Source organism: Idiotropiscis lumnitzeri, chromosome 2 (assembly GCF_059441095.1).
Source record: "Idiotropiscis lumnitzeri isolate Australia: NSW breed Sydney's pygmy pipehorse chromosome 2, RoL_Ilum_1.0, whole genome shotgun sequence".
Classification (NCBI taxonomy): Eukaryota; Metazoa; Chordata; class Actinopteri; order Syngnathiformes; family Syngnathidae; genus Idiotropiscis; species Idiotropiscis lumnitzeri.
The window spans coordinates 2,739-1,075,230 of NC_142392.1; the positions used below are offsets into that span (position 1 = coordinate 2,739).

Genomic DNA, 1,072,492 nt, shown 5'->3' on the forward strand with positions numbered 1-1,072,492 from the left:
AACCCTAACCCTAACCCTAACCCTAACCCTAACCCTAACCCTAACCCTAACCCTAACCCTAACCCTAACCCTAACCCTAACCCTAACCCTAACCCTAACCCTAACCCTAACCCTAACCCTAACCCTAACCCTAACCCTAACCCTAACCCTAACCCTAACCCTAACCCTAACCCTAACCCTAACCCTAACCCTAACCCTAACCCTAACCCTAACCCTAACCCTAACCCTAACCCTAACCCTAACCCTAACCCTAACCCTAACCCTAACCCTAACCCTAACCCTAACCCTAACCCTAACCCTAACCCTAACCCTAACCCTAACCCTAACCCTAACCCTAACCCTAACCCTAACCCTAACCCTAACCCTAACCCTAACCCTAACCCTAACCCTAACCCTAACCCTAACCCTAACCCTAACCCTAACCCTAACCCTAACCCTAACCCTAACCCTAACCCTAACCCTAACCCTAACCCTAACCCTAACCCTAACCCTAACCCTAACCCTAACCCTAACCCTAACCCTAACCCTAACCCTAACCCTAACCCTAACCCTAACCCTAACCCTAACCCTAACCCTAACCCTAACCCTAACCCTAACCCTAACCCTAACCCTAACCCTAACCCTAACCCTAACCCTAACCCTAACCCTAACCCTAACCCTAACCCTAACCCTAACCCTAACCCTAACCCTAACCCTAACCCTAACCCTAACCCTAACCCTAACCCTAACCCTAACCCTAACCCTAACCCTAACCCTAACCCTAACCCTAACCCTAACCCTAACCCTAACCCTAACCCTAACCCTAACCCTAACCCTAACCCTAACCCTAACCCTAACCCTAACCCTAACCCTAACCCTAACCCTAACCCTAACCCTAACCCTAACCCTAACCCTAACCCTAACCCTAACCCTAACCCTAACCCTAACCCTAACCCTAACCCTAACCCTAACCCTAACCCTAACCCTAACCCTAACCCTAACCCTAACCCTAACCCTAACCCTAACCCTAACCCTAACCCTAACCCTAACCCTAACCCTAACCCTAACCCTAACCCTAACCCTAACCCTAACCCTAACCCTAACCCTAACCCTAACCCTAACCCTAACCCTAACCCTAACCCTAACCCTAACCCTAACCCTAACCCTAACCCTAACCCTAACCCTAACCCTAACCCTAACCCTAACCCTAACCCTAACCCTAACCCTAACCCTAACCCTAACCCTAACCCTAACCCTAACCCTAACCCTAACCCTAACCCTAACCCTAACCCTAACCCTAACCCTAACCCTAACCCTAACCCTAACCCTAACCCTAACCCTAACCCTAACCCTAACCCTAACCCTAACCCTAACCCTAACCCTAACCCTAACCCTAACCCTAACCCTAACCCTAACCCTAACCCTAACCCTAACCCTAACCCTAACCCTAACCCTAACCCTAACCCTAACCCTAACCCTAACCCTAACCCTAACCCTAACCCTAACCCTAACCCTAACCCTAACCCTAACCCTAACCCTAACCCTAACCCTAACCCTAACCCTAACCCTAACCCTAACCCTAACCCTAACCCTAACCCTAACCCTAACCCTAACCCTAACCCTAACCCTAACCCTAACCCTAACCCTAACCCTAACCCTAACCCTAACCCTAACCCTAACCCTAACCCTAACCCTAACCCTAACCCTAACCCTAACCCTAACCCTAACCCTAACCCTAACCCTAACCCTAACCCTAACCCTAACCCTAACCCTAACCCTAACCCTAACCCTAACCCTAACCCTAACCCTAACCCTAACCCTAACCCTAACCCTAACCCTAACCCTAACCCTAACCCTAACCCTAACCCTAACCCTAACCCTAACCCTAACCCTAACCCTAACCCTAACCCTAACCCTAACCCTAACCCTAACCCTAACCCTAACCCTAACCCTAACCCTAACCCTAACCCTAACCCTAACCCTAACCCTAACCCTAACCCTAACCCTAACCCTAACCCTAACCCTAACCCTAACCCTAACCCTAACCCTAACCCTAACCCTAACCCTAACCCTAACCCTAACCCTAACCCTAACCCTAACCCTAACCCTAACCCTAACCCTAACCCTAACCCTAACCCTAACCCTAACCCTAACCCTAACCCTAACCCTAACCCTAACCCTAACCCTAACCCTAACCCTAACCCTAACCCTAACCCTAACCCTAACCCTAACCCTAACCCTAACCCTAACCCTAACCCTAACCCTAACCCTAACCCTAACCCTAACCCTAACCCTAACCCTAACCCTAACCCTAACCCTAACCCTAACCCTAACCCTAACCCTAACCCTAACCCTAACCCTAACCCTAACCCTAACCCTAACCCTAACCCTAACCCTAACCCTAACCCTAACCCTAACCCTAACCCTAACCCTAACCCTAACCCTAACCCTAACCCTAACCCTAACCCTAACCCTAACCCTAACCCTAACCCTAACCCTAACCCTAACCCTAACCCTAACCCTAACCCTAACCCTAACCCTAACCCTAACCCTAACCCTAACCCTAACCCTAACCCTAACCCTAACCCTAACCCTAACCCTAACCCTAACCCTAACCCTAACCCTAACCCTAACCCTAACCCTAACCCTAACCCTAACCCTAACCCTAACCCTAACCCTAACCCTAACCCTAACCCTAACCCTAACCCTAACCCTAACCCTAACCCTAACCCTAACCCTAACCCTAACCCTAACCCTAACCCTAACCCTAACCCTAACCCTAACCCTAACCCTAACCCTAACCCTAACCCTAACCCTAACCCTAACCCTAACCCTAACCCTAACCCTAACCCTAACCCTAACCCTAACCCTAACCCTAACCCTAACCCTAACCCTAACCCTAACCCTAACCCTAACCCTAACCCTAACCCTAACCCTAACCCTAACCCTAACCCTAACCCTAACCCTAACCCTAACCCTAACCCTAACCCTAACCCTAACCCTAACCCTAACCCTAACCCTAACCCTAACCCTAACCCTAACCCTAACCCTAACCCTAACCCTAACCCTAACCCTAACCCTAACCCTAACCCTAACCCTAACCCTAACCCTAACCCTAACCCTAACCCTAACCCTAACCCTAACCCTAACCCTAACCCTAACCCTAACCCTAACCCTAACCCTAACCCTAACCCTAACCCTAACCCTAACCCTAACCCTAACCCTAACCCTAACCCTAACCCTAACCCTAACCCTAACCCTAACCCTAACCCTAACCCTAACCCTAACCCTAACCCTAACCCTAACCCTAACCCTAACCCTAACCCTAACCCTAACCCTAACCCTAACCCTAACCCTAACCCTAACCCTAACCCTAACCCTAACCCTAACCCTAACCCTAACCCTAACCCTAACCCTAACCCTAACCCTAACCCTAACCCTAACCCTAACCCTAACCCTAACCCTAACCCTAACCCTAACCCTAACCCTAACCCTAACCCTAACCCTAACCCTAACCCTAACCCTAACCCTAACCCTAACCCTAACCCTAACCCTAACCCTAACCCTAACCCTAACCCTAACCCTAACCCTAACCCTAACCCTAACCCTAACCCTAACCCTAACCCTAACCCTAACCCTAACCCTAACCCTAACCCTAACCCTAACCCTAACCCTAACCCTAACCCTAACCCTAACCCTAACCCTAACCCTAACCCTAACCCTAACCCTAACCCTAACCCTAACCCTAACCCTAACCCTAACCCTAACCCTAACCCTAACCCTAACCCTAACCCTAACCCTAACCCTAACCCTAACCCTAACCCTAACCCTAACCCTAACCCTAACCCTAACCCTAACCCTAACCCTAACCCTAACCCTAACCCTAACCCTAACCCTAACCCTAACCCTAACCCTAACCCTAACCCTAACCCTAACCCTAACCCTAACCCTAACCCTAACCCTAACCCTAACCCTAACCCTAACCCTAACCCTAACCCTAACCCTAACCCTAACCCTAACCCTAACCCTAACCCTAACCCTAACCCTAACCCTAACCCTAACCCTAACCCTAACCCTAACCCTAACCCTAACCCTAACCCTAACCCTAACCCTAACCCTAACCCTAACCCTAACCCTAACCCTAACCCTAACCCTAACCCTAACCCTAACCCTAACCCTAACCCTAACCCTAACCCTAACCCTAACCCTAACCCTAACCCTAACCCTAACCCTAACCCTAACCCTAACCCTAACCCTAACCCTAACCCTAACCCTAACCCTAACCCTAACCCTAACCCTAACCCTAACCCTAACCCTAACCCTAACCCTAACCCTAACCCTAACCCTAACCCTAACCCTAACCCTAACCCTAACCCTAACCCTAACCCTAACCCTAACCCTAACCCTAACCCTAACCCTAACCCTAACCCTAACCCTAACCCTAACCCTAACCCTAACCCTAACCCTAACCCTAACCCTAACCCTAACCCTAACCCTAACCCTAACCCTAACCCTAACCCTAACCCTAACCCTAACCCTAACCCTAACCCTAACCCTAACCCTAACCCTAACCCTAACCCTAACCCTAACCCTAACCCTAACCCTAACCCTAACCCTAACCCTAACCCTAACCCTAACCCTAACCCTAACCCTAACCCTAACCCTAACCCTAACCCTAACCCTAACCCTAACCCTAACCCTAACCCTAACCCTAACCCTAACCCTAACCCTAACCCTAACCCTAACCCTAACCCTAACCCTAACCCTAACCCTAACCCTAACCCTAACCCTAACCCTAACCCTAACCCTAACCCTAACCCTAACCCTAACCCTAACCCTAACCCTAACCCTAACCCTAACCCTAACCCTAACCCTAACCCTAACCCTAACCCTAACCCTAACCCTAACCCTAACCCTAACCCTAACCCTAACCCTAACCCTAACCCTAACCCTAACCCTAACCCTAACCCTAACCCTAACCCTAACCCTAACCCTAACCCTAACCCTAACCCTAACCCTAACCCTAACCCTAACCCTAACCCTAACCCTAACCCTAACCCTAACCCTAACCCTAACCCTAACCCTAACCCTAACCCTAACCCTAACCCTAACCCTAACCCTAACCCTAACCCTAACCCTAACCCTAACCCTAACCCTAACCCTAACCCTAACCCTAACCCTAACCCTAACCCTAACCCTAACCCTAACCCTAACCCTAACCCTAACCCTAACCCTAACCCTAACCCTAACCCTAACCCTAACCCTAACCCTAACCCTAACCCTAACCCTAACCCTAACCCTAACCCTAACCCTAACCCTAACCCTAACCCTAACCCTAACCCTAACCCTAACCCTAACCCTAACCCTAACCCTAACCCTAACCCTAACCCTAACCCTAACCCTAACCCTAACCCTAACCCTAACCCTAACCCTAACCCTAACCCTAACCCTAACCCTAACCCTAACCCTAACCCTAACCCTAACCCTAACCCTAACCCTAACCCTAACCCTAACCCTAACCCTAACCCTAACCCTAACCCTAACCCTAACCCTAACCCTAACCCTAACCCTAACCCTAACCCTAACCCTAACCCTAACCCTAACCCTAACCCTAACCCTAACCCTAACCCTAACCCTAACCCTAACCCTAACCCTAACCCTAACCCTAACCCTAACCCTAACCCTAACCCTAACCCTAACCCTAACCCTAACCCTAACCCTAACCCTAACCCTAACCCTAACCCTAACCCTAACCCTAACCCTAACCCTAACCCTAACCCTAACCCTCTAACCCTAACCCTAACCCTAACCCTCTAACCCTAACCCTCTAACCCTAACCCTAACCCTCTAACCCTAACCCTCTAACCCTAACCCTAACCCTAACCCTAACCCTAACCCTAACCCCTAAGCCTAATTTCCCTAACCCTAACCCCGACGCAGCAAAGGTCGCGGGGCGTGGCAGCTGGATCCACCAGTTGCAGTACAAGCTTCACCGGTTTCCAGCTAAAGGCCTAGCAACGCGAATCCCTCCCCGAGTCACAATCTCGGACCACACGCACATCAGAACCACACCACCAGCCACAGATACGAATGTTGAAATTAATGACGTACATAAAGAAATTTGAACCTTGATTGAAGAACATAATTGCATTTAAAGTTTTAAAAATGAAACAATTATTGATGTTATGACCACTATGAAGAATTTGAAAGACAATATATATCGGGATAATTATGGTTTTCATTTTTTGTTATGTGTAGTCTGTTTTTGTTGCATTATTTTTATGACAAAAATGATGATTAATTGCATGTTTGTTGCCCAAAAGTAACATTACAATCTGATTGATGTTGAGTATGACAAACTCGAACTGGACAATGACGAACTCGAACTGGACACTGAAACGTAAAATGAATATGGACTTGTCGCCCAAGCCCCACACATGCATACACATACACCACACGCGAAGATCCGGGAGGTAAAGACGGCTGTCTCCTCCTACAGCGAGGCAAGGGGCCTGCATCGAGTCCCCCAGAGACAAGCTCTGCGTGGAGACAGTTTTGTTATTTTTCACTAGGCACATTGAAATGTATTTTTATATGTTTTATTCCTTGATGACTCATCTTAAAGCCGTATGGACATGATTTAAATCCGACAAACAGGGGGGAAATGTGAGAGTATGTAAATAGTTTGTGTATTTTTAATCATGTTTTTTTATACACTATTTGTATCAATGATAATTACACACACACTCACGGACACGCACATCATTGCTTCAGCACACATGCGCACACCCACACGCTTGTTTTAAGTTTCACTTTCCATAGGTTTAGTTTTTCTCTGAATAAAGTCCAGAGGGATGGGCGAAGAAGTCAGTGAGAGTGCGGGAGAGTGAACTGGCAAGACGTCTACTTCACTTCCTGGCTTCTCCTCCCATCGCGATGGAGAAAAGACAAAACCTTCCCTGGTTATTCCTCTGGTTCTCTGCATTTAATTCAGTCTAATGAAGGCGTCAGGACCTTTTAAACCTGACATTACCTCATCGGCGAAGAAGGTAGAGAACTGTTGAACACGTTGTTGATGGATGATGTGTCGGCAAGAACTACCGTGAGGGAGATGATGAGGAAATTCGACGAACATTGTAACCCTAAGTTAAACGAGACTGTGGAGAGATACAGATTCTTCATGAGAGATCAAACACCGGGCGAAAATGTGGACAAGTACGTTACTGAATTGAGAGTTTTGGCCAGCACCTGCAATTTTGAGCAGTTGAGAGACTCATTGATAAAAGATAGAATAGTGTGTGGCACAAACGACAATGGGCTGAGGGAAAGACTGCTGAGAGAAGACAATCTGACATTAGAAAAATGCATGAAGATTTGTCGAGCAACAGAGTTGTCACGAGAAAATTGTAAAACACTGCAAGGGCAGTCAGAGGAGGAAGTGCATCTACTCAAACAAGAAAAAGCAAGCAGAGGTGATGTTTGCTGTAAGTTTTGTGGCAAGAAGCATGAGTGGAATAAGAAGAAGTGCCCTGCTTTTGGAAAAAAGTGTAAAAAATGTGGGAAGGATAATCATTTTGCTGCTATGTGTAAGACAAAAAATGCACATGGTAAAAATGATAGAGCTGTGAATGCAATTCAAGAGCAAGATAAAGAAGAATATGAAGATATTATGATGATAACCCACATCGTTGAGACAAAAGAGAACGTGAACCAAATTGGAGACAGACATACTCCAGAAAAACAACTCTTTGCTGGTATGCTAATTGACACTACACAAGTTAAATTTCAAATAGACTGTGGAGCGAGCTGTAATGTCATTCCTGTGCATCACCTAAACCCAGATGTAAAGCTGGAACATTCTGACAAGGTACTGGTAATGTACAATAAAACAAAAATGAGTACATTGGGCCAGTGTCGAGTCAAAATAAGGAACCCGAGGAATAACAAACTCTACCGAGTGCTGTTTCAAGTTGTGAACATGGAAGGAGGTGTTCCAATTTTGGGCAGAAAGGCAAGTGAAGACATGAAGCTGATAAAGGTTCAATATGAGAACATCATGACAGTGGACAGCATAGTAACAAAAGAAGTGATGTCTGTCGCAAAAGATGAACTTTGCAACAAAATATTGACGATGGAAATAATAGAAACAGAATTTTCTACTGTTTTTACTGGTGATGGCTGTATGGAAGGAGAATACAAGATTGAAATAGATAATAGTATACCACCAGTAAAATTGCCAAAGCGCAGAGTGCCAGTTTCAATGATGGTACCGCTCAAGGAGGAACTAAAGGAACTGGTAAAAAGAGAAATCATTGCACCCGTGGAACGAAGTACAGACTGGATTAGTAGCATGGTGTCATTGAGAAAACCGAGTGGGAAGTTGAGGATCTGCATTGACCCCAAACCGTTGAATCGAGCACTTAAACTGAGCCATTTTCCACTCCCAACAATAGATGACATCTTGCCAGAACTTGCAAATGCAAAAGTATTCACCGTTTGTGAGGTAAAACATGGATTTTGGCACATTAAACTTGAGGAGGAGTCAAGTTATCTCACAACCTTCTCAACCCCAGTTGGACGCTTTAGGTGGCTCAGGATGCCAATGGGCATAAGCCCAGCGCCAGAGATCTTTCAAAGGAAACTCACACATGCACTGGAAAACCTACCTGGAACGTACATCATTGCTGATGATATATTAATTACAGGAGAAGGGACAACCCAGGAGGAAGCTATCCGAGACCATGATGTGAAACTGAGACGCTTCTTACTGAGGTGCACAGAGAAAAACATAAAACTAAACAAGGACAAATTCAAGCTGCGACAAACAAAAGTACCTTCTATAGGACACCTACTGACAGCTGAGGGACTGTGTGTAGACCCAGAGAAAGTGCGAGCCATCAGGGAGATGCCGAGACCTTTTGATGTGAAAGGAGTACTTAATAACTGTGGATTATTATTCCAACTTCTGGGAAATAGATTATCTTCCAGACACTACAAGCGCCACCGTTATACGAAAACTCAAAGCACATTTCGCACGACAAGGGATTCCGGATATTGTGGTATCAGATAATGGCCCACAATATACCTCCCAAGAGTTTAGACGGTTTAGCCAGGCATGGGAATTCACACACAGAACATCATCACCTGGTTACGCCCAGAGCAATGGAAAGGCAGAGTCTGCAGTAAAAACAGCCAAATGTCTCATGAAGAAAGCTGCAATGGCTAGACGGGACCCTTATCTGGCAATATTGGACCATCGCAACACACCGAGCCAAGGTCTTGCAACTAGCCCTGCGCAGAGACTGCTAAACAGGAGGACGAGGACACTGCTCCCTACAAGAGATACTCTGCTAGAACCGGAGCTGCATAACAATGTGCAAGGAATTAGACACAACCAACACCGTCAAGGAAAATATTACGACCGCACCGCTAAAAATTTGGATGCCCTGAAAAATGGAGACAAGGTGAGGGTCCAGCCTTTCGATCTTCGTGGCGTCTGGAGACCTGCACGAGTAGTAGGACCGGTGGATCACAGATCTTATGAGGTGAAGCTGGACTCAGGAGGAGTTGTGAGGAGGAATCGACGACATCTTAGACGAGACCATGATACAGGATCTGTCACGTCAACGAGGAGTGGGACTCAGGGGACTTCAGACTGTGTGGATGCAACCCAGCAGTGTGGCACCAGGGACCAAACCAAAGTTGTCACCAGATCAGGTCGTCAGGTGTTTAAGCCTAGATATTTGGAGGACTACACGCAGTGAAGACAGAAGATTTGGGATATTTATGTTGGAAAAAAAAAAAAAAAAAAAAAAGGAAAAGAGGTTTTCGATATTTAGGTTAGGAAAAAAAAAAAAACTGTAAATGTCAAGGTATAATTTGTTTGCTGGTTGGGGGGTTGGATAATACTGACAAGATGTTTTACATAATGTTTTGGAGCCAACATAATAGAAAGAAGATGTTATATTTATTTGAAGGATTGGAATTTGTTAATATAGTTTGGGTTAATTTACAAATAATGCACTGAAAGTGACGCTTTATGTTGACAAAGTTATGTTAGGCATATTTTCTAGTATGAATACATAATCTGCATGAAAATGTGTGTGCAACGTTTACATCGCAAGGAAGTGCTTCAAATTGAAAAAAGAAAAGATGTAACAATATTATTGTTAGTTATGTTATGTTGCTTAGGGGCCGATTACAGGGACGGACGAGAAAAAGAGGAAGTGAAGTTTTCCCTATGTCAACTGACTGAAGTAACGTACTGTACTGCACAAGTTAAGAAGTTAATAAAAGTGAAGTAAGCAAGTCAATGCTTTAATCGTCCACTCTGTATGAGAAACAGGACAGAGTGAAACACATGTGTGATAAAACCCTAACCCTAAACCAGCGGTCGGGAACCTATGGCTCTTCCGGAGACGTCATATGGCTCCCAGACAGTTTGGAGTTGAGGGGGCCCAAAAAAAAAATTAAATTAAATTAAAATATATATATATATTTTGGAACAGGTCGGGAACCAATCGATCGCAAGTACGTCACGGGTCATTGTCAATGTACGGAAATTAATTTTATCAGAGATAAAATTTCAACCCTTCAACCCGCTCAACCCTTGTAACAGAAAAGATGGCGAAAAGAAAAAAAGACGATGATTACCGTGCATTCCAGGCTGCGTGGACAGAGGAATTTGCATTTGTGGAGAGAGCAGGATCCGCAGTATGTCGAATATGAAATGACAAAATTGCATCAATGAAACGCTCAAATATAAAGCGGCACTTCGATACGCGTCATGCTTCTTTTGCATTGAAATATACACCGGGGGACAGCAGGAAAAAGGCATGCGAAGAGCTGCAACTGAAAGTGCAGACGAGCCAGCAGCAACTGCGTGTCTGGACCACGCAAGGTGACGGTAATTCCGCTAGCTTTGCGGGTGCTTTGGCAATAGTGAAGAGTGGAAAGCCGTTCACAGATGGCGAATATGCCAAAACATTTATGCTTGATGTGGCCAATGAACTTTTTGATGACTTTCCAAATAAAGCCAAGATAATCCAAAAAATAAGAGACATGCCACTGTCAGCAAGAACGGTTCACGATCGGAGCATCATGATGGCGAATCAAGTCGAGGAAACACAAATTAAGGACATAAAAAAAAAAAAACATGCAGCACCAGAAGTCACATTAAAAGTAAACCTTTTATTATTATTATTATTATTATTATTATATGTTTAAAATACTATATGGCTCTCAAAAAATATATATCTAGAAATAGTTTGGTTTTATGGGTCTCCAGGTCAAAAAGGTTCCCGACCGCTGCCCGAAACCCTTAAACCCCCCAACCCCTAAACCCCCCAGCCCCCAACCTTTAAAGCCCCCAAGCTTTAAAGCCCCCAACCCTTAAAGCCCTAAATCCCAACCACTAACCCTAAACCAGGGGTGTCAAACTCATCTTTCTCGTGGGCCACATCATAGTTTATCATATTATTATTACATATACACAACAAAGTGATGGCTAATGAGTTTTAAAAATCTGAATCCAGGAAAATGTTGTTTGTTTAACTACCATTCAATTCATTTTAACAGTGTGGTTAGTCACAAAGAAAACATTTGGTATTTTGACAAGAAACGTAGTCGTGCATGTTTTGTCTTGGCGGGCCTCACTAAATGATGTGGCGGGCCGGATCTGGCCCCCGGGCCTTGAGTTTGACACCTGTGCCCGAAACCCTTACCCCTAACCCTAAAACCCCAACCCCTAACAAGTCCACAGTGCCAAAAATTCCACAATGCAAGAAATTCCACAATGCCAAAAATTCCACAATACAGCCAATGCCAAAGAGTCCACAATGCCAAGTGGAACAATGTTTAAAAAAAAAAGTGGATGTGCTTAACAGGAATAAAAACACTCATTGTGCAGCGTAAGGTTGAAAACTGATTAAAAACAGCAGTACATGTGTGATAAAAAAAATCAAGTATGATATACATGGGACAGCAATATAGCATGATGCATTTAAAATGAATCAGTGTTCAGGGGGAAAAAAAAAAAAAAAAAAAAAAAAAAAAAGGGGGGGGGGGTGTTCAACCAGCCAGCCTTGTGACGCATTTCAAACGAGGCCAATCACAGGGACTCAAACACCATAACTTGTTCAAACTGGACCAATCACAGCGGAACAAGGCTCCCGCCTTTTCCTTGCGCTCAGCGTGTCATTTGCTCAAAGTTGGCAGTTTGCTCAGAAGCTACTTTGGCCCCGCCCGCCATTTACTCGCGTTCAGCGCGCCATTCATTCTAATCTTAGCCGTTAGCTCAGTAGCTAAAAGGCCCCGCAATTAACACACGCTGAGCCCGCCATTTTAAACCGTTTTTAGCAGTTAGCCCAGCCATTACGAAGCCACAATGCAGCGAAAACAACCATGGACGACATCATAAGTTACAACTACATTGCAGGCGAGGCAAATAAAAAAATAATTAAAAAGCGCGCCATTTAACCCCGTTTTAGCAGTTAGCTCGGTGACTCTTATCCCCAGCAATTTAGGCCCGCTCAGCGCGGCATTAAATCCGGTTTTAGCAGTCAGCTCGGGGACTCCTAGGCACCACCAATTCACTCGCGCTCAGCGTGCCATTAATTCTAGTCTTAGCCGTTAGCTCAGTAGCTAAATGGCCCCCGCAAATTAACACAAGCTGAACCCGCCATTTTAACCGGTTTTAGCAGTTAGCCCAGCCGCCACAATGCAGAGTAAACAATCGTTGACATCATAAGTGACAACTACATTGCAGGGGAGGCAAATAAAACATTAAATAAAAAGGGCGCCATTAAACTCCGATTTAGCAGTTAGCTCGGTGACTCCGAGGCCCCAGCAATTTACTCGCGCTCAGCGCGCCATTAAATCCGGTTTTACCTCAGCCACCACGAAGCCCCAAAGCACAGAAAACCAACCGTGGACAGCAACGCAAGGAGCAACAATCTTACAAGGAGGTAAAAAAAAAAACTACACCAGAGCTCAAGCATCAGCCGTCAAAACGAGCATTAAAGTTCAACCCAGCAGCAACACACATCATATTAACAGCATGAAACAATTCCACCACAATACAAATAAGCTAGCCATTTAACTAAAAAGCATCAGCGAAGAGAGGTGCTTACCTTTCGAAGGTCCGCAGGAGAAAGAACGAAAATTCAGCTCGCGCCTAAGGTGACGCCTCAACTATGGAAGCCTCGAGGGACAAATTTCATGCACGCGATTATGCTGCATCTTGGACGAAAACAAACTTTTATCACCCTTTCTCTACGTTTAAAGACCCAAGGATAACGAGTAACATTGCAATGAGGAAAAGGTCAATTTTAGAGTTAATGCTCAGTTGTCTCAAGAAATAACATGCGCATAGGGGGGAGGGGCGTACATGCGTGAAGAAGCACTGAGACAAACAAGTTGACGTTTAAATTTTGAACATGGACACGTGACTTTAAAAAAAACTATCAAATGAATAGGCAGAGATTGTTTTTTCTTTTTTTAAACTTTATTGAATTAATGAAACAAAACAATCACATTCAATTAAAAAAATAAACCAATTATTAAATATATGGTATAAGGGTATCTGATTATTAGATACATTCTAATGACAATTAAATAAAACAGGCCCAGTATTATAAAGACAAATGTAAAAAATGAAACGGCTAAAACACCAAATTCAAACTACGTGGGACATTATTCCCTTACTTTGCCTGTGTGGAATTTCAAGTCATGCATGAGCTCAATGCTAACCTGGCCAGCTAACAGAAGGCAGGATTTTGCCCACCTTGTTCGTATGATTGGCTGTCTCGCAATGTTTGTTCAAAGCTTCACTCATCTTGTTTTACTATACAAGTTTTATATATGTACCACTTTTAATGTTAGGAGAATTGACATTTAACTACTTGCCCTCCATTACTTTTATCTACATGAAAAATTTAACTTCTGCTTTCTACGAATGCCGAACCTGTTGCATGTTTATCAACATTGTTAGTCGAGTTTTAAAGTTTGAAAGCATGTTTAAAGTCACCCTTTGAATGTTTGGGGGAAATGCCATTCTACACTTGTCATTTTTCAAAAACATGCATATACTGCCACTCACAAGTTCAAATAGACCACTTGACAATTTTAATTCATGTACAAACGCACATATGGAGCATACAAAAAGGAAGTTTGACAATTCACTTAAAAAAATAAAATCTCAAAACAATATATCAGACCACATTTGCCTCAAATGAAGCATTGCCTTCATGCACAACTCAGTCCAAAATGGCCATCATGCAGTCAGTGTTGGCAGTGCACACCCAGTGAGTTAGTGATAGACCAAAGATAACAACAAAGAAATACTCTCCCTGTCCACTTTGCTCTCCAAACGTTGTTAGAACGCTGGAAGCTGCTGACCTTGGAGCATCACTTGACGGGAGCGATTATTCCTCGTCCACAAACGGCCTGTAACAAAAATGTTCATGTGCCACTTGTTGATGGATTTGCATGCATGCGTTTTATTAACTTTGTCCACCCTTTCATCCGGCTCCTCTTCTGCCCCGTCAATTCGAATTTATGACTTCCGCCGCTGTTCTGAGACTCCCGTCTCGACCGCTTCCTTCTCCAACCTGCAACAACAAACATCGACTTGTATGTCACCATCTTATTTCATGTCTGTGCCCATCCTGCAAAACTTTCAGTTGTGGACTTCTCACTTAATTGTGCGATGACGACTCTCGTCCAGTGGTTCTTAGCACCACTTGGGCCATCCCGCTCCGCTGCCAGCCTGTTACAAGAAAGGGGGGCAAAAACAGTGGAAGAAGGGGCAAATAGGAACTCGACTTCTCCCCGTCATGCAGTCAGTGTTGGCAGTGCACACCCAGTGAGTTAGTGACAGAGCAAAGATAAAAACAATAAAGAAATGCTCTCCCTGTCCAGTTGGCATTTTGCTCTCCAAGCGCCGTAGCATCTGCTCCTCCTCGTCCGGGGCCGCTACGGAAAAGACAGTCTCATCTTAACAAGTGTCATCATCCATTTGATTTTGCAACACTCACCTCAAAAGCCAACAAGCTGTTCAGCGTCTTCATTGTACGGCTGCAATCTTTCCTCTTTGAATCCATCTCTGAGCCCTGCGCCACTTTGTTGATGCATCGGCCGTGCGTTTTGAGACCCCCGTCCAACCTGCAACAACAAACATTGACTTGTATGTCACCATCTTATTTCATGTCTGTGCCCATCCTGCAAAACTTTCAGTTGCGGACTTCTCACTTAATTGTGCGATGACGACTCTCTTCCAGTGGTTCTTAGCACCACTTGGGCCATCCCGCACTGCTGCCAGCCTGTTACAAAGAAGGGGGGGCAAAACAGTGGAAGAAGGGGCAAATAGGAACTCGACTTCTCCCCATCATGCAGTCAGTGCACACCCAGTGAGTTAGTGATGGACCAAAGATAACAACAAAGAAATAGTCTCCCTGTCCAGTTGGCACTTTGCTCTCCAAGCGCCGTAGCATCTGCTCCTCCTCGTCCGGGGCCGCTACGGAAAAGACAGTCTCATTTTAACAAGTGTCATCATCCATTTGATTTCGCAACACTCGCCTCAAAAGCCAACAAGCTGTTCATCTTAGAGCGTCTTCATTGTACGGCTGCAATCTTTCCTCTTTGAATCCATCTCTGAGCCCTGCGCCACTTTGTTGATGCATCGGCCGTGCGTTTTGAGACCCCCGTCCAACCTGCAACAACAAACATTGACTTGTATGTCACCATCTTATTCCATGGCTGTTTCCACTTGGCTGCTTACCCCCACCGGGTCTTTCATACTATGTGGCTCATTGTCCATCCTGCAAAACCTTCAGTTGTGGACTTCTCACTTAATTGTGCGATGACGACTCTCTTCCAGTGGTTCTTAGCACCACTTGGGCCATCCCGCTCCGCTGCCAGCCTGTTACAAGAAAGGGGGGCAAAAACAGTGGAAGAAGGGGCAAATAGGAACTCGACTTCTCCCCATCATGCAGTCAGTGTTGGCAATGCACACCCAGTGAGTTAGTGATAGACCAAAGATAAAAACAAGAAATAGTCTCCCTGTCCACTTGGCACTTTGCTCTCCAAACGTTGTTAGAACGCTGGAAGCTGCTGACCTTGGAGCATCACTTGACGGGAGCGATTATTCCTCATCCACAAACGGCCTGTAACAAAAATGTTCATGTGCCACTTGTTGATGGATTTGCAATCATGAGTTTGCTTAACTTTTTCCACCCTTTCATCCGGCTCCTCTTCTGCCCCGTCAATTCGATTTTATGACTTCCGCCGCTGTTGTGAGACTCCTGTCTTGACCACTTCCTTCTCCAACCTGCAACAACAAACATTGACTTGTATGTCACCATCTTATTTCATGGCTGTGCCCATCCTGCAAAACTTTCAGTTGTGGACTTCTCACTTAATTGTGCGATGACGACTCTCGTCCAGTGGTTCTTAGCACCACTTGGGCCATCCCACTCCGCTGCCAGCCTGTTACAAAGAAGGGGGGCAAAAACAGTGGAAGAAGGGGCAAATAGGAAGTCGACTTCTCCCCATCATGCAGTCAGTGTTGGCAGTGCACACCCAGTGAGTTAGTGACAGAGCAAAGATAAAAACAAGAAATAGTCTCCCTGTCCAGTTGGCACTTTGCTCTCCAAGCGCCGTAGCATCTGCTCCTCCTCGTCCGGGGCCGCTACGGAAAAGACAGTCTCATCTTAACAAGTGTCATCATCCATTTGATTTTGCAACACTCACCTCAAAAGCCAACAAGCTGTTCATCTTAGAGCGTCTTCATTGTACGGCTGCAATCTTTCCTCTTTGAATCCATCTCTGAGCCCTGCGCCACTTTGTTGATGCATCGGCCGTGCGTTTTGAGACCCCCGTCCAACCTGCAAAACAAGCACAGGAACGCACACTTTTACTTTGAAGATCGTCACTTTGTCTTGTGAAGATTCAAGTCAACTGCTGGCTCCCTGATGGCCGCTCGTGTGAGACGTGCGCAGCGGATCTATGCTGGTGATCTCCGCCCGGTCAAGGATGCCGCCGACCAAAGCGTTCCAGGAGTCGTAGGTGGCGACTGGAGGTGAGCCGCAATTCAGCCGGACAGGAAAGGTGGCGAGTACGAAGCACTGCTGTTCAGCCAAAAACAAAAGAAAGAAAAATCGGCACATCTGGGCAATATGGCACATTTTTTTCCATTAATTTTTTGTTTGTCAACTTTCTTTCAGCCGCCGACTTATAGTTCACATTTAACTCTGCAAAAAGGAAAAGCAGAGTTGTGAGCGGGACACTATCTACGGACTCATGAAGCCGGTCCAAGTTGCTCTCGGTTGCACTCGTCCGGTCCGGTGCCGCCACAACACTGAAGCACAAACAAATGTTACGTTGCAAATATGACACTGTTGGATTTCTTACCCTCGTCTCGTTCGTCTTGGCGCCTCTCACTTTCCACTGCAATGCCACCTTAAAACTTATTGCACAAGAAAACAGTTCAATGATTAACACTTCCATTTGCACAGCAAACAAAAATTGGGGGGGGGGGGCTGTTCATGGTAGCTGCAGCCAGCCCCTTCGGCCAGTCCAAAATCCCCATCATGCAGTCAGTGCACACCCAGTGAGGAAGTGACAGAGCTGAGACAAGAACAACAAAGAAATACTCTCCCTGTCCAGTTGGCACTTTGCTACCCAAATACGCACCTTAGCATCTGGTCCTCCTGTCCGGCGGGAACGCTACGGAAAGGACAGACTCATCTTAACACGCATGCGTCGTCATCCATTCGATTGCGCAAGACTTGCCTCAAAAGCCAACGAGCTGTTCATCTTGGAGCGTCTTCAGAGGACGACTGCAAGCGTTCCTCTTCATCAGCCCGTCAATCTCCGAGCCCTGCGACAATCAACAATGTTGTCGGGCGCCACTTGTTCATGTACACGTCACGTGTTTTGTTAGCTTTGTCCAGTCTTTCATTCAGCTCCTCCACGCTGCAAAACAAGCACATGAATGCAGACTATTACTTTGTTGACGACCACTTGGATTGTTCCTTTGTTTTGTTTTTTTTTTTAAATGCATGTACTTCTGATCCTGTTCTGGTTCTCAAGGTGCCTCCTGTCCCAACCGGCTTCCTCTTCACCCTGCAAAATAAGGACGGAGGCTGAGTGGCCAACATTTCACACAATGTGAACGAAAACAAGACTCCATTTCCGGGGAAGCGGTTCATCTCTGATCTTGTCACGGTCGCTCGGTACAGAAGCATCACAACGTCGTGGAGTGTCACCGACTTGATTGGAGCGTCTACTTTGTTAGTTTCCCCTCACCGTCCTTTCGTCCACCCTGCAAAACGTACAATTAGTTGTGCGCCGCTCACAACACTGTGCGCATGAATAATTCTCACCATCATCGGGTGGTTCTTGGTGCCTCTCGGACCATCACGCTCCGCCGCCGCCCGCCAACAACCTGCAAGTCATCAGTACCGGGGAGGGGAGTGAAAGGAACAAGTACGTACAACAGTGTGACCAGTTAATAAAACACCGACTAAACAAAATGTGTGTCATGGACAAGTCATATGCTGATGTGTTGTCAGAATGATCAAACTCAACATGCCGCATTGCCAGGATGAGACGTTCAGCCCAAACAAGAAAAATCAGCAAATGACTTCTCGGCCATATATACTTCATTTAGTGGTGGGCGTCGTACTTTCTTACCTTGCTTTTTGCCCCCTCAAAACACGTACTCATTACCCTGGTCCACATCCTCTTGATGCCCCTTAGCCAATCTGGTGGCTCCACATCTCACAAACACCGCTGGTGTCTGTGTGCTTATTTGTGTTAGTCAAAATGATGCAGTCCACCCACAAAGCCTACACTGCACACTCTGGCTTTCAATTGCCATCCCCTCACAAGAAAACAACTGGTCTGGATCCAGACAAGGCACAACTCAAGACCATCTCAAGCAAGAACAATTGACTCCAATCAGCCCTCCAAACACTTTCGACACCTGCCCTCATTTCAATCCAACCTCGCCAGCACGGCACACAATCGGCACCCAGAGCCAAATTCAACCAAGGCACGCCACCGAGCTCAACACTCTTCCCCGTCCTGTTCACATGTGTTAACGTTCGCATGCCGCTTGACTCCTGATGTGAAATTGCTCCTCTTCAAGCCTGCAAAACACAAATGCACCGTTAATGGCTTGCTCCTAACTTCATTTGTGCGTTTCACTCATCTAATCTCTTCACCCAGATGGACAAATTCATAAAACTCCCAAAAATAGTAAACTGTAAATTAGCAGCTTGATGCCAACATTTAATAAATATTTTTTTCAACTACTCCATTATTCTCAAACAACAAACAAGTTCACTTACCTTTCCTCATACTCAGTTGGACTGAACTTTCAGTGGGGACAGTTAGCATGTGACCTCAGCTCATTTGAGGAATTTACAAAAGAAGCTTTTGTTAAGGCACAGATGAACGTTGCACATTTCGACACAGTCTGGCCTTTACAATTGGACCAGGACGTAGGGGGGAAAAACGTTTAGATGAGCAGACGCTCTCATGTGTTCAGTATGTACACAGTCCCATCCAGAAACAAGCTCAAACTTCACATCACCTGCTTGCTTTGTCTTTTACGACGTTGTGATCATTTTTAGTTCTGCAGAAAATCAATCAACAAATTAAGTTTACATCTCAACATGTTAATTTTGTAAACTGTCAAGATAGTGCGTTGTATTTACGACCGTAAATACGTCATTGTAGACTACTTTAGCCAATTATCAAATCCGCAAGATCTCCAAAAATACTTTTTTTGAGATACCCATCACCTCCACGCGGGAGCGCTACAAGTGTACAATAAGACGGGACAGGTACAATTTTCTATTTTAACACAACTTACCTCAAATCGGACAGATGATCCAAGTTTGCAGTCCAAAAAAAATGGCATTGTGCTTTGCCGTCCAAACCAGATTAAGTGTCCTGCGGCCGAAAATTCTGAGAAAAATATAGCGAGGAACGTGTTGGTCGCGTAAAGAGCGGCAGCGGGAGAACAGTCGCGATTTATGGCTGCATTTGGAGCGGAAAGTGTTCAAATATGAATTATTGACAATTGGCGTCAATGGTTAGACAAAAAAAAAAAAAAAAAAAAAAAAAAAAATCACATTCACAAGTTCACAAAACAAACACCCTAGAAAAATAAATTGCACATTAGTGCAATAACCCAGTACATGATTTAAAAAAAAGTTACAAATGCAAGAGGCCTACCTAAGATTGGGTGAAGAGAAAACTTTTTTTTTTTTCCCTCGACAGTAAACTTCATAAACCCAGACAAGGAAATGAAAAATTAAACAATCATCTGAAATAAAATGCACTAAATGGTCAAACCAATGAAAACCCTTATTGTTCACTTGCAAGTAAATAGTCATCAGGTGTATCATTCACGTCTAAAAGAAACACACGCGCGCGAGCGCACACAAAAAAGAGTAACAAAGCAAAAAGAGCTGGCCAGCTTGAAACAAATAAATATATTTCAAATTGTTGCAAAAGAAACAAAGAGCGCAATGCGCTAAATTACCCAAAAGGTAGCGAATTGCGACGTGTTGTGCTCAAAACCCAACGGCTGTTACGTCCCGCAAGTGTGCAACTAGTGCGACAAGCAAAATGTCATTTTGAAAAAGTGCAACAAACATCAGCTCGTGTGTTCACCTACCAGGGAAAAGGCCACTTGCTCATTTTGCCGTACCTGCACTTGATGATTTCCTTGCATACACCGGTTTCCAATTGACCCTCAGGTCTGACGTCACGCCCGCCATTCAAAGCCAACCTCCTTCTTCGCTGGCTCGTCAACGGCGCTTTGCACACTCTAGCGCCACCCGGTGATCTGTCATGATGACTGCTTTGGTTTCGCGTGGGAATTTGTGCAGCAATTCCACGCCACCAAAATCAAACAACTTTGCGATCATGACACAACATGACATCGTCTTAAGGCGCCACCTTGTCGCCATCTTCTGGTCAGTCGGAAAAATGCCATCGGTGACAACTTCCGGGAATCTAAAACAAATCGACCAGACGGTCTGGTCCGTGTCACCTTTGGTCGTTGGTTATTATTACGTTTGAAAACTAATTTTAAAAATAGAAAAACAACTCGTTATTTGATTTTCACTGTAATATGAAAACACCAAAATTGAAATACAGCTTGACATTCAAGTTGGTTGGATGGAAAAAGTCAGGAAAAGTCTAAAAACTGTTTTCTTTTCACATTTTAATTAAAAAACGAGAATGGACAATAGCACGAGAATCAAAATATGGCTCGCTTATTTGACGTTCCAGGAGCATTTCTCCTATTGACCACGAGATGGCGACAGTTTGGCGCCTGAAGACGACTTGGAACGTGAATGCGCATTTCTATCCTAACTTCCAGTGTGTGTGAGGTCGACTAACGCTTTGGTGATAACATACATTTTGCTCACATATGCTCCACTACCAAAGTAAATAAACACGTTTGGTATAAATAAATACTTTGTGTGTAAGCGTATGTTTGTTTGTGTAGTCTGTCACAATATTATTGTTAGTTATGTTGCTTAGGGGGCGGATTACAGTGACGAACGGAAGAAAGAGGAAGTGACGTGTTCCCTATGTCAACAGACTGAAGTAACGTACTGTACTGCAGAAGTTAAAAAGTTAATAATATTGAAGTAAGCAAGTCAATGCTTTAATCGTCCACTCTGTATGAGAAAACAGAACAGAGTGAAACATTGTGGCAGCGCGTGATTACTATTAAGGCCCTAGCCACGTTTTGTTTTGTATGACTTTTTTATTTTTCGGATCCTTTGATCTCATTTTCGAAACGCTAAACATAAAAATCTCACAAAACTTCGCAGTCACATCGGGGCCGGTGAACAATTTGATAGTTTAAAGTTGGCATAAACGATGCAAACTAAATGACTCTGAAGCGTCACCTAGAGTGGGAAAATAAAAGTGGGAAAATTTGTCAGAACAGCCACAAGACGTTTAATCTTACTCTATGGCGAATTTTTCGACGTTTCAGCAAAGACCGTTGCCGCAAAGTCTGAATATTCACAGTGGCAATAAAAGCTGCTGTAACATGACTCAGATGATCCAACCTTCTCAAAACTTTTCATATTTGCCCTGCAGACATCTACAAATGTAATCTTCATCGTCGTGATAGCGCCCCCTACGGGTTAAAGCATATACAAGTTATTTTCTTTTATTTTTCTCCAAGCGGATTAACAGAGTCGACCTCGTATTTAACATTACCGAAATTTATACATATGTATATAGATTTAATAAAACGTTATCATAAATAAGATCATAACTTCTTATGTTAGGCCTGCAGAGAAGGCCGTGATCCTCCACTGGGTGAAACCAAAAATATACTGAATGAAAGGCTCAAAAATCTTTTTTCATAAGCGCGAGGGTTCTAAAACAGTTATGTATACACTAACTTCTAAAATAATATATCGAGTTTAAAAATAGGTCTACAGGGTGAAAAGAGCTGCAGTGTTCTCTTGCATGCGATTATTTCCTTTATCCACTCTGCAGAGTTGCCCTTTGTGAGACTTTGAAATGTTCTCTTCGATGAACATGAAGCATGAGCGCTGCTATAAAGTGGTCGCAGCGACCTCGACTGACCAAAGAATGGAAGGGGCAATTCAAAGTGGCTTCCCTCCAGACCGAGAAATCCCACCAGTTGTTCTTAGGGGGAGAAAATAGTGAAGATTTCACGTCATCGTGGAAAGAGAGGCGTCACACCTGCTTGCTCAAAGTCCTGCACAGTCTACGGGTGACGAACGGGGTTCCTGCAGGCATCACACGGCAACAACTGACTCAAGGGCCAAGAGGAGAAGACGTCAAGGACACTGGCCATCTGTTGTCGACGTACAACAACAGTCAAGGCATTTGACTTGAACCTGTGTTTCTTCTCACGGAGACTGCGATTGCAAATGAGAATGACAGTTGTGGTTGCAGTTGTTTATTGTCTACAACAAGGCGATTTCATGAGTTAGTCTGACATTCGCCAGAGTTCACTCTGTCACTCTTTGCAGCAAAACAACTAAAAAAAAAAAAGCAAACTTTAAAATGGCCAAAGGTGGTGACGCCAAGTTCTCCAGTGGGGGCCGCCCAGCCAAGAGCATCAGGAGATATCATTTGGCTTTTTGGACAGCAGCGCCAAAACAATGTGACCAAAGTCCCAAAAATAAAGTTTCTTGTAAAAACAGTTGACCAGGCACATTCCATTTGAATTCTCAGCCAAACTCCGCCTCCTGGGCCTGCCCCTCCCACCACCTCTCACCTACTGCAGGTGCGTCTGTTCAGTAAGTCCTTGAGATGTGCCTGTTCGCTTTCCAGCAACACACATCCCACCTCCGTCCTTCAGATGTCCGTGAACAGTCACAGCTTTTGCTGCCACTTCTGAACCAGCAAAAAAGATTTTACCTGAAAAACAGTCCCGATTAGTTGCAACACCTTTGATCTCTTGTCCACTTGCACATGTACCGTCATACGTTTTATTTTCCAGCACGCCTAACCTATTTCGCACTTTGTGAAAAAAGATGTTTCAACACCAGTCTGCTTTCATTAATGACTACAGAAATCATAGAGCAGAGGCTGAACTCAGAGATTTTAGACAATTTCAACAATGGTTCCAACAAATACTCTATTATTAAAGTGAATGATTAATTGATGAATTTTGTCACCTCTAAAGGAAAAGCATCAAGGATGCAACAAATCTGTGGTGGCAGCATACATGGCAAACTAACTCTGGCACAAAGACATACGAGGCTTGGACGAGTGGTCCAGCATTCTACTCCAATATTTGCAGTTTGTTTTCACTTGGTAGCCTTTATTTGTTCTGACTTTTTTTCACTGCGCAAATTCTAAACAATGCCATTGCGGCAGGATAGAAAACGCTGAAAAGGGACAGCGGATCTGAATTTTCCCAAAATTATCTGGTTTGCTTATAGGGGTAGAAAAGATTTTGAAACCAATACATTGTGACGTCTTCCAAAATAATTGACAGTGAACTCACGTATATTTCTAACAAAGTGCAGGACGTTGTGACATTTAATAGAAGTTGACTGTACCATCCGGATAATCATTTTATTTTTCATTTGGACAAAACATTAAAATAATTCACACTCTAAGCCAATGATGATAATAGAAGAGTTGCTGCTTGCTGGCGCATAATGATATGATTTACATTGGGTCAGATTAGTTCGACTGCTATTAGTGACAAGCCAACTCGCAAACTATTCGTTTGTGGCAGCCCGAAGTACTCCAATTGATTTTTCATTAGTTGTACTATGGCATGTTTTATATTTCCTTTGGGGGGGCGGTAAAAATAAAATGAGGCCCCCATTTGAGTTGACTTGGTCATTTCGGGCGCTAATAATAATAATAATGAATAAGAGCGAATGAGGATTTTGGGGGCGGGTCGGAGACCAACTTATATCCGACCTGTCCATCTTGCGCATGTCTCATGTCCTTTTCATCATTCACTTGGACAGAATGTTGACTGATAAAAGGCAAATTTGATCACAGAAGCTCCTTTTCTCCTTTCTTGGCATTTTACATCTGATTTGTTCTGTGCAGCGTTGCAGTGAGGATGGCAAAGCTATTTCACACAAGTACCGCGGTTCTACTAGTTTGCTGAGGAACGTTTAGGGCAGGCGATATTGTGCAGTAGAAAAGAGAACACTGCGTGTGTTTGCGCGTGTGTGGGGGTGTGTAAGTGTGTGCGTGCGTGCATGTTTACCGGAATAGTCTTGTGAACTCTCTGATGGCCCAACACACTTGTTTACATTCATCAGCACTGCAAAAGGAGAAGCGACTTAAGCGTTTCCACATATGCTGGCTTTAGCACATTGGTGTGGATGCTCACCTGGTGACTTGCTTGTGGAAATCTGTCAGCTGTTTGTGTGTCACCGTGACCGCCCCTAAAGACGTCTCCTTGGGCAACCCTTTCAGAGCACTCTCTAACCAGCGGCAGAACGTCTGCAATGAGAACAAGGCGTGGACACGTCAGCGCGCCGCGCAACCGACTACACGCCCCCTCCGCGCAACCAGGCGGCCACTCACCGGCCGGTCGAAAACCATGACCTCCCACAACACCTCGGCGATGTCGGGCAACGTATACGGGGGCAGGCAGAAGCAACACGAATGCATGAGCTGCGTGACCAGTTGCTGGCCGTGCTGCTCCATGGCCTGACGGATCAGCTGCTTCCTCAAATCAAAGTCCTCCGTGTGCTTGAGGGACACAAAACATGCGAGGTTGTCATTGACAGTCAGGCGGCTCCCACAAAGGACGGGACGTTTCCTGTTTTTACGTCGTTGGCCACGCCGGTGTGGATGAGGTCTCGCACAAACTTCATGACGCTGCAGTTGGCGTCTCGGTGGTCTAGCGAGGTGGCGGCGATGGCACACTGGATGATGTGCACAATAATGCTGCTGCTAAGCAGTGTGACAGGACTCCGTTGCACAAACCTGAACACACAGAAAGCTCAAGAAGTCGCGATGTCCGGGTTGGATCACGTGACCGCAAAGTGGAGTTTACAGCTAATCAGGTGTTTTTTTTGTTTTGTTTTTAATTTACTGAAATTTCATAGGTCACAAATTGACCAAAGATCTGGTCAGATTGAACAGTCATAGCTTTATTTTTTTCATACACAATTGGGAAGTGCAATTAACCGAAATGCAATTACGATTACAACACTCAACATAAAAAAACTGGCATCATGGTAAAAAAAATACATATAATATATATACACATTGGGCTGGACGATATGGCTGAAAAGTATATTGCGACAGAAGTATTTCTTATTGGTCGATTTTGATATACATTTCTTTAGCACAGTGCATTTCAGCCATTTTATTCAAAGAATGTCAGTGCCTTCAATTGGTGCTCAGGAAAAGTGAAATAGTTTTACAAGTATATTTTTTTTATTATTTATAGGTAGTTCGATAGTAATAGTGCAACACGGCATAGTGTAAGCTATACACAGAGATGTACACACACTTCTTTTTTTAAATGTATTGCCAAGGATCAAGACTCAGTATTTGGCAGGTCCTTAAAACCGAGGATTCTGACCCGATTCGGGACATCCCTACTATGAAGGTGACCTCATTTGGACACAACGCAACTACACACCTGGTCGCCAGTCTGAAGAGGTCGTCCACAGTGTCAGGGTGGTTGAGAAGGCCGTTGGTCTGCTCCAAAAGCTGAAACGTCGGCATGCACAAAGCCTGACAGGCAAAGATGACGGCCCCGTTAATGCAAGCGTCTGTGAACGGACATCCGCCATGATGATTGTTTACCTGCAACATGTCGAGCAGACCCTGTCGACATCCTTCCTCCATACCGTACTCGTCCACCAAGATGCTGCCCAGGTATAAGAAGCACGAGTGCGGATAAACCTGGTACACGCTCACCATCTGAGCACACAAACAACACATGGAGATCCAGACGGCACTTCTCCAGCCACTCCATTAACTCCTTTGACCTGAGTCACCAATGGCTGCAGTAAGGAGGCGGAGCCTTTTCCCACACAGCGCACAGCGAAACGGAGGCAGCGACAACATCGTTCCACAACTCGGTTGTCCGCCTGGTGAGTGTTGAGCGTCTCGGACAACACGGGCCAGATCTGGGAGCGACACACGGAAGCGCAAAAGTGGAATGTCAGACGCATTTTCTGCTGTCAAGACAGAACTTACTTTACCTCCTGGATGACCTTCTGACACGGGTGCGTCTGTCCGTTCTCTACAATGGGGTTCGTGTGTCTGAAACAGGCAAACACTAAGTTCTCCAGCCGCACTTCCAGGCCAGTCACAATCTGAAGTCTCACCTGAAAATGACGGCCAGTCTGTCCAGCCAGACGGTCGGATCGGCCGATCGACCGTTTGTCGAGTCCTCGGCCAGAAGCTGAAACGGCAAAACAGTTTTTTTGCTTGCGTAATTTTCAAACAGATGACGGAACACTCGGAAAAAGGAGTTGCAGACCTTTTTAAGAGCTGCAACCTGAACAGCACACAAGTCACCGAGGCACTCTGCGATCTTGTCGAGCGGCAGACGACCAAGGACCAGCGCCGTTCCTACCGGTTCAAAACATCGTTATTGGCAGAGTTCAAAAAAAGATTCTTCCACCCTCGGCAATTCCTGCACATGCCAGATTTGACGGCGATGCTATTCGAGTCCTTGTGCTCGCGACTGGCCAGGGAAGACTTCTTCCCAACACAAATGCGAGCGTGCGTTACACATACGCCTACGGATCGAGTCAGCGCCGTTACCTTTGAGCAGTCCGACGGCGGCCTCCGTGGACAGCGCAAAGGAATCGAGTGAGCGAGCTATGTCCAGAAGTCCCTGGAAGTGCTGCGCCATGTGGTCCCTGCATACGGAGCAGATGTTGTGGATGGCCTTTGCCGCAGCCGAGGCCAGAGGTTTCTCTCGCAGACCTTTCATCAAGTAGTTCAACACCGGGTCTGACGCAGACGGAACACAACCTTGTCGTCACGTTACCGGCTGAAGACAAAATACACATGCCGACTCACCGAGGAATCTGGGGTTTCTGTCTACGACCTCGCTCATTTCGCCGACCAGCTCGATGCTGGTGTAACGCACCGCCATGTGAACAGCTTCTGGCAGCAACACAACTTGCTGCAACACCTCCAATAGGGTTTGGTTGTTCTCACTAAAAAGTCAATACTGCACATTAGCTAGCATTCACTATTTCAGACCCCCCACCCCCACCCCATAAATAACAGAACACGGCTCACGGGTCAACGCTTTTGGCAATTGCAGCCATTATGAAGAGAACAGCTTCAGTCACCACCCAAGGAGGGTTCCCATCTTTGAGGGTCGAATACAACTGAGAACAGAAAGAAAAGATGAGCATCCGAGAACGCCGAAACACAAGTGACACCTTTTGGAGTCGCCTCACCTGAGAGAAACACTCCATCGACCCGACAAGAAAAATAACATCTTTAACGAGGTCAGAAACTCTGATTCGGAACTCGCCAAAATCATCCGTCTCCTCTGGAATGCCTTCCTGCGTGAAGCAAATAAATGCGCGGCGTTCAGCCGAGGCCAATCTGAGCACCGAAAGCGAGGCTCACCGGTCAGGACACGTACGTGGTCTGGCTCCAGCTGACAATGTCGGGCCAAACAGTGCAGAAGTCTCTGAATGTACGGTCGGAAAATGGTGTGAAGGGCCACGTCGTTAATCTTGTACAGATTTTCACCCAGCCGATACCAGAAGTTAAAGGAGATTTCAACCACCTGGAGTGCACATCAGCATTAATGGAGGAAGGCATTTTTGGTTGTCGTTTTTTTTCTTCTTTGTTTCAATTTGCATATGCATGGCTACCTCGTATTGGGGGTGTCCGGCGCAGATCAACAGCAGCTCCAGCATCCTCAAGTCTCCCATTCCCTGACCTGGACTCCGGACTGTTGTCTCCAGAAAGGTCTCGCATAGCTCAGTGAAGATTCTGCAATAGTTTAGGACTCTGGGGAGCAGGGGTTGGAAACGGTGTCACCGACAGCAGCGACAGAAGACTGGCAAAATGCTGTGAGCCGCCTCACTTGTCGAGGTCCTCGCGGGCCACGGCCATGTGATAAGCCGTCTCGAGTGTGAGGACACCCTGAAAGAGTTGCAGCGCCAATGTCATGTTTGTGTCCACGTTTTCGATGGCGTAGAGGGCGGAGCACACGCAGTCTGCGGCCGCCTCATGTAGGTTCGTGGAGGTTTCGTCCCTCTGCTGCAAGCAAAAGGGAAAATTTTGTGCCTGCCTATCGAGTCGCAAATGTAGAATGTCAATGAATGGCAGGCGGCTCACCAGAACTTGGAAGAGGACCATGAGCAGCTGGTTACTGGCCATGAAGTTGCTATCCAAGACTCCCAGGTTGAACCAGCTCCCAAGACAGCGAAAGACCTTGATGAGCATCTTCTCATTGCTACCTGCCTTTTCCACGCACGACGCCTAAAAGGATGAAAGAAGTTGTGTCAAAACCCCCCAAAATCAATCAATCCAAACCTTTTGTATCATTTGCATGACGGCCAAGTTGATCGAGGGTTTTCCGGGACACATGGAATGTTGGGATGCCAGGGTTCAAGTATGTCCATTTTTTACATCCGCTTCAAGTGAGTGAGCCAAGTGTGGAAGAGTGCCCCCTAACCAGTAGCGTGATCACGGTGGAAGAGTAATAAGCCAAGTCCTCGATAATGTCCGTCCTCCGATTGGCTCCAATACGAAGTGAGCGGCTGTGGACTTCTTCGGGCAGCACGGTCAGAATCTCGATGAGGAAGGGCATGGAGCTGATGTCGCCATTGTACCTGGGAGAGGCAAACGGCTCAGGTTTTAGGACGCCTGCATGAGACGAGTCATTTGACTCCAATTTAGGTCAATGAAAATTGGAATAAAAAGTGGACATGTGGATGAGAAAAAGATGCACTTGCACTGGGTAAATTCTCACTTTTCTATAAGCGTATGCACGCATCCTTTCCATGACGCCATCTGAAGAGCAAGATCTGCAATGGCCAACGCCAGCTATAAAAACAAAAACAACCCCCGCCCCAAAAAACAATAAATAAAAACAGTTAGACAAGAAGACTCTTATCGCCATTCCTAAAAGTTGAAGCATTTCCCAAGAGAAAGAAAGCACCCAATGATTTCACTTCATGTCGGAGCGACTTCGGTCAGTCCGGCACTAGGCACAAATGTGCGGACAAAAACTGATGCTTCTGTGATCGGCATTTGCTTCATGTGCAGTTCCACCGACACAAAGAAACCAAAATGAAGGCAATTATGAGGGGCTCCGTTACCTGGGTTACGATGATAGGCGATAGGTCTTTCAGATTCTGGATATGAGAGAGCAGCGAGTCTCGCAGTGCATTATGGGAATCAGAAGGGAGTTCGTAGAACGAAGTCTGGATCTTCATCTTCATCGTCTGAGCAGCAAAGTAACACGACTCCACGTCCTGTTTGAGCTGCAGTAGCTGATCTGAGATCTCCCACGCATACATCTGCAAAAAAAGGCAACACAAACATCAGCCTGGCAGCCTCATCACATCGACACAAACAATTGTGCAGTTTGACACGGGGCAGGCCAACCTGTTTTGGGTTTGTGTACCCCCCAAAATGTTCACGTGACAAGAAATATGTGCAACACATTGAAACAGTAAAATGTAACCCTAAAATGACTCGCTGCGTATCAGTTGGATTTAAACGTCGGTCGACTTGTCGCACGTGTTCTCAATTCTGCAGGCATGACCAACTAGTTCATTATTGTTGTTTGAGATTAAGTGCTATTGTTGGTACTTCGGTAATAATTGAAGTTGTGCATTCTTTTTTGTTGTTTGTTTTGGTTGTTTTTTTCGTCTCTCTACTAATATTGGACGTTTCCAAACGTGTGCAACTTGAACGCAGAAAAGGCAACAAGAATGCGCTCAGGTCGCCCGCAGACGAACGACGTGACTTCTGCGATCAACGTCAGCGAAGCGGTTACAGCCGCCATGCTAATCAGCTAACACACAAACAAGGCACAACATGCATGTTTTGGACGCGTTTTTACATACAAGTCACATGTCATGCACCCCCAAAGAGCGACTGAAGGAGGAAAATTCAGCTAGCAACTTGTGTTGTGATTCATTCATTAGTCGCCGAGAAGCTTAGCTCAGATGCTAACAGGCTTAAATTAGTTGCGCACTTCTTTGCCAGCGCTTCCAAATTGTCGAGTTGAAAATAGAAACGCTTTAAAAGCATCACGAACAACCCCGAGAGCCACAGCGACCCCCGCCAAACCGGCCGCCCGCCTCCGTCAGCGGAATGTCGCCTTTTTCCTACCGATCTCTGGAGCTCTCCGAGCCACATCGAAGCTCGTTCTTTCCCGGCCGGGTCCGGGTCGTGGTGCAGGGCCTGTACCGCCTGGTAGACGAGCGCCAGGCTCGGTTTCGCCCCCTCCATTGCTCAAGTCCGAAGGAGGAGATGGACAAGCACAAAAGACGACAAACGCGGCGGTTGGTGGCAAATTTTAGATGGTGTGTGTTCCGACCGCCATCTCGCACAGGTTTCCCTTCCCGCGTGTCACAGCTGTGCTCGTCCGGCATCAAACTGCAATCGCAACATTAGTTCCGCCACACACGCGCGCGCGCGATACATACATATACATATATATACACATATATATATATATATATATATATATACACATACATATGCACATATATATATATATATATACACATACATATGCACATATATATATATATATATACATATATATATATATATATATATATACACCCATATATACACACATATATACACGTATATATACGCACATACATACACATACACACACACACACACCCCCGTACACCCCCCCCCCACACACACACACCCACACACATACACACCCATATACTCCCTATACACACATATACATACATATACACACATATACACACATTTACACGCATATACACACAAATACACACCCCTACACACACACCCCCACCCCCACCCACACACATACACACACATATATATATATATATATATATATATATATATTATAAATATAATACACACACATACATGTACATACATATATCCATATATATATACACATATACATACATACACAGAGAGAGAGAGAGTGCGAGAGAAAGATAGACAGAGATAGAGATAGAAATAGAAAGATAGAGATTGATATAGATAGGTAGATAGATATACACAGGCACAGAAGTAACTGTCTGCTCACGCATATAAACGATTTATTGCAAATGTTTCCAAAAGCTGAATTTTGACCTTAAGCCGAAGACTGACGGCATGTGAACGTCATCCGTCATTGTCTCATGCTTCTCTGTGAATCTTACCAGGTTAAACTGTTTCAAGGTGAATCACTGAGTGTGGCGCGTTCGAGACTTGTACAACAATATGGACATAACTCCAGACAAGGACGTTGGGTGAGAAGTTAAGAAAGTCAACGTTTTAACTTGAAATCAACGTTGACCTTCTTGTTTACTTATCCACATGTAAGCACACACACTGCAATCCAAACTGCAACATTAGCAAGCGAGCACTATGCGGTACAGAGATGTCGCTTGAAATGACCTCCTGGTTTGAATCCGGCGTTATCGGTATTCAGCAGACAGTGGCACTTCAAGGTCCTTGGGTATTTTGACTCTGGAGGAGTCTCTGGAGCTCTTTAAACTGTTCCACTGTCTGGTCCTTTAAATTCGGGTTGGAGATCTGCAGTCGGATGCTGTCAATGGAGCAGCTGTGCTCACCTGAGAACATTTCTGTTAGAATCCGAGCCACTACCGGAATCACCTGAATAGTACATGAGCGGGTCATTGTTGGTTAAGCGCCACATCAAACAATGTGAATAACAACTTCAATAAAAATAATAATAAGCTAGCAAATGATTTTCAGCAAATCAGGACAATGATCTTTGTCTCTCTCTGACTGACCTGAACCACAATGAGTTTCTTCTCTTTTGGTTTCCGATCAGGCCAGTCCTCCCCAAAGCAGAAGTAGATCTCATAGGGTGGAAAATTTGGAGCTTCACCCTTCTGGTACAAGATCAGTCCTGTAGAGAAGATTTATTTGTATTTTTTTTAGATGTTGGGATCACAAAACAAAGATGTCTGTTTTTTTTCACCTTGCAGGAAATCGTGGAGGCTAAACACTTTGACCCTCCTCTCCCTTTCCAGCTGATTGGGCAGACCCTGATCGGGCACGCCTGGTCCAGACCAAAATACCTTACACTGGCAGAGGCGGACGGCGTAGATGTCCTGTTCCCAGATTTCGAGGATGAGCCCTCGATCCATCACACTCAGCAGGGCCTCCGTGAATTTGCGTTGCTTCTGGCTCAGGATCTCGGAAGTTCCCGGAAACGTGATCTGCTGCAGGTCGACGGGTCCAAACAAGTCTACTTGCTGTGGGTCGGGGCCCAGTTGTCCATAGAACAGTCGGCAGCCGTGAGGGTTACTGACAGTCAGAGAACCCATGGCCTGGCCGCGGTATTGGAACTTCAGATCCAGATCTGTTGCTGCAGCGCCAGAAAAGCAGAAGAGCAAATTGTATTGGCTTCTTGACAGAACCAGGCACCAGAGCTTGAAATGAACACGCTTCGCCCTCCCAACTCCCGGCACATCACGGGACATCTTCACGTACATGGGATGCTACTGAGCAGGTTTGGTGGGTCCACTTGAGCCTGGACCACAGTGCTCGCATCAAAGTTGACCTGATCAAATATTTGGAAGTCCTGCTGAGGGCGGTCACAATTCACAGCGGTCGCTCGGAACGGGCTCACATGACGAAGAGACATCGAAGAGGCAGAGTCACAGATCCTGGAACCTGAAAAGAAATCAAAACAATCGAAAACACAACGTGCATGTCAATGTCTTGACTTACCGATTGTCAGCTCTGTGAGATCTGGCATCTGAAAAGCAATTTTTCACATTGGCGAGACAAAGACAATATATTGAATTGACAAACTATGATTACCTCATCATCGTCAGCAGCAGCATCTGAAAGGAAAATTGCAGCATTAACATGTTTGTCCATTTCGGAAGAGTGCAAAGCAACTCTTCACCTGCGTTTACAACTTGGTAAATTTTATAGGCTTGAAAGGGCGTCTCTTTGGTGCCATCAAACTGGAGCTCAAACTCTTTACTCTTGTTCAGTGCACAACGGAGGTTTGCTTTCCACTTGGCCGGGTCAGGATCGTCCACACCTTCCTGAAATTTGCCTGTCTCAAGTGCCCACGCCTGTAGGACAACAAGAGGAAGCCACTGAGTAGCAGGAAACAAAAAAAAAAAAATCAATCCATTAAGAGGAAGTCATCACGTCAAACAGGAAGCTCATGTTCAAAGAAACAGAAGTGATACTTCTTGTTTCTGCTCATTTTTCTTCCATCGAACTCAGACACGATAAAAAGAACAAATGAGCATGTCGGAGTCCGAACGGAAATGAACGCGTTGACGGACCTTGAAGATGGAGCTCTCCTCTTGACACGTTGGCATGCTGCGCGTGGCATGTTTCCACGGGATCTGGAACAGTCGGCGGTCCGGATCGATCCAATGAAGACCGGGAAAACAGCCGCTGTCCACCTGAGCCACTAGCCAAGGTTTCAAGCGCACTCTTCGGGGTTGGGTGTTCATGACGACGAACTCGGATCACTGGCAGCTGATGGAGGTCGTCATGGCGACGTGGATAACTGCAACTGGTCACGAAAGAAGAGAGTCATTTCACTTTGCCGTCCCGCGTTCGTTTCAATGAGAATGCAGGAAGTGACACTCACATACTTTGGAAAAGGACGTCAATATCGAATTTAAGCGTTTACATGGATTCCTACCTGTTCCTGTCCTGGAGCCAATCTGTCTCTTATTCAGTTGGCGCCTCGTTAAAAACGCTCTTTCCTCATCAGCAGCAACAAACTCATGAGCGAAACGGACGCTGCAAAGTGAACTTAGCGCAAGTGTCATTTACTGCACACAAACACCAACGACATCCTGTAAAAGCTTCACAGACCATCAAAATAAGAGCTCTTTTCAAGAAGGAAATCCATTTTGTGATTTCATCATGCCTGCTTGTTGCTAGACAAACAAAATCTCAGAAGAACACATTTTTTTTTGTTTTTTTATTTCTACAAATGCAAACTGTCAAGTTCCAAATAGGTAATGAACAAATGAACTTGAACTGCTCATGCAGTTTGACACGTTCTCCTTGTGCTCCACTTGGTAGCACTCACTGCAAGCATGGGCTCTCAATAACACATAACCACCATTAGGTCAGTGACACGCACGCACCCACGCGCATCAGGTGTACACCTGGAAACGTGCAGCTGCTGAGCGTGGCGCGTTAAGAGCATCACATTGTTCATGCAAGTAAAAAAATCACCCGCTGAACACACTCAGGTGTGAATCCTCACGCTTTCTTTCCTTAGCCTGAAGATGATCAGGACCAAGCTCATATCCAACGGGAGAGAATCTTGTGAAAAACGTTTCTGAAATCAGGGTTGAAAGCTGTGTAGATGACCAGATTGACGGCGCTGTTGATATATCCAAGCCATGTTACCACAGATGTGAGGGTCGGGCTGACCGTGCACCGGCCGCTAAACACTTTGGTGACATGGATGACAAAGAACGGCGTCCAACAGGCCAGAAAGACTCCGAGAGGGGGAAGAAAAAAAGAAATATCAGCGTTAAGTACAACTGCTTTTGTCTTTTGTCAGTGTGGTGTACAGCATGTAAGACAAACCCCGAAAAATTATTTTCCGCAATTTAAAGATAAAGATGTCCTTTATTAGTCCCACAATGGGGAAATTTGAGGTGTTACAGCAGCAAAGATATAAATCACACAGAGTCGGCGGCGTAATGTAGCCGTTAATGTATAACATTAGCAGCAGACATTCAGAAAAAGCATGCAAAATTTTTATCGTATCTTGATCCTGATCTGGGCTATGCTTTAGCAACTCACCCACAACAACAGGCTGGATCTTCGTGGCCTTGCGTTCCCTGTTACTGTTCCTGCTGGCCTTGCTTCTTCTCATCAGAGTCCCGGGCCGCTTCCATCGTCCGTCCCTCCTTTGCATGCCTCGGCCGTCTGATACGCTATCGGTCAGACCCGAGTGGTCCCGCTTCGTCACGGCTGTCACGCTCAAGCGGGAGATGACGGAGGCTTCGGCAGGAGGATCATCGCGCCCGTCGTGCGCTACTTGATCTCTACTCATCAAGGACTTTGAGTGGCACAGAGCCAGGACGGGCGTCAAGCAGGAGTACCGACGGTGACTGGGATTCTTTGAGGGAGCGCGAGCACTCCGGCGCCGCAGGCCCCGAAACATCCAAAAATAGAGCAGGAGCATAATGGGACATGGCACAAAAAAGGAGCAAACGGACGAGTACAGAACAAAACGATCATCCTCCAATTTGCACACGCGCAGGTCCGGACCCGGCACTCGGTTCATCCCAAACATGATGGGACTGGCCACGCCCAACGACAGAATCCAGGTTGTAGCAATGAGGCCCACCTGCCTGCGACCGAACTGAGTCTTGTTGTACTTCAGGGGAGCTAAAACTGCAATGCACCCAAAACACAATTAGAGTTGGAGTTCACAGGCCAATATTTTTGCTTTGTCCCGACAATCGCATTGGTGTCAGTGATCCGACTTGATCAAGTTTCCGTCTAATTTTATCATGTCTAAGGTACGATGGGAGCCTAGCACCTCTCAGTCGACGACACGGCTTGACACGCACACATTTAGAATCAACGTGCTATTCTCGTGTTGTACCTGTCCACACTGATGGCGCACAGGGTGAGGATGGAGGCGGTGCACAACAAGACGTCCAAGGTCATGAGCGCATCACACAGGGACATCCCCAGTGTCCACATGCCACCCAGAACCTGAAAAATAAACCATGTTCTCTTGGACCTCACACGCTGTCTTACTTGTCAGGTCCTCACAAAGTCACTGACCTCCGAGTAGACGAAGAGCGCCAGCAGCAGATCGGCAGCGGATATGCTGATAATGAAGTAGTTCGTGGCGGTCTGGAGAGAGCGCTCAGTGAGCACACTCGAACACACGAGCATGTTGCCCAGGACCACCAGCAGGAACAGAAGGACACCGAGGACCAGGGCCACGTAGTTGTACTTGTTCGGGTGGTTCTCGCTATTAAATGTCATGCGGTCCGTCTCAGTGTTGTCCTCTGGCAGGCGATGCGTTCGCATCTGTCCCACAATGGCTGGTTTGATGAAGCACATGCTTTACACTTTGATTTCCTTTTTCCTATCATCTCTTCAGCATGAGAACAAACAAACAGTCTGCGTTTGTCCCGCTAGAAGACAGGAGCTGCTCAATCAGCAATCAAAGAACATTAGATATTATTTCATGATTCAATATATTATCGGTAAATAATCTGGACTAAAATGAGTGTGAGTGCACCAAGTAAAAATTCAAAACGAGTAAAGAATAAAATGCCACCTGGAGTTGCGAACGTAAACAAGATGCAGAGACTCACTTGGACGTGAAGGACGCGACAATGCGCTGCTGCTGCTCGTTCTCTCCTTCTACGGTCAACAAACTTTTGCGTTTTTTGGACCGTTTCTTGTGCGGCGGCACCTCTCCAATTGGCTAATCTGGCTCGGATGGGCCAATCCCCTCGCTCTCTCTCTCTTTGCTTGAAGGTAATCATGTGGCAACTTTGAACTGAATATCTACTAAAACTACTTGAGAGGCCTTTTCTTTTCTTTCTTTGCTCATGAACAGACTGAAGCTGCTGCTAGTCATCATCACCTGCTGTAAAAAATAAATTTAAGTGTAAAAATATTGACCAGGATGTTTCTCAACTATTTTTCATGCCTTCCATTTATTTGAATGTCCAAATTATCACTTCATATTTAGTAATTGTTCCCGCTTTTATTGAGGCCACTAAAAAGCATGCACATACGTGCTTTGGCTAAGCTGGCGGTGACTTTAGGGTGAAATCAACTTGGCACCGCTTCAATCAATCAATCGCCATGAATAAAGAACCAACAACGAGCACAACCTTTTCCAAAATACAAAACGTTGCTCTGCCAACCAACAGCACAGCCGAAAAGCATTGCCGTGCGTGCAGCGACATGTCTGAGACAAGTAGAGGCCAAAGATGCAGATGCTGTTGGTCGGTATCATTTTTTTCCAAATCCTTCTGGGTCGACCGTCGAGACTCCGGCCGTTTGGTCCCCAGTTTGAAGCCTGGAACTGAGATCTGCGATGGGGCAGGTCGGCAGAAAACAGCTCTTGGGAGCAACGCTGATGGACAAACTCCAAATGTGAACAAAAAGAAGCAAAGAGAGGTCTTCAGAAGAAACTCAAATGATGTTATTACCTTCATTTCCTTCCCAACATCTCAGGCCAATGAGCTCCACATTCAACTTTAAGGAGAAAGTACCAACACAAGATTTTTTGTCTTACTTTTAGATGACTTTAGCCTCCATGGCACTTTCTTTCCATGCTCGATTTTGCTGAGCGTACATGTATCTAATATGTAATTGTGAATTGTGTGTGTTCACAGGATTGTCTACTCTAAAATGGAATCACCCAAACAGGCCGTTTGCGGAAATCAAAACCAAAATTAGCCTGCAATCGCTTGACACGGTTTCCCCATCAAACTTTTTTTTCCCAAACGAGCGTGCCCGTCACAATCACATGCCTGCGTACACACGATAATACGTGCTTCTTGAACACAATTTCTCACTAAAACTTTATCCGATCCGCTTGACCTCACATGTCCAAAGAAATAGCAACATTGCTTTTCACTCACCCCTGAACATACGGAGTGTCCTGTAACGTCAAGTTTTGTGTGACTGATTCAGTGTTTGATGCGTCCTGCGATGTCAGCTTTGACATGTCAGTCGATGGAACGTTTGGTGTGTCCTGGGACATCAAGTTGGAAGAATTGCTGGGGAGACACAAAAAGGTGAATTGCTCTAATCTATGTGTGTGTGAATTAGAACACAAATTAAAACACAAACACGCAGACAATAAATACCAGAAGAACAGCCTCATGTTGAGCCAAAAGCTAAAGAATAAAAATGCGGGGAGACTCTCCATTTCAGCCTCAGATGGGGGCTGGTCACAATAAAGTGTTGTTGCAACCGTTGCCAGGTGGCTGGTGAAGGGCCCTCCTGCAAACCATCTGCTTATTCACTCGCCTGGTGGCCAAAAGGCTCATTCGGGCTCATCTCCACATGGTTGGTGAGTTTTGTTTTTTTTTTCTACTTCTTCAGGACAACTGATATAAGCAACTGCAGAAGAAAAGATGGAGCAGACAGTCATCAGGAAGGCTCTTACTAACTTTGACCTTTGTCAAATCCACCAGGAGCAAGAGAGGCACTCCACACAGGCCTGGCAGGAGTAGGAAGAAGAAGAGAAAGAGGGAGTGTGTTGGTCTCCTACTTGGCTGCTTTGTCAGAGAAATTCCCCAAGAGTTTTGACAACATAACATGCCCATCTATTGCAACCTCAGCGACACCCTCGGGCAAAACTTGGTTCACCCCAAGGACAAAATCCAGAAAGTGCTCGTTTGTTTTCGCTCTACAGTTTCCATAGAAGAGCCCAAGCAGCTTTTACACAAGCACGTGGCCACAAGATCCATGATTGACTTCTTTGCATTCGTCTCGCTACTCTTCTGCTCGACGTTCCAACGCGAACAACTTGATGGAAGGCGATGCTGAGTGTGAAAGCTTCGTATTGGAAAGTGCTGACGTCGCAGCCTATCAGGCAGTAAAAAGTGAGGCTTTTTAGAGCGCTCGTTGATAAAAATTATTTTTCATTGTTGCACCCAATCTTTGCTCATTTTAAGAAGGTGGAGAAGACAAGATGCATCTGTTTCGACAAATCCTCCATTGACTTTACATCGCGAACTCACTGCAACCAGCTGCTATCCTGCTGGAAAGGCTTTCTGAAATTCTGATGTCATGACGCTTCCGCCACCGGTCTGGAATAGAATACTTTTTAATTGAAGGTGACTTTCCCATTCAGCAACACCGCATGCAGCATGGGAGCCGCGGGTTGGCCGGGCCTGGATCAGGAGCTGAATAAGAAAACGTCACACCTAAAGATTTAGAAGTGAACAAGCCTTTTGGATTGAAAGGTGAACAAAAGGTCCAGTGGCATCCAGTTAGCTTTTGAAGATGAAAGTAAAAGTCACATCAAATAGATGTCATTATATTGCACAAGTATGAGATAGCGTATTTCAACTGACCGTGCCGAGTCAGCACGTGTCAGCTTGACGTTCTGACAAGACTGCAACCTGCAAGACAAATAAAATAAGAGCATTTCATTTCAAAATGATAGAAAACTATCTACCGCTATGACGGCAGAATGTGAACTCACTGCGATGTATTTTGCTTCGGCAGCTGTTGAATCTCCGCGTCTCTATGAAAAAAAAAAAAGTCAGGCCCACAAGTCACACTTTGAGCAACTCGAACGAATCACCTGTTCAGGCGCAGAGATGGACGAGCTGAAACGCACGTCATTGTGGTCGCAAACACCAGCAGCCACTTCATATCTCCTCGAGCACAAGTGAACATGGCGCAACACATCATCGGCCCAAAGGTCATCTGAAAGTCACAGTGTCAATATTTGTTGCTTGAGCACATGGAAAATACACTGAACTTTCTGATAACTGGAAACTTCTTCACATTGCATTGCCACTCACTAAATACAGCAAACTTGAATACAGACTGATTTATTTGTGGTGTTTTGATGTTATTTTCCATCTCCATTGGGAAAGTAACACAGTTAAGGAATGCGCTTATAGCAATCAGTCTGGGAGAAGAGCTACATGTACATTACATCTATAAGAATCCCGTTACACAAATTCTCCCATGAGGTATATGTCCAAGTGCGACTCAAAGATTCGTCTGCATCATGACCGGTGGAAGATTCTCATTTCTGGGCTGTCCTGGGGTAAAACACGCCCCGCCCTAGGAAGAGTTTTCAGCCAAATGACAACAGCAGTTGTCATTAGTGATGGGCACGACACTTCTTTTGAGTCATTCGTATCAGTTCAAGAAGAAGAATCAATTTAAAAGATTATTTAGCATGTTCACTCACTGACTCGTTCGTAAACAGGAAATGCAGCACGTTCACTCCCTGAATCGTTTTCCAACTGCAGGTTACCTCATTGACTCCTTCACCAACCGCAGCAGCATAGCAGTATGTTCAGTAAAATCCCTCCCCCAGTTAACGTTGGCTGCTGATTGGTTGTTCCAAAGAATGACGAAAGGAGCGTGGTCGAACCGAGAAAAGAACAAACGAATTGAAAAGGTGATCCATTCACTGAAGTGATTCGTTCTTTTGGAAGGAAGGACACATTCACGAACGCAAGATGACCGCCCTCTTTGCTCAAGTGACACGTCCAAGAATAACTTAATTAAATGCAAAGGAAATGCAGTGCATTCATGAAACTATGCAACATATTCGAACGAATGAAACCAGTGGCAAGCAAATGAAGGAAGAGAAAAATCCAACAAAGGAATCAACAACACGGTTCAAATTCAAATGGACTCCACTTTTTTAGAGACTTCATCGTGCGATAGTTAGTAGTAGTTCTCTCGCATCAAACTTGCGAAAGTCACTAAAGCCTTCAGTGAAGTCCTACTTTGGCCAACGTCAATAAATGTCCCTCGTGACACCACGGCGGGACAAATAAAATACACACACACACTTACGCACTAGTGGCTGTCAACCGCCTTGTCTAAGCTAACATACAACCGCTAGGTTGTCTTGTTTGGGCTTTCAAGTCTCTGCATTGCCTTCAATAAAGCGTCGTGAGAAACTTCACCAGACTTTGCCTTTTTCGTTCCAACATTCTTCACTGGTGCAGCGAGGTCCCGAAGAGCTGCTCGGATCCGCCGTCTGGGTCTCCATAAGACAGTCGTGCAATATTCGGCGATGATTTATAGAACCTATGGCTGGTTTAATAATTGTCTAATCTTACATTTCAAAGCGGCTGCTCAATCCGCCATTTTGCCGGAAACTCGGATCACATGACTCAGCCAGTCAAAACAAGGCGCATACCGATGACGACATGTCATCCGTTGCCGGGTTTGGGCAATACAAACATTTGGTCACGTGCATGAGTTGCCACATCGCCCAATCAGCGCCAAGTATTCTACCGAAAGTACCGCCTTTCTCGAGCAGGTCACGTGGGCGCAGTCGAAGCCAACGCAATGCTGTGCTCAAAATGAAATAAATCCATCAATCCATTACCTGCACCGCTTTTCCCCACAAGGGTCGCGGGGGGTCCTGGAGCCGATCCCAGCTATATTCAGGCAGAAGGAGGCGTACGACCTCAACTGGTTGCCAGCCAGTCGCAGGGCATGAGCTAACTCATCACTCGTCCAATTCTTGCCCGATTTTAACACAGAAACATCAGACATGAAGTTAGGGTTAGGTTAGTCATTTCATAATCGGGGCGGGCCATGACACACATTTGAAATTAGGAGTTTTGCTCTTGTCACAGCAACTTTGTTTCCGCGACAACCACCGTTTGACGTTGTCATGTTGTCCAGATTTCGAAAATCACTCCCATTCTAGTGGCAGCACTCGTCCATAGATGCCGGTGGTGCTATTTCATATTAGTGCCATGTAAGTGTCATTTGAAATTAAACGTATTCATTATTCAGTTACATGATATACTGTGCCACATTGAACTTTTCTATTAATGCTACATTGAGATTCATAAGGTATTGCGTATTGGAAATTATATAATTCTGTGTGTAATATGCTATTCATTTCCTATGAAATATATATTAAATATATTCAAGGGAATGGCACAATTTCCACAAAATAAATAAATAAAACTATATATGATTTGATCAGGAAAATTAAACTTGCAGTTTTAATTATATTAATTTGAAATTACCACGAATGCTTAGATTAACCTCTGAAAATATCACAACAATAAACCTCTTTGGGACTGCCATCAGTTCACCCTCTTAAAGCAAGCTATTTCTTTCCGAATTCTGACAGGAGAAAAAAATTAATAAATCAACCAGAGTGCAGCTGCCATCGGGTCAATGTCCTGAGAATGAAACGAGCTTGATGAATGAATGTGAATATCCACAGGCAGGACGAACGTCAAAACATTGAACTGACTTTATAGCAATTTAAAACACACTACACAGAATCACATGACACATTTTCACTTTGTGGGAAGCAGCAAACAACAGACAAATACACTTTGGCTCCCACGACCACAAGGAGCAAATATTTGAAACATTGGTCATTTTATCGGAAGTCGTCGGCCGAGAACATGCCCTTCGCTCGCCGCAGGATGGAGTCCTTGGAAGCGTCGTAGGGATGTTCCTTGGACGGGATCTCCAGCACAGCCGGGATGGACTGCATGTGGGCATCAATGGCGTGGCGGATCATTTCAGCGATGAACTGGTTGATGAGGATGATGCCGATGTCGTTGCGAGCCAGGAAGCTCCTGACACCAAAAAAAAAAAAAACGCAAATCGTTGTCACACACCTAACTGGCCTATCGTTTATTTGTCTTATTAAAAAAAATAACAATAAATAAATATGCACAGCCTTGAGCAGACCAAACTAGATTAGGCTCAAATTCAGAGCGAGGTGTTATGCAGGCCGGCAATCTTATGAAGCAAAAATTGAGACAAGGCAAGTCAGCAGTCCACCACATGAAACAAACGCAACACAACATTTTGGGGCAGTCGTCGAGAGGTCCTGTTTAGACTTCTGAAAGCCAACTCACTAGGATTAGGGTTATTGTTAAAGCACAACAGCAGTCAAATGTTTACATTTCTACTTTAATTGGTTATTTATTGTTAAAACTGCCCTTCCACATCCTGCTTTTATTTTTAGTTTGTTTGTTTTTTTTGTTTGTTGTTAAAAAAAATTAGTTTTCATTTAACATTTGGTCCTATAGTATCTGACAAACATGCATGCTAAGATAAGGAATTTTGCTCCTTTCAAAGTTGCCCCAATCGGGTACAAAATGATCAAGTGACTGAGTCAGAATGTTGTTTCAAATCCATCTTGGTCAAGCTCTCACACTTTTTGTCAATAAATGGAGTTATATATGCTAACAGCAAAATCTGCCCGCTTCCTGACAGGCTGTATTTTTTTTTAAATAAAATGTTACGATTAAATGAGCACAAGCAACACGATTCAATGAGCAAGCTAAGCGTGTACTCGTCAACAAATAGAGTTCACATTTTCTATATCAATTGATATTGCACAATGTCATGTTAAGCTTGACGACTGACAACTGCAAACACGACATTACCAAAAGTGTGTGGACACAAACGACAAAACCTAAATCCAAATACAGTAATCACTCATTTTCTGCGATTAAGTGGAACCGGAACCTGACACGAAAAGTGAAAAACCACTAAGAGGTTGACTTTTCATTATTTTGTATGACCATTTTCATTTGAAGGGGATTTACGGCTCTATTATGCTGTTGTGAGCCCAAAACATGTTCCCAGCCTTCTAAATACTTGTTACACAACAAAGTAATCTTTCAAAATGCAACATGAATACAAAGCTCCAGGCTGAGAACAGAACGCAATCCACTCGTGGTCGAATGCAAAATACTGAAACTGCAAACAAAGTGAAGCGCAATGTGGCGAGGGATTCCTGTATTGATCGTGGAACTGTTCCAGCCTCCAATGAAAAAAAAAGACAACATTTTGCTCGTTATGTTACTGACAGTATCAAGTGAAGTTCCCCCCGAAGACGCATGAACTATGTTCATTAACCTTCTGAAAACAGGCTACAACATCAAAAATCGTTTCATAAAAATATACATCTTGTATATAAGAGTACTGGCATGTGTGCAAATGTGGGTCGTGCGAGTTGGATTATTCTGCTTCATTGTCATGCCGACGATATGAGAGGCGAAGGTGTGTGCGGTGTAATCAGTGGTAGTACACGTATAGAACCACTAGAGGGCAGACTAAGATAGGGTGTTGGTTGTTGCAAGGGCCTAATTAATTAAAAAAAAGGGAGATTCGTTATAACACTACCGGGGTGAGCGGTGGTCTTCCTTTTAGAAACCGAACCCAACAAAACAATGGTGATCGAACATAATCTCAGTGACGAAATGGCCGGCGCCTACTTGAATGTTTCCTCGATCTCGGTGATGCTCGTGTCCTTCTCCACCACCAAGAAATTCGGCTTGCGGTTCTTATTGAGTTCGCCGATGCCTCCGAGGAGAAATCCGGTGCAAGTGTCTTCGTCGCCAATCACGGCGATCAGCTTCCCGCGGCCGGCCATTGCGAACACGAAGATTGCAAACAAAAACTCACTGGGCTCCTAAACGATGAGCGATCAGGTGCAGATCATGTGACAATCGGCTGACCAGCACTTCCGCCGCCTTGCACCCGAGCGTCGACGGGCGCCCCCTGCTGCTCGGAAGCTGACACTGAAGCAAGAAACTAACTTCATCCAGGCTTCAGTATCTTTTGTAGTAGCTCACAAACAGTACGAACTAGTTATAAAATGCACGCGACCCAGCAGAAATGCTGCTCATTTGGAGCTCATAAGATCCGATAGGGAAGTCTGAGTGGTCCTGGTGACAAAGGGCATACTGATTCTGATCTCCATTGGGGTCGCCATTTCCATGTCCCCTAAGGGGCTCCGTACGCACTCAACTCGTGCACTTTAAAAGAAAGCGCACTTTTCCTCGTCGTAAATTCGGAAATGTCCAACTCCCCACCTCAAAGGCCGCATTCTTGTTTTTTCCGACACTCGTGAAGCACTCTTAGTCACGTGAAAAAAAGACGCGGAAGTAAGACCACATCACGGTGAAGTATTAGTAGAAGAGGGAAGAATGGTGAGTTTACACTTGAACCGCCAGGTGAAAGTTGCTTTGTGCTCTTTAATGTCCACTGAGTCCCTTTGTGTCGGTGCAGACGACTGCAGCGCTGACTGCGGGTTTGGAGCGGATCCCGGACCAGCTCGGCTATCTGGTCATCAGCGAGGACGGCGTTCTGGCCGTGAGTGACCACGTGACCCCTTTTTCTTACTTGTATTGTCTGAGCGCTCATTGGCGTTTTGGCCGCTATGTCTTTCATTGAGAAATATATTGATTCACTTACGTGCCCAATGTGTAGCGGGTCGCGTGTATCCCATCTGTGCTGTTTGCAGCTCCATTGTTGCACGAAGAGATTGTAGCAATGTTCATTCGGCGAGAGAAAGGGAGCATAAGCTTGTCAATGGATTTTGCATCCGACAGTCTTCAGGTGAGCTGGAAAATGATGAGCACACAGCTGGCCTGATGATGCAGATGGTTCGCACGGCCAGTCGCTTCCGGTTGGTGGGATCGTCGGATGTGCCCTTCAAGCGCATGTCAGGTAGCGCGCGCGCACACGCGCACGCTTCCAGTGGGCCTCACCTAACATCTTGTCTTCTCTTCAGTCATCTTGGAGGATTTCGTTTTCACCGTGACCGCTTCGGGTCAGAAGGTTTTTGTGGTCAAACGTCTGCACAACCAGCAGGAACCGATCAGCGTTTAGATTTGCAAACCCAAAGTAATGTTGTGTTTCAGTAAAATGGTTCAGCCTTGTTTGACTATCAATAAAATATGTGATTGGTCACATGACTCCAAAGAAAAACATGTTTATTGCATTTCACATTAATTATGCGACTACTACGAGCCCCGCCCCTCTCCTACCATCCTGTCACATGACTCAGTAAAAACATGCGTCGGAAAACAAGCATGAGGAACGCAAGAAGAGAAGTTCATTAAGTCGCTTCCTGTTGACACGTTGATAATTTAAAAAAAGAAAGAAGAAACAGTCCTTTGAAATCTCACGGATTCTTGTCCCACCGCCAGTTCCGGTTTGGTGCGTGCCGTCTAGTGCTTGGCGAGCTCGTTGGACAGCCAGTCGAGGCCTTCGTAAAGACCCGTCCCCTGAGTGGCGCAGGTGGCCTGCATGTACCACTGAGCGCAGGCACACAAGAGGGTTAGACCGCCTTCAAAAGCAAACTTTGCGTGGCATTGGCACGCATCGACGGCAAATCAGCGATATCATAGAGCGTTACGTACAGTACGACTGCGGAGGTTGTTCAGGCCCAGTTTGTCGGTGAGCTCGCTGGCGGCCATCGCATTGGGAAGATCCTGCTTGTTGGCAAACACCAGCAGCACGGCATCCTTCAGGTCATCCTCGTGTATCTGGGGACGCATCGTCACGTCAGTGACACGGCTTGTCACGTCACAGGCGCGTTCACCGTACTAACCATTTTTGAAAGCTCGTCGGCCGACTCTGCCACTCGCTCTCGGTCGTTGCTGTCCACCACGAAGATCAGACCCTGCGAGTACAAATGACCAGTTCGGACAAAGGTGGCAAACACGTTTTAGGGTTAGGGTTAGAAAGCAACATAACCAAGTGACTAAAAAAAACAAACGTCTCAAACCCAAAACCAGAATACCCAATGTGGTATTTAGTATAAAATTTGATTACCCCCACACCAAATAGTCTGTTCTTGACAATACTGCCAACACTTGGGTGGCATTGGGTCACTGATAAGGGACGTTAACCGTCGCATAAGTGTGGGCGTTGTAGGGCTGCACGATTTTGAAGATTTTGATCTATATTATAATGCAAATCACTGTCACCATTTGATGAAAAGTACAAGGTGCTCTATTCTGGCGATTATATTGTATTTGTTTTTTGGGGGCTAGAAAAAGCAGCATATTCACCTTTGCTGGTATCAGACATGCACGATCACAAGTTACAATTAGTGCTGAAAAGATGCTCTGAGAGGGAGCTTGTCACCCGTACGCAGAAATACTTCAGAGATAGTTTTCCGATTTTTTTTTTCAAATCCTGAATGCTACTGTTAGCGATGTAAGCTTAGCACATGAATGACCGCTAGTTGCTGCCTCCCTTTCATCTGTTTATTTTGAATCTGTCGCGGTTCATTTTTGTCAAATGAGCCGTACGTCCAAATAGACATACGCCCATCTATAGCATGAGCTTCTCCCTCTCCTCTTCTATAGTGGCAGAAGTTACTTCCATTACATCCACTTGGGTACACAGCAATCACAGGAAAAACCCGAGGTGCGCGTGGAGCGTGTTATTATCGGGTTGCGCTGACTGGAGGCACCGGAGGGCAGACTAACACGTGTTAGCCAACACCACTGATTGGCCAGCGCCATTATGAGCCGAGCGTCGCCAATTCTGGTCAGCTAATTCATTTATCACTCAAACGCCAAAGGTTGGGGCAAAGAAGAAAAAAAATACAAAACCTCAGTCTTGCGATTAGATAATTGCACTATGTCAAACCTCGATGTCAATTAGATTTGGATTAATCGTGTAGCCCTAGTGCGTCGGCAACCTGTGTGTTCTGGAAGTAGTGTCTCCAGAGAGGGCGAATCTTGTCCTGGCCGCCAACATCCCAAACGGTGAAGCAGATGTTCTTATACTCCACCGTCTCCACATTGAAACCTGAAATGGGGCAAAAACCTGAATCTCACCAAGTTGCACTTGTGTTCATTGGCATGGCAGCTAAGAGTCAACTGACAACCGTCCCTGCCGCCTTTGGCCGCAAGGCCCAGTGAGTCAGTAGGTGAGCTGCGTCAGTATTCAAGAACGGACTTACCGGTCCCACATCACACTCAGGTGCCACACACCTGACACACAGCTAAATACTGAACAGAAAGTTTAAAAAAACGTGTTGTATAGCTTTCAGGCTCACAGACCTCAATGACATGTCCCACATTGTTTTTATTTCATCGATAACTGCGCTATTTTGATGGACTTTTTTCTTTGTACCAAATGTCACTGACGAGGGTCAGCCTGAAATACCGACGAAGACAGTGATGGCCTGCACTGTCTGTTACTGACGGATAAAAATGCCCATCTCTGGGGTACAGTCAACCCACGACTGGTCTCCTGCCAATCTCACAAACCTACCTTGCTTGATTTTTAACTCGCTTACCGATGGTCGGAATGGTGGTGACGATCTCTCCCAGCTTGAGTTTGTACAAAATGGTCGTTTTCCCAGCTGCGTCCAAGCCCACTGTCACGCAAATCAAGCAAAAGAAACACACAAGTCAGTCGAAAAGGAGAAGTCGCGAGAATAAACAATCGGGACGGCTCGTTCCGAGTTAGGATTGCGAAAACATGTCGACACGTTCAAAGGAACGCTGCCTGGGAAAGCTTACTAGCTCGTTAGCTCAGTTGAGCCCATTTTAGCTTAGCTTAGTTTAGCCGGGCTCACCCATCAGGATTCTCATCTGCTTCTTGCCGAACAGCTTGGAAAACACCGCCGAGATCGTCAGCCCCATTTTGAAGGGAGGATGTCCTCGTCCTCGTGTGAGATGCGATGAAATAAGCGCTGCCCGCGTTCGGCTACGGCAAAAGGTCCAACCGTGAGCCCAAACCTCACTGGAATCTCCTTCTCCTCCTCCTCCTCTTTCTGGTCCTCCTCCGTGCCACGTCCGGGCCAACGCGGAACAAATGACGTCACGAAGCGCTGAAAAAAAATATTGCTACGCGCGTTCTACACATTCGGGCTCCTCAAAAACAAGGGCATTACAAACGAGTCCGGCCCTTTATCAAAAATAAACCCAACGTCATATCAATCTTATTTTTTGGTAAGAACTTAAAAAAAGTGATTTTAAGGCCGCGGAATTGTGAATTTAGCATTTAGCTATAGTGGCATCTACCTCACTTCCGGCTCAAGACAACATGGCGACTTTCAGTTGACTTTTTTCCTGCAATTAAAAGAGATGAATTGTTTGCATGCAACATGACCCATGCTAAGGTAAGAAACGGATAGTTAATGTTGATGATTCGCAACCTTCAACTTTATTTAATGTACTTTCCTGTCGCATTTAGCATTAGCTTATGTGAAAAATTTCCAAGGGTCATTGATTTGCACGAGACCATCAGATCTTTTGAGACGATTGATAGGTTATTAGTATTACTTAACTTAGTTAAATATGGATACATGTATTTTTTTAGGTCAGCAGCGGGAAGGTAAATAACGCGGGATCCGGCGATTCGATCGCTATTCGGCGTGGCGGATACACCCAAACACAGCATTAGTGATTCGGTTTAGGACTTGTGTTTAAAAAAAAAAAAAATTAAGACTGTTTCTTTCCCAGAAGCACCGCAGCTGCGGTTGTGCATGTGAACACGTTTGGGAAGCAAAGACAGCCAACAGTACTGCTTTTTCAGCGCGTCACACACTCGCTTTATCCTTGCAGATGTCCGACGGAACTTGAGACTGATTCGGTCTGATCACTCAAGGAAGTCAAGTGATGGAGAAGTTTGGAATGAGTTTCGGGGGCGGCCCCAGTAGGAAGGAGCTTCTGGAAATGGTCGAGTCCCAGAAGAAGCAGCTGGCCCAGTACCAGAGCCGCTTCAAGGATGTGGTCCATGCATACAAAAGTCTGATGAAGGAAAAGGAAGCCCTGGAGGCCAGTCTGAAAGTCTTGACCATGGCCCAGGATGGCTACGAGCAGGCCGCAGTCCTTCAAGATTGCGGAGATGGCATTGACGCTTTGAAAGCGGACAAGGACATGATGGAAGAAGCTGAGGCAGAAGCCGCAAGTACAAGCAGGTCCGAAGCTGTCACTGTGGCGGCGGAGTCGCAATGGGCCGCGGCCGCTCACAACAGGGAAGCGGAACGTCGAAAGGTCCATTTGAAGAACCAAGTGGGCACACTCACCAGCGCACTGGCCACTGTCACGCAAGAGAAATCTCGCATGGAGGCCAGCTTCCAGGCTGACAAGCGCCAACTCAAGCAGGAAGTAGATGACCTGCAGGAGCACCTTGTCGCCACCAGTGCACAACAGCAGGCTGAGGTCCGCGGCCTTCAGCTGCAGCTGGCGGAAGGCCGCGCTCGCATCATCACGCAGCAGCATGACCGTGAACAGGAACAAAGTCACCAGTTGCAGCAACTGCAGGAGCTGCAGAAGATCCTGCAGCAGGAACGGGACCTGCGACAGGACGCCGAGCTCCGCCTGCACGAGGCAGAGGCAAACTTCCTGGCGGCGGCGCACGCTGTGGACCGCAGGGCTGAGTTGGAGGCACTCCTGAGGCAGGCCGGGGAGGAGCGCGAGCAGCTGATGAGGAAGCTGCGGGTGGCCGAGGAGGAACAAGAGGAAGCGGATCCTGGGTTGGAGCGGCTACAGCAGGAACTGAGCCAGCTCAAGAAGAGTCTCCAGGACCAAATTCGCAACCACAACCGCAAGGTAGGTCACAAAGAACCCTCGGCAAAAGCTGAGATGCTCGCTCATGTTTGAGCAGCATAATGTCAGGTGTGTGCGTGTGTGTGCAGTTGTGTCAGGAGGAGGCGCGCGCCCACGCCGCGGAGCTCCGGGTGGGAGGTCTTGAGCAGCGCGTGTCCGAGCTCTCGGACCTTCTGGGTTCTTGCGAGAAGGCGAGGCAGCGAGAGCAGCAGGTGTCTCAGAGGCTTCGAGAACGGATGGCGCAGTTGGACACAGAAAACCAGACGCTGGCCTCCAGCAGGTGCCCGGACGACTCCCAACTGGATGTGTTGGCCCTGAAGGACAAATTGGAGAAGGTGAAGAAGCTGCTGCAGGCCGCTCAGAGGAGCCCACCCCCCGGGACTTCGAGCGAACCGGAACCCGTCCAAGATGCTGCGTGGCAGGAGGAGCTGCGGCAGCTCAAAGACGAGTTGGAGTGCTACAAGCTACGAGCGAAGGTATAATAATTTGCCCTTTATTAGTCCCACAATGGGGAAATTCGAGATTCGAACCCAGGCCTCCTGGGGAGACTGGGTCCTGAACGCGGCGCCTTAGACCACTCGGCCATCCTGGCAGCCATATACGCAAAGCACTTGAGCGAAATGCTTTGTTTGTTTTCACGGCCAAGCTCATTTTAGCGGCAGTCAAACAGTAGCCCCAACTAAATGCAAGAGAATACAACAAAGTCTTAAGTCGAGTTTAAAACATTAATTTCACGCGTTTTGGAGTACCGGAGCCCGAATGGAGAATGCTCTAGAACAGTGGTGTCAAGATCCAGTCCTGGAGGGCCACTTTCCTGCTTGCTTTCAATCTCAACGGCTGCAACCCACCTGATTCAAATGATCAGATCATAAGCAAGTTCTGAAGAAGCCTGACAAGTATCCTGCTCAGGTGAGCTGAGAGATGGAAAACATGCAGGACACAGGCCCTCCAGGACTGGAGTTTGACACCTATGCTCTAGAACCTGCAGACTTCCTTGTGGCTCTTGGGATCACTAAAAGAAAGTTCGGCACCAAACATACGGTACCACTAAAGCGAGCTAGGAAGGTGCCAAGTCGTGTAATATTTCATCGGTCATTAGCAAAACATTGAAATCGCATCTCAAGTGCACCGGGAGCCAAAGCAAGTTGGCTGCTATGATTGAACAAAATGAGGTACGAGATGACTTCTGGGGGCTTGTCGTCAGGCGCAACAATTCTTACATCGCTCAAGTACTAGTGCAGTTTGTTCGAGCGGCATGCCAAAGTAGTCCTACAAATGAGAAAAGTGAGTCCACAGACCTTCTGCTGTTCCACCGTCTTTTCATGTAGGCGGCGTCCAAGACCAACAACAGCAATGACGGCTGCACGGCTCGAGAGTTGGAGGAGGCTCGCGAGCAGTTGGCCGATCTCAGGGAGAAGTACATCAACTTGCGCGTGGAGAGCGATAACGCGGCGGCCGCGCACCGCCGCCAACTGCAGCAAGAGCAGCAGCACGTGGCGGCGCTGCTGCGTTGTCAACGACAGGAATCCGAGCGCAACCAGGCTGGTCACCGCGACGAGCTGCTGCATCTGGAGGCTGAGCTGCACAAACAGCGGGCGAGGACCGTGGCGCTGCTGGATGAAAAGGATCAGGAGCTGGAGCTCTTGCGAGCCGCCGCGCCCGCTGCCAAATCCGCCCTGGCGCAGAGAGTGTCGAAAGAAGACGACGACGAGAAGGAGGCGCGCCAGACGGACGTCATCGGACGAGCTCTGTGGCTGGCCACGCCCGCTGAGCCGGCGCTGCTCCTGTACGCCGAGCAGCTGGCCCGAAAGGAAGTGGAGGCTGCGGGCCTGAGGCGGCAGAAGCGCCAGCTGGAGGACGACATCCATCGGCTGCACGGCAAACTGGCGGCCGGCGCCCAACGCCACGACGACGAAACTCACGAGCTCCGAATGCAGCTGGACAAGCTGAACCGCGAGCAGAAGCGCGAGGGCTCCAACGTGGAGTACCTGAAGAACATCATCTACAAGTTCCTGACGCTGCCCGATGCCAGCGGCAGGCAACAGACGCTCAACGCCATTCTCAGCATCCTTCACTTCAGTCCACAGGAGAAACATTCTGTCCTCAGGCAGCAGGGGGCGCCGTGGTGGAGCAGCCACAAAAGATGACGAGCAGTCAAACTTGACATTCATCAAGCAGATTTGGATGTTTGTTTTTCCAAATGAACCCATTTTTTTTCTTTATTCAACATTCGGATGCCAAACATTCCGATAAATTTTCACTTCTCATTAATGATCCTCTACTCTCGCTGGTCATTCGTTCTCAGAAAGTTTGCGTGACCTTCAAACGACACGGTGACAACCAGCTCGGAAACAGATCACACACCTTCCGTTTGTCATCATGCGTTGAGCACATCCTGGAGGTCTTTGGGCAGCAAGCTCATGATGGACATGATCAACGATTCCAGCCTGTTGCAAATGTCATCTGTCTGCTGCAGCTGTTGTCCTCCAGCTTTCATCTGAAAAGCAGTCACAAGGCGGAGTGGCTTTGAAAATGGATCCGAATGCCGCAGCTATGACTTGGCTCTGTGAACGTCAAGACACACGCTTGTCGTAGGATTCGTGACTGAAGCGCTTAACATACTCACACGGTTACAAAGTATCTTTTTTCAAATATGGTCAAGAAATAAAGAGGAAAAGATATTGCTTGCAAAAATGATTTTAGTGACACTTGCCAAAGTGAAGCTGAGTAATCCTGCCCAGTATCTCGTTAAGGTAAAAGCAAAAGTTTCTGTGACTACCTATTGAGCCAAAGACAGGATCGATTGATTTTGTTATTTGAACGCAGCGATTGTGTGTGTAACTTATGGTTCATTTTGTGCCTCTCGAGAGTGAATTGGCGATCAGCGACCAGAGTTTGAAAAAAAAAAAACTACCAGAAGATGACGCAATATCTATTTAAACGTATCTATTTTCTTTACACGTGCCATAGCAAAACTGCACTAAAAAAAAGGTTGATCCACTTATGCTGTCCTGTGAAAATCACGTCCATTTTTTTTTTTCCATGAATGCCATTAGTGTGAACATTTTGGAAAATGACGGGACAGCGACAATTATGTATTGTGGGGTTCCGTTCGTCTCTTAACTTTAAGCAGCACTGCTTCAAAGGATTTTTTGGGGGCTCAGGAAATGAGACTCAAACTCACCAACTTCTCTCGCAGCTTCAGAACCAAGTCGACAATTTCCACTTTGGACTTGTCACAAGTCCATCCTAACAAGTCCTGGGAGACATGTCACACATTTGTCAGCACGGGGACAGGATGGAAAGTCTCGTTGCTCACATGCCGCCGACTCACGGCGTCGCAGATGACCTCCAGGTGGAGACTCTCCAGTTTGCGAGTCATCTCTCGGAGACGGTGGCGGTACCAGCCGTCGAAATTGGGAGTCCTGAAGAACTTCCTGAGAACAAAGCGGATCAGACGTCACGCGAGCGAAACCCAGTCGTCGTGACGACGGCCGTACCTGTAAAGTCCCGTCCAATCACCTCGCAGCGCCGAGGTCAGCTGAGGCCCGCTGTGCTCCAGCATGGACATAAACTCGTCCTGACTAAAGGGCCGAATCTGCGGAGGCGTCTGCACGCAAAGTCCCAAATGAGCGCACGGCTGCGACCTGATGTGAACGTCATGCTCGCTGTTGTTTACCTTCCAAGGCGTCACCGACCTCTTCAGCGGCATCAGGTTGGCCATGTAGCGCTCCTGAAAAAGGTCAAGATCGAATAGCTTCAGGCCGAGTACATACGCACCATCGAGCCGTTTTTGGCCCAAATTTGCACCCTCTCAATCGAGTACGTCACATGCCCGACAATCGAATGTCTTCAAAAACCTGCGATACTTTCTTTTGATCTGAGGCTTGTTAACAGTGGACTACAAAATGACTCAGGTCTGCAATGTTAAATGGCAAACACATTTTTTTTTTTTATCTTGACCATGAAAAAAAACTGTGTGTTGAGAAACCGGCTCACTCTCAAGCCATTTGTCTCGGTGGACTGTAATGTGAACACAATGTAGCCAATCAAAGAAGCACCCTGACTGACAAATAAGAAAGCAACACTAAATAAATGTGTTGTTTTGTGTCAAAGCAAATTCCTCAACCCAAAAGTCTTTTCTTGCCAACACGACCATTTATTAAAGTTCCTGCTTGTAATCCTGTTCTTCCAAGCCTGAAGCGTCTGCTCGTCTTTTTGTTTGTGAGATCATGTGTGACCATGCGAGGGTTCGGAGTAGAGTATTTGCGTGTGTGCTGTTCCGTGATGGAATTATCAAAGCAGACAAAAAAAAAAAAACTTTTTTTTTGCACGTGTTTTCTAATGTGGTCAACAGTGCTGACAGGTCAAACATTATTATTCTTTATGTTTTTGTCCAAGACGCCCCAACAACGCCTCAGACTTTCCAACAGCCACGTCAGCTTGGTGCGTTGATGCCTTAACCCGTCGATGGCGTCCATTCGGCCATCACAAGGGCTCGATCGGCCCTTAATTCCGATGCCCAGCGCGAGCCTGGTGGCGTTTGGTCTTACCAGCGGGATGATGAAGCTGTGAGTCAGTTCCAAAAAGTACCTCCTCAATATGGCGCTCTGCACTTCGGACGGCCGCCGTCTCTGGATGCCCTGCGGAGACAAAGGTCGTAGTTGTATTCAGAGTTAAATTTTCAAGGCTTAAAGGAATTTTTTTTTTTCATCAAAATTCAAGAACACAAATCTTCAAGGTCACTTTTTTTTGTCGAACGACCACACATTCCCACATGACGTGGCACGAAATACAATTAGCCCCATCTGTCCCAAGAAAATAACATGATTTGAAATAAATCTCGGGCTCACGCTCCTCAGTGTCCCTGGGAAGGTCTATCCAGAGGTGCAGGAGTGGCGAGTCCGTCGGGAGGTCGAATCTCGGATTCAGGAGGAGCAATATGATTTTCAATGTCTGAGTTTGGTCCGCACTGCCGGCAGTAAATCGGATTTCTTTCCAGTAAGGCTGCCCTTTGTCACCGATTCAGTTTGAAACTTTTATGGACAGAGTTTTTCAGATTCAGGCATCTGATTAGTTAGGATGCCCCTTGGATGCGCCTCCCTGGTGAGGTTTTCCGGTCATGTCCCACCGGCAGGAGGCACCGGGGACGACCCAGGACATGCCGGAGAGACGTCTGTCTCCCGGATGGCCTGAGAACACCCGAGGATCTCGACGTGGCCGGCCGAGGAGAGGGAAGTAAAGCCGCCTCCTCCGCGATCCGACCTCAGTTAAGCGGCATATGAATAAAAATATTAGAAAAGGATAAGGGGCTTCAATGTCAGCAACGATATCAAAGATGTGAAAATGCGAGAGGCTTGAATTTGACATGATGATGATAAGGTCATTTTTGTGCTTGACAAAAAAAGAAAAGCATGTTCAACATGCAGGGACGAATGGGCAGTAGTTGAGTTTTAGTAGTGGAATCAATTCTAAGTTTTGAAATCATCAAATGACAATTTCAATTGCAACCAAAACATTGGTGATTCTTATTCCCCCCCCCCCCCTAATCGTCCAGCTCTACAAAGGCGTCGCGCGCTTCAATCGACTTGATGTGCTGCATTTACCTTCAGCAGACGTTTGATGAGGAGCTTGTCTTTGAGCAGGAAGCTCTTGTAGGCCGTGAACAAACCTGCGCAATCGGTACAGCGGGACTCAATACATGCACATGGAACAGCACACACACAAAAAGCGCCACCAACACGCACCTGGTTTGGTGTCCAGCGTCTTGAGTTTGGCCACTTTCTTGATCTTGAGCTGCTTCGGGACATCACCTGACACAAGACGAGAGACGGGCGGCAGCGGTTGATCTCAGACCTGTTTGGACGCAGCAAGGACTAATGTGCGCCCTTACCTGACGTTGTTGCGTTCTCTCCCAGTCGCAGTACGTGAGGCCAGTTGTGGAAGGTCTTGATGAAGAACGGGTTGGTCACACCCAGAATCACGTTGGGCCTGAACAAGACAGCACAAGCTCGGGTACCGACGGTGAGGCCGACCGACGGCGCCGAGGCACTCGTACTCACGGCGCCTGCGTCCTGGTGGTGTATTCTCGGAATTCGCTGTCGTGGATGGTGAAGTACGGACGGAAATCACAGTGGAACTTGAGCGGAGCAATAGAGCTGAGGTTTCACAGGTTACACGGTGAGCAGAACAACCGCGCAGCAGGCACCTCCCCCGATTGGCCGGTCCGGGTACCTGACGAGCGCCAAGACGGTTTCCGAAGAGACGGCTGGAGAGGGCGCCATGACGACGACGGGCTCGCCCAGCAACGCGAGTTCCCACAACGTCTGCAGATGGATCAGGACGGACTGGAAACACCTGCAGAGGTCCAAGGTTAGCAGAGATGATGTCACCGGCAGAAGCCAAGCGGTCAGCCCAAAAACAGGAAGCGGAAGCAACCTGAAGAGGTCCAGCTCGTGGACGGAAGGCAGCAGAGTCGGCGTCTGTGGCGCGTTCTGAGGATGAACAAATTGGGAGCGTCAAGCACAACAGAAGGAAATAGAAATAGAAATCCCTTTATTGTCATTGTACTCAAGTGTGCAACGAGATTAGAGGGCTCCCCTCTCCAGTGCAATACAACAATAATACAGACAAATATATAAATTAGATAAATAAATAAGATATAAGAAATATATATATATATATTTATATATATAAGAAAATAAGGCAGGACGATACTGGATGCTCTTCAAGTTCAACCTCTGGCTGTGGCTTGGAAGCACATACCTCGGCTTCAATGTTTCCAACTCGCTCATTGTATAAAAGAAAATGGCCGCTGTGTCTTTGGTGATGGCTTTCTCGTCTGATTTTGAAAAACCAGGAAACCCCCAAGGAGCACCTTATAGATCGCCTGCAGGTCTGTTGGACTGTCAAAACGGCTTACCAGTGGCAGGACATTGCGATTTTCTCGGCATGTTGGAGATTTGATCGTTAGAGAAATTATCGAAACCAAGTGTTGCATACTAATAATCATCTGTTTCCTAATAATAGTGAGAAATCATGAAGAAAACATGAAAGAAAAAGTCCGCTTGCACTTTCAGAAAGGTTGCTGCTCAAAATGACTGATTCTCTTTTTGGTAGCTGACATAAGAAAACAAATGTTTGCATGAAATTTGGATGAGAAAGAGCAGAGCGAAGAACAAATATTGGATTTTTCATTTCCATTTTACATTCAAATCTCCCTTTTTGCTTCCTGATTCAAAGAAATGATTTTGAGATCACACTCTTCATTAAGCATCCTCGACTTAATGAGGTTGACCTTTGTTTTGAAAAGATCCATGCCCGCCGGCTGGCTGTCCGCCGCCATTTGCCTCCTGAGGGTTGACACAACTTTTGCATCGGGTTTTGCATTTTGGTGGCGATCGGTCGCCGTTTTAGACATTACCTCACGTGCCTCCCTGCCGTGATGTAGACACTAAAACCGGAAAAAAAAATAACAAGCTGAGCTCCAAAAGGGGGCGTGCCAATTTGTTAAAAATATTCTCACAAAAAAAAACAAAAAAAACGTAAATCTCTTTTGGGGGGCATTTTAGTACTGATGTCATTTTGACATGCAAACCTATGACAGAAGTGCCAATGGTAAGCTCGTCCAAGTGTAGCTTTAAAGTCTTTTATAAATGCACTTGAGTGCGTGGAAAAAAAACAAAAAAAAATGTCTGACCTCCTTGGTCAAGACTCCCACTGGACTTCCCGCTTTCTCTTTCTGGCTCGGAATTCGGACCTGAGGACAAAAATAGTGTCAGCCAGGGACTGGAAAATAAAAGCGTGTGCGCTGGCCTCACCTGTAAGACCACACCTAACAGCGGGAGGTCAAAGGTCTGTCCAGCCGCCAGGAAAGGCCACTGATCCATCTGCTTGCACACTGCGCATCCGAGAAAATGTCAGATGATGATGATGATCATCATCGTCATGACCATCAACTGTGTGCGCGGTGACATCACCTGTTTCCAAGCAGGGCTGCGACTTGTGGAAGAAGTCGGGTGCGATGATGTGCAGCACGTGGTGGAAGAAGTGAACGAACGGCAGCCGTGACACCAGAACTAAAGACTGAAACGCACGTCCACATCATCGAGTCACATCGCCCTCTTGTGGCAAATTTCACTACACCAATTTGCCAAATTCCACAGTGACCTCTTATATTGCTTCGAACTTCAATAAGTGGATCTATCGACCACATTTTGAAGTTTTCTCTGGCACATAAAAAATGAACACAATAAAAGCAGACATTTGACATTTTCAACTTTTGTTTTTCCAACCTCAAATCTCACGTTGTACATTTCACCAATCCAATGAATTGTCCATCATCTTTTGAACGACAAGTTGGTATGCAGCTTTTCGTCACCTTCTGAAAGTATCCTCGCTTGACTGACGCGTCCTTGACTTGTCGGAAGTAAACGTAACCGTAGAAGTGTGACGTTTCACTCTAAGCAAAGACAAAGCAGACTTTCTGATTGCCGCGTCTTTATTTGTTGTATTTTTTTTTATTTCCCATATTTTGTGTGTCACTTTGTTGGCTCACCTGAAGGGGGGCTGGGGCATCCCTGTTGTAAAGGTCGCTGCGCAGTCGGGCATGTCTGCGGCCGACAGACTGACGCATCCTGAAGCTGAACTGAGTGTCCCCGATGCATCCTGGGGAACAAACAAGAGCCCCATCATCATCTCGAAAGGAAAAAACAGATCAAGATGAGACGAGCGTGAGATGGAAATTGAGAATTTTGAGTTTGGCTTTAACGACGAACGTCGAGAAAGTGTTGCAAGACAATGATGATTTGGGGGCGTGCTGTCCGGGATGCGATGAAGAACGGAGAAATTTACCTGAATACGAGTCCGGGAAGGAAAGGTAGCACAGGCTGCTTTTCTGAAGGCCGAAACGTTCAGTTGGTGAGTAAGAAGTCGTTCAAGCACAATTCGGCCCAATCCCAATACGCACACTTGCCCCGCAGTGGCAGCGAGTTTGCAGGGTGTCCCAATTCTCAAATGAGCTGTGACCGCCCCTTTTGCGCCCTTGTCCCACACTTCCGCTGCGCCAACTTCCACGACCCCTCAGCCAAAGCACATTTCATTACCAATTTGACCCAAATAGTGCCGACGTTCGGAGGACTACCTTTGCCCGTGTTGAACATTTTTTCCAAGAGTGAATATCCAATTATTACATACTTTATACATTGAATTTGTGAATTTCTTTCGATGCTTTCAATTCACCAACGTATTTGTGTTTTATTGCATTTGCCAACTTGCCGCAGATTGCGCAGGAGCCACAAATGGACGTCCATTTTTGGGATGGAGACCGAGAAACTTCCACGTGTATACTTCAATGACAAACGGAGAGTGTAGTGTTGGGATTGGGTCCTTGACTGCCATTGACTCACCTCCTTCTCGGTCAACTTCACGTCAGGAGGGTAAACCAGCTGCAAAACAAATCATTTTATTTATCACCTTTAGCAGCAAACAACAACGATTACATTCACCGTTTGAGGGTTGCAAAAGCATAGCGTCCACATTGAGTTTTTTTTGCTTTTTGCAAAACAAAACGTTGCCTCTTTGGCTCAAGAAATGTTAGGAAACACAAACGCCTCATTGATGCTGAACTAAGCTAACAGCCCGAACCTCGATGGCTTGTCCGAGCTCCAAGTCAAAGGTGACGACACACGCGCACTCGAGCCAGGACGAGAAGCGGGCCCACGGACATCGCTCCACCGCGTCTTCGCCGTCCAGCGGGTTCATGTCGACCGCAAATCCGAACCGAACGAGTCCCAACTCGCAATCAAAGACTGACAGGGTGTCACCAGGTGGAGACGAAGCGCAAGTACAAAAACAGCGCCGACGCGCTTTCGATTTTGATTTGATACGCGCGGTGACCTCAGTAACAAGAACCGGAAGCGCTATTCTGTATACGTTCAACAACGTTGTGAGATATAATTGAAGCTAAATTAGAAATCAAAATTATAAATGAGAATTCGTCATACATGGCTAAAATCGACCATGTGAAACACCGTTCATGTTTTAGGGAATAAATGGTCACTTAATCATAAATATAAATGAACAAGTACAATGTATTGTTGAAAAATCCTCTGTTGGCCCATGTGTTCGCTTAAAAAAATAATAAAACATTTGAAAAAAAAATGAAACGTTGCTTGCCCTCGAGCACAAACTTGAGGGTGGGGGCAGCTGTGTTTGTTGTTATTCAATTTTGGCACTTTTGAATATAATTTGAAACGAGACAGCAATGTTTTACTTCGAAAAGCCGACCGGCGGATGTACGCGCCGCGTTTCCGGCCCTATAAAAAAAGCGAGCTCGCATGCGGTGCGTTCACTTTCCACCGAGAAGGCGGACAAATCAGCATCAAGCATGTCCGCAGATCCGTCCTCGTTCGCTTCCGCCGCCAAGTGCGAGACCCGCCACCTCAACTTGAGCCTGCACGTCGATTTCGAGAGTGGCGTGATCCGAGGGAAGGTGGCCCTTACGGTGGAGGTCCTGGAGGAGCGCTTCTCCTCGCTGGTAACGTCACGGCATGTCAAGCCTGGCTGCATGCTAGCCAAGCTATGGGTGGACGACGCTTGTTGTTCGCAAAGCGCGAATACAATTTATGATCCTGAACTTTGACTGGCAGGCTGACTTGGCTTTTAACGGAAAATCATTTGGGAGAAACTTTAGTGCTGACAAAATGGCATTTTCAAACAGACGCGTGGTGGAAAAAAAAATTCAGCTCAAAAATTTCAAACGTAGCAGCCGGAATGTGTAGAATATTTTGAATAAGTGAAACCGTTTTTTTAAATAATTGTATTCTTTATAATATAATTAGTTCTCCAAGTAGTATTACATAAATATTATATTCTTTTATTCTGTAGTATTATATTTGTGCGATTTTATACACTACTAGTTTGTTGTGTGTAATAAAGTAAAATGTAAATAATGTTTTAAATATAATGTATATACTTTATATCGTTTGAAAATATTTTTCACTCGACTGAGAATTTAGTAGAACTATTTTTGAAATGTGTCGATTTGGTATTTTAATGTGCCCTTTATTTACAGTACCGAGTACAATGACATTAAAGGGCATTCTGAAGAATACCCCAAATATGACAATTCTTCATCACGCGCCTGATTTAAGATGACAGGTTCCTATCCTTTGCCCCCATTTGAAACTGCGATTGAATGATTTATTGATTTATTTGACCACAAGGAGTCATTAAAGTGAGATAAGAGGCCAACAGGTGCTTGGTTTTGTCTATTTCATCTGCTGCAGACTTTGGACACCCGAGACCTCAAGATCATCTCTGTCAGTGCCAACGGTCAGGCGGCCCGCTTTACGATGGGCCAAAAACACACCTTTAAGGGGACACCGGTGGAGATCACGCTGCCCTTTGACCTTTCCAGGTGAGCCATCCCCTCGGGCGAATGAATCGGTCGCGTGTTGACGATTGACCGCTGTTCAGGGGGCAGCATGTTATTGTGGAGGTGACTTACCAGACGTCGCCTTCTGCGCCTGCGCTACAATGGCTCTCACCGCAACAGACGGCGGGAAAGAAACATCCGTACCTCTTCAGTCAGTGCCAGGTGACTCATCCGCTGGCCGGCCGTTAAATGTTGGTCCATCTTGCTTGCTTCACTTCCCTCTTGCCACTTCAACCGCAGCCTTGCTTCCCCTTGTTTGTAGAAACTTTTTTTTTTTTTTTGCTGTCGTTTTCCAGGCTCATCACTGCAGGAGTATGTTGCCATGTCAGGACACTCCGGCCATCAAACACACGTACTACGCTCAGGTCAGCACAAGAAACAGTGAGAGACAGAAGGAAAAGCTGACAGAGACAGACAGATATGCGGCGGTGACTGTGTGTGTCCCCGGCAGGTGTCGGTCCCCAAAGATTTGGTGGCAGCCATGAGCGCCCTGCGAGACGGTCAGGACGTCGACCCTGAGGACGCCAATCGCATCATCTTCCGCTTCAGACAGAACGTATGCTAACAAGTCCCTACTACGACCATTATCTGTACCGCTTCTCCTCACTAGGGTCACGGGGGGTGCTGGAGCCTATCCCAGCTATTTTCGGGCAGTACGCGGGGGCCACCCTGAACTGGTTGCCAGCCAATCGCAGGGCACACAGAGACGAACAACCATCCGCGCTCACACTCATACCTCGGGGCAATTTAGAGTGTTCAATCGGCCTGCCATGTATGTTTTTGGAATGTGGGAGGAAACCGGAGTACCCGGAGGAAATTCTCGCGGGCACGGGGAGAACATGCAAACTCCACACAGGAAGGCCGGAGCCGGGATCGAACCCACGCCCGATGCTGTCTCTCACTGTGAGGCCATCGTGCTAACCAGTCGGCCACCGTGCCGCCCACGACTATTATTATTATTAACCGTTGTACTACACACTTTTTTTTTAACATGATCAGTTAAATCAACAGATATGTTAAATATTCAGTCAGATTTTATCTAGAAAAAAAAAGGAAAACATGCACAAAAAAAAAATAACTGCACAGAAGCAATATTTTCTTCAAGGCTTAATTAATACAGTATAAAGATGGAAAATAGGAAGTCATCATTGGAACCTCCCAAGTGACAATTGTTCACTTTATTTATGAATTAATATTTATCTTATGACGTCAAATGAAAGAATCTCACATTTGAGTCTCAAACGCTTTTCTCGTTATGGCCCGTCCATGATCCAGGAATTTGACAGCAAATTTTGGAGGCCCTCATCTTTTGTTTTAAGGAAATTATCATATCTGTATATGATATATTCGGATCCTGAACTTTAAAATCGCACAGGTGTACTCCTATTTCCAGATATAAACCTTTTTACAGCTATATTTCATACGCACTACAGTTTTTGGGCGTCCGTTTGTGTTGTGTTGGCTTTCAAATGATTTCTTATATTTGGCATTTGGGGAGTTTTGAGAAACTCGGACCTCAGCGGGGCACCAAATACGGCTGCGGGACAAAATGACCATTTCCGAGCCTCTACTTGAGGCACATGATGGACTTTGATTCTCCAATGCCTCCACTTGCTTGCATTAAAAAAAAAAAAAATCTCCAAAAAGTCCCACGTGTCGGCGCTACCATACGACTCTTTTTGATTGTCAGGTGGCCATGCCGTCCTACCTGATTGCCTTGGTGGTGGGCGCGCTGGAGAGCAGGTATGATGTAGTCCAGGTACGGGTCCCGGTCCCGGTCCCGGTCCGGGCTCACCTGCGAGCCACTTGTATCATACGCTTCTTTCAGGCAGATCGGGCCCCGGTCCAGAGTCTGGTCCGAGGTGGAGTACGTGGACCGAGCAGCCTTGGAGTTCTCCGAGGTGCGTTAGCCACACGCCGCCCACACGCAACTCTCACGTCACGGCAGCCCTAAGTGTCATTGTGCTCGTCAGACGGAAGCCATGTTGAAGACTGCCGAGGACCTGGTTGGACCGTACGTTTGGGGGCACTACGACATTTTGGTCCTGCCGCCATCTTTTCCCTACGGCGGCATGGAAAATCCTTGCCTGACATTTGCCACGCCCACGCTGCTGGTGAGCACGTGCGCACACACATGTAATGGAAGTTTTTGTGCGTTGATGTTCTGCGTTTCACCTGCAGGCTGGAGACAAGTCTCTCTCCAACGTAAGTCCACGTCGTTCCACGTCTCACCAAGTCATCGTTAGCGTGGAAACATGTTGACGTCATCCTCTTCCTCCTAGGTGATCGCTCACGAGATCTCACACAGCTGGACGGGGAACCTGGTGACCAACAAGACCTGGGAACATTTCTGGTAAATGCTGTCGTGCTCAATTGGACTTGGCCATGTCACAGGTTTCCGTTTTGTGTTTGTGCGTGCGCAGGCTCAACGAGGGTCACACGGTCTACCTGGAGAGGATGATCAGCAGGCGGCTGAAGGGGGAAGCCTTCCGTCAGTTCAAGGCCTCGGGCGGCTGGAAGGACCTGCAGGACTCTGTGAGAACTCTTCACACTTCTCACTTGGGCGGTCTCGACGCCGGCGCCTCCTTCTGATGTTTGCGTTGTGGCGCAGGTCAGCACCTTTGGAGACCAAAACCCTCTGACCAACCTGGTCCCGAATCTGCAGGACGTGGACCCGGACGACGCCTTTTCCTCTGTCCCGTACGAGAAAGGCTTCGCTCTTCTGTACCACCTGGAGGAACTCCTGGGGGGTCCCGGTAACTCACGGCCCACCCGTGCACGTGTCCCCCCCCCGCGGTCCTTGCGGACCTCTTCTCAGTTCTCCCGTTTGTCTTGTTCAGAAGTCTTTATGGGCTTCGTCAAGTCCTACATCCAGATGTTTGCCTACAGGAGTGTCACCACAGATCAGTGGAAGGACTTTCTGTTCACGTACTTCAAAGACAAGGTGAGGCGCGCCAAGAGACCACGAGAGTCCGAGATCCCCTGAACCGCTATCGTTTGTCTCTCAGGTGGATGTCCTGAACACGGTGGACTGGAACGCATGGATGTTTACACCCGGGATGCCGCCCGTCAAACCGAAGTGAGGATCGACTTTTTTTTTTTTTTTAGGCAACTTGCAACCGTCTGACCGACGTGTTGTCGCTTCTCCTTTCAGCTACGACACGACCCTCGCCGACGCCTGCATCGCGCTTTGTCGCCGATGGCTCCAGGTCAGACTCAACTGGCACGCAGCTCTTTTCCTTTGGTTTTTATGTGCGAGTCACAAGACTGTCCCGGTTCCCTTTCCAGGCCAAAGACTGTGACTTGAGCGGCTTCAGCGGGTCGGATGTGGCTGAGTTGTCGTCCCACCAGCTCACCGAGTTCTTGTCTCTTCTTCTTCAGGAGGTAAAACTCAATCCATTGTTTTCCTCAATCCGAGGTCGCCGTAGGAAGACGAGTCCCCATCCCGATCCATCGTCCGTATGTGCACGAGTTAGCGTTCGGTGCTTGCTTCTCGCTGCGAGTGCTGACCAGGCCAGGCGCTTCAGAGCTCATGAAAGGTTCGCCAACAGGGGGTCGAAGGGCAAAGTAAGGCTGAGGGCAAGCCAACTCGAGCTGTTGCTGGCCCAAACCTCGCTGGGGCCCCGAAAGGAATTTGAATTGGGCCCCCTCCCACCACAGCGTCACAGTCCAAGTCGACGCTTGTGTTAGCAATGTGGCCCCCATTTTGTGGAATTTTCTCGAGCACTTCATAGGCCTCGAAAATCCTGCAGAACAAAATCGATTCCCAATCGGTGACCCAAGTGCGCAACCTGTTCCGTTGCGCTGTTTAGGTGACGTTTTTGGGGCAAGTGGCGCCGTCGGGCTCTGCTACCGTCTTGTTCTTTTCAGGAGGCGCTTCCTTTGAGCCACGTGAAGAAGATGCAGGAGGTGTACGATCTCAACGCCTGCATGAACTCGGAGGTCCGCTTCAGGTAGGTTGACGTCTGCCGCCCGCCCGCGTCTGAGCCGGCTCGCTGTGATTGGCCGCTCTGTGTGCAGGTGGCTGCGACTGTGCGTACGGTCCCGCTGGGAGGAGGCGGTCCCCGCGGCGCTCCAGATGGCGACCGAGCAGGGCAGGATGAAATTCACACGTCCGCTTTTCAGGTATCGGAGCACTCGCTTCGGCGTTTGACGCGTCAGTCCGACGTTCTCGCCACGTCCCGCTTTGCTCCTGCAGGGAGGTCTTTGGCTTTGAAAAGTACCGTGAGGAAGCCGTGCGAATGTTCCTGGTTCATCGTGCCTCCATGCACCCGGTGACCTCCGGATTGGTCGCCAAAGACCTGAAGGTGTCCGTGGAACAGTAGGATGCGGACCGGACGCCTGTCGCTAACAGAAGGGCAAATAAAAAGGTTTTCACGTGAAAAACGCCGCTTTCTTCATTTATGTGAGCACGTTCCCATTTTAACCGGAAGTCAGGCAGTTTTGTTTTTTTTTTGATGCGCAACTTGCAACACATTTCGCAAACATTTATTTGGACAGCCAAGCAACAAAAGAGGCAGACTTTTTTAATGGCTTGTGTTTGAGCAGCTCAAGTTGGCACGTTCACAATAGCCGTTTATTCGCTTCGGACGGCACAGCTGACTTTCGGGCGAGAGGCGGGGTCAAGCCAGACGGGTCGCCAGCCAATGACCGATCAAGGATGGCCGAGTGGTCTAAGGCGCCGCGTTCAGGACCCAGTCTCTCCAGGAGGCCTGGGTTCGAATCTCAAATTTCCCCATTGTGGGACTAATAAAGGGAATATTATTATTATTATTATTAAATTTGGCTTCAGCTCAACGGCCGACAGGACTTTCGGGAGAAGGCGACACACCCGAGAGTGGTTCTGGGTTCGAAATCAGGGCTCCCGACTGGGTTGCGTACATTGTCCAAACTCTTTCTTTCGAGGGCTGCATCAGGACAACTGTTTGCATTTACGAAACATGCCAAAAGCGGCGATATCGCGTTATCGACAGTTTTGGGTCGACCCACAAAAACGGATCGGCACTTCCAACTTGGCATCCATTTGCGGATATCTTTGTGCTTTAATAATCGATTTTAGCGCCGGCCCCGTCAATTGTTATTTTAAGCAGATTCCGAGGGCTGCGGTCTGTCGTTTCGAGACCCGTGCCCTAAATTGTCCATGAATGCTCGTTTGTCACTTGCGATTGGCTGGCGACCAGTCCCAGGTGTCTCGAGAGGATGGGCACTACAGAAAACGGACGGACGGTGTTTGAGAAGGGCGAACACTTGCGATCACCTGGCACATCCTGACATTGATTTGAGAGCGGGTTACCGTCCGCCCGGCTCAGGTCCGGTCCGGTCCAAACATGGCGGCCTTGAGCTTTTGGTCTTGCTGGCAGCCTTGCCGTCGCAGCTCTTCCAGCAGAGGCACCAACGCTTTTCTGTGCTCGACCACCTCCAGCATCTCCTCCAGGATTCCTCGCTCCTTCGCCAGCTCCTCCTCACCCTTCAGGCGGTCTGCCGCAAAGAAGTCACGGCACACTTCAACAAACTTGGTGAGCCGCACAACTCAGACGCACACAACCGTCATCTGTACAAATTCGCCCCCCCTCTCGCAGTAAATTACGTGTTTGAATTGTTTCGAAGGTGTGTTTAAATACTTTGACAAATGCGCTAACCTTGCGTGTATTTCAATCGATTTCTTTTCACTTCCTGCTAAGAAGTGTTTTGTTTTTGTTGTTTTAATCATCAAACAATTCTCTGAAAGGGTAGCAGGTTAAATATCTAGCGTCCCCGAATCAGTTGTGAACAGTCACTGCTCTCAGTTTTTTTTTTTTTTTAAAGACCCAAAATACAACAATATCTCATTCTCGTTTCTATTTAACGTGCCGTCAGCACCTGAGGTCAAAAAAAGTAACGGGCCGATCCGGATCAAGTGAAGAAGGAGTAGAAAGACAAGATCTCGAAAAATCACAGTCACATTCGGTCGACGTTGCAAACGACAATCTGTCATTGGATAATCGGAGCCGACAAAGAATTGAAGAAGCGCGTGCCGACTCACCGTCCAGCGTCATCCTCTCTCGAAGCTCCTGCTGTAGTCCGCTCTGTCGGTCTTCCAACTGCAGTTCTCGGGCACTGAAGCCGCAAAAGGTCACAGGTCAGACACCCGCCGATCCGCCACGCGTGTCAAGGGTCACCTACAATATGGTGAGTTCCGACTCGTATCGGATCAAGACGTTCTTCTGCTGGACCAACTGGAACCAAAGCTGCATGAGGCTTGTTTTCTCGTCACCAGATGGTCCTGCGCGACATTTTGGCGTCATCACATACTTGTTTCACTTTGGACTCTGGACACAGGCGGAGCTACCATTGTATCTCCTAATTAGCTTTGGTTGCTACGGACAAAAATTGCTCACGCGCAGCAGCTGCAGCTGCGCACGTGCCTAAATTAAAGTGGAAGACAATGGTCCAAACGTTTGACCTCCTGTAAAGGTGAGAAAATCGGGGATCACTTCCGGTGCGTTTTTGGATCTCGCTTCCACTGACTTTTTTTTTCTTCATCTGAAGGTGCTAAACGTGCAACCACCGCGCCCTGCCCCTTACAATTTTCTTGGCGCTAGGTCAAATGTACTGGGATAAGGCTTTGAGAAACCTCTGCAGCAGTTACAATGGAGAAATTCTTTTGTTAGAGTTGATGACATTTTGCAAATGTCCAGTTTCCCGCCAGGACCTGATGAGAGTGTGCAAAGTTTGGCGTATGCTTAGGTGCTCAAAAACGCGATTCATTTTGGAGGAGAAAAAAAACAACAGCCCAAAAAAACTCTCAGCTTGGGCCCGAATCGTTACCTTGTTCTCCTCTGAGACTTCTTTCCAGGGCGACTCCTCTGCACTCCAGACGCCGCTGCTCCTCCTCCACCAGCTGCAGCTGTCTCTGGATCAGCTGACACGCAACAAAAAACTTGACTTTGCGTGACATATCGAGAGCAGGGAATCGTTCATCACTACGTATTAGAGTTTTGGCTTTTTAATTCTATTTACTTATTTGGTTTTAATTTCGCTCGTTTTGAATGGCAATCTGGGCGTCTTTGTTATTTTTTTTTTTTTTTACTTGTGTGCAAGATTGAAAAAAAAAAACCAAAAGACCATCAAACCTCCAAAACATCGCTTTTGCAGCAATTTGGGAGTTGTGAGCGGTCACGAATGAGTGACGGCGCAGCGACCGCGTTTGCAAGCATGTTCTCTCTCTCATGTTTGTTTAAAGCTGACATTTTTTCTAAATGAATAGGGGCAGTGTTTGTGTTCAGCCATGCGGTGGTCTGTTGCTCAAAGATATTTTCATACTGCAGGTCATGAATTTGTCTCCTTCCCAACATAAAAAAGGCGCAGAATGGAAACTCCTTTTTCCATTACGTGCAATGCATCATGGAATATATAGATTCTCTCGTCTTCAGCGAGCATTGCGGGCTGCACCGAGGCCACCTCCGCACATTCCGACAGCACGGCAACATGGCGACTCGTTACGTAGTCGTCACCTGAGCTTGGTGCAGCCTCTTGAGCTCCCGCCGCTTGCCACGTCTGCGTCTGCTCTCGCAAAGCTGACGGCGCTTCGTGAGGTGCGCACGCTCGCCGCGCCAAGACGTCTCGTCCGTGCAGAACAGGCTCTCGGGCACGCTGAGGCTGGACGGCTCCTTGGGCTGGACCAGGACGCCCACCACCTCGGTGGCACAGGACGAGCGTCTATTGCAATCGGCGAGAGGACCTCGCCGTGGGAAACGTTCCCGCCAAAACTGAGTGAAGAACATTTTGTGAGCCTTGGTGGTGACTACGGTGACGCTGGTGAGGGTGCAGGCATGTTTCTACCTTGATGGGAAATGCTCGCTTAAAGGCCAGCGCGTGAGGAACGTACGCCGGCTGAGAAAAACGAAAGACGGCAACATCCGAGATGTGTTCGCTTCCAAGTCATCTCATCGGAAACACAAGTGAAGCGTACCTGCGCCGCCGCCGCCGCCGCGTCCCGCTCGTTGACGGAAAGATTCTGTAACTGAGTCGCGATGTCGATGGTCTCCAAACGCAGCTGCAAACACCAACGCACACGTTTCCTCATTCAACATCCAAACTTTCTTTCCTCCTTTTGACATCTCTCACGTTGTTCCTGGGCTGCGCTGAGCATCTGTGCTGTGCCGTGGACCAGCTCGCATCACGTTCGTCCGTCACGCGGGCCGCCACAGGTGGCTCTGCTGGGAAAAAAAAAAAATGCCAACATAACGTTGACATCGTCACCGTCAACTACACCCATAACGTCATTGGGCTGATAGTCAACTACAACCGCGATGACATCATCGGAAGTCATCACTGAAGAAGTGAGTGATGACATCATACCTTGTTGGCCAGCATCTTTCCTCTTGTCCCCGTTCCTGGAAAACACGGCCTTCCACAGAGCCCTGGCACCGCCGCCTTCCGCTTGGCAGAAGGGCGGAGCTTTGACATGTTGGCGACCCTCCATGACTTCTGGCCCCGCCCACTCAACATGTTCATCTCGCAGTGGGAGTAGCTTCTTTACCGAGAGGTCTGTTACCTTGCCGAGAAGCGGCCCAGTGGGTGGAGCTTCTTTCTCAAAGTGAGAGGGGGAACAGACAGAGGAGGCGGAGTCGACCTTGGTGAAAAAAGAGGCGGTGGAGGCTGTTTCGAAGTGGAGCGGAGTCTCATATGCCGCGATTTCACCCGTATCTGTCGAGACCGGTCGATAGCTTGAAGAATTCTCGTTGATGACAAGCTCATGGCGGACTTGCACACTGACCGTCGCTGGATTCTTCCTCACTCACTGCCTGGTCTGCCTCGTATTCCTCGTCTTCCTCCTCACAGCACATCAGCCGTAGGTGGCTCTGTAGCTCCTCCTTCCATGCCACTTTGGACATTTGCAAGGCCAAAGTCTCCGTCTCAGACTCGGAACTGAACATAGCGTGTGGGATTCTTTGCTCATTCCAGGCATATTAAAAAAAAACAAAAAAAAAAAAACAAAGAGTGGAAAAGATTGGTCACCTGGAAGTCTGGTTATCTTTGTCTGTGCTCAGGTTGAAACATGTCAAAAACTCCTCAGAGATCTCCTTTGCATCCGTTTGGTCGGCTTTGTCGTTCTCCAACTCGATTCGCTCCCGCGTCACTGAAAAAACTGCGCATGCACATGCAGCCTCACAAGAGGTTTTGCAAAGCGTACAAATGGAGGATGACAACCAAGTCTCAGAAAGAGGAGCAGAAGGGCAAATGTTTCTCTTCGTCAAAAGCCAAACAGAAAACGATGCCGGCTCACCTGACAAACGCCGACGCTCTGTTGCCATGGAGACCTGAGAATTTGCAGATGACAGCAGCGACGTCTGCAGGAACCACAACAAAACATCACCGTATCATAATCATCACCAAGACAGCCCATGCTGCTGGGATGGCACACAACTGTCGCCACGGAAACCACACAATACAAACTTGTTGTCAATCTGTTTTTTTTTTCTCTTGGTAACCATCCAGTTTAAGGGGAAGTCAACTTCCTGTTTCATTTCAAATTGGCATACGTATTTACTTAACAGTGTGTTTTAACCTGAAGCCTTTAAGTCTTTCCAGAAATTAAATGTTAATAAGAATACCAGGTTTTTACTGTAGCGTACACATTGTGTATTTGTTGAAAAAAAATCATTCAGGGTCGACTTCCCCTTTTAAAATCCTGCTGCACAACCATCACAGGCTGTGGTGGGACTTGCACTGTGAAAACTTTTGCAACACGATCGGAGTCGTTGAATGGCCTCATTTACCTCCTTCCCCATTTGGGCGACAATTTCTGGTAAGCGTTGCTGTTGAGGACATTTCTTGTTTAACACCCAACACACTCATACACCACATGTCCACTTACACAAGATGTCCGATGATCACATGACATCAATTGCTGCTCGGAAGCCGGACTGGCACAAGCGGACGACTCGCAGTGCCGACATGAAAACTTGCCTGGAAAAGGAAATATCATTTTACTTTCCATCCATCCATATATCTAAACACACACCCCTCATTTTTCACGGTTAATTGCGAGCGAAACTCGCCACAAAAATTGAAAAACTGCGAAGTAGAGGTTGCCTTTTGATTTTTAATTTTGATTTTTATCTGGGAGAGATTTACGGCTCTCCTGCGCCGTTGCGAGCCCTCCGACATGGTTCCCAAGCGTCGAAATGCAAGTTGTCACACAACTAAAAATGGAACTTTTAAAAGGCAAAATGAAGAATAAAGAGAGGAAGGTGATCAACAAACTCGGAAATGGATGATGACGGAGGAACGTTGCTTAGTAACTACAATCAAGTTTTTATTTTGATCGCAAAATTGTCATACCTGACCGCGCATTTTACACAATCGTCATGTTTGAATGCACTTTCAAACCCTCAAAGCAAAAGTTAGTGCATGATTGCGGCTGCTGTTGCTTCTTCATTTCCTTCTTTTAAGCTCACAAAGAAAAAGCTTTTCGCTTTGCACAGTTACATCAGCAAGGACTTTTTAAAAAAGGATTGTACCTTTGGATGAAATGCACCGCAGCATTTCTAGTTGAGGTAAGCTATTTTAAGACAAACTTCAACATTTATTTGCCAAAATAGTCAAATGGGAATTCATACACATACACTTATGATCACGAATGAAAATCCGCAATAAACCAACTACGAAGTAGCAAGGCAGAAATCAACTCAGCACGTTTACGGCCCCGCGACCACCAGGAGGCGCTCAAGAGTCGACAACAGACTATCGTCCATCCAAAATTTCAATTCAACTCATCTCATCTTGATTATTCTTGAGCGCTTTCACAAAAGTTACATTACAACAATTAATTGCAAATGTCCCCACCGTGGACACAAAGTTGATCAGATCTTATCATCAATTTTCTAAGCACTTGTCTTTATCAGGTTGCCTTCGGGTGTTCTGGAGCCAATCCCGGTTGACGGAAGAGGCGTGGCATACCCCCCCCGGATTGTCACCAGCCAATCACAAGGCACAGAGTAATTCAAACAGAAACAGAAACTTTGAAAATCGCTTTTTCTCACCGTGTCTCAGGTTCGTCCATACGCTTACATTTAAGCCTTTTTTTTAAAATCTACATTTTGTACTGTGGTTGTGATATTCTTGCATTACAAATATTTTACTGTTGCACTTTTTGAAAGCAAAATTAATAAACCAGATGCGAATTCAACAGTAAATGCACACAAGCGTATTTTGTTTCTTGTATGATTTTCAGATTGATCTTTTGGAGTGTTGACGAAAATGTCAGGCTCACAAGTGGAACACGTAAACAACACAATGAGTTTATCGCAGATGTGTGAATGATGAGCCACAAAATGTGTGGAGGCACACACGCAGCTCTCATTAAGCACCTGTGGAAGCGTCCTTCTTTTCCGTGTTGCCGCGAGGAGATGGGCGTATTCCTACCGGATCGGTGCGCTCGGTGACGAGCTGACCATCGATTTCCTGGTTGAAGCGAATGTTTGGCTGCTTCGTGTTCTGCCGTCAGCAAGCGGGACAAATACAAACGCGGACATAAACAATCATGCAAAGATACACAACGTCATGTCCACAAACGCTAACACACCAGAGAAGAAGAGTTGTGGCCGAGTTTGTCCTGCAGCAGGTGGGCCATCAACTGCACTCGCGAGCCGGGAGCCTCAGCGATGACATCATCGCCTGCCGGGTCCCGCGACTTAACAAGAAAACCAAAAGTCATGTGTTTGCCTCATGTGACGTCTTTTGATATGAGCAAGTCACCCGCTGCTCGTCTTGGCGCCGCTGCCCACTCGGCCTCGTCTTTTCCTCCTGCGGAGCAAACGCGCCAACGCGTGAAGCGCATCAAGAAGAGACGCAGCGAAAAGCTTCAAGACGGCGTCGGGATACCTGACATGACAGGTTGAGTCCGAGCCTGCTGAGGAGGGAGGCCGGCGTCAGTAGGGCCGCTCTGACCTCTGAACTCTGGGACAGCGAGCCTGAAGGCGACACGCAGGCACATTTTGCAAACATTCAAGTTGAAGACGCCCATCGACAACTTTCTACCGCTCATTTTCTTTTTTTCAACCTCTGCAGATGACGACGTGACACGGAAAAGACGTTAGCCGAGTGCAGGAAGCGCAACCGGGCTTGTGATCTTGATTCATTGACATCTTCCTGTCCATTTCACAGTCTGCACTTTTTTTTTCGGGGAAAGGCTCTTTTGCAAATATTTGACTTCTACAAGCACTTTTGCCACATTTTGCTTTTTTGCTCTCACCCGACGAGTGCGGCGCATCTCGGAGCAGCTGATAGAGCTGGCTGAGGTACATGACCATGGACAGCGCGTCCGGTTCTCCCGCCGACGTCATCTCTTCCGCCGTCATCAAGGGCGAAATTCCCAATTCTCTCTCGCACACATCAAATGCCAAGCGGACATTTTCTTCCTCCGCCACCGGGTTCAGCGAGTCAAAGTCTCTGTCGACACACAACGGCAGCCGTCTTGTGATACTGCAAGGCCATCGCTTTTGAAGTCATTGATTTTGGGAAGACAGGAAATTTGGAGTGGCCACCACATTTTGCCACAACACACCAGGCAACACCAAGCTGTAGAAAAAAACAGCAAAAACTCAAAAAAAAAATCGTTGTTGTTTCCACATCACAAAGAGAAAACGTTTGTATGTGTGGCTGCTTCGTGTTCGAGCTTGAATTGATCTCGGCTAATTTTTGTTTTCACATGAAGTTAGCGAGTGGCCTTTCACGAGAACAATTTGCAGTTTAAATGCAATGCAGTGTTAATTGGCTTTTGTTTAAAAGTGTCCGCTTGACTGCGAGTTGTAAACGGCTTGAAGCAGGCAAGCCCCGCCTCTAAAAGGGAAACGGACTTCTTATCTTGATGTGTTTTAATGAGTTCCAAAGATGTTTCTTTGGCTTCCTGTTGGGAACGGAAGGCATCTCCCACAGTGAATGGCTTCACGTTGCAAAAACAACTGCAGCTTGCCGTGACCCGACTGTGGGCAAATGCTTGCGAAGGACATGAAGTGTTTTGTTTGTTTGCGTACATGAGGTGCGGTCTGTAGCGGTGAACCAGCGCACACAGAGCCACGCCGCTCTTCCAGGACGTCGTCAGGTCAACGACGGCGACGCCGGGGTAACCTTCCGTCTGCTCCCGACACCACGCCAGAAGCTGATTGGACTCGGAAAACGACTCTGATTGGGGCGACAACGCAACAGTGACGCCAAACCGCTTCAAGGCGACAAACGCAACGCAAATCAAGCTCACCTGATCTCCAGGGCGAGCCTTCAACGATTTCAATTATTTCTGGCTCTTGTCCTGCCTTCTCTCCCGTATCAAACAAATGTCTCACCTGGACAGGAGGCAGAAGACGTCAATCCGCTTTCTTTATTTCTGCATTGGCTTATTTATTGAAGTACTTGATCAGGTGTGACGCTCAGACAGATGCTGACGTAGCGACTGGACGGGTCCAAAGAGTACAAAGAAAAGTTCTTCTGCATGTTTTCTGGGGTGGTCTGAGCCAACAAACGGTACACGCTCTCTCTGGGAACAGATGAACGGACAGACAGGTGGTCACACGAAGACGGACAGACAGACAGGACGATACCTCTCTGCGAGGAGGTCAAGCGGAAAATCTCCTTGGCACCATCGACGAATCATCCAAGACGCGTCGAGGGCGGCCAGGAAGCCACGAGCGACGCCTGTTCCCATTGGCCAGAAGGGCTGCGAGCACACACGCAGCCAGACAGACACGGGTCAGCCGTCAGAGCGGCGCTGGTGAGGCGCACACGCTGCGTCTGCATCATCGCCGACCTCCAGCAAGCTGTCTCCCACCAGCGTGACGAGCAGCCGGTGTCCTCGGCGCCTCCGGATCATGGCGGCGTTCTCCGACGCGTACATGGAGGTGAAGTCGAACACGGCCACGTCCGGGCGGCCGTAGTGGTTGATGGCAAAGTCCAGAGACGGAAGCTGCCCGTTGGTGGAAAAGTCTGCGGCCGTGCGGGCCAAGGCTTGCAAAGCCTTCTGGTCCACATTAGCCCGAGAGAGAAGCAGCTCTGTGTCTGCAAAGTCCTGAAAAAAAAAAAGGCGCGAACACCTCGGTCAAACATTTCGCAGGTTTAAAACGCAAGTTGTTGCGTCCTAGCTACACAAAGATAAGACAAGATATTCAAATCATGGACAAGAAACGGCGGCACCATCACCGTGGCGCAATATTTCCAAAGTGAAATCTTTTCAACTGGGCCACTTTTCATAATTTTAAAGACTTGAGGCTCATTTAAAAGCCGCAGATACTCTTGAGGGTGCAACTCCTCAGCACAAGAGCACTTTTAGTCTGTCAAGGTGTTGAAAATTTCAGCAGAAAGGATCTCAAGAAGGAAAAGATGAACCTTCTTTGCCGTCGTCGTCTTCATGTGCCTCGACTTTTTTTTAAGAGCGTGCCAACAAACTGAGTTTTGTTTTCTTTTCTTCTATGTAGCATGGCGCAATGGTTTTTTTGTGCTCACTCAGATATGTTGGGCAATGTCGGGCAACTCTGGTTTGCAAGTTTACTTAACGAGCTCACAAGGAACAAGCGTGCGTGTCTGTAAACCGCTCAACTCAGATGTGTGCGCGAGCCTCGGATGAGGAAGACGAGAAACATGCTTACTTGCAAAATGACCCGTTTGTTGAGCAGGCAATGCTTCTTGGCCGTCATGACAAAGTAGTGCGTGTCGTCTTTGTAGTACACCAGATTCTCCAAGTCGATGCCTGAAACATTCATTGAGGGGGACAACGATGTTGATGATGAGACGGCGCCGGCCACCCGGCGGCTGAATTCAAACAAGCTATTGGCGCCGTTGGGATGGATTTGAATACAATACGACTTTATTTTCAAGGCCATCAGTCAAGACACTCAAAGTTTGCCTCAACTTGAGAAATGGTCCAATTTGGACGGCAGTGCATGGCAACCACACGCCAAAACATGTCGCCATTCTTCCAAAATGCGAGTCAAACAGCCGCTTGGCAAACTTTCCGCTGCTCAAAGTTTAATTACCGGTTTCCTGTCGGAGGTTCTGGAAGAACTGCTGGTTGAAGATGGACGCCACGCCGCTGATCTCCTCCACTTTGGCCTCTGCGCGAGTGTTTCGGTTTTTGAAATTGGCCGTTATGGCGATGGCCAATTTGCCGCGAAACTCTTTACGGCGGAAACCTGCGAGGATACGCCGTCACTTCCGGGAGAATTCTCATGCTTGGACATCACCGCTTTCCAATTATCATCATCGTCGCACCGGGCAAAGTGTTCCTGTGACCATCTGCTCCCACGATGACATCAAACTGCAGCTGATTGACAGCGTGAGACTTTGGCCACGCCTCCAATGTCCAGCCCACCTCTGGACAGACATACAGACAAGAAGACGGGTGGGGACAGACTGAGAGACACTGAGATGCGCGTTCGTCTCACTTTGTCGTCGTTGGTCATGAGGCGGCTCCACCACACGCTTGAACTCCACGTTGACGTGAACTTCAACCCCGAGCAACAGCGCCACCTTGAGCAGAACCAGCTGAAGTTGACGAATACCTGCGGACGGCACACAGCTGACGGCGAAGCGCAGCTCTCGGGAGGTCGGGTCGACGCAAAGGCGGCACACTCACTGATGTGGTCTATGGAGCCGGCGCAGAACTTTCCGTAGAATTTCTTGGCGCCGAGTCCGCGGAGGTCATGGATGGTGAAGGGCCAGAGGTGGAGCACGTTGTTCCTGGAGAAGGTGTCCCTCTTTTCCAGAACCACCACGCGAGCGCCCAGGAAGCTCAACTCCACCGCTGCGCGCAGGCCGCAGGGCCCCGCCCCGATCACGACGCACTGACCAATTGTAGGACAGCAGAGCCATGACATCACAACTACTTGGGACCAATAGGGCCACTTTGGTGGTACTTGAGTCGCGCGACTGCAACTAGAGCGCTGGTGTCTGTGACGGGTTGTTGAACGGGTCGGGCCTACCGTGGTGTTGTGGCAGGCTCGGTTCTGCAAGTATTCTTGCTGGGAAGCCCGGCGGTCCAATTTGGTCCACAACGCGTTGGCCTTCCAGTAACTGAGGCGCCGTTTGATGGTCCGGTAAAGTGGATGCTCGGTGCTGCGGCGATCTGCGTCCAGGTCCAGGTCCAGGTGCTCACACAGTTGGCGAAACGAATGCAGCGCCGCCCTGCAGGTAGATGCTGAAACAAACACGTCAAACAACTCCTGAGCTTTTTCCATGCGGGACTCGTTTCCCATGGCAACGTGATGGCTTGACATCAAAACATGACAGGAAGTGACGACTCCTTTCCGTTGCGTGAAGACACACCGGCGGTGTGCTGGATGACAGCCACATGCATGGATTCCAACCTTTAAAATCATTTCCACACAAACATTTGTCCTTTTTGAATCAACATGAACTCTTGATTAAAAAAAAAAGAAAAAGACTTTCAAGAAGGAAAACAAGCACAAATGCAACAAATGTCAAGATAGAAGTATACTCACATCACTGCGGCTGCTTGTGAACTTTGAGAAATCCACTCTAATCACCCACACACACACACACACACACACACACACACACGCTAAAGTCAGTGTACAGACTGCAGTAATCTGCAGGCGTAAACGAGCTTAAGATGAGCTGCAGGCTGTCTTCCTGGCCAACTGCTACCTGCATGGCTAATTTTCTTACACCTTGTGTTCATAAAAAAAAACAAAAAAAAAACAGGCTGTATTTGAAATCATGTCCAGTTTATTTCAAAGGCAGAATCATTCTCACCTGCGCTGAGGGTTGCAACCAAGTAAGATATCAAGTCTAAGCACATGATGCCCGTTGCTGGCATACAACTGTGCGTCTGCCATATTGGATGTGGCAGATCAGCCTCATGAATGAACGCAAGTCCATGGATTGAACTTCACATATAGAACTGAAAAAGTGTGCAAAGTTAATGCTTTGCAATCACCCACATTTAAGACACAGTCTTAGGGTTGACACTAACAGTTGCAAACAATTCACCCCACTGGATTTGCAAGATTTGAGCTGAAATTCCAACCCATGAATTTGAGTGTGAGGCAGACATGCAGGCCAATCATTTTCAAACTTTTTCCAGAGGGAATCATCGAGACATTTGCTGGAAAATGGAAAAAAAAAAGACAAGCTTGGGAGTTTGTTCCAATTGTGCCAAAGGAAATGTGGTGCAAAGGTCACACTTACCAGGAGAGCTCGACCTTTTGTTTCAATGGGCAACAGGAAGCTTCCCGCAGCGCAGAGTGCACACGCGATGCTAAATGGACTCAGCGCCAGAATTACTGACTGGGACATGAGTACCTGAAGTACATGCAGACCAGAGTCACACAAGTAGCATCAACACAACTAGAGAGAAAACACGCACGCACAGAGAAACTCGCCATGGGGGGGCAGGACCTGAGCCTTGCAGCCAATAATGAAAAACATTTTCATGACTACTATATTAATGTTTGAACCAGAAATGTGTGCCAAAGCACGAGTATATCAATTCAAAGTCATCTTGCAGAGGAGAAATTTACATATCAGACCCCTGTCATAACTTTTTCAGCTAATGACCCAGACTAAAATGATCTCCTCCCAAATATAAGATCTTTAAGAGACGTATCGCTTCAAAATGACTATTTTCTTAATTAGGACTTTGCTGCCATCTCGTGGCAACAAGCACAATTTGCACACACATACCTACACACCCCCACAGACACACACACGGGAGCACACCTGCGCGATGAAGGGAGCAATCATTCCTCCAATGCGACTGACAGACGTACAAACGCCCATCCCGAGTGAACGCGATACGGTCGGGTACACCTGAAAGACGAGGACACAGAAGGCAGATGAACACCGCCTGACCAATCAGAACTTACCAACAAACCTCTTGCATACGTACCTCGGCGGTGTAGATATACACCGCGGTGAAGTTCATGGAGACCACCGAGCGCAGCAGGAACAAAAGGAAGGTGAAGCCCAGCCTGAAGGTGCAGAGAAGCGTTGACGAGGTTCGAACGAGACGACTTTGGCACGACGGTTCTTACATGCTTGTGCAGATGCTCAGCAACAGAAAGAAGATGGCCGCCACCAACTGCAAGAGCAACAAACTCTTGCGCCGACCAAATATGTTCAGTAGCAAGATGTTGACTGGAATGACTGGGAAGACAAATGGACGTGCACTTGTTGTTTGAGTCGTGCGGTCAAAAGGCTGAGTCACGTCAACTGGTGGGAACGATTGAACGCCGCGATTCATCTCATCTGTCTCCAGCGAGGGACTCACGTGAAACCTCTCCCAGGCAGCTGATGAGGAGAGTCTGGTAGTCGCCGGCTGCGAAGGGCACGCAGTAACAGCGGCTGCCCTCAAGGTGGTGTTTGACCTGATGCCCATGGTCACCGTCCGTCACGCACAGCAAGTTCTTCTCCAGGAGCTCGGAGCTGCTCAGAACCGAGCCGTAGTAAGCAAAGGACGCCACAAACCTGAAAGGGGTGCAAATGAGAGGAGGCTTTTTTCGCATTCTCCGCACGAGCTCAGCATGACCTCACCATGTGTACCACAGAAGCAGGGACGTCCTCCTGAAGGTGGAATTGAACAGAACCCGCCAGCTGCCTCTCTCCTTCTGAAAGAGCCCAGGACGCATTTGGTGCAACGTTCTGCTCATAGCTTATTATGAACCGGCGTATTTCTAGGAATGTATTTCTGGCGAGATGCGATTGTTGTGGCATGCCTGTCACTGGGGCCTCTTGCAAACCAAATCGCCCGAAAAGGAACTGTTCAATAAATCAAAGTCAAGGGAAGATTCAAAGCGGGAAGATCCTCGTTGAGATCATCGAGGCGTGAACAACAATATCGTGCAAGAAGGAATAAAACTAACAACTGAAATAAGGAGACGGGTTTTGTCTCAACTCCATCCGGCAGGCTCGAGCAATACGCCCCCCCCCCACTGGCCCTCTCCAGTTGCTCGCCTCTGCTGAACTCATCTTTGGTGCTTTTCTTTGATGCAGAGTTTTAGTTTCCAAAAAAAGAAAGAAATGAAATTCACTTGTTCCTATCCAAGGCCAATGAACGCACCACGACCGTGTCCAGTAGACGTCCGGGCGGCAGAGACGCTTTGTTCATCTTGGCGATCCACTTGAGTGTGTCCATCGCGGCCGCAACGTTCCCCGCTGACACGTTGTAGCGAGCCGACTCCGGAATGAACTGAAGGAGGACAAAGAAAAACGTCAAGCGTCTCTTTCATTTGGAAACATTTGAAAGTTGAGCGTGGACCTTGAAAAGGTAGAGCAAGATGATGCTGGGTGCCACGGAGATGCGGATCATCCACCGCCATCCCAGCGTGGGAACCACCAACATGCCCAGCGTGATGATCAACATGGAGCCGCACATCCAGAAGATCTGAACGCACAAAGGGAGCGCATCGGCCATCGGGAGACATCACCCAAAAAAATAACTTGTCCAAGACGGGGGACTCACGGCGGCCAGAGGCAGCAGGACGGCCCGATACTTGGCTGGGATGAACTCCGTCTTCAGCACGAACCTGCACAGTACAATAATTCCTCGATTACATTCAGAAGCAGCAGCGCAATGGTTGAATTCAGTCACAGAGCGATCAAAGATTTATCTGGTTATTTATCGCCGTCGTTGGGCGGAATCATCGCGTCAGACCAATCCAAACGACCATGAACATCAGAAATCAGAATCAGAAATCCCTTTATTGTCATTGCACTCAAGTGTGCAACGAGATTAGAGAGCTCCCCTCTCCAGTGCAATACAACAATAATTCAGATAAATATATAAATAACAGAATAGTTAGTGCAATGGAATTTAGTACCGAATAGTGTATATAAAAACACATCACGTTGCTGTTCTGCAAGGTACGGGTGGTCGTGTGTGTGTGTGTGTGAGTTTAGAATGGAGATGGGTCTTGGGAAGAAACTGTTTCTCAGTCTATTAGTCCTTGATTTGATGCACCTGAAGCGCCTGCCAGAGGGCATCAGGTCGAACAGGTGGGAGTTTGGGTGGGTATTGTCTTTGACATTGCATCATTGTCAAAGAGACTCAGCCACTTTCAACACCGTGTTGCTTAATCATGGGTTCAAATAAAACACAAGCACGCTACAATTGGCGCATCACACTTTAGCTTCTTTTATTGCGCATGAAAGGATCCCAACGTTAGGACACTCCTTCCCTCTCGGCTCGTTCTTCTTGCCACGCGAGTCTGCAGTAACAGATCGATGCAAATTCCCACCAGAAGGCAAATTAAAGTGCAGGTATGTTAATAAGCATTTTGCCCAAAAAGTGAGTCACGAAGAACGAGTGTGAAGGTGCGCGTGAGTCTGACCCCTGCGAGACTCCGGCCACGCCGCATCCCACCATGCTGCGCAGGAAGATGAACCACGAGTAGGACGGCGCCAACGAGGTGAGGAACGAGAAATAGGCGCTCCACGCAAAACCGCAATAAACCACCTGATGACATCCACAAAGACACATCTAGTCGTGGACTTGCAGAACTTTGTTCTCGTCCAGAACGACAAAGAGGATGCAACCTTCCAGCGGCCATATTTGTCTGCCACGTATCCGCTGAGCACACCGCACACCATGAAGCCAAAAAAGACCATCTGGAAACACAAATGCACAAAAACACAAATGCAAACATCTCCCAAAACAAGCAAAGAACTACCAACAAAAGTTTCGCAATTATTTTGTACACGTATCAAACATAAACAAGCACAATATTTAGAATAGTATTGTACAGTAACTTAGAGGGGGAAGCAAATGCTGTATTGATTCCATATCCATTTTCACAAGAGCAAAGCGCTCAATCTCAGCATTTTTCTGGTTTGGACTAATTTTGCAAGGCCCGCAAAATATTGTGTTCTAATGCAAATGAAAAAAAAAAACACGAAGCCTACCAAAAGAAAATTTAGACTTTTCTTTCATCTGAAAAATCTTTCATCTTTTTCCATTTTTTACCTGACAGCATTGGAAAATAACTACATTTGGTCAAAATTCCCATTCTTGACAAAAATAAAAATGGAGAAAAGAGCGTTTTGTAAAAATAAACATTTCAAGCTCAAGCTTGACTTGAATATTAATATTTTTTCTTTTGTGACAGCAAAAGCATTCGTCAAGGCTGAATTGTTTTGATTTTCCATCGCTACTGCAACGCCTAATACTCTGCAGTTTGCATAACTATTCTCTTGCTACCTGACTGACACACTCACAGTGGACACCATCGCCACCTGCCAGTCATCCAGACGCCACTCGCAGCGAATCTCGGGAGACGCCACCGCCAACAGCATTATCTCCATGGCCTCCACAATCTAACGCACGCACACACGCGATCCAGAGTGTTTGTTATGTTTGCGACGTTTGATGAACGTGATCAAGTCGCCTTACGTTGGAGCTTCCCGTTATGACAAAGAGCAAGACATGAAATCTTCCGAATCCGATGCTCTCCACCGCTTCCTCCACTGTAAACGTTTGCTCTGAAATAACAAACCACACTTTGATGTTTCCAATGATATTCAATCGCAATTATTAAAAACACTAAAGTCACCTGTGTTGCAGTGGTTGTGCTTTGCAGCATCCTGCCCCTCCGACAGTTCCACCTCCTGCAGGTAGATGGCGCTGACCAGCTCAGTCTTAATATTTTCAGGCATTCTGTTGGCGACTAGCCAATAGATGGCGCTCGAGTACTGTGCCAACACTCACCAAGCAGACATGAAAAGATAAAGATAAACACATAAAAAGCCAGCAGCCGACACTGCTTAAAGCCAAATGGGCGAAAATCAAATATGAGACATTTCCCTTCACAGCAACGTGTTTCTCCGCATTTATCAAAGTGTCTCTGTGTCCCGTAGCTTAGTTTTTATGCGACTTTGTAAACAATTGATGCGAGAAAACGTATTTTCATTTTTCAAAGCTGTGATTTGAGAGCGACATGTTTTCTGCAACACAAACTTTCGACAAACTAAAAGTGTCACTTTCAGGATCAACTCACACACAAGTTTGACGTTGCCTGCTGGGTCCAAAACGAAAACACTTGAGAGCGTTATTCTAGTTCGCAGCTCTTTGCGGCCTCGCTGGTTGTTTCGGTTCGGCTAGGCGTCTCAGCTTCTTGTTGGTGATTCGTCGCGCAGGTGAACAACGAACACGGAAAAAGCCGGGCAGCTTGTTCGTACAGGTGGACAGCGTACGGAAGCCGAGGCAGGAGCAAATACCCAAAAGAAACCTTTAACAAACGAATTGTTTTGAAGTAGCAACCGATTCGAAAAACATTGACTACTAAATATACGTTTTAGATTGTTCCCAAATACTGCACAGGTGTCAAAACGCAAGGCACAGCTCCGAGGTTACAATTTTTTATTTGTGTATTTTTTCTCCCAGGTATGGCGTTGCATTCATGGGAGGTGGGAATTTGGACTTTGATGAGCGTGGACGACAAAAGGGCACTGGACCTCCCTTTTGAGCTGAGAGGTTCGAGTGGCGAAGTAGGAAAAAGAAGACCCCGACTTCACCACCAGGAGTCGTGCCAATGTACCCCCCCCCCCCAAAAAAAAAGTATCCGCTGTGTGAATGCGGCGCGACGTCACTGCGTTTGTTTTCATTTAGACGACTTTTGGGTTCAAGATTTTGCATATTCGTCTGTGTGGTTTGCAGCCCAATAGTAAGCGATTGATTTCGCCGAAATGCGCACTTGCCAAATAATATATTCAAAATTTTCAAACTGTCATCGGTAAGAGATGGTTTAGAGATTGCTTGTTCCCATTTTTATACCAACTTGAACAATAATTGAAAGACAATCCTTGATTTCTAATTTCAGAACTAGTAATCCATTAATTTATGTAATAATTCGATGAGACGTATTTGCTTTCAAGGTCATAAAGGCACACTGAGAGAAGACAAATCTATATTTCTTTGCCATATCTACAATGTTTTCTTTTACCATATCGACAAAGTTTTTTTTTCATATCTACTATTTTTTTTTGCCATACGTACAAAGTGGCCTGCGTCAAAAAGGAGTCTGACACCTGAACTATTGAAAATGGGAAATTTGGCCGATTTTTTTCGTGACCTTTTTTGCCATCGTGAGGGATATTAAATCTTTTGTGAACTGTAAAGTACATCAGGAAAGAGACTCGGAGCAAAAGCTGAAGTGGAGAAAGCGATTCTAAGAAATGTGAAGCACCACATTTCAATTGTTTTTTATATATATATTTATATTTATATTATTAATAATATTTCAATTGCTTAATTTCTATCAAAAGAAAGAGCATTTGAAGTACATCTCGTCAATGCTTTTGATGTATGACCAATCTGAAAATACCTGATGAGGTGTGCACAAAAGAAAAGTCACTCCTCTTTTGCTCATTAAACAACCTCAACAGTTTAATCAATAGTAGCACCATGTGATTGGGTGTGGCCACGCCCCACAGCTTAACCGACCGATGAACAGTCCAATCAGAGTGTCTTGGGGGCGGGGCTTAAATACTTTGTATCTACATCTATTTAGTGTGTCTTCAACATCAAATATATGGTAACGTTGTGTTCTTTGTCATTGAAAAATACATCCTAGAAGCAAATCAACATCTCAAATGATTTTCTATTGAGCGCTTTTAGCAACATGCTAACATTAGCAACATGCTAACAAACTGAACGCCTCAAACAAGAGGACATGCGGAAACATCGCAGGGACCGACATCTATTGGCGAGGAGAGTCATCACAACATCAAAGCGACAATCAGCCAATCAGCAGAGGTGAACCCGCCCGACAAGATTCCCGCCACGCGACCTTTGCATCCTTTCTGCACGACGACGTGTTTTCTTTTGGATAGTGTCGTTCATTTTGATTCGGAGACGGTTTCTGATCCGGACTGGTCTCCTCCACTGAGCCAAGCCGGCATGACATGAAAGCTAGCCATTAGCACAAAGTTATTTTCAATACAGCAGCGTGCAGCTAACGAATATACGACAGCCAAACTCTACAGCACAAGTACGACCATCCGGCTCTTTTGTTCGGCGTAAACACACTGACTAAAACATTTTTCTCTCAGAGATGGGCAGTCGTCATCGCCACTGGAACGCGAAACGACGGAAGTCACTGCTTTGATCAGTTTTCACTTGACTTGACAAAAACACACCTGGACTTGGCCATTGAAACACACTAACACAAAGAATTCTTCAAAAAATGCAAATGAAATAATTTCGTGAAAAGTACAGCAAGGGGATCTGGGAAGCTTCATCAGCATTGCATCATCTCCTCTAGCTTGGCAGAAAATGACCTGAGCTGGGCGGTCCGTCCTGAAGAAGGCCGGCGGGTCGAGGCCAGAAGGCGACCCAGATTGCGGCCGGAGGGGAGGAGACTGACCGGCAAAAAGGGTCAAGTGCCCATCTGTGAAAATGACTATTTTAAATCTAAATTAAAAAAAAAAAAAAAAAGAAAGGTACACACTGCAGCTAAATCAGGTGACTTGACTTTCTCAAAGAAGACTTGCAAATATGTAACTTGATCCCATCTCTGATAGAAAAAAAATAATATCTGGTTACAAGCTATTATCATAAACATCCTACTTCAACATTGTGCTCAGTGGGAGGTATTGACCCAAAAGAATATTTCAATAGTGTTCCGGACTGGAGCACCTCCAGTCCAAAGGCCTCACTGACGGTTTTAAGATGGACACGTGGTCTCCCTGGCTGAAGGCAAAGATGTGATTGATGACAACAAACTGACGCTTTTAGCACCACAGGAGGTCGGGACGAGCATTTCAATGTGGTCCGGAAGACGCGCCAGAACCACCCGCCCCTCACGCTCTGCTTCATCAATGCATCTCAACTTTAGGCTTGTAGGGCGACGCCCTCTCTTGATAGCCACGAGCAAGAGACACATTTGTGGGAAGACTCTGAAAGATCTCTGGCATGAAGAAATCCACTCCAAACATTTTGTCGTCCTTTGCTGCTTGAAAAGATTCCCTTCAGGAAACATTTCAGGGTGACTGATGACAGTCCAAATGGACACAGATGATGACGGGTGGACACATGAAACCCTGTAAATTTCCCGGCGGTCACGTCGACGGTTTGGGGATGGACAGTGTTCCTGAAAAAGCAGTCAAGCGGGGAACCGCTCTAGGGGAAGCTGGTCACGGCCTGTTTCTGGGCCAAGCGGCGAAGTTCTTCTCGGATGGCCTTGATCAGAGAGGCTGAGCTGTGGGCAGAGGGCGAGGCGTCCTCGGGAAGGTACTCGGGAGTCGGGGAGGTGAGGAGGAGAGGCGGCACCGACGGGTCCCGGAGAGAAGAACTCGGCAATTGGAAAACCGTTGAAGACGAGAACTCGGGGAAGGACGGCGCCTGTCGCGAGCGCAACAAAAGACTCAAAGTGGCTTACGGGCGTCAAGACGGCGCGCGCCAAATCCACGGCAACGATACTCACGCTCTCCCTGTTGGCGGCGGGTCTGCACAAGTCCTGGTCAGAGTGCCGCTCATTCCAGCAGGAGCCGGTTGGTCCCGAGACGCTGCGACCCACGCCGGGGTATGCACCGATCTGACTGGACAAACCCACCTGGGTCAGGTGCTGGAGCTGCACGCCTGCAGAACACAAAATTTGGACATGAAAGTCGTTCATCACCATTCGCCAACTTCCCTGCATCGTTTTCTATACAAAGCAACCAAAACAATTGAGGGAAAAAGGCTCGTACGGGCAACCCAAACGTTGTCACGATTCCGATAACACTAAACGTTATCTGGTTGAAGCTTTGGTTTGAGGCCTTCAACGAGACCTCGTCAGTCTCGCCTTCTGTCTCTAAACGGTTGTTTTTCTAGAGAATAAAAGGAGGGAGAAGATAGCCGCATGTCATATTTAGGAGTACTACTATCGGGTCATATGGATAGTTAGAACTGACACAACAAATGACGTTTGAAATTCAACATTTGATCATTTTGGGTGCACAAGCACAAAAATACAAAAGATAAAGATGTCCTTTAATAGTCCCACAATGGGGAAATTTGCAAAATTTAGAGAAAGTATAAAGAAGACGGGGATGGATGCGACGCCGCTCGTAGTTGCTTGCACCGCAATCCTCAACCTACCATCTGAAACTAAACTGTGGACCGGTCCCAAGCCCAAGTCTTGCGTGAGGAAGAGCATTCGGTTGAAAACTTTGTCAAGCTAAATTTAGGACTTCTGCAAGGCTCCCTTTTTTTTTTTTTAAAGATTCACAATCGAGAAATTGGAAAAGGCAACAAAAATGTTACACACAAGGCATAGCGTGGCTTTTGCTTGCTTGTACTGTCTATCACGTCAAAATAAAAGCAGCACTTTTAAAATAAAAAGCACTGCATATTTTCCATTTGACATTGACTTTGCCAACACTGAGAGCGCCAAATGGCGACAGGCGTCACCGTCAAGCGCTGAAATGTGCAGTACCTGCGCTGCCTCCTACTGGTCTGGGTCTGGAGGAGGAGGGCAGCTGTTTGTACTGCCCCCTGCTGGAGTACAAGGGCTCTTGCAACTGCTCGCCACTGGAAACGAAGCCTCCAGAGCTCTGTCTGCGAGAAACAATAAAAAAGATCCTCGTCAGAAGCGGCAGCAACGGCACCGAAGGGACGGCAGGGTTGAGGTCACCTGTGCAGATGACCTTGAGCTCCCAGGCCAGAGGTCGGAGAAACTCCCAGCTCGGCATATCTCTGTGGCGACAAGAGCAAGTCGAACGAGCCGGAAGGTGACGAGGGCAAACTGTGGGGCGGCGGACTCACAGCGGCGAAGGGGCCGTGGGAGGGCCCCGCAGGGTAGGAGCCCCACTGCCTCGCCAGAGGTCCGGGGAGGGCCGGGCTCAGGCCTTGCGAGGACGGGGACACCAGAGCGAAGGCGTCGTCCAGGAGCGAGTGCATCTGCTGCCGGGCTTCCTCGATTGAGGGCTGCGGCGGCGTGTACGGGGGCGGGGGTGGGGCCGCCTCACCATCGAACACTTCATCGGTGGGGGATGGGCTGCGGGGGTCTGCAGCCAGGTCCGGGTCCGACTGACAAAGATTCCATTTTAGGTCCAAGGAGAAGACATAAAAACTTTTCAGCAATCAATCTCACCATGTAGGCCACATTGTTGAGTCCCGGGTACTTCTTGTAGGTGGCGGCCTGGTCCACCAGCAGCCGGTCCTGGTCCGTATCTGGCAGACTTCCCGGTCCCATCGGTGCCCGCCCCGCCCGAGGGGAGCGCCTCCCTCTGCGTGGACAAAGCGCAGCACATAGATCTCGTAAAATTGAGTCCTATTTCCTGTGGCAATGTAAACAGGCGCCAGTAAAAATCTCATTTCACATTCAAAATAGGTTTGGGCTTTTCTCAAAGTTGGAATTCTCTTTGGTGGAAGACATTTTCTCACAGCTACAGAGAGATTCGCCGGCCTGCTGGAGCCGATCCCAGCCGTCTTCGGGCAGGGTGCGGGGTCACGTCCCGCATCGGTTGCCAACCAATCGCAGGCCACACGCACGCAGACGTATTTCACCAAATATAATGGCCGGCCTGCCAGCTAACGTCAGCTCGACATCAAGGCGAAACGTCCTATTGAACCCAGAGAAAATGACGCAAGACTCGGCCGTTACCTCCGTCGCCCCTCGGTGGGCGTCGGTGGGGACGGGGTGTCGGCCTGCAGGACGTAGTCCGCGTAGTCCATGTGGTCGTGGGCCGAGCCGTAGAGACGCTGAGCCACCTCGGTCTGGACCGGGCCATCCCCGAAGGCGTCCATGATATCGTCCATGGACGGGAACTCGCACTGTCCTCGTCTCTTGGCGCGCTGCCGGAGTTTGTTCCTACGCTGCTCCATCTCGGACTTGTGTCGCAGCGCCACCTGGAGGAGGGCTTGGCTAATGGTGACTGCCTTATTGTCATCCGGTCCACTCAGTGCTATTCTTAACCAACCCGAAACAAAATGCCTTTGTAACAATCATCATCTTTGTCAGTCGTCTCGTCTTGTCTCTCTACACACACATTTCCCCGTTTGTCTACTTGTCTTCCATCTTTCGTGCCAACAAGGCTCACCTCTGTGCTGACCTTCTGCGAGAGGGATGGGCCGGGCTGCGCCGGCGTGCTGGGCCGCGGCTGCATGGCGATCAGCTGAACTTTTCCGGCCGGCCGCCGCGTGCCGTCCGACGAGCCGCGGGAAAGACGGTCTACGTGGTCAAAGATGGAAGACGACGACATTAGCTCATCGCCGGTCGACGGAGCTACAAAAAGAAAACAGAAGATGATCGAGCATTAAATGCAGAAAAAAAAATCATGCAATGAAATTAGCACGTGGATATTAAAGCACTTGTTTTTTTTTTTGGATAATTTGTAATGAGAATGGAGCTAAACCAATGAAATAATATATGGCTTGATGACAACAACAAAAAAAAGAAAAGCCGTTATGCGCCTCTGACCATTTCTGGGCGTCTTCCTCGGCTGCTTGGCCTCCATCGGCGCAGCCGCGGGTCGAGTACTCTCCTCCGTTGACTCTCTTGTGCTGGATTGGTCGCTGGCTAACGAGTCGGCCTCTGATTGGCTGGTCCTGTTGGGACGCACTTTGTTATCGTTTCACTCGACAAAGGCAGAACGCAGCCCTAATTGGAAGGAGAATTGTGACCCCATCTACATGGACCACGACTTCTTTCGAGCCAGCCTCACTTGCAAGCAACCGTTCGCCGTTGCACTTCTTATCAGGTTCTGCTCAAACGCATGCCAGTTGTCTTTGGGCGAGACGTGGTGGTCCACCCAGGCACATATAGACCAAGGAGCTCAGAAGTGAAGGCGGACGAGAGTGAAGGAAGGTTTTGATCTCGGGATCAACTGACCTGCCGCGGCGTCGTGCGGTTCTGCCGCTTTTGGTAGACGTGCCTTTGGATTTGGGGGTGTTCAGATCCCCGCCGTCAGAGGGCGTGGCCTCTTTCGCGGGCGTCGGCAGCGGTCCCGGTTCCTGGATCACCATGATATCGTCTTTGCTGTGCTGGCCCAGGTGCAGTTTGGCAAAATCAAAGCCTTTCACGCTGGAGGCCTGAAGCTGAGAGAGGAGGCGTGTCGCCAGACGACCAAGTGACATTCATTCGGATGAAAAGTCTGAACGCAATAAAAATGATTCACATACAGACCACATTCAGGATATTCTAACCAGAACAAGATTGTATTCCGGACGAGAGTGGCACTGTATGTGGACTGATAATCGGATAATCCTTCCATTATCTGCGCTTCTTTGCCTCACGAGAGTCGCCGGCGTGCTGTTGCCAGAAAAGACTTGAACCGCCTTGGCTACGCGCGCCTGTGACATCAGTATCATCATTTCTGTTCTTCCCGGAAGTGAGTGGAAGCAGAGCGAGCCAAAGACGTGGCGGGCGTCGTCTGCTGGAAGCATTAAAGCTCCATTCAGAAGCGTCAACTCATCATAAGAGCGGAAACGAGGAAAAAAAATGCAACATAACGTTTCAAGTCGAAATAGGACGGAGGAATGTCGCTACGGCTTCTTCCGCTTGGAATTCTCGTTATGTCAGAGCTATAGCTAAAGATGGCCTTTATGAGTCCCACAATAGGGAAATTTGATCACACAGAGGCGGCGGCGTCATGCATAACACGAGCAGCCGACATTCAGAAAAAGAATCAAAAAATTAATTGTTCCGATCCAAAGGGTGAAGTCCGAAGAGGATCAATATTTTTAGCGCGATGATGATTGGATATCATCATTTTCATTTCAAATCCGATCGGATTAAAGACATTTTGTCCACGTAAATGTAGCCATTGTTGATTTCTTACTTTCTGTCTCTGCTGGATGGTGTTGATGGCATCCGGCTGAAATTCCAACTTCTCTGAGCCACACAGCTTCCAGTAGAGCAGGATGATGATGAAGAGGGCCAGTAAGGCTGGAACGAGCACTCCGACGATCAGCCAAATACTGCTGCTTTGGGTCTCGGATGGCGGCACGGACGTGGTCTCCAGCGCTGGGGACGGGAGAGGAGCAAGTGAGAAAGCGATGAGGAACTGATCAAGGACAGGTGAGGAACAAGCCACAGCCAAGACAAGAGCACAGAAGCACACGAGAACCGCACACAATGTTGCCCTTTTTTTTTGTCAGAAGAGCGAGGTGTCAGTAGCAAAATAAAAATAATAATGAAAAAAAAGCACTTTACTCTTCGACTTGCTGAGCAGCGCATCGGCTCACGTCTCTTATCCAAAGCTTTCTGCACTCGGAACAATGCGGGTCCCGTCTCCCGTGCGACACTCACGTTGGGCCAGCGGTCGCTGGACTTTGTGTCCCAGGACGATGGCCGCTCGCTGGAGGTCCAAGCGGTTTAGAGTATCCGCCATCTCCTCTGCCGGAATCCGCGTGCCTCCGGGACCCTCGACAAAATATAAAACCTCCAGGGGGCGCTCTGGCCCGGACAACCTGGCCACTCGCACCACCTGAGCGGATAAAAAGAGGCCGCCGTTTGAGAGCGTCTCGGAACAAGTGCGACCGAAGCCAGCGTACCTGCAGACTGCCGTTGGCCACGGCGGTGGCTCTCGTCCAGCGCCTCCTGCCGGACGCTCCGAGTCCTTCCTCCAGCAGCAAGGCCAAGCGTCGCTCCACACGAGCTTTAAAACTTCGCTCGGAAAAGATCTGATTCGGAACGCCGAGCAAGACTGAAAGTGTCCGCAGTTTCACGATCAGACGAGTGACGTGAAGGAGTTCCTGCGGCGAGCGGGTCAAAACCAAAATGTTCTCACCTGTGCGGACCCACGTGGACCTCAGATGATGGGATGTGTTGAGCTCAGGATAATCAAATGCTGAAACAGAGCAACGATCGGGTCGGGTTGTGCTCATCTCCTGCCGAACGAACACGCGTGATTGTGCGTCTCACGTTCAGCGATCTGCAGCGCAGGAAAGCCGACGTAGAAGCTGAACTCCACCAGGCTGAGCTTCCTCAAGTGCCGGCTGACCTCGAATCCCAGCACGTAGCCTCGCCCGTCCCGCATCGCAAACACGATGTCAACGGGAAGCTTCTGCTCGGCAGATGGCCTCGCCTCGCCGAGCGTCATGTTTAGCAGCTAAACGTGACACGAGGTGTGGAAAAAGGTTCGGAAAAGGTTGCGAGGGAGTCACACAAGTCTGGCACGACTCATGCCAGTTCACATGTGACATTCGCTGTTGTTCGCTGGGGTGACTAAATTGACAAATCTTTGCGCCTCGTATAAACACATGGACGAGCAGCCTTCCTTGTGGCAAAGTTGTGTGCAAGGAAGAAAAACATAGAGCCCCCCCCCCCCCCCCCTGTGAGCCCCCCACGACCCTCCTTTTCGGGGATTATTCTCAAAAAACGGATTCATATAATTAGTAGGAATCAAGTCACGTGACTTTGGCCATACTCACCTGCGCACTGACGGCGCCTGACTCCAAAGAGCGTCGGCGAGTTTCGGCGAACGCCAACATGAGGCCGCTCTCCACGCGCTCGCTGAAGTTGCAAACTCGGATGTCGACGTGGGCGGGAACGAACAGCAGCACCGTGTGGACGTGGTACCTGACGTCCGGGACGGAGTAGAGGGGGGACACGGAGGGAACCGAGCCCGAGAGACGCTGCGGTCGGCGGAGGGCATTGATGACGGCGATGGCGGTGTAGATCAACGGGCCGGATACCACACGGAAGGCAAAATTGGACGGCGTTCTCAAGAACTGTCAAAGAAGCGACATCTGTCAAGTGCTTGCCATGAGCACAGAAGAAAGCTCCGAATGAGCGAGTATTTCCACGAGGATGGACGGCCTTTTCACACTGCATTGGGTTTTCTTGATGTTAGCGGCAGGTCGGCCGGCTCAGGTACAGTCGCAGGAACAGGAATTAGCACGGATGCCCTTTGCGCCGGTAGCGCTCCGAAATTATCGGGCCGAGCCCCCAATGAAGCTACCGCATGGGCCAAGTCGCAGCGGCGCAATGCTGCTCTCGAGTCGGACATTTGGAACATGCTGTTCCATCCTCGCACCGTCACAGCACATACACAACGAATGCTAAGAGCAGTGTGAAAAAGCCAACAAGACCATCATCCTGGACTGAGAGAAAAGAACAGTGGTCGGCAAAGTCATCTCGCTATTGCTGTGAGGCAAACACAAATAATGTGCCAAGCGCAACAAACATGAAATTCAAGTCATTCTGAATTTGCATACCTGAAGCTCCACAGAGCGGTTAAACTCTCTCCGCAAAAGCTCCCGCACCTGACTGAACCCAGCCACCGAGCCTCTGGCACCACCTGGAGACAGCACACGTTAGTCAAGTTGTGATCGGCCGGAGCGCGGCTGAGGTCACATGACCCGCTGCGGGCGTACCTACTCTGACCAGGTACAACTCGGGCTTGGTGACGTTGCACAGGTACTGTTTGCCAGGGGGGGTCTGCGCCACCCTGGGCGTGGTCACGAAAGGCGCTCGGGTAGAGCTGATGGCCGTCGTCTGGGTCGTGAAGCCTCGAGCGGTGGTCTTCCCCGGCCTGTCGGCGACCTCTACGGGACTGGAGGGTCTTTGGAGACGGGTCCGGGGTCCCGATGGGGAAGGCGGAAGGACCTGACTGGTCGCATTGGAACTCGGAGGTGGTTTGCTGGGCCCCAAGACGTCTTTTGCTTCTGGAGGAACCGGACCAAGCGTCGGGCGCTTGGAGTCCCTTGGGAGGGATGGTCGCGGGGTGGGGGCCGCCAGCGGATGTTCGGGCTCCCTTCGCAGAGTGCCAGGGGAACTCTGAGACGCCTCTGTCGGCAAAGCTTGGCTTTTGTTGTGGATTGATGTGGGTGGGACAAACAGTTCTGGGAGGTGACCCCTGTGCTTCTCCTGACCCTCTCGCTCGCCCGAGGGGGGGCGGGAACCCTCCTTGTTCAAAAGGTTGGTGTAGTATTCCAAACTATTCATGTCGGGCAGCAAAAGCTCCGTCGGCTGCAGCGGCGCCAAGTCCTCAGGATCGTAGTCGTCGTCCCAGGTGGGGAATACATCAGGATGGGCGCGGTGGGTGTGCGGGGGGGTGTCGCGAGCGGTGGACGAGGGCGAAAAAAGGACGCGCGAGTCGAGCGGCGGGGTGGGACGCCGAGGTAAAGCACCGTCGTAAGAGAGCGTCCAATCGCCGCCGGCGTCGTCGTCGTCATCATCGTAGTGGTGGCTGGGAAGAGGCGTGGACAGGGCCAGGTCCTCGCCATCGGGAAGCACGAAGGACAGCGTCTCCAGGTAGTCTCCTGAAGCCCACGCCTCCTCCAGGGAGTTGCTCTGCTCCCACGGCGACGGGGGGGCCGGGGTGGGCCCGTTGCGGGGGGCCAACGGCGGCGTCAGGCTGGGGGACAGGAGGTCCGGCGGTTTGAGGAGCAGGTGGATTCCCTGAGCGCCAGAATTCTCCGCGAGATGGCCACGGTTGCCACGGTAACCAGACTCTGGGCTGGCTGCAGGAGGTCTGAGCGGGAGGGGACGTGACCACGTCAAAGGTGGGGAAGAAGACTTTGCGGTTTTGTTCCAGTCTGGCTCACCTGAAACAAGAACAGATCACGTTAGCGAGTGGGACCAAAAGTATTTAGGCTACATCTCAAATGTTATTGTCGTAAGAAAAGAAATATGCAGCAGTTCGCATTAGCGCGAGCTCGCATTTATCACAGAGAAAAGTCGTGGACCCGGCCGCCATCTAGAGGCCAAATTGTCTTTTGGTTGGTGGAGTTTGGTTTTATGCTCCCAGTCACTTTCAATAAATTTCAACTTGTTAAAAAATGCTTTGTAAACATAACATAAAATTGTCTGAGAAAACAGCATCCCCAGTGTTTGAACTTGGAACTGCAATATTACAAAAAAAGTTCACAACGTTGTGAGAAAAAAAAGTTGGAACGTTATGCGAGTAGGCAAAGTTGTATTTTGGGAGAAAATAAATTGCAATCTTTGTGAGAACGAGGACATATCGTGTCGTGAGTATCAAGTCGAATTTGTCAAAGATCAAGTCAGAGATTTGAGAACTACACCTTCCCTCTTGTAATATCATAAATTATTCTGGAACAGGGATTTGTTCAGGAAAACAATGAAAAAAAAAAAAACTTCAAAAAGACGATACATGCAAGGATGTGACAAAAACATCACAATCAAATCAGAACGTTTAGGGTTGCATTTTTTTTTTTTATGACAAATTTATTTGGCAGCTGACATGCTGCAGATGAGAAACATTTTCCAAACATTTTGGGCTGGAATTTGTTATTTGGATTAGGTGGAGCAGCAACGTACCTCCAACAGGCGAAGTGGATGTCGCCATGGAAACCAGCAACATGGTGAGCAGCAAGAGGAAAGTGAGACTGCGGGCTTCCATCCTGGTTCTGGGAGCCACCGGGATGGCCGGGTCCATGTTTGGTTCCTGGTCTCGACCGCCGCAATTCAGTCAGAAGGACCTGAAGCACAAAAACACTCGCTTTCATTTCACTCGTCTATCGATCGGTCGCCATGATCAACATTTTGATTATCTCTGGAGGGTCGCACGCTTTTCTTCTAAAACACTTTAACATTTATTCTTTCCGACGACCTTGAATGTGTATAGAAGATGAATATGAATCCCTCTACAGCGGGGGGCTAAAACTCGTGGCCCGGGGACCATTTGTGGCCCGCAGGAGGATATTTTGCGGCCAACCACTGGACATCAAAGCATAATGTCAGTGTGGCCCCCACCTTTGTTTTTTTTTTTTTTTAATCACTTATCATAGTTGGGGCTCATGGCAGGTTTGGCAAAATTAATCATTCTCCACTTCATTCGATTGTGTACATTCCTGTTGATTACATATACTCATAGCCGTAGAATCGGTACATGAATAAACATCCCGTTCTAATGCCGTTCATGACGCCACCAGTGTCACGCGTGGAGCTCCGATTCAATCAATCCGCTCACGTGACGACTGCGTGAAGTGATTGACTTGCACGTACCGATCCCGGCAGACTGTCTCACGTCGAGTCTCCGCATTCCGGCTTCCCTCCTGCACGCGACACCGATTGGTTTTCCTCGGCTCCGGTTCCGATCCGATCAGGGTCCATTCGGCGTGACGTCACCGGTCGCCGCCGACGTTCGCTGCTGAAAAATGACGAGGCCAGAGAGGAGCCGAAACGAGCCCACTACGGAGCTACCTGCCATCGTGCACGACCTTTTTCCAAGGGGAGCGAGTGACAGCCTCTCCCGCCTGCTGCCGCGCCAGAACGCCCACGGGTGGAGGAGGACGAAAAGGAGGACGAGGAGGAGGAGGAGGAGGCAAGGGGTGGAGGGGGGAAACGGGGGAAATTTGTCCGCAGTTAGCGCCGGTTCCGACCCGCGTGCACACTCACTAGTTGTGCAACCCACTCGAACACGACCGACGCGAGGTGAGTTCACGGAGCCGTCACGCGCGTTGGACGATCCTGTGTTCTTCGACTCGGACACCCCCGTGTGGCGGCCTACCGTCATTACATCCGAGCAGCGATTGACGCTTTTTCCTTGCAGTGATGATGACGTCATTGTGACCCCTCGCCATAAAAGTCCGCTTTTGACGGTCGCACGTGCAGCTGTTTGGCAGCAGCAGGTGTGAGGAATCTTTTTAAGTGTCCTTGAGACTGCGCGCGTTTCATTTTGACGATGCAGCCGCCGCCACTTTCGCTAGTCGGGCTTCTGCTGGCCGGACTGAGCGTCGTTTGTGGTGAGAAATGATTTGTTTTTTTTTGTTTTTTTGTGAAAATGTTGCTGCTTTCATTGTATCTTTCCCTCCCGTTGTTGATGACAGACGCGGGAATCACGACGCAACAAGTGAGCGGAAGCGAGCGCCATTCGGGCAATTTCGCGGGAAGCTACGGTACTTGGCAAACACTTCGAACAGACCTAGATTTACAAATGTTCTCAATCTCGAGTCATCGTTAAATTTGCCTTTTTTTCTTTGTATTTTTGTCTGTGTTGCTGAAACAAATGTGAGTTATATGCAAGCTTCAATTACGCCGTAATTAAAGAAATTAAACAAATTAGATAAAGGTACCGACAGGGAGCTGCTGTAAGTCACAACTGCGCCGAGATGCTTACCGACTGACGACCGGTCCGGTTCCCTTTGTCATTCACAAGGCTCCGCCCCTTCCAGGCAGTGCAACGTCACAGTGGGGACCTTCGGCTTGCCCGCTCACTACAAATCAGTTTTTTGAAATCTGAAAATGTGACATGATGAAACTTGGAGCAGTTCCTTACTTTGGCCTGTGCTGCACTCAGAGCTGGCGGGGGTGCGCACGTTCATGGCGCACCAGGAAGCGGAGACGCGCATCATCGGCGGTCAGGAGACGTGGGCTCACTCGTGGCCGTGGCAGGTGTCGCTCCGCTTCGCCACCATGCCGGCGTGCGGGGGCGCCGTCCTCGCGCCGCTCTGGGTGGTCTCGGCGGCACACTGCTTCCAAAGGTGCCGGCCGCCGCGCTATGCTGCACAACCACGAAAACTGTTCACCTTTTGTGTCGGCGCAGGTACAACAAAGCGTCTTTCTGGACGGTTCTGGCGGGGAAACACGACTTGGACAACCACGATGAGGAGGGACAGCAGGTGCTTCCGATTGTACTAACTCCGGCGTTAGCTTGAGCAGGAACGCACCTTCTCGAACAATATTTCCCAATCTTTATCGAAACGGGAATCTCCGTTTATGTCCCTCGTCGTGTGTCGACTGCGCGCAAAACGACATCGGCGGATTCATTTGTACAATAAGCACATTTACGCACTTGAACGGCTTCGCCAATGGATCTATCATTCATATGTGCTCCACCTTGACGCTGTGGTGGCTCTAAACAACATTTACGTAGCTTCAGCTGACCTGAGACAGGCTGACGGAAGCGTAGCTGCCAGCGTGCGCCACCAAACATTCAGCCCGAGCCAGCTCGCGTGCTGTCACCAACACCAGCGCACGTTGACTTGCGTCCGTGGGCCGATTTCTTGTGCCAGCAAAAAGCAAAGCGCTACAACTTCTCTTTTGCAAAAAACGCAAAGAGGATTGAGCATCTTTTCCGTTGCTGCAAGTTGGCATGCACGTGTGCGAGGCTCAAGTGGCGCGTTGCCAACTGTTTTTTTATTCCTTTTCTTTGTCCTCTGGTGTGCGGTGGCCAAATGCAAACGGGTTGTGACTGGCGCTCAGGTGGTCGGCGTGTCGGCAATCGTGAGCCACCACCGCTATCGGTACAGCACCAAAGAATTCGACGTGGCTTTGGTGAGACTGGAGCGACCGCTTACGTTCGACCGCTTTGTGCGACCCATCCACGTGTGGATGGCGCCGTTACCTGCGCTGGAGAAGTGCGCCGTCACCGGCTGGGGGTCCACACGAGAAAGTGAGTGCGCCTCCGCAAAACGTTTTGTTGCAGCGCCGGGGTTTGCAATCATGGAATTGTTTTTGCCGCCCCCGCCTGGCAGACGGGCCGCGTGTGACCCGACTTCAGGAGGTCAACGTGACCGTGATGACCTTTGACCTTTGCCAGGGTTACTACAAGAGCAGGATCCGGACACGCATGTTCTGTGCGGGACAGGATGCGGGTGCGGTCGACGCATGTCAGGTGACGTGTGCATGTGCGTGACGGGCCGTGTGTTGGTGTTGACGCGCGTGTGCGTTTGTCAGGGCGACTCCGGCGGCCCGCTGTCCTGTTACGACAGAGGGCACTACAGTCTGGCAGGCGTGGTGAGCTGGGGGGTGGGTTGCGGTCGGGCCAGGAAACCCGGCGTGTACACCAAACTCCAAGAACACGCGCTGTGGATCGCAGACGTCATCGGTAAGAATTCAGCCTCACTCTCCGTCATCATCCGCTTGAGTTCCGCCACTCGTCCGTTGCATTTCAGACAACCAGGATGTGGGCTACGCGGTCAAGCCAGCCGAAGGTACGCTTGGATTTCCTGCTCACGTTTGTTGCCAACCTGACGTGGACACGATATGACGATAGAGGACTGGTGCGGGAAGCGGCAGAAGCCCGTCTGCCAGAAGCTTCCGGGCCCGGCCGGTCTTCGGGTTCCGGAGGACGGCGGGGCGAGGGCGGAGAACGTGACGGAGGCGTGTCCTGGGGCGTGGCCTTGGCAAGTCAGCCTTCAGGCAAACGGCGTCCACTACTGCAGTGCGGTTCTGATCCACCGCCGCTGGGTGCTGGCCGCACGACATTGCAGAGTCCGGTAAGATCTCGCGCACCGCAACGACTCGCATTTTTTCCCAGCGGTGCCACTTTGAATGCGTGCAGCGCGGGAGAGGACGTGGCCGTCTTGGGGGGGCACGATCTCAGCTTGTCTCTGTCCCAAACCGTCCCGGTGGACCGGGTCTTTGACCTGCCACAGGAAGATAACTTTCCTCCCAAAGACGACCTCTCGCTGCTCCGCCTCGCCGTTCCCGCCCGACTCGGTCAGAACGATGTCGTCAATTTAGGGGCCACGTAACGTCAAACTTCATCCCTGACGTGTCTCGGTTGCAGGCGCCGGTGTGATGCCGCTTTGCGTGGCCGAAGAGGATGAGGAACTGGATAACAGCTGGAGATGCATCAGCGCCGGCTGGGGCTCGACAACCGCCACGGGTAATGTCCGCCCACATCAACGCTCGTGACGTGCGATTTTCAATGAACGAAGCTCCACGACGCGAAAATACCGTCTGATTTTCTCGTGTTAATCAGATGTAGCCAGTCCCAAGTTCTTGCATTGAGAGGCGGGGGGGAGGGAGGGGTTAATTGGACTCTTTAGGGGGAAACACATGAGACAAGCAACTTTTGGTCAATCAATCGCGAGAGAGCGAGCGAGATGAGCCCACAGAGCAAAAAAAAAAACGGTTTACTCTGAAGAGAACATCCTCTCGTTGCTTTGATTGTCCCAACAAAAGCTGCCGGCAACGTAAAACGAGCCAGCATCAGTAAAAAGCTGCCATGCGACTGTCTTATCTTGCATCTTATCCACGGCAACAACGCGCCCGTCGTCCCGCTCCGGCCAGCCACGCTCAACTCGGACCGTCTGCACCACGCCCGCATTCCGCTGGTGGAGCACGACAAGTGCCGAGCCAAGTGGGGCCGGAACCTGGTGGACGACAGCCACGTATGCGGCCACCCGGTCGCCAGCGCCACCTGCACGGTACCACCTCAAGTTTGTCAGCTTGGAGCCAAACGGCTCAGTGGTCATTTCCTGTTCCTGTTCCTGTGCAGGGCGACTCCGGCGCGCCGCTGTTCTGTCAGAAACACGGCACCTATTTCCTGTTCGGACTGCTCACGTGGGGCAGCCGTCATTGTGACCCTAACAAGCCTGCCATCTTTACGAAAGTGGCCGATTACCACACGTGGATCGGTGAGGAGATGAACGTGTGACGCGATGAAAATGTGGACGGCAACTCAAAGTAAATAAAGACCATTTCACAATCAGACTTTTGTCCTTTTTTTTTTCTGACGGCCTTTAAAACGTTTTAATGAGCGAGCGTCAAATAGAAAAGCTAGTAGAACGTAAACGGAAGCAGAAAGCTTTGGGCTGAGGATGTCGGCTGCGTAGAAAGAAAAGAAAAAGTCATGATGTGAAAAAGAAAAAAAACGTCAAGATGTGAAAAGAAAAAAAAAATCTAGACGTGAAAAAAACAAAAAAAGTCAAGACGCCAAATATTAAATGGCTTGACATGCGCGCAACCAACTAACAGCAAGATGCACTTGAGTTGTTGGTGTTTGTGGCCACCAGAGGGCACCAACAGTGCTCTGATTGGTTATAAAAAAAAATTAATAAATTAAACGAACAGAATAACGTTCATAGAAGCACATGGGACGAAAGGGACAATAACGTTAAGCCAATCCAAGATATTTGGAAAAAAAAACATTTTTGAATTATTACTAAAACGATAAGAACAGCGTTTTAGAATGCGAATGTTTGTGTTTGAGGTATTTGTCATGACGCGTAATTGTGGCATAAATCGAACGCCCTTGGTGTGAGGGGGGGCAGGGGGGGGGGTTCTATTTGTGGCTGCAGCTGGACCATTTTGCAATTGGTGACCAACAGCGCTTTGTAGGTATTTGTGGCCACCAGATGGCACCATCAGCACTCTGTTGGTATCATATTTGTGGCCAGTAGGGGTGTGCTGGGGATTAGTAGGGGGTTAGAATTAGAATTAGAATTAGAAATCCCTTTATTGTCATTGTACTCAAGTGTGCAACTTAGCTGCTGGGATCTATCATGACACGTGGTGTCAATCGAGGCTCGAGGCAGGTCTGCCAAGAAGCTGCTTTTTGATGACTAAATATTGAAATGGAAGGATTAAAATGCTCCAAAATCACTCATCATGCCTCATTTTGTGGTAGTTTACGATGCTGTGTTTGACTGAAGCAGCCCAAAAGTCCCGTGCGTGACGGGCATGTGCGGTCTTTAATATGACGACGATGAGGTATATTTAAGATCACAATATCGCCACGATCGTTACATCCCGAATCGCGACTCGCCTATTCTGCGACCGTTGTTGAGCACCCGATTTATCGCAGACCAGACGCGGCGTTGAACACCTCCAACTAGTGCCAGAACACAGTTTGTCAAGAGTCAAGGTGCAGAACCGTTGGCGGTCAGAGTCTTACCTGTGTGGACGTCGCCGTGTGATTCCTGAACAACTTCAACCACATGGCAACTCTCAAAAGCGGAACCAAACATCGCATTCGGTGCTCGCCAGCATTTTTTCAGCTTGATGTCTCTGTCAACAAAATGGCCTCGTTCGACGGCGTGCATGGGCAAGCCCACCACAGGGCTCGGCAGGAACTCCGGATTAGCGTCCACCGTGGCTTCAAACGCCTAACTGACGATGAGAGCGATGGTCAGCGGCCCCGGAAGGTCCAACACCGACACTGGCGGGTCGGCGCTCGGTTCTGACATGGAAGATGGAATGAGCGAGCGCTACGGGCCTTGACGCCATTTCCTGTTTGCTTGAAACGGGACTCACCTCCTGTAGGGACACAAAGGTTCCCAACCTGCGAGGTCAGACAGGACATTCATCAGATTCTGCTGAGGTACAAAGGACATTCAGTCACACGTGAGCAAGTTTCAAGGAAGTGCCAAGTCTTAAGTTTCAAGCGTCAAGCACGTCTCACGGAAGGAAGTCGAGTGGTGGCGGGCGACGTTCTCGACACGTTCTCTTTCGGACGACTTCCCCGTCCGTCAGTGTCCGGGTCGATGAGCACGGCCGCCAGGTGCAGTTCGCATGAGGCATTGGATTCAGTTCCGCATGGCCAAAGAGCCCACAAAACCACAGAAAGCCAAAGAATCGGCAAGTCACAACCATTTGTCATCCATTTCCAATCGCTGATCATCTGTAAGAAAAAGCAGGAAGCAGGAAATGAGGAAAGAGTTCCTTCTCACCGCCGTTCCGAGTTCTGGAGGGGCCACGACCCGGAGTGTGAAAATACACACCGAGTGGCGTCTGGCAGCTGTCCAATCAGGCGACAGCATGGTGGCTCCTCGTTTGGATGACGCGCGAAGGCCTCGGTGAGCTCAGCGGTTCCGTGTCGAGCTCCTTCAGACGCAACAAACGTCGCCATCGCCATGGCAGCCCGGAGACGGACCGGCGCACCTGGAGGAAAGTGCGGGCCAAACGGGCGACGGACCGGACATGTCCCGGTGCCGTCGGGGTTCAGTTGGCGTTCCTCTGCACGAGTCCACCGAGAGACACTCGCAGCGGGACTGGAACAAACATTCCTTTCAGTCTTCACACACACCTGTTTGGACGCAGACGGCGTCATCATCAGCGGCTGAGCAGCCGGCATGTCGTCTCCATGGCAACGTCCTCGCATCCTCCCAAGCGCTTTTTATACTGAAACTCCGCTGACCATGCGTGTGCGCAACAAAGTGCTGACATCATCATTCAGGATCGTTTCAACCGAAAAGTTGCTGCATGCTTCACCCACAAACACCAACATTCAATGCGCATGTGCGTGCAGACACACCTGAGGTCTAAGTACGTTTGTGTGTGCGCGTGTGTGACAGGACATCCTGGATAGTTAATTCAAATCACCGCAGTAGTTTCCCTCTCCTCCAACATTGCGCACTCGCTTCCAAATCACCACAAAGCATTTGCATCGTTTCTGTTCAAGTTCAGGTGAGAACTAATATTTTTAATAATTGAATAATGACGAATCTGAAGATCATTGCCATCCCTTCATTGAAAACAGGACTTGATGTCTAACGGACAGCGCAGAAAATACAAAAAAAAAAAAAACTGAAGATGAGGCAGTTCTTGCTTCGGTTCGTAACATCTGTCAGATCATCTCCAGAAATGTTTGAAATAAAATCAGTTGTTTGGAAAAAAAAAATAAAAACAAAGCCGATCAGTCTGTTTTTATGTAATGTTGAGCAGCTGAAAATCGGAAGTTGGCCAATTTGAAATAAAAAAAAAAAAAAGGTTTAAAATAATGACCAATCCATTTGATTATCGATTAAATGATCAATAGTTGCATGTTTGATTTGAAACCATGCGACTATTTAGATATCTGAGACGTAAGGAAGCATTTTTTCGAGTTAGTAAAATTGCGAATTTATTTGGAAATGTCCAACATCCAAACGAGTCGTCGGCGGCTTTTCACTTGCAGGCGTGCGTGTCGCTCATGCTTTCGCATCGGCGACATCGGACGTAGCAGCACCACACGAACTTGCAGGCGCATCTGTGCACGTGGCGCTCCACGTGCGTGTTGTAGCCACGCCCGCAGCACAGCAGCTTGCATCCGTCCGGCCCCCCGGAAGTGCGGTTGCAGCGGCGCCCCCTGGTGCCCAACACGCCGCCGTGCCGGTCCTCCACGCAGTAGTTGGGCGACTTGTTGACGAAGACCAGCTGGTGCTTGTCCGGCGGCGAGCGCCCTTCCGTTTGCCCTCGCGCCTCTTTCCTCCTGAGGCGCACGCTGCGCTCGTAGCGCTCTTTCAAGTAGGCGCCCACGCGGCCGAACGGGGCCATCGTCCGCCAGCACGTCTTCACGGCGCACGAGCCCGAAACGCCGTGGCAGCGGCAGTCCGTCGACATGCTCGTCACCACCGCCTGCAAGAGGAGGAAGAGGACAAGAACCGACAAAGGAGAAAGTCAACGCAGTGACAAGAAGATTACAAAAGAAGGAAAAAGCCGAGATGGAAGGGGCCAGAACATTTCTAGAAGAACGAGAACATCTAAAAATTAGGGGACGGAAAAACGACAAAGAAACACTGGGAGTCGCCACTTCTCCAAGGCGACAGGCACTTCCGAATGCCCTGACGGTGCGAGAAGACGTTTGGCGTGTCGGATGTCGCCCCCAAGTTGACCAAAATAACACCTCGTGTTTTGCAATGCGTGAAACAGAAATCAGATCAGAGGTACTTTGCAGATTTAAGCTTGCGCTCTGACCGGAAAAAGGAATTTCCGCTGATGTTTTGTTCTTTCTTGTCACGAGAGCAACGCTTAGCTTCGCCTCATGATTGCGGTTTAGCGCACGCCAACGGGTTGGGAATGATGATGAGCGACGCGCTCATCCCTGATTCGCTCATCGCTACGGAAACATTTTACAGCAACCATCCAGGTCACCCGTGTAAAAATGAAAAAAGAAACGCATGTGTCGACAAGCCAGCCAATGAGACGAAGGTGCAAACTGAGGAAGGTGAAGAGAGGAGTGCATGTGCGTGCGTGCGTGCGTGCGTTTCGGACCTGCCTGCCGGCCTCGCTGTTAATCTGGTTCATCCGACGAAGGGCGTGCGCACGCGTCCCCGCCGAGGCGTTGACGCCGCCGTGTGCCAGGAAGCGCCGGCTGAACCAGGTCCCGTACTGGACGTGGTCCGAGCAGCCGCCCCAGTGCCAGTCCTCCCCCGCCGCCGCCGCCCCCTGTAGGCGGGCGTCGCAGCCGCACTCGCTCACGTTACCGTGGCTACAGAAGCGTGTGACGGCGTGCACCAGACCGGCCGCCATCACTGCGTACACGAACGCCGTTTCTTTGGTTCCTTCCGAGGGAGAAAAGAAATCAAAAATCAAACAGCCGACAGACAGCAGATTGGTCAATGTCGGGCGTGAACCCGGAGCGAGCCGCGAATCGTCATCCAATCGCTGCACCTCCTTCTGATGCGGACTTTCATATCAACGTCAAGTGAATCGGGAAGCGCTGGAGCTTCAAATTCAGTTTTTGCAGAGAATGAAAAATATACGCCTGTGTGCCACGTAGGCCCGGCAGGTTTCAGTGTGCCTATACGTGGGCCAATCAAAACTCACCGCTGGTCAGCTGGTGTCCGAAGACGACCGGGTCGCGGCCGGTGGAGCAGTTCCACCTCTCATGTAGGAACTGGTTCTGGCACTCGCCGACGGCCAGCCGGGCCGCGTCCATGATGCTGGGCGCCAGGAAGCTCCGCTTGCGGCAGACCTCGTGCTGCTCGGCGCTCAGAGGGAGCGAGTGGCAGCCGCCGTCCCGGGACCACCGCTCGCCTGGCCCGTCCACGCCCAAAAGCCTCCGGCGCAAAACACACACATATACATATATATATATATATATACACACACACACGTATATCAATATGCACATATAAATATACACATAAATATACACACACACACATACATATATATGTATATATATGACTAGATCTTAATTATTGAATTGAAAACTGAGTTATTGAAGAATTACATGAATTTTAAATGGAAAAATTCTGATTAGAATTAAACAATATCCCATTGTTGTTCCATAATTCAGTTTTCAATTCAAATATTCAAGTTAAAGCAATTAACATTCAAGTCGATAATATTCAGATTCAATTTCTAGTGGCACAAATATCAGCCCATACAAAGTGGCCAAGGCGTTTGCGAGCGTTCACAAACCAATTTTTCTTTCCATTTAACTTTTTTGTCTTGAAATGTTTATATATCCAATAAATCAATGGATCAAAATTGCCGCCGCCAATTTTAGGCTGGCCACTTTTTTATTCGTTTACATTCGTGTTCCCCTAAAAGCAACATCCAACTGGCTATGTTTTTTTTTCTCATTTTCAAGATCAATTTCTTGACTTCTTCGTTCAACTTGTTGGCTGCACGACTTCATTTGAATTTTTTTAAATTATCAGCAAAGTTTACAAATGAAAACATGCATTCCGGAGAAATACACGTTCGGCACTTCTCAAGCTTCAATAAATTCAAAAGCTCTTCAGCCCAAAAGTTAGTTTGAGGGCTACCATCTATTTTCGAACGCAATCTCAAAGGGGAAAAACTCGTTGGAAAATGATCGTTTCATTTATTGAGCGACGCTGGCACCATCGACGCCAAATTGGGAAACCCAATTCCGTTAATAGCCCGCAAAGAAGCTCGCATTTGTCTAGCAAAAGTGGAATTTACCTCCTCGGAAGAAGTCATTTCGTCTTTGGGATTGTTTGTTGTAATCCACGCGCCAAATTGCTAATCGAGTCACACGTGTGTTGACAAGCAAGCGTGCAACTGACGACATCGTTCGCAAAAGACCGCCACGTTTGCCTTCGAAGTCGCCTGGACGCCGAAATTGCGTCCTAAAAAATGGATTGGCGGGTACTCACATCCAGCTGGCCTGGCAGCACAACGGGCACACGCACAGCAGCACCGTCAGCGTGCATACGCGTCGCACCGGCACCGGCACCGGCTTCGGCTTCGTCTCCATAGCCGCAGTCCGTCAACGTGCGCGTCCGCGTACGGCGCGCGCCGCCGAGGAGATCCCGAAGGTGACGAAAGAGCCGCAGGAGAGCCGCCGCGCCGCTTGCGTAGTCGGCGCCGACCAGTGACGTCACAGCCCAACAGTAATTGGACGGAAATCAGCGGCCACGTGACGGTGGAGGTGCGTGGGGGTCAAAAGTCACCGGTCATAACCCGCACAGTCGATACAGTCACAAAAAGGCGTACTTGAATATTCGGGACAGATTCAAGAATGATGGCGCCAAAGTGGGAGTAGACATGCAAATGTGGACTCTGATCAGATCGGCAACACACACGCACAAAATCAGAAAGAGATGCAACTTGTAGAGAACAAAACAGAACAAAAACTTTCCAGTCAGATGTTTCTTCTGAAAAATATAACAGTGGCACCATGGCTAGATTTTGAAAAATGCAATCAAATTTCCACCACAAAGCGGAAGACGTGAAGGGAGCTTGCATCCGAGGAAAGCAGCTCCAAACAACTCCAGCGCGAGCCCCCCCTCGCCCAAAAGCAACCTTTGTCACCTGGCACAATGCTGTTGGTGTGGGTCGCCAAAATCCCCCCCCCCTTTCCCGCTCGCATGCCGCCTTAGCGATGGCGCCGTTTTGAGAAGCCAAACATTTGCAAGAAAACTTTTCCTCACATGCAAACAGACTCGTCCGTTTCACGATGCAAAATGCGTGAGCCGCCTTAAGGCCCGATTTGGGGACCCGTCGCATGAATGAGCGATGAGAGTTGCCAAAATGTTTGAATCCGCAGGCCCAAAATGCATCATCATCTTCCACACAAAGTCGCCATGTCGTCCTTTGGGAAAATAAATCCAATGGCATCCTTGGATTCTTCTGAACGCGGAAAAAAATGTGCCCGCCCCGTTCAAGACGTGGACAGGCGTGTGTTGTCGATGATGTCAAGTCCCGTTCAAAGACGAGGAAGAAAGTCATCGTTACGGATGATGGGCGGCCATGTTGGAGATGACTGACAGGTCCGGAAATATTGCAGACGTTTGCGTTCAGGCTGCGGGACACAAGCGGCTGAGCAGGATCTCGGAGTAGATCTGGTTGACGGGTCCTCTCACGTGATAGGACGGCGGCGGCGACGTGCGGGACGAGAGCCACGCGGACGCCGTTGTCGCTGGCGACTTCTCCACCTTGACAGCGTCGGTGAACAAGCGGCAAGTTTGGTGACTGCAATCTTCAAACACGGGCCAACTCCAAAGCCGCAAGCAGTTGGACCTCTTCCCGAATTTTTTTGAAATCAAGCCAAACAATCGAGCAATGCAACGAAACAAAAAACGTCACGTATTTGCTGTTCATCGGGACGAGCTGAAAGTCCAGACGACGGCAAGTTGTACGGGTGGGTGCCCGAAATCTCCACCAGCGGTTGAGTCGAATCAAACGCATTTCTAAGGCGGGGCATGCAGACGGATAAATGAAACAATCGGCCCGAGCAGGCTTGCCGAGGAAAGTGGGCGTGGCTCGCCAGGCGACAAGTCTGCCCGCATGTGAGCATTTGGCCGTAAGCTGTAGCCTACATCAGCTCCTCGCAAATGCGCGTGATTGTTTGTCCCGCCCAAAGAACAATGACCGAGTGCATCGCAACGCGCATCGCTTGCTCCGCCCAATTGTGTGCGCGCTCGTTTTTCTTTACCTGGTGGAAGTGACACGCACACGGTCCCTGCAGGAATTCCTTGTAGCGCCCCATGGTGACGGCCAGCGTGTCGATCACCTCGTAGCCCAGCCGCTCGGCGGCGGCCACGATGCGGCGGTTCTCTCCGGAAAGGTTCCGGATCTCCATCTGCGCAGAGCACACAAGCGGTTGCGGCGAGCGGCCGCCACGCAGAAGCAGACGACGCGGCGGCAACAAACCGGCGCGCGTGCTCGGATTCCGTCCGCCGCGAGGTGGAAACCCATCCCCAAAGACTTGATCGCCACCCGGACGCTCGACAGCGACGCTCTGAGGATGGCAGGAAGAAGACGGCATCGATGCGCCGCGTGCCGACCGGCGCTCGCTAACCGCTTACGCACCTGTCCAGGACCTCTCGCACCGTATGCAGGTGATTGGTCGTCAGCCACTGGACTCCGCCCACCACCAAGACGGTCCGCTTGGAGTTGACCAGAGGTCGAGACCTTTGAAATGCAAACGACGCGGCCTTGACAAAAAGCTTCCACGCTTGCATGCAGCATTTTTCAAATCTTAAAGTTTGGTTGATCTGCGATCTTGCCCCAAATTTTGGGCGGGAAACCAAACTTTTGTTCCTAATGTGTGTGGCGTGCGCCCAAGTCCGAGGTTAGCCGAGCAACGGCCGCTTGCGTGGCGGAGCATCATCGGCGCATGGAGCAGAAAGTGCAAAAGAACGCCCCAAAATCTTTGAGAAACTTTTGCGTGCGGAGAAGACACAACGAGTGACAACGGCGACCTTTCAAGCCAGTCGCGGGGGCAAAGAAACCAAACGGTGGACACGGCAAGCGAGTGCTGCGCTACCTGTGGAGCAGTCGCACCAGCGCCTGCCTGAAGGTGGGCCGCCGCCCCCGCTCCAGCCAGAACTGCGGGAAATACGAGTAGGCCACCCGCGTGCGGCCCCCGTTCACGTTGTCGTAGAGCAGCGTGCCGTGCGAGCGCTCCCACGCCGCCAGGCTGTAGTTGAGGCGCTCCGTCAAAAAGTACATCATGCCGCGATTGGTGGAGTCCCCCAGGAACAACAGCTGGCGGTGACGGAGCAATCAAGAGAGGGAAGGAGTGAGGCGGGACACAAACAGGAGCAAGGAAAAAAAAAGGAGAGGAGGAAGAAATGGAGGCAAGGGAGGACAGAACTATGTGGGGAAGGATAAAGGACGGACGGACGGACTCACGGATGGATGGCAGGAAGGGCTTGGAAGAAGGAAGGAAGAAAAGAAGGGAGGGAGTGTCATCGGTTCACCTTCCTCCCCGCCATGCATTCCCGTAGACGATCGGCGTCCACCGATGGGTGACGGCAACCATCTGGTTGCCAGGCAACCTCCCGCCAATCACACGTCCGGTTGTCAGAGCAGCTGAGACACGGCACCAGCCAGCGACCTTTAACCTCACACACAAATTTCATCATGCGCCAAACATCGGCCAGTGCCACATTTGCACAGTCCGGCTCAGCCAGCGTGCCGCCAAGTGGACGAGACGGGGCACCTGGGGCGTGTCCTGATGCGCAGGCCGGAAGTGACTCGGCAGACCCGGAAAAGGGCTCCAGGCCGCACGGAAGAGCCGGATCCACCACCAGGCCGCAGTCCTGAAACACGGAAAATGGGAAGGAAAAGTTGCTTTTGGATGTGTTTTCTTTTGACAGGTCAAACAAAACTCGTATTTAAAAAAACAACGCTCTGGTCACGCCGCAGGGTCAAGTCTGGCAAAGTGCCAACAGGTCTGGAAAACCAAATCAGGGAGTTTGCTGTTTTTTCAGAGAATGAAAATGAGGAAGGCAGCAAGACAGCAAGGAAGGAAGGAGGAGGTCAAGGCGCATTGCGGCTGTCTTCGTCGCTTGCCGTTGTCGAGTGAGTGTGGGGGTCAAAGGTCAACTCAACGCTGCGCCCCGGCCTGGGAGCCGCCGCGTCCGCAAGGACTTGAGAGATGGCCGCCACCTTGCACGCACGCACACGCGCCGCGCTGGGATGAGGCGGCGTCCGCTCTTTCTCTTTCTTGTTGGCCTTCAACATGGCGGCGACACATTCCGCACGCCGGCGCCGCACATCGCAACAAAGTGACACAAGAAAACTTAACAGGGATTTTCTTGTTCGTACCTGAGCTCGGCCAAGCCTTCAAACGACGCACGCGCGCGCGCGCACGTACGCACGCGCACTTTCTTGGCCGTGCCGAGCTCAGCCAACGGCGAACGCACAAGCGCACTCACGCTCATCTTGCCCAAATTCTCTTACGTGCGGTTCATGTGCATTTTGATCGCTGGAAAAATCATTGAAAAAGAAATCAAGGTCGCGTGGAAGGCAAATGAGGGCAAACTCGTCACCCTGGTGAGACCACGTGAAAAGGATGACGTCTCGCTGGGTTTTACAACGAGCCAAACACCGAACGCATTCCATTCATGACTCATGAATTATATTTCGAATTTTGCGTCATCTGTTCAACTGAGCGTGCGAGCGACTTTGGCTGAGGAGGCCGGCAGCATCCGGAAGAGAAAAAAAACAATCGTTGACGTCAAAAGTGCAACTTCAGCGAGGTAGGCAAGCGCGTCGTCACGCCGCCACGTCTGGATATCGCTGTCTCAAGTTTTCCTCAAGCACATTTGTGTTGGAGGCATTTCCATTTGTGTTTTAAATATCGGACATCTAGAAGCTGGCGCCTGTGTCTGAACCTGATGCGGTGACCACAGTCCTACGTTTTTCCATTTTGGAGCATGCAAGTGGAGCAAATCTGACAGTCTGGTGCGAGGGGAAAATCAGCTTTTGGCAGGAGAATTAATTCAACACGAGAAATGAAGGTAACGGAAGCAGGCAGCCGTCAGCTGACTCACTTGCACGAAGCCGCAGGTCACGTGATCTCCAAACATGGGAAGGCTGGGCGGGGCATCGCGGTGCATGTGGACGGTGTAGACGGCCAGCGTAGGCAGCGCCGGCGAGGAAGAGGAGGAGGAGGAGGAGGAGGCGGGCGCGTCTGTGAGCAGGATGTCCAAGCGGCCCGGGCCCAGGCCCACTGCGACCGCCGACACCCTGTGCACACCAAAGCGGGAACGCCTCAGAGCTGCTTTGCGAGTATTCGCATTTGAAAGAGAGCACACGTGTGAGAGCGGGCGTCATCAACGTGGTGCCCACGTCTGCCCCCAAAGACCAAATGAGTCGTTCCGAAAATAGTCACCAGTGATGGCGCACTGCGAGTTGCTCGCAATTTCGTCAACGTCAGCGCTCAAAACGGGAAGCACTGGCAGACATTTCGAGAATTAAACATTGCATTTTGCGATTGACAAGTTTCGAAAGTACAGTGAGAAATCTTTCAAATGATCAATAACCAGTGCTGTCACGAATCTTTTGAGAATCAATTTAACTATCGATGAGTCGGGTCATCGCCCCCACCCCTCCGCTTCATTTTGAGACAAAATGATTTGTCAAACATTTTTGTGATTGACTTTGTCAAACCTTTTTTTCAGCCTCTATAAAATATAATGACTGAAAATGATTTGAGCAAATCTGCGATTTCCAAAGTGTGGAGCAAACTCGCAGCTTCAAAAAGTGCACGCACGCGGGGAAAGTCTTACCAGGGGTGTGCCCGGCATGCTTCGCTAACTGTCTCTGCGCGCACGCGAAGCACCAGCGTGTCAAAGGTCACGTGGGCGTGGTACACTGTCACATGGGGGCTGAAGGCGGGGCTTAGCAATAGGGGCGGGGCAAAGTAGATCTGCCGGAGGCGGGGCTCCACGCACCGACCTGAGCAAAACACAGCTGACCAATGTTTTTGTCAAGTTGCAATCCAATACTACTTGATTTATAGAGTGCATTTCACCTGTTCGCTGATTGGCCGCGTCGGATGAGTTGCCTCTGTGGCACACGCACGCACACGCAAGTTTGTTAGACACACAATTGATGATGAGAGCCAGCAAGCAAGATTCACCTGCCGTTCTCATATTGGCGAACGATGGCCAGGAGGACGCCAGAAAGTCGAGAAACGGACCCACAGGACCATGACACACTGGGACATACCTGCAACACCACACGCACACACAAAGCAACTTCCTCATCAACACAGGCGTGCGGCTGTGTTTGTGTGTGTTTTTTGTGTGCGCCTGTTACGAGCTGAAAGGTTGATGCAGCCATGATGTGGCGGCGAAAGTTTTGCAGAAGCTGAAAGTCTTCATCTGACACACTGATGCCACTCGTCTCCTCAAAGACGTCATGCTGACATAGCGGAGGGAGAAACTTGTCATCGGTCTCGACTCACAAAGCGCGTGTCACCTGACCTCACCTGAGCATCGTCATTGGCCACCTCGGAGGAAAACAGCAAGTCCAGCGTGTCCTCCAGGATGACGTCACGAGTCACCTGTCTCTCAAGCTGCTCGTCACTTAGAGCCCCGAGAAACAAACCTGCCTCTACCTGAACACGCGCGAGCACACACAAATTCACTTCAGACCATCAGAAGAAAGGAGAGAGTTTAGCCAAAGCAAACGCTGACCTCTAGCGGATGTTTATGTGCATTGCAACTCAACTGAAGTGTGTGCGTGGGAGTGGGTGTGCGCGTGTACGTACTCGCGGCCTTGCAATTGTGCGCATACATGTCTATGCACGGTCGTGTTAATGTGTGTCCGTGCGTGTACCAGTGGGCATGCTTGCATCACAGACTGAGCAGCAGCCATTCAACTCTCCAATCTTTTCAAAATAAGAGCATCTTGTTGTCAAAAGAATCATGAAAAAGCAATGGCAACTTCCTGTTTCCTGCCGTACCTGCGTCACAAGGGGCGTGATGGTGCCGCTGAAGTTCAGGGTGAAAGTAAGCAGTTGGTAACACGATACACACCTGAAATACACACACTTGTCATTCACGCACATACGCAGGCAGGCATGCCCGTCGATCATCACCTGTTGGGGTTTGCTGCCTTCTCATTGGCAGCCGCCAGCACGTGACCTATGACCCTCTTGGCCTGCTCCAGTGCAGCAGGAGGTAGGAAGTGTCTTATCTGCGAGCATATGAGGGCCGTGACCAGCAGGGCGGCAGCAGAGAGCAGCAGAGCGCGACAATCACCCACCTGTGCGGCTCTCGAAGCCTGCTTAGTCGTCACCAGGCCAATGTTGTGCAGAAAGCAGCTCAGAGGCCTCAGCGAGGTAACCAACACGAAAATGTTCACCACAGAAGCTGGGCCAGCAGGAGGAGCTTCTCCACTGTCACATGACACACCAACAACTGACGATGCACGCACGCACGCACGCACGCACGCACTGAGTCACACGCACACACCTGTCAGTGGGGAGCGGCTGGCGAGGTGCAGACTGGCTGTGATTGGCAGGCGTGTGAGCAGGCGACATGGTGAGTAATTCTTCTGTTGAGGATAACACACACACAAAAAAAATCCTCAGCCGTTGCAAGGACAGACGCCAGCGCAGCATATTTCGCAGAGTGAGACATCACTCTCCCTCCCCATCGCATCTTTGATTGTGATGTCAGAAGACAAAAGTCAACCAGTGTCATTCGAAAAATGTCACCTGTCAGCACAGCAGACAGCGCCTCCACCAGGCCAGGCAGTAGGTTGACCTGACACACAAACACACGAGCACATGCACGTGACAACAGGGAGGCGGGCTGTGATTGGCCGGTGTGCATCAGGTGACCTCACCCTCTGATGTGAGTGGAGGTGCGAGAAGGCCATTTTCCTCAGACAATTTGTGTCCTGCGAGCTCACGCACACCAACAAGCTCCACAGGCCTCCTCCTGTAACCACGGAAACAGATCGCAGATTGGACAAAAGCTTTTGCCAGCTTGGCTTAATTGGGGGACACTTTCGCTGTCGTTATCTGAAGCAAAAAGCAAACGTGATCACAGATGACTTTTGGGCCAAGTCAAAGTGTCGAAAGAAAATGTTTTGCGCTCTTTATTTCCTGCGAAAAAGAAAGATTGCAGCGAGCCAAAACAGGAAGCAGCTTGTCCAAACAAGAGCACAAACTGAAGGTGGGAACATGTGGAAACAATTTGGGAACATCCGGAGCGCTTGCACTTCTGGCAACTGTTTCCATGACAACACCTCGTTGCCATTTGCTCAAAATTGCTACCATTTGGAAAGATTTCATCTGTTTGTAAGCCCGTGAAATAGTTGCTTTCACACATGGTGTGATTTATTTTTTTATATTTCTTGAATTGAGATGTCAGCGTTGATGTCAATGCTTGTTTGGTTGGTTGTCGATATGTGTCCTGCAATTTGGCTGGCGACCAATCCAGGACTGCAAGTGATTGTGAGGTCACCATGGGGGTCAGGTGCAAAAGGAAAAGCAAGTTACCGTGCTGGTGCTTGGGGTCGGCGTGCACGCGCGTCTGCACGTGGAAGTGAAGGCGCGTCAGAACTCGCTGGTACAGTTGCACCTCGCTGTCACTCATCTCCCGGCGACCAATCACCAGCACGGCCCTCCGCTGCTCACTGCCAGTTGCGGGAGACCACTGAACAAAACGACAACAGGGATGTTTATCATGTTAGCCGAATAGCTAGCTAGCTGTCAATCAGAGGGGGAAAGACCAACAATGACAGAGCGAACGCCCCCCCCCACTTCAGTTGCTTGTTAAACGTCACACGAGAGGCAGCCTCACACAACAGCTACAAAAACACAATAACACACTGCAACACTTTCGAATTGTGCACTAAGAACGACAAAATAATGCAAGAAATTGAAGTTACCTCAAGGAGACAAAATAGAAGCAACTGATGCTCATATTTGGCATCAGAGATGGCTTGTGTGGCCCTAAATGTTTTGATTTTTTGTTTGCTTGTTTTTTTTGTTTTGTTTTTTAACACCACTTCAAAAAAAAGGTCTGTGTTTTTTTCCCCTTGAAACATCAACTTTTTGAGATAGAAGTTTGACCTTTCCGGAAAAAATCTTTATTTATGCATGATTGTGAGATGAGGAAAAGATTTTAAGAGAAAAACGAGGACAAAAATTACATTGGAAAAGTTTAGTTGGATTAAAAAAAATAATTAAACGTGCCAATATCGTCATTGCAATCATTTTTTTTTAAATCCTGAAGTGAGATGTGCTGGTTCGTTGAAAGGAACTCATTAGAAAGCGTCCAGCGGAAACGGACATGTGATTTCCGAGATTGACGTCGGATTACGTCTGAATCCGGTGCAACCGATCCAATGAGTTACTTGCATTTGAGTGGCACAAATAAGTGCTGACGTCACAACAATCACTGGCACCTTTTACTCTGTGGATATTTGAACCCACTGAACTAAAAGCTAAAGTTGAAATAAGATGACTTTTCTACGTCATCTGCTCACGTGACTTTTCTTGGCGTTCACGTCGTCACTTGTTAAAATATCAACTTTGGAGACTTGAGTGCTTTTTGTTTTCCTCACCTGCAAACTGCTCAAGGCGGCGCTCAACTTGCGTCCGTCGGGTGGCAGCGGCCGGTTGTGCTCGTGCTGTGCCGAGCTGCTCTCGGTGTTGGCGGGGCCGGTCCCGGGAAGGCTCCGGTAGAAGACAAAAGCCGCCGCGCCGAGCAGGACCAACAGCGGGCCAGAAACGGTTCGGCGGCGGCGGCCAAGTATTTTCATCTCCTCTTCCTCCGCTCGGACGTCATCTTGACACTTTTTGGGGCGTGAAATGAGCACGCGTGCAGATCGCGCAACACGGCCACGGTGTGACGTCAGCGGGCGGACCGCATCCACAAAAAGTTGTGCGTGGCAGATGGAACGTTTCCTCTTCCTTTTCTTCTGGGGTGGAGGAAAGTTGTTTTTTTTTAGGGGGTGGGCGCACTCCTCCTCCCACTGACGAATATTTGTGTAACCAGACGGTCACGCGCACACGAAGACCTCAAAGACGCGCAAATAGTTGACGAGGGGGCGGGGTCAAAGTCACGGGACTGATCAGAGGCAAAGAAAAGATAGACCATCTGAAAATTTTATTGTTGTTAAAAACAACACCAGCTGACGGCATTTGATGTTTGCGCTGCGTCGTCTACTTGTGTCTGCTACCGCGTCGCTTCATGGCGGCCGTGCACTGAGGACAGTACCACTTCCCTTTGGGGGCTTCGCTCAGACCGACACAGCCGTAGTGGAACCACTCGATGGGACACTGTGGACGCAACGCACGCACGCGCGCGCGCACACGTTACAGCAAAAAAGTTCATGTAGCGAGACAAGCAAGCGCACAAATTAACTTTTCATTTGCAATTAGGCCTCATGTAGGCTTTGCAATAGTGATGCAGCCATTCGGATAAAAAACAAACAAAAAAAAAAAATCACAGCTGCAGGAGGCGTTCACATTAGTCGGCATTTACGAGGAGAGCAGCAGAGGAAGTTGAAAACGCTCGTGGATCACTTAGGTGGCACGCACGTATGGTAACATTTTGGCAAGTTGGGATGGAACGAGTCCTCCAATTAATGATATCAAATATTTGATTTCCATTCAGACAGAAAAGTCAAGGAAGTTGCAAAGATACTCAACGAACGTCCACAAAGGCGAACGTCAAAGGAAAGCAAATAAAACCTTGAGTCTTTAACTTTGAAGAGTTGCGGCGGCTAACTTGACTTCCATTTTCGACGTTTTCATTGACAGGACATAGTTGCCGTGCCAAAAATCAGATTGAGTCGCGAACTTAGGATGCTAACAAAGCGTACGTTGCTTCATGACACGGCACAAGTGTCGGGGTTCGTGGCTCGACGCCGTTAGCATGAGCAAAAGTCCCACTGAAGGTTTTTTTTTCTTCTTTGTTTCAATATTGTGGACCAACATGACTTTGTACTTTCCACGTTTAAAAGAATGCAATATGCCTTGAATTGCGCTTTGCTGTCTTTTTCATTCAGAAAAAAGTCTTACATTATTTTATCAAAGCACTTTTGCTCATTAAATAATTTTAAGAAAACATTCAGTTCAAAATGTCCAACAGGACACTTTATTATTTTATACACTTGTTCTGAAATCCTTCACGGCCATATTAGACATTAGGAGGCAAAAGCGTTTTATTAAATAAACTAAGACAAAGGTCTCTAGTTTTTTTTGCGGATGTGAAAAACGCTCCGCTCCACGCCTCATAGTCTGCGATCTGTCGCACCACTCGGTCTCGAAGCACTTTTCATGAGCGCAACTACTTTTCAGCAGTCGCTGACGATTTGCATCGAGTTTTCTCGAGTTACTGACTGTTGGCAAAATCGTTATGGTGGGGTGCCTACGTCCATCACGAGTTCCATTCAGTTGGAGACGGTCTGCAACTGTTGTGTTTTCTGTGACTAGATTTCATTCGTTGCAGATTGCCTGCAACTAGATGTCATGAGGTGGCAACGCTAGCAACAACTTTTCACAAGTTGCCAACTGTCAACAACTCACCGGGGGCTTGTCCACCACCCTAACTTTATTTAGAAGCATCCATTATCTATCTTGGTACTTAAACTAGCCAAGCAAAAACGTTCCCTGAGCATCCAAGCCAGACGGCAACCAGCCACATCTTGTTTGGCGTCTGCGACCGACCAATGAAAGCACTTGCTAATGCCAGAAAGTCATTCCAGACAACGCGACTGCGTGTGTTACTTACGTCCGTGTTGTCGCAGCCCACCATCTCCCCGTACGACACCTGCAATCAATTCATCAGTCAGCGAGCGAGTGAGTGACGGGGTCATCTCAAGTGGTGAAGCGGACGAGCCGCGGCACAACCTGGTTGCAGATGCAGTAGCGCGGCTCGTTGGGGTCATACGTCCAGTCCACTTGGCCGCTGGCCTCGGCTTCGGGCAGCACGGACGCCTGCTGGGAAAGTTCTTGAGCCAACGCGGATGACGACGAGCACGACGACAGTGAGGACGAAGATGAAGACGAAGAAGACTGATGGTTGGAAGACTTCACGCTGCTTCTGGAAAAACACAAAGAAAACAAAAAGAGTCCCGGTATCAGGAGTGTCGCCAAAAGAGCGCAAAAGCAGAGGACAAATTGTTTCGGACGCCTTCCGAGGTGTCAAAAACGAGCGCCATAATTCACGCGAGTCCTTCTCACCAAAGCAATGGCCGCTCATGTTTCAAGAGGCATCTTCAGTCAAGCCGAATGTTTGTCGCGAGGTGGACCTCGGCTACGTTGCAACAACAACATGACTCGCTCTCGCTACATCCCCTATCCTTTGCAATAAGGGGGCGGGGAGTCCACTGGAGTATCAGCAACACTTGGTCGCTACCTGACAAATTTTGTCTACTGCAGGAGCGCTCTGGCATGTAATCAGACCAATACACCATCAAAAAAAAAAATCAAATAAATGCCTTCCGCCCGCTGCACACCGAGTGACGCAGCAAAAACCGAACCGAACCGTGTGCCAGATTTGTCAACTCGGCTTCAGTAAAGGTAAGGATGGATCCAAATGTCAACGTGGTCTTCAAATCCTTCCATTTTGAAGTACCAAAAAGTACGGATATCGCCGCTTTCTCTTACTTGGACTTGCGGCCTCGAGAATCCGAGTTGACGACGACGGTGGCGGCTGCAGCGGCGGTGGCGACGGCCGGGGCCAGCGTTTGCGTCAGCGTGGATGCCAACGCGGAAGACGGATACGGAGACGCCTCGCGGGACAGGGAGAAGTCTCGGCTCAGCTGAAAGTCGTTGTTCTTGATAGCCTCGTAGCTCGCCTTCAGGCTGGATGTCCGCCGACCCTCCTTCATCTGGCATCATCATCATCATCATGTCTCTCAAAACCTTTTGGGGTTGCCTCATAATTCAAATACCAAGTCAACAATGACAATAAAAGGTATCCTGATTCTGATTCTAAATGGACAGGAACTAAAAAAATTGTATGCATTGGAGAAATAAAATGGAAATTAAAGCTGCGATCATCCATTGATTCCTGGGGTTGTGGTATTGAAATTGTTTGCTAATGCATTCATTGTTTCGGGACATAGTTGGTCTCCAAATTGTCCAAATGTTCCAATTTCAGCCTCTCAACACAAAATGAAAGCAAAGTGAGCCATCAAAATAAGACGATGCTTTCACTTTGGAAATGAAAAAAAAAAAAATCAACTCCCTTTTTGCAAAATTTCGGCCGGATTTCCAGGTCAAAGTAGGGACGAACTCATCATCAATTGATGCTTGCGCATTGTCAATTTCAAATAATGTCCTGTTTTTCAATAAAGGGACTGTGATTAAAAAAAATATTTTAAAACTCATTGACTGACGGATTAATAATTAATCATCATCATTAGTTGCAGCCCGAATTCCAATTGCATTTTTTAATGCAAAATGACCTCTTTGAAGATAATATTCTTCCTAGTTCAAGACGGGAAGAAAGTTTTGTGCTTTGCATTTTGCAAACCTAACCTGAGCGGTGGCCTGCACGGCCTGGGCGGCGGCCATGCTGATGGCACCAGCGCCGGCGGTGGGTCCGGCGGGCAGAGAACTCAGGCCGTACGAGGTCAAAGGTTGCGAAGAGTTGACGCCGTAGACGTTGTTGGTGGCAGATGACGACGTCGTCGTCGTCATGCTGTTGCTACGACAACCTGCACCAGATATGATGAGCGGGTGAGAGCTGCTGCCCATGTGGCGTGTCTGTTGCCATTGACTAGCATGCGTGTCGAAGCCGTGTGCACCAATTTCGACTTTTCTGTCAGCATGTGTGTGTGTGTGGGAGCGCGTTGGTGTGTCTGCCGAGCGACTGTTCGCATGTGCACGGGTGCTGTTGAGTCTGGTGGCGTGATTGAGTACATATGAGATGGCGTGTCGTGACGTTCGCGTTGGCAAATTTGTGGGCCTGCGCGCTGCCGTGTGCGTGCATACCTGGCGTGTTCTCCTTGCAGGCGTCTGACGTCAACGTGGACAGCAACGCTTCGGACTTGAACTTCTTCTCTGGGACGTGTTCTGTCGTGTGGTGCGTCGAAGCACTGTACCTTCTCTCTATCGCCAAGGAAACTAACATGAGCACATCAAGAAGATGACGACACCGAGGACACGCTCGACATGTCGCTCAACTCACTCTCTGCAGTAGCGTGCGAGTGGACGTGATGGTTGTTTACGGGTTGAGATGGGCTGTCCATCTCCAGCGAGCCTGCGGGACGAGCACATGGGAAGTGACAGGACGCAGGCGGCAAGCTCGCGCCTCGGCGGCAAGCGCTGACTCACGTCTCTCCAGGATCTCAGTGATGCCGGCATTGTCTGCCTCCAGCTCCATCTTGAACTTGGCCAGCTCCTGGTCCAGCTTGCGCAGGTGCCGGTCCACCTGAGCACAGTATGGCGGGATGGATATCGAGTGGCCAGCAGTCAACGACACGTCACCCTCTCGCACTTCCAACCGAATGCACACTTGGTGATTTCCTGAGCACGCGACTGGCAGAAAGAACTCACCAGATCATAAATCTGATTGGCCAGTTGCACTTTTTCATCTGCATCTTCCAGAGCTTTGTAGTAATCCTGAACATAAACACAATCACCGCACAGTCAAAATGAGACGTCCTTAATCACACTCTCGTCCAATCATACGCACGCCATGCATCAATGAATCATCAGGTTCCCAAAAATGAACACATTTCTAGACTTCATATCTCGACGGCTCGCATCACAATTCAATGCAGTCATAGAAAAATGGTAATTAGGGCAGTCACAAACGAAACTTTAGAATCCATCCCAACGATTATTACTCGAGTAATCGCCACCTCAATCACACACAACCCTCACTTGCTAGTGAGCACGCCACATTATTTCATCCTGATGAATAGTATTTTCACTCACTTTGAAATTAGAGCCTATTAGAGACCAAAATCAAGCCAACTTTGTTTTGGGGACAGAACAGGCTCATTGCAGTTGTATTCATCTGATGGGACAGCAACTCCATTTGCAAACGAGGCCAAAGAACGAATGAATTATATACATTAAAAAAAAAAACACCTGACCTTCTTGATGACCTCCATCTGCTCCTCTCTCCACTCAGGTTTGTTCTTCTTGGCGTTGACAAAGAAGTCCAGGACCTTCTGCTCCAGCTGGTCTGTGGCATCTGAATGCGTCAGCAAAAAAATAAAAACATTGATCAGGTTCTGTTTCAAATGAACACTCATCATGACATTGTGTTAAGTTACGGCACAGCCTTAACCACTTTTGGCTTCATTAGCGTAAGTAAGCGCCGTTTGCCTCAGTCCATCTTTAAAAGACGTTTTTATTTTTATTCTTTTGGTTCCACAGATGCCTCGGCATTGTTTGAAGAACGGAGAGATGTTCTTCATTTATTGCTTCAACCGTCTTTCTTTTTGTGTGACTTGATGTACAACACTTTGTACGCAGTTGCGGTTATCAAGTTCGGAGTCAGCGTCCTCCACTCGCTTTGGAGTATCCTCGATTAGTTTTTTCCTCGGCTCTACCTCTACTATTTCCCCGTCTGTTTTAACTGTCTCGTTGTTCATTATGGTACCACTACTAGTTTTGTCATCATTTCCTCTCCTCTTTCCTGACGAAAAAAATGCGGGCATCCTCCTCCAGCACGCGTCTGTTTGCGTCTCCAAAGCACACAACACGGCAGCTCTGACTAGCGTCCAACAAACCGAGTTGAGGCCAAATGTGTGCTCGGTGCGTTCGGACGTACTTTGGACCTGCAGGTCCATCTCTCTCATTTCCGTAAACCTGTCGCGGAGATCCATGGGAAGCTGCTCGATCACTGAAAGGAGGAAAGAGGAAAAAAGGTGGGGGGTGTTAACCGTGCTAGCTCGGCTAGGCTAACAGTCGGACGCAAACAAGGCGGCCGAGGGGGCACATTTCTTGGCCAAATCGCTCGCTGGGCGCCTTGACCGCCCCAAAATGATCTTATACTCACTCTCGAGATAATCTTCCAGATACAACATATCGCCAAAAAGGTGTTTGAACGCGTTTCTGCACACAAATTATTTCTTTCAAAATGGCGCCTTCTTCTTCTGCTTCTCCTGGAGTTGCTTCTTCTTCTTCTTAATTTTAAACGCACACCAAGCGCAGCCATACGCGTTTACTGCCCCGCGTGGTGAAAAAGAGTTATGACAACTAATGTCATCCGCCCATTTTCCTTTTCCTTTCGACGGCTTGGGCGGGGGTGTCACTATTCCGGTTGCCCTCAGTAAGCCGTCATGACTGGCGGAAAAAAATATATACATTTATAATCATCGCATGTATTCAGATGATGCTATACCCGGGCTAGCGTGTGACAGCTCCCCCAGCATTGCATATTCTAAAATATTTTCTCTCGATGTATCGGTCAAACCCTCCCTAACAATAACCCTGGTGCCTTCCCTGTATGCATTTACCTTATTTTTGACAGAGATTTCATATGGAACTAGGACTTTTGCTTCTGTTCTGAAAAAGACAAATAACGTACAAGCATGTACTGATTTGCCTTTCTAAGATACCCTTTTTTTAATTATTGCTTACATGTTCAAAATGAAACTTTCGATTACGTGTTCAGTTGGGGACAGTGTACGTCAACAAAAAAGATCAATAAAGACAAGCACAAAATCCAAATTGCGCCTAAATAAACGTTTAAAAAGCAGACCGTTCTTTAAAAAGCGGATTACAATGTTTAAACCACTGTAAAATTTGTGCATTTAATTCAGTTTTTTTTTTCATACCACAAAAGAGCAAGAGCCACATTGATTAGGGAATCAGGCAAAGAAGCTCTCTAGTATCTCGGGCTTTGTGAACTCACAAATAACACGAGAATTCAGTTTGCAGGCAAGGTGAATGTATTTTTGTTTTTTATTTTCTCACCAGAAAGTCCATGAGGGAGTCGAGGAGGAAGGAGATTGACGAAGATGCAAGAACGGAGGAGGTACAAATATTTTATTGGGAGAATTGAGACGCTCATTCCTTGATGTCATTTCATGGAAACATCTTCTAAAGATGATGTCATTGGCGCGTTTGAGAAGTATTCAAATCACGACAAATGTCCACTTTATGTTTCATGGTACAAATGGGATTCAATTCAAGTCCAAGATCAACAGTTACATTTGATAACTTTGCAGATGCAAAGGCGAGAGATTGGTCAGTCCCAAGCACGTCTCCGCCCCCAATGTGCACGTTTGGTATAACTCGTATATGTAAAAAAAAAAAAAAAAAAACGCAGAAATGTTGCTTATGCATTACGCTAAATGTGACTGCAAAAAAACACTCAAAAACATTTTAAATTGCGTTGAGGTGGCCAAATTAATTTGCAAATTGGCAGGGCAAACCTTACACCAAGTTTGGTTCCCTTTTCAAGTTTTCTCGGTATCATGAACAAGCCCCAAATAGAACAATCACTCAGCAAAATATATTCATCCATCCATCAAACTAAAATGATCAATAACCCAAACATGCATTTTCACGCCCATTTTCAAAGGTCAACATCGACGATCTGCACAACTTCCGCAGAGGAGAAATCTGACGTCACTCGATTGACGCGAGCCCCTGAAAGGTCCTCGTCGCTCGGCCCTCACACCTCACCTCGCCTTTACAATTGAGACGCTCCGAAAAAAAGGAATGAAATGCTCCTTCATATGTTGGTGTGAAAACGACTTTGGCGTTGATTGGGGGAGCGAGGACCTACGAACCTTTGCAACAGGGAATACAAATATGAAATGAACCAGTTATCAATGTGACCTTCATGCATGGCTCGTCATCACAAAAAAAAAAAAGGAAGACAACAGTGTGGTTCCTTTATTTTGCAACCAATCACGACTTCACATGACGTATTTAACAAGTCTTGTAGTTTGACTTTGAATCAAAAGTCGCGTTGGCCGAATGGATTCTTGATGTGTGTATCGGAATCAGAATGAACTTTATTGGCCAAAAAAGAAAAAAAAATGAAATTTGATTTCCCATTTACAAGCCGTCCAAAGAAAAAAAAACTATGAGACAGAACGAGAAACATGGCGGTTGACTGTTTAGCGCTCAATCTTAGAAAAAAAAGAAAGACAGACTCTTAACCATTCACAATGAGGGGGAGAGTGGCTTGAGCCTGGGGGGAAAAAAACCCTCAGCACATTCATGTAGATCACCTGTAGGGAACCGTGTCACTGTGCAGCCCCGCCTCTTCCAGTCGTCTTCTCTCCGCCCAATTTCCGAGCGCTGCGATCGGCTGGCTGGACCGGAAGGCAGTAGATGTGCACGGGGAACTTCCGGAAGTAGCTGGTGACCCACGGCCTAGAACAGAGGTGTCAAAGTCATTTTTGTGAACGGGCCACATCGTGGTTCTGGTTTCCCTCAGAGGGCCGCTATGACTGCGAACTCATATAAATCACCTTACATTATCACTTACACACAACACATTGATACAAAGCTAGTTTTGAAATCAAAAGCCAGTAATAAATGGCAATATCTCATATTAGATTACAATTAGAAATCCCTTTCTGGTCATTGTACTCAAGTGTGCAACGAGATTAGAGGTTGTTAAAAGTGACGAAAATGTGCTAGAAGCAGCAAGTTGAAGCACATGATCTTCCCTTTGCGGGCCACATAAAATGAGGTCGCGGGCCACATCTGGCCCCCGGGCCTTGAGTTTGACACACGTGGCCTAGAAGAACACACACGTGTGATGTGCGTACTTGGCGAGCTGCTGGCTGAGACGCAGGAAGTCAAGGTTGCGCCACATGCATGCGCGTGCGCATTCTCGTCGGCCGAGAACGTCCTCCTGCCGCGCTCGTTGCTCGCGGAGACGCAAAGACTTTTCGAGATGGTCGTGGATGGACGCCAGCTGCAACACGCACACATGAGCTCAACGTGCAGCACGTGCAGGAGGCCTGTTGACGGTGGCCGAGGGGGCCGACCTCTTCCAGCAGAGAACGGCTCCTGTTCGCCACCTGCTGCGTTTCTTCTTCCTTCCTTCCCTGGGTGTTGGCTGTGCACGGTGGAGCCTTTTGCTGATGGGAAAAACTGGAAGAGCGCGGGATGAGAAAAGAAAATGTGACGCACACGATCACCACCACGTCGCCAGTGGCAAACGCGCGCATGTTCTCATTTTCTAAGCACACCTTTCCGGTGGCTGTGCTGACTGACATGTGACCTGCCTCTCACTCACGCGCACTTGGCGAATGCGTGACATCATCCTTCCCGCTCACCTGCAGTCCCCGCTGACCTCCGAGCGGTGGCAGCCGTTTCCCACACCAGATCGAGTGTCACCGAATGACTTGAGACTTCTCCGAGGTGATGACGAGAAGACTCGTGCACACCCTCACAAACAAGACAGTGACCATGGCACCGTGCGCGAGCGGCGCCATGGTCACTGTGACAAAACAACTTCCGATTCCATAAATCACTGAGAATGCTGACTTGTTTTCTTGTGCAGTTTGTGAAAAAGTGCTTGTGACGACTCCCAACATGTTTGTCACCTTCTTGCTGCCGCGTGCTCCGATTTGTCACGACAACAATCGCAAACTCTCCGTGAATACTTTGAACTTGAAAGAATGAACCAAACCGACCTTGTGCCCGGCGTCCATTTGCATCGTCGGTTGTTGGCTGCCTCGTCGTCTTCTCGCCTTTGCTTCTCATCCATGTGAAGCACTTGAAGACTTTTTTATTATGAATGAGTTGCCTCTCAGCTGCGGATCTTCCTGTCTGGGGGCGTCAACGGTTCTGACAGAGTGGGACTGTGTTGTTGCGCGTGCGCGTGCGCCTGTCCAACTTCGAGACCGTGAACATAACGAGTAACGACTGCTCCTGTTGAGGCGCGCGGTAGAACGCGCATGCGTGCACAAGCCAAGCACGGTCACTTTTCCGTGTGTACAAACAAACCGAAATGTGACGGCCGTTTTAAGAATGCAAACGTCCAAATGACATCGGTCACGGGCCACATTGTAGGTTTGGTTTCCTTCCGATGGAAAAACTTGCTTTGAAGTCAGAGGCCAGTCAAAAGTCTCTAATGTGACGTTTATTTTAAAAGGGGATCGGTCACAAAAAAGAAAAGCTTACAATTATCTCAACTTTTTCAAACAATGATCAGTTTTGGAATTGCAGCACAAGACATGAAGTGGTTGATACCCAAAATTGGCCCCCGGCCCACGAGTTGGACACCCGTGATTTAAAGGTCTCATTTGTGTCTTGAGCACAAACACAAACGTGACGGCAGCAGCAGGCCACTCACATTTTCTTTGACAGTTTTCGTGTCGCTTCGACGTCTCGCACGCCCATTCAAAGTCTTTTCGAGTGCACGAGCTGGAATCGCTTGTTTTTATTGGACGATGCACAAGCTAGGCTTGATGATGATGATGATCTCTTTGCATCATGCGCATGTTGATACGAAAACGGCACCGTGCAGTGCAAACTACTTTTGCACTCGTCAGCCTTCGTTTCCCGCCATGGAATTGTCTCATCAACTCAATGTCATCTCATTTTTTTTTTTTAACTCGTCATGCACTCGTTTACATGCTTTGACATGTTTGCATCCAGCAGAAACGACACCACTAACATTTCGGCGCCAGACAAATTTTGGAGTTTGTATGTTCTCCCCGTCCCTGCAAAGTTTTTTTTTTCCCCGTTTCCTCCCACATTCCAGTGTGTGCGTGCGTACACACGCGCACCAAAATGTGAAAACAACTTTGAGTATGCGGAGGTGGACTGTATTATTGTAGAATGTTTTTTGTTGCTGACAAACTTGAGGCCAGTTAGGTGCTTTGCCAACCAATGTTTGAACTCAAAACAAAGAAGTAAGGATACAAACGCAGAAAGAGGAGGCGGCCTAACCTATTTGAGGGGCGGTGCTCGTGAGGCCCATCTGTGTGAAAAGAGGCGGGCTTTGGTGAGTCGACTTACTTTGTGTGCCCCAAAAGTTTTAAGTTACAAGCCAGTGTGGGCCTGGTTACCCCAAAAAAAAAAGCGTTAGTCGATGCTAAATTGTTTCGCCGCCCCAATTTCAATTCATTTTCCCCGACCGTGATTTCAAGTGTTACGTCGTGACAATTAGCGGCTACATAGCGATGCTAACATTATTTGCTGTGAGATGGCTTCTTCTTTTTGGCTAACGCTAATGACGGCGTCGTGCAATTGGCAACATTCCGCGTTTGCTTTCAACGGCGCCGACGCAGGAGCTCCAGCAAGAATGGTAGTCCGCCTGAGCAGGAAGCGCCGCCAGGCGAGGAAAAGTGGAAGGACGCAAGCCGGGAAGTGAGGGAGGAAGGAAGTCAGAAGACTCTCAGTAGGCGGGGCCTTTGTCAAGACTCCACCCCCGAGTCGCCCGCGCTGGCCGCCACGATCGCCTGACGCCTCCTCATGACCTCCTGCAGCTCCGAGCCAGACTGGCGCTGACGGCGCAAGGTCAGCCAGAGGTGGAACAACAAGAGCAACTCGATTAGAGCAAGTCACAGCATCAGCAACGTGGACGAGAGAGGGAACGCCAGGACAACGGAGAGGAACAATTCGACATCGGGAACGCTCGAGTCCAATTTCTAGGCTGAGCAAAAAGCCATTTGGTTATTTGGACAGCGAGGACAAGAGCTGCGACGAGGGGAGCGCTACAGGACGGCAGGGCGGGGCATCCAGGGAGGGGCGGGGCTACTGAAAGAAGAAGAGGATACCTGAACGAAGCCATGAAGAAGATGAGAGGAGGCTCAGAAGAAGACCTGAAAAGATCACACGGTGACAGCGGCGGCGGCGGCGTCAAGTTGAAGCAACGAGCGTCCAATTGCGTCGAGACTCGCGCAAGCAGCTCGGTCCCGCCGTCCGAGTCGCAAGTCAAGTGCGAGGTCAAAGGTCTTACCTCGAGCGCGGCCTTCTGCACCGTGACCTGGCTGAAGACGCGGGCGCCGTCGTCGGGGCACACCGTCTTCAGCTCGTCCTTGTTGAGCGAGAACAGCTGCGCCCCCGTCAGCACGCCGAGACTCCCGACGGTCCTGCGTGCAAACGACCGGCGGTCACGCTAAACACGTCTTAGATTCCCGAGCAAAACGGCCGCGACATCGCAACGTCAACGAGACGCCGCATGCGTGGCGTTGAGCCGGTCAACGCGCCGCCTTCGTTCTCTTTGCGCTTTTCTGGAATGGACGACGTTTCTTTTTGAAGCGCACAGCCACAGGAATAAAGCGAGTTGAACTTAGCCAAAAGACGGCCGCGGCACTCAAATGGCAAATTGCGACGCGCCGGTCGCCTCCTACTCACACAGGACTGAAACCTTTGGCCTCTAGCCAGCCGCGCACGTCGTCGGGCGACGACTCGTACGTGATGCTGACGCCGGGAATGCTGGCGGCGGCGTGACGCAACGGAACGGCGAGGCGCTTGTGGGCGCTGCGACCCATCGTCAAGCGCTGCAGGAGCTCGTCCTGGACTTCCTCCATGGTGGACTTCCTGCCTGGTCACAAGTTTGGAGACACGCGCAGGCAGACCCAAACGAGTGAACATTCAAAGCAAAATGAGGAATTCAACTTGAGCGAGGATCTTGCCATGCGTCGGCCGGGAAAAGCCACCAACGACAATTTGCTGTCTTATGGAAGCGCATCAAGTCGTTTCAAGACAGTCCCTAAAGGAAGACTTGCCAACGACGAGGCGCGATATCCGCACGCCGTTGACCAACGAGTACTCACGGTTAGCGGAGGTCCTGGCGCCTCCTCCGGCGTGGTCGCCATCGGCGGCAGCCGTACTGTCGCGGGGTCTCACGGAGCACGTGGCGCCGGCATCCATCTCTGCGGCTTTCATGGCGGCCGGCAGCACGGGGGGGCCGGCGGGGTGCGAGGGCGGGGGAGGCGGGACGGAGACGACTTTGGCGGCAAGCTTTTCTGTCCTGGCGCCGGTCTGCTTCTGAGGGGCCGGAAGGAGCCGATGAGCGGGCGGGACGCTCAAAATTGAACGTGCAAGGGTGAAAGGTTACCTCGTTGAGCTCTCCCAGTAATTGCTGCGGACCGCGCACAAAAACAGCGAAAAACAAAAGCTAACTCTCTCCTCAGTTGGGTTCCTAGTCTTAGCCTTAAGCTAGCAAACAACCACGACAAAAGGGCTGGGCGACATCGCATCTCAATCATCTCATTTCCACAGAAATAAGAGAAGAAATACTTTTTTCATTTTACGAGTCTCGGAAGATTTTGGTCAAAACCACAATTAATCTTGGCCGGTGGAAATGAAGGCAAACAGACGTTTTGGTTTTGTGCTGTGCCTGTTGTTGCACAACTGCGCCTCTGGGGGGCAGTGTGGAGCACGCACGACGCCTACAACAAAGTTAGTAGTCGCAAAATCCAATTTTTGTGACGTTTCTTTTGAAAGCACCGTGCGCTAGCAGATTTACATTGTCATCACATGTGCTTCTCAAAAAAACGGAGTCAACGCTCATTTTCAAACGAGCGACGCTATGTTGTTACTCTTCAAAAGGAGCACACCAGCTTTGAACAACAGAAGTTATGCAAAACATTTTCAGAAAATCCCCTGATGGATAAACTTCATTTAAAAAAAAAAAAGGCGCCCAGCCTGATTTCAAACACACACACACACACGAGTCGGACACGTAAGTATGTCTGGTAGCAAATGTGCGGGTGACCTTTTAAAGGGCTCAACACACCAGGACAAGGTCAGCCATCGGAAAGTCAGAGGCGTTGTTGGCGTGTCGGGGGTGTGTTCACCCGATTCAACGTTTAGAATCGCGTCGAGCTGTCGGATTAAATGAGCACAGCGATTGGCTTTTTGCTAGTCGGATTTTGCGGTGCGTTCTTTGGTCGTTTGCCGGTCCGACGTGGCGACAGGTGGCCACGACGGACGACGTCGGATTGGTGTGGTGAGGCTTTTAAAAGCAAAGCAAAGCGACCGCTGACCCCGCCCCTCTCGCAACACACCACCCTACCTTGAACATCGCAAACTCCTTCCGCGGCATCATGAGCTTCACAAACAAAAAAGTCACGGGGAAAAGCGTGAGTGAGGGTGCGGTCATGTGACAACACTCGTGTCACACGTGGTCATGTGACGCACGTCTCGCCGATTGCAGCATACCTGCGGTCATCTGAATTTGGTGCAGGCGTGTGACACGCTTGAGGGAGGGGCGCACCTGTATGGTGTGACTGTAGACGGCCTCCCCGCGGCCGGTCATGTCGACGGCGGGCGCCGCGGCCTCCAGGATGTTGTTTGGCACGTAGCCAAGCGAGCCGTCACCGTTTCGGACCTTCCACCACTGCTTCCTGTCGTCCAGAACCTGACGGATGGGAGAACGATGGTACAAAAGGCTCGACGGTTGGGGGCGGGGTCACCGGGGGCCGCACCTCCACCAGCTCGTCCTTGAGCACCGACAGCTCCGTGTTGTTCCTCGCCACAAAGTCGTATTTGGATTTAGCAAAGTGTTTGCTTTGCCTCCTGAAAAAAAAAAAAAAAAAGCCGTCCGTCAGGCCGAGGAAATCACCCGTTCCGTTTTCACGGCGCCGGGCCTCCGGGCTTCGCGGCACTCACGCTTGGGGTTCGACTCCGTGCTCAGGCGCGACGTCGTCCTCCAAAATTGCTCCGTGGGTGTCGAGCGGTCGCAGAGGTGCCTGGAAGACAAAAAGGCCGCCGGGCTTCGGGAAGTGATGTCATGGCGGCGCGATGACGTCACCGCCGGCATCACGTTGACGTTCAACTTCGGGAACGTCAGCGGCGTCTCACCTCCTCCGAGCGTGATGTGACGACTTCCCGCCTTGCGTCGCGAGCGCCGTCGGCCGCGCATCCCGTCAGCCGTCGCGAGGCCGGCGCCGGCGGCGACGCGGGAGGCTCCCAACCGTCGGCGAACACCAGCGGGCACGGCGGGAAGTACCGATCCTTCGGCCACTCCAACCTACACGCCGTCGGTTAATGTCAGCGCACGCACGGACAAGCGGCAGGTGGCCACGCGAGGATGGCGACCTGCACTTGGTCCATCCGTCCCCCAGCGTGACCCACAGGCGGCGCTCCTCGGCCGTGCCGGCGGCGTGCAGCAGCTCGATGGCGTCGCGGGTGAGCAGCGGGACCGTCACACTGCGGGCCACTTCGGCGCCACCCGACGCGAGGACCACCTGCGGTTGGAAAAAGGAGGCGGAGACGTTACCCAGGCTTCCCGTTTGGCGGCCGAGGCGGGACGGGTCGTACCATTCTCAGGGGGGTGAACAGGAAATGGAGAAGCTCGTCCGCGCTCGGGTTCTGAATGTGACCGTTCAGTTTGCCCTGTGGAGCGGACGTCAACCGGCGGCTGTCAATCACCAGTTGCCATGACAACCGTGCCCCGGCAGCCGTCACTCATTTGGGAGCCAATTGCCCGGACGACACTGCTTTGGCATCCGTCAATCATTGAGCTTGTGTGAATACGCGGCCGGCGCTGGGCGGTGTCGCGTGCGCCGGCCGTTTGGCCTCACCAGTTGGTTGAAGGCAAACTTGAATTTCCGCAGGCAGTCGAGGAAGTGCGGGTGGGCGGGCGGTCGGGAGCGCAGCGTCAGGACACCCTCTGGAGAACAAAGACAAAGTTGGCGTGGGCGGCCACGGCGTCAGCGAGCGAGCATTTGTGTTTGCGCCACCTCCGCGACTTCTCTTGTTCTTTTTGTTTTTCTTCCGCCGGGCCAGCTGACCGCACGCCTCGGCCGCTTTCTGCAGTTGGCCGATGAACGCCTCGATGTCGTCCAGGAGGTGGTTCAGGATTTGCTGAGCAACACAAGCGGACAGGCAACGGACCGGTCGCCACGGCTGAAGCCTTTTAGCAACTCACGGAATCGCCGTTTCCAAATGGCGAACGCACATCGATTCATTGACATCGACTTCCTCGTACGACAACCGGACCGAATTGAGTGTGTGCGACCGAACGGCGTCGGCGACATGACAAGCTTGCCGCCTTTTGTTTTCCTCCCTTTGCAATTTGCAATTTCTCATCGGTGTCAAATCGCTTCATCGGAAAACTTTGCAACCGCGCACGTGTTGACAAGCGTGCGTTCCTGCCAGTGGACAATTTCAGGGCTTCAAGCGGCTAACGGCTAGCGCGCTAGCATGTTTTTGGAAGGTGGGAGGCAAAAGTCCAGCCGAGATTGCAAACGCTGAGGCGCACGAGCCCGCCGTTGTTCGCCATTCTGCGTGACATTGGTAATTGTTTTCCTCTTACCACGTCGCGGTCCACAACGGCCGCCGTCCCGTCCTCCGACGGCGATGTCTGCCGTTCACCTGCGTGCAAAGGTGCGGCGATGAGCTCGCTTCCCGTTTGGCGGGCGGTGACGGCGGCGAGCTCGCTTCGCTTTTGGCGACGTCACTCACCGTTGAGGTCCGACCGGGCGTCGGTGCGGCTCTCGCCGTCCTTGGGAGCCGTCGGCGGTTCCGGGGCGGGAGCGGCGGGAGGCGGCGGGATTTCGCCGTCGCTCTGCAGGATCATCCTGCAAGCACACACGTCAGTCAGCTTTTCTCGTGAAATCGCACAAGAATGATTTTCAATTATCGACGCTGAACGTGGGTTGAACAACGTAGCGACTATGCACAAGCAAATTTGAAAAACATTTCACAAAACTTCTGCATGTGTTGACAATTTTTACGTTGGCTTGTGTATGGAAGGCGGCTTTGCCATCAAAAATGGACTTTCTTGCAAGCTTTGAATTTCCCGCGCACTTTCTGCGGCCGTGAGGTCACTCGCCTACCCGTCATCGTCGTGGTCGTGGTCGCGGTCTTCTCACAGAGGAGCGAGCAGAAATTTGATCGGACTGAGATCGGACTTGGGCTTGAAAAGCGAGGCATCCGCAACTGGCTGGCAGGCGGGACTTACTTGAGGACGTCGGGCCTTTTCTTGGGTTTTGCTCCTTTGGCATCCGTCAGGGCGCTCTGGATGTCGGCGTGGATCAGGTGGGCCTACGCACGCACGCACGCACGGCTTAGACGGATGGCTTGGCACTCAGCCGCCCGCGCTCACGCTGCCTCACCTTGATGTGGTCGCACTGGAAGAGGTGAAGGTCCGCCTTGTTCTGGCCCGCCTCTTTGCACACCAGCGCCAAGATGGAGTCAAAGCTGCACGCGTTCATCACCGCTTGGCACTGCTGCACCGAACTCAGCGGGAACACTTCCAGCTCGCACTGAAACACACAAACACCAAGTCCAAGGACGTAGACGGCAACAAGGAATAATTGAGCAATCGCTAGAAAAAAAGAAGGAATAAAGAACTGGCACAACAATAAGAAGATAAACTACAAGAAGACAACCCCCCCCAAAAAAATAAAAGTTCAGAAGACGAAGAACAAGAAAAACAAAAAGCAGAAGAAAAATTGTCAGAACAAGAAGAGGACGGATGAGAAGAAGAAGAGCCGAAGCACAAGAAAAGTTGGAAGATTGGAAAAATTTGAAAATCGGAAGAAGACCCCAAAAGGAAAGACAAGAGGAGCTTTGCTAAAAACGACATCAATCTGCTGCAGCAAGGATGAATTTCGCACGCCACGGCGGGACAAGATCACGTGCACGGAGGAGAATCTGAAAATGGACGGCGTCACGTCGTCCGAAAACTCCTTCCATCCGTTTGGGATTTTGCACTTTTTACTTCGACCGGGCGATGCCGCAAATATTTGGAAAATGTGACCTTGTGAAGCCCGAGGAGACTCTCGGGATTTTGGGCGAGACAAAGAAGAACAAGCATGAAAAGAAGAAAGGTGCATCAGAAAAGAAAAAAAACCCAACAACAACCAGAACAAGAAGAAGAATCAGGATAAGCACACACAAGAGAGCTCCAAGTCGCCGCCGACTGACCTTGGAGTCCGAGTCCACGAGGCTGACGGTGTCGCGGTGGACTTGCAGCAGCATGTCCTGCGTCCAAATTTTCCCTTTGGCGTCCAAGAGCCGCAGTCGTCGCACGCCGTCCTCCACCGTCAGCAGGCCGGCTTTGCGATCCAACACCAACGTGCTCAGGTGCTGCAGCCAGAAGGCCGACGCCTCCGTGACCAACGGACCAGAGAAAACAAAGAGGACGGACGGACGGACGGACACCGACCTCCACTTGGTACCGAGACGTGTCTGTGTGGCCGTTGATGCTGCCCGTGCACCCCGCTTTCCTCTGCCCTGACACACACACACACACACACGTCAGCAAGTCTACTTCCGTCACAACACACACACACACACTCACTTTTCTTGCGATGTCTGGACGACGTGTGCAGGAAATAAACTTGATCGCTTCCTGTCGACAAACGTTCCAAATAGTCAATCACTCTTTTGGTCGTTAGCAGTCACAGGCAACAGCCGTCATCACGTATCGCCGATCGTCATCCACAACATGGGGTCGTCAATCCCGTTCCTCGAGGGCCGCTGTCCTGTCCCTTTTCCATCTCTCCTCGTTCAAATGATCGGCCCTCGAGGAACACGATTGAACGTTCTCGTCGTGTGAAGCAAACTCACCAACGCCGGCTTTGGCATGAGACTTGGCTTTAGCCAGGGGAGCTTCGGGAGCGTCACGGCCGCTGTCGCACACACAATCGAGTTGTCATCAACGTTATTTTCATCTTGCTCTTCTATTAGCAAAATAAAAGAGTGGTCATCGAGACTCAAGTGGGGGCCATCTTTTAGGGTTTTAAAGTCAAGCTCAATCTCACGGTCTGGGATTCAGATCCAGGCCAGGTTTTAAGTCTGGCGAGGTCGAGATCAAGTTCTTGGTTGTCGTCGGGGTGAATCCAAGTCCACAAAAGGAAAAAAAAAAAAAAAATTTTTAAAAACCTGCAATGCTTGGCCCTCTTCTCTCCATCGTGCAGGAAATAAAAATGTCGCAAGCATTTCAGAGCACTGTTATCATTTTTTGAAAATAGTAAAAATGTCACTTAGATGCAAACACGTCAGACATAATTTGAAGTTCTTGCTTGCGACCTCACGAAAAAAAAGGAACAACTTTCAAAATAAAAGCTCCATACAGCTCTGGTCTACGCCCGGAGTCCAGGGCCAGAACGTAGGACTGCAACTGCCAGATCCAGGATTTTATTTGGGTCAGGTCCAAGGTCAGGGTCAAAAAGGAGGGCTGTCAAACACCGGTCCTCGAGGGCCACTTTTCTGCATGTTTTATTTTAGCTTTCCTCCTGCAAGAAACCCGATTCAAATGATCCGGATCGAGTAGTTGAGGTGAGCTGATCATTTGAATCGGGTGAGGCAGGTGGGAAATGTTTTTTGAAAACCCGCAGGAATGCGGCCCCTCGAGGACTGCCGCTTCAGACACCTGGTCTGAAGTGGTGGCCTCCAGGGCTGGGGCAAAGTAATTGTACAGGAACAGGTGCAAGTCAAGGTCAAAGGTCAAGGTTCAGGTCGCAGTCCACGTCTCGGTCTCGGATCCGGTCGTACAAGTCATGATCCGGGTCCAGGTCATGACCCGGCCATCGGATCGAGTGTGTCAGCATGGGTCATGTGGGCTTGATGGAATTAGCGGCTTGACGATCAGCTTTGGCATCTCGGGTCAACGTGGCGAGCATCGGCGGTTTTTAGCACAACGAGCGGCTCGAGTTGGCATATACGCCTGCGCGTATCACGCAAACTTTCGTTTACAGATGCTGCTAGCGTTAGCATTCAACATGATCATCAAGGACTGGCACACAAAGCCAACACTAACAGGAGCCAAGTAAGACTGACTTGGTGGAGGAGGAGGAGCCAAAGATGGATGCGGCGAAGGCAGGCGTCTCATTGCCATTCATCCCGTCGGCGATGAACAACTGAAAAGACAAACACGCAATAATTCATCCATTCAAAAGAAGAAATGACCATTGAAACAGTTTCATGCCAGTACGCCAACATGAAAGTGTCATCTGAGCAAAAAAAAAAACAATTTGTGACATCAACGTTAAAGTGTGATCATGTGAAACGACTGCAGTGAAAGTGTCACAATACGTAATGCAAGTGTAATGACGTCATGGAGTGCGATGACTTTGCCCACAGCTGTCGTGGCTTCTTCATTTATTCAGCCGGCCAGGCGTCCATTTTAAGTTTGGTATCCATGGCAACAGACAAGCCAGACGACAAGAGACGCAAACTTGCCCAGTGTTCCCAAATATTCTCAGAATCAATTAATAACGCTGCACAAACAGGAAGAAAAAAAGGAGAACAACACCCGCGCACGCGCTCGCGGGCACGCACTGGACTCAGCATGCCGCCCCTGCCCTCCTTGTGCATCCAGTTACCAAGGAGACGTTCAGCACCGCAGCCTCACACAAACGCGGACTTGGAAAAGTCGTCATGCTAACTGACGCCTCAACAAAACATGTTACGGGCTGTGTGTGCGCGCGTGTGTCAGTCCAGTGATTGGCGGGCCATGTGCATTAATGATCAAAGTCTTCTTCTAGCCCCTCCCCTTTCCTGTTTTCAATGGCACGACTGCACGGAAGCTTGGTCTTGGAGTGGAGACAACACAACAGCTGTTGCACAGGCAACAACAACCAATTAAGAAGATAAGAAGATTTGTACACAAACACACAAATACACACACCCGCTCACAATCGTTTAACTACACAAGCACGCACGGCTTAGTGTATGTGTGTGCGCGTGAGTGTGTCTCAGAAGTGACGACTGAGCAATGTTTCAAAATTCGGAAGCGAACAGTAAAACTTAATGACGCCAAAGTCACGTTACAGTGCGTGCGTGTGCGCGTACATGACACCAGGCCCAATCTGGCAAAAATGAATTGTGCGTGTTAGCATTTGGTTGGCGAGTGTGTATTGTTGATCATCCGGACGCGGCGAGGTCACTGACCTTGGACAGCAGTTGGGCAGCGGGACGTGTCACGTGAGTAGCGACATTTGACAAAACGGCGAGAGCTAAAAAAAATAAATAAATAAATAAAAAAACCGCCGACAGGGACGTTGGGAAAGTCGCGCGGCTGCCGCAGAAAATCCTCCTTGGGGGAGGTCGCCTCGCAGATCGCTTAAGCTCCTCAACACACACGCGACACCTGACGGGGGGGCGGGACAAAGAGGCTACAACAGGAAGTCCTCACAACACAATTGACAGCGAGAGCGGGAAAGAAAGTAAAGTGCGTTTGTGGACAAGTGCCCTTTGTTTCCTGGTTTATATATGTGCGTGCGCACAGCAACCTTCGAACCTGTAAACGTGGACAAGAACAAACAAGATTCTGCGTCACAAGCAGAATATCACCTCCGCTATGCTATTTAAGTTGCTGATGCTGAGCAGCGCCCCCTGCAGTCACGTGGCGATGTTGCAACATTAAAAAAAACATTACCTGGCGTCGACCAAATTCCAAATTTACCGGTCGTCGTTTTTCGAAAAAAAAAATAAAAGGTAGATTGCGATACGCATCAAAAGGCCGAAAACGGTCGGTCTGAATTTTAGTGGCTTCCAATATTTTTTGCTATGAAACTGTTCGTGAAGACGACAAGGCCACTTCTAAAGTTGGATTTCAGATGGGGGCAAAAAAAAGTTTTGAAGATGTCGTCAGCATCTCTTTGCCTTTGCTGCTTTCAACAAGTTGTCATGTCGTCACGTAACAGGTTTCCAAATAAAATAACCACCCTTGCAATTAACAACGTCGTGTATGTGTGTGCGTGCGCACGCGTGCGTCTCACTTGTCGCGTTCGCAGCTCACAACATGAGCGGAAGCCGAAGCATCCTCACGCCGCCTCTGCCGGCTCCTCACGACGGCGAAGGCGGTTCAGTTCGTCCGACACCACGTGAGTCATTGAGTCCCGGAGTGCAGGCTGCAAGGCAATTCGCACGGCATCATGACTGAAAGGCGGATCGTGACAAGCCAACATTTCCCAGTTTTGACTGGCGAGCAGATCTCGAGCACTTTTCTACGTTCGCTACTCAAAGCATTGGCATGCTAATGACGCAACATCAGCAGGTGGGATGTCTTGCTCAAGGAGGACACTTCCACATGGATCCAACCTCCAACGTGAGTTGGAAGACGATCACTCTGCCTACCGAAGTTGCTCTTGACTGCTGACTATTCCACGCAGCTGGCTCGTTTGAATCCAACTCAAGTCAGTTTGGAATCGAATAATCAGGTTTTTGGATTCAAACAAAACATTTGTTTTCATTATTACATAATCAACATTCTAAATTTAAACTCCGCATTTTCCTCTCTGAATGCATTTCGCTAAATCCCTCCCCATAAATCCACTCGGACGCTTGAGAGGGAAACCCATCACGTTATGGATCAGAGCTAGCAATCACTTGAATGGACGTCATACAGCACACGGACAATTTGATTGGATATTAAGTCATGACTTCAATGTTGTTTCAATGTCAACCCGAGCTACACGATCACAATCGCACGCACACGCAAAAGACATCGGGCAAAACATCCTAACACACTCGGCCGAGCGTGCGTCGCCTTTGAGTTAAGACACGCGAATAAGCTCCAAGCTGGCAGAGAAGCGGTCTCGCGCGGCCACCTTGGCCAATTCGTTTTCAGTCCAGCCGTGACCACTTCTCGTCTTCTCAAAGTTGCTCTCCTCGTGCCAACTCCTGCGTGAGTCTCCACGGTTGGACAGCGGCGGCCGTCCCCGGCGTCGCACCGCCTCCGCCCCGTGGCCGCAAACGTACGCCGCTGCCGCCGTAGAATAGAAGGAGGAGAGGCAATGGCGACCCCCCAGTGTGGGCGGAGACGGTCCCGGCAGGGTGTCCGATTTCCACCCTTTGAGGGTGCCGCCGGGTCCGGAAGAACGCTGCTGGCAGCGCGCCAGTCCAAAAGGGAAGCCGGACGCTGCAGGCGCAGGCGCCCGTCCGCACTCCTCCTCCTTGTCTGGACTTTGCTCGGAGACCTCCACCACGGGGGAAAACTGACAGGCCGACTCGGAGGCGCCATCCCCCGTCGCGCCCGTCGCGCCCGCCTCGCCGCACGTCTTAAAGTCCAGCGAGAAGCGGCGCTTGGGGCGGGCCGCGTCCTCCAGACGAAGGCCGCCCAGGGCTCGTGCCAGCGGACGCTCGTCGGGCGGCGCCGGTCGGCGCCGGTCGGCCGGGACCTCGTGCCGCTCGTCTCGGGAGATCGTCTTCTCGAAGTCCAGCAGCTGACCCAGGAAGTTGAAGTTGGGAGAGATGCTGGGCCTCTTCTCCTTCACGAACCTGCAGACGGACAACAGAGAGTCAGGTGGGTGGTGAGCCAAGCCCGGGGGGCGTCGCCAGGGGACAGCGACCTGTATGCCTCGTCCAGAGACATGTCCATCCGCTTCATGATGTACGCGATGGCGATGGTGGCCGAGCGCGAGATCCCCGCCAGGCAGTGGACCAGCACGCACGCGTCCGATGCCTTGGCCTCCTCTGAAACGCACGCACGCAGCACGCACATCAAAAGCGTGCGAGCGGCACGATGTGGACCGAGTCACGTGACGGCTTGCTGACCGATGAAGTCGAGCGAGGCGTCCAACCACGGCAGAATCTTGTCGCAGAAGCCGTCGTTGACGGGAACCCTCAGGAAGTGCGAGTCGGGTATGAAGTCCGGTTTGGGGCACGTGTTGCTAGCGTTCAGCACGTAGGCGATGGCGTTGCGTTGCATCGCTTCCTGTGACCAACATAGGCAACACGCAGACACGTGTGCCTTACATCGGGTGACCTGTGACATCATCAACAGACGACGAGTGTCGCTACCTTGTTGAGGACGTCGCGCTGGCAGCCCAGGTACAAGTGCGGCAGGATGCGGGTTGGCCCCGCGGCAGCGGCCGGCGGCGGCGGCGGTGACGACGACTGGGATGGCGGGCGCGGCGCCAATGCCGTCTGCTTCCCCTCACATAGGCACGCAAATTGGCGGGAAAACTCAGAAAAGCCGCCTGAGCGTGCGCACAACAAAACAAGTTAGCGTGTGCGTGTGTGTTCGTGTGCTCCCGAAACTTCCCAGCCTCTTGCGAGCCTGATGGGCGCCGGCGGCACGACTCACCGGCCAGCAGCTCCACGGACGGGAAGTGCGGCTGGAGCTTGAGCAGCAGGACGCTGGCAAAGGCGTCACGACGCAGAGCGGACGAATCCCAAGAGTTCTCATCGTAGACCACCACCCGCAGGTCCGCCTCCAGCGCCAACTGCACAAACGCAAAGTGCAAAGTGTCGTGAGCCGCACAAAGCAAGATGAGGCGGACGAGGACGAGAGGCGCCTTTGGAGTGAGCAATTTCAAACCCGCTTATGACCTGCTTTGCGGTGGCATGCCGCAGGATGTCTTTGACGTGAATTTTGTCCTGTTGCAGCCGCCGCTTGAGCAGCTTGGATGCGTTGGCGTTGACCGCAGTAGCAATGTGCGACGCATTGAAGTCCACGAAGGGTCGGCTGTCGACCAGCAGCATGCTGACCTCGTTACCTGTGACCCCGTGAGTCCGCTCCAGTAGACCAGCCAGCACCTCTGCCGCCAGGGGGCGCACCCCGTCGGGCCTCAGCGTGCCCGCCGCCAAACGAGCCTCTGCCATGTCACGACGGCATCACGACGCTGACGTCACACATGAGACATCCTTGAACAAATGCGACGAAAAAAAAGGCTTACTTCAGTGAATATTGACGAGTGAAGGCCGGAAAAGCATAACGAAGCATCAATCATGTTGCATACGTGTTGAGATGACGTTAGCCGAGTAGCTAACTAGCTGATAAGCCAAGTGTCAAAGTTAAACAGTGCGTTTGGATCGGGTTCCAATAAAGTATTCGTGCTATCCCAAAAAGCACGAGTTCAGGCAAGTTGTCGTGACGTCACCACACGTCGTCCACTCGTTGACGTATTGGGCGAAACGCGAGTAAATGTAGCGACGCACCGCTCGATCATTCGACGTCAAAGTGGATCGAGGACCGTTCGAAGACCAGGAGGAGTTGGACTCGAACTGTTGCCGACCACGTTGAACGTTTTACTTTCGTTATATGTTCGTCCAAAGTTTGTCCGTGGCCACAGGCGATGAGGTCATGGCGGAGAAAAGAAAAGCATAACGTCATCCCGACAAGCTGGAGACTTAAAGGCGCAGGCGCAAAATTAAAAAAAAAAAAAAAATTCCAAAAACGTACAGACACATACTCGCAGACTCTGAATGAAAAGATATCAGCAATTTTGACATTACGCTTCCTTTTTTTTTCAGTTTTCTCTTTTGTTTCACGGAACCATGTTCAAGATTAATTTTACTCATTAATTTGCGTCTGCAAAATGTTATTGGGACTCAAAAAGCCACTTTGACAGTGATCCTGCCTCCAGTATCAAGCAAACTTAGAAACAAGTCCAGGAACAAAAAGCCTCTAGAAACTCGAAGTATGCGTAAAAAATGTCAATTGTTGCAATCTCGCTAACTACGAGCATTTCTGTTTTCGGGTGTGCTGCAACCTCTCAGCGAACTTTGTTTTTTTGTGACGCGCAAGAAGAGGGGGCGTGGTGTGTGACGTCTTCAGCGAGGTTCTGGAGGTCGCCTGCTCACAGATAGATACATATGATGGACTGCCCTTGACGCTTACTCGCGATCGGGAGGAGTGAAGTCATCGACGGCCATCTTACGTTTCCAATCTCGAAGCCTTCCTAACCTGAATAGATTCATTTCTCCGCGGCGTTTTCACGTTATTTTCTGTCTGTACGGCAAAAATCCTATCGCGTACGGCATTCGGTTGTACCAATAAGCCCGTGAAAAGCACTACATTTTGAATCTTTGATTTTCTCTTTTTAAGGTAGATCTCTTAGTGCTGCTTCAAGATTCGCCTGCATCGTGTGAGCCATCAAAAATATCATGAAAGCAAAGGACATCGTGACCAATTCCCAGCAAATGTCAACTTAACCTCTGGGTACACAATTCACAATATTACGCTACAATACACTGAGTGGTCAAGAAAAACGACGAAGCTGGGTCTTTGAGAGGCTGCCGTTTGTCCATACGCGCATCGTAGTGTTTTCAGCGAAATAATGAAAGTTGTCAGCAACGCAGGCAACGTAAGATGGCTGCCTTCTGGCTTCAGCCGCGAGGGGGCGTTGTGTCAGTCCATGCTTTAATATGTCCGTACTGTCGTCTTGTTTGCTAGCTTCTTCTCGTTCTCTTGACGCGATCCGAGAGGCGGACGTGCGAGTTCGAGCGAAAGCGAAGCCGAGGCGAGCGAGCTGCCTAAAAGCTCGCAAACAATCCGACATGGACGAAAACAACAAGGTGAGCCGAGCCGAACCGCGGACATGTTTGTCACATAATAGCGGAAAGGACGAAGGCGTGCCTACATAATCGTCGCTAACTGCGACCTTCGAGTCGTCCGCGAACGCGCTTACGTCACGTTTTGTGAGGCTTTCGTCACGTTTTTGACATCGTGTACAGATGCTGACGGCGGGCAAAGCCAAGAAACCCGGCAAGCGCGGCCGCAAGCCGGCCAAGATCGACCTGAAGGCCAAACTGGAGCGTAGTCGCCAGAGTGCCAGGGAGTGCCGCGCCAGGAAGAAGTTGCGCTACCAGTACCTGGAGGAGCTGGTCTCCAGCAAGGAGAGGGCCATCTGCGCACTCAGGGAGGAGCTGGACATGGTGAGCGCCAAGAACCGGCCGGGCTCGGCGCCGAACCTTCGCCTTCATGCCGGTGTTGCGCGTTTGCTTGCAGTATAAGCAGTGGTGCTCGGCCATGGACCGGGGCAAGATTCCCTCGGAGATCAAAGCTCTGCTGACGGCCGACGATCTGCACCGAGGCCCCGCCACTGGAGGAAGCGGCGTTAAAACGGCCAAGAGTGCCAAGAACCAAAGCAACGTCTGACGAGTGAGCGGCTGCCACCGTTGCTAAAATCCTTCCCCGCCTCACGTCGAGGACACAATGTTGTCCTCCTGAGTCTTGACTTTGCAAACTTTCAGTTTCATCCGGCCGAGGTCATCTCAGCTGACTGAGAGGTGAGACGCCGCCAGAACGCCAGCCGGTTGCGGGACGAACACGGCTGCATCTCCATGTCGAAGCGACTTGCAACAGCGCTTCTCAAGTCTTGTCACTGCGCTCTTCTTGAAGTCAGACAAAATGAACAATAAAAATAATCAACTCCACACTTGTTGAGTCGAGTGAAATCGGAGGTTGCAATGACGTAAAATCTCTTGGTGACCTACGAGTGACCTTTAGCGACGTATCCATTCAAAATGTCGCCATCCGATGAAAATGAAGCATGTCAGATAAGCAATAAAGTGTCTGTGTTGCATTCGCGGGAAAAAACCTCAATGGAAACAAAAGCCGTCGTATCTGGGGATGCCCCGGTCCCGGTTTTGGCGGCTAGTTTCGGGCCGTCAACGCACCCGCAAATCCCACAAAGTCGGGACGCTTCTGATTGGAGGCGCGCAACTCCAAACGCGAGGCAGACGGGCCACCAAAGTCTTTGCTTTGACTTGCCGATGGGAAGCAACAAGCGTTGGGCACGCTAACTTGTTAGATTGGAACTTGCGTCAAGAAATGTTGGACATACCTTGCGCCAAAAGTTTCCCCAGCCAGCCAGGCCGTTCGCTGCCGACAGGAAGCTGCTCCCAAGCGGTTTCTCTTCATTGGCGGGCTGATTGAAAGGGAATCATTGTCATCTGAGTCTGATCCTGCAAAAATAAATTCTGTTCATCTTCCTCAGCGACCATTCATTCACGTTTGTCAACATGGAACTGGAGAACCTCAACATGCTTTCATTGATGCCAACGTTCAATTGAAACGGCAACGCTCGCTTTGCCAATTAGCGTGTCTCAACGCTAACAAACAAGTGAGCTAAATGCTAGCAAGGCTGCGGAAGACCCTCAAAAGCATCAAGGAAAGAAATCAAAGACAAAGTTAAGGCAAACCATTTTGCACGGCACACGAGTCTCACAAATGGCGCCATCTCGAACGCTGTCGGCAAAATGGCCGCCACGTGACATCACACCTGACTCAGACTTGAAGATGCATTTGTAACAGTTTTAATAGAAAAACCATACGAGGCAATCGGTCCCAAAAAGTAATCGGCATCTTTAGAAGTCATGAAAGCTCGTTTGGGACACGCCAAAGTCAAGGCATTGTGGCATTCAAAGTAAAAAAAATAAATAAAGCATTTGACATGCTTTTTTTTTTTTTTGGTCCTTGTAAACAATTATCCTTCAATATATATATATATTTTTTTAATAACGCTAACAGCCAATCTTTCAAATACTCTCACCAGTCGCACAAATTAGCGTACCATTATTGATGGGCTGAGACGCAAACGAGCTGGCGGCAAATATTCCAAAGTTTGCCAACTCCTGCTTTGGCTACACAAAAGTGTTGTGAGCGCTGGCGCTCCAGGCCAGTTTCTTGTCGTCTTTGGTGCCACGCTCAAAAGTTTCGCACGCGGCGTCCTGGACATTGACAGGCATGTCGACCACACCCACGCAGTTCTTCTTGGCCAATCGAGAGCTGGCGGTGATCGTGTAGGCGTTGCTACGGTAACACTTGATGGAAGACATGCAGAAGGTTTCCCGCATGCCACGTCGGAAGTTAGCATTGTAGATGGAGTACAAGGTGGGCTTGGAGGCGGCCGAGCTGAAGGAGATCCACGCGATGGCGGCGAAAAAGAGCAGCCTCCGCCGCTGCCCGCCCTCCGCTGCCGGTGGTGCCGCCACCTCCCGCGGGTGCCACAGCTGCGCTAGGTAGAAGGGCGTCCACGTCAAGAAGAAGAGCCAGTTGAGCACCAGGAACATCTTGATGGTCTTCACCTTGGTCCGAGGAACCGTGTTCAAAGTACGCCGCACCGTGTGGCCATCGGTGCCAAACCTCCAGATGTGGCGGACCACCCGCTGGTAGAAGGACACAATGAGCCCCGCTGGGAGAGCGAAGCCAAGAAGGAGGTGGGCGGCGGCGTAACAGACGCCGCCGCGGCTATCGGGCAGGAACAAGTGGCAGTGGTGGTCATCGGCCGACGTGGAGCTGTAGAAGAAGAGGCACGGCGCCACCAGAGCAGCGTCCAGCAAACACGATGCCAGGATCATTTTCTTGGCCTTCTCGCGGGACACCTTGAAGCTGAGCGGGTACACGATGGTGTAGAAGCGGTCCACCGAGATGGACAGCAGGACGTACACCTGCACGCCGGGGCAAAGGTGCTGCACGTAGCGGGCCGCCGCGCACGCCGCCGCGCTCAGTGGCCAGCGTCCCCACGCCACCTGCACCAGCACCAGGGGGGCGCTGCCCACACTCAGAAGCAGGTCAGTGCAGGCAATGGCCACCACAAAGTAGTTGGTGGTGGACTGCGTGCGGCGGCTGCGGTGGATCACCAGACATACCAGCGCATTGCCCAGGACGGAAACCAGCCACAGGACGGCGAACACGAGCGCCAAGGCCGCCACCTCTCCCGACGTCAGCCCATCCTCCGCCGGCCGCGCCCAAGGCCACGTGGCGTTGGGCCCGACGGCCGGGGGCGGACTTTGGCGGCCGAGGGGGGGCCTCGCGGGGATGCCGGAGGGCGCCGCGGTACCGTTCTCCGTCTGCGAATAGTTGAAGGATGCCAGGTAGGAGAAGGCCGGCGCGAAGAGCGAACGCTCCATGGCCGCTGTATTGGCCCACGTGTACACCATCTAACACACACACACACATTAGCATTAGCGTTAGCATGCTAACATGCTAGAGATCGCAAGGCTACAGGCAACGGATAATAGAACAATAGGGTCAAATTGTCTCATACCGTATTTTTTTTTTTTTTCAAATCCATAACAGGACAAAAATTATTTCGTGCAAACCGATTCAGAGTAACAAATACTTTCTTTTAAGCTTTCGAGAAGCGTGAGCAAAGACCTTTTCCTTTGACGGTTCTGTTCTCACCCTCAGTGCTATTACTCACACATCTGAAAATTAATTTTGCAAAGGGGAGGCTTTAAGGCGTTTTGATCAAGTTAAGTGGTGACATTTTTTGGTGCCAATATTTTCCCTTTGATAGCAAAAGAATAGACAACCATCGTCACGATTGGCCCTGAAAAAACATCTCACAATCTGTCTAATTCCCACATCGCTTAGCAGGCTAAAAGCTAATAACGCATGAAGTGAACAGGAAGTGGGTTTTTTTTGGGGGGGGGGGGCACTCGTGACGGGGTGAGCCCCGCCCCCTGCGCAGACCCGTTTGCAATCAACGATTAAGTCTCATCAATTAGGCAAGAAGGCAAAACCTCAGCACCCTCTGCAAGGTTGTGCACATCAGGCCAACACTGGAGCGCACACACACACGCACGCACGCACGCACATACCTCCCAGCGAGGCGCCGAGCGGTCGCACGACGATGCAAGCAGCTGATGATCGATGACGCGCTCAATGTAGGAGATGAAGATGACGAAGAGGAGGAGGAGGATGCGACCGGGTGTCCATAACGTCTGTGTGCGCGTCGTTCACGAGAGGAGGAGGAAGATGAAGATGAAGATGATGAGGGTTCCTGGGCCGTACCAAGTCATGTGTGACGGGCGCCACCCAGCCCCCCCCTTGCAACAAGGAACACCCTCCCAAATCTTTTACACGAAACACAATTCATCACATCTACGGTAGAATTATTTCTAGCATTTCAACACGCACGCGCACACGCACGTCGTATATAGACGCAATCGATATATATGCACATGGTTGGGGGCAGAGAGATATCTATATATACACATATTGAGTGGTCGCTTACATGAAAAGAGTCGCTGTTCAGCATGTCGTAACCGTGGCAACATCAGCAGCAGCGGGCCATCGCCATGGCAACCAGCACAGGGGTTGATGTGGGAGGCGGGTTTACGTCACATGACTTGCCTGTCGATCACTTTTTGTCGGCTTCATTTGATGGCTTATTTTTGATGCTTTTATTTGATCATCATCATCACATGTACAAAGCTGTCAGTGAATTATTTACACAACAAAACCAGCTATTTACAAAAGCAGAAGTTTGTTGTTGCTGCTTGGACGTCGTTCAACCTCGCAAAGCTCCGTCCAGCGTCAGCGTCCCAAATCTGAGGAAGAGCACCACAGTCACATTAGGCTGCTTATGCTAGGCTAGGCTAGGCTAGGCTAGCACTCTGCCTTCAAGATAACGTTCAAGAGTCATGCGGCTCCGTTGTTGGGGTCTGACCGACATGCATTTGTTGTAATATTTTACACCGAAAAATAACCAACTCAAACATGTTCTTGGCTATGCGTCGAAGGACGGCCTGAATGGAATCGGAATGAAGCAGCAAAAGGCAGCCAATTTTCTCTCTGTTGATGTCGGCCACTTTGGCTCGTCGAAAATGACAAATCACAGTTGCTTCGCACCCATATTGGGAATGTCAAACTCAGAAAACAGGCGAGTCATGGTTGGTCGCTACCTGAGCAACTGTGATGTCATTTTCAAAAATGGTCGCCCGCTTCGGCGGATCAAAAAGTCCGCTTCATTCCATTTCCACCGAAGCAATATAAATCGTAAGGAATCGTCGACCTCAGACGAGTGGGGCCGCGGGGCGCATATTATCAAGAAGACATTTGCAATGTAAATATGTGTGCGGGGTACAAGCAAGCTCATGTTGCTCGACTTGTGTTGACTTCCAAATCAACCGTGCGCACGCACACACACTTGGCCAGAGTTGCTTTTGAAAGACAAAAAGAGTTCAGCTGACACGCAAGTCCATCTTTGGCTTATTTGCCTTTCGAAAGGTTCCTGGCAATAAGAATCAGGCCAAAACTTGCTTGTGCTATCGGCAGTGGATTTAAGAAGATGCGCACCAGACGGTTGTCCAGCTGCACTTACTGCTGTCGGTTCAAAACGGAAGATGACATTTTTAAGGCTTTTGCGCCAATAACAGAATGAACGGTTGATGGCAATGTTGGCGGCCACAACAATCTCATCAGCGAAAAAAAGCCTTTTGGGTTGAATGGAATCAGAGCTCCCTCTAGTGGACAAACGGAGCTGTTTCATGACAAAGTTTAATGGAGCCAGTTGGATTCTACGAATTAAAGAGTTCATCACCGCCAATTCAGTCACGCCCGCGAGCTAACATTCAAGTTGAGAGTCGAAGGCAGACGAGTCCAGCGAAGAAGTCAACGACAAGCGCGACGCGAGGCTATGCGTGAGGCAAAAAGGAGTCATGTGACCTTTCCAGGAAGTGGTTGTTCTCAGCCAGTTCCTTGACCACGCCCTCCATCTCCTCTTTCAGCTTCTTCATCCTGTCTCACACGAAACAAAAATGACGTCATCAAGATGCCACATGCTAACGAGTTGCGGATGATGCTTCTCTTACCCGAGCGTCATCTCCACCAGTGTGTTCTGGCTCAGGTACGCTTGAGGCTTGAGACCGCTCAACACCAACGGAAGAACTTTGGCAGGAACTTGCTCCTGCAGCTGCAAGCATCACAACAAAACAATACCAGCACAAGCGTGCAAAAAACATCGCAATAACGTTCGGGAGTCGCGGTGGTGTCGCTCGGCGTGCCAACGTACCTTAGCGGCTCGCTCCATCAGCACGCTAACTTCCTTCTCGATGCCGATGAGCTGAGTGGTCAAGGCCAGCAGCTGCTTCCTCACGTGGTGAACCTTCCTGCACACGCACACCCGTGTTAACACGGTCGCTAGGCAACCGGCGGTGGGGTTAGGGGATCGGCAGCTGACCTCATGGACTCCTCGCTCTTGGAAATAAAGAGGCGGTACTTCATGGCGCACTCCTCCGTGAACAATGAGCGAGCTTTGCTGGCGTGCAAGACCAACTTTTGCCTGGCGCGTTGGAAAACACAACCAACATCTAAACTTGCAATCCAAACGCGACTGTCGGCGGCGGCAAATACAAGTCTGCAAAGTCAAAAGGCTTTTGCCACAGGTATTTTGTTTTGCTGCCGCTTGAGAAGAAGCACGTGTGGCGAAAGCTAAACTGTGACAGCGTTTTTCACATTTGCCACCATGCGCACACACTCAATCTTGTTTTCCACACACATGGGGACCTACTTGTCAAACTTGTGGATCTGCTCCTCATTGTAGGGAAGACCTGAAAAGACAAACACGCACGCACGTGAAATCATCCAACAGTTTGTGCTGCTGTTGATGTTGTTGTGGTGGAGTTGGACTGACGCCTTTCAGCTTTGTCCTTCTTGAACTGTTGGTAGATGGCCGTGATGGCGTCCAGCAGAACTTTGATCTTTTCCACACTGCACACATACACGCACACCATGTCGGTCAAACAGGCATCATGTCATATAAACGTGTTCGTGCGCCTCCTACTTCCTGTCTTGGGGGTGCGTGCCCACTTGTTGCGTCCAGGCGTCACTCAGCAGACCTCCCGGAAGGAACTTGGCCTTCAGGTCCTGCACGCTTCGATCGACTGGCTCCAGCGAGCCGCTGATCTGCGCACACGCACGGTGAAAATGTCATCGCCACCGGCTCCTGCCAAGCCATCGTGCGGCGTCCACTCACCCTGACGACTTTCTTGTGCATGTCGGCGATCTCGTCGTACTCGGACATCAGCATGTTGGCTTGCATGAGAACCTCCAACCTGCGCACAAACGCGCACCGTCACCAAAGCAGCGGCCGCATGAGCGCGCCTGGCCCCGCCCATCCGCTCACTCACAGCTGCTTGGTCTTCTCCAGCGTCTGCGTGGCCAAGCCGCACAGGTGGAACACCTCCGACTTTTTGTGGACAATCTCATTGTAGTCCTCCTTCATCAGCTCACTGCCCATCATCGTCATCATCATCATACTTGTTCCCAACATAATGTCACTTTTTATCAACGTCAACTCACATGAGACCTCGAACCCCTTTGCGGACCAGTTCTTGGTATACCAGCAGAGACTCGGACGTTTTCCACAAGTGTCCGACGTCCCCCGCGAAAGTCTGGATCAATTACAAGATGGCATCAAGCTGCAAGCGTGACTTTTGTGTTTTTTTATAAATGTGTGCGCGCACGCATGTGTGACACCTTGGCATAGCTGGCATCCAGGTCCAGATCGTAGCGAGGCTGCACTTTGGGAGGGCTGGCTGTAAACGAGACAAGAAGACTTTGAGATGCCGACAGAGAGGGGGCAGTCAAAGCGGCGTGACTCACGGTCCTCGAAGATGAGTCCCACGGTGGCCACCGAGTCTCGGCTGACCAGCATGATGGGGTTGTCTCTGGTGGTCTTAGGGAAGGTCTTGGCTTGGCGGTTGGGGTCCAGGACCAGGCGCCGCCCCTCGTAAATCAGCTCCTGGTTGTGGAGCGGGATGCTGCTCCGGCGGGACAGCAGCTCCTGGAACAGCGCCGCCCTGCGGACGCATCAATGTCACCGACGCGACGTGTGACGCACGTCTGCAGGCTGCGGCGCATCCTTACGTGTTGTACTCGTGGATGTAGACGTGGTGCAGGGTGGCCTGCTGGAGGCTGAAGACAAAGACGACAGCCCGGTGCAGGATGTCGTTGGTCTCTGCGAAAAACTGGTCGAAACCCCAACACTTCTCCTGGTCGGCTTCCAGGATGTTGGCCAGGACCGGCGTCAGCAGACTCTGCAGACCTCTGACGGACGAGAACGACACCATTGCCGACGACATCGGCGGCCACATGACGGCCGACGGGCGCGACTGACTTGGACAGGCTGCAGGACACGGGCATCTCGGTGCTCCACTCAATCTTGCCGTTCTCGCACTTCTGATGACCCGAGATGGTGCCGGATGGTTTCTCCGTGATGATCTTGTACCTGGCGCAGCAACCGTTGAAAAGTTCTCGCCGGCTGCTGAGCGTCTTGGATCGCGTGCGTAAGGACTCACATGACTTCCTGGTTCCGGCGCGGGCCCTCGAAGGGTCTGAAGGGCAGGCTGCCGGTGGCGGCGTGGTAGAAGGTGACGCCGATGCTCCACAGGTCCACGGTGGCGCCGTACTTCTTCTGGTGGTCCTTCCTCAACACGGCGCGTTCGTACATGTCGGGATGCTGCCGGACAAAACGCGCGCGCACGCACGCACGCACGCGTCACGTGACTCCTTCCCGACTCGATGGTGGCCAAACATGTCGAGTTTGTGATTTGGGAGGATTTCCATTGATCGCTTTAGCCGGAGAGTGAGTCGGGATCAGGATGACGACGATGATGATTCATTCATCGGTCTTCCTGAGGACTCCAAAGAGATTCCATCCTTGTGCGGGAGGACCTCAATGCTCGCGGGAGGACCGCCCGCTACGTGCAGGCTACAACACGCATGACGGCGCGGTGGGCTTTTGCTTTCACATTTTTTCGATCCAAAACGCATTTTCCATCACGTGTCTATCGCGATACATCTCAACTTTTTATCGTCGACACGATGAATTGAAGACTCCCGACTTGCTACAAAGAGATTTTCCTACCGTGAACTTTACGCTAGATGGGTTGAAAGGATTAATCAAATCCCCCCAACGGCAATGAAAACATTTTCCACAAGTGCGGACGGGCTCACCAGGTACTCTTCAGTCCCGTAGAGCGACACAAACTGCTCGTCGTCCTCCAGCTCCCGAGCGGCCCCGAAGTCGGTCAGCTTGTAGACGGAGCGTCCGTCCTCGCCGATGACGCGCATAATGTTGCCCGGTTTGATGTCGCGGTGCACGATGCCGTACTCCCGCAGGTGATTCATGCCGGCCACTGGAGGTCACCGATCAGAGAGAGGCGTGAGCGGGCGAGCCAACATGTGGCGGAAGCGCAAACGCGGTCCTCACCGACGTCGTGCAGGACGATGAGGAACTCGTCCTCGGGAAGTCCGTAGGCGTTGGACGACTCCTCCAAGACGGTGTAGAGGCTCCCGCACGGACAGTACTCCATCACCAGGACTTTGTGACGCGTGTTGGACTGAACACACAACATGTCACTTCGTCAGGGCCTAACATCACTTGTGCAATGCCCAAAATCGATTCCTCAACACCACCAATCACATCCGGACAGCCACAAATCACTTTCTGAATGACCCACATCACTCACCGGATGCAAAAAAAACACTTCCCGAGTGCTTGACATTATCGCATGAAGGCCCAAACTCGCTTACTTAACAAGTTCAATTCACTTCACAACTTACCAAACTTTCTGAATGTCTAAAATCACCGTTGAAAGTGGAACCTAACTTTCTGAAAAGCTTACTTGCCTTCCCGGGACCAGCCAAGTGTGGGGCATCCAAAGTACCAAAATATTCGCGTTCATGAGCAAAGTCCAAGTTTGGATAACGGGATTGAAAAAGACTTGATGAAATCCAGCTGTTTAGTTAAGTAAGTGTATAAAAGTAATGGTTTCGAAACCACTTCAAGTAAAAGCGGAGGTCAAGTCCTACATTTTTCTTTTCTCTGTGCCCCGACAGTCAAAACACGTTGACAGAATAATAATTACCTGCAACTGATTCATCTCGTGTTCAGAGAATAATGATTGACCAGATGAAAGCCTTTTGTTCGAAAGGCCATACTGTTATATTCAAATGTGACGATCACATTCAGGAGGCCAAAAGTGCCACGTGTCGTCGTGAGGATGAACAAACGTGTGAGCCCTGAAGCGGAAATTATGACGACTACCACAAGTATTGTGGTGGTGCAAAAAGTCATCAGCAAGCATTATCGGAAGGAAAGTGCACAAACCGACTTGGGATGGGCAAGCGAAACAGATGGAAGATGACAAAACTTTTGTCTCACTTACAAATGTCACATGAAGCAGTCTCATTTGAAAAGCGCCCGCATCGAGACTCTTGAGGACCCGACTCGGGTACCCTTGCCTTACAAAATCGGAATGCGAGCATTCTTGAGGATGTCAGGTGCGTACGAACCTCCTCTTCGACAGCGAACAGCTTGACGATGTTCTTGTGGTTGAGCTTCTTGAGCACCTCAAACTCTCGCATCTGCACATCCAGCGGCCGCAGGAAGCTCAGGTTGTTGAACACTTTGACCGCGTACAGGTCGCCCGTTTTCTGCAAATAAAAAACAGCTTTGACAAACCAGCAGCTGGAGACCACGACCACTCAGCGGAGCGCCCTTGCTCACCTTGTGTCGGCCGCGATACACGTTGGCAGTGGCGCCCTGACCCAGAAGGTCCGAGATGAGCCACAGGTAGTTGGTGGTGCTCTGCATGATCACGACTACCTACCTGCCTGCACAAACGCACACAAGCCATACAAATGGTGCCTTGCCATACGAGGGAGGGCTTTTTCGAAATACGAGCCGGTAGCGTCTTTTTTCCTCGCACACGACTTGCCTACACCGCTCTCTCGTTCGCTCTCTCACTCGACCTGTCAATCATCGCACGATGACGTCACAGTGGGAAATTCCCACTGTCAATCATTTCCTGACCCGGAAAATGGGCCCCCAGTGGTCTTTTGTTCGCCGGCACAATATCGAAACGGACGAGTTACGAGCGACCGTGACGACGACATGAGCTAACAAAACAGTTAGTGACGAGTGAGTGAAATTCAAGCGGCATTTCCGGCCTCTTTCCTGATCGCTAAAATGGCGGCCCACTAACAAACCAGCGCACAGCGTTAAAGCTTGGACGCGGCCCGCTCAGGTGTTTACGCAAATAAGTCCGCAGGTTGATAGAGGCGGCCGGAAGAAAGGGCATGTCGGTGGCTAAAGTGACATTTGAGGAACATTGCCGATTCGTTTGTTTGCGTGCTTGCTTACCTTGGTCGCCGCGGCAGAGTCCACCTCTCCTCTTCCGCTCCAGCCAGGTCACGTGACGCCACGAGCCAATCACAGCGTCATCTTCAGTCAACAGTTTCAGTTTGGCAGCTCCACATTTGACCAATTCTTAGTTTTATTATTTACACGGGATTTCATAGGTTAATTCTATATGAATCGACGAATTAGCATTTAATCAATGCGTTTTATCAAATAATTTGGCCTTTTCTGAAACACAAGAAAGGTACGTATAATTCAAACGTGGTTTATGACGTCATTTACTTTTCTTCTGGTTGGTTTAACGCATTTTAGTCACGTGCAACCCCAATTCCAAAGAAGTTGAGCCGTTGTGTTAAACAAACAAAAATAGAATGCAATGAAATGACGCTGACTTTATATTTGATTGAATGACAACTTATGTTGAAAGCGATAAACTTAGTTTTTGGCAAATAATCATGAACCGCGACGGGTCCCCAAAAAGCTGGGATAGGTGACAAAAAAGAGAATCTGAGGAACGCTCTTCAAACACTTGTCCACCTGTGGGGTGTTCCCCACAGGTGAACAGGCTAATTGGGAGCTTCCTCAATTGCCGAGATGGGGTGACGTTCACCTCTTTGTGAACAATTGCGTGAGAAAATAGTCAGACAGTTTAAGGACAATGTTCCTTATTTCTAATTGCGAGGAAGTTGGGGGCCGTAAAGCAACAGTGAATGCCCGTCACCTTCCATCCCTCAGCATCAAAAAGCAAGAAACGCATGCTGCCATCCAAGCAACTCGACGCCTTTCTCTTATTTGGCTGCCAGGATGGCCGAGTGGTCTAAGGCGCCGCGTTCAGGACCCAGTCTCCCCAGGAGGCCTGGGTTCGAATCTCGAATTTCCCCATTGTGGGACTAATAAAGGGAATATTATAAAAAAATAAATTTTCTCAAATTTCCCCATTGTGGGACTAATAAAGGACATCTTATTTCAGCAAGCCAATGGCAGAGCACATCCTGCTCATGTTACAACAAGCTAGCGTGGCGTTGTAATCCAAGATGGCGGGTGCTAGACTGGCGCTCTGTTTTCTTCCAAGACTTGTTCAAATTGATTTGCAAATCATTGAATGAAAAAACGAGACAATCCTGACTGCAAATAGTGTGTTCATTTTTAGGAATGACTGACACAAACACGACAGAGTAAATGTCACTCACTTTATGTTGGACAAAACGAAAGAAGGACAAGAGCAGCTTATGGTGATGGTGGCGGCTGGATGGGCCAATGTGGAGGATGAGCAACCAAACGCTGAACGGCCGCAGAAAAGACGAACTGGAGATGAAAGTGCTTGAAGAAAGAAGGGGCGGGGGCAGACAAAAAAAAAAAAAAAAAGGATGGACGGACATTTGGACTTTGCGGAACCTTCAGCACAACGACAAACTTTGCCACATTGTTGCGGAAGACCGACAGCGTTCAAACGGACGCCCAATTGCGCACGTGACGAGGAACTTGACGGGCTTCCATCGTTCCAAATGGCAAACTTTGCACAGGTTGAGGAACAGGACAAAAGTTATTGTGGACAAACAGATTGTCAAGTTCACGCTGCCATTTGCAATTTTGTAAAAAAATAGGAATGACAGCTTTACAATGCTTCTTCGTCCTCTTCTTGGTGTCGTCCATTCCAGTGGTCCCCAACCAAAGAATGAAAAAAAAAAAAAAACTCGGGATTTGCGGTTCATTTATTTTCTGAGGCTGAAAAAGATTAGATTTTTAAAAACTAACCAGATTCTGCGTGTTACATCCGTCTAAAACGGACTGTTGACACACCTCAAGATGCTAATTGTCGCATAATATTAAAACCCACAGGCTCGCAAAAAAAAAAAATGATTTGGAACGTTCCGATGCAACAGACTTTGAAGAGGCCAAGAAGTGAGGAGACCTGCTAGAAATGTAGATTTCGCCTTCCAGGCGAGTCCCAAGCAAGAACCAACAAAGCCTGCGCTGCACAATATGCAACCACCCGCTCGCCAAAGAAACTTTCCAAAGTGATTCGGCAACAAATGGAAATGCAAGCGCCTTGAGTGTCGTACTTGAATGCAAAGGCCGCATTGCGAAGGCTAAAAAGTCATTGAGTATCTAGGTGAGGAATTAATCCGTCATGACCAGGGCAACGTTGTTGTTACGCTCGTTCCGGTGTTGGCACTGCCCAAAAAGTGGTGTGCCGAACAAAAACAACAACAAAACAACTGGTTTCGCGCCACCTTGTTGCAGCATTTCATTCTCATCGTTCTCGTAAATGCTCGCCACCGCGGCTCTGCGAAGGGTGTGGACTTGTATCAAGCGCTCCACGGCGGAAAAATGGTTGGGGACCACTGGTCTATTCTGTATAGCTTATAAATACACCACCGGTGTGCTACCAAAAAAAAAAAAAAAAAACTTCCTGTCCTACTGCTCAGGCACAAGTCAGCTGCTCGCCGGGCGATGCGCGTTCGTTTTGGTTTGGGTCCTGTAGGGAAGTGGGCGGGGCCTGGCAGACCGAGGAGGATGCAGCTGGAATGGCGGATGCTCCGTATTTGGCGTCGTGTCTGTCCTTTAAGGCAACTTCTATGTGTGAGATTTGAATAAAAGCTTTTCTTAAAAAACAACAACAACAAAAAAAAAATGTACAAATGTCTGAATACAAACCTCTATGGCATCATCATCAGTAAACACTGTATAGAAAATATATAAATATGTTTTTCTCTTTTTCAATGTACAAATGTTCCGCAGCAGCCGGCCTGGCGTTCCCATTTTTGACCTCATTTATGCACAATTGCTATTTACACTGGGCGTGGGGGTGTGGCTTTGTTTGGCGAGGTTTGTCGGGGTTCAGGACGAGTCCGTGCAGGGCGAAGGTGGAGGCGGGTAGAGGTGGTGCGAGTAGCTGCGCTCCGTGTAGGGCGACGGCGGGCAGCTCTCGCAGTTCTCCTCAGCCGACAGGTATTGGCTGCGCGGCGTGGGCGGCGGCGGGAAAGGCTCAGAGTCGTAGTTGAGGTCGCTGGTGTAGCCTTTGGCGGCGGCCGCCGCACGGCCGCCACCGGCACACTTGAGCGGCGCCCGGCGGCCCGGCGTGTAGTCACTGTCGCACACGTCCGTGCTGCACGGCGTGGTGGGAGGGGCGAAGTGGCGGTACGTGTACGGCCGGTAGCTGCGGGACAACAAATGCAAACTTGCCGTTTTTCCCCACAACAACCTTTTAAAGACCGCGTGCAGGTCATTGGGAAGTCGCTACACAACATTTTTTGGGGGGCGGGAGGCGGGAAATAAATGCATGCAACATTTTTTTTTTTTTTCATGTACAGTGGACCTCCAAATGCTCACAATTCAGCACATTTCTTTTTCAATGTTTTAATATGCAGATTTTTGCTCCCTAACTCCCAATCATCCAAAGCACGTGGAAGGAAAGAAAAAAAGACGACAAATCTTCTAAAGATGTATACTTTTTTTTTGCTATTTAAAAAAACCCCATTCCGAAAATGAGAGAAAAAAACATTTTCTAATCTAAAATAGGCAATTTTGCACAAACATGCAATGTTTAACTGACTTTTTTTTGGAAACGGATGGAAAAGGTTTTTTGCTTTTTGCATGTTGAGTTTGCGCGACCCGAGCGTGCGTACCTGTAGGATCGGTGCGTGGACGGGCTGTTGGACGAGTATCCAAACTCCAGCGTGTACTGCGAGCGGACGGTGGCGGGAGAAGGAGGCGGGTTCAGGATCTGAGGCCAAGAAAACATCACATCAGCACTTTCAGAGAAGCCAGGCAAGCACACGCGCAACGTCAAGCTATTTCCAAAACATGCAAGCTTTTTGTTTGTCACGTGACGATTTCCTCACCGGAGGGAAGTAGGCGCCCTTGGTGCTGGACGAGCTGCTGGACGAGGCGCCGGTGATGTGCGCGCGGTCGTACGGCGGGCCGCTACTGCCGCCCATGATGCTGAGCGAGCCGATCGCCGACTTGCCGCCGGACATGACTGGCATAAATGGCAAGAGGTTAGCGTGGGCCCCTCCCCCCCCCCTGCGTGCCCGGCTGCGGTCGGCGCCTCACCCGGCAGAGAGCTGGACAACGGGGCGGCGTGCGGCACGAATCCCAGCGGCACAGAGGACGGGCCGTGGCCCACAAAGTCGTTGGCGACCGTCTCGCTGTCATCCTTCATCTGACGGCACAGCATGTGTTGGCAGACAAAGTAGACGGCGCCCACCAGGAAGAGCGCCATCACCACACCCACAATGGAGCCCACGGTGTTGCTGGGTGGGGGAGGCTCCTCCGTGGAGTCTGCGACGAGAGGAGGATGAGCAACGGTAGGCAGAGGCGGCGGCGGCCGCAAGCTTCTTACAGCAGCCGATCTCGTCCGAGTTGTCGGCGCAGTCCATGTTGTTGTCGCACTTCTTGTGCTTGCCGACGCACTGGCCATTGGCACACGTGAATTGGTCCAACGGGCAGCGCACTGAAAGGTAAACGCACGGCACACAACGTGAGCGCAGGACCGTCACGCCTCGCAACGACAACAGCCAAGAATGAAAAGTGAGGTCAACACCTCCTTGCAGGCGGCGGCTTCAGTTGCCAAACACTTTTCATTCGTTGTCCACCAACGTCATTCGAGAAGTTAGCAATCAATCGCTAAAATAATCAAGTATATGAGGATCGGCGGGGGAGTTGGCTCCATTTTTTTGTTGCGCGTCGGGGACGGTCGGGAGGTGCACCCAGGTCAGTCGCCGCCAATTGCTCACTCACGCTCGGGAAATTGCAGGCCGGTGCGGCCGCCGAGTCTCACCTTCGCACTTGTCGTTCTCGTCGGAGCCGTCCTGGCAGTTGACCTCGCCGTTGCACCTGAGGCCGAGGTCGACGCACTGCCCGCTGTCGCATTGGAACTCGCTCTCCGAGCAAACCGGACAGTCCACTTCGTCGCTGATGTCGTCGCACTCGGCGTAGCCGTCGCAGCGCCACGCCTGAGGGATGCAGTCGACCTCGCCCGAACGGCACGAGAAGTGCTCCGGGGAACACGTGGGGGGCTCTGAGGGGGGAGGGGACGCCAGTGACAGTCAGGAAGGGAGAGAGGGTCAGAAGGAAAGAAAGACGGACGGACGCAAAGGATCACCTCCGCAGGACAGTTCGTCCTGCAGCAGCACCAAGTGGACAGGACAGGAACAGCGGGTGGTGCCGTCGCCCTTGACGATGCAGATGTGCGAACAGCCGCCGTTGTCCCACGTGCACGGATGTTTACCTGCCAACAGCAAATGCCGGCATCCCCTTAGAAACTTTTCGTCTGGCTGTTGAATTCTTTTTTTGGGTGGCCAGTTATTCAACAACAGTTTTTTTTTTTACTGTCAGCGTGCAATGCTCAGTTTTTTTTTCTGTTTTGTTGTTTTTTAATTAACAGGTTGGTTAGGTCACAAAAAAAGAAAAAAGTACTTAATTTTGATTACGTACGTTATTTTCAACTCCTTTACTCCAGACAACACAGAAATGTTCAAACGGCGGCCCGACAACGCCTCACCGTAGTCTCTCATGTCGAGTTCGCGCACGGCGTGGATGTCGCTGAGGTAGGCGACGCGAGCCTGAATTTTGGTGCGGCCCTCACGCGTGGTCTTGTCGATGCGCTCGATCATCTGCTGCTGCTTGTCGATCCAGTAGAGGTGCTTGCCAAACACCGTCAGGCCCACCGGCTGCAGGATGTTGGAGTCGGCGATCACGATGCGATTGGCGCCTGAGGAGGAAGGGGGGGCGGGGCCCAAACAAAAACAAGGCGGTCGGGAACTCGGCCAACAAAACGGGTGGGGAACTGAGGAACTGAGGAAGGGAAGGGCGGGAGGAGCGGGACACACGTTAGCTCGCCGTCTCAAAGCCATTTTCATCGACAAGCAACGGGACAAGTCACAGTTCCGAAGCGGACCGTCTGTCGAAACGCCGAGTCGGCCTGGATCGGCCACTTCGAGTCACGGGTCCGAACCGGTTCAAACTCAGAGATGTTGACTTGGGTGTGCAGTTGGTCGAAAAGGCCTTCAAAGCCAAAACGTCAAAACAACCAAACTTGAGTCATTGAGGAGGCCTTCATTTGCGTTGCTACTCAGAATTGGCTGACAAGTTTCGGTTCAAATAAATACGATAAGCGAAGACGCAGTACCAAATTCATCCACCAGGATGCAGGAAGTCATTCGGCAGGGCTGCAATGCGGCATCTACACCATTCTATTTAACTACCGTATTGTGTCAGGAAATGGATATTTGAGTTGGGATTTTGTTTTGTTCAGATGGACCATTAAAGGGTAGTGTCAAAGAATTGGGACATTTCAGAAGGGCCATTCAAATTAAAAATAAAAAAATCAAGGCCCGGCCGGTGTCATGCATCGCCCCGACAAGTACCTGAAAGGTCGCTGCTCTCGATGCGGCGCAGGTCCGAGTCCACCCAGAAGAGTTTGGCCAGCTCGTTGTCCACGGCCAGCGCCACCGGCTTGCCCAGGCCGCTGAAGAACAGGACCTCTCGCTCCGTCCCGTCCAGCGCCGCGCGCTCGATGGTGGGCGAGCGCTCCAGCAGGTTGGTGAAGTACATGTACCTGCCCCGACATGTCACACGTCAGCAATCGGACACTTTCTTGGCGAGCCGCAATGTCAAAGTGGAGCAAACCACGCTTGGGGGGGGGGGTTAGCGCGAGTTGTTATACTTTGTCCTCGGCATACGCTAGTTTTCATTCGCCGTTATCGTTATTCACCGGGCGGGGTGACAAATATGGCTCTACTATTGCAGTTGCGGATGCTGCGAATGGTCTTCGTCTTTGCATATCGAGAAAAGCTTGATCGGAAAATAAATCAAACGATAAAAATGAAAAGTCAAATTGTGTTGCTCAGACTTGGCCCGCTTCTTCTTGTTGTGGGCCTGCCGGGATGTTTTGCTTGTGGAATGTTGGAGGCAAGCGAACGCAACATCTGCAAACTCCATCTGCAAACCGCACGCAGATTACTGGCCGGACTTGGCCCGAAGCAAAGGCTGCAATTACTACTCCAAACAAACGAGTCGGCGGCCCGGAGCCGGAGAATAAGCAAGCAGAAATAGAGAAAAACAAAACAAAAAAAATCAATGAAAATACCTGCGCAACAACATATGTAAGTCTTTCAAAGTATCCTGGCACAAAGCGGTCCTGGAACGGCATCTGGTGCCAATCTTTCCATCTAGAAATCCTTAAATGAGCTTCACGTGTGAAGCTTTAGAAGCGCCGTTGCGACGTTCCCGATGTTTGGCAAGTGCCACTTTTGAAGCAAATTGTATTTTTTTAACGCACAAATATTTCCAACAAAACAAAAACACTCGGGCAATACTTCAAACATTTTGCAAATACGTCCAAAAGTCCAAAAGTGGACTTTGGCGCCTTGCCAGCACTCCTACAAAGCCACACAAATCGTTCCGACCAATTGCGACTACTATTTGAGATGAGTTGACGAGCAAACGTAACGATGTCATCAGATCGTCTGCACGGCCATAAGCGTCCTGGGGAGTCCTTCAAAAAGTGTGGGCGGGCTCAAAGCGCTTTTTGATGCCAGGCGGCAAAGGTTAACTCACCCTCTCTCGGGGTTGACCACGATGGCGCGCGGTTTGTCGTGCGGGCCCCTCAGCACCACGCCCACGCGCCCGCCATCGGTGCGCGTGACGTTGATGACGTTGGTGAGCTCGCTGGTCCAGTAGATGAAGCGGCTGTAGATGTCGATGCTCAGGTCATACAGCTGCGAGCCCGACACCACCGTCATGCTCTGACACAAAAACAAAAACAAGGCACGCCCGTTACAACAAACTCACCACCGCGGCATCCAATACGAACGCCGTCAAAAGCAAACAGACGCAAAAATGCTCGTCATTTGCGTGGCACGTGGCAAAGCGTTGGCTTTTATTGGCCAAATGTTGAAAAAAAAAGTTGCCAAGTTGAGGCAAACTAAAAGCAAACAATTCCTTCCGGTTCAGCTTGCTAGCGGAACGCAAATCGGCCAAGTCGGTCTGTTTTACTTTTGGGATTAAAAAAAAAGAAAAAAGTCCTTTATTTGAATAAGAAGACACAAAAAGAGTGATGCAGAAGAAGTGGCTTCATTTTCTTTGGCAAATGCCAAAATGGCAACATTATTCTTGTGGAGTAGCAGCGATACGTTCGCGCAGGCCGAGGCACTGCTCGCTGGCTCGCTCGGGAACCTTTTGAAAATCTTTATTTTGAGATCATCGCCAAGACGAAAGCCACCTGGTTGCCGTCATCCTGAGCACGCCGCACGACGTTCTGCTTGGAGTCGATCCAGTAGAGCTGCTTGTCCAGCGGGTCGTAGTCGATGGCGCGCACATTCCGCAGGTTGTGGATGGGCAGGATGATGTCTGGACTCTGCTGCTCGTCCATCACCATGCGGTTGATGGCCATCTTCTGGCTGAACAGCAGGAAGGACGTCGGCGCTGAAGAAGGACATTTGGCAAATGATGACGACGACGACAACGGCCACGCGGAGCGTCGGTCGGCCGAGCGGCCGGCCTCTCACCGTTGCAGGTCTTGTTGTCGTAGCTGAGTGAGAAGTGAGCGGGACAGCCGCACACGAAGCCGCCGACGGGCACGGCCAGGCACAGGTGCGAGCAGTGGCCATTGGTGGAGGCGCAGGCGTTCCAGCCGCCCTGCCGAGACGAATGGAAGACCAGGATGTCCATAACGTAGTCCAGGTGGCCCTGGATGATGGTGCGGTTCTGCCCGCTGGTCTTGTTGGCCCGCTCGATGCTGCGCTGGCTCCAGTCCGTCCAGTAGATGTAGTCTTGGTACTGGGTCAGCCCGAACGGGTGAGGGAGATCGTCGGCAATCACCTCGCGGTCCTGACCTGGAGCAAATAAAAAAAAAGAAAAACGACCGGGCTACTTTTTCTTCCCAATCTTTGACTGTTGTGGCTTTTAATGAGATGCCTTTTATTTGGGGATTTTTACTGACCAGCAACGTGGACACTTTGTCATGTCTAAAAAAAAAAGTGCTTTTTTTTTTTTGACCGTGTGCAACAAAGTTTCACGACTTATTTGTGATGAGTTTTCAATTGTTGTTGCCGACTATCTGCAACGAGGTTTCACTAGCTGCCGACCGCTTTTGACTAGTCGCTGACCATCTCGGAATCCTTTGCAGTAGGTTCAGCTCAGTGTGTGGCCTTCGCCAAAATATTTGGGCAGTTGCGAGAGGAGCGATGCGCGCCCTCACCCAGCATGTTGGACGACTCGATGAGCGTGGTGTCCAGGTCGGTCCAGTACAGGCGCCGCTCGGCGTAGTCGATGGTGAGTCCGTTGGCTCGGCCCACGTCCGCCACCAGAGTGATGCGACCGGTCCCGTCCATCGCCGCTCGGTCGATTTTTGGCTTGCCGCCCCACTCGGTCCAGTACATGTAGCTGAGGAGGGGACATTTAGGCACGGATGGAATCAAAGCGGGAATTCCGGGAGCGCCTCGCTCACCCTTCAGCCGGGTCCAGCGCCAGCGCCCTGGGACTGTCCAGATCCTTCCAGACCAGGACCTGCCGATGCTGGCCGTCCAGTTTGGCCACCTCGATGCGGTTGGTGCCCGTGTCGGCCCAGTACAGGTTCTTCCCCAACCAGTCCACCGCCATGCCCTCGGGGTAGTCCAGACCGAACTCCACCACGTGCTCCAGGGCACTGCCGTTCATGAAGGCCCGGCTGATGGTCTGCGGGGGGAAAGCGCCCGCTTTTACTTCACACGCACACAGTGACGGACGGATGGCCTCACTCACGGACCTTCAGGGTGATGTCGGTCCAGTAGATCCTGTTGTCGGTGACGTCGAAGTCGAGAGCGGAGGCCTCCTTGACGCCGGTGAGCGGGATGGCCACGTTGTTGTTGTTGGTCTCCAGCGAGATGCGTCGGATGTCCGTGTGCCGTGAGAAGAGCAGGAAAGCCTCGGGCAAGATGCACGTGCGCATGTCGGCGATCAGCTCCAGCCCGATGGGGCAGGCGCACTGCGCGCCTTGCGGCTTGAACAGGCACAGGTGGCTGCAGCCGCCGTTGTTCTCTGCGCACGCGTTGCTGCCTAACAAGCCAGAGAGGAAGAGCGCAAGCCGCCACAGCGGGGACATTGATATCGGAAATCGGCCCAAAAACAAAAAACACGCGTGCCACTTTAAATCGAAGAATTCATCAAGAAATCGGCTGATGCAAAATCATGCGATTTGAGTGAAAGCGGCGTCGTCGTGTCAATCGCGGACCCATGAAGCATTTTAGGGCGTGCGACTCACCGAAGGCCTCGCGGACGTAGGCGGCCTTGAGGCCCATGAGGTCGGGCAGCTGTTCGATGATGACCTCGCGTTCGGCCGTGTGCTTGTGAACGCGCTCGATGCTGCGCCGCTGCCAGTCCGTCCAGTAGATGAAGTCGCCCAGCAGCGTGAAGCCGAAAATGTGAGGAAGCTTGTCCTCCACCAGCACCCGTCTCGAAGTGCCGTCCATGTTCATCACCTGAGGCCACAGTCGCGGGGTTAGGGTGCATTTGTTGCTGTCAAAACGGACGACGACCTCGTCACCTCAAGGCATGTCAAATCATCTTTCCGCATTGAGGGAACAAGTGCCATTTGTCATTACAGCCGCTTCAGAAAAAGGTTTCTGTCATGGGTTTCTTACTGTGGAAAACTTGACTTTATAAAATTAAATTAAAAAATTGTAAAAAATAAAAACTAACCCTAACCCTGACGCGCTCTCGCGTAACATGCTGGCCTAAACGCTCAGCCGCACACCAACTTTGAAAATGTAGCAGCGTGCAGACGCAGAGAGCCCCTTGGCTGTCACGTCAAGTTCAAAATGTGATCGAGCGACAATCGAGTGCAATTTCTGGAACGCACCAGGGCATAAACATCCACACGTGAACACAAATCACGCATTTTTTTCTCCCCTAGTTACTCTGTTGACTTCGATCGATTCATATGACCTGAATCACACGTAAAGCGCATCCCGCTGGCCAGGCGCATTCGGGAGGGAATCTCGCCTCCGGAATTCTGCCCACCTCTACCCTTCAAACACCCCAAAAGTAAGATTGCATGGAAAAATCTGCCATACAGCACGATTATTGTATACGTATATAGAGCAGTTTCCATGGTGAGCCAAAAGGTTTGACCACAGTGTGGCAATGTTTCACATTCTGCTTCTATTCTAAACCAAGCGCTGCGCAGCTGCAGCGCAGCCACAATCGCAACCAGATGTGCGAGCTGGCCAGCGAAAGGAGAGAAAAGAAAAGAAAAATGAGGAGACCTGAGGGGGGGAGGGGAAGGAAGGAGGCTTGAGTTGCGCTGAGCCAAGGAGGGGAGGGGGCGAGCACGGCGGGAGGAGCGCTGGCCGCCTGCTCGGCAGAGTGGAAACGTGCTGACCCCGCGGCACACAAACTCACAAAAGGACGTCCGAGTGGCCATTTCAACAAAGGCATTTGGAGCGCAGGCATTCAAACAAAATCAGCGGCGTCCACCTCGATCATGTCGGTCTTGGCGTCGCCCCAGTAGATCTTGCGCTCGTCGTAGTCCAGCGCCAGGCCGTTGGGCCAACCCAGCGAGGTGTTGACCAGAACCAGGCGCTCCGTCCCGTCCAGATCGGCGCGTTCGATCTTGGGCACCTCGCCCCAGTCCGTCCAGTACATGTACCTGAAACGCCGGCACGACAACATTTCACCCGTTTTGCAGCCGGTCAGCGGGCGCCGCAATTCAGCAAACAAAACATTGACTTTTTCTTTTTGGTTTTGTTCTTAAATCAAGGACGTTTCATTTTTTTTTTGCAATCTTCTCTGACAAGTCATAGTGATGAATGACGAGGGATGTTCAAACGCCAGAAGGTCAAGACCGCTTTAAAATGTCCCTCGAAGGACACGTGAAGTCATCGCTCGTGAAAATGCACCGTTGACTCGTGTACTCGCATCCAAACTGAGTCTGCGGTCGACTTTATGGCATCGTCTCTTCTCGCCACCCATGATTGTTGTTGATCTGCTTTTTTTGCTTCAAAAACAAATGAACAGCAATTGCGCAATCTGACAGAAGAGGGAGCGGCGATGTGCTCGCCAACGTTTCGAAGCGCCGAGATTTGGACCACTCGACTTGTGAGGCCGCTTCAGATGCAACCAACCGCATGTCACTTACAGGTGAGCCATTCAAACATCGCCAAGGAATGCCCTAATAGGTCGTTTGTTTGCCCGTAAATTGATGATGAACATGAGAACCTGGCTTGGGCCATAAAATGTTGATTGCTCTCTCAAGTAAAAGCACATATTTGCAAATGTCTTATTTTGAAGGGGAAAAGGAGAATGAGTGTGCTGGGAGGCTGGGCAGGTCACGTTGATTTTTTTTTCTTTTCTTTCTGGAACAATGTCATTGCCGTGGCACTATCAGTTGATTTTTTTTGTTCACATTTCTCTCTTTGAGTTGTTTTTTATTCACGGTTTCTAATGCTATTCACTCATCAAATATTCCAAACGTTTACCGTCAATTCCAATAGTTGACGATGACAAAAGTTCATGTCAAACAATAAAGCAAAAATGTAAAAACTACCTGCACGGGTCAACAAAACAATTGCCAACCTTTGCAATTCATTGTCGATTAATTGCTAAACTGTCACACCTCGACTTCTTTTTTTTTTGCTTCGAGCAGAAGCGTCTGGACAATTCAATGCATTATCAAGCGGCTAAATGTTGTTTTGTTTCAAAGCAAGTTACTCAGCAAATCTCAAGTTGACGTAAGTTAAGTTAGCAAAGGTCAACGGGGAATAATTTGACAAGAAACTTCCTCAGTCAGTCATCGGAAAGCGTGTTGACAGGAGTCACGCCTCTTCAACAAGCTCGTCCTTTTGTTGACTTTTGGCGAGAACGAGCGCATTCAACAAACGCCTCACTGAAGATGGTCGTCAAGTAAAGATTCAACGACGGAAGAAGGCCGCTTACTCACCCGGCGACGGGGTCGAGGACGATGGCCCGGGGCTCGTCCAGGTCCTCGGAGACCAGGATCTTGCGCATGGTCCCGTTGAGGCGGGTGACCTCGATGCGGTCGGTGCCCGTGTCGGTCCAGTAGAGGTTGCGCGCAATCCAGTCCACAGCGATGCCGTCCGGGTGGTTGACCTGCGACGTAACCACGAACTGCGCGTCGCCGCCGTCGGGCAGCGAGCGGCGGATGGCCTTCACGTCGTCATCCGTCCAGTAGATGTAGCCGTCCACCGGGTCGTAGTCGATGGCAATGGCGTGCCGGATGTCGTCCACTTGCAGGATAATGGCAGTGAAGTCGGGCGTGTCCAGCGAGATGCGGCGCAGGTCCGTTCGCCGAGCCAGCAGCAACATGCGCGTGGCGCCTGCCGTACAAAAAAAGTCACAAGTTAAGCCGCACGCGCGGCCACCGAATTAGTAAATGGCGCGCAGGCCCGTCCCGGAGGTGCTGCTCGGCAAAGTCATTGCGCCGCACCAACGGGAGACACCTACCGAGCCACGCGGCCAAAAACATCTGGCTCGCCTGCGGTTGAACACGCACACGCAAACATCGATGCGCACACAGGGAACAGGCACTTGCCAGCGGACTTTGGGACACTTTCAGAGTCAACGTGTGAGCGTAGCCAGCAGGTTTGCGTGCACACTCACGCACACATGTGCATTGAAGGAGGTGAAAGATTGAAAGGAGACTTTGTCCCCAGGAGGAGGGGGCTGGGGGTGTGTCACGTGTCTTCCCCAACAAAAGCTCCTTCCCACACACAAACTAAACATCAATGAAAGAGGCGGCAATCACAACGCTGGCGGGTGGGGGAGGGGCGCCATTGTGATGATGATCAAGTTGAACTTTTTTTCTTATTCTTACTTTTCCATCTTTGCATTTCTCCTGAACAACTACGAGCGAAATGTAACGTGCTTTGTTACAGCTACAGCTGTTGTCAAATGCGCGACATAAATAATGTTGAATAAGGTGGTCTTAAATAAGATTTATTTCACCAAAATGCAATATCCAAATATCCACGTTTTTTTTCTGCTACACTTGTTTGGGGGGGCTAATGACAATTGAAGCACTCGAACTTGCAAGCTCCCCAAAATGTGGCCAAGGAGTGAATAATTGCAAAGTGTCTTCATCATTTCCAACTTTGCATATCCTCCAAGTCAGGAGTGTCTTTTTCAACTCAAAGTGTAATATGACGTGCGTGCGTGCTGACCGTCTCGGCAGGTTTTGTTGTCGTGCAGCAGCTGCACTCCCGTGGGGCAGGCGCAGCGGTAGAAGGGCTTGTCGGGTGACAGCAGGCACAGGTGAGAGCAGCCGCCGTTGTTCAGCGAGCATGGCGTGCTCACTGGAACACACAAGCACAAAAAGCATTTGGATCAACACAAACCCAACAAAGGCTCGTGCAAGAATTGAAAAAAAAAAACAACCCCCAAAAAAACCCTGAAGCCCAGCCTCACTGGGCACTGGCCAGAAAAAGAACAGCGCAGCGCCTTGTGTACATTCTTTTTGTTTTTTCTTTGGGGCAATTTTTGAGGCGCTCATATGAGGCTGGGCGAAAATAAAAATAAAACTATATCGTGACGCAAGTATGTCAAATCGGTCAAAATCGAAATATATCGAATTACTTATTGATTTATTTTTTTTACTATCGGAAATAAAAAAGGGAAAAGGTCTGAATTCCGATTTGTTTCATTTTAAAATTTAACCTTCAAAATGAACAAGAAAAAAAGTCAAACGCACGCCGGCCTCCCTTGCGAGGGAGCTCTCGTGTGATGGAGCTTTTGCCACCCGTTTTTTTTTTGTTTGTTTGTTTTGAGTCACGCTAGCTCATTTCCTCAACGGGAGGGAGTTTTTGACAAGTTGGGCCGTGATAGGTCGAATCTGCTCCGTTGTTTTTTTTTGGATCGATGATTATCAATACCATTTTCTATTGATATCAATCACACAACTATCGCGATACATAGCGATATTGAATTATCGTCACATCCCTACGTCCATATTTGGTGGACAATCCCGCAAAGATGGCAGCCGCCGGTCATGTTATGGGACCATATTATGCTTGAGAGTGGCCCAAAAAAAAAACCAAAAAGAGCACATGTCGGAAGCAAGACATCAAGACCACCCAAGAGTTGAGTTGACTTGAGAACGCGTGTGTGTTTGGGGGCGCCGACTCACTCTGCGTTTGCCGCTTGGCACTGAACACGTGGATGTCCATGGGCGAGAAGATGTCCGAGTGAACCACGCGCTGCCGGGCGCCGTCGTGCTTAGAGCACGAGTGGATGGAGTGCGTGTTCCAGTCGGTCCAAAAGAGCGTGTCCTCGAAGAGGGTAAGGGCGAACGGGTGAGGCAGCTCCCCTTTCACCACCACCTCCCTGAAAAACAACAACAAGTTGCCCTTCTCTATTTTCGTCGAGCCAGAATCCTCCAACAATTTTCACAGAGCGATATCCCGACCCGATACAAATATTGCAGTACTTTGATTTTTTAGGTTGAATCTTGGAAGAGACTCGATCAAGTGATACTATTTCAACAAAGAACAAGAGTCAGCAAGTGGAAGTAAGAGAAAATAGGACCCATTTATTCCAAATTCTCTGGCTTGTACTCGAGTGCTAATATCGGCGATTTCAAACGTAGACCGAAATAATGCAATTCTGTTTTCATTGATATCAATATCAGATCAGGACCTTTCAAAATGTCACAACAGACCCAAACGGACAGCCGGAGAGCGTCATGTTCAAAGAAATAAAGTGTTGACGTATCATGTAAACGGATGCACGTGTCAAGTCAGACCACTTGTTTTTCCCTCATTGGAACTATTTATGTTGTTGAGTAACGACTTCACGTCAGACATACTCACGCGATATCCAATTTACGAAAGCGCAGCACACTAAAGCGCCCGCCGACACAGACTTGCTGATTTTTGGAGGGGTTTGTAATGTTTAATGCCATTTTAGTCAGCCTCCAGGTTGTTTTGGGTACAATTCCACCGTTGCCCACTAGATGGTGGGACACCGTTTGTAAATTGCAACCCAAAAAAAAAAAAAGTAAAAATAGGAAGGCCAATTTCAAGCTCAGACAACTTTTTGCTTAATGCGTCATACAAACGTATGCCGAGTACGTCAATCGGGTATTTCTGTATGGCAGAAGGTGTGGAACGTAACTACGCCCACAATGATTTTTGTTGACACGGTCTTCCCATCAGAATCTGAGAGCAGCCCGTGTTCTCGCTAAATCAAGAGTGCAGAAAGGTAACAGTGGCAAAAAAAAAAAAAGAAGACAAAATGCAGCACCCCCGTTTAAGACGCAGTTGCACCACCATTTTGTACAAACAACAGCGTTCAAACGTTGGACATCACCCAGTCAGGCGCTTGCAAGTTTGCCACAAAAAACACACATTGTTTTTGTGCAGTGCACTGTCACAGCCATGTCGTGTCCTGCTTGAAGTTCAATGCACAACGTTTGCGTTGCGAGCAGCGTGCATGATGTCGTCATTAGTGCAGCAGCAAATCAAACTTGCACATCTGTTTTGCATCAACTCCATTTTAGAGGAGCGCCGACCAAACGAAGTCTCAAGTTTTGTGTTTTTGTTGCCCCATACACACAGAGACGCACATACATTTTATCTGCTTTTTAATCACACTCACACAAATACTCTCACTTTCTCTCTCTCTCTCTCACATACACACGCAAATCTAGTGAAGTGACAGATCTAGTGTGTGTTGCTACCTGTCGGTGCCGTCCAGGTTGCAGCGATGTATGAAGCTGTGCTTGGCATCGGCCCAATATAGCCTGCGCTGTTCGTAGTCCAGCGTGAGTCCGTTGGGCCAGTAGATGTCGCGCTCGACGATGATGGAGCGATTGGTACCATCCATGCCGGCCCGCTCGATCTTGGGGATCTCGCCCCAGTCCGTCCAGTACATGAAGCTGCCGCCGCAAAACGCAAAGGCAAGCCATCAGTCATTCGCAGGTGGCGGCGGCGCCCCCCCCCCGTTGCAATAATAAACTCCGCAACGACATCACACCACACAATGCACACACGCACTCAAGTCCAGGTGAGTAAAAACAAAGCAGAAGCGCACAGGTGGCTTGCCATCTTTTTCTTAGCTCCTCAATTTCCTCAAGACCACCTCAACCTCATCATCCTCTTTCTTGACGTGCAGCAGCAACAACAAACACGCACCGCGGAGCCCAGCAGCCAATCGACAACCACACTCAAAGCTCACACCATAATTGGGGCAGGAACTGAGACAAGCATCATATTTGTCTCACTACAAGCCACTACTTTTAGCCCAAACTTTTATATATTGATTTTTCTGACAAGTCACAGCTGATCAATCACGTCGCAGTGGACCAACAAAAGTACCCGAGCGTGCGCTCATATTGAATCCACATCGGCTATTTGCGATTGGAGGGAGCCGAAGCGAGAGACTCAAAGACGGCATTAACACCGAAGCGATGCACGTGGCTGTGTGAAGAAGCATTTGAGAGCCGTTAAATTTGCGCAAAGGGATGAAGAGCAATCAATACGAAGAGTCAGCGAAAGGTTCCGCTACGCTGTGTTACTCTAGCCGCTTTTGAGTGTGTGTGTGGGGGGGGGTTGCGCTGTTTCGAACATAGATAATAACCTATTTAAAAAGGTTGAAAACCACGGATATTCTTCCGAAGGGGCTAACGTATGTACAAATCATGTCGCTGTTCCGGAAATGATGGTATTCGGGTGAGATGTCAAAATGAGAATTTTGGACAAGATGGTCCCATACGAGTGTGGACTCAATGGCAACATTGGGACCAGATGGACGCATTGGTGATAAACGCAAGTGCTTGGACTGGATGGGAGGAGTCTGAAGAAATGTTTGGAATCAACTGGCGAAGCATTGTCAAGACACGAGAAATGTTTGGAGCAGAGCAAAACATTCAGGTGAATCATCGCACAGACATGCACGCGTTTCAAAGTGATCAGACAGGAAACGGTTGAGAAGGTTGTGCATTCGGACGATGGGTTGCAAATGTCCAGGAGGATTTGGGGGGGGGGGGGTGATGGAAACAAGATTGGGAACAAGCCAAGTTAGTAGCGGAGTCGCCGTAGCGTGTGACCGACCCTCTGGCGGGGTCCAAGGCGATGGCCCTGGGCTGGTCCAGCTCCTGCCAGAAGAGAACCTTCCTCAGGCTTCCGTCCAGCTCCGACACTTCGATGCGATTGGTCTCCGAGTCGGTCCAGTAGAGTTTGGAGGCCAGCCAGTCGCAGGCCAAGCCGTCGGGGGAGGCCAGGCCGGGCACCACCGTGTGGACGACGGCGGCCCCCCCGTCCAAGACGGTGCGCTTGATGGCCTCCTCGCTTACGTCGCTCCAGTAGATGAGCCCCCGCGAGAAGACGTAGTCCACAGCCGCCGCGTCCTCCAGACCGCCCACCACCACGCTGGCGTTGGCGCGCTCGCCCGACGCGTCCACCAGCCGCAGGTCCCGACGGTTGGCGTACAGCAGCAGCGGCTCTCCTAGGGAGACAAAACAGTGCGCCGGTCAGCTCGGCAAGACCACGTCATCATCGACGCGAAAACCAAAGCTGACATGAGGACTCAAAGTGGAATCGAAAGGTGGCGCGAGCGAAAGGAAAAAGATATTAGTGCAGGCTCCAACATTATGAAGTCAATAAATCGGATCAGCTTCAGCATCGTGGGAAGAACGTGGTGACAGTCTTCAAATGTACGAAGAAGCCAAGTGGAACAAAAGGTGTGGGGCAAAAACCCAAAACAGAATAGAAGTGGTGTTGTGAGGAGCCACATAAGAGCAAGGTGGCATTATTCAGGCCAAATACAAAAGGGAGACCGAGGATTGAAAGAAGGAAACAAAAACGGCTTCTGCGTAGGGAAGAAAAAAAGGGTTTGCGTGACTAGTCAAAGATCATCGCTACGCCATCGGTTGGTCTTTTTCTTCCTTGAAGACAAGTATGAACATTTGAACATAGCGGTATCGAGGGGAAAACATTTTAATCCACAAAAGCAGCATGAAAAATAATTCACATTTTTTCAATATTGAAATGTCATTTTTGGAATATTGACAAACACACACACGCACGCACACACACACATGCATGCACACACCCTGGAAGGATGAATTGGAGGTGCAACAATTCCAAAACCATTTTGATCCTCAATTTGTGGTTTTGAAGACCTTGTTTCACTTCCAATTGTCCAAATTGTTGGAATTGTGGCTTCTCAACAGGAAATAGTCGCCAAAGCGTGATTCTCCAAATAAGACGTTTGCAAACATCTGCTTTGACTTTGGAAAACAATGATCAGCGTTTTGGCCGATTTTCTAAGTCATGTTTCGGACCAAACCAGGGACGGGATCAACATCACTTTTTTGTTTGTGCTTTTTCTTCTCCGTCAGTGTAAAATGTCCTTTTTCAGAGAAGAAGTGGTAAAGAAATAAAACATGTTTTTTATCCAGATAATCAAAACACCAATCAACAGATGACTCAACTTTTCAAAAGTGAAATGAGCTTGTTTGCTTAGACTGCTGAGCGTCGCTACGTTTGTGTTTTTGTGCAACTCGCATGGCAATAAAAACAATTTTAAATAATGGAGGAGAATGAAAGGCGGTTGAGGGGAGACGACCCCCCCCCCCAAAAAAAGGAGAGTGAAACAATGACGAGTGGGTGGGGAGTCAAGTTGAAGCAAAGCAGCGCAGTTTTAAGGAACGAGCGAGATTATTTTCCAGCGAACTTGGCCAAAGTGCACATTAGCCCCGCGAGTTTAGCCGAAGCTAACGTAAGCTAAGCTACTGCTAGCGGGGCTAGCACGTCGTCTCGTCTCTTGACAAAGTAGAAGAAGCGCAAGCGGCCAAGACGGGCCGAGGCCGGGCCGAGGCCGGGCCTCCAGACCCGCACGAGCGCCAACGACGCCACGCGGCCCACTCGCGAGCACTTTTAGGCCGACGAAAGTCGCGTCAGTCGCGGGCAGCGCAACTTACCTCGTAACAGCAGACAAAAAGTGCTCAACAACAGCGCCCGCAGCACCGCGGCCATGCTGCTCACGTTCGGCCGCGTTTTCCTCGCCCTTTGTCGGCTTGTGCTCGCCGCCGCCGCCGCCGAAGCCGGCTCTCGTTCCTCGTCAGCGGCCAGCGAGGAAAAACATCGCGCTCGCCCGCCCGAGCAAGCGAGCGACGCGCCTGCCTGCCGCTCCGTCTCCTGCTTAACCTCGGCGGCGGCCTCCCTGGATGGCTGGCTTACTGGCTCGCTCGCTCGGCCTCGCACAAGCGTCTCAGACGGTGGCCCGGGCTCTCGGGCGTTCCATGTGTCAGCGGGCGTCGTCGTGTTGCTGTTGCGGCCTTTCGTCGCTGGAGTCGGGCTTGTTGTTGGCTTGTTTGCTGCCAAGCGCGACGCTGCAACTCTCCCTAGGAAGTCGAAGCACATCAGCACATTGTCGTACCACTCAGCCTCCGCCATATCCATCCGCCCCCCCCCCCCCTCCGCTATTGTCGGACGACGGACCGTCTCCACGATTAACCAAGCCAAATGATCGCCACCATCGCCGAGCTGCAAACTCGACAGCCTCGTTTCGATGGCAAGATGAGCTCAAAAGCACATGTAAGACGGGTGGAAGGAGAAGGGAGCCACTGCACACGGAAACGAACCCACATTCCACAGGGACTACTTTCTCCCGCGCTTGGATCACTGCAAACTTCCAACAACTTTTTTTTTCTTTTTCATGAAACAAAGTGCCCTACTCCGATTCCAACATTCGCCATTCACTGTTATCGTGCGAGGTTAAGTCCTATGAAGTCAATCAAATCACGTCGACATAAATAACCTCGTTGGCGCCAACTTTCCCATCACATCATTTCAATCTAAATAAACTACTCTTTTTTACCCCCGCCCCCCCCCGACTTCAACCAAGTTAATCACGACATTTCAACGTAAGTAAACTAGTTGCACGCTTTTTTTCCTACAAAGCAACCAAAAACTATAAAATTGTCAAGAAAAAAACTTTTTTCACCATGACGCAACTCCGAAATCAATCACATTTGCTTTGGACGTCAAAAAAAGAAAACAAACAACCTTTACATTTTTAATGCGTACAACAAGAAGAAAACGTTACTGCAAACCAAAATCAGCATTGGATTGCACTCAAAGGTGTGAAAAATATGACAAATATGAGCAAAAATGCTTGGAGAGGACAAAAAAAAAAGGGACGGGTGATTGGGCCTGCTGCTGCCGCCACCGTGTGGTCGAGGGGGGCACTGCAGCATTGCTACGAAGAAAAGCTCAAGAAAAAGACATTCAATACAACGAAAGCCTTTCAAGCTTAAAACCTGTGTGTGTGTGTGTGCGCGCGCGCGTGTGTGTTATTTAATGAGAAAGATGACATGCAGGTGATGTAGAGGTGCAACTTAAACATTATCTCATGACTTTCTAAATATTTGGATAATCCAGGAGTCTCTTTGAGCCATTGCTGAAATTCCAATGGTCCGATTCTTCTGGATTTCAGCCTCTCGACAGCCAAGATTGTTCGATTTGTGCAGTCGTCAATGAAAGCAGACTTTCAAAGGGAAACCTTTGCAAGCAACTGTTGGACTTTGGGAGAAAAAAGCATCAACCTTTTGTGACGGAGGATCCACACCCAAAATCAGAATCAATCGAGTTTGATCATTTTCTGCAATCTTGTCCACTTAAAATATTCAATCAAAGAATGCAAACCTTAAAAAACAAAACAAAACAACGTTTTTCATCCATTATCAATCCAATCCATTCCTGCCATAATTGTTGAGGAGACCGCCATGAAGAAGTCAAGTCGTGCGTGATGCGCACGAGCGTCTTCCTGAGTTGGGCACCATCGCCACAGATGTGTGACTTGATTGGTCTCTAAAGACAAACCTGGTCAGCCGGCGTGCCGACCGGGACAACGACGTGACGCGTCGGCCATCTTGCTGGTGGGTGTGGGGACGGCCCGTCGGGACGCGGCCTTGCCGTTTCACAGGTCGTAGTGGAGGTCGTTGAGCTCCAGTCGCGTGTAATGGCGCCTGTCGAAGGACTCCATGGCCTTGCGCCCGCCGGCCGCCAGCGCCAGCATCAACGCCGCCGCCAGCACCGCCACAAGCACCACCACGCAGCTCTTCAGCGCACCCGAGCCCGCAGACACTTTCGCGCTGTTGTTTTGGGCCACGTTGCCGTGGGGCGCCACCGGCAACGTGGGCGTCTGGCCCCGCCTACTGCTGGACGTCACCCGAGTGGGCGTGGTCACATATGAAGGAGGCAGAGTTGTTTTCATAGTAGGAGGGCTCATGGGTGTAGTGGGAGTGGGAGGAATCACAGTTAGTGGAAAAGGAGTCATGGCGGTAGTAGTAGGCGGAGTCGTGGTGATGGGAGGCGGAGTCGTGGTGCGAGGATGTGGAGTGGTTATAACGGGTGTGGTGGTCGTAGGCGGTGGGCTCGATATTGTAGCGAGGGACGTCATGGTTATCGGAGGCGGAGTCACAATAGCAGTAGTAGGCCAAGTCATGGTAGGAGGCGGAGTGCTGATGGCCAGTTCGTCAGGAGTCCGCGGCCCCGCCTCTTCACTTTTTGTCTTTTTGTGGCTTTTTGTTTTGTTTTGTTTTTTCGCCGTCTTGTCGGTTCGTCTGGCGGCTGTCGTCGTCATGGTGACAAGAGCGGGTGTGCCGGCCGTCGGCGTGGGCACCATCGTCGGCGTGGCGCCCGGTCGGCCGGTGACGATTGACGTAACAACGGGACGGATGGTGCTCGGGTGGATCGCACCTGTGAGGGAAGCACAACAGGAATAGGAAGTGAGCACATCTGACAAAACAGGAAGAGGACGTGCGCACGTGACACCTGAGCAAACCTTTGAAGATGTCGTACGTGCGCACGCCAGGTGGCGCCTTCATCAGCGGGCAGTCGCGCTCGTTCGGACAGTGGTACAGGAAGCAGTTGTCCTCGCCGGCGCTATTGCGCTTGTTGCCGTTGAACACGGCCATGTTGCACTTGGCGCCTGCACAAACACAAAGAGCGTGAGGACGTTGCGACGTTAAGGCGAGGTCAGAACGACGGGGCACTCACCCGGCTGCACCTGCTGGGAGCAGCAAGCCAGCACACATTCCTGCTCGGTCGCCAGCGATCTGGCGGCCGTGGCGGCGCCGGCGGCGCCGAGCGCCATCCTGGCGTTGATGACGGCATTCTGGTGCTGCCGGGAGAAGCAGCGCTCGGGTTGAGAGCGGACGTACGCCAGCGCCAACGCCAGCAGGGCGAGTGCACGAATCATGGCGGAACGGGCTTGCGGAAAGTCTGCACGGGACAAATGGCATCAAGTTCAACATCGAGCGTTTACGCCGTCACAAAAGACAAACGAAGTCCAGGATGTCCAGCCCTTTCGTTTCGAGAGGCAGCGTGCTGTACACCCAGGACTGGTCGCCAATCCCATCTCAACAAATGAGGGAGCGGTCACCATCCAGTGTGTCGGAGCACGGACAAGCAATTGTCTGGTCGCCAGTTTTTGGCCAGGCCAACAGAGAGCAACACCTTTGCGGCGGGCTCCATCCGTGTGACGTCACATGACGTGGGCATTCTTTTGGCGCTTCTGTGGCCTTTAAGGGTGCCGGACGAACATGAACGTCGTTGGAAATAATCAATCTGCGATGATCCGATTGGATGTCAATATTTCTCATCTGTGGGCTTGTGAAGCCCTTTGAGACGTTTTGTTTTGGGTTTTAAGAAATTTTTTAAGAAATAACATGAACCTGCTCCGGGCAGGCCCGCCCGAAAGAGTCCAAAGACTCGAAACATCGAGCGTCGACACATCGATCAACACGACCGACAAGCGCGAAGACACTTGGAAGCACAAGCACAAATCGAAGGCGTGAAATTTTAGTTTGGCTCGACGACAAGTGAGAAACAAGTAAAGACCTGCACGACGGAGGCGTCACGTCAACTTCTTGTTCTTGAGCAGACAAGACAACCTTTGGCGTCCAGGGTGCACTTTGCCTGCACTCTGACGTCACAGCGAGCGGCCGGGTGGACCTTGCCCTGAGCCGAGCAACAATCAGTGGCATCGATAAGTGCGGAATCGCACATCCTTTGATCAAGCCGCGGCGTGCTAATGCTACCGCGGCTAGCTCGCCAAACTGGCGTCTTTGTTGGCCAGTCGCTGACGTCACCGCGGTCCCCGTTCTCTTCGCGCACAATCAAACGGCGCGCTCGTTTCATTGCTTCTTGTCCGTGCGTGACGTCACGTCGCTCATTGACTCCGTCCGCAGGTTCGACCGCTTTTGGTACCGCCCGCCTCGCACGGAAGCATACACACCTGTCGGATGCGCCGATGTTCGTCGACCGGTCCGGTTCGGTCGCCCGGTTACGTCATCGGCTTCGCCAGCCGAGTCGTCCTCCGTCCACCGCCGATCAAGAAGCCGAACCGAGCCCGCCGGCAGCTGCTCGTCTTGCAGCACATAGGCGAGCGCGAACACGAGGATGCTCGCTGGTTCTGAGCAGATGACCCATTTTTGGCTTTGTCCTCCGGGAGGGGAGGGGCGGGGGTGCAAGGGGGCGGGGCTTCCCCAAGTCCCCCTTCTTTTTCTGTACTCGTATTCGGCTTCTTCTTCTGAAAATTAAACGCCATTTTTCTGAATTAAAATCTTTATTTTGGACTAATTCCAATTGGGATAATTTTTTGGGTCTATTCTTAATTTCATCCCAATTTAAATCTATTAGTATTCATATTTTCATCTTAAATTTTTCAATCAATATCTATATTCTTATTTTTTAATCAGTAGTTGGAAGCACTTTTCTCTTTTATTCGTATTTCAGTGTAGTTTGTCTTCTATGTTTAATTTGGATCACTTTTGTTTTTGGTTTAAACACATACTTTATTCATACCTTTATGTGTCTATTTTCATCTTTTTAAATAATTTCTGAATCTCGTTTTTTATGTTTGTTTGTTTTTTTCCTTATTTGTGCCATCCGAAAGCTCGTTTGGCCAGCACATTTCCCAATCTCATTCATTCCTACCCAAACCTCGCGTAAAACAAAAGGACTCTACAATGCAAAAATGTTGCAGCATAAAGTGCCTGATTCAAATGCATATCGTAATGTAAATGAATTGAATATGTTGAACGTGTCTTTTTGAAAATGTGCTACAGCACCGTACACTTTTTCCATGGAGCATGTTCAAGTTGAGAAGAAACGTCCAACTGTTTTCGTAGTTTGGTGGATGTCGAAAGGAATACGATTCAGTTTTGGTGTGTCAACTACAATCGACACGTTTGTATTTAGACAAACATGATGTTCGACGTCTATAGGGTTATTCTCCATCGTGCATGTTGACGTCCGCACAGGTGGCCGCCATCGGCGTCGTGGTCTTCTTCTTGCGCCTCCTCTTCTTTGGTGGAGGAGCTGCGGCTTCAACTGGCCACGACAAGCACACACACACAAACACATTCCAGATTTGTATCAAGGCAAGAAAGTCGAGCGTGGTTCCACTTTGCCACGATTCCAAATTGCCCATTTTAACGGCATGTTTTTTTCTTTTTCTAATGCTGAATCGCACACTGTCAGTGTAGTACCACGTTCCGCCACAACGAGTGGGGCAGCACCGAGCAGGCAGAGCCGACCAGCTCCTTTCGAAAGCTATTTGGGCATTTGCATTCTCCACAATGCAAACAGTAAGCTAGCGGACGTTGGTCATCATCGGCTTGACTTGTGCGTTCTGCTCTTTGCACTAAATAACTTTTTTGTTGACCGTGGGTCACTTTTGCAGTCAACTTCAACTGGAGTGACAAACAACTAAGCGCCATTTGCCTCAAAATTGGTCAAGTGTGTGACCGGAGAGCGAGCAAGAAGATTGCCGCCATTCCACATTTTCATGTGATGACGGGCCAAAAAAGAATAGTTTTATTTTCATTTCATTTTACGAAGCAGCACGTAGTGGCTGCGGTCAGACAATTCATGTGCCGAGCAAGTTGGCTTCACCCCAAGCGCTCACGAGCAGCCAAAAAGCAAAGACTTGGGTGGGCGGCGACGCTTTTGAAGCAGCTCGCAGCTGACTGGTTGGTGTGAGTTGTCGTGATGCAACGATTACGCCGATATCTTGACATTGCGTTATAAGAATGGCCACAATGTCGTCATTTAAAAGCAGCACAAATCCATCAAAAAACACGACTTTTGGCCCGCTACAGCTGAACACAACGTTGTGAACTACATGGACCAAGATCCTTTGTGCCATTGAGCCAACAGGAACACATGACAATTAAAAGACCGCATTGTCGGACATGACAATGTCCCTCGCAAAAGCCTAAATGGCTCAGCCCTGAGTGAGGGTGTGAACATTTTGTGGCCTTTACCTTCCATTGTGTCTTTGTCCTTCTGGAGGTGTTGCAGCTGCTTGATGAGCTTTCGCTTCTTCTTCCCCGACAATGTGATGTTGGCCCTGGGACTTGTACTGCCAGGAAGAACAAACCAATATTCTTATTCCACAGTCATCGTGCCCACGCGCAGGCACGCCCACGCTTGGATGCTCAGCAACTGACTTCCTCTTCCTGAGGTGATGGATGGTGATGAGGCCTTGGTCCAGCACGGCGCCCACAATCTGATGGCGGTTCTTCTTCTGTCGCCCAAGGACACGGCGGCGCTTGAACAGCTTCTTGCCCAATTCCTGCCACAAAAACAAGGCCACCTCATAGCAAAAACTTTTATTCCACATCAAACAAAACATGTCTTTTGCAGCACGCACTGTAAAAGACCAAGAAAAAAAAATCTTTTTCCAACACCTTTCATTTATCATCACGTTGATTCCAGCAGCTCAGAAGCTAAAAGTGTTTACTGCAGCTCCTCCGATCAAACGCGTGTGTGGTCAAGCAAAACATTCCTCCCAAAAAGCAGCACATTCAATCATTCCAGCTTGGAGGATCAACTACCGGTGCAATGAGGCATCATAACTTTGATTTTCACATTCCAGCTCCTCCGGAAAGTCACTCGACAAGCTCCTTATTTCTGCACTTCGCATCCAAAACGAACACCAAAAAGCAAAACAAAAGGAGCAAGACGAATGCTAAGGCTAAAGCTAAACTGGCAGCTTTAATGAGTCTGTTCCACCTATCAAGAGAGCCAAAGCTTGTAAAGTGGAACGTCAAGGTCCCTGTCTGAACTGGGTGCGTGTGCGTTGCTTCTCGCAAAAATTTCTCACCGTTTTGGGTCTGTTGATCTTCCCTCCCGGTGGCGACATGCTGCTTTCCTTGTGCCTACCTGCTTCCGCCTTTTCTTCTTCGACGCTTCAGTTGGAGGAAGGACGAATTTGCGCTTCTGCCCCCAACAGGCCGCGCGGGGCGTTGCAGGATGACCTGTCGCCAGTGTTGCTGCTGCCCCCAACAGCTTTTGCGCGGCGTGCGACGACCTCGACGGGTAACTCGATGAGCGGAAGTACTTCTCGGCAGCTTTTAGTTTGCAACTTAACTGTTATCAGGAACGTCAGCATACTCACATATACAAATATTTAAATGTATGGTTTTAAAGTCGATTTAGCTTCACTCCCCATTTTAATGGCAGCCAATGGATGTCCTACAAAGTAACCTAAAATAATTGGCAATCTCCAGCTGTACATGTTTCCAAGATAGATAAGGAGACATGCGTACGATCGTGCATTAAGGTACAATAAAATTCACGAAATGCATTTTTTTTGGTCAATCCATGAATGCTATCCGCATCATCTAGAAACTTACAATACTTTGGTTGCTTGTGATTTGTACAGGAGAAAGTTAATATATCTCAAGCATTCATCTTCTTTCCTCCAAAGTCTTGAGCTGCATCGGCGGATTGAAGTACAGTGACTGCTGTAAATCAGAGCGGAGCCACAGTACCGCAGTGGGCTTTGTTTTTGTTTGTATTTGTGTTGGCAGATGATGGCAGCGCGAATGGACGCAGCGGATCATGGTTCCCCCTTCCCTCCGATCTCCTTGTACACGGAGTACAATGACAATAAAGGGCATTCTGATTCTGATTTGTATAATCAGAGACACTTTCGCACATCGAGGAAGCCTTCTCAATGTTGTTGCAAGAAAAGCTGAAGGTGACGTCATTCAGCGACTGCAAAAGGAACATTTGGGTTTGCGATTAAAAGATGAATGTGAGACCTTTGTTGGCAATTGCATCTTTTGTGTCATGCACCCACTGTAAACGTAAATGCATCTGGATGTGTTGACCTACTCACGACGGACAGAGCACATATTGTTTGAAATCGTATTGGAATTGATTGAGTGCAAACGATGCTCATTTGGTCCACCAGAGGGCGCACTCGAACGAATAACTGTAAACTTCGACGGCTGGACGGTTTGAGGAACGCGCGAGAGTCAAACATGTCAAATTTCAGTTCCCCGGGATTAGAAGGCCACTTCGTCGGAAAGGTTGCGGTGCCGTGACGCCTTTGCACTGGCAACAAGACTACATCATACGTAAAGCGCTTTGTTACAACTCCATCTGAGTTATATCAACACAGTCGTGTTGTAAATGGTCCGTCCGCAGTTGAGTTGAAAACAGGTTGCTTTGGTGGACGCCTTCCTTTTTTTTCAAGTGGCATTTACAGCATTTATTTAGTCTCCATTGACACGGTTGGCGGAAGTTGCGAAACGTTCGCAATTGAGCTCGTCAGCGTTCCCAAACGCATTTCAAATGATTTCAGCGTTTTTGCCAACAGTCCATAATAAGATCCACTTTGATCGGTAAATTGCCCCAAAATAACCGATTCATGATGTTGTTGGAGTTTCAGATGACATTGTTATTGCTGATTTGAAACAATAATCAAAATCTTGATTTGCACCAAATGTGAGCAGCAACATCTTTGCGTCGTCTTTCCGTGTTGCTTTTGGATGATCGCGTTCAGACAAAGTGACTGTAAGCGACTGGAAAGTCAGAGACGCCCGTCGCGGAACATTCCGCGAGTGTAGTCGCCTTTTTCTCGCTTTTCCTACTGCGGGCGAAGTGAGCGTCAAGACAAAACGACGCCGACGACGACGACGTCAAGTTTCTTTCTGGCAATTTCTTTCCACCGGTTTTGCACGTCGGGCGTCTCCACTTTGATGTCTTCTGTTGAGAGCAACTCTAGTGCGAGCGGGCAAAAGAAGACCACACTGGAGCAGCGATTGTTTCAAATGTTTAATGTCAGTGCAAGTGCCAAAAGCAACCACCAGGGGGCGTCATTGACAAAAGATCATCTCAAAAGTCAACAAAAGACCAAAGTCGACTTGTTTGTCGGTGTAAAGTGCATGACGGTAGAAAAACCAGTCAAATAAATACAACATTCAAAACAAATAAATTACAACACGTGTTGGCATCAAAAGAAAATATTTCATTTCACGTCACTTCCGCTTTCTATGTACACAATAAATAGCCATCTTTCTTTTCTTTCCAAACAGCGAGACGACTGTTTAGGGGTCCTGTCCTCTCGCCACACGCTTCTGCAAATACACAAAAAAATGAACATCATTATTAACTTCTTAAAATACTTTATGCACATGAACAATTCACTTAATAAAAAAAAGCGCTTGTCAATCCAAATGTATTGATATCTTGAATTAATTTCACATCTAAGCAGAAATCTGATCTTGCTTTCCCACCTCGGGGGGGGGGGGGTCTGGAGGCAATTTTGAGGCTCTTGGGGGTGCTCAATTGGCATTTCTGACAAGTTTGCTCAAAGACTTCCGGTGATTGCTAGAAAAAAGAAAAAGAGAAAACCGAAGGGCGATGATGATGATGATGCCACTGACCTGCGCTCAGTACAGCTTCCCCCGCCGCCACGCCAGAGGCCAGCCGGGCGCGGCCGCCGGCGCCGGCACCGGGGACCGGGCCCTCCTCTTCCGCTTGTCGGCGTCCTTCCTCCTGCCAGGGCGGCCTTTCTTGCGCCGCTTGGCGTCCTTCAAGATCTTGTGGGTTTCCTGCGGCAGGTTGGTGGCCTCGCGCTCCTCGGCCGACCAGTCCGGCGGCAGGCTCTTGCCCGGCGCCGGGGGGGTCTTGGAGAGCAGGGGCATGAGGGCCTCGGGGTGCGGCGGCGGCGGCAGCTGGCGGATCTCGGCCGTGTGGACCTCGTCCAGGAGCTCTTGCAGCCACATGCGCCGCTTGAAGTCCTGCAGCGTGCGGCCTTTGTCGTGCATCAGCTGCGCGTGCGTCACCGAGCGCCGCCTGAACAAAAGCAAAAGATGACCGTGCCACCCGCAAAAAAAGCCACGCGTCCTGCCGCATGGCAACGCAAGTGCCGGAAAGCAGAAAGGAAAGGGCAAGCGCGGCTGCTCGGACCGCCGGCCGGCTTGACTTTGAGTTCTCGGAAGCCCGACGTCGGCTTTTCAAACACTTTGTGGCGGCTTTGATAAAAACATTTCAATTTGTCTTTCGAGCCAAGATCCAAAATACAATTTGGTCTTTTTCTGATCAAATGCGGACGCGTCGCCTCCCGCAATTCAGACGAGCGCGTTGAGCCGTTTGTTTTTCGAGGGGCTTCCGCGGCAGCGTCCGCTCCGCTTTGATTCCGTCCAGATGGGCCGAGGCGGCGCTCTTCTCGCTCTTCCTTTCCTTCTGTTCGGCGTCTTAGCGCTGTTATCTTTCCCGCCGGCCGGCCCGGATCGAGTTTCTCAACGGGCTCGGGCCGCTCGGCTCCTAAACAAACATCTCGTCCGAAGGCGGGGAGGGCGAGAGCCTGGGAACCTCGAGCCGAGCCGGCGCGCTCTCGGCACGCAAACGGCAAAAAAACACAGCGAGCGAACACGCCCGGCCGTCGTCATCGGCGGCGCCGTGCGAGGACGCCGTCGCCTGACTTGGACCGACCTGCCCCAAATCGCTTTGAGGATTGTTCGTTCGTCGGTGTTGAAATGATGACAAACGAGCAAAACGATTTGCGCGTAAAAATCTCAATTTCGTCTGGAATTCGGAGAAATGATGACGTTCGCTTTGTGATGTGATTCGTCTCATAAAATCAAGACATTTTCCCCGAACCTAAAATGTCTTTTTATGTTTTTTGCCGGCCGACACGACGACGACATTGTTGCGCGCATGAAGCATGACAGCAACTTACATTCTGGCGTCGGCGGGACGGGCACGGTTGCCGTCGGGCGAGCAGAGCAGGAAGGCGGTCAGGAAGAGGGCGCCGACGCCGGACATCGTGGGCGCACGCTTCTGCGAATGAGACAAGGGGAGCTTGAGCGCACGCACGCAAACGGCGACAGCAAGAGCTGATCGGCAAGAAACTTACATTCCTTCGGTGGACGTTGTCACAGTTAATGAAATGTATTAAAAAAAAAAAAAGTTCCAAGAAGGAAAGTCAGGCAGCAGATCCAAGATGAAGATGAACTTGATTTTGTTGTTGCGCGCAAACTTGACTTGGGCAGACTGCGCGCGTTTCCAGATGCGGGAATGCCGCAAGCTGTGTCTCGACTGCCGGGAGAGCGTCCGGGCGTTCGGTGAGGGGCGGAGTCACAAGACCAGGGGGCGGGGAGGGCGGTTGGGAGGGAGGGAGGCCGAGGCCTCGTCTAGGAGGTTTCCACGCCAACCACACGTCCTGATGATGGCCTCCGCGTTTCAACGTCCTCGTCCGCATTCCAGGTGCTTAAAAGTCATCATCTGCCTCACTGGCAAAGGTCGAACCATTCTGCACCCCCCCCCCCACGGAAACGCACCAGGAGCACCCCCACCCTCAACAACATGTGCGTGCGCACACATGGCTGAGCTCGTCACCTCGCCGTTCTCGTTTTTCGCTGAGCGCAAGAAGAAGCGGCGCCGCGATGCTAATGCTGCTAATAATGCTAATTGACGATGATGTCATGACGGCCATTTGACGTTAATGTTCAATAACGAGCAAATGACTCGACTGGCGCGCTAACAAACATCAGCACACGTTACGTCACTTCATCTTCATCCCGTTTGCGCTCAACGGGAGAATGCGCACGCAGTCGACGTTCGTCCTCCGCTTCTCTCCGTCCAACACGGCTTCGAACCGACTCAACGTCGCACGAGGCCGTCTTGAATGAAGGCGGCGTGCGCTTTAGCAGAATGCAACTTGTCATGTGACGACTTTCCAACTCATTGAACTTCTTGTTTGTATCGTCGTGGAAATGAGTGCAGACACTTAATTCAACATGTCTGCTCTTTGAAGGATCTATTTTTAGCAGCATGGAAAAGCAAGACTTGTCGCAGCTTCATCAGAACACGCACACACAAAGATGGTGTCCTCCCACTGAGTCAGCATTGTGACGGCGTTGCGGTGGAGAAACGCGACACCAACACACAAACACATAAAACCAAAATCGAGCTCGTTCGCATGCGGTGGGCCAAGCCAACGCGTTTCGGCGATGGCGCCAAAAGTGCGGAGGCTGGAGTGATGTCGCGAGGGCACGGTGGGTGGCACGGTGACCAACATGAGGCGTCACCGTCGGCTTTGGTCGCCAACTTTTAGGAATCAAGCGGAGCAAACCACGCGGGAAAGCCCGACGACTCACCACCAGAGGGAATATTGCGCAACGCCGCGCCAAACTCGGGTCACCTGACTGACACGTCGTGTTGTCGAAATACGTCGGACGAGACCTGCCGCTGACATACAAGCGTCACGTGACGGACACGCAAGTCATACGAGACTCATGACACACACGCACACACGCAGGTCATGTGATACACAACCGAGCGGCACTTGTCATGTTTGCGTGGCGTGTTTTTCTTGCGCGTCAGGCCAGCGTGTTTTATTTTGGTTGTTTGTTGAGGCAACGTGTCAACAGGCAGCGCGGCGACGTGCGACGTGCGAGGCGCGACGGGCGACCCCGTCCCGCAAGATGACGGCATGGCGCGAGCACATTTTGGGCGTCGCCATCTCGCTCGTGCGCTTCCATCAAAGTGACGGGTTGCCGCTGACGCGCGACACAGACGCGTCGCCAGCTAACGAGCATGTGGCGTGCTAATAAGCCAACAGTTGTGGTGCGCCAACAAGCGAACTGTTGCGGTTGGCTGGGGCGACGCTCAAAAGATGCGCGCCGCCGCCGCCGCCGCCGCCTTGCTAACGGCTTCCAGAACTGTGGAAAGTTCTCAAGGCCGCAGAGCAACTTGGCGCTCGCAGCCTGATCGAGTGCATGCGCACACGGTTGGCTTTGTGGGCGCGCGCGAGCGAGCAAGTTTGCGGGTTTGTGTTCAATAATGACTCTAGGTGTGTGTGTGTGTGTGTGTGTGTGTGTAACAGCAAGAGTGTGAATGTGCGACCGTGAGATTATTTTTCAGAGTGTGTGACTTGCGTGACTATTTGTGAGCGTGTGCAAATGTAATAATGAGTGTGCTCGTCTTCTCCCGCCCGCCCGCACGCACACGGGGGTCGTGGGCTGCGCGTCGTGTTTCTTGGGGTGTGTGCACGGCGGCATGTTGGAGTCAAACAAAGCCGACGTGCATTGTGGGAAATTCCACAGATTGCAAACGGCCAAGATGGCGTCCAGACTCTTATCTCATCACCTTCCTGTCACCCGGGAAGTCAGGCATGAGCACGTGCACGTGCACGCGGCAGACAAACACGTGCGCACACGCCAAAGAACGACGGCAAGTGACACCAATCACTTGACTGGCATGTTGGAAACTGTTTGCCAGAATTCAACTTCCGCTTTACGGTTCAAACTTTCTTTCATCAGACTTGAACTTTGAGTTTGCACAAATTGAACATCCCACGTGCCAGAATTCAACTTCTCATTTTCCAGATTTCAAGTTCCCAACACAATTAGACCCAGACGAACGGCAACATCACACACGCGCAAAAAACATGTACGCGTGATCACTGAGCCACGACACGCAGTCACTGACGGACACAAAAAGTCACACGATGACAAATATCACCCCGGCACAAACACGCAACCGAAAAATAAAAGCGTGTCTTTTAATGTCAGCGTGTAAAAGTGAGTTTCTTGTTCACAGCTTGACAGGAAACCACAACACACACGCCTCAGTGGCCGCAACGCCATCCAGGCAGGGGGGCGGGGCGTCTTTGAGACCGATTCCGACAACACGCCAAGCGTCGCCGGAAGCGGCAAAGAGTGGACGACATCGACGACAACCTCAGCCGTTCGTCGCTCAACACAACCCGCTAATTTTTGCGCACAGAAGAAGAATGTGTCGCTTCGTTGGGCCCAAAGTTCGCTGCTAGAGTTTGACGAACGGTGGCAGAAAAATCAAAAATAGCCCAAGACATCAAAAACCGTGATCAGCAATGAGTCGATGGCAAGAATCAAAATACAAACAAAGAGCTTTCCTATTATGGCCATCTTTGTTGCATTTTGACGCCAATTTCAACATTTTAGACAACACAAATGGCACACGAGACACTTGCAGTGGGGGGGGGGGGGGGGACCTGCGCGCCACGTCATTAGCAAGGCAGGAAAAGTGTACCTAATGAATTGGCCAGCCGCCGCCGTCTTCTTCGCTGCGATGGGAAACCAACATGGATGGACGCGAGGTTTGGCGCCATCTCGTGGGCGGAGGTTGGAGCTGCTGCCTAAAATGTGAAAAAACAAAAAGAACCAAGTTGGACGCTCTTTTGTTTTGTACAAAAGGAATGCAAAAAAAGGTCCGTTGTGACCACGTTGGCGCGTTGGTCTCCAGCCCAAAGGCCAACCGGCGCCGGGAAGTCTCCGTGCAATGCATGATGGGAGCTGCGTCGCGTTTCTCTCTTGCTGCTGCCCACTTTTCAAGGTCGGAGTTCCTCACATCACAACAAGCCGCCCCAAAGCAACACCCGGTGCATTCGAGGACACTTTTGGTGCAGGAAAGAAGAGCATTCCGCCAATTGGGGAATCTTCTATTTTCTTCTTCTCGTCCTTGCTATTTTTAGCGCTTTCTCCCTCCAAAATGTCGGCCACCTGGGTTTTGTTTACCTTTGCGGCGTCCCATCACAGCAGGCGAGCGCTCATTTCCAGAGCTGCCTGCGCTGGAAATGTCTTCCAGCTCAGCTCAAGAGTCACGCTTCACTTTGAAAACACAAATATGGGACAAAGGCGTCAAAAAAATAAAATAAAATAAATAAATAGTGACATCATTCGTGCCGCTTGAAATTCTCAGAATTTGTCTTCACTTTAGAACAAATTATTATTTCATTTCTTTTTCATTTGACTCTTTTACAAAAATTCCTTGGACACATGAACGCAAGATGAAAAATTCCATGTCAGCTAATTTGAGAAAGAGGCTGCGTAGTCGTTGCATATTGGAATAAAATGCTTCATTTTGGAAATTGGGTTCAACAATTCATCACCTTTTGTTTCACCAAAGAGAGAGAAACGATTATTTTACAAATTGTTTTATCTCACACGCATACGTTTTTCTCCTAAACTTGACAATTTACAATCAATCGTGTCTTTTAACTTGAAAAAAAATAAATAAAAATGAACAAATGGGAACTGGGACGCACGCCCGAACACAACTGACGGCAAATAAGTTGTAACTCACATGTTAGCAGTTGTAGCGCTGTTAGCATGCTAGCGGCTAGCCGAGCATGCTAGCGAGCTTGCAGGACGCTCATCTTGGGCCTCAGAGACAAAAATGTTCTGTTAGGTGAAGTTTGATGTGGCAAAAGCACAAGCGATCTTGGGACTTGGCTTCAGCAATTGGAGTTGGCTAAACAAAATGCTGAATTGGACTGGAAAGTGGGTGACCGGAGGATGGTGAGATTGTGGGTGGCGTTCCGGCGGCACATGTTGGAGATCAACAAGAGAAGAAGAAGAATGTTCCGTCATCTTCTGTGGTCTCCCTCTTTATTTGGAGAAGGAAGGTCAGGTGTTCTTGTTTATGAGGCCACCCGGGAGATGCGTGCGTGCGCGCGCGCGTAGCAACAATGTCACCGGCTCAGCGGCGTTTCCGCTGCCTCGTTCCCACTTGTTGGCGGCTTTGTTTTGTTTTTGTGGCTAGTTTGTATTCTCGCCCCAAACTGATCGAGAAGACCAAAAGGGCGAGGTGAGAACATTCCGCCACCGCCAGCGCAAAGAAGAAGTTCAGCAGCCGGACGTTGGCAGGAAATCACAGGCGGCGGCGGCGGCGGCGGCGTGTTGTGATAAAGCTCAGCGGGATCACCATGAGCATGAAGAGCACGATGTTGCCGCAGCGGGCCCCACCTGCGCTCGTTAGCCATTAGCCTGGCCTAGCTTAGCACCTGCGCCATGGCAACAAAGTCAGAGGGACACGTTCCCACCTGGAGCACGGGAGGAGGGCTCAGAATCGGAGAGAGAAGAATGCAAGCGAGTCAGTCTAAACAAAAGTGGCCGCCAAAGCGCCGCTGCGCTCTCGCGCCTTCGTCCTCCTCGCCGGCTGATTCCCAACTATGTCCTTTTCCAGCATTCCCCAAAACTTTTCTTTTTCCAGAACATCTGTTGCAAAGATGAGCCAGACGACAGAACAGAGCAGCTGGGCTGGACCGGACAAGCGTCAACTTTCTTCTTTTTTTTTTTTAACTCAGCTAATCATTTTAAAAATTAAATGCTTAATCAATTCAATATTAATGTTCAATTCAACTTTTTCCAGCAGCCTTGAGCATTCTCAGCGTAATGACATCAGGAGGTGTCCAAAAAAACAACGACAATGACTCATTTGGATTTCCCAGCATGCGTCACACGGCTAATGAGCGGCACTAATGTCGGCAAATGTCATGTGACTCCCGCAAAGGCGGCTTCGCTCCGAATCTTCATCAGCCAGCAAGTGACCGATGCCGCGGTCCACCGTTAGCAATTAGCCATTAGCTCGCCCGCACGCAAGTCGCTTGAAGGAAGGGCAAGGTGACAGAGCGACTCTCGGTCACTTCCTGTTCCCGCGTCTGCAAACAATTTGCCGCCGCCCCGCCGAGGGAGCTTGGCCTTTTCAAAACGCGACGTGCCGAGACCACGCCGACGGCGGCGCAACCTGCCACGACGCTCCAAAACCAGCAACCAACATCAAACCCGACTCATGCTGGAGAAAAAAGTCGGAACTGTTCTGTTCAAAGTTGTATCGTTAAAACAAATAAAAATAAAAAAAAAGCATTTTGTCACATTGTCAAAAAGGAAACTGATTGGAAATTGCCAGACAAAATGGAGAGGAAAAAAATTTCCAAAAACGTTCTGGTTTCAAAGAAGAAATTCTGTGTCCAATATTCATATATACATTTTGTCTAGTCAGAAATCTCCCAAACTACATTTTATATGGAAAAAAAATACATCTAAGTTTTTTGGGGAAGAAAGACGAAAAACAAATCATTCGAGATTTGCATTGTATAATCGTCAAGTTTCCGGTGATGGACGCATGGTCACGTGTTCCTGAAAAAAAAAAAAAAGAGTTGATTCTGAAGGCGGAATAAAAAACAAAACAAAAATCTACCAGGCTGCTTTCTTACTCGTTGCCGTTGCGTTCGTCACGCGGCAATGGCAGACTGGTCGCCATCATCGCCATCGGGCATCAACGTCGTCATGGTTTCCCGCACGACCTCCCCGGTCGGGTCCGCTTCCTGTTTTGCTGCGACTTCCGATGCCAGCGCTCGGCGGCTCGTTCAGGCCGATTAATTGTCTGCTAGCACATGAGCGTGTTGCGCTCGCTTAGCGTCACCACCGCCGCGTTTTCACACCTCCTCGCTTCCTTTCACAATACGACAGACGCCGACAAACATTGGACTGGTCGCCAGGGCAGATATGCAAAAACACGTTTGTTCCTCCTGAATGAGGTCGAGGCCCGAGCAGAACTTCGGACCACAAAACTCCCAAGTGTAAGGCAGACGGGCCAACCACAAGGCTAGTAGCGGTCCAACTCTCTTTGTCAGTCCGTCGCGTCGCGTCGCGTCGTGTCTTGTCCACGCGCGCGTTTCTTGTCGCGTCCAATCCGTGTGGCGCTTGTCGGCAGTTCCTAATTGGCTCGCGGCTGTGGCGTTGGCTTTCGTTCATTTCCTTTTCCCGCTCGGATGGCGCCCAGGCAGAGCCGGGCCGACAACCATTGCGAGCCGTCCTCCCCGCGGCCATCTTACGTGGGGCGCCTGGACACGTCAGTCACACGTGCGTTTATTTGTGTGGTGACGGAATTTATGTTGAGAGTGGGCGGGCTGGCGGGGTCAAAGGTGCGCTGGGCAGGGACCACGCACTCATGTGCGTGTGTGTTCAAGCGGGAAGGCGAAGAAAGACTTTCAGTGCTGCCACACAAGCATTCATTCCTTGCTTCCTTCCTGCACGGCCTCGTGTGGGAATTCGTGTTTAAATGTTTGAGGAGCTGGCCCTTGCTTTTCCACATCAGCTCAACCACGGCAACATGCGTGTCGGTGTACGCGTGTGCTTCAGCATGTTTGTGAGTAGCTGTCGCACACCTGTGCGCATTTGCACACGCGTGTAAAGGAAGGCGGCTGACACATTCCATCGTCCTCCTAATTGCAGCGATGGCTCGTCTAACGAACGGCGTTCCAACAGCCGGTGAGCCATTGAGGAGTCGTGATTGTGTGCGTCGCCACGACAATGTCACGCCAGCGTGTTTTTTCCGTACACATTGAAAGATTCCCGACATTCCTGCTGAGGTTTGCGGCGGTTAAACGTTTGCTTTTTGTGGTGAGTCATCGGCGCTGCTTCCGTGATGTCGCTCCGATGCCTTCATCAAGTCAGGCAACCAACAACCGACTGGTGATGACGACGAATGACTGTCTTACAATGTTCCCAAATGGATGTCGAATTGTAATCTGATTACATTCCTGCGTTGACATTGAGGCCAAGGCGTGACCATGCCACGAACGTCGACAAGATTGCAATATTCTGTCTGTCAGTCAAAAATAAACGTCGGTCGCGTCAAAGATGGCGCCTTCAAGGAAATCCATCCCATTCATCACCATGACGACGACGACGACAACAACGTGACCACAGACGGGGAGTTTTGTCCAAAAAGTCCCGTCCGCTCCTGCTGGACATCAACAACTTCTGGCCAATCAACAAAATCTGCTTTGACTTGCAAGCGCTAACTCGAGATAGGTGCGCTGTTTGGTGCAAGCAAATTAAATTCTTTGGAACGCAGCGTGGGGGACAAAATGGTTTCCAAACCAGGTTTCAAGACGTTTTTTGGCCACGCTTTGCTCAAATTTGGACAAACTGAACATCAAAGAGACTGACACGTCATGCAAATGAAAACGATGTCATAGTTTTGCATTGGGAACATCCGTTTAGCTTCATGCTAAAGACGTAAAACGCCATAACGACTTAGCAGGAGCAGCACAAGCAATTGAATCTCAGTAGCATCAAATCACCATGGACTCAGCAGACTCCCTTTTTTTTTTTTTTTAAATTACGCCTTTGAAGTTTTGGGGTTGCCGGAATAAGAGTTTCTCTTTTTAAAAAAAGGATTTCAGTTGATTTGCAAGCGTGGTCACGGAACTCATTCAATGACAGCAAAGTGCTCACGAGCCCAAATCAACAATACGTCACCTGAGTGCTGACCAAGCCGCTCGGTGGCGCCATCCACGGCTCACACGTCACTTCCTGTCCGCCAGGCGGCGCATGCCGGCTGAGCAGCAGACGCGACTTCTTGTTCTTGGCCGCCGCTACCTCAGGTGCACAGCGGCGCGCCCACGTGTGGAATGTTGGCGGATCTTTTATGTTTCGCTTGTAAACTTTAAGCACTTGCAGCGAGCAGCTCCTGAAAGGACAAGATATCGAGGCATACTTTGCACTGCACGCACACACACACAATCATTTAATGTCAGTCAGGCACGCGGGAGCGCAAACACGATTACACAGTGGCTGTAGTTCGTAAGTTGTCCACGAGGTGTCAGCGTTTGACAAAATGACAAAGAGGTGGCGTGTTTTGTAGTTGAAATGTTTATTAAGGAATCACGTTTATTTTTGTCGTTTTCGTAAGAAGTCAGTAGAAAAAAAGTTAACTACTACGGCGGCATACTGAAGACGAAAGACTTTATCTACTCTCTCGTGGCAATTTCCCGCGGTTGCAACCCACCAGACAATTGTTTTTGCTGCTCCATAAAATAGAAAAAAAACTTTGGACGCCAAGAGTTCTTTTGTTCAAAGGTGTGCTCTAATAAAATAGTTGAAATCTGTTAGATGGCGACACAGTTTCTCCCGGACCAGATCGTGTGTGTATGTATGTGCGCGCGCGCGTGAGCTTGGGGGCGGGGGGCTGAAGAGACAGGCAGACCAACAGGGGGCGCTGATATGATGAAGGCGTTTGTGTGGCGGCAGGAAGACGAGCGAGCGCCCGAGTTGGGCGGTCTGGCAGCGACTCGCCCCAAAAAATATATTGACACCCACAACAACACGGAGGCTCACGACAGGACAAATTCCACTCTCACATAAAGTAACATGAAAATCGTTTTGGCAAATTTGTCATGTGAACACACTCGCTCCTTTTCACCCTCAGCCAATCACAGGGCACATAGACAACAAGCGGGGAGGTCACCAGTGAGTGAGTTTGTTACCACTTCGATGTCTTCTCCAAACAGACCGGACGCTGGGCACATAGAGACAAACAATGGACTAGTGGCAAGTTGGTGAACTGGTCGCCAGTCATGTCAATGTCAAGGCACCTTACCAATGGACTGGTCACCAGTTCAATGTCATGGCGCAGACGTACAATAGATGGGTTGCCACGCAAAGACAGGTAGAACGAGGGACTTGTCACCAGTGGGCATAAAAAAAAAAAAAAAAGACTGGTCACTATTCAATGTGAAGACACACGAACAACGGAACGGTCAGCTGGTCGGCGCCAGGACACGCAGACAAAGGAAGGAATGGTCGCAGGACACATGTCGTCAGGGTCGAGCGGCTGACGCGTTTTGCGACGTGGCACAACACGCCAAGTGCACGCAGGAGGTGGGCCGGCAAGGTCAAGTCCTCGTCTCTTTGATTAGACGGCTCTGCGTCAACGTGCTGACGTGCAAACGCCAAATACTGCTTTGTTGCTCGACTGCTCGCCAATACTTTGTCGTCTTCAAATACTTCCTGAATTGTTTTGGCAAAAGAAAAAAAAAAAAAAAAGCTGCTTCTGCTGCTGTTACTGTTGTAGTGGCAACCACAACATGTTAAGGCCCACAAACAAAAAACAAAAACTAATCTCGCAAGCACTGGAAGTCTTGGGTTGGGGAGAAGAAAAAAAATTTTTTTTTTTAATTAATTAAAAAAAAAAAAACTGCTGGCCGCGGTGGTGGTGGGGGTTTTGTTTGGTGAGATCAGTTGCCGTCTGCTGACGTCCGCAGGGGTGAGGCCGAGGGTCCGTTTTCCATCCAGGACGGCGATGGTGGTGGCGAGGAGGTGGCAGAGCCGGTCGTCACGGCAACCCGAATGAGTCTGATGAGCGCCTTGATTCGTTGCAGCGACGCCAGCGTGTCCCGTTGCCGCGCCGCCAAACGGTCTCGCCGATCCAGGCAGCGCTGAGGGGAGCACGGACGGCGCGTTAGCCGGTCGCTACATATTAGCGCATGAGGGTTAGTTCGGTTACACTGAGCATGTGGAGACGCAGCAAAAAAAAAAAAAGAAATCATTGTAAAACATTAACAATATACATTTCATATGTTCTAATACTGAGGTATGTTCTAGTTTTCAGTACAAAATGGGCCGTTTAAAACCCATGTAGAAAAGTATAGTAAGAAAATTGAGAAAGCTGAACATAGAAAAAGAAATTTTGACTCAAGAAATATAAACTGGCGTTTTGGAAAACCAACTGCAGAGATCTGCAACCAGTGCGCCGTGGACACAATCACATCTCTCGGAGTTGGTCCAAAAAGCGTTTAGAACAAAGAAGTTCTCTTTGTCCATGCCGACAACTTAAAGTGACTGAGAGAACAAATCTAATAGATGGCAGAAAAGATTTTGATCTTTGATCTTTGTGCCTCGTTGGCCATCAGTGTCGTGCAGTGTATGAGCAGCAGAGGGCAGCGTTTGCAAAGCGGAAGCCGAGGCACTTAAGTCTCCTCCCGCTTCTTTGCTTTGGTTCCGACGTGTTGCTGTTGGCATGTTGTTAGCGGGCCGCATGCGGGCGCGCCGTGTCTTGGTTTTGCGGCGGCTTACTTGGAGCGTCTTGTTGAGCTGCTGGTCTTCCTCCTCCAGGTGAGCGCACTCCTTCTTCAGCTCCACGTTCCGCCGGAGCAGACGCCGCTTCTCCTCCTGTCGCACTGCCGCAAGAACAACAAGTTGGGTGGCCTTCACAAGTGCCACTTCTGGATCCTTCAAGCGGCCACCTACTTCAATGGCACTCCGAGCACTTTTCAAATTGGATTGATCGACAGGCTGGGGGGCATTGGTGCCAATAACGGAACAGCGGCCGGCGTAAATTGGGACTCACCCGCCTTGTGCGTAACATAAGACTGCACGAAGCTGTGAGGCCACGACATGTTCTCCTTGTTCAGCACCTGCACAGGGAAGCGGGTGGTGTGAGAAGCCGTCATGCATTTCGAGGCAAGCAACAACGGCAAGCGCGAACCTTCCTGTGGCACTTGGGGCAGTACCAGGGTCCTCTGGGCGGGGTCTTGAGTGGCGGCTGGAGGCAGTCCGGGTGGAAGGCTCGCGGGCAGCTGTGACACGGCTGCAGCTCACCGTCCTGGCGGCACACGGCGCATCGCTCGTCCTGCTCCACCTCATCCTGCGCCCACACGCCACAAACGCGCTCAGACGCCAGAGCACGTGTGCGCGAGGCGTAGCACGCCACAACCGCTTTGGTGGGCCACAACATCACATTAAGCTTCCGTTTGGTTTTTTCTTCCTCGGCACAACATCTAACAAAATGCAACCTTTCGCCTCTTGTTCCAGAAGATGTATTGGATTGTCTAAAACAAGCGTCGCGCTGCGCCGAGTGTAGGTGAAAAGTGGCGGCGAGCGGAGTGAGAGAGAAGCGGCGCCAAGTCACGTGACCTACCTTCCAGCAGAAGTCCTCAGAGTCTACGAGGCATGTGGATGGAAGCAGAGCACACGTTAGGCGCAGCATGCAAGCGCGGGTTAAAAGTTCAAAGCCATGCGCAGGCAGCAGCAGCCGTTCATGAGACACGGTGACAGACAACTTCTCATCAAGGATGCCGCCAACACTTTTTTTTTTTTTTTTATGAGCAATTGTCATCATGACGACTTGAACGGAGGGTTTGCTCTTCAACATTCACACACACAACCGCAGTCTGAGGTTAGCGTGACGATTATTATCTTTCTACACGCAAGTGACACGCTAGCTTAGCACGGCACAAGCGTTACCTCTCGCCGACAGGAAGAGTGAGCTGTTCAGGTAATGGGACGCCAGACGTTTGCGCTGCGGACATACAAACGTGACACCTGAGTCCTGTCTCGTCATGATGATGTCATCGTCCCCAAAATCACGCTCAATACAAACGTACCTCGGGTTCAAAGAGGCCGCTGTAAGCTGGGTTAGCCGTGCTTCTCCGTTTCCTCTCCTGCCTCTTCAGCTGGATTTCTACACAAATCAAAGGACGTGACATAGCGCAGAAACACGCACGTGGAACCGAAGGATGAGGCTGAATGAGGGTGTGTGTGTGTGTGTGTGCGCTTTGCCTCGTAACCGGCCAGCTAACTTAGCTAGCAGCAATCAGCGGTTCAAACGAAGTGTCGCAACACGATTAAAAAGCACATCTCAGGACATCTCTCACATATTGGGGAGGCACGAGGTGCATTCAAATACAGTCGGACGTTTCAAAGTCAATCGGGAAAAGGTCCATCGATGGCCAAAGTACAAATATCGAAACAATGTGGGCTTTCTATTAATCTGGAGAAGTTGACAGACCGAAAGCAACAAGCGAGGTAATCACTTGCTGACGGATTTTTCGGTGAGAGTGGGCTGAGACGTGTGTGTGTGTGTGTGCGCGTGCACGGGTGTTGGGGCGTCACCTTCAAGGTATTCATTGGTGACGAGTCCAAGCGCAACCATGAAGGAGATTTTCTGCAAGAAAGTCGACAAAGTGTCAACGACATCAACACAGAAGCCTTGAGAGCGTCCTGTCAAAGAGCGACCCCCCTCCCCCACAGCACAGCCCTCACCTCGGGGTCCTGGTCAGTCTTGTGGGAGGGGCAATTGGCAAGGGTGGGCGGAGGCTCTTGTGACGGGAGGGGCAACAACCCCCCCTCGCCGCTGCTGGGCGCTTGAGGCTGGATAATGATCACCTGACGACACACACGAGCATGGTGAGTGCGAGTGTGTATGATTGACGGAGTGTGTGTAGGAGGAAAATAAATTGGAGCGTGTGAGTGTCCATCTGGAAAAGTGGGCACGCCGTAAACAGGACGACGAAGGAGCGCGCGTCTAACCTTGACGGCCTCGCTGACGGCCGCCACTCCGTTGGTGTTGGCGGGCGAGGCGGCGATGATGGCGTAGGCCACGCCGGCACCGCCACCACCCGAGGCGGGCTGGGCCGAGTCGAGGGGCACGGGGGCGGCGCTGTCGTAAGGCTGCCGGCGGGTGCCGAGGGTGCAGTTGGGGGTGGGCAGGGTGGGTCCATGTCCGAGGCCCGGGTGAGTGAGCGCCGAGGAGGTGCGTTGCGGCGGCTGCGGCTGGGGCTGGTCCTGGCATGGACTGTGGGGAAGGCTGTCGGGAATCAGCGTCTTTGGCCTGACCTGAACACGAGTGAGCACACGACAACGCAATGTATGGATGCTGCTGTGCACGTGTGTGTGCGAGGGGGCAAAGTGTGGGGTCACATGGGTCGTGTGTGTGTGCATGTTACATGTGGCTTGGTTAACATGTTATTGAGTGAGCGTGTGCGAGCACCTGAGGTAGCATGCTGGCAGCCTGACCAGCCAGTCGGTGCAGCGAGCTGACTTGAGGCACCTTGATGGGAACCGAGCTGAACGAGCCCAACATCTGCCACACACCAATTCAAAAACATCACCATGACATCACAGCAAACATGGCCGCCAGCAGGAGTCTCACACTCACACGCCAACTTAAAGTGTATTGTGCGTGAGCGTGGGTTGAGTTGCACCTCCTGCCGTGTCCTCACTTCCTGCAACAAAGAAGCTGCACTGCGATTGGCTGAAACTCGACAAGCGAGCTAACTTTTACAATCCACCGCCTGCCCCTCCCCCCTTCTTCTTTTGTGGTTCTGCCATGTTGTACTGCAGAGCCACTTGCCAGGAGGGGGAGGGGGACAGAAAGGGGGGGGGGCCTAGGCCAGTTCCCATGGCAACCACACTGAGTGAAATTTTTACAGCATGAACCTTTTTATTTTCCTCATTGTGTTTATTTTCTCCAAAGTCGATCACCTTGGGAGGTGACGAAGTGCGTCCTCCACTCACTCACCGTTTACACTTATTTCGCTCAAAGTCATCACTGTCTCTGTGTGCGTGTGTTTGTGTGTGTGTGTGCGCAAGTGTGCAAGTGGGAGACACTACACCTGCTCCTCCTGAAGAGGTCGCTGCATACTCTGGCTGATGGGAACAATAAGGTCACGGTGTGTGCGTCAAGTAGCACAAGAAGAAGAGGAAGAAGGTGAAAAGAGGACTAATCGGCAGCTGTTTTTGTTCCTCCTCTTGGCTCTGCTGACCCCCCCCCCCACACCCCCGACCAGCAGGACTAAGCAGTTTCCATGGCAACGGTGCTCCTCAGCACTCACTCAATCATTCTCTCATGCATTCACTCAATCAATCTTGCACTCGCTCGCTCGCGCGGTGGAAAACCTGCAGAAACTTCCAGGCAACAACATGAAACCAAACGCTGCTCGGTGCAAATTCACGTGGGAATGTCGTCCATCTTGTTCAAAGTGACAAAATGTTCAGTTGCTTCACGTTTCAGCAGTTGTCTTGACTGAAAAGTGTCATTTGGTGTCTTTGTCGCACGTCTTTCTTATCTCGCTAAATGAAGTGTGTGATACTTTGCAAATGTTACAAGTGACATTTTGTGTCTTAGTTGTGTTACACGTTGGATGTCACGTTTGTTTCCGCAGAGCACAGATGAGCGTCTTGCAATGTCACAATGCGCAAAAAAAAAAAAAATGCAAGTTACCTGTGCGGGAGGGAGGTCGGAGGCCCTCCTAGGACCCGGCGGGTGACCCCCGACCCCAAGCGCCACCCGGCAACCCGTCTGCAGGTTGACAGGCGCCGTCTGCGGCTCGGAACCGGGAGTCTTCTGCCCGTTGAGATGCGCTCCTGTCAAGACGGCGACGGGAGTTTTGGCCGGCGCCATGGAGATGGCGATGGCCTGGCTGGGGGGCTTGATGAGCGACAGCGGCTTGCTGGCGCCCACCGGGCAACTCCGCACCGCCATCTTCTGCGCACACAAACACACACACAGGTAGTTGTTAAAGTGGCACTGCGGTGGCAAGTGACGAGGAAGTGAGATGGAAAGGTCACATGCCCGCAGATGCAACCATAATATGCATTCAAATATTCTTTATCCTCAATGAATAGTATCTGTCTGTCTGTCTGATACTGCAACAAGGTGGCGAGAGAAGGAGCAAAAACGACATCATAATCATTTGAATTCTTTTTCATTACGTGTCATGAAGTGCAATATGATGGCGTGCCATTTTGCCTCATTTAAATACACGACAACGTCGTTTTTGGGGTGCTGCAACGGATTCATGGCACGTTCATTCATTTCAATGGCAAAGGCGTCTTGAGATACAGACCACAGAACAAATTCAACTCATATCTCAAGGCACCAACAATGCTTGCTGCAAAGCTTGTTTCATATCAAGAGCAATAAAGCAAATCCTGAATGGAATTTTGATAGAAAGAAAAACATGTCAACAATTGCGCACATGCCAAATGAGGAATGGGAGACGCTCACCTGTCCGTTTGCAAGTTCATTCAGGCCTTTGCACAGCGTTGGATTCTGCAAAAGAAACACAAACTAGCATTAGCGTCACAATGCTAAAATCTCTGAGCCGACAGTGACGGCACACCATGTGACCATCGTACAACCTCCAAATTATGCACGCGCTCGCACGGACAGTGTGGACCCAGAGTACAACCTCTATCACAACTGAACACGTCACTGTAAGAATCAAGTCTTGTTTCCATGGCAACCACGGCTTTCATTGGTGTAAAAAATGCCACATTGTGAGAGTCACCTTTGACCTTGACGCAACGGGCACATGACCGGCCAAAACAGAAGCGACGGTCATCGCCATGGAGACGGCCGCCATCCTTACCGAAGGACACCAACTTGCATGCTCAAACTGAGTCGCTTCGTTAAGCCAATGGCGAAGTTTCTCCATTTGAAGGTTGTTTCAAGGTCGCAATTGCCGCCCAATTTGTCATTAGTGGCCAAACCAAGCAAAGCAACCGCATGCCATGGACAGAAACAAGATTTGTTACCCGATTCACATCTCATTGAAAGGTTAAAGTAAGTTATTTGAAACCAAAAGTTGTGATGCTGCGTTGTCATTAGCGTCCTTTCAAAAAAAGTGCTTTGGACAACATTTAGTGTCGATTTTTCACTTCATCGTACAGTTGTTACCAAAAACAACAAAAAAAACTTGAAACGGCATTCGACACGTCGCTTACTTGGTGGCCCGAGAAGAAACCAAGTTTGTTTTGTTTTTTTTAAATCATATTAGCATATTTCAAAGCGAACCCATTCAACTCATTAAAGTTGTAGCAGAGGAAGGATACAGAAAAACAACTGGAGTGACTTGTCAGAATGACGTCGTCGACTCAACATGTAACAACGCTAACAGACGAATTGTCACAACGGTATTTTGTTGCACTGATATTCTGCCAGTTTAGTGGGAACAACGCTGGCGGTTCAAGGGGACGGACGACTCTCAATGACAGAGCGGCGTCGCCATGTCACCTAGAGGAAGTGGTCGTGACGGCTAGTTTTCAAAATAACACTAAAAAAAAAACTCTTCATGGTTGTTCATTTGATCTCTGCAGTCTGTTTGCAAGATTGTAAGTAGTGAATAATATAATACAAACATAATAATCATAAAAAACAACAATTCATTCTAAAGGGAGAAAAAAAGAATCAAAGTAGGTCACCGTTTGAGTATCTCGCTTAACCAGACTTCCTGAGAAACACTTGCATCAGAAATCATTCAAGATGTCATTTTTTTTGGAGTGGTTGAACGTGACGTCTCCAATTTGCAAAAAAAAAAGTCAACTGAGGTTGGAAAGTCGTCTACTCGTTCAAAATGAACACATAAAAGCACTTGACGATGCTGGATGTGGTCTTCGACAGTTGACGTAACCTGGTCGAATACATAAGTTACATCAACAACAAGCAGTATGTCCAAAAGTGGCAAACATCATCATGTCACATGAAGATGTCCAACACGTCTGGGAATCATGTTTTTTGGTTTCCTAAGACCGAGAGTGTGCTAAGCAAAGGGAACATTTTGCTTGCTAAAGCAAAAGACTTGTTAAAATATAAGAAATAAGAAAGAAAATGGAAAACCAGGATGCCTGTGCAGTGCTGAGTGGGCTTTCTGCGGCTGCCACCCCTCCCCCGTCCTCACCCCCCCCCCCAACTCAAAACAGCATCAAAGCAATCAAAATGGTAATGTTCGCCATGAATGGGGCCCATCCTCCCTCCCTCCAACCTCCCCCCTGTGAAACTCTGCAGACTTTTTGCTCTCAGTGGTGGAGGGGAGGAAAAGGGAGGGGGGCAGGCACCCCTTCTGTCACAAAATGGACGCTTCCACTACGAAAGTGAGGCCAGAGAAAGAAAGCACGTCTCCTCCTTCCAATGGAAGCTCAACTTGAATGAGTGCATGGCGGAAAAAAAAACATTCCACAGCAATCCAAATGTGGATCAATTCAATCAGGCAACTCGAATAAAACAATATCGACCGTCTCTTTCTGCTCCAAACAAACACCGAAAACACAACTTGTGTGCGCTGCTCTTGGCACGGCGCCCTCCGGAGGGGCGGTGCAGGCGGAGCTGGTGAAGGGGGAGGGGCGGGGGGTTCGCTGGCCGCGGTGCTGAACCTGACCACCGCTTCAACCCCACTCACACTCCCCACCCGCCAGCCAACAAACATCGCCGCTCTCGCCCGCCGGGGAGACGACGACGAGGAGGCCGCCCGTTCGTCGGGCCGACCTCAAGAGTGAAGCGAGTGAAAGCGTCGTCGTGGGCCAATCACAAGGTGGCGCTGGCGTCACGTGACCCAGAGGCAGTCATACCAACAGACTAAGTGCAAACTCGCAACAAAATGGGGGACAAAAAAAGGACGTGAAAAGGAAAAGTGACCCGGTCGCCGTTAACGTCATGTTTGCGCCACTAAAGTCCTCCCAACAATGTTTGGAGTTAGCCGGGCGACTAGTGAGTTAGCTCGCCGCCCGGACGCAGTTAACGCGTCCACAGGTTCAAAATGGACGATAATAATTGTTAGCAAGTTTGCGAGTACAAAGCACACAAAACAACAGTTGACATGAAAAGCACAACAAACTTGACGTGACTACACGCGAACATTATTATTAATCTTGTAGCGGCCAAGCTAAGCGGCGCTAGCACCAGTCCAAAACATTTGGAGAGAAATAAAGTTTGTCTGGATCACACGCGCGCGCGCACACACACTTAATGGCCGGCCTGTTGGATGTTTGTGTGGGGGGGGGGACGGAAAAAAACGGCGTCTTCAGTTGGTTGATGTTGACACAAGTAGTTGCGGGAAAAGTGTCTCAAGTTGTTGTTGTGCGCGAGGGAACAAAGCGGCCATGGATGTTTCTTGTCCCTCATAAATATTCAGCTCGCGTCCGAGCACAGCACCGCATTAGCTGGGCTTCTCCTTCGTACACATCGGCCGCAAGCAAACGCCGAACGAGCGAGCCACACTAAGCGAGGCCGAAGAGCAGCAAGTGTTGGCCGAAGTGAGCAAGTGGCCGACGGCGGCGACATTGCCTTTCACCTCCTGCATGTCCTCCACCAGAATGAAGAAGACCAACACGGCGGCGGCGGCGGCTGCTGCTTACCTGATGACATTGGATTTCCATTTTGAGCGCCTCTTGCAGGCCTTGTACTTCCATGTTTGTTCCACAAAAGCACTTTGCTCCCACTTTCGACGCGAGCGACGCCAACTTTGAGGCCAATTTTCCAGCGACAACAACAAGCCAAAGAAGAACTAGTCGGCCCCAAGTGCAAGTTGTCGCTTCTCCTTTCGCAAGCCGGGACTCATCACCGACTTTCCGCCCGTCTCCAAAAGTGCTCGGAAGCCGCCACAAAGGCGTCGAACGCCGGATGGTTTCTCTCCGGGGACGGCCGAGTGACCGGAACTCTGACGAGGGGGGCTGCCGCGCCTACTTCGCACTAATTTAAGTTGAAAAGTCGGGACTAGATTGTGTCCGAGTCCGCGGCTTAATTTCACTTTGCCTCGGGAAAAGTTGTGCTTCGGCTGTCAATGGTGATTCTACAGTACCCGGATGGAGCACTCGGGGCCCGCCCCGCCTCTACCCGCAAGATGCGCATGCGCACAGGGTAGGGTAGAGACGAACGGCTTGCTGCTTCTTTCAAGTGGCCACCAAATCATAAATTGCTCGTACGCATCATCCTTATCGTCATCATCATCATTAAAAACAAACAAAAAAAAATATCATCATCCTCATCATCACCTTGTTGATTTTCTTCACCTAAAACCTTGACGCCATGTACACACAGACACCGATCTTTTTTCCATCTTAAAATAAACTTTAATTTTGACATAGATTAGAATAATCTCGTTAGTGGTGAAGGCAGTGGTTTACGTTTATTTTTACGAGTATAAATTGTTGTATTGTTCCCAGTAAAAATTGGAGTAACTTTTGATGTGGCTCAAGGATAGAGCAGTTGTTTCCCAACCTGAGCTTGTGGGTTCGATCTATGCTCTTGATGGTTGTCATCAGTCGGGAGATGAGGTAGCCATGTGAAGCGCTTTGTGGACCAAAGACAGAAAAGCGCCACGCAAGTGATTTACCATGACTACTATTCGAATACTTTTGTGCACAGACTTGTATATACAGAATACACATTTAGATAATAATTTACAAGATCAATATAAATCACGATGGTGAGTCCTTACTTTTGGGTAAGCAATCCTGTCTTCCTGTTGACGTTTGTAATAAAGATCCAAATCTCCAATCGCTCTCGCTTGCCTCTCTCAAGTCTCTGCGTACTTCTCCATCGCTTAAGATTGTCAAAGTCCGTCAAAAACATCACGTCGTGTAAACGAACCAAGACATTTACACTTAACGCACATACTGACATTTGCAATGAAAGGCCGAAGCAGCCCGCCACTAAAGTCAACCACATGGGATTGTGGAAAATCGTTCTATTTTAGCACCAAGGTCCAAGTTCTCAAAAGATCCTAGCGCAGGAAATTTGTGACTCCTAAAAGTAATTGTATCGTTCCAAGAAACTTTGGTTGATTTGTTTTTAATTTTGCAGCGATGTCATGCAAATGTCAAATTACGCCCCCCACTCGTGTGAGGCTGACCCCTCACCAACTCAGGCCGATGGAAGGGTGGGTGGATTTTGTTGGATTGTCACACGCTTTGAAATTGCGATGTTGATTCAAATTGCGAGCAATCCATCATTTTTTTGTATTAACTGTGATTACGGTTGTTCAAGGAGGAACAAAGGGTTAGGGACAGCATGATCATGATGTTCTTCGGGCCCACCATCATGCATGCAAGCTAAATGTTAAACTTGTCGTGGGGTGACAAAAAGTAGCCCGTCCTTCCATTTCTTGATCCCTCTCTCCATTCTTGGCATCCTTCCTTTCTTCATCCGTGGCCTGCTCCCTTCACCCCTCCCCCACCCGGCCAGGATGCGAGTTTGCATTTTACAAGCTGCAGCCGATCGCCTCACGAGCTTTTCGAGCCGCGGGCGTCTCAAGATGACGTCACTTCCTGCTCCTGGAAGTTCACCTTCTTGTGCTCGCGCTCGTCCAGTTGCAAACATACCAAGAGCAACATTCCGCCCCCGGGACGCACTTCCCAGCTCTGATTATTTGTATTATGTGCAACTAATGTACTTGTGAGACAAAAATATTTGATTAGCCTTTTCTGAACTTACTTCGCACTTGATCTTTAAAGCGCAAAGGAACATGTTCGTTTGCACTATTTGATGGGTGTCGCCACCAGCTGGACAGAGATCGAATTGTGCGTCAAGTCTGCATCAAGTCTGTTCTTGCAAACGATCCTACCCGTGCGAAACTTCCTAACAGAAGCTCATTCGACAGCGTACCCCGAACCCGCGACACTACCGTCGTTGTGAGCATGCGTGCGCAAGCACACTGCCCATGAGTAGCGCGTCTCGCCGGGTAGGAGGAAATGACAGCACACCTGTTCCGCTAACGGTCACGTGTTAGGGCGGAAGTTTTCATTTGCACCACAACAACAACAACAACAAAAAAACACGCATACCAAAATTTGCCTTTTTCGTCCTGCACAAGCATCGCGAGCGCATAAACTCCAAGTCCCAGAATGCCCTAAGAGCGCGCATGCGTACAAATGCGCCCGGGCGGCAAACTCACGCGGATGCGTTGCTACGTGAAATGGCGGCTTGAGAGTTGCTCGTTCCAATCGCTGCCCTGCTTCTTGCGATGCCGCTTGGCGTCAAGTGTGGACTGTGAAAGCTTACCCGGTCGGTCCTCATCTTCCCCCACACGCACACTTTGGACTCGCGCCGGCACGCAAGGTACCCGGAAATCCTTTCGACTGGGGCCGAATTAGCTGTCCGTTGCTAACGTTAGCTCCCAAGCGGGCTTACTTTTTTTTTTTTTTCCCAAGCGGGCTTACTTTTTTTTTTTTTTTTCCCAAGCGGGCTTACTTGAACAGTTTTCGGCGAAATGTGGCGAGCATGCTGCCACGCCACGACATTTGACCTTTTGTGTTGCCTGGCTACGTCTCATGATCACGTGACTTTGACGCGCTTCACTTGTATCTCTTGCGTCTGCACAATTGAACATATAATTGTGTGTGTGTGTTCGCTTCCGTTCCTAGAGGAGAAGCGACGCGATAAGTGACCTCGTGCCCTTTTTGCAAGTCGCCTAACGAGCCGAGTGTGGCACAGGTGCGATGGCGAAGCGGATTGCAGACAAAGAGCTGACGGACCGGAACTGGGACCAGGAGGATGAGGGCGAGGAGGTGACGTCACACTCTCCCACAAGGCTTTGCGTCCGCATCAACGTGTGCTCAGGTCTGATGAACGTTTGTCTCCCTAGGCCGGAACATTCTCCATCGCCACCGAAGATGTGATGAAAAACCGGGCCATCAAGAAGGCCAAACGGCGAAATGTTGTCGCAGAGGTAAAATGCGTGACATCGTCATCGCCAACTTGGCCAACATCCGCGTATTTGTGTGTTTAAGGGTGAGGCTGGCGGGGCCTTCAAAGGCTTCAAAGGGTTCTCGATGAGCGCTTCCTCCACGCCGACACCGTTCTCCACCTTAGGCAACGGCTTCAGAGGCTTGAGCGCTCTGACGAACGGGAGCAGCGGCGGCGTCCTGGCGCCATCCTTCACCAGCACATTGTCGCCGTCAGCGGCCGTCAGCACATCACCGGGTTAGCCTGCACGCAGCGTCATCCGCAACGCGAGTTTGTTCCGGTCAAAATGTTCCGTTTTCAAACGCGCGACATGTAAAAATGACCACAGCACAAAATTTGACATCTAACTTCAAACGCGTCCATCTGGATTTGACGTGAATTCCGACATCACTTCCTGTCAGACTACGCGCTGTCAAGAGTGATGTCAGTTCCTGTCTGCAGCGTCACATCAGACATCACCTGTCACCGAACGTGATGTCACCTCTTGAGTGACACGACCGCGTGCCGCCTGCGTTTGAAGTTGACGGTCATGTGACACCCAAGAAACTTTCCGGTCTTTCGTTGCTCAGGGCTGACGTTCAACGGCTCCGCCTCGTCCAGCAGCAAGGAGTACAACCGTCAGCTGACGGCTCTCAACTGTTCCGTCCGCGACTGGATCAGCAAACACGTGGACGACAACCCGCTGTGCGACCTGCAGCCCATCTTTCGCGACTACGAGCGCCACTTGGCCAGCATCGAGCGGCAGTACGGCACGGTGGCGCCGCCCACAGAGGACCAGACGGCTTCGCTTCCCGCTTCCTCGTGCTCGACCGCCTTTTCTTTCAAGGGCAAAACGGACGAGTCGCCCGCCGCCACGTTCAACTTTGGTCAGAAGGTGGACAGCTCGCTCCTGAAGACCGCCGCTACCACGCCCACTTTTTGCTTGTTTGGAAGCGGCTCGCAAGCCTTCGCCAAGGTGGACCGCACTGCGCCTTCAGGTACACGAGCAGGAAATGAGACATCGGCCATTGGTGAGGGTGAGGTACAAACAGAAAAGTGATGTTGCAGATAAATGCCACAAGGTGGCAGCAAAGCACAACATCACTCCTCAACTTACTTTCAGTGGTGAAAAAAAAAAAAACTACCGACTCATTGACGCATTTGAATATCAACATTGAAAATTAATTTCATCTTTTTTTCTTCTTTTTTTAGGGCTTTAATTTTTTTTCAGTAAACTGTCATGTTTTTTGTCTTTGCTGACAAATATCAGGAGACCATCAAACCTTTTTCCTGAATTGACATCGAGCATTTAAATTCCTGTCAAATTGCAACCTCGACAATCGACATTAATTTTGTAATTAATTGTGAGCCAAACCTAACCGAGATGCGACAAGGCGGCGCCAAAGCACTACATTGATTGAAAAGGTTTTATTTTGTGTTTTTCTTCGCAATGTTTGCTGACACGGTCTTGGTTGTCGTTTGCGTAGAGGAGAACGCGGGCGGCGGCGACGACGCGTACGAGCCGCCCAAACCCGACGTCAGAGAGATCAAAGAGGACGACGCCTTCTACTCTAAGAAGTACGTGTGTGTGCGTGCGGGTCGCTGCGCCATGCACCCAAGGGGTCGACGCTAACGACGACCGGTGTGCGTTTGGCAGGTGTAAACTCTTTTACAGGAAAGACAACGAGTACAAGGAGAAAGGCGTCGGCACGTTGCACCTCAAACACACGGCAGACGCAAAAACGCAGATGATCATCAGGGCCGACACCAACCTAGGTAAGCGCACGCGGGCGGCAACACTAACGCGATGAGCAAGACGGCGGTTGGCGCGCTTACCCTTGCCGTGCTTGGCAGGAAACATCCTCCTCAACATCCTGCTGTCGGCCGACATCAAGTGCTCGCGCGTGGGCAAGAACAACGTGGTGGTGATGTGCGTGCCCAACCCGCCTGTCGACAAGAACCCGAGCACGCCCGTGCCGCTGCTCATCCGCGTCAAGACCACCGACGACGCCGACCAGCTGCACCACATTCTGCAGGAAAGCAAAGGCTGAAGAGGCGCACACACACACACACACGCACACGCCCCTTGCGTTTCGGCACACGTTGAGCTGCGACATTCCCTCAAGCTTGTTTTCCACCTTTTCCTCTTTTTTTTCCTGCTGATCTGAACCACACAAAGGGAATTCGTCCCCCCCCTCCCCCAACACAGACTCTGACAGACTTGGTGTTTTTGTTTTTTTTCCAAAGTGTCCTTGCCCCCAGAACCTGTTGAGAATAAATGAAAAGGAGAAGTTTGTCTATCTGGTTTAATTTGTCAACAAGTTTGGTGTTCAAGTTTTTGTCATTTCGCGTGACGCCAAAGTGTAGCAAAACATGAAAAGCACCGCTCATGTCACGTTTGTGTTCCAACGAGAAGCGTCCGTCGTCCTTCCCTTTTTGAGCAAATGTTGCAAAACGTCACTTCCACTCCGTCTGAATACTTGCCGTCAAGCAAACTCGATTTGTAGAAGACGATATCAATTCCTGTGACATCACTCCGCGTCCGTCGAGCCATTTCCCAAAAGTCACATCGCTTCCCGTTTGAGTTTTTGCTGAGAGGAGGAGGCACTTGTTGGGCGGCTGGTTGTGGTCATCGGTGCGGTCCGGGCGTGCCGCTCGATCGCGGCCCGATGCAGGGAGGCACTTGCTAGCGAGGCCGCCGCCGTCGCCGCCGTTATGTCATCAAGATGGGCTTCTGACGCACCTCCAAAATGTCTGACACAAAAACCAACGGCAAAAGGATTCGCTCGCTGCTGCAACACTTTTCTCCATCGTGCGAGACGAAGGCTCACCGGCGGTGATGCGGTGCAGCGGCAGCGTGACGTACGTGAGGTGGGAGAAGAGCAGGAAGTAGTCGTCGGCGCGGTTCAGTTTGAGCCACGATCCCACCAGCGAGCGACCCGTCCCCGACAGCGAACGCGAGCGCAGGTTGGAGGCGCCGTGGAGCTCTGATGGTCGACAGTCAGAGTCGCCGTCGCCAACAAGCCGAGCGGCTTCCACCTTCGACCCTTACCTTGATCGTCTTCCTCCCGGAAGAATTCCTCGCTGTCATTGGCCGAGTGCGATTTCTTCATTTCGGTCATCTTGTGCCGCGGGACCTTGCGTCGCAGCGACGGCGAGAAGAACGACGGCCGGCTCTTCTCGGGGGTCGGCGGCGTGCTGAACGACGTCACCTGTTGAAGGGAAGCGGTGGCGGATGACGCGATCCAACGTGCAGGAAACGGGAAGTCGACTCGGCTCACGTACAGAAACGTGGAAACGCGTTCTAGACTAAACGGATGAGACGAATATCCCGGCAGTGACACGAGAGAGCGGCTCTGCTCATGACCAATTCGTGTTTTTTTGGCTTTACATTTTAAGCCGTTTCAGTTGATCTTCACTAACGGCTCAAAAGATGACATCTTTTTAAAGGCTGGCTGAAAAATGTTTCCCAATCAGTCAATTATGTATTTATTTAGTTATTCTTTAGGGGTGACTCATGATCGCCGGAGTCCTTTCATATTTGACTCGAGAGCGACGCCGAGGGTCGGACATGACAAGAAATTCTTGACTTGTCTCCATCCGGACGTGTTTAATGAGTTTAGCAGGCACGATTATTTATGTTTGTATGATATCATCTCTTCGTAGCGAGTTGAACGGCCATTCATTTCAACACATTTCCGTAACGCTCTCCTTCTCCTGTTGATACTTTTTGTGTCGAGCTGCAAAACGCAGGCGGCTGCGAGCTAACACGGGCTCACCCTGTCGTGCGCAGGCGTGCGGTCATCTTGCTGGTGCGTGGCGTCCGCTCCGTCGGGCACCCTGCTGACGGCCATCTCGGCGTGACCTTTGCCCTGCGGCCCCTTCATGCGCACAAACTCCATGTTGTTGAACTTGTAGAAGCCGAACGACATCCGCTGCGCCATCTTGGCCGCCACGCTCACCTGCACCCGAGCGGTCGACGCGTTAGCTCCGCGTGAAGGCGGCGGAGCGCGAGCGGCGGTCTCACCCGGTTGTCGTAAACCTTCCTGAGCGCCTCGTAGCGAATGGAACCCTGGAAAATGACGCCCTGGAAGGTGTTGGACTTGTCGCTGGCCACCAGTTCCACGCACACCATCTCGCCCTCGCCCACACTCATGTCCTGGAACACCTGCGTCAGAACTCGCCCGGCAGGCGCACAACTTATCGGCAAACCTGACCATCTTGGCGAACGACGACGGCCGGGTCGCCGGGCCACGTCGGACATCATGCAGACAAAGGTCGGGGCGATTGCAGTCGTTACCTCGTCAAAGTTGTCAATCATGAAGAAGATATTTGGGTAGCTGATCTTTGACTCCTCCCCTTTGCTGTCCATGGCGTGTTTGCTGGGAGACGCAAACACTTCCTGCGCGCCACACAAGCGTTGATCGAGCTGAGCGTAGCGCGCTCATGCTGGCTAACGCGAAGGCCTCACCTGACATTTCTTCTTGTGCACGTGGATGTCACCGGCGTCCGAGCGCGTGCACACGGCGCACGTCACGACGTAGTCAAGCTGAAAGACATGCGTGCGTCACTATGGGCCACACGCTAGCGTGTGCGCTTGCGTGTGCGACCTTCTGCAGGACAAGGTTGAGGTAGACACTCTCCTCCCAGTCGATGTCGGGGTCACCGAGGCCCGGAAGCTTCTTGGAGTCTCGCCGGTAAACTTCCACCTCCACCTGCGACGCCCACCCGAAAAGAACAAAACAACGATGATGACATCACGGCAATCGTCACCGCCCATCGTCCAACAAAATCCAAACCAAAGTGAAGTCACAACATGGCCTCCAGTCAGGCAGCCTGCTGAACATTCCAATTTGCACATTGCGGCACCAAAAAAGCTCACCGATGGCCAAACAAACAAAAATTAAAAAGCGTAGAGGAGGCCATGAGCACCTTTTTGCCGTCGTCGTCGTCGGCGTAAGCCAACTTCCTGCGCACGTAGAACAGCATGTCGTCCTGCCGTGGGGCGCACTTCTCCATGAAGTACATCGAGAACATCCACGTCCAGAACACGATGCGGTCGTCCTTCACGCAACCTACACACGCACACGCACACACACGCTTTTGTTCGCAACCTGCAGTCAAAGGAGGCGCTTGTCAAGTGGCGCGCACGCACACATTCAGGGATGGCCCGCCTAATTCGCTTCCTGTCACACACGCATAAAAAACGAACGTCGAGTCGGTTTGCTTTCACACGCGCGCGCACACGTTCACGTGATAGTCTCGGGCGCTCAACTGATGACGTCACAGAAGTCGTGTTCCTCCTGCCCGGTGACGTCATAGCGTTTCGACCTGTTGCTCGGTCACGTGACCACCGAACACCGTTAGGCCGATTTTTCAGAGGCACGTGACCCCCAGTGACGTCTCAGCCAAGCGCGACGAAGCGCGACGGAGCCCGACGGGTCTGACCGAGGCCGCTGATCTCCTGGCGGGCGTTGAGTCGGTTGCGTTCGTCGGTGATGGCCTTGAGCATCTGACACAGCGACGCGTCCAGTTCGGCGGCGTCGACGTTACTCGAGCCCGCTAGCGACGCCATTTCCCACTTAGGCGCCGAGGGACCATGACGAGACAGGACGAGATGGGACGGCTCGGGCTGGGCTGGGCTGGGCTGGGCTGGGCTCGGACCCGCGGACGAGCACCGTTGTTTTGTGGCTCAGCTGGACCCGCCCCTTTAACTTCCGGTAACAGGAGCTTCTTAAAGAGACACGATCATCGTCGTCGTGGCGGGGACAAACTACAAACTTCACCTCTTGCTGACACCAATGTTCTTGCAATCAATCAGTCAATAGTGGACGAAATAGAAGTTGAACTCGCTCGATTTTTGAGGGCGTACTATTGATGCATGGGTCAGTCACGTGCACTTCCGGGACGTCGTCTCGCGTTCATTTTTATTTCCAATGGTCCGCTTCTTTGTTCCGATTTTGTTGTCTTGTTAAAAATCGCAACAATAAACCATTTTAGAACACTTATCGACGGGAGGATTAGTAGCTTGAAACTGCTGTCTTTTTGCCTCCTCTCACCAATAAAATCTTTCACTGTGCCCTTTTATGCCCATAGTTTGGTCGTACGTTTTTTGTTTTTTTTTAGAATAGTTTAATATTTCATTTGAGACGCTTCCTGACCAATTACCAATTTTTCTGTCACGGCCGTAGTGTTGGATTACATAGTCGGCTAATAAAGGTGATTCTGATTCCAATTCAAAAGTACCCTAAATAAAAAAACGACTCTTAATAAATTTGCTTTTGGACGCTCAATGTTTCGGTTTTTGTTTAACATCTAACGAGTGTTGTGCGCTCTCAAAAGTCGTCAAATATTTTGCACAATTGAACGAGTTTCCTTCGTCGAGATCTTGCGCCGTGTTCGCATTTTCTTGTCAACGAGCATGAAAATATAACAAAACCCTCAAAACCGGGAACGGCACCTTTCAAAAGCTCATTGCGTGCACCTGCGAACGAAAGTTTGCAAACATTTTTAACATCCCGAATGGACAACGCCAGTTTGTCTGCAAACGAAAGTAACGGACGATCCTGTGTGAGAAATCACACCCTTCTTCTCAATAAAAAGAATGACATCATCGATTGCTGTCGCGAGGAAGTGACGTAAGGCATGTTACTGATGATCACATTTCAAAACACGTCTGTCATTGATGTCAAATGTTGCATTCGTCGCACTTTTAGCTCGATTGCGAAGAGGATGGAGTGCACCATTGTTGGGAAATGTTCAAAATTTTGAGGAAGGCTGCAGTCTTTCAACGTCGTTTGATGTCTTTACAACAAAATGCTTGCGTAGCCTGCACCTTTAAACTTTAATGAAGTCACGCAAAAATATCAAATATAAAACAAGCACAATAATTGTCAAAAGCGTCCGAGCCGCCCACACGTCAACACATCAAGACACGTGAGCACTCGTAAGTGCCGGACACACTCCAAATGCACTTTGACCTTTCCGGGTGGACTTCAATGGTCCTTGAAACGTTTTAAGCACCACACCAGGCCATGAAGGACGTCACTTGAACGCCTTTCTGTGACGCTTCCCCTCTGCTGTCGATGGCCAAGACTTGCTACGCTCAGTGGTCACATTCTGCTCGCAGCCCCCCCCCCCCAATGGCAAGGTGTGACCCCCCACCATCCTTTTGCCATCGGCGGGCTGCTCCTTATCTAGCGGCAAGATTTCTACGGAATTGTGTTGAGATGGCAGATTGAAACCAAGCACTACTTTTGTCTAAATTAAACACACTTCAACAGTTCCTTGGCATCAAGGTGCAACAAGATGGCCATTGAACAAGAAGTCCTATTTTTATACTTCACCTGAGCACAATAAGAGAAAATTTCGTTTTGGGGGAACCAATAGAAACAATTACCCCCACAAAAAACAAATAAAATAAAATTGTAATTGGCAAAATCTGCGAATGCCGACACGCGAATGTGCACCTTTAGTGCATTCCTGGTTCATCTTAAAATGTCACACGAATGGTGGGCGCATCTCCCCCACTTTTGGGGAGTGGGTGTGGCTTGGCCAAATGCCAAGCACTTGTCAAAACATGGCCAACTACTTCCTGGCTGTTAGGGAGGGTCCATACAAGAAGCAGCCGCGGATGTCGGCATTCCGCCGGCCCCGGTCAGATGAAGCCTCTGCGGATGTCGCCTGGCCGGGCGCCGCCCGCCGGAGGTCGGGGGTCGCTGCGGCGCCGGCGCTCGCTGTGTGGCAGCGGCGGCGGCAGCGGGCCAATGGGGTCGTAGCGCGCGCCGTACGGCAAGGCCGGCGGTTGCTGGTCGTAGCCTCCGCCGATGATGCCGGGGACGCGCGGGGGGGCGAACGGGACCGGGCTGAACAGGGGCCGGTGGATGAAAGGGGGGAGCGAGCACGGGCGCTCCACCGTGCCTCGCTTCTGGCGGAACTTGTAGAAACTTTTGTACAGCTGCACACACACGCACGCACACCCACACACACACGTAAGGCTGCGGTGGTTGTTGTCCATGTGAGCGAGCGAGCAAGATGGCTGACCTCTTTCCAGTTCGTCTCTCCCTGCCATTTGTGATCTAAAAGTCAACAAAGAGGTCACATGAGCACACTTGAAGGACACCCGACGTCACAGGAGGTGCGTGTCCTACCGCTGAAGTCCCGCCGCACCAGGTGTCTCCAGAGGGCGCCGTCGGCGGTGGCGGCGTTCAGATGGCGACAGACGGCCGACAGACGCACCACCGAGATCACGTCCAGCAGCCGCAGCACCAGCAGCAGCAACTCGGGGGGCAGCGCCGACAGGCCGAACGCCACCGGGAGACGCAGCGCTAGATGGCAACCACCGCAACACACGTTGGCCAAACTCAGGACAACGACGTGGCACTCACGAAGCCTGCAAAGGCCGATTGTCGGGCGCCTTTGGCATGTCACATGCGGCCAATTATTTTAAAAAAAAGTCATGGGATGCCAGTTTTCACACCTGGAAACACATGACCGGACTTGCGCAATTTCTTCAAGAGACGAGTCAATTCTTTGCTGCGCAAACTTGAGATACAAGCACTGTTGGGTGGCGGCGGGAAACTCGTGTCCCTTCGTCAAAACGGAGCCTTCAAGTTGGTTCACCGAAAAAAATTAAATGTTGTCAATTTTACGAACGTTGCCTTTTGCAAGCTCCTGCTTGTTGAATCCCAAAATGAAAATGGCCTTTGACATGCTAGCAATCAGCATTGGTGCGATTGGGAGCTATCTATCAATATTGATATCGATATTCTTTATCCTCTGCAAAGAACAACTCCTATTACTGCAGCTTATGAGTCGGTCGTTGTGAAAAGAATAAGTGATAAGTGTATGATACTGCCTCCTGGTGGCCAAGTTCTGCACACTAGAGGGAGCCACACAAAAGGAATGGGAATGCACAAGTGTTTCCATTTCGACAATTCAAAAGGTTTCACAACGCACATTTCAAGAGTGCTATTTTCTTGACTAAAGACACAAAAACAACATTCGGGGGGGGGGAAGCTGGAACTGATATGCCAGTTTTTCCTTTGCAGAGCGTTGGTGGGGGCGGAAGTCAAGCTCATTGGCAACCGGGCGCTACGGTCACATTCAGTTGCCAATTGCCCACCACAAGTTTGCGGCCGGCCAAAAGGCCGAGTCACATGACACGTGACTTACCTTCCCGAGTGGCTGCGATCAGCGGGTAGACCAGCTGGTCCTTGAACACTCGCGACAGTCGGCTCAGACCGGTGAAGGCGGACGCCGCGCTCCCGCCTGGAAGAAATCATCAGTCATCTCGGACCAACGGCATGACACACGTAGACAACACCCAAACGGCTCAGACCTGGCCACGCCTCCGTCACGTAGCCGCCGGGGTCCACGCAGACTTTGGCCGCCATGCTGGCGCTGTCGGCCACCTGCAGGATAGCTGCGAGCAATGCGATGAAGACGATGAGGTCAACGGAAGGTCTTGACGTGGACGAAGCCAAAGCAAGGCCGCTCACCTTCAATGACGAGCACGGGGCTCATGGGCACCGCCACCACTGTGACCACGCCCCTTTCACACAGCGTGTGCGTGTACTGGAGTCTGTAGGCGCCGCCCGACGAACGCCATCCGGCCGGCATCTCTGTGTGCTTCACCTCACTGGCCTGAACACGCCACAAATCAGCAAGTCAAGATTTCCGTAACAGAGGAGACTCAGAAAGTCCATTCTGGAGGTCCTCGGTATATAAGAGCCATGAGATCCTGCCGCCTTTAACCATGAATAAAGCTGAGAAGAACCATGTCATGTACAAAAGAATGAGCCCTAACATGAGCCTTGAGGAACGCCACAGCAAATAGAAACCAACTGACTGACATCCCAACATCAAATCTCATTTGCGGCACAACATGCTAATCTCACGCGACAGCAACATAGCTTGCAAGGTAAAAATATGGGACGACGTTGCAGTTCCTGACCTGCGACGAGAATCCGGTCTCCAGCATGAGGAGGTGGGCAGCCACCATGATGACATCGGCGGGGCAGGTGACCTGGGCGCCGCGGTAGAGCAGCTCAAGCGAGTGCGGTGCCTGACCTTCGCCCGCCTCGCCGCACAGCATAGGCTCCCAGCAGAGGGTTGCCGGCATTCGCTGCTCGCTTGGGTGCGGAGGGGCTTTAGGAGGAGCGACCGCACTACACAGCTGCTCAATGTCAATCAAGATAACATGACGTGGCTGCCTCCTTTTGAGCAAGAGAAAAAAAAAAAAAAAAACGGGATTTCATCTCACCTGGCTGGAAGTCATGGCAGCGTTGGCAGCGGCGGTTTGGGTGCCGGTCCCGGTAAGGGAAGCGTTGTTGGCGGCGGCCGGGGATCGGATGCCGGCGTCCCCGGGCGAAAGGTCGTCCGTGGCGGTGGCGGTTCGGGCGGCGGTCGCGGGCCCAGCCAAGGACCGGGCGGCGGCGCCGGGGGGAGGGTGGTCGCTGTCGTCGTTGCTGTGGGCGGCGCTGGCGGGAAGCAGGACACGAATGAGATCTCCCGGAACGACGCCACACGACGACAACTTCTGACCCGTGTCAGCGAGGAGCTCGGCGCCGTTGAGAGAAAGGCCAAAGGTCAGGTCTTGACTGTGGACGACAAAATATCACAATTGAATCCTATTAAATAATGACACATGCAATTATGGTGTGTTGGGACTTTCGCAGCAAAGCGGCTTAACGCTAAGGTAGCGCTGTGACGTCATCTGACGTTTGCTCGGGAGCCTTTTGAGTCATATGGCGCGCGCCGGTGACGTCACGACCTGACAGGGTCGTCACGTGACACAGCACAATTAGTCCCCGCCGAACTTTTTCCAAGTCACGCTTCGGGTGACAAAAGGTTTTGGGGTGCGAAGCAACTTTCTTTCGTAGCAAGGAACGAAACACCGCCGCCCTTGTGCCTCGCTCACCAGGCACGCAATGTTGCGTGCACGTCATGGCATCTTTTTATACGTAGTAATAAGAACAACAATGTTCCGCAGACTGACCCGAGTCCATGTCCGGGCAGCAGGAAGTCACGGATGTGCTGCATGAGCTCCTTCAAAGTCGACTCGGGAGACACGTCCACTTTGCTGGTTTGTTTGCAGATGCGAATTCGCAACTTCATCCTGTTGACGCGACGCAACAACAACAACAAGCCATGCTCTTCGCTTAACTGCATTGAGCCAACTCGTCTGCTTTTGCTGAGTCACTGATTAGCATCACACATTACGAAACATGCGACGAACAAAAAAAAATAAATATATAATGTCAGCAGACGAATGAGCTAGTGTGGTGTCATTCATTAATATTCGCACGCAGTCACGTCAAACGTTAAAGTTGAAGAAATTTCGTAAGAAGCCGCCGAGGCCCCCAGCAAAACGAAGCTAAGCTAGGTTAGGATAAGGAGGGTTTGTAGACTAGCTAAAATGCGCGGTGGACATCTAAAGAAGTTCAAAGAAGAAGACAGAAAATAAACCTGGCTGGCGTACTTTGCAGAAATGTTTGGCTGCTGTCTCTTTTTCCGCCATCAAGCGACGTTGTCAGCACATCATCATCCGCTTTTCAAAATAAAACCCAGAACGTGTGCGTTGTCTGATTGTAATGTTGTCGTTAGTCAATCAAGGTTAAATTTCGCTTAAATTCTTCCAAGACTACCTGACCTGAAATGTCAGCAAAGAACAAAACACACTTCAAACATGAACACATCCGTTTTATTCAACAACTAAACCCTTTTAGACTCGATAACCAGCGAGGCGTTACCATGGTAATTGCGGACAAAAGTACGCAAGTATACTTCGCGTGTCAAATTATTGTCGACCTTGCTTCCTTTTGAATGATGATCTTACTCAATTTTTATACTTTTGTTTTGAAAGACAGCCGCCATCTTTGCCATAGCATGTTGGTCGTCGACGGCAAGTCAGCTGGTCAAAAAGCATTGATGACGTCACCAAGAGCTGAAAGCAATAATACAGCAAACAAATACTACTACACCGAGTGTAATAATACATTATGGAGCACAATACTTCGTATGAAGTCATTTGTTAATCACAAATAATAAGAAAACAATAAAATAGGTGCCATGTTGCAGACTTGAAATACTTGCGGCTTGCCGTCGCACTTCCGTCGGTTGTCACTTCGTGCAACGCAACACGCACGATCCGATTTTCAACTCATCCATTTGGATTTGTCATCCAAAAGCACCAACATGAGTAGAAATTACAACGACGAGTTGCAATATTTGGACAAGATCGACACAAACTGCTGGAGAATAAAAAAGGGCTTTGTTCCCAACATGAAGGTAAATCTTCTCAACACTGCAATCGTCAACCTGGCGAGTTAGCAAGCTAGTTTGCTAGCCACATATTTGTTTTCACGTTTTGCATGTTTGATTGCTGTCAGCTCAATGGACACGTAATTACGTTTGTATCATGGCGTTATGACTAAAAAGTTAACCACATTTTCGTTGATCACATTCAATGATGACACCTGTGTTCGTTTCAGGTGGAAGGCATTTTCTACGTGAACGAGCCTCTGGAAAAATTGATGTTTGAGGAGCTGCGGAATGCGTGTCGAGGAGGAGGTGACGTCATGTCATGCGCAACTTGTGCAAACATCATTTTGGGAATGTTGCTGATCATGCGCGTGTGCTTTCGTTGTCAGGTGTGGGCGGCTTCCTTCCAGCCATGAAACAGATTGGAAACGTGGCGGCTCTGCCCGGCATCGTGCACGTGCGTATGCGCCAATTGGCGTCTGGGAACTTTCCGCAACGACACTCGCAAAGTTGGCCAGGAGGGGCCGGGGGTGGAACTTTAAGAAAGAAAAATGCAGTTTGGCAAATTATTGAATGTTACGTGAAAATACATTTTCGCAACGTTTCACGACAACAAATACATTGACGGAATTTGTGAAATGAAAACATTCGACAATGAATTAGTAAGCTTGTCCAAAAATAATAAAAAGGGGAGGGGGGGGGAGGATAAAAAGATGAATTGACTGGAGAAACATGCTTTTTGAGACAAAAGATGTCATTTTGCTCACAAGTCAACCGATTTGCTTCAGTTGACGGGATTGCCGTGACCCGCTTGGGGTCACAATGCACCTTTTTGTTCAGAGATCCATCGGCCTCCCGGACGTCCACTCGGGTTACGGCTTTGCCATCGGGAACATGGCGGCGTTTGACATGGACAACCCGGATGCGGTGGTGTCTCCGGGTGAGCGCCAGGCTGACAATGTGTTTTTGGGTTGCTACGGCCACTAAAGGCGACTGCGTGTGTGCGGGCAGGCGGCGTGGGCTTTGACATCAACTGCGGCGTGCGCCTGCTGAGGACCAACCTGGACGAGCGAGACGTGCAGCCCGTCAAGGAGCAGCTGGCGCAGTCGCTCTTCGACCACATCCCCGTCGGCGTCGGCTCCAAGGGGGTCATCCCCATGGGGGCCAAGTAAGAGGTGGGGGCTGGGGCGGTGGAGCGGGGGAGGGTCAGTGAGTTGTGTGGGTGCTTGGCAGGGATTTGGAGGAGGCGCTGGAGATGGGTGTGGACTGGTCGCTGCGCGAGGGCTACGCCTGGGCCGAGGACAAGGAACACTGCGAGGAGTACGGTCGCATGCTGCAGGCCGACCCCAACAAGGTCTCGTCCAAGGCCAAGAAGAGGGGCCTCCCGCAGGTAAAAAAAAAAAAAAAAAAGATGCCATTCCTTGGGGGTGGGTGGCTTGGACCACACGTGCAGCAAAAGATGGCATTTGAGCAGAATAAATTGTCAACGAGAGCATTTGTGACTAAACTCATTCCAAAAGATGAAAGGAAAAAAAAAAAAAGACATTTTATGACAAAACAGTGAAAATGACATTTTGTTTTGGGGCGAGCGTCGTGTTGAAGCGAGTCTTGTTTTAGATTTTTTTTCTCTCCCCTCCTCAGCTGGGAACGCTGGGAGCAGGAAACCACTACGCTGAGATCCAGGTGGTGGACGAGATCTACGACGACTACGCGGCCAAGAAGATGGGCGTGGACCACAAGGGGCAGGTGTGCGTCATGATCCACAGCGGCAGCAGAGGCCTCGGCCATCAAGTCGCCACAGGTAGCGAGCTCACGTGCTCGCGCGCTCGCTTCACTTTGAACGCCAAGACAGACATTTGGACTGTCAAGCCGTGCAATTTGCAACATCGTTTGCAGAAAATGTCCTCTTTTTATCCAACTTTTCTTAAGAAAGCAATTTGGATTTTGTCTTGAATACCATGATGATGAATTGGACTCTCCTTCAAAACAAAAGCACTTTTCTTTTTCAGAATGCAAGTCTTGTCTGTTTTTTACGTCTTTCACAATAAAAGGCATCGTATTACAAGCTCTTAACGGAAGACAGAAAATGTTTCCGAAGCAAAAACAGTTGACTCAAATTTGTGATCGCAATCCAAACTCAAGAGTAAAAGTTGCGAACTTGAGTGTCGGCCAAGTTGCTTCTTTTTGGGAGGCGGCCGCTGTTCGGGTTGTGAAGTTTTGCGTTTTGCGCTTGGCAGACGCGCTGGTGGCAATGGAGAAGGCCATGAAGCGCGACAAGATCGCCGTCAACGACCGGCAGCTGGCGTGCGCTCGCATCACGTCGCAGGAAGGACAAGACTACCTGAAGGGGATGGCCGCTGCCGGCAACTACGCTTGGGTCAATCGCTCGTCCATGACCTTCCTCAGCAGGCAGGTAACAAAAAAAAATGCCAGCAGCAAAGCCTTTCTTCTTCATTTATTTGATGAAATGGCAATTTTGAAACTTTTTCCCCCTCGCTAAAAGCCTGAGTTGTCTGCACGCAGCGATCCAATTTGAGAAAGGCCAACAAACGGACTTGTTTTTTGTGTGATCCGAGGCCTTCTCCAAAGTGTTCCAGAGCACGCCGGACGACCTGGACATGCACGTCATCTACGACGTGTCGCACAACATCGCCAAGGTGGAGGAGCACATGGTGGACGGGCGCCAGCGCACCTTGCTGGTGCACCGCAAGGGCTCCACGCGCGCCTTCCCCCCCCACCACCCGCTCATCCCCGTCGACTACCAGGTCAGCCGGCGCCGCCGTCGCCGTCGTTCTCAAAACGGATGACGCGAAGAACGTCAAAGACTCGTTTGCGCAATCCAATATGATGACAATTAACTCCGTTTTGGAAAGCCACCTCTTTATCTGGGGAGGCGAAATATATATATGCCGTTGACAGAAAAACCAATTTGCTGCGCTCCTGTGACGGCGACAAAGTTGCATTTGTATTTGACGGCAATGACTTTTTCTTTGTGAAAAATTGGATTCATGTGGCGTTGAGATGAAGACGTTAAGCTTTGTTCCCAACTGACCTCGTGCGTGCAGCTGACGGGTCAGCCAGTCCTGATCGGGGGAACCATGGGCACCTGCAGCTACGTCCTCACCGGCACCGAGCGAGGCATGACCAACACCTTCGGAACCACCTGCCACGGAGCGGTACGCGCCTTCGGTCGTGCACACAAGACAAATAATGTTCTGCATCTAAAAAAAGCAGAACAAAAAGATGAGGTACTTGAGAATGCGAATGTGACGGATGTACTTGTGCAGGGTCGAGCTCTGTCCCGGGCCAAGTCCCGCCGCAATCTGGACTTCCAGGACGTTCTGGACCAGCTGGCCGACAAAGGCATCGCTATCCGAGTGGCGTCCCCCAAACTGGTCATGGAGGAGGTTCGGCCCAGCCGCACGCGCACGCTTGCAACTTTCCGCTTCGCGGCCGCCGGCTCGCTTGCATCACGTCATCGTCTGACTTTTGTCCGTCCTCAGGCTCCCGAGTCGTACAAAAACGTGACGGACGTGGTCGACACGTGTCACGAGGCCGGCATCAGCAGGAAGGCCATCAAGCTGAGACCCATCGCCGTCATCAAAGGATAACTGACGCCAACATCAACATCAAATAAACGCTGTGCTTCCCGCAACTTGTGGCAACTTCATTTTGACAGTGAACACAAAAGTGCTGCACATCAAGTCCAAATCGGACCTATCACGACAGACGATCAATTAACTGAAAAATGGCAACAAACGCAAAAAAGAATGCAGGCCGAGTGTCATTGTGAAAGGGGCCCAATAACGATGAACGGAGCACCCGCCAAATAAATGACAAATCAATCGAGCGGTCAACTAATGATGGGCGAACCGAACCAATCCGTTGCCAACGAACCCATCAACTGAGCAAGCAGCCTCTTGGCAGTTGACCAATCAATTGATTAATCACGCGACTCAATAAAGCGCCAAAACATGTCAACGGTGACCAACCACCGCCACGCTTCACTTTAAGTTGGTGACCATCAGCGGAGTGAGCAAGTGAGCCAACACTGCGTCAACTCGTGATTTCTTCACGCCATGTTCGAGTCTTCGCGACGCTCCGTTGACGTCACGGCTGCGAGCACTGTCGGCACAAACGCACCGACGCGTCGCCGTTTGAAGACGTCACAGACGCAAAAGACCCCACAGCGGCTGTCGGCAGCCTACCGGCTTCATTTGGGCTTTTTTTTTTTTCCAGCTTTTGGTTGGTCGTGAAGGCTGAAGTCATGCAGGACGGTGCGTGCCGCGTTCAAGCAGACGTGGTCTTCCCGATCGTGCGCGCGCACCTGGAGCGTCTGGCGGCGGCCCAATGGGTCCTGCTGGCGAACGGAACCGCCGACTCGGCCACGCAGGTCCTGCTGGCCGACTTGTGCGCGCGAGCGACGCACAAGCTGTGCGTGCACGCCGCCGCGCTGACGGCGTCTGAGCGCGCGCGCGGCCGGGCGACGTCGACTTCGGTGTCGGTGGTCGGCGGCCTGGCGTGCGTGATGGCGGCGGCGCTGGACGTCGCGATCCAGCCGAGCGTCAGCGCCCGCAAGCTGGACGTCGTGCTGGAGGAGGAGGTGCGCGCACGCGTCAAAGCCACCCTGGCGTCCCGTGCGGCCCCGCCCCTCTACGTGCCAGCCACCTTCACTGAGACGGAAGTTCTGGCCAAGATGGTTCTGCTGACGGGCGGAGTCCTAAAGGTCCACCTGAGCAAACGCGACAGCCGCAAAGAAGCACCCCAAACCCGGAACGCATGCACGTTGGAACTAAAAGAGACCGCCGAGGCCGTCAGACACATCCTCCGAAAGTGGAGCGACCCCAAACAGGAAGTGAAGAAAACAGCAGCGGAAATTGTGCGGATCATCGTCAAAGACCTCCACTATTCCGGCCCCACCGATGGGAGCCGCGATTTGGCGGCCGGTCCACACTTCAACCTGGCCCTCATCAAGGACCCTCTGACAAGCTTCTTCAGATGCCGCACAGATCCCGACCGCGGCGCAGAGTCTCCCCGCCAACGCAACTTCCTCTACTTTTGTCGAAGAAAGTTTGAAGAGCTCACGTGCGAGCTGGAGCAGATCCGATACCAGGGCACACTCGTGTGCCGAGACCAAGACCCTCCCACAGCGCATGACTCGCCGCTTAGCTTCCGAAAAACCCGCTCCCGAATCGAGGACATCTTCAAGGGGGCGGCGACGACGGACGATGAAAGCATGGACATGGACGGGCTCAGATTGGAAGCCGACAAGTTCTCGGTAGAACTGGTGGACAAAATGTATCGCTATGTCATCACTAAAAGGATTCCGGTCCAGTCCCCAGAGGTGTGGCGACGCCTTTCGCACCAACTGATCTTGGAAGTGGACCAAAAGAAAACGGACAATCTCCAGGTTCTGACAATGATTCTGGAAGATTCTGCCAAGAGCTTTGTGCAACAGCTGCTCCTCTGGCTCAAGCTGGAACCCGGTACCCGTCAGAACCATGCCGACGAGCTGTGTGGCTGCTTGAACGACATCCAGTCGCTTGTCACCAGAAGCACAGGCCCACAAAGTATTCCGGTGTGCCAGGACGACGCTTTGGCGCTCAAGAGTCCAGGCACAGACACCACTGGTGATTCCTGCCTCTTAAAAACGGTCTCCGCTGGGACCACAATTGAGGTAAAAAAAACAGAAGTCCATTTGCAAGAGAACATAGATGGCTCAGGGCCGAAGAATCTGTTATCCGATGCGATAGGTGACTCCTGCCTCTTGGAAAAGGCCTCCACTGGAACCAAAAATCCAGAAAACAAGCCAGAGCTTCGTTCACAGGAGAACTTGGATACATATGGAGCAGGGAACCCTCTTCCAGACGCCATTGGTGACTCTTCCGCATGGGACAAGGTCACCACTCTGGTTCCGACCAGAAGTCTTGAAAAGAAACCGGACACGGATGCCGGCGAGCCCAAAAACCTGTCCTCGGATGCTATTGGGGACTTTTGCCCTTTGGCAAAGGACTCCACCAGAACCTCAAGTCCAGAAAATAAGCCAGAGGTCCATTTACAGGAGGACATTGACATCCCCAGGCCCGAGAATCCAATCCTAGTTGTCAACGGTGACTCCTGCCCTTTGGAAAAGATCTCCACCAAAACCATACATCCAGAAATCTGTTCCAACGAGAACATGGGCAACTTCAGGTCTAAAAACACATCCCCAGAGACCATTGGCCATTTACGCTCCTTGAAAACGATATCGACTGTAACAACAATTCCAGACAACAAGGCCGAAGTGTGTAACTCTCCCAGGTCCGAAAACCTGGCCGTAGGCACCAAGGGTAATTCCGACCCTGTGGAAAAGGTCGCCACAGAAACGTTCAATTTGCCAGAAGACACAAACTCTCCAAGGTCCCAAAGTCTGGCCCAGAATACCATCGGTGACTCAAACCCCTTGGAAAAAGTCTCCGGCGGAACTCAATGGCCAGGAAGCAAACTAGAGGTCTGTACACAGGACATCATGGACGAAGCCGGGTTCAAAAGCCCCTTTCCAGACACCAAGAGTGACGCCAATCCCGTGGAAAAGGCCTCCATCAGAATCACAAGTCCAGAAAACAAACCAGAGTTCCGTTTGTGTGAGGACACAAACGTTTCCAGGTCCGATCGCCTGGCTTCAAACGCCAAGGGTGACTCCAACCGCGTGGAAAAGGTCTCCACCAGAACCACAAGTCCAGAAGATAACCCAGAAGTCTTTTTTCCGGAGGATGCGGACACCACCAGATCCAATTTTCCATCCCCAGAGACCGGTGGGAACTCCGGGACTGTGGCGCTCGCCCCCGTTCCAACAGGGCCAGAAGACAAGCAGAACTTGGACCTCCCCGAGCCAAAGAGTGCATCGCCACTTCATCCCGCTTCTGTCTGCTTCAGATCCACTGCACACTCGCCAGAGCCCAAAACTGATTGTTGCCCCTTGCGCCACTCACCAGAAGACCCCAGGATGAGTCCACACCTGGAGACGCAGGACTGCTGGCTTGCTCAGCTCAAGTCGGCATGCCAGGGGGACCCGAATGACACATGTCCAAAGACCCCGACCCCGTACATGAGGGCCAACTCCTGCCCATCGCCGCCCCATCTACTTTTGCTGCAGGAGGCGGAGATAAGCAGCAGCGGCGGGAGTCCAGACTACTTTGGAGACATTGAAGACATGCCCACGGACAAGATGGACAATTCGTGCCCACCACTTGACCCGGTCGCCGCCCGTCCGCAGACGCCTCCCCCAGAAGTGTCCGAATCTCCGTTCCGTCCCATGTGCACAGTTCATGAAGAGCTTCTGACTCTGGTGGACGTGGTCCTGGTCCAGCTGTTCGCAGACTTGCCTGACAACGTGGGCCGGCTGGTTCTGTCCCAAGACACTGTGGCCGCCGTCCACCGTCTGTCCAAGAGGATGACGGACGCGCTCCTGCTCCCCTGGACTAAGTTGGGTCCTTGCAAGCTGACCCGTGTGGTGAAGGACGTCATCCGGGAACTCAAGCGGGAGTTCGGGTCTTCCCGCAGGCTGGTGGACGTCTTCTTGTTTGATCCGGACACGTTTGACGACGTCCTCCTCAAGCTCTTCACGTCCAGGTTGGATAGTCCGCCTCGCAAGCAGGACGACGCCCAGCGCGGAGCTTCGGCCGTTGGCGCCTTCTTCTTCCGAGTCTTCTGCGTTCGCTCCAGAAACAGAGAAGAATAAATCGCAACCTTGTTTCTCAACGGCAGCTCAAAAAGTTTTGCGCTGCTGCTAAATGCTGAAAGAAAATATTCAATGACGACAAGAACGCAACCAAATGGAAAGTTGCTTTCATGTCCACCAACAAATTAAAAGGTCATCTTGTTTAAGTCCAATCAGCTTCATTATTTCGTCTTTTCACAGCAAAGTGACGACCCCAAGAACTTGAACCTTTTTTTTTTTTGCGCGCTGCCTATATAGTCTCGGTTTTGCATCCCAAATGTCACCAAGCGTGTCCCTGAAATCAACCAATACAAATAGCTCATCAACTCTCAACTTCTTTTTTTTTTTCCTTTTGTGAAATATTTTAACTCCTGAAGTCAACAGTTCTCTTCTTGTTCCACCACCGCTACTTTCTTTCACAAAAAATAAATAAGTGAAATGAAGACAATGTTTTCATGTGATTGCAATTTGTTTTTGTTTTTTTTTACTGACAAACAAGCTGACAATATCGAAGAAAAACAAAAGTGGTAACTCTTATCTTATTTACAACTGCTCGTCTATCCCTCCGTCTGTCCTTGAAGCCGAGATGTGGAGGAGGAGCCCAAGGTGGATGCCCGCCTCATTTGCATGAGCAGCACTTTTAAATAAAAATACTAATAAAAATGTCAGCCCTTTTGAGTTTTTGAGGAGAAATAAAAAAAAAAAAAAAAAAAAAATGTCTCGGCTCCCGCGAAGTTCAAGAGGTCGGCTCATCCAGTCACAGCCGTCAGCCGCCAGTGACCTTTGATCTGTTACAGCCTGGCTCGCTGGAAGAACGCCTGAAGAGAGAAACATCAAGATGTGTGAGGATGATCAAGATCTGAAGAAATTGTTTTCAAAAAAGGACACCAATGCCATTTTTTCACAAGCTTTGAAACTTTCCAAATCATTGCAATCAATTTCCTTTCCCCCTAACGTGACGATTTGTGCTTATTCACAGGAACCTTTTTTTTTTCCCGATTAGTTGTTTTGTTTTTTATTATTTGGGCAGCGTGGACGCACTCACACAAAAGTTAAATAAACCAAGTAAAATGACGGAGAAGAATTTGTGGCTCACATTTACCTTCAAGTAGGTCTTGAGGACTTTGGCATCGGGCTGCTGCAGGACGTGACAAAGCTCCTAACGAAGACACAAAGGGGGAAACGCGTCAAGACTCGAATCGCACGCGAGGTCATTCGGTCCGACCGAAACGCAACGGAAAGCTTCCCAGAACGAGGTGGGCCGTCTGACCTGCGCCACGTCCGGACACACGCGAAGCGACGGAAGGTAGTCTCGCTGCAGGAACTCCAACAGCTCCGGACCCTGACGAGCACGCGCACGTGTTAAAATGGCGGCCGAGCCAAGCGCCAAACAAATGGGCGGTACCTGCTGGCCGTAGATGGTCTTCAGCGTCACGGCGACCTCGAACAACGTCTGAAAGGTCACACCACAATCAGGACACGCACTCCAACAAACAGACGAGGGCACACGCACCAGCACGGTCTGAGCGTCCGACAGGTCAAAGGTCGGCTTGAGAGGAGCCAGGAAGCAGGCGGGAACGATGTGTTTGTACGTGAAGTCGCTGAAGCCCGACATGCCGGCCTCGCCCCCTGAAACACGCCACAGTCAACACGCGACTCAACGGACGGCGGCGGGCGCCAGCGGCCTCACCCCAAAGCTCGACGAGCCTGGCGAGAACGGCGAAGCACGTCTTCTGCGCGACGGGGTCGGGAAAGTCGACAGCTCCTTGGATGACGGTGAAGACCACCCGCTCCACGTTCTCCGCGCCTGAGGAGCGCAGCAAGTCAGCCTTTGGCGAGAAGCGGCGGCGGCGGACGGACGGGCCTCACCCTGGTTGGCCAGGACCTCGCTCATGGCGCTGCCGGCGACCGTGTGGATGAAGGAGAAGTAGCTCCTGCGCAACATCTGCTTCTCCAGGGCGGCCGCTTGGTCGTTGGCTTCGGCGGGCCGCGCCAGAGCCTCGAAGATGGCCAGCACCAGCGGCATGAACACCTGCTGGAGGAAGGGGGACACTTGCCGCTGCCGTGGCAACGGGGAGGGGGGGCGCATTAAGTACCTTGCTTGGGGGCCGAGCGTCATCTCACATCACATTCATGCTTCCGCTTTTTGATCAAAGGCGACACATGGACAAGTTTGTTACGTCCGTCGCTCGTTTGCTAAAAAAACCTTGAGCAGAATTAACAACATTTTTGCTCAGGTACGAGGATGTTTACCTCCTCTTTTGGATTTGGGACTCTTAACCAAAATGTCCATTTCAATCTGACAACATCTCTGTGTTCCCCACACATTTCTTGTTGTTGTTTTGTTTTTGTTTTTTTGGGGGGGGGGACGCTCCAGATTATTTGACGGAAGACGCACGAGCGACGGCGGTTTTTGTTTCCTACTTTGAACTTGGTGGTGATCTGGCTGATGAGCGGGATGAACTCCTGCAGGTCTTTGGCCTCGCAGTCCTTGAGCATGTGCTCGGAGGCGGTGGGGATGAAGGGCAGCACCTCCTCCTCCATGCAGATGATCATGCGGTGCAGGAAGGAGCGGACGCAGCTGCGCAGCGCCCCCCGCTGGACGGGGCAGCTCAGAGCCGGCAGGAAGGTGCGCAGGCAGTCCCGGTAGACTTCGGTGCAGCCGCACTGCTTCACCGTCTGCTTGTTACTGAATGCTTTGCTGGTGCGACTGCCGGGGGGAGGTGAGGAGAGCGCCCCGTTAACCCGACTGAGCGGAATTAGCGCGCCGGTCACAACGCAAAGACAGGACGCGACCGAGACGGAACCGGACAGGGCTCGGGACGGAGACGCCGTCGGCCAGTCGCGAGGAGAGGGCAAATGGCGGTCCACAAAGTCAAACGGGTTTCACCTCAGGTGCGTCGACTCAAGTGGGCAGCCGCCGCTTGAGTCCAAACACGTGTGGCGGAAGCCAAACTGTGGCAGCGTTTTGACTTTCCGGACCGACCTTTGGCGCGTCTCCTTAGAACGCCGCTGAGCTCAGAATTTCACGTGCGATGCTGCGGTGAGACATCTGTTCGGGGAGAGAGCACAAAGAGCCAGGCGGGCCCAGAAGACAAGCCGAGCGCCGAACGCCGAGCGCCGAGCGCCTCCTGACCTGACAAAGCCGACGGCGTGGCTGAGGCAGTCGGCGACGGCCGCCTGCGTCTCCTCGTCCGTCTCCAGAGGAAGTTTGTCCAGCAGCAGACGGAAGGCGTCGATGAGCGGCGCCAGCAGGCCGCGCATCAGCGCCCGCTTCCTCTCCACCGGACTCTCGCCGCTCACGATCAGCACGCCCGCCGCCTCGAACATGAACAGCTGGTCGTCGCTGGTCAGCGGCGCCGGGAAAGCCGCGTCCTGCGGACGGACGGCCAAAAGCACGAGACGGCTTAGGAACGCACGCGCTGGCCAAACGGCGGCGACAGAGACGCGCCGACCGACGTACGGGAGGAGCGAGCTCCAGGAGGTCCTGGATCCGGGTCAGGATGTCCTCAATAAACGACGTCATGTGTTTGCTGAAACGCACACCGACAAAAAACAAATCAGCAACCACCCGCCGCCGTCTCGCCGTCCTGAGCGCGAGCCGACTCACTGGAGAGTCTTGATGAAACGTGAGAAGAGGTAGGCCACGCGACTGCGAACTTTGGGACTGTTGTGTCTCAGTCCTCGTTGGTCCAGAAAAGCCATCTGCCACCACAAAAACACTTTCATGTCAAAGTGCACGAAAACAAAATCCTCATGAGCGTCGGCCAAAAACAAGAAAGGATTTTCACGGTTGAACCTGAAGCAGCTTCAAGAAGGTCGTCACTCCCTCTCTCGTCAATTGTTGTTTTGTTTCTTATTTTTTCCTCTCAAATTCGATGGACGATTCGGTCGATATTTGAAAGCGCGAGCCTCATTTTGACCTGACAAATATTTGCAAAGAGGGCAAATTCCCAGCGCGACCCGTTTGCTAAATTTCATCTGGATTCGGGCACTTTGATTTCTTTACTTTGCCACCAAATGTTTCGCTTCAAAATACAATCCGGTCGTTCTTCTATTTCGCTTTCGTCCGCAAATGTGGTTCACGTTTGCGTTTGCGAGACGCCTTGCGTAGGAAACGTCGAGTTGCGCAAAGCCCACGCCGCAAAACCTACCAAAACGTTGGGAATGTGCTGCGGCTCCACGATGAAGAATTTGTCGTATCGGACGACCGTCTCGAAGAATTCCAGAGACACTGACGTGTGCCGGTAGTCGCTTACGCCGCACGTCACCAACTGAAGGGCAAACAACGTGCAACAGGACGTCACGTGGCAAAGTGGCGTGCGTGCGTGCGTGCGCGCATACCGTCGTCATCATGTCCTGCAGCGCTCCCGTCTTGATGACGTCTCCCGAGAAGTGCGCCCCGTGCGAGGCGGGCAGAGCTTCTCCGAGCATGTACAGCAGCCGGATGGCCACCTCCACCTCCATGAAGGACGCGCTCTGCCATTTCCTGACACGCGCACACACAAGGCACGTCAGCGAGGTGCCGCGACCTCGCTCGGGAACGGGCGACGGCGCTCACCGCATGGTGCCGCCGAAGACTCGGCGGACAGACTCGAGGACCAGCTCGGGGGACACCTGGGCGAGCCGGTCCAGGAGCATCTTCAGCTGCTTCCTGTACTCCACAAACATGGCCTCGTCCTCACCCTGGTGCGCACGCACACACACACACGCACGCCGTCGCTGTCAGTGTGGCCCGCACGACGACATCAAGCCCTACGCCAACGCACCTCGTTGTCAAAGTTGTACTCGCCGTCGTACGTCAACTTCTTGATGACGGCCAGCATGATCGCCTGCTCGTGTGAGGACAATGCAACGTGACTGTAGCGCCATCGCACGCACGCACACACACACACACACACACACTGACCTCCATGTTGCTCTTCTGATCGTTGCTGAGCTCAGGCAGCTGTCAATCAAAGAGGAGCAAGATTAAGAGGATGAGCGCGGCACGGCGAGGTGCGTCGGCGCGCACCTGTTTGAGGACGTGCAGGTAGTCGTAGCAGAAGGCCACCACGTTGGCCGAGATGTCGTCGTCAGGGTGCACGAGGAGGCGCAGCACCAGCGCCACTTTGGCCTCCAGCGCGTCCAGCGCGGCGCCGGCATCGTCGGCGCCGCCCGCCTTGGCCAGTTTGGTCCAGCTCAGGACCAGACTCTGGCCCATCCCGTTGACCAGCCGAGAGAACTTGGCCAGGAAGTCCACGTCCTCCTCCTCCGCAAACGACGACGCGGCGACGTCAACAAGACAAAGACAAACATTCCTTCAAGTTAGCGAAGCATAAAATACATTTCTTTTTAAAATGCTCGTTTGTCCGTCGCGCTTCCACTTTTCAAAGTCACAAAACGACGACAAGAATGCAGCGACGGCGTGTTGATTTCCAAATTGTTGACTCCACGATTTGTCTAGTTTAAAGCAACCGGCGCCATGCGGGCCCTTGTATGAGGCGCAAAAAGCAATTTGACTTGAAGACAAATCGGAGCACGTTGCCTCATGAATTACAATTCAATTCCTTCTTTGGGAAAGTCAAACGCGAGGCAGACCTGCTCGACGTAGAAGAAGCCGGCCGACTGCAGGACCCGCGAGAGCGACTCCACCAGCTTGGTTTTGTCCACGGGGTCCATGCCCTTGTTGACCATCTCCAGCAGGCAGTCGCAGGCCTCCTCGCGCAGCTCCTCCACCGACATGTGGCTCAGCAGCAGGTCCACGAAGCTGCAGCCCAAGCGCACGTCAGCACGCCACACACACACACAAAAAAAACAAAGCACCGGTGGACGCCGGCGGCCGACCGTTGGTTGGCGATGAGGCCCAGGTCGATCCAGGACACGTAGGCGCCGACCACCTCCAGGCACTGGCAGGTGAGCTCGGGGTGGCTCCGCTGGTACGTGTGCAGGATCTGGAACCAGGACTCCACCAGGCTGGGGATGCACCGCTCCCGCATGGCGTCCTTGATCAACGTGTTGCGCCGCGCCTCCTGGACACACGCACGCGCGCCCCGTCAAGCGGACACAAAAACACTCGCCGGCCAGATGGAGGCCACGCCCTTTCGGGCAAAGGTCCGAGTTGCTGGTGGGCAGAACCAAAAAGAAAAGCACAACAAAGTTTTGGTGGCCACGACCTCCTTTTGCGGCGAACCCAAAAAAACAAATCAGCCTTTGACTGCTTTTGACGGCGGCGGTCATCGCTGCTGCCTTGACAGGAGACCACTTGATTGGAATGCCAAACGTTCGTATGTCAAATGATCGGAATGAATGCAAAAGCGCCGAAAGCGGCACAATGAACGGCCTGGAAGACGTTTGCGTTTGAGGGAATGAGTGCTTTGAGTTGCGAGCACGCTCACGGCGCAAATTCATCCGGTATCTCCGGGAGATTCCATTTGAGATGAGCGATGCGCGCGCAGTACCTCGGGCGCGTGCAGGACGTCCCTGTCGACGACCTCGCCATCGATGGCCATGAGTGTGCGCAGATAGATGTCGAGGCCGCGCGGGTCCAGGCCGACCAGCGCCAGCATGTCGAAGAAGAAGTCGGGCCACAGCGCCGGGTACTCGGCCACAAAGGTCAGCGCCAGCACCTGCGCCGCTTTGTTGCGCACGAACATTTTCTCGGGCTGCGCACTCAACAGCTGCGACCGAGAGAGAGAGCGCGGGCCAAGGTGAGCGGTCACCGCCGGCTTCGATGGCGAGCGCCGCAACTGACCTGAAACTGCAGCCACTTCATCAGCGTCTCTCGTATGAGCTGCCGCTGGCCGCTGCTCAGCCCGCCGTGTCTGTAACCACAGCATCAGTCCATCTTCGCTCAGCATGTGCACCGGCCCCGCCCTCTGCCCCGCCCCCTTCTCACCTGAACTTCACCTGATGCTCCAAAACTTGGAAGCAAAAGAACTTGATGTGATCGTCGCTGCAAACAACAGAAGGCAAACCAGCCAGGTCAACATGAGGCTTCACGTGCACGTGCGCACACAACTGACGACTGTCGCAAGAATGACACCCGCGCACATGCACGGCCTTCCCACCATACCTGTAGAGTCCTTTAGCCAGGGCCTGCGCGCACGCCTCCCAGGCATCGTGCGACTCCTTGAGCTGCTCGAAGTACGCCATTGCCTGACGGACAAGATCAACTTTCATATGAGATGGCCTAGCGTTCCACATTTGGGGCTGAGCCAGACCATTCATTGCAAGCGTGTGCGTGTGCTCGTGCTCGAGGCTGACCCTCTGGCGGTAGGGCGTGTCGGCATTGGGGTTGAGCCCCAGCAGGGCCTGCTCATCCATGGCGGCGGTGGATTGGCAGGCCATGGGCGGGCGGGTTAGCTTGCGTGCACGCGGGTGGGGGCTGCGCTGCTCTGCTGGGGCCGCCTCGCCTCGCCTCCTCTCATCTGCGAAAGAGACAACAACAAAGACAATGTGAAGTTGAAAAGGCCTTCGTGTGATGTGTTGACCTATCAATATGATAATCCTTTAGTTGTCAAGAAAAACTCTGGTGATCATTTATTAAAGAGATGCCTCAAAGCGAGGGAGGTAATAAGCTGATTGTGGGAAATGTTACCATTCACAGCACGGAAGTCAAAACCCTCCATAGCAAAAGTCCTCCATCCTCACTCGTGTTCCTCGAGGGCCGCTGTTGTGCACGTTTTCCATCTCTGCGTGCTGCAACACACTTGATGAAATGATCAGATCATCACCAAGGTGTGCACAAGTTAGATAACGATCATGATCATTTCAATCAGGTGTGTTACAACAAGGAGGGTGGAAAACCTGTAGGACAGCGGCCCTCGAAGAACAGGATTAAACACCACTGCTCTATGTCTAAGTAGGAAAAAAAAAAGATACGTTGGAAATCAGAAAATGACATTCTTAAACGCACTTCAACCAAGTCAAGTTTTCGGGGCAACATCAAGTTGGATTCTTTATGTGGTCGTGTTGTGACGTTTGCGAATCAGAAGACCTTTCTCGGACACCGTATCCGAGCAGGTTAGCAGTGTGCGTGTAGCTAACATGAGCTAGCATTATTAGGCGACAAACACACACGCACGCAGAAAGACACACGCACACACGGGAGCGCCGAACCGTCCTACTCCCGCTGAATAAATGATGGCCGTTATTTGTTTTTCCGCTCAGAAATCTCCGTCCAGTCGCGACGAAACTGACCTTATTTCACGTGCGTTTGTCCGTGCGGCGGCTCCTCTAAAGTCTTCAAATGTTGCTGAGTGCGCCGTACCTCTGCAACCGGGCGACGCGTCGCGTGCGTGTCTACCGCTTCACTTCCGGGTCACCGAGCCGGAAGACATTGTCTCTTCTTTGTTTGAGCTTGTCAGCGCATTGCCGCCCCCTACTGACGATACGCAGCATTTTTTATGCGGACGCATTGTACCAAATTTGCATATCCTCTTGTTAGTGTTTGTGATTATTCAATGTTCAAAAGCAGTTGAAAAAATTAAATGCATAAATATAAAACAAAAAATATATACAGTGTGTTTTGTCAAGTATTTATTTTGCTAATGTTCTGTAAACAGAAACTTGTAGGTTGGGTGACACATGGCGAGTCCGTCAGAGGATGCTGGAACGGACAAGACGAGAGCATCATGCCGTTTGATGGACTTTCACCATCTTCCATTTATCCACTCTTTACAAGGCACATGCAGTATGTAAAGTCAGATGATTGTAAATACTTTTAGTTTTCACAGTAGCAAGCACTGCTTATAGGCAGTAAATAGGTCTGTCTGTGCTAAAATAGCAGTAACTCACTATCCAGCCATTATTTGTTGTTGGAGGAAAAAGATGACAACAGACTGCTGAACGTTCCAAACCAGAACAACAATTTATTTGGATTTTGTCCAAAGCGTTTAGAAGAAGGTGTTTGGTCTCTTGGTGGTGAAGCGCGGTTTGTGCTGGCGGCGCAGGACCCGATGGGGCAGCGGAAACTTGATCTTGGAGTCCTGCGGCACCAAAGTCACATTGTGTCAGTGAACAAAAAACAAACGGCAATGAGCACTTGCGTGTCGTCAGCGCAAAGTCGATAAAAGGAAACCGGGTTTGTTTCTTTTCCATCTAGCGGCGGGATGCCTCCGAGAGAGCAACGTCGCCAACAAAAAGAAAACGGAGACTCACGTGGAACTGCTTGATGGCGGGCCTGCGACACTTGTTGGCAGCGATCACCTGGACCTTCATGATCTGGATGGAGTGGGCGCGGGCGCGATGCCGGGCGCCCATGTCACGGTCTGCCGAGAGGAAACGACAAATTAGTGGGCTGGCAAAATTGCGGTCCGGGTAACGGGTCACCACTCACAGCATTGGGTGACGGCCCCAGAGGTGGTGAGGTCTCGGTACTCGCGGTACATGTTGTGCGTGCCACTGCGAGAGTCGTAACGCAGCCAGATGCCAAAGTTCTTCACCTTCTGAGGCGTCTTCTCATGGACCTGCACGGACGGACGCACGCACAACTCTTTGTTCTTGACTGCCATTTACGAGCCGCGCAAGTAGATGGAAAATGTACTTGCATCATCTACATTTTTGGGGCAAGTGCGTTTTTGGACACATCTCTCCTCCTCGAGCGCCAGCGATCAAACTGGTTACCATGACGACGGCAGCAACAGCAATACATACCAGTCCACAGTAGACGGTCTCGCCGGACGCCTTCTTCATCTTTCTGAGTTGGGACACAAAGTACCAGAAGCGAGACTTGGCCACCACGTGGTTGGGGGCGAAGATGCGCATGCGGTACAATGGGGGGGTTGGGTTCTTGGGCGATGGCAGCAGACGCCCAATCACCTTGTACTCTCGCAGCTGCGCCCCAAAAAAGAACAGACCAACATGACGGTCACGTCTCGGCGTACGAGGGCACGCGGCGTTTGCGTGTGAGGCCTTGGTTTCACTTTCAAAGGCACGAAAGCGTCCAGGAAAGGCGACAAGGCTAATGTTGCTGTGCGCACGCCAATTTAGGTCATACCACTGACGCGCGTGTGACCCTTGAGTTTGGCTGCAAACGCTTCACTTCTCAAAACACATTTCATTTGATTGACAAGCTACACAAAGAAAAAATGTTTCGTATACACATGGGAATTTTGTTTAATTGGCAGTAAACTAAAAAGGCTCATTCGGTCAAAAGTGATTAATTCACAACAAATTATCGTAATCTGTTGATACATCGCGATCAGCGATGTATAGTGACCAGAAAAACAATTAAATCAACATGAGACAATGCAAATGCTGGACAATTAAATGATTGCTTTGCTCATTTTTATACATTTACACAAAGAAAAACAATTAAATGCACTGTGAGAAAGCTCGATTTGACTTGAAGTTGAACTTTTGAGAGGTTTGCCGGTACGAAGAAAAAGGGAGCAAATATTCTCTCAAACAGCGGAGAGAATTAACACTTTCTTGGGAGTGGAAAGCAGCGACAGTTGCGCCACTGTGAGACACATTTTGGATCAGGAAAACAAAAACTTTACGTTCCCTCGGCGCTCCGTTTTCATCCCAAAAGCAAAATGAGAATTTTGTAAAGCAAAAGCGAGGAGCGAGTTGCCATCGTGGCCGCCAGCGATCAGCACAAGCAGAACGTCGTCGCGGTCGCGGCTCGGTCGTCCACATGGTGCCGCCGACCGACGCCATGTTGCGAGCGAACACCGCCACCGTGAAAAAGACGAGAAAGGTCCCCAAGACCGCAACGTTCGAGTGACCCGATTGGACGAATAAGACGCGCTTTTGCTTCCACATCAACATTGCGGCGGGAGTGACACGCGCGGGCGGCAGCTGAGATGAAAAGCCACATTTTTACGTACAGTGCCGGACGCCTTCATGTTGTCTCGCTCAGAGCCGCAGGAAAAGAGGAAGTGACGTAACAGCAGTTCGTTCGTCTACACGGCGGGGGGAGGCGGGACTTCCGCTACAACGATGCCGAGAAACGGCCATCAAAAACACGATGACGTCGTCGGCAAGCAAGCGAGCGGCATTAAAAAATATATAAAGGAAAAAGAAACTGATGTTTACATACAACAGCAGGGTGATTATATCACAACGAAACAAAAATGAATGAATAAATTAATTTTTGCACACGCCATCATTGTTTTTGCATTTGGATTTTCTATGGGACTTAAAAAAAGGAAATAAGGTCAGAGGTGTTTGTAAAATAGAAAAAGTGGCTCTATTACCAGAAAATGTTAAGCCTGCACCAGAATGAGATTTATTACAATGTCAATTGTTTTTGTCTTTGTGCGATTTGAGACGTGTCCTAAAATGTTTGTTCGGTGTGCAGCTTAAATATCAAATTTGGTTAAATCGAGCTCAATTATCATAGATCTTTCTAGAAGTTTTTTTTTTTAGATTAGCAATGCCGAAATCGATGAGACTTTTCATGATGCACAGAATAAAAGGAGTAAAATAGCGCAATGTCTATCTTGAACTTTTTCATGTCATGCTTTCATAGATAAACTGTGCGTAGGATTTGGAAAGCGATTTCATTGACTTTATTACAAGAATATCAATTTAAAGGCAGATTGCAATTAGACAAAGGGACAGAGCCGAGGTTTGAACCGCTTACTTGAGGCAGTCATCACGAGGTAGCAGTGGCAAAAGCGTCCACATGAGGGCAGGATTCACTAAACGCGAGCACGTTCGCCTCTGCTGCCCCCAACAGGCCGCGCGGGGCGTTGCAGGATGACCTGTCGCCAGTGTTGCTGCTGCCCCCAACAGCTTTTGCGCGGCGTGCGACGACCTCGACGGGTAACTCGATGAGCGGAAGTACTTCTCGGCAGCTTTTAGTTTGCAACTTAACTGTTATCAGGAACGTCAGCATACTCACATATACAAATATTTAAATGTATGGTTTTAAAGTCGATTTAGCTTCACTCCCCATTTTAATGGCAGCCAATGGATGTCCTACAAAGTAACCTAAAATAATTGGCAATCTCCAGCTGTACATGTTTCCAAGATAGATCAGGAGACATGCGTACGATCGTGCATTAAGGTACAATAAAATTCACGAAATGCATTTTTTTTGGTCAATCCATGAATGCTATCCGTTGTTCCCTTGAACGATCCAGACTCGGCCAGTTGTCTTTTGTTGCATCATCTAGAAACTTACAATACTTTGGTTGCTTGTGATTTGTACAGGAGAAAGTTAATATATCTCAAGCATTCATCTTCTTTCCTCCAAAGTCTTGAGCTGCATCGGCGGATTGAAGTACAGTGACTGCTGTAAATCAGAGCGGAGCCACAGTACCGCAGTGGGCTTTGTAGAAACAAACATGGAAAACAGTCATATTAAAAACTTTCATGAACAGGCAAAAGTACAAACACAAAGGCTCGAGTCTATTTCAAACATTTTCCGACAGCAGCGCCTTCCGAAGTCTTTCGACGGCTCCATTAGCCTTTCCTTGAAGTCTTGCGATTTTGCTCTTTCCAAGTGTTCAGCCAGCAGCACCTTTGAAAAATCTATTCATCATATACAAGTTAACGATAGTAAATCTCATCTTTATCTGAGTTGTATTTTCCTCCAGATAATATTGCATTCCAATGCAACTTACCTGCCAATCCATTTTCTAATTTTGAAGACGACAAACCGCCTAGTCGCGACAAGTCGCGCTTGCCCTCCTTCTGCTGCGGCCGGAAACACTCCAGGATCAATAATGTCTTCAATCAGCAACAGCGGAGAGAATTGAAAGATCAATAATTCGGGAAAATCGTTCATCATCCATCGTGTTCAGAATTTAAGGTGACTTGAGTTGTGTTTCCTGGAGCACTTGTTGCCGTGGTTGCTGCTCGTGGCTCAATCTTAGGACGTCAACAAAATCCTTTTTCACCCGAACTATTTTAATTCAGACAACTTGAAATAATTGGTTGGCTTCACTGTAAGAAATGCGTTTCCATGCAATTCAGGTTTGGCTGAGTGGATTATTTTCGCAAGTCAAAGCTCAACGATTTGAGCTTTGTTTTTTTTTGTCTTCTTTCTGAAGTCCATCTTCATTTGCTTCCGTGCAGTTTCCCTCCTCTTGTCCCGCCGTCTCCATTTTGGCTTCCCGTCTCGGTGCTGCTAACGTGCTAACGGAGGTCACGGCGACTTCTGGATGGCGCGCGGAGCTGCTTGGCCCGCTCGACTATTTTCGGTTCCGCCGAGAGCACAAACGGGAAGGAAGAAGAACATGAGTGGCTCGTCGGCAAGTTTATTCAAAGCGTCGTCTGGGCAACGTAGCTCAGCGCCACAAACAAATGCATCCGCGAAGGAATCTGCGACGCACACGTGGAACAAAACTATTCGGAGTATTCGGGGACGTGGCTTGCTATGACAAACGCGGCATCGGTGGGCATTTTCCGAAATGTTGCCGGTCTGTCAGTCGTCATTTTTGGGAATGAACCCAATTGTAATCCTCAGTCGTCCCTCTGAAAAAAAAGAAAAACGTTAGCGAAACGCCCGTCCGCCACTGACGGGTGAAAACCTACTCCCGTCGTTTTCAAAGAGCGTCTTGTCATTCGTCAAACGTTCGGCAAGACGGTTGTCCGTCAGTGTCGCACCTTTGAAACGGCGGAGTCACGTCCATGAAAAGACGTCCCACGACGTCGATCAGATGCGGAGCACCCGCAACCACGATGACGACGACAAGGTGGCGGCGAAGGCACTTGGTGAGCCCGGGGTCAAGGGTCAAGGCACTGAACGTGCGCGACGATGAAGAGGAAGCATAACGGACGAAAAGCGCCGTTTTCACGGCGGTCGCGGGCCACGCATCCTCCCAATCGTCAACGCGAGCCGCACAATCGTTTGAGCTGCAAAGCTGGCGGGAGTTTGTCTGCTAAAAATAGAAAGTAGCCCAACAAGCAAGATCGCGCGACGCTTCGCTTTATTTACAAGCTGATATCAGCTCAAGATTGGGCAAAGTCAGATCGAGAAAGACGCCCCCAAAAAGTCGTTGATGGAAAAGAACTTCGACCACAAATTGATTGCAAAGATTATTTCAAAACATCGTTAAATACAAAATCAAACGGTCCATCTATTTATTTCCTATTTTATTTGATGCAATAATTTGTTTATTCGAGCCCGAGCGACGACCGTTCTGTGGAAATTGCTAAAATTTTATGACCAAACTAAAGCTGACATATTTCACATGTATTTCAATTCTTCAAACTTTTTTTGTTCATCTCAAATAACCCGTTAACAGCATATAAATCTTTTTTTTTTTTTTATATCAAATTAAACAATTACCTAACGAATGACAATCAATGCGAACAGCCTCAATGTAATGCATTATCTTTTTTAAATAAACAGTTGAGGTATTTTGTGGAATTATTTAAATTAAATAATTGGCTCATGGATTTATTGAAAATAAATGACCAAAACAAAAATGTTTACATTTAACAATTTAGTATTTTATTAAATGAGGAAATCACATTTAAATGACCGAAATCAAATTTGAATGAATCTCGCTCACTGCGTAACTATGAAAAAAAATTAGATTAATTTTTTTCTATATTTTTTTCATTGCTGTCAATGGATTTATGCAAAATAAAAAAAATAAAAATAAACAATTGTACAGTTAACAATTTTGTATTTTCTTTTTTAAACAGTATTCAAGTCTAGTATTGTAAATGATAGGAATTGTTTCATTTCTTTGTAAAAAAAAAAAAAAAAAAAAATCAACCAAAGTTTGCCCAGCCCCGAGCAAGGAGCGTCTTGAGCTGCTGAGAAAGTGCGATGACGGCCGCCTCGAGAACGGCCCACAACCAGGAAACGCCGCCTTCGCCTCACACGTCCGTCAGCATCTTGGCGGGGGCGGCGAGGCAGTTGGCGGTCCGCAGGTTGGCCTCGCGCAAGTTGTCGATGCTGTTGTCGACGTCGGCGAACTCAGACTTGCTGAGCAGCGAGGAGGCGTCGTCGCGGTCGGCCGCCAAGTTCCTCTGGCTGACCTGGAGCAGCTGCGCCTGCTCCTCGCCGTCCGTCTCGCGGTGGTAGAAGTAGTTGAAGTTGGACACGATGACGGGCACGGGCAGCGCGATGGTCAGCACGCCGGCGATGGCGCACAGCGAGCCCACGATCTTGCCGCCGATGGTGACCGGGTACATGTCGCCGTAGCCCACCGTTGTCATGGAGACCACGGCCCACCAGAAGGCGTCGGGGATGCTGGTGAAGTACGACTCCTTCTCCTCGGCCTCGGCGAAGTAGACGGCGCTGGAGAAGAGGATGACGCCGATGAAGAGGAAGAAGATGAGCAGGCCCAGCTCGCGCATGCTGGCCTTGAGCGTCTGGCCGAGGATCTGCAGACCTTTGGAGTGGCGCGACAGCTTGAAGATGCGGAAGACGCGCACCAGCCGGATGACGCGCAGGATGGCCAGCGACGTGGCCTGCTCGCCGCCGCCCTTGTCGTCCGAGTCGTCGGCCAGCTCGGTGCCCAGAGTGATGAAGTACGGGATGATGGCCACCACGTCGATGGAGTTCATCATGTTGCGGAAGAAGGCCGTCTTGCTGGGGCAGGCGAAGAAGCGCACCAGGAGCTCGAAGGAGAACCAGATGATGCACAGCGTCTCCACCATGAAGAAGGGGTCGGTGAGGATGTCGGCGCGGTGGGCGGCCGTGCCGTTGGCCGCCGCCGCCGCCGCCGCCACCCGCCGCCGCTCGCCCGCGTCCTCCTTCAGCTCGGGCAGCGTCTCCAGGCAGAAGATGACGATGGAGATGAGGATGACCATGACGGACACGATGGCGATGCCCCGCGCCGGGCCCGAGCTCTCCGGGTGCTCGAAGAGCAGCCAGATCTGCCGCTGGAACTCCTTGTCCGGCAAGGGGCGCTCCTCCTCACGGATGAAGCCCTCGTCCTCGCGGAACTTCTCCATGGCCTCGGCGCCCAGTTGGTAAAACTTGATCTCCTCCGAGAACATGTCCAGCGGAACGTTGACGGGCCGCCTCAGCCGCCCGCCCGACTGGTAGTAGTAGAGGATGGCGTCGAAGCTGGGCCGGTTGCGGTCGAAGAAGTACTCGTTGCGCAGCGGGTCGAAGTAGCGCATCCTCTTCTTGGGGTTCCCCAGGAGCGTGTCCGGGAAGTGCGCCAACGTCTTGAGCTGCGTCTCGAAGCGAAGCCCCGACACATTGATGACCACGCGCTCGCAGCACTCGTGCCCGTCGCACTCCTCGTCCTGCGGGTGACCCGGCAAGGTGGCGCTCTCGTCCGCGTTGTCGGCCGACACCACCGTCATCCTGACGGGGTTGGGGGGTGGGGGGTGGGGGGGGACCTTGGGGGCTGGGAGACGGGCGGAGGGGCGGGGTGGGGCGTGGGCGCCGACCAGGGAGCGCGCGGTCCGAGCGGCGGGCTCCTACTGAGCCTCCATCGTCGCCGTCGGCGTCATCTTTGTCACGTCACGGGCGGCAGATCGGCTGGACGCGCTCGTCTTTCGGCGGGATGAAATATTCATGGCGGCGCGTCGTCCAGGTGTCGCTTTCCTGCTCCCGCCGGCGCCAGCCAATGACGGAGCCGCATGCCGCCCGCAGGCGCCCGCACTGCGGCATCGCCGTCGTTCTGGGACGAGCGCAATGGTCGCAAGGAGAAGACCGCCGAGAAGAGGAAGCGGAAGAAGAAGATCCGTCAGCGGAACGCGGCTACGGGCAGGCTCATCCGAAGCATACTGTGCTGGTGAGGACGGCGAAGAGGAGGCGAAGGAGGGGGAGGGGGTCGGGGAGGCGAGGGTGTTCGACGCAATGCAGACATGCTTTTGGCGCCTTGGAGGGAGGGAGAGTGCGAGAGAGAGACGAGAGCGTGAACAACAGAAGGACAGATTGAGAAAAAACGAGAGAGGGACACACAAAGACGGTGAGCAACAGGAAAAGAGATTGGGAGAGAGGGAGTGATGGAGTGAGCGAGCAATACGATGAGAAGTGCAGAAAGAAAGACGGACGGGAAGGAGAGAGGCGCCAGAAAAAGTCAGCCAAAGACAGAATGATCGAGAGAGAGAGAGAGCAAAACAGAAAGAGAGAACCACAGAAAGAAAAGTAGATTGGGGGAGAGAGAGAAAGCAAAGGACAGACGCAGGAGACAGAAAGAGGCAGACCAAGCCTGAAAAAAGAAATAATGACAAAGAGGAGAGAAAGCGAAAGGGAGCTGAAAGGAGAGAGTGAGAGGGACAGGAAAAGCCCGAAAGAGCAGAAGAGTACTTGGCTTCCTCATCGCCCAGTAAATATGCTCCATGTTGCTATGGCAACGGCAGATGACCCTTAAACCATTCTAAAAAGTCAAAGCGTCAATTATTCCGAACTGACTTCATTCGAAAGAACGTCACTTTGCTCATTTCTGCAAATCGAGATCGACAATTGATTTGAATACATTTAGGCTCATTTTGTTCCGAATTGATTGATCATGATTTCAATATTTATTTACTTCCCTACCCCCAAAAAAAGATGACAAAGAGCTCATTCATTCGTCTTAAATTATGATTTTTTTATTTTAAAGTAGCAGATTACTTAAACAAATAAATAAACTATCATCGTTCCAAAATGACAATGAATGACAATATAAAAGATGAAGTTATTGAAACCAATTAATAATTTTTCTTTTCAAATGTTACCGACGTCATTGAACAAAATAAAACAAAAACTGCGCATTGCAATAAACGCAGTCAAATTTTCCTCTTGCTCAAATTTCATTTCATTTAGAATTAGAATCATTCATCATTTCAAGAATGTGCAGGAACATTTCATGCAATAAAATAATCAATTCTCATACTTTTGTTAATTGTTTGCAATTATTCAACCAAATCAATTTTTTTAATCCCACATTGAAAGAGCACAAAGTAAGTCTGGCGTCGGAAGTCTCACAGGAGAAAATGAGTAGCAACTGGCCACAGACGACCAATCCCAAGCGATTGGATTCATCCTGTTATTGGCGACCAATCACACGCGTGGCCCGATGACAAGCAAAAGTGACGCACGCGTGTTGTGAAGCGTACAAAAAGTCATCTTGGTCGCACACGCTCCAACGACGTTGCACGCAGCAGCTGTGGTGAGCCCCCCCCCCCCCATTCATAAAGGCACAGGCGGCTTATATAACAGACCCCCTCATTAGTCACCACTATTTTTAGCACACGTGGAAAAGTGAGCGGACAATTTGCCCTTCAAACACGCGTGTGAGCTATTCTTGGCAACATCATTTTTGGGGCACCGAAGCATGCTAAGCTAACAACGCGGATCACAAAGTCCGACGAGGTCCGTTTGGACCGGAAGCTCTTTGGCAGTTTGCACCATGTTAAGCTAAGTTAAGATAAGACAAGATGCCAAATGCTAAAGAGACATTTTAGAAGCAATAAGCGCGGCGCGCCAGCGTGGACTGAGTGAGAAGTGTCAAGCTGAAGTGACGAGCACCGCGAACAAGAAGCACACAAAATGGTGGCACGAAAAGGTTAGCAAATGCTAAGCTAACACAGGAACAATCTAGCAAGTCCATCAGGTGATCTTGATTTGGACTGTACACTTTTGCTTCCTACATGCTCAAATGCTAAACTAAGCTAAGCTAAAGAGACATCGTCAAAGCGTTCCAAATGCTGAGCAGGGCAGCATGTGGAAAGTGAGGTGTCTTGTTCTCACATGAATTATTCACGTGCTGCTCCTTGTTTTGCTTCTCTGCGTGACATCACCGTCTTCATTTGCATAACCCCTCCCCCATTCTGCTCATTTGCATAACTCCACCAGCATGAAGGTCATGTGAACAAAGCAGCAGCACAGCGCCCACAAACGGGACAATGGCGCCGCCTGCTGGCTCGTGCGCGCCTCCGCGGCCGTCACGTGTCACGAGTCACGGCTGTGGGCGATCTGATCATGGCGCTTGGAAACAAGTGTGTTGTCATGGCAGAGGAAAGCGGAGATGCCAAAAGTCAAACGGACGGCAAACACCAATTGCGCTCGCGACGGCGCTCGACTGTTGCGTCACGACAATCCGTTACGTGACGAGATGGCGCGACAACAACACGACGACTCGGTCCCAATCCGAATTCGACGGCCGCATGCCGCGACTTCCGGCACGCCTCGACCGCACGCAAGCTCGGAATTGAGCTTCCGACTCTGGCCTTCGTTTCCATGGAGACGGGCCCCGAGCGAAGGCTGCTCCGCGGCACGCATTCCCAGCCTACGTCGCGCCGCGCTTCTTCTCGTTAGTGAACGGCAAAAGCCCACCTCAGCCGGACGCTGGCTGCTGATTGGTCGTTGGCAAGAATTCACCGGGAAGTGACGGACTCTGCCTCTGAGCGGCCGCACGCGTGTGGCTGAGTTCAAATTAAGTGAAGACCTTTTCAATGTTTGGACGCAGCCACACAAGGCTTGAAATCGTCATGTGGACTTCCTGCGTGTGTGTGCGTGTGAGAAATCTTTCTAAGGGCTTCTACAAACTCTGTAGCAGGATGGGGGGGGGGGGGTCGTCTTATGCGGAGAGCCGATTGGCTTTCGCATTTTCCACTTGAGCGCTCATCCAGCACACACGCACCACGTGCTAAGCTAACGGCAACGCGCGCGCTCGCTCACAGGCTCCTCTCACAATTTTTTTTTTCTCCTCCGCGAGTGACGATCGTCAAGTGGGAGGGGGCGCCGTGGAAATAAAAAAATCTTGACTGGTGCTTGGACAAAACTGTCGCTGCCGCTCAAAAATGTGCACACGGCTGTGCCTGCGTAACTGATGGAGGCCTTTTTTTTTTTTTTTTTAATTTGCGACAGTGAGTGAACACTTCAAGCGAACGCGTGCTGGTGCGCGATGGCCCTCAGTTGACAGCCAGCACCTCCGATCGTGCGCCAGCTGTTAGCGGTTACCTGTTGCCATGGTGACCGCCTCCATCCCATCTTGCGTCCAGAAAGACTCGAACGGCTGCAGCTTCCACCTGCCAAACGACAAACGCAAATAATGTTCGCAAAGATCATCCAAAAGTCGGCAGCATCTTTTTGTGTTTGAGTTCACACTCAAGCACTCGCCAAATCAATTTCTTTGGATTTGGGATGTCGCAACGCATTCAGCAAGTTTGATTGATAATAATTATTTAGGGGTATACGTTACATGTGAAATTTAAGTTAAATTGAATAATTAAACTTATTTGCAAAAATAAAATAAATAAATAAAAATTCGGTGCTGTACCGACAGCCTTTGCAGGCGCCCAATACTGGGCGCAATTGGCGTTTGCACACCCGCCTCTCTCGCTCGTGCCCAAATATGGTCAAGTCTGATGGCGGATGGCAAACCATTAAAAAAAAAAAAAAAACTTTCTCAAACGACATCATTTTGAGTGTGTGATTTCTGACTGGACTTGAACTCACCGCCTGTCAGCCTGAATTAAAGCAGCCTTGTGTCATGCTGCCCCGGAGGACCAAAACACACACACACACACACACATCTTGTGTGTGCTGGGAAATGCTGCACTCGCTACATTATTTGTCAAAAGCTCCTCATGGTCGCCTCCTTTGTGGGGATGGTTTTGCCTGTGGGCCACCGACGACTCACGTTGCTGTTGTGGTGTGTGTGTGTGTGTGTGTGTGTGGTGAGGGCAGTGTTGGTTAATCCAAGGGAGGATGCCGATCACGATCAGGTTGCTGCATTAGATAAGGAAAAGGGATAAATATAGCATTCATGCTTTGTTTTCTTAATCCGACCGCAGGGCGAAGAAACTAACCTTTTAAATAGGTCACTGTGTATGCGTGCGTGTGTGTCCAGTATAAGTTTGGATGACTGAGTATATTTGAGGTTGGACGCTCTTAAAGGGCCAGCGTCCAAGACAAATGTGAGCCAGAGATTCTCAAGCAAAGAAGTTCATTGTGGGTAAAACGCCATCAAACGAGCCGCAGCCTTCAGCTGCGCGCATGTGCGTGCGTGCGCGCTGATCTGCCAAGCAGCACAAAGACGAGCGATGCGCACGCACGGGCGTGCATGTCATCTTATATAAGATGACGAGGACATCAGCGGGCCTGATTTGCATGAGCGAATCGTTTTTCTCCCACTTGAACCCAACCGACGAGGACGACACGAAGATGTTGGTTGATTTTAAAAAGCAAAAGCTAAACGTGAATTAAGGGAGAAAAGCGAGCCAAAGAGTGAGCGGCGCGCACGTGGGGGCGGGTCGGGGGCGGGGGCGAAGAGACCGCGTTCTCTGGCGCCGTGGCATTCTCGCTCCACTCGTGCCGGGGCTTCGTCGTCATCGCTTGCTCCTCTCGCATCTGCCGGGATGCCGGCGGGCTCCGTCAACAAGTGCGCGTGAGGCGCCGCGCGCGCCAGCCAGCGAGCGAGCGTGCCAGGCGGCGGCCATGGAGGTGGCTCTGGTGAGTCTGCAGGAGAACGGGGGCGCCAACAACGGGGAGCAGCAGCAGCTCCACTCGGCGCTCATGGACGACTTGGGCAAGGAAGTGAACGCGCCTCTTCATCATCAGCACCAGCAGCCTCCTCCTCCTCCTCATCTTCCGCCCGCATGGAGGATCAACGACATGAACAGCGCGCTGAGTTGCAGCGAGAACGCGGTGGACGCGCTGCTGCGCGCCGACCACAGCCCGCACGTGTTTGACGACGAGCTCCTGGACTTGGACTTGGACTCGGACAGCAACGAGCGCGTCCTCATCAACATCGCCGGCCTCCGCTACGAGACGCAGCTGGGCACCCTCAACCAGTTTCCCGACACGCTGCTGGGCGACCCCGCCAAGAGGATCAAGTACTTTGACCCGCTGCGCAACGAGTACTTCTTTGACCGCAACCGGCCCAGCTTCGACGGGATCCTCTACTTCTACCAGTCGGGCGGCAAGATCCGCCGGCCCGTCAACGTGTCCATCGACGTGTTCGCCGACGAGATCCGCTTCTACCAGTTGGGCGAGGAGGCCATGGAGCGCTTCCGCGAGGACGAGGGCTTCATCAAGGAGGAGGAGAAGCCGCTGCCGCGAAACGAGTTCCAGAAGCAGGTGGGTGCCGCCGGAGCGATCCGCGATGCCAAGGCTCAGTCGGCACGCGAGACGATCGGGTTGTTTTTGAGCCGCTTTTCCGAAAGACCATCTTTTATCTTCTACGATTGTCCTCCGATAATCGGGTCCGAATATTGAACGCGTTCACCATTTGCCGCCCGAAACGTTCCAGCGAGTCTCGCAAAAGTCACAAAGGTCGGCAGTACCCGAAAGGCGTCTTAGTCGCCGTCGCTCGAGGTTTCCCGGACAGCGCGGATGAAAATGGGCTCGTTACAAAGCTGACGCCGCCCATCCCGGCGAGCGGCCACAAGCTCCGCGCGGCCGCCGTTTCTCTTAAGCGCAACACCGTCGCGTGACTCGTGCGCAAAAATAAATAAATAAAAAAAATCCAGTCGGCGTGGCCCGGCGTCCTCGGCAGCAAGACTTTGGCGAGGACGCAGACGATCGCAACGTTCCGGACTAAACGCTGCGGCGGTCTGTCGGCAGGTGTGGCTGATCTTCGAGTACCCGGAGAGCTCGAGCCCGGCGCGCGGCATCGCCATCGTGTCGGTGCTGGTCATCACCATCTCCATCATCACCTTCTGCCTGGAGACGCTGCCCGAGTTCCGGGACGAGCGCGAGCTGCCGGCCGGCGGCCGTCCGGACAACGGCACGGCGGCCCGACCCTCGCTGACCTTCAGCGACCCCTTCTTCATCATCGAGACCACCTGCGTCATCTGGTTCACCTTTGAGCTCTTCGTGCGCTTCTTCGCCTGCCCCAGCAAGTCCGAGTTCTCCAAGACGGTGATGAACATCATCGACATCATGTCCATCATGCCCTACTTCATCACGCTGGGCACCGAGCTGGCCGAGCAGGGCCAAGAGCATCCCAACGGCCAGCAGGCCATGTCGCTGGCCATCCTGCGCGTCATCCGGCTGGTGCGCGTCTTCCGCATCTTCAAGCTGTCGCGCCACTCCAAAGGTCTGCAGATCCTCGGCCAGACGCTCAAGGCCAGCATGCGCGAGCTGGGCCTGCTCATCTTCTTCCTCTTCATCGGCGTCATCCTCTTCTCCAGCGCCGTCTACTTCGCCGAGGCCGACGAGCCCGAGTCGCACTTCTCCAGCATCCCCGACGCCTTCTGGTGGGCCGTGGTCACCATGACTACGGTGGGCTACGGCGACATGCGCCCCGTCACCGTCGGCGGCAAGATCGTGGGCTCGCTGTGCGCCATCGCCGGCGTGCTGACCATCGCGCTGCCCGTGCCCGTCATCGTGTCCAACTTCAACTACTTCTACCACCGCGAGACCGACCAGGACCAGTCGTCGCTCAAGGACGAGCCGGCGCCGCCCGAGGCCAAGGGCGCACCGGGACCCGAGGGCGCCAAAGAGCCGTCGTCCGGGGCGCCCGTCGGCGGCAAGGCCAACAGCGGCTTGGACCTGAAAAGCTCGCTGTACGCCTTCTGCCTGGACACGCGGGAAACCGACTTGTAGACGTGCCACAACCGTTTGGATTTGCAACACTTGACCGCGCTCGTGCACGAGCGTGACCCCTTCCTCTCAGGTTTGCCGTGGATACGCCATCCCGTCGACGGGACTCATACCAGGTCAGTGCACGCCTCGCGGTGACACGCCAACGACTCGACCGTTGGCCAACGCAGTCGCCGAAAAAACCGCAAGAGATTTCAAGTCCACATTTGAGTTGCGTTGCTCCGACTTTGACTCGATGCCATTTCCTCCTCGGCCCACTTTTCCTTCCTCCGACTCGCAGTCCCCCAGCTGCTGCTTCTTCAATTCCCTCTTTGTCCCCCTCCCCCAAATGTCGATCCGGTCTTTCTTTTCCTTGGCCGTGGAATGGCGACCAACCACGGTGAACTTTGTCATCTTAACCGGTGCTTTCGTTTTTAGTGGCAAAGGGGCGACGGGACGCAGCGATGGGTTCAGCGGCGCAGCATCTGGACGCGGCCGAGCAGAAAGGGACGCACACCTCGGCCCCCGCGTCTTTGATTACTTTCATTTCAATTCACGCTTTAATTGCAGCGTTGCCACGGCAACCATGCTGGCGCAAGAGCCGCACATTTCACACTCCTCAACGCACACAAACATGACAGATGGATACACGCTAATAACGTGTCATCACGTGTTCAGCCACACGCAATCCTAATCGCACCTTCCTCCTCGCCCAAAACACTTTGACGTAAACGCAAATAAAGACGTGTGGCGCGTGGCGACCTCGTACCGCGATGAGTGTCCTTGAACGCCTCGCGTCGGGAGATTAGAAACCTTAAAAATATCTCGTCAAAGCTGTCGAGCGATCGACGTCTCGTTTGGCTGCCGACACTAAAACTGCGTTAGTGCGTTGGCTTTAATCCCTCACTTTATTTCCATAATCTCCACTATGCGCACGCCGTTCATCGAAACGCACACACCACACCGTCTCGCAACACCAACAACCACTTCCGCGAGCATGAACACACTAGACAACTCTACACCAACACACGCATACACACAACCAAGTAACCAACAACCACGTACACGCGCAAGTGTTAAAGTGTGTCGAAGCAGAATGTGCAACCCAGAGGCGCTCGTGTCCACTTCCTTTGTGAGTTGGAAGCTGGTCTTGTCAGGGTTGGGGAAGCGCTGGAAGCAGTCAAGACCACGCCACGAGGAGCAAGTTACATAAGACGGACGGGTGCACACACGCACACGGGGTGGCAGTCTTCGGCGGCAACCTCACAAAGATCCCGCTCGAGAAAATGGAGGACAAACAGCCCCGATGATGTCATCGTGGCGTGACATCATGGATCGATGACATCATCAAACCTTGGGGATGCATCATAAATGACAACATGGCCGACAATGACACTCTTATGTAAGCAAACAGTTTAGCCTGGCAGAAGTGAGCTTTGATTCATCACCGGTCTCTCACACACGCACACATATACGTGCACGTGCACGTGCACAAAAATGACATGCGCACGCAACAAAAAGAATCAAATGCACACAACCAATTGCGCAACAACACACGCACGCACGCACGCACGCACCGAGGCAGGCAGCGAGTCGGCCGTCACGTTCTGTCCTTCCCACGCCAGCTCATCGTCATGTATAATTAGCGGGCGTCACGTCACCCGGCGGCGCCCCCCCCCCCCTCCGGCACAGGCCGATGATGGCGAGCGCTCATGCAGAAACTCAGATAACGTCCACGTTGATTTGCGTCCTGCTTTCACGCCCCCCTGATCCTTTTCTTCCCACCGCCTTTTAACGCGCACGCGGCCACCTCAACAACACACCGGCGGCAAGCGACAACAACATGGCCGACGAGCGAAAAGCGGCACCAAAGTGCAAACGTTCTGGTTGCGCGCGGAGACGCTGGCAGTCCGTCGCTCACTCCAGCGGGTCACGCAGCGACCGAGGGGTTGGCGGTTTAAATCCGGGCTTCGGCTGTCCAAGTGTTCTCGGGCAAACACACAATTGACGAAGGTACTGGACTAACGTGTTGAGGCCTCGCGTCAACACGTTAGACTGGCGACTCCCTAAAAAGTTCAACCACAGCCAAAAGCTTTGCGGCCTTTTGAGGGAACGATGGAGGTGTTTGCAAAGCGCTGGCGTGAAAGCCAAGCAGGGAAGGCGGCGGGTCACGCTGGATTTGTCCCAGCAGGCCTTGCATATGCTGCGCCGGATTAAAGTGATCCCAACTTAATGCCTCGGAGCGTGCAATCATTCATAACTAGCACGCCGGCCGCGGCGGAGGCGGCGGGCACGCGGGCAGCCCGACGCACACGCCGCCATCTGCCGCAACGCCGCGGATTAACTTCCAGGAAGATGGACGGGGGAGGGGCCAAAACCGCACGGGGGATGTGACGCCATCCAGTACAGAAAAGGAGCCGGACGAACCAGACGAGTCGTCGCGCGAGAGCGTTCCAAAAAACAAGAGAAAAAGGGGGGTGGGGCGTACGATCGAGTCCAAAGTGGTGGAGGGCAATCGGACAACACAAATACAATAAAGTCGGAGAATAGAGTCCAGATTCCAATTGAGTAGCCCCGTCGAGGACAGAGCGTGGTAGAATCCAGAACAATGCCGAAGCGCACCGCGGAACAGACCGAACGAGTGCCCGAGCAAAGTTGATTGTGGCACAAAATGCAGCAGAAAAGAGTCGAATCGAGTAACACCGAACGGAGGCGAGTGGAGCGCATCGCTCTTCAATCGAAATCCACTCGGGTCGGCGCGTGGACAGCAGACGGACGTGGAGAAGGAGAGCAGAATAAAGGAGAGCTCGTTTGAACGAGGGGAGGAGGCGTGGCAGACGCGTCGAGGTGCGCGGTCGCCGTGCGCAGTTCAATCAAATGCAGCCCGCGTGAGCTCCATTTGAACAAACGAATCGAGACACGGGCGATATGTTCAACATACGTGTGCTTGTGCGTTCCTGCAGAGCAGATGACCTCTGAACCCTCACCTGCTGCACGCCCTGCCCCTTCCGGACCTGCGTGCCTTTGAGCCGACGAGGAGGACGAGGAGGAGCCTTGCCGTGGCTGTCGTCAGAAACAAACACACAAAAAAAAAAAAATCCTATGGACTCGCTTGTTTTTCTAAAAGCCATACGTGGTCGGCATGAGGCGTTTCCACGCACCTGCTACGTTCCAAAAACCCGTGTGATTTTCAGACGCTTTCTGTGCCATGCGGCCACCTCCTTTCCACTTCCTGGTCCCGCACGTCAACCGCTGTCAACTTCCCAGACGGAACCGGTTCTGCTCAAACAAGATAAAAAGGGACAGTTGGAGTTGATTTTCACAAGGAAAGTACGGATGAAAAATGAAGCAGCGTTGAGAAGAAACATTTGAATTAAACATGGAGTATTCTTTCCCTCAATAAAAGTGTCGATGAAGCGAGTGGACGCGACGAGATCAAATTGCTGCGGCCCAAAAAAAACGAACAAAAAGGAAACAGCGCAGAGAAAAGGTCAAGATTTTTCACAATAAAAGAGCGACTGTGGTCAAACAGAAAATATTTTAGGAAAATAAAAGTATGGCGAAAAAATGCACAGGTCATGCAATATGGAATATATTTTCACATTAAAGGAAGTCGAAGGAAACCGCACAATGGACAGACTTTTCACAAGTGCTACAGGAGGAAAAAAGCAACAGTGTTCAAACGGGAATTTTTCAAAGTTAAAGGACAAAGGAGTCATCAAACAAGGAATATATTTTCACAATAAAAGGGCTGCAAAAAAAGCAGCAGAGTTCAACAGTGGTGAACATTATCAGAATAAAAATGCACTAAATGGAATATATTTTCACAATGAAAGTGTCAGTCAAGTCAAGTCAATTTTATTTGTATAGCCCTTAATCGCAGACAGTCTCAAAGGGCCTTCCATAGCCACAATCGACTTTCCCGATCTTAACCCCCAGGAGGGCGAGGAAAAACTCACAAAACCTCATTAGGGGAAAAGTGAGAAACCTTGAGAAGGGACCACAGATGGGGGAATGACCAGGCTGCAATGGATGCCAACTGGGCAACATTTGACACATACAATGATGCTGCTATGCAAGAAGGACGCGGACGTCATCGAACATGATGCGTTTTTGCACAATACATGCAAAGAGGCTGAACATTTTCACCATAAAAGTGCTTCCTAATAGTAATCCAATCCACAAATGGACGGGAATAGCAATTGGCCCCTCACAGAGGGCAGCCAGTTTTTGTGGCCCCTGACTGACAATTTAGGCATATCGTTTCAAAAATGGAAGTGGAAGCAGGAAGGGGTCAAAAGAAAAGAAAAGAAACAAATGTGTGCACTTGCTCTCCCTTTGGCTCTTCCCGTTTGTCTTTGGTCTTCTGGTGTGCATGTTCTCCCTGGTCAGTGCAAGATGCAACACGCATGTTTGGGCGCCCCCGTTCCTGTCCTGTCCGGTCCCTTTAATTCATGGCTCCTGAGGCCTAACCCACTAAACGACGCTGCCAAATGGGTGTGAAAAAAAAGTGCGTGTCGTGTCTGTTCAAATGTTGATTATCGATTGAATAAAAATCACTGCCAACTCTGCTCCTCGGTTTTTGTGCATTTCATCTAGCATCCACTAGGTGAAGCTCTTGAAAAGGCTAAAGGTCGCATCCGTCCTGCGAGTTCTTCAAACGTCAACCGTTTACACACACACACACACTCGCACGCACACGTAGAATTGATTACATGAAAACCATTTGATTCCGTTTCCTTAATTTGATTCTTAGTCAATGACCTTTTTTAATCTTAAATGAAACAAAAATGTTGCCTTGGAAATAAATGGGAAACATAATTTCGATCTGAGGCGGGCCACCACCTATGAGGCGCCGCCACGGTGGAGATTCCCTTTAAAGAGACATTTTTCATGATGCTTTCGTCCCCCTCTATTGAATTCGACTTTTTTGTATTCTCTCTTCTATTGTACTTCATATTTCACTGCATTCTACTCAACTACCGCATTCAACTCTACTCAAACATATTCTGCTCCTTTCCCCCCAGTTCAGTGAAAATGTTTTCTATTCTTTTCTCATGTATTCTACTCCAATGAACTTTATGCTACTAAGGTCTAATATTGTACTGTAACACATTTTAATGAATTATACGTGAGTCCAAGTATTACATTCCATTTAATTAACAATGTATAAAATTTACTCCATACTATTCTATTCCTTCGTAGACTCGAATGGTCTCAATTAGAATGGGAAAGAGTAAAATTAGGATCGCGTGGAAATTAGTGGCGTCCCAATCCAACTACAACTCCCAGCATGCTTTGAATCCGCAAAGCAATGTCGGCCATCTTGAAACGTAGCGGTGAAGAAAGATTGATGCGGTAAGCTCTGAATTCTATTTTTTTTTTTTTAAAGATCTATCTATGTTTGAGCTTTCTCCAAACTGTCTTGTCTATCTCCTGGAGTGCACCGACTGAACATTGAACCTGCGGGGGCTTTCCGCGCCTCCGCCCCGGTGACCCTTCACCCACCACAAGCCCTCCTGAGCCTTTTGTTGTTGTTGTTGCTCTTGTCGAGCTGCAGGGGTCCAAATTGCAAGAAAAACAGCAGATTCGAGAACTTTTGATCCAACTCCACTCAGGCAGTTAATTCACACGATAGTGCCGCAACTCGTCCGAAAACCGCGAGTTGCTTTAGCTTCATTTAGCCACAATGCTAACAGTTGTAGACTCTAGTGTCAGTCGAGAAGATGCCTGCCGATGTGACGTCATTCTTCAAAAATACTTTAACGAGCTCTCCTTAAAACTAGATGACAACATGAGTTAATCTACTGACTCGCCTACCGACGTGGGAAAGTAATGACGTTAGCTTTCGTGGCTAACGGTAGCCGTGTGCGACAATGCCGCGCGTCGCGTCACGTCACGCAGCCGCCCGGCGCCAACTTTGAAGGTTTAGAGACTAATAACATACTAAACTGCCACGTGGCTCACCTCGAAGCTCGCTGGGGAGCCCTTGAGCCTGGAGTGCACGTTTCCAGTTTGTGAGCGAGCATGCTCACTCGTCAAGTCCTCGCATGAGTCAACAAGCCACGCCCACCTTGTCACCTGACCGCTACGTGCGTCAGGTGAGTCCCCCGCCGCCATGTTTAAACAATAAGCGCCAGGGCACTTGCTGACCTGCAAACCATGACCGAGCCCGTTTCCGCCAGCTATGGAGTGTTTCGAGGTTTCCGATGACCCCAAATGCATTGGCGGTCATCGCGCCCCAAGTGTTGCCTTGTTTGTCTTTCTGACGGTGCAAACCAAATAAACAGCATCCAGAGGCAGAATAAAATCCTCAAGCAATTAGTCAGAGATTGAAAACAACAAATGAAAACTAGTCGGTCAGCAAGTCATTTCACTCACATAACATCTTTTGGCATCTACGACGGTTTTGCCGCCCCAGAGTAGAGGCCTTTATTTGATTTTTTTTGCCGGGCGGGGTTTGTTCCAGGTGACACGGCGGCCATGTTTGGTGCAAACCGGAAGAAGTTTATGGAGACCGGGTTGGAGGGCGACTACGCGGCGGCCGACGACTCGGGTGGCCTCTACTACAGCCAGCCGTCCGTCTTCCCGCTGCACCGCGCCGAAAAAGACGTAAGCGGCGCCGTCGATGACCTCATCAAGGTCGGCGGACATCAGCGAGGTGTTTTTGTCTTTCAGGTGATGGCCTCATCCTCCGCTTCGTCCCCGGCACAGCTGTCGCAGCTGGGAACAAGTCTCTACGGACCTCAGAGTAAGTTGCCACGACCCGTCCCGCTTCACATCATTGGCTGGAGCAAGAAAGGACTGGTCGCCAGCAAGAAGCGTTCACATCTATGTATGAAGCTAACACGTGAACACGTTTTGGGAATGGAGAAGCAAAGTACCACTTAGCACGCAAGAAGATCAAGCACAACGAAGATGCCGATTGTTCTTCTCGTTTGCGGTGTGTTTAGGTGCGCTCGGCTTCCCCATGCGCGGCCTCAACAGCAACGCGGCGCCACCTCCACTAAGTCGAAGTGGCCTCAGTCAGCCAGCCGGCGGACAGCTGAGCGCTCACGCCAGCACCCCTGCCGGTGGCGCCGTGCACACGCCTCCCTCGCCCAGCAGGTACGCCGCACCTTGCAACAATCGTGGCCCAAACAAATCATCCAAAGTACAAGCGCAATTCTATTCACGTTAGAACGTGAATGAAAACATCCATCCATGATCTGTTCCGCTTCTCCTCACGAGGGTCGCGGGCGTGCTGCAGCCCATCCCGGCCTTCTTCGGCCAGTAGGCGGGGCGCACCCCAAGCTGGTTGCCAGCCAATCACAGAGCACAAAAAGACAAAACAAGCGCTCACACAACCTCGCATGCATGTTTTTGAAACGTGGGAGGAAACCGGAGAAAACGATGCAAGCACGCCATGCAAAGGCCACACAGGAAGGCTGAGCCGAAATCCAACCGTGCACCTCAGAACCGTGAGGCCGTTAAGCCAACGGCGGAGCACATTCTGCTCGTGTTACAACAAGCTAGCGTGGCGTCGTCGTCCAAGATGGCGGGTGCGTCTCCTTTGAAAATGGGCGACAGCTGAAGCTGAGCGTCAAGCCAGAACGGGGAAGAATTCCAGCGACTTCCCAAATGTTTATTGAATGTTGACGTAACGCAGAGTGGCAAACATGATCCGGTCGTGAACGTGTCGCAGCCCAAAATTTGAAGTTCAATCGGAACATCAAATATCTTGTCTTTGGAGCGTATTCAATTCAAGATAGCTTGAACGTGATTCGCAAATCATCAAATTGTTTTTATTGCCATGTGACGCGACGTCGCAAATTCAAAACAATTGCGGTCGCAGTTGCAGAATAAGAAAAAGAAAAGCGTCGTGACAACTGCTTGCCGAAAACAAGTGCGCAAAAGCGCAGCGCTCTTACCTCGGCGTGTCTCGGCAGGGGGATTCTGCCCTCGAACAGCCGTAGCGTCCTCAACCACCACCAGCAGGTGGGCGGCCCCGCCGGCCAGCCCATCGGGATGGGTGGAGAACGAGGGGGCGGGGCCGGGGGGAGGAGTCCCGGCAGGTCGTCGCCCAGCATCATCGGAATGCCCAAACAGTCTCGGCAAGCCTTCACCATCAACAGGTACCGCCTGACCTTTGACCTGCAAGTCAGGAGAGGTCATGTGACGACACGCGCGTGCGTGCGTGTGTGTGTGTGTGTCAGCATGTCAGGTTTCGGCGTAAGCAGGAATCCTGGATTCAACATTTTCAACGGCACAGGTAAAGCCGATCGGCTCACATTTAGCGCTGCGCAAAAACAATTTGAGACGATTTCATTGCCGACCTGCTTGGCGTCGGCAGACGGCAGCGAGAACGTGACGGCTTTGGACCTGTCCGACTTCCCGGCGCTGGCCGACCGCAATCGGAGGGACGGAGGGGCCAACCCCGCTCCACTGCTCAACCCGCTGGCCGGGCGGGCGCCCTACGGTGAGAGAGAGAGAGTCATTTGTCACCATCGTCATGGCGACCGACACCTGTGATCCCGCCCCGCAGTTGGCATGGTGACCAAGCCATCTAGTGAGCAGTCGCAAGACTTCTCCATTCACAACGAGGATTTCCCAGCACTCCCGGGCCCAAACTACCAGACCAAAGACCCCGGCGGCACCAGCGACGACGCAAAAACGGTGACACACACGGACAGTGCACATAAAGACATGTCCGCCCGCACACACACACACACGGTGGAAAGCTACGTGTGACTTCCTGACAGCTGAATGTCATCTCCGCCATTCAGAACCTCAGTTCTTCAGGGAAGCTCTCCTCCAACTCAGACGGTCCAAAGTTTCCAGGTGACAAAAGTTGTGTGTCGACGAGCAGCAACAACCAGCACAAGAAAGGAATACAGGTGCTTCCCGACGGTGAGATACGCGAGCACACACACCCCCACGCACACCCGCACACGCACCCTCAAGCGACTCACGTGCGTGCACACGGCAGGGCGCGTGACCAACATCCCGGTCGGCATGGTAACGGACCAGTTTGGCATGATCGGCCTGCTGACGTTCATCCGGGCGGCCGAGACGGACCCCGGCATGGTGCACTTGGCTTTGGGCTCCGACCTCACCACGCTGGGCCTCAACCTCAACTCGCCCGAGTACGGCCGCGACCGCCATGACCACGGCCGTTGCGTCGCGTCGCTCATCTTCTCTTGTCGTCCTCCAGGAACCTCTACCCCAAGTTTGCGTCGCCGTGGGCGTCGGCACCGTGTCGGCCGCAGGACATCGGTCAGTTAGAAGGCGCGCACGCGGCTGCCTGCAGGAGAGTCGGTTAATTCCAGTTTGTTGTTTGCCTTTTGCCCCTGGCAGACTTTCACGTGCCGTCGGAATACTTGACCAACATCCACATACGGGACAAGGTACGACTGTGTGTGTGCGTGCGTGCGTGCGTGCGTGCGTTGACATTGTGCTGCCGTCCTTTGAGACTGTCTGTGATTAAGGGCTATACAAATAAAATTGACTTGACTTGACTTGACATTGTGCTGCCGTCCAGCTGGCTGCCATCAAGTTGTCTCGCTACGGTGAAGATCTCCTCTTTTACCTTTACTACATGAACGGCGGCGACCTGCTGCAGCTGCTGGCTGCCGTCGAGCTGTGAGAGACGCACACCTGCACACGCACACGCACGCACGCACGTTGTACCCACCGCATCACCGTGTGTGCGTGCGTCAGCTTCAACAGGGACTGGCGCTACCACAAGGAGGAGCGCGTGTGGATAACGCGCGCGCCCGGCATGGAACCGTCGCTCAAGACAAACGCCTACGAGAGGGGAACATACTACTTCTTTGACTGCCTCAACTGGAGGAAGGTTGCCAAGGTAACGCATGCACGTGCACACAAATACGCGCACGCACAGAAATTCCCTAACACTGCCCCCCCCCCAATCAGGAGTTCCACCTGGAATACGACAAATTGGAAGAGCGACCTCACGTTCCCTCTACATTCAACTACAACCCCGCCCAGCAGGCCTACTGATTGGCCGGCCGCCAGTCCGCTAGCCCCGCCCTCCTGCCATTGGCGATCCGGGAAACGGGCGTTCGCGGCCTACCAGGAACAGGAAGTGGACTTTTGTAGCACCCTTTCACAATAAAGACAAAAAAGCATGATGATGTCATGTGCTTTGGGGACATGGCGCACATGTCCACAGAAAATCGATTGAGCAACGGGTCCAAAGTTGGACCGGTACACGTGCTAGCCGTTCCTCCTCTCTTGTACTCAAAACATTTTTCCCCACTGGTGCTACTTGGGGCCTACTAGTGAGCAATTAAACCTTACTCATCAATATGCATTCAGAACATTACTAGGCCAGACTAGTTGGCATGTGTTCTGCACAAGAAGCCTTCTGGACTCTACTAGTAGTACCAACATGCCTGTGTGTTCTTTTGCCTCACTAGTGACATGTAATTGGCTACAAAAGTCAGAGTTGGGGGGCGGGGGGACTACAAGTAAGACACAGTCATTCTACTAGTGTACTGACACTCGTCATGGCAAAGAGCATGCTCGTACAAAGACCTTCACTTGTAAGGTTTACTTACGTTGGTCCAAAGTGGCATTAGCAGTTGAACAAACATTACTAGTAGGCTACCAGCTGGTATGCCCAAGTTGGCAAGCCAATTATTTGAAATTTTTGACATTGAGCTTAAGGTCCAAGTACTAGTACACTGTTTGTTCTCACTGGTGAGACAAAGCAGTGAACTAATAGAATGACCACTTTTTCCCCAACTAGTGATGTTTTTCCACTAGTGCCTTTCATGACCCGATGACATTTTGCGCACTAGTAGCACAACTACATGTGATTCATGGTTGACATCGGCGCTACTTGTGGAGCGCATAATGTTAACTCGTAGAAGTCTACTGGTAGAATTTTGCCTTTCTAATGTCACTAGTGGCCTGACGAGCAAGATTAAGTCTTACTAGTATGTCCTGTAAGAGAGGACAACCAGTGCACTAGTACACATCAGAAATGGAGTGAATGGGCAGAGGGAAATCCGCAAACACTTGACAGTTTGCCTGTTTTGTCATCCAAGCAAAAAAAAAAAGAGGACGGCCCCGCATTCCTTGAACCCTCGGCATCTGGTTGCCATGGAAACACCCTCCAGGGCCCTCCCACTGGTTTCCATGACAAAACCTCACATGACCTGACTCAATATGGCAGCTAGTTTTTTCAGAGCAACAAAAACTTTTTTTTTTTTTTTTCCATAGCAACAAATAAATATTCTGATAATTAAACTTGTTTTGTCATCTGTCAACCAATCACTCACCGGCCATCGTGACATTGCGCTTCCCGCTTAGCACTCGCTCAGGCGGCTGAAGGAGGAAGGAGATGAGTGCAAACCAATGCAACGATGATGATGTCATCATACAGGAATGAGCTGCTCTTTTGATTGACTGGAGGAAACAGCACACACACAAAAAACATCATTTGACGTGCAAAAAGTTTGGAAAAAGTAAAAAGACAAAGATTTAATGTGTCATGAGATATGTCATATTCATCAATATTCTTGAAATGATTGAACGTGTTCGAATTGAAGGTAAACATTTATAGAAAGACAGAGCCGCCATCGTCGTCCACCTCTTCCACTCGCTCACCTGGTCAAGGTTCCGGGGCGGAAGTGACATCATGACGGCGACTGCGGCCTTCCCTCAGCTGGCTTTCGGTGGGGCGGTCGCCCAGACCTCGCGTTCGAGTGCGCGCTCACGAGCAGTGGCGACATCGGCGTTCGCGTGCGCGCAGGACATGATCAACAACTCGTCGGCGCTGCTACTCTACGACGAGCGTTAAAATAATAAATAGAATAATAAAATTTAAAAAAAACCTTCGACGAGAGTCAGCTGTTCATCAACCAGAGAGTGACGCCCACTTCTCAACGAGCAATCGCAATCGGCGTGAGTGTACAGAGTCTGACTGGGACTCAAAAGCCAAAGTGAACACGGACTTTTCACCCTCCAACCAAGTGTGTGAAAGATTGAGTGAGTGCGCGCGCGTGATCAAACAATTGCGTGTGTTCTTAAGACGAGCAAGTAAATGAAAATAAAAACTCACCACACAAGTCATGTGATCAAACAGCTTCGTCGTGGACTTGTGATTGACAGCCATGCAGACGATGCGCTGTGCTTGGTCGGCAGAACTCGCGTGTCCTGACGCGACAGCGCCCTCTGGCGGGTAGGGGGACTACATCATACGCCACCAGTTGCCCGCTCGCAACTTCAACACTCATGGTGAGCGGTTGCATGGGACACACACACACACACACACGCGCGCACTCTAAACTCATGAAAATGCACACACAAGCAAATATTTTCACAGTACATATGAACGCACGCACGCACGGCAGGAGAAATGCATGCATGTAAACCCAAACAAATGCCAGTGAACGCACATACCTTAAGCACAAGCCCAAACAAAACCAAGCGGCGAAGTGAGCGTACAATGGTGTTTTATTGTGAAAGCTGACAGGAAGCCGTGCTTGCGTTGTTCCTGTCACGCTGCAGCTGATCGTACGCGAGGTCACCCGGAACCGAAATGCATGGTTGGCATCAGCGGATGATGGGTGGGGCGACCAGCCAACACCGAAGCCGTCGGTCCGAGGGGCGCCGTCGTCACGCCACCGCCTACCACGCACCAACGCGACACGGCCAACTTCTTCTCATGGACGTGTTCCCTCGCGTTGCCTTCAAATTTAGCCTCGCATGACAACAACTTCCCAGCTTGGGGTCAGGCACACGCACACGTGCACACGCACGCAACGCTAGCGGCGGTTGAAATGTGTCATACGTCGTTTTCCTTTTCGAAGCGCCATATTCTCCTAACATTGTCGAAACAAGAAATGAATGCTGACGTCGAATTGACTCAGGTGACTTCCTGTTTTGTGCTTGGCTCCGCCTTCCTCCCCGCTATCCGCCCGCTCCCGCTGAAGTGCCTCTTCATGAAAGTGACAATAGCGATACAAACGTCTACTTAGGCACTGAAGAAAAAATTAAAGGCTTTTCCTTGTGAAAATCTTTTAGTATTTCATGTAAACGAGTGAAGCAATGATTTCAATTGGCTTCATGATTACATTTTAAAGTTGTCAAAATTTCAAAAGTACAAAGGTTGCATTAAATGAGTTAGCATTCCATGCGCACACCAAATATTGTCGTCAAGTCACACAAGTTGAAGCTCCAAGCGTATGAAAGTCGTTACAGAGCTCAACGTTTTTGGCATTTTCTTCATTTTGTGGCTCAGCTAAAATTAAAATACATCATCTAAACAAAAGTGTTTTTTTTTTTGTTAAACGCTGACAAAAGGTGTTCAAATATTGTATGTACTGATTAGTCGTCATATTTACATCCGGTAATAACTTTAAATATAGACGTGAGGTCGAATATAAAAATAAATGCGTCGTCTTTCCTTTCTCATCATGGAACCGTGACGTCCGGTCGCCGTGACGACGCCTCCTTCCATCAGCGGCTCGAGCGGATCAGCTCTGAAAACAAAGACGACACGGTGGCGTGAGATGATGAAGGCGATGTCACCGGACGAAGATGATGTCATCCGACGACGTGCGTTCTCACCGCGGCGCGAGTCCGGGTCGAAGTTTTCGTAAATGGCGTCGTCGCTCCGATGCTTGCGTGCTCTCAGGACGTCGCGCACGCACTGATGCAGGAAGGCGTACTGACACTGCAACAGGAAGTGACATAAGCACGACGATTGGGGTGCGTGCGTGCGCTCTCACCTCCGTCTGGACCATGTGCTGGCGGTGGAGGCGCAGGTCAAACACGCAGCCGTACACGTCCACGGCGCCTTTGGCGTCCAGCTGCTGCAGCAGGCGGTCCAGCGCGATGAAGGTTCCCGTGCGGCCCACGCCGGCGCTGAACGCAAACGTGCAATGGCTGACCACCACAATCTTTGTCGGAAAGGCAAAGTCGCGTCATGAACAAAGCGCGATGGGCAACCTGCAGTGGACGACGGCGGGCCCGGCGGCGGCCGAGCGGTCCACAAAGTCGCGGACGGTCCTGACGAACTGCACGAGGGAGTGCGTGCCGTCGGGGACGCCGTGGTCGGGCCACACGGTGAAGTGGAAATGGCGGACGGCGCCAAAACCGCCGCCTCGCTCCTGCACAGGACGCAGTCGGGACAGTTAACGGACGCCCGCGCTTGACGAACGCCCTCGCGGCCGCTCACCGAGGACATCCGGAAGTCGCGGACGGTCCACTCGGGAAGAACCGACTCGGACGTCATCTGGACGAGCAGCTCGCCGTAGTACGCCGCCTCCGCGTGGCAAGGCCAGTACCGCTCGCACTTCACCTGCGCGCGTCAACAACGCGAGCGTGATCACATGACACGACGGCACAAAGCTGCCGTGCCAACATCATGAGCACGTACCCGTCCCTTTTCCACGCACTGCGTCACCATGACGACGACACGCACGCCGTGTTCCCACAGCATCCTCCAGAAGTCGTCCTTGGTGGCGGGCAGCGGGCCCTGCGTGGCCACGTACTCGCGACGGAAGTTGGAACCCTGCAACACAACCCGGGAGGTGAGGAGGGCGACACGCCTGACACCCGGGAAACGGCCAAAAGGCAAAGAGTGCGTGCGCGCGCGCGTACGGGAACGTAGCTGGCGTTGATGTAGTCGGAAGACGAGTCGTCGTCCAAACACGACAGCTTGACGCGCGTGGAATCATCTAGAAAAGCCAAACGGCGTTACAAGGGCCAAGTGAGCGGCGGGCGACGGCGGACAGGAAGTCAACGCACACGGCAGGATGTTGTTGTAGCGGTTCTTGGTGCGGTTGTCGGGCAGGCGCGACGCCTCCACGGTTTGGCTGCGGCCCGCCTCCTTCAGGTCCTTCCGGTCAGGCCACAAATTAAGACGAATCGATCCGCCGCCCGGACTTGGCGGCCGGTCGCTTACCTCGAATTCCTCCGACATCAGAACGCCGGCGTCCGCTTGGAGCTTCAGCACGTGCGCCTCAAAGTGACTGGCTTTCACCGGACTGCGTGCGTACACGAGCGTCACGACGCGTCACATGGCACGCCAACGCGGAAGACGCGATTGCACTCACCTGCTGACGCGACGAGCGCTGTCGAGGACGAAGAGCACGTTAGTCGACATGAAAGCCAGCGCAAACAAACACGCACGCGCGCGCACGCGCACTGACCTCCTGACCCCCACGTACATCCCAGCGTGAGGCGCCTCCTTCCACAGATTCATCCTCATCACCGGGTTCTCTTGCGCCGCCCTGCTGGACGCAGCAAACACGCAGCGAGTGAAAAGCAAAGCCGACGGAGCTTGAAAATTGAGGCGTGAGGCCGCTGGGCACCAAACTTACACTTTCCTCACCCGCTGGCGATACAGCAGCAGAGACACCACGGCCACCGTCACGCCCAACAGGAACATGCTGGCGCTGACGCCCTCCACCGCGCCCCCTAGTGGCTCTGACAGCAAGCACACACGCACGTCCGTCACACCACAGCCGCGTTTTGCTGTGCGTGCGCGCGCGTGGCTCACCTGCATGCGTCCTGAGTGGCGTCGACAGGTAGGTGTCGCTAAAGAGGGGCCGAAGAAACTCTTTGCGGTTTTCATCAAACAGTTGCGTGAATGCTCGGACGCTCAGCCTGCATGGTACACACGCACGCACGCACGCACACGCACACGCACGCAGTCAAGCACTTGCACATATTTCCTATGAGCAACATGCACCCCCAGTGGTGACCTGTAAAAAGTTCTCTGCTTGAGCGGGCCATCGCAAAAGTCTCCATAGCTGTCACTCAAGTAGTGGTCGTCACGGTAACGATCACAGGCACCGCCCAGTCGGTCACCTCCTGCCCCCAAGTTGACCTCCACCAACTGAGTGATGAGATTGCTCAGTCAGTTCTCACATGAGCGCGCGCGCTTGCGTGCGTTTGACCTGGCTGGCGGCCATGTTGGCGTCTTGCGGGCATCTGTTGATGAAGTAGGCGCTCTGGTAGACCCTGACGGAAGCGTTGCTGATGTAGTGGCGGTAGGAGGGTAGCGGGTGGCGCTGCTCCGGCAGCAGAACGTCATTGGCTGTTTCAGAACACAAGCGTCAGCTCAGAAGCGGACGGACGGCCGGCAAAAGACGTCTCGGCCAATGAAAAGCGAGTACCGTCCGACTGGGCCACGATGACGGCAAAGTATCCGACGGCGCCGTTGTCGTCGCTAAACCACGAGCAGTTGAAGCGAAACAAGATGGACGACGACGTCACCTTGGCCGCGCTGGCGCTCACGCTCACGCCGGGCGGCGGCGCCGGGGGGCCTGGCGGACGGACCGGCCGTCAATCAAAACCTCAACGTTGGCGCCGCAGCACATTTGCACGTGGGACTCACGATCGATCATGGTGACGGCCGTGCGAGTGGTCGGCGTGCTGGTGTGTCCGTGCGACGCCACCCTTACGCTGACGGCGTACTTCCTGAATGCGTCCAATTGGCCCAGGCTGACCGTGGTGACTCCGCCCCCCAGACGCAGAGCCGAGCTCAGCTCCCCGTCGTCGTGTCGACGACACTCAACCTCGTACGAGTCCAAGTCCGACGCGGGGGGAGACCACGAACAAGACACGCACGATGACGACACGGGCACGCAGTGGAGGGAACGCAGCGGCGACGGACCTGCGAGGGACACGCGTCACGTGTCACGTGTCGCACACCAACACAAACGTGGAGGCGCTCTCACGCGCTTTCAAACGCATTCACAACAACAAAGGAAGTGGATTGGAGGTCCACCCACTTATTGTGACGGCTCTCTGGATCGGCCGGCTGGTGACGACAGGCCCGCCCCTCGCCCCGCCCCCGCTGACGGCGGCCACGGTGACGTTGTAGCGACGCCCCGGAAAGGCGCCGGCCAGCAAGCGAGCGGTCGCTCGCGTTCGAGTGACCGACAGGCGGTCGGGGGGCGACCACGTCACGGCGAAGTCGTCGTAGTCTCCGGAGGCGGGGCTTGCCCACGACAGCTCCAGCATCTCATTGGCTGGCCCTTGCTTGACGGACAGCTGAGTGGGCATGGCCGGAGCTGAAAGGAAAAAGGTTGAAGGTCAACTTCACTTTTATGAGTGAGTTGATCATTTGGCATTTTTATCATTTTTGTTCATTTTTTAATTCTTGAATTAACTTTTTATGAGGTTCAAATACGCTTCTGTTGAGTTGACTTTTTTTTTTTTTTTTTTTAATATAGTGAGTATCGGTTGAGCGCAGACGTGCAACAATTGCAAAAATTCTCATTGCCGGACATTAAGTAACAAATCCCAAAACCAACGTAAGCGGAGGTACTTTGAGGTCAAGGGCAAGTGAGTCCCCCAAAATTCATTGAAGCCAAAAACGTTGCAATCGAAAGACGGAATATTGCGAGTTGAGCGGAAAAAATGTTTTGAGTCGCGTCACTTTCCGGCAACTGAAAATGACGTCACGGTCGCTCAGGGCATCGCGATTGGTTGTTGCCGGAGCCCCGAGCAACCGAGACGTCATTTTCAGTCGCCGGAAAGTGAGAAAATGGCGACATTTCCACAAGCGCAATATTCATCCTACCTTTCCACTCGTGGGGCGCATCCAACAAATCCTCGGGAAGAACATTTTTTGACTTTGAAAAGCATTGCGTTAAATTGCGTGCGCGTTTGCGCTCACTTGTGCGTGCGAGCGTGGAGGCGTTGCTGCTCTTCTCTCCGCTGCGCGTGATGACGTCAAGGCGGTACAGCCGACCAGGAGTCAGCCCTGCGAACGTGTGACGGCGATGCTCCGCCCCCAGCAGTTGGGCCGCCACGACGGCGCCCGACGCGTCCGACAACGTCGCCTGACGTCGACGGCCAATCACATTTCAACGCTTTTTTTTGCCGCACGTGCTTTTGACCCACCTGGTAGGCGCTCCGCCGCCCGGCGCCGTGCTGCCAGCTGCTCGTCAGCTTGTCCGTTTGTCCGCAACTGTCCAGTTGCAGCCGCCTGACAGGAGAGGGCACTGCGGACCACGGAACGAAGAAGGCGTGAGTGCCGAGCAGAGGACGGCGTCGACGTCATCCTCCTCCCGGACGACTGACCGGTCCTGGCGAGCACCGACGAGTCGCTGCTCAAACGCCGACTCCAGCTGATGACTTGTAGCCGGTGCAGCGTTCCCGACTGGAGGCCCGTGAAGACGCACGCGTCCACACCCGGCTGCACCTTCTGCGCGCCCGCCGGCTCGCCCCAAACCTGCGCGGCACACGGCAGCGCAACGTTCAAAGCGACAAATGAAGGAAAGCGGACGCACCAACACACCTGCCGATGCGGCTTCCCGCCTTCGTCGTCGTCGTCCGCCCGCTCGGCCAAAGCGAAGAGCGACACCTGGTAGACATCGACGTGGCCGTCCGAGTGGCGCCACGAGAAGCCGAGAGACGACGAGTTGCCGGACGCCGCCGTTAAGTCGCTCACAGCGGAGGGACCTGAATGCGTGCACGCGCAGTGGGCGGGGCTTACAGGCAAGCAAAGACACAAAGGAAAGCACGCGTCCGCCAACGGTGACTCACGTGTTTGCCCTTCGGCCGTGACCTCGGCAGAGGCCACGCCCCCGCAGAGCGTGAACACGGTGACGCGGTACCACTTCCCCGCCGTCAGCCCGTCCAGGCGATGCGAGCGGCTGTCGGCCGGCAGCGTCCGCTCCGCCAGTGAGACGCCGGACCGGTCGCTGAGCAGCAGCCTGAAGGCGTCGTAGCGACCCGCCGGCTGCTCCCACGAGACGGTCAGCCCGTGAGGCGTGTGCTCCTTGTCCGCCTGCAGGCCGCTCACGCCGGCCGGTGCTGATTGCGCAAAGCAAAAGCAAGAATGTTGTTTTACTACTTTCCTATTTGCCTGTCGACGGCACGCTTGATGGCGATGTGCTAATTCCTCGCCACCACTTTTGACCGCTGACGCTCACCCGTGCGGCCGGACGCCATGTTGCTGCTGCTCAGCTCCCCGCTTCGTGATTGGACGGTGATGTTGTAGGCGTGGCCCGGGATCAAATCCAGGAAGTCCAGAGATGAGACGTATTTGGGGACGAGACGAGTTTCCAGCACGCCGCCGCCGCCGCCCTGGAGACAGGAAGTGTCGGCGGGATGCGACGTCATTACTCGGCTTCTTTTTTTTCAGTGACGCGGGACTCACCGCAGCGGACAGCGAGACCACGTACACGTCCACATCTCCGACCGCAGGCGTCCACGTGGCCGCCAGTCCGCCGCCGACGGGGGGGTGCTGTGGCGTCAGGTGCAGGTCGGTTACGATGGCGGGAACTGCGCAAGGAGCCGATCAGAAAACAAAACGAACACGATCGATCGGACAGCCGCTGCCGGCGCTTACCCGTGCGTCGCTGGATGAAGAGCGCCCTCTGATTGGGCCCGCTGAAGGTCGACACCACCATCTTGTAGAGGCGTCCCGGCGTGAGCGACGTCCATTTGTGTTGTCGCGCGTCGCTGCCGAGTGTGACCGGCGGAAAGACACGCGTGTCGTTGAAGAGCAGCGTGACCTGCGCGCACGTCAGCACATGGCACACAGATGCCGCTTTGTTTGGGGGGGAGGAGGGCAAAAGCGCACTCTGGCGTACCTCGTAGCGGTCCACATCTCCGGCGGCGGCGCTCCAACGAATGGTCAGGTCAGCTGATCCCGCAATGCTCAGCGAGAGATTGGACACGCAGGCTGGAACTGACCCCAAAAAAAAAATGAAAGAAACACTTCAAGCGCGACACAAAATCAAAGAGGCGGTGGCGTTTTGTTGACCGACAGGTGCGTCCGTCCGTGGCGGCGCTGCTGACGAGGTCCCCGCTCCACGTTTCCACGGTGATGGTGTAAAGGCGGCCGGGCGTGAGCGCGTTGAAGACGCAGTCGCTGCGTGCCGGCGCCACGCTTTGCTTCTGCACCACGCTGCGGTTGTACCACGCCGCCACCACGTACGCGTCCACGTCGCCCCACGCGTGGCGCCAGTACACCTGGCAACAGACACCGCCGACGCTCGCCACGCTCATGCCAAGTACATCGTTCTTCGCGCTCGGACGAGCCAACGCACCTTGAGGAAGTCATCTCGGGCCGAGTGGACGGCGGTCGGGTTTTGCGCCGGGGCGGGTTCTGCGGCGCGCAAGGAGACATCGGAGAGCGCCGTACGAGACGACGGCGGGTGGCAGCGGGGACAGGAATGCAACACAAGCTCAGATGATCAGAAAGGTCGTTCGGATCAGGTGTGTCGCAGCGAGGGAGACGGGATGGAAGACCCCCGCCGCAAAAGGCACGCGAGATGTCGTCAAAGCGGAGACGGCGGACGAGAGGAAATAGTCGGCGGCCCTTACGTGTGCGCGCGTGAACGCGAGTGGCGTTCTCCAGGCTGCCGCTCCTGGTTGCTATGACGACGGCGTACATCCGTCCGGCCGTCAGGGAGCTGAAGGAGCACTCGGGCGACGCCTGCCGCGAGACGGCCTGAGCGTGAACCGCCGCCCCCCCGCCGCCATCCTCCAGACGGACCAGGTAACTGTCGACGACGCCGACTGCGGGTCGCCAGGACACGTGCAGCGTATCCGGACGCCCGCCGTTCACCGCCGTCACCTCGGAAACCGATGCCGGGGCTGCGGGACGCCAGAAAAACAAGACAAGTTTGGGACGAGAACCTTCTCACTCTCGGGAGGCATCTCGTCACTTCACGACTCACTCGTTCTTCCCTCCAGACTGGTGACTTGGGAGCGCACGCCACCACTGACAGTGACGGCCTCCAGCCTGTAGAGGGCGCCAGCTGTTAAACCACAAAGCAGCAAGGAGGTGGCGCCAACTGGAACCGCAACACTGTGGTTCTGAACAACAACGCTGGACGACACAACGCAACACGTCAACGCGCACACACACACACACACACACAAGACACGTTTGTTGGCGTCACCTGTCCTGGAGTAGCGTGAGCACGTACGAATCCACATCCCCACGTGGTTTTTCCCAGGACGCCTGGAGGCTGTCCACGCCCACGCTGCGGAGCGTCACGGCGCTCAACGCCTTGGGAACTGCAACACACTTCATCTCAGCCACACGCACACTCGCACACACGCACAAGCAGAAGGCGACACCAACCCGTCCGGCCCTCCACAGAGACAGACACGTTAAGGTTTCCGCTCCGGGTTGTCACGGCGATGTTGTAAATCCTCCCGGGCGTGAGCACGTTGAAGGTACACTCCCTCATGTGAGGCTCCACCTCTCTGGTATCAACAATGACGTCACCTAGACGACGGCGGCGGCAAAGCGGCCAGTCAGCCGGGAGGTGGCGCGTGATGCTTGGCGCGCGTTGGGGGCGCCGTTACCGTGGCGAAGGCTCAGGAAGTAAGCGTCCCGTGACCCCAAGGGGGCGTGGCTCCACATGGCGCTCAGGGACGTTTCGTCCGCGTGGCGAATGTGGAGATCGAGCACACGTGCGGGAACTGAGCGCAACACAACTTGGAATTTGAGTGAGTGAGCGCGCAAAAGTGTGTGTGTGTGTGTGTGTGTCTCACGTGTGTTTGCGTCACAGCTGCTTTCCGTGGCCAATGCTCCACTTTTGACGGCCAGCGTGGCTTGGTAGCGCCATCCGGGAAGTAGTATCGTCCCGGGGAAGGTGAAGTTAACGGCCTCCTTGCGCAGGTCGGCCGCCGCGACTTCCCGGGAGCCGTCGCGGAGGATGAGCCGGTAGCCGTCCCAGTGACCGGCGGGGGGCGGCCATGACAGCACGAGACCCCCCAGGGGGGAGGCGGTCAGGGCCAGGAGAGACACCCGCGCCGGAGCTGAACACCAACACGTGCGTATTGTTGAAATGACGGCGCGCGCGCGCCAAAGCCGACGGGACGCGCGGCAACCGGGCTCACCTGCACGCGCCTCGATTTCCGACGAGTTGAGCAGCTCGCCGCTACGGGAGCTCACCGTCACGCGGTAGGCCGAGCCGGGGGTCAGCCCGTCCACGGTGACCTCGGTGGCGTCGGGACGCAGAATCGTCTGTCGCGGGCCGGAGTGGTTGGACCGCAGCCGCACCACCACGGCGTCCGCGTCGCCCGCGGGTCGGCGCCACGACAAGCGCAAGGCGGCGCCGTCAGCGTCGGCCGTCAGGTTGGCCACGGCGGCCGGGGCTAAAGACAAAACACGAGGAACGGCACACGGGCAAACCTTCCGTCAGCTTCCGCAGAAAATCCCGTTTGCTGCAAACGTCATCGACGTGACTCAAAACAATTTGGGATCTTCGGAGATTTTTTTTATAAATTCCGAAAATAGAAGAATCTTTGTCATTTTGACACGCGCATGTGACTCCTCGGAGTCGTGGACACGTCCTGCATGCAAAATGTGCTTTGAATGAGAGTCATGTCAGGATCCACAGCGCTTCTCCTGCAGAAGGTCGCCGGAGCCCATCCCAGCTGACGAACGGCGAACGGCGCACCTTCAACTGGTCGCCAGCCAGTCACAGGGCAGACCTAGACACCGCCGCTGAGTGGGAACTGAACCCACGCCGCCCGCACACAACTCGGGCGCCGTCAAATGAGAGCGTGTGAGTGTATCTGATGAAAGTGCCCGCGGCCGTCTGGCGTGTGCGCGTACGCGTGTGTCGTGCGATTTGAGACGATGTGCGGCCCGCATGCAACTCCAATGACGACGTACGGCGGTTGCGACCTGCTCCCCGCGACTCGGTACCTGTTTGAGTGCGGATGGTGGTGTCGTTGCTCAGACCGCCAGCCTCCGTTGCCACGGTAACGTTGTAGCGCGTGCCCGGGGTCAGCTCGTCGACGGCACGTGACGTGACGGTGCTCTCCAACGTCTCGTTCAACAGCAGATGCGCTAGTGGGCGGGGCATACGGTCACGTGTCGGACGCGCGCCCGAACAGGAAGTGCTCTAGCGGCGCGCACGGTGCCGTGTGTTTTCACGTACCGGAATCGTCGTCCGCAACGGGGGAACGTCCCCACAAAAGCAGCCTGAAGCGCTGAGTCCCGCCTGGGCCGGCTCGCCACAAAAGCGTCAGCCTGTCGCTCCACCTGGAAGTCACGCGAAGGCCCGACGGCGCTGAAGGACCTGAAACGCGCGCAAACACGATTAGAGCGGCTGCGCTGCCCCCGGTGGTGAAAGCAGGAAGTGACATGAGTGCAAATGCAAGAACGTCAAAAACATTTTCTGGGGGAGGTCAGACAACTTGAGGGGGGGGGGGTGAAACGGCGAACATTTCTCGAAGAATATGTTGTTCTTTGGGGCGGGACTTCCCCCCCGTCCCGCAACGCAACAGAACAAAACAAAAGAACAATCGAGGACAGGAAACGAAGAGAGAGCTCGGCCCAGCGTGCAAACACAACTTCTGTTTTGGACGCCTTCCAACACGCACGCGCGTGCGCGCACACACAATCGCCTCCTGTCAGCCGACTCTCCCTTCCTGTTTCTCACGAGAACGAGAAGACGTGCGGCCATTTTGTCCGACTCGCCGAGAACACTTGGACGCGTTAGCCAAACGTTGACAGCAAAACCAGAGATGAGTTTGCGTTTTGGTGAGTTTAGGTTGGTGTCCCCAAAGGTATTCGGCGAAAACAAAATTGCTCATTTCCCGTCGGTGCCACTCTTAACAATTACCAGAAGTGCAAATCCTCGAAAAAAAATGAATGTCTCCCGTTGGGGGCGCAATGTCCATCACGTCTTGAGCCGGCAGAGCAGCAGAGCTTCCGTTGTGGGCAAAATGCAAAGTGATAAAGATGAAAGATTTAGCGGCGGCCAAAATGAAGCTCGCGCCCATCTCCGATTTTTGCCGGCCGTTCCAAAATGTCGGAAGGTTCCAGATTAGGCAGCGAGGTGGCAGCGTTGTGTTTTGGTCAACTTACTGGTGCACACGCTGACGTTGGCGACTTCCGACGTGCCGTTGGAGCGGACGTGCAGCATGTACGTGCTTCCTGGTTCCAAATGTTGCAGCTCACACGTAAAGACGCCATCTCGGGACCCCGGCCCCTCACTTGCTGTCTCGTTCTCTTCCGCTTCACGGCGCCTTCTGGCGCATCGGACGTCTTCCGTGGCGTCCGCAGATGACACGGCCAAGGAGCAGTTGCGTCCTCGCGCGCTCACCGTGAGCGCAACCGCATCCCAACCGGACGTCACCTCACAGATGGACGGACGACAGCTGCCCGACGCCTCGTCTGATGAAGATGAACCAATCAGGGCCTGATGGACACATCGTCATCGTCATTTTTCTTTTGGGGAAATATTCCAAATCTCATTCCAAGGCAATCAAGCCTTCTGCCTCAGTGGAAACGCAGCCCATTTTGTCTCTCTTCAGGTCGGCCATTTTGGCTTGCCGAGAACGACATCACAGATGATGAGCGCTCATATTGGGAATGTCAAACTCGGAAAACAGCTGAGTCAGGATCGGTCGCTACCTGAGCAACCGTGATGTCATTTTCAAAAATGGCCGCCGGCTGAGACGGATGGCTTCGTTCCGCTACCACTGACGCGATATGAATCGGAAGAAAGGATGGTCGCTGGACGGAGAACATTTAGTCAAGAAGATTGACTTTGCCCTTTTCAACATTTTGGGTTGCAATTTAAAACCAAAAGGAGTCCAATACATTCGCGGTCATTTCAAAAATGGTTTCTGAATTCTAATTAAGTGAATTAAAATGACAAAATTACAAACTTGATAGATGTAATAATCATAATTTTCATGAAATAAAAGTTTAAAAAAATATTCGGTGAACCGATTTATAAAAATAAAAAAAAAACACATCCTCAAATCACGACAATTAATTTCTTATTTAGTACATCAAACTCGATTAGGTTATATAACAATCCTGATTAGGACTACTGTTAAAAAAAAGAACGCATCCTAATTTTGCAAACAAAGCCAAATTAGTTCAAAGAAGAAACAAATGAAAGTGGATTTCAAATTGAGATTCTTCGCCTCGGCGACAGAAAAAAAAACCCTTTGAAAAGTTTGGCTGAGCTTCCTTCAGACACAAAAACGAGCCGAACAGTCAAGAAAAGCTCGAGGGCAACAAATTCCTCACCCTCCTCATCTTCGCTTACCTGCAGCATCCACGCGACGGCGAGGCGTGGCCAAAGGCGACGTGTCGGCATTTTGGAGGTGGCAAGATGGTGGCTGGCGGCCGTCGATGACTTCAGGCAAGCTCGTCGGGCCGCTGGCCGCTTGTGCTGCGTGCGCGGGCGAACAGGACAGGTCGCTTTCCACGAGCGCCGGGACAACTCGTGGAGCTCCGCCTTTCCTGCTGGCCTTCTTTGTCCTCCGCTTCCTGTCTGCTCGCTCGAACGGCGCTGAAAACACACACTTGTACTCCACAGCGCGACGCCACCCTGGATTGGTCACCGGGGACTGGTCGCCGGGCAGTGGCGGGGCACGCGTGTCCAAACGGCTGTCGTGGCGTGACGCGAGCATGTTTTCCGGCCACTTTCTGACCCGAGCGGGGGCGTGGCCACAAAGTTTTCAGCGGGGTGGCCACGTGCACGCACGCACGCGTCCGTGTGATGAAACCGATTTGACAAATGACAAAACGGCGCCGTCTGAGTAGAAGGCAACATTTTGCTGTCGTTGGGATCACTGAACACTTCTCGGCCAGGTGACTTCAATTTGCGTGCTGTGGCGTCAAAGTCACGATTTGGATTGACAAAGGCTGGAAGGCGCGAACATTGTTCACCAAAGAGCCATTTGTTTGACTCAATGTCCGACTCGTGACGTTCACACACAACAACGGGAGTCAGTTGGCCCAGAGCATCAAGAGAACGAAAGCTGTGACATTGGCAGCCAAGTGACGGCTCGGAAAATCTTGCGTGTGGCTGGGGGCGTGAACGCCAGCACGCCACGTAGCTCCGCCCCTCAAGCCCAAGTCCCAAAGCGCTTTCACGCATTCCCCGTCGGAAGCTCAATCAGAGAGGAATTTTCTTGCCTTAAACTTCCGTTGGATTGTCGAATGGCAGCTTACTTGCAAGTTGCGAGTGCGCTTTGCATCTCCGCCTTCTCCTTCCTTCCTCCTTGCATTCCACAGCAGCCAGTCAAATTTGACATGCCGCTTGCACTTCCAAAATCATGACATTATTTTTATTGTTGTTATTATTATTGCGATTACGGGAGCAGAACGCCAGCTGTGTTGGGGGTTCAATTGTGTGACTTCAAAGAGACCGCGCGTCTTGTTTCGATTTGGTCTTCAACGCCGTCGCTTTGTTTTGAACCCAAACAGGTTGAATGCCTGAACAGCAGCTTCGAGTGGAAGCTGAAACCTAAAGTGGGATTGCAAGCGCGCTGACGGAAAAGTGTCGCTGCGGCGCCCCCTACAGGGCGGCAGGGGAATTGAAGGCCAGAGCAGTCTGCTTGTTTTTCCTTCGGTCGACTTTAGTGGCACAAAGAAACATTTTTGGTTACAAATATCGGCACGTGACGCATGATGAAGGTCTTCATTGTTCTGACATCATCACAATAGGACATTTCACAAGTTTTTTTGATTTTTTTTAACTAGATTACACTCAAATATTTGAGGCATTAATTTGCTAAATGTTTTCTTGCTTACACGCTCAACACACAAAACTTGGGGAAAAATAAAATCAGTAAAAAAAATATAAAGATCTTTTGGCTCAAATAAATTAAACACGAGCAAAGAAACAAAAGAAAAACTTTTTGGGTCAAAAGCAGAAGTGGGCAAACTCAGCATGCATTCTTTTTTTTTTGGATGACATCATTAACTCATTTACTACCAGCTGAGTAAAAAAAAAAAAAGATCTTCAACGGTAGTAAAATGATTTAAGAGTGCAGAAATATTTCGTGGATTCATCGATACCAATTTATTCTATATTTGTAATTTACTTGAAATCAAAATTTAAAAAAAAAAAAGAAAAAAACATTTGGGGTGAAGAACTAGAATTATTTCCAAATATATTAAATGCATCTTTCTTTCATTTGACGAATAATTTGGATTCACAATGGGGGAAAAAGGTTGCTGGAATGTGAACGCAGCATTTGTAAAACTACATTTTACTTTTATTATTTACAGAATTTATGTAAATAATAAAACACTTGAACAAACCCGCACATTTGTGTGTGTGTATGTATATATATATATATTTTTTTTTATCTCGTTGAAGACTGTCTTGCCGGACCTTTTGGACGCATCGCAACATCTTATTTATAACATTTTTTTTTTTTGGGGGTCAACATAAAAACGTAACAAATGAAATAAAAAATTAAAAGAGAGCAAGTGACCTTTTTTTCCTTCTTTCCAAATGAAAGCGCCAGCGTTGGTGTGCCCACCCTGCCTGGTGTCCAAGTCACATTTGGCTGCGCAGGAAAAGCGCCGCGCCGGGTGGGCGGGGCCATCGCCCCAGCAGCTTGAACGCGTACGCAAAGCAGACGGACGTTGACTCGTACCTTCCCGCTTCTCCTCGTCCGGCCTTCCGTCGAGAGTCAACAAGCTCGGCCGCCGTGTCGGACGGCGCCCACGGAGGCCTGGTTGCCACGGTGATGCCGGCGGGACTCGTACAGGCTCAAGGCGTGATGGACAAACTCGTACTGCTCCGCCGTCTGGATCATTCCGCCCCTAAGGGGAGACATTCACTTTTTCGAGGAGTTGCGCTTGTGGTCATTTTTGCTATTGCAATATTTGTTGCGGGTGTCATATTTGGAATAATTGGAGGAATCAAAGCTCATGTAGTGAGGCTGGTTAAGAGTTTGAATCGTTGTTGCACAAGTTGGGCCTTGTGGTCGATGTTGGGGTTGTTGACTCGACATACGAGCGTCTTCCTTTTTTTTTTCCTGTTGCCATCGGCGGTCGCAGTCGTGACGTCTCGCGTAGTCGTCGTTTCAGGTTTTCCTATTGTACTCGCATTCCTCGTAAAGGATCGTTTAATGTCACGCGTCACCTGTCGAGACGCAGGCGACACGTGATGGCCAGCACGTCCACGACGCCCTCCGTCGCCAGCTGCCGCGTGCCCGCACTGGCGGCGATGAAGCAGCCCGTGCGCCCGATCCCGGCGCTACAGAAAAAGAAAAACGGCACAATCGTGACCCGTCCAAACAAACGTGAGAGGCAACGGCGGCCGTATGGGACGGACCACATGTTACCTGCAGTGCACGATGACGGGCCCCGGGCGCAGAGGAGCCGCCGTCGTCGTCTCCACGTCGTCCATCAACTGCAGAAGCGGCAAAGTGGCGTCGGGCGTCTTGTGGTCAGGCCACGACGTGAACCAGAAATGGTGCAACGTGTGGCTCCTGTGCCCGCACTGCGCACGCACGCCAAGGACCAAAGTGTCAATTTGCGTTGATGTGACTTGACCACAAGCATTTTTGTCAACAAGCACTTGAGTTCAAGAGTGTGCGTGCCACGTCAACCTGATCCACGCGAGTACATTTAGGAGCTTTCTTTTTGTCGGCTTGCGCGTGTACCTTGAGCGTGACAAGTCGAGAAGTGTAGTGCTGACACTCTCGCACGGCGGTGACCGTCACCTCCACCCTCCCATAGATGCCGCGCTTCTCCGGCCAGTAGAGGACGCACTTCTGTCAAGTCGGGACGAAGAAGGAGCGTCCTGAAGCCGGCCGCACGGCGGCCTTGGAAAAACGCATGCGGTGCAAACCTCGTTCTTCTCTTTCAGTTTGGTGATCATGACGATGACGGGCGCCGCTTCCTGAAACGCCATCAGCCAGAAGTCGTCCACCGTGTTCACCATCGGGCCCTGCGTGGCGATGAAGGCCTTCTCGTCGCCACGGTAACCCTGACGTCACACACACGTTAACAAAAGTGCACATGGTCAACAAACACACCTGACAGGTATGCACGTACCTACACAGGACACACACATGGCAGTACATAAAGTGCACACGCACACACACGCGCACACGCACGCGCGGACCAACCCGGATGTAGTTGGCATTGATGTAGGAGCCGAGCGGGTCGGCGTTCCTTCCGGGCTGCAGCAGCACCACTCTGGAGTGAGGATCTAGGAGGCGCACATTTCAATGAGGGCCTCGGTTGAGTTTGGTGCGGTCGCCTAGCAACCGCGACTCACTGGGCAGGATGCTCTTGTAGCGATTCTTGCTTCCATGGTTGGGAACGTCGAGTTGGTCGGGCTCCGTGAAGTTCATGGGGATCTCCTGTCGCCGCACACACGCGCAATGTGAGTGACCATCACGTGTTTTCGCCCCATTCGGAACTTCCTCGCGGTCTCATCGTTCCCATGGCAACAAGGTCTCCAAGGGGTCACGGGACTCACCGCAAACTCCGCATGTAGCAGGTGCGCGTCTTGGACGACGTCACGCAGTCGCTGCGGCGTGAGCACACGTCCGGCGGCCAGCAGATAGTGGCGGGCCGCCTCCTCCCGTGGTGGCGTCACCACGGCAACGCTGACGGGTGCGGACATGTCCAGAACAAGTGACACGTTGGAGCCGCGTCTGAGGACGACATCGGGACAAGACGGCTTTGGCGAGGAGCAACTTCCTGCCTGAGGCGCCATTCTGGCGCATCTTTGAAGCGGCTACTTCCTGCCTAGCTGATTGCTGATTGGCTGATGTCCAGCACACACACAAACATCCTGCTCAGATGTGGTCAACAGAGGTCGAAAGCAAACAATGACCTTCCAAACAAGGTCACGATGTTTATTGTTCTCGCACGCACACGCACAGTCTGTCACCTCTCTTGCAGTCCCGACAGCGATTTCATCCTGAAGGGGGAGGGGCACGGCTTGAGCTCATTCGACCCTGGCGTGACATTGGGGCAAGGGGCGGGGCTAAAGGGAGACAACGATGACGGGGCAGTCAACAGGAGGTAGACGTGTGACGGTTACATTGTGGGAAAAGGGGGCGTACCTCGAGGGCAGGAAGGCGGGCGCAATTGGCTGGCGCCGTCGGGGCGTGGCCGAGACCGCCTGCCAACGCCGGTCAAAAAAGTCAACATCTGTGACGTCTGAAGGTGACTTACATTTTCGCAGGATACCTTGCTCATCAGGGGAAGAGGAGGAGCTTTCTGTTGTCTGCTTGAAGTTGTCTTGAGTCGATACAAAAGCTGCAACAACAAAGTGGGAATGTGGACGTACACGCGCACAAACTGGTGGAGGCGAGTGTGTCATTGTGTGTGTGTGTGTGTGTGTGGGGGGGGGGGGTAAATGTGCATCTTAATAGTGTGGGAGAGTGAGAAAGAGTGAGTGTGTATGTAATTGTGAGAGTGTGCGAAAGTTCGTCGAGAAGTGTGTGAATCTTTACAAACTTATGAGCGGATGTTTGAGAATGTGAGCAAGTCTGCGCATGAGCGTGAACAGGATTTTTGTGCGCACCGAAAGCAGACGTGACGTACCATCAAGCAAATGAGGGTCATGATGAAGATGGCGAGGAAGAGGAGGGCAGTGCAGACGCGCTGGTGCCACCACGCGAGCTCCCGTGGCGCCCCCTGGAGGATGTTCTGCTACATCAACAATTTCAAGTCAGTCGAAAACTCCAAATTTCACATAACACTGACATGCAAATTAGAGAATGGGGGGGGGGGGGTGTCGTTCGCGGCTCAGTCTAAGTGGAAAGAACATGTCGGTGCTCACAGTGCGCTCCATGTGCCCCACCCAGTGGTATATGTATTTGAAAATTTTCTTTGCCAAATGTTGCTTTGCAGTGAGGCGCACACAGATTCTTTTGAGACAATAATATTCAGAAATTAAAACAGGTCAAGGGTGACAAGGTGAAAAGTGCAGAAGCGCTCGAGGGGGTCGCTAGCCGCAAAGGAATGTTTGCCGTTCTTTTGTGAACCTCGGTGAAGACTTCGGTGATGCCAAAGTGGGCCAGGTGACGATGAAGCAGCCTGGCGTCGAGCGATCGGACCACGTCCCGGGCCGAGCGGGGCTCGCCAGCGTCCGGGTGCTCCGAGGACACGAAGAGCTCCACGCCATTCTTCTTTTCCTGTTGCAGCCCAAAAAAAAAAAAAAAAAAAAACATCAAACAATCCATCCACGGCTGGGGGAATATGAGAGGGGCGTGTCTTCACATCCAGAGCGTTGATGTGGACCAGGCCAGCAGGAACTCCCAGAGCCGCCGCCACGCCGCCGCGAAACCAACGAAGAAGAGCCGTGTTCAGGCTGCGCACATCCAACGCCAAAACCTGAAAATGCGACAACTTATCATAGACGGGACGGACGGACAGATGGAGCGTCTTACCATGGTAACCAAATGGCGTGCGGCCACCGTGGCATGCTCCACGTGAATCTCGTCTTCCTGGTGATTAAGCTGATGTTGGCGATGGTGAAGAGGCGGCTTGCTGCTGTCGGGCCACGGGTTCGAGCCCGAGGGGTCGACGACACGAGGCTCACGCTCGCCTAACGATGACTCTGAGGTGCCTTTATGAGAGAAGATGCAAGCGTGGCCCAACTTCGCCATGTTTCTTTGAAGGACTTGACCTCTGCAAGGTGCAGTAGCCATACCTGGCCAGCAGGGGCATACTAAGCAAAAACTATGGTCGGCACTTGAGTAGCATAAGTCGAAGACGTCAAGCAATCAACTAAGACAATTTGATATCGCCATTAAGAATGACTCTTTGGAATTTTATGTTATTGTATTTCTACAGGCAAAAAAACTAACTGCAAAATGTGTCCAACACATTGCATGTAGTTAAAGGTCATTTGAGCAAATGACGTCATTCCAGAAGTGTGTCTTAAACTGACAGCAAATTGCATGAAGGAGTGCCGAGACAAACTGATCTCCCGTTCAAAAAGGTTGCTGACGCCTGTGAAGCTAACCGAGGCTACATCGAATATCGTCGACGTTAGCATGTCAAGCTAAATGAGGTTGCTAATTGTGCGCACGTGAATGAAGCCAATCGTGGCCGGTGAGGTGTTGTCGTCACTCACCGGCGCACGTCAGCTTGCACCAAAGGAGAAGCGTCATCAGGACCAGCAAACATTTTGCTGCCATCCTCCGTTCCGTCTTCATCACCTTCATCATCTTCAGCCATCCACCGCCGCCGTGGTGAGAGAAAAAGCGGACGCGAGGAGCCGCGGGCGTCCGCAACAGCCAGACCGGAAGCAAAGCACGGTGGCTGTGGCTGCTGCTGCTGCTGATGATGATTATGGAGTAAAACAAAAAAGTCAGGGCCTTTATTTGGCACGAGCTGGAATGAGGGCAGAGTTGCTGAGCAGCTGTAGGAATCATCAATGAAGGCTCACGTGAGGCTCCACATGCGATCACGAAAAAAGAATATCAAAGCAAACCAAAGTTTGAGTGCCACCTGGTGGCGAAAAGGACCAAGTGCAATGCAAGTGCAACGTTGGACAGACATGCACATGTAAAAAAAGTAGTCAGTCATATTTACATTTAGTAATATGTTAACAGTCTAAACTTCATTAATCAATTCATTGTGATTGTAGAATTCAATGTTTGTGTTTGTAAATAGTACGAGCATTTTTTAAATTAATTTGGGACAGCCAATTTTTAAATTTGTAAAATTTGTGGGTGTAATATTTTAAATAGTATTATTAGTCTAGGTATTATTCCTTACTGTAGTACGTATATACTAGTCGCGTTTTCATTTTATTATTGGCACTTAGCTCCGTGTTAGCGCCACCTGGAGGCGGATGCTTTCTTTTGAGATGCTTTAGAAATCACAAATGGGATGAAGCAAAAAAGTGCTGCTGCTGTTGAACGCAAATTGCCACAAACGGAGCTCGTTTGCTCGCACTCATTGCATTCAACTTCTTTTTGGTGAAATTTGGTCTCGTCTCAATAATTGGAAAAATTCCACCGCTCTTCCCGAAAGCGCCGCCCAGGAGCAGGAATGCCCAAATTTGGGAGGCCAGGTAGTCATTTACGGGAAAGGCCGCCCCCCTCCAATACTTAGGCGTCCTAGACCGCCGCCATCGGCTTCATTCCTCGCGGAGACTTTTGAAGGCTAAGATCGCTCTTTGCTCCTTTTCGTCTCCTTTTTTTTCCTCGTCTTTTGAAAAGTCATCATGACGCAAGTCAACAGCTGCGTCAAGTTCAGCTTGATCGTGTCCAACATTTTATTCGCGGTAAGTGAGTTCCAACTATTTGTCACTTCCGCTCGCCAAATTCGAAGTGCGCACTTGCTCGTCCTCATGCTAACAAACGTTAGCCACTTCCGTAGCATGTCGCTTCCCGCACTTGTCCGCGCGTCACTCAACTCACTTTTTTGGACTCCAGTCCAAAAAAGTGATTACAAGCGAAACATTCTCGGTTCGAATCCCGTCAAAAGTTTGTTCTTCCCATGAGTTTGTTGAGAGGCTCCATTTTCCTCACGTGCGAGTTTGTCAAATTATTGTTGTGACTAATGTTGACGACTGTCTTCTCATCTCAGATTGTAGGGGGCGCTATCATCGCTCTGGCTTTGGTCTTGCAGTTGGTCACACGCGTCAATGCCCCCGTAAGCGCACTCTCACGCTTACTCATCATGTGCGCGCGCACACACGTGTAGACGCGCGTGGCAGTCATGCTAGCGTGCTCACCTTGTTTTTGCAGGTGGAGGGCCAATACACTGCTCTGATCATACTATACGTGGTGGGCACCATCACCTTAGTGATTGCTGCCGTGGGCGCGTACGGCGCACACCGTCAGAGCCGCGTCGCTCTTATTGTGGTAAGATCGGCACGTCGCGCGTTTTCCTGTCCAGACAGGAAAGGTGACCCTGGCTCACGCTTCTTTTGCCCATGCGCAGTTCCTGGTGTGCATGGTCATCGGCACGTTTATGATGTTGCGCATCGGCGTCTCCTTGGTGGCCGTGCGTTTCGAGGTAATGCCACCTCTGCACATGCGTGTTTGCGCCACGCTGTTGCCATGCTAACCTGCGCCTTCTTACAGGTGGATGACGTGCTGGACGACCAGTTCCGAAAGCTGCTGCCCTTGGACGAAGTTGACGAGAATACCAAGGAACTCGCCGACAGTGTTCAGAAAATGGTGAGATCGTCGTCAGCACGTGTCCGTGTCGTCACTCGCTGACTGACTGCGCCCGCGTGTGCGCGCAGTTGCAATGTTGCGGCATGTTCAGCTATGACGACTGGCGGCAGAACATTCCCGACTCGTGCCTGTGCGACGAGGCGGCGCGTGCGGAGGCCAAATGTCACAACATCAACTACAACGTGAGACCAAAAACGACAACTCTCATCAAAACAAAAACCGGCATCGACTTGACTGACCTTTGCGTGTGCGTTACAGTTGATGATGCTCCAGATGAGGAAGTCCGTCTTCCGCCAGGTGAGTTTGCTCAATCGGTCACGCGAGTTCCAAGTTGCTGACGGGTGTCTTGCCTGTAGCCTTGTTTCCCGATCATCATCCACTACGTCAACTTGACCTTTGACATCGTGATGGGCATCGTCTTCGCATTGGCCCTTTTGGCGGTAGGAAGCGTTTGCATATTGCTCGTCTGGGGCACGTTGTCGCCGGCTGCCGTTATCGTCACTTCCTGTTTCCCCGCAGCTGCTGGGCCTGACTTTGTCGTCCATCCTCATCCACCAGCTGCGTGGGGGCAGACGTCCCACAGTCCTAGTGGTGCCCGCCATCTTCAAGCCGGCGCCCCCCAAGTACCAGGAGCTGCAAAATGCTCCTTTGTAATCGAGAGCGCCATCTTGTGTTTGGAGGCGGTCATGATAGCTGCTGCCTTTTAAAACCACTGAAGAAACTTTGTTACAAATGTGCAAATTTCATGCCTGTCACACTTTTGTGAATGCAGTACTTCCTACCTTTTTTTCTTTCTGAGGACTACTGTAGTTAGAAAAAGTGTTTTTTGTTTAGTTTTTTTTGCCCTGAATAAAGAACAGGAGTTATTCAATCGCCTCTTTGACCTTATCTACTGACTATCCTCTGTGACTCGTGAAAAAGTGAAGTTGGGTGCTTGTCATTTGCTGTCACTTAGCTAAAAGTGCGTCAATTGTTGCAGTATTAAGGTACGGTTTGGAAGAAATGACCACGTGATCATAATTAAGGGGTGAAACTATTCCAACGCATTGTCATCAGCGAGAAATGCCAATCTGCATTGTAAGCGGAAGCGTCGCCACCGAGTTTGAATACGTGATTGAAACCATTTTAGCTTGCGCCCTCTGTAGGCCAAAGTACGCAGTGCACGCAATTTTCTTTCAATCAGCATTTAATGAACACAAGTTTTTCTTGTAATCAAACGAAGCCATTACAGTCAAGCATGCACAATGTGACTGCTTGTGCGTGTGTGTGTGTGTTAATCAGGAGAAATGTTGCCTATTGGAGACCATTTTGTGCTTCAACTTCCACATACCAAACACCCACTGCCATTTTATATCAGAAAGTGATGTCAGGCATCCACCCTCACACCATTGGACAGAAAATAGCATGTTGCATATTTCCCGCTACTTTTGATTTATGAACTTTTTCCCATGAGCCTTTGCAGCACTGACAGACCAGAGACTGTGTGTGTGCATGTGTGTGTTTGTGTGCGTGTGTGTGCACAAATATTAGCCAGAAGAGCAGCATCCCCCGCTGGGAGTGGCCTGTGGCTCATCATCGACAATCTGGACACCTCTCCGGCCGGTCACCGATTGGCTGCCCCCGTTTCCCTTCGACCGCTCCTCGACCTGAGCAGCCTCCATCATTCCTAAGTGAACACACACATGAAGGCGGTCATAACACAAACCGACACCCACCCACATCGGTGGCCGTACATACACAAACACACACAGAGTTGGTGCTTCTTACGTTTACACAAGTCCAAAAAGAGCTCCTCGATGCCGCTGTTGAGCTTGGCCGATGTCTGATAGTGCTTGGCCCCCACCGATGCCGCGTAACTATAACAACGAGAACAGCGACAGACACGAGCGTGAGAAGCCGACCCCAGGCGTGATGATGTCATCGCTCACTCGCTCACCTTTCCGCCTCCTCCACGGAAACATTTCTGTCTTTGTCCAAATCGATTTTGTTACCTGCACGACAGTCAAACAAATTTGGGAGGTCAGAGGTTGGAAAGCTTTGTGGGCTTCTTTACAGCAACCACGTTGAAATCACCAGCACACATTTTAAAGGTAAGAAGAAAAAAAAAAATAATCTAATTAATCAGCGGAAGGGTGATGCCATGTTGGGCAAAATTGTCAACATTTGTCAAGAGTGACAACGAGCGAGAAAAATTTGGGATGGGCAAAAAAAAATAAAATTGTCTTCCAATCTTGATCTAGACTTAAAAAAACGCTGTGATAGTTTTAAAGCATCTGTGCTGAAACCAAAGATTGCACAATTTACTGAAGAAACAAGGATGAAAAAATAAAAAAAAGAAATCAAGTGGAAATAATCGTCTTTGAGTATGTTCAAAATCAACCAACTGAGGAAAACGTTGAATTCCTCGTTCCACTTTTTTGACTTTGAGCCTGCTGTTACAATTTCAGTTCACTCATGGGAACAATTTAAGTATCTAAAAGAAAGTATGGCAGTTGGTTTTCGTGTTTCGTTTGCATCCATGTGAAGCTCCCGAGGTGATTTCTGAGCGCACACTTTAGTCTGCGTGAAGTAAACTCGCAAACCAGAGTTGGCCGACGCGCCGCGTTACAAGCTAGTAAGTTAGCCCGCATTCGTTTTTGTTGAGGAAATGAACATTCATGTAACTTTAAAGGAATAAACCAAAAAGGGAAGGTTTTTTTTAAGGAAGAAAGACATTTTGACGGGATAAAATGTCAGTCACGACATATCAAACGCAAACTTTAACAAGGGGAAAAAACATTTTAGTGAGTACATTTCTTCTGATTTCTCACGCTATTATGCATTTGATCGTGGAAAACATTCTTCAAAGAAACATGATTTTGTGTTCGCATGACGACCGCCACTTACCAACTATACACAAACAAATGTCGTTGCCCAACATCTTCCTCAGTTCTTTCACCCAGTTTTTCACCTGGAATGCAAACGCCACATCAGACGAAAGCTAAAGGCTAACACGTAGCTTAGCGCGTAGTTTGTTACCTTCTGGAAGGAGTCTTCGTCTGTGATGTCATAGACCAGGACGGCTCCATTGGAGTCTCGATAGTAGATGGGACCTAACGCGTGGAAACGCTCCTGACCCGCCGTGTCCTGCACGCATGCACACAGTCATGTGACCTGCCTCGTGTTAAACACGCACTGAGACCGCCGTCTTACCCAGATGGCAAGGTTGACCCGCTTTCCCGTGATGTTGAGCTTCTTGGTGAGGAATGACGCCTGCCCAGAGACACACGCACGAACACACACACACCAAATTAAGACACAGCATTCCAACACACAAAAATCATACAGACATTGAAATGAAATCAGATTGAAAAACACAAAATTTGTTCCCCTTTGAGAACAATGACGTTCAAAGCACGTTTTGCTTTGTTCATTCCCTGTCCGTCCCCGTTCGGGCACGGCCTTCATCACCACTCTAAACAAGCTTTCAACTGTTTTCTTTCCAACACAAAATTTCACTTTTTTCCTAATGTAAAAATATGTGCTTCCTTCTGGAACAGTTGCAAACTTTATACTTTACATATATCCCTTTTTTTAAAACAAAAGTTTAACATAAGCATCACCAAGATGCATGGATCCTAGACCACCACTTTAAGCTCAACTCACGCCTCAAGTCAAATGTTTGGAAGCGATCAACGTTTTTTTTGGCTACTTTTGTCAACAATTTCAATCTCCATTCTGGGAGGATAGCAGTCTTGCTTCCAGTTTTCTGTTTGGAATTGTGGATATTTTGTATTGTGAATGGTCATGACACTTGCTGACCAGATGGCCCGTGGAGGGAAAAAAAAAGCAGGCAACAATGACAGTTTCATAAATGGGCTCATCCCTGGAGTCAACTTGTCAACATACAAAGCACACACAAACACAATCAACTTGAATGACGATGTAAAAAAAAAAATCACACACAGACAATTGAGTCAGAGTTAAATGAACACATCGGTACTTGCATAGTTGAGTAAATGTCAAAGTTGTCATGTTTCAACAAGTCGAACCTCCGCCCCGGTTGTGCGTGTGCACGTGCAAATTGCTTGCTACTTGTACGACAATATTAACTTAAAAAAAAAAGTTCGCGCATAAAAACAAACAAAAAAAATCCGCTTATGACGAAACGTGAGCGAATATAAGAACATTTGAGACTGTTTGGCTTCAATTGTGTATGGCTTCAATTGTGTATTCTGTGAAGAAAGTCTACTTGACAGGTTGACGATTCCTTCGGAACAATCGGGGCCGCTTGTTTAGGACACCTTTGACATCGTCGGTCACAAGTCTCGGACAGAAGACAGGCGAGCAAAACAAGCGTCCACGACCACCGAGTGACAGCTTTCAACACGCCACCAAACAATTGGGGAGGCGGGCGGGGGTGTTTGTTTTCTACACCTACGACATCCCGATTCGACGCGACGAGCCGCCCCAACCCCGCAACGCTCACCTGAAGAGTCGTGATGTGTTTGTCGTTGAATTTGTTCTCGCAGTAGCGCAGCACCATGGACGTCTTGCCCACGCAGCCTTCCCCGAGCAGCACCACCTTGAATGAGAAGCTTTTGCCGCCGCCGCCCGCTGCAGCCATGGCGGCCGCTCGATGTGTCGCAACAAGCTAGCCGCCCCCTAACCCTTCCTTTCCTTCCGCCGCTAATGCTAAAACGTAGCACGTCGCAAGGCAACTGTTACGTAGCTCACATCGGCTTCTGACCAGCGAGTAGCTGGACTACAAATCAAAGCAGACACGTCGACGGCTGTGTTGACTCTGAAATGGACCACAGACCGACTTGTCGACATCAAAGTCGGCAAACTGCTCGTCAGAGTGACGCCAAAGCAACCTAATGGCGTCTCGTAGCTACAGTTAGCCGGCTCGCGCCCCATAGATCGTCTATTATGGTCACCTTGTCACTCGGTCGCGGAAGGGGCGACGTCACGTAGTTACTTGTGCCCAAAGTGAAAAAGATGTGAAGTCAACTCGATCCAAATGTGAACTTCCTTCAAATGACTTTGTAACCTTGCTGCTCTACCTCACACACTAAGAACATAAAAGAGCCAAGCACACGGGCATGCATGTCAACTCGCGGGAGAGGACGTAGGGGCTTCTGCGGAGACGATCTTTGCTGTCATATGACGAGTACTGCTCTTCTGATTCCGCCAACAGCTGACAGCCAAACAAACAAACGAACCAACACACACCATCTGACATGTGACACCGTGTGTGACTCCGGATTCCGACACGGCAGCACGAGCTGCAGTCATCACTCTGGCGTTAACACGTCTGCTTCGCTGTTTCAAGGGTCGCGGTTCGAAACCTGCCTTTGAAAACACGCTCACCACGATCATGCGAATGCATGTTTGCCTCCATGTTGACTGACGACCAATCAGTTCAATGTTTGTTGTTCTTATTCCTTTTGCATCAATATTTAGCAGCACTTCGCGTTCTTTTCTTACGGCCACGAAATTTTTGAGCGCGCAGGACAAGACTACATTTCACGTTTTTTTCCCGGGGCAGCGCGGTGCACTAGTGGCTAGCCTGTCCGCTTCACAGTTATGCAAATTTGAATTCGATGGCTACCACATAAAAAAAAAACTAAAACACAAAGCATCCACTATCACGCCAAACAAGACAACTTTCTAGTATTAACATGATTTATAACTGACATTTTAACATGCTACGTTTCACGTTAATTTGTAATAAAACGATCACATGATAAACACAAGTCGTCGCATTACGTCTCATTAAACTTTTTCCTGTTGCGGTTGCAGTCCGCTTGCTCTCACATTTGACATCAAAGTTGCATGAGCATGCTCGTCTCCCCAAAGCGACTCATCATCCCTTTCCGCCTCCTCACAAAACACTCCATTTTTCGGCACTATGCGGTGTTATAACTTCGATTAACATGAAATCATAACAGTCCAAACATTTGCTGTTCACAAACACCGAAAACAGCAGTTTCCAGCCCTCTTCTTCTTCTCTGGGGTTGATTAGCGAAGCAGCCCTAAAGCTCACTAGCGCCACCAACATCGTTCATTGCAAGGAAACCAATGCGATTTGGTTGGGTTGAAGGTTCTGTGGCCATCTAGCGGTGGGAGTCTGAAGCGCACTCATATCTCAAAATTTGTTCGCGTTTCAAGAATGTCAGCTATGGCTCGTATCTAAAAAAAAAGCTCAATTCGAGGCAACACTGGATGTCAGCTTCATTGAAGCCCAGAAATTGTCCCACGTTCGAAATGTTAACGTGTTATTTGTCATGAACTGGCGACCAGTCCACTTTTTGTTTATATGTGCCCTGACATTGACTGGCGACCAGTCCAGCGTGCGACCAGCTTCTCAGCCCAAATTAGTTGAGATAAACTCCCGTTCACTTGAGCTTCTGTGAACATACGAATGTGTTTCGTATGAACAGTGATCACCGCGCATAACCACACACCCACCCACCTACACACACACACACACACACACGCACAGAGAGGCAGGCCTGTAACACACTTCCTTCCTGTTCACAGCTCAAAGTTCACCTGACACAAACCAGACGGACGGCACACGGAAGGAAAAACAAAAACAAACATTTTGGACGTTTCCCAAACGGCGACTTTTCCTAAACGAGACCAAGAAGAAAGAGTGTCAGCGTCCAAATATGGACGTCGAAAGTTACAAAAGGGTTGGAGCCTCCACCGAGCACGACGACCGATTGGACTGACGGACGGGCGGTCGGCCATTTTGAAGCGAAAGGCGGGTGAGCCAGAGCAAACATGTCCGAGTCTCACTCACAATCGTGTGTGTGAAGTGTATTGTTTCAGCTCTTTCAAGCACACACACAACAGGAACACTTAAGCTCCGCCTCTTCGTAAGGTATCGACGTATGTGGAAAGCGTTTGTGATTCTTTGATTGATAAATGTTTGTTCATCTCACTGTGAATTTGTGCACGAGTCAGACAATGCTTGTGTGTGTGCGTGTATTAGTGTGCCTGTTTGTGTTGCCTAGCAACCGTCCTACTCCTCTTCCAACTGTACTGAGGCCGTTTTGCGCGCTCCTCCACAGCGCCACCTGTTGGCCAGCATGGAACCTGCGGCCGTGCATGGCGAGACGGAGGCGCTGCAGCAGTTTTTCTGTGGTGAGCGGCATGCCAGACAATTTTCTGCGAACATGTTTGGGAGCCTGAGGGTGAAAGTTCACAATGAACCTTTCCAGGTCAACTCAATTTGACCCCGGGTCAATTTTTGATTGCGGCCTGATTGACTGGCCAACGTTCCTTGGGTCGCATTTATTTATTTCCAACTCCAAGGATGTCCACTGGGCTTCCTTCCTGTGGCTCCTCCCCTTCTGTGAGCATCCTCTTGAAGCTGCTTGCTGCTTGAATAGTCACAGAAAAAAAGAAAAGCCGTTGTGAATTTTGCTCTCCAACCAAAACTTGCGCAACATTCAAGTGCTGAACATTCGAACGTTGTCAAAAAGTGTCAAGGTCGTCTGATAATGCCAACGTGATGCCGTGCAGGTCACGACGTCAGGCAGGTTCTGGACAATTCGGTTGCCGTGGATACCAGCATCCTCGAGCAGTACCTCAGCAGTGACTTCAATGCTTTGTGAGTGTGTGAAAGTTCATTTGAATTTGTGTGCGCGTGTCTGGAGAGGTCGCGTGTGGCCGTGAGCATCCCTGACGTCTTTTTTGTCTCCCGGATGCTCGCTAGCGCGCTTCCCGAGTCACCTCCAGACTCTGACATCTGTTCACCCGAGGAGATCCCAGGTCAGTTGTTGGCCCCGCCCACTTCTTCCAGCAAACACGCAATCCAGTGCTAAGGCTAACGTTAGCGCGGCCTCCAATTGACAGATTTCCAAAAGGAGCTCTCCTATTGGTCCAAGCGGCCCAACCACTCCGGCTACATCGCTCCCGAGGTCCCGCCGATGCGTCTCGCCGAGCCAACGGTGCGGCATTTGCATTTCGGCCAATCGGATGGCGGCAACGCGACGGAGCCGCCGTCCGATGGCTACGGCATCAGCTGGATGTCTTCGGGCCCGCCGCAGCCGCCCGCCTGCCTGCTGGCCTCCACCTCCCCCTCACAAAACTGGTGAGTCATTCTCAAAGTATCGTACGAGTGCCACCAGTGGTGCACAGGCGCCCTCTAGTGGCAAGTAAAAAGAATCTCTTTTTTTGTATTCAACTTTTAAATACATTTGCATTTCGTCTAGAATTTTGTTGTTCGATAAATATGCACGTACCATTTTGAATGTGGAATTAAAGGGCAAATTTGTTTTTGCCAAAAGACACACGGATCTAAACATCATATTGTGATGAATGGAGCATTCGCGGGAGAAGAACGAAAGAAATGAGCCGATCAAGCCATGTTGGGCAATGTCGCCTTCAAGTGTTGCCGCAAAAACAAAAAGTCAAACGAACGGCAAAAGTTGTTGAAGCGTCGTTGGCGGCATCTCGCCCTTTCTTTCCAGCTCCCCCGACACCCGCAAAAGGAAAAGAAGCGAGTCGCACGACTCGTCGTCGGGACCTGACCAACTCGTGCTCGGGGAGGTCGCCGACGGGACCCGACGCTTGAGTTGGGAGAACTTCCGTCCGGCTGACTGGAACGCCGTCCTTGACTCCAACTTGCACGTCATGTGAGTCGGCCGCCTGCTCTTTGCCGCTGCCGGCGTTCGTGCGCGCGTGCGTGACGATGCCTGCCGTGTCGTGTGCCGTGCTCGCAGGCGTCCTCCAGCCTTGGCGGTGGCCACGGACAAAGGCTTCACCTTCTCGACGGCCGACAACGCTTTCGTGTGCCAGAAGAAGAACCACTTCCAAGTGACGGTTCACGTGGGCGTGGCCTCGGAGCCCGCATACGTGACAACGCCGCACGGCGTGCGCCGCCTGAATCACCTCGACATCAACGTTTTCGGGGTCAAGGTTAGCTTCCGGCCGCTTAACGCCGCCGCGGTTAGCCCGCCATGCTAATGGGCATCGACGTTGCCGCCAGATGGAATCTCCCGAGCATCTCGTAACCATGGAGCAGTCTCAGGCCGACCGCACCAAGAAGCCTTTGCGGCCCGTCAGGTGGGTGACGGCGTGCGCGCGTGCGTGCGGCGGAGGAACCACGTGGCTTGACGTGACCCTTGTTTGATCCGGGCAGGGTCGGCACGGTGGGGGGTGCCATGAGCAAAGTGACGCTAGGACGTCTTCACTTCAGCGAGACCACCGCCAACAACATGAGGAAGAAGGGACGGCCCAACCCTGACCAGCGGTACGTCTCGAACTTTTGCATGCTTTTTTTCACAGCATTTGTGCGTGTTTTGGAGAGTGTTTGTGTGCGCTAATTATGTATGGGCAGATATTTCCAGATGGCGGTGGGCTTGTACGCTGCCGTCAAGCAGGAGGACAAAAACGACGAGTCGACGTCCTTCCTCCTGGCCGCCATCGTGTCCGAGAGACTCATCGTCAGGGTAACCGCCGGCGTCGCTTCTTTGTTTGGTGGTTCTCCTCACACGAATGCGCACGCAGGCATCCAACCCGGGCCAGTTTGAGATGGACAGCGACGTGCTTTGGCAGCGCGGGGTGGCGCAGGACGTCGTGGCGTGCCACGGCCGGGTGGGCATCAACACGGACGCACCCGATGAGGCGCTGGTGGTGTGCGGCAACGCCGCCATCATGGGCCGCGTCATGCAGCCGTCCGACCGGCGCGCCAAGCACAACATCCGAGAGGTGCCGGAAGTGACAATGTGGCGTTGGCAACTTGTAAAAAAAAAAAAAAAACAAAACTTGTTGACAGGTGGACGCCGGGGAGCAGCTGAGGAGGATCGCACGCATGCGAGTAGTGGAGTTCGACTACAAGCCCGAGTTTGCCTCCAAGATGGGCATTGAGCACACGCACCGGACAGGTGACGACCAAACCAGGAGGGCGGGGGGCGTGTCTGTAACAATCTGCCTGTGACTGTGCGTGCGTGTGTGTGTGTGTGTGACGCTCCAGGCGTGCTGGCTCAAGAGGTGAAGGAGCTTCTCCCTTCAGCCGTCAAGGAGATTGGCGACGTCACGTGCCACGACGGCCACAAGATCGACAACTTCCTGGTGGTCGACAAGGTATGACTTGCATTTTCTTTTGGTCGCGCCCTCATTCTCCCCTTGGCCGCCCTTACTCGTCCAGGACCAGATCTTCATGGAGAACGTGGGCGCGGTGCAGCAGCTCTCCAAGATGGCCGACAGCCTGGAGACGCGTGTGAGCGAGTTGGAGGTTTGGAAGCGACGCCTGGCCAAGTTGAAGAGCCTGACGGGAAGTCTGCGCTCCAGCGGGTACCGCCTCTCGCCACCCCTCCTCTTCCTCAACGTCCTTTCAAAATAAAAGCTCTCCGTCTTCTCCCAACAGGACGTCGAGGAAGCCCAGCACCGCGTCGGCGGCGGTGCCGAGTTTCGACTCGTGTCCCAAAGCTTCTGCGGCGGCCCCCGGTTGCGTTTCGCAGAAAATGTTCCGGGCCGGCGTGCTCACGCTATGCTTTGCCGTCGCTGCCTGGTGAGCGATGATGTCACTTCCTGTTCGCACTCACATCTCCACAACGACACCGGTGACCCCAACAAGCATTGTGCCGCCCAATATTCCAGCTCACTGAATCAGGCAATTCCTCATTTCTTGACTCCAAATTTGTTTATCTTTGTTCATTTATCTGTGTCGCCAATGGCGAGTGGCAGGCACAACAATTACCGTAAACGCTCTTTCACGAGATGGCAGACGGCACGATTGCCGTTCATACGACACAACAATAGCAAAGTGTCCAACTGAACAGGTCCACAATTGAGATGACATCATTAGTTCAGTATTTTTGGGACATTCCTAAACTACAACATCTGTGCATGTGTGTGTGTGTGTGTGTGTGTGTGTGTTAGCATCATCACCATCGGTGTCGTCTACCTGCTCAACTTAACGCAACGCAATGTTGACTCGTCTTCCGACGTCAGGTGATCACTTTGACTTTTGGTTTTTTTTATACACGTACAGTGGTGCCTTGAGATTGGAGGTGAATTTGTGACGTGCTCACGCTCATGTCCCAAATCATCGTTCCGCATTGAAATGAATACAAAGTTGTGTCTTACTGATAAAATGTGCGCCCCACATCACAGATGACAGCACAAAACTTGACTGTCCCTAATGTTTTGTCCTTCTGTGGTTTATCGACAAAGCAGCTTAACGGGAGCATTGCCACTTGTACTGTAGTGTGTGTCAAAAAGATGTCAGCACAAATATTGAGTCCCCTGAAAAAGCGTTTTGTTTTCCCAGGGATAAATTGAGCACAAATTGTAACAAACGCCCTGAACACTGTGCTGGTCGTTTTAAGATTTTTACAGCTGGAAATGAACAACAGTAGTAATGCACATTTGTTACATTTTGGTGGCGATGGGTTGCAGTTGCTGAAATGAGGACAACAGCTGCAGCCATCTAGCGGTGAGGTTCTGAAGTGCACGTCTACTTGCATCACAAGGCCAACAAAACTCTGAGGTCAAGGCACTCGCATCTCAAGGCACCATTGCGTTGACGGATGGGAACATTTTGGGGAGTCGTATATGCAAAGGAAAAAAAGGACTCACTTGTACTTGAATTGATTGATCATGGTCTGCTCGAGTCAGCCGACTTTAAGACGTGGTCGTTCACGGTTTCTGGAAAGAAGACGTAAATTAATGTTTGCGGGGAGGAAAAAAACTTGATTGGTATCAGAAAGCAAAAAAAAAAAAAAAAAAGCGTAAATGCTCTTGAACATTGTCCTTTTTTCGCTATAAGCAGAGGGTAAAAAAAATCTAAATAATAGCACGAACCTCAACAGCCAAGCTTGATGTGCTAATTTGTTTTTGCTTTTATGCAACAGCAGCGAACAGCCGACGCCACCGACAGCCAGCGGCAGCTCAGGTAAGGCGGCATGCGCCACGCGTCATGTCTGCCGTACACACACACACACACACACACACCCACACACACACACACACGAACAAAGCGCAAGTTGCCAAACAAACGTAGCGTAAAAAGTGGTCAGCGCGAGCACAGATCGCCAAAAACGTGCTATTTGTGCTCGTAGCGCCACCCATCTCCCCGCCGGGGCCGTGGCCCCCCGACGTTCACTTCTGCAATCTGCTGTACTGCGACACTGTGTACTGCTGCCCCTCGCCAGCAGGGGGCGTGCGCCACTTCAATGCCGGCCCACGGCAAGCCCGGGAGCGGACGGGTGAGTGCCGGGCGCGCGCCAACTCTGTGACCGCGCCTACTCACGCGACAGGAAGTCACAAAGTCTGTTTGTCGCTTTGCTTGCAGAGGAAACGACCGACGACTTCCTTCAGAAGCTTCAAAGCTCCACAGACTGTGCGTTCGACCACGCCCCCAACGCACGTGTCCACATGTTCATGAAAACGTGTAACTGTTAGTGTGCTGTTTGTGTTTGTGTGCTCAATTTTGTAAATCCACGACTGGCTGTGGGACAGGGACCAACACCACCATCAAGTCCTTCATGATCAAAGAGAACCAGCAGGTGATTGACAGCCGCTACTGTGTGCGAGACGAGTGCGGGTAAGTGTGCGAAGAACGCAAATAGAGTCAGAAGGACAGCAAAAGCAAAACTTTCTTACCATTTACCCGTTTGGCGGCCGCAGACCCGACAGGTTCGTCTTCCAAGTTCCCGTCAGTCCGTTCGTCCCCGTCAACATGCGAGTGACCCTGCTCATGAAGTGAGGCTAGTTAGCATTAGCGCCCTGCCCGCACAGAAATTGACCTATGTTGACCTTTGTTGTTGTTGCGCTTGTGTTCAGTTCCACAGAGCTCCTGGTGGTGCACCTGTGCGCCTCCCACGAGTCGTCCACCTGTGCCGCCCTGCGCCGCAGAGACCTGGTTAGCGCCAGTCGCTATCCCTCCAACACGCAGGTCAAACAAAGGCACCGTGACTTGATTGGTGGCTCCCCCTGGTGGCCTGGAGCACCGGCGTCAATTGAGCCACTGTGTGTTGTTGGTTTGGTTTGCAGGGGGAACACGAGTGGCCGCTGCACGTGGCTCGCCTTTACCACAGCTCGTACCACTTTCGATCCACGGTGGCCGTAAGCACGAACACACCCACGCACACGCATTTTACAATGAAACAAATCGAAGCAGATAATACGTAGAATTTCTGTATATTTTTACATAAAAACACCTCGAACGCAACAACTAATGACACCTTGACCACCTGGGGCAGAATAAATACAGACATTTGGATGTACAGTACTTCCTATGTCATGTGACTTTTGTGCAGGGCCAAGCTGACTGCAGTACCGACCATCACTTTGGGGGGGCGCTGTTCACAGACTACCATTTCTACTTCTACCGGCGCTGCAGCGACTGATGCTGCTTTTTTGTCTTCGACCAGTCGGAATAATGTGATTGAATAAAACAAATCGAGTGTACATTAAAAATCTAAACAAAACTATTCAAAGTCCAAACGCAGCTTCAGTCTCGGTCATGACATCATAACATCCCGCAGGACTGACGAGTGGACGCCGGCGGCCTGCAGACTTTGTTGCAGCCGTCGCGCAATGGCGTTCTTCCCTAGCGAGCGTCGCCACAGCAACAGCGCGGCCAGCGCGGCGTCGTGGCAACAGAGCGCATGGTCGGCACGGCAACGGAACAAGGCGGCCGATGACACGCCCAGGTCCATTGCCACCGACTCCCACTCGCCACCCAGCGCCGACGCCAAACGCGAAAGCTGACGCTCGGAAGGGACTCTCTGGGCCGTGTCATCAGGAAGGCCGCACGCGTCCTCTGACATAAAACACACAAAAACAATACGTCACTCATGGGCCGCATGCATGTTGCGCTTTTGCCTTCCCTCTAGTTCCTCATCTCGCTTCGAGTACTTAAAATAACGGCTTTAAGATTGACAAATACATTGAACGCATTTGCCTTTCTTTGATCAAATAATTGGGACATTCCTGAGAAGCAAATGAAAATGACTTCCTTATTACTAAAATAAACAAATTTCTGTTGAACATTTTTGAATCAGAGATGCAAGGCGAGTACATCAGATTTTTATAATAGTAATATGTAATATAATCAATTTCGTAATAGTTATCAATGAAGGGTTAGGTTCAGCAACAGATGGATTTTTTTTTCTGAAACATTGTGACTAGAAATGTCAACGCAAGGTCAAATTGATATCGCGCATGCTTTCAGAGGTCAAACTTCAAAACAACAAAATTAAATATCCCTTTCGGAAATGTGCTTCAAAAGTACCAACATGTTTTTTTATTTTCTGAATAAGACTTTTTCTAATTATTTCAAATGGAGCGCTCAGGTCCTGCACACCTGACAGGCAGCCAAATAAAAACAAAAACAAATCCCTTTCAATCTCACAGACCTTTGTGACACATGTCGCATATTTACCAATGAATTTGCCGTTCATACGACACAACAATAGCAAAGTGTCCAACTGAACAGGTCCACAATTGAGATGACATTAGTTCAGTATTTTTGGGACATTCCTAAACTACAACATCTGTGCATGTGTCTGTGCATGTGTGCATGTGTGTGTGTGTGTTAGCATCATCACCATCGGTGTCGTCTACCTGCTCAACTTAACGCAACGCAATGTTGACTCGTCTTCCGACGTCAGGTGATCACTTTGACTTTTGGTTTTTTTTATACACGTACAGTGGTGCCTTGAGATTGGAGGTGAATTTGTGACGGGTTAGGGTTACTGTGTGTTGTGTTGGTTCATTTATTTATTTTTGGGTGGATTTGGCTGCGTATCACGTGACTATTATATGGTCTACGGGCGAAGGATGCACTATGCCGTGTGTTGGCCTGAATTAGTGACGGACAATCATTGACGGACTGACAATGCCCACAAGTGAATTCGGTCATCTTTTTACACGGCCAGCGTGAACATGTCGAAGTGTTGTTGCGCCATCACAAGCGCTGTGCAAGTGGCAGCTCATTTACCGCTTTTGTCAGCTGAAAGTGATTGGATAGTTGATTGCACTAGACGTTATCTTTCACGACTTTTAACTGAGCCAACTCCAACTCAATCAAATATATTTTCTAAAAGACATAAGTCGCAATGTGCTCCTACCGGAAACCGTCAGAGCGTCGTACGGCGCAGTGGCTGTCCCGGTCCCGGTTCCGGTCGCGGTCCGGACGTGGATCTCTTGCAGCAGTCGTTCTCGCAGCCAGGCGAAGTCGTCGAGAGCTCGAAGGAAGCACGGGAAGGCTTTCGGGCCGCGCTTCGGCAGCACGTCGAGCAGCTTGAGGCAGCGCTTCCGGTCGGTGTTCTCCGACAAAATGTCCTCCACCTGCGCGGCCGTCAAGATGTCCTCCTGATACAACAAAGGCAGCACGCCGTCCGACACCAGCAGCTGCTCGCACAAATCCACACGCAGCTTCCGCAGAACTTCTTGGTGGATCGGATCCATGCCGAAGCACCTCGTCCTCTTCTTCTACTTGGCGACGTTACTTATTTCCGGTCATGTGCCTTTTTGTTTTTGTGTCCCACCAGAAACAGAAACAGAACCTTACACTGCAGGCCACTTCGTACGCCTTCACTGACGACTCGACAACAAAGAAATAAATAAGTCCGCGAACCAATATTTAATGTACTAAATCCAATAAATAAACAAATAAGCCACCAGCCACGGTCGAGGTTGCTTCGGCCGTTTTCGTGTCCGAACAGAAAATCTTCGTACGTTCAAAACTTTCACACTAAGGATTTAAGTTTACAAAAACAATATCAATTAATTTGTTAAAATGTTTTTAGGATTTTTGGTTTCAGAAATGACGAGTGGAAACGTAAACTTATTCTTGATAACAGGAAGTCGTTACCACGCTTCGTCGTCATTCAGTGTGACGTCATCAATACATACTTGGACAGGAACATGTACAAAAGCACAGGACGTGAGCAGAGTCTCCTTCAAAATAAGACAAGAGTATCACAGTCCGTTTTCCTGAGTGACGCCAAGATGGAGGCCACGGGAGTCTGTGTGTGCGCTTCGCATTGCGGGAAACAGCAGGACTGTTGACATTTCGGTTGCTTTAATGCAGTTCCTCTCTAAATGGTGCCCCCAGAAAAACTCAGATCGCAGTGGATATAGTTTTGGGAAACGTACTTATGTCCATATAGCGGCTGGTACGCCAGGAAATCATCAAATACAGTGAACCCGCACACATCACACACAGTTCGGCATATATATATATATTTTTTTTTTTGTGTGGGGGGGGGGGGGGGGGGGGGGACGATCGCTGCTTGCGGCGTTCTTCCTGCTACTCCACCGCTTTTCAATTATTTTTTCCCTAGACAAGAAAAAAAAAAAAAAAGCAGCTTGAGAACCACCGGTTGAAGCCCCGGGAAGAAGCAGGAAAGCACCTTTCAGGATGAATGCAAACATGCCTTAAAGCAGCGCACCGCTACACGTTGTAGAAGTAGTCGGCCAGGTAGTCCTTGAGCCTGTTGGGCAGCGGCAGGTCGCCTAGGCGACGCGCGCTTCTGCTGATGGCCACGCGACTCAGGTGTTGCAGCGGTGGCACGGCCACGTAGGCGGGGCGGGTGAGGCGCAGCGGGACCGTCCCGTTGGGGGGCATGCCGGCCGCGGAGTCAGCGCTACGTGACAGCTGCACGTAATGCTCCACCAGGCGCACCACGCTGTCAAACTGTTGCAGTTTGTGCCTGACCGGGAGCGCTGAGTCCAACTTGAACTTGGCGCCGTCGTCGCGGATTCGCAGGTTGGTGGGACCCGCTGATGTCACGGCGGAGATGGTGAACAGGAAGTCCCTTTGAGAGCTGTCCCGCACCAAGAAGGTTCCCTCCGGTGCGTCCCGGAGGACATCTTTGGCCTCGTTGGCCGTCAGCGCGCCCCAGTACCAGCCTGAGCGCAAACACGGCAAGATCATGAGCTTTTAGTCAACTAGCGTGTGCACATGCGTCCGCGTTGGCGCGCTTGATCGGTACCTGCGTTCTTGAGCTCCTTCATGGCCAAGGCCACGCACCTCTGCTCGGGTTTTGCCGGGGGCTCGCTCCCGATGGTCTCGCACGACTGGCGGGTCATCGACCCACGCGTCCAACCGTCAGCATAGACCACCAGGACCAGAGCGCACCGGGATCGCGACCAGACTCCTCTGTGAACCAACACAACAAGTATTGGACGTAATATTTTTCAATCACTCGCTCTTTCTGATCTCATACATTGATATGAACTCAAAAAAAAAAAAAAAAAAAATACAACAACAACTAACCTGTACGTAAACTCTTAACGAGTCTGTTGTATGTAAACAACATCTGATTCTTGCAGTCAGTTAAGGGCTGCACAATTGGAAAGACGTGATATAGATGTCGACTATAGTGATATTGATATTATTGCGATATTTAACATCTCCGGAAATTACATATTGTATTATGTAATAAAAAAGCTAGATATATTTAGTTTTCATGTCGCAAAATAAGCAAGCTCGATGTGTTCCAAGCTAATCAATTTTAATTCCCCAGATAATGTTCAACAATTGCAGGTATTTGCAATTATCGCTACATAAATATTTTTTTAATATATTGTGCAGCCCTCCAGTCAATGCCAATCAAAATAATTACTTTTACACCCCAAGTAAAAAGCAACGCTGAGAAGTCATCCCGTCATTTTGACATGATTCTTTCCAGTGTATTTGAAGGGACACGTGATCGGTCCCTGGCCTGAATCCCGCCACGACATGGAAGGGGAGGGGGCGTGGCCATAATTGTCACTCAACTCCTTTGGTTTGTATAGATTTCCCCAAAACAAATGGATTCAATTGAACATGCAAGTTAATATCAGTTTCCTGATTAACAAAATACAAAAAAGTATTTTGCTAATTTCTTCGCTAATAACATACCGCGATCAATTGGCCATATTCATTCAATAGAATAATGACTCTTGATTCTTCACACGTCTTAACGTTGCTTTTGACTTCAGTTTGTTCCTGCTTGAATTGCATTTGATCATTTCATGAAACTGGATGCAATGAACATGAGCAAAAATGACTTGCTCAGTTTCAGAAGGGGTCACGTGCATACGCGTGGCCACCCCTCGGTTGTAGTCACCTCACTTCAACTCAAACTGTCCTGGCTACGCCCCCCATGCGGCCTGTTAGCTGTTAGCATGCTAAAGGCAAAACAGGCATTACAATCCAAATTGGCTGCTCACTGAGGTTCTCGTTTGGCTCCAAAAGTCGTCAGTGCGCGCGACCAACCGTCAACATTTGGTGTTCTCACTCATCTTGGCACGCGTCCTTTTATTCCACAATAGCTTCGTGCAACGCCATTTGGTCGTCTCGGTGCACCGACATGGTGCTCGCAAGCCGAACGCGACCACGACACCCAAAAGCGATTTGAACGCGACTAAAGCGAACAAAGGCGGCGCAGCTTCTCTTCCAGGAACTTTCCAGGAACGCGGTCACGTGATACTATTATGACCATCCATTCAAACGTGTCGAGTCGAGGAAACAAACCGAACAGAATTTGAGGAATGCATGCACGAAGAAATATGATAACCCAACTTTTAACGTTTTCCTCGCAAACGTCAACTGCGCGCAATGAAAACAAAAGTCCCCCCCCCCAAAAAGCAAAACAGCCAGGGGTAGCGCGAGTGCGCCGTTTCGCTGCTTTGCCAACCGCCAAGCAACGAAGAAGAACCTTGGATGAGCGTAATGTGAAGACTGACCAGCAGGCGGCAGTGCGTCCTCTTTTCAGCGCCTCCATCGGGCGTGAAGCGGAAGTGCTCGGAAAAACGAGTCAAAGAAGATTCGCCCGGGAAGTTTGACGTTTTGCCGATTTTTTTTTTTTACTGCATCTAGTAAGTTGGTCGTCCCCTTGATGATTTTATTTGGACAACTTTGATCATATTTCGTTGAAATAACCGTCCATGTCGTTTCTCCGAATGTCACCGATGATATAACACGCACTAGCAAAGCATCACGCACGCGCCAAATTATTATCTCGATGTACTTTCTGTTTGCATGCATCAAGCAGACTCAGTTCCTCGAGAATGAGCAATGCAGCGACTGTGTCGCTCACGATTTGGAGAAATGTTGTCCAAGTATATTCTTATGACCAGTCGTTTTTTTATGGTTTGATGCATGTCCTGAAATTGGGACTGCGTGTGTGTGTGTGTGTGTGTGTGTGTGTGTGTGTGTGTGTGTGTGTGTGTGTGTGTGTGTGTGTGCGTGCAGCCATGGAGTCCACCGAGAGCCGATTCGCTCACCTACTGCAGCCCATCAGGGAGCTCACCAAGAACTGGGACATGGACGTGGCGGCCGAGCTCAACGACTACCTGGAAGAGGTGGACAACGTTTTAACGCAAACAAGCAAACCGTTATGGCGTTGTGAGCGTGCGCATGCGTCTTTTGCAGCTGGATGAGATGTGCATCACGTTGGACGAAGGCAAAACCCAAATGAACTTTGCAGAGGCGGCGCTGCTCATCCAAGGTTCTGCCTGCATCTACAGCAAGAAGGTAAACTGACATTCGAAACGTCTCCAATGTCCATCTTGCAAAGTCCGGCCAGGCTCCTACATTTGTTCAGGTGGAGTGTTCTTGAATGAGAAAGCCCACCCAACATTCAGGAAAGAAATCCCAGCACACTGATCGAAGCTGTCAACGTCCAAATAATATTTCTTAACATCCATGCAACCATGTGGGATCTATACATTTTATTTATTTATTTTACAGATATACAACTTAAAAACATGCTGAAAAGTCCATAAACCGTGTCATTGTCTCCCCCTCACGATTGACGGGGCACCGCCTTCTCTTTGTCTCAAATTCTGGGCTAATCTCCAATCCAAAGTGATGCAACGCCACCACATTTCGTATTACAGCGGTTTACTGACCTGAATTTTCCAGACAAGTTGGGCGAGACCCTTTTCTACGCAATAAAGGCCTTCAACGGATAGCTTGGTCAGCGGTCGTCTAGGCTTGCATTGCAGTTGACCAATCGAAAGGTTCACAGCGGTCGTCGGCTCTCTCTCTTTGCAAGTCGGCCAGCCTCAGCGAAAGCAGGAGAGGGCCACCTGTGGGATGACAAAGCAAATGACCAATTATGTGACGATGATGTTGTTGCAGGTGGAGTTGCTGCACAATCTGGTCTTCCAAACGTTGGACTACATCCGAGACAGGAAGAACAAGTAAGGAACGCATCGAGTCCACCTTGCAACTTGCTGTCATTTGACATTTTTTTTTTGGTTGCCAGACAAATGAAAGAGGCAGCGGCGCGTGATGACAAAGGTGACAACGCAGCGGTGCACCGGGATGAGGATGAGGATGACGACGACGACGTAAGAAAAAGGAAGTGCACCACATGGACGTCAACAGCCGGACTTAAGTTTCTTTCTTGTCATGGTTGCAGTTTTACGAACTGGACATTGAAACTTTCGACGGGGTGGACAGGCCAGAAGTCAGCGTGGTCAGATTAGTTTTTTTCCTCACTCACCTGAATGAGATTCACACAGAAAGGCAACTGGGGACAAATGGCGTTTGCCTGAGCTGTCAGTCAAAGCGTCTGCCGCCGTTCTTGTCATTGCAGCCGGTGACGGTGGTTCCTCTGCCGCCAGCGTCGCTGATTCCTCCTGAAAGCCGAGACAAGCGCAAGTTTCCTCTCATCAGGTGGGCCGGCGAGTGTCCGAACACCACAGCGGGTGGCCTTCAGGTCTTTACGTGCGTGCACGTGTGTGTGTGTGTGTGTGTGTGTGTCAGTGCCAAAGGCGAGGTGGTGTGCAGCCAAAAGGACTTCCGCATCAATATTTTCCTGCCGGGCCTTCAGGACTTGATCCATCTGACGCTGCCCACCACCAGCAGCACCACGCCTCTCCAGGACGCTGGTAACACACACACACACGTGCACACACGTGCACGTACATACCCTTTGATGTTTCTCCATCCCATGTGCGTGCCGACTCCGCGATAGGCGGTCATGAAAAGACGGCAGACGTCTCTGGGCGGAGCTTCCTCTCTGCTGACGGCGCCATGGAAGTGGAACAGGAAGTAGACGAGCACATCGAGAGGCAGCAGGTTGGCGCGCGTGCATCCGAGTGACTGCGTGCGCGCACTGCGTGCGTGCGTTTCATTCCGTGTGTTGTGTTACGTGCAGGCTCCACGTCGAGAACAACGACCGGTTGTCCCCGTGGACGCGGCGGCGCCCCCTGCTGTATGGCGACCAAACTCTTGCCGTCGCCTCCTTTTCGCCGCTCGCTTGCGATGACGTTGTCCACTTTCTGTTTCAGCGCAACATGTGGGAACTTCACGACTCGTACGCCACGCTGGAGGCCGACAAACCTTTCCGTTCAGGTATGCCTTGAAAGTGTGTGTTTTCGTGTCACATGGTCAAGGGCGTAGGTGGACTTGACCGGTCCTCTGGTGGCTGCAGGAAAGACCTACAAGGTTCCACCCGGTCTGGACGACAAAGGCAAGAGGAAATGGCAGGCTGCGCCGACCCTGCACGACTTCAGGACCTGGTTCAAACAAACATGTCAGAGTCGCTCGCTGGCGCCGTTTGCCTTGGCCACACGTCAACACGTTGCCTTGTTATCTTTCTTGCAGATGATCCTCCAGAACACAAGCTCAGAAAGGGACCCACCTGCTTCGGTACCGTTCACACACCAACATGTGCGCTTCACTTGGAGTCGCGTCAAATTCTAATTGGGGGGCCTTGCCTTGACGATAGACCTCAACTACATTTATCGGAGGAGCCTCAAAAGCAAGCTGCACAACCTCAAGAGAACAAACCGGAAAGCATTTGGAGTTTGCGCTCTGGATGAGGACCTGCGGAGGCTTCTGGAGCCGGAGGATGGAAAGACACAAGAAAGGCACCAGGATGAATTCAGTTAGCGCAAACACACACGCACGCACGCACGCACGCTCAAACCTGAGCATCAAGTGTGTGGTTTGTCGACAGATGAAGACGACGACGAGGACCAGGAAGTGTTTGAGGCAGGCGGCGACGACGTGTCTCCAGGTGAGTTCAGATGATTGACGGACGGATTCCTGACTTGATGAGTTGCAAACGTCGGTTTGCAGAAGCTGAGCTGACTTACGAGGAGCTGGTCAAGCTGCGAGTGGTACGTGATGACATCACGCGTCACACGAAGGCAGAGTGTAACAAGCGGGTGCGCCTTTAGGAGCAGATGGCGAGGAACTGTCGAGACTACGCGCAGCAGACGGCGTTGTCCCAGCGTGTCCAAGAGTGGGAGGACCAGCTGCGCCCCAAGCTCCTCCGGCAGGTAATGGGCCGCCATCGTCTTCGCCAGCGCCTCCTCTCCTCTCCTGATGCCGTCTTCGCTCTCAGGAGGCGCAGCCGGCGTTCGACATCCACCGATACGGCGACAGGATTGTGATGGCGTTGCACGGCGTGGGCCAGCGCCGCGCCTTCTCGTCCATCGTGCGCGGCTTGGACAGTGCTGAAGCCTGCAAGTTCCTGCTGGCGTCTCTGCATCTGGTAAGTGGGACGCCGCGACGCGACCGCGACGCCGCCGTGACGCGCGTGCGTGTTTCAGGCCAACGAGCGCACGGTGGCCATCGACCGCACGGCGGCTCTGGAGGAGAGCGTGGACTCGATGGGCTTGACGCTCCTCAGTGAGGTTCGCGCCGTCGACAGGTTTGAAAAGCCGCCGGCTCTTCCTCCTCCGACGGACGACGACGAGCTCCTGCCTGCGTCATGAAAATGTGTCGTCAATGCAATTTATTGAGCAATCCCAAAAGGTATTGGACGGATCCATCCATTTTTAACCTAAGCCTCCTCGGTGATTCTTTGGGATATCATTTCACGTGTTGTGCACGTGAGCATCACTTTTGTCCATCCTCACCTTCTACAGTGTCGTATCTGCGAGTTTTGATTGCGTGTGGCTTTTTGAGCTCCGATGAGCTATTAGGGACACATGATTAGCAACCGTAGCTTATCAGCACCAATGTTTGTCGTTTTGAAAAATTCTGACGGCTGATAAGACATCAATTTGAAGGTGTTGACTTTCTAAGATGCTGCTGACCTTTTGTTTTTGTTTGAAATGAAAACAAATGTCAAACAATGTTCCAAACTTGATTTGCTGTCAAAAACGAGTCGCTCAATCTTTTTAGGACAATTTTTAAACATGTCTTGTCTTAGAGTGAAGGGGAAAAAACTTTAGAATTTTATGAACCTGAACAGTTGTCAAATAAACGTATGCTTAAAGACATTTGGATGCCAAAGTTTTCATTATTTTCAAATCCAGAACAACTGTATTGACTCAGGAGCCAGAGAGGATTTGGAGAAAAAAAACTCGTTTACTTCATTAGCCACACTTACAACAAAGAATCTCCGCTCTCGCAACATCTGTCGGTACATCAAAAACTCACGCACATGTGCTTGCTGAATAACATAACAACTGCACGCCATTTTGGATCCGTGAAATATTTTGCACTCAATAAACTACTGACAAATCTCTTGAAAAGTTTTTTTTTTTTTTTTTTTTTAATTCTATTCATGTCTCGTTGTGAAACATGATTGCTTTCCATTCAACTTTTCTCACGAGAAATGGTTCCAAAATGCCCCCTCTTACTTGACCATGGCGATTTAGAGGCGGCGGCGGCGGCGGCAGGCCTAAAGGAGCAACAACGCCGTCACCAGCGTTGCAGTTCGCCGTGCTCGGCCATGTGTCGGCGGACGCTTTGCACGATGTGATCCTTGTCCTTGAGCCGGTTGTAGTAGTCGACCAAGAGTCCGTCGGGGCCCAGCAAGTAGATGAGGATCGAGTGGTCCACCAGGTAGTCGCCGTCCTGGTCCGGTGGGCCGCGGCTGGCGTACACGCGGTAGTCGCGGCCCGCCTCCTGCACTTCCTCCGATGTGCCCGTCAGGCCCACCTGCCAGTTAAAAAAAAAAGAGGAATGACAACGCATCAGATTCATGGAGCGCTGGACACAAAGTGCTCACGATGGATCCCTTCCATCCCCCATGGAAGCATCCAGTTTTGAAAAGTTTGCAAGTAGACCTACCAGGGTGAAAGTCTTTGACGTAGCGGGCCAGCGCGTCCACGCGGTCGCGCTCGGGGTCGACGGTGATGAAGAGCGGCTGCACGGGCGGCAGCTCGGCGTCGGCGTCCAGCTCGGCCACAGCGGCGCTCATCTTGTCAAGTTCGTCGGGGCAGATGTCGGGACAGCGCGTGAAGCCGAAGTAAAGCAGAACCCAGTGGCCCAGGAAGTCGCGCTTGGTGCGGCGCCGCCCGCCGTGGTCCACCAGACTGAAGTCGCCCCGGCCCAGCGCTGTCCGCCGCAGCTGCTCGGCGCGCGCCCGCCGCTCTTCCCGCCGCTTCTCGGCGTCCACCCACGCCCACGCCGCCAGCAGCCCGCCGCCCAGCAGCAGCGTCACCACCGTGCGCGTCCTCATTTTCAGCTTGAGCGACGATCGCTCGCCATGAGATAAGAGGCGGGCGGGTGGCAGCAGAATCGGATGAAGTTTGCGCAAAGTCTTCCTCAGCCGCAAACCTCCACGGAGATCCACCGCAAGGCTCCGGAGAGCGCACAGCATCCTGAACACAAGGCAGTCACAAATATGTCATCTCAAGAAATCTTTTCATCATTACAACTGAAGCTTCCTGAAATCAAAGAATTAAACTAGCCCGTTAGCGGTTATTCAACAACTATTTTCAGAATTATTTAGAGACCTTATGTACTGTACCTTAAAATTGCACAACCTAATTTCAATCTCTCTACAGTATTCTCCGATGAAAGGAGACAGACTATAATCTGTAAATTGGCAGATAAAAATAATCAGAGATGGACGTAAACTTGAGTTCCCATTTGGGAATCAGGGTACGGAAATTAAAATGCTTTCTTAAACAAAATAAAAGAACAGAAAAATATCAAGATGAACCAATTATTGAAATAATCGTTATTGTAATCACAATAAATTTGAACTATCAACATTTTAATATGTAAATAATGTAAACAAAAAAAATTCAAAACCCATGCATAGATGACAGATTACATGCAACAGAAAAAAAGATTCGACTACAAAAATCAAGTACTTTCTTTCTGGAGCCTCGAATGCAGAAAAAAGTAACACGAATTCTCTGAGCGAACAATTTCGTCTCCTCTCGGTTTAGCGTTCGACGTTACCGGCTTGAAAGAAATTCAAAACTTACTTGGGGGCACTTCCACGTGCGGCCACCTGCACAAAAACAAGAATAAGAAACAAAAAAAGACGACGAAAACGCCAAAGAAAAGCACACTCTCATTGACTGCCGCCAGACATTAGCAAAGTGCGTTTACCAGCTGATGCTGATTCTTCTTCGCGTCTGCTTCTTCTTCTTCTTCGCGTAAAATGGCTGCGGTTAGCCGCCAGCCCTAATCCAAGTTAGCGCTACCTACAGGACTGGAATGCTTCGTATTTTTTGGCTTGATTTAACAATTTAATAATCCAGGATACGACCAAAATTGTTGGCGTCCGTCGATTAAGACCTTTCAAAGTGCCTCGCAAACTAGAAAACGACTTTTCTTTTCCGCCCCATTCACACACTGTCGCCTTTTGATGGCGTCACTCAAAAAGTTGAGCGCACTTAAGTTTAACTGTCCTCACTGCACGACCACATGGGCAACACACAACACTCAAAGATAGTTGAATCAAAACTAAGCTTTCGGAAGCTGCCAGGATTTTACACATCGCTCCTCCACCTCCCTCGAAGGCGCCGCAAATGCGGAAACGGAAAACATTGGGAATCGTTGCGAATCACCACTGCCGGGGTCGCTGCAGGCGTGCGTGTGCGTGTGCGTGCGCCATGCAACAGGCCGGCGAGCAGTGCAGGCAGAGAGTCAGAGTCAGAGAGTCAGAGTCACCCGAGATCGGCACCAGCACGCCCTGCGACCCTCCGCAACATAATCGCGGTGTTGATGACGACACGCCACTGCCGTCTTGTGGTGCAAACCAAAACTGCATTTGTGCGTAAACAGCCCCATACTCGTAATGTGATACGTTTTGTTGAGTCATCAACTTATTGAACTTTTCTCCATAACCTTTGGGGGGTTTAATGATGCTTGCTTATTTGTACAAAGATCAACTTCGGTGCTTAGACAATTTGCGTTACTTTCTTCTATTCTTCGGAAGAGGGAGCGGGGAAGAAAAGCGTCTGTAAAGATGACGTCAGTGGGCACCGAAATGTTTTTGTTTCTGCGCTGCTGAAAATGTTCAAAATGTGCCATTTTCCATTGGTCAGTGATTGTTTTCCATTCGACTGATGTGATACTATGCAACCAATCCAGGAAAGACGGCTCGCCCGCGACCTTCGTGCGTCTCACAAAATGGGAGGAAGATGAGAAAATAAAGATGAAAAAAAAGAAGCGTGAACGCAACACACGAGGGCAGTCGTGACAAGCACAAGAAGCCACGGCCGTTGGAGACAGAAAAGCATGTTGTCAACATCAACAACAATTTGATTCTTTTCACGAGCGCGTTGATGCAAACATGAGCTCGTTTGCGGGTCGAATGAAGGAATATCCGAACATTTCTCTGGATCGCTTCGATCACGAGAACTTGCACGCTCGCGCCTACTTCCTGTCGCACTGTCACAAAGGTGAGCTAGGCTAAGCTAAGATAAGCTAGCCTGGGCGACCGAAATGTTCCGTTCTTTTTCTTCGCCATTAGATCACATGAGAGGGATTAAAGCACCCAAACTGAAGAGAAGACTGCGCTCCAGGTGATTCGAGTGACACGATCGGTCCAGAAATGATGCTGAGGTGGTGACGCAGAAGCAATCGAGTCGAGCAACTTGACGATTTCTTTTGCAGCCAGCAAAGTCATCATCAGTCGAACACGTGAAGCTCTTGTGCTTTTTTTTTTTTTGCTGACTTGCTGTGATGTTTTTCAGCCGTCGAGTCAAACTTTACTGCTCACTGGTGACCAAAGAACTTCTGCTGAGCAGCCGCAAGCATCTCTTCTGGGAGCAATTCATTGTGAGAAGACTTTTGGACTTGATTCAAGTGGATCGGGACGGACTGAGCACTGCTTCAAATAGCAAACCTGCACTCCCAACGTTGGCTTGACTCGTTTCAACGAGGGCTGCTCGATTTGATATCAATACATCAAAAAATGCGAATCACGAATATTTAGACAATCCAAAAATCTTCTCATTAAAAAAGGTGCAAATGTCTAACTATGAACATGGTTTCCTTGTAAAAAGCAAAAAAAGTGCCTTGGAGTTTCTTGCTATGCACTTAAAATTGCCATAGAACTCTTATAACATTTTAATAAACTATTTTAATGACACGCTCAAATTTTGAACTCAAAATGCGATCAGACAGTCAAATCAGTCCAGTCAATATATATTATATATCCTGTCTATTTTTTAACAATGATGCCAATTTTGTAATCGTTGAGTTGAATTTCAATTTGTGCAGTCCTGGTTTGAGCAAAAGTCAGATTAGTTTTCCTAAGATGAGCACATTTCACAAACAACCCTTTTTGTTTCACCTTTTTCCCATTTGGCGCTGTCGCGTTTTCTCACTTGTCACGTTGCACGACGGCGCTCCACGTGTTTCTGTTTTGTTGCTTCAGGTTCCTTTGGAGCTGGAGAGTCCCACTCAGATTTCGCTGGCGGACGAGGCATCAGGAGAGGTGAGCTGCGGCGTTGAGGCGACCGACGCGTTTGCAAACCTTTGAACGATGTCGAATGTTGTCCCGTGCAGAGCGAGGAGCTCGTGGTGACGCTGCTCCCCGCCGGACACTGTCCCGGCTCCGTCATGTAAGTGCGGCCGCAAAAACGTCACACTTGAAACTCGCCCGTGACGACGACGACGACGATGCCTTCAGGTTCCTGTTCGAAGGTTGCCGTGGAAACGTGTTGTACACGGGAGATTTCAGACTGGCCCTGGGGGACGCCGCCAGGATGGAACACTTGCACTCGGGCAGCGGGTGCGTCGCCGCCATCCTCCGCTTCCTTTTCTTCTTTCTTGTTGTCATCTGCGCGCTCATCTTCTTCTTCCACTTGCTGCTGTCGCGTGATTGCCGTTGGCGGCGCAGGGTGAAGGACATCCAAAGCGTGTACGTGGACTCCACCTTCTTCGACCCACGCTTCTATCAGATTCCTTCGCGAGTAAGCACACTCGTCGAAACGAATCTCAGCTTCGTTTATTTGGCTTCATACAAAGTACAAAAAATCGGATCGAGAGCGAAAAGGGAAAAGAAAAAAAAAAAGTTGCGGATTTTCCACGTGAACACGTCAGCATGAGATTTGGCCGAAACGTGAGCGTCGTCCATGATCACGTGTGCGTGCGCAGGAGGCGTGCGTCGGCGCCATCTTGCGTCTGGCGGCCGACTGGATCGCCCGCAGCGACCTCCACGTGGTTTGGCTCAACTGCAAGGCGGCCTACGGCTACGAGTACTTGTTCACCAGGCTGGGCCAAGAGTTCAACACGCGGGTAAACGCGCACCTCAAAGACACGCGCAACACACAGCTTGATGCAAAGATTCTCTCAAGGGCACACGCCGCAACATCCAACGCCATTGACACGCCTCAAAGATGAGCCAAACAAAGACAGAGCCTCAAAGACACATTTTAGTGTTTTGTTTCAAAGACACCTCAAACAAAGACAATGGGCCGCCATCTTGCCGCCCTCAGGTACATGTCAACAACTTGCTGATGTTCCGGAGGATGCCGGAGATCCTGAGCTACGTGACCACCGAGCGCCGCACGCAAATTCATGCCTGCAGACACCCGAAGGTGACGGCGCGGCGGCGGCGGCGCAATGACACGCGCCCCTCAAAGACGTGCGGCTGAACCCTTTTTGGGTGCAGAGCGAGCAGCATTTCCACGGCCGCTGGCTGCCGTGCGGCCGCCAGTCTGGCGACGGCGCCGACCTGCGCGTGCTCAGCATCAAGCCGTCCACCATGTGGTTCGGGGAGAGGACGCACAAGACCGCCGTGGTCATCAAGTAACGCCCGCACGACCTTCGCCGTCGGCCGGGACGCGCCGCTCATCCCTTCTTTCATGTTTGCAGGTCGGGAAGCGACGCCTTCCGAGCGTGTTTCAGCTTCCACTCGTCCTACTGCGAGGTCGGCCCGCTTCCGTCGCCGAAGACGTCCGGCCCGTTGGAATTTGTCTCCTTTGACTTTGAATTTCTCAATTCCAAATTTGGAGTTTTAGGAATTGGGATTTTCTGGATGGAAATTTCAGAGTTTTCATTTTCCTCTGATTTTGCTGCTCGGGCAAAATGAATCCGAGCGCCATCGATCAAAAATTTGGGGGGGGGGGTCGACGTCTGCTTTAAAATTTAGAATTTCATTTGCCTAATTCCAATTCAAAAGTTCCGTAAGCTTGAATTTATCATAGCATGGATGAATGACATTCATGAGTTGAATTTCAAACGCTTTCAGGTCAAAGACTTCCTGTCCTACCTGCAGCCCGTGCAGGTTTTCCCCAACGTGGTCCCGATCGGGCGCACTCTCGCCGAGGTCACGCGCATGTGAGTGGGCCGCCGGCGCCGGCGAAACTCAGCAACTCGTCCGATGTTAAAAGTCACCCGTGTGAAAATGTTCCGGCAGGCTCCAGACCACGTGCAGGAAACGAGCGCGCGACGACTCGGCTTACGAACCGCTGGGTGTGCTCAAACGCCGCCACGCCACACCGACGCCTCCTCGCGGTGAGACGCGCACGCCACAAAGACGCTTCGACTCCGAGACGCGGGCCACGAACACGAGTGCTTCCAAAGACGCCACTTCCTTCACACTTGTCTTTGTCCCGTCAGATTCGGAGGGCGACGATGACCTCTTTGATAGCCCCGCGGCGGCCCCGCCAAAAAAGAAGCCGCCGCCACGTCGGCACGTCCCCGACGGTGCGTCCTCCTTTCCGCTCCTTTTTGCATGCGTGTGCTTATCGCGTCCGGCTGTTGTGACAGAGCACAGAGCGCACGCCACAGCGCCCCCCGTCTCTGGGGAGGACGCGCTGCGGCCCGTCACAAGTGACCCCAACAACGCGGCGTGCAACAACAACTTCATCGACTGCACCGAGTCCAACGACGACGACGACGACGACGACGACGAGCAAAGCGAGGAGGACGAAAACGAGACCAAATGGCACGACCAAACGGGAAGTGCCGCGGGCCGGCCACCCAAATGGGACGACTTCTTCACCGTGGAGCCGCTCCCCGACAGCCAGAACAGCCTCAAGGGCCATCCCGAGCCCTGCTCCTCCCCTAGCCCCGCCCCCTCCGGCCAGACGCAAGAAGCGTTGAGCGAGCGAGCCGACGACGATGACGTCGATGACGACGATGACGACTTCTCCCTCTCGCTGTCCGCCTCGACGTCCAATCATTCCTCGCAGAACCGCGACGCTCCGTCGGAAGCGGACGAGCCGCTGACGGCCTCGTCCGACTTTGACGTTCCGTGCACGCCCGACTCCAAGAGGCCGACGCCCGAGCAACTGAAGCGCCTCTACAGGAAGTTGGCCAACGGGGACGACCTTTGCTGTCCTGACTGAAACCAAAAGACCGTTTCTTGCCTTTGTGTCAAAGAATAAAGTTTTTGGTATTTTTTCCAAAATCACACGGAACGTGTCACAGAAATGCAACAAAGACGCGTGCGTCAACAACAAGACGCCGCACACTCCGGCTGAACAGAAACTAAATGTCAGCAAGTCTCAAAACAAAGACGCGAGAGTCCCATCAAAGTCATTCCTCCGAGACACGCCACACACACACACCTCAAAGACACATCTCCGACACGCGCCAAGCCACATTAACCTCAAAGACACGGCAAAAATGCAGCAGCGTGAAAGGTAACGAATTCTCAGCCTGGTTTTTGCTGTGCCGCCCTGACGTGTTCCTGTGGAAAAATTTTGCACCGCCGTCACTCTCGCCAAAACAAAAAGGCGCTTTAGTCTCGCACGTCAGTTGATCAGGCTGCGGCAAGCGAGCGCCATCCCTAGCGTGGCCAGCGAGTCTTTGAGTGACAAGCAAGACCGCGCGGATGAGAACGTGGGGTCGCCCGTTGCCGCGGTGATGCGATGCAAGAGGAAGTCGTGCGTCAGGGCCGAGTTTCGCTCTGGACCGTAAGGCACGAAAAAAGTTTGTGTCACCACCTCGTGGCCGGGATATGTCACCTAAGAAGAGGGGAAAAAAACAAAACAAAACGTTGAGCTACACAAAGTGTGTGTGGCAGTGCGTGTGTGTGTGTGTGCGTGCGTGTGTGCGTGCACGCTTAACAGTGAAAGTGTAGTTGCCCGGCAGTAGCAGTCTGTAGTATTCTCCATGTTTGTCCGTTGTGAAGGGACACACGTTGCGGCGACCGGTCACCTCCACCACGGCGTTGCGCAGCGCCACCCCTGACCCATCCAGCACGCGCCCTTTGACCCCTGAACCCACACACAGCTGTGGAAGGTGATGCTTGGCGCGACGGACGCATGCGTGTGCGCACGCTTACCCAAGTGGACTTGGCGGATGAACGCCAGCAGACTCTTCCTGTTGTCCGCCCACAAGGAAGCAAGTTGCCCGGCGGGGGGGAACTTGCAGCACGACACCTCAAGCGTCACCTCCAGGCAGCGAGCCCACACGTAGTTGTAGTCCTGCATGCCGCCTGCGCGGCCACACGCACGTCAGCGGAGGCCTTATTATGGGATGGCGGCGAGTGACAGTCGGACGCTGACCCGTGAGCGGGTACCACCGGTAGCCGTTGGTGATGCCCTCCTGAAAGGGTCCCTGGTCTCCACAGCGCCCCCCCTGGTGCATGCTGGCGTGGTTGTGCGAGTACACCTTGGCCAGGTGGACAAAGACGTCGTCGTCGGGCGTCAAGCTCGCCTGACCCGCCAGCTCGCCACCTGAACACGCTTCAAACGCGTGAGTTGCGCGCCAACGTGCGCGCCAACGCGCACGCTCTCACCGCCATTGCCGTTGTCGTACGCGTAGCTGGCCACCAGGGCGCCGCCGTGCAGGTTGGCCGAGAGGACGAACGTCTCCGTCTTCAACCAGCCCATGACGGCCCGGACCTGCCCCGACATCACGTCACATGCGCTCAAAAAGTGACGACATCTCACGTGCGCACGCCGGCTGACCTCGGCCTCTCTGCCGCCGGCGTCGACGTCGACGTCGTGCTGCCCCCGCAGGTCAGCAAAGACATCGGGGAAGTTCCTGTTCAGGTCCACGCCGTTCCGGTTGAACCTGACGCGCACGTTCACAAAGTCATGTTAGGACGACTTCAAATGTCGCACAACAAACACATCATGAGAAAGACGTTTGATTTGGAGCATGTTTCCTGTTTATTTTTCTGTCCACAGTCGCGCATCACAAAACACGCACACACACAAACTCTCGGTCACGAGTGCGTGTGGTGGAACAAATTAGTTAAATTGGGGGGGGGGTTGTTTTGATGTCAAGAATGACCCCGCCATCATCATGCGTGACGAAGAGAAGGGCGGCGGAAACAGCAAAAGGAAACTTCAACTTCAGTCTTGCGCCTACCTTCCTCGGCTGAGGTAGCAGTCGGTGTCGGCCCGGTCAAAACCGTCCGGGTTCATGGTGGGCAGGAAGTGGACGCGCGTGCTGGTGAGGATCTGTGTGGCCCAGCTCTGGTTGCCGCGGTAACCACGCAGCAAGTCGGCCACTAACTGAAGAAGCAGCTCGCGGCCCAGAACCTTCGCACGCACACAAAATAAAAAGGTCTCGCACTTATGCCGCCTCGCGGCCATCCGGCCCGTTGCCACGGTGACGCTTTAACACAGTCCCGGGCAAACTGCGGCCTGGGGGCCACATGTGGCCCGTTAAACCTTGAAAACATGAACCCAGTTCATGTTTGATTTCCTTTGTAATTCTGACGTGTCGCCACTAGGAGGCGCACTCTAAGCCCGATATTTTGTCGTAAGGCTTTTGTTCATTTTCATTTCAAATTCAAACATGTTTTTGTCATACACTTAATGTCATTGTTTCTGCATTGAGGTGAGGTGAACAAAACATTCCATCCATCTGCTCCAAGTCCGGCCCCTCTGTCAAATTTTAGAACCCATTGTGGCCCGCCAATCAAAAGGTTTGCCCAGCCCTGCTCCAACACAACACACGTGACGCCGTTTGTGACCTCACAGTGGTGTGTGCGCGCGCGTGTGTCCACTCATGTTTCCATTAGTCCTACCTGAGCTGTCGGCTGGCCCCGCCCCTTTTGTTTTTCAGCCAATCAACGCAGGCAAAAGGAGCTGGCCATACAGACTGAAACATGACCAACCTCCTCAGAGACCGAAACAATCTCGTAAAGCGACCATTGAACGACTCTCGTGCCGTCAATCAACCAGCCTGACAAGTGTCCTGAGTGTGTGCGTGTGTTTGTGTAGATAGCGTGTGTGTTTCCCGTGGGTTTGTCTGTGCATGTGTGACTTGAGTATATGGAGGCCGTGTAATATAGTGCATGTGTTTATATCAGTGTGTGCATGTTCGTACAGTGTGTGTGTGTGTTACTGTGGCGAGGGTGTACGTAGCCAAATTGTATCTCAAGTAGCATGGAGATTGTGAGCGCATAAAGTGCACGTGTGCTGGTCAATGATGAACGCCCCAAAAAATGTTTGCGATATTTGTGATGTTGCAGACAAAACAAGCGCCACATTTTTGTGGAGTGTCGTGACAAAACAGGAAGTTGGCGACCATTTAGCGCTCGAGGGCGCTGGCAGCTATCGGGTCGGTCAAAACATTTCAGAACAATTGGCGCCTCGGAAGTGGAAAAAAGATCAAATCCAATAAGGAAATGCGCAAGCGGCGCCAAACAAACACGCTTCATGACACAGCGATGGCCGCCATCTTGGTCAGGTATTCACGAGGGGCCGCTAAACTTCATCATTGGTTGACTCCTGGTTACCATGGTAACCACTCACTTGCCACATCGCAACCCCGACACTTTGAACTCGTCCACATTCCTGCCGTTAATGTGCACACGTTGGTTCTGAGCTGGCACACGCCACTGACCCGATTCATTTGCTCTACGTTGCGTGCGTTCAACCATGACGTGACCATTTCGGGACATTTGCGCAGTTGCGTGTAGTTGCCATGGTAACCAGACAATGCGTCTCGTCAGTGCGGGTGTTCATTAAGTAAGTGCGTCCGTGGGGGTCACTCTTGACTCTGACACACACACACGCAGTGACAGGCTTTTGTTGATCTCTCGAGTCTCCTTTTAGAGTTTAGACCAACTTCCTGTCTGCAGGGAGGGACCCTCCGAGTGTGTGTGCGTGCGTGTTTCCTCACCTCATTTCCATGCATGTTCGCCACATACTTGAATTCAGGGATGCCAACAGTGTGACGGTGGGGGCTCAGACCTAAAGCCAACACCCACAGCTGTTGACCTGACACACATCGACACACACACATGAGCAGACACACGGACCAACAAACAATCACAGCGACACAAATGCGCACGCATATGCTCACACTCTAATCTGAGTTAATCTTTTGTTTCCATTGACTGTGTGTGTGAGATTGGCCAGATTAGGACGTGTTGGATTAGGTTATTTTGAGTTTACGGACAGGTTACAAAGTCGGTGTCTCGGTCGTCATGGTAACGTGCGGCCACCGAAACTTGCCCTACGCGCGTGCAAGCGTACCTGCGACTGAGCGTCCGATGCTGTACAGGTGCGCGATGTCCGGGTTGGAGGCGTTGACCCGCCGCAGGTAACTCTCCATCTCCTGGTTGCTATGGTAACGAAAGTCCAGCATGATGGCGCTGGGGACGAAGACAAGGTGGAGGAAGAGGCGGACTTCTGACATGCCTGCGCAGCAAGAAATGAAGCGATTTCAACTCTCAATGATCGTCTGCGCACGCTTTCCTCTCGTCTAAAGGCGTCAACACACAACACGCTTCCCGCGATCAAGCGAGCCCCTCCCACGGGGCAAAGTTACACCCCGCCCGCCCGATGACAAGTAAGCGGTGCTTTGGCGCCACCTGCAGGTAACTGCCAACGCTACAAGTAGCAGCGAGTGCTGGTGGAAAATGTGAAAAGCACATTTCAACTTTTATTCAAACAAAGTAAGCGAGAATGTCAAATTAAAATCAAGAATTTTCCAAGTCGCCGGCGTACGAGGACGGCAAAATCCGGCGCTTCGGTTTGCGTCATCGGCGAAGAGCGCGAGCCGTTTGGAGTTTGCTCATTTGTGAAAGTGGCGTGTGGAACGCAAGCCAGCTTTGCACTTTTTTCATTGGACAATTTCACGAGTCACAAGAATTAGAAGACCATTTTGGAATGAACTGAACAACGGTGCACATTAGAACATTTCGCTAATTCCATTTTCAGGAATTATTGACGCATCCGTTATTTGATTGAAAACAAATAATTTTTCTGGCGTCTCCGATTGGATTTTGAGCGCACTTTGTTTGTTTACCTCAAACGAGTCAAGTTGACGGCAACGACGTCGCATCTTCGTCAGAGCGAGAGCACATCCTCTGGGGGGGCGCTAGCGGGACGGCACCTTCTCGCGAGGCTTTGTGCCGACGTGTCTGACCTCAGGTTGCCATGGCGACGTGACGACCACTTTGGCTCGACGATGTTCGGAAGACGCCGAGACGAGACGAGAACGTCGAGCCGACGCCACTTTTCTGTCTTTCGCGTGCGGTTTAAAAAGAGTTACCGAGCGCGTCGGTCGAAGGTGCAAGTTAAGTCGGTATCAAGTCGCTCAGTTATTTAGTTAAGTGTCATCATCAATCCGTCAGTTAGTTATTGGGTTGGTGGTTTGATTCGTTATTAACTTATTTCGTGAGTTAGACGGCGGGTTCGTTCGTCTGTCATTTGCTCGGCCAGTTACAAGGAAGTAGATTTAACTTGGTTGTCGTGTCAACAAAATCGTCGTCAAGCCTCGAGCATCAGGAAGTCGTCGTCGCCGTGCCGATGTTTGCACTGCAGAAAAAAAAAAAAAAAAAAGAGACTTTGGCCTCCACTGGCATCTTATCGCAAAACGTCGCCGCCTTAAAGCGCTCGATTGGACGCTCCGGTTTTGATGTCGCTTCTGTCCAATGAAAAGACAACCAGCCCGAACGTTGACCCCGAGTTGTGCTTTCCGGGAAACGTGCGTCACGTCAGCCAAATGACTTTACGACTCGGAGCTCTCGTAAAAGTAGTCGCGATGAGGTGCGCTATCAACGATGGCCACGCCCACCTGCTTCGCGGGGGGCGGACGTCTGACGGGGAGCGAGGTCATCGTCGGCACGGCGACTTTGTGCCGGAACGATGGCGCTCGATGCCGAGAGCAAAGAGCTGCTGTGGGAAACGCTCATCGACGTGAGCCAAGTCGACTTCAAGGCCTTCAAATTCCATCTGCACCTGCCCAAGAGCGCGGACGAAAACGCCGACCAGGTGGACATCGTCCTGGAGCTGGAGAAGAAGCACGGCAACAACGCTGTGGAGGAGGCCATCAACATTCTGGAGAAGATCAAAAATTACAACCTGGCCAACCAGCTGCGCGACCACATGCGGCAAATTAAAGGTGAGGTCAACCGCATTCCAGAAAACAGGTTACCCGATTACTGAGAAAGTCGTGTTCAGTTTGTCCAACCTTCTTTCTGGATCGGCCCACCGGGGGAGGGCAGAATTCTCGTCCCGCCGTGGAAGACAAGTGCACTTTGGTGTTTGTGTTCTTTGAGTCTTGAAGAAAATTCCGCATTTGCGAATGTTTGTCATCTGCAGATGGCGCTCACGAGCGTGGACGGAGCAACGCGGTGCTGAGGAGGAAGAAGGCGGGCGTCTTGCGGAGAACAAGTGAGGAGAGCTCAGCTGAAGTTTTACACCCGTGAGACGCCAAAGCGCCGTCGGCAAAATTGGAACGGAAGAAAGCCGACGTCGACATTTTACAAGCGCCGCCGTTCTACTTGCGCGCGAAGGTTGTCGTTGGCGAATGACGCCTGTTCTGCGTAACGACCGCTTCATCTTCGGTGGGCGCCGGTCGCGTCCTTTAAACCTTTGCACACTATCGCGACCCATCGTTACGGTGCCAATCACACGACAGACATTACGAATGAAATTGGAATGGGACCGGCAGCATCGGGAAAGATTGCCGTTGATTTTGCGTCCAACGTTTCCATCGAGCGCCGAATAACAACACCAAACGGCGATCTGGCATCTCACTCGTCGGCGCTCGCAAGTATTGCCCAGTCCTTTTATTTTGTGGTGTTCCTTCAGGTACCGTCTTCTCAGTGGACAACGACTTGATGGCCAAATTCAAGCGCGCGCTGCAAGACAACCTGCAAAGTAGCTACATCAACGCCCCAGAAGGCAAAAGCAAGCGAAGCGAGCAGCCGCGACTGGCGGACGTCTACACGGATCTCTACGTCACGTACGGCGCCGACGTGGTCCCCAACAAGGAGCACGAGGTGCTTCAGATGGAGATGTGCGGCGTGGCCAAGAAGTCCATCCAACCGTGCGACATCTTCAAAAGCGCCAGCGGGAAGCCGCGGCCGATCCGCACGCTGCTCACCATTGGCTTCGCGGGGATCGGAAAAACCTTCCTGGTGCGCAAGTTCCTGCTGGACTGGGCCAGCAGGAAAAGCAACAAGGACGTGCACTTCATATTTGCCTTCACCTTCCGCGAGTTGAACTTGGACAAAGGGAAAAAGTATTCGTTGGCGAAGCTGGTGCGCCACTCCATCTGGGAGAGCAAGCCCATGAGCGAGGAGATGCTGAACGTCATCTTCATCCGGCTGCAAGCGTCCGGCAAGCGCGACTACGAAAGCAGCAGCATCAAGATCGTGTTTGTGCTGGACGGCCTGGACGAGTCCCGCCTCAAACTCGACCTGAGCGACGCGACCAAGGTGGACCTGGACGTGACCGAAGCCTACCCGCTGGAAGTGCTCCTGGCGCACCTCATCAAGAGGAACCTGCTGCCCTGCGCCCGCGTTTGGATCACCACGCGGCCGGCGGCGGCCGGCGACATCCCGCCCGACCTCGTCGACAGCAGAACCGAGGTGAAGGGATTTAGCGAGCGCCAGAGGCTGGACTACTTCGAGAAGAGGTTCCCGGATCAGGAGCACGTCATTCAGCACATCCAGAAATCTCGCACCATCTTCATCATGTGCCACATGCCCATCTTCTGCTGGCTCACCGCCACCGTTCTTCAGGATTATTTGGACACGGGAAAGGAGGGAGAACTGCCCAAAACCCTGACCGAGATGTACACCGAGTTCCTGTTTTATCACCTCGACAGGTCGGAGGAGCGACTGAGCAAAAAGAGCCTCAAGCACGTCAAAGCGCTGGCAAAGCTGGCGTTTGGCCACCTGATGACGAAGCGCCAGATCTTCTACGAGAACGAGCTGAAGGAAAGCGGCTTCGATTACTTCCGGGCCGCCAAACACACGGGAATGTTCACCGAGGTCTTCAAAGAGGTCCGCCCGCTCAAGAAAAACCAAGCCAGCAAGATGTTTCAGTTCATCCACCTGACCATCCAGGAGTACCTGGCCGCCCTGTACGTGATGATGAGCTTCTTCCAGGACAACAAAAACGTACTCGCCGATCCCCAGTTGTCTCTGGAAGCTCTTCTGACGCTTTGCAAGAAGAAGCCAATGGCACGGCTCCATGAGATGGCCATCCACAAAGCCTCCAAGAGCGACGGAAACCTGGACTTGTTCCTCAGGTTCCTGTTGGGCCTTTCCTTGCGGTGCAACCAGAACCTCCTGGGTGAACTGCTGAAGGCGCCCAAGGACGCGGGACACAGCAACTCCCAAACGGTGGAGTTGATCAAGAACACGATCGAGCGGAACTCTCCGGACAAAAACATCAACTTGTTCTACTGCCTGAGCGAGCTGAAGGACGACTCCCTGCTGGAGCAGATCCAACGATACCTCGGTTCGGGACGCTTGTCCTCGGACAGCCTGCCTCCGGGCACGTGGTCGGCCCTGGTCTTCTTCTTACTGACTTCGGACCAAGCCATGAATCGCTTCGAGCTGAAGCGATACTCCGCATCGGTGGTGGGGCTCATGATGCTGCTGCCGGTGGTCAAGGCGTCGCAAAAATCGTTGTAGGTGGCCCGCCTAAAGTACGCAGCCATGCGTAGCTCGCAGTCACGTTCGCTTCGGGCTCGTCTTCTCCAGGCTGAACGACTGCAACCTGAACAAGAGCGCCTTTCAGATGCTGGCGTCCGTCCTCAGCTCACCATCCAACCTGAGAGATCTGGATCTCAGCGACAACGACTTGCGCGACGACGGCGTGGCGATTCTGTCGGCCGGACTGGCAAAGCCTCACTGCGTCTTGCGAGTCCTCAGGTAAGGAACAAAAAGTCACTTCCAGCGGAACCGTCCTGTCCTGACTTCATCTCCTTTGTCCAAGGCTGTCGGGCTGCATGATCACGGCGCCCGGATGCGTTTCATTGGCCGAGGCTCTCAAGTGCAACCCCGACCATCTTCAAGAGCTGGACCTGAGCTACAATGACCCGGGAGAGGAAGGAAAGCGGGTGCTGACGGAGGTGCAAATGGATCCGAGCTCCAGTCTGGAGACGGTCGAGTAAGATCCGCCTCCCGCACAGCGTCGATGTTTCGTTTGTGTCGGCGACGACCATGTCTTTTTCTTCAGCCTGGACTACTGCGGCAGAGAACGTCTGATTCCCGGCATGAAGAAATGTGAGTGATTTCACCGGCCGATGACTTGCCACTTTAAAGATGAGCCGTGCGGTCTCGTTCAGATCTGTGTAGGCCCACGTTGGACGTCAACACGGTTCACGAGTGCCTTCGACTGTCGCACCGGCGGCAGAAGGTGACGGTGGGGCACGACGAGCAGCGGTACCCTCCCGACCCGCAGAGGTTCACTTGCTGGCGTCAGGTTCTTTGCGACAAGGGACTGAGCGGACGCTGCTACTGGGAGGTGGACTTGGAGGGGAAGGTCTACGTTGCCGCCACGTACGAGGGAATCCGCCGCTTCGGGGAGAGTGACGACGTGTGTCTGGGAGCCACGGAAGCCTCGTGGGCGCTGGTGCACCACGACGACGGCACCTACTCGGCGCGCCACCAGGGCAGGGCGCTCGACTTGGAAGCTCGCCCCTCTCCGGAGTCCGCAAAGGTTGGCGTGTTTCTGGATCATCTCCACGGCACGCTGTCCTTCTACAACGTGACTTCGGAGGGGCCGACGCTCCTCCACACGTTCCACGCCGACTTCGAGCAGCCACTTTATCCGGCCTTCGGATTCGGCTTCGATAACGGATTCGATGGCTTTGGGGATTTTGTGTCCATCGGCGGGGAAGGAGAAGGCGAGGCCCTATTTACGCGCTTCTGAGGCCACCGGCCACAACGGCTCCTGCAATGACCACTTTGGGCAGCAGAGGGTGCACTTGGCCTTCTCACGGCACAGCACTCAACTTTGAAGGCTGACGTCCAAATGTGCCGTGGTTTTTATTTGTCTTTTTTTAGATTCGACTTTTTCATCCGAACGTGCTCGAGTCGCTGCTGATTTTTTGGGATTTAGGACCACTTGAAATAAATGCTTTGCTTCACTTTCAAACGTTTTTTTATTTCAGGTTGCGCAAAATCAATTATTTATGGGTCAAAAGGGACGCGGACGTTGACTTCAATTTTTAAAGTTGTTAATTTTGCGGTTAAATGTGAAGCCCGACTCATCAATCATCCGTCATGTTGAACAAAGCGCGTGAGCATTCGCGTTGCCGTTCGTGAGCACATTAAACATCCGTTAGCACCGCCCACTGAGTTATTTGGGCCGCGTCATTGGCCGCCTTGCGGGAGCTCCAATTAGGAAGACGGACGAGCAAAAGCCAACCAAGCGACGCGGCCGCTTCGGTGACATCAATCAGCCGAGAGAATCCTCAAAACGACTCCTCCCATCACAGCCAAACGCAAAGACACACGCGCGCGCACACGCACACGCACACGCACACGCCTGCACCATTTTCACGGTCATGTGTCATTAATTGTCTTGAGGAGACGAACAGAAAACTTTTTCTTTGGCTTTCCGCCTCATTCAACTTGTTTCGTTTGCTTCTTGCTCGTTTATCTTTCCGCCACGTTGGCCGCGGCTCAAAGAATGACGTCACAATTAGGATTCGTCTTCGATCGGTGCGCCGGTGCGGGCGGGACCGAGGACAGGAAGTGACCTCGGCGAGCGGGGCTCGACGAGCTTGACTTTGGAAACGTTACCGACGAGACGGACGTTGCCACGGCGACAGTCAGAGAGGAGTCGAGCGCAATGTGGAATTTGTTCGGGTAAAGGGCAAACTTTAATTTCAGTCTCGATAAAGACGCTCACACTCCAACACAAAGAATACCAACTGGGTTGTTCTATCCTCATCCTTCCTGTCTAATCAGTCGGCCAGACTCCTTGCGGTGTGTGTGTCTTAGTCACACACACACACCAACGATTCTTTTTAAGACACCAAGAAGAGCCATCACAGCGACACTTCAGGCGGGGAAGTCTGCTAGCGATAGCATTAGCGTCTTGTGCGCAGCAAAGTGATGCTGAGTCAAGTTCGACTTGCAGCGAACCCCGAGCAACGCACGCACGCACGCAGCTCAGCGCCCTTTCAGTCACTAGTCAACAATTTCAATTTGCAGAAATATTTGACTCCCTCGGACCAGATTCTCTCCCTAATCTCATTTTCTACTCAAAGGCTGTGCTGATCTCCAATCCCAAATGACGCCATCTGGTGGCCAAACTTCCTCCCTGGACCAAAAATACTTTGTTTGCACTGGTGAGGGCAGCTCTCTAATCTCGTTGCACACTTGAGTACAATGACAATAAAAGGATTTGGGATTTCTGAACCGCTGCGTTAAGACGAGCTGTCATTTAGAATCTGACAAATATGAACGAGTGAATCCCACATACACGAACCTTATTTGCAGTGCTGCATCGTGACGCTGTTGCCATGGTAACCAGCCACACCGCACGGATAGGAAAATGCCACTTTTTCACTCCTGCATCTTTCTTAAGATGTGTTATCTGGAATGTATTTTTGAACGCTCAAAGTCTGTCCAGATGGCCATTCTCATATACTAGAAATACTCAAATACTCACGCTTCCCTTCTGGGGCTTCATCTTCCTCATCGTCGTCGTCGTCGTCTCCAGCAAGGATCTGAGCGAGTCACGGAGGAGCACGACGCAATGAGAGGCTGTCAGGAAAACAAGGAAGAGGCTGAGCCGACAAACGTTGGCGGGAAGGCGCCGATGGCATTTAGCCTGCTAGCGTGTGGCCGAATAACTCCAAGCTGACAAGCGGCGGGCCTCCCGCATCGAGTCCGTTCGCAAAAACGGCAGCCTGTTTGCAAAACACACAAAGTCAACAAATTCAACTTTACGGCGAGAAATGCGTTTGGTGTGGGCTCAGAAAACTAAAGTCCCGTCGGCTTGCCGAGGAAAATGCGGTGAGCGGCAAAGGCGCAACCGTTCATCAACAACTAAACCATTAGCAAATTCATTGATCGTCACTTTTAATAATCCTCCAAATACATTTCATTTCAAATCCTCCCAAATTGTCAATATCGCCCAATTTTTGGATTCCTCCATGAAAGCAGGCTGATGATTTTTGTGTTGAAGCAAGCAAGAGCAACACGTCAACATTTTCATTTATTGTCCAATCAGAAGACGGAAAAGCACAGGAAGCAGTCGGAGGAAATCATCTACTTCCTTTTTTGTGCCACTTCAACAAATCCGCAATCAGCTTTGTTCCCGTGCTTTTGGCCCTCACAGGAGTTGGGCGGATCAGCAAAATAATAATTCTCCTCATTATGCGCACGCACACACACAAGGCGAGTGTCAAAAAGCAGGCAAAGTATTTGATGTACGGCTCAAATAGTTGCACACATTTGGATCAGAAGAGAGGAAGAATAAAGGGACTTGTCGACACTAAATTTACAAACCAGTTCCGATCCTGTTCCATCATGAGTTCAAATCCAATTTCGATCCAGTTTGAAACCATTTGCAAAACACTTTTTGAAGCGGCTTTAAAATCAGGATAGATCCGGTTCCAAACTAGTTAGATCCTGTTTGTTCTAAACTAATTTGGATCTGTTTTAAACTAGTTCCAAACCAGCTTCCGTTTAGATTCCAAAACCAGTCCATTTCCGACAACTCATCAGTTCTGATTCAGATTTTTGAACTCTGAACCAATTTGCATTTTGCTGTGCACTGCTTTTGAACCAGTTCAGATCTAGTTAAAAAAATAAGTTCAATTCAACTAGTTGGGATCTGTTTTGGAGCTACTTTCAGTTCTGATCCAGCTTGTGATCCATTCTGCTCCAGTTCCATACCAATCTGTATCCAATTCCAATCCCGTTCCAGTTTGTAATCCATTCTGCTGCAGGTCCAAACCAATCTTGATTCAGTTTGGATCCAGTTTGTAATCTTTCCCGCTCCAGTTCCGAACCAATTCGGATCCAGTTCCAAACCATTTGTGATTCATTCCGAACAAGACGGTCGTTCCGATCATTCCTCTTTCACCGTGTCAACAAGATCAGTCGGGTTCTGCTGTTGCTATGGTGACACATGCTCCTCAAGTCCAGTTCGTCAGAGGCTTTTGTGTTTGTTTGTCCTTCAAACGACAAAATGAGGTCACGCAAAGCCGCCATCCCATTCGATGGACGTTTGTCCGATGCGGTGGGGGTTTGAGGACCTTTTTTTGGTAGTTGTACAAACACACTATTTAAGAAAATAAATACTTTCTCATAAAGGGGACAAAAATGCATGCTTTTAATTTGAAGGGCTGCGGATAAAACAAAAGAATTGTCGCTTCGCGTGACTGGAGCAGCCAACGGCTAACTGACCTGACTGCTGCCAACTTGCTTTTCTTTTTTTTTCTCTTTTTTTTCTTTTTCTTTCTTTTTTTTCCCTCCAAAGTGAGAATCTTGAGAACCAACGAGGCGACGCCTTCCAAGCGCTTCACCCGCAAAAGCGACGCGTCAGCCGTGGGCCGGGCTCCGACCTTTGCGCAGCCATTGGTAGAAGTGCGGTCGGTGGAGGCGGTGCCAGCGCACGTTGCCCTCCACGAGCTCCAGCGCCCGCGGCAACGCAGGCCCCGCCCCCACGCCACAGGATCGGATGAACTCCTTCAGCTGCGGGTGAAGAGGAGGAAGGTCGCCGTTAGTCAGTGACGACAGGCACGACGGCGAGGTCAACGTGCGCCGCCACCTCGTCCAGCTCCTTCTCCGTGTTGAGGAACTCGGTGACGCCGCCGATCAACTTGGAGTTCATGAAGAGCGCCTCGCCGTACCTGAGACGGTCGGACACGCGTGTTACACACGGGCGGCGGCTCCGACGGGCCGCGACTCACCGCGCGTTGAGGACGTCCCACTTGTCGCGGAAGAAGCGCCACGCCAAATTGCGGCCTTGAGGATTGCGGCCCACGTGGATGATCACGTCGATGGCGTCCTGCTCGGCCACCAGCTCCGACGTCAGGGACAAGTTGAGCAACCTGAAAAACACGACGTCCGCGTTGGCCGAGCGACTTCCGCCAGTGGACGTCGGTCCCGTCTTCTACTCCCTGCGTGACACTTCACTTCGGGGGGGTGGAGCTACTTGGTGTGCGCGTGTGTCTCTTTGTTGGCTCAAACTCCAAACTGATTTGTGCAAAACGTTCGCACGCACCTGTTGAGCAGGAAGGCGTTATCGGAGCACGTGAGCGCCTCCAACAGGATCTTCTTCTCCGAGACGGCGTCGGACGAGTGGAACTTCATCCAGATGAACTCCCACACGTCTTCGTCCATCAGACTCACGCCCGTGCAGTAGACCACGTCGCGGATGTTGGGAGGGATCCTACACACGTGCGCACGCACGCACACACGCAGTGGTTGTGCTTCAGTTCATCAGGCAGCTGAGTTCACTCAAGTCACGCTTAAATGACAATTTAGGTCAGCGACACGCTCGCTCGCACACACACAAAGTTGCTTTCTGGATTCAACACACACACACACACACACACACACAACGGCATCGGCCTGCACCTGTTCTTGTTGCTGGAGATCCAGTCCGAGATGTAAGCGATGGCCTGACGGTGGCACTGTTTGTTTCCGAAGCTGCACGCCAACATGATGAGCTCCCGCTGCAGCGCCCTGCACACGCCGGCAGTGTGAGCGTATATTTCAAAGTATGGGGGGGTGTGTGTGTGTTTTACTCCGTCTGGTATGACGCTTGCACGAAAGCGCCCTCGCCGTTGGCCGGGTTGCCGGGCCAGCCCATCTGATGGTAGCGCGTTGCCACTTGCTTCAGCACGTAGTCCTGCAAACGCGCACGTGAACACCAAAACCTTGAAAACGAGCGGCAGACGTGAGCACGAGCGAGCGTCTTACGCCGAAGAGGTTGTAGTCGTCCGTGCGGTCCAGCAGCTTGTCCAGCTGGTAGAGCGCCCGGCTGGCGGCGTGCCACGGCAGGAAGGACGCCTCCTGGGGGAGGTAGCCCATCAGCTGCAGCGGCACGCCCTGCGGCAGGTAGCCCGCCCTGCGCGCACACACAAGGGGGGGGGGCTTGATGGGCCTTCATCACTTTCGCTTAAATTGCGAGTTTGCCTTGGCGATGCCGTGCGCGTTTTCTTCTTTTTTGTGCAAACGCTCATTTCTTTTCTTTTCTCCGCGTGCGTACGCTCTTCAATGTCGATTGCTCTTCATTCGTGCGGTGACTTTATTTTGCGACAGTTTTCTTTTCTTGTGCGCGCCATTGGTGGCGTCTTTTTCTACTTGTGTTTTCTCAGCGCCGGCGCTGCGAGCACGTACGGGCGGCAAAGACATCGCGGAGAAAGTTGGCGCGTAAACGCCACGGGAGCGAGCGTCCTCTGCGCATTCATTAACATTTATTCACCCGCCAGCGGCCCCGCCTCCATGCTCATGAATGTTAATGAGGCCAGTCACTTCAGGTCGGGTGCCGCCATCTTCTATTCCTTGCCGCGATGGACGTTCAGCGCGGCGACCTTAACCGGGCGGCCGTCAATCAACGCCGCTGCCGTTTTCCGCCTCATTTCCATTCTCATCACGCGACGCGGTCCGGAACGGTCGCCATGGCAACGGCATCCACGCGCACACGTTCCTGGACGGCAGTCAGGCGCCATGCGAGCGCACGTTAACGAGCTCGTTAGCGCGCACGTCGCGAATTAGCCATCGGACAGCCGAACGGCTTTCGGCGAGCGCGCTTGACATCGCGCCGGCGATGACGCGCCCGTGTCATTTTATTCACTTGTGTGTCGGCTCATCTGTACGTGCGCGTGCGCTCACCTGGCCAGGTTGAAGGCGTCGTCGATGAGTCCCGCACGGTTGCCAACGGAGATGACCTGCGTCACATGGTCACACGCTAGCGCGGTTAAGTGGCGCGACGTCACGGCCTTACCTGAGGGTTGTCGTGGAGCTGCTGAATCAGCAACTTCCAGTTCTGGAGGTCGTAGTTGACCCGGAAGTATCCCGTCTGGTTGATGTTGCCTAGCAACCACGTCTCGTCATCCATCTCGCTCATCCGGTGACTTTCTGGGACGCCGACCGAGAACGAATCGAGACGAATCATTAAGACGCGCTCCGATCGGCCGACGAATCGCTTCGCTAGCAGAGGACCGTCCCGTCGACGGAAACCGGTACCTGTCTTGTTGCGGATCCAGATGAGTGTCTCTGAACACACCCACGACCCGTTTCCCACGGCAACCGTCAACGGCACCTGCCACTGTAAACTAACGACATACACACGCAGGCAACACGTCATCTCAAACGATGCGAAAAAATATCGGATGAATTAACGAGGCGGCCATATTGACGGATGGTCTTTCGCCGCCCCAAATTGTGCGACGACAACCTCCGTCACGCGTCCCCGCAGCCGAGCGCGCGAAGGTGTGCGAGGTCATGTGCAAGCAGCACCTTGCTTCATTTGAAAAGATTCCGCAAACGTTTCATCTGCCCAAGATAAGCCACCGTCTCACGGAGGAGAAGAAGAAGAAAACATTTTTGTCCAGGAGCGTTCGGAGCGAGTGTCACGCGGCAACAGCGGCCGCCGCTTCACACGATTAGCATTTGAACGGACGCCGCATTTGAGCTCATTTCGGCCGCCGCTCGCCCGGGAGTCGTCCTCGCGCGCTTCCGCTCCTCATTTGCTCCTTGTGCTCTTCAGACAAAGTTGAGGTGAACGTCAACTGGGGTCACGACACATCCAAGCGGATTACGGCGTGAAAGAACGCCAATGAGGGCGAGAACGTTGGAAGGGTTTTAACCAAAAAAATGAAAGAAAAAAAAGCGGTGAGATGAAGCAGAAAATAGGCGCGCAAACGTGAATAAAACATGACAATCAAATATAAATGACGGCAATGTGAGCGCCACCGAAACAAAAACGTCATCCGTCCGATCGCTCAACTCGCCTGCTGTTGCCCCGCCCATCCCGGCCATACAGGAAGTGCTCCTGGCTGACGGTGACCAACCGCGTGGAGCGTTGCCCCGAAGGCTCCTTGCTGACGGTCAGAACCGGGTATCCCATTTGCAGAGTCCACCGGTCCATCACGGCGCCGATGTCGACGTCCCGCCCCTCCGACCGCATGGCCTGCGCACAACATCACGCCGCGCGATGACGATGCCGCAAAGAACACAAAAGGTGGGCGGGCCTTCACGTCGCCGAGGCGACGAGCTTTCTTGCCCGGCTTCAAAAGCTTCAATAATGAAGAAGCCTCTCTCATTGTCGCTCTCTGCCTCGTACCTCGGACAGCTTCCCCCAGAGGTCGTCGCGCGCCGCGTTGCCGTACATGTGACTCAGCAGATAATCCTGGACAGAAACAAACGCGTCAAATCATCCGGACACCACTTGTGAAAGGAACGCGCCCAACATTCCGAAGACGAGGATCACGCTCTCATTCCTTGCAGGTGTGCGTACGTTCAGTCCTTTGCGGAAGAGTCGCCGTCCCATCACGTTGGCCAGCATCCGGATCAGCGCCGCCCCCTGCGGGACAAACGAACGAGGACGATCGGTGAGCCAGACATTTTTTTTTGGGCGGGGGGGGCCCCATGCTCGCTAGCCAATAGCGAGGCACACAAAGACAGATTGGTGACCAGTCAATGTCAGGGCACGTACAGACAAACAACAGACCGGTCGCCCGTCAGTCTGGAAGGCACGCGGGGCCAAATCACTTCACAAGGTTCCATTTTAGAGCCACTTCTCTTTCCGTGACATGACAACAAAACGGGCCACATCCCGCATAGACAAACACCCAACTGGCGACCGGTCAGGTTTCGGTTCTGCGGGCGTTTGGTACTTTTTTGTATGCGATCCAGTCGAAAACGCGGTCAATGTCGGCGGCGTCCCGCACGTCCTGCGAGATGGGGTGAGAGGAACTCAGGCCGTCCAGCAACATCACTTCGTGGAGGACGTCCGTCAGGAAGCGCTGCTTCTCCTGCGCGTGCAAACGCAAACATTTTAGTCGCCGGCAATCTTTGCCGAGCGCTGCGCGTCGCAGGCGAAATCCTGGAGTGAGCGGCCGCGCCCGATTAGCAGTTACAGTCCAGATCTCCTTCTAATGAATGTCACACGGTGCTGCCAGTTTCATTTGGCTGGATTTTCACAACTGGGATCAGACTAATTTGAGCATTGCAGACATTTACTGGATTTACTTTGAATGAACCTGCCCTGAGTTTCAAACCCCGATTATGTCAAATGAAAAAGTGAGCTCCGAGCGGCGTGACTTGGAAGGCCCAATTTCCCAAATTGTTGCTCAAAGCCGAGACTAACACCGGCAGCACGCGCGAAACAATGAAGCGTAACGAGCTGTCGTTACGCGCCCGCCGCGTCGGATGAGAGCGCTCGACAGCAAAAGAACACTAATTAGTCGGATGCTAATCGAGCGCTGAGGGCGGAGCGGCCGCACTTGCCGATTCCCGGGGCGGGTCATCCCCTTTGACCGCCGGAGAGCGGCTCGGGTGTCCGAGTGGGTGGCGTCGAGACACATTGACGGTCGGGCGCCCGCCATCGCAAGGAGTCACGAGTGAAACGACGACGGGTTTGCAAATAAAGAAGCGGCAGCGAGAGCCGCAAATGTCGCAAAGCGCTCGCCTTCATCGTCTGGCGTTTCAATCCCGACGAAGCTGCTAAAAGGCTACGGCGCCCGCTCTCGTCTGCCTTTCGCCGCCGGAACGCGAAGGCTCGCGTGAGCCGACTCACCATGTTCCACTTGGGGAAGAGGAAGTCGGTGCCGACGTACTCGAAGTAGTGAGCGAAGCCTTCCTTCAGCCACACGTCCTCCCACCACAGCGGCGTCACCAGGTCGCCGAACCACTGCCACGCAACAAACACATCATCTTGCACGTCACACGACACTCGCGACATGCCACGATTCGTCGCGCGCTCCGCCCCGCAGGCCGGCCGTGACGCCAAAGTTGGCCTCGACCATCGACCAAAACAAAAGCGGCCTCCGTTGGACTCGTTCATTCCGAAATGATGCCGGCAAACGCGGAAAGTGGAAAAAGCGGAGGTGCATCTTCACCAACCGACGGAACTTTGATGAAGACGCTGGCGGTCGGCCTCATTAATATTCACGAGCGGCGGGCGCGGCCGACAACAGCGAACGAGGAAAGCGCGACACGAGTGCGACGCCCACAAAACACCGCAACAACTCATCGGCAGCGGAGGAAAATGTTTGCGAGGCAGTCAACAACACACACGCGCGCTTAACTGACAGCAGAAACACAGCCAACGTGCACACGCACGTTTCTTGATTTGGAAACAAAAGTGCCGTGACTCTTTGCTTGTTGACAACAGAAGAAGAAAGCGAGCAGAAGCGTCATCTCAAAAAAGTCAAACTCAACTGCCATCTCGCAATCCAGGAAGCGGACAAAACAAAATGGCCGCCACGGCAATGACCGAAGTTTGCGAAGGTGCCGATTGAGGCGTCTGCTTACTTTCCTTTCCTTTCTTTTTTTTTGTTTTGTCAACTGAAAGGCTTTTGTTGCCACTGTGTGCACTCCACACCAACAGGGGGCAGCGCAGCGTGAGGCCAGTAGGTCATGCTGGGTTTTGGAACAAGCCCTTCCAAATCACAACACGTCAAGTTGCTTTTGTCTTTGGAGACTAGCAGAAGAAAAAAAAAAGAAGACCAAGAAGAAAAGGAGCCACTCGAGCAGAGAAAAAGAAAAATCAAGCCAGGTGGAACGACAACAACGAGGTGATTCATGCTTGCTTGTTTCTCATCAACGACATCCGACACGTACGTGTGTGTGTGAGTAGGCGTGTGTATGAATACGGTACATGTGTCGATGTTGGTGCGTGTGTGCGCGGCAACCAATCCTAATGAGACTCACATTTGGACAAGTTGTCTCTGTGCGCTCGTTTCCACGACAACAGGTCCAAAACAGATGTGAGACTTCCTCCGAGACGAGCAACAACACCTACGAGCGAGCATATGCGTGTGCGTCTGCCTTTTAATTCAATCGGACAGATGCTGGAGCGTCTCACGCACACACGCACGCACACACGCACTGTGTGTGGTCTTCTTTGTTGCGTCGCCACTTGCGTGTTTCCAGGCCACCCGCGCACCCAAACCCCCATCGTTCCCTCGCTCGTCACCGTCCTTTTTTGGCATGCTCGCGCTTTGGACTTTTTGTCTGGTTTTCAATTTCAACTTCCTGCTTTGCGTCGAGAGCCCGACGCGCAAGCCGCCGGGTGGAAACCATCGGAGCGTTACTTGAGGCGAGCGACGACTTTTAGGCGAAAGCAGGTCAAATCCAGGACGGCGTCCGATGTGGCCTGGAGATTTCAAACAGGACCCCCCCCCCCCAAAAAACTTGGATGAATTCAGCAGGAGGAAGGTGAGCCCGTCCGGCCGTTTGAAAGGAGCCGAAGATGTCGCGCGGCCGTCGCTCACCTGGTGGCAGATCTCGTGGACGACCACCATGGTCAGCTCCATCCGGTAGGACGACGACGATTCGTGGGCGTCCAGCAGAATCTTCTGCTCCACAAAGACGCTGAGGCCCCAGTTCTCCATGGCGGCGTACGGGTGCTTGGGCACGGCCAGCAAGTCTGCGCACCGCAAACACACAAAGACGGGGGTCACGGGGTCGTCGGAACGATAACTTTGGCCGCCCGCGCGACGGCTCGGACCTCGTCGTCATCGCTCTCGTTCGCTCGTCGCGACCTCGAACCAAACATGGCAACCCGCGTCCCGAAGTTCGGCCGATCGCGGGACGGCGTTAAACCTCATTGGTTGGCGTTGGCCCGAGGCGGACATGCAAATGAGCTTTCGGGTGCAATATGCAAATGAGACATGAAAGGAATTACACGTTCAAATTGAAGCCAGTCCAATCCGTTGCTTTTACCGCAGCGGAGACGGATTTGGAGAGTGCGGCTGCTTTGTCTCATGCGATTCACCTGAAGCGTGCGGCGGGCCGCCACACGTCCGCGGACAACACGCACGCACGCACGCACATTTTGTGATGGCAAAAATAGCGTCCGTGTTTATTTTTGAACGTTCTTTTCTCTCATGTCGGTTTTCTTTTCTTGTCACATTTGGCGGCACGTCATTGTTCTCTCATCTGTTGCCACGGCGACTGAAGTGAAAACAACAAACCCAAATGGGGTTCCGTTGACATGGACGACCAAACGGCGACACGCACGCACGCACGCACGGGCACGCCAGTTCAACTATTGAATGGATGCCGGAAAGATGAAGACTTTTCTGCTAAATTGCGCAATCCCCCCCCCCCACTTCCGCCGGAGATGCGAGCGCGTGTGACTTGACGGCTTCGACTGAAATCAACAAAAGTGCGTCATAGGAAAGTGAATGCGCGAGAAAAGTCGCAGCAAGATAACGACCTGGCTCAAGTCACCTTTTGATTCTTGTAGGTCAAAGACAACTCCTCTCGCACACACACACACACACACACACACACACCATTCCATGCCAATTCCTGGTCACGTTGCCGTGTGGCCTGCAAGACGATTCAAGTTGACGTCTGCGCAATTAGTGGCTCGCACCATTAATGCGTGCGGCCGTCTCGCGCGCACGGCGACTCATTTCACTCGCACGCTTGTCTGGCGGCGGCTCGCCGGAGGCGCCAAAGCGGTCGGAAGCGTGACTCAGGAAAGTCTTTAAGAAGACGCCAATTAGTCTCATCTCATCAACTCGAAGCTGACGTCGAGCTCCTAGCATGCGTTGTTCTTTTAGCATGTAGCATGCGAGCGACCTGAAGCACGTTTGTTTGCTTCAAACGTGCCCACGCCGGTGGGAAGGCTCAATTTGTCAAGGAAGCCGGATGACAAAAAGGCTGGTGGACTTTTTTTTGTCTTTCTTGCCCGTGATGTGACACACACTCTCAAGACTAGCGTCGTCTTGTTTGTTTTTCCACTTCAAGGATGTCAGTCGTCACCGCGAAGACTCTCCGCACGCAATCTGCGCGCACACACACACAGACTCGCGTGTGTGTCGCCGATTGGATCGGAAAACATCAAACGTACTCAGTGCGGCGCGAAGAGCAAACTTGTTTGAGATTTTGTAGCCTGAAATGAGCGCGAGCACGAGGCGCTTTTGACGCGTCCTAATTTCATCGGCACACGCGCGCGGCTCTCTCACGAGCGGCCGAGTGGACCCGACACGTCCTCGTCGCGTCCAAAACCAAAAGTTGCGTGATGTTACGTAACTTGGCTCGATTGTCACAGATGGTGAGCGCGAGAGAGACGTTGCCGTGGTAACAGATGTCGGCTCAACGATTCGCCGAGCGGTCGAGCGACCCGGATCGGAGATGAACTTCGGTGCCGACGCCGAGGCTCGCTCGAGTCGACGAGCGACAAATACAACGCGCTCCCTTACGGCATCGCGTGCGTTACTATGGCAACAGCTCCATCCATGTCGGTTGCCACGCAACCTGCCCTGCTACATCCTCCCACGCAAGTCACCGCGGTAACCAATCCGGACTTACAGGTGTGACTATGGTCACCATGGCGACTCCTTCGACCACTTCGACTCAGGAGTCACCGTTGTTGCCGGGGTAACCGCTACTTCTACATCCACGAGTCGCCGCGGCTGCCTTGGCACTCGCCGTAACCGGTATGGTTGCCGGGGTAACTGCTACAGCCACAAACAGCGGTCGCTGACATTCACATTCAAGCGTCCATCTGGTCGCCATGGAAACACTTCCATCCGCGCGGTGCTCGGGGTTGCCAAGGAAACCGCTCCACCCATCAACAAGCGTCACTGTCGTCGGCCTCCCGAAACATCAAATTCCGTTTCGTCGGCATCACGCGAGGCGTCGCTCACAGAAAGCGTCCGTCAAAAACTCAAAGCTTGCCAAGCGTCACAATATTAGGAACAGCAGAGCAGCAGGGAGCTCGTGTAACTTCTCGTTCTTCTCACAAAGTCAAGCCGACGCGTTTCCACTTGAGAGCAGCATGCAGACAGCTGAACGGCCTCCAGCTCTCCCGTGCGCGCGCGCGCGCTTAAATCCATCTGTTGTTGCGTGTCGGCCCAAGGCGACGCGCGAGGCCCACAGACAAAGACGGAAAAGCACACATGGTCTAGGTGTGCGCCCACACGTGATGGAGGCAGACGTCCGCACAACACATCAGTCCACGCTCGTCGTGTCCGATTGTGCGCGCAGGCGGATCACCTGAGCCTCAACATTCCCGCTCAGGCGCTTCTTCTTCGTCTTCAACGCTCCCGTCACACGCACGCACCAACGCTAGCAAACTTGCCGCCATAAGCGCACAACTCAGCGTCATTTAAGAATTTGCCCGACGGAGTGATCGACATCCGCCACCCGTCACGTGACACACACGGCCAGCGGATTGCCAGAATCCGCGCTCGCTATTGGCTGAGCACTAAGTGGGGCGGGACTAAGGTTGCTCAACTGCCGCCGATTCCCCCACGGCAAGAAAACAACAATTGTTTGGGCCGTTTAGTTGCGAAGGGACAAAAAAAAAAAAACAACAACTGCCGAGCGCTTGAATTTCAGCAAGATAAAAAGTGCCACGTTTATTCCAAGCGCCGTCCATCAGCGGTCCTCGAGGGACGCGACGCGGCCTGACTGACAACAGATGGCGCCCGGCGGCTCGGGGACCTCCGCTCGCTTCGCTTCGCTTCGCTCGCATCCAGCGAGCCGGCGGCGAAAAACGCAAAAAGGACGAGAGCAAATTGAGACGCGTCAGCACGACCGGATGTGCTCAACAGCTGCCGGACGACGACCGCAAGAAATGTTCGCCGGCCCGGCCTTGGAGAGACCAATCAAATGTTTTGTTTTGGCTTTTTTTTTTTTCAAAGTCAACTTTTTGGTTTATTCGAACGCCTCCCGAGGTCGACGATGACCCAATCGGACGGCGCCGTCCGGACGCGTTCCATGTTGCTCACTCGGCGTCGTCCGTCCTGAAAAGCGGGCTTGCCCATCTGCAGCCCCAGATTTGTTTTCTGCTATTTCTTTGTTTTTTGCTTTCGATCGGAGGATGTCATTCATTTTCCGCGATGAGGGCCAATCGGCCTTAATTGGCAGTGAAAACATCCTTCATCGGCTCGATGTCTCGCGTCGCAGTCGACCAAATGTTCTCTTTCCAAACTTGAATGCAATTGGCAACATTTCTAAAAAGGTAACGCCACGCCACGCCACGCGCGCTTACCGAGCTTGGGCAGCGAGTATTGCACTTTGAAGAAGTCCTGGTAGAAGGCCAGAAGACGCTTGGCGATGTGAAGCGCGTAGTCGCCCGCGCCGCTGGCGATGGCGTCCGGTCGGGCGAACAAACGGATCTGAGGAAGGGGGGGGGGAACAATGCCATTAAAAACGAGCTGGACTCGGTCCCCCGTCGGGCAACGCAAAGAAAAGACCGGCGAAAAAGACACACGCGCGCGCGTCCACGCACACGCCAAACATCGGGAGCATGCGCACGCCATTTGGAAAGAAAAACGATGCGGGGAAACTCCCGGCGGCGAAAAGCCTCGTGAGTGACGTTTGGTTCCGACGTGCAAAACATTTCGAGCGTTCCTTGCGACCGAAAGCGTCGCTCTGTTTTGGGGGGCGGACTCGTCTTTTGTTTCCATGAAGAGCGCGACGGGGCGGAGCTTGTGTGCCGCGACAAAGCGGCTGCCAGATGAGCGACTTGGCTGAACGATCCCGTCGTGAAATCGAAACGTCCAAAAATATTTGGAAAAGGAATCGCGTGCACGCCAACGAGTTTGCAACAGGCTCATCGGAGCAACTCACGCCGTGTCAAAAAAAAAAAAAAAAAAGAGGTTTCGCTTTGTGGCTGTCAACCATTTGGAAAACATTTTAGGACACGCAATGCAAACATCGTGCGTGCAAGACAAATGCTATATGCTAACCGCGGCGTGACGGTCGCTCGGGCAATGATCTACACACACACACGACATTTGTGTGTGTGCGTGTGTGACACACAAGAACAAAAGAGGACAATGACAAATAGAATTCATCGCTAATCACTTGCATTCACGTTGTTCATTTGCATGATACGCCGCCCAAAGGAGATTCTGGAAGGTGAGGAACGGGAAGCTGCTGACTGACACACGCACACGCACACGCACAGCCGCCTTCAGGTACTAATAAGAATGTTAATATGAGATCAATTCTCCCAGTGAGCACACGCACATAAATGATGCACGAGCATGCTTCATGAACGACAACACAAAGACCTCCATCAAGGCTTGAACACGGAAGAGAAAGTGGAAGTAAGATTTGCGACGTTTTCTTTTCACTCCGCTCAGTGCGTGTGCGCGCGTGTGTGTGTCCTTGAGTACGCGTGTCAGTCAAGACAGATGACGCCTAATTACGCTGATGGAGAGATGATGACAGAAGGAACAAGGTCACGCTTGTGTTCGTCCTTGTCGTCCAATATCGGCGCACGTGCGCGCGATCGCGCACGCGGCACAAAGGCGTCCCATTGGAGCGCCACCAACGGGCCACAGCTGGCGCCGCGTGGCGTGCGCTAACGCGGAGCAGCTGCATGCAGGATTGGCAGGAAGTGACCCGTGTCCACTTCCTGGAGGAGGAATTTGATGACATCATCTCTCCAGATACTTCACGTGAAGCCAACGACGCCTTTCACTCTTCGAGGGCATCATGTGACTTAAGGGGGGGGGGAAACCAAAGCGGACATCACCGGACAGGTTGGCCACTTGAAAAGGGTTCAGGAATGGGGGGGGGGGAATTGCAAATCTTGAAATAGATCAGAAGAAAAATTGAAGGTTGAAGTTGCAATACCACAAGTGACCACTAGATGAATGAAAAGGCCTTAACAAAATGTGGGTTTTGCACCGCCAAATATTTGGAGCGCAGCGATTTAAAACAACTTTGTTGTCAGACGTGTGAGGAGCAAGCGCCTTGAGGTCGACTGGTGCCCCCCCCCCCTCCCCGATGAGGCGATGATGGGCGGCGCCACTCACCGCCACGCCGCCGTCCGTGCGCGTCTCTCTGGATGTGAAGTTGCAGACGGCCCAGGCCAGGTAGTACGTGGACATGCGCGGCGTGCGCGCGAAGCGGCGCGTCGTCCAGCCGTCGCCGTCGTCAGCGCCGTCGCCCTCGAGCGCCGGCATGTTGGCCAACGACGTGTACTGAAAGTGGTGGCGCAGGCTGAGCGAGAAGGTGGCTTTGAACGCCGGCTCGTCGAAGCACGGGAAGGCTTTGCGGGCGTGCGTCGGGCTGAACTGCGTCACCGCCAGGTAGCTGCGCAAAAACGGTCACAAAGTTGTACAATTAATCGAATTCAATTCGCCGATCACGTCAATGTCGTTTGACGTTATCGCAAAAATGTGAATCGCACCGATGACTTGTTTTGTTTTTTTTAACGCGAGAGCCAAATTGTGACGCTAACTTATTCCTGTTAATTTGCGCACAGGAAGTGCGCGCGACCTCACTCAGCAGCTCATGACTCAGCAATTTTGCTCCCATCTCCAAATTTCCACGGGACGTCTATTTTTACAGAGGAAGTGGACGGAGGCGCCACGTCTGGACTTTTGCGGCAAAAAGCGCCGTCGGCCGCCAATTCATGTTAGCACGTTTAAACGGGCTGGAGGGCCACAATCACGTTAGCGCGCGATTTGAGCCGCGTCGCCGCATCCTGCTCATCCTTAACAGACACGCCCACTCACGGTAGGAGTCCAAGTATGCTGACGTTTTGTCAATATTTTGGATCGGAATCGGCTTATGAAAAGAGGACCGAGTGTGCGCGCGCGAATGCTTGCATCGATCGAGTATTGATGAGCGAAAGCAGTCAGCAGTGAACGGCGGACCAAAAACAAACTTGAAACGGCTAAAAAGAAAAATGAGGTCGCAAGCACGCAAGGAAGGAACAAAAGAAGAGATTGAAGGAAGGAAGAAAGCATCAAGAAATGAAAGCAGGCGAGAGGATGGCTAAAAGGAAGCAAGCAAGGAAGGCTGTTGTTGACTTTTGCAAGACGCAAAATGAAGCAACGGCAACGCAGCAAAACAAAAGCTTCCGTTGCCTCCAACACACGCACACGGCAAAAAGATGCATCGCTCCGTTTGGCGTCAGCGTGACGATGAGGAGCGCTGCAGCAGACTTACGGAAAATTCACAAAATAAGGTGAGTGTGTGAGAGTTTACGTGTGAGTGCAAGACAGACAGAAAGAAGCGAGAGTCATGGACGTCAAGTGTGACCTTTTCCAGTGGAAACAACCTGCGGAGTGCCTCAGCGGGCGCACGTGCGCGCGTGTGTGTGCGTGTGTGACATGTGAAGAGTCTTCCACACATGTGTGAGAGTGTTTCATTGGTTCACGAGAGAGCATTTAAGTTGCAGAAGTGACATTTTGGCAATGTTGAATTTTGTCCCGAGCCCACCCCCCCCTTTCGTGCATGAGCGTGCGCGCGCACGTACCGCCTCTCGCCGCGGAGGGCGTAGGAGCTCCTGAAGAATCCGAGCAGCTCGTCCTCGATGGCGGCGTCGAAGGTGAGGTTGAGGCGGTACGTTCTGGAAGCTTTGAGCTCGCGATGCAGAACCAACACCAGCATCTGATTGGCCGGGAAGAGGAAGTGGCGGTGGACGCGGATGGCTCCGCCCCCTGGCCTGCCGGCCGTCACCGACACGCTCGACACCTACGACCGCAACACCAAAGGAGACTTCATTTGAGACGACGAGCGGAAAACTTCAAAGGGGGACCTCCGCTTGACAACCTCAAACCTCGGGACGAGAATCTCGTGCCGGGAATAGACCGAACGTGGCATTCCCGGAGGACCCTTCCGATCACCACAGCGGCGTCCACAGGCCCGAGCGGCCGAAACGTCAGCCTCGCCGCAGGCGTGCTAACGCTAACATCAACTAATGAACCTCAACCGAAACGCAATTAGCAGCAGCGAGGAAACGACAAAAATAACTCGCACGCGCACGCCAAACTCGTCTTTTGTGAGAAAGGCATGAAGGGTGCGAGGTTACTTTAGTTAAAGCGAACAAAATAATGAAAACTAAAATTAAGGTTGCATAGGGCATCAAATATGACATTTGGTCGGCAAGGTGTTGGAATTGAGTAAGGTGTCAAAGATGGATTCAAGTGGGTAGGGCGTCAAGTCGGGTGTGCGGATGCGAGCCTACCTCGAGTCTGTCGGCGTGCAGCACAATGAAGCGGGTGGCGTTGACGCACTCGATGTCGATGCTGACGTCACCCGAGAAGGTGAAGTTGTCCATGTGGACGACCACGTTGAGGTCGTAGTGGCGCGGCCGCACGGCGCCCGGCAGCCGGCTCCGCCTCCACGGCTGCGTCGCTTCCTCTTCGGCCGCCGCCGCCGCCACCCGCTCGCCCCTGCCGCCGTTTGGCCGGGAGGCGCCCCGGTGCCCCGGCCCCCCCGCCGTCGTCGTGGCCTCATCGCCGCCGCACTCCTCGAAGCGAACGCCCAGCGCCACGGCCACGGCGGTGACGGCGACGAGCGTCACGATGGACAGCGCGAAGGCCACCACGAGTCGCTTGTGGATGCTTGCCGGACGTTCGCCGCCCACGTGCGGACGTCCGCCGGTCACGGACGCCGCCCACTGCTCGGACATCCTGCGCCCGTTGCGCATGACACCCCAAGTGAGGTCACGCAGGCCCATACGCCCGCCCGACTTCAACGGCGAACGCTGTTATGGCGGGCCGAGGTCGGATCACTTTGCAGCCAAGCGGGCACCTCAAAGCAGGAAGTGGACACCGAGGATGAGGAGCAAGAGGAGCTCTGAAGCCACTTGGGAGCGAGACTTGAATAGAAATTTGTCTTGAAATATAAAAATAGATCAATATGCAAATGAGCTTGCGATATGCAAATAACCCAAAGCACACCAACAAATCAGTTGTCACGCGCTGCCATGTCAGCAACTATTAATGACGACATTAGTAAGATTATCAAAAGTAAAATCTTACTTGACACGACAGCTCCGCACTGTAAAAAAAAAAAAAAATTCTGTTGAGGCTTCACGTGCGTCTGTGCTTCGCTAATTGGTGATCGGAAACTGATTGGCTGATTGCTTCCGTCCACTCGCCGACTTTGCCGAGTCCGCGAGAACAAGCGGACGAGCTTCTTTTTTCCTCCTAAAACACAACGGCCCTCCTCCTTGCGCTCACGGGTTCCAAAAGAGCCGAGCCAGCGCGGGAATCCGTCACGCGGGAAGCCAGCTCAGCCGGAAGCCACGAAGCATCCCGAGCGTGGCGGCGGCGAAACGATGGCTGAGAAGGTTCCGCTCCTCCGCCGAGGCGAGCGGCAGCTTCGTGTCCACGCCGAACAGAGTAAAACCATAAAACCATAAAACCATCCCGCGCGTGCAGCGTGACGTGACGTGACGTGACGACGCCGTCCCAAGCAGTCTAACCGTAGCTCGTTCACTTGTCAGCCGCCTCGCCTCGCCTCCTCCTTCTCCTTCTCCTTCACCGCTGCTGCTGCGGCGGCGCTCACATCCTCCAGCGAGAGGATGATGATGATGAAGAGGTGGAGGAGGAGGAGGATGGGTTCGCGCGGCGCGTGCGCGTAAAGACCGCTCGCTCGGCTACACGCGCACAAAATGTACAAGAAGCATTTTTTCAAGAAAGTGTTCGAAGTTTTGTTTGGAACTTTTCAACGTCAGCCAACAGCGGTGAAGGAGGGACGTCACGTGACACGGCAGCGGCAAATCAGGAAGCCGCTCACCTGTCACTCATTGGCCCACCTGCTGTCCAATTACAAACGAGGAGTCGACGGTGGCCGAGAAAGGCCACAACTCTTGCAATCGCCACAACGGAAGTGAACGAAACTCTCGGGGGATGGCAAAAGACGCAAAAATGGAAGAGTAATCAAAATAAAGTTGTTGTTGTTCTTATCTCTTTTGGAACTCGTGTCACTGTCGCAATGTGAGAAATGATGGATGTGATTTTTTTTATGATTTCGAGAAGACAGCCGTCGCTTGCCGGTCGCGGCTTAGATGTTGCGAATTTTGACTTTATGTTAAGATAAAACAAGGCTGAGGCGCTCAATTGAAGTCAAAGTGCCATTTATTGACATGGTGCGTTTTAAAGTATTGTCGCGTCTTCAAAAGACGACGTCAGACGTTCGTTTCGTTGTTTCCTTTTTTTTATTGTTGCAACACGGCGACTTCGAGAAACACGTTCTCAATCTCCCTCTCTCTCTCTTGCGCGCGCGTCCCTCCCGTCCAATTTGTTACAATCTTCTTAATATTTTGGAGATAATAATATCGTGTGGACGTACAATTGTTAAGGTTTAACATCCCTATTCCAACTTTGCATCTTTTGCCATCGCACGGGAGTTCCGCTCACTTCTGTTGCGTTGTGGCTTTTGCAATTGTCGGGACATTTCTCGGCCACCGTGGGGTCGGTCACATGACGCGCAGCTCAAAGCATTCTTTGAGCTTCTCGCAACCAACAAAGAGCTTTTTGTCTGACACGCAAACGCACACGGACGGCCAATTAGCGCGCTCGTGCTCCCAAGTGGGCGGGAACATTTGGCTGCCTCGGGAAGATGGACAAACGTCATGAATGTGGATCCTGTTCTGCCGCTTTGCACGTGACATCACAGTTCAAGATGGCCGCCCTCCTGCGGCATGACAGGAAAAGGTTCATGAAAATGTCAATAATTCCATATTAAATGCACGCATACGAAAAGGGAAAGTGAGGCTCAGTAATCGATCCAATTCGTGTGTTGTTAACTCACGAGACGCCATCTGCAGACATGCTCCATTTTTCATCATGTGACAGATGTGCGTGTGCGTGCGTGTGAAAGAGAGACGCTAATTAAACAGGAGATTTTTTTGCCTGCCTCTACACTTGATCTCAAAGTGTTCGCGTTGAGGTTGAAAGGAAGTGCAAGTTCGGTCCTGCAATGATGACGAAAAGCAGCAGGGGGCGTGACTTTGCAGCCAATCAGCAAGCCGACATGTTGGCCAACAAATGTTTGTCTCTTTCCAGAATTGCCTTTTTTTTCTCCGTCTTGCACGTCTAATCGCGTCGTCACGTACAGAAAACAGATGATGCGCCTCACTTAAGTGTTCTTTGTCTTCGCTCGCGTAGCAATTAACGCTAGGCTAATTAGCTCAGCAAAACGTGTCGACACAAAATGGCGCCAATTGTTCCCGTTTGAGAAATGCCAACGTGTGTGTGTGTCTGCATGTGGGAGTGTGACTGAGAATGTGCCTGCCTGTGTGTGTGTGTGCGTGCAGTGAGAAAGAGAAAAAGAAAGAGCTTATTAGTGTGTGTATGCATGCGCGAGGCTAGGCTAAGTCTATTAGCTCATAAGCTAAGCTAAACGCACGGAGACAAAACCGCCACTCGGCGTCACCAAGCACGACTGCGGCCGCCAGATAACGACGCGACGCGTCACGAAAGCGAGGCTTTTTCCCGAGAGACGCCCGTCAAATACGAAATCAAGTCAACGTGACGCGACGAGCCAGATAAGAAATGGAGAGAAAAAGCAAAGATGAAATGGAGTGGGTGTGAGCGGGCTTGCCAGATCATAAATAAAGAGGCCGGCGGCGGGGGCCAGGTCATCAGTGAAGCTCTAGCTCTGCAAATTGCGTTGTAACTCAGCACAGCACGCCCAAGCGAGCGTGCGCATTAGCGCGCACGAGCCACATCAACTAAATTGCCCCCACGGTAGCCACAATGCATCTGGAGCTGCTTGAGAGTCGCCCGTCCGTCCCTTGGAGCCAAACACACTTGGCTCATTGTGACGATCGCTGCCCCCCCCCACACACACACACACCTGCTGCCGTTACTATGGCAACCAGCATGATGGCAAAACACAGCAGACAATAAGATGGACGTTTGCGTCACCGTGACCACGATGACAACGAGTGTGTTGAGATTGTGTGGTCACGCGTGTTGCCGTTGACTGAGCGCTCGCGCACACGCACACAATGACACGCGCTTGTTTCTTCAGGTTACGCATCAGTAAAAGTGATCGACGTGGCAAATCACACACACACAAAGCACTTAAAGTTATTGTCGTCTGGCTGTTGGGATAAAAAAAACATTTGATTTGGTTTCCTTGGCGGAGGCTTCGAGCCGCGAGTGCAACGCGTCCACCAAAGTCCAACAGCGGCAATAAAAACAATGAAAGCAATAAAAGCCGTAAATGCTTTAGCGTCGCGCCGGCAACGAAAACGACCCTAAAAGCTCCGGAGAGAAACGCGCCGTCGCGAGCTCGGTTAGCGCCGTAGCAAGAACGACGTACGCCTCAATTCGCGCCAACTAAGCCCCTCCCACCCTCCCCTGGAGGGACGTCGCACTTTCCTTCCTGCGGCATTCGCGTTAGCTTCTTGCTGGCGACAACAGCGTGTTGGCTAATCGGTGAGAACTGGGAGACAACGTGCGCGTCGTCGTGCACGTGAAACTGCGAGCGTCTTGTGAGCGTGTGGACGTGCACGAGTGCGTGTGCAAGCGCGTAAGGTTGTGTATGCTCGTGTGTTTGTGAGTGAATGCGAGAGCATGCGCGTGTGTCTGTGTGAACGTGCAAGCGTGTGCGCGTGTGTACAAGAGTGGGCGTGAACAACATGCGTCGAAGTGCAACTGAGTGTTTTGTTTCTTTTTTGCCTGCGCGTGCGTGCGAGCGTGCGCGTGTGGTGATGGAGCAGCAGCAGCCTTTAGCGCAGTCAGCTAAATGCTAATGGCGCGTTCCAAGTTCGACTCATCAGACGTCATCAGTCATTGTACGACACCAACAAAAAGATGTTAAGATGACAAAGACTTTTGTGTCTCTCTGGTTGTTGGTGGGTTTTATTTTTTCTTCCTACTTTTTTTCTATTTGCTCTCACCAGTTAAAATATGGCTGACCGCCTCTTTGGAGTGCCTAATTATGACACCTTGCTGTGTGTGTGTAGTCATTGATCAAAGTGACAGAGACTTATTACTGTGTTGCTACACGTAGGCCCTCTTAACCCTTCTGACGCCGGGGTGTGCGTGCGTGTGTGTGCGTGTGTGTGTTCTCGTGCTAATGACTTGACACACACACAAAATCTCTTCTCTGGACAATTTTGAGTGTCCAATCAATCTATCATCATGTCTTCGGAATGTGGGAGGAAACCGTAGAAAACATGCAAAGTCCACACGTGAAGGCCAGAATCAAACAAAGCAAACAATGCGCTCCACGGCGGCGTTTTAACGCTAGAGCGGAACGATTTTAGAAAAATTTGGATGACGATTTCTCAGACTGATTGCAATTTTGATTTTCTTGACAAACGTGACCCAAAATGCCATCGTAACGTTAAAACCGATAAAAGCTACGACTGTAATAACGCAAAGACACTTCAGAGGCATTTTTAAACGGCAAAATGTTTTACATTTGGTACTGATGTACGAGTCAGATTGTACGTCAAGAAAATCTCCTTCGCAAAGCTAAATTGGCGACTGCATTTCTTCTGATCATGAACACGCTTAGCGCTTCCTTGTTCGTCTTCTCACAGACGAGATGATCAGCGTGACCTTCCTCGTGAGCGTGGAACACAAACCGCAGCTTTGACAATCTCGAAATCGCGTCGTCTGAGATTGCGATTTTGGTCCCAAAACGAGAAATCGTTCTGCCCTAGTTAGCACCCAACTTCTAACATAGCTACACTGGCAGTATATTGGGGAAAATAAATCCCACAACGTATTTTACTAGCTTCCGCATCGCCATGGAAACACAGAGCAGAGATTTCTTCATTATTATGGGATGCTCCACTGCAAACGCACAAGCCGCCGTGTGTGCGTTTGGAAGGACCACACAGCAGCAAATCTCATTAGAGAGTGTGGATGAGAGGAACCTGCCCCAGGGATGCACGGATACACATTTTGGAAACACACACACGTTAACCACACACACACACACAGATACAAACATTCTAATAAAATATACATAAATGCACACACAAACATGCGTAAAACCGACACGCCGAGGCGCAGACAGACAAAACACACAATGTCGTCTCTTTTTACAAGTTCCCCTGAACACCAAACCACACACACACACACACACACACACAGATAGATGCACAAATACAAGTAAATGAACAAAAACACACGTTAACAAGCACGTGACAAATACACACACAAAGACTGCATGGCAAGCTGCCGAACAGTAAGCAATGAGAGACAAGTGTGCAAGTGTGTCAGTCAAAAGGCCGAGACATTCACACGCACGCACATAATGCCATGTCCTTTACAAGTTCCTATAATGGAGAACTGATGCAACAGGCAGAAACACGCGTGCGTGCGCGCATCAAGACGAGTTGTTAACCTTGTGGTGACATTTTAGCAAACAACAACTGCGCAAACACACGACGTTTATACAAACACTGCGTGCGCGTGCGCGTGCAAGACAAAAGAAGAGACACGCTCGTCATTGTGTGTGTAGAACAAAGTGCGGCGTGCGTGACCTTGCGCAAGGACGCCAGCGCACGCTCCCTTGGAGACGCGCGCACACACACTCGACGAGTGCGCGTGCGTGTGAGGACGGCATGAGCCGACCTTCGAGGCTCGTCTCACTTTTTTGCTCCAACGCATGTTCAACATTCACAAGTCCTCCATTATTCATTTTGTGTGCACGTGTGGCTAGCAAGATGTCGCACACACACCAAGACGCACGTCCGCGTGCGTCAGGCGTAATAGAAAGTTTGTGTCATTTTTGTGCTGTGACTGCAACTTGTTTTGAGTGACAGCGCTGAAGATTTGGCAGCATCTTGTGCACGCGTGCGAGCGTGTCAAGTGGTCAGGACACACAAAAACACAGTCGCGTGTACACACACGCACGCACGTTTAGCTTGTCAAATTCTATGCTGGAATGGCCAAACTGAGGCGACATGGATTTGTGACGGGGCTCTAGCGCCTCCTAGCTGCCATCCCGAAGACGAGCGCAAGGGCAAAAAAAACCAATGGCAGCTGGGTGCGTGGGCGGCCCCCGGCGTGGGCAGAAGGCCGAAACGAAGGCGCCATCTGAGCCCGACGGCCGGCGGGCGTTTGCTTCACGCGCTGGCGCATCTCGGCCGCTTTCCGTCGGGCCTCCTGGCTGACGAGCACGCGCGAAGCTCACAAAGTGCAAGGATGCCGGTGAGGATGACGTCCCGGCATGGGGAGCCGCACCCGATGAGCCAATTGGCTGCAGAGCGCAGTTAAAGGCGTGGCTCAACTCAAACGTTTGACTCCACCCTCACGGATTCAAAGCGCTTTCTTTTTTCGTTCAATTATTTCCCGCCGTCTGGATCCCCTTTTGAGCTTTGTTGAACATGAAAAATGACCAACTCTCATCTCACGGTCATTCGGGGCGGAGCTACGAACTGATTGACAGAAGTGGTCAAAACGGCCATTTGACGTCCATGAAGGGTGAGCGGACGCTTGTAAGCCACAAAAGTTGGTTCAGGGCGCTCGATGTTGGTTGTGAGTGTTGAAATTGATGAGATCAAAAGATGTCCTCAATGGGATATGTTGGACCACGTGTCCCCAGCAGGGGGCGCACTCTCTGTATGGTTGAGCTTCCTAGTTGGGTTTCTGTCAGTTCAGAGTTTGCAATTTTCAATGTCAAATGTCCTGTTTTAAAAAATGTAATATCATAAGACGTGGCGTCATTAAAGCCTCCGAGGAAATAGTCAGAAAAAAAGAAACAAGACGCTTAGACGTCGAGAACTCATGTGGGTGGAGTCAAACATTTCGTTTGAGCCACGCCTTGACCTGAAGGCGGGCGGCGTCTGCGTGCACCTCATTGCGTCGCCACGCGTTGTTTTGAAAACGTGCGCCACTTTCACCCCAAGCCGGGCGGCGAAGCCACGGGATATCGTTCCTGTCACGCATTGGCGACGTCGTCAACCTTCCGGTGCCTATATTTACACACCTCTTCATTAACTGTTAATGAGAGGCTGTTCATGATGAACTTGATCCGGGTTTTTAAACAGCACACTGTGTGACGTACGTGCTAAAAATAGGAACACGGCCCACAATGCCAAGCGATGGTCCATCTTGGATGCAGATTGTGCGCGAGTGCACGATTGTGTGCGTCTCTGGTGTGAGTGTTTGTTCTTGAGTTTTTGTGTGTCCTCGTAATTGCATTTGTGTGCCTTATTTGAGATCCACAATCAAACATTGTCAGTAAACAAACAATTTGATTGATAGCCGCTATTTTAGGACAGCAACGTTGCCCTCTTTGTGTGTGTGTGTTTGGCCTGCAAGTATCAAACGGCGTCAGGCCTCATTAAACAAACACACAAACAGCGACTCCGCCTTGCTGCTTTTTTTTCACCGCCTGATCATTTTCTTGGTCTTCGGACCACAACATCATTACACACTGAGGTGGCTCGCTGTGTGTGTGTGTGTGTGTGAGATGCAGGCGCACTGACTTGCTTAAGATTCTGGATGCCTGCAAAAGTTGTCCTGGTGGTCCGAACGTTGGTCGCACATTGTGGGCGGAAGGTTCTGGAGTGACACAACAAACAACCAACATTACAAGACAATTAAAAACAAACACAAATAGACACACACTGATAGAGAAACACACAAAAGAGACATAGTAAACGCACAAATTAAAACACACGCATAAACTTACTTGAATGTCGCATTTCCAGTGTGCCCAAAGTTGAAAGGTCAAAGTTGACTTGAGCAGAAGACGTGAAAGCCTCGAGCCGAATTTTGGGCAGCAGTTCCACATCTTCAACTGTTGTTTTGTTTTTTTGTGTGTCTGCTTCTAAACGCTCCGCATTGGAGGCAAAGCACTCGAGAGCAATCCAACAGGCAGCGGTTTCATGTGCGCAAAAAGACATCTCGCAAGAATCTCAGTTGCCTCCAATCACTGAATTGTTTTGGCGATGCTGAAACGCTTCAGGGAGAAAAAAAAGCTGCACGACTTTCGCCAAGTGGTCCTCGCTCCACCACAGGAAGTGCGTCGCAAGCGTTTGCGCAGGGCTGTGCTGCCACCTGCTGGCTAGCAGCGAAATCGGCACGACGACGATCGGCGGCAATGACGTCATCGTCCCTTGAGATACGACTTGAGTTTGTTCTTGTCACTCAAAAAAAAACTTTCAAATGACATTTCCTCATTGACATGAATGAAAATGTCGTGAATAAATGTTAGTGATTTTATTAATGGTAAAACCAGATTCCTTTGACAGTTTTTGGGGGGTGGACAGGAAGGAAGTTACAACAGCTAGAATGCGAAAGTTTTGGTAATATGACTTTGTTTTTTGCTCTTTATATTGTTCCCACTTTGGCCACCAGGTGGCAATATAAATATTGTAAAATGACTCACCAGGATTGTTAAAAAAAGACAATTTAATGTTCTTCAGAAATCACACTAAACAAATGTACACTGAGAAACATTTCTAGTTTGTGAAAATGTAATCAAAAATACAGTTGATATCTTCTTTGTATTTGTACTCTACCTACATCAAAGATATGAAAACATGCGGCAAGAGTAGACAGTAAATGTGTAGTCGTTAATGTGGCTAAAAAGATTGGCTACGTTTTTGTGCGTGAAGCGCTCATAAAAAACGAAAGAAAAAGTTCAAAGGTCGCCGCGTTAGTAGCCCTTCATGGCCATGGACGAGGCGCCGGCCTGGTCGTGACGTCGGACCTGGTGGATCATCAGGAGTGCCACCAGCAGGCCCAGGAGCTACACGCCATCCGCGCGCACGCACACGCACACGTTTACAAGGCCATCTCGCCAGGCGCAAGCGCCCTTGTGACGTAACTCACCGCCGTGATGGCGAAGCCAAACAGGAAGCCGATGGCGATGTTGAAGAAGACGTCGGCGTAGGTGATGATGACCTCACCGCAGGACTGCCAGGAAGGCAAAAACGGGTATTAAAAGTCGTCGTCACGTTCACTCGTGTTGCGATTTGCAACTTTTGTAAACGCCAGACCGATTTGAAGTTTGTCAAAGTTCAACTTGTGGACGTCACACAAAATGGCGGGCCAAAATCAAAATGGCTGACTTCCTGCTCGTGTTCAGCTCGGCGTCCTTGACACTTTTCGACACTCCCTAACACAATTTGGTGTCCACCGGTCAAACTGGTGTCAGCGACTGGTTGTAGTCTTTTTTATTTTAACTCTCTCTAAATTTCAAGTGAATTTGCCCAAAGTCAGATTTGCTTCAAAGCACAACGGCATACTTCCCGTTTTTTTTTTTGGCATACTTCCCGTTTGTTTCGGAGACTTAATTGTGCATGACGTGTCTGGCAAATTCCATGTGGATGGGTCGTCTTACTTGCTGGTAGATGTGATCAGGGCCGCTGGTTCCCTGCAGACAAAACGGCACGCGCGGCTCAAGGACGGGCGAGCGACGGGCGGCGAGCGACGGGCGACGGGAGTGCTTAACAACGTCAGCGCGGTCGCTACCTGAGGGCGGGCTTTGCATCCAGAATGTCCAAACATCCCGTAACCTCCGAAGCCGTCCAGTCCGGGTCTGCACTCGCACGTGGTGGGAATGTCGTCACCCCAGTCGCTGGCGCTCACCAAGCCGCAACAATGACCCTGAGTCACACGCACACGCGTGTTCGTGTCGTGGCTGAGATGCGTGCAAACGTCTCGCATGTGCAAAATGTCAACATGTCTTGGATGGGCTCACGCTCTCCTGCAGCTCCTGAAGCATGGCGCGAAATCCTTCCTCGGCCATGAACGGCTCGGCCACCTCGGCCGACGTGCTGCGGAAGCTCTGCCGCACCTTCGCCGCAACGACATTTGGAATTGACGTCACTTCCGCCACACTTGGCAGGTGCAAACAAGTGATGCTGTGGACAAAATCCTGCCTGCTGGGATATGCGCCGGCACGCAAACAAAAGAAGAAGAAAAAAAAAAAAAGGGGCAACCTTGTTCCTCATGACGACCACCACGATGCCGAAGATCAGCATGATGATCATCCCCACCGCCATGAAGCCGGCAAACTGCCAACAAACGCACGTTAGTGGCGCCCGCGCGTGTCACGCGTGTCACGTGACGTTCCCGTGGCCACGTACGATCTTGAGGGCCAGCTCCTTCTCGGAGATTCCGGCGTAGATTCCCAAACAGGAAAGGGCCAAGACGCCGATGGCAAAGACCCACACCCAGCCCAGGCCCGGCGCGCCCACCGCCGACAGCTGCGTCGCGCACACGCACACGCACACGCACGCGCACGACACCATCACAAGTGGTCAAATCAATCAGTTGGCACTTCCTCATTTGTAAACAATTTCAAAATACAACAATTGAGAAATACAAAATATTTAAATGCAATTCCAAATATTTGACATGACAACTTCACGATTTTTTGCATTCTATTTGTGGAGAATTATTTGTTATTTTTATTCATATTGTTCAGAAATAAAATTCAAATTAGGGGGAAAGTCTGAAAGATGACAAATTTGTCAGATTATTAGATTAGATTAGAAATCCCTTTATTGTCATTGTACTCAAGAGTGCAACGAGATTAGAGAGTTCTATCATTCTATTTTTGGACCACAAAAAAAACTAAAACATTTTGTCTGTGATACTTTTTTTAAACGTTTTAGCTGCAAAGGGAAAAGGCTCAAATTTTGGGCCTGTTTGGGGGGGCTTAAATATAAGTGTGCCCCCCCCCCCCCCCCCCCCCCCCAATATCTGCGTATGCATTGCATTGTTGTTGAAACGTCGTCTTCAAACACATTTTTCTTCTTGGGCTTGACACTCGGCTGATTTCAGTTGTTCTGACTCCACTCGTAATGGGGGGGGGGCAGTGAGAGAGCGGGGGCTTTGAGGAAATCCACACACACATGTGAATTATTTGACATTGGCACAGGAACAGCACAAGTTGTTTTTTTCCCCAATGACGCCGCTTCCCGACACGGCCTTCGCGAGCATTCCAGGAAATTCGACACCTTGCCCTCGCCCAACTTGCTGCACCAAATTGCCGTTCGTCATGCGAAGCGAAAGCGCTAACGTGGTTGCCGTGCCGTGGGTTGCTTGTTGGCATCGTCATCGTCGCTTGGAAAAGTCAAGCGTGTTGACGCCAAGCTTGATGGGATGCAAAACAAAGTTGCCGTTTTTTTTTTAGTGTGCCGGTTGCTCGAGCGGTTTACCTGCGCGCTGTAGACGCTGGCCTTGACCGCCCCCAAGATCAGCAGACATCCGATGATCTAAACGCACACACACACGCGTAACGTGAAGGAGGTGGAATGTCATGTCAAAGGTGAGGTCATGTGACCTTGTTGAGTGCAACACAAAGGGAACGGAGCAGCCCGCCGACAAAAGAAAATGTTGCCTTGATGTGCGTTGAGGGAGGAAGCGAAGGTCAAGTGGCAACGAGGGACGTCGCTCATGTGAGGGCCCCCAAATGAGGCACTTTGTTCACCCTTTAAGGACAAACGTAAAAGTATTTGAAAGCGCCCCCCTCCCTCCAGGTGCAGTGAAGAAGAAATGAAAGCAGACGTGTTGCAGCTGGAAACTGAGAATGTGTGCGTGCTCTCATAAAAACTAAATGAGGAGGAGGAGGAGGAGGAAGAACAAGCGGGCGTGTGCGCTCCACTTTTGCCTTCGGGAATCACGAAACACAGCCTGAGCTCAATTGCGAACATTTTTCTTTTTTCCAAGTGGAAATGTACTCAACTTGGACAGCTTTATGTCGTTACGCAATCACATTGTTTTGATGGAAACTCTTCGAGATCGACAACATGAGCGGGACACACACACACACACACACACTTAAAAAAAAACACTTTCCCAAACCAGCTACATTGTTGTCATGACACTTTGGGATTGACAAGATTCGCCTATAAATGAAATAAAACAGTCTCAGTTTTTGGGGGGATTGAACAAAAAAAAAAGGGATTGTTATGTAAGAGCAAGGCAACTAATTCAATCAATTCAAATAACTTTGTTTGCTTGAAACAAGAAAAGGATGAAATGAAGACCGAGTTCATTTCATTAAGTCAACACATATGTTTTGCGTTTTTTTCTGATGGCTATTATTTAGTCTCGATTTCAAATGGAAACTTTAAGACTGCAAAAACAAACTTCCATTATTCTGCTTCTTTTCAATAGTAAGAAAAAAAACAAAATGAAAAAAAAAAGATGAATTCATTATTTTTCATGTGAAGACATTTAAGAAACAAGCATTCATTCGTGTCACGTTACACGCACGCACGCGTCCTGGATGATGTACGAGAGCGCTTGTACTTACAGCAAAGACGACATTGAAGAAGACAAAAAGACATTTGAGGCAGCTGTTAATTTTTCCCATCTTGACAGCGCAGTCGAGCTTGTGCGTGCGTGCGTGCGTGCGTGTCGCTTTGATGAGCTGCAGCTTGTCGGGGTGGTAAAAGCTGCATCCGCCCGCCAAAGTGTGCACGTCTGACGCTCAAAGACCGGCCCCTCACTTAAAAAAGCACACACACACACACACACACGGACGGGTGATTTAGTGCAGCAAACATTCTTGGATGTTAATTCAAACAAAAGAAGTTGAAAGTGTCTGAGTCTCACCGTCAAGTTTTACTGATGCGTTTACTTTGTGTTGAATGTTGACCACACACACACACTCTCCCTCGGCGTGTGTGTGTGTGTGTGTGTCAGGAAGGAAGGCCGCAACCAAGTCCAGGTGGGAATTGGCGACGGCCTCGTTCCATCCTGCATATGTAGACAAACTTTTTTCTTTTTGTTGCGGCATTTCTGCAAAATGGACTTTTTGCGCTTGTTTTTTTTAACTTGTGTTGTTGCGTCGCAATAACACGAAAAGCGAATTGTGGCCCGGAAGGAAGACTCGATCTGACGTCTGCATTTGACGCGTGTCGTTAACAATCACGATTTTGCATCTATCACGATGCTTTGACAAAAGCAGTGGTCGATGTTTTTTTGTTAGTTTTTTTTTTTTTTTCAATCCGTTTTTAATGTCCTCCAAGCTTTGGATGAAAAGTTGCGAGTGCCCAAAAGCAAGATGGCAGCTAAAATGTCTCTTTGAAAACATTTTTGATGCAAAATTGAGATATTTTTGGTTTGTTGTGTGTGTGGCAAATGTTACCGTGTCGAGGAAAAACAGGGCCCGCTCTGATGTGATGCCGCCCCCTGTCGGTCTGGAGGCAGAAGGCAGCCGTCCCTGCGAGTGAGATGAACACATTATTGCGCACACACACACACGCACTCCCCCCCCGCCCCCCCCCCCCCCCACACACACACGCGCAGTCATCAAATCAAGAGATTGAGCTCACATTCTCCCGCAGGTGTCAGTGTTGAGCACTTTCCTGTTCAAATTGCTCTGCGCGTCACTGCGCTCACTTTTGTTTTTTGTTTTTTTAGAGTTTAGTTGGCTCGATTTTTTTTTTTATTTCAATAAATGACCACGTACAGCAAGACGCAACGCCAGAGTGCGAGCGTCATTTTCCAGCTGTCCTTCCTGTTTTCAGGCTTCAAAACTGTTGAAAATCAAGCAGACAATTGGAAGGACAGACGGCAAGTCCTGCTCTTCGTCCCGCAGCTGCGGCAACATGAACATTGAGCAACACAGCACAGGACAGCACAGGACAGGACCGATGGAAGCAGCCCTGACCTCCCTTGGAATTGGGACAGCGCTTGGAACAAAGTGGGCGGGGCCATGTGGGAGCCGTTTGAAAGAGCTTAGACAAGACGCAAAGTTCAAATCAGCTCAGAAGTTTAAAGTTCAAAGCACCAAAGAGCAAACAAAGCCTGGCTAGAGGCCACTTGGAAACCATTTGCAACAAGACCTCAGAAGAGCCGCAGCGAGAGGAAGAGAAAGAAGACGGAAGAAGTTGAAGACGTGATCAAGTTGCGCATCCATCGGGACTTCATCGGATGCGGCTCGCACTCGAGCGGACGGAAATGGTTTACATCGGAGAAAACAATCTGCACATGCAGACGGTTAAATTCTCTCTCACATTCCAATGAAATGCGACCCAAAATAAATCAAACAATCAAATTGATGCTAGAGCAATGAGACACGTTTGTCACATTAGATTCTGGAATGATAAGAATTACAACAGAGAGATGATCATTTTTTTGTTCAATTAAAAATCTTTTTATTCCACGCATGCGGTGCTCAATAAAAAAAATTAAAAAAAAAAAAAATGGAATAAAATGAAAAGATGACGTGCAGTCAGAAAGTTGCTTCAGTATAAAAGTGTGCTTGGACGCCGATGGTGTTGAAGTCATTTCAGAGTTCAGGCGGTGGTGGCGCCATCTCGCTTGTTGATCTGACAGTACAGAATCATGGAGAAAGCCATGCCGGCGATCTGCGGACGCACAAAACTGTGAGCGTCACGTGTGCGCTCATGGACACGTTACGTCTTGTGCGAGCACGAAAATAATCATTCTCAGCCCCACAATGGAGGAAAATTGAATGTGCGTGCGTATTCTGACCAGCAGTACGGCGATGGCAAAAGCGATGCCGATGACCACTTCCCTGTTTTTGTCCAACTGCCGGACGATCTGAGTGGCGCACGGCTGCGAAGCAACACGGACGCGACATTAACATTTAGGAGCCCAGACGCAACCTGGCCCCGCCCCCCCGCCGGCATCTTGCCGCGTGCGGTTACCGTGCTGTAGATGTTGTTGGGGCCGCATTGCGGGTCGGAGGCGCTGCATCGGCACGAATCGGGGATGACTTCCCAGTCGGCCGCTCCTTTCACCAGGCCGCAACACTGAAGCTGCACGCCGGCAAACGCGACACGGTCGTTAGCACGGCGCTACCGTGGACGAAGACGCGTGGCGTCACCTTCTCCTGCAATTTCTCGAGGTCCTCCCTGATCTCGGGATGACGCGACAGCGGCGTGAACTCCTGCAGACGCTGCTTCACCCACTCCTTCACCTGCACACGAACACGCGCACGTCATTGAGATGTTCTGTCGCTCCACGACATGGCGTGCGGAGCGAGCGTACCTTCTCCTCGCCCACGGCGCCCACAATTCCTGCCGCCAGCAGGAGGATGAAGACCAGGAGCAGGCTAGCAAAGAACTGAACGACGACGACGACATGAAAACATGGCCAAAGTCTGGCGTGCATGACGTGTGCGCACGTGTACTACATCTTTCGCGTGTGTGTGCGTGTGCACGTCTTTGCATGGTCTGAATGCGTGTGTACAGATGTGGGCGTGCGATTTTTGTCACGCGTGCGCCACTGACCAGGATGAGCATGCATTTGTTCTCCTTGATGGCGCCGCAGCATCCGAGGAATCCCAAGAGCATGATGATGACGCCGACGGCGATGAGCAGGTCGACGCCCGGGAGAGCCTTGTTGGTCAGCTGACAATTTGCGGCCCAAATCAAAATCAATCATCAACAAGTGGACAAGACGGCCGAGGGATGCTCCATTGCCACTCACGTCGTTGCTGTCCTTGCTGACTTTCAGGTAGATGGACACGCCCAGGATGATGAGGCCGCTCAGCTGCACGCACAAAAAGACAAGACAGAAAAAAAAAAAAAAAAAAAGTCACTAGAACCATAGCCAAGCGACTGAAAAGATGAACACAACGATAATTAAAGGGAGGGTCGGCGCGAGCGACGCCACTCAACTGGTCGCTCCCTTGGCGACCAATCAACAACCGGTGTGGCATTCACAGCTGATCAATTATGCAGCTGCCGCTAATCAGCCCTCATCAATATTTCATGGTTTCCATGACGACTGACGATGACGTCATCCAACACAATTGCACGCAATTGCCATCACAATCAAAGACCGAAACGTTGACCGTCCGCTTTTGCCTTCGGACGGTTTGTCGAGCACCGTTTGCAAACGCGCTTTCATTAAAACCACGAGATCCAAGTCAGCGATGGGAGGTTTTCTTGCGGCATGTTGGTGGCGCCGCGGCGCATTCCACCCGCTGATGCTTTGGAATTGGTTTTTTTGTCAGGAAACGTTCCACTTGCGTGCTCACCTTTGGACACGCGCGCTGACCGCCTCAATGGAATCGCAGGGCCACGCCCAGAAACCAGGTGCGTGTGTGTGTTGGACAGGTAGAGGCAGCCGACAAACCCGTTTTGAACACAAAAGCCCTTCCGGTGACATCAAACTTCACGACTCAACAATTGGAAACGGATGAGCAAACGCGTCCATTCAATAAATTGACGAGTCAATTTTCAAAACAGTTGAGTAGAACATGCTCACAATAAATAAATACAAAGCAGGCAAGCGCACAGGCAGATTATTTTGGGATTATATGCGTCAATGGCAAAAATTAAAAAGTAGACAACAGCTAAAATAAAATGAAGTAAACACTCCAGGCTAAACAAGTATTGACTAGTTAAAGTCGAAATACAAAACTAGACACAAAGGAGTAAAATAGTAAACACTGACTAAAATGATTGGCAACTCAATGGTGAAAATGAAACTGACCAGTCAGAAGTAATTTAGTCCACCGCAACTCGAAATAAAGGACATTTCAACGAAAAGTAAACAGTTTCAATGAAAAAAAAAAATTAAAAATTCATCCATTGACTGCGCGGTTTGTCATGTGGCAGTCACGAGCTGTCGACATGTGTTCATCTGTCATTTATACTCATGCATTCAATTGATTGACCACTAGATTAGAAAAGTCGCGATTTAAGTGAGCAATGAGGACGACTGGTGTTGCTTTTTGCGTGCGGGCGACTCACCCAGAAGAGAAGGTTGAAGAAGAAGAGGAGATACTTGATGCATTTGTTGACAGCCATGGCGTCACGTCGCGCTGCTCGTTACCCGTGCAGGTGAAATTTGTTCATTTCTTGGCTCATCCGGCTCTACCTGTTCTAAAAAGGCCACGCCCCCTGTCACAGGGAGTGGGGAAAAAAAAGAAACGAAATAACGTCAGGTGACTCACCTGCGAAGTGCGCGCCTCGTGAGGACCAACGACGGCCAGCAGATGGCGCCACTTGCACACAATAACATGCAGTCAAATTTCAAAGTTCAAATTCAAATCCGTTTCATACCAGTTTTGAGGTCATTGTCATGAAGGGTATACTTTATGATTTGACTGTTTCAACCTGTTCTATATTTTAAAACGAGAATGCACTTCAATACAATACAAATTATACATTCACCATGTTTACTTTCATAAATTTGTTAATCAGAATGTTTATTTTGATTTATTTTATTCAGAGACCATTTTAGATTCATTAATTGTAATTTAATCATTCATTTGTCATGAGAGTGAGTGAATGAGAATGAATTAAAATTATAATTATGACTAGAAATTGTTTTAAATTGAGCATTTAGGTGACTTTAATTAACAAGAAAATCATTGAAAGACATTAATTATAATTTATTATTTCAAAATGTGAAAACATTTTATTTCATTCAATTCTATTTCAAATAGCCAATTTACATTAATGCAGCAACGAAAAGTATTTTACCACAAATTTTGGCACAAAGTGGACACATTGTCATTGATGGACAAGTTTCTTTTTTTTCTTCTTCGAGCGCATCAGCACTCACAATGACGACGATGAAGATGGAGATGGAGGGGGAAGGATGCGCGTGCGTCGCTCCTGGGCGGGGCTTGGCGCCCGTCCGTCTGTCTGTCTTTCCGTCCGTCGCAGCATCTTCTCGCGCTTCGGGTTCGGCTTCTCGCTCGCAACGCACCGGCGCTCCGCTTCCGGTCCAGTCCGACCCGGCCCGAACTCGGCCGCCCGCCAGCCTGCGCGTCAGCCAACGTGACGAAGATGAGGATGATAATGAAGATGAAGATGCGACAAGACTAAGCGCAGACAAAGACACGCACGTGCGCGCGCGTGACGCGGGTCGCCATTGTCTCGTCACGCACGCGCGCGTACGCCCAACGATGCTCGCGTCTTGGCTCGCGCTCGCGGCCCAGCTGCTCGGTTCGGTAAAGGTAAGAATTGCTTCGAACCTTCGTCCGCTTTGTGTGCACGTGCGAGAAGTGGGTCAGTCGGCTGCAGCCTGTCGTGCACGCGCACATGTAGGGGTGCGCGCCCACCGCGATCAGCAGCTGGGGCGTGCGCGTGAACGTGCGCGTTCACGTTGTTTATTGAATGTAGTCACTTAACATGTGTGCTAGTTGGTTAGCGGCAGGCTAGCTCATGCAATCTTCTTTCATGACGTCACAAGCGGCAAGTAGTGGAACGCCTCGCAATTCTCGGGTTCTGGGTTTGAATCCCTCGTTTGCTGATAAAAATTCTTTGCTCGGCTGGCGACCAGTCCATTGTTTGTCTCGGTGCAAAAGGTTTGTCTGTCCTTCACACGAAGTGAATTCTTTCAGTGCTGCTTGTGGACGCCAAGAGGAAGTGCAGATTTGTGCTTTTTTTTCATCGATCACAATGGTCTCAGTGTTGTTTGAGTCCCCATTCACGAAAGTGGACCGTTCCCTCATTAGGCGCTCAACGATAGCTCGCCGATGCAGCAGGAAGCCTGAAATCGGAATCGAGCGCCAGCTGGAGGGGCATTCCTTGGGGGAGGGCGGGGGGGGGGGGGGGGGGGTCGCAGTTTGCAGGCCAACAAGGTTGTCCACTCAAAGACAAGACACTAAATTAAAACGCCCGATCCTTGCTAAATACCTCCCATCTAATAAATGCTCACTAATTTTGACAGTTGACTAACACACCAAAAAATTGTTGTTACTCGTTAACAAAAAAAAAAAGCTTGAGCTGGAACAGATGAATTTCTACCGGTGAGACAATTAACACCAAACGGCCACGTTACAAAATTACAAAAATGCCTCCCACCTAATAAATGCCCTGCAACCAACAGATGAGCGTGCTTTAGACAATAAAATAGTCCAAGATCATTTCAAGGCCTTGCCTTTGTTAAACAACTTGCCCCCCCCCCCAAAAAAATTGCCTGGCACTTTTGACCGAGCAAATAAACGCCCGACGCCACAAGCTGCGGCGGCCTCGTCGTTAATAAACGCCTTCCAGCTAACAGACGAGGGGATCAAACGGGGTGAAGTGCAAGGCGAGCGCGGGCTAAGATTTGCATTTGCGACATTAGCATTCAAGTCGCCCCGGGGGCCAGCGGGGGGGCGGGGGGGTTCTCGGTGTCCATGGCGATGCTGGAATCCGACACACTTAATGAGCATCTCCTTTCATCTACGTCGCCATGGAGACAGCTCAGCACAGCAGCCCACCCGCCTGCGATACGTTGGCCGACCTTTTTTTTTTTTTTTTCAATCTTCTCTTGTCGGAACACCAGCCTGCTTTCAAACAAGCGTCACGTGCAAAGAAGCGCTCCTTCCCTACTAGGGGCGGCGCCATCGCGGGTGGGTGCGGGACGGCCGAGAGTTGGTTGGCCCTGAAATTGTTAGCGGAGGAAAAAAAGGGGATATGGCTTTAACAATAGAAACATAAAAACTAAAAAAAAAAAACTAATAGAACAATATGACATGAAATACCAGAAAAAAATGAAACAATTGAAAAAAATAAATGGAAAAACAAATACTGAAGAAAATGGAAACATGCGGAAGAAACAGTAAATGGAAACGATTTCAAGAAAAATAATTTTGGGGACGGCAGTTCGTGGTGGGACTGACAATGTTTCGGGGAAAAAAAGTGTATTGGCAAAAACTAGAAAAAGATCAGGAAAATAGAAGAAAAAAATAGGAGCATTCGGAAAAAGTGAAAAGCAAATACACGATTGTCGCAACATGCTTCAAAATGTGAACTTTTGTCAAGGTTTTCGCTAAACTTGCCGAAAAATGAGAACATGCAAGGTGAACCGTTGAGAAGCGTCACCGACCTCGTTGACGACAATGACGGCAGGAAGAGGCGGAGGGTGACGTGGGGGATGGGATGGGGGGGTGGGGGGTGGGGGGCTCAGGGAGGCAGCGGTCATGTGACAGCTGAGCTGGAAACACAAAACAAAGAGCAATGTGAATGGACGCGCTTATGCCTCCACGGCGGCCCGGACAACATCTGCGCTCAACTCGTGACTTTCTCCCGCCACGTCGCGTCGCGCCGCGTCACGGCATCCGAGCCGTCCGCTCCAGGCGGAAAGTCGGGTCGCGCTGACGCATTTAATCCAAGGCCACGTGATGGCGCCACACCAAAAGGCTTTCAAAAATGACCCGCGGCAAATTCAAGAAGCGCACGAGGGTCCTAAACGTCACCATGGGGATCCTCCTGTAAAAGCGGCGGCGGAAGACGATGGGAAGGATGGTCACGCGAGTCATCCGTTGTCGCTGGGGCAATGTGCTCAAGAATACGAACGAGCATTTGGCGGCACCCCGCTAACGTGACGTCCCGCCCATCTTTTGCGCTTCAGGTGATTCCTGCTTTCCAGGTGAGTCTGAGTGACGGCGGTCAGATCGTGGCCAACCTGGAGACTTCCGACCTTCGGGAGAACATCTCGGCGTACGCGGCGCAGATCTCCGGGGAGCCTCGGCCCGCCGTGATCCCGTTCGGGGGGGCCGGCGAGCCGCTGCTGTTCAACGCGTCCTTCCACGGCCTTCGCTACAGCGTGGGCCTCCTGCTCCAACGAGGAGCCTTGTGGTCCAGACCCGTCTCGACCGTGTCCCTCCTCACCAGTGAGCAGACGGCAAAGACGGACGACCGAGTCCCGTAACGCTCCTCTCAACCGCAGGTCTCCTGTTCCTGTCGCCCGCAGGGCCGCTTCCCGTGAGCAGCGTGCGCGTTTCGGACTACAAGGAATCGCCCGAGACCGGCGTGGTCTTTGACATGGTCACGCCGACCGGAAACATTTTCAGCAGGGTCAACATCAGCTACAGCGAAGGAAGCGAGAGGCGCTCTATGCTCTACAAAGGTCACGTTGGCAATTTTGTGTCATTTTCAGATGAGAAGGCGTTGCTTTTCCCCCCGTCAAACTTTGAACGTGATGCAATTTATGTGGGGATTTTGTGTCAAGAGCCATTTCTGTCACATTTGACAAATATTCACTGAGAGTCTGCAACCATTAAAAATGGGTTGCAGCTGTTACGCGACAAAAACGAGTCGCAGGCGCTCGCTGACCATGGTCGTCAACGTTTGTGTCGCTTTTCAGACTTCTACAAGGGCAAGACGGTGTTCAAGCATTGGCTCCCGGGGGTGTGCTACGGCAACATCACTTTCCAGCTCATCTCCGAGGCCAGCGCCTACCAGACAGCGATGAGGACGCAGAGTGACATCACGCACACGCCCGTGGATCACAGGACGGGTACGACAACCATCCGATGCCGATATCGCAACTTTTATAGTTAGGCGGTACCCTTTACAGATTTAGGGGGTATTAAAGGGTGAATTCCGATTTCCGTGGAAATTGAGGTTGCGTCGCCCGCATAGGAACGAAACGCGTTCATCACTTGAGGATCTGCTGTAGTTGCGCCAAGACCTCATTCTTGTCCGCAGTTCCGTATCCGCCGCTCGACATCTCGTGGAAGATGGTAGACCTGAGCCAAAGTCCGACGCAGGAAATCCAACGGGCCGGCCGGCGTTCCCGTGATGTCCCACTCGTGGACGAGGAGGAGGCGAAGCCCTCTGAGGACTCCATCGAGGAAGCGACACACAACCGGAGCGCCATCATGGAGGCCACGGATGGCCAGAAGCGCCGGGTGGACGCCACCACCGAGACTCCCGCCGACGGGGAGGACGAGTTCGTCAACGGCGCGGCGCACGAGTACGAGGACTCCAACGACGCGGGGTCGGCGATGGCCGTCCCCGCCGAGTCTTTGGTCCTGCCCACTAAGATGCCGCCTGTTCTGCTGGAGGTGCGCTGGCTGCCTCCCAGAGCGCCCACCAGCTACGACGGCTTCAACATCTACGTTTACAAAGACGGTAAGCGCACAGCCACACTGTGTGTGCGTGGTTCCGTTTTTCACAGGCGGGCCACTCCGGTCACGACTTGACTCGAGTCGCCAAATTTAGCATTTGCGCCTGACATAAACGTGTCCAGGTAACGCCACTCAAACGGCCAGCGTGGATGAAAGTACTCACGAGTTCTTCACCGAGCTGACGGAGGCGGGAACGTACGGCCTAAGAGTCACCACACTCAGCACGGCGGGAGACTGCGAGGCCCGAGAGAGCACCGCCGACGCCGGCTTCACCTTCTACCTGGGCAAGTCACGCCGACGTTTTCTTTGGCAGCTTGAAACTCCAGCGCGACCCGCTTTGTTTGTTCAAAGCTCGACATAAAAACGACCCATCGTGTGTGATTGGATCGGGCGGCCCGCATCTTTTTTTTTGCCTCCCAGGTCCCGACGGCGAGCTCCTGCGTGAGCTGCGCCAGCGTCCACGCGCAGTCACGGTGCGCTTGTTGGAATCCAGCACGGCCGCCGTATCCTGGGCACCGTCGTCCGAGAGCCACGACGGCAGCGTGGTGTCCGTGGTGTCCACCACCTGCCTCAAGCCCGGCCCGAGCCAAAGGATGGAGAGCGACTACTGCGACGAGGTAAGCGCCGCCTGTCGCCAACTCCCTTCCTGTCAGCCATCCCGCCAACATTAACGTCAACGCGCCTTTGGACAGGAAAACTCAACCAGCGATATCATCGGCAACTTGACGCCGGGGGCTCAGTACCGGGTGGTGGTCTACCACACAAACGGACCGCTGATCAGTCCTCCCTCAGAACCAGTCATCGTGGATATTGGTGATTAGCTCTCACATTAGCGTGGTAAAAGTTGAATCGAGGAAACTGGACTCTTCTTGCTTGTTGAAGACATTTCACAGTTCCAAAATGTCCGCTTGCGTCTGGTGGGGCGGTCACTTGAGGGACGTGCTTGTTGTTGCCAGAAGTGGCCGGTGTGGTCGTTTCCGCGTCCAGAACGGCGCATAAGTGGCAACCTTTCATACGGAGTCAGGAGAGACATCAAAATATTGCTGAAAGCCATCACGCTGGTCAGCAATAAGCTCATTGCAACCGCAACATAGAGGCCAAAAAAAAAAAGAAGCAACAAAGCCAACAGCCGCCTTCAAGTGACCCACCGGGATCAAACGTGAAAAAGGTTCAATAATCAAACAGTCAATTTGCCTCCATTCAACTCTTGGATCGCGGCCATCTCGACATTGATCAAAAACGATTGGAAAGGCTTCTTCATACCGCGTGTGCACGCGGGCGACAACGGCCGCATTGCATCACGTGACCGACGCGCTGTGCAGCACACGCATTGCAAATTGTCGCTGCGCCGGGAATGCGGCGCACATTTGTTCTGGCGATTGCGCCGTTTAGTCACGATGACGCACGTGACCAAAGTGGGCAACAAGCTCGTGGGTGCTAGCTTGCCGCTTGGGTGGCTGCCACACACACACACACACACACACACACACACACGTCAGCGCCGCCATTAAATGCATGATCCAGGTCCATTTGTTGTTGCAGACGCAATCACCAATCTGGTTGCTGTCACTTTGTTCGATGTTCGGCAACGTAAAACCAGCGACAGGAAATGTCCAGAAAAATTCAGAGCGTCTTATCCAATACCCGTCACCGCGACAGCCTCTGACTTGGAAACCGCAACAAATTGGAATCACAACGCGAGTATCAAAGCAAACTGCGTGCGGCATTGCGGTACGTGAGCCGTACATGTAGGGCATAAAGAAGCCTTCACGAACATCCGTTGTTGCGCCAGAGCCGACGGGCGTCCAAGAGCTGGCCGTGTACCCGCTGGGCCCCACGGCGGTCATCTTGAGCTGGCAGCGTCCGTATCACGTGGCCTTCCGCAAGTATGTCCTTCAGACCTTCTTCTTCAACCCCGTCACCCTGAGCTCCGAGTGGACCACCTATTACGAGATCGCCGCCACCGCCTCAGTCATCGCATCAGTGGTAAAAAAAAAAAAGGAAAGAAAGAAAGACAGACGTACACAAATAAGCCACAAATTAACCTGACGTTCCTTTTTCAGAGGGTGACCGACCTGCTGCCAGCTTGGTATTATAACTTCCGTGTTACCATGGTGACGTGGGGCGAGCCGCCGCTCAGTTGCTGCGACAGCGCCACCATCAGCTTCGTCACAGGTACTCAAACCAACCGAACAGCAAAACCGAGCCAACCTTTCTTTTTTTTTTTTTTTGCCTTTTCCGGCCTTCGTCTACGCAATCAGCACGTTCGCTGCCGTGCGCGTTCGCCCTCACCAGCGACGGCCTTTTGTCGTGCAGCTCCAGAGGCGCCTCACATCTCTGCGGCCGACTACTCCCACGGCATCCTGTATGTTCGCTGGACATACGGCGAACTCTTCGTGGACTTGTCGCACTCCAGGATCACGCACTGGCAGGTGGTGGCCGTCGGCAAGAAAGGTCCCGAGAGGCGCTACTCGGCAGACGTGAGTTTTGGCCGTCACTTTGGTGACAAAGACTTTTGCTTCGGAGTACTTAGTGATCTAGTCACGTACTTTGTTCTCTGACAAATGATGTCGCTCTATCAGGCACGTCCATACCTTCCAAGCCGCCTTGCCATTCGTCTTCCTCTTCGTTGCTTCCCCACGTCATCGTCATCTTTGTCTTCCTCTGGTGATGCTCACTTCCTGTCTGTTTTTTGCCCCCCCCCCCTCGCACACGCTCCATGAAATGGTTGCCAGGTGACTCGGAATGTGATGCGCGCCAGCCTGCCTCTGCCGCCCGGCGACATCTACAACGTGACGGTGACGGCGTTCACGGAGCGCAGTCGCAACGCGTCCATTCACAGCATCATCAAACTGGGTCTGAGCATCCGCTCGTGCCGATCGTCCCCGAGATTGACGTGATGGTGACAAGCCACGTCCGCCGTCTTTTGGTTCCAGAACCGGCCCCTCCCAGGTCCGTGTACGCAGTCAACGCCACGCACTCGTCGGTGACTCTGCTGTGGAGCGAGGACGGTGTGGCGGACCACTACCAGGTGCTGTGCAAACCCAGGCCAGGTGGCAAAGAAGTGAAGGTGAGCGCCCCGGCCCCGGGAGATGCGGAAAGCCACTTGAACTCTTTCCTCCGCTTCTTTTGGGTGCGCTTCAGACTCGAGAGCCCCAGGTGTCCAGTTCGCACGTGCTGACCGTTTCGGGCTTGATGCCGTCGTCCAGCTACAACTGCAGCGTGGTCAGCGTCAGCTACAGCACGCCCAGCAAGCCTGCCCACATCACCGTCACCACCGCCGGTAGGGGGCGCTGTCGCAACTCTCTCTTGCTCATGCAAATGAAAGAAAGGCGCGGGCCATCCTTTGCTCACCCTCCGGTCCGTTGCACTAACGTGCGTGCGTGCAGCCAAAGAGATGAACCCCAGCGTGGCGGCCATCTCGGCCTTGGCCGTCCTGAGTGTGCTGCTGCTCGGCCTGCTGGTTCTTTTCTTGCTGCTTCTCCGTAAGAAGCATCTGCAAATGAGCAGGTAGCACCAAACCACCGCCGGGTTTCACTTCCGACCACACGGGTGGAATTTCACCGTCCGCCCGCCCATCTTGTCTTTCAGGGAGTGTGGCGCCGAGACATTTGTTAACTTTGCTTCGTTCGAAAGAGACGGCAAGCTGCCTTACAACTGGTACGCTGATGCTCTGCTTCTTCTTCTGCTTCATTGTTTGATGAACATTTTATGACAATGCAAATTCTTGACGCGGAGAAGATGCTTCTGGCATCCGACTGCTTTTAGGCATTCCGTGTTTTCTTTTGGGTCTGTTGACGGTACGAGACAAATTCCAATGAAACGCTGGAAGAAAACAAGGCGCTCTTCTCATTTTGTCAACGAGGCCACCGTTTCGTATCGGGTGGCCGCGAATGAGTATTTGCCGCATTCGTTCGACCTGATTCAGGGCTTCAGCTTCATATTTTCTGACATTTTGTAGTATTTTAATTTGTGGCTACAAAAGTATTTTGTTGGCACGATATCTATTTTGTCATGTCTGGGACTGCGTAGGTGACGATTAAGTGTGACTTGTGATTAATATGAGAGCTGAAAGACGGTCAGTCAGTCATCACGAAACGCTTTTCAGTACATTTGCGGCTTTTTGTGCCCATCGACTGACGCGTGCGGGAACAAACGAAGACGGCAAAGTGGATAGTCGGCTCTGATTTGGTGACGTCAGAGTGGAGACGGAGACAAGGCGTTGTAAACAGAGCGAGCTCCGTCTGCTCCAGCATGCATGAGTCATCAAGTGTGTGTTCCCCTATGACGTGTACTAACGCAGCAGCAGCAGCAGCAGCGTGTTGGTTTCTCTCTGTTGGTGTTTTTATTCTTCTTGTGTTCTATTTGAACCCTCGCCAGGCGAAGAAGCCTCTTTGCCTTCCTTACCCTTCTGCCATCCTGCCTTTGGACTGACTATCTTTTGGCTTTTTATATTAATCCATGGTAAGTAAGCAAGTGAGCGAGCGCCTCCGTTATTCTGGACGGAAAAGTCTGGTGAGCAAATTATTGTTGATATTGAAGTTCATTATAATGAGCCGAATATTTTAAGAATATTTACATACATGTATTGTATGGTTTGACTTTTCATTTTGCGGCGATCATTTAGCCAATTACTTCTTGAAATTGCCAGACCTTTCCGGAAAGCATTTCTGAAACTTTTTGTGAGCTGTGCATGTGGCACGACACTTTGTGCTGATGCGTGGCGCACGTTCCGCTCGCATGAGCACAAGTCGGCAAAACGCATGCATGCCGGAATGAGAAGACACCGTTTTGCTGCACAGGAAAACGAATGTGAATCTATTTGCAGAAGGCAGGCTGCACGAGCGGTCGCACAGCTGCCGGCCACTCGGGAGCTGGGGCCGTTCCAAAAGCCGTCGAGCACGTTAGCGTGTTCCGGCTACACGGCTGGGCCGGAAGGCGTGGCCACGTGGGCCGCACGCTGCCATTGTCTCGCCACCAGTACTTTGTCTAGACGTGCCTCGCAAAATCAATCGGCCTTCTCTATGCCCCAACTTACTGGCTGGCGACCGCTCCATCATTTGTCTATGTGACTGGCGGCCAGTCCACAAAAAGAGATGCGTGCACGGATGGATGCGTTAGTCGGGATATCGGTCGAGCCCAGGCCTGTTTTGGTGTGCGAGTTGACTTGTCGTGTTTGTGCTGTAGGGGCAAGACGGCCTTAAAGAAGCGCAAGTTGACAAGGTAAGGCCGGCAAAAGGCACATCAGCGCACCTGACAACGACTTTCTCATCCCTATACCACCCCCCCTTGTCTTTTCAAGTCCCGTGCAGCTAGACGACTTTGACGCCTACTTCAAAGAGATGAGCAAAGACTCTGCCTACAAATTTTCTCTGCAGTTTGAGGTGGGACCAACATTTTTTAGCATTCGGCATCTTTCCCAGTCAGCGCCACATGACCGCCAAACGCTTGCAGGAGCTGAAGAGCGTAGGCCTCGACCTTTCCCATGACGCCGCCGACCTGCCCGTCAACAGGCCCAAGAACCGCTACACCAACATCCTGCCCTGTCAGTAGGCCTACAACTCGACATTACTTTCATCCAACCCCGCAATACTTTTTCCCATTCATCGACAAAAAAAAAACAAAACAAAAAAAACAACAACCTCTACAGAAATTGGAGAATATTTACAGTTTTTAAATTTGCAGGGAGAGGGGGGCAAAAGTACGGACATTATATACAGCCCACAGTACACCCTCCATTTTAGTTAAAAAAAAAAAAAAAAAAAAACTTAACAAAAAAGAAGACTCTTACCAGGTAGCTTTAATATCAGCAGGGGTCCTAAAGTGGATCCTTGTGGCGCGCCGTAGATACGCAACAGCAGCTACATCGGGCAGATAAAGGGTTTAAAGGCAAATGAGCTTCTTGAAAATAAAATGTCATGTCATGGAGTTGCAATTACCTGAAACAAAGAGGACTGAGTTGGGTGTTTGTTCCTTGGCAGACGACTTCAGTCGCGTCCGGCTGATCTCCATGCACAACGACGAAGGCGCCGACTACATCAACGCCAACTACATTCCTGTGAGTATCGCTCACAGGAACCACAAACGTAGCGAGCTCAAGGGACACATGGACAGACGGGCCAGTCCAAATATGCCCAAAGAATTTCAATTCTTTTCATTCTTATTACATATACTGTTTTCAATGAAATTAAGAAAAGAAAAAAAAAAAATTTTTTTTTTTGTGTAGGGCTACAAACACGCCAAAGAGTACATTGCCACGCAGGGGCCGCTGCCGGAGACGCGCAACGACTTTTGGAAGATGGTCCTCCAGCAGAAGTCGCCCATCGTAGTCATGCTGACGCAGTGCAACGAGCGGCGACGGGCAAGTCTCAGTTCCGGCGAGGGGGCCGCTCCCCTTTGCTTCGCATCCAAACACGCCTTTGTGTACGTTTGTTGCGTGTCGTTCAGGTCAAGTGCGACCACTATTGGCCCTTCAGCGACGAGCCCGTCATGTACGGCGAAATCAGTGTGGGGATGCTCTCGGAAAACGAGTCGCCCGAGTGGACCATCAGGAAGTTTCGGCTCGGATACGTAAGTCATTCAAACAATTGTCAGTTGAAGCCCTGATCCGGCGACAAACAACATCTTTGTTTTTGCGACGCTCACAAGTTTTTGGAGTAAACAAGTAAAAATAGGATTGTGGTATAGCAACCTCCTGTCTCCAAAAGGGACCCATTTTTAATCTCTTTAGTTGGCGTGCAGTATGCAACGGGCTGATTGGAAACATTTCTCGGGACTCGAGTGTTAAAATGATCATGTTGCGAACGGGCGACCACAGGCGGACGAGACGCGGGACATCCTGCACCTGAACTACACCTCGTGGCCGGACCACGGCGTTCCCACCGTCAACGCTATCGAGAGCATCCTACAGTTTGTCCACATCGTGCGGCAACGGGCCAACCGGACCAAAGACCCCATCGTGGTCCACTGCAGGTAAAACACAATACCGTTGTGCGGTTTTTTCCAAACGGCATGCCTGTTGCCATGGTGACGGTGCACATCGGTTGGTGTAGTGCTGGCGTGGGCAGAACGGGCACCTTCATGGCCCTGGACCGCCTGATGCAGCACATCCGGGAGCACGAGTTCGCCGACATCCTGGGGATGGTGTCGGAGATGCGCTCCCACCGCCTGTCCATGGTCCAGACAGAGGAGCAGTACGTGTTCATCCACCAATGCGTCCTGCTGATGTGGCAGAAGAAGAAGCAGCAGCAGCAGCAACAGCAATCGCTCGCGTCTGACGTCATCTACGAGAACGCTGGCAAGACATAATGGCGGAGAACGTGCTTCTGCGCGGGACTGAGCGAGTGAGTCCGTGCCACGTGATGTCACTGCCTCATCCCGGTTCACACCGCACCATATCCCGACCCAGTTTGACAACCGCTGCTTTGAAATCCCACTAAAGCGTGCCTCGTCACCGCAGGTGTGACTCTGGGCTCCTCCTCATCACATCATCTCCATCTTTCACAAATACACCCCATTGCATTGCTACGTCAATTGTCGCCTTTATTTGCCACGAAAGGCACCATCTAAAAAAAAAAAAAAGCATTTGTATTCTTCTTCTTATTGCACATGAGGCTGAAAGGTCAGAACCCCTGCCGCTTGTCTTGCAGGCTGTGAACGTGCCTCCCATGCTTCATAATCGTCATCAAACGCAAAGAGAGCTTCAAGGAGGGTTGGAGTTCTGCCTTAAGGAGCCACCACAAGCGCGCTGATTGGAGGATGACACGGCGGCAGGGGCAGCGTCCTACTTGGTGGACGCGCCGCTGGAGCACATTTTTTGGGCTTGTTTTGTTCAACTCAGGACAAGCTTCACCAGGAAGCCCCGCCCACACAAAGTAGCAAAACAAACAAGATGTCCGACGTCTCGCTCTTTCACTGTCAAAGGGAAACGAAGGCAGCCAAATATCTTGTTCGCCTTTATCGCAACCCGACTTTTTTTTTTATACCACATATTTCTCTTGGCATTTTTTTTTTTTTTTTTTGCTAAGTCTTCTCCGGTTTTAAAGCTCACCTCTTTTCCTCCAAACACCAGCCTGTTTTATTCCCACCCTCGAATATCTTTCAAAATCATCAAGCGGGCTTGTTATTTTTTCCTTCCATCTTCTTACTCAGCATTTGACTAGAAAAAGACTTTTTTCTTTTTTTTTCCTTGAGTCCGTACAGCCCGCCTCACTATTCAGGATGTAGGAGCACATCAGAGTAAGAACACTGGATTGCAAATTGACCTTTGCATTTTGGATGAAACAAACATCTGTCAATGTGCATCAACGACATCCTTCCTCTGCGCTAATTTTCATGTGTAAAGACGGACAGGATCCTTTACGAGAACATTTGAAGTTATCGTGAGGTAATGCCGCCGTGAGTTGTGTAAATATTGCGTAAGTGCTGTTTTTACTTGTTATTTGTGTCAAAGAAAACGTGCAGTTTGTGAAGCAGGGGTGGGCAAATGAACAGCTGCGGGCCGCACATCTGGCACAGGCAGCAAAGAGTCCTGCAACATTTTCGGCATTTGTTTGGGCATCTTTTTTCGCGACATTGATTCAAGGTAAACAAAAAAAAAAAGAACCTAAATGATATCCACTTTTAATTTTGTTAATACATTAGATTTACTTAGAATTTGAAATGAAAAAAAAGGAATGAAATTGTTCAAGCTTTTATTTTATTTGATTATTTTCTTTTTTTGGGTGGCTCTCGAGCTGACAAGTTTGCCCACCCCAACGTAGACGCGATCCCTTTGCACTTTGCTACGACTGAAGCTCAGCACGCGCCACTTGTGATGATGTCATTGGTGCCATTCTTGTGATTGGGTCACTTTGAAGGACGATTCAAATGTGTGTGTGTGTGTGTGTGAAGAAATAAAAAGTGTTTCACGTGTGTCATCGGTGTGTGTCGCTTGGCAGTCCACCAGGCAATTGTCACAAGTTGAACGGAGGCAACCGGACTCTTGTTGGTTGAGGAAGACGTTTCAATTTGCTTGTTGTCGAGCGCGTTGCGGTTTTGCTCGCTGAGCCAAGTTCAAACGGATCAAAGCAGATGCGGCGCCCCTGACCAGACCAGCGGGGCTTTTATTAGACAACAAAACCAGCACAAGAAAAACTCACTTGCTGCAAAAACGCAAACACAAAAGAATGCAAGTTTGTCGTCAGGAGGCAGCAAAGACGCTGACCGCCAAGCTGACGACAAACAGCTGCCGCTTCAACCGCACCAGCGACATCTTCAGCAGGCCGCGGGCGTCCTCGTGCCACAACAGGAAGCGCTTGCCCTCCGAGTAGTAGTCGGAGTGACCTCTCCGGGGCTCGGCGCTCGCCCTGACGCAGACGGGCGCGCTGACGCACCACAGCGGCTTGTAGACGTCCTCCAGCACCGTCAGCGTCAACACGCAGCACTCCTGCACCCATGCGCGCCACTCAGTCAGGGCCGCACACCAAGCAACATAGCACCGACTCCCAACAAAGGGTCCGCTTTCGCTTCACTGCCCCTGATATGATTGCCTACAAGTTCATCGATCCATGCCGGCGACGTACAGTGACGAGCGGATGCAAGAACGTGACAACTCGACAACAAAGCTTTCAACGCAACATGCAGACATTGGCGCTTTGAGATACGAGTTGAAGAAATTCTCACTCCAAACGGACTTTCTGGACCGGCATTCGCCACCTCTGCAACGCTCGCATCATGTTTGCACTTGCACTGGGAGTTCAAAATGAATAATCATGATAAATAATTGTCCCAATGGCAGCTTTCGCCACAGTTGAGGAGAGTCAAAATGTCGCTCAACTTTCTTTGTCAGACAGTAAGTCTGAAAGGGAATTAAAAGGTCGTGTAGAAATCTCGGCCCACCACCACATTTCTAAAACTCTTTGAAGTCAGTGCCAAGATTTTGAAGCACCTTACCTTCAAGGAACCTTGCAGCATGTCGCACTTCCACACGAGGCGGATGTTGCCCGACAGGTGGCGGTGCTGCGACAAGTCGCCTCTGTTGATGGGCCGCAATTCCAGCAGGCCGTCCCGAGCTGCGCGGCACCACAACATGCCGTCAGCGGATGGAGAAAGAGCGACCGTGCACGAAAGCAAAATGCAGCACCTGATGCGCAGCGGAGAGGATGGAAGTACGCCGTCATGATGTCGGAGGACGCGTCGTGCAGGCCCAAATGCAGCGTGTACGTGCGCGCCCCCGGGTCGACTCGCGAGCGCTGCTCCTCGGGCTCCAAGTACGAACTGTCGGGCGACAACGCATGGTTACTTCGCCACAAAAAGGTCGAGCTAGCATGTCAAGACGTTTGTGCATGATGAGTTCATGCGTTCTCATTCGCTGTGCTACTCCTCCTTTGCCCAGCAGAGGGCGACAAACATAAGATACGCAGAGTTGATTATGAAACACATGACAACTAGACGGCAGTAACAAGGGTTCTTTTTCACAGACGATAAAGAATATATGCCTGCCAGTATTGATCTATGTGCGGCCTGATTGTGTTGCTTGCAAAAGTCCTTTAAAAGGTTGAGCACAACCGCAATATTGATGCTGGTCTGCTCTCGCTATCCCATCTATGGCGTCGCTCATCCAGTGTTTGCAATAAGCGAGCAGACTGATTTGGTTCAAATAGACTTGTTGTGACGTTTGCTGCCACTGTCGCAAACGCACTCAAGTCCAACGTTTACATGACCGCCATTGAGAAGCAAGCGTTCTTCCGTGGCGGGCCCGCGTACCTGATGGGAGATCCCAGCAGACTCCTCTCCAGCAGCTTGTCAAAGTGCAGGCTGACCATGACAAAGGCGACACTTTTATGGCCCTGCACACACACACAAGTATTTGACTTTTCAATTATTCTTATACAGTGACTCAAAATAGCAATTGTTGAAACAAAGAAAAACGCAGCAGACCACTCACCCTCCAGAAGCCAACGATGAAAGCGGGCGGGAAAAAGAGCATCTGGACCAGCCGGTCCTTGCCCAGGAAGCGAGCGGGCGCATCCACGTCCGTCCGGCAAATCAGCGAGCGCCAGGCGGCATCATTGCGCACAGCGTCCAGCCGGAGGGCGCGGACGTGAGGGTGGCGCACCAGGTGACTGCCGCTCCAGGACAGCGTGACGGATGTCTTGAAGACGGCCACGGCGCTCAGCTCCGGGGAGGCCTCCCGCCCCAACATGTCCCGCAGCGTCACCTCCCACGATACGTTCATGCTCCTGGAAACAAAGCGCCATGATCGAAGTGGCCCGGAAAACCACATCCCAATATGGTTTTCATCTTGAGGGTCTTTTGTCGGGTCCCTCACCAACGATCTGTTTGGCGTCCCTGCCAAGCCCATAAAGCCTCAGACAATTTAGCTTCTACTAAAGACCGATTTCAATGTGGCCTACCTGAGGATGAGTCCCATGCGCTGCGGCAGGCCAGTTAAGGGGTCAAAGTCTCGGGCTTCCTTCCTCAACTTGCTGAGTTCCTGCCCGCCCATCCTCCACAGGTACTTCTTCTTCCATCCGCCTGGTGGGTGCTCCTCAGCTTCAGCTTCAGCTTCAGCCGTCGCCTCAGCCACGCCGTCCACCTTTATCCCGGGTCTCCACACTTCCCACCAGAAGTCGGCCATGTAAACCTTGCGCCACGTGGCGCTATGAGTACAAAGGGCCCAAACGTCACAGAGGTGCGCTCCTGGCTCTCCACCCACCGGGAGCGAAAGTGGCCTACTCGTCGTTGGCGAGGCGGTGGAAGCGCTTGCTGACAGGACTGAGGCTAAGCAGTGAGGCGGCGTCCAGGTGGGACAGGATCTTCAGCAGGATCTCTGGCGGCAGCCTCAACAAAAACAACACATACTTCAATGGCAGTTATTCTCTTTGCGAAGCATTTTGGAACGTGCTTGACCATCACCAAAACAATCCAACTTCACATCACTGGTCATCACTAGTATACACACACACACACACACACGCACACAAAACTATTTAGTGTGAGGGCCCCTATATTTATCTTAGGAGCACTCTTTTCTTGGCTGCGGGTCCTCGCAATCCGAAATCCGAAATCCCTTTATTGTCATTGTACAGTGTGCAACGAGATTAGAGAGCTCCCCTCTCCAGTGCAATACAATTTAATCAAATATATAAATTAGATAAATAAGAGAATAAATAATGTGATGGAAAATAATACGAAATTGGATAAATAAAACACATTACGTCGTTGTTCTGCAAGGTAAGGGTGGTCGTGTGTGTGCGTGTGTGTGCGTGTGAGAGTTCAGCATGGTGATGGCTCTCGGAAAGAAACTGTTTTTCAGTCTAACTCCAGACAATTGCAGAGACTATCGGAACAAATTTGGATCAGTTCTTGAGTCTTTATTTGAACATTTTCCTGCTGAAGATAAAAACGAAAAAGACATCGGTTAAGTTAAGGGTTTATTCCCGAGTAATTCGCAGGGTCCTTCTTCGAGGGAAATTGAATTAGCATAAATATTTACTCTTAGAAAAAGCTGGAAGAAGAAACTATTCAGAGCCGTAAAAGTTAAGGATTGCGAGTTCAAATTATTTGCACACGACTGTCATGTGAAATAAATTGATGTGACCATGAAAACGTTGAATACAAAAGAGAATTACAAAGACAAAGTCTAACAGTGATTGCGAAAACATTAGCCAGTTAGCATTGAGCTAACTCACCTTTCCAGATCAGTGTTCAGAGACAACTTGAAACAATTCACACTGCTTAAATCTTTGCTGGGTTCATTTCTCCTTGCTTCTCGATGCCTGCCCCAAAAACAAATAAATTAATTAAATAAAACGAGCAAAAAAAAGGAGAGTTACTCGAGCGTACAAATAATTTAAGTTGAGCGAAAAGGTCCAACGAAAAAGTTCACCTGCTGTTCGCTCCAGCTGCACGTGTCCTTTGCGCCGGCTGGCGTGGGCGACCGGCGGGGGCCCGCCAGCCCAGATTGGACCTCAGGGCCACAGTGTCCCGCTGCACGCCCTCCAATAAGCTTGGCGGGACATTCTGCCGTGCGGTCGCCATGAGCGGCTCGTCAAGTGAACAAGATGCCTCAGCCGCCATTGTTTTTGCAAACTTGCTCGCCTGTTTGGAGCCATGTTAGTGTAAGCAACGCACATCGGCAAGGTGTGGACCCCCTTTCACAAGATCAACCCCCCCCAAAAAAAAATATTCTGAGATGTCATCTCAAAGTAATCAAGCCAGTCGTTCTGAATTAGTTGGGAAATATGCGCAAACAAGTAGTCATGATTCCACTTAAGTCACTTTCACGCTCTCACACGCACGGATGCAACGCGCGCATACAAACACTTACGGAAACAAGCACACACTCACGCGCAAAGGTGCATGCACACGCTGACACGCACACTTTCATACACTGAAACATACAACTTCAAGCATCTCTCTCCCCCACGCACACGCACACACACACGCACGCACGCCCAAGTCATTACAATGTTAAAGGTCTGTTTTTCTGTTAATGCACACTCTTTTACCCCGATAGCTCATTTAGGAGCATTTTTCTTGCAGTGAATGACTTTTGTGGTCATCGTGACGCTTCATCGTCACTCCTTCACAATTTGTGTGCGCGTGTGTGGGAGGACGAGTGGACTAACTGCACTTCCATCGCAGGACGAGAACTACTTTCTTGAGAAACGCGCCGAAGGAAGATAAAGAGAAAGAAGAGGAGGAGGAGATGTCCTGAGGGGGCGCGTATATGTCAAAGTGTGGATGCGCGTGCGCGAGCAGAGGAGAGCAGCGGCCGCCATGTTAACCAAGAAGCCCGGAGCCACGGTCCTCCCGACGGGTGAGCACAGCCCATTGTAGCCGAGAAAATGCACCCGAGGGCGGCCGATGCTGGCACCTCGGGCTGGGGGTGGGGGCTTCGCTCCGGTGCAGTTAAAAAATAATAAATAAATAAATGAAAAGGAGAAGAGAGCGCCTGTGAAATGCTAGCTGGCTAGCATGCTACATGATAAAAATAGTCACTTATGCTCTAGAAGTGGTTGTTTGCACGAGCCGCTCACGAAACTGTCGCTTTTGGAGCACCGACACTCAATAAAATTTGCTTTTTTACGCACTGCTCGACACAAACGTGACTCTTGTGTGACATCATGAGGACTTTATGTGTAGCTTTTTTTTTTTTTTGTAAAGCAGCAGTTCACTCCGGCTAATTGCTTGCTAATGTTAACTCACTTCCATAAACCGACATATACTTACTATGACAATAATAACATTATTATAATAATGAATAACGCTGATAACAATAAGCTTGACAAGCTGTTGAGCGACTAGAAGAAGCCACCCAGGCTAAGAATGCTAACCATCCAGTAAGCATGCTAAGTGTTAAAAATAGTCTGTTAGTATGAGCCGAATGAGCACTGGCAGTTGACGAAATGCAATTGATGGACTCTTTAGTGTGACTTGAGTTTATTTTAGTAGTTCCTGTTGAGCTTTTCAGAGGGAATAAAGCAGTCGTTGACAGCAGCTAGCTTCTTGCCAATGCTAATGTTCGGCTGTTGAGTACTTAGTGTGTAATAGGTACGTAATAACAGCTAACGTGTAGCGAATAAGATGTTAGCCGTCCATTTGATGACATTGAATTCCTTTTTAACAAACGGGAACTTTTGATTGAGCTTTTGGGAGTAAATGAAGCAGCTGACTCAGGCGAGCTGGCTAACTGGTGATTGTTGACTAGTGACAGAGATCAAATGAAATGTTTGGATGTCACTTGGATTGAAATGTTTGGTTCTGGCGTGGAACTAGATTCTAGTAACGGTGAACTTACTGTGCTGTGCTTCCCAAATGTCCCTCATAACAGTAACACAGAGTTCCTTTTGACTTGCTGCTCAAGACACTAATAATGCACAGGTGTCAAAGTTGCAGCCCGCGGGCCAGATCAGTCTTCACGTTTCTTGCTAAAATACCAACATTACAAATTGTCCTCACTTTTAAAACAAAGCATTTTCTTGCAATAAAAATATAACGTGAAAAAACCCCACTTATTACTACTAGCCTATGATTTCAAAACTAGTTCTTTGTTTTGCATGAGTAATCGAAGGTGGGATATGCCTTTATTTGGATTTACAGTCATAACGGCCCTCCAAAGGCGCGATGCACGCGGGCTTGCTTGTTGTGGAGGACTGCAACTACGATGATTGTAATAATCCATTAATCTGTCGTGTAATCGCATGAAAAACCTTTTAATTTCCAAGAGATTCATTCAAATGGACAATGCAGAAAATGCTTCAACACAAATTGATGGGCGACTGAAAATCTAAAATGTTCATCTTCATTTTACACAACAAAAGCAGATGTATGCAACTGTCGGAAACGGGGGATCCCAGAAATTGGAGACCATTTACTGTGGACAGGCGGAAATTTGGAGGACGTGGACTTTTTTCAGTTACACAAGTTAGTCAATTTTCAAATTAGAAAACCCATTTATTTGACAATGCCAGTACTTGTCGATATTGAACAATTTAATACATTAACAGTCCCAAAATGGATGTGCCGCCAAAACAGAACGACTTATGGATGAATGGCCCAGCCCTCGAGTCGAAGATGCTGAAACAAACAGCGATGCTTTTGTTTGTCCCAAATCATTTAGTGAGGCTCGTTTTGTGGCAGGAAGCCTTTCGGGCTAAGAATGCTACTTGGTTAGCAGGCGTCACCCTGGGGCTTGATTTTTGTCTCGTCATGTGACGAGTGTTGAGGCCACCGCTTGTTCTTGCAAGTGTTGTGGCACGTCACGTGTCGGGGGTCGAGTGTTGCCCACGCTTGAGGACACGAGAAAAGTGGCCATTTTGTGGCCATCTTAATGTCGACGTTCCGTATCAGCTGCTTGTGCGTACAATTTCCCACCGGTCCTGTCCGGCAGCATGCCGATTGCGCTTGCCGCCTCTCTGGCATTTCCAGCGCGGCGGTGTCAGGTTCACCAATGCGGCACACTTGCATGTCACGCACCAACAAATATCACGACTGCCCGGTGAATCCGTTTGATTGATTCAAGTTTATTGCTTTTGATTACTTATTTGTTTGGCTTCTGTCATTCAAAGTGCGCCTTCGCTGATGTCCTCAGTGAAAGCAGACTGATTAGCGCAATGTTTTTTTTTCTTTTTCAAAAACGCACACAGTGTTTTTATTGGTGGGGCGGCACACACTCAATTCTTGCCGATTGATAGCGTGAGTGACGGGACTTAAAGGTAGCTTGTTGCCCTCATTAGCGGGATTACACGTTGCCTTCCGATTAAAACGACACACACCATCTGTCGCCTTCAAAGTCTCATGCGCACACACCAGCAGCGCCTTTTGGGAAGTGCAAGAAAGCAACAGACAGTTGATCACTTCAACAGGTGGAGATGTGTGAACTTTGAATTTACACGTGCAGTTGTGTCGTGGGACAGTTGAAGACGGCATTATATTCGGTCAACAGCGACGACGATTACCTCAACATTTTCAAGACTCACTCAAGGTTCTGTCAGCCAATCAGGGGCTGACCTCCTGATTGGCAGCAAATAGCATGAGGCGGCTATGCAAACCAGGGCGGGGCCAAGGCAAGCCAATCATTGTAAAAAAAAAAAAGAATTTAAAAAAAACAAGCGACGAGGGGATCAGTTCAATAAAACTGCAAAGAAGAAAAAAGGGGGGTGCCTCAACTCCAAAAATATGCTGATCTGCCAATATGTGGGGGGGGGGGGTTGACAGTATCTAAATTTGGGGACATTTTTGTTAGGTGATGTGCTGTGGAATGTTGACAAAAACTATATTTTGGCATACTTGACGGCATAACCGTTTTTCTTTTCTCTGTTAAAAATCAAATGAGCACCAAAATGTGACATTCCTTCATGTGAAGCGGAGCAGCTGGCTGCAAATTGACACTTTTGCCCGTTTTGTTATTGTTGATGTTTTTTTCCTGGCAGGCAAAGCGGGCGAGCCGGTCCTCTCTCCCGGTCACAGCGGCTCACTGACGACATCGCCCGTCACGCTGCCGCCTCTGCGCAACAGCAACCTCAACCCACTGGCAGTACGTTGACAAACAAGCTCCGGTTAGCGTGTTTGCGAGCTTTAGCCACGCATGCACGCACACACACGCAGGTGCATGCTGTTATCTAAGAGGACCCAGGTGTGCGGTCACCATGGCAACAAGGAGGTGACTCACAGACACCCAGTGAACACGCCAGTGATGCGTTTGTGCACACGTTTGGCGGCTTTCCTCATCCACTCGTCCAACTAACCACATGACAACTGCACATTCAAGTTCAGTTGGTTCCGTGACCACCATTGTCATGCAAAGCACTCCCATCTCAAATCTCATTGGCACAAATGGAAATTCCATTCATTCATTCTAGTTCCCCCCCAAACAAAAACAAACCAGAATTGTAATGAGGAAAACTGTGAGAACAAAATACAACCGAAATAAAAAGAACTAAGCTATTTTTGTCACCCTGGGGTTGGCATGGCTCAGTGGTAGTGTGGAGGGAGGGGGGGCAGTCGAATGGTATTTGAATTAATTTCAACGGGGGAACCAGTAAGTCAAGGAGCCGTAGTCCTATTCAAAGTGTGTCCCCTTCAGGGTGGCGCTAAAGCAGCCATGTCGGAGGGCGTGCACATCACACAGCTGTTCGACGACAGCGGCGTCAAGCGTGCGCATCCAAGCGGGCCGCAACTCAACGGCCTGGCGCCGCTCGCCCCGTCACGGCCAGAGCGGCACGCCAGCGCCAGTGCCGCCGCCGTCGACCCGGCCCACCACGGCCGCCTGGGCGCCACCTCGCACAAGACTGCCGACGGTAAAGCCAAGTCGTCCGCCTCCACGCCGGAGCAGGCCATGAAGCAGTTCATGTCCAAGATGTCGTCCTTCGAACACCACGAGGTCTTCAGCTACCCCGAGAGTGCGCGCTCGCCGCCGCCTGATCTGTCGGCGTCTCACGACCGCCGTCTTTCAAGCTCGCCGTCTTTTCTGTCTAGTTTACTTTGTAGGTCCCAGTGCTAAGAAGAGGACGGGCGTCCTGGGGGGCGCCAACAACTGCGGCTACGATGACGAGCAGGGTTCCTACATCCAGGTCCCGCACGACCAAATCGCCTATCGCTACGAAGTCCTCAAGGTGATTGGCAAGGGCAGCTTTGGACAGGTACGAATAAGCAACAATTAAGCCACACCAAGAACATGGAGTTCATCAACAGTTATTTTGAGAACTGATTGTTCCGTTGAACTTCAACTTGTCAGTTACACTAAATATTCTCCCATTTCTGGAATCCTCCATGAAAGTTTTCTCAATCATCATCAGTTTATACGTTTGAGCATTTTCTGCAATTCAAAATACATCAAAAACTATAATTAATTGTAAAAAATAATGTCCAGATGAAATCATTTATTCAAATAATTCTTAGTTGTAGTCCTAATCGCGAGGATGTGATGCCGTCACACTGCTCACATCAAGCTATGATGTCACACTCTGCCGCTGTGCTATGACATCACACGCTATTTCACGAGGCGATCCTGCCACGTTACATCATCGTGCTATGACTCCCAGCTTTCATGGTCACATTAGGAAGGCAGCCTACAAGGCGCAGTTACTGCGGCACCGACGTCACACTACGCACGACTAACGCCACGTCGGCACGCAGGTGGTGAAGGCGTTCGACCACAAGACGCAGACGCACGTGGCGCTGAAGATGGTGCGGAATGAGAAGCGTTTCCACCGGCAGGCGGCCGAGGAGATCCGCATCCTGGAGCATCTGAGGAAGCAGGACAAGGATTCCAGCATGAACGTCATCCACATGCTGGAGAACTTCACCTTCCGCAACCACATCTGCATGACCTTTGAGCTGCTCAGCATGAACCTGTACGAGCTCATCAAGAAGAACAAGTTCCAGGGCTTCAGTTTGCCCCTGGTGCGCAAGTTTGCGCACTCCATCCTGCAGTGTCTCGACTCGCTGCACAAGAATCGCATCATCCACTGCGACCTCAAGCCCGAGAACATCCTGCTCAAGCAGCAGGGACGCAGCGGCATCAAGGTGAGCGGCGTGAAGCGCACGTTCCATTCGTGACTTTGTGACGTGCCCAACAAAACTCCAGCAAGAGCTGTCGTTGACGTTTGCGAGTCTCAAACTGCCTGGGAGTCCGTTTGTGTGTGTTCGAGAAGCAGTTGCACAAAGTCCGTTAGCCAGTCTCTGGTGTTTTGCAGTAAGATGACGGTCGTCGGAACATTTTGGTGCTTGAATATCTTAACGTTAAATTAACAATGTGACAAGATTTGCCAGAAATGACACTGCGATCAAATGGTAAGTCTGGATGGAATATGACACCGTAGCAAGAATTTTGAAAATTGCATGACGGGCTCCCGAGAAACTGAGTTCGGTTGCGTGAACGTCGTCGCCGCCAATGATAGATTGGCCGTGCACAAGAGGGCGACTGAGCAAGCGCTTTGGCGTTTTTCCAGGTGATCGATTTTGGCTCCAGCTGTTACGAACATCAGAGAGTTTACACGTACATCCAGTCCAGGTTCTACCGAGCGCCAGAAGTCATCCTAGGTAAGCTGTCCAAATTGTCTAGAGACAAGTTGAAAAGATGCGTGGCTGACACGCCGCGTTGTGGCCTTTCCAGGTTCCAGGTACGGGATGCCCATCGACATGTGGTCCCTGGGCTGCATCTTGGCCGAGCTCCTGACGGGTTGTCCGCTGCTTCCGGGCGAGGACGAAGGCGACCAGCTGGCCTGCATCATGGAGCTTCTGGGCATGCCCAGCCAGAAGCTCCTGGATGCCTCCAAGCGCGCCAAAAATTTTGTGTCGTCCAAAGGGTACCCACGCTACTGCACCGTCACCACGCTGCCCGATGGCACCACGGTGCTCAACGGCGGGCGCTCGCGGCGCGGGAAGCTGCGAGGGCCACCATGCAGCAAGGACTGGAGCGTGGCGCTGAAGGGCTGCGACGACGCACTCTTCCTGGACTTCCTCAAACAGTGTCTAGAGTGGGACCCGGTCGTCAGGATGACGCCCAGCCAGGCGCTGCGCCACGCCTGGCTGAGGCGGCGACTCCCCAAACCGCCCACCGCCACCGCCGCGGACAAAACCGCCTCATCCAAACGAGCCACCCCGGCCGACGGAGCCATCACCTCCATCTCCAAGCTCTCGGCCACCTCGGCCAAAACCAGGACTAACCTGGCGCCCATCACCGACGCCAACGGGAACCTCCAACCACGGACGGTCCTGCCCAAACTAGTAAGCTGAGAGTGAGCGCACCCCCGCCCCAACATGGAAGCGTTCACAAGCTCGCAGATGCCGAGTCACAGACGGCATCGTCGGTTCAATTGAGGCTAGCTGGGGTGCGTTCAGGACGGATGGGAAAACGCAGCGTCCCCAGTGGTGCGTTCAGGCTCCTCCGCAAGTGACACAGACAATCGACAAACGGTGCTGTCCGAGGGAACAAGGTTCTTTTCATCTTTTAGCACATTATTTATCAACTATTAGACACCAAAAAAATGTTTTTATCTGGAGCATGGCACTCCCAAAATTAGCCGTGCGCCGAGTTACCAACCGGCACGTTAATCCGCGTTGGAACGGACTAACCTAGCCGAAAAGTCTTACGTTCAACAACTTATGTGCTTTGTTTTGAGGTAGCGCCTATTTTAGCATCGTCCTAAAACGGGCTTCTTGTTTGTGTGCGATTAGCATCATGAGATGCCACCATGCTCCGACCAGAGGCTAATTCAGGACAGACGCTACGCACATAAAACGCATACAATGGCGTCATTTTGCTAATACTGCCAATTAACTCCAGCTGTTTACAGTCCTCCCCCCCTCCCAAAAAGAAAAAGATGATGATAATGAAGAGTCCGTGTCAACACCATGTGTTGCACTGTGAGGGCGTCAGCCATTTTAAGCCATTTTCTATCCTCGGGTGCGTGTGTGTCCACATGAAATGTCTCACAGCAAGCGAACGCCTCACAAAGACGTGCAGGCGAGCTGTTATTTATGAATATTTATTGTTTTGTTTTGTTTTTTACCAGGATGTGCAGCAAATACTTGAATGTGTGTGTGTGCGTGTGCCTGCCTGTTGTTTGAAAACAAAAAACGCAAGTGGCAGTGACACAATGACGATCATGATGATGTTAGCGACGTAGCACACGGGTGAGCTGGCAAGAACAAACTAGCAGCTTTGTAATTTTATTTTTTTTTTCTCCTTTTCTAAGCGAGACGACTCAACTTTTTGTGCCTTCAAAGTTCGACAGCAAGCCACGATGCGTTCATTTCTGCTGGAACTTTTTACAAACAAAAATCGTACTCGTGAGAGGCGGGGCTTGGCACGGACACGTAATCAGCCAGACGATGTCAACCGGTCGCCAACGCCAAACACGGCAGGGCGACATTAACACTACCCAGTCCATCGCTAGCATCCGAACGCTAGCCGATATGCTGCACTGATGTTTGCTTTTTTTTTTTACAGTGACAGTAGAATCACTGCTAACAGAATGCTAGTAGCAACTTTTTTTGTTTGTTTTTTTTAACCGCGAGTGTCCGAATGCTAACCGCTGCTCTGTGCTGGAGGTTTCTCTAAAGCCCTTTTCACACTGCATTTGGTAGTTTTCAAACCCTTGATTGTGCACAGTATGCGATGAGGGACGGGCAACTATACACGGCAAGAGGACTTAAATTGGAAAATTCTCTTCAAGCGAGGCGGAGCGATTTCGTTCGCAGATAACGCCATGATGAAACTATTCAAGTTGTATCGAGCCACAAGATTTTCTCTGCTGCAAAGTCATGTTTTAGTTTTTTTTTTCTTGCAACAACGGAAGATAGATCTTGTCAACGTGCGGTCTCACAAACGTCAAAATCTCCAATTTTATTTCCTGTTACGCTGCTAAGTTAAGACTTCCAAAAATGAACAAGCTGGCTAGCAATCATTTTGCGTCGATGTGCGACAGCTTCATATTGAGCGAATGCAGTGTAAAAAGGACTTTGGTGATGCTAGCACCAATGCTCTAGTAGCACTAGTAGCACTGTGATAAGCACTCAAGCAGAGTTGTTTTGGTGGGGCTAATCTAACAGGTGAAATAACTACTGGCGTCCAGAATTCTAGGTGATTAGTGATGCTTAAGGCACTCTTTCCTGCTGCTAACTGCTAACAGAACTAGTAGCAGGTTGTGATGAGCAATTGAGCTAGCTGCTAGCATTAACATTGTTGTTTTGGTACTTCAAACACAGCTTGTTTGTGACGACCAGGCCATTTGCTTGATTCTACCAAAGTGCATTCCTCTACAAGGCTAGCGCAGCTAGCTGCTCAAAAAGATGACACGGCTAAATTAGCACCAGCTAGTCGACTGCTCGCGGCAAAATGCTGGCCCGCAAACTGCGCTGACGTTTCTTTTCTAATAGTGAGACACCCCCATTGTGTTATTTTAATTGTATATTTGAAAGGGACAATGCACATTAATGAAGAATGGTCCAACACGTGCATAGCTGTGCAAAGTTAGCAATAGCTCATTTCCATTTGTAGTCCTTTTGCTGGTAACAAAACAAGAGAAGAGACATCAACAATCAAGACGCCCTTCAATAATTTACATTTTCAGAATAAATTGAAAGTGCCCGAGTGCAAGTACTAAAATTCAGATGCCGCTTGGGGACGACCAAGACCAAAGGAACAAAAAAAAAAAGTCATTCGTTGAATTATAACATGCTTGCAAACATACAGAAATGTATGCATGCATTGCCAAGTAGAAACATGTACAGGTGCTCTGACAATCATGGCACGAGCTACATACACATATGTGTCATGTGACGTCAAGTCCCAACAACTAATGCATCAAGTATGAAGCCAGTTTTCAGATCATGTGGGGAATCTGGTGATTCGCTGGAGGATTTGATTCCAGATGTCCCTATTATAGGCTAGCGTTTTGAGCTAGCTGTTAGCGTTGGGATTCTTGTTTTTTTTTTTGGGGGGGGGCTAAGAAAACGCTGGCCAATCAACCCCTAGCATCAGAATTACAGCAACTGGTGTCATTAGCCAAATGCTAACAAACTGCTGGTTAGGATGCACCATTTTGGTCGGGCTAATCTAAGAGCAGCCGTCAGTCGCAAACATCCAAAGTTGTAGCTGCTGCGCTCATTTTCCATTAGTGATGGTAGTGTCGCTCGGACCCACTGCTAACAGAGCGCTAGTAGCACGTTCTGTCAAGTGTTCAAGCTAGCTGTTAACTTTTGCAGTATTCTTTTAGTGAGGATCAACCAACACTAGCATCCAAATGCTAGCCTCTGCACTGCCACTGACGTTTGTTTTCTATTCGAGACCCCCTGACTAGCACAGGCGTGGGCAAACTACGGTCCGGGGGCCACATGCGGCCGGTTAAACGTTTTAATCCGGCCCGCCGAACTTGAAAAAAATTTAAAGGAATAAACTTTGTTAATGTTTTATTTTCCATATACTGTGGTTTTTCAAAGACATACATATTGTTGTAATGCTTTTGTTCACTTTCATTTCAAATTAAATGTATTTTTTTTTTCTCTGATGAGGTGAGGTTACCAAAACACTCAATCCATCTGGTCCTGGTTCGGCCCTTCTGTCAAATGTTAGAACCCAATCAAAAAGTTTGCCCACACCTGGACTAGCATAAGCAACGGAGCTAGCTGTTAGCATTTGCCTTTTCGGTACCTCAGACTAAACTCAGCTTGATGACAACAAGGTGACAAACACACAAGGCATTTGGTTGATTGTACCAAAGTGCATTCCTTGACGAGAGCCGAGGCAAGTCAGCGGTGAGCTAGTTGCTCAAAGAGACAATAGGACAAGTAAACGAGGACAAAAACAAGTCTAGTTTTGTGAAAGGCTGCAGCACACATGGCTGACCTTGCGTGGAAAATGTTATGCGACGACTGCAGCTAGTCTGCTAGCGGATAACGCTAGCTTGTTTTGGACAGATGCTACTGTTAGCTGTGCTGCATTTTTGTAGCGTTTTGACTTGTGTGGATTGCTGATTGGATGTATGGATTAATGAATGCTGCGGTCAGTTTTACTACGTACTGTATCAACCGTACACTACAGTATACACACACACACACACGAACAGACGCACCCCCACACACGCACTCTTGATTCTAGTGAGCCTCTGTTACTTTTTATTGTGGTGTGAATATGAATATTAATAAAACTCTGATTGACCACATTGCATCATGTGAGCACTGAATGTGCAGTCAAACAAATGACTGTCTAGTTGCCTTGACGACATTTCGCAGCCAATGACGATGGTGTTGCCGGGCAGGAAACTCAAGGTAACCAGCTAACAGACCTGCCATTTGTTGCATTGACAATTGTTATTTAAAATCTTTTCATTATTATTATTATTCGGTTATATATGATCCAATGAACCAAGTTAGTTTTTAGTTTGTAAATAATACAATTAATTCCAATTTAATGAAGATTAAATTTGCAGTCATTATTATTATTACATATTTTTACACAGAATACAGACATTTAAAAAAAATTACTTTATTAAGTCATTGGTTCATTAATTCTAAGTTAATGCAATTTAAAATGAGCCTTATTAATTCATCATTGAATTAACGTACTCTACAAAGACATTAAATGTTTAAAATATGTCATTACATGTTTAAATAATTCTAACTAAATTCATTACAATTTTAAATGAGCATAAATTATGAATGGTCAGCATGAAATGTAAATCAATGATTACAGAAAAAAATTAAATAGAATAATTACAATTTTCCACATGAACTGATTAATAATTACTAATAAGGTGTGATGACATCACGTGACCAACAGACGCTGATAAGACCAGGTCGTAGCCGCCATTTTGCTCGCATTGCCATAGTGACCAACAAACAAATCACACTACACTAACATGTTTTATTGACAACATTGATTATAAATTTAACTGTCTGCACTCGGAAGTGCTTTTGACTCGTGCGGTGTGGGAATTCTTTTCAGCACTCCTAAAAATAATTCAACACTGCCTCGCTCAAGCCAACGTGCTGCGTGCCTGTGTGTGTGTGAGGGTCTCCGAGTTCGTCGCAGTGGAAAAGTGTGTGTGTATGCGGTGTCAGATTTGTGAGAGGCCAGAGTTCAATTTATTTCCAGCAAGTGTCTTCACACCACACACACATGCACATATACGTGTGAACGACCGTCTTCTCAAGCATGTTTAAAGTGCGTATTGACCTAAGACGTAAAATATTAAATCCTCTCTCAATACCACTTTGACACTCGAAAACAGTCAAACTATTTTTATGAATATATTCATTACTTGGTTCGATTTTTGTGTTTCTGGAAGAAATGACAAATTGTGACTTGACTTCATTTCAGGAAGGCAACAATCAAAATGTTCATTCATAGTAAAATTGAGTACATTTTTGCTTTAACAGCATTTCTAGAAATAAACTTACTTCATTAATTTTTTTCTACTTAATCACTGCTTTTGATTCCATGGGCAGTGTTCATTCATATTTTTCAAATTAAACTATAAATCATCATCTATCAATGAAAGAACGCAATCAAGCAAATAATGAGATGGTTCCTGTTCAGTCATTAAAAAAAAAAAAACAAAAAAAAAAAAACACTTCACAACTTTGCCAGGGTGTGCAAACTTATGAGTACTAAATACCAACAGTCCAGTGAAGTACATATACTGCAACTTCACTTCTGTGTTACTTAATATTAAAGATGCCAACAGATTTATGAATTGAACGGAATTAATTTCAATGTGGAACTGATTAAATGTGGATTCAACAACTAAGCTAATTGAAAATATGGCACAATAAATAGTTTGTCATTATGATGTGCCAGGCCTTTTGTGTCGTTGTTTTCAGACTATTTGAGTTGAATACATTTTGACGGACAGCATTTGAGGACATAAATGCAAGTACTTCAAAGATTTTGCTCTTACCAGAAAAGAGGGGAGAGTGGCGTGCACCGGAAGTGACGTCCTCGTTGGAGCAAATCGACAGGAGCAAGCAAATGCAGTTAATCGGGTGCTGCCCTCTAGAGGACAAACGCGTCACCTCAGCACCCTGTCAGCACAATATTTGACATTTGAGCATTCTTCATATGACTTGTTCACGCAATGTTACTTACTTTACTTCTCATTAGATTTGTGGCATCAGCGTTGTTATTTTCTCCAAAATAGAATTGATATAAGGAGGTGACTGGTGTTCACTTACACTTGCTTGCAGTCAAGTCTGTTTGCGGCACGACTGGTTAAATTTTCTCCTCAAATTCGTCCAGTCGTCAAACTTAGCACGTTTGTTATTCAAAAACAACATGAAAAAGGACAACTTGTTTGTGGGAGGCTATAAGTTGATGAGTTGGGAAGCTGGTGAAGATGGCGGCTTCGTTCCTTCTCAATTTGCCGCCTAAAGTTCGTTTGAGAGGCACTTCCGGGTCGTCGTCTTCTTCTTCATCATTTTCTTGTTCTTCAGGAGAATTTTTTTACTTTTAATTTCAAGAATACCTAACAGTAAAAAACGCCAATGATATAACAATTGGAGCTCGATGCGTGGCATTATGCGTCGACTATAAATTGACTGCCGTTTTTAATCACAGTTGCGCTTGTGCAGTGGTTGAATTGTGTCCACTAGATGTCAGCAAAACACAATCTGACTTCGGATTCACACAATGCACGCGACGCGACACAGGGAATATAACACAACGCACAACCAACACAACACAAACTATATAAAAAAAAACCCACGAAGCTTCAACATCAAACACACAGATAACACAACAAATACAATGCAACCAGAGCCGTCCCCGAGGGTGGGTCGTTGGGACCCGCGGCCGTACATCACGATGCTTGAGGCACCAATCTACCAAAATAAACATTTTTCTATTAAATATCATTTGTCTTTTATAATAGTCGCTATTTTTGTGTTATGAGATGCTCATGCGGAGTTGTTGGTCACTCAAGAAACAACAGTGTGATTTTGTTGGCCACACTTATCTGCATGTTAGACGCACAAGCCTAAATGCAACCAACTCGTCAACGTTGGCGTGCGCGAGTCTGACTCAAAATGGAAACGACAAGCACACTTAACATCTTGTGATGAAGCTGTCAATCAAAAGTGAAAGACAACACAACGTGTCACAAACGACAATAACACACAAACAACATGTGACAAGGTCCATTTAAAAAATGTCACTTCTAAATGCACACACACGCGGAAAACAATCAAACACAGCGGACAACGTACAGAAAAATCCAAATGCTATCATCAATTTGATGCTTTTGAAAAGTCAACAAGTGCATAAATGGCGATGATGATATTGTCAGTGATGTTTGTGGGGGTCCCCCTTGGCGCTGTGCCGGACCTCTTTTACTTTTCCCTTAATTGTACTCAGTGAAAAGGGTAAGAAAGGAATGTGCATCGTGATGTCTTGCCGAGTTTTCTGGTTGCAAACATCATCTTCATGTCATGGAAACATTGACGCTCAAATTTCCATTTCTGAATGCCACTCCATTTTTTAGGTTGAGATGGCACCCCAAAAAAGTGGGCGTGAATATTTCCATTTGCTGTCAAATATGTTGCGCAATAAAATAAATATTCCACATCGTCTCAATGTCTGACACATTTTTAGAAATGCGACAAGTTGTTTCCTTTTCCTGCTGACTCACACTGAAACACACGCACACGCACACATAATGACAAAGGTGAACATTAACTCTTAGTTTCTTTCTCCATGTTGTCATATGTTCCTTTATCGTGGGTGCAGCCGCCCCACCACTGTGCTGCGCGCGCGCACACGCACACGCACACACAACAAGCCCCCTGTACCCACAACAATACACAGCTGCGGTTAAAGTATTTTTTTTTGGTTTCTTTTGTGGACTTTTCTTGACAAAACATTCCCCCTCTTCAGTAGATCTAAAAGTAAAACTTAACGCCGTCTTTTGAAGCACAGCTAAGCAAACGTTTTGTGTCGGCATTTCGCTTGCTTTGTAAAATCTTCTCCAGGCATGAACTTGTCAAGGCTTCACGTTTGACATCAATTCATTTTTTCTTTTATCATGTTGCTTGAACGAAATTACGCCTTTTTGTCTTGCACAGTATTCAGATTTTTTTTTTTTTTGTGGCGTGCTCATCACTTGTTCTTCAGACCCGAGCGCGCCGACTTTGATGCGACTTCCTGCAAAGCTTCTTCTGGTAAGTCGAGGAAGCCGACGCCTCACGCAAAATGCCGTGGAAGTTTTGTTGTTGCTCTTCGGAGAAGTGCGAGTGCGTGATTCCCCTCAACCTTGCTTACTTTCGGTTTTTTTTTTATTTGGGATGCGGTCAAAGAAAAGACGGCAGCAGCCAATAGAATTGCAGCATCTTTATTACGTGCCAATCAATAAATACCTCATAAATAATCACCAATAACTCTTAAATAGCATCATAAATATCCAGGTGCGTTGTATGCGTGCGTGTGCGTGTGAGTGTCGTCATAAATAAAGTCAAATGTGATTGGTTGAGCTCAGCGTGCGTGTGTGTGCGTGTGTGTGTGTGTGTCGCCTGCGGCGCGACTTTCCCGCGCGGTCGCTGTCGGCCAATGAGCTGGCCTCGTCGTACAGCCAGGGCAGCTCCCACAATGCTTTGCTCTGCACCACCGGGTTGTCCGTCTTTAGGGGGCGGGGCGTTTGTGCAGAAGCGAGCGGGACAGAGTTACATCACAGCAGAGGAGAAGAAGATCAAAGGTCACATGTGCTTTTGTTTGGGCTCAAGGGCAACTTTTGACTTCTAAAACGGCTCAGCTCGGGGAAAAATTGACCGTTGTTCGAATTACTTCAAAATGCTCAATGACGTATTTTAAAAAGGTAATCAATAGTGTCATATGAATATTTTATTATTTATTTCATTGTTAGGAATATAGTTTGAATTCATTCTTAAGAAGTATGGGCCCGGAGCCTGTCGTCGTCATCGCGGGGCACACCTGAACTGGTTGCCGGCCTGTCGCAGGGCACACAAAGTTAAACTGACGCTCACACCTCAGGACAATTTTGTGTGTCCAAGCGCATTTTCCGAATGTGGGAGGCAACCAAAGCGGGAACGGCGACGACGTGCAAACGCAACGCAGGAAGATCGGCCGGATTCGAACCCGCGACCTCTGCACTGTGGGGCGCACGCGCGAATCGGCCAAAATACTTCACCAATGATTAAAAATCCGTCCGGATAATAAGATCAATAATGTGCAAATGTGCTTATGAATTCCACAATTATGTAGCTAAGGTTGAAAAATGTTTTTTTTGTAATCTATGTCACACGAGTTCATTCGAATCATGAAACCATCTTTTTAAAAAAGGGCGGCTTTGTACCTGAACATGGCGGAGCTTGCGTAAGCCGTCGAGAAGTTTGTCCTGCTCCTGAAATCGGTACTTCCTCAGATCCCGCACGCGCCTCAGCAGGTAGTCGAGCCCGACTCGGGCGTCGCCGCTGGCTTCGGGTGCGGAGGTGGTGCCCGATGTGGGTGCGGGCAGTCGCTTCAACATGTCCCCCAAAAGCTCCTCGTACGTCCGCAGCACCGCCGATATCAGCATGTCCTTGGCCTGAAACACGCAAAAGTCACGGCTGGGAAAAAAAAAAAAAAAGGGGCCTCGATTTCTGCCCGACTGCGATTGCAATTCATCGGAATCACTAAAAGCAACGTGACTTTGATTAGTGTGCAGAAATGTTCGGCTCATGTTCAAATAAAGACAAATGAGCGACACTTCCACGCTATTGCGCAACGTCAACCGAGCGGCAAGACGAGTCAGCAGCGTTTGTTCGTGACGACTTCACAATCGCCGACAAGACAAAAACCAGAACATGTTCGCAGCGACCGCGATACCAACTCATCAGCAGGCGCAGCCGCGACGTGACAAATCAACTCATTTGCGCGACAGAAGCAGCAAGAAATGTCCGTGGCACTTTTTCGCTTTGTCACGCTAGCCGCCACGCGATGCTAAGCGATGCTAAGCTAAGCTAAGCTAAGCTAAGCTAAGCATCTGTTTTTACCTTCATCTTGGTGCTCAGGAGTTCTCTGGAAAAGACGGGTTGGCCGTTAAAACGTTCTTTGGGCGAAATCTTCTGCAAACACAAACACACCCGCAGCCGCACGATCAAAAGAGGAGTCCGACGAGCACGTTGGTGCGTGCGCTCGTGTACTCACATAACGCTGCAGTAGGTTCTGAACGGTTCGGTTCATCTTTGGGGGCACGTGAGACGCCCGAACTTGACACAAGCACAAGTACACGCACACTCCAAGCATCGCCTTCACCATGGCAACCATCCTCAACTTAACTTAACTCAACTCAAGTCAACTCTCGAACGTGCGCGCGATCCAAACGCGCTTGCCGAGCCGGGCCTCGACTCGGTGTCGGTAGCGACGGCGAAGTGAAGAAGTGCCGACTTGCCGGCGACGTCTCGCATTTAAAAGATGAGACGCGAGCATGGGGACGATTTAAGTGTGAAAATGTGGTTGACAATTTCCTTTAAATCAGCAAAGTTCACAGAAGGACAAGGTGGAGGGGTCTCCCACACGCGCACACCCGCAACCACACGCAATGCACAACAGATGCGCACGCAGGTGTGTGCGTGTTGGACTTGAAAGAAAAAGGAAGCGAGGAGCTTTAGAAGAACTTCTCTCGAATTTGGAGTCTCCACGCTAATGGCAACGCAAAGTGGAAAATGTTGCTCAGCATGCTATCGCTAACACGCAACATCTGAAAAGAAAGTGGACGGCGCGTGGCCTCTCGCCATCTTCCGTTGCCTTTTTCATGGAGCGAATGCCGACGCCGACGGCATTCAAAGGACATTGGGGACTTTGCGGACGTTCCCTTTCAATGTCACTGCGACGGATGGGTTCCGCTTTCATTTCTGACGCTTTGCTCATCAACAGTCCACATGAAGCTTAGCATGCCGGCTAATCGCTAAGCTAAACCACGGCCGCCAGAAAATGACCCCGACCCGCAACGCTGCCTCTACGCCGGCGGCCATCTTGCTGAGTGATTTTAGTTCGCGTGTGCTTCAAAAGGAGGATCGGAGTTCCTTTGATGTCTCCATCTCATTTTTTTTCCAGGCTTCCAAGATGATTTTGACCTGAAACTTCATTTCAAATAAAGTAGACGGAAGATACAAGAAGTCCTTGGCTGGGAAGGGGAAACTCCTCCAAGGTGAAAGTGCGCATGACGACATCGCTGAGTCAAAGAGAAAGTGCCAGAAATGGAGAAATATGCAAAGAAGGGAAGTTGGTCACTTTCGAGGAAACTTCAGGGACACATTAACACGTTCACTTTGGACGAATGCTTTTATTACGAGGATTTCAATGAAAACAAAAAAAATTTAATAAATAAAACGATGACGAGAGAACCGATCTAAAATGTTTCTGCTCTTTCCGCTAGTGAGAATAAATTAAAGTACAGGAGGGAATTAAATAAATGAATAAATTAGAAGGATTCCAAAAAACAGCTGAAAAACATTCACGGAGAGGCCTTGGTGGGTGGGGCCAAAGCACGAGCACCAATCACAGTTGCCATGTTGTAAACCTCCAGGAACTGAGAGAGCGCCCTCTTTTGGAACGTTATGTCGTCCACCTGCATGAGACAAAAGAAAAAAAAAAAAGCCTTGAATTGGAAAGGAAAAAAAAGAGGACAATTTCTTTTCTGATAGGCTCATTTTTTTTTTTAAATGGATTGTGCGTCATACGTTCCTATTTAATTAGTTTTTAGCATAAAATGAATCAAAAAATTTTAATATATATAATTATATTTTTGGAAGCAATTCATTTTATAGCTCTGATTTTGTCGTATTTTTGGATTACCCATTTGTCAAATTATATTGATTTGACCTTTAAATTAGATCATTTCTTTTTTTTAAATGATATATTTTAACCATTAAAATGTGTACATGCATTATTGTTCCTTTTAATGAGCTCAGGAAGCAGTGCATTCCATTTGCAATGATTTCAAAATCGGAAGCAAGAATTTGCCGGTTGGCACTCACCTCGAGCTGCTCGAGCTGATGGAGGACATTTTTGGTGTCGGGGCAATGTTGAGCCGCGAGGTTGGCGTTGAGGTGGCGCATCTTGTTTGTCAGGTGGACGACGTTGCGCCTGAGCCGCTCCCGCCTGGCGTGGTCGGGCACGGCCTTCAGCAGGGTGGCGTTGCGCAGGATGCTCTCCAAGAGGCGCGTGTACACGTGCGAGGCGGCCTTCACCATCCTCACCTCCTCTCGGTTCTGCGGGGAGCGCACCAAAGGCGTCGGCGCCACCCGGGGGCCTCGGGTTCCCGTCAATCTGAAATGTCCTACCTGACACGCGTTGATGCTCCTGATGACGCCGTTGAACGGAGGACGAGTGCTGACGTTGACACTTTTCAGATCCTGCAACACACGCACGTCACACCAACACATTGCAACACACTCCGGATTCCGATCTTGGTGCCGGAGCACCCGAAACAAACTGAAACCCGCGTTCGCATGCGGACCCAAACAACGTGAACGCGCCGAAATTGTGAGACGCGACGAGTCACGTGGCTCTCAGGACGATTCGTGCGGGACGCCGGCAGCTCACCACATCTTTGGAGATGTCCTCCAGGATCGTCCTGAGTTCGGGATGCGGGTCCATGTGACGGGCCCGGACCAGCAGCGCGCCCAGCAGGACCAGCAGACAAAAGCGGCTCGGCGGCGGCGACATGACGGACCAAAGACGAGAGACGCGTGCTGTGAGACGAGCGTGACGAATGCTGAGACACGGCGACGCTTTTTCAGGTTCTTTGCTTTGCGCCGCTCGCATCTTTTATATGCGCCTTTTGCTTCATTGTGGTCTGTGGCCACTCGGCAGCAAACACCAGAATCTTCCTCTGAAGCATGCCATTGCTCAGAAACACGCGCGTGCGCACAAACACGCACACACGAAGGGCCTTCCTTGAAGGCATTTCCACTCACCTCCATCTTGGTGAGGACACTCCCGGGTTACCGTGGTTGTCGGCGGTTTTCGTAGAAGCCGCAAGCCCAAGATGACGTGCGCACGCTTGGTTGCTCGTTGAGTGCGAGCGGTTCCAAAAGTTTGGTCAAGCTCGCCAGGACCCACGAAAAGGGGAAAAAAAAAACACTCTGAGACAGTGTTGTGCATTTTTATATGTACGCATGCACATGTGTGTGCGTGTGCGGCCATATGTTTGCGTATGCAAGTTCATGTGTACGGACATGTTGACACGTGGATGTGGACCAAGGACAGGCGAAATTCTGCTTTCTGTCTGAGTCATGTGCGCACTTATATTTATTCGTGGAACAAGTCAAGCTAAAGGCGAAGCTACGAGTTGGTTAGTTGTGAACGCGTATGTCGCTGCGACATGCTAAAGGCGAAGGAGGCCGCCATGCGGACAGCTGAACCACTTTCGGTGGCTGAAACGGCAACTTTGTTTCCACGGAAAGTCCGAAAAAGTCGTCACGAATCGCTTGTTTTTCTTCACACTTTCATGTTTTGCTTTGTTCCACTTCCATCACCTCGTTGCTCTCAGTAGGCCATCAACGTTACAAGAATGACAGTGACACACGCGCACGTGCACGCACACACTCTAGCGCACGGCCCGCCAACCTTCTCGAAACTGAGCGCTACTCGTCCCATCCAAATGAACGCAAAAGGTTTGACACGCACTTCGGAAATAACAAATTTTAATTTAAATGTTATTTTTACCAAGGGTGACCCTGCCGTCGTCTAACCTGAAGACTTTGTTTGAAATACTTTTATTTCAACTTTCATGACCTCAAAGTAGAACACAACTCTGACGTTTCTATCCAACAAAATAACGGGCTTGATTTGCAGTTCACGCGAATGCCGGAGGCCTTTTTCACTCTTTTAACGCAAAGTTAGTCGCCACACAACGACGCTGCCCTTCGCTGAGATTTTATTACAAAGGACAATAAAAGGAGTCGTTTGAAGATATTTTGGATTGAAAACGAAGCCACGCGCCAAGCTCACCCTTGAAGCGAAACAAACGGCTTTGTTTTTTTTTGCCCAAATTATGTTAGAATGTGAAATGGATATGATGGAAGCAAACAGAGCCAAGAATTATTATTATTATTTTTTTTTTGTTTCTGCAGCTTAAAAGAAATGTTCTCCGCCTTTGAGAACGAAGCCGAGCAGCTTCAATCAGTCGGACAATAGGACAAAAGTTTCTTTTACTGACAGGTTTCTAACTTATTATTATTTCTTCCTTCTTGGTTGACAAGATGAAAAAAATAAATCATAATTGAACAGAAATTAATTTCAAGACCGAAATAATGACATCAACTTCAACTCAACGATTACTTCAATGCAAATGACTTTTTTTGGGAGGTGTGCAATTCAAAATGATTTTTTTTCCGTTCGATGAGCGTAGGAGTCCAAATGTCGGCGACATCAACGTTATGTCGCGCCAGTTTCAAACGGCGGTTTGCGGTGGGGCCTGAAGCGTGCGTGCGCGTGCGCGTGTGTTATTTGCGATCGTTAAAGCAGCAGCAGCGGCATCAAGTAGAAGTGATCCCGCCTTTGCACCTCACCTGAAATGGTCATGAAACTAAATGGCATTTCTCACAAAATAAACGTCAGCAAAAACTGACCTATGGAAATTAAAACGGAAAAACAAAAGTTTTTTGTCTTCGTGTAGCGACCAATCCGTTTGTCAAAAACCATCCGTTATTTCATTCATTGAAGCTAGTGACCAGCAGAGGGCGATGTTGCGCGCGCATGAAATTCGCCTGACCCGCGACCAGAATTTCCCAAATGAATCCGATTGCAATCACCACAGCCTCGCTCAAGTGCACACGAAGCAGAAGTGCACGAAGTGTTGCAGCAAAGATTACAAGCGCGCAAAAGAAAAAAAAATGGCACAATTGCGACATTGCGGGTGACGTCATCGTGTTGGATGTGCGGCATCAAACCTGGCGGCATTTTGCTCAATAAAATGCGATTCAAACTTCAGTGAAGTAAAAATTGGTGCTCGGGCAAATGACAGCAAAGGCTCCACACCTGCATTTGCGAAGCACTTTCTGGGGCACATGCGCAGAAATTCGCTAGGTACAGCAACTACACTAGGACAAAATACTCACAGCTGGAAGAAGTCGATAATATGCACTGGAAAAAAAATGTGCTCGCGCCGAACGTTTTGGTTTTGGATGGGAAAGAAGTAGAAAGACGCAATGACGGAACACTTTTGTGTACAGGTGTCAAACTCGGTCCTGGAGGGCCGCTTGCCTGCATGTTTTCCATCTCTCCCCGCTGCCACACGCCTGATTCTAATGAGCAGGATACTTCTCAGGCTTGTTCAGAGCTCGCTGATGATCATTTGAATCAGGTGTGTTGGAAAACATGCAGGCAAGCGGCCCTCCAGGACCGGAGTTTGACACCAACGCTTGAGTTTCGACCAATCCGACAGCTTTCGCCAGGCACGTCCGGCTGCGGTCCTCGAGGGCCGCCGTCCTGCCTGTTTCGCTTCACTTTCTGCTGCGTCACACCTGTGTTACCTTCCGGATCAGATATGCGTCAGCCTTTTCAGCTCCCAACCGTGGTGAGGGCGAACTGACAGGAACCAGCGTGGGAAACATAGACGACGATCACTTCGCTTAGCACAACGGGGTTTATTTTTTTGATCATTCATCCTCTCATCTCATACAAGCAAGCACACATCCGGGTCCTTCCTCCCGCCTCCCAATGCACGTCACATGCCACCTTGCTGTCCCAGGCTGAGCCTGTAACACCTGATTCAAATGAGCAATTTACAGCACGCAGAGAAAACTAGCAGGACATTGGCGAGAAAGATGACGGCGGAAAGCGCCAGCGCTCCGATCCACGAGAGGACAATTGGGAACGACGTGATGGCCTTTAACACGTTTTGCCTCCTGCTCTCCACACACAAGAGCTTCATTAAGATTAGCTTAGCGTGAGCATTCTCATTAGCATTATGACAAGCAATCGTGTCTGTAATTTAGCACCAGCTTTATCGTTAGCTTTGGCATTCGCTTCAGCTTTCTTTTCATTTGCATGAGGATTAAAAGCCAAGTCTTCAAGTGTGTGTGCTTGTAGTTGCACGCACGCACGCACGCACGCACGCACGTGTCGGTGGACTGCCCCTTAAGGGGGCAACCTGCCTGCTAGGCTGTTCTCGGCTCCTGATTCGCTGACAAAAGACAGGAGTGTTTTTTTGTTGTTGTTGAAAGAAGCAAAGTTTATTTGTTTATTATCTCAATACTGTAACACGTGTGTCTCCATGGTAACAGCCTTATAAATAGTAAGATTAAATAAGGCAATAAATAAAGTCGTCGTCGTTGTTTGCGCTCATCAGAGGATGGCGCTCACGCAGCTGTCGTGCAGATACGTGAAGAGAATGTTCACCTCGGACAGCGCCTTGTTCAGGCCACGCCCACTCTCCATCTACAAAAGACAAAAATGGAAACTTAGTCCGTCCCACTGTGACGTCAGCTCCAGAACTTGCACGGACGACGTGAAGTTTACCTTGGCCAGCTTGTTGCGGAACTGCACGGCGTGCTGGTGGTCTCGGTAGTGCGTCACATTCTGGAAAAGGTCAAAAGGTGAACGATACGCAAACAAAGGACAAAAAAACAACCCCAAAAAAATAAAGAGAGAAAGGAAAGGAAAGACGTCAGTGGCCGCCACTCACACATCCGCGTTCTTTGAGGTCGTCGCTGGCTCTGCTGAGGTCCGAGTGCAGCTGGTGTATTCTGGGATGCTGGTTGTCAAGGTGATTGAGGACGTTGTTGACGTAGAAGTCCAGGATGTTGGCGTGCAGGCAGCAGACGCTCACGTGGTCCTTTCGGGAAGGGAAGGAGAGGAGAAGCTCGGCTCAGCTCGGCTAAAACGCCTTGACCGGTCGCCTACCTCGTCGTCGACGACCTCAACGTTGAGCCTGATGGCGGACTCCTCCTGCGTCTCGGAGCGCTGAGCCTGAACGGCGACGACAAATTCAAACCGGCACGTGAACACGTTTCAGTCAGGAATTCCAAACCAATATGACAAAATACGGTGATGACCATTTTCAAAACTGCAGCGCCAGAAAACCAAAGCCAACAGGGAAAACGCAGAATAAAAAATCTAGAAAAGTCGACTCATTTGTGATGATGAAATGGAGTCAACATTTGCTGAGCAAGCTTTCAGTCCAAGTGCTTTCTTTTCTTTTTTTTTTTTTGTACACAAAGCGCAGAGGTGCCGCGCAGTTTGCATGTTCTCCTGCGTGGCTTTTCTGCGGGTACTCTGGTTTCCTCCCACATTCCGAAAACATACGTGTTCGGTGGATGGAGCGACCCAAGTCGGCCGGCGACCGGTTCCGAAGACGGCCGAAAGAAGCTCCAGCGCGCCGACGAGCGGCTTGCGTACAAAAGCGGCCTCGCGTTACGACTTACGTGGAGCGCCACTTCCTCTGCGGCCCGGTACGTGATTGGACTCCTCAGAACTTTGCTGAGCGGCTGATAGACGGGCCCCGCCTCCCCCCGCCGCACGCAGCCAATCAGGAGCAGCGCCAGCACGCCGGCGCCAAGATGGCGCAGGGAGACAAGCGGCGTGGTGCCGACGACTTTCATCATGATGAAGATGAAGAAAATAAAAGAAAGAGCCGGCGAGGTGACGGGTGAACGTGCTAACGATGTGACCCGAGAGCACGCCACGCATTTTATACACGCAAAGCCTCCGCCCCCCCGCCAGAAAATAGGACAAGCAAAAAACCCCAACGCGCGCGCACGTACGCACGCGGAGGTCAACGCGTGTCCTGTCACCTGGAGGAAATTAAGTGTCAGTCAAAAAGTATGACGACAAATGTTTGCTCGTCATTTGTGACATCACTTCCTTGTTGCCAGTGCGGCGATGTTTTGCGTGTTTGTGCGAGCGAGTCCGTTTGTGACGTGTGCGTGTTTGGGAGTGAGACAGTTTGCGTGCGAAATGTTTGTCGAGCCATTTTATTGACACGCGCGCGCGACTGTCCGTGATCACAGAAATGCGACACGACATGAAGCGTAAAACCTAAATCAACGCACCTCCCGCTGGACTTTGACTTCATCTCGTCACAGGACAGGAAGCGACATCCGCAGCTGGCCGCAAGAAAGCAAAGTTAGTTTCCGAGGCAAGCGGCGAGTGACGTCACGGAGTGGACGTTGGCCTCACCCGCACGCGCGTCGGCAAAGACGAAACGATCCGAGTGCAACCAATGACAATTCGCGAAGGATTGAATTGGAGAAAAGACGCAATTCAGAATTGGCCAAATGCTGGAAATGAAAGCGCAAATACGAACGAAAGCGGCAATTCAAATCTAAGGGAGGAAGAATTCCCGCGCAAACCATTCCGTCATTTCGCGAAGAAGGTACACGTGCAAATCGTTTGGGCTCAAAATAAAAAAGAGAGACCAACAAAAATGGATACCATTTCGAGTTCCAATCATGACGATTCGTGGCAATAATTGAAAATAATAACGTAGAAAAGCTCAAGTGAACAATGGCGGAAAGCGAAGGACAACGATGAAAGACAAGAAAGACAAAATAAGCGTGAAAGAACGACAAGTGAGTTTATTCGTGGCGGCGGATTGGAGGTTGGTCTCCGTGACGACGGCTCAGCTCCTCCCCCAGAATTGCCGCCGCCTCCTCCGGGCTCGCTCCAGCACGTCCGCCGCCAGCGAGCACGACGCCAGCGAGCGGCTCGACATCACCGACAGACGCTCATCTAGGCCGGAAAGGAGCGGACGCCACACTTGGTCACAAACGACAAACTTTTTGGCAACACCACCGGCTCAAGTTTCATATCGCCACTCCAAATGGAGTGCAAGGACGCCAAGTGGCCCCCTATTTTTTTTTTTTTTTGACTTCAATGGACATTGTGCTGCTCCCTGCACGACGAATTTACCGGAGCAAATTCTGTGGCGACAAGCACTCGTATGGCCAAACAAAGAAAAAGAAGCAAACGCGTGGAAAGCGAGCAGAAGATCAAAAGGAAGGCGAATCACCTTCATCAGGACAAAAGTTGCTCCCGGGACTTGGACGCGACCGGAACTTCAGACCCAGCTCACCTGACCACACGCACACAAAAATCATCCCGTCCATCCGTCCATCCGTCGACTGACTGACGGGCCTCACCGTTGTGTTGGAATTCAGCGTGCCTCAGGCGTCCTCGGATGACGTGCATCGGGGGCGGGGCCGGGCCGGGCTCGGACGCCGTCGGGCGACACTTCGCAGCCGAGGCGAGCCGGTGGAAGGGGGCGGGGCAACGAGCTCGCACGCCATTTGCCTTGCCCGGCGCCGTGGAAACACGAGCGGCGGGCATCTGCGCACGCAAAGAGCAGATCGCCAATTATTCCATCAAGCGGTCAATTTATTGAAAATTAAAAATCAATCACCTGAGACGCTTCTGGGCTGAACCCGCCCACGAGGGTGGCGCCCCCTGCTGGAAACAATTCTACTTGTTTAGCTTTCATCAAGAATTTGGGATTTTTCTGGGGTTTTTTTTATTAGTCATGTATTTATTACTTATATAATATATGAAATGTGAAGTACACGATTTAAAAATCAAATAATAAAGGTCGCAAAGTACCCCAGAGTGGGAAGCGTTTGCATTTTCATTCCATGAACAAAAATGTTTTTTTCAAGTTGAGTTTGGTGAACGCTTCTGACGGACGTTGGTGCGTGCGCGCGTACCACGGGCAGGTGCGGTGACATCGAGATGCGTCCTGAGAAGCCGTCTGCTGTCCATCTCCGGAGTGGGCGAGCGGCCCGCACGTTCACCGTCCTCCTCGTCCTCCTCGTCTTTTGCCACCTGGGCCGTCTCGCAACCTGTAGGCGGAGTCATTGGCCTGCTGCGGGCGAGGCTGGCCGGCCCAGAGGAGCAAGTGGAGCAGCTGCCGAGACAAAGTGACAGAAGCGCCGATGGGACGATGAGGTCACGTGGTGCCGAAGGTCACGGCTCACCTGGCGAGGTCCAGAGCATCCACGTAAGCGGCACCGCGGCTGCCTGAGGCGGGGCTGCCGGGATCCGGGGACGGGGGCGGGGCCGAGCGCCGGCCGTCGCTGCTGGGCTCCCACAGGAAGTTGTGTTGGGACTCGAGCTGGCTGAGGTGCTGCCTGGAGAAGTTGGTCCCCCAGGCCCGCCTCCGGTACCACGAGGCCTTCTGCCGCAACAGTGTCACCTGCACGAAACGGCGCACTTCACAGGGCGGCCAAGGCTTCCCACATCCACGCACACACACACACACACACACAAGACGTGTACACACAAGACAATTCTACTGACATTCAAACACGCAAGCGCAATAAGAAAACAGAGGACGCAAGCAGCAAATGTGTGACGAGATGAATATTCCAGTGTGCAGGTGTGCCTCGTCAAAATAGTCTTGACAAGAAATGATGTGTGTTGACTTCCTGTTGCTGTGCAGCATCGGGGTCACCGAGGTCACGCTTGCTTTTTACCAAAACTCTTTGGGAGCCTTCAACGCGCTGACTCACTTCTCAGAACCGCTTCTTCTTCATTTGGGTCACATCCGCCACACGCTGGCAGTGACACACGTACGCACTGGCGCGCACACTTACACACACACACACACACACACACACTGTGTGTGTGTGTAAGTATGGTATGCTTTTATGTGTGTTGTATGCGTGTATCAGAACCAAAACCGAAGAATATTTACATATTTATTAATTTATTACAGAATGGAGCAAACAGGCAGCACTTTGTTACAGCTCTGGGTTTTTTTTTGCATGCGTGTGTGTGTGTATTAGTGCGCAGTTTCCCCGAAATGAACTGTTGCGGTTTGGTGGTTTCCGCACACGCTACTTTTGAAGTTCTTGTGCTGACTCATCAAGTCACACAAGCTCAGCTCATCAAATGAGGCTAAGCAAGTTAGCTAAACTGGTTAGCTGTGGAGTCATGTGACCGCAACTCACCTGAGGGGTCTCGCCTGCCGCTCCATGTAAGGGGCAAGGAAAGTTGGCTTGATATTCGGTCAACTTCCTGTCACACACACACGCATCAATGTTTAATAGTTTATGGAACACACGCGCCGATATCATGTACGCTCACACAATACACACACGTGCGCACGCACAAACATGCACACACCTGCGTCGTCGCCGAACCTGCGGAGGGGCCGTGTCTTCCCTCTGGTGGGCGGGGCCAGGATGTTGTGGGTGGGAGATATTGTCAGACTCCTCCCACGTCTTCTGCTTCCGCTGATCAAACGAAAGCAACGACATCATCATCATGGTCGTCAACAACAACGCCGGCAATTTGTGCGTGCGTGCGTGAGAGCATACGGCGCGCGTGTGCGAGAGCGGAACACTCTGCCGTTGGTCCAGATGTTTCCGCAGGCGGGGGCCACAAGGTAGAGACACACCCTGGAAGCTGCGGCGGTACTCAGTTTCCATAGTGACGGGATGGCGCTGCGTTTCCACGGCAACAGTGGGCATCTGCGTCTCCATGATAGCAGGGTGTGAATTGGTTTCCGTGGCAACGGTCTGCATTTGAAAGGGAGAGGCCTCTCTTCTGCAGGGGCGCAGCATCTAGAACACAAATGATGACAAATCAACAACAATTAAATGGCTTTAGAAAATAGTTGATTTCAAATAAGAAATGAATTAGACACACAATTCATTTTTTTTGTGCATCTTGAAATAAAATAAAAAATAATGAATAAATAAAAGAATAGTTCCTTTGTGCGTGGAGTTTGCATCTTGTGTCTTTTCTCCGGTTGCCTCCCACATTCCAAGTCACACACGTGTTAGGTTGATTGAACACAAAATGGTCCTCAAGTGTCATCGTGAGCTCGTGTGGTCGTTTGTCTTTGTGTGCCCTGCCGTTGGCTGGCAACCAAGTGAGGGTGTGACCCCGCCTACTGCTCAAAGACGGACGGCGCCAACATGTCCGCCACCCTCCTGAGGAGAAGCAGCTTAGATAACGGATGGATGGATTATTTAGGATTCAATTGAACAAAAACTTGTGAATTTCTTTCATTTCAGACATTTTAAAAAGTTTTTTTTTTTTAAATAGTGACATGATTTTGTTCTTTTAACGTTATTTACGAATAATGTCATTAGAATTAGCCAATTATTTATTGCAGATGTATATGCAAACTTTTTTTCTTTGATTCACAAAACAATTCATTATTGATTCCTATTATAAGATTCAAATTAATTTATTAATAATGAACCACTGATTAAGAAAGTATAGTATTTAGTACCAATAATTTACAACTTACATGATTGGATTGAAAATGAGAGAAAAACTTGAACAAAAATGTATTCTTGTTTTTATTAATTATAATTACAACTCAACAGTTATTTAATACAATAAACAGACTGATCTTAATATGAAAGGTCTTATGTTTTAATCATAAAATAATTCATTCGGATTTTTCCTTGTATTGCTTAGAATGTATTCACTCATAATTAACCAGTTATTGATTGACCGAAAAAAATAAATCCATTCAACGTATATGTGAAATTGTCTTAATTATTCACAATCATAATATCAAGCACCAAATAGTTGCCAAAAAGCCGTCAAGGGCGAGACAAAGGTTGACTTTCGTGAGCCACAAGTGATCACGTGACCAGTGAACATGTTGCGTGTAGCCCTAGCAAGTGGTCACGTGGTGTAGTGCGCCTCACCTGTTGTGCTTTCAGGAGAGGAGAACTCGCGTCCGCCGTGTTCCTCACCAACTCTTGGTGGTCCTCTGCTTTCTTGGCTCGTGAATTTTCAGATGGTGGTTCTGATTCTTGGCGTCTGGGCCTTGCCGGAGGATCTGACCCAGCAGGACCTGTGCTCCGTTTGCGGGTGCGGTTCTCGTGCTTGCTGCGAGCAGGTGGAAGATGTTCAGCATCATTAGCATCACGAGCCTCAGCTGATTGACGTCCAAATTTGCGGGCGTTTGGGCCTGCAGGGGGCGCTGCACTGTGAGCCCGCGGGCGAGCAGGACGCGATCTGTTCTCATGGTCAGAGTTGTCTTCTCTGCTCCAAGCTACTTGGACACAAAAGAAAAATGGTGAAAAAACAAACAGATCATCAAACACGCATTGTCTTCAATCCTGCGCTTACCTTGGTGATGACAGCGGCGTCCGGCCAATGAGATGCCTCGCTGTGGAGAATTAGAAGCGCTCCGAGAACGTCCGGAACACCTTTCGTGTTCACGCTGACAAACGAAAACGAGTAAAAAACATCGGACATGCAGGAAGACTGGTCGCCCAAATCACAGACAACAGCAACGCGGCCGGTGACGTCACTTCCACCAGTGCGTGCTCTTGACGCAGCAAGGACGCAAATAGCGAGCTGCCAATCATCTCGAACATCAATTTAAAAAAAACAACAACACTCAGCACTTACATTGTCTTAACTCGTCTTAACTGAGCCGGCTAACATGCTAACGAGTTAAGCTAATCTTACCGTGACCGTCATGACGTTTCCGGGTGTCGGTGGCCTCGTCCGTCACCTCGGCAACCAAAAGTTGTTGCTTGACGTGTTGGAAACGAAAAGAAGTAACTAGAATGAAAAAGACGACAAGACAAGAAGCGGTCGCGGCGGCCTCGAATTGACGGCTACAGCTAACCTGCTCCGCAAAAAGACGCCGCCGTCGCCGTTGCCAAGGCAGCAGACGGATGCGCGCATGCGCAGAGACTCCAGGAATAGACGCGCTTTTAATCCGCTTTGAAGAAAAACTACAATGCCCCAAAACAACAACAATGCCACCAATGTGTGTTGTACAAATACAATAAAGTGTCCAGCAGCTGTCTTGTCCTCCATTCGTGAAGTGTGTGTTGTCCATTTGTGTTTATCTCTTCTTCTCTATTTGTACTCCATCTGTTTTGGGTTGGAAGAACTTTAATTCGTGTACTACGTCATTGTTTATTACGACACACAAACTGTCTCGCGCTGGTGTCCTTCAACTTTGTTGTACTCGATGAATACTACACTTACGCTGTGTTGTACAGTAGTGTGTGGTCGTTGTATACTTACATGCATGTGAAACAGTCAGAGTCACAATGTCAGCTTTCTGTTAGAAAATGGCACCACTTTTATTTAAGGCTTGTGAAGTTTTGACTTTACATTTGGCTTCAACCCCACCCCGAACCCCAGTAAAACACGCACACGCGCAACCACGCAAGCAACACAACAGGATGCAGAAGAAAACCAAAAGCACTTTTGTGAGCTCCATTGGTCAACATCGTCAACGTGCATGCAGGAAACAACGAACGAAAGTGCATCAATGTTTTTCTTAGCTTCGCTAAGCTTAGCATTGTATTGCATGCCGACACAAGTACTTCATCCTCGCGCGGGGGGGGGGGGGGGGGGGGGGCTGGGGGGCATCGGACTATGTCGCGCGGGGGGGGGGGGGGGGCATCGGACTACGTCCCTCTTGTCAGGTTTCTTATACGTAACAACAGAGTGGCGTATGAAGTAGATACACTCTGCTTGACACGCCTCGGTGGCGCCCCTTGTGGCCACATGACGGCTGTTGCGCGCATGCTGATACGGCGCCACCTGGAGGCCAATCGGACAAATGCTATCATGCAACGTGACCAACACGAATAATACACGATCACTCCACCACACAAAACCTCAATTCTCAGCAAACAACTTCTTCACAAACACATACTCGCAGAAACAAACGTCTCAAACACACAAAAACCTGACATGACCTCAAAAGAAGATCCCAGATACAAACTCACACAAACACGTCCACATACAAAAAACACACAACCTCCATACGCACACACAATTTTATTCAGGAACACACACACACTCTCTTGCAAACTATCCATACACAAGCACACAAACTTGACAAATGCAAATAAACACACACAACCACCATACACACACACACACACACACACACACAACCTCCACATGCAAAGGCGCATAAGCTCCATACACAAATGCACACTAATACACACATTTGAAGACTTGAAAGGCTTTTAGTGGCTTCAACAATCTCCTCTTCCATCAACACTGAGGTTAAGCGTCAAACACAAAAAAACACAAAAGGCCAAAGAGTAAAAGCAGCACAACAATTGCACCACTACACAATCTCATCCTCATCAACACAGGAGCAACACAAGCTCGGTACTCTTAATGTCCATAAACATGTCATGACATGTTAATAATACAATCTGGACTCACACACTGACACACACACACACACACACACGCACACAGAGTTGTGGACCAGTGTGAGTCTGCTGTCCAAAGGCAACGAGTCCGCCACAGGAGCAGCAGCAGCAGCAGCAGCAGCAGCAGATCTGGGCTCAAACTCACAGCTAACGGCTAACAGGTAGCCACCAGCTAACCTGCTGATGGCCGACAGAATAAGTGTGTGGCCAAAATAATTGTTTGGGTGGCACTGTTAGTTGTCGCTAAAAGGCAGAGGGAAAAAAATAACGGCTAGCAGCACCACATGCAGCAAACAGCTCATTTCACCCTAAATGAAGAGGAAAATTATTTTGGGGGGGGATGCGTTCACTGTTGGCACTGTTTGAAAACAGGAAGCCCAAACCACGTCGCTAACAGCAACACATGCAGCAATGCCGAACGCTACAAACACAAAACCACGCCACTAACGGCCACATGCGTCCATGTTATATGCGAGCTAACCCGCTAGATGCTAATAGCAGTGTGCCCGAGCAACTTTGGCACTGTTAGTTAGCGGTATAAAACAGAGCTAAAAATACGCCGCAAACTGCTAACGGAGCTGCTCAAGTGAGGGTTAGTCACATGCTAGAGCGGCGAGTTCATGGCAAAAACTGATACTGCTGCTGCACCCCCTCCCTCCCCCCCCCCAAAAAAAAAAATTTTAAAAAAAAATCAGATAATGAGCAAAATAGTCAAAATTTCACAAATGATGTACAACCAAAGAGACACACACACACGCGCGCGCACACGCACACTGTCAGCCATGTTAGCAGTGACATCATCACGTCATGCCTCTGGTCTGAAGGATTAAAAAGAAGAGGAAAAAGAAAAGCAAGAAGCAGAGAGCATGATGGGAAAAATCCTGGGAGTCCATCTTCATCATCATGACAGTCTTTTGACGTTTGGTTACCAAGGCAACAGAGAGGGACGAGGAAGCATGGCAGAGGTGGTTGTCGTGGTGACAGACTTCCAACTTAATGATGATCATGTAGTTGGGGGCGGGGCTAGTTGGAAGAAGTCCTCTGATTGGTTGCTTGGTTGATGTTGGTCAGGTGAGCAAAGCTGCAAATATGATACAGTGAGTGAGGATGTGCGTGCGTGCGGGCGCGACATTAACACGTACCTGCAGTCATTACAGGAGCTGACAAGTGGACTTTTTGCGAGTTCTCCCGGGAACTGGACTCTTCCTGTTGATCTGTCTCACCAGATCATAGAAAATCTGGACACAAGCGCGCGCACGTGACAATGTCGATAAGCCGCCGAAGATGTGCGACGGATGCACGAAGACGTGTGCGTTTGCATGCGGGCGTTTCTGAGCACACACCTCATTGACGTTGATCTTGCTCTTGGCGGACGTCTCGAGGAAAGCGCACGAGTTCCACTGGCGAGCCAGGCCCACGCCCGACTCTTTGGCCACCACACGCTCCACCTCCAGGTCACACTTGTTGCCCACCAGGATCATCGGAACCTGAATACATGCACGCACACGCGCGAGGACTCAAGTTAGCGTGCAATCAAAATGATGTTCCAAAATAGGGTTTGATATCCTTCCAATACAACAACTAACAAAGCCTGAGTGCGTGTGTTTGCGTGTGACTGCGTGTGTGCACATGGAAGACGACGAGTAACAAAGTGAAACTGGGTGTAGGTGTGACTTGCTGTTTGAGCTCTTGTGTCCACATGTGTGTGCGTGAGTGTGTCCATGTCTGACTGCCGACGTGTACAACTTTGAAGATTGTGTGGTGAGCGTGTTTGAAATGCGTGTACTTCATCTGTGTCCTTGACGCGTAGGATTTGCTCCCGGAGGTCCTGAAGGTCATTGAAGGTCGACTGAGCCGTGATGGAGTAAACCAAAGCGAATCCTTGACCGTTTTTCATGTAGAGATCACGCATGGCCGTGAACTGCTCCTGAAACACGCATGCCGCACGCACGCGTCACCTCCTGTTTCCACGGCAACCGTCACCGCAATGTTTGTGACGTCATACAACACACTTACTGTGCCTGCCGTGTCCAAGATCTCCAACATACACTGTTGGCAATCCACCTCCACTTGCTGCAAACACACATTCATAAATGCACACGCACAAACACATGCACCAATTCGTGTGTTATTACACACACACACACACACACATCAGTGAATGTGTTGTTCCAGTACTCTGGTTGTCTTACCTTCCGGTAGGAATCTTCTATCGTAGGATCGTACTTCTCAACAAAGATTCCCTGAACAAACTGGACCGTCTACACACACGCACACAAAATCAGATACAAGGAAGTAGGCCAACAGTGTGGAAATGAAAATAACGTGTTGTAATACTTATTCTACAAGTATATATATATATATATATATATATATATATATATATATATATATATATACACACACAAGATAGAATAAAATGTTTCTTACCAGAGCAGACTTTCCAACGCCACCGGATCCTAAAACCACCAACTTGTATTCACGCATCTTGACCTAATCTCTGCATGGACACACACACACACACCCACACACACACACCCCGCACACGCACACACAAACACCCAACACACAATTATGTTAATAAGCAGGTCACGTGGTCACACAGCTGGTGATGATGTCAGAAGTGTGGAATCCAACTGTTGCCATAGAATCGTGCATGAACATATACGTGTGTTCATGCGAGTGTGTTTCTGAGTGTGTGCATGTCGGTGTGAGTGTGTGTTTGTATGTCTGTATGTGTGAGTGCGTGTATTCGCATGCATCTGAGTGCATGTGTGCGAGTTTGTCAGTGTTTGTGCGCATGTGCATACCAGTCATACCTGGTGTTGCGTTTGCTGTGACAAGATGCAACAAGACAATGCACGCACAAGCGCGCACACACAAACACAATGCGTCAATGAAGATTGCTGTGCTGACGAATGCATGAGTACATGTAAGCACATAACACGGTCGTGAATGATGATGATGATGATTTGTTGTGTTGCGGGAGACAAAAATTACAAATTAAACGAGTTGTGACACGTGTGGTAGTGTTGACACATGCTAACGCTAATGTTGCTTCGATTGAACAACAAATCGGCGTAGGGACAGGTTGTTGGACTCCGAACACCTGAGATACACAAGCACACAAAAGAAGACAAAAAACATACATTTTTCCGACTGTTGATGAAGGCATCACCGCAGGAAAGTTGTTGTACCCTGAACGCCTCACGTCATACGCGCTCACACACACGCGCACACGCACGCACACAACTAGGTGGGGTCTGTCAATACTAATAGAACGCGCGTGCGCGCTTGCGTGCGTGTGTGGCAGTCAGCACGGGGTGAAGCTAGAGTACCGACAGACAGACAAACAGACTGAAGTTGTCGTTAATACACCGCAAGTTCCTGTCTTTCCGTGGCCCGCCAGCTTTCGGCCAGGCCCGGCCGAGTGAGTGGAGCCAACCGGGGGGTGGGGCAGACGTGAGGGCCGCCATCACGTCAAGAAAAAGCACAAGCTTGAAGCACGGCGACAACCTGTCTGTCTGTCTTTCCGCCTGTCTGTCGCGACTTGTTTCCGCAAACCGGCCCCAGCCCGCCTCGGCCTGCCCCCCCCACAATCCTCCCCGGCAAACCCCCCCGAGCCCAGCCCAGCCCAGCCCGGCTGCCTGTCACAAGTGGTCGCGGTGCGCCGTCGAGTCTCAAGTAGCACGCCGACGACAAAAAAAAGTCGAACAAGTAACGAGAGGAGGAAAATGAGTGAAATGAAGGCTCACCGTCATCCAGCCGTGGCCTGTGCTGCTTGCTCTCTCTCTCCTGTTCTGTGCGAACCTCACTCGACCACGAGCCGCTCCCTCCTGAGCCCACGTCCAGCCAACGACAGGAAGGCACACGCTGACATCCGGTTTCACATTTCAAAATAAATCGTGTGGCGGAAATGGATCTAATCTCTGGTCAGCAAGGTCCATTTGCCACCGAGGCAGATTTTTGTAATATTTTTAATCTATGAAATAGATTCGAGATGCACATGGATTCTTATAGGATAATCCCATCCGGTACTTGTAAATATACACGCCAAACACTCAAAACAGCAGTAACACGCACACGCGTTGTGGAGCCACACCCAAACAGGAAGGAGTCACCTAAAATAGCGACTTCCCCTTAACGCGTACACACACTTCCTGATTGTGAATTACTGCCGATCAGTGGAAACTTCTTTCAAAAATATGTACATTCAAATTTGTTCTTGTATTTTATTTTCTCACGTGACAACATGAACTTTGATTTTCCCGCATCTCTTCCTCTTGGAAATTGCACTTTTCATAAATGGGCAGCAATGATGTGGTTCTTAGTTTGAATCTTGGCTTGTGTGTATTTTTTCTCCCACATCATCCATGAATGTTGTTTGGAAAGTGAAAGTTGCCAAAAAAAAAACAAGCTACAATTCAAACTCATAACTGTGAGGCAGACATGCAAACCACTGGTTCAACATGCTGCCTAATTTCAATCATGTAGAAATAGGACTCGTGTGCAAGTATGAAGGCAGGCAGAAATGGACCTTTAATTCTTTCTTTTGGGATATAAACAAGAGCAGTCCAGTTCTAACAAGACAGAACCACTTGCAAACGTTACCATGGTGACCACAAGCATCTCGTCGGGTCTGTGAACACGCTCCAACATTTACTTCCTCTCTTCCTTCCTTCTTCAGGAGATGGCGTCGAGGGCAAGTTTGTGTGTTAAGGAGAGGAAACGAAGAAGCCGAGTGGTCCGAAATGGGGAACAACCCGCCTCAACAGCATCCAACTGGTCGCCACCGCCATCTCGTAAGAACAAAAAATACAAAGCTAGTAAACTCCCACGGCTCAGCGGGCCTCAGGCAGGAAGTGCCGCTCGCCCTGTTTGTAACGCAACGGCGGCCAATCAGGTCATGATACCCGTTCTCCACTTGGCAAACAAGCAAACAAACAAAAAGAGAACAGAAAAGAAGCCACGATGGAAAACGGGAGGAGCTTCCAATCTTGTCAATGAACGTGTTTGGTTTTGTCCGTGTGGCCGCACAACTTTTCCAAGCGCCGATTTCAGTGCAATGCATCATGGGAACGACCAATCACCTGGAGAGGGTAGAACTATGTGTGTGTATGGGGGTGTGTGTGTGTGTTGTCATGGAAATATGCTGCGGGGGTGTCGCTCTGGCAGCAGGGTGCCCTGTCGCATAGTGCGTCCGTCCGTGCGTGCGTGCATGTGCGCGTGTACGGGCCAGCCGGCCTAGCTGGTGTCCATGGACTCCATGTTGGCTGAGCTGGAGTCCCGCTGGATGGAGTCAAAGATGGCCGCCAGCTCCTGATTGGACGAGATCTGCGACTGGAACTCTGACATGAGAGGCGACTTCTCAGCCTCGGGGATGGTCAGCAGCGCCACGACCGCCCGCATCGCAGAACGCTTCAGCTCGTCCTGCTTCTCAAACTCCTGCTTCACTGAGTTGGCCTTCACCTGAAACATGCGTGCGCGCGCACACACGCGCACGCGCACACACACACACACACACACACACACACACACACACACACACACTCTTTTTGGTCAACTCTACCAAATTTGGGGATTCCAAGTATGAACTTGGGCTCTCCCTGCAGGTAACCTACGGTACTGCAATTGCAATGTGTGTGCGCCCAGAGTGGCACCTTGGTGGTGCAGGTGGCCCTGAGAGGCTCGACCAGTCGGTCCAACCTTTGCAGGACGGCGCTGGGACAGAGTGAAGACAGGCGGGCCAGCATGAGGAAGGTGAGCATCTGCGAGGGCGACACACAGGAGAGCGCGTCAGTCGGTCGGTCGGGCGTATGGAGCGAAGGACGCCAGCGGGCGGTTGCCACCTTGATGTCGTAGTGGTCCTTGAGGCCGTCCTCCACGTGGTTGAGGAAGGTGAAGATGTCGATGCGGTCCAGGCAGCTGTCCAGCAGCGTGTACATGCACTCGAAGGCCGCCTTGCGCAGGTCCAGCCCGTCGTCCACCGTGTGTTTAAACGGACCCATCTCCACCTGCACACCAATCAAACATCTGCCATTGAGAGGGTGGCCCATTTGGCTTTCAAACAAAAACAGATTTTTTTCCCATCAAAATTGACATTGCTTTGTTGTTTCCCTTGACCTAAAAAAAATGCAAAGAAGGAACCGTTTGAACTTTGGGAGCAAATGAAAAAAAATTAAATAAAAGATCCCGGCATCATCGTCATCGTTTACCTCTCGAATGAGCTCCTTGCGCACTTTGGTCTCGTTGTAGAGCTGCGGCAGGACCGAGTCGAGCAACTCCCGAATCAGGCTGGGCTTATTGTGGGCCGCAGAGTTGAAGGTCACCAAGGCCACGCGGCGCACGTTCAGGTCAGGGTCCTCCAGCGTCTTTAAGAAGTCACCTGACGCACGCAAACACGTCACAACCGGCGGGCGCCCGACGGGCGGGTAACCGTGGCAACGCACCTATGCAGTTCTTCAGCAGCGGGTCGATGGGCTGCGGCTGGTCGGAAATGGTGAACTTGACGGCCGTCACCACCGAGCTTCGGGCGTACGACGAGCCTGCAAGTGCGCGCACGGCAGTCAAAGACGGGGAAGCGCGCAGGCGCAGGCGCAGGCGCAGGCGCAGGCGCAGGCGCAGGCGCAGGCGCAGGCGCAGGCGCAGGCGCAGGCGCAGGCGCAGGCGCAGGCGCAGGCGCAGGCGCAGGCGCAGGCGCAGGCGCAGGCGCAGGCGCAGGCACGCTTTCTGTACCTGAGAGCAGGTATCCTTTGAGTCGCGGCAGCAACGTTTCGGGATTGATGAGCGTGAGTTTCCCCAAGCACTCGGCCACCACGTTGCGCGTTCCTTCTTCCTGACACTCGCAGTGCTTGAGCAGCAGCGTCCACACCGACTCCACGTACGGCTTCAAGCCCGACACCGATGCCGAGCCTGAAAGCGTCGCTCTCAGTAAATACACGCCCGCAAGCGACACGCGCCCACATACTCACTGATGATCTCCTTGAGCGAGTGCAGCAGCAAGTACTGCCGCTTGGACGAGGAAATCTCCTGCAGGACGAAGGGCAGATATTCCGGAAGGTTCCCCACCGCAATGCTGCCGAGTGCATACGACGCCGCCGACTTCACCTGAGACGGACGGACGCAGCGGCACAAAAGCGGTTAGCGGCCACATCCAATTTCAAGTCATCGTTCGTTTAAACAACTTGATTTGTATGGCGCATTTCACATCCGCAGCTGCAACAAAGCGCTTAACGTGGAGCGAGAATTGACAAACAAAGACATCGAAAGCAGTACTTTCACAAGCGCACACACGTAAGCCAAAAACTTTGTCATCCTTTCTCATTGGACTCCCTCACAGGATGAAGAAAGTCCATCATCATCTTGTATTCTCAGCGCCGTTTTTGTGGCGGTCCAAAAATGGAGAACAGACTTTTGGGCGAGGACGTCACCTCTTCGCTGGCGGACGAGAAGGCGTCCAGGATGACGGTCTTGAGCTCCGGTTGGCCGCTCAGGTCCACGTGATGGCCGACCTCGCCCAAGGAGAGCAGCGCCAGCAGCCGGATGGAGTCGGTGGAGCGGCTGTTCTTCACGTCCTGGTGGCGCACGAGCACACGCGTGAGCCACGTCGCCGGCCCCCAAAGCACACGCGCGAGCGCCGTTACCGACCTGTATGAACTGGCCGACCACGGCGGGCCCCTCGGCCGGACACGCCCTGGTGAGCGCCGCCACGCATTTGGCGATGGAGCAGTAGGCTTGCTTATGAGGCAGCGCCGCGCTCTGCGAGTAAACCGGACCCGTCAACATCCGCAGCAGGTCCATGTAGCCCAGACCCGCCGTGTCGGTGGACACCAGCGCCTGAACGGGCGCAACGAGGAAGCTTTTAGCTGGACACGTCTTCCTCGGCTGGCGTACTTTGACACCTTCAACTAACATTGTGTTGCCGTGGCGGCGCACCTGGTAGAAGTCCAACATGGCGGCGAGGGCGCCGCCCTGCAGCAGCGGCGACCTGACGAGCGTGATGAGCTGCGTGAGGATGTTGCCGCCGCTCAGCTGGCCCAGCAGCGACGGGTGCGTCACAGCCAGCGTGGACAGGAAGCTCAGCGCCATCTGCGACACGTGCATGTCGCTCTCCGAGATGAGCGGCGGGAGCTCCGCCAGCACCGCGTCCACCATCACCGGCGTCACCGCCGAGCTGACGGCGACAACAAATTGATGCAAAAGCGCAATCGACGCTCTAATTCGAGTTGAAGTTGGCACCTGTAGTTCCTGAGCAGGATGTCGAGTGCGGCGAGCGTGCAGAGCTTGAGCGCTCGCTGGTTCTTGCGCAGGAAGGAGGCCAGGATGGGGATGGCGTCGGGAAGGACGGGCCGCAAGTCGATTTTCAGCGGGGAGCCGGCGATCAGCGTCAGAGCTTTATTTAAATTTTTTTTTTAAAAAAACACAAAGAGTGAACGTAAGTGCTGCCCCCCCCCCTCGCCAAAAGCTCCGGGCCTCAGTGAACATTGATGACGGAGGATGTTGACCTTTGACCGTGGTGAGGCGTGTGATCTCATTCTTTAGACGTTCCAAAAAGATCAAGAGCGTTCCGTGGAGTTCAGAGGGGAGGCGGTCGCCTAGGAGATGGAAAAAGCATCAAGAAGTTGACGCCAAAACGGCCCAACGTCCAGATGGCGCCCGGGCCTTGCTTACCAAGGTTGCAGATAATCTGCCCCATACAGGAAATGGCGCGCTCTTTGACTTCCTGGTCAATGTCGGCGGCTTTGAGGCGTTTGATTGTACAGCTGAACAGGTCGTTGATGTAGGGGGAGGGGTCAAAGCTTTCCAAGCCTTCCGATTGGCCGTCGAGGGGTCTTATGACCTGTCGGAGCGCAGCAGCGGAGCGGGTGAGATTGGGACACGCGGCAAAACGCGGGCCGGCGGGCGCCGTTTACCTTGACGAGCTGCTGCGTGACCAGGAGCGCCTCCGAGGTGATCTTGTAGAAGGGGTCGCCCACGCACGCCACCACGGGGGGGACCAGGGCGGGGACGTGCGTGTGGAAGGCGTGGGCCGGGTGCGTGACCATGACCACGTGGAGGCACGCCAGCGCGTCGATCTTCAGGTTGGAGCTGCTCGACTTGTCGTTGAGGGAGAAGATGATCCCTGGAAGCGAACGGGCTCATTTGCGGCTGCGACGTGTTGATTTGAGGCCGCCAAAGTGTGGCGGGGCGGCGCTACCTGGGATGAGCACGGGGATGTGCTGCGTCAGCGCTCCCGGCAGCACGTTGACGAGCTCCGTCAGCATGTTGAAGCAACACTGGCGCGTCTTCACGCTCTTCTCCTTCAGCTGCTTGTGCAGAGCCTTCACGATCATGGCCACCTAGGAGGCATTCAGGCAGCGCACGCACCACATGACAACCGGCCCCAACGTGACTCGACTAAATTGGCTTAACTTCCAGTGGCTCAAGTTTTTGCTTTCCGACATCGGAACCGATCCGTCCGTCCTTCCTTCTTGCTTTAACATCTCACTATTGCGCCAGGACGGTGTTGTGTATTATTTCAAAGGTCACCTGACTCTGCAGCATGGTGAGGGGCGTGTCCCCCTGCTCCATGGCATCCGGGTCGGCGAGCCAGCTCTGAGCGGGCCGCGTTTGCTTGAGCAGCGACAGGTAGGCGTGGAACACGTCCGCCTTCACGTTCTCCTCCCTTTCCTAGAGGCGAGGCGAGGCGAGGCGAAGCGTAAGCGCGCAAGGTCGGCCCAAGAAGGCGACTGCGTTACCTTGAAGCGGCAGACGAGCGCGGGGGACACGGAGCGATAGAACTCGGGCAGCATCTCGTGCCGCGTGGAGACCACGGCGTCCAGGCACTTGGCCGCCGCCCGCCGGACCTTCCAGCTCATGTCGTCGTCGTCACTGTACTCGTCGTCGCTGCCTGAAAGAGAGAGTTGCGTTTGCCAAACAGACTAAACGATTGTTGGAGGGGTTTTTTAATACGCACTAAACTAAATATATAATCCAACTCAATGAATTATACTTAAAAAAACATTTTTGCAGCGCCAGAAAAAAAAATAGTTGCAAGCGACCTTGGTAGTCTTCGTCGTTCTGCTCGGCGTCCATGGCGTTGTCATCCTCGTCTTCGTCGTCAAAGTTGTAGTTTGGGTCGTAGGTCAGATAGCGCAGGCAGAGGGCGATGACGGTGGGGACGTGGGCGTACACCTCTTTCGGACACCTGAGCGCACACACGACAACATTTTCACAGGTGACCGTCGCTTCCATGCGTCCGGCCGACATTTCATTGGCGTGCCGACGACACTTTGGCAATTTTCACGTTGACAATTGCGAATGTCCAACAATTAATGGCCTTCAAATCTTATTTTATTTTCTCTCTCATGTCATTTGTCTTTTTTTTTTTTATTCACATCATCCATATATTTGTGACAAATTGAACGTGTTGATCCTTTTTTTCTTACCAGACACTTATGACAATGAACGTAAAGAAAACTTCCGGTCATAAAAGTAAAAACACAAAATATGTGGTGCATTTTGTGCACGTGAGAGACCTCCTGACGAAGGACTCAAAGGCCTGGATGCAGTACTCTCTCAGCTCGTCGTCATCCACGTTGCAGAACTTGACCACCAGTGGGATGATCTTCTCCAAGTATTCTCCTGAGTGGACGCACAAAACCTCACGTGAGCGTGGCGTGGCGCTTCGATGGCGCTCGCTCACACGTGCGCGTGCTGACCGATCCGGTGTCCGGCCTGCCTGCTGATGGCGGCGGTGCACTGGATGTACGTCCTGGTGGTGGACATGTTGTCGTTGCGGCCCAGCTCGCTCAGCAGGTGCTCGATGAGGTCGATGAAGACCAGGTTGCCGCACGACATGACCAAGTGTCCCAGCGCCATGATGGTCCGCTGGAGGGCGAGAGCGCGGCGCGGTGAGCGCGGCGACACGCCTGTCGGGACGACGCCTTACCTTCCGGACGGCCAGTCTGGGCGAGGTGAGTTGAGGCAGCAGGCAGCTGAGGATGGACGGGTGGAAGTTGACCAGCAGCCCGCCCTGCCTGAAGCACACGTGACGGCAGCGCAATTAATCCAGATCATCAACCGAGACGCGCAAAAAGTCACGAGCCACGTTACAAAAGTTTCAAATGTTTGGGGGAAAACGAAATTCCTCCAAGCTGAACGCTCGGGCCTTGCGTGTTAACTTGGGAAATATATTTTTATGGAAACACCAACGGTGATCGCTTTCTCATCGTTGAAACAAAAGTTTTTGTTTATTACGGAGCCAGCGCACACATGTGGTCACGCACACGCACACAAAAAAAACAAACAAACATGAAATTGTCCCTGAGCGATGGCAAACTTTCGGAACTTCATCACTCATTTTCACATGATCTGGAAAGAATTCATTTCATTGATTTGAGTCAATACTGGGAGCAAAGCAAGTTTTGTTGTGGGGGGGGGGGGGGATTCTTTTCTTTGCAGCAAATACAGCAATCAAATAATTGCATTGTGGTTTTGCGAGGGGGCGACTCCGGTACCTGCACAGCATGTCGGCCATGATGTCGAGCGCCTCCAGCTGCACCGACACGTCTTCCTGCTTGGCGATGGCGCTGGTCAGTCGACCCGTGATTTTCTTGCACACGCTGGCGGCCAGGGCTGAGCCTGCGAGGGGGGGCGGGCGGGCGCCACACGCGACGTCATGATGATGACAACGACGAGGACGGCGGCGGCGGCGGCGGCGGGCTCACCACTGGACGCGGGCGGCAGCTCCCCGATGACCGTCTTGAGGCCGATGGACGAGATGTCTCGCAGCTGCTCTTTGTCGGACAGCATGTTGGTGCACAACGTGTCCACGATGGTCTCCACTTGGTACTCCTTCACCTTGCTCACCAGCGGGCCCAGGCTGCCGTCATTGCACACATTTATATATTTAGCATCCAAACTGGGGGCGGCATGTGAACGCGGAAGAAGAGCTCACGTTGAATTAACTCAGATGTGCTAAAGTCAGCCTGTTTCGAGGAAGGAGGAGGTTGTCGTTAAAAATGTCTTCATTTAGGAACATGCAAAATACAGGCCCACATGTGCAACGTCTTGAATGAGAATTTTGGAAGTTTGGTTGGATCGAGGTCGGTTCAAAATGAAGAATAATTCTTGGCCATTCTACAATTTTACCATTTGACGGCCAAGTTCTGAACTTCTCCGTTCTTGTCCTCCAGCAGCTTCAGAATCATCCTCACCACCTGTCAATCACAGCGTCAGCACGGCAACGCTGATCGGGATCGTTCCGAAATCAATCATCATGTCAAAACATGCCAGTGTCAACTTTGAACTCGCCTTCCTCTCGCTGTCGTCGTCCAGTTTGATGGAATCTTTCTGCAGTTCGGTCATCAAGTCGTTTGTGGCCATGAACCTGCGCACGGCCACATGAGTGGAAAAAGATTTGAATCGGAAGAAAAAATATTTTAACACCACTGCATCGGCGGTTGGCCGTGGTGATGGCTGGCAGCTGAGACTAAACCAACTTTTAGTGAAGCAAAAAGTCCCAAAACCACAACCAGTCGCCACCGGGGTTCTTCGCGTGTGCAAGTGCAGAAGCGACTAGTGTCGTGTTTTGAGTTTGTGCAAGCGATCATATGAGCTCAACCTGGATGTCAAAATGTGTGCCGATTGACAATGCAAGCAATATTACAACGCTGGCCTCCCAGCTGAGACTGGACAAAAAACAAAAAAAAACAGGCCGAGCTCCAGATTCATCTAAAAAAAAAAAAAAAAAAAAGGGGGGGGCTGAATTTTCAAGCTGATGTCATTTTGATACGCAAACCTTTATAGAAGTGCCAATGTTAAGCTCAATCAAAATGATTTGCCATTTTTGCAGCAGTGATCCATCCATATTCTGGATCTGAACCGTTTCTCTTTGCAAAGCTTGCGGACATGCTCAAGCCTTCCCCAGCTGGCTTTGGACAGTAGGCAGAGTCCACCCTGAACTGGTTGCCAGACAGTTGCAGGCTTTTGTAAATTGGCTGTCATTTAAAGGAATAAAAAATGATTTGTTTTCGGTATTTGTTCATTTGCATTCACGATAACCTTTGGTGTAAACTACACGTCACATCACAGAACAATATTCGAACTTGCAGTCGGACACAAATTATGACTCCAAAACAATAAGGGGCTAACTGCTAACTAGCAGCTTATAAGCACTGCAACGTTGACTTCAACGTTTGGTCCTCTTTACGAATTCATTTGTCAAGGAATAATAATTCTAACGCGTGCTTTTGTTAAGGATGATTGTCAGGCGCCAACTATAACGTTACTACGGCTTTGAGGCTTCTTATGTGACGTCACGGCGCGCACGCGTGCGTGCAAAGTGCAGCTGATAGCATATTCCCATGCTAGCATGACACAAGTTGCGATGGGTAGCGAGAAAGCTAAATGCTAACAAGCCCCGGTTGTGTGCGTTTAGAGTCACAGTGTTGCATCGTCACGACACCGAGGCGCCATTGCGCGCCCCAAACAGCCCAAACCATACAATGACGTCATCAAATGCTTTTCTTTTTTTCCGAAGGCGGCCTGACAACGATCAGACAGGTGGCATGCTAAATGCTAACATGCTCAAAGGCCTGCTACACAGAACACGGGTCGCCTCTCTGCCTCTCTTTCGCGTTTATTCTGAGCTCAGACAACTGATTCAACGAGCAAAAGTGTGACGAGTGCGCGGCCATCTTACCTGAAATCTTTGTCGCTTGAGGTCATTTTCTCCAGCAGGTTGGAGATGTGATACGAGGCGCTCGCCATGTCGTTAGCTTAGCTGCTAGCGCGGTGCTCGCTCTTCAGTGAGTGTGTATGTCTGTTCCGGTTCCGACCCTTTTCACTTTGATTCTGGTTCTGGTTCCTGTTCCTGATGCCTTCGCGCTGGTCTTTGACTTCTTCCGTTGTTTCTTTTCTTTCTTGTTTGCGCTACAGCAGCGGCGGCGATGGACTGGTGGGCATGGGTGCGTTTTGAATGTTTCAATGGAGCTCCCGTTCTCGCTGGAGAGGGGCGGGGTTTGCGCGACTGGATGTTGCCGGGGTCAAAGGGGACACTGGCGCTCGCACACACACACACATGCACACACACACCGAGTGTTCAATAAATACAGAAACATCTGACCCAACATTGCTCGATATTTCAAAGGGGGTGTGGTGGCTTATAAAGTCAGTTTAAGTGCGTTGGGTTCCATTCCCGCTTTACTGACCCATCCATCCATTATCTGTTCCGCTTGTCCTCATGAAGGTCACGGGCGATGGACATGATTGCCAAAGAGACTTTTGGTCGTATTTGTCAAGTAACCGATGTGAGTGCGGCAAAGAGTGCTCAAATACCTCGTCACGGGAGCCGGAGTCCAGAACATTTTGGCCACCTCACCCAAAGAGTCTTGCGACCCACGAACTGGAGATGTCCGTAGGCCAAAGCCGATTGCAAAGCGAAGCCGCCAAGTGCGATTTGATATCGACTCAGTTGCAATCGACAGAAAGTGGAGACTGCAAATTTCCAAGCTGAACATGAAGTCAAATTTCCCATTCACCTCAGGGGCCATTTTGGAAATGATTTCTTCTCATTGATTTCAACGAAAAAGGATTTTTAATGACTTGATATTTGCTTTGTTTTTCTTCCCCACCTCGGGGGAGACGTGACGGCTGTGTCGATACAAAGAGAAGTGAGAGTACACCCATCTTGAATCAGACGGGAACTTGTTGATCAGTGATCAGACTCGAATGACCTCAAAAGAGTGCGACTGGCTGAGTCGCTGTCCACGCAAGAAGTGATTTTTCGAGGGCACTCTTCCACGCTTGTTGTCTCGACATGCATGCACATTAAACAAAAAGCATTGGCGAGTTCATTTTTCTTCTATGTCACTTTAGGGCCTTTACAGTGTTGCTGCTGCTTCTTCTGCTTTCAAGTAATGGCAGATTGCAAGCAACATTTCGGTGCATACTGCCACCTGTTGGATGACAGGATGTCCCGCACCTTCACAATTCCTCAGATATTTCAGAAGTGCTTCCCTCACACTTGTGGTCTTCCTTGTTCTTAGAGGTCTTATCCCCTTCCTTGTTCTGGGATGGCCATCTGGAATTTTGGCAAAAAAATGTTCATATTCCCGAGCGACCGGTCCTGTCCATCATGGAAATTGTTTTATTCATGTCATGTCATTATCCACACCGCTTATCCTGTACAGGGTCGCGGGAGCGTGCCGGAGCCTATCCCAGTTGACTACGGGCGAAAGGCGCACTACACCCTGAACTGGTCGCCAGCCAGTCACAGGGCAGACATAGACACCCACGCTGCCCGCACACAACTCGGGCCAGTGTACCGCTATACCGTCAGTGACCTTATTTTGTTCATTAAAATTGTATCCAAATAAATGTTTCAAAAATTCTAATAGATGACGCGACTGCATAGCACCTTCAATTGAAATGTCACTGAACTGAACAAATGAAGTCCAAGGCACTTTGGACATTTCAGAGTGATTCTTTCATGCACCACTAGGGGGAGGCCACAACACATGATCTGAATGTGTTGCCAGTTTCAAAATGCAGCAAGTGAAAATCCAAGACTAGCGACCACTGATGATCACAGTGTGGACGTTGTGGATAATTTTTTGAAAGCTTGAAAAAAAAAAAATCAATAAAAAGTGTGGTGAACTGCCGGCCATCCACACCAATCACAACGAGTCAGCCACAGGGGAGCAGGCTTCAGCCAGTTTTTGTTGGTGCCAAGACATCAGAGAAACAACTGTTGCAATTTGCACTTCAACTTTGTTTATTAATCAAAATGATCCAAATGCACATGTGCAATTAGTCTTTGGAGGAATGTCAAACGGAAACAGCAACACAGCGAAAAGAGTGTCACCAACGCATGTCGTGTTTACGCAAAACAGTAAGTAGTCCACTAACAGTGTTGACCAAAAAAAAACGCGCAGACTGCAAGTCGTCTGAGTCAAGATAAGAGCATTTTCAAGACAAACGCGAATGAAAAAACAAAACGAAACATGGCATCTAAGTTACATTGCAAATGTAGTGACGCTGTCAGACAAAAACCAAAGATTATTAGCCGTCACAAATGATATTTGTGTTTCTAATCAACGACAAAAGACGAGGCTGGCCTCATGGTACAGTACTCACAGTATATTACAACAAAAAAGCAAAACGATTGCACTTCAGTTAATCAGGGGTCAACACGTCATACTTAAATAAGAACAGAATAAAAAAAAATGGAGCTGCATGAAAAGGTCAATGCTATCCAGTGAGTGGTGGCGGACTTGAGTTCCTTCCTCAGCTTGCAAGTGTCAGAGTTAACTCGTACTAGTAACAAAAATAAAGAAGGACGCTCACGTTTCATCTCTCAAGTAAAGGGTATTAACAAAAACTGTACATATCCATCTCGAAAAAAAAATATATATATATATTTATACATATATATTTATAGTCTCGCCTGTTGTTAAGATTTACATTCAAAAATAAAATTAATTCTTCAGCCTTTGTAAGTTTTCAATTCCCTGTTGAAAGTAAAATGGTGAGCGGCTGGCATGCCTCTGACTCGCCGCTTGAGCATTTTCACTCAAGTCAGTAGTGAAAAAAGGAGACTAGTAGGAAAGAGTTGTGCACTGAATTGCACACGAGCGGCCTCCCGTGCGACCGCCGCCGCAGTCAGAGCAGCATGGACTCCTGCAGGGCGAAGGCCTCCTGCGCGTGCTTGTAGTGCGCTCCTCCGAACAGCCGGGGGAGCTGTTGCTGCACGACTGCCCGCCGCGGCCCGCCACCGCTGTCGTCCGGGAATTCAAATACCTCCACGGGAGACATCTGGGCTCTCTGGAAGCTGGGCGAGCGAGGCATCCCGCCCGGGGACTGCGGCGGTCCCTCCGAGGGCGCTTGGCCTTCCGGGAGGAACCTGACGCGGCCCTCCAGTCTGTAGTCCAAAGCGGCATGCACCTGTGCGGTGGAGGTGAGCTTTTGCAGGTAGAGTGGGGTGGCGCTCCCCTGGGCCTCCAGGTGCAAGGGGGACGGTCGAGGACTGCGCCGGGTGGGCGGCGGCTCCCTGCGGTGGGTTGCCAAGTAGTTCATGAGGGCTCGCTCCGGAGAGATGTTGTTGGCCGCTCGCCTGGCGGCGGTGTAGGTGTGCTCCCCGTCGGCCGTGTCGTAGTGTCTCAACCCCGGGTGAAAGATGGGGACCTCAGTAGGGGCTGGGTAATGGTTGTGGTTTGCGGGGAAGCGGTTGTGGTGAGGATGTTGGTGAGCAAACGACAGCGGGGGCACGTGCGAGGGCATCCTGGTCTCTGACTGTGGCGGCAACACATTCCCGCCGGAGGACGCGGGAGCTCCGGCCACCACGCCGTAGGAGGGTGTCTCACTATGAGGAGTGCGCATCCTGGTCGGGGGTCTCTCCAGCTCCAGGATCTCAAACTCCGGCTCCAGTAGTCCGGGCACATTGTCGTACTGGGAGGCGTTGGAACCGCGGTTGGCGCCGGGAACCGAGCCCTTGGTTGGCTGCTGGGCGTCATCCTGGCAGGAGGGGGCGGGGGATGTCGCCGCCGCCCGGTTCTGCGGATTCTCCCGGGCCGCCATGGCCTTGGCCGCTTCCAGCTTGGTTTCGGACGGTTTGAACCAGCGTGGCCCGACGTCTCGGATGTTGGTGTGGTGGTGGGCAACACCGTGTCTCTGTGGCCTGGGGGTGGGCGTGGCCCCTCGTTCTGGCAAGTGCTGCCCATTGGAGGCCACCTTATGGTGAGCTTCCCTGCCGTCGGCGGCCTTACGCCGGTGGACGGACTTGTCCAGAGAGTCTCGGCGCAAGCGACTCGGGGGGCGACTGCCCGGTACCGGAGTGGGCGGCTTCGGGGGCTCGGCCGGCTCCGTGTGGCTCTGGCCGTTGCCCAAATGGTTGAGCGCCAGCTCAGGAAGCTGCCCGAGAGGTCGCTTGGGGAACTCCTCATCTTGACCTGAGAGACAACAAACAGAGCAAGTGAATGGAAAGTCCAACCGGGAATGAAACGGAAAGCAAAGTCATTGGTGGAGGCGGCGGTGCGCAGTGACATCACATCACATCACAACAGGGACATGGAGTCATGCAAGTCCACTGCCAACGAAACGACAGTTCCATTCAGGACGACACATCAATGACACAAAACTCAAAGACACGCAAGTCTTAGGACGGGAATTGTTTGGAAAGTTGCCTGGGGGGGGGGGGGGGGGGGGGGGCTTCGGCACGGAACGGGACCGACGGAGTCTGACGAGGAGGCGGTCGCTGCAGGAAGGCCTCTCGTTAAATACGAAAGAAAACAACCTCGCGGACCAAACTGTCAACAACAATTCGATGGGGCAATCATCCCTGGAAAGGACTTCTTGGTGGGTCGACTCCAAAAATTCTGTGGTGCTCCAAAGTGTTCATTTTAAGTGCGCACGACCATTTGTCTTCCTTCAGCCATGGAGCATTTTCTTTTTTTTTTTTGGTGCATCATTTAAAAAAAGGAGAGCGACAAAAGAGAAGCAGCGTCAGCCAATGGAGGGGCTCCACATAAATGCAAGGCGTCTCAACGGAAAGGTCGTGGCGAGGAAGACTCGCGCTGGACAGACAAGCCACAGACAGGACGGACGGACGGACAGACAGGCGGACTGCCAGACGAATGGACATGAGCGTGAGAGAGTGAAAGAAAGAAAGAAAGAAAGAAAGGGAGAGAGTCAAAAAATCCCACCGGTTGGTGTCGTAGGTGCGAATGTGGCCCCCGCTCATGGCCACCTTTTTGTAGTGCTTGACTAACATTTGTTCAGAAGAAGAGCAAGAAGAGAGGAAGGTTAAGCAGAAGACAAAAGAAAAATGCGACAGTAAACCCCCCGACAAATTGCACTTGATAAGTCGCCGCCAACTTGTCATGCTTTCTCAGAGGATGGCGGCAAAGCTGCAGTACCACGTCGGGCCACAACATGCCAGGCAGCACTGAGCTCAACTACAAGACGGACAATTCTTCTTTCTTGTAAGCGTTGCTGCTCCACACGCGTTGGAGTTGCATTTTTATTTTTCAAACGAGCGCGACAGCGATAAACGTACTCCAACTTGTCAACGGCGGCAAAAAGCAGTACCTGGCGCCGGCAGCTCCAGCTTGGCTCTCCGCAGCTCGGCCATGGAGGCTTGCAGCTGCTCCACCACAAAGTCGTCATGGAAAAAGAAATTTTTGGACAAGGTCACCTGCAGGAAGTCCACCAGCTCCTCCATGGACAACTTCAGCAGGTGCTCTGGGGACAGCGTAGCGGAGCGTGGCTTACAAAATTGGGTGGGACTTGCTGACAGTGACCACAACACAGCGGACTCACTCTTGTGCAGTTTGAGGACAGTGTAGGACATAGCAGGAAGAATTCTCTCGCCCTCCAGGATGTAGATGTCCCAGATCCTGAGAGTGAGAGTGAAGGGAGTCTGGGAGGACAAAACCAAAGCGCAGACAGATATTTACACTTTGTTTGCGCTTCCCTATCTTCAGGAGGTCAGCTCTTTTGTTTGTCAAGCGCTCACTCTGTCCAGGAAGCACTGGAAGAACCACTTCATGGTGTACAGGCTGCTCAGGACCTCTTGGCTGTCCTAGAGGAGACACAAAGCACGCATGACATTCGAGGATTCCGAGGCCGCTTCAAGGCGAGACGGTTTGACGTCATGTGGCCGAGTCAAAGCGGCTTCTCACCAGGTGACGCTTGAGCTTGGGCATCATCTTCTTCAGGATGCGGTCGTGATGCTCCTGGAAGCGCAGCAGCTTGGGGAAGCCGGGGACGAAAAACCCTACGGAAGATGCGCGGGCGGCGCCACATTAGAATGATCCGAGCAGCCACGCGGGCGGCGATGTGGGCGGCGCCCCACCGTGCATGGCGTGCTTGTGTCCCGACAGCAGCCTGACCAATGCCCAGAAGGCGTCCTCTTCGTTCATGTAGATGAGCAGCAGCGCCGTGATCTGACTCATGCCTTGACAGTAGCCAACCTCCTGCCGACACGCACACGCCGGATGAGGAACGCCGCTCGCGCCAGCGACCTTCCCGCAAGACTCACCATGTTGTACACGGAGTAGGCCGTCAGTACGTGGAACAAAGCCTGCTGCCTGCAAAGCACAAACAAAGCGACACACGGCTGAGTCTCATTCGACTGGACGGGAGTCGTGATTTGCCCGAAAGACGACGCGTTTGCATTTTGTGAGGAACGCACTTGAGGTCGTAGCGATGCATGAACATGATGTGGTCCCTGTAGGTTCGGTTGACGTCCAGGTCGATTTGGCGGATGTCCGGAGACGAGCCCTTGGCTCTGGCCTTCAACTTCTGGAGAGCAGCCCAAAGCAACACCAAAGTCACGACGCACTCGCAGAAACATCATCATCATCATCATCACTTGACCCTTTTTTGCCAGTCAGTCCCCTGCCTTACGGACGCAATCTCGGTACCCTTCCGGCCTCGACACGCCGGCCGTATTTTGATAAATGGTCGGCCGGATTGTTCCGCCCCTGGGACAAACTGCCCAGCTCTGATCATCTTCATCTTCATCATCAACAACACGTGGCAGGCAGTGAGCACCTCATAGAAGTCCTTCTTCTCCTCCTTGATTTTGGGAACGTCCAGCAGGAGGCACCAAACTTCTCCCCGGAGCTGCAGCGGGATTCCCTTGTAGATCCTCCGCACCAGCTGCGTGGGAGCGAAAATCAACTTGAGACTTTTGTAGGCCTCTTGCATGACAACAGAGGAGAACGGACCTTTTCGCTGTTCTTGTATTTGTCCCAACTCTTCAGCATCTTCAGCCACTTGGTGGTCCTCTCCAATTCTGTGTGCTTGTGCTGCGCAAAGCAGGTCGGTCATCAGCCAAGAAATAGACAACGGAAGCTTTTTCAAGGGAAGACGGACAACCTTTTCCTCCAGCGAGTCGTAGGACGGAAGCTCGTTCTCGCTTCAAACAAGAAAGATGAAAGACATTCAGCCAGATGTGGACATCTGGCGGGTTACAGCACATGCGCAACGTGTGTGTCCTTACTGCACGAAGCCAAAGCGGTCAATGACCTTGTACAGGTTGAAGTCGGCGTCCTCCCACGGCTCCACGCTGGCCTCTTTTCCCTGAAACCAAAACACAAGGCGGCGCTGCGGAAACGTTGGAGTGCACAAGTTCAGCTGGCGTCCAAGCGTCTGCCGCACGTTTGTCGCGAGTCAACCGGCTCACTCAAGCGACCAACACAATCGAGCAGTCGCATGACGGCGTGTGTGTGTGTGTGTGTGTGTGTCTCCAGAAAAGCGTGCCAACCTTTTCATATTTGGCCACAATCTCAGCCCGTTCCTGCTCCAGTTTCACGGCGGCATCTGGATCGCTGTCAGACGCTGAGACACGCACACGCACAACACAAGAAGACAAAGGTGAACAAAACATGCAAAGAAAAAAACAGAAGCGCTCGAGAGTTTAGTGCTGAGGAAACATGTTGAAGAAATTCTCCTGTTTTTGGGCCTCGGCGGAGGTCTGTTGGAAGTTTCCCGGGTAAAAGCGGAACCGGCACAAATATTTGGACACCTTAGTCGTCAAGATGCAGATTTTTTTTTTTCGTTTTTTGTTAGTGTCGCTAAACAACAAGACAACTTGGCAAACTCGATCACAGTTCCATTGTGACCGCCACAGGAATTCCGCCTGACCTTTTTGGACACTTGAATCCTGTTAGAACACTACAGTGCTCATGTCATAAAAAAAAAATAAAAAAAAACAAAAAAAAAAAACCAGAATCAGAAATGTCAGTTGCAAACTACGCATCTTCAAAAAAGTACAACACAGTAGGAGAGTCACAGGACATTTGCAAGAAGTCGTGTTCTAATGCTTGATGTGTGGATTCTTCCTTCGCTTCAATTCAAAATAAAATCACTCGGACAAACACACGTTTCAAAAAAGAGCCAACAAATAAGGCTTTAAAAAAACTAAAACAATGCTTCAAAAATAAATGCTTGAACGTTTTTAAAATATTTCAAAAACATACGCTTGAAGAAATGATGCCAAAAACACTGCTTCCCCAAAAAAAAAAAAAAGAATGCTGAAGGAAAACTTGCGGGCGTTTGCGAACTTCTGATTGTCATGCCAACCAACAATGAGCATCATTAGCATAACAACACGCTTGAGAGCCTTGACGAGTGCGCACGTGACCTCCAGCTGCACTCCATAACAACGGTTACCAGCAAAAGAGAAAAAGCCAAAGTGACGGCAGTGCGGGCGCCAGTCGGGATCTCATTTGTTTGCAGCCGCCTCAGATGTTGTCTGCGCGAGCGGAGACAAAATCCAAGTGGCGTGCAACAACACAAGTCCTCTGGTTTCGGCACCACATTAACGTTTCGCGCGTGACAAACTCCAATTTTCGCATTTCCTCAACTATTCAAACTGTCCCAACATTTTTTTTATGTTCAAAATAAAAAAAGAGCCGACAATTTGGAAACGTTGTAGCGTATATTCACACGTTTCCTTTGATTTGCGAGCGCTTCAAAGCATTCCGCTGATGACGACAGCGCGCCGTTTGACATCCTCATCATCTGTCTGTCAGCACACAAACGAGCGCAACGCGTGCAAGTGCGCCACATCATCGGCGATGGCGTGTCATGATCCACACGCTCGTGTGAGGCCACGTCACACTTAAGACGGACGGACACGGGTTCCACGGCGTGCCTCCTCACAACATCCGGCCGTTACGTCACACGCGTTGTTGTCAAAAATAAAAGCCAACGGGCAATTCGGCATTGCTTGAATTCATTTAGCGAAAAAACAAAACAAAACTAAAATAATCAGGCCGTTATTTGCTGAAAGCGATGACAGCACAGAACATCCCTGCATTGAAGGAGACGTCTTATTTTGCAGAGCGATCGATGACGTCACCGATTGATCGGTAAATGAGAGCTTTTTGCTCCGTTCGAGCCCCGGTGGCCGTCGCCGTGCCTGACCTTTGCACCCCACCTGCATTGGCAAAGGTGTCGTTATTACCTTTTGTGGGGTCTTCCGGCGGGGGCGTCATCCCTGAACCGCGAGCGACGACGAGCACCGAGCGACCTCTCCCATCGCCACGAGTGACGGCGACCGGCGTGAGCGCTCACAATGCGCGCCTTCTCATTCCCACTCGCGACATTCCGACGACCGCAACAAGGCCGGTTCTGTTGGACGGCCGAGCGGCGCCACAGACGACGGGCCCCCGCAAACGGCACATTCCTTTACTTGTCGCTCTTCGCCCCAACATGAAAAATGTGACACGGCGCGATGATGGAGGGCGGCCATTAAACGCCCGTTAGGACGGCACGCGCCGGCCGAGAGCACCGACTTGCGCCAAACACGAGCAAAACGGGACGTGACACCTTCACACATTGAAAAGCACAACAGTTTGCTAAGGTGATGCTATAGCTAACAACAAACACTTTTGCAACACCAGAGCTAGCCAAACCAGCTTAACTGCTCGCCACAGAAAAGACCTTTTATTTTTGGGCTTCCAAAGCCGTCAATGGCAGTGAATGAGTTAACAGAGAGCAGAGCTAATAAAACATGCTAAGGTTCGCCTCGGGTGGGATGAAAAAAAAAAAAAAAACACGCTGAACTTAATGCGACAGAAGAGTAACACACTAAAGTGAGACTTGCAGTACCAAAATGAGCAACAGGGACACTAAAGCTCATGAAAGACGCCAACTCGAGAGTGGAGCGAAGAAAACACGCTAAAGTGACTAACAAAATGTCACAAAAGACGCTTAAGTGACACGAGTGCCAACAAAACACGAGCAGGGCCCAACTGGTTAAAGTTACAAGAGAGCTCACGAAAGTAGCCAGCTGTGTGTCTCGAAAATAAGTGAAAGAAAGACAGAGAGAGAAAAGAAAAGAAAAGAAAAGAGTACTGAGGACCAAGCCCAGCCATGAATTGCGAGATCGGCAAGTCATTTATGTTCCTCCCTCCTGCCTCTTGATGCCAGAAGGCAGCAGCGGAGCACTACTTTTGTCTTAGGCTAAATTGACGAACAAAATGAAGCTCCTGGCCTTGCTTCAACTTCGCTCCGAGCAGCAAGTTGCCACAGGGAGACGTATTCCACGTTTGGTCAAATGAAATTCCACAAAGGCACTCGAGTCGCGTCGCTTGAAGCGCGCTTGCCGTGCTTGCGCTTTCACTGCGCGTCAAGTCAGTTGGTCTTTGCGGGCCGACGCAGACGACAAAGCGCAAACCATTGAGGCATCGCCACCATCATCAACCCTGCACACACAAGCGACCAATCAGGACACGGAACACACAAGTCCGGGCAGGGAGTGCCGACGTCTTACATGAGTGTGAGAGGCGTGCTTTCATTATTCCTTGCGCGGCACGCACGCACGCACTCCCGTTGCAATTGCGAAGAATTGAACAGTTTAAAGTTGAGCAAGTTGTCGAAATGCAGACCGGTGATAGCAAATGCAAGTTGAAAGCTAACTTGCGGCGAAGGCGCACACACACACACACACACACCTCCAAGGGCAGCGGCGGCCCGGCGCTTCGACGGCGATACCAGCTCCTTAACCATCTGCAGCACCTGCATGCCCGCTCAGAGCCGCACGCCGCCGGGGGGGTCCCGGGGTGGGGGGCTTCGTCGTCTCTCCTCGGTTGGAATCATTCTGGCTCCTGTCGTGGTTGTCTTGCCGCCGCCGGTCGCATGCCGCCGGCACATCCTCACAAGCTCTCGTCATGAATAAGAGAGAAGCGGCGACGCGGTGGCGAGGTGCTTCTAAGTGGCAGGACACCGCCTCCTCCTCCTCCTGCTCCTCCTGCCACCGCACGTGTTCTCAACGGAAATGAATGTGCGCCCTCACCCCAGCTTTCGCTTTCCCTCGCCGTCCTCCTGAGGACGGCCGCAAGAAGGGAGGGTGGCAGGAAGCACGTGCTCGCACTTTTTAACAAGCTCATTTAAAAAAAAAAAAACAGCACAACGGACAACTGATTAGGTACAACGACGCCAACAATAGCGACGCAATTTGTTGGCTTTGAAAGATTGAAACAACTTCAAATTTTCTCAGCATCAACGTGTTATTTGATTCAAAACCAAAATTTGTAAAAGGATTACTTTATAGCACAGATTCTAACTATTATTTTGATAAGACAATGTGATTATTCTATTTAATGCCTCATCTAACTTAATTGTATTTTGTGTTTTATTTTAACTGCACTTTTTTCCAAAACATTTTTATATAAACGTAGTTTGAAATGTTACTTTTTTTTAAAAGTGTTCTGTTTTCAAAGTACGATTTTAGTTTTTGAAATCCCAATTTTTCTCAAAAGCATATGATGAAACATGTCTTTTATTTTAATTTTGTGAATTTTTGCTCGCAAAAACTATTTCCCAGCATCCTCGGCGACACGTGTCTTAAAGAGACGGACGCGGGCGTCAATCACGTGTGCGGCGCGGTGCGACACGGGTGACAGCGTGTCCTGGCGCCATGAGCCGCAAGGTCTAATTAGCCACGTTGCCATGCCTCCCGCTCCCAGTTGCGAGGCCGCGGCGGACATTTTGTACAAAAAAACTCAGACGCGCTTCGAGCGGTGTCGAAAATCCCTCCGGCATATCTGAGCACGTAGAAAGAGAGATGGGCCTTTTGTTGCGATGTGGAGCGAGGAGCGATTTGGTGCCCTCATCTTGAAGCAAAACACACGTTCAAAAGAAGAGCAAACACACCTCATGATGTTTGGCTCTCCATCGTTGGCGAGGTATTTGATTTTGGGCTTCGTGATGACAAGAACATTTGCGGTTTTTGGCTGGGGAGCGTCATTGCTCGACAATTCACATTTCCATGCTAAACTTGGCGAGTTGAGTGCGTAGTCGGTGTGCGAGTGTTCAGTGATGTCAACAGTGTGTGTACTGTGAAACGCGGTCATTAAAGCACTCAAGCCCCCCCAGATTTCATTTCCTCTTGCTGCCCTCTTTGCCTCCAGATGTAATCATACTCCAGCAAAGCTTTCTTCCTGTCTTGCGCCTCCGCCCGCATCCCAGCTCAGACAACGCACGCACACACACGTGATCAGATCACGTCTTTCATCAAGACATAAAACGGTCAACTGCAAGGAGGGTGGACGAAGCGCATTTTGCCGGGTGCGAACGAGACGCGAGGTTGAGAAAGGCCGTTAAAAGCGTGCAAAAGGTGGCCGCGAGCGCAACGTTTGCTTTCATTGGGGAGGCTGGGCAGCCTTTTCTCACAGCGGGAACTTCGGATGTGGGGGGGGGCTTACCCCTCATTCCGGAATCGCCCTCGGCTTTCAAGCGGAGGAAGCTGCGCGACGCGGGAGGCGACGACAACGACAAGGACATTTATTTCTTTTCATGTCACCGAGAAGACAAAACTGCTGTTACACAGTCCAAATTATCAGTTCAGTTTTAGGTTTGTAAAGTTACAAAAATGGACTGATTGCAGATGTTCAAGTAAAATCATCTTTGGGTTTAAAATAAGTCAATTATTCTGTTAAGAAAAGATTTGTAAAAAAGAAAAGAAACAAAGAGCTCATTCTTATTCACATTCCGTAAGACAAAGTTTCCATAAAACCAACTTTAATCCAAGAGGTCAACTTTGGAGCGCAAAATGTTTTCATGTTTTGACAAGACTGACATTTCATTCTCTTCACATTCCCTGGACCGAAACGCTAACCGTCGCTCAGCCCAGCCGCCATATCTGCCGCTCCTTGCCAAGGCTCGGCACCAGATCCCAACATTTGCCGAGAACTGCCCCGAAAATATGACTCGGCAAAAAGCAAACTAAGCCGCGAATAAGAAGAGGAGCCGGAGCTCCATCGTGGAATATTGGAGGATTCCAAGACATTTTCATCCAATTGCTGCGTGACATCAAGGGACCCGCCCCTGCGCTTCGAGCACTTTTATGTGCAGCGGCGGCGGGGGGGGATTAATTAGCCTAACGAGCTCCGGATATCGACATTGCGAGCGAGCTCAGACTGAGACTTCATCAATTAATTATTCAGGGGAGAATTTCTTTTCATTTTTGGCTGGCACGCGGTTTGTGTTAAGACACAAACGTCTCTTTGGTCAGGCCTCATTTTGATCAACTAAAAGCAGCTTCAATGCTTCTGTTGCATGAGTCTTTCGATGTCTTAAGCGCAGGCGCAAACACACACACGCACTAAAAAGGAGGAGGAGCTTAGATGGCCACCAAAATGCTGACAGGTGTGGTTCCACTTTTGCTCACCCGCCAGCTCATCGCACGTGCATTTTGGCGGTAACGATGTTGAAGGTGTCCAGCAGCACTTTACTTCAACAGCGCTCGCTTAATGTCACCGGCCAACGGTCCACGTAGGTTGCCCTGGCAACAATGCAACCCTCCGTGACCTCGCGGCCCCCGAAAAGGATTAAGACTCCCGCCGGCTACCTCCGTTTGAGATGATGAGGCTTCTTCAATTAAATTCGTCTTGCTTTTTTTCTCCGTGCCGCTTTCGATCCGAGTCAAAGCGGCGATCATCCCGCGTTCGGTTTTGGCTCAGAGGCGAACCTCGGCTCAGCAGACAAAGCCGCCGCATGACGTGACGGACGAGCGCCGAGCAGAGCAGGCCAACAACGCGCGGTAGTCGGGGTAGCTGCTGACGCCGGCGAGATGCCAGCCGGCCGGCCAGCGAGCAGAACTTCCTGGCACGGCCGCGGCTCACTTCATCCGCTTGCTTGTCCAAAGAGCAAAGGTTCGGCTCCTTTTTTATTTTCTATCGAGCAGGGTTGGCACATCATTGAGCACAGTGCCAATTTCGCCACAATAAAATTGTCAAATGAAGGGCGACGTTACATTTTGACCTCGTCAGGCATCGACTGGCCCACTTGTCATTGAGGCACCGTCGATACTCCGAGTTGTGCTCCGTCCTATCGGAGCATGCCGGTCATGTCTTTATCAATTTCCAAGGAATGTCAAGTTTTGGAATGCCGACTAATGAAATCAAGTAAACAAAATCTTCAACCTACTCATGGCGGCAGCCCGGGGGCAGGTCTGGCCAGGCCGGGCGAATCTCGGGACGGGTACGCTCGTTGTCCACTTTTTCCTCCTTCAAGGCACTCATGACCTGCACACACAAAAAAATGACTTGTCACACACTCTGAGGTCAGAGACACCGGAAAACTCGCACCACACACTAATTTGGACTTTGCTAAGCCGCTGCCCGGCTAATAAAAGAAGGCAAATGTCACCACTTTGTCCCAAATTTCGCCGGCAGGAAGAAAATGACTGCAAAGACATTTTGCACTCCTTGACCCCACGACCTTTTTCATCTTCTGTTCGGTCCTGGACCAGCCAAGACCTTGCGCAAGGACACTTTGGCTGGCAAGCAAACCCACAAAATCTACAAAATGTTTCTTTTAACAACTCGGAACCACAACGACGTATTTTTTATGCTGTTTTTTTTCTTAATGACAGACCATTGGAATTGCCTTTTTTTTTTTTTTTGCATGAACGTTGCTTTGTTAGTGACAGGGGTGCAAGCTGATCCCTTCAACGGCGACGGACACAATATTTCGAGTAAAAGCTGACGAGGCAAATAGTCCCGTCGCAGCCTGACACATCCTGCTGCTGTCATCACACACCGGGAAGGCAGCGGAGAGCTGAAGATGACCAGAGCCTGCCAGTCGGATGACGTTTGTCCCAGCTAGTTCTCGTTTACTGGGTCACACTCCCAAGAGCACGCACGCATGCACGCACACACACACACACACCTTTCGCAAGTGTAAATCTCCCAACTGCAGCTAAGCCGCATTATCCTGAAGCAGGACAGGAGGGATGGAAAGACGCATTGCTGTCAAGCAAATGACATCACTTCCTGTCACCCTTATCAAAATGAGCCTGAGGAGGACTGCATAGTTAACTATTATATCATGCTTCCTCACACAGTTCATGACTGTTTTAAGGAACGTGAATGATGGAAATTAGAAGGGGGCAAGAATTTGTTTCACGTATGCACCACGACATGACAACACAATCTGCTTAAAACAATGATATGCAGTGAATGTTGTTATGAATTAACACTAGTGCAGTAATAACTTGACCTCAAATGACCAACTTATTTTAACATACACATTTCTGCTTTTTATTGTGAAAATTAATTCACCTGAGCTTCGTCAACGAAATTGTCTCTTGACTATCCGAACAGTAACGCCGTCGTTTCTGTCCACAGACCAAGCTTTGTCAAAAACGCAAGAACCACCAATCAATAACATTTCACCTTTCATAGTTTTTTGTTCAAATTAAAAGTGCGTAAAATAAGTCACGTGCCAGATTGTGTAGACGTTAGCATAGCAGCGCATCTGTGAGCAAGTCACATTGACTGACAGCTCCTCTTGGCCAATGAGCAGTCTGGGGACTGACGCGAGAGCCAATGAGAAGCCGCGAATGGAAGGAGTGCGTCAACTGCCACATTCTAAATGAATCTCAACCGGAACCGCACTGGATCACTTTTCAAATTAAAACGATAAGCCTGTCTTTTGACGAGTTTTACATGAGCATCAATATTTCCAATGATTTGGCCCAATGCTAAAAACACGTTTATAAATTCGCGACGCGTTCGACACGGTTCTCAAGTAATGACATTCGTAGACAACGTTTATTTTGAAGCAGGACACCGGAAATCGACTCATGCTAGTCGGCTAGCCCCGCACTGGTGGGTTTGCTCGGTAGGCCTCGGCGAATATAAATAAACACAAAGTTTACCAACACAAAACAGACCGCGAACTCTTGATCAAAATGAAAATACGACGACGAATTCAAGAAGACTCCCAATAAAGTCGAATAAAGTCATGTTGAGTGGACTTTACCAAGCTAGAACGGAGCTCCGCCGTCAGTCAATTGAGCCCGTGGTGTCCCTCCCGTTCCCGGACAGATGTCCCCATAGCACGGACGACAACTTGCAACTCGCCCCCCGACTCCGTCGGCGACCACCGAGACTCACCTTGCGTTCAACTCGACGCCGGCACGACTCCTGCCCTGGCCGGCCGTGTACCAGAAAGTCCGGACCACTTCTCAAACTCTGCCGCGGAGGAGGACGTCTGGCAGCCAGGTGGCGATGCGCCGCCCGTACGACCCCTCCGCGAGCCACTTCCGGGTTCACCTCCAGCCGCCAAGACCATTGGACGCCAACGTTCTCGTTTATTATTGTTTTTATTTTTGGCCCTAACATATTCACACTTAAACCACTTCACGAAACTATCATTTACCCCAGAAATCTCAACCGATAAAAATACATTCAACAACAAAGGCTGCACATCTTTCCCTTAAAAAACAAAAAACAAACAACAAAAAAAAACCCAGCTGATTTGTAACGTCAACATTCAAAATGTTACTGTCGCAGAATATGATTGCTGTTGTACCTGTGGGTCTAATAAGACACAGGTATCAACCGGTGGCCCTTAGTCGTTTTACAAGTGTGCTGAATTGTTTTACCAGTAAAGACAGAGTGCACTAGTGTATGTTATTTGACGTGGTTAATCAGAAGAATGGCGAATAAATGCTGCAATTCTTTCATTTATTGGCATGTTGATAGAAGTACCCAAAGTGGCCACAAGATGACAGCAAAGCGCAGTTAAAACACATCGGGGTTTTTTTGCATTCAGAACCCACAGGGATGATGTCACTTTTTCAATAAAAGGAAGGAAAACTAAAAAAAAAAGCCCTTTTAATTAACACTTCATTTTAATTACCTGCTGAATGTCGGCGAGACATGAGTCCGCAAAAGGTGAAGGAGGGCCTTTGAAAAGCTTCCCCCCCCAAAAAATTAAACACTTTGTCAGGCTACTTTGAAAGCATTTTGTTGATTTTTATCAAAAAACAAAAAAGTGCCGTTAGAGAATGAAAAAACTCACCTGCTGTTTGAACTTGTGCATATTTTTCTGTGCAAATCCTTCCTGCTCGTCCGTTTTCTTTCGGTATTTCAGCATCGTGACCTGAATTTCTTCATCCTCGTCATCTGACATGACTCTGATGATGCTTTCATGTCTTCCATTGATCTGCTTTTCGAAAAATAAAAAATTGTCTGCCAAGTGTGAGGTCTTCTCGCTCTTCAGATCTTCAGCCTTCTTCTTCATCATCATGTTGGAGGGGGAAAAAAAAGAAGGCACTTTTTTTGTTGTGCATTTCAAACAAAGAGGTCAAGCAAATGGACTTCCTGTTCAGAGTTCATTTGGAGCTTACCTTAAATGTGGGAATTCTTCTTGTCAGGCCAGAAAAACATTTTTTTTGCTCAGGTGTTTCTGGACGGCTTGGAAAAATTCCAAATTTGGGAGACATGTTTGTCTCGAGAAGACCCTCCAAAAAGTCACAACCGAAAAAGACGAAGAAAAGCATGCCTGACATGCAACTTTAAAGCGGTGGTTTGAGCGCAATTCGAGGCCTCTGGAATTATTTTTGAAATTTGAAAGCGCTCAACCACTTTAACTTCACCAGATGACATTTGGTAAACCCGGACAACCACACGTAGAACGATCCATCATCCATCCATTATCTGTATCGTTTTCTCCTCACGAGGTTCGTGGGTGTGCTGGAGCCTATCCCAGCTGACTTCAGGCAGTCGGCGGGGTCACACCCCAAATTGGTCGCCAGCCAATCGCAGGGCACGCACAAAGACAAACAAGCATGAGGGACAATTTAGTGAATGAATGTGGGAGAAAACCAGAGTACCCGCAGAAAAGCCACGCAGGAAAGAACATGCAAACTGCACAGAGCAAGGCCGGAGCCGGAATTGATCCTACGACCTTTGCACTGTGAGGCCGTCGTGTCGCACGACCTGCAGAAAGAAAAAAAAAATCCCAAGAAGCCATTCCCCGAGAGAAAAGTCTGCCATTGAATGTCGCCATTTTCTGGTCGGGAGAATTTGTTTTCACAAATCCAGTTCGACTGAGCCACGTGAAATTTGGAACCTTTCAGACTTGCTGCATTGGCGAAGGCACCAAAGTACAAGCCGAGGCCACGTGAGGCTCCACAAGGTTTGGCCCGCCGTAGGGAAAAAAATGCTATTAATATAAGAGACAGAAGCAAAAAAGCGCAGCACACCGCAACGAACGTTGACGAAAAAACGCTGACGCACATTTATTGTTTCACGCGTGTGGCAGACAGAGAAAAAGGGCAGAAATCCAAACAGCCAAAAAGCAAACCCGGCAACTCCACAAACTTGGATTCGACCCAAAAACCTAATCGACACGAGAAGGAGCCAGTCAAGGGCGACCACACGATGAACGGTCGCCACCTTTGCAGAGGTGACAAAGCAAAAATTGCGGCAAACAAAGCCAAACTTTGACGGCGTCGGGCCACACGGACAGCGCTTTGTTCGTCTTGCTTTTCTTTGTGTCGTTCAACGTCCAGTAGAAAAGTAGCGGCACCGGTACAAAATGATACAATCAGTTGGAAAGGAGGAATGGAAAGCCTGCATCAGCATCGTGTTGTTGTTGTTGTTCCCCGTCATCATCATCATCATCGTCATCATCAGCGGCGGCGGCGGCGGCAAACAAACACACAAAAGTTTGCTCCACAAAAAACACAACCAAGAAAAACACGTTTTTTTGTTGTTTTTTTTTTTACTCTTAGTTTTGGAGAAAACAAAAAAAAGAACACAACAACAAGCGGCATTGAGCAAAGAAACACACACACAAACATTTTCTAGATGCTCCAAAACACTCGACAAGTCAAAATGCAAAGAAATCACAAGCTTGGGATTTTTTTTCCATTTTGTTTCCATAAATAGCACTTAATTGAGGATGTGATTAATTAAGAAAGGTCGACAGAGAAGTGACAAGATCCAAAATTACAAGCAGCGTGAGAGCCCCCCAGGTGAAACCAACGCCCCCCCCCCAAAAAAAAACCCCAAACAAAAACAAAACAAAACACTTAGGAACCACGCTTGTGCTTGTCAAGTGAACGCCTCGTTTTACTTCCTGTGTGTCAGCCAATCGCACGCCTGCTTTGGAAACAAACTAGTCGCACACGAGTGACGTTGCAAAATGCGCATCACTCGCGATTGTGGGCAGCTCAAGCAAAATCTGTAAAAAAAAACAAAAAAAACGATTGATGTGTATACTGCATATGTATCTACGCGCACGATTGTTTTGAGCCGCCCAAAAGCTCACTTTAGTTTCGATGTCAAACTTGCTGATCAGTCACAAAAGTGGGCAGCTATAAAAAAAAAAAAAAAGGTTGCTTGATTTGATAAACACGAGTCCAGGTGTGCTTTAAAAAACATCTTTGAGTTGGCTGTCAACTGGACAATCTTTTTTTTGGCTCTGCGTTGAAGTCGCAGCTCACTGCAATGACGGAAGAAAAAAAATAAAGATGACGAAAAGTCCGAGCGCGGTCGAGTACGGATCCAGAGGATGCGTCAAACGCGCTCACGGTTTTGTTTTTTTTTGTTTTTTGGTCTAGCTGTCATGACGCATGACGCACGCGATCCTGCCTGCTTAAGGCCAATGGTGAGCTTGTCGTGTAGAAAAAAAAATGCTGCCTTTGTTTGTGTTGTTGTTGTTTTTTTTTGCAGTCCCTCAAATAGGCGTGGAGGGAGGTTTTGTGGTCGACTGACGATGCTGTGCCGCGTAAACGAGCGTCACCGACACACTTTGGCTTGACGAGGGCGCGGTCGGCGTCACCTGCCGCGGACGAGGAGCGAGCGAGGCTGCGTCGCAACTGCGCAACCGCGCAGTTGCGCAACTGCTCCGCGCTTGAAAGCAACGCGCCCGAGTCGGGCACCAAACCGCAACGGGTCTACATGGTGGTGTGCTAAGGCTTGCGCGTGCGCGCGCGTACATACAATTGTAGGTACGTACGTTTGTGAGTGTACGTGTTCGGAAAGTGTGTTTGCGGTGTGCGTGTCTGTCTATGCGCGTACATGTCGTGACGTGTACTTGTGTTTGTGTCAGGTTTGCAAATGTTCGTATGCGTGCGTTCATCAAGTTTGTGCGCGTGCGTCGTAGGTGTGTGCGTGGTTCCCGTGGAAGTGTTCACACTCGGGGGCTCACCCGCACAAGAAGAAGAAGAAGAACAACAACTACAACAATTCCAACAACAACAACAACAAAGTGAGGTCTTGCACAAGAGTGTGCGTGCGTGTGCGTGTGCACATGTCTATAGATATATATAGATTTATATTTATATATATATGACACATGGGCACTTCATTTTTTTGTACATTTTTACAAAGAGAACAAAAATCCCAACTAAAAAGCAAACATGACATTTTTCTCAGGCAACAAGACCACAAGTGAACAAACTTTTCTTTTTTCTTTTCAAATCGAGAACGTCTTAAATATGAAAACACTGAGAAGAAAATACGCGTGTTAGCAAATCATCATCATGTCACAAAGAAGAAGAAGAAGAAGAAGACGACAACGGACGCACGCACGTGCGCGCGCGGCTAGGCAGGAAGTAGCGTCTTCCCAATTTGGCACTAAACTCCACTATTAGTTTTTTTAAAAAAAAATTTAAATCTCGGTTATAAGACAAAAACACAACAAAACACACGTCTAAATATTTGGTTGCCATCACGTAGACAAATCAAATCATGACATTGATGCTCCACAAGCTGACATTAGAGATATATAGATTTATAGATTGATTTTCATTGATATAGATTGGACTCATTTGAATCGAGCTAATTAAACGACAACGAGTTAAGCAAGAAAAGAAAACAACAACAAATTCCTAAGAAAGGCTTTGCCTATTGTTCAAGTAAACTCTTTTTTAAGTCTTCTCTTGAAAAAAACAAACCCCCCCCAAAAAAAGAAACGAAAACATGAGACAATTAAGAGCGTCTTGGACTTGATGATGGACTAAAACTCCCGAGAAGCACCGACGTTTGTTTTCCTTGTGTGTGTGTGTGTGTGTGTGTTCTTTTTTCTTTTGTTTAGTTTTTTTTTTTTGTCTTTTTTTTAGTTGTTGTACTTCTATACAATGAAAGAGTAGAAAATATAAGTCATCTCATCATGTGCATTGAAACCACGGATTGTCTGTCTGGGAGTCAGTTCAGCAAAAGGTCACACAAGTAGGTAGCATTTCAACCCCCCCAACCCAAATGTCTTTTTCTTTTATTTCCTTTTTTTCTTTTCCCCTTGAAACTACTCTAGAAAAAGTGGTTCTATATATAGACTTTAATGAGAAACTCCTTATCAAAAAACTTTACACGGCCTGAAAAATGTAAAAACAGCTTCAGAGTCCAAACTGTGCGGAAGTAGTCTTAAGTTGGGCCACACGGGGGCGCCACCCTTCTCTTGGCAGGATAGTTTTGTTTTTTCTTGTTGTCAAAAGTCACGCAAAAGAAGAAGTGGCGCAGGAACGGACGCAAGGTGAGAAAAAAAAACCGAAAGAAAACAAAACGCCTCACCCCCAAAAAAGACAAATTCAATGTTTTTCGTACAAATGAGTGCAGCTTTTTCACATTGATTTGTGGTTGTTACCTCACTAAAACATCCACATGAGGTCACATGCAAAAAACAAAACAAAACAAAGAAATAAAAATAAAAATTCAAAGATGAAAATCCAAAGAAAAAGTTCAGTAGGTGTCAGCGTGGGGTGGGGATGGGGGGGGGGTGAGCTCGGCTCAGCTCAGGGAAGAAAAAAAAACAAACATACAAAAAAAACACCAACCTTGAGACACTTTTGTTTTAGTTTGGTGGTCCTGCGGCATGGTGAACATTTTTGTTTCTTTTTTCAGGGAAGGAGGGGGGGGGGGGTGTTGGCATGGAGAAAATGTCCTGGAAGAGAACACAAGAGAAAAGCGAAAAAAAAAAGAAAGTTAGGCACAACATGACAAGAAACAACACAAACTTCTTTCAACTTTGTTTTGGTCACACGCGTGCGTGCGTGTTGACTTACGCAAGCAGCGCTCGGGGGGCTGTTAGCGTTAGCCACGTAGGCTAACATCAGTAAGGCTTGCTGTCGTTTTTGGAGCGCTTGAGCTGCACCTTGAGACGCTTCATGCCGATCTGGAAGCCGTTCATGGCCTGGATGGCCGCCTGCGCCGACACCGGATTGTCGTAGCTCACAAAGCCTGAGGGACAAAAAGATTACAAATGAAAGAGAACGAGACGGACGGACGGACGGCAAGGTGGACTTGGCTGCAAAAAGTGTCTGCTGACCGAAGCATTTGCTGAGGTTGGTCTGTTTGTCGATGAAGACTTTGGCGGAGACGACGTTCCCGAAAGGCATGAACATCTGCAGGATGTCCTGGTCGCCGAACTCCTGCGGCAGGTGGTAGATGAAGAGGTTGGCGCCCTCGGGACCTGCGGCGGGCGGGCGCAGCGGTCGGTCGGTCGTCACGGCAACGCACGCGACACCACGGCACGGGACATGCACTAACATCAGTCGTAGTGCCGCCAAATTGAAACGAACGTGACGACGCGTGACGTACCTTCCTTCTGGCTGCCGGCGGCGCCCTGCTGCTGGAGCAGCGACTGGCTGTAGAGCGTGGGCAGTGCGGCGGCGGCGTACTGCTGTATCCCTGAGTAGGCCTGCGTCAGCGCGTCCATGGTGCCCGCCGCCGCCACCGCCGCCGCCCCATTGGCCAGCCCGGCGCCGCCCAGGCCGCCGTTGAGCGCCGCCATACCTGAGAGCATTTGAGCAACTTTACATCAAAGAGAAAAGTGAGCTCAAACCATTCACACACGCAAAACATCTTCATCATCTTCATCATCTTCATCGTCACGAGGGGGGACAAATTCCAGTTGCCTTATTTGAAATCTAAATTTACCGTTTCAACGTAATTGAGTCATTTAATCCCTCGATTTATTTTTTAAACATTTCCATCGACCGCGAGCTGGGAGGGAGGGGTGCCGTGCTGGTTTGAGGTCACATGGCACGTGTTGCCTGGCAGGGGGGGCAGTAGAGTGCCTGAGCCAAAGGCGGCGGCGACGCTCATTAGTGGCATGTCACAGCTTCATTTCAGCACCCTGTGCAACTCGACCCGGGTGGGGGTTGGGGGGGGGGGGGGGGGCGAGCTGCGTCCTGTCGTCTCGCCGTCAGACACGAGCAAATAAATGATCACTGCAGCACTCGGGATTATAGGTCACTCATTTATTCTGGGATAATTGCACCGCTGACCTTTGCAATTCAATTAAGGCTTAGATGTGTTTAAATGAGGGCGAGTTGGGGGGGGGCGGTTGAAGTCTGTGCGTGTGTGTGTGTGTGGGGGGGGGGGACATTACTGCTGCGGATGCGCTAAAGGTCAGCAGAGAATAATGTGGCGGAATCTCGCCTCTCACAACAGCCACTGAAGACTCCAGAAAGGGGTTGGGGGGGGAGGGGGGGCTTATTCAGGGTGGGTGTGTTATTGTTAATTTACATCACAGAAAAAGCAGAACAAAAAAGAATTTGGGGTTTGGGAGAAATTTGCAGAAAATTCCAAATTCAAACTTTCACTGATGAGTTGATGAAGCAGCCTCAGGTGGGGGGGGGGGATGCCACTTGAGTGCAATCAGCAAAACTGGCCAAAGGCAGGTAGGCCAAAGCGCGAGTCTGGAATCGCTCCGCAATTTTTATTTGACGAAAAACTCAAGCAAAAAAGAATATTTTTGCAGATTTGAATTTAGGTGTCCACACGAGAGGAAGTTGACGATGACGTCACAGGACACAAACAGGAAGTAGAAAGGTGACCACGGCAACGGAACAGGCATGCCACGGAAGCTTGCGAAACGGCAAGCGTGGCGCACGGAACGCCATTGGGGCGTTTCGTCCGCATTCTACGAGTGCAGCACATCGTTCGTAAAACGTGAAAAAAGTACGAGACGTCAGCGCACGAGGCAAAACGATCGCGTGTCACTTTTCAATTGTACTCGTCACCATCTCGACCTTTTGGAGTCGTATGCACGTCAACTCGTGCCGCTTTGCCTCACATGCGGTCGTTCGGCGAGCGCACAAAAAGTGCCGTGCGGTTTTGAACCCAAAAATAGGAAGAGTCGTGGCGCGCACGCCGGACATGGCCACGACGTGCACTAGTAGGACGCGGAGTAAACGTTGCGTGCACGTGCGCCAGATGGCACCAGCAATACTCCTTGTTGACGCTACCTGCGAGTGCGTTAATGTTGTTCAGGCCCACCGTGGCGCCCGCCAGGCCCTGCAGGGTGCCCAGCGACGTCAACGAGCTCATGGCGCCCGCGCTGGAGCCGGCCGGGGCGCCCCCTGCTGGGCACAAACAGGAAGAGCAACAGAGTAGATCAGGAACGTCACCACGTCGCCGGCCAAAAGCCAAAAGCGACGGCCCAAGTGTGCCGCACGCTGGCGGCGGCGTGCGATGGTGCCAAGCCAACCGGCGAAGGAAAAAAACAAAAAACAAAAACTAAAAGCAAAACACAAGAGCACCACAAATGCGCACACGCACAAAAAGGGCCTCCGAGCAGGTGTGTGAGGTGACGATGGGCTGGTGGTTCCATGCAGGCTGGCGTGCCCGCCGACGGCCAGCAGGTGGCGGTAGTGAGGCGCCACTTCCACCAAGAACAAGAAGAAGAAGACAAAGAGGCACGCGCTCGCGCACCAAATTTGGAAGCGGCGCTCGCAGACGCTCGTGCTGACCCAAAATGCAAATTCGACCCCTCCGCAAAAACAAAACACATTCCAATTACGCAATCAAATCATTTGTACCCAAAGTTTTTGTTCTTCAAATGAATGCTGAAAAATATTTGTCATTTTTCAAAATTTTGATTCATATTTTTGCATCCATGATAATTATTTCATTAAAAAAATGAATTCAATTATAGCAATGGTCATCATCATTTTGTTTTGCGTCATTTATGTTGTCGAAAATCACAACGTTTTGGTTGTCTACATTTTGAGGACAAATGCAAATTTGCGTCCATCGGCATTTTGGGTAACCACAGTGGCGAACGTCACGCCGACAAAGCGGCGAAGAGGAGGCTGGCCAAGTGAGCCGAAGGTGGCGCTGTTGAACCCGACAAAAACAAGACGCTCCCACCGACAAAAACAAAACCAAGTGGCACAAAAACAAGCGCACGCACGCACGCACGCGTCACACAAATGGTTGACGGGTGATCGGTGACATCGGGTGGCGATGACGGTGAAGGATGGCGAGGAGCCCCCGGCGGCCGCGTTTACCCGCGACGCCCACCGGCGTTACCTGGACTGGCCAGCGCTCCCAGGGAGGCGGCGCCGGAGGACAGGGCATTGGCGGTGGACGGGCTGGCGGAGTTTTGGGCCGCCGCCGCCGCCGCTGCCAAAGTGGCCAAGTTCTGCAACTGTAGTGCGCTCATACCTGCGGAGAGGGGGAGCCACAGAGTCTTCAGTCAAGTCTTCCTGGCGCCGGTGCCGGGCGCGCTTCTCGGGCCTCGACGACACATGAGCGGGTCGATGGGTCGTATATACAGGCCAGTGTATATACCGCTCCATGGGAATACAAACACGCACGCACGCACGCAAAACAAGACGGCACACAAAGATCCAGAAAGCCGGTGCCCCCTCCAAGAAAAGAACAAAAAGGAAAACAAACGGAAAAAGCTCAAGGACACTTTGCTTTGATCTCGCCACATCTTCATCCGGATTTCCAGAACGGTTTGGCCGGACGCCCCCGACCATTTTTAGGAATACGGACGGAGGCTCGACGGTCGGGAAGGGTACCGAGATCGCGGCCGGAGGGCAAAAAAGGGTCAAGTGGGCAGCTCGGCTCATTTCCTTTCCTCTTGCCGACCGGTTCGCGTTCCGTTTGCAAGCGCGAGAGGCAAAAGAGGCGACACGCGACACAAAAAAGTGAGCCCGAGCTGCTTTTCACCAGCTCAACGTGCCGCTTTTGAAGAGCAGATGCCGCACGCCGGCTCGCGCCAAACGCGAGCGCAGATGGAGCGGCCCAAACCAGAACCCCGGAGTGGTTTGCAAAAGAAAAAAGAGATGGAAAAATTCTGGCGCCGATGGCACCTTTTGCCACACAAAGCGGGCGGGTGCGACAATTGGGGGCGGACCAAAAGAAGCCGTCACACAAATAGCAACCAAAAAAAGTAACACGAACGAGGCCACGCAGGCGCCCTCTAGTGGTACGTCCCAAAAAACATGGAAACTGAAATGGCGACAATGTCGCGTGACGGACGCCCTTTTTCGGGCCAAACGACCGCCAAGTCCATTTCTGCGCGACGATGATCGAGCGAGATTGACGTTGAGCGACGGCAACTCAACAAATTCAGAGCTTTCCACCAATCAACATGCGGAGCCCCAAAAGTTGCCAAAGAGAAGATTTTCAAGGCGCTCTCCTGCCTGCGTCGCGGCTTTCTTTGATGGCTGGCGGCGTGACGCGGACTCTCGCGCCATCTCGCTTCCTGTTTACGACATCAAGACAAATCCGCGCAAGGCTTTCCAAACGTGAGATTTCATCAGCGATGCACTTTGCTCACAAAAAGGCAACGGGGAGCATCAGTGCACTCACCCGCCATCTGCTGGATGCCGCTGAAGGCGCCCAGGTTGCCGGAGGAAGTGGCCTGCTGGAGCAGCTGCACACAAAGACAAAAAAAAAACGTCAAGATGGTCACCCGAGAACGTTCGCAAAGACGTGATTTGAAGTGGACAAAAAAAGTTGCTTTTGGTTCTGGACGCGAGCGCGGCCAAAAGAGACTCGATTGTTTCCGAGCGGCCAAAAGACGGATGAGAGCGACCGCTGCAAATATTCAAACTTTAATGACGGCCCGCCAAGAGCTCCTAAAAATGACTCGCATTCATCTGCCGCCTTTCCTCGTTGCCTTTATGTCTAATTTGGGAATGCCTTGTGGTGGGGTTGTCATGGTAACCGAGATGAGCAGACCTTTAAAAGGGCTCATCCTTTTGTTTGCTCAATTTAGCTCCTCGCCTCCAAGAATAGCGGGATGGAGTTTTGACGAGCGCGAAGCGGCCGTCAAGATTTTTGCGTCGGCAAAACTTTTGATGGCAAATTTATTGGACACGCCCACCCAAAACATGGCAATGCGTTTTGCGACCCGCCAAAATGCGGTCCTCTAACGCGCGGCACGACATCTCAACGCGTCCTCGCCGCTCCTCCGGGCCACCAGGGGGCGTATTCATGCAGTCACGCGCACGCAAACCAAGACGACGTTCGCTCACTCGCGACTCAGTGAGCTGCGTGTCGGCGTTGTTACGTCATCAGAAGGAATTACTCGGCGATTTTCGCAATCAATTGCGCATTTCAAGAGCAAAGGACGGAACGCGGCGTCGTCCATTTCTTTCCGGTTATGAGCCGAGCGTCAAAGCGCTAAAGTGACGACGGCGAGTTGCCGTTTGCTTTCTCCGTTCGGCCTTACCGCCAAGTACTGCGGGGTGAGTCCGCCCAGTCCCGTCAGGCTCCCCCAGGTGGTGGCGCTGTTGAGCTGCTGCATTTGCTGGGCCAGCTGCTGCTGCAGACGTCGCTGCTCTTTGTCCTTTTGCGTGTCGGCAAACTTCACCACGATGGGGGACGAGCAGCCCTGCTTGCGTGATGAAAAGAAAAAAAAATGAAGGCAGAGAAGAATTTCAGATCTGTCCACTTTTGTTGCACGTTTTGACTTCCTCGTTGTGTCGCACGCGCTCGTTTCGTTTAGCGGCAGCGAAAAAGTCGTGCGTGCGCACAGGAAGCCCGACTCCAAAGCCAGCGGGCCAACAAGGGCTCAGTTATCTCCGAGTCCAGAAAGAGATTTCCTGACTTCTCCAACTATTTCATCATCATCTGTGTGTGTGTGTGTGTGTGTGTGTGACGGAGACCGATTGGACGCCAAAGATGACCGAGAGCGCCAGAACGAGAGGAAACTGGGCGACAAAAAGATTGAGAGATTTTTTAATTAAGTGCACGGCAGCGAGTTTTTTTTTTTTTTTGAGGAGTGCAAGCAAGCTTGGCAATTTGTTTAGCGTGTGTTTGGAGTCAACGGAAACCTTTTCTGAAATTTGGATCAGGATTGCATCAGAGGCTTTTTTTTTTCATTTCTTTGTGCGTCCAAGCATGTCTCGCAAATTTCATGTCGTCAAGTCAAAATGGCAGACGTCACAGCTTTTTTTTTTGGTGGGTCTCCTCAAGATGGACACGGTGACCAATCTAGAGACGGCGGAAGTTGACATTTCAAGAGCCATTCCTCCAGACAAGCGTTCCTGGAAAGGAGCCCAAAATGGTGGCTTTGCGAGACTTTTTTGTTGGCGGCGGCGGCAAGAGAGAAATGAAAAGTTGTCTTTGTACAAACGTGTCTGACTTTGGGTGTCTTTTCAGGCGTGGCTTGGAAGGAACGACTCCTTTTATGGCTCCGCTTACGCCACACACGCACCAAATTTAACGTTGCAAAAAAAAAGCATTAGAGTGCTGAATTTCCAAAAGATATTTTATGAAAGAAAGATTTATGCAAATGGTTGCGGCCAAACATCGAAAGCATGGCCGCTTTATTTGAATTTTTTGCGGGTCGAAACATGACGGACTTGACACGCCAAACGGGCTGCAACGACCCGACACGTTGTTGTTATCACGGCTCGTCTAGTTTGCATCAACGGCGGTCCCGTCGGCCATGCGGAACCCGACCGGTGCGCGCGCACCCTCCCAAGAACAGAACCGACATCCGACCCCCATCGAGGCGCGTCCTCCGAGTCGAAGGTTTTTGTTTTCACGGGCGTGGCTTTGCCGCATTTTCATGCGCTAAACTTGCATTTGGACTCGCACGTCTGTTGCTCGAAAAGGAGCCATTCTGGATTTATTTGGGCCGTTTCACCAAAAAAAAACAACACGAAATTGCTTGCGTTTCGAGTTTTCATTTTTCCGTGTGGTCGGAGCGTGACGGTGAACGTTGATGAGACGCCGTCAAATTCCCAAAAGCTTCACGAGGTCAGAGCGGATCGAACGACATAAAAAAAATAAAATAAAACAAAGCCCGTCGATCGTAACCAGAGCCACAAAAAAGTCTTCAGAAGCCACGCGTGTCTCCGACCGAGCGTCATCGGTGACCCGTCTGCAACAAAAATTGAGGACGAGATGAGCGGCGGGTACAGTACCTCCATGGTCTGAGACTGGTGCATGGCTTTGATTGCATTCTGTGCCATAGCTCGGGTGGAAAACGTGACAAAGGCACATCCTGTAGGGAGGGGGGAGGGGGGGAGGGGGCGGGGGCGGGGATGGGGGAGGGATGGTCGGACAGCGGGAGGAAGGAGGGCAGGAAAGACGAGAAAGAACAAAAACAAGACAAAAGGGTTGGACACATCGTCGTTATAAAAAAACCCACAAGAGACCCAAAAAAACAGAGAACGGGACGACGAGTGTTGTCGGTCGCTATAGCAACAACAGCAGGAAACAAGCACAGTGTCATGACAACCACAGCCCCGCCCTCTTTCCACGTGACTCCACCTCCCCGTCATCGCAAGCCAACTCCAAATTTAGTGGCTTTTTTTTTTGGAGGTGTCGTCGCGATCGAGGGGCCCGCCAAATTAAACCTTTGGAGGCACAGCCTCGGGGACTTTTTTTTCTTGCCTTTTTATTGTTTTGGTGCAAAATTCAGACTCAGCAACATGAAATTGGCCCATTTTGATTTGCAGGGATTGGAATCTCCTCCATTTTGTTATGAAAATGAAAACATTTGGTTTTGTCTGCCCACAAAAAAAAGAAGAGGAAGAAGTCCCGCATTCAAGTTGCTGCGCGATGTCGTCGACTTGAAAGGACAAGCAAAGAAAAAAAGAAAAAGTTTGGATTGGAGCCAAAGTGGCCGTGAAAGCAGAACTTTGCTTTCATTCGGGTCAAGGTGTCCCTCGCGATGAACGTCGGGCACGCCGGCGACGCCACGCGCGCTTCTCCAAGTCAACTTGAGCCGTTGGCCGCGTCAACCTGCTTATTTATTTGCGTTTCGCGGCCCTAAAAATAAAAAGCACCTCCCGGCGGCGGCCGAGCCGAGCAAAAAGTAGGCTAGCTCCCTCGGCCCGCCCGGCGCCGTCGTCCATATTTTATTAATAGCGCCACGGCTCGTGTGATTGATGCCGCAATTTTTAATAGCGGCTCAGCGGCGCCAAGAGGTGAGGCTCGCGGATGGCGGGACTTGCGGGGACGCTTTCCGAGCTGTTTATTTGCCAACCTGGTCGGGGGGGGGGGGGGGGCGGCGGCGCTTCCTCTTTTCACTCGCGTGAGCGCCGACACGTCTAAAATATCGATCGGGACAAAAAGAGCGGCGACAAATTGGTACAAAGGAGGACGTTTGGGCCGGGTCAGGCCGCCGCTTCTCGAATCGGGAGAGAGTGGAGCACGCTGAGAAAGTCAAAGCAACACTCAAACATTCACAACAACTACACGACGACGACAACACGACTGACAAGACGACACTGAAGCTGGCTTGACGGGAGGGGGGGGGGGGGGGAGGAGGACGAGGAGAACACACAGGAAGCACAGCTGGTGGATTTTCTCCACTGAGCTGCCAGCTTCTAGAAAAGGAATTGAGGTTGCAACGCATTCTTGCCGACATTTGTTGGCAAGTGGAGATGAAATTGGCGCCGGGCAACGACAATCGTGCGATTGATTTGACATTTGGGAGGCCACAAAGCCAATTTCATTGAGCAACATGAAATTTGGTTGGCATGTCCAGCATGAAAAAAAAAAAAAAAACGCCCACTTTGGGCTCAAAATGACCATTCAGGGGTCAACGTCTTTTCTGGAATGATATATACAGTGAACCCTCGCTACTTCGCGCTTCACCTTTCGCGGCTTCAGTGCTTCGCGGGTCTAAAAAATATTCGGGGGTATTGTAGTTTCGCCGAGCGGCACGAGGGGGCGCTGGAGCGGTTAGACGGCCGGCGTGCGCCGAAGAGGAGAGTGGGCGAAGAAGAGCAAGTTCCCCCGGGGCGACGTTTGGCGCGGTTCGGACCGTACCAGAGCTCCAGAGGAGGCCGGCGTGCGTGGCAGTTAAGGCGAAGAGGAACAACTTCCGCCCGGGCACGAGCGGAGCGCGAGGCTGTCAGTTATGAATGAATAAATAAATAAATGAAGAATGCCACCTTTCATTTCACAGGGCACACCGGACGGCGTACCAGCAGGTAAAAGTCCAAGTATTTAAATAAATACAAAAAGAGGTCATTGAATAAATACAAAAATAATAAGTTTTAATAATAATTTGTTTAGTTTTTTTGTTATAACATGAATTTTTTTAAGCATTTTTGAAGGTGCGCCGCTACTTCGCGGATTTTCAGTTTTCGCGGGTGGTCTCGGTCCCCATTAACCGCGATAACCGAGGGTTCACTGTATATTTATTTTTTTAATTGAGCTTATGAAATTTGATTGGCATGTCTAATAGAAGCAGACCCACAAAAAACGATCTGAAGCAAATGTGGACGCCAAAATGTTTTTGCCGCTTTGCCTTTTGGCGCCACGTGACCTCCAAAGTTTGCAAATGCAATTTGAAATTCAGCTCAGTGAGCGGCGCCATGACGACGGGACCACAGTGAGTTCAGGCTGGAAGGTGAAGCACACGTAGAGGAGCGATTTGGGGGGGCGGGCGGACGGGGGAGGGGTTGTGGTTTTGGGAGGAGGGGGTGGGGCAGGAAAAAGGGGGCGGGGAGAGAGGGAAAGATGCTATATCCAGCCAAAATATTCCAAGCAGCCACAACAGCCCCAAGATGTCGCTCAAAAGTCCCCATTGAACGGGACCGGAACCGGAACCGGAACCGGCAGGAGGGAGGACGTCACATGTCAGTCTCAAGTTTTAAACTTCCAGTCTCCCCAAAAACTTGAGTCGCAATCCTAAAAATGTTATTAGCGCAAAGAAAAGAAAATGTTGCAGTCGGAACGTCTTCTTAATTGCATCGACTGTTTGTTGTGCATTTCGTTTTCACACTTGGCAAGTCACGTCCACGAGTTGACGTCAGAGTCGAATTTCAAAATGGCCGACTGGCCCCACCTCCGAGCGGAACCTTTCGAGTTCGGCCGCGTTGCACTGGGGGCTGTTGTGGCCATTTTCCCGGCGCTGGATGGGAGCGAGCGCCGAGCGGCGAGCGCCGAGCGGCGAGCGCCGACCGCCAACGCACCTCTGCTCAGCCCGTCGGGGCCCCGCAGGATCCGACACTCCTCGATCTGGCCAAACGCCGAAAACATGACCCGGATGTCGTTCTCGTTGCATTTCTTGGACACCATGCCGATGAACAACTTCCTGTCTTCCACCGCTGCAGGGGGGAGAACAAAGACCAAGTTGAGTGTGAGCAACAAAAAGAAGCTGCCGTTGGCCCACCACGTCAACCAGCGAAAAAAAAAAAAAAGCGGCAAAAGCCCAACGTGACGCGACTTTGTGACGAGATTCCAACGCCAACGTGCGAATCACGGAAGCCATCGCGCCGCCACTCGGAGGAGCGCGAGAGAAACAACGACCGATCCGCTCGACCGCCCGCCGCAGGTGCGACGAGGCACTCTGGTGGTCTTCCATCCATCGAGCGCTAATCCAATTCATTTTTAATGAGGCGAAGCAGATAAGCGCTCTGTTGCACTCTGGGAAATCAATAGCACGCTTGTTTATTTTGCTCGGCGGATTGTTTGTGCGCTTAAAAAAAAAAGAAAGAAGAGAAGTGGCGCTACGTCATTGGTCGAGAGAAGATCATGTGACCGGCGAGACGCATCCCGGGGAGGCGGCAGGAAGACCGATTAGCACCTCGCTCACCGCTAACATCAAAAGGACGACGTCATTTGTCAACTTTTAGTTTGTTGCGTGAAACAACAAACTTGGCTTGCGGCGGCCCGTCGAGGCAGCAAACGTCCTCCATTCGCTTTGCAGCGAAGCAACTCGCCGGACGCTCGGCGCCAGTGTAAAAAAGCGTTTCGGCCTCGTTAACGTGAAGCGCAGAACTAAAAAAAAAAAAAAGGAAAGAAAAAAATACATGTACGGCGCAGCTGGCGGAAGCTCACGGCAGTCGGCGTGTCTCTCTTGGCGAAGACGCCGCGTCGGGCGGCGGCGAGGCCTAATCGAGCTCGCGGCGGCCATTCATCACGCTAACGCGGACTTTATTTCCAGGTCGTTATCGTTAAGTGGATGGATACGTGCGCCGTGCGCGCCGCTCCATATTTCACGCCGCCGCCTTCGGAGCTCGCTCGGGTCGCCGCCTTTATTAAGTCGCGCCGCCGTCGCCGGTCCAATTTGGCCGCAGTTCAGCGCCGAAGGCCCGCTGGCAAACTGCCACGTCGTCGTTTTCAGGGATGAGCGCATCCGCCGCCACCGCCGTGGAAACGCCAACAAAATGTCAATATTCCATTTCCAAAAAAAAAAAAAAGCCTTTGACTTTACAAAAGCGCAAACTTGAGCCGCCTGCGGAACGTCGCTCCATTCGCGCACTTCAGTCAGACAGAAGTGGCGCCGTTGTCATCGCTCAAAGGCAGCAGGAAAAGTTTCTGTTTGGATTTGGTGGAAGAAAAACAGGCAAGTTGCTTTGCGGATGAAAAGAGAGGACGGCGCAATCTTTAGAAAGCAGGTGTGCGAGTGTGCGCGGAGACGCGGGAGGGAGGGGAGGGGAGGGGGGGGGGGCGAGTGCGGTTCAGCGGCGGGCCAAAAGGCTTCAACTTTGATTGACCTCGCACAAGCGGCGAGAATTCAGCCCCTGCGTGCGCACGTTTGTGCACGTCTGCGGCAACGCAATTTGGTTCATGCAAATTCACTCGTGATTGACAAACGTGCGTGCGTGCGTTCGTGTTCGTGTTCGTGTGCGCTCACCGTTGGACTTCTCGCTGTCTGCCGGCTTCATCTGGATGGGATGATGCATCTGCAAGCACACAAAAAGACGCCGGTCACGTTTTGACACCACAGGGACTGAATTTGTTCAACTTTCCAGGGGGCGCCACTGAGTGACCCAAATGGAAACTTCCAAGTAAGTCAGCGCACAGGAAAGGAAAAAAAAAAACAAAATCAAAGAGCACGTTTGCTTTCGTGACCCGAAAAGGACCCGAGCGCGTTCGTGCATGTTTTCAGTGCAAAATGTTTCCCAGGTGCTGTGATTTGGGGGCCGCAATTAAGGGGGGGCTCGGATGTCCTGATTTTTTTTCCCTCCTTTTCTCCTTTTCTTAGTCTGGCTGTGTCTGCTTCCTTTATGGGGGATTATGTCGCCGTTTGATCTGCAGAGAGACGGATGACAGGGATTCTCCGAATCTACTGCCGAATCAATCACACTCAAACGCCATCCGGGTGTGTGTGTGTGTGTGTGTGTGTGTGTGTGTGCCCTTAGGCTCAGTCACACTGCCACACCAGACTTTGATCTTCCAATTCCATCACACACACACACACACACACACACACACGCCTTCATCCGAGTCTTCATCGTCCTCTCCGTGTGTCAGTTCCCAAGTCCGCCTGAAGGGGGCGAGCTAATGAACAGCAGGCAGCTTGCGTCGTCGTTGCAGCTCAACAAACAACACGAGGCTCACACGGCGAAGACAAAAATCCACGTCCGAAAATAGGACTGCATTCTCTTCAAAACTCATAAAAATCAAACTTTTCCCCCTCAACGAATACAACTTTTATATGGCCGAGTTCAACGTTGGAAATATCCTCCAAAATACTTTTGGGTTAAAAATATGACACTACCAGATTCTTATTTGTTTTGAGGCTATTCTTCTTGAAAAATATTACCTTCCTGAATAAAATAACATTTAGGAGAAATCAAATGTCACATTTTGGCGGCAAACTGGGACGATGCCGCCAAATGTTTTGGAGCTGAAAAAAAAAAAAGGGCCGGGACAACGTTTCGCTTGATGGCGCCCTCTAAAGGTCACTTTGTACCTTGGCCGTGATGACTGGTGCCTCCGCGGGAAACGCACACACGCACGCACACACGCACGGACGCCCACCACGCTGTCTGCGCGCGTGTGACGGCAAGCCGCCGGGTCAAAGTCACGCAGATGGTTGGCACAGTTGGTGCGCGAGCGAGCGCAACAAGCCAGTTTGCTCATGCAATAATGTCGAGAAATGCAACTTTTCTGTATTTGTCTTGAAATGTTTGTTTTTTGTTTTTTTTAAAGCGACTATCTGACATTTTTTTTCAAATCGCAGCTAAACATTTTTTTCTTTTTTAAATTTTGGTTTGTATTTGGCTTCCACTCCAACAATTCGCACCTCAAGTGAAATCCATTTGGCTAATGAGTCTGCGTGATGGACCACGGCGCGGAACGTGACGTGTGCGCGCGACGCTGTCACGGTCGCCCTTTCGCGACGTGGCGGAACGCAAAAGTGCGACGAGCCGACCGCGCTCTCGGCTTTTGCACCTCAAGCAACAAACGCGACCCGACCCGACCCGACGACCTCCGACACCACCACCGCAAACGCAGCCGACGAGGCAACACACAAAACGCGACTTTCGGCGCTGACGTCGGGTCGGATGAAGATGTCAATCGAAAACAGGAGTTCAGAACCCGCCAAATGGAGCATTGCAAAAAAAAAAAAAAAAACAGAATCACGTTTTCCTGCTGCGTGACTTGGATGAAAGCAGAAAAAGCATCACGAGAAAGACGCGCTTGCTGATTCTTTTTTCTTGTAAACTCCATGCCATTCATTGGCGAAGCAGCCGGCAACCTGCTCACCGTGAGTCCCCTGCACTCCGGCGGCCTCCAAACATCCTTGAGAGGAAGCCAATCAAAGGCCTTTCATCTAAAGACGGCAAAGCCAAACGCGCCGGGGCCAAGGACGCGTCCTACATTCCTCGCCGTCCTTCCCTTCATCCCTTCGGAGGGGGGGGGGGTGGCGGGTCCGCCGCCGTTTCGACATCTGTCACATGCTAATCAAAGCGTTCAATTTGCCGGAAAATCGCGAGCCACTCGGACGATCGATAATGTCGCGCCGCCGCCGCTTAGCGAGCCGTTGTGAAGATGCAACGTGCCTCGAACGCAAAGAACGGCGGCATCGAGTTGAAATGCACGCGGCGGCTCGGCGTCGCTTCGTAAGATTTTCGATGATGACAAAGCGTTGCTGAGGCCGCGCTCGCGAGGAACCGATCACAGACCAGTTTGTTTAAGCACACAGCCGCCACCGCTGTCGGCGCGTCCCCGAAAATAAATTGGACGCAAGAAAGATTCATAATTGAAAATAACGCACAACGTGACGTGACATTGCCGAGAATCGGACGTCGCTCCAAAGCGGAGAAAAATTGCCGAGATGCCGACAGCGGCAACCGAGCAGATAAAAAAGCCCACTAGAACGTCCGAACTTTAACTTGAAAGTAACGGCTTCGTCGTGAACACGACGAAGTTACCGCCTCGGGGGTGCGCCTTCTTTTTTTTCCAACCTCGCTTTTGAGTGCGCAGTTTATTTCTTACTCCCACTCGTCTTGAAAACAAAAACAACTTGCACATGTTCGCGGTCACATTAATGGGGGGGAATAAAAATTGTCTGGAAATGATTCATCGTGGCCTTCTCATTAGGGGGGGGGGGTGTGGAGACTTTTAAGAACGGCTGGATCGCTGGCGGTGCTTCTTTTTGAGCGAGGCGCGCTTATTGCTTTGCCCTCGGCCGCCGTCTGCACTTTGGCGTCGTCTGGGCCGTTCATTTGCGGCGTGGGCGTCTACTTTGAGCGGCTCCTCGCCTCACCTTTGACTTGCCCTTTTGTGCAACCGCGTCGACTCGACGGAAAGAAGAAAAAAAAAGATGTTGAGATTCAAACTCTCGGTCCGCATCTCCGCGCAACCGAAAAGAAACGCACGATGCTTCAAAACAAACAAACCCAAAAAATAAGCGATCATTTTTGAAAGAAAGACGCTCACAATAGTTTGATTTGATTTTCTTTAAAAACGTGACATTCAACTCGTTAGAGCAAAAACGTAAACTTTTTCCCCTCCCTCTGCCAAATGAATCCGCCCCCTCGCGATTTGAAACGAACCAACGCTGATGTTGTGAGGGCCGAAATCGTGCAAATATGGGAGGGAAAAAAAAATGCGCGTGACTGCGCGCGTCTCCCTCCCGCTGTCCGGATTATTTGTTGCTACCTGAAGTGAAAAGGCCAAAGGAGGAGCGGCCGCAGGGATGGCGAAGCGTCCGAGAAGGAGAAGGAAAAGAAAAAGAAAAAAAAGAAGAAGGAGCCGCCGCGTCCTTTTCATGTGGCGCTAATCCCCAAAGTGCTCGAGTGCGCGTCGTCGTCCGTCCGTCCGTCCGCGGGGCTTTTGCACACCCGCGCACGCGGATAAGCGGCCGGCATGACACAAGAGCAGCCCGAACGGAGCGAGTTTATTCCGACACCGATGAACACGCTGACTTTGTACGCAACCACGCGCCGCATTTTGCCGCCGTTCTGCCTTCGGGCCCATTTGGACGGCGCCGGAAAACGGCGGCAGCCCCAATGTCGCCGTTGTGACAAATCAAAAAGAACAAGCCAAATGGCATTTGACATTTGGCGCATATTTTTTCAGGGAGTAAAAAAAAAAAAATTCTTTTACAAGAACAAGATCATTGACCGTCAAACTTTCACGAAGCAATTTAATTTGAATAAATAATTTGCAAATGTGCCAACGAGCCACCCAAAAAGCGCTTCATTGCGAGACCTCGGCGAGTTTGTTTTTTTTTTAATCGCCATCAGAAAAAGACGAGCGTCGACTCACTCACCCCCGTTAAGGTCTTGATGTTGTGCAGCGCGTTCTGAGCTTCCAAGGCGGCTTTCCGCGTGTAAAACGTCACAAAACAGCAGCCTGCAAAACACACAAACGCAAAAACGTTCAATCGGAAAGCGACTTCCTCCCCGAGTCGCCACTTGAGCCATTTCAAGTCCAAACGATGACATCAAAACGCAATTTTCACTTTGAATGTGACAGAGATGAGCGAGCAAAAAAAAAGAGACGTGCCAGAAGAAATGTGGCAAGCGTGGCCGCCATTTTGACTTTGAGCGCGTCCCCGTCGGCTTTTTTCTTTGTTGTCTTCATTTGCATGCGTTTGTTGTCGACGCGTCGACGCTTTGGCGGCCGCTCGGGCCCCGCGGTGGCGCGTCCGCCCCGCAATCCGACGGCGAGCATCTGGAGCGGCTCGGCTCCCAAAGTCCCTCCCATTAGGCCCGAGGCGGAACGGATGTGAATTCCGGAGCGGTCGGGGGGGTTACGCCGCCGCCCCCAAAGCCAAGGTGAGCCCGTTGGGCGGCAGTTAGCGTCCTTCGTTCGGACGTGACCTCCCGGTGAGCCCAAATTCAACTTTGCAGCTCATCTTTTTTTGTCACTTGACCAACAAAGGCTTGAAAACAATTTGCCAGCGTGCTCGTCAAACAGGAACCAGCAAAGAAGGCAAATCTCCGGTTGCTAATTGGTGGCGGCGAACGTGCAAAGCGTGTGCGTGAAGGGCGAAGACCCGAGAAGCGGCGGTGCGACTTTTTCTTCCATGTAGGTCAGCCGTCACGCAATTGGACGCGCCCGCCGCGCTCCAGCGCACCGGCGCTCACTTTTGCGAGCCGCTCTCGTTTGAAGGCAGGCAAGTCGCAAACTCGCTCAAGTGGCGACGTCGGGTTTGCTCACTTGGAGTGGAGATCATTTTGACGCGTCTATTATTAGGATTTCCGTTTGAGTTGGATTTTTTTAAAAACAGAAGCTGCAAAATTGGTTTCACTCCGACTCCCAAAGAAAGCAAAACCAAAAAGATTTCATGAAAGATGGAAAAACTATTTCATCAAATGTCACAATTGCATTTGAATAAATACAAAAAAAATGGATTTTACGGAAGCGCCTCCTCATTTTATTGCGCTCCGAGCGACGGTCCAAATATTAGGAACAGCTTCCGACGCTTCATGTTCGCCATTCCGACGGATTCGCATTGAGAAGCTAAAGCGCCGAATTTCGGATGTCTTTGGGGAACGTGTGTGTGTGTGTGTGGAGTCGTCTGGTCCGGGGGGGGGCACGCAGCGTGAGGCGGGTGGTCCCATGTGGTGGGTTGTCGAGAGATGACGATCAAAGAGCGGAGGAATGGACCTCACACACACACATTCTCCTGCAAAGAATGCAGAAGCAGGAGGGCTACTTAAGAGTCAGCGCACGTGCACGTGCACGTGCACACACGCGCAACGGTGTAAGGCTTCACAATCTTATTTGCATGCGACATGATATAATAACCTTGAACGGGAGCGCAAGTCGACCTCCCCCGAGGCAAAACCGCGACAAACAAACGTGAACGGTCGCCCAAAAGCGCCCGGCGACCGATCCAGGGCGAACGGCGCCAAAACGGGCTCGGCCGCACGTGCGATGCTCTCTCAAACTCAGGCTGTTCTGTAATTGGACGCAGGAAGCGGCAAAAAAGAAGCGAGCGGCGAGCTAAAGCGGCATCATCGGCCGCTCCGCTTTGGGAAACAATGCGATGAGCGGTCGCCGCCGAGCCCGTCAAAGCAGTCGACCGCTCGGTCGGGCCGTCGCCACGAGCCCAGCGAAATGAAACGCGCGCAACCTGCCGCCAACGTGCCGGGAAGGCCAATAAAAAAGCGCCGCCGAGGTTTTAGCGAGCTGGCGGCAGATCGTCGCCGGTTGCGGTCAAACGGGATCGGTCGGGTTAGGAGTGAAAACGGCGTTTTTAAGAGTCCGCTCACCCTTTTTGCGGATTATCGGCGCTGATTTCCACCAAGGGGCTCGGCGGGCCCCTTTACGGGCCGGGTGTGCGCGCGTGCTAATGAAGACATTAAACTTGTTGTGCGGCGCATGTGGGCCGGCGCCATCATTAAGATAAATGACACAATGTGTCCCCCGCCAACACGTGCGCGCGCGCGAGTCGAGTACGGCGCTTAGCGTTGGAGCGAGCCGGCCGCTTTGTGTTTACCCCTCTGGCTCTTTTTTGTCTCGCTCGCTCTCCATCTCCTCCGCCGTCCAAATCTTTCTCCTTGTGCGTGCAAAAAAAAAAAAAAAGAAAGAAAAAACAAAACGACTCCATTTTTCAGTCGCTCGACGCCTCATCTGGCGATTAACTCCAAACGCATTAAACTAACAGTTGGGCCGAGCTATTCCCCGCACCGCCAAAGTCAGCACAAACACGCACACGCACGATGAAATATCGCGACGCGATTTTCGCAAGACGACTTGCGAGCGCCCACAACAACTCGGGAGGCGTCACGCGTTAACTCGCCAACGAGTTACATGGAAGTGTCCTTCTAATATGAGCCACGTGCACGCGCGCACGTGCACGTGGCTCAACGCACGCACCGGCGCTGAAGCAAAACAACGAGCCACTAAAGGAGAGCGAGCGGCATGGCAAATGATCTTCTTAAGTTGGGGACGACGACGACGGCGGCGACGACGACGGGAAGGATTTGCAGCGTATGGATTTTTCAGCGAGCTCCTTTGTGGTGTGTAAAATTGCGCCGAAGGACACGTCGCTCTCAACGACTGCGCCGATGGAAACGCGCGACTCCGCTTTGACCTCCGAATTCAAACGGGTTCAAGGTGGACTCGGTTCTTACGCGCGCCATTCGGAATGTGAACGTTTGTGAGGAATGTCCTCTCGGGTGCTGCCTCGACGGGCTGCCATAGAAATGAAATGGCAACGTGAGAGCGTGTCAAAGCGTTGAAACGTAAAACAGCAAAAGCAAGTTTTGGCGACCGTACCAATTCACGAGCTCAAGTAGCACCAAATTGTTGTTGTTTTTTTTTTATTTATTTATTTTTTTTGCTTAAATGGGCTGCCAAAGAAACAGAAGAGCAAAATATCGCTTGATAGGGACGAGACTTTTTTGCGACCTAAATGGGCCGCTCAAGAGAAGAATAGAAATATTTAGAAAGCAAAATGAAACTTTGAAATCAAGCAAATGAAGAACCACGGTCCGAAATTTACTTTGCGTTTGGGCAGCGGAATTCAACACGAGCCTTTTTGCTCAATGCGCTCACCGACCCGGAAACTAAATCGAAACTAAATAAGTCAAAGAAATAAAACGGAAATATGATGAGAGCCAGAAAAAGAAACTAAGAACAGAAAAAAAAAAAGTTTCAAAGTAGCGAGAGGGTTAACTAGACGGGTTGGATCGGAAGTCTCCGGTAAAGAGGAGCCGCCATTGAACTCGGCGCCGAATGTTTACGGACACAAAGCGCAAGTGGAGGGCAGCCCCCGCCAAGATCCCTTTCAGGCGGCGGAAAGTAAACAGAGCGAGACGGAGACCTCGCCGACATCGCCGAGATGACTGGAAAGCTTCGGAAAGTTGAGCGGGTGCAGATGAGGCCAAAGAAGCGACGGGCGGCGAACGAGGCCAAAAAGCGACGTGGAACACACACACACACACACACACACACACACACACACACACACACATCATCCACTCCTTTCATCGTCGGGGTCGAGAAGCACGCACACAAAAAAAACGTGTCGCCGCATTTCAAAATAAGTCGGTCACACTTTGAAAGGACCTCGGAAGAAATTGAGCGGAAAAAGGACGATTCATTTGATGGGCATTGCTCATCGGACGTTTGCCGACACGGTGTCCATCGACGAACAAACGGATGAGACGATACGGTACCGAGCGACTACCGCTTCAGTGCTTAAACGGGCCGCGGGAGAAACGGAACAAACGTTAAAGCATGCGAAGGAATGAAAATTCTGCATGGCCAGAGACCGACATCCGTTTCGTGAAGGCCCAACTTGTTTGCTGCCTAAACGGGCCGCATGAGGAAATTGAAATGCGTCCTTTCTGGACAAATGAAGATTTGCCGAGGGATCCGTCCGCCTCGTTCGCTTCTGATTTCACGGCGTCGCTTGAGAAGTTTTCTTCAAATGTGCTTTTCCGCCACGATGGAGCGGCGGCGTCTCCGCCCGACCGCCCGCGCCTCTCATCAAGAGTGTCATCAGCCCCCCCCCCACGCCGCCCTTCTACTCGGCTGGATGCGCGTTCATACGGCGGCGCGATTCTTGACGGGTTCATCAAAGGCGGAAGACAAAAGCGGTGGCGGCACAAAATGGAGCCCAAGTTGGAGAAATGCAAACGCGTCAAATGTTTTTTTTTTGTTGCGGCTCAAAGGCTTCAATTTATTGAATTTGAAACAAATCGACGATTGAATTGTTCTCGATTCTCTTTTGCGTTCCCGCCGAGTAACAAAGTTGTGTTTCACGCTTCAAACTATTTGCGGACATTCGACGCATTTCGATGAGAACGAACGGGAAAGACTTTTAGGAATAAAAAGCGCCACGTTGAAATTGCGCAAAAATGCGCTGGAGACGTGCGGCGTTGCGGCGGGCGGTACCTTTGCTCTGCGGCGGGTTCTGGCTGCGGTCCCGCAAGATGTTGATCTGGTAGACGGCGCCGTAGGGCTCAAACAGCTCCTTGAGTTCCTTCTCCGACCACGAGCGCGGAATCTGGCCCACGAACATCTTGATGGCGTCCGGGTCGGGCTGGTCCGAATGCTCCAGCGCGCCGTTCATCTTGCCGGCCGTGCCGTTACTGCCAACAAAGAGACGGCGCCGTTAAGACGCGCGGCGGCAAAACCACAAACCCGAGGATCATAAAACATCAACGCCACGCGTGGAGCGTGACCGCGAGCATCACGGCGCGACACAAAAACACATTCCGACCTTTGACCTCGCGTCATCCATCGCTTGCAGAACGAGCCCAGACGCTCGGCAGAAGCGCCGAACGACCCGAACGACATGCCGGCGCCGACCGAGACTGCGTCGGTCGGCGGGTTCGGACCGCGATACGCGCCTGCACCGGTCGCGAACAATCCCTCATTGTTTTTTCAAAAGCGTCACGACTGTGCGCTGCCACTCGCTCGCGCGCCGACACAATGAAGAGCTTCACCCCCGCAAGGTGACTGCTGGCTTTGTGTATGCGTGCGCGTGCGCGTGCACGTGCACGTGCGCGTCCCCAGGCCTCGGATTAAGTGGGAGTGGACGCTCTCCCGTCTTCCTCATTTTGAGCGCATTGTCCGCCTTCGCCGCCGCTTCCGAGCCGATAAGCGGCAACATTTTTGTTTGCAAAATGGCCGGCGGGAATCGACACGACCCGACAAAATCGAGCGCATTGACGGGCGGCCGCTTTCGAGGGTGAGCGGGCCGGACGGTGACGGATCTTTCAAGGCCGACGCTTTGATGAGGTTTCATGAGGAGCGACGCATCAAATGCACCCAAAAAAAAATCAGAATCTTCCGCCAAATATTGGAGAAAAAGAAAATGGTGAAAGCGGAACCAAACGGCAAGCTGCAGATGAGGCCGGCGCCCCGGTTCTGCTTCTGTCACCTGCGCGGCGTGTTTGCGGGGGCGGGCGGGGCCACAATGAGGCGGGCTCATCATCTTGTTGACGAGCACGGCGACAAACGCCGCTTTTCCACGCAGCAAGCCGACCGACAAAAGCGAGCGAGCGCATCATTCGATTTGGAGAGAAAGTCTTTCCGCGCAACACGAGCAAAGTTTTTGTGTTCCGAGTGAACGAAAAAAAAAATTGGGTGTGAAACAACGACCGAACTGGCGATCATTTTCAATCGACTTTTTGAAGCTTGGTTTTCTTTTGCGGACGTTTTTGGCATCAAAACGACAATTTTTCTTTCTGTTAAATGTAAGAAAATTCTCCGAATTTTATTCTTGTGAAATGACCTCTCTTGCTCGCAACGGAAAATACTTTCATCTTTTCTTTACATCAAATCTTTTTTTGATATTTGACTTTAACTTTCTTCTTTCTTCACGCACGCACACGCCCTCCGACTTGCGAGGCACCTTTCAAACGTTCATTAGCATCTCCTGCATGCTGCTAGCAACGATGAAAAATGGCTGATTAAGTGTGTGCGCGCGCGTTAGTCGCCATGGCAATGCGACGGTGCGCGCACGCTCGCTCGCCACACCGAGAACGAGAGAGAGAGAGAGAGAGAGAGAAGCATCAGATAAATGTCACGGCGGCTAATGAAGCTGCACCGGCGCCCCGGCGCTCGGCTAGCGGCGCGCTAACGAGCTGCCGTGCGCTAATGAGAATTTGCGCACACGCAGGAAAATACACGCATGACAAGCATCAAGGTTCTATTTTGCCCCAGCAACCCGACACTTTCCCAAATTCCAACATTTGAGCGTAAACGACGCTAACGACAGTTAGCGAGGCTTCATTCCAACGGCGCATTCCAGCGGCGTCTTCACCCGCCTTGTTGCCACGGCGACCGTGGGAAGTGCTCGGCGGCAACGGAACGTTTCACCCTTGACACTTTTACGCACGCTAATCGCGGCGCTTAAACGCTTCGCGCGAGCCGAGAGATTTGGCGGCATCTGAGAGGCGCCGCGTCGGGCCTGGAAACGGCCACCGAAATGGCGCAGATGTCTGCGGCCCGACCGAGGAAAGCCCACTGCCGCAACGGGCCCGACACGTGTAGCCTGCGAGAAGAAAGGAGCCGCTCCGTCGGGCCTGAGGACCACCTTTCGAATGGCGGCAGCGAACGCGAGCGGCCCGAAAAAAAGGCCGAAGGGAGGAAACTGCCGCGTCGGGCCTGGAAAGTCAAGTCAAAATGAGCACGAACGGCAGCAAAAGACGTCGGGCCTGACAACACGTCGCTGTGGATTTTGGGACGATAACATTCGGGCGCTCGTTTTTATTGCGCTTTATGGCTCGGAAAAACATTGTCATGCATACCAATTAGCGAGGCGACAGATGGCTCAATATGCTCCCAATGCGAGCGAGCGCGTTCAAAAAGGCTTTTTTTTTTTTTTCTTTTTTTCTTTGCCACTTCCTTCATGCCCTCATTCTGATTCCGCACTTTTCCCGACCGTCGCGTGCATCGCCCGCTGAGGGAAAAAAAAAAAAAACCTTCAACAGGGCTGCCTTCAACATATGTTGATGGAGCGGACTCATTCGACGAGGAAGGCGCGTCTCTCACATGCAGCCCGTCGCCATTTTTCGCCGTTCGCGCGCTGGAAAGTCAAGTGGCGGCGATTTCATGTCAAATGAAAAAACAAAAAAGGACAACGATGTCGCCAGTCATTGGCGAGCGTTCGACGCCATCTTGGAAATGGCCAGTCCGGCCGGTCGGGTATGATCGGCGCCACAATTCCTCGTGCCGCCTTTTCAGCGCGAGGCGAGCGACGCAAGACGTCGTCGCTCTTGCGTCATCCCCGCTGCCGTTTGACAGCGAGGATGAGGAAGATGAAGGTTCTCGCGCATCCCTCGCATCATGTTGGACTCCATGTTGGCAAATTGCGCCGCCCCCCCCCCCCGCCAGCTCGCTCCCCCGACAGGTAGGCTGGCAAATCCAGAGTCGCTTTGGCATCGCTCATTTTCTCCCGCGGCGCCTTTTGACGCAGTTTAGAGCGAACGAGTTGCGTTAAATGGCCGCTCGCTTTAATTGGATCTCCTCGGCGCCGCTGTGCATGTCTTCTTTTTTTTTTTTTCTTTTTTACAGGCGGCTCCAGATTGTTCCTTTTTTTTTTTTTTTTAATCTTAAAAATGTGTGTGCGGCTGCGCCGAAGTCGCCGGCCATCGCGTGAGGCGTTGATGCGGCCGGCCCGTCCAAACCGCGGCTCGGTCGGCAGCGGCGACGAGTCACGCGGACGTTGCACCAAAGCGCCGACCGGCGGCCTTCGTTGGCAGCAACGCCGTCGGCCGCTCTTGCTTCGCGAGTCACGCCGCTTGGGCTGACCTTTCCTCGCCTTCCTGTGAGGCGGCCCGTCGAGCGGCGGCGCTTGAAGCGAAAGCGGCACGCGATGGATGGCGCGCATCCTCTCTGCTTTGTTAGCAGTAATGGGCCTGGATTTTCTCGGAGGGCCGACTCGCGCAACACCGACGGCCTCGGTGAATTAGGCTCCACGTGAGATTGATGGCGTGTGATGAAGAAGCGGAAGGAGGACGAGACATCAGAGGCCATTACTCAAACGCGTCACCCAAGGGTGCCTCGCCTCGCCTTGGCGAGCGAGCGTCCGGCAGAAGCCTCCTCACTTTGCCACCCCCGCCGTCTTCGCATCCCACCCTCCTTCTGCTCACTCGCACGCCGCTCGGCCTCCTCCGGGGAGTCGCCGAGCTGTCGACCGATCCGCATTTGCCGTTCGCAAAAAGCGACATCATCGTCCTTCCAAGAACAATGGCGGCACCCGCGCCAAAAGCGCAGCAAAGAGCGCTTCCATTGGACAGGCTGCCTCGACGGGCTGCGTTGGGAAGAAAAAAAAAATTCTTTGCCACTTTTGATACGAGCGAACATTTGATTTGTGGCCGCTCCGTCATCGGCATTAACGGAAACCAGCATGATTATTCAAAATGTGCTGCCCGCCTAATCGGGTTGCAGTGGAAAAATTGAAATCAACCTTCTTTGGTCTGACTTCCCGGAGGATCCGAGTTTGTCATTGGCATCTGAAGCGTGAAGCACGTCACCCATAGTGGCAAGCGGTCGACGGCCCAACTCGCTCGCTGCCTAAACGGGCGGCGGTGGAAAGTTGATATGGAAGTGAAATGTGTTTCATATGCAGGTGTGCTAAAATGGCGTCCAGTAAACATCTCGACACGTTTGTTTGTTTGCGAGTGAGCGAGTGCGGTAAGCCAAGCGGAAATGCCGGCAGCCGAGCTGCGCGACGGGTGTGGCGGAGGCAAACGCTGCTCCTTGTCAAGCGTGCGCGTGTGCGCAGCCTGAAAGCTTTCAGTCCAAGCCGCTCCGATTTCATGCGGCTCACGGCATCAGCGCGTATGTGCGCCTCGGGCGGTGCGAGTTCACGCCGCCGCCAACGACGAACGCGCGCGCACACACTCGTTCGCTCACTCGTTCATCCTCTCACGCACACACCTGACATCGCTCGCTCACTCTCATTTACACACACGCACGCACGCTGTTGTCATGGCTTTTGTTTACAAGAAATGGCCAACGAAAAACTAAAAACGGAACATTTGTGAGACGCGCGAGAAAGGCAGCCAACGCGTGTCAATCAAAAAAGCACTTACGGAAGACGGCCTGTCGTTCTCGCCGAACCACAATGGCCGTCAGCCGTCACTCACAGCTCGCCGCTACGCCCCCTGTTGACGAGCGGCAAAAGCGGCGTCAAAGTCAACTCGACGGGCCGCCTGCCAAGCCATTAGCAAGGCGGCGCCGCAAACGTTTTCGTCTCCGAAAGCCTAAACGGGCTGTAGCAGCAACTCGCATATTTAGCCTCAATTGGTAGCACTTTGAGGACGACTAATTGTTGCTGACACAAAATCAGGCCCATCGCCAAAACGGGCTGCGGTCCAATTTGAAATATTGACTTCCTCTTTGTCGGAGAAACGGTTCCCACCAAGGCTGCAGTGCACACGCCAGCTGTCCCTCAAAAGTTGTTCCGCCAAACCCGCCGTCCGTGGCCTCCCGTTGAGGCGGCGCACCATTAGTGAGGCGCTAATTCGTCCTCCGAAGCCGCTTCGATCCAAACAGCAAGCGACAAAGTTAACGAGCAAACAAAAGACGCGGCGCTAAATGGCGGCGGGCGCTCCACTGGGAGGCGCCTTTTGATGTGGGAGCAAAAAAAAAAAGAAAGAAACAAGACGGGATGCGATGGCGCCGTCATTAGGGCGGCGGAGGTGAGGCGGCCGCCCTAATTAGCGTGCCGCTTGATTGAAAGCGCCTCCGCAGCGGGACGAGCAAAATGAAGGAAATTCGAGCTTCCGTGGGGACTACTTCGGGGGATGCGACGGAAAACTTTTACATATTGACTTCATTGTGTCCTGAAAAAGCCTCAGGCGCCAATCCAGAAGCTTGGCAATGCGAGATGAGGAATATTTGCTGCCGCTGCTGCGTCGGGTTCGACTGGATGTCTCCTTTGAAGGGGGAACAAAGACAGAACAAAGTCCGGCGACAGACGGGATCAGCAAGAGTTGAAGCAAACTTTGCAACTCTTAGGCAAGACGACTAGTTTTCTGCCTAAACGGGCTGCAGTGGAAATATTTAATTACGTTCAATCATGAAATCATTTGTTGGTTTGCCATCGCAAAAGCAACTTCTGAAAGCAAAGCAAACATTGAACTACAAACTCCAACTAATTTGAACTTCCCGGGCAGCGGGAAAATTGCTTTTCGGAGGATGAGCACTCATCTTTTGCTGCGTTGATCTCTGCCTATGAAAGCATTTCGTGCCAGGTGAGCAACTTGCTTCTTCCCTAAATGGGCCTGAGCAAGAATCTCCACATTTACTGTAAGGAGTCGTTTGTGACTTTGTTGAAGCATTTCAAGTTAGGCGAGGGAGCAATTCATTTCCACTTGTTTCCTGCCTAGATGGGAAGCGGCAGAAAAGTCACCATAGGAACTATTTTGGAGAGGATTACAACAAACTATGGAACACGTTGCTCACCCAAAAACATTTGAACTCAGTGAGAGCTAGCTTCACGCCTAAACGGGTCGCAGTAGAAACTATATCCGACGAAGCAGGAAGAACCGGCGCGCCCGCGGGAATCCATGTGAGGTGAGCATGCGGTGTTATTAAGTCCCCCCGCCAAGCCGTCACCACCGGCGCCGCCCGCTCGGTTGGATCTGTTCCCACTTGACATTAGCGGCGGAAGATGACATGCTGTTAGCGCACGCATAAGAGGCTTCGCTCTATCATTTGGCAAGGCGCCCGCGTCCCGACAATATCCTGCTTTCGGGAGACTGCCGCGATGACGGGTCTGCACGCTAACAGGAAGAGCAACTCAGCGGACCGCTAACACTCAAAACGGTGCTCTTCAATGAGCCGCACCGGCTCCTTTCCTCCCTCAACGGGCCGTCGTGCAAACGCGCAAACATTCGCCTCACGCGTTCCAGGTGAATTGTTCTCGGAGCGACGTCAACAACCTTGTCACGGAGGAAGCGATTCATTCGGGTCCAACGTCTTCCCTGCCTAAATGGGCTGCAAGAGGAACTCAGACGCTGTCAATCATGACATGTTGAGGCGACGTCAATGCCAGGTGGGCGTCATGAGCTGCGTTCCAACTCGCTTTCGACCCAAACTTGAAATTAGAAGGTTGTCACGCACACAATGGACGACATGGATTGGAAAATGACGCAGCCCGACTCGGTGCTTACATCCCATAATTGGCGATGTGAAGATAAGCGAGCACATTAGCGCAACAAAAAGCAATTAGCGCGGCGGCGGCGGCCCACGCAAACACGCCACAGCGCGTTCCCACGCACACGCTCCCCGGAGGCCGACGGCTCTTCCTCGGAGGCGGCCGTCATCCCGCCCGAGATATTTCCTGCCTAAATGGGCTGCAGGAGGAACTCCACATGGACGGGTTTCGGGAGGTTCCAACGGCAAAAAGTAGGGCGGGCCAAATTCATTCAGGCCCGACTTTTGTCAGGAAAAAACTATTTGGAAGAAATGACAACCACAGAAAGAAAGAAAGCGTTCCCGAGTTGCACGGCGGCGTGCCGATGAGTTGCCTTCAAAATAGCGCCGACGTGCGGAGGACACGGAATGACGCAAACGCGCTAATCCTCCGCCGGGTTGGCTGCGGGAACAATTTGGACGAGCGGCCGGTTTGGAGGCGTGGCCCGCCCGGGCGCCGTTATCGACCCGTTTTTGTTGGCCGCGTCAACGAGGCGTCAGAAAGAAGCGCTCGTCGAAAACGTCGGCGGACGTTTGCCCATTGATGGCACTCGCATGGCCCCGCCTCTTAAAGGCGCGCCATTAAGAGAGTCAAATCATCCATGTGACTCCCCAAAACTTTGGAGAGTGGCCCAGCGAAAAAAGCTTGGTGGGCTCGTGTCAGCGCCGAAAGAAAAGAAAGAAAAAAAAAAAAAGCGGCGTCGGCGTGGGCGTGGGCGGCCCGCAGGAAGAACGTCGACCTCCCACAAGCGCACGGCGCTCCCTGCAGGAGGTCATGGCGGCAAATGCCGCCAACGGGCTCGTTCGGACCAACGCGAGCCCGGCTGACTTTTTTGTTTTTTTTCAACGAGAACAACAACAGAAAATGTTTTTGCTTCAAATCCAATCTGATCATTATTGAACGTTTCGCTCATTCCGAACGCGTGACTTCTTTCGCTCACTTCATTCATGAACAGTTTTGAATCCCAACAATCGCATTTTTTTTGGGGTGTCAATTTCACAAATGAGGAAATGACGTGTCACCCAAACAACAAACAACAAATCATAAATACAAAACCATTCCGCACGGCACGCATATTTTCGTTCTGGATCTGATATTGCAAAAATAAGATGACAAAACAAAAAAAATGGATAAAGGAGGAGGCGAGAAGATGCGGGAAAATTCTCCGGGTTGACTGGATGGACTTTTAAGTGGATGATTGTGCATGTGTGTGTGTGTGTGTGTGTGTGCGCAGATTAGATCACAGTTATGAGCCCCCCCCAAGTCAGAAGCCCCCCCAGGGAGGCGCCAGCTAAAGATCAAGTGTGCCTTTCTGGCCATCCTGCGAGTCGTCCCAATAAAGCCGTCGATGCCCCCCCGCACCACAATAACAGCACGACAATGCCGCCATCGATCACGATGAGGAATCCAAAAAAAAAAATGTTCCAAATTTGTCACCGGTTACGTCATCACCTGCACCTGCATTACTTTGAAATATGATTTTTTTTTTGTATTTCCAAAAACGTCAACAGCTTGTCAAGTCCGTCAGTTTGCTGCTCTTATCTCAAATTTCTGCCCCCCCCCCAAAAAAAAAGTCTGCTATCCGATCATCTCGCTTGTACCGCAAAGTTACCCTGAAAAAGATTCCAACTCTGGCCACCTTCTCATGACCTTTTTTTTTTTTTTAACCTCCAATGCAAAATGATGAAGATGCGCGGAGCTCTCTCAGCTATTCGGACGTCTCGAATCCGGAATTCCTCTCCTCTGGTGCCGTAATGAGCCGCTCTCAGACCGGATGGAGGCTTGACGGCGGGAATCATTTAGCACGCTTCGATGGCCGCGGATGGCGAGAGCGAGAGCAAAAGTGGAGAGGAAGACGGGAAGGGAGGAGAGAGGAAAAAAAAAAAGAAAACTCTCCCCCGTTGATGATCCGGGGAGGAAGAGGACGATATGCCAAGAAGAGAGGCTTCATTGTGCCTTTTCCCGAAAACACACACACGAGGGTGTGTGTGTGTGTGCGTGCGTGACTAAAAAGAACGCCGCTTCTCTCAAGGCCGCCTGATAAATTCAAAAAAAAAAAAAAAAGCATTGAGCGCATCTTCCTCACACGCGTCGATTCACAAAGAAGCACGCATGCAAAAATGCGAACATGAAGTCACGCTTGAGCACGCCGTTCGTGAAAAAAAACGGTGACGTCACAACATGGCGGCCGCAAACAAGAACAAGCGAGAAGGCGGCGAGCGATCGTCACGAAATCATACGGCACCCAACGCGAAAAATTGCGTGCTGACTTTTAGGAGGTTGGAGTTGAACAAAGAGTTGTTTGCAAAAATGAGAGAAATGCAAAAGGGGATCGTGAGGGACACAGCTGGTAGTCGGGGGGGGGGGTTATTTTTTTATTTTTTCTAGTATCGGATTTGACGTTATTTTCTAGTTCATGATTTTGTCTTTGAAAACCGATTTTTTTTCCCATTTTCATTTCATGGAAACATTTTGGAAATGCCTTTGAAATTGAAAGGTTCAAATTTCTTCCAAAACTGCGACGCAGGCCACACATTGAAATGTGAGAAAAGTGACAAAATGTCAAGAATGAGGAAAAAGAAAAGAAAAAAAAAAACAAGAAACGACAAATTGCCTCCACGAAACGTTTGCGCTCGTCTTCGTTCCGCTTCGACGAGCGCGGGGCAAAGGTCGGTCGGCCATTTTGTCACGAGCCATTTCAATCCAATCATCTTGGATTGTCCAGACGGCGCAATCGCGCGTTTGTCGCGTCTTCCGTGAGGAAACCACAAAAAGTCTTCAAGAAAAACCTGGGAAATGTCGCCGGCCGGGACAAACGTCAAACGTAGCGACGGCGCAAGTCCAAGCGGCCGAGCGAGGCAAACGCCACCACATCGGGCCGAGCGCCATCGGCTCCGAGCTCGCCGTCGTCACGTTCCCCGACGAACGCATCGGCGCCGGCGTGAGCCGCTAACAATCTTTCGACGTCGAAAGTCTCAAAATGAGGACACGTCACATGACGAAATGCGACAATGCCGGCGGACGGCCAACGATGTCGCCGAGCGAGACGAACGGCTCAAAATTTGATGGCGCCCGAGTTGCGAGACGACACAACATTGCAGTGCGGCATTTCAAAAATATTTGACCTCGACACGTTAGCGCGTAGCCAAACGAGCTAGCCACGAAACAAAAAGAAAAAGAACGAGCCCGAAACAACGAAAGCTTCATGTGACAAACGATTTTGTCGCAGAGGATTGTGCCGCCTTCCACGACATTTTCTTACACTCTTCGCTGAGTGTGTGTGTGTGAGTGTGTTGTTGAGCAAGTGAGCGTGCGTATGCACGACACACACACTTGCACTTGAACGCACCACACAGCAAGACAACAGCACAGCTGAGCCGAGGGGACGCAAGTGGGACATGGAAAGGGGGGGGGGGGCGCTTAGAAGAAGGAACAAAAAGTGCACCCCCCCCCTCCTCCTCCTCCTCCCCATCGACACGCACGCAAAAGAAAAAAAGAAGGCAAAGAGTCGCGAGCGAGGAACACAACTCACATTCGGTCGGCGGGCGCGAGCAGGCGGCTCGCCATCATCATGTCAGGAAGGAAGTCCACGTTGTACGCCGAAGTCATGCTTGCCCCAAAAAGGAGGAAGAAGGTTTTTTTTTTGTTTTTTTTCGGGTGCAGGCTGACTGACAGGCCGGCGTCCTCCCCACGCCAGACAAACGCGCATCACATCGTCTTCTTCCTCCCGGGAAGCTGCGCCTCTTTTGGAATTGCCCCAATTTGCGGCCGCGCTTTGCTTTGGTGTCCGCCAAGAGCGCGCACGTACGCACGCACGCTTGGAGAGCGAGGTGCGGAGTGGCTTGGGGGCGGGGCTTGCATCCAAGATGCTCTCCCAGCACGAGCAGCCTCCCTCCACATGGGAGCGCACGTCCGCCGCGCCTCACCCTTGAAAGCTTCAGCCTTTGAATCTTGGCTGGCTTTTCTGCGGGTATTCCGGCTAAACGTGCACGTTAGCGTCTTGGCGACCAATCCAAGCTCACTGCCCCCTCGAGAGCGAGTTTTTCATCTCGGCGACCTGGGGGTGGGGGGGGTCGTGTGTCATCTGACAAACCGTCAGCCGATGCAGGTCGGGCAGAAGACGAGCCTGCGTGGCGAGAAGCAAGAGAAATCCGCCTTCTCATGCTTACCTTCGCGTTTATTATGTTGCAGGATTGTGCCCCCCCCCCGCCCCCGAGAAAAAATACATAAAATGCTCAGCGCGCCACAGAACCCACAAAAAAGCGACGTGACGAAGGCGACGCGGCTTTGAACACGCAATTAGCACGCCGCCGCTTTAATCCGCCGTGAAATATGAGGCGCCGCCGTGGCGTTTTGGGAAATAATGGCGAGAGGAAAAAGCTGCAAACAGGAAGCCAGACGTCAGCGTTTGATTGCGACCATTTTCTGGATGACTTCTCCTGAAATTGATTGCGTCGCCGCGATCGGCGAGCAACAACCGGCCGCTGACGGCGCGCAAACGCCGGCAGGTGCTCACGGTTCAAAATGAACAAAATGGCCGCCAAGATCCACTTTGAAAACGGGGGCCGGTCACGAATACACGGTGAACGAAAAAATGTTCACACCCCTGAAAATAATTTAGCAATGCTCCAAAAAAAAAAATAAATAAAAAATGCTGTTAAGTTGCTTTTTTGAAACTCCTCAACTGACTTCAAATTGTTTGCAAGCTGCCACTAGATGGCGCCAAAACAATAACGGCAACAACTTTGGTTTGAGTTTGGCAACAAATAACAAAGGTTGCCCCCCCCAAATAGATAACAAAAAAAATCTGCAGGGGTAAGCGTCCGTATTTTCGAGGAGGGGCAAGTTGCAAGCATCAAAGTCGGAATCCTCGCCAAGGTTTGCGGGGGTCTTTTCACACGTGAATATTTCACGAGGCGCTCATCCATAATTGAACGCGGCAAGCAGCTGCGTTTGAGCTAAAGCGGAAGCGCTAGCAGACGCCACGCGTGGACCCTCCCCCAGCCCCCACAGGCCGCTCGTTAACGGAGCGGCGTTCCGGTTAGCGCTGCCGTCCCGACGCCACCGGGAACGCTCGCTGGCCCCTTTAAAAGCGACTTCGACGCATGCACGGACGCCGACAACATGGCCGCCGTATCGCCGCTGCTCACATAGCTACGTTCGGTAGACTGGGGGGGGGGGGGGGGGGTTCGGATGCCTCCACCCGGGGCGCATCAGAGTGCTCGCCAAACTGTAATTGGCCGCCATCGCCCATTCTGGAGAGCGTCGCCATTCATCACGCCGCCGTCCCGCAGCTCCTCGGACGTCGCCAACGCCGACCAATCTCTGGCACGCTCCAACATCCCCCCCCCCCTCCCTCGCTGATCCTTTTCCTCATTAAATTGGGACCCAGGCAGAGGTGGTCACTGCCTCTCATTTATTTTCATTTGAAAGCGGCGCCGCTTCACTGATCCTGTGGGGATGCCTTGCCACAAGAACGCACGCACGTGCACACGCACGTGCACACGCACAAGCAACAACAACCGCCTGCAAATTCCTGCACACCTTCTACATATTCAATATGTAGATGCTAATCAATATTCTGCATATTAACGTGTGCATCGATGAAATATGATTGCACAATATCGGGGGGGGGCGGATATATTATCATTTTTATTTTTTTTTTATTCATTCGTCAATCGTCAATAATATCACACTTATATAATCAATTGAAATGTCGGCAAAACTTCCGATCCAAAGCATACCACATCAAGCAAATGTTGTGGCGACCTACAAATTTCAGTTCACTTCACAATTTGATGATTTCAACTGCCCGCCCCCCCCCAGCCTCATTAATCAGCACCTGTACGACTGCACGTATCGATTTTACCGACCCCCCTCGCCCCCCTCCTGACAACCGCCGCTTGCCGCATGTGGCCGTGCATTCTATTCCAGTCGTGTCTCGCTGACACACGTTGATCGAAAAGGTGCTGGGGCAGATTAAAACCTTGGCGCCCCCCCCTCCGTATGTTGGGGGGGGCTCAATTGTGTGTTGGCGTTTCCTTCAACGGCTGCTTGAGCAGAAAGACTTGAGGGAGGCCAAATTTGAAGAGCGAGAGGAGCCGCCGCCGCTAAACTAACAAGCGTGTCAGCAGAGGAGTAAAAAAAAAAAGGCGAATGGTGGCCGGGCCATTAGCGAGACACGAAAGGCGGGCGGGGGCGGGCCAGCGGTCAGGAAACGAGCGCTCCCTAATTTACATATTTTGGCTGTAAAAGAGCCTCGTAAAGCGAACTCAACGGGCCGCGCGTCCAATCCGGTAAAACGGACAACAAAGACAAAAACGCAAAATGACGTCAAGATTTGAAAGTTCATTCGAAACGTGAACGCTGCACTCAAATATGAAGCCAAATTCTGCACAGAGAAAGTGTGGCAAGAACGTGCACGCGTACGGAAAAAAAAAGGGGGGGGGGCAAATGTCAAAATGGGATGCAAAGAAGAGTGCAAAAGTCACGAAGACGGAAGAAGAAAAGAAACGCAACGTTCTTCAAAGGCAAGAAAGATCTCGTCAGATCAGATTCAGCTTGAAAATGCTCAAACCAAAGTTGATGGAAAAAAAAAAAAAAAGCGCAAAAGAAGCGCGAGCGTGGCCGTCGCCTTTTGCAAACGAGATGCTTTCGTTTTCTTCGTGGTGCCTGACGAGAAAACGAAAAGAAAAGCGGTCGACGAGAACAGGACCGAGAGGAGACCGGGTCAAGCCTGACGCGGGTCGGGACCAGGACCGGGACAACGCGGACACTCCGCCGGACTCCAGAAAGACCCGAACAGAGAAAATCCAAGACGAGACCGACGCCAGGACACGTCTGGGCCGAGACCAGAACCGCAACAAGTCCAGAAAGCGCCAACGCTCCACCAACACCGGAACAGACGAGCCGCTGCCGAGATGGAAAATGAGGGCGGGGTTTTTTTTTTTTTTTGCTTTTTCTTTTTTTTTTTCCATCATATCAAAGTGGCAAAAGTCTCAAAGTCGTGCTGGCTTTGGAAGTTTTGTTGTTTTTTTTTCTTAATGGATCGTTTTTGCGCGTCGAATGTCCCGGAACGCAAAACTGCGAGCGATGACCGGAAATGTCGGCGCCATTGACTCGTTTCGCCGGCAGGCGGCACAACCAAAGCCCATTTTTTTTTTCTTTTGAGTCACTGAAGGGTTGAAAAGGCTCCGAGCGGCTGACACCGAGGAAAAGAATTCAAATGATACATATTCATCGGCGTGTGGGCGGAATAACACCAAAAATGCAAATGAGCAAAAGGGCAAAGCGGCGCGGCGGCGGCTGCGAGCGATCCCAAGCAAATGAAAAAGACGCGAGCATTCCAATAAGCCCAATCGGGAGAAATCGGACACCTCAACCGTTTGGGACGAGCCGTCTCGCAGGCCCGAGTTCCCAATTTGCTCCATTGCCACCCTCGCCGCCGCCGTCGTCGCGAGGATTATTTTTTCGCCAGGAATTGAAACTAAACGTCCCTCTCTGCTTTCTCCTCATCCACTTTTCCTCAATGACGCATCGGACGGCAAAGTGCCCAAAGAAGTCGCTCAACGCCAAGTCGACACCGGCGCGGCGCTTCGACGCCGCCGGACTGTAAATGGAAGCGACCGAGGGAAGCCGATGTGCGGAATGTTACGAATTCCAAAGCGCGGAGGAGAATGGAAAAAAAAAAAAGGCATACGCCAAAATGCGCGCGAGGAGGAGGAGCTTCATTTCGTCAACTTGCCGCCATCTTGTGGCACGGCCATGCAATTGTAACCATTTTACGAGCGGGTTTTTTTTTGGGGGGGGGCGCGTCGGATGTGTGCCTTTAAGGGGCGTGGCCAAGTGAGTCGCCGCCTCAACGCATTTTCCTTCCACACAAACGATGACGAGATCGACACGAACGCAATGCTCATGGCATTATGGGATGTCGAGGGGAGGAAAAAAAAACATTTCAAAGTTCAGTTTGAAAACGAGACGATGAATCGATCACATTGACGGCAAAGTATCGTCTTGTGAGCGTGTTCAATTTAAAACGATCCAAACGTTGTTGAGAATATCAGTCCAAATAAAATTCTCGGTTTCCGTTTCGCGATTGAGGCGACGCGGTCATGAAGGAGCGGCGTCGATCCGATCCGGAGGGAGAAAAAGCCAAACGCACTCCGTACTTTGGCGATGCGCCGCATGTCGTCCGCATTTCTTCTTTATTTTTTCAATTCCAGCGCCGAAGCGGCGATTCGTTGTTGCCGACTTGCGCTCGGCTTCCCCTCTCGCGCTCCCTAACGCGCGGCGACAGGGAAAGGTCAGCGCCCGCCGGTTTCCCGCGGCGAGGGTCGAGGTGGGAGGCGGTGGCGGTAAATGGAAGGCCGTCGTCATGGCAACGGATGCGTTCGGGATCAAAGGATTTCCCGGCTGGCGTCGACGAAGCCGGCGAGGAGCAAAGGCGAAGCGGCGCCGAAACGCAGGTCGGCTCGAAACGCAGGTCGGACGCCACGACGCGTCCTCAAAAGCCTCAAGACCGAAACGCTTTTTGGGGCCGCCATCGTCGTCGTTCTTCACAAAGGAGAAAGAATATACGGCCGTGCTGGGTTTTTTTTTTCCTCAAAGCCATGTTGACGCCATTTGGGAGTCTTTTCAATGTTTGTTAGCATGAAAAAAAAAAGCGTCGACAGCAAAGCTTGTTGTCAAATGACTCGACTTTGACACATTTTGACATTTTACGCTCAATGATGAGCAGACCTCAACATTTTGTGCTGAAATCCAAAATTTCACGGCATAAAAAACTTGAAATTGACACCAATTCCAAAAATATTTTCTTGACCGAAGCGCGCCGGTGCCGCCCGCTCTCCATTCTGCTCACGTTCAGCCCATTCACAAAAGGAGAGAAAAAAAAGAAAAAAAAAAGCCCTCATGCGGTTCTCCTCTCGCTACGTCCTCATTGCCATTCTTCGGGCTGCCGGTACAGAGGCGGGAAAAAGCACCAAAACAGCGCTGAATTATTTAGACTTTCCTGCGCCCGCCGCACGCCACAAAACGCTTGACTCGGCACTTTGCACGAAACGGGCGGGCCCCGATAAAAGTTGCATTAGATACAAGATTCCGCAATCGGCCGACGATATGAACAATTCATCTTATCGCCGGCGTGCACGCAAAATAGGCGGGAACACGCGCGGCGATGGCGGGACAAATTTGGCGCCATTCATGCATCGCGGCGCCGATAAGCGGCCGCATCGTCGGGCCTGACGATGTCATTACGGCGCGGTAAACAAGCCGCCGAGCGGCGGCGAGCAAGCGCGGGCCGGAAGGTCAGCCTGACAATCTGGAAGCGGAGGACGACGGGCCAATCCCCCCCCCCCCCCCAACTTCCTCCACCGGAGAGATAAGACGGCGCTTTTCTTCTCGCGCCTCCCGAGCCAAGGACGGACGGGCTGCGCTTAAAACAAAAGCCCGACGCCGGCGGCTAATCGACTCGTCTGCGCGTCGCGCAATCTTGCCGGGAGGTCACGCGCGGCCAGAGGCTTAGCGCGGGAATGGCGGCGGGATCACGGACGATTAGGACGGGAAATTGGGGCGATGTTCTTGCCTGACAAAAAAAAAAAAAGAAACGAGGTGGGCCAAATGGAAATAATCACGTTGGAAAAGAAGATGAAATCAGCATATCATCGAATAATTCAATCGGGAAAAAACAGTCGGATCAAAAGATGACACCCGTTCGGTGGGAAACAAAAATGCAAGGGAATAAAAAAAACGAAAGAGAAAAATGATGACAGAAAAAAAAACAACTCAAATAAATATATCAAAATTCCAAAAACGAGAATAAAGAAATAAATATTTTGGATAAATATTTTAGTTTGCATCGCGAGTGGTCAAAAAAGAAGCAGCAATGCTTTTGCCAGCCAAACAACTTTTGGTGAATAAAGCAAAGGCGGCTCGCCGTTTTGCATCAACGTGACGGGCCTGGCGGGCGGGGGGGGGCACGGCACCGCCCATCCATTTGCCGACATTAGCGCGGCCACTTTAATTCGTCGCCTTCCATTAGTCGGGAAAAGCGGCCTTGGGCGCTCAATTAGCCGTCAGAAAAAGCCAGCGGCGGCGGCGGCGGCGTCGGAGAGCACGCCGACGCCTCATTAACGTCACACTCGGCACCGTTTTGACATCTGACGCTGCGAGCAGGCGGAAGGGAAGGTTGGGTTTTAGGGGGCGCCGCTCCGACTTCATCAGAATCATAACGAAGGTCGGCGAGGGGCGACGGAATATTTTTGGGGCCTGCTGGTGAGTCAATTGCGACACGCCCGCTACGGCGCAGCTGCCGCGTTTGCGTTGACGACGACAACAACGCGACACGCCACATTAAACAAACGCGACGCCCAAACTGGGTTAAGACAATTTGAGTGGAATTTCTGGGGGGAATTTGAAGAGCCCAAAAAGAAATTTGGCAGCAATGCTCCAAACAAAAATGTCGAATGAGACTTGAAAGATTTGTTGCCGATTCACCGACCGGAGCAAAGCCCGAATTGTGAGTCTGCAAAATCTCCTTTGTCCAAAATCAGGAAGATTTTGGAACAAATTGACGATGAATCGGGTTTGCGGTGTTGTTTTTGGAACCTTCAAATCAAAGATCTTTTTCAAAAGCTGACTTCAGATAAATCAACTATCCCAAATCCAGAAAAAAGAAAAAAAAGGTTCGGGGCCATTCGGGAGAATCTTGCAAACAAACGGGACGACGGAACAAATTGCAAACCTCCGCCAAGGCCAACACGCCGCAGGGAACTTTCAGCAGGCGGGCTGACAGACACGAGCGGCATCATGGCGGACGTGTTCACGCACACACACGTGTGTGTGTGTCGCGCTCCGCCGGTGTGACGATGTCGCCACATGTAGTGAGACTTGCTAATTGGCTCACCTGTCTCTCAGCCATCTGGAGCCTCTCACCCAAAAAAAAAAAAAAAAAAAGAAGAAAATAAACAACACACATGCCGTTACACAAAAGTGCGTTCATGCTTCTCGAAAAAAAAAATGAAACAAAAAAACTAAATGGAATGACGCCGTATCAAAATGTGGTTGTGTTTGCAGCCGCCGTTTAAAAGATTTTGTTTTTTTTTTAAGAAATTTTTGCCGGGAAAAAAAGCGTATTTTTGAAAAAGTCTCATTTTCCAAAGAATTTTTTTTAGTGAGGATGAAGACACACGTGTGCGAGCATGCGCGTGCGCACGCGCACGCACACGCAAGCGAGGTGGCAGGTGAGTGTTGGGGAACGTGAGGTGGGCTCACTTCAGCGTGCGATCCGGACTGCTGACCTGGAACTCATCGGCTGCTGAGAGAATAAAAACTATTACACACTCTCTACACACACACGCACGTGCACGCGCACACGCACGTGCGACCGGTCTCCAAGGCTTGTTATTATTTAAAAGCATCAACAATTCTGACTCGTTCCCTCATTCTTTCATTGTGGACTTGGCATGACAACAGGTGAAGGTTGTCGCCGTGGTGATGAGCCAACGTGACCTCAATGTGGGAAATACACAACACACACAACACACAACACACACACACGCACGCACGTCCTCATCATCCGTCCTGGTGAAAACGTCCACAAAGACACAATGGGAACGCCGAGCCCCGCCCGGGGGGGCTGGCTTTTCCAGCTGATGCTCGGCCTGCGTGTGTGTGCGTGGACAACACACGCACACACACGCCTTCTCGCTTCCACATTGTTCACCAGCCTTCAGAATTCAGACTCATAGAAAAAATACATGACCGGCATCAAGCAATTAAAAAACCAACACAAGTCGTCCTTTGGGGACTTTTTTTTTTTGCTGACCCCAAACTCGTTTGAGCAAGAAAATGTCGCCTTCTTTGCCGAAGATTTTCCTTGAGGGACCAACGTTAAGAAGAAGAAGAAGGAGGCGGCCCAAACTGAAGATGAACATCAACAAAGTCACAAATGTTGCCTCCCTTTCATCGGAATGCCGTCGAAGCAAAGCTGCTTCATCGTCGGCGTCTTTTTAGGAAAAAAAACGAACAAAACAAAAAAACAAAATGAAGGTCCTTCAACGTCCCATTCGGAAAAGTGGCGACCAATCGCAATCTGACATTTTTGCATCCTTTGCAACATCGTTCGCGAATCGAAAACGGATCTTCGATTGCAAATTGAAATTGCAAACGGGACGTGTGGCGCAACAAAGCTCATTTTATGGATGGATTTTTTTTTTTTTTATCAATCATCAATTCCTCCGACGTCCTCCCGCTGACCACGCCACGTTTTTTTTTTTTTTTTTCTCTTCCAAGTGAGGAAGAAGAAAAGAAGCCTTGAACACTGACAACTCGCTCGCTCATGAATATTCATAAGCGCGAATACAGGGCGGAAAGCGGGGGGGGGCAGCGCTGGGAACGTCGCTTGTCACACCAGGCAATGAGGGACGCGGTGTACCGGGACGCCACATTGTGCACATCCCTGTAATTACGCTCTCGGCCGTCGGTAAACAGGAAGTGTGTGTGTGTGTGTGTTGGGTACAGAGACACACACACACACACCTGCTCCCAAAGAGGAACTTGAATCTTTTAGAAGCGCATTGTATCGGTTGCACGCGTCCACGCGAGCTATTCAGACGCTAATCAACACAACCGCGCACGTGCGAGCGACATTCAGCTTTGGCGCTGGCGCCAATTAGCAGACGGGCGGCTTCAAAGAAATAGCGCACACGCGCGCACGCACGCCAATATACACACAAGCCCCACCTCCTCCCTGGACTCGGCCCCACGCCGTCCAATCAGGTGGGAAAGAATATTTGCAAGCGCGAGCGATGCAAAAAAAAAAGGCCGACTTTTCAGACGGCCATCTTGCCTCAGTTGTGCTTTTTCTGCATCTTTCGTTTCTTCCAAGGAGGAGAGAAAAATTCCAAGCATTTTGCAAAGTCCTGTTTGTTTTTTTTCCTTTTTTGGGGTGAAAAGTGAGCCACCTTCCCACTTTTCCTCATCATTTTTTACAATTTTTTTTTTCAAACAGACTTGAAGACGTCAAAAGAGCACCCGCCAGTTACATGGAAAAAAAAAAGAAAACGGCGCCTACCTTTGTATTGGTCCGCCGAGGTCGCTCGCGTCCTGCCTGGAAGACAAAAAAACATTTTGGAGATGACTTAAGAGAAACAAAGACTCAGTGGACACTTGATTAGGAACACGCCGCTTGAATTTTTGCCACAAACACAAAAAACAAAAAGTGTGAAGTGAACTTGAGTGAACGGCGCAATTCAATGAAATGCGACGCACCTTCTGTTGCGGGAGGCGGCAGCGAGCTTCGGACTCAAAGGCCGACACAAAGAAGAAACCGCGTCTTCATTAAGATGCTGCACGTTGCGTCCGCCACCGTTTGTGTTCAAATGAATGGACTTGGACTTTTTTCCTCGTATTCTTTTTTCATTTGCCGTTTCTTTTCCTCGAAACGTTTCTTAGCATTACGTTGAGCGGTCCGGTCGCTCGACATACCCAAAAAGTATTTCATCGGCTTAGGGGCGGGGCTCTCCAAATGATTTCCAGGAAAGTAACAACGCTCACTCGCCATTGTTATCGCACGCAAGATCAGACGCGGCTGACGGTTAGCTTAGCACAATTAGCATGACCGGCTCAGTCACACGAAAAAGCGACTCGATGAATCGTCAATGATGAACGGCGGGTGGCGGCACCAAACTGGTGGAAAATGGATGCCGCCATGGCGACGCGCACACTTGGGAACGCTAAATTGCTCTTGCTCGTCCTTGGCAAGTGTGTAGAAGCTCCTTCCGTGCACTTTTCTTCTCGGAGCATGTAAATAAATTGGTCCCTCGGCACACGCGCGCCATCGCATGAGCTGCACCAAATTAGCGCAAGTTTGATGTCAAATAAAAAAAGAAATGAACAATGCGCTCATTAATAAGCCACGCGTGTGCGCGAGCGTGTGCGCAAACTCCTCCTCAACACGGCAGCCAATCACAGCGCTCTTTGCATTTCAAAGACACGCGCTTGTTTGTTTCATCTGCGGCCACCCGAACGCTCGTCTTGTTATCCCCCCAAACACGCACACGCAATTTCTTTATTCCCAAATCCATGAATTATGAAAAGTGGAACACTCACACTTTTATGACACACACGCACATCCTTTGGTGCGCCACACAAACATATACATGACGTGCACACTTTTGTTTTTCACATCAATTTGTCCAACTTTTTGATTCTTGATTTTGTGTGTTGACCACAAGGTGGCGCTCCAGCTCGGCCCGACGCGCACCAACGCGCCGAAACGGCAGCAAAGCAGCTGTCGCCGTTCGGGCCGATCGATTCCCGAGACGGAGACGCTAAAGCGATTGCATCGGACGGAATGGCCCACTTGCGGAAAGCTCCGGGGAACGCCCGACGCGAGCTGCCGCGCTGCTAAGTAGCACAACGAGCGTGCGACAGATGCAACCCGGCCTCAAATGGAGAAAAAAAAAATGGAACACACACACACACCATTTTAAAAGATGAACATGCAAACTTGTCCATTTCAAATTGCACGTGACTGCGTGCGTGTGTGCGTGTGCGCAACACATCTTTTAACACTCCCATTCGCACCCCCCACAATTCCCTGACCAAACACGCACCTTTCAAACACTTTCACACTTCGTCTGCATTTTGAAGTGTGTGCGTGTGAACACGTGCCAGCATATTTTACGAGCAAGGACGCCGGCACGACAAGTAATCATGCGGGCCAATCGCCGAGCTTCTTCCTGCCCCCAAAATGGCGGCGCCTGATTGGACGCATTCCGGCAATATTTTCACGCCACCAATCACTGAGCTTCCTTTGAGCAAAATGCGTCCAATCGATGAGCTCAAATCAGGATCGCCTCGCCAACTTTGAACAACGTCGTCGTCGTGCGCAAAAAGCCGCGAGGACGAATAATCAGAGGAAAAGGCCGGCGAGGAAATCGATATTGTGACTGACGGCCCATCAGATTGCCGAGCTGCGGCATCAAAATGTCAGCCGCTAATCCCTTCCAAAGTGCGATATTACATTTTCAGAGGCGGAGCGGTCGCCATATTAAGGCCGGAATTTACGCCGCCGCTTTTGATGGAGTGCGAGCGGCGAGGCAATAAAGTGATGCGGATCGGCGCCAAATGGACACGATCGCAACACGTCACGTTAAAGAGCGCCGCGCCATCCGCCGGCGTGACAAAATTCAGGCCGAAAAAGGCGCCGGTCGGCCGCTTTGCCAAATAACGTGATTGACGTGAGACGCGGCGGAGGGAAGGAAACAACGGCGCTCAACGCGCTCGTAAATTAGCCGGCGGCGCATCGGTTCATCAATCGCAATTAAGGCGGCCGACCATTTTCCACCGGCGATTGAGGCAACGCGGGCTTCCCTCGCGCCGCAATCCGAGCTCATCCGTCATCCGACCGGCGCCGCAAGTCACTTTCCTCAAATATGCCACAAACAAAAACAATCAGAAGCGTCATCGTCCGGACGAGCGCCTTCGCTTGCGTTTCGATTGGACGACGCAATTCGGGAAATCTCCTTAATTAAATACAAATATTATTTCATCACAGAAGAAAATAAATAAAAAAAAAAACAACAACTTTGATTGGTGGGCGTGTCCACCAGTATGCGCGCACGTTGCCATAGATACACAAATGCGAGCGTGTCACGAGAAGACGTCCGTCCCACACCAAAGTCCGAGGCCGCCGCATCTTCAACTTGGCTTGATGATTTATTCAAGCGCAAAATTAAAGCTAAACGTCGCTTTCATTTCGCTTGCGCCTCAGACCAGAAAAAAAAAAAAATCCAGCAAATTCTCTGATCCTACTTTGAGTCTCGCTTCGGGTCCATATGAACAAGGAACAAAGCAACAACACTTGAGAGCGCACAGCAAAGTGTGACAACACGCACGTGCACGCGCGCACGTGCACGCGCCGGTTCTCGTCACACGCAGAACGACGAAATTCGCACTCCGTGTCGGCTGACATGAATATTTCATGCTGTTGATGTTTAAAGCGCATCATTTGTGATGTGCGCACGTACGTGCACGTGTTTCATATTGCATGTTTTGATAAGTCGACTGCTGATATGTCGCCTTTTTTGCTGCTTTCGGTGCACGCTTAAGTAACCCGTGCGCTGCAAATAAGTCCGTGCACGTGCACGTGCGCGTGCGCGTATTCACATGGCATTTGGAACTCGCTGGTCATCATTTGCGTTGGCGAACGCCAAGTGACAAAATCGTATCATCTGGGCCGTTCCTGAAAAGCGGTGGTGGGCGGTCAAGGCCTTCAAGACCTCGACTGGACGAACACGGGCAACAAATCATCATCATAATTAGCAGAATATAGAAAGTGTTGGATTTTTAGGTGAGAGTTTTTATCCAATCAGAATTCGGCTGGCTCGTGTTGCCAGGCAGACTTCATAATAGCAGCGGCGCCGTCTTTTTTTCTTTTCTCACACGCGATAGCCAATCGGATCACGAGTTGGTGACAGGCGCCTTCTCGCGGGCCTCACATTGAGGTGCGAACGTGTCCTGTGATTGGACAATCACTTGTGAGGGGGGCAGGGCCAGGCCAGACTGTCCTCGTCAACGACCGGTCGAAAATTCCTTTGGTTTTTTTTTTAAGCCAAAAGGATCAAAATGGATTTGATTGCAGTTCTACTTGCAACGCCATTTTCAAGACGGACCTTTCGAGAGAAGCTCGCTCGCTGGCTCGCTTTCGTGAGCCGAAGTCGTGTCTCTCGATTGTTCGTCCAGCCGAGGTGTCCTAAATGTTGCTTTTATGAAAGTTCCTTATTCAAGTCGGACGTCACTGAAGGCCGACCAGCGAAATGCACGGCCCGCCACCGCTGAAAAGTAGCGTGCGAGTGTTTGCGTACGCGTGTGTGTGTGTGTTTCCATGTGTGTGTGTGTGTGAGATAAGGCCAATCTACGCTTGGTGATAAAGCAAGAGAGCGCGGCGGCGGCGGCGGTGGAGGAGGAGGAGGAGATAGCGACGAGAGAGGAGGAAGAAGAGGAAGAGGAAGAGGAGGCGGCCTCCTCGGGAGGCATCCACAGCCGCACCAAAGACAATTTCGTTCTCACAATAAAAATAGAAACACACACGCACACACACGCGCGAGAAATATGGAGATCATTTCCAGCTTCGACTTGAGCAACAAAATGACAACCGGCCCGAAACAGAAGCGACACACAAACAAATACACACTACGTGCGCACGCGTGTTCTCGTGTGTGTGTGCGTGTGCATTTACTGAAGGTGTGCAAGTGTCTTCAAGCGTGTGTGTGGTTTCTAATGCGTGTGGCCATTCTCATATGCGTGTGCGTGTTTGTGTGCGCACGCTTGCCCGTGTGCGTTGTTCGAAATCCGCAAAGCAAAGGCCACTTGCGTAATTGAGGGATGTCGTGACTCGGTGATAGATGCGAGTCGACAACTCGCCGCGCGTGCGCATGCGTGTGCGCGCGCGCACGTGCGCAATGTAATGACCCCCCGAGGGAGAGGTGCCGGGGGCCGGTCTGAGCACCCCACTGTCAACTCAGAGGAGGGATGGATGAAGGGCGACGAAGAGGAGGAAGAGGAAGCGGCGAGGAGGCCAAGGTGGCAGCTGTCGGCTCGTCTGCAAAGTAATTGGCCGAGCGCGCGGCCCCCGAAAACGAGGCCGTCATTAGCGGCGTCCCACCTGGCACCGGCGCCAGCACCCCCACGTTGGAGGGAATGTGGGGGGAGGGGGGGGGCCTTCCCGGGCTGCGCCAGTCACAAGACGAGGAGTGTCAGCGGCAAATGACACTTGACAGCTTGACTGACAGCGGCGGACGACACGCGCATGCATGGAAATATGAAAAATAATAAGCCCTCGTCTCTGACTGACAGGCGGAGAAAGCCACTGCTCATGCATTTCAGCACAACTGACAGGTACAGTGCGGCGACCGCTCATGTGTCCCATCATTTGTGTGGGCAAAAATTCACTTGAGAATTGGAATTTACTGGACATTTTTCGTTTTATTAACTTGCACTGGACCAACGGCAACCAAACCAAAAAGCAAAACTAAAACTCAGAAAAACAAAAGTGAAATGACGCCTTCCACGCACGCGCTCGGCAACGAGCCAACCATCATGTGACCGCTCGTGTGAGAGTCAGGTGACCAATCCCACGCCGCACCGCAAAAGTGTTGGGACGCGGCTGCTGCGTGGAAATTCTGGACCAAAAAAAAAATCCAAATCAGGCCGGCACATTTTGGGTGGCAGAAAAAAACGGGAAAGCCGAGAACAAAGAAGGCGACTGGCGGAGGAGAGCGAGCAAGAAAGAAGCGCATCCAGGGTGGGGATTCAATATATTTTTAATCTCCAAGATGTAATCAGATTACACGTCTGCCAGGAGCGACGTATTTCATAAGGAATAAGTAGTTTGGCGGCAGGAAAGGGGGGGAGGGGGTGCGAGGAGGGGGGCGTGAGCGCGGACGAGGCATTTTGGCGGCGTGATGTACATCCACCCTGACACATTGTAATAAATGCAGCGGGAGGCGCCGGCAGAAACACAATGCCGTGTAATCATTTTACGGTGACAAACCGGAATTCCAATGGCGTCCCATGTGAGCGCCGCCACGGGAAAATTGAATTAAGTGCCAAGACGAGGAGGAGGAGGAAAAACAGAATAGCCGTTCGGAGCGCTTTGGTTCCGGCACAGTTTGCCGCTCTCGAGGCTCGCTTTTTCGCCAGCTGTCAGCGAACAGCGCTAATGCAACGAACGCGAACGGCGACGTTCGCAAACGTTCGCACGCGTTGCAACTCATCACCGAAGAAGCGACAAAAAGTCAACGTCGGCGGGAAAAAAAAAGTAAAAGCGAGGAGCCACCAGACAAAGAGAAGGTGGAGCAAACAAGCAGCGAGCAACACCAAATTAAAAAAAAAAGCGGCAAGATAAAAGTTACAAACGAGATTTTATTGGCCGTTCCTAAATAATCAGGAAGAGCCAGAAATTGGCCGGCGAAGCGCACGTAATTTATATTTCACACAAAACAACAGCTGGAGTCACGTTGCCGCGTTTGTCCACCGGAGGGCGCTCTGCTCTGCGCCGCTCCATCCAAGCCAACACGCATCTCCAACGGCAACAGCGACGCTTTTCGTTCGGAAAGAAAAAAATTAGCAAACAAAAATGGAAACTTTGGTGTGTTCTTCATTTCTTTGTTGTTGTAAGCCGCCCCCCCACCCAAAAAAAAAAAAAAAAACAGCCATTCGTTAATCGACGCAAGCAGTCAGACATTTTTTTTTTGTCAACTGTCAGCAATGCCATCACTGGCCTAAAAAAATGAAAAATAATCAAAAATAATCAATCAATAATCTACTCAATTAAAAAGGATGAGCGTTTTGATCAATCGGACGCTTGGGCAATGCCCCCCCCCCCGTCAAGTGTCCATGTCGCAAGATTTCCACGCTTGAATCCGTTTCATGGCAGGTGCAAAACGGCGCGTTTTCATCATCTTTCTTCCATTTGCACAATTTAGTCCCCGTTGGAAGTCTTTCATCCCAAATTCCTTCCCGGTGTTTGGGCCGGAAGTCCACTCCATCTACCCGGCGGGATGAAGTCGCTTAATCTTTTTATCTCGGTCGAGGCAGTTGGCCGTCGAGCCCCGAAGATCACGCGCACGCTCGCGCACGACGCTCTCCGCCTGCGCGTCAAGATTAGCGCCCGGCGGGCTTTCCGGGGCGGCCGCCAGATGGAAGCGGCGAGAGGCCGCCGCCGCCAGATAACGGCCTCCATTGTTGGGGCGTTCCGGAGCGACGCAAAGTCGACCGACGAGTCGCGGCCGTCCATCATTTGCGGCGCTCGTTTGCATAATCGGCCGTCTGGAGCGCAAGTGACGAGCGGCACAAAAGGCCTCGCGTGCGCGACAAAAGCAGGCGGAAGCATTCGCAATCTTGTCGACAATTCTGCCATCGGCATCCTCGACGCGCTGCTTTCACCGAGCATTTTGAGCGGCGCGACGAACGTCCCAAAAACAAGCACTTGAGTGCGACTTTATTAGCGCGACGGGAATGGCCCAGGCTAAAAAAACGACGTAAACATTCGAGAGGCGACACCTGCGAGGATCCTTCACGGCTTGATGATTTATTCAGGCAAAGAAAAAGAGACGGCAAAAAACAAGATGGCGGCCGGCGTGAAGCAACTCTGGCATGTCGCTGGAAAATACCAAACCTGGACAGGTGCAACTTACGCTGCCGCGCTAACTTTAGCCCAGCGTCTCATTCTCGTCGCCGCGGCAACTCGACGACAACAACGCGCTCGTCTAAAAAAAGCCAACGTTTCGAAATTTGCGACAGCTGAAAAGAAAACGGCGGCCAAGTCAAATTGTGGCGGGGAGAGGTTGGCTCAAATGTGCGGAACGTGTCATTCCAAACCGCGCCACAACAAGCGAGGGCAGCACTGAGCTCGACCGGAAGGAGGACGAGCGCGATTCGCCGGCTCGCCCGTCAAGTGGCATCGTTTCCCCGGCGAGCGAAACTCACACGTCTCGTTTGCGCGGCCGATTCTCATCGGCGTCCCGCGGCCAGTTGCTAACCCCCGGCGAGAGCTGCCCCCCTTCGCCTCACGACACGCATTTCGATGGCGAGGCGTCGGCCGTCACGACGCAATAAAAAAATAAAAATAAAAAACCGCAAGCTTCGTCTTTCTCCACCTCGGCACAAACGTTTGCCGTCGCCGTTGAAGCCATTCCGTTGGACGTCTTCGGCGTCCTTTCAACGCGGCGCCACCTGCTGCTTTGGCATGCACATGACACACTGGAAAACACAAGTTCATTTTGTATTCTTTCGTTTAGTTTTTTAATGCCCACGACGCTTCAGATTCTCGCGAAGAAAAGCACCAAGTGTCAGTTGGCAATTCGCAGGAAGTGGGAGGCTTGACTAAAAAAGAGCCCCGTCAAGGGTTTTTTTTTTTTAACGCCACTTAACAGGTGTCACACTTCTCACCGCGCTGGCGTCTTCCGGAATCTTCCGCGACGGTGCCGGCCGCGCAACGCTTATCGAGCGAGGCGCCGCTCGGGAGACGGCGGGGCGTGCCGAGCGGCTTCCCGCGGGACGCGTGTCCAATTACAGCCGAAAATGAGGGCCCAGATTGGGGCCGGCCGCGGAAAGCGGCGTGGTGATGGAATAAACGGGTGGAACGGGAACGGGAGCTCGGAGGACATAAAGAGCACTTGGAATTAATGGGCCGGGAGGATGGAGTGGGATTCCCGGGGGCGGCGAAGAGGTTCCCGCTGATTGCGGCGACGAGTTGTGCCGCTCCGATGTGCGACATTAACGTGAGCGGAACGTGACGCGACGCTTTGAAGCCACGTTCCCGCCGGCGGCTCGGAATTTCCCGTCGGCGCGAACCAACGGCCTCAACGCAGTCGGGTTGCAGTTTACGATTGCACTTCTTTCAAGCCACCACTAGGTGGAGGTGTCATCTTTTTCTAAAAGTGGAAAAATCATGTGAACCTTTCCAATGGCACCCATTTAAAAAAAGAAAAACGGAGAAGGCAATTGAAACAAACGTTTCAAGGCTCACAACATATCAAAGACAGAAATTGAAAGAAAATGAAAGATGAAGCTAACTTCTTTCATCACACACAAAGTTTCTTTCGACCATTTTTTTTTTAGACGTCAACGAGAGAAATCACTTCTTTTGTGCCATAAAATGCCTAAAAAGTTTTGGTGGAAAACAAAAATATTTTAGGCATAACCGCGACGTTCATGCAAATATTTTTACTTTGGTGACACTGTTTTAATGACTTTTTTTATTTCCCAGTTTAAATGAACAAACCAAATTTGGCTTTTCGGCACCTTTTCCCATTAAAAAAAAATAATGAAATAAAAATTTTGTTGACGGTGCTAAAAAAGTTCATTGGAAATTATTCAACCCCACACACACAAACACAATTGGTCATTGTATGACTTTTCCAGTTGTTGAACTCGCTGGAGGAAGTCGGACTCGGACCGAAAGGGGAAGAAGTCACAAGGTGTCTCATGACCGAGGCCACCCGCATGCTGATTGGCTGCCGGCTGGTCATGTGACATGTGTGTGTTAAAGTCTTATCGCGGATGACGATGAGGACGCGGGCGAGGACGCGGGCGAGGGAGGCGTTGCAGCTGGAGAAACAAGCTGTTACTTAACAACGCGTGTGCGTGTGCGTGTGCGTGTGCGCGCTCCAGTACACAAAGTCCTATCTGTGTTGTCTTGTCCCGCGTGACTCAACAGGAAGTGAAAGCGAACAAGAGTTTTGTATTAGAAGCAATCAACCCCCCCCCCCAAAAAAAAAACCCCAGCAAGCCCCCCTTCACGATTTTCTATCGCGGCCGAGCAGGTGTCCAGCTCCGCTGACATCTTTGCAACTTTGCCTTCGCTTTGCTGACTCGGACAACAGACACCGAACGCTACAACGGGCGCACGCATGCGCACACGCTCTCGCTCTCTCATTCGCGCGCGCGCCAACGCACACGCACACGCACAGCGTGAGAGAGGTTGAAGGCTTCCATACGCACAGCGCCGGAGAGAATAAGACTGGAACAAAGTACAGCGCTCACGTGCAGCCATAGGGCATGATTAGCGTGCGCGCGCGTACTCGCTCGCGCTCGCGCTCGTGTGCACGCAAAGCCAGCGAGATGGATACGGAGCGCCGTCCTCCAGGTGCTGCATTATTGAACATATTTGTCACTTTGTGCCAAATGGGTCCGACTGTATCTAAGTGTGTGCGCGTGCGCGAGTGTGCACGTGCAAATGAATTAAAGGGCACGAAAAGGCGCAGAAAACAAAAGAGGAGAGAAGGGAGCAAGACGAAGAAGAGAAGAGCGTTCAGCTGCTTTGATTGACAGGTGACGTCATGCCTTCTTGGCTCGATGACACGGTGACAGCACACGCACGTGCACGTGCACGCAAGCATTTGAAATCTTCCTTGCTTTTCTTTGTGACCACACACATTTGGGATTCAAACAGACATGTAGAAAAGAGGTCAGACACGCACGCACGCACGCACGCTGCAGCGTGTCACTAAACGTCGAAAAGTGTGGCGCATCGACCAGCACGCGCGTTTGCTGTCCAATAAAGTCAATGAAGGAGAAAGTAGTGCAGTGCACTCATATACACGCACACATTTAGGTCACATGCACACAGAAACACGCACGTGCATGCACCCCCACACAGCCTCGACATCCCATCATGACTTGAAAGGGGTAACCATGACAACAGTGTGGCGCGTGTGTGAGCACATACACGTTGCATTCATGTGCGAGCGTTGAGCTACGGCGCGTGTGTGATCGTTACAAGAATGTGTGTAAGTGTGACACGTGTCAGTGTGCGCGTTAGTTACAATGTCTCGAGTGTTGTGTTGTGTGTCTGACGTCCCAAAGTTTCATTTAGTTACTGACCTGCATGCGTGCATGTGTGTGTGTGCCGAAAATGTGAGTGTCACGTGTGTGAGTGTGACAAAGTGTGTTGTTGTGTTACGTTGCAGAATGTATCCGAATTGCATGAGTTTGTCAGCGTGACGTCACAGCAAGTTGAGAATGCACGTGCACGTCACATTAGCAAACGAGCATCACAAAGCAGCGTGTGTGTTGCCTGTTGTGTGCGACGTGTGTCTGTGCGTGTTCCACTTTGTGTTGCATAAATGCACGATCCATGTCTGCTTTGCATTCCATTGCATGACGAATTCATGTGTGCGTGCGTGTGTGTGTGTCATTCTAGTGTGTGTTGTTAGTTTGTTACATGCGTGTGCATGTGACATGATAGGATGCGCATGCTTTGCGTCAGCGTGCGTGTGTGTCGCTACACTTTGTTTGTAGTGTGCGTGTTACAGTGCAGTGTGTGACCATTACGTTCCACACGCACACACGAACACACTCTTGTGACGTCCACCTCTCGCGTTAAATGTCAACGAGTGTTCGCGCTAACAACAAACACGAGACGAAGAAACATTCCACAGAAATGACGAAGTAGGAGCGCAAAAACTGCTGACTTGAGAGAAAAAAGAAAAAAAACAAGAAAAAAAAAAAAAAGGGGAGTCAAGATGCTAAGCCGCTGCTGTCAGCCGAGTGGGAACATTTCCAGAGAAAATTCATGAAGGGGAGTCATGATGGGAAGGGGGGTCAGGAGGGGGAGTTCTTTTCTCACACTCAACTTTGAGGCGCGTTCACGAGGACACGCGGTGGTCCTGGTCCTGGTTTAGGCGTAACCTCGCCCCCCCCCCTCCTCCCCTCCCACCGAACGTCCCCCGGAGGGGCGAGGCTTACCTTAACACGTTCCAGCTCTTGAGGGGGTCCAGGTCCGAAATTATAGAAACCATGATGACAGGCAGGAGGGGGGCGGGGTGGGGGGAGGAGGAGGGCTGCGCGGCGGGGGGCGCGGCGCTGGAGAAAAAAAAATAAAATAAAAAAAAAAAAGCAGGAAACGAATGACAGGCGAAAATAAATGAAAAGGCGTCACGGGAGAAAACGTTTTAAAGTCCGTCGGCCGCGAAATGCGAGACGAGTCGGGTCAAGTTGAAGCGAACCGAACCGAACCGAACCGAGCCGAGCCGTCCTGCTGCTGCTGCTGCCTGATGAGAAGTGGCGCGGCGCCTTCTCGCTCGCACGCACGCCCGCCTCCTCCTCTTCTCTCGCTCTCCCTCTCTGACTCGCTCGCTCACTTGGCCCCCCCCCCCACCAACGCCCCCCCCCCACGCTGCGTTCAAGCTTCCGCTGCTGCCATCCCGACATCACAACACAATTGAAGGCACAGAAAAAAAAAAGGTTTGGAAAAGGTTGGCACGCTGGAAAAATGGGGAGCATTGTTGCTTTGTTTTATGCAACTTGTTTTTTTTTTTGTTGTTTTTTTTTACTGGTTCTCATTTTTTGGGACAGTTTTACGCTGATTGTGGAATTGAAACAGATTTTTTTTTTTAATTTCATGACAATTTTCAACATCTTGGCGTTAACGGTTTTCACCAGAGTCTCCGAACGCACCACGAGCGCCACAAGCAACAGAGTCGTGCTCGGGCACGACGACGACGAATATCAGAATCAGAATCCCAAATCCGAAATCCCTTTATTGTCATTGTACAGTGTGCAACGAGATTAGAGAGCTCCCCTCTCCGGTGCAATAATTTAATCAGATAAGAGAATAAATAATGTGATAGAAAATAATCCGAAATTGTATAAATAAAACACATTACGTCGCTGTTCTGCAAGGTACGGGTGGTCGTGCGTGTGTGCGTGAGAGTTCAGAATCGGGTCGGGCCTGACAATTTTTAGGAATAAGGCCGGAGGAAAAGGGTCAAGTGTTCAATTCTTTTGTTTTGATACGAGTCGACCATTCATTCACTCAACATGAAAAGCGGAGGGGGGGGGCGATTTTTTCCATGTCGCCACTTTGACTACAAATGCCTAAAAAGACTTTGTTTGTCTCTCACAAGACAAAACAGGTGGCAAAGTGGAACGAGTGTGTGGAAACGGAAGAAAAACGTTGCGAGCAAAAGGTGGAAAAAAAAAAAAGGAGAAGTGCCAAAAGCAGAAGGGCGCCCACTTCCTGTCTGACACGCCACCGCATCCTGTTGACGCTCTTCAACTTGTCGAGTTCGAGTTGAGCGCCGAGTCCGCGTTCGGCCAACCGGCGCCGAACCAGCGAGGAGACGCCTGATCGTGAGCTAGCACGTAGCGCGTAGCTCTTAGCGCCGCTCGCCGCCATGTTGCCTGCTTGAAATAGACGCCATTGGACATCTGCTGGGCTGAGGAGGAAGAGGAGGAGGCGGAGACTTGACAGGCTCTCGCTCTTCCTCGCTCGCTATTTCGGTCCCTCGCCCGCCTTCACGCTCACGCCACCCGACTCGCGCGGGCTGACAATGTTCATTTGTGCGTCATAATCACGTTGGCGTGGGCGTCGTTGTCGCCTGGCGCACGTGTTTGCGCCCGTCCTATCCAACGACGACGCAGAAATGACGCGCTTGGCGTGACATCATCGCAAGGCGACGTTGACATCCAAAATTTTGGAGCGGATGAAAGGTCGAAAGGTCGGCCGCGAGTCGGCTCACCTCATCGGTGACATTTGGACTGCACTTTTGTGCTTCTGCCGGCCAAAACGCGCCGGTGATGGCATCCGTCGCGTCCGACGACGCCGTTTGACGACAACGAGCGGTCACATTTCGTCGGCGTTCTTTCCAGCAGTGACAAGAAATCGTCTCGTCGACTGCACGCGAGTGGCGGCCATCAACTCATCGAATGGCTTGCGCGCACGTGCACGTGCGCGTGCGCGCACTGATTTGTTGCCAGCATGCCTGCGCTCACGTTAATTGCGCGGTGGACATGTCGGGAATGATACCGCCTGGGATTCGTTCACACCAACGCCGCCCTCAGATGGACTTTTTTTTTTTCTGCCCTTCAGCTTCGAGAAAAAGCAAATGAGAACTGAAATCAAGTTTTTGTTTCCCCTTCAGGACGGCAAATTATTTCCAGGTCAAACGTTTGCAACCCGTGCCCAAAAAGTTGAAATGCAAATGGCGACGTTTGCATTTTGGCCGATTCTAATGACTTTTGACGATTATTTTATTTTTTATAATAATAATAATATTCCCTTTATTAGTCCCACAATGGGGAAATTCGAGATTCGAACCCAGGCATCCTGGGGGACTGGGTCGTGAACGCGGCGCCTTAGACCACTCGGCCATCCTGGACGTCAAGCAAAGACGGGGATGAAAAGTTAAATGTTTTGTCCGAGAACACAATTTTATTTGACTTCACTTTTGACGCTCGGGTTGAATTATTGACGCGTTTCATTTTTTTTTTTTTTGCTTTTTTGGAGGGACTGTTCTCTGTTTGTTTTATTTTCGTTTTGATCATTTTAGCCTGAAACCTTGACTTTTTTTTTTTCATTTAATATCAAATTCAATTTTTTTTTTTTTGCAGGCTTCCGAAAATCACCTCAAACGACATCGCGATCGTCAGCCAGGCTCGGCGAGCGAGCGCTTCCTGGCTGCTCAACGCCATCACGCGTATTTACCCGCTTTGAACACGCACGAACGCAGGCGCTCGTGCACGCCCTGGACGGCGCACGTGCGCTCATGCGTGCACCGAGCGTGTGCACGAAATACACGCGGCGGGATTATTTCACAAACGACATTTGATCCCGTCAAACACGCCTGGAGCCAAACGCCCGCGCGATGCATGTCTCCAAGTGCCCCCCCCCCCCGGCCTCTCGCCCCCCCCAGGCATTCAATTACACAATTGGATGCTTTTAAATCTGCACTTTTGTAACGTTTCATGACGACTCGTGTCAACGGGACGTCGGATGACGAAAGCCGTTTTTTTTTTTTTTTTTACATGAACCACAAACACAGCAGCCAAAATGGCCGCCTTTCGGATCGGAATTGCGACTTTTGTTCGCATCAGGAAGCACACCAAATAAAAATAAAAAAGTCTGCAACTTTTTTTCTGTTTCAGGTTTTGAGGAAAAATGGGAAAGGAATCAAATTTGGAAAAAGGACGATTGGAGAATATGAATAAAGCGAGCGCCTCCTCACAATTTGCTCCTGAGCATCATTTGTGATTTTATTACGTGGAAAAAGTCAAATGCTGTAAATAGTTTCATTTCAACGAAAGCCTCATTGGAGTTTTGGCATCCGACTTCCCACACGCCGCTGTGCGTCGATGACGTCATCATACGGGAACGGCGGCCATTTTGTGAGTTGTGCCGCGCACGTAAAATGGCAAAATGGCGCGTGCGTAAAAAGCAGTTAGCTTGCCCAACCACCTCAATTGCGATCGGCGCCAAGCGGAAAAAAAAAAATCTGAGGACTCGGTCGAAAGAAAGTGCAAAAAAAACACAACCAAAAAACCCGAGCGGCTAGAACGGACCGGAGCGGCGTGGGCGAGCGAGTAGGCGACTTAGCGAAGGGAAGAGGAAGAGGTGGAGGATAAATTTAGAGCTGCTCCTAATCAACTTGTTCTCCCGTCAGCGAGTGCGTGCGTGTGTGTGAAAGGCTTGCAAATCGATGCGTGCGGCCCACACGCTCGCCGAGAGAGGAAGAGGAAGGCGGCGTGAGGGCGCCCGAGCGGAGCCGAGCGAAGACGTGGGCGACCGCCGTCATCGTGGCCAACTTCCCCTCCAATCAAGACGCGTCTATTTATGCAAAAAAACTTGGTACAATGTGAGCTCCAATAACGGCGGCGATGGCGATCACACGCTCCGTGCGCCCCACCCCCCCTCGCGCTCGACTACCGCGACGCAACATCTCTCATTAGCTGCCGATCGATCGGCGAAGCGGGTCGGCGGCACGGCGAGAAAACGCAATTAGAGCATCGAGCAAACGATTGCGCCAACCGATGATCGATAGCTAATCATCACCTCGGGGAGGGGCGGGGTTAAAAGGCCAAAGGGGGCGGGGCGCAGAAACAATGACTTGAATGACGGACCGCGCGCTCATCCCGACCAGGAATTGGGCCAACATTTTGGTTTTTTTTTCTCTGCACGTTCAATTTGGGTTTGCGCGTTCGCATCAAGCGAGGTGACTTTTGGTCAACAAAAAAACATTTTCATGTTCAAAGTGGAAACGAAATTTGCAGCACGGCGCGACTCTCCTGTGAAAGGCGGCGTTGAAGTTCACTTGCATGTCTTTTCGCCAACTTTTGTGTCATCGAGTCCAAACAAGGCGGACATTTTCGTGTGTGTGCGTGAAAACGTCAATACAAGCAAAAGAATCTGGCCAACTGTTTCCATTTCCAAACTATTTGGGCCCGTTGAGGTTTTGAGGTCAAAGGTCCAATTGAGCGCCACCCAATTATAACCCGCACGGTCGACGTGAGGGTGCCCCCCACCCCCCCCACTCTGTAATAACAGTCCTTTCACAACATGAATGTGTGTCGCCTTCAATAGTTGACATTTTCGGCCACGCGACGCACACACACTAAAAACCGTTGACGTATGTGTGTTAGCTTGTTATTATTTTCACTCTCTCTCACACACACGCAGAAATAGATGCCGCCAGCTCGGCACGGGTGCAAAGGTTAGCGCGAGCGAGCGTACTTCCATTTGTGAAGGTGCCGCAGGGCCGGACGACGGCTTGATGAAACAGGCCTCGCTCGCTCGCTCGCTCGCTCGCTCGCTTCGGAGGGTCACGAGACGGAGGTGAACGTGCGCGCACGCGTGCGTGTTTTGGTCCTCGTCGTTGGCGGCGGTCAAAATGTGATTTGGCGGCCTGACATTTGCTGCGAAAGGCAACAACAATCACCGTCCGGGCGGCCATTTTGGGGGCGGGGCTTGACAAATTTCAAAAAGGGTTCAATGAACAAAGGCCAAAGGTGGATTTTAGTCCGGCCCACAAACGGGTCCTCATTCGCGCAACGAATCGACTCAAAAATGACCAAAATGGCCTCCGAAGGCATCTTTAGCGCCGCCGGTAAAGGTTTGCGTTTCGGCGCCGACAATTTTTATGAACGCGGCCGGCGGGTCAATTTCAGGCCGTCACTCGATGATTTTCAACGCAATTGTTCCATCGGCAACATTTTCAGGACCGCCGACTTGAAATTCATTTGAAAAAGCGAGTGGAGCATTTTGGGATCTTTCGTCGTTGGCGGCTCTGCGCCGGAGTGGGCGCGTTCGGTCACGTGACGGCAAATGACGCAACAGTGCACACTTGCCTCACCAAAGGAGACGGCGATCATCTGGTTCTCATCCTCTTGGAATCTTTTGGAGCGCGGCCCAGATGCGCCCCGCCCCCTCCCTCCCTTTCTCCTCCTGCACGCCAGGCCCGACTCAAACAGAACAAAACCCGGCGAGCGACGCCGATGTCATCGTCTTCTCCAAATGTTTACGAGCAAACGCCTCCCTCGTTCCGTCATGGCGGACTTCCTTTGCACGCGTTGTCACGGGAAGGAAGCGAAGGAGGGCGGGGTCGTTGGGCGTGACGCTCCAAAACGCCGTCTTGGCTTTGAGAGTCGTCGCTCGGGACACATTTGGTGACTCGGCACTTTTGGGCGCTCGCGAAACTTTGGCCGTCCGTCCAAGTCCCGATGGGAGCTGACGTGCCGCGATTGGAATGACGAGACCTTCCTCTTCCGCTTTTATCCAATCAAAGACAGACAAATGTTTGCCCGTCGTTTCACGATGTCCGCGCCGTCCGTGTTTCGGAAGCGCATTTTGGTCGCGTTTGGTCTTTGTCTCGTTTGTGTTTTTTCTTTTTCTCGCTGTCCTCAATTTGCGTCTTTAGCAAAGTGACTTTTTTTTTTTTTTTTCTTCACCGTGCCTTTAACGGCGTTTTCTCATTTTCGGCATCGGGAGCAACGACGCCGTCACAATCTTGCGCGACCACTTTTGAGGAGCAAAGCCCACTTTGGGTTTGAGCGCCTCGTGGAGCCGTGCCGCCCCCAAAATGTCCTCCAAAGGGTCACTTGATCAAAACGCTTTTTTTTTCCCAACATTCCTCGATCGCATGCTTCCTGTTCCTGCGTCGTATTCGCCGGGGAAAATAAAAAGTGTGTGTGTTGGCCTCTGTAAAGAATATTGTCGGGGAGCAAAAGCGCGTAGCGGCTTCATCAAATATGGATGGCGCACGCGGCGTTCCTGCGACCCCAAAACAATTACGAGCAATAAAGGCGCGCTCGGCTTTAATGACGGGAGCGACGTTTACACGAGTAATGCAATAAAGCGCGCGCTCGTCTCGGCGTTACGAGTTCACGCCGACCTCGTCGTTATGCGCATGATTATGTTGATGTCCCGTATTCCAGCTTTTCATTTACTCGCTTTGTGGACGCCGCTCGGCGGAGGCGGCAAAGAAGCGTCTAGACCGGCATTTATTGCTTTCAATTGCCACATTTTTTTTTTTTTTTTTAAGTCGAGGCTCGGATCAGGTGGGTCGCAACACGTTTGCAACGTGCCGCTTTCTTTTGGCTCGTTTTCACCTTGCAAATTTTGCGACGACGACGGCGAAGCGAGAGTTGTTTAACAGTCGGACATTTTGCAAACTTTTTTTTATTTTGGCGCAATTTTGAATTCTGCCTCTGATGATCATTCGTACAAGAAGCAGATTGACAAAGTTTGCGCGAACGTGTCGAAGCTCCAACCTTTTTTTTTTTTTTCTGGCCTTCAGGCGAGCGTCCAGTGCGGCGTGCTCGGTTTGAGCGTCTGTTGCATGCTGGGAAACTTTGACATTTACTGGCCGGCGAGAGGAGAGACATCTGCCGTGTGATCTTTGGTGGTCGGGAACGCTGTCAAATGTAAATGGAGAAGGTTGAAGGAGGAGGCTGATGGGGGCGCCGGCGAAGCAGCGAGCAGAATCAGCGCGATTGCGTGAAAGGCGCAAAGGCGACTTGAGCGGGAAGAAGACGAGCGAGCGGGAGGCCTTTTTCTTTTTTTTTGGACACAACGCAAGCGCAAAAGTGGGCGCCGTCACTTCCAAAATGAAAATGTCTTTGATTCATTTTGGTCACACGAAATCAAATGAAAAAAGTTCAAAAGTGAACCCGTCGAGGCAAAAGGTTTGAAAATGACGCGACGCTTTTCAAGAGCTCAAATGGGAGAGGACGAAACGGCAACAAAATTTGCGTTTGCATCGCACGTCAGCCAACGTTTCCGTGGAAATGCCGAAAAGGAAGAAAAAGCAGCACAGGTCCACGTGGGAGATGATAACTCGCCGTCTCTTCCGCCTGTTTTGAGCCCGAAATGAAGCGAACGCGATTTGGGAATGTGAGACGACGCCACAGCAGCGGTTGCGCACAAACGACAAGAAGCTATTTTGGTTTTTTTTGGGCCGCAAATAAACCAGCAAAGACGAGCCGGGCTGAGTAAACGCACTCACGCTGACAATCGGCCCATCAAGAGTCTCCGTTCTTATTTGAGGATTTTGTTTGAAGTGCTAATTTGCTGGTGGGGCCGCCGCCGCCGCCGCGCTTCCACTTTTTCTGTGTTTGTCTCAACGACGTCCAATCAACAATCAGGCCAATCACCTCTTCCGACCCTGACGTGACATCTCTTTTGCGAGCGGCCTCAAACATCCTCGTTGGGATCGTCGACATCAAACGAGAAACCGAAGATCTTTTGAAAATGTCTGTCGGATATTATTGATGACGACTTTTGTCCGAATATTTTGGGATGTTTGACAAAAAAGGGCCGAGGATCCCGTCAAGACGCTGCGCACGTTGGGCACGAAGGACGCGCGTATTCCCAGTATCACCAACGACAACAAAAGACGCCAAAGAGAGCCAAAGCAAACGCGCCTCACATCGTTTTCCGAGCCGACGGGTGACCCCGAAAAATTCCTTTTCCATCTCAGGATAATGATTGCGGCCGAAGCGAGCTGCCGTCCGTCGGCCGTCGATATCCGGCGCTTTGGTGCTTGCAAACACCCAAGTTAGTGGGAAAAAAAAAAATCATTTTGCAGCCTGACTGAGACGTCGCGCTCCAAAAGTGACCGTTTGTCACCTCGAGCGACGCTTGGTCGTGGCCGGCGACCCATCGCTCGCGGGTGGCGACCCATCGCTCGTGGCGCTCGTGCTCGCCTTTTGCCCCCAAAGCGCTTTGCGTGCTTTTTTTGCCACACGATGACGCGAGGTCACGGCGGGCGAAGCGCCGAACGAGCGGAGCTGATGTTTTAATCGTCTCCAGACGCGAGGAGGACGAGGGCGGGGGCGGGGAATCCTCCCAAAAATGTGGCGCTCAGCGAGCTGCAGCAAACAAAAATGCAGCAGCGAAGAAGCGAAAGCAGGCACACTTTGCACATTTGTGACCGGCCAAGTTCCATTTTGGAAACTTTTTTTTTCTTTTCATCAGTTTGAGCATTTTGCTCCCATCACGGCCTCTTTTTTTTTTAATTCCTGCATTCAGTCCCACCATTTTTTTTTTCCTCATCGCATCAATGTTTGGCAAGTCGCGTCTCCCAACGAGGCGTTTAACGACTTGCCGCGGTCCGGCGCCGCAAATGAAAGATAAAATGCGGATTTGAAAAATTTGGGACAAGAATGACATTTTGATTCGAAGCATCTGTAACGTGAACATTTGACGACGAGCCCAAAATGGCCGACTTCCTGTTTGAATTTGGACTTTTCGGGTGCATCCTGGATGCTGAGCCGGAAGACCGGTTGATTATTTGGTGGCTGAGCCTTCTTATTTTTGGAACTCGCTTTCCTTCTGAAGGATTTCGCTTCTCCGATGACGCAGGATTGTGTTTGGACGTACTCGACACGACGCCGTCGTTTAAAAATGCGCGGACGAGTGCTCGGAAAAGTGATCTCCAAAGCACTTGAACCGGATTACAAAAGGTCTGCACGCACGCACGTGGACGCGGGTGCAAACAAAGCGCTCTCGCTCGCTCGCTGCCTTGGGCCAGCGTGGGAGGCGAGACGGGTGGACGCTGCGTACTCTTCACCTGTGCTGGAGGGTGCTCAGAAAGCGAGGCCGGACTGAAGGGGGGCGGGGGGCGTCGAGGGGCTTCAAGTGGGAGGACCAGCCAACGCCTCAGGGTCCTAAAAGCATCCATTTGCACGACGAGTGGCAAAGGCGAATTCAGCACCCCCCCCCCCCCCCCGACCGACCAGACCCCCCCCCCCTCCCCACGCCAGCGTCACAAAATAAACTCGAGGCCACTTCACATTTTCTAATCTTCCGCAAAAACAGAGTTGAGCTTCAACTGCTTCCTGTTAAGAAAAAAAGTGTGCCGCCATCTAGCGGCCGGCAGAGGAATGACACGGCAAAGAAACGAGAAGCAAATGAAGTTGAAATTGTACAAAATCTACAAAAAAGCAAAAACTCACCACGGAGGACGACCGACGGCCAAGTTTCAATTTCGAGTCACGTGCGTTTGCCGTCGTCAAGGCGGAGTCCGACGTCGCTTTTTTTCACTTGCATTTGAAATGAAAAAAAAATGAAACTCAAGAGTGCCTCCAAACAAGTCGGACGCTGACCACCAACACGCCCAAGACGGAAAGTCAACGTGCCACCCTCAGGCACATTCCCACGCTGCGAGCGCGCGTGGGCAAACTTTTTGAGGGTCGCTTGATATTCCAAACAAGTCAAAGAAAGTTTCCGCGCGACTCAACTCGCCGGCGGGATGCTCACGCTAAAGTCCGTGCGCGGATGCGCTCGCGCGTTGGCCTTTTGTCTTAGGTCATGAAAAAAAAAATCTAAATAAATAGTTTTGTGTTTCTGAGAACGGGTGATAAGTTTTCCAAAAGTTAGCAGTTTAACTAAAACATTTCTGAGTCTAGAACATAATTGGTTGATGAAATATCTAGAAATAAATATCTTTTGTGTTGTAAATTTAAAAAAGTGATATTATGACATCATTACAATTAATTTACGCACACACACTCTGTGTCACATGCACAGACGGGCGTCATAGGTCAAAGTTGAAACGGCGACAGCACGACGTTGAGCTCGGCGTGGGCGTGGGCCGCCTCTCCATTTGCATGAGCAGACGGCAACAAAAGCCCGACAAAGAGCTTGACGGGGCGCCCCACCCGCCTTTTCCAAAGGGGGCTCTCACGTGCACGTGCACGTGAGCACGCGACGAGAGCCACAAGCAGCGGCAAGCCACCGTGGTCCTTTCCTCGCCAAACCACGGACGATGGGTCGCCCGCCGCTGCCAGGTCAGGTCGAGACAAACGAGGGACTGGTCGCCAGCATCATCCGAGAAAGAGAAAAAAAAAAAGCCTTTGAATTGCTCAAGCTTCCAAATGAAGATGGCGCCGGCGTGACATTAAAAGGTGAGCATCAAATGGAAAACGACCTTTCTGCTTCACCGCACGTGCGCACGTGCACACGCACACGCATGTGCCAATCTGCTCATCTTGTCCGGCTCAACCATGTCTAGCGTGTCAAAAAAAAAAAAAAAAACTTGCGAGATCTATTGCGATTGGTGACGGCGGACGGCGGCGTGTGTGACATCACAGCTGGCCGCCTTGCATGATAGAAAAGCAAAGTGATGGAATATGCAAATTGGGGTCACGGACGGTGTCGGGGTTCACTCGCCCGGCTCGCGCGCGATCGCTTCCGCTCGGTGACGGACACGATAAGCGCCGTTGAAGACGACGCGACGCGGATATGCAAATTTGAGCTTTGAAGTTGTACTACGACCATTCGCCACTAGATGGCAGACACGGCGGGCGTCGTGGGCCGACGGGAATCCGCCGGGGTCAAATTCAACAATTTCCTCTTCATTTGCGCGGCTAAATGAAAGCGATGGCGACATTACCGTGGCGCGAGCGTGTGCATGCATGAGAGCGTGCGCTGTTATTCATCAATGCCAGAGGGGAAGAAGAAAGAAAAATGTGGAGTACAATGTGTGTGTGTGTGTGTGTGTGTGTGTGTGTGTGCCGTTGACAGCCGCGTGATGATCAATGGACTGATAGGCCATCTCGCTGAGCTTACACCCTCTAATGACTTTTTAATTGACAGCCATTAACGACGTCGGCCCCCAAGCACGAGTACGCGCCGCGACTCTTGCGCTACCGGCCCTTTAAGAAGGCCCGCGTCGCTCATTACGATCAATTCGAGCGATCGTGAGAAAAGTGAGAAGACGGGAGAAATGAGGAGCGCGACGACAGCACATTTGAAACCAAAGCACACAAGGAGGGGGAAAAAAAAAAGCACGGGAGGAACGTGAAGAAAAACGCGTCAAACGAGGTGTTCGGGGTTCGCCGACTTGGCGCCTTTCACTTTGCGTCAGCCATCTTAACATGTTTTGGGGGCAATGAAGACGAAAAACATCGCAAGTTGTACGACCGAAACGCAAACTCGTTTGGTCTTGAGCGAGGCATCTCGCAAACGGCGGCCATTTTGGTCTCCATGACAACCCATCGTGCTTTCATCATCACACGAGGCGCATCCTCACCACGTCAACGTTCGTGATCGTCTTTGGGCCTCGACTCGCAATATTTTCACAACCAATTACAAGTTGAAAAAAACTGAAAAGCACATTTTGCATCTCGGCGATGTCGCCAACGTTTTGGATTTTTCCTCGAGCGCGGGAAACGCCATCCATCATACGGCCGCCGCTGATCCGCAGGATGACACGCTTACGGGCTGAATATGAGGCGGGAAAAGGAATATTGCGCACGGGGTCGACATCATCCATCAATAACAATAATTTTTCTTTTTCAATTTGAATTTACGTGAAATTCTTTGTGAGCAATTGGAACAAATGTGGACCACAAGAAGAAGAATCCAACGATGTAAACGCACCGAAATGCTTCAATGGAAAAAAAAGATTCAACATCCGAAATTCTGTGCAAAAAGAATTTATGCACAAAGATTTTAAATTTGGTGCAAAAGTAAAATCAACATCAAAACAAAATCCCCATGTGTGAGAATGGCGACGTGCGCACACACACACACTTCCTTCCACGTGCACGCGTGCTCATGCATGCACTCGAGCACACCTGTTCACTCACTCAAATTCTCTCACACGCGCACGCACGTGCACGCTCATTCTCACGCACACTCTGATGGGACTTGAGAGTTCAATTTTTCTTCTTTAGCCTCCGCAGTATTGCTCGCGCACACACACGCAAACATTGCGCACACGCACACACTTTTATTCTCTGTAACTTGGCCCTTGATCACTGTAATCAAACACAGGCAGCATCAGCTTGAAGCGCCCGTAATTACGGCCTGCTCGGCACTGAACGCGCACGCACACGCACACGCGCACACGCACACACACACACACACACACACACACCCACACACACACACACACACACACTGTTAGCCGGTGTAAAGGACACTAATGAGTCCGACGAGACGAAGGAGGAAAAACGAAGCTGAAATCTTCGCAGCAACAGAAGTGGCGGCGGCGGAAGAGGAGGAGGAGGAGGAGGCGGAAAAGGGGCGGGCAAAGTGGCCAAGTGACGCCGGCGACGGTGGGCGGCGGGTTGCCAGGGCCCCGTCGGAGATGTTGGCAGCTGTAGCCATGGCAACAAGCTCCCGTGGCGCACCGCCGCACGCGGCCAGCCAGCCAACCAGTCAGCGTTCTCGCCCGCTCCCGCTCCCGACCGAGCGACTTTCCTTCATTTGACATCGGCAACAGACAATTTGGTGTTGGCCAGCGTTGCCGATTTTGGCACCCCGGTCGTTCTCGAGGACTCCCGCGAGGCACATTCCACCGTGCGCGTGCGGCCGAGTCAAAGACTTCCTGTCCACTTTCACGTCTGGCTTCTGGAGAGTTTTTTTTTTTTACTCACGATAGACACGCCGACCACATTTTTGAGCTTCAAAGTCAAAGAAGCTCATGAAAAAAGGCCGCAGGAGGCATAAAACACAACAAGGTGCCAAACGAGTGTTGAGAAGCGATCTCAGGCAGCGATCGGCCTTATTTCACGCTTCAGACAAAGACGCTGACCGAGGCCTCCTTTTTTGTTCCGCGGCAGTTGAAAACGTCGACGAATCATCAGCATGCGTCACAAACAAAAAGTCTCCCAAAAATAAGCGTCGCATGTCGTCAAAGACTGGTTCTGAAAAGCAGCCTACATTTGTGGAAGGTTTCACATTTCCAAATTGGGAGCCCCCCACTGGATGAAAATGGTACTGCCCCCAGTAAACGAGGAGGACACTCGAGCCCTCCGAAAGAAATTCCCTCTCATTGGGCCGAAAGATGAGCCACGTTTGTGATTGGCGATTTTCCGCAAAGCGAGCGCCAAAGATTCTGAGCTCAGTCACTCGAAAATGACGAAGCCAAGATTGCGTCCGGCGAGCACGGCGCCGGAAACAATGAAGCGGGGTGGCGGTGGTGGTGGGGGGTGCGTCGTTTTGGGGGACAAAGCAGGTGGTCCTGGTAATTGCCTGGGGAATATAATGAATGAGCCAAAGTGCGTCTGACGGAATAGGAAATCGTCTCTACCTCCTCATTCCGCCGGCAAAAATCCTCTCATTATCTCCCGCTCGCTCTCATCCCGCCACCCCCCCGCCGCTCTTATCCGTCTCCCGTGCACCCTTTTAAACATATCTCATCACCCCATCTTTTGCGCTTTTTTTTTTTTTTCTCAAAACATTTTGGCTGCCGCCGTGAAAAAAAACTCGAGCCAGCGGCACTCCGTCCACACGCTAACAACACGATCGGCGCTTCGTCGTGGACGTGGAAACATTTTGTTCATCCGTTGAGAATTTAACCGGGTGTCGCAAGTCGCGAGGAGAAGGATTTTCTCTCAGCAGTTCAGAAAAGTGCTTTCTCGGCATTGGCACGCGAGAAAAAAAACAAACGGACTGAGTGACGCGAATGGTCGTCTCTCAGCATTCACGCGGCAAAGAATAAAAAAAAATCGTCTCTCCGCACTCCACCGATACAAAATGGAGGCGAGGATTGGCAACGAGCGACACCGTTCCTACAATCTCTCCGCTTTGAAAAATTCTTCCTCTCTGCCGTTCAAAGTAGAACGGCGCACAAATTTGCGAATCATCTGGCAGCATTTCCGTGAAAACGCATTCAAACGACAACGGTAACGACTTTCAGCGGAAACATTAAAAATGTTCAAACATCAACCGCAGCACGACTGCAAATGTTCATCGGTGACAAGAATACTTTTTGTCAAGCGCCGGCATCGGGCGCAGTCATCGACAATGATCGAAATCATTTCCATCCAGTCGTTAGCCGGCTGGCCGCCATGAAGGACGCGCAACATTTTGTGAGTTTCCACTGACCTTTGACCTCGGCAATGCGGTGTGAAGCTTTTCTCCAAGCTCGCTTACGGCAAGCCGGGCGCGCTCGTCCTGGAACCAAACAACAAAACCACAATCAAACGCGTGGCAAGCATCTTTTGCGACACCGTTTGAGTTCACGTTACGACTGCCGCCTACGGCGCCGGAGTGGAACTGCATCCAAAGAAATTTGCATGAAATCATTCGATCGACAAAGCTCAATGAAAGCGAAAACTCTCTTTCCGGCCGTTACCATGAGCACAATAGCGCGCTCGAAAGACATCGACGACGTTTCGTACTTCACGAGCTAAAAGTCGCGTTCCAATTTTATTTTTAGCTTGCGCCTCATTATTTCTCATTCTTTGCGGGACGAGACGGACGTCTCGACGCCCGCAGCCAGACAACAAACGCGCCACACAACAGAGGCGGAACACAGCGAGAACGAAAGCACGCAACTCGCCGCAAGAAGTTAGTCGCCGCTTGTCGCTAATCAAAGAACGCTGCGGTCGAGCACGTTGTCCTGGCAACAACGTGTTCCCGCGACACGTCGTTGGCACGGCGCACCGGTTGCCTCCCCAAATCTACTTGTGACAGCCGCCCCCCCCCCATGGTGCCAGATCGGGCTTCACGAGAAAAAAAAAAAAAAATCCGGTTTTCAATCAAGGGCGTTTCTGCAGCCCATTTATCAGCTCACGTGTGACGTGCGCGCCGCGAAGGGCTCACTCATTAGCGTGCCCCGTCACAGCTGGAAAGGTGGCCGGCCATTTTGTCCGCGGGGCGCCACTGTCAGAACATTTCCTCACACACGCTTTTTCTTCTTCTGCGATTTAATTAAAGCAGTTGGAACGTCCGCCGGGTGATTCTCATCATGTCACCTCGTCACTTTCGCCCGTCCTCCGGAGGTTAATATTCAACTAATCCCCCCCCCCCCCTCTCCCAACTCCGCTGGGGCCTTCCTCAATAATACAAGACTTGCTTGTGCACATCGACGATGTCGAAGGCCGAGCAGCTCAGCTTTCACTGCATTTGGGAATCGAGAGCAGTCGCCACGGCGGCTAAAAAAACTCATCGAAGTAATCGGCCACAATGGCGTCTGCCAATTGGCGAACACCACAGTCGCCTAAAAACTGCTCGCCAGCGGTTGTCCGGTGGCCACAACCGGCGGCGGGTGAACACACCGGAGAGTGCCGAATAGCGCCGTCCGTCCACGAGCGAGCGTGAACGGCGGCAAACGCAAGAGCACCGAGTGAGCTTTGCGCCGATCGTGGGCGCTAATGAAGACGGGGACGCCGACAAGTAGCAATTAAAGTCGTCACCGAGCGGCATCGTTGCCGGCAAGAGCAATTACAGGATGGGTGGGCGTGGCGTCACTCGGACCACCTCGCACGCCAATTAAAGTCGTACTGGAGCGAGGACACGGTGACACGCCGCGCCGGCGTTCAGCCGTGAATCATCTCCTCTGATGACCAAACAACAAAACACTCACACTTTTTTTTTTTTTGAAATGTCTTCGGAATCTGCCGCCTGCAGCGGACAAGTAAAATGCGAATCATCGGAATGTCACGCGCAAGCAGCCCGCCGCGCGTCTTCCATTAAAAGCGCCAAGAAATTAGGAGCCAGCTCGGGACTCTGGCTCATCCCCGCCGACGGCGACGCAGCGAAAAAAGGTGGAAAACATTCGGGCGTATTTGGGTCAGGTGAAGGGAGGAAAAGTGCGAGAGGAGGAGAAGAAAAAGAAAGAAATCAAGAAGTCAAGACGAGTTGCTGAGTCAAGATGAAAGCCGACTCTTTTGGGAGCCAAATTACGGTGACCAACGCATTTCCGCTCCCTCGCTTTCAAGTTTCCTTTTGGACTTTTCAAGGAGAGCCGCGCTCGCATCGCGCCGCTAACCATCACGAGCGGTTCGTTCCGTGACAGTCCAGCAGGTGGCGCCAAAACGATCGGCGGCGCCATCCCTCAAGGCGTTCTTCCGGGCTGGAGGTAAGCCAGTCGCTCTGCCCCCTTGTGGCCGCAAGGAGAAGTGAGGGCAGGTCAGATCGCCAACTTGGACGAAAAGGACGGCAATTGAAAAAAAAAAAAAAACAGCAAACGTGGTGAAAATTGTTGCCTGCTTGCGATCAAATGAGGATGGAGATGGAAAATTCCCTCTCACGTGAGATTCGACCAGCAAGAGGAGAGCGAATATGCGCTCATGAGATCAAATTTTGTCCTTTGGGGACACTCGCAAGAACGGTGGCGGTGGGCTTGTGGGCGCGGAGGCACTCAGGATAAACGGCGCCAATCAAAAGGAGATGCGGCGCTAATGAAGTCCAAGGCGGCGAGAGGCCGCCAGATTTTAGGAGCGCCGAGCACTTCGCAACCTTCGCGCTCCGTCTTGCGGCGCTCGCTTGGTCTCTATGGAAACGCACGTCAGCTTTTTTTTTTTTTTTACTTCCTCCACTTCCCAAAATGAATCATTTAAGTGCAACTTGTCATTTGCTTGACTTTGTGCTGGCGTCCACTTTTGAAAAATTGGCAAACCTTCACGTCCAGCGCGTCAACGCGGGCGAGCGCCGGCATCCGCCGGTGAAAACCGCCCGACTAGATTTTGGCCGCCGACCGCTGAAACGTTGATGAAAAGTGCCAACGGTCATTGTTCGCGGACGGCGCCAAATTGGGCGCTCTCATTTTGTCCAGAGAACATCGGCGACATTCTCGTCTTTTGTCGGCGAATTAGGAACGCGTTGCGGCGCGGCAGACGCTCGATCCGGCGCTCACTCGCGACCAAACTGGAAGAACTCCGGGAGAGAAGCCGATCGGAGGCAGCCAATCGGAACGGCTCCACACATGACGGCTCACGGCGCCGTCTCGCCGCTCGCGCGAGTGTCCGGCCTGCTCCCGCTCATGCCGGACCCTCCGTCCTCATCCCGCTAAAGCTCCTTCTTGGTCCCGCTCGAATTTCATCAGCGGCTATCTCTTCTCATTTTTCCACCTCTGCGCTTTTTGCACTTATTGGCTCCGCCTTGGCGAGGTGCCAGATAGGCTTCGGTGGCGGAGCAGAAATGGACTCGCTCGGCTCGGCGGGCCTGCGCTGAATGCTAATGCCTGAATGTGCGCGCGCACGTGTCACAACACGGGCCGAGCGAATTAGACGAGCGGGAACGCGAAGTGCCGTCGAGCATTTTTGACGCGGCGCACGCCGACACCAAAAGTCACAACAATTTGGTTCCTTTTGGAAAGCGCAACTTCAAAATAAGAAAAAAAACGACAGAAAGACGCCCACAGAAGCAAAAACTTCAATCACTCGAATCACAAATCAACTCAGCCCAGAGAAATGAAACCAAAAGCCAAATATCCGTCTGCCCCCCCCCAAAAAAAACTTTTATGGGCCAATGAGGCATTTTTTATTTTCTCGCGCCGGATATTCAGCCATAGATTCAGCAAAGCTCCTGCAGCCGAACATGCCATCCACTTCCGAGATGGAGCGGTTGAAATCGGGCGAGACAAAAAGAAACTCGTATTGGCGCGTGTCTGCAGCAAAGTTAGCGGCGTTCGGCAGCTGACGGGCAAAAGTCTCGCGTTTGTGCTTGACGCAAGCACGCAACATCGGAGCCGCCGGGGGGGGGGCGGGGTCAAGTTGTGTTACAAACGCTCTATTTAGCCGTCGGCGCTTCACCTTGAGACCCGTTTAAATCCACGACGCTTATTTATTCCGGCGCCGTAAATTGCTTTTTGCGAATGCCGACCCCTCCCTCTCCAACCCCCCCCCCCCCCCCTTTGTAAATAGCACGTCAATGGCGTTGTTAATAATCCTTTTGTTGGCTTGACCATGAGCGCGGCGCCGGCGCCGGTTGGCTTGATTCAATTACGGAGCGCCACGTTAATGGCATTCAAATTCATCCTCGCCACACGTTGGCGCCGAGAGTGTCGCTAATCAAAAGATGAGCCGTCGTCGCAACATCTGTGCCGCAATGTCTTCACGACACACCGGCACAAAAATACGTCAACCTCCCTTCCGGGAAAAACGCCGCCGCCGCCGCACCAAAGCGGAACCAAGAGCCGAACAAAAACGGTGTCGCAAGCTCAGGCGAGCTCGTGAAAATGCAAGCGTGCGACTTCGCTGCGGCGGGCAAACTTTGCCGCCGCCGTGTCAGGAAAAGCCAAGTAAGCAACTTTGGTGGCTTTCATTAGCGCTAATGGCTCTCTGCTTCCCCCGCAGGACGTCGCCATAAAACCAAACGGTTGCCAAACTCAATTCAATGGCATCAGCACAACGCCGGCGAAGCGGGCTGCACGGGCAACGGGAGCAAACCTTGAAATGAGCTCGCGTGTGCCCTCCGCCTATTCGCGCTACTTTTGGTTCGGCGCAAGAAAGAGCCCAAATTGGACCGCGCCGAACGCGACGCGAGGTCAACGGCGGTCGCGGTTCGACCAAACATGACTCACGGACGAGGTTTGCGGCGGCAAAGGAGTGGCGTTGTAGCCGCCATCTTGGTTGGCGTAAGGATGAAATTGCAACTTTGGGCGTCACGTGACATCACGGACCGGCGTAGATGACGTTTCAGCAAGGTGGCAACGCCAGGAAATGACGTCGCAGACGTTGACAGGCGGCTTTAATGAAACGGCGTTAAAGGCGGCATTAAGGCCAGCGCGGCTAATCAGGCATGGGTCATGTGACATGAGCGATGGCGCGGCGCGCTCATAAAGCGCCTTTACGTGACGCGCCGCTCGATGATAGCAATATTGCGGCGTTTATGAGAAAATAATGATTTCTTCACGCGATTTATGAGCGGCAGGCAGGAGGAGGGAAGCAAAGGCAAGGAATGGAGAGGAGAGGAGAGGGGAGGAGAGGGGCCGCAGGGAGGCGGAGGGGGGGGGGGCTTAATGCGAGCCACATCAGCATGAGAGGAGAAGAAGGAGAAAATGAGGATGAAGAAGAAGAGCAAAAGCTGACTTTAATTTGTTTTCTCCTCCGGGGAGCAAAACACGTCTGCCATATTAGGCCACGTAGTCCATCTTGCGAGCCCAGAATGGACCAATTAGTGCAGCCGCGGCAAAACCAAACAAAAGAATCAAAGACAATCAATGAGAAACAGTCACTAGCGCGGCCAGACGGCGATCGATGGCGGCGGTTAAAGCGGGGCCGCCTCGCTACGACGCCACCAAATGCGCTCCGCCGACTTCCTGTCTCTTTGACACTCGTTTCCCGTCCCTCATCCAATGACAGACTCGCCGGTTCCATAATTCCTTCCCGAGCTGCGTCCAAATTCCCAGGCGGCGACCTTCCGAGGCCGTTCCTCACGGCGCCCCCCCGGACGGCCGAAAACCGAGTCCGAGTCTCGCCGTTCGGGATGGCGCCGATGTGCGCGTTGATGGGCGAAGCCATAAAGGCAGCCAAAGTGGGCTCCAGGCAGTCCGTCGCCACGGCAACGGATGCGGATCGGAAGGCGCCGCGGATTGGGACGAGGTGCACCGGAAGCGACGTCACGTGGTCTTCAAATTCGACGGTCCCGTTCCAACAATCACTTCCTGCTTTCATTGCGACAAACTTCCTGGCTTTTTGAATTTTTCAAAAGGTTCCCGATGACAATCATCATCATCGTTTCAAATGATGAGTTCATCGCTGTCATGAGTGTCGCCAATCACGGCGACCGCTCTCATTAATCAACACCGCGGTGGGGAGAGCGAGTGATCCGCGCCCGTCCCACGCGGTCCGAGGTGCCTCCGCGGGGGTCCCGACTCGCCGCAGAAATCCGTAAGTGGCGTGCTCTCCCGTGGCCGACAGGAAAAACACAATAAAGTGCGCTCATCTTTTATGCATGACTCTCCCCGGCGCTCGCTCTCTGCGCGCCATATCAATCATCGCGGCGACACGGCGGGGCAGGAAATAGACACGGTGTGCGACAAAGCAAAATGAAGACCCCCTTTCTCTTTTTTTCCCTCCCACTTACTTTGGTTTCAATTGTGTCTGTCCTCCCGAGCGCCCCCTCCTGGCAGGAAAGCAGAAAGGCACGTGGAAGGATCGCTCCCAAATGGCAGCATGGCCGTCCCTTCTCCGTTTTGTGACGTTTGGGTGGGCCGAAGAACGATAAACACACGTTCCCAATTTGGTGCTGCCGAGCTTCACGTGCTGCACGGGCAACACTTTTTTTTCCACTTTATTTCTTTGTCGACGTTTCCCTGATGGAATATTCACAAGCAGAGAAATCGCGACGTCAGCGAGCATTTTCTTCATCTTGATGTCAAAGAGTTTGGCCGCGTACGACGGCGTGAACCGAGACAGCCTCGGCGGCGCCGACGGCGTCTCGAGCAAGCGCTCTTAAATGGCCCGCCTCCTTTTCAGTGGAGTTAAAAAGCTGCGACGGCGGGCGGGCGAGGGGTCCACGTCGTCCCCGAACGAGCCATGTGACCACTTGCGGACGCAAATGAAGAAACGTCGTCATCGGGAAAAAGGATCAGCGTGAAAAAAAAAAAAATTGTCTTCAACATTTTAACATTTTTACGCTTCGTAATGATGAACGAAGATGCAAAACACAATTCGGAATAATTCCGATCTGTACGTGTTGAAATCTATTTGTCCAAAAATGATGTGAAAGCTTTTTTTTTTGTTTGCTGGCTCGGAGCTTGAGCTGTCACTTTCCATTTTTAAAGAAAGTTTTGGTGGCGTGTGGAAGCGCATATTAATGTTCGCTCTTCATTGCCGTTTGCTACTTTTTGCCATCCGTTGTTCTTCACGCCGTCTAATTCGTCCTCTCGCAGGAAACGGCGCCTCGCTTCGCCCGCCATCCAAAAATAAAAAATGAAATTAAAAAAAGAAGGCGGGTGAGAGGCAAATGTCACGGTGGCGGCGGAGGTGGCGGGATGCTAATAAAGCTACGCAAATAGCAATTAGCTCAACCAATAAGCGGCGAGTCAACAGAAGAGCCCCGGCAGGAATACGCCAGCTGCGGACCCTCCGGAGCGCAAAGTTCACGGCCAGATTAGAGACGGCGCACTCGAGGAGTTGGAAAATGAAAAGTGGCGCCAACGGGCCCCGTCCTAAAACCAGAATCGAGCCGTCCCGTTAGCATGAGATGCTAATTGCGGGAGCCGTGCTTTGCCATCAAATGAAATGCTTTCGTTTTGGTGAACATTCGCAGAAAGGTGAAAGGAAATGCATCAGGGGGGTGCACACTTCTGCAATTCGATTTTTAAACAGAGAGATGTGAATTTATTTTGGGGGGGGGACATGTGACAAGCTGCCGTTTGCACGAAAGCCAACGCGCGCCGACCTCTAATGGAGTTCAACTTGATTCCGTTAAAACAAAGCGGGCCCAAAAAAAAACAAAAAAAATCAAAACCACAAATTGAGGTGAAGCCAAAAAGTCACGGCGCGCGACAGCAAACGATGTGAGGAGAGCGTTTTGGGTTTTCCCGGTGAAACATTTGCGCGCGTCCGGCGGCAAAGACGCTGATTGGCGGCGACAGGCCGTCAGGAGCCAAGCGTCAAGTCGAGCGGACGCGGAACGTGTCGACGGGCGTCCGATCGGATCGAGCCACGCGGACGTGAAGTGGAATCGACCGGCGTAGCGAACGGGAAGCGGCGAGGTTATTGGCCATCGCCGCCGCCGAGGAAATGAGTTCGACGCGCTCGCCGCCTGTCCTTTCCTTCGCCGCCGCAAAGCGCAAATCAGAAAAACGTTTTCAATGAAATCGCAGCGAGCGCTTTGCCGATCCCTAAAATGTGATCTCACGTTTGCCTTCTTGTCGCTCTCGGTCTGAAATGTCACACGACGACCCTCGGAGGAAAATAATTGATGGCATCTTGGTGGCCTTCTATCTTTTTTTATGCACGCCATCCATCGCACTAAGTGGCCGTCGGCTTTCACCTCCCGTTACTGGAGCAACGGCGAGGCGAGGCGCGGGCCGCACATTTTTTGGAAACGGGTCCAGAACTGCTCTTTTTCACCACCGATGAGGCTCCAAATGGCGCCGTTCTTCGGATTTTGCGCAGACATTTGGAGGTGAAACGACGCCAAACAACGAGTGGGCGTGTCCAAAATGTCGCCGCCGTTCGCCTTTGACCGCGTCACGCGTTTGTTGTTATTCTGACAAAGTCCATTTTTGCCAAACTCGCCACCGTGGCGAAATGCGACACGCCAAAGCGATTCCCGCTTTGTCTTCCGAGCGAGAGGCGGAATATTCCGTTCGTCGGGCGGACTTCGACGGGGAGAAATATGGATCTGATAAAGCCGCGGCGAGGAAACGTTTCCCCGCCGAGCGGTCTCAGGATTACGGATTACCAAAATGGCCGAGTTTGCTCGCCGCTTCCTCGCCGGCCGGCGGCTTGCCATGACACCCGACTGCCGCCTTCTGTCGAATTCATTCTTCTTCCCATTGAGCCTCGTGGAAGAGCCGCGCTCACCAGACACTTTGTCACAAACTGAATAGCGAGAAGAATCGCTTGATTGTCCGCCTGACAGCCACCACAAAATGGAAGAAGAAAACAAACGTCACGTGAGGCGACTTTTTAAGAGCGGAGTAAAATCACGTGACGGCAAGAAGTCGTTATCGATGTTGTCCGCGCGCGCAGCTCACGTGATGGGGAGCGGATGGAGAGAGGTTCCGGAGTCGGCGATGGCGGCGTTCAAAAGTTTTCATTGAACCGCCGTCCCGAATCGAAATTCATTTCGATCTGGAGACGAGTTCCTCGGGCCAGAAAATGTTCGTCTCCGATAACATTGGCGCACGTTGCAACATTTTTTGTCTTTTGGCTTCTTTGAGGTCCAGCAAGGAAAGAAATAAAAAAAGCCGAGCTTTGTGCGACGGCCGCCAGCCAATCGCAACTTGCGTCTTAAAAGGACGCGCAAAAATTAACGTGCAGCTTCATTGAGAGGGTTTTTGTTTTTTTTGCGATGTTTGTGTGCGCTGTACCTAATATAATGCCTGGCGAGAACGCGGCGGCGGCGGCGGCGGCGAGCGTCTGAAGGTTTTCCGAGGCACTTGAACGGCAAAGCGTTTGTGCCTTGAAGCGCTTTCACTCGGCCGAGCAGATAATTTGATTTCAGAGCTGGCGAGCGGAAGCAGGAATACGTCGCTAATGCACTCACGAGCCGCTCGGGCTCAGCTAATAAAGCTCCGACCTCAACACTACATTAGATGATGCGGGGGTGCCGAGGGGGGGGGGGGGGCAACTTCAGGAAAAACAACGACAAGCTACTTCTTCATATTAGCGCGTCTACTCCGTACTGGAAACGAAGACGGGCAGCACCAACGCAATTTTTTTGGGGGGGGGACGGGGACGGACGTTGCGCTTCGGCATTCGCCCATTTATTCCCAAACGTTTTCCTTCTTCACTGAAACAAATTGCCCAAAATCTGCGCTCACTTTGCTTACCACCGCCCACAATCGTCATCCCATCCGTTTTGTAATCAGCATTTTGGGCACTGGCGTTCTTTTCAGAACTCGCCTTTTTTGCCGGTCAGGCTCCGCCCCCCGACCGCGATCTCGGTACAATTCCGACCTCGACCCTTCGGGCCTTCTTCAGAAAAATTGTCAGAGCGCCGGATCGTTCCGCCCCGGGTCGGGTTATCGCTCGATTTGGTTGAACGATTTGAAATGTTTTTTTAATTTCACAAATGCGCCACTTGAGAGTGCACGAGAACGGCCCAATTGTGTCACTCCAAGCGTAAACGCGACATCGCGTTGAATGTTTGATGCGGTCGGCAGCGTGTCCGGACATTCCCAGTCCAAACATTGTCCCAATTTGGCTCCAATCGGGACTTGATTAGTTCCGCGCGCGCACACGCGAGCCTGAATGTTTGCGAGCCGCCTCCATCTCGCTTCGCGCGGAGGCTAACGTGACAGGCCTAAGCAGGTTAGCGCGGAAGATGATCCAATTAGAGCGGCGCAATAAACAACCCGAGACCCCCCCCGGCGGGCTCGTCGCCGCCTCACCCGGTCGCCGGCTGCGAAACCGGACCCCGCCCAATCAGCATCCATAAAGCGCGCCGGCATCACCGCTAGCCGCCGAGGCTAATATTCCCACGCTAATGGCGGCGACGGCGAAGATGAGACGGAAGGAAGCGGTAACGAGAAGCGGCGGATGAATTTCCCCGTCGCCGACCGCCGGAGACGCCGTAATCCGGTTTGAGCTCGGGGGGCGTCATCCATCGCATCGCGGCGCCGCCATTAGCGTAAAGACGAATTAGCGCATTAGCATGAATCGGCCGTGATGTGTCGGACGCGGCATAAGTGGGCCATTACGCCGCTTATGCTGATGGCTTCCGTGTGTGGGTGACATTTGTTAGCTGGTAAAAAAAAAAAAAAGATTGGTTCGCAACTTTATGGAAGGATATAAAATTTGCGGAGACGACGAAAAGTGTCGCGAGGGATCCGCCATCAAGCGCTCGACACTTAATTGCTTTCATTTGGACACTTTGCTTCAATTTCCTCGAGAAAATGACGTGAACATTCAAACGCAAGCGTCTCGATCGGATTTTCGACGCAAATTTTGTCTTCCCGAGAATGAAACGCTCGCCGTCGGCAGAAGAAGAACAAATCCATTCTCACCAGCGGCAAAAAAAAAAAAAAAAAGGAAGAAAAATCTTCCCGAGGGAAAACTTGCGAGCGGGGTCGGCCGCTCGCTTCTGATCACGCTCATCAATGTTCACGGCGCTAATCAGGCGCAGGACATTTCAAGCGGCCCCTCGTGAGATGCAACAAGGAAAAAGATTCGGAATTGTCGCGCACGGGAATGTGATGGACTTTGTCCGCGTTTCCTTCCGCGGTCGCGATGGCACGACAAAGCGACCGCGGCTTGTCGGTCACAAACGTACATTTTCAACATCTTGGATTCTTGAACGGAATTTAATTGGAAGGCAAACATACTGTGCTGGTAAAAAAAAACAAAAAACGAGAATCTGCTCAGGCGAGGCAACAAAGGCACAAAGCGGCGCATTGATCTCAATTGCAAAGCCATGCACTTTTCCTGACAATTAGCCAAACTTTTTCTTGTTGACGCTCTCCACAAAAACAATAACAAACATTTGCTGAGTCGGCTTAAAAACTCGCTGAAAGCTTTGCAATTTGCAACTTTTGCTTCTTGTCCGGTGAGCAAAGCGTGTGCGTCTTAGGTCACATGTTAGCGGGGCCAGTCGAGAACACACGACGACACGAATCAGCAACTTTTTTTATTTGGGTGCGAAATGGTCGTCATTTTGTGCGCTCGCTTTGTGAGCAAACTTTTAACCGACAAAATATTTTTGGGTCATTCCAAGAAGAAATATTTGTAAAGTCTCACATTTCAAAGCCGCTTACTGGCAAGTTAACACCTCGTGCACAAAATAGAATCATGTCACCGCTGAGCTATTTTTAGCGCAGGCCCACGTGCCATTCAAGTGCTCCTTGGAGGATTTATATTTAGAAGGACATTTTAATCTCATGCACACTAAATTCAATTCAATAAAGTCAAGTTTACGTTGCACGACAACTCAGCAAGAAGTGAAATCCGCAAGATGGAAATATCCTGTTCAAGACTCCCTTGGCGTCTTTGGAATGGCGGCAATTACTTTTTGACAAACACATTTAACGCATAATAAATTGAGAGAGCGCAAGAGCAATGGAACCAAATCTTGTGTGCAAAGTCAACCTCTACGTTGGGTGTGGCTTTTTTTTCTTTTTTATGCAAAGTTATTCCCGACCCAGATGATGTGGACTCCCGCGCTCACTAAGCTAGCCGACACGAATGCTAAATGCATCGCCGAAGCTAGCCGTTGCGCCGCGTGAAGACGTTTTGGTAGCTGGCGAGGAACAGATGTCACCTGAGCGCCACTTAAATGCGCTTCTTGTCCGTCTTGTTGCTGAAATGGGAAACCTTAATTCACTTGCCTAAATCCCCCCCTCGGCGTTCCACGGATCGATGGCGCTCGCTCCGTCAATCAGTAAATCGAGTGGCGGTGCCCTGGCTTCTTTTTTTTTCTTCGTTTTTTCCCCGGGACAGTCATCTCCATGAAAGCCGAGGAAGCGACTCGCCGTCGAAATGTTGGCCAACACGTGCGCGGCGCAAAGATTAGCAAGGAAAGTGGATTAAGGAGAAGGCGCATTTACAATTCCCGGCTGAGATGTTGCATCAGCTCAGAAGTCATGAAGACGATTAATCGACGAATCGTCAATCACTAAATTATTATTTTGTTATCGTTTAAAGATCTTGTCCAAATCCTCGCAAACCGTCCACTGGCTGAATGCTAAGAAACAACGCCAAATGCCATAGATGGGCTAACGGCGATCATCATTAGTCCAGAGGACACTTTCAACCACTTTATATTGAATCATAAATATTTTTAAAGAACAGAGGAGCTCGTCGACACACGCCACGCCCCTTTCTGACAGCCTCCGATAAAATTTTTTTTTAAAAAGATCTGTGTTGTCTACTGCCCCCTTTTGGTTTGGAGCACATTAAATCTTGATGCGCTTTTAGTTTGGCCAATTATTTTGCCACCAAAATGTTTGACAGTTGGACGTAGCGGATGCGACAGGTGGTGACGGGAGAACGGCGGCGCGGCGCTAAGCCCGAGAGACAGATGGACCACTGAGCTCAAACAGTCGACTTGGTGGCAGCGTCCAATCGGAAAAAACAAAACAAACGGAAGAAGACGACAAGGCGCTTTTGTGCGCACTTCAAGTTCTGTTGGAACAAAATCATTTTACTTTTAAGACACTTCAAAAAAACCTTTTGGGGCCGGACGTCGATTGGCTCGTCCGATTCGAATGATCAAACGGTACAAAAACGCGACGGATCACAAGAAGAAGCGCAAAAGAATGTGAAAACTCGGACGTTTGCTTGTAGTCGCATCGGCGATATTCTCAGCCTTAAAATTGGACGACATGAAATCGAAGCACCAAAATGTAAAACATTGAAGATGATTTTGCGGCAGTCCCGCTGCCGTCCTGCGGGCGGTGCTCACGCGTCTCGACTTGAAAAGCATCAAGCAAATTGGAATTCTTGCACAAAAAGGTACCTTGACTGCTGCAGTCCTGCAGGTGGCGCTCATTCTTGTCACAAAGTGCGTTTCAACAACCAAACAAATCGGAAGCGCGTCGTCGCAAGCTGCCGCTAGGGGGCGCGGCGCCGAGTGAGGCGATCAAAGTATTGATCGTCAATCAATACGACAAGCGCTCCCCAAAAACACGCCGACGTGTTTTGCGCACCGGTCGGCATCTCTCCCGCCCGAAATGCTCGACAAAGACGCTCAAGCGTCTTGTGACTTTTGGGATTCCCTGGCGACGCTGCGGAAATGCCGAGGGACGGACGGACGGCAGCGGTGAGGTGGAAACAATAAAAGGCCAGAAGAGAGCGACAAAAGGCGTGGGAATGTTAATTTAAGGGAAGATGTCATTAATTAGCAAACAGGCACAGCTGCGGCGCTCTTTAAAGCCTCAGCGCATCAAATATGGATGATGCGCACGTGCACACGCGCGCAGTGATCTCATTTGCGCCAAGTCTCCCTTCACAAATGGCGCTTGGCAGGACCCCGTCCGGAAGTGACTAGCGAGGAAGGAGAGGGACGAGAAACAGGACCAAAAGAGGAAAGAAAAGATGACGTCGTCGCTGGGAGGAAAAGTTCACCGAGACGCAAATAGACGGAAAAGGCGTCACCCGTTTTCCAGTGCGGATGTGGAAGGCCCGCCGGATCTTTGCCTCGTTGTTGCTTGACATTTGACGAGCTCTAATCCATCTTTGGCTCGCCAGCCAGCACCAGCGCCGTCTCGGGAGCTTCTCGGCACCGCCGACGTGCCATCCTGTGAGATGTGGCGCACCTCAGCCTCTCTCCTCATCTTTTGTCTTTCGCGCCTGTTCTTGCGCTGCCATGATTCGTGCCTCCGTGCTGGCTTTCACTTCAGCTTTTTCCAGCCACTGGTCTGCTTTGTCAATGTCAGGGACGTCCTCAATTTGACGGCGGTCCGTGCCATGCAGGGGCTTGACTTTCCATGACCGTCCATCTGGCTCCTTCTCCTGACTGGCCTGCGACGTTCACCGAGCAGGTCGTCGCCGGTGATGCTCATCTTCAAGTATTCTTGGAGGCCTCTCGTTTCCTCCCGGACGACTCCGAAATACGGACCCGTGTACGTCTGGACGCCTGTGAAGTGAGTCGCGGGCACGGTCCAGACGAGGCTCGGATCTCGAATCCAAACACAAAGATGGCACCTTCGGGCACCTCCGGGTTGGACCCGATTTCAAATTCGGTTTGACTTTTTGGAGCAAGGCGCCGTGATGGTCTCTCCGGCGAGGCCGAAGTTAATTTAACTAATTTGGCCGTAACGCAACAATCGATGCGACAAAATGCACCCGAGAGCGAGCGCGCTGTTTATTGATGTTTGGAGCATTCTCTTCTCGGCGTCGTCGCGGGAGCTCCGCTGCATTCTGGGAAAGGCTTTTGTCTACTCGCAAGCTTCGGCCACGCCATCGATATTGCCCCCTCGCCGCCCTTCCTACTCGTCGCCGCTGAGAGTGTGAGAGCCGCACTTTACGTTTGCCGTTAGTCCAGCACAAACTGCTTTTTTTTTTTTTTTTTTTGCTCCCTCTCGTAACAAATAAAATTTGAAAATAAAGATAAGCCGTGGCGCACATGAAAAAGAACACCGATCCATTAGGGTGCGCTTCTTTTGTCCGGCCGGACGACGCGCTTGTGTGAACACGTGGGCGGCAAAAGTGGACAATATTCAAATATTAGCATTAAATATTGAATTGTGAAGCCGAAAAGCGTGCGTGGGCGTTTGCGACCCAACAAACATTTGCAGCAAAAGAAACACGTCATATTTCCTTCATTTCGCAGAGTAAATAATTCAGTCGAAATAGTACAATTCAAAATATTAAAAAAATACAAATAAAATAAAAAAAATTGACATATATTCAGTTTTCATGAATACAATGTTTTGGATTCATCCAATATTGAAATATTCACATTTTTATACGACTCATCTCGAACAAAAATTCACTTTCAACTCATTTTCAAAATAGTTTTCTTCATTTTCATTTGAAATATTTTGTTCAAAAATATTGAATACGCCTTTAACGTGACAAACATTTTTTTATTTTATTGACGATTGTTGAATTAGGTCCAATTAAAAGCATGACAAGTCATGATTTCACTTTTATCATTTCTAAATTTGACACAAACCTTTCATTTTGTATTCCCGTTTTGTTGTCGTTGCACTTTTTCTCTTCTGACTTCCGATTGGCCCCCGAGCACAAAACCGCGCCCACCCAAAGGTTCCATCATCCCGCCAATGCTCATATCGGCAAAATTTGAATTAATAACGCAAGATGAGCATATTACGTGTCAGTAATGAGAAACGTCGCACGAGTTCACAAACAAACAAAGCAAGCATCGCACACGTTGCGGCGGCTAATTAGCCAGCGGCGTAATTAGCAGACAGCTGCTGCCTTTTTGCAATGCACGCGCGCGCTTAAAAAAAAGAAAGAAAAACAACAACAGGTGAATTAAAAAGTACATTATGAACTCAAATTGGAACTAAAAAAAAAACGTTTTGGGGAATGATTGTGATAATTGTGTGTGTGTGTGCTAGCCAATCAGTTAAAAGTGAGCCTTCAACAGTAAATTGGCTCAATTCCGATGAATCCCAACTTTAAACGAGCATATTTAGGCAAAGTCACAAGTCGTGAGAGCACGTCTATTTATTTATTTATTTTTTTCCGTAATGGCTAAAAGTCACGTGGTCACCGCTGATAAAAAGTCACCACAAGAGCAGCTCAAGCCGGTTAGCAAGCGTTCGGCGGAAGGAGACCATTTTGCTCTGTCCGATCGTCGCACAAAAACCGCTCGTGGCTAAGCCGGCTCATTTGATAAAAATCTCATTCCGGCTGGCTGAGGCCCGGCCGCCGACGCATCGGACAGATCTGACTCAACTCCGCCGAGACCTGTCAATGCTATCGCCATCGTTGTGGAAACCGCTCAGGAAATAAATCCCCCATGGAAGGAGGGGGGCCAGGGGGTTCGAGGGGGGCTGCTCTGGACACGATGTCGCGGGGGGTGGGGGGGGAGATTTGGACGGACAGACGGGAGCGCCTCGGAGGCAACCCGAACCGATCGATTCTTATCGGAAGGAGGAGGTAATTACATTTCATTAGCTCCCTGGCGCTAATCCGCGCAGGCCCGAGACAAAAGTCGGCCAGAGACGGACGGGAGGGAAAGGGAATGGAACGCCGAGACCAAATAACACGCTAAAGCCTTCGTTTTGAAGATCCGAATCAAAGTCCAGCCATCGCACGTTACGGATAACAAGCAAGGTGAAGGCTTACCGGCTGCTCGCAAGTATTGAACTACTTTTTCCAGGAGGCCAGAAAAAGACAATTCGAAGCTCTTTTTTTCATCAGTGAAAGAAGTTAAAATGACTCAAAGAAAAAAAAAAAGGGTCTCTTCCTCTCCGGAGCGGTAGAGAGCCAGTCAAAATACCTTTGCCATGAGGACGCATTTGTCTTTTTTGAGGACAGAAAACAAAAAGTTCCACTCCGGTCCTGTGGGGGGCACCACTGCACATTACAACAAAGCGAAACATTGAAGCCCAGTTGAGTGGCATCAAACTCAAAAGTTGGATGCATTTCAAAGTGTTTGAAATATTTCCGTCCATGTCTTCGCCTGCGTCTTCGCCCGCGTCTGGCAAAAGTGCGGCCGCCCGACACGCGCTCGCCACCGCCAACTCCCGATTCGAGAGATTAGCCGGGCCGAGGCGTCGCGGCCCGCGGCGAGCGGCTCACTTAACCCCGCCTCCCAAGACGGAATTAAAAACGGATTTGTGGCTCCCTGCCGAGCTGGGCTCCTCGGGACCGCGTCAAAATGGACATTTGGGCCAAATAAGCGGCCGGTCGGCTGGGGGACGGAGGACGCACTTTTCCGATTCCCGTCTTGAGGCGAGGGACAACGTGAGCGCGCTGGAACGTGGGCACTCGGACCAACGGACACCAATTAATCATTTCCATTTGGATTCGTCATTTCCACAGTAAAAAGTTTTTTCTTGTGCGCTAACACGAGCCGTTTGTCGTTGGCGCCGTTTTTGTCGACGTGACGGCCGTTTCTGTTTCGAGGCGTTCCGACATCTTCTTGGCCGCCTTTCCATTCCTCTCCATGTTTACATTTTGCCTCCGCCGAATTATTATTCATGGGTATTGCCGGCCAAGTGCGCCAGGCTCGGCGATATCCGCCGCTAACGAGAAGTGAACGTCGGAGAAAAAAAAGAAAAAAGAAAAACTTGGTCCGTGGGGAGCGTTGGCCCGGTAATGGCCTCCATCGTCCGCCTCCACCTGACAGGCGGAATGGACGCGGAGGAGAAAAAAAACTCAAGTCGAACGTGACGTCGTTAAGCAGACGCGCCGAGCGGGAAAGGAAACATTCCGACTGTTTGACACGTCCTAACAAGCGGCCCATTTTGTCGGAGATTTGAAGCTTGCGCGGTGGAAGCGAAAAGGAAGAAAAAGGCACAACTTCATGCGATTAAAAACTAGCCACAATCGTCTTGGAAACGATTTTGCTTAAGTGGTGACGAATGAATCAAGGAAGTAAACAACTTCAACGTGCGCGTTGTGAGCGTCTTTTTCTTTTGGGAGCCAAAAATGAAGAAAATGAAAATGTGGGATGGCCTCACTTTTTGTTCCTTTGCGCCGTCGTCATCGTCCTCATTTCAGCCGCAACGTTTTCCCCGCGGCGGCAAAATGTTGCGTCATTCGCCGCTAATTCCTCTCACGTTTGCCGCTTCCCACCGAAAAGATGGCCGCCCGACCGGACGCCGCGCGAGCTCGAAGCTCACGTCGGCCTCGGAAATGCGGACCGAGAGTCGTCCTGTGCATGATATGAAGCCTACTTTTAATTGGAGAGCTAAAAAAAAAAAAAGTTTGCCAACTGCTGCAGAACACACGACGAGCGCAGAAATGTTTCTTTTTTTTTCTTCTTCCCCGCCAGCCTAATAATGACGGCTGCTGGATTTCTTTTTTAGCGAGCTGTGACACGCTGCACGGCGCCCCCCTCAGCGACATGTGTGTCAGCGCAGGAGACGAAGCACGCCCTCCCCCACCCTCCGACGACGCAAGGGCTTCCTCAAGTGTCTCACACACGCACACTGGAGTTTTTTTTTTTGTTGTTGTTGTCAGAAGTGCTGAATAATAGTGCTGCGCTCAGCCGGCTCAGCCAATTAGGTCCGCTGGGACTTTGCTGCGGCGGCATTGCTGCTTGTGCGTGTGTGTGCGTGTGTGTGACAGCTGGACGGAAAGCTCTAATGTTGCCAGGAGGATTGTGAATGTTTGGAAAGCGTAAACACGGTACAGTACGCGAACAAAGACGGCGGGAGACGCTTCCACGTTGGCTTTGATTGACGCCTGCGTGACAAAGAGTCGTCTTCTATTAGGCGGCGTTACAAAAACACATTTCATGTCTTTCGTCACTCTGCGACAAAAGAACGCCACGTCGGGATCGTTCACACGCCAAGAGGAGAAGAAAGAAAATCGGTTTCCGACGTCGACTAATTGGAGCGACGGGCCAACCATCGCGACTGACGGAACAAACGATACAAGAAAAAAAAAAGCAGAAAAGAAATTGGCAAAGCAAGTCTGCACTCTCATTGGTCGACGCCCACGTCACCGGACGGGCCGGGCCCCGCCTATTAAAGCAACATGCACACGCAGATCCTTTTTTGTTATCCGACATTTCGCCGTTTTTGGACGACGCGCGAAACCAAACGTCCAACGTTGGACGGAGTCGCAGCGCTCGCCAACCGTTGGGAAAAACGACCGATTGACGCCAAGCAATCGGCGACGAGTTGGATTGAAATAAGAAACGTGCTCAAGTGAGCTCTCGTGACGTCATATGTTGATGTTATTTCACGACATCCGTTCGCGTCAAGACACGTCTCACGGAATTCGGAAAGATCCGTTCGCGAGACGCGACATTTTATTTCTCTGCATCTCGGCCGGCATTTCCTAGGAAATCGCAATGTCCCATCACCGAGGGGCTATTTTGGGCCACTTATGTGGTCGCCCGTGACCTTTGACCTCCGTCATGGCGTCGTCGTCGTCGTAAAGAACAATTTCGTCTTACGAACGGGAACTTCAAATGTTCGTTTGATTTTTTTCCCCCGAAATGGGCGACGTTTGGGCCCGGAACGAACGTCTTGCGATAAACGGGGCAAAGACAGCAACGATACTTTAACAAAATAATAAAATCATTTCTTTGAAAAGAAAAGAAAAGAATCCTCCACCAAGACTCCAGAAGGATCTATCCGCCCACACACAAACACACACACACCCAAACGTGCACACACGTGCGCACGCACACGCATTAAAGGCAGCGGTCCCGAGGGTGAGACCGCATGTTCTTTCACACTTGTCAAGTGCAGCTGCTTCTCGGTGACGAGCAGCTTCGTTGCGTCGTTGCTTCGTTACATGTGTGCGTGTGTACACTCGACATGCATGCATGCAAGTCACGTGAAGAATTTGGGGGGGACACACACACACACACACACACGCACCAGCCAAATGCCAGATCTTGTTGTCAATGTAAGACAAATATAGATCTCATGATATCTAATTAAGAGTACGAAAACATTTTAAAAAAAAGAAAAAGAAGAATAAGACAATCGAGTCCAAATTAGACCCAAAATTAGAAGCAACTTTTAGGAGGCATTTTTTCAAAAATAAGGATAAAGTTGCATTATGAACATAAGGTTGTATTCTTTTACAGTGACAGCATGACTAAAAATATTTTTTAAAAAATACAGGGTGTAAACAAAGCAACACGTCGCCGCCAGACGCGGCGTCCAATCAAACGCCACGATCCCGCCAAAGCGGCAAAAACACGCTTGATCATCGCCCGAGCGAGCGGGACAATGCGGCGTGTCAAGAAAAACGAAAACGCGGGTGCGCTCCACACACCTGCGCACCCCTCTCGGCCACGCGGGACACCTCATCAAGCCCGGATGCAAATACATCATTACACTTCCCCACAAAGGCGCTTCATCGACATTTTCGTCTCGTCTCTTCCAATTAAAAAAATTTAAAAAAGGTATATGAAATCAAAATAGCACATTGTCGCGGTTGTCCGAAAATGGCCGCAGTTTGTCAACGTCCTCTTTGCGTCGAGCAAACCGATATTTGAGTCATTAGCCTTTCGGCCCCACGTAAAGATGATGGATTGCAGCTTCGACACAACGCCAACTGTCAATTACGCACGCACAAAAGTGTATTTATTTAAGCACTTAGCAGGAGTCAATAGACTCTTAATACGAGCCCCCTGATTTGCCGCATGAGCAAACACGCCGTCAGGGGAGATAAGACGAGCGCGGAGCACGGCGAGCGCTCCAAAACGCCCCGCCCGTCCGCGAGCGTTCCATTTTTCGGTGGACGGCATTTTTAATGAGACGACCGCCGCGCGGCCTGCGGCACGGACCTCGCCGCCCGTCAAAGCCACGTTTCTTCCCATCCGCCGGCGAGTGGGCGGAGGGCTCGTTAAAATATTCACAGATGCCCTGCAGTCAAGCTTGCAGACATAAATCGGCTTTTAAACATTCCTAAATATGGCTCAAATCACACCAAATTTCCAGGAAGCAGCGAGGCCGGCCGGCCAAAATGCACCGTGTGTTTCCATGGCAACCGGTTATGCTTAAATTCCGATTTATAATAATAATATTGCCTTTATTAGTCCCACAATGGGGAAATTCGAGATTCGAACCGAGGCCTCCTGGGGAGACTGGGTCCTGAACGCGGCGCCTTAGACCACTCGGCCATCCTGGCAGCCATTTGGGGTTCAATCCAAACTTTCCATGTCCTGCATTTTCTAAAATTGAGCTGCAGCGTGAACTCGAGGGGGGACGGGGGGCGGGGGGGGGGGGGGGGGTGGGGGGTCTGACTTCCGATCTTGGTGATGTAACAAGTTCAACTTTTCAGGCAAGGCGCCACCGTCTGCGGCGTCCTGAGGGCCGCCGTCTTCCTGCCCCAGCGGGGATGTAAATGCTAATCAATGGCACGGCCGCCGGCTAACTCGCCAACTAACTGGCCTCCACCAGCGGCGGCCCGAAATCAAAGCGGCAAGCAGAAGAAAGAGAGGAACGGCGGCAGCGTGCCGGAGAAAGGCTGGCGGATCGGGGGGGGCGTCGCCCAAACCGTCCAAAGTAACGAGGCCGGCGTGGCGGGGGGACGCGGCTAACGCGCCAACATCAAAGCGCGGCGGTTCGGAAGACGCCGGCTGCCGTGCCGACACTTAGATGTGACACCCCGCCGGCGTGGTGTCACGCATGCATTTTTGAAGCTACAACACGCTAAACACGCTAACGATGCCGCTAATGAATGTCAGGTGTCGCTAACGGAGCCCCTGCGAGCGCAAACGAGTCGGCGTCTCACCGCGACACAATCGGCACGCACACACGTCGTGGTACCTTCACTTGCGAGTTGCATTGCCGCTCAATTTGCTTGAACCGAAATCACTTCCAGAACAATTCATCAAATAATCGACAATCAAATTATTCGATCACGATTTTGATCATCGATCGATTGGTTCGAGACGTCGTCGAACTCGAAATTGTGCAAATGTTGACAATTTCAGCCTTCAACAGAACATCGCCGGTTTTATTTGCAGCTGCGGTGGGACAGGCGCAATTTGTCCCTTTAAGGGGCGTGGCCGAGTGAGTGACACCATTTCATTTTGGGTTTGTATTTCATTTGATGATTTAGCGACTCGCAACAGAGAGGAGCGAGCGCGCAAAAACAATAATCCGTGCGGCCATCTTTGCCATCCGAGCCGCACTTTTTAGCACGGCCGTCCTCCTTCCCTGCCGTGAACTGGCCACGATCAGAGTTGCGATTAGCAAACACGAGCCTCGCAGAGACGGACGGTGTTTATCCTCTGGGCGTCTGACAGTCTCGCCGTTACGCTAATTAGCATTCGCCATGCGCCGCCGGGCTTAAATGAAATTGCTCTGATGCGTGTGGAGGTCAGAGGTCAATCGCTTCGCAAAGACAAGAGCAGCACGCAACGTATACAACATTGCAGACAGTTTTGGGCCGGTTGGAAGAAAATCACGTGACTTTCAAACGTTTGGTCTGATTGCTGGAAGCCATCTTTGGTACTCCAAAAAGATCAACAGAGGTCCGGTCAGCACCGAAACGTCTTGGTACCAGGTCATGACCCAAGTGCGACTTGTTTCCGTCGCGAGTTTTGTTTGGTTCGGATGTGAGGAGGCGAGGTCGTAAATGTTCGCAATGCGCAGAAGGGACACTCAAGTCAGCAACGAAGCAAATAACACGTCGGAAAGACCGCCCTAACGCCTCGAAAAGGTCGCGTGACCAACCGTACGCCCGACCTGCTTTCTGATTGTTAAGGCAGGCGAGGTGATGTGCGTTCAAAATGGATTCCGGTGTCATGAACGTTTCCCACCGACGGCAACAAGAACAAAATAAAAAGTTGGCAGCGTGGCTTTGGGAGGCACAAACGGGAACGTGAGCGTGCGTACGTCACAAAGTCGGAAGGCCAAAGCGCTTTGCCGGACGTTCCGCTTCGGGACGTCGGCGTCGTCAATCGCAGATGAGCTTCCTTGGCAAAGCGGAATGAGCTTGCCGAGAATACGAAAACTTGCCGCTTTTGTACTTCATTTGTGCCGGATGACGCAAACGTCTTACGAGGCACGTTTTGGAGGACAACCTTGCCATACGAGGTCATAGTGAGGCAAACCATTCCGGAGCACTTTTTGCTCATGTCCAGGAGGCTACTAGTGCATGACACGCGGTAGGGCTGGGCGATAAACCGAAAATTTACCGTTACAGAAATTTAATGTCGGTAAATTCGGTGTTTAAAAAAAAAAAAAAAGAAACGTTGTCTGTCTGCGGCTACGTTGATGCCCCTTTAAGACGGCTACAGCGGCTGTAGTCACGTGACTCCACCCAGCTGAACCAAAAAAAAAAACAGACACGTTCGTAGGTGGGGATTCAAATCCTGAAGCGGCTGACACGGCTGAAGACGGACGGAGTAACGTTAGTTGAAAGAAATTGGACATCTGTCGTTTGGAAATGTTTTGGGTTCCGTAAAGACGATGTTTGAGCAAAAGAACCTGAACTACAAAGTGCATCGTAAGCACCTGAAACAGCGCGTCCAACCTTTTCTTTTTCACCACCCACAACACAACCGTGCTGTTGACTCAGAGCTTGTGCTAAAAGTTCAAAGTGAGAAACAAGGTTGGACAAGTGACAACAGCCCATGACGGAGGCGACACCATCCGAGAGAACGTCTCAGAGGTGGACGCGATAGCCTAGCATATAGCTCAAGATAGCGCTCCTCTAGTTCCAGTGGAGCGCACAGGAGTGAAACGCCTCATGAACGTAGCCGACAAGAGGCACGAAAATATTTGTCGCAAACCGTACTTCCCGATATGGACAACATCGGGACGGGAGCGGAGACATGTCGAGCATTTTTGCATCCACATCCGACTTGTGGTCGAGTCGCAACACGGATCCCCGTTTGAGCCCGAATGTGCGTGACGTTGACGACAAATGGCGACGGCGCGCCGGAGTACTCGAGACGGCGCATTTTCCCGATTATTATTTTTTTCCCATTTGATTTGCCGACCACACGAGCTCCTTTGCACGTGGCATTATTTATATCGTTTCCAAGAGACCTTCACACAAATCGAGGCCTTTGCAAATGGCATGACAGCACCTTGGCGCAATCTATTTGCAGAAAAGATTTTGCGGGAGGTACTCCCTTTTCTCCTGTTCTTTGTGACATTGTTCAAGTCATGCAAAGCAAGCTATTTGGAATGTTTATTCAAATGATTTTTGTACTTTTATTTTTCATTGAAAGTAATGTGTACCAGTTGGTCAATAAAAAAAAGCAGTTAATATGCATTTCCTGCATTTATTTTGATTTTGGTCCTCAGGGGGAATTTATCGCGCATTTATCGTTATCGAGGTAAAATTACCCAATTTATCGCGATATTGATTTGAGGTCATAACACATGGCCGTGACTTGGCCTTGTCGTGCTACTCGTGAAGCACAATAGATTAGTACGAAGACTTAAATGCGTTCCAAGCGGCCAAAAGAGGCACGGGTGGGAGAAAAAGATGACGAAAATTACACCCCAGTTGCGCTACTAGTGCACTTCATTCGTCTTCCTAGTGAGGACAAAGAGTACTAGTGCGCGGATGCTAAGCTGGATATGGCTTTCCCTCTGGCCTGCGCGTGGGCCGAGCAGCGTTGTTGTTGCCATGGCTGCCAGGCGAGGATGCTCGTGGGGGGGGGTGAGTTTTGCTTCCACAATCAACGTGTGACCGCCCGCCTGAGCGAGCGTCAGGTGTCAGACGTGACGGCTGCTTTCAACACCAGCAGTGTCAAAAAAGCTTTGTTTTTATTTTGCTTTTCCGTCAAAGGAGTTTGTCAGGAAATTTGCCAGCGAGGGCGGATTGATGGAGGAGGGAGAAGAAAGACGCCCGGAGCTTCGGCAGCAGAGTCATTAGAGGAGATTTGTCACGTTAACAAAAGGAGGAAGAATGGGATCAAACGGAACAGACGAAGGCGGGGCGTGGCGGCGGGGAGCAGAACAGGACGAGAAAAACGCACAATGCTTTCTTTCGTCTTTGGCACGACGGCGTCAACGTGACAGACGCAAAGTTTGGACGCCTTTCAGACGTGACGTGAAGAGACGGGTGAGGGCGGCACCATCCAGAAACATCTCCGAAAAATGCGAAGGCATATTTTAAACGACAAGTCACAATTAAAAAAGAAAAAAAAAGTCGCCTGGATGGATGCCAAAGTGGTGAAAACCTCGGGGACCGCCATTCCGCTAACAGAGAAGACAGCGGCCCGCGAAGAGGTCGGAGCGCCTCAAGGTCCCAACAGAACATCCAAATCAGAAGAAGCAAAGTCCTTCAAAGAAGACCGCAATGTCCTGGACAGAAGTGAAAAGTCGCCGTCTCTGTAGGAGGTCAAAATGTTGTCGCGGTTCGTCCAAAAAAAAAAAAAGGCCAAATCCTCCAACAGAAAATTGTTGGACGTGTTCCTCAAGAAGGTGCCAAAGTCCTGGACGACAGCGACGGGTTCCAGAAAGAGAACATGCAACACAAGCCAGCGTTGCCAAGGAGAACAAAATGTCAGAAAAGAAAGTCATATTGTTCCCAAAAATGTCTCAGAAAAGGTCATTTTTCCAACGGCGAACAGAGCGTCCCGAAACGAGGTCGCAATGTCCCGCACGGAGAACCTCATGTCGATAACAGAGAACCGTATGACACCGAGGCGGTCGCGTTGTCCTGGGGGGGGCAAGATCAGGTCCCAAATGGAGCGGCAAAATCGACCGAAAGGAATGAAAATGCGCGAGGCGGAGGCTGACGGACGACGATGGATACTTTCCTGATGTTACGAAGCGGCGGATGGACGTTTAAAGACCCAAATGGAGAAGTCAATGTCCCTTTTTGGGCGGAATCTACGACTCAATTGAGAGGATGCAAACCAACACACAAACGACATTTCCTGCCGGCTCGGAATGGCGCTCAATAACTTGTTTTCCATCCGCCGTCTCCCGGCTTTCCGCCTCGGCCGCCGCAAACGGGCCTCCGAATGCTTTTCTCTGCCTCCGAAGATGTTAAACGGTCTCCGCTCGGCCGCCCTGATCCTTTGACGATGCGGTCGCGTCGGAGAAAAACGCGAGCGAGGGGGAATGCAAAGCGAGACGCACTCGAGAGAAGAGGATAAGGACGGGGTGTCAAATAATACTCTTCGGCAGATGGATCGGATGCCAGCCGCTGGCGGAGCTCAGGTGCGTCGTGAAATGAATCCGGCGGGCGACGGGCCGAACGCACGGAGGATTCCCGAGGCTTAGCGCGCGCTCTGCCTGATTATGGCGCGGGAAACTCGTTTCTCTGGGTGAGATCACACCAACGGCAGAATTGACGGAGCCTCGCGGGGGCTTTAGATAAACACCTCGCAGCAACTCCTCGCCGTCTCGCGCGCAACTCGGGATTTACCTCCCGAAACATCTCGATGGAGATGTCGTATCGGGACGGAACGTCTTCTCTGGAGGTGGCACGTGAGGCCGCGGCGGGGACAACCTCCTGAAGAAAGAACACGTGATGCCGAACGGAGGTCGGACCGTTCCAAACGGTTGCGGAAGGTCCGATCGTCGCAGACGGACAAGGCTGTGAACTGCCGATGATGCGAATGCAGAAGAACAAGGTCCCGGAAGGAGGGAACGAGGTCACAGAGCAAAGGATGAAGGTCAGCCCGCACAAAGAACCCAAATTCTGCGGAAGAGGGTCACAAAGTCTCCGACATCCCAAAAGGAGGTCCCGGTGTCCCTCGTTCAGCCAACATTGTCCCAAATTGTCCCCAAATTCAAAGACCTGTCCTGAACGGAAGTCCCGATGCCCAAAATGCGAGTCTCACGGTACCCAACGGAAACGACCGAGACCGCATCCAGAGCAAAGGTGGCCTATCCGTGGCCCGGAAAAGAAAAACATGACCGGGGCGACCGCGGCGTTGGCTCGTTTCAAACGTTGCCAAAAGCGCTTCTGCTAATTTCAAGCAACAACGCAGCCACTTCACTTGACCCGTTTCGTGTTGTCATTATTTGTCACGCTGAGTGTTTATGCAAAACATCGTCCGTCGATTGTCTCCGTACACGCGTTCTCCACAATCGTTCATTTGACGAGTCCTCTTTCGGGCGCCGGCTGATTGCACTTATTAGCATTTCTTAATGAATATCGATTCACAAGCACGGCAAATGCGCACGTTCAATTGTGAGGGGCTCATTTGCCGTCCCGGACGGAGCGTTAATAACCTTTTTACAGACGCCAAATGATTCTCCGGGCCCGGGAGTCGTCGGGCGGGATTTGCTTCCTGAATAGCGCTGCGTTTGAGGGAATCGGGAAAGTTTAATGACGCATCGCAAGACGCCCATGCTCTTTGTTCCCGTGACCCACTTTGCCGAGACGGCGCCTGGATTATTACAAAAGGTGCAAGAGTGCGCGCGTGCGATTTAATTAAAGCGTGCCGAGGATGAGACGCACACGCGCACGCATTGCACTTCAGCGGCATTATTGAAGCATCTCCAGCCAGGCACAAACATTCAACAAGATTTCACTCGCTCCTCCAATTTGGGGTTTGGAGACGCTCCCCCGTCCTCGTCGCGTCACGCATTTTATTTTGGAGTCTGCCGGCCGGCCCGAAATGGTTGCGGCGGGCCTTTTGACTTCAGCTTATGTACGGTTTGGTTTCAAAATATCAGGTTTCATCTTTTGCTGGATGTGTACATTTCGACCAGGGGTGACCAGTAATTCCCAATTCCTTGTTATTTAACATACGAGGCGGCGAGTTGAACTGAAGGAGTGCGGTTGAACGTTTAAGTTGTTTCATTTTCAAAGCTAATTTCTCTTAGCCTGTCTATGGCGTTTCACAATATATGTTAGCATTGAGCTAGCTGACATTGGTTTGATTGAATTTTTTTCAAAATCTTTTTTTGGATATAAATATTTTTCCTGCTTTAATGTCTCTCGCAATATTGCAGGCGGGTCACTGTAAATCCTTCTAAGACGGAAAGTCGAAAGGATGCATGGAAGCAAGGAAGACGTTTCAATGGCGTCCTGGCACCTTGTCGATGGTAATAATTAAAGCGCCAACATCCGTGTCACCGCCAAGCGTGAGGGAGAAAACATGATCAAATGCGTCTAAGGGGGCGTTTCTCTCGTTTTTTTTTTTTTTGTGGGATGAAAGTCCAAGTCCCCCCCGGGGACGGTGCGGCGGGTGCCGGGAGGGTCGACGTGATGAAAAGGTACGACGGAATAAGGATGCAGATCAAGACGACGACGACGAACGACGACGAAGCAGCAGCGAGATAATCAGAGTGGAAAAAGAGCTCAAAGACGGCGGGGGCGTGAAGGGTAATTTTTTTTTTTTTTTCTTCCAGGAACCCGCTGGTGGCGCGATGCACCTTTATCCCGTTGTTTTTATTTGCCGCCTCGCACGGAGATTTTTTATTATATCCCGGGCAAAGCTTATGGAGGCTGCCAGTCAAACGCCGCCAATAATGCCGCCGCCGCTCGCCCGTGAATTCATTCTCCTCCGCATGTTGCAATTCATATTAAAAAGCACGGCCATAATAAAGTCACACGCAGTGGAGCCATCTTGTTTTTATTAAGCAGGGACCGAGCAGACCAGACCAGCGAGGAAGGAAGTCCTCCACCAAAGCTGCGGCAACCAAATTATTAATTTTTTTTTGCAAACACACATGAGACGAAATACGTGAAGCTTTTCAACTAAAAATCGAACGAATGCATACGAAAAGCGCGGTTGGCCAAAATCACGGCCTCGCGAGCCACATGCTGCTTCACCAAGCAGGTCGCCATCTGCGATGTGAAATTTTGCTGCGTTTGGAGTTTTTGTGCTGTGCCATTTTCATTTCTCTTCCAGGAGAACTACAATCGCTATCTCGCTGCGGCAGGCGTCTTCTTTCAGACCCGTTTGCAGCGCACCCCACTTTTTCCGCCATCAATCGTCCCCCTAAAAACAAATTCCCGACTGATGTGCTCAATCCCTTAATCCGCTTCCTTTTTTTTCTGCCACTGTCTTGCGTAAACACACACACGCGCGCACACACCCAAAAGAGACTTGAAGATGCTGCCTGGTGCATGCCAGTGCAGTAGGTGGCGCTATAACAAGCCTAAGTTAACCCTGTGGACATTTGTGACCACCTTCCAATTTCCGTCAATCAAATTGATGAAATGCAATAATGGTGTCAAAATGCAACCGTCTATTTTTCTTCTTTTTTTTTTTAAAGCGTTAAAAACTCATTTTGAGCTTTCGGCCGGATCATCTGCCGTGCGCTTTGGCTTTTAGTTCATGAAATACATTTTCATGATTTGTACAAATGTTTAGCTGTTATTGTTTTTTTTAGGAAATGTTGAAACAATTCAAATAAATATATTTATACCAAGATAGAGCAAATTGGACACGTTTGAGCGGCCACATGCGCAAGGTGCAAACGGGCAAAACCACTTCTATAAGGTGGAGTCATGTTTGTCAAATGTTACGACTTGGTGTTGACTTGAAAAACAAGTTTGGAAATGAAGGCCGGAGATTTACGGCCATGTTTGCCGATCAGAAGTCTGAAGAAGGTTAAAGAAATCGATAAAATCAAATGAAACATCCCCTTGAGCAGCCGTCAAAGCAACTTTTCCGAGCGGCCGGTCTCGCCCGCCGAATGACCCCCTTTAATTCGCTTTTGATTGGGCGGCTTAATGAGTTGGGGGGGGGGGGTGCTGGCGTTGGCGTTTGATGAGAAGCATAAGAAAGATTAGGGAGGAGATTTATAACATCCGGCGAGTTGAGGCTCGTCAAACGGCGCTTCATTAGCGCGCGGCGTGGCGCACGATCACGCGTGTCGAGGCCCCCGCCGAACGGCTTTGCCCGCTGCGTCGCATTGAAAAAGAATTACAATTAATAATCTTGTTATTACACAAGCGGCGGGCGGCGGACGTCCAATGAAAAGCTAACACACAAGATGACCTGTTTATGAGGAGACATTAAACGTGAAATTAATATCCAATGATAATGCGCTGCAATATACGCACAGCGTGAGCCGTTCAAGACGACCAATTGAATATAAAATATGCCGCAAATATAACGCCTGGCAATATATGCACAAGATGTTGCCTTCGGGGCGCAATTAAACATATGGTGCATTTTATTGAAATAATTAGAATTTTAAAAAAATCACACAAATGCAAATAAGTCAAAATAAGCGACAACCATTCATGTCTAAGATCGATTTCACGTAAATGGACGAATCGAAAATTGAAATCTACCGATATAACCTTCGATACGCGCAAGATGACCTTTCTAATAGGTTTTGATTTATGATCAATGAATCATAATCTTAATTGCTTTCCATAAAAAAGAAACGACAATGTAAAATTCAACCAAAATGTTGGAAATATAAAACAAATAATCTCAAGATGACCTCCATGAGCAGCATATTTTGAATCCAAAATAAAAATGTACACTTTAGAAACACGTCATACAAATTTCAACAGCGACGTGAAATTTCAAATGAAACGATATGACTTGTCAAGAGGAAGTCAAGTGGAGTCGCGTGTTTGTTTGTTTGTTTTTTCCAAGAGCCTCCAAAGTCGAAAGACGAGGTCAGCCGAGGATTTCTTCCGAGGAAATGAAATCGTACATGAAAAGAATACGAATAAATGCCAACAGTCAATACACGTGTGTGTGTGTGTGTGTGTGTGTGTGTGTCCGATTCGCGTGGAGTGGCTTTGTCAGGGCCGACGCTGCCGTCTCATCCCTCGTCGGCGCCAACCGGCTGCTTATTAAAAACAAACAAGCACATCCAACGTGGGAATTTCAGGCCACTTTGGTCCAAGACAACGCCAACAGCGAGCGGACGACTCAACGCGACGCCGCGCTCGCTTTGCAAGAAAACGAGGGTCACTTTCAAGGCGCCTTCTACGGACGGACGGACGGACGCGGCTCAAAGGGACAGGACGCCTCAATCAAAACGCTTCCATTGAGTTGGAATGATACGGGCAGACATGGCATATTGATTACACTTGTCGGAGAGCGAGCGAGCTGGGAGGTGGACAGTCGCGGCGCAACCGTAGGGTGCGCGCTAAACGAGGTTAGCCTAAAAATATGGAGCACGTTGTGTTCCGTGGCGGAAAAGGAGCGAGGAGCCAACGGGATGCCATTCCGCCGGCCTCCGCTTGCCGCCTGTTCCTTCTGCATTCGATGTGGGAGCACTCAGGACAGCTCAAGCTAATTCTCTCCCTGAAGAAAGCAATTAGCCAAACGCGCTCATCTAATGCTCGGCGGAGGCGGCAGCCGTGGAGGGATGGCGGGGGGCGAGGTCTCGTGTGGGTGGCTGTTCTGAGCGCCGCTGATGCTTTTTTTTTTTGCCGTTTTCGGTCCGCGTCCAATTATGGTGTCTTATTTCGTCCAAAAAAAAAAAGCGCTGGCTGCTGAATGCAGTGATAAGCACCATCGCTCGACACGCCGCTTGAAGACGACGACAAACAGGAGGAGAAACAACGCAAAGCAAAGTCTCGTGGCCGTCGTCAACCACTTCTCACGTCCGATTGCACTCCGATGCTGCAGGGGGCAGCGTGCTTCAACTTCAAACGTCTTAAACATGCTTTTGGAAAGGAGAACGGTAAAGCATTCATTGGGGAAATGAGATTGTCAAAAGAACTCGCGTGACCCCCCCCTCACCCCCCGCAAAAGGTCAGGAACGCCTCCTGGAATTCTCTTGAGACAATAAACGAACCACATTGTCCATTTTAGTTGTCCGCCATCCTTGAGCAACAACAAAAGTCGAGTTTTTTGAGTCTTGCAGAGCGCTTATCTATTTAAGTCTTCACGTTCCAAGAAGATCCGTGTTGACATTTGCCAGCCCCAAGAAGAGATCGCGACCGTTGCGGAGTTGAAAAAAAAATCAGAAAGCGCACGTCGGCCGCTCCCCGCTGGTGGTCGTGATGTTTATTTGCAGAGCCGAGCCTGTCATCTCCTGCCGCCATGTTGACAAACCGATTGGACGCGACAGGAAAAGATGGAGGGCGCGCGCCACGATGCTTGCGTGTTTAACAGAAGGGGGGCGGGGGGACGAGGGAGGGCAGGGGGGGGGGGGGCGTCTGTCACCTCCAATTTGCGTGAAAGCGACTCCATAAACGTTTGCAAAGACTGACGGAAGAAGATGCCAAGCTAATGCTAACAATGCTAGCCTAATGATGCTAACAGCCTTGGGGGAGGCCTTCCTGTTCTTCTTAGAAACAAAGAATTTTCCTTTATATATTTTCGAGATCTATAAAAACAACTAAATATTTTTTAGCACACAAAAATGTTTTTTTTTTCCTCACGTCCTCTTTTTTTACTTTTTTCCAAGAAATTTGGGTTGGTTTTCTTGTAAGAGGGCGTGGCCTATTGAGTGACAGGAGGAGCATGCTCCTTGTGAGTGTTTTCATGTGTTTGACACTTTGTCTCGGTCGGTAAACGTCACAAAGTGATTGTGACTCTCCGTTTATTTTATTTTTTTACTTCCCTCAAGCGGTGCAGTGTCTTAATCTTGCTCGCAATCCAGATTTTGGTGAGGAACACAAAACAAACGGCACGGCACGGCAGCTCTTCAAACTAAATAAAAAGAATTAAAAATTCAAATTGTCCCTGCATGGCAACAGTCAAACGTTAATTAATCATGAGATCACCGTGGCAACGGGGGCCCACCTGTTTGCATCTGGCAGATGGGCGGCGCCCCCCCCCCCCCCTCACAACGAGGAGCACCTAATTGCTCGTGATTGTTACCTAACGGGCGACATGTTTTTTCTTGAAGACGCGTTTGTTAACGAGCCGCTGCTGATAAATCAAACGGAGGTGCTGAAAAATGTGAACGAACAGTCCGGCACTTTTTCAGCTCAGCTTTGAAATGATGTCTTGGCATGCGGTGATGAGGTCACTTGAGGTCAAGTGGCGTCTTTTCACATCCAACCATTCGTGCTACAAAATGTTCAATCTACTTTATTTCAAACTGGCTAACAAGTCCAATCTACCGTATTTCCTTTTTTTTCACCCAAATTTCCAACATGTACAAGTTTTGTATACATATTAGACATAATCCTGAATGTTTTTTCATTTATTCCAATGTGGGAAACCGATTAGATTGACTTGAGTTGCAAACTTGGTGAAAAGAAACTCTTAAGTCAAGGTCTCACTGTACATTTTTTTGCTTCTTTTCCAACCACTGAAGTGAAACGGGATGATTGGACGACAATCGCAAATGTCGAACGGTGAGCCACATGCTGCTTCACCACCGCATTATTTTGGGAGCGTTTTGGTGTCTCGCAAGATCAAGTTGGCGCTTTTCAAGAGTGGCGGCTGCAGCGCGGCGATGACCTAAGTGCTAGGCTGGCGGCGGGGATCGACGGGGCGGCTTTTAGCGTGGCGGTCGGGCTCGGTGAGAGAGCGGCGCCGGTCGGCGGGTGTCTCGCCCGACGCTTTGTTCGCCTTCTTTTATCCGCTTAATGGCCAGGGGAGGAAAATCAATGGCGCCGTTGGATGTCGCTTTCGCCGCTTCGCAGCTTGACCTCGTCTTGCTTTTTATTTGTGCCTTTTCTGACGCACGCACACACACACACACACACGCACACACACCCCCCCTTGAAGGGGACAAGTGATGTAAAATTGACTTTCTATTGGCTTGTAAACAAATCGCTTGCTGGCTCTTTTTGACATTTGATGACATTTTTGATACAAACAGAAAAAGAAAAGAGGAAGAACAAAGAACAAAGATAATAAAAAGAAGGAAACGAGAAGGGAAGAAGAAAGTCATGAAACAAGACAAGGAATGAAGTGCGGCGTGTCGAAGTGCTGCGTCCGCCAGTGAAAACATAACCAACATTTTTTTGGGATTGAAGGGAGGGGTGCGGTGCTCCTGAGTTATACGAGACTGGAGCGACCCCTCAAAGCGACGAATGGTTGAGCCGTGGGCCGTTTCGTGGAGCGCTTTTTTTTTTGTGGAGACAAACGCACTACTTGTCTCCTTTAATTGGTCCTCCAGAGATTGCGTCGGCGCGTTTCTACGTTCCAATCATCCCTTTGGTGACGTGACGGGATATAGATAACGCATCCTCGCGCCGCATGTCGCCTATTAGCGCCGGCACAGCGGCTTCCTTTCCGGGGAACTCCTCCGCAAGCGACCGATCGATGCGCCGGTGACCTTTCAAAGGCAGAAAGAGCGGAAGCAACGCTCTCCTCGCTGCTCCGTTTGGAGATGTCGGCGCCTTTCGGCGGCCGTTTGAGCACATGACGCCGGCGGCGACCGCTCATTTCCACCCGCACGTCGACAAACCGAAGAAAGAATGAACTGTCTGTACACATACAAAGAATGGATTGGTCGCCAATCTGGTTTCATTTTTTTTTGTTGTTTGTTTTTTTCCCCCTCAAAATCGATTTTTTTTTTTCTCAAACTGTCTGAAACGAAGCCAGTTTCGAAATTGTGCGTGTGAAGTGTCAACTTTTTGCGCAAGTCCAGCGAGCATCCAGCAGCGTGGCCAGCGCGACCGCTCCAGACGTATTAAAGTGTTTGTTGCCGTGGCGATGGCGCATCATGTGTGGGATCCACTTTTTTTTTTTTCATCTGCGAGCGTCTAAAAAGCGGCGAGCGAGCTCCCGGCCTGTCAATTTGCAGCTTCAGCGACTTCAAGGTGAGCCCGGCTGGAGACGAATCCCCGAGGCACGACATTTAGCGTACCGCAAAGAAAATTCTTTCGGAGACTTTGTACCTGTAATAAGCCCGTCATTGATCGATTGGCAAATTAAGCATATTGCGACCGATCACCAAATGTGCAGAAAATTTAAATAACATAAGTCAAGCGTTCCTGAAGCCACCAAAATATTTGGAACGTCTTCAAGCCACGTCAAATGAAGTGTACCTAATCTTCTGTCCGGAACCGGACAGACCGGACAAACCGCTAATTGGGAAAAAAACGCAGATGCGGCAAGCAGATGGACGAGCCGAGACGGGAAGGAGCCGCGAGACGACAGACGACGAGCGGCGGCCGAAAGGCGCGAGGAGACGGCGGCGGAGGTTCGCCGCCAACTCTGAGGCGAAAACGAAAAAAAAACAGAAAGTGGGATTCACGCGGCTGCGTCGCCTTGCGCCATCCTCAGTGTCGGTGCGAAAAAAGGAAGAAAAAAAAAAGATGCTAATTAGAGAGGCCGGCTGACGTGCGGCAGGTTTGGAGGCTAATTAGCATAAAAAGCCTCCATGCTGTATTTTTACCCCGTCTAATCAACACCCTCACACGTACGCGCTTCTCACATGTGAAAAGGGGGGGGGGGTGTGCTTTGACGCAATTAGAATGGAAATTAGCATCCCGTTGAAGAAAGCCATTGTTTTCTCTCGTCACTTTTTGTTGCCAGGGAAGAAACCGCGGCGCCGTGTGACAGACGCAGAGTTCAAAACGTCTTTGCAAGCAACTTCGGCGTCACAAAGCCAAAATCAAGCGCCACATTTTCTTGCGGCTCGCTCACGACGAACGTCGGCCGGCAAGCAAAATTCTGCTCACGCTTTGACTTGCGACGTTTTTTTTTTGTGACTTTGTTTGGTGAACCCAATTTTGGAAGGACGCGAACGCCGCACTTTGGATCCTGTTGCAACTTGACTTGACATTTTGCAGCCGCCTCGCGAAATCCAAACTGAAGTTGCAACCCCGAGAATTCCAGAGCCCCAAATCCAAAAGCGTGTCAGCCCCGCGGCGCCGACAGATGGCGACCGACGATGACCAGGATGAAGAGATCGCCGCCTTCGGGGAACCGTATGCTAGCTCCGAGCTAGCCGTCACGTGATTGGCTGACAAAGCCGCGTTGCGATTGGTCGCTCGGTCGGAGGACGATTTTGCGAGCGTCATTTGGCCTCGGTTTGCGACGCCGCTTTGCCAAGACAATTATCGCCTCCCGCGTGACGAATCTGGTCGGCCCGTGCTCGCGGCCCCATCGCCGCGGCGACGGCGCGCGACCGCGTCGCCAGGCCCGCGGTGGAGGCATCACACCCCTTGGGGGGGCGGCCATCTGAGCTTGCGCGAACGTCGCCTTCTGGACATTTTACAAACGGGAGCACGTTTTCACCACGAAAAATTTGGGGTGGGGAAATGAGAAAAAAATGAAGACAGATTAAAAAAAATAATCATAATAATTGAAAAAGTTTACTTGCTTATCTGATTGAAAAAAAAATTTTGAGCAATGTTCTTTCTGACATCAAATCTATTTATTCCATCCAAATCTATTCATCCCTCACTTGATGAGATTCTATCAATTATTTTGGAACGTCCAAAGTTTGTGTTTCAAATAGAAGCACATTTAATCAACAGATTATTGAACGAAACCGAAACAGATCAACATAATCGATTGGCATATACGTGATGAATATTATCTCACTTTGACTTCATCTTATTGTAATCATGAAAAAAAAAAAAAAATTTTGCAATTTGGGCTCAAAATTTGGAGCTCAAACGCGACGACGGATGCGGTCGAGCCCGCATTGATGTGTGAACGCTTGGCGACGCCCCCGAAAGCGGCAAAACGTCAGCGGATGCGATGCATGTGCGGGATTTATTTGCAAACTTTTGGTTGCCTTGGCGACGCAATGGAGCATCCAGCAACTCTTTTTTTGTGCATTCTGGAAAAATGGACAGACATTTTTGGGGCTTTTGATTGTCAAAATGTCAAAAGTGCTCAAATTTCCCCGCAACGCCATGTTTTTTTTTTTTAAAGGCAAGCCCCGTTGACAGCGATCGGAGAAGCTTGACTTCATTAGAGTGTGACATGATTATTTGGGGTGGCGATATTGCGTCCATAATAACACATCCAGCAGGCCCTCGCGGCTGTTGACAAGTTCACAATAGCGCGCCGCACTCGCAATAACACAAAAAGATATTTTTCCAACGTCGCTTCTAATTATTTCTCCCTGCGTAATTTAATCCGCCGGCGCCCCATTCCCCCGTTGGAGCGCCGCGAGGCGCTTGCCGCCATTGTCTTTGAAATTGGATTATGATAACCTGTCAGCGCTTGAATTGCGTAAGATATTAGCATCGCCGCCGCCGCCGCGCACGAGAAGGGAGGGGGGGGCGGAGCTACGTTTCACGGGATGAGCACGCTGACCCGGCCGCAAGTTTGAATTCTTGAGCTCGGACGTGGACATTCGTCGACGGGCTTGCTTCGCTCTCGCCCACGTCACGTTTCAAAAGCAAAAGCAACGACAAGCTCCAGAATGACGTCAACTTTAAAGTCGCTTGGACTGGTCACCAAACACAAACGACGCAAAAAGACAACTTTTGGACTCGCCACCGCCATCTGCCGTCCGTCGACTTGACGTCAAAGTGGCGCGAGGCGTTTCGGGCTTTGGCCGCGCCGACGCGCTCTTGATCTTTGGATGTCATCTTCGGAGAGAGAAGGAGGCGCGGCTTGATTTTCTCTTGCTTTGGAAGCTTCGGCGTATTGTTGTTCTTTTTTCTTCTTTTTTGCCGCCGCCGCCGCCTCGGTTATCTCCGCCAGCTTTTATTGCACTCGCACGAGATTACAAAGCGTCTTTTGTTTCTTCGCGCTCACAAAGGTAAGTGGGTTGGCGGGGGCAAAGAAAGCGTTTCCTGTCAAGTTGGCGGCGCCACTCAAGTTCCTCCAAGTCGAACGTTCGCCCTCCAAAGGCCTCTTGTGCACGTTTGATGCGCTGCGTCGAATAACGTGGCTTTGAAGCGCCTCGCCGTCACCGAGACGCCAACAAGAAGAAGCGCCGTCGCGACCCGCCGCCGTTGGAGTCGACGCAGAGTGAGCCGAGACGCTTTCAACGCCAAAATGCCAAAGGACGGTGAAAAAGCACTACTTTTACTTAACTTGAACGTGCCGATGCGGCAGGTCGGTGGCGAAGCCGCTTTTGTCGCTACGAAGCCGCTGACCTGACTTCAACATCGCTCCTTCACAGCCGGATGCCACAAGATGGCAGCGAAGCACCGCATTTGTCCAAATGAAACGGTTCTACTTACTTCAACGTCGTTCCTTGGTGTTAAAGCACTACTTTTGCCTCAATGAAAACGTCGTAATCTGCACTGGATTAGACGAACCAAAGACACAAATTTCGATCGCGAGGTCCGGAAAGGACAAATTCCGCTCAATGGCGGCTTTATTTTGTCGAAGCGAGTCGCAAACTCCGGATCGAGCGTGTCCACTTTCCTGGCCGAGGAGCCGAGAAGCTCGGCAAATCCTCCAAGTTCACTCGGAGTGCAGGGAAAGGCCTTTTTTTTTCGTGTCCGTGTTGCATTTTTAACACACTTGAGCAGCTCGTGTTGCAGAGCGGCTCTCGCCATCGACGACCCACTTAGCAGAGGTCCAACTTTCCTCGCCGCTCGTGACAACGCCGCTTCTCAAACGAGGATTCGCGAGCCGCCAAATTCACGAGCATCCTCGTGGCCAAAGAAAAAAAAAAACATCAAAAAGAAACTTCAGCAGCTAGCGTGAGCTCCGTTAAAAAAGCTCGGATTTGATTGCAGCAGAAGGTTGATAAAAAAAAAAAAGTTGTTTTTTCGAAGAATGAAGGACAGAAATCGGACTTTTATGTGAAGAAAAGTCTTTTTTTTTCCCCCGAGAATACGTTCTGGGAACAAAGAAGTGTTTTGAAAATGATTGTGCTAAAATACGACACCCTCGTTAACCCGATTGTCGAGAAAAACGATCTGGTTTATGGCGATGAGTTGGAGAGGACGCCAAATGTTTTTGTGCCGTGGCGACGGACAGATGGACACTTTGGAAAATGACTTTGGACACGAACGTGTCGGTGTGCGGTGACATTTGTCCGCCACCGTCGGACGTGTCACGCGTGCACACACACGCGGTCGTGCACAATGTGTGAAGAATGAGAAGGTAGGAGGCGAGCGCTCCAATTGCCTTCAAGTGCGCAAGCGCCGCCTGCCAAAACGCTGTCGAGAGGCCAAGAAAGAGAAAGAGAAGCGCTCAATTGCGAGTGACGGCGAGACATGAATGGAAAGCGGCGGCGGTGGCGGCGGCGGGACGAGCGTGACGGGGCCACGCCGCCTCAACGGCGTGATGAAGAATGACAGTGGCAGGTGCGCGACACCCTCGCCGCGCCAACGACAAATGCGCCGGCGCCGCCGGCTCGTGTTCACAAACGTGCTTCGGCTCGTTCATAAAAACGTCGGCGCTTGAAACGGTCCCGAAAACGGTGCGAGTGGCCGCCGCCGCCACATCTTGCCGCAGAAACGTGCACGGGCTGCTGAGTGAAGGCTCGGCTTTGGTCAAATCATTTGATTCGATGGCCAGAAAACGCAAAAGCGCCAGCGAGAAACGAGGACCCAAAGGTGCCGATCGGGTCACGTGACCTCAGGTGGGCCGCATCCACCTTTGGTTTATTTCTAGCTCCGCCTTTCCCGGCGCAGGTGGCGAGATCGCTAACCTTTCCGAGGCTCGGCCCCACGCCGCCGCCCGAGCGCTGCTCGTCGTTAGCGCCCGCGCGTTCGTGCCGGCGTTGACGGCACGCGGTGGGGGGAAAAAAGTGGATTCGACAGGCGCGCTGGCCGAGATCGGCCGCGTGCCGACAGTTATTGCCCGGTGCGCAATAAGAGGCGCCATCACTCACTTTTAAAGGTCAGCGCGGTGAAACAAGGCGGCGCCGGAGGGGCCGCAAATCACCGTACAAAAAAGCCACGGGGGAGGCGAGAAGGCGAGGTGGCCAAAGTGGCGACGGCGCCGGACATGCCCGCCACGCAGCCGACGGATCGACTCGGAAATGGAAAGTCGCGCGGGCCGAGTCGCATGATTTGTTTTGCAAATGATCAAAGATGGCCGAAGCCGGCTCGGTCACTTGTTGCTAGGCAATCATTTGTGCCGCACACACCAAACCGAGCACATGCACGATTTCACGTTACGACTGAAGCGCGACTCTGTAATTCCCATCAAATCTCCCCCAAAACAGAACACGACAAACGCGCAAATGCAAAATGAGAACACTCGCAAGGAGCATGACGAGGACGCCAACACTAAACTCGCATTCATGGAGGACAAAAATCACACAACGAAACAAACGTTTGCTTTCAAGAAACAATTTCAATTTGTGCTGTGAATACTTCAGAAAATGGCATCTTCACCCAGCCTGGCCTCCAAGTCTTGGGCAGAGAAAGTCCGTGCGCGGGGGGGAGGGATTGAAATGAGCTCAACGGCGACAAGACCGAAGAATCCTTTTCCGATTTGTGGCCACATTTGTTTTCATTTGCACTCCGGATGGGTGGCGGCGCACGCAAGCTTTGAAAACGTCAATGTTCCGACACAACGTTGGAAATTGAGCACGAATCACTTGATTGCACCTCAAAAGTCAAATTGGGAAACAAGTCAGCGCATTTTTGACAAATGCGCTCGTTTCGGGCCTTGACGGACGACGTTCCAAAGTCAAAACGAGAATGAACGAAATGCCGACACGGAGGCGGTCCACGCACGCACACGTGCACGCGCACATGCGCTGAAAAATCAATGCGTCTCGCGGCAGGTTGCCGCCACCCCGACGTGAATAAACAGTCGTATATTTCAGCGGCCAATCGATGGCGGCGGATGGATGAATGACACGGCGAGACACCTCCACACAGCGAGCGCTGCTTGTGTGTGTGCGCGCGTCTCCGAGGATCAATAGGTGTGATGGATGTACGACGGGCGCGACGGGACCGGGACGCGCGCTATCAAACAACGACACTTCCCATTCGGCGGCGCCTCCGTCACGCCGGCGAGCGCGCTCACAACTTGTTTTCCGCCACATCACCTCGCTCTTCTTTTTTCATGCAAGATTCAATCTGGAGCGGACCGCTTCCGCAAATAGACTGCGTCCAGGCCGAAAGGAGATGGAGGTCAAAGGGCGCGAGATAAGAAGAAGAAGAAGCTGGCGCCAAAAATGTTCATTAAAAATACAAAACGTGAAAAAAATGAGATCAAAATCAATCATTCTAAATATTTATTTTGAATACAATATTTTGGAGACGCGTTCATGCAAACTACACGATTGGACGTGATCAAATGAAGACTTCAATTAGGCAACAATATGGCACTGAAGGCGAATGAAGGGAAATCACAATCATTAATTAACACACACACACACATTTGTGCGTGTGCGTGTGCGTGCGTCGGCAGGTGTTGTCGGAAGACAGACGGCCAGTTGGCGCCGTCACTTTGATGAACAGCTTCATTGTGCCGCTGGCGCGTCCGATCACGGCCTGGCACGAAACTTTGCCGAATCCGTTTGCAATTGAAACGTCATTCAGACATTTTCGACGTCCATTGCGATTGCGCAAAAACGGCAGCAGCGCAAGATGTTTCAAAACAAAAAAAAAGTAGTCAAGGAGTCAACTGGCGGATTTGTGCGTTGGCTGTGCGCCTTTAAGGGGTGTGGCCTGCTGAGTGACGCGTCCCGGTCAGTCTATGCGTGAGTGTGAGCGGTGGCCCGCAGCAGCTCCTCGTGCGCGTTGTCGTTCGTTTTGGACTCGGAGTTCGCTTGTAAACCGAATGACCACTTTGAGGACCAAGACATCGAGTTTGCTTTGTTTGGGGGGGTCCATTTTTTTTTTTTTTTTGATTCATTTTGTTTAAGAAAAAAGTTCTTTAAAAAGGAATTTGTTGTAGCATTCAATAATTATTCTAAAAAAATACCAACATATATTTTTCCCCCAAAAATAAATCTGATAAAAAAAACTGTCGACTCGATTGCTATCTTTAAAATATCTTTTTTTTTTTGGTTTCCATACGAGGCTGACTATGCATTCCTGCCGACCTTGCTGAAGGCATTCCCGCGACGGGTTTGGCGGCACGGGGGTTGTCCCCGGTCACGTGACCCGCGCGTCGGCAACACGCCTGCACCCGACAATTTCAGGCCCCGTCATGTGCGGTCAAGCCGGCAGCAGGTGCGAGACGCGCGCACCAGATGCTTGCTGCCTTAATTACCTCCGACAAGGCTAACTGGTGTGTGATGGAGGAGCGCGGCGCGGCAGCTGGGTACGCCCCCCCCCCCCTTTAAAAAAAGGAGAGCCGCGCTCTGATGTATTCAAATGTATGCCAAAGTCTGCGCACGTCAAGTGAGCTAATCTGGAAGACAGAACGCGGCGAGCCGGAGGGGAGACGAGCGGTCGTCCGGGATCGCCGTCGTCATGGCAGCCAATCAGGTGACACCGTCCGGACACGTGACACAATAACGGCAAGTGCGCTCAGCGGAAAAAAAATCACCCAAATGACGACTGTCCCATTCCGGCTCGGACAACCCAAAACTCACGCCCACAAAAGATGTTTCAAGACATTGAAATGTTGGAGGGACATTATCATTTTGGAAAACTCAGCCGCCATCGCCTGACTGAGTTTAGCAGCATGCAGTTTGCTAGACGATTGTATGACGAGCAGCGCCACAAAAAACTCTCAAGAAGAAATTCCGAAGATATTTTGGCTTAACCGGATCCCAACTCCCATTTCACGAAAGCACGCGGAATTTGGTCGGCATCATGAATCGGACCACAAAAAAAGTTCAGCCCCCGTCGCCATGACATTTGGCGGGCATGTCCGTCATGACGAGACCCCCAAAAAGGCCCATCGAGTCGGCTGTTTTCTTTTGAAATGGCCGCCAAGTTGCGTTGGCATTCGCTTGCGCTCTTTTTCTTGCATTTCTTGCTGCGAGTCGCTCTTTGTTTTTGGCCCACTTCCCCGTGGCCACCTCACATCCTTCTCACATTCCTCCGCTCGCTCGCTCGCTCCACTTTCATCAAAAGCGGAAGACGAGGATGATTTTTTTTCCTTCCCTCTCTTGATCCGCAACCTCCGAGCAAAATCGATGAGATGCTTCAACGCAGCAGCAACATCACCACTGCCGTCGAATCCGCCCTCGGGGGCAGTCGCCACCCCCCCGCCCCCCTTGTTCAACACGCCCACTTCCTGGTTGCAGAGGTGAAGCTTCACCACGGGCGACGGGCCAAAAGAGGGGGAGGAGAGGGGTGAGTCAGGGAGGCTTGTGAAAAGATGCGCGAGGGGGGCCGGGAAGGAGAAACAGAAAAAAAAAAAAAAAAAAAAATCAATGTTTTAGACGGATTGTGTGTGCCCACACACACCCACACACACACAACCACGCACACACACACGGCGGGCATTCACATGCATTTGCTGCACGTCACCAGTTAAATGTTTCCTGCGTTCGGCAAGCGAGTCGAAATTAATCTCCCGGCCTGCAGCTGACACCGCTGCGAGTCTTAACTTCAACTCTGCCATCATTAAAGCGGCCATTTAACGCTCCGAGTGGAAGATTTGCAAAGATCCTCCTCCTGTTTTTTTTTTTTTTTTGTCGGTATCTGAGGTCTGGTGTTTCTTTGAAAATGTCACGCGGTGATATTTAAAGGCATGAAGAGGTTTGCGAGAACACTCGCCCTGCTGGGGAGCATCACAGTCACGCCTTCTTCCTTTTGGACTTGTTGCGCTCGCTTCGTTTTATTCTGCCGTTGAAATTCAAACGAGGAACGCTCGACGTTGCATATGACAAATATTGTTGAGGATATCGCACATATGACGACGAACATTATCTGCAAAACAACGACAATATTTCACACCGTGCTCAGAAGATCTGTGACGTGCAAAGGGGGGGGCGGGGCAAAGGGGCGGCATCCACATGAGGGGGGGTATCAAAAATGCTATTTCAAGAAAAAAATTATTTTTCCTTTTAAATGTTTTTTTCCAGTGTCATTTTTATTTTGGGTAGCTGAATGCAGCGACGTGAACGCCCACGCTCACGTGCACTTCCCGTAACGAGCGGGCGGCCTCCACACACTCGAGCGAGCGGCCGAGCGCCACGAGGGCCGTCACGAGGGTCCGCGTCACCGGTGCGCGTGCGTGCATGCGTCCATTAGTGTTGGTGGCGACGACGACGGCGGCTCGCCATCCATGGCTCCCACGCGACTCAACGAGGACTTTTTTTTTTCTGCTCTCGTACGTAATGGCCTCTAATGGAATCTCATCAGTGGCGACGACGTGCACTTCGCCCTTAATTCTGTCAACGCAATTACGTGGCCGCGTGGCGTTGTGTGTGTGTGCGTGACATGTATATGCGCGTGGTTTCAGTGCGGATGAATTAAAAGGCTTTGGCGTCCTTTTGAAGAGCGGCGTGAAAGCCAGTCGTGGGAGGTTTTAACCGGCTGGCGAGCGAGCGGGCGCGGGCTGCCTCGCGCTGCCCGCCTGGCACGCCGCTCCCAACCGACACACGCTGGTCTACGGGAATTCGCACTTCTTCCACTTGTTGGGAGGACAACTTTTTTCTTGCACGTATGCGCGCCACATCACAATTTTATGCTTTTGCGCAATTTTCTTTCAATGATTCCCAATTTATTTAATCAAAAGAAAATCTCTCTAGAAACCGTCCGGAGACCCGATGTTTTGCTCCCCATTTGGACTTTAATTCCATTGCTGACCACTAGATGGCAGAATGTAATTTGGATGAAAGAAGATTGATCACAGGAAGTTGATCATTTCAACCCAGCCAAGTTGTTGCTCTTGCCTTAAATCGTCTTTAATCCTGCTTTTTACTCTGACCGAAAGCAAGAGCAAAATGCGGCGGTACGAGACCGAAACTTTGTCGATGCTTTCAGGAAAGTGGCCAAATTTCTCTCCACTTGCGCATACATCAGAGCCGCCGTGCGACACGCGACACACAACGTCCGTCATCAAGCTGCTTGATTGTGTCCGGGGACTCTCAATTTGCGCTGACATCAACGGGGGGCATTATTTGGCAGAAGGAGGAGGAGGAGGAGCCGATGACAAGTTGACAACCATCTTGGATTCACCTGGCAGGCTTGACAATAATCGGAGCCGCTTTCCTTCCATGCGTTGATTCAATTATGAATACGTTTTGAGTTATTCATCTGCGATGGCTTGGCGTGTGGTTTGAGCGAGCTGGCAGATGGTCGCGGGCTTCATTAAACACTTCAAAAGCCATCAGCACACAGCAAGCCAACTGCACCAAAAAAAAAAAAAAGAGTGGGCCGCCAAAGACCCACAAAGCAAGTTGCATTCTGGGAGCCACCATGAGATCACGTTGGGCTCCGCCTTCATCACCTCAACATACTTCCTTCATACCGATGACGCTTTGGCACACAAAGAGTACACGCGACGCCTTTCACGAAACAAAATCACTCAGGTTCCATTTTTGCGGTCCCAAGACAAAAACAAAACTCGTTCCATCCTCCGTCGTTGTTGAGCATGTCGAGGCGCGATCGCTCGCCCGATTCCTGAAAATCTCTCGGGAAGAACGACAAGGAGCCGTCGGCGGCAGTCGCTCGTTTTCATAAGCAGACTGTTTTGATAGCCTCGCAATATTAGCGCTGCGCTAACAAAAGCGATTATGCAGCGGGCCCAAAGAGGTTAATGCGGTTCAGTGACCTCATCTGCGGAACGCTAACGAGGAAGACAAATTGTCAAGTTGAAAGCTGCTCGCGCAAAGACGTCTTGATGCTTTTCCGAGGGTCACTTTGCCGGAGAATAGCGACGTTTTAAACATGTGTCAAACAGACGCCGGAATGGAAGCAGTCGAGAAAAAAAAAAAAAAACACATTTGCCATTTTAGTTTCGATTTTCAAAATACTGCACTTTGCACGTACATGTGAGCCGACATACTCGTGATTTTTTTTGCTTTGACTTGAGAGCTCAAACTTGAGATGAGAGTGCTCTCAAATGAAGTTTCCTGTCAAGCTGAACACAAAATCAAGCCAATTTGCGCTTGGGTCAACAGGGAGAATTCAATTGGAGCCTTAAGACGTGCGACTTTGGCGTCGGTCTGCCTTTTTACTGGTTTAAAAAAAGAAAGAAAAAAAAATTCTTCAAATTCACCCGTCCTTGAAATGCGCCGTATAAAATGTAACATATCATCATCATTAAAAGCAGGAAAAAAAAAAAAAAGAGAACGCTTGCGCGGACCTCCTCCTCGTCTTTTCTCCTCCGTCTGCCAAAAAAAGCGAATCCCGAACGCTGGCAAACGCCTCCGACGGAAGACGGGCCACTGGAGCGAGCCAACAGGGAATCAGACGGCTCGCTAAAATCTTAAAAGACCAAAGAGGGGAGAAAAAAAAATGCTTTCCCAGTTGGAAGCTGCGATGACCGGCGAGTGGAAGCCAACGTCTCATCAAAAGAAGACGAGACGCCATTTTGTTTGCCGGCTGAACGCCACAATGAGGCCTGCAGGATCAATGTTTAATGCCGTGGTGGCAAATGTCTGCCACTCGGCCGTGCTGCTTCATCAAAAGGGGAGGCGACGACAAAAAGATGAAGAGATTTTCACCTCTTGCAGCTTTCTAGGCCGTCGTTGAACCACACTCAGGTTAAAGGAAGCCATTAGCCGACGGTTTGGCCCGTCCTGCTCCGGAATAACGAACGGCTGGCAGGAGGGCGAGTGTGGAGCGCTGAGAAATTCCTGGAAGGCCAAACTAACAGATCCCTTCACCCGCCCCGCCGATCACGATGTGTTAGCGCAACGGCTAACCGGGGAAGGTGAGGTGACACGCCACAGGAGGCGTTCGAGATAAAATGCAGATCGACGGCCGAGCGGGTCGGCTAAATGCTAATGCGCTGGCTGACATTTAAGATGGCGGCGGGGCTTAGCACGGGAACCTCGAGTGGGCGACAAATGCCCCCCCCCACCCCAAAATAGCAGAAGCGCAAATGCCGTATGCTACCTCGCGCGTTGAATCTGCTGACATTGTGACGAAATTGATCACAACGCGTCAGTCGCGCCTGAACGATGCGCGAGCAGGCGTCGGTCGACTTGTTCTCCAGCTCAGCGAGTTCCCGCTGGCGCTCGCTAATTAGATTCCGTCAGAGATGGCGCGCTGCGGTTAAAAATATCTTGCGATGAGACGGCGTTTCAGCGCGTCGCCATGCCCAAGCGACCATGCAGAAAGATGCAAAGAGGGCGGAGACAAAAGTTGGGATGAGCGCCACAAGTGCCGTGATGGAAAAAGGAAACAAGAGCCGATTTGAGCAAAACAAGGAACTCGAGATTCCCCCCCGAAAAAAAAAAAACCTTCCAGTACATATGATTTTCCTAATCAAATCATCTCAAAGTCATTTACGTTTGAAGTACTTTTGCCCTTTCTGGCACTCACGAACCGCAACGAGGCACTCTAAAAAGGACAAAGGGAGGAACCGGTTGCAATTCTCAACCAACATATTTCTCAGTCGCTGCAGGTTTTTGTCAATCGTCTTCAAACGTTTCACAAATTTAGCAACAAATCTATGAACTGACTCGACAGAGCAGGTGTCAAAGTCAAGGCCCGGGGGCCAGATCAGGCCCGCCACTTCATTTTACGGGGTCGCCGCTGCCGCCGCCCCCGTGCAATTTCGCGCCATTTACATCCCATAATATGCGACGTGTGCAGACTGACGCATTGTTTTGGGAAATAGACCGACAAGCAGTGAGATGGGATTAGCCCTCTTCGCCGATGTAATCAGATTGCAGGGTTTTTTTGGGGGGCGGGGGGACACCCCCCTGCCGACTCCCACCCGAGCATCCTCGCCAACGCCAATGATGAACATCGCCTCCAGAAAGGAAAAAAACCCAAAAATGACACCCCCCAGCAACTTTGCACCCCCCCCCCCCCCGCCGCAATCGCCGCTTTCATTTCCCAAACGCTCGTTTAGCATCTCTCGCTGCCGCCGTCCTTCCTTTCCTCGTCCTCTCTTTGGACCGGTTGTTGTTGCTCGTTAGTGCCTTGGTGGAGGCCTGACAATGAGGCCGACATTAAAGAGCGCAAGGCTTCCTGCCAACTTTAAACACACACACACACACGCACACACACATGACGCGTCTTCATTAGTTTCAGAGGTGACCACAAACACACGTGCAATGTGGGTGTTGGCGTAATTAAAAACGCCACTCTGTTTGACAGGATGGGAGCGAGGTGGGGGGGTGTTAATGGGAGGTGTACGGAGGAGAGGGAAAGGGAGTCTGCTGCTATGGACCTTTCTTTAATGAGGATCCTAATCAAGCCCGGAGAAGCTGCCCTGAGACCCCCCAGGTTCATTAGAGCGGGGAAAACCTGACGACTGGCTGCCGAGGAAGGCGCGTGCAGAGGTGGGGGGGGGGGGGGGGGGGGTGAGTCGGTGACGGAAACTTTTTAGCCAACTAGCAAAGCGAAAAAAAAAATTGAGCGGCATTGCGGACAAAATCTCTTTCAGATGAAGTTCGTCTTGCAAATTTGCGGACAAGGCGTCTCGAGACGTTTTTGGGGGTCTATGCGAGAGCGAGAGACGCCGAGCAAAATTTCATGCTGCTTCGTCAAACTTTCAAACCCAAAAATCATCTGGAAAACGACGACAATGAGGCTCAAAGCCGTGCTGTGTGTTTTGCGGCACGTTTCGGTGGCTTGACTCACGGCTCAGCAAAATCGACCAAATTTCTTGTCGCTCGGTCAGACTTGCGTTGACGGCGTCATTTCGCTCGGAAAATTCTTTGAAATGAGCAATAAAGTAGCCGCGTCAAAGTTCACGCGTCTTTTTGGAGGCGTGACTTTTTTGTGGGTCTCCTCGTTCGGTCATGACGTGCCTACTAAATTTCACGTTGATAAATCAAATTGGCTTCCGGAGAGCGACTTTCCTGCAACCAATCCAGCAGGCCAGGATCTCTGGAAATGGCCCCTGCTCATTTTGTTTTTTTTTTGCTGGTGTGCAATTGAGGAGCAGGCCAAAGCCTCATTTTGTCACTTTGGAAGCGAGAGCAGGTTGTTAACAGACACAGACAAGTGTGGCTGCCGGGCTGAAAAGTCCATCAATACCAACCGCGCCCCCAGAAAACAAAAAACAACAAAAATAAAAAAATAAAAAGTCGAGTGGCCGGCAAGATAACAGAGTGGGTCATTGGCTAAGTCACGCCTGCCATCGATCCTCTGATTGGCCGTCTGGACGCTTCAACACGGCTGCCACAGCCTTTGATACGCATGTGTGTGTGTGTGTGTGTGTGTAATAAATAACGCATGGTGACGTGTGCGTTAGCGAGTGTCAGCCCTCTGCACTTTCCAAGCCTGCCTATTCGATACCCCCTGTCGCCGTTAAAGGCCACCGGGGGGTGTGTGTGTGTGTGTCACAATTTATTTGTCAAGCGTCGTGCCATCATTGGGATGATTTAACAAAAAAAAAAAAAGTCAAAATAATGTGTGCAATTATGATGGTCCCCAACTTGATTTGCGGCGTGATCACATTGCGTGTCCACGTTGCACACACGTCACGTCGCGTGAACATTTGGCACTCGCTTCGCTTGGATGACGCAAGAGCGTTTGGCCAGAAATCGCACAAAAAGCAGACGAGTACGAAAAAAAAAAAAGTTTCCTTGTCGATAATTAGGAATCAGCCATAAAGTGTCCACTCCCAGGGGGATGATGGCATCCATTTCTAAGTGGCGGGATTTTACATGTGAACACGCGCACGAACGTCGCGTCGACTTGCGTGCAAAAGCCAGAATGTCCAACGTTTAGGATGGTTTTAGTTCCCGCGAAGAAAACGTGTCATGCGTGGAGCACAAAGCAGAAGAGCCTTCCACAAGCGCACGTCGGCGCTCAAGTAAACATGGCGGGCAAACCCACATCGCTTTGTTGAACAAACGCGCAACAAGCACATTCGCGGGCAACGCAACTGACGCGCAACGCTAGCTAACAGTTAGCGCTTCGTAGGCCGCCACTCTCCTGAACCGCCAACTCCACCGTCATTCACTGACTCCCACCTCACTCACCACGACAGGCTCCGCCCTTTAAAGCCAGAACTATTCCAAGTCATAGAACGAAAGAACAACATTCGTATGACTCGCCATGCCTAAAAGCGGATTCTTCAAATCGATACGAGGACGACCATTGACTCATACTGCATCAAATTTCAACTCTCACGCTGACAAAATTGTGAACAAAGAACTTCCTTTCTGATGCACAAAATGATTCGGCGACGTGCCCGTGCAGCGCCAACTACTGGTGAGGAGGACTTATTGAAACGTCACCTTTGCTGGTATCGGCAGCTTTTATGAGGACTTGCCACGACCAGCCCGATAGTGATACTCTTGTAAAAAGATTGGTTTAATCCCGTAAATTACAATGGCAAGTTTGCAACGTTGAAAATGGCTGTCATTTTGCGAGCCTAAAACAAGAAAATGGTGGCGGTCCTCCTGAAATGATGCAAAGGCCCACAAGTGGCCCGCGGTCTTCCTTTTGACACATGCGCTCGACAGGCATGTTTGCCCCTGAAAATAACGGTCAAATTGCAATTTGCCCAACAGCCCTGCACATAAAAAGCGCAACGAAGAGGCTCCACTTGGCCTTCTGCCCGCGGCAAACACTCGCTTAAACAATTAAAATTCCGCTCGTCTGAGTAAACGTCGGCGCTTGGAGGTCGCCCAGGCGAGCGTCTCGCTGCATTACAATAATCACCTGCTTTGTTCAACTAAATGATGAAATGCAAACATCTCGTTTTAATCCCAAATGTGGATGGCGCCCCTTAATGGCACCCAAAAAATAAATAAAAAATTTAAATCGATACAGTCAAGTTTGTCGCCTAATAAGATTTGTGCATTTAATAAGCACATTATTGTAATCGCGGCGCTCTTGCCAAAGCAATTAGTGATACATTCTAAGTTTGTGATACATTATCTGCTGTTGACAGCCTCGGGGAGCTCAGCAATCAAACGTTCATTATTCACGGGGTAATTAAGTTCAGAGGTGTTTCGCTCTCAAAACTTTACGGCGCCGTCGTGACGCCAAGACGTACACGGCCGTCCCGCGCACAAACACCCGACGCGATTCGAGGACTTGACGGATGTGGATGCAGCTGCTCCTGCAATGCCATTTGTGTCCACAGGTGGTAACAGTGAGTCGCTCAGAAATTGGGAATGGACTGAAAGCGCTTCACAAAGTTTCATATTCACCCAGTCGCACACGTACGTCGTTTCATTTGCTTGCTTAACTCGTGAATGCATTTTTTTTTTTTTTAGCTCCGTGTTACGATCTAAAACTGGTGACATGAGCGGCTTCAAAAATGAGTTTGCAGTCGTCGCCGATGACAATATTGTTGACTGACACGAATAAAGAGATGGAAAAGAAAAGATTTCAGTTCTCTTCCATAATTGCGGAACATGCACAGCACTGGTCATCAAAAAGACACAACCGTTTCCATTTCATTCCAAAAAAAGAGACAAAATAAGCATCACGACAGCAATAATTCCTGGCTGTCAATTAAAGCGGCGGCGGCGACCTCACGGCAGCCAGCATTAGCGGCATAACAACAACGAGAAAAACAAAACAAAAAAAATTGAATAAACATCAAACTTTGACAAGACGAGTCAACTTTGGGATTCTTTTCTCTCCCTTTGACAAAAGACCAAAGAAGAAGAAATAATGAGGCCTAAATGTTCCTCTTTTGTTTACGCCTGCTGTCATTGGCGCTGCCGTCATGACACGCTGCTGCCACCTAACGGCCAAAGACCAACCTGCAGTTGATCGCGAGCACGCCACAATGACAACAAATTCAAAAAGGAGCGATCCAAAATGGACAAAAAGATTTACACGGAAACTAAAGGAGCTACATCATCTGATGACATTCAACAACGTATCAAACTTCTTTTTGTGTGGCTTGAAAAAATAAAAACTGAAATCAATAAATCACTGTAAAATAGGCCCTTTGTTTGCCGCTCATTTTAAAAAAGAAAACCTTTACCTTCAGCCAAGATTGAGAAGAGGAATAATAAATTATGCTAGAAATATGCATTTGTTATCTTAAAATATATATTGCATATTTAATATATGATACACTGGAAAAAATGGGGGTGTTTTTTTAGCCATCAAAAGAAAAATGTTTTCAAACAAGATCAGATAGCTTAATGCTAGCTTAGCATCGAAGCAACTTAAATGCACGACTGAACACGCACGGCAAAAACGTACCTTTTCTGCCTCTTCTACTTGCGCTTCTTCACGCTGCATTGCTTCGAGGGGAGCTCAGTGCTGCCCCCGGCATGTTGTGGCACAACGTGGTGGTACACTGAAGGCTGCCAATCTCCAAATTCCAATTTGCATGTTGACTGGAAAAAAAACATCAAAAAAATCATTCAAAAATCTACAATATAGTATTGATCTTTTTTTTTAGAATTAATTGGAAAAAATTAAGCGTGTAAAACCTTTATACCGTATTTTTTGTATAGATATTTCACGTAAATAGTTTGCTTTAATTCATTCATTTTTATTTTTTTTATTTCTGTTTAATTACAAGCAGTGATTTCCTAAAATACATGTGTACACATAGTTAATTATCAATATTACATCATCATCATTCTCATTAGAATTTTAGTACCGTACATGATGAAAATGGGTTTAATAAATAATGAATATATTTTATTTTCCAATATATTTATTTGATTCAAGTATAGTTTATCAATTTACTTCAATTTAAATATGATTATTTTTTACTAGTGACGAATAAACGACAAATCAAGAAATGATAAAGAGATCAAATCTACATAAAATGAATAAATACATTTAACTGACCAATAGAAGGGGATAAATCAGCTTCATTACTAAAGAAAATATTTCAAGGCGCCCGGTCATAATTGCGCGCATTATGACAAATCAAGCAACAAATATTTGTCCAACAAGTCGGCACGACTGCAATTGGCCACCAACGGATGACGAACAAGGAAAAAGGAAAACGTGCAGTTATGGTTGACATCCGTCCTCATCATCTTGCATCCCCCCCTCATTAATGAGGCACCCCGCAGAGGTCATGTCCACGGCTCACTCAAACGCCTCACCGGCTCCATCTCAGCCCGTCAAGCAATTACGAGCCATCATACCTGAAGGCCACACAGCACAACTGTGGAGCTCGGTATCATCAAGAAATGGCTTTTACCTTTACAGCCCCAAAAAAAAAAAAGAAAAACGAAAAATAAAGACTGCGGTACGTGGCGAGCTCACTTATTTGGAACACTATTTGTAAATAAACAACTTCCTGGTTGACTTAATCTCGCTTCAAATAGAAATGTATTGATTGCATTTTGTAAAAGTAATCATGGCCTCGCTAATAGTTTCGTGAGCCACTATTGTGGGTGTGTTGACTACTTTTAATATTTAGATATATAGAAATGTCAAATTATGTTTAGAAGACTCAGCAACTGCAAGTTTGTTTCAAGAAGGTTTTAAAGAAACACACAGCTTAAACAAAATAATGAAATATAATCAAGTGTTAAACGTAGTCTCAGAATTGTCCTCAGTTTTACTACAATAATATTAATATGAATAAAACCCATTTCTCCTCCAAATAATAACAACAACAGGTCATCAGGTCAGGAGGCCCCAATAAAATTTGGAAATTATAATTAGTGTAGAAAGTATTTTCTTTTCAGGCATGTTTGTTTGTTTATGTTTGTTTTTATAACGCAACTTAAACAAAATACTCAAATGTAAACACGTCTTACCTGCTTGCTTTGTTGAAGTAGTGCTTGTTCACATTTGATGAAATAAAAATTTAAAGACATTCCGTCATCTGAAGCATATTTTCCAATGGCTGAAGCGCTATTGGTATTTTGGCCATTAAAAAAAACAAAACAACAACAACAAAATAACTGAATAAATACGAAGTCACGCTCAATTCAACAACTAACTCACTCAATAACTAACTTACTACCAGGCCAGAAGAACATATAATTTGAGAAAAAAAAGGCCAAAGTCGACTCACGACGACGAGTTACAGGATCAACAACAAGAATAATAAGAGTGCAGGTGCGCAGCTCAGGTCGACACACCGGAAGTACAATCAACCAAGTCCAGCGCAGGTGCAACGTAACGTTGTCATAGAACGATGAATGCAACAAACTTACTTTACAACGCAACACCTAAATGTTTAATAGTCAAGAATTTAATTAAAGGCGCAATATAAACAAACCAAATGAATTGAAACACGAACATCACTCAGGTGTCACGTGAAGTTAGCCGCTAAGCGGGCACAATAAAGCGAAAGTGGCACTTCACAATAAAACAAGAAGCGGTGCAAAACAAAAGATAAACGCTCCAAAGGGAGCGCTGATACGTTTCATAAATGAAACTAAATACATTTTGACATGTTAGTACTTCCGCTGCATTCTGGGAGCGAATTATTGAAATCGAAATGATGTATTGTACTACACTGCCCTCTTGTGGACAAGGAGAGACAATAAAGAACCGTGTGCTGGCCACAAGTATGGGCGATACTGACTACAGTATATATTGACATGATATATGCTGAGTGTATCGTTTTAAAAAGCGTTTTTGAAGTTCCCCCAAAGTCGTCAGCACACATTAAAATAAAGAACTGAAAACAGTGCGTGCTAATTCCTTTATTTCATCACATTCTCACGTCAGCAAAAATGGCTCAGTCGACCACTAGAGGGAGGCAAAGGCTCATAAATCCAATCCAATTTCAGTTTGAGACAATATTGACATTAAATGCATTTTAAATGACGAAAAGTTAGAAGTTAGCCGTGTAAACATTTAGTAGCTGTTCCATTCAACAGTTGCCTTGACGCATGAAAGCCGCGTGAAATAATCGAGAACAAAGTCGTCAAGGTTGGCGTCAATCACCCGACCCGCGCGATGGACACACCCCTCAACCTGTCAATCACTTTCCTCGCGTGGCTCTCCGCGCGCATGCGTGTCCCCTCTGCGTGTCGACCTCGTGGGCGTGTGCCCGGAGTTGCACGGGAGCGCGCACGCGCCACCGCTCATGTGTACGCATCGTGACGTGCGCGTTCACGAGAGAAGCTAATTGCCGTCTGACTTGATCTTCCTCCTCCTCCTCATCGTCAGCGTGGAGGCTGCGACAGTGCGTGGACGCGGCGAGCATGCTGGCGGCCAAAGAAGAAGGCGGGAAATAATCTTTTTCTTTTTCTTTTTTAATTGAATTTGATTTTGGATGTGGTGACGTGCGTGCCGGAGGCGACATGTCAAACTCCAACAAGAGCAAAAAGGACAAAGAGATCCTTGCGGACTACGAGAGTCAGGTGAAAGGTAAGGCGGGAATCTTGCAGCAGACGGACACGCGCACGTGCACGCACATGGTGTGCATCGTGGGGAACGTCACGAGTTCATCCCGAGTGCTGCATGAAGCTTTAGGGGGGGGCGAGGCTGTTTGGGGTTCAGGGTCAAGGGGGTCGGGTGGGAATGAGTGGAAGTGTCATAATGTCATAATGTGTGTGTTAGTGTGTGTGTCGCATAAAGCCCCCCCCCCGCACCCCCCAGTGACAGGTGACCTTCCTTTTTGCCTATTCTACAACCCCCAAGGGCAATTCCATGCACGTAAAGATGCCAAATAAAAGAAATGAAAATATTTCCATTCATCATGTTCTCAGATGTGCTCTGTTCATCACCAATGTTTGCAGCTCCAAAACAGATGTGCTCTTTTTTTTTCTTCTTCTTTTTTTTTTTAAAGCCATTCTTTGTGTTGTGTGTTGGCGGGATGCCCTGCATTGAAATGACCGCTCACGTGAAATGAGAGGCGTCCCCCCCCCTCACAGAACATAAAGCGCTTGTAACTATGTGCCTCACAAGTCTGCCTCCCTGTGCCGCTCCGTGATTGGTGGAAAGCCGGAGGCGGCGCGTACGTATATTAGGCGCAGCAGGCCAGCCAGGTGGAGCAAAGTGCTGAGAGGAGCAAAAGAAAAGCCCTCGAGAATTTGCGAGCGCATCCTACTCGTGTGCTCCGGATGTGTCCAGCTGCTCGACGACACTGAAAGTGGCGCGCTGACATAAAAGACGGCGATTGCCAAGAAACAAGAAAGTGCACTCAACGAAACACACAAACGCTAAAGGCAGTGACTGGCACAGAGGACGACACAACAAGGCCAGCCATCTCCATCTCTTTTTTAAATGATTGCGTCGTCGTGTGTAGCTGGTGGCACACCTGAAAGCAATTGGTCACTCCCCCTCCAGCACTGATTGGCCGGCTGAGCTGCAGACGACGGCCACCAATCAATCCCCCCCCCCCCCATGGATGAATTTTCCGTGCAGTTTTGCATCACGAGTGACGTCGTCCAACCGAGTCGCTGGACAAGTGTCCAGAAATGTCAGAAGAGCGCAAGGCAAAAGTGAAAGGAGAAAAAAAAAAAAAATCAGCAGTAACACAGTTGCGTGACGCGCACACACTCCAGATTTCAAACGAGTGCGCCATTGTCATTCGACTTGGGCAGTGCGCTTGTTTTACTCGCGGGCAAAAAAGTAAGTCAGTGGATGGCGGGCTCTGTTGAGCGTGTGCTTGTCGTCATTGGTTTGTGCAAGTGAAGGGTGAGCGCTCGTAGTGGAGCACGTGACGCGACGTGACGCGACGTGGCGGGTCCGCTGTTGTACAATCTGAAGGCAATCGCGTTTGCAATGTGGGAGGAAGGCAGAGGACGCAAAGAAAAGCCACGGGGCGACCATGCGAGCGCCACACAGACTCGAACCCGGAACCTCCTGACTGCGAGACGGACGTGTGACGCACTAGGCGTCCGCATCAACGGCGACGGTCGCAGGAGCCAATCAATGGCGTGATGATTAGGCAGGTTGGTGCCCTAGTGTCCTTGGACCCGGTTGCCATGGTAACCCAGCCCTTTTTTTTTTTTTCTTCACTTCCTCCTCCTCCTCCAAGTTCACACGCGGAAGGTCGAGCGACGCAAATGTGGTGACCCGCCCACCTTCCGTTTGTACCTGTTCCAATTTGCAACCAAACGTTTTTATTTCCGCTCGGCTTCTGCGCACCTGTGACATATTTACTTGCTGCTCCTCCCACATTTCTCAACCGACTCAAAGTTTTCAGCTAAATTATGTTGCCGTTTCATCGCAACTTTTCAATCATCAAATGAGTCATAATCAACTTAGATTTGTGCATTTTTGAAGGGATGTCCTTTTTTTGGCGTCATTTCCTTGAATGTTTTTTATTTTTCATCTCCGAAAGCAAAATTTCGATCGTGAGTTGCAGCCCGACTCACGTGCAAATATTGTTCATGCTTAGGACTTAGCACGACTTACTGCCTCGCTGCGACCGTCTCGCCTAGATTCAAATGTCTGCGTTGTACTGCCCCCTGGTGGCGACGGTGCTCACACCAGAAGGAGCAGGAAAAAAACGGATTAACGACATTTCCCTCAGCCAGCCAATTAAACGTCATCTTCCGTCCATATTTCCCGACCGATTCCAACTTCAAGTCGGGCGTTCTCACGTTTCAACAAGTCGACAAATTCTTCGCGTGAAAAGAACACCAAACGAGATCAAGCCGAGCGGCGCCTTCAACGCTCTTCATTTCGCCTTTTGTGCCGAGTTGTCGGTGCTCAGAGCCGCCGCTTATCTAATTGCCCGTCTTCCGTATCGACGCGCCCAAAAAGCGACGCGCGAACGTGCAAACAGGCGTGACAATGTGATGCCTCGAGACGGAGCTTTTAAAGCCATTTGCCGCAAAACGCCGGCTCGCAACTCGCCAAAAGTGTTGGGAATTGAACTTCATAAAATATTGACGCAAAGCTCCCCAAAAAAGCAACGCATGAAAGATTGAAAAAGTGCATTTGAAGACTGCAAAGTGGTCACGCGCCACAAGACAAAAGTCACGTTTGCCGAGTGAGCCGACAGCGGGCGTCAAATTGGTCAAAAAAAAAAGAAACGGAATTTCTTTCAAATAATAAAATAAAAACGGTGGTCGAAGAGGCAAAGGCCGCTCACTCACTTTGGCGTGGCGCTCGCCAGACCTTCCTTAAAATCAAACAACGGACTGGTCGCCCGCCCATGTCAGGTCCCAAAAAGACAAACAAGCGTTCACACCGATGAGCAATTCCAAGTCTTCAATGACGTTTTTGAAATGGGAGGAAGCCCGAGTGGGCACATTCGAACCCCGACCCGAACGGGCAAACCACGAGGTCACCGTGTCGCCCCCCCCTCAAATTCATACTGGAGTCATTGCAAGAGAAAGACGGATGTAGCAGATCGCGTTCCCTCGCCATCACCTTCGCCGTCACATGGTTCACACAAAGACTGGTTGCCTTGGCAACAGGTATCCGACTGGAGAGGCTCCCTGAGGATTCAGTCTGTGCGAGCGAGCGGGCGGGAGGGAGGGAGGCTGATTGTGTATTCTGTCCTCGCCTCCCTGCTGTCGGAGACGGACGCAAGCCGAGCAGCCAAGCGTGGCGCCGGCGTTACGGCGCCAACTGGAGGATTGTGTAATGAGATTCACTCCAAGGTGACTCGTGAGATGGGCAGCGTCGATCACTAATTAAACGGATTAAAAAGATAAAGCAGCCGCGTCGCTTTGAATGACGTCGACGCCAAAAACTTTGGCATGACGAAGGTCACAAAATGGAGTTGAGAATTTTGAAGATGCTTTGGAATGCACAATATGAAAATGTGTGAAATCTTGAAAAATGGGCAATTTGGGAAACGCGATGAAGTCCGGAAGAACCAGAACGGTTGGAACGAGTCCAAAAAAGCGCAAGGATGATTTTGATTTTGAAATTGCAAATGTGGCAAACCGCCAAATGTGAATAACGGCTTCCAACATGTCTTGACGGCGTTCAATAGAAAGCGTGATGGTGAAAAAGGAGGACGTGAGCCCAAAAGGTTTCCCGACATGTCCTAGAAAGTGTGAATAAATGGAAGTTGGAATGCTTAGAATGGGAATGAAAACGTGACGGACGGAGGAGAAAAACGGTTGTCATGGAAACATGGAATTGCGGCGAAACGGTTGGCGGCGTGAGCGAACCCGAGCGCAAGTAAAGCGTGCGCGCCATCTTTTTGCCATTAGATGTGCGAGCCCAGCTGGTGGAGCAGCAGCGTTGTCTGGAGCAGCAGACGGAGATGCGCGTGCAGCTCCTCCAGGACCTGCAGGACTTCTTCCGCAAGAAGGCCGAGATCGAGACCGAGTACTCGCGCAACCTGGAGAAGCTGGCCGAGAGGTTCATGGCCAAGACGCGCAGCACCAAAGACCACCAGCAGTACAAGTAGCAAAACCGCCTGCAAACAATTTGGTGGGTTTTTCCCACGGCCAAAACCTATCGCGTCTGCTTCTTCTAGAAAGGACCAGAACCTTCTGTCACCGGTCAACTGCTGGTACCTGCTGCTCAACCAGGTGAGTGCAAGTGCTCAGGAGAAGTGAGAGAGGCCTCGCAAAGTGCAAAAATTGCAACAAAGACGCGCAAGAGTTGCACAAGGGACTCAGTTCTGCGCAGAAGATAAAGAATATACGCCGGTGACTGTTGCATTACCAAAAAGGGTGTGACGTCAATGCTAATTTCATGAGCTCGTCTTTGGAAATTTCCATTGTGAGCTAGCATTAAGCTAGCGGACGTTCCTCAAGGGCAACGTTTTGGGCTTTTTTTCTTTCTTTAAGACTTGTTTGACAGTGAACGTCATTTCAGGAGCTGACTTTCATCACGTCAAAAATTAGTTTTCCGAAATTCCCAAGCGGCAATGCTTCCAAAATGTCTGTGCAAGTTCTCTGCAAATGTGCCAGAAATTTCCCAACGTTTTTAAATTGTCCAAAAGGTTGCTTCTTGCAGTCTGGAGTGAAGTTTGCGGCGTGTGTGTTCAGGTGCGCCGGGAGAGCAAGGACCACGCCACGCTCAGCGACCTCTACTTGAACAACGTCATCAGCCGCCTCACGCACATCAGCGACGACTCGGCCCGCCTCCTCAAGAGGGTCAGATTGCCCTTTGTCATCATCGCCATCATCATCATCAAAACGGCGTCAACGGCGACGGGAACGTCAGCTGCTTTTGGTGTGCACGGTTCACACTGCACAGTAGTAAAAAATCAGGGTAAAAAAAGTACCAGAGTTCGGAAAAAAACTAAATATTTTGCACAGCAATTCATGAAAATTTGATGAAAGCACAACCAAAAATGACATTTTAGAAAGACTTTTGCATCCCAAAAAAACGTTTGAACTAAACTCGAAACTTTCTGTCCCGTTGTGGACTCAAAAGCGTTGGGCAGATCGTGATGCCTCTTGAATTATTAGCAACAAGACTCAAGATGTGCTCGGTTGAACGGCAAAGTCACGTGTTTTGGCCTTTTTTTTTTCTGACAAAAACGGGACAAGATTTAGACCGGAGAAATTGAAATACAACTGAACTCCGCTTCGCAAACGTACGGTACTCGATTTTAAAACACGTGAAAGACACACTTTGATTTCAGTGATTGTTTTGCTTTCCACTTGAGGGGACCCACAAACCAAAAAAAAAAAAAAAAAACACCCAAAAAGATTTAAGTTCAGATCATTCGCACAAAGTGGCAAATGTCGTGCGCAACGACATTTTGATTTTTGCTTTGTGAGACTTTGTGGGACTTCTGACTGGCAAGCACGCGAGCCACCTCGGTCTGAAAGTGAAAAGAACGTGCTTTGCCGCATTAAAAAAACATTTGGATGTTTTATTCAACTTGTGTGCTAAAGTGGGAACGCTCATTCTGCGTCGAGGGAAAGTCAAGTCACTTTTGTGGCGCTCTGCTGAGCTTAGTGGCTAATTAAACACGCGCACGCACGCACGCACGCTTCCTCGTCGCCCGCTTCAGCTCATCATCTTCATTATTAATCCATCCCGCGACTCTTCCACAAAAAACAAACCAAAAAAAAAAGACCCTCCCATGCTCGCCTCCATGGCAAATTCATGCCTTGCTCGCTGTGTTGTGTCCTCGTTTAGAGCAAGGAGATCATCTTCCAGCTTCAGGAGGATCTCATGAAGCTTCTCAATGAGCTCTACACCGTAAGTGTCAGCAAACACGCACGCGCACACGCCGACCTCAAGAGCGGAAGCTGGCGCCGTTCGGCCAAGAGGAGCCTCTTCTGGAAACACTTCAACTGTCAAGCGCTTTTTTTATGTCGTTGTCAAAAATGCTCAAATATGCTTGCGACATTTTGATTTTGTTTCTGGAAAAAAAAAACGTTTCTTTTTTTTTCTTGCCGTTTTCACACAATCAAGGTGATGAAGAGCTACCACATGTACCACGTGGAGACGCTCAACGCCGAGAGCAAGTTGCGCGAGGCCGAGCGGCAGGAGGGTCGAGCGAAGGGCGTGACGGGCGCGGCCGAGCCCGTGTTCGGCCTGCGCATCGAGGAACGCCACCAGAGGCGCAACGCCGCCCGCAAGATGGAGAAGATGCGTGAGAAGGTACGGGCGGACAGGAGATGCCGTGCCAAGTCGCCAGCAATTTCATTCTTTGCTTCGGCTTCCTTCAGAGGAAGGCAAAATATTCGGAGAACAAAGTGAAGACGCTGAAAGCGCGCAACGAGTACCTGCTGACTCTGGAGGCCACCAACGCGTCCGTCTTCAAGTACTACATACACGACCTGCCCGACATCATCGACGTGAGTTCACTTTATCCGCCACAGACGCAAACACGGCCACACACTTTGTACATACGCTGACTTCAAAAGGGAAGGAAGAAAAGAAGGACGCAAGGTGGGGTGAATGCTGGGTTGCTATGAAAGAAAAGGAAGAAGGAGAGACGGACAATATGGATAGAAGGAAGGTGGAAGGATGTTTTGAAAGGATGCAAGGAAGGCACAGAATGATGGTGTAAGCATGGAAGGACGGAAGAAAGGAAAGTAGGGGGGGCAGGAAGCAAAAGAAGGAATGACAGAAAGATGGAAGGCCGGCAGGAAGCAAGAATGAAAGGAGACTGAAGGAAGGAAAGAAGTCAAGAGGAAAATGCAAGCATACGAGGATAGTCTGAAAAGGAAGGAAGGATGGCAGTAAGGAAGCAGAGAGGACACAGGCTACCGGGCGGGTGACAAAAAAATGTACTGGCGCTCACAAGGAAGGACGCAAAAAAAGAACTTTTGGGCTTGTGCTGCGTGCAAATGTTGCCACGTGTGTGTCAGTGCTGTGACTTAGGGTACCACTCCAGTCTGAGCCGGGCGCTGAGGACGTACCTGTCGGCCGAACTCAGCCTGGAGGCGTCCAGGCGCGCCGGTCTGGAGGTCCTGGAAGGCGCCGTGGAGGGTCTAGACCCCGCCCGCGACCGCCAACGTCTGCTGGGCCTCTACCCGACCGCCTTCTGCCCGCCGCCGCGCTTCAGCTTCCAGGCCCACATGGGCGACACGGTCGGTGCCGTCGGATCACGTTGAGCCATCCGAGCTGAGCTGGTCACGTGACGTTTGCGGTTGGACTCCTGCCAGGTGTGCCAGATCGCCTCCCAGCCGCAGGTACAGGCAGAACTCACCCTACGCCTCACGCAGCTGCAGACCCGCCTGGCGTCGCTGAAACTAGAGAACGAAGAGGTCAGAAAGGTCGCCCCCAAAGTCATTGCTTAGTTCCACTGCAGTCTTGTCAGTCGGTGGAGCGAATGAGCGTGAACAAAAAGTTCTTCAAACCTTCGTGGACGGATGTGCAGCATTCCCGGGTTTGGTCCGCAGGTGAAGAAGACGTGGGGCGCGACGCTGACCACCCTTCAGGACATGACGGTGCTGGACGACTACGACGTCTCGCAGAGCTTCACCCACAGTCCCTCGTCCGAGTCGGTCAAGTCCAGCGTGTCGGACGGCTACCTGAACAAACCCAGCTTGGCCAAGAGGCGAGCCAACCAGCAGGAGACGGAACTCTTCTACTTCACCGTAAGACCAACCTTGCGATCGCCACCAGAGCACAAACAGACGCGCAGATTCTGTCTTTTGGTCTTCCAGAAATTCCGCGAGTACCTTGAGGGGAGCAACCTGGTCTCCAAGCTTCAAGCCAAACATGACATCCTCAAGAAAGCCATAGCAGAAGGTGAAACTTCTTAATCCAAATCCCCGATGTGCATCTTCAGCTTCTTATACATGTATGCTCTTTGACCTCACCAGTAAGACAATTCAAATTTTCTGGTGGTCCGTTTTTTTCGTTCTACTAAGTGCGCCAAAATCTCTGGAAAAAGACCGTACCAGTAGACAGATATTTATGTTATCGAATCAACCCCTTTCCTTTCGCAAAAAAAGTCCGTTTGGGGTTCGACGTCGTCATTGTTTAATGACCGCCGTACTCTGATTTTTCCTGGTTTGTGTCTGGCAGGCTACAAAGCTGAGCTGCTCACCACCAGGTAAGATTCTCACGCCTCATCAGTCATTCACCGAGTTGACGCAAGTTCAATGAAAGTGAAATGTTACGTTTCAGTCGCGGGCGGAAGAACTCACACAGCAAGCATCAGGTAGTGTGCAACGCCAAAGTGAATCACTTACTGACCGATTTATCTTCTGAGGAAATGTAACACAACCGTGTTGACAGGACTCAACCAAAGCCATACCTCTGCTGGTGGAGAGCTGCATCCGCTTCATCAACCTGCACGGTAAGTGGAAGCCAGAGCAAGATTTTCCAGCGACTCCAAGATACTGTGGCACATATCAGGAAAGTCAAGTTCCCGACTCAAGTTGAAGTAAGCGCCGGAAAAGCATCAGGATAGAAGACAGGATCAAATGCCGATGTCAAGGGGGGGGCAAAGCCGAGTTGCATTCAAGGTGCGGTTTAACCGTACGTGAGCGTGTAGAAAGAAGTCTGAAGTCGACATTTGAACATTTGTACAGAGGTAGCGACTCGCATTTCTGCAGGTTGAGCAATCCAGAGTTGTAAAGTCTGAATAGGGAATGCCCGGGAACGGAGGTCTGAGGTCCTGTTCCTCGAGGTCCGCTGTCCTGCCGGTTTTCCATCTCACTCCGCTTATTCAAAGGATCAGGATCGTTGTCCAGCTTCTGCAGACCTCGCTGATGATCTGATGCTCTGAATCAGGTATGTTGCGGCAGGGACAGATGGAAAATTCCCAGAGGAACAGGATCAAAGACCCCCTGCTCTCTAACCGAGACTGATTTGGAATAGTGTAAACGCTCAATCGTCTTTTCTCACTCCACAGGTCTCCAACATCAAGGCATATTTCGGGTGTCCGGTTCTCAGGTGGAGGTCAACGACATCAAGAACTCCTTTGAGAGAGGTGAGCGCTAATTGACTCAGCGGGAGGCGTTCAGATAGCACTGAGCCAGGACACTGCGGCTTTTGACATACGGTCCAGGTGACGACCCGCTGATTGACGAGGAAAGCAACCATGACATCAACTCGGTGGCCGGCGTCTTGAAGTTGTACTTCCGCGGCCTGGAGAACCCGCTCTTCCCCAGCGACAGGTTCAACGACCTCATCGCCTGCGTCCGTAAGTGTCACTCTACATTCTGGCGCAACCAGACGACTGGAACTGGCTGGTGTTTCGAGACCAAATTTGACTTCAGAAACTCCACCACGAGAACACAATCTCAGTTCACGTGCTCACCTCGCACTGAAAGTTAAAAAAACATCCATTGTCTCATGCGTTTCTCCTCACTCGGTCGATGAACGTTACATCACCAAAGCCAGAAAACAGGTGAGCCGTGACGGTCGTGACCTGAGCCCGAAGGCACACTGAGGTCATTTTCACTCTGCAGCAAGTGGCAGTACAAAGTAAAATGGCCGCCCCGCCCCGCCCCTTGAGATGGATTCTACTTAATTCCTATTCTAGAAACACGATGTTACTCAGAATGTAGACCACTGAACCCACATCAAACGTAGCACAAAATCTCTCTTGGTGAGCAGGAATGGAGAACCTCTACGAGCGAGCCCAGTGCATCCAAAAGATCCTTCTGGGGGTCCCAAGGGCCACGCTAGTGGTGATGCGCTACCTCTTTGCTTTCCTCAACCAGTAAGTGGCACTTCCTGTCAGCTGCTTCCTGTCCAAGCGCATCTTTTCAATCAGGTTTGGTCCTCCAGCCTGTCCAAGTACAGTGACGAGAACATGATGGACGCCGGCAACCTGGCCATCGTTTTCGGGCCGACCCTGCTGCCCACCCCAGACTCTCTGGACCAGGTGGCCTGCCAAGCGCACGTCAATGAGGTGGTCAAGACGGTCATCCTGCACCAGGACAACATCTTCCCCGACGCCAAGGAGCTGCCGGGACCGCTCTACGAGACCTGCATGACGGGCGAGCAGTACTGGTGAGAGGCCTCACGACCTTCATTTGAATTCGTTGACGGCCACCTGTGACTCGTTTGCCTTAGTTGGCAAGCGGGATGCAAACGGGGGAAGGGGGTGGAGGTGATTTCCCGTACATTTCTATGGGACGTTAAGATGGGGGATCTTGAAAATATTCCAAAGTGGAAACAAGAAAGGTGATATAGTCGTATAAAACAGTTAAGGAACCTTACGAGCAAAACCTTGTAGTCGTTCCCACGCTGTTGTGATTGCGTCAAATTATCCCGTACATGTGCGTGTCTTTTTTTTTTAAAAAGGACCTCTACTTTTCCTCTACTTCCGACAGCGAAAGTCCATTCAGCGAGCCGGGAGCTCTAGAAGAGGCCGAGCCGGACGCCGGCACAGAGACACAGACCAGCGACGAGGGTACGCGGGGCTCTGTTGCCATAGCAACTGCAGCCATGGCAACATCCCTCCCTCCTCCTCCAATTTTTTTCTCTCTCTCTCTGCATGTGAATGAAAAGACTTGAACGCGGTCTCCTTTGCAGAGGGCGAGGCAGTGGAGGCGGTGGCGAGGTTCGACTACGTGGGCCGCTCGGGTCGCGAGCTGTCCTTCAAGAAGGGGGCCACGCTGCTGCTCTACCAGCGCGCCTCGCAGGACTGGTGGGAAGGGCGCCACAACGGCAACCGTGGCCTCGTTCCGCATCAGTACATCGTGGTGAAGGACAGGCGAGTGCCAGGCAAACGGCGAGGCGGCGCCAACGCGAGGTCGCCGTCGCTCATCGCTCGCTTTGTCTGACCAGTCCAGTCAAGTCGCACATAAAGAGACGTCTGTCCTCGTGACACGGCGGTCAAGTTACCGTGGCAACCTGCATTTTGCATTCATTTCCACAGAAGAAATATTCAACTGAGCAGAATCGACGCCCCGCTCAACCGTCAACTGTCAATCAAGAACCACTCAAAGTCCCGGAAAAATGCTGACACATAACGCGGCGGGAAATAAACGCACGTGACACGGTGGCTGTCAGAACAAGGAATCAAAACACCCACATCAAACTGAACCAATAATCATAATTCCAGGGGTCATTAACCTCCAAAACGAAACATGTTGGCTGCCAAGTCAGACCTATTCCTTGCGCTTCTTCCTTTCTAACCATGACACGCATGCTTTTGCAGCGGACAACGAGGCACTCCCGTACAGCCACAGCAGTGCAAAGCCTTGACCCACAAGAATCCAGACCAATAAATATTGCTTGTTTGACCGACTCGCACCTCTGGCGAAATGGCACATTTACTTTATCGGATTGGCCGAGCAGCCTCAGTGGATTCTGATGAACTCCCTCCTCACTAATTCCCAACGATCACTTCATTGACGGTTGTCCTGTCGTGTGCCTTTGCTTAGGGCTGACGCAATGTCAGACACGTTGAGCCAAAAGGCTGACAGTGACGGCGGGAGCAGCAGCACCGAGGACAAGAGGTCCACCCGAGACCTGTGCTCGCCCACCGACATTCGACCGCCTGAGTCATACCACAGGTAATTTCAAGCTTGGTCTGAGCCCAGAAACAGTTGAGAATTTGTTGACTGAAAATAGGGGAGCGGGGGGGGCATCTCGCGAAGACCCACTATTCACAATGCCGAGACCAGCCATGCGGCTTTAAGTTTATATAGTACGGTAACGGCACACAGACGCCACAAGGTGGTAGTAAAGGACCACTTTTCTCTATGTGAAGCTCCTCAACTCACTTCAACACCAAGTTACCACCAGACAGCACGAAAAATCGTACGTATTTGTGAATTCACAAGTTCTTCACGTTTCAGTTTTTGTTTGGTGTGCCAGGAACGCTGTTGAAGTGAGCTCACAAAGGAATGGAGAGAGAATGATTCCTAATGTGCCATTTCTAAACGGATTCAAATCAGGAACATTTTCTTTCATGATTATTATTTTGTATTTCGTATTTGAATGCCACTTGATCGAGTCCAAGTCGTGACAAACAATGCCATCCAATTGCGGCAGTCACAGGAGGAAGCGGACGGAGGGTTTATTCCGCCGTCCACTCGGCCGCACGACCGACTGCCACGGCAACGGGGCGGTGATGGAGCGCGGTTCGCCCCCAGTGACGGGTCACTTCAGTCCCCGGGACCTGCTGCTGGGGCGCAGCCAGGGCCCGACACCGCCGCCGGACAGCCCTGAACGCCGGCGCCGCTCGGCCGTCGGCGCCATGATTCTCGGCCGACGCGACTCGCTACGGAGGGCCGAGGACACGCCCGTTCGCCGGCACGGCTTCGACTCTCATCGCTCCAGGGCGGCTGACCCCGGCGCTCTGGCTCAGGTACGCGACTGGGAGTGTCCTAAAAACTGAAGCCCCTTTCACGCTGCCTTTTAGACCAATTGGCAAGTCGGAAACGATACGCTAGATGGGCCACAACATTTGAAGATGACGCCTAGATTATTTTTTTTTGAACAAAAAATGTAATGACCTGGTGGGAAAATGCCTGTTGAATCGGCAGCCTAAACGGGGCACGTCCAAATCGAACACGCTCCCTGATTTTATATCCCCAACGCAGGACATCGAGGAGACAGTGAGCGTGGCCCTGGGGGACTTCCGGCTGCTGGAGCGTCAGGGCCGCAGGCCGGCGCCTGACGTGGTCCTGGACACCCTGGAGCAGGTGAAGAACGGCCCCCCGGCCCCCTGTTCCTCCGAGTCGCCGAGTCCCCACAGCACACCCAGCACGCCGGGCACCCCCGGCACCCCGGGGACCCCCGGCACCCCGAGCCCCCTCGGGCCCCTTAGTCCCGTCAGCCCTCTGCCGGGACCCCCTCCCAGGCCGGCCAACCCGTCCCCGGATGCGCTGGGCTCCTTCAAGCCGGTTGCGGCCGCTCGGACGGGGGTCCCGCTCAGGCCCCCCGCCCTGAGGCCTAAACCTGCCGTGCCGCCCAAGAGCAGCACGCCGCCTCTACCCCCGCCGCCGCTCGACAAATCCTGCACCATGTGAGCCAAACTGGGCCGACGGCACGTAGGCCAGTGGAGGAGAACAGGGTATCGCCAAACAATGTGAGGGTAGAAACTCGGACGAGTGAGGGTTTGAATTGCGCTCGCACATCTGATAGAAGATGAGAACAATTGTAATAAGAATCAGAAGCAGAGAACGCAATGATTGCGTGTGAATGCTGAAGAGCTGAACTGCGGTAGAATTACGTGAAATGTAGAATGTGAGAAGTAGAAAACTGTAAATTGCTGATTTCGGTGCTAGCTCGACTCGCATCTTCAAACGACGTTCCCCATTGAAAGTGTCGAGGCACCGCCGTCGTCATGATGACAACTGCTCAAATGAGGTCCGTTAATGAGGACATGACGTGTATTTCTGTACTCTTTGGATCATGAATATTTAGTAAGTATGACAACGTCAAGAAAAGAGGAACCTGAACGAGCTGAACAAATTCAAGTTTTCAAGAAACAAACATTTGCAACGGTTCTGCGTTCCGTCGAGAACTTTTTCTTAGTAACGCTTTCCAATTTGTCATGAATAAGAAGTGGCAACGTTTTGAACAATAGTTGAATAAGTAGAGAATATCCAATGAGTCCAATTTGCACGATGGGATTTTGTTTTTTTTTTTGGGTGGGGTGGGAATTGGGAGATCTGGAACCTTTTTTTAGGGCGCCAAATCACCCGTGAATGCTCTTCAGCATTCACCCGGTGCTCATGCTGATATTTGTGTGTCGTCAGGTTGCTGTATTCTCTTCTTGTTGTACAAAAGCATTTAGCAGGCGTGCTAATCCATAAGAGACCTAACGAGTAGTTCTAGTCAAGTGAATGTCGGACTGTGCCGTGTCTTGGCAGGGCCATGATGCTCTCTCTTCTTTCTTTTTTTTTCTACTCAGTTCTGCTGCTAAAACCGACAGAGACGAATACAAACGTCCAGCTAATGACTTAATGAACGACTGTTCATCTATCGAATGTTACTTAGGAACTTTTAAGAGCCTTCTTCTTTATGGGGTCGGAGGGGGACGTTCATACAGGGTGCCACGCGTGGAGGGTGTGTGTGTCTGAGCGCACGCATGTGTGTGTGCGTGTGCGTGCACTGCTTGCCTTGGCCTCGTAGGCGCAGATCTACGAAAATAATGACAGACGATAGATTCTTAATGCCTGGCTTGAGTGGCCGAACACGCAAGTGCAAGTTGGAAACCAAGCATGCCACTTTCTTGATGCGTGTGTGTGTGTGTGTGTGCGCACGTGTTAACAGGTTTACCTGCTTGCAACACTAAAGCTTCTCAAACTTAAACAGGGGTCCCAGGACCCCCCCCCCGGGGTTGTGCAATAATAGATGATAAATAATAATGCACATTCATTTTAGATTTATTTGGATTTTCAGATTGGGACGATTAAAAGCGCGGCGGTAATTGTGAACTTTCTTTTCAAACAAATGGCCTTTCATTACAGAAATAAAGTTTACATTTTCAAAAACTAAAGATTTATTTTTGGGGCGGGGATTTGTTTTTTGAAAACAGAAAAAAATCCACAAATTGACACTTAACAGACAAGAACAAAAATGTTCCATTTTGAAACCCCCCCCCCTGTGTGTGTGGGGGGGGGGTCCCCTGGCCCCAAAGAGTTTGAGAAGCTCTGCACTAAACTCACAAGTTAACCTTAAACTCACAGGAAGTGAACAGGGTGGGGCTCCGTTCGGGAAACGCCCCCCAACAAAACACTTGAACAGCACAGCGAATGTGAGAGCGAGAGAATGTGGAAGTGCCTTTTTTCATGTTTTTTTGGGGTTTGGGGTCCAGAAGTTGGACCACACACACGCATGTCCAGAAGGAAGCGCTGCAGCACTCTGAATGAAAGAAATCCTTCAAACCTTTGCCTGAGTTCACACATTAACCCATTGTAACTTTTTTGCACATCGGATACCGTTTGGACCTGCACGTACTCGGCATGTAGCATCATCACATGGTGCTGAGGGGGAGGGGGGAGGGGGGTTGTGAAAAGAGAAAAAATGTTTTTGTCTTTTGGTGTTGACGTGTTTGAAACCCGAGCTTCCGTCACGTGAGCTCATATAGCCAAAATGGATCGTATCAATGTGTCGTATTTATATTACAAATAAATGACAACTCGAGACCACAGCAAGCCAACTCCTTTTATTTGTTTCGGGTTTTTTAAAGCACTTTTGTGAAGACTCATCTGGAGACAACAGGCACAACGAGAACTCGCCTAACAAGCCAAACCTTTCGTGCAGAAAAAAATGTGTCTGAACAGCTCGCGGCTCACAAGTACTTTTTGTCCGAATGAAACTCCTCAACTTGCTTAAACAAAGTTCTTTGAGCTCAAGGCGGCAACAAGCATTGCAGCTTCGGTTTCTCCCAAAATCTGAGAATGCTGAACGACCAGGAGTCGTCTTGAAGAGGCTTCAAGTTCGTCATCGAGTATTTCCGATCTTTATGGAAGGAAACCAACCAAATTAAAAGGCAGATGAAATTCTTCAAATCAAAGTCAAGCAAGCGGCATCCCATTTAGACAGTGCTTCTCAATTATTTTCTGTCACGACCCCCCCCCCTCTAGCAGGAAGAAAACAATTTGCGCCCCCCCACCCACCACCGTCTCTTCGCCGCAACTATAAATAATATCATTTTGGTTGCAAAACAAAAGTTAACACTCGCTGCGCACAATTATTGATATAGCGCATTTCACAACAGCCGTAATCATGCAAGGACACGCGAGAGGTTTTGCGAGGAGGGCAGTTTTTTTTTTGTCAAGTATAATTTTGTATTTCTATAAATGAAAATGCAATTTTAAACCCCAATTTTCTTTTACATTTTGTATATAGATGTTTGATAAATATATAAAACGTCCCTCAGCAAAGCCAAATTGATCACAAATAGAATTTGAAGAACTATTATTGTGTAGATCTCAAAACTCTGTGGTGCAAATATTGATGAGATGATAAATATCTACGATACGTTTGACATCGAACCGCTTTGCCGTTTCTGTGTTCCGGTCTGAGAGCGGCTGCTAAATTGCTAACGTAGCTGTCGTCTAATTTTAGGTTTCGAACGCAAGACAGCTGGGCGCCTAGCATTCAGGTAGCGGCGAAAGAAATTAGACTAACGGGACAACCCGTTTTTTTTTTTTTTTTAATCAATACGGCGTGAACTAGGGCCGCAAAGCTTTGACGATCTCAAAATGGCGTTGTCTGAGATTCCAATTACGGTCCCAAAAAAACCGCACGACGACGGAAAAAAAGCAGGTTCCCCAGGTTAGCTGGCACCGCCACTATTTGAGAAACACTGCATTTGGGTGATCTGGGCTCACCCCTTGGAGCCCGGTTTGAGGGTGGCGAAAGGTTTGGAGTTGCGCAGCGAGCCGCAGATCTCCTGCAGGAAGGCCACCACGTTGAGGTCCCGGTCGGACTTGCGGCCGTCCAGGATGACCACAAGGGTGAAGTGCGGCTCGGGCCGGGCCAGGTAGTAGGTGCTCTGGACCTTGTCGTCGTAGAAGTGAACCACCTTGTCGGGCGCGTTGAGCTCGGCGGCGCGGTCGCTCATCATCATGACCACGTTGGGCCAGTGCGTGAGCGGGCGCTCGCCCGACGGCAGCGACACCACGGCGGGGAACTGCTCCACGCCCTTGGGGGCCTCGCGGTACGAGCGCGGGTGGTGGTAGCCGTGGCCCTGGAAGCTTTCCGAGCCGCGGTTGTCGAAGACCAGCGACACGCTGGCGGCGTCGTGCTTGCGGATGAACGAGCAGATCTTGCCGTGGTAGTCGGGAGTGGCGCGGGCGGTCAGGGCGCGCATGTCGGCCGGCGTGGTCTGACGGCCCAACGCCTCGTGGAAGTAGAAGCTGAACTTGGCCAGGAGGGCCGCCTGGAAGCGCTGCAGCCAGACGTACAGGTGCGGCGGCTGAACGCTTTTCTGGGACTGGACTCCGAAGAGAAGCTTGCGGGTCTCCTTCTGGCGCTGGAAGAGCTGCCCCCACGCCGTCAGCTTGGCGGCGGCGCCGTGCAGGCTGAGCAGCGCCGGCAGGAAGCGCCACTCCGATACCTGTGCCTGGCAGCGCAGCAGCTGCGTCACCACGTCCACCTCCATCTGGAAGCTCTCCTCCACGCGGCCCAGGATGGGGTGGTGGAACCTGCGGTACATCCTCAATTTAGCGCCGTGCAAGCCAGCGGGGTCCTCCACACAAAGACTCGCATTCCTGACTGGGTTTTGTTTTAGTTTTTTTAGCCAATTTGTTGTTCCTGGTAGCACGCAGGGGTCGGGGATGGTTTATTCACACGCAGGACGTCACCTTGTTGGTGATCCCAGGAGAGAAGACGCTTCGTCCGTTCAGCACTTTTGCTTTGGTTTCCCCCCCCCCCCTTTTACTGCGTCATTTATCATCTTGCCGCAATTAGCGCTTCTATAAAAAGCACGAAGAGTGAAAGCCCTCAGTGAGGCTGTTGGGAAAGCCTCCTCCACCGAATCAGAGGAACATTTTAGCGGCTTGACAAAGGCTCCTTTTCAACCAAGATAATGGCAACGATGACTGATGGATTGGCATCAGCACTGACTTTGTTACGCGCTCACTCACACGCGTGTTACAATCTCAATGTTGAGTCACAAAATTCATCTTGTCTGCTTTGTTACTTGATTTTTTTTTTCATTTCTTCAGACAAACGGAGGTTCTTTTTTACCTGATCTCAATGTTAACCGATGAATAGCTTTGTGAGTTGCTGGTTTTGCATTATAAAAAATAGCCCAGAAAGATTTGTTGAAATTCTTGACAGCTAATGTCCAAGTAATATGCAAGAGCATGTAAAAAACGATAAACCTCTACTTACAGATGAATCTTTTGAAATGTCATGATTTTTAATTATGTTTTAAACTTTTTTTGTAAGTGTTTCTGCTCTTATGCCACAGTTCAAAGATTTTTGGGGGTTAAGAATGCAGATGTTCCTCCAGAACACATGAAATTAAGTGTGGAGTTGCCCAAGGTTCAATTTAGGGTCCGATACTTTTTCATCTAGACACGCTTTCACTTTTGGACGTTCTCAGGTTGCACAGTCAAACAGATGGAACAAGACTGTACATCATCATGTTTTTAAGTGCTTTATGAAGAAATGGGATTGATTGATTCATTCTTTTTTTTTTTTTTTAAATTGCATTCAAATCAAAGCACATTTCGATGCATTTGGGGGGGTTTCTGAAAGCCTCCCCTTGGAAATTGACCGTCAATGCCCCGCCCCCAGTATGACCACCTTTCTCTGACTCACTTGGAGCTGTACTTGTGCATGACTGCGTCCAGCGCGGCCACCAGCGCCTCGCCGTTGACGTTCTTCTGTCCGGCCAGCGCGTGCATCTTCTCGTAGAGGTCGGCCATGTCCACGCGGGCCTGCGCGAAGTGGCAGAGCTGCTCGGCCAGGTGGCACACGAGCTCCTCCAGGTTCGCCAATGACGAGCCCGGCTGCTGCCCGTGCCGCCCCGACGTCACCACCTTGCGCAGCTCGTTGTGCAGGGACGTGTAGATGGTGCGTGTGGAGTCTTTGCGGCTGAAGAACGACTGACCTCCTGCAGGGGGGCAAAAAAATAAATAAAGACAGGGCAAGACAAACTAGTGTTGTGCTACTGCGCCCCCTGGTGGATACAAAACAACCCAGCAGCAGATTTAATTTCACAACGAAAAAGTTCTTATTAGGCCAACATCACGAAGTTGCACAAAACTAGACTAGAGCGTGTGAACACTTAAGAGTTTAAATGCTGCGGAAATATTTCAAGAGTACGAATATGACTTGAAGATTGAAATATATTGTCTGCATGAGCTGAACATTTGAAATATGTTTAAAGATAAAGAACTTTTGTTGTTGAATGTCACATTTATTTTTTGGTGTGTGTGTGGGAAATGTGGGAAATGTGGAATTTGGGGGGAAAGTGGTCATTTTTGGAATGTGGAAAGTCATTCCTTATACGTCGCGGATATAGTAAATATATACTGAATTTTGATGAAGTGTGGTATTTGGTTACCTAAATGTCCTGAATTCTGTCAATGTGTGGACTGTATTGGGAGGTTTGGGTGGGTAGAGAAATGTGCAAGGAGCAGAACTGGAAAAGGTGGGAATAATTCAAACTAACGTGCTTCAAAGCAAACTAACAGATGTGCTTGTCAGCAATTGTGGCAGGTTGTGGCTGAAGGCCATATCAATAAAGATGGTTTGTATTGTAGTGTTTTGCATTGAAGGCAGCTTTAGTCTTGTACCCATTTTCTGTCCCAGGAAGGTCATGTTGTGGTAAGCCTTCTCGGCGGCGGCGAGATGAGCCAAGGCGGCCAGCAGCGCCGTCCACACGGCGCCGGAGCTCCGGCTGCTGTTGTCTTTCTCCTTCTCCACGTAGTCCTTGGCGCGGTCGAAGGAGAACATGCCGAGCTGCGCGAAGAAGCTCTCCAGGGTGGCCTGCTCGCGAGGCACCGGCCGCAGCAGCAGCAGCAGCAGCTCCTCCTGCCCCGCCGCCGCCGTCGTCGTCGTCGCCGCCGCCGCCGTCGCCGTCGTCGTCGCCGTCGTCGTCGCCGCCATGGCGGCCTAGCTCGCAGCTAACAAGCTAATGCAGCAAAGTCACGCTTTTGCAAGTATCGCTCATAAAACGCCATTACGTCCGCGACAGTACTCACTTGGAAGTAATTGCTCACTACTATAGTGAATAGACGGACCTAAAATAAAGTTCAAAATACTTGGGGAAGGCTAAATGAAGAGACGTGGTCAACAAATCGACGCCATTTTGTTTGGACGAAAATAATACGGCGAGTCTGAAGGGACGATTCACCGGAAATGGAAGATGTTAAATTGATATTCAGTTCAATAAAATGGGAAATATTTGACATAAAAAGGGAAACAATACATCAAAGATAAATACTTTGGTTATTATTAATATATGTGATTTGCGTATATTGGTAAGAAACGCAAGAAACCGATTCAATTTTGTATGGCAGAAGACAAATGAACATTTGTCCATTGAAAATCTGTGCGATTGGTTTGTACATAACCTTCCAAATGGATTTAAAATGCTTTAACCAACATTTTCAGCATGATGTAGTTCATGAATGCACACACCCGCTCTCCACTGGCTTCCAGTCATAAATTTTAACAGATGCCGCTGCAGCTGATAAATGAATCGATGGTTAATGTAGGCCAACATTCACAGAAGTCGGAGCCACGATTGACAAACTGATAAGGGAGCAAACAACTCATGTTTTTAAGAACCTCACTTAGAAAACAAGATAAAGAATCTCTCTCACGGTGTGGCTGATTTTGCGACGCCTCCGATTAAAATTCCTCTCTGTGTAATCCATGTGTGAAATCAATGTGTTTCATAATGTCGAACTAATGTTCACTTGGATTTTGCTTATCAGATTTTTTTTTTTGCCCATTTGATTTTTTTCAGTCATTCCTTCTTGGAAAGGCTCTATTCATAAGCAAAGGTTATGATTTATAATGACAAGTGACTCAACAGGCAAACATTTGCTTTATTGCTATGATTTGAAAACATTGTCTTGAGTGACTTTACATGTAGCAAAATCTACAGCAAATATCAGGAATAGATTACAATCATGTCTATGTGAAATATTATTGTTTGCATCATACTTATGTGGAATTCTGTTGCTTAGCAATGAACAAAATTGCTTCAGAACTGCACCCACCCAAATGAGAAGGCTTAAAAAAGATCACGAAGATGGTGGCTGCCACTTCCCTTATCTGTCTTTTGTTGTGAAATGTTTGCCGTTAATCGGTTGTTTCCAAGACTGACATGTTCTGCTGTGTGACGCTTTGACGCATTTCTTCCGTGTCTTCAACGGCTCGCGTGAGTACAAAAAAACTTTAGATTGAAGACACACATGCGCAGAGGGACTCTTTAAATGAATAAAGAGAGAGGGAACAAAGAGATAAGTTTCGAAGTTCGAGACAAGCATTGTTGTGCAAGACTTTCTCTTTATTCTCCTTGCAAGCTGGTAACAGAAAATAGAATGTCTTTCCTCTTTCTTTGTGGCGTTTTATGAAACGTCTAATTGACAAACCTGACAAATATCCTAGCGTGCTAACTAACATTCATTCTTTATTAAATACAATTTTAAAATGTTTTGATGTTTTGTTTTGTTTTTAATCATCTTAATGGCATTTCTGTTCATTTCAATGGCGCAAGAAAGATATTTGAGATTTGATTAGAGTGCTTCAAATTCATGTTTAATGAACTTTATTGAGGCATGTTTGAAAAGCTCAACGTTAGTCTAAAAATGTGTCCTTAAAGCTGAGAAAAAGTGCATCACAAACACATAATTTGGGCAAAAATGGGCATAAAACCACATTGGAGAGCCACAGGCCCAAATTCCAGAATTCATGGAAGGTCGTAAACGTTCCACGTTTTCATGAGTGCGAACCACAATAGAGGCGTTTCTGTGCACGGAAAAGAGCTGCCTTTTCTCATGCCATTGCCACTTTGGCGCTTCACATGGTGTGACGGTTAGACCAACAGACAACGTAAGTGCGCAAACCTTTTTGGACATGACATCATCATGCAGCAACAAAAATAATGAGCCCTTAGCAAAAGTTCTCATTGTGACCTTTGACCTTTGTTGCAACTTCTTTTTGGACCTTCTCGCATGAAAACGCAATTTTTTTCTTTTTTGTTCAGATGTACCAATAAAGGCTCCGGTTTCACATAATTGGAATTTTCTGTCAATGGTTGAATGTTTCCTGCTTTTCAGCTTAAACAGCAAACTAAGTTTGAAGACAACCAATGACAATTTCAATTCATCTTTCGCTTGATTGCGAATTGTGGGGCTGCTCACGGTTATTCAGCCTCATTGACTTTGCTGTGTCCAAGACTGATACGTAGAAAAAAAAAAAAAAGCGATGAATATTTGAAAGAATATGATGAATATGGTTAGGTGAGGATTCATAAAAAGAATAAGAATGCGAAGTGTGAAAAGCAAGTTAAATGCTGGCTGATAACACACCAAGTCAGAGTTGCATTTAAGTGGCAAGACTTTTGGCGTTGGTGTCAGAACTGGGACGGGCCTGCAAACTGCTCTAACCACAACTGGGACTTCAAATTGAGGGGGAGGCGTGCAACCAACTCACAAATGGGACTGAACACAGAGATGCTCCTTCAACATGCAGAGGAAGAAGAGAAGAACAACATCCTACTCACAGCGTTGGCCACTCCTCGTTGCTTTGCGGCAATCCAACCTGGAAAAAAAAATCCCAGCAAGGACTTTTTCTATTTGCCGTTTCGACACTGACAATACAAGCTAATGGAGGCGAGTAAACTAGCATGAGTGTATTTTAGGTTTTGCATAGACAAAGGGTGCCTAAAGTTTGAAAACATGTTTATCAAGAGAGGTATTATTCATCAGAATCAGAATACCCTTTATTGTCATTATACTCACAAATGATGGAAATCAGATTTAATTAATATTTCAATCAGAATTTTTCTCTGAACATCAAATGTATGAATTAAGGGTATCGCGATCATGTTTTGGTGCTGCCGATTCCGATTAACCATGACTGAGATCGGCCGATACCGATCACATGGATGAGCTGCACACTCTCAAATCAAAAAAAAAGAGCGACATGGCAGCACGTTTGTTTGTTTGTTTTGGTTCGGATTGCGCAAGGGGGGACGAGACGAGACCCAGGCAGGCTGCTCTCTCTTCTGCAAGTTGCGCTAGATCGGTCGTGGTGATCGCAAATTAAAGGGCTTGATCCACATACGCCGATCAATAACTTTCCCACAAAAATCGTCCGATCATGATTGGTGCAGGATATATCACATGACATAACTAGAAATTGTAAATGTTGAGAAATCAAAGGTTTTAAACGCAAAATGAAAAGAGAGATAGAGACTGTCTGCCTTTTGGAAGGTGAAAAGAAGCACGAAAAGCCGCAGCGAAATGAGGAAATTGCTTGTCATGAATGAAGCAGTCGTCTACCTGCATGGCAAAATCAAATCAATAACCGTTATTGATTTGATTTTATTATTGAATAACGTGTAGTTGTGGCATCATTTCCGTTCTGGCTTTTTAAAACGTCGCTTTTATTGTAGTGGGCCACCGGAAGTCTCGCCCTTAACTTCCGGTGAGGTGTGCGACTTTTACGGTGTCCGCCTAACAGTTTTATGCGTCTCTCCTTTTATTTTGTTTTTTGTCGTTTTAAGATTCCATTTGGTTTGTTTTGGTTAGCACACGTTAGGGGCGCAAGTGTTTTGGTGCCCGATGTTTGTTGTCGACGGCAACTAAAAGTGACGATGAATCCTCTCAAGTGTGGTGAGTGAACAACAAACTCATTCAAGTCGTTGTTTATTCATCGGATATCGTAGTTATTCTATTCTATTTTTTACGTTTTTACAGGAATCCATTTTCTTTTTTTTTTTAGTAGGTTGTTTGTTTGCACGTCCGACCTGGGAAATGCTCGTTGAAATGCTCCAATAAACATTTGTGCGTTTTCGAGGTGCAATTTGGAACTCGTGCTTGCGTCCAATCTGACTTGTTGGAGTGCAACGTCAACGTGGGCATGTTGGATAGTAATAACGCATTTGGTTGCCATGGATGATGTTCTTAGAACAAGCGGACTGGCCGATCACAATGAAATGCGACCTGAGAGCAAATTCAAGCACTCAAATGCATGAGAAGAATTCGTCATGAGGCCCAGGGAAAGTCATCCCACCATTCTTAACTGTGCAGCCACTCAACTAAGAGATATTTTTTGGCCATCTGAGGTTGAATTCGAATGGAAGATGTAGAACTGTGAAGCTGAACGGTTTGCTTGGAAAAAAATCTGTTGTAAAAAAGATTAATGACACGTCTATGCTGCGACAATAAACAAACAGCAAAACAAGGACCAAAAGCTTGTGAGTATTTGAAACGGGAGTTTCCTTTTGTGCATTGTGTGACTCTGCCAGCGCACGACTGTATTCTCCGCAGCCTTTGACGCGGAAACGTTTGTTTTGTTGCAGAGCGCCGCATCCGAGATGAGTTTTGAAGTGGGCTTCCCTCCCATGAAGGACACCTTGAAGATGATGAGCGACATGATCCTGCTGTGCACCACTTTGGCGCTTTCCCTCTTCTTCTGGACGCTTTCCCTCACTCTCAGCGCATATTCTGGTCAGTTGCCCTGTCGAGCCGTTGCTCAAACCAACTCAACTGTCGTGAGATGTTTGCGCTTTGAGAGGCAATGGTTGGGCTGGTTCCTCAAGTCTGATGCAAAGTTATCCAACAGGTCATTCAGCCGAAATTGTTCACGGCGCGGCGTTGAAGGGCTTTCATTGATTGGCCGAGGACGGAGCACAAAAAGCCTTTCAAAAGATGCCAAAAGAAGGAAATCAAACCGCCATACGCACAATTCGAGGCGCTCCGTTGCTTTTCCATGAATACGGCCGCAGTCGACGGGGGTCATGTGAGCGTTAGAAACGGCAAAAACTGCTCAAGTACAGTGGGACCTTGCGGCACTTGCGAGGTTTTCCAATGACAAATTGCCCCTTTGTGCTGCGAGCGAGCTCCAAATTAGCTGCAGCTCAAAAAAAAATAAAAAGTGAACAAAAATGAAGACATTGAATTAACCAAATGCAAAAATGGCGCATGGAGATTCCTCTATGACATAAAAAAAACAATTTACATATTTGGATTTGTACCTTTTTTTTTTTTTTGTCAGTACCCACTAACCTTGTGTGGGTGCGTGTGTTTGTGCAGGGTCGCTGCAGCCCGTGTCGCCATGGCGATGGCTCTTCTCCATCTTGGTCCCGGTGGTACTGACCATCCGAGCCCTGAAGAGACGCAGCTTGGATCCATCGGGGGCGCTGGGAGGTAAGGCGGCGGCGGCGGCGGCGGCGGCAGCGGCAGCGCGTGACTTCATCAGTGCACTGCCAAAATTGGCTTGACATGAAGTGAGGAATGAAATTCTTCGCTTAACAAAAAATAGGTGCCAATAGGACGGGGAAAATTTCTTATACTCAATTTGCCTTGATTTAAAAAGCTGCGGTGCAATAATTGCCTTTCAAATTAATGGACAACAATTTTGATAAATTGTCAAAATTGTTGCCACTTGAGCCGCTCAGAATTCTGCAGTCTGCCATGAAAGCAGATTGATTCTTTTTCAAAATAAGACATTTTGTACCTTGTTGTGTTTGCAACTTGTTGAAATGTCTTCTCAGCACTTTTTGTGGGCTTCGTGCTGACCATGGCCAACTTCAGCTTCTTCTCGTCTCTTCTGGCCTTCTTCGTCACGTCGTCCAAACTGACGCGCTGGGGCGGCGCGCAGAAGAAGAAGATGGACGCCGACTACAAGGAGGGTGAGAAACGGCCGCAGTGTGTGTGCGTGCGTGCGTCTGGAATTCTTACGTGGCTGGCGTGTGTGTCAGGGGGCCAGCGGAACTGGGTGCAGGTGTTCTGTAACGGCGCCGTTCCTACGCAGCTAGCACTGCTCTACATGATCGAGGTGAGTGCAGTCGAAAACGTGCAGAAAATCTGGATTGTGGAACGACCGCTCTTGTTGTGACTGCAAGCTGGCGTGTATGACGCCATTTAACTTGACCGACCGTAGAAATGACAATTATTACTTCCTGACCTCCTACTGCCTCCTATCTCCAAATTCACCGATTGCCAGCTTTTGTGCTCCTTATGTAAAATGCCACTAGAGGGCGCCATATCTGCCATTTGCGTTTGAGTTTCAAATTCTAGCACTGAATTACTTTTACACCAAAATTTTACTGCACAAAAATATTACGATAGAGATGTCTGCATATTTAAGTTTCATTTTGATTCTTTTTTCAGTGTAAAAAAAAATCATTGTCTTAAGTTCAAATTTTGATGGTACAAAAATACCACAAAATGTCTGAGCCACCTGACTTTCAATTTCTTACTCTGAATTGTATGTTTTCAAAAACCCCAAACAGAAGTTCCTTTTCAAAAGAATTCTCTGTTACAAATTGGAATTCCATGTCAAAGAATTTGTAAGTGTGAAAAGTGACGACAGCAATCTAAGGGAGAAAGCGTCCAGTGGCAAAGCGCGACGAGCGAGCGATCGATCGCCTTGTTGAAATGTTGTCGGGCGTGTGGCAGGCGGGCCCCGGCGAGATGCCCATCGACTTTGGCCGACAGTACACGGCGTCGTGGATGTGCCTGTCGCTGCTGGGGGCGCTGGCGTGCAGTGCGGGCGACACCTGGGCCTCCGAGGTGGGCCCCGTCCTCAGCCCGTCGCGGCCCAGGCTCATCACCACCTGGCAGGAGGTCCCTAAAGGTGAGGAAAAAAAAAAAAAACAGGGCTCACACACACACACATTCGCGTGTGTGCCATTTTGACAATGAACACGGCCAAATGAACCCATGTATGCTCTGCTTGTGGCAGGAACCAACGGCGGCGTGACTCACGTGGGCCTGGTGGCGAGCTTCCTGGGCGGTCTAGCAGTGGGCGGGGCATACCTGGCGTCACAGGTGCTGTTCATCAGCGAGATTCAACAGTGCGCCCCCCAGTGGCCGTTGCTGTTGTACGGGGGTGCGGCTGGCCTGCTGGGCTCCCTCCTGGACTCCCTCCTTGGAGCCAGTGTGCAGTATTCGGGTACGGCAGCAAGTTGTCTGTCCCGTCCGTGCCAACGGAAAGGCAAAAGGCGTCACGAGTTGTTGCTGTGTGGGCAGGTTTCGACGCCAGCATCGGAAAGGTGGTGAGCTACGAGTCGCCCACCACGCACTGGATCTGCGGCAGACCCATCCTGGACAACAACGCCGTCAACCTCTTCTCATCCGTTCTGGTGGCGCTTGTCCTGCCCGGGATGGCCTGGGGCTTGTGGCCACACTAGGCAGACATTTGGTTGACAATGACAAACTCAAGAACGAAAAACGAGGGGGCGGGGAAGAAACAGACAACATTTTATTTTGGACTTCATTTGTGCGGTTTCGTGTAAAGCGCCAAAGTGCGGTTGGCGTGTGCGTCGTCCACAAGCGACTCAAATAAAACAGTTTGAACTGTTCAATGACTTCACATAATAGTTGAGTCATGAGATACAAGTTTAATATGATGCATGACCATGCTCACAACTCAAAACATTCATCTCAAGCCAACTTTGTGTTGTTAAAAATTAAAGTAGCACTCGACATTATTGTACTTTATGTAAACAATCCATCCACCCGTTAACTGATCCGCTAATCTCATATTGAAATAAAATGCAAAGACATCGCAGTTTGTTCATCATTTCATTACGTTCTTTCTGCTGTACGCAACTTGGCCACCGGAGGGCAGTATTCTTAGTCACGCAAGAGTTTCACAATTGGAAGTGTTCACAAATTTTTGCTCACAAGCCCAAGGGAAAAAAATTAATTAAAAAGAAATGAGCGCCCCCCCTCATCTAAAATTTTTTTAATTATGTTCACACAAAAAATAACGATGTAATTGAATGTAAAACCAATGACACAAAAAGAAGAAAATTATTTTCTGCCAAAGTGAAAAGGACAAAATCAATTCTGTGAGAAACATTAAGTAGACAGACTCGAGGTACTATTGTTTTTTTTTCCCTTTTGTTTATTCCATCGTGAGAGAAAAGGCACTAAACCAAAGTGGGAGACGGTGACTTTGAATGACAGAAAGAAAAAGGAAGAAAGTCACGTTCACTTGAGCAAATGGAAAGTTTACAGTCAATCAAAAAAATAAGGTCAACTAAAAACGGAGGAGGAAAAAAAAGAAAGTCCTTCAGAGTGTTTGGTGTCCTTTGTTTTAAATACAAGACAAGATAAATTAACATTTTCCAAAAATGAAGAGACAATGATTGCAACAGCCCCAGTTGGTCTTTCAAATCAAGTTTGAAGCACACTTCAAAATTGGAAGTCATTAAATATTTTATGATTAGAATAACAATTACACATTATAAAAAAAAAAATTCCAATCTGCAAAACGATTTGCAAAATTAGCGCAATGAAGTTGCAAAGAAAAATGAGTTCTGGAAATGGCTCCACTTTCTGCAACCGTGAATACGAGAGCAAGTGTTGCTGTCGGTTTGGGGAAGAAATGGTCAATTCCATTTTTTGTTTTTTTGGGGTGGGGAAGGAATGAAATATGAACACTTTAACGTCAAGGTAACACTGACGAGTGTTTGGTGCGCTGTTGATCCCGAACCACTTCGGTCACCTTACGCTCAAACGCGGGATGTCAAGTGGGGGCGGGGGCGGCTTCCGGCGAACGATCAGTCAGTCACAGGTTGTCTTTAAAGTAGCCCAGTTTGGCCAAGGACATCTCCCGGCGCAGCAGCATCACCTCCCAGAACATCTGTTCCGCTAAACACACGTACCTGGGCTGAATCTCATGGGCCCTCCCACCTCTCAGAGTGTCAAACTAAACGCAATCCATCAAGCAGCCATGTCTTGTGCTCATGTTGTCGATTGTTTCAGATTAGAGCCGGCCGATGATACGATTGCGTTACATCAGAGGCTGCAAGCTGCTACTCCGTTGATTTGGTTTGCTTTTTTTTTTTTTTTTAAACTTTTCAGTACAGATGCTTTAAAACAATACATAAATGTTGTGATTGGACAATATAAAAAAATGATTTTGCCGTACTTCCTGTTTTGAAATTTCAGTGATTGTGTTGCCTCTTACCATCCTGCTGCTTGACGAGCCCCTGGTGGATGTAACGAATGTAGGTGAAGAAATTACACACGGCCGTGATCTGACACACAAACAAGCAACAATTATTTCAGTCACTTTGCATTTCGGAGGCGAGCGACACTTTTGTCGGCCGGCGCATCGTCGCACTCACTCGGTATCGGCAGTACGGGGACACGAAGTAATAGTTGGACGAGTCCCCAAACTTGATTCTGTGCTTGCAGGTTTTGGTCTGGCCGCTCAGGGCGCACTTCCTGCGGCGCACACACACACACACACACACACACACACACACACACGCGCGCGCGCGCGTGCATAGGTGAAGGTGGAGTTGACCAGACTGAGAGGAGGAACTTGAACATGTTTGCTTCATTTGAAGCGAAATACAAAAAAAAAAAAAAAAAAAAAAAAAGGAGAAGACAACCAGGGACACAAGCAAAGTTTGACGAGGAGGAGACCGGGCTCGCGTTCGCGTGCCAGCGTGCGGTCTTACTTCGGTCCGCCGCACTCGACGGCCGAGGCTTTGACGACGGGCAGCGGCTGGAAGCCCACCGGCTCCACGCTGAGTGTGTTCTGCTCCACCGATTCTAAGATGGACGAACCCAGCTGAGGAAGAGAAGAAAGCGCTCAAGTGAAAAGAGTTGTGTTGGGAATCTATTTGCGGTTACCTCGCTCTTGCTGAAGGTGAGGCACGGGTAGATGTCCTCGCGGTAAACTCGTTCCAGGAAGCAGCAGCGGCGGTCCAGCGTGGGGTCCTCCTTCCACGCCTTGAACTCGGCGAACAGCTGCGCGTCCGCCTGCAACAACAACGAGACGGCGTGTCGCGCTTGCGCAAAGCGGCCGAGGCGAGCGTCGCGTCCCATCGCACCTCTCGGCACTCTCGCACGATGGGCTGCGTGGCCGACGGGTCGGCCTGCGTCCCCAAGATGGCCGAGGACGAGCTCTTGTTCCTGCTGTGGCCCTTCCGGAAGGCCGCTTTGCCGCCCACGTTGGGGAGCTCGCCTACGGGGGACGTCGGCGAGGACAGGACCAGCGTCTTCAGGGCCTGCACCTCCGCCTGCAGGACGTCAATCTGAACACAAAGACGTCGTCGAAGCGAAGGCTGGTTGGAGGAACGCCAGGAAGGAGCGCGCGTGCCGACTTGCGTCTTGGAGTGCGCTCACCTTGCCCAGGGCTTCTTTCAGCTGCTTCTCGGCATTGGCCTGCTTGACGTTGGCCTCTCGCACCATCTTGTGGGCCTCCTGAAACGTGACAACCGCAACATGCCATGACTGTACGTCACAACAGCGCAGGAAAACGTCCCATGTCACTTTTCATTGGTGGCAACGTGCTGCAAATAAAAGCGTTTTCGCAGTCTTGCAGCATCTTGATGTGAATAATCGATTTCAGGGAGAGTTAAGGAGGTTCATTTCCACACAAACACTGTGACGTCATCCGGTCGCATTAAGGAGTCAAGGAACCATGTTGAGGTGAGTTCGCATTTTCATTTGGACGAAAACTGCAATGGCGTGCCAATCCTGGGCCAGTTTCACCTTTTGGGATGCTTGAACTAGTCAGAGAGTTGCATCATTCACAGCGCTACGTATTTTTTCGGTTTTTAAACATTGGTTTGGTCGTGTGCCGTGAGATTTTTGTTCATGGAAAAATGTCACTGCTTGAAAGATTGTCAAAGTCACACGGAAAAAAAAAAAAAAGTCCTACAAGCACATCAAGTGAGAGTGAGAAGAAAAACCCACCAAGAGAAAGACAAAAAAAAGCCCTCGTGTGACAACTTCCTGTCAAAGGAGGAAGTGAAGAGAGTGGACGAGGGGGACGGCAGGACGGAGGCGCACCGACCTGGAAGAGGCTGGCAGTCAGCTCCTCCAGCTCCTGGCCCAGCTGATCGCGCACTTTTGACAACCTCTCACACTCCTCATCCTTCAACAGCAGCTCCTTACGCACGCACGCACGCACGAGACAACAAGCAGCCAATCGTGATCAAATCAAACATGACAACAAAGACATGGAGAAAAAAAACAAACAAACAAACAAAAACAACTTAAGTTGCATCTTCAATGACATCAAAATCAAATCAAGTATGGAAAATGGCTTGGCAGTGACATGGCACGCACACACGCATCAAACGTGAACATGATGAGTGACAAAAAGAAAAATAAAGATCATAATGTGCATCTCCAACGACAACAAAGTCAGATCAAATATGGAAAATGGCCGCAGTCAATTACAAACGCACACATGCCTGCACACAATTGCACCCACACACGCACGCACGCACGATTGCCCAATGGCGAGTGCGCGCGGGGTTACCCTCTGCGCTTTGGCCAGCTCGTCCTTGAGCCGCTCGTATCCTTTCTCTCGCACCTCCATGACCGACGGGCTGCGTAGTCGCGAAAAACTGTCGCTCAGGGCGCCGCACTCGTCGCCATCGTCACCGGACAGGAAGTTGCACTCGGCCACGTCGGCCTCCGGGCCCTGCACGCTGGAGATGACAGACGCACAATTGCACTTTCACTGCCGAGCGTGATCCTTTTTTGCACAATGAACGTGAAAAACCGGAGAAGGCGGCGCAGGGCCATCGCGGGCGCTCACCTGCCATTGCGAGCGTGCGTCGGCGTGGAGTAGACGGGCCGCGTGGGGAGCTGGTCAGCCCGCAGCGACGAGCACAGGCCAGGGGGCGGCGCCCCCAGCGAGTGCGTGCGGTACAGTGACGCGGGCGGCGTACCGTGGCAGGCGGGTGGACGCTGCTCCACTTGGTTCTGCGGCCACAACAACAGCGCAGACGCGTCAACCCTCGTCTCCAAGGCCGACACTTTTTCACACTTCCTCATTTTGTTTCGTTTTGATCAGCGCTCAACATACAGCAGTTCAATCGTGCATCATATGTACCAAAGCGGAATACTATTTTTTTTTTCCCCGCGCCCGTCGATACCTGCAGCAGGTCGGGTGTGGTGGGCGAGGCCAGGTTGACCTCGTGGAAGCCTTCCAGAGTTTCGGCGTTAGTGGGAGCGCTGCTGCAGGCCATGGCGGCTGCTGCTGTGGTTCATCCTTCACACTGAATGCAGAAAACACAAGGATGTCAACAGCAAATGACAACCACTGCCGCACGTCGTCATGCTACTCGTGCGGACTACTACATGATGCTCGAGTCAGACATCATAGAAATTCTCAACGGCTTTCCGTAAAAATGATGTGTTGCTTGATTCCGGCTCAGTCCATCACCATGGAGACGAGGCCTTGAGAGCCAGCGGTAACCGAACACCGCAAAGGATGTTGGGTAGGGATCCGGTTACTGGGTCACGTGACGTGGAGCGAGGCTTACTAGCTGCTCTTGACAGGCAAAACAAAGTGCAACTGGACACATTGATTCGATAGGGTGGGACAAAAGTAGAAAGACACTTTTGAAATGACAAATATATATATATATATATATATTTTTTTTTTTTTTTGGGGCGTGGGGGATCTTTTCAACCCACCCAGTGAAGATCATTTGAGGAAAAAACAAAGTAGATTGTCAAACCGTAATGGACATGTATGCAAGGGACGAAGGCAGAACATTTATTTGAAGCAAGGAAGTATGAAAAGCATGTTTGAGGGTGGAAGGAAGGAAGGAAGGCAGGAAGGCAGAAAAGCACAAAGGAAGACAGGAAGAAATGAGATTCACGCAACGGAAGGATGCAGGAATAAAAAACAGCCTTGAAAAAAAAAAAGCTTCAGGGTAAAAGGTCAGAGAGGAAGACAGAAACTCAGGTCTAAGCCAAGGAAGGATGAAAGTTAGGCTGCATAATAAGCAGCTCCAAATGCAATGAAATTGGATTTGTGTTGCCTCGCGTGCATTAGCAGCTCATCTGGCAAACGTGCTGCCACTCCACTTCATCAACACGCTCGTGACATCTTACATTCTACTTGAAAGAATTTTCCAAAATTCCGCCATTGAACGTGCTCAGATATTTTGCGAGCCACTTCATTGCCCGTCAGCTGACAGGTTGCCCGAGTCACTTGAACGCACCAAATAAACAAGCCTTGAGCTATTATGCTACATTGTTGGTTTTTTGTACAACTCCATTTTTATTGTTTTAATCTTGCATTGTTTCACTGAGCTCCTCCAAAGGCATATATAAAATACAGATATTAAATGTATTCTTATGAAACCCTGCTTAGCTCGCGGCTAACAGTTAGCTTGCTAACATGCTAATTGCCAACTCTGACGGCTAACGTCAACTGGCGAAATGTGTTAAACGCCAACAAATGAATGACGCATTCTTGTGGTTTGAAGAGTTTTTATGCAACCAATGTGAAGTAGGGAAAGAAAACGAAAGCAACACCTGCGAAAACGTCGTTCGAACACTTCAGCTGCCAAACTGCAACAGACGGTTGCATGTCCGATAATGGACGTATGTCGCCTGTTTGGCTCAGCAGCTAACTGGCTGAGCGAGTGTGTGTCCTCTTGCCACCTCCCTTTCTTGTTGAGATGGAAGTGGCGGTGCACTCACCGGACCCGTGCGTGGACAGAAGCCAGGCGTTGGGCCGCCTCCTCCCGGGAATTCCAAGCCGATAAACGACGGCTCGCTGACGGCGGTGGAGCGCTCGTTGACGCAGCCCGGCGTAAATAACTCCAGGGTGTTGCGTTCAACGACTGTTCGGAAAGCTGCTACACACCTTAAGGACGCGTTTTTTTAAAGTAATACGACACAGTCCCCAAATATTTATTAAAAACTGTGCTTCTTATAAAATGTTATTCATATCACACAAAGTCATGGAAAATATTCTGCACTTCATATTTTTGGGGAGTTTTGTTAGTTTGATTCTGTTTTATTAACCCGAGTGTTGATTGCGCGTGTTCCTGACAGTGGCCTTCATTTTCTCCACAAGGAGGCGCCAAAGGCCACACGACCAACGATCTGAGTTTTTGGGATGATTTATTGCTGAATAATGGAGGTCATAGAAGGTATTACACACCTGAGAACTAACGAGAAACATTTTCTGGTTGTTTCCCAAAAACCACAAATTGGCCCGACTTCCTCCACACACGTGCACATCGGGGGTCACACGCATGCGTCTTGCTGCGAGGGGCGGGGCTTGTCTTATTGTTGGCCCGTCTTAAGTTGGCGCGTCATCCAGTCGAGGTGGAGTCAGCAGGCAACAACACAAGTGGGACTTGTTGCAGAAAAAAAATCTATTTCGGTCTGGCAAGACTTTTACACGAGGATGGGTCTTACACATTTGAAGGTAAATTCTCTTTCACCTCTGGAATTGTATCCAACTTGCTTCCAAAGGATTTTTGGGCATGATTTTGGAATTTCCAATTTCAGGTCTTCAAATACATCATCAGTTAAATAATATATTATTTACCTAATTGAAACCTATGGAAAAATACTTTTAATTCCTTGATATTTAATGTATTGAATTCTACAATTTGTGTATAAAATGGATTTCATCCTAAACTTGATGCTTGAAAATGTTTTTTTCTAAATGTCTTTGACTAGATGAATTGCATACTATTTGGTATTTGGAACAAGTGAGCATGTCGTATTCTTGACACTTGAGTTTGTTTACCTAAAAGAGAAGCAACATTGAAGAAAGCTTCAGTCAGACATTCCCTATTTCTCAAGCACTTAAGAAAAAACAACAACAAAAAAAACTTCCTATTTTAAAACATTCCATTCCACTCACTAACTCCACGACCCAGCATTGACTTGAATGGAGAGATCTTAGTAAACGTCTGTTACCGTTTTGTGTGTGTTGTCAACCAACGCAAAGCAATCCATCAAGTGGGTCGGAGGAACATAAAGGTACACGAGCCGCCGATAGATTGAGTCCCATGCATGTGGCGGTCAGGCAGAAATGTTGAACTGGGGCAGAAGAAGCACACAACGAGTGCCGATGATGATTATAAGAAGCGGCATTTGATGATGTAACGAGGCAACAATAAAGTCAAAGTGAGGTTTTGCAGAAGAATGTGCAGTCGTGTAGTTTCGGGCTGAGGAGCCGGTTGCGCAGCTTGCTTTTTACCGGCTCAACAGGTCCGCCCGGCGCCGCTGCGTTGTAGGTTCACGAGTCACGTCAGTGCTACCTTCGCTTCGGAGTTTCATTTGATCCGTGACCAAGCTCGTAACTCAATTGACTCAGATGTCATCACTCCAAAACTTTCATTGCCGCGCTTGTGAATATGGTGACTGATTCCTGGCCTCTCAAAATATGAATTCATCATGTGAAATAAAGATGGAAGGACAGCTGTGCTTGCTTCTTAAACAATTTTGATAAGAAAGATATGCTTCATCTACAAGGACAGACTCGGTCCCTTGAGGGAAATTGGATGATGCGGAAAGCAAAAAACTTGACTTTTTCTTCTTACTTTTGAACTTGATGTCTCCTCTTCAGACCGAGGCGAAGCGATGATCCGCTGACTCCTCGGAACGAGGAGCAGGCATGATTTTGCTTCCGTCCTAGTGCAGCCCCCGGAGATGTCCAAAGCTCGGCCGAGCCCTTCTGCCCTCATCCTGGACATGGCCAACAATCAGCGGCGCTCCCGAGTCAACGGCGCGTTGGACCGGAGCGTAAGGCTGCGGGTCAGTACCACTCAAAAACTAGCGATGGTAGTTAGTTTGATTGCATCATTCTGTTGCCAGAATTAAACAAACAACAACAAAAAATGAACTCCGTTGCAGTCGTGTTTAATGCTCTTCAGTACATCGTACTCCAGGGGTCTCAAACTCCAGCCCTCGAGGGCCGCTTTCCTCCACGTTTTCGAAGGGTCCCACATGCAACGCACCACAATCGAATAATCAGCTCCGTAGTTCTGCAGGGGCCTGAGAACGATGCAGATCATTTGAATCAGGCGTGTTTAAGGAGGAAACCTCGAAAACAAGCAGGAAAACGCCCCTCGAGGACCAGAGATGGAGACCCCCGTGTTACTCCATCTCAATGAGGTCCCCCCCCCCCAAAAAAAATCACTCAATCAATCAAGTTTGGATTGTAAAGAAATCAAAGACGAACAATTAGAACCAACATTTGCTCACTTGAAGACAAATTCAAATGTTTTGACATAGGCATGAACTAAGACGGCACTGACGCAACCGTCACAACAATAATCATCGTTCTTTCCTCGCCCGTCTGTAGCGCATCCAAACTAACATGAAATCTGGCACATTTCTGAATTGAAAAGCAAGAATAAACCAGCAAAGCACATGGCTACCTCTCTCTGGGTGTCACTTAAGTCCCCGTTGGAGGAATGGCCGACGCTGTTACACAAGAGCCTTGTTCTGGTCTCCTATTGTCCAAACGATAATTGCGTCTGATTCAGGCTGTTTACACAAAACATGCAGTTGCGGCAATCACACCTGCTTGACAACCTTCACACGCCTCAGGGACAACATCCGTTAGCAACACATGAGGCCGCCCCAACCAGTTCCACCTCACTCCTGTTTGAGTGTCGAGCCACATCTTGGTTACACGATCGCAGACGCCAGCCGCGCGCGGTGCTTGCGCATTGATCTCGTCGCGTTCCGTCGACAAAGTCGCTGACCAACGGTCGTTTTTATTGACCTGCGCAGGATGAAGACACGCTGCGCTTTCTAAGCCCGGAGGAGAAGGAGTGCCTCCAGTTTTTTGAAGAGACTATCGGATCACTGGAGAACAGCCTAGAGGAGGACGAGCTCAGGGCCAAACTCGTCAAGTCTGCAGCAAGCGGAAGCCTTCTTGGCCACGAGATGGATGGACCGCTGGATACCCCGGATCTCTACACCGTACACCCTATGACAACCGGACGTCTCGGCGCTAAAGACCAAGATATTATAGACCTGGTACGCCCAGATCCGGACATGATGCTTGCCAAATTGCCGGTCTTCAAGCTTACCAGTCCAGGTACTGCATATAATTTCTTATACTCAGTAAAAATCAATTAAAATTGAGTCTTGACATCTTGAATTTTGTTCTGCTCAGATTTCCAGAAAATGGCAATGAACCCTGAGAGCCACTTTGAGATAAAACCTAGACATGATCCTCTTGACCACTCTGCCGGTTATGAGCCGACAGACGGTCACTCCTACCACCCAGCTGGCTCTGTCCCCACCCCGGTCCTCATTGCCAAGAAGATAGCTGAGAACCAGGCAGCGGGCGCACCCAACAGTTCAGCTTTACTCCACAGCCAGCACAGCCACGAGGATGAAAAGTCACTAGGCCTTGGCCGATACCTCCCCACGAAGCAGGGTCCTCCGACATTCGCTAAGCCTACCAGATACCCAGCCAACATCAGTATGATTCTTGGCAACAAAGAGCTCCAGAATCAGCCAGTATCCAATGTGAACCTCCATGACAGGCGGGCGCTGATGCTGTCAAATCTAGCAGGAGCGCCACAGGCTCTCTTGCAGGAGGATTTTCAGCCAAATTTGGTGCATAAGTTGCAAAGTACCACCACCCGCAGCGTTTCCTTTAAGGACCCCACACCTGAGAAAACCAGAATGGAAGCACTGTCTAAGTTGGGCCTGGCCAAAAACCGAGCCATGTCAGGAGGGTTGTTAGTCCACGATACCGTTGACGGTATGACACCAAGTTCTAACCCAAGTAGAGAGACCAGTGCCTCCCGTACTTTGGAGACCAAGGTTTGCCTAACCGAGACCACCATCCATGCACCAGACGGCAATGTCCCTACATCGCCTCAAAGCAAAAAGACAGAGAGTCTACCTTCTGAGTCCCCCAGGAGCCTTGAGATCAGAAAGCCTCCTGTGAGCCCACCTCCTCTGGAGGAAACCAGACCAGCTGCGCCGCAGTCAGACGTCATATCACTAGAATTGAACAGTTTTGGGGGTAAATCCATTGTGGTCGCTCCAGGTTCCTCGAAGAACGAACCTGTGACGCCTCTGATAAGTTCTGGACCCAAAGTCCTTACTTCCGCGCGGGCGAACCCCAGTGAGTTCAACAGTTATGGAGGAAAGTCCAAAGTCCTGAACCCTGCGACCGCAGCCATGACTAGGAGTGACCTTCCTGACATACTCAGCTCTCACATTGATGTGAATCTAAACTTGCCTGTCAAACCCCAACCCCTACCAACCAAACTCAACAGTTACGGTGGTAAGAGCCGGACCATCAACCCTTCTATTGGGTTACAGCGCCCAGCAGACAGTCCAAGCAGGGCTTTCAAAGGGCCACCACCGACGCCAGCACCAAGAAACACTCAGACTTCACATCACAGCGCTGGCATAGCAGCTGCGACGGATGCCAAACGAAGAGCCGCCCCCATGTTTCGTCCCCAAGGTATCACCGTGCAATTTTCTGGCCGAGATGCAACAGAGGAATCTCGCAAGCAGGCACTGAAGAAACTTGGACTACTGAAAGAGTCGTGATGTACTTTGGCCACGTTCCTGCCGGTGCAGCTTCAATGGAAGGTTTTCATGCCTCTCCAAAGGTTAAGGTGTGGCTGCGGAGACCTAATTACTTGGAGAAGATAGACCTGCACAGCCAGTTCTCGTTTCTAGGCAATTGAAAAACTGCAGTTGGAAATGTTATGATGATACATTTCTTGATGTTTGCAAAGGGAACCTCTGTTTTTACTGCTATGTTTACCGACTTTGTTCGTTTTTGTCAGCAGCTTTCGGGAACGCGCAATGGTCGGCAAGTTTTTCTTTAGTGAGCAGAAGAACTTGAGTTTTTTTCTCAACTGATTGGGAGCAAGTATATGCGGTTGTAGGGCAAAAGGGTTATTTGGGATTATGTGACTCTGGGCTGGAGGTTATTTTTACTCAGTGGACCAGCCTCCTCCACAAACCACAAACTTTGGAATGGGATTTTGTTCCACTCTGCGGAAGAAATATTTTGTGCAGCAACTTTGTGCAGGCAGGACAAAGGCATCGTACTGAGCAAAAGCACTTCAACCACAGTCGACAAATAACTTTCCTTTGCTCCGTATTCTAGCAGATTGTCAGTTCTTAACTTTTTATGGGCCAATCCATATTTATGAACGCATGTGTGTGTTTTTTTTTTTTTCCAGACTCCGGCCGCTGTAGTTCAGCTACAATCACTTATGAAGTATATTTTGAGTGACATCACATCCACAGTGTCACTACTGTGGGAATAACATGTTTGCAGACTCCGGTTTCCTCTGTAGGGTACCTACAGTTACTATGAAGTGTCTCCTCTACTGTACTTGAACAGCAAAGAGTTCAACCTACGGCGTGTACAAAATCATGGAGAAAGACGGATGCTGTTGCAATCAATAAAGCGACTCCTGCGTCTCCTTTGTGACTATTAGTTCTTTGGAGTGGCCGTGGAATGTAAAGAATGAGCTGGCACTATTCAATGATTGGCTGCAGGGGTGCAATATTTCACCAGGCTTGGATGGGAAAGTTCCAAAACTGCAGACAGGTTTGAAGGCGCACTCAAACGTTGTGGGCTGTTGACTTTCATGCTTGAAATTTAGGCACCTTAAACTCGGACAGAGTTTGTATATGCATTCAATAGACAGAGTAGAACTTATTTTACCATCAGAAGCGTTTTCAGTCTTGTTTTGGTGTCATAAGCAAAACATTATTGGTGTCAGTCACTGTTCTGAGTCACAGAAAGTTGGCTCGCTCTGCTTTTTTTGGTCTGAACCAAACCAAACAAACAAAAGCAACCCATCTTCTACTTCTGATTATTAAAGAACAGAAACACATTTCTGTTCGTTTCTTAGTTTGGTTGCTTACATTGTCATAGAGTAAAATATTCGCTTGGTCTTCAGAGATCAGTCAAATGCACAAAAGGCTGCCAGTGAATGAGGACTTTCTGCTGAGCAATAAATGTCAAATGGTTTCACGTTCATTCAAGTTTTGTGTTAGGAGGAGTTTACACTCGCTGTTTGCTTTGTGACTTGGATTTTAATTGAATTCAGCGGCATAGACTAGTGTGGGCTGCAAACACTTGAATCAGATTGAAGATAACTGTGTTTCGGTTCATGAAATGAAGGTTGCCATGACTACCACACCACATTTTTTTTATTTATAGTTTTTTTTAATGATACCGTTACTTGTTGGTCAGGCTCCTAATTATTTGTAGTAGCGAATAATTCAACTTTTCATACGCTTGTGATGTAAGATGAAAAACACACAAGCGGCGTTGTTGTCCGTTTTGGAGGAGCAGCACGCAGGAAATGAGCACATGCTTGTGTTAGGCGCCATGTAATTAGACTTTAAACAAACAGGCGCACCAGCCCGCCCGCCCGCTCGCTCGCACGCCTTCCCTCACCGACCGACCAACACGCTTTTTTACTTGCCACAGCTAAATTAAGCCAATCAAATCAGAGTCTGACGCTTGAATAGGACACAAACAATGTATTTAGGTTATCAATAAGAAGCTCAGGCAATCCATCACAAAAAAAAAAAACCCCGCTTGACGTTTTGCAAGAGAATGAAAAGATAAAGTTACTAGAAGTGAAAACATGGTTACACGTTCACAAGGGTGCCATGGCCAATGCAACGGTTCACTTAACTTGCGGCAACTTAACTTCAGACAATTAAACGTGTACGCACGACTTGCAGGAAGAAGATTGGCCGTTGAAGTGAAATTTAAGGATGCACCGAAAGTGCACCAGAACCTTGACAAGTGACCCTCAAACGAACAAGTCCAACCCAAACAGTTGGCCATTCAAATGTTTACATAAAGTCAACGCAAGTTCACCTGTCAAGATTTTTTTTTTTTACCCCTAAAGCCCAAACCTTCATCATTCTTGTAAGAAGTGTCAATCAGTCACGCAACGTTTGCACATTTTGATGACAGCACTTGGTCGCTGTCCCGCTTATGTGTTCCCAAGTTTACTTCAACCAGTCCCCCTGTCAAAAAAAAAATCACACCCCTTCATCTAATTTGTCCGCTTACCTGCGTGTGATTTACACGACGAGGCCTTCACTGTCCGCCTCAAGTCATCTTTTAGTACTTGTTTGTTTTTTGTTTGTCATCTCAGGCAACAGACAAAAAGAAAAACCTCTGTTCCCCTGGCCGCCACTTTGGTCTGTCTGTCGTCCTCGAGCCCCCTCGGGTGGGTGGGGGTGGGGGGGGTGAGGTGTCGAGGTCAGGGGGTGGTTCTGTCCCCGTCTTTGGAGGTCTCGTCCCCCCTACCTGCCGGACGGGTTTCCCTCCGATCTTCTCCCTCCTCTTGCTTGTTCCTTCGCTCTGTTGCTCGCTCAGCTGAGGAATCGTCAGCGTCTCCTGGGGACGGACGGATGGGCAACTGGATGAGGCCGTGTGACCACATTCGCCTTCAACATTCGAGTACTGGGACGTGTTTCACTCGCTATGTTGGAAGCATACTTGGGACACTTTTTTTTTTTTTATGTTTGATTTGTATAATATCCTGGAACATTAAACCTATTTCTTTTTCTTTCCACTTGTTTTTCTCTTGACATTTTGATGCAGGCCCTTTTGAACGTTTGCTTTTGATAACGCGTCGATCCAAATATCATATAGTTCGACAGCAGCGCAATGGAGCATCTCACCTTCCTCCGGTCTTGAAGATGAGGTCAGCGTTGGGGGCGCCTTTGGGGTGCTGGTAGCGGGGCCGGCGCTCGCGGTTGGTGTTAGCCTGCGCCGGGCGCTGGGCCAGAGACTGCAGCATCTCTGCAAGACACCAACGCCAATGTTGGAGTGGCGGCGATGTGACGCGGCTCACATGGACTCGTACCCTGGTAGTCTTCCTGCTCCTGGCGCTCGTTGATGTCCAGGGTGAGTTTCTTCATGCGCATGCGCTCCTCCTGCTCGGCCTGCTGCTGGTTGAAGTGGTTGGCGGCCAGGTGTGACGACAGCGGCACATTCAGGATCTTGAACTGCGCAACACACACACACACAAACACACACACACATCACTCATTTGTAAAACTTAATAGAAAAGAATGCATTATTGCATCTGGGATTTGTGCAACTGTCCAAAGCTTATGATAGCTAGTAGAGGTGCTACAATGAATCCATTAATTGACAATTTTTGTTGAATCAAAATAATATTTGTTAGAAAAAAAAAATGGTTCGGTATTCTGGTCCTGAAATAAGGGTGAGATCCACACATATGTACTTTTTAAAATGAATCAAAAAGGAATTCACATCCCAGTTTAATGTCAACATGTGTGCTGAAGGTGTGACCGGAGAACTAACTATATAGCAGCGCGCGCACACACACACACACACACACTGTATAAATTGTATGTGTGCGTGTGTTGTACAGCTACAAGGATGAAATGTGTACTTTTCCAGCAATTTTCTTGGTTTTACAACCAAAAAGTAGGCACACCCTCCACAGGCAGCCTCAAACTCCAAACCACACATTCCCCAGCTGCAGCTTGCCAGCACGCACACACACGCACATTCAGTTTGAGAGTCAATATTATTGCTGTGTGTGTGCTTTTGACTGGGTGTGTGAGTTCTGTGTTCAGGTGTGTTTATGAGCCTACTATTAGTCTGGGAGCCTTTTGGTAACAGGCTGCACAGAAATATGAAAATTGTACCAAAAACATTTTAGTGATCAGCGTAGCAGAAAGTGTCTGCTATTTTTGTGGAATTTCACAAGACATGTATCCATCCATTTTCTCCGCTTATCTGAGCTTGGCTGACGAGGGCAGCAGGTTTGGCAGGGAAGCCCACATTTCGCTTCATCAGGCACTTCTTTGTGCAATGTGCAAAACCAATTTGGGGAGTAGACTGGACATAAATAATTTCAGGTGTCATTGCCTCCCACAAGCCCAAAATGGGATGGCTGTGCTCTTGCAGTATTTTTAAAAATGAGATGGTGACAAATAGGAATAGCCAATTGACACTTATGAAACTGAAAGGAAGCAAAATGTGACAATAGTAATACAATGTCATACAAAATTGGGAACAATCTGCTGATGTTCAACCAAAAGATGTCCTTGTGGCAGACAGCACACACAAAAAACGAAAAGTGCCTTTTAGAATTTGCACGTTCTTACATACATGGATGGATTGGTTGAAACACGCTGACAAAATGTAAAGTTGAACAAAGTGAATGGAGCATCCCTTTCCGTCGGAGAAAAAGTTGTCAAAGTCCTGTGTTAGTGCGACTGGGTGCAAACGAAATGAGGCCCTCGGGCGCGGTGGGCAGCGGCGACGCTCACCTGCTGCTTGTTGCCCTTGCGCGTGAGCATGACAAACTGCATGGTGTCCGAGACGTCGGCGTCGGCCTCGCCGACGCACGGCTGGCTGGAGCCGCCCTTCCTCAGCTGGCTCTTCAGCTGCAGTGGGATGGCCACGTCCAGCTGGTGCACCTTCACTGTCTCGCCGCTCCGCTGCTGCGGGGATCAAACGGGAGGGCCGACATTTCACATGTCAAAAAAGACCAACCGCGTGGCCGAGTGGAGAATGGAGCACCGAGCGCACCTGCAGGTTCTCCAACATCATCTTGTCCAACGCCTGGATGAAGTCCTCGTCCTCGGCGCACGCCACGTGCTTCAGTCCGCCGCCACGGATGGTCACCTCCTACAAGCGCCAAGCCGAAAAACACACATCACGTCGGTGCGAGGCAAAAATCACTCAAGTTAAAGTGAGGAAGGAGCGCGCTCACGTTGTTCTCTTCATCCGTCTCGTTCTCTTTGTTGGAGTCTGTCAGGTAGTCGGTGTTCTCCTCTTCCTCCTCATCCCGCTCCTCCTCTTCATTGTCTGACGCCTCCTGTGGAAAAATAAAAAGAGGAAGATGATGAGCCTGCTGGAAAGGAAGCCGATCGAATTGTTGCTCGCAGACTCACGTCCTCCTCGGGTTCGTTCATTTCGCTCTCATTGCCCGACTGCTCCTCCGTCTCAGCGCCGCCCTCCTCGTCTTCATCCTCGTCGTCGTCGTCCAGGACTTCGCCTTCGCTCATGGCGCTGGAGCGGCCATCCTTCCCCATGGCCAGACCTGGGGAGACGGTACACATATGGAAGACTCATCAAACCCATTTTCTACAGAATGTTTGGAAACACCACCATACTTTCCCCATAAAGAAAACAAAAATCAAATGACAGCAACCCTAAGCTCCATTAACGCTCAAAGAAAGTTTCCAGTTTGGAAACGTCATTCCCCAAATAGCCCAGATAACAACTCAGCAGTTGTTCTTCTCTTCATTTCTCAGGCCAGCTGTGAGAATGTGATGCAAGAGAAGCAACCAGGCAGAGCAGTCCATGAGTTTCTCAAGCGACCTAGCAGACGACGAATATCGGATCACGCTTACACAATAGCAGCAGTGTTCGCCTCAGGGTCTCCATCACTTCACACATGCAATTTTTTTATGCAAATTTAGCATGAAAACACTTACCAGACACATGGCAACTTATTGACAAATTCCACGGAAGAACTCATTAAAGTTATGAAATTTCACTCCAAAGCTAAATTTCCCAAACTGTGTGAGTCGTGTTCAGACTTTAGTTTTTATTTTTGTTTTTTTGGGGGGGTTGTTTCACGCTCTCAAAGGGCGGAGAAGGCGGTTGACATTTTTCTCGGTCGACACCTCGAAACCGGCAAACAAAGCCGGCGTTCGCCTCGGCCGTCGAGTGACACGCAACTACGCAAACATCCTCAGGCATTTCCTCTTTTGCTGCCGGAGCCTTGAGGTTCAAAGGGGGCGGAGCCAAACAAAGTGCAACAAGCTGATTGGTAAGCATGGGACGGTCACTTCTAGAAGACTTTTATTCATTCTTGTACGTAGTAAGGAGCCACGTGCTCGCTATCATTAGCAAGCCGGATGACGTCATTGTTCATCTCAGGACACAAACTGCACCCTCAACAAGATTATAATATGACTTCAGGAATGCCGCCACGTTCAAAGGAAAAGAGCACCTCAACCAGTGAGACAGGATGTGACAAATATGTGCGGTGTCATGAAGAACTATTTGCCCCCTTCCGCTCTCTCTTTGCATGTTTATTAGACTTTAAATACTTCCGATCAGTGAGGTGAAGATGTGAAACACTCAATGGGCGTACAAAAAAATAAATCAGTCAGGGTAAATGTTTTCACACCCCTGTAACAATGACACGCTGCGTCCTTACCTAGTTTGACGAGCACCTCCCGCTCAAGGTCCAGCACGTGCCTGCTGGCCTCCTCCAGGGAGGAGCTGATCCTCATTTTGGGCCGCAGCAGCTCCAGCGTGTCGCTGATCATGTAGTCGATGTCAATGGGGAAGGGGTGCTCTTTGGTCCAGGCGTCCACGCTCTTCTTCCACCAGATGTAGCGCTGCATACGCACAAAACACTTGAGTCTCTTTCTTAGGTAGAGGGCGCGAGTGCGACTTGCCTGGAAGTAGATGAGGAAACAGTCGAGCTTCTTCTTGCTGGAACCTCGATCGAAGTACTGGCCGCAGGTGTCCAGCAGTGTGCACACCAGGCGGATGCGGAAAAGGTGCTCTGGGGGGTCCAGCGAGCTAGGGCTGCCGTCCTGATTGACGCCAAAGGAGATGAAGGAGAAGAGCGTGCGGAAGATGACGGCGGACTCCACCATGCGGTAGTTGTACAGCTCGCCCAGAAACTTGGCACTGCTGATGCGCCGCTGGTTGAACTTTGGCTGGTTGACCTGGTGGCCACAAATATGACATTCTGCATTTTTCACATTATCATTTTTAAACACATTTTTAAGAATTGCTGTTTTGACAGTCTCTCTCTCCTTTTTTTTTTTTTTGTTAATGCCCCTGCTGTTCTATTTCTGGATGGACAAACTGCATGGTGGCCCTTAAAACACAACCTTTGATACATGTAAACGAATAATAAAAATTAAAAAATATTCTGAATGTTTGACAATATAAATTGACTAAATGAAAAAAATATTCTCTTTGGGATTGTCACCATGTTTTCAGTGTCGGCTATGGAAGCCACGAAAGGATTTATTTATTATATGATATATATATATTTTTTTGTTAGGTGTGTTCATGTTCAGAACGTGTATACCTCCATGCCCAGGCGAATGTCCTCCAGGACGCCGTCCACCACATGGATGCCCACGTCCTCCTGGTAGGCCACCAGGCCAGCCAGCAGGTTGGCCACACAGTGGATGCTGTTGTACTTGACGTTCCAGATGTTGACCATGCAGCAGATCAGGTAGCTCTTCACCTCGGGGTCCTGCCAGGGCAGCTTGCGCATCTGTCTGAGCACCTTCTCCGTGGTGACCTTGGACAGGTCCTTGTAGAGCAGCTTGCGGATGTACTCCTGCAGCGGCGGCCTCTTCTTCTTCACCGTCTTCTCCATGGGCGGCGGGTTGCAGTAGTAGTAAGCGTTCTCCACCATGGTCACGTAGCGCGCGTCCAGATGCTGAGCCTGTTTTTTACGCATCATTTGCTCCTGGAGGGACCACATAATAGTCACACATGCACACTCACGGCAATAATATGAAAACAAAGTTCAAACAAATACAAATACAAAGAAAAAAAGCATTTCTATAATCTAATCAAGTGGAAAAAAAACAGAAGAGAGGCTGACCAGCAGGACGCTTGTGCGCAGGTGAGAGTCGGGCGACCTGAAGAGGAAGCGGCCGCAGGTTTCCAGCAGGGTGCACGCCATCTCCACGTGGTGATGCGTGAAGTCAGACAGCAACATCTGGTGGTGGAATTAGTCGCGACAATAAAAAAGAACAACGTGGTGTCATTGTTCATCTGTCGATCACAGCATCAGCAAGAAAGTTAAACAATTAACCCGTTGCCATTCAAACAACACAACAGCTTTGTGTTTCACTAAAAAGGATCAACGTAAATTCAACGTCCACAAGGGGGTCAGCCACCTTCAGACAATGAAGCGTGTCCGTCTTTGAGAACATCTTGAACTTGGCCAGCTCCCCGATAAAGCGGACTGTTTTATTTTTGGTCTCGATGTTGATCTGGTCCTTCTTGCGAATCTGGAGCATGAAAGCGACAGAAAATTTGTTCAGGAACGAACAGGCTATACCAAGCCAAATGCGTCTTGGTCCTTACGTGAAACCTGAAGTCTCCCTTCAGCATGGAGCAGAGATCATCAGCCACGTCCGACATGCAAGGATGAAGAGTGGCCACCAGGCGGGAGTAAAAAGGCAAAAGATCCAACCTGCATGCAAGGACCAAAGTCACTTCAACTCCGGGTGGTCAGTCTCAGAAGCTCGGTCACATCAGTCAAAATTGATCAATGAGGATGATTGATGCATTCCGCTCACATGGAAAGAAATCCATGGGAGCCATTTATTTCACATCCCACAAGTGTCCTGGTTTTGTCCAAGTACGAGAAGGATCTTTTTCCTAACTAGTAATACAATTCAGCTCACAAGAAGATGGCTTACTTGTGATTTTTTTGCAATACTGCCTTCTACCATTAAGTTTCTCGTACTACTAGAACGGCGAGAACGCACAAGTTGAGCAACTATAGATTTTTATCGCTTTTTACGACTACAAGACATTTCTGCACACTTGTTGCATAACTGGGGTACCCGGAGAGAACAACAATTTATTATTTGTGACTTTTTCTTCTTACTGCCCTCCACTACTCTGAAGACATTTCTGTACAGTATTAGCTAGAGCACACCAGTCGAAAAAACATTACCATTGCTGACTTCCATTTCTTCTATGTTACAACATGCGCGCACACTAGTGAAAGGACTGTTTCACTCGTGAGTTTCTTCCAGAGCTGTGAGAGATGTCTGCACACAAGCATGACTATGGCGCACTCAAATGCAATGTGAAAGAGTAGAGATGTATAACATCACTAGCAGTACTAGTAGCACACAGCTCACATCTTTTCATTCACTAGCCACACAGTAGTGGAAAAACATTGAAATGGCCTTCCATCAGCATAGTCCTGAGTGTGCGTTGGTGTGTCACCTCTGCCGCGGCACGGTGAAGAGCGCCCGCACAAGTTTCCTCCTGTTGGATTTGGTGTTCATGTTCATGCAGAAGTCCATGGCGGCCTGCAGGGGGCAACACAGCGCCAAGCTGTCGTTAGCCGGTGCGGCCGGCTCGTTTAATAGATGTCGACTGGTTTGTGCTGACCTTGTCTATAAGGTCTCGGTTCACGCAGTTCGGGAGCTGCTGGATGAAGGCGTCCACGATCAGCTTCAGGTGGGATCCCGTGTTGGCCTCCTCATCCTCTGGCTCTAAATGTCATACGATGCAACAAATGATTTCAATCATAAGAAATGTCTGAAAAGTAAAGGACAGTGTTTTTCTGTCATTTACGCACCCTGCTCATCGATGAGCTTTTTGCTCAGCTCTTCACTCTCAGCCTCGTCGGCTCCTTCCAGTTCCAAAGGCTCGTCGGCGAGGTCCAGCGCCTCCAGCTCCAGCTCCAGCTCCTCTGTGGTGCCGGCGGCCTCCTTTGCCTCTCGGCCATCTGCAAAAGATGGGAGGGGTGGGGGGGACGATTGACAACCATCGCCCAACAAGAATTTTAATTGCTTTGGACTGAGCAGGGAAACAGTAGTGAACAGGATTTTGTTTATAATAAGAGGGGAAAAAAACACATGAATATAGAATGAAAAGAAACTGGTTTTACAGCATGTAATTACCAAACTGTACTATTTGTGTTGAATGGGTGCGACTAAGGGGCGTGGCGTTTTTCATTTTGTATTGTAAAGTAATTCATTGGGGCACTTACAAGTAGTTGGAGTCATTTCCAGTCAATTTTAGAAAAGTTTCTATTAAAGTTGAATAGGATTTGTTCCAAATTGGAAACGACTGAAATTATTGGAAATATATGGGAAAAGAAGGCGAATTGAAATGGAAATGTATTGGATGCCAATACAAAGATGAAAACTGTTTTTAGTTACGAGCAGTCATCCATGCAAAAGAGAAAGCTTTCCTTGCCCCCATGCGAGGGCATGACTGCACCATTTTGCTTTTTTTTCAAACTCTGGCTCGTATCTTTAGCTTTCTGATTATGATCAGAGAGAAAAAAATAAATCAAATTAACGGCAACTCAATCAAGCAATGACTCATAAGTTGGGTTACTCAAAGCCAGGTACAAGTGTACTTGCAAGTCAGGATTTTGCTTTTTCGAGACTCTAATTTTGTTGCTTATTACTTTCACGTTTGTAAATTGTTGCAACTATAATTCAAGGCCGGATTGTATTTATTTCAAACAGACCTTTGGCTTCATCCTTGTCTTTGCTTTGTCCGCCCTTGTCGTTGTCCTTGAAGAGGATGGCGGGGACAAACGCCTTCAGGTCCACCAAGTTCTCGTAGAAGTTGCGAGCATCTTCGTCCTCCCACAGGCCGCCCTCCAGATCGTACTCTCCGGGCTTGCCGGGGGTGAAAATGTCGATGCCTGGGCCGTGTTCTGCGGGAAGAAGAGCGGCTGCTTTATTCCACCGAGTTGATGCCGAGTGAGATTGAGACGTAGGGAAAGGACGGCCCACCTTCCTGCACGGTCTTGTCCTGAGGCAACTCTGGCATGTTTTCATCCAGCAGGTCAGCGAGCGACTGCGTGTTGGCCAGCAGCTTCTGATAGGATGTGGCAAACTCCTCGTACTGTTTGTGGCGGTCCTCGCTCAGCTCCCCTTTGGAATGCAAGATGCGCCTGAAGACCACACCGGACGTTAGCGTTACCTTAACAATGCAGCTTTGGCCTGAGCCAGAGGAAAGCAAATAAACATCAACTCAATACTCCCTATGAAAAAAATAAATAACAAATGAAAACATCACTCCACTGCATAAAACACAAGAGAATGTACTGAAAGAAACAGGTTCTGTAAAGCACAATTGTTGCTCATTGGGACAATCTGAAAGTCACAGCAAAACAATAAAAAAATAAAAAATAAAAAAGTTTTTTGCAAGAATTAAAACTAATAAACACAAATAAAGCCCGTCCTAAAACTAACAAATTCACAAACTTTAACAACCTTAGCGCGACCTGACCTGTTCTGCCTTTCGATGTTCTGCAGCTCCCTGTGGTCCTTCTTCAGATGCTTGGCGAGTGATGTGAAGTACTCGCGCAGCAGGTTCTGGAAGGGCTGCTGCTTCTCTGCACTGATGATCTCGCTCGGCGGGAAGGCCAGGCCGTATTTCTCGGCGGCCATCTTGACCTTCCGGGGCAGTAGGCCGGCGATGTCGTCGCCGCAGTGCTTGCAGAAGCTGATCACCACAGATACATGCGTGTGCGTGTCGCGGTCGGCGCCGATGATGTTCTTGAGCTGCTCGTAGATGAGCGACAGGCCCTCTTTGTCGGTGAAGAAGGCCACGATGGTGAGCTCGGCCAGGAAGCGCAGGTCGGTGCGCAGCTTGCTGACGTTGGGTGCCTTGTCCTCCTTGCGCGCCTCAAAGTGCTTCTTCCAGGCCTGCAGGAGCAGCGGGGCGAACTCGCCGTAGCGCTGGTGGAAGAGCGAGCACAGGTGCACGGCGCAGCCCACGTCCGAGATCTTCAGCTTGGCCTCCACCACGGAGCTGACCGCCTCGCCGATGTACTTGCTGAGGTTGAGCGAGGCAAAGTCGTTGGACAGCGAGTCGCGCTGCTGCTCTGTGAGCGTGCGCAGCTTCTTGACGAAGGCCGTGTTCTTCTTCAGGCTGGAGTCCAGGCGGCTGAAGAAGGCCTCTTCCGGGCGGGCCTCGTGGGCGTTCTGGTTCCTGCCGCGCAGCTCTTTCCGGCAGTGGTGGCGCTCCCAGGCCTCCTGGTGCAGCTGGTGACCTTCTTCCTTTTCCCTAGGATAAATCATTGGGAAAAAACAGGCTTACATGGAACATTTACACTAAGTTCACAGGACATTGACATGGGATGTCAAGATAAGAAATTTCGCACGTAAGAACATGAATGTCTGAGAGAATAATAAAAGATATTCCCAATTTTGAGGCCAACTGGATGAGCAAATGGGGTATAGTATACAAGAAAATAAAATCTACGCAATAGATGTTGAGGAAAAGATGAACAAACAAGCCAAACATGATGCAGCAAGTTCACGTTTACATACTTGAGGATAGCCGCTTCCTCCTCTCGTTGCCTTTTGGCCTCCTCCTCTTGAAGCTTCCTTTCCTGCTCCTCTTGCTGCCTCTTTACCTCCTCCTCCTTTTGCTTCTGCTCTTCCTCCGCTTTCTGTTTCTCCTCCTCTTTCTTCTTCCGCTCCTTCTCCTCTTTCTTCTTCCTCTCCTCCTCCTGACGCTTCCTCTTCTCCTCTTTGCCAGCATCTTTTTTGCCACTCATCTTGGCCTCTTCCTTGACTTTGTCCCGTACCGCTGCTGCTGCCGCTTTCCTCTCCACATCTCTGTCCTTCTCTTTGTCCTTGCTGCTGGCGGTACAAACGTCTTTCTCGTCCATGTTTAATGAGCGCTTGCGTTCAGCAGGCATACTAACAAAAGTGTAAAAGCAAAAGTTATTTGTCAGTACGTATGGGAAATTATAGATGGCTAGCTAGATTCTTTATTCATCCTGTGAAGGACATTATTTAAATTGTCACAGTAGCACTATTCACCCATGTATATTATATTAATAACCCAAAATCAACATTCAAAACGAATACAAAGAGAAACTGAGCAAGAGTGAAAATAAATGTAAACCTATAAACTGAAGATTACGATGTTGCATGTTGGTATGAGGTTGGTAATAATTATGATAGCTGAAGCATTGCTTGCACAATTAGTACAAAATGGGAAGTTATTAGGAGAGATGTAACGAATCTCATCTTTTTACATAAACCAATGACTTTTATGTCCAAATATGTACAGGTGGCCTATAAACTGTTACTGGGGAAGTGAGTGTACGTAATTTGCTTTCAATTGGAACGTAAGGGAACGTCCCAAAAGTAATCATAATGTAACGCCACAACAAACTAAAACACGCGAGCAGTACACCTATGTGTAATAATCGGAAAAATAATGCCTAAATTGAGCGCAAACAAATTAAATAACCAATCACGATTTGACGTTAGCCACTTAGCTTAGCTCCACGGTTGGCACTTTTTCCTTTCAATCACAGCAGACGACGTGGCAAACAAATGTTTTACAACTATATGATTATTGACAAATTAAAAAGACTAACCGTCGATTTCTCAGACGTTATGTCGTTTGTCAAGATTTTCCACACGAAAGGAACCTTGCATTGCTATTACTTTTCGCTAGGCCACTCTAATGGACGCCAAGCAAAAAGATGTAAACAAAGCATTCTGACGAGGTTAAAGTGCTCATTGGTGAGTGAGTTCACATATTAAGGCACGCGTAAATGCAATTAAATTAATCTTTCAGCACGTGAGGTGTCAAATGCGAATATATAAATGTTGAAAATGATGAATTTACCTATAAGTGAGAGGGAAACAACCATGGGTCATCGACGTTTGATTTCCGTGTGACATGAAGGACCCCTCTGTGGCATAAAAATTACGCCTGACAAAAACTATTAACTTTTATTTTCTCTCCTTTAACATATTCAACAAACAGGTGACACGTTACAGTTTTTGGCCAATGTTTATGTCACGACTATTATCATTGGAAATAAATGTGAATGTAATTTACAATGCTTCATAATTTTGACAGGCGACTTTAGTCACTGCACTAATCAAGTTAGGATAACGTCACATAAAGGCATAAAAAACGTTTAAAAGCGAACAACTTGGAGTTCATTTTGAACTTAAGTCCTAGAAATGTAAAATTATTTACCAAACCGAAAGGATTCAACTTTTTTTTATTTATATATTACAATTAGTCAAGAAAACAGTAAAAAAATACAGAGGAAATAAATACAATAAAAAAAATACCTTTCTACAGACAAAAAAGGTGAAGGAACAACATGCTAGGGGCAAAAAATATATAGAAACACCTACAAATTAGTGCAAATTTCTATTGTTTTTAGAGCCTTTTGTTTGAGAGAAAATTTAATAGAACGGATGTACTGTTTAAATTCATGATAAAAAAAAATAAAGCATGGCTTTCTTCCACGGAACCTATAACAATGAATGTGATATTTTAACATTAGAACCAAAAGATTTATCAGATAATACACGTTCCTTTTTTCCACGCTACCTTAAAAAAAACAAAACAATACATTTTTCCAAGCAATCCTGACATCTCTCAATATTACTGAGTAAAATCACATAATGTCTGCCATAACAAATGAACAGATGGACAATACCAAAATAAATGAATAACAGGTTCAGGGCACTCGTCACAAAAGCTACAGTTTGTGTAAATATTGATCATAAATCGCTTGCTTATATAAGTTTTGGCTGGATAGAATTTATGAGTCAATCTAAAAGAAATTTCTTTAACTTTGTTTGTGATCCGAAAGGATTCAACTGCTTAAGACATTACAGCTTGTGACATCAATACAGAGCGATGGTCCACAATTAAATGACTGCGACATCATACTCGATGAAATTGTTTTAATTCAATGAATAGGAAGACCAATATGACACTTTGAGCAGGCCTTTAAAATGGAAATTCAGTGATTCCAACCAGTGTGCCTTGGGAAATGATCATCTATCTCTTAATTGTTTTCAAAATGTTGGCAATTATAAGTGTCTGATGAATGTACTTTTTGACTTCTATATCCGTCAATGGCAGGGAATGAGTTAAACTCATTAGTTTTGTATAGATTTCTTCAAAACAAATTGATAAAATAGAAAATGCAAACACATAATTTCCTGAAAAAAAAAGGATACATAAATTGGGCTTATTGAAAAATGGACCATTTTGGCTGGATAATTCCTTTAATTTACTCCCATTATAACAGGTGAACTGGAAGTACATGTTGATTGTACCTTCTGCCATAGAGTTGAAGAGTATTTAACTGTTCCATCTATCACTGTACATCACTGGCATGGATAGATTTACAAGGAACCATTATTTGTGGTGATTAACTCATCATTTTCACAACTTGAGTGCTCACACAGTTCTTGTATTGTGAGACCCAACTTCATTCTTCTGGAGCAAAGCACCATGGGAGAAGTGTTATGAATTTCATCCAGTTCTTTCTCACCAAAATACTCATCATAAAATAAACATCCGTATTTAAATTTTTTTTTTTAAAAAAACATCCCTCATGGGATTTCCATCTTGCGTGTGGCAACTGGGTGGGCCTGTGGCGTCTGGACCAGGAGACGCTTTTCCTCCTCTTGTTCGGCCAGCTTGATGTGCGTGTACGACAAAATTCCCACCAGAGTACAGAGGATCCCCAAAGCCTGATGGAGAGCAACATGGAACCACAGACAGTCGTTTGGAAGCAAATACATTTTACAATACCTCCAATTTCATTTATTATGTGGCTCAAAATACTCAGCTCTCAAATGAACTTTCCACTTTGAAATGAATGGTTAAAACATAACTCTGACCCTATTTTTTTTGGAAATGTGTATTCCCACTGAATTATTTTTAAAACATTTTTGACAGCAGCACAGAACTTCTCACCTGGTTGAGCGACAGGGGGTCCTGGAAGAGCATATATCCTCCGACTAGGGTGAAACAGAATTTAAAATGGCCAAACATGTTGTAGCTGTAAAGTTTGGACTCAAGGTAAACAAATGTCAACATGATTCCCAATGACACAAATTGGGATTCTCACAATTTCCTGCAGGAGGTGAATTATCTTTATTCATCGGGCCGTTATGAATGGAAATGTTTTTGCTAATGTAGCTGTAAATCATTTCTTCATGTTTGCAAATCTAGTAAAAAACCAATGGAGCCACTATTATGTCTCATCTACCGTTTTACCACCCAATGTAGAAAGTACTGGAAGCACAATGCAGGCACGACAACGGCAAATTGCAGGCAGTAGTTTGGACAGTCGTGATTTAAGGATACGTAACAGCTGACGTGTTTCCAATGATCCAGTAGATGGACAAGTTGACCAGGAATGCCACCACTCCGGACAGGAGCACAGTCATCTGGAAAACACGAGAAAGTTTCCGACCTTCAAAGCAAAGCCCCGAACGTCAGGTATGAAAAGCAGCACGCGCGCACGTGCACGTATGTGCGCGTGTGTGAGTGTGAGTGTTGGAGCCAACCAGAGCGGGAACGGACCACGGTCTAAATATTCCTCCGTTTCCTGTGAGCGGCTCAAAGAACGGGATGATGTTCAGCAGGATGCTTGAGGAGAGAGGTGCCTGGTAGTACAGAAGCTGCATAGAGTTGACTTGGAGCTCGCGCTGCTTTGCTCCTACCCACTAAAAGACACACAGGCAATCACAGTTCATTGTCATACTCGGGGGGGGGGGAACATTTTTTTTTTGAAAAATGAAAAACACCAATTAAAGAAGATAAAATAACGATATATATTTTATTTTTACTTAAGTAGAAGTAATAGATACTGGAGGGATAAGTAGTAGATTCTAAGTAAAAGTAAAAAAAAAAAAAATACAGTCTGAAATGCGCAGAGGCAGAAACTGCCTTTTTTATTAGTAATCTTTTTATTGGTATTTTTCAGAGTACTTTCTTTCTGTTTTTCTGAGTAATTGTGTTTTTCAATTTTTTTTTCTCAGTTTTTTTGGGGTTTTGTGGAATAATTTTTGGAGGGGTTCAATATTTTTTTCTTCTAATCGCATTAACTTAAAAAAACACTTGATTTTAACTGAATAAGACTGTGTCATGTTCGTGCACAAGCTCGCAATAAAGAAATTAATTTGTACCGTCTATTTTTTTCAAATGTGCTCCAATTATAAAAAACATCATGCCGAAAAACAAGACTGCCAAAAAAAATCCCCAAACAGTATATAAAATTATTCCCCCAAAAACATGATTTAAAAAAGAAAAAAAAATAACACAGGAAAATATATTCCTGAGAAACAGGGAAACAAATATTCTTAAAAACAGAAAAAATATTATGAAAAACAAAGTGTAGACGGTCTTAAACCAAAAAATAAATCACTCAGTCAAAGCAGTCATTTTTTCAAGTGAATGCCATAGATTTCCATGGAAACATATTTAAGTGCAAACGTACTAATGAAATGAATAAGAAACATACCCATTTTGATAACCTCACTCAACATGTGAACGTTTTTTCCGCAGCTGACATTATTAAGGCCTTGCAAGCAGAATTACTTGCTAGACTGAAAAAGGTCACAGGCACATTTGAACTGAATAATAAGGACTGAGAGCTGTTTTCCAACATAGGGAGTATGAGTGCAAAAAGAAATACTCAAGTGCAAAAAGTAAAAAAAAGAAATCACTCACCACTTGGTAGAGTGATGTCACCAGAACACCCAAGGTGGCAAAAATGGTCCCCAGCACATTGAAGCGCACGTCGTAGTACGAGTTCAATACCACACCCATTGCTATGGGAAGCTGCACAGAATAAAAAAAAACAAAAGACAAATGCATTCATGCCATTTCGCATTCATTTCAATGTTTTGAGTGACGATTGAGTCAAGGGAGCACTGAGTGAACGGCAGGAAAAAGAGAGCTGACCAGCGTGAGCTTAATCTTGTTGGAGAAGCTCTTCTTGTAGTAGAGCGTCTGGATGAGGATGATGACGGGCGTGGTCATGGCCTTGGAAAGCTGGTACGTGCCGATAGTGTTGTTCTGCAGCGACAAGTTGGTGAAGGCCACAAAGCCGCAGAAGCTCAGCGCCAGCCACACGATCTTGCGCAGTGGCAACTGCTTGGGGTAGAAAACGTTCATCATCTGGCACATGAACAGCCCCAGCCAGGTGATCACAAAGTGCACCAGGGTGAGCGTCATGTTGGGGAAGCCGTAGTGCACGTAGATCCACTTGTTGATGAACACGATGCTGATGGACGACAGCAGGTTGGCCAGCATGCCGACAACGATGCGCCAGTTGGCCGGCAGCTCCGGAAGCTTCGCAACAGCCATGGCGCGCTTGAGCTTTTCACAATGACACACTCAAACTGCACGGAAGCAAGAAACAATCAGAAGACAAAACGCTTTAAATTGATTTCCCTTTTGAATGCAATTATATTCATGATTCAAATTTATGAATTTGCATATTTAACGTTCAACTACATGAACGTGATGGAAAGTTCGGCAGCCAGCCTCACATTCGAATGTGCAATAGAGCAGAAAATTACTGTTTAGAAAAAAAAAGTTTTTTTGCTAGTTTCCAACCGGGAAAAAAATATTCAAAATCCATTTCAGTTTTTTCTTCATATTTAGGGCCCGAGCAGCGACCTCTGTAGTTTGTTTGTGGTTAAAAAAAAAGTGTCTCAATGGTCAGTGATGATCGTCTTTTTATATGATCATCTTGATCATAATAGTTTCAGAACGCAAAATAGATTTGGCTTTGAAAAAAATCGACGAAGCTGTTTTATTTGGGGCATTGATGGGTCTTTTATGAGCCGAAGGGCAAGGGGTAGTAAACAGAAGGGTAAAGACAACCGCCGCTGTGTGCAAAGTGTTCATTCACAAACTAGTCTATTCACCACCAAGCAACTGGAAGCCGTGAAATATACGATTGGCGGCTGGCCCAAAATTCAGAGCTCCGGTGATTGACCGAGCAAAGCTGATTCGTGGCAAAAGAACGCGATCAAGAACGTTGCCGGGCCACGGGAAACTCAATAACCAATGCCTAATAAAATAAAATAAATGCAGGACAGTGGAGCTGCAAGCAATTAAGGGACCTCAAGTCAAGTGTTCATCTGAGTGATGCAGAATTCAAATGTTGATCTGTTGACAGGAGGACAGGGAAGCAGAAAAGTTTTTGTTTTTTTTAACTTTACCTGAGGTCTTCAATATCTGAACGCTACTGTCCCACTGCTTGTCCGTGGCACTGACTGACGGTGGGGCAAACTTGACGAAAGTTACTGGCTTTTCTTCAGTGACGCTCAAACCTGAAAGTCCTGATCTGGCTAAACGCAGCTCGGGAATTTTTTGAACTTTTGGCAAGGCGCAATTCGCCTTCCGAATCCGCAGAAATTGGCCCGCGGGGACCGTGAACTCAAAAGCTACTTTGTATTCCATTTCCGCGTTCTTCTTCTTCGCTTAGTCATTTAAGGCTTCTGGCAAATAACGTTTATTGACAATGTCGGCATCTCTCGGTCGGGAGTGGGAATCTTCTTTTTCTTCTAATTACAGGCGGAATGCCAGCGACTTGCTAATGTATTTAGTCATGCATTTGGCTTCTCAGAGTAACAACCTTTTGTCGTTTCTTGTTTTGCGTATCTCATGTCACCTACAGTGCGATCTGAATTTTGTCATCGCCATTTCCTTTCATTTCCAATTTTTGGCCACATTCTGGTAAAAATAAAAAACGAATTCCTGCCTTGCAACTGACAGATTTCACTCTAGTGACTCGTCCTGTATATAAAAAATAAATCTGTGTTTGAACCACTGCGCCATCGCGAGGCGGCGAGGCCCCATGACACATGGAAGTCAAATGTAGTCAAATTAAAAGAAATAACTAAAACGACACAACAAGACCCCCAGATGCGTCTTTATTTATATAAGGGTCGTGGCACCATTAACCTCACAAAAAAGTTGGATTGCATTTTATCCGAAGTTATACACGTTATAACCTATATGTTAGCAGTTATCTTAATGCTACCTTCATTTTGCCACGAAGAAGAAGCTCGTTGAACCTCGTGAAGCGGGAAGTGTCAACTTGCAAAAATGGACTGGTAATAACGTTTGGGCTTCTTTTTTTTAAGACCGCACGGGTTTGACTTATTTTCTTGTGCATCATCGTGTCATTAGTCTGAGTTTTGAAGAATTCGCACGCGTAAATTAAGTTATTTGAGTGCGTTAGCCGAGGCTAACGGCGCCCACCGTCCGCAAATATCGGAGATGCTAACCGGCTAATGTTATAATCAATAGTGTTCAAGCTTAGAAGCTTTAATGTATCCAAGTTCATAATTCGAAAATTAAAGTAAGGGCGCAGCACCCTGAAGTTCGGGCACGTGTATATTCCAACAACATTGGATAATGTTTACGAAGAGTTGTGATGAAATGATTGATGATTTTCGGGACACTCCGCACTTGGAACGATATTCGTATATGTATGGATGAGCGCAATTGAGTCCGTAAATGGTTTTGACTGTTCAAGTGTTCGTGGACGTGTTGTTTCAGGGGTCAAAGTGAGCTGCTGTCTCCGGTGGTCCGAGATGACATGGTGACGGTCGCTGCCCGTCGAATGAAGAAGGTGGCGTGTATCCTGGAAGCGTGTGTGTTGGGTTGTCTGTTCTTTGTGATGCCGATGATGCTGTACTCCATTTGGAGTTCAATCTCTGGAGTTCTACTGCGTGGTGGTGGTTTTCCTGAGCGCTGATCGCAGTCCCCTCACCCGGCAATGGCAATCCTGGCGCATCCGTGCTGACGCCAGCCTGCTCCATGCTGAGGAAAACGCCTGCCTCACTCTTCAGACAAGCTGGTAAGTCTAACCTTGGGAAACTGTCAAAGTTGGAACGTTTCCGTGGGAAGAGTGAGACATTTACAACATTGAAGTTTGGCTGTCAAAAAGGAAATAAAATATAGTTAGGTAATAGAAGTAATGTTAGATTTAAAAATCGCCACTTTCTGGAAATGTAATGGAACTTTTCCAGCCCTTTGCAAGCCCAAATATGCAAACTCTATTCAGTTGACATCTAGTCTCGTTTCCTGTTTAATTTCAAATCCTCTCTCTCCAGTAACTCCCAGGATTCCAGATGTTTCCACCATTTTAGCTCACGCTGGCCGAACCCCTCGCCCCATGCACACGCCGAGAAACACACTCGGCAGTCTGGTCAGAAAACAAAACAATTCCGCAGTCTTGAAGCACACACGATAGCGACCATCTTGCCAGATGTGTCAAACAACTTTGATGCTGTGTGTAGAATTTGGACGACAGTGATTGGCCTCACAGCGTGTACGGGTCACCCGTGACTGGTTTGGAGGACATCACCCACCTAGGCTCAGCCCTACTCAAGGATGACGACCCTGGAGAGGCTGGTGAGTGGGGGTGAAAGAAGAAAAAAAATAAATAACGCACCTGCCCTCTGTCACGCTGTGGTTGCCATCTGATTCTTTGGTTCTTGCACTTGCAGCGGCAACCAGTCTTTTCCCAGATTTCCTCACATCCTTTTTGAAACACTCCTCCTCTGCCATATTCGACCTGCTGGAGGATTACCAGACCCTCTGCCAGGACAAGGTTGGGGGACTGGAGTCACATGACTTGACTGAAATCACCAATTTTGGGACATGGGACTTGATTGTCGGTTAAGACTTTATCCACACCTTCTCTCATGCATTTGAGGTGGAAGTGCTCCAGTCGGTGGTGCTGCGAGCGGGTCAGAACAGCAAGACGGCAGGTGTGCGTTGGCTACTGCAACAGGAGAGCCACTCCTGGAGACTCATCACCTCCCTCTACAGGTGGATGTCCACTTTCTGTCTGAGACCGCCTCACATCTGACTGGATCTGAACCGGCTGGTCCTCCCTATCGCTTGCTCTCTTTTTGCAGGGATCGCGTCCAGTTGGCCCTGGAAGATGACATGATGGTCGACGTGGCTGTGAGTGATTAACTGTTGCCGGTTGACACGTTGTCACGGTAACACACTCATTCAACAATAGGATTGAAAAGTGGTGGGAAAAAAATCTCCTTTGGAATTCAAAATGGGGAATTTGTAGAAATAGTCAAAATTGGAACCTCTCGATGGGAATTCACTGAGGATCATTTAACAGAAATGCACCATGTTCATTTGGACCAATTGTGCGTGCAGATTCCCAATGAAAGTGAAAAGGTGGTGGTGGAACAGCTATTCCAGCGCGATGCTGCCGTACGTCAAAGTCAGGTAACAAACACGTTTGGGCTATGTTGTGGTTTTGGCGCTTGGCTCACTGCCATGTCACTCCTCACCTGTAGTTGGTCGTTGATTGGCTGGAGAGCATCGCCAAGGATCACATGGGAGACTTTTCCGACAACATTGAATATTACGCCAAAAGTGTCTGCTGGTGAGTTGCAATCTGTCTGATTTCAAACCAAATTAAGAAAGGAAAAAAAAAAAGACTATAGATGCACGTGAGTCTTTGCCACACACGCAGCATCAGTAAAGTGTGTGTTTGTGTGTGTTAGGGAGAACACGCTGCACTCACTGAAGCTGAGGCGCAAAAGCGGCAACGTCTTCACCATCCCCCTGGTCACTGAGCTGGTGAGACCCGTTACCATGACAACAGCCTTGGTGACTGACGCCCGACGCAACAGTTAAAGTTTGCGATCGTGCTTTCAGGACCCGGACGCGCCTATCCGCCAGCAGCGACCTCTGGCTGACCTGGACCGGGAAGATGACGTCCGCTTGCTGAAGAACCTGTTCACGCTCATTCGGGCCGGCATGACCGAGGAGGTAGTCGAAGGGTCGGCGGCGGCACGCTTACATAAGAATTTGTCGCTGAAAACAAGCACATTCTTTAATCCGGCCCACCGACATTTACATTTTATTCATTAATTTATTTATTACTGTTTTTGGTTCATGAAAATGTATTCAATTCATTTATTAAATTGAATATTTGGTTAATGTATTAACGGGAACTAATACAATTCAAATATCGGTCGAATTTTAAAAACGCTTAAAAATAGCAGCGGCTGAAGTGCTCTTATCTTGCGCTTTTTGTGTGTGTAGGCTCAGAGGTTGTGCACACGGTGCGGTCAGGCCTGGCGAGCAGCCACGCTGGAAGGTTGGAAGCTCTACCACGATCCCAACATGAACTCGGGTGCGCTTTTACCATCCCTATAGCAAACGCGGTGACATCCGGGAGCTCACGTTTGTCTCTTATTTGCAGGCAGCGCCGAGTTGCACCCGATTGAAGGAAACCCTCAGAGAGGCGTCTGGAAGGCCTGCAGCTGGAGGATGGCTGAGGAGGTACACACACACACACATTTGCGTGAAATTTCAATAAGACCGTCCGTCTCTAAACTTTTGAATGAATTTGTGGAAATGTGTTTTTTCAGGAGCAGCTAAACAGATATGAGCGAGCCATCTACGCTAGCCTGAGTGGAAATCTGAAACCAGTAAGCTCACCGAATTCTAGATTTCGTCAGTATGCTCACATGCTCAGCTTTCTGTGCGTGTGTGCGTGTGTTTTGTGTTAGATGCTGGCTGTGTGTGAATCATGGGAGGACTGCTTGTGGGCTTACTTCAGAGTGATGGTGGACACACTGGTGGAAAAGCATCTCATGTCGTCAGGGATGGCCCACCAGGAAGTGGAGACGCTGCCGCGGGAATACCTGGAGGCCAAGTAACACACACACACACACTTGTGATATTGTCAAGCAAGGGATGGCCCTGATGAGGTCACTTGTTTCCTCAGCTGGACGATGGAAAAGGTGTTTGAGGAGCTCCAAGCGTCAGAGTCAAAGGTAAAATGCAAACTCAATGTGATTGGTTCCCATGAAGGTCATGTGACTGAACCCACATGATTAGTGTACATGTGCGTGCGTGTTGGCAGAGGGTATTGGACGAGACGCGAGAGCACTACCATGTCATTCAGAAGTTTATCATCCTGGGAGACCTGGATGGTAAGATTTGCTCCTCGTCACCTGCGAGCCCCCAGAGGACCTCTTGAAGTGTGCGTCGTTCCTCTCAGGTCTTCTGGAGGAGTTTTGTGATTGGCTGACGGCCTCCAAGGCACTCCCCTCGCACCTGCTACGTTTCATGAGTCATCTGCTGCTGTTTTTCCGCTCCATGGGTTTGGCCCTGAAGGTAAACCAGCGGACATGCTGAACGACTACATAAGAAGCGGGAATTGGACAGCAAATCCAAACCTGCAGTTAAATGATAAATGAGTCATTTGTCCTGCGTCTGCGTCTGCCTCTGCCTCTGCGTGGAAGGAGGACGTGTGTGTGGACGTGCTCAAGGCATACGTGACCCTGCTCATCCGGGAGCAGCAGACTGAGCTTGTGGCGAGCTACGTCAGCCAGCTGCCGGCCGACCTGGCCACCGCTCAATACGCCGCTTTCCTGGAGACGGTCAGCCAGCCGGAGCTCCGTCCCCGCTGCTTGCAGCTCGCCACGGAGGCCGGTGAGAGCCGAAAAGCGGCGATAAGGTGGCAAGATGACGAGCAAATTCAGAGTCATTTTGTTGGCGAAGGTTTGGACGTGGCTGCTGTGACCAAACTGGTGGTGGAGACGGTGCGAGAGAGCGACGACGCCGAGTTCACGCTTCAAAGCCAGACTCTGGAGACGGGAACCACACAGGTTCGTTTTGAACCCCAAAAGTGCACTGTTCATATTGAGAGTGTCTGGAGTTGCGCTGCGTTGTTCCAGGAGGACCAAAAGAAGATCGACATCATCGACTGGCTTCTGTTTGAGCCGGCCCATCGAGCTGAAGCCCTGAAGCAGTCCAACGCAATCATGAGGAGATTCCTGGGTACAAGCAAGCAAACACTTCACGCCCCCGGGCGCCATCATTCGCCTCACCTTTCACATGGCTGGACCATGATGCATTGCTTCTGTCCATCCGTCTCCCTCGCAGCTCTGGAGAAACACGACGCGGCCAAGGCGGTTTTCTCCAAAGTTCCTGAGGATTCCATGAGAGAAATCTACTGTCAGTGGTCGGGACTCGGCCAGACGTCACCTCTGCCCGCCGACGACGAGAACGCCATCAGAGAGCATCTGTGCATCAGAGCCTACCTGGTCTGTCTCAATAGAAGATTGGCTTTTTATTCACAAAAGTGTTTGTTGGTTCTCGCTCTTTTGCACTCCAAATGGCAGGCAAAGTTTGTCACTGTAAAACAGACACATACAACAAAAGACAATTAAACACTCACTTGTTCAACCAAACCATAGATTCACTAAAGTCTGCTAGCCTAATGCGAGGTATCATAAACTCACTACCAGAAATAATTGTCAACCTTCAAACAACTGCTACTGTAACTCAAACGCCATACACAAGCTAATGGAAATGAGCGTAGATGTTATAAAAGCTAACATGTTCTTTCAGGAAGCCCACGAAGCCTTCTCCGACTGGTTCAGTCACAGTAGCTCCGCCCCCCAGAAGCCAACACCTGCACCGGAAGTGAAATTCACCGAGCGAGTAGCCAATGAGATGAGAGAGAAAGAGTACAGGGTATGCCCATCTCCGAGGAAATCCTTGGCTTTTTTCCCCCCCAATGCAGCATCTCTCAAAAGTGCTATTGCCGTCAGGCCGCGTTGTCGTCCTGGTCGAGCCGGCTGGACGTCCTGACGGAAGATGTGAAGGAAAGAATCTACAACGTGTTGCTGTTTGTCGATGGCGGCTGGATGGTGGACAATGTACAGGTCAGAAAGAAAAAAAAAGTGTCCACTCGTTAACATCTGTGCTCTGCAAGTGAAGAACTCGATTTTCACCCGTATGCTCTTAGTGGTAGTTATCTTCACTAGTATGCAAGTTTACTAGAAGAAAGATTGAGGATTTTCACATTTGTTTTGTCAGGATTTGGAGCAGGATGCCGAGCGCAGCCACCAAATGTCGGCGCTGCGCTCGCTTTGTCTGCCTCGCCTCAGCTTTCTGCTGCTTAGCGTGCTGCAGAACTCCTCCAGACACCAGGAGGCACTGCGGCTAGCTGACATCATTTCCTCCGACCACCATCGCCTCTACCAGGTAACCTTGCCGGCGCTGTTTTGCATTTTATGTCTTGCTTGAGGCTGATGATCGGTTTGAACTTCTTAAGGTCTTTTCAAAAGAGGAGCTGAGACGCTTCCTTCTGAAGCTGAGGGAATCATCCCTCGCGCTGTTGGACCAGGGACTTGACCCGCTCGGCTACGAGTTGCAGCCATGAGGGCAGCCCTTGGGTTATGTGTGTTTGTTTATATTTTCGAAATAAAGAAAAAAAATGTTTGCTGCAAGGCTTGATTGTTTGTTTGAACTTACATTGTACACTCATGTGTCAAATGTTGCCCACGCGGCATCTATTGCAGCCTTATCCAGAAAGTGGGATCCCCGCCCATCCGTGGTCCCTTCTCTCATTTCTCAGTTTTTTGTTTCTTTGTTTGTGTTTTTTTTTCCGGTTTTTCCTGGCCCTCCTTCAGGTTAAGATCAGGGAATGTTGTTAATTGTCAACTGTGGTCAACGAGAATACATTTGACCTGACTTGAAGCAGAGCAACTGTCGCTGCAGCCAAAAAGGATTTTCTTTGTTTTGTAGGATGAGGGCATTTGATAATTGGTTGACAATTTGCTAACCACAGCTGCAGACAAACTCTTTTAAGGAGGAGCATGGTGGCTCCTAACTTGAAATTTTATGGTCGCCAGTGAGAAAATTTAGCAGCACATGCTGTGAAACCAAGTGTGGAGCAGGATTTTGTCAGAAAACCCAAACATATCTAAGAGTAATATAACATAACACTTCACTGACGGTCTTAATTTTTAGGAGCCATTCCTCTTACAAATGTATCCTGTGCATGTCTTTTATTCTATGGGGAAATGAACACAGTTAAGATCAAACTAAAGTAAGCTGAAATCTTAGCTCGCTGCGACTGACCGTATCCGTAAAAGAATACAAAAAGATTCTCGCTGTCTGATTTCTGACATTCAAGTAAATCTAGAGGCAACTTCAAGAGCACGGGACGCAATGTCATGTTTGGCCTGTAGAGGCGCTGTGACGCGGACGTAAGAGGTAAACGCGAACATTTCGAGGGGAAGTTTGAATGGTGGAATAAAACAAATTGGAGTCGAAACGTTCACCGGACGAATCGGGTACGGTAAAAACGGCACTCAGGAGCACCTTGTTCTCAAATAAAGCTCGCTAGCGACACGTGTAGGTGACAACTGTTAGCTCGAACTAGCCCTTGTTAGCTCGAATAAGCCCTTAATAGCTCGAAGTAGCCCCGTGCTGGTAGGCCTCAGAGCCTCGGACTTTCCTGGCCGAGTAGACGAAAAGCTAGGAGAGTTGACTGCAGACGTTTTAGATTCGGGTCTTTTTGCGGACTGGACGCTCGTTTCACTAATAGACGTTCACCCCAACACACATACTAGGCGTTGTAAAGCGACTTCACTTCAAAGATAAATTCCGTTTTTTGTTGGTGATCCGCGCAAACGTGCATCAAATCGGTTTCAATCCCAAAATCAAATTGAGCTCGTTTGTGTTCCATCGGTTGTCGCGAAAGGCGATGAAATAACTTGTGTTTTGCAAGTGCTTCTTGCTCTGTGCACCATCGACTGGCGCTTAAATCGTTTTGCTTTTGACTGAAGGAAGAGTTGTTCGAAGCCAAACGCCGCGCGGACAAGTCCGGGCATATTTCTGCTCACGATTGTGACGTCATCAGCAGAGACTACGGTCCAAACTTTATGCCATCGAAACCCTCTTGCTTGGAATTCCACACTACTGTGTTATTATTTCATGTTCATAACATCTCTGCACAAAAGGTGCTTTGAATTACATATGCATATTAGCACCTAGCCAGCAGACTGGTATCGTTTTGTCGTCATGCTGGATTTTGAATATACACTGTTGAATTCTTTTTTTGTCAGATTTGCCGGAAACCTCAACTGGGTTTGACAAAACAAAGAGCAGCCCGAAGCAACCGTGTTTCGCCTTTTTGTCTCAAGAACCGTGTGTGCAAGAGAGTCTTGTTTTCATCTTCTCAAAGTGTTGTTAGACAATAGTATTAGTTTGTGACAGCAAAAGTGTAAGAAAACATGCAAAGGATTACTGAAAATGTGTGTTTTTAATTAGTTTCATGTTTAGATTTTGTGGGAGATGTCTCTATTGGGTGCTTGAGGTTCATATCCTCCGATAAGAAAAGGTGCTTCAATGCACTCTTGTCAGATGGACGGGACATGTCAAGTCCTTGATTTAACACAGTTAGGACCCAGTTAGCGTGGTTTGAGTTAGTGTTGAGTCATTGGACTGGACTAGTCCCGGCATGTCTTTGTGGAGGAAATGTAATCAGCTGTTGCAGTTGGTGGCGTGCCGCTGAGTCAGCCGGGCTGACTGTGATAGGCCCACTTGACTTGACAGAGTGTACTCACGCTTCAGTCTAGTCCTGACATGTCCTGCGTGCACTATAAGAGCCAGCCGTTGCCGCCGTCTCAACTCTCTCTCTCGGCACTCTGCACTTTAACTCTTTGCACTTGCACACATGGACCACTGAACGGCCAACCGGTAAGAATTTGGAATTCCTAAAAGCTTTTCGCGCAGCAAGAAGACAGCATTAATGCTTTTGAGTTTGTTTCTTGTGATTATTTTAGGCAAGGCTTGTCAAACTTTTTGGGTCTCCTTCGTAATGCAAACGGCAACCAGATAGAACGACCACGTACAGCCCAAAAGGAATTAAAAAGTTGCCCGTTTTTAGGGAGGGGGGGGTTGTTACATTCTGATGACAAATTCATGTTTTTAGAGTTGAAGAAATAAAGTTGTCGTAGGGTGAAAGTTGTGTTTTATTTCCACAAACAAAGATGATATGAAAGAAAAAAAAAAAAGGAGTTGTAATCTTACAAGGACGTGTTCTTACTATGTGACGTCGTAATATTAATGTCAAAAGTTCAAGATAGGAAGAAAGGCATTTTTAGAATAGAAATAGAATAGAAATCCCTTTATTGTCATTGTACTCAAGTGTGCAACGAGATTAGAGGGCTCCCCTCTCCAGTGCAATACAACAATAATACAGACAAATATATAAATTAGATAAATAAAGAAGACAGTGCAATGGAATTCAGTACTGAATAGGGCATATAGAAACACATTTTAACAAGTTGTGAATTTGAATGCCTTTTATTTTCCTGCAAATCTTTCTTGTGACTGTTCTCAAATTGTGTGCGCCTTTCCTTCTAGAAAGAAATCCGTTTTTTTTTCCACATTTTGGACTTTAAAGAAATGACTCAACTCATGCAAGGATGTCAAATTATGTGATGATGTGTCGGGATCATCTCCAAAGTTAATTCAGGTCATGAGGAGTCATTTCTCAAATTTGACTCACAAATTTCCCCATTGTGGCACTCATCACGATTTTGCTCATTTGTTTCTTGTGTTTGTTTTATTGGCACACGAGAACATTTTGTTCCAAATCAGATGGTTGTGTTGAAGTTGCCCTCCCGGTCACGCAATAAGATGCGATCTTGACTTTAGCGTGCGTTGAGAGCAGCGCAAGTCCAGACGTTCATAAGATTTCATTTCATTTGACACGAAAATGCGCTCGAGGGTGCGATTGGCAGCTCGCTCACGTTTTTGTCTCCGCACGGCAAAACAGCGATGCTTGTTATTATTTGTCGTGTCACCTTCCTCACATTGTGTGTGTGTGTGTGCAGATTGTCGACATGTCAACTGACAAGAACCTCAACATGGACATCTCTGACAATGACCAAGTGGTGAGGCCATCATCAATTCCTGTTTTTTTTTTTTTTTTGCGTTGCCATCGTACGGATTCTCCTGATCTGAGCGCGCTAGCGACACGTCCGTACGTCGATAGATCAAGCCGAATGGATTTGGCATTTCTCATTCTGCGACACAATTCATTGATTTTTTTTTTTTTAAGTCATCAAATTTTTTTTCCACGCGATTCCACCTTTTCGATGATTGAAATGAATCGCGACATTTGCGCAACGTTGCTCTCCCTTGCATATTTCACAACTTGATTCGTTTTGTCATTCTAAATTTGCCTTGATACATTTCCTTATTAAATGGAAATGTTCTTCAACTTCACACCGCTTCAGCTTATTCCGTACTCGTTTTACATTTCAATTCATTTGTCAGTCTTTCAGTTCTTCACACGTGCGCACATCGCTCGGACACAAATTGCATTCGGTGCCGTTTAAAAATTGTTGATGCCGTGAGTTGTTGTGTCGAGACTTAGCTGCCGGCCGTGGCTTGTTGGTACGCAGGTGCGGCCCAAGTTGGAGTTGTCCGCTTTGCTGAAGCTGGCGGGCGCCACCAAAGACGTGCTGACCTTCAAGGAGGTACGACAAGATGATGCCAAGCGTGCCGTGAGTTAGTAGCAAGTTTGCAAACCTGCTGTCGACAGGTGATGTCCTACCTGGGCCAGTACATCATCCAGAAGCAGCTGTTCGACAAGAAGCAGCAGCACATCGTGCACTGCGCTCACGACCCGCTGGGTCGCATCCTGGGAGTCGACACGTTCTCTGTGAAAGAACCGCAGTGAGGCGCAGGAACAAAAAACATCCCAAACATTTGACACACGCAACCTCACCTTGCAAACCTTGTTTTTGTTTTGTTTTGTTTCTGGTGGGGACAGAGTTTTTTTCGCACTGCTTGCCAAGAACTTGGTGAACGTGAGGAGTCAAGGTAGGACGTCTTGCGAGTGTTGACACAAACACGCTTGAAATCAGCCAGCACGGTCACTCTCGAAACATGAAAAAGAAAAGAATGCAAATATGTGTGTCTTTGTGGTGCAGAATCAAGGCAAAACTTTGACGAAGCTGCGAGCGACAGCCAGATGCAACAAGCCGCACAGGTCGGACGGCAGCTCGACTTCTATTCCCCCCCCAAAAAAGCATGCTTGCTGGAAAGCACAAAACTGAATATCCACAAAGTCGCTTTCCACTTTAAATGAAGAAAGAAAGAAATACATTGAAGCAAATGTGCGCTTTGTCATTTTCAATGTTAGGAAAGTGCAGCCGGAAGCGGCTCTTCATCCCCCAACCCACGCCGGCGAAGGCGCTCCAGGAGCAACGACGCCAGTGAGTCGTCGGCCGTCCGCAAGGTTGAAACGTATCAACATCCACCAACGACCCCCCTCCCTACCCCTACCTCAGGTCCCTCGCACAGCTTACCCGGCGAGGAAAAAGACGGCAGGTCCGACGAGGACCAGGACGATGGCGGCGGCGGCGAAGACACAAAGAGGAGCCGCTCGGACAGCTACTCGCTAACTTTTGATGAAAGCCTCTCCTGGTGTGTAATCGGTGGCCTGGGAAGTGGGCGGGACAGGCACAACAGCCAATCGTCAGAGACTCCGAGCGCTGTGAGTACGAGACGTTACATCAGCCGCCGCTTTAAGAATTTACTGAAGGTTTGACTGCGTGTCTTGTAGTCTGCCAGGTCTGACGCGACCGCCGCCGCTGACGACGACGACGACGACAATTTCAGCGTGGAATTTGAGGTCGAGTCTGTCGTCTCGAGTGATTACAATGAAGACAACGCCTCTTCTTCCTCCGACGACCAGGTAGGATAACGCACGCGCGCATGTTCCGTTCCTGCCAAAATTGTACATGTTTTTGTCACCTGCAGGTGTACAAGTTCACCATATTTGAAGACGAAGACACCGAGATCTCTGAAGACGTGAATATGAAACGCCGTCTGCAATTTTCACAGCAAGATAAGTCCGACTGGACTGGACGGGACTGATTTGGTGCGTGTGCTCAGGACTACTGGCACTGCGACGTTTGCGACGAGTTGAACCCGCCCCTCCCGAGGAACTGCCTGCGCTGTTGGAGTCTACGCCAGGATTGGCTGCGCTGCGCCTCCTTGGCCACCCAGCCGGAGGCATGCGCCGATGCGCCGGGTCAGTCCTACGATGTTTTAGCATATTTAGGGAGCATCTCACTTTCTTTATGGACGCAAGAAAATGGGCCAAGTATCTCTTGTAGCAGGTCGACACTTTTAAAATGAAGGCAGGATGGAAAAAAACTATTTTGAAACCTTACCTAGACTTTAAAGCTTGTACTAAAATTGGGCTTTGCTGCCATCTTGTGGCAAGCCACAATTACTGGCAGCTTTTTGTGATTTGTAATGTTTCAATTTGAAGTGTACCAGCCATATGTATTTATTTGCGTTTTCTTTTTTCTTTTCCCTTCTCCTCTCTAAGGTTCAGACGGTGAGGATGGAGTCGATGTTCCGGACGGCAAAATGGACAAAGTCTCGTCCGCTCCCGACTCGCAGGAGCTGGTGACAACGTCACGGCCGGCCTCATCCTGCAGCTCGTCCTCGCAGGACAAGTCGTGGACGTGCGACTCGCAGCAGTCGTCAGCCGCCAACTCGCAGGAGACGCTCGGCGTGCCCGAGCTGCAGCGCAGCGTCTCGGCCGAGATGCGGCTGCCCGACTCGTGCCTGGAGCCGTGCCTCATCTGCCAGTCGCGGCCCAAGAATGGCTGCATCATCCACGGCAAGACGGGGCACCTCATGTCGTGCTACGTGTGTGCCCGCAAGCTGAAGAAGCGCAAAAAGCTTTGCCCCGTGTGCCGGCTGCCCATCCAGGCCGTCGTCTTCACCTACCTCGACTAAGTCCCGCGTCACTCCACCCCCCCCCTCCAAACGCGCGTTTGTTGCCTACCTCAGCCGAGATATGTGCTGCTCTTTGTGTTTGTGTCCACCGTCAGGAACGGCCCTGACTCTAGTTGAGTTTCACTTTCTTGTTGATTAATCAACAGTTAACTGGCAATACACGCCAAAAAATATTGTGCTCCTTCCTGTTTGCCAAAACTGTGCTACCTATTTCAGAATGGATATTTATTTATTTGAGCACACACTTTATGTTGATTTGTTTGAATAATACAATTGAAATGTTTATTCTATTGCTAAGTTTTTCAACATTAATATAATTGTTGATAAAAGGTTTTTGCAAAGGTTTTGCTCATGCTGATTTATTTAATATACATTAAAATACTATTTTGTTTTAACTTGTGTGCTATTGTTTCATAAATCTATCTTATCTAACCCTAAATTGCTATATAAATAAAAAATATAGCGATAGCGACAGATACAGCTAGATAGCGGCAGGCACAGATAGATGTAGAATAGATAGATAGCGGCAGGCACAGACAGATGTAAATACAATAGATAGCGGCAAGGCACAGATAGATGTAGAATAGATAGATAGCGGCAAGGCACAGATAGACGTAGATAGGATAGATAGCGGCAGGCACAGATAGATAGCGGCAAGGCACAGATAGATGTAAATACAATAGATAGCGGCAAGGCACAGATAGATGTAGAATAGATAGATAGCGGCAAGGCACAGATAGACGTAGATAGGATAGATAGCGGCAGGCACAGATAGATAGCGGCAGGCACAGATAGATGTAAATACGATAGATAGCGGCAAGGCACAGATAGATGTAAATACGATAGATAGCGGCAAGGCACAGATAGATGTAGAATAGATAGATAGCGGCAAGGCACAGATAGATGTAGATAGGATAGATAGCGGCAGGCACAGATAGATGTAGATAGGATAGATAGCGGCAGGCACAGATAGATGTAGATACGATAGATAGCGGCAAGGCACAGATAGATGTAGATAGCGGCAGGCACAGATAGATGTAAATACGATAGATAGCGGCAGGCACAGATAGATGTAAATACAATAGATAGCGGCAAGGCACAGATAGATGTAAATACGATAGATTTCGGCAGGCACAGATAGATGTAAATACAATAGATAGCGGCAAGGCACATATAGATGTAAATACGATAGATTTCGGCAGGCACAGATAGATGTAAATACGATAGATAGCGACAGGCACAGATAGATGTAGAATAGATAGATAGCGACAGGCACAGATAGATGTAGAATAGATAGATAGCGACAGGCACAGATAGATGTAGAATAGATAGATAGCCGCAGGCACAGATAGATGTAAATACAATAGATAGCGGCAAGGCACAGATAGATGTAGATACGAAAGATAGCGGCAAGGCACAGATAGATGTAAATACAATAGATAGCGGCAAGGCACAGATAGATGTAAATACAATAGATAGCGGCAAGGCACAGATAGATGTAGAATAGATAGATAGCGGCAGGCACAGATAGATGTAGAATAGATAGATAGCGGCAGGCACAGATAGATGTAGAATAGATAGATAGCCGCAGGCACAGATAGATGTAAATACAATAGATAGCGGCAAGGCACAGATAGATGTAAATACAATAGATAGCGGCAGGCACAGATAGATGTAGAATAGATAGATAGCGGCAGGCACAGATAGATGTAGAATAGATAGATAGCGGCAGGCACAGATAGATGTAGAATAGATAGATAGCGGCAGGCACAGATAGATGTAGAATAGATAGATAGCCGCAGGCACAGATAGATGTAGAATAGATAGATAGCGGCAGGCACAGATAGATGTAGAATAGATAGATAGCCGCAGGCACAGATAGATGTAAATACAATAGATAGCGGCAAGGCACAGATAGATGTAAATACAATAGATAGCGGCAGGCACAGATAGATGTAGAATAGATAGATAGCGGCAGGCACAGATAGATGTAGAATAGATAGATAGCGGCAGGCACAGATAGATGTAGAATAGATAGATAGCGGCAGGCACAGATAGATGTAGAATAGATAGATAGCGGCAGGCACAGATAGATGTAGAATAGATAGATAGCGGCAGGCACAGATAGATGTAGAATAGATAGATAGCGGCAGGCACAGATAGATGTAGAATAGATAGATAGCGGCAGGCACAGATAGATGTAGAATAGATAGATAGCGGCAGGCACAGATAGATGTAGAATAGATAGATAGCGGCAGGCACAGATAGATGTAGAATAGATAGATAGCGGCAGGCACAGATAGATGTAGAATAGATAGATAGCGGCAGGCACAGATAGATGTAGAATAGATAGATAGCGGCAGGCACAGATAGATGTAGAATAGATAGATAGCGGCAGGCACAGATAGATGTAGAATAGATAGATAGCCGCAGGCACAGATAGATGTAAATACAATAGATAGCGGCAAGGCACAGATAGATGTAAATACAATAGATAGCGGCAAGGCACAGATAGATGTAAATACAATAGATAGCGGCAAGGCACAGATAGATGTAGATAGGATAGATAGCGGCAGGCACAGATAGATGTAAAAATAATAGATAGCGGCAGGCACAGATAGATGTAAAAACAATAGATAGCGGCAGGCACAGATAGATGTAGATAGGATAGATAGCGGCAGGCACAGATAGATGTAAATACAATAGATAGATAGCGGCAGGCACAGATAGACGTAGATAGATAACCACAAAATATAATACAAAACTGGACCTGCACAACATTTTAATAATAGTGAAACAGTTTATTTATAGATGCAGATTTATTAAGAGTCGCCCTTTATTTTTGATTGATATAAAAGAAATGGGAAATTCTACAGCGATATTGCAGAAATTTAAAACAAAAGGTGCTGTTGTATACGATATGGTGGATTTGTTTCTGAGTAGACTTTTGGCTTTCTGTTTATTTTTATTTTGTCTAATTTTGTGTGTTGTTTGGCATTTGATGTTTCTATTTTGTTCGAGAATGGAAATTGATAGTTTAATAATAATTAAAAAAATAGATCGATAGTGATAGAAACCGATATAGATAGCAACAGATTCGGATAGCGATAGATACACAGAGCAATAGATTGAGCGACAGATATACTTATAAATATAGATGGAGAAATGCACTTATTTAGAGAGATAGAGAAAGATATAGCATAAATATGGATTGCGACAGATAGATGTAGATAGGATAGATAGCGGCAGGCACAGATAGATGTAAATACAATAGATAGATAGCGGCAGGCACAGATAGACGTAGATAGATAACCACAAAATATAATACAAAACTGGACCTGCACAACATTTTAATAATAGTGAAACAGTTTATTTATAGATGCAGATTTATTAAGAGTCGCCCTTTATTTTTGATTGATATAAAAGAAATGGGAAATTCTACAGCGATATTGCAGAAATTTAAAACAAAAGGTGCTGTTGTATACGATATGGTGGATTTGTTTCTGAGTAGACTTTTGGCTTTCTGTTTATTTTTATTTTGTCTAATTTTGTGTGTTGTTTGGCATTTGATGTTTCTATTTTGTTCGAGAATGGAAATTGATAGTTTAATAATAATTAAAAAAATAGATCGATAGTGATAGAAACCGATATAGATAGCAACAGATTCGGATAGCGATAGATACACAGAGCAATAGATTGAGCGACAGATATACTTATAAATATAGATGGAGAAATGCACTTATTTAGAGAGATAGAGAAAGATATAGCATAAATATGGATTGCGACAGATAGAAATAGATTGCGATAGAGATATGGATAGCGATAGTTATATAGTCATATATAGATGGAAACATTTTTTGACGTCGTGTCAACACAGAAGTAACCTCCTAAATATGAATCATGAATGTCAAGGGGGTGTTTTCTCACCTCCTGATCTGTGAGGTTGTTGATTTTGAGAGGAGCCGTTGAACTTGCGCATCCCATCTTGCCGACGCTTTGCGCTGAAAAGACGAAGAGGAGAGCAAAAAAGGGATGAAGAAGAGGAGTGTGCGTGTGCGTTCACAGGAAGTGATTGACAGCAATTCGAAGACTCATGTCCTAATAAACATTTTTATTTCATTAGAGATTTCCAAGATTTGGCGCCCACAAGTCCCGTGAGTTACTGCTTTGTGGGTTTTGGGCTCCTCCAAGTCTCGTCTTGTGCCCGTTTGGTCCATTTTAACGTTTTTATTCTCTGAACTAGTCGACAGGGAGCCCTTGACATGATATGGGGAAAGAAATGTGGCCATAATATAAAAAGATTTTGCACACAAAATACTAATTTGTGCTAAATACTAGACTGCGACCACAAAATATGATTTGTGCTCATGAAAATGGTGTAACGTGCACAAAATAGTACCATCACTAATGACAACAACATGGGATGAATCTTTTGTGTTTAGCGCAAAGGTTAAATGGATGCTCTAATCCCAAACGTCATGTCTGGGCCCTGCACTTCAACGGTGACACGTCCGTACCGCTTTTTTTTTTTTTTCTTACATTCAACTGGCTTCCACAGCCTCAAAATGAAATCGACGTACACAAACAAGTCACAAACGCATTCGAAACCAAGCATTCGCTCATCTTCAAGCCACTCCATGGTGGCGGAAACGGAATGAAGTGACGTAGCAAAAAAAAAAAAAAGGTGACCACAAATGAGCATTTACGTTTTTTTTCTGCACGTCTTAAGGTGGCTGTGACAAGCCATAATATACAATAAAATAAATGTGTGTCAAAAACTCGTAAATGTGTCTGAATATCAGAAACAAAGCTTCATACTTCAAAGTTAAAAAGAAAAAAAAAAGTACCACAGAGCGGATTATTATAAAAGAGCAAATAGTGCATGTGAAAAAAGTTCCCTATTCAGTCTTGTCAGTGGATTGAACATAAAAAAAGTTTGTTTGTTTTCCAGCTGACGGGATGCTTTGATATCAGGCGTTTTTCTTTTGGCGGGTTTGTTAACTCCTTCCTGGGACTTGTGAAGACGCCTCACACATGATCGAAAAAAAAATGGTCCAACACAGAGCTCGGATTGGTCCAAAATGTCTCAGTGGTTTAAAAAAAGAAAAAGAAAAAGGCTTCTTCATGATTTTTCCTTCTTGCAGTTTGGTCCAATTCAAGTGAGTTTTGCAACCGCGTTTTCGTGCACTTTACAAATCCGTCACTTTGTTCTCCAGAGCGGCGGCGATCTGCTGCAGTCTGAGCGTCAGCTGTCGGTTCTGGGCGGCCGGGTCTTCGTCCAGGGACTGAATAATCTGGAAACGATCAAAGAAATTGTCAACAAACGAATGTGTGTGGACATTTGCGCAGTTGTCGAGGAACGCGGAGGAACTTCTTACCACGTCGTAGTATTTGCTGGCGTACTGGTACAGCTGATGTAACGCCAACTGCGTGTTCAGCTCGTCCGTGTGTTGCTGCACACGGAAGCACACGCACACACAACTCAGTGACGTCAGCACTGTCACGCACGTTCATCAGCGCGCACGCGCACATACCCTGGACACCTCGGCGAGGTACGTGTTCATGTCCTGGTCGCTGACGGAAACCATCTGTCGGATTCCTTTGTAGTAGCTGCACAAACAAACGCGTGTGACACGGGTGCGTGTTGGACGTCATTTTGTCGGCGTGAGCGAGAGACTCACTCGTCCACCATCTTCTTGTAGGTGGAGATCTCCTTGGCGTAGAGCAGCTTGTTGCTCGGAGACTCCTACGGGGACAAACGCGGACACGGAAGACCTTGACGCCACACTGATCGGCTATTGGCGAGTTTTCAATTGAAGGCGGACGTGCGCACCCGGCTGAGTTTGTGCTCGCTCTTGGTGCAGGCGTCCATGAAGGTCTGGGCGATGACGTGCAGCGAGGCGTCCACCACCTCGTTGACGTGCACGTCAAAGATGAAGTGAGGGTTGCGCAAGATGTTCACCCAGAAGCGCAGCGGCAAGCTGAGGGCGACGGCGTCATCGTCAAACGCGAGTTTGTCACGGCGCTGGCGCCGCGGCGTGCGCACCTGTTCGTCTTCCAGATGTGCAGCGTCTCCTCGTCCACGTTGTCGTGCCGCAACGCCTGCTCGTCCAGGAAGTCAAAGAAGTACTTGACGGCGGGAGGCACGGCGGCACCGGAGCACAGAACGCTGCGGAAGAAGTCGTCCACAAACTGCTGCAGCGTGCCCTGAAAACAAACACGCGCGCCAATCGGTCCCAAACACCGACGCTCATTTGCATACGGCAGCGGGTTCAAGTGGACACGATGGCGCACCTTCACGGAGAGCAGGCGTGTGAGGTAAATCTCGGTGATGGCTTTGGTCATGGACTTGTCCTTGATGCTGCCTCGCTTGGACTTGACCTCGTCCAGCTCGTCGGCCGCTCGCACCAGGTGGAAGGTGTTGTCGTCCTCTAGCAGGGCGTTCCCTGAGGTCGCCATCACATGATTACCATCCCGACGTACATACGTGTCCACGCGCGTGCGTGCTTACGCTCTTCATAGTTGTCCGGGTGCTGGTGGAAGGACCGAGTGTGCAAAACTTTGGACAGAACGAGCGTGGCGTTGTCCCGAACCTGCGAGGACCACAAAGAGACGCGTGATGTCGCCGCATGACGCGATGACGTCGGCGCCAACATTCTTACGTTGTAGTGAGCCAAGGTGTTGAGTCTCTTCCAGCGTCCTTCCTTCTGTGAAGTCAGGTCAAGGTCGGACAGAATCTGACCCGTGGAGCCGGGACGCCACTCTGGACCGATAGCGAACCAATTCATCAGCAATCAATCATGTCGCAATGCCAATGTGTGTTGGTTACCCAGCGCCACGCTCTCCACTTTTGGTCTTTGTGAATACGGAAGATTCCTGTAGACTTGATCAATGATCTTCTCCTTCACCTGCAGAGCGGAACAATCCAAAGGAGTCAATCACTTGAACATAAAAGAGAGAAAAAAAAATTATTTGGAATAAAACACAATGTCATCCAAAATCAGCCACCTGAGAAATGGTGTCGCAGTTGAGCACCTTAACAGGCGTCACATCCGGGCCTTCCCCGTGCACCAACACTTGCAGGGTCTTTTGCAAAAAAAAAAAAATTAATATATATATAAAAATAATTCTTTTTTTTTGTTTTTTTTTAATTTACAAAATAACAAATCAAAAACAATAGGATGATATAACCATAATGGAAAAAATGGTGCAACCCAATGGGGTAAGAAAAAAATAAACACAAAAACAGTTAATTCCATGACATCCATGCTAACTTATGTTAGCTCGTCTATGAGGTTTTGCTTTACATGTTAGCTTTAAGCTAGCGGACTTTCATCACGGCATCGTTCGATTGAACATTTGCTGTGGAAATCATGTTTCATGCGCTTTTATTTTCTGTCTCCGTTTTACAATAAACGTCAACTGGGCTTGACCAATAATGTACACGTGCGTGCGTGCGTGCGTGCGCGTTTCGTGGACTGACCAATACGCAATACTCCACATCATCTCCCAGCAGCCCCGTGTCATTGAGCGTGTATTTGGCCTTCTTGACCTTGGCGTCCACGGGCCCTTTCTCCACCTGATGCTTCAGCGCCTTGAACAGTTTGTAAAGCGGCTCGCCCGCCGTGTCCTGCAACATCGTCGCCAAATACACACCGTGAAGGGAGAGCAAACATCCTGACAGGACAGACCTTGAAAGTGAGAACACGACTGATGGGGTTTTTTTTTCGTAAATATTGGCTCACATCTTCTGTACCAAGTTTAGGTCTGGGGACATGCTTCTGACATCGTTAGAAAGTCAAATTGTTGCTGCCATCACCACAGTCACAAGACTGTAAAATGCAAACAAGTCACATGACCGCAGGGAGGCAATTGGGACCCGTTCTTGGGATTTTCATCTTTTACCAATCTCATCTTTGACATTTCTTTTATTTCTGTCTTGAAAGAAAGAACCTCGTAAGAACTTGACAGCGATACGATCGCAACACAAATGCATTCATAGAGCACTTCAAAAACAACCGCAGCAGTCGCCACGTTCAACATTTTGATATTTCTCATATCTTGGGCGTTTGGAACTAAATCATTTGTTGTCGAATAAATGGCGTCATTTTCCCGAGGGGTGTGCTCACTTTTGTTGTCATTGGTTTAGAATGTCGATGTATTTCGTTGGAGATGTTGTCACTTGTTTGAGATACAAGACAAAATTGCCAGAGATGGGCGGGGCCAAGTGTGCTCACATTGGGGACGTGCGTGTGCGTGTGTGCGTGTGCGTGTGCGTGCAAGCGTGCTTCACCCTGAGGAACTGGTAAAGACAGATGGACATCCAGTTGCACAGCATTCTCTCCACGACCGTCTCAGACCTGCACGAGCACACGGCAGCATTTTGGAGCATTGTGGGAAAACGCCAAGCGTCCCGTCGGCCGACGCGGCGGGGGCCGACCTCCTCAGCATGAGCTTGGGGTTCTTGTTGTGCACGTGCTCGTCGATCAGCTCCAGCAGGAGCGTCCTGGTGATGTCCGTGTAGTAGACCAGCTTGCCGTGCAGCGCCACCGTCAGCAGGGAGGCAAAATCGCCGCGGGAGCGCGCGTTGAAGTCGGGCCGGCTCTCCAGCGTGTGGATGAACTGCAAAAAAAAAGGATTGGGTCAGACCTTTGTGAAGCTTTCCAAATTGGCTTGGAACAAGAACTAACGTTTTTAAGTTGCCATTTCAAACGAGGCTACGGCTTTCAAACCAGGGCCAGAATTTAAAACGAGAGGTTCAAGAAAAACGCAAGCTTTCGAGATGAAGTCAAGTGTTTGACTTTGGATTTCGCTTGGCGACTTCAAATCCGAAAGTGGGTGTCGAAAGGTGGACGTGACTGACGTTGATGAGGAAGGGCTTGCTGTTGAGCAGGTTGGAGAACTGGTTGAGGGCCTGCGTGACGATGGCCCGGCGGGACTCCGGGACGTGCACGCGCGCCGCCAGCACGGTGGCGGCGGCGTTGGCGCCGTCCTTGGAGGGCAGGAAGAGGTTGCGCTCCGTGTACGTCTTGTAGTCCAGGAAGGGGATGCGCGCCTCGCTCAGCTCGCTCGTGTGGTCCTCCATCTCCATCATCAGGTCTGAACACATGACCGTGAGCGGCGAGGGCGAGGGCGACATTCGCCAAGCGTGACGTTTCTTGTTGGGAGCTGACCTGTGAACTCCTTCTTGCATCGATCCCTCACGCTCTCCTCCAGATTCTCCAGCTGATGCTTGACCTTCTCGTACTCGCGCTCGGCTTGCCGACTCTTCCTCCTGCGGCCGCGCGCAAATAGGAAGTGAGTTGCGCGGCGGCGGCGGCGGCGGCGGCGCAGAAGGCCTCACCTGTAGCAGTACACTGACACGGCGATGAAGAGCAACATGGGCACCACGACGGCCGGGACGATGATGGCCAGGGGGATGTCGTCCTTCCACGTGTAGTACACGGAGCCCACCATCCACTCGCCGTGACCGAACTTCACCTAGACGAGGACGCGTTAAACGCGCGACACTCTTCACTGGCGGGCGTTGTGGCGCGTGTGCGCGTTTACCACAAGCTCCAGAGGGTCGTTGGCGGCGTCTCTGCGTTGGCGTTTGGATCGCGCTCGGGGCTGCGACGAAGGCGCGTCCAGGATCAACTTGTCATCCTGAACGCAACCACAAGGGGGCAGGACGTCCCGCTTTTTAAGGCCTCACAAGCAACGAAATGCTGCACAATATTCAGCAGAAACCCGATATCGGTCCTGACCGCGTGAATCGCGCGTGTTGAGGAGGGAAACATCAACATCGAGCCGGATCGGTGAGTATCGAGTTCTTACCTGAAGTATGCTAACGTTGCAGGACGCGTCCCCGACGAACGCCTGCGCCTCCACGGCCGTCATGGCCTTGGCGAAGCCTCGACCCTGCGCTCAGAAGAAGACCGCGCTTGAAAGACGCAACGATGTTTCGCATTCCCACTCAAGCCAGCTTCAAAATTCAAAACGAGACGAAAGCCGTCGGAAGTCGATACGGCCGACAACACGGGAGACTGACGATTGTAAAATTTGCTTTCTTGTGATGGAGGCCCGATTGGGGACGCCACACGCGAGCGGCGGCGCTCACGGTGACGATGATGACGCTGGTCTCGGTGATGACGGTCTTGGAGAGCTCGTTGAAGGTGGGATCCGGGTGGTACGTGAAGGCCTTCAGCTCGTCCTCGGCGTTGTCCAGCTGCAGGACGGTGCGCAGCGAGCGGCTGTCACTCCAGATCACCGCCGGTGACAGGAACTCCACCACGCTGTCGTTCTTGCTCAGCGACTCCTGCACAAACTGAAAACAAACGTGGGAGCGTGACAGATGGCTCAATAAGCGGATGCAGAGAGCCAAAAGATGGCAACCGGCCCACGCGTACCTCGACCGTGGCGTTGTCCTGCGCAAAGTCGTCGGCGGCGGGCAGCACCTTCAAACTGGCCCTCTGGATCAAATCGAAGCCGCTTCCCGTCACGACGATCCGCCGCCCGCCGCTGAACGAACAACCCGACGAGTCAGCAAGAAAAAGCCAAGCCGAAAGTGGTGCGCCGCGCTCGCTCACCAAACGAAGCTGGACTTGGGCGTGTAGTCGGCGATTTTGGGGTTGTCGGCGTACTGGAAGGCCGCCGCCACCTCCTTGCTGGTGTTGCCGCCGTAGTTCACCTTCACCGCCAGCAGGTCGGACGGAACCTTGGGCCCGCGATACTTTCCCGTCTTACACGTGATGAGCGCGCCGAAGGAAAGGCTGAACAAAAACGTTCAAAAGTCAAATGCACTGCAGTTAGATTTCTTTTTTTTTTCCCCCCAATTGCACTTTTCTGCACTGCACGCGGCGGGTGGCTCACACTTGACACGGGACTCCGCCCACCGAGACGGCGACATCATCTTTGGTGGCCGTGTCCAGGTCTCGACCGCCGATAGTGATGACGGTCCCGCCGGCCGCCGGACCTTTCCCAGGATGCACCGCGACCGGTTTGGGGTCCTGCAAAAAAATGCGTTCAACTCAATTGCTGCGGCAAACTTTTTTTTTTTTTTTTTATCAAACAACTTTGCTTGCTTGACTTACCCGATAGGAAAAGACCACCTGCGACCTCCCCGTGCGCCCTCCTTCCACTTCCACCTCCACCACGCCGCTGTTGCTTGGCTCCACCGGGAGGTCGGACGGCGGCGTGCGCTTGGCCGGCCCGATCTCGCACACCACGCTGACGGGAAAAAGAAAACGGGAGACGGATGGCTGGCGGCAGGAGATGAGCGCTTCTCAGTGTGCATGTGGGCTCCCTCTTGTGGTAGCCCAAAGTAACACACAATTCAATGTTCAAATTGGACATGCAGTTCCGTTGGGTTTGACCCCAAAGTATAAAACGATTAACCCTAGCACTTGTTCAGGGGTGTTTAGACTTTTCAGATGCGCGGTACCTGGTGGAGACGGAGTATTTGTCCGGCAGGTGATGACACTCGACGCCGGCCACGCTGATGCGCTTGACGTCGTCCTTCTTGATGCCCATGTTGGAACCTTTGATGGTTACCGAGATGCGCCCGTTCAGCGGCCCGAAGCGAGGGATGATCTGAAAGCAAAAAAAACTAAATCAAACAATTGAAACTAAATAAATGAAAAACTAAAAAGTCAACGCAAAGGCGCGGCGGCTTACGTCCGTAATTTGGGGCGCGGGGCACCAGGCGGGCGGCGCCGCCGGGCACAGTTGTCGGTAGACGCACGCCTGCGAGGCGGCGCACCACACGCACTCGTACTTGGCATCGGCGTGTTTGCACAGGCTGCAGTCGTCTCTGGCCACCGAGCAGTTGTACAGGACCACTGACACGCACACGCAACACATTCTCATGAGCGCTTTTGCATTTCATGTCTTTGGATCATCGTCATAAACAGATAAAGCACAAGGCATGCTCAAGATGTGCTTTTTAAGCTTTTAAAGGTGAAACTTCAAAATAAAACGTGCTGCAAAACAGTCAGGACATTAACAAGTGTCGTTAGTAACTAATTATTTCATCAAAGAAAATAATTTTAATGATGTCAATGTGACAAGTATTTTATGATATTTGGCACTCACCGACAAGTGTGCTGTCAATCTTGCGCTCGGTGTCGCGTTCAATCACATGGAAGGAAACGTTCACCTCCTGCTGCTTGGCGGACCAAAACTGCGCACGCACACGCACGCACACGCACGCACACTTTCTTAACCGCCTTGCCAAGCGTGAATACTGACGTCACGCTGAGTTCAGGCTGCGCTTGTGCGTGCGTTTGTGTGCACGTGACAAGCTTCACCGCTCATTGACGTCTCTTTATGTCGTACATTTGTTTTTCCCCCCTCAAAATGTGCGCGAATGAGAAGGAAAAGAGCAGAATAGGAACGCTTGCCACTTCTGACCACAGGGGGGCGCTGTCTCACTACTATCGATTTTTCATGTGGAAAAACAAACATATTAATAATACTAATCATGGTTCACGCCGGATGAAAAGTAAATCGACTTTTTAAATACAGAGCAAAGTTGACTTTGGTGGAAGTTCAAACGAAAACGGAGGAAGTTGCGCAGCGGTATCGGGAAGGTCAACAAAAATGTGAAAAAAAAGGGTCGTTCACCTCGTATCCTCGGAATTTGAACTTGGAGCCGGGCTCCTGCGTCACCTCCTCCTCGGTTTGCTTCATCAGCTCCGTGCCCATCACGAACCTGCGGCCCTGAACGCAACACAGCACCTTTGAACCTCGTGCGCATAATCAAGCCGACACGCCGAGAGCTCGACGTGCAAACGGCGCATCGTCAGCAAAGCGGGCATTCTGCCAAGATTGACCAGAATAAGCAGGACAGGGCGCATCAAAACATTTTTACATTCTCTCCATCCTCACCGAGTAGATGTCGAGATTCCTTCCTTGGAAGTTGATGGGAACCTCGAAGCCTACGGGGATCAGCAGCGGCTCCGGAGACTCAAACTGAGGACATCGCTCCGGCTTGGACACACGCAAAGACGACACACACCCGACATCCAAGTCACAAGTTAGCCCCGTTGTCGCTTGTCGCTGCGTGACGCGAGCGTTTGGGAGAGCGAAAACGGTCGAAAAAGATGTTCAACCTGTTGAGGTTTGATGATGTGACTTCCTTCCACGGCGCCATCCGTGTCGCTGCATCGGTGCTCTCGAGCATTCCACTGACAGCCCCACTCGCTGGTCACGCACGAAATGCACCTGACACACACACACACACACACACACAAAAAAGAGTTGGGTCCAAAACGTGACCAATAAAGTCCTCCAAGTCACGGCCGTCTGACCGTTACGAGAGTGAGACTGGAAGCGTCACAGAAAGGCACTCGAGTGGCTGTTTGGCGTTTGGTGGGTCACATCTGAACGTCTTACGGTGTGTTGGGATTCTTCCGGATTGTTGCGGCACAGTTGTAGAAGTGAAATTCTCCCGACGTCACCACGATCTTGTTGTTCACCACAACTTTCACCGGGACTGACACATAGTCTGGACACAGAGAAATGCGCACAAGTGCATAATATGAAGTCGGGCAGAATCCGACATCCAGGCCCACGCGAAAGCTAAGCGGCACCGGACTCCTTCTTGCTCGTGTGTGCTTTACCGCGTTGCGCGAGCGTAGCCGGGATCTCGGCGGGGTCCGGCAGGGCGCATGTGACGACAGCCGGGCTGCCCAGCGCCACGGCGCGGCTGGGTGACCCATCGAAGAGGCACTGCAGCTGATCGGACGGCCTGAGCCGGGGCAGCGCCGGAATGCTGATGTCCACCTGGAAGGTGCAAAGCCGTGAGTGGCTTGCGCGTAACCAGACGGCGCCGTCAAGAAACTGGCGGACCTGCTGCGTCTTGAGGCAGCTGAGGTTGGGCGGGTCGAAGGCCCGGATCTCCACACACCGCTGATGGGGCGACCACAGCCACGTGTTGTCCTCCGTCCACCGGCTGCACTCCCGCTTCCTGGTGCACCTGCGACAAGCGCGACGACTCCAACGCTCAGGCCGGTCCCAGTCGACTTTTGTTCAAAGCCAAACTCTGGCAAAAGGCGCGACGGCGCGGCCTACCTTCCCTCTAAAACACACCAGCCGCAGTAGGGATCTTTGAGGGTCATGCAGGACTGGCAGTCCGTCTTCAGGTGGCACGACTGCACAGGAACCTTGGTGATCTAAAGGAATTACAAATTGCAAGGAACCACATTTTTGCATTCATTGATTATCTTGGAGCTCAAATTTGTTTATTTTCTCATTAAATAATGTGATGTAAATTATAAAATGGGAAATATTTGCATGCGCTTCTTTGAATTATACTACAAACAAGGAAGAATGAGGTATAGCAACGAAAAAAGTTGGAACCGGATGGTCGACAAAACTCAATGGGAGCACCTTTTTCTCGCTGGCGATGTACAAGTGCTCCAGTTGAGAATCCAGCAGGAGGTCCTTGTTGACTTTGTCGCCCGTCACTTCACCCGACGCTCGGCCGTAAATCTCCGGGTGGGCCGACAGATGCAACTTCAGCACCTGGAAAACAAAACGGGGAAAATGTCACTCACGCGTCTTCCGAGACTACCTTTTCGAATCAAACCACGCCTCATTTTCCAAACACTTCTGGACGTAAAACTCGTACAAACGACTGGACAAGACAGAAGACGGCGCCGCCGGTATTTCCTTCTTATTTTGGCGTACCTCTCCATTGGCCGTGCCCAGAAAGGCGACGGCGTGGCCCATCTCCACCGAGACGGCCACGGCGGTCATGACGCCCTTGCGGACCAGGGAGGGCTCGGCCACGAGAGCCACGTCGGCTTTGCTGGCCAGCGGCGACGGCAGGAACTCGGCGCCGCACTTGTACTTCACCACCATGTTGTGCTGAGGTGGCAAAAAAATAAATAAATAAATGGTCACGTTGCAAAATTGTCCGCATTTGGCCGGCAAGAGGGGCGGATGATTTCCTCCAAGGCTAACCTGATTGCTGTTGCTGCACAGACCGCCCGACTTGGTGGAGTACGGCGAGTAGACGGCCGGCTGGTCGTTGATGAGGCCGCCGTCGCTGTAGCAGGCGCCAATCATGTCCAGCAGCCTCGTGTTTACGGCGCGCAGAGGGTACATGCCTGGCAAACGGAAGGCGGACGCCACTCAAGTTGACAATGTCGCGATTGTGGAACTTGCCGCACTTAAAAGAAGACCTACACATGGCCGAGGCGCTTGGGTCTTCGTCAGAGCTGAAGGTGACAAAGAGAACCTTGTCAGAAGCCAGGACAGGCCCGTATTTGCCCGACCGGGTCAGATTCTGAGCCAAAACCTCGCCGGGTGTTGTGACGTAAGCGGACTGCAAGGGCGAACAACAGAGAGCTTCAAACAACTTTGAGTCTTCAATGTCGGGGAAGAAAACTGTGACTTTCAAGTCATAATGGAAGTGGCTCAAGGAAAGAACCTTGAGGGACGCCAGAAATGATTGAAGAAGCCCTTTTGTTGTTTTTACCTGAACTTTATTGAACTTGTTTGCGGCGCTGCAGTTGAGCTGCAGCTCCGTGTACGAGTAGTAGCTCTGGTCGTCCTCGCACATCCGTGAGATGAAGGTGAAGTTCTTGGTGTCTTGCACGCCGAGGGTGCGCGAGAACAGGAAGTAAACAAAAGCCCCGTCCTTGAAGGCGAAGCGAAAGTCGTGCAGGTAACGCAGCACGAAGGGGTTGGCCTGCACGGCCGAGGCATCAATGATGTTCTCAAAGATGTTCCACTCGCCGTAGTCTCGCAGGATGCGGGTGGAGATCAGCTTGGTGCTGTCATGGCTGCCGTAGCCCTTAGCAACCTGCCCGCAAACACCATTCAGATGGTCAAGTTCCGGCAAAATGAACGCCATCAATACTTTGCGGATGAATTTGCCGATTACCAGGAAGACCGTGAAGTTGTCCCTTTCCTTGGTGAAGTAGGACATGACGCCCACCACCGAGACGCTTTCCTCGGTGCTCACCACGTACGACTTCTCGCCCTTGTTGTCACTGAAGTAGATCACGTGCTCCACATTGCTGAGATTCCGGAGCGAGCAGATGCCCCTGAAGATGCTGCCGCACACCACCAGCCTGTCTTTGGCGCCGTGCACCAGGAGGAGCTTGTTGTGGTTGTCCGTCTCCGTGGCATCCTCGCAGGCGTCCGTTATGGGCGGCGTGCACTGCCGGTTGTCCCGCCGGGGGCCCGTCTCCACGCGGGCTTCCGGGACCAGGTCGGCCGACAGCTGGTAGAGGGCGTTGACGGCGCCCACGTAGAGCCTGCCCGTGCGGGGGTCTCGGACCACGTTGTTGATGAGCGTGTCGGAGGGGAACTCGGGGTTCTTAGCGCAGGAGGCGCCGAGCAACGCCGTCGCCACGGTGACCAGGATCGGCCACGCCCAGCGGCGCTCCATCACGGCTGCTGAAAGACAAACAAAGTTCTGGGTCGAGAGGTCGAGCGAACCCGCCCCAGAACGCAAGGTCCAAATGGTGACTTTGCAACAATTCAACAAATGGCCGACCGCATTTTCTTCAAGTGGGGCACCGTTTGGATTTCCACATGAACGGAAGCTTTTCAACAAGTCGGAAGCAATAAATGGTCAACACGCGGGGACCGATTCGTCAGAAGGACTTCATCGGTGCGAGCCGGAGACAATTCAGTCGACAAATGTCGGAAGACGCCTGCCGCGCGTTTTGGAGATGAAACATCACAATCGTCAGCTCGTCCTCCAAGCAAAGTCGTGCGTTTGTGGAGGACGCGCGGAGGACACTTGAGAACGGGAAGGTCCCCGTGGCAAAGTTAGATTTGGGATTTCTGTCCATTGTGGCCACAAAAATTGGGATTTTTACATGGCACGCAAATGGAAATTGGTTCCCAAAACAGGCATCACGTGCAGACGGGCAAACCAAAACGTCTTTTTCGTGGGCTTGTCATTGGCAAGAACCATTCGGACATGAGCGCCAGCAAATGGCGTGGACCTGCATAACAAATTTGCTCTCCCTTTCAGTTTCTGGACAACATGTGCTTGCCTTTTTCAACCGGGAATAATATTCTTATTCGTTTGCTCATTTTGTGGCCACAAACAAAACTTTGCGCGGCGCACCAACGTGTGCGATGGATGTCGAACAAGACGACGGCGGGATGCTCAGGAAACCAGCCAGCCGCCAACAGGCACCCGTGAGTGGAGTTGAATGAAAGCCGCCGTCTGGAGCTGTTACACATGCAAACATCCTCATCGTGCGGCAAAAATGCAAAACACACCGGCCACTAGCTCACCAGAGCGAATGTCACATTTGGAACGAGTTGGATTTTGTTTTGAATCTTAAGACTTCCTCATAACCTCAAACACAATATGATGGATTTGCACGGCTGCCATTTCGTCACAAGAGAAAACGGCGTGCAGCATGAAATTAATAGCTCGCAGGCCACACAACGGTACCACGGGGTAACCGCTCGGACGGGTGCAGCGCGGCGAGCCAGCGGTCGGGACAAAGAGGCGACACAGGCGACCCCACACTGCCGACATTCACTCCCCTCGACCGCCCCCTCCCTTGAGAAAAAAAACAAACAAACAAACAAAAAAACTCGCCCAATGCTGACACAGAAACCAAACAACAGCCCGAGTACACCAAAATTTGGAGGCAGAAGAAAATCGCACAGCTCAGCACCCAATAAAATTAAATAAATAAATCTCTTACTAGAAGGAAGAAGAAAAGTGCATGACGTGACTCAGCACAAATGATCTCGTGTGGAGGCTTTGCTTCATTTTACTGATGAGTTACTTTTAGACAAATACGGATGTGCTCGCTTAGCATGTGCGTGATTGCGTCTTCTCATGTGGACCATGGGATCAGAAAGCACCAAATCAGATTTGAGCCCGGCGTGGCAAAAAAAAAGCAGTCAGTGGAGAAAGTCAAGTACACCAAAAGAATTTGGTTCTCGTCTGGCACAGCGTGTGGCACGTGGGCGTGCGAGCGTCGTTATCGTGACGGTGCAGATTGGGATTTTTTTTTTTTTTTTTTTTTTTTAAGCCTCGCTCCATTAATCTTTCGTTCCAATATGAAGTGCTGACCATGCCAGCAGCGGTGGGCGGGCAAGGCCTGCCTGGGCGAGAGACGCTAAGTGGGGAAACAAAAAAAGGAGAAAAAGAGAGTGGGCGGGGCAGCAAGCATCCAAATTGTGAGCGGTTTTATTTTTTTCCATAAAAAAATATAAAAAATAACGATTTCATCCAAATATTTTGGTCATTTACGGTCATTTTCACTCTTCTCATTTTATTATTTCCAAGAAATTAAGACGTTATCGAATATGAAGACAAATATTACGCAAATATTTTCCCAATTATTTAACCGTTTATTGAAAGAGCAACATGAATTAAAAATAGAAAAGTGAGCAGTTTGTGTGTGCGCCAGAAATGGACTTGGACTTCCATTCGGTTAAACTTAGGGGCCGCTCGCTCCCCGCCCGTGCCCGGGGAAGGTGCTCCTCTCCGGGCTAAGTGTGACAGGATCTTGCAGAGCACAACGAACAAACACACCAAAAGTCCTCGTTTGCTGTGCTTGCAGTTATGCGATGACGTCGTTAGCATCCTCTGATTTGCACACAGGCTAATCAACGCTACAAAGCTCACTGGAGATTTGGGTCGGAGATCGAAGGAAAGTCAAATGAAGGGTGCTGGGAGGGGGGGGGCAAGATGAAAGGGAGGGGAGATGAGACGGGGAAGGAATGTGGAAAAAAATGTGAAGCGGGAGGGGCGAAAGTCAAGCGTCTTTCTGGTCTCGGAAGATTTTTTTTTTTATCACTGACGCCTACCAACGAATCCGGTTTGCTCCCGATTGTCCGACTTCATTTCACTTTTCACATCGATTAAAAATGCAGCACAAATTGCTTTCTTTCCGCAGACGAGGAGAATAAAAAGCGCAAACGGTCTAAAGGTCGACCTCACAATGGACGGCAGCGAGGAACGAGAGGAAGCCGACTTCCTGTGTGGATGGCCGTCAACAACTTCCTGAGGGAGCCTCCTCAGAAGGTCGTGACCTCCGCGGCGGGGGCCGACGAGCTTGTTGCTTCAAACAACACAACGCCGGACTTTCATGCAACTCTGCACGGTACATTTTGGAAAGTTAAAGCATGAAAGTCCTTTTTGAAAAAAAGGCACGCAGCCACAAAGTGGACGTCAACACGGGAACACGTGGCCTGCTTTTCAAGGGCAGCAGGTGGCGCTACAACCACAAACGGGAGCAGCATTCCAGACGGCAACGATTCCAGGAAAAGTGGCATTATGAACCACCGGGAGAGCGAAAAGCTTCACCCTCACAAAATCCTCCAAAAAGGTTTCCCGTGGTGCTGATGACCTCCTTTTGCGGGCGGTCCAGCCCGCGTGCGTGTTCCATGTGGGCGACAGACGGCATCCTAATGACCAATTTACATAATTAACACAGTGAGGCATGGCAGGCTGCCTGTGGGCGCGCACACACACACACACACACACACACACTCTTAGCATTATTCTGGGATTGCCTTGCAGGCGGCACGAAAACATCCTGCTGCTAATTGGTGATAGGTTACAATAACACACACACACACACACACACGCAAGAGTTGTGACTTGACGCCAATCAGAGACTTGATTGAAGTTGAAATTCAGTGTTGACTCAACTTGATTGCATCCCACAGCGACTTGAGACTTGCACACACGTAACATCGTTCGGCCGGGTGCGCAATCCTAAAATGTGCGCAGAAGAGAAAATGGTTGACGTGAAGACCAGCGAGACCTTCCGGCAGCAAACAGACAAGCGTGCCCCGTGCAACTTCACACGTTGAAAGCGGCCAGGGAGAGGAATTTAATTGGGAGCGAAGGCCGGGGATGACTCAAGAGATGAAAACCATTCAGCAGATTCAAGGGAGCGCCGTGGAGGCTTTTTATGAAAAGCACTTTTGATGAGCGATCTTCAGCTGCAAGATGGCGTTTGACCCACAAATCAAGACGATGAGCCGCAAACAAAGTGAAGATGTGCTCTTTTTTTTTTTTTCCCTTTGAAATTCTCGCTGCGCTCCCATCACGCCAACGCTTCCATTTATCTCATGCAAATTTTCAACGCAAACATGACGACAGCCGCACGATGAACTGATTCGGCACTTTTTCCACATTTTGTTTGGTTTCAGCATTTCCTCCAACTTTTCCGCACAAAGCGTGTCCATTTCCCCAACGAAGCGAGCGAGTGCTTTTTCCTTGGCAACGAGACGCGAGCTTGACGTAGCCAAAGATACTTTTGGCGTCGGCTTCACGTTATCGCAAGCACAGCCAGGTGGTCGAAGACGTTTTCTTTAGTTTGTTTTTTTTAACATTGCACAACTGCAGACATGAATATGAGGAACAGATGAGCGCTGAGATGGAGATCTCGATCGGCAGGATGAAATCCCGTTTTTGAATGAACAGAATCGAGATCGGCACGATGGTCACGGCGGAATGCAGAAAAATGGCCGTCTTTGCACAAAGCGAATACGAACGTTGCAGAGACTTGCCGCAAAAAGAACAAAGACGAAGAGATCATTTCAGACGAATGATCTGTGGACAGAAAAGAAAAAAAATGGACTAAAAAGTAGCAGCAGGAGAGAAAAGATTGATTGATCCAAACGGCAACACAATGGCTGGCTCATTTTGCTTCGATGCTGGCGGCAAAAGTCCAAAAGGCCGTCAGACGTTCTGGCGCTCTCGACAAGGCCGCCGAGCACTCTGCGAGAGCGCCGGCAACATTCCCGACGCGGTTGACGCTTGACTCGAGCTGGCAGGCCATGAAAGCCTTCGTCGCTTCGTCCTCCTCCATTCTTCTTTTCAGCCATTTTGAACTTTGCCCTCGGTGGTGATTCAAGCTCACCAACGCTCACAAATCAAGTCACTTTGGTCACGTGGACCAACACCAAATCAAAGTTCGTATATACCGATTGATCATCATCATCCGAGACGACGACGACGATGAACAAATCGTTTCATTTTAGATGCAAGTACGTGCCAACGCCTGACGGAAATGTCGAAAAGGACAAAATACAAAAAACAATGACAGCTGAAGTCAATTTCTTATTTTTCATGCCTCATGTCGAAGCGCGCCGTCTTGCCTTAATTCTACTCGACCGCTCGTCCGTCTGGACGGAACTTCTACCCCCTCCCCGCCCGCGTTGACGGCAGCTGACAAGCGACACGGAAGTCCGCAGGAGGAAGCATCTTGTGGGAACATTTTGGAAATGACACGCGCGCACAAATGCACATCAGGCGGCGCCGACACGCTTTAATGCGAGTTGGCAGCCGGCGGCGGGACACACGCAGATCGCAGCACTGAGTCAGACGGATGAGACCAGCATGAAAAAAAAAAAAAAAAAAAGGAAAAAACAAAGAAAACTTGCACTTTTGCTGAGGCGCCACGTTCAACTTCGGAGCGACACGCATCAGAACGCACGAGCGAGTGCACCTTTTATTTTTATTTTTTTTTTTTAAATGGACTTTTTGGTCAAAATAAGACGTTTCAGGATATTTTCCATGCGAGCACTTCCGGCAAGAACTTTTTAGGAAAACAAAAAAAAAAGAAAAGTCTCCAGGCCTCCAATTAACCCTTTCACGCACGCGCACACACAAAATGCGAGGTTGCCAAAACAAACAGCCAATGACGTTCATGGGAACCTTGTGTGCGGGAAAGTGAAAAGACGTGACAGGCAGAAAAAAGAAAGCAAAGAAGAAGAAAAAAAAAAAACTGTGAGAGAAGAAAAGCAAAGCGGGCCATGTACGGACGCGAGGGAGAGCTCTTGTGACGAAATGAAATGGCGCTCACCTGCTCACTTTTGGCGCCTGGATGAGCTCCGGTGACATCAAGCGACTCGCCTTCATGACACACAAAAAGAGGAAAACCATGAAAGGGATCCAAAAGTCATCGACAACACGACCGTTTCAAATGTGAAAGAATTTAAAAGCACAAAGTGACTTTGGAACAAATTGGCACGACACACACGAGTCCAATTGAAATGCCTCAACGGACGTCAACATAGTTGGTTGGCGCCAAACTGCAATGCAAAAAACAAAAAAAAACGCGAAGTGATGCGTGAATTTGAATCTTTTCTATCATTTTTGTTGCCGATTATTCAGGTCATAGAAACGCAACGCTACGAATAAACGAGAATGTCATGTGAGCAACGTGACGCCATTTTCACCACCGCAAGCACGGCAGCCAGCGTGCGTGCGTGCGTGCGTGCGTGCGTGCGCAAGCTTGGCGGCACTTCTAACAACAAACGCCTCGCTAGTATCTCAAAGCGCCATATGCCTGCTCGCAAATGCGACAACGTCTCAGCGCGTGCACGTGCACACACACGGCCAAAACTTAAGTGGCCAAAAATCGTTTTTTTTTGCGGTTGTTCCCCCCCCCAAACGGCTTGAAGACATCAAACGCGGCACGCCGATCGCTAATGCGCGCTTGCGTTTACACGCGGATGATCCAGTTCTGATCTGAATTTTGCTCTCAAGCGGCAAGTTCACGTGAGAAACCAAATTTCAATCTCTAAAACAAATTGCCGTGTTTTCCCATGAAATGGAAGGAGCGCTTGCGCGCTGACACCGTTGGGTGTTGTCGGCTTTCGGGGGTGGGCGCTCGCCCGTTCGTTTCTCGCACTCACATTGGCGAGAACGCTTTCAGAAGTGGCGAGGCGGAGACGGACGAGGAGAGCGACTGCCAACTCCAAATGTGTTGCGCATTAACTGACGACGTCGGGGTGGAATTCCAAAAGGGACAGCGGGCGGGGGATTCCCCAACGCCACCGGGATTTTAGGCTGCGGGAAAGTTGGACATGTTGAACAAAAGTCTTATGATGATCATGCCGATCATTCCTTCCAGATGCTGTCTCGGATGTTCGTCTCCAATCTGTGCACTCGGTGCATCTTCTCATGTTAATTTGGGCTTGTCTTTTTTTTTTTGGGGGGGGGCATTACCAAACGAAATGAAGAGAATCCATCAGGACCAGCAGTTCCCCGGAGATGGAATTGCTTTGGACGGAAGACCAGCACAGATTTGGAGCAGAAGAAAAGATTAGGCGGCCAATTTTTGCCCGTCGCGCCGATTACGTTGGTGCAAAATGTCAACGTTGAGGAAGGCGGACACGTTTAGGCGCACGAGACTCCAACACGGTTGCCACACGATGTTGCAAACAGATGACGCGTCGCCGTAGGTAGAAGGTAGTCGTGTGTGTGTGTGTTGCCATGATGACAAAAGATGACAGCTTATGGCGTGAAGAGCAAAAGCACGTAAATAAATTAAAAATAATCCACGAGAGAGTCAACATCACTCAAGGAGCATTTTTTTGCTGTTGTTGGAAATTATTCAATACGTCGGAAATAACTGTCATCAAAAGCCCTTTCACAGATTTGTTTGATGTGCCACAAAATAAAAAATCTATTAGTTGCAAAGCATCACAAAAAGTGCATGTGGTCCACTTTTGGGTCAGAAAACAGGTTCCTGTTCACATGAGGAAGTCTGCGTTGAAAACGCCAGAAAATGGGAAGAGGCTTCACTGCAGAAATGGCACTGCAGGCGAGTCTTTCTAAATATAGATGACACCTTCCTAAAAGTCGACTTGTTATCAAGGTCAAGTGTGATTCACGCGCTCCTTCACACATTTCCTCACAGCCGCCTCCTGGAATTCACTTTTAACACACACACACGCACAAAGTGACAAACAGCAGGCGGTGGGCAATCACAAGGAGTCAATTTCCATAATGAGGTTCACGAGGTGAAATGAAGTCCAATCTCCGTCCCATTCAAGCTTTCTGCCGCGCCCGAAACCCAAATTCATCTTCAGAGTCATCGCAAAACAAACGTTTTATATGCCGAGTCGCACCAACTCAAGGTTTGTGCACGTAAAATGTGAGCAGCGCCAGCGTGACCGAGCTCGGAACTCGCCCACTGAAAAGAACAGAAATGCCAATCGCGGTTCCAGCGGAATTATTTTTTGGGGTACAGAAAACATCCGGTAAAAACATAATTCGATTGAATAAAAGACATCGATTTGATGATGAAGAATGCAAAGTTAGAAATGCTTTTTTTTTTTCTACGCGTTACTGAAGCATTTTTGTTCAAAGATGACTTGTTTCAAAGTTTGGAACGAGCGCAATAAAGATGCTCATTTTGCGAGCTCGTCTATTTGGCAGCATGAAGCTTGCAGATTTTCTCAGAAAGTTCTTTGCGTTAGATCAATAGTGACGTCTTTTATGCTTGATTTGATAGGGAATAAATGAAAAAAAAAATGAAAAAAAACGACAAGTCAAGAAAGGTTTTCACCGGTGAACGCATCACTTCATGCATGTGCCAATTTGTGCGGTAGATCCATAAATTTGTTTCCATGACTAGAAGTGGGTCGCGTGTTCCAAGTTGTTGAGCAACATAAAGTGACGCCCAGAATGTGAGGAAAAAAAAACTAGCACAGGTCAGGACAAGAAATTCATTTTCACCGGTGGAGGCAGCACTTCATCACTCTTCAACACGAGGTCGGTGGAACATAAACGAGGATGCTTCCCTGCCCCCCCTCAAGTCTTGCTTTCCACTTCCTGTCAGATTTGTCGTTTTTTCGTGTTCCCACGCGGATGACGACGCCAACGACAGCCCGAAATAATCCCTCAATCCCGCCTCAAGCCGTTCCTTGTTTAACAATGATTGATGAGATTGCGCAATTGCAACCACACAAGCAAGACGTGCGTGTGTTTGCGCGTGTGTGCGTACAAGCGAATGTCAGCTTTACGTGTGACACAAGATGCTAATGAGATGCAGCTGCAACTTTACACACGCACACGCAAATCTTGCTTTCACACGCACGCACACACATACAAACAAATACAGTCACACTCCTGCAACCTTTACTTGTGTGCTTGTTAGTTTATTATTTTCTAAATGCACTTCCACTAAACTTGGAATCAAGATTGAAACACAAGTGAAAGCAGAAACAGAAAGGAAATGTAAAAATGGTGGCGATTCTTGTTGCCGCAGCGGTTTCTGTTCCTGACGAAACAAACAGTAACATGTGACTGCAGGCATCGGCAGCAACTGCACCCTGAGTTACCTTTGACCCCAGTGCGCGTGTGTGCTTTAGCCTCAAACAAACATGCCAAAGATTTGAGCAAGACGACAACAAACAGGACACTAAAAATTGTGTCACAATGACACACGTGCATACACACTAGACTTGCACACTACGTCACACTATATACACTTTTATATGCACATGCACACCACTTATACACGCGCGCACGCACACACACACGCGCGCGCGCGAAAGCACACACGAAAGCCACTAACACTCACACTTCCCTTTTTGTACAACTAGCAGAAAGACAACAGACGGCTTGGAGTTGCAAGTCAAATAGCTAATGCGTGTGCGTGCGTACGCGTGAACGCAAAGCTGCCGCCTGAGCGTCCTCTGACCTTTGCCACCTTGTGGCCGGCTCACTTCCTGTGCTCCACGAAGACTGACGCCAGCGGACAAAACTTTCGAGTGTTCGCTCCCTCAAGTGGCATTTGACGCTTGCGAGCCGCATTTGAAGGGCCGCTCACGCCGGCCAGCTGAAAGGCGGCAGGAAGACCAAAACTGGCTTCCGACACTACGCAGATGCAGCTTGCAAAACTTTGAGGACAAATGTTCACGTTTACTATTATTTTTTTTTATTTATAATCTGAAAAGTCTGAAGTTGTATTTTTTTCTCAGCTAGCCGTAGTATATGACATTAAAAGTCAAGTTGAACGAGAGAAATCTTTAACGATGACTTAGATCAAGATACAAGTGCTGTAAAACATTTTTTTATCCTTAAGATTCCTTTCAACAAACAAACATATGATCAAGAGGGACTTTTCCTCTTCAAGAAAAAGAGACGCTGGGATGTCACAACTAACCTGTGAGATCAGATTGATTTATTACGTTTTGGCATCTCATATGTGATTTAATTTTTCTTTTTTAATTCATTACAGTTGGACAGCCTGAACGTGACTGACAGCTCGTCACAACATTCCACCGGGGCGGGTGAGCCACGCCCACCCGCCGCCATCGCGCTTCGCCGCATTCCAACGCCGCATATGCTTTTCTTGCTCGGTTGACGACTGAGTCATCGGAAAGCAAACGCAAAACATTTGGCCTTCTTGCATCATTTTCCTCATCTGGTCACATGACTTCAAACAAGACAAAAACAACTTCTGGATGCTGAATTGTCATCCGATGAAAACTCCTCAGAAAAAAAACAAAAAAAGTACAGTTGGACAGGGGAGGGTCGTCTACACTCGGCATTCTGTCCTTTCATTTCTAATTCTTGACTGCAATGAAATGAAATCATACGACTGGAGCCAAACAGTTTCTTCTTTGGACCAGGTTGCAATTTCATCGGGTGGCCCACAACTTCTCATGAGTGGCCAAGCGGCCGCCGTTCTTCTGCCGCAAATGTCAAAAAGCACATCAAAAGCAAACGTTTGCAGATATGACAGCACATCCAGCCACCTGCCACCAAGACAGAAATGCACTTCACGACTAGACCAGATTGACACTTTTCTAAGCAGGCGGCCAAAAAGCGAAACGTGAAGACACTCTGTCACTGATTGACGCGAGTTTTCACATCAAAAACACATTTGTAAAGTGACAACCAGCCTGCTGCCTCCAAGCCATTCAATACAAACACACGCGCGCACACACACACGCACACTCGCACGAGTACGAAAAATGCGTGCTATTAGCAATTCCAACGACGTAACTTTTTTTTTTTTACAATTGTGATGTTTCACCGCTCTCGGGTAATTCATGCAAGACGGACCACTTTTTTGAAGCTACAAAATGACAGTCCTTGCTGGCCTAAATTTGTTCAGAGAGGACGTGACTACTTCCGTATCTTTTAAAGGACTTAATTGGCATTATATGGCGATGTCAAGCGGTGCAATCAAGAGAAGGTGTTGGCTTTTTTGCACACTTGCTCAACAGGATCTGCCCACGGAGCTGTGCTGAGAGGCTCCAGATGTTCTGCGTACTGATTGGCCCCAGATACATTCCACTAGTCCCCTCGTGCCCAAAAAAAAAAAAAAAAAAAAAAAAAAAAACCCTCGCATCTAGGTCGCCTTGTTAAACAGCGGGCAAGGCGCCTGCACGTCCAGGTTGGCGTGCTGCACATTATCAGCACACTCGAGGTAAATCAATCGGCAATCGTGTCAAAGTTTAGAGCACAATCGAATCCAGCCAAACCAAATGAAACGCAGCAACAATTCGGCCGCTCCTTTAGGTAAAAGTTGAGGCAACTGCCTTCAAAAGGGGCTTGAAAAGGCTCACTGTGCGTTGCAATCGCCAAATGCTTGCCGATCATCCAAAATCGCTCAGCAGTTGATGCAAAAGCCAAACTTTTGTTCTGCGAGTCAACCGTCGCTTGCCTGCGTCCAAGCGGACACGAAATTGACGGTTTTGCAATCGGAGCCCGTTTTTTTTCTCCACAACGAAATCCATTGACAATGAGCAAACTATTTCCTGGACTAACCGGCCATTAAAAAAAGTGTTGACTTACCTTGCACCGTCGTCCCGACGCTTCGCTACTTCCCCAAAAATGGCACAGCGGTGGAAAAGTGTTTACGATCTCATGTGCGAAAACAACTTGAATACAATTTCCAGCAAAAAAAAGAAAAAAGGTAGCGTCGAGAAGCGCCGCTCAAGCTTCTCCACACCTCCGCGGGCAAAACGGAGAGTAGCCCGGTGAGGATCGCTCGGCCAGAAGCTCCCGTTCTTGTTAAGCCAAACGAGCTAAAACGAGGATGACGATGAGGATGATGAAGAAAATGAATGCCTCCTCCTCTACCTCCGCCCCACATGGAGCGCCCCCGCGCGTCTGTCAAGGTACCTTCAACACGGCCGAGCACCGAAAGTTCTTTCAAAATAAACAAATCTATTTTTTAAATGTACTATTGTTTATTGATGAACTCATTAATTGGTTGATTTATTCATGCTCATTTATTCATCACATAGTCATAACTTACATGGTGGGTGCATACATGTATCATTCTTGTTGTTTTTTTATTATTATTCTTTTAATTTTATTTATTTATTTGACACTATTTGCATTGCCATTTTTTAGGAATTGTCCGTGAGTGTGGTAGCGTAATACAATATTTCGTGTTGGCAATTAAGCTGTTTGAAATTTATTTTGAAAATCAAACCAGGAAACTTCACTTCACTTTTACTCTCCCACTTGGCAGACGTATTCCATTCACTTTTAGATTGTCATAAAAGGGCATACAACATGACAAATACCGGCCAACTTTCAGAGCTTCCGTGCTGCATGAACTTGAACTCAATTCATAATGATCAAGATTTTTTTTCTCTCTGCGGTGTTTTGTGAAAATTTAGGAGTAATTGTGATCTGGCCTCGCTGCTGTCAAAGCCACTTAAACAGGCTGCAGCCCCTTCTGCTAATTGGGGGGCGTTCTTGGGGAACACATACACACGAGCACACACCCACACACATGCACCCCCCCCCACACACACACGCATATGCACACACGCCCCCCCCCCCCCACACACACGCACACGCATATGCACACACGCCCCCCCCCCCACACACACGCACACAATGGAGGCTTTGTTGTTAGGGAATTAGTGTGAGGACAAACCTTGTTTCCCAACTCCTGAATGTGGACCGGGCGAGAAGAAGACTCAGTTTAGATATCAACACTTATGTGTGTTTAGGGAACACAGAATGGAGTATTTTTTCCCTCCATGCATGACTAGACTGTGTGAAAAAGTTCAAAAGGTCAACAGCAGGATCCGAGTCGAGATATTGACCTTGCATAACCCAAATGTAACCGTAAGCCGTTGAAAGTGCATTTGTGGTGTAAATGAGCGGCAAAGAAAGCTGCCGGCCCGGTCGGGAACTCCATTTCTCAGTGCTGCTTTTGTCAGAAAATGACTTCTCACACCTCATTAGAACACTGGCCACAGCACGCGCGCGTGTATGTGCGCAAGGTGCCATACATGAATTATTCATGAGCATGTAAATGAGATGATGAAGTGGAGGCGCACGGATGCGCGCGCGCACATACGCACACACACGCACTGCTTATTTTGAGTGTGCGGTCAAAATGCATTAAACTTCATGATAGATAATCTATCATGGCAATGGGGTAAATGAAATGTAAATAATGGCCAGAGTATGAGGAATGAAGCTGCATTTAAATGGGATTGTTTTGGCATTAGCATTGTGGCAATGAAGCACAGTGAAAGAAATACTCCTAAATACATGACACTCATGCTAAATGCTGCTAATGTTGGGGGAATATCATTACGATTTACGAGTTACATTATTATTGTTACAATTATTATTATTATTGTTATTATTATTATTAACCTTCCCATACTTTGCCAAGGAAGATGATTCTGATGACCATAAAACTTAGAAAATAATGGATATATTATTAATTCGAACAGATTTCACCAAAATATAATTTGTTTAAAATATTAAGACGTGTAATCAAAATAAAAATCGCTAAACACGTACGGAACTTTCGCAACAATAAAGAGCAACATTAAATGTTAGTCAATGGCGCCCTCCTGTGGTAAATTGAAGACATGATTATTACGTTCCCAAAAACATGGACACGTCGCCGTCTAGTGGCTCAATGATGACATTACGTCACATCTCCAGTTTATAGTTTCACGCAGGGGTCACAAAAGGTTAGGTTTGAGCGCATTTCAACGCGGGCAAAAAAACATGAAAATGTGTGTACGTGGGTGTGTGCGTGTGTGTGCGCGTGTGTGTGTGTGTTATTTGGGATGGCCTGCACTTCCTGTGCAAGGGCCATTGCTCGACCAGGCTTCATCTTTCTCACACTGCAAGTTCAAGCCAACAAGCACGCACAGATGCGCACACGCACGCACAATCGCACACAGTGACACACGCTCGCACACAAAAAATCCACAGATATTTATTTAATCTATTTAAGATTATTTAAGAATAAGATTAAGGACAATACCATATTCTTTTATGTATTCTATATTCTCTCAAAAGACTGGCACGGTGGCGTGCATACGTGCGTGTGTGTACGTGTGTAAAACAGAAGATCAGTGGGTCAGGGTGAGTGGGAGTATTTGAGATACCGGAGGGAGACGATTAAATGGTGTGTACACACCCACACACACCCACACACATGGTTGCTGGGGGGGTTAACAGTATTTTTAATCCCGTGCGGATGTTTTCCGCTGTATTTAGTCGCCTCGAAATGATGTTTCCATGACGACAACATGAAAGTGGCAATCGGCTTATGATGCTCTCATATTCAACCTTACAATAATACAACTGTCACTTCTGCTACATATAATACGACAGTACTACACATGGTACTGCAGTAGCACATATACAGTAATACACGTGTACATTAGTACAGTGGAATGGATAAAGTAAAATTCACTTTTCACTTTTATAGATATGAATTATTTTGTTTTACAGCGCCCCCATCCCGCATTGGCCTGTATAACACTCTTTGTGCGTAATGGGCAATATTTCGACATTGGTCCCGTTGCAGTTGAAAAAAAAATCCTCGAATCAATCATCGACATCAATCTTTAGGTATTGAATTACCAGTCGTTAGTGATGCTTTTGCGCCCATTTTGACATAAAAATGGAATCGCTTGGATTGTGATGATCTTGAACGTAATTGATGGCTGTTTCCGGTGCAAACGCGCGCATCATCACCTATAAGACATCGCAGCCCCCCCATTGGCAGCACGGCATCCAGTTTGAGTCCCCAAAGACTGCGTCAGACGCCGGGTAAGTGTTCCCGTGTGTCCCACCTGTGCTTCTCATAACGGCGGTCCGAAAATTCACCTTGAGACGTGCAATGTAATAAAAGGAACTCAGGCGAGCGCAAGATGCTCCTTACCAAACTCCATCGACAAAATGATCTATATAAGATAAAGTCGTACTTACAAGATGATGCATTTTTCAATAGACACTCAAGTAAGATATTGATGTTATTCAAACGTATATATGACATCGGCAGTAAAATAAGACATTTGAAAATATGTTTATATGCAAAATATGGATTGTATTAAGTCTGCTCTCGCTTGTGTATGGCGGACGGAAGTGAGGGATGTTAACAAGCGGGGCAATTTAAAAGTGAACACATTGCAGCTCTCCCCTCGTTGGACGTTCTGTTTGAACGTGCCGAATTCAACCTTTTATCCAACCGATACATAATTTTGTTGTAGTTTATGTGCAGCGACTGTAAATTATTTACAAACGTAAGCATCTTTAAATCACTATGTTTCGGGAATGGAGTTTGGACTCCGTCCAGATATGAAGCACGTCGGATCTTAAATTACAATAAATGTCAGTGTTGTGTTTTCTGCTAGAGATTTTCAAATAATTTAGATATTTTTGCAATATTTATATGAAATATGATTTTCCAGACAAACATGTTTGAGGTTGCAACCAAGGAGCGTTATTTTAATGAGCATTGTGAGACTTGAAGTTGTACATGCATTAAATTTGTTAGAAAACCAAAACAACCCTCCGCACCCCAGTCGTTAAACTGCTTCAATTTTGGAAATCTGATCGGCGACGATTCGTTAAGATAGCGGTGCACTAACCGGAAGCTGCAAAACGGCTGCCTTCAAATTAAAGTTACAGTTCCATCGTCAGCCAAGTGATATATTTGTGAGAGTGCATGGACATAATTCAGCGTTACTACGCACGCACTACTCAAGTGAGTATTTTTGAATGATGTGTGAGTGGATTTCTTTATGATGTGCTCAAAATTGCAAAAGTGTGTGTAGAGCGTTTCAATTTTCAATGCAGGGGAGTTTTTCTATCTTGTGTCTCAAAGTCTTTGGGGTGTGTGAGCGAAAATAATTTTCAATCAGGTGCGTGTTAACATGTGTGAGAGGTATTCCTGAACCATGTCCCTTGCCGGCTCTCATATATGCTGTATAAATACAATTACAACATACAACTTTCTTTATTACATACTTTTATTTTCAAGGCAGCCGGATGTAGTGTGTGTGCATTCCGTGTAACAAACGCGCGTCGTCAGAATGCGCAGCAGCTGATCCTGGCGCGCGTCTAAAAATAATCAACTTTTATCTCCCCGGTCAGCTCGCACCGCAACATTTTTCTCCTTTTTTCCCCCTCAACCATATATTTATTTTTTTCCTTCTGCAGGAATAAAAATGTGTCCGTGAGGATTTTGGGATTGCACTCATCTTGTTGAGGTAAACGTTGGATTTTTAATTTTCACTTTTCTCACAGGAAAAAAAAGTGAAGACTCCACTCATGAGTTGCGTGTGTGCGTTATCGTGACTTTAACTCGGAACATTGACGTCATTGTTGCTCAAGTTAACGGAGCGTACTATGTTTGGCACATTTGAAGTGCGTGGAGATATTTGAGTCATGTATGGAGGAGGGTGTCAAGTGTCTTTAACGCTCACTTTCCGCTTGACAAAAAGTCAGAATAAGAAATTCTATTTTTAATTTGATTTCAGTTTAACATGTTTACGCGTCAATAGAAGCATGATCATTGGTAAAAAAAAAAAAAAAAAATAAAAGAATATTGTGACAAATGAGTAACGGGCTGACAAAGCCGAAAACAAGTATGGCCACAAGTGGCAGCCATATTTGCCCGACATTTTTCAAAGCTTTTTTTGTTGTTCTAGTGTCTTGTTGGTTCTGGTCTTGCAAATGTTGAACAGTCTCGTGTCTTTTCAATGGTTTAGTCCACATTGAATGATCTTTGTGATCCTGCTCTAGTCCATGTTGAATGTTCATGCATGTGGAATTGTCTGGTGCACATTAAATGCTCTTGGTTCTGGTTCTGTTGATCCATTATTTTTTATTCTTCAAGTCTCGTATACACCAAATACTGCTACTAGGTTAGGAGCTGTTGAATGTTCTCGTATGCGACTGATGGTCTTCTTTGTACGAGTCTAGTACCCATCGAATTATCTAGCATACGTCAACTTACGCTAAATGGTACTAAACTGGTACTGTACATGTTGGCCGTTTTTCTTCGTTCTGGTTTAGTCCACGTTGAATGGTCTCGTACACTTGTAACGGTCTGGTCGACAGACGGAGGCAGAGCGGCGTGGCCATGGCCTTGTCGTTTTGCGGCAACGACGAGAACAGGAGCGGCTACAGCGTGGACGATGGCATGCTGAACAACGGCTGCTTTGTGGACGCCCTCAACCTGGTGCCTCACGTCTTCCTGCTCTTCATCACCTTCCCCATCCTCTTCATCGGTGAGAACGTTGAGCACTTTCACGTTGACTGTGAAGCAAAACCTAAAACGAAGCAAAGTATGCTTTGCAAATTGCCAACAATCACACAACGTTTCTTTCTGTGTGTGTGTTTGCCAGGATGGGGCAGTCAGAGCTCCAAGGTGCAAATCCATCACAACACGTGGCTGCACTTCCCGGGCCACAACCTGAGATGGATCCTCACCTTCTCGCTGCTCTTCGTTCACGTCTGCGAGTTTGCCGAGGGCGTGGTGTCTAACAAGTGAGAGCCCCCCCCCCCCCCCCCCCCGCACCCATGCGAAGCGTGTGTCGGTGTCAACGACACCCTGTTGTGTCTGCGTCTCCCTGTAGAATGATGGACACCAACCACCTGCACCTCTTCATGCCAGCCTTCATGGGATTCGTGGCGGCCACCACGTCGGTAGTCTACTACCACAACATTGAGACCTCCAACTTCCCCAAACTTCTACTTGGTGAGCGCCGCATCACTTTTCAATAAATGATTCAAATAATATATAGAAATGAAATTGCACTTAAACAATGATTCAATTCAAATGTGTCGCACACATTGGAAGCGTTGAATACAAATTGGACGGAAGTTGTGAAACTTGCTGGTGGGGGGATTCCAATTTTTTGCTTGGTTGTCGGCAGTGCTGTTCATCTACTGGGTGCTGGCCTTCATCACCAAGTCCATCAAGCTGTGGAAGTTCGCCGTGTACAACGTGGACCTGCAGCAGCTGAGATTCTGCATCACGGCGCTGCTGGTGCTTCTCTACGGCCTGCTCATGGCCGTGGAGATCAACGTGATCAGGATCAGGGTGCATCTCGCCGTCAATGTCGATGCCAAACTCCGTAGACCCAACGGTCAATACGAGATTGTGTCGTCACTGCAGTGAAAGCGATTCGTCATTAGACATCCTTTCAATGTATGTTAGTTCAAAGGATACATCGGCTTCAAAATAAGTCCATCAGAATCTTTCTTTTGTTCATAATATGAAATGAATGAAGGATTCCATCTTGTGCCTTGGTGGACCGAAGTGCACGATGATTTAAAATGTCACCACTTTGCATCAAATCTTGGAATGTTTGATCGAAACGATGGATTTTTTTTGCGGGTATCTCACCTTCGGTGGTCGTATAAATCGTTTCAGACGTAACAATCTTTATATTGATGGATTTGGGAATGGGGTTTGGTTTTTCTACAGCCATGCAACCTTGTCCCCGTTTGGACTGAAGGATTCCTCATTTTCATGTGATGGGTCTTCATGTGAGTTTTTGTTGACTCGTCCTGGCAGAAGTACGTCTTCTTTGCCAACCCTCAGAAGGTGAAACCCCCCGAAGACTTGCAGGATCTCGGGGTGCGCTTCCTGCAGCCCTTCGTCAACTTGCTGTCGAAGGTAAGAGGTCGCTGCCTGATCGCTTGTTTCAGTCTCAGGTCAAGCTCGGCTTTGCTCCGCTGTTGCCAGGCCACGTATTGGTGGATGAACCCCCTGATTATCGGGGCCCACAAGAGGCCCATCGAGCTCAAGAAGATTGGCAAGCTGCCCATCGCCATGCGAGCGCTGACCAACTACTTGCGACTCAAAGATGCCTATGAGGACCAGAGGGTGAGTTCTGCTCTTTTGAAGCACTCAAGTAGAACGACAGATAAATAATTGTGAAAAAAAGGATGTAATTACAAAAGAAGTGACATCTATGGCCATATCGGTTAGCCCGTCCGTGGCATTTTGCATCTTCTGTAAGTTAGCATGAAGCTAGCAGACATAAGCGGCGGGCTCCTTTTCTACCGCAGACGGCCGAGAACCCGGAGCGGGCGCCGTCCATCTGGCGCTCCATGTACCGGGCGTTCGGGCGACCCATCCTGCTCAGCAGCACCTTTCGCTACCTGGCCGACCTGCTTGGCTTCGCCGGGCCGCTCTGCATCTCGGGCATCGTCAAGAACCTGACACTGGAGGAAGGCGGAGGCTCCACCTCCGACAAGATAAGGGTGAGTCCGTCCTAATACAACCACTAGGGCGCACTCTTCAATGACTACGATGCACTAGTAGAACGCTTAATAGAACAACGAGGGCGCACGAGTAAAAAAAAAATGTTTACCCTCCTCCCTCCCACTACTGGATGACTTTTCTGTGCGCTAGAAGAACATCGGGAGTGAACCCAACTCGTGACAAAACATCGAATTGTAAATCACTGGAAATGAAATTGTACTTACTTTGTCCAGCAGATGGCGCTACACTTTCCTATTCAAAGCATGCAGCAACATTTTCGTTTTCTGCACGCGTGCCTTGCTACTGAAATGATGCGAGGCGAGGCGAGGTGTGTGCCGCTCCTGATGCCACATTGACTGATGTGGCCGCAAAAGGTTCGAATCCTCAGAGATGGATTTGTTAAAGATGGAAAAGTCCGAATGTGTCATATTTTGCCAGCCGTTTTTTTTTTTTGTTTTGGAAAGATGACCATGTTTGTTTTTGCGCTCCTTCTCGCGCTTAAATAATTCTGGTGGCGTAGGCCAAGACAAACCACTTAGCGTCTTTACACACGTTGATTTCATTAGCGCAAATTTGTGTGAACGCCGCGAGATGGGTCGCTGGGTGGTCCCACCGACCAATCCGTGACTCACTGGGTGTGATCTCTGGGAAACTTTTTGACCCTTGCACGTGTTGGGAGTGGTGCACTCGTGGTTAGCATGTCTGCGTTGCAATTCTGAGGTTCGGGTTAGCATTTGCGTTGTGGACTTCTTGTGTGGAGCTACGTGGCACCTGAGATTTACTGGCGACCAGTCCGTTTTTTGTCTATTTTTGCACTGACATTGAGTGGCGTTTTTTTTTTTGCTCATATGTGTCCTACCATTGCCTGGCGACCGATCAGACCAAATGACAGAATCAAGAGCGCGCAGGGGGTCCGGCGCGGACTCTGCTGAAGGTCACCGTGTTGACAAGGACCCGCCGAGCGGTCGCTTGTTGTCACAGCTGACCGGCAGATGTCCAAGCGTCGGCGCTCCACTGGCGGCAATAGCCTGAAGCGATCGGGAATGACGTGGGAAATTCCTCGAACATTGCAATTGAGAGAATGAGAGCCAACATTAGGTACACCTGCAGAAGATTTCCTTTTGTGGGCTGGAACGCATGACTGCAATTTTAGTTGACGTCCGTTGACTTGAGAAACCAATGTATTGAGTTCCAAGCACGGTCATCATGGAAGACATTCAAGTCTCAAGTTAAGGTACGATTGGTTGCAGGAGAGGTACTTTGGCGTCCACTTCATGCTGTCAAGCGAGCTGCTCCAGAACACGTCGGTTCTTGCCGTCCTGCTCTTTCTGGCGCTGGTGCTGCAGAGGACCTTCCTGCAGGCGTCCTACTACGTCACCATAGAAACCGGCATCAACCTACGAGGAGCCCTGCTGGTGAGGCGCACGCACGCCAGGATGTTGACTGTGGGGTGCCACTCAGCTCACCACTCCGCCCCCTTTTGCTTGTTTCCTTTCTCCACCCAGGCGATGATTTACAACAAGATCCTGCGTCTGTCCACGTCGAACATGTCCATGGGCGAGATGACGCTGGGCCAGATCAACAACCTGGTGGCCATAGAGACCAATCAGCTCATGTGGTTTCTCTTCCTATGTCCCAACCTGTGGGCCATGCCTGTACAGGTACGGTCACCAATGAACGATTTGAACTCAATTCAATTTGAACCTTTTTTTTTTTTTTCTTTCCCCCCAGATCGTGATGGGAGTCATTCTCCTCTACTATTTGCTAGGCTGCAGTGCCTTGGTTGGCGCGTCTGTCATTGTTCTTCTGGCTCCGGTTCAGTACCTCATTGCCACCAAGCTGGCGGACATGCAGAAGAGCACCCTGGTGAGCGTCACGCGGTCCTCCCCAGTTTGAACGTTGGAGCGGCAGAATATGATCGGCGAGTTGTGTTTTGCAGGAGCACTCCACCGATCGTCTGAAGAAGACCTCTGAGATCTTGAAGGGCATCAAGCTGCTGAAGCTGTACGCTTGGGAGAACATCTTCTGTGACAGCGTGGAGGAGACACGTGGCAAAGAGCTGACCAGCCTCAAGACCTTCGCCTTCTACACGTCCATGTCCAGTGAGAAGACAGTTGGAAACAAACGAGGCTGATGTTGTTGTTGGAATGCCTTGACCGCTCTGTGACGATCTTCTGTCCTTGTGCAGTCTTCATGAATGCCGCCATTCCTATCGCTGCTGTCTTGGCGGTAAGCTTGTTTGGTCTGCCCGGATATAATTTGCAACAAATTGTTTGAAAATCTGCATTCTCAAGGCCTGGTCCACCTCCTTGCAGACTTTTGTCGTGCATTACTTTGTCACCAAAACCGGTCCGAGTCCCGCGGAGGCCTTCGCCACACTGGCGCTCTTCAACATCCTGGTGACGCCACTCTTCCTGCTCTCCACCGTGGTCAGGTTCGCCGTCAAGGCGCTCATCAGGTCAGGCCACCTCGTGGGTGCCTTTACTTTTTTTTTTCGCCACACGGTACATTGCAGTATTGCAGCCTGATTTTTGCCTCATATTTAGAATTAAAAACGGAGTTTGAGGCAGTCCTGAAAAACGGTTTCAGCATATTGCAGAAGAGTACGCAAGCAGTTACATCTGGTCCAAAAATAACAACAACAACAGTCAAACCAAGCGGTGTCGGTGCGATGGTCTGGGGCCGCTTCACTTCTTCAGGACCTGGACGACTTACCGTGATTGAAATCGGGAAGAAGGTGAACGCGTTTTCACTGCATTGTATGTTTCCTCCAGTGTCCAGAAGCTGGGTGAGTTCCTCCAGAGCGACGAGATCGGAGACGACAGCTGGAGGAATGGTGACATGTCGGTTCCCTCAGAAGCAACCAAGAAGCACCCTGGCGCGGTTCGTACTCCCACCGGGCGTTAACGTCAACATCTCCCCGCTCTGTCCTGTCCTGATCAACTGCTGAAAATGTGACGCTAACTTGCTGTCTCCGGTGAAGACCAAAGCCATCAATCGGAAGCAACCTTTACGCTACCAGATGGACAACTACGAGCAGCCGTCCAGGCGGCAGATGAGACCCTGCGAGACAGAGGATGTGGCTGTCAAGGTCAGTTGCGTGTGTGTGTCGAGATATCGTTTAGGGGAGCTTTGTTCTTTTTGGCGAGGTTCGGAGCAATTTCAAGACTTGAGATGATGTCACCCCATTTTACTTTTGTTTTAAGATCATTTTGTCATTTTAGGTTTGCTCCTAAAATGGGCTAATTAAATATGCAGTAAGAACACGTCTATAAATGAAAAATTGTGCAAATCATGCATGCGGGAAGCTTCTTCGTCGTGTTTGACGTACTGAAGACGTCAAGCTCGGCTGCACTCATCAGCAGCTGTTTGTTATCACGCTGAGCAAGCACGTGACTTCTCAGGAAGTGGAGAATTCACACGAGAACGTCTTGCCCCGAGAGCGGCCTCACTTAAGGCGACTCTTCCTGTCGCATCCCCGCGGGGCGATGGCCTGCTCATTAGGCCTCGGACGGGTGGGGAGGGGGGGGGGGGCGTTGGGTGACTCGGAACTTGACGGACGTGATGGAGTCCGCCTCCCGGTTTGGATGCTCTCGCTTTTCCAGCTCGGTCCCGAAGGTATTAGCCCGGGTCGAGGTCAACTGTGGGAAAAGCCCGTTTGTTCAGCATTTCTTGACGACGACGCTTCCTGTTCTTGTGTTTGACATTTGATGGGCCAGAAATTGGCCTCGTTAATTTTATGCAGCGTTTAATTTGTTGTTTATCTCAGTCAGTTTGGATTCAGTCTCAGCCATGGTCATGATGTTATAAGTTGATATTTCTACACGTTAACTGAAAATAGCAGATATTATTTAGCCTCTGTAAAAAAAGTATTACCAGTGAATTAAATTGAAGCAAAAATCGGAAAGTGGGACGGATTATTTGTGCTTTCAGTTACAAGTGGAAAAATTAAACAAATCAAGCTTGTAGCTCAAGTCACCATTATCTATTTAGTCATTAGCCACTTTGGACTTGGCATCTCTTCTTGGAGTTGCAGATTTTTAGTAGCACACGTTGAGTCTTTCATCAGTTTTCCTAAAATTGAACCTCTAACTCACGTGCCTGGAGCCAGAAAGATGTTCCTTCTCCAGGCGTGCCCAAAACGGAGGCTCCGAAGTCTTTGGATGCGTTCCATCCAATTGTCCGCCATCGAACGCGAGCTGTGTCAGAGCACTGTGGGGCTTTAGTTCCGGAAGGCTCTCACGACCCGAGAAGTTCCAGTGGACATGCGCTCGTGGGTCGGCGTGGTGCTGAGAAGGACGCTGGGGGGAAGCGAGCGGGGGGTCGCTCAGATAAAATAAACTTAACGGGAACAAATAAACCAAACAGAGGAAAGGAATGCGACCGCCGGGAAGCGACGTGCCTGATCATCAGACGGGCGGGAATTGAGTCTGTTTTTGGCGAGGATCGGCCGTGGTGGATAGCGGGCCAGGTGGGACCGAGCGTCACAAAACTGGAAAAATGCATTTTTTACAAACGGGCAATGAAGACAATGTCTTTTTCGGGCTATGTCCAGGTGAGTAACGGATGCTTCACCTGGGGAAGCAACCTGTCCACGCTGACCGATATCAACATCCGCATCCCGACAGGTGAGGATCATGAAACTAAAAGTCTCATAGGGCTCCAACGTTACACCAATCATTAGCTTATAACGTTAGCGAAGCTTGGCTAAGGAAGAGCAACGTTAGCGTTTCTCAAGCTAGCTTCCACGTTGCCTCCCATGTTCATTTGTAACATCAAATCCTGAAGTTATCTTCTCCAACATTAGATTCCAATGTTGTCTTCTGAAATTAGCTTCCAATGAAACGTGCTGTCCTTTTCTTGTCTTGTTACGAGTAGCCTGTGACATCCAAACTTGCGTTTTCAGGCCAGCTGACCATGATTGTGGGCCAGGTGGGCTGCGGAAAGTCGTCGCTGTTGCTCGCCATGCTGGGCGAGATGCAGAGCATTAGCGGCCGCGTCCACTGGAGCAAGTAAGTCAGCGGGCGTGCTTGACGATGCGCACGCTCGCCTGTTTGAAGCTGGAGATGGAAGCTTCTGCTTTTTGAGCTTTTTGCACGTCGACGCGCATTAACACCAGCTTCTGATTTCCTTGCCTTCCCGTCGCGTCGGGCCACCTGGTAGCGAGACGTTCTACCAAGGGACGCTCAGGTACTTTCCTCCCTCCACAACATCCGTCATCATCTCACTTTGTCCACACGACTCTTAAAGTGAACGCAATGACGTCCATGCGGGCTCCAAACTGGAAGGAGGGAACGTAATTCGTCACCATGGAAACGGATCATGTTTCCTCAAATGTCTTCTTCTGAGGTGTTGCGTTTCCATATTCCAAAATAATCTTCGGTTAACTGAAGACTGTAAAAAGTGTGAATGATTGGCAAGCGACCGATCCGGGGTTTATTTCATCCGAGAGAGGCTGCCTGTAGCATGTTAGCACGTATTGTCGGCTCACGCTAAAGTGCTGCCTTTGACAGCCACCCGGAGGCGGCAGACGACGAGGGCGGTGAACACGCCGCAAGGTAGCAGACAGACTTCCTGTGACATCATCAGCGCCCCCCCCCCTCTCTCCCGGCACCCTCTCCCCTCCACTGAAGTGTTTTTGCTCCTTGAAGCGTTTCCATCAACGTTGTTACTCAGTGTCGTGAACTTTGAGACGCCGTTTTCTCCTCCATTTGTGACGTCATCATCTCGTCCTTGTGTTGTCAGCATGATTATATCCTAATCCTGATTTTCATGAAATCATTTGCGGTGGTGAAGAACGCTTCCATCTGGATCCTTAATTCCTCAGTGAATAATGCATGGATGTTAAATGTTTACAAATGATTTGCTTCACTCCAGAATCCTTCCGCTGACTCGATCTGAAAAATTTGTCGTGATTTTGCCTAGTGAACATCCGTGTGATGTCCAAAGTTCATTGTCCTGCCGTGGTTTGTGGTGGTGCTTCTCACGCCATCAAGCCGCCGTCTGACGTGGACGTGTCACGCTGTTTGGATGCCAAAAAGAAACGCTTCCTCTCTTCAAAGCTTGGATGTCCTTCTTGTGACGGTGACGTCTGTTTCCCATCATGCACTTGCAGCAAGAACCGTTACTCAGTGGCCTATGCGACCCAGAAGTCCTGGCTGCTCAATGCCACCGTGGAGGACAACATCACCTTCGGGAGCCCCTTCAACAAGCAGAGGTGGGCCCCGCCCGTCTCGTCAAGTCCAAGTCAGAGTTTTAGCAAAGCAAGTCCAAAGTCGCAACATTGGAGCATCGAGTATGACTCTTGTCCGCATATCAGTGACACAACTATAAACACAATTTGTGACGTAATTCAATTATCTTTGTAACTGAATTATGACATGGCAAAAATGATGAAAGGCATTCTCCCCTTGAAATTCCACATGACTCAATGTTTTGCAATTGCAGAGTTAGGATGACACGTGAAACTTGAAATTAGTCAAAAATAATTCCAGCAGTGAACGTTGACAATCTTGACTCCACTAGAAATTGATTTTATTTTATTTATTTATTTATTTATTTTTTTTTTTTGGGGGGGGGGTAAAATTTTTTAATTTGATTTCATGATGTGTGTGTTTCAGGTACAAGGCAGTGATCGACGCCTGCTCACTCCAACTGGACATTGACCTGCTCCCCTTCGGAGACCAAACCGAGATCGGAGAACGCGTAAGTCTTGGGGATGTTCGAGTCCCGGTTTGGTGATATATTGCCGTCTTGGCCTTCGGTTGACTGACTGCTTTGTGGCCAGGGCATCAATCTAAGTGGCGGCCAGCGTCAGAGGATCTGCGTGGCTCGAGCGCTCTACCAGAACACCAACATCGTCTTCCTGGTCAGCGCAAACCGACACAAAGGCATCAAGGGCTGCCAAGTAACGAAATCAATGAACGTAATCGCATTAGATCAATTCGATGCGTCAGAAGGAAGCCACGCCCTTCTCCTGGTCGGACGACGTGTTTGCGCGCTCGCATCATGCTCCCGTCACCGTGGCGATGTCAGCTCCAGTTATGCAGATTCCAATCTGCTTAAGGAATTGTTTGTGGTGTCAATTTGGCTGGGAAAAGGGCAGCGAGGTTAAGTGGTGATGACGACCGTCGCTTGAGAGAGGGATGCATTTGGGGGAGTTGTGGGAAAAAATGGCTTATTCTGATAGCGCGAAGCATCCCCAAATGTTTTTCAAAGATGAGGAAAGCACAGGAATGTGTCCGTGTGTCCCTAGGACGACCCCTTCTCCGCCCTTGACATCCACCTGAGCGACCACCTGATGCAGGACGGCATCCTCAAGTTCTTGCAGGACGACAAGAGGACCGTGGTTCTTGTCACACACAAGCTGCAGTATCTCATCCATGCTGACTGGGTCAGTGAGAGGTCCAAGTCCACCTGAGCAGATCATTCGCTCCACATATGGCGCTCTTGGTTCTTTAATCCGACTCACCAAGCGTTTACACTCTCAAGAGTCCTGTAGTAGTTGTTATAAGCAAAACATTTTGAAAATCAAATGTGGCGCTTCAGATCATCGCAATGAAGGACGGGTCTGTGCTGAGGGAAGGAACTCTGAAAGACATCCAGACGCACGACGTGGAGCTCTACGACCACTGGAAGACGCTCATGAACCGGCAGGACCAGGAGCTGGAGAAGGTTGGCTTCGCTTGTCTTTCCTTCTTTCCTTTCTTCTTTCTTCTCTGACAGATTCTCTTCGTGCAGGACATTGAGCAGGACAGCCAAACCACGCTGGAGAGGAAAACCCTCCGACGAGCTTTCTACCCCAGGGAGGCCAAGAATCAAATGGATGATGAGGATGAAGGTAGGCGGGATGAGATATTTGTGATGGTGGTTTTGGATCCTCAATCACTGTTGTGATCCCTTCAGAGGAGGAAGAGGAAGAGGAAGATGAAGACAACTTATCCACCACCACAAACAGAAGATCCAAGGTCCCGTGGAAGGTGAGAGGCTCTTAATCCTAAAACACCTGCTGGACCGGTCTCTGTCCATCGTGATCTGAACTACTTCTTCTCAGGTCTGCTGGTGCTACCTATCCTCCGGTGGCTTCTTCATGGTCTTCCTCATGATATCCTCCAAGCTCCTCAAGCACTCGGTCATCATGGCCATTGACTACTGGTTGGCCATCTGGACCTCCAACCACAGCAACCAGACCATGGTGGCGGGACCCAACGGAACGTGCCAGGTCATCGCGGTCAACAGAAGCACCGTCGACTCTGAGGTCCCGAATCGCGGACGTCTTTGTTTTGATAGCTTGGTCACACGTTCTTTCGGTTCTTATGACTGCCACCTGGAAGGATGTGTGATATCACGGTTGTCTGAAATGTGTGCACTTACAGGACTACTTCTACCTGACGGTGTTCATGGTTCTGTGTGCGGCCGGGATCATGCTGTGCCTCATCACCTCGCTCACTGTGGAGTTCTTGGGGCTCTCTGCAGCCACCAACCTGCACCACAACCTGCTCAACAAGATCATTCATGCTCCTCTCAGGTGGTCACCAGCCTACTTTCTCACAGATTCCGTCTTCATTTTCAGTCAGAGGGGACTGAATTCTGCGTTTTTCCTCAGGTTTTTTGACATCACCCCCCTGGGGCAGATCCTCAACAGGTTCTCAGCTGATACAAACATCATTGACCAGGTACGACCTTGTGTTCTTGACAGAATGATGATCCATCCTGACACGAGTGCTCCTTGTCCTCCAGCACATTCCTCCAACTCTTGAGTCTTTGACGCGGTCTACCTTGCTTTGCTTGTCTGCTATTGGCGTCATTTCCTCCATCACGCCCTATTTCATCATCGCCTTGGTGCCCCTGGCTGTGGCCTTCTACTTCATACAGAAGTACTTCCGGGTGGCCTCCAAGTGAGTGCAAACCTGCTTTACGCCTCTGTCGCAGCCCACCGTTTGTGTATCTTCGGTTGGTCAACGTTGGAAAATTGGGCAAAACCGCACCTGAAGTATGAATGACAACACATTCTACAGGTCTTGCAATGCATATGGGTACTCCTTTTGCACGGCCCAAGTAAGTCAGGACTTGGGTGTTGGTGACTTTACTGACAGTCCAATGGGTAGTCCTTGCATGAGTAGTGTTCCTCAAGAGTCGTGCACAAGTACTCCACTATTTATGCCTCTTTAGTTACGGTTTCACCTCAACAGTGCTGCTACCAAACTTTGGGCTGTGAGGGAGGCTTTTCAAATCTTCAAACGCATTCACAGGACTGTTCCTAATGTGGACCAATTATTAAATTCTTCTACTATTGACCCCACTAGAGACCTTCAGGACCTGGATGACTCCACGCAACTTCCTCTGCTTTGTCACTTCTCCGAGACGGCTGAAGGTCTCACCACCATCAGAGCCTTTAGGTAATTTTCAGTGATTTGTTGAAGCCAAACAAAGACAAAGAGGCCTTCTGGAGTTCTTTAGTTTTCTTTCCCATCAGACTTCTGATCCAACATTCAGCGGCTCTCACGCTTTTCCTCCACATCGTCCCCGTGAGGACCGCCTAGCCGCACACGCATATGCACGCACACACAGGAACTTCCTGCCACCAATATTTGCTGGTTTCCATCCAGAGAAGTCTGGTTTGGAAGGCAGTGGTTAGCGCCGCACGACCACAATCAAAATGACGATGACGATGACGATACTCAATTGACGTGGTTTATTTTTGCTTCAGACACGAGGCTCGCTTCAAACAGCGCATGCTGGAGCTGACCGACACCAACAACACGGCCTACCTGTTTCTCTCGGCCGCCAACCGCTGGCTGGAGGTCCGCACGGTGAGAGACATTGTCCTGGACAATTCCTTGAGATTCTGACTTGAGAATGGCCGCTGATGTTTTGTCTCGTTCAGGACTACCTTGGTGCCGTCATTGTGCTCGCGGCGGCTGGCGCCTCCATTTGGGGTTTAGATTGCGGTCAACCATCTGGAGGCCAGGTTGGCTTGGCACTCACGTACGCCCTCACGGTCAGTTGACCTCCGCGTTATTGGTTTTGATGTCTTCCAAGCAAACTGGACAACATCGGGTGGTGTTTTGTGCAGGTCACCAACTACTTGAATTGGGTGGTGAGGAACCTGGCCGACTTGGAGGTGCAGATGGCAGCGGTGAAAAAAGTCAACAGCTTCCTCAATACTGAGTCCGAGAACTACGAGGGCTCCATGGGTAAATGTCGACGTCGCAAAGCTCCTGGTCAACCTCTTTGGACGCCATCATCTTCTCAGAATCTTGGAAAAAAAATCTGCGGACTGCTTAAGCTAGATTTTGTTTTTGTTTTTCGGGTGGTGGCAAAGTACACTAGTTTTGACCTTGGACTGCCATTGAAACGATTTCTTCTTGTCGTATGTCCTGCAGATTCTTCTCAGGTGCCAGAGACGTGGCCTCAGGATGGAGAGATCAAGATCCAAGACCTGTGCGTGCGCTACGATCCCATGCTCAAGCCCGTGCTCAAGCACGTCAACGCCTTCATCCAACCGGGCCAGAAAGTAATCCGCCACTCTCTTTTTGTTCAGTCGACTCTTTTTATGCCTGCCAAATTGCATGTTGCCAAGTCAAACAGATTTCGGGGGGACGGAAATGTCCCCAAATTTCCATTCGAGCCCGAATGAAAGCGCGTGTCACGCACGTGCGTCCAGTCCTCGGCCGCTCGTCTTGTTCTCAAGTGTCCGAGCCATGCCTCACCTCGCTGTCACCTCCCGCCAGGTGGGAATCTGCGGCCGCACGGGAAGCGGCAAGTCCTCGCTCTCCTTGGCCTTCTTCAACATGGTGGACATTTTTGAAGGTGAGAGTGAGCTCTCCTCTTCTCTTTCGCTCTCTTTTTTTCCCCCGTCATTCTTTTCTCCTTTTGTGTTTACGTCTGCTTAAAACAAAACTCTGCAAGCTTCCCTTTTTGGGGAACGTGGTGTGGAGGCATGAAAGCTGTTGACACTATGAAGCCATTTGAGATGATTTTCGTTTCTAAACCATAAATCTTCACATATGTAAACTACGGCCTTGAATCACTTGTTATTTTAGTCCTCGTGACAATGATAATCATGTATGAGCAGATTGTACACTTGGCACACCAAACTAATTCCCTTGTGCTTGCCTTCAACAATTTTATTTCCATTTTATGTTTGAGAAGAGCCAGGAAACTTTTTCCCAGTGAATGTTGACAGTCCATAAAGATTCGTTTGAATCATTTATTCACTCCACGTATGGACGAAAAAAAAAAGAATTATTCCTTTCGCAGCTGGAAAACCTGTCCAACTTTGAACCTCTAAGCTCCAAACTGTGCGGCAGACGTGCTTACCTTGCTCATCGTGCTGCCACTTTTACATCGGAATGTGTGTGTTTATTGTAGCCTCACACACAAGTACGTCCCTCTTAACGAGGATTTACTGCAAGAGTGGTCGCTGGCGCAAAGTGGGGTGACGTCAAGTGAGTCCCGATTTTTTTTTTATCCTCCAGGAAAGATCGTCATAGACGGGATTGACATCTGCAAACTTCCCTTGCAGACGCTGCGGTCTCGGTTGTCCATCATCTTGCAGGACCCCATTTTGTTTAGTGGCTCCATAAGGTGCACACACACACCCCCACACACACACTCACACACTTCCTGACTGAAGAGACAACTTCCTGTTTATGTTCCAGCCTGGCTGTTTGACTTAAGTTGTAGTCTTTTGGGGGAATAAACCTGGAAGCAGCTGCAGTGCTTCCAACAAATCTTTTTTCTCTCAAAGGATATTTTGGAAGGAGTTTTTTTTAATGGTAGATTATTTTTTCTAGTCCTTTTATTTCTATTGTTCATCCACTAATGATCACCAAATATACGGGTCTATAATTGTCAAGATGGCCCAAACACAGCACACGTTGGCCTTTAAAAACAACAAAGGCTCTGAAATGGAGCCATGTGGTACACCTCTCCGCTCCAAAATGTGTGAACAAGGATCATGGATTTTTCGTTCGTCAATGTAACGCAGCAGGAGGTCCACCAGAGACCTCATCTGACTTTTTGCCTCCGTCGCACAGCCTCGCTATGTTTGTTTGGACTGCATGTGTGGGGTGAATGGTCGAGTGTTTCACACTGCTGAGTGAGATGTGTTTGTGGCCCATTCTGAAGCACTTTGGCTGCTTGGGATGCTCGAAATGATCTTCCCCTTGTGAAGATGCAATAATTGTGGCAAATTCGGTAACCAAAACCAATTATAATGACCCGCCGTAGGTTCAACCTGGATCCGGAGCAGACATGCAATGATGAGCGCCTGTGGGAGGCGCTAGAGATCGCTCAGCTGAAGAACATGGTCAAGGCGCTACCTGGAGGACTCGGTACGCACGCACACAAGTTGGTTTTGAGGAAGGTTAAAAATGACTGGCGTCCTGTGTTGCAGATGCGGTGGTGACGGAGGGCGGCGAGAACTTCAGTGTGGGTCAGCGGCAGCTCTTCTGTTTGGCTCGGGCGTTTGTGCGCAAGAGTAGCATCCTCATCATGGACGAGGCCACCGCCTCCATCGACATGGCAACGGTATGTGTTTGCATGTGTGCGAAATCAGGAGGTTGATTGGGTAGGATCAAAAGTTCCTTGGCCACAGAAGGACGGGTGCAAGCGCCGATGAACTTTCAGACACACAAAATGAAAGCACAGGCAACAGGAATTTTGTTTTTGTGCGTATTCAGGAGAACATCTTACAGAAAGTTGTGATGACGGCATTTGCGGACCGGACAGTCGTCACGATTGCAGTGAGTCTTTGGATTTCTGTTTCGCTTCGTTTCTGTTTGCCGAGTGTTTCCTTTTCCAACATTTCCACTCTAGAACGTCAAGGATGCAACCGTTTTTTTGATCATTAAAATGCTTTTCTTCTTTACACTTTTTCCTGTCCTGTCCCGTCCTGTTCTATCCTATCCTGTCCCATTCTGTCATGTCTTGTCCACATCTTTCTCCTGCTTTCCTGTCCTGTTCTGTCTCGTCCTATCCTGTGCTGTCCTCTCCCCTCAGCACCGCGTCTCCTCTATCTTGGACGCTGGGCAGGTGCTGGTCTTCTCCTCTGGGATTTTGGTGGAATGTGACTCGGGTCCTAACTTGCTAGCACAGGAGGAGAGCCTCTTCAGTGTGCTAGTCCGGACTCACAAATAGAACTGGACCGGGCCATCCCGGCCCACTCTAACTCGACTGCGGCCCACCCATACTTTCCTTCCATTTCTTCCTGACGTTACTCTTCCCCTTCTCAAACACCGGCCGGGTCGGGGATGGAGGTCTGGTGATGGTTTTGGTCCTGGTTCTGCCGGAGACTACTTGGTTTGTACCAAGGAGGAAACAAGTTAGCCAAATGTAGAATAGGGGTGGCCAGAGGGCAGCTGTACTTTCATTTATTTTGATTCATTTATCACATTCAATAATTGGTTATTTGAGGTACTGTAAATAATCAAATAAAAATGTCTCACAGGAGCAATTTTACATTACAAAAAAAAAAACAATGGTTTTATTAAATGAAGTAAACCATTTCAGATATCTGACATGCGCATTAGAATTTTTTGTTTTTAAAAAATAAATCAGATGTTCCCTTTGAGCACAAAGATTAGGTTGAGAGGTCAACAGGTCACCATGACTACGTTTACCAACCCATAGTAAACATGTGTCCTGTCGCCCCCCCGCCCCCTGCCCATGCTGCACCCTCAGCACCGTGTGCACACCATCCTGACCGCCGACTTGGTGATCGTCATGAAGCGCGGGAACATCCTGGAGTACGACAAGCCCGAGACGCTTCTGGAGCAGGAGGACGGCATGTTTGCCTCTTTCGTCAAGGCCGACATGTAGACGCACACACGCGCGCACAAACGCTCGCACGCACGCTCGGGGATTACCGCATAAGCAGCAATACGGAGGACTACGCACGTCCGCCACTGACGCTTCTCTCGACCATATCAGAATGTTTATAAACAATTTGGGCCCTGTGATCGTTTTGTAGGTATAATCTGCAAATTTGATGGAAACGGAACCACCGAGAGCATTATAACGTAAAAAAGTGCACGTTGAAACGTTACAACATTATAACTTCATATTGAATGTTGTTTTTTTTCTGGTGTGGCAACAGCATAGCGGGCAACCCCCGTTTTTTTAGGCTGAGTGCAATAAAGGACTGCCCCCTGCATGTCAAAATTGGAACTCAAGCCTGATTTTGGCAAAATATGCGCTCTTCCTTTTTTACCTTCTACATCATGTGTTTCTTTTATTTCTATTCAGCATTTGTACAATGCAATGAAGAAATGTGCATTAAATTCCTTTTATAATTTTTCCCTGCTCGTGACAGTTTTTTGTTGTTCACCATTAATTAAAGAATAGCACATTCCTCTGAAATGTTCTTGGATCCATTTTCTACCGCGTAGATGCAGGGAAGCAGACTTCCTTCTCCTCCTCCTTCGTCGGGGTTTTATTACAAAAAAATGTATACGGTATTTTGAGTATACCATGTGTTGCTAAATAGCGCCACCTGGCGACCCAAAAAAGAACCCATTGACCTCAACTTGTCACGTGAGCATTTCAGGTCAAAAGGACCAGTTCAAATGTCACTTGTTAGGCTTATTTGCGCATCTTTTGCGCATTTTCGATGGCGTTTTAGCGCCTGGGACGCTGTGAATTGCCGCTTCGTGACGGCAGCGGAACCGGGTCCGGGCTGATGAGGTCGTAGGGCCGTCCCAACCCTCCTCAGAGCAGAGGCGGCTCCCAAGCGAGCCCGAAATGTGCGCGCGCACACGGAGAGCGCGCGCGTTCGAGGCGCACAGACGACGTGCTTTCCGTGCGTAAAAGGCGCACAAGCGCGAAGCGAGGCAACCAACCATGCTGGCTCGCAAAAGTATCATCCCGGAGGAGTTCGGCCTGCCGGGGCTGGTGTCCCGCATGCCCCGCAAGCCGGTGTTCCGCGACCGCGTCAACAAGGCGCGCTTCATCGCCAAGAACGGCTCGTGCAACCTGGCGCACAAGAACATCCGTGAGCAAGGCCGCTTCCTGCAGGACGTCTTTACCACGCTGGTGGACCTCAAGTGGCGCTTCACGCTCGTCATCTTCACCACCACCTTCGTCAGCAGCTGGCTGCTCTTCGCCATGAGCTGGTGGCTGGTGGCCTTCGCGCACGGAGACCTGGACCCCAAGCGTCTTGGCGCCGTCCACTGCGTCACCGACGTCAAGTAAGAGATGACGTCACGCTGCCACTCTGCGATACAAACCTCAACGTGTGACGTATGACGTTTGCCTCATTAAAAGTGACGATAACGTGAGGAAAGTTTCAAGTGAGTAAAAGGGCTTTGCACCCGCCCACTCGGCTGGCTCGCTCCTCTGATTGGCTGCTGAACAACGTAAGAAACAATAATGACATGCGCAATTTCAGTCGCATTAGTTGAGAGATCATTTCCAATTTCACTTCATTGATCCGAAAATTGTGATTTACTGAAAATGGTGCCTTAAATTACGAGTTTAATTCGTTTTATGCTCCATGCTCGTATCTCGCAAAATCTTTCACCGTTGAAATCAATGAAAATGCGATTGATCTGATCGAGGCGTACTCAAAATATTGCCATGAAATTCAATCATGAAGTCATGACGGCAATGACGTTTCCATCTCGTCCAGGTCGTTCACGTCGGCCTTCCTGTTCTCAATCGAGGTGCAGGTGACCATCGGTTTCGGCGGCCGCATGATCACCGAGCAGTGCCCCGCCGCCATCACGGTGCTCATCCTGCAGAACATCGTGGGCCTCATCATCAACGCCGTCATGCTGGGTAGACCCCGCGACACCTTGGTTGAGGTGGCAAGCTGACGACGTGATAGACAACCGCATGACCCCGCCCGCTTTTGAACTAGGTTGCATCTTCATGAAGACGGCGCAGTCGAACCGGCGCGCCGAGACGCTCATCTTCAGCCGCCACGCCGTCATCGCCGTGCGCAACAACCGCCTCTCCTTCATGATCCGCATCGGCGACCTGAGGAAGAGCATGATCATCGGCGCCACCGTCCGCCTGCAGGTCGCTCGATTTGTGATCTCATTTTCAGTTGTTTTACACATTCCATAGTTATGTGATCCTTTAAAATCATAAAAATGGCAAATCTTGACACCAAACCGGCACAGTCCTCATGTTGGCCGCCTGCTGTTTCACCAGCGGCCTGTTGGCGGCCTCAAGGTGCATCGAGTTGTGATGAGATATCCAGAGAAGGAAGAGAAGTCGAGCCGTATGCTCCGTTGGCGTAGAGAAAGTCTCGAGTTGCATTTCCTCTGGTTTGAGCACGTTGCGTTGGCAAACTGTCACGAGTGTGCGATGCTGTGGCGCAGGTGGTGAGGAAGACGACCACCCCCGAGGGCGAGGTGATCCCCATCCACCAGATCGACGTCCAGACGGAGAGTGCCGTGGCCAGCAACAGTCTCTTCCTGCTCGCCCCGCTCATCATCTGCCACGTCATCGACAAGAACAGGTGGGTCCGCAAAATTGCGGCTGCCGGCCATGCTCTGGTGTCATTCGGTCCCATGCGTGTGCGCCGACAGTCCGCTGTACGAGCTATCGGCCATGGAGCTGCAGTGCAGCGACCTGGAGGTGATCGTCATCCTGGAGGGCGTGGTGGAGACCACCGGCATCACCACGCAAGCCCGCACCTCCTACGTGTCCGAGGAGATCCAATGGGGCCACCGCTTCGTTCCCATCGTCACCGAGGAGGAGGGCGTCTACTCCGTCGACTATTCCAAGTTCGGCAACACAGTGCGGGTTGGTCACACGGTCGCCATATTTGTAGTCCAAATGTTGCGAGTCAATGAGCATTTCACTATCTTGCGTTTATCAGTCTTGACAGAAAATAGCTAGTCTTGCTGGCCAATTTGTGTAGTAGTAGTAGTATTTGGTCGTGTATGTGTAGGCATGTGAATGTTGTTCGTAGCTGATTCACAGTTGTCATGCGGAGAGAAGGCAACAACTTATTTGTTGTTCGCTGTAGTGACTGATGTGAAACTCTCAGTCATATACGGCAAAATAATTCTGCTTCAGTGATGTTGTCAAAGATTTGACTGAGTGCGATGACGACAGGTTGCCACGCCCCGCTGCAGTGCCCGCGAGCTGGACGAGAAGCCATCCATCTTAATCCAGACCCTGCAAAAGAGCGAGCTGTCCCACCAGAACTCCCTGAGGAAGAGGAACTCCATGCGGCGCAACAACTCCATCCGCAAAGGCGGCAGCGGCGGCGGCAGCAGCAGCGCAAGCTTGCGACGAAATAACTCGGGCATGCTCTCACCCAAGGTCCAGTTCTTCACGCCTACCGAGGGCGGTCAGAGCGTGAATGCCGTTACCTGACATGAGGCCTGCGTCTTGCTGCTTTGCCTTCTGTGCTTGGGCGTGACCTCGGCCCTCCTGGGACTTCTTCTTCTTTGTCTCTTCCTAACTTTGTCGCCAACATTTCTACAGCTAACACCCGCACCCGCAAAGACTGCAAGACTGAGTTGAGGGAGTTGCTTCCTTGGTTGCCATGGTTACGCGTCACTCAGCAATGATGCAGGAAGAAATTCTCATTTGCATATTTTTTTTAGGAGAAAATGTTGCCTTAGTCCTCATAATCATCACTTTTGGAGACAATATTTTTTTGTCCATTAAATAATGTAATGGAAGTCAACCGCATCACTTTCAGAATATAAACATGAGTAAATTAATTAAATGGACACAAATGAGCATTGTTTTGCTTCGTATTTCTGCAATTTTACATGTCGTGTATAAATTGATGATGGAAAATAAATAACTATGCACAAAAAGACTTTAGAGACCAAACATGCTCTGTTTTATTTTATTTTTTAATTCATAAAAATATTTGAATTAACTTCTTGCAACTATTCAATTTGTTGGGGTTTTATTATCAATACACTGAATAAAATATACAAATAAGTGAAATGATTATATTCATACAATTACATTGCAAAATCACTGCATAAAATAAATACAGTTGTCGCGCATGTTTGACGTTGGCTGCGAGGTGACGTCACCGACCCGGAAGTGTCGGGTGAGTTGTTTGTTTTTCAACGGCTCCAACATGGCTGCTGCCGTTCGTCGGTTACTCTGCAGCAACGCAACCTATTTTAGCAGCTTACGTTCGCTCACTGGTCGCCGGTTCTTCTCTGGCCGAACGGAACCAGCACAGGAACCACTGACTGTGCGCAAGCAGGATAACGGCATCAGGTGACGAACTCGGTTGAAAAAAGAACGACATTTCAAAACTTTTCAGACGCATTTCGACCGCAGTCAACTTTGATACAGCTGGTACATGTTATTAAAGTCTTCTCATGAAATCGGTGTATCTTGTTAAGTATTTTGTCTTTTCAAGTGACTTTTGGACACTTTAGTACAGCACGAAGACATCCAGGGACCTTGATCTCCAGCTGTGTGTTATAACTGGATGTCAATAAATGTAACTTTTTTAGTTCTGAATGTTTGTAGAAGAATAATCCTGAACAATCCCAAAAAGAGGAACGCTCTGTCTCTGTCCATGCTGGAGTCTCTTCGAGAGGACATCGTAATTGATGTGGACAGCCCAGATCTTCGAGTTATCATCATATCAGGTATACTGTGATTATATTTGCAGTTCGGCACTTGTTTCGGCTTTTTTCGATGTTATGAGTTTGTTTAAAGTTGGTATGTATTTGCGTACATGTTAGCTGAAGGTCCCGTATTTTCCTCTGGCCACGACTTGAAGGAGCTGACCTCAGCCCAAGGTCGAGCGTATCACACGCGTGTATTTCACACGTGTGCACAGGTTAGTCACGTTACTTATCTATCTTTATTTATTGACTGTATTTGTTGAGGTGTTTACTGTGGGGCCAGGTTATGACTCTGATACAAGATGTCCCGGTCCCCGTTATCGCCATGGTGAACGGCATGGCCACGGCGGCGGGCTGTCAGCTGGTGGCCAGCTGCGACATGGCCCTGGCGTCCGACAAGTCCACTTTCGCCACCCCTGGAGTCAACGTGGGGCTCTTCTGCTCCACACCGGCCGTGGCCATCGGCCGAGCCGTGCCCAGGAAGGTGCCAACCACCGACAGGCAACGGACAGGACTGTTAGGAAAAAAAATAATGGGATTGTAAATGTCTTGTATGTCTTGCACGTGTGATTTGTGCCTGGCAGCTCGCCATGGAGATGCTTTTCACAGGCACTCCAATCTCAGCTCATGAAGCTCTTCTCCACGGGCTGCTCAGTAAGGTTGTTCCGGAAGAGCGGTTGGAAGCGGAAACGTTAGCCATCGCCCAGCGCGTGTGTGGGGCCAGCCGCCCCGTGGTGGCCCTTGGTAAGGCCACCTTCCAGAGGTGCGTGCCGCGATACTTGAAGGATGACGTCGGCACATTTGCTTCACCGATGTAAAGTCTCTTGTGTCTTTCTTCCCCCAAGACAAATGTCCCAAGGTCGCGATGCAGCGTACGCCACCGCCTCCAAGGTGATGGTGGACAACCTCGCTCTGAGAGATGGCCAGGAGGGAATACGAGCCTTCATCGAGAAACGCAAGCCGGTGTGGAGCCATCAAGCAGAAAACGTCCACGACTGATGCACGCTGGTCGACGTGGCGTTCTGATTGATATCATCAACTGATCCTGAATCTGTGTGCCTTATAGTACTGCATTGTGAATATGCAGAATTGTAGACTGGACTAATAAAGCAAAAGAATGATGCGTTTTATAGTTGCGTCATGCCACATGAATTCCAAGGCGATGCTGGCTGTGCACATTACCAATGTAAATAAAATATACCAAATTGAGAATATGCAACGCGCACAGATTTTAAGGAGACAGGATTTGAAGCACAGATTTCAGAACTGTGAAGCAGACGCGCTGAATACTTGTCCACTGTGCCACCTCAATCAAATAGTTGTTCTTCTTGTTTAATTTGAATGGCAATCTGCAACTTGAGTTCAGGTGCATTACTGCCACCTTCTGGACTGAAGTGGAATTGTGGATACTCTACAACGCAAGGCTTTTTTGATATACTGTGTTGGATGGAATTTAACAAATCATATAAAATGTAAATAAAAATCCTTTATATGTGTGAATGATCTTGCAAATTCAGCGTGCGCTTTCATTTTCTGGCTGCGTGAAATGCCTGAGAAAAGTGAAGAACGGGCTTTAATAGTATTTTTTAAACTACGAGTATCACTTGTGATACGCAAAAGAATCACTGATGTAAATACAAATAAAATTGACGACTTTTAAACCATGAACTTCAACCAAAAAAATAAGAATGAAGTCTATAGCTATGCATACCGCCTGTACATTGTTTTTTAAAATTTGCAGTTATTTAACTGTTCTTTTCAAGTAAGGTACTTGTTTCTTAGCACAATTCAGTTGCAGTAACAGTAATACATTTGCTTTCAATTTTTTTTTTTTTGGGGGGGGGGGGTGGGGGGTACGTGGAATTTAGCCACGATTTTTGTCTAATTTATAGTCAATGTTCAGACTGGGCTCAGAGTAACGTGGTTTACTGTGAAATTAAAGTATACAATTCAGGAACAAAATGCCTTTCTCATTTTTTCTGAACACTTTACTTTTACTTTATCTTATTATTAATCATTATGGTGGTACTCGAGATGCCAGTTTGTTTGTTTTTTGCTGTGCTTGTGGAAAAGGAAAAAAGAGGAGGGGGACGCTTTTATACGATTTTTCTTGCGAGTCAGTGAAGGCCTCTTCGATCGATGCGTTTCACTTGATTCTGCGCATGCGCAGTGCTGCCGTCTGACCTTGATCGGAGTGAACATGTTGGCTAGGACCAGCGCCTTGGTGTTCTCCCCACAATGGTAACGAAAAGTCACACTCTTGCGCTCTTTTCTCACTCGGTCATGTCGTGTTGTCTTATGTTTTGTCTCCAAGTGCGTATCAGGCTGTATGTTCACGTTTGGCGTGAAACGTTTTGCCTGCAATCAAAATCTTTGGAAGCTAAAGGACGTGCTAACGTGAAGGCCGCGGCTAATGAATGACAGCGGCTACGCGGCTAATGCTAAATAAGCCGGTGACATTGACATTATCATGAGGATCATCAGCATAATAATAAAAAGAATGCTGCAACACTTTCCTCCTACACATCACTAAACGGTTTTAAGACTAATCGCTGAGCTACTATTTATTTTTTCTGCAGCGTTAGCACATATTTGCGCTAAGTGTTCCGCAAAAGCTTTGCGACATTTTGATTTGAAATGGAAACCGTGCACGTGTTTGTGCACGATACAACGTTGATAATGTGCATAAGTTGCATTCATGTGTGTTTGCTTTTACAGTGGGCAGATCAGGAATATGGCGACTTTGAAGGACAGTAAGTTCACTTCTCACCCTCACAACATTCAACTCAATGATGAATAACACACTACATGTCAAGATCAATTAATGCAGTGCTTCATATTTTTCATTTTCCAGTTCAGAGTAAGAAATTCTATTTTTAGAAAAAAATGTCCCTGAAAGACATATTTCCTGCATATTCATGACTCATGGTTTCTCTTATGTGGATAATTATTTTGGAAGTTCTCCTCATTGGCTGAAATGAAACTGGTGATGAATAAGAGACTTTTTGGACCAATGGCTAATGTCACTTGGTGATCCCTGAACTAAGCGTGTGTCCAACTGTGTGTAGTCACCATCCGCCTGAAGTCCATCAAGAACATCCAGAAGATCACCAAGTCCATGAAAATGGTGGCAGCAGCCAAGTACGCTCGGGCTGAGCGGCAACTGAAGCCCGCTCGAGTCTATGGCACCGGAGCCCTGTGTACGTAGACGTCGATGTGCGTCCCTGCTCGGCCTAGAAAAAGACTCAAAATGATGGACTCCTCTGGTTTGTCCTGCAGCGCTGTACGAGAAGGCCGAGATCAAGGCGCCCGAGGACACAGCGGCCAAGCACCTGATCATCGGCGTGACGTCCGACCGTGGACTGTGCGGCGCCATCCACTCGGGCGTGGCCAAGACCATCAAGAACAAGATCGCCAACCTGACGGGCAGCGGCAAGGAGGTGATGGTGGTCAACGTGGGCGACAAATTGAGAGGCCTGCTGCACAGGTACGCCCCGCCGTCGGGCCGGCCGGCATGCCGCACCATCTCACAAATGTTTTTTTCCCTCTCTCTCTCTCGTCAGAACTCACGGGAAGCACATCATGCTCAACTGCAAGGAGGTGGGCCGCAAGCCCCCCACTTTTGGGGATGCCTCCATCATCGCCAGTGAGCTGCTCAACTCGGGCTATGAATTTGACCAGGGAGCCGTCATCTACAACCATTTCAGGTCGACAACTCTTTGCCGTTCTCCTGCTGTATACATGTGTTCAAAAAGCAATACAATTCCTATTTTTCCATTAAAAATGTTTTTTTATTAGTATTTTTTTTTTCATTCAATGTTGCATTTTTTTTTGCCTAAACATTGTATGCATTAATATTAATAAAGCATATTAGATTTTGTTCCTGAAAAAAAAAGTGTTTCTTTCTTTCAAAATGTTCCTTTCATTGCAGTGTTCTGAAAAGTTCATGTTGCAAGCCACCGTTGACTGTCCTGAACATTTTCCTCACGCAGGTCTGTCATCTCCTACAAGACGGACCAGAAGCCCCTCTTCTCCACCGACGTGGTCGCTAACGCAGGTGAGGTCTTCGGCCATCCCATAAAGCGGTGATCCCCAAGCGCTTGGCGGTCAGCAAACGTTACGGACTTGTATGAAGCGGTCCGCGGCCGCATAAAGGTCGGGGACCACTGCCTTAAAACGTTGCGATGCTGACAATCGCAGAGACCATGGGCGTGTACGACGACATCGACGCCGACGTGCTGAGGAGCTACCAAGAGTTCGCCATGGTCAACATCATCTACCTGGCGCTGCGAGAGTCGTCCACCAGCGAGCAGAGCGCCAGGATGACGGCCATGGACAGCGCCAGCAAGAACGCTTGTAAGCCGAACAAAACGACACGCCCCCAAAAATGAGACCTACCTTGTCCTTTTAGTTGGAGTCTCACAAAGTTGCATTTGGATGCCGCGGCCATGTGCAACATATATGGAGGAGCTCGGCTAGATTGTGACTGATTCTTTTTGTTGTGTGTGTTTTTTTTTTTTTTTTGTGCACCTGATCACCAGCTGAGATGATTGACAAGCTCACCCTGACCTTCAACCGCACCCGACAGGCCGTCATCACCAAAGAGCTCATCGAGATCATTTCCGGAGCCGCCGCTCTGTAAGTGTTGGTCTGCGTCATTGTTGTTATCATCCTCGAAACGTTCTAATCGATTTGCATCCATCTGCTGCTCGGTGCCGAATTCAGGAATTGAGCCTTGCAGGAGGTAACCTGGTAGACATTTAGATGCCCATCAATGTGTTTGGAGTTGGTTAGCTTCTGCTTTCGCCAGCACTCTAGTATAACTCCCGACTGTTTTTTTTTTCATTTTGCTTTGTTTTTTAAATGATGTGTTCTTTCTTTGCAGGTAAGCGACGAGGTGAGACAAGACGGCGAGACGGACGTTTCAATGTGACGCAGACAAGTCTAGTGACCTTTATGCTTGTGTTTGTAAAATATACCCAGAGAATAAAGAACTTACACCATCTGCTCAATTTGCTTTTTTTCTCCTTTCAAGTAAAAAAAAAATCAATGGAGAAAGATGACTCCAATTAGATGAGTGATATAAATGAGCTAATAGATCAATCACTGTAAAAATGATGTTCATTTACTAATTGTGCTTGTTGCCTTCCTTTCAAATTGAAATATTATCTTGGAGCAACTACATTTTGACATTGCAAATGTATTTCTAAAGATTAAAAACGATATCCCTTCCACAGCTCATTCTGCAACCTATGATTATTTGTTTGAAAATAAACTGAAAGTGAGTCTATTTTGAAAATGTGATATTCATTGCAGTAAGGCCGGACATACTTACTTTAAATGTGCGTAAAATAGTTCATCGTGCATTTGAATGTATTGCTCATTTAGCGGCAAATTGAATAATAAACTCCAAACTATTTGGTTGACATTTGTGGACGAAGTTGCATCTGCACAGTGTAATTGTTGTCATTTCAAAAACAAAATCGAACGGTTGTCAGTACACTTGTAAAATCACAATAATGTACATAAATGAAAATTATTGTCATGAAGAAAGAAAAGTTACTTTCGTTACATCTGACGTATGTGATAGCGCCGTTCAGATGTTCCTAATCAAGTGTCTTCCAATATGCAGTTCCAGTTTTGGCCGCTGAGTGGCGCTCTCAGACAGGAAATGCGTGCACAAGCTCAAAGACCCACAACGTCAGTGAGTAAAATGTTCAGTTAGACTTTAATGTTGAAATTTATTGCACGTTGATATCATGTTGCGTAATTGTCACATTTATTTTGCATTTGAGCTAATGGCCTCGTGTATTTATTGTGCGCTCACAAAATAAAAACGATTCCACTGGTTTGCCTTTTGCAAACTTTTGCGTGCATAAAAGCTCATTCAAGCGGTTGTTAAAAAAAGAAAGAAAAAGAAATGAAGGAAAGTAGGAAAGAAAGTAAAAGAAAAAGTGCTTCCTCTCGATATGCTACATTCCAAAGCACACCTGTGCCGGTTTGTTTGCTTAATCAACTTGACAACTCCTCTTTCCCCCCCGAACTTTCTGGTTTGCATTCTGACTTTATTTTGTACCGTCAAAAGGAAATAAAATGATTTATCGGATATTCTTTCCATTGAGTCATCATACATCGATCAATCGATTTTCATTAAATCTGAAATGTTGGCGAGTTCAATCCAAAATATTTCAAATTTCGTTTTCAAAACTAGGTCGTGTGATATTGGTGTGAAGCCAACGATATGATGTTGTGTTGTGTTTTTTTCCCGAATAGATTTCTCCTGTCTTGTGATACGTGTGACTAGAGTTTTTTTGAGATGCAAGTTGTTGTTTTGGATAATTTCTTGAGTTTTTTTTTTTTTACCTTTTTTAACCTCCGTGAAAACACTTCTTGTCAAATTAAACACATTGAGTTTAAAACAACCACTTCTCTGCAAAAGGAAAGTCACTTTAGCTTATTGCTAACGCACAATGCAAAATGCCATCAACGGGCCAACAACTTTCTTCAGTGTATTTGTCCCCCCCCAAAAAAAATAGGACTTTATTTCTGTATTCTATCTTTTTAAAGTTATATGTATTTCATGTCAATATGATATATCAAAGCTAATCATCTATTGCAAATGGTTCTGTGGCCCATAACAAGTTTGAGAACCAATGCGCTAGTGGATGACATCCTGGTTTAAAAAGAAAACAGTTTTTGTGAATTATGAATCGACTCATTGACTTAAGTGTGTGTGGGGGTGTGTGTGTGTGTGTGTGTGTGTTGCGCTGCCAATCAAGTGTCGGGTTGCCGAAGTTCTGGCTCTATGATAGATGGCTCGGTCCAACCTGGGAGCCCCCGACCCTTGCTGGATGGATGCATGTCACCCAAACTTTGAAGTGTGTGTGCGTGTGTGTGTGTGTGTGTGCGTGCGCTTCTGGCCTAGTGTCAGGGTCCTGCTGAGCATGGTGGCCCCCAACCTTTTCCTGTCCAGACCACACGTTTAACCAAAACCCAATGTGTGTGTGTGTGTGTGTGTGTGAAGGCTAATCATGACTTGATTGGAAATACAGTGAAGCCATGCGGATATTCATTGTTCAGGATTTGCATATCTTGCTGTTTATTGATGATTTTTAATTATTCTTATTTTATTTTTGACCAATTTATCGTTATTCTCTGATGAACTCAGATATTCGCTGTTTTTGTGCTCAGGCCAAGGCATTTTGATCCCAACGACTGATGATGAAGTGAGTTGAGGAGTTTTAGTGAGACAAAAGTAGTGCTTTGCTGCCCTCTCTCATTGTAAATGCCTTTGGATGACGTCAATGACTTGTGGATTTTTGATATTTGCAGCATGTCTTGGCTTCTGTCCCTCTCAAACTGAATTATATTTTATATACGACTCATCGTCGTTCCGGCACGTCTTAGGAATCACTTCCGGATAATCGGTGGTCACCTTTCAAATCTTCCTGATAACGTTTGCGTCCTTTGATTTTTCCGTATAACCGGTGATCACTTCCTCATAACTCCCGTCCCCGTCCTTATAGTCTTCGTCATGAGCTGTGATCACTTGCGAATAGCTCTCCAAAAACTGCAATTCCTCTCCAATCCGTTTCAGGGCTTGATGTTATGATAGGTGTCGCGTACACTGGGGAGGAAACGAAAATAAGTGGTGAAGAAAATCCACCCCCCTCCCCCCGCCCGCCTTCTTCTTCTTGTTCGCTATCGTCGTCGTCTTCCTCGGAGTGTCTGCTGCCAGCAGCCAGCGTGTTTGTCGGGCGTGCGGGAGATTAGAGACACCAATGACAAGCGCGGCGTCTGATAGCGTATCCGCTCTGAATTACAGATCAGGCCTTTTTTAAAATGATATTTTAAATAGTCGCCGCGGGCCGCCACTTGTCATTGTTATGACACTAGTAGCATATTTGGGCGGGAGAAGCCGTGTTGGCGCTTATTTAAATGAGAGAGGCAAGGGAGACGCTCACGCACACACAGTGGTGGGAATTAAAAAGCACGTCTTGTGAAAAGGACAAAAGAGAAAGGACAAATTGTAATTAGTTAGATTTTTTGTGTGTGGAGTCCATTAAGTGTTTGGAGCGACGAGGCGAGTCTTTGATTGCCTGGCTGGCGTGTCGCGCTTTCGCTCATTTTGATCACTGAATTAATGCCACATTCCCTCGCAAAAAAGGAAGAAAAAAAGAAAGATTTTTTTTTTCTCCAACTGACAGACATGTCAGCTTGGAAGGAGGAGGGGGCGGAGGTGGAGGGTGGGGGTGCAGTAGCATCGGCGGGTGCTGGGTGGCGCTGTTGGCCCATCCGTCCGGCAGCTCTTTGTGCTCGCGATGTGATCGTGTGGAGGGGACGATACCCCCCCCCCCCTCCCCTCCACGACCCCCCTCGAACCCGCGCTTCGTCTTCACATGCCATGCCATGGAAAGAAATCCTTTTAAGCATGTATTTCCTTGCATATTAGTGCGCTGAATTGGCCTTGCACTATAGTATGCTTGGGATTCAGAGCGTGACAATTTAGGATACTAGTAGAACGACGAGGGTGCGCTCAAAGAATGTCTCACTACCGGAGTGACATTTTTGCAAACTAGTAGAACAGCGCACTAGTAGAAAATGGCTCTGTTGTCCAACGGCTAAGCACACACACGCCCACGCACACAGAGTGAGCTAATGGTGCCTGTTATTTGTTTACTTGAGCAAAACGATGTGTACAAAGGAGCCACGAGAGAGGAAGTCGACAAACAAGCCTCCTGTCTGTTCTTCTGCATATCGTCGCCACGGCGACAAAAGGGATGCTAGCACCTGTGCTAATGCTACGCTAATGCAAAGGCCCACCTTCCTCTACTTTTTTTGTTTTGCCCTTTTGTTTACCTTCCGTTCCTCCCTCCTTGTTTCGTTTCCTTTACTGCCATCGGTTGCTTTCCTGAAGCGCTCTTCCCTGTTTCCTCTCCTTTTGCTTTCTTCCTTTTACCTTCCCAAGCCTGTAATTCCCTTTTATCTTCCTTTTTCCGACCAGCTCATTTCCTTTCCTTTAGTGTGCTTTCCTACCTCTTTTTCCTTTTTTCCGTTCCCCTTCTGTAAATTGTACGTTCCCTTTTGTTTCCCTTTGTACCCTCTGCAGCCTTCCTAAAGCATCCTTTCCTACCTTGTAATTCCCTTTTGTTTACCTTCCTTTCCTATATTCTTACTTCATTTCCTTCGCTCCCCTCCCCGTTCCTTTCCTTGAGCATCCTTTGCTAGCCTTTCATTTCCTTTGCCAATCTGCAGATAAGAAGAGTGTGTCCACCGGCACTGGCAGGAGGATATTTAAAAAAAAAAAAAAGATGACATACATGATGAAATAAACACGCACGCATGCTAACATTCAGCTCTGCACAGCCGAGCCACGGAGCTCCTCAAGGCCTGAGCAAAAAAATAAATAAATAGAAAGAAAAAGCCATTAAATCCGACATTTTTCACCTTGGCTCGCACATTGTCACGGATCAGAGGCGAGAAGAAAATGACTGGATGGCGATGAAATGAAAATAAATGTGTGTTTTCACATCAGGCAGATGTACATTTTGACGCTTTATATGCTGTGATGGGGGCAAAAAAAAAAAAAGATTGGGGGGGTTTGGATTATTATTGTCGTGTTGGTGCCGCATAACGTGCAGTTACCTGTCAGGCCGTTTTTCTTTTTTTCTTTTGGTTCAACTGCGTAAAGTTTGTAAGCAACATGAGATGAAGACGTCGTTTGCAGTAAAGTGGTGGAACAAAAAAGGACGCAAGGTCGGTCAGCGTGTGAACAAGCGCGCGTTTAATTTAATTATTCTGCGTTTGCGACAATGCCGGAGGCCCAACGCGCACTTTTCATGCTCGTAAATATTCAAGCAACTTTTTTTTTCTTGGTCTTTTCCCAGCGTTTGTGCAGTCAAGAAAAGATATTCATGGCCTCCACCATGCAGCATAACGACGGTGACCTTTGGCCTCCGCCATTTAATTAACCATGCCGCTGTGTGTGTGTGTCATGGGGTATGTTTCTCAGCGTGCGTGTGCGGCGATGCGTGAAGCCGAGCTGGACCAAAGGCCCGTCTTTAAACTTAAAATGGGTTTTGAAGCGAACCCGATCACAGCTGACGGTGCGACAACGCAGCGCTTTGTGTGTGCGTGCGCGCGCGCAATCGACTTTTCCCATGACGTCACAGCGTTTCAATCTATTTTCGCCCTGTTGTTGTTGCGGTCGTGCCGTCTCTTCTCCTCGCCGGATGTCTGTCAGCGTTTGGCGTCAGGCCGCGCTGACTTTCTGGCGTATCGCCGCGACCATCAAACAGTCACGACACTTTGGGACAAAAAGTGTGTTGAGAAGTCCTGGCGGCAAACGTCACACACACCTGCTGTGTGAGTTTCATGTGAATGGCTCATTTAAGGGTCATCGGTTAGAAAGACCAAACAAGAACAAAAAAAAGTATTTGTTAAGATCTGGAAATTTACAAATCCACCAATAAAGTTGCCCTAATTCAACTTTGAAAGATTGACAAGTGTTTAATTATTTTCTTAATTTGGCTCTTCATGTTTTATTTTTATTTATTCTTTAGGCTTGCTCATTAAATAATGACTTGATTTATTTGATTGCACACAATGCATGTGTAGACATAAAACAATCAAATAAAAAAAAGGCAAATTAAAAGTTGTATAAAGTCTGTTAGCTTCATGCTAACATAGAATTGGAGACATCGTTGATGACAATTCTGGTCTTATTTTCTCTCTCTTAATTGCGCTTTGTCTCCTCCAATAGAGCTCAGTGCTGCCATGGCGTGCTGTGGCGCAACGTGGTACTACATGGATGGCGTACAATTTGCCTTCGCATTCGAGTCGCAATTGACAAAATGAAATCTAACATTTCGTTTGTCAACTGAATTATTTGTGAACGGAAGTTTCGGTTGCCGAACGCTCCACGTCCATATGGTGGCGGTCGGCTGTACATCCAGTCGGAAGTGGCTTCCTCTTTTCGCCACCTTTGCGGTGGCGTGTCATTCCCAAAATTGACGGAGTGTGACGCCACGTAATTGCTTCGCGGAACCTCACGGCGCCGATATGAATAATCTGTCAACCGAGGTGGAGGCCGCCGTGGCAATCGCTGTCGTGCGCCGCCGGAGCGCAGCGCGGACCCCCCCCCCCCCTTTCCCGCGCTGGCCATCCGGAAAAACATATTTGGACTTTCCTTCTTGGCCGCACACATGCACGCATACACCTCTTATCTGTGTGTGGGGGTGTGTGTGTGATGGGGGGGGCACATGGTTTGTCTCCTTTCTGATTAGCTGTTAATCGGTGGGCGTGTCCAGAAGTTTGTTGTTTTGGAGGGGTGATGGCTTGAAAGGATGGATGTAAGGCAGGAAGAGAGGGAGCAATGAGGAAGAATCATAGAAACAAGGATGGTAGGGAAGGAAGGATGGCAAGGAATCAATACCAGGTTGTCATTTGTCTACTGACGTGTGTGCGCGTATGTGCGTGCGTGTGTGGTTACAGTATATACAGCGTGTTTGTTTTTATCTGATATCTTGAAGCTGGCTCGTGTGTTGTTGCCTCACATTTCATCATCCCGCTCGCTTATCTGCTCTTTACACAAACGCACACGCATGCACGCACACACGCGCGCGCGCGCACCCACACACAAGCCAATGGTTTTTATTGTAATTATTTCTAATTGCTTATCACTGAAAAAAGTTTTGGTTGAATGTACTCCATTTGATGATGTCAAGTGCTTTCACGAATTAAAATCATCTGCATCCAGATCATTTTTTAAAGTCGATGTATAGTCTACTTAAAAAAAAATGTCTCAGGACTGGATTTAGACTTTAGATCGATTTAAAACATAGTCTGGATCCAGCTGATTTGATTTCATGCAACCACTTGACATCATAAACTTGAGTAAATTCGACCAATATTTTTTCTGTGTGTGTGTGTGTGTGCATGGTGATTGTCCTTTAATTGTGCAATCTTCTTTTGTCCTTCCTGTTTGTTGACGTCGGCGCCCCCTTGTGGCTTCCGTTTCCGTTTGCCGTTCCCCTTGCGACTTCTGCGGCTTGGGCGGAAAGCGAATGTAAGCAAAGCAATTAGTGGTCCTAACGAGGGCTGACCTGTTGACATTCTATTTTTAGCCTCCTAATAAGCTTGCGTGGGATTGGCTGCAACAATGTCGTGGGAGTCGCAGCCCGCCGCACAAACTGGCCCTGGCGGAATCTTCCATCACGTCTTGATGATAAAATAAATTTGGCATTATTTTGTGGGCGGCCATTTTGACACGATTACGCCGACATGAAGCTTTTGTTGCGCCATCATTTCCGATCCGGATGAAAATGAAATGATTTTCGGACTTCTGTTCGACTTCGACATGAATAGTTTGGGATGTATATTTCGATAATCAGTTTGTGTGTTCCCAAAAATTGGGATGGCCCGACGTGGACGTTGAGTGCATTGAGGGGCTCCTCTGGCGTTTGAAATTATGCCGAGTGCAGCAGAAATTCCATTTTTTTTCATTCTATTCATATGAAAAGCAGAAATTTGGCGCAGCGGGATGGCGGCACATTGGGAGTGGCGAGGTGGGAATTGCTTCCCGTTTCCGTGGACGACATCAAACGTGCTCGCTTGTTCTCTTTTGAGCGCGACCAAGATTACAGGAAGTTGCTCTTTAGTTTTCGGGGGGGGGCGATGGTGAACTTTGCACGTACCTGCTCATGTTTTGTTTTCATGTCAGCAGTAGACCAAACACACACACAGCACTCACTCATTCACACACTCACTTGCACACGCCCCCCCCCGTCGCCCCCGCCTCACCTGTAAGCCTTTACCTGCGGCCCCCCCGTTTTGCCTTCGAGCCGAGCCCCTCCTGGCCGGCTTGTCTTTCCGATGCCACTCAGCCGTTACGTTCTCGAGGGAAGCGCAGACTTGTGGCGCCGCGCTGTTTGGGTTCACACACACACGCACACACACCCGTGCACGCCCACACACACACACACGTGTGCACACAGCAAATTAGGCGTATTGTTGCGTCGAGCGGGCGAAAAGTCATCTGGAGGTTTCGTCCTCTCCCGCCATGGGGGCGCGCTGGGCCGCCGTCGGCCCCCACACCGCCGCTTTCTTGGAACGAAAACGCGAGCGGAAAAGAAAAATTTGTTTGGAAATTCCTTGACGTCGGAACAGCGTAAACTTTTTAGGGTTGAAAATGAAACGCGAGCACATGAAAATGCCTTTGGAACGACGTCACGTTACGAGTATAAAGTTGAATAAGTCTTCACAAGAACAGCAAAATATTTTGTCAGAATAAAAACCAAAAGTCGTCATCTTATCAAGTTAACTATTTAAAGGGCAAAAAAGTCTCCCTGTTATGCTCAATTTTATTTTATAAAGTGAAGAGGCGTATGCGGTTGTACTTTTTGGAATTTTCACAAGAGTAAATACAAAAAAAGAAAATCACAGGAGGAAAAAAAAAAACCCAAAAAGCTCAACGTGCTCCACTCTCGTTATTTGCCTTTTTCTGCGACGTCTCGTTTTTGCGTTTTTGCCGCTTCGGCGGCTTGATTGACTTTTGACAAAACCAGCGCAGGATTATTTTTCCAGACTAATTTGAAGCAGTGGTCTTTTTATCCACTGCTTCTGCCCCCCCCGGAGTAATCCGGTCATCTTGATCAGAGGCAGACGCTGCCATTGGATGGAAAATTAAACAAATAAACATCAATAACGTTACCCCGGCGCTGACCCGACCCCTTGACCTCAGAGAAACTCTGGCCTAAGTTGCGACCCAAAAACGAGAAGAGGGCGGGGCTCCGTGTGCTGCCCCCCCACCCCCTCACTCGAAGGATATCGGACAAAAGCTTGGACCGTTCGGACATACGACACCACCCGCCAACACCGCCGGTTGACAAACTATTGAAATTGTTGCTTCTGAGGATGGCGGACGTGCCACCGAGGTGTCACGTCCGCTTCTCAGGTGACGCTTTGATGCCCCCCTCAGATGACACTTAGTGAGTACTCAGACGACGGAGATGCTGCTTGGCTGTCCCAGCAACCAATGACGTGCCACGTGCGCCAACGGCGTGGCATTCCCGTGCCACAACTGCCACTTAGTCGGGTGTTAAGGTGCCAACCTCGCCACCTAATTTCAACGGAGGTGCCAAATTAGTTGGGCACAAAATATATGAAGCAACCTCAGCGCTTGAAGACAATTCCTCAAGTGCCCCCAGCGAGGAACCAAAAGGAAGAGGAGGAGTGCCACCGAAGGGAAGGGTGGGCGGCGCCAACACTTTAATGGCGTCCTCTAATAAGCGCCCGTTGGCGTCCACATGGACGATTCTTATCAGTCGCCCAAGAAAATGTTTGTGGCTTCATGTAAACAAGATAAGGCGGCGGCGCCGACGACATCGCGTTTGCTTCCTCGTTTGCGTACGAATAGGCCAAATGGGCAACACATGAAGAGTGGAAATCATTTTCTTGGGGGCGCCTCGAACAGCATCGATCGACAACGCGCAAAAGCGTCCGGCGTCCTTTTGAGCCGACGTGAGCGAGCCGACGTGAGCGAGCCGTTCGCAAGCGTCGTCGTGAGCGGACGCTCGACTGGCGCCGCATAAAAGCCGCGTGGCGGAGTTGTCATTCCGGCGATGGCACGCATCTTCCGCTTTGTCTTGGCCCACGCGTGACCTTCACGTCCTCCTGGAAATCCGGAAAGTCTGGCACTGTTGTCACACGTGCGCAAAGTTTTTCGTGGCCGTAAACCGAGCGGGATTGAGCCCTGATGATGAGTTCTGTCCCAATACTTTTGTGCACAAAGTCCCTTCTTTGCCCCCCGTGTGGAATAACATACCTTTCATCCCCCGCCCCATTTCCCAAGTGGCGATGAGGGCGTCTGATAGCGAGGACAAAAACCACACACACACACACACGCACGCACACAAAAGTGTTTTTCCAGAGCCTGGCGCCACCCGCAGCAGCGTAAACAATAAACACGCATGTTGCGTACGTGCCGGTCCACGCGTGTTGTGGCGGCGCATGGACCAGAGCGCTACGTCATCGTTCACGCCGCGTGTCAACAAACTTGTTTTGTTTAGCACCTCCAGTGTTAGAAGGAAGGCCCCCTCGCAACCTCGGGGTCGCACCGACTTAGCCCGCCACCCTCTGCGGCCTATCTCGCCATCTGTCTGGCGGCGGCGGCGGCGACGACGAGGCGCTCGTGTTACACGGCGGACTCGCAGCAAATTGTCTATCACTTCAAAGTGGCCGGCGATTACGGCCGTGAGTGATTAGGGGGCCGTTAAGAGGCGACCACTTGAGCATTGCCAGTGAACCCGTGAAGGAATGTCGCCCGGGCTCGGTAGCGCGCCGGGGAGAACGCCCCCGGAGATGCACAAATCCCATAAAGGCCGCGCACGGACGCTTTCTTTTTTTTACGCTCCGTCTCGCGTCTCCCAGACGGGAAAGAAGCCAGAGGCCGTTTAAAGAAAAAAAAAAGAAAAAAAAGTCTGGAGTTAAGAGTTGAAGCACTTGCAGAAAAAATGCCACTGAAATGGCAAACTATTGAAATGTTCTTTTTGCTGATTTGCTTTTAACATTCTTTTTTTTTGCACTTCTCTCTCACTAGTCTCACTCACTCACTCATGTTCAACACACACACCAACACACACTCGCTACATGCACGTACACACAGTGACAACTAAAGCTCACACATTGTCACATCATCTGTTGCAAACACACAACACTCACAGTGGTTTGCGCACTCTCACACTCACACACACTCACACACGTTCGCACAGTCACACAGTTTGGCTGTCGTCGTACAAAAAAAAAGAAGAAGAAGACGCAGAAGGTGCGTTTGAATGCAACGCCATTGGAGCGAGGAGCGCAGAACAAGGCGAGCGCTTCATTCACATGAGCGAGGAAAGAATGAGCGCTACTTGCAGACGCACGCACGCACGCACGCACGCAGGTGTAGTCGTACATCATTAGCGCTGGCTTCCCCAGTGATGAAGACTATTATTCTGCCAAATTGATTCCGATTCCGCCAGCGTCATAAAGGCGGCCGCAGAAACGATGCAACCATCAACAACGTTTTCCCCCGCCTAGAAAGAAAAAAAAAAAGAAAGAAAGAGAAAAAAGAAAGGAGCCGAGCCTTCCTCAAATGACTTTTTTTTTCTTCTCTGACCCGCCTATCGTGAAGTGTTGGCGATTATCTCCCATATGAAATGCTCAAATTGAATCCCGTCTCTTTTTCATTTAAGTAATAATTGAGTCCACATTTGGGAGCACTTCAAAGGCGGCGGGGCCTTCGGGCGCCCTCGTAAATTACGCTATCAATTCGGGATTGGCCATTAGCTCGGTGTCAAGTGCGCGCCAGGTGCCCCTCCTCGTCGTCGCAGTCTTCATCCTAGTTTGCGATTTTCTCTTTTCTTTTTCATTCCTTTCCTTACCCTTTCTTTTCTTTTCTTTTCTTTTTTTTAAACGAACGCAAGAGAGTGGTACGCGGGAGAAAGAAAGTACAAAAGAGTGCGCTTGAGAAAGTGTGAGTGAACACGAGAGAGCGAGATCTGAGTGTGTGAGAGAAGTAGGTGTGAAAGAGCATGAGCGAGCGAGAGACTATTCAATTGCGTTGGAGAGAGTGAGTGAGACTAAGAGAATATTTTAACGTGTGTGTGAGAGCGTCTGTGCGTGCATGTTCACGTGTGCGCGTGCGCTTGCGCATGCAAGTGCGTGTGTGTCAGACATTTTGATGTAACGCCACAAAGACTTTTGTGTGTTTAGCACAAAACATCCGATGTCTGCACGGGTCCATGTTTGACATGTAAATAAGTCCGCACACACGCACACACACGTACAGACTGGACAGTTCATTAGGTACACCTAATCATCAAGTCACACTTCTACTAAGTAATAAAATGTCCAAGTAATATTTCTAAACCTATACAATAAAAAAGAGAATTCTTTGAAAGACGAAAATACTTTTCCTTGTACGTTTAGGCGTCCCTAATAAAGTGTCCAGTGAGCGTGTTGCTGTCATTGTGCTTTTGTTTCCACCTTGTGATTGTCACCTGAACGAACCTTAATCTGGAGGTGACGCGTATTGTCTTGGATTAATGCGAGTGTAAATATGACCCCCCCCCCCCCACCAAGATTGCCCCCCCCACTCTCGCTCCTTCCTGTTAAGTTATTCATAGAAGTGCTGATTGCAGCCGCTCGTCACAGCTAAATGAGCTGCGCGTTTGTTATTGTGGAGTAATTAGGAGCACCATCACGCCGCTCCGACATGACAGGGTCACTTAAATAGTTTCTCTCCGTCTCTTTCTCGCCCCGATTTACGGAAGCTGAGGCGGCAAAGACGCCAAGTGCGAGTGGAGTGCGAGGCAATCCTTATCTCAGGCAATTAATCGCAGCCGCTCATATTGTGGCACAATTATTCAAAGCTCCTGCACAAGTCAGCCAAAGTTGCGGGAGAGGGCTCCTCGTCTATACATACTTTTAAATGAAGAAAAACGCCATCAGCTCAATGCTAACATACAAATCTAAGTTGGTCTAATGCTAAGATTTCACGTGAAACGCCATAGACGGGCTAATGGAAATGAACATCAATTTGTTGACATCAAAAGACTTCAAATGACCGCATCACATTCAACAACTGTCTATTGAAACATTAAGCGCTACACTAGCTTGATGCTAACGTGACGCGAAACGCCTTCGATAGCAAAGACGTTACGCTAGCTGTAAACTTTCAAACGACAGCGGCATCACGTAAAACAAATTGGAAACACCAAAATGTTCCGCCACATCGTATAGTGCAACAACAAACGTCTGCTAGCTTGATGCTAACATAATAACGCAAAACACAAAGTCATTCTAAACCTCACGGATGCAAAAAAAAAAAAAACGACAACCAGAAGAAGTGAGTGCTGCCTGGCATGTTGTGGCACAAAGTCGCGTCCAACAATTCCGTCCGACATCATTCACAATTTTGATGAGCTGAATGAATGCAACAAATGTGACCGACCCCGAAACGTTCGGCGGGCGTGCGGCGAGCGGCACTTTGTAGTTGTGAGAAGATGAGGCCAGCTCGTCGCCGGAAGGCTCGTCACTGAATGCAAACGAGATTCCCCAAATGAAAATGTCACCGCGTAAAATGTTGTCGGTGTGCTTCAGTCGGCGGACGGATGACAAATCCGCATTCTTCCTTAAATAAAAAGTCGGGCCGCCCGGCTAATAATCAGGGCAGAACAAAGCAGCGTGATTAACGATAGCAATTTATTGTATCTGCCGGCCGGCCAGCCGGCGGTTGCCGCGGCGGCGCGCCAATAGCCGCTTATCATAATTCATATCGTAAATAAGCGCGGGCGGCCAATCAGCAGGCGGCGCCCGTGTCATCCCAAATAACCTTTGATAACAATTACCATAGGAGGCCTCCAGTCACAATGTTATCTGCTCGCCGTTCCCGCCGTGTCGCCTGCGACGCTATTACCATATAGATTAGACTATTTACAATGCGGCCGCCTGCACACGCAACGCGCACACGCACCGGCGTGCGGCCACGGCTCGTCCCGCATGCGCCTTAACGTGCGCAAAACCGACTGTGTCATCTGGGTTGTGTGTTGAAAAGGAAAAAGAAACATTTGAACCTTACTTCGCCGGCGAAGGCCATCTTTGTGTGTTGACGTGAGTGTGTCACGTCGGCGACGTGTTTGTGTTTTGGAGGCTTTGGCAAAAACTTCAAATTAGCGGCAAAAACAAATGCGATGAGTGACGCAGATTAGCTCAGCGGATCTTGTTCCGAGGTGGTGTTCTTCCTCTTCCTTTCTTTTTATCTCTTGATGGGAATTCTCTGATAAGTGCCCACACACAACGCACGCGCGCACGCACACACCTGCACGCCACGCCACATGCAATACGCAGCACACAACAAATGCAATTTTAAATTGACCATCAAAATCTAAATTTGGGAAAACCTAGAAAAGTCATCATCTATCCTTGAATCCAGTTAGGAGCCAAATGCTGCTTCACCAAGTCATTTTCATTTGCTCGCATGCGGGAACCTGCTGTGGTCAATTTCCACGACATCGACTTTAGGAACGACCCAAAAAAGAGGAACAATATGTCGTAGGAAGGGCATGTTTTTTAAATCCGTTCTAATATCAGCATGTTTTTTTTTTTAGCTCTGAGTGGAATGGGAAGCGTTTTTTTTTTTCTTTCCATCTTCTCAGGTGGGAAGCAGCAGCATCATCGGCAGGCGTCGTGGTCCTCCCTCGCGGTGCCTCGTGTGGGCCCGCCTGACAGCATCTTTATTCAAATGAAGATGCCGTCAAGGCAGATTAAGTGCTCGCCAGCCCACACGGGATGTTCCTGCCAAAAAGTACACATCACATCTCGGCGACTCCTCGTCTTCAAAAAAAAAAAAAGAAAAAAAAACATCCCACATTGTCTCTATCGCCCGCTAATCTCGCGGCCGGCTTAGGGAAGGCTGAGGAATTTGTCGTCTTGTGAAGTCCTTCACCTCGTCCTTGTTATCGCTCGCTGCCGCTAATTCTGGCTTTCATCTGCGGGACGTCCGAACGAGACAAACTTGAACGTCCTTACGAAAGCTTTTCTGCTCGTCTTTGCAGGTGGACAAAAAACCAAAAAAAGATCACCGAGTCCTCTCTACGGGCGTGAGAATTTCAGGCCTGCTAGAAAGAGCGACTTACGTTTGGCCCGCTAGCGTCACTTGGTGTGGATATTAAAGATTCGACCTTGCATTCTTACAATTCAGCGCACGAGTACAAAGAACATCTTACTAAGAGTATATTTTTTGCCTCACTGGTGCGCAATCAAAACTTTCAGGCAAACTCCTGCGCATGTTCAGTGGAAGGCAAACGGGAACGGCAACCAACGAAACGTGTGCGACACGCGCGCAGCAACGCAAACAAACAAAATCCTCTCACGACATTTTCATGTGATTAAAACGAGTTCCGACTTGGTTTTTTGGGGTTTTTTTTCCAACCGTGCGCCGTCACGTGCAGCTGAACACGAAGCGTCCGCTCCCAAAGACGGATGCCACAAAATTTCTCTTGCCGCCGCCGCTAAATCTTTTGATCACTTTAATTTTTTGCTAGGCTGCTCGACGGCGGCAGGGAGGAGAAAAAAACGGAGGCGTTATCAGCGTCCGGGCCCAAAGGTACGCGGCGGGCGGCGCTGAATCGGCAGAGATTAGGACGCAAGGCGCCACTGGCTGGCCCGGGGGGCAGCGTGTAAGGGGCTTACGTGGCACCTTGTACGAGTGCAGGTGAAAGGACGAACGCTTTTACTTGCAAGTGGACAAATCCGTCCACAATACATTTCCCGCCGGACCACAAAGGCGCCGCGCTATCGCCGCGCCTCCCTCGCCGCTATCCAAACAGCCGAGAAGACGAGAGGCGGGTGGGCGCACCAAGCCGATACGGCGGCCAATCAAAGCGTGTTTGCCCACTCTGGGGGGGGGGGGCGCCGGGCCACTTTCCGAAACGCCAACAGTCACTTTTGCAACTTCTGTTTGGCGTCATCGACTCACTGCTCAACAAAAAACACAAACATGAGCGAGCAATGGCAATAAATAAATTATAAATAAAATACAGAAAATGTTTTATTGACCATAAAATATTGATGTAAAAATGCAGCATTTTTTTTAAATAGAAAATGCTTTTTTTTTTAAAACATATGAATGCCAATTTTATACCTGAAGTGAATTTGAAACTTTTTTACAAAAAATGCAATTTTAAGTGAAATCTCTTGTTGGTGTCGTAAGTTTATCAGGAAAGAAGGTGAAGGTCCTCGGCACTTCTTGTTCTTTATCTTCCGAATGTGGCGTACGCCGCGCTAGGCTAACAAAAGCGCCTCATTCAACACATCCAAAAGCGTCGTCTGGCCGCCCATTCTGTCCGGAACAAAAGCTCAAAACGCCGCCAAAGAAGTGCAGCGATATCTCCGATGGCACTTAACATCAATTTGTGACACTATTAATCAATTTGGACCCCCCCCCCCCCCCCGAAACTTGAGCATGGGCTTCCTCTTTTCTTCCAAGGAGAGCGAGGAGCTGCTGGTGATCTGGTTCAGGTTAAGTAGGTGGCGCATGTTTTAGGAGAACGCCCCCGAAACACTTAGCGGCTGATTAGCATAAGCTGATAGCGCTATCAGGAGAGGGCCATTGTGGTGACCCTGGAGCACCCCCCCCCCCCCCCACACACACACACACCACCTCCTCCCTCCCCCATCCTCCCTCCCGCCTCCTCCTCCTTCTCTCCCCCAGTGAGGAGGTCTTATCAGGGATGCACAGAGGCCTCGCCAGCCTCTTGGGGAGGAAGGTGGAAAGTGGGGGGTGAAGGGGGGGGGGGGCTGAATGGTGTCATTGGATATGTCCTCCAATGTTTCATGCCTGCAGAATGACAATAATAATAATAATCATCATAAACTTTATTCCTGTCGGATAGACGGCGCATAAAAAAAAGAAAGAAATACGATAGGTCGGGACCGATGGGATAATTCACTCATCCTGGTCACCTTGGCAACCAGACAAGTGCATCAACACCACCCCAAAAATAACAAGTTAGCGGCGATTAAGGTATGATTGTGATGTCGAGTTAGCGTTTGTCGTTAGCGCAACGCCAGGAACAAAAGTACGAAAGTACAACGAAAATCAGATTATGTTCTCATTTCTTTTTTGACACATTTCTTTGTCCGTTTCTTTTTTTTTGTCGGAAAATGAAAAGCCAAAGGACGACTTCCTACTCTGCGCCGGATGCCGCCGCCGCAAGGCGCACTTTGCGCCGCGCGGGACATTTCAGGTGGAATATCTCGCTTTGTGGCCGTTCCAGCAAAGTTGAAGCAAAGAAAGTCAAGCGCCGCTTCGGTTTGGTGCGGCGCGATTGTTTGTGCACCTGCGTGAGGCGTCGGCCTCGTTCCGCCTCCTACGAAAAAGGCGCCGAAAGCGGCGACGAGGGGAACACAATGGCGACACATTTCTTGAAGGTAAGGCACTTTGTCAAGCGCTTAGCGTGCTCGTATCACTTTGCCATTATGATGCAAATGATAACGGCTTCATCTTCCACTTTTTTGCCGCCGCACCGACAGACGCGCACGCGCGCGCACGCGCATCCTTTCTGGTCGTCTCCGTTGCATATCGCCTTTGTTTGAGCTGATTGGATCTGCCGCGATCACATGTTTACCCGCCGCCTTATCTCTTTGAGAAACCTCCGTCACGGCTAGCGGAGAGTAACGAGTGCAGCTTTTTTTTTTTTTTTGTGTTTTCCTTTTATTTCCGAGACGGGCGCGCACACACGGGCCTTTTGTGTGTATATGCTAATAGGCCGGCTAACACCCTTTCACACTGTTTGTTTGGCGAAATGATGCAACTTGCCAGACATCCCTGTTTTTTTTTCTGCTGATGTTCACGTTTTTTCCCGCGTCTTTCTTTCTTTGGCTGGAGGAGGAGGACGAGGAGGACGAGGGGGCGGGATGTGGGGGAAAATCCACAAAGGTTTTGTCATCAATGCTCGGCTGACAATAGCAACAAAAACATTAAAGGGAGAAAAGATGTGTTTCTGTGTTAAACAATTAGTGCTGCGGCATTAGAGGCGATCACGGGGGAGACAAAAGCCCGGCAGCGGCGGGGGTTTACCCCCGACACAAAGACACAAACACAGATGCGGCGAGACCGAGCCAAGCCGCCGTTGCGGCCGTCCTCCGCCGGGAACCGCGTCGGGGTTCGGCCGCCGTCTCCGGGCCGCTTTCTGGGTCAGCGCCTCGGACGCACGCCTTCGCCTTCGCTCGGGCCAAGGGGACCGGCGAACGAGCGGGAAGCCGAAACACAATCAGACGCGTTCGCCGTCGATGCGATTGGCGATCCAAAACGTCTTGGACTTTGCAAGTGACCAAGTGCAGCAAAACCTCAATTTATCGGTTCCGGAAAGCCTGACCAAAACCAAATGACCCGAAATCCAAAGCGAGTCCAATTCATCAGTTCCAGTTTACAATTTTGAAAAATAGAAAATAACGACAACCTAAACGACGTAGTGATTGAAAAATGAACATTTGAGCTGACTTGAATCAACAACTCGGAGCAACAACGATTGTCCCGGTCTGGCGATCGCTTCGGCTTGTGTGGCCGAGCGCACCCCGTCCGCCCGCCCGTCCGCCCGTCCGCCCGTCCGCCCGCCCGTCCGCCCGTCCGCATTTGCAAGACTGTTTGTGGGCGAGGGAGGGAAGCACGCACACACACGGGCGCACTTGTGAATGGCGGCAGTGTTTGCGCCACTTAACCCTCGCGACGGGCCGCTTAGCTTCTGGCCCCCCCACCTCAGGCGTGGTGTACGTTACCACCCCAGGAGAGGCGCCGGCACTTTCTGTGCTCCAAAATGGATCCTGCAACATTTAAAAAAAAAAATGGATTTTTAATCCTGAAAGAAGCACGCCATTGAGGAAAACAAAACAAAAAAAAGACTTCAAAAGAATGGAAGGAAATGAACTGGTCTGTCGTCGTCCTTTTTGGCATCTTGGACATTTCTTTGCTTATTTTGCCGTGATCTGCCGAGATCTTTGGCGGCGGTTTGCGTGTTCTTGATGAAGGTGGCCTTGTGGCAAAGTTCTGTGTTTGGACTCGGCGTCTTTGCCCCCCCCCCCCTGCCCTCTCCTCCCCGCGGCGGGCGTCCCGGATGCCGCCTGCGTTCACCTGCATGAGGGAGGAAGTGGCCGGCGGTTCCGCTTGAAAGGCAGGAAGTGTTTGATTCGGTCAGTAAAAGAACCTCCCATCAAAAGCGGAGTGACGCCGGCCCAGCTGCCGCCTCAATGGAAGAGCGCCGAAGGCTTGTTTTGTTTCCCACATGAGGCGGGTCCGCCAAGTGGTTAGCATGTTGCTAACGGGGAGACTTTTCATCTTTGCAGCTGTTGTTTGCCTTGGAAGGAAGCCCGCCGGGCCGTTCGTCTTCCTCGGCAGACCCGTGGCTTCATTCATTCACAAACGAGGTTCTCGGCTCATCGCGGTGGAATTCCGGAAGCGTTCCGAATACTTGACGTGATTTTGCTGAAGTTGATTTTGCTCGACTTAACGGGAGTTTTTATTTCTCTGACCGCTTTTGACTTTTCCTCCTTACGTTTGAAACTGGATTCTTTTCGACCTCCCTGGGGAGAGTTCATTTCATGATATTTATTCCGAAATCATTTTTATTTCTTTTTCTTCAGTAATTTGATGCAAAGTCGCGCTTATCCCAGCTTGTCACCGTCATCTTCGGGCACTTGGAACGTTGCGACGTTCCGATATTTGAATATTCCCTGCGAGGCCGCTTTTTGCACAATGTGCGTCGCCGAGATTGCCCATTAGCATCGTTAGCCTCGTTAGCTGGCTTGGCCCGGCGAGGGCGTCCTTCGGCTCGTGTTTATCGCGCGCACGCAGACTGCGAGTGCGCCTGCTCACCTGGACTTTGCGAGGCCTCGGGATGAAAAAAAAATAAAAAATATGCGGCACTTGCGGTCATGTGATGAACTTGACCGAACCGCTCATGTTTTATCGCACTCATCTTCATTAGCGTAGACTCTCGCTGAAAAAAAACCCAAAAAGTGGCAAAGTAGAAAAATGAAAATTTGCGTGAACTGCAGACGTGACGTGGCGACCTCGAAGGCGTCGCCCGGGTGCGCGACTTTGCCGCGACCTTTGCGGCGGCGGCGTGGGCCGCCCCTCCCCCTCGGCAGAAAATGGAAATGGCTTAGCGCTATCTGGGTCGCCATGGCAACCATCTGAGTCCCCCATCTCCCGGCGCAGAAATGAGTTCCCGACAGGCTGCAGAGAGGCGCGGATTAAACGTGATCCTGCCGACGGGCTGTCAATCAAAAGTCGCCTTCCTGCAAAAACAGCACGAACAACATGCAGCTCGCGTTTTACGAGCGCCATCAAAAAGTCCTCGTTTGCCTCTTCAAAACAAACGAGCCCCACAGACCGTGGATTCATTTCATTAGTGGGCGCAAGATGAATGACGAGGCTCGGCCGGCTCGTGATCAAAGCGCTCTCGTTATTCCCAACGGAAGATGGCGTTTGCCCCGCCCAATGCTCACCTTGCGCCGCCATCTTGGAAATTACGCGAGCGACTCGATGTTCATTGCATGACGACACGCGCAACTCGCCAACATCAAGTTAATGACGCAGATCAAGATCGACATCCGACTTTATTCCGACACATTTTCTTCTCATCGCTGTTGCGTTCAACGTGAAGCCGATTGGCGTGATCAATACGAAGACGTGACGACACATCGATTTGATTAGAGCACGCTTGCAACTAACTCCTGACGTGATGTTATGTCATGACAATATAACCTCAAGTGAAAAAAAATACTCCATTTGATTTTGTCAAGTGGTTGCACAAAATTATTCTTCAAACGGATTTCTACTCTACTTAAAATTAAATCTGGACGACGCAAACATTTGACAAAATAAAATGGAGTAAATTCAACAAAAACTTTTTTTTAGTTTGGAACTGACCATCGGAAAGATTAACTTGTTGAATGAGGTGAAAAGTCTTTGTCGCGTCCACACTCAAAATGTCACGTGACATTTTTGTGTTTCGCATCCAAAAATATGTCAAGTTGCAACTTTGTTGCATTTTCATACAAAGTCATGACGTTTGTTCGGTGACCTTTGACCTTGGCGTGCACCTGCAAATGAGCAAATGGGAGCAATCTCAATCACTTGATATTTTTTTGTTGTTGTTGCACGATACCGCAAAATGTTGCCAAATAAAAATCGGCATTATTAGTGGCATCATTGTGTTGCGTTTTTTTTTTCCAGATATATGTCTCAACATCGCAGATGAGGATTTTCTCGCCTGCTACTTGGGGCCACCCACTCGTGGATTATCATAGACTGGTTTGTTTGACGTGGCAACAACAACCCAACACACACACGCACACACACAATTTGGACGTGATATGCATCTGATGGTTGCCAGGATACAAAAAACTGTGAGTCATACCAAAAAAAAGGAGCTGAATGTTAAGAGGCATAGATATGGTGTGTGATGACTGATGTGCGTGATATTTGAAAAGAAAGTGGCAATGGGGTGAAGTGGGGGGGGGTCTATATTTTTGCAAGGGGGGTGTTGATGAATGATGAGAAATAAATGATGATCCAAATGGTTGGTGCGAGATGGCAGGTCGATGCAGTTAATTTCAGGTTGAAATTGACACACTAATTACGCGCTGCAAGACTGGCGGGAGAGATTAAACCCCTCCTCCCCCAAGCATCCCCCCCACCCTCTCTGTTCCTTTATCAGATCCCTCCCCCCTCCTCTTTTGGCAATTAAACAGGCCAAAAAGCATTCCTGGGCCCCACGCGGGACGGGATTGGCAGTGCACGCGCGCGTGGCGCTCGGCTCGCTCATTGTGATGTATTAGATGCAATAAATTCTCCGCCCGCGTGCGCGCGCGTGGAACAAAACAGGCTGATAGTGTGCACGGCGCAGATAAGAATTCATTATTTGCAATCATTAGGAATCCTGCAGGCCTTCTTTTTTTGGCACTTCTTTCTTCATCAGCGGCTGTGATCCTGTAGACGGTTACGCGAGTCCGCGCGTGCGTGCGTCAACAGATAAGGGCAGCGTGCACGCGTCTCCATCACGCGTGCACGCTGAGACTTCCTCCAAATCAATACATTGAAACGCAAGCGACGAGAATTCTCCTCAAGTCTCGCGTGGACGTCGCCATCGTTTTTTAGCCCCTCGATTACTTTGTTTTCCCAATTTATTCATTCCATAAGCATAACCTATTTATTTATTATACATTTATAGAATTTTTATAATCCAGTACATAATAATATTGACGAAAATAATAGTGGAATTTTTCATTCAAAGTATTATGTATTGTATCTCCTTGAATTGTAATTATTTTAAACGTATATATTTATTCAATTATCTTCTATATCAATTATTCATTTTTGATATTTTATTTAATTGTGTCGATTATTATTTTGTGATCAAATATTTGGGCATTTTTTTGTTTTTTTTACATTTGCATTTATTCGCCATATGAAATAGATTTCGTTTATTTTTTATGTCTCACTGTGAATTGTAGCTACATCCTTATATTTTATTAATTAGAACAATTATTAATTTAATTTTATGTCTTAATTAACGTGTGTGCAAATAACCTCAAATATTCAACGCACCCTCTTCTGAAATTAATCGTTTATATTAGTCGAGTAATGTGCTTTAATTCAATGCGCAAGCCCGCCCCCCCCCGCATTCCCAAAATAAACACTTTATTAATCAAAGCTCGCGCGTGCCACTGCGCGTGCTCGCCAGTGTGATGTTGTTTTTTTGCAATCTGCGTTGCTTAATTCCGCAAATGAAAATGAAAAACTCCGATTAGAGGCCTCGTGCGTGCGCGCAAGGAAGGAAGGAAGCAAGGAGAAAAAAAGAAAAAAAAGAAGCAGAAGAAGAAGAAAGGAGGAGCGAAGGATTCACTTGACTCCACGTTGCTTTTCAATTGCTGTTGCTTCTTTTTTTCTCTCAAACATGTGAACAGGAACAGGACTAGGCGCGCCCCCAATCATGATGCGCACGCACGCACGCGGACGCACACATTGGCCTCATGTGCACGCGCATTTCCTGTCGAATCCAAGCTCAACAAAAAGAAAAAAAGTGACGTCAGAGAGCCAAATTAAAAAGTGTGACGTGTATACGAGCTCAGTCACGTGACGACCATGTGGTGGAAACGTGACAATCGCCGATCTGACTTGTTTTCGTGGAAGTTTACGTCATATTTGAAGGCTTGGACGAGCAAGCACCTGCAGCTCAACTCAAATCAGTTGGAATCATTCCTCTGATGGCGTGTGATGAGTTAGAAAAACGTCAGGAAAAAAACGTTTTGGTGATTTGCATCCAAACATCCAAAAGCTCATTCAGCAACTCTCAAAATGACTCAACAGCCGCGGCGTGACGTCACGCTGTTTGTTTGCCTATTCGGACCAATCAGCGGTGAAGCCGCCCTCCGTCTTTATTTTCACTTTTTATCTCCCCACGAAGGAAAGAAAAGAGAAAACGTCCCACTCCAAGAAAGTAAACCAAAAAGGACGGCTGGCAATTCGAAACAAATAAAAAACAAGAATGTTTGAAAGAGAATAAATATTAGGATGGGGGGAACGAAGAAAAAAACAAAATGATAATAAAAAGACCAAAAACAGGAGATTCAAAATGAAGAAATTTTAATTAATTTTTCATTTTTTTTAAAACAACGTTGAATCAAAATAGAACGTTTTGAGAAAACTAAGAGGAGAGCAAGAGAAATCGAAAACTAAAAACAATGAAAGGAGCAGCACAACTTCCACTCTACCATTAAAATAAAAACATTAAAACAGGAAAAAATAAGAGGAGCGAGAAATAAAAAATATGAAATGATCAAAAAGAGTCCAAATAAATGAAGGGCAAGATAAAATAAATCACTGAGAAAAAATAATGTTAAAAAGGAAAAACGACGACAATTAAACGATTAAAAGAGAGAGAGAGAGAAAGATAACAAGCAGCAAAAGGGAACCATGACGAAGAAAGAAACGGATAGAAAAAGCTTCAAAATGAAGAAAAAAATGAAAAGGAATAGATTGAAAAAGAGAAAAAAGTGGAAGCGGAAGCGGCAAGTGCGTTCACGCGCGCCTCTCTCTCCCGCGCTCTCTCTTTGTGAGTTGCGCGCGCATCGGCGGGTCACTCGCGCGCCTCATCCGAGCGGAGCAGGTCAGTCGATATTCACTTGAGCCAATTCATATTTCATATCCTCATAAAACGCCATGACGTCACTCATTGGGCTGCTGCGCGTGCATGTGCGGGCGTACGCGCGCTCGGCTTGCATGACAACTTTTTGTCTTTTGTGAATTGCTGAAATGTTGCAATGTGACATTAGGAGGAGGATGAGGATGATGAAGGTGCCGACTAGTTATTGATTACGTGCGACGTCGGCCGAGCGAAATAGCGCGCGCACGTCCAATTGCAAAGCTGCGACCAGCTGTGACGGCGCAAAAAAGAAAAATAGAAAAAAGGCAACCTGGCTGAGATGACCTCGATTTTTTTTTCCTTTTTTTTTTTTTTGTTTGTTTTTTGTGGCGGCGCTTCCGCTTGCTTACCTGCAGCGTGGACATCTCTCGGCTCTCACTGCTGCTGCTGCTGCGTCCATTTTGTGTGAGAGAGCTGCTGCTGCTGCTGCATGAGTGGCTGCGTCCACTCCCTCGAAGGCAGCACAGCGGCGCCCAAAAAAACCAAAACAAAACAAAAAACAAATTGTGGGTGCACATCAGTGCTTTCTTTCAAAGGTCTCCTTGCCAATTGGACGATGCAGGAGCTCATTCTGCGTGTGTGTGCGTGTGTGTGAGAGTGTGTGTTTGCGTGGATATTTTGGGGTGTGAGGCGGAAAAAAATGTTGAAAACGAAACATGTTTTGAATCATTCCGGGGGGGGGGGCTAAATCTTTTGATTTGACTCATTTTGTTCTACGAAGTCCAAAGCCAGAATTTTGTCATGATTTCTTTTTATTGGATTTAGCAGAAAACACGCAAACACACACACCGACACACGCGCGCGCGCGCGCGCACACACACACACACACGCACACGCACACACGCACACACATGGCTGCCAAATCGTCATTTTGACATGATTTTGAGTTTTGAATATTTCATTTAATTTTGCTTGCGTTTCACATTTATTTTAATTATGCTTCTGATGTTTTTTTATGTTTAAAATCCGCGCGTACATCGCAACAGCTTGCTTTAGTTGCACAATTCCAAATTGGGACACGTCATAAATGAAAATTTGCCTTTCAGTGTTTCAATTAAGACCGTTGGCATGTGACGTCATTGGGATTTTATTGGGATTTCTGTGCCTGTTTTAAACATTTCAATCGACGAAGAAGATGACGTGTGGGCACATGTGTGTGTGCGCGCGCGCGCGTGTGTGTGTTTAGTGTTCGCACGATCTCCAACATTTTATCCCATGCAGGCCGTCAGTGGAATAATTCATTCGAGTCTTAAATTGTCAGATACAGAAATGAAAAATATTAGAAATGAAAATGAAAATTCTAAATCTGTATTATTTGTTACCTCGTGCACACTTCGAATCCTGGATCACAACGTGTGTGTGTGCGTGTGCACGCGTGTGCCGTCATCCAGATGATTAGTCCAGATTAGATTACGAGTGCATCCGATTTTTTTGACAATATTGTGGAGTGTTCATTGTGACGTCACGATCGATCGGCACCAAAAATGCAAAGTATCAGTCACGTGACTGTGTCGGTTCATTATTTTTGGAATATTGTTGGCATGAGCCCCCCTCCTCCTCGCTTCTGGGAACATTTTGACGTCACGCCTAATAAGACACCCACACACAGAAAATTAACAATTTGTATTTTTTGGAGGGGCAGTGTACGTTATTCCATTTTTGTGATTATTTTCTCATGTGCTCATTTTTTCGTCCAATTTAAAGCAAAAATAATTTAGAGGATGAATTTATTTTCACTAATACCAAATTACCCATTGGTGATGATGTCAGAGGGAAGTGCCGCCCTGACGTATTCTTTGTTTTATTTTGGCTTTTTGGGTAGAGAATATTTATTTGAGTGTAAAATATAAAAACGTTGATCCCTAGTTTGAAATAGGTTCACAATTTCCCCAAAAACTATATTTTGCAATTTCCATTTATCTTGGAATCTGACATGTTTGCTTTTTGTTGTCCTGATATTTGGTCGGTGTTTGCTGACGTCAGAATCCTCGTCGAAGGCCACGTCACGTGACTCACTCGCGCATTCTTTCGTTGTTTTTTTGCCTCTTTGTTTGCTTGTCGGTCGCCAAACATATTTAAACAATTTGAAAAAAGATGCAAACTTGTTTTTGTCAAGAAATTAATCAACGCATTTTGCGTTTAGGGCGAACTTTGCATCCTCTGGTCAGCTTGCCGATTTTATTTATTGTATTTGAACACGTTTACTACATTTGGTATTTTGTATTGAAGAATTTGAATAATGGACAAAATATTTCAAATAAAAGCTGTCAACACTAAAGAGTGCAAACGAAAATTTACCCATTTTTGCAGGAGTTTTTTGTCTCCTTTGGAGTTCAGTTTCGTCGCGTGTGCACGTGCGGTTACCTTGAACTTGATGGCCATGCGCGTGCACGCGGGGCCCTGTGGCTTTGAGCAGTCATGTGACCGCGAGAGGACGCAATGGTGCAGTGGGACGCGCAAGCAGCGCACCGCGCATGCGCCGCCACTTGACTTTTACGCACGGGTCGCTTTCTTCCTTGTTTTTGTTGTTGTTGTTTGTCTCTTCGCAAACCTTCTCATCGCGTTCAACCGAAATGACGGTCAACAGTCTCCAATTCAATTAGGACAAGGCCGGCCCACTTTTTGGTGCCCCCTCCCCATCCATGCATGCTGGGACCCTCCTTAAGTTGCGTCGCGCCGCAGCTGTCTGCTGCACTGAGCCGCCTGGCGCCATCCGGAAAGAATGCCTTCAGTGTAGGAGAGAGAGAGAGAGAGAGAGAGCGAGCGAGAGAGAGAGAGAGAGAGAGAGCGAGTGAGAGAGAGAGAGAGAGAGAGAGAGAGAGAGGGGGAGGGAGGCAGGCAGGCCCGAGTGGGTGCAACACGCCGCTTGGGTGCGTTCCGGTCACTCTTACGCACGCGAACCTGTTGAGTGCACGTCACCTCGTCACCTCTTCATTCGTCTCGAAACTAACAACAAGAAGACTCAAATAATAATCATCTTCATCATAATAAAAAAAAAGAAAAAGAACGAAAAAGAGCAACAAGAGACTGGCTCTAGTTTTCGGCCAAGTTGAGGATCTTCTCGTGCGCCTTCTCCATGTTGGACTTATCGCCTCCTTCCGTTCGTGTCACGCGGGACGGGCCGCGCGTTAACCGCCTCTGTCTATGTGCGCAGGTGGGACCGTTGTGGATTTAACCTGACGCGGGAGGCGAGAGAAAGCAGGATTTTCTTTTCTTTCGTTTTTTCGCTTGCTGCTGTCATTTAACCAAGGCGAAGAAGGAGGCGAAGAGGAGGAGGAGGAGGAGGAGGAGGCGCCGCCGCCGCCATGGAAGTAAGCGCGGAGCAGCCCCGCTGGATGAGCCACCCGCACCCGGCCGTGCTGAACGAGCAGCATCCCGCCTCGCACCACCCGGGCCTCGGCCACTCCTACATGGACCCGGCGCAGTACCCGCTGGCCGACGATGTGGATGTACTCTTTAATATCGACGCCCAGGGCAATCACGTCTCGCCCTACTACGGCAACTCGGTGCGGGCCGTGCAGAGGTACCCGCCGCCCCCGCACAGTGAGTACACACACACGCACGCACGTACGCACGCACTCACACAGCGGCAAAAACGTCGAGAAAAGGGCGAACAAAATGCGCTTGTGACGGCGCCCATCGTGTTTTGCGGCTTGGCAAAAAAAAAGTGAAAGTTGCTCTCGATTATAATCAGAACTGCGTTGGCGAATTTGCACTTCTATCTGCATTAACGCACTTTAAATAATATGGAAACAGTTATTTTTATGTTGAGCGTGGAATTTTTTTTTTCAGAAGTCACGATAGTGTGCATTTATTTTCGTCTCCAATTAGATTTATGTCAATCTGGTGAGAAATGTACACTTTAAAAAATGTTTTAAGGACGACAAAGGAGGCGCTTGTGATTCATAAAGTGCAAAATGTCATTTCCCGGAATATTGGAAACGTTGACAAGGTTTGAAAACAAAAAAAAAACAATACAAACAAAAGACTGAATCGTCTGAAAAGTTTTTCGTGGAATTTTGCTCAATTGAAATCTTTAACTTGCGCGGCCGACACAAAAGCTTTTTGCTCACTTGAAGATGAAATGAGCGATTTAAAAAAAATACCCCCCCCCTAAATAAAGCAAAATTTCGTGTTTAATTCTATATGTCAATGGAATTGGCGACATGATTGTTTTCCAAAAAACAAAGAATTTCTCTCATATTGTGTCCTTCGATGACATTTTTTTTGCCGAGCGTAAATTGTCCCATCGCTGACGACAAATGATGTGAACGTTTGCGAATTGTATTGTGTCCTTTTTTGCACGCAGGCAGTCAGGTGTGCCGACCTTCGCTGCTGCACGGCTCGCTGCCGTGGCTGGAGGCGGCGGGCGGAAAAGGCATCGGCGCGCACCACGGCGCGTCCCCGTGGAACCTGAGCCCGTTCCCCAAGAACCCGCTGCACCACCACCACCACCACGGCTCCCCGGCCGGCCTGTCCGTCTACCCGCCGGCCTCGTCGTCGTCGTCGTCGTCGTCGTCGCTGTCCGGGGGCCACTCCAGCCCGCACTTGTTCACCTTCCCGCCCACCCCGCCCAAGGACGTGTCCCCGGACCCGGGCATGTCCACGCCGGGCTCCGGCGGCGGCCCCCGTCTGGAGGACAAAGAATGCGTCAAGTACCAGGTGACGCTGGCCGACAGCATGAAACTGGAGACGGCGCACGGGCGCGGGGTGGCGGCGGCGCTGGGGCCGGGCCCCCCCGGCGCCTCGGCTGCGGCGGCGGCGGCGGCGGCGGCGGCGGCCCACCACCCCATCGCCACTTACCCACCCTATGTCCCCGATTACGGGCCAGGCCTCTTCCCACCAAGTAGCCTGATAGGTGGGTCCTCTTCTAGTTATGGTTCCAAAACAAGACCAAAAACAAGGTCGTGTTCAGGTAGGCCTCACATTCCCTCGCTTCTCACTCTTGCTGCATCACACACTTCATTTGCAAAAAAAAACACATCACAATTGCACATTCGCTTGCCTTGAAAAAGGAACCACGTCATCACTTAAGCAGATAGGCGTTGCATTAATTTTATTTTGGTAATGAGATTAAAATCTGGTGGATTAGTCGATGCATATCATCGGGATTATTATTAATGGGGGATCATGTGCATTTAAAGATGTCATCCTCCTCCTCGTAATAACACTTTTTGTTCCAATGTGGGAAAAACGCGCAAATTCAACGTTTATTCTATTGCAGAGGACAGTAGAAAAAAAAATATGTCGTGCTATATTGAAAAAGATGAAGTGCGCTGCACGTCACGTGCACACGCTTGGAGCAAAATCAAACCAACGCACAATATTAGCAACAGCATTTTCTAAATGGACTTTTTATGAATGTTGATGAAGACATTTTAGTGTTTTTTTTAATAAGAGAATGTGATTCCATTTCTCCAAAATATGACTACTGTGGAAAATAGTTGTCCACGTGCAGATTTTGTTTCACTGACGCCATGTTGCATTTCGTGGCCAAGTCACGACGCTTTTCATGCAAATGTTGCATGTCCTCTTTGCCTATTTTTTTAAATCTCAATTGTGCCTTTTTGCACGTGCGCGGGCTTCAACTGACCCGTGGCGTGTGTTTGTGTCTTTTTTTGCTGTGTGTGTGTGCGTGTGTGTGCGTGCGCGTCCCCCCTGGCGCACGCAGAGGGCCGGGAGTGCGTGAACTGCGGCGCCACGTCGACCCCGTTGTGGCGGCGGGACGGTACGGGCCACTATCTGTGTAACGCCTGCGGCCTGTACCACAAGATGAACGGCCAGAACAGGCCCCTCATCAAGCCCAAGCGGCGGCTGGTACGTGCACGCGCCACGCTGGCCCCTCTTGATGACATGTGCGTCTCTCTCTCTCTCTCTGTGTGTTTCCCTCTCCAGGAAGAAGTAGGCCTATTAGCTGCAGGAAATTGACTCGACAAGTGCAGGTCTCTGCTTTCAGATCCTAAAAAAAAAAAAAAAAAAAAAAAAAAAAAAAAAAAAAAGCTGCACTGTGTATTCTTATTATCGTTTTGATTTGGGAAGACAAAAAAAACAAACTAAAACCAAGATGGCGTTGCTACTGTCATGTCGTAGGTTGTTATTGATCTTGTCGTGCAGCCCTGCATTCAAATCGGATGATTGGCATTAGGGGTGTCCAAACTTTTGCAGCGAGATGGAAGCAAGCAGTCAATTAAGCAAGCCAATCAGTTCTGTCACGATTATACAGTGCAAAAAATAAAATAAAATATCCATGATTAGATTGAATATTAAGCAGCAACAAATCAATAAAATAAAGCCCAGTATAATCGGAAGAGTGCAGGTCAATGAATAAATTAATAAATAATTGTAAAAAGCTACGTCCAATGTCAAAAATGTCAAGTGCAACACAATTCAAGTTGTGCCAATCTTTTATTGCCATTTTGACTCTTGCTTTTGGGCCAAAAAACAACGAGAGGTTTCCCATCAAAGAAACAGAAAATCTCTCACATAAAAAAGCAAGAAGAATCAAATTATCAAAAATTCCAAACATTCAAATTCCGACTTTCAATCAAGCGTTATTGTCATTTGTTTGCAGAAAGAAAAAAGAAAAGAAGAAAAGAAAGTTAAGATCAGTCACGCATCCAGAAAAAAAAAAATTTAAATCACCTCAAGTGCCGCTAAATTCAAGTGAGCAGGGCCAGGGTGATTTTCGCTCAAATTAATCTCGCGAGCAATTATATTATTTCTTGTTTGTCACGGCTTGCTCCTTCGCAGAGAATGTGTCCCCCTCTCCCTGACAACTGATTACTTAATAAAATAATTATATGTATGTATATATATATATATATATATATATATATATATATATAAAGCTCTAATTTACAATAAAGGGATCATTTGGGGTGTCCTACAGCCCTCTATCCAACGACAATAGATCTGCCCCTGCACTGAACAATTGTCATCTGTCTATTGGAATTAAAATTTTGATTGTCATCGTGCAGCGCCAAACAAAAGTAGCAAATCTTGAATGTGACTTGTTCACAAATGAAGTCCAGCCAAACGGTTTTGTTCCACTGAGAGAAATTCGGATCGTATTTTTTCAATCGTTTCTTAAACTGCCTAGAAAAAAAACATTTCACCCCCCCACTGTCCCTAATTTGTCGTTCATACCACCTTACATTTTTTAAATACAGCATTTTTAAACATAGTTTTGATTCTAAGCCATGTGCTGCTAAAATGACATGTTGGGCTGCAGATGGCCCCGAGTCGTCGTTTGGACACCCCTGATTTGAGCTTCTTTTGACACACTCTTTTAAAAGCAAAATCTATATATGTACATTAGGAGGCTTTTGTAGCGCCTAAAAGCAGGAAAAGTGTGCAGGATGTGAGATAAGAGTTCAAGCCAGAGCTGCTGCGCTTGTTCTCGCAGGATTTTTCTGCTTTAAAGAAACGGAAAAAGGAAAAAAAAAAAAGAAAAAGGAAAAAGTGGGCTCGTCATATTTGGATGCAAGCAAGACTAACTAGTACGCATCTCTTGCGTCTAATTGCAAAGATCATCAACGTCACAGCAGCGTGGCCTTTGCGCTCGCCTGGCGATTGAGGATTTTTTTTAATGTTTTTGTTTTTTTTTTTTGGTGGGGGATTAGAACGTCAATGTCAAGCAGCTAAATCCAGCAGTGGAAGCTCCGCTGCAGCCCCCCGGAGCGAACGAACACACACACACACACACTCACGTGCCTTTAATTAGTGCACTTCACCAAAAATAATCACTCGCATCCAAATGTGAAGCCCGTTTTTTTTTCTTTCTTTTTTCATTTAATCAGATTGAATGGCTGCAGCGTGTCAAGGCTGCGCTTTTATCTCGGCTTTTAGGAAATGTTTCTCCTGCACTTGTGCTATTTTTAGCCCCCCCAGCCATGCTGCGCGCCTCCATTTGCTCCTTTTGCTTTTTCTCCCTCCTCATGACCCCCCCCCCGCCCCCCCCTTGTTTTAGTTTCAAACGTTGGGGAAACTGTCACCTTTTCCACTTATAGTCGTACAAAATTGCGTTGATCTTGATGCGCACACTTATCGTGGCCTGTTTCTCTCTGTGTTTGTGTGCGTGTGTGTGTTTTATTGCGCCTGCTTGCGTGCGTGCGTGCAGTCGGCTGCCAGGCGCGCGGGCACGTCGTGCGCCAACTGCCAGACCACCACCACCACGCTGTGGAGGCGGAACGCCAACGGCGACCCCGTGTGCAACGCCTGCGGACTCTATTTCAAGCTGCACAATGTAAGTTCACTTAAAACAACGAAGCACGCGCACGCACATGCATTGGCACGCAAAAAAAAAATGTACAAAGTTCACCAAAGTAAATTTCAATGGGCGAGGTGCTTGCTTTGTTGTTGGCAATATTTGGAAAGACAGTCCATAATTGGGGTATTGTGGAAATATATATATATAATATCAAATGAAGGTTGTGTACATTAACCGAAAATAACAAAAGACACAGCAGAAGTAGAGGAAAGCGAGAGAGAAAGAAAGCATGTGGGAAATCTCCCAATTTTTCAACGGAGGAGGCAATAGGATTGTGAGGCGAGAGTCTAAAAATTGTGGATTGGAACTAACACAAAAATTGCACTGGAAGTTTGCAGAATAAAACAAAAACACTGGAGACAAAAATATACAAAAACAACCACAGCTATTAAAAAAAAACCTGCAGATCGATTTTTAAATTGGAAGTTGAGAAAACAAAACATGAACTTTGAGAATATAGCCGGCATTTATAAGACTTAATATTGCTGTCAAAAAATCATATATATATAAAAAAAAAATCACATTTGAAATGATTGAGAAAAAAATACAAAAGTCAAATTGCACTTTCATTTTTCACCCAGGAATGTTTGTCTTATTATTCAACTTAGTCAATATCAATGGACAGCAGAATGTCACAAAAATAAATCATGCACATGAGTCACCTTTCTGTAGCCCCCCCCCCTGCCCCCCACCCTCATCATTGTTTTCTCCTCACGTCCCCGAGCGCTAATTGTCCCCGCAGAGCCTTACCTGATAAAGAGAATTAATGATTTTATTGGCAGTCGCTGTGAATCCGAGCGCTTGTGAATATTAAAGAAGTTGCTTAATTAAAATCCCATTATTATTATTTTTTTTCCGTCTGACCACCGTTTTATTCCCTCGTCATTTTTGCACATCCCCAAAGACTGAAAGCACCCTGGAGAGTCCAGGCCACAAAAAGCTGTCGATTTCCACCAAGTTGGAAAAGTGGGAATAATAATGACAACAATGATGATGATGATGATGGAGAATATTCCGTGAAGCTGACCTTCCTGTCGCATGGGCAACGTCAACATAAATGTGTCACTTGTGACATGGCGTCAAGTGGCGACCGCTCCCTGACAAAGAAGGGTGACCAGTCTATCATTTGTCAATCCATTACGACCCCTGACATGGACTGGCCACCACTTCATGATCCGTCTGGATGTGCCCTGACTTTGACTGGCGACCAGTTAGTCTTCATGTGCATTGTGATTGGCTGGCGACCAGTCGAGGGTTTACACTGCCTTTCGCACAAAATCAGCGGAGACAAACTCCGTCTCATCCGTAACCTGAATGAGGAAAACAAAAAAAATGTATGATTCCCCCGTTGAATTAATATGGAGGAAATTTTCCCCCAAATTTGGTGGTGCAAATCACCAAACTGAGAAGTTTGGATGGCTTTTCCTTCTCGTTGAAAAGTAAACTGGGTCAGCCATCAAAGAGCGGTCGTACGACCGGTCCACCTGGCAAGCAGAGAAAAATCACTCAATCCTGAGTCATGTGAAACCACATCAGTGTTGGTTTGGGGTGGAGGTGGGATGTTTTAGGTGGGGGGGGGGGGGGCGGTAATCACGGCGACCGCTGCGCTTTTGGAGTCAGCAAAAAAAAAAAAAAAATGTTTCTGACGGCCTGCGCCAGAGCCAGAGAGAAATCCCTGCTCCCATTTCCCTGGGAAGAAGAAACGCTTGGAAAAGATCAGGGAGCCAGTCGGCCTCATCCACAGCCCCCGCTGAATGCCCCCCCCCCCCCTCGTAATCCTGCCCACAGCCGAAATTCCATCATCTCGCTTCTTGCCGGCTAAACTGCAGAATGGCAGCCGGGACGAGACCGCCACACGGTCGAGGAGGACTTGGCCCGTGGTGGTGGCTGCCAGAATGCGTCCCGCCTCCCCTCCCCCACATCGCTCGCCTCTTTCCTCCTGGCACGAACAGACACTCCAATGGAAATCGCAAAATATACTCCAAAGGAATCGCTCCAAGGAAATCCATCTGAGCATTTTCTCGATATTCTTGATGTCCAGCGTCACAAACTAGGACACGTTTTATCCTCCCAAAACAATTCAGCGGTCTTTTTAGTATTTTTTTCCCTCCACTGCTCGTGCCACGACTACAAAGGGTGTGTGTTGCGTTCCGGGGGGCTTTTAAGGTTTGGGGCTTCGGTATGCATAGCGCTTACTTTTTGTCTCCTTCCGGTCAAGAGAAAAAAAGAATTGTGCTGAACGCACGTGCATCCAAAAGACGCAGACGCGACTTGAATGCAGATCGGGGTGGCCGAACGTTGGCCGCCTTCATACTAACCTGCCCTCTTTTGTGTCGTCCCTGTGGAGAGCAGATCAACCGACCTCTGACCATGAAGAAGGAAGGCATCCAGACGCGCAACCGCAAAATGTCCAGCAAGTCCAAGAAGAGCAAAAAGTCCCTGCAGGACGGCGGCATGGACGACTTCTCCAAGAGCCTGATGGACAAGAGCAGCTCGTTCAGCCCGGCCGCCCTCTCCCGCCACATGTCCTCCTTCCCGCCCTTCTCGCACTCCGGCCACATGCTCAGCACCCCCACACCCATGCACCCCTCGTTCGCGCCGCACCACCCGTCCAGCATGGTGACGGCCATGGGCTAGACGCCGACCTTTCGGCTGAATGCCTGGCGGCAACTGGACGCTTCCTGGTTGTTGAAAACTGGTCGCCTTCAAGCCAAAAGGTTTCTTCATTTGGAAACTTGAGCTGTGGAGTCAGGGAGAAGGTTTTCGCCCCGAGAGGTAACGTTGAAAGTCCCGAGAGTAGGTTTTGTTCCTGGGAGAAGGTACTAGTCCTGAGTCGGGGAACTTGGTTTCATTCCTGAGAGAACGTATTGGCGCTTAGATAAGGTCCCGTTGCCAAGATTTGAGTTTACGCCTCAGAGAAGGTACTCGTTCCAACAGAACCAAGATTTAGTCCTGAGAGAGGCTGTTTGTTGTAAGTCCGCGGAGGGTATCTCTGTCCAAAATGTGTCCGTCGCTGCCGTAACAAATTCCAAATGAAGAAGCCTTTTGGACCAAAGTGGACACCACTTCAGCACCCAACCAGAATCCAGTCGCTTCCCAAAAACCTTTTGCGGACTACCGTCACTTGGACGACTGAGAAGTTCCACAGAAAACTTCAGTTGATCTTATTTTTATAAAATCAAAGAGGGCAACCGCCTCCAACTGCTCGGACGTTTGATTCCTCCTCGGAAAAGGATCTCCATTTGTGTACAAAAAAACAAACAAACAAAAAAACAACAAACATCCAAAAACCTCACCGAAACTTCCTGGCTGGTCTTGCACCTGTTTAACAGGACGGTTGTACAAATTGTATGAAATACATCTAACGAGAAAAAAAAATTGACGAAGGGTACGAAAACGCGAGGACGCAGGCCACAAGTCCGTGTAAAGAAAACGTTGACGCCTTTCCTTTTATTTTTGGATGTGCTTTAAGTCTCGGCCTGTTGGTTTGTGTTGACACACACACACGCACATACACCCCCATGCACGCACACACCTGACAGATGATGATATGCATTGTGAAAAGAAGTTCCTGTATTTGTTATTTGTATGTAAAAAAAAAAAAAAAAATCAGAGTACCAAAAATACGAAAGAAACAAAGATGTAGAATTATTTCTTTATGTTATGCAGACTGAATGGTTGTAAAAATTGAATAATAATAATCACTCGTGTAAAATATGGCTGCTTTTCTTGGTGTTTTTCGTTTGGTAAACCTGACCCGACCGAGTTGCCCCCCTCCCTCCTTCCCTTGTTTCAAAATAATAAAACTAGTTTAATCTCTGTTGACATGTTAGCGTTGTGATCCCGAGCCGTCCTTTTTTTGCGTGACAGGAAAAACCTCCACGGGAAGTGCGCATGTAAACACTCGCAAATCAAACAACGAGAGAGGACCATGGCATGTTTCGCCCTCCTCCCTGTTGGAGTCGCCCCCCCCAGCATTTTCTTTACTGCTTATCGGATCATGAGTGCGCTAGAGCGTACCGCGGTGGGCTTTGGGCGCACCCTGGACTGGTCGCCATCGCTCACAGAGCGCAGAGAGAGGAATTAAGGAAGTAAGGCGCCCGCCTTGGCTCAGCTAGTCGGCGTCATTTGTTCGGGAGCCGCGTGACCAATGCGGAGATCTGCTGCTGTTTTTAGTAGCGAGGTCAAGGGGAGGATGGGAATGGCAAAGGCGATTGTGTGTGTGCGCGTGTAGAGAGGGATTGAAGGGGAGATTTGCCCCACGCTGGGACCCCGTGGCCTCCATCTGACCCTGCCTGGCGCTTCAACTCCGTTTTTTGGGTCGTCCCACCTGGGTTTTCTCTGGTGAATATGACGCCACGTTTGGGTCAACCCAGAGACAAGGGGTCTCGTCCTAAAAGCTTTTAGTCTAGACCAAAGATTTTATTCTGGAGAGCTGGTTCAAGTCAAAAGGGAGAAGGTTTTAGTCTTGATAAATTTAAGTCCTGATGGACGCTTGTAGTTCTGACAGGTGTTAAACCCCAGTGAAATCCAAGAGGTTCTAATCTTGGGAGTAGGTAGTCCGAAGGGAAGGTTTTTGTCCAAAGAGAATGTACGAGTCTCAAGAGGAGGCTGTCGTCCAGCGAGGCTTTACTTCTGAAAAAAGGTTCTGGTCCTGAGAGAAGGTTCTGGTTCAAAGAAAAAGATTGAGTCCAGGAAATGAGTTCCAGTTTGCAAAGTGGTTTCGTCAGAGTCGGTCTTGCTACCCAGAGGAGAGTCTGGACCTCAGATGTCTAAATCACTCAGTTCAGGAATAGGTTTTAGTCCTGTGAGGATGTGAAGTTTTTAAAATCCAAAGAAGGTTCTTGCCCTGTGAAACGGTTCTTTTCCCAAGGGAAGGTTCCAGCCCCCCCGTCAGGAGACCATCGCCTCGGTCTGACCCAAACCGTCTCAAAGTCGTCAACTTTGTGTGATCCCCGTCGCTTTCTTGTTTTTCTTCCCTTGCCGTTCACATGTCTTCCTCTTACGTTCAAGTGAGGACAGATTTGTAGGCGTGGCGTCTGACGTTGGGGAATATCTGTCTTCACTCAGGGTCACGAGGAGTTGAAGGATGGGTGAAATGCCTCACGTCGAATCTGAATGCAGGACAGTGAAGCCGCACGATTCCAGGCCATTCGCGACCGAGCCCAAACAACATTTGTCAAAATACACTAAGAATAAAATACATTCATATCGCCCCCCCCCCAAGAAAGAGATTATACTGAAGGCCAAAAATGAAATGAGGACACAAATTGAAGACGTCCACGAGGACATGCGGGTGCTTGCAATCAAGAACACTCGGACGTGGTGACGTTAAGATACAATACACATACACACGAGGAGTAGACGAGTGCACCCCCCCCCCACACACACACACACACACCAGGACACAAATGCACTTGGACACAAGTCCACCAGTTCAGTTGCGGCGCTTTGCCGTGATTTGTGAAAAACATTTGCGAGCTAAACTGCGCACAAAGCGCATGACGATGATTTCAAGTGACACACGATGGTGGAGATTAAAGATAATTCGCGGGATTACATTTGTTTGGTTTTTTTTCATCTTGGTTTGGGAAAAGACCTCTAGGCTGAAGCACTGCGGCATTGTGGGAGTTCCCTCGCTTGTTCGGGAGGCTCGTAAAGGAAAAAAAAAAAAAAGATGCAGCAATGTGTGGCGTAGCATTGTCTCAGTAACAATCGTAAATGTCAACCGTAATCTGCCGCCACAACATGGAAGATAAAAGATAATTATCTCTTTTAGCGACGTGCCCCCGAGGCTTCTTGGACGGCCTCGCCGCTGACGAGCCTAAACCCTCCTAAACACGCACGCACGCTTGGCGTGTTCATGAAAATCAAGCATTTGATGCGAAAACAAGATTTAAGATGGAAAGTACGTCGCTCGCAGGGGCTTTACAAGAAAGGAGGCTCGCATAATATCTGCTAGCCAGACCGCCACGTCGCTATTTAAATGGAAATCCGATATCAAATATCCTTCGTCGAAAAAAAAGAGGCATTGAACGCATCCTTGTCGAGCGCCGCGAAAGCAGCACACTTCAACTCGCCCCAAAAAACTGTTCTAAAGTACCCAAAAAACAAAGGTCAAAAGTCAAAGTTGATTTGCATACCATCAAGTTCGTTAACGTTCGGTGAGTTGCCAAATAATATTCATCCGTTCAAAAGGCGCCGTTGGCGTACAACGTGGCTTTCAAAATAACAAAACCAAAGTCACAAAGTGCAATCATGGTCAAAAAAAGCAGACGGCAGATCAAATTTATTTTGAAGCAAGCGACCATTTGCATTGGGCCTGTCGGCAAATGACTTGGAAAAGACAAAGAAAGGGAAACGTTTCAAATCAAGTTTTAACAGCGGACCGTGACATCTTCTCAAATGACTCCAATCATAAAATGTGACAATTTGTTGACATGAGAAGCTGGTTGATGAATTGTGCGCTTCATGTTGTGCTTTGCTGTGGTGTCGTCTGATTGGCTGCCGCGTCGTCAAGCCCGAGGCCTCAACTGCAGCTCACCTGTGCCGCCCTCCAAACATTTGCATGGCCGCAACTGTCGCCGATGTTGCTTTTCTTTCTTGCGCTCTTTTTTTTTTTTTTGATGTAAGAGCGCAGCAATTAGCCGACACGTGTGGCCACCTGCCGAGCGGTGCCGTAAATCCTCGGCCCGATTGAACGCCGACAGGTGCCGCTCGCTTGGATGACAACTTTTTGGCAGCGGCAGATATCCAAAGTATAGACGACTCCGCTTTGAAAAGCCAAACCGGGCTCCGACTCGCGACATCGGCAGGTCGTGACTCAAAGGCGGCCGGGTTGGGAGGTTCAAATTGCGGCCGTCGACGCTGTAAGTCAACACGGCCGCGCATGATTGCTTTCTGACTTGATCCATTTCATCAGGAATTGGACGTGAGCGCGATCACGCCAGTGAGCCATCACACGAGTGCCGACCACAAAAAAAGGCACACGGGCCCGTCCGTCCGCTGGCCCGCAGTGTTGACACATGCCATGAGTCAATGTGCCGGCGTGGTCCAATGGCGAGCCGGCAGGAAGTGCTCCAAGCACAGTTGTTGAGCTCGGGCGGACACCCAAAAAGTGGCGACACGAAAGCACACATTTCAAGTCGCGGTTTCGTGTTTCAAGGCCCGGCAGACACCCGAAAAACCAGAGGTTGTCTTTCCTTCTCTCCTTCCTTGTTTCCTGGCCCCCTTTCATGCTTCCTTCCTTCATCCTCCCTTTCTCCTTTCCTTCATTGTGCTTCCTTCCATCAATAATTTGATTGAGAAAGTGTTTTGCACGTTTGGCGCTCCCGTTTGCAACCGAAGACTCAAATCATCAGCGCGTGATTAGAAAAGAAATGAACTTTGTGCCGCCGACGCTCGTCGTTCTCGACTCAACTTGCCCGACACGAAATGCGTTGCGACTTGCCGCCGACTCGGGCCGGAGCGCTCGGCTGGGAATGTTGCGGAACCTTCCGATACGCCGAGATGATTTGGCGCAAAAGATGAGAATGAAACGAGAGAAGCAAAGTTGCACGAGTGGGAAGATGAGGAGCATTTTGGTGGCGGGAGGCGGCCCGCCACTTTTATGATAACCGGAACACGTGACCCTTTCTCGCCGGTCGGCCCCCGCCATCCGGCCGCGATCTTGGTACCGTTCTCAGGTTCCTCAACAACACGTTTGTGGCCTGCAGTCTAAAACGATTTCAAGTTGGCGCAAAAGTCCATCGCTTCCAAATGTGCGCAAAGAAAAGAGGAATGTGAGAAATAATTGGCCTTCGCTTATTTTTGGGAGAAAGTGTGTCGTTCGTGGTGCCAGGCAAGCTTCAAGAAAGAATAAACAGAATGTTCCTGCTTCCCCAAAAGAACTTCTGGTCAAATATAAAACGCTCTGATATCATATGTCACAAAAAAAAAGAATATATGCCATCTACAAATATCAGACGGGTCATGTCACGAGGAGAGAGTTGTGTCATTTCAGTTCATTGCAATGCGCAATAATGATTTGCTATGCCGTACATACAAACGCACTTAGCTAACAAATTACATTTGTAAATCACGCTAACGCGCTGTCGCTCCAGCCAAAACATTTGGAAAAGGAATCCTGTGGACAAAATCCAAAGACACACGCACACGCGCACGATTAGACGATTGTCAAATTGCATGTTTGGAGAGTAATGAAGATGTTCCGACGTGTCTGATTGAGCAAAAGTCACACCAAGGAGGAAACGAAACAGCCCAGCGAGCAAGTAGGGAATATGTGAGAGCGTCTTGGCTTTTGTGTTGCAGGTCCTTGCGTCAGCAGGTGAAGCTCAGATGAAGAGCGGGAATGCGGCGCCTGTCAACACTGCAGGCAAACGAGCCGGCGTGTTTACGCGAAGGCCCGCCGGTCGGCAAGCAGGAAGTGCGAGGCGGCGGCGGCGGCGGCGGCAGCAGCAGCAGCAGGTGCCTCGCTCGCTCGCTCCAACGGCGGCGGGCCCTCGATGTGGACAAACTGGTTGGGGGGGGCAAAGGCCAAACATTTGTCTGAAAATTGCAAAAGAGGCAACTGCCTGGGAAAAAGCCGTTGCGCAACATTTTCGCTTAAATTCAGCCGTTAAAGCCGTAAAGAAAATGTATTCTCTTCATAAAAAAAAATCCAGCAAAACTGCTGTTGAGAGCGAAACACTACGTCTTCTGACCAAACCTTTTACACTTTTTGCAGTCCTTCTGTTTAGATATCCACTGTTTCTATTGAAAAAAAACAAAAACATCAAGCCTGGTCCGTTTTTCCAAAATATTGTTGCTAAATTGTCGTGCACTGCTGGAATGACCCTAAAGCCTCCGCTTGGCTTTGTCTTGTCGCCCCAGCGAGGATCAAAAGTCACCAGTGCGGTTGTGTTAGGGGGCGGGGGGGGCTCCATTGTGTTTGCATTGTAACTCACTAGCTCAGTCACTCTCGGCTGCTCGTCCATGTCGGCGCAAAGCGGCTTCCTCCTTGGTGCTCGCTCCTTTTGGCTTCTCGCAAAGTCACGTGAACGCATTTACCAGCTTACACGCCAAACTTGACATTTTGTTTCATTTGTTGGCAAAGAGGACAAATCCAAAAAGTTGTTTGGCAGCAGGAAGTCGTCTTTGTGTAAAGTCAACTCAACTGTTGTTCCCGTTGGGCCAGATGGAGGGGGGGGGGCGTGGGGTAAGGGAGGGGGGCGGCTGGGGGCGGTGTGTCCCGGGGGCAGGTGAGCGAAAGGGCGGTTGAAGATGAAGGCGAGGACTCGGGTGACCAGTTTTACCTGGAAACGCCTGGAGCCGGTCCGGACACGCAGCAGCGAGCGCAGCGGCCCGGGGCGAGGAAAGAGAGGCAAGGCCGCCATCAATCTTCTTCTTCTGCTTCTTCACGTCATCAAGTCGACTCTTCCATCCTGGCCTGGCCTGGCCTCGTCTTCATCACGTCCATCTCCATCATCATTCTCTCTTGTGCTCATCATTAAAGTCACATGAAGTCAAGTTTGCATCTGCCCCAAAAATAAAAGTCTATTTAAACTAGGCAGCAGTAGAAATTAATATTTGTTTTCAAATGTAGGGAGTAAAAATTTAAAAAAAATGCAAATAATGTACAGATGATGAAAAGTAAAATAGAAGAAACATGATTTGCATTCATGTCGTCTTACACATGATCCAAATAAAACATCACGGAAGTCTAAATCAAGTAAGCAACCATGCTCGTTTGAAATGTTTCCCAAAAACTTGTGACAGGTCTCGACTCAAAGGGTGCAATGCAGTGCCTCGCCTATGGGGGCGCTGTTGTTGTTCGCAAAAAACAAGCAAAGAAGAATCTGGACCACTCAGAGTACCGACGGAAGTGTCACCGCCACATTCGTGTGAGTTTTAATTTGCCTTTAAACCTTTTTATCTAACGTTTTGTTTTGGCAGCGTACAAAATGTCACGATCAGCGTGAATGAATGTATAACGTTGAACTGTTTTTTTCACACAAATGATTTGAGTGCTGCGAATCTGAGGTCTCAAATTCGCCATTGTTTTCCTCTTTCATGTTCTCAGCTTGCTGTTTGTTGCCTTGCAAACTTTCGGAGTCCCAGTTGAGAAAAAAAAAAGTGAATTCCGGAGTGCTTAGTCTCCCTTTTGATATCCACATGACCCCATTTTCACTCCTTGTTCAAATTTAAACTTTCTGTGTAATGTTCTGCATATCAACATGTTCCTAAACTGTCCATATTGTGTGTATTATAGTTAGTCATTGTATATTATAATAACTTTGCACAAATTGTTCCAAAATTCCAGTCGGACAATTTGACTTTATTTTACACATGCAATATCTCAACTTTTTGATTTTATTCTTCTTACTGAAATTAAATACAACTTTCTTGGCATTCTTTCTCAATGTTGCTATTTTTTTTCTTTTTTGCTTTTCAATGTGGTTGGTTGGTTGCTTGCTTTCAATCTTTAAAAAAAAAAGTCAGTTTAGTTTAGTGTGAGTTTTACGGCTGCATCAAGCAGAGCGAGTGATGAAGAAAATCTGACAAGAAGCGTCCGTCTATTTCTCCGTCTGCTGAGGCCATAAGTGGGAACGGAGCCTTCTCATCTGGTTTATGCGACTGCCCCCCCATTTAACCAACCACAGAAATGTTGCTTTGTCTCACAGCCAAGTGGTTATACAATATCAGCAAAAGAGTGCAATAAGGTCCACTTTTTTTTGTCCTTTCACTCCAACTAAATATTGTCGGAGGTTTTAATCGACAGAATACATTTTATCAGTTCCACTCAAGCGACATCATCACCATCGTCATCATCACGATGTTGCTGAGCTCAGGTGAGCATATGACTCGTCCGTGGCCTATTGCCCCCCACCCTCCTGCTTAGAACCCCCTCCCACGTGTTTACTAACTCCTGGCAGTGCGTGTGTGAGTGTTGACGGCCGTCCGTGCAACTAAATGGCCACTTTATGACAAGTGCGCTCATAAATCACTCGTGTTGACACGCCACTCACAACTTTGGGAGATTGAATGAAGCGAGTGTGGCGCGGCCAATTTGGAGGCCCCTCGTTGGATTTGCACCTTCACAATGGTGAGAGCAGTAATCCTAGATGTGCACTTGTCAGCTCCCCCTCCCTGGGGGCAGCGTGCGTCTCCCTGTGTGTCTTTGCGCCTTCATTTGTCATAAAACATATTTGCAGCATTGAAATGTGAGTGAGCGCTGAATGGCGACTTCCCTTGGGTGTGTTTTGCCGCCTCACAATGGGCCTGTGTGTACGGCGACTGCTTGTGCTAAAGTGCCCCAAAAAAAATAAATCAAATAATTTATTTATATATATATTTTTTTTTTTTGCAGTGGCGCTTGGGGTTGTTTTGGAGATGATGCATCGTGTTGATGTGCTGCTTGCGAGACCACGTAAGTAAAGTAGATCCTGTCAATTTCTACTTGCATCCCGTTTTTCATTCTCAAATTCCTCTCTCTGCATTATTGATAGTATTATTATTTTTTTTTGCTCGCCGTTCTTGCTGCACATGCATTGTAATTGTTCGTTTATACTTGTTGCGCGTGTTCATTTTAATCTCGACTGCTTTGTTCTGTAAGAAGACACTTTGTTGATATGCGCACGTTGTTTTGTGTCGTTTTGACAAACAATGCTGCTGACTTTTACTGCTTCTGCATACATTCACTTCTGTAGTACACAAAAAAAGCTGAAATATGTTTGTAGAAAAATAACTACAAAAACAGCATTCATCGTCACTCCCTTTTTTTCGGATTACGTTGAATTCTTGAATCCTGATAAGCAAACAACATATTACGGGCCCATTTTGTGGCATGTATTGGCCAAACGTACTACACTCAAGGTGCGCGTCTCGAAATCAGAATTTGCCTGAAAACTGTAAAAAAAAAACAAAACAAACAAAATCAATTCAGGGTCTGAAAGATAAAGCATGATATTGCAGGTGTTCACCATACTTCCTTGACACCAATATGGCAGCATCGCGCGTCTCTTGGAAAGAGCTCCAAAACGCGTTTTCACCACGATCGATTAGCGCTTGGCATGCCGAGAAGTTTCCGCGAAGCGAGTGGCCTCCCACCTCATCTTCGCTTGAGCGCCCCGCTGTGACCGACGGGTCCGAAGCCCCGCGGGGTCGCGGGCCATGAAGGCCGGCGATTGTTGCAAAGCGGAGCGGGGCGACAGCTTCCTCCGGAGCACCTGGCCATCTGGACATTACATCCCCCTGAGCCGTAATGGATGCCCCCACCCCCGACCCCCCCGTAATGGACACCCCGCCCTTGCCCCCAAAATAAAGCCCCTCCTGGGACCTCCGTTTTGGGAGGTAGTGCGACTGGATAATGGCTTTCATTTAAAGCTCCATTGGTGGCGATAGAACCGCGGCGGCTGCGGTGGTGGGCTTTTGGTTGGGACGACTCGGTGGGGGTGGGGGGGGGGGCACAAGTTAGAACCTGATCACTGCGGCTTCCGTTGCGCTTGGCAGTGACAGGTGTAAAGGGGAGTGGTTATTGGCACAGGTGCGCTGGTGTGTGGACGCATGGCTTCACTAGCAACATTTTACACTGAGATTACATCTGAGGGCCAATTCAGTCATTTGAACAGGCGGGGGGGTAGGGGGGGGTTTATTGTAGGTGGGCGGAATGTGTGTGTGTTCCAATACAAGCTAAATTCCTTTGTTCTTTCTGCTGCAGGGCTCCTCGGAACATTAAAACTCTTCTTTAGGGCCTTGATCATGCACTGCAAAGGCGGGTTGTTGTTGTTCTCTGGCCAAAGCAATCCGCATTTCAAAAAAAAAAAAAAAACGGGCGTAAGCAGCAAAATTTGCTTGCTTGCGCCTCCAGGTATTTTTGGGAAAATTCGGCCCCTGAAGCCAGTTTGACTTGGCAACTTGAAACTTGCAAGGTGTGGCTACCATGAATAGACACAAAAAAGTCGGCAGGAGCCATGCCCTAAAACCTGCAGGAGGTCGGCCATTTTGGGTTGAAGCAGACCAATTAGTGGTCATTTCCAGGGATGATTGCCTCCACAGTTTTTTTTTTAAGCCAGTTTGATTTGACTACAAGGAACTTGATAGGTGTGTCTATCGTGAGTCGACCCACAAAAAAAGTCTGAAGGAACCGAAGCCCTAAATGATAACAGGATGCCGGCTGGCCGGCCGGCCATTTGGGTTTGAGGGAACATTTCTTCGTCATTTCTAATGATCTTTGTTCCCTGGAGGATTTCTTAAAAAATGTATTGCCTGCAGCTACTTCTTACTTCTGCTTAGCAACATGAGCATGAGGCGTCTCTCTCCGGAATAGACACACAAAAACGGCTCACGACGGCATGCTCGGAAATGTACAGGAAGGCGGCCATTTTGTTTTCCATTTCAAGAGTCCTTGAAATACTTTCACGTCCTTGAGATTTGGTCTTTGCACTTCAATGAGAGATGCGCTCCCTGCCTTCATTGCACCTTTCCTTTGCATCTGTAAACCACACACACACACACACGCACACCTGCGCCCTCCCATCAGAGCGCACACGTGTGCAGAATACGTGCAAGGTGAGTCATGCCCGTAACTCACAGCGAGAGGTGAACCAGAGTGCAGCGGGACAGCTTTTTGGCATGCGTCTGGCAGCCCAGCACATTATGTACATGTTTCATTTTCATATATGTGTGTGTGTGTGAGTGTGTGCCTGTGGTTTAGTGAGCAGGTGTTAAATTACCCAGCATGCCGTGCTGCAAACACGCATGCCGATCGCGGCATGTGAGTATTTCCGAGCTGTTATGGGTAAAACGTCTCACAACGTGCACATTCCTCAAGTGGCGCAACACACCAGGCAAGATTTGACTTGATCTCGTCTCGTTTCGGTGCCGTTCCGAACCACTTTTTTAGCCTCCAGTGCACATTTTAGAGTCCTCGAACATTTCTTGCCTTCATTGAGCGTTTTTCCCCTCAAATGGCCTCATCAAAATGCATTTCTTTTAGCCATTTATTTTATTATTGAAATAAAATATTTTGCATGTCATTGTTAACTTATCTTTTGGTCAATTGATTGATGACAAATGACCACATTTTTAAAATGAAACTTTTTTTCCCCGTCAGGCCTGTTGTCTTAAAGAGGATGACCTCATGATGTCATAGCATGGCGATTCTTCCTTGTGTGAGGTTGCGTGTGTGTGCGCGTGTGTGCGTGCGCGCCGATGCGAGGCGCGCACAACCCTTCCACTTAGCAGCGGCCTCAACCAGGAAGCAGTCAGGTGAAAAAGGACGGAATGCGGTTCTCCAGAAACCAGCCGCAACTCACGGTGACGTTTGGAAGAATGTCGGCGCTTGCGTACGGCGGCGTTTGTGTCTTTTTGTGGCGTTTGGTGCGTTTTGGCAGTCAGAACATCAGAACTGGCCCATCGGGGCTTGGCTCTCTTAAGCTCGTAACCTTTACTGGCAAAATGAAAATGTTCCAACTTTATTTTTTATTCTTATTGTTTTTGTGATTTAAGTGACGGCACGTTTGCATCAGTAAACACGAGCGAGACGCGGAGAATAAGCTCAGAGCAACATTTTCAACACTCGAGGCCGGCATGCCGGTGATATAAAAAAAGACGTGAACGCGCGCCACGAGAATGAACTTTGACCCCCCCCCAAACTTTCAGGCCCGTTTGAAGCAATCTCAAAAGTCGGAAGAAGGTCATTTTATAGCCGAACATTAATTAGTTGATTCATTCATTCAAGACTAATCGAAATTCTGATGATGAATATATGAATACGGTTTAGAAATAAGGAGACGATTGTCTCAGTAAAATAAAAACTCAACATAAAAGAAAACAAGTCAAACTAAAATGAAAAATCAATTTCTGCTTAGCAGTCAAACGAATAGCGTCCCGTTTGTGCGTCGGTCGCCGTCGCGAGATAACGATCGGCCTTCATTGTGGCGCAGCACAGCTTGTGAGCTCGCCACCGTAATTGTATCATTAGCCTCGGCTAATCGGCGCCACCCGACGCTAATCGAGGCACCCGATCCCTTTCATCGCCACCCATCGGCCCGCCGGTGTCGCCTTCCCCGTGCGATCGCGCCCAATCCAATTGGGGAAGCGGCTCTCGCGTGACCGCCCGCCGTTTGTTTATGCCGCTTAATCTCCAAGGTGCTTTCTTTGCCATTGTGGCACGGCCCTTTCTTTGGGTGACTCCATGGAAAGGAACCAGGGGGGGGTTGATGTGTGTGTGTGTGTGTGTGTCAGCACCCCCAACCTCGCTCTACAGACACACACTCTCACCCTGGAAATGTGTGTGTGTGAAAATCTAGGCGAGGCAACTTAATCCAGCAGCCAGACTTGCGGCTCCTCGGTTCATCAAAGAGGTAGCCGGGCCAGATTTTAATCTTGGACGTTTTGTGTGTGTGTGTGTGTGTGGGGGGGTGTGTGTGTGTGTGTGTGCGCGCGCGTTTGCCCTGTGGCAGCCCAACTCAGCTAACGCTAGCATTATTGACATGGCCTGTCTGGATTCAAGGCTTGCTGTCTTTCGTCTTTCGGGGTGATCCCAAGGCGGTCCCAGAGACCGACGTCTCTCCGGTGTATCCTGGGTCATCCCAGAGTCGCCTCCTGGTGGCCCCCCTAACCGCCCACCAGGACCGCTCCAACCCGATGCCCGAGCCACCTCATCTGGTTCTTCTCGATGCAGAGAAGCAGCGGCTCAACTCTGAGCTCCTCCCAACTAAATTTCATCCCACCTCGCACTGGGCAGCCTCCCATTTTCCTGTTGGAATTGTTTGTGTGTGCGCTTGATTGCGGGCGGACCCCCGACTTCCATCCTGCAATCAAACATGTTTCCCTGCATGCATGGAGGCCATTCTCACAGCCTTCGCCGTGTCATTAACGCCTCCTTTTTCTGAGCATCGGTCCTATTGCTCTCCTGAGAGTCCTCACTGGCAAGCGGGACCCCCAAATGGTCCTCTGGAGAGCATCGGCCAGGATGACGACGAGGAGGGCAAAAAAAAAAGGGGGGGGGGGCTCCTTTCACACGCAATGCGGTTGGACTGGCGGAGGTGGGCGTGGTCGGCATTGCGGGCCTGCTGCTCTAATTGGAACAGAACCGAGCTGCACCGGCTGATAAAGGCGGCGCGGCCCGACAGAGACGCCGGGCTGGAACAAAAGGGCAGACGTTCGGCGAGCGTGGGAATGATCCGCGGCCCGATGCTCTCAGGATGTCGGCAATTTGCGTCCCTCGTCTCTTGAGCTCTGTTTGGACACGGACAAGCGGTCAAACAGTACAATTCTAGTGGTACCTTGATTTAGGTCGGGTACACGCATCGAAACGATCGGGCTGTTTTTGTTCCAATTTTGCCCCTTCCCGCCCAAAGACATCAAAAGTCGGACAAGCCGTAAGATTGTCCTAGCACAGATTTTACCATTCACGTCTTGAATCGGCTTCATCTCATTTGTTCGCGGCAGTCTTACGAGGGCGTTTTTGTCTCACCAAAAAGTTTTTGAACCCCTGCCTTAAAGAAGTGGGTCACCTCTACCCGTCGTTGTTGTGGTTCTGGCTTACAAGTTTGGACTCGGCAGTGGCGTGGACGTGGTGATTGCCGGCGTCCCCCGTGGGTCCCGTTTTGTATCAGAGCGCATTCAGAAGTCCCCGAGGAGTGGCGCAGCCCCCCTTTTGTCGACGCTCGCAGGTCTTAACGGGAATATAAAACAAATTAATTGCCCCTGTTAGATCACTCAGGCGCTCACCCGGGGGACCAATGTGCTTATCACGCGCGCACACGCACACACACAAACGTACACTGGTAGTGGCGTTCCTGTGCTGCACATTTTATGAGCTTGCCTCTTCCCCATCTGTTGCATCCCCCCGCCCGCACTAATTAGGGAGCTCTGGGTCTATCCCGTCTCCATCTGTCCTACAATGCGTCGACTGCTGGCGACCGTTCATGCGTTTTTTACGGGCCCAATCGTGGGCTTTTTGTTGGACTGCGCCGTTGTACTGTAAAGCCGGCCGGTCCTGATGGCCGGACGGCATCTGCGACCTCAAGTGAGCGTTGAAGTGCGTCTTTATTGCCTCTTGGGAGTGCTGCGTGTTTAGCAGGAGGACAAGAACAACACGCCCGATTGATCGGTTCATTGATTAAGAGCTGTGTGGTCCCAAGTCTTTGATGCAGTCAACACTCGCCATTGGAGAGCAAGCGGAAAAATGAAATGAAATTTGCTTTGGAAACGGAAATGTTTGGGAACTGTCATGTGAAAAGAAGCTGGTGAGGAGGATAAAATGCACACGTTTGCCAAGAGAGAGATTCTTTTGAATGATTTGATTTTTCTTTTTTTTTTTGCATTGTATGTTTCACAAACTCAATGATTTGCGTGAACAATTTGAAATATTCAGCAGTTCCTCGTAAAATGAGCGAGAGTACTGAGCTCTCGCTTTGTTATAAATTCAATTTTGAATTTTTCCGTGATTTAACACGAAATGAGTCCTAAATACGTACTAAATTTGACCGACATGCAGCGTAATTCAAACAAGAGGAGGCAGAGAAGGTCCCCAACTGTCAGTTTGTGTCGTTTCTAAGAGTGCGAATGTTTGTGAGTCTTGAGTTGTTTTTGTGTTTGTATGCGTTGCTGCTCCACGCGTGTTCTCGTAGCAGCGGAACGCTCGTCTGCAAAGGATTCCGCTCATGTCGTGCGCGTCGCCACGGCGGCCTCGGGCGCGCTGGCCGCCGTCTGCTGCTTTCTTGGCAGCCGCCAAGCGTCGTTAGTCTCCTCCCGCGCGCGCCTTTGTGCGGGTGGAGTGGACCCGCCGAGAGCACAATGACACCAAAGCGGCTTTTTGTCTGCAAGCGCAGGAAGACGGAGGGCCCTCGTCGCCGCTTGTAAGGAGGCCGGCGAGCACTCATGGCGCTCATTTAGCGCCCCGTTGTTCCTTTGCAGCTCCATTGTGTGCTCAATTGACTTATTGACCTGCCGCATCAGACTGCCTGATGATCTTATCTTCTGCTCGCAAGTGTCAACATGTCGGCAAAAAAGTCGGCCCATATTCAGAGTAGTTGTAGTAACTTTTTTTCTGATTAGTTAGTCACAAAAACATTCACAGAATATTCAAAATAACCAAAATAAAACTTTTTCAATAATCCTATTCATGCCTTTTATTTGCATTGATATCATATTTTTGTATTTTTGTGATTGTCATGCGTTTACTTTTTTTTTTTTTTTACATTTGATGTTTCAAATTGTGCAAGTAACTTGAGTTGAGGACTTGTTGCACTGTGCGAGGCGACAGGTCAAGCAAGCTTCCAGTCCCTCCTGTTGCTCTTTTATTGGCCCCCAGCAGGACTAAACTAACTTGCCCCCTCCCAACCCTTGGCTATGCAAATGTCGTGTGCGCGTGCGCCCCGGGGGGCTAACGTACCCCGGTAATCAGTGTTTGTGTGTTGTGGCCCCGGGTGCGAGCATGTTAATCAAAGACATTCTTGCGCATCACTCAAGCGTCTCCGAGTGAAAAGATCCAGCCCTTTTAACTGGCAACAAAAGTGAGCACACCCCCCTGTGAAAATGTCCAGCCAAGTGTGCGCTGACGACTAGCAACACGTCGTTACTTCTGCCTTGTCCCATGAAAAGAAAATATTGTGAGCTGTGTGCTCAGTTTTGTGGCACATTCCGAGCATCCCGCCTCCTCGTCCTTTTTTCGTCCATCGCGGCTAATGAGCGTCATTTGCAATCGAAACAATAGTCGGAATAATTGCGAGTTGGTCAAGTCGTCTCTCAGGCGCTTCCTGCGTGCGGCTGACGGACACGCCGGCTTCCCGCTTCCTCGTCTGCTGAGTGGGTGTACAGGAAAGGGGCGTGGCCCAGCGCCGTGGCTTGATGACATCACGTCGCGTCGGCGTACTCGTTTGCCGTTAACGCTACCGTCGCAAAAGGTTTTGCTTTTGCTTCTTTGTCTGTGCCTCGACCTCCTGGAACGGGCGGGAATTGTCATGCTGTCAACTCACACCCATTTATTATTATTTGTTTTGTTTTCTTTTCTTTTTTCATTGCATTCATGTGTATCTGAAGTACCGAGCGAGCAATAACAGCTGACGCGCTTAATCTAACTAGCACTAAAAAAAAATCACCGCAGATGATTTAATGAGGAAAAAAATGTGATGTCACCGCTTTGCAATCCATAAAACCAACAATTACTACTTTCCTATTAGATGCATTGTTACCTTGACTTACAAGTGGCCCATCTTAAGAGTTTTTTTTTTTTTGGAGTTTCAAACCATCGCTTGGTTGATTTTTTTGATGACACTGAATCCGAAAATTTCTCCCCAAAATTGGCTCTCATTTTTTAGGTTAGAAAAAAAATGAGATTTTCAAGTATGACCAAACAGCATTTATTTTGCCAGATTGTGATAGACGCCGACGTTATGCAATCGAGCCAATTGAGCTCCATCTTGAGTTTCGTGGGCCCTTGAACAAAAAAAAAAGAGCGAAGGTTGCAACTTTTTTTCTCGCTTGAAAAGCAGCAAACAAACGGCGGTGGTGTTCTTCTGTCAGCCTGAGAACCAAAACAACACAAGACTTTTTTTTGTTTTTTCTTTTCCCCTTTCTCACACGTTGAGGTTGTTGACACTCCAAACTGGCCGCGCTGAGCAAGCGGCCCGCACGGCCAAACTGCCACACTTGCGCGGTTCGAACCGGTTTGTCGTCTTTGCCTGCACCGCCGCCGTCCCCTCGTGAGAACGACCTTCGGCCCATGCGGCAGTTTTGTGCGCCGCCATGGAATTGAAGACGTTTCCGGAGATGCTTTCAATCAAATCAAACATTTAGCTTTTGCTTTTCAACTTTACCATTTTATTCATTGCATTATTTTTTTTTTTTTTTGTGATTTGTGCCAGGCTTTTTAGGACATGAAAGAAAGCAGAGCAAAATTCAGCCGAACACGCCAGTGAATCACAGACTCGAGACGACTTCGCTCACCTTATGTCCGCGGAACATTCCGGTATGTTGTCTTTTGTGTCAGACATGTTTTCTGTCAACACGCTTGCGCTAACGCGTGTGACATCACACCTTTCCGGACAGTCTGTTTCTCCCCGTGCCCCGCCCCTCCCTCTGCTGTCCTGTCAATCATGTGTCCGTGTTGGCGGGTGAACAACGCCGGCCCGTTCCCCCTCGCGCAAACCCAAACAAACATTTAAGCGCTCGTCTTTGCCAGGAACGTCGTCATGTCATCGTGACTGGCAGGGGTTGCGCTAACTCGTTAGCACAATTGTGTAACGTCACAAAATGGGCGCTATTGGAGTGTCAGTTCAAGATGTCAAGAAGTTTCTTTGCCGGTGTTCGCAGTACCTGAGCTCAACTCGTTTTGGCTCTCAGCAACCTTTAAAGGAAGCCTGCTGAGATCGGCGTGAAATGGAATATTTGTGTGTGGCACATCTGTTGGCACAGCGTGGGCACGTCGTGTGTGTGTGTGTGTGTGTGTGTGTATTGGTGCGTAGTTTTGCAATTGTGCATCAGGCTCCAAACCACCGCACCTATTTTTAGAGCCTTGTCATCTTCAAGCAACAATGTGACTGGCGGAAAAAATGAGGCACTCCCAGTGCCACTTTGTGTGCCCGCCACCGATCACTTCCTCCTCCATTGTCTGCGTTCTCGTACGCATCGCTATCACTCGTCTTTTGACACAAAAGAAAAAAAGTCAGAAAAAAAACAACTACTTTTGAGCATCTTTTTTGTGGGTGCGCAGATGATATTTTCTTGTGTTGGCCGGAGTACTCGTCCTTCCTCTCACATGTTAGCATGTTCACGTCTGTGACTTGTCCAGAGATGAATTTGTCGAGCTTTGCGTTTTCTATTTTCAGTCCAAAATAAAACGGCAGGCGAGGATGTGCACCTCTGGAATTTTTAAACGAAAAAAAAAAAAACACAAGAAAACGTCATTTTCAAAGCTGCAACTTCCGTCAGCCCCCTCCTACGCAACGGCTTGCGTCGCCACGGCAGCAACGACCCGGTTTCAACCTTTTGGAGTTCTTCAGCCTTTCTTTTTTAAATTTTTTTTTTAAAAAAGTTGCCCTCCTAAAAAGGAAGTCGCTGCCAAAATCAGTCGGGCATTTCATTTCATGTTTGATTGTAAACGTAGCAGCAACGGGTCGCTCCAAAGAAAAGAAAAGAAAAATAATCGCTACTATCACAACCTGCCGGTTGATATTTCATTTACCAGCAGGAACTGAGCTGCTGTGCCTCACCCACCCCTCCACCAGGCCCATCACTTCTCCACCACCACCTCAGCCTTCCATCAGTGGACCCCCCCCTCAAATTCACCCCCAATGCCACCCCCATGCAGGTGATAACAGATTAAAGCTATTCCATTTCATGCCTCAGGCTCCCAAATACAATCCATGTGGACGGGGGCTCCTCTGGGCCCTGATACCGCCCCCCCCTCAACACACACACACACACACACACACACACACCCCCACAACACACACACACACACACACCACCAACCACCCCCGTCGCTTCTTCAGGCACTTCTGCCCTGGCGGGTTGCGGCCGCACCAGTCCACTGGGCTAAGCTGCCAAGACGGAGGCCATTGCGGGAAATGACTGTGTGTGTGTTTGCGTGTGTGTGTATAATAGGGTTATGTCAGCTTAGATAGGTCTGTGTGCTGTATTTAACAGCCTTCTCCTTTTCACTTATTAAACATGTGAAAGTATCTCTCAAGTATAATCGTGCCTCAGTGAGCACGTGAGCTAAAACGCTTTGCTGGCAGCCCGTTTAGGCAGCAAAGTAGCCCCGAATGAGTATTTAATTTCCGATCGAAAATGTCGTTGGAATGGGACTGCCCACTTTCCAACGAGTCAGTACGGTGTGCAGCCAGTGACTTGTTGCTTTGCTGGCAGCCCGATTAGGCAGCTAACTCGCCAATAATTGAATGTAACTTCATTCATGATAACTGGACCCCAACCTTCGTAAAAATGAGATTGAAGGAAAAATATTTTTTTTTGTTTTTGCATTTAGATTTGCCTTAAATTGAATTTCCACTCATTTAACTCGTGAAAGTCGCTCTCAAGCAGAAACGGGACGGGGCTGTGCACTAAAACGCCCCCCCCCCCCAAGTGGCCCCTCCCTTGCGGCCAAAGTCTTGTTCCTTGGAGCCAGGAAGTGTCCGGCGAGCTGATTCGCCGCCCACATTCCTGCCCTCACAGCAGCAGGAGCGTCTGTGAGGGAAATGAGCGAAATCGAACCCTCCACACTTCCTCAAAAGTGGGCTTTCTGGACACCGAAACATTTTGAAATTCCTAACTTTGCTTATTTCAACTGGTAGTCGGCCCCATCAAATCTTGCCTTGATTTTGGTCTTTGTGTTGATGGCAGCAGACTTGCATGCCGTGCATGAATTATTTGGATTGCTTGATCGATTGATTCATGTCTACACCGTTGTCAACTCCCTAATGGAGTAATCATGCCCGATGGATAACTTTATGGATTCAAATGGCAGTTTGGGTTTTTGTAAAAAAAAAAAAAAAAAAAAACTCCCATCAATCCTGCTTCTCGCAATTTCCCTCCACAACGCCTGCAAAAGGTTCAAAATTCCTCCCGCAAATGAGAAGTGGCGATTAACGGCGAGAAGAAATATGACAAATGTACATTTCGCAGCAAAGGCCGGATCATCTGCGATTATTCCTTCTTTTCGCCCATTTTCTCACATTCAAGAGCAAGTGCTTCTCTCTTCTTTATTGTGCGAGGAAGAAGTTCAGGCGGCACCAAATTTATTTGGAAATCCGCGAGTGTGCGCGGCTTAGCCGGCCGGACGCTTTTGCACACAAACAGACATTGATGTCGGATTGCGTTGTGTAACCGATTCAAGGAAACGGCCAAGTGGAGATTGCTGGCGCGTATCTGGACGCCGCACATGGGGAGCGTCTGTTGCGCGGCGGCTTCGTCTCGTGCGGCGCCGGTCCACGATAAACCGGATTAGCGGATTATTAGAGGTGGTGTGTAACCGCGCCGTTTGTGTTGTGGTGACAAACGCTATCCCGTCTTCAAAATCTGCAATTTCCCTCATCTGCGCCGCCACTTGCGCAGGAGAAATCCAAGCGACTCGGCGACGACGCCACTTGATGACGTCAACTAATTGCTCGTCACGTTTGATCGCTGAATTTAATCGTCGGTCTCGTCGGCCTTCCGCAATTTCAGGACTTTCTACAACGACTGGTCCATTTCCGGTCCGTTCGGGTACTATTTTTATCGGTAGCCAATTCGAAACCTTTTTTAGGGGGCTCGGGACTTAGAGCTGTTGATCTAAAGTAGTGAAAGTTGTCGGGCTCAGGCGAAATGAAGCTCGTGTTTTGTTCCGATTGTCATCTGCCAAAGAGCGAACCAAATCTGACGGAAAAAAAAAAAACTCCCAGCGATGTTCTTGTATCCCCGAGCTCTACATGAATGAGAAAATGAAGTCATTAGCCTGACGCCCTCCCTCGATTTCTCCCTTCCGCTTTCAGATGTCGCTCCTGTCGACGTGGCGGCGGCCAATTTTCAGGACGACGCCAGAAGAAAGCGAGGGGAGGCGTCGATGAGCAGGTAATGGAGGCTGATGAAAGAGCCAGTGTGAAATGGACCAAAGCGAGATGGGAGAGGCAAGAAAGGGGAAAGCCACGGGGGGAGGCGAGGGGAGGGGAGGCGCACGCACCTCCACCATCATCATCGCTCACTAACGAGCGAGCGCTTCAATCACTTTCACCTTGACGTCGCTTTTGCTTATGACGACATTACAGCCGCTCGAAACTCACTTTTAAAAAAAAGGTTCAACCGACGTTTGCTAGCTTAATGCTATCATATAATGCAAAGCGCCATAGACGTGCTAACAAATTAGCATTGATGCCACACTTTCTATCAACCTCCAAACAAACGCGACCGCATCACAAATGTTGCTGACGTTGTGGCTTCCCGTATTTAGATAATTAGATGCGTGCTGGCCGCGTTTTCAACATAAAGAAGCGTTCTGCGTGTTTTTGTCTACAAATGAAAACAACCTGCCTATCTGAGGCACCTGTACAGTTCACACGCACGCAGGCAAATACATATTAACACACACACACACACGCACGGATGCAAACACACTCACAATGCATTCGCACCAATACACACACACACACAACACACACTCTCAGAATCATGCATGCTCACATGACACACGTTTTACACACTTGCATACACACACGTTAACGCAAACACAGTCACACGCACGTATTCACGCAGTCACATGAACACACTTGTATTAACACTCTAGAAAACGTACTTACAAACACACACACACGCAAACCAGACTGTCAGTTGGTGGTCTGTCTTGTGTGTGTGTGGCCTGTACAGGTGTGCGTGGGTGCGTGTGTGTGTGTTGCACCTAATGACACCACCAAGTGACAGCTGTACGCCAAAGGCGGCGGCGGCGGCAACGTTTCCTCTCCCCGTTTTCAGCGAACGGCACTTGAGGAGGAGAAGTTGTTACTTGGTGGTGGTTGTGTAAAAGTGTGCGGCGAGCAGGTGCACAAAGGAAGTTATTTGTGTCGCCCGTGTTCACTTTTCAGCGGAGCACGCCGCGCTGTTTATCGGCGCCGTGACAAAGGCCGGATTAGGGCGCCGTAATCCCTTTAAGGATGTCACCTGTCATCTCATCCTAATCACCCGGGAAAACTTTAACCCCGCCGTCGCCGTCGTTGCCATCTTGAACGTTTTCTCCCGCCACACCTGCGTGAAACAAAATGGCGGCGAGGCCTGAGTCACGAATAATCCGACGTCATCGGCGGCAAAACGTGTCACAGCCACGTCGTTATCTACTTGGTGCATGCGTGTGCGTTTGTGTTGCTTTGGCGAAGGAATAATTGGATTATTGAGATTATTCAAGTTTGACGCCTTTGATCTAAACTTATCTGCTGACAACGGATCTTTTTTTACCTCCACCAAGAACTTTTGTTTACATCTAACTTGAATTGACCCATTTTTTTTTTTTCTTTTCATGTTCAAATCAAAGTACGGCAGGCCTCAATTTTGTTGTGTGTTTTGCACAAGTGACTTTTTTTCTGGCTTGTGATTGGCCAGAAGTAAATTTCTCAGGTTGGCGTTTGGAGCAACACCTGTTGTTGTTGTCATGGTAGGCTCATCTCCTTTTCATTTTTGTTTTCGACACAAATCTTCAACATTTTCCAAATAATTTTCTTCCCTTTTCCGTTTTTGACTTGACATCATTTGCTCACCGAGGCCGTTTATTCTCTGTTGGCGTGTCGGTTGCGTCCGGGAGGAAGTTTTGGCACGCAGACAGGAAGTAGCGCTGATGCATTTTTAAATGTTTTTTAATCTGTGGCGTCCATCTTGCGGCGATGATGGATGCGCGTGTGCGTAATGCGGGCCGCAGCTGGCCATTAGTCAATTATGAAATTGAATCGTAACAATTATGAGAAGCCATAACGATTAACGCCGCATTTCCTCTTTTCATTCAGCCTTGATGATTTTTGCAGAGGGGCCTAACTTCCTTATCTCTGCCCCCCCCCCTTTTTCTTTTTTGCCTTTCCCAAGCCTCCTATTCCAACTTTCCGCCACTTTCTCCTGCCTGCTGCACTTCTTTAAAAGTAGATCTCATTAGGCTTGTCTGGCCCCCACATCACATTAAGCACCCCCCCACCACACACACACGCGTACACCCCCCGGTTCTGGTTCTGCCCGGCCTGAGCGGTGATCCGGGCCAGCCACTGAGGAATCTGATAGGGATAAACCAATTTGCGGTGCACACAAACATCCCGGCAGGCGCTCGCCCCCGCCTTTGCCCCCGGCCCCCGCCTCGCACCCCCTCCCGCTCCCGCCCCGGCTCCCACCGCTCATTTAAGATGACGGTCGGAGAGGCCGGCAATTAAGTTTTAATTAGGTGGGCTAATTATTGCCGGCCAGGAAGTATCAGACGCCAGGATGATTGTTCTCTGGCCTGCAAAGGAGGAGGAGATCGGACCTAATGTGTGTGGGGCGGGGGGGGGCTCCTTTTACACCCACGCATGCACTCGCACACGCCTCCTCACACATATTAACGCTGACTTTAACCTTCAGTTTCGGAAACTTTTGCTACTTTGGTCAAATGAAAAAAAAAACACTGACTTGACATAAAATTATGATTTAATTTCTATTTGTTCTCTCATGTATTTTTTCTTTTTTTGTCAACTAGTAAAAAAGAATTTGTAAAATGATTTGTAATGCCAAGTTATACGAGAATTGTTTTTCGTCTTTTTTGGATTTACAGAATAAAAAAGGAACATTTGGCAACAAAAGTGAGTACACCCCCGAAGTGAAAATTTTCCCATCCCGATTGTGTGAGTCGTGAGCATCACAAGGTCTCAGGTGCGACTGGTGAGCAGGTGTGTTCAATTGTTGATGTAGCGTGATGTCACAAAATCAAACGGCGGCATGAAAGCCTCGCCCACCATCGACTCGATTAGCAAGGAGGGGCTGCGCGAGGGTGCGAGGGGATGGTAACCCCGAGCAAAAGTCCAGACAGCGCCTTATCAGCGGCTCGCACTGAGCTCCCCGCTCGCGCCACGGCCGACCATCAGCGATGTCAGCGAGCTAATCTGTCGGCCAATTAAAAAGCAGAGATGCGCGGTTGCCAACGTCGGCCGTCTCATCGCATTCCAGGGAAAACGCCGCCTGCTTTCCCGCCTTTCTGCTCGCGTCCAGATTGAGATTGTTGGGATGGCCGCAGCCTGATGAGCTCGGGGCCCTGAGGTGGGGGGGGGGGGGGGGGGGTTGGAGCTAAATGTGAGTCTGTTTGTGAGTGTGTTTGTAGTGAAGTGTATGGAAGCTCAGAAATGCTGCCAGGCGACATTTGGAAGCCAAAAAGATTTTAAGGAATAAAACGAAATCAGGTTTTAATTCATAAGAAGCTGTGCTTTGTTACCTCCGCCAAGCACAAATTTTCCAAAGTCATCGTTTGAAAGTCTGCTTCTCGTTCACTTTCTTTGGTTGTCGCAGTGCCATCTAGCGGACTGGAGTGGAACGGTAGCTCACGTAATCGAATTCAATTGTAGTCAATCTGTTGATGGGGTGTTTGCAGGCTGCAGTGGGGGGGGGGGTGATGGGATGAGTGGTGGTCCTGTGGTGAAAGAGGTGGTCAGTTCATGACCTGGTCAGGAATGCGGTGGCGGCTCCCTGGACTTTGCACCAGCAGGAAACTCGAAACCACAAGTAGAAAAAGGCCCGTCAGTCACCTCCGGGCCGTTGCTGGGGAGGCCTGTCGCTCACACGCACTCGCACTCGCACGCCAGACACACACACACACACACACTCGCACACGCACACACGCATGCAGACCAAGTGGAGTCAGGATCAGAAATTCATCTTTGCTTCTTAAGTTCTGACTGAAATGTTCTGCTAACTCATTCCTCTGCCTCAACATATAAGAAGGGACGTATTGGGGGGTGTGGGGGTCCGCGTGTGTGTGTGTGTGTGTGTGTTGGGTTTGAGGGCCGCCATGCTGAGATGGGAGCAAACACAGTTGACAGCTTCCTTCCTCACGGTAAACATTGCAGCGCCACTTAGCCACGGGTCAGGGACAAGAACCAAGAAGAAGTCCTAAATCCCCCCCCCCCCTTCTACCTTTGGAACCACTTGCCGTTCAATGCAGAACTCTTGCACGCATTGTGTTGCTGTCGTACACTTTTGCTGTGTTTTGAGTCACTTCAGTCAAAGCAAAGTCTTCGAGTGACATTTTGTTGCTGTCAAATAGCAAAAGGGCTGAAATTTTGACTGGGTCCGGAACGGAACACTTGAAATGCCACTCGAGAGTCGACCAATCAGAAGCTGCCTTCAAGTGTGCGTCAACACGCCGCAAATCTTTTCGCTTGGAAATTGTTATTTTGGTTTGTTATTTGTCAATTATCATTAAATGTGATTCCGTGTGCGTCCTTTTGAAGTCATTAAGCGCATGCAGAAAAATTACAAAAGAATTGTTAGGCCACGTCATTAAGCAGCTTATTAGTAGTAGTAGTAGAAATGTTTATTTTATTATTTGTTTCCCAAACAACAAATAACATCCCAAAGTCACTTAATTAGGGACACCGTGTGTCTTGTCGGCCATCTTAAATCACCACGCGCACACACACACGGTTTGCCTCATTTGTGTGTGTGTGTGTGTCGAAAAAGATGTTGATACCAGCCAATTTTGTCAAGGCACTAATCTCACAAGTGTGCGCTTCTCACTTGCCTGCATATCATTACTCATGACACACACACACACACGCACGCACCCACCCCCACACACACCATTATTGTCTGCAAGAAGTACACACACTTTCACTGGGGCTGCAGGATTAAAAGGAAATGAGAGGCAGGCATGAACAAAAGACATTTTTTTGTAAGTGTGTGTGTATGTTTAATGCTGGCAAAACGTCAGGCAGCCAGCTTAATTTCGCGCCCCCCCCCACCCCCCCTTCAACACCCACCTCCCTTTCTCCTTCCCCTAGCTTGGCCACCACACTAAAACAGGTAACACACACACACACACACCCCTTCTCAATGTGGTGCAACCGAAGCCACGGTGTGTGTGTGTGTGTGGGGGGGGGGGGGGTGTGTTCAGTTACACGCTGGAGAGGGTTGCCATGGCAGAACACGAGGGAACATGTCTCCTTGCAGCCAGGTGCCACCAACAGTTTTGGTTCTGGTCCAATTTGGTGGCATTGTGTGTGCGCATGTTTGGTACCTGCGCACAAAAAAAAAATGCCTTGCAGGAGTTTTCTTTTCGCAAGACACTGCAACTTGTTTTCTTTCTTGACTGCTTCCTGGTTGTGCAAGTGCTGGCCCAATACTTTTGTCCATGTAGCGTACGAGGAGCATTGGCGTTTTTTGGGGGCGGTGCCCCTGTTGGAATGTTCACCACCATATTCCAAATTGCCTTTGTGGGTGAGACTTCCCCAAAGTTTAACTTTGATCATTTTGATAAGATTAAGATTAAAGGTCCAACTTGCAATCAATCGACAAGGCGTGGTGTCCCGATCAATCTGTTTCTTTTTTCATCTTCACGGACGATGTCAGAGGACGTCCGAGGTCACGCACTAAAGTGCAGACACTTGTTTCCTGCGTGTGATGAGGAAATAAAAGCGGCAGTTAATTCCCGCCGGCGTGGGAATGTAATGACTTGGCCTGCTGAGCCGAGACGGAACGCGTCTCCCGAAGGTGTCGTGGATGGCAGCCTTGAGAGAAAAGGTGTTCGCCCGCACGGGTTTCTGATCCAAACGAACGAGAAGCCTTTCATCGGGGCTCTTTATTGAGTCATGGCGCCCCACAAAAGATTCTTCCGCTTCCTTCCTGCTGCTATCTGGGAGCGCCTGCTCTGCTTTTCATCTATTCCCGTCGCATCTCGCCTCGCGCCGGCCGGGCCATTTTTCAAAATTATTATTATTTTTTTTTTTCACCGAGCCCCCCACTCCCTCCACCTCGCGCCTCGCTAGGGGAGCTCATTCTTAGCCGCACAAAAAACGCCCGTCACGGATTGCCTCGCCGCCGTCCGCCTGTGAATTAGCCGTGTGATTACACTGAGCTCCAGTCGCCGCTCGGATTAGCGCCGGCTCCCGCTCGGGCCCTCCGATTTTGGAGAAGCCCAAGGCCCGGCGGGGACCGGGCGGCGAGAAGGCGCTAGCAGGCGAGCTAGCAGCGGCAGAGCCACGTGACGGGGGCGATGGGGAAAGGCCAGCCAGATAGCGAGTCTGCCAGGAAGCCTCCGCGAGGAGGACGTTGGGGATTTTCATTTTGGAGATGCGAGTCCATCCTTCCGAGAGCTAAACTCGCTCTTTGTTTGCATCGTGCGGTGGCGAAATGTCACTTGCTGTGCGAAAGCATCATTTCTGGTCCCGAGGATTATTTGATTTTTTTTTTTACCTTTGACCCAAGACTTGGAGGCTGTGGTCAAGCCAAAATGTTATCTGATCTTCAGGAATTTAGCTTTTTGCTAGACAACAAAGATGTCGATGGAGGCCGTTTGTTTCCAATGTCCAATCTTGCACTCCATCAATCTGACGTCAGTACATTTTCCAAGCCCGAAAAGCAACAGGCGATTGTCGAGGCCTTCATTTGCCTTCCGACGTGGCTTTCTCCTCTGCGGGCACAGATGGAGAAGTATCGAACAAACATTTCTGGATCCCTCAAAGTAAAATCTTGGAGTTGACAAAAAGTCCGTCGACGGAAACATGATGCCTGCGCTTCGTAACGTCCGTTGGTTGCTTGCGAAAATGTGGGAGAAGAAAGCCGTGTGAGGAGCAGCCTGAGAATGACTTGAAAGGCGCCTCGGGATAATGAAGCCGTAAAAAGAAAATGGAGTGAGGACGACTCGTAAAGCCAAAAGTACCGAATGGATGCGTGCGAGCGATTATTTGGCTTTGCTGCGCTGGCGTACAATAAAGATAGCGACTTATGACGGAGACCGTTTTTTTTTTTTTTTTAATGCCCGGCTTGAACGGGTGTGGATCCATTTGGAGGCGGCGTTGATTACCTTGCACAATTTGATTTTTGTGAAATCGAAGCAGAATTTTTAATGCTACGCTGTGACGCCGCTCAATAACGCGACTGATAAGCGGCAGTGCAATGGCCTGCGTAAATCTGTGACTGAAGACATGGCGGTTATCTCGCCGCCCTCACATCCTCCCTCTTGCTGTTTTCTTTTTTTCTTCCGCCGGTGTCTCATAGCAACGCGGCGACGGCCAACGCGCAACGACGGCCGACCCTCGGTATCTCGCTCGGCCGTATCGATCAGACCTGCGGATGCATTTTTATCTGGCGTTTCCGCTGCTTGTTGTCCTTTCTCATAAAAAGCAGATAAAGCACGCTTCATTAGAAGACTCGGTGTGTGTTTGTTGCGCTGCCTTTTGTGCGGCTTGGTTACTAATAATGTTAAAAACGCGCGTGCGCGCACGTATGGGACGAGATAAGGCGGATGCATTATTTAACGCGGTGGACTAATGGCCCAGATTGTCCCCGCAACAATTGAATAACATCAGTAGATAAGAGGCCGCCTCGTAAAGGATGGGCCTGCCTGCGGAAGCCGAGATAGCGGCCGGCCGTGCCCACCGGCGGCGGGGGGCCGCAAAATGGCTCGCCGGGGTCGGCGCCGCGCGGGTATTGACGGGAGAAGAAGCGGCGAAATCAATACGGCCGCTCGCTATTAATCGGCTATCTTTGCCTTTTCATGCTAATGGCTGCGGTCGTCTCCTTAAGTGGCTTTCAAGTGCTTCGAGGGCACACGATAGCATCTTATCAGCCGGCCGGGACCCCGTCCCGCGCCGCGACCTTCGTGTCCGCATCAGGCGAGCGACTGACAAACACTTGAAACGTTGTTGGCGTCTTCTCGTGATCCTTTTTCTTCTCTTGCGACCGCTTCTTTTTCTTCATCTTCTCCTTTTCCTTCTTCTGCTCCTCCTGTTCCTCATTTTCTTTTTCCTTCTCTGTCTCCACCTTCTTAACCTTCCACGACTTCTTCCTTTTCTCGTTCCTTCTCCTTCGCATCCGCCACCTCGTCTCCTTGCCTCTCCTTTCAATTTGCTTTCCGTTCCCTCCTTTCTCTCCATGTCCTTGTCGCTCTCCTTTGGCAGACGTCCACGTTCGGGTCCTGGTACCCGATGGACTCGGTCCACCCTGCCGGCAATACGAGGGATTCCGTGTTTGGGTGCCAGGCATTGGCAGCAGGCCCGACTCACTGATCCCTTTGGACGCCTTCCATTGGCTGTCGTTCCTGCAACCCCCCCCCCTCGCCCCTCGCCCCTCTCCATCCAGCAGCCTGCATCCCATGTAAGGCAATGACAAATTCTCGCCTTTTCCCCGACGACACGTTTTCAAGAGAGCCTAAAAAAAGAAAACGTCAAGGAAACTTTGTGACTCAAGTTCAGACGTTCAATCTTGAGGTGACTTAACGCTGCCTGTTTAGCCGACAGTTCCGGCATCTCTTTCAATTGTTTAATAATGCGTAAAAATAACAGATGAGGTGGGGACAAACTAATTTATAAAAAAAAATAACAAATTGGCCATATTTGGACAGAGGAGGTTTTCTTCCATCTGTAACAAGATGCAGAGTCGTACGTCGCAATTTCTGGTTATTAGTCGTGGTGGTTGTTGTCGTTGTTGTCAGGGGCAACGCATCTGCAACCCCCCCTTTCTCACGGACAGCGCACACACACGCACACACTTTTTGTTGTGCTGTGGGCAACAGGCCACAAATGGCCCTTGGGCCGTAAATTGGACACCCCTGCTGTAGATTAATACCGATTAACGCCAAAGTGGAATCAGACCCCCCCCCCTACCGTGCCCCCCTTCCCCTTTTCAATGGAGGCCCAATGTTTGGCCGCCGCCTTCGGAATTACGCCTCCTCTTCTATTGTCTCGGGAGGCTTTAGCGGCGAGCTGAGTGACGCGTAAAAAGACCCCCCCTTACCCACCCCACCCGGACGCCCTCCTCTAATGAAAATGTTTTAAATCTGTGTGCCCGTATCAACTATTTGGGATTATCCAATATCTTTACAAATACAGCTGATTATCCCATTAAGCTGAACTTGGGCTATAAATAGTTTTAATGCTGATGTAGATTTGTGGGGGCTGTCGAGGGGATAAGTGTTTCTTTTTTTTTTTTTTATTATTATTTTTTATTATCAGGCCCCTCAATCCCCAGCCGAAACATACGCAAAGCTGTGTGGAGTGCCTGTGGTCCTTTCTGTGCATGCTGAATATTGGACACTAATACCATTCTGCCTTCATTTCTTTCTTCATTTTTTTTTTTTTTGTACGTCTCACCTCCAGAGGAAAAAGTCCAGCAGAGGACTTCTTTTATCCGCGCTCTCTCGTCTCCCGCTTCTTCATTCTATTGCATTTATTCATATTCAGCAGTCAATCATTTGTGCGGCTGGTGAGGCAGCAGGCAGGCAGAGAGCGAAATCCCGAGATTGCAGATGGAAGTGCTATTTTTTTTTTTTTTTCATGTTCTTATCCTCGCGCATTTGAAGCGGCGATGTGGAAAAGCGCTGGGAGCACCGCTTTACATAGTGGCGCCCTCCCCCCTCCCCTCGCGACTCGCACCCCCCCTCATCAAAAGCCGCCAATCGGGCCTAAATCAGCATGCAAAATGCCACTCAACCCTGTAGCCTTTATTAAAGTTTGCAGGGACTCAATTTGAGATAGCGATCGTTCCTATTAAAAAGCCAAATGTAAGATAGTTTTTTTCCCCTCTAAATCTCAGAGTGGAATGGAATTGTTAATCAGCATAGGCTGATGTGATTTCTCTGTCACAAATCCTGCCCTGGGCTCAGTGGCGCACCAGCTTTACCGTAACTTCGGGCTTAGCAGTCGCCACGGAAACCAGGGGAGGAGTGTTCGTGGATGTGGTGGTGTAGGTTGTGACAGGGTTGGGGTGGGAGGGGGCATGTTGGCTAAGCCCCTCCATCTCCACCAGCCACCATCAGCTTCTTGATAACGAGGCCTTGATTGAACGGGACACAAAATGGCTGACCTGTGACCGCTTTGTCTTTGGACGTTCTTGGGGGCGGGGTTGGGGGGCAGCGTGTGAAATTGGCACTTTTAGCAGGATGGGATGAGGTTCTTTGGCCTCCGTCCTGCCTGGCGTGGCACGCTGTTGGGAGGCTGGGCTGCGGTCGCTTTGCCCCTCCCCCCCAAAATTCAGATTACCCTCCCAAAAGGCACAAATGTCGAGTAGCTAAAAAAAATGTCAAAGCACGAGCATCCAACGAGACAGACGCCACATTAGGCCACACCCCTTAAAGACAGACATCAACATGCAAATGTGACAATGTATATAAATTGTTGATGTGCCGTGAAAAACAAATTCTATTCGTACGATTCGGTTGCGACCTTGTTGTCATTCTCTTGTCTGATGCTGTCTCCCTCATTCATCCGATTGATGATGATTGGCAGCCGTAGATCATCGGCGAGGTGGTGCTCGCTGAAAGCTGAAGCGTCCATTTCTTTTCTTAATGATGCCGCCGTTTGCATTTGCAATCGGTGTTTTGACGACCTCGTCCATTCGCCGAGCCGCCGCCTCCGCAATCTCTGGCTGGCTAATTGAAAGCGATTTTAATGGCGCGTGCGTAATCCGCCGCTGCGGCTGCACGCCGACTGATTTACGACAGGGGCTTGTTTTGCCTCGTTTGGAATGACGCGCAAGTTGCATTTGGGACGTGTGCCACAAACGAGCTCGGCTTGCAAAATTAGTTTGCGATATCTTAGTTTAGCTTACGTAAGCTAACCAGAAATTCACAAAATTAAAGTGCTTAACTGACCATTTAAAACCCCCCCAAAATGCTTGAAAAATGTTGAGAAAACTTTCATCAAAGTTATGGGGACTTTTTTTTTTGCATTTCCACTCGGGGCTGATTTAACTTCTGAAGGCATTTGATTCCATTTTTTGTGCAGCATAACCGCTAAATGCAGCTTCACCATGTTTGCTTTAAACTCTGGCCACCACTAATTGGCCCTCGTCTGCAGATCTCATTTCTTTCACATTTAATGTTTCACTGGAGACGATTAAACGTCAACAGCTTTCACTTTGGAAATATTTTTGTGAACTCCCAAACCAGTCACTGAATTTCAAATGATGTTTGTGCATTTTCCACACTCTGCCTTTGATATAATGTCCAGTTTTGGAGTAAAGGGATGGACATTTCAAAAATGTTCTTTGCAGCCAGTTCATCCATTAATTTCTAAGAACGATTGAGTAGTTTTCAGTTTTGCGTGTGAGCGAAAATGTCATTATTGTTGTTTGATGCAACAAAACCGTCCCCGTGGATTTCCGATTTTATTTGCCACGTGGTGAAGCGTTTCTACTCTTTGGCTTTTGCGACATGATCGCGTGTGTGTTTTCGCATGCCGGGCCAATCTCGCATCTTTTGTCTCAACTCGGAGGGCAAACACGCGCTCGCGACTCCCCGCCTGGGGGGAAAACTGTCTTTGGGCGCATTTCCTCCTCGGTATGATATGTTTACCAAATACCTGTTTAGAATGCGGCGATGGTGGCGACGATGGCGCGTGTGCGGCGGTGGCGGCGCGGCGCACTCCCCTCCGGCCCCCGCCGTAAATGTGGGTATTATTTGTCAGGCCTGGCAGTGTCTCCAGGCTGCTTCAGAGAGATACAAGGAGGCGAGTGATAAGAAGAGCATCAGAAGGGCAGTTAATTGCCTGCAGTCTCCGGGAGCCGGGGAATATTTAAAATCTATGGGATTAAAGGCAGATTAAAAAGTGCAGAAGCAGTGGGCCCAATGGCGCTTAAAGATTGCAATCAGCAAGGGTAATGGGAGGAGGGAGGGGGGGATGGGGGGAGGAGGTTGAGAAAACATGAACCAATGGAGTTGGCGGGGGGGGTGACAGATAGGAAATTTAGACGCCCCGGGTTCCATCTTGTAAGCACGATTCATCTACGTGTAAATCGTTTTTTTTTTTTTTTCCTACTCCTCGTCGGAGGCCGGCGACGCTCGGCTCGACGTTCTTATCGCACCATCGGCGAATTAAAAAACGTTGCCCCCCCCCCGCGAGGATTAAGGAAGCGTGATTTTGAAGACGCCGCGAAAAAAATGACTAATAAAAAAAAAAAAGGCCACGCTGTCCAAAATGTGTGCAAAACGCTGAAAAAAAATGTCACGTCAGACGGGCTCAGCAGCACCAACGCTAATGAGTTTATCTCGGACCTTATGAAGAAAGGGCAAAATCGCTAATTGTTTCTTATCTAAACCGCAGCCCGTAATCCTGTTAATGACCACACCAAAAAATTGTTTCCTTCCCAAAAAATATTTGGATGCAAAAATGTCTAATTAGTCGGCCTAAAGAGAACCGCACACAAAAAATGGACTGATGTTCTTATCGTATTTTTTTTTAGAAGGGCAGAATCTCTCAAAAATCTTTGAAAATGTCAACAAGTTCATCCCAGATGGGAAAAATCTCCAATTGTCTGGAAAGGAATCCACAGGCTACGTCATCAAAATCAGCTCCTAAAATATATTTTTTTAAAAAACCCAAAACATTTTGCCGTCATCATCATCTCTTCCGCCCTTTCAAGAGGTTTGCCTTTGGTGGAGAGATAAACCTCATAAATTATGCATGGCGGTAATCCGAGGCGTCGATAGAATCTTCAGCGTGTTGCGGACGGGGGGGCGGTTAGGCGGGGCATCGCCGCCATCGCCATAAATATGACATTTAAAGAAGGTCCAATCGAACCCCCCCAACCTTTGCAGCATCAGCCCCCTCAGCACCATCATTTGAATTGCAACATTAAATCTGTTGAATTATTTACATTGGTTGGAACAGATTAACGGCAATGTGAGATGCGAATATTTTGAGTCACGAGCTTGATCATGGGACAAAGTCAACTCATATCTCAAGGCGAACCTCACATATATGTCCACTTTTCACTGGGGGGGTGTGCTCACTTTTGTTGCCAAGCGCTGTTGACATGAATGGTTGCATATATTTTCTACGTAACGTATTCAATTTGTGTGGGTGTGCGTTTCTGTCAATCAAAATGGAAGCGCGAGGTCTTATCTCTTTCGCAGACGGGACCCCTACCCTAACCTCTTCTTCCTCTTCATCCTCCTCATCCTCACTCCCAGTGAGGATGCATGCATTTGTGCGCGCGTGCGTGTGCGTGTTACACCTGCACAATGTTTAGTGAGTCTTTTGGTGGTCACATGGCTTGACACGCTCGTCAATGCGAGATGGATACGCACACATGCACACACATGTTGCTATCCCACCCCTGAGGCTTCAGGGTTACCATAGCAACGGATGCCTGTCTGGTTGAATGACAGCCCAGTTAGATTTATGAGGTCATCTGCTGAATCTTTCACACGCACGCGCACACACACGCACACCTACAAAGCTACACACCTACACTTGCGCTGTAATAGGCCTCTTTATGCACGTCATATGTTCGTAGATATACACAAACACACACACACACACACACACACACCCACGCCAACACACGCACTGTGTGTGTGTGCAAAGGAGCAGTCAGATAAGCCGTAATTAGACAAGGGGAGGGCAACAATTAACCTGCTACCTCCCACAACACCAACACCCCTCGACCTCAACACAAGCCACCCACCACACGCACACACACGTGCGCGTGCACACGCAGGCACACGTGCACGCGCGCACGCTCCCTCAGGCCACAGTCTTTCAACAGCGTGATAACATAGAGTCAGCGGCTGGTCACATGGGTCACGTCCTTGTGCTGTTGTGTGAGTGTGTGTGTGTGTGTGTGCGCGTGTGTGTGTTGACAGCGTGCAGCATTAAGGGTCTTAAAGTGTTTGTCTGCTAGCAGAGTCTCAGACTATGTGAATGTGTGTTTCTGTCTTGGGTCATGTCGAAGTGAGGTCAGAAATGTCATGTCTTCATCTTCATCATCTTCCTCGTCAGACTCACGTGTGACACACACACACAATCACGCACAGGATTTTTCCTGTTTCTGAAAGTTTCCCTTTTTAAAAATTGTTTTTGGGTGTGGGGGGGGGGGCTTCATGACGGCCGGCTGTCAATCACGCACCAAACGCTTGTCGGCATTTGAATGGTTGTGGCGACATTCCAAACATTTTGCCGCACTAACAGGGTGTGCGTGTGCGTGTGTGCGTGCATGTGTTCATCAATGTGTGAACTATTGTTTACATTTCTGGAATATCCGCAAATATATCACTCTCACATCCGTGTTCAATTTTCACTCAGGGGTGTACTCGCGTTTGTTGCTCGCAGTTGAGACATGAATGACTTTGTTGTTTTTTTTGTTTTTTTTAAAGGGACATGAAATGTGACGAAAAAGACAATTTGTCTCCCGTTCTAAAGAGATAAAAGTTGCCATTTTCAAACATTTTTGTGAACTCAAAATCCAGCAAAAAGACAATAATTGCAAATCATGCTGCGAGGAAATGCGCTTTGACTTGTTGACTGCTGCATTTTGTCCGTCTTTCCTTCCAATAATGTGACTTTGAAATTGTTTGCCAATTTGTTGACAACCAAAGGTGACTGTCAAAGTTTCCGGGGGGTTTTCAGGTGTTTATCATTATTACTTTGCGTCTGTGAGCAGAAGTCTCCCGCGTGTCAAAATGTTTGAAGCCTTCTCATCCTTCTTCCCCTCCCAGTAAAACAAACATTTGACGGCTTTTGTGGAGGCTGTCTGAAGCTTTTTTTTTTTTTTTTATTATTATTAGCCGTTCAACAAGGCGGCGGCGTGTTGGTGGCGGCGGCGGCGATGGTGGCGGATCTTTCGGCGTAATCACCTTGACACCCGTCAAGCGGCGGCGTGAAACAATACTCGCAAAATACTCGCAAGCGCACATCAAGCGGCTTAGAGGCGACGCCGCCTTCGCCGTGACGCTGATTTGCACTTTCATGCAAATAAGTGCTTTGTAGTCTGCGTATGAAAAAGGTCTTATTAAATCTTACTTTGCATTCTTCGCCCGTTTGGATGGAGGGGTGTTGCGAGGGGCGGGGGGTAAATCTATCAAAGGCTTCACAATTCAATAACTTGTTTTTTTGTTGTTCTTCTTATTTATTCCACATTTTAATTAACTTTGGAAGACGTTTGAGGCAGGGCGGCAAGTGAGGGCTTTCCGACTCCTTTGGATCTTCTTCGCTATTCCGCCGGCTTGTTGGGCGTTTGAGTGGTGGCAAGATGAACTTTTTTTTCCTAAGCGCGTCGAAGAAAGCATCTACGGTTGCACGATTTATCAATTTTATTGATTGGGAATTTATTTCTCGGTCGGGATGAACCGACTAGCCGTTGAGTCGACTAGGCAACGATGCATTAATGATTGAACCTTGAAGTCAGCTGATCTATCTCACGTTTACGTCACCGTAGAAGACAAATCAATTAATTGACTAGTCAACGAATCGACTGTACTAGTCTACATTGACAATTAAAGCTTTAAGTCAACGATTTGTCAGTCGTTGTTTAACTGATGAATCGACTACTCAACGAGTTCCTGTATCAACGTTCAAAGCTTGAAGTCGACTAATCGTTAGTCCCGTGCTTATTTGTCAAAATGCATCAAACCGATTAATTGACTAGTTGTCGAGTGGTTTTGAACTTTTATCAGTATTGATGATGGTTTTGAAACATACCAGGCGTGATGACGCGCTTTCACTGCATTATTTTTTTGGGACAAACGACCACAGACATGATATTACGTCGCATGGGAACTCTTTTTAATTATGAAAAAAGAAATGTCTGCTTTTGCAATAAAACATCTCACCGATGCTGAAACAAATTTCCCTTTTGGGGAATTTTCAAAGTGTTAAGACAACAAATAAAAGCCTAACCCCCCATCGCCAGCACATGACCCTCGGCCACGCTTTCGGTGACGGGTGCGGCCTAAAGGGAGGTGAGGGGCCGCGGCGAGTGGTGTGGCGGCGCTTGTCCGTGCCCGAACGTTGGTGTCGGATGTTGGCGGTGGTCCTGTGAAAACAGCGCTAAAAGCCTCGTGCTTTCAATTAAAACGTCCATCATGGATTAGTCACACAAAAACATACCTAAGAGTGCTGCCTGAGACTTACAAAGAGCTTACAAATCCCACCTCGCCGCCTCGGGCTGCGGCGCACACGCGTGCACACGCACACGCGCACTGTCCTTCCGCGTTTGCTCATCGGTGGCGTCAAGACTGACGTGAGCGACGACCCGTCACGTCAAACAATAAGAAAACAAGTTTTGTACTTGGACGACGACGAGGGGGCAGCGAGACCCCCCAGCGGGATTCGGGGCGCCCGACTCGCGCACTCTCACGCTAAACTGGGCCCTTAGAGTCGGAAAGATCCATTGAGAAGCATGATGATGTCATAGTGAGAGGGCGGCGTTCGTTGGGGGGGTCGGTGCCTTGCACAGCCACCATTACTAGTCTATATGTGGCCTGTCGTTGGCTGCGGGATTGATGAGGATGAGGACGATGATGGTGGTGGTGATCTGTCTGATCAGATTGTGCATTTGATCCCTTGCGTTCCGTGTGGTGCGCGTACACGTGTCCTCCGATCACAGCAGTGGCGTCCGGGCGCGCCGTCGTTCGCCGATGAGCAAGTCTTTGTTGCCGACATTGATAAGAAGCTGCGGCGCTGGCGGGCCCGCCGCCGTCCGCTCGCGCGCCGGCGTAATGAATATCAATGGCGGCGGATACAGGGCCGCGCCGGTCCCGCCGGGCGTCCTTGCTTCCCTCGCAGGCGGCGAATGGAAATGCGGCCCTAATGTATGCTAATGCTATGTAAACACAGCCTGATCTCAGAGCGAGACGAGATTGACGCCAGTCGCGCAAAGCCCGGCGAGCGAGCGAGTCGTCGTCGCCCGGGAGCGCGTTTGTTTATCCGCGACGTGTTGGCCTCGCAACGCACAGCGAGACGCTGACGCTGGTTGTTTGGCGAAACGTCGCCCCGCACGTTCTTCCTCTCTTTTCGGACACAGGACGGGTCGCAGGTTCTATCGAATCTGCAATAGCGCCTGCTGGTCATCAGATGCTGATTCTGATCAAAGTTTGTCCCCCAAATGAAATAAAAATGAGCGATAGGTTCAGAACAACAAAATGGTGAAAATGCGTGCGGCCTTTATTTATTCTTTATCCTCTGTGACGAGCAGCCCCACGTGAAAATTGGCGCATAATTCACACCCGTAGAAATGCACTGTGGGGGACGACTCTCATTGTTTTTCAAAATGAAACGCTGATAAATATTCATGATGCATTTCCCATGAAACATGCGGGGGGGGAAGTTGACGATGTGTGATTTCGATTAAGTGCAAGTGCACCGGGCAGGTGGCTGTTCACCTGCACTTGACACCCGTCAGGGAGTTATTGCCGTGCGTGCGCGTGTGCATGCGCACGTGTGTGTGCGTGTGTGTGTGCATGCGGTTTATCAGTTAAGCCCCAAACAGGGAAAGTTCATCCTCTGTGTAGATGCTATCTGGCCGTGTTGACAGCCGCGAGTCTCGGCTAAGCTGCTGTGTTGAGCGCGTGACAAGAGCGCACCGCCGCTGACGATTTGTGCTCTCTCTTTTTTTTTTTCTTTAACACCCCCCCCCCCCCCCCCCTCCCATAATTAATCAGCGCGCCAACTGCGGAATTCCAAACGCGAATCTCTGAGCGGACCGACCGGTTGGGCCGATGTTGATGTAACAGACACCTCCATAACTGTTTTTACTTGGAAAGTTGACTCTCCATCTCACTTCATCTGAGGGTTTGCACACCACAGTTTGCAATATTTCGCCGCCACACACCAATAACTTTTTGACTGAATTTAACTGATCTGTCATGTCAAGATCACCTCTCAAACGCACCCTAATGTGCCGTTGCCCCCCCTCGAAAAAATTTAAAAACAAACAAACATAGTTTTGGTCTTCAGTTCAAATGGCGCACCCCTTTTAAGCGACAAACGCCATCAAAAACAACAACAACAGCTCGGGAATCCCAATTTTGTTTTTACTCAAAGAAATAATCTCATTTGATGTTCTCTGCCAACCTTATCCGAATAGTTTCATCTCGGCGCCCCCTTTTGACATCTTGAAACAATTGGTGCGATTCATATCCAAGTCCACTTTGAATCTTGCACCCCCTGGAGGGTGCACACCACCTTATTATCCGTCTGTCGACGCTCTAATTTACCGTCCAGCCGAGATGCATGAATGCACGCGCACAAGCGCACCTCTTTTCCTCAGCGGGCCACGCCCTCAATGAGGGGGGGGGGTGTAACCCAACCCACTAATGCCGCAATTAGGCTAATGGGAGGCGGCGAATGGCGCCTGTGCCGGCGGCAGGCAGCCCGAAGCCTGGCGCGCCGACGACAGACGCCGGGAGGAGCGGTCGCAGCCTTCCGCTCACATTTATTTCAACAGCGAAATGGATCGGACGTCATACGAGGTCCTCGGAAGGCAGGCGATGATTTCAAGTCGCAAGTCAAGGTGCCCAAAAAGGGGATGATGAGTCAGCAAAAGTCCACCGCGTGCGTGTGTGTGCGTGTGTGCGCATGTGTGTAATTAAAGTGTGGAAAGATGCACACACAGTGTTTTTCGGCCCAAGAGGCTTAGCGCAGGACTTCCGTCCACCGCCCGGATATTTCATTTATTTCTGCTTAAAGTCGCTCTCGCTTAAGCGAGGGGGAAAAAAAATCTCACGACGCAGCACATTTGGACCCCCGCCCCAAACCAAACCCCGCCCACCCTTCCACTTCATCTTCAAACCACCATATCTAATTTCAATCATCTTATCTTTGTCGTCATGGCGCTTGTCTCCTTTGGAAGCTGTCAGTTGAGCAGGCCGGATGGTGATGGGGCGCGAGACGCTTCCAGGAGGAACGCCGCCACGCTCAGGTGGGCTGCGAGGTGGCGCAACACAGAAAAGCCACGGACGCTCATGTTGCCATTCACGCCCCTCGGTTAGTGTGAGCGAGTGTGCGGGAATTATTTTTTGTTCTTTGTGTGCATCTGAGGGAGTGCGCGTGTTTGTGTCCGATCATGTGAGAATACGTGTGTAGGGGTGTTCGTGTTTGTGTGTTTCGTTAGTGATTGACTGATTGTTTGTGTGTCCATGTAGTTGTGTGAGTGCACGTGTGCGTGTGCGTGTGCGTGTGGGGAACTGTTGGAGTAAATGTGTGTGTGTGGGTGCGTGCATGCGTGTCTGTGTGTGTTTCTTTGTGGGTGTGTCTTCATCTTTTTGTGTGAGTGTGTGTTTGTGCATGTGTGTGTCTGTTGGGGTGTGTTTATGTGTGCATCTGTCGCTTCCTTGTGTCTTCTGGCGCTGCAGCGTTTGTTTGAAATGAAAATTCCCGAATGTTTGAGGGATTACAGCGGATTGGCAGCAAGCTATCTGCACACTTGTCCGGGGTGTGTGTGTGTGTGTGTGTGTGTAGGAATAACACAAGTTGAAACAAAACAACAAAAAAAGGACGTCTCATTTCGCCGCTGCGTCATCATCGCCAACATTGACCTTCCGTGTCTTCTGACTTTTATTCGGGTTACACGCACACACGAACACGAACTCTCCACGTGCACTTCATTGTACTTTCATCCTCACCAATGGCGCAGAAAAACCGCCGTCACGCTTCATTGGCCATGTGAGGACGTAATTCTGTGTCCAGCTTCAGGTGAACGTCGCTATTTTGGCTCGTGTGTGCGGGTTTGCATGCATGTGAGCGCACGCGTCCCCCCACCACAGCCCCGCCCCCCCTCCCTCGTGCTGACTGCTCATTCACCTTGTCCATTAGATGGGGGGTCAGTGGAAGGTGATGTTATGCTTGAAACATACCTGTGGGTCCAACCTGCACAAGAACATAAACAGCTTTTTTCACACACACTCGTTGCCAATGTCTAGCCGACAATCAAAGACTGAATTTCTCCTGACATGACATAGTTCACAGAGCAGCATGGACGCGTGCGTGTGACCCTCACATCAGGCGCTTTTGAATCGGCTTGGTGTTTATTGGCGCAACACGTTTGAGTTGCTACTGTAAATATCTGAACAAGTTACTTTAAGGCGTGATGCTGGTCGCACTGTTGACTGAGTTAAGGCCCGAATTCTTTCGTCCACAGCGACTTGCCTGCGGGCATCATTAAACCTAAGCCTGCAAAAACGAGAAATGATTCAAGGAAAGCAGAAGCTGCTCACTTGAGGAACTACACACATGCGTGCACACGCAGATGAACTACGGACATAATGTGCGGGAATCCCAAAAAGGAGATGACTAATTGGAGGGATTGTTGGCCAACTGGGTGCTTTGGGTAATTACTTGCCGTCAATCAACTGCCCCTTAAACGCACGTGGCAACGCATACAAACAAGACAAATTCAGCATTGCAGGGAGTTAAACACTAAAATGATCCCTGGAGGTGTGTGGGGGGGCATTTTAAGTGTTGCCGTTCACGTTAAAGTGCATGTATATAGATGCAAAATTGATGCAAAATCCAAATCCGTCGTTGCAGCAGTTGACACGTTTTCCGTTCAAGTTATTTTATATTGCATCAAAGCAAAACAACACAGATGTGTCATTTCCACGTAGGAGGAGACCTCCTCTGTCTCTTCTCCTTGCTCTTAATACTTGCTGCATGATTTCCAGTCGAGCTCAGTGCTGCTCCGGCACGTTGTGGCGCAATGTGGTACTACAAGTCCACACGGGGGCTTGCCTGTATGCTGTTAAAAAGAAGAAATTCGATCAAACAACGATAGCTTCAAAATCTCGGCAAGATGATGCGTCACGTGACTTTTGAGTTGGCTTTTTGTTCTCCATGTTTGGCGGTTGATGTCACGTGTGAAGCAAAACTGTCGTCACCTCCACCCGGGAGATTGCAGGAGAAGCTTTTGATTGGGAATTCATTTTATCTCCCGCCGTGTCCAATATGACCGGTCCCCGCCCCCCTGCGCCCGCCCCGCGTCCAGCCGCTACCCGCACCCACGGCGCGCTCATCTCCATTTTAAAAAGTCTGTCAAATTCTCTTTTCACGCCGGCCGCGCTCGTGCTTTGTCCGCGGCGGGATGAAAGGCGACACTCCACAATCGGGCGGCGGAACGTGGCCACGCCGCTCTGCCGCAAAGTTATCAGCGTGCCGTTCGCTTGTCGCATTTCCATCACTAAAGCCGCCGCCCGCTGAGCACCTGCTCTTCATTACATTTTTCAACATCTTCGCACATCAAACCCAACTCGCTGGAACGTTGGTCAAGCTTGACACCCGCTTTTGCACAAAAACTTCAAATAATTCCTAACATGACGTCCGGAATGGAATACATTGGCTGTTACTAATTCTTATTTTGCTTGGGACCGTGTCGTTCTCTTTATCTGCTTTTTTGTTTCTGATTTCAACTGCTGCCCATTTAGTTAGTTTTGTTTTAAATGTTCTCACAAAAACAATTCACCCCATTTAGGCGAAAAACTTGTTGGCATTAAATTGCTGTTTAAAAAAAAAAAAAAAGAGAAAAACCTTACAAATATATTTTTTCTACCTTTTTTTTGTTCTGACAGAAAACTTTGGTTTCTGATTTTTCTTTGCTTCGACTGCAGCCCGTTTAGGCGGCTAACTCACTGACACTCTGTTGCCTGTTGGCTCCACACGATGTCAGTGAAAACATGATTTCGTCACCTAAATCATAGCTCAAAATTCAAGAGTTGAAATAAGGGCCGACACTTTGCGGGATTTCCACCCCCCCAACTCTCCCACACACTTTTCTAATGCTAATGCTGCTAATGCTGCTAATGCGGCGTGTGTACGTGTCCCTGTAGAGAAAAGCGCTTGATAACAAAGAGCAAGATAAATTGCGCGACGAATGAACGGCGCTCACAAAAAAGTCCAAGTAAAAGCTCCGGAAGAGCCGAGCCCCCATATGGAGGGTGCGGGAAGGGGGGGGACAACATATATGCAAAATTGAAGCAAAATCCAAATCCGTCGTTCCTTCCTTTTGTCCAGCAGTTGACACATTTGACATATTTCTTCTTATCACATTTGTTGTTGTTGTTGTGGAGTGACGCCAACTTTGTGTAACGAGTTGGGATTATTGGCAACTCTTTACAACGCTGACATCCACTAATGTGTGTGTTATCTGCACGTCTGTGCGTGTGTGTGCGTCTTCTTGTATTAGCGTTAAAGTTCTTGTCGCGCGAACCCCCGTTCATCGTGTTGATTACGTTCAAATTCTTCTTCTTACTTTGACAATAAAGCAAAAATGGAGACTACTGAAGCTGGAAATTACAGACAAATTTGAAACGTTTCATGACATATGTAATAATACAGCGAAAATTTCTATTGACTGCGGCTCCATTTTGCGAATGTGACTTTTTTGATAGCGAGGCAGAAGGATTATTTTCCCGGCCGGGGAGAACCGCTTTGGCCGGCCCACTTTGAGCATTTCACCCCGAAAAGTTCCCGGAGGAGTCGTGTCGGCACCGAGTGGAAACGCTTGAAATTTGCAAGGTCGATTGCGACGTCTCATGTTTAACTGCACGCAAAACTTTTCGAATGCGATCACGTGAACGTAAGTGGGGGGAAAAAATCAAACTCATTTGACTTGATAAGTTCATAAAGAAGCCCAAATTGGAAAGTTAACTTGGAGAAAAAAATAAAGTCAAAATATCCCTTTTGAATATTTCCGTCTTGAAAGCACATACCTTGGGTCAAAAGTTTCTTATGCGGATAAATGGCGGATTTTTTGTTTAGTTCGTTTTTAAGTATAAAAAAAATTGAGGACACGGTTGCCTTCTATCGGACTACTTTAGTTTTCATTTCATACATGTTCATACCAGTCACTTCTTGCAAAAAAAAATAAAAAATGGACATTTTGCCGCATCTCATTGGATGACAAACGGAGGCGGAGGAAGTTCAACGCGATTTAGGAGGCGTGGTGTTGGCGCCATCAAAGACTTTTTCCTCTAATTGAATTTTTTATCTTTTCTTTTCTCATTATTTCTCTCGCTGTTTTTTTTTCTGGCCAACAAAAGTTTCCACTTGAAATAAAAAAATAATAATAAATAAAAGAGGAGCAATGCCAGTGGTAGGCGAACAATCACAAACTAAGTCGAAAAATTATTGTATGAAGTCATCGCATATTTTGTCCTGATGAAATATCCGCTCCGTCTGCTACGACGCGTTGCAATTTTTGCCCAAACACATTTTGGCCTGATGGGCTGGTTTGCTTTTCTTTTTTTTTTTTTTTTTTCCTCAGTGCAGGTGGAAAAGTGGAGTTCAGAAGATGACAAGTTGTTGTCAAAGTTGAGGCTAATAAAGCGAGCGCTGACATTTAATGAGTCCTCGTTTGTGCGTCGGACTTAAGCTCCTCGCCGAGGACACTTTGAAGTTCTTAAAAAGCAACCTGGACGTGATTGGTCGTCATCGGAGGCGGGCCTGCGAAGCCTTAAAGACGGCGGCGGCAGCGCGCCTTTGCCGCTTTTCATGTTCGCAGCATCCGGCTTCCTTTCATGTGCTCGCTATCTGGAATTAATTGCTTTTCAAAGCGCTGGCGAACGTAGCGCACGTTACAAGTTTTTTTTTTTCCCCTCCTCTTTCCTGCGTTTGTTTACCGTTCTGCACACACTAATGCTTTTAAGCCAAACGCAACTCAACTGTTCCGTGCTACGCCGCATGCGGGCTTCTACGACACCGCAGATGTTGACGGCCAATCAAAATGATGCATTAGATCTCATGATCTTTCGTGAGAAAAACGATTTTTTGTTTTTCTCAGCCGGCGGCAAATTTTTGGGGGCGAGCTTATCTGTTCCTCCCTGAAGGCCAAAGCCACGTCTACTAGCAAAATATTGCTTGTGCGCCATCTGGTGGCGACTTGTGGCCGAGCAACTATGTTGAACTGATGGCAGGAGCTTGCAAAAAGAAAACGAGTGTGCTCACACCAAACTCTTTGAAAGGTTTTAGTACCAAACGAGACGCCATGTTGGAAAACCGACCAGTCAGTGAAGGACAACGGTACCTTCAGGACCGACCGGTTCCTCCTGCACGGAACATTCCAGCCCACCATTTTAGGATTTCTCAAGTGTGTCTATTTTCACTCGGTCTCATCTAGTAAAACTTTCAGTCTTGAGGCGACATCATGAGTGATGAGAGGCGGAGTTTTACGACACATCTCTGAAAGTTCGGCAGAGTTCAGACATTTGTTTTCAAGCTCTTTCCGTTAATAGTGCGTAAGTAAATTCAAATAAAATGCGGAAGTAAAATAATATGCAAAATATCTGAAGAATTTCCAGATAAATGTCGAGGTAATGCGATGACACGTTTGTCCAAAGGGAATCTTATTTAAGCCGCAGTTGAACAACGAGCGGAGACCATTCGTGGTCAGTCCGGCCGATTGCGATTGCGATTGCGAGTGTCGCGCACGTGCGTCTGGTTAGCGGTCATGACGTGACGTCAGCGCATCCGCTTCCCGTTTGGCTCGTCTATGCGCCAAGGCCAACTTCTCGGGCCCAAAGTCGCCGGCCGCGAGGCGGCGATGCTTTTTGTCCATTTTTGTGCAAAAGGCGCACTGGGGCTGGCGCCGCGTACGTCTGCGCGACGCCACTGTCGCTAATGTGTTTATACAAGGACCCTCACATTCCACGCTAAGAGCCTCCGCTAAGGGCCTCTCGCGCACACACAGGCCCGTTCTCAAATATCCATTGTGGCATTATCCCATCGAGGAGGGCGAGGAAAAGGAGGGGAAGGCGCTTTGGGTCGGGAGGACATCCATCATCGGCCGGCGGGCCCGTCACATTAGCGGGGACGGCTCGGCTTCGACTTCCTCTTTATGCCAGCTGACAGCTAACGTTTGTGTTCGCTAGCCGCCCAGCTCATCTCGACGAGATGCGCCTTTAACAAGTGAAACGGGACAAAATCAAGTCACCACCGGTTTACAGCTTTTTGCGTCCTTCAAATGTGCTTAAAAATTTCCCATTTTAATTCAGTCCCTCCTCTCCGTTTTCTTTGATTTGTTTGGCTTTTTGTTTGTTTTCAAAACACGTGACGTGCTTCGTCTTTGGGCGATATTGTCCCTTTTCTCAGCGCAAGTGAGGCAAGGCGAACTCGGTGAAAAATGTTCAGCTTGGACGCACATACCTCGGGTCAAAGTTGTGCTACGTGAGATGAAATCTTTGCTTTTGCAACGTCCAAATGACAGGAATGCCAAACCGGAAATTCAAACGTTAAACTTCAGAACTGCGAGGCGGACATGCCCGACACTAGCCGAGCTAGTTTACTGGCCACTGACGCGCTAATCCCTGTGAGGAAATCAACGGAGAGACGTTTATTTCTTGCTCTTTTTCAATAACCTGCCGCCATTGAGCCGTTGTCGCGACGACAGATAAAATGGCAGCCGTGGAGATGAGAGAGAAAAAAAAAAACCCAAACAAACAAAAAGAAAAAAAAAATCGTCGCGATCCGTCAGCTATTGTGCGCGTTGACACGCTAATCCGCGCAGGTGTTGTCGCGCGGTGTCGGGCCCTTTTTCGGCGCGGCGGCTTTCGGGGCGCACGCCACTCCCGGAACGGCGCTCGCGTGTTTTCTCCGACTCGGCTCGGCTCGCCGTCAGCTGTCACTTTTACAGCGAGCAGATCCCCTTACGGCGTCTTTGTGTCGCCATTGTGCCGCCCGGAGAGCCAACTCCTTTTGGAATGCCAGGTGCCAGTGGAGCTGGCGGGGGGGGCGCAGGTAAGCCCCCCTTGTTGCGGAGCCTGCGAGGTGTCAAGTGGGAGACTTTCTTGTCTTGTAGTGGCGCTGACACGTTAAGAAAGCGTGTCAGACGCTCTTTGGCGGTTTGTTTGTATTTGGGGACGCGGCGGGAGCTTACAAAAAGCCAGGACGTGTTTACCTTTTTCCCCTCAAAGCGTGTCACACATCAGCCTTATTAAATTTGCAAGCAAAAAGAGAAAAAGTGTCGTCAAAAAGCTTTATCACGTCTTTTGTGTCAGGCGTTATCGCGCTGTACCGGAGGGGAAGAAAAGGGGAAAAAAAAAAAAAAAGATAAACAAGGCCGTTTTTTTTTTTTTCCTCCAGTCCTTTTTGGTTTGCGTTTGGGTTTATCGTGGTTTTGTGGCAGCCGTCAAAGATGCGTTATTGTTGCATGACGGATCACTTGTGCAAGTCCTGCGAGCGCATCAAAGTGGGCAATATTGCGAATTATTTCTTCCCGCTTGTTCACAGCGTCCTCCAATGCGCTCGTCGGATAATATGCAAATCGTCATACGTGATTTCGTCACATGCAGCTAATGAGAGTGCTTCACGTTTCTGGCGTAAGCCAACGTTGACGTTATGGCAAGAGCGAGCTGCCCTTCCACCAATTTGTGGCTTTTGACGGACAGGCAAAACATTGTTGAATGTCACTCGCACTTCAAGTTTCCCGCCAAACGGACGATGGCACAAACAACGGCTTTGCCTGTGTTAGCTTCGTGCTCATGCAAAAATGCCAAAATCGTCATTAATCGTCACCGAGTTGCTACGAGAACACAAAAAGTGGGCCGTCAATATATCGGAACTCACAGGTATGTATTCTTGATCCTCTGGCAAAAAAAGTTTCTTCGGGCCGTCGTGAAAATCTTCATTGGCATTAAGCGCCACACGCGCGCCGTTTTGTATTGCAATGTGTCTTTTGTTTCAATCAAATATTGTTCCACAAAAATGGACTCTTCTCTTTGTTGGATTTGTTCATTGATTCTTTTTTTTTTTTTTATGTTTTCCGCAAATGTTCAAATATGACTTTGGCAACTATGAAATCCGGACGAAAGAGTGGCCTCCCGTGAACAAAAACATTCTGGAGACGTCACTGAAATGTTTTTTGTTGGCCGTCCCGTTTGAAAGAAGTCAAGTTGTCCTCGGAGAGCGAATTAGAATGCAAACTTTGTCTTATTCAAAGCGGCAATCCAAGGGCACACAGACAAAGTTGGCGATCAGTGCTGTGTCAGCGCTGCGCTGCGCTTAAACCAGCTGCAAAGATTAATCGCAGGGAAAAAGACGCGCACGCACACGCACACGCGTGTATATCTGGCGCTCGCAGCGGTTCAAAGTGTGCTGGCGCTTGGAAACAGATTAAAAAGTGTCTATGAAGTGATGCATTGCAATTGTCATCGCGACAGTGGGAGAGATCCTTTTTTGCATAAAAATGCTCCTTTTTTTCTTTTTCTTTTTTTTTTCTTTTGCCGCAGCGAGATGGAGAAGTTACTAATCCTGCGCGTGGTCGCATTTTCGGCGCTGGCAAATAAACAAAAGCCACACGTTCTTCATCCGCACACCGGCTTGCACGCAAATCGAGTGGGGGGGTGGGGGGGAGTGTTCGACCCCCCCCCCCTCCCATTTATTGAGAGGTCACGTTGCAGACACACCAGCGTTTGCTGAATTAATTTTTCTAAATAGTTGAATTGTTTTGGATACCTTGTTCCCGTATTTTGCGTTCCCCAAATTGGAAAATCTTCCTTCAATATCTTTTCATTTCAGGAGGAAGAGGAGGAGGATGAAAAACGAGAGGAGAAGGTTGGCAGAGGTGAGTTCAAGTGAGAAAGTGGGAAACTTTTCTTTTTTTTTTACCCACTTGCCTTGTTTTATTGTTCTCGCTTATTTGACCCCCCCCAAAAAAAAAAGTTTCCCTTAGTGGTTTTTCTCTAATTGCATTCCAACGGAGGCAAATGTGCAGCGTTCGTCTGTGCGACTAAATGTCAAAAAAACGGAGGGATTTCCCCTCTGACGCAATTTGTCCGCCTGCTGTGGTCGACGTGACCCGTAAAGACCAGATTAGCCGAGCCAAGATAGCCCGCTCGGATCAATGCAACTTATCCGCTGCGCTCCTCTGGCTTTGTGTACGACACCTCAACCTTTTGCCGTACGCGTCCTGATAAGCGTGAAGACCGTCGCCCGTCGCAAGCGACCAGGCGGCCAGGAGTTGACCACAAACTGGCACGACTGGGATTTCTTGTCGACTGACTGGCTTCTTTTGTCAAGTAGGATCGCATGTCTTTTGGACACAAATATTTCTCTTCCCCTGCCTGCACCCATTCAAAAAAAATAAATATTCGACTGGATTATGCTCAAATATTTTTCCCCATTTTCATTCAAGTCGTCTTGTTCGAAGGAATCTTCAGATTGTCAATTCCTGCTTTGTTCCCATAAATTTCTGTGAATTCTCAGTTCCCGAACCCCACCCGCCCTCTGTGACTTGGTCTCTGGCAGCCCGAAATCTTGTCAGGATCGCTAAGAGGTCCTCAGCCCACATCATCGCAACCGTAGGCACACCACAGGGATGCGTCCTCAGCCCCCTTCCTTGGCACTTGGAACAGCGTCAGCATCATTTGCTTTTCGGACTTCTCCTGGCACGTGGATCGCATGCCTCAGCTCACCTTTGTCCCGCTTTGCCGCATGGGCAGGCGGGGCCGGGCGGCCTACGTGCCGAATAGCGGCGGCAGGAATGCGAAACACGACGAGAAGCGACGGCAAACTCGCGAGCGTGTCGAGGTATGCGCGTAAAAGTCATGGGACGACGGAACGAGTGACACCGGCCGGCGGAACTGGCAAACTCGTTTCCTTCTCCGACTGCTTGAGAAAAAGGACATCTTGGCTTGACTCATTTTAGGCGTCGCGTTCGTGGAGAGGAACATTCCAGGACGTGGCCCGCGCTCGACCCGCAGGTCGCGTGGTAGAGGACGGGGTGTCGGGAGCCGCTGAGCAAAATAAACAGACGGGGAGCTTTGAGGATATTCTATCTGAAGGCGAGTCGCGTGGAGTCTAAATATGTAAGCCGTGTAAACAGGCCTGTGTTTACCCGTCTGCGCGTCGCCGATTAATCAGCCGGCGAAGGGAGGGGGGATGGGCGGGGGGGCTGGTTGGTTGTAGCAGTGTTTGGGTGTCACCTAGGGTTTGGATGTTACAAGAGTAAACAGCATGGTTGCCGCCATTTTATTTTGCTTTGGTTGCACAACGGCTGAGGAGGCGGCGAGCTCGCCGTGTGCTAACGTGATGGACGTTTGGCAGAGAATTGCAAAAAAGTTCAAAGTCTAAAAAGTCGGCCTTGTTCGATGATGGCGTGCAAAGAAATCATATTTGACGAGAATCTTTCTCAGCTTGAGTCAATTTAAGAAGATTCAGAAAGTCTCGCGTGTATTTTGCTCCTAAATCGAGCTCATTTGCCTAATTTGAGCGCGTCGTTGTGATTGGTCGCCGCGCACGAAACAAAGTGCCGATGTAATCGCGCGACGTGGTTTTTCTTTAAAGGACACAAAATGTCTGACATGAAAAGAGCAAAATCAGCCGAGTGATCAGCCGGCGCATGAATGAAGGCGGCGTCATTGTGCGCGGCGTGTCGCCATTGTGCCGCACCTGCGCTGATAGAATACGTCGCCGCGATAAAAAAGGCGGACGTCACCGAGGGTCACGCGGCTTTTTTGTTCTCCATTCTCATTGCCGGCGCCTGGGAATCGCGACAAAGCGGCCCGGATCGGGCCGGCTTTCCGGTTCAAGAGACGAGCGCGCGCCTTTGGATTAGCTGCGAGCGCTAATCAGCGTTTGTCCCACCTGAAGCCTCGCGCTCGTCTTCACCTTCTTTCATCAAATCGATGCTCGGCGTAAGCTCGCCTTTGTCGCGCCCGGACGCCACCGTTTTAATCACTTTTGACGACTTTGTCGAGCAAGTTCCTCTCCGCCGCTTCAGCTGCGACGACTCCGAAGATGCCGGAGCAGCTCGTTGTTTCGCCACGTTGCCTTTGGGCGTCCCTCCGACGCACTTTGGCTTTGCCAACTATGCAAAGAAGGTGAAATGCCGAATCCAAAAAGATGAAGTGGCCGCTTGTCATTTCGAGGTTGCCTCGATTGGCCTCGAACGCAACAAATCCAATCCCATTTTTGTGACAATTTCGTGGCATATTGCACAGAAATGCAACAGAAAGTGCAAAAGCTCCATGAAATGTCAGAAAAGAATACATAAGTTCAAATAAAATAAGTATAAAATCAGTAAAAAAAAAAAAAAGCTCCAATTCCCCGACGGCGCCACGGCAACTCTCAGCATCAGCGCGTGTCACACGCCGACGTCCAAAGCTCTTCATTGTGCGCGCTCAACTTTTCCGAAAAGAAAATCCATTCTGCTCTTAATTGCATGCCAGGCAACATCCAGCCTGCGTTCGGGGGGGCCAAATGAGCCCTCCCAAGAAAAATGTTGCTCTTTGTGCCTGTGGCAGGCGGAGGTGAGCTTTGTCTTTTTGAGCTTTTCCCCGCTCAAATGTTCGCGCTTGACTTTTTTTTTTTTTTTTTCTTTTTCTGCATTCGAGGTCAACGGCGTGTCGTTGACGGCTTGACGGGGGATTAACTTAATTTGCCCACCCCCCGCCCCCCTCTTTTGATTGTGACTTTTAATTACACGGCCGTAATGAAGGGGCCGCGTCAGGCCTTTGAAAGCCAAAGAATTCCTCGTTCATTTGGCTCGGCTGATTATCAAAGTCGCCGCCCGGATCACACGGTTGGCGTGATGAAGGCCGACGAAGGTTCCTTCGGACGTGGTTTTGTTTTCACAAGCGTGACCGTTTTGCAGTGGAAGTCGGAATTGCGATCGATTCGATTGCCGATAGATCGACCGCTCAGCGAGTAACGCAAAGGAACTCGGCCACATCAGGTCAAAAATCCAAAGCGCGTCTCTTCGCCGCATCGCAAAAAGTATCCAAAGATCCAAATGTTGAAAATGCAATCCCATTCTTTTTTTTGCCCCCACACGAGGATTTTGTTGACTGAACTAAAGCAAAAAATGCAAGCGGCATGTCTGCGTTTGTCGGCGGCACAAATTCATTCAAGATTTTGCTTGAAAACTTTTTCAAGGTCGCTTGCACATCACGTTGAGGAATCGTTTGATTGCAAGACGCACGACTCAGGAGCGGTGGCGTTGCCAGGCCCGTCTTCGGTCCAGCGGGGGCTGCTATTGGAGGGGGGGGCAGCCAGGGGGGGGGGGGGTGATATTTGTGCTATTTTGCTGATAGGCCGCGAATCAGGATTTCCCGCTCCAGTGCGCTCGGCGAGCTAAAGCCGCCCGAGCGAGGACGCGAGGCAAAGTGGCAACGCTGATTTACGCACACACATCGGCACTTTTGCACAAGCTCATCAAATGCGCGTGTGTGCCTTGCAGTGGTGTAAAGAAATCGTGTCTTTCCATCCCAAAGATGGCGAGCTCCACCCGTCTTCAAAAATGAGACGGGAGAGAAAATGTGATTTGTTTTGATCTTTGTTCATCTTCGTATCTGACGGAAGCTTTCGGCTTTCATTTGAAGTGTTTGCGTTTTGCTTACACTAAAAGAAAAGGAAGGTTTAAAAGAAACAATACAAATAAAAAGAAGATTTTAAAAAAGGACTTTTTGCAGAAATGTCATCAAATAAAATAAATAATCTAAAAATGCAGTTTGAAAATAGTCACAAATAAATCAATTGAATGAATAAATAAATTGTAAACACGCTGAAAAAGAATACAAATGAATAACATGTACGGAAAAGAAAACAATCAAATAAATAATATTCATAATCAAATTATTATTTTTTTTTTGTAACCAAATGTGAGGCAGGTTGCAGATGCTTTTCATCCTTCCTCGACTCACCGTGGCTCTTTCCCATCCCGGATGAGCGCAAAACAACCGTGAGCCAGCTTGCCATCGACCCCCCCCCCCCCTCCTGTTTTGAGGCCCTCCACTCTTCCTTCTCCTTCCCAAACCTGACAATCCAAATGCGCAGTCTCTGCCTTTCAAAGTCGGCCAATGTGCCTTCTCCTCTTCTGCACCGTGTGTGTGTGTGTGTGGGGGTGTGTGTGTGTGTGTGTAACACCTTCCTCCTCTCCAAGCGCCGCCAGCTTTTTTCTGCAGCACAATTTGGCTGCAGAGCCGGCCAGGGGTGCGCACGGGCCCGACTTGTGGTGGGTCAGCCAAGCAGACCTTTTCCCAGGAAGAGACCCAAACGCGCGCGCTCACGCACACACACACACACACAGTTAAGTTATACCACAAATGATCCAAGTGTCACCAATGTGTCCATTTCAGAATAATAATTGTAAAAATGATTCTTATAAGTCCGTCACGTTCAAGTCACGAAAGAACATGCAATTTGTTGCGTTGTGGACTTTACGTGCATGTGAGAGAATCTCGTCACGTCCTTTCGTGTTGTCAGGCGCGCACAAAAACAACACAAAAGAAAGTAGAAGTGAAGTGTGAGTTGTGCCGAGCGATACGGTTTTCGATGTGAATCTCTTTGTTTGTGCTGTTGTTTGGCTCGTGTCGCACGTTTGGAGGCAATTGTCTTCTCCTGGATTCGCCTTCTTAGTCTTGTATCTGCAAACATTACACACACACACGCACGTGCAGGAGCAGGAGGGGGTGCGTGTGCGTGTGTGTGGTGATAAGATTTGAGCTAATTAGAAGTTGCGGCAATTGTGATCCTGATTTCGTCCTCAATTAAATGATAGTCTCCTGCACGGCCGGCGTCGAGCTAATCAGTTTGTAATTAACGCGCCCTCTCTGGCGACCAATCGCACACAAAACCAAATCCATTTCAGTCCTTGCCACTGACGTGACGAATTTTGGTCTGATCTCAAAAATGTGGATGATTGTTGTAAGCAAATTGGATTTGAACAAAACTATTTCAACAAAAATACTTTCTCAAGCCATTGGTTGTTGATGAATCATTTCAGCACAAATATTAAGTTTCTATTTTGGTCATTTTTTTTCTTTCCTGTCGAGAATTCCTAAAGAAGTTGAAAATGTTTGCTTCCGTTTAAACACGATCAAAAGTCGTTCCAAGTGCATAAAAGTGTTCTTAATGTTTGTTCTGCGGAAACAAGAAAGTGTCCAAACAGAAATCTTCTCTCAGGCGGCAGGCGGGATCCACGCTGCTTACTTTTTTTTTTTTCAAGACGCCCGCAGACTTAAAAGCTAACGTTAGCTTAATAAGCTGAGCTTGACGCATGCATATGCATGCGCGCGGGAATCTCCGCAGCGCTGCGCGAATCCTATTAAAAATCCACCTGTGCCACCAAAGCCGCTCAGGTTGAGACAAAAGAAAGACCAACACTCGCTTTTTTTGCTCGGCACAAAGTCACGGTCCAACAAATTCCCCGCCCGACACGACCACTTTTTATCCGGAAGTGCAATCCAGCCAAGAGAGTGAATGTCGACAAGCGAGGAGGACGCTTGAGTCGGAGTGCGGGAAGACTTTTCGGAATTTCTTTTGTCGTTGGTTCGACGTTGGCCACGTGATTTGATTTTCCTTCTGGTTGTCCTCAAAGTCAATCAGCAGCCAACTTGCTCTCAATTCCACTTCTTTTCTCTTCCGTTCTGCCGCAACGCATTATGGGAGAACGGTCCGCCCAGGATGATAAATGCGGCGACTTGCGCTTTAATTAAACTTGCCGGCGCGGCCCAAAAGTTAAAATTGCAGCCACGGCGTGAAAGTGAGCAAATGATCAAATACAAATTAATTAGTGTTTGGAGCAGAATTGCATTCAGGAAATTAAAAGATATCCGCCGCGCACTCCACACTGCGGGGCCACCGTGTCATTTATTCCCACAAAAAAAAAAAAAAAGATGAAAAATAAAGAAAAATGCGTTCAAAAACGGTGCCAGTCTAATTTGCCGTATGGCAATGTTGGAATGTCCTCTGGCACGCACGCGAGCTTCAAACATGCAAATTGGACTATTGGAAGAAAGTTGAAAAAAAGGCACCCATCGCATTGTAAAAAAAAAAAAGAACACCCTTGGACTTCCCTTGTCAAGGATTTTCAAGTTTTCTGAGCCGCCCTTTCCGTCGGCAAAGCTTCCGCGGACTTTTACCGCTCGCCATGCCATCATCTGCGACGTTTCTCGCCTTTTGTGAACATTTTTCTTCTTCTTGGGAAGTTTTGGACTTCAGCAGTCCCGTTTTGCGATTTGGAGTGGGCGTGGCGGCGTTGCCGTCACCTGAGCTGAGCCGGCAGGTGTGCTGACCTCTGGTGGCGACTTTGCAATGTTGTGATCTTCCGGTCCTCACTGGGTGTCTTTCATGGGTGACATCATCATCGGCGGCAACGTGCAGTTTCCGCCGAGTGCGCCGCAGCGCCGAGTTAATTAACGTCCCGGACGTCAGCCGGGACGACATAATAGTACACCTCAGAAAAAGACTTGACATTGAGATGGACGGATAAGTCATTAATTGGTTTTCTTATTGCCACAATGCTAGCGGGAAGGTCACGCCGACTTTGGGGGGTGCGCGGGGGGGGGCACGGCTTCATTATGCAGCGTCGGGGGTGGGGGGGCATAAAAGGGGGTGCGCGCGGATGCAAAGTCGATGGCAGATAAAAGCGGAAAAGTAATTACACCTGAGACGAGGACGTCGCGCGGACGCCGTCGACTTGTCCCTCGCGCTCGGCGTGTAATTCCAACGGCGAGATGGACGCCCGCGATAGGCTGTGGAGAGGGAATACGGCGAGATAATTACGCGTGATACTCGCTGCCGCGTGCAAAGGTGGACGGCCAGATAAAACGCTCAGCGGAGAGTGCCGCCGATAAACAAAAAGGGGCGCAGTCACCAGAGGGGGTGCGAGGGTGCGTACGAATTGGGAAAAAAAATGGCTTCTGCGATGCGATATTGTCTTAAATAAAAGCTCCAATGGTTTGTTTAATGATTTTAAGTGTTTTAAAAAAAAAAATTAGTTCACCAAAAGCAATTGACCGCTACTAAATGTTGCATTTGCACCGTTTTCACGATGGCGTGAACATCAATTTGGACACGCCCACTTGGAGAAGCGCTCGGCCCGTCGCAGCTTCTTGCCAAATGTTTTGAATTCATCAATCGGAGACGGAAGCGATTCCCACGGAAACGGACGATTCCAATTGAAAATGTTCCTTCGCCAGCCGAGCGATGATGTCATCATTCGGCCACGACACGCCAACCTGGTTTGCACTTTAGCGGCGAATGCAAAGTGAGCCTAAAACGCGACGAAAGCCTTTTTTTTTTTCTTCATTTTTGCACAAAGCGACACGCGCCGCTCAAAGGCGCTCATCCATCAGCGCCGAAGGCCTCGCGACGCCTTGATTTCCTCTTTTAGCGTCCCAGATAAGACGGCACGCTGGCTCTTTCCTCTTACGTGCGATAAGCGTCGCAGATTGCACTTTATGGCAAGCGGCGATAAGAGCCGCTCGCCACTCCCGCGGCCCATCGAGGCGGCGCGAGAAGAACGAGCCGGCCCGGCCGAGGCGCCGCTCGCAGCGGCTTATCTGACACGCGAGGCGCCTTTCAAGTCGTTTACGTGCTAATGGACGGCGAGCTTTCGGGCTCGTATTGATTCACGGCGAGGATGTTCGTTCGCGCGTTGATCAGATGGGCTGATTAGCAAATGTTTCAGGTTGGGATGCAACTTGCTTGCGGAAATGTTCGTGTTGATCGCAACCGATCTGATTTGTGCGGTGCCATTACGCAATTTGAGATCTTTTCTCTTTGGCTTTTACAAAAAAGAAAAAAAAATGTTTTTACTGGTCGCAAAAGTTTCCAAATGCTAACTGGTTATTCAGGTTCATCTTTCGTTTTGGACTCTCTTTGAGCTCAATAAAACAAAACCACCAAAATATCGTTGGCCTAATAGCACCGAGAATAGATTTGAAATGAAACGATTATTTTATTGAATCGTCGTCATCAATAAAATCATCCTCGTCTTTTGATTTGCTCGGTTTTCATTTCAAACCTGTTTTTTTTTTTTTTTAATGATGAGAATATCATTTGTGATCATCTGTATTGACTGCATTGTTGATTAGGAAACAGCCGGCTATTAATAACCAATTTGATTGACGGCGCCCGTCCCATAAAAGACGTCAAATGAAAGAAGCAAAGCAAAACATTTTCCTCCTCTGAGTTTGTTTCTGTAAAAAGCAAACCAATGCGATTGTCTGCCTTCGGCTTTTCATGGCTGGCATATCAATAAAAAGTGCGGCGTGTTAATAAATGAATTCATGCCAGTGTCCTTAAATAAATGTTGTTGTCAGCGCGGCTGCTTGGACTTATGATGCGAAATGTAGTGGAGCGCCGCCGCCGCCGCCGCATTCATCTTGGTGACGCGGGAATATGAGCGCGATCCCAATCAGGAGCGCACCGCAATTTATGGAGCGCTCCTGCGCCTGCAATCAGGTGGCCTTTCACAAATAAGTAATGGCGGCGGCGTCTTCTCGTATCTCACGCAAACAGCACATCCATCTTTCCTTCTTTTTATTATTTCAAGCCCAATGTTTGATTTGGCCTCACCTGGAAAAAAAAAAAAAGCCTCCCTAAGATTGGTCAAAAGTGACACCGTAATGGAGTGCTTCTCTGTAAAGTCGCATATTTTAAACCATATTATATACAAGTATATTTGAAAGAAATCTGTCATCGAAAAAGTCCAGACGGAACCTCCACTCAGTACTCCATTTTGTCTTTTTTTTTTTTTTTTTTGATGAATCCTTTCTAAGGTCTAAGATAAACTTTTGCACCAAATATTTCAAGCAAGTTTTGCATGAGAAATGAATGTAATTCCAATAAATCTGTCCCGGACGTAAAAAAAAAAAAAAAAAATGTTCATACGGAAAGCCTGTAGCTCCAAACATGGTCACGTTTGCTCATTTTTGAAAGTCGGCCGAGAGCAAATCTCGGAAGCTGAGAAGTGTCAGAAAACTCCGCCTCTTCCTGTTTCCGTGCAGCATTTTGTCACATCAAGATTGAAAGTCTGCTTATTTTTTTGAAGGCCCCCAATTTTTTTATTCATGATTTTTTTTTCCCAGTCTGTTGCGTGTTGCTGCAACACGACGACGACATCGGCGGGTGACCTTCCTGAGAACATTTTTCCACTTTGTCCCTTTCAAACTTTACAAAGTTGTGTCAATGAAAGAAAAAAATCCTGTTAAGCATCTGGCCCACTTTTTTTTGTCCTAATGAGTCTTTTCTTGGTGCTTAATTACATTTTTTTTTTTCATTTTTGTGTCTTTTGTTTCCACATCCCCTCGGAGATGCTAAAGTCTTCCACACCCCCCCCCACCCGCAATAATGCCGATTTTTATCTGCGGGTAATTGTGCCGGAATTACAAAAGGTCGCTCGTTGTCCCGCGACATTCACCGACGCGGCGGGCCGGCGACCGATCGCCGGCGTGTCTTTTGAAACCCGAATGAGAAACCTTCAACTTTTCATCTCCTTCTCACAATCAAAGAACCCAAAAACATTTGAACGCTCGCAATTGCTTTGAAGCGCTGAACCTGTCTTGAAACCTGCAATATTTATTCTTATTTTATGCTAGTTGTTAAAACTAAAACCTTGGCTTGAAATTTGTTTGGATTCCGGTGAAATGATTTTTTGGGGATTTCAACTCCTCAATGACTCGAGAAGCCTTCAGAGCTCATTAAAAATGCAAAAGGTGAGCCGCGGGGGGCTTCATAATTACTCCTCCACCCCCCCGACAAAAACGGAATTCGGAAAATGCGTCTTATTAGGCTTTAAATTGCAAAAATTAACCGAGTTGTTGTTTTGCGTCTTCTTTTTCTTTTCCCGCCAGCGACCGAGTTGAAGGTGAATGATAAGAATGATTTCGACGGTATTCAAGCAACGCTCAATTACTCAATTTGAGTTTTGCTTTTTTTTGCTTTTTTTTAATTTGCTTCATTTCTTTAATTAAGTTAAAATGCATCTGAAAAAAATGATTGAATGACTATGTTTTAAGAGCAATTTTATTATGATATAATCTTGATGAAATTTGATTATATTGATAATATACAAACAAACATAAACATAAATTTCTGCAATTTTTTAGCAGAATGATATCAATTTGACTGATTTTTGTGCAGATTTTGCAACCCAGGCAAGGATGGAAAACTCCCGCCTGGTTTGAACGGCGGCCTCTTCCCGGGATAATTATGGGTGAGAAATCCTTGTCATTGCAGCGGGAAGCTCTTTAGGTAGCGATTCACCCCCATGAATGGAAGCCTAATTAATCCACTTAATCTGCTGCATGAGATTATTGCGCACACACGCACAGCTGGCCTGTCCCGACAATGGAGGGCCACTGATAAAAAAATATATATACTGCTATTGAAAATGGAGGTGCACGGTCTGATAGTATTGAGGGTGCATGGGGGGGGGGGTCATATAGATAGAAGTATATATTGCCATCCAAAGTTGTGTGATAAGGCCTTGAGCTCTCCATCACGGTGACAGGCTGCAATAACGGCCCGTTCTCCTCCTTCGGCCGCGTGCGCGCGCTGTAAATATGACAAGGTGCACTTCCTGTGATTTACAAGGCCACTTCCTGTTTGCGATGGGACCACGCGCTGGCGTGTCCTTGACGCCGCCGCCGCGGCTCCTCTTAAAGGAACATGACGCCGCCGTGGCCGGGAAACAAAATGGGATTCACCGCATAATGCAAAAGTGGCAGAAGATGACGACGCCTCCTCGCGCTCGCGTTTCTTTCCAAGAGATGGAGTGCGCGTGAGTCACAATAAGCAGCACAGAAGCAAAAAGTCGACTTGACGGAAATCACAAATTAAGGCGCTCCAAAATATTTCCAAAGTGAAAATTCACAGCCTCCAGCCCGTTTGACTTTTCAACATGAAATTTGGGAGGCATGTCCGTCCCACAAAAATGTTTTTAAAAAAAAGCCCCAAGAAGCGCACAGGAAGTCTTCCATTTTTGGCCGTTCCCAACAGTTTTTCCAAGGAAGTTTGAAGTCCTTCAAAATGACTTCCATATTTGAGCTAAGTTGGAGTTGGAAATGAGTTTCCATCTTTTTGTAGCACGGCTGAGAAATTTGAGGACTTGCAAGTAAACCGTGTCCATTGTTTGTGATATATTTGTTAAAATATGCAGTTTGCGCCCCTCACTGAAATAATAGCGTGTGTGTGCGTGTGTGTGCGTGTGCGTGTGTGTGCGTGTGCGTGTGTGTGCGTGTGTCTTATCACAGATGAAGTCGGGGGTCCGCGATAAGGTCCGACTGGATGACGGTGGCCCAGATGGTTGATTAGAGCCGTGCACGTGTGTGTGCGTGCGTCGAGGGGGTCGGGGGCTTTCGAGGGTGCGCGCGGCGTTGATATTTGGGGCGGCGTTATCGGCAAGCGCCCGGGTCGTCTCCGAGGCAGCCGAGCTTTGACACCACTTGACACGTTTCGGACCGTATCGGACTTGAAGCGTCAGGAGCAAAACGCGCTGATAGCGGCCCATTTTCGAGCAAGTGGATTCCCACTTTCCTCACTGGTTGCTTTTCAAATGAAAAATGTGGAAGGGTCAAGTCCTGATTGGGCAGGCGAACCAGCACGTCTGGCGATTGAGGCAGCAAATTGAAGCCATTTTGTTTTGTTTCTCCCAACAGCAAAATGAAGGCGCGTATCATAAATAAGCAGCGTAAAGTGTGAAATGAGTGATGAAATTGTGTGTCGCCGAGCGTGCCAAACGCCAGCTCATTGTTGATTAAGACGCAGCGTGAACGTCGTCATTAAAATACAAATCATTGAGAATAGAAGGAACGGCGTTAAGATAGCCGCTGATTTAAGGTGCGAGAAGAACGCATAAAAAGGGATTTGAATGGAGTGTTTTAGCACCTTATCATTTCTGACCGCCGATTATTTCTTTGTGAAATGTGGAGGTGGAGAGAGTGAGAGAGAGCAAAGTGTTGAGATGAGTTGAATTGTCATTCGTGAGTGCCATCTAGTGCTCGGGAAAAAGTTGTTTCCTTGGAACTTTGCAACCAAAGACATTGGTTTGACTTTTTGTCACGGCGCGACACTCAATGTGCAAAGAAAGTTAGCTTGAATGAGCTCAACACTTTTTATTTCTTTCCAAGAACGGGAAGAGCGCAATTTCTAGTTGATTGGCTCCAAATCAAAATAGAAGAAGCAATAAATCACAATTGCCTTCCTTTTTTTGTTGTACAAATGGGCTTTAAAAAAGCAAAAACATGCACAATTGGAGGCCTGGTGCCCCCCCCATCCCCCCCCCCCCCCCTCAGAGGAGCGTCCATGGCGATGGTGATTATGTCACCACTTAGTCAACTAACTGACACTGATGGGTTTGAAATGCACTCTGGGTCCCAGTGGAGGCTGTCACCCTAGCCAGATCCCCGCCCCCCCCCGCCCCCCCGCACCCCACGGCCCCATGGCGAGGTCTGCCCCGCGTGTTGTGTTACGTTGGAGTGACGGCAAGGCCAAGTTCAACAGCTCTCGGTTGAAAGGAAGGAGCGAGGCGGCCCGGGGAGGATGGAGGCTCTTGGAACGTCTTATAGCCCCGCCCCCCCCCCGCCTGCTGCCCCTCCGCCCTCCATCTTGGGCAAGCCCCCCTTATAGGGACAATCTATATAACTTTTTTTTCGCGCTGGATGCCGGCCACTTGGTATTACGCAAGCGTTTGTCTGAAGAAGAACGGAAGATGGAGACACGAAACTGGCTGCATGCGCCCCCCCCCCCCTTTTTTTTTTTTTGAGACACCCCTTGAGGCCTATCATGGCTGTTGTTCATGTCTTCAACTAGTTCTTTCCGTGATTCTCCATCCTTGCGACCAATCTATTTGCCTGGCCCCATGCGTCTTCCCATTCATGTTCCTCCGGCTCCCGATGTGGAATTGAAAGCGACAGGCGGCGTGCTTTGGGGAGGCCACCTCTGCCCCGCCTGACAGCTTGAGTTTCACTAACACGCCAACCCTGAAAGCCCCGACCGCCTCACCCCGGCGACCCTCCACCTCCGACCTCCGACCCGTGCCGGTGTGGGTGTCACGCGCGCAGCTGGACGTTGCGCGGCTACTAGCGAGGTGAAGATACGCGTGCGTGCTTTTGCTACCGTGGTCGTCGTGGGCCACTCGATTGGATTCACGGCGAAGGGAAATGACGCAATCTGTGCGGCCACCTGCGTGGTTTCAACGTGCGATGATAATCTCCAAGGGTTGCTGCACGGAGCTGCCGTCGCACTTGGCGTGACCTCGTTAACGCCACGTTCCCACGAAGCGCTGCGGTCGACAAATCGTGTCGAGAAACAAAACTCGTCGTGAAGACGTAGTCTAAAGTCCAAAAAAACTAAAAGTCCAGAAAATTGGAAACGTGGATTCGTTTTTGACTTGATTGTCGTCTCGGTGTTGACCGATTAACCATTTCAAGATTTGAAAGTTCAATTTAGGAAATGTGAAATTTGTTTCTCTTTGAGGGTTTATGCGGCAAATGTGGAATTGTGGGTAAATTGCACATTTAAATGTCAAAAAAAAAATCCAAAATAGCCTCATGGATGTCTTGAATGAGCCGCTCATTTTCAACCTTTTTTCATTTGCCCAATTGGAAGCTGACCGGACGACTTTTTGAAGAAGTTGTGATGACTTTTTCATTGTTGCCGTTCGGAGTTGACGTTAAAACCGGGAAATGACGACCACTTTGCAGCGAGGGGGGGCTCCGAGGGGCTTAGTGTCAGGGACTCGGTCTACGTTTTGACTGCGAGAGCAATTAGGTCATTAGCGTGAGTGCTGACGTCCGGATTAGGCTCGCCTCGTCGCTTTAGCAAACAGGCAGCCGTAACAATAACGGCCGTGACAATAACGCCAGGAACAACGAGGCGGCGATGTGGTGCTGGTCCTCCTGGCTAATGTCCTTCACAGCTGGCTTCACATGTAACCAGCTGCCAAACGGCCCATTGTACACTTCCCGCCTGTCGACCCCCGCCACCATTGTTCGCCGCCCTCGGAAGTTTGGTCCTTTCCGTCAGGCGACAACGGCCTCCCGCAACCTGCGCGTGACCTGCACGCACAAAACCGAGAAGCAAGCCCAAAAAAAATTGCTTCCCAAAAATCCAACGAAAGATGCATGTTAAGGACCCGGAACAAAATTCAAACAAAAAAAACACTCAAAGGACCAAGACAAGAACCAGTCAGAGACACTCCAAAAAAATGTCAAAGCAGATCTCCACATTGGTCATCGAACCAGATCGAGAACCTCATGAAGAAGCACGAAAACCCGAGTCTAAAAGAAGAACCAAGTTCACTTCAGTTCTCTTCAAAACCAACCGGCACCCCCCAGAAAAAGTCCAGAAGCCGTAAAACCGAAAAGCAAAAAGCACTTCAAAAAGAATCAAATCAAGAAAAGTGTGCAGTTGTCAACTCGTCGACGCAGCGTTTTGCTTCACGACGTGCACCTTCGTCGGCCCAATTTTTTTTTTTTTTTTAATGGTTTCACGTTTCTGGAGGTCATGACGGGATCGGCGCCACAATGACGCAGGTGCGCCATTCAGCCCTCGACTTGATTAACGCCCGCCCGTCCGCAAACGGGCCGGCTGGGACCCGGTGGCGTTGGCGTATTCCCTTACGGAGCCGGCAATCCGAACAAAAGGCGAGGCGGCCCCGACGAAGCTCCGGGTTCCAACCCCTGGACCTCCAGGTCCTGCCGGAGGCCCGGGTAGGGCGGACAGGTGCTCCTAACTTGTCACTTGGCTCCATTCAGAGAATTTCATCAACTTGATGGACTTTATGCGAGTGTCAGGACGGAAATAGCGAGTGACAGAATCTTCAAGCGGCGAGGTCATTCCCACAGCCTCTCACCGGTAACACAAGTGCAGCATTTTGTTTGCCACAAAGCCCCGTGTGTGTGTGTGTGTGTGTGTTTCGTTTTTTTAGGGAGTACCAGATCCAAGACTTTTTCTTCTGTCTTGGACTCAGAAACGCTTCAGCCCATTCGCATTCTGGAGACCATTTTGGTCCTGCCTGGAGCACACTGCCCTCTGGTGGCCAAGACGCACACAACAGAAGGAGCAGCACAATGTCCATTGAGTTGAAACAAAACTCTTTCACGCCTTCACATTCTAGTTCTTCTTCTTTTGCTGATTTTTGCTATTTAAAAAAACAGATGTGGTGGGTTGAGTTTGGTGTGCAAAAATCAGCCGCAGTGACGTCTTCCAATGTTCCCCAAATTTAGTTGAAATCTTTCTTGACTTTTTTGTCCCGAGACGGAACGTAAACAGAGCGGTCGTGTGACTGCGAATTGTTGTCTTTAATTGCGGCTGCGATTGGACGGCCGAGCGAACAAACACGGCCACATCAAAAGATGCGCTTAGTGCAGCGGTCAGCTGATTCGCGCTGCGCCCGGCGCGCCAAGGCAAACACGGCGGGGGCCAGAGACTTCATTCATTTAGGACCACCCCCCCCTCCCCCAGAAAAAAAGAAACGCAGAGGGGGGTTCAGCGCGAGGTTAGTCAAATAGAGCCCGCTCAGTCTGTGCTCACTGTCCATTAACTGGAAAAACATGTGTGCCCATTGTTTTCCTTCACAGGCGAACCTCAACACCAAAATACACACAAGCCTTGCGAAATTACTCGAATAGCAAACATCCAGAATATTTTTTTTTCTTTTTTTTTTGGGAGAGTATTTTGGAAGGGGACCAATTGCGTTGAGCAGACGCCGACGTAAAGGTCACGACGGGGTGGAAAAATGATGAAACGTGAACTGCAAACATCAAATCGTGAAAGAAAAAAACAAAACATTTCACAACCCGATTTTGGAGTGAAGGAACCTCCTCAACTCACTTCCGCATTGACGCCAGCAAACTGATACTGGCCTCGCTGTGGTCGGCCCGACGTGGCTTGCACAAAAGTTGCAAATGAAGGAGTGTGAGAGTGACGGACGGACGCTGAAACTTCCGATGCGAGCGTGCTTGTTGATCCGTAAGAAAACGGATTTGGCTGACTGTGCAAAGCAAACACGGCTGTGGGAGCGAGCCGTCCAATGGCAGCCCCGTCACTTCCAATCAAGCCTGAAATATGACTCAACTGTCTGAGCTCCGCAAACGCAAAAGCAAAGCCGCCAACCCACCGCCGGCCGCCGCCGTCCGCTTTCCTCACTTTCACGCCGGCGGGACACAACAAACGGCAACGTTGCCGCCTCACAATATGCACGAGTGACAAAACTGATGTGAAATAATCACGATGCAAATGTGTTGATTCTTAGCAGCGGGGTGAGAGACACCCGACGCAACAGAAAGGGAGAGAGGAAGAAAAAAAAAAAAGTATCTCTTTTTTTTTTCCCATCCAATCAGAAGTTTACGTGTTAAGACGTCGGGATTACGGCTCCGAGGAAACACTTGGCGAGCAATTTGGAGGATTTGTCACCAAGACCGCGAAGAAGACGATTGCACGTAAAGTCCCGATGACGCCCCCCCCCCCCCCCCCGACACCCCCCGCCATCCCCCGTCAGAAAAAGTTAAGAACACTGTGGAGAGAGAAAAGAAAATAAGCGTCATTTTTCCTGCTGGCTGTCGATGAACATTCCCAATGTTGCTTACATAACCTTTGACCCCACTAATGCATTAATTGAGGGGAGTCCATTTTGTGTGAGCCCCCTTTTTCCCAGATCGCTACATCAATACATAACAAAAGCTTGATAAACATCAAATTGTTTACGAAACAATAGTCGGCAAATCAAATGCATTTGGTTTGAAGGACATGCGTGCATCTTGACCATATTTTTGTTTCTGAGATTTTTCTCTTTGAAGGCTTGAAATGCTAAATTCAAACGAGTGCATTCGTCTGTGCAAAACACATGAAATATCGGGGGGAAAAATGTGAAAATACAAATTTGATCTCCAAAAATGACAATTCCGACACTTGAAACTGTTCCTGTTTTTTTAATCATTTCTTTTCAAACAGAAAAGCAAATTCTATTTCCATTTGGCCTCCAAAGGGATGACTCGGTCAAAAGCGTTGACGTGAAAAATGTGTCACAAATGATCAGCGTCGTCGATTAGCCGCCGCCCACCGCAGACATAGCAACAACAAACACACGCCCGCATCATCAACGCTTCAAAACACGCACACGCGCATTAAGAGGTCAGTGGGCCCCAATGGGACGAGACCCCCCCCACCCCCACCTCTAGATACCAAATGCATTTGAGAAATTAATGTTCACCCTGGGAGATGCTCCCTGACCTCAACACTTGACCTGTGCGTGCGTGCGTGCGAGTGTTGGAATACAGACATGCCTTCGGTAATTAAGCAGAACATGCGATTGTTTTCATTGAAGTCTGAGACTTGGTGAAGCAGCATGTGGTTCTGAGCCCCAAAGTTATTCTGGAAGAATAAGAAACGGTCACCAAATCAACTTTTGGCGTAAAAAATAAAAAAACAATCAACTCAAAACTCAACAAGCCACTTTTCTTTAGGCCCGGGTTGCATTTTTTTCCCAATCTTACCAGGAAAACAAATGTTTTTAGAAAAATGACCTCGTCGTCATATCTTTTCTGAAATAAATTTTAGATCTGTAATGAAAAAAAAATTGAATAGTATATAAAGTTTTTATTTTCCTAAATAAAAACTAAAATTCCATTAGTTCAAGTGGAATAAAAGAAAAAAAAAACTCTTCTTCCAAATAAATTTCCCAAAAATAATTCAGGTTTAAAAAAAAAAAAAGTTGTGATCTCACAAAATGGCTCTTTTTTTCCCAAAATAAATTAAAAATTTCCAAGAGAAGTCATGATATTACACAAAGTCATACTTTTCCAGATCTGAACTTTTGAGGGAAACAAAAATCGTGCAAGATTGAAATTGACGAGGTAAAAGTCGGGCTGGTTTTTGATTTAAAAAAACAATTTGCAATCTTGTGAGAATCAAATTGTTGCTCTTTTTTTGGGTGAGAAAAATCTTGCCCTTTTTTTCTCTCGTCTTGTCGCTCTTTTCTTTCACAGAAGCCACTTTTAACTGCCGCATCGTCTTTCCTTCTGCAACTTTTTTGAGGCGGGCAAGTCATTACGGCTTAGCCGGCCGGCTGGCTAGCTGGTTGGCCCGCGTTCTCGCATCTCCCGTTTGCCTGCTCAACTTCTTAGAAGGTTTTGCTTTCTCTCTCCTGCCCTAAACTGCGCCACTCCCAAAATACACACAACAAACGTGTGTGTGTGTGAGAAAAAGGAGCACATTACTTCCCTCACGTGTCAGAATAAATATTCCCATTTATATGCAAATGATGATCTAGTGACCAAGAAGAACGGGATAAAGCAAAAATGGAAAAAAAAAAAAAAAAAAGCTTAGGTTTTGTTTTGCGTCGCGTGGCGGGCGTGCGACAGAAAAAGAAAGTGAGCGAGCGAGCACGCCCGGAAATAATCTTGCACATTCTATTATTTCCACGACCGCCTTGAAAGTCAACGTCAAAAGTTGGAAGTAGTTTGACGCGACCGCGCTCAGCTGAATGCCTCCCAACCCAATGTAGAAGTCGCCATCTTACAAATCGGCGGATTGATGGGTCGTGTCACATCATTTGCCAGAATCTTTGTTTCTTTTTTTTTTTTATGAGACAGAAAAACGTGAAATGTAAACCGAAAAAAAGTCCGATTTATGAGGTGATAAGTTTTAGGTGGTCTTGGACCAAAACGAAAAATCGGAATTTACCATAACAAATTTGCTGTTTCTGACGAGAAAATGTTACCGAGGAGTCACATTTGTTTGGAAATAAGCCATATTCAGGAAAAAAATGCTCCCGTTTTTCACGATTAAAAATAGGAAATTTCAAGATGCGAATTTTATTTCGAGAGAGGCCCCCAAATTATCATTTATAAGAATTTCAGCTTCTTCGAGATAAAACGTGCAAATTTTGCAAGAAAAAGGTTTGAATCTTTCAAAGAAGTTGGATTGATTTCAGGATGCATCACATTGGGCAACATTCGTAATTTCACTTTCAGTCCGAAGTTCAGGGTTTGTTTCGAAATAAAAAACTTCAAAAGAATTGATGTTGAAATGAGCTGTAAATTCTTTTGAAATGAGATCGTAATATTTCAAGAATTCTTGTTTTCTGAAATGAGTCTTATTTTCTGAGTACGTAAATGATTTTTGAAGCTTTCCCAAAACAAAATGACACTCACGTTTTCAAGAAAATATTTCAAGAATACAGGAACAGAAATGTTTTTGGTTTTTCTTTTCCCATCAAGTCCAACAAAAAAAACAGCCGTAATCTTCCAAGAGAAAAAGAAGTGGATGAAAGCGTTTTTTTTTTTGTTTTTTTTTTTAAGGTATAAAGTTGTGGTTGTGCTTTGGGTGGTGTGGCGGGCGTGCGACAGATACAACGAGCGAGCGAGCGAGTAAATAATCTTTGGCTGCATTCTATTATTTCGACGGCAGCCTTGAAAGCAAACTTATAAGTAGTTAGAAGTTACTTGAAACTGTACTTGTGTGTGTGGGGGGGGTGGGGTGGGGGGGTGTGCGTGCTGTGCTTAGCTGACTTCCTCCCAAATTGCTGACATAATTACATGAATGTCATTTTTTATGACTCGCAGTCGAAGGAGGAGGCGGAGGAGGGTGGCAAAAAAAAAAATAAAAATCGGCGGCATTTCCACTGAAGCAGATAATTAGAGTCGGAATAAAGCAGGGGCGGAATAATTAATACATCAAAACTAGATGAACTTTTTCTAATTATTTTTATTTAATCTCCATTCTAATTATTGTTCTAGTCGGCTGAGCCAGATTGCCTGCCCTCATTCACGGCTGTGAAATGCACCCGTGGCGCTCAATCCGCACGCAGCCAAACATCAACTGCGCCGCCAAATCACAGCGTCCAACCCCCCCACCCCCCGTCACAAGGACCCCCCCCCCCCCCGACTATGTGATTGAACTGTAATTTAAATTCCGTCACTGCAAAACAAACAATTTGCATACACCTGCCGTACTTCCCGTGGAAGCTTTTTCTTTCGTTCTTTCTTTCGTTATCGCGCTCTTGGATGGCGAGCAGCTCGTTTGAAATGACTTTGTTCATTAGCGTTGTTTATCGCAGCAACACTTCCTGATGTTGAATAAAAAAGTCGCTGACCGCCTATCGCAGAATATTTCACGGGAAACAAGTCAGACATTCAGAGCATCAAATTTACCGGAGCCGCAAACTTTTGCCCCAAAATAATCGGAATTACAAGAAACAATTTTTGAATTGATTTTTCGAATCGTGTTTGAAATGATGGTGTTCATAATTGTCTTTTATCGCACAATGACTTTTATCCAACACCTCGTTGTTGGATAAACGCAATGACGACAACAAGAATTTCAGCAGAAAAAAAATCTTGTTTTCTCCAGATTAAAAAAAAAAAAAAAAGATATTACGCAGAAAAAAATTGGAGAGCTAAAAGTAGCTAGCTAAATTTTTTTTGTTTTGTTAAAGTGCAATCTTGCAAGGGGAAAAGTCTTTTTTTGGGGGGGAGATTACAGTCGTAGCCTGTGGAGATTTGTATTTGTTTTTTTTTTTTCAATAAAGTCACCTTTTATGTTTCACACCCCAGAAGTTTAATTTGCTGGTGTCATATCTGCCTTTGAAAGCGCTGACTTGCTGATATGGAAATAAAATAAGAAGAAGTGTACAGCAGTGGCCGCGTCACGGCCGCCTGATTCTCAGATTGCAGAAAAGAAAGAAGAAAAAAAAAGAGGAGGCGGGTTTTCGGGGGGTTTTGGGTGTGCGTCAGATTAGGAAGTAATGCAAGTCAGCTAAATAAAATGCGAAAGCTTCATCACAAGCATGAAATTAAAGTCGTGCATGGCAACCAGATTCAAATGAAAATAAAAAAAAAAACTCCAATTGCCGCTTGATTCAGGCATAAAACAAGATCCAATTTAATTAACATCAGATTTAATTGAGGCCTGCAACGTTTTTCGTTTTTTTTTTTTTTTCCTCAGTAATTAACCACCACCCAGTCGGCCACAAATATATTCCATTCTTATTATTAGTGTTATTATTTGTAGTAGTCGTCGTGCTCCTTTATGGAGATGGATTATTTGGGAATAATTGAATTAAAGAGATCATCTGCTTTTGGAGGGGCGGCCACGCTTTTTTCTTTGGGGCAACTGAGTGAGTGATGCCACAATCATTCCATTGATGATTTTTTTTTTTTTGTCATGTTTTTTCGTAATGGAGATGCAACTTTTTGGAATAATTATCTGAAAGCAATCGGGTTTTTGGAGGAGCGATTCCTCCAAGTGTGCTTGGCCCTCATTTTGTTTGGCTGCGCTCTCCTGGGAGAACTTTCGAGAGCGCCGCTTCTTCTTCTTCTCCGTCTTCTTCTTCTTCTTGTGTCGGTGGCGCTACATGGACGAAGAGGCCATCGTGTTGTGTTATCGGTGTGTTGTATTATTTTTGCTATTATCTCCTGCTGCTATCTGCTCATGTGCGGCTGTTGAGTCTTGTTGGGCAGCTCGGTGGCGACCGTCTCTTTAGGTGGTGCAGTGCCACCGTGTGGCCGAGCGCGGAGCTGCAGTAGCAACTCACAGGCCAGGCAGACAACATGGGACACACAGTCGCAGATCTGGGCCTGTGTGTGTGTGACTTTCCGTAAGCATGTTGGCCTCGCGTACGTGTCTGCGGCGTCACGCTCGGTTTGCGATGACGTGTGTGTGCGACCTGCGCGTCTTGTTTGGGGAATGCGGTTCAATTCGTCACCCGAACTTGACTCTGGCGGAGGCGAAACAAACTTAGCGGAACGCCAGGCAGGACGGTCCAAATAGTTTTCCACTTGATGACAAACAACAATGCTCAAGCAGGTAAATCCTCCCAAGTGACAGGTCGCAATCATCACCTGCAACAAGGAAGCGCGTATGTCATGACCAGTTCAAAGTTTGGACGGATCGTCTTTGACTCGGTCAACATTTCGGTCTACTCGAGGGTTCTTACTTTAAAGTTGGCAAATTCCTGCCTGTCGAAATGCTAATGTTAACGTTTGCATTTAATGTTAGCTGATGTGTGTGAAATTGGAGTTACATCGAGTACGCTTATCTTAAATCTTTTAAATTTGGTTCTTAGTGAATGTCTTTCAATATCAGATATTAGCTTTTAGCTTATCTTTAGCTGTAGGGTCGAGTTTAATCGCCTGGATGACGTGATGTTTACCTTTTAGGCTACTCATTTATTTTATTTGTGCTTATTTAAAACAAAAAACGAGGTACAGAAACGTTAGCATTAAACTGCAGATTGCATCAGTTCATATTTTACGTGACTAAGTTGCTTTATCTCAACGTTAGCATAATTAGCATCACGTTAGCAGAAGTCCTGATGGATTTCGGGGTGATTTTAAAAAAAAAAAAGTGTCCTTTCACCCTTTGACGCCGCAGCACAAGTTTTGCTTGCGCCGTATCATCCCAGCCACCCCTGAATCGCCGGTTCAATTAGCCATCGTGACCTTGACCGTGAAGGTCAGCTGGCTTTGGAGGGAAAAAGCCTCACAAGACCACGGAGAGCAATATGGATGTGTGTGCGTTTCGCTGCACGCGCACGCGCGTGTGTGTGCGCGTGTTTCTTATCTGTGCAGCTTGCTGGAGTTTTAAATTATTCATCCTCCTCCTCCTCCTCCTCCTCCTCCTCCGCCTTTGCCGCCTTCCACATCTCCATCACACGGCTGCCCGCATCCGCCCGGGAGCAGGCGGTCGCCACGGCAACCTTATCGCAGATCGCAGATTTGGGGCTCCAGAAATGAAATAAAAGAGGAAATTGGCTGTATTAGCATAAGAGGAGTCAGCCCGGAGTTGAATACACACATCACCCCCCCCCCCCTCCCAGCAACAGCCCCACCCCATCCCTTTCTCCTTATCTGATGCCAGCTATATATTTTTTTCTAATTCGACTCTCCTTTGTTCCTTCATGAAGAAGACGAAAACGTGGGGGAAGCAAAGCGTCTGAACGGCGGCCGTTACCTCTCGTCGAGGAGAAGCTGCTGCCGACTGTGATTGACAGCTCACTTTATTGCCCTCCTCCTCATTTTGTTTATTGAGGGGGAGGCGGTTGTTTTGTATTGCTGCACGACGCTAAACTTGTAAGTAAACCTTCTACATCTTTGAACAAATCTTACAGCCACCACACCGGGGACAACCATATTTCATATCTAAGCGTGCAAAGTTAATAAATTGATAGACTCTTTTAATCCCGTGAGTAAAATAGGAAAACAAAAAGAAATTAATGATTCATTTTAATTGACAAATTAATGGTTATTAAGAGAGCCTTTAAGTAAAAGTCAAGAAATTCAAGCAAATCAAATAAAAAAATGGTTTCACGGAATGAAAATAATTTGTAAAATTAATATATGAAAATTGAATCAAACAAATATCAATTCAGACAAATGTAAAAGACAATGGAATGTTTATAAACGTGTGTGTGCATGCTTATATTTACACACACATTTTCTATATACATATGTTGTCATTGATTTATTTTTATTCTTTGTTTTCCTCATCGTACATTATATTATATTATATTATTTTATATGTATTACTATTATCTTATTCCGTGTATGACATTGTTATTATTGGTAGCAGTAATAGCAATTGTAGCATTAGCTTGTTTTGCCGGATGGACTCCATCTTTAGCATGGGGGGGGGGGCCTCCGCTTTCACGGGTGCCAACCAATAATGTTGGCCAGAACGCCCCCACCCGCCTTCTCCCCTAATTGAAGTTAAACAGCTGACAAATATACCCCCCCTGCCCCCCCGCCCATTCCCACCTCCCACCGGCCCTGCTTCTGTGTAACCGCCCCCCCCCCAGCAGCACACACCCCACCCCCACCGCAGATGCTTATAAATGTCAACATACGCTCCCACTTAGACTGACACTCCCCCGGGGACAACAGCAAGTGTTTCTTATGCTAATCACTTATCTTCCTCTGGCGGCCTGCTTTTGCCGCGGTCGGTTGGGGGCGGGCAAAATAAGACCATCGCATCTCAGCTGAGGTTAAGTAACCAAAATGAACATGCGGAAGTCCAAAACTGACCAGTGGGAGTCAAAAAGGACCTTTGGAAATTCCGAAGTTGCCGCTGGGAGGCCAACACACGCGAGTACAAAATGGAGGTGCACAGCTGGCCGACCTCCCCAAATAACTCGTTAATCCAAAAGCCAACCGTGCAAATGTCAAAGTGATCCGTGGATATCCAAAAACGACCCTACTGCGTCTCGCCGCTTGGCGGTGCTGGCCCAAATCCGATTTGAAGCGGCGCTCCCACTTCCTCTGTGGTCCTCGCCACGTGTGGCCGATGTGTGATTTCTCATCGCCATAGAAACGACGGGCCGCCCACACGCCGCCGTCTCGCGTGCGCGCCAAGGCTAACAGGAAGTGACACGGCAAGACGGGCAGACAACGGATCTTCGCCGGCCCGCCCGTCCCACGCTCGCTCGGACTCTCTGGCCCGCCGCTGATAACCGGCGCCGTGTCCGGGATCCAATCCCGGGCGTGTCGCTGGAACGGTTCCGCCGGAGGGGCCCGAGATGCCGTCCCCATCTTGTCCGGTCAGACGGCGGCGGTCACGCTCCCACGCCGTGTTTGGACCGCCCGCTTGGACGGCGTCTGAGCGCGGTGGCAAAGAGATATAGAACCTTTGGAACAAAAGCGATTGAAACAAGAGTCAAGAAGAAGGAGGAGGAGGAGGCCCTGTTGGCGCGAGCGCGCCATTTGCTTGAAGGTGCAGCGAGTCCGGTGTTGTCGTATTTGTCCCGAGGATCAAGAATATATGTCGCGTGTTTGCAAGTGTCGCTGCGCTCGTTGTGTTCGTCGGCATCTCCGTTTCTTGAAGAGTTCGGATGCTGCGACATTGATGCTAGTTTTTTTAACCCGGTTCGGGCGTTTTGTGAATGGACCGCCGTAGAAGGGAAAGTCGGTGCTGAGGGTGAGGATGCTGAAAATGGACCGACCACACTTTGGCGAGCGCGAAGTTGAGGAGGAGGAGCAACGACAATGACAAGATGGCCTCCGCATCGCAATTGGCGTGCGAGCGTAATGCGGCGAGCACGTGTGGGCGCCGTCTGGCTCCGCTTGAAAGTCGTCACGTCGGCCATCGTCCTTTCCGTGCGGTCGGCGTCCTGCGGCTCATCTGATTGGCCGGCGTGGGAAGCGCACAACAATTCCCAGGCGGACGATCGAAGGCGAACTCGGACACGGGGATGCCAGCGCAACGCGCTTGTCGCCGAGCCGCGGGGGCGGGATTTGTCCCACTTTTTTCGGAAGCGACGGCGAGCGGAATGGACTCGGGAGATTGCGGCCGCGGCGCCGCTTCGCAAACGGGCTTTTCTCTCAGCGTGCAATCCCTCGCGTTGGCCGCTAACGGCATCACCGGCGAGCGCCCCCGACACGTCGCCGTGTTCTTTTTGTCTCCTTTTTCCAACTCGACTTGTCTTTGTCCGTCTCTTCCCATTTTCAAATTTGGGAATTCATTTTTTTTTTTTGCCAATATTTTCATGTCATGAATGGCGTTAGTGTTGAGAATGTTCTCAAATGAAACAAACGCTCCCGTTTTTTGGCCGCTACTTCTTTGCCGTTTGCTTAAACGTCACCCTCTCGTCTTTGTAAGGTTTGCTTTTTAGTTTTTTTTTTTTTTGGTCTAAATTTCGTAGCCGCTTGAGGCGCGTTCATCTCAAGCGTTTTCACGTATCACGCGTTGAACGGCCGACAACGCGGAAGACAGCGGCTGAGGTCCGACCTTCCTTTCTTTTGCTCGACGGTCGCACTTCATTAACGAGCGCTGAATCGTTTGAGCGCCAACCAAAATCTCTTTTATTTTGAAGTTCGGCTCGTCCGAGTGTTGCTGAGCCGGCGAGCTTGTTGCCGCAACTTGTTTGTCAACAACTCGCGTTGTTGGCTTGACATTTTTCTTGGCATTTGGTCCACTTTGTCCAAGTCAGACTTGGAGGACAAAAATTGTTCCACGCCAGCTTCGCTTTTATTTTGAAACTGCTCCGAATGGGCTGAGAAATTTCAAATTTCCCCATTGTGGGACTAATAAAGGACATCTTTATCATCTTTATCTTTAAATGTGCGAGGAGTCGCAGCATGGCGAAAAAAAGTCTCCAAGTACCTTTGCGCTTATTTGACGTGTGACAACGTGCGTCAACTGCTGTGTTGATGCTCATCTGACGTCCGTGTTTGGGCAAGGCTTCCACCTGAGCGTGGCGGCGGCGGCGGCGCGCAGACAAAACAAAACTTCGGACATCCAAAGTTGTCCTTTTCCCGGCCTCGCTTCGCCTCCTTTTATCCCACTAGTCATCTTTTGAGGCCTCCCCAAACGTCCCGCCTCTTGGAAGCGCTCACTTGGTGTGTGTGTGTGTGTGTGTGTGTGTGTCCATGAGTGACTGCGTGAGCATGTTTTGCGTGTGTGTGTGTGTGTGCAAACAATGCAATCTCCATGGGCCCGTGGCAAACAATACGGTGCCCGTGTGTGGCGTCTCGCCGTGATAAGACGAGCAAGGTAATCAATGCTGTAATGAACGAAAGGGGGGGGGGGGGGTCCTATCACACGCACTCATCAATGGAATTTATAAAAGTGTGTGTGTGTGTGTGTGTGTGTGGCAGCGTGACAAACGCACCATCTTGTGCGCGCCAGAGATAAGCGTTAAATAATTGCGCCGTGACAGTCTTGAATAATGTCCAAATTAGACAGAAGGTGCACGTTCTTCACTTGCGGCAGGCCATGATGATGATGATGATGATGATGCCCCCCGTCCCCCTTCTTTCCTTTCAAACACACACACACACACACTCAGTTGAACACACTCCCATCCCAATCCTCAACTATTCCATTTGGTGCTTCCTCCTCCTGCTGTCTGCGCGTGCGTGCGTGCGCGCGTGCGCACCACTTGGGGTCCGCATTAACGGTCGCCATTGGCCCGGTAGACGCCGAGGCTGTTATCGGGCCATCGCATCTGTCGGCGTGTCAGGTGATGAGATGGAGCGCCGGCGGCCTCGCGTGAGCGCCCACCTCCGACGGCCGCGGGAGGTGCGCGAACAAACGGCAGCTGATAGCGTGCACGCTTGTCACCATCGCTCACCGCCGCCATCTATCTCGCCACGACAACAACATCCCCATCCAACACAGCACACACGCACAACCTGTTCATCTCTGTTTTTTTTTTTCTTGGAATTGCATCCGCTCGGCTGCCGCACGCCATTTTCATGTTTTGTAGCTTCCAAGCTAACTCGCACTTTAGCCGCGACGGTAAGCCGCAGCGGCGACCTTTATCTCCCGAGGCGCTCGTTTGCAACACCGGTAGCACGACAACGGCGTTCGCGTGTCACCGTTAGCCGCCGTTGACCACGTCCATCGCGGCATCGTTCGCGCCACTGATGACGTCTCGCTCACGCTAGCCGACGGCGCCGAACCGAAAGCTAACAACGCTACGCTCGGGACCTGAACGTTCACAAACACAACAACTTACAAGCAGTGCGCGCAATACATGAACATACAACTGGACGGTCACAACAAGACACCACAAAACTTGCTCAGTTCCTCTCCAACCCCATAAAACACACACACGCAACATATCCACGTTTTCAGACACATCCCCTTTGCGGTGTCTCTTGATGATGATGTCATCATCATTTTGGACTTGCGCTAACCAGAAGTCACCTAAAATGAAATGCCAATATTATAAATGCTGTCCGTGTGTGTGTGTGTGAAGGCTGAGCTCCCCCCTTCCCTCGCCGAGAGCTCCCTTTGCGACGCAGGCGCCCGGCTGGCGACGGCGCCATGAGCGACAGGCGAAGAGGAGGCCGAAAAGTGGACCTGATCAAACAAAAAGATAAGCCAGGAGCAAAAACGGGGAAGGGGATGGATTGCCGGGGTGGAGGAGGGGGTGGTTGTGTTGGGAGGAAATGGGAGAGGAAGGTGGCGGCCATTTTCTTCCCCACCGCTGTTGGATGACGTACGTTACCGTGACAACGCACATGAAACGTGGCGTCGCTCGTGTCGACGTAAAGAAACAAAATGGAGGCGATGACAAAATGGCGCCTCCGTTTCTCGTTTCGGCTGAATTCTCGCTACAACTCTGTGTGTGTGCGCGTCAGGTAATTGTCTGGAGCAATTTCTGTTTTCGTGAACCCGTTTTTTTTTTGTTTTTTTTTCGCACCTGAAAATTGAGCTTCGGTTTGATTTTATTTTAGTTTGCGTCATGTTTCGATTGTCGGTTGTTTAACGTTCGATGTGTTTTGTTTGTTCTGTTGGTTTTGGCTTCCCGAACTGACACTCAACGAGACCGTCGGAAACCTCAACTTGTCATCTGAATTTCACACACACACACAAAGTCATTGCTTAACGGGCTGCGCCGCGGTGACGTTGACTGGAAAGCCAAAAGCCTTTTACGTCCTTTCAGGTCAGAAAGGTTTCGCAGCATTTTCAGACGCCTCCACAGCGCCACCTGCAGCCAACTAAAATGTCACATTGCAGATCGATGGCAGCTTAAGTCCAGCTAGGATGTCGCCTAATGGACCGAGCCAGATCTAATCACGGCCGCCATTGAAGTTTACTCTCCAGCGTTCAATCAGCCGAAAATATTTGGCGCGGCGTGAAACTCCATCCGCCGACAGGCCGGCCGGCCAGCGCCATCCGATGACTTGTTCAATAATTCACAAGCTCGCTTTCGCCACACAGCGGGCCGGCACGCGGGTTCCTAACCAGTTGCTCCCAAACAGCGTGTGACAACTCACCAATCATGCACTCCAACCATTCATATAAAGCCGATAAACACACATTTCTAGAAATTGCACGAGACGATGGGCAAGGATCCAATTCACACCGAAAAACGCCCCATCAAGCATGCATGACGTTTCCTTGCGGAAAGTAGAATGATCACAAGAGGGCGCCAGAAGTATTAGTCACAGGTATCGGCAGCCTTTATGAGGAATCGATGCGTTGAAATAAGGCCAATATTGGCCCGATAACGATACGTGGTATCATCGCCAGGTGCATGAATCAATCAGCTCCAAATTGACAACCCCAGCAAAAAAAAAAAAAAAAAAATGGTTTCCAGCTTTAAACATGTTGATAAGCTCCCAAAATTCAGCCATCATAAAGAAACTCAAGCTGGTGCGTTCCTGTGCTCATTAATGTGCTGCATGCGATTAGCAGCTTATCAGAAGCGAGACAGGCAGGAGCCTTCGTTCTTAACGCCACGCACTTCCTGGGATGAGCGACGGAGTGGCCCAGTGACGGGACAGGACGGCAGCAAGCTGGACATCATGGACACGGATCCAGTTTGTTGCATAAAGAACAGAATAGGGCTAAATAGACGTCACGATGAAGGAAGTTGCACTCAAGCCTCGCATCTCAACTGAGGCCTAACGTCCATCAAATTGGGCATCTTCGTTTTCTCGTCAACATGCCTTCAATTCTGACAACAATTGTACGGTGCAATAGTGATCTCGTGTGGAAAAAATGTGGTACAGCACCTTGATCGAAAGGCCTTTCTGTGACGTCAACTGTCTTCCGGGTTCGAGTTCCTTCTCTATTTGTCCACAAGAGGGCAGTATGTCCCAAATGCTCACGACTAATCAAATGCGGCGAAATTGTTTAATGATATCATTCTCAGCACACGTTTGTTATTTTTAATAATTATTTAAAAAAAATATATCATCGCTCAGGTTCATTTTATATTTTATTTTGCGAATTTTCACTACCGTTGAATTATTGACAGCGACTGTAGAATGACATGCACCTTCATCAAAGCGACAGGTGAGCTCTTCATGAGGAACAAATCATCTCCATTTCTTCTGCTCATAACATTTATGATGACACATTTGTGGACGGGTGAAGACTAAGTGCATTTTGTCACATTGTGCGGTCATAGTCACGTGTAAACATAAAATACCTCCATGTTGTTATTTCCGCTGATACACGTTATCAATTGTGGAGCGCTGCAACCTACTTTCACCGTTTACTGCTTGGACAAGCAAAACAACTGGTAAATAAGTATATGAGCTCACTTGGTAACTAATTTGACTTTTCTTTCCCTTGCCCTTTTCCTGTCCACTGACTGTACTTTGGATGACATGTCAGCGCACTTCGAGGAGAAACAGACTGTGCACTTGAAAAATGGTTTCACTTGTTTAAGTAACACATCCAATCTTATGAAGTTTTTCTGCCCTCAGGAGCGAACTTTGACCTCACTCCCCAAATCATTGATGCAAAACGTGAAGGCAATTGTGGCGAGAAACCTCCAAAGGGCAGCAAAGCAGTCGTGCAGACGTGTGTGCCGTCGACAAGTTCCTCAGCCGGTAAGTCAGTCAGTGGAACAAATTGAATCTGGTTTTAAGAACAACCCAAGGCCATTTCGTCTTCTAGTTTGCTTTTTTTTTAGTTAGCTTGGTGTTAGGGTTAGGATAAGGGTTCGAGTTAGGGTTGAGTTGTCCAAAAAAAAGTTACCAAAAAAAACAGAAAAAGCTGTCAAAAAAGTAAAAAAAAAATGTTTTTAAAAAGGTACCAAAAAAAGTTACTTTTTAAAAAAAAATGTCATCAAAAAAATTAAAAAACCTTTTTTAAATTACCCCCAAAAGGTTATCAAAAAAAGTGATAAAAAATTTAAAAAAAAAAGTTATTTAAAAACGGGTTAGTGTTAGGTTTAGGGGTTAGTGTCAACTGTTTTGTTTTTTGTTCTAATGGCATGTCGACTTAATTTGCACTTCTAACTGCAGGTTACGTACGTGTGCGGAAAGTTCGTTGTTCACGTGAGGTCAGTAAACTCAGCGCGAAGCCTGTGACGTAATCATTACGCGTCACTCCGGCGTCTCGGTTTGATGACCCCATAGTGACAATTTTCGGTAAATGTTCACAAACGGGCGTTTGATTGAAACTGCAGCGCGATAATGAAGTATTTTTTTCAACAACCGATTAGCTCATATCCGGAATGATGTTTTAGGCTAACTACTTAAATTGTACGCGACCTTCACGTCCAAAAGTGAGTGAAGAAAAACTGCCGACACGAACATCTGCACCTGATTGCAATACTCTAAAAACGCAGAATGTTAATCTGTACATTATCAAGATATAATGTGACACTCTTTAATGTCTCAAAACTAAACTAATGATGCTTGATTGCTCTGATTTGATGCTTACATTATAAACCTGAACTTCCTCAAGAAATATTTAGTGGTCAACCTCATGCTTGCACTAACACCGTGATGCGTTTAGGGATGTGGGATTATTTCTTGATCTTCAGGGTTCCAACGAAAGTACGGAGAAGTATAAAATATATTTGATACATTTCTAGGTTTGGAAAAAAGAGTCACATATCAAATGTATTTTATTTCTCTGGGGGGGTTACTGTATTCCTTTATTGCAGCCCTGAAAAGTGATGATTGCTTCTCTCTCTGCAGACAATTGCCCATCATGTCCCATGCCACCCCGCTGCCCATTCTGTCCGTGGCGCCCACCCGAGCCCTGGTGGACGAGGTGTTCAGGGTGCGGGTGGACAATTTGCCTCCCGGAGCTCCGGTAACGCTGCGCTGTCTGCACCAGTCGGAGGACAAAGACTACTGGGAGGCTTATGGACACTACATCAGCGATGCCGCGGGAGCCGTGTCTGGTAACCAAAACGTCGTCAAATGCAAACACCCAACCTGACAACACTGCACCCAAACACGAGCTGGTTTTCATTTTGGTTCCTCCAGTTACTGACGACGTGAGTTTTGGAGGAACTTACACAGGAAAAGAAGTCATGGCTTTGCTGTGGAGCATGCGGCCCGTTCCGGGGAGCCGCACGGGCCTCAGGTACAAAAAAAGGACCACAGTCGATCCCGTTTATTGTGAGGGACCCGTTCTAGACCCACCCGGGGGGGAACCCCCTGAAAACAATTTGACCCCTCCTAGATGCTCGAATCAAACCATTTAGTAATGTCACGTTCACGGGGACGTCCTCTGATGTCGTTGTAACCACACGCTCCCACTTTCCTGGCTTGCCGGCAGGCTGCGTAAACGCAACGTGTGCACCCCCATGCTCTTCACCATCTCCGTGTACGACGGCCACGTCAGCCACGACTTCAGTGAACGACGCCCTCTGGCCGAGGCGCTCACAGAGAGGTGGTACGCGGCCCCGGGTGTCCGCCGGGTGGAGGTCAAGGAGCGAGACGTGCGAGGGACCCTCTTCATCCCGTCAGGTCAATTCACTTTCAATTCTCAAGACGACAAAATAGGACGAGCACGTCACCGTTGTCGGTGGAGAGGAAGTGTCGACGGGTAACAGGAAGTCAAGCGTTGTGCCCACTTCAGGTCCGGGCCCTTTCCCGGGGCTGCTGGACATGTGGGGGGGTGGCGGGGGCCTGTTGGAGTACCGCTCGGCCTTGCTGGCGTCGCACGGCTACGTTTCTTTGGCGCTGGAGTATTTTGCGCCCGGCGAACTGGAGACTGGTGATCTGGAGCTCAAATACTTTGAGGTGAGATGGCAACTTGTTTCAATGATTCAAACTGCATCAAGCACATTTTCTGCAACACAACAGATTGAAAATTAATTTTTGAACAAATCCGTTGACAACCTACACATATCATATTCTTAAACATAATATAAGAACCCCTTTAGTTTTTTTCATTTGATTTTTTTTTCCCGCCTCTAGTATTGGTGTATGTTTTCATCAAAATATTTGTTCTATTTTCCCAAATATTTCAGTACTCATTCTAATAGTTTTGTATTTTAAATTGCGTGGTTTTTTTCATATTCAGGTTGGGGGTTTTTTTGCAGATTTTTCTTTTCAGCATTTGCAATTTTTTTTTAATCTATTTATTCATTCTTTTTTTTCTTCTTTGTCCTCTTGCTATTTGACTAATAATGACTAATCCATTTATTATCTTTCATTTCCCCCCTCCCTACATTTCCTAATATGTTACAAGTTCTGGCCTCACAAGTAAATTCCTAATACTGGAAATATTTGAATGCAAAATGCATGAAACCCGAAATCACGCCAACCAATGAAAAATGTTCCATATGTCACGTTTTGTTGTCAGAGGTTGCATGTTGTTTTGGATTTTTTTTTTCTGTCAGACGGCCTTTGACATGATCAAGCAGCATCCTGCCGTCATTGCCGACAAAGTGGGACTTTTTGGCCTTTCCTTGGGCGCTATCGTGGCCATCCACATGGCGGCTGAGAGCGCCGTCGTCAGGGTAAGCGCTTACGACGCCCGGCGCCAGCTTTTACTTCGGGCTCGCTCAATCAGTTTCGTATTGACTGGCGACCACTCCACGGTTGGTCGACCAGTCCCGCCCAACGTCAGCTGACGTCATCTCAGCTGGCTCACAACACTGTTGAAGGCAAAGCCCGACGGGACAGACGTCCGTGGGTCATTCTTCTTCTTACCGCATCCAATTTTGCCATTCGCAGCCTGCCTGTTGCGTTTGCATCAGTGGCAGCCATTTTTTTCCACGTGACCAACCCCTGAGTGCCGTCCAACATCCCAAGATGGGGTAGGTTGTCTGCTCGCCGTGCAATTTGCACCTACAGACGGACACGTTACAGCCACAACTGCATGACGGTGTCGGGCCACCCAAAGTGCTTTTTTTTAATATTCATATTTTCATTTTTAGCGTCTTTTTGCCATGCTGCACACATTTTTGGGGCAAAAGAACATCCTTCTATTAGAATTAAACGCGTTGAAAAGCCCAGAAAAGGTTAAATATTTAGTGAGACTTTATTCTGCAAAAAAAAAAAAAAGAAAATGCAAAAACTACACTGAGTAATATTTTCTTCAAGGCTTAAATGATATGAAACATAAAAATGCAAACCATGAACCACGCTTAGACAGTTTGGTCGTATACGACGATTTTTGGTGGTCCGACAAAAAGCCCGCTCATAAATGGACACATGCATAGAGCTTGTTGTGGTTACCACGGCAACAGGAACATTCACAAGCTGCACATGGATGAGGAGCAGAATCTGATCTGGCGAGACCTCAGCTTGCCCATCTGCAGCGACCTGTCCCAAAAAACCGACGTAAGTTCTCGCTGGACGCGGAACGTCGCTCACTTGTGGTGGCGCTGAAATGATCTGCGCCGCAGCGCATGCAAACTCACGTTTGGTGCTGGTGTCGTTCTCTCCAGGTGAGCAGAATAAACTGTCCTCTCTTGTTGGTCAACGGCCAGGATGACCAGAACCATCCCACTGTGCAGTATGCGGACGATGTGAGCGCTCACAACTTGGATTTGTTTTCGCGTCTTTTAAATGTCGTTATTCACAATGAGTCAATCATACCAAATAAAATAAGTCCAATACAGAACATTTGAATTCGCCAATTTTAGGAGGGGGAAAAAAACACTCCATGTGTGCACCAAATATCATGTAAATGGAAAGTGTGCCGGAACTTGTTGTGACTTTTTGGTGTATCAGATGGAGCAGATGATGCGTTCGGCGGGGAAGGAGCACCTGCTGACCCGTCTGGAGTATCCCGACACGGGACACCTGATTGAGCCGCCCTACTCGCCTCACTTCCGAGCCACCAACTTCATGTGGGACAAAAAGAAAGCCAAAGGTGATTGTGTTTCCGTGACAACTTTTCACAACATTCACTGTCACCATCATGACCACCGTGTTCGTGCGTGCGTGCCCAGTCACCCTGCTGTGGGGCGGCCGAACTAAAGCTCACTCGGATGCGCAGGAGGACTCGTGGAAGAAGATGTTGGCCTTTCTGCGCCAGCATCTCTACTCGGTGCACGTTCCCAGAGCGAGGATGTGAACTCCCACTTAGCCACAGGTGGCGCCGTTTCACAAAAACTTCTAATGCAATACTGACACGCACAAGTCACACTTGAACACTCCCCAACTGGGGGTACGTCTTGACGCAACTCATGGAAGCATTTGCATGAGCATCAGCAGCATGCTGTCATTCAAACACATTTTCAATGGAGAAAAATCTATTTATGGATTGTGCAAGTCTGAACTAACATCATTATTGTGGTTGGAAATCAATGTTAGAAAATAAAGCACCTTCCAGTTCACTTGTTTTGTTTGAGTGAATGCAAGAGTGAAAGTTAACAATTGAGTTCAGTCTGCAAGATGACCTTTGCCTGGTTTGAAAAGTTGAAGAATCACGTGAGCAGGACGACACTCAACATTTTCCGGGGTGGGGGAGGAAGGAGGGCTCATGACATCAACAAATAAATCATGAGGTCAACTTTTCGTCCTTTTGTTTTTCTGTTTGCCTCGTATCTCTTTGGCAAGCCGTTTGGGCCCAGTCCACAGGCCTAATGAGCACAAAATGATCATTTGTGCCCATGAAATGGTGCAATGTGCGTACAAAATACAAATTCTGAATATTATCATTCTAACAAATGTGCCCGTGTTCTGCTCCAATGAAGTCAGGAATCTAGGCGAGCGTTAAAAGAAAAGAAAAAAAAGGCTCAAGTGCTGATTTCAATTGTTGCTGTTTGATGAGTCGCCACTAGAGGGAGACGTGGCGCCAATGTGCTGGTTGAAATCAATTATTTGAGTCACGTGCTTGACTTTCTAATTATAATGTTTCAGTTTAGTAGTCACACAGGCACATTGTTATATTGTGGTTGCACATTTGTGTCGTCGACTTCAACGCGGAAACATGCAGAAAATGTCGTCTCGACCGCCCTCGCGAGCGCGCGCGCGCACGCGGAGAGCGAGAGGAGCTGTGAAGGGAAGCTTTGTGAGGACATGAAGGCTGACTTGTTTTGGAGAGAAAAAAAAGGAAACGCGCACACGCACAGCATGAAGGTTGTTTGTCAAAGGGGACACTCGCTCTTTTGTGCAACCGCGCACACAAACGCACACAAAATGTTTCAGGTGCTACACGAAATACTCCGCTAAACCACAAAGACTTCAAACATTCTGCTTTTGAATCCAATTGCAATGCAGATGATTTAATAGCACGTGGTTCATCTTGATGACAAATTGATCGTCATCTATGATTGCGTATTAAAAAAAAAGTGCCGACAAAACTAAACATGACTCACTGTGCCTGTGAAAACAATTATTTCCTGAAGATTTGTACGTGTGGCTTCACACGTTTAGATATTTCACCTCTGGTAATATTTCGCGACTGGATGTCATTAACTTTGACTTTTTTCTATATAATTGCTTTTCGACCGATGACAATGCTCCCTCTTCCAAAAATTGCTCAATGACGTCATCCGGTAGAAAAGGTGTCGCGTTAGTATGAAACCAATTTTATGCTATTTTTATCACTCAATTTAGTAAACCTCAAGACATTTAAAATATAATAACACCTTTTCAGGGTTTCAAATCATCAAAAGTGGTGCATTATTTGATTTCCCACAAAATAAGTAGAAAAGTTTCATTACAAGGTTCAAAAAACGCGAGTTGGCCAGCAGAGAGATGACAAGTTAGTTAGACAAGTGTTTGTGTGTTTTTCAGGCTGTAGCATACCAGCTGCGGTCGAGCGCTTCCGGAGAGGGCCGAAGAAAGCCGAGCGTCTCCGAGCCCGAGACACGCCCTCAAACGGCAGCAAGATGCTCTCACTTTGTCACTCGGGCACTTCAGTCGGTCAGCTGAGAAGGACGAAGAAGAAGCAAAAAGAAGAAGATGACGGCTCTGAGTAGCTGGGAGCTTTGCGTCAAGTACGCCCTCTTTGTCTTCAACTTTATTTTCTGGGTGAGCCAAAAGCGCATTTCAATATTTGTTTTCATCCTTCATCTCCAAATTCACTCTTTGGAATTGTAATTCCTACTCGGATGATGGAGATGTGCCTGCATCAAATACAAATATCATCCCTCATTTTACGCAACGTTGATATTCTGCGAGTGTCATCTTGTAGTTATTATTTGCACTCGGAGTGCTAATCATTTTTCGGCTTAATATTTATTGACATGTGCTCAGCAACTTGGTCATCGCCATGTTTCATGATTTTTTTTCTTCTAAACGCTCATGAAAATGAAACATCTGTATTTTATGCATGAATCATATGGTCATCGCGTGATTTCCAGTACTCATCGGTTACTTTTAAAACTACGTAACGACGTCAATGCAATAAGTCAGAAGCGCATCGTGTAATTGCGACTTATGTCCACTTGGGGGTGCCATTTGTATTGAAATGTCTTTCCTTTGTATTTATTTAACGTTCGTTGCTGTGTTGCTATTCTAATTTTAAACGGCCAACAAATATTATTTGCCTTCAGTTAAATTAACTACAATATTATCAGATGTATTATTATAACGTTATTCGACGACATTCTATTGAACCTCTACAATAATTAGTTTAATAAACGTTCGTTAAACATGCATAAACATTTATGGTATTGATTTACATATTGCTTTCTGACATGTTGAACAGTATTTTTTATAGCTAATCCAAGTTTGAAACATTTATATCAGTTTACGTCATCTTGCCAGTTCGCAGATATTTTTGCAACATATTTAATTTTAAATTGAAACATAGTGTCCGTTTTTGTGATGTTTTTGCTGAAGAGAATTTTTCAGCTGACATGGGGGGCGATTTTTTTTTTGCCTGGGTGGCGAGCATTTTGGGAGGAAAACAAAGCTGCAGTTGTCAATAAGACAGGAGGGGTGGAAAGCACGGAAAGTCCTCGTCCTCACCTAAATGTGCTACAATGTAAACAGCCACATCTACGCGTGTGTGAGTGTGTGTGCTGATTACCGTCACCTGCACCCCCCCCCCTTCCCCCAATCGCCCCGCCCTTTGACTTCCAGGTGAGCGAGAGCAGGGCGTGGCTGCCACCGAAACTTTGCTTCTCTTCCTTTTCTTGACTTTCTTGACTCGTTCAGGCAGCAACTACGCGTGCCGTTCCACTTTTGGATTTGATTTCATTTTTATCATCATGGGAGCTCTGAAGTGCATCAAGTACCTGCTCTTTATCTTCAACTTCCTCTTTTGGGTATGTCACTTTTTCAAGTCCACACAAACAGGAAAGCTTTTTGTCTTTTGAGCCAATTTGTGGAGATGTGTGCGGTTTAGCTCTTGAACTGTTAGCTGAATGTTCCTACCTGTTTTGTTCGTGTGCCTGTGTGTTTTGTGTGCATATTGTTTGCGCTGGAGTGTGTATTTGCATTACGATCGCACGCGGTCTCCTCACGGTTCTTTTCATTTCCGCCTCATCCTGTTGTGCAACTCCATTTCCCATGAGGCACCGGGCCTCGCCTTTTTCCAGGTTGTCCTCATGTCCATTAGACAAATGGAGGAAGTGGTTGCTTTCTTCTCAGTGTTTGCTTGCCACATTAAATGGTCTTCCATTAGATGGCAGAAAGTCGAGAAGTCACTTCAATTTGTAGTAAATTGAAACATTATTTCAGTCTACTGTTACTGAAGTAGAATCCATTTCACACTTGTATCTCAAAACGACTTTCCCCATTAAAATGAACGTAAATGTCTATAATCTGTTATAGCAGTCCAAAAACAACCAAGAAATTGGTTTCAACATGTTATTAATTAAAAAAAAAAAACTTTCTTACACTCGAAAGAAAAGTATAACTAAGCTGTCCTTTGTGTGATTTCAATCGTTAAAAAAAACAAAGTAAAACTTTGCAATTTGCAACTTTCAATTGCTCATCTGAGACAACTTGACAAAACATGAATTTATTCCAACAATTAAGAATGGTTTACATGAAGTAAAAACATTGCGGTTTGACTGAAAGGATGATATGATTGAAGTTGTTTTCACTTGAAATAATTTAAGTGGATGCTGACTGCCTCCATCTTTAGAGTTCACTCGTGAGTCAAATTTTTGCTTGCAAAAAAATAAAAATGTGAAATCCAAATTTGCATTGTGTCAACATTTGACATTTGTTTGGTTTTGTGAGATTTCTCTCTCGTGAAAAATCCCAAAGGTTGCGCAATGTTTGATGTGCGTCAAGCGCGAGAAATGGTGTCAAGTAACGGAAGGGAGGCTCCCCACGCAATTAGTGGCCGGGAGGATGTCGGCCTCTTGTCTCCTCGTATCCCACGAGCCTCGCTCGTCAACATCATGGGAGTGGTTGAGGCGACGTCAACAATGTTTCTGAGGAGACGTTGACTCATTGTGGTGACGCACCGCGCAACAGTCCTCCTCCGACAACATTTGAGAAGAAAATTCCAAGTTAGCTATCTGAAAAGGAGCTGACGTTAGCCACAGCGGCTACGTTGCGAAGCGTGACTCATTTGTTATGTTATAGTTTGGAAGTTTTTTTTTTTTTGAGGGAATATATGAAGAGTTAACTTGTTTTGATAGCAGAGTTTTCTTTCCTTTAGAGCTTTTTGATCCATTGTTCAAGAATTTTGTGTTCTGCGACATGCGCGCCACACAGTTTTTTTTTTGTTTTTTTTTTATTACAAATGCACCTTTTAAATGTGATTAGCGTCAGGATGAGTACTTTTAAAGTTCTATCTGGAAGTTTGGCTTTGCATTCCGCATTTCGCGTGGTTGTTTGAATAAAGTTGAATTCATTCATATGTGATGAGATGGCATGCCAGTCATCGTGGCTCGGGATCTTCGGGTTCTTCGGCTTGATGGTCCAGGAAGAGCATGTCCGCCACCGCTCATGTCGATTAGCGCCACCTACGGGTGAGCAGTTGCTCCGCAAACTGTGTGAGCTGATTGTTGACTTTCCACCTTGTGCAGTTGGCCGGGACGGGCGTGTTGGCGGTGGGACTATGGCTGCGCTTCGACAGCAGGACGTCGGGACTGTTTGAGGGCGAGGACTCGCCCTCCGTCTTCTTCACGGGTAAGAACAAAATGTCCTCAAGTCAAGCTAGAAAAAAGGCCATGAATCAATAGTTTGGAACTCACAAGAAATGTGGGTGGAGGATGTCATTGGCAAATATTCGAATTAAATTGCGGAAATGAACTGCATTTTTGAGAATGGAGCAAATAATTCCCAAGAGACGATTCCAGATGGGATGGCCAAGAGGAGAACTGTCATTCACTAGATTTTTTTGTTTTTGTTTTTTTTTTTTCTCTTGAGGCAGAAAATAACAAAATGCATCTGCTTCTCCCTTTTGGTCTCGATGTTTAACAAGCATCATATGAAGTTATTCATCCGCAATATTCTGTCAAATGAATAATGCAGCTGTGCCGTAGAATCATTTTGTTGTCGAATGACGTGCTGTGGATGCTGACCGGCATTCCCACATGGTCGCTTACCTGATGTTTTGTTTGTTGAAAAAGCCAAAGGTTAAGGTGCGAGGTGAGCGCGGGCACTTGAGGACAAGATGAGGTGGCCCAAGTTGACAAGTGAGGAGTTGTGTCCTCATGAGGCCACGCGCTCGCTCCGTCCGTCCGTCCGGCCGCCGCCCACGCCTGGCAGGCGAACAGCGGGCTCTTTGTTCCTCGGCAGGAATGCGTCTTTTGTGGCGGCGGTGACCTCCCCGCTGAGGTCGCTGTGACCCGTTGACGTTCATGGACATGCCGCACCAAATTCACCTGTTGGCTCGACTCAAAAGAATTGAATCAAAGCGTCTTTTTTTTTTTTCCTGATTTATCCATGGTACAAAGATGGCGGAACATCGCTGCAAGAAGCTACTCATGTCAAAATAGTTCAAGAGGATGAACGAATGCATGTTTCCCTAATGTTGTGTGCCGGCCGGTAGGCGTATACATCCTGATCGCAGCCGGAGCGCTGATGATGGTGGTCGGCTTCCTGGGATGCTGCGGCGCCATCAAGGAATCGCCGTGCATGCTGGGATTGGTCAGTTGATTTGAGTTTTGATTTTGCTTAAAACTGGCTAATTCAAATGAACATTCTTTATGAGATCATTTGTGACCAATGAAAAGTTAAGAGTATTAGTTTATGTAATTGTGCACTCATTCATCATGTAATGGTGCCTCATAACGAGCACTGACGAGGAAATTCAGAAAATTAATTTTATAGATGAACAATTTTACTTTGTCTCAAATTTCAATACTATAATGAAGAACCTAATTTTTTTTCAATATTAATGCTTGTTTTATTTATATTTTATTTGAAATCAAATATTAGAAATAATACATTTAACTTGTAATTTGCTTAGATAATTTAATTCCACAAATAATTTGAAATATGTATTTTTTTTTTATACAAATGCTGGCCCATGTCGTCAGTTTTACGGACAATATAGATTTTTGTATGACGTATTTCGCAACAGCTGCAGCAACAGGTTTGCCTAACACCCCCCCCCCTCTCCCTTTTTATTTATTTATTTTTTTGTCTCCGTTGTTGCAGTTCTTCCTGTTCCTGCTGCTGATCTTTGCGGTGGAGGTGGCAGCGGGCATCTGGGGTCTGTCCAACAAGGACGTCGTGGTGGAGGAGGTGACCGAGTTCTACAAGCAGACCTACACCAACTACAAGGACACCCGACAGGAGGCGCTCAAGGAGACCCTGCGCCTCATCCACTTTGGAGTAAGAACCGCAAACCGTTTGAAACCCCCCAGCAGCGACGCTTCGCAAGCAACAAATGTCTGACGGTCGCTCATGTGAAAAGCCGACCTCCTGTTTGAACGGCAACTTTTTCCCCGTCCTCAGCTCAACTGCTGCGGGCCCACGGGCACGGTAATCGACGCCGCCAGGGACATCTGCCCCAAGAAGGAGGGACTGGAGGTGCTCATTACCACGGTAACGGCAAGCTGACGTCCCGCGGACACCATGACAACGCGTCTGCTTAGTTGACTGATGGTGTTTTTTTTTTTTTTTTGGGTTTTGTCAGAGCTGCCCGGCCGCCATCGAGAAGATCTTCAACAACAAGCTGCACATCATCGGAGGCGTGGGCATCGGCATCGGAGTCATCATGGTGAGTGAGAGGAACTTGGCCCAAATTAAATGCCCTTGCTCGTTTAAGCGCACGCACGCTTACACACGCACGCTTGGACTTTGTTTTCAGATTTTCGGCATGATCTTCAGCATGATGCTCTGCTGCGCCATCAAGAGATCCAGAGACTTTGTTTAACCCCGCCCATCCCCTTGCGCCTTATCCCCCCATGAGTTTAGTAACCAAGGCTTTTTATTTTATTTGTTTTTAAACACGCCGCTCGGGGTGCACGCAGGACGGCCATCTTGGACGCGTGAGTGCGTGGCGGCCCGCGTCGGCGACCGTTAGAGTCACACTTTTCACCTTCCGTGTTGCGTCTGCCGCCCAAAAAGCGTTTTCAGTTTGCTCGCCTTCCCGACGGGCGTTTACGGACGAAAACACGCTAACATTTAGCCTGTTTACATTTTATTGTGACTAACTTTTTATGTTAATTGAAATTTTGTGTTGAACTTTTTATGCCAAATAAAAGCCAAATAAATGAATTTAAAAAAAAGTCATTAAGTCGTGATGGCATTCAGCAGGCTGTTGGCAGCACTTTTCCTTTTTGACAGTGACACAAAACTGAAGTGTAGTGAAAACATCCATTTATTTACACATTTTAGAAAACAATAGCAAACTTGAGTTAGTCGTCCCAGGCGAAGTCGAACGGCTGGAAAGCGTCCCGGAGCTGCGCGCACGCCGCCTCCTCCTCCGCTCGGCTTTGTTTGCATTCCTTCCAGTCGGCGCGCGTCGGAATGTTGAGCAGCGGCTCGCTGGCCAGAACCTCCCTGCCAACAAACAACAAGTGGATGCTGTGCAGAAAACGGCCACAAGGTGGTGCTCCTCACCTCCCAAACTGCAGCGGGAAATTCCTCTGGATGCGGTAGAAGAGCTTCTCCCCGGAGTCGAGCTCCACGTAGAAGTACGGCGTTCCGGGCGGAGCGATCTGCGCACACCAACGGCCGTGGTCGTGAATGAGCCGGCAAGGGAAGGAGGCGATGCGGATTACCTGCTTAAGATCGCTGTGTTGCGGAATTTCCATCAGCTCCATCTGCTGCTCCTGAGCCTGCACCATGAAGGCCTCCTTGATGTCGTCCGTGGTGCAGCGGTCCAGCGGCACCGGCACCACCTAACCACAAATGAGGTCAAACTTGTCTCCAAGGACATACTTGCAGACGTACCTGAAGCTGCAGGTGCTGACTCCTGTAGTTCCTCTCGAAGAGGACGCAGCGCTCGGCGCGGCTCTTGAAGAAGCTTGTGAGCGCCGCCTTGTACTTGTCCATCTCTTGCAAAACCTCAGAAGCCAGCTCCACCGTGGACTGGTAGTGTCCGATGGGCAGGATGAGCACGTGTCCTGCGTTCAGTCCGCCTTTGGCCAGCGCCAGGTAGCACTGCGGCATCGGGGCACATCAAGACGACTCATGGCTGCGAGATTCGCGCCACGCTCGTGCGGCGTACTCACGTGTGTCCCGATGCTGACCACTAGATGTTTCTCTACCTGAGGACTCGCGAGGCAGAACCAGCACTCGCCGGGGGGGAGTGCTGCACAAAAACATTTGGGCTACTTAGCGCATGGATGCTTCCTCTTTTTAGGTGTGGGGGGGGGGGGGGGGGTTAATTTATCTGTGATTTACGGTGCTTGCGGGGTTGCTTGCGTCCCGACCAGTCGCCCTCCGGCGGCCTCTTCCTGCCACGCCCGCGAGTGCCACTGCCACGTCTGTCGCGACCCACGCTGAGGTCAAAGAAAAACTGAGTGCTCTGCTCCTGCACGGAAAACAAGTGGGGAAAGTCGCGTTTAGGTAGCCGCATGCCAGTGTGACGACGTGGCACTCGCACCTCCTCCACCGCGGTGGCACCCAAGACAGACTTTGGCGTGTCGCTCTTGTCATTGGCCGGCCGCCTGTACGGGTTTTCGGTCACGTCCTGAGGCTGTTTGAAAAGCTCCGACGGCTCCATCGTCTTCATGGGAATGATGTTGAAGGCGTACAGGTACTGCACAGAATAATGTGTTTTGGTTTGAACCACTTATCAAGGTTACATTTCAACCAAACACATTCAAATAATTGCAATACATTTGTTAGACAATGCAAAAAAAAAATCAATTAAATACCACACTAATCACAAAAATATAATTTGAAATAAAAATGCATGTTAACTACAAAAACATGCATACACAAAAAGTACTCTTAAGTTCTTGATTACATTTTATTTGAAATTGAATGATTTCTCTTCATTGCATAATATATATATATATATATATATATATATATATATTTTTTTTTTTTTAATCTTAAGTCGCATTCATTTAAAAAAAAATCTATGTTATCTTAACCAAAGAGTTGTTGCACCTTCTTCTTGGAGGGGTTGTTGACAGTTGCCAAGGCGATGAAGCGAGTGACATGCTGAGTGTTTTCCTGCAGAACTAAGTGATTCCTAAAGAAGTGGACAAAATCGAGAACATCAACATAAGGATGCTTCAGCTTTTATTTCTTCTTGAGCTCACCTGTACGGTAACCTTTCATAGTGAGCACCCTCTAAGGCAGCGAAGTGATATCTGGGCTTCAGTTTGTCGGCCAGGTTGGCAACGGCGCTGCTTCCACATGACTTTGTGTTGACTTCCTGTGACATTTGGAAGTTAAACAGGCTCAATGAGGTTTTTTTTTTTCTTAAAGAGTTCACACATTATGCAAAATAGATACTTCTGAAAGGTTACCGGGTTGTTTGCGTAGTGCCACACCCCCCTTGGCCACTGCGAGGTCAGCAGGATGTCCACGCCTCCAAACTTCCTGCTGGCAGTCAGTGGGGCGAGTAGGGCTGCCAGATCTTTTGGAGTGAAGCAGTGAGCTGGCGCCGGCTCCTGCGGGGCTTCGCAGCCGCTGACGTAGGCGATCTGCAGGCCCGACACACCTGTGAACACGCCTCGGCGACCTGGAGCACAGGGACATGTTTGCAGGAGCCCACACCTAAACCTGAAGCCCGACGGGAGAGCATTTCTTACCCAAGTATGTGATGTTGTCAGCCAGCTCACAACCGTCTGCACTGGGGAATTTCTTGGCTGTTTCCTGGCTTCCTGCGCCCAGGATGTACGTGTGGATGGGAGCTGCGGAAGCAGGACAGACAGTTGACGTTAAATACATTCATGACTCGGAAAAGCGCAGATGTGCTGCTTTTACCTTTCTTTGTCCCACTTTTGTACTGCTGCCACTCTTCGTCGGCCTCCGGTGTCGATGCAAAGAATTCCCCAACGCACAGAAGAAGCTGCAGCAAACCAAGAGCACACGTAACGTTTTACGCACACGTCCTAGACAGTTATGTCATGCTGTGTTGAGAACTCGATTGTGTGGTGCGTTTCCAGCTCACGTCAAATTGTCCCGTCTTCTTCTGGATGCTTTGTACTCTGTTGAAGAGAGTTCCAAGCTTGCCTTCGACGTCCCCACACACCAAGCTGCAAAACAACAATTACAACTTTAACACTCTGAATGCACAGCACACCACCGACCGCTAGTTCAATCCCGCGATAAATAACATCACACGTTTAGTGCAAGCTCACTGTAATATTGTGCGCAATGTTTAGTGGGGTCACTTACACTCGCACAGGTTTTTCTTCCATTTCTGGATTAGTTGTAAATTAAATCCACCATTAAATTTCTGCAACTTGAACGTTCCGTTCGTCTTTCGATTCCGCCGCAAACAACGACGGAACCATCAATAAAAATAAAAATAATTTGTCAGTATATCATCTACTTAATAAACGGGACGTAACATATTTGATACATTTTTAACACGTTTATTTGTCTTTGTTTAATTTTGTATTAATGCAAAAGGGAAAACTAGTTTGCAGGGGAATATATTTTCAACGGACCAAACGGTTGCCATGTTTGAGATGTATTTAGAAAAAAAATGCGGTATATACGTAATATCCAATTTCGAAAATGCATTTAAAATATTTTTCATATTTTGATATTATAAATAGTTTAATTATAATATTTTTTGACAGTTTAAAGAACATTAGAAGTGAGCTAGGATTGGCTAAATATACACAGTAGTTAGTGGTCTCGTGGCTATATGGCAACCCGCTGGCCAGCATCTCGACGTCGTGCATCCTGGCACTTGCCTTCATCCTGGTAACTAGCAAGTTCCCGGACGAAAAACAGGAAGTAAGTATCTCATTCAAAAGCCAAAAATGTCTATCTCGTCCCTGTGCGAAAGTTTGCGAAGCCCAGGAGGCGTGCCACGCCACATAAATGCCCACAAACTATTATATAAATCGCTCGTTTCACGCGAGACGCCATGAGCTGCCCCTTGCTCACTAAAATGGCGCCGTTGCGTTTTCATCTGTTCGTGTAGCGTATAGTGTCACTGGATGCTAACGGTTAGCATCAGAAATCACTTTAAATACACACGCTCCCAAACTGTCGATGTGCTTTGAAGTCTGAAATGCAGCGACAGTTTTGGATGTCTGTGCATATGTTTGCAAACTCTCCGTGTGCGTGCCATGCTCAACACTAAAGAAATCAAGTCCAAAGTATGCACTTCATTAAGTGATCAATAAAAGCCACTTTTGACTTTGTAGCGTGCACTGTTGTAACGACAATTATTTACATTTGTTTTCCTCTGTATTCCTGTTGGGGAAGCGCTCCATTAATTAAGATGTATTGTGTTTTTTTCAGGTGTAAACTGTATTGTGTTGATTTCAGGTGTAAACAGCAGAGGGCGCCATCGGCCAGGTTACTTGAACATACTTGAAAATCGTTCGTAAAGAGAGACCTTGTATAAAAATAAATGAAAAACTCATGAAAACACACCTAAAATTATTAAAAGACACTGAAAAGTGTCCCAAGGCGCCCGTTTCATCTCTTTCACTATCAAGAAATGGGACTTTATCTATTTCAGACGAGTTCAATTGTGTATGTTTTTTGGGGGGTTTCTGAATAGATTTTTTTGTATATTTATAATGTATTTGTGCATTTTGTGTTATAAAATAGTAATTCATAATCAATTTATGTACAAATGTTTAATGCTAATTATTCCACTGATTATGTTAGATCAAAAAATTGTTTGAACATCTGTTAAAGAAAAAAATGCGGAAAACATTTCAACTATGGAGGGCAAGGACTGACAAAGTTAAATAAATACGAGATGAAATTAGTATATTCCATAATTAAATGTTATTGGGAATAAATTACGGCATGCAAATGAAGATTAGTTAATGAAATGCACGTGTCATTAAATAATCAGCTAATTAATTGTTTGATTTAACATTTTTGTTTTTTTTATATAAAAGAAAAAACATATTTACATTATTTGACTATTTATTTCACTCTTAATATTTCATGATGTATTTAAATATTATTTTGTTTCATGAATTATCTATGCCCAATTTTAAATAGTTACTGACAATTATTTCACGCATGCATTTAATTTATGAAATTGTTGTAACTGTGGAATTATTTCTGATATAAATGACATGTAATTTGTTATTTATGTTTTTAATTTAGGATTTGTTTTCCTCTATCCTTTCATAACATACCTGTGTACTTCATTACAATTATTTAACCAGTTACATTCAATTCATCTTTTTTTTTTTTTTTTAATGATTTACGTCAAATGATTTAATCACTGTCTTGGATGCGTGTTGATTTTTTGCCGGTGGGTGGCACAGGCGTGCAATGAGCGTGGCGGTGGAGGAGCTGGATGACGCCGCGCCGATGGAGACGATCAAGTCGCTGACGTTGACGCAGGACAGTGATGGCAGCATCATACTGCACTGCCCCGCCGATGGTACGTCAGCGTCCTCATCTTCAGCTTCACACGTCACACGCTTGTTTATGTATGCAGATGATGAGGGCGAGCCCCGTGCCAAGAAAGCGTGCGACTCGGCGGAGAACTCGCATGCGTCCTTTTCTCTCGTCAACATGCCGGGTGAGTGAGGTGCTCCACTGATGATATCACAGGACTACAAAGTTCACTACGACATTTTCCGTAGGTACACGTGTAGGGCTGCGTCCAACGGTTTTTATAATTGATTAATCTGTCAATTACTGTGAAACTAATTGACAACTTGGATAAATATTTTTTACCCCTTGCATTCCTTTAGTCAAAGTGACTTTATTTGAAATTCAAAATGTGCAAATACAAATTGATTGTTTGGTCCGCAACACAAGTCAGTAAATCATCAATTGAAATATTGAAAATGGTTTTACAAAGTAAAAGCAGATGTTTGCATTTTTTTTTTTTTAGTTTGGGGTAAAAAAAAATAAAAAAGCTAATCCGTCTATTGAATTTGGCAAGCGTCCCACTGCATAGTGTAGTACGTATGAATAAAATTGTACGTTTCATCCTGATCCGATGCGTTTGTGTCACTTCAGCTGGCGACAGCTGCAACAGCTTCGAGGTTACCATGACGACCACGACGATGACAGTAGCGCATGACACTGTCACTCAGGACGGCGCGGCTCAGATTCAGGTTGCTTGAACATTGTGTGGCTCGGGTCTGCAAGTGGGCTCCACTTCCGACTCACAGTTGTGCGTGCGTGCGTGAAGGTCCTGTGCGACGATGATGACGACACCGCTGCTGCGTCGCCCGACGACAAGGCCGAAGTGTCGGCCGTCAGTCAGGCCTGGTTCACCACCAAAGAAGACAAAGACACGCTCGCCAACAAAGGTAAAGATGTCCATTTCAAGTCGGCGCTCCTCAAACGTTTTGGGATGCCCAAGTTGATGAAAAGACAAATGCCTGTGAAGAACCAAAACATAAATTGTCAAAAAGTCTGTACAGTATTTGCACCTCACACTCGACACATATTCAGTGTTTTTTTATTTTCTTCGAACTATCCTCCGCTATTCCTGAAAACTCACTTGCTGTTTTTGTGCTTTATCTTGCTGCCTTTGTTTATGATTAAAATAAATAAATAAATAGATAAAAATATATATCTATATGAGCCCCTTAATTTAGCGGACGTTTTGATTGCCATTGATTTAACCAAGCGTGTCGTTGCTGTCAGGTCACAAGTGGAAACAAGGGATGTGGTCCAAAGAGGAGATCGACATTCTCATGAGCAACATCGAACAATACGTCAAGGTCAGCATTTCATCCACGTCGACCGAGAGACCGACCTTTTGTTCACGTTCGCGTGTGCGCGTCAGGGCCGAGGCATCGAGGACCCGGCCGAGATCATCTTCGAGATGTCCAAAGAGGAGCGCAAAGACTTTTACCGCTCGGTGGCGTTGGGCCTGAACAGGCCGCTCTTCGCCGTCTACAGACGAGTCTTGCGCATGTACGACAACCGCAACCACGTCGGCAAGTGAGTGACAAGAGACCGGTGCGGCCATCAAGATGAAGGTGCGCACCAACATGACACCCGTGTGCGTGTGCGTGTTTGCGTTTGTGTGGCCAGGTACACACCAGGAGAGATTGAGAAGTTAAAAGGGTGAGTCGTCGTCATCTTCTTCCTCCATCAAAGTTTGCCAAATGTTTTTGGGTCACCGCATCTTGGAGGGTCTGCAAAATAATTAGCGTGAACATCTTAGCATGCACGCGCACACATGGCAGTTATTTTGAATTGGAACTACGATTTTACGGGCATTCTTGGGAGAATGTCTGCTGGGAAGGCGTGACCTCAAGGCGGCATGTGAAATGTTCAGGCTTAGGGATCGCCACGGCAACGACTGGGCCACCATCGGCGCGGCGCTGGGCCGCAGCGCCTCATCCGTCAAGGACCGCTGTCGGCTGATGAAGGACACGTGCAACACGGGTACGCCGTCTTTCTACTAGTGCAGTAATATCTAAACTATAAGATAGAAATGTGATAGTTGTGCCCAAGACTATCAACTCGTGCTTTGAATTAGTGAGGGAAAACGGCATACGAGTGCTGGGCCAATTTAGCACACGAGTAGGATCCGGACTAAAGGTCTTTGTGTAGGCAAGTGGAGCGAGGAGGAGGAGCGTCGTCTGGCCGAGGTGGTGTACGAGATGGCGGCCACCGCTCCGGGCTCCGTGGTGACGGGGGGCGTGTCCTGGGCGTCAGTGGCCAATCAGGTGGGCACGCGCTCAGAGAAGCAGTGTCGCTCCAAGTGGCTCAACTACCTCAACTGGAAGCACAGCGGCGGCACCGAATGGACCAAAGACGATGATCTCAGCCTCACTCGCAGGTGCAGGCGCCGCAAAAACTCAAATCCAATCTTCTCTCAATTCAATTGAGTCTCATCCAATCACATCTCAGATGCATGCTTTTTTTTTTTTCTTCTGCTCCGCTGGCAGTTTTGTGCAAGAGTTTTCCACTTGCCTCAAATCTTTTTCCCTTATATTCAGCTATAACAACTTCATATTAACATTATACTGTTAGGCTTATGATTAGGAGGTAAAGCGTCAAATAAAATACCATAATTCCATAGCACTGTATACTATTGTGCTCAATAAAAACATACAGGAATGACAAAATTCAATGTACAACGTAAAAAATTGTTTGCTTCAATGGCTGTAGTTCTGGTCTACGTGTTTTGCTTCACAGTTTGTGTAAAAAAAACAAACACTGCCATGCCAAATGCCATTTGTTAGCTTTTCAATGGTGTTTGTTTGCATTGAGCTAAGACGACGTTTGCTTGAAATACACGTCATTCTGATGCACAAAATGGTGACGAACAACATGGCATCACTGTCAAGGCAAAAGCGGGTTGCCCGAGACACTATGGCCGGATGCTTTGTGTGTGCGTGTTGCAGGATTTTGGAGCTGGAGGTGGCGGACGAGAATGAAATCAAATGGGAGGAGCTGGCGGGCGGCTGGAGCAGCGTGCGCTCGCCTCAGTGGCTGCGCTCCAAGTGGTGGAGCATCAAGAGACAAGTGGCCAATCACAAAGAGATCCCCTACCCAGGTGCGTGACAACATGATGCAACTGCCATCCATTCATCAGCGTTTCACAAGTCCCTTGGTCCAAAGCATCAGATTTCACGACACATCAACGTGCCCAAGTACCACCGTGCTTCCATGCTGACACGGTGTGCGTGTGCGTTTGCAGTCTTGCTGAAGGCCCTCCACGAAGTGATGTCGTCTTCGCAGTCGGCGGGCGGATCGTGCAGCCCCTCCTCCACTCCCTCGCTCCAGATCCGTCTGGGCCGCTTGGAGGAAAGCGGTACCGGCTCCGCCCCCGGCTCGGCCGCCGGCTCGGTGGCGGGGCTGCAGATCCCGCTGCAGATCGCACACCTGGGTGAGACTTGGCGGCGCGTTGGTTGCCCGCTGTCGGACCTTTGAACAACTTTCCTTCTGCTCCGCAGACTCGTCCGCGGCTGGCGGCGAGGGAGAGACAATCACGCTGAACGGCGGGACGCTGCAGGCTTTTGAGATTCTTCCGGTAAGTGAAGATAGGGCACTGCGAACAAAGCCCGACGGTTCTGCTTCTCGCATTTGCATCGTATCGCTGCTGCTGCCGACGATGATGGTGATGATGCCATTTTGCTGCCAGTCGTTTCAGCTGCAGCCCACCAGCACACCGGGCACGTACTTCTTGCAGACCACGTCCAGTCAGGGCTTGCCCCTCACCCTGGCCAATAACAACACTGTTACCTTGACGACAAGCTCCTCCTCCGCATCCCATGAGCACATCATCCTGCACAGCCTGGCAGTGCGTTAAAACCAACCGCCGCTTTCGGCTTTCCATGAGGACCGCCAATGTTTGTGAATGTGAGGACGGCATTTTGCAGACGGACGGCCTGTGCGCTAGCGACGGCGTCATCATCCAGACGGTGGCGGCGGACGCGGCAACCTCGCAGGCGGAGGGGCAGCGGCAGGATGAGCACCTCAATGCATCCGCTCTCCTGGAAGACTCGGAAAAAGCGGCCACCAAGAGGGAGGAGCCAGTGGTAGACGACATTACTGACAAGGTGCCTGCAATGGTCAACACATTTAAGATTTGGATTGAACACGTTTTAGACATGATCTCAATCATCACTTTTCAACAACTGTGCCGTATTAATGTTTTTTTTTCTTTGCAAATAAATTTGTGTTTACCATCTATAGCAGAGACATATAGTGACTGGCAGGACAATTAAATACAAAACCTGTCTCTTTGTAAGCTGTTTCCCTTGACACAAATTACTGTACTGCTTACCTCATTTTAGGTCATTTCATAAAAAACATGAATGGTTGAATTTGGAAATAGTCAACACTGCAATTCTAAATGTTGAACCGTCTACAAAGTCTTGTAAAACTCCACCAGAGCCATGCAAGCCTGTTTTGAACAAACTGGTTGTGCATAATAAAGTTTGGTAAATAACGTAACATTTTGCTGCTTAGCAGCTGACTCCGCCCCCAGCCGACGCTCCGGTGGTGCAGTCTGGCGTGGCTGCTGGCGGCGCCGTCCTGATCGTATCCCCTCCCAACATCAGCAGCACGCTAACAGGTGAGGTATATGACGTGACGTGTGATTGACAGGTCCAGCAGCAGCAGCGACTTCACGCTGTCTTTTGTCCTCAGATCCCATCCTGGAGAACCAGGACGGTTGCGATTAGGACGGGGAGCACGGGCGCGGCGTCAAGGTTTTTGGGGTTTTAACATGAACACTTTTTACAAGATAAGTGCCAATTTTTCAAGACGACATTTTGGGCTTGCGGTGAGAAGAAGAAATGCATACTCGGTTGAGTTCAGGATACATGTATTTATTCCGTCAAATCTTAAATAAAAACAAACAAAAAAAAAAACATGGCTTAGACAATCCTAAAGTCGTGGTGAGCTTTTAGTCCTCGGGGGCGGGCTTGTATGCCCGTGTAGGAACGGTGAAAGCATTAAAAGTGTCAAATGTAAAATAATCCTTTACGATGTTTTGGTTTGAGCACGTGAAGAAGTGTTGATTAGTTCTTAGTTGGAAGTGCTGAGGTTGGCGTGTTTTCTTGCTTCTTCTGTGCGCCCGACGCATACACACTGCATTTTTGTTCAATATTACTGACAATTACGCCTGCCATTAGTGCAAACACGTCACCCTGCAAAGCTACCTGGAATGTGTGGAAAAAGTCCACTTTTGGCGTAAAAGACAAAAACGTTGCATAATTATTTCCGCCACGGGCTTTGTGCTATGGAAAGCACTTTGAACATTCACTGATGCTCATTTGGAGGTCCATGCACGAGTATAATCTTTAGCCTCAACACTGAGAGTAGCATATCGACTGTGTTACTTGTAACTGCTTTTCCTACTCCTTTGTGGCATTTTGGTAGGACAGCTACATGTTACAATAGAGGCAAAACGGTGTACTAGTGAAGCACGAAATGTCAACAAGAATTAAATGTCACTTATAGTTGTCAAAAAATGCACTCTTCTGTCCTGCTAGCATGCAAATGTTGTTGTCTTCATGCTCCATGAACTAGGATGCTCTTTGTCCTCACTAGTGAGACAATTCAGCACACTAGTTTGCGACTAAATGACATTTTTGAACACAAGTCGGACACATTTGGTATTTTGTAATAATAGAAAGATGTAATTGTTCTACTACTGAGGACAAGAACGTACTAGTAAATGGACTACATACAATACAATCAAACAATAACTAGGGCACACTAGTAGAGTGACTGCGTCTTAACATTTTCCCCACCCATGTATGATATTTCTGTACACAAGTACAACAACTTTGGCAAACTAGTAGTGAGGCAAAACTACTCGTTGACTTTTGGAGCGAGCAGTAACGTCCAGGCGTCTACTAAACATTAAATGTAAGACACAGTCACTGTATAAGTGTGCTCAATGATCTTGTACTAGTTCATGGGCCTTCAATTTGAGTAAATTCTGAAACGGCTTTCCATGCTGTGCACCCTCGTGTGGCCGCTGTTGCCATGGTTACAGCAAGCAAACAAACAAAAAAAGAGCCTTGGCATTGAAAGGCTGCCTTCATTCACTTCCACCTGAATGTTGTGTGTGTGTGTGTGCGTAGGGGGGGGGGGTGCATGTGTGAGAGACAAACACAAAACAGGAAGTGATGTAAGGACAACTTTATGTGTAGCTTTCCTTGCGTCTTGTGCAGTGTGTAAACATGTCCAGTCCAGCCTACCGGGGGCAGGGGGGGTGGTCCCGTCCGGTTAGTTCCGATGCGGGAACGCTGTTGGCTCACCTGACGTCGTGGAAGTACAGGTTGGCACACAAGCACAGCAACACGATAGACGCCAGCTTGTAGTAGATCAGGTTGCGGAATTTGGGCTCCAGGTCGCCTTGGCGGTACCAGAAGATCTGAGACGAATATTTTTTTTGGGGGGTGGCGCATTAGAATCAGGAGGATTTTGTGTGTGTGTGTGTGCGTGCGTGCATGTGTACCAGCAAAATGGTGGATCCGCAGGCAAGCAGGATGCAAACAGCAAAGAAAACGTTGAGCGGCCGCGGAGGAAATGACGGGAAAACAAAGGAGCTGATGACGGTCACCTGCAAGGTAAAAACACTTTCACGCTGAGTATGACCAATATAGTTGAAATTGGATCATGCTCTCTCACGACACACTCAAATAATGTCTCACTGATATCATTTCATGTCAGAAAAATGCCAGTGTGATATGTAGATAGTTTGGAGATGATGCCTGTGTGACTTTAGGAATAAAAAGTGCCAACTCAGATGTTTGAGGAAATAAAAATAGCAGCGTAGATGCTGAGTCAGGTAACACGCACGCACGTACCAGCACAACCAATGACGTAAATCCTCCCACTGCCAAGTTGATGATGCGATCCTAGGCACAGAAACACAAAACAAAAACACTTCACGTGATACACATCAAACCATTCAACATTTCCATGGCAACATGGGCCACGTGACCATGTGATGGAGGATAAACAATATATGCCAGTGACTATTGTTTTATGGTCTGTTTAGCTCCTCCGTCCATATTTAAATTTGCGTTGCTCAAAGAGTTAATGACATTGCAGCCATCAATCCTAAGTGTTAGCCTGGCAATGTTAATTTCTATTATGTGTTAGCATTAAGCTAAATACACTATTAGGTAACACTTGGTGGTTGTTTAAAATGCACAACGTACTTGAAGATGACGTTCCATTTAATTTAGCTAATTTCGTAGGAATTTTCCATCGCTGAGCAAGCACGAGGCGGCGTGATCATGGTCATGAGCGTCATCGTACCCGTGCTGAAGTCTCCCCGAAGAGAGGTCTGTTGTCCAGGCCGCTGGTGCCATACGTCCTGGTGCTGAACTCATCCATGGCTCGCACGCTCCACTCAGCAGCGCCACCACCTGGACACACTGGGCCAGTGTCGCATGCTCGCCCCCGCTAGCGTGCCATCATGTCGCCGTGCGCAAAGTCGAGGGGCTGCTGGGACATTTGGGAGGGGGCCACGACGCCTTTGCCTGTCAAACAAAAAGGTTTGTCTTTTTCATTTTGTGGTGACATGTTTCACAAAAAAAAAAATACCTGAGCTCAGAAAGTTGGCATGGGTCTTACATTTTTTTTTCTCCATTAAGGAATTTAATATTTTTTCCATAAATTGTTAAAAAAAAATTGAGTGTTCATAGTGCTTCACTTTCACACATGTGATGTGGCATCCTTACTGCATTAATTCTGATTTCAAATGTTTTAATAAAAAAGCTAGATCACATTTGTATACGTCACTTTTTTCCACATTTTGTTATATTAGAGCCTGATTATAAATTGGAGTCAATGAATGGCTCCCTTAAATGTACACAAAATACCCCAAAACGACTTTGTGCAGGTACTTGTCTGTTGTTAAAAATGAGCTTTAGTGACTTGAGAAAACTTTGCGAGAAAAGTGATTTGAATGCTTGACTTCCCTTTTTTGTCACGTGCCAAAGCCCAGGAAGAGGAAGTTGAAAGTGCAACAAATCTGGACTGTCAATTATGCATACGCAGCATTCACATTTCACACGCATGCGCACAGTGCTTGTCGTTGTCGGTCACAAGTTTGCACAAATGGTATTGAAACAAGAGGGCGATTATGAAAAGGGCAGCTTAAGGGCCGTAAGCTACAAAGCGCATTCCTCCTCAGCCTTGTGATGCTCAAACATCTTGAAGACGGCAAGCCTGTGGTCACTAGACTACAAACAAGCGCCCATGACAAAAACACATCAAATCGATACAAAAGAATATTTGAAATTAGTGGCAGTCCAATCGATCAGCCACTCATCGTGATCGGCTCATTTTGACAGAAAAGTATGTTACAGCATGTCGACTAATGCCGTTCATTGCCTATCCCAAAATCAGATCACCCTCAGCTTGTGCTTTGCAGCCTGCGGCCAGCTTAAGACCAGCCTCAAATAATTGACAGCTGAATCAATGATTCAAATAACTGCGTTGAAATTGAACAATTCTGCAGGTAATCCATGTGGTCTGCATCAGAATCTGCAACATGCAACCCTTATTGTAACAAAATCAATATTACAGATGTACTCCAATTTTCAAGTGCAAATCAGTTGTGGCCATGTGTTGTTACAGCCCAGCGCAAAATGTTGAACACATGTGGCTGGTTACCAGTCCATTGTTTTGCTCTGAGTGCACTGAGATTGACTGACGACCAGTTCAGGTTGTACCTGCCGTGCCCCACACAGGTGAATCTGGACTATTAGCCAATCAGACGCCAGCCCGCAACCAAAAGAGGTTACGTGTGCGTGCTATGACGTGCAGCGATCTAACCTTTGGCTTGATGAGGCAGCTGGTGTTGGCAAACCGGAAGTGGGCGCCCGCAGCAAAGCCAAGTAAACGCACGCAGGACAAACACCGTCAAGTGTCGATGAACGAGCAACAGCTGTTAGCGACCTCTGCTCAGGCAAGCATTAGCAGGCTAATTCACATTCACTTGCTAGTGAGACTAAGCTAACGACGCTAACAATCAGCGATCAATGCGAGGTGTTAAAAACTAATTGCTTTGCCCCCCCCCCCTCCCAAAAAAAGGCCGTATTGTTGTTGACGGACAACAGGGAAGACTTGCCTTGCCAGCTGAGCGTCAGCTCGGATGCAAAGGTAACTTTACACTACATGCACACACATAAACACATGCACATTAGCACACACAAAGACGGGATTGATGGGCATTTAAAGGGAACGGGGCTCGAGGCCAAGCCGTTAAAGGGGAGTGGCCACACGATTGGGCCGACAATATACTGCCTCCCTCTCACAAACACGCTCTGGTAAAACAAAACAACGTGCATCGTTTTAAAACACTAAAGCAAATTATCAGTACAGAAATAATGGTCAGTTTTTGCAACGGTAGATGCCTAAATTATCATCAAATTTGATGACCCAATACGAGGCTACAAGTAGCCATTTAAATTCTTTTTTTCTATTGATTTTCTTTTGCAGCCCACAGCAGCATTGGAATTGTTTTTTCCATGTATCCAGCCCTACAGTTACGTAGGTCAATGAGCTTATTTGAACGAGTTTTTTTCGAGAAGACTGTTTGTAAACATTTCACGGCTCTCTCGACTTCGATTATATTTAATTTGGCAAAGCGTGACGTCACGGAGGCGATGGTGTGACGTGTCAGCAGCGTCACACCAACGATGAAGATGATGAAGAAGAGCATCTGCAGTGTCAAGTCCGCCGGTAAATTCATCATTCGTCGTCACGTCATGTTAATATCTTATTCACATTATATCGTGCTAATGGGTGACGAGCATGTTCAAGGTCGTTCATGTCTCCATGGAAACCACCACACCAATGCAACACGCTCGTTTGCATGGGCTCATAGGAGGAGTTTTTGGTCGCGTGTTTGTCATCATTAGGGTCCATCCCTGCTGTGTTTGTACGAGAGAGGCGGACGGACTACACATTGGATTGGTCGCCATCCAATGTCAAACAGTGAAATGGTCGTTAATATTCACCAACACAAATTTAAAAACCTTGTACTTGATGGTTTTTAGGACGATGATGCAGAGGATCAGACTTCATGGTAGCAGCCTCCCCTTGGCTTGATGACCCCAGGACCAGCCAGGACCCCTCAAACATGGATGGACTGCGGCTTCCCCCCCTCATCGAAGAGGTTCTGGACTCCTGTGGTCAGTGGGAACACATCACACCAAAACAAAACACTTGTGTGTCATTTCAGTCATCTTTATGAGCGCCTTCAGTGCTGTTTGAGTATTTTGCTAGTGTGTATGAGACCTTTTCAATAGTCAGAGAGCGGTAATCACTTTCAATAGAGCATGAGAGCTCAGTCGGGTGAGAGTATTTTAGGTATGTAAGAAAGTGGAATCAAAATAAGTTGCGTGTGTGTGAGAGAGCTAATTCAGACTTGTGTCCCGACCCCCTCCATCCAAACATTTGTTGCATCTCAAGATGTCTTCGCAATTGATCATGCCCCTCATTTTGTTTGGCAGGCCAGCTGAAGGACGACACGTGTGGGACGACAAAAGCTGGAGAGTTTGATGAAGATGCGGGCATGGAGGAGCTCCAAGTTCGGCTTGTGGAGCTGCTGATGGAGCTGGAGGAGACACGGCAAGATTCGCGCCGACACGAGAAGAACTTCCTGGAAATGCGCAGTGAGAAACTTTTGCGCTGCTTGTTCTCCTTGACGTTCTTCTTGACCTTCTTCTCGATGTTGTTGTCAGCCATGTTGGAGGACGAGCGGGCGGCTCGCGCCCACCAGGGGGAAACGTTCAGCCAACATATGGAAGCTCTGAAAGGTACCGGCCAACATCTCGTCCCGAGCTTTCTTACAAGTTCATTTCCAGGATGAACATGTCTTTGAAAGCTGTTTGAGCAATTATTCTGTCAGGGTGATATCCAGTTTGCAGTCCATGTACTAGTACACTCTTTGCCCCCAATAGTACGACAACTTTGGCATGCTAGAAGAATTTCTGCAACATGTTACTAATGAGGCAAAACTGTACACTACAGCATTTTACTAGCAATGTTGATTTTTTTTCCACTTTTGTGTGACATTTTTGGACATCAGCAGGACAACTTTGGCATACTAGTTGGACAACTACATGTTACTAGTGAGGTAATAGTGAGCACTCGTTAACCACTACTAGCACTACGCGTAAATTGCTGTTAAGTAGTGGAATTTTGTAATGTCACTAGTAGGAAATATTTGTCAACTAGTGTACTGTTATTTTATTAGTTTTGGCCATGATAATTCTAACCTTTGTCCTGACTGCTTTCAGCCGAGTTGGTGGGCATCCGTCAGGAGTTCGTGGTGGCGGAGCAGGAAAAACAGAGCAAGCTGGAGGAGGTCCAGGGGGAGCTGCGGGCGACGGAGGAGGTGGCGATGGCACTGCAGGAGGCCAGCGAGGAGGCGACGGTCGAGCAGGAAAGCGACATCGCCTGCCTACAGGAGGAGCTGTGTCGGCTCCGGGCCCAGCTCCAGTGCTTGCGTGACTCGGGGAGCCAGCACGAGTCAGAGGTTGCCGCCCTGAGGACAGCGATTGGCGAGAAAGGCTATCACGGTAACATACAGAGTTGCAAACGGTCACCCACGCTATTGGCGGGTTTATGGACCAAGACAAGAAAAAAAGTAGTAGATTACCTGCCCTAAAGAAATATTTACAACTGCCAAAATGATTGTTTAAACCTCAAACTATTATTTTATATACAATTTCTTACGTGACACTCTTTCGCATCAGCACAATATACTGTAACAACTCTCACTTTAATAAGGCCAAAAATAATGAGACCATGCGAGGACACAAGTATTCTTGGGCAGTCCAGTAGGACACAAGTACCCTCGGATATAAGTGGACAAGCTGCTAGGACACAAGTAGATCGGTAAACAAGGACATTTAAGTCAATTACAACACAGTAGGGCACTGCTAATACAGTTACCTAAAAATGTGGCTTCACGTTTATTCATAAGTAAAATGCAGCATTACAAGAGTTACAAAAAAATAAACAGTGGATTTGTGTTTGATGTAGGATTTTACTAGTTGGCCAACAAGAACCACACTGCCTCTCCCCTAATGCTTGTTAGATGGAGACAGAAAGCGCTTGGATGAGGAACTTGCCTCCCTGAGCCGCGAGCGTCTTCTGCTGAGCGACGCCAACCAGGATCTGAGATGCAAAGTGACACAAGAAGAGCGAAAGAAGCAAGCTCGTGTGTGAGCGCTCCACTGAGCTGTCAATCAAAGCACACAGGGGTCAGCACCTGTCAATCACACCTGAAGAACTTTTTTCCCCCTTTTTTTTCTGTTTGCCAGGACAGAGGGCAAAACCTACATCAGTCTGTGCCGTCCCCCTATCAGTCTTTCAGACGCCCGAGAACTTCAGCTGCAGGTCCAGCGAGCCGAGGACGCCGGGCTCCACGTGCAGACCGAGGTAGCGTCATGTGATGCACGCCGTGCAGGACACAAGGCGGTGGTGTCATAACTGACACGTGTTTGTGCTGGTGCCTTTGCGTCAGTGCGAGCGCGTGAAGCGTTCGCTCATCTCCCTACAGCGTCTCCATCACGACAGCCAGCACGAGTGCGCCGCTCTGGAGGAAGAGTTATGTCACTGCAAGGCAGAACTGCAGCGACTGCATGGCGAGAGGGCACAGGTGAGAGGGAGGGAATGGTGTTCAGGAAGTGAAATTCAAAAGTGATAGATTGGTTGCTCCGATAGGGGAGGGGTTAAGAAAGTAGGAACATTTTCATTTTGCTGTAATTGTTGTTACATTATGAGTATTTTGTTTATTGAAAATAATACAATAAAAAAAACACCGGTTGAAACATTTTTACACAATAAAATAAATGCACAAAAACAAATTACAAATATGCTAAATGTGTGTCTGTATAATTCTACATAGAATTATTTATATATATTTTTCTCATGTTTTCAGTTAATTTTTGTTGATTCCTATTCATTGATTCGATAAAAATATGAAATATGTATACATTTTATATGTTTTAACAGCGTCCTCAGTTGACATTTTAAGTATTTTATTAATTACAATTGTCTAATTTGTGTTCAAGATTTGAAAAAATGAAATGTATCTGCAGTGCTTAGTTACACTTATATATATATATATATATAATTTTTTTCCCCCCAAAAAATGGCATCCTCCTCCCATATGATGTCGCCACCTCCTCACCACCTGTCACCTGATTGGCCCTTGCCTCCCTCCGCCTAATGTCACTTCCTGTCCTGTCACACATGGACACTTCCTTGTGTTTGTGTGTATCGTCTTTAGTGCCGGCCCGGCTCCGCCGAGCACCCCCTCGCATTGGCCCCCCTGCTAGGCGTCATTGTCATAGTGGCCTTGATGTGGTACTGGTGGGAGGAGCTGGCGTCCTAGAAAATGGGAGAAGGTACGGGCTGAGATATATTCGTCTGGCCTACTATCACCTCTGGGTTGTACGTGTCACTGAGATCGTTGACCGTGAAAGGCCATCACTACTTTACCTGCCAAAAAGCTTCTCTCCTTCATGTCTTTCAGGATGGCACAGGAAGTTGGAACTTTGTGCCGGTGGCAGTGGCGGTGGTAGCCATCTTGGTTCTGGTGATCCCCAGTTTGACCTGATGTTTCAGGCCAAAGCAATCACACTCAGACCATTATATCATGGATCAATTGGGACCTTTTGACCATTACCATCCATAAAACTATGTTGTATGCTGCTTATCCCCATTAACTCATTCACTGCCAACTCAGTTTAACTGGGCATTGACATCTATAGCCGTCAATAGCAGTGAATGAGTTAAAGTTGTCGGTCTAACTTCAGGTGATGAGAGGCAAACAGACTACAGTCCCTTTTAGGGCACAAATAGAAAAACTATGGACAGATCACCAGTTAATGTCACGGCACATAGAGGCAAACAATTGACTGGTCACCAGCATAAAGCATGTCAAGGAGCATACGGATATTGGACTTGTTGCCAGTCAATGTGTTAGCATAATCACGCATGTCATTAACGTTCCCCAGTAGCAATGTTAAACTTATAAGTGAGTTAAAATGTAAAAAAAAAAAGAATTGTGTTATCTACATCTTCCTTATGCAAAAGTTGCATGCTTTTAGTTTAGTTCTCTGCCTGATGCAACTTGAAGCTAACAACTAGCACGCTCATGTAAATCGTGCCGTGCTTATGTATTGTGTAACAAGCCAATAAATTCATCTCCATGGTGACCACCAACAACAACATTGATCACAGGCATACATCCATTCTCTATAGTGCTTCTCCTCATTAGGGTTGTGGGTGAGTTGCCGTGTATCCCAGCTGAATTTGGGGTTATGGATATATTGGAATGTATCAACACAAACGGCACACAGGAAATCTGTAGTCTATATTTGAACCATGAACCTTCAAACAGTGAGGCGTTTTTGTTAACCACTCTTCTGCCATGGTGCCTGATCACCTAACTTCATGAAACTGCAAGAAAATGTCAGCAGATGACATCACGGCGCCCAGAGTGTCCCTCCTGAGCATGAACTGAAAATAGAACCGGGTCGGCCCCACCCCCCGGGTCCCTCCCGTCCAATGAGCTGGCGGCTGGCTATCAGGCTGCGCGTTATTATGGTCTGGCACAAACATTCCTGGGAGTCCTGCACTCTGAGGTACACGCTCGCTCCCTGTGCAGTGGAAGCTCGTCTCGTGCCACATTTGCGCTGGTTTGGCGGGCAGTTAAGGCTGCCGACCGCCGGCACCAACATGATGCCACAGCAGCACCTCCAGAATTTGATGCTGGACGAGGATCCGGAAGATGAGCAGGAGACTGAGGAGATGCCGGCCACAGAGAAGGACCTGGCCGAAGACGCTCCCTGGAAGAAGATCCAGCAGAACACGTTTACTAGGTGGTGCAACGAGCACCTGAAAAGCGTTCACCAGCGGATGCTGGATCTGCAGAAGGACTTGACGGACGGACTGAGGCTTATTGCGCTGCTGGAGGTCCTGAGCCAAAAGTCCATGTACCGCAAGTACCATGCCAGGCCCAACTTCCGCCAGATGAAGCTGGAGAATGTGTCAGTGGCGCTGGAGTTCCTGGAGCGACAACACATCCGCCTGGTGTCCATTGGTGAGTGTGAAATAGGGTTGGGGGGGGGGGGGGGGGGGGAGTGGGGGGTGATGCTCAACTCTGACCCAACAACCACAAAACCCCTCACGCTTTTGATTGACAGCACTTTAAAAGGTGATTTCAAAATGTAAGATGACCTCCTAACAGGGCCTTGTGGAGGTGTGGTCTCTGTTTTTCGGGGGCGTCCTGATTGACAGAGCGACAGCTGAGTTTTGCCGACCTCCCGACCCCCAAACTCAAAATAGAATCCCTTCACTCTTTTAGGCTTTACGATACCATGCGCCAAAACATAACAAGTAGATCACAATATCATTTGCAGACACTACCAGTCAAAATTTTAGGCACTATCATTCTTAAAACCATTCATTATATGAGTATTCATTCAATATACTTGTTTAATTAGCATTAGGTCTATGCACTAGTACTGGCTTAGTCTTCATGGCCTATCAAAGAAATACAGTAAGAACTTTCCATAAAGAATTTTGTCCTCACTAGAGGGAGAAATTTGCCATACTAGTAGGATGTTCACTAGAACTGTAAATCTCCAATACTACTAGTAACATTTAATAAATGTAGCTCAATGTAACAGACTAACATAAAAGTATTAAACTACTCGGACAAGTACAACAGTATTCATCCAAATAATATGTTCTTTGTCCTCACTTTTAAGACAATTGAGTGGACTAGTAGAATGACTGTTTCACTTAGAATGTTTTATTCACTACTGTATGCATTCTTGGCATAGTAATAGGAAAACTACAGCACAGTATGTTACTAGCGAGGCAAAAATCTGTACTAGTTGAAATCTATGAATACTGCTAGTGTTCATGTTAATTAGTAGAATTTTAGAGAGTCTCACCAACAACATGACCGACAGCGTCTTCAGCTGTTCCCTCTCAGCAACTGTGAACTCAACACACACATGCGCGGCCATTTGACTGGACTTTTGTGTCAGCTGTTGTTTTATTGCTAACAGGTGAGTGTTTGTGATAATATGAATGAACAAATAGTTTATTGACTGAATGACAAACATGAAAGTCATACAATTGCTAGGTCACACAAGCGTCCTTTGCCTTTTGAAGTCATTTCGGCAGCATGTTCCACTGACTTTGGGTCACGGGCTGATTGTTCTTTTGAGTCAAAATTGGGTTTAATGGTTCTTGCTACGGGGGTGCGGCGATGGCTCCGTCCTGCGGGGGCAGCAAGGTGCCAACAAGCCTAACAAATAGTTTCCTTGTGTGATCATCTGTCCCATTTCCTGTTCGTGGAACACTTTCCCTCCAACATCACGCATGACCCTGTGTGTTTGTCCTGTTCCCATGGGTAACAAGTGTTTGTGTGAAACAAAGAAGTCTTTTGAGTGGGTCAAGAATGAAAATTCTTCAGACTTGCAATGGAGTAGAAAGTGGAAGTCAAGAGGAAGTGAGGTGTTCATATTCAAGAAGGAGCAGAGTCTAAAAGAAGGGGTGAGAACTTCACCTGCGTGGCTATGCTAATGAGCAGTGGTGAAGTGTTCAATCTAAAGTTTGAACCTTTTCAAGAAATTCCTTTGGAGCTCATGTATTTTACCACAACGTCACATGCACTGTCAGGTGGCAATAGCTCACGAGACCATTAGTTAACAAACCTGTGTATGTCATTTGACCAAGACAGAGCCATTGCTAAATTGGTCTGGATGGCTATTATATAAGGTTCTTAGAAAGGATAAGGAATGCTGGCTATAATTTACAATTCAACAGGTAAGTTGATCATTAAGATACTGGGTAATTTATTGACTTTTCTGTTACATGGATAAATATCAGAGACATGCTTTTGTGATGCTGAAATTGATAGAGTGCTGATTATATTTGGCTAAATTAAAAGAAACACAACCAAAACATACTTTTTATGTGTGAGAAAATACCTTTCATAAACCTGAGGTTTTGGTTTATAGTATGTGCCTTTAGAAGTAACTGCTCTGCCACCCGGCATTCTCTGTGCAGTAGGTAGCCACTCTGCTTTCTGCCACCGGATGTACGCTGTTATTATGAAATAGTCTAGACTACACTGTTCTTCTAATGACCCCCCCCCAGACTCTAAAGCAATCGTGGACGGGAATCTGAAGCTGATCTTAGGCCTCATCTGGACACTAATCCTCCACTACTCAATCTCGTTGCCCATGTGGGAGGATGAAGATGAGGATGATGAGGATGCTAGAAAGCTGACACCCAAACAGCGTCTTCTGGGCTGGATCCAGAATAAGGTGCCCCAGATGCCCATAACCAATTTCCACCGCGACTGGAGGGATGGCAAAGCCCTGGGAGCCCTGGTGGACAACTGTGCCCCAGGTCATACCATAAGAAACTATTTGTTGACAGAGGGACTAGTAGTAGATGTTTGCTGGTCCTTAAAAGTATTGTGCTGTCTTCAGGTCTCTGTCCAGACTGGGAAACCTGGGATCCAAGTCAGCCGATGGAGAACGCCAGAGAGGCCATGCAACAGGCAGACGACTGGTTGGGCGTACCTCAGGTAACACTCTTTTTACTCTGAGGTCTGTGCTCCACCTTTTCAGAAAAGTTCCTTTCACAGTTCTTGGGATTTTGCTGTTGCAGGTAATCGCTCCAGAGGAGATTGTGGACCCCAATGTGGACGAGCACTCGGTTATGACCTACCTATCACAATTTCCCAAAGCCAAACTGAAGCCAGGCGCCCCCTTGAGGGCAAAGACTCTGCATCCCAAGAAGGCCAAAGCCTTTGGGCCTGGTGGGTAGAACAGCAGAACTCGTGACCATGCTGATCGGTGCAACCTTATCTATCAGACATCTCGGAAAGACAGCATTCTCCAGTGGCACCACTAAAATATATGGTGGTGAAACTACAAGCACAAAGGCAGTATTTGTCATCATTTTCAGTTCCGGTCACCGGGACTTACCCTGGCTCGTGCTTACAAACATGCTGAAAAGTCTCAAATACAGTAAAATGTCCTTGTCCTATGGGCTGCAGGTATTGAACCTCGTGGGAACATAGTTCTCAAACCGGCAGAGTTTCTGGTTGAAACAGTGGAGGCTGGACTCGGCGAGGTTCTGGTTTACGTTGAAGACTTGGAGGGGCACACAGAGGAGGTGGGCACAGGAGATCTACTGAGTTGGATTATAGGAATTAATGTCGACAATGTGTTTCTTTCAGGCTCGAGTGATCCCCAACAATGACAAGAACCGAACCTACTCAGTAGTCTACCTGCCCAAAGTGGAGGGTCTCCACAAAGTAAGTTCATCAAGCAACTGGTAATAGCAATTTAGATGCTAATAGGCTTCTTTTTATCCTAGGTAAAGGTTCTGTTTGCTGGCCAGGACATTGACGGGAGCCCTTTCATGGTCTATGTCTCCAAAGCTATGGGAGACCCGACCCGTGTGCAGGCTCGTGGCCCGGGTCTGCAGCACGCGGGAAACATGGCTACCAAGTCTACCTACTTCGACATCTACACAGCAGGTCTATTTTCTGTTCCCTAATACCTCTAAGTGCCCTTGTGCAGTGTGCACTACTTATGCCCACCCCACCCCTTCCGTAATTTGGATCTCTAGGCGCTGGCTCTGGTGACGTGGGCGTGACCATAGTGGACTCAAATGGTCGCAGGGACACCGTTGAGGTGATTCTGGAGAACAAAGGAGACAGTATCTTCCGATGTACCTATGTACCCGTCCTGGAGGGGCCGCACACTCTCTACATCACTTTTGCTGGACAGCAGATTCCCAGAAGCCCCTACCCTATCCTCATTGCCAAAGGTATGTCTTTGAACGCAGGGGACAATTGACTCTTGATCATGTTACTTGGACACGTGACACTACATGATTTGGGCTCTTATCACCTGACCTGGGCGCCTGATCATTCGGCTTGGACATTTGGCACTCCATCCTCCCTTGATAAGTTCCACAGAGGATATCGCCGCTACTGCCGGTGTCTTCGGTGTCCCCAGTGCAGGTTGTACCTCAGTCAGTATGCACTCCCCCAAGAAGAGCCCCACCTCCAACACCACCAAAACCCAGGCGAACAAGTTAGTAGAGGCGGGGGACGGACTTGTCACTGGCGCCCATCTGCACCTCCTGGACTAGGCTTGCCAGCATGGTTGCTGGGTGCATCCACTTTGTCCTTACCTGCTTCCTCCATGTTTGTGGAATGAGTCCTTGCTGCGCTGCACGCTGATCGGCCAGCGATGGCTCAGTGGTGTGTCCGGTGGCTTCACTTGTGCTACGTTTTCTCCCTCTTGAATTCTTAGCCTAATCAATGTGATCTATGCACTCCCCTTTTCAGATGCCATTATTTAATATTCCTCCTCTTTTCATTTCACATTTTACTTCTTCTCTTTATCGCAACTAACAACAAGGCTCCATGTCTCATTCAAGCTGATATAAACGCAATCTAACCTGCACCCCCTTCTGATTGATCCATGCAGCCTGCAACTCAAATGCCTGCAGGGCTTCTGGCCGAGGCCTGCAGCCCAAAGGTCTGAGGGTGAAGGAAGTGGCTGAGTTCAAAGTAGATGCCCGAGGCGGCGGAACCGGCGAGCTCAGAGTAGCGGTGAAGGGACCAAGTGAGCATGGTGACCGCACAATCACATCTTTGAAGTTGATGCGCAGCCACCTTTAAGCTCAAATGCACCTGATAACTGCAGACAACCTGGAAGAGCCCATGAAGGTGGTTGAGGTGGACAGCGGCCGCCATGAATGTAACTATTACCCCATCACGACAGGAAGTTACATCATCAACATTACTTGGGGGGGTCACAACATCCCACGCAGGTGAACCTCCAGCTAGTCACCAAAGTCAATAAGTGGCGAGTGGAGTTCATTAATTTTTTTAGTGTGTGGTTATCTTCAGTCCTTTTGAAGTCTATGTGAGTGAGGAGGCCGGGCCTCAGAAGGTGCGGGCGTGGGGTCCTGGTCTGGAGACAGGCATGGTGGGCAAGAGCGCTGACTTCGTGGTGGAAGCCATCGGAACGGAGGTGGGAACACTTGGTACGTCTTCAGACTTAAAAATAGCAAAATGTCCAAGAGGAAGATTATGTGCCTGAGTGACAATGACTGTTTTTTTGGTGCTCAGGCTTCTCCATTGAGGGCCCTTCTCAGGCCAAGATAGAGTGCGATGACAAAGGAGATGGTTCATGCGACGTCAGGTACTGGCCCACAGAGGCCGGTGACTACGCCGTTCACGTCATATGTGATGACGAGGATGTGAAGGACAGCCCCTTCATAGCGCACATCCTGCCTGCTGCAATGGACCTTCACCCAGAAAAGGTGACAGTAGCAAGGCCAGAACAATTTTGGGCGGCTCAACGCACTGTTGACTAATCCCCAGGTGAGGTGTTATGGACCGGGGCTCGAACCAGTAGGCTGCATAATCAACAAACCAGCAGATTTCACCATCGACGGCCGAGGAGCTGGCGGAGGTGCCATCAGGCTCTTCGCTCAGGTGAGGACTTGTCCTCCTGAGTACTGTTATAATAAGACAGTTCCTATTGTTAATGACTGTTGTTCTACAGATTGGTTTCTTGTTACTGAACCCCTCTATCCTATTTTCTTTCTCTTGCTATCATCTGTCGCTCGTCCCTGTCTTTCCGTCTCCACCCAACTGGCTGAGACTGATGGTCGTTCCACATAGTATTGAGTTCTGTTTAAGATTTCATCCTTAAAGGAGGGGTGTTTTTTCAATGTGTAAAGTACCTTGAAATAGCCTCTGTTTTAACCTAGCACCATCTATATAAAATTGACTTAACATGGGAGGACTTCATTTCCACTTACTTTTGTCAATATCCCCCGCAGGATGCTGAAGGGAGCCCTATAGATGTGGAGATACGGGACAATGGCGACGAGACCTTCTTGTGCATTTACATCCCCACAAAGCCCATCAAGCACACAATCATCGTTACATGGGCTGAGGTCAACGTTCCCAACAGTCCCTTCAGGGTACCATGCTCTCCTCCTGTAACCTCTTGACATAATCCCTCTTTTAAAAAAAGGGAATTTAAAATTGTCTTACACCAATAGATCAAAGACCTTATCTCTGTGTATGCTGTAAATCAGACGATGGAAGTTGAAAGACATTACTGCCCATATGTGTTTGTAAGCAGGTGAGCATCGGAGAGGGGAGCCATCCGCAGAATGTAAAGGTTTTTGGTCCCGGCATAGAGAGAAGCGGACTTAAAGCCAACGAGCCCACCTACTTTGTGGTGGACTGTGGCGAGGCCGGACAAGGTGAGGCACCACTTTTGCGTCCCTTCTCTAGGTCTCAGGGGGAACCAAAGAGTGAAACCTGGACTTTTGTGGCTCGACACCACCCCAACCTCCCCAGGTGATGTCAGCATCGGCATAAAGTGTGCGCCTGGTGTTGTTGGACCCGCCGAGGCAGGCATCGACTTCGACATCATCAAAAATGACAACGACACATTCACAGTCAAGTATGCGCCCCCGGCCCCGGGCCAGTACACGATCATGGTGCTCTTCGCTGACCAGGTGAGATGGAGAAAAAAACTATAGGTAACCAACACACCACATTAAGAACTCAAAACAGTGGCAAAATCCAGGGGAAAGGGTTCATGCTCCCTGGCCGTGGCACGTATTTTAATTTTGTATTTGTATGTTTGACTGTTTTGTCCCCTTCAACAAACAACTGAAAGGAAATCGCCTCAAGCTGTGGCTGAAGGTTGCTCATAATTAAAATGTTATCTCGCAACACAAAACAAAACCTTGATGCCCCATAACTCACAACATACTTCTAACTTAAGCACAAATCAAGGTACCATAGTAATAACTAAATCATTTACATGATGTAACACCTTTCCAGGTACCCAAGGACACATTAACTCATGGTGATGTGAAACATAACCTGTCTTCTTTTACGGTTGAAACAGGAAATTCCAATCAGCCCCTTTCAGATAAAAGTGGATCCTTCTCATGATGCAACCAAAGTGAGAGCAGAAGGACCTGGACTCAACAAATTGGGTCAGCCAGTGTAAAGAACACTTCAGGAGGGTCAATATTTTTGGTGACTGCTAGCATTGACCACTTGATTGTTTGATTCCGGTAAAGGCGTTGAAGCAGGAAAGCCTACACACTTTACCATATACACCAAAGGAGCCGGCAAAGCTCAGCCTGAGGTCCACTTCGGAGGCGGCACTACAAGTGACATCGTACGAGACTTTGAGATCATCGACAACCATGACTACTCTTATACGGCCCGCTACACTGCCACCCACCAGGTTAGTTTACCTCTGACTACGTGAGCATGCACGTCTATCAAATTCACATTGGTTTTTCACTCTCTAGGGAAGTTTGTCCATCACCGTCCTCCACGGGGGTGACACAATTCCCAAAAGTCCCTTTCACATCAAAGTGGCTCCACCTATGGACATCAGCAAGGTCCAAGTTCACGGCCTAAACAACAGTCAGTGAAGTTTTCTTTTTACAATGATGCTTGCATTATAAATTACGTCAAGGAACTATGCCTAAGAGATTTGAGGAGGTTAATTTAGGCCGGTACACAAGATTTTTTATCTTTGGCAGACCCCACACATAAAAATTAAATTTAAAAAAAGTTTTCTAACAGTTGTGGGCATATTGTGTGTAGGCTGCTGATATAATCTCAACACAGCTCCCCACACACTCGTACCTAGAGGCAATTTAGAGTGTCCAGTCAACCTGCCATGCCTGTTTTTGGAAAGTGGGAGGAAATCCACGCAGGCACGGGGAGGACATGCAAACTCCATACAGGAGAGCCGGAGCCGGAACCGAACCCATGACCTCTGCACTGTGAGGCCATCGTGCTAACCAGTCATCCAACGTGCCGCTCAGAATTTATATATTGATAGTGGGATTTCAATTTATTAGGCACATTTTGTGTAGATCTATTTTGATGTCAAGGATGTCATGTGTCAATCAGAGGTGGACGTCGGAAAGGATCAGATGTTCAGCATCAGCACTTCGGGCGCTGGTGGTCAGGGCCAACTGGATGTGAAGATCATTTCTCCGTCTCGTCGACCTATTCCATGCAAGATGGAGTCAGGCGCAGCCAGTGAGATTCATTCAGTGAGGTATATCCCGGCAGAGGAGGGGCCTTACAGAGTGGAAATCAGCTACGACGGGAACCCCATTCCAGGAAGTCCGATGGCAGTAGAGGGAATCTTACCCCCCGATCCCTCCAAGGTGAGATTCCTGTATAGAAAAGATGTGTTCTCTTTTTGAAGATGCTGTTGATTTCTGTCACATCAACAGCATCCTTACTGGCCTCACAGGTGCGAGCCTATGGTCCAGGTCTTCAGGGTGGCGCGGTTGGTAAACCGGCAGTCTTTGCCATTGACACAAAGGGAGCAGGCACCGGTGGTTTAGGCCTTACTGTGGAGGGTCCCTGTGAGGCTAAGATCGAATGCCAGGACAACGGCGATGGCTCTTGCTCCGTGTCCTACTTGCCCACTGAGCCTGGAGAGTATAAAATCAACATCCTCTTTGCTGACCAACACATCCCTGGCTCCCCCTACAAGGCCGCAGTCCAGTCCGTGTTCGACCCTAGCAGGGTGACGGCCAGTGGACCCGGTTTGGAGCGGGGAAAAGCCCATGAACCTGGCTCCTTCCTGGTGGACTGCTCCAAAGCCGGAGAGGCAGATCTCACCATCGAAATCATTTCCGAGTCAGGCTCCACAGCCGAAGTTCACGTGGAGAACAACGGTGATGGAACCTACTCCATCACCTACATCCCGCAGTCTCACGGCACGTACACCATCACCATCAAGTATGGAGGACACCCGATACCAAAGTTCCCCGCGCGTCTGCAGGTGGAAGCAGCCCTTGACATCAGTGGCGTCGAGGTCTATGGACCCGGCGTGGAAGCCAGAGGTGAGACAGCACAAAACCTTTGTTACTGTACTTAGGCAAGGCTTTTTACTTTATGCCTTTTTTACGACAGGGTTTGTTTTTTTAATGGACTTCTTTTAAATCATGTTCCCGTTCTCCTCAACAGGAGTCCAAAGAGAAATCAACACACACTTCATTGTGGATGCCAGAAGTATTTACCAGACTGCCGGCGGCCATGTTAAAGCATACATTTCCAATCCTTCAGGTGCTAGCACAGACGCCTACATTCTGGACAAGGCCGACGGCACGTACCGCGTGGAGTACACACCTTTCGAGGATGGTCAGTGATTTATTGCCATCAAAGTGGTACCTTGACTTGCAAGTGCTCCAACTGAAATTTTTTCTTTTACTTTAAGTTGTTGGTTCTAGTGTGTGCTTTGTATTTTTTGGAAGGTCCGCATGGCATTGAGGTGTTGTTAGATGATGACCCCCTCCCAAACAGTCCTTTCCGAGTGTCCGTAAGTGAAGGTTGTGATCCAAGTCGAGTTCGAGCCTATGGGAAAGGCCTGGAGGAGGGTCTGATCAACAAACACAACCGGTTTACTGTTGAGACCAGGTAACTTAAACCCAAGGTCTCACAAGCTATTATGAAGGTTTTGGACATGTTAAAAATATTATGCTTCCACCCTGAAATTGACTAAGTTAAGGTCCCCACAACGGTCCTGTGCTGCCCTCCTCAGGGGTGCTGGCACTGGGGGTCTTGGCCTTGCCATTGAAGGCCCGTCAGAGGCGAAGATGTCCTGCAAAGACAACAAAGATGGCAGCTGTAGCGTGGAGTACATTCCCTTCACTCCTGGGGAGTACGACGTCAACATCACCTTTGGGGGACTTGCGATTCGAGGTGCAGTCAAGCCCGTGTGGCAACTCGCAGCGTTCCCTTCTCTGAAGAGGCCTGAGCTTATGGTTCATCAATGCAGGAAGTCCATTTCGAGTACCGGTGCGAGATGTGGTGGACCCCACCAAAGTGCGCTGTTCTGGACCCGGGCTTGGAAGTGGTGTTCGTGCTCATGTCTTTCAGACTTTTACAGTTGACTGCAGCAAGGCTGGAGTAGCCCCTTTGGAAGTCCAGATCTTTGGGCCGACAGGTGATGAATGTGGGGGGGGGGCTGTTTTGGGGGGGTCTCTTGTCTTCATTCAAATGTTATAATATTGTCCTGAAGGTGAACCTGTTGGTTATATAGGTGTCACTGAGCCTGTCAGCATTTTGGACAACGGTGACGGGACGCACACCGTCAATTACACCCCCGCCAATGATGGTGCTTACACCATCTACATCAAGTATGCGCAGCAGGAGGTGCCTCGTAGGTGAGGAATGCTCACATCACTTATGTGATCTCTTGAACAAGATGTTTTTGATTGTGTAAGCCTTTCATTTTCAGTCCATTCAAGATCAAGACTCTGCCGGCTCATGATGCCAGCAAGGTCCGTGCCAGCGGCCCTGGTCTTAATTCATCTGGCGTTCCCGCCAGTCTGCCAGTGGAGTTCACCATTGATGCCAGAGACGCCGGTGAAGGACTGCTCACTGTCCAAATTCTGGTGAGTCTCAAGAAGCACAAAGGCACCATTCTTTGACCTGCAGCTAGCCAACTGACATGAGTACTTAAACGTTGACCATGACCCTGTCCATGTAACCTCCTGTGCCGCCGGCTGCAGGGTCCTGACGGGTGTGGGCACCAGGCTGCCGTGTTTGTGCAGGACTGGCACACGCGTGTCTGGGAATCTCATATAGTCAAGAGAACCATCCCGTTCTCCATTCTTAAGAGAGCCTGTGTAAGGCCAACAACACACAGCAATTCTTCCCTTCCTTGCCTTCCCTTGCCCTGGCTTGTCAAGAACGTCATCCTGACATCTCATGCAGTCTGCCTTGTTCATTAAGCAAAATTTCATCAGCACTTCATGAGTTTAACTTCATATGTTCTGCAGCAACTAGATACTTTGGATCAACAGTTAACTTCTTCATCCATTTGTCTTCTCCGTCTTCTTCAACTTTATCATCATAATCCTCTTCTTCATCATCACAAACTAGAGTCATGGCTTGAGACATCACCTTGCTGCCACCACTGGTTTTAAACAGTTATGTGAAGATGATCAACTTATTCGAGAGGGATGGTTCACAGTATGAGCAAAGCAACTACTGTACTCCTCCTTCTTGTTCTAATTATTCTGTTGTTCCAGTGCACATACGTTGGACAGATCAAATGTTTGCAGAATGGACAAAAGCTTGAATGTTTGGGCAGTTTGTAGACCTGTGGTGGGAAGCACTTGCTGTGTCAGGGTTTCATTTTCTGACTGATTTTGCATGCATCAGGATCCTGAGACCAAGCCCAAAAAGGCTAACATCCGGGACAACCGCGACGGGACCTACACCGTGTCCTATGTCCCAGACATGGCAGGCCGTTACACCATCACCATCAAGTATGGCGGGGACGAGATCCCGTACTCACCGTACCGCATTCATGCTGCACCCACTGGAGATGCCAGCAAGTGTCTGGTCACAGGTCAGGCCCCACTACCCATCCCCTTTCCTCCTTTCATTTTTGGTCCTAATTCCATCTCTGTTGTCCTACAGTGTCCATCGGAGGACATGGACCAGGTGAGTGTTCACAACCATAACTTCCATTTGCTGTTTTCTACTGTCTGTGCCCTGGTTGGTTCTTGTGGTACCCTATACACTGGTAGCCGTAATTTTAGTATGTTCCGTGCCCAGAACACCTCACCAGGGAGGCGTTCAGGAGGCATCCTAATCAGAGGCCCGAGCCACCTCATCTGGCTCCTCTGCGGTGAAGTATATCATCAGTATAGATAGAGCAGGGGTGCTCACACTTTTTCAGCATGCGAGCTACTTATAAAATGTCCAAGGCAAAATGATCTGCCTACGATAAAAATGCAAATTTATATATATATATATATATATATATATATATATAAATTGGAATTTTTTGTACAATGTATGTAAATGTACCTTGCAGAACCGCATGCTGTCCTGACAACTGGCTTTTTAATTCCTTCACCTTTCTCTTCCTCAGCTCGCCTTTCGGCGGAAAGTCGGTATCTCCATGAACAGCCTGAAAATGCCGCTCCACATTTCCCTTCTTTGGTATTACGATGGTAGACTGGCAGATGAGGCAAACGCACTTCGAAAATGTCATCGTGAAAAACAACTCCTCCTCCCATTCCGTATTAAAGTGATACGTTTTTGTCTTCTTACTTGGTCCAGCACCCCTACTCATGTTTATACCCCCTTGAGTTAAAGAGAATAAAACGAGGGCTTAAAATTGGAGGTAACCAACTCGCTAGCTTGTAAGTTGTGCTGCACTTAGCACCGTTGTTTGCGCATGCCTGGTGACCTATGCGTCACAAAAAAAAAAAAAAAAATCAGGTGTCATCTGACTGGGTGCCCTGTATCAATCACATGACGTATAATGATAGGCTGACATCTATTTTTTAATGTCATGCAATCGACCCATACTACCTTTGCGATCGACTAGTAGATCGCGATCGACATAATGAGCACCCCTGGTATAGAGTATCATCAGTATATCATGTATCAGTTGAGAATTCACTCCTCCTTGGATTTGAAGTTTTCACGCTGCTAACCTCTACAGTCCCTACAGGCTAAAAGCACAACACCTGTGGAAACCGTCTGGGATCGTTTTCATCCCAAAAATATAATTATAATAATATATAAAATATACGAATATATGAGTATACTCATTCGAATATCAGGGCCTCAAAAGGGTCCTGAAAGATATTTGTTATTGTCACAACCTCCACTAGTTGGGAGTTGCGATCCAACTTGTTTCTGTAAACACTAAATGATTTCTAACGAAGATTATCAATGATTTGACCTGATGTGGCGTCTTTCCCGCCAGGGTCAGGTGTTGGTCCCACCATCCAGATTGGAAAGGAGACGGTAATCACGGTGGATGCAAAGGCTGCCGGGAAAGGAAAGGTCACCTGTAAGGTGTCCACACCTGATGGGGCGGAACTGGACGTAGACGTTGTGGAAAATGCAGACGGAACTTCTGACATTTTCTACACGGCGCCGGAACCTGGGAAGTACGTTATAACCATTCGCTTTGGAGGGGAGCACATCCCCAACAGTCCCTTTCACATATTGGTGAGTCCCACACAAGCATGATATTGCTAATTAACATAATCTTTGTCATGCGAATCCCTTAATTTAGCATTGTCGTAAAGACCCTCATTAATATACTATTCCCTCAACATGCATTTTTCTTCTTGTGCACTAATTTCTGTGTTGTTATTTTAGTGTTGTCTTCTTCCTATCAGGCCACTGGTGAGGAGTCGAGTAAACTTTGGCCACTTCTTACTAACAAGCCACATGTCTCTTCTGCATGATTGGCCACTAAAACCATGCCTGTGTTATCCTGAAGGTGGCACTCTTCCACCATATGTTACTGTGCTTATCCACACGAAACATGCAGTAAAGTTTCACCTGACATCCAATGGTGTTTGACTCCGTCCCTCCAGGCGACTAACGATCCCATGTTCCCCGTCAATGGGATGGAGGCCGTGCTCCGGCCTTTCAATCTGGTCATTCCTTTCACTGTGCAGAAGGGAGAAATCACCGGTGAGCCTGCTTTTAGTTGGACTCTCTCGTGAGTGGGCCAGTGATGATGTCATTACAGTATGCCACACAGGTGAGGTGCGAATGCCATCCGGTCGCACAGCCCACCCAGATATTGCTGACAACAAGGACGGCACCGTCACTGTCAAGTACTCACCGAGTGAGCGGGGCCTACACGAGATGGACATCAAGTACGACGGCCAGCACATTCCAGGTAAACCAATTTCTCACCTGAGAAGAACGTTCGTCATCAGCCAAGGCAAGTCCATTTTTTTTTAGCCACAAGCAGCAGATGCAGCAAAGCACTTTCAGAGGTTGAGCTATGAGAGGACAACTGGCACAACAACAGCCATGTTAATATTAATAGTCACACAATGACAGCAACAATGACAATCATGGCCTGTCTCTACACTATTCTCTCCTCTCCACCGCCAATAATAAACTGATGAATGTGATGGGGCAATTGTGCTGTCACCGGTCACACCTTCAAAATGGAAAGGCAAGCACAGGGGAAAGAAAGACTATGAGAAGTATGTAAGTAAAATACTCCATGAGAGTTACTGAGGCAATTATAAACAAATTGACAAAGTGAGAGTAACAAAGATAGAGAGAAGAGGAAGGAGCACTAGGTCCATCAGAAAATTTCTGGCTATGAGATTTTTAAAAAGAATCCAAAAACACTGTGGGACTTCCCTCTCCACTGCAGGAAGTCCGCTTCAGTTCTTCGTGGATGCAATTAATAGTGGTCACGTGACTGCGTATGGCCCTGGTTTGAGCCATGGTGTGGCCAATTCACCAGCTACCTTCACCATCGCTACCAAGGACGCTGGAGAAGGTAAGCTGGTGGAAAAACTTAAACACTTCAACAAATGTTTTCCGACCACAGTGGCACCTTAACTTTTGAGTGTAATTGTTTCCATGACCATGCTGTCAAAGAAGTGCTATATGGATTAATTGCATTTGCTGACTTACTTCTGATGGTCTGCATGGGCACAGGCGGTTTGTCTCTGGCGGTGGAAGGACCGTCCAAAGCCGAGATCAGCTGTAAGGACAACAAAGACGGCACCTGCACTGTGTCCTACCTTCCCACGGCACATGGCGACTACATCATCATCGTCAAGTTTGATGACAATCACATTGCCGGCAGTCCGTTCACTGCCAAAATCACTGGTACAAAGAGTGATTCTCTTATTGTCCGTTTTTACCTTTTGTCATGGTTCTGAAGCTTGTGTGTTGGTGTCTCCAGGAGATGATCCTTTTGCCATGTCTAAGCTCAATGTCGGCACGGCAACCGATGTGTCCTTGAGGATCACAGAGACCGACCTGGGCAGTCTGACAGCGACCATTCAAGCACCATCAGGAAGCGAAGAGGCATGCCTGCTGAAGAGACTTCCCAACAGACACATCGGTACGATGACTAACCAGCAGAGCACAAATTTTAGGACGTCAGACTTGCTTGTGGAAGTACTTTCAGTAAGAATAAATAAATAATTAACTTCACTTATGACTTGATTAACCCAAGTAATGACTTTCAACTTGCTGGAATTCAGAAAATCTCTATTAACCAGTGATTTACCTGACGTCATGGAAACGCACAGCATTCAACCCCTCACCTTTTTTTTTTCTCTTACAGGCATCTCGTTCACGCCCAAGGAAGTGGGCGAGCATGTGGTGAGCGTTAAGAAGGGCGGCACGCACGTGAGCAACAGCCCGTTTAAGATCATGGTGGCGCAGTCTGAGATCGGTGATGCCAGCAAGGTGAAAGTGTTCGGGGTGGGACTGCTCGAGGGACGCACTTTTGAGGTCGCCCACTTCATCGTCGACACTAGGACCGCTGGTAGGTTGAAATATGCTCACTTTTCGCTTGCACTTCCTAAGTGGGCGTGTGTTGTGGCAGGTTACGGAGGTCTGGGTCTGTCCATTGAGGGTCCCAGCAAGGTGGACATCAACTGTGAGGATGTGGAGGACGGCACGTGTCGCGTCACTTACTGTCCCAGTGAGCCTGGAAACTACATCATTAACATCAAGTTTGCCGACCAGCACGTTCCAGGTACAAGCCCTATAACCCAAGTGCCCCAATTCACAACTTTTACAAGTCATGGTCCGTCACTGATTCAATTTTTTTGCTTTGCATTGCAAGCAAAAACTTGAGCTACGGTACAAGTAAGCTTCAGATATGATACACACAAGTGAAGTGAAAAAAAACTAAAATAGGAACGACAGTTGTTGATGCACTTTCAGCAATTTGTTCCAAAAACACTATCCAATACACAAAAGGAAACACATGGAGCATGGAGGTGATGCGAACACCGAACCAACTTGGTGGTAATTGGCCAAACTGAGTTTTCTTCCTGCATGTATTTCCATGGAATCAGGAAGTCCTTTCACCGTTAAAGTCTTTGGCGAGGGCAGGATGAAGGAAACCATCACCAGGAAGCGCCAGGCACCCACCATCGCTACTGTGGGAAGCACATGTGACCTTAACCTCAGGATCCCAGGTAAGTTGTGATTACTGGCACTTCTTAGAACCTTATTTTATTTTATTGTAACATGTATTGAAATCAAGATAAAAATACATATCTAAAATATGTGAACGCTATTGCTGACCTTACTTGTGTTCAGGTAACTGGTTTCAGATGGTGTCGGCGCAGGAGCAGGTGACTCGCACGTTCACACGTAGCAGCCACACGTACACGCGCACCGAGCGCACTGAGATCAGCAAGACACGTGGCGGCGAGACTAAGCGAGAAGTCCGCGTGGAGGAGAGCACGCAAGTCGGGGACCCCTTTAGGGATGTCTTTGGAGACTTCATGGGGCGGGAAAGTTTGAGCAGCTTTGGTGGGAAGTCGCCACCACAGGACGGTGCGTGAGGCTTCTGAAGCCAGGAAAAAAACTGTCTGGGTGTTCAATTGGTACATGATTGGAGTATAGAATATAGATTGCAGTTGTGGATTAGTTCATTTGATAGTATTTAGGATACCACTGTTTTAGGGGAAAAAAAACACCTACTCCTATAAGCTTGAAAGGTTTCCATCTCTCAGGTGAGCCGGCCCACCAGGAGATGGCTGCTCAGGTGACGAGTCCGGCCGGCAAATGTGAGAATGCCGAGATCATCCGCGGCGAGGATAGTACATACAGCGTCCGCTTCATACCACAGGAAATGGGTGCGCATGTGGTGGACGTGAAGTATCGCGGACAACACGTCCCTGGGAGCCCCTTCCAGTTCACTGTGGGGCCCCTGGGAGAAGGCGGCGCCCACAAGGTGCGGGCTGGCGGCACTGGACTGGAGCAAGGTGTGGCCGGCATCCCAGTCGAGTTCAGCATTTGGACCCGAGAGGCAGGTGCAGGTGGGCTTTCGATAGCAGTGGAGGGTCCCAGCAAGGCTCAAATCGCCTTTGAGGACCGCAAGGATGGTTCCTGCGGTGTCTCTTATGTTGTCCAAGAGCCTGGTGAGATCCACTTTACGTCAAGCATAACATCTCCCAAATTGGTATTTGCATGCTTATCTTCCTGTTGATTTTCTCCTGTCAGGAGACTATGAGATTTCCATCAAGTTCAATGATGAGCACGTCCCGGACTCGCCCTTCATGGTCCCCGTGGCCAGTTTGTCCGATGACGCCCGCCGCCTAACCATCACCAGCCTTCAGGTGAAACCCCAAGTTTAAAAACAGCAATTTTCAGTTTGGTTGAAGGCAATCACTTTTCTGCCACCCAGGAATATCCTGGTGCACATTGTTTCTGAACATTTTGAAATGATCTATAGCCTAGCCTAGCCTATTAGCATGGTTCTGGCATCGTCTAGGACTCTGGACTGAAGGTGAACCAAGAAGCATCTTTTGCGGTGCAGCTGAACGGAGCTCGAGGTGTCATTGATGCCAAGATTCATGCACCTTCCGGAGCCATAGAGGAATGTTTGATCAGCCAGCTGGACGGTGGTAAAGTGTCTGACTGACTTTGCGTTTGGGGACCATGCCTTCGGAATCTGTCCTAAAAAAATTACTGTCCGTCAGCAGATCAGTATGCCATTAAGTTTGTCCCCAAAGAGAACGGCGTCCACTCCATCAACGTCCGCTTCGGTGGGAGCCACGTGCCCGGAAGTCCCTTCAATATTCGCGTGGGAGAGCCCGGTCAGGCGGGAGACCCCAGCAAGGTGTCTGCTTCCGGGCCAGGCCTGGAGAGCGGGATCACGGGTGAGCAAGAAGTTGGGGAAAGGCATTACTTGGGTTAATCAAGTTCCAAGTCTTAAAAAGTCTCAACTTAACTTTGACTTAACTTTGTCTGTTTTATGGTGCGTCCGTGGTAGGGGTGGCATCAGAGTTCATGGTGAACACGTGTAATGCCGGCAGCGGTGCTCTATCCGTGACAATCGACGGTCCCTCCAAAGTTCAGATGAACTGTCAGGAATGTTCAGAAGGCTACATGGTGTTGTACACGCCCATGGCCCCCGGGAGCTACCTGATCTCCGTCAAGTACGCGGGAGCTCAGCACATTGTTGGCAGCCCCTTCAAGGCCAAAGTTTCAGGTGGGCTTGGACCAAAATGGCAGATTTAGCTCTCCCTCACTCAATAAAGAAGCAAGACATTTTCAGAAACTAAAATCAAAACAAAAATTAACTATCCACTTGCCATAGTAGAAAATCTAAGATTTGGTCTGCCATGGACAATGTCTTGTGATTTATAACTCTTTGTATCCTAAGCTCATGTCTTGTCTTCGAGCTCACTTCTCCAAGGGACCTATTAGCCCAATTCTATCTGATATAGTTTTAGAAGAGGCTTGCTGAAGAAGCTTTGTGATGATGATCACCTAAGAGTACATGTCATTTACATTCCACCATTTCTTCCATGTCGTTCACATAACATCTTGAAAATTCTGTGAGCTCAGGGACAGCTACACCAACATAGACGACTGCTGCTCCAATTTTCATCATGATGTTGCTTCCATCCTCAGGTCCTAGTTTGTCCGGAGGATCCAATCGTCATGAGACCTCATCACTTCTGGTAGAAACCATCACCAAGTCGTCATCTGGGATGGTCGGGGCATTTGCATCCATGCCCAAATTCTCCTCTGATGCAAGCAAGGTGGTCTCCAGGGGTGCCGGCCTGTCCAAGGCCTTCGTGGGCCAGAAGAACTCCTTCATGGTGGACTGCAGCAAAGCAGGTAGCTGTCTGATAATGATACTCCTAATGTTCATTATTTTAGTGATGGTCCTGATTGTACTTTTTTCCTCAGTGTTTTTTATGTTTCTGTGGTCTGTAGGTTAACTATTTGTGAATTGTCCTGAAAAACATTTTCCATGAGATTGACAGAAAGGAAGAGACCTTAGAAATGAGCACCTGGGATCTTAGTGGGGCACACATCACACATGTATATCACAGGGGTGATTATTGTACATCATTGTATCTGCTGTTCTATTTCATCCCTCCTAACCGCCAAGAGGCGGTGCTTAAAGAACTGAATTTTCCCTTCGCGCATTCGCAGTCTCGAGTATGCATACCAAATTAGTCACCTGTGACCAGAGGTGGGTAGAGTAGCCACAAAGTGTACTCAAGTAAAAGTACTGTTACTTCAGTATAATATAACTCAAGTAGAAGTAAAAGGTAGTCATACAAATAATTTCTTGAGTAAAAGTACTTGGTAAACTAACAACTCAAATCCTGAGTAACTAGCAAAAGCCGATTTAATTTTTTTATCATTTTTAAAAAAACATTCAATCAGACCACAAATACAAAATAATCATCCTCGGGGAAAATAAAGTTTATACAATCAGTAGAATAAATTAAGCTAAATAAATAGCTTAAAATATTCTTAGGGTAAAATCAAGTACTTTAATAAATAATAGGAAATAATACCATAAATAAAAGTAATAAATAAAGTAGTACACATTTTCAAGCCCCTGTACTTTTTTTTAAAACAAATGTAATCTGAAAGACAAAGCTTTGCCTATCCACAGGAGGGAAAAAAGAGAAAACGGATTTAGGAAATTTACCGCTACATGTTTCCTCAAGTTTGATGTTGAGTTCTGCTGAGTCATTTGGGATTGGGCCCTTCAAACAATTCCTTTGGAACTCCTGGGGCACAAATGAAATCATTGGCGCGCACATAAGGGGTTGATGATTTTTTTTTTTCATGAGACTGCTAATAAAAGAAGTAACCTTTGATGGTCATATTTTTGCAGGAAGCAACATGTTGATGGTGGGGGTACATGGTCCGAGGGCGCCGTGCGAGGAGGTCTATGTGAAGCATGCAGGCCACAGGATGTACAATGTGACATACACAGCGAAAGAAGCGGGTAACTACATCCTCATGGTCAAGTGGGGCGATGCTCACATACCTGGGAGCCCCTTTCGCATCACTGTACCATGAAGCTTTTTTTTTCCTCTTCAAAGTTCTCCTTGGACAATTCATCTTGATTAGAGTTGTGATAAAACTGTGATTTTTTTTTTAAATCAGTATTTGTTATCTCAGCGGACGTTTTGGTAGACAAAACATTGATCGAAGAAAGTCTTATTTGTAGCTTTGTGAACACCATGATTGTTTGATAAATTTGACAAAAATGATACTGTTAATATTAATAAACATTTAACGGCCATCAATTGTCACTTTGATTGGAGGAAAGCAGTTTGTCCTGTAGGTGGTGCTCTTGATTTATTTTCTGTTGATGGATTGTGTGCTGAGTGGCTAACATGTCTGTCTCACAGTTTTCAGATTCAATGTTTGAATCTTGGCTTCCAGACTTTTTCTGTTTATTTTTCCCTATATGTGCCCTAACTGTGACCATTCCAGTCTTTGACCATATCCGCCAACGCAGACTGGCAAACAGATATAAGTTTGTATGTTCCCAGACTGTGACTGCCGACCAATCAATAATTTGTCGATATGTGGCATGACATCAACTGGCAACCAGTCATTTGCTTATATGTGCCCTGACATTGATGACCAGTCAATTGTTTGTCCTTTTGTCCCAGCAAGAGGCAACATAGACTTAATTCAAACAATCACTCTCGCCCATTCCTGGAGAGGGCGGCGGAGTAGAGCATAGTATCATTCAAAGTGCAGTAATGAATGTCTCTATTTCTAAGAATAGACTGCCATCTACGGCACGGTGGCCCGACTGGTTAGCACGATGGCCTCACAGTGAGAGACAGCAGCGGTCGAGGGTTCGATCCCGGCTTCTTATGTGGAGTTTGCATGTTCTCCCCGTGCCTGTGTGGGTTTCCTCAGGGTACTTCTGTTTCCTCCCACATTCCAAAAACATAAATGGCAGGTCGATTGAACACTCTAAATTGCCCCTAGGTATGAGTGTGAGCGCGGATGGTTATATATCTGTGTGCCCTGCGATTGGCTGGCAACCAGTTCAGGGTGTCCCCCACCTACTGCCTGAAGATAGCTGGGATAGGCTCCAGCACCCCCCACGACCCTAGTGAGGAGAGCGCGACAGATAATGGATGGATGGATGGACTGCCATCTATTCATCCCATCCAACCCCCAGCAAGAAAAAAACTTCACGTGACAGTGTATCCCTTCTTCTTGTCCCCATTTATTTGCTGATTAAAACCCCCAAAACGATCCAACAACATCCCATGAAATTCAGCTTAGACGAAGGAACTAGCAGTGCTTCAAGATATGCCTCTTTGTGTGAGTGCCTGTGTGAGTATGCACGTGTGTCATGGCCAGTTTGTAGATTATGGTTAGGTATTTGGTTTCATCTGTGCTTGTCATCCCATTCCCTAGTGTTAACCAATCAAGTCCCTTCAAACATTTGTGTCTTGTCCAGGTGATCCTCATTATCTCATTAATTTGTTTGTCTTAGTTCCTTGTTTGCTTTCAGTTCTTGTCACATCATTGTTTATTGTCAATTATCCATGACAGTGTCCACGTCAATGCCTCCGGTTCAGTGTCTGTCGTCGGCTCCTCAGCAGTTCCTTTCAGTTTTCATAATTATTTTGCTAGTTTGTTTTGTTAATTTAATCCTTGTGTTGTTTTTTGGTTAGTTTTCCCAGAGCCTTGCTTCCCTTTTTGTTTCCTTTACATTGAATACTCCAGAAGTTACTCATGCCTCACATCTCCGCATTTGGGTCCCCTCAACCTCCACGCAGCTGCTTGTGCCGGCTCCTCAACAGCTGCAGTGCCCGTAATAAGTGCGTGGTCCGGCAGCGCACATTCTGCAGCCATCCCTAGTCGCTGGTCGGTGGCCCTCGTCCTGTGGCCGTCACATGTCCATATTCCAACGCCGCACATCTTGCAGCCGTGCCAAGTCCTCGTCCCCGCGGCGCACATCCTGTGGCCGTTTCAAGTCCGTGATGTGGGAACTCTTGAGCTATAGCCATCTAAAGTCCTTTATCAAAATACTCTCTGCGATAGACATCTGAAGTACCTCATCCAGCTGATCAAGTCCTGCCGCCATCCCAAGTCCAGGATCCAGCGACGCATTCTCTGCAACCGTCCACAGATGCATTTCCAGAGGCGCACATCCTCCATCCATCCCAAATCCGTGTTCCAGTGGTGCATGTTGCACAACCATACCCAGTCCCTGTTCCAGCTTTTCTCAGTGCCTTGTTTTCCTTTTTGTTTCCTCTACATCAAATCCAAGTTACTCCTGCTTCACGTCCCTGCATTTGGGTCCTCTTCAACCTCCACGAAAACTCTTACAGTGTGCTTGTGTGCATGTGCGCACGCGCACGCGCGTACGGGTTTATAGAGCTGCAATCCTGTGACTGCATTTTTACAAACAGTGTCATCTGTTTTCGAACGGACCAGTGCACACACACAAAGGTCGACAAACATCTTGCACACACACCCCCACACACGCACGCACACACTCACATAAAGAAGAGGGGGATATGTGCAGTCCAGGGTGAGGAATTACCTACCTTGGGGGAGGTCCTGAGTGGGGGAGCAGGGCATGCTGCTCCATAAGAGCTTTTTCTGACAAAGATGGAGAGAGGTTTGCATGTTGTGAGGGTTTTTTTCCTGAGAGTGTTTCCAACCTTCCTCCTGATGAGCGTGTGCGTCCCTACTTTGTGAAAGCTCAGCTGTCCAACTTCACTCGACGGACTTCTCCCATTATGGCCGCTGGGGTGGCGGCGTGGCTACCGCTGGCTCGTGCAGCGGCAGTAGGTTGGATGCCCTTGTCCAACGTGCCCATGCCGCTGGTTTCACCAGAAGGACGGCGCGGGAAAGACAACATTCTCATCCTCAACGTGAGTGGAAGTAGATTTCACACGTGGCGGGATACTCTCGAGCGCTATCCAGACACTCTTCTGGGAAGCTCAGAGAAGGACTTCTTCTTCCAGCAGGAGAGCAACGAGTTCTTCTTTGACCGCGACCCGAGCTTGTTCCGCCACATCCTGACCTTCTACCAGACAGGGAAGCTGCACTTCCCACAGCATGAGTGCATTGCCGCCTTTGACGAGGAGCTCACCTTCTTTGGAATTGTCCCGGAAGTGATCGGAGACTGCTGCTACGAGGACTACAAGGACCGGCGGAGAGAGAACCAAGAGCGCCTCCAGGATGACGAGGAGACCGACCCCAACAATGAGCCAATCACCGCAGATTTGAACTTCCAAGAGTCCCTGTGGCGAGCCTTTGAGAACCCCCACACGTCCACGATGGCGCGGGTGTTCTACTATGTCACGGGGTTCTTCATTGCTGTGTCCGTCCTCGCCAACGTTCTAGAGACGATCCCATGTGGGGCGAGGGTCGAATATGCAAAGTCCACATCGTGCGGCGAACGCTACGCCTTGGCCTTCTTCTGCATGGACACGGCTTGTGTGCTGATTTTCACGGTTGAGTACGTCCTCCGCCTGTTGGCCGCGCCCAGCCGCTTCAAGTTCGTCAAGAGCGTCATGTCTCTCATCGACGTGGTGGCCATCATGCCGTACTACATCGGCCTGGTCATGCCTGAGAACGAAGATGTAAGCGGCGCCTTTGTCACGCTTAGGGTGTTCCGCGTCTTCCGGATCTTCAAGTTCTCACGGCACTCTGCTGGTCTTCGTATCCTGGGCTACACACTGAAGAGTTGTGCCTCCGAGCTGGGTTTCCTGCTCTTCTCACTCACCATGGCCATCATCATCTTTGCCACTGTCATGTTCTATGCAGAGAAGAGTTCAAAGGGCTCCGCCTTCACCTCTATCCCCGCCGCCTTCTGGTACACCATTGTTACCATGACCACACTCGGGTAGGTGATGCCGACGTTGTGGTAGTCCACTTAGGAAGGTGATGCTGACCCACCGACTTTGTGGCATGTTACACTCAGACACTCAGGATGGTAGAATGCAAATTGGTATAGATGACGCCGATTTACTGGTAGGACAGTGGGGGATGCACACTTTCTGCTAAGATTTTCAGGTAGATGATGACAACTTTATGGTTGGACACTCGGGTCCGTGCTGCTGATAGGGTTGTTAAATGGTCCATGTTGACATTGAAGTCCAATCGGTTCATGATTTCAACTGGTAGAAGTTGCCATGGTCACGGCAACAAGAAGCGACCTGATCGCAATGCTTTTTGCTGCACTGCAACTCGTGTGTGTATACACGTGCTTGTGTTTTAGTGTGTATGTGTAGCTCATGTTACAGCAATACACCTGCAGATGGGTGTCCACACGCATTTATTATTTAGTCACATGACCCATGCCGTGACAGGATCAGCCTACATTCTCGCACACACACAGACATACCCACATGAAAGGAAAAAAAGCCAAAGAAGCTTGATGTGTTGTATACGCTGCTGCTCTCATTAGTTCCTTACCTGAGGCTCTTGTTGACACGTGTGTCCAGGTGTGCTCCTTCATACATACAGTCAATGATAGCACCTGATCTTCATCACCTGGCCGTACCATGCGAGCGCATACATACGGCTCAATATTTTACATCACAGTAGTGCACACGTGGAATCACATAACTGTCATAGTGAGTGATGGTCAAAGATGGCCTTTAGCGTTCCACTGTGAATAAGAAAGCAGGGTCGTGCACGTTTCCGCTCGAACAATTTTATAAGTGCAGCGTGCACGTGAACACAACTCTGCCTTAGGCAACTTTTTCCAGAGGTCGGAGTAAATCGCAAACATACTTATTACTCGGGTTAAACAAGTCAGAAGTCAAATAATTCTACCACATTAACAACATGAGATTAACTGTGTATATGATATTAAGTCATCAGTAAGTCTCTACTTGTAGCTAGTACTTTTTTTTTTTATCGATTTTTATCGTGAAATTGATTGTTATACCTGTACATATTTTTTATTGGTGTTAATTTTTTTTTTACATCTATTCATTTATTATTTTTTTATTATAACAATTTTGTATGTCATGAATCTATCCAGTATATTGTTAGGATACAATACAACTTCATTCTTTATAGTGTTATTTTTATAAGGGTTTTGATTATATTGACAGTTTTGGATGTATTATACTTACATTGATTGTTATGAATATGACTGTTTATTTTTATCATGATTCTTATGATTCTATGGATTGTTAGACTTGTATTCATTATGACTACAACAATTACGATTGTATAGACTAGGATAATATTTATTGGTGTTATGATTATATTGACAATTTTTTTATAGTCATTTGTACACTGATTCTTAAGTTTATATACTTGTATACAGATTGTCATCATTACGGTATATAGAATAGCCAATGATTATATAAGTTATGATTATAACGTTTATATTGTCATTTTTATACTGATTGTTATGATGATATTTATAGTTATGGATATCATGATTACAGCAGCAGATAAGTCACTCAGTGGATTGGTTGTTGTTTGCTGATTAATCAATCAGATGCAATCAAAGCATAGCTTCATCATAAATTCAGGCAGCAGAATATGAGTGGTGCAATCTGGTATACAAAACAAAGCTTTGGCTCCTCCATGTGGTTGCAGTAGCAAATGGAAATATTTCACATCCCCCATTTATAAACAGTCGAGAAGAAAAAATTATTGCTTGACCTGATGATGAATTATGATCTGTTCTTCAGGTACGGCGACATGGTTCCAAAAACCATCATGGGCAAGATTGTGGGTTCCATCTGTTCGCTGAGCGGCGTGCTGGTCATCGCACTGCCCGTACCTGTCATCGTGTCCAACTTCAGCCGTATTTACCACCAGAGCCAGCGCGCTGAGAAAAGGCGGGCACAGAAGGTGAGGAGAACGTGCTATAACACAACTAGCCTGCTTAGTATTTCGTATCTATTTTACACATGTATCCTATAAAAACAATTACCGTATTTTCGCAGTGATAAGGCGCACTTAAAAGTCCCAAATCTTCCCCTAAACTAACACAGCGCCTTGTAAGGCGACTGCGCTCATTATATGGACAAAGTATCACTCGCGACCATCAACCCTGTTACTCATTGGGCTGTTCGGAGTGCATGCTGCTGGACAAAGTGTGAGTCATCTATGATTCAAAGTGACCATGACTATACATTATGCGACTATGGTGTTTGGGTGATGGTGTGGGAGAAAGCTGGACAAAAGGGCAGCTGTCCACAATGTTGTAGTCTGTCTTATCATTTATGTTATTGCAAGCAAGAAACGTCCCAGGTTTAGACAACAGACAAAAAGCCCAAAGCATAACAGCACATCTGTCATGATCCGCGTCGGGCATGACAGCCTTTTGTTATTGTTTTCGTATGCATGCAGTTTTTGTTATTGTTTTTGTTGTTATTCTCTTCCTGCCATGTGCTTCTTCCTGTTTGTTTTGATCAGCTGAGCAGGGGCGTTTCCCCTCAGCACCTCGCCTTCACCAGCCACGCACCTGCTCCTCATTAACGATCACACACCTGCTCCCCCGATTACCGGACTACTTATGCCTTCCATGCCCTCAACCCAGTGTCGGGTCATTATCCCGTTTGGCTCCCTGTTGCTGCACTTTACGGACTTCCACGACCACGTTTGTTCTCGTTCCTTGTTCTCGCTCATGCTATGATTCTCGTTCATGCTATGATTCTCGTTCCGCTCTCGCTTACGCCCCCGCTCTCGTTCATGCCCTTTATCCTTGTCCCAGTTAGTCGTGTTCACTTTGCCCTGGTTGTTTTGTATCCTGCCACGTTGTTTGTCCATGTTCGATCCCTTCAATAAATTCCCTTAAGTTACCCTTTTCCCCTGCTTCCTCGCCTTTTGGGTCCACCTCCTCTTCGCCGAACGGCGAACCCTAACAACATCTCTCTAAACAGCCATGCAAATCTCTCTAAACAGCCATGTGATTTGGCTGAGTCTGAGTGGCTCCCAGAAGGCATTGCTCTAGTGGCTCCCAAGAAGCCATTGCTATATCATTTTGTGTTATTTTTATTTCTTTTTGGTATATTGATGGCATGAGAGATGTTATGTGTTAATCTTATTTCTTTGTTTCATTGCTTGCTTGTATGCTGAGTTTTTTTTGTTTTGTTTTTTTTTTAAACCGTGACTCTAAGGAGTGTGGTGACCAGTGAAGTCCCTCCCCTGACGTAGTCTTGTAGACTATTGCCATGATACCTATTATTGGTTAGAGTCATTGTTAATGATAGTGATTGTCAATGGTATCATGGCAACTGTCTTTGAAATGTGGCGATTGCTTATGGTATTGAGGCAAAGTGAATTGCCATGGGCTGAGTCAGCGCGAGCAGCCGAGCTATTGCTATGCTAAAAGCAGCTGAGCTAGCGCCTTACACGGCGGCGCGCCCAGTGTGTGCTTCAAAGACAGAAATAGCACCCTCAACAGGTGTTGCGCCCTTTGAGGCAGCGCGTCCTATGACTGCGAAAATACGGTAGTTTGCTTATTTATAAATGAAAAAAATCCAAAATATTAGTAAAATAAACCATTTTACAAATACAGTGAACAATTTGTTTTCTCAAATAATTGGAAAATCCATCTCATTAATACAAACAATAATGATTTTATTTTTCGACACACATTTAACTTTTTTGTCTTTTACTGACTGACCTGCCCCTGCTTCAGTGTCAAAAATGAAATTCTCCAGATGCTTTCTGGCTGAACGTGCGCATTTGTTCACAAACAGAAAAGTCATCTGGCTAGAATTCAAGCAGGAAAGATTGAAGGAGCGAACGCTTACTTGCGCTACAAACTGCTGTTCAATGCTGAGGTACTAGTACACGATGTTTCTGTTGCATGATGCATGCTGAATGCTGCTGATTGGCTCTTCATTAAAAATGTTTCTTCTGTCACTTGACTCTGGTCAGAGACTCTCAAAACTTCTTTTACCACTAGTAAAACATCCGGGGTGCACTAGATGAACTCTCACTAGAAGCATTTTCCTACTTCTGCCTTCTACTACTGTGTGACATTTCTGCACACTTGGAGGACAAATTTGCACACTACTATAACAAATCGTTACTCATGAAGTAAACGGTACACTAGTTGACAACCGCACGCTACTGGTACTACTGGTGAGGGGTTACACATTAATAGTATAATTTCATAGTGTACTTGTCTTACTCGCATGTCACCCTGTGCAATAGTGAGCTCACAATATGGTAATGTGACTAAGACTTTGTTTGTGTGTGTTGTGTAGGCGTCCAAGGAGGCAGGCCAGGCGCTGATGGACAAGGCTAACGCCTACGACAACATGGCGGAGCAACGTCACCACTTGCTGCACTGCCTTGAGAAAACCACGGTGAGCTCAATGACAATGACCTTCCTACGGTTCATTCGTAGGCAGAGGTGGGTAGTAACGAGTTACATTTACTTGAGTAAGTTTCGGGAAATCCACTTCTCTAAGTAATTTTTAATCACTATACTTTTTACTCTTGCTCGAGTAGATTTGTGAAGAAGAAATTGTACTCATACTTGTCGTTACTTAAATGCCCTAAATATAAGAATCCATTCGCACGCCATGTTAGCCAGACCCGTTCCCTCGTATCTGTGCTGGAAACAAACTGCCCACGCGCAATTACTGAATTTGATGTAAAGCTCCTTTTCATAGCAGCACAGCGGTGATCAACGAGCAGCTTAAAAAGAAGCATGATTTAATTTACGACAGGGACTATAGTTAGCATGCACATGCTAACAAGCGTCTGATGGAACGCCGCTCGCGGTGTCCTGTTGTGGTACGCTAACATATTGTAGCGTCCACTGTGGGGCGTTATTAGTCAGCAAACTTGCGTGTATTAAAAACCAAAACACAGTTTTTATATACTCGTGATTGATAATGGCTGGAGGACATCGGAACAGCAAGAGCACAATTACTAAGTCGCGACCACACACCGCGCGTTGCATTTATGAACTCGGAAATCTCTCTACCCAAACTACAACACGAAGCATTTGTCACAAGCAATGAACGGCAACATCCAACAATAGAACCTAAACTACGTTGATCGCTAGAATATACTAATTTACAGAGCTAAAAAAGTCTTGAATAAAAATGGGTTATGCGATTTTCATATCTCTCTCGTTCTCTCTGGGTCTCATTTTTTCCTCAGTCACATACCACATTTTGAATGTGTGATGATTTGCATAACAGAGAGACAAAACGTTTTAAAAACAAAATGATAAATCAATGCAAGTGCTTATAGTTTTCTTTAGCACAATGCATTTCCTCAATTTTATTCATATGATTTCAGTCAATTCTGCATTAAAAATGGATCGGTGCTCAAGAAAAGTGAAATGTTTACAATTTTTTTTATTATTTAGAAGGAGTTTCATAGTAGTAGTGCAATTCTGCATAATGTAAAGTTTTTGTTTCCATTTAAAATGCACTAAACATCATATCATATCAGTGAAGTTTAAATTATCTCACACCACATGCATACTGATGATTCTTTTCACCCTGATAAGACAGATGAGATTCAGAAAGGGTACTAATTTGTCTCAGATTTCTTTTCTGATAAGATTTTGTTCTTGATATGTTGGAATGTATTCACGTAGGATCGATCACGTGGCTTTATTTTCAGGGGGGAAAGTACTTATATTTATTCTCAAAATAAAATATTTCAGGGTTTTTTCAAACAAAAAACATATTAAAAATATCAAATTTTTTGTTGAGAGAGAACAGGGAGCGAGAGAGAGAGAATTTTAATCTAAAAATACGACTATATTTTTATGTCATTGTTTACATTTTGGAGGGGAAAAACTTTCTGAAATGTAAAGGACTTTTTTATCAAGAAAAATATAACTTCTCAAAAATCTATTTGAACTCCATTCGAGAAAAAGCGTCGTCATTTTTTACGGCGCCATTTTAAACACATACAGATAGTATAGAAAATAATGATTAAAATGACACCACGACAAATGTATCCAAAACTATATATACATATAAAGCTGTTTTCAATCATTATTTATCGAAGAACATGACAAAAACATAAATTAAAACTACTATATTTCAAAGACATTGTTTGCTTTTTGGAGGGAAAAGAAATCTTTCTGAAATGTATAGGACATTTTTTATCAAGAAAAATACAACTTCTCATTCATTTATTTGACCTCCCTTCGAGAAAAAGCATAAACCGGTTTCTAATCATTATTTATCGAAGAACATGACAAAAACATAAATTAAAAATCCACCGTACTCACCAGAGAGGCAAATTGTTCCTCGAGAATCCATCTTCTTCTTTCGCTAGCTGAGTTGAGTTGGTTTCAGTCGACGCTAGCAAGTTGTTGCCGCTCAAAAGTAAGTTGTTGTCCGACTTTAGCTCACAACATAACAAAACGAATGTCCTTTTTTGTTTTTTTATCGTGTGAGACATTTGTTCTCCGATGTTCTGTATGTAGGCAAGTGTACGTCGTACTATACCGTTACAACGATCCTCTCGAGTCGCTTTCGTCAACCAATCAGAAGGCATCCCTCTGAGCGTTTGATGGATCTGGAACATGATTGGTTAAAACAGATTCCTGTGACGTGTGCGTGATAGTGGGTTAATTTGCATGGTGACACGTACCGTTGAAGATGAAATTGCATTCCACAAAAAAAAAATTTAATAAAAATATGTAAATGCTTTTTTGTGACTCATTTTCGTATGTAATTCAAAGTTTTTATTGAATTTTCATTGCTATAATGAAACACAAAATAATAAAAATGCAAAGGGAAAAAACACTTAAAAATAATTAAAAAATCCCCCAAATAAAATCAGACAGGCAACAAGGTAAAACAGTGACTGTTATGACAAACGAGCAGTATAAGTGACTTTTTTTTTTTTGCAGGTTATCTAAAAAAAAAAAAACAAAGAAAAAGAAATAAGGGGACTCTGGAATAATTTTCTAAAAGATTTATGATTGTACATATACATTTACACAGATATTCTAGGAAGACTAGATAACTTTCACATTATTGTCTTTTGTATTCAGTTGACTCACTTGCTTTTACTTCCTTTTCTTTTCAACACACAAAACAAATGAATGATTCAGAACTTGCACTTTGTGGACCACACATCATTGGAGTCGAGCCGTCCTGAGGAGGCCTTGTTGAAGCAGGCCCAGTCTCCCTCTCCGTCTTTCTCGTCTCTCTCGCCGCCCGCTTTAACTTCCTGCAGCATCCACACCAAACGGAGCAATTTGGACCAGCGCAAGTCCAACACCGGAACAACTCAAGCTCCGCAACGATCACTGAGGTAAAACAGAATGCAAAGCCCTTCGAGCATTTATTCCATATCATCCAGATTTATGCCATGTGCTAGTAGGCTCTTGAGAATTTAAGCATCCAGGCCGTGATTAGAAAAGCCTCCCCAAACCTTAAGTCCCACTCCACCTTATGACACAATTGGAAAAAGGTTTTGATGCTATTGCCAGTGTGTTACTTCCAAACAAATTCCGTCGTGTTCTCCCATAGCTTCCATATTTGTTTAATGTTTGTCCTATTGTTAATGTATTTTAGTCTTTAACCGACACTCTCGGATTCTTCTTCACTTTACTGAGCAGTGAACGCCTTTTTCCTCTACATTCGTCTTAACATGACGGCTGCTACTCTTTGGGTTTGTAGCAGCATTATGGATTTTTTTTTTCATTTAGAGAGAATCAGAATCAGAATGCCCTTTATTGTCATTGTACTCTGTGTGTAACAAGATTGGAAAGCTCCCCTCTTTAGTGCAATATAACAAATAATTTAATTAAATATCAATCCAATTAATTAAAGATAGCCAGAAAGCTTTACCCAACATCTCCAACGTTGAGCTTAGTTGGCTGCTTCCTGACTCTGATTGACATCATCTAACTTCTCGCCACAGTCGCTCCCATCTGAATGCCAAATTGGAGGAAGCTGTCCCCCTAAACTACGAAGGGCCTTGGGTTGTGGCGGCCGCCATCGGTAGCGTGCCATCGCCCATCACCATGCCCCAAGGTGACCTCTCCCAGACCTCCAATAACATTCATGATTCAGAGCTCTGAACTCTCTCGTGAAGTAAGCCGGACAACAACAACAAAGTAGAAAACGTTTGTGTCTTTTGCGTGCATGCTTATTCGTGTAGCACATAAACGACAAACGCGTGCTGTCTGGTATTAACTCATTTACTGCCATTGACGACTAAAGAGGTGCAAGCTACTCGGCTGGTAGTGAATGGGTTAATGGTACCTACCAAGCTTATAATCAACTCATAGTTCAGGTGCTTTTTTTTTTTCTTTTACACGTTAAGCTTGCTGCAAATCTCATTCAAGACAGAAGCTTCTCAGGTCTGAATACAAGTTGAGGTTTCACAGCAGAGGCACTTTAAAGGATGTCTGACTTAATTTTATTGTATTATTTGTAAGAAGTGTGATACCTCTGCAGGGAGACATTTGAGCATTTATTCAAGATCCTTTATATCTGTCTTAAAAGAAAACCTGTCTTAGTAGTCATTTTTTCTGTGACTGCCGTTCAGTTTTTCAAAACCATATCAAGGATACGGAATAAATGCCCAAACAGCTTTCCACACACCTCCCAATGCATGAACCTCTGCCGATGCTGCTCTTTTTTCTTATTACTTATTGTGGTTTTCAGTAAAAGGAATACGGATAATTTTGAGTCAATATGCAAAGCTTCCTTGTGTCTCTGGAAAGAGGCAATATGAATCCAATCTATTATTATTAGTGTTTATTATATTTCTGTTTACATCTGATTCTGCATCACTTTTCTCATTCAACGTGTTACTTTGTCAAATCTCATTATGATTCTTATGATTATTATATTATTATTCTTGTGGATTTGTGGCGTGAAGGGGCCAAGAGATGATTGACATGTTTGCAGTGTTGTAATAGAAATAAATGCCCCTATTTGTCTCAGGATGAATAGGCGGGTCCCGACTATTATTAATGTGCCGAACTTGTCCAGTTGGTTTCCTCTCAGCTTGCTTCCTCTTTGAACTTAAACCCCTGAGAACATTCCTTGCCGAAAGGAAATGAGTTACAAATATGCACACATTCTGCACAAACAATGACAACAGAATGACACAGAAAAACACACACACCTACTGTCCACATCAATACACAAAAACACGTCCAAGTAATACGATAATAATGCTAGGACGCCGCGTGCAAGTGGTGCTCAGTGAACGGGCCGTGAGCGAGTATGCCGACGCCCCCTCCGGGTGGCGCCGGTGAGCCTTGATGTTCTTTGGGCCACTTGCGTCCGTAGTAAAGCGTCCAGAGCAACGTGAGGGTCAGGGCCATGGCCAGGATCTGGGCCACGCCCAAGGCCACGCCCAAGAAGCGCAGCAGCTGCAGCGGGGTGCTGTAGCGGATGAAAGACAACAGCTTTGGACCACAGCCCTGGAGGTGAGAAAATGACGCGGGATGTCATCTTATTCTCATCATTCCCACGGCATCGTTTCATTATCACATCTTGACATGATAATTCTCATGACATCTTCTCATTCTCATATCAGATATCGTTCGTATGTCATGACATCCTTTCTCATGACATCATCCCATTGTCATGTTATGATGTCGTCAGGACATCATTTTCATTTCATGCCATTCTCATCTCTTGACATTTCCTCATGTCATGTGGTCATCATTCTCAAGTCAGGATTTAATAGCGTCGGGAGTGGCTTCTCACCTCTTGATGGAGATCACTGAGGTCGTGTTGGTGGGCGCGGCGAGCACATCCTGGATACTGATTGGAGCAGCATGAGTCAGGAGGCCACTCCCTCTCCGTCATCTCCAGCCAGTCCGTAAAGTAGATCACCCCACAGCACTCAAACTGCACACACGCACGCACACACACACGCTCACATGCACACATGCATGTATGTTGTGTGTCCATGTACGTGTGTGAGTGTGAGCCAACTCACCTTTGTCTGAAAGGTGTTCCAGGTGTGTGTGAGCCATTGATGCTGCCGAAGGCCGAAGTTTGTCATCCGAAACTTTAGACTGATCATGTCAGAGCGCTGCACAGGGGGCTAAATAGAGCAGGTGACACATGCACGCACGCACCGTTAGCTAGATGTGTCACCCCTCTGCTGATAACAACATGCACCACACACACACACACACGCACCCTCACCCCCACACGCGCACACGCCCACACACACACACACACCAGACCTGACACCAACCATACACTGCGTGCTCGGGCGTTTGTGTGTCACGACACCTGCTCATAGGTCCACAGAGCGCTGGCCAATTCCACACACAAGATAACCAGCAGACTTCCGAAGTACTGCAACACAAACCATGAACGCGTGTGTGTGTGTGTGTGTGTGTGTGTGTGTGAGTGTTGATGTATGCTTTTGTATTATTTTTAATGTGTCAGCCAATAAGAAGCCATCTTACCCAGGACAGCATCATGAGGTCACAGCGCAGCGTGCCGCACACGCCCAACATGGCCACCATCAGCAGAAAGCAGCACACCACGACCAGGACGGGATGGACTACAGGGGCGAACGTCAGCACGGCAGCCTCCTCCAGCCTGTGCACTCACACACACACACACACCCCCCCACAAACACGCACACCCATGCATGAAATTGTGTTTTTGTTGATCTTGTTGTTGTTAGTGCATGCACCGACCTGGTGTGAGCGGTCAGAGTCAGGACGGCGTTCAGGGAATCTCGAATCCACGTGGCCACTCCCAGAATGCACGCCGACATCAGCTGTAAGCACACATGCGCACGCACACGCACACACACGGATCAGTTTCTGTGACAAAAATAACATCTGAGAATGTGAAACATGCCACACACACGCACTACATAGTGCTTATTTACGAAGTACTCTGTGTCACAGTTATATACAGTACATCACACACCACAGTTAAGTTACACACACACAAACATACACGCGCGAACATACAGACAACATAAACAAACACGCTACAAATGAAAACCAATTACACAACATACACTGGCATGCACACGCCACATGTGTCTCTGCAGAGACATGTCTTAGACAGACACACACTAAAAACAAACAACACGCAAACACACACATGCCAAACACAAACAGCATACACACACATGCTCAGGCTGACACAAACACTCAACACACACGACAGACACACGCGCGCCCACTGAGTTCACATGTATTCACATGTAGTCCTATGTGACATTTTAAAGAAAAGACATGTTATATCAAGATAGACAATTAATTGTCAAATCATATGAAAGTGTGTCAGAAGCCCACGTAATGCAGGGTCGACTCAGATGTGTCAAGTTCAAGTTCTTACCCAGAAAAGCACGTTGAGCGCGTAGAGAAAAAGGCGCACGCATCTCACGGCGTCCTGTCTCGCCATCGGACGCTTCTTGGACCTCAAATGGTTCGGACCAGCGCGGCGGCATGCTGCGCTGGGCCGGGCCGAGCCGAGCCGAGCCGAGCCGAGCCGAGCCGAGCCGGTTCCGACTAATGTGCAGTTAGTCGTCCTCTGCTGGGTGAGGGAAAAAAAGACGAACAACAGGTGCTGCCCACCTGGTGCGAACTTATGAGTTGCCCTATCCCTCCTCGGACCGCGCACGCATACACGCACAAGCTCTCGAAATAGTCACGAGATGGCGTGCACATCATCCTCGGCAGGATGTCTGTTCCCGGAGGAGGTCCAGGAAAAGAATGTGACCCGAGTTCATCCTCGTCACTAGTCGGACGTCACAAAAACTATGCAACTACATTACAATTTTACCTTGAGATCCACGTTTAATTTGTTCTGTGGCCATGTTCTCGTTATTGTTGTGTTTTTTCGTGATCGATTTCTGTATATTGAATAAATTAAATAGAGAAATATATGTTTTTTATTTTTCATTTTTTTTGTCGAAACGGTTGTACAGGCAGTATAGTACTGAAAATAAAGGTAGATGTTTCACATAATTAAGAGACGTGTTGCAGAAAAGTGATATGTGATAGAATGCAAGAAGTAGTAATATCAAAGATTAGATTTTGGACCTACTAAATTACACATTTCAAGATACAACTCGGCAATTATGATCCATTTTTCGGAAAGATTTATGCAAAAAAATCCCACTTCTAGTCTCCGATCGGGGGCAGCAAAGCGCAGCACATCGTCTAATCTTCCGGAGCGACAGGACGAAGAAGAAGCTCTTCCCTTTCTCCTGTGTCCACCTTAAAACGCAGACATCATGGTGAGTTTGCACTTGTTTTACTTGCTTCTTTTGAAAAACAAAAAACAAGCAAACCTCATGAAATGCAGTTTCAAATAAACGTTAAAACCAAGAATATCGACGCGTACGTTTGTAAACTGACATTAGCATTAGCATATTTGCCTCATGCCGCCCCGTTAGCTGGCGATGCTAACCGACGAGCACATGGGCGTTATTTGTGCGCTAGTTGCTAAGCTGTTACTCACCACCATTAAATCGTCAACGTGATTCGTTTTCGGTTCAATGTTCTTCAGTTAGTAATAACAAGTGGCATAAGATTATGTTTTATTTCTGTGTTTTGTGTCTTTGCGCTTAGCTCGTTCGTATCTTCGGCGAAAGCTTTTCAATTTGTCTTTGTGGCTTTTAGCGCTTCAAGGAATGTGACGTAGAATATAGATTCTATGAAAAGAAACGGACGAATAACTGGATTTGATCATGTACTGATTGTAAGATGTTCTTTTTGGGTATTAATTAGTGACAACTTTTGTCGATTTGTTGGATTTTTCTCGAAGCTTCCAGGATGAATAATGCTGCGTTCAATGGTGCTCAGATTTATTGGGTTCCAGCCGTTGAGATTTAGCTTTCCTCCATTTCTTTGTAGATTTTATTTTAATTGATGTATTTTATTTTGATTTGCTTTTAGTTTTCTTTTTTTGGGGAGAAGATGCATAGCACATTTTGACACCAATCATTGTTGTGATATATGTTCAAACATGGCGATGTGTTTTCCACAGGCGTCCCTGTCGATGGCCCCGGTTAACATCTTCAAACAAGGAGCCGATGAAGAAAAAGCTGAAACTGCTCGTCTGGTGCGTGTGTTTGTACTTGATCTCTAAATGAGGAAAAAATTGTCATTGTCAAGCTCACAAGGGTGTCGCCTTTTCCCCCACAGTCGTCTTTTGTGGGCGCCATCGCTATTGGCGACCTGGTGAAAAGCACCCTGGGACCCAAGGGCATGGTGCGTTGATTTGTTTGCCTTCCAGATTGATGCTAGTATATCATGTGAAATGTCATTGATAGGTTTAGTGGAACTTGACATAGGAACTGTCGAACTTAAGTGAAGTTCATGTGCATATTGTGTTTTTTCAGGACAAGATCCTGCTCGGCGGCGGCAAAAGCGGCTCTGTGACTGTGACCAATGACGGCGCCACCATCCTCAAGGCCATCGGTGTCGACAACCCTGCTGCCAAAGTTCTTGTTGGTAAGTGAAAATGCCTGGTCGGGATTGAAGTGTGTACTTCCACAGGGAGAAGACACTTGTTTTGTTTGTGTTTGTGTTCGCAGACATGTCGAAGGTTCAGGACGATGAAGTTGGCGATGGAACCACGTCTGTCACTGTTCTGGCGGCCGAGCTTCTTCGGGTAAGAAGCTGGAAAGCTTATGTCTCAACGATCACATTGTTTGTTTTTTTTTTTGTTACAGATATGACAGGCTGTTTGTATATGATAGATTACAGCCTCTTGACGATGTAAATGTGCAGAGAGCCAGATGACAGATGTACGCTTCCTTCACCAATGAGACACACTTACTGTCGGCCCTAATTGACTTACAGGAGGCGGAGCTTCTAATTGCCAAGAAGATCCACCCCCAAACCATCATTTCAGGCTGGAGGAAGTCCACGCAGGCGGCCAGAGACGCGCTGAAGGAGGCGGCAGTGGACCACAGGTTCTCTGCTCTGATTGGCTCTTGAATGAATACAGCAAAGAATCGCTATTCAGCATATATATAAAAAAAATGATTCGCCTCACGGGCCACATGTTTCCATAGCAACGACACGGCCCGCTTCCAGGAAGACCTCCTGAACATTGCTCGCACCACGCTGTCCTCCAAGCTGCTGACGCACCACAAGGATCACTTTGCCCAGCTAGCCGTGAACGCCGTCTTGAGGCTGAAGGGCTCGGGCAACCTGGAGGCCATTCATGTCATCAAGAAGCTCGGCAGCAGCCTCACCGATTCCTACCTGGATGAAGGTGAGTTGAGTGCGCCATAGGCGGCGAAAGCACTCGCACTCTGAGACTTGCCTGTTTTGTTGTTCTTTTCTGCGTGGTGGGACAAACGAAACTTGTACGGCATTCCTCTTTTGTTTGTTCAGGCTTCCTACTGGACAAGAAGATCGGCGTGAACCAACCCAAGAGGCTGGAAAACGCCAACATCCTCATCGCCAACACGGGCATGGATACGGACAAGATCAAGGTGAGTGACGGGCGGCGGGCCTTTAATATGATGAATACAACCTTACTGATTCCCGTCCGCAGATCTTCGGCTCGAGGGTGCGCGTGGACTCCACGGCCAAGGTAGCCGAGATCGAGCTGGCCGAGAAGGAGAAGATGAAGGAGAAGGTGGAGCGTATCCTCAAGCACGGCATCAACTGCTTCATCAACAGGTTGCTCGCCAATAATTTTTTGTTCATACATTACAAATATGAGTGGTAGAGTGAATGTTATTGTTGCCCCCACAGCAGGGTTCGCGGTTGTGAAATTTGGCCACGGGCAAGGTAAAATTAAGGGCAACTTGCCCGAACGAGCAAGCATTTTTTAAAGCAGCCAAATATCTTTAATTTCGACGAAAACTGTGGTGTGATCTGTTTGTGTGCACTGTATGGTGATGGTTTAACCCAGACACCCCCTTATGTTGTGGTATGGTCCATTGGCCTTATCGGGGGCAATGGGTGGGCGCTACGGGGATCAGTTAGTTCAGTGAATGTCAAGTTAAAGTGGACGTCAATAAATCCCGCAGTATTGGAACTCGCTGTAGTAGCATCCTCATTTGAAGTTTGAAAAACACAACAAAAACCTACGATATTTCGGCCGAAAATTGACAGCCGGAAGTTTTCTTACCTTCTGCGCATGTTTACAAGTGGCGACGAGTTCGTTCAAATCCGAACATTTCGGATTCCTCTGACATGACTAAAATAGTTCGAATATTTTTAAGTAGACAATTCAGTTGTGAGTAAGGAAGGGAGTAATATTTGATTATTGGCTGTTAATTCATGAGCTCCATGATGTGACCTGACATAGTGTCAGTGACTGTGTTCTGTTTATGCTATGAAACTTATGGAGGCAGCGCCACAGGCACTGGTCTTAAAGGAATACACAAATTTCCCACACTCATAATTTACTCATGTGATTCCTCAATTAATACGCTCTCCTGGACTTAAAATTGATCATCTGGATTGCTGTAATATCATTTTCCCAATTTAACATGCAGATTTGTTAATTATTAAAACTACAATTAACATTTTCAATAACTGCACAGGATGATACATTTGCTGTTGTGAGTAGGGTTTCATGGTTGATGATGAAAACAAGATTAATTTATGCTTATCAGATTATATGTTTATTTACATTTGTGGCGCACATTTTACAACCATAAACATTTCATTCTTGGAGAAAAAAAATTGTCACTTGCCCAAGTCGGGCAAGTAATTTGGCCACTCGGGCAAGGCAAATTTTAGTGGCACTTGCCCTATGGGCAAGCAGTTTTTAAAGTTAACCGCGAACCCTGCCCCACAGGAAGAATTAATTATCAAATCCAATCCGGTGCTGAGCGGAGAATTTCCACTTTTTTTTTTGTTTGTTTATTATTTGAATGATTTGATCTGTAATCTTAAAACGGCTAACCTTTGAAATGCTATTCGTTATAATAAAACTAAATGATAAATTTTTAGAATTAGGATGAAAACAAGATATTGAGGAAATTTGGACCTCGAAAGTGATGTCATCACTCAAGCGTGCGTGTTGACTTGACAGGCAGCTAATCTACAACTACCCCGAGCAGCTGTTCGCTCAGGCCGGCGTCATGGCAATCGAGCACGCCGACTTTGCCGGCGTGGAGCGCTTGGCCCTCGTCACTGGTAGGTGATGTCGCTGTGATGTCATCACAGAACGCACGTGAGCGTGTGCTTGAAATACGTGCGTGTGCCGTAGGCGGCGAGATCACGTCCACGTTCGACCATCCTGAGCTGGTGCAGCTGGGCCACTGCAAGCTGATCGAGGAGGTGATGATCGGCGAGGACATGCTCATCCACTTTTCAGGCGTCTCCATGGGTACCTACGCTTACACACTCACACAGAAAGCGTTATTTTGCAGCATGCTAGTTTTCATTCTCATTCTAGAGTGCTTTAAAAAAAAGTTTCAGCTAAAGCAAAATTGTGACATTGCAGGTGAGGCATGCACTATTGTGCTGCGTGGAGCCACTCAGCAGATTATAGATGAGGCGGAACGCTCGTTGCACGATGCCCTGTGCGTGCTGGCGCAGACCGTCAAGGAACCGCGCACCGTCTACGGGGGAGGTAAACCCCCCCAAAAAATCTCGTCTTTTTTGGTGTGTTTGGTGCAGTGCTGAGATTAACCGTAACATTGCGCTGTGTTGAGGCTGCTCCGAGATGCTGATGGCCAAAGTGGTGAGCGATTTGGCCAACAAGACGCCAGGAAAGGAGGCGGTCGCCATGGAGTCCTTCGCCAAGGCTTTGAGGATGGTAAAAAAAAAAAATGAGGACAAAATAGTTGAAATGTTTTTTTCCCCCAAGGTGGTCATGTGACTTTCTCTTCTTCTTTTCAGCTGCCCACCATCATCGCAGACAACGCTGGCTACGACAGTGCCGACCTGGTGGCCCAACTGCGAGCGGCGCACCAGGAGAACAAAACCTCCTTCGGTTTGAGTGAGTGAGCGCATGAGACGATTTGGAGCACTTGTAGAACTGCTGTTTCTTACTAGTAAGATTTCTTTTCCACTACTAGTGCCACTTTTGGCCCACTATAACAACATTAAACCTTACTAGCAAACTACAGCTGTACTGCACCGGTAACACTACTTGGCCCGACTCTTTGATGCACTAGTAGCCTCCGAGAACCTACCAGTCTCACCAGTAGGCCCACTTGGCAGGTCTCCTACATGGTACTAGTGAGTGAAACCTAGTGAGCATTTTGGTACTTGTATGGTCCAGGTGGCTACTAGTGCTTGACACATGCCTACTAGTTGCATCTAGTAGTTGTACTCCATTGTACTCTAATAGTGAAAAACTGTAAATAAAGCAGTCATTCAACTAATGTGCTGAATTGTCACTCACTATTAGTGCCGAAAGAGTCCTAGCGCGTGACGTTTAAATTGGATGAAGGTTCTGGACTGAGCTGTTTTCTATTGCTTGCCTTGCAGACATGTCCGAGGGTACGGTGGGCGACATGTCGGCTCTGGGCGTGACCGAGTCGTTCCAGGTGAAGCGTCAGGTGCTGCTCAGCGCCTCTGAGGCGGCCGAGATGATACTGAGAGTGGACAACATCATCAAAGCGGCACCGAGGTCAGTCACACGCACGCACGGTTGGCAATGCCGAGCGCACTCAAGCGAGAATTTACTAAAGTGATTTGACGTCCGTGTTGTTTGTGTGCAGGAAGAGAGTTCCCGACCACCATCCTTGTTAGAGGAAGACCACCATCTTTATTTATGTGTACTTCCAAAAACAAATGCTCCTCCTCCTTCCTCTTCTTCTGCGTAGCGCTTCAGTGGCTAACGCTAGCTACTTATCAGGCTAATGTTAGCGACCGCTGCTAGCCTTAGCCACTCAACAGCAACCCATCATCTTGGATGTTTTTGTTTTGTTTTGTTAATACAAATAAAACCTAAGGTTACATCAACGGGTGATTTAATTCCCCCCCCCCTCATTTCTTGGCGACCAGTCAGTTTTATTTTCCACACATCCTGACACTAGCTGCTTTTTATGTAACACAGCAGCAGCAACGTTGTTCTTTTCAGGCTGCAACAATCCCAAAAGTCAGCGAGTCAACACAAGTGGTCGTGCGCTTGTATTGATTGCGACAAAGTTGGCGACCGGTTACTGATAAGCTGACACGCGTCCCCTGCTCATCATTGTGGAGCGGACGCAGTGGACATGATGGACGCTGTCAAGCTGCTGCTACTTTTTCTGTTGAGCATCTCCACCTGTCAGGCTCTGCTAAGGTAACGAATCACATGCATTTCACAATGTTGCACGTGAGACAATTGTTCGACGAGTGCGTAATATTGTTATTGTAATATTGTAACGGTTATCCCGTGTACTAGTCTGCTCTGTGTCCACATTAGAGAGACCATTCAGTGCTCTCGTGGAAACACTTGTCTTACTCGTACTAGTAACACGCATGTCAATTCGTAGATAGTTTTGCCTCACTATTAACATGTTGTCATACTACGCTGAAATGTATATCTCTCTTAAGGTCCGGAGACTAGTATGCTCTTTATCTTCATTAGTAGAACTGCCATAGTAATATTTCAATTTTCCTGTACTTGTGCCACTATTGACATACCAGTGCGCAATTAAACTGATGAGAAATCTACTGTGCTGCACTAGTAACACTACTCGGTCCAGTTAGTAGACGGGTCACACTTGTATAACCCGAGATCTAGTGGTAGCACAACTACAGGAGGCAAAACTCCCAGTGAGCATTTTGGTGCGACTCGTTGAGTCCAGGAGGCTGCTAGAGTAAGACATGTTTCTTAGTTTTATGTAGCATTGTTTCTAGTGCAGCACAGTAAATTACTAGTCAGGTCTACTGGCACACTAGTTGGCCAAACGTGGCATGGGTTTGAGACGTTTTCTGCATTTATTTGATGCGCTGAATTGTCTTAGGCTACTACTGGGGACAACACGTGTACTAGTACAAGGCCCGTAAGATGGATCTGGAAGAAGGTCTTGTCTAATACTTTTCTGATGCTCCTCAGGGTTCCTCTGCGACGGGGACGCTCCATTCGCTCGCAGTTGCGCGCCGATGGCGTGCTGCAGGACTTCTTGCGGGAGCATCGCCCCGACGCCTTCAGCCGGCGCTATGCTCACTGCTTCCCCGCCGGGACGCCGTCGCTGCGTCTGGGACGTGCCAGCGAGAAGCTCTTCAACTTCATGGATGTATGAGAACACGCCACGCGCAAGCCTTCCTAGCCACATTCAGCTTTTTAGAGTGTCGTGAGAAAATTCAACCAAACAATGTTTCTCTATCAAGCAGAAATGCTCCAGTGGCGTTGCAAGCATTCGGATAATTATGTCATTTGTAATTCTGCAAGCTGAGGAGTTTTTTTTTTTGTCAGGCTCAGTACTTTGGTCAGATCAGTCTTGGGACTCCACAACAGAACTTCTCTGTGGTTTTTGACACCGGATCCGCTGATCTGTGGGTGCCGTCGTCATACTGTGTCAGCCAGGCTTGTGGTAACACACACAAATACATGGGCAAAACACAGCACGCATGCACATGTACAGGCACACACGTTTCAACATGCATGCATAAACACATGCTCATGTAGACACTCGAACCAAATGCATATACACTCACAGCAGATGCACAAACACACCGGTGGGTACAGACACACACGGCCATGCACAGCGCTTGACCTCCACGTGTATCTCTGACTGAAGAGTCAGAGCGGTTTGACCGTGTCTGATGATAAGAGGCCAACAACCTGTTTGTGTGCGTGTGCGTGTTGGCAGCGGTGCACAACCGTTTCCGAGCGTTTGAGTCTTCCTCGTACCGCCACGATGGCCGAACGTTCGGCATCCACTACGGATCGGGTCACCTGCTCGGGGTCATGGCCAGAGACACGCTCAAGGTTGACGCCAGTCCTTTCTCGTCGGCTTTGTTTTCAGTCGCGTGTTTCAGTCACGTGAGAACGTGCGTTCCTGAGGGCCGATCACACGTGTGCATGTTGCTGCGCAGATAGGTGAGGTCAGTGTGCCGAATCAGGAGTTTGGGGAGTCTGTGTACGAGCCGGGTTCCACGTTCGTGGTGGCGCGCTTCGACGGCGTGCTGGGGATGGCGTACCCGCCGTTGGCCGAAATCCTGGGCAACCCCGTCTTCGACAGCATGATGACGCAGAACTCCCTCGACCAGCCCGTCTTCTCCTTCTACCTCAGCAGGTCAAAAAGTGCGACAAGTTCTTGTTGACGCCTGTCAACTGACGTCAACGTTCGTCGGCGCCCCACAGGAAGTCGGGTAACAGTCGAGACGTGGATGGCCAACTCCTGCTTGGCGGCACGGACGAGGCTTTGTATGTCGGCCCAATCACGTGGCTTCCTGTCACCGCCAAAGGATACTGGCAGATTGTCATGGACAGGTGTCACGCAAACTGCCTCCTTAACAAGTCACTTACTGTGTGTGTGCGTGTGCGTGTGGCTAAACGCGTTTGTATGTCTGCCTGGGATGTGCGTCTATCTGTAGTGTATTTGTGGTTTGTGTCTTGTGTGTTTTTCATTTCACTGGTGAGCTGTCATTAATGCGTGTGCGTGTGTCTTTCAGTGTGTCAGTCCAAGGCGTCAACTCGTTTTGTCCTCGCGGCTGCCAGGCCATCGTGGACACTGGCACCTCCCTCATCGCCGGGCCCACCAATCACATCCTCACCCTGCAGCAGCTCATCGGAGCCACGCCCACCAGCATTGGCGAGGTCAGCACAACTCGCGCAGTGTGTGTGTGTGTGTGTGCGCGCGAGCGTGTGCGGTTTAACGCCCACAAAAACAGGCTGATATCATCTGTGACATCCAATCATTTCAGCTCACTCATCTATGTTGTGTGTGTGTCAGTTCTTCATTGATTGCGCCAGGTTGTCGAGTTTGCCCCGCATCACGTTCGTTCTGGGCGGCAACGAGTTCACGCTGACGGCCGATCACTACGTCAGGAAGGTGAGGACGTTCCCGTTAGCCAACAAAGCTTTGGGCGCTGTCAACTTTGTGGCGCTTTTCCGCCGTCAGGAGATGCTGGGGGACAAAGAGCTGTGCCTGAGCGGCTTTCAGGCGGTGGACATCGTGTCGGCTCAGGGCCCGCTGTGGATCCTGGGAGATGTCTTCCTCACCGAGTTCTACAGCATCTTCGACCGAGGGAACGACCGCGTGGGCTTGGCACCCGCTCGCCACCCAGCTAAGCGCTAACTTGACGCTAAGGCTCCGATCGTCAGCAATAAAGATAAACGCACTCAAAGCCTTTCATTTGTGACTAATGGAGAGTTTCATTTGTTTGTGTGAATAGGGTTGACTTGTTTGAGCATTTGTGTGACGGCGATTCAGTTGCTTACATACGGTGGCCGAAAAAGGTCGCAACAATTGCAAAAGCCACAACACAACGGAAGTGACCGAAATTTCCGCCGGATGGGAGTGCTTAGCCAGGTCGCTCACCATTAACGTCACGCCCTTGTGCAGCAGGTAAGATCTCGCCGCTTATTCTCTATGAGTCACCGAGTTGTTCTGTAGTGTAGTCCAGCTTATTGGTTGTGAGCGGCATCAACCTTTTCCAGTAATCAAAATGACGAGTCGAGAGCAGACTTTAAGTGTTGGCCTGTAAATGTACGGTGTTTTATTTATTGAATGGATGCATATCAGACACTTTTAAAATTGCTACAAATTTGCGTCACTCTCCGTTGCATTCTTTTTGGCTAACACCAAAACCAGTGTCTCTACTGTCTGCAATCCCTCACAGGACCCTCGCTTTAAGTGAGATAACGTTTGCCACATAGAAGCCACAATTACTTGATTACTCCATTAAGTTGTTTGTTGTTTGTCTTTGTCCCCGCTAAAATGCAAAATTGTTATCATAATTGTTGAAAAAAAATGATACAAAAAATATTTTGAAACTAACTGCAACTACATCTTACGTTGATGACGCCAACTTTAATTAAATCCTTTGTGTTTGCCTCCCATTTCTTGTCATACATTTGTTTGGCTGTACTTCAGAAGAATGGTCAAACAGTCGTTTGAGAATTGTAGTTTACTGTAACTTTATAACATTTGACAAATACTCCATATATCAAAAAAAAGGAACTGAATGAATAGTAAAACAAATGAAAACTACAAACCTTGAGAGTGTTGATCTAATACGTTATGTACGACTGATTTTAAAAAGCAAAAGGAAATTAAATCTAACGCTAACTATAATGAAAAATGCCAAACTGCTCACTTTTTTTTATTCCTCTCTGGGCTTTGCGTGTGGTTGTAGTTTTAGCCACAGTCAAATTTGCCGTTGGCTCAGCAGTATGAGCCGATTCCACCGTGGCAAAATAATATGCTGTGATTTCTTGATCCAGGTATGAAGAATCTTTTTAACGTCTAGAATTCTTCATTATTCCACAAAATACAAACACAAGCTATGCACACGACTAAACAAATAGCACCCAAAATACTGAGCTACAACCACAAGAGGGTCCGAAGACGTTCAAACACGTGTGTGCGTGTTTGATGCGCTTCACGAGGTTTGGTGTGCAAACATCTAGAGATCACACTTCATGATCTCTCTGAGGCAGATGGTGGCATAGCATGAGGACTCCAGGTCAAAGTTCAAGGTGAGCGTGAGCGAGTCGTGCTTGGCATCTTCCGCCGCCACCTTCAAGCGTCCGTCGCTCTTTCTGCTGCTGTTTGCCATTGCCTCTCCTCCTTCCTCGCTGGTCTGGAGCTGGTAGCTGAGATTGCACAAGTTGGCCACTAAGGGGCGGTAGCAGCCCGGCACATTCAGCTTCAGGCCGCCCACTCGGAAGCGGCAGTTGTCCAGGCCATCTCTGGCTAGTCTCTCCCGGTACCACGCACCCATGCCGTTCTCGGGGTACTTCACCGTGTTTCCCGGCAAAGGGAGCAACACCTGCAGACACAAGTCACATTTGACTTGTTATGCAAATGTGCAAAATGTGTTCTCAGCTCCATACCTGAGCGAGCGCATACACTCCCTGTTGCTCTTCTTGCTCTGTCACCACGTGGACCTGAGAAAAGGAAGCAAAGCCTGAAGCTCAGAGCAAATTCTCCTCACATTGAAATCCAACCGTACTGGTTGTTGAAATATTATTCTCAACAATATGAGAAATGCACTTGAAGCAAACGCAACGTCACTGGTCTGGGCATGGCCAACCTTACCTGCGCTGCCCTGCATTCTCCGCACTCGTCCATTTTCTCTGCTTCCTGCATCCACACCAGGTCTCCCGTTCGTACAGCAGGACCTAGCGTAGCCAACCTGTGAGCGACTGCCTCGTTCCAAACTCTGCATCGTTATAAAAAGCAGATGGCATAATGGAGCACTCCGCAGGTCTCACGTGAGAGCGTTTGCTCGCGGCTGACCTGCTACAGTAGGCGTGCGGATAGAAAACTCTCATGCCATGCGGCAGGCTGAGCCAGGCTTTGGCGCAGCCTTCCGGGCCGGTGCCGTACCGGTTCAGAGCGCGGAGCATGAGCCGCTCCCTGGCTTTGGATGCGGGCATTAACGCCAAGGACTCCTTCGCATTATCTGGAGAAAAAGACACAAAAAAAAAAATCATTGACTTTGACCATGTACAACTGGCAGTCGTCATATTTCCCAGGAAGTATATTTTAGATCCAGATTTTTTTCTGTGGCCTTAGCAGGAAGAGTGTGGTTAGTGAGGGAATGTGGACGCACCAGTTTGGAGGAAATGTCTCTTGGCTTGGCTCGGAGGATCGTCGCCATCCTCCGGACTGAAGAACAAATGGACTGCGTTCACCTGAACGCATTGGTTAGTTTTTCAGTTTGCGGCCAATTTAATTGCTAAATTTACGCCCGTTTATCACAGCCTCACTTTAGCGGAAAATATTCAAGTTAGATTTTGCAAAAGCTCTTTGGTGCGTCGTATTTGATGTGCAATACTCGCCATGTCTTCTTTGAGTAAAGCCAGTCCAACGAGGTCAGACTGAACACTTTGGCCCGTTCCGAACCTCTGCGGCCCGAAGTAGTTGACAAAACCTTTCACCTACCCAAAACAAAGAGCCTCCGCTGTGGTCAAGTGGACGAAGGCTCCTGTCAGAATTTTTCCTACCTTAACATTTTCCAGCGCTTCCTCCACCAAGCCAGCGAGTCGACGTCGTGTCTCGGCACCCGAGTGCCCCTCTCCATTGCCGTGCGACCGCAGATTGCGCACCACCACGTCAAAGTGGTTTCCCTGCAGCCGTCCCAGCTTCAGCGGCTCAGCCGCCGAGCGGATGTGCGAAAGACGCATCCCTCGCTTCTCAAACGCTGCCCTCTTCTCCATCAACCTAATGAGAGAAAAGAATTTTCAGGCAGCGCATTATCATGTGTGGATTTTTAAGCCATCGTTTGTGAGTAGAGGGCCAATGGGGTTGCCACGCTATGTGAGGCACCGTGCCGGGCAGAACTGAGTTTGATTTTAATAATCAAAATGAGACATTTGCTCTGCTTTTACTTTTTTTTTTTTTTTTTTTAAAGGACCAACCAATACATGAATCGGTTTTAAAACGGTTGCCTTCACTCCCTCTCATGTGATATTGCTTAATTGTAGTTCACTTTTTTTGTTTTTCTAAACAAAACCAAAATTAACAACTACAGTTGTTTAGAAAAAACATTTCTTGGGAAAAAAAATGATTTGGCAATACACGTTAATGCTAAATAAAATTGTATCTAATTATTCCATTCGCTGTAGCTGATCGAATAATCATTTCTAAAATGCATGAAGCAAGCACACTTTTCATTTACTTAAAGTCACTAATTGTCTTCTATTTCTTGACAGTGACAAAATGAAAACAGGCGCTAAAGAATACCGTACTCGAGAAGTGTGTTTTAATAAGTTTAAATGTGTTTAAAGCATGTGAGGGGGCATACAATGCATCGAAATAATATGACATGGCCGCCAGATACAAGTTGCAGCGTAATGTTCCCTGTCAGTACCGTTGAGGCAAGACCTTCTTGACCACCATGGATTGAAAGGTGACTGCTCGCTTGTCCTTGATGCCAGCGTAGGTGAAGTCTGACGGCAGGACGCCGAGTGTTGCCGCCATGTAGCTGATGGCCTCCAGAGTCTCCAAGTTTTCCTTACACAGAGTGAACGCTGGAAGAAAGGCCAAAATGAGGAACCAAGCCACAAATGTGGGCTGCTTTGCTGCGTTGGTTCACCTGTGAAGACGTCCTCCTCCCTGCGCTCCTCGGCGCTCCTCTTCTTGGGTCTTCCTCGCTCCCTCAGTCGCACAGAGATGGCCGTCCTCTCCTGTTCGTTGAAGCTCTTGGTCTCCACCAGCTTCCCGAAGCGGCGGTTCAGGAAGTGGTGCACAGCCGTGCGGTGCTCCTTGTCATCGTCGGGGTGAAACGTGTAGGAAGAGTCTTGCACTTTGGCGTCGATGAACCTGAAGAAGTCTTCCGCCTCCTCCTCGCTGACCAGCTGGGAAAGCTCCCTGTAGTCCGGGTCCTCCCTCACCCTGATCTCAGGCTGGATGGTGACGGTCATGAGGAAGGGGAAGCGGTGTCGGACGGCACGGTGCACGTTGGCCCGCTGGTACTTGTCAGTGAAGGAGCCCAGGGAGAGCTCCTTGTGGCCCGACTTCTCACCCTCCTCCGCCTCGTCTCGGAGACTCACCACAAACTGCTCCAGCTGTTCGCTCACCGCCTGACCCAAGACCATACTCAAGTCCAGGCTGTCAGGGCTCGCTATGGTCAAATCGAACCTGCAGTCAGCTGACAAGTCGGCATCCTCCGACCCCTGGAGCTTCTGATCCTGCTTACAGCTCCCACTGTTTTTGTCTGAGCAATGAGGAGCCTGGGTGGCCGCCCCTGCAGTCACCTGCCGTCCATTTATGTCTATTTCTGTCACCACAAAGTCTCGGATGAACTTTTTAATGGTTCCAAGAAACCCCTCGTGGGTTGATATAAAGCACGCGGGTATACTGGCAGCAGCACTGTTGTCCTGCCTCATTGTAAATCGATCTCGACAACTCACCCGCAGCAGAAGTCAACGGACACAAACTGGCGATTGCGAGCGTTCGGACCGAAGGAAGATTACGAAGCTATTAAAATCAGATGCCTCATACTTGATCCAAAAGACAGCTCCGGCCACGTAACGGAATCACTACACAATAGTTCCCTCCAATTAGAGCTATCATTACATACCGAAATGACACGCGTATGAAAAAACAACCAAAAAAATCAGTTTAGACATAGATGACGTGACCAAAGTGTTTTCGAGTAGCCCGCTTGAGGCACGTAAACACAACAAAACAGCACGCTCGAGCCTCTACTTCTGGGTCACGTGCTACGTCACGTGACTTTATTTTCTTAAAGGGACAGTCGGGCGTGATATACTTTTTTAAAAATCGATTTATTATGCAGGTACAATGGACGATTACAAACAAAATTGTTTATTGAATTATAAAGCACGAACCGAGGGGAAGGCAGATAAGTACTTTGAAGCAAAGAAAGGAATGATGCAAAATTTAGCTCGGAAACTTAAAAAAAAAGGTTATTACTGAGGGGTGCAGCGGAGCTAGGCTTTCTTTGAGCTTTTTGCCCTCCGGCCTTATTCATAAAAATCGTCGGCCAGAGGGCTGGACCGTTCCACCCCTGGGACGGACTGCCCAGCTCTGGGGCAATATTACCAACTAACCTCAAACCGAATGGTCATTATTTGCCTGTTTGAACATTTATGTGATACAACTTTAGGGTGCTTATTGTGGGCCAGATTTATTCCAAAAACAATGCAAACTCTTTTTATTGGAAGATGTTGCACAAGTAACACCATAGCAATGTATTGAAACGTGACTTTCATAGAAACCTTTTGTCCCCTCGCTTCAAGAAAAAAAGCACCCAAAGGACACCTGTGCAGATTTGTCACGCGGTTAATAAAGAGCCATCAATGGATTTTCATCAACCTCGCCGTAAATGTTGATTTTGATCTCGGTCAGGTTTGTCGCCCGATTGGCGATTTGGATGCTATGCACATAGTCTCCGATGTCCATCATTAGCAGCTTTTGTACTATCTCGCTCTTCATCTTTGCAAACTCTTCTGCAGATTTGATGAGAACCACGTAGTCCCCGCTGTCGCCAAACTGCACGTTTTCCAGCTCCAGGCTCCCAGTGAAGTGGTCCAATTTGATCCTATCGGCATAAGCTTCCGCCCTACTTTCACCGCCCTCAGCGTTGTAGGTCACAATTTTCTTGTTGTTAACTGTCCATTTGATGAAGGCCAGCTTCTCATTGGTGCGGTCTTGACTGGTCTTGAGGAAAATGGACTCGCCTGTGTTGGCGACAGTCATTTTTTGGGCTGTGAATCCACCTAACAGAAAATAATAAGGGAGAAAAAAAGGAGTTGAATTTTCTGTATAAAAGTAAGAAATGTTTACAGTAAAAACAATCTGGCATCACCCCCGACATTGGTTCTGATTTGTAGCGCGGTTCCGGTTTTAGGCGCTCACCCTACCCTCACAAAAGGGTTGGCCATGCTATTTAAAGGCAGAAAACAGCCACGTACTACTGTGCGGCCGTGTCTTTTGATTTTATTGCCCATTAGAAAAGCGGTCATACTTTGCTACGTTTCAAGAGCAAAAACTGAAATTTACTCTGCAGAAGGAAGATCAAAGTAGTCCACAGCAGTGTGACGTGGAGGATCTTCATCTTGGTCTGTCTCATCTGCTGGCACTTAAGTTCAACTTGAAGGTTAGGTAGCATACCAAATAATGCCCAATGGCCTTGGTCACTTTTATATGCTGCTAAAAATGACATCATATCCATGTCACAAACGCGGCTCTATGTTCATAAAGCTCTTAAATGATGAACAAACCCAGCACAACAGCGCTTTGTCCCACAGCTTAAAAAGATTAGGAAATGCTGATGCAACTTGACGCTAACGCCACGTATCTAAATTCTTAAGATTCTAACTCCGTTACCTGCAATTCAATTTCCCAATTATTCAAAATGACATTTCTGCACCCTTTGCTAAAAACTGAATGAATAATAATATCAAATGCAGCCAGCATGTCCACTGAACTTGGGTAAAGTCGTAGCTGTCAGATTGTGCCTGCAGCTCAGACATGGTGTGACCAGGTGTAACATAGTTTGGGATTTTCCATTTTTCATCAGGTTTTAAATTCCATCCATATCTTTTTATTTTCCCTAAAATTATTTGTTTCAGTTTAGTTTTTTTGTTTTAAAATGTGATTTTACTAAACATACATAGGCAGTATTTGGCAAGTGCAAGATTTATATTTAAAAAAAGTCACTAAGTACAGTATTGTGGAATAAAGTAAAAGAAACGAGATGACTGTTCAACTTCCTTTCTTCCGTGCGGCCATACACTGTCGAAATAAAGCTCAGACAGCACGGAAATTAGAGATTTTCATCTTTTCATACTGTAAATAGCAAATAGAAAAGACTGCCCTCTAGCGGGCTAACGCCGATATTACAACTGTTCTTTTTGCCTGCCTTTACTTTTTGCATATCCCAACAATTTGATTTGTTTGATGGTTTTTATTCCAGACACGAATCACAAATGAATAAAAAAAATCAAGTCTAAAAGACAAAACCTTTGGAGGTTGTACAGTGTCAATGTGCAAGAACTGGCATTTGTGTAGATGCTGTCTTGAAAAAAAAAACAAAAGTTACAATCTTAAAGGGGAAGTCAACCTAAAAATAATATAAAAAAAGACCACTTTCTATAGCTCAGTTGTCAAAAGCAGGGCACACCTATGGAGAACAAAAGCCAACATACATGTTGTCGGAATGGGATGAAGTAACACGAATGAAGAAAAAACATGCAACTTCCGAATGGGAAGGCCGACCATTTAACTGTGAGCTCTATTCGTTTCCAAGAGGATGGATCAATGCTTTGGTAAATTGCCAAGTCTCAGAAGACCTCCAAGTCCCCTGAGCTGTACACGACCGCTGTCTCCTCCGTACCCACGGCGTGCTCTTCCTCCTGGCCCTCCTCTTCCTCCTTTGCGGCTTCTTCGAGTGACTCCAAGGCCTCGTTGGTGTCGCTGGCAAAAGTCTCCCTGGAGACGTCATCATGCTCCTGCAGGTTGAGCGTGCCGATGGCCCGCTTGATCTTCTTGGCCACCAAGTGCCGCCTCCTCTTCTGGGCTGCCTTCTTGCTCTTCTGCTCTTTCTGACTCTCGTCAAAGAAGATCTCTCTCATCTGGGCCCGGGAGACACTCGGCGTGTTCTTCAAAAGGTTGAGGTACACCCCGCCGGGCGTGCGGCGCCGGCTACCGTCCATAGTGTAGACGCCGCCACTTTCCTCCAGCGTGGCTGTCTCACCGAGCAGTTCGATGGCTTTTTGTGTGCCGACAACTCTCACGACGCGTTCTATCAGGTCTTTTTTGGGCTCTTGCAGCCTGTATGCAATCTCATCCACGACTTTCTCCTCGGGGTCATCTTCTGTGATCTCATAGCGGCCTTTAATGTCCATCTGAGCTAAAGGACCCAGTCTCTCTTTCACTGGCCTCTTCCTTTTCACATCACCCCCTGCTCTCTCATCTGGCCCGTGGCCCTTCGTGTAGTCATCCAACTGGTCATCCAGCATTTTGATCTCCCCTTCATCTTGTTGCTGTTTCTCCATCTGCCTCTGCTTCTGCATGAGCTTATGAGCCAGGACATAGTTGTAGGTCTCCACATGTCTGTCATTCATGCAAATCTCGCCATCCATGCCAAAGACACACAGTTCTGCCGCTATGGCATCCTGGAACTGCTCTTGCACCACAGAGCCCCAAACGTTGTTGACCTTGCGGCCTTGCTGTGCGCATGCGTCGCGGTTCGGTGCCGGTCGGGCAATGGCTGCAGGTGGTTGGTAAGTGTTGGACACTTTTTGACGTTTGCGGCGCCAAGCAGCACATTCCTCATCAGACGAGTCCTGGTCGCTATCACTGGACTCCACCGGCCTAGCGGAGTTTCTGTAGGCAATCGCAGGTGGCAAAGTGTGAGCGTTGTTTTGGGAGGTTTGGCCGCTAAAGGCTGCATCTTGCAAAGGTCGGGATGGTCCCGCAGCTGTGGCGGTTTTCATCTCAGAGTCGGAATCAGATCTAGAAATCTCTCCATCTTCCAGATCGCCGTCCATATCTTAAAAGCACAACAAAGACGAGAGCTATTGAGTACATGCGGGAGCACCTTCTATTCACCAACAATACAAGCGCAACTCTTGGGAATTATTTCCTGTCACAGAATAAATATTAATTCATTACCTAATAACGTACACTCGCGATGTTGTATTCGACTGCACGTCAGACTAGCTTAACCGCTCAACTAACTATCGTGATAACGTTACCAAACTTGACATCCTAGCCGAGGAAAATTGGCGCTATGCTAAAGCCTCACTCCCGCCGTCTTCCTTTCGTTTCAAAATAAAATTATTCTTTTTGCGCCGTGGTTATGCCCTACTTCTGTCGGCTTTCCCGTCAGGGCCTTTCAAATTAAACGACTAGAACGCCACAACTTTCAAAATGTCCTCAATTTAAAATTGTTGCGCATAAACTAATTTTACTTCGGACAAAAAAATTCCGACGACGTCATGACTTTCTCAGAATTCGAGTTAGGTATTTTGTTGAAAAAGTATTCAGCCAAAATACGCAAGAAAAAAAAACAATTCGGAAGATATTTGAATGCAACAATTCTTCGCCGGATGTGACGTATAACTTCCTCTAGCTCTGTCTCACGTAACAATATGGCGGCCTCCTTACGTCTTTTCACGTCCGCGGCAAACGGTTTACTCCGCAGATCGTTGCTGGAGAAAACTCCTCTCAGCAGAGTATGGACAATATGTTACTAAACGTATCAAAACTGAAACATGTTCAACAGTTGTATCAACTCGTTTCCACAAGTTGACGTTAGTCCGTGAGCAGCTTCTTCGTGCGTGCCTTCATAAACACGAGCACATATAGTTAAAATATTTGGCACAAGTCATTGCGGGATTGCAGTCGTAGTCGTAGGATAGCTACGTTGGCGTTTCGAAATGTCGTCATGCAATGTTCTTGTCTTTTCGTAGTGGACTGCTGGACCACGCAGATTGTTGGCTACACAAGCTGCTCAGCAAGTAGCTTTAAATGTTCCGGAAACAAAGGTGACCACTTTGGAAAACGGGCTCCGTGTGGCTTCTGAGGACTCGGGGCTTTCCACGTGCACAGTACGTTTGCAAGTTACCCTGACACACACTCAACTTTTGAAAATATACATCATATATCAGCAGAATGTCTATAATTTCCACCCATTTCTTGCGCCAAGGCACCCATTTTGCATGATAGAACTCTCACTGCACGCTTTCATATAAAACAGAATATTTTCTCGATTCAGTTTACTCACAAGTTCACTTGTTGAGTGTGAAATTTGGTCCTGTTTGAGTACAGAGCTGAGATACTCCCAGTAAGATTTGACTTATTCTGTTACGGGGATTGTCAAAAGGCAACAGTATTTGTCCTGCCTCTGACCATATGTTGCTGTGGTCAACATATGTACGTTCCAAAATCATTGTTATTCATAAGTGATCATTTTCAGATTACTTAAAGATACCATAATATCCTGCAGCATCTCATGGCACACAAGTGTGTCGAGGTACGATTCACTGCTTAACACAACATGACTTCTTTCAGGTTGGCCTGTGGATTGATGCTGGCAGTCGTTATGAGAACGAGAGAAATAACGGCACCGCTCATTTTCTGGAGCACATGGCATTTAAGGTAAGACGCCCACTCTAAATACAGTGGAATCTCCATTCAGCGGACCTGGAACCAACGGTTCCTGAATTTAATGTTCAGAAAGCAGTGTGCAAGTCCACTCAAAATGCCTCTTTGTACATTTGTAGCAGTTTTGTGCTGTACTACTATGGGGTTAAAAATCAAAACGAGAGTTTTCAACGATATTTTAACTATTTTGAAATCTGGAAGTGTGTGACGCTATTATTATTGTTATTGTTTTTTTATATGGCGTACTTGCCCCTCTTGTGTGACAGGGCACCAGGAAGCGGTCCCAGCTCGACTTGGAGTTAGAAATTGAGAACATGGGCGCACACTTAAATGCGTACACATCCAGGGAGCAGACAGTGTACTACGCCAAGGCCTTCTCGAAGGATCTCCCGCGAGGTATGATGGATCCTGAGCCCAATCAGCTCCTGGTGATCCTGAATCTCGATTGCAAACAACCAAAGGGCACGCTTATGTTTTTGAAAAAGCTGTGGAGATCCTGGCCGACATCATCCAGAACAGCAGGTTAGGCGAAGCGGAGATCGAGAGGGAACGGGGCGTGATCCTCCGGGAGATGCAGGAAGTGGAGACCAATTTACAAGAGGTGGTCTTCGATTACCTCCACGCCACGGCGTACCAGGCCACGGCGCTGGGCAGGACCATCCTGGGCCCCACTGAGAATATCAAGTATAGAAATTGCACACTGCGCAAAATCGATCCGAGCGTCCTTATCTGACTTTTTCATCGCAGGACGATCAATCGAGGAGATCTGGTGGAGTACATTACCAGCCACTACAAAGGTCCTCGAATAGTTCTGGCTGCTGCTGGAGGTGAGAACTGCTTGGCTCGTGTCATTCTCTTAAGATTCGAATCCAAGCGTGGACATTATTTTGCCGTTTGAGACCATTCCGTGGATCCGGAATCTGTAAAATATGCCTTTGTGCTTTTTATTGCTATGTTTTGTGTGGCTGTTGAAACAGGAGTTTCCCACAATGAGCTCATTGAGCTAGCAAAGTATCACTTTGGAAAGCTCCTTGGTCGCTATGACAGTGATGCGCCGGCACCGCCTGCCTGCCCCTTCACAGGAAGTGAGGTATCCTCGTCGTTTGTCACCTCATTGTTGGACTTGCGTAAGCCGGAGTCTGTGTGAGCGAATGAGGTGCGGCTTTTCAGATTCGCGTGCGTGACGACAAGATGCCGCTCGCTCACATTGCCGTCGCCGTGGAGGCTGTGGGCTGGGCTCACCCGGACACCATCCCCCTCATGGTGGCCAACACACTCATTGGCAACTGGGACCGCTCATTTGGCGGGGGAGTTGTGAGTATCGTTACATAAACATTCATCCATTTTGAACATCTTTGAGCGCTTTTTTTTTTTAATGCCATTTTTCTCATACATGACATGTGCAATGTCCACAGACTTCAAATGATCAAACGCCAAACAAAGCAGCATTCTGATCCTTTATTTTTGGACCTCCCTCAGAATCTGTCAAGTCAGCTGGCTCAGATGGCATGCCAGGGGAACTTGTGCCACAGCTTCCAGTCCTTCAACACCTGCTACACCGACACAGGCCTGTGGGGACTCTACATGGTGTGTGAGCCCGGCACCATCAAGGACATGATGCACTTCACGCAGAAAGAATGGTGAGTTGCGGACAACCACATACCATGTTGTTGTAAGACTTTTAAACTTTTTTTTTTTTTTTCTCGTATCCTCGCAGGATGTCGCTTTGCACCAGCGTAACTGAAGTCGAGGTGGCACGGGCGAAGAATCTCCTCAAGACAAACATGTTACTGCATCTCGATGGTAATGTGGTTTGTCCTTGGGCAGTGCTGAGAAATGCCAAGACTAAGACTGTTTTTTTTTTTTCTGTGCGTCCCCCTCTTCCTAGGCTCCACCCCGATCTGTGAAGACATTGGCAGACAAATGTTGTGCTACAGCCGCAGGATCCCTTTACATGAGCTTGAAACCCGAATTGATGTGAGTGGATGGCGTCGTTGCCTTGAGCCCGTCAAGTGCCCAATTTTGTGATCATCATGTTGACATTTCTCATTCAATAGGCAATCGACGCCGCCACCATCAAGGATGTGTGCACCAAATATATCTTCGACAAAGCTCCTGCCATCGCAGCCGTCGGTAGGTTGCTTGTGTTAACATGGGCTGTAAAAAATATGTTTGGGGTATTTCAACTATTATGAAAACAAATCTGTATTGGATCGAGTATGATATTTGGAATCACTCCTAGAAGAAATATTTTTATTTGGTAATTTTTTTGTGGCTTTTAACAGGTCCAATTGAACAGCTTCCCAACTACAACGAGATCCGCAGCGGAATGTTCTGGATGAGGAATTAAGCAGTCACATTCAAATATAAAAAAGCAACACGGTATTTTGATGGGGTTTTTTTTTTCCCCCATTGTCCTTTTAATTATTTTTGTATAAAACAAAGAAGAGCAACACAATACTGTTTATTATAATAATAATAATGCCGATGATGATACTTTTTGTGTTGTCATTTTTTACTTTTGCTTGCTACTTGCTCTTGTGCAGCTTTCTTGGCTTTAACCATCTCCACCAATTCCTAGCAGAGAAATGGGACATTTCAACCGTATAGCCTCATGACAACAAAACATTAGTGTGCACAAGTTACATATTTGTTGTAATCTCACCTTGTACCTCTTCATACAGTCTTTCTTATTACGTCCGGGGACGCAGGCGGCTATCTTGTCCCACCGTTCGGGTGTGCTGACAGGATATGTCTTAAGAGCCTGCTCCAGAAGCTTCTGTTCCTCTGTGGTCCAGGGGGCTGCGCTTCCATCGCCGCCTGGGGCTTAACAACATGAGGACAGCGAGCGTTAATGGTAACACACCTTCAATATCAAAGAACACTTTTGGGTTGACTCCCCCTTTACAACCTTCAAACCTCTCTGATGGCACCGCGTTGTCAACTGTGGCTGGCACAGAATTATGTTCCTTCTTGAACTTCTCAAAGGCTTTTCTGTTGATGTCATCTTTCTGAAATGGATCTGAAGAGACAAAAGCAATTAAAGGAATGCAAAAGGCAACCGCTGTTGGAGCCAATCTTTTGCATGCATTTCAGTTTGCTTTCGGCTCATTTTAAATGCGCCACCTGTGGGCAATATTCAGTGTTGAAGACAGCCGAGCTGATTGGAACAGGTGCACAGTTTGGGAGGAAAAAGTTTGATGGTGATAATGAAATTGTCAAGTTTTGTTTGTTGTTGATTATTAAGAAGCATTTACATTTGACAAAGTTGTGCACGCGCCTAAACGCAGCAAACGAGAAGAAAAAGGCACGGAGACCAAAGTCATCTAAAAAAAAGTAAGTCAAACAAATTGTTTGTGCAAGTGTGTTGGCATTGGTATTGTTGTTAATTGAATGTGGCTTTTGTTGGCAAGGAACAACTAGAACAGGACAATTTTTTGGATTTGAAGGTCCAAAATAATTGTGAGGATCATTCAATGTCATTCAAATCAAATATTTACCAAGTCGTTGTAAACTCTTGGCTTTGTTGATGACGTCTTTGGCTGTCCTCTTCATGCCACTTGTTGAGTGCAAATTCATATAGTTGGCTATAACTTCCCATCTGGAAAAAAAAAAAAGTAAGGAGTAAAACCTGAACACTCGTGTGGCTGTGCTTGCCCTTAAATCCTTCAAATTAAAATGATAGTGGTGTGATTCCAAAACTCAACAAATCAATCCAGAGTATTCCCTGGTAGTCTAAAAAGCAAAATTGCAGACGCGCAGCAGTTTTGGAGCGAACACGAGGCTTCCAAAATACCTCGCATTAGTTCCAGCAGGGAAGAGGTTGACGGCCTTGATGAGCAGCTGAAGGTCTTCCTCGTTCCATCCTTTTGTGCCTCTGCCTCCTCCGCCGCCGCCTCCTCCACTGGCCTGCTCAGCGCTCCGAGCGGCCTGCATGGCCTGAACCTCCGCGTCTCTCTCCTTCTGGAGCTGCGCGTTCACCTCCTGCACCTGAGAGGAAAAGGCACATTGCAAAAGATGAGGCGCACTGGCAGAACGGAGACGCTGGCACGGCCGCTCGGGCACTTTTTACCTGCTTCTCCACTGCGACTTTGCTGTCCTCCTTTGAAGCAGAGGCCAGTAATTCATTGAGGGTCTGCAGGCTGGAAGGGAACGCAAAGCGGTTCCGTGGAACGAACGTCTCCAATTGAGTGTTATCAAGTGCAACAGTTGGCACAAGGAAGGACATCATCATACAAATCGGCTTCCTTTTCCACTCGTCTGACAAGTGGAAATATTCACACCACATTGGGCTGCCGACAAATGATCTGCTTTCATTTACCTGGTGAGTTTGAGCCTATCGCAGAGCTTCTCCACCTCCTCCATCATCTTGACGTTTTCGGCCTCTTTATCCGCAAAGTAATTCCAGTTCTGTGGCATGCGAAACAGACGCACCCGTTAGTCCATCCGTCAGATCGCAAGCAAATAATTCAGGTGGGGTTTCAACCTTGCAGGTTGTTCTGAGCTTCTGCCTCTCCTTCTTAATGGCTTTCTTTTGGATCTCCTTCTCTTTTTTGGCCAGCTGGGCCGCCTGCTTGGCTTCTTCGTCTTCTTTCTCTTTAGCCAAACGAGCCGCCTCCATCTCAGCCTGTCGGGCCTAAAGACAAGCGTGAATGCCACACATCATTTCAGGAGTTGTTGCTTCAATTCCACCCATTGGGACTTACTCGCTCCTTTTCTTCCTGCTCTTTCTTCTTAGCTTCGACTTTTGCCTTCTTCTCTGACTCCTTCCGAGCCTTTTCCTCTTCTTTGAACTTCTTGATTCTGGGATCACAACCGTAGGCCGTATCTGTATCGGACGAACGAAGCAGGTCAACGCGAGTGCTTCGTCAACCGCATGCTCGGTTAGTGCAACTTGTCACATCTGTCGTCTCTGTACCAACTAGTGTTCGTATTCTGATCATCTCCTCCTTCTTCCTCTGAGCTCTGGAGGCGCGATTTTGCTTTTCGATCCATCTCCTCTCATCTCGGCTACGGGGAAAATGAAGATCTCGTCAGGCACTGAAGGACTGACGCACAGGGCACACAATTGCTCTCAAGTTATTAAAACGGTCTACCACTCAGCCTTTTCCTTCTCCTCTTCATCCAAATATGAAAATTCCCTCCATGAATCAAAATTGTACCTGCAACAAAAGAAAACAAGGTCAAATTGCAGTTTGAGATGTACCACCGAATGGATTGCAATCTCTCTCGCCACATACCAAAAGGAGTAGAAGTTATCCACGTCTTCGAAGGAAGACTCCTTGGTTCCAAGGTTGGGCACGTGCTTTTTGGTCGACCATCGGGAATTCCTCTTAAAAGCAGCAGCAAACACCTGAAAGAAGTTTTCTTTGCCTTCGCCCTTGGAAGGTACACCGTTGTCAAACGTGGGATCGACGCTGTCGAAGGCTCGCCTTTTCATAGGGTCAGACAGGGCTTCGATAGCTGGTGGTCATAAACGATAACGGGGGGACATGAAGAGAGAGCCCCAGAGCAAACAAACTAGGAAGGATGCAACGCACCTTTCGTAATACACGTGAAATAGTCATTGTCGCCTTCTGAGATCTGCTCTCCCGCAGCTTTTCTTTTGTCAGGATGGTGCTTCAACACAATGGCTTTGTCTGTTGGGAAACAATCAAGAGTCCAACCCAAGGAACATACAAAGCGGTAAGCGCTCGCCTCCAGTCGACCATTATGTGTCAGAATCATGAGGTCAAAACTGAAGAACGGAGCATGCAGTGTAGAAAGGGCCGACGTGAGCATACTTACGAGCAGCTTTGATCTGCTTCTGAGTGGCTTTGTATCTCAAGTGCGGAAGACCGAGAACGGCGTAGTGATCTTGATTCTGACAAGAAGTAACAAAACACTAACGGTATGCTGACTTGTCTAGTTTTCAGTGGATCACAGTCATCCTTCAAAGTACACGTTCCCAGAGCCTCCTTTTACATGAGATGCTCAACTTTTTTTTTCTTCTTCATACCTTCCAGTCCTTTGGATCAAGCGTTCGGAGCATCGGATGCTCTTCCAACTGAAAGTCCTCGTCATCCGACTCCTCAGAGGACTCCTCCTCCTCTTCCAACTCCTGAAAGGAGGTCGACAGGTTCCTGTTTCTCCTCTTGACATAAGCTTCAAACCAGCGGCCCACAGGCTCCACCTGAACCTGAACAGAGGCTAACAGAGGCAAAAAAGCATGGCATTCACAAATGTGTACTCTCTTAAAACCAAATTGATCCCCTTAATTCTGCTTTTGACTAAGCACACAAGCCTGGTACTCTTCGAGGCAGTACTGGAAATAAAATGTGCACATTAAAAAAAAGTTAGTTTAAAGCACCTTGTGAATTAGTAAGAAAAAAATATTAACGTAAGATAACTGCCGACAGAATAATTTATGCCTGTTAAATCACTGCAGCTATGAGTGGGCTGCTGTTATGCAACAGTCACATTAAAATAGCACCACTAGCATGAAAATGTAGTAAGAGACACACCCATGAAGACAGCTCTTATCCTAAATGTCTGTTTTCAAACGTACTGTTGTGCTAACAAACTCTTGCACTGTAACTTAGCAAGCTAGCTCCTGCTGGCCTCAGTCATTCAGTCCTTACCGGCAACCTCTTGAAACAAAGTCGTTTCATCCCCGTCCAGCGCTTCTAAGATCATTTTTACAAGGATGGGAACGCCAACATTCAAGAGCTACAATAATCCGATGAGAGATTTCAGAATCTGCTTCAAATTTCAGTGAAGGGCTAACACAAATTTTGCCGCAGCAACATGTGTCGGCGCGACTCCAACGTCACCTCCGCTTACGACGCAGGGTGTGACGTCACCTCCACCGTTGACATTTTGACCTCCAGTACATCTTCCGTCGTAATTTCATTTATTTATAAATAAATAAAAGGCATATCCTATTTTATTGGAATTTCTTAAAATTAAAATACGAGAGAGCGGTATAGAGAGATATACCATGATTAGAAAATATTCCATTCTTCTCTGAGTGCAAATATTTGAATTCTATGCACAACGTGTTGTGTCATGATAGTCAGGTTGTCGTACTCTATGGCATGTGATTAATTTTCGTGGCGTGAAATTGAAGCAACGATGTCCACCCAAAGCCAAAGCAGTTATCATGACTTGTCACCGAGTGGCGCTAGTTTGCAAAACGTCATTGAACAAGCAGTAGAAGAAGTTCGGCTTGGCGGACGTGACGTTTTGCCTCCCGGACAATTGGAGACAGGCGTGCACGAAGGTCGAAATGGAATTCTAAACAATGCCCATAGACTGTTTTCTTTAATGGAACATTTTGCCCTTCTCGATTGAGATCCTCACACTGTTCTTACCTGTTTTGGTTTTATTTATTTTCTTTTAGTTTGATGAATTTAGTTTTTTTTTGCTTTCCTAACAAGTGTTGTTCAACTAAGCAATTTTATATTCAATGTGCCTGAATTGTTTGTATATTTCAACATTTATTCAAAAAAAGGGTGTGCACGGAGGTTCAAGAAAGTAGGCGGTTTGAAATCTTTGCTTGGATGTAACTATTTGGTAACTAGATTGCCAATCAAACTATCCAAATTCTATGACCAGGCTCTACTCTCATGGGAGTTGTGTTATACGCACAATTTCTCACTTCACAGAGATATCATTTGGAACAATTGTGACATTGTTAGTAGTAGTAAAAAAGTCTCTATAATGCAAGTTGAAATGAAAGGGGCATAACTTTAATTGCAGAGGTTTTTGATCATAATTGTGATCTCTATAGTTATGAATACTTTATGAAAACAAAAATGTTTCCAATCCCATAGAAAGAATTTTCTTCTGTTACAAATGCCCGCAGGAATAATTGTATTAATGAAATCTTGCTTACGCTACCAGAAAGTAGCTATTAGAATGAGTAAATACATCATCTATAGATTCATCGAGCACACGTCTTCTTTTTGTCTTTGTTTAGCTTTTGTTCCCAGTGCCACAAACTGTCTGTCCATCTTTTAAATTACAGCTATCAACAATGAGTTGGCAAAATATGAATGTACATTTTATAGCCTCGGATCTCATACGTACAGTAGTTGACATATTGGCATATTGTACGTTGATGCGCACTTGCTACCCGGATTGTTTGCTTAAGACACTTTACATCCGCTGTACAATTATAATAAATACGCTTTGTTGAATTCTACAGCTCAGATGTTGCCTCATTGACAAGTCCATAAGACCACACAATAACAGCTTTTATTTGCTTTGTTTTATCTGCCTCTAATCAAAACAGAGTTTTTGTGAAGGTCTTGATTTGGATTATTCGGGGCTAAATGTTACTTTGGCTCCACTTGGTGGACGGGAGAATCAGAAAGAACCGTTTCTGATTTATTTTTTAGGGCAAAAGTTATGTTTATCAAACGTTGACGTCAGCAAAAAAAAAACATAATAAACACACACAATAATAAGAAAATAAATGCCCCCCTTAGTTAAACAAACGAAATTGTCTGTGCTGCATAAGCATTTAATAAATCAATACATTTCCTATGAGTATATCGGGTGCATTTATTTATCACCGTATGTTAATTGAATGTATTATTTTTGTACATTGCAAACATGTTAGCTCGTAAGATGTTCGAAAGCAAAAAAGATTCGTAAAAAAAAATTTGTTGCATCTTTAAAAGGTTTCCGATTATGACGTCACACGTAATGTTTTTATTTCTTCAAAGACATACAAAGAGACAAAAAAAAACATACAAAGAGAATTTCAAAACATCACAATACGACAGCTAATTTTTATTTTTGATTTTTAAATGAAGACAAGGAATACCAGTTTGATACACGCCTGAAATACAACATTTTCTAATTACTTTTTGACTTTCAACGTTCCAATTTTTGCGCATGCGCGGAACAGCCTTGAAAATGTTTATTTTTTTCTTTCGGTGGGGGACGAATATTTTCTTTTTTTAAAACTCTGTATGTGCCGTTTGACACTCTGTCCGTTTAGTTTGTTAATCGCTTCGTCAATGTTTTTTTTTATTTTTTATTTTTCAGTGTCGCTGCGACCCGGAAGTTAAATCCACCGGAAAAGGAAATGAGCAATTGTTTGTCTGGGTGGTTTGTTTGCTAATGTTGTTGTGTGGAATTCGAACAAACGCGCGAAGTTTTGTTAAGCGACGTTAGCTCAAAATAGTCTCTTTTTTTTTATAGTTTACATGTGCAAAGACGTCCGCGATGCAGGAATATTGTCTCCACGTCGGCTGTACGAAAGTGGCGACGTATTTTGCAAAGGTAACGCATGCTCATCTTTTCCACATTTTCACTGCTTGCTCCTCTAAAAATAGACTTTTCTTTAAAAAACAAACATAATATACTATTTAGCGCGCCACTCTGGTGGCTTGTTTTGTTTTAATAAAAAAATTAGGTGCATTTGCAACTCTGCCATTTTAATGTAAAATTTCGTTCTTTATACATTAACGGCTACATTACGCCGCCGACTCTGTGTGATTTATATCTTTGCTGCTGTAACGCCTCAAATTTCCCCATTGTGGGACCAATAAAGGACATCTTTATCTTTATCTTCTTTGCGATATCTTAAAATATAAATATATGTATTGTATGTTTTAAATGCATTTAAACATCACACCGACCTTAACAAGTGCATTTCCGCTTTCGATTAAAAAATGGACAGCCCGTCATCAAAACGAATGTTACATTTACTTATTAGCGGCAAAAACGTTGAAGAGTATTTTACTACTTCGCAGCGATTGGCTGGCAAGTCACGTTTTTTTCTTTATGCAAATTGACGCCTATGCAAATGAGGGCATATGCAAATGAGCTCACTCAATGTTTATGTTTTTGTCTATCTTTCATGGCTGGAGGATATTTCGGAAGCCAAACAACCAACAGATTCAGAGTTCTGGACATCTAGACTCGTCTGCACTCCAAAAACGGCAACTTTTTTTTTTGACAGGTGAGTGTTCTGTTTCAAGGCAAGGGACTCCATGCTCTGTGCTTAAGGGGATGGCATGCCAAATCACTCCAAAAAAATAATTTTGCCGATTTTCATTTTAATGAAACTTTATGTGCTTGGTAGTGATGGCATAACATTAAATCTGAAATTTGAGATCAATTAGAGCAGTTTTTAGGTACTACAAACTCACGCATATTAATGACTTTGGCGAAAAGGGGCGTGGTCACCTTACTTTAAGGCCTTTTCTTTCAGTAACTACTTTGTCAATCTTCACAAAACACATATTTTTGGAACGTGAACTTAACAAGGAATCCAAATCTGCAATCATTTAGCAGATCAGTGCATATTTTTTTAACAGCTGAGCTAATTAATATTCGGGTGGCTGTAACTCCAAAATCTCTGCTCTGATTGACCTCAAATTTGAGATTTAGTGTTGTGCAATCACTATCAACAAGTACAGCAAGTTTCATTAAAATCAAAATCGGCTTGGTTTTAAACCCACTGAGTGATTTGGCATTGAACTACCCCTTGAGGAGGTGAGTGTGATGCCACTTAGTCATTTGTCAGTGCCCCTTGACTTCTGCTTCATCTACTGCACACACACAAGCACGTCATTCAATGCTTTTGAACATTTGTTTTTTTTCTAAATGGTTTAAAAATATTTTTTTATTATCACGTTGCCAAAATAACACAGGCTTGTTTTTTGAAAATATTTTTGAAATAAAAAAAATATTTTGCATGCTAAAGAAAAAATAATCTTTTTTTTTTTTTAATCTTAAGCACATGTTCGGAAGCGTTGAATGATGTTCTTATTGTGTTTTAAAGTGTTGTGCAGTACTTGAAGCTTTGGCCTGTTGTGCTGATGTGACATCACTCACACTTCCTCAAGCACACACTGTGGCGTCGTCTGCTGCTGCTTCCATGTAGAGCCTGTCAGCCAGTGTTTGTTTGAAACTTAAGTCAAACCTCATTGCTAAAATGGTGTCAAATTGTTTAAAAAATAGCATGTTTGTTTAGTATATTGTTTAACTGTAATTGCACCCAGACTGAGTTTAAAAAAAAAAAAAAAAGAATGTAAAAATTAAAAACTGTATTTATATATATTTTTTAAAAGTGTTGTTATGCGCAATTTGTTTTTTGACATGTTGTCATTTTTTGAATGGGTGCAACTGGACTATTTGAGATTTTGTTTGGTCTCTGATGCGAGCATAACCCAAACAGTCCTGTTGCCATCCATTCAACAAATGAGAACATGACAAAAACAAATTGTGGAGAACAACGCTTTAAAAAAATGTATATAAATAATTACAGTTTTTAATTTTTAAATTAAAAAAAAAAAACTCAGTCAGGGTGCAGTTCACAAGCAAAACACTGACTCCAATTACAGCTGAGCAATTTATTGTACAAAAACTGCTTTTTTTTTTTTAACAGTTTGACACCATTTCAGCAATATTGATGTGTGGCAAAAGTTAAACACTGGGTGACAGGCTGTACATGAAAGCAGCAGCAGAAATCGCCACAATGTGTGCTCGAGTCAGTCATGTCAGTTCGCTTTAACCTCTGCTTGATGTATGACATTTGGTGTAAAATGATATATTTGAAAAAAAAAAAATGGCTTCTCTTTAAAATATATTGTTTGAACTGTAATTTGAGTCTCCGTGTTTTATTGCTCATTACACCCTCGCTGAGTTGAAAATGGCCTTGTTCTGGATGCCAACTGGACTGTTCAGGTTGTGCTGGAAAACGTTTGGCCTCGGCTCCGAGCAGGCTTGTTTGTTTCATGCTCAAACAGCAGATGGCGAGCTGTCTTTGCTGGCGTTTGAGCATAAACACAAGAAGCCTGCTCGGACGAGAGGCCAAAAGTCTTCCAGCACGACCTGGACAGCCCGGTTGCCGTCCAATCACGGCCCGGAAAAAGCAAGTTAGTAGCCGCACCCACTTTGCAAATCTTGATTTGTCATGCAGATATTTTTACCATAACTCCGCCCACCTCTTGAAAAGACCAATCGGAATCCGTCATGCAAAATAATTTGCCTAACTCCGCCCACTCTGCCAAACCGACCAATCGGCTTGCCGGTATGCAAATTAATTTGCATAACCACGCCCACTTTCGGGCCCAAAATTCGGTTTTTGGGGGATAATTTGCATATCCACGCCCCTTTATGCTAATCTCAGCATTGTATGCTAATTTCTTTGCTTAACTCCACCTCCATGCACGCCCAACCAATCAGCTCGCTTGCTGCTTCTTAATTTGCATAGCCACACCCACTTTTTAACCAAAGCAACCAATCAGATGGCTGGCTGCTCCTCATTTGCATAATGCCCCACCCACTATCTTTCGCTCCACTTTTTTTTTGAGAATGAGGAGTTTATTTTATTTACTACAGAAGTTACAAGAATGCATGACAAGTAAATTTTTTTTTATTTGCAGAGTATATGGTGAAAGGCAAAAAAAACTCCAAAGAACACAAAAAAAGTTAAGAAATATGGAGAGGAAAAAAAAAAAAAAAAAAAAAAAAAAACCCTTACAAGTTGGAGTCAGACTGTTGTCTCCTTGGCGCTGCCTGGTGAAGTCGTCAGCCAGCAGGACCGAAGCGTGGAGGGCTCTACAAAATGAGAGAGAGTCCAAAGTCAAGGATGCCAGTCACTACCTGGAACATGCGAGTTAGAGAACATAGCTTGTGCAATCAACAGTTAACAAAATTGATCCTACCAGGGATGAAAAGGATCGAAGAGTTTGCACGGCTGCATTCACAGGAAGCCAACTCTGAAAGAGGAAAAACATTTTGAAGTGCAGTCAGAGCACGCACGTACACACGAGTGGTGCAACCGTCTCAAACTTGTCTCTTCCACTTCTTGGCAGGCTGCTCCCAAGTTGGCTTCAGAACCTTCTTGATGTGGTCCTCCAGCTGACGACACCGACACAGAGTAAGCAAAGAGCCCACAGTCAAAAAATAAGTCTGCACAACCAAGTTTTGTTAAACTGACCATTTATTTTACTTTCAGATTAAAAGTCAACTTGCACATGGGAGGGCTAAAAAAAAGTAGCAGAGCGAGAACAGCTTGCACCATTGTGTCGTGACTTCTGGAAAACAAAAGAAAGACATTGTGAGTCCCAACATTTAAATACCTTCGTGTTTGAGATGAAACGCATGACCACAAACCTGTCAAAATCCCACTTCAGACATTTTGTCATGCTGGAACTTTCTGCTTGAAGACGAACAGTTGCCAGTCCTGCAAACTCCGCCATCATGTCAAACTGCTTCTGAGGACTCCACAGTGGACAAACCTAAACGAGAGGTAAGCACGAGACAAGTCCTGCTAATAATTTAATAAAGTTTATTCACAAGTCACCATGAAAGATTTCAGGTGCAATGACGACGTTGCACTTGCAGAAATTGCTCCTGCAGTTGCAAAATTTTGGTGGCCAGCATGCAGTCCGTGATGGCGCCTTCACTCGAAGTTCCGGCACGGTCAAAATAAAATAAAAAAAAGTTAACATCTCACAGAATGTTGACCATGGCGCCATGTTTCCTCCAGCACCTGCAACATCAAGCAAAAAATATTTAATTGACTTCAAGTCAGAGTAGTTTGCTGGTTCAGGTTGTCCAGGGCCAAGATGTGCTTTGGCGCCACCTGGTGGACACAAGCAGGAAGAAAACCAACATGTGAGTATTGGCACCGAATGGCAAATGTTCCTTTGGGAAGCGCATCTCAGTGCAGCTTTGGGAACTACAAAGGAGAAATTGGTTTAAAAAAATGTTCATGTCGGTCATTTTGTTTTGTTGAGTGATCAAACCTTCCATGTTGTAGCTTATCTTCACCATGTTCTGGAACAAATTAAAACACATCATATTTGTATGCATTTCAGTGTTTTTATCTCACCAGTGAAGAGAGCGGAGCTGAGCAGGACATTTCAGCAATGACCTGGAGCACGAAAAGGGCTGAAAGACAAATGGCATAGTTAGGAACATGGCATTAGGTGAGCGATATTGAATTGGAGGTGTTAAAAAAAAAAAAAAAAAAGACGCCATTTTGGAGTAAATTTGGCCATTCGCTGCAGGATGCAAGCCTGTGGACAGAAATTAAAACAATTAATTTTCATTTGAATTGTGAACATACAAACGCTGGCAACCTACCTGCTGCCAAACGCGGCTGTTTTACTGCAATGCAAAAAATAAAAGTGCGTTAGTTTAAAATGTTCACAGCGTTTACTTACCGCTTTTAATCTCAAGCGTTTGTGTCATTATATCCCGTGTTTGGAATAATTCGACATTTGAGCTGCGAGATACAAAGGTTATTGCACGCTAAAAACTTCAATTAATGGTCAAAATTACAATAGGTCTAAAAAAAAAACCAAACTTTAAACACTCACTTTGCCAAACCTTTTGGTCATCTTGTCGAGACGTCGACGTGAAGCTGTCAGTTCGATGGAGAAAGAGGACGCTGGTTCAATTTGTCGCAGCTTAAATAGATTTTCGCTAACGACGTGGTCACGTGTTTCTTTTTTTCAAAAAACTTTATTCATACAAGAGAACAAGAAAACAAAAGGCTAAACTTTAAACAGAAAAACGAGAGAAAGACTAAGGGAAGCAGGCGGGGATCGATTCGACGCCGCTAAGAGTCGCTTGTCCCGCAATCCTCGACATTAACCGTTCGGCTATACTGCCACGACACTTCCGGTGTGTTTATTCAGTATAATTTGTCCATTTCCATTTACGACGACTGAATTCTATACTTAACACTATAAATGCAAACCATACACCGTAATTTGTTAAGCCAAAATTGGTCAAATGGTTTTCGACTGTCCGTTTGGTGTGGATATCTCCGGTTCGATTCCCGTTTTCTGCTTATGTGCATTTATGTGCAACTGTGGCGCAGCGAGCGAGACTCGAACCGGAATCACCTGAACCGGACGCCAACTTTTAGACCAGTCAACCAACATAGATGAAATTTTTCGAATTTTTTCGGTTGTATTTCTTTCTAATGTGTTTCCGTTTTCTATTTGTGTGTACAGACTCCATCAGTTTGCTAGTCTGGTGTGGTCCAGTGGTCTAAGCCAATAATTTCAGCTGCCGCTGACCTGATTCGACTCCTATTATTTTCCTCATGTCTATGTATGCTGAAAAAGGTTGCAAAGAGCAAGGGTCGAACTGGGTCACCGCGGTAACGGAATCCATCTCTTATACAATAGGACAACCGGCCGTGTCATTCCAGCCCAAAAAAATGAAAGTCATGAGTTCCTTGTCTTTTTTTTTTTTTTTCTTTTTAATGCAAAATCGGGTGCTGGTTTTCTCCTTTCTCCACCACATCATCCACTGAACTTCGAATCCAAGGACGGCAGTCTTTTGCATCACGACCAAGTCAACCCTGGGTGCAGTTACTCCAGTCATCCACAGGAGAGCAGTACTGCATCACATCTAGTGCTCCAGCTGTTTCCTCGAAACTTATGTCTTGGTTTGCCTCTACCCACTATGATGTTTTTGTGTGACTCATTTGAACATAAAGAACCTGCAAAGATTGAACTTGGTTATGACAGCTTTATTTGGAGAAACACAAGATCAGCTGCAGACCGGATGAACCTGTCCCATGCGCAGCACTGTCGTTGACAAACAATACAATACACTACAATGGACGCTACAGCAGCCGACATTAAGAAATCATCTCATTGTGGGACCATCTGCTCATGCAAACAATCAAAAACTCGCTTCTGAGCGTATAAGCAATGTAACTAAATTAGCCACGGGTTTGAAGAAACAAAACAAAGTTTACGTAAACGCGCCGTTCAATCCAAACACTTCCTTGTTTTCATTGCATCGGGCTTTTCACTTCCGGGTTATATAAAGGTCATGGCTAAAAATACTTTATTTTCCAGACTGTCAAACAAACATTAACAACACACGGGATTAGAAAAAAAAAGAAACCACTGCAAAACAAAACCAATACATCGTCCGAGTTCAGTGGCTTCCTACGGTCTCGCCAACAATAAGACTTTAGGACCGACTTGGGAGCGTCTTCCGTTTATTGCATTCGACAATAGCCACAACACTCTTTTTCATGACATGTTTGACCACGCAATAGTTATCAGTTACCCGCCACCTGAATGTAGTTACAGCGATTCACTCCAGTACGGCAGCATATGTTGTGTTTTGCTCATTTCTCCTCCAAACGTTCGCATCTTCACTATATTTCATCTATGACGTGATTTGACCATGCAATAGTCAAGTAACGAAATCTTTGGTCGTGTTCATCACCCCCTCTTGCACGTACCTAATACCAAGAGTGCTCCAAAGATTTTTTTTACATCATACAGCGAACTTTTACACCTCAAATAAAAAAAACAGTTTGGCCGGAAGTTACCGTGTTGTAGTTACTTCCATTTGCCACGTGAGGACGATATTCCAATGCAATCCGTGTTTATTAGACGTTGTGAGTCAAATTTCTTTTCCAGTGACGAAATATTTGGTCGTGTTCATCACCTCCTCCTGTATATACATAAAACCAAAAGTTTCTCCTACGACGATTATTTTTTACATCGTACAACAAACTGTTTTAACTGAACGTGACGAAACCGTTTGGCCCGTTGAGACGTAGTTGTAGTTACCTCAATTTACCACCGGAGGGCGATATTCCAATGCAATCCGCGTTTGAGACGTTATAAATCAAGTTTTTTTTTTCCGATGACGAAATCTTTGGTCGTGTTCATCACCTCCTCCTGAATATACCTAAAAGCGAAAGTTTCCACAAAGACCATTATTATTATTATTTTTTTTATCATACAACGAACTTTCACCTCAAATAAAAAAAACAAAACAGTTTGACCACAGTTGTAGTTACTTCAATGTGCCACGGGAGGGCAATATTCCAATGCAATCCCTTTTTGTGACGTTAAAAAGTCCTTTTTTTCCCCAATGACGAAATATTTGGTCGTGTTCATCACCTCCTCCTGCACATACCTAAAACCAAAAGTTTCTCCTCAGAATATTATTTCTTACATCGTACAACAGACTGTTACAATTGAACTAGACGAAACAGTTTTGTATATCGTGTGCATTTATTTATCGCCGCACACATTAAATTAATGTATTATTTTTTTAAAATTGCAAACATTTTAGCTAGTAAGATGTTAGCACGCAAAAAAGATGTTAGCACGCCATGAGCTCAATTAGTCGCGTCTTTAAAAGGTTTCCGGTTGTGACGTCACACGTGGTGTTTTTTCTTCAAAAACATACAAAGAGAATTTCAAAACATCACAATACGACAGCTAATTATTTATTTTTGATTTTTAAATGAAGACAATGGATACCAGTTTGATACACGCCTGAAATACAACATTTTCTAATTACTTTTTGACTTTCAACGTTCCAATTTTTGCGCATGCGCGGAACAGCCTAGAAAAAATTATTTTTTTTTCTTTCGGTGGGGGACGAATATTTTCTTTTTTTAAAACTCTGTATGTGCCGTTTGACACTCTGTCCGTTTAGTTTGTTAATCGCTTCGTCAATGTTTTTTTTTATTTTTTATTTTTCAGTGTCGCTGCGACCCGGAAGTTAAATCCACCGGAAAAGGAAATGAGCAATTGTTTGTCTGGGTGGTTTGTTTGCTAATGTTGTTGTGTGGAATTCGAACAAACGCGCGAAGTTTTGTTAAGCTACGTTAGCTCAAAATAGTCTCTTTTTTTATAGTTTACATGTGCAAAGACGTCCGCGATGCAGGAATATTGTCTCCACGTCGGCTGTACGAAAGTGGCGACGTATTTTGCAAAGGTAACGCATGCTCATCTTTTCCACATTTTCACTGCTTGCTCCTCTAAAAATACTTTTCTTTAAAAAAACAAACATAATATACTATTTAGCGCGCCACTCTGGTGGCTTGTTTTGTTTTAATAAAAAAATTAGGTGCATTTGCAACTCTGCCATTTTAATGTAAAATTTCGTTCTTTATACATTAACGGCTACATTACGCCGCCGACTCCGTGTGATTTATATCTTTGCTGCTGTAACGCCTCAAATTTCCCCATTGTGGAACCAATAAAGGACATCTTTATCTTCTTTGCGATATCTTAAAATATAAATATATGTATTGTATGTTTTAAATGCATTTAAACATCACACCGACCTTAACAAGTGCATTTCCGCTTTCGATTAAAAAATGGACAGCCCGTCATCAAAACGAATGTTACATTTACTTATTAGCGGCAAAAACGTTGAAGAGTATTTTACTACTTCGCAGCGATTGGCTGGCAAGTCACGTTTTTTTCTTTATGCAAATTGACGCCTATGCAAATGAGGGCATATGCAAATGAGCTCACTCAATGTTTATGTTTTTGTCTATCTTTCATGGCTGGAGGATATTTCGGAAGCCAAACAACCAACAGATTCAGAGTTCTGGACATCTAGACTCGTCTGCACTCCAAAAACGGCAACTTTTTTTTTTGACAGGTGAGTGTTCTGTTTCAAGGCAAGGGACTCCATGCTCTGTGCTTAAGGGGATGGCATGCCAAATCACTCCAAAAAAATAATTTTGCCGATTTTCATTTTAATGAAACTTTATGTGCTTGGTAGTGATGGCATAACATTAAATCTGAAATTTGAGATCAATTAGAGCAGTTTTTAGGTACTACAAACTCACGCATATTAATGACTTTGGCGAAAAGGGGCGTGGTCACCTTACTTTAAGGCCTTTTCTTTCAGTAACTACTTTGTCAATCTTCACAAAACACATATTTTTGGAACGTGAACTTAACAAGGAATCCAAATCTGCAATCATTTAGCAGATCAGTGCATATTTTTTTAACAGCTGAGCTAATTAATATTCGGGTGGCTGTAACTCCAAAATCTCTGCTCTGATTGACCTCAAATTTGAGATTTAGTGTTGTGCAATCACTATCAACAAGTACAGCAAGTTTCATTAAAATCAAAATCGGCTTGGTTTTAAACCCACTGAGTGATTTGGCATTGAACTACCCCTTGAGGAGGTGAGTGTGATGCCACTTAGTCATTTGTCAGTGCCCCTTGACTTCTGCTTCATCTACTGCACACACACAAGCACGTCATTCAATGCTTTTGAACATTTGTTTTTTTTCTAAATGGTTTAAAAATATTTTTTTATTATCACGTTGCCAAAATAACACAGGCTTGTTTTTTGAAAATATTTTTGAAATAAAAAAAATATTTTGCATGCTAAAGAAAAAATAATCTTTTTTTTTTTTTAATCTTAAGCACATGTTCGGAAGCGTTGAATGATGTTCTTATTGTGTTTTAAAGTGTTGTGCAGTACTTGAAGCTTTGGCCTGTTGTGCTGATGTGACATCACTCACACTTCCTCAAGCACACACTGTGGCGTCGTCTGCTGCTGCTTCCATGTAGAGCCTGTCAGCCAGTGTTTGTTTGAAACTTAAGTCAAACCTCATTGCTAAAATGGTGTCAAATTGTTTAAAAAATAGCATGTTTGTTTAGTATATTGTTTAACTGTAATTGCACCCAGACTGAGTTTAAAAAAAAAAAAAAAGAATGTAAAAATTAAAAACTGTATTTATATATATTTTTTAAAAGTGTTGTTATGCGCAATTTGTTTTTTGACATGTTGTCATTTTTTGAATGGGTGCAACTGGACTATTTGAGATTTTGTTTGGTCTCTGATGCGAGCATAACCCAAACAGTCCTGTTGCCATCCATTCAACAAATGAGAACATGACAAAAACAAATTGTGGAGAACAACGCTTTAAAAAAATGTATATAAATAATTACAGTTTTTAATTTTTAAATTAAAAAAAAAAAACTCAGTCAGGGTGCAGTTCACAAGCAAAACACTGACTCCAATTACAGCTGAGCAATTTATTGTACAAAAACTGCTTTTTTTTTTTTAACAGTTTGACACCATTTCAGCAATATTGATGTGTGGCAAAAGTTAAACACTGGGTGACAGGCTGTACATGAAAGCAGCAGCAGAAATCGCCACAATGTGTGCTCGAGTCAGTCATGTCAGTTCGCTTTAACCTCTGCTTGATGTATGACATTTGGTGTAAAATGATATATTTGAAAAAAAAAAAATGGCTTCTCTTTAAAATATATTGTTTGAACTGTAATTTGAGTCTCCGTGTTTTATTGCTCATTACACCCTCGCTGAGTTGAAAATGGCCTTGTTCTGGATGCCAACTGGACTGTTCAGGTTGTGCTGGAAAACGTTTGGCCTCGGCTCCGAGCAGGCTTGTTTGTTTCATGCTCAAACAGCAGATGGCGAGCTGTCTTTGCTGGCGTTTGAGCATAAACACAAGAAGCCTGCTCGGACGAGAGGCCAAAAGTCTTCCAGCACGACCTGGACAGCCCGGTTGCCGTCCAATCACGGCCCGGAAAAAGCAAGTTAGTAGCCGCACCCACTTTGCAAATCTTGATTTGTCATGCAGATATTTTTACCATAACTCCGCCCACCTCTTGAAAAGACCAATCGGAATCCGTCATGCAAAATAATTTGCCTAACTCCGCCCACTCTGCCAAACCGACCAATCGGCTTGCCGGTATGCAAATTAATTTGCATAACCACGCCCACTTTCGGGCCCAAAATTCGGTTTTTGGGGGATAATTTGCATATCCACGCCCCTTTATGCTAATCTCAGCATTGTATGCTAATTTCTTTGCTTAACTCCACCTCCATGCACGCCCAACCAATCAGCTCGCTTGCTGCTTCTTAATTTGCATAGCCACACCCACTTTTTAACCAAAGCAACCAATCAGATGGCTGGCTGCTCCTCATTTGCATAATGCCCCACCCACTATCTTTCGCTCCACTTTTTTTTTGAGAATGAGGAGTTTATTTTATTTACTACAGAAGTTACAAGAATGCATGACAAGTAAATTTTTTTTTATTTGCGGAGTATATGGTGAAAGGCAAAAAAAACTCCAAAGAACACAAAAAAAGTTAAGAAATATGGAGAGGAAAAAAAAAAAAAAAAAAAAAAAAAAACCCTTACAAGTTGGAGTCAGACTGTTGTCTCCTTGGCGCTGCCTGGTGAAGTCGTCAGCCAGCAGGACCGAAGCGTGGAGGGCTCTACAAAATGAGAGAGAGTCCAAAGTCAAGGATGCCAGTCACTACCTGGAACATGCGAGTTAGAGAACATAGCTTGTGCAATCAACAGTTAACAAAATTGATCCTACCAGGGATGAAAAGGATCGAAGAGTTTGCACGGCTGCATTCACAGGAAGCCAACTCTGAAAGAGGAAAAACATTTTGAAGTGCAGTCAGAGCACGCACGTACACACGAGTGGTGCAACCGTCTCAAACTTGTCTCTTCCACTTCTTGGCAGGCTGCTCCCAAGTTGGCTTCAGAACCTTCTTGATGTGGTCCTCCAGCTGACGACACCGACACAGAGTAAGCAAAGAGCCCACAGTCAAAAAATAAGTCTGCACAACCAAGTTTTGTTAAACTGACCATTTATTTTACTTTCAGATTAAAAGTCAACTTGCACATGGGAGGGCTAAAAAAAAAAAGTAGCAGAGCGAGAACAGCTTGCACCATTGTGTCGTGACTTCTGGAAAACAAAAGAAAGACATTGTGAGTCCCAACATTTAAATACCTTCGTGTTTGAGATGAAACGCATGACCACAAACCTGTCAAAATCCCACTTCAGACATTTTGTCATGCTGGAACTTTCTGCTTGAAGACGAACAGTTGCCAGTCCTGCAAACTCCGCCATCATGTCAAACTGCTTCTGAGGACTCCACAGTGGACAAACCTAAACGAGAGGTAAGCACGAGACAAGTCCTGCTAATAATTTAATAAAGTTTATTCACAAGTCACCATGAAAGATTTCAGGTGCAATGACGACGTTGCACTTGCAGAAATTGCTCCTGCAGTTGCAAAATTTTGGTGGCCAGCATGCAGTCCGTGATGGCGCCTTCACTCGAAGTTCCGGCACGGTCAAAATAAAATAAAAAAAAGTTAACATCTCACAGAATGTTGACCATGGCGCCATGTTTCCTCCAGCACCTGCAACATCAAGCAAAAAATATTTAATTGACTTCAAGTCAGAGTAGTTTGCTGGTTCAGGTTGTCCAGGGCCAAGATGTGCTTTGGCGCCACCTGGTGGACACAAGCAGGAAGAAAACCAACATGTGAGTATTGGCACCGAATGGCAAATGTTCCTTTGGGAAGCGCATCTCAGTGCAGCTTTGGGAACTACAAAGGAGAAATTGGTTTAAAAAAATGTTCATGTCGGTCATTTTGTTTTGTTGAGTGATCAAACCTTCCATGTTGTAGCTTATCTTCACCATGTTCTGGAACAAATTAAAACACATCATATTTGTATGCATTTCAGTGTTTTTATCTCACCAGTGAAGAGAGCGGAGCTGAGCAGGACATTTCAGCAATGACCTGGAGCACGAAAAGGGCTGAAAGACAAATGGCATAGTTAGGAACATGGCATTAGGTGAGCGATATTGAATTGGAGGTGTTAAAAAAAAAAAAAAAAAGACGCCATTTTGGAGTAAATTTGGCCATTCGCTGCAGGATGCAAGCCTGTGGACAGAAATTAAAACAATTAATTTTCATTTGAATTGTGAACATACAAACGCTGGCAACCTACCTGCTGCCAAACGCGGCTGTTTTACTGCAATGCAAAAAATAAAAGTGCGTTAGTTTAAAATGTTCACAGCGTTTACTTACCGCTTTTAATCTCAAGCGTTTGTGTCATTATATCCCGTGTTTGGAATAATTCGACATTTGAGCTGCGAGATACAAAGGTTATTGCACGCTAAAAACTTCAATTAATGGTCAAAATTACAATAGGTCTAAAAAAAAAACCAAACTTTAAACACTCACTTTGCCAAACCTTTTGGTCATCTTGTCGAGACGTCGACGTGAAGCTGTCAGTTCGATGGAGAAAGAGGACGCTGGTTCAATTTGTCGCAGCTTAAATAGATTTTCGCTAACGACGTGGTCACGTGTTTCTTTTTTTCAAAAAACTTTATTCATACAAGAGAACAAGAAAACAAAAGGCTAAACTTTAAACAGAAAAACGAGAGAAAGACTAAGGGAAGCAGGCGGGGATCGATTCGACGCCGCTAAGAGTCGCTTGTCCCGCAATCCTCGACATTAACCGTTCGGCTATACTGCCACGACACTTCCGGTGTGTTTATTCAGTATAATTTGTCCATTTCCATTTACGACGACTGAATTCTATACTTAACACTATAAATGCAAACCATACACCGTAATTTGTTAAGCCAAAATTGGTCAAATGGTTTTCGACTGTCCGTTTGGTGTGGATATCTCCGGTTCGATTCCCGTTTTCTGCTTATGTGCATTTATGTGCAACTGTGGCGCAGCGAGCGAGACTCGAACCGGAATCACCTGAACCGGACGCCAACTTTTAGACCAGTCAACCAACATAGATGAAATTTTTCGAATTTTTTCGGTTGTATTTCTTTCTAATGTGTTTCCGTTTTCTATTTGTGTGTACAGACTCCATCAGTTTGCTAGTCTGGTGTGGTCCAGTGGTCTAAGCCAATAATTTCAGCTGCCGCTGACCTGATTCGACTCCTATTATTTTCCTCATGTCTATGTATGCTGAAAAAGGTTGCAAAGAGCAAGGGTCGAACTGGGTCACCGCGGTAACGGAATCCATCTCTTATACAATAGGACAACCGGCCGTGTCATTCCAGCCCAAAAAAATGAAAGTCATGAGTTCCTTGTCTTTTTTTTTTTTTTTTTTTTTTTTAATGCAAAATCGGGTGCTGGTTTTCTCCTTTCTCCACCACATCATCCACTGAACTTCGAATCCAAGGACGGCAGTCTTTTGCATCACGACCAAGTCAACCCTGGGTGCAGTTACTCCAGTCATCCACAGGAGAGCAGTACTGCATCACATCTAGTGCTCCAGCTGTTTCCTCGAAACTTATGTCTTGGTTTGCCTCTACCCACTATGATGTTTTTGTGTGACTCATTTGAACATAAAGAACCTGCAAAGATTGAACTTGGTTATGACAGCTTTATTTGGAGAAACACAAGATCAGCTGCAGACCGGATGAACCTGTCCCATGCGCAGCACTGTCGTTGACAAACAATACAATACACTACAATGTGGACGCTACAGCAGCCGACATTAAGAAATCATCTCATTGTGGGACCATCTGCTCATGCAAACAATCAAAAACTCGTTTCTGAGCGTATAAGCAATGTAACTAAATTAGCCACGGGTTTGAAGAAACAAAACAGTTTGCGTAAACGCGCCGTTCAATCCAAACACTTCCTTGTTTTCATTGCATCGGGCTTTTCACTTCCGGGTTATATAAAGGTCATGGCTAAAAATACTTTATTTTCCAGACTGTCAAACAAACATTAACAACACACGGGATTAAAAAAAAAAAGAAACCACTGCAAAACAATACCATTTCATCGTCCGAGTTCAGTGGCTTCCTACGGTCTCGCCAACAATAAGACTTTAGGACCGACTTGGGAGCGTCTTCCGTTTATTGCATTCGACAATAGCCACAACACTCTTTTTTCATGACATGTTTGACCACGCAATAGTTATCAGTTACCCGCCACCTGAATGTAGTTACAGCGATTCACTCCAGTACGGCAGCATATGTTGTGTTTTGCTCATTTCTCCTCCAAACGTTCGCATCTTCACTATATTTCATCTATGACGTGATTTGACCATGCAATAGTCAAGTTTTTTTTACAGTAACGAAATCTTTGGTCGTGTTCATCACCCCCTCTTGCACGTACCTAATACCAAGAGTGCTCCAAAGATTTTTTTTACATCATACAGCGAACTTTTATACCTCAAATAAAAAAAACAGTTTGGCCGGAAGTTACCGTGTTGTAGTTACTTCCATTTGCCACGTGAGGACGATATTCCAATGCAATCCGTGTTTATTAGACGTTGTGAGTCAAATTTCTTTTCCAGTGACGAAATATTTGGTCGTGTTCATCACCTCCTCCTGTATATACATAAAACCAAAAGTTTCTCCTACGACGATTATTTTTTACATCGTACAACAAACTGTTTTAACTGAACGTGACGAAACCGTTTGGCCCGTTGAGACGTAGTTGTAGTTACCTCAATTTACCACCGGAGGGCGATATTCCAATGCAATCCGCGTTTGAGACGTTATAAATCAAGTTTTTTTTTCCGATGACGAAATCTTTGGTCGTGTTCATCACCTCCTCCTGAATATACCTAAAAGCGAAAGTTTCCACAAAGACCAATATTATTATTTTTTTTTTATCATACAACGAACTTTCACCTCAAATAAAAAAAACAAAACAGTTTGACCACAGTTGTAGTTACTTCAATGTGCCACGGGAGGGCAATATTCCAATGCAATCCCTTTTTGTGACGTTAAAAAGTCCTTTTTTTCCCCAATGACGAAATATTTGGTCGTGTTCATCACCTCCTCCTGCACATACCTAAAACCAAAAGTTTCTCCTCAGAATATTATTTCTTACATCGTACAACAGACTGTTACAATTGAACTAGACGAAACAGTTTTGTATATCGTGTGCATTTATTTATCGCCGCACACATTAAATTAATGTATTGTTTTTTTTTAATTGCAAACATTTTAGCTAGTAAGATGTTAGCACGCAAAAAAGATGTTAGCACGCCATGAGCTCAATTAGTCGCGTCTTTAAAAGGTTTCCGGTTGTGACGTCACACGTGGTGTTTTTTCTTCAAAAACATACAAAGAGAATTTCAAAACATCACAATACGACAGCTAATTATTTATTTTTGATTTTTAAATGAAGACAATGGATACCAGTTTGATACACGCCTGAAATACAACATTTTCTAATTACTTTTTGACTTTCAACGTTCCAATTTTTGCGCATGCGCGGAACAGCCTAGAAATTTTTTTTTTTTTTTTCTTTCGGTGGGGGACGAATATTTTCTTTTTTTAAAACTCTGTATGTGCCGTTTGACACTCTGTCCGTTTAGTTTGTTAATCGCTTCGTCAATGTTTTTTTTTATTTTTTATTTTTCAGTGTCGCTGCGACCCGGAAGTTAAATCCACCGGAAAAGGAAATGAGCAATTGTTTGTCTGGGTGGTTTGTTTGCTAATGTTGTTGTGTGGAATTCGAACAAACGCGCGAAGTTTTGTTAAGCTACGTTAGCTCAAAATAGTCTCTTTTTTTTTATAGTTTACATGTGCAAAGACGTCCGCGATGCAGGAATATTGTCTCCACGTCGGCTGTACGAAAGTGGCGACGTATTTTGCAAAGGTAACGCATGCTCATCTTTTCCACATTTTCACTGCTTGCTCCTCTAAAAATAGACTTTTCTTTAAAAAACAAACATAATATACTATTTAGCGCGCCACTCTGGTGGCTTGTTTTGTTTTAATAAAAAAATTAGGTGCATTTGCAACTCTGCCATTTTAATGTAAAATTTCGTTCTTTATACATTAACGGCTACATTACGCCGCCGACTCTGTGTGATTTATATCTTTGCTGCTGTAACGCCTCAAATTTCCCCATTGTGGGACCAATAAAGGACATCTTTATCTTTATCTTCTTTGCGATATCTTAAAATATAAATATATGTATTGTATGTTTTAAATGCATTTAAACATCACACCGACCTTAACAAGTGCATTTCCGCTTTCGATTAAAAAATGGACAGCCCGTCATCAAAACGAATGTTACATTTACTTATTAGCGGCAAAAACGTTGAAGAGTATTTTACTACTTCGCAGCGATTGGCTGGCAAGTCACGTTTTTTTCTTTATGCAAATTGACGCCTATGCAAATGAGGGCATATGCAAATGAGCTCACTCAATGTTTATGTTTTTGTCTATCTTTCATGGCTGGAGGATATTTCGGAAGCCAAACAACCAACAGATTCAGAGTTCTGGACATCTAGACTCGTCTGCACTCCAAAAACGGCAACTTTTTTTTTTGACAGGTGAGTGTTCTGTTTCAAGGCAAGGGACTCCATGCTCTGTGCTTAAGGGGATGGCATGCCAAATCACTCCAAAAAAATAATTTTGCCGATTTTCATTTTAATGAAACTTTATGTGCTTGGTAGTGATGGCATAACATTAAATCTGAAATTTGAGATCAATTAGAGCAGTTTTTAGGTACTACAAACTCACGCATATTAATGACTTTGGCGAAAAGGGGCGTGGTCACCTTACTTTAAGGCCTTTTCTTTCAGTAACTACTTTGTCAATCTTCACAAAACACATATTTTTGGAACGTGAACTTAACAAGGAATCCAAATCTGCAATCATTTAGCAGATCAGTGCATATTTTTTTAACAGCTGAGCTAATTAATATTCGGGTGGCTGTAACTCCAAAATCTCTGCTCTGATTGACCTCAAATTTGAGATTTAGTGTTGTGCAATCACTATCAACAAGTACAGCAAGTTTCATTAAAATCAAAATCGGCTTGGTTTTAAACCCACTGAGTGATTTGGCATTGAACTACCCCTTGAGGAGGTGAGTGTGATGCCACTTAGTCATTTGTCAGTGCCCCTTGACTTCTGCTTCATCTACTGCACACACACAAGCACGTCATTCAATGCTTTTGAACATTTGTTTTTTTTCTAAATGGTTTAAAAATATTTTTTTATTATCACGTTGCCAAAATAACACAGGCTTGTTTTTTGAAAATATTTTTGAAATAAAAAAAAATATTTTGCATGCTAAAGAAAAAATAATCTTTTTTTTTTTTTTTTTTTTAATCTTAAGCACATGTTCGGAAGCGTTGAATGATGTTCTTATTGTGTTTTAAAGTGTTGTGCAGTACTTGAAGCTTTGGCCTGTTGTGCTGATGTGACATCACTCACACTTCCTCAAGCACACACTGTGGCGTCGTCTGCTGCTGCTTCCATGTAGAGCCTGTCAGCCAGTGTTTGTTTGAAACTTAAGTCAAACCTCATTGCTAAAATGGTGTCAAATTGTTTAAAAAATAGCATGTTTGTTTAGTATATTGTTTAACTGTAATTGCACCCAGACTGAGTTTAAAAAAAAAAAAAAAGAATGTAAAAATTAAAAACTGTATTTATATATATTTTTTAAAAGTGTTGTTATGCGCAATTTGTTTTTTGACATGTTGTCATTTTTTGAATGGGTGCAACTGGACTATTTGAGATTTTGTTTGGTCTCTGATGCGAGCATAACCCAAACAGTCCTGTTGCCATCCATTCAACAAATGAGAACATGACAAAAACAAATTGTGGAGAACAACGCTTTAAAAAAATGTATATAAATAATTACAGTTTTTAATTTTTAAATTAAAAAAAAAAAACTCAGTCAGGGTGCAGTTCACAAGCAAAACACTGACTCCAATTACAGCTGAGCAATTTATTGTACAAAAACTGCTTTTTTTTTTTTAACAGTTTGACACCATTTCAGCAATATTGATGTGTGGCAAAAGTTAAACACTGGGTGACAGGCTGTACATGAAAGCAGCAGCAGAAATCGCCACAATGTGTGCTCGAGTCAGTCATGTCAGTTCGCTTTAACCTCTGCTTGATGTATGACATTTGGTGTAAAATGATATATTTGAAAAAAAAAAAAAGGCTTCTCTTTAAAATATATTGTTTGAACTGTAATTTGAGTCTCCGTGTTTTATTGCTCATTACACCCTCGCTGAGTTGAAAATGGCCTTGTTCTGGATGCCAACTGGACTGTTCAGGTTGTGCTGGAAAACGTTTGGCCTCGGCTCCGAGCAGGCTTGTTTGTTTCATGCTCAAACAGCAGATGGCGAGCTGTCTTTGCTGGCGTTTGAGCATAAACACAAGAAGCCTGCTCGGACGAGAGGCCAAAAGTCTTCCAGCACGACCTGGACAGCCCGGTTGCCGTCCAATCACGGCCCGGAAAAAGCAAGTTAGTAGCCGCACCCACTTTGCAAATCTTGATTTGTCATGCAGATATTTTTACCATAACTCCGCCCACCTCTTGAAAAGACCAATCGGAATCCGTCATGCAAAATAATTTGCCTAACTCCGCCCACTCTGCCAAACCGACCAATCGGCTTGCCGGTATGCAAATTAATTTGCATAACCACGCCCACTTTCGGGCCCAAAATTCGGTTTTTGTGGGATAATTTGCATATCCACGCCCCTTTATGCTAATCTCAGCATTGTATGCTAATTTCTTTGCTTAACTCCACCTCCATGCACCCCCAACCAATCAGCTCGCTTGCTGCTTCTTAATTTGCATAGCCACACCCACTTTTTAACCAAAGCAACCAATCAGATGGCTGGCTGCTCCTCATTTGCATAATGCCCCACCCACTATCTTTCACTCCACTTTTTTTGAGAATGAGGAGTTTGTTTTATTTTATTTACTAAAGAAGTTACAAGAATGCATGACAAGTAAGATTTTTTTATTTGCAAAGTATATGGTGAAAGGCAAAAAAAACTCCAAAGAACACAACAAAAGTTAAAAACTATGGAGGAAAAAAAAAAAAAACCCTTACAAGTTGGAGTCAGACTGTTGTCTCCTTGGCGCTGCCTGGTGAAGTCGTCAGCCAGCAGGACCGAAGCGTGGAGGGCTCTACAAAATGAGAGAGAGTCCAAAGTCAAGGATGCCAGTCACTACCTGGAACATGCGAGTTAGAGAACATAGCTTGTGCAATCAACAGTTAACAAAATTGATCCTACCAGGGATGAAAAGGATCGAAGAGTTTGCACGGCTGCATTCACAGGAAGCCAACTCTGAAAGAGGAAAAACATTTTGAAGTGCAGTCAGAGCACGCACGTACACACGAGTGGTGCAACCGTCTCAAACTTGTCTCTTCCACTTCTTGGCAGGCTGCTCCCAAGTTGGCTTCAGAACCTTCTTGATGTGGTCCTCCAGCTGACGACACCGACACAGAGTAAGCAAAGAGCCCACAGTCAAAAAATAAGTCTGCACAACCAAGTTTTGTTAAACTGACCATTTATTTTACTTTCAGATTAAAAGTCAACTTGCACATGGGAGGGCTAAAAAAAAGTAGCAGAGCGAGAACAGCTTGCACCATTGTGTCGTGACTTCTGGAAAACAAAAGAAAGACATTGTGAGTCCCAACATTTAAATACCTTCGTGTTTGAGATGAAACGCATGACCACAAACCTGTCAAAATCCCACTTCAGACATTTTGTCATGCTGGAACTTTCTGCTTGAAGACGAACAGTTGCCAGTCCTGCAAACTCCGCCATCATGTCAAACTGCTTCTGAGGACTCCACAGTGGACAAACCTAAACGAGAGGTAAGCACGAGACAAGTCCTGCTAATAATTTAATAAAGTTTATTCACAAGTCACCATGAAAGATTTCAGGTGCAATGACGACGTTGCACTTGCAGAAATTGCTCCTGCAGTTGCAAAATTTTGGTGGCCAGCATGCAGTCCGTGATGGCGCCTTCACTCGAAGTTCCGGCACGGTCAAAATAAAATAAAAAAAAGTTAACATCTCACAGAATGTTGACCATGGCGCCATGTTTCCTCCAGCACCTGCAACATCAAGCAAAAAATATTTAATTGACTTCAAGTCAGAGTAGTTTGCTGGTTCAGGTTGTCCAGGGCCAAGATGTGCTTTGGCGCCACCTGGTGGACACAAGCAGGAAGAAAACCAACATGTGAGTATTGGCACCGAATGGCAAATGTTCCTTTGGGAAGCGCATCTCAGTGCAGCTTTGGGAACTACAAAGGAGAAATTGGTTAAAAAAAATGTTCATGTCGGTCATTTTGTTTTGTTGAGTGATCAAACCTTCCATGTTGTAGCTTATCTTCACCATGTTCTGGAACAAATTAAAACACATCATATTTGTATGCATTTCAGTGTTTTTATCTCACCAGTGAAGAGAGCGGAGCTGAGCAGGACATTTCAGCAATGACCTGGAGCACGAAAAGGGCTGAAAGACAAATGGCATAGTTAGGAACATGGCATTAGGTGAGCGATATTGAATTGGAGGTGTTAAAAAAAAAAAAAAAAAAGACGCCATTTTGGAGTAAATTTGGCCATTCGCTGCAGGATGCAAGCCTGTGGACAGAAATTAAAACAATTAATTTTCATTTGAATTGTGAACATACAAACGCTGGCAACCTACCTGCTGCCAAACGCGGCTGTTTTACTGCAATGCAAAAAATAAAAGTGCGTTAGTTTAAAATGTTCACAGCGTTTACTTACCGCTTTTAATCTCAAGCGTTTGTGTCATTATATCCCGTGTTTGGAATAATTCGACATTTGAGCTGCGAGATACAAAGGTTATTGCACGCTAAAAACTTCAATTAATGGTCAAAATTACAATAGGTCTAAAAAAAAAACCAAACTTTAAACACTCACTTTGCCAAACCTTTTGGTCATCTTGTCGAGACGTCGACGTGAAGCTGTCAGTTCGATGGAGAAAGAGGACGCTGGTTCAATTTGTCGCAGCTTAAATAGATTTTCGCTAACGACGTGGTCACGTGTTTCTTTTTTTTCAAAAAACTTTATTCATACAAGAGAACAAGAAAATAAAAGGCTAAACTTTAAACAGAAAAACGAGAGAAAGACTAAGGGAAGCAGGCGGGGATCGATTCGACGCCGCTAAGAGTCGCTTGTCCCGCAATCCTCGACATTAACCGTTCGGCTATACTGCCACGACACTTCCGGTGTGTTTATTCAGTATAATTTGTCCATTTCCATTTACGACGACTGAATTCTATACTTAACACTATAAATGCAAACCATACACCGTAATTTGTTAAGCCAAAATTAGTCAAATGGTTTTCGACTGTCCGTTTGGTGTGGATATCTCCGGTTCGATTCCCGTTTTCTGCTTATGTGCATTTATGTGCAACTGTGGCGCAGCGAGCGAGACTCGAACCGGAATCACCTGAACCGGACGCCAACTTTTAGACCAGTCAACCAACATAGATGAAATTTTTCGAATTTTTTCGGTTGTATTTCTTTCTAATGTGTTTCCGTTTTCTATGTGTGTGTACAGACTCCATCAGTTTGCTAGTCTGGTGTGGTCCAGTGGTCTAAGCCAATAATTTCAGCTGCCGCTGACCTGATTCGACTCCTATTATTTTCCTCATGTCTATGTATGCTGAAAAAGGTTGCAAAGAGCAAGGGTCGAACTGGGTCACCGCGGTAACGGAATCCATCTCTTATACAATAGGACAACCGGCCGTGTCATTCCAGCCCAAAAAAATGAAAGTCATGAGTTCCTTGTCTTTTTTTTTTTTTTTTTTTTTTTAATGCAAAATCGGGTGCTGGTTTTCTCCTTTCTCCACCACATCATCCACTGAACTTCGAATCCAAGGACGGCAGTCTTTTGCATCACGACCAAGTCAACCCTGGGTGCAGTTACTCCAGTCATCCACAGGAGAGCAGTACTGCATCACATCTAGTGCTCCAGCTGTTTCCTCGAAACTTATGTCTTGGTTTGCCTCTACCCACTATGATGTTTTTGTGTGACTCATTTGAACATAAAGAACCTGCAAAGATTGAACTTGGTTATGACAGCTTTATTTGGAGAAACACAAGATCAGCTGCAGACCGGATGAACCTGTCCCATGCGCAGCACTGTCGTTGACAAACAATACAATACACTACAATGTGGACGCTACAGCAGCCGACATTAAGAAATCATCTCATTGTGGGACCATCTGCTCATGCAAACAATCAAAAACTCGCTTCTGAGCGTATAAGCAATGTAACTAAATTAGCCACGGGTTTGAAGAAACAAAACAGTTTGCGTAAAGGCGCCGTTCAATCCAAACACTTCCTTGTTTTCATTGCATCGGGCTTTTCACTTCCGGGTTATATAAAGGTCATGGCTAAAAATACTTTATTTTCCAGACTGTCAAACAAACATTAACAACACACGGGATTAAAAAAAAAAAGAAACCACTGCAAAACAATACCATTTCATCGTCCGAGTTCAGTGGCTTCCTACGGTCTCGCCAACAATAAGACTTTAGGACCGACTTGGGAGCGTCTTCCGTTTATTGCATTCGACAATAGCCACAACACTCTTTTTTCATGACATGTTTGACCACGCAATAGTTATCAGTTACCCGCCACCTGAATGTAGTTACAGCGATTCACTCCAGTACGGCAGCATATGTTGTGTTTTGCTCATTTCTCCTCCAAACGTTCGCATCTTCACTATATTTCATCTATGACGTGATTTGACCATGCAATAGTCAAGTTTTTTTTACAGTAACGAAATCTTTGGTCGTGTTCATCACCCCCTCTTGCACGTACCTAATACCAAGAGTGCTCCAAAGATTTTTTTTACATCATACAGCGAACTTTTATACCTCAAATAAAAAAAACAGTTTGGCCGGAAGTTACCGTGTTGTAGTTACTTCCATTTGCCACGTGAGGACGATATTCCAATGCAATCCGTGTTTATTAGACGTTGTGAGTCAAATTTCTTTTCCAGTGACGAAATATTTGGTCGTGTTCATCACCTCCTCCTGTATATACATAAAACCAAAAGTTTCTCCTACGACGATTATTTTTTACATCGTACAACAAACTGTTTTAACTGAACGCGACGAAACCGTTTGGCCCGTTGAGACGTAGTTGTAGTTACCTCAATTTACCACCTGAGGGCGATATTCCAATGCAATCCGCGTTTGAGACGTTATAAATCAAGTTTTTTTTTCCGATGACGAAATCTTTGGTCGTGTTCATCACCGCCTCCTGAATATACCTAAAAGCGAAAGTTTCCACAAAGACCAATATTATTTTTTTTTTTTTATCATACAACGAACTTTCACCTCAAATAAAAAAAACAAAACAGTTTGACCACAGTTGTAGTTACTTCAATGTGCCACGGGAGGGCAATATTCCAATGCAATCCCTTTTTGTGACGTTAAAAAGTCCTTTTTTTCCCCAATGACGAAATATTTGGTCGTGTTCATCACCTCCTCCTGCACATACCTAAAACCAAAAGTTTCTCCTCAGAATATTATTTCTTACATCGTACAACAGACTGTTACAATTGAACTAGACGAAACAGTTTTGTATATCGTGTGCATTTATTTATCGCCGCACACATTAAATTAATGTATTGTTTTTTTTTAATTGCAAACATTTTAGCTAGTAAGATGTTAGCACGCAAAAAAGATGTTAGCACGCCATGAGCTCAATTAGTCGCGTCTTTAAAAGGTTTCCGGTTGTGACGTCACACGTGGTGTTTTTTCTTCAAAAACATACAAAGAGAATTTCAAAACATCACAATACGACAGCTAATTATTTATTTTTGATTTTTAAATGAAGACAATGGATACCAGTTTGATACACGCCTGAAATACAACATTTTCTAATTACTTTTTGACTTTCAACGTTCCAATTTTTGCGCATGCGCGGAACAGCCTAGAAAAAATTTTTTTTTTTTCTTTCGGTGGGGGACGAATATTTTCTTTTTTTAAAACTCTGTATGTGCCGTTTGACACTCTGTCCGTTTAGTTTGTTAATCGCTTCGTCAATGTTTTTTTTTATTTTTTATTTTTCAGTGTCGCTGCGACCCGGAAGTTAAATCCACCGGAAAAGGAAATGAGCAATTGTTTGTCTGGGTGGTTTGTTTGCTAATGTTGTTGTGTGGAATTCGAACAAACGCGCGAAGTTTTGTTAAGCTACGTTAGCTCAAAATAGTCTCTTTTTTTTATAGTTTACATGTGCAAAGACGTCCGCGATGCAGGAATATTGTCTCCACGTCGGCTGTACGAAAGTGGCGACGTATTTTGCAAAGGTAACGCATGCTCATCTTTTCCACATTTTCACTGCTTGCTCCTCTAAAAATAGACTTTTCTTTAAAAAACAAACATAATATACTATTTAGCGCGCCACTCTGGTGGCTTGTTTTGTTTTAATAAAAAAATTAGGTGCATTTGCAACTCTGCCATTTTAATGTAAAATTTCGTTCTTTATACATTAACGGCTACATTACGCCGCCGACTCTGTGTGATTTATATCTTTGCTGCTGTAACGCCTCAAATTTCCCCATTGTGGGACCAATAAAGGACATCTTTATCTTTATCTTCTTTGCGATATCTTAAAATATAAATATATGTATTGTATGTTTTAAATGCATTTAAACATCACACCGACCTTAACAAGTGCATTTCCGCTTTCGATTAAAAAATGGACAGCCCGTCATCAAAACGAATGTTACATTTACTTATTAGCGGCAAAAACGTTGAAGAGTATTTTACTACTTCGCAGCGATTGGCTGGCAAGTCACGTTTTTTTCTTTATGCAAATTGACGCCTATGCAAATGAGGGCATATGCAAATGAGCTCACTCAATGTTTATGTTTTTGTCTATCTTTCATCGCTGGAGGATATTTCGGAAGCCAAACAACCAACAGATTCAGAGTTCTGGACATCTAGACTCGTCTGCACTCCAAAAACGGCAACTTTTTTTTTTGACAGGTGAGTGTTCTGTTTCAAGGCAAGGGACTCCATGCTCTGTGCTTAAGGGGATGGCATGCCAAATCACTCCAAAAAATTAATTTTGCCGATTTTCATTTTAATGAAACTTTATGTGCTTGGTAGTGATGGCATAACATTAAATCTGAAATTTGAGATCAATTAGAGCAGTTTTTAGGTACTACAAACTCACGCATATTAATGACTTTGGCGAAAAGGGGCGTGGTCACCTTACTTTAAGGCCTTTTCTTTCAGTAACTACTTTGTCAATCTTCACAAAACACATATTTTTGGAACGTGAACTTAACAAGGAATCCAAATCTGCAATCATTTAGCAGATCAGTGCATATTTTTTTAACAGCTGAGCTAATTAATATTCGGGTGGCTGTAACTCCAAAATCTCTGCTCTGATTGACCTCAAATTTGAGATTTAGTGTTGTGCAATCACTATCAACAAGTACAGCAAGTTTCATTAAAATCAAAATCGGCTTGGTTTTAAACCCACTGAGTGATTTGGCATTGAACTACCCCTTGAGGAGGTGAGTGTGATGCCACTTAGTCATTTGTCAGTGCCCCTTGACTTCTGCTTCATCTACTGCACACACACAAGCACGTCATTCAATGCTTTTGAACATTTGTTTTTTTTCTAAATGGTTTAAAAATATTTTTTTATTATCACGTTGCCAAAATAACACAGGCTTGTTTTTTGAAAATATTTTTGAAATAAAAAAAAATATTTTGCATGCTAAAGAAAAAATAATCTTTTTTTTTTTTTTTTTTTTTAATCTTAAGCACATGTTCGGAAGCGTTGAATGATGTTCTTATTGTGTTTTAGTGTTGTGCAGTACTTGAAGCTTTGGCCTGTTGTGCTGATGTGACATCACTCACACTTCCTCAAGCACACACTGTGGCGTCGTCTGCTGCTGCTTCCATGTAGAGCCTGTCAGCCAGTGTTTGTTTGAAACTTAAGTCAAACCTCATTGCTAAAATGGTGTCAAATTGTTTAAAAAATAGCATGTTTGTTTAGTATATTGTTTAACTGTAATTGCACCCAGACTGAGTTTAAAAAAAAAAAAAAAGAATGTAAAAATTAAAAACTGTATTTATATATATTTTTTAAAAGTGTTGTTATGCGCAATTTGTTTTTTGACATGTTGTCATTTTTTGAATGGGTGCAACTGGACTATTTGAGATTTTGTTTGGTCTCTGATGCGAGCATAACCCAAACAGTCCTGTTGCCATCCATTCAACAAATGAGAACATGACAAAAACAAATTGTGGAGAACAACGCTTTAAAAAAATGTATATAAATAATTACAGTTTTTAATTTTTAAATTAAAAAAAAAAAACTCAGTCAGGGTGCAGTTCACAAGCAAAACACTCAGACTCCAATTACAGCTGAGCAATTTATTGTACAAAAACTGCTTTTTTTTTTTTAACAGTTTGACACCATTTCAGCAATATTGATGTGTGGCAAAAGTTAAACACTGGGTGACAGGCTGTACATGAAAGCAGCAGCAGAAATCGCCACAATGTGTGCTCGAGTCAGTCATGTCAGTTCGCTTTAACCTCTGCTTGATGTATGACATTTGGTGTAAAATGATATATTTGAAAAAAAAAAAAGGCTTCTCTTTAAAATATATTGTTTGAACTGTAATTTGAGTCTCCGTGTTTTATTGCTCATTACACCCTCGCTGAGTTGAAAATGGCCTTGTTCTGGATGCCAACTGGACTGTTCAGGTTGTGCTGGAAAACGTTTGGCCTCGGCTCCGAGCAGGCTTGTTTGTTTCATGCTCAAACAGCAGATGGCGAGCTGTCTTTGCTGGCGTTTGAGCATAAACACAAGAAGCCTGCTCGGACGAGAGGCCAAAAGTCTTCCAGCACGACCTGGACAGCCCGGTTGCCGTCCAATCACGGCCCGGAAAAAGCAAGTTAGTAGCCGCACCCACTTTGCAAATCTTGATTTGTCATGCAGATATTTTTACCATAACTCCGCCCACCTCTTGAAAAGACCAATCGGAATCCGTCATGCAAAATAATTTGCCTAACTCCGCCCACTCTGCCAAACCGACCAATCGGCTTGCCGGTATGCAAATTAATTTGCATAACCACGCCCACTTTCGGGCCCAAAATTCGGTTTTTGTGGGATAATTTGCATATCCACGCCCCTTTATGCTAATCTCAGCATTGTATGCTAATTTCTTTGCTTAACTCCACCTCCATGCACCCCCAACCAATCAGCTCGCTTGCTGCTTCTTAATTTGCATAGCCACACCCACTTTTTAACCAAAGCAACCAATCAGATGGCTGGCTGCTCCTCATTTGCATAATGCCCCACCCACTATCTTTCACTCCACTTTTTTTGAGAATGAGGAGTTTGTTTTATTTTATTTACTAAAGAAGTTACAAGAATGCATGACAAGTAAGATTTTTTTATTTGCAAAGTATATGGTGAAAGGCAAAAAAAACTCCAAAGAACACAACAAAAGTTAAAAACTATGGAGGAAAAAAAAAAAAAAACCCTTACAAGTTGGAGTCAGACTGTTGTCTCCTTGGCGCTGCCTGGTGAAGTCGTCAGCCAGCAGGACCGAAGCGTGGAGGGCTCTACAAAATGAGAGAGAGTCCAAAGTCAAGGATGCCAGTCACTACCTGGAACATGCGAGTTAGAGAACATAGCTTGTGCAATCAACAGTTAACAAAATTGATCCTACCAGGGATGAAAAGGATCGAAGAGTTTGCACGGCTGCATTCACAGGAAGCCAACTCTGAAAGAGGAAAAACATTTTGAAGTGCAGTCAGAGCACGCACGTACACACGAGTGGTGCAACCGTCTCAAACTTGTCGCTTCCACTTCTTGGCAGGCTGCTCCCAAGTTGGCTTCAGAACCTTCTTGATGTGGTCCTCCAGCTGACGACACCGACACAGAGTAAGCAAAGAGCCCACAGTCAAAAAATAAGTCTGCACAACCAAGTTTTGTTAAACTGACCATTTATTTTACTTTCAGATTAAAAGTCAACTTGCACATGGGAGGGCTAAAAAAAAGTAGCAGAGCGAGAACAGCTTGCACCATTGTGTCGTGACTTCTGGAAAACAAAAGAAAGACATTGTGAGTCCCAACATTTAAATACCTTCGTGTTTGAGATGAAACGCATGACCACAAACCTGTCAAAATCCCACTTCAGACATTTTGTCATGCTGGAACTTTCTGCTTGAAGACGAACAGTTGCCAGTCCTGCAAACTCCGCCATCATGTCAAACTGCTTCTGAGGACTCCACAGTGGACAAACCTAAACGAGAGGTAAGCACGAGACAAGTCCTGCTAATAATTTAATAAAGTTTATTCACAAGTCACCATGAAAGATTTCAGGTGCAATGACGACGTTGCACTTGCAGAAATTGCTCCTGCAGTTGCAAAATTTTGGTGGCCAGCATGCAGTCCGTGATGGCGCCTTCACTCGAAGTTCCGGCACGGTCAAAATAAAATAAAAAAAAGTTAACATCTCACAGAATGTTGACCATGGCGCCATGTTTCCTCCAGCACCTGCAACATCAAGCAAAAAATATTTAATTGACTTCAAGTCAGAGTAGTTTGCTGGTTCAGGTTGTCCAGGGCCAAGATGTGCTTTGGCGCCACCTGGTGGACACAAGCAGGAAGAAAACCAACATGTGAGTATTGGCACCGAATGGCAAATGTTCCTTTGGGAAGCGCATCTCAGTGCAGCTTTGGGAACTACAAAGGAGAAATTGGTTAAAAAAAATGTTCATGTCGGTCATTTTGTTTTGTTGAGTGATCAAACCTTCCATGTTGTAGCTTATCTTCACCATGTTCTGGAACAAATTAAAACACATCATATTTGTATGCATTTCAGTGTTTTTATCTCACCAGTGAAGAGAGCGGAGCTGAGCAGGACATTTCAGCAATGACCTGGAGCACGAAAAGGGCTGAAAGACAAATGGCATAGTTAGGAACATGGCATTAGGTGAGCGATATTGAATTGGAGGCGTTAAAAAAAAAAAAAAAAAAGACGCCATTTTGGAGTAAATTTGGCCATTCGCTGCAGGATGCAAGCCTGTGGACAGAAATTAAAACAATTAATTTTCATTTGAATTGTGAACATACAAACGCTGGCAACCTACCTGCTGCCAAACGCGGCTGTTTTACTGCAATGCAAAAAATAAAAGTGCGTTAGTTTAAAATGTTCACAGCGTTTACTTACCGCTTTTAATCTCAAGCGTTTGTGTCATTATATCCCGTGTTTGGAATAATTCGACATTTGAGCTGCGAGATACAAAGGTTATTGCACGCTAAAAACTTCAATTAATGGTCAAAATTACAATAGGTCTAAAAAAAAAACCAAACTTTAAACACTCACTTTGCCAAACCTTTTGGTCATCTTGTCGAGACGTCGACGTGAAGCTGTCAGTTCGATGGAGAAAGAGGACGCTGGTTCAATTTGTCGCAGCTTAAATAGATTTTCGCTAACGACGTGGTCACGTGTTTCTTTTTTTTCAAAAAACTTTATTCATACAAGAGAACAAGAAAATAAAAGGCTAAACTTTAAACAGAAAAACGAGAGAAAGACTAAGGGAAGCAGGCGGGGATCGATTCGACGCCGCTAAGAGTCGCTTGTCCCGCAATCCTCGACATTAACCGTTCGGCTATACTGCCACGACACTTCCGGTGTGTTTATTCAGTATAATTTGTCCATTTCCATTTACGACGACTGAATTCTATACTTAACACTATAAATGCAAACCATACACCGTAATTTGTTAAGCCAAAATTAGTCAAATGGTTTTCGACTGTCCGTTTGGTGTGGATATCTCCGGTTCGATTCCCGTTTTCTGCTTATGTGCATTTATGTGCAACTGTGGCGCAGCGAGCGAGACTCGAACCGGAATCACCTGAACCGGACGCCAACTTTTAGACCAGTCAACCAACATAGATGAAATTTTTCGAATTTTTTCGGTTGTATTTCTTTCTAATGTGTTTCCGTTTTCTATGTGTGTGTACAGACTCCATCAGTTTGCTAGTCTGGTGTGGTCCAGTGGTCTAAGCCAATAATTTCAGCTGCCGCTGACCTGATTCGACTCCTATTATTTTCCTCATGTCTATGTATGCTGAAAAAGGTTGCAAAGAGCAAGGGTCGAACTGGGTCACCGCGGTAACGGAATCCATCTCTTATACAATAGGACAACCGGCCGTGTCATTCCAGCCCAAAAAAATGAAAGTCATGAGTTCCTTGTCTTTTTTTTTTTTTTTTTTTTTTTAATGCAAAATCGGGTGCTGGTTTTCTCCTTTCTCCACCACATCATCCACTGAACTTCGAATCCAAGGACGGCAGTCTTTTGCATCACGACCAAGTCAACCCTGGGTGCAGTTACTCCAGTCATCCACAGGAGAGCAGTACTGCATCACATCTAGTGCTCCAGCTGTTTCCTCGAAACTTATGTCTTGGTTTGCCTCTACCCACTATGATGTTTTTGTGTGACTCATTTGAACATAAAGAACCTGCAAAGATTGAACTTGGTTATGACAGCTTTATTTGGAGAAACACAAGATCAGCTGCAGACCGGATGAACCTGTCCCATGCGCAGCACTGTCGTTGACAAACAATACAATACACTACAATGTGGACGCTACAGCAGCCGACATTAAGAAATCATCTCATTGTGGGACCATCTGCTCATGCAAACAATCAAAAACTCGCTTCTGAGCGTATAAGCAATGTAACTAAATTAGCCACGGGTTTGAAGAAACAAAACAGTTTGCGTAAAGGCGCCGTTCAATCCAAACACTTCCTTGTTTTCATTGCATCGGGCTTTTCACTTCCGGGTTATATAAAGGTCATGGCTAAAAATACTTTATTTTCCAGACTGTCAAACAAACATTAACAACACACGGGATTAAAAAAAAAAAGAAACCACTGCAAAACAATACCATTTCATCGTCCGAGTTCAGTGGCTTCCTACGGTCTCGCCAACAATAAGACTTTAGGACCGACTTGGGAGCGTCTTCCGTTTATTGCATTCGACAATAGCCACAACACTCTTTTTTCATGACATGTTTGACCACGCAATAGTTATCAGTTACCCGCCACCTGAATGTAGTTACAGCGATTCACTCCAGTACGGCAGCATATGTTGTGTTTTGCTCATTTCTCCTCCAAACGTTCGCATCTTCACTATATTTCATCTATGACGTGATTTGACCATGCAATAGTCAAGTTTTTTTTACAGTAACGAAATCTTTGGTCGTGTTCATCACCCCCTCTTGCACGTACCTAATACCAAGAGTGCTCCAAAGATTTTTTTTACATCATACAGCGAACTTTTATACCTCAAATAAAAAAAACAGTTTGGCCGGAAGTTACCGTGTTGTAGTTACTTCCATTTGCCACGTGAGGACGATATTCCAATGCAATCCGTGTTTATTAGACGTTGTGAGTCAAATTTCTTTTCCAGTGACGAAATATTTGGTCGTGTTCATCACCTCCTCCTGTATATACATAAAACCAAAAGTTTCTCCTACGACGATTATTTTTTACATCGTACAACAAACTGTTTTAACTGAACGCGACGAAACCGTTTGGCCCGTTGAGACGTAGTTGTAGTTACCTCAATTTACCACCTGAGGGCGATATTCCAATGCAATCCGCGTTTGAGACGTTATAAATCAAGTTTTTTTTTCCGATGACGAAATCTTTGGTCGTGTTCATCACCTCCTCCTGAATATACCTAAAAGCGAAAGTTTCCACAAAGACCAATATTATTTTTTTTTTTTTATCATACAACGAACTTTCACCTCAAATAAAAAAAACAAAACAGTTTGACCACAGTTGTAGTTACTTCAATGTGCCACGGGAGGGCAATATTCCAATGCAATCCCTTTTTGTGACGTTAAAAAGTCCTTTTTTTCCCCAATGACGAAATATTTGGTCGTGTTCATCACCTCCTCCTGCACATACCTAAAACCAAAAGTTTCTCCTCAGAATATTATTTCTTACATCGTACAACAGACTGTTACAATTGAACTAGACGAAACAGTTTTGTATATCGTGTGCATTTATTTATCGCCGCACACATTAAATTAATGTATTGTTTTTTTTTAATTGCAAACATTTTAGCTAGTAAGATGTTAGCACGCAAAAAAGATGTTAGCACGCCATGAGCTCAATTAGTCGCGTCTTTAAAAGGTTTCCGGTTGTGACGTCACACGTGGTGTTTTTTCTTCAAAAACATACAAAGAGAATTTCAAAACATCACAATACGACAGCTAATTATTTATTTTTGATTTTTAAATGAAGACAATGGATACCAGTTTGATACACGCCTGAAATACAACATTTTCTAATTACTTTTTGACTTTCAACGTTCCAATTTTTGCGCATGCGCGGAACAGCCTAGAAAAAATTTTTTTTTTTTCTTTCGGTGGGGGACGAATATTTTCTTTTTTTAAAACTCTGTATGTGCCGTTTGACACTCTGTCCGTTTAGTTTGTTAATCGCTTCGTCAATGTTTTTTTTTATTTTTTATTTTTCAGTGTCGCTGCGACCCGGAAGTTAAATCCACCGGAAAAGGAAATGAGCAATTGTTTGTCTGGGTGGTTTGTTTGCTAATGTTGTTGTGTGGAATTCGAACAAACGCGCGAAGTTTTGTTAAGCTACGTTAGCTCAAAATAGTCTCTTTTTTTTTATAGTTTACATGTGCAAAGACGTCCGCGATGCAGGAATATTGTCTCCACGTCGGCTGTACGAAAGTGGCGACGTATTTTGCAAAGGTAACGCATGCTCATCTTTTCCACATTTTCACTGCTTGCTCCTCTAAAAATAGACTTTTCTTTAAAAAACAAACATAATATACTATTTAGCGCGCCACTCTGGTGGCTTGTTTTGTTTTAATAAAAAAATTAGGTGCATTTGCAACTCTGCCATTTTAATGTAAAATTTCGTTCTTTATACATTAACGGCTACATTACGCCGCCGACTCTGTGTGATTTATATCTTTGCTGCTGTAACGCCTCAAATTTCCCCATTGTGGGACCAATAAAGGACATCTTTATCTTTATCTTCTTTGCGATATCTTAAAATATAAATATATGTATTGTATGTTTTAAATGCATTTAAACATCACACCGACCTTAACAAGTGCATTTCCGCTTTCGATTAAAAAATGGACAGCCCGTCATCAAAACGAATGTTACATTTACTTATTAGCGGCAAAAACGTTGAAGAGTATTTTACTACTTCGCAGCGATTGGCTGGCAAGTCACGTTTTTTTCTTTATGCAAATTGACGCCTATGCAAATGAGGGCATATGCAAATGAGCTCACTCAATGTTTATGTTTTTGTCTATCTTTCATCGCTGGAGGATATTTCGGAAGCCAAACAACCAACAGATTCAGAGTTCTGGACATCTAGACTCGTCTGCACTCCAAAAACGGCAACTTTTTTTTTTGACAGGTGAGTGTTCTGTTTCAAGGCAAGGGACTCCATGCTCTGTGCTTAAGGGGATGGCATGCCAAATCACTCCAAAAAATTAATTTTGCCGATTTTCATTTTAATGAAACTTTATGTGCTTGGTAGTGATGGCATAACATTAAATCTGAAATTTGAGATCAATTAGAGCAGTTTTTAGGTACTACAAACTCACGCATATTAATGACTTTGGCGAAAAGGGGCGTGGTCACCTTACTTTAAGGCCTTTTCTTTCAGTAACTACTTTGTCAATCTTCACAAAACACATATTTTTGGAACGTGAACTTAACAAGGAATCCAAATCTGCAATCATTTAGCAGATCAGTGCATATTTTTTTAACAGCTGAGCTAATTAATATTCGGGTGGCTGTAACTCCAAAATCTCTGCTCTGATTGACCTCAAATTTGAGATTTAGTGTTGTGCAATCACTATCAACAAGTACAGCAAGTTTCATTAAAATCAAAATCGGCTTGGTTTTAAACCCACTGAGTGATTTGGCATTGAACTACCCCTTGAGGAGGTGAGTGTGATGCCACTTAGTCATTTGTCAGTGCCCCTTGACTTCTGCTTCATCTACTGCACACACACAAGCACGTCATTCAATGCTTTTGAACATTTGTTTTTTTTCTAAATGGTTTAAAAATATTTTTTTATTATCACGTTGCCAAAATAACACAGGCTTGTTTTTTGAAAATATTTTTGAAATAAAAAAAAATATTTTGCATGCTAAAGAAAAAATAATCTTTTTTTTTTTTTTTTTTTAATCTTAAGCACATGTTCGGAAGCGTTGAATGATGTTCTTATTGTGTTTTAGTGTTGTGCAGTACTTGAAGCTTTGGCCTGTTGTGCTGATGTGACATCACTCACACTTCCTCAAGCACACACTGTGGCGTCGTCTGCTGCTGCTTCCATGTAGAGCCTGTCAGCCAGTGTTTGTTTGAAACTTAAGTCAAACCTCATTGCTAAAATGGTGTCAAATTGTTTAAAAAATAGCATGTTTGTTTAGTATATTGTTTAACTGTAATTGCACCCAGACTGAGTTTAAAAAAAAAAAAAAAGAATGTAAAAATTAAAAACTGTATTTATATATATTTTTTAAAAGTGTTGTTATGCGCAATTTGTTTTTTGACATGTTGTCATTTTTTGAATGGGTGCAACTGGACTATTTGAGATTTTGTTTGGTCTCTGATGCGAGCATAACCCAAACAGTCCTGTTGCCATCCATTCAACAAATGAGAACATGACAAAAACAAATTGTGGAGAACAACGCTTTAAAAAAATGTATATAAATAATTACAGTTTTTAATTTTTAAATTAAAAAAAAAAAACTCAGTCAGGGTGCAGTTCACAAGCAAAACACTCAGACTCCAATTACAGCTGAGCAATTTATTGTACAAAAACTGCTTTTTTTTTTTTAACAGTTTGACACCATTTCAGCAATATTGATGTGTGGCAAAAGTTAAACACTGGGTGACAGGCTGTACATGAAAGCAGCAGCAGAAATCGCCACAATGTGTGCTCGAGTCAGTCATGTCAGTTCGCTTTAACCTCTGCTTGATGTATGACATTTGGTGTAAAATGATATATTTGAAAAAAAAAAAATGGCTTCTCTTTAAAATATATTGTTTGAACTGTAATTTGAGTCTCCGTGTTTTATTGCTCATTACACCCTCGCTGAGTTGAAAATGGCCTTGTTCTGGATGCCAACTGGACTGTTCAGGTTGTGCTGGAAAACGTTTGGCCTCGGCTCCGAGCAGGCTTGTTTGTTTCATGCTCAAACAGCAGATGGCGAGCTGTCTTTGCTGGCGTTTGAGCATAAACACAAGAAGCCTGCTCGGACGAGAGGCCAAAAGTCTTCCAGCACGACCTGGACAGCCCGGTTGCCGTCCAATCACGGCCCGGAAAAAGCAAGTTAGTAGCCGCACCCACTTTGCAAATCTTGATTTGTCATGCAGATATTTTTACCATAACTCCGCCCACCTCTTGAAAAGACCAATCGGAATCCGTCATGCAAAATAATTTGCCTAACTCCGCCCACTCTGCCAAACCGACCAATCGGCTTGCCGGTATGCAAATTAATTTGCATAACCACGCCCACTTTCGGGCCCAAAATTCGGTTTTTGTGGGATAATTTGCATATCCACGCCCCTTTATGCTAATCTCAGCATTGTATGCTAATTTCTTTGCTTAACTCCACCTCCATGCACCCCCAACCAATCAGCTCGCTTGCTGCTTCTTAATTTGCATAGCCACACCCACTTTTTAACCAAAGCAACCAATCAGATGGCTGGCTGCTCCTCATTTGCATAATGCCCCACCCACTATCTTTCACTCCACTTTTTTTGAGAATGAGGAGTTTGTTTTATTTTATTTACTAAAGAAGTTACAAGAATGCATGACAAGTAAGATTTTTTTATTTGCAAAGTATATGGTGAAAGGCAAAAAAAACTCCAAAGAACACAACAAAAGTTAAAAACTATGGAGGAAAAAAAAAAAAAAACCCTTACAAGTTGGAGTCAGACTGTTGTCTCCTTGGCGCTGCCTGGTGAAGTCGTCAGCCAGCAGGACCGAAGCGTGGAGGGCTCTACAAAATGAGAGAGAGTCCAAAGTCAAGGATGCCAGTCACTACCTGGAACATGCGAGTTAGAGAACATAGCTTGTGCAATCAACAGTTAACAAAATTGATCCTACCAGGGATGAAAAGGATCGAAGAGTTTGCACGGCTGCATTCACAGGAAGCCAACTCTGAAAGAGGAAAAACATTTTGAAGTGCAGTCAGAGCACGCACGTACACACGAGTGGTGCAACCGTCTCAAACTTGTCTCTTCCACTTCTTGGCAGGCTGCTCCCAAGTTGGCTTCAGAACCTTCTTGATGTGGTCCTCCAGCTGACGACACCGACACAGAGTAAGCAAAGAGCCCACAGTCAAAAAATAAGTCTGCACAACCAAGTTTTGTTAAACTGACCATTTATTTTACTTTCAGATTAAAAGTCAACTTGCACATGGGAGGGCTAAAAAAAAGTAGCAGAGCGAGAACAGCTTGCACCATTGTGTCGTGACTTCTGGAAAACAAAAGAAAGACATTGTGAGTCCCAACATTTAAATACCTTCGTGTTTGAGATGAAACGCATGACCACAAACCTGTCAAAATCCCACTTCAGACATTTTGTCATGCTGGAACTTTCTGCTTGAAGACGAACAGTTGCCAGTCCTGCAAACTCCGCCATCATGTCAAACTGCTTCTGAGGACTCCACAGTGGACAAACCTAAACGAGAGGTAAGCACGAGACAAGTCCTGCTAATAATTTAATAAAGTTTATTCACAAGTCACCATGAAAGATTTCAGGTGCAATGACGACGTTGCACTTGCAGAAATTGCTCCTGCAGTTGCAAAATTTTGGTGGCCAGCATGCAGTCCGTGATGGCGCCTTCACTCGAAGTTCCGGCACGGTCAAAATAAAATAAAAAAAAGTTAACATCTCACAGAATGTTGACCATGGCGCCATGTTTCCTCCAGCACCTGCAACATCAAGCAAAAAATATTTAATTGACTTCAAGTCAGAGTAGTTTGCTGGTTCAGGTTGTCCAGGGCCAAGATGTGCTTTGGCGCCACCTGGTGGACACAAGCAGGAAGAAAACCAACATGTGAGTATTGGCACCGAATGGCAAATGTTCCTTTGGGAAGCGCATCTCAGTGCAGCTTTGGGAACTACAAAGGAGAAATTGGTTAAAAAAAATGTTCATGTCGGTCATTTTGTTTTGTTGAGTGATCAAACCTTCCATGTTGTAGCTTATCTTCACCATGTTCTGGAACAAATTAAAACACATCATATTTGTATGCATTTCAGTGTTTTTATCTCACCAGTGAAGAGAGCGGAGCTGAGCAGGACATTTCAGCAATGACCTGGAGCACGAAAAGGGCTGAAAGACAAATGGCATAGTTAGGAACATGGCATTAGGTGAGCGATATTGAATTGGAGGTGTTAAAAAAAAAAAAAAAAAAGACGCCATTTTGGAGTAAATTTGGCCATTCGCTGCAGGATGCAAGCCTGTGGACAGAAATTAAAACAATTAATTTTCATTTGAATTGTGAACATACAAACGCTGGCAACCTACCTGCTGCCAAACGCGGCTGTTTTACTGCAATGCAAAAAATAAAAGTGCGTTAGTTTAAAATGTTCACAGCGTTTACTTACCGCTTTTAATCTCAAGCGTTTGTGTCATTATATCCCGTGTTTGGAATAATTCGACATTTGAGCTGCGAGATACAAAGGTTATTGCACGCTAAAAACTTCAATTAATGGTCAAAATTACAATAGGTCTAAAAAAAAAACCAAACTTTAAACACTCACTTTGCCAAACCTTTTGGTCATCTTGTCGAGACGTCGACGTGAAGCTGTCAGTTCGATGGAGAAAGAGGACGCTGGTTCAATTTGTCGCAGCTTAAATAGATTTTCGCTAACGACGTGGTCACGTGTTTCTTTTTTTTCAAAAAACTTTATTCATACAAGAGAACAAGAAAATAAAAGGCTAAACTTTAAACAGAAAAACGAGAGAAAGACTAAGGGAAGCAGGCGGGGATCGATTCGACGCCGCTAAGAGTCGCTTGTCCCGCAATCCTCGACATTAACCGTTCGGCTATACTGCCACGACACTTCCGGTGTGTTTATTCAGTATAATTTGTCCATTTCCATTTACGACGACTGAATTCTATACTTAACACTATAAATGCAAACCATACACCGTAATTTGTTAAGCCAAAATTAGTCAAATGGTTTTCGACTGTCCGTTTGGTGTGGATATCTCCGGTTCGATTCCCGTTTTCTGCTTATGTGCATTTATGTGCAACTGTGGCGCAGCGAGCGAGACTCGAACCGGAATCACCTGAACCGGACGCCAACTTTTAGACCAGTCAACCAACATAGATGAAATTTTTCGAATTTTTTCGGTTGTATTTCTTTCTAATGTGTTTCCGTTTTCTATGTGTGTGTACAGACTCCATCAGTTTGCTAGTCTGGTGTGGTCCAGTGGTCTAAGCCAATAATTTCAGCTGCCGCTGACCTGATTCGACTCCTATTATTTTCCTCATGTCTATGTATGCTGAAAAAGGTTGCAAAGAGCAAGGGTCGAACTGGGTCACCGCGGTAACGGAATCCATCTCTTATACAATAGGACAACCGGCCGTGTCATTACAGCCCAAAAAAATGAAAGTCATGAGTTCCTTGTCTTTTTTTTTTTTTTTTTTTTTTTAATGCAAAATCGGGTGCTGGTTTTCTCCTTTCTCCACCACATCATCCACTGAACTTCGAATCCAAGGACGGCAGTCTTTTGCATCACGACCAAGTCAACCCTGGGTGCAGTTACTCCAGTCATCCACAGGAGAGCAGTACTGCATCACATCTAGTGCTCCAGCTGTTTCCTCGAAACTTATGTCTTGGTTTGCCTCTACCCACTATGATGTTTTTGTGTGACTCATTTGAACATAAAGAACCTGCAAAGATTGAACTTGGTTATGACAGCTTTATTTGGAGAAACACAAGATCAGCTGCAGACCGGATGAACCTGTCCCATGCGCAGCACTGTCGTTGACAAACAATACAATACACTACAATGTGGACGCTACAGCAGCCGACATTAAGAAATCATCTCATTGTGGGACCATCTGCTCATGCAAACAATCAAAAACTCGCTTCTGAGCGTATAAGCAATGTAACTAAATTAGCCACGGGTTTGAAGAAACAAAACAGTTTGCGTAAAGGCGCCGTTCAATCCAAACACTTCCTTGTTTTCATTGCATCGGGCTTTTCACTTCCGGGTTATATAAAGGTCATGGCTAAAAATACTTTATTTTCCAGACTGTCAAACAAACATTAACAACACACGGGATTAAAAAAAAAAAGAAACCACTGCAAAACAATACCATTTCATCGTCCGAGTTCAGTGGCTTCCTACGGTCTCGCCAACAATAAGACTTTAGGACCGACTTGGGAGCGTCTTCCGTTTATTGCATTCGACAATAGCCACAACACTCTTTTTTCATGACATGTTTGACCACGCAATAGTTATCAGTTACCCGCCACCTGAATGTAGTTACAGCGATTCACTCCAGTACGGCAGCATATGTTGTGTTTTGCTCATTTCTCCTCCAAACGTTCGCATCTTCACTATATTTCATCTATGACGTGATTTGACCATGCAATAGTCAAGTTTTTTTACAGTAACGAAATCTTTGGTCGTGTTCATCACCCCCTCTTGCACGTACCTAATACCAAGAGTGCTCCAAAGATTTTTTTTACATCATACAGCGAACTTTTATACCTCAAATAAAAAAAACAGTTTGGCCGGAAGTTACCGTGTTGTAGTTACTTCCATTTGCCACGTGAGGACGATATTCCAATGCAATCCGTGTTTATTAGACGTTGTGAGTCAAATTTCTTTTCCAGTGACGAAATATTTGGTCGTGTTCATCACCTCCTCCTGTATATACATAAAACCAAAAGTTTCTCCTACGACGATTATTTTTTACATCGTACAACAAACTGTTTTAACTGAACGCGACGAAACCGTTTGGCCCGTTGAGACGTAGTTGTAGTTACCTCAATTTACCACCTGAGGGCGATATTCCAATGCAATCCGCGTTTGAGACGTTATAAATCAAGTTTTTTTTTCCGATGACGAAATCTTTGGTCGTGTTCATCACCTCCTCCTGAATATACCTAAAAGCGAAAGTTTCCACAAAGACCAATATTATTTTTTTTTTTTTATCATACAACGAACTTTCACCTCAAATAAAAAAAACAAAACAGTTTGACCACAGTTGTAGTTACTTCAATGTGCCACGGGAGGGCAATATTCCAATGCAATCCCTTTTTGTGACGTTAAAAAGTCCTTTTTTTCCCCAATGACGAAATATTTGGTCGTGTTCATCACCTCCTCCTGCACATACCTAAAACCAAAAGTTTCTCCTCAGAATATTATTTCTTACATCGTACAACAGACTGTTACAATTGAACTAGACGAAACAGTTTTGTATATCGTGTGCATTTATTTATCGCCGCACACATTAAATTAATGTATTGTTTTTTTTTAATTGCAAACATTTTAGCTAGTAAGATGTTAGCACGCAAAAAAGATGTTAGCACGCCATGAGCTCAATTAGTCGCGTCTTTAAAAGGTTTCCGGTTGTGACGTCACACGTGGTGTTTTTTCTTCAAAAACATACAAAGAGAATTTCAAAACATCACAATACGACAGCTAATTATTTATTTTTGATTTTTAAATGAAGACAATGGATACCAGTTTGATACACGCCTGAAATACAACATTTTCTAATTACTTTTTGACTTTCAACGTTCCAATTTTTGCGCATGCGCGGAACAGCCTAGAAAAATTTTTTTTTTTTTCTTTCGGTGGGGGACGAATATTTTCTTTTTTTAAAACTCTGTATGTGCCGTTTGACACTCTGTCCGTTTAGTTTGTTAATCGCTTCGTCAATGTTTTTTTTTATTTTTTATTTTTCAGTGTCGCTGCGACCCGGAAGTTAAATCCACCGGAAAAGGAAATGAGCAATTGTTTGTCTGGGTGGTTTGTTTGCTAATGTTGTTGTGTGGAATTCGAACAAACGCGCGAAGTTTTGTTAAGCTACGTTAGCTCAAAATAGTCTCTTTTTTTTTATAGTTTACATGTGCAAAGACGTCCGCGATGCAGGAATATTGTCTCCACGTCGGCTGTACGAAAGTGGCGACGTATTTTGCAAAGGTAACGCATGCTCATCTTTTCCACATTTTCACTGCTTGCTCCTCTAAAAATAGACTTTTCTTTAAAAAACAAACATAATATACTATTTAGCGCGCCACTCTGGTGGCTTGTTTTGTTTTAATAAAAAAATTAGGTGCATTTGCAACTCTGCCATTTTAATGTAAAATTTCGTTCTTTATACATTAACGGCTACATTACGCCGCCGACTCTGTGTGATTTATATCTTTGCTGCTGTAACGCCTCAAATTTCCCCATTGTGGGACCAATAAAGGACATCTTTATCTTTATCTTCTTTGCGATATCTTAAAATATAAATATATGTATTGTATGTTTTAAATGCATTTAAACATCACACCGACCTTAACAAGTGCATTTCCGCTTTCGATTAAAAAATGGACAGCCCGTCATCAAAACGAATGTTACATTTACTTATTAGCGGCAAAAACGTTGAAGAGTATTTTACTACTTCGCAGCGATTGGCTGGCAAGTCACGTTTTTTTCTTTATGCAAATTGACGCCTATGCAAATGAGGGCATATGCAAATGAGCTCACTCAATGTTTATGTTTTTGTCTATCTTTCATCGCTGGAGGATATTTCGGAAGCCAAACAACCAACAGATTCAGAGTTCTGGACATCTAGACTCGTCTGCACTCCAAAAACGGCAACTTTTTTTTTTGACAGGTGAGTGTTCTGTTTCAAGGCAAGGGACTCCATGCTCTGTGCTTAAGGGGATGGCATGCCAAATCACTCCAAAAAATTAATTTTGCCGATTTTCATTTTAATGAAACTTTATGTGCTTGGTAGTGATGGCATAACATTAAATCTGAAATTTGAGATCAATTAGAGCAGTTTTTAGGTACTACAAACTCACGCATATTAATGACTTTGGCGAAAAGGGGCGTGGTCACCTTACTTTAAGGCCTTTTCTTTCAGTAACTACTTTGTCAATCTTCACAAAACACATATTTTTGGAACGTGAACTTAACAAGGAATCCAAATCTGCAATCATTTAGCAGATCAGTGCATATTTTTTTAACAGCTGAGCTAATTAATATTCGGGTGGCTGTAACTCCAAAATCTCTGCTCTGATTGACCTCAAATTTGAGATTTAGTGTTGTGCAATCACTATCAACAAGTACAGCAAGTTTCATTAAAATCAAAATCGGCTTGGTTTTAAACCCACTGAGTGATTTGGCATTGAACTACCCCTTGAGGAGGTGAGTGTGATGCCACTTAGTCATTTGTCAGTGCCCCTTGACTTCTGCTTCATCTACTGCACACACACAAGCACGTCATTCAATGCTTTTGAACATTTGTTTTTTTTCTAAATGGTTTAAAAATATTTTTTTATTATCACGTTGCCAAAATAACACAGGCTTGTTTTTTGAAAATATTTTTGAAATAAAAAAAAATATTTTGCATGCTAAAGAAAAAATAATCTTTTTTTTTTTTTTTTTTTTAATCTTAAGCACATGTTCGGAAGCGTTGAATGATGTTCTTATTGTGTTTTAGTGTTGTGCAGTACTTGAAGCTTTGGCCTGTTGTGCTGATGTGACATCACTCACACTTCCTCAAGCACACACTGTGGCGTCGTCTGCTGCTGCTTCCATGTAGAGCCTGTCAGCCAGTGTTTGTTTGAAACTTAAGTCAAACCTCATTGCTAAAATGGTGTCAAATTGTTTAAAAAATAGCATGTTTGTTTAGTATATTGTTTAACTGTAATTGCACCCAGACTGAGTTTAAAAAAAAAAAAAAAGAATGTAAAAATTAAAAACTGTATTTATATATATTTTTTAAAAGTGTTGTTATGCGCAATTTGTTTTTTGACATGTTGTCATTTTTTGAATGGGTGCAACTGGACTATTTGAGATTTTGTTTGGTCTCTGATGCGAGCATAACCCAAACAGTCCTGTTGCCATCCATTCAACAAATGAGAACATGACAAAAACAAATTGTGGAGAACAACGCTTTAAAAAAATGTATATAAATAATTACAGTTTTTAATTTTTAAATTAAAAAAAAAAAACTCAGTCAGGGTGCAGTTCACAAGCAAAACACTCAGACTCCAATTACAGCTGAGCAATTTATTGTACAAAAACTGCTTTTTTTTTTTTAACAGTTTGACACCATTTCAGCAATATTGATGTGTGGCAAAAGTTAAACACTGGGTGACAGGCTGTACATGAAAGCAGCAGCAGAAATCGCCACAATGTGTGCTCGAGTCAGTCATGTCAGTTCGCTTTAACCTCTGCTTGATGTATGACATTTGGTGTAAAATGATATATTTGAAAAAAAAAAAAGGCTTCTCTTTAAAATATATTGTTTGAACTGTAATTTGAGTCTCCGTGTTTTATTGCTCATTACACCCTCGCTGAGTTGAAAATGGCCTTGTTCTGGATGCCAACTGGACTGTTCAGGTTGTGCTGGAAAACGTTTGGCCTCGGCTCCGAGCAGGCTTGTTTGTTTCATGCTCAAACAGCAGATGGCGAGCTGTCTTTGCTGGCGTTTGAGCATAAACACAAGAAGCCTGCTCGGACGAGAGGCCAAAAGTCTTCCAGCACGACCTGGACAGCCCGGTTGCCGTCCAATCACGGCCCGGAAAAAGCAAGTTAGTAGCCGCACCCACTTTGCAAATCTTGATTTGTCATGCAGATATTTTTACCATAACTCCGCCCACCTCTTGAAAAGACCAATCGGAATCCGTCATGCAAAATAATTTGCCTAACTCCGCCCACTCTGCCAAACCGACCAATCGGCTTGCCGGTATGCAAATTAATTTGCATAACCACGCCCACTTTCGGGCCCAAAATTCGGTTTTTGTGGGATAATTTGCATATCCACGCCCCTTTATGCTAATCTCAGCATTGTATGCTAATTTCTTTGCTTAACTCCACCTCCATGCACCCCCAACCAATCAGCTCGCTTGCTGCTTCTTAATTTGCATAGCCACACCCACTTTTTAACCAAAGCAACCAATCAGATGGCTGGCTGCTCCTCATTTGCATAATGCCCCACCCACTATCTTTCACTCCACTTTTTTTGAGAATGAGGAGTTTGTTTTATTTTATTTACTAAAGAAGTTACAAGAATGCATGACAAGTAAGATTTTTTTATTTGCAAAGTATATGGTGAAAGGCAAAAAAAACTCCAAAGAACACAACAAAAGTTAAAAACTATGGAGGAAAAAAAAAAAAAAACCCTTACAAGTTGGAGTCAGACTGTTGTCTCCTTGGCGCTGCCTGGTGAAGTCGTCAGCCAGCAGGACCGAAGCGTGGAGGGCTCTACAAAATGAGAGAGAGTCCAAAGTCAAGGATGCCAGTCACTACCTGGAACATGCGAGTTAGAGAACATAGCTTGTGCAATCAACAGTTAACAAAATTGATCCTACCAGGGATGAAAAGGATCGAAGAGTTTGCACGGCTGCATTCACAGGAAGCCAACTCTGAAAGAGGAAAAACATTTTGAAGTGCAGTCAGAGCACGCACGTACACACGAGTGGTGCAACCGTCTCAAACTTGTCTCTTCCACTTCTTGGCAGGCTGCTCCCAAGTTGGCTTCAGAACCTTCTTGATGTGGTCCTCCAGCTGACGACACCGACACAGAGTAAGCAAAGAGCCCACAGTCAAAAAATAAGTCTGCACAACCAAGTTTTGTTAAACTGACCATTTATTTTACTTTCAGATTAAAAGTCAACTTGCACATGGGAGGGCTAAAAAAAAGTAGCAGAGCGAGAACAGCTTGCACCATTGTGTCGTGACTTCTGGAAAACAAAAGAAAGACATTGTGAGTCCCAACATTTAAATACCTTCGTGTTTGAGATGAAACGCATGACCACAAACCTGTCAAAATCCCACTTCAGACATTTTGTCATGCTGGAACTTTCTGCTTGAAGACGAACAGTTGCCAGTCCTGCAAACTCCGCCATCATGTCAAACTGCTTCTGAGGACTCCACAGTGGACAAACCTAAACGAGAGGTAAGCACGAGACAAGTCCTGCTAATAATTTAATAAAGTTTATTCACAAGTCACCATGAAAGATTTCAGGTGCAATGACGACGTTGCACTTGCAGAAATTGCTCCTGCAGTTGCAAAATTTTGGTGGCCAGCATGCAGTCCGTGATGGCGCCTTCACTCGAAGTTCCGGCACGGTCAAAATAAAATAAAAAAAAGTTAACATCTCACAGAATGTTGACCATGGCGCCATGTTTCCTCCAGCACCTGCAACATCAAGCAAAAAATATTTAATTGACTTCAAGTCAGAGTAGTTTGCTGGTTCAGGTTGTCCAGGGCCAAGATGTGCTTTGGCGCCACCTGGTGGACACAAGCAGGAAGAAAACCAACATGTGAGTATTGGCACCGAATGGCAAATGTTCCTTTGGGAAGCGCATCTCAGTGCAGCTTTGGGAACTACAAAGGAGAAATTGGTTAAAAAAAATGTTCATGTCGGTCATTTTGTTTTGTTGAGTGATCAAACCTTCCATGTTGTAGCTTATCTTCACCATGTTCTGGAACAAATTAAAACACATCATATTTGTATGCATTTCAGTGTTTTTATCTCACCAGTGAAGAGAGCGGAGCTGAGCAGGACATTTCAGCAATGACCTGGAGCACGAAAAGGGCTGAAAGACAAATGGCATAGTTAGGAACATGGCATTAGGTGAGCGATATTGAATTGGAGGTGTTAAAAAAAAAAAAAAAAAAGACGCCATTTTGGAGTAAATTTGGCCATTCGCTGCAGGATGCAAGCCTGTGGACAGAAATTAAAACAATTAATTTTCATTTGAATTGTGAACATACAAACGCTGGCAACCTACCTGCTGCCAAACGCGGCTGTTTTACTGCAATGCAAAAAATAAAAGTGCGTTAGTTTAAAATGTTCACAGCGTTTACTTACCGCTTTTAATCTCAAGCGTTTGTGTCATTATATCCCGTGTTTGGAATAATTCGACATTTGAGCTGCGAGATACAAAGGTTATTGCACGCTAAAAACTTCAATTAATGGTCAAAATTACAATAGGTCTAAAAAAAAAACCAAACTTTAAACACTCACTTTGCCAAACCTTTTGGTCATCTTGTCGAGACGTCGACGTGAAGCTGTCAGTTCGATGGAGAAAGAGGACGCTGGTTCAATTTGTCGCAGCTTAAATAGATTTTCGCTAACGACGTGGTCACGTGTTTCTTTTTTTTCAAAAAACTTTATTCATACAAGAGAACAAGAAAATAAAAGGCTAAACTTTAAACAGAAAAACGAGAGAAAGACTAAGGGAAGCAGGCGGGGATCGATTCGACGCCGCTAAGAGTCGCTTGTCCCGCAATCCTCGACATTAACCGTTCGGCTATACTGCCACGACACTTCCGGTGTGTTTATTCAGTATAATTTGTCCATTTCCATTTACGACGACTGAATTCTATACTTAACACTATAAATGCAAACCATACACCGTAATTTGTTAAGCCAAAATTAGTCAAATGGTTTTCGACTGTCCGTTTGGTGTGGATATCTCCGGTTCGATTCCCGTTTTCTGCTTATGTGCATTTATGTGCAACTGTGGCGCAGCGAGCGAGACTCGAACCGGAATCACCTGAACCGGACGCCAACTTTTAGACCAGTCAACCAACATAGATGAAATTTTTCGAATTTTTTCGGTTGTATTTCTTTCTAATGTGTTTCCGTTTTCTATGTGTGTGTACAGACTCCATCAGTTTGCTAGTCTGGTGTGGTCCAGTGGTCTAAGCCAATAATTTCAGCTGCCGCTGACCTGATTCGACTCCTATTATTTTCCTCATGTCTATGTATGCTGAAAAAGGTTGCAAAGAGCAAGGGTCGAACTGGGTCACCGCGGTAACGGAATCCATCTCTTATACAATAGGACAACCGGCCGTGTCATTCCAGCCCAAAAAAATGAAAGTCATGAGTTCCTTGTCTTTTTTTTTTTTTTTTTTTTTTTAATGCAAAATCGGGTGCTGGTTTTCTCCTTTCTCCACCACATCATCCACTGAACTTCGAATCCAAGGACGGCAGTCTTTTGCATCACGACCAAGTCAACCCTGGGTGCAGTTACTCCAGTCATCCACAGGAGAGCAGTACTGCATCACATCTAGTGCTCCAGCTGTTTCCTCGAAACTTATGTCTTGGTTTGCCTCTACCCACTATGATGTTTTTGTGTGACTCATTTGAACATAAAGAACCTGCAAAGATTGAACTTGGTTATGACAGCTTTATTTGGAGAAACACAAGATCAGCTGCAGACCGGATGAACCTGTCCCATGCGCAGCACTGTCGTTGACAAACAATACAATACACTACAATGTGGACGCTACAGCAGCCGACATTAAGAAATCATCTCATTGTGGGACCATCTGCTCATGCAAACAATCAAAAACTCGCTTCTGAGCGTATAAGCAATGTAACTAAATTAGCCACGGGTTTGAAGAAACAAAACAGTTTGCGTAAAGGCGCCGTTCAATCCAAACACTTCCTTGTTTTCATTGCATCGGGCTTTTCACTTCCGGGTTATATAAAGGTCATGGCTAAAAATACTTTATTTTCCAGACTGTCAAACAAACATTAACAACACACGGGATTAAAAAAAAAAAGAAACCACTGCAAAACAATACCATTTCATCGTCCGAGTTCAGTGGCTTCCTACGGTCTCGCCAACAATAAGACTTTAGGACCGACTTGGGAGCGTCTTCCGTTTATTGCATTCGACAATAGCCACAACACTCTTTTTTCATGACATGTTTGACCACGCAATAGTTATCAGTTACCCGCCACCTGAATGTAGTTACAGCGATTCACTCCAGTACGGCAGCATATGTTGTGTTTTGCTCATTTCTCCTCCAAACGTTCGCATCTTCACTATATTTCATCTATGACGTGATTTGACCATGCAATAGTCAAGTTTTTTTTACAGTAACGAAATCTTTGGTCGTGTTCATCACCCCCTCTTGCACGTACCTAATACCAAGAGTGCTCCAAAGATTTTTTTTACATCATACAGCGAACTTTTATACCTCAAATAAAAAAAACAGTTTGGCCGGAAGTTACCGTGTTGTAGTTACTTCCATTTGCCACGTGAGGACGATATTCCAATGCAATCCGTGTTTATTAGACGTTGTGAGTCAAATTTCTTTTCCAGTGACGAAATATTTGGTCGTGTTCATCACCTCCTCCTGTATATACATAAAACCAAAAGTTTCTCCTACGACGATTATTTTTTACATCGTACAACAAACTGTTTTAACTGAACGCGACGAAACCGTTTGGCCCGTTGAGACGTAGTTGTAGTTACCTCAATTTACCACCTGAGGGCGATATTCCAATGCAATCCGCGTTTGAGACGTTATAAATCAAGTTTTTTTTTCCGATGACGAAATCTTTGGTCGTGTTCATCACCTCCTCCTGAATATACCTAAAAGCGAAAGTTTCCACAAAGACCAATATTATTTTTTTTTTTTTATCATACAACGAACTTTCACCTCAAATAAAAAAAACAAAACAGTTTGACCACAGTTGTAGTTACTTCAATGTGCCACGGGAGGGCAATATTCCAATGCAATCCCTTTTTGTGACGTTAAAAAGTCCTTTTTTTCCCCAATGACGAAATATTTGGTCGTGTTCATCACCTCCTCCTGCACATACCTAAAACCAAAAGTTTCTCCTCAGAATATTATTTCTTACATCGTACAACAGACTGTTACAATTGAACTAGACGAAACAGTTTTGTATATCGTGTGCATTTATTTATCGCCGCACACATTAAATTAATGTATTGTTTTTTTTTAATTGCAAACATTTTAGCTAGTAAGATGTTAGCACGCAAAAAAGATGTTAGCACGCCATGAGCTCAATTAGTCGCGTCTTTAAAAGGTTTCCGGTTGTGACGTCACACGTGGTGTTTTTTCTTCAAAAACATACAAAGAGAATTTCAAAACATCACAATACGACAGCTAATTATTTATTTTTGATTTTTAAATGAAGACAATGGATACCAGTTTGATACACGCCTGAAATACAACATTTTCTAATTACTTTTTGACTTTCAACGTTCCAATTTTTGCGCATGCGCGGAACAGCCTAGAAAAAATTTTTTTTTTTTTCTTTCGGTGGGGGACGAATATTTTCTTTTTTTAAAACTCTGTATGTGCCGTTTGACACTCTGTCCGTTTAGTTTGTTAATCGCTTCGTCAATGTTTTTTTTTATTTTTTATTTTTCAGTGTCGCTGCGACCCGGAAGTTAAATCCACCGGAAAAGGAAATGAGCAATTGTTTGTCTGGGTGGTTTGTTTGCTAATGTTGTTGTGTGGAATTCGAACAAACGCGCGAAGTTTTGTTAAGCTACGTTAGCTCAAAATAGTCTCTTTTTTTTATAGTTTACATGTGCAAAGACGTCCGCGATGCAGGAATATTGTCTCCACGTCGGCTGTACGAAAGTGGCGACGTATTTTGCAAAGGTAACGCATGCTCATCTTTTCCACATTTTCACTGCTTGCTCCTCTAAAAATAGACTTTTCTTTAAAAAACAAACATAATATACTATTTAGCGCGCCACTCTGGTGGCTTGTTTTGTTTTAATAAAAAAATTAGGTGCATTTGCAACTCTGCCATTTTAATGTAAAATTTCGTTCTTTATACATTAACGGCTACATTACGCCGCCGACTCTGTGTGATTTATATCTTTGCTGCTGTAACGCCTCAAATTTCCCCATTGTGGGACCAATAAAGGACATCTTTATCTTTATCTTCTTTGCGATATCTTAAAATATAAATATATGTATTGTATGTTTTAAATGCATTTAAACATCACACCGACCTTAACAAGTGCATTTCCGCTTTCGATTAAAAAATGGACAGCCCGTCATCAAAACGAATGTTACATTTACTTATTAGCGGCAAAAACGTTGAAGAGTATTTTACTACTTCGCAGCGATTGGCTGGCAAGTCACGTTTTTTTCTTTATGCAAATTGACGCCTATGCAAATGAGGGCATATGCAAATGAGCTCACTCAATGTTTATGTTTTTGTCTATCTTTCATCGCTGGAGGATATTTCGGAAGCCAAACAACCAACAGATTCAGAGTTCTGGACATCTAGACTCGTCTGCACTCCAAAAACGGCAACTTTTTTTTTTGACAGGTGAGTGTTCTGTTTCAAGGCAAGGGACTCCATGCTCTGTGCTTAAGGGGATGGCATGCCAAATCACTCCAAAAAATTAATTTTGCCGATTTTCATTTTAATGAAACTTTATGTGCTTGGTAGTGATGGCATAACATTAAATCTGAAATTTGAGATCAATTAGAGCAGTTTTTAGGTACTACAAACTCACGCATATTAATGACTTTGGCGAAAAGGGGCGTGGTCACCTTACTTTAAGGCCTTTTCTTTCAGTAACTACTTTGTCAATCTTCACAAAACACATATTTTTGGAACGTGAACTTAACAAGGAATCCAAATCTGCAATCATTTAGCAGATCAGTGCATATTTTTTTAACAGCTGAGCTAATTAATATTCGGGTGGCTGTAACTCCAAAATCTCTGCTCTGATTGACCTCAAATTTGAGATTTAGTGTTGTGCAATCACTATCAACAAGTACAGCAAGTTTCATTAAAATCAAAATCGGCTTGGTTTTAAACCCACTGAGTGATTTGGCATTGAACTACCCCTTGAGGAGGTGAGTGTGATGCCACTTAGTCATTTGTCAGTGCCCCTTGACTTCTGCTTCATCTACTGCACACACACAAGCACGTCATTCAATGCTTTTGAACATTTGTTTTTTTTCTAAATGGTTTAAAAATATTTTTTTATTATCACGTTGCCAAAATAACACAGGCTTGTTTTTTGAAAATATTTTTGAAATAAAAAAAAATATTTTGCATGCTAAAGAAAAAATAATCTTTTTTTTTTTTTTTTTTTTAATCTTAAGCACATGTTCGGAAGCGTTGAATGATGTTCTTATTGTGTTTTAGTGTTGTGCAGTACTTGAAGCTTTGGCCTGTTGTGCTGATGTGACATCACTCACACTTCCTCAAGCACACACTGTGGCGTCGTCTGCTGCTGCTTCCATGTAGAGCCTGTCAGCCAGTGTTTGTTTGAAACTTAAGTCAAACCTCATTGCTAAAATGGTGTCAAATTGTTTAAAAAATAGCATGTTTGTTTAGTATATTGTTTAACTGTAATTGCACCCAGACTGAGTTTAAAAAAAAAAAAAAAGAATGTAAAAATTAAAAACTGTATTTATATATATTTTTTAAAAGTGTTGTTATGCGCAATTTGTTTTTTGACATGTTGTCATTTTTTGAATGGGTGCAACTGGACTATTTGAGATTTTGTTTGGTCTCTGATGCGAGCATAACCCAAACAGTCCTGTTGCCATCCATTCAACAAATGAGAACATGACAAAAACAAATTGTGGAGAACAACGCTTTAAAAAAATGTATATAAATAATTACAGTTTTTAATTTTTAAATTAAAAAAAAAAAACTCAGTCAGGGTGCAGTTCACAAGCAAAACACTCAGACTCCAATTACAGCTGAGCAATTTATTGTACAAAAACTGCTTTTTTTTTTTTAACAGTTTGACACCATTTCAGCAATATTGATGTGTGGCAAAAGTTAAACACTGGGTGACAGGCTGTACATGAAAGCAGCAGCAGAAATCGCCACAATGTGTGCTCGAGTCAGTCATGTCAGTTCGCTTTAACCTCTGCTTGATGTATGACATTTGGTGTAAAATGATATATTTGAAAAAAAAAAAAGGCTTCTCTTTAAAATATATTGTTTGAACTGTAATTTGAGTCTCCGTGTTTTATTGCTCATTACACCCTCGCTGAGTTGAAAATGGCCTTGTTCTGGATGCCAACTGGACTGTTCAGGTTGTGCTGGAAAACGTTTGGCCTCGGCTCCGAGCAGGCTTGTTTGTTTCATGCTCAAACAGCAGATGGCGAGCTGTCTTTGCTGGCGTTTGAGCATAAACACAAGAAGCCTGCTCGGACGAGAGGCCAAAAGTCTTCCAGCACGACCTGGACAGCCCGGTTGCCGTCCAATCACGGCCCGGAAAAAGCAAGTTAGTAGCCGCACCCACTTTGCAAATCTTGATTTGTCATGCAGATATTTTTACCATAACTCCGCCCACCTCTTGAAAAGACCAATCGGAATCCGTCATGCAAAATAATTTGCCTAACTCCGCCCACTCTGCCAAACCGACCAATCGGCTTGCCGGTATGCAAATTAATTTGCATAACCACGCCCACTTTCGGGCCCAAAATTCGGTTTTTGTGGGATAATTTGCATATCCACGCCCCTTTATGCTAATCTCAGCATTGTATGCTAATTTCTTTGCTTAACTCCACCTCCATGCACCCCCAACCAATCAGCTCGCTTGCTGCTTCTTAATTTGCATAGCCACACCCACTTTTTAACCAAAGCAACCAATCAGATGGCTGGCTGCTCCTCATTTGCATAATGCCCCACCCACTATCTTTCACTCCACTTTTTTTGAGAATGAGGAGTTTGTTTTATTTTATTTACTAAAGAAGTTACAAGAATGCATGACAAGTAAGATTTTTTTATTTGCAAAGTATATGGTGAAAGGCAAAAAAAACTCCAAAGAACACAACAAAAGTTAAAAACTATGGAGGAAAAAAAAAAAAAAACCCTTACAAGTTGGAGTCAGACTGTTGTCTCCTTGGCGCTGCCTGGTGAAGTCGTCAGCCAGCAGGACCGAAGCGTGGAGGGCTCTACAAAATGAGAGAGAGTCCAAAGTCAAGGATGCCAGTCACTACCTGGAACATGCGAGTTAGAGAACATAGCTTGTGCAATCAACAGTTAACAAAATTGATCCTACCAGGGATGAAAAGGATCGAAGAGTTTGCACGGCTGCATTCACAGGAAGCCAACTCTGAAAGAGGAAAAACATTTTGAAGTGCAGTCAGAGCACGCACGTACACACGAGTGGTGCAACCGTCTCAAACTTGTCTCTTCCACTTCTTGGCAGGCTGCTCCCAAGTTGGCTTCAGAACCTTCTTGATGTGGTCCTCCAGCTGACGACACCGACACAGAGTAAGCAAAGAGCCCACAGTCAAAAAATAAGTCTGCACAACCAAGTTTTGTTAAACTGACCATTTATTTTACTTTCAGATTAAAAGTCAACTTGCACATGGGAGGGCTAAAAAAAAGTAGCAGAGCGAGAACAGCTTGCACCATTGTGTCGTGACTTCTGGAAAACAAAAGAAAGACATTGTGAGTCCCAACATTTAAATACCTTCGTGTTTGAGATGAAACGCATGACCACAAACCTGTCAAAATCCCACTTCAGACATTTTGTCATGCTGGAACTTTCTGCTTGAAGACGAACAGTTGCCAGTCCTGCAAACTCCGCCATCATGTCAAACTGCTTCTGAGGACTCCACAGTGGACAAACCTAAACGAGAGGTAAGCACGAGACAAGTCCTGCTAATAATTTAATAAAGTTTATTCACAAGTCACCATGAAAGATTTCAGGTGCAATGACGACGTTGCACTTGCAGAAATTGCTCCTGCAGTTGCAAAATTTTGGTGGCCAGCATGCAGTCCGTGATGGCGCCTTCACTCGAAGTTCCGGCACGGTCAAAATAAAATTAAAAAAAGTTAACATCTCACAGAATGTTGACCATGGCGCCATGTTTCCTCCAGCACCTGCAACATCAAGCAAAAAATATTTAATTGACTTCAAGTCAGAGTAGTTTGCTGGTTCAGGTTGTCCAGGGCCAAGATGTGCTTTGGCGCCACCTGGTGGACACAAGCAGGAAGAAAACCAACATGTGAGTATTGGCACCGAATGGCAAATGTTCCTTTGGGAAGCGCATCTCAGTGCAGCTTTGGGAACTACAAAGGAGAAATTGGTTAAAAAAAATGTTCATGTCGGTCATTTTGTTTTGTTGAGTGATCAAACCTTCCATGTTGTAGCTTATCTTCACCATGTTCTGGAACAAATTAAAACACATCATATTTGTATGCATTTCAGTGTTTTTATCTCACCAGTGAAGAGAGCGGAGCTGAGCAGGACATTTCAGCAATGACCTGGAGCACGAAAAGGGCTGAAAGACAAATGGCATAGTTAGGAACATGGCATTAGGTGAGCGATATTGAATTGGAGGTGTTAAAAAAAAAAAAAAAAAAGACGCCATTTTGGAGTAAATTTGGCCATTCGCTGCAGGATGCAAGCCTGTGGACAGAAATTAAAACAATTTTCATTTGAATTGTGAACATACAAACGCTGGCAACTTACCTGCTGCCAAACGCGGCTGTTTTACTGCAATGCAAAAAATAAAAGTGCGTTAGTTTAAAATGTTCACAGCGTTTACTTACCGCTTTTAATCTCAAGCGTTTGTGTCATTATATCCCGTGTTTGGAATAATTCGACATTTGAGCTGCGAGATACAAAGGTTATTGCACGCTAAAAACTTCAATTAATGGTCAAAATTACAATAGGTCTAAAAAAAAAACCAAACTTTAAACACTCACTTTGCCAAACCTTTTGGTCATCTTGTCGAGACGTCGACGTGAAGCTGTCAGTTCGATGGAGAAAGAGGACGCTGGTTCAATTTGTCGCAGCTTAAATAGATTTTCGCTAACGACGTGGTCACGTGTTTCTTTTTTTCAAAAAACTTTATTTATACAAGAGAACAAGAAAATAAAAGGCTAAACTTTAAACAGAAAAACGAGAGAAAGACTAAGAGAAGCAGGCGGGGATCGATTCGACGCCGCTAAGAGTCGCTTGTCCCGCAATCCTCGACATTAACCGTTCGGCTATACTGCCACGACACTTCCGGTGTGTTTATTCAGTATAATTTGTCCATTTCCATTTACGACGACTGAATTCTATACTTAACACTATAAATGCAAACCATACACCGTAATTTGTTAAGCCAAAATTAGTCAAATGGTTTTCGACTGTCCGTTTGGTGTGGATATCTCCGGTTCGATTCCCGTTTTCTGCTTATGTGCATTTATGTGCAACTGTGGCGCAGCGAGCGAGACTCGAACCGGAATCACCTGAACCGGACGCCAACTTTTAGACCAGTCAACCAACATAGATGAAATTTTTCGAATTTTTTCGGTTGTCTTTCTAATGTGTTTCCGTTTTCTATTTGTGTGTACAGACTCCATCAGTTTGCTAGTCTGGTGTGGTCCAGTGGTCTAAGCCAATAATTTCAGCTGCCGCTGACCTGATTCGACTCCTATTATTTTCCTCATGTCTATGTATGCTGAAAAAGGTTGCAAAGAGCAAGGGTCGAACTGGGTCACCGCGGTAACGGAATCCATCTCTTATACAATAGGACAACCGGCCGTGTCATTACAGCCCAAAAAAATGAAAGTCATGAGTTCCTTGTCTTTTTTTTTTTTTTTTTTAATGCAAAATCGGGTGCTGGTTTTCTCCTTTCTCCACCACATCATCCACTGAACTTCGAATCCAAGGACGGCAGTCTTTTGCATCACGACCAAGTCAACCCTGGGTGCAGTTACTCCAGTCATCCACAGGAGAGCAGTACTGCATCACATCTAGTGCTCCAGCTGTTTCCTCGAAACTTATGTCTTGGTTTGCCTCTACCCACTATGATGTTTTTGTGTGACTCATTTGAACATAAAGAACCTGCAAAGATTGAACTTGGTTATGACAGCTTTATTTGGAGAAACACAAGATCAGCTGCAGACCGGATGAACCTGTCCCATGCGCAGCACTGTCGTTGACAAACAATACAATACACTACAATGGACGCTACAGCAGCCGACATTAAGAAATCATCTCATTGTGGGACCATCTGCTCATGCAAACAATCAAAAACTCGTTTCTGAGCGTATAAGCAATGTAACTAAATTAGCCACGGGTTTGAAGAAACAGAACAAAGTTTACGTAAACGCGCCGTTCAATCCAAACACTTCCTTGTTTTCATTGCATCGGGCTTTTCACTTCCGGGTTATATAAAGGTCATGGCTAAAAATACTTTATTTTCCAGACTGTCAAACAAACATTAACAACACACGGGATTAAAAAAAAAAAGAAACCACTGCAAAACAATACCATTTCATCGTCCGAGTTCAGTGGCTTCCTACGGTCTCGCCAACAATAAGACTTTAGGACCGACTTGGGAGCGTCTTCCGTTTATTGCATTCGACAATAGCCACAACACTCTTTTTCATGACATGTTTGACCACGCAATAGTTATCAGTTACCCGCCACCTGAATGTAGTTACAGCGATTCACTCCAATACGGCAGCATATGTTGTGTTTTGCTCATTTCTCCTCCAAACGTTCGCATCTTCACTATATTTCATCTATGACGTGATTTGACCATGCAATAGTCAAGTTTTTTTTACAGTAACGAAATCTTTGGTCGTGTTCATCACCCCCTCTTGCACGTACCTAATACCAAGAGTGCTCCAAAGATTTTTTTTACATCATACAGCGAACTTTTATACCTCAAATAAAAAAAACAGTTTGGCCGGAAGTTACCGTGTTGTAGTTACTTCCATTTGCCACGTGAGGACGATATTCCAATGCAATCCGTGTTTATTAGACGTTGTGAGTCAAATTTCTTTTCCAGTGACGAAATATTTGGTCGTGTTCATCACCTCCTCCTGTATATACATAAAACCAAAAGTTTCTCCTACGACGATTATTTTTTACATCGTACAACAAACTGTTTTAACTGAACGCGACGAAACCGTTTGGCCCGTTGAGACGTAGTTGTAGTTACCTCAATTTACCACCTGAGGGCGATATTCCAATGCAATCCGCGTTTGAGACGTTATAAATCAAGTTTTTTTTTCCGATGACGAAATCTTTGGTCGTGTTCATCACCTCCTCCTGAATATACCTAAAAGCGAAAGTTTCCACAAAGACCATTATTATTTTTTTTTTTTTATCATACAACGAACTTTCACCTCAAATAAAAAAAAACAAAACAGTTTGACCACAGTTGTAGTTACTTCAATGTGCCACGGGAGGGCAATATTCCAATGCAATCCCTTTTTGTGACGTTAAAAAGTCCTTTTTTTCCCCAATGACGAAATATTTGGTCGTGTTCATCACCACCTCCTGCACATACCTAAAACCAAAAGTTTCTCCTCAGAATATTATTTCTTACATCGTACAACAGACTGTTACAATTGAACTAGACGAAACAGTTTTGTATATCGTGTGCATTTATTTATCGCCGCACACATTAAATTAATGTATTATTTTTTTAAATTGCAAACATTTTAGCTAGTAAGATGTTAGCACGCAAAAAAGATGTTAGCACGCCATGTGCTCATTTAGTCGCGTCTTTCAAAGGTTTCCGGTTGTGACGTCACACGTGATGTTTTTTCTTCAAAAACAAAGAGAATTTCGAAACATCACCATACGACAGCTAATTTTTGATTTTTAAATGAAGACAAGGGATACCAGTTTGATACGCGCCTGAAATACAACATTTTCTAATTAATCAACGTCATATTAAAAAAAGCTACATTTTCCAGCCTGTCAATAAACATTAACAACACACGGGATAAGAAAAACATAAACCACCCCAAAACAAAACCAATACATCGTCCGAGTTTAGTGGTAATCCGCCACCTGAATGTAGTTCCAGCGATTCACTCCAGTACGGCAGCATATGTTGTGTTTTGCTCATTTCCCCTCCAAACGTTTGCATCTTCACTATATTTTATCTGTGACGTGATTTGACCATGCAATTGTCAAGTTTTTTTTCCAATGACGAAATCTTTGGTCGTGTTCATCACCCCCTCCTACACGTACCTAAAACCAAGAGTGCTCCAAAGACTATTTTTTTTACATCATACAACGAACTTTTACACCTCAAATAAAAAGTTTGGCCGGAAGTTACCGTCGTTGTAGTTACTTCCGTTTACCACGTGAGGGCGATATTCCAACGCAATCCGTGATTATGAGACGTTGTGAGTCAAATTTATTTTTCCAATGACGAAATCTTTGGTCGTGTTCATCACCTCCTCCTGCACATACCTAAAACCAAGAGTGCTCCAAAGACTATTATTTTATTTTTATTTTTACATCATCCAACGAAATTTTACAACTCTAATTAATAAAAAAGTTTGGCCGTTGTTCCGTAGTTGTAGTTACTCCAATTCGCCACGGGAGGACAATATTCCAATGCAATCCGTGCTTGAGACGTTATAAAACAGGTTTTTTTTTTCCACTGACGACATCTTTGGTCGTGTTCATCACCTCCTCCTGCACATACCTAAAACCAAAAGTTGAAACAAAGACCAGAAAGTAGCTATTAGTATGAGCGATTAGATCAAAGCAGAGCCGTGAACAAACCACCGTTTAATATATCAAATGCCCACTCAAAAAAACATCGCTTTGGCGCTCCTTGTGCCGCAAACATACTTTTTGCGCCACCGCATCCATCCATCTCTATATATTCACACACACACACGCACACCTCTCTCACTTTCTCTCTATACATATACATTAGGGGAAAAAAATCAAGAAATCTTTAAAGGGAAAAGAAAAACTTATTTCACCCAAAGCCACTCATCAGATCTGTGGAAAAAAAAGAATCAAATTACTATAACTTCTCCCACAAGAATAAATATGAAAAAAATATGTTTTTTCACTCAAAGATTAGACTATTTCTATCAGACATTTGTCCTGAGAAAAAAAATGGTATTTTGACTGTTACACAATTTTAAATGCGTTTGTGTTCTTATTACCTGCTAATATATATTACACCATATGGAAAGCGCTTTGTTACAGGTCCATCTGTTGTGAAAAGTGCTATAAATATAAAATTGTATTGTATTGTATTGTGGAAAAAAATAAATCTCCACTCTCCATCATGGTTGTACAAGTCATATTTTATTCCATGTGTGCTTTACAGGGTTATAAATAATGGCATAAAATTACAAAAATCAGCGTGCTGGAAGCCCCAAGCCTATTTACATGAATGTCACTCCAAATACATCATCTAAAGATTCGTCTAGCACACGTCTTCTTTTTGTCTTTGTTTAGCTTTTGTTTCCAGTGCCACAAACTGTCTGTCCATCTTTTACATTACAGCTATCAACAATGAGTTGGCAAAATATTTATGTACATTTTATAGCCTTGGATCTCATACGTACAGTAGTTGAACACAGTCCAGAGAGGCGGGACGGCGGTCCGCACATTCACGCTTCTTTTTTGTCTGTGTGTTTTTTGTTTTAAAGGGGGGCGGCCATCGGTCTTGAGCACGTAGAAAAATAAATTTGACATGAGGACAACTGCAGATGACAATTGCACAAGATATTCAGGGTGGCGTTATAATACTCTCATATTAAGCATCGATGCCAAATCTTCTCATCTTGAAGGATTTGTCAAAAAACAAAAAAAAAGACATGTCCACTTGTCCCATCTCTAAAAAGGTTGGAGCAAAAACATTCAGTCCCGGTTTTATGTTTGTATGTGTGTGTGTCTGTGTGTGTATGTTGGTACGGACATAGTAGTGAAGCTTAAACGCGGAAGGGGGGGGGCTGTCCATGTTTGTAGTCCTTTGAAAAAGCGTGCGTGTTATTGACAAGGTCCGTGTTTATGGCTGGCTACATTCTTTGATTTCCACAGTAAAAGACATGAGCGTCCGCCACTGCCCTGCAAAATGAGATGACATCACTTATCGGGAGAGCCCTCGGCATTAAACCCCCCTTCCCCCTTCAGCAAAATGGCCGCCATGCGTCTCACGAGCCACATGCTTTATAGACACCCCAATGACCCAGTCAGTAACATTACAGAGCTATTTGATGGAACGAAGGAAACAGAAAAGACAACAAAACCAAAAGCGCTCCTCCGCTTGCTGTTGTCACTATGACAACGGCCTCCCAGGCAGCTAAAACACTGCTGCAGCTGTCAATCAAGTTGTCAGGGGGCGGGACGCTCGCACATTTAAGAACAATGTAGAAAGAAAAAAAAGAAAGGAAATGATGACCCACAAACAGGAAGTGGGGGAGAGGACGACGCTGCCCCCTAGAGGTGGAAACAAGTGCACCCCAAAAACGTCGTCATGCAGGTGGCCTAACGGAGGAGGAGGAGGAGGAAGGACTGGCGGGATGCTTTTTGCTTTTGTGCTCGGCTCGAGGCCCCCCCGCCCCATCTGACCGACAACTCCGCCCACCGGCCTCGCCCCCTCCTACGCCCGCCCTCGCAAAGGCACGCACACGCAGGAGTGCACAAGGCGACATGTTAAAAAATAGTGGTCTCGTACTTGGTGTTGACTCCTCTCTTGGCCTCCTGACCCGGCTCCACTATCCACGGCACATTGGCGTGGCCCTTCTGCTCCATGGACGCCTGCTCCATCTAATACACACACACATGCACGCACGCACACACACATGTGGAAGTACAGTGAGAGGGGCGCTGGTGAAAGCTTTGCACTTTTTTTTGCTAGATTTAGCAACTTTTTACTGCAGCCAAGCAACATTTCTCTGATAAAATCACAGAACAACAAATGGAACAAGTGGAAGTTTTTGCTCAGACTATTTTCTCATTTTTGATGAACACACAGACCCACTACATGACTGTGTTTTAATGAAGGTCTTGATGGTGCTATTTTGAGAACTGAGTTGTTTTATTTTTTAGGTGGTAAATAAAAAGTTAAGAGAATCCCTGCTCTAAATGATTTGGTCTATTTGTCAAGTTTCCAGTCCCAGATAATTTTTGATTAAACTAAGTCATATTTTCCTCATTTTATTATATTTGGTATTTTTTTATTATTTTTTTGCAGTCTAGCAACTTGTGAAAAGTGACAAGCATTCACCCGAGATCTTATAAAAGTCAAAATTTCCTGGCAGATCATTTTCCTGATATTAGGTCATAAGAAATGACTCTCACACAGGGGAGAAAAAAAGTTTGATTCTACGTGTTATGATTGTTTTTCTACTCAGCAGTCGAGCAAAGGTAGGTTGAACCAAATGCAGCCGTTTCTCCCATTGGCCTCAGAGACTTGCATCCGTCTAAAATGAGGCATCGGCGCAATCTACTGGTCCCGATCCATCCCCGCATGAAAACAGAATTGATAAGCGTCTCATCAATGGCACTAATACAAATAAATAAATAAAATAAATAAATAAATAAATATGGCACGCATGGGAAGGAAAGGAAAAGAAACATGAGGAGGACCTGTGACTGAGCGAGATGGGTCGGGAAGAGTCGGGAGGGAGGAAGAGGAGGAGGGTGGAGAGGAGGCCGGTGGGGGGTGTAAATGTGGCCCAGTGACCAGCGGCCCAAGGGCGACATGATGACCTGTACAGGGGGCATACAGAGGTCAAAGGAGGAGACGCAGGAGCGCGCACACACACATGCGCGCGGACGCCATGATGGCGAGGAGGGTCCTCAAAGATGCTCGAGAGCGGCACGCGCACGAGGCGGTCCAAGCTTCGCGGCACGTTCGGGTGGTGCGATCAGCAGTTTGTGTGTGCGCACACACACACACATGCATGCAGTCGCGCATGTGCAACAGCTCAATGGAAATACATGAAAAGGCCAAATGGATTGGGATAGGAAGTAAAACCCCGGCAAAAAAAAAAAAAGCGTCATAAGGATGGCCGAGTGGTCTAAGGCGCCGCGTTCAGGACCCAGTCTCCCCAGGAGGCCTGGGTTCCAATCTCGAATTTCCCCATTGTGGGACTAATAAAGGGAATATTATTATTATTATTAATAAAAACAATATCGATATCATTTTTGGAAAGCAGTGCTTCACTTATAAGGAGGAAAAAGCTAGATTTGTTTAGATAGAAGTGACTATTTTTTTCAACCCACATGACAACTTAATCTTTTTCACTGAAATATATCCGATTTTGTTTGATTTTTCCATGCAAATCAAGGACAAGGTTTCAGTTCAGCTTATGAGCTCAGCCTTTTCTGTTTCGATGAGTCAAACTCTGGATTTTGGGGTCCGCAAAGGTGCAAAATCTGCCAAATTCTTCTGCACCAAACACATTTGTGCTGTTAAAAATGAAGGTTAATTTAAGATTTGTTTCATCTTAATGAACCCGAGTCGTTTTTTTGTTTTTTTTTTTCATATCGGTCCCGTTTAGCACAGACGCACACGCGAGGGTGACGAGCGCTCATCAATCAGTCCAGCGGCTCGACGGCCACGGAGGGCGGTTCTGGTGGCGACGTGCGCTGGCGGCGGCTGTAGGGCTTACGGATTTGCGGATGTTGACGCCGCGCGGCTTGGGCACGGGTTTGCCGGGCTTGCTGTCAAAGCTCTCGGGCAGCGTGGACGAGCCGTGGCCGCTCTTGCGCGCCTGCAGGGCCAGCTGGTAGGCCACCTCGAAAGCTTGGCCCAGCGTCAGGATGATCTCGTACGCCAGGTTCTGAAAAGGGACACGAGGCATCAACAGCGTGGACGTCGCCGAGTTTACTCGTGATTGATTTTAACACTAGATATTTAGTCCTTATAAATCAGAAAAAAATGAAATACGTTTCTTTCACTTTAACATATTGTACAAAGTAAAAATGGTGCCAAAAAGACATTTTAGCCCTGAGGTTTTTTTTCCAAGTATCTGAATTTTAGTCTGCCAAATATTGCATTCCAGCCAACTTTGTATGTGTTGCTGCTCCATGTTTGTAGGTTTGTAGTTAAGAAAATGATGAATGGCTCTACGCTAATTTATGTTAGCCCTTCAATGGCATTTGGCATTGTATGTTAGCATTATACTAGCAGACTAAACATTTAGGTGTTTTACAATGTACAATTCCCATTTGTTGAATGTAATGCTACTCCATGTTCTCAGTGTTTATTATTACTGCAAATGTGATGATGATTTCCATTAGCCCGTCTACGGTGTTTCACGTTATATGCTAGCATAAAATGAGCAGAATTTAATCATTACATGGCTTGGTTGAATATTTTGGTGGTTACAATGTTTCGTTTTCATTTTGTTTGTCAGTTTTCCGGTCAATGCAGCCACTTTCCCACCAGGGGGCAGTGTTTACGTAGGTTCCAGTAAATTGCAGGTATTAGTTGTTGATCGCAGAGGATAAAGCAAATGGGTATGTACCACGTCGAAGGCGGTGAAGACGTGGCAGTAGTGGTGGCTGGATTTGAGGTCTTTGGTGATGTAGGCGAAGGTGGACAGGTCCTCGGGATCCTGAGCGGCGCACGAGATGTTGCGGATCTCGTGCTCGGCAATGATGTTCTGCAGACAAAAGCGCGGCGGCCGCGCTTGTTATGATTCCGTCTTTGTCTCCGGCGAGACGCAAAACAAACGGCATTTATTATTCAGCGCATATTTCATGTAGCGATCTGCTTTTTGAGCTTTTGTCCTGCGGTGGTGACAACAAGAACAAGGAGGAGGAGGAGAAGACTTTATCGAGAGCAAGATTGTAAAATGGAGGATGCTTTGCATCACGTTGGATTCGAGTAGGCTGGTTTTGAATGTCTACATTTATAAAAGAAAATTCGACTTTTAAAAAGCTACGACTGGCTTGTACAGAATGGAAGTGGCTGATGACTAATCTTTATAAATACAACCAAATAAAATGAAGGCTCCTTTGTTTAAATTCCCCTGCGGGCTGAGGAACACATTAATTAAAAATGAATAAAATATAGCAAAGTCAAATAAAACTATCCGGGCACTTCTTTTGTATTTGTCCTGAATTTACAAGCGAGCAATACACGGATTAAAACAATAAATAAAATTAAATATGTCCCAAATTTCATAATCCAAAGATTATGAAAAATTAATTTAGAAAAATAAAAATAAATTAATTAATTTGAAAACGAATACATTTCCATCAGGAGTGTCACCTTATTGGTGGCGTCAATGAACTTGACTCCCTTGTAGGACACAGACAGGATGATGGTGGGCACCTTCTTCATCTGCTCCGTCGACTTCTTGGAGTGTGGCGGCGAGCGACAAAAGTGGAAACAAATGAGTTGACACCGCGGCAAGCGACAGACGCGCGACTAGGTTTGTGCTCTACGTCGGTCGGCGCGAGCATCGGCGGAGCGTACCCTCATCTTGGCGCAGGCGTCGTGCGTCGACTCGGTGCCCCTCAGCTCCTTCACCAGCATGGAGCCCAGGTACTGCACACACAACAGCATCGCATCAAATTCCAAACGCGCGTCTAATCCGCAGCAGATGGTTTGTCTCATTCCAGATAAAGATTAAAAAATGACATTATTTAATCTTTTTTTGGGGAGGGGGAGTGTGTGTGTGTGTGTGTGGGGGGCATTTAATCCATTTAGGCTGCGGCGGCCTGGATTCATCTGTGCACTTGATGGAACGGGACCGGTTTGTTTGCGCTAAAGCCTTGGCCAATAAAAATGTGCGAACGAAAACAATACATAAGATACTCACCTGTCACTCAGTACTTGAGTACTTTTTTCACTAATCACCTTAGTCATTATTTGAACGTTGACATTTTACTGTGACCTGAGTCTCAGTATCGCGTATTTGCAGATTTTGAATTTTTACAATTCCATTGATGACCACTAGATGGCGGCACACTATTTAATTTGAGACTAAATTAGAAAGAAGTGAAACGTGAAAACGGAAAGCATTTCAGCACAGCCTAGTTTTTGTTCAACATTTTTATGACTTGACGTATATTCTGAATTCATGTCTGGAATGAGAGGGTGCTGTCTGTTAATGGTGACTCACGTAAGCTTCGTAGTCGCACGACTGGAAGATGAGCTTCTCGGGGTGGTGCTGCCAGTACTGAACGGGTGTGGATGAGGTGGCCTCGTTGGGCGGCCGCAACGTGATGGGCTCGCACCACTCGCCTGCCTGCAAACGTCAGCCAATTAGAGTTCGGGGCGGGGGATGGGGTGGGGTGGGTGGTGGCTGGGCGCTGCCCGTCACCCACCATGCTGACTTGGGCCATCTGCCGCTCCAGTTTGGATCGCGGCACGTCGTCAAAGTAGTTGTCGTTGCTGCGCTGGCGCCTCCGCGCGTCCGCCTGCATGATGAGGTGCTGCACGTCCAGGGAGCCGCCCGGCACCCCCGCCGCGTACGCCGCCGGACTGATCTGGGGGGGCGTGTGGTTGCCGCCGGGCTCCTGCGCAAACACAATGCCGACAGGCGGTCGGTCGGGAGCGGCGGGCGACAATGCTTCCGGCGGGACCTGGACGCACTCACCCGGAGGGAGATGGCCCGCGGGGGCTTTTGGGGGGTGTCCTCGTGGAGTCGGTCCCCCAACGAGGCCAAGATCCGTTTGCGGTGCCCGATCAGACTAATCTTTAGAACCTGAACGGAGCACAAAGAGAACCACAGTAAATACTTTTTGAACTAATAACGTGATTCAGATGTCCTTGGCGCACCAGCCTGTGCGACGAACCTCCTCTGTGTGATGTGCACGCGTGTGTCTGTCCGAGTATGTGTGCGCGGTTGTGTTAATTAGCTTCAAGGTGAGGCCTTGCTGCCAGCGTCATGTTTCCCAAAGGCTTCCTGAGTCTCTCACACACGCATGAGCACACACGTGTGTCCAATGACCGTTTACAAAAAGTATGACAAGTTATTTATTTATATAGGAAGCAGTTATCAAAGCAGTATGAAATATAAATTGTAAATATTAAAAAAAGGCTCTTCTCAGGTATGTCATAATGCCACGCCCACTACAAACCAAAATGGCCGCCTCCTGTCTTTTCAGCTTGACTTTTTGGTGGCTCTACTAATAAACAGACAGGTCTACCAAATTTCACGTTGCTAAGTCAAAGTGGCCTCGGGAATTAGATTTTCAAATTCTGTGCATGACCTCGCGTCTACAAGTGCACTTCAAACCAGAATGACAAACTTTCTGTGAGTATTTTTTTTTGTGGCTCTACTCGTGAAAGATATGCCGACCAAATTTCATGCTGCGACGTCAAACTGGCTTTGGAGGCTGGAGCAGTCAGAAGAACATCATCTACTTTAAGTACAGCAGACCTCAAGCAGAAGTTCACCTGTTGCCATGGCAACAGAGCTGCATCAGCATCCACACTCACACAAACACACACAGGAAGGTGTAAAACAGCTGTTTTTGAGGGTGGGAAGACAAGGTCGTTATCACGGACCGGACCAAGGAGGCACTAGCGAGCCAACACTGCGGCGTGGCGCCATTCGCATGTAAATGGCCTTTGCCGCATGCGGCGCCAACCCAGAACCCGTCGCCGCCATGTCACCCGATGTCATCCCGCACAGACGTCGCTGTCCACTCTAGATGTCGTTAGCCAGCAGATTTTGCTTCCCCGGTTTGCCAGCTGCCCGGATAATCTCGTTAGCGCTGCCGTTAGCGCAGATGGAAGCGGCCTCGATTAACGGATTAAGGCGGCACAAATAAAGCGAGCTCAGAGAGAGGCTGTCGACGAGCGGGGATGCCAAAGACAAAAAATTAATTGGAAAAATTCCGGAAACATCGCAGCATCCATCACAGCCGAAAGTGACTTCAATCCGCACTCAATTAGCTTGACGATCCCCAGCTTCGTCACTTTGTGGGCTCGACACCCTCCCCTGAAGAATGTGAGGTCATGACCTCAACGAGACCGTCTATCGATTCCAATGAGTAAGGTTACCTCAAATGGACCCTTGACTGGTGATCTACAACTGATCCCCGCTTGTCTCAGCACAAGCGCAAATGAGACTTCATTTCATGATCCGTTTAGACAAATAAAACAATCCTAACAACTGCATAGATTCTTTGGATTGTATTATTGCGGTTGCTTACGCATATATAAGACTACAATTTGATACGGTAAAGTCATCCATTTCAAAAAATCATCGGGTTGACACGCTTGATCTCATTTTGCTCCGCAGTTATTGATTGTTGGACTCGTCTTCGCACCTGAGCCTCTCCCCCAGTGTGCGGAACGGATCATTAGTATCGACTGGCCCGTAAATCACTTGCACACGCACACACGCCATTTATCCACACTACACATTTGGGATGGAGGGGTAGGGGGGTGGTGTCGACTACTGGACGGTAACTACAGGCCAACTGGTTGCTTGGCAACCAGCAAGAGCCACCAAAAGGGCGGGGGGATTGCAATGTGTTGGAAGTGATAAAACAGTACAGTAGCCAATTGGGCGGCTCGGCGAAGGCGGGCGGCCAATCGCGGAGAGGCATGAAGAGGCCCGCCTACACGGAGACAGATGCATCTCCATTAATAGCAGGAGGAGTGGAACTAGACTGTGTGTGTGTTAAATGCTGCAGGATCAACTTGAAAACGAGATCCCCTCACTGCTCACACATGCTAAGAAGAGAGTGGATGCTATTTTCTGGGTTCCTAAAATACTTCAGAGGGGAAAGATGAAGCGCGTTTCATAATATCAGCAGCGCATGCACACAGGCGTGAAAGACCGGAGCAGTGTGCAATAAATCACATCATGTACGCAAACGACAATTCGCACAATATGTGCAACACACAATATTTACGACAGCGTGAAGCTCCTCGTTTGTCCCGTATGCGAAAAAAATAGATCGAAATACATATGGGATAGTATTCTGCAGTCATCGTCTCGCTTGAAGCGTCCAAAGATAGATGAAGCCAAAAGGCGAGCGGGGACGTGGCGGGCCTTCTAGTGTTGCTTATTTCCGACGTCATGCAAATGGGTCACACGCAGAGAACGTCAACATGATTTATGCTCGCCAAGTTCCTCCAGTGGCGTAGCGTCTAAAGACGCTAAACAATTTTTAGCTAAATGCGGACGCTCCGAATTCCCATCACGCCAGCGGATCACGTCGTATTTCCAAAATATACACGCCTGTCCAGACGAAACCAACACGTCAAGCGGGCTAGCTTGACGGTTAAATGAGCAACGCTAACGCTAGCAGCTAAGAAATGTACAGTGGAATCTCCGTTAACAAACTTTGGCTGCCAATTTTGTTTAATTCTCTTGCGCTGCCTGAGAAGTGCAGAAAAACGGCGGCTCCCGCATTTCATCGCCTCAAGATTGAAAGTCGGGTTGCTTTTAAGCACTAAAGAGTGAAAACAGTTTGAGTCCAAAAATTGATGGCTGTCATGCTTGGGTGCAAAAGCAAGCGCCAGATTCGTTCCCACTGATGACGTCACTCATTCAGCTCATTGGAGTATTTCTTGCATCACGCCTGGCTCCAAGACCTTTGGGGGAAAAAAATGATGTAACCGCAGTTGTTTGCTTTTATGAATAATTTAAGGCTTTTTGTCTCGTTGGGGGGGGTCGGCCGAAGCGCACACTTTGACGTGTTCTACAAATTGAAGAAATGACAGCGTGATCAATTTGAGACGTTTCGGCAAAGGAGCGAAGATTTTGCTCGACAGCGACGATAAACACTTTTGACTTTTTTTTTTTTTGGTGGTGAGCCGTAAGATTTTCTCAAATGGATGAGTGTCGATCAGGACGTAGCCACTTTCGACTAAAGCGGGTTAGCCTGACCGTAGCGCCATCGTAAGTCGCTTCTTCTTGTAACTGAAAAGTTTGCGAGCCGTTGGACGTGCGCCAAAGTTGACACAAGGGTGCTCGCTCGTTTTACGCCTCAAGTGCAGGAAGTTGCGAGGCCGCGAGCAAAAACAAACACGTGTCGCCGGGAGTGCGAGCGATGTTTGGACACACAAGGCCGCTGCTCTTGACTCCCCCACCGCCACTCGACTCGACTCGCCGCCTTGAAACACACTCGATCGTCGTCGTCGGCAGTCACGCGCCAAACAACAAACGGCTACAAACATATCAGCGCTCACCTTCCCGGAGAGCAACTTCAGTGTCAAGATGTCGCCCCGGCAGGTTTGTCCGCTTGCACTTTTGTTTTCCTTCTCGTCGTCGCCTCTCCCTCTTGTTCGGCAGCTCGTCTTCTTCTTAGCTTGCGGCAGCTTGCCTGCATGTCTCTGCCTGATCTCGCTCCCTCTCTCTCTCCCCCTCTCTCTCTCTCTCTACCCTCCTCCTCTCCATCTCGTCACCATGGCGACGCGGGCCCGGCGCTCGTATGGCGTCCGTCGGCTTACTACGACACGACGTGATTCACGATGCATCGTAGCAGGGGAAGGAGGGGCGGAAACAAAAAGGACAAAATCAATGCAGCCGGTTGATTTAGGGGGGAAGCGAGTCTTGAAGGAGGTTAAAAAAAAAAAAAGCTGCTTTAGTCACCTCTTGCGCAAGCGACGTTCATTCCGTCTTATAACATGAAAGAGGAACATGTGTCATACGTGTGTCATGCAGCTTTGCGCCGCTCAAAGGAAGTTGCTTGAGTGACAAATCAATGACGCTGCAGCGACAAAGTAACTCAATTTTGCGTCGATACTTTTTCCAACGATATCACGATACAGTGATCGTGTGTTCATCAAAATACTAATCGTGATGTCATTTGTAGCATGTTTAAAAGAAGGATGACAAAGTGTGTGTATATGTATATATACCGACTCAGTCTCAGTTTGAAAAATAAAAAAAATGACACGAATATGATGATATGGATGTGAGTTCCTGATGGGAGGATGGAGGCAAGCCCGTCCTTTCCAAAACGAGTCGGGAAATGGGATGGTTTGATGGCAGCGTGCACCGCAACGGGTAGCGTAGAGTCGGGTTTGATCCCCGCCGTCTATATTTAAGGCCCAGAACCATCTGGCAGCAGGACGCCGCACAATCTGTCCACTTGGAGTCCTGACAGAAAAGGTGATAAGCGCGCCATCACTGGCACGGGGCCACCCGGAGTCGTGCAGGTACACGCACGCTTACACCGGTACACTTCAATGAACTGCTATCATACCATATCCCGCGTCACTACGGCAACCAGCAGTCGCCATGGCAACAGGCTAGCGCCGCGCCAGAGAGGAAGACTGTCCCGGCTTTACTTATTCACATATTTGCACACACGCACACACTTTGTCAAAAAAGTGCGACGGGAATGTGTCGGACAAGTCGGGCCCTGTTTGTGACGCGCACACATTAAGCAGAACGGGCCTTCACATGCCGAGAGGCCGAAGAATGCCGCTCCAAACTAACTGGGCCGCGATGGCTGATTTGTACTTCCCAAGTGCACCCCATTCCGAAACACAAGCCCTGCACTTATTTTGAAGGGATGAGCACATTCAAGATACGTCCACAAGGGGGTGCTGCTCATCTGAGAATCACGTTTGGCGTGAAGGCGGAAAATGGTGATTTGGTCTTTGCTTAGTACGTGAACACAAAACGTGTAGTCAGTGTAACACTTTCAAACGACTTTGAATGAGTGAGAAAAGTGTCCAAATGGTTCCTAGACTGAGCGTGGTTTTCATGCGACTTCCTGTCTTCACTCCACTCTAAAATAAAAGCCAAAGTCTCCTGAGCGCCACTCATGTGGCCTGCTGATGTGATGGGTGAGCAGCGCCATCTGGTGGACGTTTCTAGACGACAGCCGTCACGTCCTGCTCCTACTTAAAAGCTCGCCAAGCCAGCCGAGGCTTTAATAGTAATGGCTTTAATTATTTTGTGTGCTGCTTCACCCTCGAGTGACTGCACGACACTTTCACTTTGTCCTGCAGTATTACACAAAAGCACCAATTTTGGGTATCTAGACGCAAAATAGTACATAACAATAAATTCATAATTGTGTTGCATATACGAGCCTCCCATCTTGTGCCAACGACTTATGTAATTCCACGCTTGCCCGAGACGTACATGAAGAGCGCCAGTGCGCGTTCGCACTCTGTGTGTCACATATGCATCCCACAGATGCGCACGCATACACGAGCACGCGCGCCCCGCGCACAGCACGTGGGCGGCATCCCTGACGCTGTGAAGCATCTTGCGGCCCACATGCTTATATAACGAGACTCTCTGCACCTCAGCCAGCTGATCACTTCATCAGAGCTGCCTCAGCAAACGCGGCACCAAGCTGCAGCCCGTAAACCCCCCGAACGTTCCACGCATTCCAGAAGCAAAGAGACACACAAGAACAACAGGCGCGCAAATTACATGTTACACACCCAAACGTTTCATCCATTTGAGGGCGCTTCGGCAAGACATTGTGGACTCACGTTGATGAGTTCGATCTCCCAGATCTTCTTGACCAGCTCCATGGACGTGTAGCCGTTGACCAAGAAGGACTTGGTGTAGTCGCCCAGTTCCAGCGACTCCAGCCACTCGGCCACCGACGTCGGGTTGTTGCCGTCGTAGCCGATGGGCCTCACCTGCCATGAAAGACGCACTTTGTTATAAAAACAAAATCGTTATCGTCGTAAGTGACAGCGAGTGGTTTACTGGCTGTGATAAAAGAAGTGCTGACTGCAGTAAAGCGCTGCTTATAAAATCTGCATCTCTTATATTTCGACACTTGTCTACCACTTCATTTGAGGGCACATAAAGCCACAAGTCAGACCGTCAAACTTCAATAGGTTGTCATTCACACTTTATAGAGTTTAGAGCGCAAGGCGTTTTTTTGGGGCTGGGGAGACGGTACCAGACTCACCCTGGGCAGGAGCCGTATGGCCTGCAGGAGGCGCTGCCTGTGGGCCGAGTTGAGGATGCCAATTTCCAGCAGGTCCTGGTCCTCCACCACGTTGCTACCCTGCGCCACCAAACACGCACACACGCACGCACACGTGTTATTAGCGTGCTTCACATTGAACAAACATTTTGCACTTGATACCAATTGAAGCGCTCGTTCTTTTCCCATACTTTAAAGCACTCGGTGAGAGGATGAGCATGCTGGCGCCGCTAGATTACGCAGCTCTCCGCACTCGTTGATACCCTCCAAAAACTCGTTGTTCGTTAAAAAAAAAAAAAAAAAAAAAGGAAAAAAGGTGTTCATAGTATTCATTGCCAGTTCTTCACTAACAGTACTTGGATGTGACAAATGGTCATCCCATCGTCTTTGTGGCAGCTTTTGGGTAGAATTTTACTTGGAATAAAACCATATAATTTGTGCAACAAAGCATGCAACAAGCGCAGAGCCCCCGCGACCGTAATGCTAACAGCCAAAAGCTAACAGTTAGCATCTCTGTGGCAATGTTGTAACTAAGGCCTGACGGATGTGGATTTTTAAATGTTTATTTTAGGCCTATATTTGTCAGAATACAAGTCCAACAACCAATTAATCTGAAGATTAATTGAAAAAAATATAATGAGCAATGGTCAAGATGGTAAAGGTTGGGGCCCTGAGATGTTCCCCTACAAGCCACGGATATCTCAACACAAGCAGTGCAGCAACACATGTAGACAGATCATTTAGCAATACTCACAGGAATATTCTTCATCCTCTGCTAATATTACTGCCGTACTGATAAGCAGATAGAGGAGCTAAGTCTCCAGTATGGTATGCCAGTTATTTAGCAGTCATACCGCCCCCAGGTGGCCATGGTGCACACGGGAATAAGCTAAATTCATTCCTTTTAATTCCATTTCCTCTGTAATTGGAGATAATACAGCGCTTTTTTGAAAGACGCATTGCAATTCATTTCATTTTGTTTTTGAGCCTGGAACTGATTTTCATTCATTCCAACTAGGAAAGAATGTGACATCGTCTCGTTGGTAAATACATCAAAGTACGCCATCTGGTGGCTGCACGGGGAACTTGAAAGCATTTCTCATTGTTCCAAGTGGCTTCATTCGTATGCATAGCGATATTTAATCTGCATTTAGCAGGGGGGGAGGGAGGAGGGCGAGGGTGGTCGGCTTCGGCGGGCTACTTTGGTATGCGACGGGCGTACCGATTCATCAATCTCACGAGTCGTTTCCCGCTCGGCCGTCATCGTCACAATACTTGCCAAATGAAAATTCCTGCTCAGTGGCCGAGGGTCGAGACCAGAATGGAGATGGATGACGTGGCGGTGCAGTCGGAAGATCAAGACAGCGATGAGCATTTGGAATCTTGTTGCGTGCATCCTCATTTTACCGTTTTTCACGTATGTCACTCATTTTGTTTCGTGTCTGAGTTTAAAGTCACAGGACGCTTATCGCTATCTTCGGTGAGCGCAAAATAATGCTTGCGTTATGTCCTCGCCTTACTGGCGAAGGTTAGCGGACACGCCTGCGATAATTAACAGCGAGGGCTAACGATAAATGGTTGCTAAGCAACACGTAACTGTCACAGTGACGAGAACAGAAGTTTTTTTTTCTGAATGTTTTTTCCCTCTTTGTGATTTTCTTTCAGTTGTTTTTTTTTTAACTAGAAGTGCTTGTGATCTCTACCTAGTGCTAAAGCTAACCTCACACACACACGATACGGTGTCCGCAAGCGACGCTTGTAACTAGGTGCTTTCATGTAGAAAATAATGTTTTTTTTAACATGGAAAGTTAAAAAAGCTCTTTTGGGTTTTTTTTCATTTAAAGCTTTAAAAATTATGCTTAACAAATGTCTTACAGATTGTACCCTCCACTAACAACCCAGGCTAAAACAAAGACGTTCATTTCCATTGAGATACCGGTTTGGTTGGCTTTGGTGCCATCTTGGGGCACCTTCGAAGATTACATGCACATTTTGAGTGCCACCTAGCGGTAAAGCTGACAAGATTGCTACGGCATCGCTGTAACGCGCCGCTGGAAAGATCAGACGAGCAGGTTGAGGACAGCAACCGCCGTGTCCTCGTGTACACCGACCACGTGCGAAAGGACTTCCTGCAGTTGCCACGGGAACAAGATTCTCTTTTCTCACTTCAAATTGCATTAAAAATTAAATTGATTCGTCAGAACAGCAATTTGATAAAAAAACAGTCACGGAGAGACTCCCGCAAAGACGAGCATCCGCAGGCAACAGGTGCTTTTTGCTTTTGCACTGTGCGCCATCCTTTCCAGGCGCCACGCAACGTAAAAAAAAACAAAAAACACATGAGCGTCTGCAGCGTTGGCTCATCGTGCGTGGGAGGCGCAAAGCAGAGGAAATCCAACAACTTGGAAACGCTGATCGCGCGTACGCAAGACATAGCCAAACGCAACTCACCATGAACTGGACGTTGTCGAAGCCGTTGGCCAGCAGGTGGTTCTCGTACTGGACCAGGCCGATGGAGTCCAGCCACTGGCCCACCGACTGCAGCGGGCATCGGGGACCTATGAGGGGGTGCAGGGGCAGACGCTTGAGCAGCGAGTAGCCGTCCACGCGGTAGCAGCGGCAGTCCGGCTGGGACAGCTGGCACTGCCACATCATGTTGTGGCGGGCAAAGTGGCTGTCAAACGAGCCAGCCATGCCTTCCGAAAAGGTGACTAAAGGAAAGGGGGGGGGGGGGGCAGGGGGGCTAGGCTAGAAACATGCTGAGGGTGCGGGATGGGGCGGAGGGGGGTGGGACGGCGCGGAAAGGTGCGAGGGCAGCTGACTTGTCCGAAATGTTGGATGGAAGGAGCCAGGAATGGGAGGGCGCGAGGGCACAAGTTGTATCCAGAAAAGAGCTCTGGTGGTCCCGGGGTGCAAAATCCTGCCAGGAGGCGGCAAGCTGGCTGGATGAGGATGAGGATGGAGGTGGAGGTGGAGGTGGAGCTCCGCAGGCGAGAGGAGAAGAGGTGTCCGTGTGTGTTTGGAGCAGCTGCTCAGCTCAGCTCAGCTGTTGCGCTCCCTTGCCTGCTTCCCGTGCGCGTGTGCGTGTGCGCGTGTGTGTTGCAAGTGTGTGCGTGTTTGCAAAAGAGCGAGAGCGACGGAGCCGTGCACTGTAGACTCTCTTCATCGAGGACTCCCACGTTCATCTGTATGCTTCTGCTGTCTCCCCTCGCGCTCGCTCTCTCTCTCCCTGAGCCCTCCTCTTTCCTTTCTCGCTCGCCCTTTTTCCCTCTCCCTCCGTCGCCGCTGCGCTGCCTCTGCGCATGGTAGCCATCGCAACATCTCCGGGCGTCTTTGTCTACAAGCCCAGCCAAACCACTTGCGTGTACACAAAAGTGTGCGCGGATGTCTGCGTGAGTGTGCGTGTGCGTGTGCGTGTGCGTGTGCGTGTGCGTCGGAGAGTGGGGGAGTGGTTGGTAACCATGGTAAATGGAGGATTTGGATTGACGGCAGAGAAGCAAGTGAGGGTGGGGGGTGGTGGGCTAAGAAGACAAGCATTTCAAAAAAATACATCTTGTGGTTGTCAGGCGGAAATCTCATGACCAAATATGGTCAACTTCCTCTTTGTTTTCCCAAATCCATAATATTGACCTTACGCTTAATAAAGCAATTAAAAGTGATGAAAATAGTTTGTCCGAGAAATGAGATAGAAGTGCGGGAGCCATGCAGCATTATGCGGCCTCAAGATTCAAAGTCTGGATGTTTTTTTTTTTGGTAAGAACTGGTGAAAATAGTTCCGTTTGAAACATTTCAGTCGAGTAGAGCTTCAAGTTGACTCTCGGTGCTCGTGTGCATTTTACCTGAATTGTGCTCTTTCACGTCCAGTCCGCTGCTTATTCCCGCCCCGATGGAGCTCATAATCTTGTCGATCTGAGCATACACAAGACAGAGATTAGCTCGAAACGTTTGCAATACGGCGCCTAAAACAAACAGTCGAGTGCGACGGGCTTACGAATGAGCGAAGCGCTCCGAAGATAACGACACTAAAAATGCAACTGTGCCACCGTCTTCTTCTCCCCGGTTGCTCGCTGAACACAGCGTGGCTCCCGGCCTTTTTCTTATCTCGCCCTCCCGCTGCGCGCAATTACACCGCAAAGGTCGTCTTAATTGCCGGGAACCATGCTAGATTCCACATGCTAATTCGCGGCGTCGAGCGGCTAATGAACGCGCGGCGCCAACGTGGAATTGGTTCGGCGTCATTGTTGGAGCGCCTAATGACGCCGTCCTCTAATTATTCCAAAGATGGTGACCTTAAAATCTCGGCCAATCTTTTACTTCTGCCCTTGCAGACAGTCGGTCTCGTTACTTTTGAGTGAAAATGACAAAAGTCTCGTACCTCTTCCCACTCAGCAGTAAACGAGGGCGTTCTTTCCAGCTTCCCTTCCGGAGTGGTTCCGTCGCCAGCTGCACCCGAACGTCCCGAGACTTGGCCACGACATCCAGATTCCCAAATGTTCTCCTCCTGGAAAATAAAAATATTTTTTTTTGTAAAATCACATTTTCAAACATAATTCAGACAGCGAGGAGTCAGAGAAATGCATCAATACACATCAGATGATCTTGGAACGATTTCTAAAATGTTGGTGGCACTGATTCTATTGGATTTCCGACTCATTTCAATTTCAATTTTAAAAAAATGACTAGTTGCGAGCAAGTTCACGTACGAATTTTGTAGAATTTGGAATAAAAAAAAAATAAATCCCTTTGGATTGTTGTTTTTGTTGCTATTTTAAGTAGAATTCACTTTTGGGTCGGAATAATCAGCCCACCTGTATGGGCGACACGGCGACCAGGTTGGAGTCCGACTTGGACAGGGACTTGGAGAGCTGCAGGTCCAGCACGCTGCGGGGCATGGACCTCATCCTGCCCAGGGTGCAGGCCCGCTCCTCGTAGCCCGGTCCCTTGGGCGCGCCCCCTCCCTCGCACTCGGCGACCTCGCCGTTGCTCGCGCAGCGCGGCACCGCTCGCCGATCCAGGTCCTGGTTGACTGTGGTGTGGAACACGGTCCGATAGATCACTTGGGGTTTTGCGCAGGGTCTCTGGGTCGTCGATGCGATCTCGTCGTTCAAGCGGGGCGGCTGCAGGCCCGTCGAGGCGTGCTTGCGAGCTTTGGGACTGTAGAGGTGGTACGGCGTTTCCGGCGTCTCGCAGGCCGGAGACGATCCGTGGAGGAGGCCCGCGAACTCCTCCGGTATGCGACTCTTGCGACGGTCCTCTAACGGCGTTTGCGGCAGGTCACGATGGTTTGGCACGTTGTCTGCAGAGAAAAACAGAAGAACAACTCGTGACTTTTTTATGCTCGGCCGTTTGACTACAAAGTGTCTGAAGTGGTGCATGAATGCGTGGATTCATCTTTGGAGAGACACCACGGGCTTAACTAAAGCACATGGAAATCAATGAATAGTGAAGGAATCAGTGGCGAGTGGAATTTTTTTTTCTTGGGGAGGGCCAAGCGAACACACCAAATGAAAAATCACCATAACAACATGACATCATTAAAGTTTTGCCGCACGTCGTTCGCCTCGGCTCCATCGCCAACAGGTGAGCGGCTCGGTCGCCACGGCAACAGAGAGCCGCAGCACCATTAGCGGGTTTAGCTTTCAGCCGAGCGCAAGCAGAGAAGGAGTGGGGGACGGATAAAAAAAAGAAAAAAGAAAAGTTTTCAGCTGACAGCAATCAAATCAGCGGGGGCATAAATGCTTACTTCTCAATGTGTGCGTCCGCGCCGAAAAGTGGCTTACCTTGAAGTAGACCCTCTAGAGTGCACTTAACAGAGCTAGCACACTCACTAACAAATGCTGCGTATGCCTCTCTTTGCAAATTTTGTTTTTTTGACGACACACACACACACATATATATATATATATATATGCGCTTGTGCGTATGCAGGTCACGGCATGTAGCCGTCGGCTCGACAATGACGATTGTTGCTCGTACAAGTTGCGCTCGGCTCATGACAAACACAGTTCAGACGCGCAAATGATAAACGTGAGCAGCTCATGATGAATTTTTCTTATTATGAAAGCAAAGATAGCAGCCGGCGCTTATTGCCATATTCAGCATTTCCGTGTTACATAAGCTCATGTATACTGCATGTAGTCCGACTGACAGGAAACGATGCCGAAAAGATAGCACAGGTGGCGCTAATTGACACGAATGACGAGAATCCACTTCATTTGGACCTAGAAGGACGCCAGGGGGTACGCATCAAAATGGAACATAGCTGCAATTTATGCACTGTCGTCCTCGAGAAGGAGGATCTTAATGCATAATTAGGCCGCTGTATGTGGCGCCCATAAATAAAGCCGCGCAAATAAAACACAAAGACAGAGGAGGGGATACAAATCTCAGATTGCGGCACGTTCACGCAGACTGAATGTTATTAAAAGTAATAACTGAGTTGCCAGTCAGCACCGGAGATTAAATACAGAGGTCTATTTCCTCGGAGATGCCACGCGCGCAGCAAGTCGTCATTACGCGAGGCCTCGGGCGCTACGTTCACGCTAGCAGCCTCTCAAGGCAGGGGAAGATCTTAGGCCGTTTTTTGGAGAACTACGTTGCGGTTCGAGCTAATTCGCCAGTGTGATGTCATTTGTGGGTGTGGCCAAGTTGCTGTCAAGCACAAAAAAATGCGTCAAACTAATGAAACTTGGTCCCTAAATGCAAAGTGGACAGGGCAGTACGCATACTTTTACGGTTCCGCAAATGTGATTTAAAAACACTGCTCCCACCTGCTGGCATGGAGAGTTAGAATTGAGGAGAACTTGATTTTACAACAAAAACGGTGAGGCTGGTCATTAGCATGACGGAGAAGAGGCAGACAACGTTGCGTTCAAGTGCAAGTATAACACTTCGAACCGACTTTCCTCTTTTTGCCCTCGCACTCTTCCTGTGCACTTTGAGGGATTTGCAAGCGTCTGTGTCAGAGATTAGCGTCGCAGGCGCCGAGATTTGTGCTACGGCAGCGGCGCTTTTGACAAAACTGCGAGCCTCATTTGGAAATCTCCTGGCTGCGAGTCGCAGAGGTGGCGCGTTCATTCCGAGTAAGCGGCTTCCAAAACACAATAAATCACTTTAATGACGAGCGTGCATGCGCTATTGTTGAGATTTTTTTATTTTTTTTGCTGCTGCCGATGCATTCAAAGAGGATGTTGTTGCTGTCGCGTCTGTGATGACAAACCGTTCTGACGACGAGTTTATCAGCTCAGCTCGTTACCGAAACGGCATGAAACAAAGATCACTTTTGTGCAGTGTTTTGCTCGTCGACAAGTTTTGCTCTGGCCAACCGATCAGATGGTGGAAAAACACTGACAAGGCTGAGTACTACGGATTCGGAAGGTCCTGAGCAGGTTAGATCGACGTAGCTACACAGACTGAACTCTGATTGGACAAAAAGAAAGAAAGAAAGAAAGAAAGAAATCACCACAAAAACATCCACATTGGGAGTGCAACAACGAGAAATGCTACGAAAAAATAATTTGCCTTAAAAACAAATATTGAAAGAAGATACACCGTGCACTAGTGCAGAAGCCTCTCCTATAACAACCCAGGCTAAACATGGCTTCTCCCTTGGGCTGGGCAATAAACCGAAAATTTACCGTTACCGAAATTTATTACAATGACCGACATCATTTTGCCCATGTCTGTAAATTCGGTGATTAAAAACAAAAAACAAAAGAAAAAGTGTTTTTTGTCTGCAGCAATGTTCATGCCCCTTTAAGACGGCTACAATGTGTCTAGTCACGTGACTCCACCCATCTGAACCCGAGTTGGAAACCCTAACAACATGGATCCCTGTTTGAGCCTGACTGTGCATTACATAGACGACAAGTGGCGACTGCGCACCAAAGTACTCGAGATGTTCTTCCTTGTCGTTGATAAGATCTTTTAATATGACGTAACGGACTGGGGATGAGGGTGAGGGCGAGGGCGAGGGCGAGGGGGAGGGGCAATTACTCCCCAATAGGGGTCCGCTGTTGCGTACGAACCTCCGTGATGGATGTGCTGCAGCTTCTAAATCTGCCGCCCACTCAGGTTGGGAGATCTGTTGCATAAACGTTTTGGCTGAAGAGGAATATCGGGGAGCGCTAAAGTCGCTCTACCTTCCGGGAAAACCACATTCTGCAACGTTTGGCAGCGCATCCTCTCTTCCTCTCACCCACTCCTCTGCTGCACTGGCATCCTTTGAATTCACTCTTGTCTTGCTTTTCTGCTGTACCCACGTACGTACACGGCTCGCTTCTCAAGCCACGTGTTGCCACGGCAACACCACAATAGGCCTTATAAAGCTTAATAAGTGGTGAGAGGGAGCGTAAGAGAGATGAAGCCAGCCAGGGTCGCATAAAAGGGAGGGAAAAAAACGTCAGGGGGAAAGAAAAAAAAAAGAAGGTTGAAAAAATGACGGTGCGGTCGGCTGTCAAAAGCAACACCAACAACCTGAAGGCCATTTCAACCGATCACAAGGCTGAAAGCCGAATGCTAACAAGCAATGCAAAACACCAGAGGCAGGCTGACAAAACTAGCATCATTGTGGTGCGGCTGTGTGAAAAAACTATTCAAGCAGCCATCAATTATCTCCTTCAGCCACAACAACCGAAACAAATCGCCCGACTCGACGGACGTCACGCGGGACTGACCCAAAGTCCGCCCCGCGGGGACGTCTCGCGTTACTCGTCAGCCACTTCCTGCGTGCTATTTAAAAACCCTCAAAGACAAACGCGTGATCAATACGGCTCATCGCTGACAGCTCTTTATGTTTAAAGAACAATAATGAGCGAAAATAGCAAGCTGGATGATCGCCGGCACTCGTGTGCGGGTTTCATTCAAGCGCATCAAAATCTTGCAAGGCCTCTGACCCGCACACACAAACACGCGAGCGTCTTTATGCGCCTGTCCATCAAACGCAACGGCCGCCACTTTGCCATGACAACAAGAATCCTGGTTGCCGTGGCAATGTGAGAGCAGGTCAGCACGGAAAGAAAACAGAGAGAAAAAAAAAAAGATACAGATGAGGAAAAGGCAAAGTCATTATTACCTCCACCAAGGAGCCGCATAATTTCCGGCGGAGCCTACCTGCCAGGGGACGGTCGTCGTCAGACCCGGTTGAGTTTTGGTCCTGGTCCTGGTTGGGGCTGAGCGGGGGGCTCGCCGGGGGGCTGGTGCTGAAGCTGGCGTAGCCCAGGGACGAGCTGACCTCGCTGGGCTCGCAGCTGTGGTTGACGGGCCGCTGGACGTCCAGAGAGGACGACAGAGACGTTCGCTGTTTGGGCTGAAGGGAGACGCAACATGATTGATTTCGGCGTTTATATTCAACTCCACAGGGAGCAAAACTCCAACCGATGTGCTCCTCACCAGAACTTCAAATATGTTAATCATTCCTCACACACGCGCGTGCGCACGCACACATAGATAGCATGCGAGCAACACTCAATCTGTGTATTGGGTGACAAGTTCACAACTGAGCAGGCAAACACACAAAAATACACACATGAACAAACATCATAAGACACAAACATGCGAGCATACAAACAAAAAAAAAAAAAAACACTCACACGACTGAGCATGGAAACAAACACACACAAATGAGCATACAACACTGAAACTGTATTACCAACAAACACGCATATCCACACACACAAAAAGACAATAGACACACTCGTACGTGCCTATGCATTTGTGCGTGCCGTGTTCATGTGCGACACTGCTAATTGATGCCACTTATTAATCAACTGCGACATGCTCATTAGCCAGCCGCCAGTTCAGGTTGTCACCACCAAAGCTTCAGATGGACCAGCAGTGTGTGTGTGTGTGGGGGTGTGGGTGTGTGTGTGTGTGTGTGCGTGCATGCGTTAATGAGCAGAAAGTGCTGACAAAGACATTCAGGAAGTGGTGTGTGGTGACACTCCAGAGGCCAGTGTTGCCGTAAAAGAAGCTCAGATGATGAAGGAGAAAAGTAAAACACACACACACACACACACACACACACACACACACACTCGGCAGCTAAGTGATTAATGAAGACGTTCATTAGTAAACTGTGATCTCACATTTACTGCACGTGTTGCTCATTTGGTGCATTTTGTGCCAGTGCAGCTTTTTCCCTTTTTTTTTTTTTTTTTTTTTTTTTTATTTATCTACATTTTCCACCAAGAAGAATCACGCACTTCTTGGGAAATATTCAAGAGCAGCAATGTAAATAATCTACTGTGGTCCAGAAAATAGGACATGGATTATATCTGGATGCCGATCACCTTTAGCAACGCAACATGTCGTCAGGCAGCAGCCGCAGCCCGTCCGCGTTTGTTAACAGACCAGAAATAGTGCCGCCATCGAGCCGGAGATAAAGCCGCAATTAGACACCTTTGATGGATATTTGATATATTCAAAATTTTTGCCGGCCTTGCGGTGACGCTTACCTGCTTTTAAAAAAATAAATAAATCAATAAAAAATCGGGAGCTCAGAGGCTCTCCTATGGTTGTTGGGAGGTGGATGCAATAAATCACTGACGCGCGCAAACACAAGATGGAGAGAATGAAACACACACAAAGAGCGTGTGTGTGTGTGTGTGCATCTCAGCTGCATGTAGGAGGATGCTGCGATGTTCAATAATGCAGCCGTCACTTCCACGAACATTACGGTGTGTGTGTGCGTTTGTGCACGAGTTACCTGTGGGCGGATGACTCTTTCGATGTTCTTCAAGGCCGTGTCGGGGGAGGGGGGCGAACAGTCTGGAGTGGGGCCTGTGGAGTGGTTGCCATGGTCACCGCGCCCCCCCTGGCTTGCTCCATGGGACAAGTGACCTTGCCGAGGGGAGAAAGACATGCTTTTTGGAGTCTACTTTTTAATGATGTGTGTTTGTATTGTGCACTACTCCAAAAAAAAGTCAAAAGGCCAATATTCAGCTCAGCTCAATTAAAAATTGAAAATACATTTAAAAAATTCTGAGTACAAACGAGTGCGTCTTTTCACCAAACACAAAAGAAAAACGACTCCTACTGTACGTTTGAGGCCGAGCGTCGCGGCTAATTTCCCTCGTGTTCTTCGGGGGAACAGAAGGGGGGTTCATAGCCTTTTTTTTTTTTTTTGGGCGAAGGAAAAGCGCTGACGTGGCCTGATTTTGCTTTGGGACGGAGAAAGCATTTGTCTTCATCAACAAACACGCGCGGCGCGAAATCGGCGCACATCCCACAAATAGCATCACAAGCGCCTGCTGCTGATGAATAAGTGATGCGGGATGAGTAGCGTCCGTCTCGCGGGAGACGGCATCGCCACGAATGACACAGCTTCACAGCGGCGCCTCATCGACGAGCCAATGAGTCGAATCTCCCGTGATCGATTGCTTCGGCCAGTCCGGGTTGAAGATCGTCTCGCTTTCAAACATCAATGACCATCGAGCTTTTTCGCCGCCCGCGGCTACGTGCAGCGGACATTTGCGCGAGGTGCGGCGTTCTCATGGCGACCCGAGCTGGCACCAAATAAAGAATCGGGGTGCAGCTTTTGTGTGTTGAACGACTAAAATAGTTTTTGTTATAATGTGATGAAGTTGAGTCCATCTCGATTTCATGGAAAATGTCATTGTTATTTTTCAACACGATCAAGAAGTCTGCAAGCGACGGAGCGGTTCCACGTTGATGAACAGACATTGGAGCAAACCGGTACGCTAATTGTTGCCAACGTGATATTATGATGTGGAATCTTATCAATTTCAAAATGGATCCTTTTGGAGAAACAAACAAATGTGGAATTTATCATGCTGTCAAGAGGGCATATGAGATAAGAAAGGTTGCGTTGCATGATTGACAGCCACCATTTGGATTCCAATGACGACAAGCTTGTTTTGAGGCGTACACATGCTGGTACTTCTTACACACTGCAAAAAAAAAAAAATAATAAAAAATAGACGACAAATCCCTGCAGCCCGGTGCGCACGCTGCGAAAAAATGAAGACTGAAGCAAAACTGTGAAGTCGCAGCTTGGTGAAATATTCATCAAGGCACAGGTGGCAAAGCAAAGTGTTCCAAACACAGATTTAGTCATTCAAAAATGAAATTTAAAAATACGCATAGAGTGCATGATACTTTACCCCACCTCAACAAAAAGAAAAATACACCACATTAATAGAATAGTAAATAAATGTGTCACGCCAATGGCAGCCTTTGCTTTGATTAAATAAAAAAAAAAAAAAAAAGAATATCTCGCCCTATCCTGACATGTCAACCGAACGTCAACGTGCATTAGCCGATCCATTTCAAAACACGGGCAGTTATTGTCACTTTTTTTCCTTTTTTTTTTTGCAGTGACTCTCACCGCATGCGTCCAGACGGAATGACAACCGCGTCCAATTAGGCTGACAAGTGAGCAAAGATCCGACATTTCTCCTCCACCAGAAACAAAGTTAAGCCCTTGCAAAGTCTGCGAGTGAGAAGCGAGCGAGGGCGCACCCACGAGCGGCTTAGCGGCATTTGGTGAGTGACGATTCCTAAAGCGCACGCCACCATAATGACACTTTTTTTTTTTTTTTGCTGATGTGCTTATGTCTCTCTCTGGTTGTCAATGGCCTTGCAGTTGCCATGGAAACATACAGGTGATTCACCAAGAGGGTGACGCAGTTGCCGCGGCAACGAGCCTACGGGTGTGTCGTCAAAAAGCAGTGGCGGGAAGTAACAACGTACGTCCGACGATTTACTTTGAGTTTTCTGGTTGAGGAGTTTTGCTTGGACAATAATAGTGCTGCGGCGCCATCTTGAGACATTTTGCTATTCAAGTAACGATGTCAGAGGGAATTGAGGACTTGAGACAATATGGAGCTTTGGCGCCATTTTGTGTCAAGAAACTTTGTTGAAGTGTGTTGAGAAGTTTGATTTTTTTTTTCTCCACACTTCTACTTAAGAGTGCGAGTACTTTTGCCACCTGTGGGAACAGCAAGAAAGTCGAGCGACAGGAGGAAGCGTATTAAGATTTTGCAACCCCGCTCCACCTGGGGGCAGTAAGGAGCGATTAAACATTCAAGCTTACCGTTCCGCGGCGAGACGTCGGGACGCTGGCCCACGTCCAGCGAGCAGGGCTTGCGCGTGACGGCGGTGGTCACCGACTCGTACGGGTTGTCCTCGTCCTCAGGCGGGAACACGTCCAACGACGGCGAAGCGAGCGCCTCACGCGAACGCTTGGAATCCTTGAGAGAGGCAAAAAAATAATAATAAACTAGCCGCTCATCACATGACACAAAAGATTCAATAAGGAAGTAACCGCTGAAGAATGCGACAAATGTGGCCCAGAAAATGAGAAGATAAAAATGGCTTCTGTCTGCAGGCGACACGAACAGTCGGGAAAAGATGAGTGGAACTTTTTAAGCGTTACTTCCTCTCTTCAGGACACGTGGGTTATGTCTACGTTATTTTTAAACCATTTTGGGAATATTTCTGTCAAACCTGAATTGAAAAAAAATAGTCTCAATATTCTCATCATGTCAAGAATAGTTTTTAAAAAATATTTCAATCAAACCCGCAATATTTACATTGTTTTTATGATTTAGTCGATTCTGTACTTAAAAACAATTTAATAATAATTATTTCATGCGACGACTTATAAACATGACATGTTTCATTTATTTTTAAAAGCCACCTTTATAGAATGTTCACACGATGATGTCAAAAACACTAAGAAATAAAAATGCAGCCATGATAAGAAAAGAAATTAAAAAAGGGATCACTTTAACAAAACGTAATGTCAGAAATAAGTTTGACCGCGATTTTTAGCGGCGTTTGCTCCCCAAAGTAAGGCCGCTCGGAACGACGCCTCTCATCTGCGAGGCCGCCGCGTTCCGCAAACAACACGAGCGACCGTCCCCAGACACAACATGGAGTCTCTTTGGCAAAACACCGCCGCTCCGTCGTCATCGCACAGGTGACGCCCTCCCGCGACCCGTCCTGATTGAATTCTCTGCCGGCGTTGCCGACGCATTCTTCTCCATTATTGCACCCTGCCACACCGAGCTCAGCGACAAACTATTTGAGGCGCACCACCCAGCGTGCACTGGGTCATCCATCAATGTGGATTCAATCATGTGAGAGTGACGCGTGGACCGAGGAACACCCAAGTCCATCAGCGCTCCATCAGACATCTCACAGCTACGCTATCCTCAGCAACAACAACAAAAAAAGTTTTTTACTGTCAAACTAAGCAGAACACAAAGACAATTACGCGGATATAACTTTGCCTTGAATTTTGCCATCTTAACGCTAAAACACATCAGGGGGAAACGCCATTGATGGTTTTATAAACTTTTAGGCATAGCATATTTGAGATAGACATTCTTTATCCTCTGCAAAGAACGACAAAATTACTGAGGCGGACTGAGGAATCATATACATGCTTGCATTATACTGCCCCCAGGTGGCCGAGGCGTGCGCACCAGAAGGAACAGCGCAATGTGCATGGAAATGAAGCAAAACTCTTTTCTTTTCTTGACATTCTATTTATGTCAAGTAAAACAAGTTTGACTTGCACTCTCCAGGCAAGACGACACACATTTGTGGTACGGCTGTACCGGAGTGCCGCACTACATTACCCACACTGCACTGGGCCTGCCATCCAAAAACAATCCGTGTGGACTCATTCAGGAAAGTTATACTGTGCCACACAAAATACACAAATGCACGCACGGTACACAAATCGAGTACAAAGAACAAATGGATAACTTACAAAGTTAACGCCGCGTCCCGAGGAGAAAAGCAGGAAGAGTAAAAAACCAGGAAGTGGGAGTATGGCGCTGGGATTTCCTCTCACACGTTCGGACAGGAAGGACACAGACGGAAAAGTTTGAGCGCTTCCCGACTCGGCGGCGAACGCAGGTTTGGATGAAGATGAGCGGCCAGGGCGCCAGTGGGAGAAAGACGCTCGGCGGCTGCAAGTCATTCATTAGCAACGACCCCTCCCACCCTCAACAACCCCCCCGCCCCCCACCCATCTGAGCCGAGAGATAGTAGACAGAGCAACTTGTGTCCCGGCTGCACAGGAAGCCGGCGGACAAACAAGAAGCCTCATCTGGACGCTAATTTGCAGCTCACATGCGGATGCCGCACGACTGCTGATTAAAGGACGCTGACGTGTGTGCGCGTGTCTGAGATGTAGAATGCGAGAAACACTTGAAGCCACGTTGGCCCCCCCCCTGCCCCCCTTGGGCCAAGTTCATAGGCCATCAGATATGAATGGAGGCTGTAATGTGCTGGCATTTCCTTGGATGGAGACACCACACGGGACAATGGCGCTTCTCATCGAGACGACAGCACGACGCCATCGCCAATCAGCAACGACTTGTCAAGGAAAAGTCGCCTGCATTTTTAAGCATGTGAGGATGCACCCGTTTCTCTGAAAACGCACATTCTGGATTTTCTCAATGAAGCGTTATCGGTTTTCAGCTCTTAAGGATGCAATAGAAATGTGCCGCAAGCTTGGCTAAAGAGGCACCGAGTGAGATGCGGAAACGTTTTGCCGACAGTCCCAACAAGCTGAAAGCTACAAGAAAGCTCAACTAAATCTGTAAATCGTGTCTTTTATTGTATTGTAGTGGAATGTATGACGCGTAGTGGGTGCCCAATAAAGGGCATAAAGCTCTACTATAAAACCTTACGGAGGTAATTCATCTTCCAGGTGTCCCTAATAAAGTGTCCTGTCAACGTATACTGCGTTAAAAAAAAAATAAAAATCTGGAAAGGAAATAAAACTTTATTGATCCCTGAAGATAAACACCACAGCAACAACTCAGTGCAGCTCACAGCTCGCGTGGGATAATAAATCACTTTGATTACGATGACGCATCAACAACAGATGTGAGCAGGTGTCCTTACGTCTCCTACTCACCTGAATGTGCGCACGCGGTAATCCAAACAAAATGACATCCATCTTTGTTATATAATAATGAAAAGTCTGTCTTCACGGACAAACGGAAAATGAGCTGCTTCGAACCCGCATGGCAGATTTAATGCGAGTTTTCAGACATGCGTTGTTGAGACTTTTTAGACCAAGTCTACTCATACTAAAGATAAAAAAAAAATTCATGTTGATAAGTAAAACAATCACAAAGTGCTTCATTTAAAAAAGAAAATCAAGATGGCATCACATCATGCTCACGTCAGAGGAGAGAAACTCTTTTTTTGAGGCGTTGGAAGCATATTATTCTCTAGGAAACAGATAAAATTCAATGTCGGCTTCTTGCGTGCGTTCCCAAGGCAACCGGTGCATATAAAAAAAAAAATAAAAATATTTTAAAAAAGCACAGTGCAGTTTTTCCCCACTGCCAAGCATAATAATAATGTGTGTCGACAGTGATGCGTTTCTGTTTACCTGAGACAGGTTGGAGAAGCTCAGGTTGCGGCAGCCGTTGCAGGGGGTCAACACCTCCCAGAATCCGGCGGGGCCGCAACTCCTGTCCGCCTGGTCGTCGGCGTCCTCTTCCTCGGAGGCCACGGCAACGGGCGGGGTCGGCCGCTGCACAGACGTGCGCCACGTTAACAATCAAAAGCTAGCTAATCACACACAGTTTCGCGGAGCAACATGAAATTTGGTAGACCACAAAAAAGTCTCAAGACGCCAGGCTGGCAAATAAAGAGGAAGTGTGTCATGATTTTATTTGCGAGTGCCCCTCAGTCACTGCTTTCATCTCTTAATTGTGGCTGCAGTCCAAGTGCGTCATCTTGAGAGCCGGTTCGGATATTTTGCCCGACTTTTGTAGCTCACGAAGGTGGTTAAAATATTAGTAACAACTCTGAGTACGACGCAGCGCAAACTACAAGCACATAATGTGACACGAACATCCCTCGAACAGTGAGTGTGCTCTTCTTTTCCATAGATTTGGTGCAGTGTCCTTTCCCGGGGGTCCTCTCGGGGCTCGGATGCACTGAGACCTCTGCGACGCGATTGACTGTCATTGAGTGCGGCGACATAGCACATTACATAGGTCGCATAAAATGCGAAAAACACACACACACACAAAATGGCTACCATGGCAACATTCCTGCACTGCGTGTTGCAATCCAGTGAGCATGTTTTATTCATGACAGTCACCCGTCGACACGCCTGCCTGGAGGGGCTCAAACTCACGCACACGCACGCCGTGCGCTGAGGAGATGATGAAGTGAGTGAAGCGGCGTGCGTGTGCGCGTACATGCATGTGTGGTTGTAGACTGATCTGTCAGACAGTGCCCCCTCTTGGTAAAAGTGAACAAGCACAAGCAAAGTGTAAAAGACTCAAACCTATGGATAAGTATTTCTTTGCACGTGTTCTCACGCTCGGCAAAAAACAACGGCATGAAACATTGTACATATATTTAAACACTAAATTGTACAATAGCTTAATGCTAACAAAGTGAGAAAGTTCATAGAAAAGCTAACAGAAATTTGCACGGAATTTTGTCTAGATGTCCGACGGGATGTCAACTTAATTTTGCGCATATTAATGAGGGTGTTCTACCTTGGCAGTGCGCGTCAGGGTGCCGTTGGGCGCGTCGGCTCGCTCTTCGTCCGATAGCCGCCCGCTGCCGAAGCTGTCAACGGAGTGCGAGGAGATGGTGTGACACAGCTCCTCGAAGGAGTAGTCGCGGTCGCGGCACTTTTTGATCTCGTGAAGCAACTTGGACAGCTCGCTGGTCACCGCCTCGTCTAAAAAGACAGAGATGAATATGGGAATACTTGGAAATATCGCGAGGGATGCAATAAAGAAAGAAATACGATGAGCTGACTAAGCAATAGAAAAAGAAAACCTATTCTTAACTTTGTGGCGGACTGCTTCCTTCTGCAGTGACCGATTTTTAGCAAAAGACGCTCACTCGCATGTACAGCACTTTACTATTTCCACTTGATCTTGTCAACAAAACTTTCAGACTTTCAATCTTGAGGTGACATAAAGCTGAATGGCTCCCACAAAATATGAGAGGGAAAAAACAACCTTGGTGGAGGTCATTAACAGCATAAGTCCCCCAGTATGCTTTTTTTATTCTTTTTTTTTCAATGCTGATGCGTTCAGGTGCAATTTGTCTGTCGCTTCCCTTGAAGGCATCCAACCGGTAATGAACCAATTAGGCGTTGTGCTGACATGGCGAGGATGTCGGCCATGATGTAATGTCACGCTCAGACTACAGGGGGCAGCAGTGGATTGGAAAACAGTCAGCTTGGACGCTGCGTTGCTGAGGGCGTGCAAAACCATCTGGACTTCAGGTCCATGTACTCGTAGCATAGTAGAAAAAATAATGGAACGCTCAGTTGCCTTAAGAGTAAGAAGTGCTCTAGTATATGCCCCTTAAGCTGGGCCGTAAGGTACGGAATAAAAAACTTTGCATACTAGTCTTAGGTTAGGAGTGGTGGAAGGACAAGCTTGCACTAGTAAAGTTTTTATTATTTTTTTTTTGCACTCCAACGTTCCGCTCATGCCCGACAATGTCGGCGTACTCGTACGTCAACAACGTCACGGCAGAGCAAAAATGACTCGTGAGACTTTAGCGGCTCCTCATCCAGGAGGTTATTAGTGTGTGACACCAGTTGAGGCTTAGCGATGTTACTAGTGCACCACTGGAGTTTACGAGCGAGCGGTATACTCACTCTTGTGCCTGAGGGAGGGCGAGGCCGAGGGCGACGAGATGGACGTTCGAGGCGCGGGGACGGGACACTTGCGGACGGGCTCCTCCACCATGCTGCGGCGCTCCATTTCGTCCGTCACATATTCTACACGCACACGTGCGCACAGAGAAAGAGAAGAAGGATGACGAACGACTCCATTGATGCGACGCTGAAGGTTAATTGCGGCCAGGAATCGAATTAGCCGTCAATGGCGAGTCTATTCCGAGCTCGCCAACAGGAAATGGCGTGCAGCTGATCTTTTCACTCACTCACAGCTGTGTCTTGAAATCGCACAGTCACACACAAGAATGCACAGTGGCGACCATTTTGGGGCCTTTTCTCAAAACAAATGCCAAAAGGCAGCAGATGTCATTTTAAGGGAGCGTGTTACCAAAATAAAAAGAAATTCGGAGACTTTATAGTGCCAGCCACCTCGCGCACGTGTTCACATTTGTCATGTGCTTCCTTTTCATTCCAAGCGAGCAGTTTGAGCGAAAACGTAGCAGATGGTAAAAAAAAACGTTTGAGTGTGTCTTAAAAATCAAAGAAATTGGAAAATAGGATGCGCCAAATAGCTTCAGAGCGCAAGCCAACCTTCTTTGGGTGTGGAAGTTTAGGAAGGTGTGTGTGTGTGTGTGCAGGAAGGCGTGTGAGTGAAGTGGTTTGTGCACACATATGGGAAGCTGGGTGTGTGTATGCTGTAAGCGCGTGCAAGTGTATGCAAAGGAAATTGTGTTTTTCAGTGCGTGCTTGTGCATCTGATGGCATGTGCGTGAGTGTTTGAGCGCACGGTACCCTGGATGAGAGCCGTGATCTGCTGAGATTTGACCGCAGGATGTTCTCGGAGGATGTCTAAAGCCGTTCTCCCCTGGCTATCTCGCAGATTTGCGTCAATCCCTGAAACAAACACACACGCGCACACACAAACAATAATGTGTCAAAACTGAAGGCCGGCAAAATAATTTGCAATTAATTCGGTTGCATCAGGCTAAAAGAAAGAAAAGTTGAGATATGATTGTGACAGTTTTTGGAGAATATGAATATTTATTTTTAAGAAAGCATCTTGCCCAGAATAAAAGCTAAAAACTGCCTATTTGTAGTTCCCAGGTTAGCGAGCACATATGCGACAATGCCTGGCCTGTTGCCCGGCAACACAATGTCGTTCATTCCGCAGGAGGCTCCAGGAAACGGGAAAAAGGGCAAAGGTGAAGCGCCATCAAAGCCTCCACTCCAATATCAAACCCTTTTTCAACTTTTCCCGACTGATTGCGAGTCCCACCTGAGTCGAGCAGAAGGCGGACGACGTCCATCTTCCCGAAGAGGGCGGCCTCGTGGAGGGCGCTGCCATTCTCCGTCTGGAAAAGAGAGCGTGTGCGTTGAAAATGTGAACTAAGGCTGAGAAATTCACGTTTGATCCGCTTTGAAGCCATAAAGTGGACAGGAGCAGAGCTTCTGCAGGAAACAATTCAGCAATGACGCAACACGTGGAAAGCAAACTCAAGAGTCAAATGTGAGCAGATTTTATCCAATCAGAAGCCTGAAGGAAGTCCCAGCGGGAAAACGCACAGTTACATTTTTCTTGTTCAGGAGGAAGTCTCCAATCCGAAGTCAACTGAAGCACTGCAGCCCCACATGCAAGTGAAGGCAGCAAAGGAAGTCACGCACTTCACGACCCCCTTTCGCCCCCCCCACCCCTTATGGCGAAGAACTTCCTTTCCCATTTCCATGGAGACGCTGTCAAGAGGACACAAGGAAAGGCGACACTCAGTTTCCGGGAATTGAAAGGCGGCAACTGCGCACTTTATTAGGAGTGGTGGTGTGTGTGTGAGCGTGTGTGTTGAGTGCCCACTCATGAACAGGTAAACCCCGCCCCCATGCCACCTAACTGGGGTTTCCCCTCGTTAACATGCACAAGCGAGAGTGAGGAAGTGGCGAAGGAGAAAGTGACTAGTGTGCTGCTGCCATAAATTATTCATGCACACTCAAGCAAGCAGACCTTTATGGCTTGACTCCAATTACGGACCTACACACACACACACACACACACACACACACACACACCGACTTCCCACCAGTGACAATTTATGCGGTTACATCATAGTGGCCTGCATTTGAGCCAAATAGAAGCACAACTTCCGCAGAAGTTTGAAGCCAGAGTGACCACTTACCGAAAATATGTACATAACGCATAGGTAATACCCTTAAGAGTCATTATCATAAAAAAAAAAAACGAGTCATATGCTGAGTGAGCCCGGCTAGCCAAATGGTTAGCATCTATGAGACAGATTAGAAACATTCTAGCAAAAGAAATTTGAATTCAAACGGCGCATCATCATCTGTAGTCCAACAATATTAAATTCTTAATATTATATTCTTAATATATTCTTTATCCTCTGTGAAAAACAAATAGGATGACAATACTTAATGTCAAATGTTATTTAAAAAAAAAAACAAACATTACAAATGTAACTATTTTCTCTTGAATTGCGTTCTATGTACCGCAGGCCATTGTGGACCCTTTGTCTGAATAAGACCCAAAAACTGGATTTTAAATAAATAAAATTCAAATGTGCAAAATACATTTATGGAAATAAAAAAAAAAGAAAAACTGTTTCAGAGCGAGGGAAGCACTAAGAAACGTGGCACGCCTCAGGAGCTGCACGTCCTTTCACACGGGACCAGTTATGTAATAACAATAACACAGATTGAAGGGGAGGGGCAAAAAAAAAAAAAGAACAACATAGCACCAATTAGAGCAGGCGGGAAAAAATAAATCATCATCTTCCTGCTCCTGCTTTTCCGCACGTTCTCAAAAATGCTTTTGCACCCACTTGGCCGCCTTACCACGCAGTTGACGTCCATGCCGGCCTCCAGCAACGTCTGCGCTGTGCTGCGGTGTCCGTTGCGCGCGGCCAGGTGGAGCGGCGTGTGTTGGCGGCCGCGCACGCCCATCAGGTTGGGGTGAGCGCTCACCAGCATGCACACCACCTGCGGACAGAGGAGACACCGTGACGGCGCTGGGCTCAACTTTTGACCTCGCCGCCGCGGCAACATTTTCATTCATCCTCGTGCAACGCCGCCTCGGTCTTCAATGATTCATGGCGGCTGTGTGGTCGCAACGCATCAAGGAAGCGGGAGTGTGAGAATGACACAAGTGTGCTAGTATTACAACGTGCACATTTGGAGCCTCCTTTTGGTGTAAAGGAGGACGCTTTGTTCTACCAAGGGTGATATTTCTGCGCTGTTGTTGATTGCAGGAGGCCTTTCGGGAGACATATGAGACACGCCCCCTTCTGAGTTGCTTGTCGCTCGGCTCCGGAAGGCCGTGGGCGATAACGGCAACCTGAAAACCTTAGCCAATGACCTGCAGGCGTCCGTAGAGCGCCGCCAGGTCCAAGGGGGTCTCCTGCCGGCTGTTCCTCATGGTGGGGTCCGTCAGCTCCTGGAGCAGCACCGACACCACCTCCGAGTGGCCGTACTGCGCCGCGCAGTGCAGCGCCGTCTCCCGCTCGTGATTCTGGATCGGATGCGATGGGAAGAGAAAAAGAAGAACTTCAAAGAAAGTCACGTCAAATATGCGCAACAAAGCAAAACGACAATGTTGGACTTTGATTCATGGATCCAGAATGCAAGATGTGGTTTTGAACAGAATCTACCACCAATGGGCATGTTTGCGCTTCTCATGCCATTTTGAACTCGGCCGGGTTGTTTTTTGTTCCCTGCGGGGCTCACAACGCCAGCAATGCTTGTTCCCCCTCGGGGGGGAGGGGGGGGATGGGGGTTGGAGGGGCGGAGAGAAACGAGTGAAGAAAATGCGACCCCGTGGGGATTAAACGCCACAACGGCGTTAAAAATTGATCGGCTGCCAGCCATAGCGCAGACATGTGATGTACATATTAATGTCAGGCCCCACGGGGGAGTTTGGAGTGACACCGACACGGAGGTATTAAGTCTATTTACTGCACCGACATCTCTTGCTCATATTTCATCTTATTTTGCTAGAATATTCGTGCAGATGAAATCACGCTCTACCGTGCGGCAAAATTGGACAATTTGGCTAATCCTTTAAAGCAGCGATGGGAAATTTTAATGCTGGTTGGGGGTGGAGGGCGGTTTGAATGTTTCGTCAGTGCTTCACGTGAGGCCACATAGAAATGCATAAGTCGATTTTAAATATGAAAAAAATGCTCTCGATATTTTATTTCTGATATATTGGGCAAATTCGCATCGTAATATAGCGCCCTTTATGAGCCAGTGTGAGAGCAGCTTAGACATGGCTGCCATCTAGTGGAGATTGATGATATTACAACTTCAAACTACAGTCGAGACACCCGTGGATTTTTCTTTTTCCAAGCTTACATTTTTTACAGTTTTTCTCATATAATGATGATAAGCTTCCGGCGGCACACCTGATGTGGATGTTGCATGCATTTAAATGAGACCTAAACGTCCCACATTTTTCCTGCTTTGAATGCAACTGCCCCGTTTGTTCAAGTGGTGGCTTCCAGTGTCGATTGATCAGCGTTTACGAAGCGTAATATGGTTTTAAGAACTCCGCTGTGACATAGCGCCTTTTCTCAAAGCGTAATGGAGTGTCGGAGCGGCGGCGGACACGGCGTCATCCATCACGGGATGCAGTCTGTGCGACAAACCAGTATAATTAGGAGTGCATTATGTGAGAGTGGCGGCGAGACAATAAAAAACAAAACAAAAAAAAACATAATGGATGCAACGTATTTCGAGGCGATAACGACGGCATTAGTCAATCCATTATCAAGCGTGGCGGCGGCGGCGAACTCACGGCATTGGCCACCTGCAAACATTGAGGGAGCTTTGATTTGGATGTTAGACTGCGTGCAAGCTGTCAAGAGATTTTATTTTCAATTTTATTTATTTAAGTTATTTAAAAATGACTGCAAGTGCAAGCGGCCGACAGTTAAAGTATTCTCGTTGCCGAAAAGAAAGAAGACACAAAAATGGATGCTCGCCGTTTGTGATTAGTTAACTAAAGACAAATTCAAAGTTGCTCCTCCAATTAAGCGCGCCTCAAGACAATTTTGCTGCATCCCGATTGGCTCCTTGTTGCGACAACGCGCCGCCTCCCGCGAGCCACATTTGCATTTCGTATTTTGCGTGTCGGAGACGATCGGGGACGATTGGGCTCTACCGCGCGGAAGAGGCCAAGACGTCGGAGACAAAGGAAAGTCCTGCCGCTCCATGTTGGCCGCGCAGGACATTTATTTCCATTACGCTCCAGCAGACAGCCTTCCGATAGCGCACGGCCGCCGCCGCTGATTGCATTGAGGAGAAGCGGCCTTCCGCTAATGACACACGGGACGAAGCGCCGTCGACGGCCTCATCCTCAGCGGCTCCATGGCGGCTTTGCCTATTACAAATTGCACCTCTAATCATGACATCATCGTTACAGCGAGCGAGTGACTCGAGCGGTTGCCAATTTATTTTCCTTTGACAGTTTATCGTCGTTGCTAGTTGAGGTTTGTTTTTCTTGCACTCGCCTGCTGGTTGACTTGGCAGCGCGAGGGCCCGTGTCGGATGAGGATGCGCACGATGTCCACGTCGCCCCGCCAGGCGGCCAAGTGCAGCGGGACGCAGCCCTTGCTGTCGGCCACGTTGGCCGCCGCCTCGAAGTGGAGCAGCTTCAGCACCACCTCCCTGAAAGACAGCGACCGCAAAGTTAATAACGCTGACTTTTGTCGCGTTTACTCGACAGCGCCACTCGATAAGAGCGCGTCATCACATCAACGAGCGCCGGGGCTATTTAACCACAAACAGTCGGCGTTCCCCAACAGGAAGTCCCCAGCCGAGGCGCCTCATTTGCATTCCAAATGTCAGCGGAGGAAGCCGAGCGGAGAGGAGGAGGCGACTAACGAGCTGCTAATTTCAATCATTCAGAACGGCGCTTTGCACCGCTGAGACTTAAAATAAATAAATAAATAAATAAAACTAATTGAATATTTCCAGTTTTCTTTTGTAAGCAGCTTCCTTTCCCCCCTTCTGGCCCGCTGATCTGCAGCCCGAAATCCGCATAATTGCCCCCAAAACACGTTGCTAATCCTCCATCTCCGGGAATCCGGCATGTTGGCTCGCCGGCTAATCCGCGTCGCCGCGACTGCGTGTTGTCAAGACGTTGTTTAGAAGGACGGAACATTAGCCAGTTTCAATTAGCAACATTTGACTTCAAAGCGGTCGACTGCACACCCCAGAGAATCCTTTTGGAAATCGAGCACCAGAAGCTGGTTTTTACCTAGCAACAAGAAATTTGGTCGACATGTCTGTCGTGAGCGCACCCACAAAAAAAGTTTGGAGAAGCAATGCATGAAAAGAAAAATCTGAATTAATTTTGGTGGAGAGATCTAGCTTCACTTTGCAAAATGAAATTCCGCAGGCATATCCAGAAGTCAACCCTGAAGAAGTCGAGCTCAACAACACACATGAAGTCAGCCAGATTGGTTTGTTTTTGAAATTCTGCCCCCCAAGCGAGTTCCGCTTAGCAACACAAAATTTGGTCAACATGTTTCTCGTGTGAGTGGACCCCAAAAAAAAAAAGTCAGTGGGAAAAAAAACAAAACACTGTCAGTCTGGGAGCCATTTTGGTTGAGAAGCACTGGATGTTCAAAAAAAAAATAAATAAATTGTACCAACCGAGGAGAGTAGCACAAGTTGACTTGAAGGACGTCTTGATACAAAAGGCGGCCTTTCCTTTTGTGAACGCTCTCAGCTGAGCGAGAATGTTTACTTGTGCGGGACAACGTGACTGGAATGCGAACGCTGCCGCCTGCCCTTTTTATTCTTGCTGCTTATCAATCACGCGCTGCAGCAAGAAGCGGAACTAATTGTCCCCTGCTTGCGTTTCCCTGCACGTCACAACGCACACACACGCAAAGTTGACGTTTGTTGTTACCTGTGTCCGTTGAGCGCGGCGTGATGCAGCGGCGTGTAGCCCGAGCTGTCCGTGCAGTTGACGTTGAGGCCCTTCCACATGCTGGGGAGACACAAACGCATTATTTGAAGAAATAAGTGGGCAAAATGCAGTGTCTGATCATGAAAAGACATAAAACTCTGTGGCTGTAACGAAATATCCGCACATGAACTCCGGTCAGGACCAAGTTGCACAAATGAGCTGAATGCTAGCCTAATCGCAGGTCAGACAAAATTGTTTCGACGACGAGATGAGATGACATGACCTCAATGTAATGTGTCACGTTTTTTTCGGGGGGGTTTGATTAACAAGGAAGGCTACGGAAGTTGTCCGGAGGCAACGCGCCAACGCGTCTTCCCTCCCATAATGCACCTTGACAAGCCACGGCTTCACTTAACTAATTAATCAATCAGACAAAAAGCATTTGGAATATTGCCACTCGCTTCAATCTGAAACTTCCATCAAATCAATCCATGAAAAAAATAAATAAATAAATCATGCAAATGTGTCCATCTCTCGTTGCCAGCGACGTATAGTGAATATTTACATGTTTTTCCATTAGATAGAAATCGAGACTTTTAAAAAGGGGACGCCTCGCATAGCAGCCGTCCAAAATACACACATGCATGCATGCATGGAGGAAAGGCTTAAAAAAATTTTTGAAAAAAAAGGAATCTCCCACAAGCAAACCTAAGAGCTTGTCATATACTTGGCAAGTGTCAGCTGGGTCAAAGATGGCCCCTGCTTGACCCCGCCCCTTGCACCATGTGTGAAATTGGCCTACCAAAGATGAAAAAGTTCAGTTGCAGACTTTGGAAGAAGTGGCGCTGTCATTAAATGGAAAAAAAAAAAAGAGGAAGAGGAACCAGCAAAAGCTTTGTAGCGGCTGCCAACCTTCTCCAAAAACTAAATCAAAGCTTCTTCTCTGAGAAACGCAGAAGACAAATTGGGGGAAAGTAAGCAGGGTGGGAGCGTGAGAAGCACATACAGGAAGCGACCGTGCTTCATTTCCTGTTCCAGCACCTTTTTGACCTGCCAGGTGACAAACATGCTCACGCACACACGCGCGTGTGCGCGCTACTAAGTCAAGAGATGTCCTTTGATGTCAAAGCGCACAAAGACTTTCAATTCCCATGATGCTTTGCCTCATGAATATTCGACCTCGCAGACGCTACGGACATTTGCATGCGCGTGAAATTCATTTTGGAGGCAAATGAGAGTGCATGTTTACGGTTCCGTTTGGAAAAAGGTAAAAAATGTTGGGACAGGCCTCTCTTTTAGAGCTGCATCGATCAATGAAAAATATTAGACCTTCACAAATTGGGATTCAAAAAATGACTAACCAATGAACGAATGTTAAGAATAAACGCACAGCTAAGAGCACATTGAAACACAATCGTATCAAATTACGACAAGCGTATAAAATCAATAAGTAACTCGATGAGGTCACAGGAAGTCGTGTGTCTAGAGGTGCAGGTCACTGGGTCACACACACACACAAACACACACACACGTGTGCAAACAGGAGCATAAAGCGAGTGAGTGAGATACTTCAATAATGCCCTGGAGGAGTTATTGATGATCATTGATCGCATCGCTTGCCTACCGATGTGGAGTTTTTAAAAATAAATATCCTGTACATCAATCAATTTCCATCTCTAACTGGACAGTGGCGCATTCACTGGCAATTAAGCACAGCGGGACGTTACTGCGCTTTCGATTGTCGATGTTTCTGAATATTTTTTAGGCAGCTGCAAACTGGAGTTCCGTAGACAAAAATAACTTTGCCTACTGCTAGCTTAATGCTAAGACACCATGCAAAATGCCATAGACAGGCTAAGGAGTAGCGCCAATAGCGGTGAAATGTAACCACGGCATATGACGACTAATATTACTGCCATGCATTTCTGTCTGCATTATACTGCCCCCAGGTGGCCAAGTGCGCAACAGACGGAGCAACACAATGAGTATTAAATTGCAACAATAAATTGGACCAGAGATTTAAATTCTTTACATTTTATTGAATGAATATCTTCCATTTCCCACGTCTGCCTCCTTTTGCCTACAGTCGCGCTGGTGTGTGCGTTTGGCAGCAGCTCAGTGGCGAGCAAAGAACAATGCCTATATAAGGCGTGGAAGGGGCCTCCGCGCCTTCGCTATCTCATGCTAACGTAGCAGGCGCAGATGGTGCGCGTCGCCATGGCAACCTGACGTCCTGGGATGAATCAGCGACAAATGCTGCGCACCTAAAATAAGCGACCTTTTGCTGAATCTTCTTTTTTCACATGCAATGGAGATTGCTTTCCTTTCCTGCAGCAAAAAAGCACAAGAGGCTACCTGTGGTGTTGCGAGTCAACGCCAACTTGCACTCCACTATAAATACACAACAAGGCAGCGCTATAAAGTCAAGTGCATGCGGTGTGGGGAGGCATAAACAACGGCCGGCGTGACTTTGGGCCCTGCGATGACACGCGACCGCTCCCGGCACGCATCGGGCATTGCCGCTACGGCTGCGCCGGCGAGTCTGAGCAGACGAAAAGGAGCGGCGTCACGTTACGCCGTCAAGACATTAGGACGGCCCCCAGCTGCCAGTAAATCTCGCTGAGGGAAGACGTGTAGAATTCCCTCCCCCACACCCTGAAAAAAAAATTTGACGTGACACTGTGGTGCTTGGTGATAAACTGAATAAAACACAGAGCGTTGTGAGTATCTGAGCATTTTTAGAATTAAGCTTTTCACAGATTAAAATGTATGTTGCATTATTAATGCAATAACATGCAGGTATACATACAAATTATATTTTCACAACAACAACAAAAAAAAACCCTCATATTAAATCTAATACGAAGAATAACCAAACCGACAGCTGGAAGGCTTCTTGATGCAGCAAAATATGCTCGCAGGTAGCCAAGAAGCATCCCATTGAACATTTCTTCCGGGTTGTCGGCGAAAAAGATGAGTCATTTCATTTTTGCTGCTCGTTATCTGCAGTGAGAGTGCAAAACTTTCCAGTCTGCCGCCAGATGAACCAAACGTCTCGGGGGTATTCCCCCCTTTTGGCCTTGTCACTTCCTGGTTCCCACCACCAGCTTCTGTGCGACGCCCCCCCTGCGGGCGCGCCGTCCCTGCTCGCTAGCTCGCTAGCTGCCCTTTCCAATTAACAAGAGAAGGAAGGGGGGGGGGGGGTGTCAATGCAGAGGCTGGAAGATTTCAGCATGGAGCTCAGGCACGAACGGCAAGGCTCATGAAAGATGCAGGAACATATGGATGCGAGTGCCCGCACCGCCTACTATATGACCCAATTCATATGGAGCATGTGATTCAATCCCGTGCCAGCGAGAGCCCAAGTCGAGTCAGCGGGAGGGAGCGTGCCGACAGAACGGGCGTAAACGGCAGGCTGCGCTCGGGCGGGAGGCGGAAATGCGCTCGGGCATATGTTGCCTTCTTGTCAGCGGCATGGAGGCGCAGGTGGCCCGGGCGAGCTGCCACGTGGCGCCTTGCGAAATGTTTTGGGGGCTTGTTTACATGAAAATGCAGCTTTTGGAGAATGAAACAACAAACAATGGAAAAGTAGACTTTTTTAAAGAAACAATTTAAACAATACATTTGATCTAATAAAACGCTTTGGAAAACGCTAGGCTGTAAAAATGAAATTTACATTTGTGCTCATCGCGCGTACACGAAATTCACCGTGACTACATCGCCACCTACTGGCCTGGCATGCACATTAAGGCTGTTTTTCAGGCTAACGTTTCCTGTCCAGTTGTTTTTCTGTCAACATGGCGCGAGAGCTCGGATGCTGTCATTTTCCACCGGCAGATTCAACCTTCCTACGACCAAGCAAAAGAATGACCGCTGGCCCGTGTGCCGGCCGGCCGACCCTTTAGGCCGGGTCATCATCGCCGGCGAGTTGATGCGGATTTGGCACGCAAAAGAGGGGAGGGCGGCGGAGCGGCCACTGAGACCGGGCCAAGAACGGGACCATTTGGATGATTCCGTTATTGGGGGGGGGGCTCAACCCCACCCTCCCCAAAATGCCCCGCCCACCACCAGCACAGTCTTCAAATATTTAAGAACCGAAGCAATACATCGCTTTTGCTCCATCACTGCATACAAAGCTTCTACCAAACCAAATGCTTACGAGCAGACACGCTTACACAAACACAGGAACAGCCTCTCTCACACGCAATTCAAACTCTCTCAGTCTGAGCTGCACTGGCGGAGGAAGGCGGGTGGCGCAGGGGCACGGCCCCCACCGCCCCCCTCTTAAATATGCGTGGGCCACCTGGGAGCCAGGCCAGATAATTAAATGACTGTTGGGCATTTTTCCGGGTAGTTTTTTTCCCCCCACATTTGCCCCATAGGGCGTTTTCGGAAGAATATTTAGTTGTTTTTTTTTTTTGCTTTGCGGACCTTGCACCCCCCCTAGGAAACAAAAAGTCATAGCTTCACCAGTGCTGATCTGAGCCACAGAAAGGAGCTGCTCACAAAAGATCCTCCAAACTGTCAAAGACGACTTTGGATTCGGATGCTTTCAAATCCGACCATGTAAAAAGCGATCCAATTATTATTTGGCCGTTTTTGTTAGACGGCAGCATCATTATCGAGGCTTTTTGCTCCCACTTGAGTGTCACCTGTAGGATGTTGGCGACAAAGAGACACAATCTTTTCATGCCGCTGACAAACACGAAGCAAAAAGCAATTTTCGGCACCGAGAAGCACGCACACGTGCACACGCGCGCACACACACACAGACACACCCCCACACGCACGCACACCCCAACTTGCTCACAGCGCAACAAAGCTCTGTGGTGAATTCTCTCAAGCGTTCTCCAAAAGCTTATCTGCTAGCACACACACACACAAAAAGCTCCATGGGAGGTGCACTGGAAAAAAAAAAAAAGAAGTCCCCACCAGACAACGTGCCCCAATTACATAGCATTAACCTGCTCACACACCGCAGGCGACAATGCCAAATAACAACAAAGAAACCGTGTTTGACAAGCACCATTTGCATACAAAAAGCGACTCGTACTGCATCGCGGTGGATGGTGAAGCAGCATGTGTTTCGTTGCGCGGCTTTAGCTAATGGTTGGAAATTAAGTCATCATTAAAATGCTGACTAGGGTACACAACAAACAAAAAATAATGAGATTAATAAAAAAAAAAACAATTACAGGTTTATAAATAAAAAGATATATTCTGATAAAATACAAAAAAAAAATTTAAATATATAAAATCATTAATTATTTGACAAGTGCAAATTCTGCCTACTGCATTTTGTCATCTGCTCTGTACAAATTCTTTTGGATTGAAACATTGACCTCCCTTGAGGTCAGGTCGGCTTTTCTCAAAGCGTGGTTCACATGGCCCCACCCCCTTCTCACCTCCCTCAGGGACAGACGGCCACGAATGGTCGCATCGTGACTCAGCGTGGATGAAAAAGGGCACAAGGACGGGAAGCGTGGGGGGGTAGGGGGTGATTCTAATGAAACAGGAAGTAGCCAGAATGATGAGTCAAGGTGCGTGTCGTAAATCATGCTTAACGACAACGCGGGGCCTTCAGAAGTGCAACACGCGATAAAAGATGACTCCGCCACCCGTTTTGGGTCCCAACGCGACTTCTACTTCAAAATGACACGGCATGAGAATCTGACTTGTACTCCGACCAAAATGTCACCTGGCACATTACAAAAGCAAGAAAAGGCAACAAAAGTGTCAACGATTGGCCGGATGGGAAAATAAACAGCCAGGAGTCAGTCGAAGAAGAATCAATCTGTAAAACGTCCGTCCTCGGAAAGGTAATTGGTTTTCTCGTGGCCGGATAACAAGCGAGGAGGACTCCCAAACAAGACGCGAGTGAAGGCGAAAGGCAGCCGAAGAAGAAATGCAGGACGCGGGAAGGACACGCGACGGCCAAAAAAGCTGCAAAGTGTGTAGGCTGAAGCCCGCAGGGGCGCTCAAGAATGCTTACTCAGGAGCGCCAGTGTCTCCCCGTTGAGTCAGGAGGCGCGCAAAATGAGAAAGCACTCAAAAAGAATACGCCGAGGCCATGAACAAGCTGCTGATGCATGTGCATCTGTTGGAGAGACGGGCAGCACTACTAAGAAAAGCAATCGAGACGGGTCTGAGGCCTTGAGATAAAAAAAACAAACTGCGTCTAGCCTTGTGATTACTGTTGACAAACAAGCAGAGGCAGCCAGACCAGCTGATGGGGGGGGGGGCTTATTGGGACTCGTACAGCAGATCGTTTAGGCAGAAAACGGGTTGGGACTGACTTAATCTGCCACTGAAGTTCTGAAGTCAACAAAACAACCTCTGTGACATCCGCAAATCAATTTATCATGCCCGTCTTGTCATTTCATCCCATCATTACGATAACATTAGCGCAAATTCTCGACTCTCCGCATTCGACGAGGCCGACGTGCAGTCGGGTGGATGATTAATGGTCCATTTTTCATTGAGCAGTTCAGCAGCAGATGAATATTTGATGCCTCGTTTTAAGAAAAGATGAATCCGGCACATATTTCATATGTCCTGCCGAAGCTAGTTAGAGGAGAACTGCACATTTAACCGCATCAGCAAAAAGTTGCTGAGAAATGAGCTTCATGCATGGTTCAAAAGGCGAGTTATTGTAATCATCGCATAAACACCAAGACGGGCATGATATATTGATTTTGGATCATTAAGGATTTCACGTACGTGTGATGGTGAGATTGAGAGTCCACTTAATTGCAGCCCATCTAGTTAGCTGCCTAAACTGTCTGTCTTGTTACACTAGCCTCAAACCTGCGGCACGGACTATCAGAAAAATAACCTACTCCAGAAAATCACCTCCAGAATGTCTGGCTGAGCGGGTGCAATTATTTTAGTCCCAACTAGTTTCCTGCCTAAATCAGCTGTTAAACGAATCACAGTGAGCCGTTTTCATCCATGGATTGACGTTCACTGCCTCGATTTGTCAACAATGAGCAGTAGGCTGGACTTACAGTGTGGCTCAAACCCATTGCAGCGGTTTTGGAACTACTTCCTTGATGATTTTAAGTCCCGTCTGGTCGGGCCTGGAGGATTTCCCGCTCATGATCTCCCTCACCATGACAGCAGCTCTTGTGTTAACGTGGCGTGGAATGTGTGATGTTACACAGAGTCACCGGCCTGTAGATTAGACGGGCCTGACACAGGACGTTAAAAGACTTCTTCCTGTTATTAGCATTGGTTTAGCTTCATTTGGCCGTCCCCCGCCCGCCGGTGAGTCAAAAGTACAAACACGGGCGAACGGGAGTGTGAGAGCTTGTCTTCTCTGGGGACCCACTTAAAGCTTGTTTGTTTGCAAAAGTGGAGGAGGAGGAGGAGGAGGAGGGGAATGAGCGAGACAAAAAAATTAAATAAATGACCGCGAGCAGCACCGGCTTCCCCAGAACGTGGCAAGCTAACATCTGCACGCCGTCATTACTCATTCACAGTCATGGCTGTACATCAATGGAGGAGAAAAAGACACTACGAGAGGTTTTCGTTGCGTTGACGGGAAAATAACCTCAAGTATTCAACTTTTTACAAGTTAGCAATGGAACAGGAAGCATTAAAAAAAAAATTAAAATTTGCATCTGCACAGGAACAATAAAAGCCATTTTGAGATTTTTTTTTCTTCATTTACACAGGAACAATTGCGTTTTTGCAACAGGTTGAGGTCACCTCTGAGAGGAAACGAATCATATCATCGCCGTGTGGATTTCCCGCCGCTCGCTAGCGGCGTCACGGGCGCGAGCGGCTCGTCTTCTGGTTGTGCGCTGACCGGGCTTTCGAACCTCATGACTAAGGAATGCTGCTCGTCAGAGAAAGGCCTTCAGATGGGAAGGCGACGCGGCCCACCCATGTCCGCATGTACAGAACGACACAACCTTTGGGCATGAAAGCTTCAGCTCCAGCCATTTTTTGGAATAAATTAACTTTTGGGACAAAAGACAATTTATATTAAAACAGCTTACTCACTTTAGTTGTGAAACTATTCTTCGTTTGTCTGCATGACTACATTATACTGTCCCCTAGTGGCCAAAGCGGGCACACCAGGAGGAGCACAATGAATTAAATTGAAGCATCAACTCATGAAGTACAATTTTTTTTAACTTTATGTCCTTACTGTATGTTGTGAAAGTAGAGATTACAAAGTGCTATTTTCATTATTGAAAAACACATAAAAATGTGTTCATTTTGTTTTTTTTGGGGGCGGGGGTCAGTTGGGGGGTTTCAACTCAGCCCGAGGGCCACCCATGCTTTGATCTCTCTAATCACCTGTCCCCGGTGAGGAGATGCTGCAGGGCTGGGATGGGCAACCAATGATCTGAGCGGTCCTCTTTGAGGTTCTAGTTCAGGTAGGGCTCATTGTTCTCCAACAGACATCAAAGTAATAGGCCTTTTTGGACTTTAAAGACTATTGCAGGGGCCATTATGTCAACATATGAACATCAAAGCTAAAAAAGAAGCCCTCTTTGATTCACAGGCAAGAAGCCTCCATGGAGAGCTTACAACATACCTCAGCAGGTTGGGCAGCGGAATGGAACCGGAGCCCGAGCCCAGCAAGCCCCTCTTGCCGCTCAGCAGCTTCTCCACCACGGCCACGTTCCCGGTGCGGGCGGCCTCCAGCAGCTCCTGCTCCTTCCCCATCCCGGACACGAGAGCTGCACGACGACGCCGGGCCAGCGAGGATTGCAATTTCCCATGAAATCAATCCACGTTCGCGCCTCCGTTCACGCTCGCTTCACCGCGGGGGCATGCTGCTGGTGCTGCCGCTCGGATGCTGCAGAGCGCGTCCCCTCCCACCGCGCGCGGTGCTCCCTGTTCATCCGGACTCGGAGCTCCGGTGCCTCCTCCGGGGAACCCGACGTGAGCACGCAAAGTCCTTTTGGCTCCACCCCGCTTCGAGCGAGCCTCCACTCCGGTCCCGCTTCTCTCCTGCTGACGACAGGCTGGCGCGTCCACCTCCGGGAAGAGGCTCCCCTTGCGGGTCTTCCTTCTCTCGCTCTCCGCTGAACCTCCCGCACTGGCCGGTGCCCCCCGAGTGCAAACAGATGTCAAGCTCACGTGTAGCGAATGTGCAATTTCCGGTTTGCGCTTACAAAATTAACAGAGAACCGGATGTGCTCGCATTTTACATTGCGTTAACTACAAAGTAAAATACATCGTTACGACACCTTTCTTTTCAATACACGAGCTAATAAGCTAACAGGCTAAGAAAAAAAACCAAAAACTGATTCAGCAGTAGCTCAGTGTTTTTAAAGTATATTTTGGTTTCAATAGGTGGTAAAATTACTTTGTTCTTACCTTACTTTTTACTGAATATTGGTTGTGGTGATGGTGCTTCTTGCTGTAATCAAGCCTTACTTGAAGTGTTTTATAGGTGGACTTGATTGTAATTCTCACATCACCATAAGTAATACAAATGGTTTAATTAAATTGAATGAATTAGTTTTCTAAAATGAATTAGTTTTCTAAACTTGCATGGGTATGCAAAAACGTAAACATCAAGCCTGCCTCCAACTTACAATCAAAGGTTAATAATTATGACCCACTGCACATGAAAAAGGGGACAAAAAGTACTGTACCTGTAGTTAGCAGAAAACATCCTTATATGTTTGGAGAATGTAAAGTGATCATTTCGAAGATTTGATGGCCTACATGTGGTCTTCCACCAATCGGCCCCTTGAACACAACTCTACACGCAGCACAAATGTGACGTCACATGGTAAGGGTCAACACTGTCAGTTCCCTGAGTATGACTTCTTATTTTGAAAGCGGAATCGCTCACATCCTGCTTTTCACACGGACACTTGACGTAGAGACTGGGAGTGCAAGACCAGGAGAAGGAAGAGATGCCTTTGTTCGACAAAATAAAACCTACTGAACAGTCAAATAGTACCAGCTGTTGCCACTTCACGCTCGTCAAAGGGAAGATGGGCAGCCCCACGCGTCTTTTGCATCAAGAATTATTACAAATTCTAAATTAAAAAGACTATTTAATTATGAAAAAAACAAAACAACATAAAAGACATATTAAAAGAAGTTATATAAACAGTCGTCTTTTTTCATGTTAGATTTTTTTCCCTTTTTTTTTAATCAGCATTTCAGCAGCTTTGACAGACAAAATATGCTAATAATAATCGTCCCTTTTGCACGGTTCACTCAAGACGGCGGCCAACCACGCAGAAGACGCCCAAAGACCAATGAAGCGAAGCTGAGCGGGCGTACACGCTGTACATTTTTCCTAGAAAAATAGCTGGGAAGCGACCCAACCCATAAAAACTCATCTGGGGAATGAAATGCTTGTTCTCTCTGACACGCGCACATTCAACACTGTGAAACCGTTCAGATCTGTGTACAAAAGAGCTCTCACATTCTACAAGGACACACACGCACACAAATAAGAGCATGATGTGCAAAATTGATCATTTCTCTGCGACATTCCTCGGAAACATTCACTAAGAAGATTTGATTCAACCATTGTCCAAGTCCACATCACGACACACACGTCATTTTGCTGTTAAAAAAAAGTACATACTCTTCAGTCTCTGCATTGCTTTGTGACACAATTATTAAATTAAGAAAGAACAAAATATCCACATGGTGAGCGGCTAGCTGGTGTTGACCTTCCGGCTGTTGATCTGGTGCTGCAGTGAGTCCCTCTCCATTTGAACTTCAGCCAGCGCCATTTTGGCCCGGGACAGCTCCACTTTCAGACATTCGTTTTCCTCCTTCAGCATCTGCAGGAGAAGTTGTCTTGTAACAACGTGCGCCAGTAAAAATGTCCACAACGCCGCTTACTCACTTGCTCGTGGTTTGACGGGCTGGCGGGCTCCGTACGGGTCTGCGTGACCTCGGCGACGGGAGTCAAGGCGGCGTCCGTCGACGGCGAGCGTTTGGCCTCAGCGTCCACTGTGAGGGGAGGGGACGAGTAAAGTTAACTAAGCTCGTGTTGTCGAAGCCTCACGTGCGAGCGTCGCACCTCCGACGGAGAAAGCCCCGTCGTCCTGTCGATGGATGAGCAGGCTGTCCACGTGCAGCGTGATGGGCTCCGAGGCGGACGGGGCGTCACGCTGGCTGTCGTCCTGCGGCAAAGAAAACATACAACACATTTACACATATCAAACCAAAATGGCAAAAATAGAAACATATACACATACAATTGTCTTTACAGCCATCCCACGCAAATTCTCCAATCATTTATATGTGACTGTTTCTCAAGTTACCTCAAAGGGCGGCGTTACGTTTTCCCGCCACTCACCTTCAAGTGTATGTGCATGTCCCGTACGCTGATCTCCATGGGCAGCACCTGCGGCGCCGTGTCGTCCTCCAGGAAGTGGGCCAGGTTGCGCAGCGTGGACATGAGCAGGCTCGCCCGGTAGCCGTGCAGACGCAGCTGCAGGAAGCCGTTGCGCTCGGCCAGCGGCGAGTGGGCGGCGGCGCGGGGCCCGCTCTCCAGCCGGGCCCGCACCTCCGGGCGGCGGGAGGCCCCCGCGGACGGCGAGTGCACCTCGGCCGGACCTGTGAGGAGGAGACGCCGGCAACTCATGGTCATCATAAACGCTGGCGGACGCATTTAATGAACAGCAACATGACTTTTTTTCCAGACTCTGAAAGGAGAAAGAGGATTGAAGAAAAAGAAAGGCAGGATTTTGCGGAATCCCTCAGGCTTTGTGTAAGTGGAGGTGTCTAATGATTTTACTTTGAACCAGAGATTAGCAATGTCAGCGGCTTTTTTGTGAATGAGACGACGCAAAGTGCTGCAAACCCGAAAATGAGTTTCAATTTGATGAGCAGCTTCAATAATCCAATTGCGGGGTGCGATCGAATGTTTTGCAGGATCTCTGCCAAAGAGGCTACGGGAACGCTCAGACCGAGAGAGCGGAGTCATCATTTGATGTCGGGGTTAATAACACAGCAACAGCGGGTTCAAAAGAAGGGCGGGTTGCGGAGATTTGTCGGTGGGGGGTGAGCGAGATAGCTGCAAGCAGCGAAAGGTTTTCTCTCATCGGCAGGAATCACTGGACTGAAACTGCAAAGTCTGCTGCTGCAGTGGCAAGATGAGGTTGGGGGGTGGGGGGGGGCGGGGTTGATGTAAGTGTGGGAGAGTGAGTCAGTCAGGCAGCGAGGGAGAGGCGGCAGATTCGCCATCTGCACGTCATTCCACTGCCGTGCACGCTTTTCTTCATGTCGCGCACTTAATGTCGCATATAATGGGAGCGCTCCGTCGATTATCGGCAAACTCTTCAACGCGCACGCGGCGATGGAACAAGACGCCGTTTTGCGCACGTGACCTCAGCGTGTGGCTCAAGCAAAGACGACTGGAGGAAAAGTGGCACACGCACCTACACGCACGCACGCACATGGACACACACGAGCATGCAGACCAATTTGGAGGTGGCGCGTGAACGCAAACGTTACCTTGGCCGCTCTGAGCCGGCACTGAACACACCAAACCTGCGGGGTAAATATGACCACGGCGTGTTAGCGTGCGTGTTAGTGTTGTTTCCCAACCCTTATTGCGCCAAGGCACACATTTTACATTGGAAACATGTCGCAGCGGAGCACCAAAGAAAAATGTTGGTTGTGCTGTGAGATACGAGTGAGCCGTCGTTGGGCTATTTTTTTTTTTTTGCTTTGATTTGTGTAAAAAATTGCACACTCATTTTATGACAAGCAACAATTGGGCAGATATTGAACAATTCTTAGCTTCTTAGCTTAATGCTATCACACACCGCCAAACGACAGGCTAACAAATAGCATCTATTTTATTTTATATATTTGGATGGATGACATGCAATCTAAAAATACTTAGAGGCATGTATTTTTTATCATCTGCAAAGAACAACGAATAACGCTGCAGCTTACTGAGTCAGTTTTGAAACTCTTTTTATGTCTGTCTGTATTATACTGCCCCCTTGTGGTCAAGGCGTGCACACCATTAGGAGCAGCACAAAGGCCATTGAAATTTAAAAAAAAAAATGAATTTAGTTCTGCATTAATTTATGTTTTATATGAAGTGAAATATACAGCGTTATTTTTGTTATTTGTTTTTTTTGTCAGGCCGCAATGGATTAACGATATTTCTATCTACTTAAACGGCGAAAGGTGATTTGAGTTGATTTATTATCAAAAATGAGTGAAACATGGGCCCGTTTAGTTTTAAAACACTAACACAACTATTCGGTTATTTCTGCCATGTAGTGGAAAAGCATTCATTGGTTTAGCATGTCAATACAGGTCACCGGCATGGATAGCTAAGCAAAGATACATTATTAGCCGCGAATAAAAAAAATATTTTTGGCACTTGAGTGGTTGGGAATCACTGTGTTAGTGTGTGAGTGTGTCTCGCAAAATCTCCCATTGCCGTGCCTTTCATCAAACAAACAAAACGGCACGCGGGCCCGCTCACCCAGGCTGCGGCTGCTGAGGTACTGCCGCAGGCTGACGTTGCCCAGCTGGACGGGCGTGACTTTGTCCACCTCCAGAGCCACGCCAGTGCTCTCGCCCACCGACTCCATGGCCACACACACCGAGTGGACCTTCAGCACCAGCACTGACACCTGCACGACACACACATGAATAAATAACACGCACAAACAAACAAACAAACGCGTCATTCGTCCTACAATGTCCTTGGAGGGCTCGTCGAGGCTTTGCGAGGCAGCGCTGACGGTGTCGGGGGACACGCTTCCTTCCTGCTCCGGGACCGGTGCGGGGACGGCTACCTCTGCGGCGCTCTCGGTCGTGGCCTTGAACCCTGAGATGGACATGTCATCTGTGTGCAGGAAAAAAAGGGGCAGATAATCGTTGCTTTCTTTATTGTTTAATGTTGTGCAACGCTGCCACCTGGTGGGTCAATGTGAAGACATCACGGCGACTGGAAATTGACTTTTTCTTTATATTAATTTGCTCTTAAAAGTAGTCAAATGTCACACACCTACAATCATGGACCTTTCGATATTCAGTATTAATTCAAAACCACCAAATGGAGAGCACGTGTGCACGCACCTCTTTCCAGCAAGCTGTAGGTGTCGCCGTCCTCCAGCAGGCAGCTGTCAATGGAGATGTTGTCCAACGACTGCAGGGACGGACTCTTCTTCATGTTCTTGTAGGTCACCGAGAAACTGGACTGCGAGCGGTCGCGCATCAGACGGCCGCTGCAACACACAAACGCGCACTTGTCGGACACACGCCGTCAGTGTGCATGCGTGACGAGTCACGTGTGGACAGCAAATACTGGACAGCCTATTTAATGCGACACGCAGAGACAAGACGCATGCAAACATGCAAACACATGCCAACATGTTTGCACTCTTATGCATGAGTCCAAAGACACACACACACACACACAGGCGCACACAGAAATAATTGATTAATCAATTATCACGGCTAGATTGTCGCAGATCCATTTGGGCCTTACATGTTGGACATGGAATAAAGGGAGGTGGATCTGCTGGTAGATGAGGAGCTGAGGAGATCGGAAACGACAGACAAACTTCCTTTCCTTGGTAGAGAGAGAACACACACGCACACACACACACACACCTTGCAAGAGTCAAAAGCGAAGAGGCCAAACAGGAGGTTAAGAATAAGAAATGGTGACGAGAAGACGAAATGAGAAATGATGACAGAAGTGCGGCGAAGGAAGAGAGAACGTCCACACTCAAACACATTGCTGCTGTTTATGGATGAGAAACACAAAATTCAGACCGTGGATGATGAGGCACCGGCCAAGGTTATGAGTGGAATAATATTTCAACTAGACAATAAAAAATCAATTCTTGGGGTGATGGTTGAACATAATCATGTGGTAAGCTAACGTGTAAATAAAAAAATTAAAAAAAAAAAAACAGTCCGATTTTTGCCACTTTTGACTAATTCATCACTGGAGTGAACATTTTTGTTGGAGTGGATTAATGACATTTCTATTCATTTTGATGGCGAAAGAAGATTTGAGAAATGATGTTGGGAAGGAAAAAAAATTACCCCAAAAGAAATGATTTTTCTAACCTTGGCACCGGCAATATATATTATCGATTGACGGCGTAAATGTTTGAGATGCTTGAAATTGTGGTAGCAAAGCAAAAGAAATCAAGGGAGACGCAAACAAATACCTGGACGTGGACTGGGGCATCTTGGCGGCCGCAGATTTGTCCTCACAAAGCGGCTCACCTGCCTGAAACTTTGTTTCATCCTCACTGACGAAAACCTCGCCCACCGTCTCCCCGCTTTCACCGGAACTCCACCGCCCGGCGCTCTTTGCCGAAGAAGTTCTCTCCTCACGTGAGGACTGGTGATTTGTCGTCGTAATGGCGGTGGGGACGAGTGGGTCGGCCCCCTGCGCCGCCTTTGCGTCGGGGACGTCGCCGCACAACATTCGGTCCACAATGGAGCTCTCTTTGCCCTCTCCCTCGGTCCCTCTGCTCTCCGAGGGGGACAGCTCAGACCCGAGAGGAGATCCTGAGCCTTCCGTCTGAGCGACGGGCTTGAGGAGGAGCGAGACCTCGGCGCTCTTGAGCAGGAGGCCCAGGCAGGCAGTGAAGGGCCGGTGGTCGGCGGGACGCTGGGACGGAGCCTTGCGCAGTCCTCCCATGTCCTCCAGGTCCTGCTGCAAAGTTTGCTGCAGGGCCTTGATGCTGCGCTGCAGACGCATCAGGAACACATACTGCTGGTGGCTCACCTGGGAAAACGGAACCGCAGCGTAAAAAGTTCGGGACCGCAGAATTGCCACTCAAGCGCCACTTTCACATTCATCAACTTGAATTCATGAAACTCATCCATCAAGCATGTTTTATATTTCAAGATAAGAGTGTCGTGACTTATGATTCTCACCAGGTACAAGCAAAAAACATACCTGAGCACTTAGATGCTTGTGCACATGCACCAGCACATGGACATCAGCATCTCTGCCTGAAGACGTCAAGGGAGAAGAAGGCAAGCTGTCCAACGATTGCGGTTTATGGAGTCCGTTGGACGGACGGTGGGACGGCGGGGGCGCGCTGTCGGCGCTGTAGAACTCCTTCAGAAGCCGCTTCCTTTGCATGCGCCCGGCGGATTCCGCGGAGGAGCTCCGAGACAGTCCACGCAGCTTCTCCTGGTGCGTGAGGAGCTTGTCGGGTTGGCAGGCCCACGCCGTGAGCGGGAAGGAGTCGACGAAAGGCTGCGGCCGCCCCTTGCCCTCGTAGTCCACCCAGAACTGCGCAAAGTGCAGCGCCCAGAAGTCGGCGGCGGCCGGCATTTTGAGGGCGTCGGCCCCCATGGTGGGCGCCACCAAGCCCCGGTAGATGTCGTGCAGACGAGTGTCCTGCTCGTGGGCGTGGTAGCGGAAAACGGGATGAAAGATCGGCAGAGAGGAGGAGGAGCGGGGAAAGGAGACATTGGAGGACCGAAAGAAGGGTTCCCCCTGGAAGGCCTGCAGCAGCGCCTCCAGGTGAGCGCGGGTGCAGTTGGCCGGGTGGCGGGTGTTGGTGGCCACCATCTCAGACGTCTGCACGGAGACGGAGCGGGGAAGGTTGGGCGGGCACGAGGGGTCCCGATCGGCCGGGATCACCAGCTGCAAGGACACAAAGACGAGCAGTGGACACGCCATCTTTCATCTGGGCGACTGAGTTACTTTTTTTTTGGACTCCACGTACCTTCAGCATGAGGCCGTCCACCTTGATGTCCACGTGCTCGTCAGGCTTCTGCGAGTCGTTGAGCTTGTAGATCTCCATGAACTGCTCCAGACTCTGCCGCAGGTCCAAAGCGAACAGGTTGAGCCACACCAGGCTGCGGGCGTCCAGGACCAGCTGCAGCGCGTTCAGCTGGGCGTACAGATTGGGGCACGGGACTGCGGGAGCAAAATTTCATGACACAAAAGCAACGTCCAGCAGCCTTTAAAAGACTCTCGCAGGCTCTTCAGACAGAAGCCAAAGCAACAAATACTAAGTTTGACACCCCAGCGTGTGGACTTCTCCTTACTGGGATAGTCTTTTCCGTCGGGGAAGTAGTACTCCGTAAACTCGACGTGGACGGCCGGCATCTCAGAAGGAAGGTACAAGGACTTTTTGTTGCAGGAGATCATGGTCTTGGGGCTGGAGCGACGCTGGTCCGCCGTGGACACCTGCCAAGCGCACATTTTCAGTTAGCGAGAGGGCCGAGTCGCGTTTGGGGCCAAAAGCCGACCTGGTAGATGCTGAAGTCGGCCATCCTGAGGACCACGGAGCTGGACATGAGCTGCGTCTTGGGACTCTGAGGGGGAGGGCTGAAGGACGAGGTGGAGGACGTGTTGATCTTCCCTTCAGAGAAACAATGACACAAAAATGAGGAGGGCGCCGCCAAGGGAGCGACTGGGGGGGGTCGGCTGAGCCTCACGCAAGGTGTGTATCACCGCACCGTAACGTGCGCACACACACACACACACACGCCAATGATACCTGGCTCAAGGCACCAACAACACTGGGCTGGAGGTTGCGTGTGTGGGCTCCATTCTACCACGGGTCCATCTGCCTCACTAAGCCCAATTGGCCAATACACATCGTCCCTAACGGACACTGGGGACAGAAAAGCCACTGCGTGTGTGCGCGCCGTGACACTCAGGCCTATTAGCGAGCCGAGCGTGCTTACCAGGTGAGCTGTGCGCCGGCGCCGCTTCTTGCTGGCTCCGTACGGCACTCTTCAGCATCTCCACGTTGGACTTGAACTCGTCCAGAAGGCTGCGCGCCCAACCCTCCCGGCTTTTGGTGGCCTCGCTGTAGTGCATCCAGTGCGAGCAGCTGTCGCCTGCGACACAAGAAACAGTGGCGTTGTTTTCCATCAGGCAAGTTGGAATTTAGGGGCAAACCAAGTAACAGTTTTACCAGAGTAGTGTTGAAATGGTGCAAGAAAAAAGACAAACTTTTTTTGGAAGAAACTGACGTCAGAATTTTGCAAGGAAAAAGCAAGAAAGTATACATTTCCATACACAATAAAATGGCAATAGTACAAGAAAAATGCAAGCATTTTTACACTTGAAATTTTAGAAACACATTTTTAGAGAATTAAATTGCAATTTTGCAATGAAATAATCGCAGCTGTTGTTAAAGGATAACGCAGGACATGAATTTACAATAATGAAACCAAAACTGAGTAACTTTGAGGAGAAAAAGACGCCTGCACACCTGCTCGGTGGAAAGGGTAGTAGTCCAACGTGATGGAGCTGAAGGACAGCTGCATGGCGCCACCTGTGATCCTCTTGTTGATCGCTGCCAAGAAAGACAAAAATGCTTTTCACTAAAGTCCTGCGCGAGGAAGCGCGGGCCTTGGGTTCCCGCCCACCTTTGTCCGTGGCGTGGATGTCGTCGCAGATGTGCAGGTCCAGGTGCGTGACCTGCAGATGGTGCGACGTCTCGCACACGTCGTAGGCGCTGAACAGCTTGGCCATGCTGGCGCTCTGGTCGGCCGCCGCCGACGTCTGCTGCGTGCGCACCTGCTGGGACGACACCGACCCGGACGACGCCTGCGAGGCAAAGACGAGGGGCGTTAATCCCGGACGTTGGAGCGCGAGCGGCCGAGTCGGCCGTCCTCACCTGGTCCTCGGTGGCCAAGCTCTTCCTCTGCTGCGCTGACTTCTCCATGGCTTCGCTGAGGGACTTGGCGTACTGCACCATGGCTTTGAGCTGCGAGTCGGTCAGCACCCACAGAAGGTCGTCCAGGATCAGGACCAGCTTGGAGGCCACCACGTTGCAGTCCTTCATCTGGACCGGAAAGACAGACAAGTTGTCCGAATTGAAGTGGTTCCCCGCCAGGTCAAAGAAGATGGCCGACGTGTGCGTCGTACGCGTCTCTTGAGCGTGACTCGGATCTTGGACTGGTTGGTGATGAGGCGGATGGGCGCGCTCAGCATGTCGTGCTCGGCGCTCTGGATGGCGTCGGCCTCGATGCGGATCATCTGCCAGCTGATCTCCTTGAACGTCAAGAGCTGCGACGCGAGCAACAAGCCGACAGGGAGATTAGGAAATTTGAATTTTGAAAGCAACAGGCCCGCCTTTATGAGGAAAAAAGAGGCACTATTGGGGAGAAACGTTGATTTTAATAATAAAGTTGTACAAGTCATAATTTCACATGTAGTTACAAAATGGTGGTAACTGAGAGATAAATTTGGATTATTACAAACTAAAGCCACAATTTTCTCCGCCGATATTTGCATTGTGGCCAAGCCAAGCAATGAGCCATCGTATCCAGCAGACGGCGCCGTGGCGAAAAAAGCTTTTGCGCCGTTTGCCTACCTCGCCCCTTTGAGGGTCCTGAATGCGCGTGTAGCGCAGGTCGCTGAGGCTCCAGCTGGTGTTGACGCTGTACACCTGCAGCTGGGACAGCTCGAAGGAGGCGTTGAAGGCCTTGGCGCTGATGCGGATCACGATGGAGTTGATGGACAGCGATATGCCTTCCACCACCTTCTCCGCAAAGCCGTACTCACTACAAACGTGGAAAACGGAATTCACGTCAGGTCAGCTGTTGGGATTTTTTTTTTTTTTTATTAAATAAATAGGACGGGAGCTCACCTCTGACCCGATGCCGTCGCTATTGGGGAGGGGCCGTTGGGGGGACGGGGTTCATCGCAGGTGCTCATTTCCATTTCCACTTTATCAAGCGTCTGGAAGAACCAAAAAAAAAAGGTGGGTGACTTTTCCTCCCCACATGGTTTGACAACTGTTGAGCAAGTTACCAAAGAAATTGGGTGCGTCTTCAATTTGGTCCATGGGATCTGTAGACGGGATGACACAACGATAATCAGCTCACGTCGCACTTGATGGCAAGAAAAAAACAAACTGAAATTGACATTGCATGTTGGCGTACGCGGATGGCGGCCTTGTTGCAGCACACGCGGTTGATGGCCAGCCAGGTGGGAAGGTCCAGCAGGCTCTGGAGCACCTCCTCGTCCAGCTCAAGGTTGGTCAGCTGACCTTCGCCCTTTAGCGTGCTCAGGTTGATCTTGTCGGGCGACAGATTCTTGGCGAACCTGCCGGCAACGTGCCAGACGAAGGGTTAATAAAGAAACGCAAAGTCTGGATTTGAAGAGAAATGGACAGAAAACTTGCAAACAAGCATAAAGTCAGACTGTTGTGAAAATGTGTTTATATAATACAAAAGTAAAGTCCTAAACTTTGGGAGGAAAAAAATGACGTGATAATTAAGATCATAAATTTCCAATGTTAACACAAAACAGACTTCCGTTTTGTCTTTTCTGCTCCCTGAGAGCGCATTACCTCGGCATTAAAGACCAATATTAGCATTTTGGACCACAAAGTCATTCACTGTTCGCACAAAGTCCATCAAAGGTTGTTTGTTTTTTTTCCTCAGCATGTGTGTCCACTGAAGGTTTGCTCTTTGGTTCCAGCAAACAGACTCAAACACACAAAATGGACGTCCGTGTTCTCTGTTCTCTCTCCAGTGGAATGTCGAAAAAAAGTAGTTGGGTTGTAAAGAATTCTCTCAAGAAAAAAATGCGCGCAGAGGATGCGAGACACAAAAAACATTGCAGGAGTTTCTTTGCGCACCGCACCTCCTACAGCCAGCGTCACATTCCTCTCCAATTCCATAAATTATTTAACGGAGGCAACCTGCACGCTGGCGATAAGCACACTAAAACAAACTCGCACAATCGTGTCAAATTGAGTATCCGAGAAAAAAAAATTATCGAAATTTGATTAACTTGATGAAAAAGTCAGAATTTTATTTTACCAGATTAAAGCAACAATTAATGAGAAATAAATTGAGAGTGAGACTATTGTGAGAAAAACTATTTGGGAAAAGTCGTAATTTTAGGAGCAAAAAAATATGACAATATATTCTTTGGAAAAAAGGCACTTGAGAAAAATGTCAATCTTGCGAAAGCGGCGTAATACTTTGAGAAACAATGCACTCATTACAGCTGAAAATTAAATTGAAATATTATCAGAAAATAAATCATTTTATAAGGATAAATTCGCAATATAACAATATAACATCACAAAGTCACAACAATGCAAGGAAAGCCGTCTTTCAGAAAAAGACAGTAGAGCCAGATCCAGTGACATTCTGTTGGACTGCATTACCGCCACCTACAGGAATGGAGTAGAACAGCACGTTGCGAGCGCACAACTACCGTATTTGAGGACATATATGTTATAGAGGATAAGAAGTTCTGATCATGGATGGATGGATATCATCACATCACATAATATGTTACGTTATACGTCGTCATATTGTATTCTTGCCAGAGTGTTGCCTGTGAAGGTGGAGGAATTGTTTATGACTTAAAAATAGCGTGAAGGTGAGCGTGATGCAGAAAGTTGCATCCTGCCAAATATCGCTCTCACGCACGCACACATTAATTCAAGAGCGCCCACAGTCTGCCGTGATTCATGCCTTAATAGTCATCCCACCAGCAGTGAGGGCAATAACAACGGAAGGTTTAACCTTGAGGAAAAACTGGACATGGATGCTAAAAATGGTCAAACACAAAATGGAGGACACACGATGCATTGTTCAACAATTTTGATTTCAACCAGTGACCGAGAGGGGTTTTATTTGATCTTTGAAGCAATACAATCGAGCTTAATGTTGCATAAGTAGCACTTTTAATTTAAACCGCACCATCAACTTAAGCTTGACAGATGCCACATCTGCTGTCCAAGGGTTGCGTTTTAATAAAAGACGCCAACTTTTAGTAACGGCAATCACAATCACAACCTATTACGGGGTAAGGCGCTCATTTTATTCGCGGGTCAGGCTGCAATTCAGAAAGAATTACTTTGAGGATCTAGGGTGCAGCACTCTGTCACACGGGCCTCAGTGAAGTCTTACACGGACGTTTTGCGCCCGTGTTTACACCCACAACACAGCCCACGTCCATGTGAGTAGGTAAACACGAGGACGGCTCGACATGAACGATTCGGGTCATCGAATTGTTGGGGCAACTGCTGGCGTAACTTCCTGCAGAAACGTTGACACCAACTATGAAATTATTATTTGCACAAATAGATAATGAGTCAGAAACTGACAGCAGATGGATGGAGGGGAAAGAAATATGGATGACGTCACAGCAGCGCCACCAATGAAGAGTCGCTTGAGGAAACCCTGGAAAGGAATAAATAATGCAGACATCTTATGGCTACTTAAAACAAACACGAGAAGGAAATGGTGCTTATGTGCTGAAATGGTCCAGATGATGAATTTTGTTAGGATGACATGGCAAGTTTAATTGGCATGTAAACAAGATATGAACGCCTTGCTGTTTTCGAATTACACGTTGGAATACGTTCGCGTTGTTTTCTATACACGAATAAAATGATTAAAAGTTGAATATTTTAAATGGTAGTTTGTGTTTAAGGCCCAGCTGAGATTCTTATTTGAATAAATCAGACTCCTAAGAGCGACCGGTTCAACCTGTCATTTTGACTGGCTAGGGATTAGCACCGCTAGCTTGTTAGCTTAGCCCCGCTAGCTCCGCGAGCTCAGCGATCGAGGGTCACCGGAGGCAAAAGGCCGGCTGACAGCCGCCGCACGGCACCCGCCAGGGTCGGCGAGCCGCTCGGAGTCGCCCGGAACCACAATGACAAACGGCAGTCTTGACGTCAGCCAGAGCGGTTGGTCGACTGTCGAGCGGCGTCTGAATCCGCCAGCCGAGCGCCCCCCATCCCCGGTTGTGAGTGGGGCTCACTGACCTGGAGAGATGCTTCAAGATTTGCTTTTTGATGAGCCCCGCCATGGCTCGGCGAAGTCTGGGAGACTTTCCCCCGGGTGGCTGCTTGCTTAGCTGTCTTCCCGGCTCTGCGTGCTCACGACACAGACGACTCAAAATGTGGCTGTCCTCATTTGTGGGGACCGTGCTCCCGCTTCATATTTCCGGGCAGGAGAAGGATGGGGTTCGGGGCGTGAGGTGGTCCTCTTCGTAGACAAAGCATAGTACGTTGGTGGTACTCCTCCTCACCCAGGTTGAGGCTCCAAAGACTAGGCGGGCCCGGAGAGAAGCTCCCGGGAGATGAGCACCTGGATGGCGGCGGGCGGTGTCTGCTGTCACCGGGGCTGGGCGTGCAGTCGTGATGCATTCAGGCTATGCTCGGAAAAAAAAGTGACGATGCGTTTGGATGAATCACGTCTGTTCTTAAACATATCTATCCAAGTACGATTAAACAATACACACAAAGTGGTTGTTCACTTGAATTAACTGCCTTAAAAAGATGTGTGTGAACATGTATATCAATATAGGTGTATCACCAGTGGGACACTTTATTAGTTACTCGCCTCAAATGTAGTCTTTCTTAAATAAATGTGCAAATTTTAAGAATGATTCTAGTAGTAATACGCTTTATCTTCACGGGTTTAATGTGTCGTAAAGTCCCTGAAAGATCTCATCTGGTTCAAGACGAATTGACGTTTTGGCAACGCAGTAGCTATACGTAGACGTTGCTTTGGCGCCCTCTAGTGGACAACGCAAGAACCGAAAGCGTTTTGTTCAGTGCACTTCTGATTTTTCTTAACTTTGTATTTCTTTACAGGACATGTCCATACATTTAGCGGCAAATAATCATCAAAGTTGAACTCAAATAAATGTACAAACAAGATTTTTCTCTAAACAAAAGCCAAGAACAGTCAGAAGTAGGACGATATATTGTTGAAATTATCAAATTTAGCCATAGATTGTAAAACAAGGACCTTTTGTTCCTAGAAACTTGTGAGCTGGCATTATGGGATGTGGCAGGAGGCCAGTTGCCACGTATGAGGGGAGGTGATTTGTTCTAAACCACGCCCCCACATAATAATTATTATTTTAAAGTCTAAGATGACGCATAAAAGCTTAGCTACAAAAATGTCAATTGAGAAATTGAGTATTTGATCATCTGTGGTACTTTGTTTGCACTTTTTGCACTAGTTTCGCCTGCAATAGTCCTACTTGGGACGTCCCAAAAGCCACCCCAAAGACACGACTCGCTCCCTGATACGCTGCTGCAGCGCCGAGTAAAAAAAAACAAAAACGCAAAAACTTCCTGCATCCACGAATGCAAAAAGGAACCGCACGTCACACTAGTTCTTTCACACAGTCCACCTCCAGCGAACATGACGGCGAAGAACCGACAGAAGAGCAACGCTGGCGAGAAATCCGCTGCGACTTCTGCAGCTGCACCGGTGCACAAGGAGGAGAAACCCCATAAAAGTAATGGCGTGAGCGGCTCTGCAGCCTCCCAGGGGTCGGCGCGCTCCTCCGGGAAGAAGGGCCGCAGCTGTCTGGGCACCCTGGCCTCGCTGCTCTTCTACGCAGCGATGATCGGAGGCGTCGGCCTGGGCGCCTTCCACTTGCAGAAGGTGGTGGAGGAGATCCGGCAGACGAGCGCAAAACACGCCGAAAGCGCACAAATGAGCGCCGAGATGAGCAGCAAAATGGAGGGCGTCGTTCAACAGGTTCGTTGAGATGGCATGTGTCATTAGGCAGCCACGAACGAACTACACCCAGCTTTTAATTGTCTGTATCGTGGCGTTCGGATCGGAGGAGTTGGAGAAGGGGGGGGGGGGGTGTTGCAGACCTCTGGGGTCGTTGAATGCATGCTCCATGTATGGCAAGTCAATCAACTCTCTCGACTCACAGTCACAAAAATTGCTTAGAAAGTCTTCCCAGAATAACGAAAGCTGTTTTCTTTCATTCAGGATCCAGGAAGTTTAAGTGCTTTTGAGTAAGGAGGGAAAGTACTGATACAAAATATTGGTATTGTGCTTATATGGGCCTTATTTTAAGGTATCGGGTACTCATGGAGGAAGCCAATACCCGCCACCAATACTTATGGCATTAAAAAAAAAAAAAATGGCATTTAAAAAAAAAAAAAAAAAAATCTGCCATTGAGTAAGTAATACTTCGCTGTTGGTGTCATATTACGGCAGAATGAATTCAGATACTGCTATCGATCTGGGGAAAAAAGTGGTATAAAACATCCCTACTTTTCAGTGGTCGATAGAACTTTACTTTATCCCCTGCACTGTATAGTTCCAGGAGCGGTTCGGTCTTGCTTCAGTGCTTCAGACCTGGTGCCAAAGTACGAGGCGCCAATGAATTATCCTGTAATTACATTTAGACCTTAAAATGCCTTCCTTAATATTTTGATACTCTTCAACACCAGGTGGCCTCTCTGAAAGGCGTGGTGGACAATCTGGAGTCATCATTGGGCGCCACCCGTGCGGAGCTGGAGGGTGCTGTGACCCGGATGGCGCGGGGCGAGGAGGAGACGCGGCGGGTGGAGAAGGCCCTCCAGAAGCTCCGGAATGACCTCCTCAAGGAGCTCTCCGATGGCATCGCCGAGGTAAAGGAGGCCCGGCAGCGCGACTTCTCCTCCTTGGAGACGACGGTGGATCAGCGTCTGGAGGAGGTGAGCCGCTCGGTGCGAGCCAGAGTGGCCGAGTTCACCGACGCCCAGGGCGAGGCCCAGAGCCAGCTGGCCGACCTGAAGGCCCGGCTGGGCGGCATCGAAGACCCCGCCATGGTCAAGCAGGAGCTGTCGGCCATCGTGGACGTGGTGGCCGAGATCAGGGCGGCCAAGCAGGATGCCGACGCTTCCGCCGATTCCATCCGCGAGCAGATCAACTCGGTGAGGGAGGAGCTCCGAACGCGTAGCCAGGAAGTGACGTCGCTTTCCCAGGAAGTGGAGTCATTCCGGTCGGTGGTGCAAGACACGGTGGGAAGTCTCAAGCTGTCCGTGTCCACCGCCGAGTCGCAAGTCCAAGCCCTCGGGGACCGAACCGGCTCCCTGGAGGGCGGCTTGGAGCGGGCCGCCGAGGGCGTCCGTGACATGGAGTCGAAGTTCACCGAGGTCGCCGCTCAGACGCAGAAGAGAACAGACGACATGGAAGCCCGCCTCAAAGCCTCGGAGGAGAACAGCGATTCCGTCAGCGCCAAGGTGGAGTCGCTCCTCTCCCAGTACGACACGCAGGAGAGCGCGCTGGCCGGGAAGGCCTTCTCCCAGAAGGAGCTGGAGGTCCTGAGCAAACAGCTGGAGGAGCTGCAGGCCAACGTGGCGGTCATGGGGGACTCGCAGGACTCGCTGGCCTCCACAGACTCGCTCATGGCCCGGCGGGTGGAGGAGCTGGAGCGGCTCGCCACCGACGGGGCCGACCAGCACGCCACCAAGCTGGAGGAGCAGCAACAAGCTATCATCTCCTTGCAGATGGCCTTGGAGGGGGCCACCAAGACGCTGGCGGTGTTGTCCGAAGGTCTCGGCGGCGAGGCGCAAGAGTAGCAGCACGACAAATTAAAAAACAAAACACTCTTTTGTTCGTAACTTGAAGTTGCACAGGTAGGACAAAACAAGATGGAGGCGCCGGACTGCTGAGCTGTGAATCAACACTCAATCTGCACTGTTACTTTTTTTTTCCAAACTTCCTGCCTGCGCCAAAGATGTTGTTTTTTTGTTTTAAATCAAAAGCAATAAGCGCTTGTTGAGTACTTTGTTGTTTACTCCATTTGTTTTTTCAATAAAAACACTCTTGTTAACCTCAATATGTCACGTCTCATGTCAAGGAATAAATGAGTGTCATTGACAACCGTCTACTGCCACGAACCACAAGTACAAAAAATGTAAAGTTCCAGGTAATTTATGAATGAACTTAATATCAAATCATCTCGCTAACGGCGCTTTTATGAAGCCGCAGACATGAATACTTTCGGTTCATGGAATCTTTCAGTCCTCCAAACTTGAGGTGGCAATTCGGACGCGACAGGAATGAAATTTATTCCGGAACTCAAATCATCATTTCCCAAAGGAAATAAATGGAAATGCCTTAAATCCAATTGACCATTTTTTTTTTCTTTAAAATAAAAATACAAGTCAATGTTGGTGAACGCATCATAGGTAACACAAAACGGCGGATGCAAAGCTAAAGTCATTTGTTTTATTCTCTCAAATGAATGTCGCGTGTCCATGTTGGCTGCAGTGCGTCGTTAGATTCGGATAAAACTGCCGCCTGTTCAGTAGTGACACTTACGTCTCGCTCTTCGGCCGACGTGAGCTCGTCCAGTGTCCGCCTGAGCTCGGTGATTTCCGACTCCCTCTTGCCGAGCTCCTCGGCCAGGTTTCCCACACGGAAGGTGAGGTCGGCAAGTCGAGGCTCCAGAGCCCCGAAGTCTCTCTTGATGGCACCCACTTTGGGTTTGAGGTCGGCCGCGAAGCTCACCGTGCGGATGAGGCGAGCCCGGCCGCCCTCCAGCTCCCGCAGGCGCTCCGACACGCTGCGGTCGGCGGCGTCCAAGTCGGGGAGGCGTCGGCGCAGCTGCTCCAGGGCTTGCGCGTTGCGTTCGGATGCCGCGCGCAGGTTGGAGACGCGCTCGATGCTGCCGGCCAGCACGTCGCCGATGCGCCCCACCATGGAGCGCTCGGCCCGCGACGACTTCTCCTCCAGCTCCGACACCTGCGTCAGGAGGGAGTCCAGCTCCGAGCGCAGGCCGTCCATACGCCGGATGTCCGTCCTTACCGACGCCACCTATTGGCGAGGGTATTACTGTAAAGTGACATATGCAGGAAGCAGAGGGAGGCGAATTAAGAGCACCTTGTTGGCGAAGTCCACCGTGATGGCGGAGGTGCGCGTCTCAATCTGGTCCACAGCGCCTCTCAGCGTGTCCACGCTGGACCTCAACTCCGACCGCTTGTTGCTCAGCCCGGATGTCCACTCCTTCAGCTGGCCCACGTCTCGCTCCAGGCCCTCCAGTTGGGCCCGCACAGCCTGCTGGCGAGCGCCCACGTCGTCAAGCGTCAGGTGCACGCTTTCGCACTGCAATAAGAACACGATCAGGTGCGAAAAAAAATGCATATGAGCCTGATGTGTTTGTATTAAGAAACTCACTTTTAATGTAATTCTAAGTTATTTTTGCTATATTTACCGTTTCACAATCCGTTGTTTTATTTGAAAATTATGTAATTTTTTTTTCATAGCTTTTTACTTCATTAATGGGGCCGGTGTTGAAATATTTTTTTTAAAATAAAATTAAATTCCTTAAAATTGCAACCAATTACTTTTAAATTAAATGTTTAATTTTGATTTGTTTTTATTAATTGGCCAGTTGAAAATGTGTATTTTTTAATACGTTTGTTTATGAGTGCAATTAATTTGAGATATTTTTAATTAAACTATTTTAGTATTTAAACTGGGAGCATACTGAAGAAAGTTACAGTTAAATCAAGTGGAATTAATGAGTTATACATTAATTGTAATAAAAAAGGTACCATATTTGTTCGTCTTCTTGCATATTTGTTCACCGAAATGGACACTAGATGGCGCCGTTACTACTGAAATTCAGTAGTTACCCGGACTATTGCACATTTTTATTGTATAATAAAAGTGTTAAAAAAAAATCTAAATCAAACTTGTTTATTTCATAATTTATTGGTAAAATGTCAATGCCATCATGTGTAACGCCTGCAAATGACCGGCACCAGTCCAACTCACCTGCAATGCTAATGAGGACAAATTGAAAATTTAACTTAGCAGAGAAAAAGATTGTTAAAAAAAAAAAAAAAGTTTGGACGTGTTTACGCAATGAAGTAAAAAATAAATCCAGAAATGCTAGAGATCATCCCTTCCTCTCGCTTGGAGCGACATCATCATTGTGTGACATCATCCTGAGGCGCTTCCGCTGGCTCTTCCCACTCTTCATCCGGCTCCTCCTCTTCCTCCTCATTTGTCTGCCCTCCCCTGAGCACCATGGTGAGTTCGTGCACGGCTTCACGCACCACCGCCAGCTCGCTTTTCATCTTGAGGATGGTGCCGCGTGCCTGCAAGGCGTCTATTTCCTGGCGCATGACGAGGATCCGGTTGAGCGTCTTCAGCATGTTGTCCTCGGCCGAGAACACCTGTAGCGTTACCTCCTCCATTCGTGTCTCGGCGCCGCTCAGGTCGGCGCCCAGCTTCACGATGGATCGCAATGCCTCCTCCACATGGGGGAACTGCTCCTCGCACTCCTTGGCCCGTGGCAGGTGCTCCCGCAGCTGGGCGCTAAGCTCCGCCTCCTGGCGCGCCAGCCTGTTGATATTTTCATCCATTTTGTGGATCTGTTGGGTGTTCCAGTCCAGCTGCGCCTGAGCCCGCTTGGCGTCATCCTCTTCGGCACGCTCCATAGCTCGGGCGTTCCTCTTAGTGCTGTCCTCCAACTCTTCTAGCTTCTCTGCCAGCGACTGGGCCCTGCGCTCAGCCTCATTCACCCGCTTGGTGGCGCCCGCGTGGGCCTCCCGCGACTCGGCCTTGAGGGAGGCCAGCTCGGAGGCAGCGGCGGCGAGGCGCTCCTGCCAGGTCTCCGTCACGTTGAGGAAGCGTGCGTTGACCGCCTGCAGGTCGTCAGATGCCGAGCTGTCCTGCACTTGCAGTGTCGCCACGGCATCGTGCAGCGCCGAGACGTCCCTCCGGAGTCCGCTCGCTGGAGAGACGGTGGAGAGCGCGGCCTGGAGATCGTCTTCGGTGGCGGCAAGCTGCAGCCGCAACACAAAACAGGAGGGCCGTTTCTCAGGGAGAGCTCAAGCCAGGAATCCACAGAATTGTTTGGTGGTAGGGTACCAAAATGGCAATTGGCGCAGAGGTAGGGTACCTAGAGGGTGGAGCTAGACACACTTCCGTCTGTTGATTGGTGGATAACGTGCACTTTTAGTGTAATGGAAATCTGACGCCACAAATGTGTATTTTGGTGTCCTATTAAATGCAAAAGCGAACCTCCTTTTTCTGATGAAGCGTTGTGCTTTATATCCCGAAAGTGTCCGCCAGGAATCCACTTCGGTACGGAATTGTTTGTTGAGGGGGATAACCAGAATCTACGCTAGCAAATCTGACCAATCACGAGACAGCATTGTGTCTAGCGCCCCACTTTGACCTGCTGTGTTCATACACATCTCATATTCTGATGCCCCAGTGGTGTTTTTCCGATCTTTGTAGCTCTTATTGTGAATTAATTAGCTCTAAAGTGGCATTTACTCATGTCAAGTTGTGCATTTCCATACTGTTGAGGTGAAAACGTACCCTTTGCGTAACCCTCTCTACTTGTTCCTCCAGGCGAGACAAATCTGACGTCTTTCCATACAAACGTGCAAATTTTTCCTCCGTTTGGGAGAATCTCGCATTTTGCTGCAGCACAGTCCTGCAACGAAACAAAAACATAAGACAATAGATGAATTGAACTTTAAAAATAATAATAATGTACGAGTGTTTTGAGCTTACCAGCTGAGTGCAGCGCAGACCGCAAGCGAAAGTATGCACAAGATGCATTTAAGGTCCAAACTGGAAGTTTTGGGAGGCGTGTTGACACGTTCACGCTTCACTTTTGTGTCTTCGTCTTGTTTGTTTGCAGAATCAGGAGCGACTTCTTCACTTTGCTTTTTCTTTCTTTGCTTCACCTCACCAGGCATTTTTAAGCACTTAAAAACAGCAGGAAAGGCGAAAACTCACCAATGTTCTATAAAGTATGACACCCAACGTTCATAATATACAGACAAAAGTGAAAGTGGGATTTCAAGTCGCTCCTTGCAAGTCGATTACTCCATTTTCTTTCACCCGGTTGCGCTTGAAGAAAGCTGCTTTCATGTACCTCTCGTAAATTCCATGAGTCCTAATGCGACAACTCGAGGGAAATAAAACTTTCCCAGTTATCGCTGATAAACACACCCAAACTACTGTCGATAACTCACATAACCGACAGCAGTGAATGCAGGACCAATTTCGGAAGAAAACATCAGTTTTATGCTCCTATGTTTCCGAAACTACAATTTTCCCACACTAACGGACAACCATTGAACGCGTCAGGCAGCCACGTAAGCGGTTGCCAGCGTTCGCTCACGTGTTGACACAAGAAAGGGAATAAAAGCGCTCTTCACAGGCAATCAAAAAGAAATCAACGATTACAGTTTAAGCTGAAATGCAAGCATTTTTTTATTTTAAATGTTTCCCAAAACATTTCACTTCAGTTAACACAACTTCAAATACATTCAAGCAAAAGCTTAAAACATAGAAAAACATGTAACTATATTGCTCCACAGTAAAGCAGCATAACGAGTTATGTTGGACGATTTTGGAATGACGTAGCAATGACTCCCTGTATGAACACTTTAACAGTACAATAAGATCTAGTGATTAAAAAAAAAAACAACAACTAGATCATCGATCTTAAACTAAACTAGAGTGGCACCGTCTACCTGTATAAATGCCCAAATTAAAGATTTGTGTCAAAATGGGCTTGGAAAGCAAACAAACACAAAATCAACAGCAAATCCCCCAAAACACTATTTAAATGGTCTAATTAAAGAAAAATACATCCCACTTTAGAGTGCAAAACTGCAGCAGTTCCTCTCAAGCACTAAGCACACTTCATAGCTTTTAAATATCTTTTTGTGCATTTATGGGAAATAATATACTCTTTGTATCAATTTGATATTGTTGAATATTGGCATATATGCTCAGCCAAGCAAAGCCGCACATTTCAAGAAGAGGGTGCACAGGTTGCAACCCCAAAAAGCAGCACAAATATTAAGACTGATTTGTTAATCATTCATAAAGAGCTCTTGGAATGAGCTTGAGATGAACTGATGAGGCCACACGATATACTTGAGAGCACTTTGGGCATAGAAAGGACACTTTGTTTTATCTTAATAATCACCACCATCATAATAACCTTCATAACATACGCTCCTATTGTATTTACACGCCAAAAGCAAAACTATACACAAACTTCTGCCTTCACAAAGATAATAATGAGATAACTGTCTTTGTAAAGCCTCATTTGTTGATATGAATAATGTCTCCAGTCGCCAGTCTAAGTACATAAAGACGTCACCTTGAATTTTTGTGTATATTTCCCATGATGTTGTGAGGAGTTCATAGTCGTGATTCATCCTTCAGGAGCTGTAGTGGTCCTAAAAAATTTATAAAAAATTAAAATGGGACATTCGGGAATGCAAATGCATGTTAGACGCCGACCAGTGGGGACCTGGATGGTGTTGACGACGCCGCTGGCCATGACCGAGAGCTTCCCGGCGACGTTGCGCACTCCCATTTTCAGCTGCGACATGTCGGGAGCGCTCGGAAGCACGTTGGTTAGGCGGTACGAGCTGGCTGCAATTGGAAAAAGACCAAACAGGCACACACGTGAACTGATTAACGCGACCGTAAAATGATAAAGCAGTCCAAGATACTTACAAGTCTGCTTCTTCTGATCATCAAACAGGTCAGCTGAACTTATAGCAGAACTCCCGGCGAGTCTCTCCAGGCGCGACCTGGCTTCGTACTGCCAAAAACAAGCTTCATTTTTAAACATTTGATAGGATATCAATTCAACTTATAACTATTTAACCTCTGAAAATATGAAATAAACTCAAAAGCTGTTTAGAACAAGTCAAAGCCATGGCGAGACGATTTAGGAAGAAACTAACTTGAAGAAAGGCAACAGATTCCCCATCAGCAGCTTTTTTTAAAAAAATGAAAATTAAAAGAAAAAATATATAATATGACGGGCATGACAAATCAACAAGGTCAAGGCGATTTTAGCCAATCATTTACTTGTCTAAAGACATGGGCCATTATGAACCTAACCTTGACATTCCAGCCAATCAGAGACCTGGTACATGTCTTTTTTTTTTTGGCAAAAGGCACAAATGTCAGAAGAAAAATATTCTCGCACACAATCAATCTGTACCTCGGTGCTGTCTTGCTTTCCAAAGTACATATCCGAGGAGATGGCTTTGACATCCTCGCCGAACTTTCTTCGAGCTTCTCCCGTGTCCATGACGGGTGCTGGGTCTGCTTTCCTGCGTGGGGCGGCCCTAAAAGCAGACTTTGAAGCGTTTAGTCATCACGATCGAAGGAAACTGAGTGCAAAAGTCCTCACCTTTCATCAAGTGAGGTGATGACGGACGTTGAGAAGAAGTCCGGTTCCGCTCGCTTGCTCCATCTGGATGAGAAAAGGTCTGAAGAGTTGCTCTGGTCGTAACGGGACAGGATCCTGAAACCATCAAAAAAATAAATACATTTAAAAAAGAGTCAGCTTGTAAAATACCAAACGTGAACGCTTTCGTTCGTATCCTACCCTGAGCTGAAGCTTCCTTCGTCATCGTCTTCATCGTCGTCTTCTGTGAAACGTGCCAGTTTGCCGGTCCTAGCCGCCAGGGGGCGCTCCTGCTGGATGATGTGCATGTCGGCCGTCACAGAGTGAGACACTCCACTGGGGGGGCGGGGCGAGAGAAACAACTCAACTATTTATGGATCACTTTCAAAACATCATCTGGCTGCACACCAAGTGCAGAACATGGAGCACCTCCTGACGTTGAGCCCCATTCCGAGTCTTTCGGCTTGCTCCCGCTTTTTCCCGTCCAGATTTTTAAGCTTTTGCTCGTCCTTTTTCCTCTGCTCCTCTAGGTTTTGGTACGCCAGACGCATGGACGGAGCACTGACAGGGAGCACATCATTCTTTCTTATATTAAACACTGACGGAACACAACATTAGGTACACAATCCAAGCGCGTCCTCACATGGACTCCACGGTTTCAGCGTTGTTCGGCTTGTCGCCGGACACGTCCTCTTCTTTCTCCCGGCGCTTGTCTGCAGCTTGTGCTCTCTTCTGCAGCTCGTTGAAGCTCTGACTGCTCACCTTCTGAGCGCCCAGGCCACCTTTCTTGGCGGCCATCTGCCAGCACAAAAGACACAAAAGTCAGGCAATAACATAGCATAACATGTGAGCTGGATGCGGATGTACCGTTTTCTTGGCAGTGCCGGGCTTCTTCTTGAGAAGCGACGAAAGTTCTGGAAGAACAGGATAATGTTACATAATGCATTGAAGTACTTCTGGAGCTAGCAAATACTTTTCACGCCGATTGTTCGACGGCTAAACCCATCAATAAATCGGATTTTTTAAAAAAATACTAAAAAAACGGATTTTCTATCATTTAAGAAAAAATGTGCACGTGAGGTGCAGTCCGTTGAGTGACAAGTGTACACAAACCTGGATTGGCCTTTGGGGAAGCACTCAGCAAATCCACACTAGGGCCGTTCTCGGCGTTGCCTGACACTTAAACACAAATTAATGAGACACGTGTACATAATCGTAATCATCATGAAACAGAAGCTCCAGTACCATCTTTCTGGTTGCTTTGTATCTCTGATGCCACATAGCTGAGGCTCATTTTGGCCATATTCTCTGGAACTTCCTGTTCATCAAACACATCCACTTTCTGAGTGCTGTTTTCATTAGAAATGGTACAACAGTGGCTCGGGTCGTGTTACCTGCGAATGGAGACTGAAGAAATCAACATGCTTCTCCTCTGGTGACGCGCACGGTGCAGAACCGTGACTGTCCAACCAAAGCTGTGAAGACAAAATGCGTCAATGGATACATTACAACATCAATCAATATATTCACCAACGTTTTATTGCTACCTCCGTGCCGTGGGTTCTGGTGGCGTAGGTGGCTTGCGTCTTGATCTTATCTCTGTACAGCTGAGCGGCCCGGCTGTTGTATTTGACGTTGGCGGCGCTGGCCGTGGTGCCGTGCTGGTTGAAGAACGACACCTAGACGGGAAGTGAGGTCAGTACACCGTCGTTTTGGGCTTCCTGTTTGCATGCGTCTCTGCTCACCGCGCTGGCGTTGCCTCCCACTTGCATGCATCTCAGCTGGTACCATGACCAGTTAAAATCCAGCTCTGTGGACCTGTTGCAGATCATCAAAGAAAATGAGGATGCAGGGAAGGAAGGAATGAAGAATTATATGGAAGTGAGAAGGGAAGGAAAAGAGGGAGCAAGATAAGGATTAATGTTAGGAAGAAAGGAAGGAACGATGGAATGAGGAAGGATAGGTGACGAAAACTAGGAAGGGCAACCAAGATTTGAAGCCCAGTCTAGCTTGATTTGAATTCATGTTGTTTTGTTGTCAAAGTTTATATTTTGGCAAAAAAAACCAGAGAGAGGCGTCATATTCATTCACAAAAATTAGTACATTTGAGTACTGGTTTCGATCCCCAGGTCACACCAACTGGAACTGAACAAATGTGAAAGGCCCACCCCGATCTAGGATCCCGTTTTAAAAAGCTACTTTTTGGTTTTTGGACATCTTTGAAACCTAAACCTTGATTGGAACTACTAAAACTTAGACGTTCATTTCGGAAGTCTTAATTCAAAGCACAACACATGTAAACGAAATTCAAATGGCGCCATTCTGCAGTGCAAAGCTACTTTTTGTCCAACGTTGTGCAGTACTTACCTGATGAAGGACAAGTGCACCCCTAGAGACCTGTGTGTTCCAGAACAGTCTATACATAGGAACACGCCGTAGGTGATGCTGGCCCAACTGGGATTTTTTGCCGAGCAGTCAAAACAAGCCTGGGAACGAAAAAACACAAAGTTCTGAGGATATTTAATTGAATTCAACTTTAGACAAGACGTCCAAACCAATAAAAGCTAAGCAAAGCGATAACAGCTGTTCTTCACAATCACGGAAGCAACCATTAAATATACGTAGAACTACTCATCATTTTTTTTTGGCATTTTATTCATTTATTTATATGTTTGGGAGGAGTGAGAACGTTTGGAACGAATTCAAAAACATGAATAAAACTGTCAACATACAAGCTACCCAAATTCGATTTTCAACTACCTAGCATAGCATGTAGTACACCATTTACTCTTCCCAAGTTCGTTCTTGATGCACATTCTCAGTAAATGTACCCAAGAAGCACAAACACAACCGCTGTCTCGTTATTTCAACTCGTCTTGCAAACTTTTTATGCTAGCCGTCACGAGTCGACAATGCGACGTGTCAGACGTTGACTTACTTCCTTGTTGAGAGGCAGGAGAAATCTTACCTTATTCGTGGGAACGGAGCGAAGTCGCTTGAAAATGGCACAAATGTCTCGCTTGCTGGGTTCCACCATGATTCATTACACGTGTGTGAGGTCACAAGACGGCAAGAAAATACATAGAAGCGTGATTATGTTGAATTATATCCGAAGTGACGCGTACATTTCGGGAGTGGGGGGGGGGGAGGAGAACCTCGGTCGATTGTGATTGGTTGAAAATGACACGTGGCTATGTTGTTATGTTGCGACGTTTTGTGGGTAATGTAGTTTCGGAAGCTAGGCGAAAACGTGTGGAACTGCTTCATTAATACATTTTCCTAAGACTTTAACATACTTTTAACTGTTTTATTTTATTTTATATCTTATGAGAGCAATCTCTTTCATTTAGACTCAAAGAATCCAGCAAGTTGTATACACTAATATAAACAGGGGAAAGTCAACGCATTACTGCAATAAATTCATTTATTATGTTATGTGGGACAACATTTACAAACATAAAATGTGCAAATGAAGGAGTGTGGGCGTCCTGAAAACTTGGAATTCATCTTTGCCGCATTTGGAGGCATCAGGGTAATAATTCTTTTTTGGGGGGGGGCATCATGAAATCATGGATACATAATGATCATGAAGAATGTCTCCCAGAAAGGCAAGGCTATAATCATAACCAATTTTATATATATATATATATATATATATATATATAAAACATCCGTAAAAGCTTATGGAATAAGGTCTCATAAATCAGTAACGATTCGCATAGTAGCTTACCAATTGTATGATTTTGGCCACATTCCAAAATGGAAAAAAGAAAAATCACGTCAGAAACTAGGAAAATAACATTAAAAAAAATTACATTTTTGTACAAACTGATTCTCAGGCAGAGCATTGGAACAGAACACAAAGCACTTAAAGGTATCATAAATTAACAATTATCAACTTCCTACCATTCCAAAGCCTGTCTCATTAACATGCGCCGATACGATACCATATTTGGCAGCGGTTGCATGGCGTTAAAAACAAAAAACGGAAAAAAAACAACAACAACAACAACAACAACTTCCATGCTTGAAACTGAGGTGGGGCTTCAGGCCTTCTGGAAGATATTCAGTGTTGAATAAAGTGAAAAAAAAATTATAATCTAGCGTAGAATCAAAAGTAGAGAGGATTGCATATAATCAGGTCAGTGGTTGAAAGTACAACAACAGCAAAGAGTCGGTGGACAGATGAACAAAATACAATCAGTGAGTTTACATTCAATTGCAGAGCCAAAGGAGACGGCCACCCCGATGTGACCCACATGAGGGCACCACTGGACTGAACTTTAGTCACGTGAACATTACCCCCCTACCACACCCCTAATATCTCCCTTTCTTCTGAAAGTTCATAGTGGCTTGCGTGTATCCAGACATTTCATCAGGCCCAGTGTTTACTGCATTTAACTGGATAAGCGTGAGACTTTTTCTTTTTTTTGTAACAGTGTCAACAAGTGTCTTTTAATGCCAAACTTAAGTGATCCTTCATCTTGTGAAGGTCTAACGAGGTCCTTTTGGGGCGTCATCCTTGAGACTCTCAGATCGCGCCACACAAAGACACGGACACTTGCGAGAAGGCCACCTTGACCATCTACTTGACTCACTTGTGGTCATTATTGGATGTCCTCAACATAGTTGGCGGGGTAGAGGCCGATCTGCCCGTCCTTCAGTCGACCTTTGCACCAGCCCTGGTCGTCCTCCTCGCTGATTTTGGTCAACTCGTCTCCTTGGAAGAGCAAAAACCAGATTGGGAGATTGACAATAGTCCTTATGAGTTTGTGAGGAGTTTAAAATGAGAAACTGTGTGGCAATAGTACTGTTAGTGGAACTCCGGCTCCCTCTAGTGGTACACAAAGTAATCATTGCCTAAATACAGTTCTGTTCTATTTCACTTTCTTCTATAAAATGGTTTGTTTTCAAACTCGTATGACGCACATTTTTTATTTAACATATTTACAATACATTTTAAATTAATATTCATGTACATTTTTCATTTTTATTCAAATGATTTAATGGTGGCTATATTAAATATGTATTTCTATTAAATTATTTTAAGAACCACTGACGCAATGAGATGTACCCGCTTTGAAGGTGATCTCATCCTGCTCCTGGCCCTCGTAGTCGTAGAGCGCTCGGACGGGCACCGACACTACCGGGGAGGCCGGCTCGTCATCGAACGGGTTGCCGTCGCCGTTGGCCGAGAAGGGGTGGGCGGTCGTGTCCTCGTCCGACCAGTCCGGTGTCCTCTCCGCACTGCTGACGCTGGGCACACAATACCAAAGGTCATCGTTAAGAGCGAAAGACGTAACGTGAGTCGGTCACAAGAGACGAAAACACCATCACATGGGAAACCGGACGAATTCGCTGAGCTGGAAATCAACCATGCTCGACACGGGTCAAAAAGTGGCAAATGCGTAGGAAGATGAGACAAACAGGCACGTGGAAACAAAGTCGCAAGCAGATCACTAAGGCGGAGGTGTGATTGGAGCCAGCGGAAACCTTTGGGCGACCACCACCGGAACGCCCGCCAGCACTCAAAACAAACAAGTAAATAAACAAACAACATGGAGGAATTATTTACAGTCAGATCTGTTATCGTGTCAGAAAGTCAGTAAAAGAAATTAGCTCAGTAAAAGTCGAATCTTTCTATTTTTTAAACCTCAATTTTGTATTTAATTTGAACCTGACTTCAGTCAGCCCATGTTTGCAATTTTATTTTATTCGGATTTCCTTTTAATACATTTAGATCCCACGTTGGGTAAAAAAAGAAAACACACCCACAATGCACCCTTGTTGTTTATGATTCTGTGTGTTTGGCTTCTGGTTGTTTACGGGCTGAACTGCTTATTCATGACCACTTGTGGAATAACACAAAATGGCTGCTGCCGAGTTTTAGTCTCAGATCTGACTGCAAGCTAAGACTACGTTCAGACTGCAGGCAAATGTCACTCAAATCGGATTTTTTAAGCCTTTATGTGAGCTGTATTTTAAACCCAACCACTTCATCAGCCATGTATCAGATTTCATTTTAATGTGACCTCCATCTCAACAGCCAGGTTGCCCGTCATCAAAAGCACACATTTGGTTCACATAGCAGCCCGTCTGACTTCACAATGAACATGTCATCATAAAATTGCATTTTTAAAACCTGCAGTCTAAACGTAGCCCAAGAGACAACAGCGGCACTGCGACGTTCTGCGAGGTCTGTTAGGAGTGGAGGACACACACGTAGACGTAACCAGGCTGCGTGTGTGCGTGCGGCACTGTGGGTCACCATGCACGGCGCCGCCTGCGGAGGGACGCAAAGACGGAGGTAGCCAGCAGAGTCCATCGACCCAAATAAAAGAACCAGACAAAAGACAAGTGCAGGTGCATCCACCAACGTTTTCACTTCCTCCTTTTTGCCACTGATGTGGTTGAGCACGGGCAGCGTCTCCTCCAGCACCTCCACCTCCACCTGCACCTCTTCGTCTTCGTCGTCGTCCTCGTCCTCGTCGAACGGGTTGAAGCCCGCCGGCGCCGCTTTCGCAGGCACAGTCAGGCTAATGGTGCGGGACACAATGAGAGAGTGCATGCTGAGCAGGCCACACACACACACAAACACACGCGCACATGATGATGACCGTTTTCCACTAGGAAAGCTCCCACTTTATCCCGCTGACTCACTGACCATGCAGATAGCTCCTCCCTCAATCGGACGTCCAATTGCAGCTCAGCATCCCCTGACGGGCTGAGGGGAAGCCGCTTCATTCTTTCCGCCGCTAAATAAATCTTGTGACCAAAAGAAGCTTTAACCGCCAATCTTCAGCAAGTGGAACGCTACTTTACAACATTTCGTACAACCTTTTGGCAATGTGCTGCCCCCTATTGACCTGGAGTACGAAATAAAACAATAACTAAAAGGTACGCGCACTCGAGTGAATCCTGCCAAGTTATTTCATAAACACGGCTCGTCCAAAATGTAACTTTGGTCTTGTTGCAGTCAACAAAGCGGACTCGGCTTTAAACACACATAGAGGTCAAATGTTTCCCGCGGCCCACATTCCTCATGTTAACTCCTCTCGTGCACTTAGGAAATAGGACTCTCGCATGGATTCGGAGTGAGCACGTATGGCGAGCGGGGTTATTGGAGTTCATTTTCTAGTGCAGGTGTGTGAATTTGTCTAAACCAAACATTCCAGCACCTTATCGTCGTGCAGCGTGTAACAGCGATATTTCCACATTGCCGCTTTGGCACGCGTTCAACTATGCACCAAAAGACGTCTTTCCCAACAAACTGCGACTGCAAGTGTTTGCGGTCGCCGGGGAAACAGCTGCACAAGCGCCGCGTCGCACCCCGAGGAGCGCGTCTTACGTAACCCTTTGTGCGCATTCCTGAACAGGATGTCGCCATTTATGGTTCCGAGATAAGCTCACGCGGTGGAGGCGTGTTTGTTTACAGAGAACAGCCCCCAAAAAAGCAGAGTTGCAACATGTACCTGTCGTTGTTGGTCTTGAGAGGCTGGACCGGTTGGTCGGCTCCGGTTTGGCTGATGCCCGTCAGCGTGACGCCCTCGGAGGACTTCTTCGTCCCCCGCCTGCTGAGGGTCCGGTTCAGGTCTATGGACCAGTCCTGTGACACACAAACACAGCGTAACGTCTTGTGTAGGAGGATATTCTGTCGTCACACTTTTCAAAAAAGGCTTTAAAAAGTGCGACATTGACACCAAGCCAGCGCAGTGTACTCCAAACCAATGGGGGCAGCAGATTGGATGAGCACAAGCGGGTACTGATTTTTAGCAGCTTAAAGTAGCGTTTCCCAACCTCTATTGAGCCAAGGCACATAGTTTACAAAAAAAAAAAAAGCCGTCCGCCACCAGATGTGAACCCGGGAGTCCATAGCCCGTTTCACACTGCTGTCGTCCCGGCAAATTTGCCACATCAGAGGCGGAACAGTTGACCGGACATACCTCATCAAAGCGCGACAGTGCACATGCACAAAACTGCTGCGGCTTCACGCATTCGGATAATTAGATGCGTGGCAACCCCACAGGCGCCTAAGCCTGTGACAGTGGGCCATCAGCCAGCAAATTCAAGCAGGAAAAAAAAAATCCATCTTGGATGGCCAGTGTGAAAGGGGCTTTATTCCATTTTTTGGCCAGATTTGCTCGGAGTCCATTAGGACGCTTGGCTTCGCTGCGGTATCACATGAAATTCCCCGACGGGTGAGTGAGCTTGTGTCCTCCCAACACCTCAACACGCACACGAATCAAAGCAGTAAGGAGTTGGAGTGCTTAACGTGAATGAAAAAGGATCACCCCACTCTGCCCACCCCCCCACCCTCCCTTTTTTTTTCATGGCCGCCATGATACGAAGAGCGGTCATCCCATGCAGCACTCACTACAATGGACCTTCTCTTAGAGGGGCGAACGTGGGACCAGTCCAAGTTCTGGAGGAAAGGGAAGGCAGGTGCACAACACGATTAATGTGGACTTAGTAAAAGGCAGCAATCGTCCGTATGGTAGATCCTGCAAGTTCCCGGAAGAGCTCCCCCCCCCCCCCCCCGCTGCCAAACATCACAAGTGAACAACATCATTGAGAAAGTTGCAGCGTGTTACCTCAAACTGAGGCCAGTTCATTGGCATGCCAGGGCCGTGATTGGACCGAAACCATTTCAGGTCCTCCTCGGCGTCCGTGGCGACGATCGTGTCTTCCAGCGTGTGGTAGATTGTCTGGTACCTAATGAGAAGCGTGTCAGTTTTTTATTTTATTTGCTAGCAAGGTGATTGTGGGCGAGCGGCGAGCCGACTTGTGATTGGTGGAGAGGTCCAAGTGCTGCTTGACTTCCAGCAAGAGGTCCTTGAAAAAGCGAATGCGCTTGTCTTCAAACTGCTGCCACTGCTCAAACACCTGCTCCATGTTCTCCATGTACTGCGGCGTCAGCTTGTCCAGCTCCTCCAAAGACTTCTCGTAGCGTTCCTTTGTCTGGACAAGAAGCAATTGGGGCGTTGACGGAAGCCGTGACGAGCTTCGGCAGCTTGAGGCTGTTACCTTTTGCGCCTCCTGCTGGCACTTCTCCACCTTCTCCTGGAGCTTCTTCTGCGCTTCGGGATTGTTGTTGCTCTCCAGCTTGCTGTTGGTCTCGCGGCTGGCCGCCAGCTTCTCTTCCTTGCAGGCGGAATGGTACGACTTCTTCATGGTTTCCACCTGGGAAATTAACTTGGTGTGTTCATTTGAAGTTTTCCATTTATTGCGATTGTGTAAGGTGGGTGTTATGATTAATAATCGACAAGTTGACCAACGGCATTCATTATTATTTCCAATTTTATGTCCAAACATGCAGTAAACTATTTGGACAGTGTGCACTGTTTTTTTTTCCCAGATTTTTTTCCCCCTCAATATGGGGATTTAATATGTGATTTTTTTTTTTTTCCAAGGACCTCGTCTCATGTTGTATTTTAACAAACGCAAGCAATAAATAAATCTGGGAAATCTCTTCCATCTTCGGTCGTGATGAATGACGTCATCGTTTTTTATGATGGGTGGGCATTGCGCTTCCTGTCAGCTGCACCTTGCCAGAGTCTGGATGCTATTTGGCGACAGAAAAAGTACCAAGAGGCTTGGAGAGTGCCGCGGCAGCAAGTCGCGAGCACAATAGTGAGTCAGTAATCACGTGAAGTGAAGCGAAGCATCGAGACGGGGAAGTCACGGATGACAAAGTGAGTGTGTGACATATCCGCTGCGTACCTCTTTGAGCTTCTTGGCCCAGGGTTTCTGCGCCTTCCGGAAGCCGTCGTCGGCCTCCTTGGTCTCCTTGAAGCCGCCGATCATCTGCTTGTGGTAGGCGTCGCGCTGCCAGTTCTTCAGTTTCTCGTAGTCTTCGCCCATGAGAGCCGCTTTCACCTCCATGTGCAGCTCGCTCACCTTCTCCGCCTCCGTGCACAGCGACGACCACGCCCGCTCCAGCATGCCGTACTGGGGGCCTGGCGGACGGGAAAAGTGCGACTTCGGTCACGTGTCCATGGAAATGAGGACGACGACCACGCCGCGTAGACATGAAATTTTTTTTAATTCATATTTGCTACATCAATCAATTCATTTTAAGAGTGGCTTTGTTACTTTTTAAATTAGTTCTTATTTTCTCAAAAATGCTTCATTTAAGAATTATTGTTTTTTTTTTTTTTTATTTTGTATTTGTGGAGCACAAGATTTTTAAAAGCTTCACTAATCTTTGGTACGGCCATACAGTAACACCAAAATAAAAACATTTAAAATAAACCACAAAAGCACAAGTACCAAATTAATTCACAAAGACCAAAACAAAGGAAATTTTTAATTCTTTTTCATTTTATAAACATAAAATGTCACTAAAGTTCGTGTTCACTATGACAACCTTGCCTCTGACCACAAAAAAAAACAAACAAACACATACTGAGATGCAACCTTACGTGATGAGACTCTTTTTTTTTTTCCCCAGCCTACCTTTCTCTATGAGTTGCCTCCAGCGCTTGCCCCACTCGGTCAATTGCTGCGCGTACGACTTCTCGATGCGCGCCCGCTCGTGGATGCAGGTCATGAGGTCGTTGCACAGCCGGTTGCCGTCGTCCACGCGCTTCACCGTGCGCTTGTAGTTGCCCACCTGACAACAGAGACAAATCACAGCTCAGTGCCGTCTTTCGCATTCAGGTGCGGTCGGTCAGGCGCCTCCTCACCTCCCAGAAGCTGTCGCTGGACACATCAATCATGGAGTCGTCGTAGGAGCCCGACATGGCTGCTGCCGTAAGTGACAAGTAGCCTGGACGCATGCAGGGGAAGGATAGTTTGAAACCAACTAGTAGCAAAGTGAACCAGGCCGTATTACAAGATTACTCTTCAGAATGTGTTCGGCGACACTTCCGCTTCCTTCAAACCACAGACTTGTCTCTGTTTGCACGCCCCCGCCGCCCCCCACCTCCTTCTCTCCTGGTGTCCATCAATCGAAAAGCCTCTCTTTATTCCTCACATGCACGTGTTCCTTCTCGCTGCAGCTGCCTTGCTCACATCCAAGACACTTCCTCGCCAATTTTCCGCTTAATTCGAGTGTTGATAACAAGTATGCAATAGAAAACTGTGACTCCACACGCACATGCTTGCCAAATGGGAGCAGACCGTCTTTCCGGAGAGGATGCATATGTATATGTGTGTGTGTGCGCAGGGGTGTGTGTGTGTGTGTGATGCTGGCTGGTCAGTGACCCATGGTGCGCTGGCCAGCCTGCACAGTGGGTGTTATTGTGGCCACATGATCAACTTGTCCATACCCACTACACACACAGGCCGTAGATATACACACACACACCCCCACGCACACCCCCACGAAAGAAAAGTGATTGTAGAAGCCTACTCTACTCCTGTGTACACGTCCGACCTAATCAATGGCCAACAGGAACCAAATGTGACTTGACCCGCGAGTGTAAATACAGTCGTTGACTCAGCAAAGGTCTGAAGTCCAGCAAGGAAAATTCTACACGGTGAGAAAATGCCATAGAGAAGGTCGAGGTTGGTGACACAGTTTTGCGAAATGTTGAATCCCATCAGTGCGGCTCTTAATTGAATTACCCTCCAAAAATTGGCAGAGTTGTGCTTCATAGATTGTGAAGCTTAGCCCTGACGTAATCAAACATAACAATGATGGCTACTTGAGGCCCGGTGTCATAAGCCCGAAGGAATTTTTGTGGACTACGACCAGGAGATCCACCTGGGAAACTTGAGCAAGTTCCCACGTTGGCGTTTGACATAAGCAAAAACTTCAATAAATGAAGGGAAACAAGATTAGATGGGCAACTGAGGCCCAATCAGACTTGATGTGAATAATAAAAGTTGATCTGAAAGAAGCACCACGGGGTATAAAAAAGAAATTAAAATAACCAGGAGGGCAAGTTACATAAGAAAAAAATAAATATATATTTTATCACATTTAAGAGGAAGCTCTGTTTCCACTTCCTGCTTTTGTTGTACAAAAGGCCGAGCTGATCCGTCCAGAGACGTTGCAAAATCCCAGAAACACCGAAAAGTGCATGTTTTCATAACAGGGCAAGGTTGTGACCTCCAGTTTGTGGCGTGTCTCTCTGCCCCTTTGCAACAAAATGCCATTTGTTCAGCGCACATTCAAGCATTTTCCATGCGCTCGCCAGAACCTCACCGGGAAACAGAATAGAGGCAAACTCAGTGTTACATAGAAGGGGGTGGGGGGAATCATCGTGCTGGTTCTTTCCTGGGGAGGCCCCAACTTCTCCTGTGATGCATTTGATTACCTTTTGGCACATTAACAACTTTTGCTGCCTTTCATTAGAAGACATGCACGAAAATACAGACATTTCACTATTGTTATTCTTCACATTACCAGGAAAAAGGAAGTAATTCTTCCCTAAAAAAGGAAACCTCAGGTTCCCAAAATGTTAGGAGGAAAACCTCAAAGACATTATTTGTTGATGATGGTGCAGATGTTCCGAATGTTGTGTCCGGTGAATGTGAAGCGAATGGAGAGTGGCAGTGCGTGTGGTCGTTTGTGCGTGCGAGCGTGTGTGTGCGCGCGCGCGCGCGCGCGCGCGCGTGTGTGTGTGCGTGCGTGCGTGCGTGCGTGTGTGTATAGGGGGGTGACAGGACATGAGCAGGAGTTGAAGCTGCCCCGCCCTTCAACGTTCAACTAATACTGAGAATGATTATTTTACCATAAATTTAACACTTTTAAGTCCGATAAAGACAGACGGCAGAACGCCCGAGTTGAATCAACGTCATGTCTTCCAAGTCAAGTTTTAACACTCATAATGTCATCCAATGTCCGCACATTAAATTTTATGACTGACTTTCATGCGCTATAGGTTGGAGTTTAGATAGACATTTTTTGTAAAATGTATCGCAACTCAACTTTATCTAGTTAGCTGTGCCCTGCTCACTTCGGTGTTAGCAAATTAGCCACCGCCGTTAAAAAAAGTTAAAATGACTCTGCAAGTTCGCTGTCCTCTCACCTTTTACGGGTTCGCTCAAATCGATGAGTTGGTGTCCAAGTGGTAGCTTAAAGTCCGCAGTTGTGCAAGTTTCAAGAGTTTTTCACCGATCCCACCAGTGAGCCACTGGCTGACACCGCCGTCACTGCCCCAAAATGTCTTACAACAGATCCGGTTATGAGCAATATTCATTTCAAAATAAGACGACTAGCAACGCTTGTTGCGTTTTATCAATGTAAAACTGGGCAATGGTCTTTCCGAATAAGACTTTACTCTGAAAGATTCAAGATTTTCACGAGGAAAGTCTACCGTGATGTCACATCCGCTTCACGATACTATTGAGGTACAGCGTGAGATCCCGCAAGTTTCCATCGAATCAGTGAGCCTAAATTGCATTTGATATGTTTACTATATGAAGATATAGACAGTTTTAACATTTTATGACGATGTAGACATACTAGTTATCGAGTAACTAAGCAAATAACCGCACCTAACTGACTTAACAGACCATTGTTGATTTTTTTTTTAAAGGGACATAACAAAAAAATCCGGAATACTCCCCCCTTTTTTATTACTATTATTTTTTTTACCATTCTTAAGTGAAAGACTCAAAAGCACGTTGAATTTGAATTTTGTAAAGCAGATGAATAGCTAGTGGACAAATAAAATGACATTCCCCAAGAGTAGTAGAAGGCAAAATGAGGCACAATCAAATAAAATAAATAGAAAATTATTTTCTTTAGAGTCCAAGAAGAGTAATGAAAAGGGCATCACTTCCAGGTGGCCGCAGCGGCGCGGACTATGCCGCTGCTCTTGGCGCCCTTTAACCCCAGCGACTGACCCGAGCGGCTCCGCAGGTCGGCGTTGTCGCTTTGCGCCTGCTCTTCGTCGTACCTGCACACACAAATCCTTGAATGTCAACATGCTGTAACCTTTGATACCTCCATTGGTAGAGCGGTCGCTGGTTCAAAACGGGCTGCTCAAAGGAATAATGTTGATACGACATTATGTCCTTTTTTTGAGGCCATGTTCAATAATGGTCCTTGCGGACCTCCAGTGGCAACAAGGCCTACGTGATTTCCAGGACTCACAGAAGTTCATAGTTCCCCAGGGCGTCTCTTGGCGGGCTTCGGTTCCAGCGGCTGTCCGGCATCTCGCCATTGGGTGTGACGATGTTGAGGGTGTCGTTGATGAGGTTGTACTTGAGGATACGGTCGTTGGCCGTGCTGGACGTCAGTGAGGGCGACGCGTTGACCTGGAGACATATTTGCATTTAAATATCATTTACACACTAACACAAGTCAAAATCGATCGGATTGATGCCTTTGTGCCTTCGAGTACACTCGAGTGGTTTCCACTTTAAGCAGAGAAAAAAAACAATGTGTTCAAACAAAGATTTGCCTCGGGCCATTTGAAAGAATGTCGAGTCACTGTGTAAGCATGGTCGGTATCTCCGGCTTTGGAAAAGTATTATAGAAATTTTGGTGATAATATTGGTAAGAAAGTTTTTTTTGCGGCATTTTTATATATTTTTGTACGGAGTCTTATAATTGTCAAATTGAGTGTTTACACATAAATTACATTTTATATTCATTAACTTTATTAATCCCTGGCAATAGAAAATGGGATAATCACAGTAAATATTTATTTTTTAAAACGAAGAAAAAAAATTTCCTTCGAGCCGGATTTGAACCAGCGACCTAAGGATATCAGCATTAGCTCCTACAGTCCTCCGCTCTACCAACTGAGCTATCGAAGGAGATATAACGACAGGCTCAAAATAACCTTGAAATAGAAGTCTATACCCGACATATTCAATATCGCTTCACCTCTTTAATAATGACATCTAAGCTTTGTTATACCCACCGCAAACGGGCAAAGGTTATCTCCGTGAAGCGATTTGACGTGAGAGCGTTCGTAAAAATAGCTTAGCCTCGCTTGCTAAGTCATTAGCATCGGGCCTCACAAACAAAATGGACTTAAAGGGGACGCGTCAGAATTCTGTAGTTTTTTTTGTTTAATTATTTTTTTAATGGTTGATCATTTGGATGGCATTTTTCGGAGTTTTTAATTCATATACGTGAAAAGTGACGTGTAAATAAAATCAAATAACTTAGTATCTTTTTGTTTTGCTTAGTGACTCACCTCAATGAGCCAAGGCTTGAGCTTGTCATCAATGATGATGTCATAACCATAACACTCAAAACAATGCTTGTCATTGTTCATCACAGGCTGGGGGAAAAAGCGTGCAAAACAGATGAATGTGAATATTTGACTTTATAAACCAAGTCCCACTTCAAAACACACACTCACAGCCACGGCCTTCAAGGACTGCACCACAATCCAGTGGATCTGGTCAAAGAGGCGGCTGGTGACCTCCTCACCTCTGGTGCTCTCCAGGTACAAACGCAGATTACTCACCGTCCATTTACCGCCGTGGACGTGGTTGTAGTCGTCCTGGATGGATGAACGGAAGCGGAATAAAACTATTCCGAATGTCAAATGGTATCCAATATATCCCAATGCTTACTCCGTGTTTCTGGATGGCAACGTTGGTGAGGTGCACAAACATGTTGTCCAGCTCGCTCGTACTCGGTGTATACTTCACCGTGCAGAACCTACAGAAACCCAGCTTGTACCTGACAATAAACATCACAAATAGTCGTCATGAAATAAACGGCATTCTTGTAAATAATCTAAATTGGGTGCGCGGTGTCTTACATGTAGCATTTGAGCGGCCGATACGTGGTGACCAACACGTAGAGACGCAGGTCAAACTTCTTCCCACCGATGAGAAGTGGATTGTCGATATATAAGGAGATGACGTAGGCCTCCTTGCCACTAGAGGCTGACATGAACCTGCACAAACAGGAACTCAGAATTTAGTTGCTGAAATCCTTCGGTCGCCATCTCGAAGGAATCACTTTAAGTCACCACAAAAGATAAATGGATCATCATGAGAAAATGTGTACTGAAGGCATTTTAATTAATTAATTTCATCAATGCCTAAAAACAGATATTGAAAAGTTAGACTCTTTGCACTCTGTTGCTAAACAAAACAGCAGCACCTGCCAAACCATTTGAGCAGTGTACGTTTGGTCACCCTGCTATGTTGTGTTGCCTATTAGATAGCTAGCTATTTGTTTTTTATTTGATAACATACGTGGATGTGCGACTGTCCCGCGACCACTTTTTGATCTGGGACAGTTTGTTGATGAGGAAGATGCCTTTCCCCTGCGCCTTTCCGCACGGCTTCATAATCCACGTACTGGACGGGTTCTTGCGGAACTCCTCCACAAAGAGATTATAATCCGCCGGGAGCATGAACGTCACCGGGACGAAATCTAAGACACAAAACTGAAGGAGTAAAAAATGCAGCTGATGACAAATGTTGGTCACTTCCTGTGCGGGTCTTACCGAGATGGATGTACTTCCCGTTGTCGTCCTTCTCGGCCAGCGGGCTGCTTTCCTTCTCCAGCTCCTTGCGGTAGCGCTTGATGTTCTTGATCATCAGGTCCTTCCTGGTCAGCTCGTAGTGGTTGGGGAAGTGGTTGACCATCTGCTCGTCGGTCAGACGGTAGCCCGTGTCCACGCTGAACACGTTGCGGATGGTCTGGATGCTCATCCTGTCATGTTAGGAGCATGCCAGGTCGCCATTTTGCATTGCTAGCCTTAATTAATATCAAGAGTATCAAGTTCTTCTTTGTGTATTTAGCAAACTAGTTGAAAGCACAGCACCTCTGCTGGTTGCAGCCGAGTACTGCACTGTACCTTTTTTGTTTCCCTCCACTTCTTCAATATTTTATCAATTCATTTCAGCCAATTGCTCAGTCACAATCTCTTATTATTCCATGAAGCTAAATTCTAAACAATGGGGATGACACTGCATAGTTCAACTAGACGCACAACAATAATCTATTGTTCTTACTATTTTCTTGTTAATTACCAGTAGAAATTCCAGTCATCATTTTCCGTCACTTGAATCCAGTCCCTCTTCTCAAAGTTGTTGATGAGCACAGACTTCTCAATATCTGTCACCCACTTCACCTTACCAGCCATGTTCCCTCCCACTGCAAGAACAGAGCAAAAAAAAAAAAAAGACGAAATGAATGATTGATGTGATCTTCAAATATGTCTCACCAGTGGCTCAACGTGAGCAAACAGGCAGTCATCACATCAGTGGTGCTCTCTCTGACTAGCAGGATGCCGCATCCTCCTTGCCGGACACCGCCCTCCCTCCTGCCGGTCCCTGGTGCACCCTCACCGGCCTGGCATCGGCTCACGTCTCGGTCCTGCAGAGGCCCCGCTTAGAGAAATCGAAGCGACTCCATCATCATCAAGCATAGCAAGTTAGCGCCCGAAGCAGCAACTTATCGATCCGAGTGGGGAGTGACGACATATATTGCTCTTCAGAATAAAATCGAGCCGGAACGTTTGTTGAATTTTAGTACGAATATTTTGGTGATATTTAAGATATATTAAAGAATTCAAGCGAATGCAAGAGAAGCGAAAGTGGGTTCGGGTGGGATGTTTTTACCACAATAACCTAGCAACCAAGGTGCAATGACAAACACTACCTCGGTTCATCTGCAGGGGGCAGTATTTATCTGTTCTAACACGAAACATGTCCAAAACACATTTTAAAAATGCTTTAAAAGCAAACAAGTCCACAGTAAAATGTTAACCAATGACATTATTTACATTTAAAGATTTTTATTTTGCCGTCGGAAAACAAACAGTAGCATCAATTTTTCTTGACAAAGGCTATAAAATAAAATGACGCTTAAATATATAATAACAATTAAGTAACATCATAAATATTGCTTAAAGTTAACATTTGTGGTGTCTAAAATTGTGCATTTGGATATTTATTTCATTGCCGAGGCAATTCAATGTACATTTTAAATTCAAATAAAATACTTAATATAATATATATAATTTATATAATGAAATAAGTATGATACCTGTACTGTACATCCAAAACAAGTCATGTATTTCCCTCCCTCCCTCATAAAACAGTAAAGGCGTGGCCAAGCGAGGTCTGAGGTAGTTTCCCCGACAGCGACGAGATTAAAGGACGCTGCTGTAAGTTGCTGAAAAAGAACACCTGCAAAAATATTGCTTTTTAATATTTTTTTAATCATAATGTTATTGTGTTTCTTCCAGGGCGGCGTCCATTTTAATCTACTGACAAGGTATGCTTACCTCTCTTTTCACACTTGGACATGTGCACTCAATTGAGATTTTAAAAAGTGTTAATTTAGCGTAAAGTTATTTGTTTCAGAATTTTCCATAAGTCGCGTAAATGTGAAAAGTGTGTGTGATCTTGAAGATGACCTTTGGACTTGAGACGACTTCATCTCTTTGTTGTGACAATAGGCCAAGTTCAGCCCCTTTAGATGACTCCTTTTACGCTAGATGACCTTTTAGGTTGCTATAATATGATATAAAAAATAAGCTGTTTGGATGGCTTGTTTAGCAATACATGAGCAACAGTTGAGTTATGGAAATGGACAATTTGCATCAACAGACAGGAAGTGCTTGGAGAGCAGGTGCATGTACAACAAATTACCACCAGTATGCCGGAAAAAACAGGATAAAAAAATCTTTATTCAGTATTAAAAATGGTATCGTGTTAAACGGTATAAAGGCGTGAACATGACCTACAATTGTTGAGCTAAAACATGATGTCATTTTTCTTGACGATCCTGTTTGGTCAGGACAGATGATAACAATGCTGCTAGAAGACTTGGTGTTGACACAGCCTGTTTGTGAACGTTACTTACACACACACACACGCACGTGACTTGACTTTGCATATTTGGCGTCGTTTTAGCGAACAACATGGTGGAGCAAACACAAGAGCCGAGACGCGCCGCCAACGCCGTCGTGGCCTCATCGAGCCCCCAGGCAGGACCTGGCGATGACATCATGGGCCACCTGTTAGACGGCACCTTCAGGTTTTTAAACACAACATGGCTAAAGGGACCATTAAAAGCAATTGTGTTGTGTTTTTTTGGGTGGGCTGTCATGGTTTTTTTTTTTTTTTTTTTTTTACATTTAATTAATCAAATCAGTCATTATTTTTGCCAGAAAAAAAAACACAAATCCAGTCAATACACCATTATATTGACTTTTATTTCCGTTCCACTTGCTGCGTGAAGGTGTCCCAACACTTTTGTTCATAAATCGTACACAAGTGAAAGGGTCATGCTCGTAAACTAATTATTTAATTAGTAATTTTCCCCCCAATTTTTTTTCTGTTGTTGTCGTACCGCAGGAGCGCGCGCTGGCCTACGCGGTCAGTGGGCCGGCAGCTGTCGGCCATCGGGGACCAGCTGGACCGAAATCGAACGCGGAACCCGCGCTTCCGGTAAAGTCACCACGCCACGACGTCACGTCCTGAATTGCGCTGCTGAAGTGTTGTTGTTTTACCGTAGCCAAGTGCGGCGTCCATTGTGGGGCTTGCGGATCGAGAGCGGTGCATTCTGGGTAATCTCCAATTCCACTTCAATCTTCTTGTGTTGGATTGTGTCACATCAAAATGTGTGTTTTTTTTTTTTTAAACAATCTCAGGTATCCACTTTTAAACCGGGACGTTGCAGCGACCTCACCGGCGGAGCGCTTCTGACGGCGGCTCTTTTGCTTCTGGGTTGGCAGAACAGGCCTTAAGCAGGACTTTTGGCCACAAAGTGTGGGAAAGGAATGCTCCGTTTGGGTTTTTGCTTGATATTTGATACTTATTTGACAAAAACAAACAAATGTTTTTCTATTCTTCCTGTCAGCTTTCACCTTCTATCTATATCTATACATATATATTAGTATTTCCATGTGTACATACTCTCTATACGTACATATTTTAGGGCTGCAAAATACATCCACAAAATATCGATATAGTGACAATGGCCTATTCAAAATGCATATCGCAATAATTTTCTTCTGCAATTGTATGTTTTTTATCTGAAATTGACCAGTCAGATGCAAACTTAAATCTGCATCGCCACCCAATAGTTGGACATTATTGAGTGGAATTACCAAAAATTGGAAAAAATTATACATATATACAGACTATTATATGTACGTATATAATGTATATACAATATGTAGCATTTTTTTAAGTGTTGTTTAAAAGTATTGGGACGCTGGACTGTCTTTTCTTACAACAAGAAGGGAGCTGGACTTTCTGCTTTTCATTAAATAAAAATCGCCCGACTGCAATTTCTTGCATCTTTATTTAAAAAAAAAAAAAGTTACTTTAATTTGGTTCAAACATTTTGCAGCGTGGGAAATGATCCAATTTCACTTAATTGCTCTGAAAACTAACAGTCTCTCTTTGCTCCTCTGTCCAAGTCAGCAATGTATAAGACAGGCACATCTCTCAGCACATTAAAGTTTGTTTTTTTTTTTAATTCAAACCTTGTGTCAGTGTTCATCATCGTCGGCCGGGTCGACGTGGGCGTAGCCGTCGAAGGCCTTGCGGTTGATTCGCTGCAGCGTGGCGCCCAGCTGCCGGCCGGGCCCGACTTCGTAAGCGCGCGGGAAGCGCTGGCCGCGCGCTCGCTCGAACATCTCATGCAGCGTCTGCTCCCACTTGACGGGCGCCGTCAGCTGCTGCGTCAGATGGCGCCGCACGTGGCCCTCGCTCATGTAGCGCTTGCCATCCACGTTGGAGTACACGCTAATCTCGGGACGCCGCACCTGCGCAAAATGCACGCCAAGCATTATAGCTGAACAATCATCAGTGGCTCAACTAGCAAAAATTATGTTCCTAATGGCTAAAATGCAACCAAAACAAACAATGTGGGAACATTTCTAAATTCCTTCCATGCTATATATGGCATTTTCGAAATCAGTTTAATCATATTTCTATTTATTTAAATGCGTTTTTTTTTTTTTTTACAAACGCCACACAAGGGTCATTTATTCTTCTTTTTAGTAATTGTATGTTTTTAATGTGTGTCATTTCCATTGTCTTAATATTATAATAGCGGTGGAGTCCTGACCTCCAGCTGCCGCAGAACATCTCTGAGGGGCTCGACGGCGGCGCTCATGAGTTCCGTGTGGAAGGCGCCGCTGACGGGCAGCATTTTGGTCCTGAGAAAGTTGAGCCGCCTTGCATTTTGCTGCAGGAAGTCGAGCGCCTGGCGGTGGCCGGCGATCACCCTGCCATCCGGGAAGAGGTAGGTGGCCACGGTGCACACGGGCTCCGCCACACCCAGACCGCGGCAGTGCTCCTTGGCCAGCAGGCAGGCGTGCTTGTACTGCGTCTGAGCTTTGCCCGCAACCGACAGCATCCCGCCGGGCGCCAGCTCCGACGCCCGCTGCATGGCCTCGGCGCGCACCTTCACCGCATACAGAGCTGAAGGAGGAGGAAGATGTAGAGGTTGGACACCGGTGATGAGGACATGGAGGCGTGTTTACCTTGGGCGAAGCTTATGGCGCCGGAGAAGACGAGCGCGGCGAATTCGCCCACACTGAAGCCGGCTGCAGCAACGCACGTCTCGATGGCCTGAAGACAATGAGTCAAAAAAATTATGGTACATAATGTGAGGATTTTATTTACTTTTTCAGTGTAAAAGATTTTTTAAATTTGTTTTTGCCTGATTCGTCCATTTTGCAGAAATGTATTACTCAAATCATGAACAAAATATATATATATATTTTTTTACCCTTTTTAAATTTCATTCCCTCAGATTTTTTTTAAAATTGTCATTCATCAAAGAGGTAAATTGACAAATTTGCTTTACTTTATTTGAAGTTTTTTTACCATATTTTCATTTAATGCGTAACATTGTTTGAATATTAAACGACTGTTTTCTAACCTTACTTTGTTAATGAGAAAAACATGACTTAATCTTGGCTAGCATTTCATATTTATCTTAACAATTAAAACCGTGATGAATTCATTCAACTAAAATATTCCAAATATTGTATGCTACCATATAGCCCAATTAAGTTCAAATGTCCACCCAAAATAAAATCATTAGCGCGACTTATACTTGCATATAGTATAGGAGATCTGAATAAAAATATTTTGCCTTGACAACTACAGTAATGCTCACCTTATAGGGGTATACATTTTGATATCAAAACTGTGGCTGTAGTTTTTTGATTTGGTCAGTAATGTCAATCCGAACTTTCGAGTGTTTACTTTGGGGTTTTGATGGTTGAGCTTCTCCACGGCAGCCAGGGAGGTGACGAACACCGCCGGCTGGCAGTGAACCGTCTTGGTCAGCTCCTCCTCGGGGCCGTTCAGGCACAATGACAGCAGGTCGTAGCCGAGGATCTCCCGGGCCGCCTTGAACATCTCGCCGACGTTGGGGTACCGCAAAAGCCCGCGAGCCATGCCCACAAATTGGCTGCCCTGGCCGGGGAAGAGGAGCACGGAGCGGTCGCCGGGGTCCTTCCAGGGTCTCCTCTCAGCGGGGGTCGGGGGTGAGCCATTCCCGGGCTGGATGGTGGACAGCGTTCTGTGCCGGGGGAACCGCGGTCTGAGCTTCCGGACGCAGGCTGCAACCAGCGACGCCGACATCAGCTATAATGTCAATGAAAAATGTAAATAAAGGTCAACAAAATACATGAGTTCGTGGCTCGGCATGTAGAGTTATGGAGGCCCCCATGTTTGAACCTGTCACCGGAACGACTTACGATGTTTACTTCCGTGTGTATTAGCGTTCTTTTCCGGGTTTTGATAATTTTTCGTTTCGCCTGCGGCCCTGCACTGCCCTCCTGTGGCCGTACGTGGTGACTACACTCAAGTCAAGCGATGCGGAAAATAAGTAAAATATCAAGAAAAAGTGGTAAAATTACAAAAAGGTCGCGACCTAAGCACGGTTTTTGTTTATAGATATATTTTTATATAAATAATTTGTTATCTTGAACGAATAAAATCATACAGGTTAAAGAACACGTTCGTGGCAAGTTCAAATTAAATCAAAATGCAAACTGAATTCTCATAAGAAAATACTTTTTATTTTTGTAAAAGTAGATTTCACTTCTTTAAAAAAAAGTATTAATTATTTCAAATGAAATTCCAACTACATTATGTATGATGAATGATAGTTTTTTTTTTTATAAATTCAGGGAGCAAAATTACTTTAGTAATGAACTAAATAGTAATGCATGGTTTATGATTATTATTTAATTTCTGTAATATAGTTAGAGAGTGTCGCTGACGGTTACAAATATCAGAAACCTTATTTCACAGTCCTTGCCTTGGCTCTAGGAGTGTACCTAATATTTTGTCCATTGAGTGTCACACATCATTAGGCGCCAAGAGGTCACATTAATGAACCATCAATTTTATTTTTCAAAAAAAAAAAAAAGTAAATCTCTGTCCTCCTGGAATGTGCACGTCATCACAGATCTCGCTGTCATGTCACTATAAATACCAACACAGTGGTCATTTCCGCTTGGTCATATTGTTCCGTTGGATGTTTCCGCCGTATCTTCCGAGTCGTCCGACAGGTGTGCTGCCTCCATGTTCTCCTCCAGCGTGTCCCGGTACTCTTCGGGTGCGTGGCTATTGCGAGCGCCTCGGACCTTGAACCTGGAGATGAACTCGTTGCTGGCCAGGGCGCCTTCCTTCTTGGGACACGAATGTTTGGTGGAGCGACGTTCCAAACGTTCTACAATGGATACATAAAATCAGTTTAGAACTTAAAGGGTTATACTATTCGTTAGCCTGTCCATGGCATTTTGTATTGTTTGTAAGCATTAAACTAACAACAAAATTTACTGTATGATGCACGCAATGGAGAGTTGCAATAGAAGTGAATACTGGACGATATTGTGTAAAAAGGACAAAATGTGTTGAGTGTGCGCACCTCCGGGGCCGATGGGCTTCATGAGACGGTTCAGCTGGACGTTCCAGTGGCGGACATGTTGGCTGGCGTTCCTCAGCTTCTCCTGTACTTCCTGGAATGCGGACGTGCAAATGAGAGCGGGCTTACGGTGCAAAAGTGTGACTGGACTGAGTTGTCCTCACCTCCAAGTGCTGGTGGCTCCTCTGTCGTGACGCTCGCAGATCCTGCAGCTCCAGGGAGGCCGAGTGAAGGGCGTCAGGGGCGAGGAGGTCCGTTTCGTGGTCGTGGTCCACGTCGGCGGCGTCCTCATCGGGGCTGAGGCTGCGTAGGACCTGCTGCTGCTCCTGGAGGAGCTGGAACTGCTGCTTTTTCTCCTCCTCAGCCTCCAGCAGTCTGCAAGTGGGACAAAGAAGAGCCGGAATCAAAATGGAAATCAAAAAGGTATTTATTTTTATTTCAGAAATTGCACTAACAAAACATTTACTTGATGAAAGTCATTAAAATAACTTCAAACATTAGAAAAAACTTCAAGAACTATAACAGTCCAAGTATTCATTCTTGAGTACTCACCAAAACCAATTCCTGATAGCACATAGAATTTCAATGAATGCAATGACGTATAATTGTGAACAAAGACCTTTCCGTCTTTCTGATGCATGTGATAATTCGCCCCAGTGTAGCACCAATTACGAGCAGGAAAGGCTTATGTAAAGTCAGATTATTATTATTTTTTTTTTGCCTTAAGTTTGGGTGGCTGGTATCGGCATCCTCCATGAGTACCCGATACCATACCTTCCCCTCTGCGCAGCAAAAGTGGTCACTTGTTGCCAGGCAGACTTGACCAATGCGAAAATGTGCTTTTGTCATTCGCGCCCACCAGGCAGTGTGTACATGTGTTCGTGACCTTTCCAGCTCCTGCCTGGCCCTCTCCTCCTCCATCCGCGCCTGGATCTCCACGTTGAGCGCGGCCTCCATTTTGCGCTGCGTGACCTCCAGCTCTTGTATTCTCTGCCGCTGTTGCTCGGCCTCCTTGGCCCGCTCCTGCATCTCCGCCCTCATGCTCTCCCTTATCTGGCACCGCATCAAGCGAGCAGTTATGATTGCCAAAAAAAGCAGTAATAATCCAGCCAGTACAAAATAATCGTCAAACTCACCATCTGGGCTTCTTCCAGTTGCCTCTCCAGCTCCATCTGCACCTCCCTCTGTTTTCTCCTCTCCCGCTCGTCCACCTCCCGCCGCCGTGTTTCCAGCTCTCGCGCGTGCTATGAGACACAAAATTGTGAAAGCGGACTAAGTGGCACCAATAGTGAGCAACAGTCAACTGAGTCTGAGTAGCGCAAAAAAACATAAAAGTCAAGGACTCGTTTGTAGCTGAAGGTTCTAACTTCCGATATTAAAACCATACGCCAACAAAAAGTGTCGCGTAACACTACTGCAGTAAATGTATAGTAGGTATAAGAATGATCAATCAGCAATATTATTTTCAGAAATCCACATCAAATCTTAACTTAAGGCCAAAAAATGCAAATAACTCAACAAAACATTTGGACCAAGAACGCTCCATTGTTCTGGCATTAGAGGTGTCCCTAATGAAGTGTCCCGAGGTCTGACCTGGATGATGCTTTCTATCTCCAGGTCCTGCCGGTCCTTGTCGGTTCGCTCCGCCTCCAGAGTGCTGGAGTCCTCCGATTGGCTGCTGCAGCTGCTGCGGGCACTGCAGCTTCGCTCCCGTTGGCTGTGTTCCCGCTGCACGCGCCGCTTGGCCTTCAGCTCCCGGTGCAGCGACGGCTTGCTCTCGCTTTGAAGACGCAGGGCCGTCTGCACGGCTGGACGCGTACACGCACACATTCGGTTCTGATCCGGTTGCAGACGTGCGTGTTGTACCCACCTTGCGTCCACTCAACTTTCTGCCTCTGGTCCGACGCGCTCATCTCGTAGGTTTTGTTGTGAGTTTTTACGCAGAACAAGCAGCGTTTTCCTTCTCTGTCCGGAATGGGCTGGAATGACAAGAACAGAACAGAAATGATTGCAACAATCCGAGCAACGTGGACCACACTCCCACACAGGCGGCATCCGGCGACCCGACAGACCTCGATGACGCAAGTCTTGTCCAGCTGGATCTCCCCTCGCTTGTCTTTCAGGTCCTCGCCGACGTAGTAGGTCATGGAAGACGGCTTGAGCACGAACCAGCGCTCCGTCCAGTTGCGCCGCACGTGGCCCTTTTTCCACATGTACCCCTGCCGCCATCACGCTACAGTTTAATATCAGTTCCCCCAAAAGAAATTGTGAGGAAACGACGGCCGGCTCTCTAACCCGCTTCAGGACGTTGTGGTACATCTCCAGGAAGACCTCGTGCAAGGCCAGGCTAAAGGCCTCGGCGCTGGTGACGCGCAGCAGGCGTCCGGCGTCCACGTGCTCCAGGAAGCTCCAGACGTTGAGACCCTCGTCGTGCAGTGCGGGATTCTGGGAGATCAGGTCCTCCAGGGGCTTGCCGTCCCACTCCTGACTCATGGCGCTGCAGATTTTCTTGAGTAGATACTCCACCTTGATCAATAATTAATATATTGCTCATGGATATTATCTGCGTGACAGCAGTAGGATAAAAAACTAAATCTAATAAAAGCCTGAGATATAATGTTTTTTTATGCACATAAAATAGCGCCACATACAACATTGAATAAATACACACTTTAGAAAGTAAAAAAAAAAAAAGAGATAAGGAGAAAAAGTTAAACGAGCTCCACAAACAAAAAATTCAAATAAAAAAAATAAAAATAAAAAAAAACTTACCATCAAGTATTGGAAAACTAGTATTTCACCCAAAAATAGCGTAAATAAAATAGCAGTTGACATGTAAAATAAAGCACAAAAAATTCATTAAATAAAAATATTTAAGAATGTTATGTTGAATAAAATAACGACAAAGAAAAGACAAATAAAAATCTAAATTAAAGGTAAATAATAAAAAAAAGAAAATAAAGGCCCATTAAAGTCGTTCATTTTTTTCTCGTGGGTCACAGGAAAGCCGCAAAAACATTCCAGGGAAATGACAGGAAGGAAGCGCCTCATTAAGACTCAACTTGCAGCTTTTCCGCTCCCTCCGCTTACCTCCTGCGGGATCACGACCAGCGGGTAGCGGTCCTCCGACAGCAGGTTGAACAGGCAGAAGAGCTTGAAGCAGTTCCTCTCGGACAGCAGCGCCCCCTCTGGCGCCGGCCCCTTTCGGTTCTTCTTCATGGTCATCGTCCAGCACAGGTCGTCGAACTTCTCCTTGTCGAACACGCCCTCCTTCACCTGCAACGCACCACCTCGGGTTACGCGGCGCACGATATGTTGACAGTGGAATGCCGGCAGGCTTCACCTTATCCAGGATGTATTTATTGAGGTAGGGCATGTAGCCGTGATTGGACACGGGGCCGTCATCGTCGTCCTGGAAGTGCTCCTCCAAGGTGGCCGGGTCGTGCGGGATGTTCAGCACCGTGTACAGGTTGTGGGAAAGCACCTCAATGACGACAAAAGCAAACATGCAGAATGAATGTGGATGAAAAGTCAAATTAAATCCAATGAACAAAACAAATACGACTTGCTCTTTTATGACATGGGGGAATGAAAGGAAATCTTCATATTTCGCTGTCCGCATAGGTGACGTCAACGACCAAATAAATAAATAAATAAAATTCCCAATCAGTGTTAGCATGTTTTCATAACAACTTCCTTGAAACAAAAAATCTGATAAGCAATTTTGCAATGTAGATAAAAGGAAATAAGAAATGCATTTAAAAAAAAAAAATACTAAAACCGATTTGAGATCATCAAAAAATCTGCATACAAAACTAATATAGGAATTAACATTAACACACACACACGTATTGTTGGCCTCATTTTTGTTTTCTTCTTTCATGAGCCATAAAAACTCACACACACACGCATGCACGCACACAGGAGCAGGCAGAGATTGTGACATGTTAGGACAGCTTCGCACAAGTTCTCTGGATTCTTTTTACCGAGCCGAGCTTGCACTCAAGCAAGCAGGAAGTCTTACAAACAACACATTGACAGCAAAATTGTCACATGCCATTATCACTTCCCCCCCCCTTTCTTTCTTTAACCAAGCGCCAAAGAATTTGCTTTGTCAAATATTTGAACTTCAGATAACATGCCGCGTAAATAGAAAAGAAAAGCGGACTTTGCTGCCCTTTGCCCTTCCAGCACGTCCCTCTTTTTACAGCGTAACTCAAGACTTACTGCGTACCTTCAGCTGAGACTTGGACACTTTTCCGCACTTCTCCACATCCAGCGAGGTGAAGGCGTACCAGATGGACTTGAGCAGCTCCGATTTGAAGTCCATGTTGTGTTCTTTTTTTTTTCTTCCCTCCCCCCCCTCCAGGCCGGCGCGCGCACCTCAGCTCAGCTCAGCTCGCTTACATGTCCCGCAGCTGTGGCGGGGGCCGGGAATGTGGGGCAGGCGATGCTGCTCACGCGGGCTGCAGTGCAAAGAGCAAAAGAGGGAAACCATGTCAGCAGATGTGGAGCAGACGAACACACGCCACAGCAAACCACTATTTGTACGGACCGAGTGTCATTTTCCACATTCCAATCCAAACAGTAAAAGTGAAAAGTGGCCCCACTTTTACTTTCTGGCTTGGCTTGCTTAAATTCCTTGCAGCCTAAACTACTTAGCAAATAAGAGGATTGACAGGACACGCCCCTATTTGGTGATGTCACACTTACATTGCATTGCTTTTTTGGGGTGGTTCGGACTCCCTTGATACACCCGTGTAGTTTGCGTGTGCTTGATTCTGTCGACCATGTGGCGGCATGGGGGACTTTTCCAAGGAATGGCAACAACTTGCCGACGCAAGGTGCAAAACAGCTGCTCCGGGCCTCCATTCCTTCTTCTCTGTGTGAATGAGAAGGTCACAATAGGGTTAAAAAAAAAAAAAAGGGCCAGCGCAGTGAAGCGCAAGCCTTGCCAGACAGACCACAATGTAGGTTAATCAATAGCATAATGAGGTCCTAAAAATGGCGTCCTGATACAGACATTTATCATTGAAAAGGTTCAGCTCTAATGATGATTTGCTGTTGTGTTCCTGCCGCAAGGACACGTGTAATCATCACAATGTGCCCTTTGTAATGATGTTGGCAAGTTGGGCGCAGGGAGATGAATGGCTGTTTTTTTTTCTTGACCTTGGCGGACGGATCAATATCTTAATCTGTGGCAAAATATTGATGTTTATCGTGGACACACAATGCGTTCACCCATGCTTTATTCTTGTGCAGATACATCATAGAAAAAAAAAACATCTTCGAGCGTCAACGATGAATTCCGAGGCCTTGAGTGTTAACTTAGCGTAGCTGCCTCAAAATACACCAGTTGCTGTAAAAAGTGACGTTTTAAAATGTGCACCTGATGTTTTGTACAAATTCAGCAACGTTGCCAAAACAGTAGCATTGCAACGCTAGCCTAACAGAATATCTGACATAGCTTCAGACAAATATATATAAAAAAAAAAATCCTGTAAATTCTGAGCAAATCGACATGATTTCCAACAATTCACAAATCTTTGCGTAGCTTTTCAGACAACACTTAAGACACTCAAGAAGTCATAAACATTTCACATCTTATCGCGAGCACCTTTAACTGTTAGCCACTGCAACAAAAGTGACGTGATCGTGAGGTTAAACCTCACCTGCAAATCATGCAACTCATTTTTTTTTCTTTGTGTAAAGTACAGTCATCGTTCACAGCAGGGCTCTGTAGACCCCCGATTCTCTGCAAGTAGTGTAGTGTAAGTTGCGACCCCCCCACAAAGTTGCCTATAATGACAGTTTAATTATAAAGTCACCACAATTATCCCAAAACATTTGAAAAACATTTCACATTATTCTTAAAAACAAACGGCTTGCAGATATGATTTAAAAAAAAAAGTACTGAGTATCCATGCACATGCGTTGAAAAGACTCGCTGTAACGACCCAGGCTAAACATAGCTCTGACAGACATACCAAGATTGACACTGAATTGAGCCGTGTGATGAATTTTCCTTTTATATAGGCTTTGGGGCCATCTTTTTCGCTAATGTCAAATGTCACATGCTTTCAACGACACCGCAACAACAATGCAATCTTAAAAATGGTCACAACGTTTTTTTTTTTTTTCATATCAATTTGCCACAACGCGTTGCCGCGGCGCTAGCCTGTTAGCCAGCAGACACGCCAGCGCGATGCCGCCGATTTGGGTGAAGGCCAATCCCAACACGGTGGCGGCGATGTGGAACACGTTGTCGTTGACCAAGCTGAAGACTTTCCGGAAGCATCCGTGGGGGTGGATGCCGGCGGCGACCACGCCTTCGTTGTCCTCCGAGGGCAGCGGCCTGTTCCTGCAGCCTTTACGCCGCATGCAGCAGCTGTCCGGCACGGACCCCAGGGTGCCGTTCTCGTTGGCCGGGAAGGCCGTGTGCTGGAGGGCCCAGTCCGAAGTCAGCCAGTCTCGCCATCCTTCGGCCCCGCAGCACCGCAGCGCCCTCTGGAGGCTATCTAGCGCGTCGGCACGTCCTTCGTCCTCAGTGTATCCGGCCACGGCTCGCTGTAGGCCGCTACGAAACCCCCCGGCGATGTCCTCCCGGTAGAAGAGACCGCAGAGCCCGCCGGCCAAGCCCGCCACAAGCGCGGCCAGCTGGAAGAAGCCGTACGCCCTCAGCACGTACGGGAGGTTGGCCGCCACCCCGAGACAACCCAGGAAGCCCCAAATGGTGACGGCGGCCCCGGTGACCAGCAAGATGACGGGGGCGTTGGGGTAGCGGTTGGCCGACAGCAGCATGAAGTCGGCTAGGGAAATCTGCGCCCACACGCCCAGGGTGAAGAGAGCCAAGCCCACCGCCCAAAAGAGGCAGCTGAAGGCCAGAAGACCCAGACGGAGGAGGTGCATGACTCCCACCGGGCGGCGGCAAGGAGCGGCGGCGGCCACAGGCGGAGGAGGGGCCGGGGGCACCCGGGATATCTCGGGAGGCGAGGAGAGACGGCGGCGCTGCTGGTGGAGGTCCTCCTGCTCCTGGTAGGTGGGCAGTAGGTAGCCGGGGATGGCGGAGGCGCGGCGAGGGTACGGCGGCGGCGTGAGGAGGTTGAGGCTCCGTGGGAAGGACAGTCTCCGGACGGCTAGCTGCTCGTGGTCCCGCTCCGCAGCATGCCTGCTGGGGCTGGGGCTCGGCCGGGCGGAGAGCGACTGGCGACGCAGTGGAGAGCTCATCATCCCCGCTTGGGTTTTACCGCCTCTCCATTTCACGCCCCCGCCTCTCCTTCCTCTTTATGACCGGTTATTAATCCGCCACCTGCACCGCCGACGCCGGCCGAGGCGTAAATCACAATGATGGCCCGTGTGATGTCTGCGCTGTTATCTGCATGCACAGACGTCGACTTTACGCCCATTTTGTCTATTTAGTCCATGCGAGAAATCCTCCCGTCGGTGCTCCCGCACTCAATGAGAACGGACAAAGGGAAGCGACTAAAAGGGAATCTACTCGCGCACACCCTCTTCTGGTGTGGCGGATTTTTAACTCGCCGTGGTCCTTGCATGTGCTAAAAGTATTCTGATGTATTGGGAATTTCTAATGAGGTTCGAAATATTAAAACTCCAAGCAGACACATTATTGGGTCTATGGAAATATATGGACTCACCACATCTCATGTGCAAGATGAGTGTTTTCGACCACACGCGTCGCAGCAGTCCTGCCGAAGAATTTAAATTTTCATAATTAATGGGACTGCCGTTTTATGTGTGCACTGTGATTACGACGGAAATGACTCACCTGGCACGTACGGCTTGACATTTAAGAGCTTCTTCCTCCTCCTTTCTAGAAAATAGCTGAGGTGAGCAAATGCGGCCGCCTAGACGGGAAGCCCAATGCCTAAAATGGTGGCAAACAACAAAAATAAGACACGAGATAATGAAGTCGACCGTAACAGTGAAGTTAAGCTTTGACACCATTTCAGGAATGTATTTGCATCCGTGATCTCTGCTTATACAACCGCTCGCAACTATTTGATCCCAATGTCCACATTGCTTTCAGTTGATTTTTTTTCAATTGTTTGGTCAGCAGTGCGGATGAAAATATGTTCTCAATTGCCCGACCTGGATAATTAAAGGTTAAACGCAATAAATACTGTACATCATTTGGGGAGGGGGGGGGACAACTTTACTCCATATCTTTTTGTCTACATATGCTCTTTTGATGTCATTTGCTTGGAAAGAAAATAACATTTGCATGTAAAAAAAAGAAAGAACATAAAAAGTGATTTCTTTGACAGTGTTTGAGTCAACTGTCATTCGGTGATGAGGTCCGTGTGCGTCTCCATATGTTTCTTGAGTTTGGCCTTGGATGAGAAGCTCTTTCGACACTGGCCGCAGTTGGGCTTGGCCGCCTTGGCGGCGCCCGAATGGCTGCGCTTGTGCCAGGCCAGCTCGGACAAGCTCTTGAACCTGAGCTCGCATGACTCGCAGGCGTACGGCCGCTCGCCCGTGTGCACGCGGCGGTGCAGCTGCGCCTCGCTGAGCGTGAGGAAAGACTTGTCGCAGTAGCCGCAGGGGAACGGCCGCTCGCCCGTGTGGATGAGGTGGTGTCGGGTGAGCGCCGAGGCTTTGGCGAAGCCCTTGCCGCAGTAGCCGCAGGGGTAAGGGCGGGCGCCGGTGTGTGAGACCAGGTGCTCCTGCTGCGTCTTCTTGCTCTTGAAACGCTTGTCGCACAGCGAGCAGCCAAAGGGCCGCTCGTCCACGTGTGAGCGGTGATGTTTGGAGAGTTCGCCCTGGGACAGGAAGGCTTTGCCGCACTGGGAGCACAGGAAGGGCTTCTCGCCCGTGTGCATCCTCTCGTGGCGCGCCAACACCGACGCCAGGGTGAACCTCTTGGCGCAGTGCGAGCACTGGAAGGGCCGCTCGCCCGTGTGGACGCGCAGGTGCTTGACCAGCATGAAGCGCAGCGAGAACTGCTTGCCGCACTGGCCGCACTCGTGAGGCCGCTCGCCCGTGTGCGTGGCCATGTGCCGCTTCACATCCGAGCGCCGCGTGTACGTCTTCTCGCAGTGCGGGCACTTGAACTGCCGCTTCACCTGATGCGACTGCCGGTGCAGCGAGCGCGCCAGCAGCGAGTCGAAGTCCTCGCCGCACTGCAGACAGACGTAGCGCTTGGCCACGTGCGACTTCCTGTGCTCCAGCAGCTCGCCGGCCGAGGCGAAGCCGCGGCTGCAGATGGAGCAGATGTGCGGCAGGCGGCCCCCGTCCGCGTGGCAGAGCTTGTGGTGGGCGGTCAGCGCACGCAGGTTGGCGAAGGACGCGTGGCAAGGGGAGCAGGCGAAGGAGACGGCGGCGGCGTGCGACTTGCCCTGATGCTTGGTAAGGTCCCACGAGTGCTGGAAGGTGCGATCGCACTGCGAGCAGCGAAAGGGCCGCTCGCCCGTGTGGGTCAGCTGGTGGCGCCGCACGTCCGACGTCCGCGTGAACGTCCTGCCGCACGTCTCGCACATCAGCGCTTTTTGCCTGCTGCCGGAACTCGCAGGGCCATCGGTAGCCGTCGCGCCGGCGGGCTGCTCCGCATCGCCTTTCGGTAGGAGCTTAATGGATGTAAAGATTTCATCCGAGTCAGAGGGAATCGGAGCTGCGTTGGCTCCTGCTCGCTTGCGGTAGTCATCGGTGCGAACGCTCTGCATGTGGAAGTGCGGCGGGCTGTTCTCATCCGAGTGGTGGAACGGGCATTGTGAGCATGTGAAAATGATGGAGGTCATCTCTTCGGACTCGCCTGCGGGTGAAATAATCTGAAATGTTATGGACGCAGTTGAAGAGCTAATTCCACGCTTGACGTGATCGGGCTCACCTCTGTCACTTCCTTTAATGGCGATCACAGACGAGGCAACTGGTTGGTCAGCTCGAACGCTGAGAGAGAAAAGGACATTTTTGTCGTCAGTCACATCTCACCTATACCCAGTTGGGACAGGTTCCGGCACATGTGTTACCCCATTTAAAGATACCTCGTTAAGTCACACCAGCCGCTGGAGACGTCCATTAGTGGAATGGACGAGTGTGAGTCTTGTGTTTCACAGACAGCACGTTCTGTGGCTTGGGTTGTCATGTCCTCTTCTGCAGACGCCTCCATTGCTTCAGTGTCAGGTCGGACGTCATCCCTGGCCTCCTCCAAAGCATCATGAATTGCAAACTGCTGGTTCATTGCCGTGTCGTTTTCAAGACTATCCTTTCTCAATGCAAACGTTTTGGTCAGCGCCTCCAGCGCTTTGGCAATGTGCACCGTCTCGCCCGCGGCATCTTCGGCAGGCGTCACCTCCACCTCGAGGAAATCTGTCTGAGCCACAGCTGCAATATCTTGAACCTCCACCTCGGTGTAGACCGTCACCACGCTGTACTGCTCAGGATGGAATATGTTGGAGTAGTTGTGCACAGAATCTGGACCCTGCGAGATGCCTGCTTTTTGAGAGGGTGGGATGGACAGAGCCGACATGATGCAGCTGCCGATGGTGGACGAGGGACCATCTGCAAAAATCAAGAACATTTGTTCAACTTCAACAGCCGAGAAGATTTCTTCCAACTTCATGGATGAGATTATGAACTAGAAAATTCCAAGGTGAACTCACGTTGCATTTGAAAAAGTCCAGCAGCCTTACAGTGCTCAAAGATTAAGGCCAGCTCTTTTGGCGTAGGCTGGACACACTCGCCCAAAACGGCGGGAGCCGAGCCCAACCAGGCTGCCGTCTGGAATCAAAACACGCCAGCGGTTATTTTCCCAGATGAATCAATTGACAACGACAGGACAAAGTGGAATTAATACCTGCTTGAGGTCTGGCACTGGGAGCAGCTTCTCTAATTTTGAGAGCAGCTCCCAAAGTAACACATGTAGGGCGGCATCAAAGTTTTGCCCATATTCTACAGGGAACACCTCCTACACGGATACAAGTCATTTACAACAAAAACTATGGATTTCGAGGGCAATAAATTAGTTAGCCCAACCTGAAAGAAGTAAGCTCGTTCTGCTGGATCCTTCAAGAGGCTTTGAACCAGCGCGACAAA

The 1,072,492-nt window shown here is 48.5% G+C and overlaps 107 protein-coding genes, 22 long non-coding RNA genes, 2 other non-coding genes and 1 pseudogene across 384 annotated transcripts in view; 46 read left to right on the forward strand and 86 right to left on the reverse strand.

Annotated features, from left to right (window-relative positions):
• Window positions 1–14,080: 14,080 nt before the first annotated feature.
• LOC148340976 (uncharacterized) lies at window positions 14,081–20,890 on the reverse strand. 12 transcript variants are annotated; one of them, XR_015839691.1, is made up of 9 exons: window positions 20,702–20,890; window positions 19,859–19,953; window positions 18,363–19,618; window positions 18,045–18,301; window positions 17,770–17,952; window positions 16,204–17,703; window positions 15,758–16,142; window positions 14,486–14,588; window positions 14,081–14,424 (listed from the first exon to the last, which is right to left on the reverse strand). It is a non-coding gene; the product is annotated as an uncharacterized LOC148340976 (long non-coding RNA). The 12 variants fall into 12 exon arrangements; XR_015839686.1 differs by having other exon boundaries at window positions 20,669–20,890; XR_015839692.1 differs by having other exon boundaries at window positions 18,363–19,130; window positions 19,332–19,953; window positions 20,669–20,890.
• Window positions 20,891–22,935: 2,045 nt separating this feature from the next.
• On the reverse strand, window positions 22,936–31,098 carry tnpo3 (transportin 3). 2 transcript variants are annotated; one of them, XM_088288195.1, is made up of 23 exons: window positions 30,814–31,098; window positions 29,793–29,993; window positions 29,444–29,517; window positions 29,147–29,303; window positions 28,807–28,950; window positions 28,553–28,728; window positions 28,338–28,476; window positions 28,103–28,249; window positions 27,912–28,019; window positions 27,748–27,839; window positions 27,523–27,662; window positions 27,262–27,453; window positions 26,975–27,066; window positions 26,820–26,896; window positions 26,694–26,754; window positions 26,478–26,618; window positions 26,293–26,409; window positions 26,126–26,220; window positions 25,305–25,461; window positions 25,057–25,224; window positions 24,860–24,972; window positions 24,734–24,790; window positions 22,936–23,415 (listed from the first exon to the last, which is right to left on the reverse strand). In XM_088288195.1, exons 1-23 carry the CDS (start codon window positions 30,931–30,933, stop codon window positions 23,412–23,414), a joined length of 2,772 nt encoding a protein of 923 aa, XP_088144321.1. In that variant the 5' UTR covers window positions 30,934–31,098; the 3' UTR covers window positions 22,936–23,411. The 2 variants fall into 2 exon arrangements, with proteins under 2 accessions (XP_088144321.1, XP_088144322.1); XM_088288196.1 differs by lacking the exon at window positions 22,936–23,415 and having other exon boundaries at window positions 24,730–24,790.
• A 619-nt stretch (window positions 31,099–31,717) lies between these two features.
• Window positions 31,718–34,500, reverse strand: irf5 (interferon regulatory factor 5). Its single transcript, XM_088288199.1, is given in 9 exon segments — window positions 31,718–32,304; window positions 32,445–32,563; window positions 32,636–33,025; window positions 33,151–33,333; window positions 33,391–33,418; window positions 33,484–33,515; window positions 33,518–33,746; window positions 33,966–34,201; window positions 34,334–34,500. Coding segments are annotated over 8 exon segments (1,326 nt in total). The 5' UTR covers window positions 34,140–34,201; window positions 34,334–34,500; the 3' UTR covers window positions 31,718–32,133.
• Window positions 34,501–34,602: 102 nt separating this feature from the next.
• Window positions 34,603–37,175, reverse strand: drd4-rs (dopamine receptor D4 related sequence). The gene is made up of 4 exons (XM_088288209.1): window positions 36,454–37,175; window positions 36,249–36,381; window positions 35,458–36,054; window positions 34,603–35,147 (listed from the first exon to the last, which is right to left on the reverse strand). Exons 1-4 carry the CDS (start codon window positions 36,736–36,738, stop codon window positions 34,948–34,950), a joined length of 1,215 nt encoding a protein of 404 aa, XP_088144335.1. The 5' UTR covers window positions 36,739–37,175; the 3' UTR covers window positions 34,603–34,947.
• Window positions 37,176–37,324: 149 nt separating this feature from the next.
• On the reverse strand, window positions 37,325–41,586 carry LOC148340980 (uncharacterized). 8 transcript variants are annotated; one of them, XM_088288207.1, is made up of 6 exons: window positions 41,463–41,586; window positions 39,956–40,080; window positions 39,854–39,895; window positions 39,723–39,770; window positions 38,280–38,417; window positions 37,325–37,780 (listed from the first exon to the last, which is right to left on the reverse strand). In XM_088288207.1, the coding sequence occupies exons 2-6, from the start codon at window positions 40,078–40,080 to the stop codon at window positions 37,645–37,647; spliced, it is 489 nt and encodes a 162-aa protein (XP_088144333.1). In that variant the 5' UTR covers window positions 41,463–41,586; the 3' UTR covers window positions 37,325–37,644. The 8 variants fall into 8 exon arrangements, with proteins under 8 accessions (XP_088144333.1, XP_088144331.1, XP_088144327.1 ...); XM_088288205.1 differs by having other exon boundaries at window positions 41,317–41,539; XM_088288201.1 differs by having other exon boundaries at window positions 37,325–37,768; window positions 41,307–41,539.
• A 1,021-nt stretch (window positions 41,587–42,607) lies between these two features.
• On the reverse strand, window positions 42,608–45,883 carry atp6v1f (ATPase H+ transporting V1 subunit F). Of its 2 annotated transcripts, none has more exons than XM_088284879.1 (2): window positions 45,592–45,883; window positions 42,608–42,956 (listed from the first exon to the last, which is right to left on the reverse strand). In XM_088284879.1, exons 1-2 carry the CDS (start codon window positions 45,696–45,698, stop codon window positions 42,755–42,757), a joined length of 309 nt encoding a protein of 102 aa, XP_088141005.1. In that variant the 5' UTR covers window positions 45,699–45,883; the 3' UTR covers window positions 42,608–42,754. The 2 variants fall into 2 exon arrangements, with proteins under 2 accessions (XP_088141005.1, XP_088140997.1); XM_088284871.1 differs by lacking the exon at window positions 45,592–45,883 and adding an exon at window positions 44,610–45,234.
• lamtor4 (late endosomal/lysosomal adaptor, MAPK and MTOR activator 4) lies at window positions 44,975–46,094 on the forward strand. The gene is made up of 4 exons (XM_088284888.1): window positions 44,975–45,326; window positions 45,406–45,489; window positions 45,729–45,846; window positions 45,911–46,094. The coding sequence occupies exons 1-4, from the start codon at window positions 45,324–45,326 to the stop codon at window positions 46,006–46,008; spliced, it is 303 nt and encodes a 100-aa protein (XP_088141014.1). The 5' UTR covers window positions 44,975–45,323; the 3' UTR covers window positions 46,009–46,094.
• A 1-nt stretch (window position 46,095) lies between these two features.
• LOC148340983 (ADP-ribosylation factor 4) lies at window positions 46,096–48,965 on the reverse strand. Its single transcript, XM_088284914.1, has 6 exons — window positions 48,719–48,965; window positions 48,437–48,517; window positions 47,834–47,943; window positions 46,733–46,804; window positions 46,542–46,667; window positions 46,096–46,436 (listed from the first exon to the last, which is right to left on the reverse strand). Exons 1-6 carry the CDS (start codon window positions 48,783–48,785, stop codon window positions 46,350–46,352), a joined length of 543 nt encoding a protein of 180 aa, XP_088141040.1. The 5' UTR covers window positions 48,786–48,965; the 3' UTR covers window positions 46,096–46,349.
• Window positions 48,705–53,377, forward strand: gcc1 (GRIP and coiled-coil domain containing 1). Its single transcript, XM_088284813.1, has 4 exons — window positions 48,705–49,264; window positions 49,710–50,699; window positions 50,786–51,172; window positions 52,025–53,377. Exons 2-4 carry the CDS (start codon window positions 49,764–49,766, stop codon window positions 52,841–52,843), a joined length of 2,142 nt encoding a protein of 713 aa, XP_088140939.1. The 5' UTR covers window positions 48,705–49,264; window positions 49,710–49,763; the 3' UTR covers window positions 52,844–53,377.
• On the reverse strand, window positions 52,884–61,292 carry dennd6b (DENN/MADD domain containing 6B). 2 transcript variants are annotated; one of them, XM_088284836.1, is made up of 20 exons: window positions 60,342–61,292; window positions 60,104–60,142; window positions 59,550–59,592; window positions 59,254–59,363; window positions 59,077–59,157; window positions 58,676–58,781; window positions 58,517–58,596; window positions 58,396–58,455; window positions 57,135–57,190; window positions 56,931–57,053; window positions 56,759–56,854; window positions 56,590–56,687; window positions 56,444–56,509; window positions 56,303–56,367; window positions 55,250–55,339; window positions 54,376–54,429; window positions 54,197–54,306; window positions 54,031–54,133; window positions 53,881–53,955; window positions 52,884–53,193 (listed from the first exon to the last, which is right to left on the reverse strand). In XM_088284836.1, the coding sequence occupies exons 1-20, from the start codon at window positions 60,456–60,458 to the stop codon at window positions 53,074–53,076; spliced, it is 1,692 nt and encodes a 563-aa protein (XP_088140962.1). In that variant the 5' UTR covers window positions 60,459–61,292; the 3' UTR covers window positions 52,884–53,073. The 2 variants fall into 2 exon arrangements, with proteins under 2 accessions (XP_088140962.1, XP_088140971.1); XM_088284845.1 differs by lacking the exons at window positions 59,254–59,363; window positions 59,550–59,592; window positions 60,104–60,142; window positions 60,342–61,292 and having other exon boundaries at window positions 58,991–59,118.
• On the forward strand, window positions 61,001–66,519 carry lta4h (leukotriene A4 hydrolase). Its single transcript, XM_088284824.1, has 19 exons — window positions 61,001–61,233; window positions 61,985–62,115; window positions 62,175–62,295; window positions 62,430–62,498; window positions 62,585–62,689; window positions 63,824–63,876; window positions 63,962–64,034; window positions 64,107–64,247; window positions 64,315–64,338; window positions 64,416–64,486; window positions 64,557–64,668; window positions 64,745–64,889; window positions 64,974–65,077; window positions 65,142–65,212; window positions 65,288–65,342; window positions 65,422–65,517; window positions 66,004–66,086; window positions 66,154–66,258; window positions 66,332–66,519. Exons 1-19 carry the CDS (start codon window positions 61,084–61,086, stop codon window positions 66,456–66,458), a joined length of 1,836 nt encoding a protein of 611 aa, XP_088140950.1. The 5' UTR covers window positions 61,001–61,083; the 3' UTR covers window positions 66,459–66,519.
• LOC148340987 (uncharacterized) lies at window positions 63,911–79,221 on the reverse strand (annotated as a pseudogene). The gene is made up of 33 exons (XR_015840175.1): window positions 78,880–79,221; window positions 78,606–78,642; window positions 78,087–78,470; window positions 77,741–77,948; window positions 77,550–77,666; window positions 77,377–77,478; window positions 77,142–77,297; window positions 76,755–76,855; window positions 75,714–76,177; window positions 75,526–75,649; window positions 75,374–75,458; window positions 75,153–75,300; window positions 74,372–74,568; window positions 74,002–74,090; window positions 73,876–73,923; window positions 73,703–73,810; window positions 73,488–73,614; window positions 72,382–72,419; window positions 71,993–72,127; window positions 71,402–71,465; window positions 71,134–71,263; window positions 70,892–71,043; window positions 70,474–70,821; window positions 70,240–70,331; window positions 70,085–70,168; window positions 69,955–70,005; window positions 69,627–69,881; window positions 68,941–69,034; window positions 68,296–68,395; window positions 68,156–68,229; window positions 67,391–67,611; window positions 64,309–66,480; window positions 63,911–64,083 (listed from the first exon to the last, which is right to left on the reverse strand). The product of XR_015840175.1 is annotated as an uncharacterized LOC148340987 (transcript).
• Window positions 79,222–79,464: 243 nt separating this feature from the next.
• Window positions 79,465–82,243, reverse strand: LOC148340988 (putative transporter SVOPL). Its single transcript, XM_088286420.1, has 10 exons — window positions 82,233–82,243; window positions 81,587–81,650; window positions 81,383–81,508; window positions 81,185–81,313; window positions 80,659–80,732; window positions 80,396–80,592; window positions 80,160–80,271; window positions 80,015–80,096; window positions 79,846–79,935; window positions 79,465–79,473 (listed from the first exon to the last, which is right to left on the reverse strand). Exons 1-10 carry the CDS (start codon window positions 82,241–82,243, stop codon window positions 79,465–79,467), a joined length of 894 nt encoding a protein of 297 aa, XP_088142546.1.
• LOC148340989 (putative transporter SVOPL) lies at window positions 82,235–84,332 on the reverse strand. The gene is made up of 7 exons (XM_088284858.1): window positions 84,117–84,332; window positions 83,673–83,822; window positions 83,513–83,601; window positions 83,338–83,436; window positions 82,660–82,731; window positions 82,455–82,579; window positions 82,235–82,331 (listed from the first exon to the last, which is right to left on the reverse strand). Exons 2-7 carry the CDS (start codon window positions 83,773–83,775, stop codon window positions 82,286–82,288), a joined length of 534 nt encoding a protein of 177 aa, XP_088140984.1. The 5' UTR covers window positions 83,776–83,822; window positions 84,117–84,332; the 3' UTR covers window positions 82,235–82,285.
• Window positions 84,333–86,513: 2,181 nt separating this feature from the next.
• LOC148340990 (UPF0606 protein KIAA1549) lies at window positions 86,514–98,136 on the reverse strand. Of its 3 annotated transcripts, none has more exons than XM_088288193.1 (20): window positions 97,017–98,136; window positions 96,330–96,490; window positions 94,421–95,593; window positions 94,262–94,344; window positions 93,476–93,775; window positions 92,967–93,153; window positions 92,833–92,892; window positions 92,597–92,748; window positions 92,352–92,529; window positions 91,882–92,066; window positions 90,933–91,138; window positions 90,522–90,649; window positions 90,142–90,272; window positions 89,706–89,950; window positions 89,193–89,328; window positions 88,865–89,128; window positions 88,734–88,795; window positions 88,536–88,657; window positions 87,543–87,697; window positions 86,514–87,460 (listed from the first exon to the last, which is right to left on the reverse strand). In XM_088288193.1, exons 2-20 carry the CDS (start codon window positions 96,445–96,447, stop codon window positions 87,239–87,241), a joined length of 4,107 nt encoding a protein of 1,368 aa, XP_088144319.1. In that variant the 5' UTR covers window positions 96,448–96,490; window positions 97,017–98,136; the 3' UTR covers window positions 86,514–87,238. The 3 variants fall into 3 exon arrangements, with proteins under 3 accessions (XP_088144319.1, XP_088144318.1, XP_088144317.1); XM_088288192.1 differs by having other exon boundaries at window positions 90,154–90,326; XM_088288191.1 differs by having other exon boundaries at window positions 90,142–90,326.
• ovch1 (ovochymase 1) lies at window positions 97,363–101,451 on the forward strand. 2 transcript variants are annotated; one of them, XM_088288198.1, is made up of 14 exons: window positions 97,363–97,445; window positions 97,564–97,756; window positions 97,841–97,909; window positions 98,311–98,494; window positions 98,557–98,632; window positions 99,216–99,405; window positions 99,488–99,627; window positions 99,690–99,840; window positions 99,908–99,946; window positions 100,009–100,231; window positions 100,297–100,454; window positions 100,525–100,623; window positions 101,031–101,167; window positions 101,239–101,451. In XM_088288198.1, the coding sequence occupies exons 2-14, from the start codon at window positions 97,696–97,698 to the stop codon at window positions 101,395–101,397; spliced, it is 1,686 nt and encodes a 561-aa protein (XP_088144324.1). In that variant the 5' UTR covers window positions 97,363–97,445; window positions 97,564–97,695; the 3' UTR covers window positions 101,398–101,451. The 2 variants fall into 2 exon arrangements, with proteins under 2 accessions (XP_088144324.1, XP_088144323.1); XM_088288197.1 differs by having other exon boundaries at window positions 97,365–97,756.
• A 2,670-nt stretch (window positions 101,452–104,121) lies between these two features.
• On the reverse strand, window positions 104,122–107,861 carry wnt16 (wingless-type MMTV integration site family, member 16). Its single transcript, XM_088285019.1, has 4 exons — window positions 107,573–107,861; window positions 106,269–106,501; window positions 105,714–106,003; window positions 104,122–105,077 (listed from the first exon to the last, which is right to left on the reverse strand). Exons 1-4 carry the CDS (start codon window positions 107,671–107,673, stop codon window positions 104,628–104,630), a joined length of 1,074 nt encoding a protein of 357 aa, XP_088141145.1. The 5' UTR covers window positions 107,674–107,861; the 3' UTR covers window positions 104,122–104,627.
• Window positions 107,862–108,053: 192 nt separating this feature from the next.
• Window positions 108,054–117,127, reverse strand: cped1 (cadherin-like and PC-esterase domain containing 1). Of its 5 annotated transcripts, none has more exons than XM_088284979.1 (20): window positions 116,736–117,127; window positions 115,666–115,822; window positions 115,008–115,102; window positions 114,877–114,925; window positions 114,632–114,713; window positions 114,423–114,555; window positions 114,256–114,353; window positions 114,121–114,193; window positions 113,644–113,772; window positions 113,472–113,576; window positions 113,293–113,381; window positions 113,185–113,219; window positions 112,940–113,108; window positions 112,202–112,397; window positions 110,624–110,965; window positions 110,188–110,408; window positions 109,731–109,832; window positions 109,572–109,659; window positions 109,354–109,500; window positions 108,054–108,853 (listed from the first exon to the last, which is right to left on the reverse strand). In XM_088284979.1, the coding sequence occupies exons 1-20, from the start codon at window positions 116,931–116,933 to the stop codon at window positions 108,716–108,718; spliced, it is 2,646 nt and encodes an 881-aa protein (XP_088141105.1). In that variant the 5' UTR covers window positions 116,934–117,127; the 3' UTR covers window positions 108,054–108,715. The 5 variants fall into 5 exon arrangements, with proteins under 5 accessions (XP_088141105.1, XP_088141095.1, XP_088141116.1 ...); XM_088284969.1 differs by having other exon boundaries at window positions 112,940–113,123; XM_088284990.1 differs by having other exon boundaries at window positions 110,624–110,760; window positions 110,866–110,965; window positions 112,940–113,123; window positions 113,293–113,576.
• Window positions 117,128–117,265: 138 nt separating this feature from the next.
• ing3 (inhibitor of growth family, member 3) lies at window positions 117,266–123,309 on the reverse strand. Its single transcript, XM_088285006.1, has 12 exons — window positions 123,140–123,309; window positions 122,912–122,983; window positions 122,229–122,329; window positions 121,684–121,749; window positions 121,462–121,558; window positions 121,316–121,387; window positions 121,120–121,236; window positions 120,664–120,842; window positions 119,788–120,011; window positions 119,029–119,221; window positions 118,910–118,948; window positions 117,266–117,453 (listed from the first exon to the last, which is right to left on the reverse strand). The coding sequence occupies exons 1-12, from the start codon at window positions 123,165–123,167 to the stop codon at window positions 117,337–117,339; spliced, it is 1,305 nt and encodes a 434-aa protein (XP_088141132.1). The 5' UTR covers window positions 123,168–123,309; the 3' UTR covers window positions 117,266–117,336.
• Window positions 123,310–124,130: 821 nt separating this feature from the next.
• Window positions 124,131–127,071, reverse strand: LOC148340995 (uncharacterized). Of its 10 annotated transcripts, none has more exons than XM_088287498.1 (5): window positions 126,387–127,071; window positions 126,096–126,201; window positions 125,874–126,022; window positions 125,328–125,472; window positions 124,131–124,880 (listed from the first exon to the last, which is right to left on the reverse strand). In XM_088287498.1, exons 1-5 carry the CDS (start codon window positions 126,814–126,816, stop codon window positions 124,823–124,825), a joined length of 888 nt encoding a protein of 295 aa, XP_088143624.1. In that variant the 5' UTR covers window positions 126,817–127,071; the 3' UTR covers window positions 124,131–124,822. The 10 variants fall into 10 exon arrangements, with proteins under 10 accessions (XP_088143624.1, XP_088143628.1, XP_088143629.1 ...); XM_088287502.1 differs by having other exon boundaries at window positions 126,747–127,059; XM_088287503.1 differs by having other exon boundaries at window positions 126,096–126,188; window positions 126,747–127,056.
• Window positions 127,072–127,168: 97 nt separating this feature from the next.
• eps8a (EGFR pathway substrate 8a, signaling adaptor) lies at window positions 127,169–139,043 on the reverse strand. 2 transcript variants are annotated; one of them, XM_088287486.1, is made up of 24 exons: window positions 137,914–139,043; window positions 136,801–136,880; window positions 135,589–135,650; window positions 135,320–135,370; window positions 135,185–135,252; window positions 134,944–135,105; window positions 134,130–134,279; window positions 133,976–134,058; window positions 133,477–133,592; window positions 133,328–133,386; window positions 132,753–132,876; window positions 132,594–132,682; window positions 132,331–132,405; window positions 132,145–132,257; window positions 131,872–132,040; window positions 131,680–131,759; window positions 131,496–131,586; window positions 131,285–131,428; window positions 131,084–131,119; window positions 130,124–130,147; window positions 129,840–130,053; window positions 129,418–129,607; window positions 129,020–129,152; window positions 127,169–128,564 (listed from the first exon to the last, which is right to left on the reverse strand). In XM_088287486.1, exons 2-24 carry the CDS (start codon window positions 136,860–136,862, stop codon window positions 128,475–128,477), a joined length of 2,385 nt encoding a protein of 794 aa, XP_088143612.1. In that variant the 5' UTR covers window positions 136,863–136,880; window positions 137,914–139,043; the 3' UTR covers window positions 127,169–128,474. The 2 variants fall into 2 exon arrangements, with proteins under 2 accessions (XP_088143612.1, XP_088143610.1); XM_088287484.1 differs by having other exon boundaries at window positions 132,109–132,257.
• A 107-nt stretch (window positions 139,044–139,150) lies between these two features.
• On the reverse strand, window positions 139,151–142,929 carry dusp16 (dual specificity phosphatase 16). Of its 2 annotated transcripts, none has more exons than XM_088287490.1 (7): window positions 141,708–142,929; window positions 141,298–141,612; window positions 141,053–141,191; window positions 140,767–140,945; window positions 140,521–140,680; window positions 140,316–140,439; window positions 139,151–140,244 (listed from the first exon to the last, which is right to left on the reverse strand). In XM_088287490.1, the coding sequence occupies exons 2-7, from the start codon at window positions 141,568–141,570 to the stop codon at window positions 139,521–139,523; spliced, it is 1,599 nt and encodes a 532-aa protein (XP_088143616.1). In that variant the 5' UTR covers window positions 141,571–141,612; window positions 141,708–142,929; the 3' UTR covers window positions 139,151–139,520. The 2 variants fall into 2 exon arrangements, with proteins under 2 accessions (XP_088143616.1, XP_088143618.1); XM_088287492.1 differs by having other exon boundaries at window positions 141,907–142,924.
• Window positions 142,930–143,108: 179 nt separating this feature from the next.
• Window positions 143,109–144,126, forward strand: crebl2 (cAMP responsive element binding protein-like 2). Of its 2 annotated transcripts, XM_088287509.1 has the most exons (4): window positions 143,144–143,265; window positions 143,425–143,625; window positions 143,699–143,851; window positions 143,944–144,126. In XM_088287509.1, the coding sequence occupies exons 1-3, from the start codon at window positions 143,248–143,250 to the stop codon at window positions 143,846–143,848; spliced, it is 369 nt and encodes a 122-aa protein (XP_088143635.1). In that variant the 5' UTR covers window positions 143,144–143,247; the 3' UTR covers window positions 143,849–143,851; window positions 143,944–144,126. The 2 variants fall into 2 exon arrangements, with proteins under 2 accessions (XP_088143634.1, XP_088143635.1); XM_088287508.1 differs by having other exon boundaries at window positions 143,109–143,265; window positions 143,699–144,126.
• Window positions 144,127–144,992: 866 nt separating this feature from the next.
• gpr19 (G protein-coupled receptor 19) lies at window positions 144,993–147,855 on the reverse strand. Of its 2 annotated transcripts, none has more exons than XM_088287495.1 (3): window positions 147,714–147,855; window positions 147,298–147,420; window positions 144,993–146,634 (listed from the first exon to the last, which is right to left on the reverse strand). In XM_088287495.1, the coding sequence occupies exons 1-3, from the start codon at window positions 147,735–147,737 to the stop codon at window positions 145,336–145,338; spliced, it is 1,446 nt and encodes a 481-aa protein (XP_088143621.1). In that variant the 5' UTR covers window positions 147,738–147,855; the 3' UTR covers window positions 144,993–145,335. The 2 variants fall into 2 exon arrangements, with proteins under 2 accessions (XP_088143621.1, XP_088143622.1); XM_088287496.1 differs by having other exon boundaries at window positions 147,298–147,525; window positions 147,714–147,769.
• Window positions 147,856–147,858: 3 nt separating this feature from the next.
• tbk1 (TANK-binding kinase 1) lies at window positions 147,859–154,752 on the reverse strand. The gene is made up of 21 exons (XM_088287487.1): window positions 154,629–154,752; window positions 153,993–154,099; window positions 153,779–153,919; window positions 152,694–152,823; window positions 152,438–152,619; window positions 151,780–151,940; window positions 151,599–151,709; window positions 151,349–151,528; window positions 151,085–151,281; window positions 150,959–151,017; window positions 150,782–150,873; window positions 150,610–150,711; window positions 150,456–150,534; window positions 150,264–150,385; window positions 150,114–150,190; window positions 149,991–150,030; window positions 149,661–149,762; window positions 149,493–149,589; window positions 149,293–149,393; window positions 149,147–149,218; window positions 147,859–148,029 (listed from the first exon to the last, which is right to left on the reverse strand). The coding sequence occupies exons 2-21, from the start codon at window positions 154,077–154,079 to the stop codon at window positions 147,990–147,992; spliced, it is 2,172 nt and encodes a 723-aa protein (XP_088143613.1). The 5' UTR covers window positions 154,080–154,099; window positions 154,629–154,752; the 3' UTR covers window positions 147,859–147,989.
• A 1,049-nt stretch (window positions 154,753–155,801) lies between these two features.
• Window positions 155,802–175,338, reverse strand: lrp6 (low density lipoprotein receptor-related protein 6). Its single transcript, XM_088287482.1, has 23 exons — window positions 174,544–175,338; window positions 172,673–173,066; window positions 171,301–171,498; window positions 169,750–169,946; window positions 168,788–168,919; window positions 167,548–167,944; window positions 166,086–166,257; window positions 164,872–165,088; window positions 164,377–164,666; window positions 164,080–164,306; window positions 163,831–164,015; window positions 163,139–163,465; window positions 162,853–163,055; window positions 162,189–162,376; window positions 160,997–161,187; window positions 160,132–160,341; window positions 159,733–159,858; window positions 159,409–159,648; window positions 158,971–159,081; window positions 158,682–158,909; window positions 158,471–158,607; window positions 158,255–158,352; window positions 155,802–157,785 (listed from the first exon to the last, which is right to left on the reverse strand). The coding sequence occupies exons 1-23, from the start codon at window positions 175,022–175,024 to the stop codon at window positions 157,467–157,469; spliced, it is 5,268 nt and encodes a 1,755-aa protein (XP_088143608.1). The 5' UTR covers window positions 175,025–175,338; the 3' UTR covers window positions 155,802–157,466.
• Window positions 175,339–175,627: 289 nt separating this feature from the next.
• mansc1 (MANSC domain containing 1) lies at window positions 175,628–181,803 on the reverse strand. Its single transcript, XM_088286432.1, has 8 exons — window positions 181,740–181,803; window positions 181,084–181,208; window positions 180,898–180,995; window positions 179,864–179,962; window positions 178,866–179,159; window positions 177,626–177,850; window positions 177,411–177,557; window positions 175,628–177,325 (listed from the first exon to the last, which is right to left on the reverse strand). The coding sequence occupies exons 1-8, from the start codon at window positions 181,776–181,778 to the stop codon at window positions 176,544–176,546; spliced, it is 1,809 nt and encodes a 602-aa protein (XP_088142558.1). The 5' UTR covers window positions 181,779–181,803; the 3' UTR covers window positions 175,628–176,543.
• Window positions 181,804–183,693: 1,890 nt separating this feature from the next.
• Window positions 183,694–194,002, reverse strand: pthlha (parathyroid hormone-like hormone a). Of its 2 annotated transcripts, XM_088287457.1 has the most exons (5): window positions 193,963–194,002; window positions 188,945–189,050; window positions 185,610–185,710; window positions 184,312–184,723; window positions 183,694–184,002 (listed from the first exon to the last, which is right to left on the reverse strand). In XM_088287457.1, exons 3-4 carry the CDS (start codon window positions 185,693–185,695, stop codon window positions 184,318–184,320), a joined length of 492 nt encoding a protein of 163 aa, XP_088143583.1. In that variant the 5' UTR covers window positions 185,696–185,710; window positions 188,945–189,050; window positions 193,963–194,002; the 3' UTR covers window positions 183,694–184,002; window positions 184,312–184,317. The 2 variants fall into 2 exon arrangements, with proteins under 2 accessions (XP_088143583.1, XP_088143582.1); XM_088287456.1 differs by lacking the exons at window positions 188,945–189,050; window positions 193,963–194,002 and adding an exon at window positions 185,787–188,903.
• phf21b (PHD finger protein 21B) lies at window positions 191,656–204,828 on the reverse strand. Of its 4 annotated transcripts, XM_088287413.1 has the most exons (15): window positions 204,397–204,828; window positions 201,272–201,316; window positions 200,486–200,749; window positions 199,253–199,345; window positions 198,793–199,098; window positions 198,526–198,648; window positions 198,376–198,427; window positions 197,868–197,944; window positions 197,728–197,782; window positions 197,402–197,424; window positions 196,970–197,128; window positions 196,832–196,898; window positions 196,558–196,661; window positions 191,910–195,920; window positions 191,656–191,832 (listed from the first exon to the last, which is right to left on the reverse strand). In XM_088287413.1, the coding sequence occupies exons 1-14, from the start codon at window positions 204,448–204,450 to the stop codon at window positions 195,720–195,722; spliced, it is 1,623 nt and encodes a 540-aa protein (XP_088143539.1). In that variant the 5' UTR covers window positions 204,451–204,828; the 3' UTR covers window positions 191,656–191,832; window positions 191,910–195,719. The 4 variants fall into 4 exon arrangements, with proteins under 4 accessions (XP_088143539.1, XP_088143530.1, XP_088143535.1 ...); XM_088287404.1 differs by having other exon boundaries at window positions 196,970–197,424; XM_088287409.1 differs by having other exon boundaries at window positions 198,526–199,098.
• Window positions 204,829–206,886: 2,058 nt separating this feature from the next.
• On the forward strand, window positions 206,887–209,994 carry nup50 (nucleoporin 50). The gene is made up of 8 exons (XM_088287449.1): window positions 206,887–207,097; window positions 207,403–207,546; window positions 207,624–207,707; window positions 207,769–207,961; window positions 208,294–208,701; window positions 209,191–209,281; window positions 209,361–209,479; window positions 209,558–209,994. Exons 2-8 carry the CDS (start codon window positions 207,478–207,480, stop codon window positions 209,752–209,754), a joined length of 1,161 nt encoding a protein of 386 aa, XP_088143575.1. The 5' UTR covers window positions 206,887–207,097; window positions 207,403–207,477; the 3' UTR covers window positions 209,755–209,994.
• kiaa0930 lies at window positions 209,995–214,058 on the reverse strand. 7 transcript variants are annotated; one of them, XM_088287443.1, is made up of 10 exons: window positions 213,152–213,529; window positions 212,636–212,778; window positions 212,314–212,418; window positions 212,175–212,252; window positions 212,004–212,105; window positions 211,731–211,871; window positions 211,483–211,665; window positions 210,756–210,915; window positions 210,535–210,690; window positions 209,995–210,457 (listed from the first exon to the last, which is right to left on the reverse strand). In XM_088287443.1, exons 1-10 carry the CDS (start codon window positions 213,276–213,278, stop codon window positions 210,417–210,419), a joined length of 1,236 nt encoding a protein of 411 aa, XP_088143569.1. In that variant the 5' UTR covers window positions 213,279–213,529; the 3' UTR covers window positions 209,995–210,416. The 7 variants fall into 7 exon arrangements, with proteins under 7 accessions (XP_088143569.1, XP_088143566.1, XP_088143568.1 ...); XM_088287440.1 differs by adding an exon at window positions 212,859–212,889 and having other exon boundaries at window positions 211,731–212,105; window positions 213,152–213,305; XM_088287442.1 differs by lacking the exon at window positions 213,152–213,529 and adding exons at window positions 212,859–212,889; window positions 212,979–213,128 and having other exon boundaries at window positions 211,731–212,105.
• Window positions 214,059–214,528: 470 nt separating this feature from the next.
• On the reverse strand, window positions 214,529–219,368 carry fbxo7 (F-box protein 7). Of its 3 annotated transcripts, none has more exons than XM_088287424.1 (10): window positions 219,186–219,368; window positions 218,703–218,822; window positions 217,968–218,304; window positions 217,659–217,880; window positions 217,204–217,348; window positions 217,044–217,127; window positions 216,878–216,973; window positions 215,854–216,030; window positions 215,747–215,781; window positions 214,529–215,660 (listed from the first exon to the last, which is right to left on the reverse strand). In XM_088287424.1, the coding sequence occupies exons 2-10, from the start codon at window positions 218,819–218,821 to the stop codon at window positions 215,361–215,363; spliced, it is 1,515 nt and encodes a 504-aa protein (XP_088143550.1). In that variant the 5' UTR covers window position 218,822; window positions 219,186–219,368; the 3' UTR covers window positions 214,529–215,360. The 3 variants fall into 3 exon arrangements, with proteins under 3 accessions (XP_088143550.1, XP_088143548.1, XP_088143545.1); XM_088287422.1 differs by having other exon boundaries at window positions 218,703–218,905; XM_088287419.1 differs by having other exon boundaries at window positions 218,703–219,367.
• Window positions 219,369–219,795: 427 nt separating this feature from the next.
• rtcb (RNA 2',3'-cyclic phosphate and 5'-OH ligase) lies at window positions 219,796–223,622 on the forward strand. Its single transcript, XM_088287430.1, has 12 exons — window positions 219,796–219,994; window positions 220,198–220,276; window positions 220,357–220,424; window positions 220,808–220,907; window positions 220,979–221,135; window positions 221,201–221,357; window positions 221,609–221,768; window positions 222,205–222,380; window positions 222,544–222,732; window positions 223,033–223,143; window positions 223,255–223,374; window positions 223,471–223,622. The coding sequence occupies exons 1-12, from the start codon at window positions 219,902–219,904 to the stop codon at window positions 223,576–223,578; spliced, it is 1,518 nt and encodes a 505-aa protein (XP_088143556.1). The 5' UTR covers window positions 219,796–219,901; the 3' UTR covers window positions 223,579–223,622.
• A 147-nt stretch (window positions 223,623–223,769) lies between these two features.
• Window positions 223,770–228,210, forward strand: LOC148341009 (uncharacterized). Its single transcript, XM_088287401.1, has one exon. It carries the CDS (start codon window positions 224,235–224,237, stop codon window positions 227,685–227,687), a length of 3,453 nt encoding a protein of 1,150 aa, XP_088143527.1. The 5' UTR covers window positions 223,770–224,234; the 3' UTR covers window positions 227,688–228,210.
• On the reverse strand, window positions 228,128–235,356 carry xpot (exportin, tRNA (nuclear export receptor for tRNAs)). The gene is made up of 25 exons (XM_088287402.1): window positions 235,246–235,356; window positions 234,912–235,075; window positions 234,721–234,803; window positions 234,544–234,600; window positions 234,400–234,469; window positions 234,107–234,325; window positions 233,493–233,677; window positions 233,247–233,415; window positions 232,681–232,917; window positions 232,576–232,614; window positions 232,436–232,498; window positions 232,228–232,352; window positions 232,011–232,155; window positions 231,821–231,940; window positions 231,277–231,371; window positions 231,130–231,199; window positions 230,803–231,041; window positions 230,091–230,376; window positions 229,536–229,725; window positions 229,357–229,473; window positions 229,180–229,295; window positions 229,072–229,119; window positions 228,937–229,008; window positions 228,769–228,825; window positions 228,128–228,484 (listed from the first exon to the last, which is right to left on the reverse strand). Exons 1-25 carry the CDS (start codon window positions 235,274–235,276, stop codon window positions 228,458–228,460), a joined length of 3,024 nt encoding a protein of 1,007 aa, XP_088143528.1. The 5' UTR covers window positions 235,277–235,356; the 3' UTR covers window positions 228,128–228,457.
• Window positions 235,357–236,498: 1,142 nt separating this feature from the next.
• rpl18a (ribosomal protein L18a) lies at window positions 236,499–238,626 on the reverse strand. The gene is made up of 5 exons (XM_088281382.1): window positions 238,481–238,626; window positions 237,303–237,482; window positions 236,986–237,115; window positions 236,808–236,917; window positions 236,499–236,635 (listed from the first exon to the last, which is right to left on the reverse strand). Exons 1-5 carry the CDS (start codon window positions 238,496–238,498, stop codon window positions 236,543–236,545), a joined length of 531 nt encoding a protein of 176 aa, XP_088137508.1. The 5' UTR covers window positions 238,499–238,626; the 3' UTR covers window positions 236,499–236,542.
• On the reverse strand, window positions 237,550–237,682 carry LOC148341012 (small nucleolar RNA SNORA68). Its single transcript, XR_015842408.1, has one exon. It is a non-coding gene; the product is annotated as a small nucleolar RNA SNORA68 (small nucleolar RNA).
• Window positions 238,627–238,748: 122 nt separating the features above from the next.
• LOC148341013 (uncharacterized) lies at window positions 238,749–257,096 on the reverse strand. Of its 3 annotated transcripts, none has more exons than XR_015839752.1 (5): window positions 256,999–257,096; window positions 254,193–254,310; window positions 254,019–254,094; window positions 247,465–247,532; window positions 238,749–240,793 (listed from the first exon to the last, which is right to left on the reverse strand). It is a non-coding gene; the product is annotated as an uncharacterized LOC148341013 (long non-coding RNA). The 3 variants fall into 3 exon arrangements; XR_015839755.1 differs by lacking the exon at window positions 256,999–257,096 and adding an exon at window positions 256,540–256,927; XR_015839754.1 differs by lacking the exon at window positions 256,999–257,096 and having other exon boundaries at window positions 254,193–254,523.
• Window positions 242,306–244,034, reverse strand: LOC148341014 (potassium voltage-gated channel subfamily A member 1-like). Its single transcript, XM_088281357.1, has one exon. It carries the CDS (start codon window positions 243,873–243,875, stop codon window positions 242,433–242,435), a length of 1,443 nt encoding a protein of 480 aa, XP_088137483.1. The 5' UTR covers window positions 243,876–244,034; the 3' UTR covers window positions 242,306–242,432.
• On the forward strand, window positions 247,902–254,835 carry LOC148341015 (potassium voltage-gated channel subfamily A member 5). 5 transcript variants are annotated; one of them, XR_015839746.1, is made up of 3 exons: window positions 247,902–249,585; window positions 250,072–252,433; window positions 253,995–254,835. XR_015839746.1 is itself a non-coding variant. In XM_088281327.1 (2 exons), the coding sequence occupies exons 1-2, from the start codon at window positions 248,944–248,946 to the stop codon at window positions 251,053–251,055; spliced, it is 1,626 nt and encodes a 541-aa protein (XP_088137453.1). In that variant the 5' UTR covers window positions 247,902–248,943; the 3' UTR covers window positions 251,056–253,264. The 5 variants fall into 5 exon arrangements, 1 of the variants encoding a protein (XP_088137453.1); XR_015839748.1 differs by having other exon boundaries at window positions 254,000–254,835; XR_015839745.1 differs by having other exon boundaries at window positions 250,072–251,168.
• Window positions 256,337–262,287, forward strand: LOC148341016 (CCR4-NOT transcription complex subunit 2-like). Of its 2 annotated transcripts, XM_088281315.1 has the most exons (15): window positions 256,337–256,389; window positions 257,501–257,643; window positions 257,710–257,782; window positions 257,985–258,138; window positions 258,960–259,145; window positions 259,227–259,282; window positions 259,364–259,489; window positions 259,556–259,686; window positions 259,797–259,920; window positions 260,000–260,156; window positions 260,225–260,286; window positions 260,368–260,417; window positions 260,552–260,652; window positions 260,731–260,875; window positions 260,947–262,287. In XM_088281315.1, the coding sequence occupies exons 2-15, from the start codon at window positions 257,515–257,517 to the stop codon at window positions 261,031–261,033; spliced, it is 1,581 nt and encodes a 526-aa protein (XP_088137441.1). In that variant the 5' UTR covers window positions 256,337–256,389; window positions 257,501–257,514; the 3' UTR covers window positions 261,034–262,287. The 2 variants fall into 2 exon arrangements, with proteins under 2 accessions (XP_088137441.1, XP_088137434.1); XM_088281308.1 differs by having other exon boundaries at window positions 259,227–259,489.
• Window positions 262,288–262,696: 409 nt separating this feature from the next.
• Window positions 262,697–263,886, forward strand: LOC148341017 (uncharacterized). Its single transcript, XR_015839757.1, has 3 exons — window positions 262,697–263,028; window positions 263,126–263,277; window positions 263,551–263,886. It is a non-coding gene; the product is annotated as an uncharacterized LOC148341017 (long non-coding RNA).
• Window positions 263,479–276,315, reverse strand: ptprb (protein tyrosine phosphatase receptor type b). 2 transcript variants are annotated; one of them, XM_088281270.1, is made up of 40 exons: window positions 276,042–276,315; window positions 274,847–275,180; window positions 273,915–274,055; window positions 273,680–273,823; window positions 272,866–273,123; window positions 272,518–272,784; window positions 272,329–272,445; window positions 272,102–272,248; window positions 271,917–272,034; window positions 271,692–271,843; window positions 271,336–271,608; window positions 271,059–271,117; window positions 270,777–270,981; window positions 270,600–270,697; window positions 270,356–270,521; window positions 270,164–270,288; window positions 269,937–270,090; window positions 269,548–269,817; window positions 269,300–269,463; window positions 269,083–269,233; window positions 268,903–269,003; window positions 268,676–268,841; window positions 267,786–268,067; window positions 267,389–267,667; window positions 267,168–267,317; window positions 266,949–267,088; window positions 266,754–266,887; window positions 266,549–266,655; window positions 266,370–266,475; window positions 266,199–266,282; window positions 266,103–266,120; window positions 265,952–266,033; window positions 265,795–265,885; window positions 265,648–265,724; window positions 265,424–265,558; window positions 265,223–265,345; window positions 264,994–265,154; window positions 264,774–264,909; window positions 264,613–264,718; window positions 263,479–264,524 (listed from the first exon to the last, which is right to left on the reverse strand). In XM_088281270.1, exons 1-40 carry the CDS (start codon window positions 276,090–276,092, stop codon window positions 264,502–264,504), a joined length of 5,895 nt encoding a protein of 1,964 aa, XP_088137396.1. In that variant the 5' UTR covers window positions 276,093–276,315; the 3' UTR covers window positions 263,479–264,501. The 2 variants fall into 2 exon arrangements, with proteins under 2 accessions (XP_088137396.1, XP_088137405.1); XM_088281279.1 differs by having other exon boundaries at window positions 266,199–266,279; window positions 276,042–276,314.
• A 786-nt stretch (window positions 276,316–277,101) lies between these two features.
• ptprr (protein tyrosine phosphatase receptor type R) lies at window positions 277,102–283,222 on the reverse strand. The gene is made up of 16 exons (XM_088281292.1): window positions 282,840–283,222; window positions 282,151–282,329; window positions 281,981–282,094; window positions 281,746–281,895; window positions 281,303–281,410; window positions 280,946–281,014; window positions 280,819–280,877; window positions 280,644–280,739; window positions 280,227–280,404; window positions 280,023–280,107; window positions 279,871–279,953; window positions 279,591–279,728; window positions 279,403–279,513; window positions 279,082–279,239; window positions 278,880–278,993; window positions 277,102–278,557 (listed from the first exon to the last, which is right to left on the reverse strand). The coding sequence occupies exons 1-16, from the start codon at window positions 283,138–283,140 to the stop codon at window positions 278,425–278,427; spliced, it is 2,076 nt and encodes a 691-aa protein (XP_088137418.1). The 5' UTR covers window positions 283,141–283,222; the 3' UTR covers window positions 277,102–278,424.
• Window positions 283,223–283,800: 578 nt separating this feature from the next.
• Window positions 283,801–285,769, forward strand: LOC148341020 (tetraspanin-8-like). Its single transcript, XM_088281371.1, has 9 exons — window positions 283,801–283,997; window positions 284,303–284,368; window positions 284,464–284,580; window positions 284,660–284,734; window positions 284,803–284,898; window positions 284,967–285,080; window positions 285,157–285,195; window positions 285,255–285,338; window positions 285,418–285,769. Exons 1-9 carry the CDS (start codon window positions 283,938–283,940, stop codon window positions 285,550–285,552), a joined length of 786 nt encoding a protein of 261 aa, XP_088137497.1. The 5' UTR covers window positions 283,801–283,937; the 3' UTR covers window positions 285,553–285,769.
• Window positions 285,770–286,066: 297 nt separating this feature from the next.
• On the reverse strand, window positions 286,067–294,177 carry rab21 (RAB21, member RAS oncogene family). The gene is made up of 7 exons (XM_088288591.1): window positions 289,367–294,177; window positions 288,091–288,150; window positions 287,917–288,024; window positions 287,785–287,848; window positions 286,835–286,889; window positions 286,666–286,754; window positions 286,067–286,564 (listed from the first exon to the last, which is right to left on the reverse strand). The coding sequence occupies exons 1-7, from the start codon at window positions 289,502–289,504 to the stop codon at window positions 286,425–286,427; spliced, it is 654 nt and encodes a 217-aa protein (XP_088144717.1). The 5' UTR covers window positions 289,505–294,177; the 3' UTR covers window positions 286,067–286,424.
• Window positions 291,507–298,331, forward strand: myrfl (myelin regulatory factor like). 5 transcript variants are annotated; one of them, XM_088288559.1, is made up of 24 exons: window positions 291,507–291,653; window positions 291,960–292,032; window positions 292,414–292,501; window positions 292,607–292,662; window positions 292,747–292,984; window positions 293,364–293,528; window positions 293,616–293,811; window positions 293,882–293,958; window positions 294,035–294,145; window positions 294,233–294,344; window positions 294,403–294,603; window positions 294,671–294,779; window positions 294,869–294,978; window positions 295,043–295,188; window positions 295,262–295,405; window positions 295,777–295,848; window positions 296,751–296,791; window positions 296,958–297,104; window positions 297,191–297,238; window positions 297,358–297,442; window positions 297,526–297,600; window positions 297,682–297,793; window positions 297,892–297,963; window positions 298,158–298,331. In XM_088288559.1, the coding sequence occupies exons 2-24, from the start codon at window positions 291,978–291,980 to the stop codon at window positions 298,245–298,247; spliced, it is 2,550 nt and encodes an 849-aa protein (XP_088144685.1). In that variant the 5' UTR covers window positions 291,507–291,653; window positions 291,960–291,977; the 3' UTR covers window positions 298,248–298,331. The 5 variants fall into 5 exon arrangements, with proteins under 5 accessions (XP_088144685.1, XP_088144680.1, XP_088144684.1 ...); XM_088288554.1 differs by having other exon boundaries at window positions 297,682–297,963; XM_088288558.1 differs by having other exon boundaries at window positions 296,754–296,791; window positions 297,682–297,963.
• cradd (CARD and death domain containing adaptor protein) lies at window positions 298,023–301,108 on the reverse strand. Its single transcript, XM_088288592.1, has 2 exons — window positions 299,973–301,108; window positions 298,023–298,663 (listed from the first exon to the last, which is right to left on the reverse strand). Exons 1-2 carry the CDS (start codon window positions 300,310–300,312, stop codon window positions 298,362–298,364), a joined length of 642 nt encoding a protein of 213 aa, XP_088144718.1. The 5' UTR covers window positions 300,313–301,108; the 3' UTR covers window positions 298,023–298,361.
• A 9-nt stretch (window positions 301,109–301,117) lies between these two features.
• On the reverse strand, window positions 301,118–308,575 carry socs2 (suppressor of cytokine signaling 2). 10 transcript variants are annotated; one of them, XM_088288581.1, is made up of 7 exons: window positions 306,777–307,356; window positions 305,775–306,685; window positions 305,346–305,481; window positions 304,747–304,926; window positions 304,120–304,188; window positions 301,842–302,008; window positions 301,118–301,758 (listed from the first exon to the last, which is right to left on the reverse strand). In XM_088288581.1, exons 5-7 carry the CDS (start codon window positions 304,158–304,160, stop codon window positions 301,301–301,303), a joined length of 666 nt encoding a protein of 221 aa, XP_088144707.1. In that variant the 5' UTR covers window positions 304,161–304,188; window positions 304,747–304,926; window positions 305,346–305,481; window positions 305,775–306,685; window positions 306,777–307,356; the 3' UTR covers window positions 301,118–301,300. The 10 variants fall into 10 exon arrangements, with proteins under 10 accessions (XP_088144707.1, XP_088144708.1, XP_088144706.1 ...); XM_088288582.1 differs by having other exon boundaries at window positions 301,118–301,186; window positions 301,284–301,758; window positions 305,775–307,356; XM_088288580.1 differs by having other exon boundaries at window positions 305,775–307,356.
• On the forward strand, window positions 303,532–308,079 carry ncaph2 (non-SMC condensin II complex, subunit H2). 2 transcript variants are annotated; one of them, XM_088288572.1, is made up of 19 exons: window positions 303,534–303,711; window positions 304,088–304,197; window positions 304,268–304,369; window positions 304,979–305,040; window positions 305,106–305,190; window positions 305,262–305,318; window positions 305,439–305,518; window positions 305,609–305,733; window positions 305,820–305,923; window positions 306,003–306,059; window positions 306,136–306,199; window positions 306,279–306,380; window positions 306,452–306,496; window positions 306,576–306,734; window positions 306,807–306,866; window positions 306,929–306,969; window positions 307,030–307,131; window positions 307,197–307,346; window positions 307,405–308,079. In XM_088288572.1, exons 2-19 carry the CDS (start codon window positions 304,090–304,092, stop codon window positions 307,567–307,569), a joined length of 1,668 nt encoding a protein of 555 aa, XP_088144698.1. In that variant the 5' UTR covers window positions 303,534–303,711; window positions 304,088–304,089; the 3' UTR covers window positions 307,570–308,079. The 2 variants fall into 2 exon arrangements, with proteins under 2 accessions (XP_088144697.1, XP_088144698.1); XM_088288571.1 differs by having other exon boundaries at window positions 303,532–303,711; window positions 305,262–305,518.
• Window positions 308,148–310,775, reverse strand: sco2 (synthesis of cytochrome C oxidase 2). The gene is made up of 4 exons (XM_088288593.1): window positions 310,024–310,775; window positions 308,876–309,408; window positions 308,801–308,808; window positions 308,148–308,743 (listed from the first exon to the last, which is right to left on the reverse strand). The coding sequence occupies exons 2-4, from the start codon at window positions 309,405–309,407 to the stop codon at window positions 308,504–308,506; spliced, it is 780 nt and encodes a 259-aa protein (XP_088144719.1). The 5' UTR covers window position 309,408; window positions 310,024–310,775; the 3' UTR covers window positions 308,148–308,503.
• A 22-nt stretch (window positions 310,776–310,797) lies between these two features.
• dclre1c (DNA cross-link repair 1C, PSO2 homolog (S. cerevisiae)) lies at window positions 310,798–315,415 on the forward strand. Of its 10 annotated transcripts, XM_088288566.1 has the most exons (15): window positions 310,896–311,448; window positions 311,520–311,571; window positions 311,743–311,827; window positions 312,429–312,488; window positions 312,560–312,615; window positions 312,684–312,785; window positions 312,894–312,966; window positions 313,151–313,291; window positions 313,492–313,593; window positions 313,668–313,804; window positions 313,871–313,925; window positions 314,247–314,335; window positions 314,415–314,512; window positions 314,618–314,704; window positions 314,768–315,415. In XM_088288566.1, exons 1-15 carry the CDS (start codon window positions 311,340–311,342, stop codon window positions 315,346–315,348), a joined length of 1,827 nt encoding a protein of 608 aa, XP_088144692.1. In that variant the 5' UTR covers window positions 310,896–311,339; the 3' UTR covers window positions 315,349–315,415. The 10 variants fall into 10 exon arrangements, with proteins under 10 accessions (XP_088144687.1, XP_088144695.1, XP_088144696.1 ...); XM_088288561.1 differs by adding an exon at window positions 310,798–310,816 and having other exon boundaries at window positions 311,138–311,448; window positions 312,684–312,966; window positions 314,415–315,415; XM_088288564.1 differs by having other exon boundaries at window positions 310,874–311,448; window positions 314,415–315,415.
• Window positions 315,130–327,232, reverse strand: cpm (carboxypeptidase M). 6 transcript variants are annotated; one of them, XM_088288575.1, is made up of 10 exons: window positions 326,836–326,855; window positions 326,653–326,760; window positions 319,444–319,608; window positions 319,088–319,185; window positions 317,324–317,496; window positions 316,746–317,023; window positions 316,513–316,683; window positions 316,290–316,442; window positions 316,073–316,221; window positions 315,130–315,969 (listed from the first exon to the last, which is right to left on the reverse strand). In XM_088288575.1, the coding sequence occupies exons 3-10, from the start codon at window positions 319,604–319,606 to the stop codon at window positions 315,757–315,759; spliced, it is 1,398 nt and encodes a 465-aa protein (XP_088144701.1). In that variant the 5' UTR covers window positions 319,607–319,608; window positions 326,653–326,760; window positions 326,836–326,855; the 3' UTR covers window positions 315,130–315,756. The 6 variants fall into 6 exon arrangements, with proteins under 6 accessions (XP_088144701.1, XP_088144702.1, XP_088144699.1 ...); XM_088288576.1 differs by lacking the exon at window positions 326,653–326,760 and having other exon boundaries at window positions 326,836–327,232; XM_088288573.1 differs by lacking the exon at window positions 319,088–319,185 and having other exon boundaries at window positions 326,836–327,232.
• Window positions 320,357–325,305, forward strand: LOC148341029 (protein NLRC3-like). The gene is given in 7 exon segments (XM_088288548.1): window positions 320,357–321,316; window positions 321,517–321,588; window positions 322,009–323,896; window positions 323,898–324,141; window positions 324,143–324,321; window positions 324,391–324,437; window positions 324,500–325,305. Coding segments are annotated over 7 exon segments (3,273 nt in total). The 5' UTR covers window positions 320,357–321,060; the 3' UTR covers window positions 325,087–325,305.
• Window positions 327,233–327,371: 139 nt separating the features above from the next.
• Window positions 327,372–352,054, reverse strand: trhde.1 (thyrotropin releasing hormone degrading enzyme, tandem duplicate 1). 5 transcript variants are annotated; one of them, XM_088288551.1, is made up of 22 exons: window positions 351,729–352,054; window positions 351,523–351,598; window positions 343,300–343,952; window positions 342,589–342,806; window positions 341,138–341,417; window positions 339,361–339,487; window positions 335,624–335,778; window positions 333,925–334,038; window positions 333,023–333,160; window positions 332,644–332,709; window positions 332,470–332,535; window positions 332,138–332,316; window positions 331,371–331,459; window positions 331,129–331,262; window positions 331,017–331,072; window positions 330,102–330,249; window positions 329,927–330,030; window positions 329,757–329,864; window positions 329,401–329,568; window positions 329,087–329,227; window positions 328,945–329,026; window positions 327,372–328,868 (listed from the first exon to the last, which is right to left on the reverse strand). In XM_088288551.1, exons 3-22 carry the CDS (start codon window positions 343,792–343,794, stop codon window positions 328,716–328,718), a joined length of 3,021 nt encoding a protein of 1,006 aa, XP_088144677.1. In that variant the 5' UTR covers window positions 343,795–343,952; window positions 351,523–351,598; window positions 351,729–352,054; the 3' UTR covers window positions 327,372–328,715. The 5 variants fall into 5 exon arrangements, with proteins under 5 accessions (XP_088144677.1, XP_088144679.1, XP_088144676.1 ...); XM_088288553.1 differs by lacking the exon at window positions 343,300–343,952; XM_088288550.1 differs by lacking the exons at window positions 351,523–351,598; window positions 351,729–352,054 and adding an exon at window positions 344,099–344,576.
• Window positions 352,055–352,430: 376 nt separating this feature from the next.
• LOC148341031 (tetraspanin-8-like) lies at window positions 352,431–356,736 on the reverse strand. The gene is made up of 10 exons (XM_088280670.1): window positions 356,612–356,736; window positions 356,310–356,504; window positions 355,210–355,266; window positions 354,133–354,252; window positions 353,986–354,060; window positions 353,745–353,840; window positions 353,516–353,650; window positions 353,385–353,417; window positions 352,874–352,957; window positions 352,431–352,790 (listed from the first exon to the last, which is right to left on the reverse strand). Exons 2-10 carry the CDS (start codon window positions 356,367–356,369, stop codon window positions 352,698–352,700), a joined length of 753 nt encoding a protein of 250 aa, XP_088136796.1. The 5' UTR covers window positions 356,370–356,504; window positions 356,612–356,736; the 3' UTR covers window positions 352,431–352,697.
• Window positions 356,737–358,199: 1,463 nt separating this feature from the next.
• LOC148341032 (tetraspanin-8-like) lies at window positions 358,200–360,879 on the reverse strand. The gene is made up of 8 exons (XM_088286563.1): window positions 360,730–360,879; window positions 359,459–359,521; window positions 359,260–359,379; window positions 359,018–359,092; window positions 358,854–358,946; window positions 358,675–358,785; window positions 358,499–358,582; window positions 358,200–358,371 (listed from the first exon to the last, which is right to left on the reverse strand). Exons 1-8 carry the CDS (start codon window positions 360,784–360,786, stop codon window positions 358,300–358,302), a joined length of 675 nt encoding a protein of 224 aa, XP_088142689.1. The 5' UTR covers window positions 360,787–360,879; the 3' UTR covers window positions 358,200–358,299.
• A 709-nt stretch (window positions 360,880–361,588) lies between these two features.
• ptpro (protein tyrosine phosphatase receptor type O) lies at window positions 361,589–374,741 on the forward strand. Of its 3 annotated transcripts, XM_088286538.1 has the most exons (26): window positions 361,591–361,943; window positions 364,328–364,589; window positions 364,670–364,825; window positions 365,063–365,215; window positions 365,407–365,832; window positions 365,951–366,112; window positions 366,249–366,445; window positions 366,521–366,641; window positions 367,621–367,814; window positions 367,892–368,003; window positions 368,145–368,308; window positions 368,564–368,684; window positions 368,765–368,898; window positions 368,973–369,111; window positions 369,218–369,338; window positions 369,420–369,488; window positions 370,209–370,292; window positions 371,016–371,051; window positions 371,131–371,212; window positions 371,283–371,373; window positions 371,810–371,886; window positions 372,055–372,189; window positions 372,276–372,398; window positions 372,646–372,800; window positions 372,881–373,171; window positions 373,478–374,741. In XM_088286538.1, the coding sequence occupies exons 1-25, from the start codon at window positions 361,893–361,895 to the stop codon at window positions 373,134–373,136; spliced, it is 3,621 nt and encodes a 1,206-aa protein (XP_088142664.1). In that variant the 5' UTR covers window positions 361,591–361,892; the 3' UTR covers window positions 373,137–373,171; window positions 373,478–374,741. The 3 variants fall into 3 exon arrangements, 2 of the variants coding, with proteins under 2 accessions (XP_088142653.1, XP_088142664.1); XR_015840191.1 differs by having other exon boundaries at window positions 361,589–361,943; window positions 367,892–368,308; window positions 372,881–373,287; XM_088286527.1 differs by having other exon boundaries at window positions 361,590–361,943; window positions 367,892–368,308.
• Window positions 363,877–374,834, reverse strand: LOC148341034 (uncharacterized). Its single transcript, XR_015840196.1, has 3 exons — window positions 371,768–374,834; window positions 371,620–371,689; window positions 363,877–363,910 (listed from the first exon to the last, which is right to left on the reverse strand). It is a non-coding gene; the product is annotated as an uncharacterized LOC148341034 (long non-coding RNA).
• A 62-nt stretch (window positions 374,835–374,896) lies between these two features.
• On the reverse strand, window positions 374,897–392,191 carry LOC148341035 (F-box only protein 15-like). Its single transcript, XM_088286550.1, has 11 exons — window positions 391,995–392,191; window positions 391,721–391,844; window positions 378,700–378,911; window positions 378,503–378,589; window positions 377,547–377,651; window positions 377,225–377,470; window positions 376,756–377,050; window positions 376,575–376,657; window positions 375,952–376,085; window positions 375,762–375,880; window positions 374,897–375,255 (listed from the first exon to the last, which is right to left on the reverse strand). The coding sequence occupies exons 3-11, from the start codon at window positions 378,888–378,890 to the stop codon at window positions 375,010–375,012; spliced, it is 1,506 nt and encodes a 501-aa protein (XP_088142676.1). The 5' UTR covers window positions 378,891–378,911; window positions 391,721–391,844; window positions 391,995–392,191; the 3' UTR covers window positions 374,897–375,009.
• dyrk2 (dual-specificity tyrosine-(Y)-phosphorylation regulated kinase 2) lies at window positions 379,396–389,901 on the forward strand. 2 transcript variants are annotated; one of them, XM_088288402.1, is made up of 7 exons: window positions 379,396–379,632; window positions 382,748–382,851; window positions 383,401–383,716; window positions 383,793–383,956; window positions 384,453–384,842; window positions 385,268–385,358; window positions 385,432–389,901. In XM_088288402.1, exons 1-7 carry the CDS (start codon window positions 379,557–379,559, stop codon window positions 386,052–386,054), a joined length of 1,764 nt encoding a protein of 587 aa, XP_088144528.1. In that variant the 5' UTR covers window positions 379,396–379,556; the 3' UTR covers window positions 386,055–389,901. The 2 variants fall into 2 exon arrangements, with proteins under 2 accessions (XP_088144528.1, XP_088144529.1); XM_088288403.1 differs by lacking the exon at window positions 379,396–379,632 and having other exon boundaries at window positions 382,748–382,873.
• A 2,000-nt stretch (window positions 392,192–394,191) lies between the features above and the next one.
• ifng1 (interferon gamma 1) lies at window positions 394,192–396,350 on the reverse strand. Of its 2 annotated transcripts, none has more exons than XM_088288234.1 (4): window positions 395,956–396,350; window positions 395,802–395,870; window positions 395,123–395,353; window positions 394,192–394,429 (listed from the first exon to the last, which is right to left on the reverse strand). In XM_088288234.1, the coding sequence occupies exons 1-4, from the start codon at window positions 396,073–396,075 to the stop codon at window positions 394,265–394,267; spliced, it is 585 nt and encodes a 194-aa protein (XP_088144360.1). In that variant the 5' UTR covers window positions 396,076–396,350; the 3' UTR covers window positions 394,192–394,264. The 2 variants fall into 2 exon arrangements, with proteins under 2 accessions (XP_088144360.1, XP_088144358.1); XM_088288232.1 differs by having other exon boundaries at window positions 395,802–395,873.
• A 723-nt stretch (window positions 396,351–397,073) lies between these two features.
• Window positions 397,074–401,046, reverse strand: LOC148341038 (uncharacterized). 4 transcript variants are annotated; one of them, XM_088288957.1, is made up of 6 exons: window positions 400,873–401,046; window positions 398,730–398,868; window positions 398,356–398,504; window positions 398,094–398,165; window positions 397,788–398,021; window positions 397,074–397,378 (listed from the first exon to the last, which is right to left on the reverse strand). In XM_088288957.1, the coding sequence occupies exons 1-6, from the start codon at window positions 401,032–401,034 to the stop codon at window positions 397,265–397,267; spliced, it is 870 nt and encodes a 289-aa protein (XP_088145083.1). In that variant the 5' UTR covers window positions 401,035–401,046; the 3' UTR covers window positions 397,074–397,264. The 4 variants fall into 4 exon arrangements, with proteins under 4 accessions (XP_088145083.1, XP_088145085.1, XP_088145086.1 ...); XM_088288959.1 differs by lacking the exon at window positions 400,873–401,046 and having other exon boundaries at window positions 398,730–400,834; XM_088288960.1 differs by lacking the exon at window positions 400,873–401,046 and having other exon boundaries at window positions 398,356–398,644; window positions 398,730–400,834.
• A 937-nt stretch (window positions 401,047–401,983) lies between these two features.
• Window positions 401,984–403,797, reverse strand: il22 (interleukin 22). The gene is made up of 5 exons (XM_088288962.1): window positions 403,182–403,797; window positions 402,661–402,726; window positions 402,443–402,592; window positions 402,277–402,336; window positions 401,984–402,195 (listed from the first exon to the last, which is right to left on the reverse strand). The coding sequence occupies exons 1-5, from the start codon at window positions 403,359–403,361 to the stop codon at window positions 402,103–402,105; spliced, it is 549 nt and encodes a 182-aa protein (XP_088145088.1). The 5' UTR covers window positions 403,362–403,797; the 3' UTR covers window positions 401,984–402,102.
• An 11-nt stretch (window positions 403,798–403,808) lies between these two features.
• saxo6 (stabilizer of axonemal microtubules 6) lies at window positions 403,809–409,419 on the reverse strand. 8 transcript variants are annotated; one of them, XM_088288952.1, is made up of 13 exons: window positions 409,355–409,419; window positions 409,192–409,258; window positions 408,847–408,940; window positions 408,420–408,769; window positions 407,070–407,315; window positions 406,876–406,985; window positions 406,701–406,767; window positions 405,726–405,943; window positions 405,456–405,655; window positions 405,158–405,204; window positions 404,898–405,084; window positions 404,768–404,830; window positions 404,308–404,487 (listed from the first exon to the last, which is right to left on the reverse strand). In XM_088288952.1, the coding sequence occupies exons 2-13, from the start codon at window positions 409,201–409,203 to the stop codon at window positions 404,378–404,380; spliced, it is 1,704 nt and encodes a 567-aa protein (XP_088145078.1). In that variant the 5' UTR covers window positions 409,204–409,258; window positions 409,355–409,419; the 3' UTR covers window positions 404,308–404,377. The 8 variants fall into 8 exon arrangements, 6 of the variants coding, with proteins under 6 accessions (XP_088145078.1, XP_088145079.1, XP_088145077.1 ...); XM_088288953.1 differs by having other exon boundaries at window positions 405,158–405,201; window positions 409,192–409,416; XM_088288951.1 differs by having other exon boundaries at window positions 409,192–409,416.
• A 1,281-nt stretch (window positions 409,420–410,700) lies between these two features.
• On the reverse strand, window positions 410,701–414,832 carry LOC148341041 (ras-related protein Rap-1b-like). Its single transcript, XM_088288963.1, has 8 exons — window positions 414,671–414,832; window positions 413,346–413,415; window positions 413,108–413,176; window positions 412,932–412,988; window positions 412,702–412,842; window positions 412,259–412,402; window positions 412,058–412,153; window positions 410,701–411,996 (listed from the first exon to the last, which is right to left on the reverse strand). Exons 2-7 carry the CDS (start codon window positions 413,400–413,402, stop codon window positions 412,067–412,069), a joined length of 555 nt encoding a protein of 184 aa, XP_088145089.1. The 5' UTR covers window positions 413,403–413,415; window positions 414,671–414,832; the 3' UTR covers window positions 410,701–411,996; window positions 412,058–412,066.
• A 601-nt stretch (window positions 414,833–415,433) lies between these two features.
• Window positions 415,434–424,948, reverse strand: cand1 (cullin-associated and neddylation-dissociated 1). Its single transcript, XM_088288404.1, has 26 exons — window positions 424,600–424,948; window positions 423,210–423,285; window positions 423,048–423,115; window positions 422,624–422,778; window positions 422,414–422,537; window positions 421,846–421,933; window positions 421,616–421,784; window positions 421,433–421,538; window positions 420,956–421,101; window positions 420,653–420,804; window positions 420,444–420,584; window positions 420,112–420,253; window positions 419,828–420,036; window positions 419,586–419,754; window positions 419,420–419,509; window positions 419,154–419,307; window positions 418,851–419,088; window positions 418,563–418,751; window positions 418,346–418,489; window positions 417,887–418,022; window positions 417,651–417,827; window positions 417,365–417,460; window positions 417,131–417,300; window positions 416,765–416,929; window positions 416,576–416,683; window positions 415,434–416,384 (listed from the first exon to the last, which is right to left on the reverse strand). Exons 1-26 carry the CDS (start codon window positions 424,665–424,667, stop codon window positions 416,160–416,162), a joined length of 3,705 nt encoding a protein of 1,234 aa, XP_088144530.1. The 5' UTR covers window positions 424,668–424,948; the 3' UTR covers window positions 415,434–416,159.
• A 1,700-nt stretch (window positions 424,949–426,648) lies between these two features.
• Window positions 426,649–438,703, reverse strand: usp6nl (USP6 N-terminal like). Its single transcript, XM_088288210.1, has 14 exons — window positions 435,362–438,703; window positions 432,166–432,239; window positions 431,902–431,981; window positions 431,778–431,817; window positions 431,627–431,707; window positions 431,451–431,558; window positions 431,089–431,198; window positions 430,936–430,984; window positions 430,750–430,870; window positions 430,577–430,671; window positions 430,411–430,476; window positions 430,215–430,314; window positions 429,984–430,136; window positions 426,649–428,845 (listed from the first exon to the last, which is right to left on the reverse strand). The coding sequence occupies exons 1-14, from the start codon at window positions 435,429–435,431 to the stop codon at window positions 427,560–427,562; spliced, it is 2,433 nt and encodes an 810-aa protein (XP_088144336.1). The 5' UTR covers window positions 435,432–438,703; the 3' UTR covers window positions 426,649–427,559.
• A 4,209-nt stretch (window positions 438,704–442,912) lies between these two features.
• On the reverse strand, window positions 442,913–498,326 carry celf2 (cugbp, Elav-like family member 2). Of its 9 annotated transcripts, none has more exons than XM_088288939.1 (15): window positions 497,964–498,326; window positions 486,781–486,816; window positions 466,949–467,145; window positions 462,366–462,448; window positions 458,496–458,544; window positions 456,829–456,963; window positions 453,823–453,902; window positions 452,121–452,282; window positions 451,256–451,319; window positions 449,963–450,097; window positions 448,897–449,010; window positions 447,245–447,439; window positions 446,973–447,116; window positions 446,710–446,884; window positions 442,913–446,588 (listed from the first exon to the last, which is right to left on the reverse strand). In XM_088288939.1, the coding sequence occupies exons 1-14, from the start codon at window positions 498,014–498,016 to the stop codon at window positions 446,757–446,759; spliced, it is 1,575 nt and encodes a 524-aa protein (XP_088145065.1). In that variant the 5' UTR covers window positions 498,017–498,326; the 3' UTR covers window positions 442,913–446,588; window positions 446,710–446,756. The 9 variants fall into 9 exon arrangements, with proteins under 9 accessions (XP_088145065.1, XP_088145064.1, XP_088145071.1 ...); XM_088288938.1 differs by having other exon boundaries at window positions 448,897–449,013; window positions 497,964–498,325; XM_088288945.1 differs by lacking the exon at window positions 449,963–450,097.
• A 68,268-nt stretch (window positions 498,327–566,594) lies between these two features.
• Window positions 566,595–581,752, forward strand: LOC148341045 (SLIT-ROBO Rho GTPase-activating protein 1-like). 2 transcript variants are annotated; one of them, XM_088287747.1, is made up of 23 exons: window positions 566,596–566,891; window positions 570,644–570,839; window positions 570,913–570,967; window positions 571,430–571,537; window positions 572,535–572,597; window positions 572,814–573,002; window positions 573,071–573,199; window positions 573,716–573,937; window positions 574,013–574,114; window positions 574,250–574,447; window positions 574,517–574,601; window positions 574,881–574,908; window positions 574,983–575,016; window positions 575,094–575,154; window positions 575,713–575,790; window positions 575,869–576,003; window positions 576,420–576,525; window positions 576,594–576,818; window positions 577,142–577,221; window positions 577,344–577,524; window positions 578,198–578,329; window positions 578,811–579,126; window positions 579,362–581,752. In XM_088287747.1, exons 1-23 carry the CDS (start codon window positions 566,825–566,827, stop codon window positions 579,788–579,790), a joined length of 3,219 nt encoding a protein of 1,072 aa, XP_088143873.1. In that variant the 5' UTR covers window positions 566,596–566,824; the 3' UTR covers window positions 579,791–581,752. The 2 variants fall into 2 exon arrangements, with proteins under 2 accessions (XP_088143871.1, XP_088143873.1); XM_088287745.1 differs by having other exon boundaries at window positions 566,595–566,891; window positions 574,250–574,601.
• Window positions 581,753–581,919: 167 nt separating this feature from the next.
• Window positions 581,920–586,554, reverse strand: kics2 (KICSTOR subunit 2). The gene is made up of 4 exons (XM_088287751.1): window positions 586,025–586,554; window positions 585,045–585,339; window positions 583,106–583,921; window positions 581,920–582,230 (listed from the first exon to the last, which is right to left on the reverse strand). The coding sequence occupies exons 1-4, from the start codon at window positions 586,335–586,337 to the stop codon at window positions 582,101–582,103; spliced, it is 1,554 nt and encodes a 517-aa protein (XP_088143877.1). The 5' UTR covers window positions 586,338–586,554; the 3' UTR covers window positions 581,920–582,100.
• A 963-nt stretch (window positions 586,555–587,517) lies between these two features.
• On the forward strand, window positions 587,518–593,984 carry tmem19 (transmembrane protein 19). Of its 3 annotated transcripts, none has more exons than XM_088287756.1 (8): window positions 587,518–587,619; window positions 590,770–590,917; window positions 591,503–591,616; window positions 591,964–592,101; window positions 592,171–592,247; window positions 592,871–593,048; window positions 593,157–593,366; window positions 593,444–593,984. In XM_088287756.1, exons 2-8 carry the CDS (start codon window positions 590,785–590,787, stop codon window positions 593,602–593,604), a joined length of 1,011 nt encoding a protein of 336 aa, XP_088143882.1. In that variant the 5' UTR covers window positions 587,518–587,619; window positions 590,770–590,784; the 3' UTR covers window positions 593,605–593,984. The 3 variants fall into 3 exon arrangements, with proteins under 3 accessions (XP_088143882.1, XP_088143880.1, XP_088143881.1); XM_088287754.1 differs by lacking the exon at window positions 587,518–587,619 and adding an exon at window positions 589,882–590,080; XM_088287755.1 differs by lacking the exon at window positions 587,518–587,619 and adding an exon at window positions 590,089–590,664.
• On the reverse strand, window positions 593,795–600,404 carry rab3ip (RAB3A interacting protein (rabin3)). Of its 2 annotated transcripts, XM_088287752.1 has the most exons (12): window positions 599,888–600,398; window positions 598,327–598,449; window positions 597,987–598,153; window positions 597,705–597,876; window positions 597,234–597,329; window positions 596,561–596,638; window positions 596,266–596,469; window positions 596,066–596,194; window positions 595,891–596,003; window positions 595,552–595,651; window positions 595,392–595,461; window positions 593,795–595,072 (listed from the first exon to the last, which is right to left on the reverse strand). In XM_088287752.1, the coding sequence occupies exons 2-12, from the start codon at window positions 598,417–598,419 to the stop codon at window positions 594,990–594,992; spliced, it is 1,305 nt and encodes a 434-aa protein (XP_088143878.1). In that variant the 5' UTR covers window positions 598,420–598,449; window positions 599,888–600,398; the 3' UTR covers window positions 593,795–594,989. The 2 variants fall into 2 exon arrangements, with proteins under 2 accessions (XP_088143878.1, XP_088143879.1); XM_088287753.1 differs by lacking the exon at window positions 597,234–597,329 and having other exon boundaries at window positions 599,888–600,404.
• A 110-nt stretch (window positions 600,405–600,514) lies between these two features.
• Window positions 600,515–605,625, forward strand: proser2 (proline and serine rich 2). The gene is made up of 4 exons (XM_088287749.1): window positions 600,515–600,623; window positions 601,776–601,963; window positions 602,948–603,257; window positions 603,336–605,625. The coding sequence occupies exons 2-4, from the start codon at window positions 601,859–601,861 to the stop codon at window positions 604,733–604,735; spliced, it is 1,815 nt and encodes a 604-aa protein (XP_088143875.1). The 5' UTR covers window positions 600,515–600,623; window positions 601,776–601,858; the 3' UTR covers window positions 604,736–605,625.
• Window positions 605,626–606,682: 1,057 nt separating this feature from the next.
• upf2 (UPF2 regulator of nonsense mediated mRNA decay) lies at window positions 606,683–618,641 on the reverse strand. Its single transcript, XM_088287748.1, has 21 exons — window positions 618,567–618,641; window positions 617,249–617,623; window positions 616,203–616,982; window positions 615,704–615,864; window positions 615,433–615,624; window positions 614,530–614,679; window positions 614,340–614,443; window positions 614,172–614,257; window positions 613,296–613,404; window positions 613,106–613,219; window positions 612,808–612,924; window positions 612,280–612,669; window positions 611,633–611,908; window positions 611,389–611,572; window positions 610,112–610,260; window positions 609,931–610,035; window positions 609,747–609,845; window positions 609,485–609,658; window positions 608,044–608,185; window positions 607,859–607,979; window positions 606,683–607,571 (listed from the first exon to the last, which is right to left on the reverse strand). The coding sequence occupies exons 1-21, from the start codon at window positions 618,620–618,622 to the stop codon at window positions 607,562–607,564; spliced, it is 3,894 nt and encodes a 1,297-aa protein (XP_088143874.1). The 5' UTR covers window positions 618,623–618,641; the 3' UTR covers window positions 606,683–607,561.
• Window positions 618,642–618,934: 293 nt separating this feature from the next.
• Window positions 618,935–624,180, reverse strand: slc35e3 (solute carrier family 35 member E3). Its single transcript, XM_088288213.1, has 7 exons — window positions 623,936–624,180; window positions 622,668–623,107; window positions 622,434–622,544; window positions 621,269–621,427; window positions 621,066–621,148; window positions 620,673–620,757; window positions 618,935–620,446 (listed from the first exon to the last, which is right to left on the reverse strand). Exons 2-7 carry the CDS (start codon window positions 623,070–623,072, stop codon window positions 620,306–620,308), a joined length of 984 nt encoding a protein of 327 aa, XP_088144339.1. The 5' UTR covers window positions 623,073–623,107; window positions 623,936–624,180; the 3' UTR covers window positions 618,935–620,305.
• A 460-nt stretch (window positions 624,181–624,640) lies between these two features.
• LOC148341052 (uncharacterized) lies at window positions 624,641–635,039 on the reverse strand. Of its 4 annotated transcripts, XR_015842076.1 has the most exons (10): window positions 630,111–635,039; window positions 629,813–629,906; window positions 629,600–629,699; window positions 628,946–629,512; window positions 628,660–628,900; window positions 628,319–628,408; window positions 627,945–628,035; window positions 626,424–626,666; window positions 626,179–626,346; window positions 624,641–625,601 (listed from the first exon to the last, which is right to left on the reverse strand). It is a non-coding gene; the product is annotated as an uncharacterized LOC148341052 (long non-coding RNA). The 4 variants fall into 4 exon arrangements; XR_015842077.1 differs by having other exon boundaries at window positions 628,721–629,512; XR_015842075.1 differs by having other exon boundaries at window positions 626,179–626,324; window positions 628,660–629,512.
• On the forward strand, window positions 624,650–631,006 carry nup107 (nucleoporin 107). Of its 2 annotated transcripts, XM_088288613.1 has the most exons (27): window positions 624,659–624,832; window positions 625,281–625,360; window positions 625,486–625,581; window positions 625,838–625,932; window positions 626,024–626,138; window positions 626,234–626,337; window positions 626,443–626,558; window positions 626,648–626,696; window positions 626,907–626,978; window positions 627,050–627,138; window positions 627,260–627,335; window positions 627,414–627,527; window positions 627,804–627,894; window positions 627,964–628,043; window positions 628,133–628,192; window positions 628,274–628,419; window positions 628,492–628,540; window positions 628,630–628,699; window positions 628,768–628,883; window positions 629,012–629,201; window positions 629,271–629,377; window positions 629,447–629,549; window positions 629,655–629,815; window positions 630,123–630,248; window positions 630,326–630,439; window positions 630,594–630,761; window positions 630,832–631,006. In XM_088288613.1, exons 1-27 carry the CDS (start codon window positions 624,825–624,827, stop codon window positions 630,937–630,939), a joined length of 2,703 nt encoding a protein of 900 aa, XP_088144739.1. In that variant the 5' UTR covers window positions 624,659–624,824; the 3' UTR covers window positions 630,940–631,006. The 2 variants fall into 2 exon arrangements, with proteins under 2 accessions (XP_088144738.1, XP_088144739.1); XM_088288612.1 differs by having other exon boundaries at window positions 624,650–624,832; window positions 629,012–629,377.
• On the forward strand, window positions 631,746–637,729 carry mdm2 (MDM2 proto-oncogene). Of its 2 annotated transcripts, none has more exons than XM_088288616.1 (12): window positions 631,746–631,855; window positions 634,406–634,465; window positions 634,979–635,053; window positions 635,119–635,252; window positions 635,350–635,399; window positions 635,510–635,568; window positions 635,722–635,794; window positions 635,870–636,075; window positions 636,145–636,276; window positions 636,342–636,392; window positions 636,477–636,615; window positions 636,919–637,729. In XM_088288616.1, the coding sequence occupies exons 2-12, from the start codon at window positions 634,415–634,417 to the stop codon at window positions 637,332–637,334; spliced, it is 1,386 nt and encodes a 461-aa protein (XP_088144742.1). In that variant the 5' UTR covers window positions 631,746–631,855; window positions 634,406–634,414; the 3' UTR covers window positions 637,335–637,729. The 2 variants fall into 2 exon arrangements, with proteins under 2 accessions (XP_088144742.1, XP_088144741.1); XM_088288615.1 differs by lacking the exon at window positions 631,746–631,855 and adding an exon at window positions 631,871–633,263.
• LOC148341055 (uncharacterized) lies at window positions 635,138–636,049 on the reverse strand. The gene is made up of 3 exons (XR_015842078.1): window positions 635,888–636,049; window positions 635,305–635,457; window positions 635,138–635,236 (listed from the first exon to the last, which is right to left on the reverse strand). It is a non-coding gene; the product is annotated as an uncharacterized LOC148341055 (long non-coding RNA).
• A 3,696-nt stretch (window positions 637,730–641,425) lies between the features above and the next one.
• Window positions 641,426–665,056, reverse strand: plxnb2a.1 (plexin b2a, tandem duplicate 1). 8 transcript variants are annotated; one of them, XM_088288611.1, is made up of 42 exons: window positions 664,860–665,056; window positions 659,134–659,178; window positions 653,206–653,723; window positions 652,798–653,124; window positions 652,506–652,644; window positions 652,281–652,426; window positions 652,005–652,184; window positions 651,705–651,839; window positions 651,387–651,487; window positions 651,165–651,291; window positions 650,936–651,098; window positions 650,709–650,820; window positions 650,426–650,537; window positions 650,202–650,303; window positions 649,938–650,033; window positions 649,407–649,494; window positions 648,990–649,153; window positions 648,757–648,905; window positions 648,407–648,542; window positions 648,186–648,322; window positions 647,903–648,085; window positions 647,723–647,834; window positions 647,434–647,640; window positions 647,151–647,234; window positions 646,884–646,979; window positions 646,678–646,814; window positions 646,508–646,608; window positions 646,198–646,433; window positions 645,775–645,956; window positions 645,628–645,694; window positions 644,818–644,964; window positions 644,343–644,420; window positions 644,164–644,242; window positions 643,997–644,097; window positions 643,846–643,927; window positions 643,629–643,780; window positions 643,381–643,541; window positions 643,168–643,315; window positions 643,016–643,080; window positions 642,869–642,944; window positions 642,713–642,787; window positions 641,426–642,628 (listed from the first exon to the last, which is right to left on the reverse strand). In XM_088288611.1, the coding sequence occupies exons 3-42, from the start codon at window positions 653,713–653,715 to the stop codon at window positions 642,524–642,526; spliced, it is 5,598 nt and encodes a 1,865-aa protein (XP_088144737.1). In that variant the 5' UTR covers window positions 653,716–653,723; window positions 659,134–659,178; window positions 664,860–665,056; the 3' UTR covers window positions 641,426–642,523. The 8 variants fall into 8 exon arrangements, with proteins under 8 accessions (XP_088144737.1, XP_088144735.1, XP_088144730.1 ...); XM_088288609.1 differs by having other exon boundaries at window positions 653,206–653,720; window positions 659,126–659,178; XM_088288604.1 differs by having other exon boundaries at window positions 659,126–659,178.
• A 2,822-nt stretch (window positions 665,057–667,878) lies between these two features.
• Window positions 667,879–686,865, forward strand: abcc9 (ATP binding cassette subfamily C member 9). Of its 9 annotated transcripts, none has more exons than XM_088287767.1 (43): window positions 667,879–668,112; window positions 669,505–669,554; window positions 670,408–670,577; window positions 670,695–670,836; window positions 670,926–671,047; window positions 671,226–671,392; window positions 671,870–671,971; window positions 672,041–672,181; window positions 672,367–672,561; window positions 673,813–673,977; window positions 674,068–674,223; window positions 674,294–674,428; window positions 674,502–674,664; window positions 674,751–674,791; window positions 674,878–675,020; window positions 675,337–675,445; window positions 675,546–675,653; window positions 677,118–677,190; window positions 677,469–677,574; window positions 677,726–677,752; window positions 678,076–678,120; window positions 678,678–678,779; window positions 679,183–679,267; window positions 679,350–679,469; window positions 679,818–679,955; window positions 680,111–680,236; window positions 680,303–680,402; window positions 680,468–680,541; window positions 680,616–680,819; window positions 680,938–681,089; window positions 681,168–681,237; window positions 681,302–681,459; window positions 681,868–681,960; window positions 682,272–682,374; window positions 682,449–682,562; window positions 682,638–682,758; window positions 682,948–683,078; window positions 683,296–683,374; window positions 684,043–684,151; window positions 684,797–684,900; window positions 684,963–685,096; window positions 685,249–685,311; window positions 686,249–686,865. In XM_088287767.1, exons 3-43 carry the CDS (start codon window positions 670,430–670,432, stop codon window positions 686,384–686,386), a joined length of 4,806 nt encoding a protein of 1,601 aa, XP_088143893.1. In that variant the 5' UTR covers window positions 667,879–668,112; window positions 669,505–669,554; window positions 670,408–670,429; the 3' UTR covers window positions 686,387–686,865. The 9 variants fall into 9 exon arrangements, with proteins under 9 accessions (XP_088143893.1, XP_088143894.1, XP_088143892.1 ...); XM_088287768.1 differs by lacking the exon at window positions 667,879–668,112 and adding an exon at window positions 669,373–669,433; XM_088287766.1 differs by lacking the exon at window positions 667,879–668,112 and having other exon boundaries at window positions 669,395–669,554.
• Window positions 686,866–687,290: 425 nt separating this feature from the next.
• Window positions 687,291–690,350, forward strand: kcnj8 (potassium inwardly rectifying channel subfamily J member 8). The gene is made up of 6 exons (XM_088287744.1): window positions 687,291–687,753; window positions 688,194–688,342; window positions 688,425–688,585; window positions 688,891–689,030; window positions 689,101–689,317; window positions 689,633–690,350. The coding sequence occupies exons 1-6, from the start codon at window positions 687,407–687,409 to the stop codon at window positions 689,894–689,896; spliced, it is 1,278 nt and encodes a 425-aa protein (XP_088143870.1). The 5' UTR covers window positions 687,291–687,406; the 3' UTR covers window positions 689,897–690,350.
• Window positions 690,351–690,571: 221 nt separating this feature from the next.
• Window positions 690,572–692,628, forward strand: echdc3 (enoyl CoA hydratase domain containing 3). Its single transcript, XM_088288190.1, has 6 exons — window positions 690,572–690,769; window positions 691,028–691,149; window positions 691,246–691,343; window positions 691,412–691,612; window positions 691,713–691,891; window positions 691,974–692,628. The coding sequence occupies exons 1-6, from the start codon at window positions 690,624–690,626 to the stop codon at window positions 692,125–692,127; spliced, it is 900 nt and encodes a 299-aa protein (XP_088144316.1). The 5' UTR covers window positions 690,572–690,623; the 3' UTR covers window positions 692,128–692,628.
• A 610-nt stretch (window positions 692,629–693,238) lies between these two features.
• On the forward strand, window positions 693,239–696,133 carry atp5f1c (ATP synthase F1 subunit gamma). Of its 3 annotated transcripts, XM_088287797.1 has the most exons (10): window positions 693,239–693,369; window positions 693,847–693,881; window positions 694,197–694,328; window positions 694,408–694,615; window positions 694,692–694,835; window positions 695,121–695,185; window positions 695,329–695,484; window positions 695,670–695,766; window positions 695,854–695,872; window positions 696,014–696,133. In XM_088287797.1, the coding sequence occupies exons 1-9, from the start codon at window positions 693,329–693,331 to the stop codon at window positions 695,858–695,860; spliced, it is 885 nt and encodes a 294-aa protein (XP_088143923.1). In that variant the 5' UTR covers window positions 693,239–693,328; the 3' UTR covers window positions 695,861–695,872; window positions 696,014–696,133. The 3 variants fall into 3 exon arrangements, with proteins under 3 accessions (XP_088143923.1, XP_088143925.1, XP_088143926.1); XM_088287799.1 differs by lacking the exon at window positions 695,854–695,872; XM_088287800.1 differs by lacking the exons at window positions 695,854–695,872; window positions 696,014–696,133 and having other exon boundaries at window positions 695,670–695,770.
• A 26,264-nt stretch (window positions 696,134–722,397) lies between these two features.
• Window positions 722,398–730,927, forward strand: gata3 (GATA binding protein 3). Of its 7 annotated transcripts, none has more exons than XM_088286984.1 (6): window positions 722,454–723,422; window positions 724,189–724,794; window positions 725,551–725,607; window positions 725,775–725,821; window positions 727,999–728,124; window positions 730,501–730,927. In XM_088286984.1, the coding sequence occupies exons 1-6, from the start codon at window positions 723,185–723,187 to the stop codon at window positions 730,783–730,785; spliced, it is 1,359 nt and encodes a 452-aa protein (XP_088143110.1). In that variant the 5' UTR covers window positions 722,454–723,184; the 3' UTR covers window positions 730,786–730,927. The 7 variants fall into 7 exon arrangements, with proteins under 7 accessions (XP_088143136.1, XP_088143110.1, XP_088143129.1 ...); XM_088287003.1 differs by having other exon boundaries at window positions 722,458–723,422; window positions 724,189–724,737; XM_088287010.1 differs by lacking the exon at window positions 725,775–725,821 and having other exon boundaries at window positions 722,398–723,422; window positions 725,551–725,696; window positions 730,496–730,674.
• Window positions 730,928–739,495: 8,568 nt separating this feature from the next.
• Window positions 739,496–814,242, forward strand: LOC148341062 (peroxisomal succinyl-coenzyme A thioesterase-like). 5 transcript variants are annotated; one of them, XM_088287274.1, is made up of 16 exons: window positions 739,496–739,555; window positions 748,002–748,105; window positions 751,608–751,686; window positions 779,043–779,088; window positions 802,159–802,324; window positions 809,414–809,539; window positions 810,638–810,846; window positions 810,932–811,031; window positions 811,227–811,417; window positions 811,530–811,693; window positions 812,296–812,415; window positions 812,633–812,715; window positions 813,148–813,241; window positions 813,349–813,429; window positions 813,635–813,776; window positions 813,856–814,242. In XM_088287274.1, the coding sequence occupies exons 7-16, from the start codon at window positions 810,651–810,653 to the stop codon at window positions 813,978–813,980; spliced, it is 1,296 nt and encodes a 431-aa protein (XP_088143400.1). In that variant the 5' UTR covers window positions 739,496–739,555; window positions 748,002–748,105; window positions 751,608–751,686; window positions 779,043–779,088; window positions 802,159–802,324; window positions 809,414–809,539; window positions 810,638–810,650; the 3' UTR covers window positions 813,981–814,242. The 5 variants fall into 5 exon arrangements, with proteins under 5 accessions (XP_088143400.1, XP_088143390.1, XP_088143383.1 ...); XM_088287264.1 differs by lacking the exons at window positions 739,496–739,555; window positions 748,002–748,105; window positions 751,608–751,686; window positions 779,043–779,088; window positions 802,159–802,324 and adding an exon at window positions 807,137–809,226; XM_088287257.1 differs by lacking the exons at window positions 739,496–739,555; window positions 748,002–748,105; window positions 751,608–751,686; window positions 779,043–779,088; window positions 802,159–802,324 and having other exon boundaries at window positions 807,137–809,539.
• Window positions 814,243–815,724: 1,482 nt separating this feature from the next.
• Window positions 815,725–821,503, forward strand: LOC148341063 (CD9 antigen-like). Of its 2 annotated transcripts, none has more exons than XM_088287296.1 (7): window positions 815,725–815,884; window positions 818,845–818,947; window positions 819,813–819,910; window positions 820,424–820,600; window positions 820,724–820,813; window positions 820,905–820,988; window positions 821,079–821,503. In XM_088287296.1, exons 1-7 carry the CDS (start codon window positions 815,816–815,818, stop codon window positions 821,142–821,144), a joined length of 687 nt encoding a protein of 228 aa, XP_088143422.1. In that variant the 5' UTR covers window positions 815,725–815,815; the 3' UTR covers window positions 821,145–821,503. The 2 variants fall into 2 exon arrangements, with proteins under 2 accessions (XP_088143422.1, XP_088143431.1); XM_088287305.1 differs by lacking the exon at window positions 815,725–815,884 and adding an exon at window positions 816,943–817,125.
• A 70-nt stretch (window positions 821,504–821,573) lies between these two features.
• On the reverse strand, window positions 821,574–824,122 carry cwf19l1 (CWF19 like cell cycle control factor 1). The gene is made up of 11 exons (XM_088287886.1): window positions 823,984–824,122; window positions 823,699–823,913; window positions 823,489–823,604; window positions 823,334–823,418; window positions 822,822–822,977; window positions 822,620–822,749; window positions 822,448–822,527; window positions 822,167–822,376; window positions 821,995–822,114; window positions 821,834–821,931; window positions 821,574–821,773 (listed from the first exon to the last, which is right to left on the reverse strand). The coding sequence occupies exons 1-11, from the start codon at window positions 824,120–824,122 to the stop codon at window positions 821,629–821,631; spliced, it is 1,494 nt and encodes a 497-aa protein (XP_088144012.1). The 3' UTR covers window positions 821,574–821,628.
• Window positions 823,697–834,521, forward strand: dmtf1 (cyclin D binding myb-like transcription factor 1). 2 transcript variants are annotated; one of them, XM_088288323.1, is made up of 19 exons: window positions 823,706–824,265; window positions 825,656–825,712; window positions 826,648–826,766; window positions 826,824–826,907; window positions 827,354–827,451; window positions 827,529–827,649; window positions 827,990–828,066; window positions 828,132–828,289; window positions 828,383–828,415; window positions 828,630–828,739; window positions 828,908–829,136; window positions 829,705–829,856; window positions 830,001–830,189; window positions 830,257–830,333; window positions 830,445–830,603; window positions 830,683–830,862; window positions 831,275–831,380; window positions 831,455–833,388; window positions 834,025–834,520. In XM_088288323.1, the coding sequence occupies exons 1-18, from the start codon at window positions 824,144–824,146 to the stop codon at window positions 831,487–831,489; spliced, it is 2,106 nt and encodes a 701-aa protein (XP_088144449.1). In that variant the 5' UTR covers window positions 823,706–824,143; the 3' UTR covers window positions 831,490–833,388; window positions 834,025–834,520. The 2 variants fall into 2 exon arrangements, with proteins under 2 accessions (XP_088144448.1, XP_088144449.1); XM_088288322.1 differs by having other exon boundaries at window positions 823,697–824,265; window positions 826,648–826,907; window positions 834,025–834,521.
• LOC148341066 (uncharacterized) lies at window positions 827,591–830,586 on the reverse strand. The gene is made up of 4 exons (XR_015842024.1): window positions 828,566–830,586; window positions 828,391–828,486; window positions 828,102–828,253; window positions 827,591–827,721 (listed from the first exon to the last, which is right to left on the reverse strand). It is a non-coding gene; the product is annotated as an uncharacterized LOC148341066 (long non-coding RNA).
• tmem243b (transmembrane protein 243, mitochondrial b) lies at window positions 830,740–836,035 on the reverse strand. 3 transcript variants are annotated; one of them, XR_015842023.1, is made up of 7 exons: window positions 835,905–836,035; window positions 834,086–834,309; window positions 833,629–833,679; window positions 833,277–833,381; window positions 833,077–833,192; window positions 831,261–831,462; window positions 830,740–830,866 (listed from the first exon to the last, which is right to left on the reverse strand). XR_015842023.1 is itself a non-coding variant. In XM_088288349.1 (6 exons), the coding sequence occupies exons 2-6, from the start codon at window positions 834,161–834,163 to the stop codon at window positions 832,861–832,863; spliced, it is 360 nt and encodes a 119-aa protein (XP_088144475.1). In that variant the 5' UTR covers window positions 834,164–834,309; window positions 835,905–836,035; the 3' UTR covers window positions 831,621–832,860. The 3 variants fall into 3 exon arrangements, 2 of the variants coding, with proteins under 2 accessions (XP_088144475.1, XP_088144476.1); XM_088288349.1 differs by lacking the exons at window positions 830,740–830,866; window positions 831,261–831,462 and adding an exon at window positions 831,621–832,870; XM_088288350.1 differs by lacking the exons at window positions 830,740–830,866; window positions 831,261–831,462 and having other exon boundaries at window positions 831,621–833,192.
• On the forward strand, window positions 835,586–841,030 carry LOC148341068 (sarcolemmal membrane-associated protein-like). 9 transcript variants are annotated; one of them, XM_088288339.1, is made up of 11 exons: window positions 835,586–835,742; window positions 835,868–835,936; window positions 836,836–836,970; window positions 837,292–837,453; window positions 837,523–837,597; window positions 838,081–838,362; window positions 838,884–839,010; window positions 839,115–839,227; window positions 839,349–839,447; window positions 840,081–840,198; window positions 840,327–841,030. In XM_088288339.1, exons 3-11 carry the CDS (start codon window positions 836,862–836,864, stop codon window positions 840,373–840,375), a joined length of 1,134 nt encoding a protein of 377 aa, XP_088144465.1. In that variant the 5' UTR covers window positions 835,586–835,742; window positions 835,868–835,936; window positions 836,836–836,861; the 3' UTR covers window positions 840,376–841,030. The 9 variants fall into 9 exon arrangements, with proteins under 9 accessions (XP_088144465.1, XP_088144462.1, XP_088144470.1 ...); XM_088288336.1 differs by having other exon boundaries at window positions 835,587–835,742; window positions 839,313–839,447; XM_088288344.1 differs by having other exon boundaries at window positions 835,587–835,742; window positions 839,110–839,227; window positions 840,327–840,473.
• Window positions 841,031–841,172: 142 nt separating this feature from the next.
• Window positions 841,173–861,957, forward strand: LOC148341069 (filamin-C-like). 5 transcript variants are annotated; one of them, XM_088288317.1, is made up of 47 exons: window positions 841,173–841,898; window positions 843,971–844,225; window positions 844,309–844,406; window positions 844,490–844,640; window positions 844,881–844,999; window positions 845,064–845,141; window positions 845,204–845,366; window positions 845,459–845,659; window positions 846,328–846,465; window positions 846,547–846,673; window positions 846,753–846,889; window positions 846,975–847,168; window positions 847,230–847,343; window positions 847,694–847,837; window positions 848,002–848,125; window positions 848,223–848,383; window positions 848,782–848,872; window positions 848,960–849,129; window positions 849,197–849,314; window positions 849,810–850,072; window positions 850,162–850,759; window positions 850,884–851,057; window positions 851,171–851,333; window positions 851,458–851,618; window positions 851,695–851,862; window positions 851,938–852,082; window positions 852,157–852,313; window positions 852,431–852,547; window positions 853,086–853,275; window positions 853,347–853,370; window positions 854,650–854,897; window positions 855,272–855,371; window positions 855,430–855,582; window positions 856,075–856,203; window positions 856,365–856,538; window positions 856,615–856,776; window positions 857,002–857,205; window positions 857,266–857,418; window positions 857,744–857,866; window positions 857,991–858,230; window positions 858,410–858,817; window positions 858,900–859,015; window positions 859,171–859,303; window positions 859,382–859,558; window positions 859,672–859,890; window positions 860,316–860,525; window positions 861,544–861,957. In XM_088288317.1, exons 1-47 carry the CDS (start codon window positions 841,364–841,366, stop codon window positions 861,729–861,731), a joined length of 8,415 nt encoding a protein of 2,804 aa, XP_088144443.1. In that variant the 5' UTR covers window positions 841,173–841,363; the 3' UTR covers window positions 861,732–861,957. The 5 variants fall into 5 exon arrangements, with proteins under 5 accessions (XP_088144443.1, XP_088144444.1, XP_088144445.1 ...); XM_088288318.1 differs by having other exon boundaries at window positions 855,442–855,582; XM_088288319.1 differs by having other exon boundaries at window positions 851,959–852,082.
• Window positions 861,958–864,433: 2,476 nt separating this feature from the next.
• Window positions 864,434–874,541, forward strand: LOC148341070 (A-type voltage-gated potassium channel KCND2-like). Of its 2 annotated transcripts, XM_088288326.1 has the most exons (6): window positions 864,434–865,545; window positions 867,356–867,518; window positions 869,375–869,458; window positions 869,888–869,989; window positions 872,716–872,918; window positions 873,531–874,541. In XM_088288326.1, the coding sequence occupies exons 1-6, from the start codon at window positions 864,434–864,436 to the stop codon at window positions 873,688–873,690; spliced, it is 1,824 nt and encodes a 607-aa protein (XP_088144452.1). In that variant the 3' UTR covers window positions 873,691–874,541. The 2 variants fall into 2 exon arrangements, with proteins under 2 accessions (XP_088144452.1, XP_088144453.1); XM_088288327.1 differs by lacking the exon at window positions 869,375–869,458.
• Window positions 872,527–877,253, reverse strand: tspan12 (tetraspanin 12). 2 transcript variants are annotated; one of them, XM_088288347.1, is made up of 7 exons: window positions 876,944–877,253; window positions 876,289–876,371; window positions 876,052–876,187; window positions 875,873–875,938; window positions 875,571–875,678; window positions 875,336–875,479; window positions 872,527–875,046 (listed from the first exon to the last, which is right to left on the reverse strand). In XM_088288347.1, the coding sequence occupies exons 1-7, from the start codon at window positions 877,007–877,009 to the stop codon at window positions 874,798–874,800; spliced, it is 852 nt and encodes a 283-aa protein (XP_088144473.1). In that variant the 5' UTR covers window positions 877,010–877,253; the 3' UTR covers window positions 872,527–874,797. The 2 variants fall into 2 exon arrangements, with proteins under 2 accessions (XP_088144473.1, XP_088144472.1); XM_088288346.1 differs by lacking the exon at window positions 875,873–875,938 and having other exon boundaries at window positions 876,944–877,103.
• A 482-nt stretch (window positions 877,254–877,735) lies between these two features.
• cct2 (chaperonin containing TCP1, subunit 2 (beta)) lies at window positions 877,736–883,497 on the forward strand. 3 transcript variants are annotated; one of them, XM_088288330.1, is made up of 16 exons: window positions 877,736–877,847; window positions 878,600–878,674; window positions 878,758–878,823; window positions 878,955–879,066; window positions 879,150–879,226; window positions 879,418–879,530; window positions 879,633–879,835; window positions 879,958–880,058; window positions 880,121–880,248; window positions 881,615–881,718; window positions 881,792–881,911; window positions 882,029–882,157; window positions 882,240–882,343; window positions 882,427–882,526; window positions 883,021–883,162; window positions 883,254–883,497. In XM_088288330.1, the coding sequence occupies exons 1-16, from the start codon at window positions 877,845–877,847 to the stop codon at window positions 883,282–883,284; spliced, it is 1,608 nt and encodes a 535-aa protein (XP_088144456.1). In that variant the 5' UTR covers window positions 877,736–877,844; the 3' UTR covers window positions 883,285–883,497. The 3 variants fall into 3 exon arrangements, with proteins under 3 accessions (XP_088144456.1, XP_088144457.1, XP_088144454.1); XM_088288331.1 differs by lacking the exon at window positions 877,736–877,847 and adding an exon at window positions 877,902–877,950; XM_088288328.1 differs by lacking the exon at window positions 877,736–877,847 and adding an exon at window positions 878,090–878,311.
• Window positions 883,498–883,655: 158 nt separating this feature from the next.
• Window positions 883,656–886,823, forward strand: nots (nothepsin). Its single transcript, XM_088288334.1, has 9 exons — window positions 883,656–883,819; window positions 884,579–884,759; window positions 884,939–885,056; window positions 885,336–885,454; window positions 885,562–885,761; window positions 885,830–885,958; window positions 886,141–886,285; window positions 886,422–886,520; window positions 886,590–886,823. Exons 1-9 carry the CDS (start codon window positions 883,752–883,754, stop codon window positions 886,764–886,766), a joined length of 1,236 nt encoding a protein of 411 aa, XP_088144460.1. The 5' UTR covers window positions 883,656–883,751; the 3' UTR covers window positions 886,767–886,823.
• Window positions 886,824–887,176: 353 nt separating this feature from the next.
• Window positions 887,177–891,860, reverse strand: pus7l (pseudouridine synthase 7 like). The gene is made up of 9 exons (XM_088288324.1): window positions 890,734–891,860; window positions 890,509–890,668; window positions 889,643–889,859; window positions 889,478–889,576; window positions 889,249–889,330; window positions 888,933–889,098; window positions 888,732–888,855; window positions 888,527–888,580; window positions 887,177–888,462 (listed from the first exon to the last, which is right to left on the reverse strand). The coding sequence occupies exons 1-9, from the start codon at window positions 891,524–891,526 to the stop codon at window positions 888,097–888,099; spliced, it is 2,061 nt and encodes a 686-aa protein (XP_088144450.1). The 5' UTR covers window positions 891,527–891,860; the 3' UTR covers window positions 887,177–888,096.
• Window positions 891,861–892,300: 440 nt separating this feature from the next.
• Window positions 892,301–893,670, reverse strand: LOC148341075 (uncharacterized). The gene is made up of 2 exons (XM_088288348.1): window positions 893,166–893,670; window positions 892,301–892,882 (listed from the first exon to the last, which is right to left on the reverse strand). The coding sequence occupies exons 1-2, from the start codon at window positions 893,335–893,337 to the stop codon at window positions 892,446–892,448; spliced, it is 609 nt and encodes a 202-aa protein (XP_088144474.1). The 5' UTR covers window positions 893,338–893,670; the 3' UTR covers window positions 892,301–892,445.
• A 382-nt stretch (window positions 893,671–894,052) lies between these two features.
• Window positions 894,053–896,190, reverse strand: phax (phosphorylated adaptor for RNA export). The gene is made up of 2 exons (XM_088288335.1): window positions 895,782–896,190; window positions 894,053–895,659 (listed from the first exon to the last, which is right to left on the reverse strand). The coding sequence occupies exon 2, from the start codon at window positions 895,655–895,657 to the stop codon at window positions 894,449–894,451; it is 1,209 nt and encodes a 402-aa protein (XP_088144461.1). The 5' UTR covers window positions 895,658–895,659; window positions 895,782–896,190; the 3' UTR covers window positions 894,053–894,448.
• Window positions 896,191–896,204: 14 nt separating this feature from the next.
• Window positions 896,205–905,460, forward strand: pmpcb (peptidase, mitochondrial processing subunit beta). 3 transcript variants are annotated; one of them, XR_015842022.1, is made up of 14 exons: window positions 896,205–896,344; window positions 896,582–896,719; window positions 897,183–897,269; window positions 897,542–897,671; window positions 897,761–897,959; window positions 898,023–898,102; window positions 898,253–898,365; window positions 898,446–898,589; window positions 898,755–898,915; window positions 898,993–899,078; window positions 899,164–899,252; window positions 899,333–899,408; window positions 899,561–900,132; window positions 903,281–905,460. XR_015842022.1 is itself a non-coding variant. In XM_088288333.1 (14 exons), exons 1-13 carry the CDS (start codon window positions 896,261–896,263, stop codon window positions 899,623–899,625), a joined length of 1,452 nt encoding a protein of 483 aa, XP_088144459.1. In that variant the 5' UTR covers window positions 896,205–896,260; the 3' UTR covers window positions 899,626–899,657; window positions 899,960–900,336. The 3 variants fall into 3 exon arrangements, 2 of the variants coding, with proteins under 2 accessions (XP_088144459.1, XP_088144458.1); XM_088288333.1 differs by lacking the exon at window positions 903,281–905,460 and having other exon boundaries at window positions 899,561–899,657; window positions 899,960–900,336; XM_088288332.1 differs by lacking the exon at window positions 903,281–905,460 and having other exon boundaries at window positions 899,561–900,336.
• dnajc2 (DnaJ (Hsp40) homolog, subfamily C, member 2) lies at window positions 899,641–904,138 on the reverse strand. Its single transcript, XM_088288325.1, has 16 exons — window positions 903,896–904,138; window positions 903,274–903,464; window positions 903,063–903,138; window positions 902,816–902,914; window positions 902,516–902,738; window positions 902,372–902,437; window positions 902,194–902,285; window positions 901,982–902,103; window positions 901,762–901,911; window positions 901,597–901,685; window positions 901,348–901,417; window positions 901,072–901,265; window positions 900,776–900,876; window positions 900,187–900,297; window positions 899,941–900,101; window positions 899,641–899,852 (listed from the first exon to the last, which is right to left on the reverse strand). The coding sequence occupies exons 1-16, from the start codon at window positions 903,948–903,950 to the stop codon at window positions 899,784–899,786; spliced, it is 1,869 nt and encodes a 622-aa protein (XP_088144451.1). The 5' UTR covers window positions 903,951–904,138; the 3' UTR covers window positions 899,641–899,783.
• Window positions 905,461–906,273: 813 nt separating the features above from the next.
• Window positions 906,274–912,755, forward strand: LOC148341079 (uncharacterized). 4 transcript variants are annotated; one of them, XR_015842305.1, is made up of 7 exons: window positions 906,287–906,548; window positions 907,139–907,230; window positions 910,094–910,158; window positions 910,237–910,338; window positions 910,415–910,530; window positions 910,626–911,212; window positions 912,248–912,755. It is a non-coding gene; the product is annotated as an uncharacterized LOC148341079 (long non-coding RNA). The 4 variants fall into 4 exon arrangements; XR_015842304.1 differs by having other exon boundaries at window positions 906,341–906,548; window positions 910,415–910,898; window positions 911,102–911,212; XR_015842303.1 differs by having other exon boundaries at window positions 906,274–906,548; window positions 909,662–910,158; window positions 910,415–911,212.
• On the reverse strand, window positions 909,628–911,893 carry LOC148341080 (uncharacterized). Of its 7 annotated transcripts, none has more exons than XR_015842260.1 (7): window positions 911,606–911,893; window positions 911,370–911,393; window positions 911,116–911,174; window positions 910,395–910,773; window positions 910,219–910,315; window positions 909,944–910,139; window positions 909,628–909,836 (listed from the first exon to the last, which is right to left on the reverse strand). It is a non-coding gene; the product is annotated as an uncharacterized LOC148341080 (long non-coding RNA). The 7 variants fall into 7 exon arrangements; XR_015842258.1 differs by having other exon boundaries at window positions 909,632–909,836; window positions 910,395–910,519; window positions 910,585–911,302; window positions 911,606–911,892; XR_015842256.1 differs by having other exon boundaries at window positions 909,633–909,836; window positions 909,944–909,997; window positions 910,061–910,139; window positions 910,395–911,302; window positions 911,606–911,892.
• Window position 912,756: 1 nt separating the features above from the next.
• On the reverse strand, window positions 912,757–920,338 carry LOC148341081 (uncharacterized). Of its 10 annotated transcripts, none has more exons than XR_015842267.1 (9): window positions 920,048–920,338; window positions 919,812–919,835; window positions 919,559–919,617; window positions 918,838–919,216; window positions 918,659–918,758; window positions 918,384–918,579; window positions 918,200–918,276; window positions 913,835–913,955; window positions 912,757–913,715 (listed from the first exon to the last, which is right to left on the reverse strand). It is a non-coding gene; the product is annotated as an uncharacterized LOC148341081 (long non-coding RNA). The 10 variants fall into 10 exon arrangements; XR_015842271.1 differs by having other exon boundaries at window positions 919,559–919,744; window positions 920,048–920,337; XR_015842270.1 differs by having other exon boundaries at window positions 918,838–918,962; window positions 919,028–919,744; window positions 920,048–920,337.
• On the forward strand, window positions 914,716–921,200 carry LOC148341082 (uncharacterized). Of its 3 annotated transcripts, none has more exons than XR_015842308.1 (7): window positions 914,716–914,996; window positions 915,580–915,671; window positions 918,534–918,598; window positions 918,677–918,781; window positions 918,858–918,973; window positions 919,069–919,655; window positions 920,690–921,200. It is a non-coding gene; the product is annotated as an uncharacterized LOC148341082 (long non-coding RNA). The 3 variants fall into 3 exon arrangements; XR_015842307.1 differs by having other exon boundaries at window positions 914,719–914,996; window positions 918,858–919,341; window positions 919,545–919,655; XR_015842306.1 differs by having other exon boundaries at window positions 914,719–914,996; window positions 918,858–919,655.
• On the reverse strand, window positions 920,917–928,948 carry LOC148341083 (uncharacterized). Of its 8 annotated transcripts, none has more exons than XR_015842246.1 (9): window positions 928,507–928,812; window positions 928,271–928,294; window positions 927,296–928,203; window positions 927,120–927,216; window positions 926,845–927,040; window positions 926,661–926,737; window positions 922,293–922,412; window positions 922,049–922,173; window positions 920,917–921,186 (listed from the first exon to the last, which is right to left on the reverse strand). It is a non-coding gene; the product is annotated as an uncharacterized LOC148341083 (long non-coding RNA). The 8 variants fall into 8 exon arrangements; XR_015842253.1 differs by lacking the exon at window positions 920,917–921,186 and having other exon boundaries at window positions 921,460–922,173; window positions 927,296–927,674; window positions 928,017–928,075; window positions 928,507–928,948; XR_015842250.1 differs by lacking the exon at window positions 920,917–921,186 and having other exon boundaries at window positions 921,460–922,173; window positions 927,296–927,420; window positions 927,486–928,203; window positions 928,507–928,811.
• On the forward strand, window positions 923,191–929,659 carry LOC148341084 (uncharacterized). Of its 3 annotated transcripts, none has more exons than XR_015842277.1 (7): window positions 923,191–923,455; window positions 924,046–924,137; window positions 926,995–927,059; window positions 927,138–927,239; window positions 927,316–927,431; window positions 927,527–928,113; window positions 929,150–929,659. It is a non-coding gene; the product is annotated as an uncharacterized LOC148341084 (long non-coding RNA). The 3 variants fall into 3 exon arrangements; XR_015842276.1 differs by having other exon boundaries at window positions 923,196–923,455; window positions 927,316–927,799; window positions 928,003–928,113; XR_015842275.1 differs by having other exon boundaries at window positions 923,196–923,455; window positions 927,316–928,113.
• Window positions 929,377–937,418, reverse strand: LOC148341085 (uncharacterized). Of its 6 annotated transcripts, none has more exons than XR_015842300.1 (10): window positions 936,965–937,417; window positions 936,729–936,752; window positions 936,475–936,533; window positions 935,754–936,132; window positions 935,578–935,674; window positions 935,303–935,498; window positions 935,119–935,195; window positions 930,752–930,871; window positions 930,508–930,632; window positions 929,377–929,645 (listed from the first exon to the last, which is right to left on the reverse strand). It is a non-coding gene; the product is annotated as an uncharacterized LOC148341085 (long non-coding RNA). The 6 variants fall into 6 exon arrangements; XR_015842301.1 differs by lacking the exon at window positions 929,377–929,645 and having other exon boundaries at window positions 929,655–930,632; window positions 935,754–935,878; window positions 935,944–936,132; window positions 936,965–937,418; XR_015842297.1 differs by lacking the exon at window positions 929,377–929,645 and adding an exon at window positions 930,983–931,101 and having other exon boundaries at window positions 929,655–930,632.
• On the forward strand, window positions 931,654–938,117 carry LOC148341086 (uncharacterized). Of its 3 annotated transcripts, none has more exons than XR_015842274.1 (7): window positions 931,654–931,912; window positions 932,503–932,594; window positions 935,453–935,517; window positions 935,596–935,697; window positions 935,774–935,889; window positions 935,985–936,571; window positions 937,608–938,117. It is a non-coding gene; the product is annotated as an uncharacterized LOC148341086 (long non-coding RNA). The 3 variants fall into 3 exon arrangements; XR_015842273.1 differs by having other exon boundaries at window positions 931,693–931,912; window positions 935,774–936,257; window positions 936,461–936,571; XR_015842272.1 differs by having other exon boundaries at window positions 931,658–931,912; window positions 935,774–936,571.
• Window positions 937,835–945,737, reverse strand: LOC148341087 (uncharacterized). Of its 9 annotated transcripts, none has more exons than XR_015842228.1 (9): window positions 945,423–945,728; window positions 945,187–945,210; window positions 944,212–945,119; window positions 944,036–944,132; window positions 943,761–943,956; window positions 943,577–943,653; window positions 939,210–939,329; window positions 938,966–939,090; window positions 937,835–938,103 (listed from the first exon to the last, which is right to left on the reverse strand). It is a non-coding gene; the product is annotated as an uncharacterized LOC148341087 (long non-coding RNA). The 9 variants fall into 9 exon arrangements; XR_015842235.1 differs by lacking the exon at window positions 937,835–938,103 and having other exon boundaries at window positions 938,113–939,090; window positions 944,212–944,590; window positions 944,933–944,991; window positions 945,423–945,737; XR_015842230.1 differs by lacking the exon at window positions 937,835–938,103 and adding an exon at window positions 939,441–939,559 and having other exon boundaries at window positions 938,113–939,090.
• On the forward strand, window positions 940,106–946,575 carry LOC148341088 (uncharacterized). 3 transcript variants are annotated; one of them, XR_015842283.1, is made up of 7 exons: window positions 940,106–940,371; window positions 940,962–941,053; window positions 943,911–943,975; window positions 944,054–944,155; window positions 944,232–944,347; window positions 944,443–945,029; window positions 946,066–946,575. It is a non-coding gene; the product is annotated as an uncharacterized LOC148341088 (long non-coding RNA). The 3 variants fall into 3 exon arrangements; XR_015842282.1 differs by having other exon boundaries at window positions 940,111–940,371; window positions 944,232–944,715; window positions 944,919–945,029; XR_015842281.1 differs by having other exon boundaries at window positions 940,111–940,371; window positions 944,232–945,029.
• LOC148341089 (uncharacterized) lies at window positions 946,293–954,194 on the reverse strand. Of its 10 annotated transcripts, none has more exons than XR_015842237.1 (9): window positions 953,880–954,185; window positions 953,644–953,667; window positions 952,669–953,576; window positions 952,493–952,589; window positions 952,218–952,413; window positions 952,034–952,110; window positions 947,667–947,786; window positions 947,423–947,547; window positions 946,293–946,561 (listed from the first exon to the last, which is right to left on the reverse strand). It is a non-coding gene; the product is annotated as an uncharacterized LOC148341089 (long non-coding RNA). The 10 variants fall into 10 exon arrangements; XR_015842245.1 differs by lacking the exon at window positions 946,293–946,561 and having other exon boundaries at window positions 946,571–947,547; window positions 952,669–953,047; window positions 953,390–953,448; window positions 953,880–954,194; XR_015842240.1 differs by lacking the exon at window positions 946,293–946,561 and adding an exon at window positions 947,898–948,016 and having other exon boundaries at window positions 946,571–947,547.
• LOC148341090 (uncharacterized) lies at window positions 948,564–955,032 on the forward strand. Of its 3 annotated transcripts, none has more exons than XR_015842280.1 (7): window positions 948,564–948,828; window positions 949,419–949,510; window positions 952,368–952,432; window positions 952,511–952,612; window positions 952,689–952,804; window positions 952,900–953,486; window positions 954,523–955,032. It is a non-coding gene; the product is annotated as an uncharacterized LOC148341090 (long non-coding RNA). The 3 variants fall into 3 exon arrangements; XR_015842279.1 differs by having other exon boundaries at window positions 948,569–948,828; window positions 952,689–953,172; window positions 953,376–953,486; XR_015842278.1 differs by having other exon boundaries at window positions 948,568–948,828; window positions 952,689–953,486.
• Window positions 954,750–962,612, reverse strand: LOC148341091 (uncharacterized). Of its 8 annotated transcripts, XR_015842293.1 has the most exons (9): window positions 962,334–962,608; window positions 962,098–962,121; window positions 961,848–962,034; window positions 961,127–961,505; window positions 960,951–961,047; window positions 960,676–960,871; window positions 960,492–960,568; window positions 956,125–956,244; window positions 955,028–956,005 (listed from the first exon to the last, which is right to left on the reverse strand). It is a non-coding gene; the product is annotated as an uncharacterized LOC148341091 (long non-coding RNA). The 8 variants fall into 8 exon arrangements; XR_015842291.1 differs by adding an exon at window positions 954,750–955,018 and having other exon boundaries at window positions 955,881–956,005; window positions 961,848–962,611; XR_015842294.1 differs by having other exon boundaries at window positions 961,127–961,251; window positions 961,317–961,505; window positions 961,848–962,612.
• Window positions 957,016–963,476, forward strand: LOC148341092 (uncharacterized). Of its 4 annotated transcripts, none has more exons than XR_015842286.1 (7): window positions 957,016–957,286; window positions 957,877–957,968; window positions 960,826–960,890; window positions 960,969–961,070; window positions 961,147–961,262; window positions 961,358–961,944; window positions 962,972–963,476. It is a non-coding gene; the product is annotated as an uncharacterized LOC148341092 (long non-coding RNA). The 4 variants fall into 4 exon arrangements; XR_015842285.1 differs by having other exon boundaries at window positions 957,017–957,286; window positions 961,147–961,630; window positions 961,834–961,944; XR_015842287.1 differs by having other exon boundaries at window positions 957,019–957,286; window positions 961,503–961,944.
• A 27-nt stretch (window positions 963,477–963,503) lies between these two features.
• On the reverse strand, window positions 963,504–964,894 carry LOC148341093 (uncharacterized). Its single transcript, XR_015842309.1, has 3 exons — window positions 964,800–964,894; window positions 964,568–964,687; window positions 963,504–964,448 (listed from the first exon to the last, which is right to left on the reverse strand). It is a non-coding gene; the product is annotated as an uncharacterized LOC148341093 (long non-coding RNA).
• Window positions 964,895–965,877: 983 nt separating this feature from the next.
• Window positions 965,878–1,013,878, reverse strand: anks1b (ankyrin repeat and sterile alpha motif domain containing 1B). Of its 4 annotated transcripts, none has more exons than XM_088287511.1 (28): window positions 1,013,341–1,013,878; window positions 1,004,793–1,004,873; window positions 1,003,387–1,003,543; window positions 1,001,235–1,001,387; window positions 1,000,715–1,000,858; window positions 999,150–999,225; window positions 998,666–998,767; window positions 997,853–997,975; window positions 996,729–996,916; window positions 995,603–995,746; window positions 992,276–992,432; window positions 989,927–990,060; window positions 988,333–988,528; window positions 984,030–984,517; window positions 983,597–983,722; window positions 983,061–983,130; window positions 981,673–981,779; window positions 979,204–979,302; window positions 978,773–978,925; window positions 972,951–973,058; window positions 972,679–972,870; window positions 972,474–972,599; window positions 971,825–971,896; window positions 971,618–971,701; window positions 970,869–971,006; window positions 970,011–970,181; window positions 968,069–968,160; window positions 965,878–966,073 (listed from the first exon to the last, which is right to left on the reverse strand). In XM_088287511.1, exons 1-28 carry the CDS (start codon window positions 1,013,469–1,013,471, stop codon window positions 966,004–966,006), a joined length of 3,882 nt encoding a protein of 1,293 aa, XP_088143637.1. In that variant the 5' UTR covers window positions 1,013,472–1,013,878; the 3' UTR covers window positions 965,878–966,003. The 4 variants fall into 4 exon arrangements, with proteins under 4 accessions (XP_088143637.1, XP_088143636.1, XP_088143639.1 ...); XM_088287510.1 differs by having other exon boundaries at window positions 965,879–966,073; window positions 971,618–971,704; XM_088287513.1 differs by lacking the exon at window positions 965,878–966,073 and adding an exon at window positions 966,672–967,458.
• A 925-nt stretch (window positions 1,013,879–1,014,803) lies between these two features.
• bltp3b (bridge-like lipid transfer protein family member 3B) lies at window positions 1,014,804–1,028,659 on the reverse strand. Of its 3 annotated transcripts, XM_088282022.1 has the most exons (24): window positions 1,027,493–1,028,659; window positions 1,024,644–1,024,806; window positions 1,024,513–1,024,551; window positions 1,024,349–1,024,440; window positions 1,024,073–1,024,262; window positions 1,023,625–1,023,765; window positions 1,023,374–1,023,541; window positions 1,023,123–1,023,303; window positions 1,022,966–1,023,049; window positions 1,022,433–1,022,588; window positions 1,021,992–1,022,104; window positions 1,021,788–1,021,929; window positions 1,021,463–1,021,656; window positions 1,020,682–1,021,380; window positions 1,019,942–1,020,507; window positions 1,019,248–1,019,331; window positions 1,018,836–1,018,984; window positions 1,018,454–1,018,602; window positions 1,018,237–1,018,387; window positions 1,017,246–1,017,281; window positions 1,016,086–1,016,345; window positions 1,015,807–1,015,909; window positions 1,015,630–1,015,736; window positions 1,014,804–1,015,564 (listed from the first exon to the last, which is right to left on the reverse strand). In XM_088282022.1, the coding sequence occupies exons 1-24, from the start codon at window positions 1,027,534–1,027,536 to the stop codon at window positions 1,015,436–1,015,438; spliced, it is 4,140 nt and encodes a 1,379-aa protein (XP_088138148.1). In that variant the 5' UTR covers window positions 1,027,537–1,028,659; the 3' UTR covers window positions 1,014,804–1,015,435. The 3 variants fall into 3 exon arrangements, with proteins under 3 accessions (XP_088138148.1, XP_088138156.1, XP_088138162.1); XM_088282030.1 differs by lacking the exon at window positions 1,017,246–1,017,281 and having other exon boundaries at window positions 1,027,493–1,028,658; XM_088282036.1 differs by lacking the exon at window positions 1,019,248–1,019,331 and having other exon boundaries at window positions 1,027,493–1,028,195.
• Window positions 1,028,660–1,028,785: 126 nt separating this feature from the next.
• On the forward strand, window positions 1,028,786–1,031,310 carry ckap4 (cytoskeleton associated protein 4). Its single transcript, XM_088282051.1, has 2 exons — window positions 1,028,786–1,029,227; window positions 1,029,938–1,031,310. The coding sequence occupies exons 1-2, from the start codon at window positions 1,028,886–1,028,888 to the stop codon at window positions 1,031,048–1,031,050; spliced, it is 1,455 nt and encodes a 484-aa protein (XP_088138177.1). The 5' UTR covers window positions 1,028,786–1,028,885; the 3' UTR covers window positions 1,031,051–1,031,310.
• A 378-nt stretch (window positions 1,031,311–1,031,688) lies between these two features.
• On the reverse strand, window positions 1,031,689–1,032,624 carry LOC148341097 (inhibitor of nuclear factor kappa-B kinase-interacting protein-like). The gene is made up of 2 exons (XM_088282075.1): window positions 1,032,357–1,032,624; window positions 1,031,689–1,032,290 (listed from the first exon to the last, which is right to left on the reverse strand). The coding sequence occupies exons 1-2, from the start codon at window positions 1,032,615–1,032,617 to the stop codon at window positions 1,031,703–1,031,705; spliced, it is 849 nt and encodes a 282-aa protein (XP_088138201.1). The 5' UTR covers window positions 1,032,618–1,032,624; the 3' UTR covers window positions 1,031,689–1,031,702.
• Window positions 1,032,625–1,033,406: 782 nt separating this feature from the next.
• Window positions 1,033,407–1,035,539, reverse strand: LOC148341098 (inhibitor of nuclear factor kappa-B kinase-interacting protein-like). The gene is made up of 3 exons (XM_088282063.1): window positions 1,035,009–1,035,539; window positions 1,034,811–1,034,928; window positions 1,033,407–1,034,269 (listed from the first exon to the last, which is right to left on the reverse strand). Exons 1-3 carry the CDS (start codon window positions 1,035,194–1,035,196, stop codon window positions 1,033,409–1,033,411), a joined length of 1,167 nt encoding a protein of 388 aa, XP_088138189.1. The 5' UTR covers window positions 1,035,197–1,035,539; the 3' UTR covers window positions 1,033,407–1,033,408.
• A 152-nt stretch (window positions 1,035,540–1,035,691) lies between these two features.
• arfgap3 (ARF GTPase activating protein 3) lies at window positions 1,035,692–1,040,798 on the reverse strand. Its single transcript, XM_088282042.1, has 16 exons — window positions 1,040,633–1,040,798; window positions 1,040,032–1,040,150; window positions 1,039,410–1,039,482; window positions 1,039,212–1,039,343; window positions 1,039,059–1,039,139; window positions 1,038,910–1,038,982; window positions 1,038,778–1,038,843; window positions 1,038,532–1,038,578; window positions 1,038,308–1,038,462; window positions 1,038,094–1,038,225; window positions 1,037,866–1,038,000; window positions 1,037,668–1,037,781; window positions 1,037,476–1,037,602; window positions 1,036,980–1,037,067; window positions 1,036,771–1,036,895; window positions 1,035,692–1,036,696 (listed from the first exon to the last, which is right to left on the reverse strand). Exons 1-16 carry the CDS (start codon window positions 1,040,699–1,040,701, stop codon window positions 1,036,679–1,036,681), a joined length of 1,554 nt encoding a protein of 517 aa, XP_088138168.1. The 5' UTR covers window positions 1,040,702–1,040,798; the 3' UTR covers window positions 1,035,692–1,036,678.
• A 272-nt stretch (window positions 1,040,799–1,041,070) lies between these two features.
• Window positions 1,041,071–1,050,799, reverse strand: pacsin2 (protein kinase C and casein kinase substrate in neurons 2). Of its 4 annotated transcripts, XM_088281928.1 has the most exons (12): window positions 1,050,642–1,050,799; window positions 1,048,350–1,048,432; window positions 1,048,120–1,048,276; window positions 1,047,385–1,047,620; window positions 1,046,689–1,046,844; window positions 1,046,447–1,046,622; window positions 1,046,256–1,046,376; window positions 1,046,039–1,046,086; window positions 1,045,137–1,045,270; window positions 1,044,042–1,044,200; window positions 1,042,739–1,042,920; window positions 1,041,071–1,042,384 (listed from the first exon to the last, which is right to left on the reverse strand). In XM_088281928.1, exons 2-12 carry the CDS (start codon window positions 1,048,404–1,048,406, stop codon window positions 1,042,272–1,042,274), a joined length of 1,539 nt encoding a protein of 512 aa, XP_088138054.1. In that variant the 5' UTR covers window positions 1,048,407–1,048,432; window positions 1,050,642–1,050,799; the 3' UTR covers window positions 1,041,071–1,042,271. The 4 variants fall into 4 exon arrangements, with proteins under 4 accessions (XP_088138054.1, XP_088138062.1, XP_088138069.1 ...); XM_088281936.1 differs by lacking the exon at window positions 1,046,039–1,046,086; XM_088281943.1 differs by lacking the exon at window positions 1,044,042–1,044,200.
• Window positions 1,050,800–1,051,174: 375 nt separating this feature from the next.
• ttll1 (tubulin tyrosine ligase-like family, member 1) lies at window positions 1,051,175–1,055,184 on the reverse strand. 4 transcript variants are annotated; one of them, XM_088281978.1, is made up of 10 exons: window positions 1,054,885–1,055,184; window positions 1,054,567–1,054,690; window positions 1,054,038–1,054,246; window positions 1,053,784–1,053,964; window positions 1,053,342–1,053,479; window positions 1,053,151–1,053,259; window positions 1,052,934–1,053,077; window positions 1,052,766–1,052,852; window positions 1,051,712–1,051,875; window positions 1,051,175–1,051,514 (listed from the first exon to the last, which is right to left on the reverse strand). In XM_088281978.1, exons 2-10 carry the CDS (start codon window positions 1,054,677–1,054,679, stop codon window positions 1,051,391–1,051,393), a joined length of 1,269 nt encoding a protein of 422 aa, XP_088138104.1. In that variant the 5' UTR covers window positions 1,054,680–1,054,690; window positions 1,054,885–1,055,184; the 3' UTR covers window positions 1,051,175–1,051,390. The 4 variants fall into 4 exon arrangements, with proteins under 4 accessions (XP_088138104.1, XP_088138096.1, XP_088138089.1 ...); XM_088281970.1 differs by having other exon boundaries at window positions 1,054,796–1,055,184; XM_088281963.1 differs by having other exon boundaries at window positions 1,054,761–1,055,184.
• On the reverse strand, window positions 1,052,293–1,052,379 carry trnay-gua (transfer RNA tyrosine (anticodon GUA)). Its single transcript is given in 2 exon segments — window positions 1,052,293–1,052,328; window positions 1,052,343–1,052,379. It is a non-coding gene; the product is annotated as a tRNA-Tyr (tRNA).
• A 455-nt stretch (window positions 1,055,185–1,055,639) lies between the features above and the next one.
• LOC148341103 (uncharacterized) lies at window positions 1,055,640–1,060,174 on the forward strand. Its single transcript, XM_088282013.1, has 7 exons — window positions 1,055,640–1,055,705; window positions 1,055,787–1,055,815; window positions 1,056,457–1,056,580; window positions 1,056,901–1,056,993; window positions 1,057,061–1,057,112; window positions 1,057,197–1,058,800; window positions 1,058,912–1,060,174. The coding sequence occupies exons 3-6, from the start codon at window positions 1,056,465–1,056,467 to the stop codon at window positions 1,057,290–1,057,292; spliced, it is 357 nt and encodes a 118-aa protein (XP_088138139.1). The 5' UTR covers window positions 1,055,640–1,055,705; window positions 1,055,787–1,055,815; window positions 1,056,457–1,056,464; the 3' UTR covers window positions 1,057,293–1,058,800; window positions 1,058,912–1,060,174.
• On the reverse strand, window positions 1,056,211–1,060,281 carry mcat (malonyl CoA:ACP acyltransferase (mitochondrial)). Its single transcript, XM_088282000.1, has 4 exons — window positions 1,059,772–1,060,281; window positions 1,059,042–1,059,129; window positions 1,058,624–1,058,979; window positions 1,056,211–1,058,318 (listed from the first exon to the last, which is right to left on the reverse strand). The coding sequence occupies exons 1-4, from the start codon at window positions 1,060,150–1,060,152 to the stop codon at window positions 1,058,043–1,058,045; spliced, it is 1,101 nt and encodes a 366-aa protein (XP_088138126.1). The 5' UTR covers window positions 1,060,153–1,060,281; the 3' UTR covers window positions 1,056,211–1,058,042.
• Window positions 1,060,282–1,060,900: 619 nt separating this feature from the next.
• Window positions 1,060,901–1,069,327, reverse strand: def6c (DEF6 guanine nucleotide exchange factor c). Of its 2 annotated transcripts, XM_088284209.1 has the most exons (15): window positions 1,069,230–1,069,327; window positions 1,069,099–1,069,149; window positions 1,066,157–1,066,325; window positions 1,065,678–1,065,909; window positions 1,064,787–1,064,927; window positions 1,064,534–1,064,719; window positions 1,063,739–1,063,969; window positions 1,063,516–1,063,662; window positions 1,063,314–1,063,422; window positions 1,063,037–1,063,251; window positions 1,062,580–1,062,687; window positions 1,062,330–1,062,496; window positions 1,061,608–1,061,818; window positions 1,061,447–1,061,537; window positions 1,060,901–1,061,248 (listed from the first exon to the last, which is right to left on the reverse strand). In XM_088284209.1, exons 4-15 carry the CDS (start codon window positions 1,065,771–1,065,773, stop codon window positions 1,061,037–1,061,039), a joined length of 1,914 nt encoding a protein of 637 aa, XP_088140335.1. In that variant the 5' UTR covers window positions 1,065,774–1,065,909; window positions 1,066,157–1,066,325; window positions 1,069,099–1,069,149; window positions 1,069,230–1,069,327; the 3' UTR covers window positions 1,060,901–1,061,036. The 2 variants fall into 2 exon arrangements, with proteins under 2 accessions (XP_088140335.1, XP_088140346.1); XM_088284220.1 differs by lacking the exons at window positions 1,066,157–1,066,325; window positions 1,069,099–1,069,149; window positions 1,069,230–1,069,327 and adding an exon at window positions 1,065,999–1,066,085.
• LOC148341106 (tetraspanin-7) lies at window positions 1,066,450–1,069,308 on the reverse strand. The gene is made up of 3 exons (XM_088284233.1): window positions 1,069,230–1,069,308; window positions 1,069,099–1,069,149; window positions 1,066,450–1,068,818 (listed from the first exon to the last, which is right to left on the reverse strand). The coding sequence occupies exon 3, from the start codon at window positions 1,068,671–1,068,673 to the stop codon at window positions 1,067,588–1,067,590; it is 1,086 nt and encodes a 361-aa protein (XP_088140359.1). The 5' UTR covers window positions 1,068,674–1,068,818; window positions 1,069,099–1,069,149; window positions 1,069,230–1,069,308; the 3' UTR covers window positions 1,066,450–1,067,587.
• Window positions 1,069,328–1,069,604: 277 nt separating the features above from the next.
• Window positions 1,069,605–1,072,492, reverse strand: part of LOC148341107 (uncharacterized) — a 3,820-nt gene continuing 932 nt past the window's right edge. Inside the window, exons 4-9 of the mRNA XM_088284195.1 lie at window positions 1,072,433–1,072,492; window positions 1,072,254–1,072,364; window positions 1,072,060–1,072,177; window positions 1,071,442–1,071,958; window positions 1,071,288–1,071,346; window positions 1,069,605–1,071,212 (exon numbers count right to left, since the gene is read on the reverse strand). The exon at window positions 1,072,433–1,072,492 is cut by the window's right edge and continues 33 nt beyond it. Coding sequence (XP_088140321.1) covers window positions 1,069,744–1,071,212; window positions 1,071,288–1,071,346; window positions 1,071,442–1,071,958; window positions 1,072,060–1,072,177; window positions 1,072,254–1,072,364; window positions 1,072,433–1,072,492 — 2,334 coding nt within the window. The 3' untranslated portion in view covers window positions 1,069,605–1,069,743. The remainder of the gene's footprint in view (window positions 1,071,213–1,071,287; window positions 1,071,347–1,071,441; window positions 1,071,959–1,072,059; window positions 1,072,178–1,072,253; window positions 1,072,365–1,072,432) is intronic.

Bases quoted from the DNA above. Each gene is read 5' to 3' on its own strand.
- tnpo3 (XM_088288195.1), bottom strand. From the start codon at position 30,933: ATGGAGGGGGCGAAACCGAGCCTGGCGCTCGTCTACCAGGCGGTACAG. The intron at 29,994-30,813 runs GTAGGAAAAAGG...CTTTTTTTGCAG, and splicing joins TCGGAGAGCTCCAGAGATCG to ATGTATGCGTGGGAGATCTC. The intron at 27,454-27,522 runs GTGAGTCGGCAT...CGTCTGCGTCAG, and splicing joins CAGAAACCCCAGATTCCTCG to ACCCGGTGTTGAACTACTTG.
- drd4-rs (XM_088288209.1), bottom strand. From the start codon at position 36,738: ATGTGCTTCATCAAACCAGCCATTGTGGGACAGATGCGAACGCATCGC. The intron at 36,382-36,453 runs GTCAGTGACTTT...TTTATTTTTCAG, and splicing joins CGCTCTTCGTCTACTCGGAG to GTTCTGGGTGGCATGTGGAC. The intron at 36,055-36,248 runs GTTGATTCTAAA...GGTGCATTGCAG, and splicing joins GTACAACACGAGAATAGCAC to TTTTAGCTCCCCTGAAGTAC.
- LOC148340980 (XM_088288200.1), bottom strand. From the start codon at position 41,333: ATGTTGGAACGAAAAAGGCAAAGTCTG. The intron at 39,896-39,955 runs GTGATTCGTTCG...TTTTTTTCATAG, and splicing joins CCATCTCTGCGCCTGAACAG to AGACGCGGAGATTCAACAGC. The intron at 37,781-38,279 runs GTGAGTGAAAAG...TCACATTTGGAG, and splicing joins GACACTCCGTATGTTCAGGG to TTTGTCCATCAGCGTTGCTC.
- atp6v1f (XM_088284871.1), bottom strand. From the start codon at position 44,767: ATGGCCGGCCGCGGGAAGCTGATCGCCGTGATTGGCGACGAAGACACT. The intron at 42,957-44,609 runs GTAGGCGCCGGC...TTTTGGTGTCAG, and splicing joins GAGATCGAGGAAACATTCAA to GAGCTTCCTGGCTCGCAACG.
- lamtor4 (XM_088284888.1), top strand. The intron at 45,490-45,728 runs GTGAGTGACCAC...TGCATCCGACAG, and splicing joins GCGAGGACGGCGTTCTGGCC to TCTTCAGGTGAGCTGGAAAA. The intron at 45,847-45,910 runs GTAGCGCGCGCG...TCTTCTCTTCAG, and splicing joins GCCCTTCAAGCGCATGTCAG to TCATCTTGGAGGATTTCGTT.
- LOC148340983 (XM_088284914.1), bottom strand. From the start codon at position 48,785: ATGGGGCTGACGATCTCGGCGGTGTTTTCCAAGCTGTTCGGCAAGAAG. The intron at 48,518-48,718 runs GTGAGCCCGGCT...TTTGCGTGACAG, and splicing joins GCAGATGAGAATCCTGATGG to TGGGCTTGGACGCAGCTGGG. The intron at 46,668-46,732 runs GTTAGTACGGTG...ATGCGTCCCCAG, and splicing joins CCGACGAGCTTTCAAAAATG to ATACACGAGGATGACCTGAA.
- gcc1 (XM_088284813.1), top strand. From the start codon at position 49,764: ATGGAGAAGTTTGGAATGAGTTTCGGGGGCGGCCCCAGTAGGAAGGAG. The intron at 50,700-50,785 runs GTAGGTCACAAA...GTGTGTGTGCAG, and splicing joins TTCGCAACCACAACCGCAAG to TTGTGTCAGGAGGAGGCGCG. The intron at 51,173-52,024 runs GTATAATAATTT...CTTTTCATGTAG, and splicing joins GCTACAAGCTACGAGCGAAG to GCGGCGTCCAAGACCAACAA.
- dennd6b (XM_088284836.1), bottom strand. From the start codon at position 60,458: ATGAACCCGCTGGACGGCGAAGACGCGGTGGAGCGATGTCCGTGGGCC. The intron at 56,510-56,589 runs GTAAGGGCGCAC...GTCTTGTGTCAG, and splicing joins AGAGAACGCAACAACGTCAG to GTGATGTCCCGAAGCAGCTC. The intron at 53,194-53,880 runs GTGAGTTTGAGT...ACTGCTTTTCAG, and splicing joins TGAAGCTGCGAGAGAAGTTG to ATGAAAGCTGGAGGACAACA.
- lta4h (XM_088284824.1), top strand. From the start codon at position 61,084: ATGTCCGCAGATCCGTCCTCGTTCGCTTCCGCCGCCAAGTGCGAGACC. The intron at 64,035-64,106 runs GTGCGTTAGCCA...TGTGCTCGTCAG, and splicing joins CAGCCTTGGAGTTCTCCGAG to ACGGAAGCCATGTTGAAGAC. The intron at 64,487-64,556 runs GTAAATGCTGTC...GTGCGTGCGCAG, and splicing joins AAGACCTGGGAACATTTCTG to GCTCAACGAGGGTCACACGG.
- LOC148340988 (XM_088286420.1), bottom strand. The intron at 80,097-80,159 runs GTAAGAACCGTC...CTGCACCTTCAG, and splicing joins CTGAGCATCTGCACAAGCAT to GCTGGGCTTCACCTTCCTTT. The intron at 79,936-80,014 runs GTACGTATGCAA...CTCGTCTTTCAG, and splicing joins TGTATATCTACACCGCCGAG to GTGTACCCGACCGTATCGCG.
- LOC148340989 (XM_088284858.1), bottom strand. From the start codon at position 83,775: ATGCCTGAAAATATTAAGACTGAGCTGGTCAGCGCCATCTACCTGCAG. The intron at 83,437-83,512 runs GTAAGGCGACTT...TGCGTGCGTTAG, and splicing joins TCATAACGGGAAGCTCCAAC to ATTGTGGAGGCCATGGAGAT. The intron at 82,332-82,454 runs GTCAGACTCACG...CTGTTACTGCAG, and splicing joins GTGGCCGGAGTCTCGCAGGG to ACTCGCGTGGCAAGAAGAAC.
- LOC148340990 (XM_088288191.1), bottom strand. From the start codon at position 96,447: ATGGACCCGGCCATCCCGGTGGCTCCCAGAACCAGGATGGAAGCCCGC. The intron at 92,530-92,596 runs GTACGCTGGCTT...TTATCCGCTCAG, and splicing joins TGGCCAACGGCAGTCTGCAG to GTGGTGCGAGTGGCCAGGTT. The intron at 87,461-87,542 runs GTGAGTATCGTT...CGCTCGCGACAG, and splicing joins CCGCCGCCAACAGGGAGAGC to GCGCCGTCCTTCCCCGAGTT.
- ovch1 (XM_088288198.1), top strand. From the start codon at position 97,696: ATGCAGCCGCCGCCACTTTCGCTAGTCGGGCTTCTGCTGGCCGGACTG. The intron at 97,910-98,310 runs GTACTTGGCAAA...TGCTGCACTCAG, and splicing joins CAATTTCGCGGGAAGCTACG to AGCTGGCGGGGGTGCGCACG. The intron at 100,624-101,030 runs GTAATGTCCGCC...CGCTCCGGCCAG, and splicing joins GGGCTCGACAACCGCCACGG to CCACGCTCAACTCGGACCGT.
- wnt16 (XM_088285019.1), bottom strand. From the start codon at position 107,673: ATGGAGACGAAGCCGAAGCCGGTGCCGGTGCCGGTGCGACGCGTATGC. The intron at 106,502-107,572 runs GTGAGTACCCGC...TTTGCGCCGGAG, and splicing joins TGCTGCCAGGCCAGCTGGAT to GCTTTTGGGCGTGGACGGGC. The intron at 106,004-106,268 runs GTGAGTTTTGAT...CTCCCTCGGAAG, and splicing joins CGGACACCAGCTGACCAGCG to GAACCAAAGAAACGGCGTTC.
- cped1 (XM_088284951.1), bottom strand. From the start codon at position 116,933: ATGAAAATACTTGGCCGCCGCCGCCGAACCGTTTCTGGCCCGCTGTTG. The intron at 114,714-114,876 runs GTGACATTTTTC...TATCCTCAACAG, and splicing joins GCTGTCTGCTGTGCTGACAG to AAGAATTACTCACCATGTCG. The intron at 110,409-110,623 runs GTGAACCGATGA...CGTCACCGCCAG, and splicing joins AATGCATGGCGGGGAGGAAG to CTGTTGTTCCTGGGGGACTC.
- ing3 (XM_088285006.1), bottom strand. From the start codon at position 123,167: ATGTTGTATCTGGAAGATTATCTCGAGA. The intron at 121,237-121,315 runs GTGAGTTGAGCG...CCTTGGCGATAG, and splicing joins CTCGCACGCTACTGCAGAGA to AGAGAAGGTACAGTGCTTCG. The intron at 117,454-118,909 runs GTAAGTAACACA...TTGCGTCCACAG, and splicing joins TGGGCTGCGACAACACGGAC to TGTCCCATCGAGTGGTTCCA.
- LOC148340995 (XM_088287497.1), bottom strand. From the start codon at position 126,816: ATGAGAAGCAAAGGCGAGAAGACGACGAGGCAGCCAACAACCGACGAT. The intron at 125,473-125,873 runs GTACGCACATCA...CCTCTGTTCTAG, and splicing joins CTCAGCCAGCAGCTCGCCAA to GCCGTGGGTCACCAGCTACT. The intron at 124,881-125,327 runs GTGATCTACATG...CCTGTTGCAAAG, and splicing joins AGTGACACGGTTCCCTACAG to GTTCGTAGGTCCTCGCTCCC.
- eps8a (XM_088287484.1), bottom strand. From the start codon at position 136,862: ATGAATGGCAATGAGACGCCTGCCTTCGCCGCATCCATCTTTGGCTCC. The intron at 132,683-132,752 runs GTGGCGCAAACA...TTTGTTCTCCAG, and splicing joins GAACAAGAGAAGTCGCGGAG to AGGGTGTCCTGACGCTGCGC. The intron at 130,054-130,123 runs GTAACCTTTCAC...CCGGCCCCTCAG, and splicing joins TACTGGGAGAGCTCAACGAG to AAGCAGACCGGCGCCAGGAC.
- dusp16 (XM_088287490.1), bottom strand. From the start codon at position 141,570: ATGGCAGAGGCTCGTTTGGCGGCGGGCACGCTGAGGCCCGACGGGGTG. The intron at 140,946-141,052 runs GTGAGTCGTGCC...GCGCACGCTCAG, and splicing joins GTCCGTGGAGCTGCTGGCCG to GCGGCTTTTCTGAGTTTTCC. The intron at 140,440-140,520 runs GTCAGCAAGCCG...CGTGCGTTTCAG, and splicing joins CGCCTCGCTCGACTTCATCG to AGGAGGCCAAGGCATCGGAC.
- crebl2 (XM_088287508.1), top strand. From the start codon at position 143,116: ATGTCCGTACTGTCGTCTTGTTTGCTAGCTTCTTCTCGTTCTCTTGAC. The intron at 143,266-143,424 runs GTGAGCCGAGCC...CATCGTGTACAG, and splicing joins ACATGGACGAAAACAACAAG to ATGCTGACGGCGGGCAAAGC. The intron at 143,626-143,698 runs GTGAGCGCCAAG...GTTTGCTTGCAG, and splicing joins TCAGGGAGGAGCTGGACATG to TATAAGCAGTGGTGCTCGGC.
- gpr19 (XM_088287495.1), bottom strand. From the start codon at position 147,737: ATGCTGAACAGCGACTCTTTTCAT. The intron at 147,421-147,713 runs GTAAGCGACCAC...ACGCGCACACAG, and splicing joins TGAACAGCGACTCTTTTCAT to ACGTTATGGACACCCGGTCG. The intron at 146,635-147,297 runs GTATGTGCGTGC...TGTGTGTGTTAG, and splicing joins GCTCGGCGCCTCGCTGGGAG to ATGGTGTACACGTGGGCCAA.
- tbk1 (XM_088287487.1), bottom strand. From the start codon at position 154,079: ATGCAGAGCACCACCAACTACCTGTGGCTCATCTCGGACCTTCTGGGT. The intron at 150,712-150,781 runs GTGAGTTGACGT...GATGATGGGCAG, and splicing joins AAAGGGGTTCGAGGTCTCAT to TGAGCTGATGAAGGAGGACT. The intron at 149,219-149,292 runs GTAAGAGAAGCA...CGTGTGAGACAG, and splicing joins CTGGTGGAGATGACGCTCGG to GATGAAGAAGCTGAAAGAGG.
- lrp6 (XM_088287482.1), bottom strand. From the start codon at position 175,024: ATGGATATGGCGGAGGCTGAGTGGTACGACAATGTGCTGATGTGCTTC. The intron at 169,947-171,300 runs GTAGCAACACAC...GTTGTTTTTCAG, and splicing joins AACCTGGACGGCACCGACAG to GGAGGTGGTGGTGAAAGGGG. The intron at 159,649-159,732 runs GTGATCCTTTGC...CTCCCCCCTCAG, and splicing joins GGACGAACTGTCCTGCGGAG to AGCCCCCCACGTGTTCCCCG.
- mansc1 (XM_088286432.1), bottom strand. From the start codon at position 181,778: ATGTCGCCACCGGGAGGGAAGATCAACAGACCCAAAACG. The intron at 179,963-180,897 runs GTAAAGGCCACA...TGTCGTGGCCAG, and splicing joins GGACAAAGACACAATGGAAG to TTGAAGCCGCAGCTCCTCCA. The intron at 177,851-178,865 runs GTGTGTATGCTT...TGTCCCGTGCAG, and splicing joins AACATCGGCGCATCCGACAG to ACTTTCCGCAAGCCCGTTCC.
- pthlha (XM_088287457.1), bottom strand. From the start codon at position 185,695: ATGTCCGGCGTCGGCGCCCTCTTCCTGACCGCCTTCCTGCTCTGCTCG. The intron at 184,724-185,609 runs GTAAGTTGCTGT...GCTTTTGTTCAG, and splicing joins CGTCCCGCCGACGCCAGAAT to GCGGCGCTCGGTGACGCACG.
- phf21b (XM_088287404.1), bottom strand. From the start codon at position 204,450: ATGGAAGTACAAGGCCTGCAAGAGGCGCTCAAAATGGAAATCCAATGT. The intron at 196,662-196,831 runs GTGAGTCCCAAT...TTCTTGCGGCAG, and splicing joins TTATGTTACGCACAAGGCGG to TGCGACAGGAGGAGAAGCGG. The intron at 195,921-196,557 runs GTAAGCCGCCGC...TGCTCCCCTCAG, and splicing joins AGCTCAACAAGACGCTCCAA to CGCTGCCTGGATCGGCGAGA.
- nup50 (XM_088287449.1), top strand. From the start codon at position 207,478: ATGGCGAAGCGGATTGCAGACAAAGAGCTGACGGACCGGAACTGGGAC. The intron at 207,962-208,293 runs GTTAGCCTGCAC...TTCGTTGCTCAG, and splicing joins GGCCGTCAGCACATCACCGG to GGCTGACGTTCAACGGCTCC. The intron at 209,480-209,557 runs GTAAGCGCACGC...CGTGCTTGGCAG, and splicing joins CAGGGCCGACACCAACCTAG to GAAACATCCTCCTCAACATC.
- kiaa0930 (XM_088287431.1), bottom strand. From the start codon at position 213,278: ATGGCGTCGCTAGCGGGCTCGAGTAACGTCGACGCCGCCGAACTGGAC. The intron at 212,106-212,174 runs GTGAGGCCTTCG...TGTGGCGCGCAG, and splicing joins TGCACAAGAAGAAATGTCAG to GAAGTGTTTGCGTCTCCCAG. The intron at 210,691-210,755 runs GTAAGGGTCGAA...GTCGACCATCAG, and splicing joins CCGGGAGGAAGACGATCAAG to AGCTCCACGGCGCCTCCAAC.
- fbxo7 (XM_088287422.1), bottom strand. From the start codon at position 218,875: ATGCAGTTAAGCGAAGAGCATGGCTTGTTGTTGTTGTTGCGTCGCGTC. The intron at 215,782-215,853 runs GTAGGACACGCA...GTTGACTTTTAG, and splicing joins GGTGCGGCGGGACTTCAGCG to ATCACAAATGGCAGGGAGAG. The intron at 215,661-215,746 runs GTCAGCCATCTT...GTGTGTGTGCAG, and splicing joins GAGAGACGAACTGGAAAGAG to CTGTACAAAAGTTTCTACAA.
- rtcb (XM_088287430.1), top strand. From the start codon at position 219,902: ATGAGTAGAAATTACAACGACGAGTTGCAATATTTGGACAAGATCGAC. The intron at 220,425-220,807 runs GTGCGTATGCGC...CTTTTTGTTCAG, and splicing joins CTCTGCCCGGCATCGTGCAC to AGATCCATCGGCCTCCCGGA. The intron at 221,769-222,204 runs GTAGCGAGCTCA...TGCGCTTGGCAG, and splicing joins CGGCCATCAAGTCGCCACAG to ACGCGCTGGTGGCAATGGAG.
- LOC148341009 (XM_088287401.1), top strand. From the start codon at position 224,235: ATGCAGGACGGTGCGTGCCGCGTTCAAGCAGACGTGGTCTTCCCGATC.
- xpot (XM_088287402.1), bottom strand. From the start codon at position 235,276: ATGGAGGGTTTTGACTTCCGTGCTGTGAATG. The intron at 234,804-234,911 runs GTCAGCCTCGAG...CTTGTCCGTCAG, and splicing joins ACACGCCCTACCGCCAGAGG to GCAATGGCGTACTTCGAGCA. The intron at 229,474-229,535 runs GTGAGGCCCGTC...TGCGCTCCTCAG, and splicing joins CGAGGTCCTGGCCAACCAGG to GCGCGGAGAACGTGGAGCGG.
- rpl18a (XM_088281382.1), bottom strand. The intron at 237,116-237,302 runs GTATGTATTGCT...CCGTCCGTGCAG, and splicing joins AGACCGTCTACTGTGGACTG to GTCCATGAGAAGACGCCTCA. The intron at 236,636-236,807 runs GTGAGTCTCCGT...TTGGTGCCGCAG, and splicing joins CCGCCATCAAGCAGTTCCAC to GACTCCAAGATCAAGTTTCC.
- LOC148341014 (XM_088281357.1), bottom strand. From the start codon at position 243,875: ATGACGGTGGTGTCGGCCGACAACGCGGACGAGAGCGCCACCTTGCCG.
- LOC148341015 (XM_088281327.1), top strand. From the start codon at position 248,944: ATGGAGGTGGCTCTGGTGAGTCTGCAGGAGAACGGGGGCGCCAACAAC. The intron at 249,586-250,071 runs GTGGGTGCCGCC...GTCTGTCGGCAG, and splicing joins GAAACGAGTTCCAGAAGCAG to GTGTGGCTGATCTTCGAGTA.
- LOC148341016 (XM_088281308.1), top strand. From the start codon at position 257,515: ATGTTTGGTGCAAACCGGAAGAAGTTTATGGAGACCGGGTTGGAGGGC. The intron at 257,783-257,984 runs GTAAGTTGCCAC...CGGTGTGTTTAG, and splicing joins AAGTCTCTACGGACCTCAGA to GTGCGCTCGGCTTCCCCATG. The intron at 259,490-259,555 runs GTGAGAGAGAGA...CCCGCCCCGCAG, and splicing joins GGCCGGGCGGGCGCCCTACG to TTGGCATGGTGACCAAGCCA.
- ptprb (XM_088281270.1), bottom strand. From the start codon at position 276,092: ATGCCGACACGTCGCCTTTGGCCACGCCTCGCCGTCGCGTGGATGCTG. The intron at 269,004-269,082 runs GTCAGTCGTCCG...CGTGGTCCGCAG, and splicing joins GTCGGTGCTCGCCAGGACCG to TGCCCTCTCCTGTCAGGCGG. The intron at 267,318-267,388 runs GTGAGTCCCACG...TCCGTCCGCCAG, and splicing joins GGCCGTCACCATGATCGATC to GCCCCCCGGCGCCGCCGCCC.
- ptprr (XM_088281292.1), bottom strand. From the start codon at position 283,140: ATGATTCCTACAGCTGCTCAGCAACTCTGCCCTCATTCCAGCTCGTGC. The intron at 280,878-280,945 runs GTATCCTGCGAA...CGGCGTTGGCAG, and splicing joins CTCTTCCCCTGATGAGCAAG to GCGGTCTCGGCCACGCCCCG. The intron at 280,740-280,818 runs GTACGCCCCCTT...GTCTCCCTTTAG, and splicing joins CCCGCCTTCCTGCCCTCGAG to CCCCGCCCCTTGCCCCAATG.
- LOC148341020 (XM_088281371.1), top strand. From the start codon at position 283,938: ATGACGCAAGTCAACAGCTGCGTCAAGTTCAGCTTGATCGTGTCCAAC. The intron at 283,998-284,302 runs GTAAGTGAGTTC...TTCTCATCTCAG, and splicing joins TGTCCAACATTTTATTCGCG to ATTGTAGGGGGCGCTATCAT. The intron at 284,581-284,659 runs GTAAGATCGGCA...GCCCATGCGCAG, and splicing joins GCCGCGTCGCTCTTATTGTG to TTCCTGGTGTGCATGGTCAT.
- rab21 (XM_088288591.1), bottom strand. From the start codon at position 289,504: ATGGCTGCAGCGGGCGGCGGCGGCAAAAGCTTCTCATTCAAGGTGGTG. The intron at 288,151-289,366 runs GTGAGCGTTGCG...GTCTCTGGGCAG, and splicing joins AACACATCACGACTCTTCAG to GCGTCATTCCTCACCAAGAA. The intron at 286,755-286,834 runs GTGAGCGAGTGA...TCGTTGTTATAG, and splicing joins TCCGTGGAGGAGGCGGAAAG to TTACGCGGCATCGGTGGGGG.
- myrfl (XM_088288554.1), top strand. From the start codon at position 291,978: ATGGAACCTGCGGCCGTGCATGGCGAGACGGAGGCGCTGCAGCAGTTT. The intron at 292,033-292,413 runs GTGAGCGGCATG...GATGCCGTGCAG, and splicing joins GCTGCAGCAGTTTTTCTGTG to GTCACGACGTCAGGCAGGTT. The intron at 295,849-296,750 runs GTGATCACTTTG...TTTATGCAACAG, and splicing joins GACTCGTCTTCCGACGTCAG to CAGCGAACAGCCGACGCCAC.
- cradd (XM_088288592.1), bottom strand. From the start codon at position 300,312: ATGGATCCGATCCACCAAGAAGTTCTGCGGAAGCTGCGTGTGGATTTG. The intron at 298,664-299,972 runs GTAGGAGCACAT...GTTTTATGTCAG, and splicing joins CGACGCTCTGACGGTTTCCG to AGGACGCGTGCGGCCTTCCT.
- ncaph2 (XM_088288571.1), top strand. From the start codon at position 304,090: ATGGAGTCCACCGAGAGCCGATTCGCTCACCTACTGCAGCCCATCAGG. The intron at 305,041-305,105 runs GTAAGGAACGCA...TTTGGTTGCCAG, and splicing joins ATCCGAGACAGGAAGAACAA to ACAAATGAAAGAGGCAGCGG. The intron at 306,970-307,029 runs GTACGTGATGAC...GTGCGCCTTTAG, and splicing joins AGCTGGTCAAGCTGCGAGTG to GAGCAGATGGCGAGGAACTG.
- socs2 (XM_088288583.1), bottom strand. From the start codon at position 304,160: ATGTCCCAGTTCTTGGTGAGCTCCCTGATGGGCTGCAGTAG. The intron at 302,009-304,119 runs GTGAGCGAATCG...GTTGGTTCACAG, and splicing joins TCCCTGATGGGCTGCAGTAG to AGGAGTCTGGTCGCGATCCC. The intron at 301,759-301,841 runs GTACCGATCAAG...GTTTGCGCTCAG, and splicing joins GAAGGAGCTCAAGAACGCAG to GCTGGTACTGGGGCGCGCTG.
- sco2 (XM_088288593.1), bottom strand. From the start codon at position 309,407: ATGCTGTGCGCTCTCCGGAGCCTTGCGGTGGATCTCCGTGGAGGTTTG.
- dclre1c (XM_088288560.1), top strand. From the start codon at position 312,135: ATGACACGCTCAAATTTTGAACTCAAAATGCGATCAGACAGTCAAATC. The intron at 312,489-312,559 runs GTGAGCTGCGGC...TGTCCCGTGCAG, and splicing joins CGGACGAGGCATCAGGAGAG to AGCGAGGAGCTCGTGGTGAC. The intron at 313,926-314,246 runs GTCGGCCCGCTT...AAACGCTTTCAG, and splicing joins TCCACTCGTCCTACTGCGAG to GTCAAAGACTTCCTGTCCTA.
- cpm (XM_088288573.1), bottom strand. From the start codon at position 326,865: ATGAGGAAGATGAAGCCCCAGAAGGGAAGC. The intron at 326,761-326,835 runs GTGAGTATTTGA...AATACATTCCAG, and splicing joins TGAAGCCCCAGAAGGGAAGC to ATAACACATCTTAAGAAAGA. The intron at 316,443-316,512 runs GTCAGCGTCCGA...GTGGCCGCGCAG, and splicing joins CCGGTGGTACCCGCTCACGG to GCGGCATGCAGGACTACAAC.
- trhde.1 (XM_088288551.1), bottom strand. From the start codon at position 343,794: ATGGGCCTGCGTGACCTCACTTGGGGTGTCATGCGCAACGGGCGCAGG. The intron at 341,418-342,588 runs GTACGTGCGCGC...GTTTTTGCGCAG, and splicing joins GCCCTCCGCGGCGAGAGGCG to CTACCTGGCGGTGACGCAGT. The intron at 328,869-328,944 runs GTGGCGGCGCAC...CTTCACCCGCAG, and splicing joins CGGAGAAGGAGCTGGACGAG to CTGAAGGAGTTCATCCGATC.
- LOC148341031 (XM_088280670.1), bottom strand. From the start codon at position 356,369: ATGGGAAAAATTAACAGCTGCCTCAAATGTCTTTTTGTCTTCTTCAAT. The intron at 353,651-353,744 runs GTGAGCCCATCC...CGTGTGACTCAG, and splicing joins TTCAGGAGCTGCAGGAGAGC to GGTCATTGTTGCGGCTTGGT. The intron at 353,418-353,515 runs GTAGCGACCGCG...TTTTGTCTGCAG, and splicing joins GATGCAAAGCCCGCCCTCAG to GGAACCAGCGGCCCTGATCA.
- LOC148341032 (XM_088286563.1), bottom strand. From the start codon at position 360,786: ATGGCTGTCAACAAATGCATCAAGTATCTCCTCTTCTTCTTCAACCTT. The intron at 359,522-360,729 runs GTGAGTCGCCCG...TTGTGCGTGCAG, and splicing joins TCTTCAACCTTCTCTTCTGG to CTGAGCGGCCTCATCATCCT. The intron at 358,372-358,498 runs GTCAGAATACGC...GTGCGTCCGCAG, and splicing joins TTGCCATCGCCGTACTGCTG to ATCGCCGGCATGGCTTTCTC.
- ptpro (XM_088286527.1), top strand. From the start codon at position 361,893: ATGCTCGCGTCTTGGCTCGCGCTCGCGGCCCAGCTGCTCGGTTCGGTA. The intron at 369,112-369,217 runs GTAGGGGGCGCT...GCGTGCGTGCAG, and splicing joins CATCACCGTCACCACCGCCG to CCAAAGAGATGAACCCCAGC. The intron at 371,213-371,282 runs GTGGGACCAACA...AAACGCTTGCAG, and splicing joins AATTTTCTCTGCAGTTTGAG to GAGCTGAAGAGCGTAGGCCT.
- LOC148341035 (XM_088286550.1), bottom strand. From the start codon at position 378,890: ATGGCGGCTGAGGCATCTTGTTCACTTGACGAGCCGCTCATGGCGACC. The intron at 377,652-378,502 runs GTGAGTTAGCTC...GTTTTTGTTGAG, and splicing joins CTGAACACTGATCTGGAAAG to GCTGCCGCCAGAGATCCTGC. The intron at 375,256-375,761 runs GTAAGGTGCTTC...GCATGGGTGCAG, and splicing joins TGCTGCAAGGTTCCTTGAAG to GAGTGCTGCGTGTTGACGCT.
- dyrk2 (XM_088288402.1), top strand. From the start codon at position 379,557: ATGCGCGTGCGCGAGCAGAGGAGAGCAGCGGCCGCCATGTTAACCAAG. The intron at 383,717-383,792 runs GTGCGCGCTCGC...TTTTCTGTCTAG, and splicing joins GGTCTTCAGCTACCCCGAGA to TTTACTTTGTAGGTCCCAGT. The intron at 383,957-384,452 runs GTACGAATAAGC...GTCGGCACGCAG, and splicing joins GCAAGGGCAGCTTTGGACAG to GTGGTGAAGGCGTTCGACCA.
- ifng1 (XM_088288232.1), bottom strand. From the start codon at position 396,075: ATGGTTGCCATGGTGAAGGCGATGCTTGGAGTGTGCGTGTACTTGTGC. The intron at 395,874-395,955 runs GTGAGTACACGA...TTGTGTTTGCAG, and splicing joins AGAACCTACTGCAGCGTTAT to AAGATTTCGCCCAAAGAACG. The intron at 395,354-395,801 runs GTAAAAACAGAT...TGCGTGTTTCAG, and splicing joins TCCTGAGCACCAAGATGAAG to GCCAAGGACATGCTGATATC.
- LOC148341038 (XM_088288957.1), bottom strand. From the start codon at position 401,034: ATGGAAAACATGCAGGCAAGCGGCCCTCCAGGACCGAGTTTGACACCT. The intron at 398,505-398,729 runs GTGAGTGGAAAT...CTCGTCTCACAG, and splicing joins GTGTCCTCACCAAGATGGAG to CACGCGTCTCTCGTCTTTGG. The intron at 398,166-398,355 runs GTGAGCTGCCGG...CGTGTGTTGCAG, and splicing joins AGGACATCTCCAAAGATGTG to GATCTGAAAAGTGTCAACGT.
- il22 (XM_088288962.1), bottom strand. From the start codon at position 403,361: ATGATGAAAGTCGTCGGCACCACGCCGCTTGTCTCCCTGCGCCATCTT. The intron at 402,593-402,660 runs GTAGGCGACCGG...CCTTCCCGAAAG, and splicing joins TTGAGGTCGTCGACGACGAG to GACCACGTGAGCGTCTGCTG. The intron at 402,337-402,442 runs GTGAGTGGCGGC...GACCTTTTCCAG, and splicing joins ACCTCAAAGAACGCGGATGT to AATGTGACGCACTACCGAGA.
- saxo6 (XM_088288952.1), bottom strand. The intron at 408,770-408,846 runs GTAAGCGCAGGA...GTGTCCAAGTAG, and splicing joins ACGCCGCTGTCATCACCAAG to CTTGGAGCAGAGAAGACAAC. The intron at 405,205-405,455 runs GTACGCGCGCAC...AATTGTTTCCAG, and splicing joins TGTCACCGCACCTGCCCGTG to CAGGGGGCGCCACCCTCGTG.
- LOC148341041 (XM_088288963.1), bottom strand. From the start codon at position 413,402: ATGCGTGAATACAAGTTGGTGGTTTTAGGATCCGGTGGCGTTGGAAAG. The intron at 413,177-413,345 runs GTAAGAAACATT...GCGTGTGTGTAG, and splicing joins GCGTTGGAAAGTCTGCTCTG to ACGGTCCAGTTTGTTCAGGG. The intron at 412,154-412,258 runs GTGTGTGCTCAG...GCTTGTGTCCAG, and splicing joins GCAAGATCAACGTCAATGAG to ATTTTCTATGATCTGGTGAG.
- cand1 (XM_088288404.1), bottom strand. From the start codon at position 424,667: ATGGCGAGCGCCTCGTATCACATCTCCAACCTGCTGGAGAAAATGACC. The intron at 422,779-423,047 runs GTAAAATTGTAG...CAATGACGGCAG, and splicing joins CAGAACTTGGCCGTCAAATG to CCTGGGCCCGCTGGTGAGCA. The intron at 422,538-422,623 runs GTGAGCCCGCCG...CCCCCCTCGCAG, and splicing joins GCTGCCGCCCGCGTCCAGTG to GCTCAGCCCTGGCCGCCAGC.
- usp6nl (XM_088288210.1), bottom strand. From the start codon at position 435,431: ATGCAGGTGCTGCAGATGGTTAAGGAGCTGGTATCGCCGTCGAAGCGC. The intron at 432,240-435,361 runs GTGTGTGTGTGT...TGCGTGTCTCAG, and splicing joins GGCCGCCGCTGCCCTTGGAG to CGTCTGACAGCGATCCAGAT. The intron at 431,982-432,165 runs GTTGGCACGCTT...TTTTGGTTTCAG, and splicing joins TTGTGGCCAAATATGAAAAG to GGAAAAGAGGCCAGCGTGGA.
- celf2 (XM_088288938.1), bottom strand. From the start codon at position 498,016: ATGGTTTCTATAATTTCGGACCTGGACCCCCTCAAGAGCTGGAACGTG. The intron at 456,964-458,495 runs GTGAGCGCACAC...TCCCCCCTGCAG, and splicing joins AGACAGCGAGAAGTCCAACG to CGGTGGAAGACAGGAAGTTG. The intron at 451,320-452,120 runs GTAAGGCCGAAC...CTTTGTGTGCAG, and splicing joins TCACCCCGCAGTACTTGGCG to CTGCTCCAGCAGGCCACTTC.
- LOC148341045 (XM_088287745.1), top strand. From the start codon at position 566,825: ATGTCAAACTCCAACAAGAGCAAAAAGGACAAAGAGATCCTTGCGGAC. The intron at 571,538-572,534 runs GTCAGATTGCCC...GTCCTCGTTTAG, and splicing joins CGGCCCGCCTCCTCAAGAGG to AGCAAGGAGATCATCTTCCA. The intron at 579,127-579,361 runs GTACGCGACTGG...TCCCCAACGCAG, and splicing joins ACCCCGGCGCTCTGGCTCAG to GACATCGAGGAGACAGTGAG.
- kics2 (XM_088287751.1), bottom strand. From the start codon at position 586,337: ATGGCGGCGACGACGACGGCGACGACGACGGCGACGGCGGCGGCGGCG. The intron at 585,340-586,024 runs GTACAAGACTAA...GCCCCCCTGCAG, and splicing joins CTTCCTGGGACAGAAAATGG to GAGGTCAGTCGTTCTTCAGC. The intron at 582,231-583,105 runs GTGAGCCCAGAT...CCTTCCATAAAG, and splicing joins CTCAAACCGGGCTCCAAGGG to ATCGGAAATACTCGATGACG.
- tmem19 (XM_088287756.1), top strand. From the start codon at position 590,785: ATGAGTTTTGAAGTGGGCTTCCCTCCCATGAAGGACACCTTGAAGATG. The intron at 590,918-591,502 runs GTCAGTTGCCCT...GTGTTTGTGCAG, and splicing joins CACTCTCAGCGCATATTCTG to GGTCGCTGCAGCCCGTGTCG. The intron at 593,049-593,156 runs GTGAGGAAAAAA...TGCTTGTGGCAG, and splicing joins CTGGCAGGAGGTCCCTAAAG to GAACCAACGGCGGCGTGACT.
- rab3ip (XM_088287752.1), bottom strand. From the start codon at position 598,419: ATGGCCTGCAGCAGCGCTCCCACTAACGCCGAAACTCTGGAAGGCTTC. The intron at 597,330-597,704 runs GTAACCCCGCGC...TGCGTGCGTAAG, and splicing joins AGCTGGCCAAAGCGCAGAGG to GAGCTGCTGTTGAAGGATGA. The intron at 595,652-595,890 runs GTAAGACCGCAC...TGTGCGCCGCAG, and splicing joins GTCGAGTGCGGCGGACCGAA to GAAGTGCGCCCTGAGCGGCC.
- proser2 (XM_088287749.1), top strand. From the start codon at position 601,859: ATGTCCAAAGCTCGGCCGAGCCCTTCTGCCCTCATCCTGGACATGGCC. The intron at 601,964-602,947 runs GTCAGTACCACT...TGACCTGCGCAG, and splicing joins ACCGGAGCGTAAGGCTGCGG to GATGAAGACACGCTGCGCTT. The intron at 603,258-603,335 runs GTACTGCATATA...TGTTCTGCTCAG, and splicing joins CTTCAAGCTTACCAGTCCAG to ATTTCCAGAAAATGGCAATG.
- upf2 (XM_088287748.1), bottom strand. From the start codon at position 618,622: ATGTCACACGGAAATCAAACGTCGATGACCCATGGTTGTTTCCCTCTC. The intron at 613,405-614,171 runs GTGACACACCAA...CCTTGCATGCAG, and splicing joins TTCACCGTGCCGCGGCAGAG to GTTGGATCTTTTGCCTTTTT. The intron at 611,909-612,279 runs GTATACACGTTC...TGTGGCCACCAG, and splicing joins ACATTCGCCTGGGCATGGAG to GTCAACCAGCCAAAGTTCAA.
- slc35e3 (XM_088288213.1), bottom strand. From the start codon at position 623,072: ATGGCTGTTGCGAAGCTTCCGGAGCTGCCGGCCAACTGGCGCATCGTT. The intron at 621,428-622,433 runs GTGAGTGATTTC...TGTGTCTTTTAG, and splicing joins TGACATCACTCTACCAAGTG to TGGGTAGGAGCAAAGCAGCG. The intron at 621,149-621,268 runs GTTGGCTCCAAC...CGTGTTTTCCAG, and splicing joins CGTGGTCCGTTCCCGCTCTG to ATGACTGTGCTCCTGTCCGG.
- nup107 (XM_088288612.1), top strand. The intron at 625,933-626,023 runs GTCAGAAAACAA...TGCTGTGTGTAG, and splicing joins GAAACACACTCGGCAGTCTG to AATTTGGACGACAGTGATTG. The intron at 628,420-628,491 runs GTAACACACACA...TTGTTTCCTCAG, and splicing joins CGGGAATACCTGGAGGCCAA to CTGGACGATGGAAAAGGTGT.
- mdm2 (XM_088288615.1), top strand. From the start codon at position 633,150: ATGTCCTGCGTGCACTATAAGAGCCAGCCGTTGCCGCCGTCTCAACTC. The intron at 636,076-636,144 runs GTGAGTACGAGA...CGTGTCTTGTAG, and splicing joins CGTCAGAGACTCCGAGCGCT to TCTGCCAGGTCTGACGCGAC. The intron at 636,393-636,476 runs GTGAATATGAAA...GCGTGTGCTCAG, and splicing joins ACACCGAGATCTCTGAAGAC to GACTACTGGCACTGCGACGT.
- plxnb2a.1 (XM_088288611.1), bottom strand. From the start codon at position 653,715: ATGGAGCGCCGCTGGGCGTGGCCGATCCTGGTCACCGTGGCGACGGCG. The intron at 652,645-652,797 runs GTAAAAACAACA...TCGCCCTTGCAG, and splicing joins ACAAGTTCAATAAAGTTCAG to TCCGCTTACGTCACAACACC. The intron at 649,154-649,406 runs GTGAGTGCCAAA...TGTGCGTGTCAG, and splicing joins GATTGACAGCACACTTGTCG to TGGTCCTGTACAACTGCTCG.
- abcc9 (XM_088287767.1), top strand. From the start codon at position 670,430: ATGGCCTTGTCGTTTTGCGGCAACGACGAGAACAGGAGCGGCTACAGC. The intron at 678,121-678,677 runs GTAGCAGACAGA...ATGCACTTGCAG, and splicing joins GGCGGTGAACACGCCGCAAG to CAAGAACCGTTACTCAGTGG. The intron at 679,268-679,349 runs GTAAGTCTTGGG...CTTTGTGGCCAG, and splicing joins AAACCGAGATCGGAGAACGC to GGCATCAATCTAAGTGGCGG.
- kcnj8 (XM_088287744.1), top strand. From the start codon at position 687,407: ATGCTGGCTCGCAAAAGTATCATCCCGGAGGAGTTCGGCCTGCCGGGG. The intron at 687,754-688,193 runs GTAAGAGATGAC...CATCTCGTCCAG, and splicing joins CACTGCGTCACCGACGTCAA to GTCGTTCACGTCGGCCTTCC. The intron at 689,318-689,632 runs GTTGGTCACACG...CGATGACGACAG, and splicing joins AGTTCGGCAACACAGTGCGG to GTTGCCACGCCCCGCTGCAG.
- echdc3 (XM_088288190.1), top strand. From the start codon at position 690,624: ATGGCTGCTGCCGTTCGTCGGTTACTCTGCAGCAACGCAACCTATTTT. The intron at 691,150-691,245 runs GTATACTGTGAT...CGTACATGTTAG, and splicing joins TCGAGTTATCATCATATCAG to CTGAAGGTCCCGTATTTTCC. The intron at 691,344-691,411 runs GTTAGTCACGTT...CTGTGGGGCCAG, and splicing joins TATTTCACACGTGTGCACAG to GTTATGACTCTGATACAAGA.
- atp5f1c (XM_088287797.1), top strand. From the start codon at position 693,329: ATGTTGGCTAGGACCAGCGCCTTGGTGTTCTCCCCACAATG. The intron at 694,329-694,407 runs GTACGTAGACGT...TTTGTCCTGCAG, and splicing joins CTATGGCACCGGAGCCCTGT to CGCTGTACGAGAAGGCCGAG. The intron at 695,485-695,669 runs GTAAGCCGAACA...CCTGATCACCAG, and splicing joins CAGCGCCAGCAAGAACGCTT to CTGAGATGATTGACAAGCTC.
- gata3 (XM_088286982.1), top strand. From the start codon at position 723,185: ATGGAAGTAAGCGCGGAGCAGCCCCGCTGGATGAGCCACCCGCACCCG. The intron at 724,795-725,550 runs GTAGGCCTCACA...TGGCGCACGCAG, and splicing joins AAAAACAAGGTCGTGTTCAG to AGGGCCGGGAGTGCGTGAAC. The intron at 725,697-727,998 runs GTACGTGCACGC...GCGTGCGTGCAG, and splicing joins TCAAGCCCAAGCGGCGGCTG to TCGGCTGCCAGGCGCGCGGG.
- LOC148341062 (XM_088287274.1), top strand. From the start codon at position 810,651: ATGTCCCATGCCACCCCGCTGCCCATTCTGTCCGTGGCGCCCACCCGA. The intron at 810,847-810,931 runs GTAACCAAAACG...TGGTTCCTCCAG, and splicing joins TGCCGCGGGAGCCGTGTCTG to TTACTGACGACGTGAGTTTT. The intron at 813,242-813,348 runs GTAAGTTCTCGC...CGTTCTCTCCAG, and splicing joins ACCTGTCCCAAAAAACCGAC to GTGAGCAGAATAAACTGTCC.
- LOC148341063 (XM_088287296.1), top strand. From the start codon at position 815,816: ATGACGGCTCTGAGTAGCTGGGAGCTTTGCGTCAAGTACGCCCTCTTT. The intron at 819,911-820,423 runs GTCAGTTGATTT...CCGTTGTTGCAG, and splicing joins CGCCGTGCATGCTGGGATTG to TTCTTCCTGTTCCTGCTGCT. The intron at 820,601-820,723 runs GTAAGAACCGCA...CCCCGTCCTCAG, and splicing joins TGCGCCTCATCCACTTTGGA to CTCAACTGCTGCGGGCCCAC.
- cwf19l1 (XM_088287886.1), bottom strand. From the start codon at position 824,122: ATGTATTTAACGTCAACTGTCTGTCCTGCTTCCGCAGCTCCCATCCAC. The intron at 821,932-821,994 runs GTAATCCGCATC...TGGTGTGCGCAG, and splicing joins AACACAGCGATCTTAAGCAG to ATCGCTCCGCCCGGAACGCC. The intron at 821,774-821,833 runs GTGAGGAGCACC...GTTTGTTGGCAG, and splicing joins TTCCCGCTGCAGTTTGGGAG to GGAGGTTCTGGCCAGCGAGC.
- dmtf1 (XM_088288322.1), top strand. From the start codon at position 824,144: ATGTGCTGCTTTTACCTTTCTTTGTCCCACTTTTGTACTGCTGCCACT. The intron at 825,713-826,647 runs GTTACTTGAACA...TGGGTGGCACAG, and splicing joins CAGAGGGCGCCATCGGCCAG to GCGTGCAATGAGCGTGGCGG. The intron at 826,908-827,353 runs GTGAGTGAGGTG...GTGTCACTTCAG, and splicing joins TTCTCTCGTCAACATGCCGG to CTGGCGACAGCTGCAACAGC.
- tmem243b (XM_088288349.1), bottom strand. From the start codon at position 834,163: ATGGATGAGTTCAGCACCAGGACGTATGGCACCAGCGGCCTGGACAAC. The intron at 833,382-833,628 runs GTACGTGCGTGC...TTTACCTTGCAG, and splicing joins TTACGTCATTGGTTGTGCTG to GTGACCGTCATCAGCTCCTT. The intron at 833,193-833,276 runs GTACACATGCAC...TATTCGTCTCAG, and splicing joins GCGGATCCACCATTTTGCTG to ATCTTCTGGTACCGCCAAGG.
- LOC148341068 (XM_088288336.1), top strand. From the start codon at position 836,862: ATGGTAGCAGCCTCCCCTTGGCTTGATGACCCCAGGACCAGCCAGGAC. The intron at 836,971-837,291 runs GTCAGTGGGAAC...TTTGTTTGGCAG, and splicing joins AGAGGTTCTGGACTCCTGTG to GCCAGCTGAAGGACGACACG. The intron at 837,598-838,080 runs GTACCGGCCAAC...GACTGCTTTCAG, and splicing joins ACATATGGAAGCTCTGAAAG to CCGAGTTGGTGGGCATCCGT.
- LOC148341069 (XM_088288317.1), top strand. From the start codon at position 841,364: ATGAGCTGGCGGCTGGCTATCAGGCTGCGCGTTATTATGGTCTGGCAC. The intron at 849,315-849,809 runs GTCAGTGAAGTT...TGTGTCAATCAG, and splicing joins AGTTCACGGCCTAAACAACA to AGGTGGACGTCGGAAAGGAT. The intron at 851,058-851,170 runs GTCAGTGATTTA...ATTTTTTGGAAG, and splicing joins GTACACACCTTTCGAGGATG to GTCCGCATGGCATTGAGGTG.
- LOC148341070 (XM_088288326.1), top strand. From the start codon at position 864,434: ATGGCCGCTGGGGTGGCGGCGTGGCTACCGCTGGCTCGTGCAGCGGCA. The intron at 869,990-872,715 runs GTGAGCTCAATG...TGAATGATTCAG, and splicing joins ACTGCCTTGAGAAAACCACG to AACTTGCACTTTGTGGACCA. The intron at 872,919-873,530 runs GTAAAACAGAAT...TTCTCGCCACAG, and splicing joins GCTCCGCAACGATCACTGAG to TCGCTCCCATCTGAATGCCA.
- tspan12 (XM_088288347.1), bottom strand. From the start codon at position 877,009: ATGGCGAGACAGGACGCCGTGAGATGCGTGCGCCTTTTTCTCTACGCG. The intron at 875,679-875,872 runs GTGTCGTGACAC...TGCTCTATTTAG, and splicing joins CTCTGTGGACCTATGAGCAG to CCCCCTGTGCAGCGCTCTGA. The intron at 875,480-875,570 runs GTGAGTTGGCTC...GCGTGTGTGCAG, and splicing joins GGAACACCTTTCAGACAAAG to TTTGAGTGCTGTGGGGTGAT.
- cct2 (XM_088288328.1), top strand. From the start codon at position 878,267: ATGAAAAGAAACGGACGAATAACTGGATTTGATCATGTACTGATT. The intron at 879,531-879,632 runs GTTCTCTGCTCT...ATGTTTCCATAG, and splicing joins GAGGCGGCAGTGGACCACAG to CAACGACACGGCCCGCTTCC. The intron at 880,059-880,120 runs GTGAGTGACGGG...TCCCGTCCGCAG, and splicing joins TGGATACGGACAAGATCAAG to ATCTTCGGCTCGAGGGTGCG.
- nots (XM_088288334.1), top strand. From the start codon at position 883,752: ATGATGGACGCTGTCAAGCTGCTGCTACTTTTTCTGTTGAGCATCTCC. The intron at 884,760-884,938 runs GTATGAGAACAC...TTTTTTTGTCAG, and splicing joins AGCTCTTCAACTTCATGGAT to GCTCAGTACTTTGGTCAGAT. The intron at 885,057-885,335 runs GTAACACACACA...GCGTGTTGGCAG, and splicing joins CTGTGTCAGCCAGGCTTGTG to CGGTGCACAACCGTTTCCGA.
- pus7l (XM_088288324.1), bottom strand. From the start codon at position 891,526: ATGAGGCAGGACAACAGTGCTGCTGCCAGTATACCCGCGTGCTTTATA. The intron at 889,860-890,508 runs GTACTGACAGGG...TTCTCTCATTAG, and splicing joins AAGAAGGTCTTGCCTCAACG to GTTGATGGAGAAGAGGGCAG. The intron at 888,856-888,932 runs GTCAGCCGCGAG...ATAACGATGCAG, and splicing joins CCGCACGCCTACTGTAGCAG to AGTTTGGAACGAGGCAGTCG.
- LOC148341075 (XM_088288348.1), bottom strand. From the start codon at position 893,337: ATGGATATGATGTCATTTTTAGCAGCATATAAAAGTGACCAAGGCCAT. The intron at 892,883-893,165 runs GTAAATTTCAGT...ATTTTCTGTTAG, and splicing joins TTTGATCTTCCTTCTGCAGA to GTGGATTCACAGCCCAAAAA.
- phax (XM_088288335.1), bottom strand. From the start codon at position 895,657: ATGGACGGCGATCTGGAAGATGGAGAGATTTCTAGATCTGATTCCGAC.
- pmpcb (XM_088288332.1), top strand. From the start codon at position 896,261: ATGGCGGCCTCCTTACGTCTTTTCACGTCCGCGGCAAACGGTTTACTC. The intron at 896,345-896,581 runs GTATGGACAATA...GTCTTTTCGTAG, and splicing joins AGAAAACTCCTCTCAGCAGA to TGGACTGCTGGACCACGCAG. The intron at 897,960-898,022 runs GTATAGAAATTG...TTTTCATCGCAG, and splicing joins GGCCCCACTGAGAATATCAA to GACGATCAATCGAGGAGATC.
- dnajc2 (XM_088288325.1), bottom strand. From the start codon at position 903,950: ATGATCTTAGAAGCGCTGGACGGGGATGAAACGACTTTGTTTCAAGAG. The intron at 902,739-902,815 runs GTGCGTTGCATC...TATGACCACCAG, and splicing joins TTTCACGTGTATTACGAAAG to CTATCGAAGCCCTGTCTGAC. The intron at 899,853-899,940 runs GTGAGATTACAA...TTTCTCTGCTAG, and splicing joins ACTGTATGAAGAGGTACAAG to GAATTGGTGGAGATGGTTAA.
- anks1b (XM_088287510.1), bottom strand. From the start codon at position 1,013,471: ATGGGGAAGGAGCAGGAGCTGCTGGAGGCCGCCCGCACCGGGAACGTG. The intron at 1,000,859-1,001,234 runs GTCATTGGCTAA...CTCTGTCCGCAG, and splicing joins CGCTCTACGGACGCCTGCAG to GTGGTGTGCATGCTGGTGAG. The intron at 988,529-989,926 runs GTAACTCGTGCA...GTCTCCCTTCAG, and splicing joins AAAGAGTCATCCGCCCACAG to CCCAAACAGCGAACGTCTCT.
- bltp3b (XM_088282022.1), bottom strand. From the start codon at position 1,027,536: ATGGCGGGGCTCATCAAAAAGCAAATCTTGAAGCATCTCTCCAG. The intron at 1,024,263-1,024,348 runs GTGAGCTCCCGT...CCACGTTTGTAG, and splicing joins GCGACGGCATCGGGTCAGAG to TGAGTACGGCTTTGCGGAGA. The intron at 1,023,304-1,023,373 runs GTGAGGACGGCC...TTTGCCTCGCAG, and splicing joins GCTTGGCCACCGAGGACCAG to GCGTCGTCCGGGTCGGTGTC.
- ckap4 (XM_088282051.1), top strand. From the start codon at position 1,028,886: ATGACGGCGAAGAACCGACAGAAGAGCAACGCTGGCGAGAAATCCGCT. The intron at 1,029,228-1,029,937 runs GTTCGTTGAGAT...CTTCAACACCAG, and splicing joins TGGAGGGCGTCGTTCAACAG to GTGGCCTCTCTGAAAGGCGT.
- LOC148341097 (XM_088282075.1), bottom strand. From the start codon at position 1,032,617: ATGCATTTTTTTTCGCACCTGATCGTGTTCTTATTGCAGTGCGAAAGC. The intron at 1,032,291-1,032,356 runs GTGCTCTTAATT...CCTCGCCAATAG, and splicing joins CGGTGGACTTCGCCAACAAG to GTGGCGTCGGTAAGGACGGA.
- LOC148341098 (XM_088282063.1), bottom strand. From the start codon at position 1,035,196: ATGCCTGGTGAGGTGAAGCAAAGAAAGAAAAAGCAAAGTGAAGAAGTC. The intron at 1,034,929-1,035,008 runs GTAAGCTCAAAA...GTTTCGTTGCAG, and splicing joins GTCTGCGCTGCACTCAGCTG to GACTGTGCTGCAGCAAAATG. The intron at 1,034,270-1,034,810 runs GTACGTTTTCAC...TTGCGGCTGCAG, and splicing joins TAGAGAGGGTTACGCAAAGG to CTTGCCGCCACCGAAGACGA.
- arfgap3 (XM_088282042.1), bottom strand. From the start codon at position 1,040,701: ATGGTGGAACCCAGCAAGCGAGACATTTGTGCCATTTTCAAGCGACTT. The intron at 1,039,344-1,039,409 runs GTGAGCAGAGAC...CTTCCCGTCTAG, and splicing joins TGGGAGGCAACGCCAGCGCG to GTGTCGTTCTTCAACCAGCA. The intron at 1,038,226-1,038,307 runs GTGAGGACGCGC...GCTCCCTGTCAG, and splicing joins GCTGAAACCGTGGAGTCCAT to TGCTCCGTCCATGCGTCTGG.
- pacsin2 (XM_088281928.1), bottom strand. From the start codon at position 1,048,406: ATGTCGGGCTCCTACGACGACTCCATGATTGATGTGTCCAGCGACAGC. The intron at 1,046,845-1,047,384 runs GTACGCAGCGGA...TTAATTTCCCAG, and splicing joins GGGCCAAGAAGCTCAAAGAG to GTGGAAACCATGAAGAAGTC. The intron at 1,046,087-1,046,255 runs GTAACACGCTGC...CCTTTCCTCCAG, and splicing joins TGAACTGGCCTCAGTTTGAG to AACTTGGACTGGTCCCACGT.
- ttll1 (XM_088281978.1), bottom strand. From the start codon at position 1,054,679: ATGGCTGGTAAGGTGAAGTGGGTGACAGATATTGAGAAGTCTGTGCTC. The intron at 1,054,247-1,054,566 runs GTAATTAACAAG...CTAACATGACAG, and splicing joins GATGACTGGAATTTCTACTG to GATGAGCATCCAGACCATCC. The intron at 1,051,515-1,051,711 runs GTGAGTCCTGGA...TTGTGTGTGCAG, and splicing joins CTGGGGAACTATGAACTTCT to GTACGACGAAGAGCAGGCGC.
- LOC148341103 (XM_088282013.1), top strand. From the start codon at position 1,056,465: ATGGTGGAGCAAACACAAGAGCCGAGACGCGCCGCCAACGCCGTCGTG. The intron at 1,056,581-1,056,900 runs GTTTTTAAACAC...GTCGTACCGCAG, and splicing joins CTGTTAGACGGCACCTTCAG to GAGCGCGCGCTGGCCTACGC. The intron at 1,057,113-1,057,196 runs GTAATCTCCAAT...AAACAATCTCAG, and splicing joins TCGAGAGCGGTGCATTCTGG to GTATCCACTTTTAAACCGGG.
- mcat (XM_088282000.1), bottom strand. From the start codon at position 1,060,152: ATGTCGGCGTCGCTGGTTGCAGCCTGCGTCCGGAAGCTCAGACCGCGG. The intron at 1,058,980-1,059,041 runs GTAAACACGCCT...CTCCTCCTTCAG, and splicing joins CGCCATAAGCTTCGCCCAAG to CTCTGTATGCGGTGAAGGTG. The intron at 1,058,319-1,058,623 runs GTCAGGACTCCA...CATTTTGCGCAG, and splicing joins ATGTTCTGCGGCAGCTGGAG to GTGCGGCGTCCCGAGATTAG.
- def6c (XM_088284209.1), bottom strand. From the start codon at position 1,065,773: ATGGACTTCAAATCGGAGCTGCTCAAGTCCATCTGGTACGCCTTCACC. The intron at 1,064,720-1,064,786 runs GTGAAGCCTGCC...GGTGCGTTGCAG, and splicing joins ATAAATACATCCTGGATAAG to GTGAAGGAGGGCGTGTTCGA. The intron at 1,061,819-1,062,329 runs GTCACGAACACA...TCCCACTTGCAG, and splicing joins GCCAGGCAGGAGCTGGAAAG to ACTGCTGGAGGCTGAGGAGG.
- LOC148341106 (XM_088284233.1), bottom strand. From the start codon at position 1,068,673: ATGATGAGCTCTCCACTGCGTCGCCAGTCGCTCTCCGCCCGGCCGAGC.